Source organism: Nyctereutes procyonoides, unplaced genomic scaffold (genome assembly GCF_905146905.1).
Source record: "Nyctereutes procyonoides isolate TBG_1078 unplaced genomic scaffold, NYPRO_anot_genome, whole genome shotgun sequence".
NCBI lineage: Eukaryota > Metazoa > Chordata > Mammalia > Carnivora > Canidae > Nyctereutes > Nyctereutes procyonoides.
The window spans coordinates 8,473,901-9,588,114 of record NW_026575034.1 but is presented as its reverse complement, the minus strand read 5'-3'; the positions used below and the strand labels follow the sequence as shown (position 1 = coordinate 9,588,114).

General features: G+C 47.7%; 6 protein-coding genes, 3 long non-coding RNA genes, 3 other non-coding genes and 2 pseudogenes across 29 annotated transcripts; 7 read left to right on the top strand and 7 right to left on the bottom strand.

Moving 5' to 3' along the window:
• Nucleotides 1-23,753: 23,753 nt before the first annotated feature.
• MRGPRX2 (MAS related GPR family member X2) lies at nt 23,754-52,816 on the bottom strand. Its single transcript, XM_055317594.1, has 4 exons — nt 52,696-52,816; nt 36,005-36,153; nt 29,669-29,796; nt 23,754-24,771 (listed from the first exon to the last, which is right to left on the bottom strand). Exons 1-4 carry the CDS (start codon nt 52,814-52,816, stop codon nt 23,754-23,756), a joined length of 1,416 nt encoding a protein of 471 aa, XP_055173569.1.
• Nucleotides 52,817-65,720: 12,904 nt separating this feature from the next.
• Nucleotides 65,721-112,981, top strand: ZDHHC13 (zinc finger DHHC-type palmitoyltransferase 13). Its single transcript, XM_055317922.1, has 17 exons — nt 65,721-65,811; nt 78,379-78,524; nt 81,112-81,234; nt 82,850-82,927; nt 84,345-84,489; nt 85,928-85,992; nt 87,348-87,510; nt 87,993-88,118; nt 90,388-90,521; nt 93,738-93,840; nt 99,604-99,726; nt 100,545-100,607; nt 101,316-101,409; nt 103,008-103,091; nt 106,932-107,089; nt 109,651-109,748; nt 112,388-112,981. The coding sequence occupies exons 1-17, from the start codon at nt 65,785-65,787 to the stop codon at nt 112,524-112,526; spliced, it is 1,869 nt and encodes a 622-aa protein (XP_055173897.1). The 5' UTR covers nt 65,721-65,784; the 3' UTR covers nt 112,527-112,981.
• A 7,886-nt stretch (nt 112,982-120,867) lies between these two features.
• On the bottom strand, nt 120,868-139,469 carry CSRP3 (cysteine and glycine rich protein 3). The gene is made up of 6 exons (XM_055318113.1): nt 139,338-139,469; nt 130,668-130,807; nt 125,725-125,893; nt 123,945-124,077; nt 122,698-122,791; nt 120,868-121,194 (listed from the first exon to the last, which is right to left on the bottom strand). The coding sequence occupies exons 2-6, from the start codon at nt 130,777-130,779 to the stop codon at nt 121,118-121,120; spliced, it is 585 nt and encodes a 194-aa protein (XP_055174088.1). The 5' UTR covers nt 130,780-130,807; nt 139,338-139,469; the 3' UTR covers nt 120,868-121,117.
• Nucleotides 139,470-160,975: 21,506 nt separating this feature from the next.
• Nucleotides 160,976-180,405, bottom strand: E2F8 (E2F transcription factor 8). Of its 3 annotated transcripts, none has more exons than XM_055317857.1 (13): nt 180,084-180,405; nt 176,941-177,070; nt 174,887-175,165; nt 174,329-174,485; nt 171,627-171,941; nt 171,237-171,398; nt 169,471-169,608; nt 167,525-167,728; nt 167,122-167,209; nt 166,333-166,864; nt 162,565-162,697; nt 162,058-162,446; nt 160,976-161,751 (listed from the first exon to the last, which is right to left on the bottom strand). In XM_055317857.1, exons 2-13 carry the CDS (start codon nt 176,953-176,955, stop codon nt 161,569-161,571), a joined length of 2,595 nt encoding a protein of 864 aa, XP_055173832.1. In that variant the 5' UTR covers nt 176,956-177,070; nt 180,084-180,405; the 3' UTR covers nt 160,976-161,568. The 3 variants fall into 3 exon arrangements, with proteins under 3 accessions (XP_055173832.1, XP_055173830.1, XP_055173831.1); XM_055317855.1 differs by lacking the exon at nt 180,084-180,405 and adding an exon at nt 178,270-178,332; XM_055317856.1 differs by lacking the exon at nt 180,084-180,405 and adding an exon at nt 177,399-177,714.
• LOC129504957 (uncharacterized) lies at nt 162,043-165,201 on the top strand. The gene is made up of 2 exons (XR_008663458.1): nt 162,043-162,116; nt 164,966-165,201. It is a non-coding gene; the product is annotated as an uncharacterized LOC129504957 (long non-coding RNA).
• Nucleotides 168,100-193,400, top strand: LOC129504955 (uncharacterized). 8 transcript variants are annotated; one of them, XR_008663456.1, is made up of 5 exons: nt 178,779-178,927; nt 183,718-184,022; nt 185,638-185,792; nt 189,406-189,479; nt 192,549-193,400. It is a non-coding gene; the product is annotated as an uncharacterized LOC129504955 (long non-coding RNA). The 8 variants fall into 8 exon arrangements; XR_008663452.1 differs by having other exon boundaries at nt 189,406-192,619; nt 193,180-193,400; XR_008663451.1 differs by lacking the exon at nt 178,779-178,927 and adding an exon at nt 168,100-168,455 and having other exon boundaries at nt 189,406-193,400.
• An 85,832-nt stretch (nt 193,401-279,232) lies between these two features.
• On the top strand, nt 279,233-1,003,830 carry NAV2 (neuron navigator 2). 9 transcript variants are annotated; one of them, XM_055317516.1, is made up of 39 exons: nt 603,139-604,275; nt 724,632-724,749; nt 735,757-735,809; nt 758,612-758,684; nt 770,770-771,028; nt 775,590-775,658; nt 783,954-784,120; nt 825,834-826,935; nt 832,397-832,509; nt 838,097-838,205; nt 840,114-840,503; nt 873,697-873,819; nt 923,687-923,825; nt 930,956-931,247; nt 931,987-932,689; nt 935,961-936,428; nt 937,085-937,150; nt 938,552-938,596; nt 941,318-941,478; nt 943,302-943,490; nt 950,170-950,222; nt 955,982-956,005; nt 956,118-956,192; nt 961,267-961,350; nt 961,927-962,038; nt 963,576-963,721; nt 966,803-966,975; nt 974,715-974,868; nt 975,994-976,156; nt 976,891-976,991; nt 979,270-979,365; nt 981,159-981,327; nt 985,268-985,503; nt 987,725-987,879; nt 988,095-988,166; nt 989,713-989,909; nt 991,031-991,149; nt 996,809-997,012; nt 1,000,271-1,003,830. In XM_055317516.1, the coding sequence occupies exons 1-39, from the start codon at nt 604,018-604,020 to the stop codon at nt 1,000,394-1,000,396; spliced, it is 7,356 nt and encodes a 2,451-aa protein (XP_055173491.1). In that variant the 5' UTR covers nt 603,139-604,017; the 3' UTR covers nt 1,000,397-1,003,830. The 9 variants fall into 9 exon arrangements, with proteins under 9 accessions (XP_055173485.1, XP_055173491.1, XP_055173483.1 ...); XM_055317510.1 differs by lacking the exons at nt 603,139-604,275; nt 775,590-775,658 and adding an exon at nt 279,233-279,774; XM_055317508.1 differs by lacking the exon at nt 775,590-775,658.
• LOC129505186 (U12 minor spliceosomal RNA) lies at nt 313,045-313,202 on the bottom strand. Its single transcript, XR_008663492.1, has one exon. It is a non-coding gene; the product is annotated as a U12 minor spliceosomal RNA (small nuclear RNA).
• LOC129504737 (RNA-binding protein with multiple splicing-like) lies at nt 444,604-450,950 on the top strand (annotated as a pseudogene).
• Nucleotides 499,685-499,819, bottom strand: LOC129505182 (small nucleolar RNA SNORA1). The gene has a single exon (XR_008663488.1). It is a non-coding gene; the product is annotated as a small nucleolar RNA SNORA1 (small nucleolar RNA).
• Nucleotides 545,602-546,116, top strand: LOC129504699 (adenylate kinase isoenzyme 6-like; annotated as a pseudogene).
• On the top strand, nt 652,270-652,341 carry LOC129505178 (small nucleolar RNA SNORD45). The gene has a single exon (XR_008663484.1). It is a non-coding gene; the product is annotated as a small nucleolar RNA SNORD45 (small nucleolar RNA).
• Nucleotides 704,892-706,949, bottom strand: LOC129504700 (uncharacterized). Its single transcript, XR_008663413.1, has 3 exons — nt 706,847-706,949; nt 705,992-706,048; nt 704,892-705,829 (listed from the first exon to the last, which is right to left on the bottom strand). It is a non-coding gene; the product is annotated as an uncharacterized LOC129504700 (long non-coding RNA).
• A 25,263-nt stretch (nt 1,003,831-1,029,093) lies between the features above and the next one.
• On the bottom strand, nt 1,029,094-1,033,042 carry DBX1 (developing brain homeobox 1). The gene is made up of 4 exons (XM_055317571.1): nt 1,032,676-1,033,042; nt 1,031,944-1,032,045; nt 1,029,810-1,030,012; nt 1,029,094-1,029,450 (listed from the first exon to the last, which is right to left on the bottom strand). The coding sequence occupies exons 1-4, from the start codon at nt 1,033,040-1,033,042 to the stop codon at nt 1,029,094-1,029,096; spliced, it is 1,029 nt and encodes a 342-aa protein (XP_055173546.1).
• Between the last annotated feature and the right edge of the window lie 81,172 nt (nt 1,033,043-1,114,214).

Genomic DNA, 1,114,214 nt, shown 5'->3' with positions numbered 1-1,114,214 from the left:
CCATCGGGCATCTCAGGGTGAGGTAGCTCCATTCACCCTAGCACCAGCCTCTGGAGAAGGTTGCAGGTATGAGTGATTAGCTGGTGGACGGACAGATGCAACAAAACCAACAAAAAGAGTTTCACGGATCTGGACAGGTCACTAGCAGTGTCTGCTATATCTGGATGGGCCCCAACCATAGGTAACTCTAAATCCGCTTATTTTTTTTAAATATTTTATTTATTTATTCATGAGGGACACACACACACACACACACACAGAGAGAGAGAGAGAGAGAGAGAGAGAGAGAGAGAGAGATTGGCACAGACACAGGCAGAGGGAGAAGTAGGCTCCATGTAGGGAGCCTGACACAGGACTCGATCCTGGGTCTCCAGGATCACACCCTGGGCCAAAGGCGGCACTAAACCGCTGAGCCACCCGGGCTGCCCTGAATTTGCTTATTTTGTATCTGCTCCCTCCTAGCTGATCATGACTGGAGAATAATCTCACTGAATGGTATCACTTTAAAAATGACTATGAGCCTCAAGTGAACCCTTAATGCTGCCAGGCAACTTCAGTACATTTCCCCAGTCCATCCATCTCTTGTTCTCTTTCATGAACGTTCCATGACTTCTTCTTTCCTTAAGCTTCTGACACCTTTTCCATCATCCTCACTGTCAGCTGATGACCTTGACAAGGACAATGGAAACAATCAGAAGTTCCCCAAAGTTCCCCCTTCATATCTGTCACCTACCAGCATCTTTAACTATGTACCTCTACCTCCCTTCTGTTTCTGTAGGTGAACCATCCCTTCTCCACGGTTACCATAGGTGAACTATCGCTATTTCTACTAAGACCAACCACATGCAATAGGAGTAGGAGGTTGGAGGGTGAAGCTCAACCCAGATGGCACTGTTGGCCCTCCAGGGGCCACTCTTATCCAAGCATAAGGGCTGTGTCAGGGTGAGATGTATTCTGACCACTTTCTCCCCTGCTTTCTGATCCCCTGCTGGTGCCTCCTATTGGCTGAACCAAGGAAGCCCAAGTGTTTTGTTCAGTGGAAGGTAGGCTCCTGGGGCACAGAGAAAGGAAGAGAAGGGTGGAGAATTGGTTGAAGTGGGGGCAAGTAGACAATAGCCAGCACAAATGCCATCTATATACTGATGATTTCCAAATTTATATCTCCACTGGAACCTCTTAATTCCAGACTCCTATAACTAGTTCCCTATTGAATTCATCTATCTCTTGGTGAATAGCAAATCACCACATTTAGAGGTTTAAAGTAGCACAATTTGTCGTCTCAGAGTTTCTGTGGCTCAGGAGTCAGGGCATGGCTTAGCTGGGTCCTCTGCTCAGGGAGGGGCTTCACAAAGCTGCCACGGAGGCACATTTGATTTTTCTTTTTTTTTAAATTTTTATTTATTTATGATAGTCACAGAGAGAGAGAGAGAGAGAGAGGCAGAGACATAGGCAGAGGGATAAGCAGGCTCCATGCACCGGGAGCCTGACGTGGGATTCGATCCCAGGTCTCCAGGATCGCGCCCTGAGCCAAAGGCAGGCGCTAAACCGCTGTGCCACCCAGGGATCCCACATTTGATTTTTCATATGGGATCATATTCGGCCCCAAGGGTTTTAACTAAATACCACAGGTCTGTGTTTATAAAATGGTAGCAGTGTGCCCTGCGAGCAATCTGAAGGATGAGTTGTTCCCTGGGTGGGGGTGGGGGGGTGGGGGGGTGGGGTGGGGTTGGGGGTGAAGTGGAAACCATGGAGAGGTCTTGGGCTCTTGGGTGCCAGTTGGCATTTGTTGACAGATAGTATTCGTCAATCTGGGATGACTCTGCCCACATCAGTACTATGTTGAGGACGGTTGAGGCTGTGACTTTTGGGTAGTTTCAAGTTGTCTTCCTGGGGGAGCATGACTGAGACAATAAATCCCATCTCTGTCATGGCAGTTGTATTGGTAGACATTTACAGTGAGGACCCGATGTGGGGCTGTTCTGGCCTCGGCTTCTGGAGGCCCCCAGGGAGCTGCAAGGAGAAGACACCTCCCTGTGCTGTCATGACTGCGATCATGAGGTTGTGGGACAAGTATAGTCCTCTTTCACATACTTGTTGTGATGCTGAACCTCAGATTTTCCGGGAGGGGGGACAAAGAGAATAAGTCTCTATGGGTGCATAATAGGAGTACAACAGTTTTGAAAAACAGTCCTGACTTTTCATCTTACTCATTAGAGGTGCAGAGGTCTCACACACTTGAATGGGCCGGTCCCACAGTTTGGTATAACCCAGATGAATAAGAATTTTTTTGGAGTACTTCTGGCAACTAGAGAAAACAATGTCTAATCAACTTTCTAGACTCTGACATCTAACATTCTGGCTTCTACTTACCCTTCCATCCACATTTATACTATTATCCTTTTGTTTCCTGGCATCATCCTCCAAAACCCTGTCCATAAAAGATACAATTAATGGAACCCAGAACCTCATCACACTAAATGTGGCTGGAATAGGAGAACTCCCCTGAAGATAGCACTCAACAGACTCTACCAATCAACCAGCGTTAACCTGAGGAGGAAACCTGCACATTGTTCAATGCTCCATGAGAAATTTTTGCGTCTTTCCTGAAATTACCTCATGTCTGCCTGCTTTCCCTGTCACCATCTCTTCCTATCAAAAATTGTCTTGTCTTATACACCTTCTAGGACTGTGTGAGTGTCAAAAGATCAAAAAGATAGTTGTATAGAGGCCCTTCCCTGAAGCCGCCCCATGTTTGTGACCTCACCCTCTGTGCTCAGCGAGCTCGGAGATGGTAGTTACTGGTAGTCAACATCCCTGGCCATCCTGAGAGCACACTGTAGTGCAATGTCTTGTCTGTTTCTACACCTCCCACAGGGCCAGAGTGCTTTGCCGGTGTTGATACCTGATATTTACTTATGAATCAACTGATGAGTGGATGGAAATGGCTGTCCAACTGGCAGGATGTGCAACATGGCATCAATCGAGATTCCAAGCCGGCTGTGAATACCAGAGGGCAGTGCAGCATAGGTCTGGAGAAGGAACAGCCTGCATTTGACACTGATTTGTGTGGCTGGCTGGCTCACAAATCCTTTAGTGCCCATGTTTTGTTCTACAACCTTTCCCTTTAGCTGGTGACAGATCCTGCTTTCCTGAAAAGGGATGATGGTTTGTGAGTAAACAGGAGACTTCAGAATGCCCCATAGCCTGTCTCTAGCAATTGCTCCAGGTGGTCATGTGACCTAGTGCTGGACCAATGAACATTATCCCCTGAGGGTTTGTTGTTGTTGTTTGGGTTTTTTGGGGTTGTTATTGTTGTTACTGTTTTCCTAACTGGAGGTGGCAAGGAAATTTCCCTTTCATATGGAGCCTTTAGAGATCAGGGGAGGATAGTTTATACCCAGAGATCAAGGTCATGAGTTATTCCCATCTGCTACAAGGGTTTGAGGACTTTAAAAAGTGTTATGGTGAATGGGATTCACCAACAAGACTTCTATGTTCACATGGGCTATGTGCATACTTCAAAGGAAAATGTGAAACAGTCCCACAGAGGGGCAGGAATCTTGGTATTAATTTAAAGACTATACCTGGCTTACCATGGACCCCACCTTTGTTCTTCTCTTTCTGTCTCTTGTTGCACTTTTAAAAAAAAAAGTAGCCTCTATACTGAGTGTGGAGCCCAACGTGGGGCTTGAACTCACGACCCCAAGTTCCAAGAGTTGGACACCTAACTGACTGAGCCACCCCGATGCCTCTTTCCTATTGCACTTTTAGTTGCTGAGTCACAGTGGACTTTTGTTCTCATGGTCACTTCTGTCCCCGAGCCCTTGCTTTCAGCTCTTTTTTTTCATGTGGTTTTCACACACCAGCTCACATGTGTTAAAAGTTCATACATAATCTTGACTAGTGTAATAAACTTTAATTAGGTTTTGGTGTCTGTGGGAATTGGTCCCATTGTTTATCAAATAGCAGAAACTAGGATGTAATTTGATAATAATAATTACTAACATTTATGTATCACTAGCAGTTCTAATCACCTTATATATAAACACATTTGATTCCTGAACAACCTTCTGAGTTAGTATAAACATGGGTTAAAAGTCTGTGCCATTATTATCTTTAGTTATTCAATAAGGTTGGATCTAAAGGCTATTTTTTATACTTTGAGTTTGTCCTCTCCATATTTTTCTTTTCTTTTTTTTTTAAAGATTTTTTTTTATTTATTAGAGAGAGAGAGAGAGAGAGAGAGAGAGAGAGAGAGAGGCAGAGACACAGGCAGAGGGAGAAGCAGGCTCCATGCAGGGAGCCCGACGTGGGACTCAATCCTGGGTCTCCAGGATCACACCCTGGACTGAAGGCGGTGTTAAACCGCTGAGCCACCGGGGCTGCCCTATTTTTCTCTTTTTTAAAGATTTATTTATTTGAGAGAGAGAAAGAGAGAGAAGGGGGGGCAGGCAGAGGGAGAGACACTTGAAGCAGACTCCCCATTGATTGTGGAGTCAGATCTCATGACCCTGAGATCACGACCTAAGCCGAAACTAAGAATCAGATGCTCAAATAACTGAGTCACCCAGGTACCCCATATCCTCTCCATATTTTTCTAATCAGCTTTATTGAACTGAAATTTACATATAATAAATTTACCATTTTGTGTACATGATGTATCATCAAAGTGAGTTTTGGCAAATATATACATCTTTATAACCACAACCATCAGTCAAGATACAGAACTTTTCTATTACCCAAAAAAGCTTCTTCATGTTTTGTTGTGATCAGTCTCCCAACCCCACCCACTATCTCAGACAACCACTTGTCTGTATTTTGTTACTAAGGAGTGATTTTTTCTGATTTAGAATGGACTATTACATTATCTCACCTTTTGTGTCCTGTTTCTTTCTCTCTCTCTCTCTCTCTCTCTCTTTTTAAAATTTATGTATTTATTTTAGAGAGAGTAGGAGAGAGCATGAACAGGAGGGGCAGAGGGGCAGGGAGAGGAAGAGAGAAAATCTCAAGCAGACTCCACTTTGATGCTGGATGTGGCGCCTGGCATGGGGCTCGATCTCACAATCCAGAGATCTCGACCTGAGCTGAAACTGAGAGTCATCACTTAACCAACTGTACCACCCAGGCACCCCTGTCCTGTTTCTTTCCTTCATGTATCCATGACTTCTTTCTTTTTGTTGCTGAGTATACTCCATTGCATACATTTACCAAAATTTATTTATCCATTCACTTGTTGAATATTTGGACCATTTCAAGTCTTTGGATGTTGTGAATAAGCTGCTTTGAACATTCATGAACAAGTCTTTGTATGTATATATATTTTTACGTCTCTTAGACAAATACCGTGGAGTGGGGTTGTAGGACCATGTGCAGAAGTAGATGTTTAACTTTATAAAAACATGCCAACCTCTTTTTCCAAAGTAATTGTACCATATTACACCCCCACCAACAACATGTAAATGTTCCACTTCCTCTAATTTCTTTCTAACCCTTCATGTTTCCATTCAATTTGGAATATTCTCTAACTTCCCTAGTTTTTTCTCCTCCTCTTCCTCTTTCTTCTCCTCCTTCAAACATGGGTTATTTAGAGCCACATTACTTAATTCCCAAATATTGATTATTTCCCAAATATCTTTTTTTAAAAAAATATTTTATGTATTTATTCATGAGAGACACCCAGAGAGAGAGAGAGAGAGAGGCAGAGACACAGGCAGAGGGAGAAGCAGACTCCACGCAGAGAGCCCGATGCGGGACTCGATCCCAGGACCCCAGGATCAGGCCCTGGGCTAAAGGCACTGCTAAACCGCTGAGCCACCCGGGCTGCCCCCAAATATCTTTTAGTTATTGATATTTAATTTAATTATTTTCTGTTCAGAGAAAATACACCGTATGCTTTTAGTCCTTTTAAATTGATTGGGACTTTAAATATCATGAGCCTGGATAGAGTCTATTGTCAAACTTGAATGAAATCTTCTTGAAGTTTGATATATTTAATTATTAAATAATTTTTAAAAAGATGAACGTCGCTCGATTTAGCTGCAACATGAAGCTGTTAAAACGAAGACATGGGACATAAAACTGAAAATGTTTCCTGGCATTTGACAAACTGAAAACGTATCGCTGACAAGAGTCATGAGTTGGAAGAAGTATGTGCTAAATCTCTCCCTTATCTTTTACGAGAAGTCAGTAGATTGTGCCTGATATAGAGAGCTGTGAGCTTAACCTGTAAATTTGTCATTTAAAGTTATAAAGATAGGGACGCCTGAGGGGCTTGGTGGTTAAGCACCTGCCTTCGGCCCAGGGCGTGATCCTGGAGACCCGGGATCGAGTCCCGCGCGTCGGGCTCCCTGCATGGAGCCTGCTTCTCCCTCTGCCTGTGTCTCTGCCTCTCTCTCCGTGTGTCTCTCATGAATAAATAAATAAAATCTTTAAAAAAAGTTATAGAGATAACTACTAAAAAATAAGAATGGAAGCTCTAAATAGTTGATTCCCCGCCCCCACCTCCTGCAAGGGAATGGAATACAAGGGTTTTTATCTTTTATTTTATGCCAGCCTGTATCATTTGAAGAAAATACTTAAAATCCGTCTGTATCTTACCCCTATGATTAAAAGAAAATGGTCTAACAGAACAAAGAATAGGGTAGGCCAAGCCATGGAGGTCTTGAATATCAAACAAAGGTGAGTGCACTTTATTCTTTAATTATAAAGCCTCCTGGTCTGGGTTCATGTTGCTTGGCAGTGACGCCCAGGCTCGCCATTGGCTGTGAAGGCTCTGGAACAGCAATTCTGTGCAAGAAGGACACTGGATGGGTAGGGGTAGGCAGAGGCTGAGGCTGATTAACATCTTGTGAGGCTTTGTGCATCCAAAGAATCTGGGCCTCCAGCAGCCAGCAGGCTCCTGGGAAGGAAGTCACAGGAGCTGTCTGGCATCTTGATAAGCCTTCCTTAGGTACCAGTTTCCACTGGAGCTCCTACAGTCACCTTCTGACAAGTAAAACTTCTTTTCTGCATGGTCCAGTGAAACGAACGGAGGAGGAAAGGTAGGGATTTGCTTAAGGATTTAACTTACTTTCAAAGCCAGTGATTGTTTTTCCAATTAGTTTACATCTTTGACTGTACCTTGGGGTAGTACCTGTGGGGCTCCCCCAGGAAGAGGCAGGAGGCAGGAAACAACCACCTGACAGCTCTGGGTGCTGGTGAACTTGGCGGTGGGAGATCTGACTAGTGTAACCAGAATTTTTCTCTCTTCTGCTCCACTTTTCTCTGTTGCTTTGTTCCCTCCAAACGTTCAAATCTGCGAAATGGGAGCAACAATGGACAATATTTCCTCCAGCAGATGACTAACCATTATTTGTGCTCACAGGGACATCAGAATATTTCCGAGCATGTGTACAGCCCTCTCAAACTGGATGACTAACTTGACACTGCAGAATGTGGGTGAGCAGGCCAGTGCTCTGAGGAATGACTGCCTCGGCAAGAGATCTCATCCTGTGCCCTTCGGTGTTCCTGCCAACGTTTGCTTCTCAGACTCCATGGTGTTCTTTCCACCCCAGACTTCCTTCCTATGATAATCTCTTGCCCATTGCCTTGGAGACTGCTTTTCTGGGGGAGAGAAGAGTCCAGGATGCTTTTCCGTTCAGCAACGGCTTTCACCCACCTATTTCTAGCTCAAGATTTTATTGACCATTCTCCTGCTTCTGCAATTTGCCTCCTGGTAACTTCAACATCCTCCCTCCCCCACATACTCACACACGCTCACGCACAGACGCTTGCATAAACATTCACTCACATGAGTACAGACACACTCATGTAATTTCCAGTTGGCTATTTTGTGTTTTTGTGGACTGGAAATGATAAATTTTTCTTTTTTGAAAATTTTATTTATTTATTTGACAGAGAGAGAGCATAAGCACACAAGAAGGGGGAGCAGCAGGCAGAGGGAGAGGCGAAGCAGATTCCCCAACTGAGCAGAGAGCCGGATTCAGGACTTGATCCCAGGACCCTGAGATCATGACCTGCGCCAAAGGCGTACACTTCACTGACTGAACCACCCAGGTGCCCCAACTGTTTTTCTTTATGTGTAGCCCAATGGAAGCACAGCTGGAGAAGCAGGAGAGCACAGTGCCTGTGGTTGGGGGTTCTGCAGATAGGCTGTCTGGGAATAAATCTGGGCTCCGAACCTAAGACTTTGTGACCTTGTGCCTCCGTTAATGCTTTGTGACTCCAGTCCTGTCTGAAAAGAGACAATAATGATAGCCCTCCCCTCTCAGGGTTATTTTGAACATTGAATGAGAAAAATGTACCCAGTGCCTGGCACATGTGGGGTGTTCCATCATTGTTAGCTGTGGCCTTGCCCTCTGGCTCCTGGATCTACCTGCACCCGCGATTTTCACTCATACCAACCTGGTAATAGGGCTCAATGCCTTTTCTAGTTGCTGTCACTCATTTCTTAGAGTTGTTGTGAGGGTTCAAAGAGGTAAGGCATCTCATGATTCACTCGAGTAAGTGGCAACCGTTAGTATTATCTGGCTGTTTGCAGAAGAAAATATTTGTTGACTCCTGTACTTGAGTAAAAGATGAAGGCAGATTAAATTTCTTTTGAGGTAGAGGTGAGAGAAGAGGATTAGATATTTCAGGTCATAGCTGAGTGGGCTGGGGTATGGATAGGTGACTGGAAGCTGGGGAGACCTAACCACGGAGCCTTCCAGTGGCATTCTGAGCGTGATGCCTAACAGCAATCCAGCTTGATACACCTTGTGGGTAAAAGCTTGAACCAGGAGGAACCACCCAAAAAGAAAATTACTCTCAGCAACCAGAAGTGTGAGTGTGTGTGTTAGGAGGGCATTGCCTTAGAATTGAGTGGGAGAACAAGTGAGAGGAAATCTGATTCTTGGAGATCAGGCAAAGGGACAGAAGGTCTAAGCCAGCGGGGTAGTCTAAGATCCTGCTGTCTGCCAGCCCTGAAAGTAAAAAGCCATCAATCCCCGAATGGAAGGTGTGTGGAGGCCATGTCATCCCAACCCCTCCTTCTATGGACAGGGATGCTGAAGGCAGACAGAGGAGGGGTGAGCCCAAGTTTACCCAAGGAGTTGATGGATGAGGGGTCAATACTTGATCTTAGTGCACTTTGCACCAAGTTAACTTTAAATCCTGTTAAATCCTTTAAATCCTGCTTCCCTTTCCAGATGCTGTCCTGAGGCTGAGAAAAGGCCCCTCCCCAGAATTTTGAAAGAGAGGGCTTCATTTGTTCCACCATAAATAGCCAGCTATAGCTCTCAGTAGAATAATTTTTCTTTTTTTTCTGGTTTGTGCTTTGATCTGATGTTACCATTTCTAGTTTGAGGGCTGTTGTTAGGAGCAACCAATGAGAAGCTGTGTAATAAAGAATTTGGCTGCCCTTTGTCCCTGGTTCTTGGGAGGTAGCATCTAAACCCTTGGGAATCTCCTGAGGGATAGGAGCATATTTGTTATTCATAGTGAGCCTTTCAGACCACACCTGATAGTTTATGGTAATGGGGTGACTAGACAACTAATGCTAATTAGATGATTCAGAATGGAAGCTAACCATGCTAGAAAGACCAACCATGGGTTAGAGGCTTGGGCTTTGAGTCCTGGGGAGGGTCAGGTCTATCAGTTGGCCAGTGAGTCAACTGATCATGCCTGCATAATGTAGCTCCAATAAAAACTCTTTATTTGGGATACCTGGGTGGCTCAGCGGTTGAAGCGTCTGCCTTTGGCTCAGGTCGTGATCCTGGAGACCCGGAATCGAGTCCCACATCAGGCTCCCTGCGTGGAGCCTGCTTCTCCCTTTGCCTGTGTCTCTGTGTCTCTCATAAATAAATAAATAAAATCTTTAAAAAAAACCCAAACACCTCTGGATTCTGAAGCTCAAAGGAATTTTCTCTAGTTGATGATACTCTGCATATCACCACATACTGGTGTGCCAGGAGGGTGACACATTCCTGAGGATGATGGAAACTTCGCGTCCCAGACCTTGCCCAATATGCCTCTTTTTTTTTTTTTTTTGGTCTGGTTCTGATTTGTATCCTTTTGCTATAATAAAATAGTAATCACAAGTACAGTGCTTTTCTGAGTTTTGTGAGTCATTCTGGAGAATTATTAAACCTGAGGGGATAGTACAAAGTACTGAATTAATAGCCGGCTGCTTAGAAGTGAGGTTTGCCAGAGGTTCCCCACCCTTGCGGCTGGTGTCTGAGGTGAAGGCAGTCTCGTGAGGACTGTGCCCTTCACCTGCGCAGCTTGGCCCGACTCCAGATGGTCGGTGTCAGAGGTCATCACAGAGGCTCATGTCTGCGTCTTCTGTCAAGGTGTACTTGAGAGTGTTGAGTTATGTGAGAGTGTCCCGGGGACAGAGTCCATTCTGATCTTGAGACAAAGTAAAATAGCAGTTCTCCTGGGAAGTTGGCCTATTTATATTTATATATATATATATATATATATATATATATATATATATACACACACATTATATAAAAATATATAATATAAAATTATATTTATATATAAAATAATAATAATATAAATATATAATATATAATATAAAATTATATTTCTATAATAATATATAAAATATATAATATAAATATAAAATACATATAAATATAAATATATATATATATATATAATGAATGTGTGACTGACAGGACTTCGGTTTTCAGGCCTGCTGGAAAACTCGGAGCCCTAAGGGGTTTGCGTGATAGGCACTTCAGTCTCATTCCTGGCATCACTTTGTCTCCAAACCTGAGTGTCTTTCTTTTATTTTTTGCCCCATGTTTAATTCATACTGTCACGGGTAACCCAGATGTCATCGGGAGCCTTGCCTTCTTCCATCACCTCTGTCTCCAGGATCTGTTTTATACTTGACCTCTTTTTTCTCTGATACATCTTTCTAGAAGAAAGCTTGTCTAACTTGATTTGCACACACCCCTGCACACAACTCCCTCCTCCCTCACCAACCCCCATGTTATTTGTAACTGTGACGTAGACTTCATTGAAGATTTGAGGGTCACGAGAAGAGGTCATATGTCAAGCAAACAAATGATCTCTGTATAATTATTACACATTTCTATTTTCCCTCACTAGAGATTTCTCACTGGCCCTTTTGTCCTATGGGATACTCAACCAGCCATCTGCCATGTTTCTAGTTCCCCTCTTCCTCTTTCTTCTCTTTTTCTTTCCTTCTTTCTCATAAGCAAAAATAAACTCTTCATATTTTCTCAGTTGCCTGATGTGTAGGAGTCAGTCAACTCCTTTCTGGATCTCTCTCAGAGGGGAATTGATCCTCTGTGGGAGGAGGGCGAGTCAGGAGCCTCCTATCCAGCCATCTCACTCTTCATTGTATTTCCATACTCTACCAATGAGCAATCAGAAAATGAAGTAAAAAATATCATGTACAACAGCATTAGAACACACAAAATACTAATTTGACAAAAGGTGTGCAAGACTTGTGTAGTGGGAACTATATAAGAGTTGCTGAGAAAAATTAAGAAAGAACTAAGTAAATAGCAAGTCATACCATGTGTATGAATTTAAAGACTCTTTATTCTAAGATGTTAATTATTTCAAAATAAATTAATGGATTCAACAGAATCACAGAACGTTAGAGATGATCAAGGGGTGCAGACACTGTCCCCAATATCTATTTTCCTCCTTTGTCAGGTAAGAATGCTGAGAGTTTTCCAGAGAAAAGACCTCATCTGCCAACTCCCTTGAAGCAGATGGCACCATGTGACTAGGCGCTGGCCAATGAGACTTGAGCAGAGGTGATGTAACTAACTCCTGGGTTAGGGTTTTTACAGAAGGGGCATGGCTTCCCCCCACCCCTAGTCCCTGCTCTGGGGCTGAATGGGGCTAAATGCTGATGTGGCCAGGAGCCATGTAGGACCCTAAGGCCTCTAGCAGAGACAGGAGCAGCAAGTCGGATGGAGTGCTGGTGTCTGAAGGCCTTGGAGTATTCAAACCAGGTCTCCTAAACTGGGTAGCAACATGAGGCAGTGTGCTTGCCTTGTGAGGCTTTATGACTAAAGAATAAAGTATATTATAGAGTGATTGAAAGTTCACCGCGGCCTGACCCCATTTCTTTTGTGAGTTTTTAAAATCATAGTAGTAATGCATTCATGTGCATGATTTCATTCCAAATGATAGAGGAAATGTATACAGTGACAGTATCTCTGAGTCCCCTTCTCCAGAGGCCACCACTTATGACAGTTTTCATTCTTGTTTCTTTTACTCTTATTAGCTCAGAATAGCTATATTTCTTTTTTCTTCTTCTTCTTTTTTTTAAGATTCTTATTTATTTATTCATGAGAGACACACACACACACACACACACACACAGAGAGAGAGAGAGAGAGAGAGAGAGAGAGAGGCAGAAAGAGAAGCAGGCTCCATGCAGGGAGCCTGACATGGGACTCGATCCTGGTACTCCAGGATCACGCCCTGGGCCAAAGGCAGATGCTCAAGCGCTGAGCCACCCAGGCTTCCCCTTCTTCTTTTTTTTTTTTTTATAAGATTTTTAATTTATTTACTCATGAGAGACACACAGAGAGAGAGAGAGAGAGAGAGAGAGAGAGAGAGAGAGAGAGAGGCAGAAACACTATCAGAGTGAGATGCAGGCTCCCTGTGAGGACCCTGATGCAGGACTCTATCCCAGGACCCCGGGATCACCACCTGAGCCAAAGGCAGATGCTTAACCACTGAGCCATTCAGGTGCTTCCCAGAATAGCTATATTTCTATTTTTAGTTTATTAGCATCAAGTGGATCAAGTGACTTCTCTTATAAAAAATGTAAAAAGTTCAGCACACATAACATATTCTTCTTCCTACACTCCATGAAATGTTTTTTTTTTTTTAAAGATTTTATTTATTTATTCATGAGAGAAAGAGAGAGAGAGGCAGAGACACAGGCAGAGGGAGAAGCAGGCTCCACGCAAGGAGTCCGACATGGGACTCGATCCCGGCTCCGGGATCACGCCCTGGGCCGAAGGCAGGCACTAAACCGCTGAGCCACCCAGGCTGCCCTCCATGAAATGTTTTATATTTAGTTTTATTTGGTGCAGATATTAAAAAACTTAAGTCTTACATCCCATATACTTCTTTTTGTGTGCCTCATGCTACAAGTCAAATTACGCTACATATCTTTTTTTAAAAAATATGTCATTCGAATTAGAAACTATTTCAGATATTCAGAAAAATTCTTCAATGGATATATTCAAGCACATATTTGATAAGGATCTTGTTATGGGCTGAACTATGTCCCCTCCCACCCCCCTCCCCCCGACATTGTGCAGCAATCTGTCTTGCAGTGGGCTCCTTCCTTCCACAGACTGTGAGCTCCTTGAAGATGAGTATGTTGCCTTTGGATCTCCAGTGCCTGGCACAGGGGCTAGAACATAGAAGATGTTCAGTTATTATTTATAGAATCAACAGAAGAATGACTGAGTGACTGCTATGAAAAGCCCACTTAACGATATATTCAAGCCTACAAATGGATAGGTTAATTGCAAAGATCTGTTAAATGGCAATGATAAAAAAGGATACATTTGTATAAATATTTTATTTTTACCTAGAAGTTCATTCACCGAAAATGAAGGAGAAAGAAGGACTTCCCTTCGAATGTGGATTAGCAAATAGAGTTCTACTGTCTATCTTGCAGAAAGCACATCCATTAAGCATTGTCTGTGATTTGCAGTTGGATTTACTAAAGTGGAGAGCATAACATCTTATGTATAGCATTCCGCCCAAAGATATTTTTCAATATTGCTAGATTTATTTTCAATCTAGTATAGTTGTCAGGCTAATTCAATAACAATAATTTTGAGACTAGCTTTTATTGCCCTTTCAAACATTCATAGTAATTTTCATTGAAATCATATTTCTCCTTTCATTCTCTTATTACATTGATTTACATTGTATTTTGCTAAGTTACGTAATTACATGAACAAGTCCAACTGGCATAAGAAGGATTGGAAACAGACCCAGTTGGTTCTCATGAAGCAGGTAAATCAGTGCTCCTGTGTCCAGGTGTACTAGAGAATTAGTGAATGGCACCGAGGGCTCAGCGTTTACTGGACATGTTCGAGGTAGAATGAATAGGACTGGTTAAAAAGATAGAGTCTGTTAAGCAGAGACTTATTTAAAAGACGTTTACTCTACACAGAAATAGCACAGTGCTTGATAAAGTAGGTTTAAATCATGTTTGTTGAATTTGTGCATAAACAGTTGTGGATGGCAGCTCCCAAAGGTGACATGAGAGACTTTTCTCTCTCCCTGAAGGGAACTCCTGGATGTCCTGCATGACCCACCCCAAGGTGAAACTACAAGGAAAATCATCAACAGCTTTGGGGAGAAGGGGCTCATGAGCAGACACACTTTCCTTCCCTCATTCTTCGCTTCCCAGAGGCAGCAAACAGACCTGCAATGAAAGGGAAGAGCCCTTCTCAGACTGATGGCCTCCAGAGGACACTTTCTGTTCTCCTGAGCATCTCCCACTGCAGTGGTGCCTGGTGACAGTCTTTTCAAGAAGCTGGACAACACCATGATTTTCAGGGAGGAGTTACTTGAGAAAGTAATTGCTAAGCATCTTCACAATTGCAGGACAAACCCCATGCACTAGGGATTCAAAGACATGCTATCCGTTCTTAAAAGATTTCGCAGTGTGGTGGAGGGGGAGACGTACAAATGAATCATCGCAGCACAATGTTGTAAGTGCTATTATAGAGAGACGTCAGGGTCAAGCAAGTTCAGTGTGGGCTGCAGTGGCTAGGCTTAAGCATCCAGGAACTCTGTTTCCTTGCAGCCAATATGAAGAGGAATGCCACTGACAGCAAAAGAACCAGTTGCCTAGGTGAAGGCCAACAGTCTTTGATTCACACACTGGATGAAACTTCTCTATAGACAGTTGGATGGATGGATTTAGCCAAAGCTGTGCAATTGATGATATCACAAGACTCCCAGGACTGACCGTCATAGGAACCCTCAGGATAAGTCAGTGGCATCATAGTAGCACCTGTCTGGTGCATAGGCTACAGCCATCTCTTCCTACCTCCTCCTGCTACCCTGCACTCTAGCTGAGCCAAACCTATGACCAAGCCCTACTACCATGTTTGGAAATCAAGAAATGCACACGGGATGCACAATCAGCTGGGTGCTGGACAGAGAAGAGCATTGGATCTGGAGTCAGGAGCCAGAGTCCTGAGTACTGAACTGCATTTCAGTAATGATTGATATACTTGGTTGGAAAAATAGAAGACTGTGGTTGGCATCATTTTCATAGCTGCCTTGTGCTGTCTCCTGAGTACTCAGTGTTCATTTGTTAGCTCCTCTCTCTGAAGGTAAATCTGAAGGCAGTCTCACTGTGAGGAGACATCTCCTCTCCCCACCATCTCACGGTGGCCCTTCCCTGTCTGCTGAGTTCTATGAGGAGTGAGTAACCACTAGCAGAGAATAGTCCAGAATTCTGTACGGAATCTAAGTTTTTATCAATACGACTGACATGACTATGGAAGGATCAGATGTTTTCAATCCTGCTCCTTATGGGGACTGGCCATGAAACTGACTAAAAAGCCATAGCCAGAACAACTGGTTCAAAACCTTGAGGTTTACAGAGTGTTCCCAAACTTAATATCTGTAAGCTAATACTAAGTGGTTCCCAAGATAATTTCTATTTTGAAATCAATACAGGTTGCAATGGCCAAATTGGCCATTGACTCTACACTGGTTGAGGCCAGAGCTGAATAACCATTTACCAATTCTCAAGGGCGAAAGCAATGGTTTTCTTTATTAGAACCTAAGGCTAGCTGTCACCATGCCATGGACAAGTGCCACCAGATGACTTCTCATAAACTGAATTACCTGGACTATTCTTACACAGGTGAGAGTATGCTTCAAAGGACATCATTTATCCCAAACCCAGGGAATCCAATGAGGTTAAAAATAGCAGAACTCACTTATTCAAACTTTCTACCTGCAGAGTGTCCTCAGCCATGGGACCAAATGTGAATCTTAGGGGAACATAGTCTGAGGGAAAAATAAGGGTTCTTATTTTCCTATACTATCAGAAAACAATTATGAACAAGGGTTTTATGATTTTTGGACAGCAATCTCTTCCAATGCAGGGAAAAATTGCCAAAAAGAAAAGAAAAAGAAAGAAAAAGCATTTGATAGGGAAGATTCAGAAAATTAATGCTTTCTCTGAGAAAAACTGGAAAAGCCATATTAAAAACCATCAATTTGGGCAGCCCCGGTGGCGCAGCGGTTTAGCGCCGCCTGCAGCCCGGGGTGTGATCCTGGAGACCCAGGATCGAGTCCCACGTCGGGCTCCCTGCATGGAGCCTGCTTCTTCCTCTGCCTGTGTCTCTGCCTCTCTTTCGCTCTCTCTGAATAAATAAATAAATAAATCTTTAAAAAAAAACCCAAAAACCATCAATTTGAAGACTTTGAGGAATCACTGAGGCATTCTGGAGGCACGAGGTTGAGAGAAGAGTGGGTGATTGCCAAGACTGACAGGGCAGTGTTGACTCTCAAAGTCATTTCTGAGACTCTTCATCACTGACCTGAATGTACTCCCAGGGGCATCCTCCACTGACATCCCTGGGAAAACAAACAAGACTTGAGGACCTGCTGTATGCTCATGGATTCTCGGGGCCACCCTAAGACATGGGAATTACTGCCTTCATGTTACAGAGGAGGGAATGAAGGTTCACAGAGATTAAGATACATATTGAAGGCCAACAGCTTTGGAGTCTTGGAACCTGAACCCAAATGCAGTTCTCTCCAACTTTAAAGCCTGGGCTCTCTACTGCAACACAGACCTTCTACTGACATGGAAATGTTCTGTGGTCCAAATATCCCCACTGACTGCCCTAGGCCATGACATGTCCCCTGGAGACAGGAGGAGATATATCTGGACAGGCTGTGTGGGATGACAACAGGAATCTGGGCCCAGCATTACTTCTGCTCTGGGACAATGGCTTCTGCTCAGGGCCAGGAAGTCAGAAGGCTTAGGCATGAACAAGGGATAATCTCAGGGACTGAAAGAGAACCACCCATCAAGGAGAGAGGAAATCATGCTTTAGGTCATACTCTGTAGAAGCCTTAACTCAAATTCAACTGAAATGGTTCCAGCCTAGGGACAAGCAAGGCCTTGCATTCCTTACCTGAGATAAGGAGCCTAGGACCCCGTCCAGTTTATACTGTCTCTCTGAGCTTGCCCATAGCCCCTTCCCCTTGTCCTAAGATAACTTCCTGAGTGAGGGGCTGAATTTTGCTTCTTTCAGATGTTGTTTTCACCCCAAAGTGAACACGGATGTGTTACATTGTTTGCTCAATGTGCATGCTCCACCTCTCCTCATGAATAGTCATACATTTCTCAACCCTTTTCATCAATATGCATGTAATCTCCTACCCTGAATTTCCTCTTTAAAAACCTCACTTAAGGGGATCCTAGCTGGCATAGTCAGTTGAGCATTAGACTCTTGATTTTGGCTCAGATCTTGGTCGTGGGGTAGTGGTCTCGGGGTGTGGGATTGGACCCCCTGTAGGTCTTTGTATTGGGGAGGGAGTCTGCTTGGGGTTCTCTCTCTCCCCACTACTCAAGTGTGCATGAGTGCTCTCTCTCTCAATAAACAAACAAACAAACAAACAAACCTGCTTAATCCTTAGCCCAGAATCTCAGGGATGATCTTGAACATCAGTTCTTGATCTCCCCAGCGTGCTGGCCTCCTGAATAGAGCAACCTTTCCTTTTCAACCAACACTTACCTCTTGAGTACTGGCTTTCTAGTGGCAAGCTGCTGAACTTGGATTTTGGTAACAAATCCACATAGAGGTCTGTGTCAAGTCCTTACCCTTCCTAAGCCCTGCAGCCCCACGACCAGGGTGATGTGTCCACTGCATATGGAAGGTAGTGCAGGGAAGAAGCAAGTAACTCTCAGGGACAAATCTAGAATGGCAACTACTTGTGTGTTTTATTAACTAGAATAGGCAAACTGCGTAAACAGCAAGGAAGTGAAGCCTTCCAATATGGAAAAAAGAAGAGTGGGTAGAGGACAGCTGAGAACCAACCACAACACCCAGTAGGTCCTTTTTGCCTCTAAAAAGTCCCCATCAGTCCTGACTGGCCAGGGCTACACAGGGCAGGAGTAACAGCATGGAAGCAGGTGGGCCGCACTGGGCCACAGAGTTAGCATCATGGACTGAGTTATCCATCACTCTTAGTTCCTAGTTGGCCTGAGGAGATGGAGGGAAACCACAAGCTCTGCTGTCCTCCATCAGGGCACCATGGCGTTTTTACTTACAGAAATGGGCACAGTTTGAAGCTCTAATTTGTTTGTCTTTTTATTTTCTTCATCTCCCGTATTAAACTCAAAGGTTGTAATGCCTAGACCTGCTTAGGTTTCCTAGTTTCATCAAACAAGGTTGATGTTGTTCACTACGATGTCCCCAGCATCCAGTGCATGTCCCTTAAAGACCATCTTTTCTAATATCCTCATTTAGCACGGGAAAAAGTTGAGGCTTAAAGAATCAAAGGGATTTTTCTGAGATCACATTGTGAATAGCAGGGCTGATATCAGCCTTGGTTTCCCGGAGTCCTGCCTGAGGCTTTCCCATCATTCTCTGCCACATCAGTCATTATGAGAGAAGCTCCTCCCAAGATACCCCATGTGAGCTCAGAATGTGAGACAGATACAGGGGTATAGAAACTGCTAGTTGATCCAAATAGCCATTTCCCTCCTCTCACATAAGAATTCTGTGAGTTTTAGACTAGAAAAAGGATCCTAATCCCAGCCCACCTTAATGCTGGATGGCACCATGGAACTTGGCGTTGGCCAATGGGAAGTGAGCAGAAGCAATGTCACCAATTCCTGGGTTGTGTCTTTCCTTTTTCTCACCTCTGGGTGGAAAACCAAAATGTCCAAGAGCCATGTAGAGCCACCTCCAGGAATGTGTAGCATTAAGTGTGGAACACCCTGTGTCTGATGCCGTGAAGTCACCAGTTCAGTCCTGGTAACTTCTCTCTTGCTTAAGTCACTATTATAATGGGTAGCTTTCTAAAGCAACAAAAATCATAAGGTCAAAGCACTTGTAAATACCTATGTACCCCCATCTTCTTAAAAAAAAAAAGCCAATACATTCCATTCTCAAGGCATCTATGTTGATAATTCCCAAGAGAGATTATTCCCAAGAAGTGACATTAGACAATCAAACTCTGAGGAGTACCATGAGGAATTGATCCAATCACACACAGAGAGAAAGTCCCAGGAAATGCCAACTGTGAGGAGGCTATTAGAAGAGATGGATTTTCTTCATTTGCCATCAAATCTCATTTCCATCTTCTTACCCTCCTCTGCGTCCTCAGAGTCCTCATCCAGGGGCTCCCTCTCTCTCTGGCTCAGTGTTGCTTTCAGCCAAAGGGAGACACAGACCAGAGCTGGAGGGCAGGAGGAGGCCGACTGGGGGTTTGTGGCTTTCTAGCTTTTTCTCTCTGCCAGGCTGTGAGTTAACAGTGGAGGTGTTACTCTGCCTAAGGGCTTCACCCTGGTCTAATGGCCTTTCCTAGAGCCACAGCTCCAACTACACCTACAGCCACAGCCCTCCCGAGTTCTGGTAACTTGTCTTGAGTTCTGATCCCCTTGTCTTTCAAGCCTAGTGATTTTAAGGCTCCTCCTATTACTTTCCTTAGGGGGTGGTGGTCACCATCTCATGTAATCTTCTCTAAATCTGTCCATATTGGTAGAGTGTACCTTAATTAAACTCTTCTGAATTATCCCATTTTAAGCCATCTGTTTTCTGCTGGCATCCTGAGAGATACTGAAAGGAACGTAAATTTCAAAAAGCAAGTAAAACAGATGACTAGGTTATTCACAGCACTTTAGCTTTGGGATGCGTGCATGTTCCCAATCTTGCTCCCTAAATTAAGGAAAGCAACAGATTTCTCACCATGACAGCACAATTTGAATTGTTGGGATGGAGGAGCAAAAGGAACAAGGGTCTAAGGGGGGAAACAAGGTGGATGTACTAATTCCGATTTCCACAGTTGAGGCTGCCCGGACACAAAGTGGCAGAAGGTCTTTTCCTGCTGGAGCCTCTGAATACTTCACTCCCAGATCGAGTTACATGGATGTGAACTAGGAGGAAAAGCCTAACAGTGGTTTTGGAAATAAATACTTGATCGAGGTGCCTTTCCTCCATTCTTTTTGCAGGAGGCAACAAGCTGATCTGTGTCGAAGAGAAAGCGTCCTGCGACTGACTGCCAGTACGGGACACTTCTCTGCCGTGGAGAGGTGCCAACGGGAGCAGGGGTGAAGCCTGGGGCTGTAGTAAGGCTTATCGAGGTGCTAGACAGCCCTCGTGATTTCCTGTCCAGGGATCTGCTGGCAAGTGAGAGTGTGGGGTTCCCTGAGTCATGATCGCTCATGAGATGTTTCTCAACATTTGATCTGACTCTACTCCTATCTCTCAACTTCTGCCCATCCCAGCCCATCCGGTGCCCATGCCTACAAGGGAGTGTTGTTTTGTGGCATTTGCTGCGAACTGTGTGCCTGGGTAGCAATGGCAAGCAATATGAGCCTGTGCGAGGAGGTTTCACAACTAAGAATAAAGCATACTCTCCTCACTTGTCATTCAAGGCCCTCCATGGCCCATTCCACACTTTTTCATTGTCATAGTTAGTGACACATGTGGATTTACATTTTCTTTCCAGTTGACATAGAAGTGTGCCAAATAAACCATAAAAGATTTCCTGGATCCTATTCTCCAGAAGCAATGATTTATTTAGGTTTTTCTTCTACATTTCTTCCACATCTTTTATTAATTATAGATTTGTATAATATAGTAAACTAATATTTCTGTGTTTTAACTTATCAGTATTAACAACAGGATCAACCTATTCCTCATATAAGATGTAAAGAATTTAGGACATGGCCAAGAATCTGGAATTATAAGATTGAGAATTTAAAATAACTGTGATTAATATGCTAAGGAATCTAATGGAAAAAGTGGGCAATATGCAAGAGCAGACGAACATTATAAGCAGAAAGATGGAGAGTCTAAGAAAAAGGAAATGCTAAAGATAAAAACATTGTGAAGAATGAAAAACATAAGTGAAGAATGCCCTTGATGTTCTCATCAGTAGACTAGCTACAGTTTTTCAAAGAATCAGTGAGCCTCAAGATAAGTTACTAGAACTTCCCAAACTGAAAAGCAAAGAGAAGGAAAGACAAAACATGGAAAGGAGTGTTTGAGAGCTATGGGATGATGACAAAAGGTATAGGATATATAGCATAGGGATCTCAGAAAGAGGAGAAAGAAAGGAATGGAAGATGTATTTGAAATAATAGTGGCCAAGAGCTTTTTAAATTATTTGCAGGCACCAAATCACAGATTCGGGAAGCTCAGAGAACCTGAACCAGAATAAATAATAATAAATTTAAAAAAAAACCCTATTCAATTCATTTCTGGGGCAGAGAAACTACTCTATATGATTCTATATATTGTGCATTTGTCAAATCTATTGAGCTATACAAGAAATCCCAAGTCCAACTATGGACTTCAGTTTATAATAATGTATCTGTATTGATGCGTCAATTTTAATAAGTGTGCCAAATTAATGGAAGGTTCTAGTGATAGGAGAAACTGTGTGTGTGTGGGGGGTATGGGGAGAGGGAGTATATGGGAACCCTCTGTACTTTCTGTGAAAATTTTCCATAAATCTGAAAGTGCTCTAAAATACAAGATTCATTAAAAATGAATAGGCAAGCCACCAACCGGGTGAATATTTATAACACACATAATTAAGGAAAGACTCATTCGGCACAAATAAAAACTCCTACAAATCAATAACAAAAAAGGGAAACACTTTAAAAAAAAGGAAACACTTAATAAAAGTGGGCAAAATTTAGACACTTCAAAAAAAAATACAAGTAGCCAACAAGCACATGGAAAGATGCCAATTTCATAAGACACTTTGGAAATGCAAATTAAAACACAATGAGCTACCACTTTATACTCATTAGAATGACTAAAATTCAAAGGACTGGCAATGTTTGTTAGGAAGGATTTGGAGCAACTGGTACTTTCAGACATGGCTGGGGGGATGTGCAATAGCACAGTCACTTTAGAAAAGAGCTTAAGAATTTCTCAGAGTCAAGCACACATCTTTCTGTGACTCGGCAATACCACTTCAGGTGATTTATCCGAGAGAAATAAAAACATGTATCCAGAAAAGGATTTGAATAAGAATGGTCACAGTAGCTTTATTCAAAATAACCAGTAACGAAATACTACACAGACATCTGTCAATATGAAAGTGAACAGTGGTCCACCCGTACAGTGGAAATAGTACTCAGCTTCATCAAAAGGACAAACTCCTGATAGTATGCAATGCCGTGGCCTGGGTGAGTCCTAAAAATATTATGCTGAGTGACACCAGGTAGGAACACAAGAGTACATTGAGCGACCCTAAGTATATGAAATCAAAGGCCAGGAAAAACTAATCTTTGGGGATAGAAGTAGGAATTTTAATTGCCCCTCGGACAGAAGGAATGTCTGAGAGGGACATGAGAAAACTTTCAGAGGTGATACAAACTGTGCTGTGTTTTGCTTGGGGTTTGAGTCACATGGGTGACTCAAATTCATTTCATTCAAATTCGATTCATTGCCAGGACTCGCTGCACTGTACACTTCCGATCTGTGCCATCACTCTCTCCCCACTGTCCCTCAGTTAAAGGACTAAAAAATTATTAGACGAGGCAACACGTAAACTTTACATATTCTTTTTACAGAACATGTCACTTTAGAAAGATTTTTCCATAATCAAATTCACAAAATAAATATTGCAAGCGCTGTGGAGCAAGAGGTAAATCTGACGAAGATCCTGTCCTCGGGGAACACAGAGTCTAGGAAGGCCCATTGGAAATGTGCCATGATGGGTCAAAGAGCTACAGAGAGGGAGAGCTGGGGCAAAGGCTCAGGGGGCAGGAATGAGAAAGCATGCACATGGGGTACCCCTGGAGGGCGTGGGACAAGAAGTCACAGCAAGACAACCTACTTCAAACCTTAAGTGCGCTTTGACATCGATTTGTCCGGGTGCATAACTCAGCTTTGTTCTTGCACAAACTGGAAATGGTGCAAGGAAGAAACAGACGGTGACTCAAATCTGGTAAATGGATGTTTAGCACAGGCTTGGTTTAAAAATCCATCATTTATTCATGCATTAAGTCATTTATTCAGTAAGCATTCATTAAACTAGGGAGATATTCTAGGGCCTTCCCAAATCAAAGAAGATTACTCTTTGGGGCCAGACTGCACTTTAATTCTTTTAATTTTATGGAGACAGATGACGGGAGGGTGACCACAGACACTTGTGATGGAATGTTCTCCTAGTCTGTCCTGAGTGCAGTGACCAAATAAATTTAGACCTTTCCTGCACTGCTTTCAGCTTCCGCTGAAGGTGGGATTCTTCAGAAGGGGACCCCAGAGTTGACAAAGCTTGGGATGGTGTGAAGGCCCTGGTCCAGGCGGTCCTTGAGCCGCTGCACTCAGTGCCTGCTTGACGGGTGCTGTCCCAGTCCTCATGCGGAGGATCGTTATCTCAAACTTAAGCTATATCTGAAAACCTTAAGGTCTTAAGATCGGGGTGCCCAGAGGCTGAGAGAAGTCAAGAAAACCCCCCAAACTGATGGGGAGAAAGTTGGCTCTCAAAGCCACCATTTATCCGACGGAGGCGGCTCTGAGTCAGAATACCAGACTGTTTCCCGACATCTCCAGATGTTCCTGAGGGCTGCTGACTTCACTGTCATCCCCTCCGGTTACGTCCTGCAGAGCCCGCTGGAGGACCATCTTGAGGGTCTTCTGTCGCCGTGGCCACCGCTGTCTAAAGGAGCCAACGAAGAAGTAAATGATGGGGTTGGCACAGCTGTTGACACAGGACAGGACAAGCGCAACCAGATAAAGATGCTGGAGGATGACATGAGACCTCGTCTGAATCCAAAATAAGAGGAACCAGTGAATGCCAAAGGGCAGGCCGCAGAGGAGGAAGGCCAGTACCGTAAGGACCACGGTCATGTACAGCCTGGTCAGTGGCACCCGCTGGGAGCCGCACAGCAGTCTGGTCAGCAGGGCCAGGCTGGAGCCAGAGAGAAGCACAAATAAGAAGATGAGCCAGGTGGCGGTGATGAAGTCAAATGCCCGACACCAACCATGGTCCAAATCCAGAAACAGGAAGCCACAGTACAGCCCCTCCAGGATGCTGAGCAGCAGAGACAGGGCCCAGAGCAGGGCGCACATCACAGCTGACGTGTGTTTTGGGCGGTGGCAGCGGTACCAGATGGGACACAGGGCCGACAGGCAGCGCTCCAGGCTAATGGCACTGAGAATGCTCAGGCTCGCGATGTAGGCGAAGGTCCACACGGTGGTGAAGAAGCTGGGGATCTTGAGGGGCGTGGAGTGGAAGGTGACGAGTTGCTCCAGGGAATATACCGTCTGGAAGAAGAGGTAGAGGAAGTCGGCTCCTGCCAGGTTGAGGATGTAGACGGAGAAGGCGTTCCTCCGCATGCGGAAGCCCAGGAACCAGAGCACGATCATGTTTCCTGCCAGCCCACCTAGGGCAAATGTGAGGCTCAGCGAGGCCATGATCACGGTCTGCACGTTGGGGGTTTGCAGAAAGGGCTGGTCACTTGCATTCCTTGGCGTGAAGGTGCTCTCCCAGGCTGGGCCCGTGGGATCGATGCTCAGAAACCCCCCACTGGTATTCCTGGGAACACAAAAGAGACTTGAGCACCTGCTGTGTGCTCACTGATTCTCAGGGCCACCCTGCCACGTGGGGGATTACCGTGTCCACGTTACAGAGGAGGGAAAAGGAGGCTTGCAGAGACTAAGATACTTGCTGAACACCACACTGCTTTGGAGTTCTGGAACTTGGAGTCAGACCTTCTACTGACATGGGGATATTCTAGGGTTCAAACACTTCTTAATCTCCCAGACCACGTCAGATCTGCAGGAGGCAGGAGGAGAAAAGTCTGGACAGGTTATGTGTGGTGACGACGGGACTCTGAGCTCCACATTCATTCTGCCTGGGACTGAGCTTTTCCTTTTAGGGGCCAGAAAGTTGGAAGACCCAGGCCAAGACCTATGGACAATCTCAGTGACTGAAGGTGGTCCATCCACTGGAAAGGAGATCATGAGTTAGGGTTATGAAGAGAATGTGACCTTTTGCAATGACAGGTATGAGTATGGCCAAACCTCTTGGCCAGAAATGGCCCAGCATGTCAGCTTTATGAGGACAGGAAATACTTTCCTCCTGTCCGTTAGTGTGTCCCCAGTGCCCTGCTCTGTTGCAGGGGAGACACTCTAAGTCACTCTTACAATGGATTTCTTCCTAGAGCAGTCAAAAATCACAAACTTAAGATACTTATAAAATATTTATGTACCCCACCTTTAAAAAACAAACAAAAAACCCTTCACAAAACTATGTTCCATTCTCAAGGCATTTATTTATTTATTTATTTATTTATTTATTTATTTGAGAGAGAGAGAGAGAGGGAGCACCAGCAGAGGGGAGGGGCAGAGGGAGAAGCAGACTCCCTACTGAGCAGGGAGCCTGAAGCAGGGCTCTATCCCAGGACCTTGGGATTATGACCTGAGGGGAGGCAGACACTTAACTAACTGAGCCACCTGGGCCCCCCCATTCTCAAGGCATTTATGAGATAATGAGAGATTATTCTGAAGTGACACCAGATCCCTGCGGAGGGTCAAATGAACTTCCTGAGGAGTACCATGAGAAATTGATCCAAATACACAGAGAAAATCCCGGAAAATCCCAACTATGAGGAGGGCATAAGAAGAGAGAGATTTTGGGATACCGAGGTAGCTCAGTCGATTAAGTGTCTGCCTTTGGCTCAGGCTGTGATCTTAGGGTTCTCGGTTGGAACCCCGAGTAGGGCTCTCTGCTCAGCAGGGAGTCTGCTTCTCCCTCTATGCTTCCCCCGACTCCTCTCTCTTTCTCTCTCTCTCAAATAAATAAATAAAATCTTAAAAAGAGAGAGAGAAATGGATTTTGTCCATTTCTCCATCAAATCTCATTTCCATCTTCTTACCCTCCTCTGCGTCCTCAGAGTCCTCATCCAGGGGCTCCCTCTCTCTCTGGCTCAGTTGCTTTCAGCCAAAGGGAGACACAGACCAGAGCTGGAGGGCAGGAGGAGGGCGACTGGGGGTTTGTGGCTTTCTAGCTTTTTCTCTCTGCCAGGCTGTGAGTTAGCAGTGGAGGTGTTACTCTGCTTAAGGGCTTCACCCTGGTCTAATGGCCTTTCCTAGAGCCACAGCTCCAACTACACCTACAGCCACAGCCCTCCGGAGTTCTGGTAACTTCTTCCCCTTCACCCTTCAGGCTGTGTCCCTGGGGTCTTCAGTAAGCACCCTCTACAGATTTCCCTTAGCTCTGCCCATACCTGTGTAACCAGTCCTTTCATTACTCTCCTCAATTATCCCATTAGACTGTGCCCTATAGATTCTGCTTGGACAATGTCACATACAAGGATACAAAGGGAAAAAAACCTCCTTTGGATAGCAAGCAAATTTGTGGATCCTGATATTATTAAAACAATTTAGCTTTGGAATGTCTTGCCAAGATGCCATCTTGCTCTCTAAATTAGGATTAGCAACATACATCTCTCCATAGTTGCGGATTTGAAGTTTGGAGAGAAAGAGAGTATACGGAGATAGGAAAGAAGCCAAGAGAGCCTGGTGGACCCTGTTTGGCTCTCCCACAGCCCAAGTTCCCAGCACCCAAAGACTCCCATGAGGGAGCTTCGTGCCTCTTGATTTGCGGTGGGGTGGCCCTGGCTTCCTGCATGCCCTACCTTAAGATGAATTCACAAGTCTGTGGACTAAGAGGAAGGAATCAAAACTGCCTTTGAAAGAAACTCTTACCTGAGCACCATTCTTCTTGCTGGAGGTAGAGAATAGCGAAGGAAAAGCTTTCCTGAGAGCTGAGGAACAGCAGAGAATGCTTCTCTACCCTCTGGAAGGCAAGGGGTCTGCAGCAGCAAGTGTGTAATCTGGTGACCGCCCGAGGCTTATCAAGATGTTGGCCAACCCCTGTGATTTCCTGTCCCCAAAATGCACTGGCACATGAGATCCTGGAGACGTGACAGACAAGAAACTTCACGAGATGTTTCTCATTTGCGGTGACTCCAACCCCTTATCTCAGCCTCTCTACGGTCTACCCCAGCCGGCCCCCCTCCTTGTGAGGAACGGCTGTCCTGGAGCCTTTTGCTGCCCTCTGTGTCTAGGCAGTAAACCAGCCACCAAGCAGCATGAGCTCCCTCCCATAGCTTCAGAATTGTTTGCTTGGCATTCAAGGCCCTGCATGGCCTGGCTCACTGGATCTTTTTAAATTTAATCACGGAAGCACTGTATGCACATTCATTTTATTTCAAATGACGCTGGGGTGTAGAAAGTGAAATGTGAAGTCTTTCCTAATCTCATTCCCCATTAGCAACCAGTGTTTCTAGTTTCCCTTCTTAGTTCTTGTACGCGCTAATACTATAGTTTTGTGTAATAAAACTACACCTCTGGGGATCCCTGCGTGGCGCAGCGGTTTGGCGCCTGCCTTTGGCCCAGGGCGCGATCCTGGAGACCCGGGATCAAATCCCACATCGGGCTCCCGGTGCATGGAGCCTGCTTCTCCCTCTGCCTGTGTCTCTGCCTCTCCCTCTCTCTCTCTCTATCATAAATAAATAAAAATTAAAAAAAAAACTACACCTCTGCTCTTGGCTTGTCAATAACAACAGCAGGGAATATCGGATGCCCTTACAAAAGATAAAAGTCAAGCTTGATCAAGCAATTTCTTGGTGGTTTCTTTCTCACTAATGAGGAATACACTAAAGGTTTAGTCTTTGGAGGTCCCAACTTTTCTTGGGGCGCTTCTCTTAGATTTCTGACCTTTGCCTTGTCTTAAAACTCCGTCTTCTAGAAGCCATAATAGGAAATATGAATCTCCTTCTGAGAGCAGAGGGCATTCCATTAAAGGAAGTAACTTTATCAGCTTTGTGCTTCAGGAAAGTCTCTCAGGCTGCCAAGAGGAGAATATATAGGTTATAAATGAAAATATAAATCTCCGCTCATACTTCTACAATAGAAACAACTGCACAAACACTTTGGTGTATGCACACAAAATATACAACTGTTTCTGCTGCTTTGTAAGGTGTAGTATATTTCCAATTTAATAATTATTAATTGTGGAATCTCTTTGATCTTGGGTCCTCATCTGTAAAATGAGATGCCTTCCAGCTGTGATGAATCTACAGCTAAGAAATCCCTGGGGCCTGTGGAGGCCTCTCTCCTCATGTGCCCTCCTCCACCCCCCTTGGATCTGTTCTGTACCAAGGAGAATGGAGACCTCAAACAGGGCTCTTTCCCAAGGCCAAATCTGATCCCAAAGTGACTCTCATCTATCAGGTCTTTTTTTTTTTTTTTAAATCAGGTCTTTAATGGTTCCCAGAGGCTCCCCTCTTCATCTCTCAGTGTTACACTCATCAGTCTAGGCATCCTCTGCACCCCAAAATTTTGTGTTATGAACTCTTTTCAGTAGAGTTGAGCATGCAGGGCAATGTCATTTAGAAAGTCCCTCTAAAGAACGGTTTTGTTGTCTATTGTGTCTGTGTGTGTGGTAGGGTGGAAGAGTGTGAGTATGTATGTGTAGCTGATTTCACTATGTGAACTTGCAATTATATTTTGGGAGGGTGTGGCTCATCCCTGTATCGGAGCCTCTTCTCATTCCATCCCACGCAGGTAGCACCAGAGCTGAAAGCCAAGCACATGCAATGAAACCAATGTGGGGGGTGTTGTGGGGAGGGATGGCTGGGGCAGGGGGCACATCTTGATGGTATCATCTGAACTCTGAGTCCCACTATGCCTGGAGCCACGTTGTCTTGCCACCTCTCAGTAGTTGGAACCAATAATGTCTATTTTGCTAAAAATAATTTAATTTGGTCCCGTTTTTTGCTCACACAGCCACAAATATGCCCATATTAAAGCACTGATCACATAGTACTTTCAGCATCTGAGGACATATTTCTCTCATATTGCACTGTGAGTGCCTTGAGAATAATGAACATGTGTTCGAGTCGCAGTGCCGGGGACAGTATCTGACTCAACACTCAGCAAAAAAAAAAAATAAATAAAATAAAATAAAAATTTAAGTGTATGCATTTGGATCTGCAAGGATGAGTGAATTCGAGACTGAAAAAATGATTCGGAGAAGTGAGGATTGCGAAGTCACTCGAGGGGTAGAATTTTAAAGCCCAACTTTGGGGCTTTAAACACTTGCCCATAGAAGAACAAAACAAGATGCAGATAAAAAAATATTTGACAGGGTACAGTCCGCTTTAAAGCATACACAACATTTAAGAAGCCCAGTTCTTGTGGGAAACAGAACTCATCTGTGGTTGACTTAGATTCACTTCTCTGTGACGGTCCCATTTGGGAAGCGGCGTTCTGAAGGAATGGGGGAGCAGGACACTGTGACACAGAGAATCACAGGGGAACCCAGGAACGTGGGAGCAGAATAAGCTGGAGTTGGGAGTGGGGACAGGACGGTCACCCGGTTACAGGATCCTTTTTATAAAACCCCCACTGAGGGTGGGCCTCACCAATCTCTTGCCTCCTCTCCACCAGGGCTGGAGGACTGTGACTGCAGCGTCAGAACAATGGCGGCCTTATGGTGGCTCAGGGGTGGGGTGCCTGCTGGAGGAAATGGGTCAAGGTCAACCTGAACTGGCTGGATGGAGGACAGAACAGTCCCAAGGCTTCAGAGAGGGAAGAGAAACCATCCGGGGAGAGCAGAGGAGCCAGGACGGAGGGGCCTCCCCAGTGAGGGCGCTGTGCTTCTCTCCTCCACGTCTGGGTGTCCACAGTCCTTGCATAGGGAATCACCCGGCTTCTTAGGCCCTTGATGACACCAAATAAGGCAGCAACTTCCACAGGGCTCTCTAGCGAGAGGACCGGAAGTTCATTTTAGAGTCAGGAGCTCCAGGAAGGACTTCCTGCCTGTGGGCAGCTCTGAGCTCACTTTCTACTGGAGTAGAGGAGACGGAAAGCAAAAGCTATTGAATTCTTTCCTTTCCATTCCTCCGCCTCATGAGGTCAAACTGCTCTTGCTCAGACAAGGGCTAGTTCTTCAGAAGATCAGAGGATCATGGAGATAGGAGTCCCGGGGCTCCTAGCGGCTGTGTGGTCAGGGAAGCCCGCAGCCATTTTCGTCTGAGGAAAGCCAACCTCTTTCTCCGTCTGGTTCTTCGTTCCTTCAGATCTGCTGTCAGGAAACATGAAATATGGGCCTGGGGAAGTTTCTAGAACTAAAAAAGTTGGGACGGCCAATGCTCTTGTTTTCCTAGTTGATATTTCTTTTTCCTCTAAGGATGGCTTACGTGCACTCACCAAGAGTTTATCGCATGTCTACTTTGTGCCCAGCGTGGTTGTAGGCCCTGGGAGTAAGAAGGCGGGAACGTCAGGAAACTCAGATGGAGGGATAGGAATGCGACATTCCACGTGGCGCCACTAGGTGGTAGTCAGTGATTACTGTGGGGATCCTGTAACCCTTGGCTGGCCAGCAGGAGGCCCGGGCCCTGAAGCTGGGGAAGAGGTCCAACCTAAAATTGGAAGAGGGAAGGGGAGCCATGTTATTTCTGGATGGTTATTCACAGGGTGGGGCAGTGTAGGGCAGGGTCTATGAGACCAAGCTCTGGAATGGTCATTCCTGGTCTTAAATCCCAGTTCCAACAGGATTACTAACGACCTGACCCTTACTAACGGTTAAATTGCTTCATCTCACTAACCCTCAGTTACCTCAGTGAAATGGTGGTTGATGTCTGCCCACAGAGTTGTTGTGAGGTGCTTACTCAAAGACACAAGTGAGGGCTTGACATGTGGGAGGAGCTCTAAGACTGTCAAGAAATGCTCATCGTGGTCATCAGGATCCTCACTCTCCTTCCCTGGAATCCCACAAGGCCTCTGAAGCTTGGTCTTGACCTCCCAGTTCCCCAGACCCTTAGGGTCTGAAGCTACTCAGCACACATAGGCCAAGGCGAGCTCTGGGGGACTGGCCCAGGCCCTTCCAGCTGCCTTTGTGTGACTGAGGGTGAACCGTATTTCCACTCCTGTCGCTGGCATCTCTATGAGAGTAGATACCTCATGTAAGCAGGGGCTGTGAACTAATAAAGCCCTATAAAAATGTAAAGGATCATTATAGCTACAATAACTCTCTTAACTCTCACAGGAACATTTGTTGGGGAGCAAAACAGGGCAAGAAGCGCTGCTCTTTAGCTTGCAGCAGACACCAGCTCCTCTCTGTGTCTTTCTGGCTTCAGGGAACCCCAGTGACCTCCATGTCACCCTCTTCTTCCTGGCTGTCACCTGGTGAGGCCTGCTGGTCTGGTTTTCTCCAGCTTCAGCTGCTGGTGTTTGGCCAGGGCGGGGTGGGGAGAGGTAGTGGCATTTTGCCAGGAGGGAACAGGGAGAGGCAGTGGGCCTTGCTGCCAGGGAGTGGGGAGGGTATGTGTAAACACCCGGGTTGGGTTGGGCAGCCAAGGAGGACAGAGGTCCAGGCCCAGACCTGGCTTCGGTTTAAACCTGCAGCTCCCTGAGGGCTGGGTTGGTCCCAGGCCTTGTTACAGTTGCTGGATGGAGAAGAACCTTGGGGCCTGGGAGTTGACGGATCTCTGTTTTGTTTTATTTTATTTTTTAAAAGATTTTATTTATTCATTCACGAGAGACACAGAGAGAGGCAGAGACGCAGGCAGAGGGAGAAGCAGGCTCCCTGTAGGGAGACTAATGCAGGACTCGATCCCAGGACCCCGGGATCACGACCTAAGTTGAAGGCAGACGCTCAACCACTGAGCCACCCCGGCATCCCCAGACCTCTGTTTTAAACCAGCTCCTTGTATGAGGCCAAACTTCAGAAAACCAGCGCTGGGGAGCTGGGCACATGCCCGATTTCCAGATAGCTGCACAGTTGGGAGCTACACTTTGGGAGAATGGAAGGAAGGGGCTAGAGCAGACTATGCTGCAGGATAGAAGGATCGCACTCTGTCTCACATGCGTTCCAAATACTAAACTGCCCCAGCCTCTGTGCCTCTGCGTACAGGCTGCATGGTCTGTGCTCTTCCCCTCCTCTGCCTCCCGGAAGTCTCCTTAGCCTTTTGGCCCAGTCAGGTTCCCCTGTTGGAATAGATCCCAGTTCACAGGGGCAATTTCCCAGAGCTGAACCCACAACCCCTGTGGTCTGCCTTATAGGTTTGACACAGCACAGGCTGCTCTATAGGGACACTTATGAGCATGTTCTCCAGGTTGGAAACCCTCTGAGAGCAGGGACCCTGTTAGTCATTCATTGGTTCATTCATTCATTTGATCATAACCATGGAGCACCCATTGCCTGGCAGGCCCTGTTTTGGGTGTCAGAATTTGCCCAGGGAGCCTGCCCTGAAATCCAGGTCCTGATTCCTGGCCCAGTGCCCTTTCCAAAGACCCTCTGCTTCCCGCCCACCTCACCTGGAGCCCAGGTTGTACTCTAGGAAGGAGTACTAAGCGCCCCCCTTCCTCTTAGAGCCTGACAGGTGATCCCCTGTGGCATTTGTGGGCAGGTAAGGGGACTGGGAGGCACCTCCCTGTGACTTCCCTCTTCTTTCCAAAGAGTATCAATCAGGTAACAATAGAAACATGCCCTTCCCTTCACCACCTCTGCAGCCTCACATGGTAGCCCCAGGTAGCAGGCCCAGGCTCCGTGGGTCACATCTGGTCGCCACTCCTGGCCACGTGACCTCAGGCAAGTCTTCCAACCTCTCTCAGCCTTAATTTCCTCACATCTAAAAAGGAGGTAGTAAGAACACCTTCTCCCTGAGGTGTTGTGAGAATTCCCTGAGCTCCTGCACCTTCAGTAAACGGGATTCTTGTCCTTCCTGCCCCACTCCTCCCACTCCTGAGGCCTGAGGGCTGAAGTCAACTCCCAATCATGGCGAGTTAGCTTCCAATTTAGCAGACTCAGAGCTAGGAAGCCCAGTCTTCCTCTTCTAGCAAGCAGCCCCAGATAGCATAAGAAGAAAAATGAAATAATAATGACAATTATAACAATAGCAATGTCTATCTTTTTTATGATTCTTACGCTGTGCCAGGTCCTGTTATACATACCCTACATTTATTAACTCATATAATCCTCACTACCACCATATGAAGTGAGTGCCATTACCACCCTTTTTTCCAGATAATTAAACTGGGACACAAAGAGGTTGAGGAATTGCCCAGGATCGCACAGTAGTAGCTGTCAGAAAGCAAGAGGTATTCTGTGCACCTGTTGTACAGCTGGGTTACCACAGTATTGGCTAAATTTAAAAGGTGAGCCTAGGATACGTGAAGTGGGGCATAAAAAAAAAGCAAAAATGCTTCAATGGATATCTTAGGTTAAACCTGTTCCCTGATGTCCTCCATCACTTGTCTCCAGTATCACAGCAGAAAATCCTTTGGGGGCTCCATTGTGGTCATGACAATGGTCATGCTTCTTTTCACAATGGTAGGCAGTGTTCATTGTGGCAGACAGCATGGGTTCAATTCCTGCCCCTTCTTCAGCTACATGGCCTTGGATGACTTAGCTAACCTCTCTGATCCTCAGGTGCACAAAACTAACCTCAAGGGGATATCATGGTGATTAAATGAAATAAAGTCCTGAAGAGCTTAGCCCAGTGTTCAGCACGTAATAGGGGCTCATTAAATATAGGCTGAACTTAGGTGTGTAAAGCAAGGACTGTAGGTCAAACCCTAGCAATGCCAAGACTCATTCTTGCAGCGCTCATTCAAGCAGCATTGACTGAATACATGCTCCATGCCAGGTGCTTTGGCATACATTGCTCATTGGTTCTTCCCAGCAACCCTCTGAGGCAGGTACTATTACCCCATTTTACACATGAGGAAACTGAGGCTCACTCACTAGGCACTGTATCAGAGCTAGGATTTTAACTCAGCTTTGTCTGACTCTTTTGCAATGCTCTACTATGCAATAGAAGGTCACCAGTACGCACAGGTTGGATAAAGTACATCATTGATTAGGAGTGGTGACAGAGGTCCCCTCCACGACCCCAACTGGGGTGTCCAGGGACTGGACTTCCAGAGCTGAGGTTGTGTTACACTTGCTGTGCAACTTTGAGCCAGTCACATCACCCCTCTGGGCCTCACTAGCTTCATCAGCAAACCAAGAAAGTTGGACAGATTATCTGAAAGATCTTTTCCAGCTCTGGACTGCTGCGATGCTCCTCCAATTTCAAAAAAAAGATGCCAGTGCGTGATCCTGGAATGGAAGAAGCATAACAGTGGCCCTTGACATCTCAAATCTGTTTTGCCTTTTGAACCCGTGTGTTTCTGCACAGATTCAGAATCTGCCAGAAGAAAACTCTCTAATTAACCTACAGGGACTAACCCAGCTAGTAATTACCCCTATTATTTTTAATTGTATTTTATAAGGTGCCTTTCATCCAAGATCTCAAAGGGCTTCTCAAACATTCATTAGTGGAGCCCCACCCCCTCCCATGTGGATATGAAAGGCAGGGACTGATTTTAATGTCAGAAAGAAGAGGTGAGGGGCGCCTGGGTGGCTCAATTGGTTGTGTATGACTTCAGCTCAGGTCATGATCCCAGGGGCCTGGGATCCGGCCTTAATGGGGCTCCCTGTTCAGCAGGGAGTCTGCTTCTCCCTCTGGCCTTCCCCCTGCTTGTGCTCCCTCCCTCCCTCTCTCTCTCTCTCTCCCAAATAGATAAATGAAATCTTTAAAAAAAAAAAAAAAGAAAAGAAGAAGGAAGGAAAGAAGGAAGGAAGGAAGGAAGGAAGGAAAAGAAAGAAGAGATGGGGGCAGAGAGAAGGGGACTGAGATCCTGGGAGCAATTTCACCTCTGAGTTCAAAGGAGAGAAGAGACACATGCAAAAGAAATGTTCACTTTCAGACGGAATTCAAGGGCTATTCAGTGAAGAGCAGATGGATCAGGGAATGTTCCTCTTTCTTAAAAGATCACCTTCTATCTGTGAGTGCCTAAGAGAGGGCCATTCAGTTTGGTTTGGTTCAATTTGATATGCTTCATTTCACTTTAGACTTTTTCATCAGGTGTCCTTTAGGCTGATCCCCAGCACACAGGCCTGTGCTCAGTGATGGAAGAAGCAAGGTCTCAGAGTGTACCCATTGCAGGTTTGGGCACACTGGTGCAAGCAAGGGGTCCAGGAACCTCCCAGGAGAGCCCTGATTGGCTGTCTTAAATGAATGGCTGAAGCCAAAGCTAAGATGCCCCAGCATGTGGCCAGCTGCTGCCCCAACACCTCCCTGGCAGTTGGAGGAGAGAGGATGAGTCTGGGTCCATATGCTAAGTCCAGGGACCTGACTGATGAATGACATAGAAGGACTGTTTTGAGCAGTTCCCCACAAGGACCACTCCTCTCCTTCCCTCCGCAGTCCCCTGCACCATAACCAAGCCACTGTGGTACTTGTCCCAAGTTCCTTTCATCCCCATTCCAATGAATAGATAGAAGAGATCACTGCGGATGACAAGAAGCTTCACTGTCCCAGGGTTGGGTGAGGGGCCTACAGTCTTTCCTTCTGGTCTGTGAGATCCTGGAGGGCAGAACCCTGCCTGCCTGTTCACCAGTTTCCTCAGCACATGTTCTGGGCACAGAGAAGTGGATGCTCAGCACATATTTGGTGACCAACAGAGCAGATCATGAAGCTGTCACACTATTTCTAGCCTTGCAGGACGGTCAGCTTGCTTCCTCAGCTTGTGGATGGCTAGATCCAAAGGACAGCCAGGGCCACGTGACTCCAATGACTTTAGAAGCCAAAGACAGAAGACACTGTTAAGCTGGGGATAAGGGTGCCAGTGATGCGGTGGCCAAGGACCCCAGAGCGAGATGGTGTGGGAAGCAAGGCACATGGTATGAGGCATCAAGGCGGAGGACTGACCTGGCTGATGGGAGCTTCAAGGGCCCATGAAGTTACTCTCAGGATGATGCAACCTGGAGGGATATGAATGACCTGAGAGAAGGAGGAGGCATGGCCTTGCTCACAAGGAGCCGGCAGTTTGTTGTAGAGATTAGATTTATACACAAGAGCTATTAGAGAACAATGCAAAGAGATTTATCACTGACTAGATTGGGAGTTTCCCATGTGGAGAGACAGTCTTATTCATGGCCATATTTCTTGTTGGGCCTGATGAAATTGTAGGTACTTTTTACTGCTCCAGATACACTTGATGATTAGTTGTTACATTGGATGGCATGAAAGGTTACATGGCCTAGATCAGAAAAGGAAGGAACCTGGAGGCCAAGATGCCGGGGAAGGCTTCAAGAGGGAGGAGGAGCCATGGTGGTTACTCATAAATGATGAGTGAAAAGAATAGCCGCCCACCTTGTCAAAGGGCTTTCACATTACATGAAGCCTGTGCGGTGAGGACAATCAGGGGAGCATAGTTATCTAGTGAGAGGGCATATTCCTGGGTTTTGCCGGCCCAGTGTCCATTCCCTTCTCTTCTGGGAATGCCACCTTGTTTTCTCTCTCAGTCTATGTGTTTCATTGGAGCTGCCATCACCTCTAGACTCAGACCCAGCGAATCAGAGAGCTGCAGCCTCCTGGCCACAGGATTTGCTCAGGGATGACTAGGTGACCCAACGTGGGCCAGTGAAGACCCTCTTAAGGACTTCTTGTAGAACTCTTGGGGGAATGGCACTCTTTCCGTTGGGACTGTGAAGCTAGAAGAATATAAGCATGAAGCTGCTGATTGTGAAACTGGCTACCAGATGGGGGAAAGACCATTTAAAGTTGAAGCTCAAACACAAGAAACCAGAACTGCAAAACAAGTGGGACATTGCTACTCTTGATAATTTCTCAGATATGTAAGTCAACACATTTCTTTTAAAAAATTTCCTCTTAAACTACTTAGATTGAGTTTTCTGTCACTTGTAACTGAAAAAATTCTGGCTCATATGCCTATCTGGTGAGTAATATTGTGAACCAGATCCTGGGTCTTCTCAACCATCATCCATCAATCTATCACCCATCCATTATCCATCATCCACCCATAACCCATCCATCCATCCGGCCATCCATCCATCCATTCATCTATCATCAGCCTATCCATCCATCCATGATCCATCCATCCATCAATCCATCCAATACACATACATTTAATAAATAAAGCAGTTGCACCATGTATTTTAGATGAATTAACAGATGGCTAATTATCATGATATATTTGATGACAAAGATACATCCACCTCCCTTTAATCCTAGTGGAGATTGGTCAACAAAGTACAAACCGAGTTTTGAATTCAGAACTTGGAATTCAGTCTGGAACTCAGTCCCCCAAGGCAATGCTGAATTTCATTAGTGTCATCAGCACATGGACAGACATGACCCTTCTTTTGCTAAACAGGATTCAGTCACGCTGGTGGCACAGCCCAAACAAGAAAGTCCAGAATGTCATTGACAAACATGTGGATTTTCCTGTTGGAGCTGTTGGAAATACTCTGAGCTCTGTGGTGATGTCATTGTGAATTGCCAAAGAGGGCTTACTTACTGTAGCCTCACTTTTGTTCCTTGTATCACAGAGGCCACATTGAACACAGAGCTGCCCAAGAACCATGGAGGCAAGTGCCAACTCTTTCAGGATGATTCTGTAGCTTTCAAGAGTCAGAACACATATAAATACATCAATCTTCTATCTTGACCTCCCGTTTTCCAAGAAAAACCAACTCAGAGAAGAAAGCGTGTGTCAAAAACACCAGGGCACATAAGGAATTACAAGGAGAGACTAGATCCAAACTCCTGACCCTCAATCTGGTTCTTTTTCTGTGATGCCACTCTTCCTCCTTGGGGCACATTCCAAAGCAGATAGAGTTTGTCTCCAAGGGCTCATATTTCCTCTTTGATCAGTTACTGGCATTGGTAGATCAAGAAATACTTCAGGCACTGGGCCATATTGCAAAGATTTTTTTCACATTGTCTGCTATTATCTGCTTGTGGGTCACATGGCACATAAGGATGGATGGACACGGTGGTCACAGAATTGGTGGAAAGGACTCTTAGTAGTTGGGTTGCCCAACCCCCTCCTGATATTGAGACTTCCTCTATAGCCCCTGGTGATGCACCTGCTAGATGTGTAGGTGGTGGAGTTGAAGAGGTTATGCTTTTAGTCCTCTCAGAAGAGAGTCAGAAGACTCCTCCAAGATGTCAATTCATCAATGGCCTCTTCTACCCTTCTCTAAAATCTTTAGTCTCTCTCCTTCACTCCTTCCTCTTCGTTAACAAATATGTTGGCTCTCTTTCCTTCTCTTTTTCCTAAAATGAAGAAACCAATAAACAAGCAGTAATTCTTCTTTCAATGTTGTCACATGCATAGAGACCTTCTTATCTTTCTCTGTGCTTCCACTAAATTTCTTGATTCCTTTATGCTTGCTGTCCACACTTCATGACTCCCCCACTTCTTAACTTTTGGCTGCCTGATTCTTTCAGAAGACACCAATGACATCTTAATTATGAAGTTTGGTACCTTAAAAAAGAGTTTATTTATTTATTTATTTGAGAGAGAGAGAGAGAGAGCATGAGCAGGAGGGGCAGAGGGAGAGGGAGAGAGAATCCTTAGCAGACTTTGTGCAGAACCTGACTCGGGGCTTGATCTCACCACCTGAGATCAGACCTGAGCCAAAATCAAGAGTCAGACACCTAATCAACTGTGCAACCCAGTCCCAGTTGTCCGTGGTGTTTTTTTTTATTTTTATTTATTTATTTTTTTAATAAATTAATTTTTATTGGTGTTCAATTTACCAACATACAGAATAACACCCCGTGGTGTTTTTTTTTAACCTAAAATTTTATATTTCCTTTGCATTATTTGAAATGTTGGTCACCCAGTACTCAATCTCCCTTAATACGACGTTGACCTGATTCTCTTTCTTCCCTTTGCACATTATTCTGCTTCTTCTGATTATATCTCTGTTTTCACTTCCTTGGCTCATTCGTTTTAAGTTTCTCTCTGGGCAATCTTGTCCATCCATTGATAGCTCAACACATAATTGAGTGCAAGGTGCTGTGCCAGGAAATAGAGATTCAGAGATGGATTGCAATCATTCTTGGTCTCAGTGAGGCTACTTTCTATTGATGCAGACAGATAAGTTCATCTCAACACCAGGTGATGACAATTGCTGGACCAGGATTTTGGAGATCGCCTTGTCAATTCTCACATTTTACAGAAGGGTAACTGAGACATAAGGAGAGGAAATCAGTTGCTTGTGGTTCTACAGAAAACTTGCAGAACAGCTAAGGAAAGGCCTGAAGTCTCTTAAATTATATCTTTGTCAGAGAATGGCTAATGGTGACTTTTCTAGTGAGGTTGTAAGGTATTAGGATACAGAATGGTATTAGGAGTTTGCTCTGAAATAAAAATGCATTTCACTGAGATTTTTCTACAACCCCAGACTGATCATTGGCACCTGTATCTTCTTTCAAATACTCTGGCAAGAAGCCATATGGTAGAGATCCTACAATTGGGATTTCTATATGGAAGGAAAGAAAAGCAATACTTACTGAACACTTAATATAAGCCACAAAACTAAGGTATAAAAATGACTCACATCAATCTTGAAGCAAAACCAGGATTAGAACTCAGATATCCTGTCCTCGTCTACTGTTCTTTTCATGAAGCTAACAGCTATAAGTTGACTGCCTGGGCTAGAATGCTGGGCTATCACCTGCCCAGGAAAGAGAGAGAAATGACTGCCTGTGGGCCTTCTGAATGTGGGAACCACTTGCATACCCATTGCATGCATTTGGGTAAGAACTTGCCCTCATCTTTGTCTTCAGAGATAACATCATGGGCATCCAACCTGTAAAGTTGCACAGGATTCTATGCTTAGAAGGGTCTCATGTTTGGTTTAGTGTTGCCACCTTGAAATTCTTAATAATTTGTAAGCAAAAGGGTCCCACATATAGGTCTCCTTCATATGTATAGTTCACTGTTCTCTCTGTCTTTATCCCCGTAGGAAGGGCCATTGGAAAAATTACCTGAAGGCAATCTTCTAGGCCAGCTAGGTGCTTCTCTGTATTCCCTGGACTACTTCATGGAGGGGTTTTATCTTCCCCAGATATCATGAAGCTTTGTCCTCCTGGGTCACAGCAGAGTATGCATTCATCTATCCAGCTTCGCCAGATCAGAAACCAAATCATCAGCCACTTCAAACATCTCCATCTCTGGTTCAAGAGCCTTTGGCAGATACCATCCTAGAGGAAGCCCAGCTTCTATAGCTGGCATCTCAACATGGGTCCAGTTTACTTTTGCAAGATTTTCTCTCAATGTTCACATACATAGTCTATACTTAGACCACAGTATGTTTTTTCCCCCAGGTCCATCTTAGATACTTTGACTTCTGCATTTCTCCTTTCCATCCTAGTGCACTGCCTTACTTTTATCATCAGTTGATTTTTCTTCTGTCCATTAAGACCTAGCTGTGGCCCCATCTCCTCTGTAAAAGGTCTTCTCTGACTGCCCATTCTGTATCCTCTTTCCCTACAAAGCTGTGTGGTTCCTGAAGTCAGAGCTGGTGTCCCACATCTCTTTTCCTCACTAAGCCACACACATCCAAATGTGGTCAGTGAATTGTTGCTGGTGTCTTGTTTTCTCAGGAGGGGAGAAAAGGCAGGAAATCCATTTCCAGGTAAGGTTGGGTCATGTGCTCCCAGACCCAGTTTGCCTGCTGTTGGAGGTGAGCCAGTGAGAGGCTCATTAAACCTGTTCCCCAGCTGAGGCTCTGAGCTGAGCTGGCCCCAATGTCCATGGTGACCACAGATCTCACCAGGGGATATCGGCTCAAATGTCCAAGGAAGGGAGGCAACTTTCCCTACAAGGGCAGAAGTATGTGGGGATGCCAGGGGTGGAGTGTCCAAGCTCCAGAAGGCAATGCTTACTGTTTTCTGGCTGACCAGACTCTATCCAGAGTGTAGACACCACATGATTAGATAAAAGGCTGGAGGTGGAAGGATTACCAGGAAGAGGAAGGGTTGAGAACCGCTGCCAAATGGGAAGCGGTTGTAAGAACTAGGCACGATTTCTCTTCTTCTAGGAGAATAGAAATCTTGAGGGGTGCCTGGGTGACTCAGTCAGTCAAATGTCTGGCTTTGGCTCAGGTCATGGTCCCAGGGGCCTGGTATCAAGGCCTGTGTCAGGCAACCTACTCAGCGGGGAATCTGCTTCTCCCTCTCTCTTGACCCTTCCACCCCCACTTGTGCTCTCTTTCTCTCTCATTTTATCATAAATAAATAAATAAATAAATAAATAAATAAATAAATAAATAAAATCTTTTTAAAAGGAAAGAGAAGAAAGCTTGAGAGAATGTGCCCCACATCTTTCAAATGGTCAAAGGCTAACATTGACTAGTGAAGATGGACTCCTTCTGTGTGGCCCCTCAGGGCTGAAGTAGGGCCAGGACAGGAAAGTTATAGGGAAGCAGAGTCCTGCTCAAGCAGGACTGTTCAACATGGAAGAGGCTTAAGGCGGAGGGAATAATAAGTTTGCTCTCCCTGCTCGGAGTGCCCACATAAAGTTTCCTCCCCAACTGATCTTCAACTCAGCCACTTACCTCTGTTTCTCCATACAACTCTTTCCCCTCATTTCTCAGAGCAATCTTTAAAGCTTCATCTCCAGCCCTTAAGCCTCAGATCCTACTCTGATGTAAACATATGGAACATTCTCCACTGCCCCCATTCTGGTCTTATCACCTCTTCCAACAGTCTTCTAACCAATGCCTCAGTCAGCTACCTGCCTCTATGTTGTCAGAGTGCGACTTCTAAATTACAGATGTACATCCATTACTCTCCTGTTATACTCCTTCCAGTGGATTCCTGGTATCCTCGTGAAATGACTGGATCCCTTACTATGACTTGGAAAGCCCTTCGTGGTCTGACATAGCAGCTTCATCCCTTGCACTTTCCCCTTGCACTTTACACACTAGCAATACTGGATGCTTTGGATCCATGCCCCAGCACACTCATTGCCACCTCTGGGCCTTTGCATGTGCTGCTCCTCCTCACCTGAAAGACTCTTCTTTATTCCTACCACCCCCCACCCTCCCCAGGTCTAGGTTAGATGTCTCTGCCACATATTACCTCTGCATCCTTCCACTAGCTTTTGGCATACAGAATTGTGTATGTATGTATAATCACCTATACTCCCCTCCTCTTCCCCACCTGAGGGAAGGAACCATATCTGTTTTGTTCACTCTGCATCTTTCTTGTCTAGTTCCTAACACATAGTAGCTGCTCTGTCCGTATATATTTGTTGAATGAAGGGTCATCTTTCCAAGAGACTATAGAAGGGATTTCTTACTTTGGGCCCTTTCCACCTCTGGGACCATGTTTCTATAAGACATGCCCTTTCCTGTCCTTACACATAATATGTTATCATGTGCAACAGGAATTTGCAAACAGGAATGCTTACTTCCTGCTTCAAACAGAAACATGCCCCAGGCTGTGATGCAAGAGGCAGCAGGACTCTCCTCAGGGATCCAGTATGAACGGCATTTAGTTGCACAACACGGTTTCTGAAGACTCACTGGTGAAGCGTTTGGCTTCTATAGCATCAAGCTCATTGGGGTAATTAATCTTCTGCAGGGGATTATGTTCAGATATTCCACCTCCCTGGATATCATCTTACTTCTATGACTCAAGAATCTGGTGCTGTTATCTCACTTGATAGAAACAAATAAAACATTAATAGCTGATAAAATGAACCTTGACCTACACCTTACACCTTGTACAAAATAAACTCAGAGTGGATCATAGACCTAAGTGTAAAATGTAACACCGTAACACTCTTAGAAGAGAACATAGGAGCAAAATCTTCATGAGCTGATAGGAGAAGAGGTCCGAGATGCATAGCCCATGAAAGAAAAGAATAAGTAACTGGACTTTATTAGAATTCAAACCCTTTGCTTTGTGAAAGATTTGGTTGAGACATGAGATGATAAGTATCTATTGGGAGAAAACACCTGCAAATTACTTATCTGACAAAAGACTAGTTTTCAGAATAAAGATCTTTCTCAACTCAATGGTAAGAAAATAATCCAATTAGAAAATGAGCAAAGGACTTGGACCCTTCACTAGAGAAGATCTATAGATGGCTAATAAACATATGAAAAGATCTTCAACATCACTGATTATCCAGGAGATGCAAATTAAAGCCACAATAAGATTCTACACATACCCGTTAGAATGGCTAAAATAAAGAATACTGATAAAACAAATGCTGGCAAGGATGTGGAGAAACCAGATCTTGCCTATGTCCTTGGTGGGCATGTAAAAATGGTATAGCCACTCAGGAAGTAGGCAATTTCTTTAAAAGTTTAACATATACTTGCTATATGACCTATGATTCCCAATCCTGGACATTTATTTCAGAGCCATTAGAACTTACAGTCACACAAAATGTTCATAGCGCATTTTTTTTCCAGACAAACATGTTTCAGATAAAATGTTCACAGAATGTGTTCACACACAATGTCTTACCCACAAACGGTCATAGCAGCTTTATCTGCAGTAGCCACAAACTGGAAACAAGCCAGGTGGCCTTCAAAGGGGTGAAGGTTAAACACCTTGTGGCACCTCCACACCCTGGAACCCTCCCCAGAAATAAAAAGGAATGAGTTATTGATACATGCAACCAACTGGATATATCTTAAAGGTGTTATGCTGAGTGGAAAGAGCCAATCTTAAAAGGTTAGATATTGTATAATTTCATTTATAAAACACAGATTGTGGAGAAGAGATAAGTGGGTGCCAGGGGCTTGGGATGGGACGAGGAATATGACCATTAGGGGAAACATTAAACAGCTGTTTTGTGGCGATGGGCAGTTCTGGGTCTTGCTTTGGCGGTTGTTCTACAAATTATACAAATGCAAAGACAGACCAAAAGAAAGGTGCATTGCAGAAACTGGTGAAGCTATCATGCCAGTCGCTTGGTCGTGCTTTACAGGCATGTAAAATGTCACCACAGCAGATAGTTGGGTGATGGGTACGTGAGACCTCTCTGTACTATTTTTGGAACTTCTTGTGAGTCTGTAACTATTTCAAAATAAAAAGGTGAAAAACGGACTGGGAAGGAAGAGGGAAAGGAACCTCATACTTACTAAATATCTAGCTTGTGCTAAGTGGTTTTAGCTTACTCATTTATCCGACGCATTCTATATACCGATGCAAAGGTAAGCACGTGGTAACTGCCTTTTCGATATTTGCAGTCTAGCTCAGGAAGATGGAGTGACTTGTCTAAGATCACACACTGGTAAGTGATGGAATTGGAATCAAACCTATGGCCACTGATCAAAGCCGATGTTGCCTCCAAAAATTTTTAAGTATCATGTGGCCATCGTGTTTACTTTATTGGTTTCGCCACTTACCAAAAAAAAAACTAGCTGCAAAGCAACTATATGGGGAGGTGACTATGAACCAAATATTTAGAGGATGTTTTTACTCTATTGGAGGATTTGCCACAGGGTTTCCTCATTAAAAAGACATTGAGTTATAGACAAATTAATTTATGTCATCCTTTCTGTTGTGCTAAGAGGAAACAGAGAGAAAGAAAGAAGTTTGAAATAAAAGGATGGGGGGTAGTTAAACTTTCCTTTCTCCTCCCAGGAAGTTCCTTTGGGGATTCTGTTCTCAGTTCTGGGCTCCTCTGACCTGGATGGTTCTCGGGAGGTGATGGCTTTTCTGTTTCAGCTCCGAGATGTAGGGGGCAGGTAGCTGGGTCCATCAGAGAGGGTAGAGGCTTTGAGCAACCAAAGTAAGAGGAGTGTTGGCCCAGCCTGGGGGAGCTGGGAATACAGGATCGGGATAACTGGAAGGCTGGGAAGCCCTCACACCCCTCTTCCCACCTCCCTGGAGGTAGCAGGATTTTTAACAGTGAGGAGGGCTACAGGGCTGCCCAAGTACTAATCACAGGACACTATACTCTAGAGCCACACCAGGCCCAGTGGCCAAGAGTGCCTGAGATGGTACCAGTGCCACTAGTAAAGCCACTGCCCTGAAATGCACCACACACACACTGGCTTGGTCATCAGCGTCTGCATGGCTGTGTGAGAATCAAGCTGCCTCCTCAGAACTCCTGGACTGTGCAAGTTCAAAATGCATGCACAGTCACAAGCAACAGGGCACAACCTTCCAAAAGGCCAAGATTCTATCTCCTGACTCTGCCAACCAGGCAGTGGGAGCTGAGCAAGAGTTAGGTTGATTCAGAAAGATTTAAGATTTAAGATTTTGTTTGAGTCTAACGGGTTACATTGATTTTATGTGTGTGCATAGGATAGAAAGAGGGTGTGTGCCCTTCATGCATTTGACTCAGCACTTGCTCTGCGTGTCAACTCCAGGGACATAAAGTTACATAAAATGACATATTGACTGAATTTTAGCACAAGTGCCCTCCAACACCCCCCCTGTTTGAATTGGTTTTAAAAATCTGTGTTAAAGAACTCATGTGTGGTAGAGCCAGGATGTGAATCTTGGTCTGGCTCACCCCAAAGCCCATTGCTCAGCATCAGAGTGAAGTTAACTCACCTAATAGTGCCTGGAATGGGATTGCAATTGCAGCTCTCATCCCAGACTGCGGAGTGCCTGCACTCCTAAGAGCAGGCTGGAAGGGCGGGTGATCTCCACCTCTGCCCCGCTCCTCTGGGCACGGGCAGGCCTGCGCCAGTCGCAGCTGGACTGCGAGCAAAGAGGACTTCAGTGTGCTTGTGTGTGACCCCTGCTTTGAGCACCCATTCCAAGAACAGCCCTGAATCTTTTCTCTTTGAGCAGCTGCTAAATTCTACCTCCTCAGAATTTCCTTGCACAATGAAGAATCCTATTGCCAAGGACAGGACGGCAAACCTGTCAGGGTTTCTTTTTGTCTGTCCCATGGTCCCAGCCTTGCCAGCGTTGGAGCAGAGTGTATTATGCGGAGATGTTGGAAAGAGAACACATTTTTGTTCCCATTTGATGGTGGCTGTTCTTTTAAAATGCAAGACTTTAGGGATGCCTGGGTGGCTCAAGGACTCAGCTCAGGGTGTGATTTTGGGGTCCCCAGATTGAGTCCCACATCAGGCTCCCTGCGGGGAGCCTGCTTCTCCCTCTGCCTGTGACTCTGCTTCTCTCTCTGTGTGTGTCTCATGAATAAATAAAATATTTTTAATGCAAGACTTTGAAAGACTTTATTATAATTTTGAAATCAGTTATTGATAAAACAAAACAAAACAAAACAAAACAAAATTCAACTCAGTAAACTTGAAGATCTAATTGGCTTTACTAAATAGTTCATGAACTGGAGAGCACCCCATCCAGCAAGTAGAGGGGAACTCCAAAGGGCTACTGAAAGGAGAAGGTTTTCTAAAGCAGGACAAGGACGTCGTAAACAGAAAAAGGAATATTTCAGGCGAGATCATCTCCATCTGGGGTCCAATGGGTCCTCATAGGTGGGATTATCTCATCTTCATTTTGGGAATAGAGAGGGCCCATGTGACAGGTTATCGTGTTGGTGCTGGCCAGAAAATTCCTGACTGACTGGTTAAGACCACATTTCTGGAAGAGCTTAAAAGTGCAATTAAGTCTTAAGCCCCGGTTTGGTGACTTGGCCTAGGTAATGCCATTTGGGGTCCTGTGGGTTCCCTTTTAATATTAACATAGTCAGAGTTTGATTTTCAACAGATATTTCTATAAGTCAAGAATGAAGAATTATTTAAAAGTTTCTATGGAAAGAACATAATATTTATAAAAAAATAAAGATGAAGCTGTTGGGCTTTTTCATATATAAGGAAGTTGAGCTCATCTTTGTGCAAGGCTGCATCTTAAGCAACTTGCTGTAACCTCTGTGAATGACAGTAACTTGAGGTGCTGAGGACTGTTGCCCTCCGTTTTGCATACTGATTTTGATCTGGCTTATTCATGTGCCCCCCACCCCCAGCCTGGCTTGTGTCACCTGGGGATGTCCCATCTCTCCTCCCTAGACCTGCTCTGCTGGAGTCCCTGCGCCCCCTTCCCATGGCAATTAAGTGTATTGGGATGTCCAAGTGCTGATGTCAACCTGACCCTCGGGATAGGGTGAAACCAAGGAGTCACTCATGATCACTATCATGATTTATAGCAAAATAATCCTACCAGCTCCAGTCATCAGAGGAAGACAGACGGGGGTGTCTCCCCAGGGCACTCTGTCAGCATCAGCACATCATTCCCTCATCCTGAAGTTCTTCCTTCTGTTTTCCTTTCTCCAGATAGTGATGGCTTTATGGTATTTTCTGATTTTTAAACAAGAGTTACTTTTATTTTTTAAAGTGTAGAAAGGCACAGGAGTAAAAATAACCATAATCTCACTATAATCTTCCAGATATATCATTATATCCTTCCTTTTTCTAGATCTATGTACCAGAAGTCTTTTTATCTGATATTGTTGAGACATTGCTTAGTGGGTTAAGCAAAAAAGTTAGTTGAAATAATGAATGATAATTAGCCCCAAGATATATACATCCTTTAAATCTTTTATTTTAGCTTCAAATGTATCAATGTTTTAATATAGCCTTTTGTGTTACTATCACCTTTGTCTTTCTTCTATAGACACCATGATGGTTGGTGTCTCCGAATTCCTGTTTTGGCCTCTTTGAAGAAGAAAGCATTCTGAGAGCAGAATCTTGAATTTTTCTGACCCCCCCCCCCACTCCACCCTGCCAATCCGTTGTAACTACATTACTACAAGAGCGGTTGAATTCTTCAAAGCATTCCATTCAGTTTTTTAAAGGATCTTTTTTTCTGTTTCACTCATTTTTTTCAGTTTACATAATATTTAACTATGAAATTCTAGTAACAAGGACATTGAAATAAAGAAGCTAGAGAACCATAAAACTGGTACTTGCTGATGATGTGAGCTGTCTAGTGGGAGCACAGGTGGGGAATAAAAAGGCACAGCCTTCCATCCAGAACCTTCAGTCAATCTGGGCATCAGTCCTAGGGGTTTTCAGGTGGAAGGGAAGGGTTGACTCAAGTGGGGAGTCAGCTAAGTGGTTGAATGCCAATCAGGAGAGATCACAATGTATATACACACACGAATATAATTTATTTACAAAAGATAAGATCACACTACCCAAATGGCTTATTTTTTGGTTGGTCATATTGTTTATTTACGTAACAATAAATATAATCCAACATTATCCCTTTGAATGATTACATAGTATTTCATTGTACAGATATGCTACCTTTGCCTAATCCCTTACTAGGACCTTTTAGACCTTGCTTTCTTTTTCTTTTCTTTCCTTTTTTTTTTTTTTTTGCACTTGTTTGTGTTTTTATATACTTGTTGGATTATTTCCTCAGGATAAATTTCTAGTAGTGGAATTGCTGAATCAAAAGCATATCCATATTATTAAGATTTTGGTACATATTGCTACCAACAAGAAAACACATACCAATTTATACATCTCCAGCAATGTAACTCTCAATTTTTCAATCAGCCCCCAAACTGCTCCCCTCCTCTCTCAGGTTCAGGTTCCAGGTAAGTTGTAAGGACTCTCAGGAGGAAAAGATTTGCAGGGTGAGATGAGGCTCCCCCGCAGACATACTACTGACCAATGATATCAAAGCAGTAAATCCAGTAGAGACAGAAAATGCTCAGAAAGGGGAGAAAGTGAAGTGTGTCTACCCATTTCTCTCCTGGAATCACAGGATAGCATCACGTAGCAGAGAAAGCCAAGGGTGAGACCTCAAAAGACCTGGAGACGATGCATGGCTCTGCCACTTAAGGGTTGTGTGACCTTTAGGCAAGTCATTTAACGTCTCTGAGTCTTGATTTCTTCATCTGTAAAATAGCACCGTCTTCTGTTAGAACACTTACCTCTAGGAAACATCCAGGTAGACATGCTGTGGCCTCACTTTCACCAGGGGATTGCTGCCTTAGTGCTGGACTTCCACAAATATAAACGGGGTCCTGTTTAGCTCCTAAGAACAAGTCCTTGCTTACAAGATCCAGTTGGGATCTTCACCTTGTACTTGATGACCATGTTTCACATATTCTCAATTCCTATCAGGCTGGGTCCCAGAAACACCTGGAATCTTGAGTGGAGGGTAAGGGGAATGGGAAGAGAGTTGCCAATGCCTAGGACAATTCCATCATGGGTGTCGATTGTTACCATTACAATTACTTCAACACAACCTGCCTGATCTTGAACTTCAGACTAGAGATCCCCCTTCCTAGACCTGCCTGCTCCTGCCTAGCCCCAGATGCCTCTCTTCTGCCTAACTGTATCTCTACTTTGACAACACCTATCTTCCAACTGAAGCAGTTTCTTTAAAATAACAACCCTTGCTAACATGCGTTGAACACTTATTAGATGTCAAGTACTGCTAGGCATTAAACAGGTATTATTCTCACTAATAGTCCTAGAAGGTAGGCATTCCCATTTTATAGGTGAAAAAAACTGGCTCATCGAGGTTTAGCAACTTTCCCAAGTTCCCACCTGGGATGTAAATGTAAATGAGCTGGGATTTGAACCAGTCTGTATGCAACAAAGCCTGTCTTCTTAGTCAACCCTGAGAGGCAGGGAGGGCAGTGTTCCACACTTTTCTCATTTTATAGAAGAGCAAGCTGAGTCTCAGACCTTGTCAAGATCATGTGGCTGGGCTGTAAGCAGAATAAAGCCTACAGCCAGATCCCAGGGAAGGCAGGCCAACTAGACCTGGCATCCGAAGCGGTGACCAAAATGTTTAGAGGTAGTTTTCTGACTCCAAAAGTGGAAAGGAAGAAGAGACACTTTGATGTTCTGGTTGGGGATTTAGGGTCTTCACTTAAAAGCTTTTTGGCAAGAGCCCATGAAACATCTATGCAGACAAGAATGAATTGTCCCTTTCTCCATCTAAGGGGACCCTAAAATGCATATGCAAAATGACAAAAATGTATGTGGAGTTGGGAGAGAGCCCCTTCTGCCATATATCAGGGAAAACTTTCTGGAAGGGTACAACCCTGGAAGGGTTGATATAATTTGAAAAGAGTTGGTGGTGCTGGATGCCTAGTAAGTATATAGCCCTGACTTTAGGCTGACACATACCAGACGGCTATTGTGAGCCAAGGAGACACTAGTGTAAGATTTATGTGCTTGGTGATGTTATTTTAAAGCTATCCTTACTGAATGCATAGGCTGTGTTTGCTTATGCTATTTTATTGGATGAAAAAGAAGAATGATCATCTATCCTCACTACTCTTGAACCTGACCATCGTAATCTCCTTGCACTGAGAGCCCTCTACCTTTCTAGGCAAGGCTGCTTTGACACTCTCCCCATGAGTTCCTGTTGGGGACAGATCTCTTTTAGTCACTTACTTTAAGCATTTATAAGTGCTTTCCCACCCATTATGTCATTTGATCCTTAGGCTGTCCTTAGAAAGTAGATGTGCAGAAAAGTACTCCCATTTTACACACGAGAAGACTGAGGGTTCAAGGTAGGGGTGACAAATAGCTTTCAATTCACTTTGACTTTCTGCAACATTGCATTGAGGGCTCTGAGGTCAAGTTCAGGGGTTTGGCAAAAACCAGTGCTGTGATCAGTTAGCAACGTCTGCCCTGGGGACCGAAGAGGAACGTGATGGCACTCGTGCTGGTGCGTTAAAGAACCTGTTTTCCCAGGACACATGGTGGCTCTGTCAGTTAAGGGTCTGACTCTTGATTTCAGCTCAGGTCATGATCTCAGGGTCATGAGATTGAGCCTCGCATCAGGCTCCAGGCCGCAGGGATTCTATCCCTCTCCCTCGGCCCCTCCCCCTCCCTTTTTCTCTCCCTATCTAAAAAACAAGAACAAAACAAACAAACAAACAAAAAAAAAACCCAAACAAACACCTAACAAACTCAGATTTCCTGACTTGCAGTCCCAGATTCTTTCCCTGCTGCATGTTCCCCTTGTGGAAGGAGATGCATGCAGGTATAGAGACACAGGTAGAAAATAGCGCAGAGCAAATGCTCAGTTGGTAGGCTGCAAATGGCCCCCCCAAAAGATATCCATGTCCTAATCCCTAGAATCTGTGAATGTTACCTTATATGGCAGAACAATAATGGGGGGATGGTCTTTGCGGGTGTGATTACTTTAAGGATTTCAAGGTGGGGAGATTATTCTGGATCATCCAAGTGGGCCCTAGATGCAATCACGTGTGCACTTATTCTAAAAGGGAGGCAAAGAGAGATTTTGCACACAGAGGAGAAGGTGATGTGAAAGAGCTTCAAGAGATTTGGAGATGTGTCCACAAGTCAAGGAACACTGACAGCCACCAGGGGTTGGAGGCAACAAGGCATGGATTCTTCTCTAGAGGCTCTGGAGGGCGTGTAGCCCTGCCAACACCTTGATTTTGACCCAGTGACACTGATTTCGAATCTCTGGCCTTTAGGACTGGTGGAGAATACATTTCTGTTGTTTGAAGCTGCCAAGTTTGTGGTGATTTGTTATGGCAGCCCCAGGAAACTAATATACGGAGTAGATACTAATTTTCCCTCTCTTCAAAGTCCTTCTGAGCTCTAGAAAGTACACATGTACATGTATTATATAATAAATAACATGTATTTCCATATTTATTTCATTGCCAGGAAGGAAGACCTCCATTACGAGTAAATATGTTCAAGGCAAAATCTAATGCCCATTAGGACCACGTAGATGCTTCCGGCACAAGGATGTTTACTCTACAAGGATGCTAATTAAAAAGTAATCAGTCCGCTCCATTTCCTACCAGAGCAGTTATTTTTCTGAGATTTTATTCAAGGGGCCATGGACAGTAGAAGAGCATCCAGAACAAATGTGAGCTCTGTGTTAAGGGAAAGGCGTGCCTCGACCTTCTGGGCGTGCTTTGGTTGGTTTGTTTTGAAGGTATTAGGTGCTGCAGTTTTTCCTCCTGTGGGAAGAAGCTGGTCAAGAAGCAGAAGTTCAACCTGCCACAACATTCATACCAGGCGGAGCTGGTATCCAAGGCCTGCAAAGTGGAAGCAGTCAATCATGTCATCTCGGCGCCTTGCCCGTGGAGCCCGCATTAGGAAAAAAAAAAAATCCATTGTGAGAAATGGAATTTTTAATAATGAAATCATCTTCATGATGGATGTGTGTTGGGGAGGTTATGAAATCGGACTCGGGAGAGGTTCGGAATGTTAATATCTGAGGATTCAGAAGACGGCTGTCATAGATAATCGCAATGCAAATATTAAAATGTGAGTCACTGTGCCACTTTTTTTTTTTAATTAAATATTCTGCACATGCTGCGCTCAGGAGAAAACACCTGCTGCCAGAAGACACAGAAGAGCCATTGGGAAAATCGTTGTCAAAAGAGCCTCAGGGAAGATTTTCCACCAGACCGGACATCCTGGTGGCCTGGTGGCCGGCCAGTAGTTCTGGGTGCTCTCCTGCGCTGAACGTATTTAATCCAGCCCCTTGTACCCCATTTCACAGATGAGGGGCCTGAGGCTTGGAGAGCCCAAGTTGAGTGGGCTACAGTGAGTTACTGTGTGGTAGAAACTGTGCTCCTAAGCCTATGCCCCTCCCTAGCGACCATGGGCGGCCCAGGGCACAAACTCTGCTTGTCCCGTGAAAGCCAAGGTGGGCCTCGGCTCCAGCCTTCCTCACACCTCTCCGGAATCGGGTTAATCTGTACAGGCGTTTGCTGGGTACGATGAAGAAACTGGCCGCTTTATATTTGATGGCGTAGGGAAAAAAAAATACCGCTTTGAGTGTGCTGCTCTGGTTCATTAGGGGCCTGCAGTTACCTTGGGGAAATTATGTTAGGGCACCAGAAGCCCTGGGAACGAGCAGCTTCAGTAGCCTTTTAGTTAAGCCAAATCTTCTCTGGCCCAACATACCTCCAACCAGAGCTGTCTTTATATTCAGAAACCCTAAAGGAACCCCACTTGGGCTGCCCTCCTGGAGAGATCAGGGAAGCTTCCAGAAGTGCTATTTCCCTGGTAGTGGCAAACAGTAGTGATAGGGAGGGTATAAGTGGCGAAACAGGGTTGAGTAGAGCTTTTAACTGTCTTGGCTAGCTCTCTGGCATATATATATATATGCCATATATCCTATATATCTATAGGAGGTAAAGTTCAAAGAAGACAAGCACCTTTTTTTCCCTTTAAGATTGTATTTATTTTTCTGAGAGAGCGAGCGAGCAAGGGCACACTAGGTGAGGAGGGGCACAGGGAGAGGGAGAAGCAGACGCCCTGCTGAGCAGGGAGCCCGATGTAGGGCTCTATCTCAATTTCAGGACACTGAAATCACAACCAGAGCCACAGACAGATGCTTAACCGACTGAGCCACCCAGATGCCCCACTTTTTTTTTAAGACCACACAGTGAGGGGACCCCTGGGTGGCTCAGTGGTTGAGCGTCTGCCTTTGGCTCAGGTCATGATCCTGAGTCCTGCATCGGTATCCCTGCAGGGAGCCTGCTTCTCCCTCTGCCTGTGTCTCTGCATCTCTCTCTGTGTCTCTCATGAATAAGTAAAATATTTAAAAAAAAATCACCCAGTGCGTTACCCAAGCTGGAACCTGAAACCAGATCATCTCAGTCCTTAACCAAGTCCTATGTCCCACAAAACGCAAAGATAGTTTCCTAATTAAAGGAATCCCTTTTAGTTTGTCAATGGACAATGAAGAAATAATTATTCCTCCCAGGAGTCTCTGTTACCCTCTGGAAATAAAATAACATGACCTTAACAAATAGATATAAGACATTCCCAAGCGTTGAAGTATGTGTATAACTTGCACCCACAACCTTCTCTGAAGGGTTGCCTGGGAACCGACTGATGCATGTGTACAAAGCCCAGCTCCTTTGTCTCAGGCACGGCAAAGTCTGTGGTGCAATGTACGCCCCAGAGCTCCCCATGACATCCGGCTGAGACCACATCCTTGTTCTGTTTCTCCTCCTCTCCCTTGCCACATTAGTCAAAATTCCTCAGAGAAACAAAACTGAGAGAGAGAGAGAGAGAGAGAGAGAGAGAGAGAAGGAGGGAGAGAAATATCTTAAGGAATTGGCTCACAATTGTTAGGGCTGGCTGGCACTCTGAAATCTGTAAGGCAAGTCAGCAGGATGGAGATTTAGGTGAGTTGAGGTTGCAGTCTTGTGTCTGAGGGTTAGAATTTCTATATTTAAGTCTGGAGGCAGAGTTCCTTCTTCAGAAAAACTCAATCTTTGCTCTTAAGGCCCTCAACTGATTGGACGAGGCCCACCCATACTATATAGGATCATCTCCTTCACTTAAAGTCAACTGATTATAAATGTTAATCCCATCTAAACATATACCTTTAGAGCAAAATCTAGACTAGTGTTTGACCAAACAACTGCTTACCACAGTCTAGCCAAGGTGACACATAAAATTAAGCATCACGTCCTCTCGCCTTAACAGGTGTTCCTGAGAGCGTGCCCTTACTGAATCACTTTTATGGCACCAGAATCCTCATCTCATACTCCGCTTCTAAGGAAATGTGCTAAGACCAACTGATGTTTTGGGTCCTGCTGTACTACTTTGTTTGCTTTTGGCTTGCTTTTGTATTGTCTACCCTCCCCCTCTAGAAGTAAGTTCCTGGAGAGCGGGGTGTTTTCTGTTGTGCTTACTGCTGTAACCCGAGTCCCTAGAACAAGACCTAGCACATAGCACTACTTTGTAGTACACTTTGGCTGGTGCTTTGCCTGGTTGCTCTCAGACTCCATGTCCGCTCTGCTTTGTTCTGCTATGTATCTTAGGGAGGCTTGGACGCCGTAACCGCATTTTCCAGACTTTCTTGCCAAGAGGTTTTCAGATCGTCTCTATCAATTAGGCAACGGTGGAAGTTTGGCAGAAAGAGGAGACAGGGGAGGCTCTTTTCCTGCTCTGGACTTGCGTTAGTGTCTCCCCAGCAGGCACAGAGTGCAATAGGGAATTTTTGGCACTTCCAGCACCTGCATGTGAAGCTTCTTCCTCGGAGCCTGAACATGGTTCTGGCACCAGCCTGCAGTGTAGCCCCATCGTGATCTCAGTTCTGGCCACCTTTGGGAAATCTTATGGCTCAAAGCACCAGCCCAGCCTCCCGTCCTCCCAGGTTCTGGACTCCGCTCACACCACATCTATCTTGCTGTTGTTCCACTCTTAGGGGTGGTAGCTTCTTTCTGTGTCATTAAGCTCTGGATTAGCTCAAATTCCCTTTTTTACCTCCTGGGCCCTTCCAACATTATAGAGTCACTTTTCTATATTAAATTCACTCTGTTTAATATATCCAGAGAGGTATATATCTTATGACTGGATCCTCTCAACTCTGATTCAATATTTTGGTCCTCAATACATACTTGTTGAATGAATAAATTGTATTGCCAAGCTAATGTTCTTAGAGCTCATAATTCAAAAGAAAGAAACATCTTCTCCAGTATCCAATGATCAAATTAAATGGAAGGACTCTAGTTGGCCCTGGCTGGGCCACATGCCCCTCTGTGCCTTGGACCAATTTCTCTGGACAAAGGACTGGAGCACACTGATCACGGACTCAGCCCTACAGCTCATCACAGGCAGGGTATTGACACTGACTGTCCCATGTGAACCACTCGGAGTGAGGCAGACACACTCCCCCAGTGAAAGAGGGAGCTGGGCAGAAAAAAACCCCAACATTTTCCCACTATGATACCTTTACAATCTTCAGAGGGAAATAGACATCTTGACAAATTATTGTCATGTGATGAGGTGAAGTATCAAGTGTTCTAGGAGCACAGGGGAGCATTTATTCTACGAAACACATTCACATACACCATGTAATTTGTTCCTCATGATGCCAGCCACCGTGAAGCAGGCATTTTCATCTTCACCTTATAATCTTCTTTGGCCTCCTGGTGACCTGCGTGTTCTCTCCTTTTGGACTCAAAGCCTTGTCTGCCCAACTCCCTTTAGCCAAGTCACATCAGCCTTTGTTTTCTTTCCACTTCTAAATATCTCAGCTCCATTCCTTTTTAATGTAAAATCGTCCTCAAGGGGGGTGATCACAAGCAAGTTTTCCCTGGTCCCGTAACAACCTTGGCACATACAAAGCACCCACGGTGAGGCAGACACCATGACACCATACCAGATGTTTTACACACATGCTCTCATTTACTCTTCTTCACAACGTTACAAAATAGCAGTAGTGTCCCAGAAAGATCGTGTCACTTGGCCTAGGTATGTAGCTACCTTGTGAAAGCCGGAATACAAAGCTACCTTGGTCTGGCTCCCCCAACAGCAGCATCTCCCCCGTATTGTCTTCACACTAGTGGGGGGATGGTTGAAAGAATTAGAGATGTTAGCCAGTAGGACAGCACACACAGGGGTGTCACTGTTCATCTAAATATCCAATGGTCTATGAGGTAGAAGAGAGAATTCACTGGAATTGTTGTGGCCCCAAGAGCCAGAAACAGCACCAACTATGTAAGTTACAGTGAGTGAGCTGAAGCTCTGCTCAATATAACCCAAATGGTAGAAGGTGATGTGATTGTTCAAGGAGATAGTGATGGAGCAGCTTTTGAGGGATGTGGAAGAGCGAGAAAATCCTGACTTAGGGAGCAAATTGGGCAGAGGGATTTTATTATTTAAAAAAAAATTTTTTTTAAATTTATGATAGTCACACACACACACACACACACACACACACACAGAGAGAGAGAGAGAGGCAGAGACACAGGCAGAGGGAGAAGCAGGCTCCATGCACCGGGAGCCCGACGTGGGATTCGATCTCGGGTCTCCAGGATCACGCCCTGGGCCAAAGGCAGGCGCTAAACCGCTGCTCCACCCAGGGATCCCAGGCAGAGGGATTTTAAAGCTCCAACAAAAAAAAAAAATAAAAAAATAAATAAATAAATAAATAAATAAATAAAGCTCCAACAGCCATGAAACCCCTCCTTGCTTTCTGCTCACCCCATTTCTTGAAGTTACAGTTTTCATGAGGCTCCCCCGAGATTCTGGGTCAACTCCAGAAGGTAAATTGATTAAAAAAATTAGGTAATTCAAATGTGTCAAAATGACACATTGGTTGTTAAAAACAAACAAACAAACAAACAAACAAACAAACCACAAACCATATATTGGTAATATAGACACACCATGGGGACGTTTTGCAAACTTTCATGCAATTCAAGCAATTTAGTCTGCCTGAGACATCTCCAGACTTTTTAATTTCATTTTTTCATTTAAAAAGTACTCTATGCCTATCCAGTTAAGACTAGACTGCTTGTCTGAAATTTTTTTACTAATTTTAATACTCTGCCTCAGACTCTACGTGAATTGCCTGAGAAAAGGACACAATGGGACTGAGCGCAGAGCCCGTGTCTTGTCTGAGAGGCAGCTCAGGGAGCTTCCTTCTGTGCCCCTGGGTCCATTACTCCAGTGTTGCACTAAAGGAAAGATGGAGAACTATTTCTTCCTTCCCAAGGCAGGAGTCTGGCTTGTTTCACATGAAGAGAATCACCCCTAAGTGTCCACAGTCCCATGTTTGGAACTGGAATCAAACTAACTTGGCCTTGGAAATTCAGGACTCCTTTTTTGTCTGTGGCATATGACACACTATGCAGATATTTCCATGGCACATACTTCTAAGTACTGCTCAGGTGTGCTGTGGCCAAAGTTTCATTTGCAGGTCGGGAAACCCATAGAGGATTGATGTCTTGCCAGAGACCTCAGCCGATAACTGACCACTTGAAAGCTGGCCCTCGTGATTGCTGGCCTGGCTCCTTGCACTGTCCCACACATCTCCTTCACCAGCTGCTCAGGGGCATGGCTGATGGAGGAGGAAGCCGAGCAAGGGAAGGGCCAAGCTCTTGCCTCAGGATTTCTGTGGGTCTGTGACCCAGGTCTGATCACAGCTGGAGGCCTGGGCTTTTTTTTTTTTTTTTTCCACTGTGTACAAAGGGTTTAATTTTGACAAAGGGGTTAAGAGGCTGGGCTGACCCTTCTACAACCAGTGGTTGGGAAGAGTGCTCCGGGGATACTGCCCACCCCACAGCTCCTGTCTTCAGACTCCATTCTACCATGGGGCCTGATCCTGCCCTTTGCAACTGTGCAGCGATCCCTGGTGAGGACCCCCATAACTATCCCCATAAAAGGGCTCAGGCGTCCATCTTCATGAAAACTTTGGGGCGAGAAAAGATCTCGATGGCTTCCTCTACCTGTGCCAGCTTCCGGTCCAGCTCAGCACGATGGCCCTGGGCCTTCAGTGAGTTGGCCCCAGCAGGCAGCAGCACTAGCTCACGTAGCAACTGGCTCTGGCTCTGGAGCAGATTGCTCAGTGTCTCTAGCCGCTGGTTCTCCGGCATGCGAGTGTGGCCAGGGGGCACGGCAGGGTCCTGTATACAAGTCACCAGTCTTGATTCTCTTTTCTGATCTGTACCCTCCCCTCCACACCTTGGGTATATTCCGGCCTTGAGAGCTCTTCCAGTCGGTGACAAGCAGGTAGCAAGTGCCGGGCCTGTAAGATCTTGTAGAGTCAGGGGTGGAGTCAATGTCACATGTAAGCAGAAGTGGTGGGAAAGCAGGAGTTGTGAGTACAGAGTACACAGAGGACCCCACTCTATAGGGAGAGATGTCCAGAGGCACAGAGACAAGAGAGAGAAACTAGTGACCATGCCTACTTTGGTTCTTTTTTCTTTTTTCCTACCTTGGTTCTTAAGGGTGCCTCACTGCTCAACTCCAAGTCCGCAAAGGACTTTGCCACAGGCAATTGGGAGCCACAGAAGGTTCAAGGGAATGGGGGAATTTCATGTTATCATTTTATTCAGTGATCTACCTCTCCTGCCATCTCACCTACTACCCTGCTGATAAACTATTCATCTGGAACTCAGATGGGGAATGACCTCAGTGCCTTCAGCTTGGGAAATCCAGATTTTGTCTGGATTCACCATCCATCCAAAGCCCAGGGTGGAATTCTTTCATTTAGAAACTGTGATGACAGTTAACCAATTAGGCCTCCCATGGTCCCTTCTATATCCTCGAACAACTTGCACCACAGCAAGCCAGCTTGGCCCGTTACCATGGACACCACTGCCACTATAATTGGAGCCTGCTGGGCAGCAGCTAACAGCAGATTTAACTGGTTTCTTGTCTTCTAGTGAAGGCACAGCTGACGGGAATACAGCTCTCCTCATCAACGCAAATAGTTTAGTGTGTAGGGCAGGGTGGTGATGGAAAGGGAAGAACAATTACTCACTCCTATAAAATGTCATAAATCAACGTCCTTGTCGGAACAAGGAATAAATGTTGACCAGTGGAACTGTGGTCATTATATTTCCTGTGAAGTCATGAACATTTCAGAATTAGATCATAATCATTGGTAAGGCTGAGTTTTCCCTAAAATCTCAGCTTTTCTAGTTGTCTTAGTATCCAATGCTGACCAACATTTACAGAGCACTTATTGTATGTACATTACGTACATTCTTTCATTTAATCCAGACAACTATCCTATGAAGTAGGTTCTCTTACTAGTCCCATTTTACAGATGAGAGCATGTAGGCTCAAAGTGGTAAGGTCTCTTGCTTAAGAGCACATGAAAAGTGAGCCTCTAAAACCCATGTCCCACCTTGATTCCTCCAAGTAGGTGGGGAGTTTGAAAATATTTCTGAAAAAAATACCAGTGTGAAATTTGAAAGTTCCTGAACCTGTAGATGGTTCCTAGTCTCCAAACTTATTTCTTGTCAGTGTCTGTATTGCCAAGGTCACAGCCTTGTCACAGGAAAGAGAGCCCTGCCCCTGTCACCCGAAGCTCTGGGCCTGGGCTCTTCCGCAGCCTCAAGCCTGACACCCTGGGGCAATTGCTGAAGCTTCCTGAATCATAGTCTATTAAAGTGCAGTGCTAATCCCCGCTCTGCTCACTTCCACAGGGATGTTATGAGTCTCAAACTAAGTAAAAGCAGACGTGTTTTGCGAACTGTATGAAGCCATAGATAGGATTCTTCAACTCAAGTCAACATTTTTTTGAGCCCTTAGCCTAGGTCAGGAAATGTGCTAGGTGCCAGGGATATAAATAAAAATTAATTAGTATAAGAAGTTATTCCACAACTGAATATTGAACTGAGTTCCCATGGGCCAGGTACCACGCTATGCACTGGGAATGCATCTATGTCTGAACCAGGGCTCACAGAACTGCTCCTGGTGTGCAGAGAAGATAGATGTTCAAAATGTGAATTCAATGTCCCATGGGTGCTGTTAGAAAAACTGCAGGTGGTATGGGGGCATTTACCAGGGAGTGCTAACCTGATCTAGGGGTCCAGGACTCCCCGAGGAAGTGATATTTAAGTGTTCTCTATGAGCACGGAGACTAAGAAGGAAGTGGGTATATAAATCAATAAATACAGAGCTATGATAGATGGATAGAGAAGGTACGGGGGCGAATCTTGCCACATCTATATTAAAGTCAAGGTAGATTTATTACCCAATCCCGAATGTTGCTGTCACACTTTGGAAACATTCAGAAAAATTTCCATAGGAATAAATATTTAAATATGTGACCACAAGTAGGTGATCAAGACTCAAAATAGCAACCAAGAAAAAGTAGTAGGAATACTTCCTGCTTTACCTCTTCTCTCTCTCTTTTTTCACACACACACACACACACACACACACACACACACACACACACACACGAATCTGGTTAATGTGGCAAGTAAAATATAAGATGTACACCATGGGGATCCCTGGGTGGCGCAGCAGTTTAGCGCCTGCCTTTGGCCCAGGGCGCGATCCTGGAGACCCAGGATCGAATCCCACATCAGGCTCCCGGTGCATGGAGCCTGCTTCTCCCTCTGCCTGTGTCTCTGCCTCTCTCTCTCTCTGTGACTATCATAAATAAAAAATAAAAATAAAAAATAAAAAAATTTAGATGTACACCATGGTCTCCTAAGCCAGACCATATTGACTTAGAGTACCTTATTACCAAATCTTGATGGTTTTTCCCCTTTATTTTATATAAAGGGAGAAAGTCACTTTCACTTTTTAACTGTGAAGCTTTTCATGCATAGAAGAGACCAAGCCAGACTTCTAAGCAATCCCTGCCCCATCCTGCAACCCCCAGCCCTGAAAATCTGTGAGGTTGGTTACAGTTAGAAACTGAGGCTCCTTGAGGGCTGGTGAGATAGCCTTGAGGCGGGGTCAGAAGAGTCACCCTGATCCTATCTTCTCCACTAACTTGTAGAATGGTCCTGGAGAAGTCGTTTCCCTCTCTCAGCCTCAGTTTCCCCATCTATAAATAGAGGAAGTTGGGGAAGTCTTGAACTAGTTTTATGAATTTATGGAAAGATAGGGAGAACCCTATCTCCCCAGACTAAGGTGGTCCCTACGTTATATTTCCTGGTTAGCACTGATTTTTGTCTCTACTTTTTCTCTTAAAAAGGGGGGGAGCAGCCTGGGTGGCTCAGCGGTTTAGCGCCGCCTTCAGCCCAGGGCCTGATCCTGGAGACCTGGGATCAAGCCCCACGTCAGGTCAGTCTCCCTGCATAGAGCCTGCTTCTCCTTCTGCCTCTCTGCGTCTCTCCTCTCTTTCTCTCTCTCTCTCTCTCTCTCTCTCTCTCTTTCTGTCTCTCATGAATAAATAAATAAAATCTTTTTTTAAAAAAGATTTATCTAGCTCTATCAGACTAGTCTATCAGACTTGACCTTCAGGAGAGCAGAGACTCTGCTGTTTGCCACTGTACTCATATGTTTTAGCCTGTACCTAGCACATAGTAGGAGGTCAGTAAACATTGGTTGCCCGAATGTTCTCAGGGAGCACTCATCCCCAGCCCAGCTCTGCTGGCTTGATACCAGTGAGCACTGGGGTTTTCTAACTGGTGTCTGTGAAAAGCTCTGTGCTGACAGATGTGTGGAGGTTTGTGACATTCCAAAGGATCACTACAGTGCCTTTGAAATAATTACAAACACAAGCCCCTGTTCCAAAAAACACTTCTGTCCCTTCCAAGGTCACAGAAGAAATGAGGCCAGAGTCAGAAGTTCAGTCAGAATGAAGTTAGTTGCCACCCATAGTGTGACAGTGGGGATTAGCAAACCCTAATGTGGAATTTTTCTTCATCGCCAAGAATTGTTAAACGTTGTGAAACCAGCACTTCTAACAGTGATTTACGGAGTGGAACCTTTGATTGCCTTTTGTAAACCGTTACTTTAGCTGTGTTCATTCATTTGTTCATTTGTTTGGACAGCACTTCTTTTCAAGCTTTTCCGTGTGCCAGGCCTTGAGGAGCCTGGTGAGGGCATAGGATGGCTGTGCGCCAGGAATCCAGGGGCCAGTAGAGGGAAGGACATCTATCCGAGAGCTGCAAGGCTGATCAGTATCTGTGAGCCCATTTGATTAAAATCTGTGTCTTGCTACTGAACAGTAAGCCCCAGGAAACCAGAGACTCATTTTTTTTTCTTTTCAGTCTTGCTCAATATTGAATGATGTGTGGTACATAGTAAGAACTCCATCTACAGTTGCAGAATGAGTATTAGTATCATCTAAAAGAGATCCAAAAGGTGCTATGGGGATTGGAGAGGTGGTGCTTAGTCTCAGTGGGGGAAATTACATGATCAAAACTAAGAGGGACCATTGAGGTTAGTGTTTCCTGCAGCCAGGCTCAGCCTCATTTTACAAATGAGGAAACTGTCACAGAGAGAGAAAGAAAGTGATTTGCTCAGGGTCACACAGAGTTAGGGGCTGAATTTTGTCCTCCTGTCCCATTCCTATGTTGGAGTCTTAACACCCAGTAGCTGAGAATGTGACAGTATTTGAAAGGGGGGTCTTTAAAGAGGCAAGTAAATTAAAATGCAGTCATATGTGTGGGTCTTAATCTATATGACTCCTGTCCTTATAAAAAGACGGGATTAGGACACAGGTACATACAGAGGGAAGCCCTTGTGAAGAAGACACAGAGAGAGGACGGCTATCTACCAGCCAAGGAGAGAGGCCTCAGGAGAAACAGTCCTGTTAGTGTAACACTGCGATCCTGGACTTTTGCCTTCTAGAATTGGGAAAAAATACACTTCTGTTGTTTAGCCCCTTCCCCCGTCATGTGTGGTACTTTGCTATGGCAGCCCTAAGAGACCTGATACATAGTACATGATGGCAAAGTTAGGATGAGAGGCCAAGTCTGCTGAATCTGTCTCTACCTCTCTTTTAAAGATTTTATTTATTTATTTATGAGAGACACAGAGAGAGGCAGAGACATAGGCAAAGGGAGAAGCAGGTTCCCTGTGAGGAGCCTGGTGTGGGGCTTGATGCCAGGACCCCGGGATCACGCCCTGGGCCGAAGGCAGGCGCTAAACCACTGAGCCACCCAGGGATCCCCCTGGGTTTGCTTTTAAATGCCATCAGTTGTGGCTATACTAATCCCAATCTGAAGTGGTTCACTGGAGGTATGAACCAAGTGGGCAGAGGGGAGCAGGAGCCTTACTAAAGAGTGTTAGCATTTATTTGTTCCAGAATCTTCCCATGTGTTAGGATATCAATGCAGAAGCACTGAAATAGCGGACTTCAAGTGCCCCACAAGTTCCAAAACACCTTCTAATTCACTCGTTGAAAGTGAAACCAAACCACTTCAGTGAAAGCACTTCGCTGTGAGAGACCCAGGTTTGAATCCTCTTTCGACCACTTACAGCTGCATGACTTGAGGTTGATATATTGAATGGGAACGTCAGTTTTTTTCTTCTGGGAGATGGGAAAACGAACACTCCTTTCATGTGTTAGACACAATATATGCAAAAACACTGTCCCAGGCACCAATACATAGTGATCAATAAACACAGCTCTTAATTAGTTAAGCAAAATGACCATACCCAAAGGCTTTCTCCTCTTTGAAGCCTTGCCTAATGTCTCCAACCTAGCTGGTCCAAATTAATTGCTCACTGCTCTGGCTCTCACAGAAATTGTTTACACTTCTATTTGTCCTTCCTTACATCATAGAAGTTGATGACACACTTACCCATCTGTCCGTCCATTAACAAAATTATACTAACCATTGTCCAATCTCAGTGCCCTGAGAGTTCAGACATGGATGCCTGGGTACCCCCTTTTGCCCTAACTAGCCCTGGTTTAGCTCTTGTTCCCACATCCTTGCCTACTCCTTCAAAGAACTGAAGCTGTTAGTTTAGGGTGGGGGAAAGGTGGGTGGAAAGATAAATATGTGATAGCTCTCTGCAGAACCCCAAAGGACACTACTCTGTGGAGCAGATACTACCAGAAGCCCGGTGTAGTTCCAGAGAACAAAACGGGCCAGTGGGGCATATTACAGGAGATAGCAGGAGGGTGTTCCAAGAGATCAAGGTTTTTGTCCTTTTTGCCTATGAACTCAAAGAGGTTTGGCTTTGGGGGTAACTCAGGGCTGCCGTGCCCAATAGGCAGGGACACTATAATTATAATAAGAGTAATAAAGATAAAAAAATTTTTAATAATTATATTGTATTATGGTATTTACTGTGGGAAAACCTAGCACTTTGTTGGATTTATAGACACTTATTTTGTGATTAAAAGTATTTTTATAGAATAAGAGAGTCATAATGTTTTCTGTTCCTTTCCAGCTTAACCCCTAAAGGTCTTAATCTGGTTCGGTTTGGCAACAGATACATTAAGGAATAATTAAGCACTTGGCTAGAAAACCGTGTTAAGCACTTGGCTAGAAAACTCCAGTGTTTTCTGGGGTGTGAGGTAGGAGAGCCCCATGGACCCACTGGAGCTACCCAAGCGCAGGGAGCTGGACGGTAGATGCCAGCTCCTTCAGTGCAGTCCACAAAGGTGCTGGGGAATGCAGGCAGGGGGCTCTTGCCCAATCTTCCACCAGCCTGAGCAATGAAATTCAGTTATTTTCTCTTCTGTATGAAAAAAACAGAGGCCCAGATGGTGAAACGGTTCACTCAAGATCACAAAAGTGGAGAGTGACAAAATTTTTTTAAAAGGTTTTATTTATTTATTTATTCTGATGCATATAGTACGTGATGGCAAAGTTAGGATGAGAGGCCAAGTCTGCGGACTCTTTCTCTCTTTAAGATTTTATTTACTTATTTATGAAAGACATAGAGAGAGAGAGGCAGAGACACGGGCAGAGGGAGAAGCAGGCTCCCTGCAGGGAGCCCGATGCGGGACTCGATCCCAGGACCCCAGGATCATGCCCTGAGCCGAAGGCAGGTGCTCAACCACTGAGCCACCCACGTGCTCCCACCTGTTTTAACAGTTCACATTTACGGACTCATTACTGCAATTCAAACATTGGCTGAGGAGCTTTACACGCTTTTCTCTCATTTAATCCTGACAATCCGTGAAGTACGTACCCTTATTTTGCCCCGTTTCACAGACGAGGAAAGGAAGGAGAAGAGGCTTTCGCGGGCTCTCCAGCCGTGGAGCAGCCAAGCCTGCACCTGCTCTCAGGAGGCGGTGGCGGCGGTGGAAGCGCAGCCTGATAGGGACCCGCGCTGGGGCCGGGGTGCGCGGAGCACAGGTGCACGCCCAGCCGCGCGGGCGCCGCGGGGGGCGGGCCTGGGGGCGGGCCTGGGGGGCGGGGCCTCGGCCTCGCGGGCCCCCATCAGCCCCGGCGGCCAAGCCCCGCCCCCAGCCTCGAGGAGGGCAGGGATTGGCTCTCCCGAGGGCCGCGGCGGCCCGGGGCGCGACCGCGGCGGGGGCGGGGCCGCGAGCAGGAAGCGGTAGTGAAGGCGGCGGCAGGCGCGGGCCGGCGGGCGGGCGGGCTGCTGCCTCCGCTTTCCCGGGTGGCGGCCGCCGGTGCCGACATGGAGGGGCCGGGGCTGGGCTCGCAGGTGAGTGCGGCGGGGGGCGGCGGCCGCGGGGAGAGGGGGCCGGGGCCGGGGCGGGGGTCGGGGAGCCTCGGGGGCGGAGGGGCCTGGGCGGGGGAGGAGGAAGCCGGGGGCCTCCGGGAATGATGCTGGGAGTTCTCCCCGCGGCGGCCGGAAGGACGGGGCGAGGGCCCCTGGGTGGGTGCCCCGCGCGCCCTCCACCTCCTCGGCGGCCGGCACCGGTGCCCGGCGGGGACCGCTCGCCCGGGGGCTCGGGAGGGCGGCGCGGCCGTTCCCGGGAGACGCGTCACGTGACGCACCTGAGTTGGACCCGCCGGTCTTGATTGACCTTGGCCTGGAACCCGTGCGGTTCCCTTGCTGCTCGCTTGCTGTGTTTTTTTATTTTTCCCCCCTCGGTGGAGTTGCCGGGACACCCGGCTCCGCCCCACCCAGGCCTGTCGGGGTTCCCGCATCCCGCGGCGTGCTCCTTCGGAGAGCCGAGCCGAGGCTGCTGGGGGCGCGGGGGGCAGGTGCGTGCCGGCCGCCGGCGGGGCCCCGCAGGACGCCCTTCTGGGGAGGAGGCCAGGGAGGTAACAGGACGTTCCAAGGGGAAAAGGTTGCGGTCCTCTTGGCTTATGGCCCTTTTCCAGGTCCCAGAGTGCGGACAGCCTGGTTGTAGCTGTTCACTCCGTATGTGTGGAATGAATGAATATCCAGTGAGTGCTTGCTTAGTTTATGCCAGATGCTTTTACATGCATTATTTTATTGAGGGACTGCAGCATCCTTAAGAAGATGGTATTAGGGGATCCCTGGGTGGCTCAGCGGTTTAGCACCTGCCTCCGGCCCAGGGCGTGACCCTGGAGACCCAGGATCAATTCACACGTCGGGCCCCCTGCAAGGAGCCTGCTTCTCCCTCTGCCTGTGTCTCTGCCTCTCTCTGTGAGTCTCATGAATAAATAAATATAATCCTTAAAAAAAAAAAAGATGATATTATCTCCTTTTCACTGATGGGGAAACCAAAGCTGTCTCCAGTTGGACTGTGTTAGGTGGTAGATGCTCTGTCTCTAGTGGGATCCAAGCAGTTTGAGATGATTGGATGAGTCGGCTTCTTAAAAAAAAAAAAAAAGTCTTTCCCATCCTTAGGGTGTTTCTCATGCTCCCCCCATTCCTGTCCTCCTTTCAACAGTTTGATGTAGGTTCAAGAGAAAGAATAAAGTAGCGGAGAATCTGTTAAGTCATTCTTCTATTAGGTATTCTTGCATTTTGACAGGGGAAAAAAAAAAAGCTTTGCAAGCTGACTGGATTTTACAAAAGGGTGTAGAATCTTCGCATGAAAACTCTGTCACATTTTTTTTTCCCCTCAAAGAATCTCAAGGAAAAGTTGATAACTAGCGTATCTTAATTACTGCCACTCGTTTGCAAAAGCCTTCAAGTACTTAAGGTCCACTCCCTCATGCTGAAGGGAAGATAGCCCTGCCCCAGTTTCATGACGGAGGGAGGAAAGAGAATGATTCAGAGGTTGGAATTAATGGGGCAATGTAGAGTAGTCATTGTTAATAATAATTGTTGTTAATAATATCATAATAATAATTGTTTTCCAGTAGTAAAGATTTCACCTGTATATGGTGCTCTACAGTTTGCAAAATCTTTCCCCCTTCTTGATCACGTGAGGTGGGGAGAGATTGTTACTCTGTTTTTTTTTTAATTTTTAATATTTTATTTATTTATTCATGAGAGACACAGAGAGGCGGAGAAGCAGGCTCCAAACAGGGAGCCCGATGTAGGACTTGATCCCAGGACTTTGGGATCACGCCCTGGGCTGAAGGCGGCGCTAAACCCCAGAGCCACCGGGGCTGCCCTGTTACTCTAGTTTTAAAGATTGGAACTGAGGCTCAAAAAATCAGTCTTTTGTTAAAAGTCAAACAGCTGCTGAGTGATAGGTCCGAGATTTCATTCATTCTGCAAGGTGTTGTTACAGGTGCTAGAGAAACATTCCTGCTCCAGTTGGATTTGATTCTCCCGACTTCAGTGTTAGATATTGCTAGAATTTGCTTATGCCATCTGGCCCCCAGTTTCCTCTCTGACCTCGTTTTTTGTTTGTTTTTAAACTACTGTCTTGCTTGCTAAATCAACCCCAGCCACACTGGCCTCAAGACTCTGTACCTGCCCTTCTACTCTGTCTGGAGTACTTTTTCCTGAAACACCCACATGGCTTATTCCCCTACCACTTTAGGGCTTTGATGCAGATGTCCCCTCAGTGCCGCAACCCCTCCTCATCGTATCCACTACTGGCAACATTTCCTAGTCTCCGTTCTTGTTTTATATTTCTCCTAAGCATTTAATGCCATTTAACATACTTCTTGATTTCATTTGTTGTGTCTTTGCTTCCACCGCATGTGAGTTCTATGAGGGCAGTGATGTTTATCAGTTATGTTGACTGCTGCGTGTGCCTAGCATCTACAACGATCCCTGGCACTGGTGGGTACTCTGTAAACAATTGTCCAATGAATGAACTTGGAAACTGAACTCTGGCACTTCTGTTGATGTCACAACAAATTTTAATAGTTATCTGTTGGATCTCTGTTTTACATGATGATCTGCCGTGACAGTGACCTTCATCAGAGTTTGCATATGATTTTTTTAGATCTTGGGCTTGTCTTCAATTAATACCCACTTTAAGTTGGGGATCATGTTGTGATTGGTATATAGCAGGTGTTTTTTACATTTTTTCTGAACGAATGATTAATGAAAACTCTTATGAGTTTGCTAGTATCGTGAGAATTTGCTTGGTCTCTTCTGTTACTTTTTTAAAAAATATTTATTTTAGAGAGAGAGAGAGACACAGGACAAACATGGGAGAGACGGAGAGGGACAAGGGAAGCAGACATGGGGCTCAATCCCAGCGCCCTGAGATAATGACCTGAGCTGAAGTCAGATGATTAACTGACTTGAGCCACCCAGGCGCCCCTCTCACCTGTTACCTTAATATTGCAGGTAACCATGTAGCGGTTGAACTTCTACCACCATAGAGGGTTTATATGAAATCTTTGTCAGTGCACATTTTTAAAAAATTTTTTTAAAGATTTATTTATTTATTCATGATGGGGGGGGGGCAGAGACACAGGCAGAGAAGAAGCAGGCCCCATGCTGGGAGCCCAACGTGGGACTCCATCCTGGGACTCCAGGATCACCCCCTGAGCCAAAGGCAGGCGCTAAACCGCTGAGCCACCCAGGGATCCCTGTCAGTGCACATTTTAATAATGCCTGTTGTATCAGCTCCTCTTAGACCCGTACAGTCATGGAAGGAACGTGGAAGGAACATTATAGCTATATTGACCTGCTCCTTCCATTTTACAAATGTAAAAACCGAAGCCAAAAATAGAGATGATTAATCACCATCATTCAGCCAGCATGAAATCTGAGACTATGGCCTTGTTCTCAAGGGATTTGCATTTCAACATGGTAAAAATGAAACAACTAGAGAATACTAAAAAAACAAACAAACAAACAAAAGAAAAACACTTTTTTTTTTTTTTGTAACCAGAGACTAATTTCTAAGAAGGATTTAGTATCTTGACATAACTTTGCTTCGGTCTTGGTGATGGGAATGTATAGTTGTTTTCCTTACACATCTTTATGTGTCTCTCTCCAAAGTTGACCTCCCCAAAAGCAGGTCATTTCTTTTCTCACCTGTAGCTCTTGTAAAGTTTTGGGAGGGTGTGATATCTAGAGCAAATTGAGATAACTTAGAGCTGTGGTCTTGAAGCTGTTTTGATCATGCAGTTCTATCAGCAAAACACTTTTGAGCTTATACTCTTAGAGTAAAACCCCACTATAATGTGAAAAGTAGGATCCTAAATTTTCATTTTTGTAAAACATCATGTATTGTGAGATTAACGGAAGAATAAATGAAGCCTGCAGTGCATGCTGGCCGGGAGCGTGGCTGCAGATGCATAGTCCAAGTCATCCAGGCACTGACTGCAGTTTGTCATCACTTGTTGGCAATTGGTCACTCTAACTTATACATTGATGGGATGGTTTTTGTGTCAGTGTGGTCAGCTGGGACTTAAAAAAGTTTAGCTTCCATCTGTTTGATGTACACGGGGGCTGGGGACAGGAGCCAACTGCCAAATTTGTATTGTCACAGGGCATGTTATTATGAAGTATGGCAATGTTTCTAAATTATATTCCTTGATTGATAACTCAATATATACTCAGTGGTTGGGATGCCCAGGTGGCTCAGCAGTCTAGTACCTGCTTTTGGCCCAGGGTGTGATCCTGGAGACCGGGGATCTAGTCCCACATCGGGCTCCCCACAGGGAGCCTGCTTCTCCCTCTGTCTGTGCCTCTGCCTCTCTCTCTCTCTCTCTGTGTCTCTCATGAATGAATAAATAACATTTTTTTAAAAAGAAATATATATGTGTGTGTGTATATATATCACATATATATATTTCTTTTTAAAAAATTTTAAATATAAACATACAGTATATATATATGTATATATACATACATACTCAGTGGTGAGGTTTTGAATTAAAGCTAATATAAACCTGTTTGAAATTAGCCTTTTTGATAATTCTGATTTTTATTTTTAAAATTTTATTTGTTTTAAAGATTTTATTTATTTATTCATGAGAGACACAGAAAGAGAGGCAGAGACACAGGCAGAGGGAGGAGAAGCAGGCTCCATGCAGGGAGCCTGATGCCAGATTCCATCCTGGGAATCCAGAATCAGACTCTGAACCAAAGGCAAGATGCTCAACTGCTGAGCCACCCAGGTGTCCCTTGATTTTTTTTTTTTAATTTTTTTTAGAGGGAGGCTGGCTTTGTTAGATCACATTGGATTGTTTTTACTTCAGGTGATACTGAAGATACTATACATAGAGGTGTCAACTTTGCCATCTTGTTTGCTTGTAGTTATGCTATTATTATTGTCCCATTTTATGCTTCTCTGTAGGAATCAGTTTAAGCGGCTTGCTTATTTTGAGAGGGGTAACAGTTAAAATTAGATAATGTAACTTGAAAATAAACTTAACCTGATGTATACGGCAGTCTGCTGAAGGTCCACCGTCAAGCCCTGGGGGTAGTAGAACTTTGACTCTGTCCCCAGGTCACCTTATAAATAGACTATAAAAGAGTGACATGCTTGACATACAAATCACAGAAGCTGGCAGTGCTAAAATTAGTAAAGCTTAAAGAACTGTATCTGTAAATTTTCGTGATGTTCCCCCTTTTTTTTTTTTTAAAAAAAAAGGATAAAAGTCATAGTAACAGAAGCTTGAACATATTCTCCTGTTACCCAGTGGGTCACTGCATATGTGGCCTCGAGTGGCCTTGCCTAACTTTGGAAACCGCTGACTGCCAAAACAAGCTTTGAGTTTATATAATCATTTTTTTAGGTTCTACTCTGATTTGGATCTTGCAAAAAATGATGGTGTGAATAAAGGGTACCTCCTGTCCTTTAGTCTTTACCACCCGTTTTTGCCACTTAATCACATGTTGCCTTCCATTGTCACTTTAGTCTGCTCGTCTCTATTAGACTCTATTATAAATTCCTGGAGGATAGACACCTGTCTTCTGTGCCCCTAGCATAATACTTTGTACATTGTAAATACACAGTAATTAATTGCTGAAAAATGCTCTTATATTCTTTACATCAAAAGATGTAATCCTCCTCATCTTTCCACATGAAAACTGAAGCTGATGTCCTTAATGCCTTAAGGCATTATAAGAAGCAACAAATTGGTATCTGTGGAATGCATCAACTTCCTGTGGTAAAAAATCTGTATGAAGATAAGGGTTAATCTTCCTAACATACACATGAGAAAAGATATACAATCCAAGGATCCCTGGGTGGCACAGCGGTTTGGTGCCTGCCTTTGGCCCAGGGCGTGATCCTGGAGACCCGGGATCGAGTCCCACATCGGGCTCCTGGTGCATGGAGCCTGCTTCTCCCTCTGCCTATGTCTCTGCCTCTCTCTCTCTCTCTCTCTCTCTCTCTGTGTGTGACTATCATAAAAAAAAAAAAAAAAGATATACAATCCAATTAGAAAAACAGTAGACTGAAAAGGGAATCCACAAAAGAAATATATGAGAGCCAGTAAACATAACAAACACACTCAGCTTCGTTAGCAACTAGGGGCATGCAAATGAAAAACAAGATGCCATTTATTAGCCATTGAATTAGCAAGATTTAAAAATGATTGAGAATGTTCAGTTATGGGGAGGCTTGTAGGGAAAGAAGAGCATTTACATACTTGGTGTTTGGTGTGTGAAATGGGGAAAGTAGTTGCTCAGTATCTCTTTATGTTTAAGTGCATATATTTTCTGACCCAGCAATCCTACTTTGGGGAGTCAGTGCTGTAGAATGGACAGGGTGTTGGTTGTAGGGCTCTTTATAGAGGTGAAGGCTGAATCAGCCTGCATCATTGAACAGCACCAGTTTGGGGCACTGACCCGCCCCCCCATGCAATAAAAGAATCCATGTGTAACTTTTGACTCCCTAAAAACTCAACCACTAATAGCCTGCTTTTGACCAGAAGCCTTGCTGCTAACTGAACAGTTGATTAATATGTATTTTGTATGTTAGATATCATATTCTGTATCTTAAAGTAAGCTAGAGAAAAGAAAGTGTTAAAATCATAAGGAAGAGAAAATACATTTCAGTATTATACTGTATTTATCGACAAACATCTGTGTGTATGTGGGCTTGTTTAGTTCAATCCTGTGTTGTTTTTAAGGGTCAACTACAGACACAGTGAGATTGGATACTACAAACTGCTCATAATGGTATTTCCGGTTCAGCAAGATTGAAAGGAAAATAGTCCAGATTTGTTTACCCTTTGCTCACTTTTATATTGCTAGATCTTTAAAATGGATATGAATCATTTTATAATTAAAAAAATTAATGTTGATGTAAAAAAGTAGACTGGTCTGTCAATTTTATGTATGTATGTAAAGAGTATCAAGAAGTGAGGTTGAATTCACCAGATAAAGCAGAACTTACCTATTCAAAGAGCATTTGTGGTTCTGGTTCTGAGTAAAATGTAGTAAGCACACTCCACCCTGCCTGTCCCACTGAAGGCACTGGGCCGAATGTAAGTAGCAGCTATTTAAGGATTTTGAAAAGTAAGTTATTGGGGCGGGGAAGACCAGAATTCAAGAAACCACTGAACCAGGAGCTAATTTACGTGGGGATTTTTTCGCCACTGGGCCCCCTCCACTGTTCACTGCTATGCCTGAACTTGAACCATGAGGTGAGCATCAGTGCAGACAGGGCTCTCCAGGAGCAGCTTTCTAGTTAAGGTTTCAGGAGCAAGAAGGAAGTCTCCTGGCAGCTCAGGTGCCTGAAACTCTGAGAGGAGAACTTCCTCTTTGAACAGAGGAGTTGTGGTGCCAAGACAGCTGTTCTTAGAAGGGACACCAAAAGCATGATGTATATAAAAGTGAAAAATAAACCAGACTTCATCAACATTAAAAATTTTTGTATGTGGAAGAGACTTTTAAAGAATGGGAAGATAAGTTACAGACTGGGAGAAAACATTTGCAAATCTAGACATGAAGGACTTGTGTCTGGAATATATAATGTAAAGAATGCTCAAAACTTAATGGTAAGAAAACTAATAGCCCAATTTAAAAATGGGTAAAAGAGAATTCACCGAAGAAGATACACAGATGACAAATAAGCACATGAGAAGATACTCAACTTCAGCTACTAGGGATATGCAAATTCAGACCATGATGATATACTGCTACGTATCTATTATACTGACCGTAACAGGGGCCAGTGAGCATGTAGAGTGGTTTGAACTCTCATACGTTGCTAGTGGCAATGCAAAGTGGTACAGCTGCTCTGGAGAATAGTTTAGAGATTTCTTATAAATTCTACATATACTCACCAGATGGCCAAGCAATCTCACTCTTAGAAGCAAAAACATATGTTCATCCAAAAGCTTTGTACAGGAATGCTTATAGTAGCTCTACTTAAAATTGCCAAAGCTGGAAACAACTTACATAGGTTGTTGGAACAGATAAACTGATACATTCATATAATGGAATACTATACAACAGAGAAAGAACTATTAATAACACAAAAACCACTTGAGTGAGTCTCAGAGGCATTATGTTAAGTCAAGCCAATCTTAGAATATTATATGCTATATAATTCCATATGTGACATTCTGAGAAAGATGAAACTAGTGATGAACATATCAGAGATTGCCAGGAGTTGAGGTAGGGGGAGAGTGTGACTACAAAGCAATATCCCAGGGGAGTCTTTTGAAGTTTTGGAACTGTCTTGTATCCTGATATTGGTGGTCGTTACACAACTCTATACATAATGTGTTACAATTCATAGAACTACCTACCAAAAAGTTAATTTTATTGTAAGTTAACTTAGAAAAAGCATTTGCCCCTTCACCAAATCCATTGAGGGGTTATAGACTTCCTTCAGTGAAACTATCATTTCTTAAACCATTTTTGGAATTCCTGGGGAACTGACTTAGGCACATTATTTCACATATTTTCAACTTTTCTATTCCTAATGTATATCCTTTGAGGATGGTGTTTTTGTTTTATCAGATTGTAAACAGTGAAAAATTGTTTTCAGACAGACAGGTCTGATGAACAAGGTGGGTGAAGGCTGGGTAACAGCTTCATGGTAAAGAACAAGAGGGAATGATGAAATAATTAGCTCAATTTCTAGGAATGGTTTGCTAGATATTTGATCTCAACTTCCCCCCTTGAATGTAACTAAAAATAAATGCTAGATATGGTATTTTATTATTTTTATTTTTTATTAAAAAGATTTTGAGAGCATGCATGTGTGCATGAGTCGCTGGTGGGGGGCGGGGAGGGAGAGAATCCTAAGCAGACTCCCCACTGAGCTTGGAGCCATATGTAGGACTTGATCTCAGGACCCTGAGATACTGACCTGAGCCAAAATCTAGAGTTAGGACACTTAACAGACTGAGATACCCAGGTACCCCCCCTGTATTTTATATTTTATATTTTTGATGCTATTATAAATTTTATCAAAGTTTTCTTAGGTTTCTTTTATGTGATCATGTTATCTGCAAATAAAGATGGACTTGGTTCTTTCCTAAATCCTATGCATTTTACTACTTTTCTTTACCCTATTATTCTGTCTAGGACTTCAGTACAATGTTGATTAGAAGTGGGGCTCCTGGCTTGCTTGGTCAGTGGAGCATGGGACTCTTGATCTTGGGGTTGTGAGTTTACGTGTTACTGGGTACGCTTTGCTAATATTTTGTTTAAGGATCTTTGTATCTGTGTTTATGAAGGATATTGAATCTAGAGTTACTTTTTTATGTAATACTTGTTGATTTTAGTATCAGGATAATATTGCCTTCTAAAGTGAGCTGAGAAGCATTTCCTGTAATTTCTGAATGAGTTAATATCATTTCTTTCTTAATTATTTTGATAGAGTTCACCAGTTAAAAGGTATATGAGCCTGTGGTTATTTTGTTTCTTTAACGAGAAGTTTTAAAATTATGAATTCAATTTTTTTAATAACTAGAGCATGACTCAGGTCTTTTTAAACCCATTTTGATAACCTGTGTCTTTTGAGATATTTTTGCGTTCCATCTAAGTTGAATTTATTGACATAAAGATGTTCTTGGAATTATTGCCTTATTACCCTTTTAGTGTTCATAGACTCCTTTAACAATGTCCCCTTTTTAAGCCTGCTACTTGTCATTGACTTTTTCCTTGATCAGTTTGACTAGAGGTTTATCAATTTTATTGATTTATTCTTTCCAAAGAACAAGTTTTTGATTTCAGTGATATTCTGCGTTGTTTTTCTTCTTATATTTCATGGATTTCTACTATCTTTATTTACTGTTTTCTTCATTCTGTGTTGAGTGTAATTTTCTTTCTCTAGATTTTTTTTTTTAAGATTTATTTATTTTCAGAGACAGAACAAACGTACACACAAGAGAGGGGAGAGGCAGAGCGGGAGGGAGAGGAAGAGCATCTCTAGCAGACTTTGAACTGAGTGCGGACCCCAAGGTGGAGATCCATTCCAGGACCCTGAATCATGACCTGAGCCGAAATCAAGAGTGGGATGTTTAACTGAGCCACCCAAGTGCCCCTCTTTCTCTAGATTCTTAAAATGAAAGCTTAGATTATTTATTTTAGATTTTTCTTTTTGCCTGTTGGCCATTTAAAATAAAAAATTCAGGGATCCCTGGGTGGCACAGCGGTTTAGCGCCTGCCTTTGGCCCAGGGCGCGATCCTGGAGACCCGGGATCGAATCCCACGTCAGGCTCCCGGTGCATGGAGCCTGCTTCTCCCTCTGCCTATGTCTCTGCCCTCTCTCTCTCTCTCTCTCTCTCTCTCTCTCTGTGACTATCATAAATAAAAAATTAAAAAAAAGTTATGTTTAAAAAAATAAAATAAAATTCACTCTGCTGCTTAGGCTGCATCCTACACATTTCAATATATTTTCATTCAATTAAAAATATTTTCTAATTTTTTGTTTTTTTCTATGACCTATAGGTTATTTAGAAATGTGTAGTTTCAAATCTTTGAGACTTTTCTGCATCCCCTTTGGTTATTGATTTCTGATTTAATTTCATTGTAGTGAGAGAACATACTCCATTGGGTGGAGCTTTATGAAAATGTATTGGATCAAGCTGGTGAATAGCTTTGAAGGTCTCCTCTATCCTTTTCTCTATCCACTATGATTTTCTGTTTACTCCTTCAAGTTACTAGAAGTATTGAAATATCCTAATGTAATTGTGAAAATTTCTATTTTTTTAGTTCCATCAGCATTTGCTTCACGAATTTTAAAGTTCTTTATGCGTGCATACACATTGAAGATTGTTATGTCTTCTTGATGAATTGGCTTTTAAAATTACTTTATTTAATTTATTCATGAGAGACAGAGAGAGAGGAGCAGAGACATAGGCAGAGGGAGAAGTGTGGGACTCGATTCCAGGACCCTAGGATCACAACCTGAGCCAAAGGCAAACGCTCAACCACTGAGCTACCCAAGTGCCCCATGAATTGGCTTCTTTAACGTGAAATGTCCTTCCTCGTCTCTGGTAATATTTCTTGTTTTAGTGTCTACTTTGTCTTATATTAACATAGCCACTACTTACAAGTATACTTCTATTTCTCTACTATCATCAAGAAATTTAAAAATGAGAAAAAGTCTGTTATGTTTACCCACATAATTATACATATTTACCCATGTGGTCTGGCACTCTGTTCCTTTGTATCATTTCAGATTGCCATCTGGTATTATTTTCATTTAAGCCTGGAGGACTTTTATCATTTCTTTGAGTATGAGTTTATTTGGCAATTTTCTCATCTTTTGTTTGTCTGGAAAAGTGTATATTTCATCCCATTTTTGAAGAATAGTTTTGCTATGGTGTTTCCAGTTTGCAGTTCATTAATCTCTTTAAAACTGCTGTGTTTTGTTTTCTGGCTTGCACTTATGATAAGAAGCCTGAATTCATTCTTATCTTTGTTTTTTTGAACGTAATGTGTCTTTTTCCTTAGGCTGCTCTTAAGATTATCTCTTCAACATTGGTTTTCAGTGATTTGATTATAATATGCCTTCATGTACAGTTTTGAAGTTTATCCTGCTTGGGTTTGTTGAGCTTTTAGGAGCTGTGGGTTTACAATTTTCATCAAATTTGAAAGATTTTTTCTATTTAGTCAAATATATATATTTTTTAGATTTGATTTATTTATTCATGAGAGACACAGAGAAGCAGAAACAGAGGCAGAGGGAGAAGCAGTCTCCCTGCAGGAAGCCCATTGCGAGACTCAATCCCAGGGACCCCAGGATCATGACCTTAGCCAAAGGCAGACAACCACTGAGCCACCCAGGCATCCCTCAAATATTTTTATGTATTATATATATATAAATATATATTTATATGTATGCATTATGTATTAAGTATATATATATTAAAAAATATATATATATATATTTTTTTAGAGAGAGAGAAAGCTTGTGCATGCAAGCCGGGTATGGGAGAGGGAAAGGGAGAGAGAGAATCTTAAGCAGGCTCCATGTTCAGCACAGAGCCCAGCGTGAGGCTCTATTTCACAACCCTGAGATCATGACCTGAGCCCAAATCAAGAGTTGGATGCTTAACTAACTGAGCCACCCAGGCGCCCCAAATACTTAAAAATATTTCCTCCTCCTTTCTCGTGAGATTCCAGCTACACATATTCAAGAACTTGATTTATTGGGAGGTTAGGGGGTATCCATAGGCTATGTCTGCCACAACTCCCCAAAGCAGAGGCTTGGCAACCTTTCTACTGTAGCAGTAGCTATAACCTTCCACCTACTATAGATAATAAGGTCCATTTGTGCTTTTGCAGATGACGTTAGTTTTATGACAAAATATATAATTTGGAATTTTCTCATAATAAGCATCTCATCTTAGTGAATAGAATTAAGATGAAAATCTTCCGTAGGATATACCTTTTAAGACTGAAAGAAATTCTAATTCAATAACATGGGTACTACTGACAAGAGCAGATGCTTCATATGTAATTGAGTGTGACATTAATTCTCCTACAATGCTTTGTCAAATTACTCTTATTCTTCAGTGCAGGAATCACAGCCATGGCCCCCACCCTCCAGGATTTGGTCGACATGGAATCTGTGCATATGAAAGCAAAGAACTTGCCAAGGCGAGAGAAGCTCTTCCTCTTATAGAGGACTCTAGTAACTGTGACATCGTAAAAGCTACTCAGTAAGTCTCCCCAGTGCTTCATTTTATCCTGTGTTCTGTTGAATTATAATGTTTGTGCAGTTCATGGCACCCCAGTATATACCTTCCTTACTTCATACTCTAGCGCTAGTGTGTTTGTCCTGCCAACGTCAGAGCACTTAATACAGTGCACCTCATTACCTGTTTATTACCAGTCTCTCTCATTATATCATGAGCAGCTTCTTAGCAAAAGCATGTCATTTTCATCCTTGTCACCCAATGCTTTTGCATAATTCTTGTCTTGTATCAGGTGCTGAATAAATGTTTGTTGAGTGAATGAATGATTATAAATGATACTAAAACTAGACTATGAGTATGAAACACAAATCTGAGTTTTTAAAAATGTACTACAACCTAAATAGGTTCATGAGATGGAAAAATATCAGCTTACACATTTGTGGATATTTTAAACACTTATTTATTGAGTACTTTCTATGTACCTATTATGCTGGGTATACTGGAAGACTGTCAGTAAAGTAAAATAGGTTTTCTGACCACTTGAAAAAAAAGGTAGGTTATTTGCTTCCGCTGAAAATGAAAGTCTGTTTTGAAGGTTTTCCCTTAAGATCTTCATATGTGTGTATTTGTGTTAAATTGTTTATAACATTTTCACTCTCAAGGATCTCAGTGTTCATTAACATCTACCCCACCTCTTGCCATTGAACATATTTTGAAATATTTTGTCTACCACACTACATTAATTGACCACTACATTTTCTTAGTAATCATATAAATCTGCCATCAGAACTTCTAATCAGCATGTTAAGGAACTAATGTTATCACACTAACTTGGTATAATTTCTGTCAAAAGCAAAGATATTTGGTGATTAATCAGCCTTTTAAGCCTTAACAAAGACGATGTGTTATTTATGTAAAAAAAATAATCCACAGTTATTTGAGTATTCTAATTACTAATTTATATGAACTCTAGAGGCCCTTGGCACTGCTACTTTAGCTGAATATTTTTTGATATTATTTATATTCTTACTATATGACGATGACAGTATTCTTAAGGTAAATATTTGCTTTAATTAGCATAAAAGCATTTAAATGTTTCTCTGTTGCCAGTAAACATCATCTGTTATGATAGTTGTAGGAAATTAGGCTACATTCATAGGGAATACCAGTAAAAACTCACATTTTATATCTTTCGTAAAATTTCCTTCAGGTCTTGGACCTTCTTAAGTGGTTGTGGGTCTATCATTAGGTAGTATTTGGAAAGGGCAAAAGAGAGCTTAGGACATATTCATTCTCTAAATTACCAAAATCCTAATTAGTGTGTATTCTTACATTTCTCACACAAAAGGAGTATGTCTTTTTCAGTAAAATGTTAAAGTTGACGTTTAAAACTTGGGGAATATAAATATGTATCATTATCTACAGTTCACTGTCTTATTATTTTCACTTAACATTGTCAAATAAGTTATCGCCATCTTATAAAAAGTGCCATAAAGACAGACTGATAAAGGCACACATTTTGGTGAGGTAGAAATTATTTAATCTAACAATGTGATTTTGACCCTTAAGGACCTATTGAAACACTCAGGTCCCTCTGAATAGAAGTAAGTCTCAAAGAAAGTGCTAAATGGTCTGTTGGGGACTTAGTAGTTGCTGTAAGAAAGAAATCTAATGAATGATTTTAAAATTACTATAGCGTTAAAAAGAGACATTTCTCATTCTGATAGTTAATTAAATAACCTCTTAAATATTCCTCAAGTTCATTCCCTTTTTCCATCTCTTAGTTTAGGTTCTCATTGCCTCTTACCTGTATTTCCATACTAGAGTCCCTCTACTAATTAGCTTCCATACCACCACTAATGTGATCTTTCTTAAAACTCAAAGTGTGTGTGCTTTCCTCTTTAAAACCTTCAGTGGCTTCCCTTTGAGCCATGAAGTCTAAACTGCATAACATGGCATAGAAGGCCCATGTAGTCATTGCCTCCCTCTTCTAGCCTTATCCCTTGCCATGCCCTTTCTTTAGACTTTATGCTTCTGCTGTGCTAACTTGCTTATATTTCTCTGAACATCATGCAGTTTCACATCTCTAATTTTTGTCTGTTATTTCCTCAGCCTCAAATGCCCTTCCTTTAACCTATAAAACGGCTCATACATACCATGCTTCATCTTCAGGAAGGTCTAATCTTGCTTTTCTTTGCTATAGCTATACCACGTCCACATTATATCCTTGAATTTATCCCGTTCCAAGTTTTCTATTAGTCTCTCTCCCTTATTAAGGGATAGGATTGTGGTCAGGGGCCAGCAGTATGCCGTCCTAGCATATAGCAGAGGATAAAATGAAATTTATTAAAGGGACCACAAATGTGAATGTCGAAGTTAAGAAAATCAAGTTCAACTCCAAGTGGATTGATCTGATCAGTTAGTAAATAAGGTTTACTTTTGTTGTTTGGCTTAACGGTACGCCCTCGATGTATATCTTTGTTAATTACTGTATTTCTATGTCAGCTGAAAAATTGGATAAAGACATGGTAAAAGGAAGAAATTTTGGTATTTGGAATTATTTTAATGGTATCAATTTTGCTCCTTTTTTTTTTTTTTCCCCTTATCTGAGATACGGGATTTTTGAACGTTGCAAAGAGTTGGTAGAAGCAGGATACGATGTCAGGCAACCAGACAAAGAAAATGTGTCGCTTCTTCATTGGGCTGCTATAAACAACAGGCTGGATCTTGTAAAGTAAGATGTGTATTAGTTGTGTGTTTGTGCTAGACCTCTCCTCATTTGTCTTTTTCTTCAAGTACAAGAATGAATGTTGTACCATCTGTCATCTCATATTGTGAACGAATGCCTGAAATGTGGTGCCACACACATCGGTTATCATAGTGTTGAAAAGAACCTTAGTTATCATTAGTCCAGGACTCTTACTGGCCCAAAAAGAAAAACTAAAGATAAAGCCGTGGGAGCCCATTGTAAAGATAAAGTTCAGGCAGTGAAATGGAACATTTTTGTTTGTTTGTTTTTCTTTTCTAAGTAAGCTCTAGGCCTGATGTGGGGCTTGAACTCATAAGCTAAAGATCAGGAGTTGCATGCTCTATTGACTGAGGAAATCAGGCATCCTGAACCTTTATTTTTTTTAAGGTTTATTTATTTTAGAGGGAGGAGGAGGGGCAGAGGGAGAGAGAGTCTCAAGCAGACTCCACACTGAGCTCAGAGCCCAACTCGGGGCTTAATCTCATAACCCTGAGGTCACAACCTGAGTGAAACCAATAGTCAGACGCTCAGCCAACTATGCCACCCAGGCACCCATGCTGAACATTTTTTGACAAGGAAAAGCATAGTGTAAACTGTCTCAGGATAGAACAGGAAAAAACATTGAAATATTTTACTTTGTAATTATCCCAGTAGTAATGGACAAGTAGGGGAATGATTTAACCATATTTTAAACTACATATGGAATATATTTTTAAGTACACATGAATTAGATTGTATAAAGTATTTCTCCTTCATAAAGCACTCCTGTCCTACCCAGGGTTTTTTTGGTTTGTTTATTTTATCCCTTGGCATGTAAAATATAGTGTGTGTGTGTGTGTGTGGTGTGTGACCTGTATATATTTTGTATCATATAATATTTAAAAACCTTGGAGTTTAAGAAAACATGTACTAACATTTAAAATAATACTAATAAAAACACTCATACTCACAGGCAAACTCCTTTTCTGTGGAAATAAACTAGAATATTATTTAGATAATGATATATGAAGCACGACTTTAAAATAACGAGACTGATTTCATATAAACCACAGAAGAAAATAAGTTTATTTGATGCAGTATATCACACCTGTGACCCTGAAATAGAAAGCCAAATATGCAAAATGTTTAAGTTTCTGAAAGGGAAAGGATTTTGATTTAATTTTTTACTACTTACTTTAGAATTCAATCCCACTCAGTAACTCTAATTCTGAACTGTTAAAAGTGACATAAATCTGCCTTTCTTCTTGCAAGTTAAGTAGATTATCTGTGTGATCCTAAATGTTTTGAATATAAACCATTTTAAGAGTGCTGGGTGATTAGAATATGTGAAGAATAGTTATCGTGCGTTTCGTATGTTGGTTGTAATGGAATGCTCCTGACAGCAAGAGTAATTACTGATAATGCTGAGAATATTTCATCGGGGATCTGCTTGATGCTATGGTGTGAATCTTAGACTCTGTAAGCCTGAGTGCTTTTAGGGAGAGTTAATTATTATAATTTCTGTTTTCATGTATTTATTACTAAGAAAAATTAATGTTTTCTTTCTCAATATAAATTTTAAGTTTTAAATCTTATTTTCATTTATGTCTGCTTTTAATAGGTATTATATTTCAAAAGGTGCTGTAGTAGATCAGTTGGGTGGAGATTTAAATTCGACTCCTCTTCACTGGGCCATCAGGTAAAGATATCTTTGAACATTGAAATTGCTATTCAGAATCAGAGTGACTTAGGTTCATTTTCTGAATCTTGTAGACTAGCATTTTCTTAAAGAATTTTTTTGTAATGATGCAAATGTTCTGTTTTCTGTTCTCCAATGTGGTGGCCAGTAGCCACATGTGAAATGTGGCTAATGCAACTAAGGAAATGAAATTTTAATTTTATTTAATTTTAACTAATTTGAATTTAAATAGCCACATGTGGCTAGTAACTACCATATTGGAAATTGCTGTTATAGACCATTTGAAAGACTTCTTTTTCCTTTTTTCCCCTTCATTTAAAAAATATATATATTTATACATTTGGTATAAACTATACATACATACATACATATACTGTATACATATGTAGTAAGGAGTTGGAGTTTCCAGAGACAGTGTTTTTTTTTTAAGTTAGGGTTCCATTATGATGCTAAAATTCAAATATGTGTATTACGCCTTCTTATAATCACAATAAGTATTTTTTATATTTGATCACATGGATGAAGCAATAGTTCAATGAACTGTAAACTCAGTTCTTTTTTTTCACATTTTTGTTTAAATTCTAGTTAGCTAACATACAGTACAATATTGGTTTCAGGAGTAGAATTCAGTAATTCTTTACTTATGTATAATACCCAGTGCACATTATAACAAGTGCCTTCCTTAATACCCATCTCAGTCAGTTCTTTTCTCTGGTATATATTGGCCATTTGAAGCTGAAGTTAATAACTTGTCTGTCTTGATACTTAACAGTTTCTTCATATGTCATTTTAACCCCAGTCTCTGGTTGGTGGGGTTGGCATGAACCCAAAACTAAAATGAATAATGGTTCATTTAAAAAAAAAAAGGAGTGGAAACTTTTCCATAGCCAAGAATTTTGAAGAATCTAAGGTTAACTCATCCCTTTTAAGCTAGCAAGGTAAATGCTTTACATGGAAAATGAGCCATATTCAAGTGTAAAAGTGTGCAGTTCCTAAGAATAATAATACCACGGTATACCTGTAGTCTGTGAATGTTGTACTTTAGTGTATCTGGCTCATGATTATTGTTTTTAAAATAGCAAGAGTGAAGTCTAAGTGGTTTTAAAGTTTTCATTTTGGGCATTAGTTATGTAAAATTATTATTTATACATGGTAGCAACATTGGGTTTATAGTAGATTGAGAGGTTATTAAGTGTATTACCAGCACTCAAGAAGGACTTTCCAGATAGCTCTAAGTTTGGAGCATCAAAGTGAAATATGTTGAGAGAATCTCCAGTGTTTTGAAAGTCTATTAGGAAATACTCTTTATATTGAACCAAAATCTCTCATGTCTTAAGGATATCAGTTTCTCCCTGAAGGTTTTCTTTTTCTGCATGCTACAAAAAAAACAGTATAATTTTTTATCCTCTATTTACAGACAAGGGCATTTGCCTATGGTCATATTATTACTACAGTATGGAGCAGACCCCACTCTCATTGATGGGGAAGGCTTCAGCAGCATCCACCTGGCAGTATTATTTCAACACATGCCCATCATAGCATATCTCATCTCAAAAGGACAGGTATGTTTTGAAACCTATCTTAGACTCCAGCTATTATGAATCAGAGATGGGAGGATGATGAGTAATAGTATGTCCTCATTTTTAACATAGAAGTTACAGATGCCAAAATATTCAAATATTAGCCTCAGTAAGTCTAGCTATTGAATGCTGCTTTTCTAGCTTCATTGGAGCAAAAAGGACAGGTCATTTAGCACAGTAACATATAATAGATATTTTTGAAATTTGTAAGCCTGTAATAGTTTTTCTTATGATCCCAGTAATTTGCAGAGTTTTTCAAAAACATGACTTCAAAAGCCTGTATTTTTCTTGTGGTTGAATGTAGAAATGGTAGTCAGATCACTAAATTAACCCATCATTTGGTTTCATTATTTGAGTCCAAATGGGAGACCAATTTGAATGTGTGCTTCTTATTGTTCTCTAAAGTAATTCCATGAAAAATGACTTGCCTTAAGAGACATCCATTTATGGCACAGGTTAAATTATAGGGTGTTGGGGGTGGGAGTTTCACTGTCAGCTATACTTGTCTGGGATGTGCTTTCTGGTAACAAAGTAGTTTATATATCAGCAGACTCTCCAGGCGTGGAAACATGTTTGCACAAATGCTCTCAGAATGATTGTGTTCTTTTTAAATAAGCACTTTCTCTCACTTAGCCAACTGAAGTAGAATAATTATAACCTCTTGGATCTCATTCTGGGAAGACATTTGAGGAGGAGCCTTGTCTGCTTCTCTTTGGGGTCTTTTCCCAAGTTGTATTCCTCCAAGTCCAAAAGACTTCCTCAGTAATTGAAACTCTTTCTTTGACTTGGATGGAACCATTATTGTGTGCCTCTAACCTGGGCCCATTTTAAAAAAGGAGTGTATCCTTGTGGAGATACAGTTTCCTTTTTTCTCCCTATATTCTAGAAAATAGAAAAGAATTTCTCATTTTTCACTCTTTGAGGTATAGATCCAAAAATCCAGTGAGTTGCCTCAGAAAAGATAGACATTTCACTGTCACTTGAAGTGTTTACGTAAAGATTGGGTGCCTTTGTGTAAGACAAGATAGTTTGAATTACTGTGTCATTTAAGGTGTAAACTGGATGATTCCTAAGGTCTCTGGAGTCTTATATTTGATGGACATTATCAGTGTTTTTCCCTTTCCCTTAGCACTCTTCCATTCACATCATGCATTTTAAACCATATATTCAGATTTTCCCTTCAAGAATATTTTGTAGAAAAAAAAGAATATTTGTAGAAAAAAAAAGAATATTTTGTAGAAATCAATAGATTTTTACCCTGTGGATGTGAAGTAGAACATTCTTTTGTTCAAATGATATTTGAACCCTTCTTGTGAACACAATGGTAATGGTGAATGTATTAGAGAGTTACTTCTATGGAGAGAAAAGAGAATTTTGATTATGTTTACAGTAAGTCTAGTTTACTCTTCTTTTTGAATAGAGTGTTAATATGACAGATTTAAATGGACAGACGCCTCTCATGTTATCAGCTCACAAAGTACTTGGGTAAGTCTGTTTAACTGAATTGCCTCATTTTGATTCTTAGTTCTAATTTTTGTGTGCATAATTTTAAGTATCTTAGTCTATGTTGAAATACTACGTTCTGAAGAAGAAAGGAAGATTTTCCACCCTGTGATTGATAGGGACTTTTAACGTAGTTGGGTTAGAAAGGCACCACTGAAATAAATTTTCTCTTTCCTGATAACTTTGGGGAAAAGTTTGAAAGCTACTAATAAGAAAAAATTTTCCTTACAGAACAAGTAGAGACTCGTAGCATATACTTGTTAATGTGACTTATATTTCTCAGTTTGCATTTTTAAAAAAATGGCTCCAAGTGTAACTGTTTTCATAATTTGAAATCTAGATGATAGAATCTTTTCAGAAAACAGTACATTTTGATGTTCTCTGACAATGTTGACTGCCCTGAAAAAATTATATTTATGAATATAGTCTCTTTATATGTTTATATCAAGTTGTTCTTTAAGTTTTTCTGTGTATTGTATAAACACACGTGATTAATGACCAGCATATAGTCCCAATTTCTGGTATTCTTTCTTCTCAGATACCTTTATGGATTTGTTTCCAATGTTGTACTTAATTTCTGATTCTGCTTTTACTTAGGACCTCTCTGCTAGGAACTAAGTTAATTGTGATGCCATTTCCTTTTTGTTTATGGAGTGCTGGGGCTAGGGGCTGAATTTGTTAAAAAGCATTTCATCTTTTTTGTTGACAACTCTGAAGTCAGATAATAGCGTTTAAAGATGTTGATAGAATAAAGTAGAATACTGCTTTATTAAAAGAGTCTTTAAATAGTCACGAAGGAAGGGAAGGTATTGACAGTAAAGTAAAAATAATTGAATTCTGCCTTCTAGTCCATAGGTTTCTGAGATAAATACTTTAGGACATTATTTATACCTGCTTTATTTAATAATTGGTTAAAGGGAACATGGAAAGTCAGCTTTGGTTTATCTCCTCAAATATAATGTTCATTTAGTGTTTAATTAGGTAAATAACATAGCATTGACCAAAGTTAAATTCATAATTTAAAAAATCTATATTAACTGATAGAACAACAACGTGGAAGTAAAAGTTTGAAAAACAAAAGGCAGTTTTTCCACTCTATTGACGTTGAAATTATATTATCTGTGTAACAGCCTGTCAATTAATAGATGTCTTTTTTGGGGGTGCATCTCTCCTGTTACCCCTGGACTAGAACTCTGCACAAAGAAATTTCTCGGTTTTCAGGTTGCTTAACTGATTGGTCAATTTATACATTTGCTTAAGAGATTCATTATTTTGCATTTACCCTTGAAATCATTCATCTCTCTAATACTCCAAGGTACTTTATTGTTTTGAGACAGGCCAGAACCAACTGGATTTCTTTTAAAGTTTAATCCTTCTCTCAATGTGGTTGATAAAACACACCAAAACACTCCACTCCACTGGGCAGTTGCAGCTGGAAATGTTAATGCAGTTGATAAACTTCTGGAAGCTGGTTCTAGACTGGATATCCGAAATGTTAAGGTATGACCAGGTATTTATCTCCCTTAGTTTATTATGTCTTCAGTTAGAAAATTAGAACATCAATATAAACATAAGCTATATATACATTTTCAATTATGATGAGAAATAACCATCCACAATAGCTGGCTGCTCTCAGGATGAATACATTGAGTCTATGATTCTGCTGATTTTCTTTCTTTCTTTCTTTCTTTCTTTCTTTCTTTCTTTCTTTCTTTCTTTCTTTCTTTCTTTTTTTTTTTTAGATTTTGTATTATTTATTCATGAGAGACACAGAGAGGGGGCAGAGATACAGGCAGAGGGAGAAGCAGGCTCCATGCAGGGAGCCCGATGTGGGACTCCATCCCAGGACTCTTGGGCTGAAGGCAGGCGCCAAACCACTGAGCCACCCAGGGATCCCCCTGCTGAATTCTTATAAAATGTTTAGCACCCATACTCTATGGGAAATATAATTGAACTTTCTCTTTCTCTCTCCTTTTTTTAAGGGTGAAACACCTCTTGATATGGCTCTACAAAACAAAAATCGGCTCATTATTCACATGCTAAAAACAGAAGCCAAAATGAGAGCCAACGAAAAGTTCAGACTTTGGAGGTGGCTGCAGAAATGCGAGGTATTTTCATATGGGTCCTGTTCTGCGGGCTCTAAGAATTGTTTCATTCGTTTGTGTTTGTTTTTTAAGGCAAATCGGGTAGGAAGCCAGGGCAAAACCAGGAAGTTGGCGTAGTGCTGCATTACATCTGCTAATCACATCTTTCCTCGCACAACCCATAGCCCAGAGTTGGAATTTTGGCGCGTTCATTAGCAATTTACAATTGGTCCTCAGTTAGATGGCTCTAAAGCTACATGTTATCTTGTGAATCTCCTAACATACCTCCACAATGAATGAATGAATGAATGAATGAATTGAAAACGGTTGGTTTAGATTCTTAAAGAAGCAAAAGGGAAAACACATTGTTCAAGGAAATTTGGTTTTCTTTAAGGACTTATTTTATTGAAATTTTTTTCAAGAGGAAAATGGTAACATTCAACATGGAGGAGTTAGATTTTAAAAATAACAGTGTTTCAGACTTTCAGCATGTGATGGCTCTCCACAAAATGAAAACTGGAATTTCAAGATTTCAAGAGATGTACCCCAAGTTTATTCTTTAACCTGACAGTTCTTCTGAGTGATGTTCTCTGAACTTAAAAGTGAATTAGTAGATAAAGGTAGGAAGTTCAGCTGTTCTCATGAAGGCCAAAAAAATCTAAGTCGTACTAGTGAATATGATTTCAGGTTGTTAAAATGAGGTATTGAGTTGATTCTACTATTTTTAATGTTTTCATATATGACAGATGGCATCATCTTGTCTAATCACAATTAGTAATTATATCCTCAGCATGATTCTAGATTCACAGACACCAGATTTCTATGCAGAGGGTCATCACAAATATTGCACCTATTTTGCACGTATGGATTGTTACTCCTCAATATTCTTTGCCAGCTCCTCTACTTCTCCTCTACCCCTTATGGTAGGGCGTCCCAGGATTTTGTTCTTGACCTCCTTTTTTTTTTTTTTTTAAGATTTTTATTTATTCATATGAGAGAGAAAGGCAGAGACTCATACAGAGGGAGAAGCAGGCTCCTTATAGGGAGCCCGATGTGGGACTCGATTCCCCAGACCCAGGATCATACCCTGAGCCAAAGGCAGATGCTCAACTGCTGAGCCACCCGGGCGTCCCTCTTTTTTAACCCTTGGTGATTTTATGTACTTCTATGTTTTTTTTGTTTTTGTTTTTTTTTAAGATTTTGTTTGAGAGAGAGCGCACAAGCAGGGGGAGGGGCAGAGAGTAAGGGAGAAGCAGACTCCCCGCTGAGCAGGCGGCCCAATGTGGGGCTCAATCCCAGGACCCCAGGATCATGACCTGAGCTGAAGGCAGACGTTTAACTGACCAAGTCACTCAGGCACCCCTAGACACTTCATTCTTACTTTGCCAGAATAAACCTGAATTATTAGCATCCTGAGGATTTATTTCAGTCATTGGCCTCTGGGTGATATTTGACAACTGAGAACTACTCCTTTTTTGAAACTCTTTTCTGGCTCCACTGGGACCTTTCTTTCTCTTGGTTCTCATCCTGCCTTTCTGGTTACACTGATCATTCTTTCTTAGTTACCCTTGATAACTTAGCTTTTTTCCCCTTAAATGTTTGTGTTGGCCAAGATTCTTCCCCTTTCTACATACATAGTCCTTGAGATGTTGTTCATTCATGGCTTTCCAGCCTGTATACTGATGAATACAAAGTTTTCTGAGTGGTAGACCTGCTTTTCTGATTGCCTCTTGGGTATCTCCTAGATACCCATAGGTATCTGAAATTTCACATGCCCTAAACTGTCATCTTTTCTGTAAACTTGTTCTCTCTGACCTTCTTTATTAGCGGATGGCACCATCTGGTGTCCAGACTGGAACTCCTGTACTCTCCTCATTGAGTCTTGAGTGCATTGATTTTTCTGTGGTTCTTTTGTTTTGCTTTATACTTTCTGACCTATAGTTACTCTTTGAAAGAAAGTATTTTTAAAAACGTCAGCTCTCATTAGCACTTTTCTAAAAGACCACCATTTCTTGGAGGGGAAGAAAGCAAAACCAAAAACAACAACAACAACAAAAAAAACCCGAAACATGTTTAAGCAATATTTTTTAAAATCTAAAGCTTTAAAAATACTGTTTCCAAGATTATGATTTCTCAGACTTCAAATTTATTGATCATTAATTTCAAAGAAAAACTGTATTCTGTTGTGTTAATTGTTACAAATTTAGGAAATAGTTCTTTTGTTGTACTAATCATTGTTAGAAACATAGGATGTAAAATTCATAAGGTTCTAAAATTCTCAATCTCTTAATAGCTCTTCCTGCTGCTGATGCTTTCTGTGATTACCATGTGGGCTGTTGGATACATACTGGACTTCAATTCAGATTCTTGGCTTTTAAAAGGATGTCTTCTATTAACATTGTTTTTTCTGACATCTTTGCTTCCAAGGTGTGTATATTAGTCTTTGCAAGGCTAGTTACTGCATTTCCATTTGATTGCCTATTTCTACTGTTGATTAGCTGGAATCATAGATTTTTTTATTGAGCTATGAATGTTACTTACCACATAGAAACCTCTTCAGGGGTAGTGGGAGGGAACAGCTTTGGTAGCATACAATTTAGCTAAAAGCAAATTGGTCAACCCAGTAATTTGAATTGATAATTGGTGGAAAATAAAGTTTCTAGCTCACTGAGTTGTTGATTTTGTAAATAATGAGAAGATTTTTGTAACTGTTTTGTGTCTTAAGGCATTTTTGCCCATTTTTCAGAAATTTTATTTTTTCCTTAATCTAATCTCATTTTAGGCTCATTATATTTGCTCCTAATGCTTTTTAGTTGAAACAATCTAATTAAATTATAGGAAATTATAAAATAGTGGCTGAGGTACAGTTTTATTTTTAGGAAAATATTACACATGATTATATATAGTCATGGTTGAGAGTCAGGTTGGTGGGTTCTAGTCAGGCTTTACCACATGGCAGTCTGACCTTGAACAGATTGCTTTAGCTCTCTGGGCCTCACTTTGTTTATCTGTAAAATGATGATAATAATTGTGACAGTGTCTGCTTCATGGCTAATACATATACAATGGTCAGAATCATGGACAACACACAGTACTCAGTAAGCATGTTACACCACAATCTCTTCTCGCTTCCCTTTTTCAGTAAAATGGCATCCAGTTCCCGTGTGAGTTATGAGTATCATCTTTGGGTTACTATCATCCTCGATCCTTTCCTTCCCACATCCAGCTCATCATCAAATCCTTCCTGCTTTTTGTCTAATCCACTCTCTCCATCTCCATGGCCAGTGCCCTAGACCAGGGTTCCTAACTGCTCTCCTGACTTCAGCTCTTCAGCTTTTCTCTCTTCATAGTTCAGCCCTGCTTAGCAATTAGTACGGTCTTTTAAAGAGGCAAATAAATCAGTTTCTGTCTTTTCTCCCTACTTAAAGCCCTCCAGTGCTTTTTCTGTGTCTTCAGAATAAAATCCAAACTCTTTGCCTATGAGGTATTATGTGATTCGATCTCCTCTCTGATTTCATCTCTTTCCTCTCTTCCCTTCTCTGCTCTCCTACCTTCTGTTTCTAGAACACATCGAGCTCATTCCCCACACCCCAGGGCCTTGGCTCTTGCTTCTGTCTTTGTCAGAAGTGTTCCAATACCATATCATTGTATAGCAGGAGACATAACCAATCAGTCCTCGGGTCCAGTGTCACCTCCTTAGACCATCCCTGACCCACTCTCTGTGTCACCTATTCGTTTTTCTTCATAGCATTTAATTACCATTTGCTGGAGTGTTAGGGCCCATACAAACAGGAAACTTGTTTCTCCTGTTCATTATTTTCATTTACTGAATGAAAGAAAAATGTAATGATGATGATCCATAGGAAAGGATCTATAAGGAAATATAGTATCACTCTCTTCAGGGTGTGATGTTGAGTATTCCTATGCGCCCTCCCTCCCCTCCCGCCATTTTTTTGCTTGCCAGCATTTTCTGGAATAAGTAAACATGACTGCTTAAGCTGCTTGAGTCATAAGAAAAAACAAAGTATTAGAGGAGTCTTACCTCTTGGTCATTCAAGAGCCAGGACGGTTGGAAATGAATTAGAATATAAATGTAAAGTAAAAATTTATATTTTTGAAAAATAGCAAAATGCCTAAAATTGTCTGCTATTCAGAAAACTTGTAACTTAGAGATTTTTACTCATTTTCCACTAATTTGATTGACTCTGTTGCCAAAGAAATTTTAAGCCAAATCACCAGGAATTTCAATCATCCCTTTGGGGTTTTGGCTTTTGCTTTTGTGTTTTCAGAGGGAAAGCAAGGGCTGGCAATATCTACCCACCTAGGATAGGAGCATTTGAGATTTTGTTTATTTTAGTAGGAACCCACATTATAAAAAAGTTACATGAAACTTGTTTTTGCTGACAGTGAGTTGCGGGCTTCGTTTGCTAGGCTTGGCATATGGACACAATTCAAATGGGAGACATGCGTATGGCAGCTTTATCCATACTGCTTTTATTTCTCTCATAATTTTCTGTAGAAACTCAGTTTCATGGAGCGAGGCAGCTGCAAACTTCCACTGTTATTTAGGCTCCAGAGGCAGTTGCTTATTGATCCAGGCTGTTGTGTGATGCCTGTTAGAAGTAGACAGGTCATGGTAGCAGACACTTACAAATTAGGTAGTTCACTGCAAACTACTTAATTAGGCCAAACACATTGGTGCTGCAAAATCTCAAAACAAGTCATGCTGTGGAGGTTACATGGGCTCCATTTGGCCTGCTCTGGCAGCATTTTATATGCCTGAAGTTTGGGATCTTTAGTTTTTCTGAAATATTTTATCATATGCATAATTATAAAAGCTTATCAGTGAGTTGATAGCTTTTTAAAAAATCCTTTTCCTACCTCTCATCAACCATTGTTTTTTTCCTGGCATAAATTTTAAAATAGATCCAGGTAAACTCTATTCATGCACAGATTTTACTATATTGATTCTTTAACATGAAAGAGATTTTTTTTTTCCTTTTTGAAACTACAGTATTAACATTTGAGTAAATTGTATATGGACTTCCATGTTGCTTGTTACCCAAGCAAGAGGGTTAGAGTTCTGACGACTTTGCCACTTTTAGGCCTTATATATCTTTTTATATCAGGTGTCAGCTTCTCAGGCTGATTGTGGGATGAAACTACTTAAGGTTGTGTACATCTGTTTTGTTTTAGAACTATGCTGCTAGTCCCTGGAAGGAAGTTTGTTAGACATGGAGGTCAATCTCCCATGTATTTAAAATTTTGCATTTTAGAATATTTGAAGCATGATATGCCAAAAAGAGAAATACAAATGTGATACATCTCAATAAAGATTCATTGCAAATAGAAAGTTATGGAGAATGAAATAATGTAGAAGTTAGTTATAAGAACTAGAACATGCATCTCTGAGTGCTTTACTTTTCTCATGTGTCAAATGGGGCAAGGCGGTGGCGAACTCTTGATTATACCACTTGGAAAGAGGCACATAGGAAGCACTCAGTACCGAAAACCATTGTTGTTACTTGGGGGGGCGTGGGAGTGTTATTATTACTGTTATTATTTAAGGAGGTTTAGAACTAAAATTAATATGGACCATACTTGTTTTCACTAAAACCATATGTTTATCCTTTTTTCTTCTAGGTTCTTGGTCGGTTATAAGAGCCTTATATACTTACCAACAGTCTTCCTGCTGAGTTCCATTTTTTGGATATTTGTGACTTGGTTCATCTTATTCTTTCCTCATATCCTTCAAGCTGAAATTTAAACACGTATCTCATTTTGCTTTTAAACAGTAGTAATGCCAGTATTAGAAATTTAGATATTAGGAGAGATCCAGGGAATACAACTCATATTTTTATTCATTTTAATTATTCTGGTTGCCGATGTTTAGTGTTGAAAATCTTCTCAATTTTGGAAATAATCTCAGAGCACACCATGGAAGTGGTAGTGTCTAGTATTACTCACAGGAAAGAAACAGTAGCATGAATTATTGTTTACTCGGAGCCATAAAAATTTGTTGTATTGCCTTGAGATACTCTCTTCAAGGTCAGATGGTTCTTTTAACTTGGTTGGCAGTTACAGTTGATTAATAAATCTTCTAGGTACCAAGGTGGCCTGTATGGGAGGGATATTGGGGGGAAATATGTCCTCAGCAGTGGTCAGCGCAGTGCTGCCGTCCACAGCAGTGAGTCTCAATCCACAGTAAAAAAACATTTACACTGCCACCCAAAACGTGAAACAGAAGACCGTGCTCCTGATGTATGCTTTATTCTGAAATTTTGTTACTCTATCCTATTCTCTTTTCCTTTCTAAAAAATGCTAGTCACAGCCCACTTAATTCTTATCTGGCTTACTAATGGATGACAGCCCATGGTCTTAAACAAAAAAACTCCTCTAAGAAATAGGTTTATCACTTGAGGAGCCGGGCTTAGGCCAAGGCCAGTGTAAGGGTGTGTTGTGCTCTTAGGGATGACCAAACCTCATCACCAGAAGTGGGGATAGGGGATACTTCTTGGTTTTATAGCTATTTATAGCTCCCATTAGGAGGGAGGCCTTTTTATCTTCCTACCTCTTTTCAGGTTCCTTTCTGGAGATTCTAGAAAGCCATTATAACCTTATTTTCTTTACAGGGTAGAAGGAATGTGATGGAGAGAAATGGACCTGCAAACATTCCTTTAACTTCTGTGTTGTGTCCCTTTTTGGTAATGGCAATTTTGAAAAGAAAGAGTAGTGTTTGTAGGAGAGATGCATACACTTAATGCAGAAATATTTTTTTCGTGGGAATCAGTGTAAAGTGAGAAGGGCATATGAATTCTCAGAGTGCATACATTTCGTTATAGCATGTTTATACTTCAATGATGCTTTTTGTTTCTGAGCATTATTTCTAATATTTTTTCAGTTTCCTGTAGTGTAAATGAATGGTGCAGCATATCATGGAGTTCATTTGACTTCTTTCACAGATGTTATTATGTATAGCCTTTGTCTTATGATTACTGATTTGGGAGCAGCTTTTTAAGCACTAGTCTTAAAACCACTACTTAATGAAGGCTTGGATGATATGTGATATAAAAATACTTTATAAGTAACCACGACTGTATAAAACAACAGCACAATATACAACACAAACCACTCGGAGAAATCTCAAGGCTGGTAAATTGTAGGATAACTGACATGATTCTAAGGGATGGCTCATATTTTTGTTTACCAACCCATGTGGCAGTGGAGTAAACACAGTTTTAAAATCGTTCCTTGATGAACTTATAAATTTTGCGAAATTCACATTATTTCGCTTTTTGCACAAAAAGTGAGATACTTTTTATATTGCATTATTTCAACGTCGCAGAAGCAGTATCAACAGGAATGTAGCTCCACTGTAGTCTGAGAGCCTCAGCTACAGAACTTAGCGTTCAAGTGAGTTTCATCGCAGGCAGGTCACCCATTTGTGAAGATGCCATTACATCAGAAGAATTGATTTCCAAAGCTAGACAGATTCTTACGATGTCAGAGTGGACAGGATGGGGTATTTTACTTGCAGGTACAGCAGAAAACCCTTTGATCTGGGCACCCAGATAAACCTGCTACTGGCGAGCTCATGTCAGTCAGTAGGTGGCACACTTTGCCTTCAGATCAGTGTTTTTAGAGCCTGAATGTTAAATGCTGTTAGAACGGCCCTGGGATATGCCACCCTGTAAAGACCCATCCTGAGTATTTAGACTAATCTTGTCTCAGGTTGCCAATCCTGGATCGTGTGGGAGCTTCCCCTCTCACAGTCTGTTAAGGGCTGAGTGTCTGGGGCACTGTGGAAAGACTACCATCTTCGAAATCAGACAGAATGAGTTTGAGTTTGGCTCTTTTTCTTACTCGTCTGGTACCATTGGGTACGTTATTTAATATCACTGAGTCTCAGTTTTGCTATTAAAAAAAAAGACCAAACCTGAGGGATAACCATACAAGTTCACGGGATGGCTGCAAGGATTATTATGTTATGATGTCTGTAAAATGCTGACCCCATTGTCTAATTAGCATTTTATAAATAATAGCTATTTCATTGTTAGTTACTCTTATGGATAAAATCTGTGTGGAAGGCCGCATGTTGAAATTAATTTTAAGGGAAGCTCTAGATTGGTTCCTCAGAAGATCACTTCTTTTTGGTGCCTTTTATATGTTAGGCAATTAACATATTTGGCTTTTATGAAGCGGGATCAAATAGAAAAGATATGACCTTCCTGATGTGTCTGGAGGGAAGATTAAAACTCAGAAATGGTGAAGCACAGAAATTATGTCTGTGGTTCTGGCCTGCTGCAGAGGGAGTAACACAGTTTCAGATCAAGTTCAAGAGTAAGCTCTTTGGCCAAAAGCCTCAGGGAGGGAGTGACACAGCTGCCAAGGAAGCCACTGTACTCCCCACAAGGGATACAAGGATTTGAATGTCCATGTGAGGGACAGTAGCAGTCACACTGTCTCTGGCACTGGTCAGGAACACCCTGAGGTATGCTTGCTGTGTTTTGAATTCTGTTCTTTTGAGAGAGGCATTGACCAAACAGAAGCATAAGGGAACTGTGCTGTATAAGGAACAAAGTTGCTGCTTATCCTGGAGGTGTGAGCACTGCCTTCCAATGTCAAGGGTTTGGAAGTCTATCATTTGGAAGTCAGTGTACTGTACGGAATGGACCTTCAATAAAACTATTGAACAGAGAAATAGGATTCTGTAGGGTAGATCTAAGGACAGCTGTAGTGTAGATTTTCAGTGTATAGCCAAAACCACCTAGAGGATGAAAAACAGTCCAGGTTACAGAAAGGCAAACTTCAGCTCCGTATTGAGAGACTTTAACTGCAAAGAGTCACAGTTAACTGGGGAGGCTGAGGTGTGTATAAGGTCCAAGTACCACAGAACAGGCATTTTTAGATTCAGGGAAGGGAAAGAATTCTCTTTAGGGAATCAGGAAAGATCTTTGGGGCACCTGGGTAGTTCAGTTAACCATCTGCCTTTGGCTCAGGTCATGAGGTCCTGGGATCAAGCCCCACATCAAGCTCCCTGCTCAGTGGGGAGTCTGCTTCTCCCTCTCCCCCTTCCTTTGTCCTCCACCTTCAACTCATGCTCTCTCTCTCTCTCTCAGATGAGAAAAGAAGGAAAGAAAGAAAGAAAAAGAGGAAAGAAAAGAGACTTCAAGGGGAAGGAGAATATAAGTTAGGTCTTGGGCAGCCCGGGTGGCTCAGCGGTTTAGCGCCGTCTTCAGCCCAGGGCGTGATCCTGGAGTCCCTGGATGGAGTCCTACGTCGGGCTCCCTACATGGAGCCTGCTTCTCCCTCTGCCTGTGTCTGTGCCTCTCTCTGTGTGTGTCATGAATGAATAAATATTTTTTTTAAATTTACTTATTCATGAGACACAGAGAGAAAGAGAGAGGCAGAGACACAGGCAGAGGGAGAAGCAGGCTCCATGTAGGGAGCCCGATGTGGGACTCGATCCCAGGTCTCCGGGATCAGGCCCTGGGCTGAAGGCAGGTGCTAAACCGCTAAGCCACCCAGGCTTCCCAAGTTAGGTCTTAAAGGCAGTTAGGGCTTGGACATCCTCAAAGTGTAGATGGGGGCAATGGGGAGCATTTGAGTTACCACACTAAGCAAGGGCATGGAAGCAAGGAATGTTTGACTTTTATGTGAGGGCATAGAATGCATTCATTTTACTCAGAGAAGCTCCAGGGAACCTCCTGGGATTTCTTTGGAAAGTTATTCAGAACAGAAGCCCACAGTTCAGTCAGTTCAGTATGTGGAATCATGATTCAACTGAATATATTTTTGAGGATGTGTCATGTGTGTTGATCAAGATTCTAGAAATCTTCAAGATTTCTAAGGAAGAAAGGATGTGTTTCTTTAACTAAAGGTCTTGACTTACGTACTCTGTAACAGTATTCTTAATCCATTCTAAGTAAGCTTTATTTGTTGGAATTGAATGCCACACAACTCTTCTAGATCCTATCTTAAAGCCAGACCTTTCTGCAGGCCAACTGATACATTTAACCAGCATTTAACCTACCTGAGCCAGATGTGGTTGTTGGCTGGTTTTTCTGGGGTCAGATCAGTGCTTCTCGAACTGTATTATGTGCATGGATCCCCTAAGGATCCAGAGTTTGGTTCTACAGATCTGGAGTGAGGTCTGAAGTTCTGCCTTTCTCATAAGCTACCAGGTAAAGCCATTGCTGTGATTCCATGGACCATACTTTGAATAGCAGGGGTTTAGAGTCTATTTCATGGCCTGTTCCAGTCCAGAGTTTGGCTTAAGACTGTTCTACAGGCACCTGGGTGGCTCAGTTGGTTGAGTGTCTACCTTCAGTTCAGGTCATGATCTCAGGGTCCTGGGATCAAGTCCCTCATCAGGCTTCCTGCTCACCTGCTCACCGGGAAGCCTGCTTCTCCCTCTCCCTCTGCCCTCCACCCCCTCCCTGCTTGTGCTCATGCTTATGCTTGAGCTCTTTCTTCCTCCTTCAAATAAATAAATAAAATCTTTTTTTTTAAGATTTATTTTTATTTATTTATGACAGACGCAGAGAGAGAGGCAGAGACACAGGCAGAGGGAGAAGCAGGCTCCATGCAGGGAGCCCAACGTGGGACTCTATCCCAGGACTCCAGGATCATGCCCTGGGCCAAAGGCAGGCGCGAAACCGCTGAGCCACCCAGGGATCCCCTCTTTTTTTTTTTTTTTTTTTTTTTAAAGACAGCTGGATAAGTCCTTGGAAGGCAGATAGTTACTGTGTTGATAATGATTTAAATTGGGCAAGGAGAATTGGTTTACTACTGGTGCATTGGCTTATTGCTCAGTGCACCTTCATTCTTTCCCTGGAGCAAAATTTTACATTTTATACAACGAATTTGTACCATTTCAAAATGGGTAATATTTATCCTTGAAATACTTTTTATCTTAATGTGCCCATAATGTATTCTTTTCCTCAAATAGAATTTGATTTGTAATTACTTTGCAAAAAGCAATTTTTTGTGTGTATTTCTAAATTAATGCAGCCTAAAAGATGACAAGGATTCATTTTTAAACTTTCTATTAGGAAATTTTTGCAAGCATTAATCTAATGTGTAAAGAAATATTTTTAGTTGGAATCTGAATCAAGTGGTTTGTTTCTTTGAATTATTTTGTTAAAATGATAAAATATTCTTTTAGATGCTTACAGGAGAGCCATAGTTACACCGTCAGAGATTACTTTATTTGGATCTAGAATGGTTTTAAGCCCTCAGGATGTACCTCATAGATTGCAACTATTCCTATCAATATTTCATGAGTTTCAGCTAATCAGGAGGGATTAATTATTAGCAACTATGAGCAAATTCCTGTAGGTTTAGAACATAGGGTGGAGCCAGGTTTGGGGGCAGGGATGTGTATAGATAATGGAAAGTGAGGATAGAATGCAGAGAGATTCTTAGGCACCAGTGATGAAATTTGCTTATGTCATAATTACACTGTTCTTAATGGAAGCTGATATATTCCTTAACGAGGCTTTCACATCTAGCAGGCACTCCTTTCTATTTTGCTTTCCTTCTCAGCATAATAGGCTTCCTCTACTTTTTCTATAAGACTTGGGCAACTGATCCAGGCTTCACCAAAGCTTCAGAAGAAGAAAGGAAAACGGTGAGCTTTTTTTGTAATGTTATTATTATTATTTTTTTAATTAGTAACATTCATGTTTGCCATGGCTGCCTCTCTAGTGCCCAGCATATAATAGATGCAGCATATATCAACAAAGTTGAGATTGGTCCACTGTTACTCTCTTTCACTTATTTATGTGAAAGTTTTAAAACATATTTTTATTTTCTCTTAAAGTCATACCCACCAAGACTTCTTCAAATGTAATTTGTTAGTGAACCTGATCTAAATTTCTTTTTAGTAACACACTTAGATAATGATCATTTCAGTTCCTCAGTAAAATACATGGAGAGTAACCAAGCAGGGGCAAGAGGGCGCCTCATTGACCTTTCTCTTCCTCAGAAGTGAAGGTGTCAGTTGACTATTATCCTTTGCTTGCAAAGGTTTAGAAATTGGGGAGAGCATCGTTGTCTGTGTTCCTCTAGCCAGTGTTCCTGAAAGGACGAGTCCATGGTGCTTATAACCATCAGTTCTGATGTATACTGATGGGTTTTGTTTCTTTTTTATGGGTATATATGTGTGTGTTTATTTTTCCCTAGCAGATTATAACTGGAAGGTGCTTGCCATTCATGGAGAGAAGGGGAGGTATAATTTTTGTGCATTCTAATTTATTGGCTATGGTTGAAAGTGCAGCCTTGAAAAGTCACATTATTTTCAGGTACAGAATGATTTGGTGGCAAGTATTCCAAATTGCTTTTCTGGCTGCCTCAGTTTGGAGAGAGAGCTGTGAGAATGGTATATAACCATGCATTATATATTTCTTAGCAAAACGAAATCATATGGTCAAATTTCATGCCTTTCAGAATATCATCACCCTTGCAGAGACTGGCTGTCTGGACTTCAGAACATTTTGTACATCATGTCTTGTGAGTCTTTTTTTAAATAATTTTTTCCTATAGTAAGAAAGCAAATTCTTGGTAGCATTTGTCATGTAAGCCTTTGTTAAATCTTCATGGTATATTTGTACACCTTTGTTTCTACCAGGTTCTAATTTTGTATTACTATCAGGATAGTTTTCTGCCTTAAGCATATTGAGGGAATGATGTTCATAGTTTTTTAAAGTTGCCTATGGTTAAATCTGTGAATGATCCGTAGTGTGTTTTGATTGCTTTTTCCTGCCATAAAGCATATATTAAAACTAACTTCAAGTCAGAGGCTCACAGTGACCCTAGAAACCACTTACTGAAACCTGTCATTTTGCAATTGATGAATCAACGCCTAGAGAGAGGAATTAACTTCCCCCAGATTATTGGCAGAGCTGGAAATGTAACTGGGTGTCCTTTTTCCTTTTTCTTAATCCAGTGCTCATTCTGCTGCCTGGTACTGCCTCACTTCCCCTTCATCAGTGTGAATAGGTTCTGGAAGTCCAATCCCTTCTAGTGATGGCCTAATCAAAATCAGATACATGGAAGTAAATATTAATAAGGCATGCCAGAGCCTCTGCGTGAACTGATGATCTATTTAGGATTATTTGTGCCCATGTCTTTATGATTTAGGAGTAAGATTTTGCTTGTGATTTGTCACCACTTTAAGACACTGATTTTTGCTTGGACCTGTCTTAATTGCCCACTTAGATAAGGAAGCCATTAAGGTCACTTCATTGCCATGTGTGTAACTCCTGTGTCGCTCGATATGATCAGCATTGTTTGTGGACTGGACGGTGCATAGGTGAGAGATTGAATTTTTTCAGTTAACACTATGAAGTTAAGTGTATATTTAGCTATGTTTATGATTCATAGAAAAAAATGGAAGGGCATCTAAGGGGGGTGTGCTTTGTAGCTCTTCCTTGTCAGAGAATCTTCCTGGTATAACACTTTTGGAAAGCTGTCAATGTTGATAATAATAATGTCATTTGTATAGTATTTTAGAATTTATAAAGCACTTTTGAATATAGTATCCTATTTGATCATCAGGGCACAACCTGTGTGGTTGGTATTACTATCTGCATTTTAGAGGTGAAAAAATAGAAAAGGTAAATTATTTGCTTGAGGTTATTTTAGTAATGTCAGTCTTCTATACCAAATTACGAGGTTCTTACCATGTCTTGTGACTTGTCTCTCTCATTTACTTCTCCACTTGTCTCCTTCAAAGCTCAGGTAGGAGCCAGAACCAGAGATAATAGGGAGTATTCCTTGTCGTGGTCTGTAGCCCCAAGTTTCCTCTGAGTGGTCACTGTAAAAACCAGGGGTTTATTATGAGGAACTTCAGAGGAACTGTGGTCATTGTCTTCAACAGAGGATATTCTTTTATAATCTTGAACAAAAGGTGGCTTTACTCAGGTTTCTTTGGTGCATTTGATGTACTCCACTATTCTGGAGCTCCAAGCTTCATGGACCTCATCCCACCGTAAAGATGGGATGGTTAGCATTATAGCAGCTTGGAGTGGACATGGAAAAAGCAACAGTGTTGAGCCCATGTATTTTTATTATGCTACATTTAACTTAGTGGTCTCACATGCATCTTCTTATTTGGTTGCCTTAGGCCTATGAAGCAGGCAGAAGAGATCTTATCCCCAGATTAAAAACAAGAACACTGGATCAGAGAAGTTAAGGCATTAACTTAAATACTTAACACAACTACTCCTCTTTGAACCTAGGTCTTCCCATTGCAGTGGGCATTGCTCCTTCTGCTAGGCATTGCTGCCATAGAAAGTGGGGACATGGTGGTACTTCTGTGTCATTAGCATCAAAGTGCTCTCAACTCCAGCGTCTAGAGAGCCACATACACAACAGTGAGACTTGGTTGCTTGGCACCCTCGCCCTTACTTCACTTCTGTACACCTTAGCCTGCAGGTTGACCCTTTTTTCCTGTGTTTAGTCTTCTGCAGCATATCTTTTTGCTGCTCTTACATTCATTTTCTCTATTACCCTTATCAAGTGGATCCTTGATTTACAGAAATTATACTTCTTAAACTTGTTCCATGGAAGGAAGAGATAGGGTATGATTTGCCCGAAGTCCTTCCTTCTCCCCTTCCTCCAATGCAGTATAGGCCATCCTAGAACTACACATGTTTAGTAAATCTTGTTCTGTTCAAGAAAGATGTCTTTTAGGTAAGCAACAAATAAATATTAGTCCAGTTATCATGGACAGTTGACCATGACGTAATAGAGCTATTTGGTTTTGGTTTAATATTATTTAAAAGCAAAGCATAAGCATATTTACTTTTTACTTTGGTGAAGGCTTTTGACAGGAAAGTTATTAATAAAGTCTTGATCTGGAAAATCATTGTAAGAAAGTATTAAATATGTTTTTTCTTTTTGATATAGGTTTTGGCAATCATCGCTATTACATATTCTTCTTATTTTTTCTTTCCATCGTTTGTGATTGGATTATGTATGAGTCTTTCATCTGTAAGTATAATATTTTCATATAGCAAACTCATAAACCCGTACCCACACGAATTTTTCTTGGTAAATTTTTGTATATTCACATTCTGACTGGGTGACAATAAAACATACTCCTGATAAAAGTAAGATGCTGCCTCTGAGACTCAGCAATGGGAAGCTGCAAGAAATGCTTGAAAGAGGTTAGTTGTCCACCCTTGGGAAAAGATTGTACCTCACCTAAAGTGATAAATTGAGAAATGGTCAGCAATACAAATTCATTTGAGGCAAAGTATAGATTTATCACCTAGTGAAGTGAGGAAAAATTAGCTGTTCAGGAACAGAGCTAGGGAAGTGATAAGTAAAAATAGGAAAAAGAACAGATTGGCAGTGGAGAGGTTGAAGGTGGGAGGAAGTGGTCATGGAGAGAAGGAACAAAACCCTAAATGTCTGTGCCATTTGATAAATGTCCAGTCACAGCTTAGAGCTTATGGGCCAACTAATAGTCACTGGAAGTTTGGAAATAATGACTTGGAAGAAAACCTTAGACCATTTATTCTGCATCCCTAAGAAGGGAAAATAACTTCTCAGTAGCAGCGTGAACAGGCATGTAGGGGGCTCATGTAGGGAGTGACATCCGACTATCCCAAGGTGATTAACCCAGAAGAGCAGGGTTTAAATTGAAGCAAGAAGGATTTTAGCTTAGCTCTGAGCAATTACATGGCTATGCTTTGCAAATCTTGAAGTGGGTTACTTATCTGGGAAAACCTATGGCGCTGGTAGTTTATTTTGGCCTTAGCTGTTGATTATTTATTTATTTATTTTGAAGGCTTTGGGAGAATTTGGCCTCACTATGAATCTGCTGACCACTTCTTATAATCCATGTTACATTGATGTTCTGGTCTTAGGTTTTGCCAGTAGAATACTGTTTTAGTTCCTGAACTAAACCTGGGATGATTCAGGAAGATGTTAGAAATGTTCTCTCTACTTTATTTTCTCTTTCCCTAGCATCCTAAGTACCACCCCTTCTTACCTTCCCCATTTCTTTGGTTGAACTTCTGTTTAGTGTTTGAAAAATAAATCCTCCTACTCTGCCCGTAAGCCTCCCAGTTCCCTTCCCCAGAAACCTCCAGTATTAACAAGTTTTGGTTTGTTCGGGGTTTCATGTTTAGAGATTCTTAATATCTATGTGAAATGGTTTCTTTTTGCCCTGCCACAGGCATGGAGAGGGTTACCTTGCTAGCTCCTTTCCCTGTCTGGCACTTTGGGCGTCAGTGATCAGTAAGGAATGCTTTTGTAGCTCATTGTTACCATCACCATCTCAAATGGATCTGGTTGTCAGAGATCTAACTGATCCCTGATCTCTTTTCTCGTCAAAGGCCATCTGTAATCCTGAGCTCTGGAATTCAAAAACCTCTTAAATTACATCCTGTGGGGTAAGGAATAAAAGATTTCTTGATGGTGCATCTTTCTGATGAAAGAGCTGCCCTTTTAAGGCCTCACAATAAAGGGTATTCCTGGAAAACCTTTTTAAGCTGGCCCACGGACCAGCTTGTCCCTTGGACTTGATCCTCAAGGGAGAGGAGCCAGATTTTACACCACTCTTGTCTCTCCCGCTTCTCTCTTCACTAAAAATAGTCACCTTTGTTTGATGGCTGTGTCCAGTGTAAGACTGTATTATTGAAAAGGATAAAAGGAATTTTCCATCACTTTCATTCTTTCCAAGTTGCTTTCTTTTTTTTTTTTTTTTTAATTTTTATTTATTTATGATAGTCACAGAGAGAGAGAGAGAGGCAGAGACACAGGCAGAGGGAGAAGCAGGCTCCATGCACCGGGAGCCCGGCGTGGGATTCGATCCCGGGTCTCCAGGATCGCGCCCTGGGCCAAAGGCAGGCGCTAAACTGCTGCGCCACCCGGGGATCCCTCCAAATTGCTTTCTTATTACATGCATCGGTTCTTCCCTCTTCTTTCTCTCTATTCTCTGGCTCTGATCCAATTTTATATTTTGTTTCTTAGAAAATGGCCCCACTTTATATTCGCGTGCAACCATGTAGACTGGCTGAACATGTTTTGTTACCTTTATCCCATTTGTCTCCTGACAATATTTCTTTACACTCAATGAGTACATTGTGTCATTTATCATTATTTCACAGTTGGAAAAAAAATGAACTTGTGCTTCATTTTTCTAAGGAGGTCTCACTGCCATCCCACCCTCTTTGTTTACCACTCACATTGCTGTTGCCAAAGCCCTGATGTGCACACTCTTCCCTCATGTGAGCTAGCTGCAGCTACTTCCAGCTCTGGGCAGCCTCCATCCATTTCATCATTTGTGAGGTCTACTTTCAGGGTGTGGACACCCAGAAAGTGTCAGCATCCTACAAGGTACAGGGAGAAAGATTTTAGATCAGTGTTTAGAAAGATCACATCGTAACTATTAGATCTATCTGAAGATGAGAACGGTCAGCTTGGAATAGTAGGAGTCCCCTGTCATTAGCCAATGACCACCAGACCAGAACGTGTTATTTGTACATATTACAGTTTTACATTGCATAAGATTAACGTACGTGGCCGTTTGTAGCCAAATCTTTGACATTAAATCTGAAATCACTCCTATGAAAATTTCACTTTGAGGTCATGCTGTATTATCACAAAGATTCCCAGAAGAGAGCAGTAGAAATATAAGCTGGGAGCAAATAGGTGTTCTTTACCATGCAGTAGCCGTTTCCTCTGCCTGCTGGAATTATATTCTTTTTTTTTTTTTTGTCACATCAGGTGCATGGGATGCATCTTTGTCTGCTCTCCTAATGAGAAGCTCTAAAGAAAGCATAATTTGCCTTAACTTGTTGCCTTGATTGTTACTCGTGATGATTGCCCTTAGTATGCTTCTGACATACAGTCATGAAAGCATAGATTTTTAAGACTAAAATGGACAGACAGGTGATAGTAAAAGTCAGGGACTCATTTTCTTTCTGTCCTAGGAGCTCTTAAAGTGCTGCTTTGGGAAAATGTCTGAAATTACTTATCAAATTGTCAGAGGCATATACGAAACCTCAAGGTGCAAATTTACAGAATTCTTATTTCAAAAATAATTCACCCTTTGTAAATGGTCATGGTGCCCACAAAAGTCACTGGCTTTACAAAACCTTGAAGATTGACTTAGGGGTCATGAAGGCCATAGGGAAGTCCTCTGTTTGAATCGACATATGGGTTTTCTAGGGAGAAACTGACCATATGCATCTTGGTCTTTATTCTTTTCCTAGGATGTCTCATGATTCCCTTACCTGGACTTTTTCTCTCTACAGTGTAAATCATGGTGCCAACGCAGAAATACACCCAGTAACCTTATGCCGTTAGGTTGTGTTCTGATGGTATCTGGGTGCTTACAGGATTTCTTGTGCCTACAGCAATGGCCTGTTAATATGAACCCTTAAGAGTTTATTCAGTGCTATAACAGACTCCTGTCTTGCTGTGTATCCTGGATAAGATGATGAATTTTCTAAGATATTTATTAAATATAGCTATTCTCTGTTATCAAGTCCTTGAAGAGTTAACTTTGGAGAGTTTATTTTATGCTGATTATGATGGTTTTAGTGGTGGTCTTATGGACCATTTTTGCTTTTATTCCTTTATTGCCCACCCCACCAGTGCAGTGCTGTCATAGCCCTTATGAGCAGTGAGGTACTGTTTGTTTACTTTGTTGGTTAAGCTGGCATTTGGAAGATAAATTCTTAAAATTTGGGTTCTAGTGTGTGTTGTCATGTCTTATTTTCTCCCTGAATAGAAATGCAGTGATTTTATCTTCTTGAAGAATGATCATGAGTTTGCTGCCTTTTTAAATAATGAGTTCCTTTTTTTTTGAATTCACAGATTGGTCAAATCATTGTACCACAACATTCAGAGAAGATGGACTATGGACCTACCTCAATCAGATTGTGGCCTGTTCCCCTTGGGTTTTATATATCTTCATGCTAGCAGCTTTCCACTTCTCATGGTCAACATTTTTATTATTAAATCAACTCTTTCAGGTATTTATTTGTCTTCCTATAATGCCTTTGAGTAAAATTTTCAGTAGCCTGTAATAGAGAGACTTGAATTTTAAGTCGGAAGGCTTTTGGGTCTTAGTTCCACCTCTGTCACTTACTCTTTTGGGTGTAGGCATGTCATTTGACCCTTGAATTTCAGTTTCCTTATCTGTAAAATAGAGTTGATAACGTTACTCTCACAGAATAGTTCAAAGGTTAGCATAAGTTGTTAGCATGTCCCTAGGAATGATCTAATCTCACCTTTTTATTTTATGGATAGAGTTGCAGAGAGGTGAATTGGATTGCTCAGGGTCACTCAGTGAGTAGTGAAATCAGAACTGGAAGGCTTTTTTTCAAGGCTTTTTTCATCATATACTTATATCACATGGTGTGTGAAAACGTGATATAAAATATAAAAAGCATTGTGAGATGCTTTTAAAAACATTTGTGAGGTGATTATCTTCCCTCTTTTTTTCCAACCCTGTGTGTTATCCTGTTTATTATGAGTGCTTAAGTGGGTAGAAGGGGAGGGGGAACGCCAAATCCATCACCAATTAGTGGACATGGTAATTATACTTCCAGAGAGGGTCATGGCCATTAGAAGGTTCATGCTCCAGGGCAGTAACCACGTTCAGCTTCCCATGAAGCTGCTGTCCTTTCCCTGTTTCCTTCCTTTCCCTGTGAGCATAACCCAATTCTAGGTGTTGCCATAGCCTGCCCTCATGGTCTAGAGAGGTGTGATCAGTCTGAGCCAATCACCATGACCTCAGATAATTAGAACGTTACTCATTGAAAGCAAAATGCATTCCACTTTTATAGGGAAGTAACCAATTCTATAATAATAATCATAATAGTAAATAAAGATGGACAAAGGAAAAAATTCTAAAGAAAGGAATGAAGCTGGTAATACTAACACATTGAGGCTTCCGAATGTTCATCTTCAACTACTGCCCCTCTGGTATCTATGAATTCAGGCAGGAAGAATAAGTATTAGCATCACTGATGGTTATTAATATCTTATAATGCCTAATAGTTACATACGCGTTACATACGCCAAAGCACTTTCCTGACAAACATTTGAGGTACAGACTGTGCCAAAGCAGCATCTCCATTTTGTAGATGAGAAAACTAAACCTGTGAGAGGTTGAGTGCCTTGTTTTGGCCATAGGGTGGGTGAGAGGTGAAATTAGAAGTAGAGTTGAAGATTTGAGACATCAAGTCTAATTATCTTTCTACTCTTCTGGACTCTTAGAACAAGTACAGATGTATGTGAGACTATAGCTCAATTTTTTTTTTTTAATTTTTTTTTTTAATTTTTATTTATTTATGATAGTCACAGAGAGAGAGAGAGAGAGAGGCAGAGACACAGGCAGAGGGAGAAGCAGGCTCCATGCACCGGGAGCCCGACGTGGGATCCGATCCGGGGTCTCCAGGATCGCGCCCTGGGCCAAAGGCAGGCGCCAAACCGCTGCGCCACCCAGGGATCCCTATAGCTCAATTTTTTAAAGAAAGCTTAGTGTTTTTTATACTTTCTAAGGTAGGAAAATGAACTCCGAGTTTTGGATAGTTTTCAGATACAGGAATTCAGAGTAAAGTTGCTTTCTTAGTAAAACAGTTCAGTTTGAAGCCTTTCATTTGCTGACTGTTTAGTGAGTCATGGGTTTGACTATGTACAGCAAGTCAAACTGAGCATAGACTGTGGTAAGGACCATGAACTTGATTCTCACACTGACTGAGGTGTCCACCTCAGTTCTACTTTCAAAGCTATCTGACCTTGGACCAGTTACTTCACCTCTAGAAGCCTCTCCACTGGGTATTTTAAATATATTATGTCAGATCCCTCAACAATATGATGAAGGAGGATGGTGTGGTAATCTCTGTTTTATGAATAAGGAACTTGATGTTTGAGTTGTTTTGAGGATTAAACGGAGTAACGCAGTGAATAGTAAGGTTTTAATGATTTGGGAGTTTTTAAGTTACCTTAACTTTTACTCTTCCCCAGATTATGGATTTAAACGTCCTTCACTTCAGATTAACCTTTTCATTTGGCCCTTTCCAAAGAGATGAGAAGCAGCATGTACAAGTTGAGATAATTGCAGTAATACTGACCTTATATAGTTGTATTCATCTAAAACTTACATGCTGAATGTGTTGAGAATCTAAATAGGCTTGTCAGCCATGGCTTGAATTGCCAAAGCAGTTATTTCAGGACTGCTTTGTTGAAGGATAATTAAAAACAGACAATCAAAAAAATAAGTGCTCGGGGCACCTGGCTGGCTCAGTTAGAAGAGTGTGGGACTCTTAATCTTGGGGTTGTGAGTTCAAGCTCACCCATGTTGGGTGTAGAGATTACTGAAAAATAAACAAATGAACTTTTAAAAAAAAATGCTCAACTACTAGATTTACTTAGTCTCATTTGGAGTTGCTGAGTCATTGTCCTCACTGTGGTCCTGGGCTAGAAGGCTAGGTCATATTGTATTTTACTGCTGTCCTGTGATGCACTAATTGTGACAGACCCTCAGCAGAATGGGATTTTTCATGTACCTTCCAACCTTCTTTTGCAGATTGCTTTTCTGGGCCTGACCTCCCACGAGAGAACCAGCCTGCTGAAGCAGAGCCGACATATGAAACAGACATTGTCCCTCAGGAGGACCCCATACAAGTAAGTCAGAGGTATTTTGGCCACTGTGTCCTATGGAGGATGCTAGCCTAGCCATTGGTTTCCCAGCCTACTGCCAGCACCCAGGCAGTGTTGCTCTCTGACCTGCTGTCTGGTGGAGTCTTGGAAGCCTCGGTGACAGGAGGTGAGAGGCAAGGTCATGAGCCCTGAGGTGGTGGGAATTTAAGACTTAGTCTCCTGGGCTCAGCACAAATAGTTAAATGACTTTGAAGTTTTGCCAAGATGGGGAATCTCTCAAGTCCAGCCACATGGTCACAAGATTGCATGTTGCTGGCATGAAGTCTGTGTGAGATAATCAAACACGTGGCTGAGAATTCCAGCCACAAGGCTCTGCAGAAAGCATTAGATTGTGAGCTTTGCCAAGATTTTCAACCTGCCTTTCTATCGCCATAATTCTTTCAGCCCTGTGCTTAATGTGCCCACCTGTGTCAGGTTTGGGGTGTGTTTTCTCCAGAGTACTGGTTGTATAAAACCTGTCCTCCGTTGAAAATGAGAATGTTTGTAGGAAGGCTGTCATCTTATGATATGAATGATCGGGCTTTGAAGCTTATCTCCCTGTCATGTATATCGGGGTCTTGGAGGCTGGGAGTGCTGCAGAGGTGACTCTGAGCCCTCTGGGGATTTAACGCTCACTTGCATATCTCACGAGCAGTCTATTTTAAAGCACACCAGTGGTACAAGATGAAACTGTTAGGCTGTTAGACAAGGAAATCAGAGCCTGGGATATGACTATGATCTGTGTTTAGAGAGGAGAGGAATTGACTTAAATGGGAAGAGATGACTAAGGTGATGGAGGGTGACCAGTGGTGCTAAGCTTGTGACGATTGTTTCAGATTGGCAATGATAATAAAGTCCCTTTTTCCCTAGTTTAACCAGAGGGATAAATATTTACTCCATTAAAGGATGAAAGCCTTTGTGACTGAGTTGGAATTTTCAGCTGAGCCCTGAAAGATGTGGGGTCGGGCTTGATGGAGAGGGACTGGAGGGTATTTCAGGCCCTAAAGAGGGAACTAAGAGCCTGAGATGAGAGAGCTGGGCATGTTGGAACTAAGAGCCTGAGATGAGAGAGCTGGGGATTACTGAGTAATGGCAGCGCAAGCTGGGGGAGCAAATGGGAAAGCTTTAGAGCTGCTTTGCATCTAGCTTCCAAAACCTGCCCAAATTGTCTCTTTTCTCTTACCTTAAGTTACTCGTACTCATGCAGTAGCTCTGGAGCCGCTCTTCCTAGGAGTGGCGATGATACTTTCCTGATGACTCTTACAGCAGCAGCCGTGGCATAATCATCCTTGTGCGCAGTTATGTTTTAATGTGTACGGGGGGGTGGGTTTTGATAAGGGGTTGGGTTTGGGTTTTTAGAGGACCAGACAGTGTCCTATAGGTAAGATTAATTGGAAGGAGCTTCCTTCCTTTTGGCTGGAATCACCTTCCTTTTGGCTGGAATCACCATCTTCCAGTAATTCGCCAGCACCACAGAAAAGAAGAGAGGCACCCACCATATGTTCTCTAGGCCTTTCAGAAAACATGGAGTTGTTTCTTTGGCCACATACATGTGAATCTACAAGAAAGGTGATAACATAGACATCAAGGGAAGGGGCGCTGTTCAGAAAGCAGCGCCCCATGAATGTTAGCAGGGCAGAACCATGAGAGTCTACGGTGTCACCCAGCATGCTGTTGGCATTGTCGTAAACACACAAGGGCAAGATTCCTGCCAAGAAAACTAACGTGCTTAGTGGGCATATCAAGCACTCTAGGAGCTGAGATAGCTTCCTGAAGCATGGGAAGGAAAATGATCAGAAAAAGAAGGAAGCCAAGGGGAAAGGTACTCGGCTTCAACTGTAGTGCCAGCCTGCTCCACCCAGAGAAGTGTTGCACTTCGTGGGAGCCAATAGAAAGGACCCTGAGCTGCTGGAACCCATTCCCTCTGAATTCATGGTATGATGGGTCTGAAAAAAAGACAAAAGACCTGGATTATTAAAAAATAATAATAATTGGAAGGAATTAAGACAGAGCCATGTTTTACTTAGGAAGTTTAGGAAAGGGCAGCCCGGGTGGCTCAGCAGTTTAGCGCCACCTTCAGCCCAGGGCGTGATCCTGGAGACCCGGGATCGAGTCCCACATCAGGCTCCCTGCATGGAGCCTGCTTCTTTCTCTGCCTCTATCTCTCTCTTTCTCTCTCTCTCTCTCTCTGTCTCATGAATAAATAAATAAAATCTTTAAAAAAAAGTTTAGGAAAAAACCCATTTTGTTGACTATAATGTTTCTGGCCTATCTGGCCTTTGAGATTATCAAAATCTGAATCAGGGCAGTGGGAATGGAAAGAAGGACACTTATTGATGCCAGCCACTGTTGCAGTGAGTGGGGGACTCAGAAGGAAAGTAAGTTGCTGGGCAGAAGCCAGGGAATCTCAAAATAGGGATTCAGGTCCAGAAATGGAACTGGGCTTCAGTTTTAATGGCCTGTAAGCTGGGGAACTCTCTGATTCATCTCTGGATTCCTGCTACAGGATCTTCAAAGGACGTTGTATATTTTAAACTCTCAGTGAATGTTTCTGGTTTGAATGAATGTTTGTCAAAAGGTAAACAGGAAATGTAGTATGATGTGTTCTCTTTCTTCCTTGGCAGCCTTGGGTTCACACAGAACCTCGCAGATTTCTTTCAGTGTGGCTGCTTTGGCTTGGTGAAGCCCTGTGCAGTAGATTGGACATCACAATACACCATGGTCTTCCACCCAGCAAAGGAGAAGGTCCTTCGATCAGTATGAAGAAAAGCAACCCCAAACTCTCACTGACTTGCTTGTGTTTATGTTGATGCCCTGTGGTCTGCAAGTGAAGTGAAGATTCAGAGTTCACCTAAGCCCAAAGGAAAACGCAAGTGGTTTTTAAAGCTATTTGGTAAAAGCAGAAGTTCTCAATAAAGGCATTACACTTTTAGATTTAGCAAGATGGACTGTTCCTGAACAATCTTGCCAGACATCTAAAAAAACGTATATTTTTCACAAGAAAATACAAGTTACATTTTTTTGGAGATAATATTAACTAATTATGGATAAAATGTGGTATTTTCAAATACTTTTATTGGTTGTTTCAAAATAGTACTATTCTTTAAACTTGTAATTTTTGATAAGTTATTTGTGTTTGTTTTATCTATAAATATGTAAAAAAATATTTAAATAGATGTACCTGTTTTGCTTTCACACTTAATAAATTTTTTTTTGTAGTTGAGATTTCATTTCTGACACTAACACTTTTAGAATCTTAAATTGAGAAAAGGTGTATATAGGTCGTAAAGAAACTGACTCACGATTCCAGGAATGAGTTGAGCTCACTGTTAACACCAGTAAGCAAGATTTAATTTAGTTTTCCATCTTACTCAGGAAATTAAACAGAGGAAGTGTTAAAGATTACTGTTTTTACTTAGTACCCTCAAAATATTGGGCTGATGTGATGGTAATTACTAATTTCCCTTATTCTGGAGGAAAAACTAATTCAGCTTTAACTCGTGGTATTGTATTTAAATACCCCTGGGCATGGTACCTTCCTGCTGAAAACCCTTCCTTAAGGTTCCATTGCTCTTAGGTAAAGGCTACAATCCTCATCATGACCTCCAAGGCCTCGAATACTATATCCTTATTTTGTTTACCAGTCTCATTCTGGATCACGCTTTGTACTCTAACCACACTGACCTTTCAGTTTTTCAAGGATCTGTTCTTTCCTTTATAGAGCCTTTGCAGATAAGGAGACTAAAGCCTAAAGAAGTTCATATCTTCTTCTCCAAGGTCACGTAGATACTAAATGGGGTAGCCATTCTAGAATGCCAAGTTACCTTGGATACAGCCTGATACTTGTGATACATTGTGTGTGTGTCATAAACATTTAAATTTGTTGAATGAATGAATGAATGAATGAATGGTTTTTAAGCAGGATGTGATGCGATCATAATTGTTTAAAGACTGATTTCTCAGTTGGATGACAGAAGGACTTTCTCAAGCTATATCCTTTCCCTTTCTCTCTCTTCAAACCCTGCGAAGTATATATTCTCAAATTGTGGTCCGTACACCATTTAATCAGAATTACAGGGATGGATGTGGCAGGGCCTCACTTGTTTAAAATTCAAATACCTCATTTCACACCTTCCAAACTATTACATTCCAGTACTTCTAACTGATATGTGACAAGAAAAAGCACGTTTCATTAAGTTAAATTATTCCACAGGTATTTATTGAGCACCATGATAGGTCTTTTAGACCATAAAACATTTAATTGGGCATACTCATCACCGAGCTTGCAGTCTAGAGGGAAAGCTAAGATAAATGAACCTACAGCATAATGTAGAGAATATTAAAAGCCATAAAAGCAGTACAAATAAAATATTGTTAGAGGATGGAGAGGGCCTCAGTAGATGTGATCAAGTAAGTGTTTATGGACAATAAGGCATTAAAAGGGTCTCTCTATATTGAGTTTGGAAATACAGAATTGGAAGTCAATGACTTCCTCATGGAGAGTACTCTACAAGGAAGACAATGGGGGAAGTCTGAAGTATAGTTGGAACCATGAGTCTATAGGGCATTTAAAGTGGGGAGCTTGGTTCATAAATTAGACTTGTTGATTGGGACTAGATCTCCAGGGGCCTTGAATGTTAAGCTAAGTATTTTGAGCTGTATTTAAGTGAGCAATGAAGCGCAATTTCTTTACTCGTCAGTAAAAAGTCCTTGAAGACATTATATATAGTCACTATCTCCAATTCCTCTCCTCCCATCTTCCTTTTACGTCCACCACAGTCAGGTTTTCACCCCTGCACTCCAGGGAAACTGCTCAGCAGCATTTGACAGTGGCCACTCCCTCTTCCCAAATACACTGTCCTCACTCCGCCTCCAGGAGACAGCACCCCTGAGTTTCCTTTTAATCCCACAGGTTGCTCATGAGAAGTCTCCTTTGCTCTTTTTCCTCTCCCACCATTTAATGTGGGGATGTCCCAGGGTCTAGTGCTTAGCCTTCTTGTTCTTTATCTAAACTTCCTTTCTCTTCCTTGATAATCTCCTCCAATTGTGTGATTGGATATAAGGTCTGTATGCCAAAACACCCCAGATTTTTGACTCCAGTTCAGACTTCCATCTCAGACTCTGCAGACTGTGTTCCTGACCTATCCACTTAATTGTCTAACAGACATCTTTTTTTTTTCTTTTTTCTCTAACAGACATCTTAAACTTAACATGTCCAAGATTGAAACTGAACTTTGGATTTCCACCCTACCCTCAATTATGAATTAAGTAAAACATGTAATAAATTTAAAGGTAAATAAAAAGTAAACAACCCTATTCCCTACCATCAGTCTTCCTCATACCAGTTTATTAGAAACTCCACTCTTTCAATGACATCAAAACTTTAGAATCTTTTCAGGATAACTTTCTCTCCTCACACACCAGATTCAGATTTCTTTGAGAAATCCCATGGCTCTATCTTGAAGATACATCCAGAATTGAATGCTTCTGGCCACCATAGTAGTTCTGAGTTACCATCGCCTCTTGCCTGGATTACTAAAGCCTTCCTGTTTAGTCTCCCTGCTTCCACCGTCCCCCTGCTACAAACACCCAGAGTGATCCTTAGACAAATTGGATCATGTTGTTGCTCTGCTTAGGACCCTCGAGTGGCTCTTCAGTTCACCAGAGGAAGAACCAAAGTCCTGATAGTGGCCTGCAAGGCCCTACAGGATCTGACCACTTCTGCTTTACCTCTCAGGGATGCCTCCACGCTAGGCGTGCTTCTGTCTCAAACCTTTCCCTGCTCCTCTCTGCCTGGAATGCTCTTCCACCAGATACCCACAGGGTGAAGTGCCTTTCCCCTGAGTTTTTTTTTCCCAAATACTAACTTCTCAAATGCAGCCTGTGCTCACCAACTTCTGGAAAGTTATCCTTCCCTTGCACTCTTCCTCCTCTTTGCTACCCTGCATTTTCCCCTAGCACTTAGCTGCTTTTTAACATACTATATAATTTAGCTTGTCTGCTGCATACCGTCTCCCTCCCCAACCCATAGGATATAAGGTCCCTGAGGCATCACTGATTTGTTCACTGATGTACCCCAAGTACCCAGAATATTGCCTAGCACACAGTATGTGTTCAATAAATATCTAAATTAATCTGTTGCATGAGCTTGTTGAATGAACTGAAGGGATTTGAGGCAGGGCATGATGTGATCAGAATTGTGTTTGAGGACTGATTCTCAACTGAGCAATAGAAAGACTTTTTCAAGTTCTATCCTCTTGTCTGCTCTCATCAACCCCTGCCAAGTAATTATTCTCAAACTGGGGTCCATTGACCATTTACATCAGCATGATTAACGTGGGGTGGTGATGGGGCTGATGTCTGGGGACCACTTGTTTAAAATTCAAATTCCTCTTCCCAGACCTTCCAGATCATTCTCTGAGGAGTAAGTCTCAGAATCTCAGTTTTTATCAGGATCCCCAAATGATTCTTACATTTACACGATACAATTTAAGGATCATTTACATAAAGACTCTTACCTCCACCATTTTACTGAGGCTTTTTCCTCAGGTACACATTGATGTGAAAGTTTCAAAAAAAAAATATTGAGAGCCAGTGTTTTATAGCTAGGCACCCTGGGTCTGAATCCTGGATTTGCCGATTATTATAAGTGCCTTTTACCTCTGAACAAGTGACTTAACCTTTATAATGCCCCAGTTTTCTCATTTGTATCATGTGGATAATAATAGTAATACCTCTAAATGTTGTGATGAGGATTAAATGTATTAATCATATATAAAGTGCTTAGAATTATACTTGGCACATAATAAATGCTCAATAAATGCTGTAAATTCAGAGCTCTTTGGAAAATTGACTAGAGGTAAGGCAGTGTGCCATATTCACCCTTCCATACTCTGTGTTTGGGGGCTAGGATTCTCAAAACTACAGTTTTTCTTGTTGGCTGATTTTCCATCAAATTCTGCCAGTAGAGAAGGAGGAGGGGCGAAGAGACTTAACTACACTCCTCTTGCCAGCTTTCCTCTCCGTGTTGTTCCCACAGTGGCCCTTCACCCTGTTGCTGGGAGCTGGAATCACTGTCCATAGCTCTCCTCCCACATTCCCCAGACGACCTCCATCGCCCTCCCTTAGAAGCCCCAGCAGGAAGCAGGCAGGACTCTGGGCTCTGAGGCCTGACTCCTTGCCCTGCGAAACCTGTCCTGGAGGCATCTAAATGAGGGTGCTCCCATCTCTTCTCTTCGTTTTTCCAGCCCCAGGCGTTTCCTGCGTTTACCACCTCTGTGCCAAGTCAGTATGCTCCGCTTTACTTTTTGAAAAATATTAGCACCCGCTTAGTCGATTCCCTCTATTATTTTCTCTCTGTTAAAAAACAAAAACAAACACAAAAAAACTAGTGTGGTTTCTGTTTTTTCTGGCTGGACCCTGATGGATATAGAATGTTACGGATAAGCATTTAATAATGGCCTAGGCAAGAAGTAATGAAGGCCCAGATTACTGATCGAATGTGCAGGAGAAGAGAAGGGAGAGTCAAAGACGACTCTGAACCCAGTGAATGAGAGGGTGGCAGTGCTCCTCTGAGAAGTAAAGAAAACTGGGGAGACCAGGTGATGAGTTTGGTGGTTGGGGGCTACCGAGTTTGAGGTATTGCAGGCTGTACAGTGGAAAAGTCTGGGAGGCAGCTGTAAAAAGACCAGGATGTAGATGGGAGTCATGAGCACAGATGGATGAGGTTGTCACAGGACAGAGGTGGAAAAATGAGATGAAAAAGAGAAGGGGAGTTGCCCACCTGAAATGGGACAATCAATTCTAGAAAGAGACCAAAGATGACAACCCATGCAAACAAAGAAAATGTGAGGGGGACGGGGAACAGGAACAGAATTTGGATTAGGGAGCTGGAGAAGAGTGGGAGGACCCAGGGAGAAGGCTGGATGGGAGGATACTCGTGAGAGTACAGTAGCATAGAATTCAAGAAGAATTCTTGTGTTTGGGCTTTGTTTTGTTTGTCAGGGCCCCAGGGAAAGTGAGTCTTCTGCGGTGATGCCAGAACTTCATTCCTTTCCCCGAATATCTGTGTAGTCTCATCAGAGACCATGCATTTGAATCCCTTCCACAGCTGTTAGGCAAAATCCTGAGGATGCTCCCTGTGACTTAGCAGACTGGCTGGACACTGAACAGTGAGAAGGGGAATATCTTGGCTATAGCACATCCAGTATTGCAGCTGGGAGTATTTCAGCCCAAGCAGTTAAGGCAGTAATCACCGCCCCCCAAATCTCACTGGCTTAAAACAACATAAGGCTTATTTCCCCCCTCTTGTTCCAGTCTGTTCAGCTGTTTGTAGACAGTCTCCCCGCAGGGATCCAAGCTAGCTCCCTCCTGGCTGGTGCTTCCTCCATTTCCTAGAGCCTGGGTGCCCAGTGGCCCTTCTGCATCCACAGATGGGGAAAGAGAATGGAGACCATCTTGGAGGTGTTGGGGGCCAGGGCTCCGTTGGCCAATCTCAGCCCTGTGTCCCAGTCAGTGACGGGTGAGCCTGGAAAATGGAGAGAACATTGCCCAGGAAGTTGGGAAATGCAGAGACTGGTAAAACCACAATAAGCTTCTTTCTTTCTTTTTTTTTTTTATTTCCAAACTCCTCCACTCCATGTATAATAATCTCTTCCTTTACATTCTTGCAGAATTTGCTTTTAATACAGCCTACGCTCTCTCCCACATCACTCACTCAACAAATGTTTACAAAGTGCCCACCTGTTCCTAGACACTATGAATACACATATGTTACATTCTAACAAGGAAGCAGATGGGAATTCAGAATTTTAAGGTAAAGAGAGCAGTACCATGTCATTTATATAATGGCAATGGAAACATGGAGGTGGATTAATTCTGCTCTGGAAGTTCAGGAAAGATTTTGCAGAGGAGATGGCATTTGACCCATGACTTGATTACAGGAGTTCGCCAGGCAGAGAAGTTGGGTTAGGTGCTGAAGACGGAGTGGGGGGCTTCATCTTCTAGATGCTTTAGGCAAAAAGCAATTTCAGCAAAAGCATGATGGGCGAGGATACTTGGCCTGTTTGGAAAGCTTCAAGTCTGTGTGTGTAGCTGCAGCTCTCCTGAAGAGATGGTCTAAAGCTGAGTTGAAGGCTAAGTCCAAGATCAACTTGTGAAAGTCCTTATATGACATACTATTATGGACCAAATTCTGTCCCTCCCCTTGGCCCCACTTCTCTGTGTTGACGTCCTAACCTCCAGAACCTCAGAATGTGATTGTATTTGAAGATAGGGTCTTAATAGAGGTTATTAAGTTAAAATGAGGCCTTTCAAAGTCCCTGATGCAATGAGACTGGTGTCCTTATAGGAAGAGGAAATTAGGACACAGACACACGGAGAGAAGGCCATGGGTTGCCACAGGGAGAAGGTGGCCATCTAGGAGTTGAGGAGAGAGGTCCTCAGAAGAAACCAACTCTGCCGACACCTTAATCTCAGACTTCTAGCCACTGGAAGTGTGCCAATGTAATTTCTGTTGTTTGAGCCACCCAGTCCGTGATCCTTCATTGTGGAAGCCCTAGCTGACTAATACATATGCCAAGGGGGAGGAATGGAAGGGGTGTATTCTAGAGACATGTTGGAGTCAGAATCAAGGAGGCTCGGGGAGTGAGGCAAGGGAGGGTGAGGGACAGGGTAAAGCTAAGGATGACTCAGGTTTTTAGCTGAGTCTCCTGGGTGGATGGATGGTGGGGCTGGTAACTGGGAAATGTGGTAGAGCAGGAGAAGGTTGTACTGTCCAGTGATAATTTTTCATGTGTGTGTCTTTTTTTTAAGATTTTATTTATTGATGAGAGAGAGAGAGAGGCAGAGACACAGGCAGAGGGAAAAACAGGTTCCCTGCTGGGAGCCCGATGCAGAACTCAGTCCCGGGACTCCAGGATCACAACCTGAGCCAAAGGCAGACGCTCAACCACTGAGCCACCCAGGCGTCCCGTCGCGTGTGTATCCTACCCCTCTGCAAGCCTGGAAGTCTCTAGGGTAGGGGACTTCCTAGTGAAGGCCAAGGTACTATGTTGCTTTTAAAATCCGTGCAGGTTAAAGGGGACTTGATTGACTTAATTCAGTTATCACTGGTGTTATTAATTGTTTGATTGGCATTGATGGAATCCCATACAGCTGTGGCCAAAAGCCTACAAATTGAAAATAACTGCCCTACGCCACCTTCCCCAGGGAATGTAAGATGTACAGTATTTCGACCCTCAGGTCATTTTGGTGGAGCTCTGTGGCTCAATTACTCCGGCAGTGGTCCCCGGACAAATAAAGCACACTTCTCCGTTGTCTCTTGGAAAGTGGAACAGGCCACAACCTCTGAAGCTCTTTGTTTTCCTCTGAGCCATTCTACTAATGCCAATCAAATTGAAAAAATGATAAAATGTAATTGCATTTTGAGCATCAAAAAACTAGTAAACATAATAAAGGCAGTGTGGGGCCTTGTCCCTGACAGCACGTGTAAGCAACCCCGAATAAGCGCTCGTTTTAAAGAAACCCTTCTTGAGACTCGGAGCATAGAAGAACCCGGGGTTTGGTCTCGAGAGTCGCTTGCTTTCATTGCCTCCAATAATTCAGGATTGCGCGGGGGCGGGAGAGATGCGGCGGTTGTTAAAAGCGGAGCCCCAAGAAAATCCGCACGCCTGGGCTGCTGAGAACTTGCTGAGGAGGCAGCGAGACACCCTTAATTGGCTGCATTTCATCGGTGAGGCTGGCAATTTGACGTAGGAGAGGTTTTAAGAAAATTGCTAAACCCTAGGGAATTTTCCCAGAATAAAAGAAAATCATCCTCCCGTTGTTCCTAGCACAGAAGCAAACTCCGCATTTTGTTGCCGTTTCTGGGTTTTCATGAAATGTGTGAAGATTGCAAAGCCCTTCGTAGGACAAAAGGACTGAGTCTTCAGCAGTTTCATTAGTTTTGATTTTCCTTCCAGAATTTGCTCTCCTGTTGTCTGCTTCCTCCAGAACCCCGTTTCCTTCCCCGTTAGTAACATCTCTCTAGTTTTTTGTTTTGTTTTTTAATCTCTCTAGTTTAAAAAAATTTCCCTCTAAAGAAAAGATCTGGAGATACACCAGGTGCTGCTAAAACATTTATTTATTAAATGCCTCTTCCGCCCCAGGGATCGGAAATCCTGACGCATTTGTTACAGGTTGAACTTTTAATACTTTTCTTCCAAAAGCGTTTTTCTAACTTTGGGTAAAGACTATGAGCACTTCTGAAGAGAAATAGTGCCCGACCGCCCCACGAGAGGATGTTCGGGCAAGGGTTTCCGTCTGGCAGGATGACGTGGCCAATGCTTGCGGCCGGTGGAAGTGTGGCACGGTCTTCACTCTTTCTTCTCCACTTGTTGTGTTAGGCCTCCAAACCCAATACCTGTAGGGCCAAAATTTTTGGCGTAGCAAACTGTGAACGAGAGGGGGGGAAAGGGGAGAGAGAATGGGTTGGTTAGACGGTGATTGCACTTCCTTGCCTCTGGACACCCGTGGGAGACATCCTTGCGATAAATGTACTCGTAAGTTAACTTTTAAGTATATTGAACTTCATTGACTTGGGATCTGCTGATAAGAATTGTTCATACTTCTGGCCCCTTAGCAGTAAGTGTTCACAGGCATTTTCTTGTTTGAGTCCGCAAAATCTGGCCCCTGCGTGCCTGCCCAGCCTCGTCCCCTGTGGCCTCTCTGCCTCCTTCCCCGACACTCCGGGCATGTGGAGCTACTCTCAGTCCCTGGAATGAACCACGACGGCCTGGCTTCGGTGCCGTGGCACGCACTGCTCCCCGTTCCTGGAATGTCCCCCACCAAAGCCCGCAGTCACCCTTCCAGACCCAGACGAGGCTTGTCTTCTAAGAAGCCTTCCCTAATACCCCAAGTTGGTCACTTGCCCCTTCGTGTGCTACGGCACTGTGTACTGCGGAGCTTTCCCCCCTTGGCATTAGTTACTTGTCTTCATGTTGATCTCTGCTGGCTGCAGCGACAGTTTAGGGGTTGGCCTGTGAATGCTGAGGACCCTGTGTCCTCCACTGTCGGGAGGATGCACCTCCTGTTGGGTCATGTGCTTATTCACATTCTGTCTCACCGTGGGCACAGCTTTGGCGTTTCCCCTTTCCCATCTCTCTTCTCACTCCATACCAACACACACACGTGGAGGCCTGGAGACACCATCATTGCGTGGAAAGGTGGGAGGACCCCACTGAGAAACTATAGGCCCAGGAGATGCTCTCAGGTTGAGGACAGTGATCTTGGCCCTAATGCATCCCTTCCTTTTTGTAGCATCAGAAAGGAGCTAATCTCTACTGCTTCTCCACAAGACAGGGGGTTGTGGAGGCATCTGGGGGTAGAGCTGTGAGGACCAGAAGGAAAACCTGTTACTCAGTTCTGTCCCTGTGATCACTAAGTGATATGTAGCATGAGAGACAGAAATGTCGGGATGGAAGGAGGGAGAGAGGAGGGATGGGAGCAAGGATATAGATATGTCTTGGTAAACCAAAGAGAGGTCGTCCTCCCCCAGTCACCCCTACCACTCAGGCAGACAGAGGGTATTTGGGCTTCCAGAAGGCGACATGATGCTGTTTATCAAGGCTTGTGGCCTCTTCCAGGACTGGTGCAGGACACTGCTTCCTCTTCATCCTCTCTCTGCCCAGGGTGCCCAGCTGCCCTGAGCCACTGAGCATCTGCAAGCATCCAGTCAGTCCCCCCGCCCCACATGCTCCAACAGAGAGGGCCAGAGCTGGGTTGGGGAGAATTCTTTCCCTTTGGCAGTTTTTCTCCCCATCCTGAGAGCCCGAACTCTGCTCAAGCCGGGCAGTCATGCCTCCTGGCAAACACAAGCCTCTTTGGCTGGACACAGCTTACCCTCCAAGGCTCCTCCTGGGGAAGACCTCTCAAGAGGGTCCCCAGAACCACTCACCTTTGCAGTAAAGTTCCCCATCTTTGTCAGTGACATTCGTGGACTCTAGACTCTTCCCACAGATGGCGCAGCGGAAACAGGTCTTGTGCCAAGGCTGGGGGGTGCAGGAGAGCAGGAGAGTTACATTAGGGCGGCCGGCAACATAGTCTGTTTCCATGTTAAATCTCACCAGCCGCGTATACAGGAGTGCCAGTGTCTTAACCATGCACATATCTAATTGACCCCAGAGTAAGTTTTCCAGGGGTTTGGAGAAAATGAGATGCTACGGATTCGGCCCCCAATTCTCAGAACCCCTAAAAATGAATTTATCAAAGTAATCACCAGATGTATTCCTTCAGAACAGACTAAATAGAAAAGGGCTTCCCCCTTCTAGAAGATCAAGGAATAAATAGAGAGAAAGGAACTCAGATGCGGGGCAGTGAATACATTCATTTACATTGGATATAAAGTTAAGAGAAGAAGTAAAGAAAGAGGGCGATTAGCCAGGTAATTCAGCTTTGCTTGAACTGTGTGTCCTTCTCACGGAGGAGAGTTGTGTGGCTTGGGTCATCAGAAGATGGCCTCTTCTGCGCACCTGCAGGTCCACTAGGCAGGCCTAGGGGTTCTCATCCACCTTCAAGTAGCTGGTCTTGGGTGGCGGTCGCCGTCATATTGGAAGTCAGACACTCTCCGTGACCCTTATTTCCACCCGCCCCCACTCCACTGGAGCATAATCAGGTTTTTCTTTTCCTTCGTTGGGCCCAAACCCTTTGGTGAGTACCCTGGAACCAGAGCTTGTAGAGCAAGTGTGCCGTGCTGTCTCCGGCACTGGATGACTCCCCCCGATTGCCAAGCCTTGTGAGCAAGGATGCTTCTCGCTGCTGTGAGGTGTCTGCTCTGTCCATCAGTGGTGATGCCAGCTGCAGATCGAGCTATGCAGTGGTGATGGGCTCACAGGGCTGATACCTTTCTGGAAGGATTATGGACCTTTGTATCTCCAGAGCTCCCAGCTGGGTACCTTCCCCCTAGCGGACTAAGACTTGTTGCATCGAATTGTACCAGTTCTAGTTTCCAAGGGCTCTGCAGAGTGACAGTCACAGCCCAGGAAAGTGGGCGAGGATGGGTGGCTCTAATGTGGCTCCTGGGAGCAAAGGAGAATCAAGAGCCTGGCTCCCACCTGCCCACACTTCCTCATTTCCTCTCTCATTCCTCCCGACTGATCCTGTGCAGATGAGCAAGTCCCATCTGGCCCGCACGGCAGTCCTTACCTTACCGCCTCCCATCACCTTCTCGGCGGCATAGACTGACTTTCCGCATCGGGGGCACTTCTCCGACTCTCCAAACTTTGCAGTGAACTTGGAAGGGTTGCTGGTGGTGGCTGAGCGTGCAGGCTTTGGGGACCTGGTGGGAACAGACCAATGAATGAAACCTACAGACCTTGCGGGCAAAGAGTACTTAGCTGTGTGACCTTGAGCGAGTTACTTAACTTCTCTGTGCTTCAGACTCCTCATCTGGAAAATGGGGCTAATCATGGTGCCTTCCTCAACAGGGTTGATGAGGGGACGTGAGTAAAGCACTTAGAAGTCTGACCGTCACCTGGCACATAGCAAGGGTTGGCAAACCTAGCCCTAATTGGCTTAAACCTTTCCTTTCTGTCCTGAAGCATTCAGCAAGTGTTCCATGTGTGTTAGTTTGTGTTGTTGTCGTGTTATTATTGCTGCTGGTGTTTAGATTTTTCTGTACCATCTTGAAGCTCACTGGTCTGCTTCATGGGGTGAGTTGTGAAGATGTAGTGCAAGATGGGATCTTGATGGTAAACAAACCACAGTCCAATAAACTGATGCATTCCTTGTCACAGTTCAGGTTGTCATCCTGCACGGAAAGGTCACCTGTCCCCCTGTGAGCTATGTCCATGATAGAGGTCAGGAAAGCACCCCATTACCTCCATACCTTTTGGTGTTTCCGTGCATGCTTATCACTGGCATCACATCATAACCTCTAAGATAGGCAGAGCTGGGTGGAGGGGAGCAAGGGTTGAGGGGTAACTGCCCAAGATCGGGCAACTGTCCAAGGTCCTAACTGGTGGAGCTGGGACAAAACCCAGGTCTGTGGACTCTTGTCCCTCTCTGGGCAGCATCACCAGAAGGCCCTGGGTAATGTGTGGCTCTGGGTAATGCGTGGCTGAGAACACGATTGCTTTCATCCTTCTTCGCTAAACAGTGTCTGGTTGGGATGGAGTAACGAGAAGAATTCAAATGGCTAATCGTACATCCGTGCACTATTTGCCCAGCGCCGGCCATGGGCCGCTCTCTCTGCAAGGGGCCAGGTGACGCCTCGGCTGGCCTAACTGCGGCTCCCTGTGGGGGGCCTTCCCTGGGCCACCGTGGCAGGTGGCAGCCCCACCGCAGAGCTGAGCCCGGATCCCAGCTGGCCACAACAGCTGTGGCCTGTGAGCTCAGGGCCAGCCTGGAGGTCCGCGTGAGCACGTCGGCCCGGGAGGTGGCAGGGCCTGGCCCACTTCCCTCCATAAGGCGGGGCCCGTGGCGTGGCAGGCAGCTCGGGAGTGGCATTGATTGCTTACTCCCGACCCCGGCCTCCCGCAGCCCCGTCCCCGGTGATGGGGACATCCGTCCTCTTACAGCCTGAGGGAGGACTCCTTGCGTGACCAGCCCACAGAGAACGGCCGACGCTTCCCTGCCACCATTGCGTGGTTTACACAGAAACGCTCAAAGGCGAAGGAAAGGGACTCCATGCGTGCAGTTTAGTAGAGGTCAAACAATGGGAAAATCAGTACTTTCTGGGTTTTCTCTTGACATGCAAACCAAGAGCTGCGGCCTAAAAGTAATTGCCCTTTAGAAAGGCGGGTCATTTGAAGAGAGTCTCCCGAGAGATGGCACATTGTTCGACCTTGGTCAGACTGCGCGGCCGCATTGTTGGCAAGTAACAGTGGAGTCGTTCTCCCACTTCCAGAAAACGTTGCTATGGGGACGGGATGACCTGTCCTGATAGCCGGGGCTCTACGGGCGGGAGGAGCGGGGAGTGACTCACTGTTGGAACTGGAGGCCCAGATGCTCGCCTGTGTCCGTGCTGAGGCAGCCGGCGCCTTGGCCGTACCCGATCCCCTTGGGGCCGTACCTGCGCCCGTAGCAGACCTTACAGTAGATCTCCGACTCGTGGGCGGCAACCGTGGTGCTGTCCAGAGCCTTCCTGCAGGCCACTGCCAAGGAAGGGGGCCGGGGGGTCAGGGGGCTGGGGCCACGGTCCCTCCCCCTTCCCTGCAGCCTTGATGCCACCCATGCTCAGGGCCAGGAGACCCAGGAGGGGCCGTTGGCCAAGAGCACAGGTTCGATTCCTGGCCAGAGCATCCTGAGCCGTGATACCACAGCACCCCTGATTTCATGACTGAGGAAACCGGGGAGCAGAAAAGGGACATAATGTGCTCTGTGGAGCCCGGCTAGAAAGAGGGGGAGGCCAGGATGAGAACTGGCTGCGTGGCCTCAGACCCCCTAAGAATATTGGCCCTGAATCCGAACAACCTGCATCCCTGAGCGGCCCAGGTGACATCAGGAGAGTGTGTGTCCGCATGTGCGGGGCTGTGTAGGGGATAAGGTGCTGAGGCTGGGAATGAGTTTATTTATCCTTAATCATATCAGAATCAGGGTCGAGCAGTTTCTCTACTCACCGTGGCCTCCGAAGAGCACTACGACCCGCAAGGAGACAGTTACCACTGAGGCTATTTTGGTCCAGTTCTGGAAGCAGGAGGTGGTGAAGGGGTGGACTTGTCTCGTTGACCTTAGACTTATATTGGCTTAAGCCCCCCAGTCACTGTATACTACCCAATAGAAAATATCCCCATTATATCAAGTATATAAGACAAGCCTCCATTTTCCAAAAAGAAGATATAAAGGAAAGGGTTGTTTTTTGTTGTTTGGGTTTTTTTTTTTTTAGTAGAATCGTGGACAAGTCACTGACCATCATTCAGTATAATAGACTTTTACAGATGTAAATGAAAGTGTATTTAACACTCATATTATTTAATTTAATAATATAGATCAATAATATATTGATTTGGAGAGTTTCCTTTTTCTAACCTGACACAAATTCAGGAAATACGTGTATCCAAGTTCTTCATCTGCATCTTCACCATCAGCATCTCCCTATCACTGGTGTCTTTTTGAGGCAGCAGACTCAGCTGTCCAGCTCCTCACTTCTGTCTGTCTCTTTGAGGGTCGGCCCTGTTTGTACCTGAGCAGGAGGCTGTCACCTGGATTTTGTATCTCTACCAGAAGCTCCTGTTAGCATAACATTTGGGCAGCTTTAAAAAATACATGGGGGGGGGGGCTCCTGCATGGCTCAGTCGGTTAAACTCCTTGACTATCGATTTCGGCTCAGGTCATGATCTCAGGTGAGATTGAGCCCTGCATTGGGCTCCATGCTTGGCATGCAGTCTGCTTGAGATTCTCTCTCTCTCCCTCTGCCCCATCCTTGCTCATGTGCTTTCCCTCAAAATAAACAAATAAACTATTTTTTAAAATATGAAGGATTTCCATAACTTAATAATTTGCTAAATTGCTTTTTAGCAGGGATCCTCAAAGGTTGTTTATGGCAGTACTCACTGCTTGTAACAGTGAGGTCGTGGCCCCAAAACGAGTAATGCACATGCACTCAGTTTATTTGCTTCCTTTTTTGTTTTTAACCAGTTCAGATGATCTTTATAAGCAATCCAGCATTGAAGTTGTTGCAGGGTAATATGCCTTCCTGAAATAGTATTTTATCTAAAAACATAAAGTAATTGAATATGATAGTGGGGGGAAGACAAGGTTGTGGATGAGGGGTTGGTGGTTGTGCGGATGGGGAAGGGAGTGTATGGAAATTCATTAAACAATTTTGTCAGCGTTGTATGTGTTAAAAAAAATTCTCTGTAAAAAAAAAATCGAGAGATTGTCCTCTAGCATGAGATACTTCATAAGGCTTTGAACACAAGGCAAACCCTTTTTATGAGGAATACTTTTGAGAAAAAAATGCCTTACATTTGAGCGTATAACGTATATACCTATCTCCACCTTTCTTGTTACTTTTGCTTCCAGAAAAACATCTCAAATATTCATTGATATTCTAGACTCTGGGTTCCTTGAGGGCAACACTTGTATTTTAATATCCTCAGAACATAGCATGGGGCCTGGCCCAGAGTTAGTCCTCTGTAAACGTTTATTGAATGAAGGAATGAGTAAGTAGTTGAATGCATTCATGCACATGGGAATGATGGATGGTCAGTGACTTGTCCAGGATTCTACAGCAGTAAGTTGCAGAGCCATGACTGGCCTCAGGTCCCCTGACCCCTGCTCCAGTCCATTGCTCTGGGACTGTGCATGCCCCATCCTGCCTGGGCCCTTTCTATAGCCACCCCCTGGCTCCTGACCAGCTTTCGTACACAAGCATGGTAGCAGTGTGCTGGCCACCTCCGTAGCTCCTCACCACCATGTATGTGATGTGGATCATTTCTTTATACCGTTCTCCTTTTGGCATTTATTTATTTATTTTAAATTCAAATTCAGTTAATTATCCTATAATGTATTATTGGTTTCAGAGGTAGAGGTCAGTGATTCATCAGTCTTATATAACACCCAGTGCTCATTACATAACCTTTCTAAAAATATGCCAAGTAGAAAAGTTAAATTTATATATGTGGCTTGCATTATATTTCTTTTGGACAGCACTGGTAAGGAGGATTAAGATTTGTCTAGAAGTTTGGGAACACTGGCCAGGGGACAAACTAAGGTAGGCTGTGCCTTCCTAAAGCCTATTTAGGACAACTACTGGTTGGCCTGTAGACAGGCAGGTCCTGGGGTGATAAGAAAGAAAAGCATGCTCCTCTCCAGGATCCTTCTGTCCACTGCCACAGAAACGTGTACTGCTCAGATCCTCATCCCACCCACAAGTTCTAAGGAAAATATGAAAGTGTTAAAAGAGATGTACCAGCAAATGCTCATATCCTTTCTACCATGGCTCCATTGAACAGGGCATCTTTCTGCTACCTGGGGAAAATGAGACACCCCTGACCATGGAGAGCTTCCCTGCCACATCCTGTTCTCACTCAGGTATTAAAGTTGATCAGAGGGGGGCACTTGACGGGATGAGCACTGGGTGTTATTCTGTATGTTGGCAAATTGAACACCAATAAAAAATAAATTTATTATTAAAAAATAATAATAAAGTTGATCAGAGGAGAATTAGAGGCCTGATCCAGAACCCCAGTTTTCATCTTGTGACAAGCTGTGTGGTGGCTACTGTCATTTCCAGTTTACAGATGGGATAATGGAGGCTCATGATGGTGAAATCACTTGCCCAAGGTCACACCATTATTACATGGCAGGGTCTAGATTCAAACCTAGTCATTTGTACTTTAATTCCAGTGGTCTTTCCATTATTCCTCATGCCTAGTCTTTTTAAAGAGCATTAGCTGTTTTGAGACAAAAGCCAGAAAGTTACAGAAGGGACCCTTGAGCAATGCTTCTGGATAATTGTAATAATAATGATGAACCTGATGGATGTGTATGAGGACTTAAAATAATTACCCATTGGGGCATCAGGCTAGCTCAGTTGATTAAGTATTCAACCCCTGATTTTGGCTCAGGTCATGATCTCAGAGTTGTAGGATTGAGCCCCACATCAAGCTCCATGCCCAGCTTAGGATTCAGTCTTTCCCTCTGCCTCCCCTTAAAAAAAAATTACCCATAATTAGAACCCAAGGCTTTAGTAAATTGCCAACCCAGTCACTCAGAGCCATGCTTCCTCCTGCTGTTCGGTGAGAATTCTGTTTGCCATGGAAGGTAAGAGATCATGGAAACTCCTGCAGCAGGTAAACCGTTACTATTTCTGGTGGCTTAAGGACAAAGTGCCTCCATGCTTTAACAGATGGAGTCCAATCCTTGAAGTTACTGGGGCGATGCGATGCCTTGTAGCCACTGGGCAAAATCATGAGGGTGGTATGGGGAGCAGGGCTGCCAAATGTCCAGCAAAGCTAGCTCTTAAGCCACATTTACTGGAGCAAAAAACAGGGAAGGTAAGTGGCCAAAAAAAGAGACTGCTCTCCTAGAACTGGACTGGCCATGGGAAACTCTAGAATGAAGTCACGTTGAAAGGACTGGACTGAGGGTCTGAAGGTACAAGTTCTACTGCTGGCCCTGCTGCAGGTGCTTAGAAATGAGAAATGATTTGTCCAAAGTCATGGGTCAGAAAAAGCTAGACTTCCAGGTGGACCCCAAGGTTTGTATTCCCCCCCCCAGTTTCAATGTTTGTGCATCTATGTCCAGCAAGTGATGGTAAAGATTCCCTTCATCAGGCTACTGGTGCCCAGGCCCCAAACTCTTCCCTTTTCAGCTGTTACAGAATTGGCATCCACTGCCCCTCGCCTGACACAGGTTCTTTTGAAAAGACCAGTCTCAGCTGGCTTCGGTAACATTGGCCAGTGGGAACACCACAGAGCCAAATCCATCCTGGCTCCAGATAAGCGATGGCTTCCTTTCTCTGCCAAGTCACACTTTGTAAATGTTGCCACTGGGTCAAGGTTTTCACCACGATGGCAGCCGCAGGTCAGCTTGTTGTGACTTTGAGCGGCAGGGAAATGGCTTTTGAGCTGAGCATGTGGTTGGCGAGAGGGTTACTCAGGAGAATACCATCCTTTCACGTGGGACCCCGAAGTGTTATTTCTAGTTTTTTTTAAAGTAGGCCCCAAGCCCCAAGCCCAGTGTGGGGCTTGAACTCACGATCCTGAAATCAAGACCTGAGCTGAGATCAAGAGTCAGATGTTTAACTTACTGAGCCACCCAGGCGCCCCCAAAGTGCTATTTCTAAGTTCCCAGGTGATGTTGCTGTTGCTGGTCCCAGGACCAGACCCCGAGGACCACTGATATACAGTATCTGCAGCTACATGTGAACTTGAAAATGCCCCCTGTATGCTGCGGGGCCCTCATGGTGTTCACCCAACTCACTGCAGTGGAAGCAGGTCTTGTGGAAACTCCTTCCATTGCACTGGATTTCTTCTGCGTGGTAGACTGTCTTTTCACAGGCGCCACATTTCGCTCCTCCGCCCCAGTTTGGCATCTTGAAGACCCTCTGACCAAGGTCAAGTCTGACAGGATATAAAACAAATACCCTAAATGTAGGCAACTTCAGGAGTGAACCAATGCCTAGTAATACTGTGGTCTTAAGACCAGGATCCAGGGGCAGCCTGGGTGGCTCAGCAGTTTAGCACCACCTTCAGCCCAGGGAGTGATCCTGGAGACCCGGGTTCGAGTCCCACATCGGGCTCTCTGCATGGAGACTGTGTCTCCTCCCTCTGCCTGTGTCTCTGTCTCTCTCTTTCTTTCTGTGTCTCTCATGAATAAATTAAAAAAAAAAAGACCAGGATCCAGCGCCAGTGCATTTGATAGTTCATTCATTCATTCATTCATTCATCCATTCACTTAGCAAATAGTTACTGCGAGCACCATCACTGAATAAGCTCGCACACACAGACGGCTCTGAGCAAGTCACTTCACTATGTAGGACTCAGTTTCCTCTTCTGTTAAATTTCGGTAACACCTGTCCCTATGTACCTCACAAAGTTCTTGGAAGGAAGAGATGAGCTAATTTTCCGTATATAAAATTATATGCAAATATTAAATATAATTTTTTGTATCTAAGGTTTTAAACATTCCATCAGAAGTGGAAATAATCTGTGAAAACGTCATATCTTTTTATCTAGCTCAGTGCTTCTCAAATCACATCAGATCTTGCTGCTACGCAGATGCTGGTTTGGTAGATGTGGAAGAGACAGGAAATTCTGCATTTCTAACAGTTTCCGGGCAATGCTGAAGCTACTAGTTGGGGACCACCCTTTGGGTCGCGAAACCTTAGTCAATCTTGCTGATAAAAATCTATGATATATAAAATTTCCTATTCAGGTTTATTCCTCCAATCCCCTAGACCCAAGCAATAAGCTATAATGGACCTACACTAGCTGAGTAGTCTGGAAACCTGCCTTCTGCCTTCAGGGCTACCGCCCCTTGCCGTGTGCAGTGAGATGAGCTGCAGGGCTTCTCTTACGTCTCTCTTCCCACCTGTACTATGAAGAGAGTCATTCTTTCCCTTGCCGCCCCACAGTGTTGTATAGAGGACTAACTGACACGACGTGCAGGAAGGTCCTTGGTGGAGTGCCCAGTGCCAGGTGTGATCACAGGAGCCAGGTGATGAGGCTGCGTGCCCTCCCACACCCTTCCAGGACATTCCACTGCAAACAGCAGCTGATAGTCACAGCGCCACGCCATCGTTGTCCCCTCACCAGAACATTTGTGAAAGAGTTACCAGACAAGCAGGGCCATCAAAAAACAACTTTCCCTTTCTTTCTGCGTCTGTGCGTGAGTATGAATCCAGTTGTCCGTTCTCCCAGAGCAGAACTAAAATCAGCCATCGATACTCCATGAAATTCCTGAAATCCTGCCCACCCCAGAGGGCCAAATTTTCTCTGAGATCCTTTGGTTTCTAAGAAGCCTGGTATGTCATCTTGTCATTGACACCAACCACTGTCAGGCCATTCCAAGTGGCTGCTTCTGACCTTCTCTTTCCCTTCTGGGAAGCCAGTCACCTTCTTATAATAGTTGGCGATTAACATTAAGCCCTTCTGGGTCAACTGGTCTGGATTGTGCTTCCAGCCTCACAACAAAGACAGGTTTTGCTAAGAAACAGAAGGTAAATAGCAAACAGCCCACTGAACCTGATACCAAGACCAAAGGGAACATCCCTACCTAAATGTTCCTGTGAAGAGCTTTCCCGTTTACAAAAACAGTGTGAGATTAGCCAGGAACATCTTATCCTTCCTCTCAAAGAAGCAGGCTCTTCAATAAATTCAATAAAATTTTAGAAAATACAATTTAACTTTTTTAATAAAGGAAACATTTAGTCCTCCTATTTCTACAGTTCAGGTTGTTTAGTATAGAGGGAAATATAGTGGATTTTGAAATGAAAGCCTTGGGAACAAGGCTACATCATTCATTGACCATGCACTTGCTACCTACCTATCATGTGTCAGTCACTGTACTAAGTACTCGGTCACGGATCAAGGGGAGGAAAACTTATAACAATAAGTAATTTATGTGACCTAGAATGAGAAGTCCACATTCTAATGAGGAAGAGGCAGGAACCAGAATACTCTGTAGCAAAGGCCAGCTTTATGAGTATCGTGGAAACTCAAAGGAGAGTATGGCTACCCACATTTAGACTGGAGGTGAAAACAGTGAGTTGTTGCAGGATTACAGATGTCACATCCAAATAGGGTTTTTGCATGGTGAATAGGAGTATACCAGAGAGAGAAACAGGGGAAGGACATTCCAGGCAGAGAAAAGATCATACAGAAAGGTATATCTTACTATCTCCTAACAGAGCCCAAACTGTTTATTTTTGATTCCATTAAAATTTTTAGGTCTCTACAGTTGGAACAGATTTTCAAGATTGACCAACCCCCTCATTTATGAACAATTAAGGCAAAAGAAGTAAACATTTGGGGGTATTTTCTTAGCTAATTTTCTTTTTCTAAGATTCACCCTTCTTTGATTAAAGATGATACATTCTCTGGAAAAGGGTAGAATCACATTATTTTGTTCATGTTCGTTTGGATCCTGGATTTTAATATAACATAAAACAGATGAGAAATGTAATATATACCTGGGAATAAGTGACACTTGTGAAATTAATGAGATGGAAATTTTCTATGAAAACAAGCCTAGGTCAAATTTCTTATCTCAAGTCTTTGGCGGAGACCTCATTGGCATGTCCTGCAAGTTAATGGTAGACAGAGACGGCCCTGGGGAGGATTGTGTGTGTGTGTGTGTGTGTGTGTGCATACAGCAATTGCCTACACATGACACTTTTCAAAGTGAGGATAAGATTACAGATAACACCTTCTTCACAAGGTAATGGATCCTAGCACAGGTTATTTTTTTAAGTGTTCATAAAATATCCGACATACATATATTAGGCCTGGAAACCCAGAATAGAAATCCATAAGCATTTTATCAAACAGGTGCTGAGTTCCATTTTTAAAGTTGGAGATGTAGCTTCGGAGGCTAAACACAGAAGGCATCTCTGATTTCTTCTTCCAATGCTCAAAGCCCAAAAGGCAGAGGGTGATCTAAAGCATCCTGAATTGGAAGACACGGGTTCTTATCTTGTCCTTGTGACCTTGACCTTCGGGTGAAATATGACGGAATGTAGAGCAGTATTGAGGAGCTAGTCAAAGGCAAGTCATCGTTCGTTACCCACTTTCCTTCAGGTTATTCAAGTAGCACCAATCTGCCAATTAGTCACTGTGATTTGAAAGCACCTTTAAGTCCTGGCTCGCGTACATAACCTCTTCAGCCTCCCGCATTGCTTTGGAATTCCTGGCCCAGAATGGGAGTTTATGCTGGCGAGATACCAGCGGATGGGCCATTTGTTTATCGGCGTTGCCTGGCACAGGCAAAGGTCATTGAAGGTAGGATGCCAAATATAGGCTTGCCCGTCACTCAGCCCCATCTGCCACCTGGTCACAATCTCCATCACATCACCTGGCATTACTCCCTGGGGCCGGTCCCGGAGATGGCCGTGTTGTCACTGATGAAGTCGAGGCTCAGGACTGAAACGGAGGACAGTTTGGGGTTCCTGAAGATGAGCTAGATTGCAAGCTCTGCTACATCAGCTGGGAAGAGAGTGGACCCCACACTTCCGGACACCCAGATCCCAAAGAGAGATGGCCTATATCAATTTTCTTCACGAGTAATGCTGTAGAAACTATTATATTGGGGATGTGCCATAGTGAGCACTGGGGAAAGCTCTGGATCAGATGCAGGAGGCCAGAGTTCTAGTTCCGTGTCGCCTCCTCAGAGCTCTGTGATCTGGGAAAACCGGCAAAGCTCTCTGAACTTCAGGAAACAGTCTCTAAAATGGGCTTAAGCGTCTCATCTGTTCCACTACAGCTGGGAGGCTTGTAACACTTCAAGTACATCAAATCACTTTGTAAACGGTTGAGTATTATAAAATGTGAGAGCTAATCAGATCTGCAATATCCGTGAACTGTCACATATCGATCTGAACTTTTAAAAGAATAACTGTGCTGTGCATCTTGGCACCATCTTCCTATGCCAGCACTCACTGTTTTTTGATCAACTATGGAGCTGAAAGGTGACACCTTAGGGCAAAAGTGGGTGGGGGAGATAAAATGGGCACTTAGTGACTCAGTTTCTTCTTTGTAGGGCTCATTAAAGAATGTGGCCTTGACCTTAGGTCATCAAGATGTTGTGCAGAGACTATTAGTGACAATGCCATTGTCAACTCAGTGTTGGTTCGTGTGGTCATCCTATTAGATGCCTGCTTCTACACAGTGAGTTGAATTGTCTACACTGGCCAAGGCCAAGATTTTGTATCATAACAGCATATATCTGGAATGCAAGGGATAGTCATTACCAATCTAATAATGTTATTAATCAGAGCTGAAGCATGTGGAGTCCCTTGGGCCAGGCACTGAGCTTTATCTCATTCCATCTTCACAGACCTTGAAGGTAGGCAGTATCACAAACATTGCCTTTTGTTAACTTTTGGGGAAATGGAGTCTTGGGGAAATTATGTTGCCCACGCTCACGTGGCTAGATTGGATTTTAGGTCTTTGACTCCAAAGCTGTGTTCTTATATTAAGATTAGGTGCTATTTATCTATTTATGGTTTACTATGTGTTAGTTGCTTTGTACGTACCATCTGTAATACAACAGCCCCACAGAGCAAATCTTGTCATCTCCATTTTGCAGATGAGAAAACTGAGACTCAGAGGACTTGAGCGACTTGCCTGAGATCACACAGCTAGTCAGTGGCAGAGCCGCAATTCAGACCCAAGTGAAGCTGGGTCTGTATTCCACGTCTCCATTTATAAATGCTGGGGAGGGGAGGAGAGTCAGCACCTCCATTAGCCAAACTTCCTAGATGATGAGAACTGGGATCTGATTGACCCCATTGTCTCTCCATGGGACAGAGAGTACTCATGGGTGGGAGTATCAGGGAGCCTGAATTTAATTCAGTAAAATAAGAGCCTCTGTAAGAATCATTGCCATTTAGACACGCAAAGAGCTCCTTTGAGGCTGGAGAGTTCCCTTTCACTCTTGACTTGAGCTCAGCTGGGGATGGTTGTCCACGTGACTGCAACGTTGTGAAGGCCCTTCAAGGATCCTTTGAGCCCGGAGACAGATGTCGGGGTCTGAACAGTGACTGGAGCCTCACCTTGCAGAAATGCTTTCCGGGGGCAATCCCCTCTCAAGCACTGCCTCTTCTCTACTCTCTTAATCCAGGTAGAAGAGATAGTGTGGGATCCTGAACAGCGCGGGCTACGGAAAGAACCAGGCCAGGCTCTTTTGGACCTTGGGCAAAATGCTCAAAATGTCTGAGCCCAGCGTCCTGTCCTCATGCACAGGAGGACAGATGAGAAGGCCTGCCTTCAAAGGTTGTTTCCAGGTTAGATAAGATAATCATAATAGCTAAGGCACTGTATACACAAATGCATAATACATGGCAGGGTGTCTAATAATTTTGTTGCTTTCCTTATTACTATTATTATTTTACCTTCAGCTTTTAAATCCATTTTCTTAAAACAAGCAAAGCTTTCCTTGCTTCTTCTCTGTGGCCCTCCTGGCTCAGACGGTCAACCGACTCTGTTTCTCAGTCTTTGGCGTGTGCTGCACGGAGGAGCAGAGGCAACAGGGAGCCAGGCCAGGGAGAGAGCTCCCCCAGGGGGTGGGGGCCAGAGGTGACATGTCAGGCAAAGTCCTAAGTCTGTGCCCCAGGACAGCTGCTTCCTCGCTTTGGCAGCCCTGGTGCATAACACCCGCTGACCTCGCTGGCGATGGGGACGGAGGAGGGAAGCAGCAAAGGAGGGACTGAGCAGAGTCCTCATGGCCCAGGGGGAACCATGTCCTTCAGCTCCTCCATGTAGGATACTCAAGGTCAGTCAGTGGCTTTGCCCTAAACTTCTGAACAGATGCATGAAGTGCCCTATCTATCTGGAGGCCCTTTCCCAAAGTCTGGGAAGCTTGGGCTGCTTATTCCCAGCACAGAACTAAGCCCGAGTATTGACCCCGCCCCCCTTTAAAACTCAGGGTAGAGACACCTGCCCATTGCACTATAGCTGTGATACACGGGTTACATCACACCATTTCTGAAATTATCTCTAAAGTGTGGCCGAGTTTTACTTGGTTCTCTTTTGGCCCTTGCAACGTGTTTCTGAAGACCACGTTGCACCCCGATTTATCACCTGGCTCTCCCATGTGACCCTGGGTAATTCCTTTGCTTCCTTGGCCTTTTGCTTCTTCCTCTGAAGAGTGACCTCACAGGACTTTTTGTGGCAGTCAAATAAGCGACTACCACTCCACGCCTGCACAGGGCAGTGAACAACCCACAAACCACGCTCAATCCTTTCCCACGACGAGTTGCACGCTGAGGCTCAGAAAAGGCTTCAACGGCCGGTGGCCCTCGTGACCGTCCCTGCTCCCCTCCTGCTTTGCCTTCGCTGTGACGAATAACTACAGCTTTTCACCCCTGAAGCCATCGCATTTCTCTTCGGGCCTGAGGCCCGACCCTGGCTACCGTGTTCCCAGACGTCTGAGCAGCAGGCCTGTCCCTGGAAGTCGGCCAGCCGCGGGAGTTGTGTTTCCTCGGGGTTGGATTCCCTGTCTCGGTCTTTCCTCCTCTGAAGCAACTTAATCACCTTCTAACTCCTGGGCACCTTGTTATCCACTCTGACCTCTGGGCTTCCTTCATCACACTGGTACTTAGCAGGAAACCCTCCCGCAGGCCGCAGGCCGCAGGGCCTGGCCCCAGGGGTCTTTTCTGGAAGGCCCCCACATTGGTACACCTTTAGGTGGCTCCACAGAGTACTTCCTATACTTTATCTCATCTGATGCTAACAGATCCCTTTGGGACAGGTGGCCTTGGCCTCATTTCATTGTTCAGAGAATGGAAGCTCAGAGAAGTTCAGCGACGTCCAGAGTGGGGTTTTGAACCGTCTCAATGACCGATGCCTTTCCTTGTATTTCCTTCTTCAGATCCCCAGGATTTCTGAGTGTGCGTTCTTTCAAGATTCTGTCTCTTGACCTCTTTCAAGAGGATTGTGGCTATTTGCTGGCTGAGTGATCCTGCTCGCTCTTGCCTTCTCTTGCTCCCTATCTCTGCCTCCTTGTCTGTCTCCCCTTCCCCTGCACCCCCGGCCCCTCACTCCCTGCCAATACTTGGGCTCATTCTAATGATCGACTTGTTCAGAAAGGAACGGAAGCTGGAACCAAAGCCAGGGTAGAAGGAATCCTTTACATTCTCTGGGTCGTAAAGCAATTGTATGTACTTTGTAATGAGTTGGATGTAAGCAGCATTGAGATTTAGGTCCCAAAAGTAAACTGAGGACACGGGCTCTCCCTGTTTCCCCCTTCCCAGCATTAGTGCTGCCTCGCCCCCCCCCCCCCATCCCACCGCAGCCCCAACACAGACGATGGCCAACACACGCTCACTCAGTTGCACTGAATTGTGCTGCAGAGAGGCAGAGTTCCTCAGGCCTGTCACCCAGCTGCTCCTCCTCGGGGATGTCACCGGCCCGGTGCAGGGGTGGCAACAGAAATTAGAGGTGGAGGCTCTGATCTTGGGGCGGCATCTCCACTCAGACCATTGCTTAAAACCACTTCTCATTCTCCATCACACTCATGCCTGTCATTCAAATGCTGGACTAAAACTCAGAGGAAACTCTGGAAATCACCCCTCACCCTCCGCGGAGAATTCTCCTCCCCTTGAGGAGAGCTTTTAATGGATTTTTCAGTGTCACTGTGTCTTTTTTGGGTCCCTTTTTGAGGGTTTTGATTAATTTTAAATTATTAGAAGCAAGCCTGTTGCTGAACATTCTTGGGATATTAAATCTATTGTATTTTATTTATTTTATTTATTTATTTATTTATTTATTTATTTATTTATTTATTTATTTATTTATTTATTTATTTTTGAAATCTATTTTAAACCAGCAAATTGCACTGAGCATTTCCCACGTACAAGACCGTGTGGTGAACTATAGAAATCTCCGTCCTTCACCCACACCTTTTGGAGAGCACAGTTCCGTGTGCTTTGAGCATGGGAAAGCTGGCTTCAGCTGTAGTGTATCTCTCACAACCTCTTTGTAACTGTGCCGTACTTTACAGTTTCGACAAAAATATATATCCCAGCTTCCATCCTGAGCCTCCCAGAGGAGACCCGAGGGCAGGAAGTTTGCCGAAGTCACACATCCAGTCATTATGTGGTGGCTCTAGGACTGGTGTCACGTCTTTGGGAAACACTCCAACATGGGAATAGTCTTAGGTCCAACATAATCCTTTAGTCGTTTCTCTGTGAGGTTCCCTCAAACCCACAAATGCGAATCCCACCCTTAAGAGTTTTTTAAGCAACTAGGTCCACACCAGAATCGCACACAACTGGAGCCTCCTCACACAGAACCAGAGTGGCCACTGGCACCTGGGACATGACGCACACCCTTCCTCAATGGGACCCTTCAGAGTCCCAACTGGCCACTGAGCCAGCCCACCGCCCACGCCTACCCCGGCCCCCCACCCCAATGTCTGCTTTGCTCCACGTACCTGCCTGTGTGGTCTCTGTCGGCTCAACTGAGTACGGGGGCTCTCGTCCTCTTTAAATACATGGAGGCCGTCCCCAGCACTGGCCTGTGGAGGGCAGGGCGGGAGGGAGGCCGAGGGGAGAGGGTGAATGAGACATGAGTAACACAACTGCTATCAGAGGCTGAAAATAGCCTGTGACCAAAGCCCTGAGTTTTGTTCCCCCCTACGCCAGCTGTGAGGCCCTGAGAGAACAATATTGCTTGGGATCTGTTTTAATTGCCAATTGCCAATTGCCCATGGCCTTGGGGATCGATCGGTGGAGCATAAACTTCTGATCAAGTGGTTGAAACACCAACAAGAGTGAAGAGGGATTTTTACATCTAAAATCATTTTTCCAGGCTCCTACTCCCCTGACCTTCCTGGAAATCAATGCAAGGTACCTGCAAATGAATCATGAGCCATATCTGGGAGCCCTCTGGAACTCTGAGACACAGGTCACAACACCCGTGAAGAGAACTCAGAGCTAAAAATAAGAGTGATGGGTGTCTGAAATGATACTTAGATAATCTCTTCAAAGAAACTTGGGGAAAGAAAGGTCAGCTAATCATCAGGGTCCTGGCACTTCATGGCTCCCCATCCTATGAAGAAAAGTCTTGAATTACTATGTTCATCCTCTTTTACTACTTAAGAATTTAACATGGCAGCATGTCATATTTATGACAAATCTTGATAAGCCTCTCTGAAACCATGTGTTCTTTGGAGGCCTAATTTCCCTTTGCCTGATACGTACATATTTTTGGCTTTGATCAAGCATCAAGGACACATGTGAATTATAGAATGTGATTGGTGACAAGAAGTTCGGGATTTCATAGACCAATTTTTCATGTTGCCACCGAGGAAACTGAGGCACCTAACTTGCTCGGGCCAGGTTCCAGGCAGATTGGCAGGTTCTGGATCGAAATTCAGGTCATCCGTCTCTCCGGGAAAGGCACTTAACCACCCGCGTTGACCTGAATGTTGAGGTTAGGTGTAGGTAGTACCCAACCAAGAGGTCTATGAAATGCAGCCTTCAAATCAGCCATATTAGCCTTTCATTACATGCCCACAAAAGCAATTGGTTGAGTGATTGAATATTTCACTGTAAGGAAGGTTGGGGTAATTTCGTAAATATGGACACAGCACAACCTCATATGAGATGTCCTTGATCTACATTTACCTGCAAAAGTATTCGTCATAGAAATGGGGAAAGGGCAAGTGCTCTAGAATGTTGAAATTAGAGGGGGCTTTAGAAGTCTTCTAAGAGGAGCTGGCAAACATTTGTGGGTCGGTTTTTTTTTTTTAGAAGAATAATACCTTTTTTTATAGATAATTTACATGGAACATCAATATATAAAGCAGATAAAAGAGAAACTTAGTCTGTAGAGCATGAGATTCTTGTGATCTTGGGGTTGTGAGTTTGAGACCTACATTGGGTGTAGAGATTACTTAAAAATAAGATAAGTAAGTAAGTAAGTAAGTAAATAAATAAATAAATACAAATAAAATACTTCTTTGGGCAAGATTTAAAAGTCACAGGTGTGGCCCACCACTTTCATTTTATAAATATAGATATTAAGGTCCAAAGAAGGGATCTCACTTGTTCAAGAGGAAATGCTGTGAAAGACTAAATAAGAAGGATGTATTTAGGGTAAAATGTAAAATTGCCTTCCAATAATCCCACTCTTTTTCCTAGAGTTAATAACTGACAGTATTTTGAGTTTTACCTAATTTGAGTAATCTTTTAAAAGGAGATTTTAGCCCATTCACATTTATTGTGACTGTGGATATATATGGACCTATCCCCTTCATCTTATTTTATGTTTTATTTTATTTTCAGATTTTATTTATTTATTTGAGAGAGACAGAGATAGCAAGAGAGAGCATGGGTGGGAAGGAGAGGGAGAAGCAGGCTGCCTATTCACAGAACTCAATCCCAGGACCCTAGGATCATGACCTTAGCTGAAGGCAGATGCTTAACTGACTGAGCCACCCAGGTGCCCCATATTTTATGTTTTATTTTTATAATATTTCTTTCTTCTGGCCTTTTATTGAATTTAATAGTTTTCTTATAATTTGGAAATGATAGTCTCCCTCTAATTTAAAAAACTAATGCCACGATAAATATATATATTTTATTGACATCTAGATTTATTTGGTAGCTCTATTCTGTTTTTTCCATGAGATGGGAAACTTATAAGAACCTCAGCACACTCTCATTATCACCACCTCACCCTCTCCCTTCACATTGGTCTTGTACTTAGACACCTGCCCACCACATCCTGCTTGTAAATCATTTGGGATTTTGCTTCCAGGTTGTGATTAGCTTTGTTCATTATGTATCACTAGTTGTTTAAGCCTAATTATAAATATGACTGCTTTTTTCATTCAATACTGTTTCTTGTATATTTTTATATCTTCCATTTTTAATTCTGTGAGTGTATGTGGGATAGAATGTGTTCTTGACGAATTCATTGAGGAAATCTATTGTAAATGAAGTGAATTCTCACATAATTGAAAAGCCCTTTGTAGTAGACTTGATAGACTGCTTTAACAAGTACCCTACACTGGATGGTTTATACAATAGAAATTTATTTTTTCATAGTTCCGGAGGCTTGAAGTCCAAGATTAAGGTGTCAGCAGGGTTTCTTTCTTCTGAGGTCTCTCTTTGGGTTGTAGATAGTCATCTTCTCCACATGTACCCATAGTCCCCCTGTGTGTGTCTGTGTCCTAATCTCCTCTTCTTGTAAGGACACCAGTCATATTCGACTAGGGCCCACTCAGATAATCTCTTTCTACTTTTAAAGACTCTACCTTCGGGGATGCCTGGGTGGCTCAGTGGTTTAGTGCCTGCCTTTGGCTCAGGGCTGGAGACCTGGGATCAAGTCCCACATCGGGTTCCTGGCATGGAGCTTGTTTCTGTCTCTGCCTCTCTCTCTCTCTCTGTCTCTCATGAACAAATAAATAAAATCTTTAAATAAATAAATATTAAAAAAACATAAAGACTCTACCTTCAAATACAGCTACATTCTGAGATACTGGAGATTGGGAACATATGAATTTGGAGGGGACACAGTTCATCCCATAACAATCTTAATTTTGCCTTATACTTGAATGCTAGTTCAGCAATCTCTAGAGTTGTACTGTACAATATAGTAGCCCATGGTCACATGTAGCTATTTAAATTGAAATTATTTAAAATGAAATTAGCAGTTGAGTTGTTCCTTAGTCACAGTCACCATGTGCCGAGTGTTCAATATCCATATATGGCTGGTGCCTATACGTTGACACTATAGATATAGCATGTTTCCATCATTGAAGAAGTTCTATTGGATAGCAGTGCTCTAGAGTTTTCTTCATCTGAAAAATGAAGCACTTTTCTATTGGATTCTGTGAAGATTAGATAATATTAAGCATGTGTTGGACTCATAGCAGGGGGCTCAGTCAAAACTAGCTGAATGTTAGCTCAGCAGTAAATGAATGGTAGTATTAGGACTAAGATCCACTGTTCTCACCCGATTGTTGCCCCAGAATAACCATAAATGAGCACACCATGTGAAACACTGGGCAGGACAGCGAGGTGGGACAATGGGGGTAATCTTAAACACATGCCTTAAAACACTACCTTTATACCCCAAATCAGAATAAACGTTATTGTATTTAATACTCTCAATAACTTTATAAAGAAGGTATTATTTTATCCATTGTCTGAATAAGGAATGAAATAAATGCAGCTCATGAAAGCTAAGTAACTCCTCCAAGGCCACATAGTTGCGTCAACAGTGAGTCAATGGCATTGCCAGGACTAGAATCTACTGCTTCCTACTCATCTTTCGTCTAGAATAACTAAAACCTGGTAAGCCTTGGGTAAACTCAGGTCACTAGGATGACAGGGAAATTTAAATCCAGATCTAACTCCAAAATCCTTCTACAATAGTGGTTCCCAAATTTATTTGATCACGGTCCCTCAGTAAACATGTTTGAGCAACACACACACACACACACACACACATGCACATACACACTTGTAAGTAAATATGTGTATGTGTGTATATGTATATATTTGTTTATAAATTATTAACTATATTAGTCTAATAATTTCTACTTATGAAACATATCGCAAACCACGCACTAAAAAAGATAATAATACACATAAAAAAGTTCTGATTCTTTTTCTCATGCTCCAATATTATTTCACGTGTTCCCTGGCCGTCTTCTACTTTGGGGGCCACTGCTCTGAACCATGCCACACAGAGCGAATGTGCTGTGGAAGAAATTATAGGCCTGGGAGTCTCAGCTTTCATCTGCTCATCCAAACTACTTTGAAAAGAAACATAATTGGACCATAATGTATTCAATGTCAGCCACATTCTTTGAGTAACTAGGGCTTTTCACTATTTCTATGCACCAGTGGTCTGACATTTGTCATTGACTCTTATTTCAAAGAGAGAATTAATTTTAAACTATTCAAAGGCTGCTCCTGGCCATGTGTCCCATCATGAAAGGCAAAGAAATGGGCAAAGCAACACTTGAGCACATCAAGATGGTTCTTTTTTTCCCGAGAGAGAGAGAAAAAAAACAAATATTATCATTGTCACTGAAATGAAGTGAGACTTGGTGAAACAAACACTTGATTTACTTGCATCATCCAGATTTTTTTATTGGTCTTCTTGTTTTTATAGCCATTTATTACTTGCTGATTATAGTAGTAACAGTGTTCCCTACGTAATGTTTTTCAGCTTAAAAGCATTGCCATATATTTGATTCTCTTGGGTGTGATATCTTTCCTCTTTCTCTCTCTCTCTCTCTGTTCCTCTCTCTCTCTGTTTCTGTGTCTCTCACAAGCAGTGGGAAGATATAGGTATTATTATTATTTATTATTATTATTATTTTTTAGATATAGGTATTATTATCCCACTTTCTAGATGAAGGGTCCAGCTTGAGGGGTTAGGTCACACAGATAGTATATGGCAAAGTCAGGATCTGAACCAGGTTCTCTATTCTAGAGCCAATGCTCTGTGGGAAATTTTAACTAAGCTGATTGGCTCTGTATAGTTGGAAGAAAGGATTCTGTAGGTCTGAGAATCACCCCAGGTCTGAGCACCTCCATAGCCCAACTACCAACTCAACTTCATCCTGCACTGAGAGATCAGGAGGGCTTTCCATCAACAGTCCCTTGGGTTTAGTAGATGCTGTCCTACACTTGTTACTTAGCAAGTACAAAGCCAGAAGCAGTACAAGCTCCTGAAGGGAATCACAGGGCCAGCAAATGGACAAGTGTAAATCAACTCGCAGAGGTTCAGAAGTGGATCAATGAGACTCTCTTCTTAGGAGATATTTCCATGGGTAGAGTAGAGTCTATGACTGCTCATCTGTGTCAGCAACAGATATTTAAACAACCCTTTTGAATCCAGCCCTTCTATTTATCCCTGCTCCTCTTACTGCCCGGGGTTCTGATGTCCTGCCTAGACTTTTTCAGAAGCCTCTATCTCTCCTCCTTTTTTCCACCTCTCACACTGTTACCACATCTGATGATGGCACCTTTAGCTTGAAGGCTGCTGTTAGCCTCCCGTTACTATGAGATCATGTTAAACAATTTCGACGTGGCGTTCAGGTTTCTTCATCTTGCCCCAATTAACTTCCACTTTTTTCTCCCACCACCTCACTTCCCTTTATCCTATCTTCCAGCCTTTCCAATCTAATCACTGGGCTCCAAAAATAGCCAGCACTTTCATGCCTCTCTGCTTTGCTCATGTTCTGTCCTGTGCCTGGAATGTCCTCCGCCTCCTTAACCTGCCCCCTCTGGTGGGATCTTCCTCCTCCTTTCAAAAGCAGATCAAATGCTCTCTCTTCAGTGCCGACCTCCACACCCACCCCTTTCCACTCTCTGTGCTGGGCTCCCCCCAAACACTTCATGCTTCTTATTACAAGGAACTTGGGCTGGTTGTTCACGTGTCCTTTTGGCTCATTAGGTGGTGGACTCCTTAGGGGAACAGAGAGCATCTTATTTATTTTTGTGTCCTCAGTGTTGGCACCTAGTAGGCATTTGAAGTTTTTGGTTGAATTTATTTGTATAGCTGAGCAGTTTTGAGAGATCTCACACGGGCTATATTTCTATCAGATCTGGAATAAGCAGCAAAAGACAAAGCACAAATTCAGCAAGAAGAAATTACTTATTTAAGCAATAGCCACTCCATCTAAAATTTAAAAATAAGGATTGGAGGCATTTTTAGAATAGCTGGAAGCTTTTTATTGACTTCCCCAAAACTTTCACGCTGTGCCTAAAGTGGAAATAGCAATGGGTTGTAATGGACACATACGAAGTTTCTTTCTAGCCTCAGCTCTGCTCTTAACTGCTGTGTGCCCTTTGACAAGTCAGTTCCCCTTTCTGATGACTTTATCTGTCAAATGTTCATGCTGAACAAAATGACTTTCAAGCTATCTTCTAATTCTAAAAGTTGATGATTCTTATTTTCTAGTTCGGAAAACCAAGTCTTTATTTCCCTTTGACTGTGATGGTCCCTTAACAGTAAGAGGAGACATTCTATATTGTCATAAAAACACTTTAACTGTACCATGGCCCCATTACATAAAATTGGGATATTAGAAATAAATCAAGGGGTGCCAGGGTGGCTCAGTGGTGGAGCATCTGCCTTTGGCTCAGGGCATGATCCCGGGGTCCTGGGATCCAGTCTGGTATCGTGCCCTGCGGGGAGCCTGCTTCTCCCTCTGCCTATGTCTCTGCCTCTCTCTGTGTGTCTCTCATGAATAAATAAATAAAATCTTTTTTTTTTAAGAAATAATTCAAAATAGGGACACCTGGATGGCTCAATTGTTCAAGCCTCCACACTCAGCAGGGTGTCTGCTTGAAGATTCTCTCCCGCTGCCCCTCCTCCCACTCACACACTCCCTGTCTCACAAATAAATAAATAAATCTTAAAAGAAAAAAAAAGCAAAAACAACAAATAAAATGCTCTTTGCTATTAAAACATCAGGGCTCTGCCCCTTTAAATTTGAAAGACCAGGCATCAGGCATCAGACCTCAGAAGAGGAGTTGATCTAATCTTAGGTTAAAGATTGAGGAGAGAATAGTGGTCAAGTCATACACGAAAATGGTTTGCAGAGGAAGGAGAAGGTACTTGGATGTTGAGTTTTAAACTCAGGTCTTCAGGGAAAGCATTCTATAATATGTCACAGGTACAAAGCGAATGGGAAGGCGTCAAGCTAGTGAGTGCAGCTGTGTCGCTGGTTTCTGCTAGATGCTATGAAAATTTCCCTTGTATAACCTGAAGTCCCCCAATATTTTGAAACTCTGTTCTACCCATTTTTAAAAATAAGCTTTATTTTTTAAAAATCAATTTTAGGCTCACAGCAAAATTGAGCAGAAGGTAAAGAGTTCCCATACACCCCTGCCTCTACACATGCACAGCCTCACCCAATATCAATATCCTGCACCAGAGGCTTACATTTGTTAAAATCGAACCTACACTGACACATCATTATCACCCAAATTCCAGAGTTTACATTAGGGTTCACTGTTGGTGTTTTACATTCTCTGAGCTTTGGCAGATGTATAATGACTTGTATCACCATCAAAGTATCACACAGAATAGGTTCAGTGCCCTAAAAATTCTCTGTGCTCTGCCTATATTCATCCCCTTTTGTCCCCTAACCTCTGGAAACCACTGATCTTTTTATCGTCTTCATAGTTTGTTTTTAGATTTTATTTATTTATTTGAGAGAGAAAGAGAAAGAAGATGAGCAGAGGGAGGGGCAGAGGGACAAGCAGACTTTTCCCACTGGGCAGGGTGCTATCCCAGGACCCTGAGATGAGCTGAGCCAAAATCAGTTGTTTAACTGACTGAACCATCCAGGTACCCTCTTACTGTCTTCATGGTTTTGCCTTTTCCGGAAAGTCATATAGTTGGAATCATATGTAGCCTTTCATGATTAGCGTCTTTCACTGAGTAAGATACAGTTAGGTTTCCTCCATTTCTTTTCATAGCCTGATAGCTCATTCCTTTGAACACCTAACAATATTAATTGGATTATTCATTTTCTTATTGATTCATGAGTTCTTTTTATATTTTGGATAACAGTCTTTTGCAAATATTTTCTCCCAGTCTGTGGTTTGTCTTCTCATTCTCTTATCAGTGTCTTTCACAAAGCTGTTATTCTCATTGCTCCTAGACGCACTCAAACAAAATTCTACTTTTAAGTTGTTTTAGCAGAAATATCGCTTAACTAGAAATTTCTTTCTAGCCTATGGAAATAGGCTTTGTTTTACTTATATTTCCTTGACTGAGAAATTAATAGAAATAGAGTTTAGAAAAACCATCTGTGGTCAAATTTGAGATAAAACTTGTAATATGTGTTTCAAACATCCATTGAGGGATGTCTTGGGGTTAGCTGACTTCAACACAATTTCTTAAACCAGTTTTTTTTCGCTTCTGGGATCATTAACCAAAAGATTTCAACTAACGTTCTATAAACCCACAGGAGATAAAATTTCTTACTGACTATACATACTGTTATAGCAATGTCTGTCCCCTGAAGGTAGAGGGTGAGATGCCTTGTAAGTGAGAAACAATTTCCTGAGATTTGCTGGAGCATAAGAAAGGTCTCCTATTTCCTGGAAGATGGGAGGACTTGGCCTCGTGAGTATTTGAGAGAATGTGGTCAGGGCAATAAAGACCTCTAGTCACAGAATGACGTAGTGCTGGAGGGGGCTAAGTATATGGTGTGACAACTGTGGATCTTTTTATAGATGTGGATCCTTTTATAGATGCTGAGATATGGTGCTGGTGGTTGTGTTGTAGTTATTGTTGACTTGTTTGGTGATATTTTAAGTCTATGAGTTCCTTCTATTAGGTTGTCCCCAAACTAGAATTTGAAAGTGCTCCAAGAAGTCTCAGAGGATATAGAGGCAATTCAGTTAGACCACAGAACTTGAGGAGCATGAGACCCTGAAATATTTTCAGTCTTCAAAGAAAGATTGCATTATATATTTTCTGTTGGATGTGTGAAGGCTGAAATCATGGGACCATTTTCAATAAAATTTTTTTCTTTGTAGATCCTATGAAAGCTGAAAATTAAATATCATGGTCTATTCTGGAGACTGGGAAGAAATATTGAACATAAAGATCATGTTTCAGGGGACATGAATTTTAAAACATCTGCCATGTGAGGAGCAGCTCAAAGAACCTGACACATTTACTCATAGAAGGGTTGGTGATAGTGGGAATATGAGAATGAACAGCAAATCTTCAAGTGTATGATAAACTGTCACATATATAAGGAAGGAATAAATTTGTCCCAAGAAAGAGAAAAACTAGGACCAATAAGGGTACACCTTGCAGAGAGGCTGATATTGTTTCAAAGCATAAGAAAATCTGAATTATCTAATAACATAGTGGATCCTTTTTCATTTTATGGAAATAATAGACAATGGAAGAATTTTACGGCCCACTGTGGATGGATAAGAGTAGTCCAATGACTCCTACATGGCTGAGGACTGAGATATTTAATGTCTTAGCAACCTGTAACCCATTCACAGCATAGTGATTAGGAGGCTCTGTAATGATAGCATCAATGGTCTCTGAAAAGAGTAAATTCCCCATCACAGGAAATCTTCAAGTAGAGTTAGGAAACAACTCAGATGGAGTGTTGGAATGGCAATTTTTAAAAATTCTTTAAAATTTATAGACTTTTTTTGTATGGTTTTATGAATTCTGAAAAATGCATAGACTCACATAACAATAATAATACTGAATAATTCTGCCCCCCCACCCAATTCTTTTGTACTTCCCCTTTATAGTCAAATCCACCTCCATCCCTAACCACTGGCAACCACTTGTCTGTTCTCTATCTCTATAGTTTTGCCTTTTTGAGTATGTTATATAAATGGAATTACACAGTATGCAGCTTTTTAAGTTGAGTTTCTTTCACTTTGAAGACTGTATTTGAGATTTATCCATGTTGTTAACTTACCCATGGTTTTTTCTTTTTTATTCCTGAATAATATTCCATTGTATAGATCTACCATCATGTCCATCCATTCACTAGTTGAAGAATATTCGAGGGACTTCTGGTTTCTAGTACAGAATGTAAGGAGTTTAGAAGTCGTCAGCAAGTAAAAAGCTTAACAAACTGAAAATCAACAACTTTTCTTAGATCCGTTAGAGAATGCAGATCATGGGACAAACTGCTGCCCCCCAAACTGGAGAGGAAGTCAGGTGGATACAGAGAATCACAATTTACTAGAAGAGAAACATCCATGTAGGGGCACCTGGGTGGTTCAATGGTTGAATGTCTGCCTTCAGCTCAGGTCATGATCCTAGGGTCCTGGGATCGAGTTCCACATCAGGTTCCCCACAGGGAGCCTGCTTCTCCCTCTGCCTATGTCTCTACCTCTTTCTCTGTGTCTCTCAGGAATAAATTTTAAAAATCTTAAAAAGAAACATCCATGTAAACCAGTACGAGGTTTCCTTTACCCATTATATCATGTCCAACTTTTAACAACAATTAGAAGATGTATCAATAGGCAAAAAAGAGAGTTTGAAGGGTCAGATATGGTAAAGGTGTTGCAATTATCTGTCCAGAAATTTGAAATAACTATGGTAAATAAGAGCTTTAATGGAAAAAGTAAACAATGTGCAAGAACAGATAGGTAATGTAAGAAGAGAGATAAAATTTTTTTCACTTTTTAAATTTAAATTTAATTAATTAACATATAGAATATTAGTTTCAAAGGTAGAGTTCAGTGATTTATCAGTCTTATGTAACGCCCAGTGCTTGTCACATCACGTGTAATATCCTTAATATCCTCCTCCTTAATATTCAACACCCAGTTACCCCATCCCCCACCCTCAGCAACCCTCAGTTTGTTCCTGTGATTAAGAGTCTCTTATGGTTTGTCTCCCACCCTGATTTCATCTTATTTTATTTTTTCCTCCCTTCTCCTATGCTCCTCTGTTTTGTTTCTTAAATTCCACATATGAGTAAACTCATATCGTAATTGTCTTTCTCTGATTGACTTATTTCGCTTAGTTTAATATCCTCTAGTTCTATCCATGTTGTTGCAATGGTGAGTTGTTTTTTTTGATAACTGAGTAATATATAGATATAGATATATACCACATCTTCTTTCTTTTTAATAAATTAATTTTTATTGGTGTTCAATTTACTAACATACAGAATAACACCCAGTGCTCATCCCGTCAGGTGTCCCCCTCAGTGCCCGTCACCCATTCACCCCCACCCCCCGCCCTATACCACATCTTCTTTATCTACTTATCTGTCAATGGACATCTGGGCTCTTTCCATAGATTGGCTCTTGTGGACATTGCTGCTATTAACATTGGGGTACAGGTGCCCCTTGGGATCACTGCATTTGTATCTTTGGGGTAAACACAAAGTAGTGTAATCCCTGGGTCTTAGGGTAGCTCTATTTTCAACTCTTTGAGGAACTTCCATACTGTTTTCTAGAGTGGCTGTACCAGCTTGCATTCCCACCAACAGTGTAAAAAGGTTTCCCTTGAGAGATGGAAATTCTAAGAAAGAATGAAGAAATGCTAGAAATCCAATATACTGTAAAGAATGAATAACTTTGGTGGGTTCATTAGTAAACTGGACACAACTGAGGAAAGAATCAATGAGCATGAGGATATGTCAATAGAAGTTTCCAAAATTGAAAAGCAAAGGAGGAAACAACTGAAGAAAGTGGAACAAAATACTCAAGAGCTGTGGGACAACTACAAAAACTGTAGCATATGCATGATGAGAATGTGTGGAGAAGAGAGAAAGGAACAGAAGAAATACGTGAAAGGATAAAGACAGAATTTCCCTCAAATGAATGTCAGACACCAAACCACAGATCTAGGTAGCCCAGAGAACACCACAAAGGATAAATGCCAAGAATATATGGGTTGTTTATTTTTTTTTGAGTGAATAGGAATAAATATGCTACAAACATTTAGTATAAAGTTTTGTGTGAACATAAATCTTCATTTTTTTAAAGTAAATACCTCAGACTGGAAATTGTGAGTCATAAGGTAAGTCCATGTTTAACTTTATAAGAAACTATCACTTCATTTTCCAAAGCATGTGTATCATTTTGCATTCCCATCAGCAATGAATGAGAGTTCCAGTTGCTCTGCATTCGCATCAGCATTTGGCATGATCAACTTTTTGTTTTTAGTATTTTTTTAAATTTTGTTTATTCGATGAGAGAGAGAGAGAGAGAGAGAGAGAGAGAGAGCAGGCAGAGGGATAGCAGGCATGCAAGGAGCCTGATGTGGGACTCAATGCCGGGTCTCCAGGATCACGCCCTGGGCGGAAGGCTGCGCTAAACCACCGAGCCACCCAGGGATCTCCTGTTTTTAGTATTTGAACCATTCTAATAGTGGTATATTAATGTAGTTTAAATTTGCATTTCTTCAATGAACAATGATGTAGAGAATCTTCTTGTGTGCCATCCATCTATTTCTATAGCAAGCCGACTTTCAAATCTTTTGCTTACTTAAAAAATCAGATCATTCTGGGGTGCCCACTGGCTCAGTCAGTGTAACATGCAATTCTTGATCTCAGGATCATGAGTTTAACCCCCATGTTGGGTGCGGAGATTACTTTAAAAAAGAAATAAACACTTAAAAGAAACTAAAAAAAAAAAAAAAAAGAACCAAATTGTATCATTGATTTTTGAGAATTCCTTTTATATCCAGCCTACAAGTGCTTTGTCAGATAGGTAATTTGCAAATATTTTTGCCAAGCCTGTGACTGGTCTTTTCATTTAAAAAATATTTTTAAAGCTTTTCTTTGGGTACACATTTTTCTTTTTGATAGTCCTATTTAATAATTTGTCTTTTGGGGCACCTGGTTAGCTCAGTTGGTGGAGCATGTGAATGTGACTCTTGATCTTGGGTTTGTGAGTTTGAGCCCTATGGTGGGTGTAGAGATTACTTTAAAAAAATGAATAAAAATGTATCTTTCATGAATCATGCTTTCAGGGTTATATTCATGAACTTTTTGCCTAACTCAAAGCAACACAGGTTTTCTCCTATGTTTTCTTTTAAATGTTTGATAGGTTTACATTTTACATTCAGGCATACTGTCCATGTTGAGTTTATTTTTGTATAAGGTATGAAGTGTATGATGATGTTTACTTTTTTGTGGGTATGGGTGTCCAACTATGTTGACACTATTTGTTGAAATAACTATTCTTTTTCCATTTAAGTCCCTTTGCACTTTGTTAAAAAAAATCAATTGACTGTATTTGCATAGGTCTATTTCTGGAGTCTATTGATTCTCAGTCTTGCTAAAATCTCTGGAGAAAAACAAAATCTCTGGAGAATGTTCATTTTTGTTGGTACTATTGAGTCCATCCAATGAATTTCTTTTTATTTCAGAAATTGTATTTTTAAGATCTAAAGTTTCCACTTTGTTCTTTTTTACAGTTTCCATTTTTCTAATCAGAACATCTCTGTTTCTGTTCAGTTCAAGAGCATCTGTGTACTTCATGGAGCATGGTTACAATAGCCACTCTAAAATCTTTGTTATTCTAATACCCAGATCATCTTGGGTTTCGGGTCTGTCAATTGTCTTTTCCTTTGAAAACTGAGCAGATTTTTCTCTTTTCTGTGTTTCTTTGTAAGTCAAGTAATTTTGAATTGTATCCTGGAATTTTGAATATTATGTTGGGAGACTCTGGGTCCTATTATAAAATCCTCTGGAGGACATTAATTTTTTTACATGGTTTATTTTAGCGGGCAGTATACCTGGTTTGGTTCATAGCTCGAATTGTGTCTTGCCTTCTGAGAGTGGTGGTCCCAAAGTCAGTTTAGTTTTCAAAGCTTTTGCTGTGCTGTGTGTGTCTGCCCAACATATACCCCATTCAGGAGTTAATCTGTTACTTGGACAGTGATTTCTATCATTTGGTTCTCAAAGCCTTCCCTATTCTTGTTTGGGTCTGTTTTGTGCATGCATAATTTAGGGGTGAATCTGAGACTAGTGGCAGTTCATATACAAAATTAAGGGATTTTCTTCTCTAACTTCTCATCCTTGGAGTTTCCCTGACACACTGACTCGCAGGGGTCCTGTTTCCTAGCCCTCTGACTCGAAAGCCAGTATTTCTCTCAGAATTTTAGCCTATGCACTTGGTCACAAATTCTGAGCACCAGGGGTGCCTGAAGAGAGAAAGAAGAGAAGAAAGTAATTGGAATCCCATACTCTCTAGACCCTTGAGATTCCTTTTTCCAGGAACTTTTTCCAGGGCACTGAGGGATGGTTGTCTTAGAGTTTTAGGGACCCATGCCAGGGCTGCCGCTGCTGCCATGACAGTGCCACTTCCGGGCTAGGGCTGGCATTGAGGACCCCGAAGGAGGAAAAGAAAAGAAAAGAATAAAAATAGGAAAATTAAAGCGATTCTCCCCATCTTTTGATTAAAGGGCCCCTTTTCCTGGTCCTCCGGCTAGAACAGGGGGTTCCCTTGGGATTTTTTGCTGTCATACTGTGGCTCAGCTCCAGGCCTCTGCCCACCCTCTAACTAAAGCCAAGAACTAAAGAAGGAAAGAAAAACCAGGTTAAGTTCACTGCCATAGCAGCTGTTCTCCAAGTTTTGACTTCCCCTTTCAATCTATTTGCTACTGTTTACTTTTCAGAGTCCTCAGCTCATTGCTTTTGTATTCTGTCCAGAGGTTTTATTTAGAATCAATGGGAGAGATAGGTTGTAATGGACTTACTCTGCCTTGAATAGGACCAGAGGTTCTATAATGACAATTTAAATACCAGATGAAGTTTCCTCCAGACTGTTATTCTCAAACCTAGCAACCACTTTGAATTAATCGGGGAAACTTACAAAAAACCCCAACGATTCCAGGGCCCTACTCAGACTCATCTCTGAGGATAGGAACCCAAGACTCTGTAGAAGATGCTTCCGGGTTTCTGATATAGCCAGCTTGGCACTGGTTTCAAGGGCCCAATGTGGGGGTCCATACTGGAAATTTGGGAACCCCTGGATGAGATAATCTCCAAATTTCTATCCAACCCTGAGGTGCCCAAGCTCTACATTCAGAATATGCATTCATAAAGCTTCTTAAGTGAGTTGCCAGTCCACTCACTTCCCTCAAGTTGTAGATGACACAGGACATCTCAAATAACGTCATAGAGCAGGAAAAAAAATAGAACTAATAGACAGTCAAGATATTAAAACCAATAAACCAAATGGACTCCCAACCTGTAAGATTAGTTTTCTGGAAATTACAACTTCTTGGAATAATAGCAGCAATAAATTCGAAGTCTGCTTTATTTAGTGTTAGCCAGGAGGAATATGGGATATACTCAAGTCTGAGGATTAGTGGTTTCATTTGGAGCCTCCTTTCCTCCCTAGGACTAATCCTTTCCCATATATTTGACGAAATTCTTTTGGCTGAGGGTTGTATCTTCCTATGTGCTAGGAATCACCGGTGAGTTTAAATTTGCTTTTCATGAAAATTTATTTCTAAGGGATCTCAGAAGGTATTTCCTTGAGCTCATGTCTATGGAAAAAGAAACCAGACCTGAGAAGTGAAGTGTTTTGTTCGGGGGGTCAGAGCTGGGACTCGAAGCCTAACTTTGGCTTCTCAGCCATGCACTTTCTGTCTGAGCTGAGTTAGTCAGGTGAGTCTTTGGATGCAGAGTGTCCTGGCATCATAACTGAGCTGAGTCAGACAGCTGCACTGGGCAGTGGCTGAGTTCCATGCCATGCATTTGTAAAGGGCACTATGACCTAAAAATGCTTTAGTGCCTAGATTTGTGGTGGGGAAAATATTGGCAACCAAAATGATCTACCACTTGTAAAGTGCCAACTTGCCGGCATAGCCTATTCTCTGGGCACTGGGAAGGAGCCAGCCCCTGACCACCTCTGGAATATCCCCCATCCCATGTCCTCCCCAGAGTGCCGCATGCATGGTTTAATCAGGGAAGCAGAACCATGATGAGTTATGATGGAAGGGCTGTCTTATAGGAACTAGACCATGCACAATTGTAGGAGGAGCTGGGGAAGTAAAGTCCTAAAAGGGAGGGTTGGAGAATCGGAGCAGTCACCAACCACTCAATCTGAAAAACCAAGCATTCCTCTGTGGGCCCACTTAAAAGCACAACCATAATAACATGAAGGGTTTTTTGCGGAATGTTGTTCTGGCTTACATAACTCCGTGCAGTATAAATCATTACGGGTGGAAGCCTGAAAATCAGAGACACCTCAAGAGTAATGCTCTTGGAGCTCTGTTCTCATTTGCCAGTGAAAAATCTGGAACCAGCCTGTCTTACTACAATCTAGAAATGTGTGACGGCTTTAGCATGGTGGCACTCGGGAGTGTGGTATTCTGGAATCGATGCGGTGTTGTTGCCAGGCAGACCTGAACGTCATGCTGGCTCTGCCTCCTTAGGTGGTGACTGGGACCTTCTTCCAGCTTTCTGAGATTAGCTTCCTCATTTGTAAAACGGGGCCAGTAGTAACCACCTTATAACATTGTTCTGAAGTTGGTTTAATAATAGACACTCAATAAAAATGATTCCTTTTAACTCTCGAGTACACTCCCCCAGTACACCTAGGACATGTCCTATTTCATAGAATATCTTCATACGGAAACGCCCTTATTGCCTAAGTGCTGGATTTTGATAGTGAATATAGGTATATAATTTATATTCAATGTTCCTGGCCTTCAACCACGGTCCCAGATTCTCAGTACGAACAAGTTTGGATTCATGTGGACACTGTGAAAGACCATGGATTGGCAAGGGGAACACCTGAGATGAAGCGCATGGCCTTCACCACCCCCCAACCCCAAGGGGAAAGATAGAACATTCCCTAAGTAGTTTGAAATCTATCAACTTGGAATGGTTCATAAAAGCAAGTGTGGTGACCTCAGTTCCTTGGAATCCTCTGGTTTTTCTGGGTTAGAAGAGAGATTCTTTCATGAGGGTAGAGCAGAAGAGGCAAGCGGAAGCTGCTATCCACGTTGGAAACAGAGACCATAAAAATAGAGCTTGAAAGGCATAGTACAAAAAATAAAAAAAAAAAAAATAAATAAAAAAAGAAAGGCATAGTACTCTGGAGCCAGTTATTTTAGGAGCATACAGACCTACATGTCAAATAGCCCCCAAGGGTATTACTGTATCATAGATGGTCTCCACTGTTGGTTGACTTTGAAATTAAAACAATAGTGCTCATGAGTTTCTGCCACATGAAGAAAAATTTGATTCCAAGCACTCTACTTAGGAATCTGGGAGTTTGGGATGCCTGGGTGGCTCAGCAGTTGGGTGTCTGCCTTTGGCTCAGGGTGTGAACCTGGAGACCCGGGATCGAGTCCCACATCAGGCTCCCTGCATGGAGCCCGCTTCTCCCTCTGCCTGTGTCTCTGCCTCTCTCTCTCTGTGTCTCTCATGAATAAATAAATAAAAATCTTTAAAAAAGATAAATTAAAAATTAAAAAATAATCTGGGGGCTATATTATTATTTCAGAAAGATTTTAGTCATTAGTAACTAGAAATCTTGTGGGTTATTTTTTTTTTTTTAGATTTTTAATTTACTTATTCATGAAAGACAGAAGAGGCAGAGACATAGGCAGAGGGAGAAGCAGGTTCCGGCAAGGAGTCCGATGTGGGACACGATCCCGGATCCTGTTATCACACTCGGAGCCAAAGGCAGATGCTCAACCACTGAGCCACACAGGTGCCCCAGTAACTGGAAGTTTTTATTCAGGATAAACTTCTAGAAGATTTGCACACAGAGGATCTCTTCTTATCCAAAGTAGGACAATAGGCCTTAAAAAAAAAGAGTTTTTTAAGTAAAATTCGGTTTATACAGGGCAAATCAGACTGAGCCTTACTCATGGAATATGGAAGATTCTCTTGCAGCCTATCAAAACTGCAATTTATCACTTGACTGTCAGGGGACACTGATAATATACTCCCTACCTGTATTTTCCTACAAAATGTTGGCCCTTATGACACATCCTCATTTAGTTACTGATCCGATCCAGCAAATAATTGACCTGAATGTACTCAAATAGGACACTGAGGTGTAAAATCACTTCTTTAAAAGTTGATTTAAAAGTTGATAGTTTTTTTTTTAAACAAAAACAAAAAATGATGACACTTTTCTTTCCAACTTATCTCTTATTTTAGGCCCTCAAGATTTGAAAACTACCAGTTGGTGATACACACTGTAGGGATTCTGCAGTCACCCCACACTCTTCTATATAATTAATAGGATTGCTCAGACAGCTTATCTGCTTAAGTTCTGAAAATCTCTTTATCCTTAATCTGCAGGAACACTAATCGCTTGAAAAGGACAGGGCTAAGGAAAGTTGTTTTAAAGCCAAGACTAAAAGAATTTTCTTGTATCAAATTCTATCGGTTTCCTGGGGTCCCTGCATCTCTTCTTTCAGGTGTTTTAAATGGCACTTGGCGTTCATTTGAACATAGGTGAGTTGCTTGCATTGCTGGTGAGATAAGCATTCCCTAAGACCTTATCTATTCGATCCTTGGCTGCAATCCATCAGGTCCAGGGAACAGGGAATTATCTGCCCTGGGAATTGGGAGGCCTTGGCTATGGGGTTCCCTCCGTGATTTGGTAAGAGCCCTTTAGTTACCAAGCATGGAAATGATTGGCAACTTTAAGCCAAGGAAACTTATTGGAAGGACACCAAAGGAGAGTCAGTGGATGGCTGAAAATTAGGCTTGCACAGGAGGAGGTACCATGGCCTTTCCAGAAGCTGGGATGCAGGATCCCCAGCCATAGTCTGGCAGCCAGAATGGCATGCAGTGAGAGTCCCTGCTAGGGTGAAATGGAACATCAAATCCCAGGGAGGTTGACTGAGGCTGGGTGATATGCCTACTCTTACTAGATGTGGGTAGGACCCCCTGTTACAGTCTGTGGGCTCCACCTAGTAATTCCCTAAGAGGAAATTAGGAGGCAGCTTAGGAAGAGAAATGGCACTCTGGACAGATAACTTAGTCCACTACTATGCTGTTGCTTGCATCTTTAAAGTCGATTCCTGCCTTTTTTTTTTTGAAATATTTATTTTATTCAGAGAGAGAGACTGAGAGGCAGAGACACAGGCAGAGGGAGAAGCAGGCTTCACGCAGAGAGCCCGATGTGGGACTCGATCCCGGGTCTCCAGGATCACACCCCAGGCTGCAGGCGGCGCCAAACCACTGCGCCACCAGGGCTGCCCTGATTCCTGCTTTAAAATGAATGGACAGTGCTTCTCCCATGAATTCTTCCAGGTTACCATGTCCCAGTGCTCTGTGCTCCTATGAATGTCTATAAAACCAACGAACCATAAGACAAACTGGAAGACGACAATTAGGAGAACCGGTGGGTTATCAGTTGTCCCACTGCCGATGACTTCATCACCGTGTAATAGTGGTTGTATCAGTTATCCGTTGCTGCACGGCATATTACCACAAACTTGGCATCTTAAAACAGCACAGCTTTACCACGCCACAGTTTCTGTGGGTCGGGAGCTCGGGAGCAGCTTGTCTGGGTTCTCTGCCTGGGTCCAATGACACAGGGTCTCCAATGACACACTTTGACAATGATCAAAGTGTCATTTTGAGTTGCAGTCTCATCTGAGGCCCGACTGGGGAAAGATCCATTTGCAAGCTCATCTTGCAACCTAAGTTAAGCTTACATTAAGTTAAATGAACTTAAGCAGGTAAACTGAGCAGTTTGCGAGCTCAGGTGGCTAGAAGAATTCAGTGCCTTGCGGTTCTAGGTTAGGACAGAGGATTTCGGTTCCTTGTTAGGTGTTAGCTGCAGACTCCCTTCAGCTCCAAGGCTGTGCTGGGCTCCCCTAAATGGGTGACACTACAATCTTACGTAATGTAAGCTCATAACCACGTACACGTAATCACGCACGCTCCATCCCCTTTGCCGTATCCTATTAGTTTGAAGGAAGACATAGGGCTCACCCACACTCAATGGGAGAGGATCCCATGAAGGCATGCACACCAGGAAGTGGGGGCTTGGGGGCAAACTTATGAATGTCCAGCGGAAGAACTGAGTGGGACGATCTCGAGCTGTCTTGGAGTCGAACACAGCTCCTTCTTTCTGTGCATCTGATTTCCCCAAACCTGCATCCTGGGAAGGAACCGGTAAAGGGGCAGAACAAATCTCGGCCTCCAGTCTCTCGAACCCAGCTTTAGGGGAGGGCGAGGGGATGCAAGGGGCTTCAGCGCCTCAGAGCTACCACGACCGGGTGGGTTTCTCAGTGGTCTGCGTGTAGTTGAATCTAGTGGCCTCCACTGACTGGCATCCTTTGCTTGTCTTTGCCATTTGGCAAGTTACCACCTCTTTCCTGCATGGAAATGCTCCTCCGCTTATTCACACATCCATCCTGTCTTCCTCAACTGTAAGTACCTTAAAGGCAGGAGCCATTTGTTCTATCAGGAACCATTCACAGGACCCCGAGGTAGCGTACCAGCAAAGGCAGAGAGGTCCTTTGGAATTAATAGCTCAGGGATCCCTGGGTGGCGCAGCGGTTTGGCGCCTGCCTTTGGCCCAGGGCGCGATCCTAGAGACCCGGGATCGAATCCCACGTCGGGCTCCTGGTGCATGGAGCCTGCTTCTCCCTCTGCCTGTGTCTCTGTCTCTCTCTCTCTCTCTCTATCATAAATAAATAAATTTAAAAAAAAAAAAGGAATTAATAGCTCAGATTGGTTCTCTAGCGTGAAGGAAGGGGAGTCTGCAGGTCAGTGTGAAAATCTGCTCTTCGCTGTACTCGGCTGTGCAAACAAAACACGTATATTTGAAAGGGATGACCCTACCAATGCTCCGATTACCCTGAGTGTGCCTGGCTCCTACCGCAGCAGCTGGGCTCGCGTGTTAGTGGATGGGGAACAGATAGAGACCGGTACCCGTGAGTCATTACGTATTCTAGCAGAGTGAATCTGGGCTTCTCGCTTTAATCCCGGTGAGCCTCAGTGACCTCATCCTTTTAGCTTCTGGAGCTAATGCTTTTAAAATGTATAGCACAGTACCTACTAGCATGTAGTAAATATGCAGGAAATAGCTATCATGATGATCCTTTAAGACCCTGACCGGGGAAAGCCAGGTCATTGTGAAAGTGCAATTCATCCCATAACACGGGGGTCAAGGAAATGCATGCTTAACCCCCGTGCAGCTCGTTCCTTCTCTTGGAGCTCATGGGACTTTATTGCGGTAGCTCCTTGAGCAAATTAGAATCCTTACTGCTACTTTCCTATCCCAGAAGACTGGCTGCTTGGAAGTGTGGTGGGAGGACTGGAGCCTGCAGAGAGCAGGAGACGGGGCCGGAGCTGGAAGTGCCAGGCCAGTGTAGGGAGCAGCACCCTTACACCTTTCATTTTCTAATCTCCCAGGGCATGGTGGAAAGCATGGGAGACTCTGCTGGGTGTCTGTAGCCACACAACAGCCTCTCCAAAGCCATTTTCACCGCTGAAAAGTCAAGCCACAGGGAAGACGGTAGGAACATTTCATAAACGTGGCACATCTAAAGGAACCCCGAAGGCACTGTCCTTACCAAGCATCCGCCTCCCCGGTTAGTGAGCGTTTCCTTTTCTCCCAGCAGCGCTCTAACCGGCCAAATGAAAATGTGAAATACATTTAGAAAAGTTTTAATTTGAACAACTTATGATTAAAAATACACTTTATAAATAATTTTTCCATAGACTTGATTGAGGATCATTGCAAACTTTACAAAAGGACACACGGCAACAAGAACAGATTAAAGGAATTACAAAAAACAGAGCTACAGCCATCCCATTTAAAAATACAACATTCCACATCACAGCGTTTCCATTGTGCAAAGGTGATGAGAATGCGGCACCGCGCATGTCACATATTCAGTCAGAGGGAAGTAAACTTTAATACGGTTACTTGGCATAATAGCATAGGCACAGCTCAGAGAATAAATCCTTTCTCCCAGAAAGTTAATACACCTTAGTTCAACATTTTGCTTTTATCTGGTAAGTCTGATGGTTGAAATTAGCTTAGTACAAACATATATATAGATGTGTGTGTGTGTGTGTGTGTGTGTGTGTGTGTGTAAGGAAAACAAGTATCTGCTTTGAAATTAAGTAAAGTCCCAACATATTTACAGTATTTTCAGAGACTGTGTTCTCCAAATCAGTCTGATTACTTTTTCTCTATTAAACAACTCTTTAGAAAATTAAACGAAGCCCAATCTGTCAATTAATGGACATCCTCTGTTGAGACTTCCAGTTTTCTCTGTGGGACAAAGAGAGCTCCTACAGAGGTTTTCTTAGCACCATCGAAATCCATGCAGGATGGGCCTGTCGGCTTCACTGGTCCACCCGGGGTCCGGAAGAAACTTTCGGCCACTGACTGTGACCCTTTGGGTGTCACTGGAACCGGCTGATGGGAAAGAGAACAGGAAAGACAAGTCAAACCTGCACAGGGAGGCATGGCCTTGATAGCCTCACAGGGCCGGGCCGGAAGGGTGTGGCACGGTGCGAGCCCAGCAGATTTTACAAATGGCTGGGTGGACTCCTTGGGTACTCTTGCTGGGTTTGGAAGGCAGCTAGGCCTTCAGTCTCCCCCACCCATCCTTTCCTTCTTCAAGGAAGGGAAGCAAAATGAGTCTTCTGTGATACTGATGATAGTTGGGCCTCAGTGACCCAAAGGAAAAAAAAAAGACCCGTTGGATGGAAATGCTCTCACCTGTTGTGAACCCGTCACAGCAACTGATTGTCCATTTGGTTGGTTCTGGCCTGGCACTGGTGAGTCGTACCTGGTGGCCCTTCCTTGCTGAGTGCCTGCACTTTCCGGCATGACACTAATGCCCTCTAGTCTTGGAGACACGGGAACAGCTCCAGGGCTGGCGGACACCTGCATACTGGAGGAGAGGAGTCCCAAGTGCTGCAGTGTGAAGTTTACAATGGCTGAGCTTGGGGTCTGGCCGGGAACAGGGTGGCTCCCAGCGAGAGCCGGGCTGTTCCCGACAGACACGGCTGCCACCGAAGTTGGTGAGACCATTAGCTTCAAAGGTGTTACATGAAAAGAGGGAAAATTAACAGCAGTGAGTTCGGATGACGTCACTGGAATAACACCTGGAAAGACAAGGGGGGGAAAATATCTTAAAAGCACAGGCATTTGTCGGAGAGGCTTATAAGGCTTAAGTGAACTTGGGCCTGACCCACATTTGCATAGTGTTTTAGGGACACTCACCTGTGATGGGGGAGCTGTAGATCCTGTGGTTTGGGGAAAGTGTACTGGAGTTTTCTTTACTAGACAGAATGGACTCTGCCCCCAGGGACGAGCACTGGGTGAGAGGGATTAGGTATCCTGATGGAAACAGGGTCTAGAAAACAAGGAGGATTTACTTTACATATGAATATGGAAGGAAAATGGACAGGTACCTGTGCCAGGACTCATATCCTTTAGCGGTTGTTTGTCTTATCAGACCAAAGCATCCAGTGGTATGGGCTACGGGCAGGCTACCTATGCAGCTACTGGAAGACGATTTTGCTCCCTCCCATTCCAATACCCGTCCTGTTAAAAGCCATGTGTTTCTCCAATGCTGTCCGTGGTCTCAGGAAGGGTCCTAAAGCTAGCAGTGAGCCTGCTTAGAGGTAGGATGCCCAACACACCCCCTCACACTGACATCCTAAGTCCCGCTATCAGACTTTTTGGTATGAAGTGGCGCTAAATGTCAGAACTACATTTAATGCAGCGGGGCACCATGGTGGTGCTGCTGTATTTGTTATAGGATTGTTCTTGAATTATGCAGGACGGTCATTTCCCAGAGAGTGTTCTAGGGAACCCTGGTTCCACGGGATGCAAGTTAGCCCTACTTGAATCATGGTCGAATGGGTCTTGGAAATGCTGGGTTGAACAAAGGAAAAAAAAAAATGGTGACTTTATTAGAGAATTTCTGAGGGGCTGTAATGATGGAACGCATTATAAATCTCCAGGGGGGCATCCAGCATATAGCATTTCCTGGGCAACTTGGCAGCTACATTTTTGGTAGTGTTGGTATTCAAGGGAAACATTTTAAGAAATGGAGATTTAGGGATCCCTGGGTGGCGCAGCGGTTTGGCGCCTGCCTTTGGCCCAGGGCGCGATCCTGGAGACCCGGGATCGAATCCCACGTTGGGCTCCCGGTGCATGGAGCCTGCTTCTCCCTCTGCCTGTGTCTCTGCCTCTCTCTCTCTCTCTCTCTGTGTGTGTGACTATCATAAATAAATAAAAATTTAAAAAAAAAAAAAAAGAAATGGAGATTTAGAGAAGGGGACTGGCTGCCAAAATCATAGGCCAAAATGCGGCTTCTGGGCTAGTTTTAGAAATAAAGTTTTACTAGAACACAGCTATGTCCATTTATTTATGCTCTGGCTATAGCTGCTTTCTTACATTTCTAATAACAGCAGAATTGCATAGGCAGCACCGAGACCATATGGCCTGCAAAGCCAAAAATCTTTAGTAGCTGGCCCTTCCCAGAAAAAAATGTGCTGACCCCCTCATTAAGAACTAAGTAGTTATACAACTGTGGGTTTTTCCCTAGGACCTTAGGTCCCAGTGGATACCAAGCAAATGCTCTTGATAATGTACAACTACAGGGCAGGGCCCCAGAGTTCAGAACCTACAGATAACAAGAAAAAGAGAACTGGATGGTTCACACTGGAGACCCACATGTCACAGAGCAAAAGCTTTAGGCAATTAAGTCACATTCTAAACAGAAATGGCCAGTGTTGGGCTGTGTGTATCCCCTCAGCAAGCCTGCTTGGTCGCTGCACTTCTCCAAACAGACAGCCTGCCTGGGGGGCTGAACTGCCTGAGACGTCTGTTTCCGCCTTACCATGAGCGGGCCTGGCAAAAGCTAAAAGCAGCTCTTGGAACCTGGGGGGCCCTCCTTTTATCTTCCTCCAGATATTTCTTCTCGCCATTGTCAAAACAACACCCTGCACTTTGATCTAGCTGTTAATAGGTCCCATCTTTTCCTTGGGAACCAGTGAATGCAGAGCCTGCAATGCTCGCTCACAGTGCCCCCAAGACACTGTTGTTCTTTATTAATTTTGCTTCTTAAATGTCTGGTACCGTTCCACAGCTTTACTGCCTGGTTCCTCGAAAGCTGCAGGAATAGAAACTTTTAATGGGGTGGATTTAGGCATTTTACAAATAGCTGTTCTTTGCCACCGTTAATCATACTCTCTCAAGGTACAAGTTACTCTGGTTGCTGGTTTAATTCTTTCAAATCTTCAGCAAAACCTCTACTAATAATTATTTTTCGATTTTCTACAAGCTGCATTCTTCAAAAAAAATCTTTTAACCTATATAATGTCGATTCCTTTTCTTTTTTTTAAACCAGAGCTATTAATTAATTAGCAGGATGAATGAATTTGGTATATTTCAGCTTGCATGTTTGTCATCTAGGCTACATCAGCCCTCTTTCCCCTTTCTCCTGTTCCATCAGCCTGTTTTATTTTTTTACTATTTCTTGTCATTCACTACCTAACATATTTCTGTTTATTTGTACACTGTCTTCTCTCCACCCGTAGAAGTGTATAGATTCTCAGTAATGTTTGCTGAATGAATTAACACAGGAATCTCTGATTTTCTTTGTTCCGCTCAGTCCATGCTGAAAAGAAATGGTCAACATGAAGTCACAGAGACGAAAAAAGAAGCAAAGGGACGTGGAAAATCTATCTACTGAGAATCCTAATCCTGAATGACTAAGTGGGCAACAGGGGACCATTATTAAATCATATCCATTGGCCCAAAGAGATTATGGACCTCCCAGAAAATTGAATCAAGCCAGAGCCTTGTGATTTTCCCCTTCGCATGTACATTAAATGCAAAATGATACTACACGAAGATAATAGATGTTTTGAATGGTTACCATGAGGCCATCCTCGGGGAAGATTTGACAAACTCTAAAGCCTCTTTAATAACAACAGTTAGGGATAATACCCTTCAGCTTATACAGCGCCTTAAAAGGATCACAGGCCCCTTTATGTATATTATCATGTAATAAATTCACTTAACCTCACAAAAACTGCAACATGGCCCTGGGGCAAGTATTCAAAAGCAACAGTCACCAAAGGCAGGTGCTGGGTCTGATTTGCTCCAGACCACAGTGCTTTTACACCCAGGGGATGATCAGGAAAACACTGGTAGGATAAATTCTTCACGGATGTGCAAAAAAAAAAGATGTAGAGAAGTAAAATAAGTTAATAACAGGACAAAATGAGGGACTAACTTCTGCCTCACGTTTAGTGGTGTTTATTTGGTGATAACATCCTTCCATATATAATTGTCTTGAGGGAGAAAAAAGGAGATGAGGTGTATAAGAGTGCCTGCTGGTAGGCAGCTAACAAATGTCCATTCCTTCCTGAACTTAACCCCACCCAGGAAAAAAATGATCTGGAACACGGAAATCCCTGGGAGCCGGCGCATCGAGTCTACCTACCATCGGCCAAGATAAGCTTGACTATTCTATTACACAAAACAGAAATTTTGGTTTAAATTTTGAGGTGGGAAGGAAAAACAGAGGGTACAGTTTGTCTTCCAGGCGACAGATGCCAGGTAAGTGACATCAAACAAACATTAGGTAATGACTCAGAAAGCAGGAGTTGGAGGAACCCTATGCATCCAATCCATTCATCTGGGGTTACGTCTGCTTGTAAATTATTTAAGACTTTCACGACAGGTGTTTGCATTCCAGTATGTGACAGAGAAATGGACTTAAGGACAACCACCCGTGGTGCTTTAAAAAGCGAACAAATAATCCCTTCCTCCAAAGGTTAAAAATGTCCCTGTCGTCATCCCCGTCAGGGGATTAGCTGTCTGGGGCTTTGTTTGGATTATGGGATGCTAAGGAACGGTTCCTCGTCTTCTGAGAAACTGCCCTTTGCTCTGGTAAATTTCACGAGCTACTGAATTCTCCTCTGACCAACTGCGGAGTGTCTGAAGCCTGACACAGTTCAAGGCTGTACTTACCGTGGAGACATTTTCAAGTCCTTTTAGGTCCTCTTTAAATTTCTTTTTGGAACCACCGTCCTCGAGCGTGCTTGCCCTCTTTGAGCCTCTTTCTCCGGCCGGCTCCTTGTCTCGGGTCTTGGCACCTGGTCTCTCCGGCACTGGCAGCAAGCTTCCGGGCCTGGTGGACGCACTGGCCTTGGCGGCATCACTGGCTGCCTTCTCGGTGGTGGCATCTGTGGCATCTTTTGATCGTGTAGCTTTAGAAGAGGGAGTGGGGCAGACTGTGGGGCTCAGGCCTTGGGGTGGCGTCATGGTCTGGGCTTGGGCAGGCTGCAGGTAGATGGCATAGGACGGGCCTGAAGGGGCCTGAGGTAGGATCACCGGCACCGCAGGTGACAAGGGGCTGGGGAGGAGGGGGACCACCCCCAGGGGCTGGATGAGGGACGGTGCCGTCAGTTCCAGCTCAGCATTTGCTGGGGTGTCCAGAGGGGCCACAGGTTTGCAGTGCCCAGATCTTGCCAGCTGGACCTTCACTTTCTTTCTGGGTTCACTAAAAGACAAGATTTCCAACATGACACACTGCAAACACTTTTTCTCTAAAATGTTCCACCACTTTAGATTGGCCTAGATTGAAGCCATGCATTCATGAAACTAGCAGCTCGTGTCTGTAATGACTGCCTAAGAGTTATAGAAGAGATTATCTCACCAGTTTCCCAGGCTAGCGAGGAGTTTTATATAAAATAAATAATCCTAATGATGCGACGTAAAACTAATTCATCCTGCCACTAAAGAGTATTACCAACCTACCTTGATTGCTCTTCTAACTGCATTTTGCAAATAGCTGCGAGTTGAGCCATTTTACTTGGGAAGGGTGCTGAATTCTGAGAACTCTCAGCTGGTAAAACAGAAAAGGGTGGGGGAAGAGTGTTGGTCAAAGCAAAAGACTGAATGCTCACACAGATGAAACGTCACTGAAGACAAAGGAACAGAAAACCTGCACCTCCCCCCCAAATCACACAGCAATTAAATGATAAAGCCCACCAATTCCTTTTGATCCTTTCATTCATACAGGAGTTAGGCTTCAAGTGGGTCTGGGTAGAAGGGTATTGAAAACAGTTCTCTAACGAGTACCGTAGGGATCAACTAAGCTAAAGAAGCCGATAAAAAGGAATTCTTCTGAGCGGAGCCCAAAACCTTAATGAAAACATACCTTTGTTGGTCTTGATGGGGCTGCTGGGGGCAGAATTGATCTTTCTCCGGTCACTTTCGATGCTCTTTACCAGTTTAATAAGAGATGGGTGTCGAGTGAAGTTTGGTTTCCCACGCGTGGAGAAGAGGTTTTTGGCACAGTTGTCTTTCGAAGGACGCTTTGCCTCCAGATCCGAGCAGGGGAGAGGGAGGACTGGGCCCCGGTCTGAAAGAGAGGAGGGCAGGAGGTCAAAACCCGGTTGGCTCGGCCTCCCCGTGGAAGATGAAGTCCAAGTGTAGTCCGAGATCGATGTTAGCAATGAAAGCGTCCACAGGTATAAAGCACTGACCTGGGGCCAGACCCTGTCTGATGTGTCTTACTCACAAGACCTTGTTCCTCTTATTTTAACTGAATTCTGAGGTAAGATTTCAAGCTTTAACATCTCTGAAACCCACTGCATCCTACAACCAACCAGTAGTGTAGTAGAGTGTAATCATTAGTGGTTTCTTTCTTATGGATACAGACACAAAATTGTGCATCTTCTAATCCGTGGAGTCCTAACCCGATGACAGATGGCAAACCTCACTGCCGTGGGCTGAATATTTGGGCCCCTCAAGTTCACAGGTTGAGATCCTAACCCCCAAGGCGATGGTGTTAGGAGGTGGGGCCTTGGGAGGTACTTAGGTCAGGAGGGCGGAGCCCTCCTGAACAGGATTCAGGCTCCTATAAAAGAGGCCCCACCGTGCTCTCTACTCCCTTCTGCCTTGTGAGGTCATGACAAAAAGACGGCCGTCTACAAAGCAGGCTCTGGATATGTTGGTGCCACGATCTCGGACTTCCCGGCCTCCAGAACCGTGAGAAATAAACTTCTGTTGCTTGTAAGCCACCCAGTCTAAGGTATTTGGTTACAGCAGCCTGAACCAGACTAAGACACTCTCAACAACTCCATGAGGTAGGTAATTCTTGGGAAATGCAGCCACTCACCTTGGTCTCTCAGCTAGTAGAACGTGAGTCTGGGATATGAACCAGCCAGTCTGGCCCTACAGCCTACACTCTGCATCCCTGCACCAAAGGACCTCTCTCTGAGGTCCCAGCCCACTCTTGAACTGAATAAGTCCACGTATACACAGATTTTTTTTTTTTGCACTGCAGTACTGTAAATGTGTTTTCTTTTCCTCATGATTTCTTAGTAACATTTTCTAGCTTACTTCATTGTAAGAATATAGTATAGGATACATATAACATACAAAGTATGTGTTGACTTTATGGTATTGCTAAGTCTTCTGGTCAATGCTATAGGCTATTTTAGTAGTTAAGTTTTGGGGGATTCTAAAGTCATATGCAGGTTTTTGATTATACCCCTAATGCCTGTGTTGTTCAAGAGTCAACATATATTGAAAATCACAATAACCTTGGAAACAAACCACCGTTCTTCCCATTGCACAGGGGAGGAAACAGCCTTGGACCTATCACTTGCTCCAGGCCACACAGCTAATGAGCTTCCCTCCACCTCCGTGGCCTTGTGTTCTTGCCACCGAATGCCTCAGCTTGGGATCTTTGGTGGAATGCAAAATGTCAGAACCCCATAATTGAGATGGAGACCAGAGTATCGATACTGGAATGAATTCATTTCATATTCTCAGTGTGTGGGGGCTCCTTTATGGTCGCTGAACAGGATAATCATTAAGCAATAGTTTCTTATGGATTTTCTGAGATTTTCAACTTTTTCAGATCCTTTCACACAGGCTCTGCCTGTTGGGTACAGGTTAAGAGGCGTTTTGGATCTTGGGGTTGCAGATGGAACCAGCCGCTGCGCTTTCCATATTGGCGCTCGTCTCTGTCTCTCCAGCAACTTACGTACGGTCTTGCCATGTGGGAGTGTGGGTGGGGAGAGAAAGGGAGACTATCTCCCAATGTGCATTAATTCAGAACAATGAAGCGAAGAATGAAGGGAAGCAAATACATACCACTGGGACTTGGACTGATCTCTGGGCCTGTCCATTTAAAAGCTGGTTTTCGGCCTCTTTCTTCTGTAACATGAACTTTCTTGATAAGATTCAGGCTACTCAGAACATTAGCTATATCATACAACCTCCTAATTTTTGCTGGAAAATAAAAGGTATATATACCACTTAATGGAATAACGAAAGATCAAAGGACTCTGCTTCCTAAGGACGTCACGTATATTCAAAGAGCTATCCTAGCCATCAACGTCAAACAGAGGAAAATGGGACCCTTTCAAGTTATTCTGGTGCTACTGCTTTAACTCACACAAAAAAACAGGTTTAAATATTGAAAAGACTTCAGTTGCTGTGGGTACCGAATTTTGAAATGACAAAGGTTGAAAAAGGAAAAAATGACTTCATGAGATCACCCTATTGGGAACTACATTACAGATTTTTGAATACAAAGTTCCCACTGCTGGGAATCTTCTAATGAGGATTCAGAAGAGTTCTAGGAATAGAAATAAAGCACCGATGATAAATGTATCACTTTCCCACTTGGGAGAGTTTGTAACAATGAGACTTATTCACTATCATAAGCATAGAGGATTCTATACCCCATCAAAATTTGTATAGTTTTATCATTGTCCTTACATGAGAGGCAATGCAGAGATTAGTTAATTCTACAAATCTTACATATCTTAAAAAAGTTTTGTTACAAGAAGCCTGCCTTTACTTCCAGCTTGATAGTGCAAAATTAGAAATTGGGCCCCTTCTTCACAGCCATGCCAGAAAGTTCTGAATTCCCTGGGGATTCAGCAAGTTATACATCTGCAGTTCCTGGAATGGTTTCCAGCGCTGTGACTAACCAGTGAAATGGAGGGTTGAAAACTGTCTGGGGAGTCAGAAAAAGCAGGCAGCCCATCAAGAGTACCGGGACGTGTTTTCTGAAATCCCATCGTCTCCCAAGGCAATTGCCAGTATTATTGCCTTTACCCTCAACTTAATTTTGTCCTTATAGAGACACTATCAACCTGGAGATGTCTGAATTTACTTTCTCAGGACTAGGGCGGTTTACAGGGATGGGAAAGGAGTCTGGGTGACAACTCCTGGCCCCCCCCTCCCCGCAGCGGGTCCCCTGTTGAGGCTAGCCTCGTGCCTTGTGGGGAGAGGTAGGCATGCAGCAGGTCCTTCCCATCTGCTAAGTACTTCTTTCTGCATGCATCTCTTCCCAGAGCCTCCTGCAAAGCCTGTCACTGAGGTGCGGGCTGAGCTCTGCGTCAGGAACCCAGTGCAGGCCCCTTTCCTACTTTGAGCAGGCCCGGCTAAGACCATTATTTTCAAAATGGCCAACCAACTGTTCTGCAGGTAGGTCACTTCTAGGAGCAATCTTAGAAGAGTTACTTATTTCTACCCTTATACATGAGAGCAGAGATCTGGGTTCCAGACCCACTCTACAATTTACTGCTCATTTAGACTTCAGGCACCCACAGGGCCCACGTGTGCAAAATGGGGACGGTGTTACAGTATCCAAGGAGGTAACTTTTAAGGAACTGTATATAAGCCAAAGTGCTGGACAAATAAGACTCGTTATATATGTATCTTTGAATCCTGCACGTTAGCAAAAACCGGTATAATCAGTATAATCGTGGCTTCTGGGGAGAAGTGAAGGTACAAAAGCATAATTAGAGAAGATGTCAGGCTAGGAAATGCATTTGGAAATCAGTTGAGAAGTAAGATTTTACAGTCTAAGATGAGGTCCAAAAGCCCATGACAGTCACCACACTTACTTTTAAACTTGCTTCTATCCAGATCTTCCACGTGGTCTTCCCCAATTAAAATCTTGGCAGCGATTTCTAGGCTTACTATCTGAGGCGTTGACACCAAAAACAGCATCACAAATTTCTGGCTCATCACTCTTAAAGACTTATCTTTGCGGCTGTTTACAGAAGCTTTGGAGAAGGATGAGGATTAGAGAATTAAAATTCATGAAGGGACAAGTGACTTCTAAAGTAACAAGGCTAAAAATACCACAACCTCATCAGACAGTTGACAACTGCAGCATTTTAACATGTTGAAAGGCAGCAGCCGCTTTAGAACAGTGTTCTGTAAGGAACCTTTTCCCTTAGGCCTCTGAGAAGTGCTGTGTATGTAGCCCGGCTCTTCGAACCATTGCTCACCTGCCCGAAATTCCACTCCAGGGAGTTCGACAAAACACATGTCTGGGTGTCCATTCTGGCCAGTGTTTGATTTGATGATATGATCCTCTATACTGTAAGTCTTACTAAAGTCAAACTCTTGTTCATATTCTTTCTTTTTGATCATCATAATCTGCTCCGCATACTTGTTCTCCTCCCCGACGCTTTTCAGAGTCCCCAGGGTTTTGTTGAGGTTATGTCGCCCGTGCCAGGTGTACCTGTTTTTGGCGAGGCGGCTCACCATGTGTAAGCTCTCTAGGACGTTCACAATATCGTAAATGCGTCGCCGTTCAACATCTGCAAAGAACGAGCAATTGTACGTACTAGGATCAGATTTTGTAACGTGTATAGAACGGAGTAACTTTTTCGACCCTGATCTATTGACCAGCGGGGTCTGGATGATATAACTTTATTTACACTCAATAGAGAGTGTGAAGGTAAGAAAGACATGTTTCTGCTCTCATAGTGTACAAAGAATATGAATTAGACAGGTAACCTTCATTAAGGGCCTACTGTGTGCCATACAGCTTTAGGAAACGTTTACCATAAACTGGTGAGGCGGGTGTTACTATTCACACTTTACTGACGAGGAAATAGAAGCTTAGGCTGGTGACGCAGCTCACCCCAAGGTACAGAGCCAGTAAGTGGCAAACACAAGTCTTTAATGCTCTCAATTCCACATATCATGACCTGTTTTTTCTATTACTCTTCAAAGCTTGTGTGGGCATGTGGGCATGCATGCACATGCGTGTGTCACACAGACACACACAGCTGTCAGATGATAGGTACAAAGCACTGTGATTTCTTGCTGTTCCTGGACCCTGCCAGATATGCCCCTGTCTGAAGGCCTTTGTAGTGGCTACTCTGCCTGGAATTCCTGTTCCAGATGCCTTCGTTGCTCCCCACCTCCACTCTTTCAAGTTCTTGGCTAGATGTCACCTTCTCAATGAGGCCTGACCTGACCACCTAATTTAAGCACACACCCAGCACTCCTGGTTCCCCTTTACTCTGTTCTACATTTTATTTTTCCCACAGCATGTGCTACCTTCTAACACACATTATTACCACTTGCTTACTATGTGCTTTGTATAATACCTATCATTAGCTCTCCTTACTATCTGTCCTTTGTGTACCTCTCTATTGGACCCCACTAGAAAGTAGGTTCCAGAGGAGGAAAGATTTTATTCTTTTCATTCACTGATGTCATCTGAAGCTCCTACAACATTGCCTGGCACACAGTAGGTGGTCAACAGCTACCTGCTGAATTAAAGGTATAGCCTACATGGAAATGATAAAGCATATGTGAACTGATGAATCTAAATGGCATATTCTTTTTTTTTTTTTAAGATTTTATTTATTCACTCATGAGAGACAGAGAGAGAGAGAGAGAGAGAGAGGCAGGCAGAGACACAGGTAGAGGGAGAAGCAGACTCCATGCAGGGAGCCCGATGTGGGACTCGATACCGGGTCCCCAGGATCATGCCCTGGGCCGAAGGTGGCGCTAAACCACTGAGCCACCTGGGCTGCCCAAAATGGCATATTCTTAAAATGTGAAATCAAGTTGATATTTATAAACATGTATCTGGAAAGTTAAACTTTCTTCATGGAATGATAGCTATATATTAAAATCTTCTGCACTTTATATATTTTAAATCTCCATTAAAAGCTCCTGGGTGGCTCAGCTGGTTAGGCATTTGCCTTCAGCTTAGGTCATGATCTCGGGGTCCTGGGATGGAGCCCCGTGTCAGGCTCCCTGCCCAGTGGGGAGTCTGCTTCTCCCTCTCTTCCCTGCTTCTGCTTTCTCTTACTGTCTCTGTATCTCTTTCTCTCATTCGCTCTCAAATAAAGGAATAAAGCCTTAAAAAAAAAAAATCTCCTCCATCATCTCTTTAGTGTCAGATTATAGTATTGTCACGACTCCAAAGATATCCCACATTTGACACAGACCCCTTTTTAGCTGTAACTAGATTCAGGGAGTAAAGGGGTAGGAGGAACACAGTAACTTTTACCAAACACAGAAATGTACTGGTCCTCAGGAGAGCAGAGTGCAGGGAGCGCTAAAGCCCTGCTTCCACTCACAGCAGCGCATCCTCATCATAAACTGTGAAGAGGGGATCCCTGGGTGGCGCAGCGGTTTGGCGCCTGCCTTTGGCCCAGGGCGCGATCCTGGAGACCCAGGATCGATTCCCATATCAGGCTCCCGGTGCATGGAGCCTGCTTCTCCCTCTGCCTGTGTCTCTGCCTCTCTCTCTCAATCTGTGACTATCATAAATAAAAAAAAAAAAAAAAAAAAAAAATTAAAAAAAAAATAAATAAATAAACTGTGAAGAGACCGTTCCTCAGCCCAGCTCTTCAGGGGGAGAACCGAGACAGAAGTTCAAAGTTGCAGCTGTTTATGAAACAAGTCATAAAACAATGTTGCTTTCCCTTACAGCCTCAGAGCTTTCGAGATGCAATCAGAAGCAATCTCCATTGTGATTTTTTTACTTCTGTTTGAAGACTTACTCAAAGTGGAAACTCTATGCCTTTATTCTTAGATTGACAGGGCTTTAGAGATTTATCATTCCTATGTGGCATCGCTGCATCATGACAAACACTGGCTAGATGAGCATGGGTCTGAAGGAGCAAGTCCATGAAGTCACTTTTAATTATTAACCGTCTCAGTGAGCTCTCTTCACACTTACTAAGTTCCTCGGCGACTTCGTCAAGGCAGATGTCATTATTCACAGCAGGGTTGGGATAGTTAGGGTATCGTGCTAAGAACTTATGACACAACAATCCTAAACTCTTCTCTTTTCGACTTGGTTGGGATTTCTCATATTCATCTCCGGATAAGTGTTCCTACAAAAGAAGAGGTCAGTAATGTCTGAACCAGAAATAAAGCTTGACAGGTTTATTAAGGTCGCCTGCACTCGATGGCTAACACGCTTAGCTGCAAAATTTTGGAGTGGGGGTTGGTGTGAGCCAAGATAAACTGCTTGACAGATCTAAAAAGGAAGCTTGAACTGAAAATAAGTCAAAGGCTCAGAATTTCTAGTGTTGTATTTGAGGGAGTCAAAATGTTTCCTGTGCTCTGAAGGCAGCTAGTAACAGTCTGTAGGTGGAGATGCTTAAATTGCTGGTACTTTTGTAATAGCACCTCCTTCCTCCCCTACACACACACACACACACACACACACACACCCCACACACAGGGGCCTGTCGGTGCCCACCAGTCTCCACCCAGTTTTCTGCAAACCTACATGTAAACAATCTTTGGCCTCAGGTAATCCATTTCTGCTGTCAAGCAACCCCCTTTTCTGATCTCTGTTTCGTATCTCGGGGCTCACGGCACTGATGAGCATTTTCAGGTTGGCTGTTGGTGTCCACGGTTCTCCCTGGGAGATTTCCTTGGGTTTGGTGGGTGTGGTCAAAGGGCCCAAGTCGGGCTGGATGTCTGGCAACACTATATTTGCTGCAGTGGATTCTTTCAGGGGTGTTTTCATTAGTCCTCTTTTATGTGGCTCAAAAAAGAGATTTTCCTGGTTTAAAACAAGTTAAAAATTAAATCCACTATAAAACAGGATCAGATAGCTTTTGAGTTCAGAAATTGTACAATAAATAGAATATTGCTAAGGAAAAAATGCCTAATGAGGTTGGAGAGTCACTTAAATTAGTAACTGTATTCCAATGATCAATTGACGCTTATGGTCTTTTTGCTAGCTAAACTGACATTTTAATCTTGCAGTAAAGCACAGACTTAAATTTTTCTTATGTTCCAAGAATCAAAAAACGAAAAACCCTTTAAAGCCTAATTTTACAGCCTTTTTGACATAATTTTTGATTTAGAAGAGTGTTGCAGGTAGTATAGAGCGTTCCTATATACCCTTCACTCAGCTTTCCCTAATAGGACTGATGATTGTAAGCGACCCATACCTCCTAGGAGTGACTTTTACACAGGACACTGCAATAAGTCAAGGCCTACACGGCAGAAACCGTGTCCCATTCCTCTGTGCGTCCATCTGACACAGTGGCTACATGCACCGAAGGCTAAAGAGGTAAAATGCCATTGATGTGGAAGAGGCAGAAAGCCAAGGGGACAAGGGTGAGGTCACACCATGGTCATACTGGTAGGCAAAACCTAGTAGGGAGCAAAATCCAGAGTGTCTAAGAGCAAAGAAAAGTCTGCTCTTTGAATATTTACCCCTCTCACTTTATAAAAGGAAAAATGGGGCCCAGAGAAATAAAATTAGTTATTCAAAGTCACAAAGCTAGTTCCTAGCAGAGGTAGGACTGCCACTGAAGCAGGAGGGTAAATTAATAGCAGTTTACAAATAGGATGAATGGAGATTATGTTTCTTTTACTTTCCGCCACTGGGGACTCCACACATTCTTACTATCTGTGGCTATTTTAGAGAAAATGCTTGGAATGGCAATACGTGAAAGAACACAGAGACTCTGGTTCCTCAGTGACTTTAGGAACAAAGATTAATGAGGCTGTTTAACATGTCTCTGACTCCTTGGGATTTGTCAAGAGCTTTTCCATTTGTATTTTCACCAAATCCTGTAGTCCCACTCTGCAGAAGAGGAGACCCTGGCTGAGAGAGGTTGCACAGGCTTTAAACCGGAATATCCTCAATCCAACTATGGTGTTCTTACAAGGAAATCAGCCTGATGGGCACAACGGAGGACCCTCCCAAGCATGTGCACCCGAGAGGTGCTAACCTAGAATGGCGTTTCTCTAAAGGCATTTCTCTAAAGTCCTCTGCCTCAGACTATCAGAAACGATAGCAATTTTCTTACTTGAGGAACTTGCTTTTTTTTTTTCTTTCATTTTTTAATCTATCAGTAGTTGGACACCAGTCAAGATACCCCTACTGAAAAACCTGTTGTTATTTTGCAAAATGTCTACCTCAAGTTTAAGAAGCTGCCGATTTGGTAGGAAATTACCTTAAAAGAAATCCGATCTCAAATCTTGTCAAATGCCCTCTCTGAATTCTAACTGTCCAAGAATTCTGAGAAATATCACAATGCAGCCAACCAATTTTATTATTCTTAAAAATGCCTTTACTCTCTGCTTATCTCTTTGGGACTTCCGTTTGGAATCAAACCGTTAAAAACTTTGGATTACTTTACCTCTGGCCAAACTCTTCCCCTCTTTAAAAATTAAATTTCCCTTCCTTCGGGGTTTTTACAGAAGCTAACTAAAAAGGGATGTGGCATTAATACGATATTGGATGTGGAAAAATTATGGGGTGAAATCAGGGTGATATCGCATTTCGAACTGCAAGGAGGAATACTAAAGTTAGAAAGGTACCTTTTCATTCTCCATTCTGTAAATTTCTCATACATTTAGAGTCTCTTTAAAAATGAAAAATCTGGAGTTTCTCCCAACACCCTGAGATGGTTTAAGTAGTCCAATCAATTCTATTAAAAAGTTTATTTTCCTTAAAAAGAAAAGGAAACAGATACAGTTAAAAGAAAAATAAAACCAGGAGCTCCGTTGCATATTCCTTCATGGACACCGCTGGGCCACTTAAACAAAGACTAACGAAAAATGACAAATTTCATGTACATTTTATTCCGTCCCAGAGCTTAAGCCCCGCCGGGCCGAGCACCTCCATCAAACGCCAGTAAACTCCAGCAAACCGATCCGCTGTCAGGAGACTTAAAGCAAACCACAAAGCTCCCAGTGACAGTCGTCTCCCACCTTCCCAGCAGGCGCGCCATTGCCCGGCCCTCACCGAGGGGACCGCAGCAAGCACGAGCACCCACCTGTTCCCAGGTCAGGGCTCCGGGACTCCGCGCCCCGGCCCCGAGCCCGCCTCCGGCTGAGCGGACACGACCCCAAGCCTCTGGATCAACGTCTGCATCTAGATGCCTGAATTTTTGCCCTTGACACACACACGTGCACAGGGTCAGCTGCAAAGTCTTGGGAAACAGCTTGATAGGAAGCTTCCAAATTCAGTCCTTCAAGCTCCAAAAAGTCCTCCGGGTATTTAAAGAGCGCCGGATGCTTAAGACTTTCTTTTTTTTTTTTAAGACATCCTTAAAGATGCAAAGCGCCGTGTGCTCAGTGTCGGGTGGCCAGTTCGCGCCACGCTGCTGGATCCCCCCGCCCCCCCCCCCCCGAGGACGCGTCCGTGCAGCAAAGCCACCAGGTAGGCGCCCCGCGGCCGCCCCGCGCCCCGCGCACTTCCCCCTCCGCCCCGCCGCCTGCCCCTCCCCCCGCGCGGCCCGCGCGCCGCCGGCCCTGCAGTTCCCGGACGGCTTCGCCGCCGTTACCAGGCAACGACTCCCGACCAATCAGGGAGCGGGGCGCCGGGCTGTGATTGGCGGCGGCCGCCGGGGGCGGGGCCGGACCTTGCGCCTTCGATTTAAAAATTTGGCGCGGAAAGCCGGGCCGTGGCCGGCGCCGCCCCTCCGCTGCGCGGGGCCTGAGCGCGGGCAAACCCGCGCCCGGAACCACGGTGTCCCCGCCCCTCCCCCTCGCCCGCCCCCTCCCCTCTGCGCGGGAGCTCAGCTCCTCCCTCCACGGCCCCCGGCGGAGCGAGAGGCGGGAAACGGCCGTCGCGGCCGCGGCCCTGCCGAGCCCGCTCCCGGGGCCGGGCCGGCTGGGCGCCGCGTCCCGGTGCGTCCCGCTGACCTGTCAGTTCACCTCACGGTTGGAGCTGGCGGGGGGGGGCTGAGCGAGCGGGGACCCCCCCGGCGCCCCTTCCCCTCCCGGGTCCGGGAGCCCGCGCGTCCGGCCGTCAGTCGGTCCTCACGCCGCGCCGAGGTGGGTGCCGCGGAGGGCAACGCCGGGACCGGGACTGGGGGGCCGGCGGGCGGGCGGAGGGAGCGTGACCGTCCCGGAGCAGCCGAGCCCCCGATTTGAAATTAACCCGCTCCCGGCGCGAGGCGATCCCGCGGGCTGGGAGGGCCGCTCCCCTCCCCCACGCCGCCCGTCCCGGCCCCGGCCCCGCGCGCCAATCGGAGCCTCCAGGCCCGAGCCGCCGGCGAATCAGGCTGCAGGCACCGCCCTCGGGGCCCGCCTCCGCCGCGGAGTTGGGGGAAAAGTTCAGCAACTTTTTTTTTTTTCCTTCCCCCCCCCCCCAGCCCCGAACACCCCCTCCCCTGGCTGCAGTTGGGGAATGAGGTTTGGCCCTCCCGGGGCACGCGGGCTGAGACCCGGGCGCCTGCGCTGCCGCCCGGCTCGGATGCACTCACCTGCCCCGGGGACCCCGGCCGGGACCACTGCCCCTTGCATCTCCCGCGTGCATTACCGCGCTGCCCACCACCTGCCCCACGGCTCCCAGAAACTGGTGTGTAGAGGGCGACGCTTGACCACTGGTGCGCACGCTCGATGGGCGCGATGGTCCTGGCCGAGACGGGAGAGCTCAGGTGTGGGGAGGAGGAGGAGGAGGAGGAGGAGGAAGGTCGAAAACCCGCCAAGCCAGTGCCGGGCGCCCGCCGGCCGGCTTCCCTCTCGTGGTCTCCCCCCGCTCCTCCCTTTCCTCCGCCTCGTCGTCTTTCCTCTCTTTCCCCTCTTTTTCCGGCCTCCGAGCCTCGGACAGCTTGGGCGTGGACTATCGGGGAGTTCTAGACGACCAGCAGGATTGGGAGGCGCTCTGGTGCAAAGCCCTCGTTCGTGCAGACGGGGAAACCGAGGCCCGGGGCGGCCGGGCTGCCTGGCGGGTGCCCGGGCCGTGCGCGCGCGTGTCCGCCTGCCGCGCCGCCCCCGCCGCGGAGCGTTTCTCCTTTTCTCGGGGCGGGGGGGGCCTGCGCGGGAGCCGCGGCGCAGCCCGTGTTGCCCAAGCGCGGAGCTCGGGGCGCCCATCCACCGACGGTTTGGCTGGAGCCCTTCCCCCTGCAGTCTCGCGTCTCTAAGCTCCAGCAAGGCCCCCGTCCACGGTCTCCCAGGCCACTCACGTGCCCGCGAATCCCCAGCGCAGCCCTGCAGCGCGGGACGCGCTCACAGTCCCGACCGCAGCCGCAGGGCCGGGCTGCTGGGGGCTGGGGCCGCGGTGCTGCAGCGACCCACCCAGGGCCGGGGGTCCCTCCCCCGCGGAGAGCCACCCTGGGCTGCAGGCGGTGGCCGTCCCGACGGTTAGGGCCGCGGCACCCGCGCCCTCCCCTCCCACATCGAGCCGAGGCAGATGTTGCCGGGGCCCTTCCACCTGGAAGCCCGCCCTCCAGGGTGCTGTGCAGAAGGTCTCCGATTTAAACCAAAGCGGGGTCCCCGGGCAGAGCTCTCACCCCCGACGGCACTAAGCAGCTGGTTCTTACTGAGCCCGGGTCCACCTTTTCGGGAGCAAGGTGTGCTTATACATCAGGAAAAGGGGGCCAGGTGGTGTTTCTGCTTTGGCCACGGTTTCACAGATTGTCCCCCCCCCCATTGCTCCCTCATCCCCAGCACTGATAGTGCTCCTGCACCCCTGTGTTCAGAGGCAGTAACTAATGGGTTCCTATCTGACCTACCTGGCCATCGATGCCACAGGTGTCTGAGTGCCAAGGACCTATAAGGCAAACAGTGCAAGGAGCAGCCCCCTCTGGTGACACTGCACAGGGGGGCATGTCATGTAATGCTCCGCCCCAGTGTTAAGCATGGGCTGGGAAAGCGAAGTAGAGCATTTTTCAGTAACCGGCCCTAAGGGACAGGGCTGGGATTTGAAGCCTATAGTCTGTTACTGCTAAGGGTTTTCCACGGAAGCCGTGATCTCCGCTGGGCTGGTGGGACCCTCACTTACTCCGCGGGACAGTTGTGCCCCGCGTCACAGAACAGGGGTAGGTGAATGGCTGCAGGTTAGCTGTCGAGTCAGAACTGGGATCCAGGTCTGCTTGCTCCCAGTTCATATATCCAGTCTCACTGCCTCTGAAAAGTTCCTGTGAAAACAACAGTCGGCGGCACCTGAGACCCGTCTTTAAGCACCTGCCCCTCCCCATGCCCCCAGCGCAACAAAATAATAGTTTGTGTTAGTAAATCTTGTTTCAATGACAATTGTCTCCTACTGAAGCATGTGAAATTAAAATCCAAGTCACTGACTGATGAGAAGTAGGTCTAGTAAGAGTGAAATGAGATAGTTTTAAAGTCTTACCAGGTCTTTTCTGTGAAGGTAATGAAAAAAAAAAAAAAAAAAAAGCAAGCTGAAGCATTTCCCCTCAACCCGCATTGTGTGCTGATGTGAAGCTCAGCAAGAATGCAGAGGGAAGCGGCCAGACTGCTGGAGACTTCCACGGTCACTGCAGAGCCGAGAAGGAAGGCGGAGGAGAAGGACAGGCTGGAAATCTTTTTTTGGTGACTTTCCCACCAGATGTGTTCTCCGTTCATTAGTTTATCAAATCCAAGGGAATATTTGTTCATTTGTTTCTGGTCTTTCGCTCACCATGTTGTGTAACGTGTGTCTCACTGAAGTTAGACCAGTTTTTCAACTCTCTGCTGCTGCCCTTATGGTTTGCACAACTCGGAGGGAGACGTGTTGTGTAATGTGTCAAGCACTCAAAAAGGAGAAAAGACGTAAAGGGGGAAAGATGAGTGTCACCCGACGTGTCTAGATTCCAAGGTAACGCTCGGGATTTGGGAATCAGGGTGTTTCCATCATCACCAGAGCCTCATCCAGGTGGCGGGTGGCAGGTGGCGGGAGGTGAGAAGAGCAGCACCCCGCCCCCAGCCAGGCGGGCCCAGGGCTAGCGAGGGAGGTGCTCTAACTGGGGGGCTCCTAGACTTTTTTGTCTTGCTGCCACCCTCCCACATTTGGCCCCGTGGGGCAACGCAGGGTTGTGCTATCTCGGCAGCTTGGGTTGGCACAGCCGCCACAAAACAGCTGCCTAGAGCTTTAAATGGCACAGATCCCCGTGTGCTGGGTTAGATCACAGCTGCTCACGACCAGATCCCACTCCCCCCTGGGTTCTTTTAACTAGTTACTCTGTCTGTCCCCAAAAGAATTGTGGTGGGTCCAACCTGGGCAGGGTTTAAAGCAGGTGGATGTAAGGGCCGCAGGAGGTGGGACAGCCTGGGGCTGGCTTGTGCCCACCGCAGAGCTAGGTTTGGTCGGAGCCCGCTGGCAGCGGCAGGCAGCTGTGTAAGAGGACGTCCCCCTCAGCTCTCCTTGACCTCCTTTGGGGAGACCTCTCAACTGATGAGCCCTGGATGGATGCTTGCAGCCCCGGACTCAGCTGCAGCAGCAACAGTGCTGCCACATATCGAGCAATTACCACATCTAAATTTTTTAAATGCTTTGGGGGATGATTGAACACAAAATACTGACGACCCTTCTATAGAATTGGGTCTGAGTTCTGCCCTCATTGTATTATTGTATCATCTGATCTTAAAATCGTCACGGAGCTGAGGATCATGTAGTCTTAGTGCTTATTTGTAGGTTGGAAGAACCCACTTTTTTCCAGGTTCTAGAGCATTAAAATGTATATATACCTGTACACACACACACACACACACACACACACACACTCACAGATTCCTTGGGGGGGGCAGGAATTTATCACATGAAAATGTCCCAATTGGGCAGCCCTGGTGGCTCAGCGGTTTAGTGCCACCTTTGGCCCAGGGCCTGATCCGGGAGACCCCGGATGGAGTCCCACGTCGGGCTCCCTGCATGGAGCCTGCTTCTCCCTCTGCCTGTGTCTCTGCCTCTCTCTCTCTCTCTCTCTCTGTGTGTGTCTCTCATGAGTAAATAAATAAAATCTTAAAAAAAAGAAAATGTCCCAATCAGTGGAGGAATCCCATAACCTTCCTGATCAGCAATTATAACCCTTTGTTTGAAGTCTGGTGAGGAAGGGTGACTGTCGTGATCCCCTTGAGACAGGTTCCTCTCTCCCTGTCTTGATCACAGCCCTGTACATCCATCTCTGTTACAGACACCCCTCCTATACCACTGTGGGCTGCTGCAGGGCAGGGAGAGGGACTTCCTTATCTCTCTCTCCCCCCAGTGCCCAGCTGGGTGCCTGGCCCGAGCAGGGGCTTGATAAATGTTGGTTCATTGAATAATGCTCTAGCTTTTTTTTTTTTTTTTTTTTTTAAGATCCTGGGACTCCAGGATCCTGGGACTCCAGGATCACACCTTTTGCCCCGGGGCCAAAGGCAGGCGCTGAACCGCTGAGCCACCCAGGGATCCCCCTAACAACGCTCTAGTTTTGAGTGCCATCTCACCAAGCCCGGAAGATACCCTGTCTTCTAACCTCTTTATGATCAGCGCCAAGTTCAATGCCTCACACCTGCTTGGTTCTCAGTGTTGGAGAAAATGAACTTGTAATTACCATCCATTTAAATTTTTTTTTCACTTTAGCTAAATACTATTTCCACTCCCCTCCCATACTCACAACTCTGTTTTATCTATTCATTTACTTGAGCATAGTAACCTGAATGCCTACTGTGTTACCAGATCAAGCAGTAGTACAGCAAGTGGTAACTACTATTATTATCACTATTATTTTGCTTTTTTTTTAAAAAAAAGATTTTATTTATTCATGAGAGAGACACACAGAGAGAGGCAGAGACACAGGCAGAGGGAGAAGCAGGCTCCATGTGGGGAGCCTGATGTGGGACTCGATCCTGGGACTTCAGTATCACACGCAGGCCCTAAACCGGTGAGCCACCCAGGCGTCCCATTATTTTGCTTTTCTTCTGCAAATGTGAGACCTGTTTGTCACTCCTCAATTTAGCGAACGTGACTTTTTTTAAGATTTTATTTATTTATTCATGAGAGATGCAGAGAAAGAGAGGTAGAGACATAGGCAGAGGGAGAAGCAGGCTCCCTTTGGGGAGCCTCATGCGGGACTCGATCCCAAGACCCTGGGATCATGACCTGAGCTGAAGTCAGAGGCTCAACCACTGAGCCACCCAGGTGCCCCTAACATGACATTTTTTCCATGTTCTTCCTCTATTGTAGTTACTTATTTACTTATTTAATTTTCTGTGGGTATTTTTCTTCCCTAGGAACCCAAGTTCTCTTCTTTCCTCCTTTCAGCCACATGTATGGGTCACTTGCTCTGAGCCTAGGGACTGTGCTGGCACCAGCCACAGGGCACAGTGGCTGCCCTGGGATCACGGCAACAAAGCCTACTTTTCACTTACCACTCTTCTTTCTCTCTTTTCCAGGGACGTGGCCTTCATTTGGAGAAATCATTTGCTTTCCTTCTGAGCCTTTTCAAACCGCTGCTTTCAGAGCCCCTGGAAGAGGCCTGGTTTCTCCTGGAATGATCACTGAAGTCAGCCTACGTGAGTTAGTTAAAGCTTGGCCGGCTTGCAGTTGTGTCCTGGAGTGGGGAGCCGGGAAGACAGAACACGTTCCTGGTCAGCCAAGATAGGCTGGGGGGCATCCCCCACAGCGTTACAGGCTGTCACCGAGCCCTCCAACACCCCCCTTTTTCCTCCAGCAGGTGTCTTCTCCCTCCTTGGCACTGGTGAGTTCCCCATAAATTCATGGTTTCCAGGATCTAGTCTGACCTAATATATCCCAACGATACCCAGATATAATTTGGTAGAAATCAGCTGTTCGCTGTGCTGCTTTATCATATGGAACAGAGATTGACCAGGACCTACATAATTCATTTTGTTGGCAAAACACTCAGGATCCTCAGAAAAGAAGTAGATAGCTCTCCTTTCAGCTTTAACTGCAAATGCTCAATAAAAATTCTCAGTATTTGGCAGTATAGAAATCGGTTGCAGTAATTGCATTCGGATCTGCCCACAAAATGGAGACTTTTACTTGTGCTTTTTAAATAGTGCTAAGCTTTGTTCCAAGTTCCATCTTTGAAGTCAGAATCTAGAATTGTTTTTAAGTTGGTTTGAATAATACAAAATGATACTTTTAAAAATTATTATTAAAAAAGGGAAAGAGGCTGGTTAACCAAAATTTTTAGATGCTCACTGTCGTGGCGCCATTGTGATAATGTCCTATCTGTGTCATGTCCTAGATGGCCCCCTCTTAGGAAAACTCAGGGTTTAGAGAAGGGAGAGGCATCTAGTACGATCACTTCTTTGCACGAGGTTAGGATGTGGATACAAGTCAGGACTTTGGAGGGAAATAGAACTTGGTTCAAAGTTCCCTCATTGTTACATCTGTGTGACCTTAGGTAAATTACTTAACCTCTCTGAGGCCTACATTCTCCTCCTCAGTGTAAACGGGGATCAAAGTACCCACCTTGCAGGGTTGCCCTGGGGGTGAGATGGGATAATGGACGTAAAGGACTTAGCACAACATTTGCACCTTAGGGTAAGCAGCAAGTAATAGTTATCGTACATTATTATAATCAGACAAATCAGTATTTGCTTTTGTTTTTATTTTTTTCTGGTTGTAATCACTCTGGGGAAAGAGGTTCCCAAGAGCCAGACTGTTTGGCCAGGAAGTCATTCCTCCTGACCAACTGGGTCTGCATCCTCTGCCTTCTTGTGCTACCTCCCTCCATCCCTGCGACAGTACAGCTGTGCTCAGTGCTCCGCTGTGGGCCAGGCCTTTGGAAACCTACCACTAGCTTTATCATCTTTTTTTGGGGTGGTGGGGGGGGACACTTAATTTACAGAAATGCTTGAGAAAGATACATTGAACAAGAAAAAATGCTCTAAAATAACATACTCTTATCTCCTAGTAGAATTAGTAAGTGCATTTAAGGTTTCTCATCTAATTTGTGGGCTCTGTTCGTACATATTGCCTCTTCTGCTCTCTGCTCTTCTGTATCTCTTCTCCCAGCACATAAACAACCTAATTACTCTAGGCACGGCCCGGGGCATCGAATTGGATTTGGTTAGCACTGGCCAACTGGCTTAGAAGCCAAGGACTCTGGCTCTAGCCCTGGCTGTGGTACCCGCTAGCTAGCTCTGTGGCCTAGGGTAAGCCATGTACCTCTCTGAACCTCAGAGTCCTTTTCTGTGAAAGGGCCTGGAAATGTCAGTGATGTAAAGACTTCATTGATGATGGGGACCAACTGAGGCAACAAATGTTAAAAAAAAAAAAAGTGTTTGAAAACATTAATCGTCATTTGATTATAAGGAAACCATCTTTTTAATATGATCCAATAGCTTATTGATTTCCGCCACGGGAACTGCCACGCGCTGTGTGATCTTAGACACGCCGCCCAGCTCCTGAGCTGCAGCCACTTCTCCTGTGATATGGAGGGGAGCAGACTCGATTGCCCGAATCTTCTAACAGTGTATGATTGATTTCAATGCTGATGGTGAGTTCCCCTTGAAAACTGGGAAAGGCACAGGCTTTGAAGTCTGGCAGACTGATGGGCTGCTTCATAGCTTGCTTTTTGTTTTTTTGGACCCGTAGAGGATTGTCTCAGAGGGTTCCGGGTATTTTTGAAAACTTCACAGCAGTTTGGCTCAAGGGCGGTGTTGCCTGCAACAGGACATCAGCTGTGAGCTGAGCTCTGCAGTGACAGAAAATGGATTAGACCATGATTTAGGTCTGTAATTTCCAAACTCCGGAGGCCCATTGGATAGAACCAGTTTGCTTTGGCACGTTGAATTTTTGTGGCCTAGATAACAGTGCTCCCTCCAAGAACTGGGATGGTTTATTGGTCCCTTTGCCATTTTGCTGCTCTCAAGGTGTGGCTCAAGCATTGCAGACAGGCCTGCCCCCCTGGCCCCTGGCCAGTGGCCTGCAGCTGTGTCAATAGGCCTTTGAAGTTCACACTCCCCAGCTGACTGTTCGGCATCATCTTCACCACGTTTGTCACAGGAAATCAGGAAAAGGTATGTGGAAGCCGGTGTTGCCCGAGAGGCGCGAAGAGGAAAATGATGGGGTCTTTGATGAGAATATGGGAGGAATTTACCCGAATTCACAGTCCACTTCCATTAGCAGGGATTGTTCCTCACTGCTCTTTTTCCTTCTGTCTCTAAAGCTGTACAGTGAGCCGGTTTATTTTTAACCTGAATCGAGTATGTGCTAACCAGTGTTTTTTTTGGGGCTTTCACATAGTGACAGTATGTTGTGATGTTGGTGGTTCTGCAAGATCTGGAAGGAGCTTATGAATCATCAAAGTGTGAATATTTGTTCAGGAGAATTTGAGTGCAGTGTATCATTAAGTATTTTTGTATTGTCTATTTGGGGTATACAAAATACCTGGTTATTTTTTTGTTGGGCATGTACTTCACGCTCTCTTTGGGCAGGTACTTTGCAAGTGCTTTACATTATCATCACATTATTATCTTAGTCTTCACATCCGTAAGAAGTATGTTGTTTTTATTCCTATTTTGCAAATGAGAAAAGCTCTGGGAGGGATCCTTGGGTGGCGCAGCGGTTTGGCGCCTGCCTTTGGCCCAGGGCGCGATCCTGGAGACCCGGGATCGAGTCCCACGTCGGGCTTCCGGTGCATGGAGCCTGCTTCTCCCTCTGCCTCTCTCTCTCTCTGTGTGACTATCATGAATAAATAAATAAAATCTTTAAAAAAAAAAAAAAGAAAGAAAAGCTCTGGGAGGTTAAAACTGGCTGAGAGTGATGCAGCTAGCAGATAGCATAGCAGGTAATCCCTAACTGTTCCACCCTCAAGCCCCTGTTCAGAACTTCTACTCTATGCCACTCGGAATCAGAATCTTTCGCTGACCATCAAGCCTCCTTTTCTGTCCGTGTTACTCACATTCAGAACCATACAGTCACCTCTTTCTCCTCTTTATCCTTGCTCAGCACATCTTCTTGGTCACTGAGTCCTGACAGTTTGCCCTCCCCAGTGTCCCTGACATTTTATTCTTACCCCTGTGACTTCATGCTTGGACTTCTGCAGTAGTCTCCTAGCGCACGTTGTCACCAGTCTTCTCCTTTTCTATCCTTGCTGCTCACCCTGCCAGATTCATCTTCCTTTAACACTACTTTGTCCTAAAATGTATCATTTAAAATGTTCCAGGGAGTTTCTGTAGCTCACAGGATAAAGTTAATACTCAGGGCTTGAAATTGAGACCACCTCCCACCCCAGATCCCCACTCCCAGCCACAGAGGACCTCAAAGTTGCTTTCTGGCCTCACCCATCACTTCTGGCAATACCTTGATGTTGCCTTGGATCTTTTTTTTTTCCTTAAATGTTATCTTTTTTATTTTTGAGATTTATTTATGTTAGAGAGAGAGAGCATGAGTGGGAGAGGCAGAGGGAGAGGGAGAGAGAACCCCAAGTAGACCCTGTGCTGAGTGTGGAACCGATGCAAGGCTCGATCTCATGACCCTGAGATCACGACGAGAGCTGAAACCAAGAGTCGGGCAGCCAGCCCACTACACCACCCAGGTGCCCCCTGCCTTGGATCTTCTGACTCAGCATCTTTGCCTGTGCTGCTGCACCTCCTGCCTAGAATGTTACACATCCTTCTACTCAGTCTCCTCTCTGTTAAAATCTCATCCTGGCCTGTCTTCCATGAATCCTTTTCTGGTGGCTTTGCAGAAATGATGCCCCCGGCGCATTTTGTAATACTTAAATAGTACACGTCACATGTAACTTCACTGCACTTACCTGTGTGCCAGTGCTTCCTCTCTAATCCCAGTGTGACGATGGAACCCCTATATGTGTGCGTGCATGCATGCACAGGTCCCTGCTATGCTCATTGTCATTAGCGTGGTGCCTTGTACATAATGGGCCCTTACTTGGTTGAACAAATGAGCTGATGAAGAGGGGAAACTAAATGGGAAGAAATAATCCACTTTTTTGGGCGTTTACTACGTGCCAGACAGTGTTCTTAGTACTTTCTCAGCTAATAATTCCTTTAACCCTTGTATCTACCCCACAAGATAGGTGATACTATTGTCCCCAGGACAGAAGTGAGGAAACCAGGGCACCACGAGTTGACTTAACTTATCAAAGAATCAATGATGGACCCAGGATTCAAATTCACGTGGGCTGTCTCCAGAAGCTAGGTTGTCACTATGGCTACCTCTCCACGGATGGTCCTGAGCCTGATAGGTTCACTCACATAAGAGCTGCTTCCTGGGCCGAAAGATTTATCACTTGTTTTTTTTTTTTTTTTTAAGATTTATTTATTTATTCAGAGAGAGAGAGAGGGAGGCAGAGACACAGGCAGAGGGAGAAGCAGGCTCCATGCAGGGAGCCCGACATGGGACTCGATCCCGGGTCTCCAGGATCACACCCCGGGCTGCAGGCGGTGCTAAACCACTGCACCACCGGGGCTGCCCAAGATTTATCATTCATAACAGGTTCAGGAGAGCCTGAGAATGGTGAGGATCCAGACTTTCTTGTCTATGTCAGTACGCAAAGCCTTGCCTGCCTCAGCAGCGTGCACTGGGTGGGTTGGTGAGCCAATATAACCAGTCCCAGGTGCTGGAGTTCCCCAGGTGACGAGGTGCTGTGTAAAAGTGAAGGGTGTGTTTCGTGTTCTAGGAAACACGGTGACTTTGCAGTCGTCAGACTACGGGCCTGGGGCTCCTAGAACTCTCCACGTTAGGTGCGAGGTGATGACTTGGTTAATAATCCTAATCGGCCTAGCGCACATACCCTGTGTTTATCGCTCCTGTCTCGTAATCAGCTTCTATATTTTCCTTAACTTTACAGCTCAATCTGTGTGCCAGAGTGACTGCAAACCCGTATTTATCTAATTTAACAAACATGTGCATGTGCTGCAATTAGGCTCACATGTTGTGTGATCAACATCCTTTGCTAATTGCATAATTCCTTTTGCATTTCATCGTCAGATGGCATCCTTTTTGTGTATGTGTGTGTGTGCGCGTGTGTGTCTCCCTGGCTTGCTGCTGGTTGCGAGCCGCATGTGGAATCACAGGCTGAGGCTCCCACCACGGCAGAACCACAGCGCTGGAGAGTTGGGAGGAACAGCCTTTCTTGTTTACAGGTGAGGAAACAAGGCCCGAGAAAATGAAGGGACTCCTATCCAGATGGCTCGGTCCGGAGAAGTGCTGAAGGCCTGTAAGGATGAATACATCTGCAAAGAGTATCCCCCAAACCATTCCCGTGTAGAAATCCCAAGAATAATTCAAGCCAGTCTTGACAATTAGCATGGAACTTGAGTTTGGACAAGATGAGGCCAGGCCTAAAAGAAATCGAGTTTCTGGGGAGGAGGAATCTTAGGCGATCCTGAAGTTATAGCCCTTAGCAGTTGGTCTTCAGTGTCAGGGGGCTCACTGCCAGCATGTGCTGCATTGGAAGGGAGGCTGGCTAACCTCTTTTCCCTTCCTACTGCCTCTTTTTTGTAAGATTTTTTTTATTCCTCTATAAAGTTAGACAAGAAGAGGGTGGAAGATCCATCCAGGAATTAGGGATTAGCATAGAAGGAGTCAGAATATTAGAGCTGAATGGGGACCCGAAGATCTGGTCTAGAGCTTGCTCTGCAGGTGGTATCTACAGGCACAGCATTGGTTGGTGGCAGACCTGGGACTCAAGCCTGTGTCTCTTTACTCAGAATTTGGCCTTTTCTCATCACAGCACTCTTCTAAGGAAGGGACACAGAGGACAAGGCATGTCGACATCTCACACTTTCCTCCCTCCCTCAGCACCTTTACGTCATGCCGGGGAGTGCTAAGCCAGGGCTATAGGGATGCTGAGGCTCAGATCTTCATTTGGGCTGAGATGAAAGGGCTAGGGGAGAGGGTCCCCCCAGTGGAGAAGGCACCTGCTCCCCATTGTGGAGATTCTGGACTCAGAGAGGATTTAAGAGGACGCAGTGGAGCCCAATACAGCAGGAATTCTGCTGATATTTGCAGAAAGAGTGTGTGCACTGGCCAGGGGATGAGGATGGGAGGAAGTAGAAAGGTAAGAGGAGGCTAGCTATTGCTACCTGCAGTTTCTTTGCTTGGAAGGTGGAGGAAATCACGAGAGGCTTGTCACAATGAACTTTATCTCTTCACCTGCCCAGGAAGAAAGACCTTGTCATTAATATGGAAACACCAAGAATCATCAGGGCTGGAAATATAGTTGAGGGTGTGCTCAGAAAGAAGAGGAGAAGGGCCTCTGACCACTGCCAAATCTTCTGAACTGGAAAACCTTCCCACTGCTGCTGGCAGCAAAAGGAATGCCCTGCTCTCTTAGCCTCTAGCAGCCATGGCACTGTGACCACTGCCATGGCACTTGCCACCCTCTATCAGATAGATCCTCTGTATCTCCTGACTCCTATCACTGTCTAGGCAACGGGAGGTGCTCAGCAAATGCATTGAATGAACGAATGCATGGATTGTACACTGTTGAAATGGGGGGCTGTCATCAAGTTGGCAGGGAGAGAGAGCATACGGAATTGCCAAAGTAATTAAAATTAAAAATTTTAATAGCCTCTATAGAGGGCCAGAGCAATAAGATTAACTTTACCTAGTGCAAATGTAACACAAAGTCTACACTTAGTTTCAAAAGGTTGACTGCCCAAAGAAAGAGTGGTTTTTGGGGCGCAGCCCATATTTTAAGAAGCCAGCAGGAGGTGGGTCTTGGTGGGCCATAAGCTCCATGTGAATAAGATGGTGATATAGCTGCTAAAATGGGATTCGATTCCATAAGTAAAAGCTGGGTCCAGGCCAACGCAGGCGACACTCCCTGTAGTTTTGGAGCTCACTCAGGTCACATCTGGGGTATAATGTTCATTTGGGGTTTTGTTAACAGCTACACCTTAACCGAGGTCTAGTGCTTTGGTTCACATAGTGTTTTCCCAAGCATTATCTCATTACGCCGTCCTAATGAGATGGTTTGTATACCAGCAAGGGCAAGCTGACTTGCTCAAGGTCACCTAGCTAGTGAGCCCAGCCTTTCCGACCCCTTGTCCGCACTCTTTCTGCTGCATCACACCGCCTTTATGCAGGCCAGAGCCCCACTGTGCAGCATCTAAAAGCAAGACCAGCGTGACGCTCGTCAACTGCTGTCAGCAGTGGACACGCTCAGATGGGCACCTCGCTATCAGACAGCCTGACAGCGATGGCTCAGAAACCACCTTCCCTAACTCAGGAGGGCTTTGACAGGCCAGCTCACACCCGCAGGCGCGGTGACCCTGGACTCTTCAGAACTGGTACCAAACATCGAACATCACCCCACCTCTGAGTGGGCCCAGGAAAGGACACATCTCTGTGTCTAGCTTGCCAGGTCCTGTGGAAAGGACTTGTGAGCTGGACCGCAAAGGAGGAAGAGGAAAGGGAAAAGATGCCTATTAAGTGTCTGGCTCAAGACGTTTCACATATATTTCTTTCCTGTTTTTAACGCACTGCCTGTTTCTGCAGCCTCGCTGCTCACCCTGGTCCCTGTTTGACTCCTCTACCCTCTGCTGTTGGGTTGTCATCATAATCCCTCACATTCATCTGGTCTCCCCCATGGGTTATCTGCTTTCCCGAAAAAAGCCCACGAAGAAAGAAGAAAACCCTGCATGCTCACTTAAATGTGGAATGTGCAGAAGTCAAACGTATAGAAGCAGCATTGTTGAACCATGGTTAACGGGGGCGGGGAGGTGGGGGAAATGTTGGTCGAAGAGCACAGAGTTGCAGTAATGCAGGATGACTATGGGCAGCATGATGGCTCTCCTTAATAGGACTGTTAAATACTGGAAATATGTTCACAGTAGAACGTAAGTGCTCTCACCACAAAACGGTAACTATGTGAAGAGATATATTAGTTTGGCCAGTAATCATTTCTAGTACATGTGTGTATATCAAATCATCATTTTGGTTAGAAACAAAGAGGGGACGCCTGGCTGGCTCAGCGTTTGAGCATCTGCCTTTGGCTCAGGGCATGATACAGGAGTCCCTGGATCAGGTCCTACATGGGGCTCCCTGCAGGCAGCCTGCTTCTCCCTCTGCCTATGTCTCTGCCATTCTCTCTGTGTCTCTCATGAATAAATAAAATATTTTAAATAAATAAATAAAAATAAAAACAAAGAAATGAGTAGGGCAGAGATTACTTCCTTGTTTCATAGTGATGCACAAGAATGCCCCTCTGTCCTTTGGTCTGTCCATCCTTCATTGATCCTTTCATTCATTCTTTAACAAATATTTATTAATATTTATTTAGGAACTGTGCAGTACATGAGGGAAGCATCAAGACTTCTGGGAGAGACACAAACGTATATGCGAGGAAAGGAGGTATCATATTTGGGGCCTGTAAGTGGGGAGGCCGGGCTTTACCTGAGGGGGCGGTGGGGTGTCATTGAGGACCGGGACCAGCAGGTGGCACTCTGGGTCCCAGGAGGCCCCCGGAGCTCTTTTCAGCCTTCACGCTTTCATTTTATATTCATTACTGTACTTAAAATCAAATTCTAAGCCGTATCATTGAAAGATTGTGTTCAATTTGATTTTAATTCCATTTATTTGATGTTAATTGTTCCATGCTCTTCTAAAAATGGTCAAATTAAATCTAGTTGTGTCAGGGCTTTCTGGGTAAGTGAAAGACTTGCCCAGAAATTTAGATTCCTAAATAAATTAATATGTCCAGTGATTGGTACTTAGCTCCCGAAGTCCTTTCGTAGGAAATGCTCATGAAAAGTTAATGCTGCTGGGGAAAATATCTGGAAGGATACACTGTAGGATGTTGCTTGTGCAGTCAGTCTCCCAGGGGTGAGAACACAGACTTCTTATTTTCTTTTACATTTGTCCGTACTTCATTAGTTTTCAACAGTGGGCGTGTATTATTATTATTATTTTAGTTTTTCATCGAAGTATAATCTACAAAGAAAAGTGTGCAAATCTCAACCAAACAGCTTGGATTGGGACGCCTGGGTGGCTCAGCAGTTGCGGATCTGCCTTAGGCTCAGGGTGTGATCCCGGGGTCAGACTCCCTGCGAGGAGCCTGCTTCTTCTCCCTCTGCCTGTGTCTCTGCCTCTTTCTCTGTGTGTCTCTCATGGATAAATAAATAAAATCTTTTTAAAAAACCAGCTTGGATTTATTTATTTATATACGTATGTAACCTTCAGCCAAATTAAGGTATACATTACCAAAACCCCAAAAAGTTCCCTCACTGTCCCTTCGTAGTCAGACTACTCCATCCCCCCAGGAATCATTATTCACTATTTTGGAACTTGATATACATGGAATTATACAGGACCTCCTCTTTTGTATCTGGAATCTGGTTCAATATCATTTCTCTAAGTTGATGTGTATAAATACACAAAAACTCACTAATCTGGTTGTTGTGTGTAGCAGAAACCTGTCCCTTTTCACAGATGTGTAGTATTCCATCGTAATGAAGGTTTTGCAAGTACACATTTCTATAATCAGAAAAGATTTTAAAAAGTAATTAAATATAGACATGAAAACAGCTTTTTTGCTGGAGGTAAAGGAGATATTTGAACTGCAAGATAATCCTCAGAGTACATGGATGGAGACAGCAGGAATTGGCTTGGGCCCAGAAGCAGAGTCTTTGAGAGAGAATGAGGAGTTAGCTAATTTTGGATAGGCTGGTGGGGGCTCTCCCACGGATTGGGTGCCCTCGGGGCAAGCCTTCTAAGTCAGCTTGCTTTCACTAAGCCCCTGACTCCTTGTCTGTCAAACTGTAGCATTACCAGATTGAGAAGACAAAAAAGAAAGAAAGAAAGAAAAAAACCCAGAACATCTAGTTAAATTTGAATTTCAGATAACAATGAAAAATTTCTTAGTATGTCCTGAGGATTGCATGGGACACACTTATCCTAAAGAATTGCTCATTGTTCATTTGCAATTCAAACATCACTGTATTTCAACTGGCAACCCTAAAAAAGAGATGTAGTAATAATCCCTGCTTACGAGATAACACAGTTGTTTGTGAGAAAGTGCTCATCGTTGGCAGAAGAGTATGTACAGATGAAAGAAACCAGAAAGGCAGAAAGGAGGACTCCTAGGTTTGGAACTGGGTCTGTCCGCCCCATCAGGACAGGGAGCTTGCTTCTCTTGCCCACCCCTACCCCAGGGCCCAGCTTGATGCCCGACTCTGAGAAGGAGACTCATAAACATTGTCTGGGGAATCACCAAATGGGTTTGATTTCCAGGTCCTGCACTTACTTATTTTGACCTTAGGTATGCCGTATTTTACCGCTCTGCGGTTCTATGTCCTTACTGAATTCATTCAACAAATCCTTCAGGGAGCCTCGCTCTGCCTGTACCATGGAGAAACCCCATGAGCTGAGAGGTTTCTGCCCTTTTGGACTTTGTCTTATAAAAAAGGAAGAGAGAAAATAGGCCGGTAAACAAATAGGCAATTTCTGATGGTGATGGAGTGAAACAGGGCATGGTGACTGGAAGGGTCATAGGTGCTCTCTGGAGGAGGCTGTTGGGGAAGACTGCTCTGAGGACGTGATGCTGAGCAGAGACCCCAAGGCCGATGAAGAGTCAACCTGGGAAGGGGTGTCCTGGCCAGAGGGAAAAAAGCAAGCTTTCTTATCTGAGGACAGGGTAGGGGTGTGGGGGGAGAAAACCCACCTTCCACCTCCCAGAACTGTAAGGTGTCAAATGAAGGAAAGTTCATTTGTGAAATTATCAAGTTCCCTGCAGGTAAAAGAGATTCTGAACTTTTCTCATGGAGCTTCAACCCCAGTCCCAGACCACCTGGAAACTCAAGAATATCCAATTCAGAAGAATTGGTAGTACAGAGCTACTCAAGAATACAGTCTGGACCAAAGTGTTTCTACTACGCTGTGTGACAGTACAGACACTGCTGGTGTCTAAAAACTTTGATATTGTCATGACATCCAAGCACATAATGGTATTTAAAAAATTTTTTTCCCATTTCACTTTTATCGCCCAACCAGTCCTTCACCAGGTAGCTTAAGAAGCATTGGCACAGAAGCTATAGAATCAGAAAAATCTGTGATTTATTGTAGCTCAATCTTTCTAGCTGATTGACATGAATTAAATTGTATAATTTCCCTGTGTCTTGGTGCCTTCACCAATAAAATGGGCATAACACACCATCTTTATCCATTCATCTGCCAATGGACATCTGGGCTTCTTCCATATTTTGGGTGTTATGGACATTGCTGCTATAAACATTGGGGTGCAGGTGCCCCTTCAAATCACTGCTTTTTATCCTTTGGATAAATACATAGGAGTGCAATTGCTGGGTCATAGGGTGGCTCTCTTTTTAACTTTTTGAGGAGGCTCCATACTGTTTTCCAGAGTGGCCGCACCAGTTTGCATTCCCACCAATGGTGCAGGAGGGTTCCCCTTTCTCTGCATCCTCACCAATGTCTGTTGTTTCTGAGTTGCTAATTTTAGCCGTTCGGGCCCGGTGAGCTGGCATCTCATTGTGGTTTTGATTTGTATTTCTCTGATGCTGAGTGATGTTGAGCATATTCTCGTATGCCTATTAGCCATTTGTAGATCTTCTTTGGAGAAATGTCTGTTCATATCCTCTGCTCATTTCATGACTGGATTGTTCTTTGGGTGTTGAGTTTGATAAGTTCTTTAGAGATTTTGGATACTAGCCCTTTATCTGGTATGTCATTTTCGAGTATCTTCTCCCATTCTGTAGGTTGCCTTTTAGTTTTTGTTGACTGTTTTCTTTGCTGTGCAAAAGCTTTTTATCCTGATGAAGCCCCAATAGTTCATTTTTGCTTGTTTCCCTTGCCTTTGGAGATGTATCTAGCAAGAAGTTCTTGTGACTGAGGTCAAAGAGGTTGCTTTACTCAACCATCAAACAGAATGAAACCTTGCCACTTGCAATGACGTAGATTGAACTAGAGACTATTATGCTAAGCAAGTCAGTCAGAGAAAGACAAATGCCACACGATTTCACTCATGTGGAATTTAAGAAACAAAACATAAACGTAGGAGAAGGGAAGGAAAAATAAAATAAATAAAAATGGAGAGGGAGGCAAGCCATAAGAGATTCTTAACTATGGGGGACAAACAGGGTTGCTGGAGGGGGGGTGGTTGGGGGGATGGGGTAATTAAGTGATGGGCATTAAGGAGGGCACTTGCAATGAGCATTGGGTATTACATGCAACTGATGAATCACTAAATTCTACCCCTGAAACTAAAAATACACTATATGTTAACTAAATTGAATTTAAATAAACATTTTTTTTAAATGGGGCACCTGCATGGCACAGTTGATTAAACATCTGACTCTTGGTTTGACTCAGGTCATGATCTCAGGGGTGTGACATCGAGCCCTGTGTAGGGTTCCTCACTCCACTGGGAGTCTGCTTGAGATTCTTCTCCCTCTGCCCCTCCCCACTGTGCTCACGTGCTCTCTCTCTCTCTCTTTAAAGTAAATATAAATCTAAAAAGAAAAGAATGAGTAAAGTCTTTATGTATTTATCTGGTAAAATCACCAAACTCTATTAAGAAAAAAATAAATGCAAAGTTCAGTATAGAGTAGAGGTCAGCAAACTCTTTCTGGAAAGGTAATATTATTTCCATAAATATTATTTTACATAGGTAAATATTTTAGGTTTTGCAGGCCATATATACTCTCTGTGGAATGATCTCGTTTCTACCATTGTAGCTCCAAAGTGGCCATAAAAACAATGAATGGCAAGTTTGGATGAGGGGTGGGGTCAATCAAATTTATTTACAAAAATGGGCAGCAGGCTGCAGTTTGAGTATAACATGTGTTACAAATTGTGTGCAGGATGGAGGCTAGGGAAATGTGGAGGCACACACAGCAGAGAATCTCTCTGGAAGAACTCCCAAGAACCATGTACCAGGGACCCTCCTGGGTAGGGAATGGGAGAAGGGAATATGTGCTGAGGAGACTTTTTACTATTACACTCTTTAGTATCTTCTGAGTTTAGAACTCTGTAACTGTATAATCTATCCAAAAAAAATAAATCAAGGAAAAAATAATAAAATAAGATGGGCATAGGGCCACCTGAGTGGCTCAGTAGGTTAAGTACCTGCCTTCGGCTCAGGTCATGATCCCGAGGTGCTGGGAGCAAGCCCCGAGTCAGGCTCCCTGCTCAGTGGAGAGCCTACTTCTCCCTTTGTCCCTTTCCCTGCTTGTTCTCTCTTTCTCTCAAATAAATAAAATCAATCTTAAAAAAAAATAGGCATAACATGGCCCACCTGTTAAGATTTTGCACCATCAATGACGTAACATATATAAAGCACCCAGTACAGTGAGTGAGTGGTGGAAAAATATTAATGCCCATCGTACTACTAATGGTATCTTACATGTATTCAGTTGATCAACAGGTATTTAGTTAGTGCCTAGTATGTGGTAGGCCTGCTAGGAATGGGGGATTAAAATAAAAAAGATAAAAATCCCTTCCCCTAGATGTTGTGGGGAGAGACAACCATAAATGAACAAGTTAAAGGACTGGCTATGGAGACAAAACAGGGGAGAGGAGAGGAGGAATGGATAGCGACAGGCAGAGATGCCTCTCTGAGCTGAATGGAAAGAGGTAAGGGAGAGGGCCAACTAAGTATCTGGAGACAGAGTGTCTTAATATGGACATACAGCACGTGCAAAGGCCCTGAGGTGGGGGTCATCCCCTGCCTGGTATGTTCAAGGGACAGCAAAGAGGCCAGTGTGACAGAAACAATTTAGAGAAGGGGCGGGGCGGGGGGGGCAGGAGATAAGCCAGAACGGGAGAAGGGGCTTTGACCTCTGAGCCATTGCCAGAACTACAGGTTCAGCACACACTTGAGAAGGGCTTGATCCTTGGTGGGCAGTTGCTCCACGAGGATAGAGATTTGAGTCTATGAGGAGCAGGGGAGCCTGTGCCTGGCTCTGCGATGCTCCCTGCCCCCAAATCCAACAGGCAGACCTTTAACTCTCCTTGCTGCAGTTTGCAGCGTGGGATGCACAGGGGCTCTTTCCACCCCAGCCCCTCAGATGGATCTTTTTCACCTGAAATAGGACCAGGGCAAAGGACATTGGTGAAATAGGTTTGGATCTGTGTTACCTATTCCCTTTCAACATGGGTGAACTTTTTAGGTTCTTTTTTTTTTTAAGATTTTATTTATTAATTCATGAGAGACAGAGAGAGAGAGTGAGGCAGAGACACAGGCAGAGGGAGAAGCAGGCTCCATGCAGGGAGCCTGACGTGGGACTCGATCCCGGGTCTCCAGGATCACACCCCGGGCCGAAGGCGGCGCTAAACCACTGGGCCACCTGGGCTGCACATCTTTTTAGGTTCTTAACAGATATAGTCAGTCCTTATTCTATTCTATATTTGCAGACTCACCTACTTGCTGAAATTTAATTTGTAACTTCCAAATCACTACTCGCTGGGCTTTCACAGTCACTCGCTAACAGGCACAGAGTGGAGAAGTTTGAGATGCACATCACATGTATTCCCAGTGTCGTGGAGCAAGGTGATGCTCTGTTTTTGCTGTTTCAGGTATGCTGTAAACAATTAGCCTTTTGCAGTCTACTTACGGCTTTGCTTTTTTCGTTTTTGTGCTTTTTTGTTGGTGATTTTGCTGCTTAAAATGTGTCTTCAATAAATGGTGTCGGGAAAACTGGACAGCCACATGCAAAAGAATGAAACTAGACCCCTTTCTTTCATCTACACGAAAATGAACTCAAAATGGATGAAGACCTGAATATGAGATGTAAAACCATAAAACTCCTTGAAGAAAATATAGGTGGTAACCTCACTGACATTGGTCTTGGTGAAGATTTTTTGAATCTGACACCAAAAGGAGAAGCACCAAATGCATAAATAAATCACTGGGACTGCGTCATATAAAAAGCTTCTACACAGTACAGGAAACCATCCACCAAATGAAAAAGCAACCTCCTAAATGGGAAAAGATATTTGCAAATCATATATCTGGTAAGGGGCTAATATTCTAAATAGATAAAGAACTCCAACTCAATGGCAAAGAAACCCCAAAACAATCTCATTAAAAAATGGACAGAGGATCTGAATAGACATTTTTCCAAAGAAGACATGCAGATGGCCAACAGGTACATGAAGAGATGATCAACACCACCAATCATCAGGAAAATGCAAATTGGGCATCACCTCACCTGCCAGATGGGTAGCATCAAAAAGACAAGAAATAACAAGTGCTGGCGAGGATGTGGAGAAAAGGTAAGTGCCCTGTTGGTGGGAACGTAAACTGGTGCAGCCACTGGGGGAAACAGTATGGAAGTTCCTCAAAATAAAAATACATCTACCCTCTGATGCAGAAATTCCACTTCTGGGTATTTATTCAAAGAAAATGAAAACACCAAAAAAGATATATGTACCCCCATGTTTATTGCAGCATTATTTACAATAGCCAAGATATGAAGACAAAACTGTCTATTGATGGATGAATGGATAAAGAAATTGTGTATATGTACACGGAGTATTACTCAACCATAAAAAGAATGAAATCTTGCCATTTGCAGCAATGTGCATGGACCTCGAGGGCTCTAGGCTAAGTGAATCAATCAGACAGAAGGAGACGAATGCCATATGATCCCTTATATGTGGAATCTGAAAAAAACAAACAAACAAACAAACAAAAAAACAAAAACAAAAACCCAGCAATTCCCAAACCAGGCTCATAGACACAGAGGACAGACTGTGGTTGCCAGAGTGGGGGTGGGTGGGAAAAGGGGGTCAGAAGGTGGAAAGAAAACAAAAATTGTATCTCTTTTACATAATATAATTAGAGAACAGAGACTACCTTATATTGAAACAGCAGTTCTTCAAAAAGATGCAAATATTAAAAATTGATTTCTCAACCATCAGTCTTCTCTCACTAATCCTTCCTTTGTGATTTCTGAGTTATATTTCTAAGGGATAATATGATCACATTATTGACTCAGTTTAAAATCCTTCTTATTTCCAGAAGTTTTAAAGTTGAAGGTTCTGTTGAGCCAACGAATCCAGTCTACTAATCTCAGCAGCTTAATCCCCCTGGCCCCCCTCACCTTGTGCTTTTTCACAAACCAAGGACTACTGCAGAGGGTAGCCCCTGAAAAGTGCCCATAGCCTTATCCCCATTACACTGAAAGCCCTTTGAGGATGGGCCTTACAAAAGCATAGCAGTGGGTGGGAAGAAAAGTAGCGATGCAACCAATACAAAATGTTGAAGCATTTCTCGTTTTCCTAATGTATTTTTTTTAAATTAGAGTTAACAAGAGAAATAGTTTTCAAATAGTATCAAAAAAAAATAGAAAGTATCATAGTTTCTGTGTTAAAACCACCTTCATGGTGACTATAGGTAGGAATACCGTGTTGTATATTTGAAAGTTGCTAAGACAGTAGATCTTAAAAGTTCTCGTCGCGAGAAAAAAAAAATTGTAGCGACGTGTGCTGATGGTTGTTAATCTGGCTTCTCACTTCGCAGTATGTACCACGGTGACCATTTTGCAGTGTACACAAATTTTGGAACGCGCACACCAGAAACCAATACGTTGTTATATGTTGATTATATTTCAATAAAATATATATATTTTTTTAGGTTCTAGAGAAAAACGAGAAGCCTCCCCAAATCTTCCACTGATGTCAATCAAAGTGAGCAGTACTGAAAATGTGTCTTCTGGCGAGCACAGGAGGGCCAAGCAACACAACAGCACAACATGTGCCCCAAGCATAGTACTGAAGTGCTGGCTAGTGTTTCTAAGCTCAGGAACGCTGTGATGTGCCTTACGGAGAAAATACCCGTGTTTGATAAGCTTTGCTCACGCCCGGGGTGTCGTGCTGTTGGCTGCGAGTTCAATGTCAACGGATCAATAATATACAGTCTATTAGGTAGGGTGGCTTTAAACAAACGCATGTAAAACGAGGTACGTGTGTATTGATGGGTGGGCGAAACTGCTGGGAGAGAGGCTCACCGTAGTCTAACCTTGTCCTTCCCTCTAGGGACAGTGGTTCAGGACCTGCTAATTCACTTTTTGTGGTGACTTTACAAAATATAACTTTCCGGAGAAGTACAACCGATGTGCTCTGCTACTAGCAGGGCGTAAGAATGCGTGCTTTACTCCTCATCTGGCAGCATTAGAGTCTATCATTAAAAAAAAATTCTTTTCTGGAGTGCCCCGGTGGCTCAGTCGGTTAAGCATCTGCTTTTGGCTCAGGTCATGATCCTGGGACCCTGGGATCGAGTCCTGCATTGGCTTCCCTGCTTAGCTGGGAGCTTGCTTCTCTCCCTCTCTCTCTAACCCTCCTCCTGCTTGTGCTCTCTCTGTCAAATGAATAAATAAAAATCTTTTTTTTTATTTATTTATGATAGTCACACAGAGAGAGAGAGAGAGAGGCAGAGACACAGGCAGAAGGAGAAGCAGGCTCCATGCACCGGGAGCCCTACGTGGGACTCGATCCCGGGTCTCCAGGATCGCGCCCCGGGCCAAAGGCAGGCGCTAAACCGCTGCGCCACCCAGGGATCCCAATAAATAAAAAATCTTTAAAAAAAAAAAACAAACTTTTCTAATTTGATGGGTGAAAAGAGCACCTAATTCTATTTTTATTTATTTATTTATTTATTTATTATTTATTTATTTATTTATTTATTTATTTATTTATTTATTTATTATTTTACTCTCAGTAAGTTTGAAGGTTTCTCCCTACTTGCTAACATCCCTTTGTGACTGTCACATTTCGGTACAAATCTCCTCGTGTCATTTGTGAGAGGAAGGAAGGGAGGGAGGCACCTCCCGGACATCCCGGTAGCAGGAAGCCAGCACCAGGGTGGCACATGGCAAATTATTTTATCACAAGATTTTCTTCAGGTCAAGGGAAAGCACAATTGATAGAGTCCCTGGCATGCACAAACGCTGTGCCAGGCTTCCCCCGGGGACACAGCCAACTCTGTGTGACACCAGTGCTTCTGCTCCTAGTCAGACTGCCTTGGTGAGTCAGGAAATCTCACCAACCTACTGGCTGGGTGATCTCGGGCTGGTTTCTTAAACTGTGTGCAGCTTCCTCCTCTGTAATGCTGGAGATGACGGGAATACTTCACCTCATCGATCTGATGTGTGGATAAGAGGAGTTAGGGCAGGAAAATCACTTAGACTAAAGCCTAACGCACTGTAATGACTCCGCACGTGTTGGCTGCTGTTGCTAAGTATCAAGAACCACGTAGAGCCCATAATCCTCGTCGCAGGGAAACTTACCGAGGGGACAGGCTGTGGACCCATGAAAAAATCACAAGGCCTTTACTTGTTGGTAGGCATGGCTTAGGAGAAAGGGCACCGAGTGCAAAGTCAGACGTTAAAAAGAACGTCACAGGGCGATCCCTGGGTGGCACAGCGGTTTGGCGCCTGCCTTTGGCCCAGGGCGCAATCCTGGAGACCCGGGATCGAATCCCACATCGCGCTCCCGGTGCACGGAGCCTGCTTCTCCCTCTGCCTATGTCTCTGCCTCTCTCTCTCTCTGTGACTATCATAAATAAAAAAAAAAAAAAAAGAACGTCACAGGCCTAACGTGGTATCACTTAGGCCAAGCTGCAACCAGGACTTAATGCTCAACCTCATTGTAGTTTCAGTTTCCGCCCTGAAATGTAGTTTTAGCTGGTCAGGCAGGAATTTTCTGATGAGCGTCAATGAGGTCATCTGTCCCAATGGGCCCTCTCCATCCTCCAAGAAAAGATGATGTAATCCACCTAATAAGACCCCATAAGGGAAGGTGAACTTGCCTGAAAAAGATCCTTGCTTTTCTTTTACGAATAACTCCTTGCTCTACCCTCATTCCTGTAAAAAAAAAAAAACAAAAAAACACCAAAACCCAAAGAAACCAAACCAAACCCCCCATTGTCTACGGCTCTTTCCGAGCTCCTCCTACCTGCTAGATGGGAAGATGCTACCCGGTTTATGAACCGCTTCATAGAGCCAGATCTTCAAATTTACCTAAGTTGAATTTCTGTTCTTTTTTATTTTTTATTTATTTATTTTTAAAGACTTTATTTATTCATGAGAGCCACACAGAGAGAGGCAGAGACACAGGTAGAGGGAGAAGCGGGCTCCCTGCAGGGACCCCGACGTGGGACTCGATCCGGGGACCCCGGGGTCACACCCCGAGCCCCCCAGGTACCCCGAGTTTCTGTCCTTTAGCACAGGAATTGTAGTTTTGCTTCCCATCTGCTGATTTCTTGGGCTTCAAGGTCCTCACTTCGGGGAACCCCAGCGCCCTCACCTGTTGGAAATACTGGGAGACGCCCGCGAGGTCCAGGCGACCTGGCATCTGTGTGGGCGTCGCAGCACCGGGCCATGCCTGGACGTCCCACTGCAGCTTCCAGCCGAGGAGGGCGTGCCCCGGGGCCCCCCCCCTCCCTGCCTCGTGGGCGCGCCGGGTGGGCGCGAGATGGGCCGGGGGCGGGCGCGCGAGGTTGGGGCGCGGGGCGGGCGCAGGGGGGCGCGCGGGGCGGGCGCGTGGGGCGGGGGCGCGGGGCGGGGGCGCGGGCGGGCGCGTGGGGTCGGGCTCAGGCGGGCGCATAGGGTCGGGGCGCGGATGGGCGTGGGGCGGGGCGCGGGCGGGCTCATGGGGTGGGGCGTGGAGCGCGCGCGGGGGCGCGCGGTGTGGAAGCGCGGGGCGGGCGCGGGGACGCGTGGGGTAGGAGCGCGGATGGCGCGGGGTGGGCGGCGCGTGGGGCGGGGCGCGGGCGGGCGCGCGAGGTTGGGGCGCGGGGCGGGCGCAGGGGGAGCGCGGGGCGGGCGCGTGGGGCGGGGCGCGCGGGCGGGGCGCGGGGCGGGCGCGTGGGGTCGGGGCTCAGGGCGGGCGCATAGGGTCGGGGGCGGGATGGGCGTGGGGCGGGGGCGCGGGGCGGGCTCATGGGGTGGGGGCGTGGAGCGCGCGCGGGGGGCGCGCGGTGTGGAAGCGCGGGGCGGGCGCGGGGGACGCGTGGGGTAGGAGCGCGGGATGGGCGCGGGGTGGGCGGGCGCGTGGGGTGGGGGCGCGGGGGGGGCGCGTGGGGTGGGGGCGCGGGGGGGGGGCGCGGGGGGGGCGCGGGGGGGCGGGCGCGCGGGGTGGGGGCGCAGGACGGGCGAGGGGCGGGATGGGTTTGGGGGCTGTGCGGGGTGGGGCGCGCGCGGGGCGGGCGCGCGGGGCGGGGTGCGGCGGGTGGCGGGCTGAAGGCCCCAGTCCTGACGCCGCGGCCGGACGCCTGGGCCTCGCGCAGTGCCCCTCCCGTGGTTTCCCGGGCGCGGGCGACGGTGGGCGCCCCTTCTCTGTCCCTTTTACTCGGTTCCTCTTAATGTCCACTTTGAATAATGCTTTGTTCACTCTTTGCCTGGAATACCTCCTACCTATTACTCACTTAACAAATACGTGCCATGCATTGTCTAGGTGCTGGGGAGGTAGCAGGAAGCAAGACCAACTCCCTGCCTTCTCGGGGCTGATGTTCTAGTGGGGTGTGTGTGTGTGTGTGTGTGTGTGTGCACTTGTGCAGAAATGAACACATCCATGAACGTAAATATACATCCGAATGCAGTAAATGTCACGTAGCTGGTGAACTACTCATCTTCCAAGGTCCAGCCCAGGGGCCACCTTATCCAGGAAGGCTCACCTGGCCCACACTCCTGCTTTGAGTCTCTGTCCTTGTCCTGTTCTGTGTTCTGTGCTCCTGACCATAGCTCTTGACACGCTGCATTGTAATATGGTTCTCTATGAGCCTGTTTCTCGCCTCACTGTGGGCTTCCTGAGATCAGGGACTAAATCCTATCTTTATTTTCCCAGCATTGTGGAGAGGGCCTGGCACAGGAGGAGTTTAATGCATGTTTGTTGAATGAATGTATGAGTGATTGAGTGAATAGAGCAGTGGGTGGATGCTCCATCTGCCTGGGTAAGCCGCTATGCCAGCGTGTTCTAGTAGGGACAGCCAAAGCTGTGTGTCGTCTCTCAAATGGATTCCGACTTGCAAACATGCTGGAAAAGCACAGCATGTGAACGTCACTTGCTCAGCCAGACCCGTTACAAGGGGCTGGGGGACCCAAATGCAACAGACTCTAAACCCCAACGGGGGCAAACAGCCCTCCTGCTTGGAACCCAAAGTGAACCCCAACTATCTGCCATCTCTTGGAATTTCCAAAGTTGTTCCCTCCTGCCTAAGCCAAGTTTTACTTGGAATGCTAGATGCAATGGGAACCAAACCTTTATTTCATTCTAGGACAAAATAAGGGGTCTGAAAATATTTTCAACCCTGCTTAAGTCAAGACTTCGTTTCGTTAGCATCCTGCCCTCCTGAGAGGCTGGCTGTCTGATGGGTTAAATGATGCCTCATTGGACAAACTGCTATAGCCACAGAGGTGGGTAGGACCGTGCCCTCATTTTCAGAGGGCAAATCTGAAACCAACTTGCCCCCCGCACCAGGTGTGGTGTCACCGGGTGATGGTGGTTAACACCTCACCATGTCATACTCCCCCATGCGCAGGGGGTTTCACTGCTTGCATGACACATTCAGAGCCACCTCTCATCTGTCCCAACAATGTCTCCTCGAGCTGGACAGGCCCCCGGATGTTATCCCCATCTTAAAGATGAGGTGGCAGCCAAAAGAGAATAAATGACTTGCCCAAGTTCACAGTCGCGCTTGCCAGAGTGGTAGAGACAGGATTCAACCTCGGGGTCGGGGGGTTTACAATCAGTTTCCTCTCTCTGTGAATCAGCTGTGCCCGCTGAGTGGTAGCTAGCTGGGCCCTGTGAGCAGCCAGCCGGCTGGGCGTTGGCATTTGTGGGGTTTGATTCCCCTCAGTGCTACATCTTCTCTACGTGAATTTATACTCCCAAGAAAGAGGTGTGATTAATGCCTGTTACCCTGCAAATCCCTGTCCTGCAGGAGTCCTGGCAGCGAGGCCTGCACCCCCGCCCCGAACCCCCGCCCCCGCCCCCCGCCCCTGCACCTGCAGTTTCAGCCCCGTGAACCCAGGGCAATGGAAACTATTACTCTGGCAGGAGGTTGAACACACCTCCAGTGGGTTGTCTTTCGAGAAAGCAAAGCACAAAGGGAGCCTCAGCAGGGGCCTCGCTAGCCCCCGTGTGGGCACTTTACCCGCAAGGGAGGAGGTAGGTGAGTCATTGAAGCCCCAGGCTGGCAGCTGCCGAATCCTCTGGAAGCCCCCACAGTGTGCGTGGCTGAGCGGCAATCTCGTGGGCAGGAGAGGAGGGCCGTAGAGGTATAAGGCTGTCTGCCCCCCAGGCTCCTCCCCCGGGAAGCCCGCAGGTGCCTGGAAGTGACAGAAAGTCACAGTTAATGGGCCTGGAAAGGCCATCAGCATGTCCCCTCCAGGGGAGGGGTCCCCTGAGTGTCCCCCTGTGGTCTGAGAGATGATCTTAGGAGCCGCACGGAGAGATACTGAGGTTTAGATTTAATAGTCATGCATTTTAATGTGTCTGTTCTATTTATGACACGTCACATGGCTTTCCACTTGATGGACATGATATACAAGCCTTTGAAAAAGAAATCGGCATTAAAAGGTGAATTGGCTGAAAAATATTGACAGCCGTAGCGTACCATAGCGGTGAAGGGAACAAGCTCCGATGCCATCTCGCCTGAGTGGCCCTCCCACTCCACGGTCATGAGCTGTGGGAGGACGGCAGGTACTTCGCTGTGCTCCAGTTTCCTTGTCTGTAAAACAGGAGCCGCTTCATAGAGGTGTCCAGACAGTTAAGTGACCACACGTAAAGCTCTTACATTTCCCAGTGCATGCTAAGTGCTGTCTCAGTAAGTGTTAAATAAAGATGAGTGGACTGGAGGTGGCAGGGGTGTATGGGACAGCTGTCAGAAGGGTTCCAGGACCCCTGAGGTCTTGGCTGCTGTAGCTCTTCCTGGGACAGAGAGCAGAAGGGACGTGTCAGAGGCCTGATGGAGCCAGGACGGAATCCCCGGTCACTGCCGGGCTGCAGGGGTGGCCGCTCTTGTGGAGAAGCTCCGGTCCCATGCGTCGCTCCACAAGATGGTAAGCACGGTTTTTGGAGAGGTGACACAGACATGTCCTCGGAGGAGCCCAAGCCCACCCTGAGCCACCCTGAGCCCTCGGACGGGTGCAGTCCCCCCCCCCAATCCCTTGGTGCTGGTAAACTGACCATAGCTTTGGCTGAGCTCCCCTCAGGCCCGGGTCAGGCCCGCCTAGCTCACTGTGAGGCCTCTGGGCCTAGCACGGAGCCTGGACCAGAGAAGCCTCTAAACACGGGTTTGATGCCTGCCTGCCCGACTGCCTGACTGAGTAAATGAACAAACAAAGGATCTCCCATCCTCCCCGACAGGAGTGTGATCAAGGGCCCTCTTGGCATGTGTGTGTGTGTGTGTGTGTGTGTGTGTGTGTATACGTGCGCACGTCTGTCTGTGGGTAAGGCTGCTAGGTAGGCAGCTGGAGGAGAGCCCAGCCCAGCTCTGCACGCGTCATATGTGTTTTCTGTGCCCTTCGAGATCTCAAGAGTCAGTGTTTCTGAGTGTCGAGAAGCGGTGACTCATATTAGTTTGAAGGAAGGAGTGGAGATGAGATGGCTCTGTGGCCTGGGACCCAGGGAGTCAGGAAGGATGGTGCTGGAAGGCCATTCAGGCATGAGGGCCGGAGCGAAGAGGCAGGCTCAGGTTTTGGCGGTTAGAATCCGGTTGCAGGCACAGCTTACCTGAGGCACTGTCACTCTGGGTCCTCACCACCACAGGAGGTTAGCAGAGCAGTTGTTACAATTGCCACTTACGGACAAAGACGGCCAGAGAGGTTAAGCGACGTGTGCAAGGTCACCCAGCTGTTAAATGGCAAAGCTGGACTAGAACCAACCCCTCTGATCCCATGTCGGGGACTGTCTATCAAACCAGGCTGTCTTCTGGGGACAACCGACCCTGGTATGGCGTGGTGCTCAGCACATGGTGGCCATCGCCACCTTCAGGATTGTTTGCTGATGAGTCAGTCACCAAAATGAGTACTGGGAATGAGGGACGATAAAAGATCTGAGGTGGGGGCTGGTGGTAAGGGTGTCAGGTGGGGCTGGAGGGTATAGCTGGAATAAGAGGCTAGAAGGAGTTCCTTGAAGACAGGAATCCTTTTGAATAGCTATGCAGTTGGCCAGGCCAAGCCTTGGCTTGAGCATCCCCTTACTTTCGATTTATCAGAAAATTTTTAATTAGTTTCTTAAATACTTAGAATAAATCCAGAGTCCTCGCAATTGTCATCTAAGTGCCACACAAAGTGGCTGCCCATTATCCTCCCTCCTGTCGGTCTGCAACACCTCCAGGTTTTACTGTATTGACCTTCTTTGCCATCTCTGAGACATTCCAGCATGCTTAGGCCTCAGGGCCTTTGCACTTCCCTCTGCCTGAAATGCCTTTCTCCTAGATGATACGCAATCAAATGTCACCTCCTCAAGGAGACCCTTTCTGCCACCTTATCCCATTCTCCTGTTTTTTCTTTCTTTCTTTTTTTTTAAATTTTTATTTATTTATGATAGTCACAGAGAGAGAGAGAGAGAGGCAGAGACACAGGCAGAGGGAGAAGCAGGCTCCATGCACCGGGAGCCCGACATGGTATTCGATCCTGGGTCTCCAGGATCGCGCCCTGGGCCAAAGGCAGGCGCTAAACCGCTGCGCCACCCAGGGATCCCTGTTTTATTTTTCTTCGTAACATTGATCACTCTCTGGAATTCTATCATACATATTTGTATCTGTTTGCTAAAAATTAAGCATCATGGGGGCAGGGACTTTTGCCTGTTTGCTCATGGCTGTCTGCTCAGCACCTTGCACAGTGACTGGTATATATTAGGTACATGTTGAATCTATTTCTTGAAGGAATTAATATGTTTTGAAGCTTTTGCCACTGTACAACTGCTATGAGCCACGTCATAGGAACCCTCGTCCTGGCCTACCTCGCCGGTACCTACAAGGCATCAGGACTTGTACTTTGTTAGGTTCATTGGTCTCTTGGACAGAGGAGGCATGTTTGGTAAGAAGCAGCCCCAGCCCCAGAGACCTCCACCCAAACCGTCGTGTCCCAGTCTGGGAAGCAGTGGGGGAAGCATCCTGAGGCTGGACATGGACCCAGGGCCAGGTGAGGGTGGGCAGGGCCCGGAAAGGCTGGGGTCGGGATCAGGACAGCAGGGGTCAGGGAGCAGGTCTTGTGTGTAGGTCGGGAGGGGAAGCAGGCTGTCAGGGGGGCCAACTGGCAAGGCTGCATGGTGGCCATGTCTGGAATGATAATGGGGGTGTCAGCATTGATCCCTTAGGGCTTCCCAGCTGGCCCTGGCTGAGCCCAAAAGGTCCATTTCCTTTTTTGGCAGGAATGAGGACAACAACAAAAATATTGAAATATGCGAAGAGCTTTTATATCTATTGTCCCATCAACTATTCATTCGTGTAGTCAACAAACACTATGGATCCTTCACCAAGAGCCGCTCATTGTCCTTGTCCCTGTGGTCACGTACAGCAAATCTCTACACTTACGAGGTAACATTTCTTCAATGAAATTGATTGTTTAAAAAATGTATCAGGTGCTTTATCATCAGTGCTAAGAACAGTGCTTGTCACATAGTAGATGCTCAATATTTTTGAATTGTTGGGCTAATATATAGGTTAATCAGTTTCTCCATTTAATAAATGAGGAGCGATTCTAGGAAAAGCAGGTATGGAAGTCTGGTCCCAGGATGGTCTCACTCTTGGGGCCAGAAGGCTCTGGTCTAAAGCAAAGGTTATAAGAGTTTGGGGTTTCATAGGCTGACACAATCTTTTTTTTTTTTTTAAGATTTTATTTAGGGGATCCCTGGGTGGCGCAGCGGTTTGGCGCCTGCCTTTGGCCCAGGGCGCGATCCTGGAGACCTGGGATCGAATCCCGCGTCGGGCTCCTGGTGCATGGAGCCTGCTTCTCCCTCTGCCTGTGTCTCTGCCTCTCTCTCTCTCTCTCTCTGTGACTATCATAAATAAATAAAAATTTAAAAAAAAGATTTTATTTACTCATGAGAGACACAGAGAGAGAGGCAGAGACACAGGCAGAGGGAGAAGCAGGCTCTCTGCAAGGAGCCCAATGTGGGACTCAATCCTGGGACCCCAAGATCACGCCCTGAGGCAGAGCCACGCAGGCATCCCAGACTGGTACATTTCTTAATTAAAAATGCCAAAACACACCGGAGGAAAGAGGCCAAAAGTTGCCAGCTTTTCATTTTTCCAAGTAAGGAGATAGAGAGCGACATTACTAATGATCCTTATTTCACAAAAGGACATTTTTTAATACTCCAGTTGGGTGAGGGATGATCCCAGAATTAAAAAGAAAAATTGGGGACGTTTTGACTCTGGAAAAGCCATTGCATGGTTTTTATTGTTCTCATTTCACTGAGGATGGTTGAAAACACCTCTGGTTGGCACTGAAGGGACAGATTGGGGCTCTGATGGGCATCTGGGAGCCTCTGGCCTGGAGTCACTCAGGGTCCTCTCTCTCTCTCCTTCTCCAGGTCTTCTCTTTTCTCCTTTCTCACCTCTTATAATACAGACACACAGAGGCACATTTCAAAGCTCCAAAGAGAAGTGTGCTAAGTATCCGAAATGGCTCTCAGATGAGTAAGGAAGGCAATCTCTGTTCCAAATACCGAATCCCTAACTCTGCAAAGGGAGAAGGAGTGAGAGGGAATGGAGACTCTTCCCCACCTCCCCACTGACCTCCTTTATTATACTCTCAGTATTTGCTTATGATTCCTATTAATCACATGTAATAACCCTCCCAATTATTAAATTACAGAGACATTCCCTCAGCCAAACAGAATAATTATTTACTAAAATGAATTAACATATAGAAAAGCCTCAGTTCTATGGAGGTTGAAACTTAGCATAATGAATTTATCAGGCTTAAAAGAAGCCCAGACAAGCTTTTTTTCGGTGAAATAAATACACTGATTACAGCGAAGCTCATTCGTGCTGGCATCGTGCCACTTGCTATTTCTTTAATAAACACAGCTTGAGTTGTTTATCTGTTTTCAATATAATTTATTGAGGCTCCCCTTCTCAATTAACAGCCATAGTAGGGGTGGGGTGAGGGTGGGGAGAACATGTTCTCACCAGCCTCCTCCTGTGGGTCCCCAAAGTTGCTTATTTGGGGCCTCCTCTGTGATTTGATAGGCCTGCCAATCAGCGGGCCTAGTGCACGGATCTGCTCTGCGTTGACAATATACTTGTCACTTGGAAAGGCATCTCCAGGACATTAGCCTTAGCAGGGAGGGGAGCCAGTCAGGGGGAAACAATTATGCAAATTTAAATTCTCTGGAGCCTCTGCCATGACCTGGCAAGAGGATAAAGTTCTGCCTCCCATCCTATTCCTTAGAGGCAGCAGGCCTTCTTGCCATATGGCTTCTGGGGGGCTCCCTAACTTATCTACGCGTCTTCAAAATGGCCTCATGGATGCATGGTTTGGAAAGAGGACATCATGGGTAATTAGGCCTGAAAACTCCTTTTTTTTTTTTTTTTTTTTTTTTTACGGTACCTACTAAGCCACTCAGTCTCCTAAATTTATTTTTTAATAGTGATTTAGGGACTGTGTCAGGTGCTTACCAAGGGATATTTAGCTTATTCATCCACTCATTCATTCATTCATTCCCTGATTCATTCAATAAGTGTGTATTCTGCAGTGCAGCACTCAGAGCTCACGGAGCTTGCAGTTTACCTTGTTCATTCATTTAAAAATATACATTGAAAAAACATTAAAATAAAATAAAAATATACATTGAACATCTATGTTTCAGGTGCTGGCATAGGGAGACGAAAACGGTGGGTGGGTGAGGTTCCTGCTCTCATGGAACTTTGGGAGGCCTGGGTGAAGCCATGACTTTTGGAAAAAAGCTCTGCCTAATTCCCAACTCTTGAGTGTAGGCTGGACCCAGTGATTCACTTCTAAGAAATAGAGTATAGGCACAGTCATGGGGTGACCCTTCAGATTAGATTACAAAGATTGTGACTTTCATCTCATTAGCGCCCTCTCTCTCTCTCTCTCTCTCTCTCTCTCCCTCTGCCCCCCATCTCCCTCCCTTTGTCGCAGCAAGCTGCCATGCTGTGAGATGCTCCATGGAGAGACCTACCTGGCAAAGAACCAAAGGTGGCCTCCTCTGACCAATAGCTCCTGAGAAACTGAGGCCTCAGTCCAACACCACAAGGAACTGAATCTTGCCAATGAGTACGTGAGTGAGCCAGGAAGCCCTCCCCCCAGCTCAGCCTTGAGGGGCCTGTGGGCCGCTGAACACCATGACGACAGAGTGTGAAACCCAAAGCCAGAGGACCCAGCCACCCTGGATTCCTGACCCACAGTAACTGTGAGATAGTGAAGGTTGTAGGGCACTAAACTGTGGGACAATTCGATATGTCATCAATGATAATAGTAGGGGGAGGGGATTATAAACTATAAATACAGATGAATAGAATAAGACGGATATAAATGCAGAAGGAAACTATCACCTAGGGACAGGGCAGTGCCGAGCATTAACACAGGGCGGCATTCTGAAGATGGCAGGGTGGCTGGTGACAGTTGGGGTCTCGGGATGGCCAGACTCTAAAATTCCTGGGTTCCAGTGCTTCAGGTGAAGAGCCTGGTGCTCTGCATGTCTAGTTCTTTTCTTTCTTTTCTTTTTAAGATTTATTTATTTATTTATTCATGAGAGAGAGAGAGAGAGAGAGAGAGAGAGGCGCAGAGACACAGGCAGAGGGAGAAGCAGGCTCCATGCAGGGAGCCCGACGTGGGACTCCATCCTGGGTCTCCAGGATCAGGCCCTGGGCTGAAGGCGTCACTTAAACCACTGAGCCACCCGGGCTGCCCTCTGCATGTCTAGTTCAAGGGCATCCTGCCTTGGGCCAAATTCCCCTACTGATGGGAGGTACACATCTTCTCAATTACTTCGGCCCATCTTTGGGTGCGAAAAATATTTGCTGCTGAGCTGGAATCTGCATCCCTGTGGTTTCATCTCCCTGGTCCTGTTCCTTTTGTGGCCACATGCCCGCTCTGGTGTTTTGAGCCCCTCTCCCTGACCGTTGTCCAGCCCTTTCTTGTTTGCTCTCTATTCCCTGAGCAGCCTCCCCTTTCTTCCAGACTCCTGGCCTCATTTGTTTTGATACCACTTTTGAGCTTTATGGTTTGATGCTTTTGAACTCTCCTTCCTCTACCTCTTGGATCTCACACAGACTGGACAGAGACCTAAGAGGTAGAGGAAGGAGAGCTCGATGCCCTGCGGCTTTAGGTAGAAATTCTGAAACCCTGGGGTTGGCCGACTGCCCCTTCCCTAGATGCCTCCTGCCAGGACCCCTCACTCACATGCAAGTCCTTCTGCGAGCTCAAGGGGGTTCATCTCCTCCCTAAACAAGCCCCCCTTGGCACCCCACTCTGTCCGCAGTGACTTCCTTCCCTCCTCACTTCTCCATCAGCCTCAAATAATGCTTCTGCAGATGACTCCCTAGAAGTTCGCCCTTGTCTGGCCAGCCACCCGAGGACATGTTCTGGTGACATCCTTCCAGGCTCTGGAGCTCAGCCTGCGCTCCTTCCTGTCCTCCACCAACTCTCCACCGAGCGCTCACCCTGGGCCAGCGCCCCTTCCTGTCAGCATGCCCTCTCTTCACTACCTGATGGGCCAGACTGTCCTGTGCCTTCTCCCCTTCCCACTAAACTCAGGGGTGTCTGAGAGTCTGCTCTTTCCCGTGTGCTAAATTTATCATCCTGTCTGCCAGTTTTTTCTTTTCCACAGGCTCTCTCATCTGTGCCTGCCTTCTGCCACCCTGAGGCCCAGGTCCTTATCAGCCCACCCCTGGACTACAATAACCCCTGTCCCCAAAAGGCGTTATTACATGGGACAGTGCTGGCATTGGGAGTGCAGTGATGGGCAAAGCGGACCTGGTATCTGTCCTCATGGAGCTTACAGTTTAGTGTGTGACTCCATCCATTCATTCAAGTATTTAGAGAGCATGTTGACTTTGTCTAGTTGACCAAGATTTCTTTCTTTCTTTTTTTTTAAGATTATATGTATTTATTTATTCATGAGAGACACACAGAGAGAGGCAGAGACATAAGCAGGGAGAGAAGCAGGTTCCCTGTGGGGAGCCTGATGCGGAACTCGATCCCAGGACCCTGATCTGAGGCAAAGGCAGATGCTCAACTACTGAGCCACCCAGGTGCCCCTTGACCAAGATTTCTGATAGTTGGAGTAAACTCTTTGCACCTTAGTTGTTCGAGGTGGGGGCCGTTTTCAATAAACAGCTTGATAGTTGCTTTGATAATTGACAAATGAGAAAGACATACTTTCATTCTCTACCTAAGAAACAGGGTTCTGAGGGTTTCTGGGCTGGAGCCTTATCCACAGGTCTGAGTGACTATCAAATGCCTCATAGTGATGTCCTGGGAGCGGCCAGGCCTGGGGAAGCCACCCTCGGGGACTGCCTGCCTCCAAGTTCTTTGGATGCTCTGAGTTCCCTTATCTCAGCCCACCTTGTTCTCATCACCTGTAGCTGACCCACTGCTGGCACCTGCATCATCCCAGATGGCCTGGCCATTGGGGCAGAAGGATCCTTGATACTGAGGGAAAAAGCAAGATGAACAGGCAACATTGGAGTGTGCGTGTCCAGACAGCTATCTGTTGGATGCCAGGGAGGATTCCAGGCCAGAAGGAGGGAAGGAGCCAGCGGGAAATGATCTGATGCACCTGCGGGCTGTGGGGTGGGTGTGTGCTTGCCACATAGGCCGAGTCCGGTAATGCATTATCAGGGGTAATGACGTCTGGATCTTGGGGGTCCCAGAGCCTTTGCCACTGGCTTGTTGGTGTCTTTGGGGTAATGACTAAACGTCTCTGAGTAGATATGTATTTCCTCATCTTAAAAGGGACCCATGGTACCAACTTCAGAAGATGGTTGGAGGTTTACAAGGTCAATAAATGGTGGCTAGTTTTTATCATTAAGGCGAGGCTGGCGTTGAGGCTGGGGTCATGCTGAAAGAACCAGAAGATGTAAAGGAGCCAGAGTCCTCAGAGAGCATTTATTAAGTTCAGGATGGAGAAACCAAGATCCCTCTTCAAATGCAAAGAACAGGTGCAGGAATGAAAGTGAGACAAAGCTCAGGTCAGAAGTGAGTGGGGCCTCAGAGATGTGGGGAGGCCCTGCACAGTCGCCAGGAGGTGTTCTGGCTTCCGGGCAGCCGCCTTTATTAGCTGTCTGCTAGGGAGGCTGGGGCAGAAAGTGGGGCATCTAAATTGCCGTCCCCCTGGTTTAGGCCAGAATTGTTTCCAGAGCAAAGGGGAAGCTCCAGGTGACTATCAAGTAGCCGCTGGATCAGAGACTACAGGGCCCCAGGGGCAGGCAGCCAGGCAGGCCCATCCAGAGCTGGCTACGGAGGGGGCGCCCCTGGGAGAGTTTCCATAGGGAAGCCTTGCACCTCCTCTCCTGCCCAGACTCTTCAAGCCTGTGCTCATCTCGCCTCTCTGAAGGATGCTCGCCTCGTGGCTCTGGCCGTGTGGATGACCGCTCCGCCCAGGCTGCTCATAGCCACCCCTGTGTCCACAGCACTGGGCTAGCTGCTCCATGCTCGCCGTGGCACTTATTCTAAGGGAGGCGGATGTTCTTCCCATTTTGCAGAGGGGCAAGGTGAGGCTCAGACGGATTAAGTGACTTTGCCTGCATCCCTTAACTGGGGCACGGCAGGGCTGGGATTTAAAAACGGGTCTGCATGGCTCTGAAAACCCAAGTTCTGTTCACGAAACCAAGATGTTCTGGTCACAGACGGAGGAACAAATTTCTCCCAAGTTGAGGGGCATAAGACAACCAACCGTCTGTTGGGCTCACGTCTAAACGCAGAGAGGGCACAGCAGGGAGGCCTTGCTTCCGCTGCACGGTGTCCGGAGCTTCAGCTGGAGGACTCAAAGGCTGGACGCCGTGCCCGGCCGCAGGCTCACTTATTCCTACGCTGCTGCCCGAGGCTGACCTGCAGCTGGGGGCCCCAGCTCGTCCGGGCGCAGACTAGTTTGGGCTTCCTCCCCATATGGTGGCATCCGCATTTGAGGGTCCAGAGAGGAAAGGGAGAAGCAGGCAGACGTCATCCCTGCTTTTATGACCCAGCCGCAGAAGGAGGGCAGTGTCCCTTCTGTCCTGTGGCGCTTCTTACTTGTCAAGGCCATCCCAGGGGCCGTCCCAGGGGACTGTGTGAGCCCCTGGGGAGGGGAACAGGCTCCGCATTTTGATGGAGGGGTAGCAGGGTTTGGGAAGGAAATGTCTGAGCAGAAACACTGCTTCGGCTGCCTGTTTCCAGAAAACACAACCGGCCACCTGGAGGAACCCGGAGGAACGCACCCAGGAGGTGCGGGGAGCTCACCAGGGCGACTTGGGCCTAATATCTGTAGTGCTTGCAGGCCCAACTCGCGGAGACACACATAATGTTTGTGGAGTTGACTGATTAAAAACAAATCAATCCAACTCCAGCTGTTTTGAGGGTTTTATTATTCTTCTCCCAATTTTTAACTCGCTATTTTCTCTTTAACTTCTGCAGCCAACCTGTTCTGCTTCATTCTTTGCCTCAAGGTTTGTTTCTTCCATCAGAGATTCAATGATGCCATTTCATCGTGGGCACCTGCTTCATGCCCCGGGGGAACCTCTGGCGGGGGGGGGGGGAGCTCTTAGAAGCCCCGAAGGCATGTCATCGAACTTCCGTCAGAGCCTTCAACTCTTAGGACAACATCGCCTTTCTGCTTTGCCCAGCCAAGCTCAAAGCTTGGGGATTTTTCCCCCCTTTGTGCATTCCGCAGACTGTGCACGGAGGTGACAGGGGACCTGAAACCGAAGCCTTGGGGCCTGTCTTGGGACATTTGAGAGCTGCTGGTACTTAGCCCTGTGCCTCTCCAGTTGCTGCCCTGAGACTGCAGTTGATGGACACCACAGCTGTCTTCCCCTTGCAGGTAGGAACGGGTGGGTTTTTTTGTGGGAAGAGGGGCAGGAAAAGGCTGGTTCCTCAGCAGAGCACGGGGCCCCGGCCAAGGAGGAGGAGGGGGTCATAGTCCTCTGGTGGCACTGGGTTCATGCGGGCAGGTGGCAGCTGAGGGCTGCAGAGAAGCAGAGAGGAGGCCTGGCAGCCCAGTCCTGCCTTAGAGCTGACACCTTCCCCAGGGGAGTAAAGGGGAAGCCAGGGGCAGGCAGACTGGGTCCCCTCCTCCTCCTCCCCAAAGAGGGTAAACCAGCAGGTATGGCTCAGCAAATAAACCCCATGCTCCACTGGGGACTCCCCTTAACGTCAGTGTGAGACTGTTTCTTTCGCAGGGGCTATTGCCTATTAACCGGGGAGCCACAGCGTGGGCAGCCGGGCTGACCCCTGGGGCCCAGATAACTGTGCGGCCCCTGTGTTTGCAGAGCCTCCAGGTGGTCTTTAAATCATTCAGGGGTCACGTCCAGAGAGCTCTGAGGTTGTGGGTAGAATTAGGAAATCTATGGTTCTCTATAAAAAGTAAAAGTTCAACATTTTTATCTTTTGGTTATTTTTTTCTCACTTTAGTTAAAAGTTCAAAATTTTTAGATCATAAAGAGTGATCATGATAAAGAAATGTAAAAATACAGATGGCTAAAAGAAGAAAGCAAATACTCCAAAAAAAAGCCTTCATCATACTTTCAGAAATTTTTCTCTGCACATACATACCCACAGGTAGAAAATGTTTTGACGCAAGGAAATACGGTTTATACTTTACCAGCTGGTAACTGGCTTTCTATGCTACTTCCTACCCCCAAACCCCTACGTTTCCATCAGTAAGCATTCCCTTTTTTTGCTGTTGTTGTTTTTAAATATTTTTTTTATTTGCTCATCAGAGGCACACAGAGAGGCAGAGACGTAGGCAGAGGGAGAATCAGGCTCCCTGCAGGGGAGCCCGATGTGGGACTCGATCCCAGGACCCCTGGGATCACGCTCTGAGCCAAAGGCAGACGCTCAACCGCTGAGCCACCCATGCGTCCCAAGCATTCCCTTTTGATACCCACTTTGAAGAACGATTATTCATTCCATGGATGTACCCTGATTTGTTTTACCAATTCCCATTTTAGGACATTTCGATAGTTTTCTTTTTTCTATTAGAGTGATCAGCGTGATGGGCATTCCTACAACGAAACGTCTTTGTACTTCTCTCATTATTTCTTTAGTATGTATTCATGAAAATATAATACATCTCATGGAAGCTACTTAAAAACAGCTTTTGAAAAAGCTGGAAAAAATGTCTCCTGAAGAATGTAACCGATAGCACAGCACTGGTGCTCGAGGATGCTAACAGAGCATCACCGACCCTTAGTGTTTTCCGTGTGCCGACCATTGTAAGGGCTTTACAGACAGCATCTCAGTTCCCCCACTGGCTTTATAAGACAGTGTGGTTATCCCCACTTTACAGATGGGAACACTGAGGCCCCACGGGACAAGGTAACTCACTCGGGGTGACGCAGCAGGAAATGATGCACCTGGGATTCCACCCCAACTCCAACCGACCTCAAAGCCCCTGCTCTTATTCTCACTACCTTGCCTCTCCCTTGCACATTCACAAACACTGCTACCTGAAGAAGTGCCGATTTTTTTTCCTTCCTGCTAAACTAGGTGTTCCTGCTCCCCTTTGGCTGCTGTTTTCCTGGACCAAAGAAGCTCTGAGTGACTCAGAACCGTTTGTGATTAATTAGATTTTTGTTGCCAAGGAATTAATTTGCTACCCCCCAGCCCCTCCCTTCTTGCTCAAAAAGCACACGAGAAAATGATTTTAGCAGTGGGGATAATTACAGAAAATGTGGTGTTAACTCGGATGGAATGCAAATATTTTAGGTTTTTTTTTTTTTTCTATTGTTCCCCAGGACCGTCAAGGGAAGGAGAAGGGAGGGAGTGAAATAAGCACCAGCAGAGATTAGGAGACAGCAGGCACCGAGTGGGGAGCTCGCACCCCCTTTCCATGCCTGCCCTTCTGACCGACGGTCTCCAGAAGAAGCAACCTCCAGGTTTGAGACTGGGAGTAGCGGGAGGGCTACAGCCCACTGGCACCACTGGGCGGGCTCGGAGGTCAGAAAGGCCCTGCAAAGGCACAGGTGAAGTCGAGGCCCTTGTTTTTCTGGCACTTTCCTGGGCTGGTTGTCACAGTTTCTCTCTGATGAGTGTACAACCACCTCCACCCCATCACACGTTGCACCTGTGGGTTTAGACTCGGGAGACTGTAGGAGAGGGGGGCTCCGGGTGGGTGGGAGCAGGGAGGGTGTCACCCACCATCGGCCCAGGTGGGCATGGATGGGACTCCACCCTTGGCTCCCCCTGACTGGACGTGTCTTACACTTTCCGCATTTATTCCTTCATTTTGCTCAAACGTTTTATACAAAAGGGTCCAAGAGGATGAATGGTCTTCATTTTGGCCAGCCTCGCATCCCATTGTCCGCTCTCTCACGGGTGATACGGTTTGGGCATATAATTCGGGGCTGAGAACTAGGATCGTAAAGATAATTTCTTGTCCCGCGTTGCTACTCACGGTCTGGTCCACGCACCAGTGTCAGTCTGCAAACCGCCATCCAGCTGGGATGAGATAAGCACAGAAATTGAGAGTAAGCTTTTCAGAACTTAGACTAATTTGTGCCATTTTATGTCTCTTGAAGCTGATGATAACATTTTAATTTGGCTTTTAATTTGTGAATTTTTGCCTAGTAATTGTTTCTACTCTATTTTATAAAAGTTGTGGTTAGTGACGGATTGACAGCAATGCTGAGTCTCGGGCTCGTGATTTGAGAGCACTGGTCTAGCATCCGTTGTTCTGGAGAAGTCCTGTTGGCAGTCTGGTCTCCGTATTTTGTGAGTAGTGAGTTTTTCACTCTGCAGCTTTCAGGGTCTCCTCCTTCTCCCTAAGGGTCAGAATTTCACTATGAGAAATCTTAGTGGGGGGCCTTTCGTCATTCATTGTGCTGGGCGCCCATTGGGTCCTTTAACCTGGAGACTCACTCACTCACTCACTCATTCATTCATACATAGGAACTTTTTCTCTTTCTCCTTGCTCAGTTTTTCTGGAGTTCTTGTTAGTTGGATGTTGGGCCTCCTGCTTCATATGCTGGATTTTTAATTTGTCCCAATATTTTCAATCTCTTCTTTTTGTTTTACTTCTTGTAAGAGTCTTCAACTTTGTCTTCCAATGCTTTCATTTATTTATTTAGGCTATCATTTATTATATATATATATATATATATAATTTTTTTTTAAGATTCAATTTTTAAGTGATCTCTACCCACAAAGTGGGACTCAACCCCACAACCCCAAGATCAAGAGTCACACACTCCACGGACTGAGCCATCCAGGTGCCCCTATACTATCATCATTTTAATTTCAAAAGCTCATTCTTGGGGTGCCTGGGTGGCTCAGTCCCTTGCGTGTCTGCCTTTGGCTCAGGTCGTGATCTCAAGGTCCTGGGATCTAGTCCCGCATTGGCCCCTTGTTCAGTGTTGAGTCTGCTTCTTCCTCTAACTCTGTGATCTCTCTCACTCTCACTGTCTCTCAAATAAATTAATAAAAATCTTAAAAAAAAACCACAAACAAACCAAAAGCTCATTCTTAGTTTTCTGATTGCCTCTTTTTCATAATATTCTCATCTTGGCTTTTTGATATGCAATAATCAGTTATTTTGAGGGAACTGACCAGATGTACTTTTTTTTTTCTCTGTCTTTGTTTCCTGTATTAAATTTGTTTCCTTCAGTTTCCTTTTCTCTAATGGATTGACTTTAGCCTCTCTTCACATTGTCAAAGATCTTGGTTGTCCATTCCTGTCTAATTGTAAGGCATTAAAAAGCTGATGGACAGCTCTGTATATGAGTGTGGATATAGGGGTTTGTCAATTGGCAGACTTCACTGTGGGTGATTGGGTGGGAGGCTGGCACTGGGGAAAACCCTAACAACAGTCTGTTTCTTTGAGACTGTTCCGATTTTCCAGAGAAGAATTTCCTGATCTCTCCCCCCGGGGGAGGGTGGTGTGCACGTCTAGCTGCTGGCGTCCTGCATATCTGGTAGGAAAGAAGGACTAGGGGTTCCAGTGTTCAGATACAGAAGGTCTGTAGCTCTGCACTACCCCTGCCCCTCTCGGTGGCAGTTTTAATCAAATTTAGAGCTTCTCTAGGGTTCTTTGAGGCAAACTGGAGATCTTCTCCCTTAGCCTCCTCTGCAAACGTTTTAATTTGTGTCTTTCTCTGCCCTGCTACATCATTCACCACTCTTCCGATAACTTCTCCCCTGTCAAAAAGTTAATGAGATCTCTCATCCACTGTCCCATTCTCCTTGCCTAGGAGTGAAAGCAGCTAAATGTTTGTGATCAACAGATCATTTTTAAAAAAGATTCTATTTATTTATTTATATTGAGAGAAAGAGAGAGAGAGAACACAAGCTGGGGGAGCGGGAGAGGGAGAAGCAGGCTCCTACTGAGCAGGGAGCTTGATGTGGGGCTCCACTCCTGGACCTTGGGATCATGACCTGAGCTGAAGGCCGACACTTCACCGACTGAGCCACCCAGGAGCCCCTAGAATTAACTTGAACGAGATTGGATATTCATTCATTTCTCATTAGGTTTAACCCATTTTGGACTCCACTGTGTCGTGTCTCCCATGTCTTCATCCAACTAATTGATAAGAATGTTGAACAAGATAGGATCCAGGAGAAAGCCCAGTGGCATATTTCTAAAGACCTCCGCTGATGTAGAGAGGCACTGCATCTGTCTTGTTCACACAGCAGCCCGTGTGTAAGAACTTAGATGTTGCATGATGCACATTTGTTGAGTGTAACCATCCTATCAAAGGAAGAAATGAGAATGATCCCATGAGATTTGTTCCCAGCAACCCACACTGGTTGTAGTGCTCACCGCTTCCCTCTTGCTCATGAAATGTTGTTATTTCATTATCCCTTACAGGATTTTTGTAGGGATAGATATTCAGCTCATGGGTTGTGGCTTTTGGAATATGCCTCTTTTCTTATTCTGAAAAGAACAACCTTGTCTTTTCTGGCTCCTCACCTGGCCTCACAGATCCCAGGACATTATACCACTGAAACTGGAGATGCCTCCCTACCTAAGGCTCACTGTGGGTTCATGGGTGCGGGCTTGGTGCATCCAGCTCATTTAAAATAGCTGAAGACTGTCTTACCAGTTCTCTCTACCTTATGTTCAGTGGCTTCCTAAGTGTGTGTATTCTATTAGAGCTAAAGGAGTTAAGGCTTTTTTTTTTTTTCTCCATCTGTGAGTATGCCCTGATACACTCGGCCAGTCACCTCCTTATTCTTCCTGGTTTGAACATTGATGTTTAAGAAACGGGGAAGCTAAGAAGTCACTTGATCAGGTGCCTAATATCTTACTTATGCACAAATTTATTTTAATCTGTCTGCTATTGTTGCCAGTGAAAATAGGTTTGTTTTCCTCAGTAGGGGAGCCTGCTCACATGATTTTTAGAATACTTCTAGACTTGCCACACCTGATGAATGCAGTGGGCCTGAGCAAGGTGTCCAGGTGAGGTCACAGTGAGAGCCAGGAATGCTGGACAAGGGCAAGGTGAGGTCCACGCCAGGCCCTATGGCTCTGAAGGGCTCAGAAAGCTATGTCTGCCATGACCCTTGACCGCCTCTTAGCCTCATCCTCAAACCATGCTCTCCATGCTCCCCAAACCGTGCTCTCCATGCTCTCATTACTTTCTGGCAGGCCTTTCTGTTCCTCAGACCCACTAACCCTGTTCCTGCCACGGGGCTCCTGGCATTTCTGCTCTTGACAGCCCGTTCCTTGTCCAGATCTTTGCATGTGAGCAACTTCTCTCCACTCTGATGCAAGCTACTAAACACCTTCCTCAGGAGGCCTTCCCTGACCACCCTGGCCAAACTGGGCTCCCTGTCTCTCACTATGACTTTTATTTATCATATTTCTAGAACCCATCAATACTAAAAATGTTCTCATTTGCTTGTTTACTGGGTTAGTATGTTTTCCTCTGTCAGATGGAAACTCTAGGGACTTTACTTGCCTTTCTACTTCTGACTTGCAATACTTAAGCCCAACCGTGGCTCACTGACGGAATGTAATCCACGTCATCGAAGAAACAAATGAGAAATAACTTTGCAATTTTGCACTTCTCCTGAGGGGAACCCTTGACTATTGCAGACATACCTGAGGATCCCCCGTCTACACTGTAGAGTAACAGGTCTACAACATGATGGCCCCAGAGTCCCATCTAGCACGCTATGTGCTTTTATGAACACATTTTTCTTAGAACATGGCCATGCTCATTCTGTTCTGGATTATCTGTGGCTGTTTGCACAATAGCAGAGTTAAGTGGTGAGACAGACAATAGAGCCTACAGAGCAGAACATTTTTACTAGCTGGGCCTTCACAGAAAAGTTCAGCAACTGCTGCTCTAAAGGGAAGATTGTCCACATTGCTTCAGACCTTTCATTCACGTGAGTCGATGCCACGATGCCAAGAGGCTTTGTTGCTTCCCAGCCCAGAGACCTCTTGCATGCCAGCATCTTTGGAGATGGGATGAAATCTTCCCGTTCATAAAACTGTTGGCCTTGACAATCTGCTTAATTCAGGTGGAAAACCACTTTGACCTGAAATATCTGGAGAACAGAGATCAACGTGTTTTCTCTAATTGTTAATTATCAGGATGACACATGGTATGAGCCATTCTGCTTGCCTGTCTTTTTATCTAGGGGAAGGGTTTAGCAATGCGCCTTGGTGGCATGAAAGATAGACTTCAACTGTAAGATTTTATTATTTTTATTATTTCCCTTTGCTTAGATCTCTATAAGAATCATGATGTTTCCAAGGCAACACATGGCTTGGGGGAAATTGGAGAGAATACTCTCGATGCAAAAGGATAACATCACAGCTACCACAACAATGCTATCCTGCGTGCAAATGTCGGATGTTCAGAGGGACCCTGTCATCTCGATTAGGATCTAGGAGGCTGGAGTTTCAAAGTGGAATAATAGTGCCCATGTTCCATAAATTTGCGAGCCCTCCATATAGGGCAGGGGAGAAGGGAACATGCTTAAAACAATGCACGGGACTTGGTTCCTGGGACTATTCAGGTATGGGATGATTGCCAGGGAGCATTTTATTTCCTTGCCAGGATGAAGTAGATGCTTTTGAATCTCTTTTCTATTACAGTTGTGTAGTGGGAGCAGAAGGTTCCTTTTCTTATCCACCCAAAATATTAGGAAGCTGTTCACGTTGCCAGATCATTTTCCCTGAAATTACCCTCATTTCTTAAAAAAAAAAGAACTTTATTACAAAAACGAATATGTGTATTGTAGAAAAATCAGAACATACAGTTATTTAAAAGTAAGAAAGCAAAAAATCAAACTACCACTCTAAGAAAACCATTGTTCATATGTTATATATATATTTATATATATATATTTAAATATATATTTATATATATTTTATTATAAACCCTCCAGACTTTCTTTTATGGACTAAAATTAAATATATATATATATTTAATATGTATATTAATAAATATATATGTATATAGCACGCCATCTGCTTTTATGAATACATTTTTCTTAGAACATGGCCATGCTCATTCCGTTCTGGATTATCTGTGGCTGTTTGCACCCTACAATAGCAGAGTTAAGTTGGTGAGACAGACCATAGTAATTCATATATATAAAAATTTCCTATCTGTATATTTGAAACAGACACGGCAAAGTACTATATACACTAGTCTGTCGTCTGTTTTCTTTTTAGCCGAATGGTTGGTCACGTCAGTTTTACACTCTGCTGGAGTCAGACTAGTGTGGTGTCAACATCGTGAGCTCTGAAGCTTGACTGTCTTGTTTCAGATACTGACTTTTATCAATGACAAGCTACATGCCCTTGGGCAAGTTATATAACCTCTCTAGTGCCTCAATTTCCTCATCTGTAAGATGGACATGATAATGATGGGATCCACTGCATCTAGTCGTGAAGGTTAAATGTGTTCATACAAAAAAAGCCCATGACACAGTGCCCAGAACATGGGAAACTCTCATTAAATATTAGCAATGGTTACCCTCCCATGTCAATACATGCTTGTCGACCTCACAATTTTACCGTCTGCATGTCATACTATCGTACTGGGATGTGAGCCCTCTTTCCGCTCTTCCGCCGTTCTTCTGGTTTGGTGGTGGCGTGTATGCTTCAAGGTTGCACGTGCTCTAATACTGTGTTTCGTGCACCAGGGAGTTGTAGTTGTAGAGTGCATCTGAGCAAAGAGAACTGAGGGGTCTGTTACCCCCTTTGCTGCCAGAGCTCCTGCCCATGTCAGGGGAAGGGAGAGGCGAGGGTAGAAGGTGGCCCGTGGGTAAGAGGTGATGCGGGGAGGTCACGTGAACTTTATGGAACTGGGTCTTGGACCTGCTGCTTTCTGATCTTTATGAGGAAGCTACTTAACCTCTCAACATCTTAATTTTCACGTCTGTAAAATTAAAATTCTTTTGGTATCGACCTCCTTAGGTTCTCATGAGTGCTAAATTAGATCACTGATGTGAAGAGGTTAGCACTTGCCCTATACCTGGCAACCTCTTAGTAAAAATTAGATACTATTATTAGAAATAGGGAGTTGCCATCCAATACGATGCTCGTAATCAGAGGTACTCCTTAAACCCCTACACTCACACATGCTTGTACATTCACGTGTGGATCCATGGAACAGGCACCTGATAAAGTGCCAGCTTACACCTCTTCTTCCTTCTGGTTCTCTTATAATGCCATTGAGTCTCAATGCTACTTCTTATACTTTGTATAGCAGCTTTGTGATGCTGGGGCTGCGACCGGTAAACCCGGAGCTCCTTGGCCAGCAGGATCCATATCAGGCTCTGCCAGCAGGGGGTGTTAGATGGGGGGGGACTGGAAGGCAGGAGGAGGGAAGAGCGATGTATTCCCTCCTGGTGCTCCCAGTTCCTGCCAGGCATCGCCCCACTCACCTTGGCGGCAGTTGACTTCAGTATTGGCGGCTGACCCTGGTTTCAGTTCTTAGTCTCACAATCTCAAAACCCGTCTCCTTGTCCCTCCTTGGAGACCCTAGCCCCAGCCTGTTGGCAGGCCTTCCTCAGAGGTCCGGGTTCCATCTCTGGGGGGCCTCCTCCATGCTCCTGGGCCTCATGCCTTAGCTCCTCCAGCCTCGGCAGCCGGAGCTCCTTCCCGCGGTTAGAGCTCCTTCCTGCAGTCAGTTTGGAGACATTTCAGTGTCCTCTCTTTGCTGTCTCAATGTTCTAATTCCTGGTGAATGGAATGACTCTCCACCCCCACCTCCCACCCCCCCAGTTTTCTCTGGAGATTATCGACATACAACATTGTCTAGGTCTAAACTGTACAGTGAAAAAAAAAAAGTACAATGTAATGGTTTCATACATGTTCTATGTATGTTCTACAGTCATCACCACAATAAGCTGTGCACAGATTATCTCTATTAATATTATGAATTTTTCTTTTCTTTCTTTCTTTCTTTCTTTCTTTCTTTCTTTCTTTCTTTCTTTCTTTCTTTCTTTCTTTCTTTCTTCTTTCTTTTTTTTCTAGGCCCTGTCCAATACTACACGCACACTCTGCTTTTCCTAAATGAGCAACTTGAGAGGGACACCTTCATGTTATGGGCTAAGATGTCAGCGCTACCCAGGACAAAGGACGCTGGGAGTCTGCTCTCCATCCCGATGCCCCATGTAGACTCCCCAGAAGCAGCTGGGGGGAGACCACCTGGCCCCTGAGTGTGCTCCCCGGGCTAGGGCTGCTCCAGGGGGCAGGCAGGGCCACACTGGGGGAGCAGAATCACCGTTGAGGATGGGTCGGAGAGGAGAAGGAAGAGGAAGAGAGGAAAGTCTGTGGAGAGAGGAGGGTCCAAAGGGACAGTTTCTGGGGAGGAGGTATTGCAGAAGGCCGGGGTGGGGACTGGTCACCGCTGGCTGCAGGGGCTGGGGGTGGGGAGAGGTGGGCATCAGGAAGATTATTAGGACAGTGTCAGCCTTTCATTTACTTACACATAATAAAAAAGGCCGCATAATAGGCTGGTCAACACCACTTTCTTGCTTCAGTGGTTTCCAAAAGGACTCGCCGCTTCCCCGCTGAGAGATTATTTCCAGGAGCTTGGTTCAGGTCACTCGCCCTAACATCCTCAGTCGGTGATCTGTTCCTCTGTCTGTCTGTCTGTCTCTCTCTCTCTCACACACACACACAGGGAGTGCTGGAAATTCCGCAGACTCTGCTGGGACCCCCTCTCCCCTCCCCTCCCCTCCCCTCCTCCCCCAGCAGGGGTCCCACCCAGTGCAGATCTGACCAGTGGGACTTCAAGAGAGCGGGATGGAGGCACCACTGCCCCCTGTCCCTCGGCTGTCTGGATCCCTGTGTGACCAGGATGCCTTTGTTGTGTTCAAACTGCTGCTGGGACTGCTGATGGAGGAGAAGGCAGAGGGGCCCCGGTGGGGGAGGAGGTGGGAAACAGCCCCCCATTCCCCACCCCCACCAGGCTGCCTGCTGTAGGGCTTTATGAGTCAAAGCAGAGAAGCTCCTGCCTTTGGCTTGGAAATTCATTCCGGGCTGAAAAATAAACTATGTTCTTGACTTCTGGGGGAAGATCCAAGAAAAACAAAAGTACCTCCACTGAAGATGTCTGATTTATATTTATTTATTTATTTATTTATTTATTTATTTATTTATTTATTTTTAAAGATTTTATTTATTTATTCATGAGAGACACACACACACAGAGAGGCAGAGACACAGGCAGAGGGAGAAGCAGGCTCCATGCAGGGAGCCCGATGTGGGGCTTGATCCCGGGACCCCAGGATCACGCCCTGGGCCGAAGGTGGCGCTAAACCTGCTGCGCCATCAGGGCTGCACCCTGAAGATGTTTTTAAATTTTTTTTTTTAATTTATGATAGTCACAGAGAGAGAGAGAGGCAGAGACACAGGCAGAGGGAGAAGCAGGCTCCATGCACCGGGAGCCCGATGTGGGATTCGATCCCGGGTCTCCAGGATCGCGCCCTGGGCCAAAGGCAGGCGCCAAACCGCTGCGCCACCCAGGGATCCCATGAAGATGTTTTTAAATACACTTTTTGTTTTCATATAGTTTCAGTGGATTTGGAAGACTGTCAGTGTTCAATGATCTAAAAGTTGCAAAGAGTCCACAGCACTCTCACAGGCTCCTGTCCCCGTGTTCCTATTGCTGTAACACCCTACGGCCTTCCTTGGAAGTCAGGTGCCAACACTGGCATATTACTAGCATTTTAAGTCTTTATTCCGATTTCATTAAATTGCCCATTTATGTGCTTTTCCTGTTCCAGAATTTCGTCTAGGATACCATATTACACGCAGGCATGGTGTCTCCTTAGTCTCCTCTGGTCTGCGGCTGTTTCTCAGTCTTTTTTGTTTTGACCACTTTGACGGGTTTGGGGAGTATGGGTACTTAATAGAATGTTCCTTAGTTTGGGTTTGCCTGATGCTTAGACTGGGGTTATGGGTTTTTGGGGAGGAAGACGACTGAGGTGAAGTGACCCTCTCATCCCATCTATTAACCCTTCCTCCTCCGAAGTCCCTCCTGCTTCTTCAGCCATGATCCTCTTCTCCAACTCTAGCCCCTGGCAACTATCGTCTGTGTTTTGCCTCTATTTTGCCTTTTCCAGAATGTCATATAAATTGAATCATATGGCATGGAGCCTTATTTTTTCAGTTTTAAAAGCAGTGTTATTGGCCTCGGTAGCTCAGTGGTTGAGCGCCTGCCTCCAGCCCAGGGCGTGATCCCCGGGTCCTAGGATCGAGTCCCGCATCGGGGTCCCTGCATGGAGCCTGCTTCTCCCTCTGCCTGTGTCTCTACCTCTCTGCGTCTCTGTCTCTCATGAATAAATAAATAAATCTTAAAAAAAATAAAAGCAGTGTTATTGAGGTATAATTGACATCTAATGTACTGTACGTATTTAAGATATACAATTTGATAAGTGTTGATGTAGGTATACATTTGTGATATCATCACCATGGTCAAGATTGGGCACATAGCCGCCACCCTGAAAGTGTCCTCATAGTCTCTCATGGTGTGGTCCTTCCCTTCTGTCATTTGGCCTCCCTCCTTTCCTCAACCTCCCTTCCCACTGCCCTGGGCACACTTGCAGATCCCCTCAGCCGCCCTGGCACCTGGTGCTTGTTGCTACTCTTAACTTCTCTCCCAAAGCTACCGGTCTCGTCCTTTGGGTCTGCCCAAATCCTGCCCCTCTCTCAAGTGCCTCGTTTAACTCCCCAAACGGCTAATGGGACTTTGAAAGTTATTCTTTGGGGGCGCCTGGGTGGCTCAGGTCTGCCTTTGGCTCAGGTCATGATTCCGGGGTCCTGGGATTGAGCAAAGTTGGGCCTTCTGCTCAGCAGGGAGTCTGCTTCTCCCTTTCCTTCTGCCTGTGGCTCCCCCTACCTGTGCTCTCTCTCTGTCTGTCAAATAAATAAATAAAATCTTTAAAACAATTATCTGTATGAATCTCATAAAAAATAGTAAAGTTATTCTTTGAGAAGAATCCAGAGTACATCTGCCACCTCCTCTGATACTAATGTACTTATATATAGCCTCTTGAAGTCTTTTCTGTTTACTCGTACAACGTTTGTATCTTATTATCCTAAGGTAAGGTGGCCCAGTGGTTAGCAGCAGGTGCTCTGGAGTTGGATACTTGGGTTCATATATTAACCTCAGGCTTCCACTTAAGGTCTCTGTGCCTCATGTTCCTCATTTGTAAGATTGGGGAAATAATATATCTACCACAAAGGGTTGTTGTGAGGATTAATTGGACTTATCCACATAGAGCACTTGAAACTAATTCTTATTTCTTTTTATTTAAAAATCAATTATTTAGGGGATCAGTGGTTTAGCACCTGCCTTTGGCCCAGGGCGTGATCCTGGAGTCCTGGGATCAAGTCCCGCGTCACGCTCCGTCATGGAGCCTGCGTCTCCCTCTGCCTGTGTCTCTGCCTCTCTCTTTCTCTCTCTCAATGTCTATCATGAGTAAAGAAATAAAATCTTAAAAAAAAATCAATTAACATATAGTGTATTATTAGTTTCAGAGGTAGAGTTTGTTGATTTATCAGTTGCATATGACACCCAATGCTCATTACATCATGTGCCCTCCTTAAAGTCCAGCACCCAGATACCCCAACCCCCCCACCCCTTCCCTACAGCAAACCTCAGTTTGTTTCCTGTAGTTAAGAGTCTCTTTTAGTTTGTCTTCTCTGATTTCATCTTTTATTTTTCCCTCCCTTCCGCTATGTCACCTGTTTTGTTTCTTAAATTTCTTAAATTCATATGGTACTTGTCTTTCTCTGACTTATTTCGCTTGGCATGATACCTTCTAGTTCCATCCGTGTCATTGCAAATGGTAAGATTTCAAGGACTCTTGTTATACAGTGGGTACTTAATAAATGTCAGTTCTCATCATCCGCATCATTATCGTTGAAAGCCCTTTAAGAGCGAAACTACAGCTCTTACTTCCCTGACATGACCGTGATGGCCAGCACCACGGTAGGCTTGTAGAAGAAGCTTGGATAGATGCTGAATGTTTGATCCGGGGACCATTTCGGTGAGTCAAAAGTTCCTGTGACTGTTTAACATACTACAGTACATGCTTTCTTGTGTTCTGCTGTTAGGCAAAACAAAAACAAACCAGATTCCCAAACCAAAAAGCTGTGACGCTTTTATCTGCGTAAATATAGCCATGACATGTCTATTTCCATGGTTTAGAATATCACCAGTGGAAATCTGCAGTGGAAAATTGAGTACAACACTTTTGTCACATGATTCGTTTTACTCATGTTTGGATAGGCCACTGACTCAGGAGCCAGGTGGCTGAACCCTACACAGTGAGGAGTCTTCTAGAATGCATTTTGCACAGAAGGCAGGAAAAGATTCAGACATTGACTGAGCATCTACTTCAGTGATGTGCTAGGGCTGCCTCAACTGTCAAATTTTCAGGAACTTTGCAAGCTAGTTATTAAATGCAGCCATTACGAAAATTTATGTAGACTTATAACAATGAATTATATTAAAAACAAAGGTAACAAATAACGGTATTCATGCTGAATATAAATACTCGACTGATTATTTTTATGACTCTATGTGCTTTTGAGGTTATTTACATTAATTGTATCCGTGTGGTGAAAATACTGTGCGATGGTGTGCTATTTCCCATCTCTTCCATCTGTTTTCAGTGGTGTCATGTTGGTAGCTTGAAATTGGCCACGGAAGGAGTATTTATACCATAGATATCAGCAAGCATTTCAAATCAGGACTTTCACCCTGGAGCGTTGCTTGTTAAACATCCCAGCACACCACCGACAATGCGTACCAGGTGTGGCATTTGGATGGTCTTGGTTGTAAGAAGCAGGCACTCACTCCTGTTAGTTCAACTACAGTGAGGAGAGGTTTATGCTAAGGATATTTATTGTGAGAAAAGGAAGGTAGATTATTATCCTGCAGATTCTTTCTTTTTTAAGATTTATTTATTTATTAGAGAGAGAGCGAGAGAGATCTCGCATGCGTGTGTGAGCATGAGTTGGGGGTGGGCAGAGGGAATTTCAGGTAGACTCCCCACTCCTCAGGCTGGATCCCATGACCCACGAGATCACAACCTGAGTCGAAATCCTAAGTCATCGGATGCTTAACCACTGAGCCACTAGGTGCCCCCCTGGAGATTGTAGAATAGGCCCTATCCCAGGGCGTTATGGAGCTGGGGGCTGGAGGGTGGTTCTGGATCTAAGGCTGCTCAGTGACCCCAAAACTTGGCCTGGGCTCTATGCTCTGGTGCTGTTCTCACCATACCTGCTTCCTTCTGTCCTGGCCTTGGCTGGCTCCCACTCCTTCATCTCTTGGTCATTGCTTCTGCTTCCTTATAATTTTCCCTATTCTTGGCTTGTATTGATCCATCATAGCCATTCCAGCTTTTCATTACTTGCTCCTGTTGAAGACTTGTTGCTTTAATTTCTGGAAGAGGGGATCTAATCGACCCAGCTCATTTTTTCATATGAGGTGGTATTGGTTGGTAGTTGGCTGATGATTTACTGGGCTTTTGGCCAAATGTTTGTGTCTGGCCACTCTTGGCCACGGAGGAAGGCTGGGTCACACAGTACAAATTTTGGCCTGGTACATGAAGGATATAAAGGTGAATTAGCTAAAGTGAAATAGGCCAGGCAAAGAAAGCTAAATAGTGCGTGGTATCACTTATATGTGGAATAAAAAAGGAAAGAAAGACAAAAAGACTCTTAGAGAATAGAAAAGTGGTTGGCAGGGACTGGGAAGTGGAAGGGGGGCTAGAGAGAGTTGGTAAAGGGGTACAAACTTTCAGCTATTAGATGAATAAGGTTTGAGGATCCAATGTATAATGTGACCATAGTTGAAAACACTGTATTTTATAACTGAAATTTGTTAACAGAGTAGAACTTAAATGTTCTCACACGCAAAAAGATGAATATATAAGGTTATGGGATGTTTTAATTAACCAGATGGGGTAGGCTTTCACACTGTATACGTAAATCAAGTCACAATGATGCACACTCAATATCTCACCATTGTGAATATCAGTTATACCTCAGTAAAATTATAAACAAAAAGATGAAGTGGCTACTACCAGATTGACTAAAATTGACTAAAATTGAGCCACCTGGGTGGCTCAGGGGTTGAGTGTCTGCCTTCGGCTCAGGCCGTGATCCCAGGGTCCTGGGATTGAGTCCCACATCAGGCTCACCTGCTTCTGCCTCTGCCTATGTCTCTGCCTCTCTCTGTGTGTCTCCAATGAATTAAAAAAAAAAAAAAGAATGACTCAAATCAAAAAGACCAACAAAGTTTGGTGAGGGTTTGGTGCAGTGCTCCGATTTCATACATCGCTGGAGTTAAATGAAAATCTGCACAACCAGTTAGGAAACACGATTCAGCAGCATCTGCTAAAGTTGGTCATAGACTTACCCTGCGATCCAGGAGTTCTACTCATGTTCATACCCAACAGAAATGAATACTTGTTTCCATGACAGGACATGCAAAGGAATCTCCTTGGTGGCACTGCTGGTTACAGTCACACTGGCAAGTCCCCTGCATCCATTCACTATACAGCAAATCGGTAAGTTGTGGTAATTTCACGCAACAAAGAATATTATTGCTACCTGTAACCGTGTGGATGCATCTCAAAAACATTACGCTGTGTGAGAGAGGCCCTATTCAAAAGAATAGGTACTGTATGATTTCATTTATATGACGTTCAAGAAGAGGCAAAACCAATCTATGGTCAAAGATGTCAGAATAGCAGCGCCTCTTCTGGGAGGTGTTGATTGGGAGGGGCCTGGTAGTGCTAGCAGTGTTTTCTCTCTTGATCTGGGTGGTAGCTACCCAGGCGTAAACATTTCTGAATGATCTTGGGACTCTACACTGAAGATATAGGCTCTTTACTGTATGTATGTTAAACCTCAGTGAAGAGTAAATCAAAGAAAATTAGAAAGAATGAAACATGATCATTGCTTCTAAGAAGTTCCTAGCCCACCAGGAGGGGGAAGGGAGGTGGCTGACATTAAACACAGAAGTACAGGGGCACCTGGGTGGCTCAGTCAGATAAGCATCCGGCTCTTGATTTCAGCTCAGGTCTTGATCCCAGAGTCAGGAGTTCAAACCCTGTGTTGGGCTCCATGCCCAGTGCGGAGCCTTAAATTTAAAAAAATCCACAGAAGTATAGTTAAGAAGGATAAATGCTAATAAAAATATGTATAAAGGGCCCATCCACAGATGAATGGATAAAGATGTGGGGATACACACACACGGGCGCGTGCACACACACACACACTGGACTGTTACTCATAAAAAAAATGAACTCTCCATTCATGACAACATGGATGCACTTAGAAGGCATTATGCTAAGTGAAATAAGTCCAAGATAAATACCATATGATTTCACTTACTTGTAGAATCTAAAGAACAAAACAAATATACAAGAAATCCAAACAGACTTATCCATACAGAGAACTGGTGGTTGCAGGTGGGGGATGGATGCAGTATGTAAAAGGGATTCAAAGGTACAAATTTCCAGTAATAAAATAAATTAAGCCACAGAGATGAAAAGTACAGCATAGGAAATACAGTCAATAATATTGTAATAATGTTGTAGGGTGACGGGTCGTAACTACATTGACCGTGCTGAGCATTTTGTATCGTATGTAATTGTCAAATCACTATGTTGTACACCCGGAACTGATAGAGCATGTCAACCATACTTCAATTAAAAAGTATATGTGTGAAGTGCTGTGGGACCTCAGAGGAAGGGGCAACTGATTCTGCTGGGAACAGAAAGAAGAGAATTCGCATGTACAGGGCGTCTAGTAGGTGCCAAGTGCTTTAAATAGGTTACCTCATTTGGTCCTGCTTTCTCTTCCCATATCATAATTTATGAGACAGGAAAGCTTTGAGTGACATGTGGGTACTCAAAGCAAAGTAATGAAAATAATGATTTCAGGATCACGGGACTAGTTATAATAAAGCACTTTTGTGACGGTGTATTAGTTTCCAGGGGCTGCTGTAGCAAATTAACACAAACTCGGTGGTTTAATGCAACACAGATTTATTCTCTAGGAAGTCTGAAATCCAGCAGGTTCTTGAAAAAAAAAATGCAGCTTCCAGTCGCTGCCTTGGCATTCCTGGGCTTGTGGCCACAACATTCCAGTTTCTGCACCTGTTGTCACTTTGCCTCCTCTGTGTTTCTCTTTTATAAGGACACTTGGGATGGCCGTTAGGGCCCACCTGGATAATTCAGGACCCTCTCCTTATCTCAAAATCCTTAATTACATCAGCAAAGACCCTTTTTCCAAAATAGGCAACATTCACAGGTCGCAGGGATCTGATGTAGACATTTGCCTACCACAAATGGTCTAATTGAAATTAATAATATTGAACAACCCCGGTGGCTTAGTGGTTTAGCGCCGCCTTCAGCCCAGGGTGTGATCCTGGGGTCCTGGGATCGAGTCCCACATCGGGACTTAGGGAGCTTGCTTCTCCTTCTGCCTGTGTCTCTGCCTCTCTCTCTCTCTCTGTGTGTGTGTGTGTGTCTCATGAATAAATAAATAAAATCTTAAAAAAAGAAATTAATAATATGGATCAGTTTCTTAAAAATCGCTAAGTAGGTGTTTGCTAGGCACAGGGAAAGGGAAGTCTACATATACAGGAAAACCCTGGAATGTGCTTCATGGGGATTATAATATATTTCATTGTATATTTGGCCCTGACCCCAAACTCCTTGGTTGGAGGAACACATGCATTCACGCACATGTACACACACACGAGCGTGCACACACATGTACACACACAACTTTGGTCTAGTCTGGGATCTTTTGGAGATTTGGAGCCACTTACAGCCCATAGTTCACAGCCCACGATGTGCCTCTCCAAAGGGAAAACATTTTGAACTCTCATATGTATCCTGAACCATTTTTAGCTGTAATCCTTTCCTTCAAACAAAAGCATGTTGGGTATAACCGATAAAGAGCTAAAGCTCTTTGTCTCCAGAGCTCCATGTCTCCTTGATGCCCTTGATCCATTCTCCAAAGAGCCTGTTTGAAAATTATTGTTGTTGCAGATCAGGAGTTGGCAAACTTTCGCAGTATGAGCCAGAGAGTAAATACTTAGAGCTTTCCAGTTCCTATGGTCGCTGTAGCAGCTACTGGGCTCTGCCCTTACGGCCCCGAAGTAGCTATAAACCATAAACCATAGGAAAACCATAAACCATAGGAAAACGAATGGCACGGCTGAGTTCTAAACAAGCTTAATTTGTGGACACTGGACTTTGTGTTTAAAAAGTTTTCTGTTCGTTTCCATATAGTCGACATGGGCTGTTCCGTTAGTTTCAGGGGTGCAGCACGGCCATTCCCTTCTCTGCAGGCTGCGCTGAGCCCAGCACGCGTGTAGCCGCCATCTGAACGGACACCGAACTTTGACTTTCATAGAATTTTCTCACCACGATGACATCTTTTGATTTTCCTCCCAACTATTTAAATACATAAAAATAATTTTTAGCTCATGGGCTGTGCAAACAAGGCAACGGGGCTGGATTTAGTCCACAGGCTGCCATTTGTCCACCCTTGTCTTAAGTGCTAACAACCGACCTGCGGAAGCTCTCCCAAGATTTAAAATCCCCAGAGCTCCAGGATCCAAAAGGACCACCGGGGCTCCTAGTCATTAGTTCCCACCGTAACATCCACCTGCCCTCAGCGCTTCCCTGCGTGGTCACCCCGTGTGTCCCCGAGCGCCTGCGGCAGCAGGACACACACACCCGGGCCAGCTCTGCGCCCCGCAGACAGCGCCCACGGCTGGAGCTCTTCCCCGAGCACCTGTCTCCAGCGAGAGCAGCTCCACGAGGCGAGGCGCTTGGGACCGCGAAGCTCGATATTAACACATCAGGTTAATTTCATGCTCTACTTGTCTTGGGCTGATATTAACGAAAATTAAATTTTGTGCTAATCAGTCTCAGCGTTCAGCGAGCACGCTGCAAATTTGTGATTTCTGGCAAGGGTGGTTAAGTCATATTTATGCTATTTGTGTGGTGCCTGAGTAACAGGGAAGTACTCCTGCCAACAATTAAACTCCCAGGTTGACAGGTGTCCCCCTGAGCAGACATAGCCTGGTGCAAGTGCAGATTCTTCTCAGCAAGTTGCGGGTGGGAAGGACACAAACCAGGGAGCCTTGGTCACTTTTCAGATTCTCCGTTCCTTTGGAGAGCTAATTCTGAACATTTGACCAATGCAAATGATTTTACTCTGGGCCCTGATCTCGCCCCTCTCTCCTCCCTCTTTCCCCTTTATTGGCTTTGAAAAGTACATTTTTGGAGACAAGCAAGAAGGAATGTTTTCCTCTTTCCTGGATGCCACAGAACGAGGTCTTTTGAGCACCTGAAAGGCATTCTTGTTAGGGGCTGCCGGCTTATGGGTGCCAGCAGTTGGGAACTTAAAGGGAAGGTCTCCTTGTGCTCAGCAGGGCCGGGGAAAGGAGGAGCGGCGGAGCGAGACTCGTGTCCCTCTGCAGGGGAGAGAGGCTTGCTCAAGCCCGGGGCCAGAGCGCCTGGTGTGTGTGCGTGAGTGTCTTGGGTCTTATTCCCTGGAAAAAGTGAGAGCCACTGAGCACGCTGGCTTCAAATGGCTGTCTTCCCAAGGCCCCCCGTGCTTCATCTTCATTCACAGGAAGCATCAGGGGAGGTTGAAAGTCCTTAGGCTCTTACATAAACATTTCATGTAAGAGCCACTGGGTGCGTCCAGGGATGAGCTCTTGGAGGGCACCTGGCACATCTCTCTTTCTAAAGAGGACTGTGTGCTCCTGGTTGCTAAGCTACAGGACCGGCCTGGGGCCCGTGCAGGTAAAGCTTTTATACCTCCTGTCCCTACGGCCCCGGACTGAGGGGTTTCCTGGTGTGTGAGACTTTCAGTGTGCAAACCAGAACAGTCCTGGGCTAAGTGGGGTGGTCGGTCAACCCACCTTTCAGGACTCGGGCCAGACAGGCAGTCCCAGGCCACCACCTGGTAGATTTGCTCATTGCAAAGGCTCTGCTCATTGCATCTGGATTTGGGTGAACCCACCTCTGGCAATAACTTGGGCCCCTCAGAGCCCAACTTTGTCCCTCTCCTTTTCCCTTTTCTTTATCCATGTGTCCTGTTCTCTCCCACAGGGGGTGAGGAATCCTCCCTCGAAAGCTGGGCCTGGGGCAGAGATGACCAGCATACCACACGCCTGCTGCCTCTTTTGTGCCCTGGCCCCGGGGCACTCAGTGCTAAGTGATCCTGACTCCCAGAGGTGGCCACTGTCCACACACTAAATCCCAGGCACGTACTATCAGCAAATGTAAGTTGGCACAAAAAATAAGACCTACTTACCATCTTTGGCCTGGGGCATTCCTCCAGAGGCTGATGTGACCCAAGGGGCAGTTGCAAATGGAAACCAAAGTGCAGAAGGTAAGACTCGGCCAGAGAAGCACCTTGGGCGTTAGGCTGAGGGGAGGGTTTGAGGAGTGCAGAATCCGAGAGCCACAGGGGTGGCCACCTGGTCCAGGACAGGCCCCATTTCCAGTTTATGCCAACTGGGTGCTGGTCTTGCACTAAGAGGGCTGCTAAGTTGACTCCAGGGTGTTCGGTCAGGCTGACATCTGGTGCCAGCTGGACTCAAGCCTGTGCCCTCTCGTTACCGGTACCTGACTGAGCGGCCAGCCGAGGGGCAGTGTAACCAGCCCCTGCTTCTCCTACTCTCACTGGTGGGTCCAGCCTCATGACAACGGCCTCAGATGCACAGGACATCCCTGTGGGTGTGCCCAGGGCCAGGGCAGCAAGGCAGACGGCTCACACGGGAAAGGCCGTGCTGGCTGCAAGAGTGAACGGGTCTAACCTTGGTTGATCCAAGAGGCCCTGGAGGCCTCCACTTCTTCTTCCGCTCCTACTGCTGTGGCCACCTGCCCTTCACACCAGGACCTCCCTCACGTCTCCATCCAGCAACCGAAAGCCATGCCTGGCACAGAGGCAGCCTGTGGGACAGATCTGCTGGGTCCGCCTTGGAATACCAGCACTTTCCAGCGTTGTGTGGTGTGCTATTGCTAGAGCCCCGGCCCAGCCTCAGACTTTCTCTCCCACCCAGGAAACACATCAGAATGCCTGTGATAAATATTGCATATTTGGTATTTGCATAGGGAGACTTTCCAACACCAACCCCTTTGGTGTGAGTAGCAAGGAGTCCTGTGAATGGACACGTTTGTAGGGCTGTGGACACTTAAACTGTGTCCGTTCATTTAGTTGTCACAGCAACTCTATGAGGTACAGACTCTTGTGAACCCCGTTCTATAGATGAGGGAACTGAGGTGTGGGGAGTTACCTAAGGTCACACTGTGTGTGTTAGGAGCAAGCGGTCACGGCCTCTTGGGGTCCTCACACGCTCACACAAAGCACGGAAAGCAGTAGAACACAGCAGGACACGGAGACTCCGCAGGCCTTGGGCCAAGGCCACGGGGGTAGCCATTTATGTGAACTGACATCCAGAGACCAGATGGGCCCAAGAGCATCCTAGTGGATGACGGTGGGCCAGGTGATGACTGCAGACACCTCTTCCCCCCGTGCTTTGGTATCCCCAAACAAAATAAACAACATTAAAGAGAAGAGCTAAGGGCAGCCCGGGTGGCTCAGTGGCTTAGCACCGCCTTTAGCCCAGGCCGTGATCCTGGAGAACCAGGATCGAGTCCCACGTTGGGCTCCCTGCATGGAGCCTGCTTCTCTCTCTGCCTGTGTCTCTGCCTCTCTCTCTGTCTCTCATGAATAAATAAATAAAATTTTTAAAAAAGAGAAGAGTTAAAAAGAAAAAGAAAATATGCCAGAGTGAATGAAATTTCACTGAGATTAGGTTTGTGTCACTCTAGTGTAGAAAAACACAGAAGGTTCTATTTATTGCAACCATTTCTACTTAATTTTCCCTTTCCTGCTTGGTTCTGGGAGGGAAAACAGCCAGACTTGTCACCTGCCCAGGCCTTTACCTGGAGTGAGTCTTGTGGTCTCTGCTCTCAGATGCCCCACCTGTCCTGCCCTGGGACCTGGGTCATGGGTGGGGGCAGACAAGGCACAGATGCTCTTCTTGGGGTCTCCCTGTATCTGAGCTCTCCGCTCGCCTCTCCCTCCTCCTCTCACAATAGCATGTGAGTTTAGCCTGGGGAGTGATGGGAAGTGGTAAGGAGGGCTCAGGCTAGGCACATTTTCATCTGGATCGGTCGTTTATAGAACAAACGTTACACTCTGACTCCTACAAGACTCAGGAAACTGACGCTTAAAAGCCCAGGTCTTGTCACTCAAGAGCCTTGAAGGGTTTTGAAACCTTGAACACGAAAGATCTGGCTCTTCGGTTCTGCTCTGCTTCTCTGTTCTGCTGTAATCACCCAACCAGGAGACGACAGGTGCCTCGTGGTCCTGTTTAGCTACTCCAGGGGGTAACTGGAAACACTAGGGGAGGTCAGTCTGTCAATATCATCCGCCCACTTATTTGCCTTTCCTAGTCTCTAATGCTTTTTTTTTTTTAAAAAAAAGATTTATATATTTCTTAAAGTGAATGTGTATATGGGAGTGCAGGGGTGGGGAGGATGGAAGGGTTGGGAGAGGTGGGGGGGACAGAGGGAGAGAGAATGAGACTCCCACGCAGACTCCCTGCTGAGCAGGAGCCCAATTCAGGGCATTCTCATGACCCTGAGATCGTGGCCCCAGTCAAAATCAAGAGTTGGACCCTTACCCAACAGAGCCACCCAGGCACCTCTCAGTAATGCTTTCAGTGTCACTTTATTGGTACTTTCCGGTAAATTTCCTAAATAAAACAGCTACGATACCTCAAGGACAGAAGCCCAGGGCTGCACCTGTGCAACTACAAAGTACCCAGACCACTCGGAGAAAGGTGGCCTAGGAGCAGGCCCAGAGCGGGACGTCTGTTCCAAATCTTCTCCCTGGCTGTGGGGCCCAGGCTCCAGCTCCAAACCCCAAGAGGTAAAACAGGTTTAATCACATGCGATGACTAGCTCTGGCCACTGGAGTCCAGCTGTGTTAAGAAGGATCCTGAAGCTGGGGCTGTGCTCAGCAGGAAAGAAAGAAAACGATTGGTGGATAAGGCCTGACATAGGCCTGACCCTGGAGGAAAGGTCAATGCTCCTGCCAGGTCCTTGCAGAACATATTCAAACTCCTTCTTTCTGGAAGATGTAGTGAAGAAGCCCAGGTGGTAAAGCAAAGTGGTTTCCCCTTTATGTCAAAGCCTCAGGTCACAGGGGTACCTGAGCAGTTAGTACCCCAAAGCAGCCAGGCATGACTGCGCAGGACTGGCTCTGAGACTCGTGTCTACAAACTCTGAGAGTTTTTTTTTTTTGTCAATTTTTTTTTTTTTAACCTGCTTGGAGTTGTCTTTCTATGAGCACCTCCATGAAAGGTATAAAGAAACCCCCCCCCCTCCGCAAAGTGGGCAACTGGCTCTTCAGGCTCTGAACCAACAGGGGGCAGCAGACAGCAGAGAAGAGCCTGGCTGGCTTGGGCTGCCCAGGCCCCAAGAGAACCATCCCAGTGTTCTACTCCCTTGGAAAGAGCATCCTTGTGGACTCACATCCAGTGGTGTGATCCAAGGGCACAGCATGAAAGGCCAGAGGGAGGGAGGCTTTCTTCATGGTTCAGGTGGAGAAAAGCTGCTGTTAGATACCAAGCTGCTGTGAGAGTAGGAGGGAGGAGAAAGAATAAGAAGGAATGAGTGACAGATGCTATTTACCGAGCACCTACAAGGTGTCAGGCCCTCTGTGACTGCTCTTTGTATTCACTTTCTCAAAGGCTACTCAAGGTAGGTGAACCTCTAGGTTACAGATGAGCAAACAGGGGCCAGGAATGGTTAAGTAACTTGCCCAAGACCACATGGCTAAGCAGGGGTTGAGCTAAAAGTTGGACTCTCATCTGCTCAGACCTCTGAGTTACGTATGATGCCCTTCCAGGAAGGAGGCAGGAAGCTGCCCGTGGTGTTTGGCTGTCCTGGGGGAGTTCTGTGAGCCCCAGAAAAGGCAAACAGCCTTCCTGGTGAGGTTTCTTCTCTCCTGCGGGCCATGGATGCCTCATATTTAGCCACCTCATTGGCTTGTGGGATCCATTCACCATCCCAGGCAGGGCCAGGGTGGGAACCTGGACCATGGTGAGGGTGCCCATGAGTGATGTGGATGGAGTGAAGGCTCTCAGTGAGATGGCATCTCATGGCATGTCTACCCGAGAAGCCCTCCGGCTGGGGGAGTGAGGGAGCAGAGTACCAGCCTGTGGTAGAGCCGAGAACACCTGGCTCCGAGCGACCAGCTCTTAGAAGCCCCTTCCTACCTCTGCCCCATTTAAAGCTCTGATTTGTTCTTCTGTGTCCCTCATCCAATCTGCTGTGTGTGGCCTGGAGCCGTGGCAAAGGACAGTCCCAGAAAGAGGTAGGAAGAAAGACTGTGGCAACTTGGATGGAGCTTTCAAGTGCTCACCAGCGAGGCTGGTGATTTCATCACCCACCTGGGGGGTAGTTATGTCACCTTGGAAGGACAGGGGCAGGAGAGGGATTAGAACCCACCTCACCCCCTCACCCCCTGCAGGCTCAGCACCACCTGGGCTCAGAAATCAAGCTGGCCTCACTTAGGGGTCACTATGCATGCACATTTGAAATTTTGGGGGGTGGGCTTGGGGGCATTGGCACCAGGGACACCTTACTATCAGCACTGCCCCCAGTTCTGAGAACTCTACTAATGCCACATTCCTGAATCCGAGACTGGCTCTGTGAACTGGGCTGCTGCCCCAGTAACTGCCTTGTCCCCTGGACCCCCGCAGACCAGGTACCTGCCGTCTTTGACCAGCTGATGTCTGTCTGTCTCCCCCACCCAGCAGTCTACCAAGAGAGACACGTGGCTGATTCCCAGCTGGGGTCCAAGTTGTGAGCTAACTTCAGCTCCTAACTCAATCACTGTGTGGGTGTTGCTTTCCCTTAAAGTATTGTCCTCGTCATAACTACAATATTTGTTAGAAAATATATTAAAGCACAAGGAAAAAAAAATCCCATCACCCCCCTTCTTGATTCATCTTTCATGATTGCACTTACTACTGTCTGATGCCCCCTATCTTTTCGTTGTTTATGTGGTTATTGTCTGTCTCCCTTTCCAGAAAAGAAGCTTGACAGACGGAGGGACTCCCATGTTTTTGTTCACTGCTAATTCATTTGTGCCCAGAACAGTGCCTGGCATATTTGTAGAATGAGTGAATTTAACTCATAGTGCCATGCACTTAGATCTACTTTTATTTACCATGATAGAGGGAGCATTTGCCAATGTCAACAAGTATTCTTCAAAAGCATCATTTTATTTTATTTATTTACTTAGAGAGCATATGGATGGGGGGAGGGGGAGGGGGAAAAGAGGGAGAGAGAGGATCTTAAGCAGCTTTCACACCAGCGTGGAGCCCAATGCAGGGCTCAATCTCATGACCCTGAGATCATGATCTCAGCTGAAACCAAGAGTCGGACCCTTAAACCGACTGAACCACCCAGGCGCCCTCTAGAATTTCCTCTTATGGCAGCCACTTGCATGGCCTTCAGCAGGGGACCTGACCTTTGCTCGTGTCCTCTTTTGTCATCATGCTGGTGACAGTTCTCCTGCCCACGTCCCAAAGATTTCCCAGGAGTGAATGAAGAACAAAATCAGTGTGAAAAAGCTTTTACAGTTACTCCAAAATCCACCACCCCATCCTCCTTCACCTCCAGTTTCTATTCCAGAACAGTCCTTTACAAGAACAAAGAAGCACAGAAGCGGGAACGCTCTGCCTCAAAGAATGCAGGAGCCGTGGGGCCAGGCTTGTGATACAAGGCATTTTAGAGCTTATTTGGTGAGACAAGACCCAGAAGAGCACAGGGCCTCGATTTCCAGTCGTCTCCCCCAACCTTGGATCCTTGCAGTGCCCTCCCTTCCTTATCTGCCTGTGGACACACCTGGCTTCCAACCTTTTGAGAACCCTTCTCAAGTGAGAACTGAACTTTTTCCCGGGCACCCCATGGAGCTCCTGCTATTCCCCCCGGATTGCTTCTCATCAGGGCTCTTTATTCCATGTTGGGATTGCCTACGACGGTGGTTCTCAGCCTCGGCTGCAGATTCGACTCACCTGAGGAACCTTCGCCTCACCTGGCCACGTGGGTCAGCATCAGTATAGTTGGCAAGCTCCCCAGGTGACGCTACTGTGCAGCCAGGGGGGTTAAGAACCGTGGGCTGAGGTCTCCTCCTGCCTCACATGGGTTTTTCTTGCAATGTGCTCTCAAAGCCCACAGGCCCCTTTCCCTCATGATCCCCCCAAAAAGAGATAAGTTTCCATGAAGACAAGACTTTAGTTCTGGCCTGACATCTTAAGCAGGAAGTGGAAAACCTAATTCATGATGTCAGTGGGGTCCTGGTTTTCTGTTCCAACCCTCAAGGCCAACTGGCAGCCTGGACTGGGGTGAGCGACAGATGTCTCCTGAGCAGGACAGCCAGGTAAGCATATGCAGCCACAAGCTGCCCAGAGAACCAAGGAGCATCTTGCGTCTAGAGGGCAGGATGCCCACGTTTGCTGGTGAGTGCTGTGAGACGGAGTTATTTACCTGCTGTTGCGGGGTCAGAAAGATGCAATTCTTCTGGGGAATTCAGGCCATTGGGTCACTTGGGATCAACCGCAAAGAATTCCTCTAGCTTCCATAGCAAACAGGCCTCCGTAAGTCTGCTGCCGGTTGCACATGAAGCTTGCTTGGACCTGGATCCCCAGTGAAGAACTTGGATCTGTGGAGACTTTTTTTTTTTTTAAGATTTTATTTCTTTATTCATGAGAGGCACAGAGAGAAAGGCAGAGACACAGGCAGAGGGAGAAGCAGGCTCCATTGCAGGGAGTCTGAGGCGGGACTCGATCCCAGGACCCCGGGATCACTCCCTGAGCCAAAGGCAGGCGCTCAGCCGCTGAGCCCCCCAGGTGTTCTGGGTCACCACATCATCCCCTGGCTATTACCTTCCATGGCTTACTACTGCCTGAGCCTGGCAGGTTCCTCTCTGTAGAACCGCAACTTAGTCTAGACCTCAAGTATCATTAGGAATCTCCTAACCCAGCGGTTATTACCTGGGCTCCTGGGGTAGGGGGGATGGTGCCAGAAACATCCCTGGTATTTTATGCCAAGTATATATGTATTTTATTCCTGAGAAGCAAGTCCGTAACTTTCAGGTTACCAGAAGGATCCATACACTCCCAGTGGTTAAGGAACTGCTGGTGTTGTCTAGTTCCTTTGTTTTATAGAGGAGAACACTGAAGCCCAGCACGGGTCACACACAGGTGGTCTACACTGGCAGGGCTTCGGGCGCCAGGTAATCCCACTGGGTTGTCACAGATCAGCCCCCGACATTCTCGCTTCCTTCATGATTTTCCCGAGCTCATGGGTGCAGTGTGCTTTTCCCAGCCGATCTCCGAGATCTTGAGTCCTGGGCATCTGTTCATGCAATAGGCCACCCAGCTGTGACGTGAGTCTCATGCAGCCATTTTCTTTTTTTAAATTTTTATTAAAGATTTTATTTGAGAGAGAGAGAGAGAGCACACAAGCAGGGAGAGTGGGGGAGAGAGGGAGAAGTAGGCTCCCCTTGGAGCAGGAGCCCGATGTGGGGCTCAATCCCAGGACCCCGAGGTCATGACCTGAGTGGAGGGCAGACACGTCACTGACTGAGCCACCCAGGCACCCGTGAAGGCATTTGCTTGCTAACATACTGCTCACCTTCTCTATCCTTTGGTTTCTGATTCACCTTGATAAAGGTTAGATGGGGCTTTGAGGTGTTCTTAACTTTTAAATTATCTTGATTTTCATTTTTTAGTGTTTTTTGGCTGCGATCAGATTATCCCCTCTTGATTGTAGGGCACTTGGTGACTGGATGCTTCATTACTTTGTGACTCTAATAGCAGTCGAACACGTCTTGCAGTCCTGTCACTGATGGGGACACTGAGGCATGAAGTGCAGGGGACTGTCTCTGCTATAATTTTGTTAATGATTAAATAACATGCGTGCTAACGTGTGGTGGATGGGTGCTGACTGGATGGCAACTATTTCTATTGTTGTTGCTGTTTTTGTGGGTTTTATTTAATTCCTCGAGGGCAGGGCTGAGGCCTCAACCGCTCCTGCTCTCAGCTGCAGGCTGCACAATGCCGGGCATTTCAGCTTCCCGAACTGCTCTGTGGTGACTTGAGATACACCGTAGGCCAGGTAAGGGCTGGGGAGGAGGTGCCTGGGCGGAGATGGCCACACTGGGCCTGAGTCAGCCCTAGGGAGGTGGTGGAAGAGGAACTTCTCACCAGCGCCTGCCTTTGCCAGGAGAAGGCCTCAGGTTTCCTAGGCCCCAGGGGCCCAGGCTGATTAGGCTGGAGGCCAAGAGGCTTGGGAACGTGTGTGATGCCCAGGCCGAGGGGCCCCAGAGCCAGCAGGGGCTCCCCACCAACAGGGCCTGCGCTGCGGTCCCTGGGAGGGAGCCTTGGGCTGGGCTGGGGCCTAGTGGCAGGTGCTCTGGGCAAGCTGGAAGCGGGAACACCTGCCGAGGCTTCTGCCGTGAGCCCAAGGCCAAGGGTCCTCCTGCACAGAGCAGGAAGGCGGCCCCCGCCCTGGCCCTGAGTGCACCCAGCAGCAGGCCCTCCCTGGACACGCCGGACGCCAGATCGGGGCTCCTCGGCCCAGCCCCCTGGCCCATGGCCCTCAGGCAGGTGGCCCCGGGAGGACCCCACATGCACACTGTCCCCCGGGGACTCTGTGCCTCTCCCAGCCCTTCTCCCTGTGCCCTGTCATTTCTTGCTCCTTGTCCTTTTCACTCCTGACCCAAATCTGAACCCCTTCCCTATTCTTCCCATCGACTTTCACAGCCTTGGCAGCAGCTCTGGACCAGGACCTGCAGGTACACGGGGAAATGTCTAGGTGAAAATCGGGCTGCTCTTCCCAAGGTCAGGATCATTGACTCTGGCAGCAGACACACCTGGAATCAAGATCTATCAAGTTGACCTGACTGGCCAACTGAACTTGGGCACGCACTTCCTCTTTTCTAGCCCTAGTTTTAGCTGTAAAATGGGGTGGTGGTGGTGGTGGTGGTGGTGGTATCCTACCTGTCTCAGCAGATTGTGGGGAGAATGAAGAGATGCCAAATGTAAATAATGTCTCAGGCCCACAGCCAGCCCTCAGGAAATGGAAGTGATTTTTAATGCCAAGTCTTCAGCTCACTGGTTTTTCTAAATGTCCATGTGCCCAGGCCCCCATCTGCTCAGGACGGCCAAGGATTCAGGGATGCCATTGGCACCCTGACTTCCTTGGCACCATCCCACGGACAGCATGTGGGGATTGTGGTGTGATGCTCAGCCAGGAGGCTGCCCTCTGTGCCCCCATTCCAGGGAGGCTGGGATTGGAGGTGGTGTCTGTTTAGAAGTCAGGCAGACCTGGCTTCCCACCCTGTGCCAGAGTCGGACCTCAGTAAATGTCATTGGGATGTCATGTGAGCCTCAGTCCCCTGGCCTGTAATACGTCAGGGCAGTAGTACTTATCAGGGCTGGTGTGGACACTAAATGAATGAACCGATGTACCGTAGTGATCAGGAACCCAGCCAGATTCTAGAACCAGACTGCCTGCCTTTAAATCCAAGCTCTGCCACTTGCTAGCTCTGCAGTTTTGAGCAAGTTAATTGCCTCCTGGTTTGAGTGAGCTCTATTGGAAAGCAGAGACCATATTAACATCTCTCTCCTAACACGTCATATGTAAAATACCCAAAATATTGTTTGGCATAAGTGAATACTCAGTTAATAGTAGGTCCTGTCTTGTGATGATGAGAGCACCTGGTACAGTGCCTGGCATATATTAAGTTGCTCAATGACAAATTTCCTTTCTTCCCCTTTCTGACTCCCAGGGGGATTGTGATGCCTGAGATTCTACCATTAGGAATTTTTAACCTCCTAGAGTCTGAAAATCCTATGGAAATACCCCAATTTGAGGATGATCATCCCCTGTGTATTATTCAGTTCCATTACATGATATTTGGCTGTTCTGTCCCAAGGGCCACTCTCACCAGTGATGTGAACTTGAATGAGATGTGATCCCCGCCTTGGGCTCCCGGCTTACTGAGGATTGATTTATTTGCACATTTGTTCCCTTACATGTTTGTTTTGCATCTACCACGAGCCTAAATAGTTGTGCACAAATGCACAGAGTATGACAGGTGCAGTGATGGAAGCTGTGGAGGCCCAGGGGAAGGGGCAGAGAAGTCTTCCTTTTGAGGTATTATTTGAGCTGGAACCTTGAAGTCTGAGCCAAAGATGGTTGAGCCTGGATGCGAGAGTAACAGTGGGGGTGGGAAGGACACGCCAAACCATAGCAAAATTGGAACAAAAGCCCGTGGGCTTGGGAATGCATGTCCTTCATTCAGTGTCCCTTACCAAGCATGTGGGGGCACTGTGCAAGGTAAAAGACAGTGGAGGGATGGAAGACCCCGTGTCTGCTCACTGCTGGCCCGCAGTTTCTCGGGGGACACACCCATTGTCTGGACAGGAAGGCTGTGCATCCCCCTGTGGCCTTCCTGCTCCCTCCCAAGCCTGGCAGTTGCCAAATGAGGCAGATGGGTCATTCAATGCTGACTGGCTCACAGCCATCGAGGGTGGATGTGGGGTCACTGTGAAATTCAGGGTGAGCATTAGGTGCGGGGAGTGGGAAGCAAGGGTGTCATTGTGCAGAAGTAGGGATCAGGCTGGAGAATTTGGGGGGTTTGTGCCAGCCTCACACAGAGAAACTGACCACGGCCTTCATCCCCAGGCTGCATAGGTGTGAACACTGTTTGTGGTAGGGGCTTGGTGGGGGCCTCTGATGTCATTCATGGGCCTGTAGGGGGTCATCTGTCCACTCGCCTGCCCTTGTCCTGTGGACCCAAAAAGAGGCCTACCTCAAAACCCATTCCTGCTAACTCAGCCCAACTGGCTTTGGAGAGGAACTCAAATAGTGAGCTCTACAGTTGCGACCAGTCCTGACCAGTATAGGTCTTCATTTATAATTACAGAAAAGACCAAGAGCTGCATCAGAACAAGGAGAATCAGCAACTCCAAAGAGGAGATCAAGCTGAATATTCAGAGCAAATATTTCTGACTGAAACAGAATGAATGTAGGAAACGGAAGAAAAAAAAATGTGTCTAATAACTATCCTCAGAGGTATTTTAAAAGATACCAAATCAATAAAGAAAAGGCTGTTGAAAAAGAGAGGAAATCCGCAAACACAAGTGTTCTAAGAAAAAAATAAAACCAGAAGTCAATATTGACTAGTAGAAAGGGCCTACAGCTGAAAATAGGATTAGTTCAATTCAAAGACAACTTGGAGAAATTTTCCAGAACGCAGAGCACGAAAGACCAAGAGATGAGAGTTATGATGATAAAGGGTAAGAAACCTATAAAATCTAGCAGGTCCAAGATCTACAAAATGAGAATACTGAAGTAGAAAACAGTAAATCGGGGGGGGGGGGGTTTCCTAATAGAAGAAATGCATGAATCTAGATGGAAAAGTCTCAATTTTATCAAGGCACAAACTGGTGTCTATCTGAAGTTTTGGATTTCTAACCAAGAGAAAAATCCTATAATCTTTTAAACAGGAAAAGTAAATCAGCTACAAAGGAGGAAAGGTCACACTATTGGATTTCTCATCTGTAACATTAAATGCTAGACTAGGAGTTAGAGGGGGAATATAAGGACCTTCGATGTAACCACTCAAATTCTACTTATGTGAAGGCATAAGAAAAAAAGTGTACAAGACTCAGAAAGTATGCTTGCCACCCACAAAACCTTTAAAAGATAATTCCTTACAGAAGCTCTCGAGCCAACTGAAAAAAGAACTAGTACAAGACACTCAACCAGGAGGAAGACAAGTACACAAGAAACCGTGACGTTGAGCAATGGAGCTCGCAAAGCCTGGCTGTGGTCTAATGCAGCCATTGAGAGAGTGCACCCTGGTGGGAGATAGGTGGGCTCTTGTCCTGTTGCAGTTGGAGATGTTTGGTCCTTGTGATGATTGGAAGGTCAGATAATAGCTAGACCCTGACTTCTTTTTATGCAACTGAGGACATGTGTGCTACCCAGAAACAGGAATGAGAATCCAAGCATAACCTTATCAATATTCGTACAGGTGTTTACAGATAGGCCTTCTGGCCAAAGTTGAATTGTGTGGAGGGAGGGATGGATGCATAGATCATGGTGGAGGGGGGGGAAAAAAAGATAGATTGAACAGACTAGCAGCCTGTGGAATGGACTCCATCTTAATTGTTTTTACTGGTGCAGAGATAACAGAAAAGGGCCATGGTCAGGTTTTCCCAAGGATAGGAAGGCCCAGTTGGAAGTGAGACATGGAGGAGAGAACCCTGTAAATGGCTATTGACCTTTAAAGAAAAGTAATTATTGCATCCAAAAATTTCCCACCGAAGATTCTGGGCTCGGCCGCATCAAGTCACCCATTGACAGCCCCTTTAGTAGTCAGTAGTGAAGCTGACAAGGGAATGCACAGAGTTTGGATTCATGGGCACTGGGGGTCAAAGCTTCTCCCTCTGCATTCCTCTCTTTTTGTTCTGTCTTAATTCACAGTTCTTAGCAGCCAGGGCTCTCCTCACCAGGAGGGCCTCCCCTCTGTGCAGTTGCTCACCTGAAATCTGCTGTTTTGTCTGTCCTCCTGGGACCAGGTGGGCAGTGCAGCCTCTAAAATGGATCAAAGTTGAGCATTCTTTAACTTGGGGTCACTCTTGGGAATATGTCAAGTTGTAAGTGTACATTACCTACAAATTTGCTCCTTCATTTCTCATCTCAAATCGTGCCCAGCCATGTCATCTACTCTAGTGCAGAAAAATATACAACGAACCGAGTTAATAGGAGACATTCCAGGTTCGAACATGAGCTCTCTTCCCTTTTAAGATTCCATCGAGACATTAAATTTCAAAACGAAATTCCTTTTGCATATACAATCCCAAAGGAAAGGTGTCCATAATTTCCTTCTCTGCAATTCTTTTTTTCTTGCCCATTCTCAGCCAGAGAAGGATGGCTTGGGTAAGTGGATACCATCTGGGTTTCTTCTTTGGTCACATTATCCTGTATTAGCTTTTATTGAAATGCTCGAATACCTCTTCACCTCCGAAATTCGTCAAAACTCAAATTCCTCATGTGTTCCGGTCCTCTCTTCCAGTCCAGAGGTTCAGCAGGTTAGGGCAACACCTCTAACGTGAGAGAGTAGACTGGCTTGGCAAGATAGGTTGACCACCAGTCTCAAATATGCCTACAAGTGTTGTTACTCTCTGCCGTGTATCTTTTTAACCACCGAATTCATAAGGATGGTCGTTAGGAATATTAGGAAATGTTAGGTGATTAGGAAAATTAGAAATTTCCCTATTTTCTGTAGGATATTTTTATAACATTCAAGAGGATGGGCCCCAAATGGCTACCTATGATTATGAATGTAGATGCAAATCCTTCTCTGTAGAATGTTAGCAAATGAAATCCAGGAAAATATTGAAAATATAACCACAATAGAGTAAAATTTTGTTCCAGGGATGACAATATGGCTCAACATTAGGAAATATCTTTTCTTAATCAAAACTTAAGTTCTGAGGAGGAGCAACGTTTTAAAATAGAGCATGAGAAGTGCGCAGCAAACATCACATTTAGTGGCACAGTAATAGAGGCTTCTCTCGTAAAGACAAGGATAGTCTAAGGGACCTACTACTGTCTCTGGGATTAGTCAGGAGGGTACCAGAGTCCTAGCCAAAGAAATGGGATAAGAAGAAGAAATGAGAGGTACAAATATTGGAGGAAAGAGACAAAATCATAATTATTTGAACTACATATTTGTATGGCCAAACTAAGATTGTATGGCTGAACTATCTAAGATCGACTACTAGGAATTTTTAGTGGTGATAACTTTGGTGACAGGTGCTAACCGGTCTTATGGGGATCATTTCATAATGTATGAAAATATTGAATCACTAGGATGTACACCTGAAATGAAAGGACATTTATATGTCAATTACGCTTCAATAAATAATTTATGAACCTCTTATCTGAGAAATTTCTTATTCGAGGTGCTGGGTACAAGGGAAACATAAAAACAACATGAACTTTGTATATATTAGTAAAGTTTAGGTGGCACAATAGGGAAAAAGCTCTCACAACAGTATTATCTATAGAATACATGGGAGTAATATTGTGCCTGGAAATTTTTAAGACCAGTATGAAGAAAATCCTAAGACTTCTAAGCATGCAAGAGAAGGCTTGAAACAAATGGCAAAACACACCATATTTCTGCGTGGGAAGGCTCAACATTGTAAAGATGATAATTCTTAAATGAGGGTGTGAGTTTAACTTCATATAAAGAACGCAGTGGGACATTTTTGGGGAAGTCAGATAATTTTATTCTAGAATTTGGAAGAATAAATATGAAAGAACAGCTGAGAAACTGAGGTGAAAAAACACACTTTCATTCCCAAATACTAGCACAAAAGTATAAATCTCCAGTGATTCAAACAGTACGATACTGGTGTCGGCAGAGCTAGACTAGTGGAACAGAATAGGCAATCTATAGGAAATCAGCAAATTCCCGAAGTTCAAGTCAGCGGTGACAAGAATATGCGATTTAAATATCATTAGGACAGGATCCCTGGGTGGCGCAGCGGTTTGGCACCTGCCTTTGGCCCAGGGCGCGATCCTGGAGACCCGGGATCGAATCCCACATCAGGCTCCCGGTGCATGGAGCCTGCTTCTCTCTCTGCCTGTGTCTCTGCCCGCCCCCCCCCCCGTATGACTATCGTAAATAAATAAAAAAATTAAAAAAAATATCATTAGGACAATGAACTCTATCTAGCCACTTAGAAAAAAATCTAAGCAGAACCCAAAGGAACTATTGGAGAGTATTATTTTTTTTAATCATCTTGATACGCAGGAAGCTTTTCTTAAAATATACTGGGGTCCCTACTATGATACAAAAGACTGACAGGTAAAAACGTTGACTATCTGAACAACAAAAGATACCATAGACAAAGGTAGCCAGACCAGGAGAAAAATAAAAGTTGTATGACCGAGAAAGGATTTCTGTCCAGGATATAAATGATTCCTAGCCATCAATTAGAAAAGTGCAAACGGTCTGATGGAAAATGGCCCAAAAGTATTGCATTAGTTAAGGAATGCTTGCTAATGTAACAGGTAACCCCCTAATCTCATGTGAAATCTGAAATGATTGTTTATAATTATGCAGCAGCTCTCCTGCCCGGGGGAGCTTTCAAGGTCAACATGCTCCACTGGTGATAAGTCAAGGTATTTGCTCAAAATGATGCTTTTTATGTCAGTAGGGGGGGATAGACCGAAGAAGAGACGAGTATGTGTTTTTTGTTTTGTTTTTTGTTTGTTTTTTATGATAGTCACAGAGAGAGAGAGAGAGAGAGGCAGAGACACAGGCAGAGGGAGAAGCAGGCTCCATGCACCGGGAGCCCGATGTGGGATTCGATCCCGGGTCTCCGGGATTGCGCCCTGGGCCAAAGGCAGGCGCTAAACTGCCGCACCACCCAGGGATCCCACGAGTACATTTTAAAAGCAATTTCCAAGAGGGGCAAGTGCCAAAGGGGGGGACCTGAGGGTAATCAGCGAGCGCCTCTCTGAGGAGGTGACATTTGAGTTGTGACATTAGTGAAGATCGGGGGTCACCCATGTGAGTATCTGAGGGAAAACCACTTGGGGAGGAGGAACAGCAAGAAGAGGCTCTGGGGCGGGAATGAGCTTGGCTCACTTGAGTTGCACAAAGAAGCCTGGTTTGGAGAAGTGAGCGAGGGGAAAGTTGGAGTATCGCAAATGGGGGTTGGTCCAGTTGCACAAGGCCTTAAAGAAAAAGCAGAGGAGTTGGTTTTTATCCCGCAAGCGATGAAAACTGAGATGTCACAACGATACCGCCCGTCTCATTCCATAGAAACGTAGAATAATCTAGTGGCGATGCAGACAGATTTTTGAAAATACTCTGAAGGCCTTTTTGAACCAATCCGTATTAGCTCTCCACCTCCTCTTTACGCTGAGCTCTGCTGACGAAAGTCCTGTAACAAGGTTTCAGCGGCGTAGAGTGTGTAAATGTTATGCAGAATGAATTACAGGTCTGTAGACGCTCATTTCAATAGAAATAGATTCTATTAGCAAAATTCGCCTTGTGGAGCAGCCCAACCTGATTTATCCTATGCTAGCTTCTTAAAATGTTTCAAATCCCATGAACTGTAAGCGGCTAACGGAATTGTTAAGAGATGTCCATTGGGTGACTAGGGGCTCTAGCCCGGATTTTGGAGCATGGCTTTGATTGGTCATTAAAAGGTGAACCAGACCCTTCAGTAGAACACCCTACGCAGTGCCCGGCCCCCAGTCCCTGCTCAGTGCTGGTGAAGGAGTGCAAATGACAGTCCAGAGAGTTCTCTCTCCGTGGCCACACATTGGATGTGCTCCCGGAGGATGGGGCCGTGTCCCCAACACCTACAATAAGGTGTGTGTGGGTCATGGCGGGCACTCAGCCAATGTGTCCAGATGAATGAAATGTGAATGATGAGACTTCCGGATTTCCACCTTAACTAATTTCACACGTATGTTCACTTGGTTACCTTCGGTGTGACAACATTTCTTTGGAAAAGTGGACCACGCATAAGGACGGTTGACATGGCCCAAAGGTGCCGGCCTGACTGGTGCTGCCCAGGCCTCCTTCCTCGCCAGCCCTGCTCCCCACGGCCGGTGCTGGGGCCCTGCTGGTTTCTGCTAGATCTCCTCCTCAAGGCCTTTGTAAGTGGTGGTCTTCTGCGTGGAAAGGCCTCGCCTGGACCCCACCCTCACCTCACTGATTGGTCTTATTAACTCTGACTTACCCTTTGGGCCCCAGCTCAGCTGCGGCTTCTTCCAGGAAGTTTTGGTGACTTTCCCCTCCTCCCACCACGATAATCATTTTTCCCTTTCGGGCATCCTTGCGTGCTTTTTTCTCCGCGGTGATGATCACAGTTTATTATTCTGTAATGACCTGGGGACAGCATTGGGTTGTGATTGTGATACCCATTCTGCCCTCTACAAGCGGTACGAACCTGGGCAAGGTATTGTGCCTTTCGATATTCACTTCCCCGTCTGTAGAAAAGGATGAGAACAGTAGTTGTGAGAATTTAATAATCCAATAAACGTGAATGCCACTTGAAGTTCGCTATAGTTGTTTGATGGATGTGTGTCTCCTCCACTAGCTCTTAGGCTCCATGGGGATGAGACACAGAGTCTGTATCTCACTCATCGTTATGTCCCTGATAGCCTGGGGTGTCTGGCCTCTGGTGGGCTCTCAACACATTTATGTCAAAGGAATGAATTAGGAAGTGCGGGGCTTTTCTCCAACAACAGGTGCGGTACTGAGGGAGGAGGCCCGCTGCAGAGAACACAGGAAGGCCCCCTGGACGAAATGCCTCCACGCTCGGCCTGCCCGAGAGCCTGTCCTTGCTGTCGCTAAGTCAGAGGCCCGGAGAGCGCCGGGCAAGGAAGCCCTCTCAAAGTCAGCAGTGCACCTGCTGTGAGACGAGCCCTGCACACCATCCAGTCCGGCCCGGCAGCCCCTCACAGCCTAGTAATTTCTGCAGACACGTGCCAGCGGTCCTCATGTGTTAGAACAGGGCAGTGGTTTTCTAATTTTTGGATGCATCGGGCTGAGCTGCACATTTGTTAAGGCACAGATTGCTGGCCCTAGTCCCAGAGTTTCTGATTCAGTGGCATCTCTAGAACTGGCATTTCTAACAAGTCCTAGGTACAGTGGGCCCTCCTGGTCTCAGGACTGTAGCTGGAGAGTCACCGGGATAGAGGCGCATTCTAGGGTAGGGGGAGGCAGCGTGATTGGATTAGACTCGGGGAGAGTGGTCACACTGGCGGGGACATTTGAAGCAGGTCCTGAAGGACAGGCAGGGTCTTGCAGGAGGGGGAAAGGGGTTTCCTGCAGAGGTGAGGCATGAGCAAAGGTGTGGAGCATTGAGTGTTTGGAAAACCACGTATGTGGAAGGGGCTGGAGGCTGGGGTGCTGCGGCCCTGAAGGGTTTCTGCTCATTCATCCCTTGTTCTCAGTGGGCACAGGGAGAGGCAGCCCGAGGAAAGACAGACCCAGGAGATGACATGACAGGCAGGAAGAGCTTCAGTTTTGGAGTTAGACCTGGACTTGCAGCCTGATCTCACTACTCACCACCTGCAGGTCTTTCAACAACTAATTTACCTTTCCTGGTCTCAGTTTCCTCATCTGTGAAATGGGACAGTAATAGCACCTGCTTCAGAGGGTGGATGGATGGAGCTGATGGATGTTTGGCCCCTGGTGGATACTCAGAGACAGCACCATCAGTAGGTCAGTCTAACTCGAAAAAAGGGAGGTCTGCAGACCCAGGATAGTTGTCTATGCCTCTGCCTACCTCACTAGGCTGGATCCCCTCTGGGCATGGGCTGTGACACTTCAGATGTGACACTGCAGAGCCCTAGCAGCGTCAGAGCCTGGATGGAGCCCAGATAGCTGCTCTGGTAATGTGACTTGGGCAGGAGTCTCTGCTTCCATGCAGGGCTCTGGTGGGCTGGGGCCAGAAGACACGTGGAGGAGGAGGTGGGGGGAGGCAGATAGGCTGAAACAGCCTCTACTCGAGCTCCAGCACCACCTCAGACTGAGGACCCAGCCCCAGGTGACTGGGGGCCCAAGCACAGTTTCAGGCCCCAAGGGCTTCTCTCTCACTGGACACTGAAGTGCCCTCATCAGGGCCTCTCCAGACCAACATTTCCATGACCTAGGCACTCGTGACCCATGATCCTAAGACAGCAGGTGTCACATGATAAGCACTGTCCCTGGAGTCAGAAGGTTTGGGTCCTAGTTCCCTCCACCCCTCTACTCTGTGGCCTGGCGCAGGGGCTCACCGTCTCTGGGCTTCTGGCTTCTTCTGTTATATGATGGTGATGACGTCTTCTCTCAGTGCAGCAGGCTGGGTCCCCTGCTCTCTTTAGAGGGGAGGACCAGCCCTGGGGAAGGGGCTTAGAAAGAAAGGGGATCCATCTTTCTTTCCATCTTTCCTTCCTCCTTCCCACCTTCCCTCCTGCTGCCACATTTTACTGCGCCAGATACCACGTGCGGTGCAGGGGACACAGCAGCGAGCAGGACAGACAGCGCCTTGTGTTCAGGGAGCTTCAGCTACGGGATCAGAGGCCAGGAAAGCTGAACCGGTAAGAAATCAGGTCACTGGTCAAGGAGATCACAGGAAAAGCTCTGGTCCTTCAGCAATGACTCTAAGAACAAGTCCTGGTGGCGACAGGATTGGAGGAGCCACAGCCCCAGAACGCAGTGTTTCTTCAAAGATGCCAGCAAAGCCTCCCTCACCTATCCTTGGTTCCACAGAGATTTCCCGAAAGCCCGCTGTTTCTAGGCCCTGGGGAGGTCTCCGGGTGCACCTGTGGCAAAGCATCCCCCTCCTGACGTTTGCAGGTAGCGTGGGAAGATAGCAAATACTGGCCTACACCCCGGGGTGGTGATAAGAGCTATGAAGAAAAATAGAGGGGGCCCTGCCGTAGGGGCCACATCTTCCCCTCCTCGTCTCCCCGCTCTGCCATGGGAGCGCCTGGCCCTGTGGAACATTCCTCCGGGGAGGCCGGGCTGGTCCACTCCTGGGGATGTGCCATCAAGAATGGGTTCTGCGCTCCTCCTTCCCACGCTGCTGGGTGTGGGGCTGCCCCTGCGAGCCCCGGCGCCCCCGCTCCTCCCGCCTTCCCTCCGGGGTGCCTCTGCTGCCCAGCCCAGCGGTACCAGGCTGCCGGGCGGTACCCCAGGGCCTGTTGCCCACACGGAGAAGCCCCATTTTCTGACGTCATTCTGTTGGAAAAGAAGGTGAAATTTGGTTTTCTCCTCCGCCTTGCTTCACCCCCCCCCTTGTTTTGCTGTTGAATCAGAATTAATGTGGGGTGAAGGGTGCTACCGAGGGGCCCCTCCCACTTTCCAGCGAAGAGCGTTCCAGGGTGAGAGGAGGGATGAGGAAGAGCTCTCTGATGAAGTGACGTTTTAGTAGAAAGAGCTGGATGGGGGACGCCTGGGTGGCTCAGGGTGTGATCCCGGGGTCCTGGGTTCAAGTCCCGCATCGGGCTCCCTGCATGGGGCCTGCTTCTCCTCCCTCTGCCTGTGTCTCTGCCTCTCTCTCTTTCTCTCTGTCTCTCCTGAATAAATAAATAGAATCTTAAAAAAACAAACTGAACAAAGTGAGGGAGAAAGGCCCTGTGGGAGAAGAGCCTCAGGGAGAGGAGACCCCTTGTGCCCCGGGGCAGGCATTTCCCTGCGGGGTGGGGGTGGGGGCGGGAGTGGGGTGTGTGGGAAAGCAAGGAGGCCAGTAAGGCCGGAACACAGAGAAAGTAGAAGAAACGTTTCTTAAGAATCCCGGGCTTTCTGCCTCGGAAGGATATTCGTGTGGGTTGGCTGAAGACAGCCGCTGAGGAGTCTGGTCCGGCTCGGAGAGCAGGTACCCGCGTCATCCCGGAGGCCCACAGGCTTTTGCTCTGAGCGACCCGCAAGCCTCTCCTGTTCCTGGTTAGGGCCAGGGCGCCCCTCGGAGCGCCAGGAGCTAGAGATGTGCCAGCGGCCCGGGAGGTGCCTGAGGTCTCCTGGGGAGAGACTAGCTGGAAGGCAAGATTCGCAAGACAAAAAACAGGGGTGACCCTCGACTTGGAAGGCTTGAACCTAGCTGGGTGATTGATTACCAGGAGACCGCCCTGATTTTGTTCTGTAATTACGGTGTTTATTTGATGCATCATATTGGGCCTGAAACCCTTAACACCAGCCGGTGCTGTTCATTGTTACAATGTCCTAATTAAGCTTTGATTTATATGCTAATTTTATTCCAAGTGTGTTCAAAAGAGGGAAAGTTATTAGACTTTATTTTGAGATTACATTTTAATCCTGGGGTCTGCCGGGCGAGCACCATGTTTATTCTGTCGCCTTTTGTTTCCAGGATGTTGGTGGCAATTGTGATTATTTCCTTGGAGGGGAGATGATGAAGTGGTAGGAGCTGCTGAGAAGCGGTGGGGCTTCTGCTAATTGGAATGATGTAACCTCTTGCCTCTGCCTTGACAGTTCCGCAATGAGGCTGGCTTTGACTGCCCAGCTGGTTAGGAGGGGACCACTGGGGTGTGCCTTGGGGATGTCACAGGACGGCAAACATTCGGAGGGAAGTCCATCCCGTGAGGGACGGGTTGGATTTTGGAATGTGAGCGGAGATTGGGCTTCACTGCACGAGTCTCTGAAACTTGTAAGGGTCCCACAAAAACTCTGGTAGGGAGAGCAGCTGGTCTTTGCTATAGAGACGATGCACTTTGTGTATTGTGCGTGTGTTATGTGTGTGTGTGTGTTTACACTGTCGCCTATCCTAAGTAGACGGCACTTGGGTTTTTCTGCTCAAGGATTAAAAACTCTTGCCATGGACTATATGTCTGCATATCTCTAGGCTTTAGACTTCATAGATATTCTGAAATAATGTGTAAAATAGTATACGTATCTGCATGTGTGTATTTTTCTGGGGAGGGATCCAAAGTCTTCGCCAGGTTTTCAGGAGTACTGACATTTCAAAATGTTAAGAATCACAGGCTCGGGAAGCATTAGGTTTGGATCTGGAATTTTATTTATTTTAATAAAAAATATTTTATTTATTTATTCATGAGAGACCCAGGGAGAGAGAGGCAGAGACACAGGCAGAGGGAGAAGCAGGGTCCATGCTGGGAGCCCAATGCGGTACTCGATCCCAGGACTCTGGGATTATGCCCTGAGCCAAAGGGAGACGCCCCCCTGCTGAGCCACTCAGGTGTCCCTGGGTCTGGAATTTAATGTCTTAAGATTGTGTGGCCTAAAAAAGCCAATTTCCCAGTGGCCTGTCCTCCCTACCTATCCAAAGGCTCTCTGCCCAAGTCCAGGAAGGTGCCCTGGGTGAGGGAGCGCAGGAGCAAGTTGACTTGGGACAGGTCTACCCAAGCTTCTCTTACACTGAGTGGCAGAGCCAAGGACCCAGACTCTTTGCTTTGCTCTGAGTGGCCTGAAAATCCTTTTTATCTCAACTCTGAGGGAAGAGCTGCTTATAAAATAGATGAGGACCTCTCAGTACACCCAGTTCCCTGGTAGTCAAAGCCCTTATCACCTGCAGCTGGGCCTTCTTTTGGGTCTTCAGGTTTTCTGATTGGGTTTTATGGTTTCTTGCCCCCCTTGTGAGCCTCCCAGTCTCCAGTCAACAGTGAACACTAGAGAAAGAGGTTTAACAGGAGTTTCAGAGCCTTCCATTGTGACTGGTACAGGGTCTGTGGTTCAATATTTATTGCATTTGACACCTTCGTTTATTCAGAGACACCTAATTTAGAGATTCTGTTTCTAAAATAATTATAGGAGAAAATGTTAATGTTGAGCTCTTCTGTACTAAGCTTTTTTTTTTAAAGATTTTATTTATTCATGAGAGACAGAAAGAGAGAGAGAGAGGCAGAGACGCAGGCAGAGGTAGAAACAGGCCCCATGCAAGGAGCCTGACGTGGGACTCCATCCTGGGTCTCCAGGATCACACCTTGGGCTGAAGGCGGCACTAAACTGCTGAGCCACCCGGGCTGCCCTGTACTAACCTTTTTACCAGTCTTATCTCATTTACTCCTCCTCGAGGAGTAGGTCCTATTCTTATCTCCATCCTAAGGATGGAGATCCTAAGGCTATGGTGAGGTTGAAGACTGTTTTGGGGTCCCATCTGGAGCACGGAGTTAGCTGGGATCGAGGCTGGGTCTGCTGGGCTCCAGATCCACAGTCAGGACCACTGTGCTCAACTGTCTCCTAGTGGGCCATTACATCTTAGGTGTGTCCTTTTCAAAATTTTGTACAGAGACCATTCATCTATCCTTTGGGTGTGAGGTCATGAAGGACATACAGGTCAGCTGCTGCAGCCCAAGATTGTGTCTGCCAAGGGAGTACCGAGGGCAGGTTTGTTAGCTTCCAGAGCCATGCCTCTAATCTCTGCAGGGAGGTGACCCCAAGTTGGACAAAACTGCCTCCATTTCCTGGGGATGCCTTGGCTCCGCACCCCTCATCAGTCTTGTGTTGTCAACGCCTTCCATGTGCCCTACTTGCATTATGAAGTGACTTTAGGAAGGTTCTAACACTTGCTCCTGATGCTTGTGTATTAACACCTCTGCTATTCCTTGCTGCTTGCCTGTATTTTTAACTTAACACTTCAGGTTCTCTCAGCTTTTCCAAAGAGCTGAAATGCCCCGTCACCTGGTGCTGCTCCAGAGGAAGAATATTTACCATTTTCCAAAAATGTTGACTCTGGGATGGAGAGGTCTATTTTATGAAGACTCCAGGTGACCCTAAAGTTTTCTTTGAAAACATATCCTTTTAGGGACGCCTGGGTGGCCCAGCCGTTGAGCATCTGACTTCAGCTCAGGGCATGATCCTGTAGTCCAGGGCTCGAGTCCCGCAGCGGGCTCCTGGCATGGAGCCTGCTTCTCCCTCTGCCTGTGTCTCTGCCTCTCTCTCTGTGTCTCTCATGAATAAATAAATAAAATCCTTAAAAAGAAAAAAAAGAAAAAATACCCCTTTGAATGGATAATATAGATTTTTTTTAAAAAATCACGTATTTGGGACACCTGGGTTGTTTGAGCATCAGACTCTTGATTTTGGCTCCGGTCATGATCTCATGGTCGTGAGATCGAGCCCCATGTTGGGCTCTGTCCTCAGCATGGAGTCTGTTTGAGATTCTCTCTCTCTTCCTTTCCCTCTGGCCCTCCCCTTGCTCATGTACACATGTATTTTTTCTCTCTCTCTCTTTAAATAAAATCTTTTAAAAAACCACGTATCATCTTCCCACTTCATTACAAGGAATTCATTTGTTCTATTTCCTCCCTTGTCTTTGTCCACATGTATATAAATTTTACTTAGTCATGGTGATGGTGTACATTCATTTGACATTTACACCTAATATAGTGAGTAAGAATTTCAGAAGCTATATGTTTAAGTGTGCAAAGTTGGTTATTTTCTTTTTTCTATGACTTTTTTATTTTATTTTTTAAAGATTTTATTTATTCACGAGAGACATAGAAGCAGAGACACAGGCAGAGGAAGAAGCAGGCTCCCTGTGGGGAGCCTGATGTGAAACCCGATCCCGGGACCCCCCCGGGATCATGACCTGCGCCAAAGGCAGATGCTCAACCTCTGAGCCACCCAGGGATCTCTTTTTTTTCTATAACTTAAATCTCTATTTCGAATTTCCTTTACGCCTGGTGACAAAAACAAAGATGTACACACATAAAAACTTACCAAATTTAATCAATTCTATAGAAAATCATCCAAAGTTTTCCTAGGCCTCTTTCAGGTATGATTCAGTTGATTTAGAATCCTCTACCTCCATCCTTCCCTCTGAGACTGTGATAAATTCCCAGGGGTCTCCCATGGCATTAAGACTTTAGTTGAGGGATCCCTGGGTGGCGCAGCAGTTTGGCGCCTGCCTTTGGCTCAGGGCGCGATCCTGGAGACCTGGGATCGAATCCCATATCGGGTTCCCGGTGCATGGAGCCTGCTTCTCCCTCTGCCTGTGTCTCTGCCTCTCTCTCTCTCTCTCTCTCTCTCTGTGACTATCATAAATAAATAAAAAATTAAAAAAAAATTTAAAAGACTTCAGTTGAAGGTGACGGAAGCTTTTGATCCTCATTAGTCAAAGTACAGTTAGGAAAAAGGAGCCAAACATAATACAGAAAATGGGATGCATCAATTATGGAAGCACTGAGAAGCCAAATGGAGAAAGAGATTAGCTGCAGGGAAGCTACCGTCACCATTAGGGTTGGAGGGAAGCAGTAGTAAGATGGTGGTGTTAGGGAGCCCGGAGACTAGAACCATGGCAGAGGCTGCAAGGACCTGCATACGAGGGGCCATTTGGCAGGAGCTAGAATCAAAAGAGACAGCCACCAGGGGATCTAGGGTTTCACCTGAGGTGGGCAGACAGACTGCTCCATCACTTCAGCCTTCCCCCCAGTGCCTCTCATCGTCCAAGCCATTTGGCAAAGGAGCCTGGGAATTGTATTTCCTGTAATAGCAGAAACAGAAGGCAGCAGGAAGTGGATGTGAGACTAGACCAATGAGCAAGCCTGATGTCATTGACCTATGCTGACATCTGTTGAGGAAGAACCAGGCCCTCTCTGATCTTTTTATAAAAATATTTTACTTATTTATTCATGAGAGACACAGAGAGAGAGGCAGAGATACAGGCAGAGGGAGAAGCAGGCCCCCTGAGGGAGCCCGACACGAGACTTGATCCCAGGACCCCAGGATCATGACCTGAGCCGAAGGCAGACGCTCAATCACTGAGCCACCCAGGCATTTCCCCCCACCCCCACCTCCCTTTCTGATCTTTGATGGCTGGCATCCATTTGTGCTGGCCTCCACTGAGATGTCCATGGCCAGTTGTGGCCTCTAGTTATTGGCCTACAGACTCTATTTCCTTGTTCCCTCTCTAAGACCCCTTCAAATCCATTGGACCCCTTTCCAGCCTTGTACACTCATCTTGGAGGTTATGACAAATTTTGGATAATTCATCATGTTCTGGAGTGGGGGAGGATGTCACAGGAGACTTAAGGGACCACCCCAGGCTGGCTCTAATTCTGCCCTGCCACCATGGCGATCCCACTGTGTGAAAACCTGCTGGGGCAGGAATGGTGGGGACAATCTCCTTGAGCTTCCCTAAGGTAGTGATGCATGGATGTCCTTGCCTCTCAAATTGCCCCAACCCTATTTTAAAAAATTGTTTCTACTCCTTCCAGGTTTTGACCTTGGGGGTGGAAGGAGAGGAAGGATGGTGGGGGTGAGGGCATGGGACTTCTGTCTCAGGATACCCACCAATACCTAACACTGTCACTTCATTTCCAAGGTCCTAAGGAACAGTAAGGAAAAAAAAATTAGGTAACACCTCAAAATTTTATTTGGCTGTATTTGTATGGATATGTATTAAAGGAGCCTTAACTTACTTAACCATTGTCTTATTGGGCGTTTGGGTGGTTTTCAGTGTTTTACTAGTGGGTGTGTGTTTACAAAGGTGGCCGAAGATGCCCACCTGACCCTGTGCCTTTACCTCCCGCTGCCTTCCCCCACCTCCTGCACCTTAAAGCAAGTACAAAGAGGAGCCTGGGGCACTTGAGCCCTGCTCTTGGCAAAAAGGTGAGACTTTTGCTCCTTGGCTTCCATTTTGTGCTCACTCTCCCCACCCCTCAGTCCTAGTCTCTGCTTCACACTAGATCCTGGCTAAGGATGTGTGACCTCTTCTTTTCAACACTGGCCCTTGTCTCACACTGTCTTTTTGGTTCTTGTTCTCTGGTTATACCGCTCTTGGCCATTTTGGGTTACTTCCCCAGAGGGAGGAAGGGCAGACAAGGTGGGCTTTAATTCCTAAGGTCTATGTTCTAACCCCAACCCCAAGGATATTACCTCTAAAGTTTATTTTTAAATTTATGTTTTGGGGGCACCTGGGTGGCTCACTTGGTTAAGCGTCCCACTTTTGATTTCGGCTCAGGTTGCGATCTCAGTGTCCTGGATGGAGCCTCACATCCGGGCTCTGTGCTCATTGGAGACTCTTCTTGAGAATTCTCTCTCTCCCTCGGCCCCTCCCCTGGCTTGTATTCTCTCTTTCTCTCTCTAAAAATAAATAAATAAATAAATAAATAAATAAATAAAATCCTTAAAAAATAGGTTTAATTTTAAAATAATTTATTTTTTAAGTTTTTTTTTAATTTACATAATCTCCACACCCAACCTGGGACTCAAACTCATGACCCCAAGATCAAGAGTCTCACGCTCCTTGGACTGAGCCAGCCAGGCATCCCAATTTTAGAGTAATTTAAAAAGGAATATATGGTCAGCTTAGAAGACATGGAAGACACAGAAAAAGAAATGGGAAAATTAAAATTACCCCAAAGTCTACCATTCAGAGACAACCACCATGAATTCCACAGGAGAAAGGACTCTGCTAATTTTGTTCTCTTCTGTAACTCCAGGGCCCCGGCACATTGTAAGTACTCAGTAGATACTGCTAAATTAATAACCTTTCACTTAATTTTTTCCAATCCATTTAATACACAGAATCACACTCTACCTATTGTTTTGTAACCTACTTTTTTGGTGTAGCAATACATCATTAATGTTTTCCCAAATCAATACATATTCTTCAACATTATTTTCATAGCAGTAGGGTATTCAATTGTAAGAGTGGACTGTAATTAATTTCATTAGTTTCTTAATGTTTAGGGTTTTTTTCCTTAACCTTTTTATTCTTCCAAACAACTTTAGTCTTGTACATATATGGATGCACAACTGTCCACCTAAAAGGTACATTTACATGTTTTTTTAAAAGACTGTATTTATTTATTCATGAGAGACACACACACAGAGAGGCAGAGACACAGGCAGAAGGAGAAGCAGCCCCCCCCCCCGATGGTGGGACTCGATCCCAGGACCTCGGGATTGTGACCTGAGCCCAAGGCAGACACTCAACCACTGGGCCATCCAGGTGTCGCATGTTTACATGCTTTTTAAGGCTTTGTTTGATGCATTCTGTGTTCTAGGAGGTGTGCGCATTTCTAGCACAACGAGTTGTATCGGAACGTACATGTCAGGAAGCACGGATTTTGTCCATTATGTACGATACCACAGTGACTGTGGCCTAGAGCAATGCCCAGCACAGAGTAGGTTCTTAATAAGTATTAATTGAATTTGTTTCCCTATGCCCTCACCAATAGTGCTATGACTTAAAAAATTTTTTTTCCCTGTTTGGCAAACATAACAGTTCCCACATTTAAACTCATCTCACCTTCTATTCCCTAATGCTTAATAAGCCTGCTGGAGTTGGCCCTAAATATTTAAAAGCTATTCTCAAAACTAAAGCTAGTCAGGAATAAGCTCTTATAAAACTGGGATCTCTGGTTTCAGAGATTCTCTGAAGTGCAAGGAGCTATGACCTGAACCTGCTTACATTCACGTGGAGCCCGGCACCCCATCCCCATGGGTGAATTCTACAGGTAAAGGAAGACAGTGAGATTCATGCAGCAGCACTTCGTGGATATACTTTACCATGAAGGCTACATCTTTGCATTTTTTTTTTCCACAAAGCTAATTTATTGACCCAGAAAGAAGAGGTTTGGTTCCCCATCCCCCTTTTTCTTTGATTTCCAGGCCATGTTCATCTGATGCTACAGGACCAAAAAATTAAAATAAAATAAAAAAATAAAATAAAATAAAATAAAGTAAAATAAAATAAAATAATAAAATAAAATAGGGACACCTGGGTGGCTCAGTAGTTGAGTGTTTGCCTTGGGCTCAGGTCGTGATCCCGGGACCTTGGGATCGAGTCCCACATCAGGCTCCTTGGAGGAGCCTGCTTCTCTCTCTGCCTGTGTCTCTCATGAATAAATAAATAAAATATTTAATAAAATAAATAAATAAATTGAATGGGGCCCTTTTTAATGGAGAAACAAATTCTGGAAATGCAAATACTTCCAATGTGCTATGCAAAGTAGCCAAGCCAGAGGCCCCACACCTGCCTTCCCAGGAAAGGCTGCCATGGATCCGCACCCAGGAAGCCAGGGTGGGCCTTGCCATCAAAGCAAAGAGCCTTCCCTTTGAAGGATTTAGAGAAACAAAGTATCAGTGGAGAGTCACACACCCAGGAAACAAATACTATTTAGATAGGAAGTAACTGTGAAACTTTTATTCAAAATACGAGGGGACACAGCCCTTCTCCTCCATACGATAGGCTTGCCCTAGATTTGGAAGTAGTGGGCTCCTGGACTGCCACATTCTCTTGGTGACATGCCTAAATATTTCTCCCATCGCTTGAGTCCATATCCTCCCCCTCTCTCACTTGCACTGCTGCCCCCCCTCCTGTCTCTGCGTCTGCAGTCTTCCCTGCTCTAGTCCGTTCTCCACACTGGCCACCAGAGATCTCTTTTTAAACAGCCCATCTGGGATCCCTGGGTGGCGCAGCGGTGTGGCGCCTGCCTTTGGCCCGGGCGCGATCCTGGAGACCCAGGATCGATTCCCACGTCGGGCTCCCGGTGCATGGAGCCTGCTTCTCCCTCTGTCTGTGTCTCTGCCTCTCTCTCTCTCTCTCTGTGACTATCATAAATAAATAAAAAAATTAATAAAAATATTAAAAAAAAATAAACAGCCCATCTGACCACATCACTCCTCCTCCTGCTGAAAATCCTTCAGTGGCTCCCTATGGCCTTTAGGAGGAAGCATGGCGCTTGAGGCTGCTGGCTCAGTTCCCAGGCTTTTGGATGCAGAGTTTCCTGTGTTGGACCCCCCAAATTTCTCCTTCCTCTAATTTGTTCTTCCTCTTTGCTTCCCCCAAATCTCTTCAGTCATCAATGCACCTTTCCCATTGCATCACAATGATTGTTTTACAAACAATGGTCGTGAAACAACTAGGATAGATGTTATTACCTATTTTTTTTTTAGATGAGAAATTTGGGGTTCCAGGAAGTTACCGTTCTTTACCCAGATCATGGAAATAGTAAATGGAAGACCCGGAGCTGAAATCAGGCAGCGCAATAAGTCTCCTCTTGGCTTCACTAGATAAGACATTATCATTAGCAGCCTCAGCAGCTGTGGCAACAACAAAACAATCCCATATTTTTCAACATCCACGTTCAAGATCCCTTCTCGGTAAAGTCTGATCTAAAGTTTAGAAATGATTTCGGCAGAGGCCTAAGATCAAGACCTCTACAGCCAGACTACTTGTGCTTGAATCACAACCCTGCCCCTTATGAGCTGTGTGATCCTTGAAAGGTCACCCTGCCTTCTTCTGTTGCCTGTTTCCTTCGCTGCAAAATGAAGATAATAATAGTTTTTATTTCATAGTATAGTTATAAAGATTAGTTATTATATAAAACTTAGAACAGTGCCTGGAATGATGAGTGATATGGAGGTGCTAGCTGAGATTCCTGCTGGACCTCCTATGTGTGGCCTGCAGTACGCAGCACCTTTCGAGAGAGACGGACCCACCACAGCCCCTGGCTATGGCACTGCGGTGGCCCTGCCTCCCAACCTGCCCTAGAGGTGAGCACCCGACTCAGAGAGGAGGTAGCTTGTAGGATGTCCTGGTGTGAGCAGACAAGCTGGGTTGATCAGATCCTCCTCCTGGCACCTGAGCTGGACTCATCCAGTGTCAGTGTGAAGTGAGGCTGGAGGGAAGCTCTGGGTCTAGGTGAACAGCAGGTAAACTGAGGTCCCAGGGAACTCAGTGTGTAAATAGAGGAATCTCACTGGGCAAAAAGGAGGGTGGAGCCGAGAGAGGCTTATTCAGTGTTAGTGTGGGTGGTTCCTCCCTAAAGCTGTGAGGCTCCTGTTGACTTTCCTGCCCACCCCTACCCTCCTTGATGCCACTCTTTCCAAAATATATTCTAAATCTGTCCTCTTATGTTCATCTCCACTCTAGGCCGCTGCTGTGTCTTATCTGGTGACTTTGGTGGCCTTCTAACTGGTCCCTCTCTTATCCCTTTCAATCCAGTCCCAGTAGTACAGCCAAAGTAGCCTTCTGAAAACATGCTCCCTTAAAACCTTCCCATTGCACTGAGAATGGACATCTCTGGCCTAATTTTGTAGCTCTCCCTTGGTCATTCCCCACTCTCTAGCCACACTGGTTTCCTGAATGCCTCAAACTCATGGTGGTCTCAGGGCCTCTGAACTTGCTGTTTGCTCTGTCTGTGAGGTACGTCCTCAGGACCTGCATTTGTTGTTGTTTTAAAATCCTTATTCACTCATGAGAGACACAGAAAGAGAGGGAGAGGCAGAGACACAGGCAGAGGGAGAAGCATGCTCCATGCAGGAAGCCTGACGTGGGACTTGATCCCGGATCTCCAGGATCACACCCTGGGCTCAAGGCAGGTGCCCAACCCCTGAGCCACCCAGGGACCCCCCCTCAGGACCTGCATTTGGCTGGTTCCCTCTGGTCTAATTGGAATTAGACCAGGCCCTCCCTGGTTACCTATGAAATACTGCTCTCTGTCACCTCAGTCATTGTTTATCACACCATCCTGTTCTACTTCCTTTGTCAAAGTTGGTCCTTTTAAAAATTATCTAGGTTATTTATTTGCTTTTCTGTTTAATGACTGGTTCCAGTGCTAGGATATAAATTCCTTAAGGGGAAGAAACTTACCTGTCATGTTCACTATGGTATTTCCAGCAGTGACAGTAGCACTGGAAAACAGAACATATAGTAGCCACTCAATAAATCACTGGATTTGTTTTAAATTACAGTTTTCACACCGTTTCTTGCCCACATATGTCCCCTCTTTTCTTATAGGTATCTTGAAATCAAACGAACCTACTAAAATTAACTAATAGCTTGGATTTTCTTACCCATTTCAACCTTGCTAGCACTCTGAGGCCCTTTCTCTACACTTGACTCCTCCAGAGCTCTCAACTGATGTGCTCATGTCACCCGTGGGAGGTTCTCAGCAGGCTTGTTTTTATAGCATCCTCCCATGCTTGTAGAAGTGCTGGGGCTGGGAAACCAGAACCGGTCCACCCCCCGCTTCCACCCCTTGCCAGCTGACAATAAACTCCCTCCCAGCCACTGTCTATTTTAGACAATGTGGCATTGTCTCCAACCATCACAGTCGGGTAAACAGTCTCCCCACATCTACTCTAGCTACTCACAGCTGTGGTGGTGCTGAGGAAAGGATGGTGAGCCAGAAGTTTGAGAAGAACCTGCCAGAGCCAGGAGAGGAGAGGACCAGAATGTCCCAGCTCTTCCATCTCTCCCCGCCCTGCCACCACCGCCGAAACCATTCTGCAGATGAGGATACTGAAGGGGTTTGCATTGAGTCACTCTTCAGTGAAGTTGCAGAGGGGGGCAGCATGGCATGAGGGGCACTGGCTGCCTGAGAAATGGGGACAGTAGAGGTGGGGGGTGGCTTTTCTTCATATGCACACCTCTAACTAGGGTTATCTGAACTTAGGTTTTACAAGAATGAAACTTCAGCTGCTTCCCAAAGACTCAGAATAAGAGTCTTATTTACTATGATCACACTTCCACCCCCCACCCGCATCTGCCACAAAGGGATTTATCCATCTGCCACAAAGGTGTGGCACTATCCAGAGGACAGGGTCTGTATCTGGCTTACTCTCCAGTGTTTCTCCAGATACTAGCACAATTCCTGGGACAAATTTATTGGATGGATGAAACCTGAGCCCTTACTTTGAGTACGTATGATAGGCCCAGATCTATGCTAAGCCTTGAGAGGAATAAAAAAAAAAAAAGAGATATTGTCTACTCTTTCCATCTTTTGATTTGGTCATAAAGGATTTACTAACCAGCTTTGTGACCAAAGGTAAGTTACTCAACCCCTCTGAGCCTATTTCCTTCCCTTTCTCCCTTCAGAAAACAAGGATACTAACAGTATCCCCTTCACAGGGTTATCGTGGGGCTTGAATGCAATCAAGTATTTAAAGCAACAGGCATGTCTTAGACTTGCTTAATAAATTAATAATTCCATCAGCATAAAATATTGGCTGTCCAGAATTTGAACCATTTTTGGCAGTTGAACTTTCCTAGTAGCCACTAAGTTCCATTTAGTCAATTTGTATGAAAAGCTTTCTAAGACACTAAAATCTACCCTGTCTTGTAAGACCTCCGTTGAATTGAGTCAGCATTATGATGGGTCCATGCAGTTTAATGAATGGATGAGATGTGGAAGATTGATTGCCTGTTCACTAAATGGTCCCAGATTGCCTGCACCTTTTGTTTTGTTTTTCGCAGGTTTATTGGCCTCCTCTCTTGCTGACAGATTGTCCTCTCTGACTTCTTAGAGTTGTCAGTCTGCCAACTGCTAGGGATAAATGCCTTCCTCTGATTTGCTGTGGTTTTGGAAACTAAAAAACCAGCCCCATTAAAGTGTGAGTAAACCAAGAGCATACAGGCTTTGAATGAGGATCCGAAAGGCTATATCTTTTATTGCAAACCTTTGTATCCTTTTTCTTTCTTTCTTTTTTTTTTTAAAAGATTTTATTTATTTATTCATGAGAGACAGACAGAGAGAGAGAGAGAGAGACTGAGGCAGAGACACAGGCAGAGGAAGAAGCAGGTTCCATGAAGGGAGCCTGATGTGGGACTTGATCCCGGGTCCCCAGGATCACGCCCTGGGCCGAAGGCAGGTGCTCAACCACTGAGCCACCCAGGGATCCCCCTGTATCCTCTTTTTTGACTCCTCAGTGATTTTCTGATTCTTCATGTGTTCTCAGCAGTGAGATCATACTGCACAGACATGAAAGTTCTTGGCATATATAAGCACTCAATAAAATCTATCAACTAAATGAAGGAGCAAGAAAATATAATCACACAGGTGTAATATAACTATGAAAGGATGAAGTGAGAGGGCAGAGAGCAAAATTGATCTGAGGTATTTTAGATTAAATTGAGGTATGTTGGAAGAGACAAAATGAGCTAAGTCTTAAAAGAAGGGAAAGATGGTGGGTGATGATAAAGTTGGTATCATACAAGGATATAGAAAAGAGGAGGAGTGGACACTCCTTTCTCCCTGCTAGCTCCATAGGATTTTTTCCCTCAGGCTAATCTGAGTAAGGTGTTTGTAAAGGATCCATCCATCATCAGCATTCAATGTGCTTGATTCCTTCCTAGGTGAGGAGATAGGAAGAGAAATAAGAGATGGTCCCTCAACTGAGAAGCTCTCTTTGTAACTCAAGTAAAAAAAAAAAACTGGAATGTGGAAGAGTTGATGTTGCAGTCTTGAGTCCAAAGATAAGTACGGAGGAAGAATGTCTTCTTTCTTGAGGGACCTCAGTCTTTTCTCATCAGGGTTTGACTAACTAGATGAGGACCATCAACCTTACGGAGGGTAATTTGTTTTACTCAGTGTACTGATTTAAGCGTTGATCACCTCTAAAAATTACCTTCACAGTGACATCTAGACTGGTATTTGACCAAAAACCTAGTACCACGGCCTAGCCAAGTTGACACACAAAATTAACCATCACAGGGGCAAACTGGGTCTGTTGGCAAAAGCCCTCCTCTACAAGGTACATTATTGCTTACAAAGCATTCGTGGTCACGTCTGATCTTCAGGACAGCTCTGTCAGGAGGACTAGTAGCTTCCCTCTTTTACAGATGAGGAAACTGAGGTTCAGCGATAAGAATGTAAGACTGATAAATGACAGAGAGGGGATTCCAGCCTAAGCTGTTTGATTTAGTTATGTGTTCTTCTCACACTCCCTACAACTGGGAACATGATGTTACTCCCTACCACTCCCCTGCTGGTCTCTTAGCTTGCATGACCTCAGAGACACTTGCAGGAATTGGCTAAGAAAAGTGGCACGGTTTTCATTTCTCAGTTCTCCCACTCAAGTACTAACCAGGCCTCACCCCGCTTAGCTTCTGAGATCAGATGAGATTGGGTGTGTTCAGGGTGGTAGGGCTGTAGACTATTTTCCAGTTCTAAATGAACTGGACATGACTCAGGTGTATTACACACCTGAGTATGTGTCTGAGTGGGCATGAGCACCCCGCCCCCCAAAATAAGAAGGCTTCTGCACCTTTCCTACTACCAGACCTGGGGAGTAGTAATTGGAGCTGGTGCACGTCTGGCTGAGTACTGTGTGCACCTCGTCAATCCCTCCTGCTCTGATAGCAGGTGAGCCCACCCTTCTTTCTGAGCTCGAATCTCCTCCCATACCCCAGTCAGCAGCAGAACTGGCCTTCTGTTTTGGTCTCTGTCCTGAGCTCCTGTTCTGGGGAGCTGGTGGACAGACCCCCCCCCCAGCTTGGTGGCATCTGTAGCCTTTGGAAAGGGCAGACCACTGTCTTGCCAGGACCAGTAAGACCCCTTGCCTTCTCCCCTTGGATACCCCATGTGATGGAGCAAGTTTTGATTGGAGGAGAAAATAGGGAAACATGAAGTCTTCAGAGACCAAGGTGTTCACCCTAGCACCTCTCCTTTTACTAGAGGTTTTGGGAACTGGCCTCATTTTAGGAGATGGGAGATTTTTTTCCTCCCCCAGTCCAGATCTTATTTGCAAATACTGCTTGGATCCTGAGATTCCTCCCTTCCAGGCATTTATATAACTAGACCACCTCATAGAAGGGCGGCAGAGGGACACAACGGAACACAAACCTCTCTTATTTTGAAACGGACCTGATGGAAGACAGAGATGAATGAGAACTTTCTGAAGAAGGGTCACGGGCGGGGGTGGGGGGGCAACCCGGGTGGCTCATCGGTTTAGCACCGCCATCAGCCCAGGGCATGATCCTAGGGACCCAGGATCGAGTCCCACGTCAGGCTCCCTGCATGGAGCCTGCTTCTCCCTCTGCCTCTGTCTCTGCTTCTCTCTCTCTCTCTCTCTGTGTGTGTGTGTCTCATGAATAAATAAATAAAATCTTAAAAAAATTCACTACATTAAAAGAAAATTAAAAAAAAAGGGGGGGGTCACCAGGGACTAGGATGCACTGCCTTCACACTGCCTTCTAGTTTCTGACGTCCTGTTAGCTGGCCAAGAAAACTTGTTCTGTGTGTCCAAGAGAACAGAAAGGGATCTTGGCACGGAGGCGGCCTGCAGTTCCGTGTTGAAGAGAACTTGCCCCCCGTCAGAGCTCTACAAGGGGGGGGGTTGTGAGCGCCCCCCCGGGAGGTGTCCACAGGCTGCACGGCGCCCTGATGGCAGGCTACCCCCATTACATTTCTGGATCTAGGGGAAAACTGCGCTAGGTGCCCTGATGTGCTTTCAGCTCAGGTTCTCCAGCGATGCAGGTCTTCCTTAAAGTGTCAGGTCCGGAAGAAGGACGCCAGATAGGACGCCAGATAGGCAGGCCCAGACGCCTCCCCACGGCCCCCCGGCCCCCCGGCCCCCCGGCCCCCTCCTCCCCGGGCCCCACCTTAGAGTAGCAGCAGCGCGGAGAGAGCCGGCCTCTCTTCGGTCCCCCAGCCTGGGAAAGGGCTCGGGACCCTGCCAGGGGACCGGGATGGCGAGGTCGCGCATTGGCTGCCGGGCGCCATGTGAACGCCGCTGGTTGGCCGCCGCGGGGAGGAGGAGGCGGTTTCCCGGGTAACGGAGGGGCAGGCGCGGCGGCGGCGGCCCGGGCTGGGGAGCGCCGGCCCGAGCGCGGCGAGACCGGCTGGAGGCTGCGGCTCGGCGGGGCCGCGTGGGCGCAGGTAGGAGCCCCCGCCGCCCCGCGCGCCCTCGCCGGCCCGGGGTTGGGGCGCCCCGCCGCGCGCGGGGAGCGGCCGGGGAAAGTTTGCGGCGCCGCGGGACGGGCGCGGAGGGGGCTGGGGATGCGCCGCGGGGCCGGGGCTGCGGGGCCGGGGCTGCGGGGCGGGCTGCGCACCGCGCGGGGCCGCTCCTCGGCTCCGGGACCCCGGCGGAGCCCCCCCCCCCCGTGTCCCCAGCCCGCGCGGCCGCGCCTCGGGGACCCTGCGGGCGTGCGCTCGGCGGCCGCCCTTGTTCCCAGACCGGCCGGCGGGGTCTCCCCGGCAGCTGCGGGCTGGGCGCGCGGGGCGGGGCTGCGGGCTCGGGGCGCACTTTCCCCGGCTGGGCGCCCCCCCCACCCCGCCGGAGTGGGTGCGCATCCCTCCGGGCGTGCATGCCCGCGGCTGGGTGGATCTCCCGGCGCGGGTGCCTGCGCCTTCCGCCCCGCGTGACCGCGTCCCCGGGGACCCTCGCGCCTGGGTCCCCCCTGCGTTTGCTGCCGGCGCGGGTGTCTGTGAACGCCCCTCTCGGGTGCCTGCGGCTGACGACCTCTGTCGAGCCTTCTGCCGGCGTTTCCATGTATTTTCGGGGCGTGTGCGTGTGTGTGAGTGCGCGGGTGCGCGCGTGTTTTCGGTCTCTCGCTCTCTCCCCCTCTCTCCCTGCCCACCTCTGTCCGCGAACGCAGGTCTGGAACCTGTTTGCGTGGGTCCCTCCCCGCCCCGCGCGGACGTGCATCTCGGTGCGTGACCCCAGCGCCTGTAGGTATCGGGGCGCGCGTGGGGGTGTGTGCCTGGACCTCCGCGAGTGCCCACTACGCCTGTGCCAGTCTGAGGCTCTCCACGGGGTCCGTGCCCGTGTGTGGGTGTGTGGGTGGACCCGAGCCCGGCGCCTCGCGGCCTCCCGTGGGTCCCTCCCACGCTGGCGCGGGGTAGCCGCAGGCGGAGGGGCGGGGAGGGCCGGGGAGGCCGGGAGGGGCGCCGGGCGCGCTCCGCTGAGCCGGCTCCTTTCTTGCGGGCAAAGGGACCCGGGCGACGGCGGCAGCCCGCCCGCCCAGCTGGGGCCCTAGTGACTTATTTTTGTGTGTGATCCTTTCTTTTCTTCGGGAAGAGGCGGGAGCACGCTCCGCTCGCCGGCCGTGCGCAAATAAAGGCGGGGGTCGCTGGCTGGGTCAGCCCTCCTCCCGGCTGGAGCAGAAGCGCGGCTCGCCCCGCGGACTCCCCTGGGGCAGCAAGAAAGCCCCCGCGTTAAAACCCCGGCCTGGAAACCCCCCACACCTCCTTGGCTCTCTTTCTTCCATCTTATGTAACTTACTGATTGATTGATTGATGAAGGGCTACGCTTCCAAGAAGCTCCTCGTTTCCCCTATTGGCACCGAAGACTAATTAAAAACGCTGTGTTGGTGGTGAGTGTTAATTAGACCATTGGAAAGACGGACGCACCCTGGTTTAGGAAGCTGAACTCCAGTTATGAGATGAAACAGGTCAGGCTTCCCTTCTCACCATCACCCCGAACCCCCACCCCCCACCCCAGGCCTTGAATCCAGGTTTAAAACCAGTTTCCCCAGTCTTGGAGCCACCTGGGGGGAGGGAGGTTTGGTGGGGCAGGAGTAGCTAGAGATGGGGAGAGGTGATGAGAAGACCAAAGGGGCTTTGCCAAATTTTAAAAAACTTTGGGGGGATTTGAGAAGGACATTTTACAAAAACATGTAATATGGGCTCTGGATTCCAACACCTACGGTGGAAGGAAGGAGTGCACTTGACCTGGCCTGGCCTGTGACTTGTCTAGCACCTGGAACCCCCCAATTGGCATTTATCAAGGAATAGCGTTTTATTACAGGAAGGAGCCTCAGTGGGCCTTCTTGGAAGGATGCCTCTACGTCTGAGACTAGATCCTTTTTCTGGATCCCCATATTCTGGACTCGACCTCCAAGGCAGTCTTTATAGCTTTTTTCACTTGGGGATGACCCAGACAGCAGGAAGGGTTTGAGCAGATGTGGAATGGAAACTGAAGGGATTTTGGAGACTGTGTTTGGTCCAGGCAGGAGGAAGCCCTGGTGGTGTGTTCAGAATGTCTTCAATATGACTAGATTTGTCTTCTGGACTTTAGGGGGCAGGCAGGGACTTGCCTTAAATGTCCCATCCCCCATCTTACAGTGCAGTTGGGTCCAGCCTTCGCCTTGTTCCCCCTTCCCTTAACGGGCGGCTCCTGGCAGACTCGTGGTGCACAGAGAGGCTAGTGACGAGTTGTTGCATTTAGGGGCCATTTCAGCAAACATGCTGCCTTTTCAACAATCTGGGTAAACGTTCTCTTAGTCCCGCCCAAACCCAGTCAGGTTTGTTTGTTTTTAAGTTCAAGTGTGTTTTGACTTCCTGAGATTTCTATGGGCAGAGAGAAATGAGAGCTTTTACATCAGGACTTGCTCCAATGAAGCCTGCCCTCCTCAATCAAGAGACAGATTGGATACTGCAGCTAGCTGACAGCAGCACCCTTGCTTCTCCCCTTTCTTGGGTCCCCTGTATACTCCCCCCTCTACTACCACCATGCCCAGCACCAGAACAGTAATGGCCCCAGAACAGGAGGAGACTGGCTCCCAGAAAAAAGAAAAAGCTCCCAAGAGGTGTTGAACATCCTCTCGCTCCCCACCGATGGGGAGGGACTTCTGCGGTGAGAACGTCTGTCCCCATGTGCGCTTGGGGCGTGTGCACCGGCTGGCATGATGGGATGTGACAGGGTCTCACCCGGGAGAGAGGTAGCGCCTGGTGCAGAGTGCAGAGCTGTCCTCCTAGATGGAAGGAGCCCAGAGCTGTGAATGGAGCAGTCCCTCTGGAGAAGGCCCTTCCAAATAGAGGACCCTTTGGCACCTGTCTTTTTCTTTAATTATTATTCATGCGGAGAGCCAGGAGCTGTAAAAAGTGTGGACTCTGGATTCAGGCTGCTGGTGAAAAGCCACAGAGCAGTGATCCGGCCAGAGAGGCACGGGTATGAGCAAGGATGTGAAGTCAGACCTGGGTTCAAATTTCAGCCCTGCAGTTTACGGACTGTGGGACTTCAGGCAACTTACTTGACCCTTCCTTATCGTCAGTTGTCTCATCTATAACGCTAGGCTGAGAATCCCAACTGAAGAAAGATGACTGGATAGAGAGTTGTTGGATGAATGAATGTGTAGAACAGCAGACAGTGTCTGGCTAGCAGCTACTGACGTTCCGACACCTACTCTGGTCAGTAGGTGATCCATCTTTCCACGCTTGTGTGTTATTACCCCACTTTACAGATGAGAACACTGAGGCTCGGAGAGGGTAAGTTACTTGCTCCAGGCGAATTAAGCTGCAAAGATTCAGATCCGTCTGAGCCTCCTAGTTTGAAATCTCAGGTTAGATTCAGAAAAGGGTACTATTTAAAGCCACTTGGCCAGAGTTTATTTGCGTTGGGATCTAGAATAATAAAAGAATGGATCTGAGGTCTCACTTTTGCCAGGGATCCCATGAAGGGGCTTTGGAGATGGCGGTGGTAGTTGGCAACCAGACGTGCCTACTTCTCTGGAAGCTCAGCTATTTCCTGGGCTAGCAGAGGGCTTCACTCATGCTGTCTTTTTTTTTTTTTCTTTTAAGATTTTATTTATTTGAGAGAGAGGAGAGTGAAAGGGGGGGGAGGAGCAGAGGAAGAGGGACAAGCGGACACCACACTGCACACAGAGCCTGTCACAGGGCTCGATCCCACGCCCCTGAGATCATGACCTGAGCTGATATCAAGAGTTGGATGCTTTAATTGACGGAGCCACCCAGGCGCCCTTCATGCTGCCTTTCATGTCAGTGCCCTGGGCTAGAGGAGGTGCCCCTCTTCTGGACATTCTGCTCTCATCCATTCTTGCCAAATTCAGAACATTTGTGACTTGGGAACTCGCTTGCCAAAATCTGCCCTGGCGGAGGGTTTTCTGTGGGTTAGGATAAGCCTTCAACCTTTCTGCGACTTCTCTCCCTAAGAGAAGCATTTCCCGTCTTCCTCCTCACAAGCCCTTTGTGGCTGAGTCTCTTGTCCCCCTTTTAACCTGCTTTGGCACTGAGCCGTGCTGCGGAAGCCCTTTGTGATAGGCGATGGCTTCGGCCTCATTCCAAAGTGGCCACCGGTCAGGACAGCTGCAAGGGACGGTCTGAGGGCCTCTGTCTTGTGCCCGCTGCGGCCGGATCTGCCCACGGCTCTCCCGGAGGCTGGCGCCGCCTGAATTGTAGGGTGGCCAGTGAGTTGATTAGAAACGCTGGCAAGAAGCTAGTGCCTTCTTACTGAAGGGCTTTTTCCCCTCTTCTCTTTCTTTCCTGGGGCTGCTGGTTCTGTGTCAGGGGAGATGCATTCGCATTTACCGGGTGGTGCATCTTCGTGGCAATTCTCAAATAGGTTCCCACCTCTCAGGTGCGGGCCAGGAGGGGCTGTCCTGGGTGGGGAGGTCCCTCCCCTCTCCCCCCTCCCAGCCCCTTCAGCTGCTGTGACGTCAGCTGGGAGGTGACTGGGTGTCTGCTCAGCCTGCAGGTTCCGAGGCAGGGAATGCAGCTCTGTAGCACACCCTGCCTTTCCCTTTCCAGCCGCAGCCGATCCACGCTGCTCTTTTCCACGTCCCCGGCGGCCCCCCGGCGTCTCGCCTGCCGCACGCTGCCTCCGCAGCTGTAATTGAGGGGGAAATGTTGATGCTTTTTTGCTTCACAGCCCATTGCTTCCCTGTCTCATCGTACCTGGGTGCCTTCTTCCTGTGATGCTGCTGCTGCTGCTGGTGCGCCCCACATGGGTTTGAAAGACCCCCTTTCGGGCCCTGGTGGGCCTATTTCAAGAACAGGGTCCTCTGTGTGCCTCCCATCGGGAGCAGCGGGGGGCCCATGAGGCCCCCCCACCCGGTCGCCTGTCCATGGATGTGCTGGGGGGACTGAGAGGCTCGGAGGAGGATCGCTGGCTGCTGCATGGTTGGGGCTCCAGCTGGTGGGCAGGACAGCTCACCCCTGAGCTCTCTCCAAGACACACATCTGACTGTTGACCACTGTCTCCGCAGGTATGGGTGTCAGTCGGTGAGGAAAGACGACAGCAGCCTCTGTGATGCACGCCCGCAGGAGCCGTGGGGGGCGGCTTTCCGCGCAGCCTCTGCGGTGATTTATGGGAGCCAGGGGCTGCCGGAGAGGGATGTGGATGCTGGCGGCGCGGGGGATTAAATGCCCATTCACGGTGTTATTGACATATAAATTCCCGGTGCCAAGGAGACAGCGAGGGAAGGGACTTCAGGGGCAGTGATGTGGCCCGGGCCCCAGGACATGGACTCGCCTTTGCCCAGATCTGTGCCCCGGGCTCTCGGGAAGCCAGTCGTGGAACTGAAGTCGAGCCCCGGTCCCCAGCTCTCACCATGCCGGCGGCAGCCGCCCTCATGGCTCGGGCAGTGATGGCGAGCGAGGTCCCCGAGTGGATTTCCAGAAGCCGGGAAGACCTTTGAAGAGGTCGCGTGGGCTGCCTGGGCCGGAGAGGGCCGGAGAGGGCCGTGTCGGGCGGCGCGCATGCAGCCCTTCTGCCTGCCTCATTCTCCTCCTCCGTGGATTTGGAAGCATCGCTGAAGGAGAGAGGGATTTTACTCCTGGGAAATGGAACCGGTCTCTGAGCCCGGCCAACAGCAGAAGAGAAAGCTGGTGACCCATGGGCTGGAAGATCAAAAGAGGGTAAGTGCCACAACTGCGACGCTTGGCCTCCGGCGCTGGAGTTGCTCAGCACGATGCGGAGAGCCCGGGTGGCCGTGTCGGGGCAGGACCTGGTTGTCCCCGTTGTGCTCGCTGCTGCGTCTCTCCCGGTTGAGCAGGTGGGGTGGCGGCTCCCGCTCTGGCAGGTCCGGGTGCTGGGCTTGAGGTGGGCAAGGGGACAAGAGGAAGAAGAGAAGGGCGGGGGACAGCATTTGATCCCGGGAGCCAGAAAGTCAAGGATTCCTATGCTTTCACAACCCCGGGAGTTAACAAACCAAAAGCGTCGTGTGGTGCGTCCTCTCCTCCTCTCCTCTCCGTCGAATCTGGGCTTCCTCGCACTGAGGCCCCCTCTGGGATTCACGCACTCTTAGCACCTTTTGGAAATGGGGCTCCTGACAAGCCGTGGTGTCGTTTGAGGTTTTCTCCGTGTGGTCTGCTGGCTCTTGTGTTGACGGATCAAAAACCTATCGGACTCCGGTCTTTGGCCCCATCTGTGAGAATGTCACAGCCGTTTAAAAAGGCCTGTTGAGTGTAGGTCACTTGCTGTCATCGGTGTGAAAGCTGCAGCCACCCAGGACCAGTGTACCAGTTAAAGTTCAACTTGTCTTTAAAAAGCCAGACGTTCGGGAGGCTGGCTGTCTAGGAAGAGAGCTGGAGCTGTGTCTCCCCACTCCCAGGGGGAGTTGCTAGGGCCAGGAGCGGCAAGGGTTAAACACAGCTCAAGCAGAGCCAGAACCTGTGTTAATCTGAAAATAATTTCTGATATTTCCTCGGAAGATGTTGCGGATGGTAGAAAAACTTGTGGTGTTCCCTGTGTGGAGTATTCCCTCTCCTTCTGTGTCTCAAAACCCATTTCTTCCCGGTATGAAATCCACGCGGAGGGGAAAAGTAGCCTTGGAACTTCCCCTAGATTTTAGATGGCTCTATGCGTGTGTGAGAGTGAGTAGGGTTTTGTATGAGGTTTTGCTCTGCATTTCAAGGGATAAAAATAAACGGAAACAGAATTCATCTTATAAGCCTAGATGCTGACTCCATTCCTAAAGAAAAAGATTCCACTCCCGAAACTACACTTCCCAGGACGTAGGAAGAATGCCCACGATCTTAGGCGCCTAGATAAGTAAATTTGTTTTGTGGTGTTTGACTTACTCAGCGTATAACCTACCAGGATTTCTGCAGGAGCTTTCTGAGAGATAGGAGGAAAATTGATAATTGTTGTGAACGGGACCTGGGATTGACTGCATTTTGCTAAGTGTCAGCCAAGTTTGGTATCCAGACACTTAGTGGAGGAACATTTGGGACCTCTGACACTGTAGAAAATTTTAATTGGGCTGGTACACCGAGATAATATGCAATTATGACGGCCTCTCCTTGGCTAGGTGTAGATGTCTGCATTTCCCATCTGTTCTTGGCTCTGGCTGTGTTGGGTCCACATGTACTATGGAGCCTCTGGAAGTGGAATATAACCCCAAGTGAGTCTCTGTGGCAGCTGGGGTAACATCAATTGGTCATGCTCAGCTGACATTCATTTTAACTTGAACTCTAGCCGTCATGGCGATTATTAAATTTATAATGATATATGTAAGATCCATTTTAATGACTCTCCATGCTTGAGTGAGCTCTCACTTGTGCTGGCAAAATAAGGCTTAATAGAGTATTACATTTCATCTCCTACTGAATTTTCCAGGCTGTGGTTGAAACTTTGCTCAGGAGGAGTGAGATCGTTTTTCCTGATAGGCGTCGTGATCCAGTTCTGTGTTGCTCAAGTACAGTTTTACTCGAGTACAGTTCCTGGGCTTCTAGAAATACTGCCTCTTGCAGCGGCTTCTGTTGGCGGCAGCAGCTTCTGTTGGTGTGTGCATGTGTGTGTTTGTGGGTAAACACACACCCCATTTGCGTCAAGTGTGAAGCTAAACAAGCCTCCCGGCTTGCAGCCTGGAATGCCTTGTCCACCGAGCTGAAAGGCGACTCTGCAGTGTTTTGGCTCAGATATCTCGGGTGAGCTGAAAACTCCTCTTTAGGGGGGATTGGCTGAAAATCCAACAAAGGCACAATCAAGGCATCTGCTGGGGAGCTGGGACGTCTCCACCAGCATGCTTAGGTTACCAGGCGTGCATTGGCACCAGATCCTTGTGGCGTTGCTGGCAGTCTGTGCGTGCATGCGTGTGTGCATGCGTGTGTCTGTGTTTGTGTGTGTGAGTGCACCGAGGACAACTGGGGGGAGCTCGGGAGACAAGGCGGAGGGAGAGTGGCTGGCCTCAATTTTGCTCTGTTTCCGACTGTCCTGAGCAGCACACGCCACTTCTCCAGGGTTCGGTTGGTTGGTTTCCTGCAACTCAATGTAACTTGGCCCTTGTTTGGGGTTTCATGTAGTTGGAGTGGCTAGTTCTGGGCTTTTCTGGGTGGTATTTGCCTGTGCTTTCTGTGGTGAAGAGTGCCCAGAGAGTTGGGTTCAAATGCCAGTTGTGTTGTGTGCTGGCTGTGCAACCCCGGGAAAGCTACTTAACCTGTCTGATCTTTAGAGTCTGCATTTTTAACGGCTGATGATGGTATTTAATTACAGGGTTGTTAAGATTAAATGAAATAAAGCTGGTAAGGAATTTGGCACTTGGTAATTATGTAAGAAATGTTCTGTATATTCTAGGGACAGTTTGCAATGTGGGCTTTTTTCCCCTCTTTTTGTTCTTAGAGGGCTGCATGTAATTTTGTTTTGAATCTCAAAAAGAACCCTCAAGTAATACATACTCATTACACGTTCAGACATTACAGAAGAACACAGAATGCAGATGCCTCTCCTCTCTAATTCTACCCAGCACCGATTAACAGTTGGGTATGTATCGCTCGTGACTAGTTTGGGTTTGTGTTTCTTAATAAAAAATGGAATCGCACTGTGCATATTTTTAAGGAACTTGCTCTTTCACTTAATGTAGTGTAGATATCTGAGTCATTATATACACACCTTCTCTGTGCCTTTCCACGACTGAATAGAGTCCCAGTATAGAATGTGCCAAAATTTATTTAATTAATCCCTTAGAGATGCACATTTAGGATGTTTCCAGGTTTTTGTTTTTGCTCCGCAATTTTTTTTTTGGTATAACAAAATTCCTTTATTCATCCTTTCAACAAATATTTATACTAAGTGCCTTCCATGTGCCTACCACTCTCCTAGGAGCCTGGCATAAACTAGACAGACAAGGCCTCTGTCCTGGAGCTCACATTTTAGACCAGAACTGTCCCATATAACTTTCTGCAGTGATGGAAATGTTCTGTTCCTGCACCGAACAAAATAGTAGCCTCTAGCCACAGCGGGCCACGGAGCAATTGATATGTGGCTAGTGTGACTGAGGACCTTAATTTTAAATCTCATTTAGTTTATTTAAACTGAAATAAACACATGTGACTAGCGGCTACTGTGCTGGGGAGTGAGTGCCTCCCTGCACAGTCAGCCATAGGCAAGTAACAACGTCATTTATTTGTGGACAGCGGTTTATGCTCTAAGGAAAATAAATAGGGCATGGTGGTGTAACGGGTGAGGGGAGGGGTGCCTTTCATATTTATAATCATTTCAATTTCCTTTTTAATAGAGGGATGACTTACATCCAGTAAAATGCATGCTGCTTACGTTTACAGCTTGGTGGACTTTTATGCCTCTTATACACCTGTGCAGCTACCCTGCAGATTGAGAGGGAGGCAATTCCTGGCTCCCACGAGGGCCGACCTAGCTGAGCCTAGGGGATGCCTCCCTGAGGGCGCGTCTCTGAGTGGGGACCTCACTGATAAGAAGCAGCTGGCCACGGGAAGATCAGACCGCAGATTTTAGATGTGAGCACGCCCGCTCTCACCCTGCCATTCAGGGGGGTGCCACTCAGAACTTCCCCTGGGGTGACTTATCTTGGCACCACTTATGGACAGTGGGTCTCATGCATGCCCAGCACTTGTCAAATTTAAATTCTGTGCTGAAGTCAGGAAAAAATCTAGAGAGGCCCAGGGCTGCAAATTGCCGTGGAGAGAAATTCAGTGCGGTAAGTATTGTTCAGTGCTGCAAGAACCCACTTAACTAGCATAGATGGGAGAAGTAGAATTTCCCTGACAGACACCTATTGATCAGTCAGGGGAATGACTCTGTGATTGATTTTTCTCTACTCCTCCTTAGAAGTTTGTCCTTCACAGATGGAGCTTTCCCACAGAGGGTGAACACTGTAAAATAAGAATTGTTCAGGGGTTTTTAAGATGCTTGATGACTGAGTGGTGACAAAGATGGTTTAGTGTGAATTCTCCTGGCTGTCAGCTTCTCAGCATGAAAGGCTCCTGGAGACAGTTTTTTAAAAAAAATGACTTTGGAGAGGGTGAACTGAGGCTTAGTGTAATTAAAATCTCCAAGGTTGGCTGAACCGCTGTGGATTGCCAACTCCTGCCCTGCAAAGGGGAGTGTTTTATCCTACTGCCCTATCGGCTTCTCCTCTTCATTTTTTATTAATGGCACCCCCAACTTCCCTGTCACCTGTGGTTGAGCTCGGGATCATTTGGCCTTCTGCTCCCCCCTCCCCTGCCCTCTCCCCTCACCCCCCCCCCCACGACGTTGCCATGCGGGCATCAGCTGCACTTGCTCCATGCTGCTATATATCTGGCAGCTGTCTCCTCTCTGATCTCACTGTCGAGTCTGAGGCTCAGGAATTCTTGCCTGGTTGGTGGCATTGCTTCCTGGCTGGCTCTTTTGTTTCCATTTCTCCTTGGTCCATCCTCCCCTCCTGGCCAGATGACTCTTCCCAGAACCCAGTTGTTACCACCTCATTAAGGATTTCCCCACTGTGTCCTCAGAAGACGCTGTTCCTAGCTCCTGGCACTTTATGCCGCAGCCCCCAATCTCTGGGGTGTCACGGGTAAGAAGAGCCTGAATCTCCTGGGAGGCTTGTTGACCTCAGCTTCAAGCCTGGAGAAGTTCTGTAGCCTCCCTGGGCTGTGTTCCCCAGTGGTATTTACTCATAGGTTGTAGGGTGCTGAGCACCGGGCCTGGCATGGAGTGAGGAAGCAGAAGTGGGGACTGCCCTGGCTGTCATAGTCTCCCGTTGTCTCTCACCCAGTCTTCTTGCCAAACTCTGATTGCTGTTGCACGAACAACCGGTACATTTCCACCCCCCCAAACCCTGAGTCTTTGCTTACACCTTGTGTTCACCTGGAGGTTGCTCCCTTGAGGCCCCTCGCCGTCCTCTGTGAGGAGTGGATCATCCTCACGTTCCTGTGCCTTTCTCAAACGCTGCCAGGGTCGCAGTTCACCATGTTTCTTCGTGCCCCACATGTCCTTTCACACATCATGCCCCTGCACCAGACTGTCGGCTCCCTGGAGACAGCCTCATCCCCCTCTTTATCCGCTGGCACACTGCAGGCTCCCATAAAATACCAGTTGAATATTGTCGCTTTGAGATTCCTCTTTTCCTGTGGTCCTGGAGCCGAATCTACTCTTCTCAAGTGACTGGTTTAATATATCCACTGTTCTAGAAGGAAGGGGGAGAAATAAGATTCAAGGAGATGCTTGGGAGGTCTGTGCGGTGATTGATATGTTTGATTAAGGGAGGCTAGATTGGGCCCGGTGAGTGGAATAGAAAAAAAAAAAAGGCAGGTCTATTGGAGCAATGTTTTAAAGTCAGAAGGAAGAGAGCTTGGGCTCCTGGCTAGAGTAGTCACCAGACTGGCGGAGAGGGCTGAGTCTAAGATGGTACTGAGCTTTAGTACCTTGGTGGCTGGAGGGTCTCCGAGGGGGTTTGAAGTCATGACACCTTCTGATTGCTTATCTTGGCAGGAGGGCTCTTCACTTGGTCTGCACCAGTAGGAGCAAGCAGTTGTTGTTTATTTTCAGACCAAGAAGGGAGTCAACACATGCATATTTTAAGGTCGTTTTCCCAGGCACACATGACTAGATTTAGTGAATTTTTCAGAAAGGATTAAGAAATTAGATCTAATTAAGAAATTAGATTCTAACTAATTAGAGATTAGTTGCCAAAGAAAGAGAAAGCAACATATTGAACAGCCGCTTTGTGCCAGAGAGTGTACTAGGCACCCCTTTGATCTCATTTAGATATTGATATAGATATAAGCAATCCATTTTACAGATACAAGAGCTAGGATGAGGGGTCCTTCTCCAAGGATCCACGGCTTGTTTTGTCTGCTAGACTCCAACACTTCACTCTCATTTCACCTTGCCACTAGGATTATATCTCTAAATTTTTTTGAAAAATATTTTATTTATTTATTCATGAGAGACGCACAGAGAGGCTGAGAAATGGGCAGAGGGAAAAGCAGACTTCTTGAGGGGAGCCCGATGCGGGACTCGATCCTAGGACCCTGGGATCATACCCTGGGCCGAAGGCAGATGCTCAACCACTGAGCCACCCAGGTGTCCCATATCTCTAAAATTTTAAAACCAGATTTTACTTGAAAAGTCATTCTTTCCTTCCGGCCATACGCATGTGCATGCACGGACATGCACACACGCATACACCACAGCAGGACTGGCCTTTGTGATATCTTACAGGTGTTTGTTCACTTGAGAACCGTGTCCGTATTATTCATCACATCAGCGCTACAAGCCACTCCCCACCCAAGGGCGGCCACAGGCTGTAGTGATGCTGAGCCCCAGCAGGGGAGGTCTCCGCCCTGGTGATCCGAGCTCTGGGGTGCTGACCCTGTGGACGGGGCTCTGGACAGATGGATGCTCACCTGTCAGGTGAGGATGCAGCTCCAGGCCCAGCTCCCTGAGTGGCTTTCCTGCTGAGCTGAAAGCTGACTCTTGGGCCAGGGGCCATGTGCTGCCGACCCCCCTTTGGAGTCTGAGGTAGCAGCTGTTACAAGCTGATCTGCCTCCTGCCAGCGCCCTCCTGGTTGGCCTGCGTGTCTTCCTGGCCTGAGTGGAGGGGCGTGGTAACCAAGGGCTCAGAGGACGGATGCTGAAGACCGACCACAACACATTTCACATGTCATTGAAGAGGGTGGGAAGAGACTGCAGCCAGAGGGAGGTCCGTTCAGTCAGTTGGGAGGCCCTCTTCAGGTGCAGGAGAAGGGATAGGAAAGGGGCCAGGCCAATGCCCTGCCTTCATTTCAGTGGAGAGAATGTGAGACAGTACAAGATCAGTCTCATTCATTCATTCATCCCACATGAATTATTATTTACTGAGTACCTACTGTATGCCAGTCAGCCACACGCATGGGCACCAGGGTTATAATGATGAGCTAGGATATGGTCCCCATCTCTGGGCCCTTTTGGTGTCTTGGAGGAGTCAGTCCAGCCAGCAGCGTGGTGACATGAGGTCAGGGGAGGCTTCCCTAGAGGTGGTGGTGGTGATGGTGGTGGGGATTGAGCTCTGTCTCTGCAAGGCCTCATGAGAAGCAGACCGGAGCTCCCAGGGTGTGCTGAATTGTGCAACCCCCCCCCCCACTTTCATATGTGAGGCCCTAGCCCCCAGTGCGACTGTGTTTGGGGGACAGGGCATTTTAATGAGGTAATTAAGGTTAAGTGAGGTCATGAGGGTGGGGCCCTAATCTACTCTGACTGGCATCCTTATAAGAAGAGGAAGACCCACCAGCGAAGTATGCGCACGGAGGAAAGGCCATATGAGGACAGAGCAACAAGGCACTGTCTGCAAGCCAAGCAGAGAGGCCCCAGGAGAAGCTAAACCGGCTGATACCTAGATCTTGGACTTCCAGCCTCCAGCACTCTGAGAAAATACATTTCTGTTTAAGCTACCCTGTTAGTGGTATTTTGTTAGGGTTGCCCTAGCAGACAAATACCGGGGTGCACGGTGGGAGAGAGAGAGGCGGCTAAAGCTCTTTTGTCTACAACAACCGACTAAATCTGTGCCCTAGTATCTAACACACTGCCTGATGCTTGCTGTGTGTTTTGTAAATATTTGTTTAGTGAGCCAAAGCAGGAGTGGAAAGAATGAGGGAGAAGAATGGAGAAGTGGGACAGCCCATGTGAACATTTGGGATTTTATCCTGCAGGTGTTGAGAAATCACTGCGGGCGTCAGAATTTGGGACTGGGTGAAAGTGGGACTCGGGAAGATTTCCGAATAAAGTGGGGCAGATCAGAAGGAGTGAGGGTAGCAGTGTAGGTGGGAGAGGCTGGGGTCAAGGAGACCAGTTAGGAGGCTGAGTAGTAATGCGGGCAGGCGCTCGGTGATAACTTCCACTCTGGGGCGGAGACAGAGGGAAGGGGAAGATGAGCCCAGATACAAAGGGATAGAATTGGAGGAGTAGAACTGGGCCAGCACCTGCGGATGGTTGATTCCTGTCCTGGTGACGTGGAGCCCAAGGTTTAGAGCCTCCCTTCTGTGTCTGGTGGGATGGTGTCCAATAGCCCAGTGGCTCTTTGGATCACAACTCCTTAATGCGCCCTGCATGCGCTGTGATCTCCTGCACCTCCTAAGGCAGCAGGTGATGCCATCCCCATTTGACAGCTGAGGTAAGTGAGGCATGAATAGGTACAGTGACCTGCCCAATGTCACACACCAGCTAAGGGCAAAGATCTCTTGTGCTCTTCTCTTCCAACTTAGGGTCTACTTCTCCAATTTAGGGTCACTTTCCAGGGCGTAAAATTGCCTTCTTCAATCAGCAGAAGTGAATGCTGATGTTTTGTTATTATCATTATTATTATTGCTTAATTTTCAATGGGAAAAAAAGATGACATTTTTTGGACTCAAAGATGCTGGAAAGCTTAGGTTATTTTTTTGGAACTTTAGATGCTAGAAAGTGAACGATAATGCAGGCACCTCCATTTATTTGATAGATTCGGGTAGCCAGCTTTCTGGCTGGTATCCTCTGTGAGTATCTAGGATTGGCATATTGGTGAAAGCCCTTTTATTTAACCGATCTCTTTAAACTTCACTTTTTCCTGTTGGTCTATACTGTATCCCACTCATTCCTTTCTTCAGCTGTCTTAGGTATGGTTTTAAGCAGGAGGGAAAAAGTGGCAATGTCGCCTAGGTTGTTTGGTATTTGTTAATAACACAACCTTGGGACCTTGTTACATTGGGTAATGGACTTACCCTTTTAGCCTGTGCTTCTTCATCATGAAAATTAGAGTGATGATAATAAAACCTTTGGTGAGGATTATGGGATATAATACACTTGAAGTATTTAACACAGTACTTAGCACACATTTAAGTATTAAATGATAGCTATTATAATTCTTCTCCTATGTTTCTCTTTGCTCATTTGGCAAAATCCGTTAAGTGGCATATTTGGGGAATAAAACAGGGGATGAGGGAGGATGGGTGACTGCTGCTAGTTCGTTTGAGTTTACTTTTTTTGCTTAACGGAAGGTCACATAACATTCCTTCTAGTTTAAACTTTGTTACTGCACATCTTTCTAAAAGAAAGTCTGCTTTTCTGCTTTAGAGTGCAGTGAAAACAGTGAAATCTTCCTTTGTGTAGCAATCCTGTAGGAACTACCTTGACCTCATCGTTCCACACACTAAATTACAGTTTATAGGAATCTGGCGTATGGGAATTGGCTAAACCTTTTGTGTGATTCCAAAACAACCCCCCTGCAAATTGCATTTTTACTTGAATATGTTTTACACATTTCATTTATTATGCGTTGTGGCATCCTCTAAAACCTCAGCACCAGGGGGAAAAAATCTGGTTATGTAGAGGTGAGTTCCAATTAATCAAGGTTTTCTATATCCCGTCATAGTTGACTTTGCTCCTAAAGATTAGATCAGATTCTTTTCCATGCCTGCAGTTTGAATCACAGTAATGACATCTCTGACTCCCATCCTCCGGGCATTAATTTTTAATCTTCTCTTTGGGATAATTAGAGAGAGAGAGAGAGAGAGAGAGAGAGAGGGATGTGGGGGCTGGGAAGAGAAAGGGGATGAGATGGCGGATGGCAGAGCAAGAGTGAATGTTTGTATAATGCAGCCTCTTCCAAGGAGGGGAGGGAGCAACTGAAGCTTTGTGTGTACATTCCCAGTTTGTGTGTGTGTGTGTGTGTGTGTGTGTAGGGGAAGCAGAGGCAAGGATCAGGATGGGGGCAAGGTGGCTGATGGGGACAGAGCACGGTGGTTCCTGACATGGGGTCATTTGGGGAATGACCCGAGCTGTGTAACTGTATTGGAGAGGGAGGTCGAGAAGTATATTTAGGCGTATGTGGGGATTTCTCCCTTGGTTAAGCTGAGTAAGTACAGACAGAGTTAGTCAAAGCCTTATCCATTTCCTACATCCACACTCCCTTGAACCTCTGGGGTCACAGTGGGACTTCAGGGACAGGAATCAACCTCTCAATTACAACTGGCAGGGTCCTACTACTTCTCTCATCTCTTGTGCAGTTCTTACAGAAGTACCACTCTGGACATCTGGGAACATAGTGCCTTTATGCTTATTTTTTTTTTATTTTTATTTATGATAGTTACACACACACACACACACACAGAGAGAGAGAGAGAGAGAGAGAGAGAGAGAGAGAGAGGCAGAGACATAGGCAGAGGGAGAAGCAGGCTCCATGCACCGGGAGCCCGATGTGGGATTCGATCCTGGGTCTCTAGGATCGTGCCCTGGGCCAAAGGCAGGCGCCAAACCGCTGCGCCACCCAGGGATCCCTGCCTTTATGCTTAGACTCTAGGTTTTTGCTAGTTTCTTAGGTGAGTGAGTTCCCTCCAGTGCCACCGCCCTCCCCGCCCCCCGCCATGTCCACCAAAGGGTAGACTGTAGATGAGAGGCTCCCCTGGAGTAAGTGATTTTTAGTTTAAGTTAAAATATTTCTCTCTCTCTTTTTCACTGATATAATTAAAGATGTAATAAGCAGAAATCCTCAATGACATGGGAAAATCTTAATGAAAGGCAAAAAGTATCACAAAGAATTGTCGTTCTTACATCTTGTGCACCTCACTCCTGTAAACCTGTGTTTCATCAATTGCGTAGTCTTTCTTCTTCCCAAGCCACTCAGTTTCACGTTTATTTTTATAATCTTAGCTATACTGCATTGTTTGGCACTTGGGAGGGGATCAGTAAATATTTGTGGAATGGATGAATGAATGAATGAATGGGAGTCAACGTCCTGAATGGGTTGGGGGCCAGGTAGAAAGGGAAAGTTACAGCTGTCTCCTGACTCTCTGCTGGACTCGGTGACATAGAGCATAGCATGTTAGAAAGGAGCGGGCTTTAATTGTCTTTGGTTTTGTCATGTGAGAAAGAGTGTCTGGAAGGATTGCTTAGAGGTAAATATCTTGCATTTGTGTGTCTTTGTGCATGGGGTCTCTTAACTGCAAAGACCTAGTTTTATTACGGTGAATCTATTATCTGCCCCCACCTCTGCTCCCAGCAGAGATGTGCCTTTTTTCTTTGAGTTTCCGTGGGTCCATGGTGACAGGTGACCTGGAAGGTCACTTCATTGATGTCTGTGTGAGTTGATCATTCAGAGGTGAGATTAGAGGCAGGGACAGTGGTTCAGATGCACCCAAAGGGCATGTACTGAATAAATAAGCACAAAATATGCCCTTACATATTGCAGCACCATGGGACAAATTATGAGAGCGAGTAATGAGGAGTTAAGGATGGAGACAGTATCCTGTTGAAGCCTGTGGAATGTTCTAAAATGGAGACTAATGACAGAGCCATTGATTAGAAATACCTGGTCCTACCTGGGCCCTGTTTGTCCAGAAGAGAGGGTGTATACTGGTAGGTTTATGGTGCCATTCTTCTTGGTGATTCTTGCAGAGCAATGGGATGGCATTCAAAGGGAGGAGTTTTGTGCAAGAGGCACTGGCTGAGGTTGGTCCTTTGAATGTTAGCCAAGGTGGTTTGATCCTAGTATGACCCAGTGACCTCACTGATCAAAGTGCCACAGTAGACTGCATGCCCCATGCTGTGAATTAGATTATTATTCTACTAATAGTCATTTCTCTCTTGCCAAACTCCTGTGAAAGGAGGGTACTTTCCTGCCCCGCTGGCATTGGACTTGGCCAGTGACCCGCTTGACTAGCGGAGTGTGGATAGAAGCTCAGTGTGCTAGCTCCAAGCATTGGCCTTGAGAGGCATAACTTGATTCCACTTGCCCTTCTGGGAGCTTCTGACTTCTTTGTGAGAAGAACATGTGCCAGCTAGCTGCTGCCATTCCATCCTGAGCCTCAGAAACACAGGAACAGACCTGAGGCAGAGCTGCCCCGGCAAACAACATGTAGACCTGTGAGTGAGAAATAAGTGCTTGTTTTTGTACATTGTTGAGATTTTTTTTTTTTTTTTGCTGGTTGGTATGTAGCCGCAAATGCTGACTAATAACACCCTGGAATCACAGAGACCTTTATTGGGCAAAGTGTGTTGTTATGTGTGATGGTTAATAGTTACCTCAATTGACAAAATACAATAATACAATGGACAAAAAAAAAAATCATTAGATGCAAGGGTTGTTAATGTTTGGTCCTACAGCATTTGCATCAGAATTACCTGAAAAAAAGCAGTTCTGATCCATACCCACCAAATTAGAATGTCTGGGAAGCTGCATTTAAAAATGCATTCGGTGATTCTAATGTGCACTGAAGTTCAAGAACTGCTTTCACAAATGGATTAAAACCTGTGACCACCTCCATTAACACCAAAATCAGAGTCTGCAGGAATGGGTTGGAGGAAAAGCATTTTTATGTAATTGCACGAGCTTTCACTTAAGTTCTCTTAGGGAAAAAAAAAGTCTATTGTTTTTTGATAGTAGAAAGACACATGTGCTTAGGAATCCACAGAAATTTTAATAACCAGTCTTCAGAAAGGACAGGAAGTAAGGCAACTCTAGGTCCTGGCCATTCTTTCCTTCTTGGCTGTCATGTCACCTCTCTGCCTCTGTTGGAACATCCGTTCTTTTCTCTTCTTCCTGACACCTTTCCTCCATTGCTCTCCATAGCTTCTCTCGCTTCCCTCTTAGCTTCAAGGCTGACCTTTATCACCTCTACCCACCATTGCCACCTATCTCTCTCTCTCTTTTTTTTTTCCACCTATCTCTCTCAATATCCCTGTCCACCAAGAACTTCCCTCCGTGTTTCTTTGTTCAGAGTCATGAGATAATCTGATCAGCCCATCTCAACTTGTCCAGTGTGGAAGTGAGCCCAGAGATGGGGGTCAGCCTCTAGATTGGCTACTCATGAGTTCTATGTCTGTTTCTGGGCCAATCAGCTATGGCTTTGGTGAGGCAGGTCACATGGTACATAGCCATGGAGGGTAGAGTCCTCCAAGAGGAGGCATGCACAGATAGGTAGTGGTTCACATCCCTTCACCATTGGATAGAATTTGGTAGAGGAGGCTGGAAGGGAGAAGGGGTGAACAGTCAGGGCAGTGATGGAATCATCTGTTGAATCTCACTGGATTGTCCTTGACTTCACGAAGCTCAGAGCCCAACAGAGTAACCAGGCATTAAATGAATAGTGAAGCAAATCTCTACTTGGGTCCTAAAATTGACAAATGGGATATATCAGGGAAGGTGGAGCTTGCCACAGTGGAAAGCGGGAAGCCAGATGGCACAGTGGAAAGAACTTGTGGCAGTTAGGAAAGTGCAATTAGAACAATCTGGGGTTCAGTCTCTGCCTCAGGAAGTACTGGCTTCTTGATCTTGGGCCAGTTTTTTTTTTTAACATCTCTGAGCCCCACTCAGAGAAAGTGGATACTACTGGTTTCTACCTTATAGGGTATGTTACATGAGATAATGTGTGCATAGCACCTGGCATTTGCACTGGTGCTGACCGAAAGTGAATTCTCCTTTACCCGTCTCTGAGCTCATACTAAGCCATGAGAAGTTGCACTTCATAACTGAGGTCTTAGGGGGTCTGCTTTGGGACCACCGTTCCTTGTCTGCAGAAGTCTGGAGAAGAGCCACACTTTTGAGACGTCTTGGATGCTAATCCTGGCCCATCGCTTGGAGTGACGGTTATGACTGGGCGAGTCTTGCCTCTCCCTGGGCCTCTGTTCCTATTGCACTTGTGTGGGAAATTCTTTGACTCGCTGGTCCAGCCTTTTGCTGGCATCTGGTATGTGGGTCACCTTGGGGGGATCCTTCTGCTCATAAGGTGAGGAAAAGTCCTGGCTGTAGAGCGTCTCCCTCCCCGGCCACCTTCCATGATCCTGAGGCCATTACACTACACCCAGGGAACCAGCTCACCTTGCTGATTGAGATCAAGGGTGCTTGAAAATGGGAGCTCTGTATGCACACGCTGCCCTTTCTCATGGCCGTCAGTCACCGGCAGGGCCAGGGTAGGACTGTAAAGAGGGAACTGGCAAATAAGCAGTTTGCGTTACTAGAACAACATGAAGCGCTTTGCTATGGTAATTGAGAAAAAAATCTATTTTCTGTCCATGTCCCTGGAGTATCTTTCCATTTGGATTCCTAGGAGTCTCCAGATCTTACTATGAACACAACTGAGGAGGCAGAAGGGATTCACCCCCTGGAGTCGAGGTGTAATGAGAATCCTGGGCCCGCGGGATGGTGCCCAACAACGGATGATGGATCTCAGCTAGACTAAGGAGAATGAGGTAGAGGTACAGGGGACCCGAGTGAGGTCAATGCAGATGGGAAAGTAGGAGTGGACTGGAGAGGCCATTGCTGAGGCCTTGGGGTACAGGTGCTTTCAGGACACTTTAACTTGAATCCTTATTTCAATAGGACACGAGAGGGGGCACCATTGTACCCATTTTACAGATAGGAAAATAAAGGCTCAGAGAAGCTAGGTATCTTTCTCTTGGTTCAACAGCTGAGAGCGGTAGACTGGGTGTTAAAGCCAGCTCTGTCTGCATGGCTTCAAAGCCTGTGCCCCTTTCCATCAAACACCATTGATTCTCGGATATTAATATACCACTGACCTGATTTCTGCCATGTGATTATTATCCCATATCTGTCTTTAAATTGACTCACTTAAAAAAAAAATGTAGCTTGTCACAGGATAACATAAGTGAAATCCTGGATTTGATGGGCTACTTATTTCTTCTTTCTAATATTCATAAAACCATGGCCCTGACATTTTAATTTTTTTTCATTTTACAATTTTTAAAGATTTATGTATTTATTTGAGAGAGGAAGAGAAAGAGCGAGGGAGAGTGTGTACTGGGGAGGAGCAGAGGGAGAGGGAGAGGGAGAGAGAAACTCAAGCAGACTCCGATCTCACCACCCTGAGATCATGACCTGAGCCAAAACCAAGAGCCAGATGTTGAAACCCAGAGTTGGATGCTCAACCAACTGAGCCACCCAGGGGCCCCATGGCCACAGACATTTTTACAAAGGAACCTCAGTTTGGGAAACAGTGTCCTGTACATAAATAACAATGTAACAACAGTAACACCTCCCAAGTGTTGAACACTTACCAAAAGCAGCCTATCCTAGCGGAGGAGAACACAGGCTCTGTGGTCAGCCCTGGGTTTGAAACTCAAACCTGCCACTTCCTTGTTGTGGGACTTTCAGTGACCTAGTTAGCTCCTCTGTACCTCAGTTTCCTCATCTGTACAACGGGGATGGTAACAACCTTCTAGAGCTGTCTTGAGAACCCAGTAGGTTAGTAACACTTAGAAGAGTGCCTTGCACTTAACTGAATGCCGTGAAGTATTAGCGATTATTCATTCATTTATCCAATCATCCATATATTCGACAGCTAATATTTGAACATCAGAGACCATTCTGGTATAATCTTCTCAGCAATCCCAATGATGTGGGTATTACTATTGCTGCCCTCTTCATTTTACAGATAGGAAAACTTAGCGGGTGTAATTTCCCCCGGTTTCCCACAGCTCGGATGTGCAGAAGCTGAAAATCAAGCCCAGGTATATTTAAAACTCTGCTACCCACAAAACGCTTCTTCTGACCCCAAATGTGGGTTGTGGGATTTTTTTTTTTTTTGACGCCAGGTTTTTATTTTATTTTCCCCCCACACTGACCAATTCTCTGACACCAGCTGGGTATCCTTCAATTCAGTTGAATTCTGACACTACCTACCTGGAGTTAGTGTCAGACCTCACAAGTTTAGGGCTGGGTCCCACAAGACTGCCCCTGCTTCGGATGCCAATTATAAGTCCAGACCACCCGTACGTCTGACCAACCAGCGTTAGATTGTGGGTTCCTGTGATCCTCTCCTTGGGTTCGATAATTCGCGGGAATGGCTTACAAAACTCGGGAGAACGATTTTACTATCGTCAGCTTATTATGAAGGATACAACCACCAAATGGAAGAGATGCATAGGGCAAGGTGTGTGAAAGGGGTGTGGAGCTTCCATGCCTTTTCTGGGTGTGCCACCCTCCCATCACCTCAATGCGTACACCAACTTTGAGGCTCCCCAAACCCCATTGCTCAGGGATTTTTATGGAGGTTCCATTGCATAGGCACAATTGATTAAACCACTGACCATGGAGAGTAAGTCAGTCTCCAACCTCTCTTCCCTTCCTGGAGGTTGAGGGGCAGGGGGTTAAAAGTTCCAACTCTCTAATCACATGGTTGGTTTCTCTGGTAACCAGCCCCATCCTAAAGCTACCTGCCCCCCCCCCAAGAGTCATCTCATTAGCACCTGATTAGCTGATACCCAGGTATACCGCATCCCTCTCAGGAAATTCCAAGGGTTTTTGAAGCTCTGTGCCAGGAGCTGGGGATGAGGGCCAAATATGTATTTCTTATTATATCACAGTGTCATAGAAGCCTTAGCTGTTTTGTTTTAATTTACTCTGCCATCTGCCATTACTGCCTCCCCGTGAAGGGAAGCCCTGCTTCCCAAAAGAGCGATGCCTACCCACTTATTTCTCAGACACATGGCCAGACTTCATCCTCTCGGGCCGACTGAACCTCCTCGCCTAGTTTTCTGAAAGCAGCCAGGGGCACCCTGTCTATCCCTGTCTTCCAACTTTGGTTCTAGTTGTGTGTGCGTGGGTCTTCCGCTACTGTTCACCTGTTGTGACCACAGCATCTTTGCATCCCCCACAGTGTGCACCCAGAGTCCTGGAGCCCCTGCACGTGGTGGGCAGTTGACACGTGTGGGCCCAGTGACCTGAGCCAGGCAGATGCTCCCATAGCAGTAAGCATGGATGCTAACAAAGCCTCGTCCACAGGCAACTTGCTTTCCGAGGTACAGGAGTTAAAGACCTGTTTTCCATTGTAGAAAATCATGGCCTCCTTTACAGATGCCACTCTAGAGCTCTTTCACTCAGAACTTTAGAAAATTGTGGTCTCTTGTTACTTTGGATGAATTTGTTCAATATGCAAAGCGAGGTTTACCCTACAACAATGTTTTTTGACTTTTTATCGCCTTTCATAGGAAGATCTCTGGGCAAAATCTTATCATTAAGCACACCTGAGATTCCTTTTGAGGGCAAGAACTTCACCTCTCTCCTTCTTTTGGAAAGAATGAACTAGAAATGATCCTACGTGAGGTGTTTTTTCCAGGACTGGTTTTCCTCAGGGAAACAGAGGTGTTATCTGTCCGCTGTACCATATCGCCCCCTTTTCTCCAACCAGCCACCCCTAGCCACTCTCCAAGATTCGCCTCCACTTGAAACAGTCCCTGTCTCTTCTCTCTTGTTCTTTTCTTTTTTTAAAAGATTTTATTTATTTATTTGGGGGGAGTGGGAGAGAAAGGGGGCAGAGGGAGAGGGAGACAGGCTCCAGCAGACTCCACAGTAAGCACAGAGCCCAATGTGGGTTCAGGCCCAGGACCCTGAGATCATGACCCACCCAGGCTCTCCTCTCTTGTTCTTCTCTGACTCTATTCAACTCTCTCTTTCTTTTTCCTACCTGGCCCTTTATTTCATTGAGTCGCATGTGGGTTAAGACCATGAGCTTGGAGTTGAACGGTGGAGTCGAACGATGAAAATCTCTGCTCCGTGGCCTTCACAAAGGGACTTCATCTCTCTGCCTCACCTTACTTCTCTGTTCAGTGGGAAAAACAATAGCGGTCATATCCTGACCCTATTAGGATCAAATGAGATAATACAAATGTTTAGCGGGTACCGGGTAGATGGTAACTATCCAGGAAATGCTGACAGGAGCAGAGACGGTGGTAGTGATGGGAGCTGGATTCCCAGCTAGAGTGTAAGATGCTGGAGAGCAGAGACTGAGTCTCGTTTTTGTCTTTATCCTCCAGAGTTGGTCATAGGCCACGCTTATAGCAGTGCTCCATAAATACCAGGGGACTTAAAGAAGCTACAAATTTCAAGCTTTCCCTTATTTCTGCTGAATTAGAATTGTATTTAAATAAATTTAATGTTTGCCCGGTACTTAGACCCTACAGAGGGCACGTGTCAGTGATTAAATAAAGGGTCTATTCACAAGTGTTTATCTTCTTAGAGTAAAAAAGCACCTGACTAAACCTGCTTCTGCGCTTGGCCAGCTAATGCAGAGTGTAAGCCCGGAGGGAGAGCCACCCTTGCTCTTTTAGTGTGAACTGAAGCAGGTCTTGTTCTCCAAGCAGCCAGAGAATTAGGAGCAGCTCTGAGAATGGGGAAGTCCTGTGGGAGATGCCAATAACCAAAATTATCTCTCATTTCAGCGGCCACTCACAAGATCCCCACCTGGCTCCTTCCCCTTGGGGGCTGACCTCTCTCCCCTGTGCCCGCACAATGGGCCCAAAAGGGCTGAGGAGGGAGCGGTCATCAGGGGTCGGGTTACCATGAGGCATGATGTCAGGAGACTGTGGCTCCCCGGAGCTCAGGGCTGGTGGTGCAGAGAGGCAGCAGCGGCGCCTGAGGGCTGTACATGCCCCATGGAGCCCTTCTAGGTCTGCAGCTCTGGGAGGTCAGAGGGAGGGCTGTCGAGGGGCGCCCCTCACTTGTAGGGGAGCCAGGGCTGCTCTCTCTGCTCAGTTCGCCTAGGAGCGTTGCGTTTCTGCAGCTTTCCCTGTGAGGCCGGTTTGCAGAGGGGAGCCAGGAGCTCCTACCTGGACAAGAACGTGGGTGTTGAGTTGAGGAAAGGCTTCGGGTCCCTGGGATGGGCTTGCTCCAGTGGCCATTGGTGGGTGGGAGGCAGACGGATGTCCTGGGAAGAGCTGGATCCACAACCCAACAGACCCCTGGGCTAGGACCCTATCCAAATTGCTTCTCGGCTCTGGGCCTGTTTCTTCATCTGTAAAATGGGGAGAAAAATGCTTTTCAGAGAACACTGAGATCGTCTAAGGCATAGTGAGAGCTTGATACATAGCAGCTCCTTGCTACGCCCGACTCTATCCCACTACTCCCAAATATTAAACAGACAACTAGCTAGGGTTTAATAAATAGCTATAGTTTAGTAGCTGCTAGACTGTTCCAACCATGGCTTGTGTCAGCTATGCACTTTTTGTTTGGGGCACCATTGAGGGCAGGTTTCTTAGGTCTGGTTGGTTTCCCCCCTTTGATATTTGGGGCTTTAAATCTGTAGTCATTGTTGTGCACACAAGGACCCTGAGGCCCAGAATTGTCATGCCCAGAGGCACCCAGGCCCAGGCCCTGAATCCTTGTCACACAGCACCATCTGTAATTTCTTGACCCCTCACGATCTTCTCACAGCCTCTAAGCATTTGTATTTGCTGTTCCCTCCGTAACCACCTACTGACTATGCTAGATCTTTTTGTCCTCCTTGAAGATTCATATCAGGAGTCGCTTCTGGGAAGCCTTCTCCGGCCACCTTCTTCCTAGCTGGGTTGGGGGCCCCTCCCCTGTACTTCCAGGGCCCCTAGAGCTGACCCCTGTGGTGGACTTCTCACACTTCATTGTGGACAGCTGTTTCCTTATCTGTCTCTCCTACTTAGGAATGAGCTTTTCAAGGATTCAGGCCAAGTCTTACTTGTTCGTGTATTTCTGGCCTCATATCTGGCACATTGTAGGTTCTCTAAGAACTTTTCATGCAGTGAATGAATCAGTGAATGGACAAATAGCAAAGATATAGGGTATTGCCTATGATGGTAGCTTTTTCAGAAAGCCTCCAATAGGCTCTATTAAATAAGATGACATACCTCCAGCCCACCTGCCCTTGGAGGCTTCTCTGCCTCCCTGTGGGATGGTATCCCCCCTAGTAACCCATCCTGCCTGAGCTGTGTTTCCATCCTTGTGGGCCTAAGGACTGGAAACCTTCCCAAAGTGAAGCTTAGAGAGGCCTGATATTTAGGGTCTGTATTAAAGACAGCCCCAGCGGCTTTCTCGTGGCTCCGTCCTTGACTAACGGCCTTACAGGGGCTGAGTTCCCAGAAGACACAGTAATGGAGACATCATTCTATTGCACTCCAGAGCTTAGCATAAATAATCCTGGTGTGCATTCATTCATTCACTCATGCATTCATTCAATGCGTTCAATGCATTTCTCCTCCCATTAGGAAACATAATCACAAAGTGACTGTATATAACTTTATCTCTCACGTGGCTCTGGTGTCACTCAGAGTAGGCAATTAGATTTTTCCCAAAGGCCAGATTTAGGGGTCAGGAGGGCAGGCTGATGGAGCATTGACAAGTACTCTGATGTCAGCTTTAAAACATGCAGGAGAGTCCTGAAGAAGTAATATGCCCACCCACCCCCGCCCGGCCATACACATGCTCCCAACCTCCAGTAGCAGGTTCAGGGATGCAACTCTTCTCTTCCCTTCCCCAGGGCAGGGAACAGCCAGCCAGACCCAGAGGCCCTGCAGGATTTGAAGCCCTGAGAATGGTGGCCATGATAATTCTGCTCTCCTACAGACACAAATAAGCAGGCTTCCTCCTTCCAAGCCAAACCTTCTTGTTCATCTTTGGGTAGAGTCAAGCAAACCGGTAGGACCCTGAATGGGGCTTAGCTCCCCCCACACTTCAGCAGGATTGTGAGAAGCTGGACCTGGGGATGTGTGACCTTGGAAGAGTCTTTTTGCTACTGTGAGCCCCTGCTTTCTCATCTGTATGACGAGGCTAGGTAATTCCAGTCCCCCCCGCCCCTTGTAACATTGTTTGGAGGATGAAATAGGTCATGCTTGTGACAGTGAAAAGGAGACTGACAGCTCATGTTCCTTGGGTGCTTCTTTAATCCCAGACACTGTTTCCATTTATAAATGAAAGACCTGAGACTCGGGGAAGTGAAGTGCTTTGCTCAAAGCCACACAGCAAATAAATAATAGCGCATGGATTTGTTGTTTGTCTTACCAGAGCCTAATCTTTTCATTGTTCTGCCATTTCATGTTTAAGCTGTGTGACATTGGGCCTTCCACTTGCCTCTCTGGTCTTGAGTGTAGCATCTGAAATGAGAGACTTGGTCTAGATTAGTGCTAAAATTCCCTTTTGGCTTTACATTCCGGCTTTCATTTTAACAAAGGGTGCATGCACGCACCACCCTGTGACTCTTGCTTCTTCTAAGTCCGGTGTCTTGAGCATGAAGGACCTGACCGTTTGTAGCCTCTAGCCAAGAAAGTGTGCTGGAGGAGCAAGCAGATAGCAACGCACATCTAAATAGCAGAGCCGAGCCTGCCTAAGTGGGAAATGGATGTTGTAATACAAAGGCAGTTAGCGGGGTCCTTGGAGGTTTCAGCAGGATGTAATTATGGTTCTTTAAAAAAAGGCTCGCATATGTTTTTGAGCAAACTTAACAGATGCCCGGATGTCATGTCTGTATTCTTTAGGGAGTCTAGGATGACTAATTTTCTACAGCAAGTTTGCATAGCACATTGGAGCGACCCATTGCAAATCAATTCCTAGGGTGCAACTTAATGAAAGCTTTCATTGACGATTCAGATTAATAATCTAAGAACCTTTATAAAATGACCACAACTTCGTTTCTGCCTGGTGTTCTCTGTGTTTGATAAACTAGATGGATCATCCTCTCTGCAGCTATAGTTTAACGTGAGCCCTTTTTCCATAGCCACGCCTGTTTACAGGGATTGAGGGTTTTAACGCTGTGTGGTTCACTTCTGGTGCAACATCCTTTGCAAACTTTGGGGACTTCCTCAGAGATTTTCTTTGTGCTGTGCCCTTGGGAGACCTTCTTGATGGTTTTGCTACCATTTGTGTGCGATGTGTGCGTGCGTGCGTGTGTGTGTAGAATTAAATGCACATCGATTCTAAAGAATCAATGCCCAGTTAAGGCAGTTTGGGGGCCATTTCCAGACCCCAGCATACTTTATCTGGAAAAGTCTTTTGGAAACCCATGCCCCACCCCTCCGCCCCCTGGGGCTGTTGAGAATATAGAGCACCTGCATCAGGAAATCGAAAGGTAACAAGCCTAGTTTCCTTCAGTGGGCACCTTGACATCTTTTCCCTCGTTGGAGCTCTAACCAGTCTGATATATTTCCAATTGAATTTTTGGCAGCGAGTGATTCTTGTTCCCAAGACCAGGTTGAGGCCTTCTGGGTTCACTTCTCTGTACTGGTTGCCTTGGAGCCAAGACGTTTTCCCCATAATAATAATAAACAGTTGAAAACAGTTGAAGAGAGAAGCCTCGCACGTGTCCAGCTTGGGCAGAATATCAGCCTTTCAGTTGCCTCCAACTATTCATAACCCTCCATAATTTCATTGCCATAGATTCCCCCTCCTCCCCGACGCGCTCTCTCATTGGCCTATTGCCCATATCCCGTAATTGTGCCCGTAACCCCCCTGACCTTTCCTTTGCTGAACTTGATTAATAATGTACTCGACACATTTCCCTGTTGCATCAAATACCAATTTGGCCTGAATGGGTGAAAGAATGGCTAATGAGGAAATGGTTAAGTCTTCTTATTGGACAAGTCTTTTCATTGAGCTGGTCTTGGGAGATGGGGGAAGCGAGGGAGCTGCATGATAACATTTTGTTCAGCAAGTTTTTCTCAAACTCTGCTGCAGAGTCTGATTCTAATTACCCAGATGCAGCTTTTGTGCAGGAGAGAGTATGTCATCTGATATCAGGGGACTCTGAGCAGTAGAGGCCTCATGTGACATCGCTTGGTGGCAGGTGCTCGCCCGCTTCTCAAATGTTTCTGCTAAATATTTTGGACCGAAAGGAGAGTAATTACAACAGGGATTCGAGTATATATTTAGGAAGGAAGGGGGAGAACCGTCCTCTCTTTCCTCCGAAACTTTCTTTGTGTCCTGAAATGACCCAGGAATGTGCTAAGTCAGAGGATGGAGTTGGGTAAGCATGGAGGAGGACATGGCGCCGGCACTTGCTGACTCTCCATCCTGCACAGATACATCATTTGCAGTTGCTTCAAAGGCTGGGTTTGCTGACAGTTAACGCTAAGGGGACATGTGCCAGGAGAAGTGGCTTCCAAGCTGTGTAACAGCAGTCAGCTGGGCTCTCCAACTCTGAGTTTTGGGTAGACTCTGCAGCTCCTTGGGAAGAGGCACTGCCTTGAGATACCCATAACCCCAGAGAATGTCAGTGATGGAGGATCTTTGAGACCCTATAGACCAAGCCCCCATTTTACAGATGGAAGACTGGGGTGGGGGGGGTGGTCCTTAAGCACATTGTCTTGTATGATCCTTGCCATTATTGGAAAAGAACTGCAGAAAAGTGGAAACAACTTCGTTAACCAAGTTTTATTGCACACTTATTGTTATCATGTGTTACTCCGTACTAAAAATTCCATGTGCGTTATTTCATGTAATCTTCAGAAAAACCCCGGCTGGTAGGTACTGTTTCTCATCCTCACTTTACTGATGGGGCAATGTGGTTTTGAGACAGTAACTTTCAGAGGAGCCTGCACCCAAACCTCACCACCTGATGCCAGTCTTCATTCCGAATCACCATGTTCTTACCACCTTCTGACTGAGCCTAGTTTAGCTTCCCCTCGTTTTCTAGGTAAGGACACCGCTAACTCCCAAAAAAAACAAAGAGAAGCAACTTGCCCAAGGCCACTCAAATAGTGGAAAATAATTGTTATTGCTATTGAAAATACCTATTGAGCGCTTAGGGTGTACCAGAGAGTGTGCTGTGTGCTTTCCATTTTCTCATTTGATTTTTACCACGGTTCGAAAAGGAGGGAGGTACCATCAGGTGAGGTAATCGAAAGCTGGGGAGGTTAAGGGTAACTTGTCTGGTGATTAGTTAGTTGGGATTTCAGCTCCAAAATTCAGTTCTCCTAATTCTAGTTTGTGAGGCCTGGCATCTCAGCATCCTACACACACCCATTTCCATATCTCACTCAATCCTCGTGGTAGCCCTGGAAAGCCAGGGCTTTCCAGGAGCCAGGAAACCTGCGTATAATCCTAGCTTTGCTATTAAATGCATCACGTGCTTTCAGGTAAACCAGTTCCCCTCTGTCTCAGTTTCCTTGTTTGTAAAAGCGGGGTAGCATCCTATTTATGGCCACAGATCTTATGAAACCATGAATGTGCATGTGCTTCCCCAGCTGAAAAGTGCTCAACGAGGGATTATTTTGGTTCTTTCCATTAGGTCCCTTTATCCTTTGAAGTCTGGCAGCTTTCTCTGGTGCTCCATCCATTCAGATCACCACTGGAGGGCTCACATTTGTTGTGAGTTAGATGACAGCTGGGTTTGTATTTTCTTCGGATGGAGCGTGGCCTGGATCTTAAATGGTTGTCAGCGAGACCTTTTCTAGCTGCTCAGAGGGACAACAGAGCTGGGCTGCCATTGCTTCCTCCGGATGTCTGTGGATGCCTGCAGAGGGGAGCGGGGGGGCCTCCAGCACCAAGTCCCCATGTCTCCGAGCTTGAAGGATGGTGCACAAAAAAGAATGGCTCCACGCTGAGTGAGCCTGAACCCTGCCTCAGAATCCCGGCCCGCCGCCCGAGCTGGTGGAAAGGCCAGGCCTGTGACGTTTGGGTAATAAGCAATGCTGAGAAGTGGCTGCAGATACCAGGTTTCAGGTCCTCCCTGCTGCGGCAGCAGCGTATCGTAAACATTTCACAACATTTGGCCATTTGGGCTGTTGGGGTTTCTAAGAGAAATTCGTGTTAATCCTAACCAGTCTTTTTTTTTTTTTTTTTAAACTGGGGTGGGGAATACTGTTTCTTTCTCCAGTCTCTGCTGATTTCCCCCTCATCTGAAATCCTGTGCTACCGGATTCTCTCTGAAACTAGAGGAGGCAGGTAACATTTTCGAGAGTCCTCTCTTTGCTGGACACTGTGCTAAAACTTTAACCTATGTTACCCTGTATCATTCCTGCAAAACCAGATCACTCTCTCTCCTTGCAATATTCACATTCTCTTGCTTTTTCTGCCATACTAATGGTTTCACCTCATTAGTCCAGTTTCACCTGAACTAATAACGTTCAGCCTCTTTCATTGGCTCTTTCTCTGAATGTCACGTGCCCCTAGGCTCAGTCCTCAGTCCTTTTTTTCTCTTCTCGAGGACTTCATAGGTGAGCTTGTCCAGCCCTTAGGCTTTACTTTCCATGCTTGTTGTGTTAACATCTGTGTATGTCTCCAGACCCAAGTGTACACCTGTGCCCCGGGCTCATACACCCCACCTGGAAGTCTAAAAGAAAGCTTTGCTTCTGCCTGCCTCTTCACCCTCTTTTCACTTACCATGAGGCACAATGACCTTTGGGCCATTCCTTGAACCTGTCGGTGACTTCCATACCTTAAAGTCTTTGCACCTGCCGTTCCCCATGCCTGGAAACGCATGGCTGCCTTGCCCTCCCTTCAGGGCACCCCCCCTGAAAGATGTGGACTGGATACGTCACCCAAACCAGCCCCCCCTGCATGACCCCCACTTCCACTCTGTGCCTGTACCCTGCCCTTGTTTTTTGGTCAGAGCACTTACCCTATCTACAGTGGCATCGCATGCTGATTTGTATACTTGTTTGCTGATGGTCCCTCCCCCCACCATGTAAATCCACAAAGGCGAATGCATTATCCTGTTCACCTCTGTACCTGGGATGTGGCTGCACGTGGTCAGGGGCTGATGAATGTTCGTTAGATGTCGAATGAAAGAATCACAAGAGAAGTAAGGTACCCAGTTTTATAGGTGAGCAAGTGGAGGCTGAAGGATGTGATAAACCCCAAACCACAGGCTTTTTTCCCCCCTCAGAAAAGGTATAATGGTTTTAATCAAGATCACCTACATGATAACACTACATTGAGTTATTCTGATAATAATTTATATTGTCAAATTAATTATGATCATATCAAATGTATTATCAAGTCCTTAAACAAGGATAGATCTCTCTTGGCTGCCCAGACAGCAAAACTCAGTATGTGCATTTCATAGCAATGCGGGTAGTGTATTATGACCATAATTTACCACACGTATGACCAATCTGTTTTTACCCCTGAAACATACACTTTTCTGACTTCACAAATAATCTCGTTGTCTTATTTATTATGTGTACAGTAATTGGCACTTGTAACTCTTTGTCAGCTCCAATAGATGGCCATTTATCTAGGAATCTAAATACTCGATGCATTCAAAGATAATTTTTCTTAAAAGGTCTTTAAAAATAATGATCTGTTTATACAAAACCCCTCGTCACTGTCCTCGCCTAAGGATGATTTGTCACAGTGCCTGGTGCAGGATAATGGGGGTGACCTAGGGTCAATTGGATGGTCCTGGGGCACCATGGTGTATCCTCCCGTGGCACATAGTTGAGGGATCCCCAGTCACTCCCTGTGCTTCTGCAGAAGCCGGTTATTTTGAGCTTTTATGTGGCAATTATATAAGCATATTTTATGTATCCATTCTTACCCTTGCACAATAGGAAGAAACAGCAAGAGAATCCAATCAGAAGCTGCTGAGCCGGGTCAACTCCTTTCCTTCTTTCTTTTTATTTTAACCATCTCTCCTTTTGATCTTAAGAAGGCTGAACTCTGGAAATATCATGAATCCAGGACAGTTCAGAATCTGGATATTCAGAATATGTAACCTTCCCCTCACCTTGTCCCCCCGCTGTTTGTCCTACCTGGCACTTTGGCGTCCTTGATATCGCTTAATCCCCCTGCAAGGGTTTTTCTTCTCTTTGGATTTGATGCTTATCCCTGTGCCTTTATCAGGACCTTGCCCCACCTCCCTTCTGACTGGCAGTCCTTCTGGCACACAAAGACGGACTTTGATTGTATCTGACGCTTTCGGTTGGATGCTGCCTGGCTCACTCAGCCTTTGGATGCAGACTAGGACCCTGACGTCCGCCTCTCTAGCCACATTGACAGCTGCTCCTGGATGATGACACTTGCAAATTTTAGCCCAAGTCAGGCTACCTGGAGCCACTCCCTACTTCTTGTCCAACTTCTTGGACATTTGTCCAACTTCTTGGTTGGTGGCAACCAGTTGTGCCTTTCCACAATCCCCTCTACACATCTGGGTAAAGATTCTTCATGAAGTTATGGCAGGAGATGCCTACAGGAGCACCGTTTTCTCGCTGCAGCTGCCAAAATCAGACATGTCTAAATTCACCCTGGAGGAAGGTGGGTATAGACCAGAGACCATGCATTGAGAAAGCAAGGCAATGACTGCATTGTTGCTCCCTTTCCTTCCATTCCAGCAGAATGCTTCTGGGCTGTTGTTTTCCTAGGGCTTGCATTTTAATTACTACCCCCTCCCCTTCAAGCTCAGCTCTTGTTCTGCATCAGTCTGAATTTCCTGTTCTCCAAGCCTTGACCTCCTATTAAATTAGGTACTAGAAGTTTCCAACAGCTGATGCTGTTCTGGGGAGTACAGTTGGCAGTTTCTGTGCATGACCTGCTGGGTGCTGTGGCTTGCATGCGTCTGGATGTATCTACAGAATTACATGAGAGCCTCGTGCTTTCATCTGTGCAGGTGTTCAGGTCCTGTTGCCCCTACCTAACAAAACACTAAGGTCCCCTGGAAGGTCTCAACAAAAGAATCCCATGTTATTGTCTCTTGGCATTCCTGTAGCTCTTTATTTTTTTATCTTCTGGTGCTGATGGTAGGTGGGTATGTGCTTATGATTATTTTATTAGCCTTTCCTCCCAAGATTCATTTTTATTAAAAACACAAATATCACTGTAAATATCTAGGCAGGGTGGCTGAAGGGGATTTCAGGAGAGAAGAGGCAAAAGAATTGAATGTCTGTAGGCGTAACCTGTTGCTTAAACAAACAGCTACAATACAGGCACAGACTTTTTTCTTATAGGTGGCCTTTGGTTCTCATTCAGGTTGGGTGTGACTGCTAAAAGCTTGCTGTTTTAAAGCCAGACACGCCACGGAGGAAAAGGCAAGTTTACGGAGATTATTTTAGGAAAATTCATGTTTTCTACTTTCTATAATTCCGGCTCAAAATGCTACCTAGTCATGCATATCTGGTTAGGCGGGCCAAGACATTTCCTTGTTTAAGCTAAGTTAAAATGGGTTTTCTTTTGTTTGCTGTTGGAAGCATCCTAATTGGTAAATACAGGTACCGTGTACCCAACACTCGGTAGGTTACAAAGCAGCTTCACAGGGGTGATCACATTCAAATCTCATGACCAGGTTGTAGGTACATTCAGATTCCCTTAGCACAGAAGAGGGGCCGGAGGTTCTGAGGGATGGGAAAGCCATCCAGAGCCATACTGCCAATGGTGGTGGACCTGCACTTGAACCTAAGTCTTCCCTTTGGGTTTCAAGTTCTTCCTACAATTTCACACTGTCTCACAATGAAATAGGCTTGTTTTTCTGTCCATCTATCCATCCATGCATCCAAAACCATTCATTGAGGACCTACTGTATACCAGACAATGTCTAGAATGCCCAGTTTGGCAGGGAAGGTAGTGAGTGAATAGAGGGATAGTTATACAGAAGTATGACAGGTGCTCAGGCATTAGCATCTGGGCTCTGGAAAAATAAAGGAGGGACACCCGGCCTGAATCAGTAGTCAGGGAAAGCTTCAAGGAGGAAGTGATGCTAAAGCAGAGGTTTGACATGTTTGTGTATTTAATAAGCATTTATTTCCCCGAGTGGTATGTTTCCTATGCGCCACTTTTCTGCCCTCCCATTATGGCACTCTGTGTTGAGCTCAGTTGTCCAGAAAGTAGTGGGGTGGAGATAGTTCCAGAAGGAATAACATTCCCAGTGTTCTAGGAACTTTGAGTGATAAGGTGGCCCAGAGAAGTCTGTGAACACATGAGGTGGGCAAAGGGCACCGGACAAGAAAGACATGGTTCTGATCCTATCTTTTTTCCAGATCTTACTTTCTTGTTAGTAGCACAAAGGATCTGGATCTGTAAAAAGCTGAAAAGCATTGACTGTGCCGTCTCAAGCAGGTAATAAGAACAGGGGACATAGGGATGTGGTCCAGGAGCTTGGTGGGGTGCTGCCCCAGGCTCTCCAGTAGCCTCGTGCCTTTGCACTGGCTCTTCCTTCAGCCCGGAAAGCCTTTGCCCATCTTGCCCATCCATTAACCTCTAGTTCATCCCCTGCTCTGTTCTGCCCATTTCCAGGCAGATATGGAGGCTCTTCTCAGCTCCCACAGAGCCCTGGGCTACAACGTGCCTGTGCCTCTTATCGTGTTTGGATAGTTGCATGCTTGACTCTCCATTAGGCATGGGCTCTGTGGGGGAGGGACCACCCCTCTCCCTCTGTGTTCCTCGCACATAGAATGTATGGATGAAAGGTGGTGGACCGTGGACTTGGGTTTGATCATAGACCTTCGAGTTGGAAGAGGTTTCCAAACATGACTTGGGTATTCAGAATAAAGTACTTTCGTACCTAACATACAGACAAAACTCTAAAAGCCCAGAGAGGTTAAAGGACTTACTGACAATGGCCAGCTGGGTCTCTGCTTCCTAGGGCAAAGCTGGGGCCATCCCACCAAGACCCCCAGGATTTCTACCTCGTCTCACTCCTTTGGGAAACTAGAGGAGGCGTTTTCTCTGGGAAAGCTGAAGGAGTCAGGAGCCAGGGTCTAACAGCTTGCGGAGAAGGATGATGAGAACCGAGTGAAGATTCATTTGGGTAACAGCCTTTTGAATAGATTAAGACGGTGGGGCTGGGGGAGGCAGGTGGATGATGAGGGGGGCAGCATTTGACGGGGCGGAGCTGCCTGGGCCTGGAACTAACAGCTCCTCTCTGGGGAGGGCCGAGAGCATTTCCCGGAGCGTGTGGCAGACAAGCTCCCAGCGCCGTGAAGTGGTGTGTACTGCACACACACCTCTCCCCCAGCCTTGGCTGTCACGGACCGGGCCCTTGCACACCCAGCATCTGGATTCCCGCTTCCAAGTTGCAGGGGACCCTGTGAGGCCATCGGAAAACAGGGTGGGCGGGCTGCTGGGGAGGCCTGCTTCATTCTCCTGTGCAGCCCTCCGTGCTTTGGGGTGTCATTTCGTTCTTTGTTCCTCCATCCCTGACCTGATGCCTTGGCAGCGTGCCTCTGGCTCCGCGGGGCCCCGCGCTTCCCGGGCTGCTGCTGCTGGTCCAGACCCCGCGAGGGCACCTTATCAGCGCCCTGGCAGGCGCGGGGTGGCGGCGCCGTGCGTGCACCGGGTCCCTGATAGCTGGCCTCGCGCCGGGGGTAGGGCTGCTGGGGATGAACGCTGCTCCCATCGCCTCGGGAATGGCCGGTGGAGCGCGGGGTGGGGTGCCCGGGGGAGCCCGGGGGGAGCCGCGGGCCCGCGAAGCGCTCCCTGTCGCAGAGGCCGACTTTGTCCCCCGGAGCCTCCAAGTGCCCGGCCCAGAACAGGTTGGGCGCTACCTTTGGTTGTGTTTTTCCGCCCGGAGAGAATGGATGATCCGTACGCACATTCCGGGCCCTGCGGAGGGGGTTCTGGCGAGAAGTGGGCCGGGCCAGCCGCTGAGCACCCTGGGGACGGGGCGTCTGTTGTAGTTCTCGGTCCGCAACCCGGGCTCGCGTCAGGCACGTGGCTCTGCGGGTGCTCGTGGGCCGGGGCCAGCCCTGCCCCGCTCCTGTTGGCTGTGTGCTCTCAGGCGAGCCGCTTGCCCTCTCCTGATTTCCTCTCCCAGCACGTGCAGGGACCGGGCCAGAGAGGTTTCCTGGGGATGCTGCTGCCCAAATAGAATCTTTTTTTTTTTTAAGATTATTTATTTATTCCTTCGAGGGAGAGAGAGAGAGAGAGAGAGAGAGAGAGAGAGAGAGAGAGGCAGAGACACAGGCAGAGGGAGAAGCAGGCTCCGCGCAGGGAGCCCGATGCGGGACTCGATCCCAGGACTCCAGGATCATGCCCTGGGTCGAAGGCAGCGCTAAACCGCTGAGCCCCCCAGGCTGCCCCCAAACTGAGTCCTAACGGAGGCGGCGGCGGCAGTGGAGCTCCACGGCGGGCAGGGGAGGTCAGCTCCCCGGGCTCATGTAGCTGCTAGGGAGGCCGGCGGGCTTGCCCCGTGGGTCAGGGTCAGGCAGGCCAGGTGGGGGGGGGTCAGGGAGCGGGGACGCCCACGGCCGGGGACAGGGTGCAGAGGCCGGGAGGGTTGGAGAGAGAGTAAGCGCAAGGTCCGTTACCCGACAGGAGGATGGCAGTCGGGATGGGGAGCCACGAAGCTGTGACAGTGACCGGAGAAATTCCAAGTGACCTCTGGAAGAAGTGTGTGCCCAGGCCTGACACTCGGTTCACTAGGAAATGTCCGTCTCCTTTCCGTTTGCTGGTTATGTTCTGAAGCAGACGCCTGAGGGGCCGCTATGGAGGGAAGGGTAGGGACAGGACAGTGGCAGTCGCCTTGGCCCCGATGCCTCCTGGGTCTGGCCCCCTCCGCCGCCCTGGTTCTTCTCTCCCCTAGCATCGCCCGACCCGGCCGTGTCCCTGGGGTGCTGACCGCATGCCCGTGGGTACTTCTCAGGGGGGTTTCTCCGCCTCCCTCCAGACGGCCTGCGTTGCCAGGGACCCCCGAGACCCGCGTGCCTTCCTCCTGCCTCTGCTGTCTGCGTGGGACCCTGCGGCCCCGCTCACCTGCCCACCGAGCCTCCCCAGGGAGCACTTCCTGCCTCCACCAGCACCGGGAGCTTAACAGGCTCCTCCGCATCACCCTCAGAACATCTCAAAGGACAGATTTAATGAATATTTTGGGTAGCTATAATGTCTATAATTATAGACATTTATAATAAGGTTATATAATTAATATCCTGAACTATAGTTGCGGAAGGGATAAATACTGCCGGGATGGTTTTTACCTTCCCGACATCCCTTTTGTTCTGATCCTCCTCACCCCCTGGTTGTTGTATTACTTGCAATTAGCCATGTAAGCGGAATCTTTTTATGCAAACAAATAAAACTAATAAATAATAGAGTGCGTCTTCTCTTTGCTCTGGAAACAATCTAGTTGGCCTCAATGAGATCTGAACCAACACAGCAATATTGATATTCATCAAGCCTGTGACAGTGGGATTCTGTCCATATCGGATTTCCCTAGGCAACTGGTGTCCCCTTGCGTTAGATGTATTATCCCCGGGGCTCTGAAAGTCTGGCACTAGCTGGAAGTCGTGCTGGACCACGACATGCTTGGACTGTCTCCGGAATTTCTATGTTTTGTCATCTAACGCTCAGGAAGTGAAGTGCTTCGGAGGAGGTTACCGTGAGCCGCGTGGGTGTGCAAGGAGGAGGAGCTTCCATCTCCAGCGACCCTCCGTGGTGTCCTCTGTGACTGCAGGCCAGCAGCAAGTGACGGAGCCTTCGATTTCATGGCAAAGTATCGGTGGTCGGTGTGCTCTAACGTTATGACGCCGTGGTTGATGTGCCCACTGGGCCCAGCTGCAGAAGCAGTTGGAGCAGGTCTTCTGCGTAGGTTGTAAATACAAATCTGATCGTGTCTTGCCTGCTTGTGATCCTCCGTGGGCTCCTGGTCACCTCTGCAAAATGTCCAAGCCCTTCAACTCAACAAAGAGCTCTACCATGAGGGTGACTAGCTGCCCCACTTTGCTTGACACTGGGGCGGGGGAGGGGGGCGGGGGATGGGATTCCTAGGATGTGGGACTCTCAGTGCTGAAAAAGGAAAGTCAGGGCAAATTGGCTGAGTGGGCCCTCCCTGTAACCACAACCTAGGCTCACCCCTCTGCAGCCCCAATTCCTACACCTCTCCATCTAGTGGTTCAAACTGGGTTGTAATGGTTCCTTGCTGTTTCCTGCCTCTTTGCCTACACCCTTGCTCTCTTGGCTGCCTGGAAGGCTGCCCCAGCTCCCCTGTGGGCCTGATTCTCCTTTTCATTTAAGACTCAGCTAGTGATAGCCTCATCTGGGAAGCCGTTGCTGACCCTGTAAGCTGGGGCATTTCTCCTGTCTGAGCATGTCCCCATCCTCACAGCCGTCGGGCTATCCCTTCATTATCTATTTCCTGGTCTCTCTCCACCACTGGACTGGGAGCTTGGTGGAGGCAGGAATATGACCTATTAGACCTGGTACTCCTGGCACCTAGCACAGTGACTGGACATAGGCATTCCTTAAATGATTAATTAAAAGATTTTTTTTAACTCTTTAAATATTTGAGTGAATGGATGAATTTTTTTTTTTTTAAATCCGGGCAGTTCGTGGCTCCCAGGCATCCCACAAAGTAGGCGGGTTACCTTAGGAGCAACCTTTACCCGTTCAAAAATTCGTCTCACATTAGCAGTGAGGATTTGGGCATCACCCCGAATCGTTATTTTCCTTACTCATAAGGAAATGAGTTTAAGGCATGAATAGATGAATTTAAATACAGTTCAGGCATCAGTGGACTTGCAAAACTGTGCACTGGCATTCTACCGACAAGCATGTGGAGCAGTTCATGGGAGATAGGGAGGCCCTGAGTCTTTTGAGGGACAAGGTGGCTCAGGGCCACCAAACATACTGTCCAGGGAAAATGGGACTGGGGCTGGGGAGAGGATATTGAATGAGAGTGTTGGCAGTCTGAGGCTCTGACGCACGCTGGTGTCCCGGGAGCTGGGATGGGGAGAGAGAGAGGACATCCCGGGCATAAGTGAACCAAATATAACATCAGGGCAGATGGACGGTTATTGGTCATTTGGCTCTTTGGGGCCAAAGAGATATGCTTATCTAGGATGTCTGCCCAAATAGGGGTTGGGTGGGGGGAGAGACAGAGAGGGAGGTAGGAGATCTAGGAAGGTGACCAGGACACAGAACTTATGAGGTTCCTTTTAGAGAGGCCCTCTCTGGGTGTCTAAGGGCAGAGCGGAGCTGTGAGGCCACCAAGCAGGACCTGGGAGGATGAAGGCTGGTGTGGGCAGCATGTCCCGCGCCAGCTGGGTGGTGGCCAGGACTAGTCCACAGGCTGCTCAGTGGGCCCGTCACCGCCTGGCCTCCTGGTGGGCACGCTGCTGGAAAAAGAAGTCCCCAGGCTTCTGAAGGGGCTGCCTTGTGCACTGGAATTCTGTGTGCAGGATGAATATTTCAGAAAGGCAGCTGGGAAAGGCAGTGCCTTTTTAATCTAAGCTGAATAGGAGCCCGAGGGGGAAGGGCACGGCGTCCTCAGGAGTGGAATAATGTGCTTGCAGCACCATGCTCGCCGTGTACAATGGGACAGGGGCTGAGTGCAGGAGATGGCTTTGGTTATAGAATTCTTTTCCCCTCGGCCAGTAGTGAATGAGAGCCTGGAAATGTCGGCAGTGACCTTCGACGGCAACACAGGGTGGGTGAGGCGACTGTGCCGCCCCCGATGAATCGGAACATGTGGGGGGCATCAAGCAGGCCTGCCGTCCACCGAGCGGCTCGCTCTGGCAAGATGCTGGGCTGTGCTGTACGTGAATGACTTCACTATGTTGCAACAAGAGCCCAGTGGCAAGAAATGATCGCTCCCACTTTATAGAGGAGACCACCGTGGCCCAGAGAAGTCTGATAACTTCAGAGCACTTAGTGCGACACCTGGCACGGCATCCCAGCCACGGTAGCTAAATTTCAGATGAGGTTTGATCTGTGCCAGCCATTGTCCCAAGTACTTTATTATGATTATTTTTTAAAGATTTTATTTATTTATTCATAAATAAATAGGCATCCCTTATGTTATCCCTAATAACAGGCAGCGGGAGAAGCAGTCTCCATGCAGGGAGCCTGATGTGGGACTCGATCCCGCGTCTCCAGGATCACAACCTGAGCTGAAGGCAGACGCTCAACCACTGAGCCACAGGTGCCCCCGTCCCAAGTACTTTAAAGGTATGGCACATTTAATCCTTACAACCACCTGTGATACGGGTGCCATTATTCACCCCATTTTCCAAATGAGGAACCTGAAGCCGAGGGTTAAGGAGCTTGCCCAAGGCCACACAGCTAGTAAGTTAACAGCCAGATTTCGAACCTAGGTAGGCTGACTCCAAAGTTTGAGTGCTCACCCATTTAGGATACTCCCTTGTATACAGAGCACACTACATAACCGTTAGCTTCTGTTACTGTTATCAGCTCCCCACGCCCCCAAAGCACACAGCTTGGGAGTGCACTGAACGTCTTTATTAGGCTGAGGGAGGGATTTGTGGATTTTGCCAATTAACTGGGGGTTAGTAAGAACAGCCAGTTGCCGTCAACACAGTGGCAGATCCTGTTAGAGCCTGGTCGTATCTGTGTTTTCTTTCTGGGCTCACAGCCCCATTGCACGTCCCTGCCTCCTTTGCAGGGAAGTGCGGCCATGCCAATGAATGGTAGCCAACAGAATAGGAGCAGAAGGGATGCGTACCACATACTTGCTCCCAGCCCAAAATAATCCTCCCGTCTGTGATCCTAGAAGACTTAAAGGAGAGTCACAGGTGGTAGGAGCCTGGGAGCCTGAATGACTACATGGAACACCTCCTGCCATGACCTCCCCCCTGCCCACCTTGCTGGCCTTATGATGAAAACATGGGGCCATCTCTATTGGGTTAAGTCACTGAGATATACTATTATAGCGGTCAGCTTCTCCTCCACCAATAACATAGAGCTTTTATAAAAGCCCTTAAGAAGGGCCTTTTTTTTTTTTTAGATTTTATTTGTTTATGCATGAGAGACACACACAGAGAGAGGTAGAGACACAGGCAGAGGGAGAAGCAGGCTCCATGCAGGGAGCCCAATGTAGGATCCCAGGACTCCAGGATCAAGCCCTGAGCCAAAGGCAGATGCCCAGCTGCTAAGCCACCCAAGTGTCCTCAGAAGGGCCTTAGCCCACTTGTGTACCACATTAAATAGAGGCCGAGAGAGTGGGGTTTTGAAACAGCACAGGCTTTAGGTGGGACACAAGTGAGTTCTGATCCCGGCTTGTGCCTCAGCAGCCCTGTGCCTCAGCTGGGTTGTTGTGAGCGAGACATAATGCAGCTAAAGCCTCTAGCACGGTGCACCCGGTGCATACTAGCTTCATAAATGTTAAAGATTTTTCCCTCTAGTAAAACAGCAGTTGTCCAATATGTGTCAAAACCCAAAATGTTTGCATGGCTATTAACCAAGCAATTCTACTTCCAGGAATTTATTCTAAGAAAATAATCTTGGATGCTCAAAGATTTAGCTATTAAAATGTTTATCTCAGTGTTGCATTTAAGTGAAAAATTGGAAGCAAGCTAAATTTTCAGCAGTAGGAAATTGGTTAAACTGTGGCGCATCTATTCAATTGAGAACCACCCAGCCATTAAACATTATGGAATAGAAGGCCATGCAATGATATGAAAAAATATTCACAGTAAGAATGTGGAGCAACCAGATTACAAAATAGTGTATATTCCATGAACCCATTTTTCAAAAACAAAAACAAAAGCATAGATACATGTATACAAAAGAAGAGACTAAAAGTTTATACCCTAAAATATTAAAGAGTTCATCTTTGGGGAGTGTGGTTGGGAGTTTTGAGTTTTTTCTCTCCTTTGCTTATTTGTACTTTCTAGGTTTCCTATTCTACAGAGGCATTATTTTGATAAAAAGAAAAAAAAAACTAAGTTATAAAAACTCTTTTTTTTTGGCCTTGTCTGCATTAGCCATGACAGGCCTTATCACCGTCTGTGACTGTTCTTGGACTATGTGAGAGACAAAAACAAATGTGAATTGACACAGGGTATCTCTGGAAATATCTAGAATGGGGTTGTATTGCTGTCATTTGTGGTTTAGTTGGGTGCTGGTTGTTGGATGTCTAATATCATGGGTATCATGTGCATGTGGGACACATGCACACATGGAACTTTCTACTCCTCCCTTCGCCCAGAAAGTGCTGCTGCTGGTGTAAACCTTGTCCTTGACCCTAATGTCTGTGTACCTGAGACACTCTCCAGGTAGCCAGTGGACATGAGCTCCTTTGGACAGACTAAGGACCGCAAGATGAAGAATGGAAACTCCCAGCCTTAATATAACAAGGCATCTGGCTCGGAAACACGTGGTGCAGCAGCCTTCCCTGGGCTTGATACACACTCACCACTGGCTTTCTTACACCCCCCAACCCCACCCCCCTCTGCCCTGAGCCAGGGACCGATGGATATATAGGAGTGTGTTTCAAGCTTGTCAAAAACACGCTTTTGCAGAAATAAGTGAACCACAGATTGGGAGAAAATATTTTCAGTGCCTACATCTGGCAAAAGGACTCCCATCTGGTATATATAAAGATTTCCTACAAATTGACAATAAAAAGGCAACTCAATAAAAAGGGGGTAAAAACTTGAATAAGCACTTCCGAGAAGAACATACAGGAATGACTAATAAGCACATAAAAGGAGTTCCTCAGCATTAGGAAACAGGAAAATGCAATTTAAAGCCACAACAATGAAATACGATTTCATACCCGTTAGAATGGCTTAAAAAAGCAAAAAAAGTATGATGATTCCCAAAGTTGGTATGGTTACAGTGCAACTAAGATCTCAGTTCATTGCTGTTTGGAATCCATTTAAATTTTCGTTCATATATATTCTGTTCAAAATAATTTGATTCATGTGATAAGGTAGTTTCTGGATAAATATGTTTATTTATTCATGCACTGATACGACGATTGCGTGGAGTTCATGATGGATGAAACGGAGTTCATGTCTTCAAGGACCATATATAGATACTTTGCAAAGTGAAGCCTCGTTAAGTCACCCACCACATAGCTAGTGTTATTACCCATATTTTCTTGATTCTCAGATACATGTATTAGTGTATAAGCAATTTCAAAATTAATCTAATAACTGAAAAGAAATGTTTTTTTTTGTACCAAAAATAAGAGTCTCCAGGCGTCTTTGTCTGCATGTCATTTTTTCACACTTGGGCCTGGCTTCCTCAGGAAACAGACAATTTTTACCTTCTTGCCCTTTGCCTACACGTTTAAATGTTTTGAAAAGAAGTGCATGGGAGTGTGTGGTATTAATGATGATATTGTTCCGTCTGTTCATGCTCCCCCTCTTCCCACCAAGTCTCTTCTTAAATATAGCTGCATTTTGACCTCTCAATCTAAGAAAATTATCTTAGATTGATACAGTCTTAAGCCATAAGTTGGCGGGGCTTTATTTACTTGCCCAAAAGCCTGGATACAAGGCAAAAGTTAAACCCACTCAATAAAATTTCTTTTGTTCCCAGCGTTGAGCTGGGCACTGTGGGGTGACATAGAAGGAACAGCTCTGATATGAGAAAGTGATATAAATTTATAATGAGGAGAGCTCTGAAGTTAGGGATGTGGGCTGAAGCATGGCCCTGCACAGTCTTAGCTACGTGATCTTGGGTGAGTCATCTTAATTATCTGAGCCTCTGTTTTCTCCTGGGTGGAATGAGTATAATACTACCCATCTCAAATGGTTGATTTAATGGATCCTGTGAAAAAAAATCCCACCATGTGATGGATGCTCCAGGAATGCATGTTGAATCTGAACCTCAATAGAGACCCAAGATGTGCTTGAACAGATTCTCAGAGACAACAGGAGACAGTGCAGAACCTGTATTACAAAGTTCAAGATTGGGATGGCCCAGCTTTTATTTATTTATTTTTTTAGAGAGGTAGGGGAAGGGCAGAGGGAATGGGAGAGAGAGAATCTCAAGCAGACTTCCTGCTGAACTGGAAGGAGGAGTAGCAATGGGGAAGGCGCAGGCTGAGACCCAGGGTACCAAGAGCTTCCCTGAGCTCAGCCTAAGGCTGGGTGAGGACACCAGCACCAGGCTGCATAAAGAAAGGGAGTTCTCAGGGTGGAAAGGCATTTCCAGGAGGAGGAACAGCAGGTGGGGCGGCCTGGGGATGGAGAAGCATAGAACATTGAAGAAACTTCCTGTGGCTGAGGCAGGAGCACAGACTGTGAGGTGGGACATGGGGGGTGAAGCAGAGATGCTGCCGAGCCTCACACATCTTTTCCTCCATGGGACATTTTCTTTCTCTTCCCAGTTTTGCCAACCAAGTGGAACAGAAAGGTATTTTCTTCCTCTGTTGAAGTGCCAGGGCAGGACTGGGTAGGTGCTGGCTGTTGAGTGAGGCTGCCAAGTGGCATGAAGCACAGGGGCCCTGGCTGTCCAGGGAAGGGTGGACTTTAGGACGCCTGACCCAGAGAGTCCTAGACACTGTGAATAGAGGACAGGGGACTTTCTAATGTCAGTGAAAATGGTGGAATCTGGTTCAGAGTAATGACCGTGGACAAGTCATCGATTTTCTTTAAATCTTGCTCTTTGCTGTAATTTGACTTAGAGTTCTTTAATTTTCAGGCCTCCCTTAAGAGCGCCATTCTTTCTTTCTTTTTTTTTAAGATTTTATTTATTCATGAGAGCACAGAGAGAGAGAAGCAGAGACACAGGCAGAGGGAGAAGCAGGCTCCATGCAGGGAGCCCGATGCGGGACCCGAACCCGGGACCCCGGGGTCACGCCCTGAGTCGAAGGCAGACAGATGCTCAACCACGGAGCCACCCAGACGTCCCAGCCTCAGGTGATTTGAATGCAGATGATGGGCATGAAAAAAATAGATAGTGATAGAAGGCAAGGCCAGCCTTCCAGAAGGTGGGACCTTGAGATCGCCGTGCTAGAAACCTCACACTTTGGAATGGAAGGAAAGGGAGTTACAGGATTTTAGAACAATGTGTAAATCTTTGTTTTGGAATACTTTATAGGACAGCGGATTATAAATTGCATGTTGGAGTTTCTCAGGATAATAGGACATGTGTGACTCCCCTTGCAAGCGCATCGCTCATCTCTGACAGACCTTGCAAGGCGGTGGCTTTCTCCAGCTGTTCCCAATCCCAGAAAAACCAGCTTTAACATCCGATGTCCCAAGTCTGGCTTCTTCGAGGTCGAGCCTCACTGGAGATGTTGAAAGCTTGCCTGCTGATCCTTTTTCTCGTTTTGAGGATTTTAATTGCTGGGTATTAAAAACACCCGTGTAATATATATTCCATCTGAGAATCTGTTTTTCTAAACGTCCTGTAATGTAATCTGTACAGAAAGATTGAATTATAGATGAGAGGAGGCTTTGCTGCTGGGAGGGAGTCTGAGGGAGAGTGGGGGGTGGTGGTGGTGGTGGTGGATTTGGGTGGATTTGGAGAATGGCTGTGTTTGTAGTGATTGATCATAAGATAAGCATTAACAGTGTGGGCACGCTGCACAAAACAAAGCCCGCGAAATCTGGCTCTGTCATTGGTATCATTCCTAAAATTCATAATAGCTACGGTGTAGCAAACACCTAGTCTGTGCTGCAGACTTTACATACATTATCTACAACAATCGCACAAGGCAGGTGGCATTATCCCCATTTGGAGGTGAGGAAGCCAAGGTTCAGAACAATTAAATGCCCTGTCTAAAGCCATACCAGGGATGCCGGCATTTGAATCCAGGCCCTTTTGACCCCGGGGCGATGCTCTCTTTACTCTGCCCTCTGTTGTCCATTGTGAGTCGGGCTCATTTTTGGCAGCGCGTGCCACAGAGCCCACCAGCTTTCTTTCTCAATGAGTGGGAGCAAGTCTCATAAACGTGTTCATCGACAGGCAGGTAGAGGTTGAACAGTGACGTGGCCTGCCGTCCATCCCATTCGGTAACAGGTCAACCTACCGGCCAGCCGCTTCCACTGACATTGGGTAGATAGCTACCGTGCACGAGGCAGGGCTCTCGGCCCCAGAGAGAGGGAGGAGTTATTAAGACGGGGTCTTTGGTCTTATGGAGCTGGGGAACTGGATACATCCCCCACGCACCTGCACACACGGACTAGCATCTCGGCAGCACCGTCTGCTTTTGCAAAGTGTCTTCCGTTCCAGAGGCTGCTGCAGCATAGCAGAAAGGGCACAGAGTCTGGGCTCAGGATGTCTGGATTTGAGTCTCGCTCCCGCGTACACCAGCTTTGTGATGCTGAACAGATCCACTTTCCTCCCTGAGTCTCAGGTTCCTCATGTGGATCATGAAGAACCAAGGACAAGGCATCTCACGGAGCAGTTGTGAGGGTCAAATGCCATGATGGACGTGAAGGAGCCAACACAACGCAGGGTACACAGTAGTTGCTTTAAAATGTGTAAGGATTCCCGAGTACTTAGTCTTTACTGTTTTCAAAGCTTTGCTCTTCCCAAACATCTCATCTGAGCTTCTGCGGGTGAGGCAGGTTGGCCTAAGCCTCTCGAACTTCCTGGGAAGCCTTCAGCCCAGCCCATAGGCCTAAGCTGGAAGCAGTGGGGGGACTGGCCGTGTTCCTACAGCACCTCTGACCTGGGAGCTGGTCAGACCAGGTAAACTGTGGCCTGCAGGCCAAGGTAGGACCCCATCTTCTCTTCAGTGGCCCAGGCTGCTCTGTGTCCCTGGCCACATGTGATATTTTTATCCTTCGGCCAGAATTTTGTAATCTGCACCATTTGTACAAACATTCCAGGAAACAATTGTTTGTGCAGGCTCATAAATTTGGAGGACAGTTTACATATGGAGCCCAATTAAATGATAATCTTCCGGAGCTTGGGGCCCGTTCCAGAGTCCTCCCTGTGGCTCTCTGTTTCCCCCGGGCCCCACTGTGTGTGTGGGTCCTAGCAGCCTGAAGCTGCAGTGATTCTGCTTTGGCTCTCCTGACTCTTTCCCTCAACCCCTCTGTGGCCTCTCATGATGGCTGGTGCCCGACCCACAGCTTTCTGCCTCCACTTTCCATCTTTGGTGGAGGACTCTCCGAGCTGCCCTGAATGCCCCCATCCCGCTTCCCTGCCTGCCAAACAGTAATCAGTATGAATTCCACCCTTCTGCAAGCATTCACTGAACACCTACTATGTGCTAGTCCTGGGGGTTCAGGGCGACTACAATAGATGAAGCCCTGATATAATAAACAAGTAAAATAAAGAAATAAATCATAAAGTTTCAGTCCAGTAGGGGCTGGAAAGGAAACATCAGACCAGATGGTCAGAGAGGAGAGACGCGGGGTTGATGGCCTGTCTCATAACCGGGAACAAATGAGTGAGGCCTCTGGTTTGCCTGCCCTGGGGAAAGTAAAGCCGGTGAGAGCTTGGCAGGGGGCACCAGGATGTGGTGAGGGAAGGCTCCTCCAGGGACTGGACCTCCCAGTAGAACCTCCTGCTCCGGAGCCAGAAGATCTTGGGGGCAAAGGAGCAGCAGGGACAAGAAGTGCCGAGGTGGGAGTGAGTGCAGTGGGTTTGAGAACAGCAACTATTTATGGTGCAGAAAGTAAGTGCCAGGCTCTGTGTGTGGTTCCTAATCCATCCTATGAATAAATTAATAACATTGACCCTTCCAGGGACTCAACACATGGGAGAGACTCTGGTCTCACTCCCGCTTTAAGGATGAAGAAGCTGGGAGGTGGGGGGACTAAGTAACTTGTCCCCAGGCCTCCCACGCCCAAGTGAGTGGTAGGTCCGGCATTTTACCAGGTTCTCCGTGGCCTTTGTCTTCTGGTGCTCAGTGCCCCACACTGCCTCCTTTCAGATGAAACCTCACCTCCTGTCTTTACTACGCTTGCCTCCAAGGAGGCACCCCTGTCTATCACCCCTTCCCCCATCAGAGCCCCCCCCCCATGCCCCTTCTGGCCTGTCCCCGCCACCTTGCACCCAGTACCGAATTGGTTCCTTTCCTACGTTTCACCTCTCTTCCTTTCTGGTTGCATTTCACCTGTTCCCAAAGCCCTCAGCCTGGTTTCTTTTGTTTTAAGATTTTATTTATTTATGCATGAGGCATAGAGAGAGAGAGAGAGAGAGAGAGAGAGAGAGAGAGGCAGAGACACAGGCAGAGGGAGAAGCAGGCTCCATGCTGGGAGACTGACATCCCGGGACCAGGATCACGCCCTGAGCCAAAGGCAGATGCTCAACCACTGGGCCACCCAGGTGTCCCCTCAGCCTGGTTTCTACCTGTCCTGTTCACTCACCTTTGCCAGAAGAATCGTCCTGTCCATGACTTCCTCATCACCCTTGAGTCAAACCTTCAGTGAGTTTGGATGCTCTGAGCTTCAGAGGACCTCAGGTATTTTAAGCCTTATTAGTGACCCCCTTGAATGTGAGGAGGACACAGGAGTGAGCAAGATATTCACTGTTAACAAGCGTCCTGGAAAGAGTCCTGTGCCTTAGGTAGCAGAAACAGGACAGCCCGGGTGGCACAGCGGTTTAGTGCCGCCTTTGGCCCAGGGTGTGATCCTGGAGACCTGGGATCGAGTCCCACGTTGGGCTCCCTGCATGGAGCCTGCTTCTCCCTCTGCCTGTGTCTCTGCCTCTCTCTCTGTGTGTGTGTCTCTCATGAATAAATAAATAAAATCTTTAAAAAAGATAAGTAGCAGAAACAGTGGGTGATGATTTTGAATTTGGGTGTTGCTAATGGCATCACAGTAAGAGAGTAATGGGGATTTTAACACCTGTCAGTGGGGCTCGGGGCAGTGGGGGAGGAGCAGGGACGGGTACAGAAGGGGGGTTTATATGTGTGTTGAAACTACCTCTGGAGTTCAGTCTTAACTGTAACTTTTTAATCTATTTTATGAATTTAGGATAATGAAGGACAGCTACTTAGCCCAGTGCTGTGCACACAGAGGTGCTAATAAAATGTTCGTTCTTTCCTAACACCCTCCCCACCCCCTGAAGCTTAGCCCACAGCAGCTTAACCAGGTCTCCTGAATCTGTATTTATTTTAAAGTTGCTCTCCTGGAAGAAAACGATATTTAAATAAAGCTAAAAATGCAGTAATGATTAACAAACGATGGCAAAGGAGGGAGCACATTAAAGTCGTGACCAGAATACCCAGGGAATGGAGAGTCCAGGTTAGTGTTTTCTGAAAACTGAGAATTGATCAGACTCTCTGGTTAAGCCTATGACTGGATGATGGAGAAGCAGGCCGAGAAGGCCCTGTGTCGTGGATATATGGGCATAAGTTGGCCAGCTGGGTTCAAGTCCTCACAGTGCCAGTTGCTGGCTGTGTGAGGCAGGGGCATCTCTCTACGCCTCAGCCTTCCCATCTGTAAAATGGGTGTAATAATTTGTTCCGGGAATCTGTTGCTATGTCAAGAACCATCCCAACGACGATTTAGAGCAATGACAGCCTTTATCTTGCTCACCATCTGTGATTTGGGCCACATTTGGCGGGATAGTTTTCTTTGCTCCAGTCAGCATCAGCTGGGATGGAAGCTGGAATCATCCAAAGGTTCATTCGCTCACTCATATATCAGGTAGTTGGTGGTGGCTGTGAGCTAGGGGTCTAGCTGTGCCTCCGTGTGGCCTCTGTGTGGCCTGGGCTACCTCGCCACATGGTGACTGGAGCCCAAAGACTCGGGGGGTGGTAGACAGCAGATGGACTGCCTTTAGTGGCCTGCCTCGGAATTCACCCCACATCATGTCTGCTACATTCTATTCATCAGAAGGGAGTCTACAGTCTATTCATTAGAAGAAGTCTGGCCTGTACAAGGAGGGGTGATGGTGGTGGTGGCGGTGGTGGTGGTGGCGGTGGGAATTGGATTCCACCTTTTGCTAGGAGAGGAAAATACTTGGAAGCCCTGCTTAAAACCCACAGAGTTCCTACCTCGTTGGGGCTGTTGTGAGGATTTGGATGTCAGCGGGCAGTAAAGGCAAGCACAGTGTCTGGCACAAGGGTGTAACAACAGCTTTATGCAGTACGTCCCACTTGCAGCTTGCCAGCTGATGAAACTGGGGCTCTAAGGGGTTTAATGGCCAGCCCAGATTCCCAGTGAGCGCCAGCTCGGAGACTGGTCTCTGCACTGGTCTCTCCACCAGACAGGCCAGCAAGCCACACGGACGTCACTGAGCATGTTTGCACGTGGGGTCGTGTTGAGATATGCTGTCCCTCTACAGGGAGAGGATCTGTGCATAGTATGAGCTAAACTCTGCAGCCTGAGGTCCTCCGTCCCCCTTTCCCAGAGTGTCCATCCTCCTGTTTTCTTTGCAAAGGGCCTTGGGGGTTGATCAGGTGGGGGTTGCACTATTTTGGTTTTGCCCCGTGCGCCCTGCTGAGGGAAGGCCACAATGAGACGGTGAGTCCCAAGTTTCTCAGGCAGCTGTCCAGCAGGCATTGGCTGAAGGGGCCAGACAGGCCTGTATGTCCATCCCCCCACGGTGCCCAGTCCCCCCTTGTACCTCGAGACGCTTCTCCAGTCTGCTGGCTTGCCCTAGAAGCTCCTGTTTTCCACATTCACCCTTAACTCAGTTGGGCTGATCTGTGTCTTTAAAACATTTCCGCCCCACTCCACTCACTGTGCTCCGTTGATTTAGAGGGAGGGTGTGGATCCCTTTGTCTGTTTACAGGGCTTGTAAAATAGGAGCTATGTCTGCAGCGTGAAATTATATGTGTCAATAAAATATTTTTTTTGGAAAAAAAATCGACAAAATGTGTTTTAATTTTACATGGGAATCATATCAGCTGTCAGGTTAAAATTTATTCCTCCTCCTTGAAATGAACAGTACCCTTTGTAGATAAACCTGAGAAAGAAGACAATGTGATTTGGGCCACTATCAGCGGTTTTTTCATTTTGATTGTCTTCCTTTTTCTCTCCCCTACATGTCTGGTTATTTTTCTCTCCCAGTAGCAATTTGTTTGTTTTAAATTTAAAATGTACTGACCTCAGAGCTGTTTTGCTCCATATTATTAGTTGTGTTTAAAGGGGGGAATTTGTGACTTAAGGTGTTTTTTAAAGTCAGATCTCACTTGTGAAAGTGTGAAGCTCACGTAGATTCTTGTATCAGGAACTTCTCTTTCCATTTGGGCCGTGAACCCTTAGCTTTTCCAGAGGCAGCAATGCTGGAGACCTGCTTTATGGGACGAGGGATGTGAAGTGTGAGGAGGAGGGACACGTCCTAGGTCTCTCCTGGAAAATAAAACCCAAACTCCCCTGTGTGATTCCCCTCCCAGTGGCCACATCACAGCCAGGGAAGTTGTTGGGTCCTCTTTGCCTTCTGGGTACTTTATGCAGTGACACCTCAGGATTTTACTGTTTGGTGAACAACTTGGGGTATCGAGAAGAGAGTATTTTCCACTTTCTATTTTTCTTTATGGTGTAGCTACTGCTTTTATTAGGGGAAAGAAAACCTTTGATTTATTTGTTTATTTTTTTATTTTTTAAAGATTTTATTTATGATAGACAGAGAGAGAGAGAGAGAGAGAGACAGAGAGAGAGAGACAGGAAGAGAAGCAGGCTCCATGCCAGGAGCCTGATGCGGGACTTGATCCCGGGACTCCAGGATTGCGCCCTGGGCCAAAGGCAGGTGCCAAACCGCTGAGCCACCCAGGGATCCCCTGTTTATTTTTTGTTTTTTAAAAACCATTGATTTCAAAACAAAACCACAACACCTGAAGGATTACTGCTTGTAGTGACTGTTTCTGGGGTCGTGGGGCAACTATTCATTTATCCCTTCAGCCAGTATTTTCTGAGGTGCCTCCTATGCTTCAGGCACCGTGCTAGACTCTGCAGATATAAGGAGCTGTGGCCCCTGCCCTTACGGAGTTTAGAATGTGTGCGGGTGACAGCAGTAATCCGAGGAGCTCACAGGAAGGGAACACCCAGGGATGTGGGTGCCATTGGAGAGTAGGAAGGGGGGATCTGACCCAGGTAGGAAGGGGGAGATAAGGCTCCCCTGAGCTGAACCATGCAGGCAGGACAGGAGGTAGGAGTGCAAGGGGAAAGGGGTGCCCCACAGAAGGAAGAGCAGGGGGCGAAAAGCCCAGTGTCAAGAGGAAGCAGAGGCTTGAGGCCTGAGGAAGGCTCGATGCGGTGGGGATGGAGCCCTTGTGCGGGAAGGAGGAGAGGTGGCAGGGACACCCAGGAGCGCTGCAGCCGGTGGGGAAGGTCGTCTTTGCCTGAGGACACAGCGAGGGGCCTGTGCCACCTGCAGGTGAGGGAGGGGCAGTGGGGGACCCCGGAGTGGCCAGATCGCAGGGGCGGGGAGCTTCCAGGCCCCTCTTGTCAGCAGCGGGAAAGCAAGCGGCTCCTGTGACCTTTGGGCGCGCAGCTGTCCTGCCCTTGGCTTCACACAGTATCTTGGAATCTTCTGGGGCTGTGCCTGGGCTCAGGGAGGAAGAATGAGGCCCATGGGCGGGTGTCCGGGTGTCTGCGATTCCGCGTCTGCCCCCGACGGGGACGTGCCTGATTGTTGACACAAAGATGTTTCTGGAAAGGGGAGAGGAAGCCCCCTCGTAGGTACACCTTCCGCTACCTTGGACAGCGCTCGCGTTACCGTCCTTCATTCATTCAGCGAGGGCCTCCCCTCTGACAGCCCTGCCCCAGGAGGCCGCAGGGGGGGCTCAGGCCCCCCAGGAGCTGCCCCCAGCCAAGCCTTTGCTCACAGGCCGCTGCGTCTGCCCGCGTGCTGGCCAGGGAGGCACCAGCTTTGTAGGAGTGCCAAGGACCCTGTGCCTCCTGGTGCCTCCTGTGACAGTCCACCCTGTGCTCAGGGCAGGAGGGGGCCCGGGGAGGGGAGGGGCTGAGCCCACCCGGGGTTCTGGGCGTCATTTGGAGGCCAGCCCAGTGCACTGTCCCTCCCCGCACTCTTCTCCTCTCGGTGTCTGTTTTTATTTCTGCCCCTGCCCTGTCCCTTCACCCCAGAGCGTTCCTGTAATCACCCCTGAGTCTTATTTCCTAACCGGCCCCAGCCCCGGCAGACTGGTCCCCGCCTCACAGCTCCCCACAAAGGCTTAAGTTGGGCGCTTTCTCCATCGGCCTCAGGCAGGAATTGAGAGTGTCCTCATCGGTACATGGGCACAAATGCCCACTTCCTGGAGTCTTGAGGATTAGCTGAGGTGATGAACGGATAGGGCCCAGAGCCCCGGCTGGCATGCTTGAATAAATCCCTAATAAGTGACAATGTCATTAGGAAGAACCAGTGTCGGCAGCTTTGAGGATACAGGTGAGCGAGTGGCTTCCGGGCAGCAGAACCGCTGCGGCTTAAGTCCCTGCTGCGACCACTCGCTGACGCTGAGCACTTTATATGTTAACCCAAGACCACGCGGTGGGGAGCGTGGAGACAGTTACTCAAACTTGGGCAATGGCCTGAGGTGTGGGCAGAGGGGTGCACAGCACCAGGCCTCGGCCCCAGGGATGTCTGTTGGGTCGCTGTGCGATGTACGACCACTGCCACACAACCTGCAAGGGCATCTACACGCTGGAAGAGTTTCCGCGTTATCCAGAATGCGCTGTCGCCGTCATTCGCACGGCCAGGGCCACATTGTGAGACCCGTGAAGTCCGTAGGGGTTCCAGAAGGAGCCTTGTGCTCCTTCCTTCCGGGGGCACCTCACCTGGTGAGGGAGTCTCCGCTGTGTGCCAGCTCTCAGGCTCTCTGCCAGCGCCCCCCTTCCCAGGTATTCCCGGGTGAGGAGGTTTGGCTGACGTTAGGCTAAGGGGTGGCCCGTGGGGCCTGCAGTTCGTGTGTGGAGAGGGACCCTCTGTGGCGTGTGGCCGGGTGATGCAGCGGGGCGCTCTGTTAAGGCGGGTCTTCACTTTCCAAAAGAACTCAAGCCATCCAAGCGAATCCTCCTTCCGGGGTGGTTAGGCCGTTACATTTGGATTTAGGGACACTGGGTCCTCCTACAGTGGGTCCCGTGGGTCTTCAGTGGAGACGGCTGCCTTGTTTTAAGGGGAACATTGAGGGATGAGGGAGTAAGAGATGCGCATGTCACCCTGCAGTTTTCTGTGGTCGGGTGATGTTTGCGATGACAGGTGATTCTGACCACATCCTGCAGGTGACCATGGACAGAGCCAGTGATGGTTGGCCTCTGAGGAGAAGACTTAGAGGGCTTCCGGTATTATTATTCTTAGATGCTTGAGGGCCCCCTTAAACAGAGGAACAGTGTGTGTGGGGTTGTCAAAAGGGCTGCACTAGGGCTATAGGTGGACAAGGTTTTCGACCTCTCTGATTATCAGAGTTATCGACCAGTGGGCAGGATACTTCCAGAGGCGATGATCTCTCTTAGTCCTGGGGGTACACAAGTTAAGATTGTTAAGGCTGAGCAACCACTTGGCAGGACAGTTGTAGAGAAGATTGGGTTCTCTGAGGTGTGTGTGTGTGTGTGTGTGTGTGTGTGTGTGTGTGTGGTGTTGAGGACGCTGTCCTTGTTCCTGCCTCCTGAAAGGGGGCTATAGACTCCTGACCCCTGACGTTCCAAACTGTTCTAGTGGTTACTGATGGTTTGTGGGTGAGCGGGGGAGTACATCTTCTCGATATTTTTATTTATGCATATTTAAGTTGAATTTGTTATGATGAGCAAGCATTGATGTTATAATAAAAAATAGAATAAAATTGCACCCTGAATTAAAGTTGCCTTTGAATTCCACGTCACGGAAGAAAGATTGGTGGACTACAAGTCAGGAGACCTGGGGTCTGGCCTCAGCCTCGCTTCATCCTCTCCCTGTGACCTGGCAGGGTACAATTCCCCTCTGGGCTCAGTTTGCCCATCTGTAGAAGGGGGGATGGGGCTGTGTATGCTAAGCATGGGCTTGTAGAGCTCTGATGTGCAGGTTGGCTGCAGGGGGCTGGGGGGTACAAAAGGAGAAAGGGCAACACCAGTACCTCTGTATCATGGGGCTGGGGAAGCAAAGGAACATGTGTCCTTGAACTGCGTGCACCTTGTCAGGACTGCTCCATTCCCTGAGTGCCCCCGGTCTGGGAGATGTGTGGCAGGTGCTGGCACCTCATCAGTGTCCCAGAAACTCCGTGATGCCTAGAGAGCTGGCTTTTGGAGAAGCCGACCTCAGAGATGGCACTGCTGGCTTCCACTTTTGTTGGCCAGCTTCTGTTCTTTATTTTTATTTATTTATTTGTTAAAGATTTTATTTATTCATTAGAGAGAGAGAGAGAGAGAGAGAGAGAGAGGCAGAGACACAGACAGAGGGAGAAGCAGGCTTCATGCTGGGAGCCCCATGTAGGACTCAATCCCTGGTCTCCAGGATCACAACCTGGGCCAAAGGCAGGCACTAAACCACTGAGCCACCCAGGGATCCCCGACTCTGTCTCTTTAAACACAGCTGGCTTTCCTGTGCATCATGCTTCTGCTCCGTGCCCACCCTGGCACCCTCTTCCCCCGCCCCGGGGAAGCAGAGCTGCCAGCCTTACCTACGCTCTGGCTTGTCCTTCCTGACTGCCCTCGGTGCTCCACCCAGCTCCCTGCTCTCCTATCCCTGAACCTCTCACCCCTGCTTCCATTCTCCCACCTACCTGGAGGCCCTTCCCTTGCCACTGAAACCTACTTTCCCTTTGGACTCTCAGCTCTGCTCAGCCTCTGGATCCTGGATGGACCCCCAACTGGGGACTAAGAGGTGCCCTGCTAGTCTCAGCCCCGTGAAGTGGCCCCTCCTGAGCAGCAACCTGCCCTATCCCCCTCTGACAGCCCCACCCCTGCAGGGGAGGAAGATTTGGGCCCTTTCCTTCACCCATGGGCATGTGCATAGTTGGTGGGTGAGCAGCTTTTGGACACAGCCTCGGCCCCTGGCAAACACCTTTCCTGAACCCCAGGTCACTATTGCTTGAGACACAGCTGGATGCTGACTTCAGAGCGCATTGATTTCTCCCAGGGCCTTAATAACCCTGAGCTTCAGTTTGCCTATTGGCTCCTTTGTAATGTATCAGCCTCATAAAATGGTCACTTTTGGTTAAAAGATCTTATTACTGCAAAAAGAGATGTTGAATCACACTTTCAAGGTCGCTGGTGAAATGTGATCTTTGAGACTCATTGGCTCTGGTCCAGGACATGGGGAAGTGGATATTAAGAAGATAAATTAGAAGTCAAAACACAGTTCTGTTTTCCCCTGTGTCTTAGGCTGAGTGTCTGTGATGAATTTTGCAAGGAAAAAAAAAATCAGAACTCTCTCTCCCGCGCTGCACTCCCTGCCACCTTCAGAAGTCAGATTCCAACCTGGAAAGCCCGTCAGCAGCTCTTTATTTCAGCCCCGACATTACCAGAATGGTAATTTCTCTGGGTAGTAACACGGGCGCCTCTCTTCTCTCCTACGAGCCTCCAAGGTTGTCTACTGCTCAGCCGGGGTATTTTCAATTCTGTGCTGTTCAGCAAGTCCTTGTTGGTGGCCTTGCTCTGTGCCAGGCATGTTGTGAATAGACACAGAGGAACATGACAGGGCTCCTGACCTCAGAGCCTGCAGGCCTCCAGTGGGGAGATGAGGATATAGGGAGATGTGGCCAGAGCCCCCTTCTGCCCTCTGTGCTGCTGGGATAGATGGGGGCCCTGTGCTAAGTAGTCTATGTGCATTCTCTCTAACATCCTAAGCTCTAGGTACTATGAGCAACTGCACATAGGCTGAGGAAACTGAGCCAAAGAGAGGTTCACATGCCCAGGGCCAGTGGTGGAGCTGAGGCTGGAATCAGATCTGCCTGCCTCTGTAGTCAGCTAGCTCATTACCCCACGTATGGTACTGCCCCCTCAGCACCCAGAGAAGCCCCAGGCCCAGGCGCTAGGTGATAGAAAAGCATCTTTAGTTTGTGCAGCCAACCTCCCTGAATGCCATTTCCACTTCAGTAAGCATCCCATGAATGGTTCTCAGTAGCAGGTTAGTGCTGTCAAATGACAGACTCTTGCACGTGGATCTGAGAGACCAGTTGGCCTTGAGACAGCTTTTCAAGGCTAGGGCAAAAAAGGGTTTGCGCCTGTTATTCAACGGGTGTGCTTAGAGATAATTGCAGTGGGTACTAGGGTGAGTCCAGGGACGGCTGTGGATTCAGGAGGATGGGGTATCCCAAAGAGCCACCTCTTCCCATATTCCTATGCCAGACTCACTTCCCTGTGTTTCTTCCCCTCCACCCCTGCGATAAACAGGGATGCCAGCACCCACCTGGAGATGGTGCCCCCAACACTGACTTACTCTTTGGTATGGTGGGCTTTCTCAATGGGGAATGACAGAGAAGTGGGGAGAAGAGGTTATTTCCTCCCCTATTTGCTACTAACTACATTTTTGTGCCTCTGGGGTCATCTTTCATGGGCACAAGTATCCCCCAAAGATCCACCCCTGTAGCATTTCACCCCTTTGCAAAGATAACTCTGGATAAGAATTCTGTAATAAGATTAGAGAGTCTTCTGGGTAAATACTCTACACAGCATGGACTGGGCCATGAGTATGGCATGTTGGGCATTTCTAAACTCTGAGGACTATTTTGGACTGGGGGGATATTTTTGGTTAGTTTTCTGGGATCTGAGCATTTTCCTATCATTCTTTTATTCATTAGAAAATGACTCCCTGCACTTCTCTTGTGTACTGGGCACTGTCCTAGGTACTGGGGATGCACTGGTGGACAAAAATAGATAGGTCCTGTCCTTCTGGGCTTATACTCAAGGAGGACTGGGGATAATGAATAATCAAGATAAAATATATAATGTGTTAGATGGTCTTAAGCCCTGTGAACAAAAATGAAGTCAGGTACAAAGATTAGAAATGTGGTGACAGATTGCTGGTGGCATGTTATACAGTCTGGTCAGAGAAGGCCTCATGGCCATGGCCATGGAGTCCTGAGGTGACAGAGTGAGGCATGAGGGTGTCTAGAGAGGAGAGACTAGCAAACACAAAGTCCTTGCAGTGAGAATGTGTTTGGTGTCTCAAGGATGAACAGGGAGCCAAGTGTGGCTGGAGCAGAGCAGGAGCTAGGGGACAGCAGTGGGTGCTTGGGGCCTTCTTTGTAGGCAATGATAAGGACTTTGCTTTTACACTGAGATGAAATGAAAACCTAGTAGAGGGTTCTGAGCAGGGGAAACACAACATCTGGCTTACGTTTTCAAGGATTCATTGGAACTGTGGTGTGTACAGTGGCTGGAAGGGGCAAGAGGGCATAAGGAGAGTAGTTAGGAGAAGGTGGTCATGGTGATCGCTGTGAGTGGTAGGGGTGACCTGAACTGTGGCTGTAGCCATGGAGGTAGAGAAGTAGACTGATTCTGGATATGTTTTGAATATATGACAAATCGTACTTGTTGGTAGATTAGTTCTGGATGAGAGAAAGCAAGAAGTTAGGGAAGACTGAAATTTTTAGCCTGAGCCAGTGGAAAAATGGAGCTGTTATTTAATGAACCTGGGAATCCAGTTGAAGAAGCAGATGTGGGGAGAAGAAAATGCAGAAGGTTAAGGTCTGGACACACTAAGGGTGGAATGTCTACTAGATCTCCAAGTGGAGGTGTTCAGTAGGCAGTTGGGTTATGAGTCTGAGGTTCAGACGAGTCCAGTCCCGATATATACATTTGGAAGTCATCAAGTCTGTGTAAGTGGTGTTAAAACCATGACACTGGGAATAAGTATAGTTAGAAAAGAGATCTGAGGACTGATTTCTGGGTGCTCATGCCAACATTAAAATGTCAAGAAGATGAAGAGCGACAGTGCAGGAAAGAGAAGGAGCAACTAGTGAAATGGGAAGAAAAGCAAGAGATGTGTCCCATTGTAACCCACATCAGAAAAATATGGTTCCTTGACGTTCTCTGCTTCTTCTATGCATTTCGGGTCTCTAACTTTGAGCTTCTCCTGCAGATGTAACAGGGCTTACATAAGACTGTATCACAGCAGACTCAGAGATGCAGAGTCCGCATCCTGTCATATGTACTGAGTGAGTTTCTAGGGAGATCCATTGGTCTTTTGGCCGGGAGGAATCAGGACTACCTTTCACGTACTGAACTGCTGGGACTTCAATAGAAAGTATTGGAAAGAAGACACTATTATATTACTTCCATCAGAATGTAGCCTGGTGTCTTGGAAAGATTAAGAGCCCTGATCTTGGTTCAAATTCCGGATGTACTCCTCGTTAGTCATCTGTCTTGACTACTTAAGAACTCGGATCTCAGTTTTTTCATCTATAAAATGGGCGTAATTTCCCCCTACTTGCAGAGACATTTAAAGAATTTAATGTGTGCAGAGTGCCTTGTTAGCTGTGGGGCTTAGTTAGGGTCAGTTGATTTGATTTGATTTTTATGCTGTTGCTTTTAAAACCAGTTAAGGGAAAAACGTGTATTTGTCACTGTATTTGTATTTAAATTCCAGTTAGGGGGATCCCTGGGTGGCGCAGCGGTTTAGCGCCTGCCTTTGGCCCAGGGCGCGATCCTGGAGACCCGGGATCGAATCCCACGTCAGGCTCCCGGTGCATGGAGCCTGCTTCTCCCTCTGCCTATGTCTCTGCCTCTCTCTCTCTCTCTCACTGTGTGCCTATCATAAATAAATAAAATAAAATTTAAAAAATAAAAATAAATAAAAATAAATTCCAGTTAGTTAGCATATAGTGTAATATAGTGTAATATTAGTTCCAGGAGGGTCAGTTCATTTTGTTTGCTTTCCTCTAGTAAGGAAGGGCTGGGACTTTTTAGGAAGGTTAAATGGCATACATTACAGGCATATTATATGTACCTCTGACTCTGAAAATAGTCCTCTCTCACAAGGACTCTTCAATCCATTTGGAGACACAAAGCCGCTTGCATGGGAACATACTAAAAGATTCCTGTGGTGGGAGATAGTCTGAAGGGAGAGGGGAGGTTTCAGGCATGGTCTGTGATCTGGGCTGAGCCAAAAAGGATGGGCAGAGAGTATGGATGGGTAACTTGGAGAGAGATGGCACCTCTACATTTAGTTCTGGATTGTCTAGAGGTGAGACAGTTCACTGAAAATCCATTTAATTTGAACCTGTTCATTCAACAGAAAACTGTTGGGAACTATGGCAGAGAAAAATAACAAGAAATTTTTGTCCTCAACCACTCCCAGGCCTGGAGGGTGTTTGAGATGTGGTGTGTTCTCTGATAGGATGGGCAAAGGGGCTGTGGCAGCACTGAAGAGAAGCCTCTCATAGTAGAGACAAACCTGATAAGCCAGAGTTTAATTCAGTAAGAGCTTTGGAGAATCTGCTAGATCATGAGTCGAGAAGAAAGAGATGAGTTGTCTTCATGTAGATATCCTCATCATGTTCCAGATGGAGGCTCTGGTGAGGGGCTTTGCTGGCTCCAGCTAGCTATCTGCATCATGAGGAAGCAAGGCCCTGGCATTCCCATCTGTTCCAGCTGGTATCTTCCCTCAGTCTCCTGGAGTTACATTGCTCCCTCCTTCTGGTCAGCTTGTATGTTGTCCAGGGTAGTGCAGGGGAAACAACGTAGACAGGATTTGAAGCCCAGGGGACTGAATTTGAATCTCAGCATCAATCTTGGCTAACTGTGGGGTTGCCTAAGTCCATTTCCCCAGATGGAGAATGGGGATAATGGTCACTAACTTGTATGTCACTGGAGGATGACTAGCTTTAGAGTGCCTTTATAGGAGTTAGAATGAGAAAAAGATATCCCTTCCTCACAACACTTTATTGTCATCTTCTGGCCTATGATGTGCATGGTGTTCCTTCTGGTTATGTAGGATGATAACACATTATCTATATGGTAAATGATAGCTGCCACTACTGTAATTATTATTATCACCTTGGTGGAAAATAGCTCCCGCCTGACCTTTTTGTGGGTTGGTTGGATCAACCTGATGCCTGATTAATCTAATTTCATCACAGAAGAAGATTTTTCCCCTGACCAGCTAATATATAATCATGGCAACAGGCAGGGGTGTGACAGGCAGGAGCTGTGCCTTCTTATTAGAACTCCTTTAACACTCAATGTCAAAAACTGAAGGTCATCACAACGTTGGCCATCTCTAAATTATTGGGCTGCCAAAATAACTCCTACCACAGAGCAGACTGTCTCCAGCCGTTGGAGATCAAAATAGAACCTAATGGATTTAGGAAGCAATCAATGCTTCTAAAGACATTTGTGGGTTGTAGCCCATAAAATATTAATTCTCTCTGTTTGTCTTTAAGAATATATTTTATATGTTAATGCATTATTGAAAGGTGCTTATAATGTTAAGTGTCTTAAGACCTACCCGAACATTGAAGGACCAAATGTATTTTTCTGTGTGATATAAATGTAAAATATAGAGACAAAGCCAAAGCTCGCGAACCATGCTGTCAGCCGTGAGTCGACAGCTGTGGAATGCGGCTATACCCTGGTACCATGAAGTTGTTTTATTTGCATTTGGATGGGCAAATAAATAACTTATGTATGATGCTTCCCACCTAATAGAGTGTTTCACTGTTGGATTTACTGGACATGTTTATGAAATCACAACTCTACAGCTCAGCTTTATTTGGCCTTAATGACACTAGGGCTGAGGAGGGTTGTGTCTGGATCTTCAATGTACAGAACGTTGCAGTCAAAGGAGGAGTGATTACAGATCAAAGAGAACCAGAACAACCGGGAAGATGCAGGGCAAACTGTTTAAGCTGGAGTCAGAATTCACCTTCCAGACAGAAAGTACTGTAGACACTTGGGTTTTTCTGTGAGTAGGCATGGTAGGATCTATAGAAAAATATACAAAGGTTGTTTCTTGGGATATTCCATGGAACACTACATTCTGGAAGGAATAATTTACTGCACTTTTTAGGAGTCTACAGAGTGCTGGGAAAATTTAAACCATGGTGCCACACTTAAGAAATGTGGTCATATTTATACGCGTACAAAATTCTTTACTTGATTTCAGAGGGTCCTTCATCCCCTACAGAGGACTCTTGGCTCTGATCTAGTCCAGCAGTCTTCTCTTTCACTCCAGAATGCTGAAGCATAAAGAAGTGGTGGCCTGCCCATGGTCACAGAGCTCCTGGGACCTTCGCCCAATACCACCTTTCCAGATGGTAGAAGAAAGTGTTCACTTAGCATAGGGGAGTGTAGCCTCTGGAGCAAGACCGCTTTGGTTCATATAGTTGGTTTGCTACTTATTGGCGGTTTGACCTTGAGCAAGTACTTTATCCTTCTATACCTGAAATTTCCTCATGTGTAAAAATGAGGATAACAATAGCACCCACACAGACTTGTTGGTGTGAATAATAAAGGGACTGACAAATGGAGAGTTTGGTACTTGACACATAGGAAGTACTTTGGATATATTGGCTTCTGTCATTGTGTGTCTAGATCAAGGCCCCCTGCTATGCGCTTCCATAGTTCTTTGTGTGTTTTCTTCTCAGTCTGTTTTTTCCTCCTTCATTACGCCTATAATGTAATTGATAGATCTTTGAAATTATCTTGACTGTATGTTTGTTTGCTTAATTACTTTGGTCTATTTCAGTGTAAACAGATACTGCTTCATCCCCAATACTTAGAATGGCTCCTGGCACATGTTAAGCCATCAACAGACATTTACTGCCGGAATGAGTGAATGAATGAATGAATGAATGGCCGGCCCTTATTATAATCTGTCCCTGTGTACTCATATGATTAAATAGCAGCTGTCTCTCTCCTACACAGGAAGCTTCATGAGAATATCACAGGAGTTCTCTCTATCCCTCAGCACTGTGCCTGGCACATCGGGGGTTTTCAATAAGTGCATGTTAATTGGATGTACAAATGCTTATACAGAGAAAGGAGAGACTAAGAATAACAGGGAGCACAGAGAGAAGAGGGAAGAGGAGAAAGGATAATATTTAAGGTCCAACATTTGTGACACTTACCTGTTCATTCATTCCAAAGGCAATTAGGGGGTGTTGGTGAAGAGCCAAGAATACAAAGCTGGGGTCAAGCCCCATTTCAGCCACTTACACTGTGTGAATTTGGGGCAACTAACTTAAGCTCTCTGTGCCTCTATTTACCTATCTGAAATGTGGGATTATATTAACACCTACTTTATAGGGTTGTTGGAAGGATGGGGAGTTAACCTCTGCCAAGTGCTTAGAGCCCTGGCAGGCGAAGAGTACATGCTCAATAGACGACAGCTGTAATTATCACGTATTTGCTAATCCAGCAAACATTTATAGAGTATTTACTATCTGCCAGGCCCTTGCTCGGTGCTCCCAATACACAGAACAAACAATACACTCCCCCCATGGGGAGGTCAGCATCTCCTAGGAGAGATAGAGAAGCACATCCCAGCTCTACTCTGGTGTAATAGAATCAGCCTGGGGATAGGGCTGGCACCCTCGCCAGGCCTGGGTCTGAGGCACAGGAAAGGGTGGGGAAGGGCGATGAAGAAAAGCTGAGGTTAGCCTAGTAATAGAAATGGGAGGAAGGGCATTCCCCATAAAGGAACGTGTTCAGATAGGGATGCATTCACACTCTGCTTGGGAACAGCAGACAGAACGGGATGCCATTCATCCACTTAAATCATTCTGTCAGTATTCACTGAGCACCAACAATGTGTGCGCACTGAGGATAGAGCAGAGAACAAAATGGGCTAAGTCCCTGGTGTCGTGATGCCTCTATTCTTGCACGGGGGAGACAGACGGTAAACTGGAGTGGGTACCCTGTGTCAGGTAGCCACGAACAGTCTGGGGGGGGGGGAGATAAAGCACAGTAAGGGATAATAGGGCGTGTGGTTAGGGGAAGGGCTCTTATTTTAGATGGGGGTGGTAGGGAAGGCCTCTTCGTGAAGTGACATTTGTACAGAGCCTGAACTAAGCGAAGGAGGGAGCCATGTGACTCTCCAAGTGGACACTGGTCCGAGGAGACAGTTGGGGAGACGCCTAAGAAGCCAGTCTGGGGGACGCAAGAGGGCAGAGTGGGAGGCAGTCAGGCCAAGGCGTGGCCGGATGCTGTTGGGCCTTGGGATGACAAGTGGAACCCTTGAACACACAGCAGGAAGGATGACGGAGCGGCTGGGGGTTCCGATTGCTTGGGGCCCTGGTATGAGCAATGCCACATGGCTGGATTTCCCTCCCGAGGGCCAGGGAACCATGGAAAGATTTTAATCGTGAGCAATGGGATGATGCTGTGTTTGACAATGATAACTCTGCATTGAGAGTTCATCAGAGGGGATGGGAGTCAAGCGAGGGGCTCGTGGGGCCACGGAGGTGAGAGAGGAGGGAGGCCTGAACTCGGCAGGGGGCTGGGGAGCAGAGCCCATTTCACCTGCATCTGTCCCCTTCACTCTTGGCAAGTTCCCTTCCCTCCAAGGCCTGGCCAGCACGTCACTTGGGGTAAGCCTTGCCTCCTGAACTGAATTGTGGGTGACAAAGGCCAGAATTCAGTTGCGGAAGCCCAAGAGGCCAATAGTGAGAAAGCACCATGCAGCTCTCTGTGATGCTTTCAGGGGTACAATTTCTGCAGCTCCAAGCCCGGATTTGTAATACGGAGACATTTTTATGCCACATGGTGCGTCACAAGTCAGATTGTTATTTTTTTTAAAAAAATAATGTCATCTGTCATTAAAATTTTTTTAAATGCGTCTTTTTCTCTGTTCTTGGAAAACATTCTTAATTTTTATGCTAAGTTGAGTGATCACAACCCAAGAGCTCAGTGATTTTGCACCTTAAACACTTACTTCATGATTTATTTCCTTCGCATAAATTCATGATTAAATTTTAAACCCACACTCCTATTCAGCAGGGAATCACAGAACACAGGGTAAGATGACTTTTTTTTCCTCCTTTTTCTATTTTTAAGTTTTAATTTGGAAGTGCCGTCTGTCTGGTCCTCAAAACCCCATTGCTGAGCACCTGCCTTCTCTCTTCCGTCTGCGCCATCCACCTGGATTGCCAGCCACACAAGGCAGTGGACAGGAGGTTTGGACCAAGGACAGAGGCAAAAGGCGGCTGACCTGTCCATCCTAGATAATTTGTCGTGAGTGCCTGGAAGAGAAGAGTTGGTTTTAACCATCCTAGGAGAGCTCAGGATCCTGATGCCTCTGAACGTCCATGAATAAGAGGAGAAATATTCATTGACATGATTGCTGAGGGCTGCTGGCTTTAGACCACCAGGTCCTCCCAAACAGATAGGGAAGCAGATGTTTGGGAGGGGCCTGCCAGGAAATTGATAGTTTTTCACCCAAATTTTGACACTGGGCTGACTCCCTCCCCTTCTCTTTTCCCACCTGGGTCTCCATCCCCCAACCCCTCCATGATAAATGCTCCCTTCCTTTCTGCAGTGGTTGCTTCTGTTCTCCACTGAGTTCTTTCTGCAGTCAGGGCTGTTTTTTCCGCTTGCATGAAGGACTGACGTGGAAGCTTTCCAAAGGTTTGTCTGTCCTGAAAGCCCCTCCCTCTGCACACTGCCAGCGAACCACCCTTAAACCCCGTCCCCCGCATACCCACAGGTACTTCAAAACACCACTCCCACAGAAAGGCAGCTTGACACAGTGGAATAAGCCACATTTGAGGTTCATACAGGCCTAGGTTGGAAGTGTCACTCTGCTACTTCCTAGCTGTGCCACTAGATGAGTTATTGAATTTTCCCAGAACTCAGTGTCCTCATCTGTCAGATGGGATTGGCAGTACTTGCTTTATAATATCCGTCTGCGTGCCTAGGACAGGGTAGGGCTGGGCCTGTCGGAGAATAGTGGTTGTTCTCATTTTCTCTATTTTCATTAGGTCTTCGGGGGAAGGTGTTGGGTCTCCAAAGAGAGCCTGTAACACTGCAAAAGGGTTATTTAGGAGCGATGCTATATGATGCTGTCACCCATAGTCACCCGAGTGTGGGTTCCTTATTACATAGACAAGACTGGGCTGTGGTGAGAGCAGGAGAAGCAAGGCATTGTGTGTGTGTGAGTGTGTATGAGTGTGTGAGATTGGGGGGATATGCAGTTTGCTGCTGGGTACAAAGAAACAAATATCTGGGAAGAGCTCTTGGGCACCTATGAGGTGGAGCAGTTTGGCCGACTTCGGGTCGCTGGCCTGGCTCCTGTGTGCTCACCCGGCAGCTCGGGCCACCCGGCAGCCAGCCAGGCTCGACAGTGTGGAGGGTTTGGACCGAGCGTGGCCACTGGTTTGCTGGGTGAACCTCTGATCCTAATTCCTCATCTGCTGGAAGAGGGACTTATGAACCTAGCATGTGGGAAGAGTAAAAGGTATCAACGAGGAAGGGCCCCTGAAGAGTGACAAGGTGCTAAGCAAAAACCAAGGAGGGACGGGGATCCCTGGGTGGCTCAGCGGTTCAGCGCCTGCTTTTGGCCCAGGGCATGATCCTGGAGTCCCAGGTTCGAGTCCCATGTTGGGGTCCCTGCGTGGGGCCTGCTTCTCCCTCTGCCTGTGCCTCTGCCTCTCTCTCTCTCTCTCTCTCTCTCTCTCTCTCTCTGTGTCTCTCATGAATAAATAAATAAAATCTTTATTTTATTTATTTTTAATAAATAAAATCTTTAAAAAAAAATACCATGGAGGGGGATGTTTTCCAGAAAAGCAAGAGGGATCCCAGAGCCGGTCGGCCGCTTGCTGAAAGCCGCGGCTCTCTTCTTGAGGCTGGCCTGCTCAGAGGCGTCCTGGCACTCTTCTGGGTGTCTCCCTGGACCCGCTCGTTCCCTTAGGGTGAGCTCATGGCCCTGGGAGTCTTCCTATTTCCCCTCACCCAGACTTCTTTCTTGCAATCAACCAAGCTCCTTTTTCTCTTGGTGTCCCTACCGTCACCATCGCCTCGTAAGGACTGTGGGCCTCACTGCCTGAGCACCCTCCGGCCAAGAAGGTCTAATTTGCTCCCGGCTTTTAAAAGACATTCGTAAAGGCAGCATGTGCTCGTGACTGTTTTGGGAAATTCCCTGGAATCCCCTTCTTCTCCATCTGCTCCTAATTCTCCGGCACCATCTCTTATCTCTCTGGCCCCACACTTCTGCTTCACATGCCAAATACCGTATCTACCTCTGCTCCCCTATTTTAGGGTAATGTCCAAGCTCCCCCCTAGAGGTTTTGTGTCTGGTGTCCTGTATGGCTTTCAGCTTTGTTAACTCATTTGGCCTCTGCCTTCCAGTGCCAGATGGAACCTCGCTTGGATGAGGGCAGAGGAGGAGGTGGGGATCCTGGCCTTAGGTTGGCAGGACGCATGGCCCACCTAGGGCTCCTGCATCCTGCCGGCATTGAGGGCTCTTTCTCTGCATATTTACTCATTCATTTTATGGACAGTTTCAAGCATTTACTCTGTGCCTAGCATGGGGTAGGGCACTGGAAATGTGACAAATAAGGCAGTCCCCGGCCCAGTGGAGCGGACACTCTAGGGAAAAGTAATGAGGCTTTGACGAAAGCCAAACTGCGAGGTGCTGTGAGAGGCCAACAGGGAGCACCAAATCCCAATGTAATGGTGGTCAGGGAAGACTTCCCGGAGGAAGCCAATCACGGATGAGACATAAAGGACGACTAGGAGTTAGCCCCATGAAAGAATGGAGAAAAGAGTGTTGCAGGGACCCACCCGCAGGCATCTAAGCGAGTGAAGTGTGGCAGGAGCCTGGCTGAGGGTGGAGGGATGCAAGTGGTGCAAGCAGGGTCCAGAACACGGAAGGGTGTGTAGACGTGCGAAAAACAGTTTGGACTTTCTCCTGTGAACAATGGGGAGCCACGGGATGGTTGGAAACAACAGATTTGCATTCTGGAGCGATCCCTGCTGCTGCAGGGTGGTGATGGAGCCAGCGCCCAGGCTGTGGTGGTGATAGATGACCTCAGCCCTTGGAACTTACGCTCTTTAGAGAATGCCCCCACCCCACAGCCCCCCGGCACCGCCCCCCCTTCCAACTTGCTACTTCAAAACGAGATGCCAGCCTTCCTTCCCTTCCACACTTGGCGTTTAGTGTGTCCCAGGCTTTGTCCAATCAGCACCGGCTGGCTTAGTGCCGCTCCGTTCCCTGGCTGGGGCCTGATAATGCGTGTCCTCCTTTGTTTCATTGTTCAAATATGTGTCTGCGACGTGGTTGGGACTGATAAGTAAAGAAAATTGTGTAGCTTAACAGCAGACATTTCATGACCTCCGGAGTCCCCCAAGATGCATGCTCCCAGCAAATTGTCGGCAAGCCCATTTATCACCGCTCTGACCTGGGACTTGGTGCACATTTCCCTATGAAAACAAGCCAGCGCCGCCAGTTCCCATCTGCCCCGATGCCACCATAATGAAGCGAGCTTTAACTAACCCTGGTACCCACTGAGCGGCCCCATCACAAATGGCTTTCGGGATGCAGACACCTGCACGTAGAATGCATCATCTTCCTAATGGTGGGTTCGCGTGGAAATCCAATACACCCTTGAAGCTTTATTTATTTTTGGCTTAGGTAATTGGATAGCATTAATTATTTATACTTCATGTTGCAAGCGGGCAGAGAAAGGGCAGGAAGGGGGGAGGTTGGGAGAGGGACGGCCGACCAGTTGGGACCATAACAAGCAGCTAAAATATTCTAAACTTGATTAAGGACGAGTAATCGCGTGCACTATTCCAAATAATTTTTGCTAGACATTTTTTACGTGGTTTCTCAGAAACTGTTTGGTGACCCCATAAGGCCAAATAAGAATTTATCATTCTGTGGAAAGTCCCCTGTCAGCCCAGTTCCTGCAACCCCAGAATTCATCGCACTCCATAGTTGTGACTTCAGCGATAAGAGCAAACTGCCAACCTTTTTTGGACATTTTTACCACATGCCAGGCCCTGTGCTAAGTCACCACAAATGTTACACTCATTTGAACCTCATGACTCCGTGGATTATCTGTTTAATTATTATCCCTATTTTACAGATGAGGGAACTGAGGCCAAAGATATTTAAGTATCTCGCCCAGATCACAGCTAACGAATGACAGAGCTAGGATTTGAACCTGGGCCTGGCTGACTCAGTCTTCGGCCTCTTTTTTTCTGAAGATGTTAATACTCCAGACTGGAGACAGGCACCTACAGCCCCCCCCCCCCCCGCCCCCGAACTTGAGTCCCACTGGGGTTTTAAGCTGCCTGGTAGGATCAGGATGGAGAAGTGGATGGAGCTCCCTCTTTTATACTTGGCTTTCTTTATGAGTTGTGAAGCTAAAGGTTACTCTGTTAATTAAATGGGGAAGAAAGGGGGCTGTTGGAGGATCAGTGGCAAAGTGACTCCAATTAAACCTTTAATGAGTATATTAAGCCATGTAAATCACACGCCTTTTTTTTCCCCTTTGGGAAAATCAGCGTCCCTTGGTGAGCAAATCATTGGCCATCCCCGTGTCAGCTGGGGCCTCCGGGAAGCTAGAAACATGGTGTACTCTGCAAGTAAAAAAGCTGAATGGTGTTTGAGGGTTTAAGAAAGGAAAAGTAAGAAAGAGTCCCCTGGTGTTTTACTAAATGTGACTTCCAGATTCAACAAAGCATGGAGACTCATTTGGATGTTGCCTTTTCTAATCTTTCATTAACAGAACTTGGTTTTCTTCCAAACTACGAGCCACTGCTGGTTGTCCCCTAAGCTCTCAGCCACATTCTTAGGTGGTGGGTGGCATCTGGAAGCTCTCCTCCTATTCCCCTCGCTAGGTTTAAATGAGCCTGGGCTGCCTGGAGGGACGTTAGCAAGGATGAAAGGAGAAATGATTTGGTGCTAGGGTCTCGTCCTCACACATGAAGTGCAGGCCATGAGCCAGAGTCTGAGAGTCTGATCTGTGTGACCGATCATTCATTCTTTCATTCATTCAGCAAATCCTCATAGAACCCCTAGGACACTCCAGGCTCCGTGCCCCAGGATTTACCGTGGCTATTTAATTTAGTTTTCTCAAAAACCCTTGAAGGTCGACTTTATTACCCCACCTCACTTCTAAAGTTGAAGAAAGCGACTCCGGGAGAGTAGTTACTCAAGGTCACACACATAATCTGTTGCAGACTTGGGACTTGAACCAAAATCTAATTGGTTCCCAAGTTTGGGATCTTGACTTGACTTGGAGTTGGAGAGAGATGACTGCATGTTCTGGGCTGGGCCAGGAGTCAGGATTCGGGGGGGGGGGGCGGTGGTGGGAGCCCTGGGGCCAGACTGGGGTCCAGGAGTTGGGCCCAGGAGACTGGACCCTACAGAGAGAACCCAGGATAGCACAGCATTGCTGTGCCCCAGCATCCTCTGTGGAGCTGCTTCTCCACCTGCCCAGCTTTAGGGGACCTTCCCAAGAGATTGGGATCAGGTCAGGCAGTGCCGTGTTATAGGATGTCTTATAAAGGTGGCAAATTTTTTGTATCAGACAACTCCTACATCCTTTTACTGGAGCCCTTCCCTCCCTTTCATATATCATATAGAACTTTATTGTGACTTTTCTCTGGTTTTCATCTCATCCCTGCTGAAGGCAGGCACTAAACCGCTGAGCCACGCAGGGATCCCCTCATCCCTGCTGATTTATGTATTCCACACACACTTAAATAGTGTTAAGTGTGCTGGGTATTATCCTAAGCACTTTACAAACACCAACTCATTTAATCTCCATAGCTACTCGACTAAGTAGATATTATTTTTTAAAATATTTATTTATTTATTTTAGAGAGTGGGGAGGGACAGCAGGAGAGGAGAGAGAGAGTCTTAAGCAGACTCTGCACTGAGTACAGAGCCCTGTGCAGGGTTTGATATCACGCCCCTGAGATCACGACCTGAGCTGAAACCAGGAATCAGAACTTAACCAGCTGTGCCATCCAGACACCCCCTAAATAAATATTATTATCTCTATTTTGCAAATAAGGAAACCGAGGCGTGGAGAGGTTAATGAACTTCTGCAAGACACCACAGTCGGGACATGGCTAAGCTGGAATTTGAGCCTGAAGGATATGGCTCCAGCCTCTGGACTCCTCCTGACTACAACACTGTGCTGATGCTCCTGACAGCTCTCTGATGGGATATTTTCATTCCAAAGAAAAATTTAAAAATTGAAAAATACTTTTGGGCCTACATAATGAAGGTTTCATGAAGGGATTGTTGCATAGTAGGGCTGATGTTTGGAAGCAGGGCTGCGTGCCCATGTTCTTCACATGACACTTCAGACTCAGTGAGGAGGCCTGACCTCCCTTAGGGCCAGGCTTCTTTGACACAGGAAGGACTCTTTCCTTTAATTAATCACTGAACACATGTTTCCCGAGCACCTAGTACATACCAGGCACTGTGTTGGGTGGTGAGGACTGAAATGAAACCTCTTCACTTAGGAATGTCATAATAGAGTGTAGGGGGCAGATGAAGGGACCGTGCATGTTAAGGCTTGGGGTGGAGGGTCAGTAGAGCTTGGTGGGTAAGAGAACAGGCTTTGGCACCATCTTTACCTTGATTCAGTCTGGCTCCACTGCAAACCAGCGGTGCCTCAGTTTTTTCATCTGTAAATTGGGAATAACATTACATTATTATCTAGCTCTCAATGTTCTTTTAAAACAGGCCCAGCTCTCAGTAACTGAGAATCAAATGCGGCTGCTGCCATTAGAAATGAACACTGATGGGATCCCTGGGTGGCGCAGCAGTTTGGCGCCTGCCTTTGGCCCAGGGCGCGATCCTGGAGACCCAGGATCGAATCCCACATCGGGCTCCCGGTGCATGGAGCCTGCTTCTCCCTCTGCCTATGTCTCTGCCTCTCTCTCTCTCTCTCTCTCTCTCTCTCTGTGTGTGTGTTACTATCATAAATAAATAAAAATTAAAAAAAAAAAGAAATGAACACTGATGATGGGACGCCTGGGTGGCTCAGTGGTTGAGCCTCTGCCTTTGGCTCAGGTCGTTGGTCCCAGGGTCCTGGGATCGAGTCCTGCATCGGGCTTCCTGCATGGAGCCTGCTTCTCCTTCTGCCTGTGTCTCTGCCTCTCTCTCTCTGTGTCTCTCATGAATAAATAAATAAAATCTTAAAAAAAAAAAAAGAAATGAACACTGATGGAACATGATAATTTTCCAAAGACCCAGATGGCAGGAGCACAAGGCCAGATTTCTAGCCAAGGGTTATATTCTTAAGTGGCGTGGCAAAGCGTAAGAAGAGGTGCCTCAGCACTGGCGGGCTCCACTTAATAGTGGTCCCAGGCATCTGGAGATGTCTGCTTGGCTAGTCATAAATTCTCCCAACACAATTGAGGCGGATGCCATTTGTCCAAGGAGGACCTGGCTGTGCTTTTTGTCACCCACAATATTTAGAGTGGTAGCTTTCTCTTTTGTTGAGAGCTGTTGGTCCTTTTTTTTTTTTTTCTGCCAAATTGCTCCTTAGAAATACAGGTCCTCTATCATTTGATCAGTTTGCCCTTCATTACCCGACTGACCTCTGTTCATTCTTTCAGACCTGGTGTTGCTGTTTCCTCTATAGAGAAACCCTCCCTGCTTGGCCTGGGCAGAGTGCTCTGTGCACAGCGTGTTGTCCCTATAGCTGTGTAGGAGTGCTGGGCTTGGCGGAGTTATCCGAGTAAACCTAATAAGACTAGGCAAGCACATGCTCCAGCTCTGGAGCATTGTTGTACCCAAGGATTAAGAATCAAAATTAAAATTTTAAAGTAATTAAATTCAAATTATAAAGTAACTAAAATCCTTTACTTACATGTCCTGGAGACACCAGCGATACTCATCATCATCTACCGCAATCTTTGGCAAAATTCCCTTTTCTCTCCTCTCCGGTTAGAGCCAACCCCTCTCCCTGCCTCAAACCCCAAATATCATAACACATGATGTACAAGAATTTTCTCTTTCTTCCCTCTGTGTGTTCTCTATTCCTTGTCTATGGATGTAGTTTTTTCCCTAGCAAGTAAAAATCTTTTTTCTTTAAGAGAAGGAAGCAGGAAAACCAAGATGGCAATGCAGGGTTTTCCTTAGTGAGGTGAAGGTAAATATAAACACCAAAACACTTAGAGTCAACCAGTTTTTGTCGCATCACTCCTCTCCATTGTGAGACCCTCTAGACTGAGTAGGCATTGGGCAGTTCATCCCTTGTAGCCTGTGTTTCCTGAGGTAATGGGGAGGAAGAAGGGCAAGAGGCATGCTTATCTGCTTGCTTATTGAGCCCCTATATTCATGGCTCTGGTTGAGTTCCAGGATTTTTTTTTCTTTTCTTTTTTTTTTTTTTTTTAACAATGAAGAGAGTCAAGGATGTGTGCACAGAGCAACTTACTTCCAGATCTGCCTTAGGTAGTCTGCGATACAGGGGAACAGGTGTTGGTGGTGCTGGAGGGCATATTCCCACATCTGTGGGACCCTCCATGGCATCTCCGGATCTTTCATGTTCTTCTGGGTGTGTAGCAGAGTCACCTGGAGGGTTTTCAGGCACTTCAGGTGCCACTCCCCGAGTTTCTGATTTATTAAGGCGAAGTGAGTCCTGAGAATCTGAATTTTAACAAGTTTCCCAAGGCTGCTGCTGCCGCTGCTTTGGGATCTGCACTTTGAACACCACTGTGTCAGCAGCAAAAGGTACTTCCATTCCAGGCCACCCTGTGAACCCATTTGAACTCCTGAGGCAATCGAAAGCCCTTGGGTAATGTGATGTTTAAAGGACTTTCTAGTAACCAGAATACATTTTCTACCCACATGCCATCAATAGCATTTCCTTCCCCTTTCCAAATGTATCTAGAGTCTTTCTCCTTCATTATAAAACCCCAGAGACATGGACGACCAGGAGCGTATGGGTGTGGGTGTGTGGCTAGGGTGTCTTTATTTTGTCTCCTGGCAATCTCATCTGGCTTTCCTCCTCATTGTGTCCTATTTATTATTTATTAAGAGGCTTTTAGCCCAATCCCAAGGTGCCCTGGGGATGAACTAAGGGATGGGGTATGGGGAGAGGTGACGTGGAGACCATTCCTTTCCATCTGGCGAGAAGAAGACCAGAGATAGCACACTTATTCTGGAGCACAGCCCTGCTGCTGGATCTGCCCTGTTTGGGTGTCCTCTTTGTGTGAAGCATCTTCACAGCTGCTATCCCATTTCTTGGCACAGCATCCATGAGGCAGAAAGGGCAGGTATTGCTACTTTAAATGTAAAGATGAAGAAATTAAGGTTCAGCGAGGTGAAATCATCTGCCCAAGGTAACATGGCTTGTGGCTATAGGCCAGAGTTTGGAAAGAACGCCCAGTGTCTTTAGAACAAGAGTCTAAAGCCTTGTTTTGACTCTGACATCAAGCTGAGGGCTTGTAGTCCATCAGTCGATCACTCAAAGCTCTCAACTCATCAGTGTTTATTGAGAGCCTCCTATCTGGGAGCCTGCCTGTTAGGAACCGTGGGTCAGCAGTGGGGAAGATCTACATGGTGCCAGCTTTCGGGGAGCCTTCATCCTAGGAGGGAGGCCGGGCACAAGAAGAAGAGCCAACAGGATGAGCACTGCTGAGGCGGGCGGACAGGAGGCTGCTATATGAGGCTTATGGCACAGGGCTCACCCCTCACTTTGGGCTCCGGTAAGAACTTAATGACAAACTATTGTCCAAGCTGAAACTCTTATTCAAGAGTGAATACTGGTGGGGCACTCGGGGGTGCCTCAGTGGTTAAGCATCTGCCTTGGGCTCGGTCGTGATCCCAGGGTCCTGGGATGGAGCCCTGCATCACGCTCCTTGCAGGGAGCCTGCTTCTCCCTCTGCCCGTGTCTCTGCCTCTCTCTGTGTGTCTCTCATGAATAAATAAATAAAATCTAAAAAAAGAAATCTATATTAAAGAAATGAATACTGGTGACTTAGGAGATGATGGACAGAGAAGACCTTTCAAGCAGAGACCAGCATATGTGAAGGTCTGCTGGTAGGAGAGAGGAGAGCATAGTTAGGGAACTGAAACACTGTGGGTCTAGTGCAAAATAAGTCAAGGGAAGAGACTGAGATGAGGCTGGAAAGGGAGGCAGCAGCCAGATCAAAAGGATTGGGAACGTTTTTCTAAAGGCCGTTCAGAGTCATTGGAGGGTTCATGGCAGCAGGGTAATGTGATCAGATTCTCATCTAGAATGCGGCTGAAGGGCTAGGGTGGAGGCAAGGAGACCCATTAGGAGGCTGCTGTGGGAGGTAGGAGGAGGATGGTGGGCTGGCCCCAGGTGGCGGCAGTAAGGAGTCAAAGCAGCATGTGGATTCCAGAGACAGTTTGTAGGATGCAGTGCTTGATGGTATGTGAGGTGCAATGGTATTTCAGAGAATGCTTATGGACCTAAATAAGCCCATATTTAAACTGGAAAGAACATCAGGGATCACATAGTTCACTACTTTCTTCTTAGAAATGGGGAATTAGTGAATTGAATCAGTGTAAGCTCAGTGAAAGGACACTGGACTGGAATCAGAAGAAAACAGGCCTGAATTTTGTGTCCGTTACTTACTTCACAGGTTCTATAAGCGTTTAGCCTGCCTGCATCAGTTTGTTGGGAGGGAGGGTCAGATGAACGAGCAAAGGCTTGAGTAGGGACTTTGCAAAGACCAATGGCAATTGTTTCTTTTCTTTTCTTTACTTTCTTTCTTTTTTTTCTTTCTTTTTTTTTTTTTTTTTTTTGGCAGTTGTTTCTAATGGCATCAAGCTAGTAGCTGGAGAGCAGACAGTAAGGCTGGGTCTTCCGAGTCAGGGTCTCAGCATTCTGCTAGACCGTAGTGCTTCTGAGAAATGACATCGACCAATGGGCTTGCTCTGCAATTTGGACAGAATTGAAATATGGATGATTTGTAAACCTACCAGAATGGCTGAAATTAAAAGGATAAGAAATGCCAAGTGTTGGTAAGGATGTGGAACAGCTAAAATGCTCACATACTACTGGTGGGAGTGGAACTTGGTGCAACCACTTGGGAAAAGCATCAGCAACCACTACGCCAGTACTCGTACACACACCATGAGTGAGCTATTCCATTCCAGTGTATATACCCAAGAGGACTGAAGGCAAATGTTGTGCTAGAATGTTCAGAGCAACATCATAACAGCGAAAATCTGAGTACTATATAAATACCCAGAGAGCACAGAATGAATGGACTGTAGTAGATGTGTATATACACATAATGGACTATTATCTACCAATGAGAACAAACAGGCTTAAGCTACATGCAACTAAAGGGTGCATTCCACAGTGTGTGGCAGGGCACCTGTGGTGCCTCCTCTCACCCCCCATGCCCCACCTCCTGTCATAATTAGATCCCTGAAAGCACTGGCCAGTTGCTCACCTTAGCCTCACACTGTGGGAAGCCAGATTCGGGTTTGATGTGTGGCTGGGGACCCTGCTCCTCTCCTGTTCTCCACCCCTTCATGCTCACCGATCGCCTACCCCAGGCCAGCTCCTGCAGCCCCCTCTGGCTGTATCCCAGCTGGAAACAATGCTCTGGGTTCTCAGATCAATTCCTGCCTCCTTTGCCTGTCCGCTGCAGCCCCTGTTCCCAGCACGTAGCTGCCCCCATGCCAGCTGGGCATCCACCATAGAGGACCAGACCACATGACTGGGAAATGACACAGATCCAGGGGCACCTGGGTGGCTCAGTTGGTTAAGCATCTGCCTTCAGCTCAGGTCATGATCCTGGGGTCCTGGGACTGAGCCCCATGTGGTGCTCCCTCTTTGGCGAGGAGTCTGCTTCTCCTTCTCCCTCTGCTCCTCCCAACTGTTCATTTTCTCTTTCTCTCAAATAAATAAAACCTTAAAAAAAAGAAAAGTAATGACACAGATCTAAGTCACACACACACACACACACACACACACATCCATACTGGTGGATAGGGGCAAACTCAGAGCAGGAGCTGGATGGAAGCTCAGAGGTCACTGAGTTTATGTCATTTTCCCTAAACAAGGTTCACTTGCCTCTGACAGATGCTTCTCTAAGTGTTACGTGGAGTTGTAATGTAATTATTAATTTATTGTGTATTAGGAAAGAATATAATCAGTGCATTACAGTATTTTTTTAAAAGATTTTATTTATTTATTTATTCATGAGAGACACACAGAGAGAGGCAGAAACACAGGCAGAAGGAGAAGCAGGCCCCTCATGGGAAGCCTGATGTGGGACTCGATCCCAGGACCCCAGGATTACACCCTGAGCTAAAGGCAGATGCTCAACCACTGAGCCACTCAGATGCCCCTGCAGTCTTTTTTTTTTTTTTTTTTTTGTTAAGTACTTTACAATCTTGATTCATATATATTATTGCTTAGGATGATGCTAAAAATGTTAAAATACTTGATTTAAATTTGATTTAAAGATTAACATTAAACAGTAAATGTGGTATAAGGATATGGTGAAAGTCATGAAGGTGGAGGTTTGGAAAACACTAATTGAGTTTCCTCAGTTTGCAATGGGGAAACCGAGGCCTGAGATGGGAGGAACAACATAATGATTCTGACTCCTAACATTGATCCTGCACTTGGTGCCCAGTACGTGCCTTGAGAGAAAGGTTTGTCTCCTTCCTTCCCTCCTCCCTTCTTCCCTTCTTTTCCAGATTTTATTTATTTGAGAGAGAGAGACAGAACAAGCAGTGGACCGGGGGGGGGGGGGGTAGAGGGAGGGGATGGAGGGAGAGAGAGAGAGAGAGAGAGAGAAGCAGACTCCCTGCTGAACAGGAAGCCTGACATGAGGCTTGATCCCAGGACCCAAGGATCATGACCTGAGCCAAAGGCAGATGTTTAACCAGTTTAACCAGTTGAGCCACCCATCTTTTCTTAAAAGATAGATTTGCCCCAGCACTGGAGGTTAGGATAATGACCATCATCCCTTACCACAAACAAGAGAGCAGAGTCCATCAGAGGATGGGGCAGTGATGAGAACGTAGGCTTCAAAGCCAGATCAATCTGGAGTCACATCCCAACTCCCTGTTTTCATGGTACATGTCACTTAACCTCCCTGGGCTGCAGGTTCCTTATCTGTCATGGAAAACCTTCTATGCGCATCATGGTGTTATCGTAAGGCTTAAAAGAGATGATCAAGTCCCAGGCCCACAGCTGGTCTGTCTCTGTCGCTGGAGAGAGGAAGGATTCTAATAAGGCAGTGTTGAGAGGCAGAGCCAGACCTGGAACCCAGCGTTCTCTGCTCTGAGGAGCCACCCTCCTCGCCCCAATTCTGCAAGTCCTTGCTTTGGTGGCCCGCTGCCAGCCAGGAGGAGAGCAGCAGTGTGGTTTACCTTGATCTCTGTCGGGCTGGCCCCACTGCCAGTGGTGAGAGCATCAGTGATTTTAAGGAGGCTTCATGAGTGAACATTGGAATAGTGAGCTGGGTCTGACCAGCCACATGGGGTTCCAGCTGGAGGGGGAGGCCCCCACTGCTGTGGGGAGGCATTTAGCGTCACCTCAAAGGGAAGCAATGCCCGTGTGATGCCAGCCCCAACAGAGGTGGCTATCTGTGTGGAGTTCTGGCATAGGCAGGTTGCTTAACCCTTCTGGGCCTCAGTTTCCTCATCTGTAACTTGTCTCACAAGGTTGTAACGCTTAAATTATAATGCGTGCGAGGTCTTTAGCTCAGTGCCTGATACATAGTAAATACTCACTTGTAGTTTTTTAAAGGTGGAATATAGGTAATTTCATATGATTTATCTATTACTTATGTAGCCTCTGTGATGTTGTGCCAAATCTCTTTGAGCTTTTGTATCCTCAAGTGCAAAACAGAGAGTATCTACCTCAGGGAGTTACTATATGGATCAAATGAGCTAATGTGTGGTGGTAAGCACACAATAACTTCTGGCTGTTTTTTTCCATTCATTCATTCGTTCATTCATTCATTCATTCTATAGACATTTCTCAGCCGACAGCTGTGCCAGGCTCTATGCAAGGTGCTGAAAACACAAAGATGAGTGAGACTTGGCTCTTTAAGAATTTGCTGTCTAGTAGACTCAACAGGCAAGAGGCTTGTGAATATTTTATATTGTGAGGAAGAAACTAAATGAAGCTGAAGCTGCCAAATTGCTGGACTGAAACTGTGGGTTTTGTCTGAAGTGGGAAGAGTATTTATTGAGCATCTCCTCTGTGCTGGGGCACAACATACACACTATCCCATTTAGCTCACACACAAGCCTATGAGGTAGGTACTATGTGAGGACCTGCAGTTCAGAGACACAGGCTGCTTGCTAATGTCTGTCCACGTCCAGTGTTCAGGATCTCCTTACTTCACACGGCTCCTCTCTCTTCCTGGGGAGCAGAGGTGGAGGGTAGGAGTGACCAAGGGCCTGAATGTAGGGGTCAGCGTGATCAGACTTGCTATGGGGTTCCTTCCTCTGAGTTACTCATGAGTCTGCAGAGATATCTGGGGTCAGGGGAGACTTCTGGCAGGTTTTTCCATCTGGCCTGGGATGGGCTATTTGTGGTTCAGAAATAACGGGGCATCTCCTTAGGGGTTAAAGCGTGAGGTTGGAATCATAAAATAGCATCAAGTCCATTTAGATCTAACCCCCCGTGTAAAGATGCCACATTAATGGAGGACCTGTAAAGCCCCAGAGCCCCTATTTCCTGTGAAAGGGGTGATCTGGAATGGAAGTTGTATGCTGCTCTGTGATAAACTAATGCTCTTAGAATTTTAGCTATTCATTGTCTGAGCTCCTTGGCAGGGAAATTAGACATGCAAAATTTTAAGCTCTGGCCTTATTCATTTTTAATTAATTTTTATGTAATAAGCTGTAAGCACATTAATATCAATGAGATACTTTCTGCAGTGTGGCTAATACTCAGCTTTAAGGAGCCATGGGTATTGTTTTCCTCCCTATTTGTGTTGAACAAAGATTACTGGTTCTCTAAGTATTATTTTCTGGTTCTTGGGAGGTGAGGCTGCAAGAGAGGAATTAAATTTTCCCAGCAGGCTTGAGCTGAAATGTTGTCATGGACATTTATTTGAGAGCAACGAGAAGAGCACTATGCAGGGCACTCATCAAAGATTTCACTGTCAGAAATTAAAAGGTCTTCTATGCTCTAGGAAGTGGTCAGATGGGGGACCCATAACTAAGCCATAGAATTTGGAATGGGATTATTCCAGTATTTTTACAAGAAGACTTAAGCCAGAATTCCAAACTAAAAATGTTTATTTCAAGTATGTAAGTTAAAGTGGAGTAATTTTGCTACGTCCAGACATTATGGGATTCTATTCTTCCATTCATTCAGTCATTCTACAGTAATTTGAGAACCTGTTATGCACAGAGCATTATGCTTAGGCGGTATCAGGTACGCAAATATGAAATCCAGCCTTGTGTCCAGGAGACTACAGTTCAGTATAGAATATTTTAATATAAGGCAAAGTGATAATATCATAATTGAGGCAAATCAGTGCTGGAACAGTTTAGTAAAGAGGTTATTTGTAGAAGAGAGAGTACGGACATGACTTTTCAACTGGACCTTTAAGGTTGCCTAGAATGTAGTCATGTGCAAAAAGAAAGAAAAAGTATTCTTGGAGAAGGGACAGCCAATCCATATCCAAGAAGAGTGAAGATAGGGTCACCAGATCCAAGGAAAATAACAACACGCTTTACCACTGACAAGTCTTTAATCATGCTCTTCCCTTCTTCAAGAAAGCCTTTTCCTTCTTGCAACCGGGTAGGTCCCCTTGCCCTTCTGATCCTTCTTTCCTCCCATCCAAGTTCAGCCTGTGCTAATTCAACTGGCTTCTCTTACACCAGGTAGGGAAGCTAAGAGCCAGAGAGTTATGACGGCATTTAACTAGGTGGTTATAGGCTTTGTGGTTTAGTCTTCTGTGCATTTTATATAGTTCTGATCCATTACGTCACAGAATAAGGGCCAAGAAGCATGCCTCCAGTCATGGGAAGTTACGGCGCCACTTGTATTAATTGCTAAACTTGCAGACAGGAATGGCTCTGGATGGTAGATGCTGATCCAGAAAACCCTTTTGGTCTCAAGCCTTGTTAGTTCTGAGTTCTTTTTCATACTCTAGTAGATAGAGTATAAGGCTCATATCAAATCCCCTGCCCTTTTGGGGGGAGGGTGATTAAAGATGTTAAAGGACCCCAGGCCTAATAATTCTGAGCATCAGTTCTTACGGCTCTTTATTGTTGACGCCAAGCCCAAGATAGCTTCTAAAAGTGATTGTGCAGAGCCCTGAGGTTCGACGGTTTTCTTCTCTTTTTGCCTTTTTGTTTTCATGACAGAGGTAAAGAGGGAAGTAGATACAGCTTCTGAGTTACTGAGGGCTCTGATATAGCAAGGTTTGATTAACTGAAGTTGTACTATTTCAGAGAAATACGCTATTTGGACAACTCCGGCTCAGTGATTTTGAGTAATGGTGAGAGGAAACACGAGTTTGGGTTTGGGGAGACTCTGGGAATGTGGTTTTCTGCAAAATTTGACAGCTTCCTGCCTACCCTCTCCCTTACTCTGTGGTTTCTTTCAATCATGTTCAGAGCATTCCACAAAGCAATTTGCATCACAGCTCTAGATGCAAAGAGCTGTCTCTTCCCCGAAGGGTGGCTGGGCTGGGTCACAAGGGAGGTGTCTCGGATAAGTGCTGCTGGCACTCTCGGAAGGAACCCGCTTTCCCAGGGCCACCGAGTGGCTTCTTCCCCATCACTCTTCTCTGGGAATTTTTGCCATCACAACCCGATACTCCACGAAGGACCCCATGAAGAAATAAATCAGGGATGCTCCTTGGTCATAGAAAAAATATTGGCCTTTCCACTCTAGAAGCTGGTTTCCAAAGATATTCTCTTGCCAAGGATAACAACGTCTGCCCGTAAATGTTCCATTAACGAGGAGGGACAGGTCAGCGGGAATCCTGGTGTCTCTCATGGCCAACTTGCCAAGAGAGGAATATGATTCGAGCCATGGGAAGACGGAAGCCAAATAGGCTGTAACCAGTGAGACCCTCTTCACGGTCCCAGAGTGCAAAGTGATATCCTTTTTTGTTTTCCAACGAATTGATTGACTCCTCCCCCAGGTGCTCTATTATAGTAGGAAATTCGTGTCCCTCTTGCCGTGGGACCTGACTGCCCACCCCCCCACATTGTCCAGGAGCCTGATGATTTATGCCGTGCATTTCTGCTTCTAACCAGAGGAAGCAATGGGGTTTGAGGGGGTTCACTCCTGCTATTTCTGTTACCCAGAGCAGCCATCTAAGACTGGTCTTGGCACCTCGCTCACTGAAGAAGGGGATTAAAGAAAAGCACAAATTAAATCCCTGGCATGGCACCCTGTGACAGTGTGACTGAGACATCTCAGCAGCTGTCAAGGACACTCTTAGCTTCCGGATTTCCTTTCACTCATTCAACTGAAACGACCCATATGAAAGTAAGCTTCTCCTCCACATGGACCCAAGCTGTGGCTCCCTTGTTCAGCAACTCCCTATACACATCTGCCAAAGAAGGTCAAGTCACATGGCTGCTCTGAATCTGTGTCCTCCCCTATAAAAAGAGGATGACGATGCGCTTGGGGTTGTGGCTGGGGATAAAAAGAGATCACGCACACGAAGCTCTGCGTGGCTCCTGGTGTACAGTGAGCTTGCAACGGTGCTAGACCTCCTGCCCTCCTGCTGCTTCTCCCTTTCTTGCTCCCATTTTAATAAGAAATGGAAGAGCACATGCAGCTAGGATTATTGAGGAAACTTATTTATTTTTATTATTGTTTTTTAAATTTGGGTATTTGAGTGTAGTTGACACACAACGTGACCTTAGTTTCAGGTGCACCACATAGTGATTCAGCTTCTGTAAACGTTGTGCTGTGTTCACCATAAGTGTAGCTACCATCTGTCACCAGACACTGCGATTACAATATCATTAATTGTATTCCCTATGCTGTACCTTTTATCTCCATGACTTACTCGTGCCGTAACTGGAACCGTTGATCTCCTACTCCCCTTCACCCATTTTGTTCATCCTCTGCCAATCCCCGTCCCTCTAACAACCATCATTTTGTTCTCTGTGATTTAAGGTCTGATTCTGCTTTTTTGTTTGTTTAGTCATTTATTTATTTTTTTCTTTTTTAGATCCCATGTGAATGAAATCATATGGTAGTTGTCTTTCTCAATCTGACTTATTTCACTTAGCATAATACCCTCTAGGTCCATCCATGTTGTGGCAAATGGCAAGATCCCATCCTTTTCTGTGGCTGTGTAATATTATATACGTGGTGTGTATGTACCACGTCTTCTTGATCCATTCATCTATCCATGGACACTTAGGTTGCTTCCGTATCTTGGCTATTATAAATAGTGCTACAGGAACTCTTTTATTTTTAACCAGAACCTTTACTTATTATAGGAGAGCAGCATGTGAAAATTAAATGCCAAATAGGATCCAGACAAAGTTCTTGTTTCCATCTTCAGAATGCAGCTAGGAAACTCTGAAGGGCATCTCGTCATTGGCACACACGATTAAAAGTCAGATGGTTTCTGGATTGTGGCACAATATAGTTGTGTCGTTTAATTGTCGGGAGGAGGAGTTGAGTCTCCCACACCCCTGCCAGCAGTGGGTAATATCAAGGATTTGGATATTTGCCATTCGAATATGTGAAAAGTAGCATCTTAATGTAATTTAACTTTTTTTCTTTGAATTATGAGTGGAGCTGAACATCGGTTTTACATTTAAGAGCCACTAGTATATCATTATCTGTGAAGTGTCAGTTTATATCATTTACTTATTTCTTACTGGGTTGTTGATCTTTTACTTATCGATTTCTTGATGCATTTGGTATTAGAGAGGTCTACCTGTGGAATACGAGCTGCAGTTTTCCCCTAATCTGTTGTCTTTTTGACTTTGTTTATGGTGGTTTTGATTCTTATGTAGTCAAATTTATCAATCATTCTTTTATTACTTCTAGAAACTTTCCTTAGGAAAGCCTTCTTTATCTCGAGGTTACAATAGAATTCTCCAATGATTTATTATATTATAATGGTTTCCTTTTATACTTTCAAATCCTTGAGCTCTTCCAAGTTTTTAATTAACCCCAGAAGTCAGATTTTTTTGGTTAAATATTCTTGTTGTTAATATTGGCAACTTAACTCGAATAACATATACACATGTTATATTGGCCTAACAAAACATATACATGGGCTGGATTTGGCCTATGGACCCCAGATCTGTAGTCTCTGGTTTGAGACCAGACTGTCATCCTACTGGAAAATGTCAAATAACTGGGCACCTCTCTAGGTGTGCTATTGCTAAAGTACATCTTCATTTCCACGGTGTCTTTCTGGTCATTTCCCAATTTTACGGAAGTCTTTGGTCTGTCTACAGTGCCCTTGGCTTAGAGGGTTTGTCTACTGGCCAGTATTGAGCTGTGACAGCCACTGAAAGTTTTGCCAGCTGCAGATAGGGACTAATCCGATTAGGCATCGCTGGGAATTATCTCCTTGACACATGCAGCCACTGTACTGCCTTGGCTCTATGTCATTGGTTTTGCACCCAGAGAAGTAAGCGATTGTCACTGGTATTACTTATGCGGACCCTGAATTCAGGTTTAGATGACCTGATTCCCCTTTCCCCTAGGCTTTGAGATCACTGGGCAAATGGTGCTACTCAAACGTGAAGTTCAATACACTGACCAGGAACTAAACCTTCGGCTCTATTCTCTTTGCCCTCTTCAGGGAAGTCCTGGGTCTTACAGTCACCTTTTCTCACCACCAGTCATCTCCTGTTGTAAAATTTATAAGCAGGGAATCAGGCTAAGAAGAGAAGGGCTGCTTAGGAGGGCTGTTAAGGTATGAAATGAGTGGAGATGTACAAACTAATTGTTGGCAAACACTTTCCCATGTGATTCTCCCTTCATCTGAATCAAGAAAGCTCTTGCTTAAGAACCTTGACTTATATGCAGGGCCTTAAGGTATGTGGAAGCAAAAGTAAGCGGAGAGAGGACTTTCTGCCTGTCTGATCATGGAGCTGGGGAAACCAAATTTGGACTCCCCCAAAGAGAGGTGGCCTGGGGAGGAGGGGACCAGGGAAGATCCTGAATGGACCTCTCTTCTGTCCATCACACAAGCTCACGAACCCCTCTGTGAAGACTTTCTAGAATCCCCCAGGTATACTAAGAGTCTTCTGCCTCCCTCGATGGGGTTGGGAGCTCAATTAGAGTAGAGACAGTGGTTTCCAGATTCGTATCAGCTCCACTCACAGTTCCTGGCACAGGGCTGGTGCTTGGTAAAGGTTTGCTGGGTGATCAAAAACTTGCACCAGTGCATTCATTTATTTGGCAGCTGGTGGCCCTGCCAAGAGGGTCAGGCCTCTGGTTACTTTTCTGTCAGTCAGTCAATTAATAAATCAATAGATCTTCACTGAGCTATTATGGAAATGTCCAAGGGCTTAGTAGAAAAAAGATTGGCTTTGGGGCAGGAGATTCTGAGACAATTCAAGCCCAGATGGCCTTCACCAGTGTTCTCTGTCCCATGGGCACAGCGCATCCTTGCTGGGCTGAAAAGTGAATGAGCAGCCTACCCGCTGGTGCCCTTGCCCTGCCGTCACGGCAGCCTCAAGCTCAGCCCGTGGCAGCAGCTTTCACTTTATGCACACTTCCAGACTCCTGCCGGCTTGCTGAGTTCCCAGATACTTTATTATGTCTGTCCGCTCCATTAACGCCCAGGATTTGTTTTCACAAGTTTCAGCACACATCCATTTAAGGAGGGGCGAAGCCATTCTCCCCCTCCTGCGTGGATCCTCCATCTCTGTATGGCTCTTCTGGGCCTCCCTCAGCTGGCCAGTGAGGGGTGAGGGTAGGAAGCACCACCTTTCTCTCCCTTCCCACTCCTCTACAAGTGTCCTCCAGCCTCTGCTCCTGGAGTGCCTGGGTGGTGCAGTCAGTGAAGTATCCAACTCTTGGGTGTTGGCTCAGGTTGTGATCTCAGGGTTGAGATCCGGAGCCCTGCATCCGGCTCCACGCTCAGCATGGAATCTGCTTGAGTTTCTCTTTCTCCCTCTCCCTCTGCTTCTCCCCCTACCTCACACTTTGTGTGTGTGTGTGTGTGTGTGCACGCTCTCTTGCTCTCTCTCTCTCAGAGAGATTTATAGATAGATAATTTGTAGATAGATAGATTCTATTTATAGATGGATAAATAGAAAGGTCTGCTCCTCACTGAATCTCCAGCCTCCTCTCACACAGCCTGAGTGGAGAAGGGATCTCAGAGCTAGCTTTGCCATCTCTCAGTAAGTGCTGCGGAGGTGTATCAAGCAGCTCTCTAGAACATCACCTTTAGTTTGAGGCTTTAGCCAAGATTTGGACACAACAGGAAAAAGCCCCCTTCCATAGCCTGTGAAGCCTTTACAATGGGTAGCTGGCTTATTTTTAGCTTGATGAAAGGCAATGTGGAAGTGCAGGCAGAGAGGCATCTCATCTCCCACCTGGGAGTTGCCAACAGCCAGTTTCACCTGCTGGCCCTCTGCCCCTGGTGGTCCGATGGTGCCGGATATTAAGGCTCCTCTGTTCGAGTTGGGCTGGGTCGGTGCTGGTTAAGGCCTAGAGCGCGAAGCGGCGCAGCGGGCCCTGCTTCCTGGAGCACGCAGGGCAGCAGTCATTTTTCCAGCTCTTTGCTGCATGTAATGACTGCTGGAGCTGCAACAGGGAGATGGAGTGTCCCCGCTGGCTTCAGCTTGCCCAGGAGGGGGCCTGGAGGATTGTGCGTGCGCTGAAAAATGACACCAGCCACCGAGCACAGAAGCCCAGGAGGGGCCTGGCCTGCGTGGTTTTCAAGTTTTGTTTTTATTTCAGACACCACCTTTCCTACAAACTCTTAGCTGGAATTTAATTGTGATCAACAGTATTTCTGGCCAATGTAGGGGTGGGGCTGGGTGCCGACTCCAGCCCTCTCATTCTGTCTCCTTCCTTCATGGTTCCTTCATGGCTCTTGGGAGCCTTTGGGGTTTACGGGACAGAGATAAAAAGCCCAGTGTCAAGACAGAGTCCAGAGGAAGAGAGAGCTTGCTGGCCTCGGATCTTGAGCAGAATCTATGAAGGCAAATTGTAAGAGGCAAAGATTTGCACACATAGGTGCAGGGTGAAGAATCGTGGCTTAGCAGCAGTGGGTAAAAGCATAACTGCGGGGTTTTCTGGGAGGCTTAGAGGGCACTGGGGCTGTCCAGAGTGTTGATCCGCCTGGATTCATGAACGTGGTATACGGCAGAGTGAGCCAGGATAGGTCCATTTGGCTAAGACCCTCATGGAGTTCTTTGTATAAAAGTCACCCACCCGTCTCTACATTGGTGGGTTAGAGGAGAGTATTTGAGGCCGGTTGGCAGCTGATAGGGTGGCCTGCTGCTAAAACTGGGCACGACTGGGTTGATGGTGATTAAGTGAAAATATCAAGTTCTCTCCCTGTGGAAGTTTTAAGTCACAGAGAACATGTTGGGAAAGACCACAGGCCACCCACACACAGAAGAGGCGGGCGGGAGAAGCTAAGAGCCGTCATGGGCGTGAGCGGGTGTCAGCCAGGAGTAAGCAGATGGAGCAGACCTGAGAAGTGGAGGGTGAAGGAGTTGTTGGACGGGATCAGGAGCAGCAGGCAGGTGGGACAGGCTGGGGCTGGGGCCCCTGAGGAGCCCCTCAGGCATCTGTGCAGTAAGAAGGCATCATTCTGAGTTACCCTGTACTTTCAAAGCATATCCTGGTGCTAATCCATTCCAGGGTTTCCATGAGCTCCAAGCTCTTGCTTCTTCATCTTCATTTTTATCTTCCCAGTGGACTCTACTGCTGAGGAGAGTCTTGCTGTGCATTGATGCCGTTCGTACTCAATCAGAAGAGCTGCCTCACTCGGAACCATGGTGTTCGGAACACCTTGGATGACACCCCCATTCCTCTCCATATCTGTCAGCCTCGTGGCTCTTGCTGGCACCTGTTCTCACAGGATATTGAAGAGCTGGAGTATGTTCTGAGGAAGGGTCCTAGACATTGTGCTGTATGGAGAAGAGAGGACTTGGGGACAGAGATAAGAAAAAGATGAGTGTTCAGTGCTCAATTCTGTCTTCACATGCATGAAGAGTCAATATGGCCAAGTTGTAGAGCTGGCATTGCATTTTTTTGAGGGGGTATACCTCTAAAGGGCAGATATGGGACTGAAGAATGAAACTGTGGTGGCCACTTCAGCTTTCCAGTTGCAGTGGTCTTCAGTGCTAGAGCGTGCTTCCTCACTGCGTGGTGAGCTCCCCATCAGTGAGGGCAGGCAAACACAGGTTGGGTGCTCCATCTGAAATGCTCAGGAGGGCATTTCTGCATTTGATTGGTCAATAAGATGAAGCCCAAGAGTCCTCACAAGTCTGAGATGCTTGGATTCTTTATTCCTGTGCTTTTTAATAGAAAACAGGTCTAATCCTGCTGACCTGCCTTGAGGGAGGGAATGGGACGTGTTGACTGTTGCTTTTTAAAACTGAGTTCGGAAGCAGGCACAACCAGATCTATTTTCAGAGCAGCAAATGCCAGCACAATTTATATCAAAACCCCCATCTGCTCAAGTGAAAGGCAGTGGTATGGACCAAGCGTTCTATGAACTGGCAGCACAGTTGCCTGTTGAAGGATGTTAGCTACCCAGGGACTGCCTGATTAGGCTCCAGAATCTAGTTGGGAGCTTTATATTAACTCCTTGCTAGTGTGACCGCCGTTGGCAAATTGCATTTCCCCCAACTCGAAGGCAGATCATTGCTTTTCAAAACAACAACAACAATAACAAAACCTCAAATCCAATTGAAATGTTTAAGCACAAATAAAACACACAAAATCTACGTTAGAAAAGAGTTCTCAAAAAATAGAATTATGTTAGAGTAAATAGTGTTAGCTGCTGTAACAGATAAACCTTAACAATCTCAATAGCTTAACAGAATAAAGGTATGTTTTTCATTCATGCCATGGTTTCAAGTAGATCAGTAAGGGGCTGTGCTCCATAGGAACATTCAAGGAACATTCTTCCAACCCAGCACTCACCTAACACATACATCACCCAGGGCCTGTTAGCACCCTCCATGCCACGAAACTATTGTTGACCTTACTGATCCCTCTCCAGGATAATCTACTAGATCTTTAGCATCTGGCCAATAGGCTACAGAAGAGAAAGCGTAATGATTATGCAGGAGGTTTAGGTACCAGGCTGGAAGTGGTGTTAGTCCCTTTGCCCACCCTCCACTTGTGCAAAATAATCACATGGCCTCACTTGAAAAAAGGGGCCTGGGGAAGTAGGCCAAAGAAGAAAGGATAACATGAATTTTGGTAAATACCAGCAGTCTCTCATAAGAAACAGAGGATATGACTCAAGAGATGGATGTTACAGATTTATCAGTGAAATTGGAGCCAGGCATTTGATTTTACACAGGGTCGGTGATCGGTGGCTGTTGATGATGTGGACATTAAAGATTGTGCGCCATCTTGGTCTCTGAAGGGAGGAAGTCATATTGAGGGTCATTTCTGTACAATGTAGTGATGAAGGAATGAAGCGCTTTTCAGAGAAGAAATAATATGTCAGAATGGCCAATGTTTTATTATCAATAATTAGAAAAAGAAGAATTAAGAACCAGGAGAGAAGGAAGGGAGGGAGGGTAGTTTTGCAGTGCAGCCTTGGGAAGCAGGAAGGAGCTCAGGCCCCACTGGAAGCATGGAATCCATAACTGAGTGAGCAGCTGCCTTCCTGGGCTTTGCATGGAGTTGCCATGAATGGATCCACAGTGGTTAATCCCCGTGTTTGGAGCTCATTTCTTCCTTTCCCTCCTCCTCCTCCTAAACCTGTACTCATTTGTGTGTAAGTTCTATGTGCATTTTATCACCTGTTCTAAAACCACAAGGACTCTTATTACATATTTCTTCTTTAGCGTCTTCAGGAGGTTAAAGTACTGTCTTTAACAGGTCTCAAGGTATTTTCCTGTCTTCTGCAATCAAATTATTCTAGGCTGGGAGGTGGAAGCTAGCACCTTGGCTTTGTTATAAGTGAGCCTTCAAATATCAAAAAAGATGTTCATTGACATATACATGGAAATATCATCGTAATTTGAATCTCTTATACCTTTTTTTTTTTTCTAAGAGAGGGAGAGAGAGAGTAGGGAGGGGCAAAGAGAGAGGGAGGAAAGAATCATAAGCAGGCTCCACACCCAGCGCAGAGCCCAACTCACGGCTTGAACTCATGACCCTGAGATCATGACCTGCACCAAAATCAAGTCGGGAGCTTAACTGACTGAGCCAGCCAGGTGCCCCTAATCTCTCATACTTCTATGGTCAAAGGAAGCACAGGAAAGAAACAAAAGCCTGTGGGGGACTTTTGCCAAGGTTCTTTCCAGAGAAGGTAACAAGTTCTTCATGCTCCCCAAATCTGTTTTGACTTCTCAACTGACCCCAGTTCTCTTAAATCTTGAAGGTGCCAACCTGTCAGTGGGAGAATGAAGCAAGTGGAGTGCAGAAGGGACAGCGGGGTGTTCTAGAACATGTGGTCTGTCACAAAGGAGACAGGGACCACTCATGAGCTGAAGGTACTACCATCCTCAACTCTCATTTAACTGGAATGCCCAAGATTCATATATTTCTGGGTATCTGAGGCTAACAAGAAAAGTCTTGCTTCCAGTCCTTGCAAGCTTGTCAGTAACTCAAAATCCACTTTCTTTTCCAAACATATGTGGTAAATATGATAGAATCTTTGCTTGAAAACTGAGAATTTCGGTATCTTGTGGTCAGTCTTCTAAATATTGATTCCTGTTAGGTTTGGCCCTGTATACAGGTGATAATTATACAACATTTGCCTCTGACACCACCGTACACTCTGCTGCTCATCTTTCTTTTCTATCCCTTTCCTTCTCTCATCTTTATAGCCCCCTCTTTTTCCAGCCAAATTAACTATGGGGAGTATTGGAGACATAAAGGAGAGCAGTCCTTTATACTTTAGGGTGAATTCCCATTTTTCTGGCAGCTAAACCTTGCAAATGGGTCATATACCAAATGTCTCTGAGCTATTGAGTTTCATCAAATCTCAAACACCATTGGTTGTAAAATTCACAGCAGTTTTATGTGCCACTCAGAAAAAAATTGACTGCCAATTAAACTATGACACGATGCATTCTCATCACTTAGAATGCTTCTACTTACTGAGAGAGTTCTCTTATATTTAATTAGACATAGCTTTCTATCATATCGCTCCCATGCTCACATAAAAAAGACATAGGCAAGATAAATTGAGTATGAGATTCCAAAAATGTCTCCAATTAGAGCCTGAGATTTCCGAATTACTTTTTGAGTAATCCATATGTGTGTTTTCCCACAGAATATCGTTCTCTGGCAATGTCAACGTAAGCACTGGTGGTTTCATGTTTCTGAAACGAATTCTTTTTTTTTTTTTTTTCTGAAACGAATTCTTAAAATGAAAACCCATCAGTGCCAGGCCTTTCCGCTGCCTTGGCAATTATGTAGAGTGAGTCTACTTTTGACTCCTGCTTCACTTACTTCTGATTCTCCCCATCCTTTATCTCCTAAGCATTTGATTTGTGGGGTTAAAAGAGTCCTTTGCTGAGGCATCATCATTGGCTTAACGTACACCACTCCCTACGTGGCTGATCTCGTTGATCCTTACAGCAACCCTTTGAGAAGGGTGCCTTCATCATCCCAGTTTACAGTTGTAGAAACTGAGGCTTCCAGAGGTTCATGTGTCTGAATCACAGTTAGTGATGGGTCAGGGTTTGAACCGTGTTTGCCTGCCTGCTTGTACCCTCTGTGCTGTGTTAGGATTGTTGACATGACCTTGTTGACATGACCTCAGCCATGACGTGTGCAAAGTCAGAGGGTTAGGAAGACCTCAGGTCTGAATTCACACGGATCTAAATTAAAATCCTGTCTCCAGCCTTTATTGGCTGTGTGATCCTGGGAGAATTATTCAATTTTTCTGCGTTGGTTTCCCTAGTTTAGAAGTGATGGCAATAATAATTGACCTCACAGAGAGGTTGCGAGGTTTAGGTGGGGTAATTTATGTAACAGGCCCAACATACTGCCATGTTTACTTCCTGCCCCCACATATGCTCACTCACATATTTGGCCTTTAATCATTCACACAGTACATGATCAAGAAATATAGTTTTGTGAATGAACGCCATGATGGATATAATTTCCTAGGTAACTGAGGGTTAATTAGAAATCCTCTTTTGTTCCAACCCTTGTTAAAAATACTTAGAAAATGTCAGAACCCATTTTTCTTACACGCAGTGAGCATGATTTAATCTTTGATTCATTCTGAACATCAGTCCTCATTACCGAAGCCTGCAGGTATAGCCAAGAATGATGTAGGATATTGAGAATAACATGCAAATTGGTTAAAAAAAAATTAATTCCAAATGTGAACTTTAAGACCTTCAGCAAAATGCCTGTATATTTGCAGTTATATCATTGAAGGCAAGATATTAGAAGCATGTTTTATATGCAATTGCTACTCACGTATTTGTACAATCATTCATTCAGAGCCTACTATGTGTCAGGCAATGGGATGGTGTATGAGATGCATAGATGTGGTTGCTGTCTACATGAAGAGGGGAAGACAGACGATTGGTAGGGGATGTTCTGGGAACTCTGGGAAGCCATGTCAGGAGTTCCTACCTAGTCTGGGCTTGGAGACTGGCGAGCGTGAAGGTGGTGATGATCAGGACAGGGATGGCATTCTGCAGGAAGTGATGCTTAGGTGAGGTGAGCTTCAGGATGAGTTGGAGCCAGACAAAAGTAAGATTTTCTATGTGTGAGACACAGCCTGTGCAAGAGTGCACCTAGGGTTGTCCAGAGTGCTGGGGTCAGAGTGGTCAGAACAGAGAATGGGAGTTCCAGGGGGATTGAGAAAGGGTAGAGAAGAAGGGCCAGGTCATGCTCCTGACTCTCTAAGAGAGGCTTGTGGGGCTCTGGTCATTCATCCTTACATTGTTTCATTGGCCATTTATTTGGCACCAGGAGGGCTAGAGGATTCCCACACTCAGTGGGGAAGAGAGTCATGTTGGTGTAGTCAAGCATGGTAGGGGTAAGAGACGGGCACAGGGGGATCCCTGGGTGGCGCAGCGGTTTGGCGCCTGCCTTTGGCCCAGGGTGCGATCCTGGAGACCCGGGATCGAATCCCACATCAGGCTCCCAGTGCATGGAGCCTGCTTCTCCCTCTGCCTATGTCTCTGCCTCTCTCTCTCTCTGTGTGACTATCATAAATAAATAAAAAAAAATTTAAAAAAAAGAGACTGGCACAGATCATAAAGAGATCATTAAGGAAGGAGCCATAATTCAACTTGGGAGGTAAAAGTCTCAAGAATGACTCTGGAGAGGACAGGACATATGAACTGTGCCTTGTGCACGGTCCTTGCCTATGTTGTTAGCCGATGGACACTGAGGGCACAGCATGCAACATTCCCTGGCACCAAGTGGGCATTTGGTGAGCATGTGGTGACTGAACAAATGAGGGAATGGGGAAATGGCTCAACTCTCTTTACTCAGTAGCTATTCGAGCTGTTCCCGTTAGTCTGTGCTGCATACACATCTGGAAACACCTCTACCTCATCGCCATGTAGGCCAATCCTCCCATAGAGCATTCTGGAAATCAGCACAGAGAAAATGCAGTTTGACCTTGCTGCCATGGAGCTCACAGTGGAAGGAGGAAGACGGGCATTAAATAACCAGGCACACAAATAATTATGTAATTAAAATGGTGACACACGATACAAAGAAGATGTACGGGATGATGTAAAGGTCCATAAAAGGGCCAAGAAAAGCTTTCTTAGAAATTGCTGTTTGCTTGAGACTCTGAGGGGACAAAGCAAGGTGGGAAGAATGTCTCAGGCAGAGGAGGAGTGGATGCAAGGTCTCCAAGACAGGGAAGAGCAGAGCGTGTTCAAGGACACGACGCAGGGCCAGTGTGGCTGGATCCAGGCTGGGGATGGGCTGAGGCAGAAGCTCAGCCAGGTTAGAGATTTTGATCCTTGGCCTAAGAGAACTGGGAACCACTTGGGAGGTTAGGGGAGAGATGTGATCAGTGACACTGGCTGCTGTGTGGCAATCAGATTGGAGGGGAGCCAGGAAGGACACTCAGACGCATTCACACACCTCACTCTCATACACTCATGCGTGCACACACGGATGCACTCCCTTTCACACGCTCATCACCACGCACACACACACACAGCCTCCAGCCTGTCTGATGGACTCGTGTACAGCGAGCCGTAGGGGCCCCAGCCGGAGCTCTGGTTAACAGGGGCCTGAAATCTCCACATTTCTTCTTTGTGGTCTTTCTGAAGTGACCCAGCTCCTCATCTTGCATTGAAGCTGCCCCTGGAAAGAGGGCTGCTACTTGTTATTTTTTAACCAATTCCGTAAACCGAGGGAGACCGCGCTCCCCATGCAGTTGTTACTCTCAGGGAGACCTTGTGGGTCACAGCAGATAATGTGCTCTTATCAGGGCCCATTTCCTCCCTTGGTGTGCGGGGAGGGCCCGGGCTGGGGGTGTAAAAGTTGGACAGCAGTGGAATTCACCCCCGTGTCCGTGTTGGCTAGAGAGTGAGCATTAGCACGTATTCAATTTGGTAGAGGAGCTCCCCTTGGACACCGAACCTGGTCCTTATCTCATTTTTCCCGTTAATAATGAGCTGTTAAATCACACTGCTCATGCCATTTGCAGAGATAGTGATGTGCTGGCCTAATTGTGGCGGCCCCGACGCCCCATCATCTCAATCCGCCTCCTAATGGCCTGGCAGGGGGAGCGGCAGCTCGCAACTACCCATTTGGGCCTGCCTTCCCTTCTCTTAAGAAAGCTCCAGTTTCACAAACAGGGACTGTCACAGCTGAAATGGAGTGGAGCTCCGAGGGCCAGGGCGCTGTTGTGGGGAAACCGCAGCCAACCCCATCTGGGTGCCCCCTGCTCCTGGTCTCCCCAGAGGCCCTCCAGGGAACGCTAATGGGTTGAGGGAAGGGGGCTCACGTGGGAGGCTGGGCTGCCACTCTTGTTTCTCCTTTCTTGCTTCTTGTCTTCAAAGCAGGTCCTTCGCTCCTATCTGGGTTTTGTGGGCAGCATGGACAAGCTGCTGCCTTTTTGGGATTAGGCCAGCTGATCAACAGGGATAATTACGTCTGTGGGTTTGGAATCCCTCAAAACCAAAGGTATTTCACCTCAGAGGAGGGCTTTCCCCAAAGAAAATGACTCATATCCTGTGGTAAGTTGTGTATGAAAGGAGGTACATTTCTCAATGTGGGGAGATGACCATTCTCTGCTCCTGCTTGGGGAGTCCGGGCGTTGTAGGGCTGGCCGAAGTTAGGGTCAGGGCAGTGGTGGTCTGCAGAAGCCCACAGAGTTCGGGAGATGGTGGCATGATAGAAAAGGCCCAGAGCTCTGGTTCCACCCTGCCACCAATTGGCTGCGTGAACTTGGACAAGATGCCCTTTTGCTGCCCCTGGTCTCAGAGTTCCAGTCTTTAAGATGGGTGTGACAATGGGCTACATCAAAAGGATCACCCTGTCGCTCTCAACCACCATTTTCAGGCGGGTGGCTCATTTCCCTTGACCAAAGAAGCTTCACAGGTAGACTGACCTGTGTTCCTAATATTGTTATTTCAGAGGCTCCTTCCACTGTGGGGAGAAAGATGGTCTTTCATGGGGTGAGATTTGAGATCTCCCAATCTCCCTCTTCAAAGTGCCTGAAATTCCCACATTTGCATCTAATCTGAGAGCAGGGGTGCCAAATACTGTAGCAGAGAGAGCTTGAGCGTAGGTCCTGAGCCACAAGCACCGGGCATTTTCCAGATCGCTCACACCACTTTCTGAGGACACTGCCATCTCCTAGTCCCGCTTCCACCTGTGGCCGCACCCCTGCTGGACAATCTGAGCTGAAGCCCTGGGCTGGCAGGTGCTCCATGTCCTCCGTGCTGGCCCTTGTCCTTGTGGGGTTGCCCCTGCCTGTGAGGCAGGGAAGGAATGCCACGTTCTACGTTATGGTGCCCACCGGGGGCTGAATGATGCCATGTGAAGGTATAGTCAGGTCTCCAGAGACTTGGGCCAATGGGAAGGAGGAAGCCTGGGGGAGCTGGGAAGGTCCTCCCCTGCCTTTTCTCCCCTGCCATGGACCACTCTGAGGTACAGCCTGTCCTTGCTGAGCAAACACACCTGCCATGTGCCCTTCGTGTCTCGCGTCACATAGCAGCTTGTGGTGGAGCAGTGGCCAGCACAGTGAGGCATCTTATTGCATCCCTTTACCTCTTCCCTCACCCCTCTTTCCTTCATCCCCCCGTCTCACTGTTCTGGGACTGCACCTTCCAAAGGGGGCTTGCGCTGGAACTCCTCCCGAAGCTCTGCTTTCCAGGGGGCCCAGGCTAAGACGTCTGGTTTGGCGTTTGGATCTGCCACTGCCCAGCCGTGTGCACTGGCACAAATGCTTCACTGTCTCCGACATTGTCAATTTTCTTTGCTACAGAATAGGGATAATACCCTCTACCTTTTAGAGTGTGAAAAGTAGCTGTAATGTATATAAGGGCTTTGCACAGAGCCTGGTGTGTATGCATAGTGAGCGCTCAATTCAAGACGGCTTCTTTTATTGTCTTCATTATTGCCATTGTTGTTGTTGGTAACAGAAATGGCTAGCTGTCCCCCAAAGGCCCCTTCCACAATGAAGAGTTACTGCTCAGAAGCCCTGCCCAACCAGGGACGTCATTCTTCAGCCTTCCCTGAATGTCAGGAAAGCCACGTTCCCGAGTTCTAGTCAGTGGAATGTGGGGCGAGGTGATGTAATGCCTCACCCAGGCCTGGCCCATAAAATGTTCTTTCTTGCTATGGTTGAACCATGTGCAGAAGTCAGCAGAGTATGCATCACCCGGAGCCCCGAATGGCTGCAGAGCGGGGGCCTCCTGTTCACCCCTCCGCCGTTGGACTTTGCTGAGCAAGAAATGAATTCCTTTTGTGTTGAGCTACCAGGTTTTGGATCTTATCTGTTGTAGCGGATAGAGTCACTCTAATTATACTGCTGTTGCCGCTGTGGCTGTCATTTGTTATTATTCAGAGTAAGGCTTTCTCCCCCTTCTCTAGGAGGCTCTAAAGGCCTTCCTCGTGATCAGGGATGTGGTCTCTAGCGTTAGAACGCCTGCAGGTGAGCTCCAGCTTCATCACTCTCCTTGCTGTGCGACTTCTGAGCCAAATTGCTTTATAAGGTGGGTCGTAGGGTGTTATGAGAATTGGATAAGGAAACCTATATGACGAATAGGACAGTTTCTGGCGGAGAATGACTTCAATAAAAGTTAACATTGTCACCATCCTCACCACCACCACCGTTGTCACTTGCCAGTGAAGGATTGGGGGCTGAGTGAATGGGTCCATAGTCTGGCCCTCTGGTTGAAGAGGGGCATGAAGATTCAAAACTTTGAGAAAGGCCATGGAGCAGCGGGGAGATGAGGTGATACAGTTCTGAAGACAGACAGGGCCCACTTCACAATTTGGTGAGGAGCAGGCCATGGTCTTCTGGAAGAGGTATCAGTCCTACTGGGCGATAAGCGTCTTCTGAGAGCCTGCTGTGGATGGAGCACGACTCTGGGCACTGTGGGAGATGCGGAGGAGAAGAGGAAGGCGTGAAGGAGGACTCCAAGCACCCAGAGTACACCGGGCCTGGGACTGAGTGTGGTTACTCCACCAAACCTCATGAAGTAGCTAAGATGCCCATTTTGCGAATGAGGAAGCTGATGCACAGGCCTCCATGGGACTTGCCCAGAATCACATGGTAAATTGTGGAGTTGAGATTTGAATCTTAAACTAGTAGTCTCTTGAGCACATCCATTTGCCAAAGCAAATCCAGCAGAATTTCAAAAGGTTGCTGGGGAAAGGCAAGGAATGTCGGTAGCCACATACTTGCTTTATCTTTACCAGTAGCTGACACTGTGGCATTTAGCAAGTCACTTTATTGTCTCTGATGCATTTTTTTTTTTAATAAGAGGGAAAAAGCTATGAAGAGAAGCCACCTGTGTCAGGTGCCACACTGGATTCTTTGAGGACATAACTAACCCATTATCCTTCCAACATTTACAAGATAGGTGATGTTGATGGAAAACTGAGACCCAAAAAGAGATTAAGTCACTTGTCCCAAACCCCTGTGGCATAGCCAACCTCCTCGGCATGTGTGTCAACAATGTTTTGGTGGCCGGAAGTCCCAGGTTATTGTCCCCCCTCCCCCACCCAACATTGCGTGACTTCAAGACTTCAGCTCTTAATTGACTCAGTCTTCTTTCTGCAGAACTTCAAGGAAACCAGAAACTTGAATAAGCCTAAGATCATGGAAGCAGAGCCAAGTAGCCCCGTTTGAAGCACAGGGCCAGGGGTCTTGGTTCTGGCTGTGAACCCTTCTCTTCCTGCTCCTACCCTGCCCGGATCCTAGCTGTGGGCACTGAGCTTCCTCTATTTCTTTAAGGATGGGGACTCAGAATTTCAATTTCATTGCTAATTCATGCCCTTCCACCACCACCCCAACCCTCATCTTCTACTGTGTGTGTTTTGTGTCATTGACCAAGGCCCACCGAGCACAAAGAGCAGGACCAGGAGTTGTTCGGATTTAAGAGAAAGTAGATGCAACTTGGGGATGTGTCTGCTTCAGCGGACAGATCTCCAGGGAATGGAGTTTTTGGACTTGAGCAGGAAGTTTTCTGCCTCTTAACGAGCTGCTTGGGGCCTGCCAGGTGATAGCAGGGTGTCAGCAATCGCTTTAGGGGATTTGATAACAAGAGTGGGGACCGCATCTCACAGTGTGCCACCCGCCTGCCCGAGTCATCATTAATACAAGCAGCTGAACTGCTGAGCTGCTCAGGGCTCTTGGGTGCATGGAAACGAGAGAGAGAACTGGGGCACCTGAAGGGTACCCATGGAATATGGCCATCTGCATCTACAGACTGGGGTCCCACAGCTTCCAGGCATGGATCTGTGTGGAACACATGTTGATATATCCTGGGCCCAGTGGAGCGAGACAGCCAGTGTCAGCCCAGGCCCTCAAATGTCCTAAGAGTCCTTCAGGCAAGTGTGATTCAATTTCTCACCAAAGAGAGGAAATCAATAGTGAGAAAAAGAGCACAGTGTGAGCCAGTGAGGTTATGCTGCCGCCAATTGGGCCAGAAGGGAGTTCCGTGCATTCCCTTCTCAGAACCTAGGTGGGTTTGCACCCACTCATCGTACAATTTGAGGTACCGAGATCCACTCAGGTACCTCAGAGTACGTTGAGGTCAGAGAAGGTTCTCTCCCTTCTGATCCTAACCTGAAAGCCTTTTCCAGATGGACAAACCAGTTGCAAACAAGACACTGGCAGTCTCTTTTTCGCTCACTCGCGGCTTCCCTGAAGCTGAGTGGGTTGGCTCTTTTCAAAGCGTAGCTGGTAGATTTTCCAGCAGACTGTCCTGTGGAGACCCGAGTGACCGGTGGCATTCGTATCTTGCTTCATGGTTTTCAAAGCACTCTCACTTATCCTCGTTGGAGCAGTGTGTGCAGGGTGGAGGGTCAGAGCCTGGGCTCTGGAATCTGACAGGGTAGGTCCAGCCCAGGTCCCCCACTCCCTGGCCGAGACACCAGGACCCATGTGCTCAGCCTCGGCTTCCTGATCGGCACCGTGGAGATAGTAATTCTTATCTCACAGGGGTTTGGGGGAAGATGAAATGAGAGGATGCCTTTAAAGCATTAGCTCGGGGTTTAGCATCTACTTCGCTGCTGTTATTATCACTATAAATAATTCTTACACTACTATGAACTATGAGGTAATAATCTATGAGTTATTAAGAGAAATAGTATGTATCCTTGACTTCAAATACAAGCTTGCCTCATGGCCAGACAACCTATCTCCTTTCACTTAGAGAATGTCACAGGTCGATTTCTGGACCAAGTAGGAACTTGGGTTGATTTGTGAAGATGTCCCAGAAGGACTTCTGTCTTCTTATCCTTGATGTTCAATGAGCCAGTCCTGCTGGGCTCTTGCAGGGAGGCATGAAAGGTACAATTCAGAACACATGAATCCACACCATCCCACCTTCTTTCCCTTTCTTTGGACCAAACATTCCAGCACCCTGGTTTAGCCTGAGCTATTTGCCCTTCACAAGTGATGGAAAATGGTTTAAGGCGATCAATGTGGCCTGGGTGCTCCTTATTCCCCCCTGCCCCCCCCCCCAAGGCCTGGGTGTCTCATTGCATGGATTGGAAGATAAGCAATATACTCAGAGGTGGTGGTCATGTCCCTTTTCCCCAGAGAGCAAGATGGCAAGGGCGCCTGGGGCCGGGACACCCTTGGAGTTCTGGATCCTTACCCCACTGCAAGTCCATTTTATGCTGGATCCTGGTACATGATTCTCCTGGAGAAGGCCATTTGCTATTTAGTTGGACAATTTTGCATGGGGACATTGTGTTTTGTGCTCTGGGCTATGAGTATTGATTACGTAAACTTGAGTAAGTTGCCTGACCTCAGTGATCCTCACTTTCTTGATCTGTAAAATGAGACGAAAATCCTTACTTTGTATTAAGAGCATTAAATGCAATAATGCGTGTACACGTGCTGCGTGTTACCTAGCATATAGTGAGCACTCCACAGGAACTGTCTGTTTTCTGTTTTGTTCATGTAATGATTAGTTGTATAAATAAAGCCTCTTTGGCAATGAAATTAGAGTCTGTGAAGGCGAGAGAGAGGGGAGCCAGAGAGTCAATCTGCTAAGAGTGATAGCTAAGGAAATAGAGCTGTTTAGAGTGCAGTTATTTATTTGTAAAATAAACCACCCAGGATTGTACACAGTATGGGATTATTTTTTTTTCAAACTGTGAAATGCAATTTGTATAACATGATCTATGGATTATTAAATTCACTTAGCCTGGAGCAAGCCTGAAACTGAGTGATTATTTTTACCTCTCCCTACCCCCTCCTTCCCAGCCCTAGCCTCAGCCCCTGCATCTGATAAGCCATCCTGGGCTTTGGCTCCAGTGTGGGGAGCTGGACCCAGCTAGGTGGGCTCTGTGCTGAGGAAGGACACACACATGGCTTTGTCCATGGTGGTGTATGTGGGGGTGGGGGGAACTCTTGAAACACTCCCTAAGGGAGTCTTCTGAGGAACATGGAGGGCTGGTTTGAAATGTGGGAGTTGAGAAGTCATCATCATGCAGACTGTATGGGTGCCAGCCCTGCAGGGAGGGCCGTGAGCTCAGGGGATGCACTTCGCTGCCTATGGATACTGCTTCCATCTTTTCCACCTCTCACAGCTGATCCTCCTCCCTCTTCACTGAGGACAAAGGGGAAGCTAATGTGGAATGTGTGTGCGGGTGGGCAGAGGTAAGAACATGGGGTGGGGTGCGCTTTTACCATTACAGTCTGTTTCCCTGTCTGCCTCCCCTGCCAGGCTGTGTGGTCCTTGAGGGCAGGGCTGGACCATGGCAGTGTCTTCTACATCCCTGGGACCCGGCGCAGGGTCTGGCCCAGAGCAAGTCAATGGTGGTTTTAAGAAAACAATTGTGGGCTCCAGTGGCCCCTCTTCCTTCTGCAATCTTCTCTTGCATCCTGCCCTCAACCCTGAAGACTTGTGGCTTCATCCTGTTATGGTGAGAACTAACCAGACATCCAGAGCAGAGAGCAGCAAAGAGCCTTATTTGCTTTTCTGAGGAAAGGCATGACAGGAAGGGCTGCTGACCTGAAAATCATATCATTTTCAACTCACCACTGGGACTTCATTAAAAAAAAAAATGAACTGCCTAAGTGTTTGGAATGGGGAAAAGAAGACCTTCTATGGTGACAGTGAGGATCTGGCCAAGCAACTTAGAAGTCCATTTAGTGCCATACAGAGGAGGTGCCGGAGTGAGCAGGCCTGGTATATATGGATTTTCAAAAATCCCCTTCTGAGGCACATCGGAAGTCAAGCAGCAGGCAATTTCCCTGCGTAGCAGCCAGTGATTCAACCCCTTGATGGCAGATGGTCACTTGCAATCAGCAGCATTCAGAGCTGCAGGATCCCCTGATTTCTTTCCCCTTTCATTTCCTGCTTTATCAGTCAGTGTCCACAGACCAGCTCCTCTGAGTTACGAAGCACTAGAGGAAACCCCTCCGGTTGCAGAAAAATGGCTTAGTCTGTCATTTTTTTGGCCAAAGCCAGCCCAGGCGAATCATTGGTTCTAAACCCTGAAGACATTTGCTCTGTCCATTTGCATACATAGCAAAACCAAACCAAACAACACCCATAAATCAAAACAAAACTCTCTCCTAATCTGTTAATAGCTTACTCCAAGCAGCACATAAGTAAAAACTTGTGCTGTTTCCCAGCTGACAGAAATGCCCTATTAATAAAAATATCATAAACTGTCACATCCGTAGTCTCCTTTTGACTTTTGAGCTGAAGGTCTGGTCTCCTGAGTGTTGAGTGAATAAGATTTGCCCAAGTCACTTAGGCAACTTTATCGTTCGTGGCAAAATCCTACAGCTAGATTGGCTTCATCGGTTTGGTTTGAGGTAGGAACGTGGCCAAGCACAGTTTCCACCAAGTAGCATCGATTCTTTTTTCTCAGGATCAAGGTCATGTGTGGACTGGCTGTACTCAGTATATGTGAGCTCCCTAGTCTGGGCCACCCGAGCACTGTGGGTGCCAGCTGGCGGGGGATTATTTGGGCCTGCTGGGTGGGGTAGAGTTTTATAGCAATTTCTGAATAAGGTTTGGGCTTAAGGTCAGAGAGACAGAACAACTTGGAGGCCTCTGATAGGTGTGGCCACCGAGTAAATAATCACATAATAGGGACTCCTCCAGTTACTCTCCCAAAATACACAGGGACAGAAGCTTTAGCTCACCCCAAATCAACTCCATCTGGAAGCATGGACGGAGCTGATAGGACAAAGAGATCTAGTAGCTTTGTCTGCCCCTTAATTGTGTCTGCGGCCCTCTTCCTCTTGCTCCAGAATGGAGTCCCAAGGCTGCTGTGTACTGTCTCCCTCTCTTCTCCGTTCCCTGGCCTTCCCCAACTCTTCCTTTCTTTAACTCCCAGGTGTTCCTAGAGATCTACCACTGTCCCGCTAGCAGCGCAGAACCTGTGACACCCCAGAAGGGAAAGCATATCCTTTTCTGATGGACTCATTGTCTGTCTACACCTCTCTCTAAATGATACACGTTTTTCCTTCCTTCCTTCCTTCCTTCCTTCCTTCCTTCCTTCCTTCCTTCCTTCCTTCCTTCCTTCCAGCAGTTTATCTAGTGAGTACCTGCTACTGGTCTGCTCTGCAGTGGGCTATAAGAACACAGCAGTAGAGCCCACGATCTGGAGGTGGAGAGGGAGGTAACACAGCCAACGTGTCCACGTGAACCTTACAGGTGACATGACCGCTGTGGAGAGGCGCAGGATGCTAGAGCCACCAGTGTCAGTGATGCTGGCTGGGGAATCTGAGTTTTCCCTACCCTGAGGATATTCCTGCTAAGGTGGAGGATAGGCTGGAGTTTCCTGGACGGAAGAAAGGGGAGAGGAACAAAGCTCCAAAGAAAGGAATAGCTTCCCAGCTTGTTCAAAGTCCTTGAGGCAGGAAGGAGGTAAGCCAAGTCGGGGACTTGGCTGGAGCCTGGAGGCTGAGGGATGGGCAGCAGCTGCCAAGGTGGGCAAGGACCAGAGCAGCACGACCCTGCAGGCCAGACCGAGGGCAGGGGTCTTTATCCTATAAGAGAGGGGTCACTGGAGAGGGTTGAGAAAGGAAGTATCTTCCCATAAGGTATCCCCATAACTGTGGTATCAGCCGTCCCATCCTCATTACATGGTTCCGCTGTCCTGTGATATGCAAGCCTGCCTGGTCAGTACTGTTAGGTTAAAACTGTGTATGTGTGTGAAGCCAAAGACCCCCTTCTCGTTTCTTTTCTATTCCTTCCATCTGAGTGGATAACCCTCCAAAAATCAGCCCAACCAAAGGCAAATTTAAGGAAATCCTTTCTAAAAACTCGCATAAGATGCTAAACAGTTACTGAGCACCTGCCACATTCCAGGCCACGCTGGGCCCTGAGATATGGAGACCAATGATGAGGACACAGCACACAGGGAGGGGAAAGGACCACGAACAAATGACCACAACAGAAGTCCCCATGCCCTCCCTCTCTTCCAAAAATGTTACCCGCTGCCCCAGAACATGTTCTTTCCTCAGTCCCCTCCTCTGAGCTGTCTGGATGCCAAATGCTCTCTCTTCCACAGTCCTGTGTGTTTCCACTTGGACAGTAGCAACGAGTTAACAAGCACTTTCGCAGTGGTTCCCGGATGGTACAGGGTTTTCATCTATTAACTCAGCCCTCAGAACAACCCCGTGACAAAGGCACTTGTCATTCCCATTTTATAGATGTTGAAACTGAGGCACAGAGACATGAAGCAATTTGGTCTGTTTCATATGAACCCAAAGTCGTATGGCTGGCGAGTGTCAGAGCTGGGGTTTGACCCCAGACAGTCTGAGTCCAGAGGCGGGACGTAACTGTGACAGCGCATTGCCTGTATTCAACTGTTCACTGCTCTGAATTCCCTTCTGTATGTTGACATTAGACACCACGTCTACTTTGTTCCCTCTAGATCCCCAGCACTTAGTGTGGTACCTGGTGCGTCACAAGTGTTTAAAATAAACATGCAGAGACTTGCCGATTGCGGATAAAGGCAAAGTAAGATCCTGGTCGACAGATCTGGGGCCCCGATGGACAGCAAACCTCTCGGACTGGGAGGCCCTTGCGGAAGTCCCTAAGGAGGACTGTGGTCGAGACTTGACAAAGTTCTGCTGGCCGGAGGGATTTAGATTAGTTCAGGAAAATAGATAGCATTTTTAAAGAAGATTTTATTTATTCATTCATGAGAGACACAGAGAGGCAGAGACACGGGCAGAGGGAGAAGCAGGCTCCTTGCAGGGAGCCCGATGCGGGACTCGATCCCGGGTCCCCGGGATCACACCCTGAGCCAAAGGAAGATGCTCGACCCCTGAGCCCCCATAATTAGTCTTAATCTGGATATTAGAGGGGTACTTGGAGGATCCTTGACCTTACTAACATTTTTTGGCGTGTGGATGTGTCCTCCAGACACGCTCTGGAGACCCCCACAGGCTGCATGTCCTCTCGACGGCTTATCCACGTGGCCTGGAGGCTGCGCAGCGGATGCCACAGCCAGGCCCATGCGCATGGGCACCTGATGCTGAGCTCTGTGGCCCCATCCGCGAGGCCCTTCCTTCCCCGAAGGGCCCTCCTCCCCGGCACCCCGAGGGCTCCAGCTGCCTCTGGACCTGTCCCCTCCCCGGCTAAAGAACTTGCTCTGAAAACAGCTCACGGTGGTGGCCGAGGGGCTGCGCAGAGCCTGTGGCGGAGCTGGCCCGGGCCGCCGGGGCCTCCCGCACCCATGGGCCTCAGAGCAGAGCCCCCACCCCCACCCCCACCCCAACCCCTCGGCCTTGAGGGCCCTGCCCTCTCCTCCTCCTCCTCCTGCCAGCCGGGAGCCTAAGCCTCTCATGGAGAAACCCTTTCTTTTTTAAAAAATGACTCCTTTAGGGTTTTGTCTCGTGCTCAAGGCCAGAGGCAGCTCTGTGGACAAGGGCAGCGGGAGCCTGTCGATGCCGCTGTCGCCTTCCCGTCACCATTGTGCCCTCACTGAGCCCCTTTCTGCGGGGCGAGGCCCATAGGGCCGCTTGGGGTAACCCAAGCAAACGGCTCGGGAACAGGCCGGACTAGGAGCTACCGGGCCGCAGAGCTGGAAGCAGTGAGGGAGGCAGATGGCTGGAGAGAACACTTCTGGGGAGGGGGCACCTCATGAGAAGGGGCGGCCGGGGGAGGGAGAGCTGGGGGTGGGGGGCCAGACTGAGGGGGGAGCGCGAGCAGGGCCTGAGATGCAACAGACCTTTATTCAAGGAACACGATGAAGGCTGGAGGCTACAGCAGCAGCTCTCAGAGTGGACCCGTAGACCCGTAGCATCAGTATCGCCAGAAAACAGGCTAGAAATGCAGATTCTCAGGCCCACCGGGTCAGGGGGTGGGGCCCAGCCAGCCCTCTGGGTGACCGTGACACACGTCAGGGTCAGGAGCCCACTGGGCTGGGGTGTAGTGAGCAGTGACCTCTGGGACGGCCAGGGGAGGGACCACAGCACCTTCAGCTGTTAAGTTCTACAGAAAGTCCCCGAAGGATCTTCAGCACTCGGACCACATGATGTGATCTTTAGTTTTCAAGTACTTCTGGCTGCTGTGTGGGGAAGTGATGGAGGGGTGGGGGGGTGCAGACAAGGGGAGATGGGAGACCGGGCAGGAGGCCATTGACCACTATCCCTGGCACCTAGAACATTGCCTTTCCACAACAGGCAATGTGGATAGATGTTTAGGAAATCTTTGTTGACGGCATGATCACGGTGTAGACTGCTGCATACTCCCAGGGCATCCTGTAGTTTCATTCTGAGCATTTGCCACATTTGGAAGTAAGTGACTTTGCGGATGATTGTTGGTTTGTCTCTGCTGCTCTGCTGTGGTTCCTACAAGGCCAGAACCGGAACCAGGCACAGAGGAATATTTGTCGAATGAGTAAGCGAATGTCATCGCAGCATCACTATGAACGGGCCCTAATATTATTCCCATTTTGCCAAGAGGTGAAACATTATAAAGGGTAAGTAAGTTGTCTTCCTCCCAGAGCCCGAGGCGTAGGCTCGATTCTGAAGCCAAGCTCTTCAGGACTATGTTAACTCCTCCCTCCTTTGTCCTTTTACCTTTGTGCCGCTTCAGAACAATCACCAGTAGAATTCCAGGGTAATGTCTGTGCGGGTGAAAACAGTCCTCTGAGAACGGTTCTCAGCTTCCAGCAACTGCACCGGAGCCACAACATCAAAAGGCCGGGATATTTGGGGGCCTGCCGGGTTGCCATGGTGTTTGACCTATTGAAGGCAGAGGCATCCTCGGGGCTGCGGCTGAGGCCTGAGTGTGCATATTCATGGTGGGGCCGGCCCTGCAGAGGGGGAAGGGAGGAGGCCCAGCCAGGCAGCCGCGCCAGCAGCTCCTGACGGCCGGGGCTGGAGTACTCAGAAGTGTGCTGGGGTGATTTGAGCAACCTGGATGCTCCTGTCAGCTCCTTCCAACCAGGTGAGGACCCAGCTCTGGAGATCACAATCAGAAGGTCTGCTGCTGTAGGGAGAACAAGGAAAGTAAAACAACATGCATTTCTTTTTTTTTTTTTTTTTTGGTATGTAGAGATATTTATTTATTTATTTATTTATTTATTTATTTATTTATTTATTTATTTTAATTTTATAAATTAATTTTTATTGGTGTTCAATTTACCAACATATAGAATAACACCCAGTGCTCATCCCGACAAGTGTCCCCCTCAGTGCCCGTCACCCATTCACCCCCACCCCCCGCCCTCCTCCCCCTCCACCACCCCTAGTTCATTTCCCAGAGTTAGAAGTCTTTATGTTCTGTCTCCCTTTCTGATATTTCTCACACATTTCTTCTCCCTTCCCTTATATTCCCTTTCACTATTATTCATATTCCCCAAATGAATGAGAACATACACTGTTTGTCCTTCTCCGGTTACTGTGGCCAGGTTCAAAAAAGGTGTTGCCTGAGTTCTCCTCTGGGATTTTGATGGAATCTTGTCTCACATTTAGATACGGCCATACCACCCTGAACGCGCCCGATCTCGTCTGATCTCGGAAGCTAAGCAGGGTCGGGCCTGGTTAGTACTTGGATGGGAGACAACATGCATTTCAAGGATACATGTGACATCCCAGGTGTTGCTGGGCTATTCCCTAATGGGATCACAAGTCACATCAGCTAGTTAAGAGCACCGACCGTGTCCCAGGTGCCACAGTGGGTCTACCGGCACTATTTCATCCTCCAATACCTTTGAGAGGTACTAATAATGATTATCAGTAAGTAACATCGATTGTGCGCAACACCTTGTAAAGTAGCTGTTACACCGCAGACAAGGTTCCTGGGGCTGGAGAGCAGAGGAGGAGCCCACCTGGCCTCTCAGGTGGAAGTATCAGAGAGAGACCTGCTCTGCCCCGCAACAGAGCGCCGCTCCCTGCTCCACCCCAAGCCCTCCCCTTGGCCGGCCTGGGCCTGCTTCCGTGGTCTCTCCAGGCCAGAGACGGGAGGAGAGTCAGAGATGAACTCAAGACCTTTCAGACCAAAGTGCCTGTCGTCCTGTCCTCTGATGTGCCCTTTCTCTTGTCACTTCTCCAGGACTCAGCTCTTCTGTAAAATGTGATCAAGGCAGGGGGTGCTCAGGAGACTTATTAGGTCCTTTCATTTATCAAAAATAGTTGTGGAGCTTCTACTGTGTGCTAGACCCTGTTCAAAGCTCTGGGGATTAGAGGGGAACATGAAACAGATAACACCTCAGCTCTCATAGAATTCATGTTCCTATACGGGAGGAGTATAAGCAAAAGGTGAATAAGATGGAAGAGAAGGAAAACAGTGCTGCCCCCCCCCCATCGTTCTGGGGAGTAATGCTGAATCCCAGGGAGAAACCAAAGTCAGAGGATGTGATAGGAAAGGCTGTGTGGGGTGGGGGCTGCCTGGGACTGGGTGGAGGGGAAGCCTGTCTCTAGGAGGCAAGAAGCAGCCGGTACTGTGCAGACCTAGGTGCCAGGCAGAGGAGGAGCAAGGGTCGATGCTCTGAGGCTGGCTGAGTAGGAGCCCGGGAGCAGTAGTCATATCACTGGGAAGAGTGAGGGAGGAGATGGACAGAGCCAGCTCCTGGAGAGCCTTGTTGGCTCTGGTGAGTTTGGGTTTCATTTTAATTAGGATGGGAGGCCATTTGAGAGATTTAAAAGCAGCGAATGACACCCTCTGATTTGCATTTTTAAAAGGTCACTTGGGCTGCCACATGAAGGAGAAATTATAGGGGGTGGGGGTGGGGGCGGGAACAGGAAGGCCAGTCATCCCTGCAGGAGATGCCCCCAGCCAGGGTACAACAGGCAATGTGGAGAGAAGACGGATTTTATGATAACTTCTAGGGCAGGAGTGTACTGGGCAGTGGGGGGAACCGAGAAGGGTGTGATGAGGCTCCTGCCCTAAAGGACCTTACAGACCAGTTGCAACTTGTGTTTTATCCCCATGAAATAATGATACAGAATTGAAGAGAAGGAAACACAGGAGTGGGTGGTGGGGGGCATGGAATAGTCTGCAGGTGCATGAGGAATTAGAGAAGGAAGGAAGGAAGGAAGGAAGGAAGGAAGGAAGGAAGGAAGGAAGGAAGGAAGGAAGGAAGGAAGGGAGTCTTCCCTTCCAGGCCCACTTGCCTCCTCTCTGCCTCCTCTCTGGCCCCACAGCTCCTGTCTGGTCGCCTGTCTCCCTGATGGTTTGGCGACAGGTATGGCACCTGTGTGCCAGGCATCCTGCTCTCGTCCAGTCTGCAAGCCCAGCCAGATGAGAGCACCCGGGAGGCGGAAGCTTCGTGGGAAGAGGAGGCCCTGCGGTGGCCTTCGGGCCTGGTGCCCGTGGCTGTCATCCAAGGAGTGGCTCATGCCCTGCTCCTAAAGCATGTGAGCAAGAGGCCATCCCAGTGACGATCACACTGCAGCTGGGAGCAGAGGGTGTTTATGCTGAGGAGTTGAGGGGACGTGCAGGTGACCAGCAGCTGTGGCTGCTCTCAAGGCCCCTTCCTGTGGAAGTCAGGTCCGAATGGTGGGGGGCCTCCACTTGTGCACAGAACTCACCAAAGCCTTCCTGTACCTGCACATGCCCCTGAAACCTGCCCGGGAACATTTCATGGCTCCCTGTGTCCTGCAGACGAGACGTAGATTGCACTTGGTATGTATCAGGCATTGTGCTAAGTGCTTTGTGTCTGTTAACTTATTTAATCCTTACAACGAGCCTTTAAAGTAGAATCTGTTGTCACCACTGATTTATAGAACAGGAAACCAAGGCACAGAGCGGTTAAGATGTTTAAGTCCCACAGCTACTAAGAGGCAGAGTCAGGATTTAAACCCAAGAAGTCTGGCGCCCGAGCCCCCAGGTACACTAGCTACACTAGTTCTCTATGCACAGCAAATGAAGAATAGAGCCCGGAGTCCTCTCTTGGTGCTACTCTGTGCTCCTTGGTCCCTCATGCCACCTTCCAGTCACATCTCCCACCTCTGAAAGGCAATCTTCCACACAGTGGGTGGTGTTATGCATTCAGATGCCGAGATGCATGAGTGCAGATTCAAGTCCTGACCTAGCCTCCCTAGCGGGGTGCCTCCCTAGGCTAGCCGGATGCCGGGGTGAGGGGAGGGGCAGGTTACTCGGGCAGAGGGCAGCTTGGCCTTTGGCAGGGAGAGGCTGGAGTGTGTGAATACAGGTGATGACACTGGTGCTGCAGGGGGGACGGGAAGCCATAGGCAAAGAGCCTGGAAAGGTAGGCCGGGCTCCCTTCGTTCCGTCTTCAGGGTCCCTCCGAGACGGAATTTCATGCTAAAGGCAGAGAAGAGCCACGTCAGTTTTAGCTCCCAGTTTCTAAGGAGGCTTCCAGGTGTCAGTTATGAGAAAGTCCAACCCAAACTAGCTTCAGCATAAGGAGAAATATCCAGGGATAAAGGAGTTTCAGGCCAGGCTAGATCCAGAGGTGACACACCGTGTCATCAAGAGTGTGCATCTCCTCTCCGCAGGCTGCACTGTCTTACACAGTCTCCCCTGGGGTGACAAGGGAACTGTCAATGAAAATGTCCTTAAAATCACCAAGAACAGAGAGGCTTTTGCCTGAGCCCGGTCCTGGGTTAGCTCTGGGGCTGGGATTGGCGTGGTTTAGGTAACTCGCCCATACCTGAACCTGTCGCTGTGGCTTGCGGGGTGTGGTGCTCTGGTTGGCCAGGCCCGGTCGCAGGCTCACCCCGAGGGGGGTGGACAGCCACCTCTATTACCAGGAGAAGGACAAATGATGGCAGCAAATACAGCAGATGTCCCCAGACAGCCTTGTTCAAGCAAAGGAGTGGTGAAATCAAGAAATATTTTAGAAAGATCGCTTTGATGGCGGCATGAAAATGGGCCGGGGCAGGGAGATGGCGGGGCAGAGCAGGTGGGGATCTTCTTGTGCTTGAGAGTCCTGTTGGGTATGAATGTTGGAAATACTGTTTGCCTCTAGGCTGAGGAGAGCCTGAAGCCAGGCTGAGGTTTTTAGGCATCATTCTCTAAGTGCTCGGGAGCCACAGATTGCTTTTGAGCAACAGCCTGAATTGTGCTTTAGAATGATGAAAACCACATAACCTAGAGGGCGGGTTGGAAGTGGGAAGGGGAAGACCTTCCAACATTCTGATCCGGGTGGTGTAGTAGAGGAAGCAAGAGAAGGCTCAGAGAGTGGGATTAAAGTCTGGCTCCTCCGCTTTTAAGCTGTGTGACCCTGGGCCAAATGCTCAACCTTCCTTTCCTTCGGTTTTCTTACCCGGAAAATGAGATAAAACCTCGATCTGAACAGAATATCGTGATTTACCAAATTTCTGCAAGCACCTGGCACGGAGTGCTGCACAGCGCCAGCATGCAGCAAATCTGGTTTCTTTTCTCTCCCCTCTTCCTCTTCCTTTGATCGATTAGGCCGAGGAGTTTGAGGAAGCAGGTACCGACCTAGAGTGTGCGCTTGGGCTTCGAAGCCAGCCGCCTGGATCAAATCCAGCCTCCCTGTTTACCAGCTGTGGGGCCGCGGCCAATGGGTCGACCTCTCTGAGCCTCTGTCCTCATCTGGAAACTTTCATTCACAACAAAGAGAGCTCAGCGTGCTGCCTGCCTGGCACGTAGTGGGTGAACCCCATATAGCAGTGGTTAGAAATCATCTTTTAAAACAGTTGCTGGGCAGGGAGAGCAAAGATGAGCTTACTAGGAATGTGAGCATCCCACCTGGCCGCCCTACTGGAGAGACTCTGGGTCGCTCGACGGGCGGAGTTCTTGACGCTCTTCATTTCCTTCCACGTGCAACAGAGGGATTTGAGACTTGCAGCGTTCTTCGGATGGGATTCATAATTTCGGGTCCTTAGAATTAAATTTGGGTCTGATTTTCCAGGAGGGGGCGATTAGCAACTGCAGCGGCTTCCGTCTGCAGAGTTCAGGTGCTGTGATTGTAATTTGTAACCAGCACCTTCCCATTTGGCTCCCTCGCAGCCATCTGGTCCCTTTAGTGGAGATCTGTTTTGTTGGCAACTACCGCGCTGAGTAAATGCCACGGGAAAGTCGAAATTCACCCGTCAGAGCTCAGGGCGCCAGGAGATTGCCTTTCTTAGCCCCCACAGAATGATCATCTCCGACCTGGCCTCCCCCCTCCCTGGTCCATCGCCAACACCCCTACGTGGGGATTTTCTAGCGCTATGATTATTTTATTGCCAGGAAGCAGAGTAATTATAACTTTCGGAGGGATTTCCTAGGAAAAGATGCACTTAGATTTATGCATAAGCACATATGAAGGAAGAGGTTTGGGGTTTGAGCATTTTATGTGGTTTTAGATGCGAACATGAATTTCACTTTGCATAAAATACTTCGTAATTGTCTACCTGGTGCACTTTGTTAATGATGATGATGATGAGGAGGAGGAGGAGAGCTACCAGTAATGGAGAACCCGTGCAACAGGCAATGTGGCGGGTATTTCACAAACATCTCTTCTGAGCAGCACAGCTTGGAAGGGACTGCTTGGATCATTGTTTCTTTTCAAACCGTAGCTGGAGATCCACTCATGGGTCATGAAATCAATCTAAGGGACTGGAACCAGCAGTTTAAAAAATGAAATGGAGCAAAATGATAGGAAGCAGAAGGGTAAATATCAGAAAGCATTGCAAGTAGCAAGGGGAAGAATGTTGCGTGAAACTTGTGTCTCAGTTATGAATATAATGTGTGCGTGTCCGAGTACTAGGTTACGACGGCAAATACATTTCTTACTGGGGGCTGGGTGAGAAAGGTGTGAACGTAATGGGCCTATTCTAGTGCTTCTCAAGCTTTCGTGTACATCAGAATCACCTGGGGGCCTGCTAAAGCGGCATGCTCCATCCTATCCCTATCATTTCTGATTAAATAGGACTGGGTGGGACCTAAAAATTTGTTAACATGTTTTCAGGTGCTGCTCTGCTGCTCATCCCAAGTTACTGGCCTAATTATCCCCATCTCGTAAGGTGAGGGAGGACCCATCTCGTAGATGAGGGAGGAGGCTGAAATTCAGAGAAAGTCAGTCACCCATCATGGTCCATAGTTGGTACAGTTAAGAGCTAGGATGCAGACCCAATCCGCAAGACCCCAAAACTGTAAACCGTGCTGTCCTTACTTTGGGTTTGGAAATAATCCGTCTTCAGTGATTAGGATCTGGCAAGAATTCCTCTCCGTATATTTTGTGTGCGTTTGCATTTTCTAAGTCCCATATAAATAGCCTAAGATAGAACAAACATGGCATTTGCAAGCCCAACCCTCTCATCATTTAGATGAGCGCCTTAATACCCAGAATGGGGGAGTGAATTGGTATAGCAGATGGTCTTCGACCACTGGCAAATGTTTCTTGAGCACCTACTCCGTTTCACTCACCGTCCTATGTGTGCCAAAGCCACAAAGCTGAACATGGCCCTACGCCTGCCTTTAGGCAGCTCCCGGGGTAATGTCACCTGGCACATCTGGCTCCAGTCTCCGAACCCTGGGCCCGTGGGTTAACTGATTGTTGTATCATGTCACAATGAGCTCCACGTGCAGCCTTAGCATCAGTCTCGACACGACAGTTCGGGCAGTGCTACCCAGCAGATGGAGTGGGCATAAGCCAGCGCTTTCCTTGCCTTCCCTAGGTTAGTGAGTGAGACCTAGAAGTGGACAATTTATGGGATGTGTGAAAATGTCACTGGGGGAGAACAGAGGTTCTCCAGGAGCTGGGTGATGGTTGCTTAATTCCCCGGGGGGAGCATGGTGTGCGAGGCTTCCAGAAGGAGCTGAGTCTGGAACGACAAATAGGAGCTTATGAGGTTTGAAGGAGGGGTGGTAGTCAGAGAGAAGGGAGGACAGCACTCGCTCGTTCCTACACACAAAACGGACAGACAGGCGGGCAGATACCTATCTCCCTATTCCTTCTCCTCGTTCTGGAGGCAAGCAGGAACAAGACGCATTTGGGGACCAGAAAGGACGGAGAGGGAGGAGAGAGTGCTCTTAAGATGGGGGCAGCAAGGAGAGGCCACCTGTGGACCACCTCTGTGCCCCTGGATGCCAGCCGGTGAGTGGCCCCAGCTCCCCGTGAGGCTGCCCAGTGGCTCTGGCTATGCTGTGTCGGGGAGCAAGCTGAACCGATGTGGATTAACCTGCAGAAAAGAAGCCAACAGGCTAGAAATGTTCCTGCTCTGTGTGAAGACCCCTGAATCCAGTGAGAAGATTTAAGGGATAATGGAGGCATTTCTCTATTTCATATGGTAGTAATCCAGGTCCCTCCGGATCAAGCACGGAACCTGATTAGTGCTGGGCCAAAGCAGCCCAGAGCACCCGTTTCCATCACGAGCTGACTGCAGGCTACACTCTAATGGGATTGTTTGTTTAAAAAAAAAAAAAAAAATACCATCCCTGCTGGAAAAGAATGTCGTTCTCATGGAGCCCAAAAGCTCTGTTGCTACTGTGAGGGGACAGGGCTGGAAAAAATATTCAAGGCCCACCCTTGGGGGTGATTGCCTTTGAATTTTGGCTGCAGAGCTTTCTGGTTAATAAGCTTTTTAGGGTTGAGGGAGTAGAAAGGAAGTGAGTGGATGTAGGGAGATATCCGCTGGCTAGAGCAGAGTGATGCAAGGAGACAGCACTCCTCTCCGTCTGGCATTCGGACTCACGCCTGTGGGACCCTGAGCAAGACCCCTCCCCTCCCTGGGCCTCAGTTTTCCACCTGCAGGACGGAGGAGTTGGAATCGTACTGTCTATGTTTCCTGCCGTCTATAACGTTCCTCGTTTAGACGGCAGTTGCCTGGGAGATTTGGTTCATAGGGAGTTTGGTCAGCAAAGTTTCCAGGCTCTGTCGGTCCTCATCCATCAGACAGAGGGATGCATACAGCGAGCTCGCCTCAGCCCACATCTGCTGCTGTGATCACAAGCAAACTGTGTGGTGCGAGAACTGCTGGCAGGGCCCGGCCGAAACGTGCGCTGTGCTCCGACAGTTGGAGTTTGGGTCTCTTAGGTCAAACTCAGAATGCGCTTTCTAGGGAATATTCAACTTGGAGGTGACTTTCTTGGCCAACCTACCAAAAAAAGAAAAGAAATAAAAAGAAACACACTCAAACCCCTCTTTAGCCTTTAGTGGAACTAACATAATAACATAATATTAGTTTTATGTGACTAAGCTGATAATAAAACCATTTCTGTGGAGTAGCCCGGAGCCAGGCTCTTTCATAACTAGCCTGGAATAGTACTGTTTTGATGGGGCGTCTATGGACTAGTCCCGTTTCTTTGGATTGGTTTGGAATAGTGTTGATTTTGACAGGCTGGCTTGGGAATGAAACCATCTTATAGGCAGGCCCAGGAAAGCATCTATAAAATAGCATTTTCTACTTCCCTTGGGGTAAGAGGACATAGGGGTGGGGGAGTGTGTGTGTGTGTGTGTGTGTGTGTGTGTGTGTAGGGCCTATATATTTTCTCCTACAGACGTGTCAACTGTGGTGACAAGGTTTGAGTGCTTCTCATTGCCCAAAGAGAAGGGAGCTCCCTGCTGGAGGGAGGACTGGCCTGCTGTGGTAGCCACAAAAACCAACATTTCTCTTTTTTAAAAAGATTTTATTTATTTATTTATGAAAGAGAGAGAGAGGCGGAGACACAGGCAGAGGCTGCATGCGGGGAGCCTGACGTGGGACTCGATCCTGGGTTTCCAGGATCACGCCCTGGGCTGAAGGCAGCACTAAACCACTGAGCCACCCGGGCTGCCCAAAAGCCAACATTTCTATTTCAAGATTTGTCTGTACCTACAGGCAGAGTAGAATCAAAGATGGTAATTGTTTAAAAAAATAAAAGAGCTTTTTTTTTTCTATTAAATACCCATTATCTTTCCAAAAGATTTTAATTGTTATTAGATGAATTAAAATTTCAGATTTGTAATAAAAGACTAAGAAAGGAACTCTGGACTTTTTATGTGTTGGAAAGATGTGAGAAGAGGAACTTGAGGGAAAGTCCCATGTGTAGGGCTTTTGAGAAAGTGACCAAACTCGAAGGATAGAAGGTGGTAGAGCGTAAAACCTACTCATTTGAGGATGTGCTGTGGGCCAGCCACAATTTACACTTATTATTTCACTTTCTCCTCAGAGCCACCCTGTGATGTAGGTGTTTTATAGTTGGGGAAATTGAGGTTTAGCTCACTCGCGGTGGAGCTGCAATTCCAACCTGGCTGGCCGATTCCTTGACACTTTCTAATATTTTAGAATTAGAAACGGGCTTTGTCCTAAGGAATGAACCCAGAGGGTAATCAGTAGAGGGAAAATTAAACAGTCAACGCCCTCGTTGGAAGAACACCAACCGGTCCCTGTGATGTGTGGTGCTTCCTGGAGAAACCCAGAGGTCCGGGAATGCACGTGAATGTGAGCATCATTAAAATGTAGTTCACAGTGGAGAGTTCATTTAGTTGAATTTCTTGTTTCCATGAGAGAGTGATGATGATGATAACATTGGTGCTATGTGTGTTTGGCATTTGATTTAAATTTTTATAGCAACGTGCCAGATGGGAAGACAGGCAGCATTCATAAAAGCCTCGTTGCTGCCCTGGGTGATAGGCTAGAGCAATGAGTTAGATGATTCATTTTGTCTGTATTGGTGGGATTTCTCCTCCTGTGACCTCGCTGGGGAAAATCCATTTGCACTCGTCTACAATCCCTTGTTTCTCCCACCAAGTGCCTCTATGGTGCTCGTCCCTGAGATGCGTGGCTGGTGGTGACACACTTGGGAGGGCCGGTTACCAGTCTGGGGGTGAATGGGGTTGCCCGCGGTCCCTCCTAGCTTTTGTTTCTTTATGTCTGAGAACAAGGTAAGAGGTGTGCAGGTGCCGGAGCCAGCTGCTGCTCAGAGCAGATGAGCCTTTTCTTGGAAATCGTCCCAGCTGATGAATTGTCCGTGTGGTACAGAGAGATTCACCGGAAAATTGTCCATTCACTATGCCCACTCTTTGACTCTTGAATGCTTTGGCGTTTGCTTAGCCTAAGCTCCATGTGGCTCTGAATGAGCCATGGGTGGAGCCCCCGCATAATCCGCCAGTTAGAGCAGGGAGGGCAAAGGCTGGTTATCTGGAGACATTGCACTGGGCAGAGATGCCACTCCGCTGCTTCCCCTCCAGTTATAAAACATTGTACAGAGCTTAGAAAATGCAGAAAATTACAGAGAGGAGAAGACATTCACTTCTAGTCCGCTACTCAAAAGGATTTTTTTCAATGTATTTCCTTTGTACATCTGAGAAAGTCTCTCTGTCCTTCACCCCTCTTATCCCCATCTATTTGTTTTTCTTTCTTTCTCTTTCTTTCCTTCCTATAGCCCAAATTGGGGTCATATTGTATGTACAACTTGGTAGCTTAATATTTTCACTTAGCCATACAGCATCCGTATTATCCCATGATATTGCATTGTCTTCAGCATTCACAATTTTAATATGCCAGGTTGGAGGCTTAATTGTTAAGAATTTTTTAAATCAGAAAGGCATAATATTCTATGAATATACCACAGTTTAAACCATTCCCTTTTGTCAGACATTTAGGCTGTTTTCAAAATAATAGTGTTTCAGTAAGCATCTTTGAACACAAATCTCAGTTGGCATTTCTGATCATGTTCTTAGGGAAGATTTTTAGAAGTGGGTAAAAACTATGAACTTCAAAGAAACAAAAAAAGCCACTTGTGATACTCGTGGCTGACTTGCTTTCCAGGAAACTCATACCAATTTACATTTCCTTTAGGGTCAACGAACTTGTTTCATTGTACCCTAGAGGGACACAGATTTTTTTCCTGACAAAGCAGCGTTGAATTTAGAGTAAGTTGAAGGGAGAGACCTGATGTCCAGTGTTGCCCAAGACACATGGGAAATATTTTGTTTCTCATGAGCATCTGCGAATCTCTCAGATCTTTGAGTGGATCAGAATGACTTCTTGCCTCCAGACTCGGCACCTGCCCCTGGATGGGCAAGTGCTGGGTGAGCCTGAACTCCTTGCCCTTACCTCTGGGCAGAGCAGCAGCAGATCTCCCCTGGTCCTCACCCAAAAGAGCTTTTGGTCTAATGATGGAGCTCAGGCTCACCCCGAACTGAAGAGGGCCTGCCGATGAGGATGGCATAAAGAAAGGTGCCACATGGTCATGCGTGCTCGGTGGAGGCATGGGAACTCCAAGCAGGAAGAGGCCAGCGGGGGGCAAGAGTCAACAGGGAGGCCTTCCAAGAGGAGGTGGGCCATGGAGCAAAGGCACCTTGGGGTGGGCTGCAGGAGCCATGAGGGCAGAGGTGCATGGAAGGGAGTTAGCAGGTGCTGAACTCCTCCTACAGATGGGCTGTGGGCTTGGTGGTGGGGCATGGGCTTGGTGGTGGAGCAGCCTCCAGAACCTCCACTCCCAACTCCACTACTCACTCTCTGTGTGATCTTGGACAAGTTAGTTAACTCCTCTGAGCCTCCTCATGTTTCTTATCTGTAAAAATAGGGGAAAAAAAGGGGCGCCTGGGTGGCTCAGTGGTTGAGCATCTACCTTTGGCTCAGGGCGTGATCCTGGGATCGAGTCCTGCATCAGGATCCCCACAGGGAGCCTGCTTCTCCCTCTGCCTGTGTCTCTGCCTCTCTCTGTGTGTCTTTCGTGAATAAATAAATAAAATCTTTTCTAAAAAATAGGGGGAAAAAGTTGCCTAGGGTTGTACATTAGTTTCCCAGGACTGCTGTAGCAATTAGCTTGGCGACTCAAAACAATGGAAATTCATTCTGGAGACTGGAGGTCCCACATCAAGGAGTTGGTAGGGCCATGCCCCCTCTGAAGCCTCTCAGGGAGGATCTTTCCTTGCCTCTTCCAGTTTCTAGGATTCCAGGCCCTTCATGGCCTGTGACAGCATAACTCTGATCTGCCTCTGCCCTCTCTCTGGACGTCCCTGTGTCTTCACATGTCCCTTTCCTCTCTGGATCTCTCTCACCTCTTCTTAGAAAGCCACCATCCACTGAGGGCTCATCCACCTCCAATATACCCTCATCTTAACTGATTATAGCTACAATGACCCTATTTCCAAATAAGGTCATATTCTGAGATACTGGGGTCTAGGACCTCATGGTATTTTAGCAATGACAGGTGTTTTCTGTGTTTGGGATTCTCTACCTATTATCCAAAATAAGTAGAGGAACACATTTCTTAATATATTTTATGGAAAAGTGCTCACTTCTAGAGGTTTAACACAGAAGTCATATATTCTCTCCTCAACACGTCTTTTTGGGGGACACAATTTAACCCATTACAGGTTGGTTAGGAGGACTGAGTTGACATAAAACTCATAGTCCAGTGGCAGGCTGCAGTAAATCGAAAAAATTGGAAGCCATCATTGGAAGCTGTGATTCCTGTTGCCATGTAGCTAGGCCTATCTCTGTTGTTATTGCATTTTGGGGTAGCTATTTGTCCCCCCTTTTTTGAAGAGGAAATTGAGGTGCAAAGAGGTGATGTGAAATACAGATCCTGTAATGGTTGGGTGCAGAGACTGAGGAGGCAAAGAGCTGCAGTTTGAATTTTCACATACGATGTCAGTGACCTTGGAGCAGCATAACAGGGATGATCAAACTTGATTGTAGGCTGGTCATGAGTTCCCCTGAGGCTCAATTGAGAGAACTTCACGCAATGCTCCTAGCATAGTCCCTGGCATGTGGAAAGTACTCAAAAGCTGGTAGTCATTTTGTTCAAGTGGCAGAGCTGGGACCACACACCCCAGACAAGTGCAATGTCCAACTTTCACCCTTTCCAGGGAACCCACTGCATCCCCAAAATTGGTGACTGTTCCCCTGGCTCTGGTTCTGGTTTTGGTCCCAAGGATGCCTGTGTGTGAATGTGAGTCCAGAAAAAGCTGAGGCAGGCCCCTCCATATCCGGGATGAGGCAAAAATGGTGGGGAGGCCTTCTCTTCAGAATATGGTCTAGGGCCTTTTCTCTCAACTTCGTGAGGGTGGGGTGAAAGATAGCACAGGGCTTAAAAGATTGGTCTCTGGCTTCCAGAAGACTGAGTGTTCACTGCTGTCCCTTCCAGACTAGGCAGGAAAGACCCACCATTCCTAGGGCCCAGTCCACTGACCCTGCTAATAAAGCCATCTGGTCAACCTCATTGGGCCAGTGGTGTTGGTTCCTGTGTTCTCTCATCTCCAGCACCTCTCATCTCACCTTACCGGGTGGACTGCCACCTGCTTGCAGGATCCTGGCTGGCTTTTCCTTGGCACACTTGGCAGGCACTAGAAAGAATAGGTGAAAAAAGGAAGAAAACCGTGGAGATCCAAAAGCTATTTCCTGATCCGGCCACATTTGTTTCTGGCTGTCCTGCATTCAACCTGTTCTATACCTTCTTATTAGACCACTTTTAGTTATATTTTTTTCTTGCCATATTGAATTTTTCCAAGTAGGCAACTCTGGCCAGCTGTGCTAAAGCCCTCTGAGAGGCTCTTATTTTGGTTCTCCGTCTTCTTAGAAGGAGGCACAATGCAAAATAAGGCAGGCCCTGTGCCTTGTCTGTCACCTCAGTATCTTTTTTAATGCTAAGAGAGGAGGGTTGCCAGATGACACTGAGCTTGCCTCTGGCTAGAGGGTCAGCCCAGACCATACCAGGCAGCCCTTACAGGGGTTTATGGGGGTTTGTTTCTGCAGACATTTCCTGTCCCTCTAGAGTGGAGGTAGGGGTGAGAGACCCAGAGGGGCCAATGAATCAGTGTAGGGGGACACTTCCAAGAGCTGTTGGTTGCTGTGATGACCCCCTGGAGGTTTCTGGACTGTCCCCTAGACAGCCTCCAGGAAAGTCAGAATGACTCCAGTGATGTTTCTGTGCTATAAACTCCCTGCAGTCTTGGAAGCATCAATGAGGGTTCCTGTAGGAAGGGGGCGGCACACTGGGAAGGAGTGATTGGAGGGGGCTTAACTGAGGGGCTGTTTACAAAGGCCTGGGCAGGGATAAGGGAACCAACAGGAACCAAAAAAGCAGGAGCTATTCTAGCCTCTAGGAGGGAATTGAGGGGAGAGAGCTCTAGCCCTGGGCAGGGGCTGCCCCAGAGCATCCCTAGCCTTGGGCAGGAGTAGGAGACAGCTTGGCAAGGAGGGAGCTGGGGAATAACTCCTTGGTCTCTTCTCTCCCTCTTCTCATGTTAGTCGGTGCTTCTCACTGGCCTAGAGGGCGAGGGAGACTGGGTAAAGCAGTCTGCAGTCTCCTGAACCTCCAAACTAGGCAGGTGCAGACTGGATCGGGTGGGGGTGGCGGGGCAAAGGAGAAAATCAGCCACCACCCCTCACCCCAAAGTCTCTGGTTTTAATGAATGTCATTTGCCCTTGCTTTGAAACTTGCCTCGTATCTCTCTTTCCCCTTGGCCTTTCTCTGGATGACTTTCCTAGCACCCATGGCTGCCTCCTCCTGATATCAGTGTCCTTTTGAACACTGCTCTATGGGAGCCATAGGGCTCCGTGCAAAGCACTCACATCAAGGAGTCAGTTGGTTCCTCTGTGCAAGTCACTTAACCTTTCCAAGTCGCCATTTGTCGGTAGATTGGAGATAGTGCTACCTTCCGCTGCAGGTGGTTGGGATGAGGAAATGTTTATAATGCCCTCAGCCAGTGCCTGGCATGTGGTCAGTGCCCGTCAAGTAGCAGCATTAATAGTTGGCAACAGCAACAACTATTTCTTGAGCACTTACTCTGTACTGGGCTTATGCTATGGACTTGAGGACCCTCTGTGGATTGAGTTCTCTCTGGTGGACGAGGGCCTCTTTCCATCACGACTTCATCCATGCAGGACGTGAGGGGTAGAGATTAAGCAGTTGTCCGTAGTCATGCTGAGAGGAAATGAGAGAGCTGACCTCAGGACTTTATTCTTATAACCCTTACCCTGAGGGCGCCTGGGTGGCGCAGTGGCTGAGTGTCTGCCTTCAGCTCAGGTCATGATCCCAGGGTCCTGGGATTGAGTCCTGCATCAGGCTCACCTGCTTCTCCCTCTGCCTACGTCTCTGCCTCTCTCGATGTTTCTCATGAAAAAAACAAAAAAAAACAAAACAAAAAAAAAACCCTTACCCTCTGCTGCTTCTCAATAGTGAATACATAACCATCCTCATCCTCATCCTCACTAGGTATTCACCTTTGATTTTTCAATTAGCAAACAGTTAGCATGAGGAGGGCATTGCTAAGCTCAGTGAGTGAACCTGGTAGTATTCTAGCCTTTGCTGTGCCTGGTGGGGGCTGCCCTGGCACCCATCTATCTGGCTTCCAGAGCTACTAGAAGCTTTTCCACTGCCACCTTCATTCTGCTTCTCTTCCCATAGGTGCTGTCCTCAGATCCTCCCTCCTACAGGTACCTTCACTGAATACCAGTTAGACCTGCCAGATTCCTGTATCTGTTGAAATAAAAAAAAAAACGAAGTTCAAGGGGGTAAAGAATGCTTTGCTTTTAAACTTAATTTTGAATTCCTCCCCTTTTCCTAGATCTTGGCTCTGCTCCTGGCGTGGTTCTCATCCGTGTGTGGTGGGCAAGTCTCTTTTCATCTCTGGTTCTCGATTTGTCTGTCTATAGAATGGGGGCATTGGCCTATGTTCTGTGCTAGCCCCTTCAGCTCCAACATTCTATGGCAAGCTGAGAGTGTGGAGGGGAAATGGGAGGCGGTGAGGCCAGATGGCATAGTGGATAAGCACACGGATTCCAAAGCCAGGCTCTTGAGTCAGATCTCAGCTCCAACTGTACTTGCTCTGTGCTCTCAGTGCTTAGTTTCCTCATCTGTAAAGTGGGGGGTAATTGGAACATTTACCTTATAGCGTCATCCTGAAAATTCAGTAGCTGATATATGCAAAGTGCTTAAAATAATACCTAACAGAGAAGCGGCATGTAAGTGTGAGCTATTGATGTTAGTAGTCGTAATACCACTGTTATTATTGAGTCCAGGGCCACATAGGACTGACCTGGAGCCTCACTCTGTCAGCCCCAGCAAACTCATCAATCACTCTGGAACCCGATATCCCTATCCGTGGTCAGACCTAGGTCTCACAGAGTGTCAGGAAGAGTAAATAGGATGTCATTTGTGTCTGGCCCATAATAGGGCTTCAGACAGTACTGCCACCTCCCTCCCATGATGCTCTTTCTCCAAGGCCCTTGCTTCTCGGTCAGCTGAGGCTGTGCTGTTCGTAGACTCAGTGGTTCCTGCAGGGCAGTTGAAGCTCTGCCTGAAGTTTCAATGGCGAAACTATCCTTGAGGCAGCCGAGCCTGGGGCCCCCTGATGTGGGGCCCCCCAGCAGCTCAGCTGTGTGGCTCACACAAGCACCACGGGTAACCGGAGGCTTTCCAGGTCTGGGTGCAGGGCCCGCCCTTTGTGCTGCAGGGCTGTAGCCTCCATTTTCCAGATGAGAAGACCGAGGACTCATGGAAATCTTCCCAGGGCTCCCGAGGGGGCATCCTAGCTGGGATTGGAGCCAAGCTTTCAGAGTTTGGTGTTCTGGCTCAGACCCATATTTGCATCTTTGGTCCTGATTCTCCGGGCTATGTTTTCTGAGATCAGAGCCAGCTGAATCTGCAAGCTAATGTGGCTTGGTGGGTCTATTTCCTGCCATGTTAGGCTTGCTTTGTTTATGCATCTGACCGAATCTTTAACCATTGCTAGAATTCTTGCAGATAGGTCAGAAATGGGCCCAGGTTGAGAGGCTCAGTTGAAAGTCATTTCTGTGAAGTGGACATGCTCGTACTCTGCAGAGAGGTGTATAAATTGGCACAAGCGTGGGTGAAGGGGGTGCGGCCAAATAGTACTATAGCTATTAAACTTATTTAAAAGTGCCCACCCAATGACTTTGTACCTTAATATATACTTTAAGCTGTTTTTCAGAGAAACTTCAAATAAAATGGATCTAAATAGCACTCATGTTCACTTTTCTTTCCTACAAAAGTCTGAAATGATCCCTTTATGGGTGGACCTGCTGGGTCCTGTTGGCCAGAACCTGGTCGCTTGCACTTAGCTGTGCACAGACCTGAGAAATGGGATTGCTGTTCTAGAAGTGGGCACGGTGGATGTTCTATGGCCTGGGGCCCCTTGCCAGGGCTGACATAGCCTTCCCCAGCTGCTGCGAGTGTCGGGGACTGATGGTACCCAGTGGTGTCTCTCTGGTCATCGCCCAGAGTTGCAGGGAACCATCTTGCCCAAAATTGTACCCCTTCGAAAAAGGGAGGCTATTTTGCCAATAATTTGATTATGCAGGCATAAAAGGTTCTGGCCTCCTTGATAACTCTGGAGGGTCCTTCCTTCCAGGTCCAGAGGTCCTGTCGGGGTCCACAGGGGCCCAGTTGAAAGGGCACCGCAGGCCCAGTCTCACCCTCCTCACTTCCTACAGATGGCCCTCCCTAGAGCACATCCCAGGGCAGTAGCCTACACCAGAGACAGTTTCAGGGAACCCAAATTAAGAAATCTGTGTTTTAAACCGTATGAGAGGTGGAAGGATGCCAGCAGCAAGTAGTCCTTGTCACCTGCTACAATCCCACTTCTCACATCAGCTCTGAAAAAAACACTTGCAAATGAGCCCCAGGAAGCAACACAGTGTGATTGGTGAGAGCAAAATCAGTGAACAGCTAACGAATCCCGGCATAGCTGTACTATGGAGCGTGTTAAGGAGACTGAGAAAGTTCTGGATTTGCTGCATTCTATATTCCCCAAGAGTTTATTGAGTATAAGAAGTAAATTGTGGAAATATATACACACAATATGATTATCATTTTATTAAAAAATGACACACACTACCCAAATGTGTAGCCATGGAAGTATAAATGTTCAGAAAAACAGTGGAAGATTACTGTAGAAGCTTCTCAGAGTGGTTGACTTTGGGAAGGAGAGGAGAGAGTCGCGTGTGTGAGTGTAGGGGTGGGGTGAGGAGATGGAGTAGGGTGACGTAAGGAGCTTTAAGCTTTATCTGTAGTGTTTTGTAAAAAGAATACATTAGCATACATACATGGCTTATTTATTTCATTAGAATATTTTAAAGATTCTGTTTATTTGAGAGAAAGATAGCGAGTGAGAGAGCACAAGTGAAGGGGGGTGGGCAGCGGGCAAGGGCCAAGCTGACTGCCTGCTGAGCTGGGAGCCCGATGCAGGGCTCGATCCCAGGACCCCGGGATCACGACCTGAGCCAAACCCATCCGAGCCACCCAGGTGCCCCGGTTTTGTTAGAAATTCATATTTAGGGGTGCCTGGGTGGCTCAGCAGTTGAGCGCCTGCCTTTGGCCCAGGGCGTGATCCTGGAGACCCAGGATCGAGTCCCACGTCGGGCTCCCTGCAGGGAGCCTGCTTCTCCCTCTGCCTGTGCCTCTGCCTCTCTCTGTGTGTCTCTCCTGAATAAATAAATAAAATCTTTAAAAAAAATTTTTTTAAAAAGAAATTAATATTAAAAAAAAAAAAGAAATCCATCCTCAGTCATGAGGATCACAGTCCAAGTCATCTCCTGAGGACGGATGAGAAAAAGCCAGCTTTGCTTTCTGAAGAAAATCCTTTATTTTCATTTCAAGAGGCCTTGAGACGGGGGGTAAATCACTGTACCTCTGTAGCCTCAGTTTCCCCATCTGTGAAACGGCAGCCACAAGCCTCCTCTCCTAGGTTGCAAGGTCGAGGAAGGTGGTATTTAGGAAGTGGTTAGTGCACACCGTGAAGAAGGAGCCAACAGACTTCAAGCAGGGAGCGCCCTGCGTCTGGAGAGAGCAGCCTGGCCGTTCTTGACAGAGGGTCAGGCTGGCCAAATGCACAACGGGCTGGCCCAGCCCAAGTGGCCAGTGGCCAGCGGCGTAGACGACGTTCCGCTGGGCCCTGGGGCAGCAGCCACGGGCACCGGGAGGGCTGCCTTCCCTGCTCGCAGCCGCCACAGACTGTTCCAGAACGCTCCAGGTGTTCTGGGACTGGGCCTCGTTTTCTGGGGTGTGAGCAGCGGCTTGTGTAGCTGCTGAGGATGTATTTTGTATTATGTCAGAGGGTTCGGGTGGTTTTTCTGTGCTCTTCTTTCTCAGAACGAAAGGACAAAGCCTCCCTCTCAGCGAAGCCCAGCAGACCAGAAAGGCTTTGAAATCATGAAATGCAAATTCTGGCTGCTTTTGAACCGTGTTGAAGGCGGAGCTGCTGAATTAAATTAACATGGCCCATAAATACAGAGGTTACAAAATGGGAAACCAAGTGCTCGGAGCCTTTTGTCCCCAGGAAAAATAATCACAGGACAATGATCTATTTTGTTTGGATTACAGGCCGGGCCGATATTACATTAGCTCAAACCTGGCAATATTTATGTTGAAAACTGCTGTTTGCCGAGTACTGTTGTCCCCGTTTATCTCCGTGGGGAATCCCTCCAAGCAAAGCAAGCTGGCAAGGGAAACCTTTGCCTCCTGCTGACCCGCCTGGCTCTGCCCACGCTGCCCGAGTGCTAGAGATGGCTGGCTGCGGGGCGACAGGGACGGAGACAGGAGGAGAAGGCTCCAGCTCAGACAAACTGGGGACCGATGGGCAAAAAAAAAAAAAATCAGCCTGCAAAGGAAATCATACTGTGTAAGTCTGTCTATCCTGGTTCTCTTGAGAAATCAGGACAGCACCAACAGTTGACCCGCGCTCTCGCGTGGCCGTATCACAGGAGCCCAAGCGTGGCTGTACCTGAGGCCAGGGCACTCGTGTTAGCCGCAGTCTCTACCACTCCCGTTTACTCCCCAGCCCTCAGGTGAATGCCAGCTGTCATTACGAGCATATCACTCTTGTGCTATGATTTATCATTATAGCCCCAAATATTTATTTCGGCAAGCCCATGGCATGCTAAAATGTGAGGTGGTGTGAGTTAGACCGTCCGGAGGCCTTTGTCTCATAGCCCGCTTTACCCCATGGGTGCTTGTGTTGCCCGAGGGGTACTGAGCGACTGCGGAAGCCGCTAGGCCTGGACATCGGGCTAAGTTCTTCACCAGCTGATCGCAGGCAAGCAGCCTCTCTGCTCCCCCACTTTGGGTTCCAGTGTCTCCATATGTAAAAAGAAAGAGCATCCCGAACTGGATGGAACTGTCTTCCAAGTAGCATTAGCTCTGTGGGACATAAATAGGGTTCCGTGACCCAGTGTACTGGGAAGTGCTGTTAGACAAAGTAAGTTCGGTGAGTCCCCAGACACGGGCCTTTCCAGAGCTCTGAATGCCGTGATGTGCATCTGTTTCCCAAATGGACTGGCCTCGGAAGCACCCTTGGGTGCTTGGAGCACCCTGGGTCACGAGGGTTCTGTGGCTTGGAGCCTAGCCATGGGAAGGAGGATGGCCAAGGGTCTGCCGGGCAGGGAGGCTCGGTGCCTGGGTTTGGCTCGCCCAGGCCTCGGCCAACATCAGGACACCCTGCCCGGGACCAGCAGGCTGCGTAGCTTCCATCGTCCTGCTCCCGGTTTCCCAGTGGCCATCAGGGAGTCTGGAAGGTAGAAATCCTCACCCTCCCATCACGCCATGTTCCTCAGGAGCCTTTGCTCCCACTCTGCGCCAGAGTAGGATAAAAGTGGACAGTCTTGGGGAAGCTGGACGATCCGCTTGGATAAGGCTATTTAGAGGTTTCCCAAGGTGAAGCGGGCGCTCACACGGCCCTTCACTGATGTTGGCAGATGAACACTGGTGAGGGCATTGGTAAGAAAAAATTGCAAAGCGTGTAAAACTCGTCTCATTTGTGGCCCTTTCTGTTGGACTCTGCTGTTCTCTGTCTCCTACCGTGTTGGCTGCTTGCATTACACCAGAAGTCCTGGAGGGCAGGGAGCTGCATTGATTTTATTTGCATTATTTATGATAGCCTGTGCATTCAAACAGCTAATCAAGAAGGATGTGTTGAGTGGGGTGGCTGGCCCCTCAGGTGTAGGCTCCCACCTTCGAGTCACAAATAGCAAAATGCCCACCGCCTGGCAGGGTGGAAGCTGCAGACTCTGCAATCAGAGTCCCATCCCATCACTTCTCTCTGAGCCTGTTTTCGCATCTGTCAAATGGGGGATTGCACTGGCACCGTCACAGCCTTTGCGAGGATTCCCAGCACAGAGCCTGGCACGTAGCAGGCTAGAGGAGATTGTGGTTGTCGTGATGCCTGAAGGTTTGCTAGAGGCTTCTTTCATGTACATCATCTTACTGCATTCTCCCTGAGGTAGGTGAGGCCAGGATCGGGACCATCTGCGTTTTACAAATGAGGAAACGGAAGCTCAGAGAGGTCTAAGTCCTTGCCAGAGGTTTCTCAGCCAAGAGGATAGTGGGAAACCAAGATTTAAAGGTCAGACCTTCTATTCTACAGTCTGGGAGGCCTCTAGCACAGCACCTGCTGCCGTGTGACAGTGCTTTGCCAGATGCAAACACCATTTAGCACAGGCTGGTGTACTGTTGTCGTGCCAGAGTCCTCATGTATTGCTATGAGCAAGGATCTTTCCTAGAAAGGTGTCCTAGAGCCCTGACCTCGATAGCCTTTGTAGGGATAATAACCTGTGTCCATTACAAAGAGTTTTATCAGGTAGAAAGTGGTCAAGATCAACTAGAGAGGGTGTGTGCGTGTCAGGGGCGGGGAGAGGGTAAGCACAGGAGCGAGAGCCCTCTCCAGGAGGTGGGGTTCACATGGGGGCGCAGTAGGGGGGAAGGGCAGAGGAAACCATGAGAACAAAGCTCTGCATCAGCAAAGCAAAGGGGAGTCTGGGTCATTCAGGGTGACTGGACAGCCACATCCGGAGCCAGGTGCCTGCAAGAACCGCTGATGGAGAGCTTTCAGTGGAGGGGATGGGAGAGGAATGGGTGGCGGTTTGCAGGAGTCAATGTCAAGGCGATGGAAGTGCAGACGGGCTGGGAGTTCACTGAGGAGGAAAACAGCCAGAGCCTCGCAGACCAAAGTAGAAGAGAAAAAGAGGGGCTTATTAACTAATTATTATTTTTTTATTTTTTATGATAGTCACACACAGAGAGAGAGAGGCAGAGACATAGGCAGAGGGAGAAGCAGGCTCCATGCACCAGGAGCCCAACGTGGGATTTGATCCCGGGTCTCCAGGATCGCGCCCTGGGCCAAAGGCAGGCGCCAAACCGCTGCGCCACCCAGGGATCCCGCTTATTAACTAATTAATAATCAAATATTTCAGTCAATCAGTCAACAAAAATTTATTAAGCACCTACTGTGTGTCAGGCTTGGTACTTACTGCTGCCAGGACTGAGATAGTACAAGATGACAGGGCCCAATGCACGCCCCCACCGCCCAAGAGGAGAGCCGTGGTCTTGCTTGCTGCCCTGGCCCCTCTGCTCTACGCACGCACATGTGCACGATCACACTCATGCGTGCACATTGCACACGCATCCCCATCTCCCGTTCCTGCTGGCTTCCAGAAACATTACCAGGCATCCCTCCTCTGCCCCAAGGCAAGGCCCCTTACTTGTCAGGTCTGAAATTCTGATGCACATACAATGTCTACTTAGGAAACAAGGCTTATCCCATAATGGGATAATTAAAAAGGAGGCTTTGCCAGGCACCCGAGGAACTGTTTTCCATCACCTGAGACAGGTGTACATTTGTAGCATAGTTCCCAGCTTCCGGAGGTGGCCCGTGACGTTGGCGGTCTGGACTGGGCCTCCAGAGGTGGGTGGGCTTTTTCACCAGGTTGTCCCAGCCAACTGGGTGGGGCTGAGTCTAGAGGGCAGCTGTGAGGCAAGCCGTAGTTCATTTGGTGGCCGGGTCACTGTGTCGGGTATAATTAACTGAGCTGAAAGGAGGCTAAAGAAACTTCTCTGACAGGGAGGTCAGAAAGGATGAACTCTGATGGGAAATTAATGATGAGAGTCTGGAAACTCCACGAGAGGGCTTTGCCTCCACGGTTCTGGTGGCATACTGGTAGCTAGTCCTCCCCGCTCCTCACCTTCTAACAGAATGCGAGCACCCAGGGGGCCTCTTTGGAGATTGTTTCTTCTGGGTGTTTCAAAGAACACTCCACTGCTGGGCAATAATATTAATAATAACAACTAAAGCTGTCACCAGCGACATGAATAAATCAGTGAGCACTTACGTGCCAGTGGCTATGCCAAGTGCTTTATAGTCTTTCAATAAACTGTCACGTTGACTCCCCATCTGTACGCCCGGAGCTGTCACAGACCTAAGTCATTCACCAGAGATTCAGAATCACAAACTGACAGAAACTGGGATTTGGACCTAAACTCTCACCTGCTGTGTTATTTGACCTTCTAGTAGGTCTTGCCTAGAAAAGAAGGCTGGGGCTGGGGTAGTTCATGTTCTAGGGCAAAGATTAGCAGACCGACCCACCAGCTGTATTTTAAATAAAGTTTTATTGGAACGCGGGCACACCTTTTTGTTTACGTATTGTCTATGTCTGCTTCCCACTGTAACAGCAGAGTTGAAGAGTTATTACAGTCGGGATGGGCTGCTGAGCCTAAAACATTTACTGTCTGACCCTGTTCACAAAAAGTTTGTCTACCCTGATGCGAGGAACCCAGGGTGAGGCAAAATTAAATAGGTTTCTTTGTTGCACGACCCATCAGACGTTGCGAAGGTCCGAGAGAAGGCCATATACTACACAGGATGTAGCAAGTCCTGACCTATTTGACTAGAGGACCCCCTTTCCACGAGGCGTCCTTGAGCTTTGGGAAAGGCTGCTGGAGACTGATCTGTCATTTGGTCAAGGAAAAGAGGGGCTCGGAGAGAAGAAGTGGCCCAAAGGCACGCAACTTGTGGGTGTCTGCGCCAGGACCTGATTTCCATCCCAAGGCTGTGCTGTACCGTTCGCCCTTTGGCAGCTTCGGTCAGAGTGATTGGTGCAGTTCCAGGGGCTCCTTCTCCTGAGGGGGTCGTCAGCGGTGGTGGCCAGAGCAGCCTCTTCTTCATTCAGCTGTTCGATTACAATGATGTTCTACAACCCTGTCTTTATGTGGCCTGTTTGTTCTTCAAGCCCAAGAAGAGAAGGAAAAATCATCCTACTAATAATGAATGTCAGGTTTAATCAGTATCATCTGACGTTATGAGAATTGAATTTCTACCTTTCACTGCATACATTAAATATGGGGCTTTATCTCCTCATGCAGAATTGATTTGCTATAATTCTCTCCTTTGGTTCTTGTCATGTAAATCGTGGCATTTCTCCCCTATTGACTGCATGAAGCATAATCTGCAGAAGCAGATTAGAGGTGTGAATCCAGCCTCCCCGACCAGCTGCCGCTGAGCTCTTTGTCTGTCTGTCTTTCTTTTCCCACTCACGCTTTCCCTCTCTAGAATCCTCTTTGGAGCTGCTCACTGGTCAGCCATGCCCTCCGCAGACGGAGCCTACCCAAAAAGGATGGTGGTGTGGGGGTGAACAGATAGGCTGCCTGGAAGTCAAGTCTTGAGACCTCAGCCATGGGGGTCTCCAGCTCCTGCAGTGCAGACTGGGGACCAGTGGATGGTTTGTAGAGATGGACCGTAGGGCCGTTTGCAATTGTTGGTCCACTACTGAATCGGACCTCCCGTATCCTCAAGAGAGCTACACTCTCAAATATTCCCCAAGGGGTCCTGGAAAATCTCTAGCTCCTGGCATCTGTACTGGATAGATAAGGGCAGCAGTGGCTTCTGACTGGTAGAGGAGCCAGGAGCGAGATGGGGACCCGGCCCCTGGGCTGGACCTATGAACTCTGACTTGAAAACCAGTTCAAGGCTCCATGGAAAAGAGGAAGTTCTTGCAAGAGCTGTTTCTGACAGCTTGGTGAGACCTCAAGTGTGGATCTGTACCACCGCTCTGTAGAGTCCTGAAGCCTCATTCTTGTCTTGTAGCTATTTCTTGCTAAATACCTGCAGGGTGGTTAAGAGCTGTGGTAAAGAGTGGTTAAGAGATGGAGTTCTGAGGCAGAAGGACCTGGGTTCAAGTTCTGTCTTTTCCAATTAATAATTGGGTGACCTCGGGCAAGTTACTTAACCCCTTGAAACCTCTGCTTTACCATCTATGAAATGGGGTCATAGTAACAGCCTTGTCCATGAACTTATTTGGAAAGTTAAATGAAATAATACATGTGAAGCATCTAGAACGGTGCCTGGCACATAGTAAATGGTCAATACATTGAGGCTGCTCTTAATGATAAATTTTTTATTCTATGCCAGGTATGCCTTAAGACGCAACTTGTGGTAGATTATATTAATATGGCATGTCTACTGAAGCGCTGGAAGGCTATTGAATATCAATAGTGGGATTCAGGGGCGTCCCACAAAGGTCGGGAGGGACACTGACTGAAGACCGGTCACTTTAAGAGTCAGTGGTCAATGATAGGTGGCTTTCATAGTATCACTGATAGCATGTCCCTCTGTTGCTTTCAAAGAAAGAATCCTGGGCAAAATAATCAAAAGATCTGGCCCAGGGGGAAAATTCCTAATGCTTTCCGTAGAGACAGATCATTGAAAAAGAAAAATATGTCAACTTTGTAATTTGAAATTTATTTTTCATTTATTGAAAACCTGCTCTGTATGAGCACTCTGCCCAGAACTTCACTGTAATCGAATGATATGTCACAATAGCCCCAGAAGGCAAGTGCCATTATCATCCCCATTTTACGGATGATGAAACTAAAGGCCATCTAGATGGTCACTGGAAAGAGGATGACATCGGCTCCACAATCAACTCCAAGATGAATTTCCTCTACACGCTCTCTGCTGCTCCGTGGTTAGCCTCTCGATTCTGTATTAAGCCTCCAGTCATGAGAATGTGCTGCTGAGTTAGTAACCTGTTAACGGAGCCGTCCCCACCTAAACTCAACGGCCTGGACCAGGATGGAAGGCCCTCAGGACCCCTGGGTTATTGCTGCCTGTGGCATAAGGAGGCAGTTTTCCAGGGGTCAGGCCATGGGCGAAGCAGTACTCGCAGGCGTGTGTAAACTCACTCTGAATGGAGCTGGTGTGTTGATGTCGGTGACCAGGAAGGGTCATCGACCCTTAGATGACATGAGCCACTCTGACCACTCAGCACAGTCCTCTCCTTTGTAAGCCAGGGCTGTTGGCATAGGCCGGGCAATGTCCTGAGAGGCTTGGGGGTCAGCCTGGGCTGGCCAGGCGGGTGGGGACCTGGAATCCCGGCCAGGACCAGCTGAGCAGCACCCAGCATACCTTACTGCTGTTCATCACAGGGCTACTGAGGATCGTCTTTCAGGCACGTGGGATAAACATCAGCCTCTCCCTAAGAGTTCCGGGGAGTCACGTGTGCACACATGCATGAGTGTGAGTAAGTGCGCATGAGTGCATGTGTGTTTGGGTTTTCTTGGGGAGGGGCTGGTGCAGGGGCAGCAGCTAACGTTCCCGCCATGCCTCTCTTTGCTACTGTGCGCCCCTGCTAGGCCCCGCACCCATGCCCTCGCATAAACACCCGCTTCCATTTACTGAGCCCAGCTGACTGTGTGCCGGGCGTTGTGCAAGCCTTTGAGGCCGCCCTCTCATCCAACCAGCCCCTGAGCCACCTGTTGGAGGTGAGTCGATACTGTGATCCGAACTGATTTTCAGAAGAAAAGGTGGAAGCACAGAGAGGCAAAGCAACTTGCCCAAGAAGTAGGAGGGCCAGAATTCACACCGAAGTCTCCTGATTCTGAAGCCCAGACTTGGTACTCAGCAGCTCTTATCCACGGGGTCCCACCTGTCTGGGTGCAGTAGGCCACTGTGAGGTGGGCTTCAAGCACCTTGTTGCTAAATAAAGTACTGCCTCTTTTGCCTCTGAGTCTAGTTATGCTGTTCTCTCTCCCCTCCCTGCCCTGCATGACCTTGGATTTGTGACTGCTCTTCATGTACACACACACACAAACACACACACACACACACACACACATGCACTCCCTTGAAGAATGAATATATTAGCTAAAGGCTGGCTCTTTCCCTTGCACGCTGTGTAGACCCCTTGCTTCGAGACATTAGGGGTACTTTGTGGTTGGTTACCTCCTCAGGATCCTCAAATACTGCTCCAACCACTTCTGTACCCCTCTGATGACGGGGAGGTCCCTGCTGCTTCCACTGTTGCAATTCTAAGATGTTAGAAAGCATCTCTCCCTAGGGAACCATCACAGTCCCCTGGAAAACCTTGGCCCAGATGAGCAGTTCAGCCCACTGGCGTTTTTCTGTGTAGAGGAAGGGACACTCTAGCTCTTGACCCTGAGAAGCCTTTGCTTGGAGCCTGAAGTGTCTATTCTTTCAGAACCTGAAGTGTCTATTCTTTCAGACCTTGGGCTGTGATTGTTCCCTGTTCCCAAAGGTGGGCCCCCTTGGGGGAAGTTCCAGCTTCTGGTCTTTTTTCTTTTCTTGAAGGAGGCGGCAATAGGCTTTGTCCATCCTGACCCCAACTCCTCCCTCATGGGCCTGCCAGCGCCGGAGCCATCGACCCTGCAGCCCACACCCTCGCCAGCTCCACAGCTGCCGGCTGCTGGGGTCAGGCAGGCAAAGGGCTGATGGATGAGCCAGCAGGTGCGAGGAAGACCGCTCACTGTTGAGTCTCCGACAGCTGCCCGGGGGCCCGGCTTTCATCTGTCTGCTCTCCTGCCCACGTTCCTGCCCCACCCAGCACCCATCCAGACAGGGCTGGGAGGGGACCTGCATATGGGTGATGAGACGGCTCTGCGCCCAAGACCTGGAGAAATCCCTGCTTCTTAGGATGCCTTCAGTCCTTCCTGTGTACTGGAGGCCCGGTCTGCAAACCCAGTTGTCTGATATCCCACTTCATCTCTGCCTTAGAATTTATCACAGGAACCTCCCATGGGCCCCTCTGGAAATCAGGATGGTGCGTTGGACAAGGCACAGGCCTGGGATTCCAGATTCCCAGGATCCTCGCTTTGCTACACACTTGCTATGTGACCTTAGGCAAGTCACTTCCCCGGCTTGGGTACTGATCTTCCCATCCACCAAGGGCATGTGTGGGCTTCTAGAGGAGTCTTGAGGCCAGGTGGGTATCCAAGGCTTTTTCTGGTCCTGGCTTTTTATTGCCAGAACTCGCCGACTCGAGATTTCCCCTGGGGATCAAGTTCAAGTGGGAAGTGAGAGAGTAGAGGAAAATAAGGCCACTTCATCTGTCTCTGCCCTCCCTTCTGCCTGGGATCAGACTACTGGAATGCTACCGCCATACTGGGCTTGATTTGGGAGACGTCGAAAGGCCCATCCACCTCTAGTATCTCCTCCACCCCAGTTAATTCAACAACTACGGTCCCTCTTTGGGGGACATGTGGTATCCGGAATCACCTGCCAACATTTAAATATGGTACTTGGGAAGTGAGTTGAGTAAACTCACTCCCACTCATTAACTACCAACAGATTGAATTTGTTTCCTGTGAAGCAGACGCTTTTTTTTTTTTTTTTTTTTTTTTTTTTTTTGTGAAGCAGACTCTTGAAGGACTACATGGGTGGAATTAATTTTATTCTTATCCTGTTATGGAAGAGAGAGAAGGAAAGAAAGAGAAGAAAGAAAAAGAAAAAAGAAAAGAAGGAAAGAAAGAAAGAAGAAAGAAAGAGGAAGGAAGGAAGGAAAGAGGAAGGAAGGGAGGAAAGGAGGAAGGAATGGTGTGGGCAGGTCAGGGGATGATTTGAGTGTTAAGGCACAGAGTGTGCAGGGGCGATGCTGTGGTGTGGAGATGCTCCGGTTCCTAATTGTGCCAACAGTAGGCCCTGTGGAACTGCACTGTGCACGGCAGGCCTGAGCCAGACTGCAGGGCCGGGGAAAGGAGCAAAGCCTCCTCACCATGTGCCTCAGCCTGACCCAGCTGGGGAAGCTTGGCATTGCCCACTTCTTTGAGCGGGGTGAGTTTTGCAGCCCTTCAGGAGTGGGGTAGAGCAAAAGCATGTCCCCCGGCAGCCCTGCCCAAGAGGTACAACATAAACCTTCTGATATTTACCCACTATAGCCTCTGGGTACGAGACCAACCAGGCAAAGGTGGGTGGCATCAGAGTAGCTGTGGGAGGAGGATTGAGGGTGGCTGCCAATGGACAGGGAGGCTTTACATGCCTCCACTTATGAGCTCCCCTGGGACCCCATGCCTCCGAAGCTGCCGCTAATGGGCTTCCCCGCCATTCTCTCAATCCTTAGGCCTGAGGTCGTACAAGTTCTTCTGTCTCAGCCGCCTTCCCTGCCTCTCATCCTGCGAGACTCAGCTCAGGCTCTTCTCTCTGAAGCCTCCTGCCAGTGAGTGAATGAAGGAATGAATGTGCATAGTTCCTCAGATCTAGAATGATCCTCAATCTAACAAAGCACTTTCTAGGATCCTGCAGCCCCAGAGAGCTCCTGGAGGCCCCACAGGATGTCTAGGGAAAATTGCAATCAATTAGTTGCAAGCTGCAAGTTCTCTCCTGGACCTGAGAGGGTGATCAGGATTAGGGTGGACGCACCCTACTCAGAGTGGTCCTGGGCTCAAAGACCGAAGGATAGGGCTTAGGCACATTCCCTGGGTAAATCGCTTCCCCTTCTGGGTGCCTTTATCTAGAAAATGCCTAGAGGACATTGGGACCCCTTCCAGTTGTGCTGCTCCTGGAGCCTGGATCCTAAAGCAGGGGAGAGGCTGACGTAGTGATTTTAAAATGCAAAGATTTGACACCTGCCAGGTGCCATTTGATTGGACACCAGAAGCGATGCCGTTGATTCCATGCAGAAAGGCATCCCCATTTAAGATCTTCCTCCTAAGGAAAAGAAACAGCTTCACAAAATGGGGATCGACGGTGGTGCTCTGCTCTGCGTAGCTTCCAACATGTTCCCAGTGACCCCTGCCTTCTGGGATTCACTGCCTGTTGTGGTTCCCCTCCCTTGTGACTTGTTTCTAGAAAATAGAAGATGACAATGATGTAGAGATACCACATTCATATCAGGTTACAAAAACCTGTGACTTCTGTCTTGCTGGATTCCCTTATTTGGTTTCTCAGCGTTCTTGCTTTGGTGGAGCAAACCACCATATTGGAAAGGTCCAAGTGGCAAGAACTGGGGGCAGCCTCTGGCCAACTGCCAGTGAGAAGCTAAGGCTCTTAGTTCAATCGTGTTCCAGGAACTAATCATGCCAACAGCCATGTGAGGGAACTTCTAAGTACATCCTTCCCCAGTTGACCTCTGACATGGCAACCACTCAGCTGGCCCCTGGCTTGAAGCCTGTAGGAGACACCACAGTAGAGGACCCTGTTAATTTGTGCATGGATTACTGACCCGTGGAAATTGTTTCAAGCCACTAAGTTTGGGGATAATTTGTTACAGGATAGATAACTAATACATGCTCCCAGAGTTTTAGGGAGCCGTGGATGGAAGCCCTAAAACCGAGAGAGCCTAAAAATTAGGAAGTTCCTTCTCTAACTTCAGAGAAGTCAAGAGAACATCATACGGTGTCACTAAGTGATCTCAGACATGGCACTGCCCCTTTCCTGCCTCAGTTTCTCCATGTGTAAAAGATGGGGGTGGGTTAGCGCGATGACCTTGGTGAAACACAACTTCAACGTTTCAGGGAACTTTGCCTTCCTCCACCTTAATAACCTTGCTTCCCATTTCCATTGATGGAAAAGATGACCAAAAAATGACAAGACGCTGCTCTAAATCCCGCAGTGCTGCTGACCAGCGTTATTAGTCACAACAGCACTTCCGTATATTTGAGGATCTGTCCTCCCTTTTACTGATTCAACCTGTAGGTGTTGCTGGGCAGGGAATGACGATGGCTGGAGGGTGTTCTTGTTGAGAACAACGAAGTCAGGCCATTTGGGACTCAATGGCACAAATATACAGGTGGCAAAGTGAAGGTGAGGGTGAGGACGGTGCTGTCGGCCTGGGGTTCACATTCCCAGGTCTGCTCCTTCCCAGCCATGTGCCACTTCGTCCTTTCTGAAGTGGGGATCATTAACACTCACTGTCCAGTGTTGCGATAAGAATTAAATTAGATAATACACAGAACGAAGTTAGCAGCTGGGTAGTGCTAGTAATGACTCAAATAAGCGAGCATTTATCTTTGCATCATTATTGACGTACTAATGTACAAATAGCAGCCATTTATTGAGTGTTTACTATGTGCAAGACCTGGGGCCAAACTCTTGGTGTAGTATTTCAGATGCCAACCTATAGGACTTCCAGTCTGGAGGGCGGCCCTGCTGGTCCTCCTCTATTTGGGGGTAAAGCAGACAGTTTTCTGAGGGGCTTTGGGTCACTTGGACAGGCCATCCTCTACAGGACATGCTCTCAGGTCTGTCGCACAAGTGTTTCCTGGGCCCAGGATCCTGCATCTCTTCTGCCCTCCAAGGATCTGTTTCTCCCTGGGTCATGTCCAGAGGCATCCCCAGCCCCAGCAGAGGGGGTGAACTGTCTCAGCTGAGGAGGGTGGTGGGTGGTCTCTCTAGGGCTGGGAAGATCCAAGGCCCCCATCCCTTCCCCAGAGATCCATACCCGAGGTGAAACGCCACCTGCAAATCACCCGAACTCCAAGGACTCGACAGCCTTAAGCCCGAGGAGGGGCGGGCGGGGAAGGAAGGTATTCTATAGTCTGAAAATCGTGGTGCTTTCTTCCTCTGCTGTCACGTCTAATCATATGTTTCTTTGAAAAGAAAGCAATACTCTGCATTACTGGAAAAGTCAGAGATTCTGGTTTCCAGCACCGAGGTGTTTAATCCTAGCTTCAGCAGCCGCAGGCTGTCTAGGAACCTTTACGTCTCTGCATCTCCAGTCTCCATCCGTGAACGGGAGTCCAGTCCCAGCCTGGCAGGAGGACACGCTGAGAGGCAAAGCAGCAGCCTGGATGTCAGGAGTTAAAATGAGATGCACAGAGTAGGCGCTCCGTGTATGATGGAGAGGCACTGAGCCTGATTCTCAGCTGTGTCCTGGGAAATCAGAAACGACGTGAGAACTGTCTCTTGGGGGGTGTTGGGACGTATACTAGGTTCTGGGTAAGTGCTAACTATCACGGTTATGATGTTTCTTACGAAGATAGTTTTCTTCCCCCAATTCATGCCTGACTTCCAGGTCCACGATTTTCCCACTGTCTCCTGAGAAGGACACTGCCATGCGATCTGCAGAGAGGCTGGAAAAGACATTCTTTTTCCTCCCACAATCCCAGAACTCTTAATATTTATCTGGGCTCATATTCCCACCCTGGGAAACACTATACTTCTCAGCTTCCTTTGCAGCAAAACATGGACATGTTACTAGGTTTACTAAGTTATATACCAGTAGATGTTTAAAGATATGGGCCACACTCTTCTTGGCATGTCATCCAGCTGCCTGGAATTTGGATGTGATGGCTGTAGCTCTCACAGCCATTTTGGACGATGAGGATAAAATTCATACCCAGGGTGGGGGGTGCGGGTGGGCAGATGGTGGGGTGGAAGGAGCCTGACTCCCTCATGTGCCAGCATACAATGTCTATCTTCAGACTTCTTTATATAAGAATAAACCCCGGCTTCACTTAAACCACTTCTATGTTTACTTCTCTGTTATATGTAGCAAAAAAACCTCATCCCAAGCTAGATACAGATAGAAAAGCTCTGTTTTCCAAAAGGGTTAAAATCCTTGTCTTCCAGGAATTTATCCAAAAGGTGTAATGAGACAATGCTTAAAGTCATGTGGAAAAAGATACTCAGTATAATTATTAATTATTATTATTATTATTACAAAAGAAATGGATGCAACCTACATTTCCACCGGTAGAGGAGAGGTTAGCGGGAACACGGTACATAATAGGGCAGGGGCTGAGAGTTAAGGGTGTGGAGTCTGGGGTTAGAGACCTGGGTCTGATCCTCACCCCGGCCCCTTATAGGCTCTGTGACTGGAGCCACTTCTATTTCACCTCTGTGAGTTGTTTGCTGATTTATGATGCAGGCTGATAATAAGAGTGTGGGTCTACAATGTTGTCAAAAGGATAAAATAAAATAATGTAGAGCATTAGCATAGTGCCTAACTTGATGTAATCACAGCAGTCCTTCTCTCCTCTCCCTCCCCTCTATTCCCCTCCCCCATTTCCCTTCTCCCCTAGTGGGGTACGATCCTGGTGGTTACACCACCACTTCTACTAACAAAGTAAAGATGATCAAAAGATATTTTACTGGAAATTAGAAAGCACATTGCACACATACTTGTACAGCATGATTCTAGAAGTGTGTATGTATCTGTAGAAAAGTCTGGAAGGAAACACCCACAGTGCTCATCTCTAAGATGTGGATTTTAGTGATTTTCCCTTGTTATTTCAGGCTCTCTGTAATGTCTACATTATGACAATGGAGATGAAATATTGGCACAATTTATCATTAAACATAACTTATTATTTCCCTATTATTAAAAAAAAATAGCCAGGAAGGACACCTGGGTGGCTCAGTGATCAAGCATCTGCCTTAGGCTCAGGGTGAGATCCTGGGGTCCTGGGATCAAGTCCCACATCGGGCTCCCTGCATGGAGCCTGCTTCTCCCTCTGCCTGTGTCTTTGCCTCTCTCTGTGTGTTGCTCATGAATAAATAAATAAATAAATAAATAAATAAATAAATAAATAAATAAAATCTTTAAAGAAGAATAATAATAAATTAAAAAGCCAGGCATCCCTGAGCCATCCCAAGCCTTAGAGGAGCAGGTTCTGTAGGGGGCTGGTGCATAGGAAGCCCCCAGGTGGCTGACTGGCCCTCTCAGGCCAGATGGAACCTTCATGGTAGGGCAGGTGGCAGGAGGGCTTGGAGGGACAGGTCTCTAGGTACAGCTGCCAGGGACAACTGCTACTTTCCCTATCATCCTTTCTGAGCATTCCCTTCCAGCCTCTTCTCTGAGCTGGAGGAAGGGCTCCTGCACCTACTGAATGCCAGCCACAGAGTGGAGTTCAATTCTCTATTCTCTATGAGGAAGAAAAGTTATTTGCCAAAAAAGAAAAGAAAAGAAAAAGGCAGGAAAGAAAGCAGGACATTAGCCCACTAACTACATATGCTTAAGTTAATGTGCTGGGTAGTTTGCAAATCCTCTTAGTAGGGAATTGTTTTATCTCCCCTCTGGCTGGGTTTGCAGCTGCGGTGCTGGCAGATGCTAGCCTGGCCCCTGCAGACCCAGCCGAAAGCCACCAAGGAATGGCCTCTGGGCCATGGGCCCCTGGCAGATGAGCAGCTGACCCGGGTGCCATGGTGTTTAAGTCCCTAGTTTGACTGCCTTGGAGAACAGAAGACAGCACAGCTGAGTGAGATAGAAGCAGGGCAGCGGAGGGGCCCAGCTGGGCCGCTGTGGGCAGGAGCACCCACCGACTGGGGGCCTCCTGTTGTTAAAGTTTTTATTCACTTTAATTGCCCAGGGACTCAGGCTAGGCCCTCTGGGATCTGGGATCTTCTGGCTCATAGGTGGCAGCAGTTTGGCTCATAGGTTCCTCTTCTTCCCAAACCATTCTTCCTTGAGCTACCATGTCCTGGTACTTACCGTACACTTAATAGATCTGTGCTCTTTACCAGGCAATGTCAATATGTCATTTACTCCTCACATCTTCCTACATTGGATGCAACCTACGTTGGCATGTTTGCAAATGTAGGTTGTTTGCAGGTTGTCCCCATTTCCCAGATGAGGAAAGTAAGGCTCAGAGGGTTAATACCGCACAGATCATTAGTAGCCGAACCAGGGTTTGAACCCAGATGTGTCTGGTTGCAAAGCTTGTGCTCAAATTGTGGAGGGCTCAGCCTGGGTCACACGTCGGAGTCACCCGAGGAGCTTGTTAATTATAGAGAGTGCAGGGCCCCATCCCCGGTTTCCTGAATCACTGTCTTGCACATGATGTAATGTGCAGCCTGGCTGAAGGTCACCAGGGAGCCCCAGAACCCTGAGTGGCTCTGTCCTGCATGGCTCAGTCCACTCGATCCTACAGGGGCAGGGGCCCTGAGCATAAGAGACCATGGTGACCGTGGAGCACGTAGCTGAGCTGGTCCTCAGGGCCCTGCCATCCCCTTTCCAGTCCTTCTCTCCCCACTCCTGGTTAGCCTCCTGCAGGCCCCGGCTGACCGCTGGGCTAACTGGTGCTGGGGCTGCTAATCAGGACCACTGCACCCCATTTTCCCTCTGCTTCTGCTGAGTCTCATCTTTGTCCCTTAGAGGAGAGTTGTGGGAATGGATCTGGACTGCCTGGCAGGGAAATTCATGCCGACTTTCTGGGGCCCTGGTCTCCCGGGGACCTGGGGGTAACCCTGTGGCTGGGGAGTTGGGAGGGGAACACTCGTCAGTCCCAGGTCACAATGTGAACCCAGCTGTCTGCTCAGCTAGTGACAGCTGAATTCTCTTGTTCTCTGTTTGTTCTTTTCTTATCTCACTTTGCCTGTCTCCTTCATTTAGCAAGGGAGCACCAGGCCGTCCCTTAAAGCAGCCAGAAATGAAGCAGAGTCCCAATGCACAGACTCAAATGGGCATGATGGACTATAAACAGACCACTATGTGCTGTGTTTTCTGCTATGAGAAATGGAAGCAAATATAAGAACACGGGGGTGGGGATGGAGGTTGCAGTTAAGACTGGCAAAGGGGAAGCTGCCTGGAGGAGGTGCCACTGGCTAGTGACGTGCAGCTTGTTAGGTATACTGAATAACATCTATATTGCAGAACATATAGGAGTACTTAAACATAAACAAGCTGCCTTTTATTCATTCTGCAAACATTTGCAAAGGGAGTCATTAATCATGGGGTGGGAGTGAATGAATTTTGCTAACCAGGAGGTGAACCCACGTGAACCCACATGTTCCAGGAACTATTTTAGGCATAGCTGTGTCTCTGTCCTCAAAGTTTAAATGCAGGGATATGATACATTTAAATAATGTGTGTGTGTGTGTGTGTGTGTGTGTGTGTGTGATGGTAATCAGACTTATAGAAAAAAAGGTAAACCTAGGAAGGAGAATAGGCAGTGCTGGGGGAGGGGCAGTGGTGGACATTGCTGTCAAGGCTTCTCTGATAAGGTGATATTTAAGCAGGGGTGAGGGAGGGCCACTGAGACAGAGGGGAGAAGAGGAGAGAGAGGAGAGAGAATGAAGGGGGCTGGTCTATTGGATTTAGAGATTACGTTGTCCCCACTTCCATCTAACACAGTGGGTACAGCTCAGACCCAAAGGGGGTTGCTTTAGGAATAGAAAAAATGAAGAGGGAGCTTCTCCCCAAATCAGGGATAGAGAGAGACTGGGGGCTATGGCATTGGGTGAAAATCAGTCACTATGTGATTTTTTTTCCAAATAAAATATTGATATGTTAATCAGAAAATTTCTGATAAAAAAAAAAGCGTTTTCAAAGGTTAAAAACCCATGTTTAAATATGTGCTTAGTAGTCTGTTCCTGTGCAATAAATTACCCCAAAATTTAGTGACTTAAAACTATAAACATTTGTTATCTCACATTTTCTGAGGGTCAGGAATCTGGGAGCTGCCTGGCTGGGTGGTTGTGATGGAGCAACTCTTGGGAAGTTGCAGCAGAGATGTTGGACAGGGCTGTGTTGATCTGAAGGCTCGACTGGGGCCAGAGGCTCCCCCTCTAAGATGATTCAGCCACATGCCTGACATGTTGGTGCTGATGGTTGGAGAAGGTCCGTGTCAGGTGGACCTCTCCAAAGGGCTGCTTGAATGTCCTGACAACATGGCGATTGACTTTGTCCAAAGCAGGTGACTCAAGAAGGAACAAGACAGAAACCCTAACGTATTTTGTGATCTAGCCTCAGAAGCCATGGAACGTCAGATCTATAGTATAGTATTTATTACACAGCTCAGTCCTGTTCAGTGTGGGAGAAAGCTACAGAAGGGTGTGACTACCAGGAGACAAGGCTCCCTGGGGGCTGTCTTGGAGACTGGCTTCCAAAATGGGCAACTAAGAAAAATAGGTTTTTAAAATGACATGAAATTAGTATTTTTCTAGGAAATTTCTGATAAGTCATTACTAAAAAAAAAAAAAAAAAAAAAAAGCCTAAAATCTCATTCTGCTTAACTATTATTGCTTCAGAACAGGTAAGCTCCTAATGACAAAAGATGGGGGGACAGGCTTTGAGTTCATCCAAATTTAGGGTTAATTCAGAATTTCACTTGTTGTGCATGGACATATTACTTAATCTTCCTGTGCCTTGGATCCCTCACTTTATCCAAAGTGAGAGTAATAATAGCCACTTTCCTGGTTGCTCTTAGGACTAACAGGGAACAATACCCATCCCCGTGTGTAGAAGGTAAAAGGGTGGAATCCTGGTGGGTAGCAGATATGGGCCATTTGACTCTGAGAAAGCTTCTTTTTGCCTCTCCACTTCTATAAAATGGCAATAATCATGGTCTCTGCGTCATGGGATTGTTAGGAGGATTGAATGAGCATTTTTATAAAGTGCCTAGCCCTGTGTCTGACACGTCCTAAGTGCTATATGAGTATTTGTGAAAGAAAATAGTCTTTGTGTATAGTAGGTATTTAATAATGGGTAACTCTCTCCCCTCCATTTAGACTTTTGCCCTGTGAAGGTACCAGAACATACCAGGAAAAAAAAAAAGGTTCATTCTCCTGGTTGAGTGGGCATCTTTATTATATGAGATGGGAGCCTCCTTGCAGTGGTCTAACATGTTTGCTATTCCTTGGCTTTTCACAGCCTCACATTTTCCAGGCTCTCTTCCTAGTTTAAAATTTCATCCTTATTTTTCCACAGTTAGACAAACAGCTGCAAGCCCAGGCCCCAGGGTCCACATGGCTCTGAGCATCCAGGAGTCATTAATCATGGGGTGGGAGTGAATGAATTTTGCTAACCAGGAGGTGAGCCCATCACATGAACTTGTGACCTGAAAGCCACAGAGAGAAAATGCAGTTCCCTTTCAGAATGTCTTGCTCCTAACCATCAACTAGCAGAAGATTCCCCCACAAGGCCCTTTCTGCTCAAATATCGAGCTGGGGGTTGTCAGGTTGGGAGCAGCTGACTCTGAGAGAAGTCGCTCGTGTCCGTGGCTTGTTTATTCTCAGCCAGATACTATCAGGGCTCGTTTCAGTGTTCATAGTCATCCTGAGGTCATTTTATCATTGTCTTAATTTTACAGATAAGGAAACTGAGACAGCAAGAAGTTCAGTAGCTTGCATAAGAACACACACTTGGAAAGAGATAGAGCCGGGATTCAAACACGGGCAGCCTGACTCCAGAGCCCAGACTCCAGGCTCTCTATATGCTACCCTGGTGGCTCCAGTCTCTCCGGGCTGTCCCCATGCACCATATGGCTCCTCTGGAGAAGAGGACATCAGACCCAGGCAGTTCCCTGGTTCTTATTAGATACTAGCCTGCTGGTGGCTGTGGTCAAATTGTCGTACCTCCCCCTGCCTCAGTTTCCTCAACTACAAAACCAGATCCTTCAACGTCCTCCCAAACCCCGGTGAGCAGGGCACAGGATTTAGGAAATTGGCAGACCTAGGTTTGAACCCTGGCTTCTTTGGCCAGGTCCCTGAGTCACCTTTCTGAGCCTCAGTGTCCTTTTCTATATACAGAGGATTATTAAGCTATCTACGGGGAGCAGGGTGGAGGGGGGTGGGGGGGCGTATGTGCAGTTAGAACTGAATGAGAAAAAATATATATCATGTTGATACACACAAGGTACTCAGTAAATGTTTTCTTCTTGTTCCCACCCAACCCCATAAATATTGTGGAGCTTTGCTTAAAAAAAAAAAAATCAAAACCCATTGATTTATTCCGTAAACATTCACTCCTACCTGTTGATGCCCAGATTTATCCTGTTACATTCATTCATCCACCCATCTGCCTGGCCATCCTCCTCCTGTCCACCCATTTGCCCATCTGCACATTCATTCACTCAAATACTCATGTAGCTCTTACCGTCTGCTGCCTTCCAAAGATGGGAAGACGAAGGTCCTTGTTCTCAGGCAGTTCCTAATCTGGGCTCGGCATGTGCTGTTGAGTGTCGCATCACGATCAGATGTACAAAGCCTTGCTCAGTCAGGTTTAATTCACTAGGTTGACAGCTCTGTTATTAAAGTAGCTTTTCCCCAAGGTTTTTCCTCACTTAGTAGCAAGGTACTATGGTTAAACCATTAGTTTAACCTCTCATCATGTTCCAATCTGTGTTGTTGAAATAAATCCACAGTCAACGTTTGTCTATAGCTCATTCATTTTATTTGAACCATGCGGTCCAGCCAATGTGCTCAGACCACCTCTGGGCTGTTATATATATATTTTCTAGAGGGCAGAGCCAACACCCCAGGCAGGCACAGCTGCCTTTGCCACCTGGGTAGTGTGATTTCTCTAGCAGTGCTCACCTCATCTAATTGGTCTAAATGGTGAGCAATTAATGACGTGGAACCTCTTTGAAGGCACTATAAATAAAAGGTGGGGAACCTAAGATTGAAGTGAACCAGAGGTTGCGGTAATGATGATGAATTGTTTCTCCTGGAAGGTTTTATTGGTGTGTGTGTGTGGTGTGTGTGTGTGTGTGTGTGTGTTAAAGGAGGTAGTTAGCATCTCTCAACTATGATGACCCCACATCAGGGTAAAGATGAGAGAGGGTAGGGATTCTCTTTGCAGTTGGTGATGTCTGGTAGATGCTGGGAGGGAAAAGGGTCCTGAGTCATTTCTAAGGAGATATAAATAGTACTTGGCATTTAAATATCTGTTGAGGGCAGCCTGGGTGGCTCAGGGGTTTAGCGCCTGCCTTCGGCCCAGGGCCTGATCCTGGAGACCCAGGATCGAGTCCCACGTCGGGCTCCCTGCATGGAGCCTGCTTCTCCCTCTGCCTGTGTCTCTGCCTCTCTCTGTGTCTCTCATGAGTAAATAAATAAAATCTTTAAAGAAAAATGGATACCTTTTGAGCCAAAGAAAGAATGCTTTTCAGAGTGGAGTAGAATGAATCTGGGCTTCAGAATGAAGTAGATGTAGCTCAGTATCTTGAACTTGGGTATATACACAGCTTTACCTTGCTCAGCTTTGACTTCCCTGCCTATGCCTCATAGGAATGAGCATAGTGAGCACCTTTCAGAGCTACTGTGTAGAGTCAGTGAGATAACATAATGTTCACAGCTATGTCCCCAGTGATTGGCCTGGCCTTTTTTTTTTAAGTTTTTTTTTTATATATTCATGAGAGAGAGAGAGAGAGAGAGAGGCAGAGACACAGACAGAGGGAGAAGCAGGCTCCTCACAGGGAGCCCGATGTGGGACTCGATCCCAGATCCCAGGATCACATTCTGAGCTGAAGGCAGCTGCTCAACCACTGAGCCACCCAGGCGTCCCTTGGCCTGACCTTTTGCTCCTGAAGCACTCATCTTAGTCCATGGGAATGTGAGTGCCCTCCACAGAATAGGTTTTGTTTACCTCTGTGTCTTTTAGATGAGTTTCTGGCTTATAGTAGGGCTTAATCTCAAATAAGGTGAGCCAGCTCTCGGGCAGCCCTGGTGGCTCAGCTGTTTAGTGCCACCTTCAGCCCAGGGCGTGACCCTGGAGACCCGGGATCGAGTCCCACGTCAGACTCTCTGCCTGGAGCCCGCTTCTTCCTCTGCCTGTGTCTCTGCCTCTCTCTCTCTTTCTCTCTGTGTGTGTCTCTCATGAATAAATAAAATATTTAAAAAAAAAAGATGAGCCAGTTCTCTTTGCCTTTCTTCTCTGTGGTAGGTTAACTGTATCAATGGCTCCAATTCTCCACACGCATGTGCATGCATACACACACACACACACACACACACCACTATATCCATGCCCTTTGCTATGTGTCTTCGTTTTCTTTCAATAAAGAACCACTTACTTGGCTCTAAGACTGGACATGTGACATGCTTTGGCCAATGAGAAGTTACAGTGAGAATGTGACAGATGCAGAGGCTTGAGGAGACATTGGCACATCTCTTCTCTTGCTCCAATTCTGTTGCCGCAAGAAGATGCCCATGGTAGCCTGGTGGAGGGTGAGAGGCATGAAGAGAAGAACTGGGTCATCCAACAGCCATCTGACCACCAGTCACGGGCGTGAGCTGAGCCACACTCAGCACTGCCCAGCCAAGCCCAGCCTAAATCACAGACCCACAGGCTCACGAAGGAAATAAATGCTTCCCATTTACAGCAACAGACTTTTCAGGTATTTTATTACATAGCATTATTGTGGCAATAGATAGCGGGTACAAGCCTCCCTAATTAATATCTGAGATGGATCTTCAAAAGTGGCCAGGAGAAATAATGAAACACTTCTTGTCATTTTTAAAAATCACGCCTGGTAAAATATTTGGTCAGGAGAAAGCTGGCATTAATTGCTTAAATGATTTTTAATTAGAAAGTCCCAGACATCCCTGTAGGGCTGTCTATTGCATAGAGGGTAGTCAGCTGGAATAATAATATTAATGATATTAAGAATCTTACCTCCACAATGCACTTGAAGCCGTATAAAACTTTCCCTATTTCTGTTAGGCGAGGTGACCCAGGGCAGAGTCATACAGCCAATGAGTAGGATTGCAAGAGTTCTCTATTCGTTTTCTATGGCTGCTGTAACAAATTGTCACAAACAGTGGTTTAAAAGAACACAAATTTATTATTTTACTATTCTTAGGTTAGAAGTCTGATAAGGTCTTGAAATCAAGATGTCTGGAAGGCTGTGTTTCTGTTTGTTTGTTTGTTTTCTGGAGGATCCAGGAGTAAATCTGTTCCCTTGATTTTTCTGGCCCACGTTCCTTGGTTCCTGGTTCCCTTCCTCCGTCATCAAAGCCAGCAATGTTGCATTTCTGTGACCATCTGTGGTCATATTTCTCTGACGACAGTCAAGAAAGTTCCTCCACTTTTAAGGATTCATATGACTACATTGGGCTCACCTGGTAATCCAGAATTCTCTCCCCGTGTCAGGGTCTTCCATTTTGCAAAGTCTTGTCTGCAGGTGAAGTAAGAGACTCACAGATGCCAGAAGCTAGGAGGTGGACACCTTTGCAGGACCTCTGTTTTGCCTGCCATACAAAGGGTCATTTCCAGTCTCATCTCCTCAGGCTTTGGCAGGTTATCAACCTCTCTCCCTTTCTTCTTTTCTTTTTTTCTTTTCTTTTCTTTTCTTTTCTTTTCTTTTCTTTTCTTTTCTTTTCTTTTCTTTCTTTTCTTTCTTTTTTTCCTGGACAACCATAGTCCCTCATCTCTACTGGTTATAAAATCTCAGTGTTTGGCCAAGCAGACAAAAATGCTAAACACTTTCCCCAAAACAGATCTTGAGGCAGAGTTGCATTCAAGTACTTTGAGTCCAAGGTATTTTATATTCCTATAAAATCACTTATTGTTAGCTGCAGACATGTTTCTGATTAAAACGGTCCAAAGGGTGTGTTCCTTCAGCATTTATTGCTTACTCATCTCTCTTGGTGTAAAGAGACCAGATCCTGTAGGAGAAACGGATTTATTTTATGGCGGGGTAGCAGCAGCAGAAATTATTTCATGCAAATGAAGCTTGGCAGTGTGACTTCATGAATAAGAAATGAACCGGTGCCTCCTCTCCCCACAGGCAATATTGCGCACTGGGAAATTAATTGTGGCATTCATTGGGTGGCCCCGGCTTCTCTGTCAGGGTTTCAGGCAGACACAAAGATGCTTCCCTTCACCCAACTGGATATAAAACATCCATGTCCTTAATAGCTTTGCTCCATATTGTAAGTGAACAATGGGTGGGTCTCAAGTCTAAAAGCTTCTGAAAACCTTTTAGGATTGAGAGCTTGGGGTGGAAGTCAATATGGCATTGAGCCACGTATCATGGCCATGAGTTCAGATCCCCTCTGACTTGACCTAAGGTGGCCTGGCTCTTTTGAATGACAGTGTTTTCAGTGGTTAGTTAGGAACATGGGTCTCAGGAGCTGGAGTATCTGTGTTCAAATCCCTCCTCTGTTCTTCTCTGGCCACATGACCTTCGGCAAGTCACTTAGTCATTCTGTGCCTCAGTTTCCCTATCTACAGATTAAAGATTATAATAACAGCTCATAGGGTTGTTGTGATGATTAAATGAGTAAATGGGAATAGAGCATATAGAACCAAGCCAAAGAGCTCTACCGACACCAGGCTATGAAAGTGCCAGAGAAAGTTACTTTAGCTAAGATTATAATGAATGATGAGTGCTTTTTGCTGATGATGGTTTTGGTATTCACAGTGTCATCAAGATAAAGTAGAAAAATAAGACTACAAATGAGAAGTCTTGGATTCCAGTCTTGCTCAAATGTCTAGATAATTCATTTACCTACCTCTGCCTCTGTTTCCTCATCTGTCAGATGGGATAGTGATTGTTCCAGTTATATTAATATATACATAAAATACAAATCACCCCCAAATTTAGTACCTTAAAATGACAACCATTTTATTATAAGTTACAACTTTGTGGGTCAGGAATCTGGACAGGGCTCTGGTGAGTGATTCTTTGCTTGCACGTGGCATCATGTGGACTAAGGTCACTTGTGGAATTTAACCAGCGATGAGCTCATCTGGAGAGTACAAGGTGGTTTCACCCCCATGTATGCTGCCTGGCTGGAGAGCTGCCCCGGCAGCTGGGCTCGGTGGACCTCTCAGCTGGAGCACTTATATGTCGTTGCATCAACATGGTAGCTTTAGGGTTTGAAGTTTGATGCTCCCAGAGACACTTCCAAATGGCAGAGGATGGGAGCTGTCACCTTCCCAAATTCTGGCTTTGGGAACCAGTGCAGTGTCACTTCTGCAACATTCTGTTGGTCAGAGTGAAAATAGAAGCCCACCCAGATTCAAGGTATTAGGACATAGACTTCACCTCTGGATGAGAGGTTTGTCAAAAAGTTTGCAACCTTTAATCCGATTCTGGTCTTAGGATCATGGTGTGTGGATTGGATACAAAGGACTGTGTAACATGGTGCTTGTGGAAGTGAGCTATCTGTTGTCTTTTTCAAAGATCTCATCTAGGCTCATGATGGTAACATAGATATAGGAGCTTCCTGGCTCGGATCCCACTGTGTTATAGAAATCTGGAGCTTCCAACCTGTCAACGATTCTAAGCCTGACGGAGGAGGCAAGCTAAATGTTTTGTTCATGCCAGAGCTACGTAAGAAAGGAATGTCTACCTTTGTGAGGGAGTGAGGGTCCCGTCACTAAAGATATTCAGGTCTAAGCTAAACGATCACTTCTTAAAGATGTTCAAAGTGGTCCAATGTGAAAGGTGAAGCTATGTGACCTGTGGGGCATACTTTGGAAATGTTTATGAATCTTTGATTTCTGGGGAATGCCTCTAGGTCTTGTTTTCTCAGTCCAGAGTGCTAGGAATGAGGACAGTTTGGAATGACTCACAGGGCTTTGTAACTATACCCAGTGGGGCTGGGGACTGAAGCAAAACCTGCCTCCACAGATAGTCCCCACCACCAACAAGGAAGACAGGAAAAGGGAATCAGCATTTTGAGCAGATATTGGGGAATGGGAGCTGTGTTAAGTATGATTAACCTCTCACACCTGCCTTGGTAGGAAGATGGTATTGTTCTCCTGATTTCTTAGAGGAGGAAACTGAGGCACAGAGAGATTAAATTACTTGCAATGGAGTTCAAGATTCATACCCAGGCTTATAGGGTTCCAAAACACAGCCTCTTCCCACTTCTGTGTTCCATTCCCCTCAGTGGGAGTATACTGTGCTAACTGGGCTTCCTTTGGTGACACATGACAGAAACTCAGGATGGCATCAGGCAACAAGGGGCATTTGGTGGAAGGTACTAGAGAAGCACATAGAGCAAGTAAACCCCAAGGGAGATAAAAGAGCAGTGGAGCTAAAGAAACACAGGAAGGAAGCCATGCCTGGGACAGCCAGTAGGGCTCTTTGTGTAGCTCCCGCCTTGGTATCTCCTTGTATGTTGGCGAAATTCTTTCATGCTGAGGACCGACCTTATCTAGGTGGCAGAAAGCATGGCCACTAACCACTCCCAAGACTTTTTACGTCCAGCTGTAGACAATGGAGGTGTGAGTTTTGGAGAGTGGGTGTAAAGAAAGACAGAATCACTTAGTCCCAAGTTTAAAAAAAAAATCCCAAGGAAGGGAGGTATTTGTTGGTTTGGCTTGGATCAGGTGTCCCCAGGGGACCGATTAACCATGGCTTGGGGTGGGCAGGACGGTCCCTGTACAAGTAGGATGGAGTGGGCAGGGGGACAAGAAGGAAGATGAGCACCGGATCTCTTAGCGGGGGGCCATTCCCACGGCTCAGGGCAGGACCACAGAGCCACAGATCACATCTCACTTCCAAGTTCAACCCCATAGGCTGAGTGAGAAGGCAGTTGGTCTACAAGTGTGTTTTGGACCAGCTTTCCAGAATACAGAGCCTGAGGCAAGGACTCAGCCTTCGATGTTTCCTTTGGAGTGGGAAGGGGTCACACACCCAGGCGGCAAAGGTCAGACAAAAGGGAAATGAGGTGAGAGGATGTGAAAGGATGCTCAGTGGCATGTTAGCTTGATGGCTACTGCCTCACAGAGAGCCACGGAGAAACACCACAGGTCACCACCCGAGATCTCGCGGCTCCCACAAGGGACCTCGTGGATGGGAGGCCAGGAGAGGCCGTGAAGCCGTCCTTGGAGGGGGGAGGGAGGAGAGTGCGTGTGGCCCGGCCGGGCCTCGCTCCTAGGACTGACGAGGGGTGGGCCACCCACGGCCCAGGCGTCGAAGCAGCCGAGGCAGGGGGAGCAGCCCGCGAGGAGGCCTTTGGGTGCGTTCTTAAGACCTATGTCCCAGGTGCGGTGTGACTTTGGAAAGTCCCTGCACTTCTCGGAGCCTCCGTGTCCTCAACTGCAAAATGGGTTTGATAGCACCCACCCATCTTCCAGATCAGAAGTCGTATCAGTTCCCCTTGGGTGCCTGGCACCCAGCCAGCCCGAAATAGCAACCATTATTTGTAGGGTCAGGAATTGCTCAGTTCTGGTCACGTTCACATGGCTGCATTCCCATGAATTTTGATAAAAACTCTTGAGCTAGAATATCGGGCGGATCGGCAGGTCTGAGAGAGAGAGGCAAAAAGAGGGAGAAAATGCCAGCCGGAAAGGAAATTCATAAAGTATCTGCCTATTGCTCATTCCTCGCATGGGACCTGCTACATGATTTGTGGGGATCACCGCAAAATGGACAACGCGGGGCCCCTTGTTTAAAGAAGTGTTAAGATTTTGAAGATGGCACGAGCAGAGCATTAAAGCAATTGTGGGGCCCTTCTGAACGCAGAGCCCTATCCCACTACGTAGGTCACACGCCCGCGACACCAGCCCTGTCCCCGCATTTCCACGCTGTCAGGGTGAAGCATGTGCTGCTGGGCCAGAGCTTGGCAGTGAGCTCTTTTCCCTAGCAACCTCGCTCCCCGCCTGGGTCAGCTTCATGGGGTCTTGGAAACATCCCAGGAGGGGGAGAGGTTTTGGAGCTGATTGAAAATGCCTCCACCTGAGTCCTGATGGTGTCGTCAGCAAGTCAGTGTATAACATAGAGCGTTAAAGGGCAAATATAGAACATAGACACATAGAGACATTTTTATTCTGTTGATGCCATTCTATGTACTTACAGGAGTGTTGCCATGGTGATTGGCAGGGCCAGCTGTTGTTTCATTTCCCCCAAAGAATTGTATGGTAATGATGGTCCCCTGGAGAGTCCTCCTGGGGCAAGGAATGATATTAAAAATCTGCAAATCAACGAACAGGTAGTGCATAGAACCTCATTCTCATTAGTTGTAATTAACAGGATCGTACAGCGTGTTGAGGAGAAGTGACCAATTTGGGATAGAAACGTAGAGAGTGGGCTGCTTTGGGAGCCTGGCTCTGATCCTCACTTGTCACTTAATAGGCGAGTGGCTCAGCTATTCTTCAGCTATTCTCAGCTTCCTCTGAGCCTCAGTTCCCCGTTTAGAAAATCAGGATCGTTATACCAAAAACTATGGGAGCATTCAAAATAAAGTATATGAAATACTTCGCTCAGTTTCTGGAGTGAATACATGTCCCTATTGTGGACACGTATTATATACTTGCTATGGTGGTGATATTAATGAAATGATTAATAATAATAATAATAAAGTTTCCATTTCCTGAGTATTTCCACCAATGTGTCCCAATGAATATCTGCATTATTTCATTTAATCTTTATTTCATTTAATTTTTTAAAAAGATTTATTTATTCACTCATGAGAGACAGAGAGAGAGAGAGGCAGAGACACAGGCAGAGAGAGAGAAGCAGGCTTTTCAAGGGGAACCCGATGTGGGACTCGATCCCAGGACTCCGGGGTCACGCCCTGAGCCAGAGGCAGATGCTCAACCACTGAGCCACCCAGGCATCCCTCTATTTCATTTAATTTTTATAGCAACCCTATAAGTAAGTAAATTGTTATCTTTTTTTTTTTCAATTTATGATAGTCACAGAGAGAGAGAGAGAGAGGCAGAGACACAGGCAGAGGGAGAAGCAGGCTCCATGCACCGGGAGCCCGACGTGGGATTCGATCCCGGGTCTCCAGGATCGCGCCCTGGGCCAAAGGCAGGCGCCAAACCGCTGCGCCACCCAGGAATCCCAAATTGTTATCTTCATTTTATAGATGAGGACACAGAGAGGTTAAGAGACTTGCCTGAAGTCACACAGCTGGTAAATGACAGTGTCAGGATTCAAACCCCTGCAGTCTAACCACAGAGCCCAAGCTCTTAAGTGCTAAACACAGTGCCCCTGGGATGGGGACTAGTAAAAACATGAAACCCCCCAAAATGCTGAAAGATAAGCAGTCTTCTAGATTTCAAGTTGTTTCTGGAAGATTGGTTCTTAAGGAAATAAGGAACCAGGGAGTACTTCTCATTCTATAGCAAAGGCAATGGTGAGCAAGAGTGGGGGAGGAGGGTGCTTGAATAGGCGTCTACTGGTGCGGGCTGCTCTGTGCACCAGCCTTGCTCGGTCCCAGGGGTTCAAACATCGCTTCCTAGGACCATCCCACCTGTTCCTCTGGAGTTGCAGCAACTCCTACCCTGGTCCTAATTACAGGTTGGGATCAGAGTTAGGATCCATGGGCTGACTCACTGTCTTCCCCTCTAATGGTCCTTCCCTGCCTGCCCCCCACCCCCCCACCCCAGGGCTCTGGGGCTGCTGATCTTCATCTTCCTCCAAACAAATAAATATTCAAGCACAAAACCAGCCTCTCAGACTTCTCTGTAACCCTGTTTCCCCAAATATGGCATGTACTCTCCCCAACGCCTTTACACATGTTGCTCTTGCTTCTTGAGCTGCTCCCCCCAGCCTTCCCTCCTAGCCCCACTCATTGTTCCACAAATTCCTAACCATCCTTCATATCTGAGGGAAACGTTACTTCCTCAGGGAAGCCTTCCCTAACTACCCCCACCCCAGGCTCTGTTAAGTCCTCTTGTCACACTACTACAGCCACCTGTCTGCCTTTTGTAGCATTTAGCGTAAGTTTAATTAATTATGAGTATAATGATTTGATTAAGATCTGTCTTTCTCAATAAATCTTTTATTACTATTGTATCCCTGAATGCTTATAACAATGGCTGGCTCTGAATTTGCTGAATAAATAGATGAATGGATAATAACGTCCAAAGCCCCACTAGCTGCACTCGGGGGGGGGGGGGGCAGGGAAGCTTGTGCCTTGTGAGGTGGGAACGTCGTCACTCTCCCAGCTTCCTCAATATCTGGTAGGTTGACTATGGTCCTTCTAAGTGTTCAAGAGGAAACAAATAAAACAAAATCCATCACGTAGCAGGTCGGTATGGGAAGGAAGGGAAAGGTAAAATTACTAAGCATCGATCGCATTTCTAATTTAGGCCTCGTAACCCTGGAGATATAGGGAAATGATCTGCGTTTGGCAAGCGAGGAAACAGAAGAGAGAACACAGCATGAATTAGGGCAAGTCAGTCCTTACTCTGGAGCCCAGTGTCCCGTCCTGTAGCACCAAGTGGGGGAATAGGTGGCTGAGGCAGCCCTAAAGATCCCTTCCAACTCGGTCCTTCTCCGACTGAGGTTTAGTCCCCTGATGTGGATCCGTGTACGTGCGTGAGGGTGTAAGGACACAGAATCATCTGGGACAGGAACACTGTCTGACTGTCTGGCATGAGCGCCGGGGCTGCAAGATCCCAGAGGAGCACCCAGCCTTGGATAATGACGTCCCAAGGTTCAAGTGGGAGTGTCCATGTCCTGTGCAGCCTGGGAAGGCTGGAATGTCTTGTCCAGCTTTTATACCACGCCATGGGAAGGATGCTAAAGGGATGAGAGGCAAATGCATTTAAGATTTGGCTGAATCAGGCTTGTATTCCCAGCCCTGATAGTTGGAATATTTAGCCAACCCAAGATCATCAGATGCTTTTCCTAGCTTTTTCCTGCTGAGCTGTGATAAATGATAATGCAATCAGCAGAGGCAAGATGGGAAGAGACTCAGTTGTCCCACCTTTTTTTTTTTTTTTTTTTTTTTGCTGGTTCTCTGGATTTCATCAGTGTTTACCCCTGTGAGCCACTGATTTGCTGCCCCTAGAACTCCAAGGAAGAAGTGGAATTTTATTCTGGAGGCTGGACTGTTAAACCCTTGATATTTGCTGGAATTGCTTTAATCTGGCCCAGAACATTCAGCCAGAACGGTAATGAGCTAGATCTTATGGATCTTACATCCCAGGGAATGGGTCAGAGGGCCTTTTCTCCTTTCTGGGGGTGTTTTTTCCTCTGGGCATTAGCATTTTCCAGGAGGAGCTATCTAGTGAGTTTAGTTCCTTGACTTCAGTCGTGCAAACAGACCGTTAGAAAAACAGAGGCTATTTTACAAGTTGGGAAAATACTGGAAGGACACTTTAGAGAAAGAGGTACAAGGAGAAAGTGAGAGAAGATACCCAGGAGTTGTTGTTGGCCTGTGAGGGAACGAGGAAAACCTTTTTAGGAAGTAATAGTAAGTAACTAATCCCCCATAGCGCAGTATGCCAGGCACTGCTCCAAGCACACTGTGTGGATGAGCCTGCCGACCCTCACAGTTACACTATGAGTTTGATACTATATGTGTCCATTTTAAACATGAGGAAACTGAGGCAAAAAGAGGTAGGAGCCAGTGCTCTTCACCAAATAGCTAGATTTACCCTCTGATAATGGCAATGGTGAGTACAACCATGATGGTACTGACAGTGGTGGCCACAATTTACTGTTGACCATGAGCCCTGCTCTGGGCTAAGTCCTATCTCAGGGAATCCTAGCACACACCCCAGGAGGATGAACCTATATTTTTAAAGATTTTATTTATTTATTCATGAGGGACAGAGAGAGAGAGAGAGAGAGAGAGAGAGAGGCAGAGACACAGGCAGAGGGAGAAGCAGGCTCCATGCAAGGAGCCCGATGCGGGACTCGATCCTGGGGTCTCCAGGATCACGCCTTGGGCCGAAGGCGGCGCTTAACCTCTGAGCCATCTGGGCTGCCCCAGATGAACCTATTTTTATTCCAGATTGTACAGGTGAGGGGACAGGTGAGAGGAGATTAATTGGGCTGCCACAGGTGATAGAACAGACCCAGCCCTAAGGGCCAGTACTATCCTGCTCTTGGTCACCGCACAGCACCTTCTGTGTGACCCCCTGCCCAGGGAGGACTAATCCTTTTGTTTTCTCACCAGAGAGCACTGAGAAGTGGGCTTCTTCTTTTCCTCTCTTTTCCTTGGCAGCTGTGTCCTAGGCACACAGAGCAAAGAACACAGAAGAATAAAGGTGGACGCTGGCGGAGAGGTCTTAGAATTATCGGGGTAGGAAGACCAGCTCTTTACTTTTGTTTATAAACTCAAAAGGAGCTGGGATTGTGCTGCATTTATTTGGACGTGATGTGCTCTATGATGTACGATGTGTGTGTTCACACACCACGTCTTGGTGGGTCCTCACGGCGAGGCTGTGGGGCATTTATTTATTGATCTTAGTTTGCTGCCGAGAGGCAGGTCCAGGAGGCTTTATCAGGGTCTCACAGCCAGGAAATGGCAATGTCCCTGCACCCATATTTCCTGGCTCCAGGTCTGTGGGTCTTGTCAGGCCCTGGCTCCAGGATGCTTGAACCAAGTCCCGGGGGGGCGGGGGGCGCTTGAAAAGTGAGGGAAGTCAGATTCCACTTCCATGAAACACCCAGAGCAGGCAAGTGTAGAAACAGAAAGTAGGTTCATGGTGGCCCAGAGTTGGGGAAGAATGGGCGGGGGCAGGAGTAACTGCTAGGGGATGTGGGGTTTTTTTGTTTTGTTTTGTTTTTTCCTTACAGGGGGTGAAAATGTTCTAAAATTGGTCATGGCGATGGTTACACAACTCAGAATGTACTAAAAACCACTGAGTTGTACACCTTAGTTGGATGAATTGCATGAGCGTGATGTTATCAGTAGAGCTGCCGTTATCTAAACAAACACGAGGAAGGCATTTGGGGGTGTGGAGCAGGAGGGCAGGTAGGTGAGCAGTGCCAGGCTGAGAGTGGGATTGGCCTGCAGCCTTTCGGGTCCGTAAAGCCTCCAGAAGCAGACACTGTGGACTTCTCATCTAACAATTGCTGTTTCTCTGCCAGTCTCCATCACCCTTCTGCTCAGGCCTGGGAGGTGATGCTGGAGGGGATCGCTGCCCTCATCACCCAGGCCTAGTGCCCTGGGACCACCCCATGGGGCCTGTGCCCTTGCCTGGGGCCCCGGAGAGCCTGACAGCCTGTCCCTGGCCTCAAGCCTTGCCATCTGGCCCAGCCTTTCCCTTCTGACCCAGGGCACTTTGCACATCCAACCCAGACTGAAAAACAAAGTCCTATCCAAAAACTGCATTTGCCAAGTAGGAGTGGATGTAGCCAGTAACAACACATTCTGGTGTCTGATGGCCAGAATTCTGCACACCGTCCTCTGGGGGCCCTGCCTAATGCCTTTTGTACCCCAGCCCAGGCTTTGACATTGCTCGGCCTGGACAGATTCCAAGGGAAATAGACAAACTCTATTTTCTGGATTCCCATCAGGAAATCACCCCGTTCCCTGGGGAGCGCTCCACCCAGGAGGTTCTGCTGGGACCCTTAGGTGCATCTTCCTCTGAGGATGGCGGGGAGGTGGGGGTGTCCGGCCAATGCTGAGAGCTGGAGGCCACGGAGAAGGGGCTGGGTGGTCCTTTGCAGACTCCTCTGACTTTGTCTCTGGGGAAAATAGGCTCTTTCATTCGCTGTAACTGAAACCCATAGCTGGCAGCTTCCTCTCCTGGGCAGCGCTGAGCACAGGCCCTGGGACTTCATTAGAGATGCAGGTAGGAGGGAAGGCTGAGAGGGGAGGGAGCTATGCGAAGTGGTCGGAGGGGCCAACTGCCAAGTGGTCCGGTGTCTGGGGAGCCAGGAGCGGAGGGGAGAGGGAAAGAGCGAGTCCCCTCCATCTCAGGGTAGCTGCAGCCTGCACAGCTCACATGGGACCGCAGGCCTCGCAGTAGAGGCTCGGCTCCTTAGGACGGGGCAGAACGGCTCATTTGAATTGCTGGCTAACTTGGGCAGAAACTATTTCTCCATGTTCAAGCTTTGCTGGAAAAGAGTTTAGGAGTTCGCCTCGTCTCCTGCTTGTCGGCCCTGCGTGGCTTTCCAGCAGCCACGTGTATGGCCCGACACATCCCTTCGCAGGCGTGTCCACCGCATGTAGATCAGATCCACAAGGGAAGCTGATGTTTGCAATAAGGGGACCCATGGACCGGTTCCCACTGGTTTGGGCCTTGCTACGAAGGGGGGGGTGGTGCGACCTGCTGTGAGTAAGAAGTGGAAAGTTAGTGGTCACGAGTGACTTGAGAGCGATGCGAGAACTTGGCTTGGACTCTCTCCTCCGGAGGAGAGCACGGAAAGGGCACGGAAGGACTCCTCTCCGCCAAGGCGAGCCAGTCTGTGTGACAGCCCCTGCGTGACAAGGGGGATGACGGGGCACCTCTACAGGAAGGGGGAGACTTGGTTGTGTTGCAGCAGCATCCGTGCAATTATCACCAGCTCAGCTGACGGTGCTTCACATCCTTCTCTCCCTTACAAGGAGTGTGTCATCCACAGCTTTTGTATTTGAAGGGGCGTTATTCTCAACCCCAAAAAAGTTGGGACCCAGCAGTGTCAAAGAGCAAATGGAAGGAAGACCCTAATCATCTCAAGTCAGCTGTTTGTATGGAAAACTATGTGGTGAGGGCCAGGGTCCCCTAGGGAGGGTGAGTGGTAGCACCCTGAGGTGGCCGCCACACGCTCCCATCATTCAGCAGCAGCAACGAGGTGTCTCCGTGAAGGGGGGCGGCCGGGCATTCCTGGGCCAGGCTGCAGACCGGGGCTCCGGCAGACGGGCCAGGGCACCGCGATGCACGTTGTACACATGCCCTGCCCTCAGGCTCCCATTATTTTATTTCTTCGGTGGCCACTTATTATGGGTTGGATTACATCCCCCCAAAGATAGGTTGAAGTCCTAACTCTCACGACCTCAGAATGCAACCTGATTTGGGACGTAGGGTCATTGCAAGATGGAATTCATTCACATGAGGTCATATTGGAATAGGATGGGCCCTTGGGATACTTGGGTGGCTCAGCGGTGGAGCGTCTGCCTTTGGTCCTAGGATCGAGTCCCGCATCGGGCTCCTCATGGGGAGCCTGCTTCTCCCTCAGCCTGTGTCTCTGCCCACACAGAGACACAGGCTCTCTTTGTGTCTCTCAAGAATAAATAAATAAAATCTTAAAAAAAAAAAAAAAAAAGAATGGGCCCTTGATCCAGTATGACTTGTGCCCTTATAAGAAGAGGAGAGACACATGGGGAGCAGACTGCCATGTGACGATGGAGGCAGACGTCGGAGTGGTGCGGCTGCCAGCCAAGGAATGTCAGGGCTGCTGGCCACCGCCAGAAGCTGGGAGCAGGCAAGGGAGGATTCCACCCAGAGTCCCAGAGGGAGCACCTTGCTTTGGGATTTCTGGCCTCCAGAGCTGTTAAGACAATAAACGTTGCTGGAAGCCACCCGGGTAGTATACCTTGTTACAGTGGCCCCGAACACTAATACGCAGGCTCCCACCACGCCCCCACCCTTGCAGCCTGACCTGTATTTTTTCTTTAAAAATTCTAATACCTGCACTGAGGTCAGCATCCAGGCCCCCAGGCCTGCGGGCCATTCTTTCTCAAGATGCTTTTGCAGAGCTCTGCGCTGGTCCCTGCTGTGCTGGTTTCCTGGGTGCCTGGAGCAGGGAAATGTTAATTTGCTCAATTTCAAGCTCCAGGGTGGGACTGTTGTCCTCAGAACTAGAATGATTCAGGTCCCCCAGGGTTTAACTTACATTCTCTCATCAGCTCCACGATGCCTTAACATTGCTGTTTTTTTTTTTTTTTGAAAGATTGTATTTATTTATTCATAAGAGACAGAGAGAGGCAGAGACAGAAGGCAGAGGGAGAAGCAGGCTGTTAACCTTACTTTTTAAGACATTATAGGTGAAATTCTTTGTCACCCACCCTGCCCAGTTCTCTCCATCAGGCCACGCGAGTCCCTCAGGTGTGGCTCCCTCCCACGTAGCCTAGAAGCTGCTGATGGGACCAGAGTCCACTTTTGCCTCATCTCGGAGTGCTAGAGCAGCTGATGTTTGATTTGAAGGTGTACTCGACATCTAACCCTAGGAGACGCTCCCTAAATCAACTATGCATTCACCGCCTGGGACAGAATCACTGAAGAGAGGATTCTGGGTAGCAGGTAGGGCTGCCTGGGGCGAACTCTGCCTCCCAGGCCGGTTGGCTGGTTGGCCATCCTCAGCAGAGCTCCATGCTCTCTGGAAGCCTTCCTTGCAGCAGCTGCTGCTTTTATGAGGAGAAGCTCTGGACTCAGGAGCCGGACCAGAGCGGGCGGTGCGGCCTGGGCAGGCCCTGGCTGGCCCCGGGCTGTGTGCCAGGCTGAGGCCAGGCCCGGAAAACAAGAGTTGAGGGGCCTCCGAGCATACCCACCTTCTGTTTTAAAATGGGACAAGCTGAGTGGGGAGCTTGGGAACTTAGGTTCTCCACTGCCACTAAACTGACTTCGTAGAGTAAGAAAATAGCAGTGAAGTGCGTGGACTTCGGGGCTTGACCACCAGCTCTGAGCATGACCAGCCCTGTGCTTCTGGGCAAATTGCACAGTGGCAGTGGGGCAAGTTACACCAAACCTGGGACCGCTAGTGTGAAGAATAAATGGGAGCATATTTAGAAGGCACGTTGCACAGTGTCTGGCACCCAGCAGAATGAATTTGGGTTGGTGAGAAAGGGACAGAAGGAATCATTGCTCATTCCTTTCCTTTGGCCCCACAGGCCACTTTCTCGGTTGTTGGATGGTCATCTCAGACTTGCATCTTGCAGAAATGCACGGCCACCCAAGCGCTAGCCCGGAGGGGCCCTGGCTGTGAGCATGTCTTTGGTAGGGGCTCTTCTGTAGGATCTCTTCCTTCATTCCACGCTTCCTGGTTCTGATCCTGGGCACTCGCATGTCCTTGGGCAAATCACCAAATCTCTTCCAGTCTCAGTGTCTAGAAGATGGAAATAAAACGGTGCCCACGAATGGCTCATCAGTGCCTGGTGTTCAGTTTGGTATCATGCACTCCAAACTCACGTCTATCTTGCCTGCCAGTAAGTGACTATTTTTAACCCTATAAGGAGGGGGTGGTTGAGCACCAAAGGCCTGGGAGTCATTCCAAATTCCAGGTCAAGCCACAGAGCTGGATGAGGCTCTTGACCAGGCTTATCCAGAAGTAGCACGGGACCCAAAGACATACATAACAGGTGAAGTGGCTAAAGGAGTAGTTCTCAGTCGGGGTTCCGTGGCCCCCACCCTGGTATGCCCAGCACCTTTCACAGGTGAGGAAACCAATTAGGATCCAGGGGAGGAAGTAATTTGGTTATAAGTGGGTGATAGAATTAGGATTTGAACTCTGACCATGTAGCTCTAGAAACGCCAGCAGTGATTGTACACCCTGCTGCCTCCCACCACCTAAAAGATCGTGGCCACTCCATAAATATTTGCTCAATGAAGGAGGGAACGCAAGGATGCCCCTTTCCAGTTCTGGCCTTCAGGGCTTTCCCTGCCTCTACCTGCACTTGCTAGTGATCCAGCCCAGCACGTTGACGCCCCGTATTATTCCTCCTGTCTAACCAGACGTGGCCAGGGCATGGGAGTTCATTGAGCTCAGACCTGGAGGAGATGCCTTTCAGCTAATAACTCTTTGGAGGAAATGAGGCAAACTGTGTGAACGCCAGAAGACTGATGATTCCACAAACACCGGCCAGCCTCCTGGGGCGCCGCTGCGCCTTCTCTGGGGATGCTGAGGCTGGAAGCTGGATGCACTTTTGAAAATTCAGCTGCAACACAAACCTGCTAATTAGGGTTGTGTTTATTTTGTGCTACATAAAGGAGATTTGATGAACTGAGCTGGACAGGAGCATTTTGAGGAAATAGCTCTTTCTCTCTGGCTGAGACTTCCTTTAACTCTCTTTGGGCCTGAGGGACCTGAGGTCCTTTCTTTGCTGGACCTGAGAAGGCAGAGGGTTTCTGGCGGGGCACCTGGAGCTGGGCCCTCCTGCCGCTCAGGCAGCCCTTGGCTTTAGGGACCACTGGGGTGACAGATGCCTCTAACCTCTCTATGTGCCACGCACCTGTAAGTGAACACACATGGCAATTTTACCAGAAGATGGCCCAGAAGCCAATGCCATACATACTGTTTTCAGGCAAGCAGGGCCATCTATAGATGTTAAGTTAAAATGTTGCTATAAGTTAAAAATGTTGCTGAAATCTAGAAAAGCATTGAAGGACTTGCCGGGGCAGAAAGGAACAAGCCACGGGACGCCTGTGGCATGGCAAAATGCTCCCCGTGGCCCGTGGCCCGTGGGCTCCCCCGACTGCCTCCCCCACACAGCCAGCCCTTTCCCCATCCTCCTACTGGAGCTCCACCCACTGCATGCATTCTGTTCTCATGCCCAGGATCCTTGCAAACACTGTTCCTTCCTCCTCCTTGCTTCTTCCTTTCTCCTCCTTTGGGGCTCCCCTCCCCTCTTTCACTCTGTCTTTGGTGATCCTGAGTGCAGGCCTCTTGCAAAGAACAGGAGTTCCCCGTGAAACATGGTCTGGATTTCCAGGAGGAAGAGCAGGATGGCCCAGTGGTGTGTGTCTAGGTATCTCCGGGTACCAGACATTCTGCTGCTTTCTGTCACGATCTGGCATTCACAGGAGGCAGGGCTGTGGGCCTCGGGAGAGCAGAGGCCACTGCCAGCTGCCACTGCCATTTCATTACTCATCTGCTAATTGTGGCAAATGGGGATTTTACAGCTCCCCCGGCCCTCATTGGGAGCCGTGGCAGTGCTTTGATGGAGGGGGGGAAGGAAGACCGGCCTGGGAATCCCTTCAAGATGCCCATGTGTCTGCCTGGCTGGTTCATTTGGGTCCTGCAGGCCTGAGTCTGGGTCCTGTAACCATTTGGTGATGAGGCAGGGAGGGTGGGGACCCACAGATTCCAGGCCAAATCCTGCTTCTCCCACGTCTTAGTGAAATCGGAAGCTTGGATCATTCACATCGGGTGGTCAGTGGTTCCTACTGGGCTCAGAAGAGTGGCTGGGTCACGTGTGGCTGCTGGACTAACCATCCAGAGGAGAGTATAGGACTGAGGGCAGAGAGGGACTTCCCTTCTGGATACTGTGGGCCCAGAGGCCAGTCCCCAGGTGCTGGGTGGCCATGGGGAGCCACAGCAGCAGGCAGTGGGGCTCGGAGGAGCACAGGCTCAGGAGCCTGACAAGCAGGAGCAGGTAGCTTCGAGTGACAGGTCACTTCGTCTCCAAATCTCAGTTTCGTCATTTGTAACATGAGAGTAATCCTCGCCTCCCTGGGTTGTGAGGAAGATAAAATTCCATAATGTGCCTAGGTGCTTAGCAATAAAGGATGGCTTCCAAGAGCCCTTTGTGTGTGGGGGGAGAAGGTTCTCCTGCCCTGCTCAGCTCACAGTTCCGTTCTTGGCTTGTGTTGCATGTTGGTGAGGCCGTTTGAGGAGCCCCCATCCTATCTGCAGCTCCGCACTACTAACCATTCGTCAGAGCTGCCTTTAGGGAGCACTTTTTGAAGGCCAGAGCTTACAGAACATACCTCTGATCGTTGCCAACACCCTGCAGGTAGGTCCTCTGAGATCCATTTTCCAGATGAGGATCCAGGAATCAGGGAGGGTAAGTAACCTGTCCAAGGTCACTCAGGGAGGTGCAAACCCGGGACTGTCCCTCTGCCCGGCTTGGAACCAGAGGTCAGCTGGATCCTTCCTTACTCTTGGGCCACTATCATCTGGTTCTTTTTCTGAAGAGCTCTAGCCAACGTTATCTGTCCACCCCCTGCTCTGATAGGTGGAATGCAGCAGGAGTTAAACCAGGGCTTTGGAGTTCAGACAGCTGGGGGCTTGGATCCAGCCCAGCTCTTCCTAGCTACATGGCTCAGACAGTCATTTGCCCTCTTTGGATCACACTTCCCTATTTGTACAGTGAAGATAAGGTCTGCCTCACAGAGAGGTCACAAGGGAGCAGAAGAATTCAAAGATGTGCTAGGGCCCGGAGAGATGCCAGCTTTTCCTCAGGGGCAGCTGTGCAGCTTGGAGTTCTCCCCAGAGCCGCCTCTGCAGGCCATGAGGAGGGCTGGGGGCAGACTGGACATGAAGCCAGAGAGGGCCCCTCACAAAGGCCTGTCCTTCATCAACCATCTCCATTCCGAGGACACAGCACCTTACCCTTTTTAATAAAGAGGGGGGTGGTCCAGAGAGCACCTGTTTCTATGGTTACAGGAGTGTGGCCTCTGGAGGCTTCTGATTTGGTGATGAGTGTCCAAGGGGAGGGTGCCTGACACCCTTACGAGGCTCACAGAGTGGGCCAGTTGACCAAGGGGCATGGAGATGCCTCCTCCTTCCCTTTATCACCAGTTGGGGGCACCCGAGCCCCCAACCCCCACAGGACCCCCCCAGCCCTTCTCGTGCTCCCTGTGGTATGCACCCCGACAGCTACCCAACCCTCCGCTGGCACCATATGGCCTGCGTTTGCAGGTATCAAAAGGGCCTTTCTTCTCCGCAATGCAATCTTTCCACGTTGGAGAAAAATCATGAACTTCTGAAGCAGGGATTGCTGGGTCATCCTGCAGGAGAGGAGAAAATGTGCTAGTACCCTTGTAGTTTCATGTCTGTGCTAAAGACCTTCCCCCACGGTCCCCCCACATCAACAGGATCAAGACCACGTGCCGGCGCTGGCACTCAATATTCCCCACGTACCCCGACCTACCTCTGAGGTTGTGCTGCCAGTTATTATTATTATGGGGAATAATGGTGACTGTTGATTGACATAATCGTCCACGTTTGAGGACTCACAGGGCTAGAGGCAACGTCCGAAGTGCTTTACTTGTGTTAACCTCACTGAATGCTAAGGACAACCACAGGAAGTAGAGGTTAGGTCCCCATTCTCCAGTGAGGAGACTGAGGCCAAGGGAGGCCAAGTCCAGAGGCTGTTGGACTCCAGAGCTCAAGCCTGGGTCACTCTGTGTGACCATCACCCCTACATCCACGGCCCCAATCTTTTCTTCCTTCTCTTGACCAGTCGGTCTCCCGTGTGCCTTCCGCCAGCTGCCCTCAAGCCTGCTCATGCTGTTCCTCTACCAGGAAGTCCTTGGGAAGCAGCATGGTGTAACGGGCAGGGCACAGGCTCTAGAGTCAGGCACACCACGGACTGGGATTCTGGCCGTACCGCTTCCCAGCTCCCAACTATTTCAGCTCCCTGGACCTGAGTTTCTCCACCTGGAAAATGGGAGCATGGCATGACCTCCTTGATTCCATGAGTCAACTTTCGCAAAGCATCTGGATGGTGACACTGACCCCCCCTGTCCAAGTTCTGCCTAACGCTGGATGCCTGATTCTGGCATCCACTACACTGAGAACTTCGCCATAATGCTGTCTGTTGACATTTCCTCTTCCACCCGACTCTGTGCCACCACCCTGTCCCTTGCTCATCCTCTCCCTCGAAGGCAGAGGACAACATTGACCTAATTCTATTCTCTAAGCTCAGGATTTGTGGAGTAATTGCTCTTCGGGGTTCTTTGCCACCTGTGCCTTGTCTCCCTCAGCACTCTCACTCTGCACCCCCGGTGTCTTCACCCTGCACTCCCCCATCGCACACCTGTGCCCCACCATAGCCAACTGCCTGTGCTTCCTCAGACATCAGTGTTCTCTCCTACCTCCTACTCCCTCTGTCTGTATTAACCTCCTCTCTCCTTTTCCTGGGTAACTTTTGCTCCTCCTTTGAGATTTGGCTCAGACTTTCTCTCCTCCTCCAGGAAGTCTTCCCTGCTATTCCGGGCTGGTTAGAGACCCCTCTTCCATATTCCCCTAGCCCCTCTGCTGACCTCTCCTAGCATTTGTCACAACGTGTTTCCTGTATTTGTCCAGTTGTCTATCTTGACTGCTAGGCTATATCCCCTGGGGGCAGGGACTAGGTCACAGAACTATGCATTTGATGCAGTGTTCGCCATAAAGCCAGTGGTTGTTGAGTGGATAGATGGATGAATGGTCGGATAAGTGCCGGGCTGAAAAATTCTCAACACTTGCTCTTTGAAGTATGTGCTGACTGAGTTATACAGCGTCTGTGCCTATGATGTGACTCGGCCACTTTTGCCTTTGCATCCTGGAGACTGTGCCAGGCTGTTAGGGGACAGGACCCAGAACTGTGGAACTGTGTCTAAATCTGCATGTGCATTTCGTGCTTCCAATTCAAACCTTGTTCATTAGCACGGCAATTAACAGCAGTGCCTAATGACAGATGGTCCGGCTGCGTGCCTGAACCCCTGGCTGCACGGTGGGCTTGGAGTGGGGCAGACACGTCTGGCAAGGTTGATGTTTTCATTGATCTAGCAAGTCTGAGCTCCCAGGGCTGCCGGCTGTGGAGACAGGGAGCTGACGTCAGCCTCGGCATTGGTGGGGGCTGGGCCTAAAAGGGCCAGGCCTTGGAACTAGCACTTGGAAAGGTTAGGGAGGGTGTCCTGCTTCCATTCTAATCCTAGGACTTATTTTTTTAAGATCTGAATTTCATATTTGGAAGCCCTCGCACAGCACCCCTAAATTTTCTTAAGCCACGTAGCTCTAGGAAATTCTCCAGATGTTGGTGTCCCTTTCCTATTCCTTAGAAGCTTCTGGGCTTTCTACAATTATTATGTAGAATTGTAATGACCAGGCCCCTTGGCTTAAGCTAACAGACACTTAGAATTCAGTGTTTCAGAATCGTGTAAGGTCTGTGTTTGTGTAAACACAATTATATTTAAGCGGCTATGGGGAGAGAATTTTTTTCTTCCTGTTAATCCCTGCTTTGAATTGCCTCAGGGGTTATTACCTTGTAAATGATATTCATTTCTCCATGAAAGAAATATAAAATTGGCATTCAAATGGCTGTCTTGGTCGTAAATTCAAGCCCGAGTGCAACGTCCTAAACCAGAGTAGATTTCACAGAACTGGAATCCATCTCGGTGTTATCCTGCTATCCCAAGATAGAGCTAGAAAAATCTTCTTGTCCAACCCCCACACATGGGGCAACTAGGATCCATTCATTTGTCCAGGAGCACCCAGCAAGCTCATGGCCAGCTGGAACCTCTTCCCTACACCATGTTCCAGATCATCAGAAATGCTGTCAAGCTTTGCCATGTGCCAACCCCAAACCACTCTAGCAGAAATTCTTGAACAGGTACAGGCTATGCTTCCTTCATGGCCCGTCAACAAACTGAGTCTGAGTGAAAGAGGAGAGGGTGTAGACTGAGGCAGGCTGTGGTCTGTTATTAGCCATGCAGAAACCCCACATCTTGTTTTGAGAAGTGTTGACAAGGAGCCCCGCTGGAGAAGAATGTGAGCTAAGGTTGAGAAGTCCCCTGGTGGGAAGCCTTGGCAGTTTGGCACTTCTCTTGGGTGGGGGCCTGCGGGCAGATGGGGGCCTGGTTCCCCTCAGTGCCAGGAGGGGAAATACACTGGTGTAATAACCTGCCCTTGACCTGCCTCTTCTTATCCAGCGGACCGGCTCCCCAGAGAGAACCTTCCTGTGCTCTGTAGGAGGTCTCACCTTCCTCCCTCGTTGATCTGTAATCCAAGGTGTTTATGTGATGACCTGCCGAGGTCACTGTGAGCAGGAGTCTTGGTCCTCCTGCATCTTGAGGTTTAAGTGTAGCTGGTCACCAGGGCAGAGAAGAAGGGATTCCTGCGATGAATGTCTTAGAGCTAAGGTCCACGTGGTCTCGGTGACCCATGGACAGGTCCCACCTCTCCTGCTAATGTTGCCCACCTGCCTGTCAGAGGATGCCAAGGCTTAGGTGGGCATTGTAGAATGCTGGCCTGGAAACATTCTCTCACTCATGCTAAGAGTGTCCAAGCCCCATTTCCAGTTGTCACCGGGACACACCTGTCCTTCCTATCTTTGTCTTTTTATTTTTTATTTTATTTTTCTTAACCCCCCCGAAATTTTTAAGTCATCTCAGCATGGGGCTTGAACTCACAACCCCAAGATCAAGAGTCACATGCCCTACCAGCTGAGCCAGCCAGATGCCCCTCTCTTGGTCTTTCTATATTTAATTTAATTTAATTTTTTTTTTGGTCTTTTTCTTCTTAAAAATTTATCCCAGGGTGCTGCAGTAGAGGAGGGTTCAGGCACATGTTTCCCTCTTAGGATACAAAAACATGATCAAAATGTATCCAGTCTCAGGGACACTTTCTTTTTTTTTTTTTCTTCTTGGCAGACGGTTTTTTTAATCAAAATATATAGGTAACAGGAGGAAATTTCGATGGGAAAAATATTTCTCCTATAACCCCACCTGCCATCTTATCGTAACAGTTTGTCCTTCTTGTTGTTCATGGGCGTATATACTTCACATAATTCTAACTGTAATAGAAATATAACCTTTTTGTATCTTTAAAATCTAGAAAATTCACTTCCATGCTCTATCAGGGCTCAGAACAAGCTTTTGTTACTTTGTTTAACAAAGAAACCCTAAAACCGGTGGTTTAAACAGAACAGAAGTTGATTTTTCTTTGATGTGAGAGCCCAGAGATGCCTCCCTTTACAACCACCACCACTACTGCACCGCTCTGCCACGGCGACTGCTGCTATTCGTCGCTCGCATTCATTGCCTGTGCTGTGTGCCAGGCCGTGTGCTCTGTGCTTGAAATGTCATAATTCCTTCTAGTCCTGACATTATCCTTTGGAGGATTGGTGTGCCCATTGTACAGGTGGGGAAGAGTTCTTGCCTCATTGTCTTTGTGTGACATGGTCACCGGGACAGGAAGGGCCAGAGGTGGGATCCGGGCCAGAGTCGCCTAACCAAAGCTCCAGCCTGGGTAAAGGTGAGATCTGGGGTCTCCAGCTGGAGGAAAGCAAGACAGAAAGACAGATGGCTGGGGGTGCTCGAGGAGGACTTGAGACCGGCTCCGGGGGCAGGTGTAGAGGAGCTGGGGAGGAAGGGCGCGTTGGTCAGGGTTCCCGATGACAAGACACAGAAAGCGCTCCTGCCGCGGTAAGGAAACAGATTCATTCATTGATAGGATTTGAGGGAGCCCGTGGACTTGCCAGGCTTGGGGAGGGCAGGCAGGGGAGAGCCAGGGGGTGGCCAGGCCCTGACAGGTGCCTGCCGGGGCTCCCACAGGGTCCCCAATAGTAGCGGTTTGCACGACCACCTCCCAAGGGCAGCCTGGGCCCGGCCACTGTCACGGCCACCGCGGGACAGCCGGCGGGACGCTCCTCCTCAAGCACAGCCCTTGGGATGAACGGAGCAGCTTCATTTTTGTCTCGACCCCACCTTTCTCCTTCCCTCGAGTGTCACAAAGAATAGCCCTGCGTTGGGGGCAGGCCGCCCCCAGGGTCCAGGTAGGCCTCGCCTTCCCCCGGCGCAGCCTTGTCGTGGGCCGTGGGGAAGTCACATTTCTCTCTCTTCTTCCTTCGGCCTCGGTCTACTGACCACCAGCTCCAGGAGGGGCAGGAGCAGGGAAAGTTCTTGCTAAACTGCGAAGGCTGGGGGTACCTGGGGGGCTCAGCGGTTGAACGGCTGCCTTGGGCCCAGGGTGTGACCCCGGGGTCCTGGGATCGAGTTCTGCGTCGGGCTCCCTGCAGGGAGCCTGCTTCTCCCTCAGCCTGTGTCTCTGCCTCTCTCTGTGCCTCTGATGAATGAATGAATGAATGAATGAATGAGCAAACAAGCGAGCAAGCAGGCAAGCTGCTGTGGGCAGCAGCGGCTCCGGCTCCTCTGCGGGCCCACACTTGAGCCCCCACCAGCCGGGGGGCGCCTGCTTGCTCTCACTGCCCCCAGGGTTGCTCCTGCTCCAGTGCTCCTGGCCCAGGCGGCCTGCACCGACCCTGAGGTCCCTGCTGGCCCGGCGCCCAACGGCAAGCCTGAAGCCTCCTTTCTGCTGAGGTCGCAGCCGGGTTTGTACCCACCCACCGTGGGAGGAGAGCTGCAGGGACTCCCCCTCGGTCTAGCCGGTCCCTGAGGTTCGTGCCTCCTTGACCGCTGCGGGAGGGACAGTTGGGTTTCGCTGCATGCAGCAGCAGCATCTCGTCTGTCTGTCTGTCTGTCTCTGCTGACAACCCTGCCCCCTTTTGCCTTCAGTTCTCACGGATGGCCTGTATCAGGCACCAGCCCCGTGAGCCTCCAGTCCCCACCCGCTGGACACACTGCGGGCTCTCCAGCACATTCCAGCTGCTTTCCCCAAGCGTGAGGCCAGGGTGCCCTCCGCCTGCCCCGCAGCTCTCCCCGAATCCAGGACCCTCTGGAAGTCTTCAGACACTGACCACGAATGTCTGAATCTTGGCCTTCACCGCACTGCGCAAAATACATGCTGTCTTTTTGTCCATCTTGGCGTCTTGGCTGAAGTGTGCCCCCAGTCCCTGGGCTGGGCCGGTGGAACCAGAACTCCCACAGTGGAGACCTCCTCAGGCTCCCTGAAGTCTCCTCTGAGGGGGGAGGAGGCTGAGCAGCCGGGGGACAGGAGACGACCCCCTCGTCCCTGTCCTGGGCATCATCCTGAGGATCAGGCCACAGTTGTTGCTCTTCACAGATGGTTGGCGCACGGACGGGGCATGTCTGCAGGAGCTCGGTGAAAGTGAACCGTGGCCACTCGCTGCTCCGTGGCACGGTGGTAGCCCTGAAGGGTCAGTAACTTTGGCATCAAGGAAACAGCACCCCTCACCCCTCACCAGGCAGCACGCTCTACTGCCTGCCCCCCCACACCCCCAGCTGCACTTTTCTGATCAAGGAGGGGGCCAGGGAGCAGCAAAGGGGGTGATAAAGCAATGACAGAATGAGAAAACAAGAAGGGGGGTGCTTTAGAGGAAGACCTTTGGCATGAGCCCCCTATAAATCTGCCTGGGGGACTTGGCGTGTCGCCCTACCCCACGCTGGGGAACGACGAGGAGTGTTTTGCAGCGTAAGGGTGCTGCCGAGTGGGTGGTGCACAGGGTCACATCTTTTATTCCACCCTTTGCTCAGCCCGCAGAGGACCGTACCTCTCACGTGCACCGGCTGCGGTCACAGGCCTGCAGCCCCAGCGGCCCGGCCCCAAGCCAGGGACGAATCTGGCAGGTGCGCAGAGGCATCCAGGAGCCTTCACCGTCGCCGTCCAGAATGGAGCCTGTTTTCTCTAACCTTGAGGCTGCCAAGGAGAAGGCCTAGGAGGGCGGGGGTTCCCCTGTCTTTGGATTTCACAGACCCATAAATTTTTTTAAGAACAGGAAGGAAACTTATTTTGCCAACCAAGGACATCGAAGAAAAAAGAAGCCTTAAAAATGACCATTTCCTAGCACCATCATTTCATATAAGAAAGGGCATCTTAGAACACACACACGTACACATGCACACACACGCTCGGACACCAAGGAGGAAGGAACCTAGTCTCAGAGCAAACAATAGCCCTTTACGCTAAGTAGGATTTAGGTTTTTGTGTGAAAACTCCCACCACTGTCCTTACTTTTCTCATTTTGTTGGCGACACGTTAAGACTTCCCTGGAGCCTGTTCTTGGATTAAAGCTTGGAAAGCACGAGCTGGAGTTGCCACATTCGTCACTAGGTTAAGTGTAGTCAGGTTTGCAAACAGCTGCTTCTCGCTCAATTTACTGACGTCAATGTTTAACATGGGGGCGTGGACTGCCTGGTTCTGGCTGGGCCCTGGGCCGGCGCCGGGATACACCTGGCTCCCTGACCTCGAGGGAGTGCGCACTTAAGTGACGGATATGGAAATGTCACCTCCTTAGGGAGGCCCTCCCAGACCCCCCCACGCAGAGTGGCAGCTGAGCCCCTCACCCCTCACCATTCCCAGTCATTCTCTAACACGTCACCTTTGTTGTTTTCCATCAGAGCTCTTGCCTTCGTGGACATTTCTTTGTTTATATCTTTTTGTCTTCCTTTGTGGCCCATCCCTGCTTCTAGAATGTAAGCCCCAGGAGTGCACGAATCTTTCCTGCCTGATTCACCGCTGGAGCTCCCTTGCAGAGGAAGGGGGATGCTCCAAGGGGGAGGCTCCCCTAGGGTGGTTGGGGGAGGGTGGGATCCTGGGGTTGGGGCACAGGGGTTGGGATGCAGGGCCCCAGTGCCCTGGGTCTCACACTGTGCACAACCTCCTCTAATCACCCAGTGGTCAGGTGAGGAGGTTGGGAGACACTCTCCTTTAAATGGCTGACTTGGTTTCTGAGTCATTGGAGTTCCAGTGAGGAAAATAATTTGGAACAATAGTGTTTCTTTAGAGGAGGGGGGGGGTCTGCTTTCTGCCATTTAGCTCCTTTGCTGAGGATGTAGAGGTTGCTGGAAGGTCATGGGGAATAATTTAGAATGGAAAACTCAGAGGCTCCCCACTGCCCTTCCTCCGGTGGAAGTCGGGGAGCCCAGCGAAGCACGCTGGTGGCAGGGGGGGGGGAACCCACCCTCTCCAGGCTGCTGCCGGAAATGGTGGGGGAGGTCGCAGGCAGGAGGACCAGAGCCCAGCATTCGCATCCCTGCCACCCTGGCAAGGAGGCAGGTGTGGGGGCTGCCTCTGTATGGGGGGGGGGCCTGGGGCCGGGGAGGTTGTCTCTCGGGGGATTGCTGTAGCTACAGAAAAGTGACGGCAGGCTCCTTCTACTGACGGGGAGGTCAGAGCCCCGCCCTGGGCATCAGGTTCCAGGAGCGGGCTCTGTGTTTGTGGGAGAAGCTGGTTAGATGGTAATAATGTGAGTTAATATTTGCTTAGAATTTGCCATGTGCTGTGTGCGTGCACCAGCAATGCTCGTAACAATCGGAGAAAATAGATGCGGTCATTATCTCCTCTTCATGCGTGAGAACACCGAAGCTCAGAGGGGCGAGACAGCTCCCCCGAGGTCACGCTGCTGATGTATGACATCGTGGGGACCCGAATCCCAGCCTGCCCTCCCTCCCTCCCTCCCTCCCTCCCACTCAGGGCACGCACACCTCCGGGCTCACCTCCCCCTAAGATGTGCCCTGGTTTGGTGACAAGCCCCAGCGCTCCAGCTCTAGAGGTTGGAATAACAATAGTAATACTGGTAATAAATGACAAGGGGGTGCCTGCTGAGCGTCAGGCCCTGTGCAGATGCTTTGTGAACATTAACTCAGTTAATCCTCACGTCAGCCCTGAGAGGTCCGTATTCTCATCCCCGTCATGCAGGTGAGAAACAGGCTCAGAGAGTCCGAATGAATCGCCCAAGTCCCACAGTCACAGAGCGGTAGGTTCAGAATTTGAACCCGGGTTGGTCTGACTTCAGTGCTCCCTCAAAAGCATCATCCTGTGAGAAACAGTTCATTCAAGCAATCTTTATAGAAGACCTGCTACACGCCAGGCACTGTTTCAGAGGGTAGGGATTAGGCACTAAACAAGAGAGACAAAATCCTCATCTTTGCGGGGCTCACATTCTGATGGAAAAAATAGTAAATGCAAAAAGCAATGACTGTGCAATCTCAGCTAATGATGTTAAAAATTACACAGAGTAATGAGACAGGGGTGAAGGTGGCACAGAGCTGGGGAGGTTGTGGGGTGGGGGGCGCTGTCTTAACCGTAGGCCCCCTCTGGTTGCTCACTGAGTGGAGACTGGACGTGGTCCCGGACAGAGGCGATTGCTAGAATGCAGGTAAGGGACGGGCGTGGCTTGATCAGGGCAGTCGGTGGTGCTGAATCGGTGAGAGGTGGGCGGATTCAGGATTTATTTTGAAGTGACTCAGCAAGACTCGTTGATGGATTGGAGGTAGATTGGGAAAGAAAGTGAGAGGTCAAGGGTGACTCCCAGATTTTGGCCTGAATGACTGTAGGGATGGAATTACCGGTTGTTGAGATGGGCAAGGCCAGCAGGTCAGGAATTCAATCTTATTATTTGTGTTTGAGGTGTTTATTCCCCATGCAAGGGGAGATGTTGAAAAGCCACCGTGATTTATGAGTCTGGAGTGCAGACGGTGATCTGCAGTCAATATGCACCACATTTCATCACATATAAGACGCCGCTGACTGTGGGACCACCAGTATGTTACGGACTCCTATGAAAGAGCGCTGCTAGTTGAACTGGGGCACATCCCAACTTCAAAGATATTAGAATGTGTCTCAGAATCAACAGGATATAGTCAGTTTGGGAGTTTCCAGTATAGAGGTGGTACTAAAGGTGGTGGGAGGGAATGGAGTCACCAAGGGAGGGATGGAGCCCAGAGAAACCAGAAATGGAAATATGAAGGCTCCGCCCACTGGACAGCAAAGTTCCAAGCCGGTGTGAGCGTGGCCCCCTTCCAGCCAAAGGCCAAGTTGCACAGCTAAAGCTCCTCTTCACAGGCAGATCCCATTGCATCCCTCCCTGAGAGAGGTTTCAGCCCCAGAATGTGGAGCTCAGAGTCAGGGCCCGCGGTACCACGCACGACATCACCTGGCACCTGCTATGACGTGGTGTCATCCAGGAAGGCTCCCCTGGGGTCAGGCTTGGCCTCGGTTCCCTTACCCGTGCTACATGCATATAACATCTGCCCTACCCTCCTCAAACCCAGAAAACAAGCCGGTCTCTTCTTTTTCTGGGCCTCCATTCCTGCACCAACAAAATGAAGCTGTTGGACAGAGTAAAAGAATAAAACATTTTATTGTATTTTTTTTTCCTCTGAGAGAAGCAGATGCATGATAAAGGCTGTGTGTGGCAAAGTCTTGATCAAAACTGGGCAGGGTTTTGGAAGCCCCCTTCCCGTTCAGGCTTTGTGACAATAATACTAGCGGCAGGGCTTTGTGCATCTGCGAGGTGATGTATATAATCGCTAATCATCATAAACCATTATTTGGTCATCTCGGGGAAGGCCAGAGGGCCAAGAACCCAAATACCTGTCCAGACCCTGTTTGTCAGTGGTCTCCCTCTGGGTATCCCACCTCGAGAGCTCTCTGCTTTCCAGGCCGTGTGAGCGCTGGGGCGGTCCTCTTGCAAAGCTCACATCTAAGCAGACTGTAGGTTTTGCTAGTTTTTCCAGTTGCTCAGAAGCAGACGTGGCCAAGAATGCTTTGAATGGCGTCCTCTTCCATCCTGAAGTTCCTCAGACACTACAACAGGAGTTTGAAGATGGCCAAGAACAAACTAGCAGGGAGTCTGAACCCCGGTACCCCCTGCCCAACACCGTACCTCACTCAGTTCATTGCCGGGCAGCATATGAGCCTACAAGTGCCTACACTCCGCCCGAGTAGCCCCGACGATGCGTGGGCCCCCCTTACCCTGTGTCCCCATCAGAGTTAGCACTTGCTCTCTCTCCTCCTGCTTTCCCCTATCCTGCTTCGCTGCATGTCCAGATGCACTGGCTCCCTCCCTCCGAGGCTCCCTCTCAGGGCTGGAAGGCCTGAAATGCTATGATCCAGGTGTGCGATGCTGGCTGCAATCTGTCTGGTGGGTATTAATGCAATCTTCAAGGGTGGCTGCTGTTCTCAAGCTGTTCTACAAAACTGGAGCATGCTGGCTTGGAAAAACCCTGCCCAGTTTTGATCCCTTCAAGACTTTGCCACACACAGCCTTTATCACACATCTGTTTTTCTCAGAGGAAAAAAAATATACAATAAAAATGTTTTACTCTTTTACACTAAAAAAAAAGGGAGAGGGGGCGTTCAGGATATATTATTAGTCTCATTTCATAAATGAAGTAGCTGAGGTTGAGAAGCACCAGGTTGCAAAGCAAGCTATCTCAAGCCCGGGGCTCCAGAGACACCTGGGTGGCTCAGTTGGTTTAGCCTCTGCCTTGGGCTCAGGTCATAATCCCGGGGTCTTGAGATGGAGCCCCAGGTAGGGCTCCCCCTCTCAGTAGGGGGTCTGCTTCTCTCTCTCTCTCTCTCAAATAATAAATAAAGTCTTAAAAAAAAATAAAGGCAAGAGCTCTGGATTCCACCAAGCCCCCTGCCTCCCTGCTAGCACTGATGTGTAATTCTTGAACTAAACTTAGTAGTAGCACTGCAGGCAACTTCTTGAACTCAAGAGCCCCAGGGCAACCCCTTCCCATAATATGACAAATCATGTTGCCCTTCATAAATGAGGAAGATAATTTGTTTCAGGGTCTCCTATGCTCTTATGGGAAATGGAGTGGCCCCTGGATAGGTCAATAGGAAGAGAGACCACTGACATTGGGTGTGGAGGTAACTCATACCCAATCCTGTGGACTCAGAGTCCAATGATTCCTTAGACCACATTTTTGCATGTCAAGGGCTGGTGTCCACCCAGAGTGGTGCTGAATGGAGTTCCCTTGATCAGAGAGGGGCTGGCAAAGGTTGTCTGGTCTTCCCTGTTGCCATGAGAAGGCTTCTTGGGCAGGAGGTGGGAGGGAAAAGTGAATTTGAGTGAGTTTGAGTGATGGGACAGAGCTGGCTATTGGCTCAGGCCTAGTCACAGAGCTGACCAAGTCCGTTGCTGTGAGCCCTTCAGTGAGTTAGGGCTGTAGTGTAACTCTTGGCACTGGGGACTGTCCTGTGCATTGTAGGATGTTTAGCAGCATCTCTGCACTTTACCCACGACCCCAGGTGAGAGAACAAAAAAATATCTCCAGACATTGTCAAGTGTTCCCTGAGGAACCAACCCCTTCCCCAGGCTTGAGAACCATTGGTGTGAACAATTTCCTCACCTTCCTAAGAAGGTCATCAGCTAACCGCTTCCTTGCATGTCCTGGGGACTTTCTGGGAATTTTCCGTGTGGCATGTGACCACAGGGCTGAGTGAAAGCTGGACTCCAATATAACCAGGTTCTCTCTATCCTCTTGATAATTGTTCCCTGGAACCAGCTCACAGTGGAACCTTCTCTGGGACAGGTGCTTTCTCTCCCTCTTCTCAATCCCTACCAGGTACCTTCTTCTTATCCTCAGGCCCACCGAATGTGTTCCCACCCCAGGACGTTTGCACTTGTAGATACCCCCCCGGCTGTGTGTCTCCTTCTCATCGTTCAGGTCTCTTACTTACATTGCACCATTTTGTGGGCCCTTCTTGGTTATTATTCTGGTTACAATTTATTGTATTTCTCTGCTTGAGCTTTTACAGAGCATTTTCCATCCTCTGGTATCATCTTGTTCATTAATCTGCTTATTTGTCTCTTGCATTCCTTCTCCCACTGTCTGGTAAGCTGCCCAAGGACAGAGACCTGGTCTAGTCCGTTCCTTGCTGTATCCACAGTGTCAGCTGCAGTGCATGGCTAATTGTTGGTTGAACAATTTTGGTGAACACTTACAGAGCACCTACTTGGTACCGGGCGCTGGGCTAGGGGCCGAAAATGCCAAGGTGCATAGCACAGTCCCTGCCTCCTGGGAACTCCGCGCCTTGTAGAGGGAGAGCTGTGCAGGGAGTGAGGGTAGGGTAGTATAGGAGCATGGAAAGGGAAAGGGTAAACCTGCCTGGTAGGTGAGGAAAGATCTCTGGGGAGAAAGTTAGAGGGAAAGTGGGAATGCAGAGCATCTGCACAGTCCTGGAGATATAGGGGGTCATGGATGACACCGAGGCCACAGGGCAGGAGCATAGCCCACAGCTCTGTGCTGCAGGAGCACCAGGCAATGTCTGACCCACAGGAGGTGAGGGTGTGGAGCATGCGAGGCCAACTGTGAGAGGCCTGATCTCCCATATGAGGAAACTGTGACTTTACCCCATAGCAAAAAGCAGCCACAGAGACAGCCTAGGCTAATGGTTAAGAAGGTAGGCTTTGAAGTTCATTTCAGATCTTGGTTCTTACTCTGACACTACCGAACTGCGTGACTGTCCCAGAAATGTAACACCTCTTAACCTCAATTTTCTCGTTTTTGAAATGGGATTAACATTTATCTTGTTAGGTTGTTGTGAATATGAAATGGGTGCTTAGTACAGTGCCTGGCTCATAGAGAGTACTCAGGAACTCATTGCTATTCCTACCGGTGTGGTTAACAAGGAGATACGAGAGGTTTTCCAGACAGACGAGAGATGTGCTAGATTAGCACGTTAGCAAGATCGCTCAGGCAGCCACGGGACCAGCAGGTGAGATGGGAAGCAGGGAGAACAGTTAGGAGGTTGCTGGAATGGAAAGGGAGGCTGGGGAGGGGGGCATGTGTCCCCTTAGGACCTGGAATATCTACTGGGGCATGAGGTATGGCCATACTTTGCCCCTCAAAGGAAGGGCGCAGGGCAGAGGAGGAGCCCCCACTTCTGACCTCAGTTTAATGGACACCTTGGTGAGGACCAGGTGGGGACTGCTGCTCGGCCCGATGTGGGCAGCTGATGGCCTCTGTGTGCCTGGAAGACGCAGCCAGCAGTTCTCACCGGAGAAGGGGTGGCTTGCCATTTGCATGGGTGATATACTTTTAATTAAAATGGTAATCATTTGAGCATTCCTTAAAGTTTTACTATGGGAATTCGCCTTCTTGCAAGCTCTGCCCTAATTAGCATTCTCTTTATCTCTTATTAATAAATTATATGTCAGTAGTTTCATCCACCTCCTTTGATCACAGAGTCTCATCATTTCTGAGCTGAACTCCATTCCATGTTGACATTTAGGGTGTAACAGGCCCAAACTAGGGGTTTGAAAATTAGGGTTCTCAACTCAGCTCCCAACAACGCAGAGATCCATCTTCTTGCTGCCCAATAGGGCCCCAGGTGAGCATAAGGCATATGTGCCTCTGAGGTCAAGAGCATGGGCCCCTTCGGGGCAGACCTTTTGAGGAAGTACCTAAATTAGGGAGATAGGCCTGAGGCTGTAGCCATAGGTGTATTAGGACCCAGGACCATAGCTAGGAAAACAGAAGCAGAGAAGCTGGTGGCATAGCTCACAGGCTTCAACCCCAGGCCAAGAAAGGTTAAGTAACCTGATTCAGGTTGCAAATGCAGGGAGTCAAAGGTTAGGGATTCAATAGAGACTAACATTTATTTGGGCATCTACTATGTGCCAAGTCCTATGTTAAGGGCTTTATGTACATGTTCCCTGGGACTCTTCCAAGCCATCTAATGAGGTATAGATAGTTTTGTCTCCAGTCTCCAAGAGAGAAAACCAAGTCTTGGTGAAATTAACCAACTTCCCTAATGTTACCCAACTGGCAAGAGTTCTACTGGCATTAAAATCAAGGTCTGTCCAATCTCAAAGACCTCTCTCTCTGTTGACTGCACCATGCTGTCTGAATTAGAACCAGGATCTCCTGGACTGAACCCCACTGACCTGTCTTTTAAGACCCTATCTGGAGGGTATATGGGACCCTTGCTACCAAAGCTGTGGCCCAGGGACCAGTGCCATCAGCTCACTTGGGTTCATGTTACAAATGCAGAATCTCTGTCCCCAACCCAAACATGTAAAGAATCTGCATTTTACAAGATCCTCAGGTAGTTCCAATATTCACTAAAGTTTAGAAAACAAATTAGAGATTTGATAATTGTTTGGTACCTACTACTAAACCCTCATGAGCCTTCCAAGGTCAGTGTAATTCCAGCTGAACAAACATGGAAAAGTTAGGTGACCTCTCCCAGGTCTTTGATGCAGTTAGTGTCAGAATCCAGATGTGGTCCCTAACCTTGGCCCTGAACTGGATTCTAGAAGTTAAGGTCTAAGATTATCCCATATTTTTAGGTTGGTGTCCTTGGGCTTCAGGATGAAGGCAGTGGCTACTGGAAACCATCTCTGGCATTCCCTAAAGCCCGACTGGTATCTTCTACTTTATCCTAGTCAGATTGTAGGGACATGAACTTGGGCGATAAATGTCTTTGCTTTTGGCAAGAATTATAACCGGCCAGCATGGAAACAGGTTATTCCCTGGAGAGCAGGAGTTTGGATTAGCCATCATATATCCTTGAGTAATGAAAAATGGAAATATTAGTTAATTACCTTCCAAAAATTGACTTATTATAGGAGACAATGGCTTTCAAATTGCAAGGTTCATAGTGGGAAGGAGATTTTTATAAAAGGAGTCTCTAGGGGTCTAGTAACAACTTCTCATTTGTGTTGAAGAAGAAAGCCAGTGGACCAACTTCACTAACCATCAGGCCAAATGCAAATCAAAGCCACAATGAGGTATTACGTCACATCTGTTAAAATGGCTGTTATCAAAAAGACAAGAGATAACAAGTGCCGGTAAGCATGTGGAGAATAGGGAACCCTTGTGCACTATTGATGGGGATGTCAACTGGCATGGCCACTATAGAAAACAGTATGGAAGTTCCTCGAAAAGTTGGAACTACAACTAACATATGATTGAGTGATTCCACTCCTGGATATTTATCCAAAGGGAATAGAAGACATTGACCTGAAAAGATATCTGCACTCCCATATTCACTACAGCACTATTTACAATATACAACCAAGTGTTTATTGATGGATGAGTGGATAAAGACACACACACACACAGACACAAACACACATTGGAATATTATTTGGCCATAAAAGAGAAGGGAATCTGCCATTTGTAACACTGTGGATGGATCTTGAGAGCATTATATTATGTAAAATAAATCAGACAAAGACAAATGCTGTATGATCTCACTTATGTGTGGGATCTGAAGAAATCAAACGCATAGAGAACAGACTGGTAGTTAGCAGACATAGGGGGTGGGAAATGGGGGATGGATGGAGGGAGTGAGTGAAGGTGATCAAAGGGTACAAACTTCTAGTTCTAGGATGAATAAGTCCTGGGGATGTAATGGACAGGGTGGTGACCACAGTTAACCAAGTGGTATATTGTATAGTAGACAGCGGCTAAGACAGTAGATCTTAAAAGTTCCCACCGCACACATGCAAAATATAACTACCTGAGATGCTAACTAGACCTATCCCGGTAATCATGTTGCAATACATATGGATATCAAATAATTACATCATACACTCTAAACTTATATAATGGTGTATGTCCATTTTAGCTCAATAAGCCTAGAAAAATAAAATGAGAAATTTCAAGTTAAAAAGAAAGCCCCCACAGAACCCCAGGAGAATGCTGGTATGGGTGCTGCCACATGCAGTATTTATTTAATTCTCACCGACCCTGTAATAACAGCAACATGTAATATTAATAGTAATAGTAGCATCCAACATGAGGAAACTGCCCATTCTGGGACAGCTGATTTTCTAAGCCAGCTTCCTAAAACTTTATGAGGAAAGTCTATAATTAGGTCTATTTATCACCCCCATTTTACAGCTGAGGAAAGGGGGACTCAGGGAGAGTAAGTGACTTGCCCAAGGCACCTGACCTGATAAATAGTGGAGCCCCGACTCACACCCATCTCCCAAGTGTCCCTTCCTTCCTTCCTTCCTTCCTTCCTTCCTTCCTTCCTTCCTTCCTTCCTAACCGCTGAGCCACCCAGGCGGGCTCCAAGTGTCCTTTGTTTCCACAGCACCCTGCCCCTCCTGCTGCTTGGCTTCTGTTGGCCATGCCATTGAGGCTGATGGTCACATTTCAGTGTTTCAGGGATGGGGCTTTAGAATTGGCCTTGTGTCAGCAGCCACCGAGCAGACTCTGTCTTTTCCCTCCCGCTCTTAGGTGAATTCTGGATGTGGTCACCTTTACTATCCATTTCCAGGCCGACTTTCTCGAGTTCTGGACACAAACTCACAGCTGTATCAGATCTAGTCCAGGTGACTTTTTCAAGTCAAATCAACCTGAGTTCAAGTCCTGGCTTTGCCATTTTTTGGTGTGGCCTCAGCGAGTTACTTCTCTGTCTATGGAAGTATGGAAATAATGAGAACACCTCCCTCAGGGGTGCTATGAGGATTGAGAGGTAAAATATGTGTGAAAGAATTGGCCCGGGGTTTGCATTTTGCTGGGAAAGCACATGAGTTCCAGAGAAAGGAGCAACTTGGCAAGGTTATGAGGCTCCTCAGAGGAGGGGCCAGAACCCGGACCCGGGGCCCTTACCTTACAGCACCTTCTGTAACACTTGTGCTCCGCTGTGGGTTTGATGTGAAAATGCCATACAGAAAGCAGCTCAGCCGGTTGGAGAATCCTGCTTCGCTTTTTCGTTCCCATTGTCTTTAAATATCATTGACATTGGAAGGGCCCAGGTGAGGTCCAGTGATCCAGCCAAGCTGCGACTTCTCGAGAGTGGCCTGGCCCGGATGGCTCTCATCTATCTTTCAGCTTAACTGTGACCTTTCCTGAGAGGTCTCCTCTGGCCAATCAATCTTTGGAAGCTCACTGTTCCCACCCTAACACAGGCCTCTGTTTTATTTTCCAATTGCAGCTTTCTTATTTATACTTTTATGCTTCATGTCATAGCGTTTTATTTATTTAATGTCTATCTTTTTAAACTTGTTATTTTGAAATAATTCACATGCTGCTCTAAGAAATAATACAGAGAGATCCTCTTTACCCTTTATCCAGCATCCCCCAATGCTCAAAACATGCAAAATTGTAGTGTAAAATCACAACTAAGATGCTGACATTGTGTATCTTTTTTAAAAAAGAATATCTTTCTGGGGCACCTGGGTGATGCAGTTGGTTAAGCATCTGACTCTTGGTTTTCGGCTCAGGTCATGATCTCCGTGTCTTGAGATAGAGCCCTGCATAGAGGAGAGTCTGTCTCTCTCCCTCTGCCCCTCCTGCTTGTGCACGCTCGCTCTCCCAAATAAATCTTTTAAAAATTTTCTTTCCCTTAGCAAATAAGGCCATTGCATCAGTGATTTTGACTTGTTCAGAACAATATTCTCAACATCTGGAACCGTGCCTGACATACGGAAGGGTATTAGTAAACGTTTGCTAACTAACTATATGAATTTAAAAATGTAACGCAAGAGCCCTGTGTCATTTTTCATCTGTTCCTTCTCTCCCCTCAGTCTTTAAGTGTCTCCTCTGTGATGCCCAGGCAGCCGTACCTCTGAAAAGTCACAAGTTTCTCTAAGTTCTGTGTGCTGAGTCTCATTGTGATAGTTAGTCTTCAGGCTGGGGTAAAGATTTTTCCAGGGGTAAGTATGCATGGATCGCTTGAAGGGCATCAATTGCCAGGTACTCAGCTTGTTTTTTCTACTCTTCCGAGACTGATCTGCCCAAGAAGGAGACCTTCCAAGAAGGGTTCATGGAGGCTCTTCTCCCGCTTGACAAAAAGTGGACCCCTCTCATCCCAAATCTTACTAGGATGTTTTGCCCTTGAATTTCAAACCATTGGTAATACTAATACTAAGTAGTTAATACACAGTTAAGTGTGTTAATACACAGTTAAGTATTAGTATTAGTTAATCAGAGCTTCCTGTCTTTCCCTGAACTGTGCACATTCCTGTTGTAGGCAAAGCATAGTGCTGGAAATAGAGGTCTTTGAGCTTGTGTTGAGATGCTTTGAATCCAGAACACACAAAGCAGTACAGGTTGGTAGTATTGATCTTCTCCAGGTGCTTGGATGTTTTTCAAGACTACCATTTTCTTTTAAGCTATAATGGTAAAATCCATGGATAAAAGTATACGTGATCTCTTTCCTATTTGATGTGCTTTATTCTGTTAGGGTTATTCAAACTTATTTTTTTTGTCACAACCCGAAATACTTATTCCAATTATACCTACTTCTGTTTTCATCTTATAAAACACATACTATTTTCTCCTTCCTATTCACACAAAGTAAACCTGTGTACATGAATGATGACAACTTTTAGATAATCAGTCTAATAATTCACACATTTTTTTTTCCAACATTCTTGTATGGGGAACGGGAACAAAAAGATTGAAGACTACTGACACAACACAGCCATTTGGAAAGCCATTATCAGCTGCCATTTTGATTCGAGATTTAATGCCATTGGCATTTTGAAGCATTTTTACTGCATCCCAAATTTGATGCAATTAGTCTACTCCCTGAGAAGTTATCAAGAAGCAGCCAGGCTACAAATGCTCAGGGTTGAATAGTTCTCTTGAAAGAGGCCTCACTGTGTTCAGCTGATAATCAAACGAATGGCTACATTGAGATAGGTCGCCAGGGGGGACCCACTGCACCCCCATCCCTTATCCAAGCCTTGGCTCTGTTTCTTGCCCGATAGGAACGCATAATCCCATCAGCGCCAATGGGAGTTATGTGCCTGTGTTACTGGAGACAATAGGCCGTCTGAGAGGGACAATTGTTCCCAGCAACTGAGAGGGTAAACACGATTGGCTATTCCCAGCCACCATCCATGAAGGGCCCGGCTGAGCCCCCAAAGCCCTTTCTTTGTTAGACTGCAGAGCTGAAGGACGGAGGACGTGGCCTGCCTTCTTCTTTAGAGGCTGCCACCCCCCACCTCCAGGGGCCACCTGTCTCTGGGGCATCTCCGGAAGTTACAGCCAAGACTAGTTGCAGGAAGTCCTCCCACCCCCTGTCCTCCTTGCTTCTCACTCTTTCTAAAGACAAAACCAAAGACCCTTTTTTAGTTTGCTTTCACAATGAAATCCTACCAGTATCAACAATAGGAATCGCAACCATTTATTGAGCACTTATTATTAGCCCGGGCACTAAGTGTTTTATATACATTGACGCATTTAGCTACAAATGCTCCTGGTAATCTGCAGAGTAAATACAGTTGTTCCCATTACACAAGGTAGAACAGAGCCGCAGGTAAGCCAGGCATCTGGTAGGTTGTCGGACTGTTTCAAACCCCCAGGGCTGTCCAAATGCCACTCCGCATTCTGCTAGTGTTTCCCTCAAGACACTCTGAGACAAAGTTTGAGAAAGGCTCTGCAAGAGACCTGCTCGTTCTGTCCCAGTTGCTTTCTTGGAGATTCCCAGTGCACTTTCGTTTCTTAAAAGTTCTGGAAGTCCTGCAAGAAGGAAACCTGTGAGCTTGCTGAACTCATCATATACCAGGTACATATCCCTTTTTTTGCACAACCCCGATCACCCTTGGTCAAGTGCTGGCCCACACCGTCTTCATGCAGGGATGCCAGCCAGAGGAAGTTCTAGCTGGGTCCCGCTCTTGCCCTCAGAGCCTTCCTAAGCCAGCGATAGAGGCAGAGCTGCCACCTGCCTCCTGCTTTGGGTTTGCGGGGCTGACGAGGGCAGCACAGCCACGTCCCCTCACGACGCTCTGGGAGTGCACAAGGCTCCTCCTTCCAGCATCTACTGTCCCACCCTGTACACCCAACCCGTGACCGCTTTCCCATAATGGGGCAGAGGCAAATTGTTCCAGAATACAAGGACGAAGAGATAGAGGTTGTCCTGAGACTTCACGTCCCTGAGAAGGAGCTGAAATTCACCGGGGCCAGAGTTGTCCTGCTGATGATAGCGTTGGGTCCTGTGGTCCCCCTCTGGGCTGGTGGCCCACGGCAAAGTCCCAGGTGGGCCCGGCTGTCCCTGCGCTCTTGACAGCAGCAGGCTGAGGCCAGGGCTCCTTCGCTGTGCCCGGGGGCTCCCCCTCTACACTGGGAGGCACTCACAGCTGAGGCCCCGCATCTCTTTGTCCCACTGGAGGGATGGGACGGAGCCTCCGGCGTCAGGCAGAGCATGAGGTCCGGGCTGACGTGGGACATGCCAAGATGACATGTCATGGGGATTTGTGGGCCTCGCTGGAGCCATTTCCTCCAGGGGGTCATTTTATTTAGTTCCAATTGGACCCTGTGATTGGTCTCAGCCCTGGGCCACCTGGTGTCCTGACTCCATATGGCAACAGCTAGGAAGATGCCATTTTTCAATTGAAATATGCTTCTCCCTTACTGCGGATCACTCTGTAATTGCCTTTGGCTGAAAAGGGGGCTTTGATTTTTAAAACTAAGCCGGGAAGTGATTTCTCCACTTCGGATTTGTTGGACTGATGGGTCGGTGTCTTCTCTATTAATTCAAACTGAGAGTCACAGCATGGGAGCGACAGGCAGGGTTTCAGAGGTCAGCGAGGCCTGCCGTTGACCTCGTATTGGAATCCCTTCCACCCAACCCTCGGCAGATGGTCTTTAGCCCCTGGCTGAGTACCACCACCGACAGGGAGCTCACTCCCTCACTGTGCAGACCTACCTGCTGTTGGCCAACTTCTCAGTAACTTTGACCCCATTTGGAGTTAATCATGTGTGCTCTTTAAGGAACACTCACCACCTACCAGACTCTGCTAGGCAATCCATATGCATGTCTTATTTAATCTTCATAATAACCCTCTAGGGCAGATACTCTCATTATCCCCATTTTGAAGAGTGAGTAAAACAAGTCACGGAGGGTTAAGGAAGTTGTTCAGGGTCCCTCAGGCAGTACGTGATGGGGCTGGTAAATTCAGGAAGGATCGTCCCAGGGCTCTTACACACTTTGCTTTCAGCCTTGGGTAAGAAGAGCGGATGGGCACCGAGCGTGTACTAGGAGGCAGGCCGTGTGTTGAGGTATTCCCTCCATACGGTCCCGTTTCATTGTAACAGGCTGTCAGGTAGTCCGTAGCACACCTGTTTTAGAAATAAGGACTGAAGTGCCCAGAGACTGTGATCCAACCAAGGTCACCAGCAGAGCCACACCTGTCAAAAGCTATAGTGCTGCTCTTCTAGAAACCGAGACTCGGGAAATTCAGGGGTTTGCCTAAGGCTTTTAAGAAAGGCTCGGCCCTTTAACTGTAGGAGTCAAAATCAACCGGCCTTGGAGTCAAGTGTTTTGCCATCTTGGGGTGTATGAGGTCATACAAGTCAGTTAGCCTGGCTGGGCCTGCCTCCCCAAACGAGAGTCATTCAGGGTTAAAGACATATTTAAAGTAGTAGCAAAACATTATTTCTCTTTCTATTCCTCGCCCTCTGCCCTCCTACTTTGGCTAACTCTGGGGCTGACCTCACAGTGGCATGAAATACCATTTGTCACCTGCGCTTCCTCTTGTGTTTCCAGGCTTACGCTCTCAGTTTGAGCTGAAGAATAATCTATCAAGTGTTATATTGGACACCAGTGTACTTTATAGTCTTATAAAAAAAGTATGAGTCCAATGTAAACCACTTCTTTTGTCCTTCCAGGCCAACTCTTGTGAATTAAGTACATTGGTATAGAAATATGATTTGCACTGTGCATTCAGATCAATTCAGATCATATTTCTTGAGTATCTTGTAGGTGAGTAGTGATTGGTACCTGCCTGGTATATAGTAAGTGCTTGCTGAATAAATGAATGAATGCATTACTGCTTCTTCAAGGTAGCAGTGACATGGGTGGAGCCGGCTGCCATCTAACCTAGGTGACTTAAGGGATGTGACAAGAAGAAAGACTTTGGTTTCAGACCCTCTAACTCTTGACTTCTTTCTACGTGAGTTTCCAATATGAGCAGAATGGGATCCATGATGTAAGCCAGCCACAGGTTTCAAGGGTGACAGTGTAGACAGAGGTCACCATAAAGGCCAGGTTCAAATCTGTCATTCCCAGTGCTCACTGGTTCTGGGGCCCTAGTTAGGCAGCGTTGGAAACCGAATGTTTGGAGTGACCATTGAGGCTTTGGCTGGGTTGTCTCCCGGAAGTCCCCATTCCACACATGGGAAGTCGAAGCCCGTCAGGAGTTGGGTGGGCCGTGTTTTATGGGAGGCACCGCTTACCTGGCCACTTTATCTTCCTGGAGACGACAAAGCATGGGAAGCCAGAGTGGGGAATTGAGTGCAGCAGGGTGAGCCCTGGCTTTGGAGCCAGGCAGAGCTACAGGGAGCCTGGCTTTGCCACCTGCTAGCTGCAAGATCACAGGCAAATCTTCCAACCTCTCCCTCAGCCTTAAAGCCTTGCAAATGACTTAAAGCAAAGGGACGGGAATGGAAATCCTAACGCCTGCCTCATCGAAAGTTTGCAAGGACGACTCATGTCCACAAGTGCAGAGGACTAGCACATGCCTAGACGATAGTCAATGCTGGGTTCTCCACCTCTCCACCCTGCTTTCAGCACAGGAGGCCGCGAAGCCAATTCAGGCTGGAGAAGTCACCATGTTCAGACCCTTTCCCCCAAGTGAAGCTGCTCTGAACCTTGTGGTTCTCATCCATCATTTATTTTCTCGAGTGCTTAGAGAGCCCTCATGCCGGGCCCTCTCAGCCAAGGTGGGCATTTATTATTGGGAGCTCCCAGGGGGCCAAGCTGCTGCCCGGCCCTAACTGGCAGCTGTCGCAAGGTGTCATAAGGTGGGCAGATGGGTGTCTCAACACTGCCTCCGGGGACCTTGGTTTGGGCATGGCAGCCCACAGAATTATTTGCTGCACGTGTGCTTTATCTTAATCTCTTTCCCTCGGAGACTCTTGTTTGCTGTCATGACTGACCTTTGTGCTGGGCGTGGCCTCCAGGGACAGAGTTCCTTCCTACAGGACACCTGCACCACCATGTGGATGGTCCAAGGAAGAAGGTCCTGGCAGTGGTGTCACCTTCACAGTGGAGCTCCTGCCTGGACCAGGAGGGGCGGCAGTGAAGAGCCAGGAGTCAGTTCCTTGTCAGTTTAGCTTAGAGCGAATAGGCCAAAGTGCCATTTTTTTTTCCCCTTGAAGGTACTAAACATTTGGTGGAAATGATCTAATAGTTGTTACCCTTTTTAAGCAGAAGAAACCTGTTGTTTGTCCCCAAATAAAATGGTATGCAGTCATGGTGTACAAATCTGTGCCGCAACTAAAGGCCGAGCAGCTCCAGGTGGGTTGGGCATCTCCCCTCCGCTGAGAAGTTCCCAACAGGTGCTTCCAGAGAAACCTAGAATTCCATGGAGCTCTGTTTCAAAACCAATGAAAGTCCTTCTCCAGGCAGCCACACCAAACTGTGTTCAAGCAGGCATGGAAACAAATAGACGTTTTCTTGAAAAGAAATCTCATCCCCATTTGGTCTTAATTTGGAGTCTCTAACAAGGCCCGACGGGCTTCTGAAGAGCAGATGACAGAGGAGGCTGAGCCCCAGCTCAGCCACTTCCTCCTCTTTCAAGCTGGGCTGTTTTATAACTGAGGCCATACTGAGGGCGGGACGGCCTGGCTACCGGTGGGGGTCCGGCTGCCGTGACTAATGCAAGCCTGTGGTGGCCCATGCTGGGGGCCCTGGGTATGGGGCCTGGGTGGCGAAGGCTGAGCCGCTGGGGGCAGGTAGGAGGACAGCCTGGCAGCTGGGGAGTGGAGCCTGCCCGACTGCCTCTGCTCAGAATCCCAGGCTCTCCAAAGCCACCCGCAGGGTGGGCTGACTTTGCGAGAATGGGGGGAGGGGGATGCACCGAAGGAGGGGTTGGTTCCCATGGTAACCACCCTCTGTTGTCCAAACTCCAGTGTTAATTACCCTGGGCTATTTGGAGGTGTTTTCTATAATTTAAATAGCCTTGGGGAATGTAGAAAAGCTCTTATTTCCCAGGTTTTGAGCAATCTCTCTCTCTCTCTCTCTCTCTCAAGTTCCCCCAAAGTAAATGTGACCATGTAAACTCATTTTTTCTCCATTTTTCTCCTTGCAACGGGAAGCTCTAGTCCTAACACATCTCACTTTCTAACCCCCAGGTGCAAACTTCTCCCCATCTATACAATGAGGAGCCTCTGAGTCCCCTCTAGCCATACAACCTCTGACTCATTTTTAGGTCAGGGTCTGGGAAATCAGTTGAAATTTGGGCCATAGTTGATACCTGGATTCTAGAAGCTTAGCTTAGCCTTTGTACCTTCCTTCTAAATGGCCCGTAAAGAATCAGGGGTGGGTGCACCGAGACTGTATCCTGCATGCTGCCATGGGGGCTGGTGATCCTACTGTGACTTTGGAGGCCAACCCTCAGGTTGGGGAGCCTTTGATAATTAAAGGTAGGCGAGGCCATGAAGCCATCTGTGGAGCCCAGGGAGGGCCAGAAGCAGGCCCGGCAGATGGGAGGCTCAAAAGAGGCTGGAAACACTTGAGCCCCCTGGCCCACCTCCCATGTAACGCCAAATCAAAGCGGCACTTCACCATGAAACACACCACTCTGACATGAAAAGAGCTTCCTTCTGCTTCTTCTGACTGCAGACTCTGGATAAGTGCTCGGAGCTGGTTTCCCTGCCTGTGTCCCTCTCCCACCAGGGCTCTCCCAGTGTCCCCCTTGGGGGCTGTGGCTGTAGGGTGTTCTTGCTTTGCAGGCCGGGCAGTCAGGCATGGGCAGTTCCCATCTTCCTCTTCTGTGGCTTCCCAGGTTTTTCTTTCTTCTTGGCTTCCTTTGGGGCCCTTTACAAGGAAATGGTGGGGGCTGAGAGGCAGGAGGGAGAAGGAGGACCCCACCCCGCACGTTCTCCCTGGCTCCAAGGCTTGCCCATCCTTGCTTTCGGGCTAGCCAGGACGGTGATGATGATGATGATGATGATGATGATGATGATGATGATGGTAAAGGAATAGCAAAGGGCGTGAGAACTCACTTTCACGGCAGGACTGGGCTGGCTCTCCGAGATGTTTCTGGCCTCCGATTCCTTGCTGATGAAAACAAAGCAAGGGAGCCTGGAGAGTAACCTTTCAGTGTCTGCAACTTAGTGGGTCCGTAAGAAACGTCTGAGATCTGGGGTGCCAGGTCTGGCTGCCATCGGTCCTCCCCCAGGTCCTGTGTTCACAGGGTGGCGTTAGCCCTGCCGTCTGTACTTGACGATCCCGATCCCGTGGCTGGCTGTAAGGAGTGTCCGGAGGAGCCCTTCCCCAGGAAGAAAAAGGAAAGAAACTTAAGCAAAGGGCATAACAATACAGTGAAATCCTGAACCCGCAAACATGAGCAATCAAAGGGAAGGCAGATGAAGGGGAAATTCAGTTGCTGCCCTTTGCTCCCACCAGCACAACCCCCCTGCAGTGCATCCGGGGTGCCAGGTCTAATTCTGAGTGATGTGGCCTCCTCTGCCCCAGGAGGTGGGACCCGTTTTCTTCTCCATCTTGCAGATGCGCTAGTGGAGGCAGAGAGATGTCGAGTCATTGTCCCAAGGCCACGCTGACAGTGGAAGAGTGGGGCCACGGACTCATTGTCTCGGGCTACAGTTTGCCCTTGTAACCAAAGAGGGTGCCCTTCACCAATTAGCTGCCAACAGTGAGTAATAGAAAATTGAAAAACATTCTAAAGGAGAGTGTTGAAACATGTGTAAGCTCCTCGAAGATGAGATCTTGTGTTAAGTAGAGGTGACTGTCTTCATACCCCCTCTGGTCTGAGCCAGGGTGACAGACCAGAGAGGTGAGACGGCATCTCTCTCAAAATGACCGATGCCCCAAGGAAGGAGGGTTCAGAGGCCTTCTGGGCCCCCACGCAGGTGAATGTCTCCGCTTTTGGGACCCAAAGTCATTCTTCTCTTTGTGAACATGAAGGGATATTAAGAGGGATGTTTCTTATTCTCTTGGAGTCTTGTCTGAGGCTCCTGAGCTGAGGCCAGGTGTCTACACTTCGTAAAGCAGGACTGAGCTGTCCTCACTGGACTGGCTTAAAGGTGACTAGTGCCACCCATGGGGCTTCTACTCCCAGGGTGAATAAAGGCAGCCTGGGGTGAGTAATAAGGGAGGTTCTCTGGAACCACTCAGAGAGATGGAGGTTGCCTTCAAGAAGAGAGACTGGCATCTTATTCCCAGCCAGATGACCGCCAGGCCTCATGGATACTCAGTGTCAAATCTCCACCTTGTGCTGTCTCTTGGGATTGAAGGTCAGGTGTCCCCAAGAGCTTGGAGGTTCACCCTGACAAGAAAAGATGCCCCTGCCTCCAGAGCTGGGGGGACAGGAAATATGAGCGAGTGTGATCTTTCCTTAATCCTGTGGCAGGTGGACAGCGAGTGGTAGCCAGGCTGAGTCATATTTCAGGACCCTGCCCTGGAGGGAGGGCTGCCCATGGGGGGAGAGGAGGCTCTAGGAGTAGCTTTTCCTGGGAGTGCTGAGGGCAGGCTCCCAGGAGGCGTGAGAGGCCACCGCACAGGATGTGGAGGCCCCAGGGGAGCAGAACCCACCCTGCACACCCCACCCCACCTCACGAGGTCATCTCAGGGCTCCCTGAGCCAGATGACAGTGTCAGAATCTGCCCTTCCCCATGGTCTCCCATCCCCTCGCCCTCAGCCCTGGGGGGGCCAGAACCAGGAAAGCAAGCGGAGGGGAGATGGGACTCAGAAAGCAGAGCAGTAGACCCCTCTTCTGCCTTCTTCTGCTGTCTGGATCCACAGCTGACACCTCAGCCGGGGACAGAGGACACCCAGAGTGGGGAAAGGAGCCATGTTTTGATTTAGCTTGCACTAGACTTTTTATTACCTGAAAATGAGATTGTTCAAATACCCAGAGGTGACTGGAAAAACTGTGGGACCTGCTTGAGATATTGTCGGTGGACGAGGAAGGGAAATTGGACAGGGCAATATCTGAAGGGAGAGAAGGATAAAGCTCTTCCTGCTTCATTTAATAAACGGGCCACGTGAAGGCCATCAATGAGAGGCTCCGTACGTCCTTCCACAGCCCCTCAAGACCTCTTCCTTGTAATAGGAGTGAGGAGCAGAGGATGCACATCCATTAACCACTTACTGAATGCAGGCTCTAAATGCTAGAACCCTGGTCCTACAACACCCCCCCCCCATCCTCCCGACAGTCCCACGGGTTTGGGTTCACAATTCACAACCTCTGTTTCATAGATAAGGAGACAGAGCCCTAGGGGTCAGGAGACTCGCCTGAGGGCAGGTCCACGGGACTGGCCCCCCACACAGGCAGGAGCTCTGTAGGCGCGCTCATTGCTCTGACTTTAGGGCCTGGCACCTCGTGGGTGCTCGGCAGGTAGGTGCTTAGAGCGGCCGGTGGCACTCGGAGCAGCTCCCGTGTCTTCCTTTCTGCAACTTGCACAAGGCCGTGCGGGTGGCAGGCTCATTTGTGCTTGTGATCTGGGCTCTTTGCGCTGTGGGGGGTGGGGGTGCACAGAGCATGTGCCCCCTGACGCCGGGACCCCTTACTGTCACCCCCAGGAGGGTGGGAGGCCAGGCTGAGCCCGAGACAGGTCGCAGGACCTGCCCTCCCCGCCCCCGTCAGTGGGGTGTCCCCCCTGCGCAGCTGAGGACCCAGGCGGCCCCCCGGGTGGCCCCCCTCCCCCGGGCAGCCGCCAGGTGTGCCCGCCGTCAGCTGCCCTGCGCTCGGCTGCACCACATTGGACTTGGCAGGGCTGGCGCGGCTCGCTGCGCGGGGCTCCGACTAGTAGCTGAAGCAGATGTCCTGTCAAAACAGAATAAGAAACTGTGAAGAAATAGTCTGTGAAACCCAGCCGTGTCCTGCTTCCTCTCGTTTCTGGGGGAAAACAGCAGTGGGGGGAAATGTGCTTTGGTCCCTGGGGAAGGTGCGTTCCCGGAACCCTATTCTGGGTCGGTGGCCTCGCCTGCCCTTCCTCACCCTTCCTTCCTCCTCCCTGCCCCCACCCTCTCTCTCCTGGCTCTCCCCACCTCTCCCCTCCCTTGGAGAGGACTTGGGCCTCCCGACTCCACCACCCCGGGTTCCAGGGCCTTCGCAGGCCTGCAGATTCCCCTTCTCTTTGTCTGAGGACCAAGAGGGGAGGCTGGTGAATAATTGATGAGGCTCTGCATGGTGTGGAGGCCCAGGCCCCTGGAGCTGGGGAGCCCAGGGGTGCATATGGCAGGGGCTGGCCAGGGGGAAAGTGATCGTCACCTGTGGGTTTCTGGTTGCCCCGCCTGGGTCACCTGGGGTAACTGGGCATCCAGGGACTAGGGAGCCGGGGGAGGGCAGGGGGTACGGGATGCATCTATGAGGAATCCACCGTTTACAGCCGCGAAGTGTCAGCGTGCTCACTGCACCCCACTTCTGCTTCCCTGAGCCGATTCTTAGAAACCCAGGGGCCGCACCGTCATGGCTAGGCGGTTCTGGAAGCCGGGGCCTGCGGGGACTTGGGCTGCGGCACTCAGGAGGCATGAGCCCCAGCTCCCCAGCCCCCCGCTTCCCCCCACCCCGGCCACAGCGGGCCTCGGCCTCCGCAGCCAGATTCCCACTTGGGTCAAAGAATCAAGAGGAGGCTCCATGTGTCACAAGGCCGTGGAACAACATGACCTGGAACCACTTTGTGGCACGAAGGACAAGCAGAACCGTCAATTATTCAGTCTTGCGGGTATTATCAGCATTTTGGAGAGAAAGTGGGGGGAAAAAAGATGATTTCAGCACTGTAGTCTGAAAGAGCCGAACCGCATTCATTGGCCAGCGTGCTGCGAGGATTTTCTGCCTGAAAGTAGCTTTCTCCGAGGAGCTGTTTCCTGGGCAGCAGTTCCACCCAAGGAAGAATTTGCTTACTCCTTTAGCATTAATGTTGCATTGTGGGTGTGCGTGTGCCTGTGCGTGTGTGTGTGTGTGTGTGTGAGAGAGAGAGAGAGAGAGAGTGTGTGTGTGTGTGTGTGTGTTCTACTCGGGATGGCAAAATTAATGTGTAAGCAGAAATTCTTCCTGTCCGCCGCATCAGTGGAGTGAAAAAGAAGGCACATTTTGGCAGCCCTGCCTCTGCCCTCTGCAAGGCCGTATGAGATGCTCTCCATGGACACACGGTGCAGGACAATGTCACAGGGTGAGGGGGAGGCTGGCCCTGTCCCTTGAAAGAGCCCTGCTCACTTGGATTCTCGAGGGGGGCAGCACTCTGGGTTGCTTGGTCCTGGCCCAGCCCAAAAGGCCCCTCAGCGAGAGCCTCTTCCTAGAAGGTCCCCCAAACCTTCCCGCCACCCCTAGAACCTGAGCTACAGGAAGTCACCATGCCCTCCCTCCCCAGCTCGGGGCTTCTCACTTATTAATTGCACCGTCCTGAGCAGGACTCTCCTCTCTTCGGGGAATGTGAGGGCTCTGCTGCAGAGTTTGTCCAAATTCCCTGTGGAAGGAGGAAGAAAGGGTTGGGGGGTGCACCTGCCTCACGCCCTGCTCCCTCCTGATGCCTTCCACTCGGGGCTCATGGCCTGCCCCGCATCGGTATGCTCAAATGAAGACAAAGCGTGCACGCACACGCACACGCACACACACTTTGTCACTCCCTCACCCCCCGCCCCTAGGATGGCTGAGCAAAGCCATTGACCTCCAGGATGCCAGATGCCCAGGAAGGCCTGAGCTGGGGCTGCTGGTGGCCTCAGTCGGCTTTGGATCTCCACGGCGGGCTGCACTGTCCGTAACAAACGGATGTGTTCAACAGAAGGGCACACTCAGGCCCACTTTGGCCTGGCAGGTCGAATCCAGCCTCGGCTGCTGGAGACACGCCACATAGCGGCTGGGCTCCATGGAAGGAGGGGTTCGGGGCTGACCCAAGCTCTCTGTGGGAGTCTGGGATGTAATCAGATGGTGGAGGCCTGGGTGGCAACTCCTCTGGGCTTTCGGCAGAGTGGGGGTGCCCTCTGCTGGCGAGTCTGAGCTAAGTCACTGCCCGGGCAGCGCGGCTTCTCCAGACGCTGCCCCTCCTGGGCTCCGCGGGCCTTGCCCCCCTCCCCCTCCCCGAATACAGGGAGGCTGGCTTCTGTCCGAGAGAGGGGACAGAGCATTTGCTCTAACTGCCTCCTGAGAGGCTGCGAGTGTTCCCTCTTTTTGCTCCGTGCCTAGGGGGTCATGCAAGATGGGGAGGGGGGCGCCCAAGGAAACTAAGGCTGGGTCGTGCCCTCTGAGCGTCTGGAAGTTCTGAAAAACCTGCATAGAGGATTTTACTGTAACGTTTGGCTCAGTGAAGTAACTAAACTGTCCTGAAGACACCCAGCTAGCAAGGTCAGAGTGTCTGATACCAATGCCCACACGAGGACCACCTTACAGGATAGTATTTCTCTCTGGATGTTGGAGTGAGGGCAGGGGAGATGCTACATCCTTTCTGGGAGACACAAGTCTGCAGGGCCCTGCTTCTCCCCACTGATGGAATAAACTTCTGTCTAGATAATGGGTTATTTTGAACAAAGCGAGTGAGAGGCAGCCTTGTGGGACAGAAGCACCGCCAGCCTGGCTTTGAGTCCTAGCTCTGATGTGTATAGGCCACGTGACCTTCGAGTCCCTTGTCTTCTGGCATTCTGTTTTCTTATCTATAAATGAGGGACTGGGTGAGGCCTGGAATTAGATACTGTTGTTTTAACCAGCAAGGACCTTTCTAAAAATGATTTTCTACTTTGGGGCACCTGGGTGGTTCAATCAGTTAAGCATCTGACTTTGATTTTGGCTCAGGTCATGATCTCAGGGTTGTGGGATTAAGCCCTGCATTGAGCTCTATGCTTAGCACAGTCTGCTTGAGATCTTCTCTTCCTCTGCACACCCCACCCATTGCCTTTCTTAAAAAAAGAAAAAAAAAATTCTCTACTTCATGGACACCATGTTTTGAAAAAAAAAAAAAAACTTCTCTACCAATATGTGTTGTAATAATTTATTCCTTCTCTCATTTTAATTAAATAAAGATCTGTAACTGTCTTAGATGGGGTTTGCAGAGAAGGCAGGAATTTGGGGCTGGCCCTGGCAAGCCATCCATCCATGAGGGGGTAAGGGACGGCAGTGGGAGTGGGCCCAAGAGGTTGGATGAGACACGCTTAATACAAAGGGACGCCTGGGTGACTCAGCAGTTGAGCGCCTGCCTTTGGCCCAGGCCGTGATCTCAGGATCCGGGATCAAGTCCCACATTGGGCTCCCTGCATGGAGCCTGCTTCTCCCTCTGCCTGTATCTCTGCCTCTCTCTCTCTTTCTGTGTCTCTCATGAATAAATAAATAAAACCTTAAAAATAAATAAATAAAACGAAGGCCTCAGCCCATCCACACGCAGTGTTGAGCGGAGGGGCTGCAGAGCTGCCTCCACTGGGTGAGGCATCCAGGCCTGTGGACCCAACATCAATCAGGCAAGGGTCGCAAGCTTGGGTAAGACAGGTCCCTTCAGGCCGCCACAATTCCTGGGGAGATTTGGGCCATCAGTGGAGCTGGGGACATGAGCACCTCTGTCCTGGGTCGGGCTCTGGGCAGCACAGCGTAAGATCCACTACAACTGTATGTTCCTAAGCAGCAAGAGGCAGCATGACCTATAACCTATAGAAGATGTACACATAAGGCCTAATTTAATTAATTTTTATTCGATGCTTTGGAAGTAAAACATGCTCATGAGCCCACATTTTTGCTTTCCCAGATACGATAGGCCCAAGGACCCCAGGCTGGAAATATGATTCCTCCTTTCTAGCATTCTCTGAGGATGTGGTTTTGATATACCAGAAAGCCTAAGGAGATGCCACCACCAGGGAGCAATGGTGGATTCCTCCAGTAGGTCTGCTTCTGTTCCCATGATGTCTTTGGGAAAATGTGCCTTCCTCTGGGCTGCCAGCCCCAGCCCCATTACATAGCTCATAGCGGAGACCGAGTGGAGCTCAGCCCATGCTTATCACTTGGATCGGACACCCTTGATCAGGGCACAGGCTGCACACCTGTCCATGCAGCCCTGGCCTCCCTTTCCTCTACCTTTCAAAGCCTTCTCTCATCTCCCTTCCTCCTGAATGTCCGTGCTTTCGGCTCCCTGGGATCCAGGGAGAATGTCAGAGCTTTGAAAATGTTACTTTGCCACTACTGGAAAACTTGCCAAGGGAAACAATCTAAAAAACGGAAGATCCTTTATGCAGGAAGATGCTCATTCCAATGTCATTTATAAAAGTGACAGATTCAAACCATCCTGATGGCAGCAAACTACAGGGGAATGGTGTGTTATGGTGCACCAACAAAATGGACTATTAGGCTATTAAAAATTATATGGCAAGAAATATCATGAATACATGTTTGTGGTTAACAATGCAGGCTGCAGAATTGCGTTACACAACCAGATCACAACAATATGAAATAAGTAACTGTTAAAGACTGGGAGGTGAACCTGAACTCTTCATGGGCTTGGGTGGAGGCACCATAGCAGGTGGGTCTTAACTCTCTATGCCACAAAAAAGCCCTTTTGGCTGCTTGGTGAGCCTGTGGGTCCCTCTCAGCATTATTTTATTTTATTTTATTTTATTTCATTTTATTTTATTTTATTTTTATTTTACTTTATTTTATTTTATTATTTATCTTATCTTATTTTTAAGATTTTATTTATTTATTCATGAGAAACACAGAGAGAGGCAGAGACACAGGCAGAGGGAGAAGCAGGCTCCCTGCAGGGAGCCCGATGTGGGACTCGATCCCAGGACTCCAGGATCACACCCCGAGCCAAAGGCAGATGCTCAACCATTGAGCCACCCAGGCGTCCCTCAGCATGTTTTTAAATGCATGAAATATGAGAATCTGAAGGACACCATTGATATTGAAAGACGAGTATCAAAATATTAAAACAAACTTGCAGTTTAGTAATGTGTGCACTTCTTTTTGCTACCTTGAATAATAAGGATTATCTAGCAGGAGGTCAAATAACTACTACAGGGATGAAGGAGCTGAGGAAGGCAAATAGGATTTCCGGTACCTGCAAAGATGAAAATGTGGCATAAAAATGCCTGAGATTTCTATCAAAGACAGTGCAGCTCGTATAGCTAAGACTCACTGTGATCTGATGCCTGTATTCATAATGGATGGAAAGGCTGCATTCGAGTTAGAGCCTGATGAAATACCTGTGTCACTTTTCCCATCCTCGTTCATGTGCCTCTGAATGGATCCTGATTTTAAAACCCATCCAGGGATCCCTGGGTGGCGCAGCAGTTTGGCGCCTGCCTTTGGCCCAGGGCGCGATCCTGGGGACCCGGGATCGAGTCCCATGTCGGGCTCCCGGTGCATGGAGCCTGCTTCTCCCTCTGCCCCCCACCCCCCCCTCTCTGTGACTATCATAAATAAATAAAAATTAAAAAAAAAAAAAGAAACCGTACCTATTCTACTAAAGCTGTTCGGAAAGATAGAAAGAGATGGAGTACTTCCAAATTCGTTCTATGAGGCCAACATCACCTTAATTACAAAACCAGACAAAGACCCCACCAAAAAGGAGAATTACAGACCAATATCCCTGATGAACATGGATGCAAAAATTCTCAACAAGATACTAGCCAATAGGATCCAACAATACAGGGCAGCCCCAGTGGCGCAGCGGTTTAGTGCTGCCTGCGGCCCAGGGTGTGATCCTGGAGACCCCGGATTGAGTCCCACGTCAGGCTCCCTGCATGGTGCCTGCTTCTCCCTCTGCCTGTGTCTCTGCCTCTCTCTCTCTCTCTCTGTGACTATCATAAATAAATAAAAAAACTTAAAAAAAAAACCCATCCAATGGAGTCTTTCCTTCCTCTTTCTCTTTCTTTTCTTTCTTTCTTTCTTTCTTTCTTTCTTTCTTTCTTTCTTTCCTTCCTTCCTTCCTTCCTTCCTTCCTTCCTTCCTTCCCCCCTCTTTTCCTCTCTCTTTCTCTCTCTCCCCCCTTCCCTCTCTCTTTCATTTTCCAAATTTTATGTAATAAACATGCATTACTTCTATAATGTAAAATAATCGGGGGAAAATTAGAACTAAATAAGCAAATGAACAAAGCAAATATGATCCAGACCTCTCAGTCACTTGTGTTCTCAGGTGTCATATCATCTACTCCCCGATTTGCTCTGTGAGAGCGATGCCATCCATATAGCCATTTGGTGGATGAAGACTTCGAAGCCAAGGGAGGTTAAGGGACTTGTCCAAGGTCACACAACCAGATGATGGAACCAGAACTTGAACCCCCGTCTGTCTTCCAAGAGCCCAGACTTTTAGCTGTGAGACTCTACTGATTCTTACAGTCGCAGCTAATGATGAGCAAGTTGAATGCTGCATTTGTGTTTGACTTATCGTAGCCGATAATTTCAACGTGAACGTCTCCCGTGTACACACAGCTCCCTTGGGTCGAAAGCTGTCTCCGCAATTCCTGGACAGCTGATGGTACGCTGGGTTTGGAATAAGAAAACTAAGGGTACTTCAAGCTGCCGATGGGTTGAGTAGGGGCATTCTCGTGCCTCAAAGGCTCTATCAGACCTCCCGTAGGAAGGAGTCCAGAGGCACCTTGGCTTGAGCTTCAGGTGCGATGCTTTCTTCTGAGCAGTGAACATGACAAGCCGTGGCTAAAGCAAGATCCAAACAGAACAGAAGGGAGCTGCAGCTCCAGTTGGAAAGGATGGGGTGGGGTCAAGCGGGTTCCAGAAAGAATGACGGATTCTTGAAACTGCCTTCTTTAGCTCGTGGGGCCACTGGAGGGCAGCATCGAGTCGGGAATCAGGGCGCTCTCCGCCTGGTTAACCCAGGAGCTCCTGGGGAGCTTCCTCTGGGAGGCGGGGATGCCCCTGGGGCCACCCTGGGGACGGGACGGACAGTCTTTAATGCCTCTGTAAGGTATGGCCTTCTACAAAGAGGCATAGGAAGCGGTGCTCACACACGTGGACGGTGGAGTTAACCTGCCTGGGTTTAAACACAGCTCTGCCATCTGTTGGGTGTGTAGCTCTAGGCAAGTTACTCGGACTTTCTGTGCCTCAGTTTCTCCATAGGGTAGCTATGAAGAGGAGACGAATATTACAAATTAGGCACTGTTTTATTTGTCTACTTTTGCAAACAAACCACGTGAAACAGCAACTATTTATGTGCTCACGGTTCTGCAACCAGGGCAGGGGTCTGTGGGGCACCACCGTCATTGCCACACACGGTTGGCGGGGACAGCTCCAGCGGGGCTGGATGAGGCAAGAGGCCTTCCTCAAGCTATGGCACCTCAGCTAGGGCCTTGGGGGCCTCTCTTTCCAGCAGGGTGTGTGTTTACGTGGTGCCTCAGGACTCCTGCGGTAGGAGTACGAAAGCTGCCACCCTCCTAAGGCCTAGACGAGGAGCCAGCCCAGAGGCACTTGCACCACATTCTGTAAGTCAAGCAAGTTACGAGGCCAGCCCAGATTCAAGGAGAAGAGACAGGAGCTCCGTTGCTTGCTGGGAGTAGTGACTTACACTTCAGCGACGGGAAGAACTCTTGGTGGCCATCTCCGCAAACAATCCAGCACAGGTACTTAGAACAGTGCCTGGCACAGGGGCAGCGCGCCATAGACAGTGGCCGCTGTTGCCGCTGAGCAGGCCAAGGCGGAGGGACACTTCAGAGATTTTTCCCAAGATCACACAGCTGGGAAGGGTAGAACTGGAATTTAAACCCAGGCCTTTCTGAATCCAAAGCACATTCACTTAACCACATCATCCATACAAGCTCTGTGCCTTTGGCCAAGTCACTTAGCCTCTCTGAGCCGTTTTTTTCTTCATGCCATGTCAGCTGGATATAGTAAAGACAGCCACCTCCTAAAACTATCGTAAAGACTAAAGCAAGGCACGCTCAAGAAAGCACCTGATGCGCTCTGAAGCACTGCAGGGGCCTGTGTTCTTTTAAGAGTTTCCTCTGAACCTCATACATCCGAATTTGTCTCTTGCTGGTAGGATCTGGATTCATGTTGACCTTCCTTGACACGAGCAGTGAAACCGGGGTGAGTGAGGGCGGACGGCAGTGGTGGGCTACGCTGCTTGGCACACGAGCAGTGGGCATCCCCAAGCCTTTGGGAGACAGCCGTTGACACGAATGTAATTACCGGCGCTCGGATCTGTTTGGTTAGGAAGTTCTCAAGAACCTCTTGATATGGAAGATGAGTTGGAGACAGGAAGTTGCTTTCCTGCGAAGCCTCTGGCCTTTTCTCTTTCCCAAGGCCGGTCTGGTTTTTGTAGCATCTCGCCTGGTGAGTCTCCAGAGCCTCCTTGTCAGCCGGCCCTGGGCCCTGGGCCCTTCTGCTCTTTGGAGGGCGGACAGACAGGTGGCCCTCCGGCCTTGCCTGGTCTACCTGGAGTCTCCAGGTCTTGAATGGCCTCTGTGTTAGCCGTGCACCTCACGTGCCCGCTCTGTGGTAGCTGCAGGGACCAGAAGCTGTGCTTTTATTAAATTTCATCCTCATCAAAATTGCATTTGGTGGTTTTCCAAGCTAGGACTTCCTAATTAGCTCTTCGCTGAAGCTGTTTTTTGTTGCTTCACTCAGAATCAGTGGTAAAATAGCCCCCGTTTTCTTGATGGTTTGGCCCCCTTTGATTATTGCCCCCATTTGAAAAGAATAAAAGAGCGAGGATATGCTTCCTGAGACATCTGATAACTCATCACAGCTTTGGAAAACCCCTGGTATTCCCAGGTTATCAGCAGTGCAGACATCTGCTTCCTGCACACAGGACAACAACCTCTCCTTGGGCTGGGCTGGGGTGGGGGACCCTGGGGGTTGGGCTTTACAGACCTTCTGGGTTCAAACCTTGGCTCTGCTCTCTCCCAGCTGTGTGATCTTGGGCACATCAATCAGATTCTCTGGGCCTCAGTGCCTTCATCTTTACAATGAGAAAGATAAGCACATACTTCCGAGGTCCGCTGTGTAGCTCGACAGAGGTCCTACCTGTAAAAGCCCTGCCCCGGAGAATGCCCTCAACACTGACAACTCTTATTATATTCTGAGGATAAAATGAAATACCGTGAAAAAGTGGTATGAGTGCAGGGGAAACTCGAAAGCACTATGCAAACACTGGTTTTTATTACTATTAAGAATAATTAGCTGCATGGCCTTGGGTAGCTCACTTTAGCTTTCCAGATATCTGGGCTAGATAACTCAGTTGCCTTTGACAGGCAGGGAAGTTCTAGAAGTAAGTAAAGTGCAGCCAGTAGAAGAAATGTTATGTTAATAGATATTACTATTTAAAAAGGGGGTGGACATAGGAGAAAAAGTTCCAAATTCAACTAAGTTTGGGAAACTCTGAAGTAAACAAAATTGAACAGGTATCTTTTTTTAAATTAGATTTTATCTTATTTATTCATGAGAGACCCACAGAGAGAGGCAGAGACACAGGCAGAGGGAGAAGCAGGCTCCATGCAGGGACCCTGATGCAGGACTCGATCCCAGGACCCTAGGATCATGCCCTGAGCCCTGAAGGCAGGTGCTCAACTGCTGAGCCACCCAGGCATCCCAGAACAGGTATCTCTATAGGACTCCTCTGAACCTTGGAAATCTCGCCTGCGCAGTGACTAACGGAAGGAGAGCAGACGTGTGTAGTGTTTTCCAGGCTTCTCTGACCGCAGACCCCTTTTCTCACCAAGACTAGAGTTCTACTGAATGCATCCGGCAAGTTCCCCGCCTCATCTCAACCGTCCCTTCCAATTCTGACGTTTGGCCAGCCCTCGATTTTGCTTGGGTCTCTATGGCCAGAAAGAGGAATTTCTCCTAGATGATAAATGGCAGGAAGTGTGGGCTTTTCCCTCTTAGTGTTGATTTTCACCAAAATTGCGACTTATGCTACTCATATGACAGGAGAGCTTGGTGTGGCCAGCTATCGGTGAGGACATGTCTGGGTGGAGATGATCCCAACTGAGCTTCCATTGGAGACAGTTATGGGGGGAGTCGGGTGGGAGGCCAGGATGGGGGCAGGGTGCTGGGGCCTATCTGTTCTTCAGGGAAAACCAGCAATCGCCTGAGCTTAGTAGGTGCTGGGCTCAACGTTAGCACACCAAGGGTGGGGTTCAGAAATCCGAGGCCTACGCCAAAGGCCATTCGAGGCTGGCTTTTGCTTTTATTGCACTAATGCTTTGACTCAGTGTCTCCCTTGAGTCAAAGAGGAAAAGTAAATCAGTGAACAACTTATAAGCACCCACTATTACTAGGCATCCCAAAGTTACTTCATCGCTTTCATCAGCTTGTTGAATTCAGATATATGGTGGAGGAGTCCCTGGGATCTCAGTTAAATTGCTCTGAACCCCAAATTCCGTAGCCTACATTAGGCAGCTAATGGCCTTCCCAAGATTTCTGCTTCTTATACCTCTCGGACACTGGGTGGAGTGGGACCTCTGCTCTGAACCCTCTTTTAACCTCCTCAGGTCTGAGACTTGGCTGAGATCCCACAGCCCATAGGTAGGTCAGGCTGAGTCAGCTTTGGCGCCGAGCCGGGCCTAACCAGAGAGGCTTCTCCACCACCCCAGGCCGCCAGCCCTGGGGGAGGCTCCTGGAGATGTGAGCTCAGGTCTCTGACACGGCTCCACTCCATTCTTCCCTTCCCTACTGCCCTCACCTGGGCCCAGGTGTCCCCCCCCCCATCCTGAGATGCAGGCATTGAGCCTCCCTGAAGGGGATAACCTCGTGCCTTCATACTTTGTTTCGTTTAATATCCCAGCCATTTCCCTGGCAGTGGTAATACAGGTGGCCCCTGCTATCCCAAAGTAAAGCGCTCCTGGGAGACCCTCCCCAAGCCAAAATTGGGCAAAGCAAAGAAGCGATTAGCATTAATTTATAAGGAAATATTTCTCAGCATTCCCAGACCCCCAAATCACCTCTCTTAGGCTTTTCTGATAGCTTAGGGCACAGCTGCACGAAATAAATCGAGAGAGAGAGCACAGATGCTTGAGGACACAGTTCAGAGCTCTGGGGCTGGATGCCGAGTTCCCGGGGAAGGGGCCTGGTGGCGCCGCTCTTGCTGGTGGCAGCGTTCAATGCCTCTGTAAGGGCTGCCTGCAAAGGAGACGCTGAATGCTGTTTTCGCTTTCCGTCTTTTTTCGTAAAAGCAAAAACCCACCTCAGATTTCTTTCAGTTAGCCCGAAGAGGTACTAATGGAAGTCTTTTGTGAAAGCAAAGCGGTGTAATGCAAACTTTCGAAAAGCAGAGGATGCCATTATTATACCATCAAACAGGTTAACTAGTAAAAATAACAAAAATACCGCCACAGCTGACGTTTAGGGCGCTCTGACTTGTGTACCGAGTGTTAATCTATATTGTCTCATTTATCCTCCTGCCCCTTTACAGGAAACACAGCACTTCCTAGTGAGCAGATTTAGCATGACAGTGACCAAGTTAGGCCCAACTCCCAACACTTTGGGGCCAGATCTCTTCCTGGAGGGCAGCAAGCCTTGTGGACAATCAGAGTAACCCCTGATGGTTCCATACAAGCTTTTGGGACATCTGGGGGTGGAGGGGGGGGTGGCTATCAGGTGTCCTTTAGGGAAACCCAAACCTTTACAATAACCATCCTCTTTGAGACATGGGCTAAGTCTTCACTTAACCTCTTTGACCCTTGTTGGTTTGGGGTTGTCCCCCACCTTCCCTTTTTTCCATTTCAGTGGCCCTGGAGCTAAATGGGGCTTGGGCACTGAATCAGCAACAGGAGAGGATTCTAAGATGTTTGAATAGGGATTAGGTCTGCGTAGAGCTAGCCAATGTAATAATCTCAGAACCCAGGAAGGAAGGAGGGACCATGTGAAACCAAGCCCAGTGCCTCATTTACAAAGAAGGGAAAGGAAGGCCTAACTTGGTAGAGGTTCACCCAGCACCACAGCAGTAGTTCTGGGCGGGAGCTTAGGTTGTCTATCTCCTGGTATATCCACCTGCTTCACTCAGAGCCAGAAGACAAGGCCGCTCCGTAATCCAGTTTCCACTCAAAGCCAACCATATGGTTGGTGGTGCGATTGGTGGGATGTCAAGGAGTCACTGGCCATCCTTCCACTCCCTTGACCACTGATCTAACCCAATGAGTTCACCCTGGATTCTGAAATAACATCACCCTTAAAACTTGGCGTGGGTCCTGCTAAGATGCCTTACCTACCCAGCGAAGGTATTAACAGCAAAGCCCTAATTAACTTAGCATCTGGACCCATCAGGAAGCAGAAACTGAGACATTGGACAGCTAAGTGTGATTGCTCCAAGAACTGGCAGGATGCCAAAAGAAATGCAAAGGCCTGGAATGTGGGCATATAGAATTTTCAAAACCTAGAGATCTCAAATCCTCTTATTGCTTAGATGAATAAACCAAGACCAGGAGGAGAAGTGACTTTTCCACGACTGCCCAGTTGTGGGGGCTGTTCTCTATTACTTTCTCAGTCTCGCCCCTCAGGGGCTGCCCTCCTGGTGGATCACTGAATGGGGTGGAGGGGGTGGGCAGGACTCTAGCAGCAGAGTCCCAGCACAGTCTGGGTAGATTCTATAGATAGACATGGAGGCCGAAGGTGGAGTTTACTCATTGTCCCCTTCTGACACCGAGGGACCTTTAGAGACCACAGTCCATTTCTCTGCCCGTAACAACCATAAATTAAAATAACCAGGGATCCCTGGGTGGCTCAGCGGTTTGGCGCCTGCCTTTGGCCCAGGGTGCGATCCTGGAGTCCCGGGATCGAGTCCCACGTCGCGCTCCCGGCATGGAGCCTGCTTCTCCCTCCTCCTGTGTCTCTGCCTCTCTCTCTCTATGTCTATCATAAATAAATAAATAAATCTTAAAATAAAATAAAATAAAATAACCACCTTGGTTGCTGGTTGAGCCCTGGGACAGTGAGGCAGCCCCATGCCCTGCAGTAGACCTTGAAGTAGGGTCTGTGAATCCCTGGCCCCCCACCCGGAATTCACCAATGTGCTCATTAAAATATGCAAACTCTTGGATTTTCCCCCCACGACCCTCTGAATCCTGATCTATGGAGATGAGGCCCTGGAACTGGCATTTTGACACGCACCTTAAGTGATCTGCTTCCACCCTGAAGTTGGAGAACCACCACTACGATGGGACACAAGCCCTGGAGTCCAGCGTCCCTGGGTTCTAATCCCAGCTCTGCCAGTTACCAAATGTGTGGCCTCAGCACCCTGTGAGCTTTGGGATCCTCACCTGTAACATGAGGGGATAGTAATCCTGATTACCGCATGGGCTTATTCAGACAGTTCAGGGAGGTAAAGCAGATCAAGTGCTTGGCGTCTAGAACGTGCTTCATAAGTACTAGCTGCTACTGGCACTTGTTAAACTAGTCCCTGTTTTCAGCTGTCCATCTGGAGGCCACATGGGGGTCCTGGGGGTCTCAGGAGCCAGTCCTTCACTCTATCCTACTCCACCCCTCTCAGGGGAGATGTGCTAGTGCAAGAAGTCTTGGAAACACCCCCCCTCCCCCGCCCCCCACCGCCCACCCAGCATCCAACTCTGTGGCCAGGGTCTTGGTGGGTGCAGTGACAATGGACACCTGCAGGGGGAGCCACACACCCACATTTCAGCGCTCCGCCTGCGGGAATCCCTGAGGGGAACGGGCAGAGGCTGGGACCAGTGTGTTTTCTAGAATCTTCCTCCCACTGCAGAGACGACTATTCGCAAGACAAGGTGCTGCTTTTCCTCTTGCTGCTGGGACAGTGAGATCTCGAGCTGGCTTGATGCTGGGTCTCTCCCCCGAGGCTTCAGAAAGCACCTCGTTAGCTGTTGATTTTATTTTCACCACCCAGTCTGGCCCTGGCAGGCCCGCCGCAGAGTGCTGGCCCCGGCGCCTCTCTAAGGAGACTCTTGGCAGAGCTGTGATCTGGGCCTCGGGTTCTTTTTTCCATCTGAAGGAGCGCAAGCGTGTGGGGTGGCTCACCATAGTTAGCAACCTTGCGGCACCTCAGAGCGGGGGTGAAGAGTGGGGTGGGCGTGTGAGGGTCTAGAGACCCTCACAGATTGGCGGGCTTGGTGGCAGTCACATCACGTACGTCCAGTCCTGCAACAGCCACATTTGCAAATCCCGGTGTCTGTGAACCCTAAAGCCCCTGTTCTGGCCTCGACTCCACACTGCCTCGAAACCCTTCAATGGACTCCCACGTCTCCAGTCTTTCAAATTACTAAAATCCTCATCTGTCCCACAATTTAAAGTCCCCTCTTCTCTCTTACCCAAGAGTACGTTGGTGAGAGTGGCAATGGGGCCTCATCCTATTCCCAGTGTTCGCTTTGCCTGAAATCCCTAGTCTTGAAAGCGCCAATTCCTTGCTCAGCTCCGCCCCTCGAAGCCCACAAGTCAGAGCATCTTGAGAAGGGGCTACTTTATGGCCCGAGAAGCCCATTTCCTTGCGCCCCCCTCTCGTGGCTCTCTGGCGTGGGCTCCAGTGGGAGTGACTACGGTGATAGGTTGACAGTCCTCTTGTTTCACAGTAGTCCCTCAGCGCAGGACCGCCCGGCGCCCGCTGCCCTGAACACACCGCCCAAACTGCGTCCACGTGCAGACGTGCTTGCCTTTGCGAGCTGCCCCCGAGATGTGTTTTTTGAAGGGGCGGCAGCGAGGTAGCCACCAGACGTTTTCAGTTTTCCTCCCGGCGGTCTCCATCCACCGGCCACGCCAGCTGTGGCCTGATGCGTGATGGCAGCTGGAGGGAAGGGGCTCGGGGCCTTGGTTTCCCCTCCTGGGCTGCTGGGCTTGCTCCAGTTCACGCTGGTGAGCCCTGATGTTGGTCCACGGGGGCGGTGCCCTCGTCCCCTCCGAGGGCTCCCCAAGGTGGTCATTATCATTTGCAGGTGTTACCGGCGGGAAAACAGACTCTGGTCTGTAATGAATGACCTCTGTGAATCCACAGGGGTCTGGGGCAAGTCTATCTGTAAACTCGAGTTCTGGGAACACCATCTGGCTCGGTTACAAGATTCTTCCTCTCATCGTGACAGCCACCCCTGTGCCGGAGAGACCGGGAGCCTGGGCCACTGGTGGCAAATGGCCCAGCCTTGGTAGTGCCCGGGGTCACATAGGAAGTTCATGTGGCAGAGAGGAAGAAGAGCAGAGGAAGAGGACTTACTCCAGACGTTATTCTGGGCGCCCCATCCTTATAGTCACATCCTGAAGACATTTGTATAAGCTCCATCTACATATCAGATGCAGGGAAACTGAGGCCTATGGAGGCACAGTTATAAGTCTGTGGGCACCTGAGTAGCCCAGGAAGGTTCCAGGAGCAAACCGAGGTAGGTCTAACTCCAATCCATGCATTTTTCACTACCGCCCGTGCGATGGAATTTCCCAAGTATCCCAGAGGTATCTCCATTTGTTCTATGGAAAGGGTCCCAGGCTTCTGTTGCTGTCATTCCTGCAGGCAGCGGGAACGCCCTCCCGGGGAGGGAAAGCTACGTCAGACCAGAGACTGGACGACGGAAGGTTGTTTCTGAAATATTTATCCCTGCAAAGTAAATATTTCTGTCTCCATCAGTCCAGAATTTCCCAGTTGACAGCTTCACAGATACTGCTTTTTTCTTTCCTCCCGAGCATTTCGCCTTTGCTGGCCACAGCGTGGCCAGGCACAACTGGCTCTTTTCACTTTTAACTGTGGACTTCCTGCAGCCCAAGGAAGGAAGGGCGACGGGTGACCCCACCGGGTCCAGCCCTGGGGAGGCATCAGGTTGGTCCCCCATGGGAATCCTGGGGGAAGAAGGCTCAGCTGCCCGAGAGCCACGCTGGGGGTCAAGGCACACGGTCCTCCAGCGTCGGCTTGCACACTTACTACTATAAGGTGCCGCCCTCCGTTCCCTTCTCTCCTGCCTCATCAGCACCTCTCGGAAGGTTGACTGGCTTGCTCAAGGCCACACAACTGGGGAGCTCTGGCTTTCTGCCCCCCCCCCAAGGGGATGGCCTTGCCACTGCTCTGTAATCCTAAGGCCCTTGGTGAGCTGGGCCTGCCCTTGTCCCAGGGCTCATCCTTGGGCTTCTCCCTGTGGCCCTCTCTGCTCTGGCCATGCTGTTTGTCGGTCCCTCCAACAAACACTCTTCCTTGTCTTTAGATCTTGCACAGGCTGCTCCTGCAGCCTGGGATTCTCTTTTTCGTGGTATCCTCTCGGGGAAAAAAAAAAAAAAAGTCTTCATGGAACCTTCTTGCAGTCATGCTCAGCTTAAAGGGCCCGACTTTGAGGGGTCTCCTAGCACTGATCCACCTGCCCCCCCCCCCCGTCTCACTCCTGCACAAACCCCCCTCCTCATCCTACCTCTGATCACACTTAGTGTGAGTTCTTATTTCCTTTTCTGATCCCCCCTGACTGTGAGCTCTCTGAGGGCAGGGCCTTCCTTACAGCCGCAACCCCAGCCACAGACGCAGGGCCGGACCCCTAGGAGGTGCTCAGCAAACACTGAGTGGACGGCGGTGTGAGTGAGCAAGCGAGGGAGTAAGTCTCTGTACTCATTTGCCCCCGTGGTTCCTCGGCCTGACACACCCACCCCCATGCTTCACGCCTAACAATCCTTGTGTGTCTGGTTAAAGGGCTCGTCTCTCTGTGCCTCAGTTTCCTCATCTATAAAGGGGAGGTGGTAATGGCGCACACCAAAGCTTCCAGCACCGTGCCTGGCACGTGCTAAGAGCTTAATAAATGACAGTGATTCCGTTAAAAGTCTCGCCATGATCTTAATTAGTGTAACCACCTGGGGAAACCTGCGCGAACATGCCGAGGCTTGCCAGGAACAGTTTCCCTCCCAGAAACAGCAAACCACCGAAGCAACAGGGGACAACATTATTCCTTTTGAAGAGCCGGCCACAAATCGCATTTTGCAAAATCTAATTTTCTCATTGATTTTTGTTTGTTTGTTTGGACAACGCCTGGTCTTTGAAACCCAGTGAGGACAATGCCTTGGCGCTTGAGCCCAGGAGACAATCCCCTTTCCTTCAGGTGTGCACCTGCTGCCTCCACTCTCTGGAAAGTACCTCCACTTCCCCCCCACCCTGAAGTCTCCGACCGCCTTCATCACTGCCTCTACTTCTCTTCCCAGGAGTCACCTTCTCAGCGGGCCATCCCTGAGTACCCTCGCTGAAATTCCAGCTGCCTCCGCTCTGCTTCCTATCCACCCTCTCAGCTGTGCTTTTTCCTTTTCGGCACATCATCTGACACACCGCATTATCTATTTCTTTATCTTGTTGATTGTTCCCTCTCCTTCCTCAGCTCCTGAACTACATGGTAAGGGCTTTGAAGTCAGGGATTTTTTACACTTTGCTTTTTGCCTTTTCTCCAGTGCCCAGAACATGCCAGGCACAGAGCATGGGTTCCGTGCATGTTTGTTACGTGTTTGAGCGGACAGCTGGGAAGGAGGATTTATTGGCAGGTCCTGAATTTAGAACTCACCTGGTGTGGGTCTATGCTTAATAGAGAAAACCAATCTTTGCTGAGCTGTCTCTCCGGGCCAGCCTTGGGCAGTGCTTGACATATGTCAGTTCATTCCATCTTCACATTAGCCTTATGCAGCAGAAGGTTGGGGCTTGGAGAGATTAAGAAACTTATCTGTCACTGAGCAACACAGCCGAAGGACTGTGCCCTTCCATCCCGGGCAGAAAGCAATGCCTTGGCCCTTCCCTGCACCCCAGCTTGTGGGGGAGGCCTCCCTGGGTGGTTTCTGAGCTGGCTGCTTTGCTGGGCCAGAAGGCCCATCCCTCCTCACCTGTCTGTATGCGTAGGCGCTTTTGGCATGTGCGCGGAGTCAGGTGGCCCAAGCAGCTTTCAGCAGTCGGAGGTGGCAGGCTAATTATCAGCTCCAGGAGCAGCCGGTGGATGCACTGGGGATTGTCTGAAAAGTCTGCTGAGAACCATGGCCAGGCCAGGCCAGGACAGGCAGCACGAGAGCATGAAGGGTGTTTTCTGCCAAAGGAAGATATTAGACAAGAGTTAGAAAGATCTGGGTTCTGATCTTGGCTCTGCCACTGACTAGTTGTGTAAAATTGACTACGTTGACTGACTAACCCTGCATCTCCCCACCCCCAACTCAAACGGTCTCAGCGGGAGTCCGTGTGTACCTCCCAAGCTTGTGGGTATGATCCATGAGACCATACAGGTAGCAGGCTTACCTGTGCAAAATAAATGGTAGCTATTTTGTGCTTATTTGTTGCAAGCTGCCGCCTCCTTACCCGTAAAACGTAAAATGAAAGGTTTTGTTCAGCAGAACAGGCCCGCCACACAGTAGGTGCTAAATAAAAGTCAATCCCCTTCGTCTTCCCCTTCCTGTCCTTCAGCACCAAGTTCCAGACCTATATTTCCCCTGCAGATGTGACACCCCTGGCCCTGCTGGAGGTGTTCTGTGGGCTCGTGGTTGATGGGCCATCTCCTCAGGGCAGTGTGGCTAGGAGCTGGGATGGGCATTTTAGGACTATTGTGTTAGAAGCCCCCTCCTTCTTCCTTCTTTTCTCTCCCCCCCTTTCTCCCCCCCGCCTTTCTTCCTTCTTCTCAAGTCATTTTTTTTTACTGAGTACCTACTAAATGTCAGGCACTGTTCTAGGTCCTGTGAGCAAGAGAAGATCCCTGCTATCGTGGAACTTAAGTCTACTTGGGATCTGATAAGGGGGGAAAAAGTAAATAAATGTACAAGAAAATAAAAATAAGCATTATGAAAGTAGAAAATAGAAGCATATACTAGCAGCTGACAAAGAGGGGGTAGTAAAGCTCCTTTAAGTGGGGAACCAGGAAAGGGATCACTAAGGGAGCAATATTTGAACCAAGACCTGAAAGATCAGATAAGCCAACCATGCTCAACATTGGGAGGAGGGGTTTCAGGCTGCAGGAGCAGCACACACAAAGGCCCTGGGGAGGGATGTGCTTTTTGAGTGGGAACGGTGGGCCCAAAACAAAGCCGCAGCCCTGCTCCTCCAGCTCAGGCAAGGCAGGCAGGCTTCATCTTTAAGTGTTGGCCACACTTAAGATCCTGCTCCCAGGATGTCCTTTCTGCAGCTAATTTGCTGCAACTGGCAGAGGTTAATCATGTTCACGTTTCTCGGGGCCTGTGCCAAGGCCCGCCCTTCTCACAGATGCTGGTTTAAATTAGAGGGATTGTTTGTTCAAGACTGGATTCCAAACTGGTCCTGTTTCCGAGCCTTCGTAATGGGCAGGTGAAAGAATGCTGGCCGAGCCTGGCATCATCTAGTACAGGTGGGCGATGCCTGGTCCTGCCAGTCCAGGGAGAAGCAAGTCAGACCCCATAACCTCCCCCTGCTAAGCCAGTCGGCCTCCCTGCTGCAGCTGGAAGGCCGGCCTCCCATCCGAGGCACTGTGTGCTTGGCCCCCACCTTGCCCCTGATCCTTCCTCTCTGTGTGCACCCTCCTCCCTGGCTCGGTGCCTTTGCCTACTTTGCCTTCTGTCCTCACAGGGGAGGGTCTACTCATTTTTCTGGGCTCTGCTCAAATTCTCCTAGTTTCTCATATGCCCCTAAGACATTGGCCATAGTATCAATCGAGTGGGGCATTGGCCATAGTGTCAGTCGAGTGGGGGAGACTGAGTTCCACTTACAGTGTGAAGCGCCTCCAGGGCGGGGTCTCTAGGTGTGCATCTCTGCTGGTCCTGGGCCATGCACAGGCTCACGGGTCATTCAGTCATTTGTTCTGCAAATGCTTACTGAGGGTTTACTCTATACCAGGCGCCACGAGAGGCAGAGGGGAAACAGCCGGGGGCAGAGCATGCCCCTTGTTCTTCAGCTGTTCCAAGCCTAGTACCAGGGACAGGCCACTAGGAGACCATTGTAACACAGAGGCCTGAGCACATCAGGGTGCATGCTCTCATAAGGGGTGCCCGGGAAGGCTTCTCAGAGCAAGTGATGACTAGCACCCGTGGGCCTACATTGGGACCCCAGTGGGCTCCCCTCCTCTGTACACCTCCAAGTTAGCACACTCCTGTCTGCTCCTGCTCCACAGAGTAATATGGGAAAGTATTGGGTCCACTTGCCCAAAGCCTGGGCAGCCTTGCCACATTCCGCTGCAAAATCTTCTATTTCCAAGCTACTTCAAACTCTTGATGACTCACCAGGTCCTTGGAGTCACAGAGACTGTCAGCAGAATCCAAGGCCAGCGAACAGATTTCCCACCACAGGGGATTGTGGGACAGCTTTATTCTTACTCGCGGTTATTGCTTTCCCCCCCCCCCTTATTTCAAAATAATGCATACTAATTGTAGAAAATTTGGGGAGAAAAGACAAATTGCCCATAATTTCACTATCTCGAAATAACCATTGTTAATGTATTGGTGTATTGAGATAGTTATTTTGGGATTTTATTTAGAAGTTGCTACAATACATAATTCCTGCTCCTTAATTTATGCAAATACATGAATATGATGGACTTTTATATTTAGCTTGTAAAGATTTGCACACTCTAGTGCCTGGAAATCTCAAAGAAAGAAAGAGGGAAAGAACTGGCTCAGATTGCACAGCTACTATGTGCCCGGCTGTAACTAACACTCATCATACTGACAAGGCAAGACCAAAACCCATGTGATAAAACAGACGCTCTCTCACTTATCCTGATGGTGACCCATCAGAGGATTATTGTTCTTATTTCCATTTTACAGATTAAAAAAAGAAAAAATAAAATCAATGAGGCAAGACCAGTAAGCCCTGTGACCAAGAGCATGGAGCTAGGATGGACTGGGCCTGGGACTGAACTCCTAGTCTGTCCTGCTTTCAGGGTGTATGTTCTTTCTCCCTATCACAGTCTCTGTGGCCTTATCAGAAGCCTCAGAGAGAACACCCGTGTTGCCCTTAGAGATGGCCAAGCAGGGATGACTGAGTGGCCATCCACTGGGTGCCACCATCATTTCTTTATCACGCCCTCTGATGGACCAAACCCTAGACCAGCCCCTGGAAGACTCACAGGGAGTGGGCTTATCCTTATATTCCGGATGCTTCTCCGGTTGCTGTGAGACCTCAATGTTCAGAGGAGGGGAAGGGCCGCAGAAGACCAGCTAGCTAAGAGCTGTGCCAGTCACAGCAGTTGAAAGAAAGAAATAGGATCTGAGGTTGTGGAGTCCCCAGGAGATACCCATTATTGGCTGCCGGCCACAAGCCTCCCAAAATAGATCTCTTGTCACGATTACGGCAGCCTTGGCCTGACCCTCAGCTCGTAGGGCTCAGAAGTGATTCATACCAACCACCTCCCACAAACCAGTCGATACTGCAGACATTGATCTGCAGGGTGTTGCATGCTGGATTCTGCAGATTGAAATGGGATAGGAGGTGTAAATGGTGTCCCAGGGTGGGACACGTTGAAAAGGAAAGGACAGAAAGCATGCTTGTGCAGGGGGAGCCTGGATTGTGCTGCAGATGGGACAAAGCCTCTGACAGCCCGGGACAAAGCAAGTGCCCCAGCAGAGTTTGCCACCACAGGGGTCCCACATTGGACAACAGTAGCTAGGCCCCGGTTTCGCCTTGCTCAGGGACTGGTCAGGGCTGCCCAGAGGAAAACACGCCCGAAATCATACCACACTCCCTGCCGCTGGCCATCAGGTCCTTTTTTGCAGGAGGATTTGAGCCATGCATCTCTGTGTCTGTCACACAGGGAGAAATGTAACCATTGCAGGGTCTGGAAAGCTCCCTTTGGAGCTTGGCTTCATCAGTGAATTCACGCCGCATAGAACAGCAGTGTGGGAAGCTAAATATAATCAGAAGGCTGCTGGCTGGGCGTGGAATCAGACCATAGGAATTCTAAACCCAAAATTCTTAATGGCATCGGGCTAAGGCAGTCTAACAAGGTGACAAGCTCGCTACTCTTACTTTAGGCTTTTATTGTCACTTGTATTAATTTTCAAGGGCTGCCATAACAATACACCAGAGATGGAGCCAATAAAAATTTGTGTTGTCTCCATTCTGGAGGCTGGAAGTCTAAGATGAAGGTGCTGGCACACTTGGTTTCCCCCGAGTCCCCTCTCCTTGGCGCGTAGATGGCTGACCTCTCCCTGCCTCTTCACATCATGCCCCCTGATGTCTCCCTGTGTGTCCTCATTTCCTCTTCTTAGAAGGACAGGATTTAGGTTAATGAGTTTCTGGGGGGACATAATCCAGCCCATAACAACCCCAGCCCCTCTTGGATGGACAGAGTCCACGTGCTGTAACTGACCCAGACGCAAGTCTTGCCTTGATGAGTCCATCCCGCCTCTACCCAGCAGGGATGGTTGACATGGGATACACTTTAAAGTGACACTTGGCCATGAAGAACCTTGGATGTCGGACTAAGGAAGTTGTATTTTCTTCTGAAAGCCAGGGGAACTCTTGGGGGGCAGCGTGCAATCAGATGCACATTTTTGGAAGATCACTTTGGCCATTGCTTGGAGCATGGATTGAAGGAGGCAGGACAGGGAAGAGGAAGGCTCACCGCGAGGAGATAATTGTGCTGGTCCAGAGAAGAGCTGACGAGGCCTGAACTGGGGCGGTTGTCGTGGGAATGAAGAAGAAAGAATGACTTTAGAGCCTTTTGAGATACACCCTTCCATGGCAAGTGGCAAAGGCTGCGGGAGGCCATTCAGATGTCCAATATGCTCAACAAAGAACAGAATCTATGTTGCATGAGTCAACTTTTTAACATCAAAATGCTTCCTCTAGGTGAAATCTGGAATGGGAGATCCACCTATAAACAGGTTCTATATCAAGGTGTATATTTTGTTTTGGCAAAAGTCTAGTGGGGGGTCCCAAATCTCTGCCCCATTATCTCCCAGTGGGTTCAGGAGACCCTGTACCCATCCTTAGGGTTCCTCTCCCTCTACTTCTTCCTCCATTTGGGGGCAGACATTAAGCTGGCACACATCGGTATAACACATCCCAACCAGTTGGTGGTATCTTCTGTCCTGAGCCCTCTACCTGCCTTCCTGCTCAATAGCCTCCAACCACCCAGCCCCTGCCACAGCTCCCTAGACCTCTCAGCAGTCCAGCAGCCAGTGGGGCAGGTCCGCGCACACGGACGGGCTCTAGGACCATGTTCTCCAGCGCTGTGGCCAGCACCTGTTGCCTGGTTGGTCCTTTGCCATGGCAATTTGAGAATGTTTTGAGTATCGCCAGTCCTTGTATCGCGCACACCAGCCATCTCCAGCTACAGACACTGTTCTCAGAAACACTACGCTGTCTGTTCCTTCTCATGGGAATGCCGTCCTCTCCTTTCTGCCTGGCCAGCTCCTGCACGTCCTTCAAGAGTTGGCCCATGTCACCTCCTCCGTGAGGCCTTCCCTGCTGCTCCCAGTGTTCACGGTGCTTTCTTAAACTTAACTCTCTTATGGCCCTTTTTGTGCCCAATGACATGTATCTGTTCACCTGCTGTTTCAAAAGGGCAAACCGAGCCTTTCTGTTATTCTTTATCCAGGACATAATGCATACGTGGAGTGGGAAGGAAAGTCTCTGTGGCCCCGAAACGGTGTTCTGGGGCTCTTCATTTCAGCTGTTTCAGGGCAAGCAGTGCTGGTTCTATATTCCAAAGGAGGGCTCTCTGTTCTCTGCTGTGTCCCCTGAGGAACTGAAATACCTCACAGCAGGGCTTTATCTTCCGCATCGAAGTGTCCCCGGCTCGCAGCACGGTGCCCAGCACACAGGATGTCCCCAGTCCACGTTTGTGAGAGTCTAAATGATCCCAGGGCTGCAGCCCTGGTACTTAGAACGCAGGTAAGGGCAGCACAGCCCCGTGACCCGGGTCGAACACTGTGTTTATCACAGCAGGGGACTGAGGCCCACGGTCCCCGCGTGGGTCAGTGGGGGTTAGCCCGGCCCCCGTTCTCTACCTGCGTCCCCTTGGGGCTGCACTTGGGACCCGCGGCCTCTGTCGGCCGTCCTCCGTGAGCAGAATGGCCCGGAGGCCGGGTGACACGGCACAGGCCGGGGGCCACCGAGGGCCAGCGCTGTCGGGCTGCCAGCGGCCGTGCGGTCGCGGGGCTCGGTCCCTGCTGCTCCCGGGTGCCCGGCCGGCGCCGTGGGCTCCGCGTCCTGCCCGCGTCCTGCCCGCGTCCTTCCCGCCTATCTTTTTCGCAGCTCCGTTTCCCCTCTTGTCAGCAGACCTCTCCACAAAAGGTTTTCCAGCGCTGCGGGCTATTTTTACGGCCTTATCAAGCTATTTCCTTGGGTCACCAGCTCCCTGGCACGGGCTGGGCGGCGCAGCTCGGCGCCTGCAGGCTGGGCGCGGGCAGGAGGCCGGCGGTGGGCACCTGGGGCGCGGCCCGGGCAGGGGGCGGGGGGGCAGGGGGGCAGGGGGCGGCAAGCTGCTCGTTCAGGCCCCGTTGCAGCTGGTCAAAAACCGTCCTCCGAGACGGTGGCGTGTGCGAGGGCCTCGGAGCAGGCGACCAGCGACAGGCGCCCGAAATAGCCTCGGGCCAGCAGCGCTTTGTTCTGTGCGACTTCTCATGCCTGGAGGGGGAAAGAAAGGATCCAGAGCGTCTTTGCGTCCAAACACACATCTTTTTTACAATGAGACAAATGACTCGGATTCTCGCCATTAAATCCGGCGGCGGCCCCCACCGACCACCCCTCTTGGAGACCTCGCCAGCACTTGCTCCTGCGGCTGCGGCTGCGGGAGGGGCGAAGGGCCGCGAGCCTGGGCAGCCAGCCTGGCCTCCTCCTCCATCCTCCGCTCCTGTGCCCTGCGCCCTGCGCCCGGCTTTCCAGGCCCGGCTTTCCAGGCCCGGCTTTTCTTAAATTAGCACCAGGGCGTGCACTGCTGCAGCTGCTGTGACAGCTCTCCAGAAGGTTCCGGGAGGGCCGGGCCCGCCGGAGGGAAATGAGGCAGCGGTTGGCCCCCGGGTCCAGGCTATGCCAGCCTTTGCAGAGACCCCTGGCTGCTCTCCGGGGAGCCCGCCGCCCCCTCCCCTCCGTGCCTCTGGCAGGGACTTGCAGGCCGGGCCTCAGCTTCCAGAGGAGACTCCCCGATGGCCAGGTAGGCCACAGGCGCCAGGGGAGTCCCAAGGGAAGAGCAGGACCCCTGGACCCCTGTCTTAGCCCTGGGCGCACTCACAGAGTGCCCTCATCCAACCTCATCCCACCCTGAGATGGGTTCCTGGAGAAGAAACTCTCAGAGCACAGTGCTCCCTCTTCTCTGGAGCACTTACACAGTGGGAATTTAGTGCTTACTTGTGGGATCCTTTGGCCATGTAGATCATGGCCAGAGTTGGCCCAGCCAACTATGCATCTATTTCTGTAGGGTTTGTGGCTCACAATTCAGTGGCAGAGCTAAGCAGTGGCCACGCAGAGGTTGGCTGGACCCTAAAACCTAAAATATTGACTCTTTGGCTCTTTAAAGGAAAAAGTTACCAACCTTTGGTCTAGCTGGTGAATCCCACGAAAGGTTTAGGGACACTTTCAAGATTACTCAGCCGGGAAGTGGCCTAAAGTTAAAAATGAATGTGCCTCAATATCTTGGACCTTCGGGGGTCTTCTCAATGAAATGTGCATAGGTAGAGTTGGAATTTGCTAAGAAAGAAATCCCTCCCAAGAATAAAAGCCATTTGATGCAGAGGTGGGTAAACTCAGTGTGCAGCATAACGGCCCTGAGCAAGGGCCCTGTACCATGCCCTAGCCATGTGGCTCCAGGAAAGCGCTTCACTTTTCTGAGCATTAGTTTGACATGGGTATAATAATATTGCTTTTGTAGGACCGTGACGAGGGTTTAGCATTTAATCTAAGTAAAATGCCAGGACAGTGCCCGACAAATATTGGGAGCTCTCCCTCTCCAGTCCTGGCTCCTCTCATTGGTCATACTTTTCAGTGGAGCTCCCACTGGTAATGACATGCTGTACCCTGGCCTCTATCTGAATGTCCTTCCTGCGCAGCTTGCATGGGGACAGAGAGAGTAAGGGTCCTGGGATCGGGAGTGGCAACAGGACGTCGGGGTTGAAGTGCTTTAGAAGCAGTAGTTCAGATCTTGGCCTTGTTACTCACTGAGCCACATGACCTTCAGCATGTCGGTTGACCTTTCCGAGCTTCACTTTCTTTACCTGAAAGGTGGAGGGGAAAACAGACGCTTCCTTGCAGGGTAGTAATAAAGATTAGATGCGGTAATGTGTGCCGTGTATTCAGGACCTGGCACTCCAGAATAGCTAACAGTCGGCTCTCACTTGTTCTTCTGCTCCCAGATGAGCTGCTTCAAGTCGGGTCCAGCTTTTCCCCAGTTCTCCCAGGAATGGTGGCTGTGGGTGTCTCTAGGCCCCTGGTGGACGACACCTAGGGGGTGAGAGGCTCTCTGAGAAGTCCTCTGTGTTGTCTCACTGAAGTGGAAAGTTCTATAAAACCCAGAGGCACCGCACGCCAAACCAGCCCACTACACTCCTGGCATGGGGACCAAATAGTGACTTTGAAAATGTGTCTTTTCCTGGATAAAACCTCTAATTGGACAATTGTAGGTCTTCTGGCTTTATGTAGACTTTATGACTTCGAAACTCTTAAGCTGGGGTGAGAGAAAATTTATGAATGGGATTTCTTTATTTCTGTAGCACTCTGACTCATGCTGTTGATTCAGTGGCGGGGCTGGGCTTCCATTACTCGCTCCTTCCTCTCTGCCAGGTGGTCCTTCCTTTGCCTGCTCCCTCAGTGAGCCACAGCCAGTGGGTCCGGAGACCCAGAAACGGGTTTCTGGCTGCTTAAAAAATTGTCCTGGCTCCAGACTGATTTCCCAGGCAAAGGAATATGGTGCTTGGGAATTTCTCAGGGAAGCTTTACAGTTCACTCTTAAATTTTGAAAGCTTGTTTTTCTCAAGCTGCTTAAGCCCCTTGCATAGAAAACACTCATAGTCTGCGTCAAAAGCTGATTCCTGGCTGAGGGACGTTTCCTTGGGTGCCCGCATCCAAGAGCTCTTTTGAAGGTAGTCAGTGGAGCTATAAAAATATGTCTCAGTTGGTGTAGCAGTGAGACTGACTTCACTTAACAGTTGTGTTGGTTAGGGTAACATAAGTTTCTATAACAAAAAGATTCCAAAATATATAAAGGCTCAAATGCAATAGAAATTGATTTCTTGTTCACATCATAGTCCAAGACTGATATATCTGGTCACAGTGGGTGGCTTTCATCCACCCAGTGATTTAGGAATCCTGGCTCATTTTACCTTTTACCTTATGGCCTCACCATCCTCTCTAGAGCCTTGAAGTAATCTGTATCTAGCCAATGGAAGGTGAAAATGAACTCGGGACAGGATCACCCCCTTCATATAAACCTCAGCCGAAAAGTGACTCTTATCACATCTTAGATTCCATCAGTGAAGGACGTGGCTACACCTAGATGCCAAGGGGGCCGGAGCCTGATGTTGCTTGCTGGGAAACCCCTTCACATGGACAAATATGTGCAATGGAACAGAGTACATGAATTTTAGTGGACACTGAGCAATGTTTGCTATAGAAAGGAAATGTATCAAAATTGAGGCCATAAAAGATCAAATATAGATAGGATGCCATTGGGTCTAGCACCTGGCCAACAGGGAAGACCATAACTATCTTTGTGAATCCCCATCCCTTAGAGCAGTGCCAAGCAGGTCGTAGATGCTCAGTAAATGTCTGTGAAAGGAATAAGTGAGTAGATGAATGTCCTACCAATTCTATTCCTTTGTTACCTAGCTTGGGCCATCTAATAGAAAGGTCAGATTCCTGATCAACTGGATCCATTGAGGGTGTACCTATTGGGCCTGGAGCATAAGGGTTGGCCAAATATTGCCCCCCAAAGAACCCAGACACTTACAGTTACTTATTCAATACTCTATAAGGTGCTTTTACTGAGGATAGTAAAAATCTTATACATTTGGGACTATCCTACAAGATCTAGTGTATGGATGGTCTACCCAAGGATCCACAGGATTTCTGATTAGAAGATCCCTTCAAGGACATCTAGACCTATAACTGCAGATATGACCCAACTCACAAGCTAACGCACTTGGCAGTGGCTGCCTGACATTAGATTCTGCAGGAAAATATGCTGGGATTGACTAGTGATGTGTACTACAGGCAAGGGGAAGGCCAATGGAAAGCTAAATTTTTGAGAAGTCCTATCAAGCCTAAGATCTCCATAATTTATATATAGGGGTGAGGCTCAAGAGCAGAAATGGTGGGCAGCTGCCTTTAGAGATTTCCATCTGAAAGCCTGGATGAGGAGGTAATTAGAGCCAGGAACTAAATAGATGATAACAGAGATCAGAAGAAGGTATGCTGGAAAGTCCTCTTGGAAATTTAGGGGAGCCAAGGGTGAGGGACTGGTCTATGGTGGCTACTTCTGAGAGAGAAAAGTGGAGGCAGAGCACAGGGTGAGGCATAGTTTGGATTTTGCGGCTGACAGGCTTCCTACTGAGCTTGATCAACCTTAGGGGGGCTGTTACAGTCCAAACTGTATCCCTCAAAATTCATATGTTGAAGTCCTAGCGTCCAGTACCTTAGAACATGACTGTGTGCTGAGATAGGGTCTTTGAAGAGGTAATTAAGTTAAAATGAGGTCATTGGAGTGGAGCCTCGTCTAATATGACTAGTGTCCTTACGAGAAGAGGAGATTAGGACGCAGATAAAGGAACAGAGGGAAGACCACGTGAAGATGCAAGGAGTAGACGGCCATCTACAAGCCAAGGAAAGACGCCTCAGAAGAAACTAACTCTGTTGACACCTCAGTCTTAGATTTCCAGCCTCCAGAATTGTGAGAAAAGAAGCTTCTGTTGTTGAAGCCACCAAGTCTGTGGTACTTTGTTATGGCAGCCCTAGCAAGCTAACACAAGGGGGAAATGAAGTCTGCTGTTCTTGCCTGTCTTTCTCGCTAGGGCATGTACCACAAGGGAGTTGCGTGAACTCAATGGGCAATGGGCAAATGGCTGGAGTTTAAAGCCCTGCAGGCATCCCATGGTGACCTAGACACAAAGTCACCACAACTCACCACCAACGGGTCCCTCCTCTGTCCCTCCCTGTGCTGCCTGCTGGGGGGGATCCAGAAACACAAGGGTTATGACCCCAACCCAGGTGAGCTCAGTCTGGAGGGAGAAAGAGAAGCCCTGTGTTCCCCAGATCCTAAGATGGCACTGATTCTAAAATACATGATCGATTCAGCCATGGTGTTCAGGAGGCAATAAACACCCCCAAATTAATGAGAAGCATGGACTGTCAGAGCCATCCTGATTTTAGTAAAGTAAAAATGAGATCACCTGCATGTCTTTGAATCAAGGACGTGGAGCAGTCCATGGTTAGAATACCAGGTGACGTGTGCTGTTACAGGGAGGGCATTGGGGGGTTGTGATTGTTTCTGCCTTGGCGGGAGGTCAGGACCCTAGAGAGGGGACATCTGAGAAGGAGTACGCCGGGCCAACAAGTCAGGGAGGGTATTCTCAGCAGAGGGAACAGCACCAGCAAAGGGGCAGGGTATAGACTTAACTGCAATGGCTACAGTGTGTGTAGAAGAGCAAGCAGAGGTGAGGATGGACAAAGCAGCTTGTGAAGTGCCTGGAAGGCCATGCCCGAAGCCTACTTCATTTAGAGCAGAGGGTGAGAAATGAAGCTACAGGCCAAGAGGGAGACAGCCCCAGCCCTGTTCCCTGAAGCAGACCAGCCATCGCAGCTCCACTCCGTCAGCCGCTCCCAGAATGGGAGCACAGATGCATGGCAACCAGGAGATGGTCTATTTAAAGCCACTTGTGAGTTAGTTCTAGAAGGTGCCCTGAGGATGAAAAGGGAGACAGAGAAGGAGCATGTCAGGGGGAAGAAGCTCTGAGTGGGAATGGCTCTGCCCCTGCTGAGCACACTGTGGGGTTTGGGACAAGTCCCTGCCTCTGTCTGGACCCCACGTTCCTCATACCGGGTAGAGGAAACCGTGGGGGTGCAGGAGCCAGTTGCATGGGTTCAGAGCTGGGCTCCATTGCTTATGATTTGTGTCCTTTGGCCAAATCCCATACCCTCCAGGCTAAGTCTTCTCCTATGTAGAATGCGGTAATAATGGTACCTACCGTTTAGAGTTGCTGTGAGGGTTATAGATAAGGCATGCAAAGCTCTTTTAATGGCATCTGGCACACGTGACATGCCCCAAATCCGCTATTGGCAGAGATGGTGGTGATGGTAATGATGGTGGTGGTGGTTGTGCAGGTAACTTAGTGGGGTTTGAACCTTAAACCACGGAACCTTTCTTTCAACCTATTTGGAACGTCAATGTGCAAGAAAGGTTACACCGAGCTGTTTGGGTTGAGGCAGGAGACCCTGAGCCTAGGCCCTCAGCATCCCCTTGCCCAGAGCTCCCAGAGCTCCCAGCCCACCTGGAACCCTGAGGCTCCAGAAAACCAAGGTCGAAAGCAGTTTTCCCGGGGGATCTTTGAGGTCCCTCTCAGCTGCTCCTTTTTAATTTAATTCTTCCTTCTGTAGCTTGAGTGTGCATCGGGAAAAGCTATCCATTCAGTTCAAAATTATTTTCCAAAAGCATCAGCTGAGCCGGGCCCCAGAAATAGTCCAGTAAAGGCAGAGCAAAGTGGACATTCGGACAACAATCCTGCCTGCAAACACCCACAGACAACCAGGTACCAGCTCCACTCCATTGAGTTATTTTTTAACTCAATACATTTTTATTTAAAAATTATTCTTATTTGTACATGTTATGATTCATTCCATTACCCATCAAAGTCACCTTAGCTCCTGCAAAGGCTGAGTCGACTTGTCTTCAAGGTAGGCCTTTCCGAAAGTGCTCGTGCTTCCCCCGACATTGTCAGGTTCTCTTAGCTGAGCTTCTTTTCTCTCCACTTGAATGTGGACATAGTGACGACAACTTCATCAGTTTCCCACCTAGAGTCTTTGAACTCCAGTTTCTTCAAATGACTCACCTTAGAGCTCTGAAGTCAGATTGCAGGAAGTGTCGCTATTTTGGCTAATGATCTAAAATGCATCGTTCCTTCACACGTTTCTAATATGGAGGTCACATTACTTCCAATTTTCACTCACGACCTGAGCAAAAAAAAAAAATTACAGGTCTCATCATTACCCTTGCAATATGTTTCCTGAGCTGGAAACATGGTCTATGGTCTCAGTTTAGCCACATTAGGAATTCCAGGACATGCAACCAGCGGTGCCCATTCTCGTGGAAAATGAGGCTTCACCTCCACATTTTAAAAGATAAGTTATGCAGATGTGACTGTCTTCCCTGGTCACAGTTTGGATAGATTCCCGTCCCTTTGCCTCTAGACCGCTGGCACTGACGTGGCCCAGTGCGTGGTGCACCACGGTTGTCTCTTCTCCGCTAAGGGACTGCGTTTTGTTCTTTGACTGCCAATCCCTAGTGCAGGCTCTGCATTTAGCAGGTGCCTGATAAATCAACGCTGGATCAGTTGAATGGAATTGAATCCGGACACCACTAGGCAGTCAACTCCAAGCGGGGCTCAACGACGACACAGACGGTCTCGGATCCTGACCACACAGAAGTTATTGCCAGAGAAGAAAGATAAATGAGTCCAAGTGGGATAGGGTTCCTTACTTACGGTTAAGAAATGAAATTCCCAAGCCCAGGGTAACTGTCGTGGGGCCCCAGGACACACAAGAGGCAGAGGTTGTCATCAGGATCTACTGGGGCCGGGCCTCGGAGGGACCTGGGAAAACTTTATCTTGAGGTCCTTAAATAGATCTCAAGGACTTCCTTGCTTCCTGAGAGCCCAGAACCCCTTGTGTAGCTCGGCCTGACTGTTTCAACACAACCAGAAGCCTGGCCCCGTGTTGTGTACATTGTTTTAATTGCACATTAAACGCTTCTTTCTTGGGACGCCTGGATGGCTCAGTGGTTGAGCACCTGCCTTCAGCCCAGGGCGTGATCCTGGAGACCTGGGATCGAGTCCCACATGGGGCTCCCTGCATGGAGCCTGCTTCTCCCTCTGCCTGTGTCTCTGCCTCTCTCTCTCTCTCTCTCTCTGTGTCTCTCATGAATAGATAAATAAAATCTTTAAAAATAATAAAATAAAATAAATGCCTCTTCAACGTCCACAGCAGACTTTGGAGCTTACAGCAAACCAAAGCTGGGAGAACAAGCCCAGTGCCCAGCCTATCATTCAGAGCCCATTTTCGTTGACTCCTCCCTGCGTTTCCTTAATCTGCATCTGATGCTGGTCACATGCCAGCTGCCTTAGCTACCTTGGGCTTGTTGCTCTTCTCCAAGCACTCCCACGCCTTAACGATCGGGTTCTTTCTGCTTGACGTGACTGTTCCTGCACCACCGCTCCCTTCCACACCTACTGAGCTCCCACTCATTTTTCAAAACAATCCCATATGCCGCCTCCTCCAGGTAGCCTTCCTAGATCTCTTTTTGGATTTTTTTTTCTCTCCTCCATCTTCTATCCTCCCACAGAACTCACACAGACTGTATGACATTCTGCTTGGGTTTGAGTTTTATCTCTTACTTCAGTCCCTGTGTTGTAAGCTTGACTAGAGCAAAGATTTTTATCTTACTGGCCTTTGGACCCATATGTATATAGGAAGTCTATGGATTTCAGCTTTAATTTCTGGGTCTTTCTGGGTATGTGAACTTGAACAAGTTTTCTAAATGTGCCCAAGTCTTAGTATGCAGGCCCATAAAATGGGAGTAAAAGCAATCTTCCTCATAAGCTTATTGTGAACGTTAAATGACATGCCTTGTATGCAGTAACAATGGAAATGATATAATAATAATATTGAGAAAGCTAATTTTTTTAAAGATTTTATTTATTTATTCATGATACACACACACACACAGAGAGAGAGAGAGAGAGAGAGGCAGAGACACAGGCCGAGGGAGAAGCAGGCTCCATGCAGGGATCCTGACATGGGACTCGATCCTGGGTCTCCAGGATCACATCCTGGGCTGAAGGCGGCGCTAAACCACTGAGCCACTGGGGCTGCCCGAGAAAGCTAATATTGATTAAGTACTCACTTAGGCACTGATCTAAACTCTTTACTACTCACTTAAAACATAGATTTGCAGGGCACTCGGGTGGCTCAGTTGGTTGGGCACAATCTGGGGGTCCTGAGATTGAGCCCCTCGTCAGGCTCTCTGCTTGGCAGTGAGTCTGTTTCTCCCTCTGCCACTCCCCTGCCCCTGCTTGTGCTCTTTCTCACTCTCTCTCTTTCCCTTTAAATAAATAAAATCTTTTTTTAAAAAAACATTTAAAAAAAACCATAGATTTGCAAGACATGGCAAAATCATGCAGAGACATCCCTCATCCCTTCAGCAGTTTTCTGCGATGGTTACATCTTATCTTTGTAGCTCAGTATCAAAACTAGGAGACTGACATCGTGATGATGACGTGTGCGTGTAGTTATGTGTGGTTTCCTCCCTTGTGTAGACTCGTGTCACCACCACCACGATCAAGATGCAGATCTATTTTATTTTGATAAAGACCTCCCGTAGGCTACCCCTTGATAGAAATACTCAGCCATCTCCCCTCTACCATCCTTAACGCCTGGCAACCATTAGTAGATTCTCCATCCTAGACTTTTCTCATTTCCACAGTGTTATCTGAATGGAATGACGCCCTATGTGACCTTGTAAGATTGGACTTTTCCCACTCAGCACCATCTAGCCAAGTTGTTGTGTGTAGATCAATGGTTCATTCTTGGGTTGTCGCTGAGTAATATTCCGTGGTATATGGACGTACCACAGTTCAACCACTGAAAGACATCTGGGTTGTTTCAGTGTGGGGCTATTACAAATAAAGCTGCAATAAACATTCATATCTAGGTGTTACTTGAACATAAGTCTTCATTTCTCAAGGATAAATGTCTGGGAGTACAGTTCTTGGGTTTTTTGGTGAGTGTATGTTTAGTTTTTGAGAAACAGTCAACTGGTTCCCAGAGTGGCTGTGCCATTTTACATTTCCACTAGCATTGTGTGAGTGATTGAGTTTCCTCACATCTTCACCAGCATTTGGTGTTATCACTATTTTTTTTTTAATTTCAGCTGGTTCTACTAGTAGCATCTCGCCATGGTCTTATTTTGCATTTCCCCAATAGCTAGTGATGTTGCATACCTTTTTGTGTGCTTATTTTCCACTATACTTCCTCTTTGGTAAAATCCGCTTTGTCTTTGATGTCATTTGCTCACATTCTAATTGAATTGTTTGGTTCTTTTAGTGCAGAATTTTGGGAGTCCTTATATGTACTCGATAGGAGTCCTCTGCTACAGATGTGGTTTGCACAATCTGCTCAGGTAGACCTCATAACATTCTCATGAAGAGGTTACTAAGGTTATTTCAATTTACTAGAAGAGGCAGTTGAGGCACTGAGAGGTTAGCACGATGCCCAGCACACAGCAGATGTCTAGCAAATAATCATGGGGAGCTTTACGCAGGTGGAGCCACACCGAAGGCACATACACTCCTGGTACTTTGGTGGAAGTGGTGGGGCTGCTGGAGATAAGGATAAGAAGATGCAAGTTGAAGCCAGCAGTGAGTGGAGGCCATGATACCTGCCCATGAGCCCCACGGATCAGGCTGAAACATTGAGGTATGAGCATTAGAACAGGCTTCTCTCTGTCTGGAAATTCCAGTAAACCTGCTAAGATTTTTCTTTTCATCTGCACCCTACCTCTCTCCTGAACTGCAGGTTTAATGGACAGCTGGCCAGTTTCCACCTCGGGGTCCTGTTTATAAGGAAGGGGATTTCTCCCAAGCTTGCCCTTCCCAGGGTGCTGGGAGGCAGCCTGCTGTCATGGGAAGCACAGGGCCAAGGGTCAGAATGCCCAGCACTGGCCCCAGCCTGGTAGTGACTAGTGTGGGAACCAACTGCTTCTCTTCCCTGGACTTCACATCTGCACATCTGTCAAATAGGAGAAGCAATAGGCATTAACTGGCAGCCTGGTTGTGCAGATTAAATGGAGGGCAGAGGTTGAGAACGAGGGCTTTGGTAACACTCATGGGTTCGGAACGGAGCTCTCCTCTTTCTGTGGATTCCTCTGGAAGGTTTCTATGTAACCTTCATCAAGGAGCCTAAGTTTTCTAAGCCTCAGTTTCCTTATCTGGAAAATGGGGACAATCACAGTTCCTACCTTATAGGGTTCAAGATGAGATGATGCCTATCCAATATTTACAATATATCACAAGATGAGCAGGATCCATACAAACGAATATATATATATATTTTTTTTTTGAGCACTTGCTTTGTACCAGATCCGCTTGTCTTAAGTTGGGTTCATCCAAGATAAGATTACTCACCAGACAAGGATATAGATGTAAGAAATGGATTTGGGAGGGGACCCCAGGAAGCAGAGTGAGTGAGGGGCAGGGAGACAAGGAAGGGAGTGCTCCTGTGGGCCACGGGGACTCAGCCCCACTGCACACCCTCTAAGAGACTGGGAGGGGGACGCTCAGAATCAGTGCAGGGGGAGGTGTTCATCCACCATCTCCCCATCCTCAGAGGCTGAGAGCTGCTCCTGGGGTATCCACTCCACCACACTTTTACCTGCCCCGTGCTTGGGCTGAGTGTATTCCCACAGCAGAGAGCACCTTCAAGAAAGAGAGAGACTCAGGATGCTGTTGGTGCGCATGGGGAAACTTGACTGTCTCCAGGGGGACACGGGCGGTGCAGCCTCCACTCCACTGCTTTAACCACTTAGAGCATTAACTCGTTCAGCCCCTACCACAATTCTATGAAATGGGCATGATTTCCATCCCCATTACAACACAGTCCCCAAACACACACCCACTAAAGAAATGCAGCTTCTGCAAGAAAATACTAATCCTCACTCTGTGCGTGCACTCTGAAATTTCCTGGGCTTTTTTTTCCCCTCGTTTCTTTTTTATCATGTTATTTTTAAAATGCTATTTGTCACCCACTAAACTGTTTTCATAATCCAGTAATGGGCTGCAATCCACAGTGTTGGAAAAGACAGTGCCCTAACGTTCTATTTACGAGGACAATGTTGATGGCAGCGGTGATGTCATAAGGCTGGCATCGGGCCTGGTGCCCAGAAGGTGCCCAGAGAATGTTGGTTTCCTTGCTTGCCTTCCTGGCACACCAGAGCTTGCGAGCAGCTGCCTCCCAGGCTTGCAGACAGAGGCTTGGGCTGGCCCCAGTGTTGGCCCCAGTGTGTCTCCCACTCTGACCCAGGCTTGCTCCGGTGGGGTCTGCGCAGCCCCCTCCCTGGAGATGGGCACCGTCCTGGGCTGTGACCTTCAAGTCACCAGCTCCCCAGAAGCCAAGCCCTCCTTGGGAGGCAAGGTTATGCCCTGTCCCCATGACGCTGTCACTTCCTTCCCCTGAGTCTTTCTGAGTGAAGATTGTTCCCCTAATCAGGATGGAGACGCAGCTCATTACAAGCTGGTGAGGCAACGGCTCTGTGCTCCCGGCCCGAGACAGGCTGTCTGGGAGCTTGGCCAGCTTCCCGCTGCCCCGAACACCAGGGCAGTGGCCTCAGAGCAGAGCCAGCCCTCTGGGTTTGTCTGCCCCCTTCCCAAGAGACAGAGGCAGACAGACACTCTACTAGGACCTCCGTGGCCTCCACTAGTGCAAAAGCTCCGCCACGCTCAGAGGATGCGTTTCATCCAGCGCTCAGTGCTGCTTTCGAGAGACTCTGAGCAGCACCTATAATACAGCTGACGTTTATTGAACACTTATCCTGCACTAAGCACTGTGCTGAATGCATTATATGCAGCATGTTGTGTGGTCTTTACCGCAAACCCCCTAGAGAGGCACGATTATCCCCACTCTGCAGAAGCAGAGACTAAGGCATGGAATGTTTGGGTGGCTCGACGAGAAAGTGGTCACAGCCAGCCGTCCCCACTCACTCTACACCTGCCTCACACCACCGTGTTCCCCTTCCTTCTGGGTTCCAACCCTGGCTTCCCTCTGTGTCGCGGCCAGGTGACATCGCCTCTCTGAGCCAAGCGCCCTCACCTATGAACAGTTCCTAGCGGCACCTCCTTCCTAAGGCAGTTAGGGGAGCGAATGAATTGATGTGTATAAATGCAGCTCTTGGAGCTCCTGATCGGTTAGAGGTGCTCAATAAATCTATTTATAAAAGGGCCAATTCGGCTCTTTTCCCACTGACTTGATAGGACCCTGCAGCCATCTCCCAAAGGCATGATGTCGTCATCCTGAGAGGGACGACAGCCCTGAGAGGGACGACAGCTACAAGCCTCCGTGTGCTCCTAGGCTTCTCACCCCTGCTCCTTGTCCCCACCCGCTGCCCGGCCACGCTGACTCCCCCGGCAGAAATCCCTGGGATGACTCAGATCTCGTGGAGGACTATGAAGAGGCCATTCATCTGTCCTCTAACTACAGACCCCTGCGCCGGAGCCGAGGTCTCCACGAGCGGAGCCCCCCGTGAGCCGCAGTGTAATTACCGCCCGCAGTATAGGGTTTTAATAACAGTGAGTCCCAATTAGTTGCTCGTTACTTCAGACGTAATTACTGGTCGTGGCCCTTTGTCTTTGTTCAATTCCAGCTTCGTTCTCAAGCTACATCAGGCTCGATGAAAAGAATTGGGGTTCGGGGGGGCGTGAGGAATGATTGCACAGAACCGTGGCTTTAGCTGGGGCGCGCGTCTGTCTGCAATGGCCACTCATCGCCCCTGAAGGTCGCCCCGCGGGGAAGAGCCTGGGGGCTTGATCTCCGCGAAGGATGGAGCCGGGGTTTGCTCCAGGGGCGCGCGGGCCCGAGCCAGGTCACCGGCCACGCAGGGAGACCAGGGAGCTGCTGGCCTCCGGCTGGGAACCGTGCCTGCGCCCTGCCCCTCTGCCGCCCCCGGGCCCGGGACGCTAGCAGCGACAGCACAGCCAGATGCAGAGCTGCCTTCCCGGGCAAGGAGGACAGTGTCCGCTGCGGGGACAGAGCCCCAGGCCGGGCCACACTCCCGATCTGCGGCCTGACTGGGCCTTTCTGCTGCCGCGAGCACTTGGAAATGCCGGGGAGCCCTCCCAGCCCCCCTTGCACCCGTGTCCTGCATAGAGACCCGCCGCCCGTGCTCCCTCGGGGTTGCGAGCAGGTAAGGCCGTCGTCTGTGGCTTTGTCTCTAGCTTCCCAGAATCCTGCTTTGGTCTGACCTGCTCTAGTGCCGCTTTGTCTTTTTGAGACTTTTATTCTGTTGCATGTGTGAGAGTACTGTGGTGCCCAGGGGCCACCGTCTACTGGGACCGGGTGGCAGTGACAGCTAGCCCGCAGCAGGGGCTTCTCGTCTGTCCGCTCCTTGTGGCGGGGCTTTCGGCAGACTCGCTCATTGAATCCTCACAGGTAACTCTCTGGAGTAAGTATATTTATGATCATCAGCCCCAATTTGCAAATACAGAAACGAAAAAACACACAGAAAAGTCAGGCGTTTGCACAAGGTCACGTAGCACATCAGTGGCACAGCTGGTGACTCCTTTCCAGGCGATTTGAACCCACAGCCAAGCTCCTGCCCACTAGGTAATCCTGCCTCCTATTGGAAGAACTGGAGCCACTGGGGAAGGGGTACCTCTCCATACAAATATCCCCACCCTCAGTTTTCTTTGGTCAGTTCTTTTTTTTTTTTTTTTTAAGATTTTATTTATTCATTCATGAGAGACACACAGAGAGAGCAAGAGGCAGAGACACAGGCAGAGGGAGAAGCAGGCTCCATGCAGGGAGCCCGATGCGGGACTCGATCCAGGGTTTCTAGGATCACGCCCTGGGCCGAAGGCAGGCGTTAAACCCGCTGAGCCACCCGGGGATCCCACTCTTTGGTCAGTTCTGAATAATATTTTCTTTCATGGCCAGGTTTTCTTTCTTTCTTTCCTTTCTTCCTTCCTTTCTTTCTTTCTTTCTTTCTTTCTTTCTTTCTTTCTTCTTTCTTTCTTCTTTTCCTTTTTTAATTCTTGTGCTGATTTTTCACTCCAGCTATGTTCTCTGAAAGCTTCTCCCCATGTGGACCTTGCAGGGATGTTCCAGCTGGACACCCTCTGTTCCCAGTGTTTCTGCAGCTTCAGTGATGAACCTTTTGGATCTAGCCCAGGGGCTGGGACTCAAGCCGCCTTCACTGGGAGGTGACAGTCGCCTTCCCCGTCATGCTGGCCAGCTCTCAGCCCCCTTCAATATGTCCCATCCCTGTTCCCTCACGACCATCTTGTCAAGGGAAGAAGCCACATTGCTGAGCCAGTAGTTTGCTTTCCTCCCCACCATGCCCTTTGGTCTCTTTCCTCCTGAGCATCCTTTCCAGTGAAACTGCAAACTGTTCGTCTGGAGGAACCTGCTGAAAATGCGTCCTCTTGCCTCCTGTTCGTTTAATCCACGAGCCCGGATCCTGGTGCGAGCCTATTGTTAATAATCTGGGCTCTTCTGTGTTTGGAAGTTCATTTGGAAAACCGCGTCGGCAAGGCAGGAATGCTCCGCTTCATCCCAGACACAAAGGGGCCCTTTGAAGGTGCAGAGGGTTTGGGATTAAGGATGTAAGCAAACAAGCGTGGCCTTTGAGTGGAGGAGTGTGGGTGGGTGGGTGGGGAGAAAAGAAAACAGCCACATGAAGCCGGGCCTCAGTTTACTTACACATGCAGAGCTTATTTGTGCGTATTTGATGCCCATTCTATGCTCATGTCCCAGAGTTCCAGGAATGCCCCAAGCGAGTGACCGTGGGCCTAGGCACTGGGTCAGTGATGCCAGGGGTCAGGGTGTCCGCTCAAGCAACCAAAGGGTCTGATGCCACCACGCACATGGGATGAAAGAACAACCATGGCCAGTAGTTAGGTCTAACCTCTAACTAGTTCTGAGTGCATTAATCTGACCGATCCCCCAAAGCCTTGGCGGTAGGGCTGTGTAGCACTGCAGCTGAGGACGCCGATTCTGGAAGCGGAATAAATGGGTTCAGATCTCTTTGGCTGAGCAGCTGTGTGACTCAGGCAAGTTACTTAGCCTCTTGGGGCCTCAGGGTTGACACCTGCAAAATGGGGGTAACAATAGTCCGTAGATTTTATAGGTTGTTTTGATGATCAAGATAGCTGGTGCAAAAAAAAAAAAAAAAAAGATAAAGATAGCTGGTGCACAAAAATGCACTTACAACAGTAGCCGGCATACATTAGGTGTTCAATAAATGCTAGCCGTTGGTGCCAGTCTACAGACTAGGAAAGGGAAGCTCCAGTGGCTATCGTGCGCTGAAGCCTGCACAGCCACCAAATGGTGGACGCAAGACCTTACCTCGGGCTCTCTGCAGCAACAGGCACCACTTTTCCACTCCGCCACCGTGACGTATTCATTAATAATGTGGAAAAGCACTTTATAAACTGTAAAGTGCTCCACAAAGGCTTTGGTTGTGTGCTATGTCCTGGTCCTTGTAACAGCAGATACAGTCTTGTTCTCTTAAGAGCTCCAGTCTGGTGTTTGAATTCTGCTTTCTGTCACTCCATAGCTGGCACCGGGCACAGAGCCTGGCTGGACGTCAGCTAAGTGGATGGGTTGCTGGAGGCCCCAGGACGGGCCTCCCTGACACCACCCCCCGCCCCCGTCAGAGCTCCCACCTTAGGACTTCTGCTCAAGTCAGGCCCTCTCTGCCACTTGCCCCCAGTGCTGCCTCTCCCTCCTCCCAGGTCCTTCCTCCGCCCTTCAGAAGTCCTCCTTGCTCCCCACTGCCTTCTGGCCACTCCAGTGGCCATTGTCACCCATGCCATCACCCCCACAGTTTCTCCTTTGCCTTGCAACCCCCAGCACTGACCGCCCACCCTGCCCCGACCACCCTCTGGGCTCCGAGTGTCCCTCAACTTGCTCCCACCCCCAACTCCCATGTGTCCCCCATCACATGCCCCCAGGCCCTGCTCACTCCCCACCCTCAGCCCAAGTTTGGGGACAGAGCTGAGTAGCATTCATTCCTTTGTTTGTCCATCCATTACGGTACCAGCCACTGTACCCTGTTGGGTAATTAATTGGGAAATTGGGACACACACAATAAGATCATTCCCTGACCAGAGGAGCCCCGCCTGCAGGGAGAATGGCAGGGAGACATCACTAACTGTGACAGTGAGTGTCGGTGGGGACACAGAGCCGAGGGCGCAGGAGTCTAGGCCTCTGTCCCCATGTGGTGGAGTCAGGGAAGCCTTCACAGAGGTGACACTGGAGCTCAGCTGTTCCTTCAGGGTGGATTTGGCTGCAAGGAAAAGCAGGCTTCTCAAGGCAAAGCCAGGTCAAGGAAAAGTAGGGCAGAGGGAGAATGGCTATCGGAGAAATACAAGGGAATCTTCTGGAAGCAAAGAGCAGGACTTGCTCTGTGGGAGCCAGAGAGCGGTCAGGATCCTTGGCCTCCTCTGCTGTGTGTCCATCCTGCTCTTCTCTGCTCGGCTCCCTTTCCCCCGCATGACCCCACGTGGCCCTGCTCTGAGCCTGTATGACCTTCCCTCACTCACCAGCGCCCTGGGGCCTCACCGCACGGTTCCCAATGCTGGTGACACTGACCAGCCCAGCCTGGGCCACCTGTCCATCCTCGGTCTAGCAGCTTTGGCCCGGGAGGCAGGGGCACCTAAGTACAAAAGTGTCGCCTCAAAACCCGCTGGGCTGGGAGGCAAGGACTGCATCTCTACAACGGTTTGGAAAGGGAGTTTATTAATTTCCTGGGGCTGTCATAGCAGATGACCACAAGTGCCTTAAAATGACAGCCTAGCCTCTCACAGTTGTGGAGGCCAGAAGTCCAAAATCAAGGTGTTGGGAGGGTCCTGCCCCCCGTGAAGGTTCTGGGGAGGTGGCAGTTCCATGCCTCCTCCAGCAAGATGTGCCTATGGTAATGCCCCCACTTACTGGTGGGGACACTGGGGCACAGAGAAGTGAGCCCAGAGAAGTTCTCGACCACTACACACTGGTTTTTCGAGAGGCCCAGGGGCAGAGGCAGGGCAAGGGATAATTTTTTTTTAAAGATTTTATTTGTTTATGCATGAGAGACACACACACAGAGAGGCAGAGACACAGGCAGAGGGAGAAGCAGGCTCCATGCAGGGAGCCCGATGTGAGACTCGATCCCGGGTCTCCAGGATCAGGCCCTGGGCCAAAGGCAGGCGCTAAACCGCGGAGCCACCGGGGCTGCCCAGGGCAAGGGATATTTGGCAGAAACACAGCCGATAGGCCTCCACCCAGCCTCCCTGCGTTCCCCCGCCCCCCATTCTCATCTAGATCTTTCCATCTTCGGGAGAAACTCCTGACCCTGCATCCCAGCCCCATCTAAGATTCTCTCACAAGGAGAGTAAAGGAGCATTCCTCTGTGCTGATTTTAAGTGTATTTATCATCATTCCCTCATATTCTGTTTGTGAAATGCTGGCTTTGTTTCTCTCTACTTTAAAAAAAAAATACACCGCAGGGGCGGGAAAAATGACTCGGTGGAAATGTTTAAGTTTCCGGGTCCAAAGCCCTTTCTAAATATTATTTTTAAAAAAGAAAAGAATAATGAAAAGTGGCTGACCCTCTGCCTAGCTCGGAAGGCCTGAGCAACCGAGCGGCTGAGGCTGGGAGAGCAGAGAGGAGGCCTCGAGACAACCTCCTTCCTGGCAGCGCTGCCTCCTTTGCTTTATGTCTTTGACTGGAAAGGGGTGCATTCTGGAGGCTGCCTTCTTCTGAGGACCCTGCAAAATGGGTCATTTCTTTCTTTAGCTTCCTCGGATTTCAGATTCAAGGCCCAGGGCCCAGGCTGTGCTCTGTCCCCAGGATGCCCTGTTCCTGTGCCATCTCCTGCAACCCGCTGCTCATCTGGGAGGCTGTTAGCTGAGAGGGCTGGCCGATTGTTCCAGGAAATCGGGGTCTGTGGAAATCACACCAAGGCAGACAGACCAAAGCAAAAGATTAATGAGAATTAGCGAGAGGTCTGCATTCAGGACTGGTTTTGAATTCTATAATTTTATCTGTTTGAGTTCCATTTAAGTACTCATAATTGCTCAGAGGCAGTTCAGCAGGGATGAAGGAGGGGGGCTGGCTAGCTTTATTGAAGAGTTGGGAATAATTTGTGACTGCCTTCTTGGCAGCACAAGCCAAGCTCCTTTGTTTGGCTGTCAAGATCCTGCATGGGCTTATTTGCTTTTTATTTCACAATGTATTGGATATTGGATACTATTATGGGCCAGGCAATTCGCTGGCTACTTTCACATTTGTTGCTTTATTTAATCCTTGTTCTAGTCCTGAAGTCTAAGTCTTTATGATTCACTCATAAAGATGAGGAAACTGAGGCTCAGAGAGTCAGCCTACCCCAGGGGTCACAGCTGCTGAGGGTCAGACCCCAGTGTTCCTCCGTGACCCCACCGTAGCACCTCTGTCCTTTCCACCTTTCTCTCTCTTTTCTCCCTCCTACCACCACCTTCCCAGCCCCCATCTCTGCCCCCGGAGCTGCTCCCAGCAGGTACCTGATGTGAATCAAACCCCAATCCAAATCCCTGAGCGCTGCCCTGGCCCTCCTCTCTCTCTAGAATAACATATCGGGGAGCCCCAAAGGCCAGGAGAAGTGAGAGCCCTCTAAATTACCTCTGCTGGGATCCACTTAGAAAGAATCTGCATTTTAGCAAGACCCTGAGTGATTCAGAGCATACGCCCTGCAGCTAGAGGGGAGCTACTCTACCTGGTGTACTTACTGCCTTCCCAGACCAGGGGAGGGAGCAGAGCTTGGCCCACAGCTAGGCTCTATTCCCCTCCTTGTGGGTTAGAGGCCCTCACTTGTTTTGTGTCCCTTAGTATCTGGTGAGGGCACAGTGGGGGCGTGACTCCAGCCTCACAGCCCTTTAGCTTTTGCTCAGAAGGGCCCCTGGGGATGAGCATGACCCCTAATCCTGACTTCTTTCCCAGATCTCCCTCTTGTCTGTCTTTGGATCCAGGAGCAGAGACAGGATGATTTTTCTCAGCTTTCCTGCTGCCTCTGAGAGAGGCACAGGGACCAGTTCAGCAAGGCAGCTCCACCTGGTGAGCGCAGAGGCCTTCGTTGCCTTTCTAGGCAGAGCTGGGACAGCTGTCATTTGAGGTTGCGGCCCAGGGATGATGGACGCTGCATTTAAATGTATCCGCCACTACTTGACCCCATCCCGAAAGGTTTCCTGTCCCGGCGGGCCGGGCGGCTGGGCGGCAGATTGTACTTCTTGCTCCAAAGGCAAGAGGAAGTGGCTACTTCTTGCAGGCTGATGTCTCCACACACGGCTGAGCCCTTTCCCTTATGGGCCTCAGAGCCTCTGATGAAGGGGTACGGCTGGCCTGAGAACACTGTTGGGGGGTGAGAGAGAAAACAGGCCCACTGAGCAGGATGCAGGATGGGAAGCTCCAATTACAGGCTTCTAATCACAGCATGGAAGAGATGCCTCACGCCTAGAAGGAACCAAGGAAAAAATATTTCCTGCCTTTCAGAAGCCTTTCAGCAGAGATTGCTCCACCAAGATACCTGCCCAGAGAACCCTCGTCTTACTTCTTTACCATCCTTCATTTTGACACCAGATCAGGGGACCAAGTGCGAGAGGCACCATGTACTGAGAGCTATTTCACCCGGCGGGAGGCGGGCTGCGCTATCCACATAAATGCAGCAGCTTGTCCTTGTGTGCCCCCTACCACCCTGTTCTCCCATTTCACAGGTGAGGAAAAGAATAGGGACAACCCCAGGGGCCACGGCCAGTAGGAGCCAGTATTCAAATCCAGCTATTGGCATCCTTCTGCATCACCATGCTCTACTACATTCTGCATCCCAACAGAGAAAATGGGCTATTTTAGGACTTTTCAGAATTCTACTTATCAAATAAGAGATCTGGGGTCCTTCTTGTGGAAGGCGGGTTTAGCTGTGAAAATGCAGGTACGTTTAGGAATGGGTAAAATGCCACTGGGACCGCTGCCTCTCCTCGGGCCCCCACCGCGCCCACCCTCATGTCCTCTCTTGCACGGTTCCCGGGATGCCAGCTGAAGACCCGCAGATGTCACTGCGAAAAGAAAGCACAAGACAAGCAAAGCCAACTGCCCGGCAGTGCTTATTAGTGCGTGAACACAATGATGCCCTTGACGTTTTTCAGGGGAAGGGGTGTACAGGCCAAATCCACTTCAGCGTGTGAGCTCCTCACACACAAAGGTTCGATTGAGATGAGAGCTTCCATTTATTTTGAGGAAACCTGTATTGTGTCACCCACGATCTGGGGGAGAAAAGATGTCCATATGCCACATGGGCAAGTCCCATCACGCACACGCACACACACCCAGCCTGGTTGTACTGACACTAGGACACATGAACTGTCCTGTGAGAAACAGTCTTCATCTCTTCTGAAGCCAGCTGTATGGGTTTCCTAAGGCTACTGTGACGAATCACCACTAACTTTGTGGCTTAAAGCGACACGAATTTATTCTAGATGTCAGAGTCTAAAATCAAGACGTCAACAGGGCTTTGGGAGGCGGTAGGGGAGACTCTTTCCTCGCCTTTCCCAGAGTCCTGAGGCTCCCCACATCCCTTGTCAGGGGTCCCCGGCCTGCAATCCGCCCTATCACGGGGACCTGTGTTGTCATGGCTCCTCCCACCTCTCTCTTCCATCTTCCAGGACCCTTGTGATTACACTGGGTCCACCTGGATAATCCAGGATTATCTCCCTATTTCAAGATCCTTAATCACATCTGCAAAATTTCTTTTGTCATGTAAAGTAACATCTTCCCAGGTTCAGGGAAGCAGGTCGTGGGGACCTCCAGAGGGCCGTTGCTTTTGCCTCCCACATAGGCTTTCGTACAAGCAGATAACACATGAGACGGATCAATGAATTCATAAAATGCAGCGTGTTTTAGCCATTTGCGTGACCACCGAAAGGACAGTAACCAATTCCAAATATAAAATTGGGACAAATAGTTGGCAGAACAGAAAGGAGAGGAGGAAGAGGAAAGCATCGCACAGTACATCAAGAACAGGTGTGCAGAAGCACAAGTTAAGGAAGACTTACTTGCAGAGGAGAGAGATTTGAAGGGAGAGTAGAGGGACGGGATGGTGTTAGAAGTGGAGGGGACACATGGGGCAAAGGCCTAAAGGCAAAGTGGAGCCCCCCAGACAGCTCGGTCCTCCTGGGGTTGGGGCTGGTGGTTTGCAGGTTGGTCTCCCTCTGCAGACACTGAGCTCTTTGAGAGCAGGGACCATGTCTTGACTTCTGTGCGCTCCCAAGGGCCCGACCCCTGCAAGCCTCCTCCAGCCTTTGCCAGGGAAGCTGTTACCATTCACTATCTAGGACTGATTGAACAATTGGTTCTTGCCCATGTGAGCCTCTGAGCTCTCAAAGATTCTACTCCTGCTCTACTTTCAAAGCCCGAGCAGAAGGGAGAAGGCGATGCTCAGACTGTACACATGGGCTCTGGTGCAAAGATTTATACTTGGCTTAAAGGGTCATGGTCAACTGAAACCCACCGGCGATAACAGCTAGCCCTTACCCAGCTCTTGCCACTTCTTCTTCCCAGCAGTCCTGCGGGCCGGCAACTACTAGAATCCCCATTTCATAGTGAGACCACTGAGGCAGGGGCCTCCTCCTCAGATGCCTGCAGTCACGTCTCTGACTGTTGCTTTTGACAGGCTGCCATCCCTTGGCCAGCAAGAGGCCATCCTTCATGTGACAGCAGTTACGTCCTCAGGGACACAAGTTACAGGGGTAACAGGGAATGTTGAAATCTCCATTTGGGGGTTTTTGCCAGGGAGCTCATCTCACTTCTTGAAATAAATCCCTTCTTTATTCCATCTGCATGAATTTAATTCAGTCATTTTCTCTCTTTCATGATTCAACTTTATTCCAAAAGGGATGGGAGGAAGCTTAAAATATATAAGCTTAAGGCATGGTTATAACCTATATGTAGTCAAGAAAGTCAGAGTATTGGAGGAAAATAAAGAGAGAGGAAATCAGGAAATTGTTTCCAAGGCAATGAGTGCTCATGGGCTCAACCATGCTGTTTGGATGTGGGCTCTAATTGTGGCTCTGAGCTTTCCATAAGATAAACTCCCTTCAAAGTTCCAGAAATCTCCTCCTATTGCTTTATAAAATGTACATAACATAACCTCGCACAGGTAAAATGCTGCATCCCGTGGAGAGCTTTGTCGTAGCCTGGCTACATCCAGTACTCAAATGGCGGCCTATGGTCTTAGAGAGGAAGCCCAGAGATCAACCAGCTTAAGAACAGACATTGGCACTTACATCTGTAGCTCCATCAGCTGGATGGGTGGATGGATGGATGGATGATTGGATGGATGGACGGACAGATGGATGGATGCAGGGTAAGAGCCTAGGTCTCCCTGCCTACGTGCCTGGACGTTAAGGACCACCTCATCTCCCTCTGGGCTCAGATCGGCCCCCTCCCAGATCAGAGGGACCTACCCAGCAAATCCCACAAGTGACTGAGGTCCACCCAGTGTCTGAGGTGAGGCTGTGGATGGGATGGGAAGCTTTAGGAAAAGAGATGTGTTTTTAATTTTTCTTCTTTTATTATTGTTCTGAATATGTCTTCCTGTTTCTTTTCCCAGCCTGTTGCTGCATCAGACAGGCCTTGGGTATGGGTGGATCTCCTGGAAAGTGCCGCCCGTGGCCTCCCAGGCTTGGCGTGTCCTGTTGTTTACTAGATGGTGGGGAGCTGGCCATCCCCTGCCCTGCCTGGGCTGTAGTCACAGCGTCATGTTGTGGTGAGAGGACATCTGAACTGTTCTCGGGATCCAAGCCTGGGCCCCACCAATAACCTTCACTTGGACCTGAGGGTCCACTACCACTCTCCCAGCCCAGGTTTTGCTGGGTTGAAAAACAACTTTTCATGGTAGTTAAGAGCCAAGCTGCCAGAGTTGGAATCCCTGCAGTTTACTGGCTGTGTGACCTTTGGCAAATCAGTGAACTTTGCTGTGCCCTTGTTTTACCAATAATAATCTTACCTCACAGGTTGGTAACGAGGATTAAATGAATTAATTGGTGTGGAGCGATTAACACAGTGCCTGGCCTATTGTCAGCAACTCAATAAATGTGACATAAGATGGGTAAAAAAAAAAAGAAGTGCCCCAGATTGCCTTGCCCACCTCTTAAATTTGCTGTAAAACTCAAATGAGCCATTCATTCATGCAATAAATAATTATTGAACACTTTCTATGTGCCCCTACCTGGCCCGAGGTCCTAGAGGTGAGCTGCCTGCCTTTGGGGCCGTCTGGTAGAGGGCTTTGCAGATGTCAGGTTGTACACATCAGAGGAAGGGGTGTGGTCTCACCCGCATTGGAGCCTCTGAAGCAGAGACCAGCAGCACAACCCTTCTTCCATTGGAGTTTATGCAGAACTCCAGTTGAATAAACAAACAAAAATAGGGCAGCTCTGGCTGCTTGGGGAGGAGGGAGACATAGCAAGGGGCTGCATCCTGCTCCCCTGCTGGCGCTGTTGCTCTCTGCTCCATCCCCAGCCCTGGTGGCCCAGAAACCCCTTGGCTACTTAGAACCCAGTTGAAACCCTTGGACCTGGCGTGGCTTATGTCTTTCTTTGGGCTCCGCACACATCTCTCTCTCTCTCTCTCTCTCTTTCATTTCCTCTCTCTCCTTTCTTAATTAATAAAGTTCATTTTTAGAGCAGCTTTACTTTTATAGCAAAAATGAGAGGAAGTACAGAGTGTTCCCATATGCTCCCATATACCCCTGTGTCCCCACATATGGACAGCCTTCCATGCTATTAACGTTCTGCACCAGTGTGGTGCATTATCACCCAAAATGCATCATTTCCATTAGGGTTCAGTCTTGGTACCCCATTGTCTTTAAACATACATCCCATTGGTATAGTGGGTACATGTCTGAACGCTAGGGGCCCCAGGCCCCCAGCCCTGTGGGCCAGGAGGCAGAGGTCATGCTAAGTAGAGGTGCCTATGGCTTTCCTGTTCTCAGAGCCTCTGTCTGGAATTTCCCTTGGCTCCTTTTATATGACGGATGGCCAAGCTCTCCAGGCCACAGTGAGAATTAGGATCAGAACTTTCCCCATTCCCAATGTGTCCTCTGTTTTTTGGAAGTTTTCCTTAAAGACCCCTCTGGCCACCACAAAGTTCTCATTTTTAACATCCAGCATGGTCCTCTCCTTCGTGACTTCTGGACTGCCTCCTGTACCATCTCTTCGTGCTCGAAATCACGTCCAAAAGAGAACAGTAATAGAGTCACCAGAAGGGCTGCATGTCCCTAAACTGAGGAAAGCTCAGAATTCATTGCCTGAGAGGCTGGGATTGTCAGTGCTCACTTGATTGTTCTGGTTGACTTCCTGGACCATGAGTATGTCCTCAACATGCACACACACACACACACACACAGAGTTTCAGCACTTAGGTGGATTTACATTCATATTCAAACTCCTCTTGGGAAAATTTCCTCATCTGTAAAATGGGTACAAAATAGTACCTCCTCCTGTGGTTGTTGTGAAAGTCAAACACGAGAGCACATAGAAAGCGCTCAAGACAATGCCTGGCACTGAGTGACTATTCAGTAAATATTGGTGGTCGGTTTTGTACAGATTTGCTATTAGAAATGCATCTCATACACATAACCGTTATATAAAATACTTCTGAGACATACAAAGCTATAAGGAATCTGCTCAAAAAGGGACAGCATCAAAGGCGACAGTGGAATGATCCATGTCCTTATCACCTGTGGGATTGTGAGCTTCATCACACTCCAGCTTTCATGTATGCAGGGCCTATAATGTGCTGGGCGCGGTGCTTCAGAGGTGATTCCAGTGACTCTTCCCAAAGCAACCATCAGGGAAGGCTTGTGGGTTTTTGTGGGGTTTTTTTGTTTTTTTTTTTTTTTCCTTTCAGGAAATTGAAGCCATAAGCCTATCAGCTGGAGGCTCCAGCTGCCTCTGTATCAGCCACTGGGGGGACCCTGCTGTCATGCACCCCTTGCCCCAACTCTGTCAGCAAAGTGCTGTCCCGCCCCCACCCCACGTGCCCTCAGAGCCGTTTGTTTTCATGATCCCCACTTTATCTGACAGCCCACACGTAGCTGCACAGCTCTGGGGGCATCTCCCCTGGCTGCAGAATTTTTATAAGCGGCACACAGTGGAAACATTGGCAGGGTTCTTTCCCCTATTTTCCAAAATATAGCCCTGTACACTGTGTATGCGTCCACATTTAGTCTTGTACACCCTCGCTGGGGGGCCAGAGGCCCGGAGCACGTGGCGTCTGGGTATTTACGTGTGTGTGTTTAGTGCCCACCTCTCTTTACCAGTATTCAGAGTTAACCATTTCTGCCTCTGTGTGTGTGTGTGTGGGGGGGTCACTTGGGTCTGTGGGCCGGCCTGCCTCCTCCAGCAGTGTCCAAGGGCACACTCATCCCCGTGCGTGTGTGTTTGGAAGGCTGGGTGCATGCCCACCTCTCTCCCAAGGGTGTCCACAGACACGTGTAAACTATCCCTCTCTTCTGCTGTCGCCCTGTCCCAGGACACTCGGGCCGGCGGGGCGGGGCGGCTGGGAGAGGAATGTTTAGTCTGGCAGGCAGGCCGCCGCCGAGACTCCCTGTGGAGGACCCAGGAGGGCGCGTGGCCCAGGGCTGCTCCCAGGGCCCTGGACCATGGGGGAGACGGGGCTCCCCGAGGCACGGGACCTCCTGCCTGGGCCGGGCTGGGCTCAGGGCAGCTCCCCTGGCATGAGTACCGGGCCGGCTCTGAGCCAACCCCGCTCCCATTGAGACAGGTGCCTCACCTTCCTTCTTTTCCTTTTATTGGTTCTTTTTAATCCTCCAAAGAATAGATTTCTGGGCAGAATTGGAGCTGGGCTGGCGTCAGCATGTACCAAGAGCTGAAGGCAGGTGTTTGGCGGAGCTAAGACTGAAAGCTGGTTCTGTCGTTAACTGATCCCATGATCATGGGACAGGGACAGTTGCTAAAGGTCTGAGCCTCGATTTCCTTATCTGAAAAATAGGTGTAAACATACCACATCTCAGACTCGTTCAGGAGCCCACGTGATGAACTCTATGTAAAGCACTTAGTGGGTTCTCTATGACTTCTTGCCCCCACTTTTGTTGTGGAATTCTCGGGGCAACAGCTTTATGACTGGACCAGCAGGGCAATGCCGTGGATCTCTAGGAGGAGAGCTGTTTATTTCTGATGACCTAGTTGAGGGGCAGAGAAGGGAGGCTCAGCTTTGCAAATGGCTCCTTTGGACTTACTGTAACTTGAGTTTAAACTCTGACATTGGATTTTAGTGGGTGTTGGGAGGGCATTTTAGGAGGAAGGTGGCAGCTGGAGGAGGGGCAGGATGGAGTTTCTGCAGAAGGCATGCGCCTGCCTTCCCAACAGGAGCCAGGTTGATGAGCTGGTAACCAGCCCCCCGGGGAACGTCACGCGAGTTCATGCACTGGGAGCCGGGGTGACAGGCGACTTGGCGCGTCGCCGTGCGGCACTCTGGTGCTGGGAGGAGCTGTTCTAGGCCGTGGGGCTTCCCAATAACAAGACAGGTGTAAGCCCTGCCCTCCAGACCCTTGCACCCTGGTGGATGAAGACACGAGATAAACACAGGAACCAAGAAAATCCACATTGGCTAGTTTCCAGAACAGCGAGTGCTATGAAAAAGACTAAATATGGTGGTTGTTGGTGAAGAGTGAGTGGTGAGATGGGGGGTTCCACTTGGATAAGGAGGTCCTAGGACAGGTCCTGAGGAGATAGCTTTGGTGCAACCTGAATGATAAAAAGACAGCAAAACAAAGATCTGGGGTGGGGGAGCTTCTAAAGCCCTCCTCTTCTTCAGAGTCAAGGCCAAGTCCTCACAGTGGCTGTCAAGTCCCTGCACCCTCTGACTTGCTTCTCTATGACTCTCCCTCAGTCGTGCCACTCCAGCCATCCTGGCACACACCTACCTCAGGGCCTTTGCACTTGCAGTCCATTCTACCCAGAGCATATTCTCATGGATAGCCACGTGGCTAACTCACTCCCTCTGTGAAGTCTTCCTTAAAGATCTCCTTCTCCATGGGCTCTGGATCCTTCCTTACCCTGTGCTATTTTTTTTCCCGTAGTCATCATCTTCCAACGTATTCTTTACTTATTTATCATTTGTCTTTCTCTCCCTCCTATATTATAAGGCCCATTAGGGCGGGGGTTTTTTTTGGTCTTATTTTTGTTTTATTCTTTGATGTTAACAAGTACCTAGGACTCCACCTGGGGTATAGTAGTTATTTAATAAATATTTGTTGGATGGATGGATGGATGGATGGAGAGATGGGTCCCTGGTAACTCAAGGCTCACCTTTGTCATCAGGAGAAGCAGTGAGTACTGTCTGAGTCTCTACCATGGGCCTAGCCCTATGCTAAGCTATGGTGATGGGGAGCCTCAGATCTGCCCCAGAGATGGGATAGGACAAAGAAAAACCAGCTGAAAAAACTTGCGTCGGGTTGAAGAGAACAGGGCTCCGAGGGGAGTTACGTGGTCTGAGGGCCATGAGAAATGTGAGAAGGGGAGAGAGTTAGGGGCGCGAGAGGGACAGAGACGAGCAGAGTGAGGAGGAGGATGGGCTCCCTGGGACCCAGAGGAGAGAGATCCATCTTGGCTAGAGCTGAGGGGCCGGAGTGGCAGGAAGAGGATGGAAAGATCCCCACCCCACCCCCCACCCCCCACACCTGACCACGTTCTTCTAATGCAGTCTCAGATGTCTGGCTACGGGAGTGCATTGCTGTTCCCACAGACCTGGGTTCCTATCCTGTCTCTGCTCCTTACTCAGTATGTATCCTTGAGCAAGTTACCTAACGGTTCTGTGCCCTGTCTCTGATCCTGGGCCGAATATTCCCTCCTTCACGAGTGTATCGTAGGGCTGAAATGCAACAATCTAATTGTTTAAAAAAAAAAAAACAGGCTTTGGAGTCAGGCTCAAGTTCAAAATTCTGGGTCCGGCTTTTACAAGCTGTGTATCCTTGGGAAAGTGACGTAACCTCTCTGTTCCTCGGCTTCTTTCATGGTCAACGGGAATCGCATCCGCCTTATAGTACAGGTACGGAAGATGAGATGAGACAACCGGGGAGAGTGTAATATGTGTCATTTATGCTATGAAAGGGCTCAGCCCGTGGCCTGGCCCGCAGGGGCCCGCAGGGACCCGCAGGGTCCAAGAGGACATTTGGAAAAGGTGAGGCTGGCTGAGGCGTGTAGGATCGGTTGGGGCCACAAGCTCAGTGCCTGCTGTGCTGGGCCGGGGCTGGGGGGCCGTGCTGGCCGTGGGAGCGCACACTTCGCACCTGCGCCCTCCCAGCAAAGGGGAGCCCTGGACTCTCACATGCAGCCCTTCCCGCCTGGGGAGGTTGATCACCCTCCAAGGTGGGGTCTCCAAGGCTCCCTGCGGCGGTGCCAGCCCTCCTGTGTCCAGGACCTCCTGGAGGACAGCCCAGAGAGGGAGGCAGCCCTGGTGCCCCCCGGCTGAGTGTTCGGGCGGTGGGGTGGGGGAGGCTGGACGAGAGGTCCTGGTCCTGCCTGCAGGATGGAGAGCTTGGGCCCCATCCCAGCTCTTGCCTGTGCCACGTTGTACGAGTTCCCTAACCTGAGCCTCAGTGTCCTCATCTGCCAACAGGAGGTCGCGGGAGCCCCCAGCAACCACGGCTGGGGGGAGGCTTAGGTGAGCCGATTCACATGAAACGCTGCGCGTGGGGCTGGCGCATGGCAAAGGCCCAGTAAATGCCGGGCGACCTTAATCTCCCCGGGAAGATCTCCCGTTGCTGACACCCCGGGAGCCGGTGCGTCTCCCGCCCACGCTGCCCCCGGGGTTTGGCTCCCTGGATGCTCCCTGTCCTGGTCAGGAAGCGCCTCGCCGCCCAAGACAAGGGAGTTGGACTCGTCAGGCAGGAGCCGAGCCAGTGGACATTATGTTCCTTCCCAGGAATGGGAGTGGGGATGTTCCCGGGCAGGGAGCAGGGCTGCGGGGCAAGTGGGGCAAGCGGCCCGGCGTCTCGGCCTTCCCCGCTGCCCAGAGCCCTGCTGGGCCCCAGAGGGGGGCCCAGCGCACACAGGCTGTGGGCCTCCCACATTTGCACATGTCCCCGCGGTCCGACACACACGGCGACACACGTCCACACTCACACCCACACCCACACCCACAGGGCCAGGCTTCATCTGTGTTCGTTTGCACCCATGTCCCCACACATCCGAAGCCGGAGGGGGGGGCCCCTATGCGCATACTCACACACACGGGGGGGGGGGGGCATTTCTCCATCCCCGTGTGCTTACCCCGACTCACAGGTCCCCACACGGGGACGGGCACTCACCAGCACACTTACATAAATCTGCATCCCATGCACACGCACACACATAACCAGGTACACCAAACCCCCTCACCGGTTAGCCTTCTGGAAGCATCCATCGCTATAGTCTCCAGATAACACAGCACACGCCCTGTCCCCCCAGCACTCCCTGACGTTCTCCTCCTCCATCCCCGGGGCATCTCCTGACCTGGCTCTCAGCACCCTCCTCACCAGCGCCCCCAACGTGACTTGACCTCTATTCCCACCAGACGTCCGCTGGAAATACAGGAGGAGGCAAAACCAGCTCGATCTTCTCGGAAACAGGGTGGGCCTTCCCTGTCTCCCTTTCCGTACGTGCCTCCTGCTCTGGTTTGGGGCTCCGTGTCCCTTTCCCTTGTCGCCCTCCTCTCTCCCTCCGCCTCTGAGCCCCAGCGCCCAGCCCCACTGCCCAGCCCGCACCCACCCAGCCTCCCTCGGGGGCAGAGTTCCGGGGAGCAGAGCTCAAACGTCCTCCTAGGCAGAGCGATGTACCCTTCTCCGGTGTTTCTCCTTCCCCTGCCAGGCCAGGGGGACCAGAGGGGCCATCACGGCATTTTCCTAGAAGAAGAAGAAGAACAGTAATGTTGATAATTGAGCTATGTTGGAGCAACTCCCCCAAAGGTGACTGTGCCTCTGTCTGAAAGCAGGGAGAAGTAGCTTCAGGGGGTGTTGGCTGTCACTGGCGTTTTTTCTTACCTACCCTCACACTCACACTCACACAGCCGTCTTGGAGAATTAATTTTCTCTTTTCTTGGTCTCCCCCTCTTCTCCCTCCCATCCTCAGGACAGTTGCTGGAAGGGAAGAGGGTGCACATAGATCCCAGAAAGGCAAGGTGGGCTCGGGTGAGAAGGACCCTGTTATCCAAGGGGACAGGGCGGAGGCTGAGCTGGTCTGTTCTGGACGGTTCCAGTGGATCGGCCATCACACCTGGCACTCTCCTGCCTTTGCTCTCGGCACCCCTCCCTGTTATGGTCCCATCAACGCTCCCAACTCTGCTGGTCCAAGTACCCCCTTTTCGAAAGCCCTCACCCCTGTGTCAGTCCAGAAGGACTCTCTCCCCCTCGGCACTCCGCATGGGCGGTCATGGGCACCTTGGGTAAGATTTCCTCCACCTTCCAGTTTGAGGGGCAGCTCCTGAGCAATAAGGCCTGTGTTCCCCCAACTTCGGGCCCCCTCATAGCCTGGCACAAGGAACACTCAATAAATTACGTACCTTTATCTTCATTTCTCTGGATCTGCACGTGATAAGTATCTACATCATCTGCAGACCATCTGCGGAGTATAGTTCAGAGCAGGGGGGGCTGCCCTGGCCCAGCCAAAGTCCTTGACCTGCACAACAGGAAGCCTGATTCCTGGTTCTGCCTCTATCACTCGTTGGCTTTTTTGACACTGGACAGATCACTTAGCTTCTCCAGATCTCTGTGTTTTCACGTGGAATAAGGAGAGACAGGAGTTGAACAAGGACAGTGGTTTTTCAAACTGGATTCTGAGGAACCGTAGGGCTGCAGAAAGAGATGACGGAGAGAGCAAAGGCGAGAAGGGAAGAGGTGATGGCTGCTGGGTGGGGCCCGCTGCTGTGAGGGCGGCTCTTCCTTGCTCGGTTTTATCAACTGCGGTTCCACACAGGATTACCTTCTGACAAAGGGTCCTGCTGCTAAAAAAGGAAAAAGAAAACTTTGTAAAACCCTGGCCTACATGCTTTGAGAGGGCCTGTCCAGCCCTGACAAGCCAGGATTTGTCATCTGGGTCACCCCATAAGATGCCCATGCAAAGAGAAAACAAAAATAATTCTTTCTTTATGGATTTAGGGCTATCTTTCCTTTTGTTTCTGGAGTCAGGGACCACCTTTCACCCCCCCCCCACCAAGACTAGGGGGTTCTCTAACCTCCCCTTGCCTGGACTTCCTCATCTCCAAATGAGGATGCTTGAGCACTTCACTCTTGGGGTTTTGTTTTGGTTTGTTTTTTTTCCACTCTTGGGGTTTTTAAGGAGACTTGTATTCAGTGAGTGATGCAAATCCCCAGCACAGAGCATGGCACCCGGAAAGAGTGCTCTGAGCAGTGGCTTCGGCGACCACCGCAGCCCCAGGAGCCTCCCTGGGCGTCACGCCTGGCTCGTGGCTGGGGTTTGCAACCCGGAGGTAAAGATTGTTCCATGATTAGGAACCAGTGTGCTGTGAGACATCTAATTAGCCATCGTCTTCCCAGGAGACAGCTCAGTTGTGTAATTTTTATTTCCATATTTTATACACCCTCCATCAGCAAAAGAGACCCGGGCCAATCTTTCACCAGCCTCATTGTTTGTTTGCATTCCAGCTGTGCCAATTGCCCCCTTCTCGTCTTCCCACGGTTCCCACCCACCAGGGAACTTGCCTGCTGGCAGGCAGGGTGAGGGTGCAGGGGATAACTTTGACATGTTGCTTCAAAGACCCATGTCCAAGACCAGCACGCTGAGAGCTGCTGTATTGGTTGGAGCTCCCGTCTGGCTCAGGGCGTCTGCATTACCCCCTTGTACCATCTGGTTGTAGGGAAGGTGTGGTGTGGTGCGAAGGGCACTAAGTTTGGCATCGAACAGGACCCACCTTTGTCTAGCAATTTCATTCACCTCTCTGAGCCTCGGCTTCCTCAGCAGGTAAACCAGGATCCTAATACCTTCCACCAAGAGACTGTTGCAAGGCTCGGTCCTTCAACACATATTTACCGGGTCCCCCAGATGAAATGATGCCCATGGTAGAGCTCTGCAGACTGGAAGTGCTGTCCAGATAGGAGTAATTCTCATAATTGCAGTCTGTCCTCAATTATTCAAGGTTTTATCAAGTTTGGATTATGCAGACTCATTATTATGAGATTATTAGACCGGCCAACCCCTTCCTGCCTGCTGTGGCCTGTTTTGTGGTTTTCATCTTGGTCAGTTCAAAGAGGCTGATTCCCTGGAGCAAGCCCAGTAGGGACAGACTTGCACCCTGAGGTTATTATTGATGGCGGTTGTTTCTCTCCCTTTGGGATACTCATTCAACCTCTGACTTACTTGGGAAAATAACTAAGAGACCGGGGGTGCTGTAGAAGAAATAGAAGCTCAGGTCCCGGACGTCCACAGAATCCATCGGCTCGGGAGGGCAGAGACCCCATAGCAAGCACCATTCTGGGAGCAGAGCACTTAGGCTCGCATGCTTCTCATCTGAACCTTTTAAGTGGATATTATTAGTCCTACTTCACACCTGAGAAAACTGAGGCCCAGAGAGTTTGTCACTTGCCCAAGGCCACAGAGCTGGTGAGCCGTGTAAGCCTGAAGAAGCTGCGTCCCTTTGACACTGTACTGAGGTTGTCTGCTCTGCGTCCACCTCCCCTTCCAGGTCTGAGCTCCTCGGGGGCAGGAGCCAGCTCTTTTCACCCTAGTGCCCAGCAGAAGCCCCCTCCTCAGACGCTGACCACTGAGATAGCGCATTCTGGGGCCCAGACTCCTCCCAGTCTCTCCGCGCTAGCCTCCCCTCCTAGTCACATCCCAGAAGGACCTCTGCCTTCCTGATCCGCCTGCCAGAAATTCAGGGGCCTCTGCTCAGCTGCCAGGTTGTTGAGGCAAGCGAAGGCTTGACCGGGGCCTGGGGCTCCTGGCCGAGCTCCTGGATCCGTCTTCCCAGACAGAGGGGGAGGTCCCTGGCAGGCAGGACCCTGGGCCTTACCTGCCAGCAGGGCCGGGGGCCGCTCAGCCCGCCAAGAGGCTGCGCCACTCACAGCTGCCAGTGGAGACAGAGCCCAGGAGGCCTGGTCGCTGGTTGCCTGGGGGTTGAGAAATGTGCTGGCTCCAGTCTGGCTCCTTCATCTGAGAAACAGCGGAACCTGACCCAACAGCCTCGTGTTTGTTTCTGCAGTGTCTGGAGCAGCCATACAAATCAGGCCTGCCTGACAGGGCCTGGGCCCAGGGAAAAGCGGCCTGTTCTTTACCCTCGCCTCCAGTCCATGTTCAACAGGCTGCTGACACGGGAAGCCTTCTGGGTGTTTTTGCTTGGACCGGGACTGATGCACGGGCCTCGTACCTATGCGGGGCCCAAGCCCTGGGTGTCACAGAGAAGCTAAGCATGTCTGGCTTCCGCCTTTGTCTGTTGAGATGCATTGGGAGGAGCCCCTGCTCAGAAGACAGACAGGCCTGGCTTGGATTCCAGCTGACACTTACCAGTGGTGTGGCCTTGGGCGAGTCACTTAACTTCTCTGAGCCTGTATCCTTATTTGCCAAATGGTGTTAATAATAGCAAACTTACAGGGTGAAATTATGTGTTCAAATTGCCTAGCACGTAGTAGATGCTCAATAAAGGTACATTCCTTTCTCCTTGCCCATCACACCAAGGTTTCCAGACTTTCTCATGCCTCTCAACTGTGTCCACAGGGTGCAGAGAACCCAGAGCTCCTGCTTCTAAACCAGCCATGGTGCAGCAAGTTTGCCACGTAGTCTTCCCTACAGCCTGGCCTGCTGCACCTGATTGCCCCCGCATTGTCCTCAGCACACACAAGTGAGGGAGGCGGCATTATGTGAACACACAGGCTCTTATCAAGAAGCAGCCCAATAACAAATCTTCGTATTGACCTACTCCATGCGTCCATCCATTCGTTCATAAAACATTTACTCACTTTTACCCTGGGAAGGGATCCCAGGAATGCAGACATGAACAAGACACAGTCTCTGCCCAGAATCTAGTTGCTGGAGCAGATGGATGCGTGAAGAGAGGAGATTCCTGGGTGAGGTACATTGGGAGAAGTACAGATTTATGGAATACTTCAGAGATGAGGCTCCTCACTCACCCTGGAGAACCAAGGTAGGCTTCCCAGAAGAGGTGCTGCCGGAGTATTAAGGGATAACCAGGTACTTTCTAAAGAGAATGTACAAAGGCCTATGGGCTCCCAAGAACATGTGCATATGTACTAGTTAGAATTTGCCACCTACCATAACAAATGTCCCCAAGTGATGTCATACAATAAAACTATGTTTCTCGCTCATGGGAAAGGTCCAGCACTGGTGTTCCCAGTTGGGTGGTTCTAGATGCTCTCTTCCAAACAATGATCCAGGGACCCAGGCACCTCCTGTCCATGACTCTGCTATCCTTTAGATCCTCAGAATCCACCACTGCTAGCCTTGTCCCCAGGAGGAAAATGAAGGGCCTTTTAGTGAGTACAGAGTCGTATCTCCATCAGCCCATGTGAAAAATTTCCAGGAACTGGGGAAAATTGGAAGAAGTTACGCAACAGAGTGGCGAGAGATGCAGTTGAACTTAGGAGGAAGACCAGAGCGTGCAGGTGAGATAAGCCAAGCTGAGGAGTCTGGATTTTATCCTGAGAGTAGTGCAGAGTCACCAGAAATTTTTAAGCAGGGAGTGACACATCAGATTTTGCTTTTTAGACTAATTACTCCAGCTGCAGTGTGGAGGAGAGAGACTGGGGGGAGTGGAACCAGTGAGAAAGGTACTCTGGTGATCCAGGCCGTCCTGCCTTGAGGATAGCAGGCAGATGGGGGTTGCAAGGAAGCGCGGGGATTGGAAGTCATCCTAGGAGGCAGTCTGGGTCATCGATTGGCATCTGCATCGCTGCAAAGCTTCAAATAGCTTTCAGGTCCATATCTAGTTCAATGGCTAATTGAACCTCATGCTCATGAAATTATAGTCAATACAGAGCAGCTTGTTTGAGTGCTGTTTCCACCAGCCTGAATCTCATCTGTTAGGGATGCGGTCAATAGATTTGGACAACACATTTGCTAGCTTTTGAAGGCATCAGACATGTTTGTGTTGTTCTCTGAACATCTGTGTCTTTCTTTCTGGGTCATGCTCTGTTCTCTAGGTCAGTTTCTTAATAACTTTGTCTCCCCCTAGAGAAGCAAGGACTTGCCCCTGAGTATCTGTAGGAAGATGGAGGTTTGCTTGCCCTTGGAAAGGGTTCTGGGTCCATGGCTCTCTATTCTCCAGAAGGCTCCCTCTAACTCAGGGAGAAGAAAGGGCCCTGTTGCCCACAGTTCTTGAGTCTGGGAGGCTGGGCCACTTGCCTTATGCTGGAAGAAAGAAGAGATCCTATTCCTTGCAAGTAGTTTTTTTCTTGAAATCTTTGAGTCTTTTACTCACCCTGAAGGATGCTGAAACTTCAGGTTGTCCACACTTTCCAGGTTAAGATAAAAGACCTGGTCGGTCCAGAGCCACTTGGTATAGACCCATACCTTGTGAAATGCGATCATGAGTTTCCTCTTGAGAAAAGGGAGCTTCAGCGCTGGGAGCTGAAAATATTCAAATGGGTCAAATGTGGTCCTAGTACAGCTCGTCGGTTCGCAAGTATGGCTTCTTGGAGGTACAGGTGAAAGGACTTCTAAACCTTCTTGTTTCTGTCCATTCAGGAGTTGGGGTTTGGTCTCCTGGCGACATGGAGGGCCATGACTTCTAGCTTCTGTATTCCCTGGCTACCGGCCTTGAGTCTGCCTTCAGACTCTGCACTAGTCCCAGCTTACCTCTGTGCTCATGACCCCTGACGCTGTTCCCTTTCCCAACCTGCCTGTCAATGCCGACACCTGTAAGGTGATCTGGGGTCCTTTGCAACTAGTGAGGGTTTTGTTCTCTTCATTTCCAGGAGACTTCTCAAGCCAGGCTAGTGAATTACTTTTATTTCAGTTACAGATTTCCGGCAAAATAAGCATAGCTGTAGTTATCATTTATTGAACACTTACGGGGTGGTGCTAAACACGCTACACATGTCATCCTATCAAGTCCTCACGGTAATCCTGGGGGGTACGTATCGTTACCCGGCTTATAAGGGACACTTAAAGGATTGTGTGCTTCAAGCCCCCTTTTCTGGAAGCTCCTTCTGCAAATCTGTATGGTTTCAGCAGGAACTACCTGGTTTCTGTGTGACCCCACCCCTTGCGCCCACATGAGTGATCCCAGAGTGAGCACTGGAAAAAGGCAGAGCCAGTTGTTCCCTTCCCTGGGAAGTTTGGTACTGAGACTGAGAGGAGATCAGTCTCTCTCTCTCAGTGTCTGAACAGTAATGAGTGAAACACAGGGACCTTCCATAGCCATGCTTTCTACTGCATGAACCAAAAAAACAAGGCTTGGGCTTGAGAAAACAGAACTTTCTGGAAGCAATAATGTGGTAGAGTAAGATAGATGTGAGACAGACCGGGCTTTGGAGCTTTGCTTTGCCAGTGACTAACCATGTGGCTTGGACTGATACTATTAACACTCATATTATCGAACACTTATTAAGCCCTTGCTACCTACCAGGCATTCCTCCAAACGTGGCCCTCTGCATTTGTCCTCATAAGGACAGAAGGTAGTTTCCATTATCCCATTATTTCCATTTCCATTGTAGTTTTACCCACAAGGACGCAAAGGCCCAGCAGAGTTATTGATGTGCCTGAATGTACACAGGCGGTCGGATGCATCTCTTAAGCCTTAACCTACCCACCTGGAAATAGGGAGAGTACTGGCCCTGGTGCAGAGAAGAGTTAGCACAGCAGGCTGAGACTGCTGACCTTCTGAACGTCGGCCTTTGGTGGATTCCTGGAGGGACCCCTCTATTCCTTGATAAGGGAAGGGTGGTTCACCATGCCTAAAACATTTGTGCAAACAACATGGCTTTTGCTTGAGGACTCCTGACCCATCTCTACTGCGGCTCTGTTGCATGAAGGAGAGGATGAATTCGATTCACTGCTTGGGGAGGGTTTAGCCACCAGCAGCGCCTACAGAAGAGACCTTCTGTGACCGGCCCCATAGGGAAGGCACAGCCTGCAAGCGGAGGCCCCTGGCGCCCTTCCACCGCCACCACCGTGACTATTTTTACTCCTCTGATAATTGTACTCTAGGACTGGCATCCTATGGAGAATGGCAAAATATTTCTAGATATTTTATCAACAGAGGAAGTATTTATTTCAAGAGGTTTTCCAGTTTTTAATAAGGTTGTGCGTGGGGAGGACACTTTCCGCTGCTGTATTTTTAGGTTGCTTTTCTGGGAAACTGAGCACCACGGGCCCACTGGTGTCGAGTAGCAGAAAGAAGCCTGTTGCTGGTGGAGGCCTTCATGGTCTCGTGCTTCCTTCTCAGAGGAGGAAATGGAGGCCCAGAGGAAAGAGATTTTCTGGATGTCTCACGGGCGGCCCAGGGTGGAATGAGGCCTGGTGGCAGGGCCGGGCACAGTGGTGAAGCCGCAGGACCCCGCGCTGACCGGCCAGCCTTGTGCGTGCTCAGGAAGGTGGAGTAGGAAGTGGGGAAGCGTGGAGAAAGGGCCCAACCCCTGGATCCCCTCCTAGGAATGGGCAACAGAGTGTAGACACTCAGTTCTATCTAAAACTTGGTTGTCAGCCATGGGATGGCGTATTTAAATTCAGCGGGGCTGAGAGGAAGGAGGAAAGGCAACTAATAGCCTCCTGCTAGTTCATCAGAATCAGTGTGTATGTGTAAATGAAGCCGGGTCTACAGGTGCCAATAAAAAAGACAGAACCGGGATCCCTGGGTGGCGCAGCGGTTTGGCGCCTGCCTTTGGCCCAGGGCGTGATCCTGGAGACCCGGGATCGAATCCCACGTCGGGCTCCCGGTGCATGGAGCCTGCTTCTCCCTCTGCCTGTGTCTCTGCCTCTCTCTCTCTCTCTGTGTGACTATCATAAATAAATAAATAAAAAATTAATAAAAAAAAAAAAAAGACAGAACCCACGCAGCAGGTTCTTGACTTCGAAAACACCATTTGGGCTTTAAAACATCTAAATGGTTCAGAGCAAAGTGCGACTTGGGGCTGAAGTTACCCATTTAACAAATTCCATCTCATAGCTCGGTCATCTGGAATGGTATTTCCCGAAGCGGAGCTATTAATAGTAGGTGTTCTGGGAAGAGACGTGGCTTTGGTCAATAAGTTTGGGTAATGTACTAGTCAACAAAGTTGAGTCGGTATCTTTACTGCGGGACTTGTCAGAGCCTGCGCATGTGCATTGTGAAACCCTAAGAGAAGTTTGTGGTATACATATATATATATATATATAAATACAAATAACCTATGTATGATACTGTCTATAATACACAGCATTGCCCAGACCTATTCACCCGAGGATCTCCTGCTATGCAGTATCTTATGGGACCATCGTTTCAGGGCCTACTTTAGGAAACAGTTTTAGATGGTGTCACCCCATCTCCAAGGCCTAAGAGAATAGGGACGGGCTTTAGCCAGCCCAGTTTTCTGGGCCAAGTGGCTGGGTTGTGAGCTAAGGGATACAAATGTAGGGCTCCAGAAAAATGACGTACTGGCTTTGGGCCCTTTAGGGATTCTCTAAAACCTGGTTGTGCTGAAGTCTGACATCCACAGCCAGGTGCTGCTCTTGTGGCACCGATGGAGTTCGGTACACCCGAGGGACAGCTCTCCCAGGATCCCTGCTGTCTATCAGGTAGATAGATGGGCCCTCTAGCTGGTCAGCTCACCATCCCGTGCAAGCAGGGGCTGATGTCCTCCTGGGGGGGGGTGGGGGGCTGTTTAAACTCTGAGTGAGAAGTGATCTCCAAAGTCTCTCCCAGCCCTGGGATTTCTTTTTTTTTCTTTTTTCTTTTTTAAGATGTTATTTATTTATTCATGAGAGACAGAGAGAGGCAGAGACACAGGCAGAGGGAGAAGTAGGCTCCCTGCAGGGAGCCCAGAGCAGGTCTCCATCCCAGGACCCTCAACCACTGAGCCACCCAGGTGCCCCCAGCCCCGGGATTTCTGAGTATCGGTGGTTCGACTCTGTAAAATTGACCGGCAGCAACATTCCCCGGTCCCCTTACTTGCTAACATTCAACCCATCGGCATGCCCCTCATTTCTACCTACAGGTGACTCTCCAACCCACCCTTCAGGATCTACCTCTCCTGGTGCTGTGCTAGTCCAGGTGGCCGTCATCTTCTGTCTGGAGCACTGCAAGGACCTCTGAGCTGGTCTGTCTGCTTCAACTCTTGTCCTCTTTAATTTTTTGTATTTATTTTTTTTAAAGATTTATTTATTTATTCCTGATAGACATAGAGAGAGAAAGAGAGGCAGAGACACAGGAGGAGGGAGAAGCAGGCTCCATGCCGGGAGCCCGACATGGGACTCGATCCCGGGACCCCAGGATTGCACCCTGGGCCAAAGGCAGGTGCTAAACCACTGAGCCACCCAGGGATCCCCTCTTGTCTTCTTTTAAACTGTGCCTCACAACAATCAGGGACTTCAGCCTCTTGGAAGAAGGGCACAGTCCTCCCCGTGACCCACAAAGCCTTCCCCGAGCAGACACAGCAGCAGGCTCCCGCCCCTGCCGGCGTGTGCACCTGCTGTGTGAGACACAGCTCCCTGTGCTCCTCACGTGGCTGGTGGCTGGTCCTTCTCACCCTTCAGGTTTGGGCTCACGCGTCACCCTCTCTAGAGGAACACAGCCTTCCATCCCCACAGCATGCAGCTACTCTTTCTGTTTTTCAGAGCACTTTGTTTCCTTCCTACCACTTAAAACAATCTAAAATACAAGTTCTATTTACTTACAGCCTGACCTGTCTCCCCCATCCCTCCCTCCGGTTTCCATCTAAAATGTGAGCTCCCTAGAGGCAAGGCAGAGACTTTGCTTTGTTTGTGCTGTATTCTCAGAGAGAGCAGTGTCGTGGCAAATAGAAGGCCCCGAGGAATCCCCTGGAGCCCCCTCTGTGCCCACTTTCCCACAGGAGCTGCACCCTTGGTGGTGGCTTTCCCATTCCTGCCACGGCCTTCCAGTGTCATCCAGCCCCACCCAGCAGCACTCCCCGGAGAGGGCTGGTCCTCGAAAGTTCTGGACTGTTTCATCAGCCCTGCACCGAGACACAGAGCCCTTTCCTCGTGTGAGAATTGCTCAGCACAGGGTTAGGAAATCTTCCTTCCTGGAGGGCCTTTTAAGCAGAGAGACTGTCATCCTTCTGGGGCTGTGTGGAGCGGACTTCTGTCTGGAGATGGCAAGCGAGAGGAGCTTAGAGACGTAGATGACCTCAGGTGTCAGACCTGGAGCTGCGCTGCTGGGCTCTCCCTGACTCCTAACCGGTCGCTCCGACTGCTTCCTCTCCACCTGGGCCCTGGATGCGCCAAGGCGCTGTGCACGGAGTTGACGGCTTTGATTAAGCAGCTTTGATCTCTGTTGAGCATCTCGGAATAATATCTTTGCTCTCAGCATCTGCGCCAATTCCCAAAATAGTTTAGCCCAGCCGAGCTGGAGGGGGGCTGGATTGCAAAGTGCATTATATGAGAGATTTAAAAAGAAAAGGCAAGGCAGCTGCAAACAGTCAGGGGTGTGCGTGTGTGTGTGTGTGTGTATGTGTGTGTGTGTGCACGAGCACACACCCCTGTTAATACGGGCACCCAAGGCCCCGGGGAGACAATTACCATGCCACCAGTGTGCACCAGCTCTGTGCTCGCGGCGGCGGCCTGCTGAGAGCGGGTGGGCAGCCTGCAGCAGTCAGCGCCTCGAATCAAGAGGCAGTTCTGTTGGAGAAACAAAAACATCAAAGGCCTTTGCTTCTATTTACTTGGCTTTCACTTGTTTTCACTAAGACATTTGGAGACTGTGTGCCAGGTTGCATTCTGCATGTCCGTCCATCTGGTGTGGGCCTCGGGTTTGTGCGTGGAGTGGGAATCACCATGGTTTTGAGGTACCCATCCCACCTGCAGTTGCGTGAGGGCCCCAGCATGGATGGGTCTAGGCGTCTAAGTGCCGTGACGTATTTGGGCACAGGCTTCCCACAAAGTTGGGATTAAACCACTTCTGCATAAACACATAGATGTTTAACTACGTGTTAAACTATGTGTTTAGCGATGTGCCTACATGCAGCCACCCCATATTTACGCGCTGCAATGCCTTCGTGCGTGCTCTCTCATCGCAGGGATGAGCCCGTCAATGCTTGGGGCTGTGTGCGTGCACACAGGTATCCATGGGTCGGCACGTTGGGTGGTGTGCACACATGCACGTGTACACTGGCTGTCTTCTGCTGGGTTGGGATCCTGGAGGGGGCTGGTATATGCACCAACAGGAGAATGCACGTGCGTTACATTTGCAAGGGGTGAACTCCAGAAATGAACACTGGGGAAAAAGGTGTCTGATGTCAGGGCATTTTGAATTGTAAGTTATTATTGTCTCCCCTTCGGTGCTCATCCCCTGGGAGCTTTGCCCTTGTCTATAGCTCCTCCGCATTCATAAGTGGAAAAAATACCCATCTCTCTTGGAGACCCTTTGTTCCTCTATAGGAAGCATTCCTCTGTGCGAGCTGGGTGTTGCTCCAAGAAGCCTTTGTTCCTATGGTGGCCACAGGCCAATGGATATGAATTTATGCATCTAATATAACCCCTTGTGCTTAAGGCTTTTGTACTGATGCCGAGAGATGTGGGAGCTGGGAGGCAGGCTGTGGTCTAACATTCCTTAGGATCCAGCCATTCGTGTGGGTTCCTTTGCTCAAAGGATCCCCCAGCTATGGGTCACAGGAGCCGTGGAGGCTAGACCTTCACTAGAACTAAAGAATAAAGCCCTGGGAGGGAGTAGTCTTTTTTTCTAGGGCCCTAAAGGGGTTCTGAGCTTATAGGAAGAGGTCCAGAGATGGTTGGAGTGGTTGGGTTTTAAGCTAAGGGGAGAGTAGGTACCAGAGGGAGGACCTGAAAAGGTCCCAAATCCGACAGATGTGCCATCAGGCCAGGGTGGACTATAATCAGAGCACTGCAGGATGAACCAGTTAGTGGCATTATGTGTGCCTGGGGCGGGCATGTGGGGGTGGGGGGACGGAGGGTGGCTGAGGGTCACACCTGCTATTTCTCAGTGGTACTTTCCTGGAGCACTATATTGAGAAGAAGAACTCTCAGGCCAAGGAAGGATGAGGATGGGTAGATCAGTTTCCTGTTCCTACTATAACCAATGACAGAAATCTGGTGGCTTGTAACATGCAAATGTAGTCTCTTCCAATTCTGAAAGTCAGAAGTCCAACATAGGTCTCACTGGGGTAAGATCAAGGTGTCAGGAGGGCCGCGTTCCTTCTGGAGGCCCTGGTGGGGTGGGGTGGGGTGGGGTGGGGGGTGGGGGCCGGTTGTCTCTTTGCCCGTTTCAGATTCTAGCCGCTGCTCATATTTCTCGGCCTGTGGCCCCTTCCTCCATCTTCACTGGCCAGTTGAGTGTTGCTCACGCCGCATCTCCCCGATAGCAGCTCTCCTATCTCCCTCTCGCACGTACGAGGACCTTTGTGATTATGTTGGGCCCACCCAGGTCATCCGTATCATCTATCTCGAGATCCTGATAATAGTCACATCTGCAGATTTCCTCTTGCCGTGGCACCTACAGCAGTCACAGAGCTCAGAGGTTACTGTGTGGACATCGTTGAGGGGCCACAATCCTGCCTACTACAGTAGGGATAGATTAGTAATGTCTGCCAGGGCCCTCATAGGAGTTTGGGGGGATTAGAATGCCAGACACTCCCCATCCCTGGTCTGGTACCTGGTTACAGGTAGAGTTGGATAAGGGACATTGACAGGCAGGTGGGGTAAGGCAGGAGACAGGAGAAAAAAGGGACTGACATTTATCGAGCCTTCACTCTGCGCCAGGCATCTGCTATGTGACTCAGAGGCATGTCCCATTTGTTAGCATCACAGCTCTTTGGATGAACAGGTAACTAGTATTTTACAGCAGAGAAAACCAAAGGCCAGAGAGGTCATGTGGCTCACCCAAAGTCACCCAGCTGGCAAATGACAAGGGAGAAATGCAAAACCTCTGCACCCTGGCCGAGGCAGAGGATGGAGCAGCTTCTACTGGGGCCACAATATCCTTTAGAATGGAGCTGGCTGCAGGGGCAGTGGTGCCGCCCTGGATCGATGACACTGCCTGACACGGAGCTCTTCTCTGGAGCCATGCCCACCTTGCAGATTATCCCCCAGCTTTGCAAGTGGGGTTGAGTGAGAGGCCAGGGCCTGGGGCTTCGGCCCTATCAGCAGAAATGCTAATGGCCTCCCTAGCAAACGTCAGGAAGTGCACACCCAGCATCTCTGAGTGTGACTTTGCCTGAACGTGGTTTGCGTTCCAAATGTCTTTATTACCGACCTTGAAGGGCTGTGGAGTGAAGCTGGTTGAGAAAAAAATGGAGGTGTGGGGTGGGAGCTCTGGTTGCTTTTTTGTTTTGTTTTTAATACAAATATTCTAATCAGTGCATCAGAACTGTTCAAAATGAAGCAGAAGAGGCAAGCAGGCTGGCTTTCTCCTGCTTTTTGTCTTTTGTGCAATGCTGGACGGTCACCCGTGGCAAGCAGGGATGTGGCTGTATGGCCCCATCTGAGCAGGTGGTATGTGCCATGTACCCCCAGACTGGCCAGAGGGCAGAGGGCAGAAGGGAGGGTGGGCTCAGGGTCAGGAGGGTGCAGGGCCTGGGGAGCTTACAAGGGTCAGGTCATGCTGGAGTGTATTTTAGGGCCAGGGTGCTGGCCAGGGGCAACTGTGACAGGACCGATATTTAGAAGGAATCATACAGGGGATCCCTGGGTGGCTCAGCGGTTTGGTGCCTGCCTTTGGCCCAGGGCGCGATCCTGGAGCCCTGGGGTCGAGTCCTGCGTCGGGCTCCTGGCGTGGAACCTGCTGCTCCCTCCCTCTGCCTCTCTCTCTCTCTCTTTCTCTGTCTATCATGAATAAATAAATCTTTAAAAAAAAGTAGAAGGAATCATACAGCAATTTTCAGAGACCTAGGCACTATGCTAGGTGCTTTATATATAAAGTCATGAATCCTAGCAACAACACCGTCAGGTATGTATTATCCATTTCCCCGGTTTACAGATACGGAACAGGAGGCCCAGAAAGGTCAAGTAGCTTGCACAAAATCACACAGCTTGAACGTGGCAAAGCCAGGACTTGAGCTGAGCTGTGACTTACTCTATAGCCAGGTTTCCTCACGCATTGCAGGAGAACACTGACCCCTTCAAGCCCGAGCCTCAAGAATTTCTAAAGGTTCCACAGCAGGCAGGGGCCAGGGGGCCAGGCATTGCCAGCCTCTTCTGCACAAAGCAGAGGCAGAGTAGGAGGTGCTGCTTTCCCTCCAGGTCTCTGGCTTGAACTGCTGTATCTGTCTCCCCCTGGTCTGTGGTCTGGACGGCCCCGATACAGTTCCCACAGCAAACTGCCCCCCAGCACATGGAGAAACCACAGCCCTGATGGGACTGGGGCTGGGGCTGAGCATACACATGCCTGCACACGTGTGTGTCTGTTCACTGTTGCAGATTCCGGTTGGGCTCTGTCGCTGGGCTCCCAGCAGTCATGGAGATGCGGGCACCGTGCATCAGTTGGTGCCTCCCTGGAAGCGTGCAGAACAGTCCTCAGGTCAGACCTAGGGCCAAAGATACCCTCTGCTCGGTGAAATGCCCCTGCCCCCTTGATCCCCACCAAGCCTGGAAATTCAGAAACCTAACTTCAATACGAAATGAGCATCTGCTGGGCGGTTGGTCTCCGCCCTCACCGCCAGCAGCTCTGGAACCATCCTCCATCATCATTCTGTGAGGCAGGCAGCACAGCCCCTTCCACAGACGAGGAAACTGAGGCTTGGGAAAGTTAGATAACTCGTGTCTGCAACAAGCAAGTGGAAGCACCAGCACCTGCATCCAGATGTTCCAGCTCTCAACCCCAGATGCCCCCTCCACACCTTGCTGTCCCTGTGGCCAGTCCCTCTTAGGGGCTGCGCCCTGACCCCTGACTAAGGTGGAATGGATGCAGAGTCAGGCCACCCGACACACCCTTTCCTGAAGTGGGGGAGCAGAAGGGGACAGAGGAGGTGGGTCCTGGCGGGGCAGAGCTGGGGCGAGCTCTGCATCCCGCACCTGCTTCAGGGAGTGCCTGGGAGGGAATGGTCACGGAGCATCTATTGTGTGCCAGACACAGTGTAGGACTTTCACGTGAATCCCCCCCACTCCACCCCACCCCATCCCACGGCCGTGAGTTGCAGTATTAGTCTCATCTTACAGAAAAATGAGGACACTGAGCGGCTGAGGCAGTTTACGAGCTTCCGGAGCGCGCGTGGGGCAGAGCGTGTCTGCGAGGGCTGGCCGGTGCCTGCGCACCCGAGCAGTGGCTGAAGTCTCAGGAATGTTGTGAGCTGTGTGTTCAAGACGGTCGCGATTAAAAATTAAATTATATAACCTGGCAGTGAAGCGCACTGTATTAAAAACGAAGGCGATAACTCAAAACCCATCACTTTCATCACTTTCTTAATAACTTTACTCCCCTGTTTGCACTTGCGGTTATTTACATCTGCTGTTTCACGGTGATGGGGATGCTATTTAAAACGTTCTCTATGATGGCTAGTTCTGCACATCTCTTCCCAACGCCACATTCAAAGATGTCCCATCGGTAGCTCGAAGTGGGCCATGTGTGGGTATTTATACCACAGAAAGAAGCAGACACTCCAAATCAGGGCTGGTTTTCTTTTTCCTGGACAGCCAGCTGTTTAACATTTATCTGCACAGTCTTGCCTGATAGGCCTCGACTGTGGCATGTTTCAGGACAGCCCGGTAATCTGGGGGAAAGGGGCCCAGGGTCATGAGTCTGGTAGCTCAGTCCCCAGGGAGGACGGCCCTTCGCCTGGCTGGGCAGCAAGCTCTGTCTCACTGTCGCTGCCGGTGGAGCAAAGATGTGCTCGGCGGGACCAGTCCTGGAGAGTGCCCGCTGATGGGGACCCCTGAGACAGCACCAGGCCGTGCTCTTTCCACTCCGCTCCGGTCGGCCTTTAGGGCAACAAGGCCATGCCACACCTTTGACCTCTGACTATCACACCCTGGCAGCAACACGAGTCAACACTTGTACAATTACTAAGTGTAGGGAAGTCAGAGAGTACAGATAAGTCAAAAGGAAGTAAGAATTACCCAAATTTCCACTATCTAGGAATGATCACCTACCTATCTTCCTACGTTGTTTGTGAACACTCTTGAAGGATAATATTATCCATAAGTTTTGTAACTGGCCTTTTCTTCATTCAACATTGGAAGCATCTTCTCATGTTAATTTTTTTTATTTCAGTGGCCGTATCGTGTTCTATCATATAGACTATGGGTGCCTCCTATTTTGGAGCAGTTAGGTTTATTCCTGTTTTTCTGTGCCAGAAAGGAATATTCTTCTCATGAATCCCCGTCTGTTTGCTCTGGATAAATTCTCTAGAGTAAGATCGCTGTGTTCAAGGGTATAATACACTTCCATATCTGCATCTGGTCAATGGGTTAAATGTTCCCTCTACTTCCACCACTTAATCTGAGATTGAAACAAAGCAGTCTAAAAAATTTTAGAATGAGACTATCACTCCTGTTTTTATGGTCTGGGGAGAATAGATTGTAATGGACACTTAATAACTCTAAGAAACAAAACAGATGAACTCAGGGTAAGGGAAGGAAAAGTAAAATAGGACGAAATTAGATGGTTTGGGAGACAAACCATGAGAGAGGGTTAACTCTAGGAAAGAAACTGAGGGTCGGTGGATGGGAGGTGGGTCAGGGGATGGGGTAACTGGGTGATGGGTATTAAGGAAGGCACGTGATGCAATGAGCATTGGGTGTTGTATGCAAATGATGATTCACTGACCTCCACTCTGAAACTAATAATATACTATATGATAATTTTTTAAAAGAACATCTATAGCTCAATAATAAGAAGATAAACAATAGTTAAAAATTGAACAAAAGATTTGAACAGACATTTGACCAAAGATGTTTGAGTGGCAAATAAGCACCTAAAAGGATACTCAACACCACTGATAACCAGGGAAATGCAAAATAAAACCATAACGAGCTACCTCTACATACCCATTGGAACACTAAAACACAACAGCATGATGAATACTGGCAAGGATGTGAAGCAACTGGAACTTTCTTCTGTTGCTGGTAGGAATGAGAAATGATGCCACCACTCTCCAAAATAGTTTAGCAGTTCTTGCCGAGTTAAACATATATTCATCATGTGTTATGGGTTGAATTGTATCCACCCCCTAAAAAACAAAACAAAACAAAAACAACAACAACAACAACAAAACTATGTTGAAGTCCTAACCCCTGGCACCTGTGAATGGGACCATATTTGGAAACAGGCTCTTTTCAGACATCCTCCAGTTAAGATGAGGTCATTAGGGTGGCCCTAATCCCAAGGGTCCTTCTATAGGAAGCGAAATTTAGACACAGACGCACAGAAGAGCATGCGAGGTGAAGACACAGACAAAGAGGGAAGGTGGCCCCGTGAAAACAGGCAGAGGCTGGAGTTTTGCTGCCACAAGCCAGGGACTGGAGCTGAGGCTGCCAGAAACTGGATGAGGCAAGAATGACTCTCTTCCAGAGGGTCCTTAGGGAGCAGGGCCTTGCCAACACCTGGATTTCGGATTTCCAACCTACAGCACCGTAAGACAATAGATTTCTGTTGTTTTAAGCCACCCAGTTGGTGGTACTTTATTCGACAGCCCTAGGAAAGTAGATACACATGTGACCCAGAACTTCCCTGCCTAGGTATTTAACTAAGAGAAATGAAAATACGGAGTTACACAAAAGACGTCTCTCCATATGAGCGTAGCAGCTTTATTCATAATAGCTCCAAACTAGAAACAATCCAAATAGCCAACAAGTGATGGATATGCAAATTGTGTTACAGCCATACAATAGAACACTACCCACCAATTAAAAGGAACGAGCTACCAGTGCGTGTGCCAACATGAACCAACCTCAGAAACATGCAGGATGATAGAAGCCAAACAGAAAGACGCCGTAGAGAATAATTCCATCCATGTGCAATACTGGAAAAGACACATTTAATCCCTAATGACCAAAAGCAGAAGGTGGAGCTTTTAGTGATGGAAATGGCTCTATCCTGAGTGGGGTGGTGGTTACAATGTCACATTTAAAAAACTCATTGAACTGAACACTTCAAGTGGGCGCATTTTATTCTCTGTACGTAAGCTATTTCTCAATAAAGTTGGCCTGAAATGGGAGAGCTGTTTGCCCAGGGTCACACAGTTCTGATGGCCAAGAAAGAATGTGAGTGCCATTATCTGAGTCTTAGTTCAAGACAGCTCTTGGGAGGAAAAAAACCATCCCACCGGGGTTGCCGTGCAAAGCCCTTAGGTGTGCTACACAGACCCTCTTGACACACTTGAAGAGCTTTTCCCTGGAAGGCATTCTTCACAGCTCATCAGGGAGGATGTCTTCTCTCAAGGGTCCTGTAAGGGCACAGAGATTAAGTAAGAGCTTGACTCAAGCATTTTCAACCTGCCAGGCTCGCGGGGGGGGGGGGGGGGGGGACGAGAGGCCCAGGTGCACTTCCCCGTGGGACAGAGGGGTGGGAACGCCGGGACGTGTACTGCACAGTGGGACACGTGGCGTGGCATGTCCGCGGGCCGTGCTCCGTGGAATATCCTTCTCTGCACACCTCAGCAGGCCACCGTGACTGCAGAGGTGCCCACCTTTCTGTGAGCTCCCGCTGAAGAGTACTGCTGAGAGGCAGTACTGCTGAGTGGTCAAGAACCCCTTTCACCTGATGCTTGCTGGGCCTCAGTGTCATCATCCGTAAAAGGAGCGCATGATATTGCTCTGGAATTTTGCTGAGAAAGAAGCGCAATCATATACGTGAAGCGCTTAGCGCCTCGTGGCGCAAGGTAAAAGCTCGATGTGTGGGAGCTTGTTTTATCATTTGAATTATTCTTACCCATCCTGCTTCATTTAAGAGTCTGCGGATGATTCAAGTGAAAAAGTGAGGTGGGTAGGCCGGGTGTTTATCCACCTTAGACTTCAGAGCAAAGACAGGGCAGATGGCAGCTTTGACAGGTGGCATCTGTTTCTGAAAACCATTTCTGGCAAGATGAGTCACAAAGCGTAACAGGATATGCCTTCTTTCTGACCTAGAAGGATGAGTATCTAGTTGGGCCAGACCCTGGGGGACCTTGAGTGCCAGGGTAAGGAGTTCGTGCTGTGTTCCACGTCCTGTGTTGTAATCGAGGACCAGAGAACATCCTGGAGCAAAGCGTGACCTGACGAAGATGAATCTAGGATATTAACCAATTAAATCAACCTTACTGGGAAAAATACAGTTTGTGTCCCTATGATCATAGCTCACAGGAGCCATCACCTGGAGTCTATACCAGAGCTGGGGGCTCTGGGCAGGAGTGCGCAGAGGGATCTTGGCTTAGCACCAGCACCCTTGGGACCAGCTTCCTCCTGGGGCTGCTCTGGCCTGAGCGGGCACGGCTGAGCCACAGGATGGGTTTCGGGTAGAGCCCTGGGTCAAGGCAGCCCCAACCCCAGCCCCTCTCTAAGAGGCGCCGAAGAAGCAGGCCCAGGATCGGCAGTGAGGGATGTGGTCGCCTGGACGTTGCTCTGAATCAGCCATGACTCGAGTGAGAGGCCAAGGCTTCCCACAGACGCTCAGCATCTTCCCCTGGACACGCTTGGATTTGTGGACAGAGAATGATCAGCTTTCCCCTCCTTTCTTTTTTTCTTTTTCTTCCTGAACTCCCCAAGTCCTGCATGTGTGCAGCAACCAGTAGCACGGAAGTGTAGGTGGCATAAAGCAAGAGCAGGGCTTCCACCTTCATGCTTGCCCTGAGTGCCCTCCCCCCTGCCTGGAGGTAACCACAGTGAATGGTTTGGTGCGCAGCTCATGCATTTACATGCATATATGTCCGTACCCCACTCTAGAGCTTTGTTAGCATAAGTGGAGCCATCCCGTACCGAGCATTCTCCACCTTGCCTTTTCGCTTGGCAGCTTTCCACGGCAGCCCCTATAAATTCACTTCTCCCCTTCTAATGGAGGCAAAGCATTTCATACTTTGCATCGACTATAATTTCTTTAACTCGCTTCCTGCTGATGAGTATTTACGCTGTTGCCACCTTTTTTTGAGACTACAAAGCGTTGGTTTTTACTTGCAAAGCTCGAGAGAGGGCGGGAGGCTGCCCGGCATGGAACCCTAGCTCGCCCAACGGGGAGCTTCTTGGCCATCATCCTGTTTCCATGCTCTGCTTCGGGCTCCACCTCTCGCCCAGCCTCTCGGGCCCTCGGCCTACTGACCTGTGATACTGGGCACAAGAACGGCAGGGCCACAAGGAGTCCCGCTGCGTCTCTTTGAGCCACTTCCTGGCTCTTGATAGTGTTTCGTGACGGATGGCGGTGCGACCTGGGAAATGCACCAGCCTGGATTCTTCGAGCACCTGCTGGTACTGACCTCATGTATTCACTTCTTCAGTGTGAAAGTAAAAGGGGGAAGTACTGTGAATGCAGAGGCGAGCTACAGAGGGAGGTAAAGGGGGGCAAAGGGGGAACAGGAACATTTATGAGGCCCCCACTAAGTGCCAGATGTTTTCGATTAATGCCCCCATGCGCTCTCAGGACGTTGCCGTGGGTCTCCTCATTCTGCAGATGACCAGACTGAGGTTGGCCACCCACCCAGGGACGTGCAGACCGGCAGGGCTGGGCTTCACAGCCAGACGTGCCTGGCATCAAAAACTCACGCTCTTCCCATCGACTCCGCCGCCCCGGTTGCTGCGTTATTGGAAGACATGGGGGATAATGAAGCCTGAGGATAATAGCTGGCACTTACTGAGCTCTCACTGGGTGCCAAGCTCACAAGACATATGAACACGGTTATGAGCAGGTGAGGGAGGGAACCCCTGCTACGCCCACTTTACAGACAAGGGGCACAGGCTTGGAGATCTCTTGTAACTGGCCTGCGGTAACACAGTCCTAGCTGCAGAGCTGGGACTCGACCCTGAGCAGGCTGGCCCAGGCCCCCTGGGCCGAGCCACTCTACCTTCTTGCCTCTCACTCAGATGACCCTACAGGACAGAACCTTAGGGGTGACTGCAAAGATCACCCAGCAGCTTCGCACTCCTCTGGGCCACTGGTTGGAGAAGGAAGATTGTCCAGTTGCTCTCTTGGTTTCCAAGGAGCCAGGAGTCTGATGGGGGGCACAGAGGGTTTTCCTTGAGAATGTTCTGAGTAGGGGCTCAGCGAGTCAGCAGCCTTGCTGTGCTGTGGTTACCTCACATCACGGCTTCCAGCTAAGTTTCTCTTTAAATAGCAACCAAATGACAAAATGCAGAGCACAGAGGGATTCTGAGGAGGCGCCGCATTTCCGGGGAGAAAGGCTGCAGAAGCTGTAGGATCAGTTCTCTGGGGGCAGAGGCCCATCCCCATCTCAGGAATAAGTCCATCTCACCTGTTTTCATAGAGCTTTGCACCATACCGGGCTCTCCAGCTCAGCATTAGTCTAGTGGAAGGACCAGAAAATGCAAGGCCCCTGAGACTGGAGGCAGCTTGCTGTGCTTGAGGAATAGAAAGGAGGCCAAAGTGCTGTGAGCAAGGGAGAGGTAGCAGACAGGAGGTTGGAGAGGGGAGCCTGGAGCCAGACTGTGCTGAGACTTGCGGGTTGGGATTTCCCTCCAAGTTGGAAGGGAAGAAATTAGTTGGGGGAGGGGTTGGGTAAGGGGGATCGATTTTATCTGCTTCACATTTTAATATTATGCTGCCGGCTGCCCAGGAGGAAGCAGGCAAGAGTGGAAGCGGGGTGGCTCGTCAGAGGCATCAGTGCTTCTCACTGTGGCTCCCACATCACCTGGGAATGTGCTAGAAATGCGGACCCTCAGGCTTCACCCAGACCCACTGACTCAGAATCTATATGCTCAGGTGATCCCTTCAAGAAGAACCACTCTCAAGAGAGGTGATGGTCCCTGGACTAAGTTGGGGACGGTGGGGAGGCTAAGAAGTGATCAGATTCAGGATATATTTTAAAGGTAGAGCTGGGAGCCAGCGCGCCAAGGACCATGTTGCTTCTGAACATCCTGCTCACCGGTACCCCGGGGTTTGGAAAAACCACACTAGGGCAAGGAACATGCATCGAGATCAGGACTGAAATACATTAATGTGGGTGATTTAGCTCAAGAAAGGCAATTATGGCTTCGATGAAGAGTATGATTGCCCCATTTTAGCTGAAGACAGAGTAGTTGATGAATTAGAAAAGCAAATGAGTGAAGGTGGGGTTATTGTTGATTACCACGGTTGTGATTTCTTCCCGGAATGCTGGTTCCATATAGTTTTTGTGCTGCAAGCAGAAAACAGTGTATTGTACAAAAGACTCGAAACAAGGGGTTATAACGAGAAGAAACCAAAAGACAATATTCAGTGTGAAATTTTTCAAGTTCTTTATGAGGAAGCATTAGCATCTTACAAAGAAGAAATAGTACATCAGTTGCCCAGCAATAAACCAGAAGATCTAGAAGATAACATCAATCAGATACTGAAGTGGATTGAGCAGTGGGTCCAGGATCATAGCTCCTGACCTATAAGACCAGCTACTTTACAACCACGCTTGTCATATCCCTGCCATATTGAATGAATTGTTCAGTTGTCAGTAAAACTATTAAAATTGTGCTGCGGGACTACTAAAAAAAATAAAATAAAGGTAGAGCTGACAATGTTTGCTAATAATTTGGGTGTGGGGGTGTCTGACAAAAGAATCAAAGGCTCTCACCCCTAGGTCAAAAGCCTATTTCAGCCTAAACCACTAGGTGAATGGAGGCATCAGTTATTTACTCAAGATGGGAGAAGGCCTGGAGGGAAGGCCCATGGCGAGGAGGGGGACACCTGAGTTGTGTCTTGACTGTGATACGTTTGAGACGCCCTCTAGACTTTCAAGTGGTGCCATTGGCTCTACAGATTCAGAGTTGAGGGCAAGGGTCAGGGCTGGGGATATAAACCTGACGATAAAAATCCACGGGAAACTCTAACAAGTGTGAGTGGAATAGAGTAAGGCCACGAGCTCAACCTGGCCTTCCACTATTTAGAGTCGGAGAAAGCAGGAGAGTCTAGGGTAGCCTAGGAAGGCTCCCATCATGGCTACTCCTTTTTGAGCATATAACCTATGGCAGGTACGTAAGTGTGATTTTGATTTGTCTGTACTTCTGAATACAACTGAGCAGCAGCCCTATTAGATGTTTTACACATCTAATATACCCCCAAAAAAGTACAGAAAAAGTCTGTGGTTCAGAGAGGGTAGGAATGGTGCCGAAGATTTGAATTCAGGTCAACTTTCAATGTCTGTATTCTTTGGATTATGCCCCACCCGCGGCTGATCTTCTAGTCGATTCTGTATATTAGAGAAATGTGCCTATGTCTGAAATGTTGCCCATTTTCCACATCCTGTGCTGCCTACTTCCTTAAGCTCTTTGAAAGCACTCCCACCCTACATCCTGAGAAGGCCAGGAAGGCATGAGTTAGTGACAGCAGACAGGTTGGATCAGATGGGGAGGACCTTGGGTGAAGGACTGTGCTCGTGTCGCTCACCACCCAAGCGAGGCTCATCTGCTGCCCTGGGGCTCCAGGGCCCTATGCAGGCGGGAAGTGAGACAGGGAGCCGGGTGTCCCGCGAGGTCTGGACAAACAGCAGTTTCCAAGCAATGAGACCGCCCCAGGAAGAGAAGCCGGGGGTGACAGATGAGAGCAGCTTTTGTGGACACATCATTGGATTGAAGACAGAAGCTCTGAGTGACCCGTATTAGATTTGGGGCACAGCTGGGGACTTGGGCTGGGGACACGGCCCGACATCAGGCATTATTAATAATGAAAGCTCCTCCTCTTTATCAAGCACTTCCTGTGTGCCAGGTACTGTGCTGAGGACTCGCATATGGACTATGACATGTAGTCCCCAACAACGGTAGCTTTTACTCTACTAGACATTATACATTTACGAACTCAATCTTCACGAGTCTATGAGGCAGGTACTATTATTACTCCATTTTACAACTTCAGAACCTGAGACACAAAGTTTAACCTGCCCAAGGTCACACAGCTAATGAGAGGCAGAACCAGGATTTGAACCTAGGCTGTCTGGCTCTGGAGTTTAGGCTTTTAATCCCTACTCTGTAGTAAGCCCTTGACACATAGAAACTCACTCTATCGTCATGGCAACCACGTAGGTACCATTATTATCTCCACTTGACATAGGAGGAAAGTGCATCTTAGGAGGCTGTGTGAACCGTTTGAGGCCAAGTAGCTGGGAGGCAGGGGAGCTGGATTACAGACACCGACGTCCAAACCTTGAACCACCAGCTGTGGCACCAGATCCGTGCCACGTGGCCGAAGGTGGAGCTGGCAAGGGGGGGCTTCACACTGAGCCCTTTGAGTGCGGAGGTCAAAGTCCTTGAATCCCTTACTGAGAGTCAGATGGGCCCGAAACCCGAGGAGCCCAGCGCTGTGCAGAACCAGGCTCGTTGGCTCCCGAGAGCTAATCCTGCACACATTCTTTCCAGCTCTGCTTTCACTGACATCACGTTGGTTGCTTGAAATTAGCTACAGTGGGAGTGATCACACCATGGAAATCAGCAAGTGCTACAAATCAGGGATTATTTTTTTTCTCGGGTACCAGAATACCACTGATTAGACTCGAGCTGACATTTGCAATCAAGTGCACTCTGTTGGCGCCAGAGGAGGGTTGTGGAATCAGAAAACCAGGTACATCTCTCCACGGGCCTTGGGGAGATGGAAATCAGTAAAGACATTCTGCAAATGCGTGCTTAGCAGCTCAAGTATGCCCTACTGTCATGGGATTAGGCCCTGGAAATGTATCAGTAACTGTATTTTTAGTTCTTTCTTTATAAAGTACCCCAAATTAAGGGTATTTTGTTTATTTGAGAGAGAGATAGTGAGGCAGAGAGAGAGAGCACAAGCAGGGGGAGGAGCAGAGGGAGAGGGAGAAGCGACTCCCTGCTGAGCACGGAGCCCAACATGGGGCTCGATCCCAGGACCCTGGGATCATGACCTGAGCTGAAAGGCAGACACCTAAGTGTCTGAGCCACCCAGTGCCCCTTATTTATTTCTTTAAAGATTTTATTTATTTACTAGAGAGAGAGAGAGAGAGAGAGAGAGAATGAGCACACAAGCTAGAAAGAGCACAAGCATGGGAGGGGCAGAGGGAGAAGCAGACTCTCTGCTGAGCAGGGAGCCTGATGTGGGGCTTGATCTTAGGACCTCAGGAACATGACCTGAGCTGAAGGCAGACACTCAATGGACTGAGCCTCAGGTGCCCCTATCAGTGACTTTAGTAGACTTATCTATGATCTTGTGAGCCTTACAGTCCAGTGGGTAAGATAGATAACAAAAACATATATGTGTAAATGTGTGTGTGTGTTTGTGCATTTTCAAGTTGTGACATTATGAAGGAGACAGAGGAGAATCTAATTGTATAAGGAGGTAAGGAAGATAGACTGTAAGGGGTGGACCTTTAAACCAGAGATCTTCGGGATGAAAAGAAGCCAGCAAGGCCCAGGAGATGGAAGAAGGCATGTGAAGGTCAAGTGCTGGGAAGAAGCGTGGCAAACATTGGAGGCCAGTTCAGGTGCAGTGGGTGGTGGGCAAGGGAGCAAAGGAGCACAAGATGTGAGTAGTTGGGGTCCTGTGGGCCACGGGAAGGGGTGTGGTGCAGCGGGAAGCTTTTGGAGATGGGTTTCACATGGGAGTTAGCGGGGTCGGGGGTGGAAACATGTTTCGACCTCTGATAATGAAAGGTGACTTTGGCATGGGTATGGAAGGTGAACTGGCAGGAGAGTGGTCAGAGCAGAAGCGGAGAGATCTCTTAAGAGGGAATTGGGGGAATTCAGGCCAGAGATGATGGTGGCCTGGACTAGAGGGAGACACATTTGAGATATATTTTAGGAGTAGAGTCAATAGAACAAGCTGACAGGTTAATGTGGCCTTTAAGGCAAGAGAGAGGGGAGGATGAAGGATGTATCCCTCATCTAGGGCTTAGTTTCCTTGAGACCTTGAAGACGAGAGGCCTGAATCTGACTCCCTGAGTTCAAATGGAGAGAACATACCCCTTACCAGCCCTGTAGCCCCGGCAAGTGACTCAACCTCCACGGGCCTCCGTTTCCCCAACAGTAAGATAGAGTTCTTCTGCACGGGGTTGCTGTGATGCTTCAACGAGTTCTTTTGTATCAAGTGCTTAGTATAATACCTGAATTTAGCGAGCACTACACCAAAAAAAGGAACGCTTGCCATTTTGATTAGTCTATTGATGATTTCTCTGTCTGCCATCAAGAGATTGAGTCTTTGAAGGCAAACAACTCTTGTTTGGAAAGAAAATGTTCTGGAGGGAATACCGCAGGCGTCCTCTGTTTGTGTTCCCTTCCCCTGCATGAGTTTGGCAGGCAAAGCTGTTCAAAATAAACACAGGTCCAGTGCCCCAGAAAATATCAGGTTAGGCAGCACAGCAAAGGCCAGACACACACCCCTGCTGGACAGGAGGAAACAGGCTCGCTTTGTGCTGACCTTGCCAGGTCACTGCGTCCCAGGGGCTGCCCCAGCAGGGTGGACCACCCCGGCAGGTGGGGCCTCTGTCTGCAACCTCATCACCTGGGCTGTCTGGTCCCTTTTCTGGTGTGGCGTGGGGTGAGTCACCACTATCACTCACCACTTCCTGACCTGGACATTATGATGCACAGGCTCTTGAACTTGACATCCAGGCAGCCACAAGAGGTGGGGTCGCGAAGAAAGCAACCCAGTGGGCAGTGGGGGACGGTAATACTAGGCTATGTCAGGAGTAATTGGAGGTCTGCAGGACCCTGGGGTGGAGAGAAAGGAAAGAATGGGAAGGGACAGCAGATCCTAACAGAAGCTGAGATTCCCAGCCGCCTCCAGCTTCCGACGTCTTGACTCAAGGTTTCTCAGCCCTCTGGCCCCGTGTCCCAGCAGCCTGGGAGATTCGGAATGGGCATATTACACAAGGACTAGGTAACTCTGTTTGCTTTCTAAACATGAAACCGCAGTACTGAGGGGCACCTGGGTGGTACAGTCGGTTAAGCGTCCGACTCTTGGTTTCAGCTCATGATCTCAGGGTTGTGAAATCAAGGCTGGTGTCAGGCTCCACGCTGGGTGTGGAGCCTGCCTGGGATTCTCTCTCTCCCTCTGCCTCTCCCTCCCCACTTCACCTCTCTCTCTCTCTCTCTCTCTCTGTAATAAACAAACTACAATATCGAATATGTATCTACTCTGCAATTCTAAATTGATCATGAACATGAGCGTGAAGGTGGCGTGGCCCCAGTTGAGAACGAAGAACTGCCTTCTGATCACAATAGTAGTAATAATAATCGCTATTTCTGTGCAAATTTCTAACAACTGAGGGGAAATGGAGATTTTAAACAGTATCAGCTTTTTTTAGGGGATCCCTGGGTGGCTCAGCGGTTTGGCACCTGCCTTTGGCCCAGGGCGCGGTCCTGGGGTCCCGGGATCGAGTCCCGCGTCAGGCTCCGGGCATGGAGCCTGCTTCTCCCTCGGCCTGTGTCTCTGCCTCTCTCTGTGTGTGTCTCTCATGAATAAATAAAAAAATAAAAATCTTTAAAAAAATAATAACCATGAGTAAGGAAACTAAAACACTCAGTTAATTAATGGCCATGGTCAGATTAGAACCCAGTTCTCCTGTTTTTCAGATAAGGGATAATCAGGAAGCAAAGCACACTATATGCCAAACCCCAAGCGCTTGCCAGGGGCTGCCTGGAATGCGGTGGAAGAGTGTTGTGCTTGATTAGCAATGGCTGCCCCGGGTATGGGAACGGGGCACAGGGGCCCGGCAGCCCCATACGTATCTGCTACCCCGGGCCTAGATTACGGTGTACAGTATTTTAGAAAGGATTGTCTTTCAAACTTTTGAAAAGAAGGAACCTCTGCCGTGTGTTTTTAGAAACATGTTTATTGCAAAGATAATAGAGAAAAATGATTACGTAAATGTTAGATTTCTAGTTGCCTACCATCAAAGACCAGAAGGTTCTTGTCCAAAGCTTCTAAAAACAATATTATGACTGGCGGCGGATCCCACACCAGAAAGGGTACTTGCTGTTGTCAGAGCGCCTCTGGGTTTCCGGGTAAAGAGGCAGCCTTCCCAAGGAGGCCTCACGTCCTGCCCACACTTCAAGGATGGCCCCAGAGCCAGGCAGTGGGATCATCTGATAGAGACTGACGGGCAAGATCCATTGCATTTAAGAGCAGATTCCTGTGTCCTTGGGGAAAGAATGCCGATTTTCCTTCCACCTGCCTTTCAACCTTTCAGACTTCAAGTGGGCCTCATCCCCTGTGTGTCCTTCCTCCTAACCACCAAGGAGCCAAGTAGCTGAAGGACGTTGTGTGACCCTGCACCCTTGGCACCCTAGTGGCTCCACACAGGCCTGCCTTTGAGCCTCCTTCCCATGCACCTACTTTCTGGTGCTGAAGCTGTGCCATTGGTACACAGGAGGTTCCTGCAGCGGCACAGCCGTGCCCGAGACACTCAGACCCCAGGCCCAGTGGCAAGTGCCCTATGCATTTTGTATCTTCCCTGGCCTGGTGTGCCCACCTCTTGCTGCACTGCTACCTGATTTTTGTGGCTATGTGACCCGAAGCCGGCCAGAGCCCTCCTGATTCACAGGCCCACGCACCATTAGCTTGAGCCCACATTCCATGCCCCCATGGAAATCCAAAGCTCTTCACAATTTCCATCAATTCCTGGCTGGGGTCCTGGTAAGAGAGCCATTGGCACAGTCTGCTCATGTCCCACACTGTTGCCTCCTTAGCTGGATGGTCCTTTTCGCAGGCGCCCGTGTTGATTCTGCATCACATTTCCCGGGTTGGAAAACCCCATCCCCTTCGCTCAAAACCATGTGTTTATGTGTAGAGCATACTAAAGATTTGCGGGTGAGACAAAGAGGGGGTATGTATTTCAGAAATGGATTAATTTCCGACTGAATATTCGTACCGTGTGTGTGATAAATAAAAAGAACAAAAGCTGGTGTTTACGGGGTGCTTATTATATAGTAGGCATTGTGCTGCGCACTGTATTTACATTATCTGATTTGATTGTCCCCATGACCCTACGAATTAGACACTATTGTTATGTCTCATTTACGAATGAAACGGAGGCTTAGAGGGGATAAGAAACTTGTTCAAGGTTACACAGCTGGGACATAGCAGGGCTGAGAGGTTGAACTCAGGCAGTCTGGCTCCAAGCCTGTCCCCCCAACTACTCCTGTGGTCTCTAGCCTCCCACCTTGACTGGCTTGGATCTTTCATTGTCTGCTTGGCCATACAGCCCCCCAGCCCTACACCAGTCTAGTGACAGATTCTGATTCTCTTCTCTCCCCATCCTCAATCTTTATGCTCATCTCCTTCCTCCTGGATGAGTGTGGAAATTCCAATATTTTCTCCTTCTATCGTTCAGAACAATTCTAGCCTCCCCAGCCCTTTGCTCCCAACCTCCTCTTCTAACTTGGATTCCATCAGAGTTCTCGGCAGAACAGATGGCCTCATGTATAATCACATCCACACACCTTTGAGGTTAGGGGAGTGGACTCATCTTACAATACACAAGTGTGTGGCATGTGGCTGCCACTCCCCGCTCCCATACCCGTGGCAGATATAACTAATTAATGACAGCACTCCTTGGGATGACAAGTGTGTGGCATGTGGCTGCCACTCCCTGCTCCTGTACCTGTGGCAGACATAACTAATTAATGGCAGCACTCCTTTCTGCGGAGCCCACGCAGCTTCAGTATCCACAGCACGGAGCACCAGAAAACCACTGCCAACCCATCTGGCCAGTTGATGAAACGAAACCTTCTTCCTTCCTTCCCTCCCATCGGGTGAAGCCATGACTCTACAGAAATGAGACCAGACCGCCCTTTGAAGGGAAAGGTGAAACCCAACCTCAGTGACTGGAGGAGACCAGACTTAAAAGATGGGCCTTCTACTGGCCCTCACCTCCTTTCTCTGGCCTCTCTCTTCAGCCTCATCTGTTTGGGTCAAAGGCTCTTTTGAGTGAGAAAAGAAGGTTGACGCCTTGTCACATGGATGCGGGTCTCACAGCTGGGCCTGGAGGCAGCTGTTGAGGACTCCAAGCTGAAGACAAGCCAGATTTGCCGATTTCTTAGCACTGCCTCGTCTCCCTGTTGCTACATCTGAACCTGTAGTGGTCATGTTGCATGTCGGTTATGACTGATTGGCAAGACATTGATGGTCACAAGTCCAAGCTTAATTGAGAACCATTTAGAGAAGCACCCCCTCCCCCAAGTCAATGGGATGGTGACAGTGTTGACCAGAGAAGTGAGTCTCCCAGAGGAGACTGAGTCTGCCATCCTTAGAGCTGTTGGCAAGCTCTGAAAATGGGGTGAATTTTAGGACTCTGAATCTCAGCAGAAACCAAGAGCCAGACATCACCCAATTCTTGAGCTTGCTTGTGTTTGAACCAGTAGCTGCATCCTAAGGGCTTCAAGGGAAGCTCTTGCCGTGGAGGAGAATGTTGACCTCCACCTGCCCAAAGAAGGAGGGGGTATGGATGAACATTTACTGAGCACCAACGATGTGCTTGTAATATGCAAGACATATTTATATCCATTCTCACGTTCAAACCTCAGAATAGTTGCATGAGGGATCGATGGCCTCCCCCTCACAGAAGAAAAACCTAGGACTCAGAGAAAGTAAGTAATTTGCACAAGCCACCCAGCTGGTGAGTAGCAGACCTGGAATTTAGATCCTCGTGAATGCACTGGGAAAGTCGAAAGCCAGCTGAGGAGCTTATCACCTCTGTTTCCTGTGGGGGCTCCCGGGGGAGAGGCAGCCCCAGGCCGGAGAGGCTGAGCTAAAGGACTGAGCACAGAGAAAGCCATTGTGGAGACCAGCACTAAGAAGAACAGCAATGACCGCTCAAACCCAAGAAAACAAGAGGCACGCTTGTTTTCCACTCCAGGGACCGCAGCTCCCAGAGCTCCCCGGGCTGCAAATGACCAGCAGGGGTCCCCTTTCTTCCCCAGCTCATGATGACCCAGCAGCCCTTTGGGCCTCTGGAGCAGATGCTGTTTCTAAGGCTGGATGGGGATGAGAAGGGGGTGGATGCATGAAGCAGATGGGGCAAGATCTAGGGGCCGGCTGCCTAAGACCCCTGCTCAGAGCTCTCTAGACTCTCCTTGTCCACACAGTCGCTCTGTTCCAGAAGCCTAGCCCAGGGAGAGGCTTGTGTTGTGGCTTATTCATTCTAAGGAACTGACCCTTTTATAAAATGGAGGTATTAAAATTTACCTGGAAAAGTTGTTGCTTATATTAAAATCAATATATGTAAAAGCCTTAGGAGATTACAGACACTCCATCGCCTTTAAACTGTTATTATCCCTTGATTTCTGATTCACTAAGATATAGATTTGGGGACAAATATATCTCAGACTTCTCACCATCAAAAGTACTTATCATCTTCTCTGGGAAGAGCAGAAAAGCATGAAAGAATCGATTTAATAATGAACCATTTGGCAGAGTGTTCTTATCACTTTTCATATAAAGAGCTTTTTTTTAATCAGCCTAAGTGTGAAATGTGAATATGATATTTATAATCAATTACAAGCATAATTGAAGATTACTTCACTCCACGGTTATGAATCACAACATAATTTCAAAGAATGAAACAGCATCACCTCCGTCATCGTCACCATCACCATCACCGCTATGACAATCTTCCATCTAAGGAATTGGACCCTCCACGTTGTTATTCTCAAATCCCCCACGTGCCTACAAGTGAAGACCGTCAATCTCCTTTCCTTTTGCAACTCAAAGAAAACTGGGTCTTCTTTCTGAGACGTTACATAACCTTGTGTGTAACTTCAAATGGCAAAGTCTTGGGGCTAGAATTTGAACCCCGTCCTCTCTGATTCTAAAAACACATTCTTTCCCTACTGTATCAGCCGGCTTCCAGTATTTTGTGTGTGTTTTTCACCGGCCCCACCAGCAGGGTTTCTGATTCAGGGGGTCTGGGTTGGGGCGCAACATATACAATAGAAGCCAGGGTCCCTTCCAGCAGTACCCGGGACATTGTAGAAAGGCCACCTTAAGCCTTTGCAGAAACTGCTGGTTGCTGCTTGTGGCCTCGGCACAGCCTCCACCTGCCCTGGTCACCGCTGATGGCCTCGGCACAGCCCCCACCTGGCCAGGTGTCCTTCACAATGCCTTCGCCAGCAGCCTGTATGCAGCAGAAAATAGCCACCACTGAGTATGGCTATCATCAAGAGCGATCTGGGGTGACGGCCTTGCACCTGGGAGGCTACAGCCCAGAAAGTGTGCTTTTCCCCTGCAGCCTCCCAGGCAGCTTGCAGAATTTCTGGCATCCTGGTGCGGGCCCTGGTCTGAGACGTTGCCTCCCTCTTGGTCTTCACCGCCACCTCACCATGCTTCTTTGCCTTCCTGGACTATGCCGAGCTCTTTTTTCAGCTCAGGACCCTCACAGATGCTGCCTTGGAAGTTTCTTCTTACTCACTACACAGAGCTACCTCCACTCCCCCTTCATGGCGCTTAATGAGCCTCCACCCTGGCCTCCACGTTAGAATAGTTGGAGAGGCTTAAAATTTTAATTAATTAACTAAAACAAAACAAAAAAGATGATGTTCAGGCCTCACTCTAGACCAACTGAATTAGAATTTCTGGGAGTGAGGCCCTGTCACCAGTATTCTTATGTAGGTCTTCAGGGTTTGGTTTTTTTACATGCAACTAGTGTTGAAAATTGCTGATTCTAGCGAGTTCCACTTGATTCAAATGTCACCTCCTGCAGAAGCCCTTCCTCAGTGTACCTCCAAGGCTACCCCAACACCCCCACCCACAGACTAGAAGCCAGTCAGTGTCCCGAGAAGCTGTTAGCTCTTGGGCAGAGTGACTGTGTGTGCCGTGTATGTACCTAAGGATGTCCCTGTTCCGATTGACTGGCCGATGGAATGGGACCAAACAGATATTCTGAAATTCTACAGCTCCTCACTGATGGCTGCTCTGTGCCAGATCCTGTGCTGGGCTCTAGGGATGTAAGGCTGAGTACAACATGGCCCTGGCCCTTGAGATGTTCAAAGTCAGGCAGGGAAGACAGACGTGTGAACAACTTACTATGACTTGTTCTTGCAGCATCTGACCAGGGGCACAGATGGAGGGTGGGCGCTCCCTTCAGGCCTGAGGACCCAGTCAGGACGCCTATGGGTGTGCCTTGAGGGTACCCAGACATGGGGAAGGAGAGTAAAAATGAGGAGGCAGCCCAGTTGGTGAGTTATGGGGCCCGGGACTAGAGCGGGGGTGGGGGGGCAGGGGGCCGGGGGAGGAACTTGCTGGGTGCCTGAAGAGAGCTTGCTGAGCGAATTGATGCATAAATGATAGAATGAGGCAGGTCTAGTCTCAAGAACAGGAGAGCTCTACTGGGCACGTGTCAAGGTGTGTTTTTTAGATTTCTTTGCCGTGAGATTAGTTAAAAGAAAGCAGTTTATAAAACAGTGACCCACGGCCTTCAGGCCTGGAGCAGTGTCATGATGGAAAGAACATTTCAGAAGCCAAAAGAAACTTCAACATTACTCAGGTCCTTGGTTTGTACCTCCCAAACACGGTGGAAGAGACGTAAAACCCGCGGAGGTGCCTGTCGGCTGATCTCAGCACTCCCATCCACGGCCCTCGTCCCTCTCAGAGCCCTTGGAGCCCGTTTTAGCCAGAGCCTGCCCAGTCCCCCAGCCCGGGCCCCCGGGCCCCCTGATCGTCCCCCCTCTCCCTGTCCTCCCGCATCCAGAGGACACCATCCAGGAGGAGAGAGGACAGAGGCAGGAGGGCACCTGAGCAGCAGAGAAGGAAGGGGAACGTTTTTATCACCTGTAAATAAGGCTTGGGCCTCCCATGTGAACCACTATTTCCATCAATCACCTCAAAAAGTAACCTTGACTTCTCAAATCCAGAGATCTGAAGTGTGTCCGCAGCTCTGTGGGCGCTCACATCATTTCAGGCCAGGCTGTGATCCCCCTCTTTCCCTCCCTCCTCTTTCAGGCCTTGACTTAGCCCTGTTTGGAGGCTGAGAAGAGGAGAGGGGCACTGAGCCACCTCACCCAGCTGCCCAGAACTCAGGCTCTCTCCTGTCAACTCATCTGCTCCCCGGATCAGAGGGGACACTTGCCGGCTCCCGGACTCCCTCCCTGGGGTATTACATGGGCTCCTGGGGGGGCGGAACTCTTGTAGCCGAGAAGAATCCTCATCAGGGATTCCCTCTACACTTGAGGCCCATGGGAGACAATTAGGAAACCTTGGGGTTTTATCTACGGTGCCTCCTCTCGGGGGACTGGTAAAATGAAGGATGAGCCGGTGGACAGGTGGGCGAACGGAGAGATGGACAGGTGACCAGCACGCACGGCAGCTAGAGAGGTGAGTAGCTCCAGCCGACGCACCTGCTGCAAAGACAGGTGCAGCCAGCGGCCAAGATGTAGTGAGCTGCTCCTTGGTGTCAGAAGCTGCACGGGCCATTCGAGGAGAGGCCGTTGAGTTGCACAAGACATCCGCCGGTCGGCTCCGCGGTCCATGTCCCCACAGGCTCCAGACACGCCAGAGCCTCCACGCACTGCCATCTTCTTGGCTCTTCACCTCGCTTTCCTATTCCTCAGCCCCCAATGACCTTTGACCTTTCTTCTTTCTTCCTTCTTTCACTTTTTTCATTTAAAATGGTTTCTCCACTTACTTGGTTATGTAGTAAGTGGTGGATTGTACAGCCTTGGACAAACTACTTACCCTCTGTGGGCCTCACTGTCACCACCCGTAAAATGTGGATAACAATAGGACCTCTCTCATAGCGACTTGGGCTGATAGAATGAGTTAGTATATGTAAAGCACAATGCATGGCGCACAGTGCGTTCCGTGTAAGTGCTGCCTGGATAGAGCACCTACTAAGTGCCAGGAATTGGGCGCCGTGCAGTTCCCAGCCTTCCTCCTCTTCCTTCACTGGTGATATCCTGCCTGTGATGTAGTTCAGTACTTGTGGCTTTGAGCCAGGGGCGTCTGGCTGAGGGGTTTGAGCTGGGTCACAGGGTCCTACCCTATCCTGTTCCCTTTTCTCTTAGCAAACTACAGGTCATTCAACACCCCCTCCTTTTATTTTTCTTATTTCACTTAGCATTATACCTTCTAGGTGCATCCATGTTGTTGCAAATGGCAAGATCTCCTTCATTTTTATGGCTGAGTAATATCCCGTAAAACACATACACCTCACATCTTTATCCATCCATCTTTGGATGGACACTTGGGCGGCTTCCATATCTTGGCTATTGTAAACAATGGTGCAATAAACATAGGGATGTGTCGATCTTTTCAAATTAATGTTTTTGTTTTCTTTGGGTAAATACCCAGGGGTGGAGTTACTACTGGAGCAGATGGTAGTTCTATTCTTAATTTTTGAGGGAGCTCCATCCTGCTTTCCACAGTGGTTGTACCAGTTTGCATTCCCACCAACAGGGCATGAGGGCTCCCTTTTCTCTATATCCTTGCCAATACTTGTTATTTCTTGTGTTTTTGACTTTAGCCCTTCTGACAGGTGTAAGGTGATTGTGGTTTTGATTGCCATTTCCCTGATTAATGTTGTTGAACATCTTTTCATGTGTATGTTGGCCACGTGTAGGTCTTCTTTGGAAAAAAATGTCTATTTAGGTCCTCTGTCCGTTTTTTTTAAAAGTAGGCTCTATGCCCAATGTGGGGCTTGAGCTCACGACCCCAAGATTGAGAGCCACATGCTCTACCAACTAAACAAGCCAGGAGCCCCTTATAATAGTAAATTTTCTATGGTTGCATACCACTTTTTTTCCTTCTGCCCATTTTTAATTAGATTATTCATTGTTTTGGTATAGAGTCATATAAGTTTTTATATATTTTTTATATTAGCCCCTGATCAGATATATGATTAGCGAATATCTTGTCCCATTCAGTAGGTTGTCTTTTTTAATTTTGTTGATAGTTTTCTTCACTGTGCAAGTTTTTGCACTTATTTTGATGTAGTCCTAATAGTTTGATTTTGTTTTTATTTCCTTTGCCTGCGGAGACACATCTAGAAAAATTTTTCTACAGCTGATGTCAAAGAAATTACTGGCTATGCTTTCTTCTAGAGATTTTATGGTTTCAGATCTCGCATTTAGGTCTTAATCCATTTTGAGTTTATTTCCATGTATGGTATAAGAAAAAGGTTCACTTCCATTCTTGTGGAAACTGGACAGTTTTCCTAGCACCATTCATTGAAGAGGCTTTTTCCCATTGTATATTCTTGCCTCCTTTGTTATAGATTAATTGACCATATATGCATGGGTTTATTTCTGGGTTCTCTATTCTGTTCCATTGATCTATGTGTCTATTTTTGTGCCAGTACCGTACTGTTTTCATTACTACAGCTCTAGAGTATGTCTTGAAATCTGGGATTGTGATACAATCTTTCTCAAGATTGCTTTGGCTATTCAGGGTCTTTTTTGTGGTTCCATACACATTTTAGGACAATTTGTTCTAGTTCTGTGAAAAATGTTGTTGGTACTTTGATAGAGATTGCATTAAATCTGTAGATTTCATTGGGTAGTTTAGGCATTTTAACAATATTGTTTCCTCCAATCCATGAGCAGGGACTATCTTTCCATTTGCTTGTGTCATCTTCAATTTCTTTCATCAGTGTTTTACAGTTTTTAGAGTACAGGGCTTTCATCTTCTTGATTAAGTTTATTCCTAAGTATTTTATTCTTTTTGGTACAATTGTAAATGGGATTCTTTTATTTTTTAATTTATTTGATTTATTTGAGAGAGAGAGAGAGAGCAAGTGGGTGAGGGGCAGAGGGAGAGAATCCTCAAGCAGACTCCCCACTGAGCATGAAGCCCAACATAGGTCTCAGTCCCACCACCCTGAGATCATGACCTGAGCCAAAATCAAGAGCCGGACGCTCAACTGACTGAGCCACCTAGGCACCCAAAAATGGGATTGTTTTCTTAATTTCTCTTTCTGCTACTTCATTGTTAATGTATAGAGGTGCAACAGATTTTTGTATATTATTTTGTATCCTGTGACTTTACTGAATTTATCTATCAGTTCTAGTAGGTTTCTTTGGTGGGATTTCTAGGATTTTCTATATATAGTAGCTTTTCATCTGCAAATAGTGAAAGTTTTACTTCTCTCTTACCAATTTGGGTGGTTTTATATCTTTTTCTTGTCTGACTGCTGTAGCAAGGACTTCTAGTATTATGTTGAATGAAAATAGTGAGAGTGAACATCCTTGTCTTTTTCCTGATCTTAGGGGAAGGCTCTCAATTATTTACCATTGAGTATGATGTTGGCTCTTGGTTTTTCATATATGGGCTTAATTATGTTGGGGTATTTTTCCTCTATAGCTACTTTGTTGAGGATTTTATCATAAATGGATGTTGTACTTTATCAAATGCTTTCTCTGCGTCTATTAAGATGGTCATGTGGGTTTTTCCTTTCTCTTGTTAATGTGATACATCATGTGGATTGACTTGGAAATTTTGAACTACTCTTGCATCCCTGGAATAAATGTCGCTTGATCGTGGTGAATGATACTTTTAAAAGTATTGTTGGATTTAGTTTGCTAATATTTTGTTGAGGATTTTTACATCTATGTTCATCAGAAATATTGGCCTGTAGTTATATTTGTTTGTTGTTGATTTTTGTAGTGTCTTTGATACTACATAGTTTGAGAAGACTAGGTATTAAGTCCTCTTTAAATGTTTGGTAGAATTCAGCTGTGAAGCCATCTAGTCCTGGACCTCTGTTGGGAGTTTTTTTGGTTACTGATTCAATTCTATTAGTGTTCAGATTGGTCTGTTCAGATTTTCTGTTTCTTCCTGATTCGGTTTTGAAAGGTATATATTTCTTTTATAACCAATGGTGGTTCCATTGTTGACATATCATTTTTCATAATATCCTCTTAGAATCCTTTATATTTTCGTGGTGTTGGTTGTTATTTCTCCTCCTTTACTTCTGATTTTATTTATTTGCCTACTCTCTCTTTTTTCTTGATGAGTCTGCCTAAAGATCGTCAATTTTGTTTATCTTTTTTAAGCAACCAGCTCCTGATTTAGTTAACCTATCCTTGTTGTTCCTCAACCTGGCTGAGGGGTTAGAGCTTGGTTAGAGGATCCTACCCTATCCTGTTCCCTTTTCTTTTAATAAATTCCATGTCATTCAACATACTGTTAAGTCCAGGTACTCACAAGTGGACTTTCGGGTGTCCATGATGGCTCACAGTGAGTGAGACTCCTTCCTCTCTTGTGTTGGGTGATGCCTGGTAGGTCAGACATGGAATCCTACTTGGCATCCAGATTTTAAGTTTCTCTAAAGTGCTAATCTAATCACACCGCTTCCCTGCATTTGACCGCTGATAAACTCAGGAAAAAGTCCTAATGCTTTCGGCTAGTCACACAGTCCCATGTGATTTAGTTCCTGCCCACATAGATTAGGGACTCCAGCTCTTCCTTATCATGCCCACCTTGCACTCTATGACCCAGTCTCTCTGAACCTCAGTCCCTCAGGGGACGCACGCTTTGTCTGACCCCTGCTTATACACTCCCTCTGCCTCGAGTACCGTACACCCACATCCCCAAATTCACCTCCAGTAACTTCCCTTGCTGCATTATGTCTCTGGTTGGGCCTCACCTCCTCCAGCAAGTCTCAACCCCCAAAGTCTGAGTGTGCTGCCTCCTTGCCTAATCCTGAACTCACTGGGTAAGTCTCAGGCTTGCTGGATTCCCAGTGAGCTCCAGGAGGAAGGGCACAGGCCTCTCCTCTTCATTGCCGTGTCCCTGATGTCTCTGCTGTGACTCTATACAGGGTGGGCTCAGTGAGTACCCATGGGATGAGGTGCCTGCCTTTGCATTGCTCCAGGTGCTCCGCAGAGAGGGGACAGTGTGCGCTCTTCCATGGCATTCCAAGGAGACGCTACAGCTGCCCTATGGCTCCTCACCCCAGGCTGTCCACAGCTCCGCACTGAGGATGTATGGAGTCCTCAGGGGCCAGGCCAGCAGAAAGGGGCTGCTGACCAAGCATCTCTCTGACTCACTGAGCAGAGGAGGGAGGAGGCGGGTGCTAATTGCCTGGTCCCTCCACACCCAAAGAAAGGCCCAGCCTTTGAAGCTGCAGCTGGGCCATGGAGGGGGTGGGAGCAGCCAATGAGGTGATGCCATGGCCATGGGCACCTCTGAGCCCACAGGAAATTATTAATAAAGAAATAACAACCGCGGAACACTTTGTGTGGATAAATAATGACACCCTGTCTTCCCTGACAGCCTGGCCTAAGCACTTTCTAGCCACAATCTGGTTCATCCGGCCCCCTTGGAATGCCAGGGCAGCTAATGGAGGAGCCCTGCACGTCCGTCCAGCTCCCCTCCGCCCTCGTGTCGCCCTGGCTAGGTCAGCCCTCTTGACTCCTATCCTCAAAGCCCTTGCTGTGATGAGTCTGGGGACGCCAAGTAGGTTACACCTCGTGCCTCACCTCCAAATGGGCCGAGGGGGCTGGAGCTTGGGGTGAGAAGCATGTAAGACTATTATAAAAGAGGGTAGTGGACAGTGAATGCCCTTTGCTCTGTATCTCTGATCTAGTTCTTGTGATCCGCCTTGTTTTGGATTGTTTGCTCTGTTCTTGTCCCACCAACCACTTGCATGTGCTCTAAAAACTCATTACACGTACTGAACAGTCTCTAACACACGTGTACACACCTTCATAGATACATCCCTCCGTGGATATGGTGTGATTGCCTGGGTATCAACTTCTTTATACAGGGCCTCTTATTTCCTTTTGCTTTTATGTCCTATCCTTCCGCTGGGAATACCTCTTATTCATGGTGATTTTGGAAATAGTATTCACCCTTTGAACTCAGCTTGCTACATGAAATCTCTCTCGGACATTGCCTGCTCCAGCTGCGTGCTGACATTATTCACTCCGTCCCCTGTTCCTTCTGCCTCCTGTCCTCTCCCGCAGTCAGATAAACTCCTGGAGGGTCAGACTGAACCCACTCATCCCAGTAGCTCCACTGTTCCACTTGCCCCTTGAGATTGAATTTCAACAGTTTAGAGCAGGGATTGGTAATTTTTTTTCTGTAAAGGGCCAGATAGTAAATATTTGGGGTTTTTGCAGGGCCTCATATGGTCTCTGTTGCATATTTTCGTTTTTGTTTGTTTACCACTTTGTGAAAATGTAAAACTCATTCTTAGCTCAGGGGTCATACAAAAGCAGGCCAAAAGGCTGGATTTGGCCCATGGGGCACAGTTTGCCAACTCCTGATTTAGGTAAACAAACCTGTAGGCACCGCTGCTGTGTGCTTAGCATGATTTTATGTGTGAGAAATACAAGGATGTACCAAGCACAACCCGTGTCCACAGGGAAGACGCTGCCTGGGAGGAGAGACATCCATCAATAGGCCACGGCGTGATGGGTGCCACAAGATGAGTGTGGGAATGCAGACTGTCTGGGGAGATTGTTGAGTGAGACTGATCATCTGGGAATGAAATGGAAAGGAGGAGGAATGAAAACAAGGCAGAGGGAAGAGCAGAGCAAGGGCATGGAGGCGTGAACCAGCACTGCGTGTCCTGGGAACTCCAGGTGGAGGGTGCTAAGCACAGAAGCTGGCACACAGTAAGTGCTCAAAGAATGGGCGCTGCACTGTGCGGCCCCCATCAGTCTCCAGCTCAACACCAGTCCTGAGCCTGGTGTGTGCTTGTTTTTCTTCGCAGTTTCTTTTATTTTCATAAAGGCGCAGAGCCTGAGTCTCCATCTGATCCTAAGCTGTGAGGCAGGTCCACCTGGGTGTCAGTGCAACCCAGAGGGGCACCGTTGGCTCTGGGTTCTACTCCTGGCTCTTCACTAAACTGACCTCGACTGAACAAGTTATTCTGGCTCTGAAGTGTTAACTTTCTACCTGCCGCTTGGACATGCTTTGAGGAGTTGCAAATGGTGACCAGCATTCGGGCAAGAGGATCGCACAGACCCGGCGGCAGAGGGCACGCATGGGGAAGATGCCTAAGAGAAGCAGAGAGCTGACACATCCCGCGCCAGCCAGGACCAGGATGGGCCTGCACACAAGGCAGAGTGCCCTCTGCCTCAGAGGCAGGGACCAGGGGCCCGTGCAGGTCCCTGCCAGCAGCTGTGGCACCTTCCAAGCAAAAGGATTTGTCCTAGAGAGGCAGACAGAGGGACAGAAAATGTGCTTATGGTGCAGAATGTAGATTTGTGAGTGTTTGTATGTTCATTTGCTCCTGGCCCTTCCCAAAAAGGAATCTGAGACAGGTTGCCACAAACGACATGCATACGGTGTGACGGCCAGAGAAGGGAGGACCAGCCATCGCCCAGGAGCTGGATTAAACATTGGATTTAGCTCAGGATCTCTGAGCAGCTGAGGCATAAGCAGAGGCAAGGGAAAGAACAGGAGCTAATGCTGAGAATATGTGAGCACCACGGTCCCGGAGGGCATTTGCATGCGGCAGTCCCATGATGATAAGTATTACTGTTTCCATCTTTAGGACCAAGAAGTGAGAGAGGCTTTGTGGTGCTTTAAAAATACACTCCTGGGTGCCTGGGTCTATTGAGTATCCACCATGTGGCCGGCAGTGTGCTGGACGTCTCACACACAGAATGTTCATTCTTTTCACCATTCTCAGAAATAGATGTTATATTTATTGTTTCCTCATTTAGCAGATGAGGAAACCAACAAAGATCAGAGAGGTGAGGTGATTTCCTCAACATCACACAGCTAGTAGGTGCTCACGGCGAGATTCAGACCCAGAAGAGTTTGCTTCTAAACCTCTTCTTTCACCACCTTGTGAAAGCAACTTCTCTGAGAACAGCTAAATTCTGTAAGAAATTTCTCACGTGGAGTCTTAACTAGGGGGAGAAGGGGACATTGAATGACACGGTAGGCAATTTTCCAGAAAGCTTAGAATTGGTTTTAGATGGAGGGTGAAAGTTTTTGTTCATTGTCTTTGGTTTTGATAAACGACACATGGACCAAAGAAGCCCTTGGCCCATGTCTTTCACCCCCGGGGACCTGTCACCTTCCTTTCGGGACGAGCTCACCCTGGCACAGCGGGGCTCAGGGGCCGGGACCCAGCATCCTTTCAGGCCGGGGTGGGCAGCAACTGTTTGCAACAACGTACCCGGGATGATTTGAATCTATGACCCGGCCAGGCCCTTTCCCCTTCTTGGGGCTGTGTTTTTATGACACTTCAGTTTGCTGCCTCTCGGGCCCTGGGTGCCTCCTCTGAGCTGAGCCAGCCTTTTATGGCCATGGAGCTAATTAAGTAACAGCAGCGCAGGGGCACTTGGAGAGCAGCTCTGGTCGTCATCAGGCCTGGGCCACAGAGCCAAGTGCCTCTGGCCGGGGCTGTGAAGGGAGCTTCTGGCTCAGTGTCAAGCTCTTCCTCGGCCCTCTCTCCTGCCGCTCCTGGCTCACCTTCCCTGTCCCCTCTCATCGGGAACACGTGAAGCCACTGCTTCCCTGAGCTACCTAGAAACCTCCCAAGCCTGGTCCGAGGACCACCGGACCCCAGATGTTCCTTCCATGTCCACTCTGTGGTGACTTTTGCATAAGAGGGATGTGAGGACCAGCTCTGGGGGTGGGGGGGGGGAGCGCATGCATGCGTCTTCTTGCCCAGGAAGACAACCCTTCTGGGTGCCGTCCTTCGGGCCCAAGAGCCACCCTGACAGGCAGGAATGGCTGCAGCTCCCAGCCAGCGATTTTCCTCAATGGCACATCACAAGCAACCAGCGGGGAAAGTTGAATTCCCTGCTCCCTTCCTGCAGCTCTGGAGCTGCAGGGTTGTTCTCAGAGACGTGTCCCAGGCCCAGCTTACCTTCTCCCAGGGAAAAGTGGGCGCAGGCCTAGGAAGGAATCTCAGGGGATATGTGGTGACAGCTAGAAGTTTCTGCAACTGAGGTCACATGGACAGGCAGGCTTTCCTGAGCATCATCATTATGTCTTCCCTTCTCCGCCTGGAAGGTCAGGCTTTCCACCCTCAGCCCCCCTGCCCCCAGGCCTGCTGCCCTCCTTCAGACACCATGCTTCTCTCCTGGCCTCTTGGGAATGTGCTCCCCATCCGCAGGAGGACTCAGAAGCCAGGATGGGGGGGAAAGAGCCAGCCGGCCTAGGTTCAGATCTGGGGTAGGCCCTTGCCAAGCCTGTTTCCTCATCTGCAAAATGCGAGAATAGTGGACCATGTAGTGGAGTTGAGGTGAGGATGAAAGGAGGGAGTCCTTGGAAAGAGCTCAGCAGGGTGCCCCGCAGAGAATCAGGGCCCCAGAACTAGGGTGGCGGCTCTTCCCTTAGCCTCAGGCTCTGACCCCATCCCCCCCAGAGCCTGGCCAGTCCCTTCCCCATCACTGCCTCCTTCTCTTGCCTCAACAGCCCAGTGTAAGGGGCCTATGCCACTCGGCCCTGGCCCTCTTCAGCATTTCATCTCTCACCCTCCCCGTTCCTCCAGCTTCTCCAACTCTCCGCCATGTGTATGCTCTGGAAACTCATCTCTTGTTCCCATAATGCCCCGCCGTCCTTGTAGGTGTCTTGCTCCTGGTCAGCTCTCTCCCACTTCTCACTTGATAAACCCTTCTGTATCTTGCAAGGCCTAATGTAAATGCCCCCTTCTCACATGAGCCTTCCCTGCCCACCATTACACACACGCACACACACGCACACACACACACTTCCTGTAGGGTGTGCCCCCCCAGACCCCCATATGAGGCATCACCCTGAATGAACAGCCAGCGTGTACGCCTCTTCTGTCTCCTTCACAGCCTTGAGCTCTGGAGAGGGGCCGTGCCCTCTCCCTGGATTCCTCCTGGCGCAGGACACGGCACCTGCTAGATGCTCAGTAAAAGCCTGTGGGACTGTTGCATGCCTCGCTGTCCTCGCTGTTCTCGGGGGATGCGTGCTGGGGAGCTTCCTCGTGTCCTCCGATAGATTGGGGCCACTCTGGGTGGTCAGCGTACCCCCAGCGTGGCTAGTCCCGGACTCCCTCCCCAAAGTTGCCCAAGACCCTCTTAAATTAATTGTTTGCTGTTTGCCCAGCAATTCGGAATTTACAAGTTTTCACAAATATTCATGGTAACAGTGGTCGGAATGCTAACATCTGCAGAGTGCTTGCTCCGTGCCAGACGTTCGACGTGTATGGTTTCCCTTAATACTTAACGACTCCACGAGGCAGATAGGGCTGTCACACCACTTTATAGAAGGGGGAACTGAGACCTAGACCAGGAACAGGGAAAACGGACCTCATCCTCGGGCCCTTTGGTGCCAAATCCTGTGATCTTTCCATCTACCCTGAGAACCTGGCGCTGGTACATCAGAAGCTAGCAGGGTCCTCGTTCCTCTGCTCTCTCATTTCTGATTGAGCTCCTTCCCTGGGCCCTTGCTCCTCTATCCCACTCCCTGCTCCAGGCCCTCGCCTCATGATAGGACTAATCTGGGTTGCAGGATCTCCCGAACCCTGGTATATGGATTAGAAAAAAAGCAGGCAGGCATCCCTGGGTGGCGCAGCAGCTTGGCGCCTGCCTTTGGCCCAGGGCGCGATCCTGGAGACCCAGGATCGAATCCCACGTCGGGCTCCCGGTGCATGGAGCCTGCTTCTCCCTCTGCCTATGTCTCTGCCTCTCTCTCTCTCTGTGACTATCATAAATAAATAAAAAAATTTAAAAAAAAATTAAAAAAAAAAAAAAGCAGGCAGTAGAGTATGACAACATGGAGTTCAAAACTGGCTCTGGCACCTTCCAGCTGTGTGTCTGTGAGCAGGTGTCTCAGCCTCTCTGGGCTCCTAGATTTTTATTTGCACGGTGGAGATAATATCACTAAGCAAAGTGGTTTGCTATGAGGACTTAGAACCTATCTCAATGCTTGGCTTATAGTAAATACTGAAATAAACGTTTCCCTCCCCACCTCTCCCTGAAAAAAAGCAACAGAAATCTTAAAAAAAAAAATTTTTTTTTAAGAAAGCAATTTCTATGGCATTACACTGAAGGAAACCATAGCAACCAGTTTCCTGCAGCTTGGTTTCCGGCCTTCCCGGGCTGTACAATAGTGCTGGGACACAGCCTTTGTTATTCCAATACCCCAGGGAAGATATGGGAGTCATGCGCTCTGTGGGGTGGAGGCATCTGCTGGGTACAACTGCCCAGGCTGATGCTGGTATCGTTGTCATTGGCACCTGGGCGCCCAGTGCACTGAGGCTACCCCAAGCCTGTCCCTTAGTGGTTAGGCCACAAGGATGCTTGGTTCCCCACCAGTGACTCTATTCATCTTCTAAAGGCCGGCTTCACTGTGGGTCAGGCCAGAGCAGCTGGCCTTCTTTTTTTTTTTTTTTTTTTTTTTTTTTTTTTTTTTTTTATGGGGATAAAAGCAGCATTTGGTTGGGTCTGGAGAGCTTCCTGACTCTTCTTAGATCTTTGAAACATAAGACGTAAAGACCACAAGAATGTCCTGTGGTCATGTGCGTGTGTGTGAGGGTGCGTGCATGCGCACCATGCCGGGAGTGAGGGCAGTGCCTCCGAGGGGCACAGTACAGGCTGCCGGGCCGGGCGCTCAGGTTGGCCTTGTAGAGGGGGAAGCTCCACGTCCCTGGAGCCTCCAAGACAAACTGGGTGACACCACACCCAGCCTACCTGCCACCTTGCACTCAGCAGAGGAGTTGTCCCTGGGTGCCTGGGATAATCGAATGTGACTTGTGGATGATTAATCACAATCTGTAGTAGAAACTGGCTGTGTCAAAAGAGAAGCACGAGTAGGCGGTCAGGAAAATCAAGGTGTGTCGTGTTCTGGAATACCAAAGAGCCACTTAAGTGTTTGGGATCAGGGGCCAGGAGGCCAGTGCCTGGATCAGCCAGGCAGGTGTTGTCAACAAAGAAGCAGGTCTCGTTTGTGTAAGACAGCAAGGGAAGGTGGGGTCTGCGGAGACCTGGCTAGCACGTTCTCCAGTGCTAGGTGTTCACATGCAGGATTTTCCAGCACCCCCGAGGGCCAATCGAAACTCCTCTCGGGCCAGATAAGTTGTGACTATTATTTACTGACGTGGAAGGAGTCCATAATATATTGTAAAAAACAGTCACATCATCATGGGTTATTTTTTAAGATTTTATTTATTTATTCATAAGACACACAGAGAGAGAGAGAATCAGGCAGAGGGAGAAGCAGGCTCCATGCAGGGAGCCCGATGTGGGACTCGACCCCAGGACCCCAGGATCATGACCTGAGCCAAAGGCAGATGCTCAGCCACTGAGCCACCCAGGCATTCTGATGTTTGGGGTTTTTTTGAAATGTATCTGAAAGAAATGTATCTGTCTCTACAGATAGAAATTCACAGAGAGGCTCACCTGGGTGGCTCAGTCAGTTGAGTGTCCAACTCTTAATTTTGGCTCAGGTCATGATCTCAGGGTTGTGGGATCAAGCCCCATGAGTCAGCGTGAGATTCTCTCTTCCTCTGCCTCTCTCTCTCTGACTCGCATGCACTTGCTCTCTCTCTCTCTCAAATAAATAAATAAATAAATCTTTTTTTAAAAAAGAAGAAATACAAAGAGAAAGAAGGAATTAATCCATAATTTTAATAAGATTTAGGGGGGCTATTATTTTGCTTTGTTTTTTCTTCCTTTTTCTCCTTTTTTGTACAATAAACTTCTATTATTTGCCTAAGTCCTTTTTTTTTTTTTTGAGAGTGATTGCATTCTTCCCCAATCCACCATCTCCAAAATCCCACTCTTCAGATTCAACCCAAACATCACCTCCTCCAGGGAAACTCCCCAGTTCCCAGAGTGAGTCAGAGCACCCCCACCCCCCACCCCTGGAGTGCTCTATGCTCCCTCCATCAGAGCCCTTCGTGGGGGAGGTTATTGTCCAGTTATCTAGGTATACTAGACACTGTCCCCACCTTAGTACTTCCAGCAGCTACCACAGAACTTAACTCATGGGATGTGCTCCACTGAATACTTGAGGAGTTGGGGGGGACCAAATTCCATGCTGAAGGCAGGCGGGAGGCCCAGTGGAGGCCGCACACACAGCCGGCCCAAGAGCGGGGGGGGGGGGTGAGGCACCTGGAACAAGGGGTAAGGACATTCCAGGAGGGAAAGGGAGCCAGGGTGCATCCCTGGCACGGTGGAGCGTCCCGTCTGTTTGGATGAGAACAGAGAGATACTGGTGGAAAGAGGCGAGGGCGGCTATGGATGGGGGCCGGGCCAGCAAACAATGGGAGCTGGACCTTGTTTCGGGAACCAGGGAAAGCCTGGCCCCTCACTTGTAGAAGCCACTCTGGCCCAGGTCATCATTCCATCCAATCCCCCCCCCCCCGCCTTATTCCTGCCTCCTTGGCACTGAGCGCGCTGCTGGCTTCTGTCCCGAGCAGCGTGACCTGCTGCCCATGACTCAGGGGCTCAGCCATTCCTCAGTGACTAAGGCTGTCACTTCCCGCCGGCTTCCCGTAACTGCCTGAGTAAAGACTCAGTCTGAATCACCGTTTATTGTTTTTGGGTTTTTTTTTCCCCTACCGTCCAGTTTTTAAATATCAACCGCCTCAGCCGGGCCAGCAGAGCTGCGGGACACACCCACACACATGCGGGCCACGGAGCCCCGTTGTGTGTGGGGAAGCGGGGCGGCCGGCCGACGGAGCCAGGTGAAGCCTGGGGTCTGAATCCTGCTTCCACCCCTGCCCGCTGGGCTCCCTGGAGCGAGTCAGTTCACCCCCCTGCACCTCGGCCTCCTTATCTGTAAAATGGGGATAACGACGCCTGTCTCGGGGGGCTCTGAGGAGGATTGGAGGCCGTCTATAAGGCCGAGTGGCTCGTGGCAGGCGTCCTAGAAATGGTACTAATGGTCGAAAAGGTGAGCTCCTCTGCTGAGGAAGGAGCTCAGGCAGGCGTGGGGCTCAGCCTTCTGCCCACCTGCCTTTTCAGAAAGGCAGAACAGTAATGGGCTGCCTGAGGCTGCTACTGTGGGAGTTCACTTCAGGTCGCTGGCAGCTCGTGGCGTTCTGGTGGTAACAGCAACATCACCGAGCGCCTCCTGTGTGCCAGGTGCTGGCCGAAGCTTCTTGCGTTGAGAAATTAATCACCATAAGCCCCTTTGAAAGTAGGCATTTTTATTATCCACATTGCCATACAGAGAAACTGAGGCCCAGAAACCAGCCTGCTAGACAGAGAGGCAGAGCCAGGGTTTGACTAGAGACGATCTGCCTTCGGGAGACAGAGTCACGCACGGCAGCGGGAGCCTCGCGGGGACGTGCCGGGCCTAAGTGGGTCATCGTCACATACCGACAGTGTGGCAGGCACCGTCCTGAGCACCCCCACCTTTCCGTCCAACCTCCACAGCACTTCGTAAAGAGAGTTTTGATGGCCTTCACTTTACCGATGAGAAGCTGAGGTTTTGAGCAGGGAGGAAACAGAGTCACTTAGTGGCGGAGTCGGCGCTCGAACCCACACGGGCCTCACAGTCTGGGTGAAATGAGTGACTTGGGCTGGAAGCAGGTTGGTGTCGTGCTTTGGAAGCTGGCTGAAGCGACTGCTTGTCCCTAATGACCCCGGGCCTGCCAATAGCTCCCCCCGCCCCCGCGCCCAGACAAGAGACCAGTCCGATGGGCTCCAGCAACAGCTCCCCGCTGGGGTCTCCAGGCCAATGGTCTGTGGGCTCCCGGAGTATCTGACCAGCCCCCAGAGAGGGACGGTTTGGAGCCCAGCAATCTCCTTTGCACAGTAGGTGTCTGCAGCGTCCAGAGCCTCTCACCAGTGTCTAGGGAGCATTTCCTCCAGACCAGATGGTCAGGAAGCCGCTTCGGGTTGCTGCCGAGAGACCCCACAGCACATCTGAGTGGAATTCCTGTGGAGATGGGATGTGTCAGGTGGCCGACAGCCTCACACAGGATTCGGGACGTGCGAGCCTGGGGAGTCGAGTTCACCCTGGGGGGCTCCAGGGCTGCTGGCCCCCGCCAGAGCCTCAGGCCGACCAGTCAGCCCACTCCCCTTGACCCCTGACCCCACCCTACGATGTACTTACTCTTGGTACCTCTTACTTGGTGCCTTATTCACCTCTCTGCATCCAGGACTGGGAGACTCGAGAGGGAGAAGGAGAAGAGGAGCTGCTGGTGATAATAAAGCTAATAATAATTGCTCCCACGGGCCTGTTATGCGCTGAGCACGGGGCTAACCCTTTTACACACGTTCATTAGCTCCTGTAATCCAATCATCATCCCCACTTAACAGGCAGGGGTATTGAGCCTTAGAGATGTTAGTAACATGCCCAGCAGGAAACATGGACTGATGGCCGTGTGGACAACATGCCCAGCCGTGCGTGGCCTAACCAAGCCCTGTGAGAACCCTGGGAGGCCGGTACTTATCCTGTCTACCTTCCAGATGGAGACCCTGAGGTTCGGAGGAGCGAAGGTTTGTCCCAGGCCACACAGCTAGGATGAGGGACACCTAGTCTCAGACCTAAATTTCTCCGTGGATTGCCAGCTCGGCCACCCTGGCTCTGGCTAGATGCTGGAAGGCCTGGGTTTTCATGGCAGCTTTGCCTCGAGTATAAAATGCGGGTGTGGATTAAATAATCCTTCAGGCTCCTTGCGGTGCTAATAGTGTGTGATCCTCTGAGGAAGCAGGAACGCCCTGGAGTTTGGAAACACTCCTGGTTCTGGGACCCTTCTACGCCCGTTGGACGTGGGAAGGCCAGGGAGAAAGCACAGTTTTGTGTTTCAGACCTCCAGGCAGGTTGTCCCAGAAGCAGAAAAGCTCATGGCAGCAGCTTGGGGAGGCAGGTTCAGGGACGTGTTTTCCTAGAAGAGGAAAGGGTGAGTCGGACTGCCTCCTCTGTGGCTGCTTGTGTCCCGGCGAGGGCTGAATTTCTGTGGGCTGCTATTTGATGCGATGAAAACCATGCGTTCAGTCAAGTCCTCTGTGGCTACCAGGTGATTCCAAATGGCTGGCTGAGCCCACTAAAGAGGCCTGTGGGCAGGACAGACACGTCGCAGACGCTCCTGCAGCACCCTGGAGACAGGCACCTGGGTGGGCCGTGGGGCTCCTCGCCCTGGCACAGCGGAGCTCAGCTTCTGGGGCACCCGGAAGGGCCCGGCTGAGTCAGGTCTGGCATGACTTAGCTCTGCCCCTTTCCGGTGGGGCAATTCACTCAGCGCTTGGGGTCCCAACCTCCACAAACCAGGACAAGGGCAAGGCCACGCCTTGTGGGTCCCCAGGGTGGTGAGAAAAATAAGGACATTCCATTGAGCCTTCAACAATATAAGTTGATCATTTAATAAATGATCAACCTTTATTTGGATTGATGGCCTCTAGGTTTTTTTTTTTAAGATTTTATTTATTTATTCATGAGAGACACAGAGAGAGAGAGAGAGGCAGAGACACAGGCAGAGGGAGAAGCAGGCTCCATGCACGGGAGCCCGATGTGGGATTCGATCCCGGGTCTCCAGGATCGCGCCCTGGGCCAAAGGCAGGTGCTAAACCGCTGCACCACCCAGGGATCCCGGCCTCTAGGTTTTTGACATGAAAACACCTTTTCTTTTACCAAAAAGTGATAGCGAACATAAACGTAGCGGAGTGGGGTTTTCTCATTTCTGAGAAAAATTAAAGTTACCAACCTACGTCTCCTCCCTGATGTTTTTTAACCTGCTTATTTGTGAACTCTAAAAACTGGAAATCCCTGACATAGCTTCCCCGAATACGAGTTTCTTCATCTGCAAGTTGGGAATAATAATTAGTGCCATTTCCCTTGATAAGCGAGGTAAGGGGTGCCTGGGTGGCTCAGTCAGTTAAGCGTCTGCCTTCGGCTCGGGTCATGACCCGGGATCGTGGGGTCCAGCCCCGTGTTGGCCTCCCTGCTCAGCGGAGAGTCGGCTTCTCCCTCTCCCTCCTCTTGCTTGTTCTCTCTCTCAAATAAATAAATAAAATCTTTAGAAACATGTGAGGTACCATGTCATCTGTATGTTCCTGAGCTCAGTTGAAGTATATTTCCTTTTCATGCCAACTATGACAGCCTTGTCACCATGTCCCCCTCTCCCTCCATTTCTGAGAGTTCTCCCAGTTTCGTTGGCTCACGTGTGCTCCAGAGACAGCCCTGAGGATGGTCTTTCTTTCTTTCTTTCTTCTCTTCTTCTCTTCTTTCTTTTTCTTCTTCTTCTTTCTTCTTCTTTCTTTCTCTTCTTTCTTTCTTTCTTTTGATTTTATTTATTTATTCATGAGAGACACACAGAGAGAGACAGAGACATAGGCAGAAGGAGAAACAGGCTCCATGCGGGGACCCTGATGCAGGACTCGATCCCGGGACCCCAGGATCATGCCCTGAGTCGAAGGCAGACGCTCAGCCACTGAGCCACCCAGGCACCCCTTGAGGCCTTTCTGTCCCATGGTGTCCCTCTTGTTCCTACACCACCGTTGGGTTTTCAATGCCCGTGTGAGGTCACCACTTGGGCTGACCCAGGTGTCACCACCTTGGCTGTCTCTGAGGCCCCGGAGGCCATCCAAGGGTCAGTCCCGGTAGCTCTCTCCACCCAGAAGAGGGGCAGGCACGCCCCTGGAGTGTTGCCTAAATGCTGATTATCACCAAAATGTGCCGCTTCTTTGAGCTGCTGCTGCTCCCACCAGGGTGCACGGCAACAGCAAGGTGCTGCCCGGGGCCCTGGACAAATTACATGTAGCCTGCAGGTCCCACAGGTGCCCCAGGGAGCAGTATAGGTCTCCCTCCCCTGGGCCCAAGGGCTCCTCGCATTTCCTGCTCCTTCCAGGAAGGACAACTATGGGAGCACCACGCCTTCCCAGGGGAGAGCCCTCCCCTACGTTTAGGGCTGATCTTGTCCCTGTGGGCCAGAGGACCGCTATTGAGATTATTGTCACCCACGGCCCCTCAGCACAGTGCCTGGCACATCGCAGATGCTGGCGAGTCTTGCTTTCCCCTTTTCCCGTTGGGAGTCCTTCACTCCGTGAGAGCACAGGTTCAGGTAGGCCTGGGACCGACCGGGGAATCTCCCTCAGGAAAAGCCAGAGTCTACCTGTGGTTAACGTGGGTTTGGGGCGGGATGGGAGCAAGGTGCAAATGCTGACCCTGGTCCTGACCCTGAGAGGAGGCCCATGAAGCTCCTCCCCCACCCCCACCCCACCCAGGCCCCGGCCCTGCCTCCACCACAACCCCAACACCTTCCTTCCAGAAAGCCCAGCCGGCCTCTCAGCTTGGGATGTTTGGATGACTTGTCCTGCCCTCTCTGTTCAGAAGCTCTGCCATCTGGCTTTACATCACCTTAATTTCCAGCCTAGTGGGAGGTTTCCTCTTATTTCAAAGGTCCATGATATCATCTGTCAGTGGGGACCAGAAGCCTTGGGAATTTCCAGATGCCAGCAGTGGGGTGGAGGGAAGCAGGCTTCAGGCAGCGCTGCTGGAACTGGCCCCATGGCCACACTCTTCCCAGTCTCTACTTGGACAGGCCTGCAGGTGTGGCCAGGCTGGGGCATCAGGCTCTGCAGGCCCCAGGATACTGTAAAGAAGAGGAGGAAGGAAGAATGGAGGGAAGGGGAGAAGATCCCGGGTCCACATCAAAGGTCATGCACTTAAATTCCTTCATTCTGCGGAGATGTGTTTAGTGCCTCTGGGTGGAAGGAAATGCCCCTGCTCCTTAATGGAGCCTGCCGGTCCATCTGGAGTTGCAAGCCTTCCACACAATCTAGCGAGGGAGCAGCCATGCAAGGCAGGGGCCTGGCTTCAAGTGCAACAGGGACTGTGCCTGGAGACCTAGGAACTACACCTGTCCTGCCTCTCAGTTGCTGAGTGACCCTAGGTAAGTCACTCTGGTCCTCAGTTTCCCCTTCTGTCAAAGGCAAATGCATCAGTCCCTACGCGTCCCTGCTGCTGTGACCCTGGGAACTGCCCCAGCTGGTGCCTTTGGACGGGGCTGACTCTCAGGGCTCAGGGCTCAGGGCTCAGGGATTTTCTGAAAGGCAGATCTCATCAGGTCACTTCCCAACTTAAAACCCTGTGGAGGCTTTTCACATCCCGTAGGATAAAGTCCAGAATTCCCGGCATGGCTCAGGAGGTCTCGCACACTCCCCCTGGCCCCCCTTGCTCATGCAACACCAACCCTTTATTCTCCAGTTCTTCATGGCCACACCTGCCCTGCCCCAGTGACTTCCCGCAGGTTCTTCTCTGCCCTCTTCATTTCTCTTAGGCACCCCACCCGTGGGATATGTTCCTTTGGTTTTCCTTTGAGTAACTAACCCATCTCTTGGCATCCCCGTCTGTCTGCTCACCCCCTTCCAGACCGTGAGCTCCAGGAAGGCAGAGCCCTTCTCGCCCTGCATGTCATCCCCAGCACCTGGTCTGGCCACCATGCAGACCCTCCACGTTTACTAGACGAGGCTCGCTGGCTCCCTGAACTCTCCTGCTGCTTGGTGTCAGGCTGTGGCTCACAGCGAAGCCCTCCTGTCGTGGTGCTCGCCAACCCCCCAGCTTTCCTCATCCTGGGGGTCTGCCCACCAGCAAAACTGCTCTCACCCCAGGCCCCTGTCTACAAGTTGCGTGTCCCGCAGGGGAAACCACGGTGCCTCCCGAGTCCAGTATGGCAGCAGGGTCCTGCTCGGGTCCCCCAGTGTGGGCAAAAGGCAACATTGTCCCATCCTGGCTCTGGGACCTTCAGCAGATGCTCCCTTCTCAGGGGCTTGGTTTCCTCATATAAAGTGAGGGGGTTGCACTCAATTATAACATTGAGTCTTTAATGAGCACTTACATTTTTGCCAGGCCCTGGGCTAACGTCTTTATATGCAGTACAAGTAACTCCCACCGCGACCATATGGGGCAGGCACTGTTATTAGCCCCATTTTACAGATGGGAAAGCTGAAGATTAGAAAGCTTATAGAACTTTCCCAAGGTCACATGGCTAGAAAGTGGTAGAACCAGGGTTTGGACACAGTTTCATCTGCTTGACTCCAGATGCTCAGCTCTTAACCATTTTGCCTCGCCTCTAAGGACCTCCTGACTCATTATCTTAGGAGTGTGAATCGGCCCAGAGCCTCAGAAGGGGCCGTGTGAGGCCTAAGACCAGTACGCTCCTCATGCAGCTTCCTCCCTGGAAGCAGGGAGACAGTGCAGGCCTGAAGGAACGTTGGAACTCTGGCGGCCCTGGAAGGACTCCAGCAGCTGCGGGCTTCGTTCACACGGGAGAAACAGAATAGAGCTAGAAATATCTCCTACCCAGATAGCAGGTCTCCAGGTTACGGCCTTCCCTCTCAGCTACGACGAGGTCCTGTCCTTGTTTTTCTTTTCCTTTCTTTTCTTTTTCTTTCTTTTCGTCTTTCTGTCCTTGTTTTTCGATTTCAATTTTCATTGCGTAGCACATGCATTCAGAAAAGAGCCCATAGTATATATACACAGCTGAGCAAATCGTCTCGAAATGAACACACCCGTGTAGCCACCACCCAGGTCAAGGCACAGAACATTACCGGCAACCCAGAGCCTCCATCGTGCCCCCTCCTAATCATTACCTTCCAGCCCCTGTGCGTTTTGATCTGAGACTATTCCCTGGAGCTGTGGAGAAAGGCTGAAAATAAGAAGTTAATTTTCAAATTATCCTTTCATCTCCAGGGGGACTTGTAAGTCTGTAGGAATGAGGTGGAGGAGGGGAGGAACTCAACCTAAGCTGTGCTAAACCCTCGGATATGGCAAAGGGCTGCAGGTGCCAGAAAAAAGGAGGAGAGACTTGTGATGTTCTTGGACCAGACTCTGTGTGCGTGCGCGTGTGTGTGCGTGCGGTGTAGGACATTGCTAGGTAGGAGGGGTGCACAGGGAGACTGTGGTGTCACAGAAGATGAGTGCTTCACCCTATCTACAGAGCGAGGTCGGGTCTCACTAGGGAGGCCATGCTTGGCTGAGTCTAGATTTGACCCAGTGCCTCTGTGCCCCAGCCTGGCCCCCGTCCTCCATCCCGATGAAATGGTTGCAGATTCCAGCAGGTATGCCTGTGGGGGGAGCTGTCCTTGGGTTTCTCCAGAAACTATGGAACAGGATGGGAGAAGAAACGGGGCCCACACAATCACCTCCCTTTTGGAGAGGGTCTCCTACAGAGTTGGCCTGTTGGCAAGCTCAAGGATCTCTACATGAAGGACGAAGAAGCCCATCTCGGGCCTCGAGTGTATCAGGAAGCCTCTTAAGACTCTCAAGGGGGGTTTATTGGCCTTATATGTGCTGTACATAGCAGAACAGAAGGACTCAGTAGAGGGGAAAGTCTGTGCTCAGACAAGCGTAGACTCTGAGCTACACCTTGATGTGTGGAATTCTCATTCATTCCAACAAATGCTTCAGATGTGCGGAGTGTGAGCTGTGCCCTGCCCGCTTACCCACCCCCACTGAGTGAGCGGCTATTGTCATGTCATGTTCTTTGTTTTCCAGGTGGCAGTGTAGAACCAGAAGGCACACAAAACCATGGGGCAGGCCTCTTCCTGGACATCAATTTCACTTTAAATTTTGAGACAAATCTATATATAAATATATATACTTATGTATATATATTTATATATATATTGTATATTTGTGTATATATATATATGATATTTTAAGAGAGGAAACAGGAATATATTAGTAAAGTAGAATCACAAAATTCATATGCCCTTTTGAGACTTCAGAGAAAAGCTGTGCTGTCGAGAGGCTTTCGGGGGTCCCTTCGTACTATGGACCTGTCCCCCGGAGGGAATACATGTGAGCTCTCCTCTGCTAAAAGGGTACTTTTGTGAACCAGTCTGAGTGATACCAGACAGAGAAGTAATCGCTATGTATTACACAGCAGAGGGATATAGTTATTCTCAGGCTTTATGGCTGAGAAGAAAGTTGAGCTGTGAGTAAGGGTACTTTACACTCCAGTTAGCCTGGGACGGTCCCTGTTTGTGCCTGTTGCCTAGACATCATTATTAATAGCATCTTCTTCTACTGCCAAAAGAGCCCAATTCGAATGAAAAATCATATGGTCTTTTTAGCTATGAAAACCCAGGAAGACCAGAGGAGGAGGCCTGGAAGCACAGTATCTGGCTGGAAGTAACTCAGTAAAGGGAGGGCCTTGGGATGCCTGGGTGGCTCAGCGGTTGAGCGTCTACCTTTGGTCCGGGGCGTGATCCCAGAGTCCCAGGATCGAGTCCCGCATCAGGGTCCCCACAGGGAGCCTGTGTCTCCCTCTGCCTGTGTCTCTGCCTCTCTCTGTGTGTGTGTGTGTGTCTCATGAATAGATAAGTAAAATCTTTAAAAAAAAAAATAAATCAAGGGAGAGCCGTGTGTGCCCCAGCCCCAGAAGAGCTCCCGGAGACTTTGGGGATCTAGAAGGAGGAAGAGTCCTGATATGGCCGCTCTCAGTGGTCCCTTCTGGGCCCCCTTGGTCAAGGCAAACTTGCTCTGGCCAAAGGGCATGTGATGATGCCGGGACAGTCAGGCAGGGCCAGTCCCCAAGCAGCCAGGGAGGGATGGTCCCCGGGAACAAGGCACAGTGTAGTCGGTGAGGCTGGCATTCCAAAATCAAAATGATGTGTCAGTTCCAAGAGATGAGTACCAAGACCTCGCCAGATGAGACCAGAAACCCGCAGACAGGAGTAGGAGGACCGGGTGGGAAGCGTGGTCTGAGGTGGGGGCAGCAGGGTGCGGGCAGCAGGGCTCAGGTGGAGCTGGCCAGGGCTGGGACAGTCCCAGCGGCTGAGGGCCGGGGTGAGGAGGTGCAGCCTGGCTGGGGCATAGGCGTCGAGCCCAGTCACACTCGGCCAACCTGAGTGCCCCTCGGCTTCTGGCTTCGGTGCGTCGCTGTGATGAACTTACATGTAGTTATTTTTATAGAAAAAAAAATTATTCATGAGAGAAGACAGGGATCTTAAAAAAGGAAGGGGCTATTTTAGCCTGCACCCTTTTCAGATCATTTCCTTAGGGACAAGTTAATCAGCCCGGCCCATGTATTGGAACGAAGCTTGCCAGAGTGTGGGTACCGGTGTCACAGCAGCCGCCGGGCAGTGTCTTTCCCGTGAGGCTTCTGTGCTGGGAGCACCAGGTTGAAATAGGGACATCGCCAGGGTTGCCAGGTGCACGGTGTTGGCCCTCGCTGAGGATCGAACCAGTGCTGCAGAAGGAACCGGGCGACCTTGCTCTTGTGCCCAGGCTGGATTCACAGACATCTATTTTAATGCTTCCTTTTCTCGTTCCTCTTTTTGCCACCCCACAGTCTCAGGCTGCTCCTCGCCTCGCCAGTCATGACCACATGGCCCGAGGCTGGGAGCCCTGGTCAGTGGTCAACACTGGGTGGAGGGCTTGCTCCTGGGACAGAGTGAGACTCTGGCGCCTTGGCTGCTGAGTCTGGTGCCCCTCATCCAGATGGGGGCCGGGAGGCTGGGGGGACAACTAACGAGGGTGATGTCCTCTGGGGCGTTGATGTCAGTGATGTCGGTGGGGGGGGGGCTAGATTTTGGAGCCTGGAAACTAGAAGCAAATGGGGCAAGTTGAGAATAGGCATCCCTGGCAGGCTGGGGGCTGAAAACACGTCCGAGGAGTTTCAGAATAGCCCAAAGAGAGTCTATTGTTTTGGTCAAGAATGAAGTGTTGGGCTTACCTGGAATAAAATCTGGATTTGACATACCTACCAGCTGTATGATCTTGGGCAACCTAAATGACCTCTTTGTTCTTTGTCTCATATATAAAGAAGTTATACAGAACCCTATCTCTTGAGGTCATTGCAAGGTATTAAAAGAGATAACACGGGGCACCTGGGTGGCTCAGCCGGTTAAGCATCTGCCTTTGGGTCAGGTCATGATCCCAGGGTCCTGGGATCAAACCCTGTAACAGGCTCCCTGTCCAGTGGGGAGTTTGCTTCTCCCTCTCACTGTCTCCCTGCTTATTCTTGCTTACTCTCTCTCTCTCTGTGTCAAATAAATAAAATCTAAAGAGCTCGAGAGAGAGAGAGAGAGAGAGAGAGAGAGAGCTCTTATTTCCTCCCCTTTGCTCATGATCTGTCTCTGTCTCTCAAAAAAAATAAATAAAATCTTTAAAAAGAGAGATAACACATGTAAAGCATTTAGAATCAGTCCCAGCACATAGCATCTGCTCAACATATTGTAACAAAAATATTAATTAATTACAATAAAGTTCTCAAGACCCAAAGAAGGACTTCCTAGAACATATGTATCAGTTCCCCATTGTATGTGACCATTCTGACCGGGATGGATACAAAAGCCAAGGTGAAATCAAAACCCTGCCAGGGATTTGTCTTGGAACCTTGGTAAAAGGAGGACGTTCCAGTCACACCAGCTGGTGCGAGGGAAAACTCTTGCAGGAGCTTTGAAGATCTTCTTCTATTCCAGGTTCTACATTTGCAGAATGAGGAACTGGCCCCACAGGGGCAGTGACTCACCCAAAGTCATATAGCAATCTCAAGGCAGAGCCAGGAATAGAACCGAGATCCATGACTTCCAAACGACGGCCATAATACTGCACAGACCAGAAAGTTGCTCTCTTGGGGTCTGTTCTGCCCTGGTCCTCAAAGCTGGCCCAACCACCCACGGTGACTAAGTCAAGAATCCCAAGGAATGACCTAAGCCAGAGCTTCTCGAACTTCACTGAGCAAACACATCACCTGGATCATTTTGTTAAAAATGTAAATTCCAAGGATGCCTAGGTAGCTCAGTTGATTCAGCATCTATCTGCCTTTGGCTCAGGTCATGATTTCTGGGTTCTGGGATCAAGCCCCGCGTCAGGCTCCCTGCTCACCAAGGAGTCTACTTCTCCATCTCCCCTTGTGCCTGCACTCCGCTCTAAATCAGTCAATCAATCAATCAATCTTTAAAAATGTAAATTCTGGGATCCCTGGGTGGCGCAGCGGTTTGGCGCCTGCCTTTGGCCCAGGGCGCGATCCTGGAGACCGGGATCGAAGCCCACATCGGGCTCCCGGTGCGTGGAGCCTGCTTCTCCCTCTGCCTGTGTCTCTGCCTCTCTCTCTCCCCCCGTGACTATCATAAATAAATAAAAATTAAAAATAAATAAATAAATAAATAAATAAAAATGTAAATTCTGTTTCAATAGCTCTAGGGTGGAGCCTGAGAATCTGCATTTCTGACAAGCTCCCAGGGGAAACTGCTACCGCTCCCCGGAGAGTCACACTTAGAATAACAAGGCTCTAGGGGCACATGTGGCTGGCTCACTCGGTAAAGCATGTGACTCTTGATCTTGAGGCTTGAGGTTCAAGCCCTATGTTGGATGTAGAGATTACATTTTTAAAAAAATCTTAAACAAAACAAAACAAAAACAAAAACAAAAAAAAAGAATAACAAGGCTCTAGGCCAGTGCTGTCCAATAGAAATAGCATATGAGCCACATCTGTAGTTAAATTTTGTAGTAGCAACATGAAAGAAGAAACAGATGACAGTCACTTTAATATATTTCATGTCATCTAACATATCCAAAATATTCTCATTTCAACATATAATTAATGTAAAAATTATCGAGATACTTGACATTCTTTTTTTCATACAAAACTCTTCAAAATCCCATGTGCATTTAACACTTAGAGGGCATCTCCATTTGGACTTGCCCCATTCAATTATGAAGTTGCCACGTGTGGCTAGTGGCTCTAGGGCAGGTCTGGCACCCACTCGGGACTCCAGCCCCCTTCCCCCATCCTCTACATCAGCCACATGAGACAATCTTCTTGGTCTTCCTCTGGCTTTTCCCACAGTGGCAGACCTACCTAGCCTACTCTTGTGCCCCAGTCATGGGTGAGGTCTACTCCAGCCCTAAGCCATGAGGAACAACAGCAGCCCTGACTCCCACTCGACCCCAGCTTCCTGGGAATGCAATAGCCTGGATAGAGATAAGGGCAAGGAAGGCCCAAACCCACCTTCCATCCTTTATTTCTGGGTAACCCTTAGTTTATCTGAGCCAAAAGGCTTCTGTCTGACTGGCACCGTGGAGTCGGAAGATACCATCAAATGCTTGAAAGCCTGTGCACTCTGCTCTCAGTTAGGGAAGGGGGACTGAGAATACTTTCCACACGGCTCAGGCCCTGCCACTGACTGGCCTGGTAGCTTGAAGGGTTTTGTACGGGGCCAACCATGATGGCCAGAGACATAGGCCGTGATTCCATGGCAGGGTGCCAGCGTGACATCTGTTGGTCCTCTGTGACTTCGGGTGAGGCTCTCCTGCCAGAGGGACATCAGTGGGACCATCGACGGCTCTAGCTGCACTCACAGACAGACTGGGAGAAATCCCCACACCTGCTCAGGGTCTCACTGTGGGGGCTCGGGGGCTTGTCTGAGCCAGAAGCAAAGCTACAAGCTTCTTCCCCAATCTGTGACAACTCAGCAGGCACTTCCGTTCACTCGTACCCCCTGGAAACCCACGTCTGAGAAACTGGTCGTTTGGCTCCTCAACCAAATGTTTGCTTTTGCTTGCTTTTGTCTGAGAAAACTCTTAGCTTGGTGCTACCTAATGCTGAACATATGAATATCTGGAAACATCTAAATACGCTGTGCTCTACAGACAAAACATCCACATAGGGATGTTCTCGTTAATGGCATTTTCTGGTAAGGCAAAAACTGTTCCTGTTTCACTTCTTATTGTTGCAAGTCCTTCTAAACTTGGATTGAGTTTTTCCTGCCTTAGGAAGCAGAGTATAATGAGCAAGATGTTGTCTGTTGCTTCAGTATCATCAGTTCCCTCCACAGTCATTTTTGTGTATTGACCCTACAGGCAATCATATTTCATTCATTCAATCAACAGATATGTACTGAATGCCCGTCATGTGCCAGATGTTGGTCTAGGCTCTGGGGGTGCATCAGAAAAACATCTCTGCCCTTCTGGAGCTTATCTCCAAATGTGCTCATAGGTGTCGCTGTGAGGGGAGGGACAGGGATGGACAATTAACAGGCGAGTAGCGCACAGATTATACCAGGTGGAAAGTATACTATGCACCGCATATGCTTGGTGGACTCCAAACTGAGGTCACGGAACAGACAAGGCTCCCACACAACAGACTGCACATCCCCCGCCCCCTCCACCACCACCACCACCACCAGGGCAGGTTTTGCTGCCTGCTCAAGACCTTCTTTCCATGCCCAAGAGCTCCCTGTTTACCAGTGGCTGGGACTTGCCAATTAAGCAAGTCATTGGTGCCCTCCTCCCCCCATGTTTTCAGATTCATGTTCTCTCTTTCACTTACTTGCCACCAGCCTGTCTCTGCCCAGCCCTTAGTTTCCTGTGTTTGAAGCCATGACTGTGGGTGACTCTCACCTCCACAGAGTCCTCTCATGATGGGAAGGGAGGGGATGCTGTGTTTGGGGTGAGATAGCAGAGGGGTTGTTTGTGCCGTAAACTTTCCCTAGCGTCATGAGGTTGGAGCAGCGATAGCTAGAGGAAATATAAACAACAATTTTCCATGCACTTTTTATGTCTCTGTCAGCCAGGAGTGTCATGCTGACGTGAACACAGTCCTCATTTGTCCAGGGTTTGAAGTTAAAATGTACCACCAGTACACCATGGCCGTTCAAAGCTTTGGTCTACAGTGGCTAGCCACCAAAGTCATCTTTTCAGGAAAATAAAATAAAAATATATTTACAAAATATTACTCTTAGGGGAAGTTGAAAACATTTTTCCTATTTATGATCTGCTCTTTTCTGCTTCACAAATATTGATTACTCTCCCCTACCCACACCCCTGCCCTTTCTCCTGTTTTGGGTGAATTGGGTGGGGCTCCAATTCACATGGTTGTCTGGTGAAATAACAAGTGCATCTGGGCCCAGCCCCAGCCCAGTAAAGCCCAAATGCTAGCAACAAGGGAGATATTTGAGGCCAGCTCTATTCTAGGGAGAATAGAACAGAGCCAAAATGCACTGAGTTGGGAATCCACCAGGACTGGCTACAGTCCTCGTTAGAAAAATATCCTCATTGTAGCTGATGGGAGAATGCTAGGAGACAGGACTATAAAATATCATTAGGTTGATCCATAGAATTATCATTTTTTAATCAAAAACAGTCAGTATTGGCAATTTCATCTGGTATCCATCTAAAAATAAAGAGCAATTACCATTTATTGATCACTGGCTGTGTAGCAGGCATTGAGCTAGGGGCTTTACAGGAATTCTATTGTTCAGTGTCCACAGGAACCCAGCGGAGTGGCATCTTAGGCTCAGTCCCTGAAAGTAGATTCTAAGATGAGGATTCGTGATTTATTAGAGACTTGCTCCTAGGACAGGAGCAAGACAGAGATAGGGACGAAGCCAAGGGAGGGAGACTTTCAGGCAAGGTCTCAGTCTCAGCCTCATCCTGCTGGGATCTCTGGAGCTTCAGTTACACCTCGGCATTTGTCCCACCTCAAGACATCAAGCCGGGCTCTCATGAGCCTGCAGTCCTTCACTGGCCATGAACCTCCCCCAGGGCGTAGACACTCAGATCATGCAGCTCTTTGCATGCCTGGGTGAAGACTCTAGGAGCCTGAAGGCAGGCCTCTGAGCAAGACTACAGTGCTGTCCACTAGGGGCCAAGCACATAGCAGCTGTGGGAAGGAGGCCCATGCTAGGAGATGGCCATGGGCCTTGACAGAGCATCTTGGGAGTCCACTGGAGACAGATGTTAGTTTTATCACCATTTTTGCACACGAAGCAACTGAGATTCAGAAGAGTCAAGGTAATTCTGCACTGATCACAAAGAAGTAGAACCAGAGCTCTGTTATCCTGAATATATTCTCAGTGTCGCCTCCAATGTCCTTGGTCACTGGGGTCAAGCTGGTCGTACCTGGCTCCTCCTTCCCTTAGAATGAGATTTTAGAGCCCACTTCGCTCATGCCGATGAATTTGGAGGGGCCACCCCAGCAACCATAGCTTGTCTAAGCTCTCCCTTATACCTCTTTAGGTTAGGAAGGGGCCCTTTCCTGTCCCCAGCTCTGTGAGATCTACTGATATGTTCCCCCACTATCCCTGGAGCTTGTCCTCCCACTCAAGGGTCCCTCGGCAACAGGCAAGTATGACCTTCTACTCTCCACGGCTGTGGCCAAAGAGCCCTCCAATGCCAATGCCTGAGAGGCTTCTTGCTCTTGGGTGAGGAGCTCACTCCCAGCTGAACAAGGCCAAGGGACACACTGACACCAGGACACCTGGTGAGAGGATCACCACCCGGTGCTGCACTCCCCCAGCCAGGTGCAGCCACCTGCCTTATCTGGCAGCCAAAGATGGCCTTCCTGAGGGAGCTGAGTCAGAACCTTCTGCTCAAGAAGGAAGGATATAGACTCCAGAGGCTGGGATCCAAGTTCATGGTCACATACTAACTGAAGTGGTTATTTCATTTCTTCATATGTCAATTCTGTTATCTAAACGGGAAATGACAGTACTCTACCCTGCAAAGGTGAAATGAGATGTTATCTGTAAGAGCCTACCACAGAGTGGGCATTAGCAATGTTTGGCCCAGGCTTTTTTTTTTTTCCCCTAGGCTATGTGGGCATTGTTTCCTGTCACGTCATCTGTCTTAACTTTGGGTTACTATATGCATTTAATACAGCCTAGCAGCCCTGGTCTTGATTGGGTGCAAGGTACAAGCTAGAGAAGTGTGTCCTTTATTGTCCTGTGTTTTGAAAGGTTTTGTCCTTTATGGGTTACTGTTCTATCAAAGAACACTGGATGGCCTGCTTTTTTTTTTTTTTTTCCATCGATCTTGACTAATGCAAAGCTTGCACCTGGCCTTCTTCACTGAATTTCATTATACTCCATATGTTAATAGCTCCCCACGAGGCCCTTTTGGACAGCATACCACAAGAGAAAAAGCAAAATGCTACATGACACTGAGATGCTGGGTCATGCCCCACTCCACCCTTATCCCCCATACATAGAAATGCTGCCCCAGTTTTCAGCAGCCTAATTGAACATCAGTCACATAAGGAAAAAAAAAAAAAACCCTCCTTTGCCACCCACACCATTGTACTAAGAATAACTTCTATACTGGCAGCCGAGCTGGTCAGAACCACTTACTTCCCAGGATTTCCATCTGGAATTAGGTATGAAGATTCAGAAAGTGCATTTGTCCATTTCAAGTCTGAAGCTGACATGATCCCTAAAACCTGGAAGCCTGACACAAAAACAAGAAACTTAAACATCCAAGTGGTGGCTTACCAAAACCCGGTCTCATAGGGAAAGTCTTCTCTCTTGTGTGTTATGTGGAGCTCATTTAATCTGTTTTCCTTAGTGTGTCCAGGTGTCAGTTTTGCAGATCTACTTTACTTCCTGGGACAGGGCCCTGTCAGCCGAGCATCTCACATAGCAGCCCCCTCAACCAGCAGGACCTTTTCATGATCAAGACCATGGTCTGCTGGTTTCAGGCTGAAACTGGATTCCGGTAGTGATTGGACATCCGGCTTTGGGACAAAGATTGTCACTCATCAATCTTCCAAATAAATAGAATCATCCATTCATTCAAAAATCTGTTTTTAGGGACACCTGGGTATGGCAACAGTAGTTGAGCATCTGCCTTGAGCTCAGGGCATGATCCTGGGGTCTCAGGATCGAGTCCCGCATCGGGCTACCTGCAGGGAGCCTGCTTCTCCTTCTGCCTGTATCTCTGTGTCTCTCTCTGTGTCTCTCATGAATACATAAATAAATAAATCTTAAGAAAAAAAAAAACTATTTCTAGGAGGCCGGTCTTGTGCCAGGCACTGTGCCCTGAAGCACGTCAGCCTTGCAGTACACACAGTGAGATGTCTTCTCCCCCCACTCTTTTTTTAACTTTCCTTTTTTTTTTAAGATTTTATTTATTTATTCATGAGAGACACACACACACAGAGAGAAAGAGAGGCAGGGACACAGGCAGAGGGAGAAGTAGGCTCCATGCAGGGAGCCCGACGTGGGACTCGATCCCAGGACTCCAGGATCAGGCCCTGGGCTGAAGGCAGTGCCAAACCACTGAGCCACCCAGGCTGACTTCTTTTCTCCTCTCTTAAAGATTATTCTGATACTAAAAAGTCCCTCACCCTGACTGCACAGTGGAATCACCGTGGGGCTTTTAAAAAGTACTCTTTACATGCATTTTCTTTTAATCCTCACAATAATCCTACAAAAGGATTGTATTGTACTATTGCTGCTGCTATTGTACTCATTTTGTAGAGGAGGAAACTGAGGCACAGGTACACAGCATCACAGAAGTAGAACAGGACCACAGGCCATCTGCCTTCCGAGAGCTCAGTGTAGCTCTGAAGCATCCGGCCTCTTCATGAGTGGCAGCACGAGTGAGGCAGCGTGTCCAAACATGGCAGGAAAAACTAGAAGAAGGAGCTGGAGAAGTGGACAAAAGCAGGGCAGGAAGGGCTGTGGGAACCCAGACTCAAAGGTGGGATTTTATCCAGTTGATGATCAGTATAGCTCTGACCTAGAGTAAGAAGGCAGTAGCTGGGGGGTTTGGGATGCATGTCTACACAACAAAAAGTAGGTCAGTGTCTTTGGAAGAGAGCTGTGAGGTACAGGCACTCTGTGATGGCAATTGGTTCTGACAGGAGCTCCGTGCTGAGTAGGGAGGGATACAAGAAAGGCCTCCCTTCCCTTGCCCCACTGAACTCTTGCTTCCACACGTTACTCGCACCTCTGGGGGCAGCCCCAGGGCAGCTGGCTCCATGCCTTCCTTCCCTGGAAGCCATGCTATCTACCCAGCGCCTATACCCACTCTGCTCATCAAGCCCACCAGAGCCTTCCATGTCATTGTCCAGGGCCGGCTCATCACAGGGCACAGGACTGAGTGCTGAGGAGGCGGCCCTGCTGGAAACCCATGTCCTTGCCCATTACCTAAGCCAGGAGAGAAGCTACTCCCTGGGAAGCACTAGGTGGTAATATTTGCACAAGTAAGTCTGGGTTCAAATCCCAGCTCTACTGCTCACTGTGCAACTTTAGGCAAGTCATTCATCTCTATGAAGATCAGTTTTTTCATCTCTATGATGAGGTGGCAATTCCTACCTTGCAGGTTTGTTTTAAGAATTGGAGACAGTCATAAGATACCTAATAGATGTGTATGTGTCTAGGGCCCTCCATCAATGGCAGCTGTTATCATGCCTGATGAATGTGCCATTGCCACATCTGACCCTATGGGTCCAAACAGCTCAGACTGAGAGCCACTGAACAACCCCCTTATTTGCAGCTGAGAAATCTGAGGCCTGAAAGGGACCAGTGGCTTTTCCAAGGTCACCTGCAATTTGAACAGCAGAACCAGGAGCAAGAAGTACCTGTGAGAGGCCTCACGGAGCAAGGGGTGAGAAGTTCCATTCCAGCTGGGCTGCAATCACTGACAGCCTTTGCTCTGATTTCCCCCTCCATGACAGCACAGCTACGACCTTTCTGGAAGGGTTGTGTGGACGAGTAAGCTGTCATTCCAGGGTGCTGAAAAGTACTCCACAGGTGCCAAATCATGACTCTCCACGGATTTCAACACCTCAGTTGGCATACCTCCCTGCCAGATGCAAGTTGCATGAGGACAGTGTGCGCGTGCATATGTGCGTGTGTGTGTGTGTGTGTGTGTGTGTGGTGTGAGAGAGAGAGAGAGAGAGAGAGAGAGAGAGAGAGATAAGTAAGGAAAGGGAGGAGTAGGGAAAGGAGCACATGGAGACTTTGGATTTTCCAGAGACTATTTCCATATTGAGCTCACGTGCCCTGTGGCTTAGCACCCCCTGCACTATGGTGCACACAGAAATGCTCTCTTCCTCCGCAGGTCCTCTGCGTCCCACTTGCAGCCACCTGCTGGAGGAAGGTGTGAGCAAAGGTGGCTGGCCCAGGCTCCCCACTCTGTGGCCCACAGCAAATCAGTTTCACACTGCTGAGGGGCAGTGATTTGCCCCAACTTGAGCAACCAAGCAGCAGAGTCAGGGACTCAGTCTCAAGTTGCTGGTGTCAAATAAGGTGTCATGGAGAAAGTGTGGATTTGGAATTAGACAATTTAGGGTTCAAATCCCAGTCCTACTGCTACCTAGCTATGTGATCACAGCAAAATTCCTACTTTACCTGTCTGTGCCTCTGTTTCTTCATCTGTAAAAGGAAGAAATATTACTCCCAGGTACTATTTGGAGACATTAAGTGAGATGGAGTCTGAAACATAGCTGTTTTCATTGCTACCCCAAACCTTGCCACCATCCCAATGGCCTTCTGCGCTGGATTACTTTGGTGGCTGGGCCATGATGTCTTGATTGTAATTGTGGATTTGGACAAGTCCAACAATGCCAGGATGAAGAGGGTGGTTGCTGAAAACAAGCCTGTCTCCCAAGCAGAGGCATCCCCCTGGGGGTGATGACCTCAGGCCATTGGTATGATGGCGAGACACCTGCATTTCATACCCCATGGAAGAAGAAAGGCATGGCACCCTGAAGAAATGTCTCAGAGGAAACAGATATGCTCAGAGCCTGATCATGTACATCTTTACTAACTCAGTCTGGCAGGAGGCCAGGTGAGGAGTGGCCAGGTGTGAGCCCAGACTGCCATGAGAGGCACCAAGTGGTGCCTCTTGTGGCCTGCGGATCGCAAGGGAAGTGCTTACAGAGAGCTTCCATCACCCTCTCTCTAGCTTCTCTTCCCTGCCTGGTCCAGTCTGGATGCTCAGTTCTGGGGACACAGATCCTTTCCCCAGGATGCTGGATGGTGCCTCAGCTCTGCTCAGAGAGGCATCGTTCCCCATTAGGCTCATAGCCTCAGGTTCTGGATCTTCCCTCGATGTCTTAGCAACAGAGATTTCCACACGTGGATATACCTACAACAAGGGGTCATGGGGTGGGAAAGGAGCTGTGGCCTGAACACTTACTGTGTGCCAGGAACAATGATAACCATGGTGGCATTGGCAATGGCCAAGTATCAAGCACTGATTTCGTGCTTTATACATATCAATTCATTTAATCCTTCCTTCAACCCTGTGAGGGAGGTAATGTTATTAGCCCCATCTTACAGGTGAGAAACCCGAGCTACAGAGAGGTTAACTCATTTGTTCAAGGTCGTACTTCTAGCAATTGGCAGAGCTCCAACCCATGTGGTCAAACTCAGGCAAACTCCAAAGCTGTCATCGTTTTAACCACTCTGTCCTGCTTCACTGCCTCACATTTAATTTTCCCCCAAAGTCCCAGGAGATATATCTCACTAATGACATAGGTGGGGAAACTGAGGCTCAGGGAGTTTAAATGATTCGGCCGAGATCACACAACCAGTTAAATGTCTGTGCACATCTATCAGACTCTTTCCAGTTCACTGAGGGGCTTCCAAAGGAGCAAGTGAAACCTTGACATTGAGTCTTATTCCAAGGATACAAGGGAGGAGAATATGGGGGTGGGAGTGGCCGGACCCAGTCCAAACCTCTTACCCCAAGCACACTGATGTAACCCAGCTAATGTGAGTTTGCTCCTTGGTGAGCCACAGAGAGGAGCTATCCCAGGTGAGCTGTTGCACAAGGGAGACCTATTTGCAGCAAATAAGGAGATCACGAGGAATAATTTCCAAAGCTGTGACTACTCGAGCAAGGATGAATGGGTTTCTTTTATTTACAGTCAGGATGCATATTTAGATAGGGGAGCCTTGTCGTGTAGAGGTATGTAGAGGTGGGCAAAGGTTGCGCGTGTGCCCTAAGGAAACTTGCTCATATGTACGTTGTATGTTATGTAAAGGAGGCTTGTGCTGCTCCTTGGGTGGAGATTTCAGTGTCGTAATGAGGTGCAGGTAACTATTGGTCACTCCCTGGTCCATCTGCACAGGTGTGAGTCAGAGGTTGAGCTCAAACTGGTCTGGGCCACCTGAGCTGACACAGCTCCTGTCCAGGCAGTCATTGCTGCTGAAGGGGTAGTTTCGGTGCCTCACAGGATGTGAGGTCCCTCGGGTCTTTTGCCTGAGTGAAGAGATGAGCTGGGAAGAAGAGCTTAAAGGACAATGTGGGACAAGGTTTCTGTGGGTACAAGCAGGTGAGGAATAAAGATGAGCTCTTGAGGTCTAGCTGGTAACACTGGCAGGCACGCATGAAAACCCCCATTCTTGCCTGGCTACCCTCTTTACCATTCAGAACTCATTCCCACCTCACCCCAAACATCACTTCTCCAGGGAAGCCTTGGGGCCTTGACAGTCTGAAGGGGTCTAGGTTCTTTATCTGACAACATAGCACTCACCTCACTTGGTAATTATACAGTTCACTCATGTGATTATGCAATTATTGTCCATTTCCCTGATTACATTATAAGCTCTATGAGAAAAGAACTTTGGTTCTTACTAATATTATATCACCAGCGATTAGCATGGTGTCTGGCATTCAGTAGCACTAAAACACTATTTAAATGAATGAATGAGTATAGCACCTGTAAGATTCTAGACTCACACCAGGCCCTCTGCCTTCATTATCTCAAATCGTTGCAACAACCCTGTGAAATAGTCATCGTCATGTCCATTTTACTGTTAAACAGAGTTGGAAAAGCGAAGTGATCCTGGCTTAGTCAATCCCAGGTGAAGTCAGGATTCACACCCAGGCCTGCCTGAGTCCACCCCCTCTGTTTTCTTTATCAGAAAGGAACCTGGAGACAAGGGATAGTGATAAAGGGGCTCTGCCAAATTTCCTCCTCTGGGAAAAAAACAGAAGAAAATGGAGTTGTGGTGATCAGACAGGAATGAAAGTCAAGAATAAAGGATCAAAGGCAAGGAAAGAACTAAAATGGCCATGGGAGGGGGGTTCTAGAAACCTGTCTTTGATAACTCAGCAGGAAGTCAGCTTTGCAGGCCAGATGCCTTTGAATGCTGGATTCTCCATCTCCAGACCCAACCCTTTATGCCCTCCTCCCCCTTGGGGAAGGATAAAACCCTAACAAGCAAATGATTCTGAATGGGAGTTTATTCAACATCCTGAAGTTTGAGAAGATGGTGTTTGTGGAAACCAGGAAGACCATGCTTGACAATCTCAGATGCAGTCTTTAGAGAGACTAATTTTGTTAGATTCACATTTGAATCATGTCCAGACTGCCTTGAGGAGAACATTCTGATATATTTATCAGTGAATATCTAAAATTCTTGCATAACATGGAGCTCCAAGAAAGTTGCCAGGCCAAAAAAAAAAAAAAAAAAAAAAATTTTTTTTTTTTTTGTGTGAGATTTATTGGTGTCTTGACCCACTGTTTGTAAAATAACATATTCCTAAGCCAAAAAAATAAAAAGAAAATCCCTGTGTATTTTGCTGTTTTCCACCCATCTTGAGCTTTGAGCTTTTATTTGCCTGGGGTTTGGAGAATGAGCGGAAATCCACACAGCTGTTTATGTTTAGTGGCTTCGAATGATCTCAGGGCGCAAAAGATCCTCATGGGTGTCTCTGCTTTGTTGACAGTTTTTAGACCAGCTTTAAGCTCAGCCAAGGGTAGCGTGAACTAGAATTCCCTTTTACAAGTGCCTGGCTGAGTTTGTTTTAGCCATACCGGCCCGGGTTCCTCATGTCTCTTTGTGCAGGAGCAGGACTCTGTCTTCAGCATTGCTGGTTATAGAGGTAGCTTGGTAGGAGCGGCCGCAAAGAATCGGTTTCTTAGTCCCTCTGCTCGGGGGTGGTCTTGGCACTTCTGTAGAGGATGATTCTGTGCGGAGCTGCTTCCTTGGACGGAAGGGAGGCTACTTGGGGTCTCTGGGGGTAACAGGTCCTGGTTTTCTTAGAAGGAGAGAACCCTGTTTTCAGTGACTTTGTTATACATACATAGATAATTTTTCATTAAGCCTGGATTCTTTTTTTTTTAAGATTTTATTTATTTATTCATGAGAGACACACAGACAGAAAGAAAGAGGCAGAGACACAGGCAGAGGGAGGAGCAGGCCCCATGCAGGGGGCCTAATGTGGGACTCGATCCTAGGTCTGAGGATCACACCCTGGGCTGAAGGCAGCGCTAAACCACTGAGCCACCCAGGCTGCCCTAAGCCTGGATTCTAAATCTTTGACAGCTAACAGAGCATTTGGGGTTTTCTTGTTTGTTGTGGAGAAGGGTCCTCTTCACTTGCCTGCAAAGGCAGAGGGCAGAGTTGAAGATACACTAGCTAACTTCCCTATCGTGAACGTTTGGCACAGCGCTTGGGTCACTACAGGTGAATAAGTGTTTCCTGAGTAAATAAAAGGTTAAAACAAGTATGTTTATTCAAACATACAGAAAATGCCATGGAAAAGGACGCTAAAAATCACAATTCCAACCCTTTATTTTATTTTTTAAGATTCTATTTATTTATTTATGAGAGACTCAGAGAGAGAGGCAGAGACACAGGAAGAGGGAGAAGCAGGCTCCTTGTGGGGAGCCCGATGCGGGACTCGATCCCAGGACCCCGGGACATGCGACATGCCCTGAGCCAAAGGCAGATGCTCAACCACTAAGCCACCCGGGCGTCCCAATTCCAACCCTTTGAAACAATGATATACAATAATAAGAAATTATCGGTCTCTTAAACTGCCCCTCAGAAATAACTTCTCTTGACAGTTTTTTTTTTAATTTTGTTTATTTATTCATGAGAGAGAGAGAGAGAGAGGCAGAGACACAGGCAGAGGAAGAAGCAGGCCCCTTGCAAGGAGCCCAACATGGGACTGGATCCCGGGACCCCAGAACCACGCCCCGAGCCAAAGGCAGATGCCCAACCGCTGAGTCACCCAGGTGTCCCTCTCTTGAGAGTTTAATGGGATTCCTTCCTTTTCCTTCTTTATAAACATATTTATGGATTTGTAATGTAAACACACAAATATATGTGTAAATTTTAATAGTGAAACATACATGTAAATAAAATACCCCCACTGAGAATACATTTTAAATTTTAAAAAAAATCACAAAGTGCATACCAAAGCTCTAAGTGATTTCTTTTTTAAGTTATCCACTGCCAGGAATTTTCCCACCAGCACGCCCTTTTAGGAGCAAGGGCCTGCAAGAGTTAAGTGTGCTCCAGGCCTTGCTCTGAGAGCCCTGGGCCCTGGGCCCCCGCGGCCTCCGCTGTGGGCCCGAGAGCAGCCAGGAGCGCCTCTGCTAACCTCCCCAGCGGATGCTCACCGGGCTCCGGGCCTGGGGCAGAGCCAGAGGGTAGACACGAAGGCTCCCAGGGTGATCGCAGTCACCAAAAGAGGAAATGCGGCAGAGGGAGCGGCGGGAAGGCGCGCAGCTCAGCGCCCCGAGGCCCACACCGAGCAGCTGGCGAGCTGACTCCAGGCAGCATTTGGGCACTTAGCCCAGCTGCACTGGGGTTACAGGGAGCTGACCTGGCCGAGTGGGTCTCTCAGAAAGAAAATCCAGCTCAGAAAGCAGTAGAAGGGCTCGAGTCTTTCCAGATTGGCTGTTATTGATTAGAACTACCCACGTTACTGCCGTAATAATAATCCAACACTCTAAAGCGTTGCGAGCACAAAGCCTCTGTAGCATTTCTTAAAGCAGTGCTTTTCAATTTGCCTACACCTGCAGAGCTTTATTAACATGCAAATGTCTGGGCCCCATTCCCAGGGAGCCCGATTTAGCTGGTCCGGGGTGGGGCCTGGGCAGCCTTCCCTTATGAATTCCCCAGGTGACTTTCAAGGACAGCCAGAGCTGCAAAGCAAAGAGTGAGGACTGGCTGATTCAGACTCACCCTTTAAAATGTGAATTCATGGATTCGGCATTCTAGGGGCTTTTTGGAGGGAAGGGGTGTTTAGGGATCTGCTCCTTTAACAGGCACCCTTGGTGATTACCACTGGTCCAGTTGTCTTTGCCTCCCCGTGGACACCAGCAGGCAGCTCTGTCTCAGAACCCGAGCATCATGCAAACAGGCTCCCATAACTGGCCCGCAGCTCATTCTTTGCCTGGATACTAAGACCACCATCATTCACAACCTGGGTGGTTACCACACCTTTGGTCTGTTTCCCCAGCTGCAAAATGGAGCAGTTGTGCCACCATATAGGAATGCTCCACTGCTAGTGTTATGAAGGCGGTCTGTTGACAGTAGACTGTTGGGTGTTCAGAGTCCAGGCTCTTGAGTTCGAGTTCCTGGGTTCAAATCCAACTTTTTTGCTTAATTAACTGTGGGGACTTAGATAAGATACCGAGCCCTCTTTCTGGGCCTTGGTTTTCTCTTCTGTATAAAGGAAATGACAATAATGATCCACCTTGTGGGATGGATTTGAGAATCAGAGCTGAAGTATGTAAATGCTTATCGTAGTCCCTGGCACATAGCAAGAATAACTTCACGAACTATAGTTCTTTTCAGCATCATCATTATTGTGTCAACTCTGTCTGGTCTAATCTGTGGGATGAACAATGGGTAATACAAAACGAGGAATATAATTTTTTTAAAAGGTCAGCTTGAAACTCGATTAACCAGATCTTTCAATCACTATGTATTTTTAATCTGGGATAGTGAAAAAATGAAGACGATTACAAGTAACAAGCAAACCAAAAAGCTTAAAGGTAGGATCCAGCTATAATCCAGACATATTCAGCTCAGTGCCCTTCACCTTTACTACCTGTAGGTATTAGTCCTCGGTGGTGCTCACTCCACAGTACAGGAAGATTTGAACGAAGCCGCTAGTACTGAGGTGGCTATAGCCAGTGGCATGGACTAGAGAATCCAGACATTTTCATTCTCTTCTCCTACTTTACCTCTTTGCCCACACATACAATCTCAATATTCATCTTTTATTTACATTTCCCCTGGTACCATCTCCTTGCCAGGAGACATTCTTTTCTTTAATTTTGGAGAGAGAGAGAGAGAGCAAGGGAAGGGCAGAGGGAGAGGGAGAGAGAGAATCCAAAACAGGCTCCATGCTCAGTGTGGAGCCCGGTGAGGGACGGGACTCAATGTGGGGCTCGATCTCAGGACCCTGAGATCATGAACTGAGCTGAAATCAAGAGTCAGAGGCCTAACTGATGGAGCCCCTCAGGCTCCCCAAGTCAGGAAATATTCTTATTGAAATGTGTTTGACAATCCTCCCCAGAGTTCTGCAAATCACTGAGTTGGGGAGCAGGGTAAAGATGGGCAGGGAGGCAGTTCTCATTCTCATGGTATTCCTGACACTGAATTTCTGCTTCCATTAAACTCAGAATATCACTCTTTCCTCTATTCTCTCTCTTCTGCTTCAAAAAGAACCCAGATTCAAAACTCAGCTCTTTTTAAGAATAATTCTCCCCTCTTCAAAAGAAAAATCTCAGCACTCAAGCATTTGGTAGCATAGTGGGCTTTATTGCTTGCTATTTTGGGGAAAATAAAGGGTTTTCTTATGCCTCTCTGCTCTGCTTTTTCTGTTCTGTCAGGAGTCTCTTCCCGGTGCTCTGGCTACTTGGTTTTTGGGGGGTCCTTCACCCGAAACCTCTCCCAGGAAACTGAATCTCTCTGGCCATGGACAATCACATAGCTTGACTCCTGGGCTCTGTGCTGGCCTTTGTGTATTCAAGTGATCACTAATGTCATCTCTCAGACCACATGGTCGGAGGCTCTTTCTTGAGTAGCCCCGGAACTGGCTGCTTTGCGGATTTCAGATTTGCCTATTGAATATATTGCCTCAATTTGGCAGTGATGTGCAATTTATATTCCCACTGCTATGGTTTATTTACACATCCTCCCCCTACCTACCGAAGGCAAAAGCCATCACAGTCAGGTTTTAAATAAGAATGTTTTTCTTCTGTCACATTTATTCTTATTTTGTCATCATTTCACCAAATGTGGGTTTTCCTCAAATCCTTTGTGGAATGAGGCAAGATGTCAACAAAAGAATATTTTCTAGACTTCACTTACAAAGATGGGAGAATGGACCAATATGTCCTAGAGTTTCAACACTAACCATTGAGGAGGAGATTTCTTTCCACTCTCCTTCAGTTTTTTTGTTGGTTAGAAAGTTTTCTGTAGTTTCATTAAAGCTACAGAAAAAAAAAATTCCTTCTTTAGCAGATCAATGCCTTTTCAATATGAAGCTTTTCTGAAATCCTTCAGGGGAGATTGATAATCTGTTTATTTTTTTTAACAGAAAATTTACTTTTAAGTGTAAGGAGTAACAAATGGTGAGGAATTGGCTGTGTATATTTTGTTTTCACCACCCTTAATAACAAAGAATACAATTCATTGGAAAAAAGAAAGTTGCGTTAATCAAAGCAGCTGCTAACCTCATGGATAGTTGATTCTCCTTTGGTGCCTCATTTATTGCACTATATTTTGCCCCACTTCTATTATTCGTTTTACTACTTGTCATTTATTTCCCTGTGTGAGTTCTTTCAGTTTTTCAGTTGTGATAAAGGGTGATGCTCTGGCTGGGAAACAGCAGGTGCATCATTCTTTGAACCTTGAGAGCACGGAACAAGAATTTATTCTTATTTGCTGTCATAATGCCCAAAGCCTGGCACATAAATGGCTTTCAACAATTTATTCATGGAATTAATGATTGAGCCACTCCCTATTTGGCTGATGTGTGCATGCACGCACACACACATATTCATTCACACGTGCTTCTCAAACTCCAGCATGTGCAGGGTGGAGAGCCCACAGTTTTATCATTGTGTGTATTGATCTGCACACAGAGCCGTCTGGAAGAAGGTAGGTTAGAAGTGAGTGGGGGGCAGAGTGAGCAGTCTCTCTAAAGAGCTCTGCTGAGGTTTGTACCCTGCCTTCTCTGCAGTCTGAGATGGGTAGGCTCTCTATTCGGCTGTTACCAAAACATGGGCATTTGTGCCATCTCTGAGATATGTGTCATAGGTTGTCAATCCTATGACTTTCCATGTCATAGAAAACTAACAAGAAGTGTGTTTTTGAAAATAAACTAGTGTGATTTTTTTTTACTCCCAAATAAACTCATGAATGCTTTTCATATTATTCCAGAGACTTGCAACATTTCCCTTCATCGTTTCTAGTCAAGGGTTTCCAAGGGGCTGCTGACTTTTTCTTCCTTTTTTTTTTCTTTCTTTCTTTCTTTTTTTTTTTTTTTGTGATAGGCTGGAGTTTAGATGTTTCAGGTTCTTCACAGGACTGTCTTCTTGGGAGGTCAGGCACAGCAAGGGGCCTTTCACTCATTTGAAGGATGGGTTGATGGGGCTGGTCACTGGCAGGTCAGCTCTGAAGCCCAATTCGCACTCAACTAATCACTGGTGGCTGATGTGAAGGATCGGAAAGCAATGCAGCTGGCCCATTCTGATGTGAGGATGGCTCTTAGAACCAGGGAACTCTGAACTCAGGATGATCCAGTGATCCTGAGCACTTTGGTAATAAGTTTCAAATTGGCCCATCACTGACATGTGGGTGAGTTTGAAAGTTTAAAGTCAGACAAAAGAAGAAGAGAGGAGGGCTGTCAACATTGAGATTTTAAATGGTGGGCTGTCCACAATGCATCCAATTAAAAAAAAATTTTTTTTTGAAACCCAGGCGGTTTGTTCTTTCCAAAGCAGTTTGCCATTATCTGAACCAGTAACTACTTTAGCTACCAGGGCTTGCCAAACACATTGATTTAAAATGATTTCTTTCATGTTAACAGCATACATATGGAAGGAGTAACTTTAGAGGGCATTTTTATAATTTGAGATGATCCTACTTAAGGAGGAATCTTGCAATTACTTCTTTTGCCCCCGGGGGGGGGGGGAAGCTTTCCCCTCCTTGTCTGGTTCTGAAAATAAATTGTTTTGCTTTAAATAAGGAAAATGAGGGTTAATAGGAAAGATATAAAGGAAGATAAAAAATGTTCCTGGAAAGAGCACATAACATTATTAAAGGATGAGGAAAAGAAATTGAAAATAGACTAAAAGAGTCACTCATCTTCCATCAAGGCAGATGACAAATTAGCAGTCTTTAGTCATAAAACTCAGAAAGAGTTAAGGTGGATGCTCGTATGTTTACCAAATCCTAGAGGATTAGATAAGAGGTTCAAAAAGAATGTACTGTTTTTCATATTTGCACATAGTTGAGGGTCCAAGAACCCCAAAAATGACCCGGGCAGCAAATACGATTTAAACAGGAGATCAAAGATGGCAAATACTTAGCATGTCTATCACTATTTCTTTTCTGTGCCCATAACAGACATTACTAATTGATTAGGTTGCTGTTTTCAACTAAACTAGATGGATGCACAGTGTGACAGAAAATCACTTACTTCCAGATGACCCTTGCAATGAGAGCCTTTTGTTACCTATGGTTCAGCCCTACTTCTCAAAGTGTGATCTCCAAACCACCAACCAGCACAGGCATCACGGAGCTGCTTATTCTGAAAGCAGAATCTCAGCCCTCTTCCAGACCTACTGAATCAGAATCTGCGTTTTAGCCAAATCTCCAGTAATTCCTATGCACATTAAGGTTTAGGAAGCCCTGGAAGAGCAGTAAGTGCAGGATAGTATTCAATAGGGTGGAAGCTCTCAAACTTCAGCCTGCATCAGAATCCCTGACTTAAGCACTTGTTCAACCTAGATTTCTGGGCCCCACCTCCAGAGCTTCTGGTTGAGTTGGTCGGGGTGGGGTTTTCAAACAAGTGTTCAGGTGCTGCTGCTGCTGCTACTGGTCTGGGAACCATACTTTGAGAACCACTGCCATGGAACTGCTTTGGAGTAGCTCTGTGAACTTTAAAGTCGAAGACTGCAAATATCTCTCCATGACTCTTGGTATATCTGTATGAACCAGAGTTCTGGGTAAGGGAGTCCTAAGGCTTAATATAGTATAACATTCCTTATGACACTATGTACTTGACTCTAAAGGGCTCTCCTCCTGGAGGATCCCTACTAACATCATTCACTCATTTATGCAGTGACCATCTGAGTAGCTGTTCTGTCCACAGCATTATACTTGCTGCCGAGAAACTCAAATGAAAGTTAAAACTGCATTTCCTAATTTCATGAGGCTTACCTTCTAAGAAGAAAATAAACACAGAATGATAAATAACAAGGTAGCATCAGATGGCAAAGGGCTGAGTGCTAAGTAAGTGGCACAGACCATGTATGATTTAATTTCAGAGAGAAGGGGGGATTCCTGGGTGGCTCAGCAGTTTAGTGCCTGTCTTCGGCCCAGGGCATGATCCTTGAGTCCCAGGATCGAGCCCCACATTGGGCTCCCTGCATGGAGCCTGCTTCTCCCTCTGCCTATATCTCTCTCTGTGTGTGTCTCTCATGAATAAATAAATCTTTTAAAAATAATAATAATTTCAGAGAGAGGGAGACTACCTGGAATTATATATATAAGACTATATGTTTCAGCCTAGCTAGTGTAGAAAGTCTATCAGAGAGCCTGTGGAAGATAAGGTGGGGGAGGAGGCAGGCCAGGGTAAGAAGGCACCTTCTCTTTTCTTAATGCTGCTTTCAGGGGTTGTTTTAAAACTTTCAGTTTTCCTTTGGTCTGGATCATGATAAATCAGTGCTATATCAGCGTTGTAAATCATGCTCCAGGGTGGACATACAGGGAAAGCCTGTTATCTTAGAGACACAGAAAAAAGACAAGCAGCTTATAAGCAGAGATGAAGGAGGGGGGGGGAGTAGCAGTAATTTGATAACAAGGATAATAATGCCCGACTTCTGTGACCCCTTACACTGACAGGTACTCATGCTTAACAACTGTCAAGCGCTATCTCATTTAACCCAGACAAGGGCGCACATACCCCTGTGGTCAGGCCTCCTCCCGACTCCAAGGGCACACGGCGGCTCTGTGAGGGTGCAGGTACGATTCTAGAACTCGCCCAGCTTAGATCCAGGCCGTTGTCCAGCGCGGGGGCTCCTCGTCCACGCACCGCGAGGGTCTGGGCCTGCCTGGACCATGCTTTGCACTTCTCATGCACTGCGCGTCGGCGAGGAACCCCAGGAGCAGCAGAGAGGAGAGGGATCCTCGCGCGCCTCAAAGTCGAGGAACCTGCGAGGCCAGTGCGTCCGAGGGCGGACGGGGGGGGGGCCTCTCCCGGCTCCCCCCACCCCCCGCTGCTAACGGCAGGGTCCGTGCTGGGTGGCCGGGGTGGGGGAAGGGGGGCCCGGGGGGGGGGGGGGAGGCCTCCCCGGGTGCATGCGTTTGCCTACAAACCCTTCACATAGTTCAGTGAAAAGTGCAGCCTTTGAAAGCTGGAGAGGAAGCTCCTGGGAGGCCCCCACCCCGGCCCGCCTGGACGTGCGGGCAGAAAGGCGGGGAAATGGCTGGCGGGTCCTTAGCGCCGAGCCGAGGAAGAGCCCTGCCCAGTCCAGATGGGGGGCCGCGGGGCGGCGGGCGCGATTCCGGAAGATTCAACCGTTAAGGTGACCCGAGCAATTTGAAAAAAGGAAACAAACTCCCTCCCCACCACCTCCGCCCCCCCGCCCCCCAGCCTGGCCCGCGGGGCCCCGAGGCGGGCCTTTGCATTCGAAAGGGCATTTTTCAAAAGCGGGTTTCGGCGGCGCGGGCGGCCCGGGCGGGGACCGGGAGCGCGCGGCGGCCGCTGCACCGCGGAGCCGCCGCGGCCGGCTGGGGACCCCGGGACCGAGCGCCGCGGCCGCGGGCCTCGAGGCCACGCCCCCTTTGCAGGAGAACGGCGGGCGCTGATTGGCCGGCCGCGGACCAATGGGCGCGCCGGGGCGGCCCGGGCTGTCAGCGCGCGCCGCAGCCGCAGCCGCCGCCGCCGCCGCCGCCGCCGCAGCCGCAGCCGCGCCGGCCGCCGCGTCCTCCCCTGCCCGGAGCCCCGCAGCCCGCGCAGCCTGCCCGGGAAGCGCGGCCGCCGCTCGCGAGCCAGCCCTGCCCAGCCCGCCCGCCGCGCGTCCGGTGCCCGCGCCCCACGCCACGGCCTCGCTGCGCGGGAGCTCACGGAGCATGTGCAGACCTGCCGGCGCGGAGGCGCTGTCGGTCCGCAGGACCTGGAAGCGGCGCTGACTGTCACGCTCGAGGGACCTCGCGGGGGCTGTCGCCGCGCCTGTGCTCGCGGGGGGCACTGCGGTGCTCGCCATCGGGGCAGCAGCTCCTGTCGGTGCAGGCGTCCTCGCCTCCCTCCTGCTCCGCCCGCTCCTTCCCCCCACCTCCCGCCCGCCGCCCGCTGCTTCCCTCGCCGGCGCACAGCCGCAGCCGCAGCCGCCGGAGCCGGAGCCGGAGCCGGAGCCGGGCCGCGGTCCCCGCCGTTCCTCCTGCAGAGGGGCCTCCTCACTCCGGAGATGCAGTGACAAGTGACTATGGGCGTCCACGCCTCGGGTTCCCAGGAGGAGACGCCGAGGAGGGAGCAGCCCCTGAACGCCCAGGTCCCTTGAGCAGGCCGCCCGGGGGGGCGTGAAGGCGCCTGCAGCATCCGTCCAGGTGGGCGCCGCGACCCGGCCTCGCTCCACCCCGCACCCCGGGCTGCCGCGGGCTCCCCGACCCCGGGAGTTTTTTTTTTTTTCCTCCTCCTTCTTCTTCTTCTTCTCCCCCCCCCCCCCCTGCTGGTGGTGGGCGCCTGCGGGCCGAGGCCCGGCGCCTGCCCTGCTCCCCGCGCTGCCGTTAGCGGTTGCCGCCGCCGCCTCTGCCAGGGACGTGCTGGGAAAGCCGAGGCCCCGGGAGAAGATGCCGGCCATCCTGGTCGCCTCCAAAATGAAGTCGGGGCTGCCCAAACCCGTGCACAGCGCCGCGCCCATCCTGCACGTGCCCCCGGCCCGGGCCGGCCCCCAGCCCTGCTACCTCAAGTTAGGAAGCAAGGTGGAGGTGAGCAAGAGCACCTACCCCAGCCAGATCCCCCTGAAGTCCCAGGCGCTGCAGGAGCCGGCGGGGGAGGGGCTCCCGCTGCGGAAGAGCGGCTCCGTGGAAAACGGGTTCGATACCCAGGTGAGCGGCCGCGAGCGGCGGGGCACTGTCGGGAGGGCGGGTGGCTGGTTGCTGGGGGGCAGGTGGCACGGCTGGAGGGGGAAGGGGCTGCGCGGGGGGCGGGAAGGGCCGGCCCGCGCAGGCTGGCAGGTCTGAGCTGCGCGAGGAGAGGGGCCGGCCCGGGTGGGTGTGGCCGGCGCCCGAGGCCTTAGGGAGCCGCCGATACCCGGGGCACGGGGGGCGCGGCGGGCGCGGCCACCAAGGCGCGAAGACCGTGCAGAGCCCTGGAAATGTCAGGTCCTGCCTGCTGAGAGCTCGGCCCCGGGAAGGCAGCGTCTGCAGCGACGGCCGGCTGTTTGTCGGGTGTGCAGAGATCTGTCTCTGCCAAGGAAGGGCCTGAGGCCTCCCTGGGCGCGATGCCCCCGGGCCTGGCCGCAGGACCTCGGGAAAGGGGGTCTGGGAGTTGCAATCCACCGGCTCCCGTCGGCTTGACGACGGCCTGCCCCTGCCGGTCCCTTGGCCCCAAGGACGCCAGGCACTGTGCTAGGACCGCCGTAGGACCGCCATAGGACCGCCCGGTGCACCAGCTGAGACCCCTAGCGCCCTGGCTGCCTGTTGCGGCGGGGGTGGCGGTGGCGGTGGCGGTGGCGGTGGGGTGGCTGCTTCCAAACGAAGCCCCTCCTTCCCTGGTAGTAGATCCCGGCGCTACTAGCCCGGGTGACTGGGTCTGGGGATGGGGGGTGCCTTGGGCTTGAAGAGAATTGGGGACTTTTACCTTTCCAGACAGTCCGCATCACCCAGTTGGGCTGGGTGACAGGCCCCGGCCCTGCAGTCTCTTTTAAGGAAATCAGCAAGGGCCAATCGGGTTCTCTTGGCTTCCTGCCCTCCCTGCTCCTCCCCCCCACCCCCATCTGCTAGGAGGGAGCCGGGGCATGCTGGTTTTTGTTTTTTTTTTTTTTTTTTTTTTTTTCTTGGCAGTGGGTCAGCAGGGACTTTTGGGGACAGGCTGACCTGACGGATGTGACTGTCCCAGTCAGGAGAGGCGGGAAGCCAGAGGGGGAGGTGGTTTGGGGCTGGTGTCAGGGAAGTGGCAACAGACCAGCTGACCTTTTTGGCACTTTCTTCTCTGCTGACACTGTCTCCACCTTCTCCTGGAGCTTTCTCTGATCAGAGGCTAGAACTCAACACATTGCTAGCCTTTCCGATGGAGGAACTGGAGCTGGGAGCTAATCGTAAGCAGACTTGGAACTCTGGGCTGGAGAAGGCCCTCCAAGCAGATTAAGCTCCCACACCAGGCTGATAAGCATGCCCCTTGCTGCTGCACTTGCTAAACATTTTTGGAAGCTGACAGATTTGAGTGATGGCGTGTGGGAGGAAGGCAAGATTTCCCCCTGTGTTGGGGGGGGGGGGATGGCTGTCTCTGCTAGGGTTTTGTGTTCTGTTCTCGTTTTTTCTGTCTTTAGCCACGGGATTTGTCCAGTGGGCTCCAAAATGGGAATGGGCTCAAAGGTACATTCTGGTGAGGTTTTCCTATCCATCCTTGGAGCTGGGGTTTATGAGGTATGGTGGGTGGTATGTCGGAGGCCAGAGCAGTGACTCTGGGCTGTGACACACACCTTCCAGCTTGATGAGGAGGACCTGAGGAATGAGAGGGAAAGTAGACACTGAGATTGTTTCTGGCCTTTGTCCATTTGACCCTATATTTAACACACATTGTTGAGGACTTGCCGTGAGCAGGTTCTGGAAAGGTGATTCATCACCCTCTTTTCTAAAAAAAAAAATGTTTTCCAGCTGGCAGGGCCCTAGTCCCTCAAAGCTTTGCTTCCCTTTCTTACTCTTGGCCCACATCCCCAGGATGCCCCCATTGTACCTGACTTACCCTCAGTGGGGCCTTGTGTGCTGATCAGAGGATGGTTTGGATGGACTGCTAAGGACATTGGCTACTTCCTGATGGGCTCTCCTATGTTTTACCAGCCTGCTCTTTCCTTATCCGTGTTGGGGCATCCTGAGGGTTCTTCTCTGCGGCAGGTGGCAGATTCTTGTTCTCACTGGCCCACCTTGGCATCAAAGTGACCTTGGCAAAGGCAGTTTTCCCTTCTTTGGACAGGGCTTCCCTTCATTCTACCTAACATGGTGCCCATTCACCATCCAGGAAAGCCTCTCTATGATGGCTTGAGAACTGTCTGGCTTGATGTCTGTAGTCCCTAATCCAAAACCTAGTGTTTATCACTAGAAGATAGTCCGGTGGGCAGCCCTGGTGGCCCAGCAGTTTAGCACTGCCTTCAGCCCGGGGTGTGATCCTGGAAACCCGGGATCGAGTCCTGCATCGGGCTCCCTGCATGGAGCCTGCTTCTCCCTCTGCCTGTGTCTCTGCCTCCCTCTCTCTCTCTGTCATGAATGAATAAATAAAATCTTAAAAAAAAAAAAAAGATAGTCTGGAAAGGATGAGTTACATGGCAGATGATATCTTGGGGCCTCTGACTCCCCCTTTTATTCAAGGAGTTTTTGGCGGAAGGCTGGGCTGTGCAGTGGTCACTAGCAGAGGTTTTGAAGTCTCTGCCAAGTACCAGGTGGATGACCTAGTCAATTAACCTTTCTGGGCCTCAGTGTTTCCCTCTGTAAAAATGGGCATAAACAACCACAGAAATTGTAAGGATTAAGAAGAATAATATGTGAAGTGTTTAACCCAGTATCTGGCAAATAAGGAACACTTAATATAATCAGCTATTTATATTGCTGAACCAAGAGATAAGGCATGTCGAACCTGGATCTACTAGCCTCTAAGTGAGAAAAGGCATAGATTATCTCTCTAGCCCTTGAAAAGGTATTAATCGGTTTATAAGAATTTATAGAGCATCAGGGGAACCCTAGGTGGCTCAGCGGTTTGGCGCCTGCCTTTGGCCCAGCGCGTGATCCTGGAGTCCCGGGATCGAGTCCCACATCAGGCTCCTGGCATGGAGCCTGCTTCTCCCTCTGCCTGTGTCTCTGCCTCTCTCTCTGTCTCTCTCTCTGTCGATCATGAATAAATAAATAAAATCTTAAAGAAAAAAAAGAATTTATAGAGCATCAATCAGTACCAGGCATGGCCAGAAGATGAAGGGCACAGCCACTTGTTTAGTGCCTGGCTCTTTACATTTGACATTATTTCGTCCTCACAGTACCACTTAAAAGCAGACATGACAACAATTTCTATAGCAATAATTTTCTATAATAATATAATAATGGCAATCAAATAATATAATAATGGCAAGTTAAATAATATAATAATGACAAATGAATAATATAATGATGGCAGATCAAATATACAATCACTTCCTACATGCCAGGAATTGTTCTAAAGACTATTATGTAAAAAACCTCATTTGATTCATCTGACAAACCATATGACATACGTGTTATTATTCCCACTTTGCACATGAGGAAACTGAGGCAAAGACTGGGTTGGTAAGCTTGTGAGTAGCTGAAGTAGACTTAGAACTTGGACAGTTTGGCTCTGGATTCCATGCCCTCAACTGCTGGGCTCTACAGAGATAACCACAGAGGCTTCTGGCTTACTTGCCCTGGTAAGACCCCTGCTCTAACCATTGAGCTGGAAGAGTGAAGTGAAGCTCACCAAGGTAGAGTAACTTGCTCCAGGTCATCCTGCTTCAGTGTGATGGAACTGAAGAGTCCAGCTCAGGTTGGTCTAGCTTCAAGGCTGGTGGTCTTCACAGCCTTCATAGCTGCCTCCCTCCATCATTTACCCTGGCAGGAGCATGGGGTAAATAAGACATGGCCTGGGCCCTTGGGGATTGTATAGTCTAGTTGGGAGGTTTCACTGATGTACCAAGGGCAACAGGACACAATACAGAGAGGGCTGAAAGGTATGCTTGGGGTCCAAAGGAAGGGAAGGGCCACCATGGCTGGAGAAAACCAGACAGCCTCCTGGAGGAGGCTGGGCTTCAGAGATGGGCAGGACTGGCTGGGTGGGGAGAAGAGGAGGTGAGAAGAGCATGAGAGGGAAGGATGAGGAGCAGGCCATGCTGTGGTACAAAGCAGAAGATGATGTCACCACAGGGAAGCTGCACTTTCACGCAACGGGTAATTGCTCTGTATCTAGCATCTTCCTTTTATTTTTTTTATTTTAATAAATTTATTTTTATTGGTGTTCAATTTGCCAACATATAGAATAACACCCAGTGCTCATCCCATCAAGTGCCCCCCTCAGTGCCCGTCACCCAGTCACCCCCACCCCCCGCCCACCTCCCCTTCCCACCACCCTTAGTTTGTTTCCCAGAGTTAGGAGTCTCTCATGTTCTGTCTCCCTTTCTGATATTTCCCACTCATTTTTTTCTCCTTTCCCCTTTATTTCCTTTCACTCCTTCAACTGCGAGATGCTTTTGTTCGGCTCCCTGCCTTTTAAAAGGAAGATGCTATTTTTTATATTTTATTTTTTTAATATAAATATAAATATAAATATAAAAAAATAGCATCTTCCTTTTAAAAGGCAGGGAGCCGAACAAAAGCATCTCGCAGTTGAAGGCTTGGCTCTGCCTGCTGGCTGGTGGATAAGAATTCTGGGCATGCAGACTCCTTAGAAGAAGGTGGGAAGTGGTGTCCATAAAGACCTGGTTCATAACAGACCCTTGGGAAAATGACAGTGATTATTGTTATTAGCTTGAGGTTGAGAATATTCAACATGGTAGTTACAGGGGAAGGGAGGTGGTTCTCACGGCTTCTTTTATTATGCAGCAGCTGTGTTCAGCCAGTCCAGCCCTGTCCCCCCAAGCCTGTTCTCCATGTCCATCAAGTGTGAAAAGACCTAAGGTAGCCAGCAAAAAAGCTTTAGGTCAAAAAAGCTTTAGCCCCACTGTCAACTCCCCGGGCCCCTCACCTTGAACCTCTCCCACAAACCTACAGCTGGGCTCTACCCTAATTGGGGGGGCTGGGTGGGGGTGGGGTTTGCTGTGCTCTGCAGCGGCACTTCCCTCCCGAATTCCCTTCCTCGTGCTGGGATACCTGGGCCTCCCCCCAAGAGTGAACATTTATAGCATCTGCTCTGTTAACGTGGTGTATAAATTATGACCATATGCAAAGAATTGTTTCAGAGGCATGCTCTGCGTTAGTTCAGAAACCCTGGCCAGTCGACCTTCAGATAAGGAATGCGCATGAGCTATTTGAGGAGAGGTTAGCTTATTTTTAAGAAGCAGCTGCAGGAAAAAAAAAATTATATATATAATACTTTGATATTTCCTGTTTTTAGGAGCCTGGTGTTCAACTCGCAACTCATTTCTTTAAAAAAGTAATTAGAAGTGATTGAAATCCTCTGTGGGTGTTTTAGATGTTTAAAAAGAAAGAGCAGGCGAGGCCCTGGGGAAGAGAGTGCAGCTCCAAGCTTACAACCTGTTGCAACTTTGCCCCATTGTGTTTTGATTAGAATCCTTGCTCCATCATCAGAGTTGATTATGGATTTGATTAGTGCATTTTTCTGCTATTGTGTTATTGCCTCTCTTCTCCTTCTCCGTTCTTAGAGGGGAATGTATAGCATGGTTATCCGCCAACATGCAAGAATGTTTATATTTCGCATATTATTGCTTATTCCACGGGTTAATTTTCTGAAGACACTTGAAAGGTGGGACGGGTGGCTTATTTAGGATATCATTACGGGTGTGTATATATGTATGTATATAAATCCATCTACTTCAGGGTGTGTGTGTATATACACGCATACACACGCACACACATATACAAATATATACACATGGAACAGCTTAAAGTAATGAGCACATGTAAGCGCACACACATCAAAGGCCAAGGCTGGCGGAATTACAGCCCAACTTCCAGCCTTCAGAATAGCTCGACGTGCTTCCCACTTCTCACACTCGCTTCCTCTGTGACCAAGACCGAAGCACTAAATCTTGGTGCCCCGTGTTACCTACTTAGAAGACAGAAGAGATGTGGCCTTGTGAGAGGGGTTTTATTTATTTTTAAGATTTCATTTATTTATTTATTTGAGAGAGAGAGAGACAAACTGGGGTGGGGATGGAGAAGCAGACTCCCCACTGAGCACAAGGTCCAGAATCTTGGGATCCCGACCAAAATGCTGAGAAGGCAGATGCCTAACCCACTGAGCCACCCAGGCACCCTGAGGGAGGTGTTTTAATTAAGACTCAGTGAATCCCCTGCAGCTAGTCTAAAAAAGCCGAACCACCCAGGGAGATTTTGGCTTGAGGTCAGAGAGATTCTTCTTCCTTAGAATCTGCTTAAACAGCGGGGAAGGGAGCATCATCTATGGAGCATCTGCTATGTGCCAGGTAGTCTCTGCTGCTATATATATATATATATATATATATATATATATATATATATATATATATTTGTTTATGTATAATTTGAGACACAAGAAGTGGGTAAAATGTAAAGCAGTCTATGCATTTTATATGAGGAAGCTGAGAGCAAAAGGAGTTTGCACTTGGAGGCAGTTTTACACGGTAGGTAGGTCAGGCTTCACTGAGAGACCAGAGTTTGAATCCAAGCTTCAGGCAAGTCACTTAATATCTCCCAATATTGCATCTTCACTGGTAAAGTAGAAGTTGGTATACAGGTAGGTTACTGGGCACCGTGTCTGGCATGTCATAAGCAAGGAATATGTGGTATTGCCTATTTTTATTTCACAAGGTCAGAGCCAAGTTTGGAAACCAGATCTGCCTCATAACAAGCTCACGTTCTTTCCACCCTGCCCCTCTCCCAGTTGCCTCCCAGGTGCACGGTTGATTACATGGAACAGCAGATGAATAGCATCATGAAAGCAGAGAACATAGCAGGACTTTGGTTAGATTGAATGGGGAGCAAGGGTAAATTAAGAATAATGAGTCATATCCAGAGTTGTGAAATGAAACCCCCACATTTTGGTTCCACACGTGTCATCCCTATAGCACCAACCAAGCCAAGGGATCCATTGCAAACCAAACTTATGGGAAGCCTTCTTGGTAAGACCTCGTCTGAGCTAGCACTGTAGCCACTGGACAATATAATGGCCTTGCCATTATGACCAAGGGACAGTCCCATTGGTTGGGCTTCTGAATGGCTACTTATTGTTTCGAGGGCAGAAGGAAAGCCCTCTTCCATTAGGCTGGCATGATTATGGTGGGAGCCGGGCCTTGTGATCAGTTTGGTCATTGAGGTGCCCCAAGGCATGGCCAGCTGCCCAACGGTGTTTTACTAATTGCCTCAGAGCCAGTTTCAATGGCTGCTCTGTCTCTTGGTCGCATTGTTCAAGGAGATGGACAATGTGTTCCTAGAATGTCTTGGGCAGAATGGGTCATGTGATTTGAGGAATAAAACTGGGTCAGGCTTTTTGTGTTTCAGTCCACACTCACAATAGTGAGTGACACAGAAGTTTTCTCGGGAACCTCAAGTCACCCACACAGAACCTAAAGAATGACTCATGATTTAGTGTCTCTTTCCCAAGGAAAACAGACCCTCTCTTATGTTTTGCAAACACTGGCCCCATAGCCTCAGAATATTTTGTCTTTCCTTCCAAGTGAAACACTAGTACCTTCAGTGAATTTTAGGTTGTTCCAACCCCTTTCCCGTCGTGGTAGGAGTCAAGATAATTATGAGCCTGGCTCCCAGAGTTCTTTTAGGGCCTCTGAACAAAATCAGTTACTCACAGAGGTGTGACAAAGGAAAAATAATGATGCTGAGACTCTCTTACACTGACTTGGGCAAAGCCTCCATACCTGTATAATGCATGGCACCAGACACGTATCATGTCATTTAATCCTCACGACATCCCCTGAGGAAGAGAAATGGACGGGACAGCTCTGAGAGTCAGCAACTTCGGTTCTAGTTCTGTCTCTTTGGATGCTTTGCTGCATGATCTTCAACAAATCACATTGTCTTTCAAGCCTCAGTTACCTGACCTATAAAATGGAGAGGATAATTCTTGCTCTCTCGTTCTTGTGAAGCTCAACAGAAGCAATTATTAGGACGGAGACGCTGGTTGAGGCGCCTTACACCATAAATACCCTTTAAGGAAACCAAGGCTGAGAGAGGTTAGCTACTTTTCCAAGTAACACGGCTAGTAAGTGGTAGACCTAGACTTAGAGCCCATATCTGATTGACTCCGAAGTCACAATTCTTTTCTTTTCCCAAAGATTTTATTTTTAGGTAATCTGCACCCAACACGGGGCGTACACTTAAAATCCCGAGATCAAGAGTTGCACACTTTACTAATTGAGCCGGCTGGGTACCCCTTAACCCTGAAGTCAAAGTTTTTAAATAGCACGTGTAAAGGCACTTTGAAAAAAATATCTGAAAAGCCGTTGTTAATACCAAATCAAAGTAAATTGTAAATTGCTATAAAATTTCCTTTGGGTTGTTACATTATGATGTTTGACTCCTCCCTTCTGCCCCAAAGGTTTGGAGACGTTGAAAATGTTCTTTAGATATTAAATAAATATTAGTTGCTCAATAATAGCAGTTAAACTTCTCTGGGATTTGTAAAATTCCAAGTGCTCTGAGGCCGCAAGGTCCACTAAATGTCATCACTGTGTAGCTGGCAGGGCTGATCCTGGAGAGAGGAAGGGGAAAATGGGGAATTTGAGGGGAATTTGGGTGGCTCAGTCAGTTAGGTGACTGACTCTTGGTTTTGACTCAGGTCATGATCTCAGGGTTGTGAGATCCAGCCCCACATTGGGCTCTGCACTCAGCACTCAGTGAAGAGTCTGCTTTAGATTCTCTCTCTCCCCCTCCCTTTCCCTTTACCTCTCCCTCTGTGCATGTGCTATAAATAAATACATTGAAAAATTAAATCTGAGAAAAATGGGGGATTTGTTTTGAATCCTTTGTTGGCACAAGGAAACAATCAGATAAATTCAGATTATGGATCAATCTTTAAGACAATAGTCCTGGTATCTTCAAAACTGACAATGTCAAGAAAGACAAAACGTTTTAAAAGGTAGATGGAGAAAAGTAGACCGAAGAGCTATGATGACCAAATCCAGGGAGCGATCCTTGACTGGAACCTGGATAAGCAAAACTACAAATTCTGAATGAAAAGTTCCTTTTGGAGACGATTAGAGAGATTTGAATTCAGATGGTGTATTAGATAGTATCATTCTATTGATGTTTACAGTATTGGGGTTATGTAAGAAAATGTCCTTTTTCTTTGGGAGATACATGCGGAGATATTTAGAGATAAAGTGTATTGGTGTCAGCAACTAACTCAAAGAGTTCGAGGGGGAAAGGTTAATATGTCTGCAGAGAGGAGAAAGTAAATGTCACAAAACGTTAACAACTGGTAAATCAGGTGAAGATACGTGTGCAATTCTTTCAATGTTTCTGTTTGAAATTTTCCAAAATAAAATGTTGAGAAACAATACCAAGCCCTGGCTAAAGAGTATAGGTTAGCAGTTCCCCTTGACATCTAGAGTACACCCACGAGAACATAAATGAGATAGGAGTGTGTGTGTGTGTACTGACAATAAATAGCCTGGCCAATTTTATTTCCCTGGGTTTCGGATCTGGAGTCCTTATCTCCTTTCTGGTGTAGTGTGAGAATCTTGGCTTAATTCCTATTCTTTCATGAGAATCGTTGCTGACATTTTGGTGCAATCACAAGATCCGAGTTGATTTGAGCATCTCTTGTAAAAATCTAAGATGTTTCCAAAGTCGAAGATATAAAAGAAATTGCTTTTAATGAGGAAAAATTTAAACATATTAAAACCCCTGGTTGAGTCCTCGTCATCTAGGCAGTGAGAAGGTGAGGAGCATGAGTGGAAGCAAGCTCCTTTCTCTGCTTCAATGCTTTTTCCGTACCCACTGCTTCGGGCTCCATTGCCTGCCTAAATCCTCCCCATCCTACCCATTCAAGCTCAGGCCTAATGTGACCTCTTCCAATATGCCTTCTGCCATCACCAGGGTAGTGTCTCTACTAGATGCTCCCAGCCTGCCGTAGAGCCCCATGGCTTGGCCTGGGATTGCTTACTTAGCCAGACCATGGCTTCCATGTGGTCAGGGATGTTTCTTTTTTTATCTCTGCTGAGACAGGGTCAGCACATAGTAGGTTCCTGGTTGATATTTGCAGACGAAAAGAGGGATGGGAGGGGAAAGATGAAAGAAGGAATTGAAAAACAGGAGTAAGTAGATATGGAACACCAGCTGTGTTCATGAAGCCATGTGTTCTGCAGAACTCCCTCCTGGCATGTGAACTGTGCAGATCACGTGACAGTGGGTGGCCGAGTGTCGGAGACACAGGACGACCTGAACCTTGGCTAAGGCCAGCCTCAAAGCTCTGCGACCCGGGCTCTTAGGGAAGCACGCCTGGGCTGGCTGGATAGAAGGAGGAGGCCGAGTCCCTTATGCAAGGCTGTTTACAATATCCCAGTGGTCTGCTGCTCCAGTGGAAGATCTGTCAGGATGTGACAGTGACTGTACGATCGGCTGGAGGGGTTGAGGGGGAGAGAACACCAGGGGCTTTGGAGGGCTTTGGCCTACACATGCACGCACGCACGCACGCATACACACAGGAAAGGGGACCTGACATGAGTTCTGAAGGATTTTAGCTGGTGAAGAAAAGGGGAGGGCTCAGAGAGTCCCAGGATGGGACAGCCTGCCAGGAGTAATGAGGACAGCAATCGTTTACGTGCCATTTCCATATGTAATCTCATTCAATCCTCACACAAACCTTCTGACTCAGTATTGATCCTGTTTTACCAGCAAGGAGATGCATGAGGAGTCACTAGGGAGACCAGCCTGAGATGGGTCCTGGAACTTCCTCAGGCCGCACGACTGCTATGGACGGTGACAGGATTCAAACTTGGGTGTCTCTTAAGCTCAAAACCTCTTAACCACTGCCTTCTTCTGCCAGGAACCGGAGGAGGCCTGAGTCCCGTGCTGAGATGTAGCTTTAGACAACCAAATGTCCAAACCCTCTTCTCCTGGGAGCCTGTTCCCCACCTCCCTGGCTTTGGCCTCCTGTGCCTGTCCCAGCCTGTCTCTGGAGGCTCCGTGTTTATCGAGTGAGGGGCCCCTTTGGCTTTTGCCCACACCCTGCTGCAATCTGGGCACGATCTTGTTCTCTCACTGCTGTGGCTGCCTCCCCCTCTACCCCCCCCAGGTCACCCCTGTGTTGCAGGGCCCAGCGGGGTCCATGTGCTTAACAGCTGGCAGGACTTCCCTTCCTGTCCTCCTGCCATAGGCCGCTTGGCCCAGCTCTGCAGACAGTCCCCATTTCATGCTGATTTGCTTTGATTCTTTTCAGACCTGGGAGTGACGCATGTTTACGTCAGAATGTGTGAGCCACAAGTATTCCAGAGCTGTTAGACCTTCCGGTGTGGGAACTTTGGTTGTTAGCTGCCTCTGGACAGAAGAAGATAGCTCTGGGGGGTGGAAAGCACGATTTAGGTGACAAAACCAGCTTTAAAATAACCAGGCTTACTTAGGATGTCTGCTTAGTGATCTGTGCCTCTCTCCAGACTAGACACTTGAGACATCTGAGCCAGTGTAGCCCTTGGAGGCCACCTATTCTCACAGCTCCACTGTGCAGATGGGGAAACCATGGCCCAGAGAGGGGTGTGACTTGCCCACAGCCAGGCAACAAGGCCAGAGCAAAACTGGAACCTAAACCTCCCGTCTTCTGACCCCAGCATCCTTTCCACCCCACTCTTGGCAGCCAGAGGGTCCACTCTGAACGAATGGCCTGGTGGTTTAAAGAAGTGGATCCAGGGATCCCTGGGTGGCGCAGCGGTTTGGCGCCTGCCTTTGGCCCGGGGCGCGATCCTGGAGACCCGGGATCGAATCCCACATCGGGCTCCCGGTGCATGGAGCCTGCTTCTCCCTCTGCCTATGTCTCTGCCTTTCTCTCTGTGACTATCATAAATAAATAAATAAAAATTTTTTAAAAAAAAGAAGTGGATCCAGCCCTAAACTCTGTTTTTTCCTCCTCCTTCTACCAAGTGGTAAAGTACTCTTAATCCCTTCCTATCAGAAAGCTTTTGCATTTGGCTCAATGGATCAGAAAGCCAGGACCTCTATGTGGATGGTGTCGCTGTATCAGGACACCACCACTGAACACCTCCCGTGGGCCAGACACTTTATATACATCATCTTACTTAAGCACTCTGATTTTGTGTCCCTACTCTTTCTGTCCACCCTCTTAGAGCCCCCGTCTCCTCCCAAGCTAGAAGTCAGAGAGACCTGGGTTAAAAATCTTGCCTCCCCATTTATCGCCCAGGCGGCCAACTTCCCCAGTGTTAGCGTGGGGCCTGGGACACCGTAGGCCCGATAAATAGTTGTCGAACTGCAGCTTAGACAAGGCACTTCCACCACGCCTGAGTTTCCCCAGGGCAAGTGCAGCATTTCAGTGGGTCACTCGGATTAAAGCAATTAGCATGTGTAAAAATGCCTGGTGTGGGGTAGATCCTGGTATTTACTGAGCACTTACTATGTGCTGGGCCGTCTTCTAAGCATTTTCTGTGGATTTTGCAGCTTCATCATCACCAAAGCAATAACCTCTGAGGTAGGCACTTTAGTGATCATCTTTGCTTTATAGATGAATTATAGGCATTACAGCCTCAGCTACTTGCCCAGGGTCCCCCACCTAAAGTGGAAGGGCCAGGCCTGAAACTCCAGCAGAACCTGCAGAGCCTGAATCTTCAGCCATTGCATGGTCCTCCCTCTGTGCTGCTTCTCACTAAGCTCGCATCTAGCTGAGCCTGGGGAAGAGAGACTCGGGCAATGAGGACACATGCAGGGGAAGTGACTTGCCTAAGGCTCTCCGGGGTGAAAAGTAATAAAACCCAAGAAAGACTTGCCTTCTACAGTAGCGTGGGCCTTAGTTCTTTAAAAGGCTCTGCCTCTCTAAGGGGAAGGGACAAACAATTTTGCCCCAGGAAGCTGTCCCAGACCAGACGCGGTCACCAAGAATCAGTACTCCCAACTGCCTGGTGGACTGTGTGACTTTCCCCTTGGGCCCCTGGTTCTCACTCATTTGGAATCATTCCTTCTCTGGATTGCAGAGCAGAAACCAATATAAATTTGACCTAGTCCCTAGAAATGTTTACCTGGCTAAAAATATGCCGGCTTTGTGATATTTTTAGCCAAACTTAGATTCGAAATATATGAATTGCCCACACCCATGTATTAGGCATGAACTGTTGGTACATTTTGTAACAGGAAGCTGCTGGTTTTCCATTCCAAAGAACTGGAATTCGGTCAGAAATTTGTCATTTGCAAATGCCAACTCTCACCACATTCCACTGCTGTTTTTAAGAGCGTCTCGTCACCTGGATTCGGAGGAAGCAGGCCATGGGTGAGGCCAGCCTGGCCAGGCTGCCTCGGTGTATTCTCCAGGTCTAGTGCCTTCCAGGCGACCTCCATCTGGCTCTCCCCAGGCCCACGCCATCTGTGGTGTGTTGCCTTTGGACTCGTGTATGGGCAGACAGGGTGCTTATTTTAGAACTGGAAGGAGAGGAGATGTATCAATAATAATAATAAAAAAAAAAACGGGGAAGGAAAAATCCATTCAGTGATTTTAAAATATCTCGCCCTTAACAGGGCAGATTATTTTTGTTTCTTAAAAACAACTGGTAGTTTGCTCCTCGAAACAGAGCTGGAAATAGAAATGTATAGGACTATTAAAAAAAAAAAAAAAAAGAGAGAGAGACTGGGGAGATGTCCTCTTGGTTTTACCACCCTGACCCACGCACACAGAGTAGGTCTTTTCCCCAACCATCAAAGCCTCTCCTGCTCCTGATGGGCAGACTTGGGAACCCTAGAGCTATATCATAAAGACACTGTTTTCTTAGCCCTTGATTTTGTAGATGAGGAAGCTGAACCTCAGGGCCTTTGCACTTGCTGTTCTTTCTGCCTGAAATGTCTTCCCAGATATGGACATGGCTCACTCCTTTACCTTTGGTCTCTGCTCAGAAGTCACTTTATCAAAGGTACCTTTTCTGACCACCCTATATAAAATAGCAATCTGTCCTCTTATGTCGCCTTGCCTTGCTTTATTTTTCTCCAGAACCCGAGCAGTCTTCTGATGTGTTACATGTTTATCATGTGCTTTCATCTACTAGACTTTCAGCTCCATGGGAACAAGGGATTTGTTCAGCTTGTTCACAGCTGTATCCTCAGCACATGCTAAGTGCTTACTAAATATTTAGTGAATAAGTGGCAGGGACTCGTGCAAGATTTCAGGCAGAGTGAAGACTAGCATCCAGGTATGACTCCCAGCCTAGGGCTCTTACGCTATTTCTTCAGACCCCACTAAGAAATCTACGGTGTGTCCCTTAAGATGCTAATAGGTCTAAATATCATCCTTTGGGCAGTTTTGCTTCTTTCACGGGGCCTCTTAGTTTGAAGGGTGGGCGAGTGTCTTAGCACAAAAGTCAATGTCTTAACATAAGGATGAGGTGAGTTAGGTTGGCCAGGAAAGGGTAATATGTTTGCCAGGTTGGGAGAATCCTTACCCTGTGAGCAGATGCTTACTTTATCCAAGTTTAGGGCTGGCTCTGAGATGCCCACAGTAGAATGTGGGAGTAAGAATTGGGTTTGCCAACATGCACTGGTTCCATTTTGTCTTCAGTTTCCCTTCCTACCTACCTACCTACCTACCTTCCTACCTACCTACCTTCCCTCCCTCCCTCCCTCCCTCCCTCCCTCCCTCCCTCCCTCCCTCCCTCCCTTCCTTCCTTCCTTCCTTCCTTCCTTCCTTCCTTCCTTCCTTCCTTCCTTCCTTCCTTCTTTCCTCTTATTGTGCTTTAATCTCTGTTAGTAACAGTATGGACTGTGGGCCAGCAGCAATGGCATCACTGGAAGCTTGGTAGAAATGAAGAATCTTGGGCCAAGACCCAGCCTTCTTAATTAGATTTGCACTTTAGCAAGACCTCCAGATCATAGATAAATTAAAGTTTAAGAAGGAGAGGAACAGCACTTAAGAAAAGCCCTCTTATTTAAAGTATTCAGTTGCCACCTCTGTCTAGAGGTACAGGCTCCCTCACCTCTAATTATTTTATGCCATGAATAGCGATGGGAGGGATAGACAGGACAGCCCTAGAGGAAGAAGGTATCATAAAAGAGACTTCTAGAATCCGTTCCGGCTCCGTTTCTTACATTGCTCTGTCTTACTCACCTGTGCATTGGACTTTGCAGCTAATGTTTGGTCAACATGATAGGAGACTGTAATCTGTCTGGTAACTGCAGAAGGAGGGGAGTTCTGGCCTTTACATGGGAGCTCAGAATTTGAGGGCCCCAGCTCTCCACCCTGCTGAGTGTGCTCTGGGCTGACTGAGATGGCATCTCCCAGGAGCTGGAGGCAGTTCCCTCCCAGCCCTTCTCACAGATGGGCTGTGAGATCCTTTCTAGACCCTTCAGGAAAGGGAGACAGCCATTCCCACGGCTGAACAGAGCCCAGCTCCCACAGTCCCTTGCTGCTTGGAAATCTCCTTCCCATTCTCCTTGAATTGCAGTTGGGAATTGCATTGCAGGATTGCAGCATGTGGTGGGGAAGGAGCAGAATGCATCCTCTGAGCACCAAGGGGAGGGGCCTGCTGCATTGGCGCGCTGTGTCCTCCCAGTCCTCCCACTCTGCGGAAGCCTTCTCAGTCTGCAGTCTGCCTACCTGCTGAGGCATTTCTTTCAATCATGCTGCGGCTGTGTATTGATTTGGGGAAAGCCCGTTGATAAGAGCAGATTAACTCAGCCTCTGAATCATGGTGAAATTATTGTGTAATGCTGATGTTGGAGCTTTTTTGCTGCATTCTGTGTAAATCGGGACTATTTGAAAGCTGCTCATAGAGTCACTGGTCACGTGGTCCTTGTGCACACTCGTCTCAGTCAGGTGTGGACCACTGCAGGCGCGGACCACTGTAGGACCACTGCAGGAGGAAGAGGCTTGGTCACCTCTTGGCAGTCTGCAGGAGGAAGGAAGGTGGCGGAGGGAATCAAAGGGGGCTTTCTCCCCATCCCCAGCTCCCCTAGACTCTTACATAACCCCATCCCAGCCACATGGAGGAGGGCATATCCAGCCACTCTCAAGTCCAGACCTGGCCCTGCGTGGGGACAGGGAAACTGCCCTATGCCTGAAAGATGATGAACCTGATACCAAATAAGTGTTTGTGTGTGCATGCATAGGTGCATGTGTACATGTGAGTGCTTGTGTGTGCATGCAGACGTGTGTGCAAAGGCACATTTGCTGTGTGTGTGTGCACAGGCATGTGTGCATGTGTGTGCATGTGTGTGTCCAGATGCTCTTTGAGAGGCTGCAGGATATCTATTTTAACCCCTGGCAGACCATAGCAGTGAGGCAGTGTGGGGCGGCTGAAAGAGCACTGTGCTCGGAGTCAAGAAACTGGAGTTCTCTTTCTAGACCTTCCTTTAACAAGCTGCATGACCCAGACACATGTCCATTGGTTCTTTGCCAGGAGCATGTGGAGTTATTACAATAGTACACATGTCCAGACGTTTCCCTTGCAGATGCAGGCCTGGGGGGAGGCTTCAGCATCTGTATTTCTTAGGGTTCTGCAGCAGACCCCAAGGCACACTTTGGGGTAAGATTTCCTGGCTTTGAGACCAGCTCCCTCAGAGAAGGCAGGAGAATTAAGTGAATAAGAGCAGGTGGTCATGGCCACACAGACCAGGGTTTGGATCCTGGCCCTGTCCACATAGGATACGGCCTTAGGTGAGTTGCTAGATTTGCCCCCTGCTTCCTCATCTGCTCTAGGGGCATGAGATTAGTGACCTCACAGGGCTCTGAGCATTAAAAGCCACAAAGTATATGAAGCATGTAGCAAGCTCCATAAATGTTAGGTCTCAGGTGTGTGTGTGTGTGTGTGTGTGTGTTGTGTATTTTTTGCTGTACCCTAATATATGGATGGAAGCTGCTCCAGTAAGTCCAAGGTGGAATGCAGTAGGGAAACGAGATGCCAGTGTTCAGTTATATTTGTGTAATTTGGCAATAAGGAAACCAGTGCATGCATTCCTTGTCATAGTTACTAATAGGCAAGGGAGGGTACAAAGAAAGGTCAAATGGGGCCAGAGGGAGCGGCCAAGTGTGCCTCTCTTGCTCCACGATAGTGATTCGTAAACTTCACTGTGCATCCGTATTGCGTGGCTACTTGTTAAATAGGCACAAACCTGAGCCCTGCCCCTGGCCTCAGAGCCTCTGATTTTGCAGATCTGGGCAAGGCCCATGAATTTGTATTTTTGACAGGTCAGACCACGCGAATGTGCAGGAGACGGTCTGTAGCCCCTGCTCTGACAAAGGCTGGTCCAGAGTAAGAGATCACGTTGGGTGACTAAGAGAAGGGGGAGCTGGGTTGGAGTGGCCAGGCAAGAATGGGATCCTAGACGAAGTGAGAGGAGCTGAGGATTGAGTGCACACATGCAGGATTTGGAGACAACAGGGTAGCGTATTTTGGACTTGGTGTGGTGAGCAGATGGCAGAGGGCTCTGGTGAACACGGAGCTCTGGCTCTTGTCCCTGCCACCAGCGGCTAGCGTTGCCATGTGGGGCGGGTGGCACACTAGGATGGCAGCCACTGGGCAGGGTTAGCCAGGATGCCTGGGGAGGGGTGACAAACCCAGAGTGTATGTCCCTTTGTCCTCTGTTTAAGGCCCAAGCCGGCTCTCTTTAAGTTGCTTGGCAGTGCCCAGAGAGTTCAGCATCTGTTGCTCTGTGTGCTTATTCAGCAATCAGAGCGTGCGAGCAACCTGGGGCAGGAGATCTGGAAGCGTGAAGTGGATATGAGATACTCAGGCCGCCAGAGAGGGGAGGCTGAAGGAGCAGCAGGGAGGAGAGGAGGAGATGGCGTTTGGATGCCAGGGCTCCTTGAGCTGCGAGGGGCCTCGGCTGGAGTCCCAGGTCTACAAAGGGCCAGTGTCCCCTTGATAAAGTCTGAATCAAGATACCCCCATCAGTGGCCTTTGGATCTGCCAGTCGCGGGAGAGCGCATTTTCTGGGGTCTTCGTTGGATCAAAAAGAGCTAGAGTTAAGAAGGCATAGAGGGGAAGGTGCCAGGCTCCAGGCTCCACGCTTAGGTCTCCTCCCACGTCCACCTTAGGAGGTAGTATCGTCAGTCTCGCTTTACAGATGAGAAGGAAAGGCCCAGAGAGGTGAAGCAACTTGCCTGAGCTGCGCATCTAGGACTTGGCAAAGCCTGGCTTGCTTGGCCTCCCCATATGTGGCTCCAGCGAATCCCCTCAGCTTCTCAGTGCATGTGCAGGGGAGGCCCTGCTGCCCCGTCCACAGGTGCGGGCCCCCGGGGAGCGCGGCGGCCTCGGGTGGGGGAGGGCCACAGTGTGGGCAGAGCGCCCTGGAGTCCCGTGACATGTGGGGACTCTGTTCCGTGCCCTCTGTCAACAATCCAGTCCTCAGTACTATTGCCCTGGCTGCCGGCTGCTCTCACCACAGCCGGGCCCCCCACCCACACAGGCGAAGGCTGTGGCCAAGGGCACTCTAGAAGGAGGAGGAAGTGGCCTCCGGAGGGGCCGGTTGCAGAGCCCCTGAATGGCCCCATTGAGGCTGGGCAGGATGACAATGGGCCTGTTGGGGCCCTCAGTCAGGGTCCACTGAGGTGAGAGGGCTGGGGCTGGCCAGGCAGCGCTGGCTCAGAGGCCAGATGCTGACTTCCAGGGCTGCGAGCCAGCGCCTCTGACGTGCTCTGAAATGCCAGCTCTGCTTAATGGGGAGCAGCTGGGGCGGGCTCCACATTCCTCCCCATGCCAGGAAGACCGCGTGAACCCCGTTCCCTAGGCCATGGCCGGGCCTCAGCTTTTTCCCTGCTCACCTCCCTCTGGGATGGGCCCTGCTCCTTTGATCCTGGGGCCTGAGGTTGGCCCTTCCCAGTGTCCCTGTGGTTCTCAGGGGCATCTTTCTCAGCCCCCTTTGGAGAAATAACATCCCTCCCAACAACTCAGGGCACCCTCAGCTGGGGTTGCTGGATAAAATGCAGTTCAATCTGCAATCTAAAATGCAGATAAATAATAATGCTTCCATTTGTAACAGATATTAATGAATGATAAAAGCTGAACCAAGATACAGGTCCATTTGGTGTGTCATGGGACACAAAGAATTATTGGTTGTTGGGGCACCTGGGTGGCTCAGTGGTTGAGCATCTGCCTTTGGCTCAGGTCGTGATCCTGGGGTCCTGGAATCGAGTCCCACGTCGGGCTCCCTGCATGGAGCCTGCTTCTCCCTCTGCCTGTGTCTCTGCCTCTCTCTCTCTGCTCTCATGAATAAATAAAATAAAATCTGGAAAAAAATAAAACAAAGAATTATTGGTTGTTTATCTGAAATTCCAATTGAACTGGGTATCCTCTAATTTCAGTTGCTAAATCTGATAACCCGAGCCAAAAGGAGCCATATGGGCATATGTATGGGGTCACTAGGACTCAGCGAGTTTTTCTGGGATGTCACCGAGCTGGGCATGGGAGAAGAAGCCTCTCCCAGCCCCGATACCCACGTCCTACTTCCCAGACATAAAATGCATCACCTTTCCGGACACTATTGTCCCCTTGTTTTCCACCCCCCACTTCCAGGAGCCGGATCTCTTTCCCCCAACTCCCGTGGTGAGAAGGGAAGCTTTTTTTTTTTTTTTTAATTTTTTTTTAAATTTTTATTTATTTATGATAGTCACAGAGAGAGAGAGACAGGCAGAGACACAGGCAGAGGAAGAAGCAGGCTCCATGCACCGGGAACCCGACGTGGGATTCGATCCCGGGTCTCCAGGATCGCGCCCTGGGCCAAAGGCAGGCGCCAAACCGCTGCGCCACCCAGGGATCCCCAGAAGGGAAGCTTTGAAGTGTGTTTCCAGTTGGTGATTCTGTATTGAGCCTCCGATTTCACATTGGCTAAACCCTGTTGACTTAACGGTGGGCGCGCCACACCTGGTCTCTGCTCTGAAAAGAGCTTACAGGCCAGTAGGGGAGACAGCAGTGAACGAAAAGCAGCCATGAATTCGGCAAACCTTAAACACTGTGGGTGGGTGGCAGGAGGGAGTCCCAGAGGGGCTCTGAAATCCCAGAAGGACATCTCACCCACACCTGCAGGGCTGGACTAGCACAGAGAATGGGCCTTGGAAGTAGAAGATCCAAGCTGACCTGCTGTGTGGCCCTGGGCATGTCATTCAATGTCTTCCTCATTTATAAGGTGGAAACACTATGCCTTGCCTCCAGGGACCACCGTGAGGTTCCAAGTATTATGATGAATGTGAACTTGTACTGCCCACAGTGTGGTTCTGGATGGAACATGCGTGCGTGTCGGTGAATGGAGGTAGGAGTTGAGGAGAGAAGAAATGCAGGGGTGGGTAGGAACGCTTGGGTCCCATGCCTGCCCCATGCCTCTCCATACCATCCCCCTCAGGACGCGAGTTCTGTGCCTCTACTTACATCTCTGGGCCTTATTGTCAGCCTTGTGTAACATTTTCCTTCCGTCTCAGGTGAATAACAGTGATACCAGGGGTTTACACAGTGTTTTATTGTTGGCAAAGCACAGTGTTTAAGAGCATGGCTGGGGATGCACACAGGCCTGGGTTCAAACCCTGTCTCTACTCTGTGACCTCAGGTAAGGACTTAACCTTAGTTAACCTCGGTGCCTTGGTTTGCTCGTCTGTAAAATGGAGCCTCATGGCATGGTTGAGAGGATGAAAAGAAATCATTCGCATAAAGTGCTTAGCCTGGACCCTGGCACAAAGCAAATGCCCCAGAAGTGAGCAACTGTTAAGAGGTTTTTTTTTTTATTTATGATAATAACCTTGCGAGATATTGTAATTGCCAGGTGGCAAACGAAGCTCAGGAAGGTTAGGTAACCAACCCAGAGAGGCACAGCCAGACAGAGGGTGGCTGTGGAGAGAATAAACCCCGGGCTTCGGAGGAGGCCTTTAGTTAGCTAGTCTTCAGGAGACTGTGCCTCCAGCTCTCAGACCCTGGCCCTTCCAGGATCTGGCCACCCTCAGGCTCCCTCACCCGGTGGTGCTCTGGGTGTCTTCTGGAGATCCTGGCACGCCCATTTGTGTTAAGCCTCGTCCGTCCTGTCCAGCCTCCTGGGAGGCGGGGAGAAAGAGCATCCTTTAGGAATCTGAGGATTTATGCCCTCACATATCCACTCTTCCTTTGCTGGGCTTGAAGTCTGAGCTGTGGGCGTTTTTATTACCCTCTTAAACCTTTTTGTTAACTGATGCCCGCACAATTATGTTGTTGGCATGGATGCTAGTTTTATTGTCTTGAGCACAAAAGCAGCTTTGAGAAGTGGGGGCATTTCTGGGGAGAGGCTGGATGTGGGCCTCTCAGGGCAGAAGGCAAACTTCCGCCGTCCACATCCCCCTCCTGTGGGAGCAGGTGCATTAAACTGCTCCTTTGGGCGGTGCTCTGGTTTCTAATAGAATGATAATCAACAACCCATTAATGTTCCTGATTGTTCGTTGAAGGGAAGGAGAAGCGAGCTGCCTTTTACTGAGCACTCACTGCGAGCAGCACTGTGGTGGGGCTTCTGCAGCGTCTGACTAGGTGCTCCAACTACCCTCTGGGGTTAGGCCTTCGATCCAGTTTGCAGATAAGTAACATGAACTAGAGAGGCTGGTTGGTTTGATCCAAGTCAAGTGGCTGGTAAATGGGAGCCCCAGCTTTTGAGCTCAGGGAGGGCTGGGGAGTCCGTCCCTGCTTTGCTATCACCCGTGCACCCATGCCCCCAGCTCACCTGCAAGGCTTCTGCTAAGGACATAAGGTGCCCCACCTGCCACATGATGGGTGTGGGGCCACCTGGCACCAATGGTACCCAGCTTCAGAACGGAAGACAGGGAGAGAGACAGGACAAGGGCTGCATTCTGATCTCCCCTCTTTTCTTAAAGAGGATAAAGGATTTTGAATACGTGGAGGGAGAAGAGAAGGTTTTCTGAGGACAGGGAGCATCGTGCAGCGAGGGATGATGTGAGGAGACCTGCTCTGACTGCGTCGGTACGGGAAAGTGATGGCGCAAGGCAGGCTGGACGCTGGAGAATGAGGGCCTTGGAGACAGTCAGGGACATCTGGTCTCAATCCCAGAAAGTGGGAACCCTGATGGGATTCCAAATAGGGAAAGGCAGGCTGAAAATAGTATATAAGGGATTCGCCTCAGGACACTGAACAGGATGGATCCTGGAGGCAGGCCTGAGCGGGGATCATCGGTAATCCCGGGACTACTACTGATGATGGTGGTGACGGCCAACGTTTGATGAGTGTTTACTCTGTGCTGGGTACTATTTTAAGAATTCTACGTGTGTTCACGTATTTAATCATTGCAATAGTCTTAAAAGGAAGGAACTATCAGCACCTTTCTTTAGATGAAGTGACCGTGGCACCCACCGACAGTAAAGGCCCAGAATAGGGGTAGGCAGTGAGGCTGAAGGGGAACAAGTAGATCTAAGACCATCAAAGGGAGGATGATGCAGGACGTGGTGCCCTGTAGTGACTCCTACAGTAAGCTCTTGCATTTTTATAGGAGCCCATATGCTGGCGGTAGTTATTGGTGAAGTTACCACCTGGCCGGCAGAGAGGCAAGGTAGCAATTTCCTTAACGCCTGTGTTAAAAGGTAAATGAGATATTCAAAAGGGAGACTATAATAAATCAGTGGCCGACACAGACACCTCAACATGAGTAAAATCTTCAGCTTCAGTAGAGGGAGGACGGCTTACGACAAGGGGACTCCAGGGGGGACAATTTTGAGAAGACTTGTGCCAGCCAGCGTCTTCCAGGAGGGCGTGCCACCTCAACACCTGACTGCCTTGGGTCCCTTTCTCTTGACCATCTTGCCCTTCCTTCCCACTCACACTCAGCCTGACGCAAAGCAACTCACGCTCAAGCGTTTACAGCCAACGCGGGGTTAGTAATCCCTCCTCCCAGGTCGCACGTTGGCATCTTAACAGGCTTTCAGAAGTTTGGCTGATGGAGGCGGTGATGGGAGCGATCGCTGTGAGCTGGGCAGGGGCAGGGGGAGGAGAGATTTACGCATTCCCTCCCTGCCACTCCCCTAAAAACTGGAGAGTGAGAGAGCTGGAGTCTCTGCGTGTGCTTCACACCAGCGGTGCCTGGAATCCAGATCCCCAGTAAAGTCATGAACCGCACACTCAGCCATGGAAGGTGGGGCCAGGCCCATGATCCCCCTTTCAGGCTGGCATTGTAGAAAGCAGCCCTCACCCTCCAGTCCCACCCGGGTGGGATGTAGTCATTGCAAGCGTGGGCTCTCCAGTCAGCTGGGCCAGAGTTGGGTCCTGGCCTCGTGCTTACTTCCTGGGTGACCTTAGTTGTCTCGTTTGCAAAATGGGGATAATGATCGTACTTTCCTTCTGGTGTTGAGAGGACGAGATCAGAGAAGCCCTATGGTGTGCTGATCCCAGGCCCTGCACCTACTACGTGTTCACTAAGTGTAAGCTGCCCTGTTGCCCGCACCCGCTCGGAACCTCTCTAGAAGATCTATGGCTTCTCCATGGGCGTTGTCACTAAGCCGGGTACCTGGCAGCTCAGTCCCACTGGTTGCGGGGCAGCCGTGAGCTCAGCCTGGGCCTGTTCTGCGTGGCTCTCTCTGCGACATACATGGAGTCCTGGGGGGTCATTATTGCCCTGGGAGCAGCCCTTTCCCCTGGAATCTAGTTAGGGCCTTGTAGAATTCTCTTCTAGCCCCATGAAGATTTATACCAGCGGTCATAGTAGTTCTAGCCATTACTCATAGAGCAGCTCCTGGGTGCCTGGCACTGGACTGATTAATTCAGTCCTCACAACCATTCTGTAAAATAAACATTCTTGTGATTCCCGTTTTACACAGGAGGAAACAGAGGCACAGTGCGGCTCGGTCACTTGCTAGTGCTTGGAGTCAGATAGCCAAAACCAGAGGTAGGACTCAAACTCCTAACCTCTATGCCGTTCCGGGCCGAGGAGTTTCAAGCCATTACTTCTGCACGATGCATGAGATTTTAATAACCTGCCAACAGCCCAGGAGGTTTGCTGTTTCTCTGAGCACAGGGGACCAGAGCCATCTGTTGGGTGCTTTTTTTGAGGGAGCTGGTGTGACTTGTTTCAGGGTAGAATGCAGAGAAATAGCATCACTTTTTTTTCCCCCGTGGTAAAAATAACCTGCCAGGATGGGAGAACAAATGGAGCCTGCGGGGAGGCTGACATTGTGGGGAGGAAGGGGCTTGAGTGTGGGGGGTGGCCACCTGCCTGTCTGCTGCCATCTGCCCAACTCGAGGGCAACATCAGCCTGACCTGCCGGCACTTGTCCAGCCCCCAGCACCAGCCTTTAGGAACAGAGGCTCTTCCAAAGAGCCTTAGGCCCAAGGCAGCTCCAGGGGCAGAGAGAGGTCCATGGGAGGAGGGGGTGGGGGGCGGGGTGCCGCTTCCAAACCTGTTGTCCGTTCATAGGGTGCAGCAGTGACCATATCCGCCTCTGTCCTTATGTCAACCAGCTCCAGACACAAACTGGGCATGGCTTTTTTGATCACGAAGCCTGTTTTAAAAAAATGAAAGACTGGAAGTAGTTGGTGGGGTTGAGATTATGTTAATATATGCAGTTTCCATTGCTGTGAGGATTAAAAATAGCTTCCTTTTAGGAAAACTGGAGCTACTCACTGTCATTCTGCCTTCTGGGCCACCTCTCACTGGATTCCAGGACTGGTGGGCACAGGGGACAATTAGGAGGACCTCCCTGGCTATCCCAGGCTCTGGAGCTTCGCCGAGCGGAAGGTCAAAGGACAAGAGCAAAGCCTTACCCGGCATATTTAATAGAACTTGATCTGCTGAGCTTCCGTGAGAATAGTTTTCGGCATTAAACATTCAGGGAAACATTCTAATCCTTCTCAGGGAGTATCTGGTCTTTAGGCTTGGGTTTCCTGGGGCACCTAGCATCTGTGCTAGGTATGTGCTAAATAAAATCTTGATTGACTCAAAGGTCAGGTTCAAATTTAATAACCATAATTTTTCGAATGCTTATCATGGGCTGAGGTTTGTGGTGTTTTTTTTGTTTTTGTTTTTTAATTTATAAGGTTTCTCATGTCATGCTCCTAATTAGCTTATAAGGAAATTATGTCCATTTTGCAGAAGGGATAACTGAGTTACTTTTTTATAATTGACCTGCTAAGGATCGGAGAACTAGCTGGTGGAAGAGCTGGGATTTGGACCAGGTGTCCACACTCATCATCACTTTGCCAGCTTGCTCTCCTCAGCCATCTGGAGTCAGATCATGAAATGTGAGCCCAGTGGACAACGTGGGAGTTAGGGGCACCAGCCCTCTGAAGAGTTGAAAACCCATGTATAACTGTGACTCCCCCCAAACTTAACTACGAATAGCTTACTGTTGCCCAGAAGCCTCACCGATAACATAAACAGTTGATTAACATGTACTGTGTATATATATTACATGCTGGCTTCGAGTAAACCAGATGAAAGAAAATGTTATTAAGAAGATCATAAGGGAGAAAAAACACATTTACAATATTGTATTTATCGAAAAAAGTCCACATATAAGTGAAGTCATGCAGTTCAAAACCATGTCCAAGGTCAACTGTAATTTGGAAAGATTTGAGACCTTTTTTAAAAAGATTTTATTTATTTTAGTGAGAGAAAGAGAAAGAGAGAGTACAAGAGGGGTGAGGAGCAGCGGAGGCAGAGGGAAAAGCAGGCTCCCCGCTGAGCAGGGAGCCTGACCCAGGGCTGGATCCCAGGACCCTGTGACGGTGACCTGAGCTGAAGGCAGACGCTTGACCAACTGAGCCACCCAGGCACCCCAAGATTTGGGACTTTAAAAAAAGCTATCATAAAGCTCCTACACCAAAGTGCTTGAGTCCACAGGCAGGCGGGAAGGGACTAGTCCAGGGTCCACTCAGCTGGCAAATGGCAGAGCTGGGATTGGAACTCACATCTGCTCCCTCCGAAGTCCAGACTCGCAGGACATCTCCCCCAGCTCTGCTGTTCTGGAGGCTGATTCCAGCTGCCCTGGGTGTCTCTTCACACAGATCTCATCACTATAAACATATCGGTGGGGTCTTCCTTTAGGGCTAGCAGGGAAACAGCTCCTCCTAGGATATTTAGGGCCCCTGACAAATATTGTTGAGGGATTCCCTACCTATGACAAAGCAGTTTTTTTGTGGAAACTCTGTGTCAGCAATCATTTAGACAGGCCGACCTCGCATAGTCCCATGAAAGAACTTCAGTGCCAGCTGAAAGGAGCATATTCTTGGTCTTCTGGAATCGAGGCCCAGCCATGGAGCCCAAGGCAATGCAATGCCATTGGGGTCATTGCTGGAGCTCTTTGGGGCCTCTGCTTGGCACCATGAATGGATGGATGTTCAGAGGGGGTCCTGATGGGAGAACTGGGGACAGGCCCCCCGACGATTTCAGGTTAGAGTTGGGGTACCGTAGCCACTCCCAGCCCCCGGAAGGACACTTTGAAAAGTTCTAGTAAGGCAATCCAGAGCCTGGTTTTAAGGAGAGTCTGAGTAAGAAAATATGAGGGATAGAAAGAAAGAAGGGAGTGATGCTATGTATTAGACCTCTTCTGTGTGCCTGGTCCAGTGTTTGGCAGCATGGGGAGGGAGAGGGTGGTGCAGGGTAGACAAGAAGGATAGAATTCAGGCTTTCATGGGCCTTACAGCCTGCTGTGGGAATCACATCATCCCAAGGAGACGGGGAGGGAGGAAGGGGGCCCGACTGTGCCAATAGGCAATTCCAAAGCGGGGTAACATGGTGGAAGGCGGTATATTATGATCACAGCCTTTGGGGTCAAAGAGACTGGATTCAGGAACCGTCTTTGCTCCTTTCTATTCAACTCGAAGCTTAGTTTCCTCATCTGAAAGACGAGGATAAGATTTCCACTTCCCCGGGTGCTTGGGGGTTGTCCAGTGAAGTTGCTCTTGGAAAGCATTTAGCAGGAAGTCTGGCACACATGCAGCGCCCAGTGAATGGTGGCTTTTACTAGTCATCCTCTGATGTCTCGGGACCCAAGCAGGTCCAAAGCAGCTGATTAGAAGGGTTGGGATAAGTAGGTGCTCTGACAGCCCAGTCAACAGCACACAGTGAAACCGCTGACAGCTTGACAGCAAAGGAAGAGGGGACCAAAAAATCCACAGTCTTATCAGTCGTCCTTGGAGCGATTGATGATGGTTTTGATGCTTCCTGGGTGATGAAGAAGAGGTAAACTTCCGTTCGAGCCACTCTGATGCTTGGGAAGGTGAGAATGTATAACATAGAACTTCGTGGGGGTATAAAAAAAGCTAAGATAAAGGTTTAGGTACCAGTTATGCTTTCCACGCCCTGTGGTCCGGGCCCAACGCAGAGAATAGGAGCCCTTAGACGTAGGTCTGTGGAGGAGCCATCCGGAGCCTGTCAGCCTTGTCCGGGCCGGATCTCCAGTTTTAGAGATGTAGATCTTAAATGTGGGTGACAGATGTGGGAGAGGCCCATCCGGGAGATGAAAAGACAACTCCGTCTGTTTGGTTCTGGAGAAAGTACGGAGACCACGATAAGTGGATGGTGGCCTTTCCTAGTGGGAAACTTGTGGCTGAGTTTTCAAGTGGAGAGAAGGTGTTCACAGCTAACGTAGACACCTAAACCTGATATCCTACCCCTTGACGTGGTGGGTGAAGTTGGCAGATGGGGCTTGTTGTTTCGGAGAGACCAGGGAGGACATTCCTGGCTACTGTGACGAGACTCTCCCCCGTAGCAGAGGTCACGTAGCTTTGAGTGTGTGGGCTCTACGACAGCCCTTTGAAGGCATTTTACTCCTGCAGGTGGAAGGCTTCTGCTGCCGCAATGCCTGGCTGCCTAGAGCAGTGCAGAGCTGTATGCTGGAGCTTGGCCAGTTAGGGCCCGTCCCCTGGGCCGCACGGTGGCACCTGTCGGGAGGAGAGGCAGTAGCTGGGAGAGCACACAGCTAGTACCAGCAGGTGCAGTGTGCTTAGAAACACACAGATCTTACCCCCTTCGCTTATAATCCTCCCACTTGGTCAGGAAAATTTAAAGTCATTTATGGACCTTCACACACATCAGGTTCTCTGTTAGTCTACTTATGTTTTCATTTAATCACTGGGGCAACCCCACGAGGTAGGTTCTCCTTTTATACCTACTTTAATGATGAGAAAATGGGCGAAGAGAAGGTATGATGTCCAAGGTCACACAGCTAGGAAGTGACAGAGCAGGGATTCACTCTCAGGTCTTGTCCCCTTTCATTATTCAGAGCTTACGCCGAGTTCCTGGAGCCCCCTATTTGGAGGGTCAGTGGCAGATGTTTAAGGTAAAGTTGGCAAGCTGACATCCCTCAGGCTAACTGACATCTGTGGATGCATTTGTTCATTTGGTACAGTGGTTTAAAAATTTGAGGGATGTCCTTAGGTTGTGTTTTCTATTTGCCACAGGCCGCACCACTCCCTGTTGTCTTATGCCTAGTCAGCTGCTTGCCCCTTTAGGAATTTGAATGAACAGTTGTTGGCCAAACCTTTCTCTTGCTTGAGTCGGGGATTGACAAGTGTCCTAGGAAGAGAACGCTCCCTTTTTCCCTGTTAAGAGGGGAGAAGGGCTGCTAGCTGTCCCAGGCTTGAGAGTGTTGAGGAACACCTGAGGCCTTAGGTTTACTTTTATGCTCAAAAGTCAGCTGTCGTGAATTCAAGTTTCATAGTATATCTGAAGAGGACAGTGCAGGGGGAAATGCTTTATCCTGTCCTTGGAGAGGAAAAGAAAAGTTCTCCCATATGTATATCAGTGCTCCAAGCAGGCACACCTTGTAGCCTTTCAGCCCTTGGCAAGGTGTTATTTGTACTGTACGCTTTTGGGGGCACCTCCTATGAACGAAGTACTGTGTGGAATTCTGGGAGGGATCCCTGCATGCATCTAGGGACAATAAAACTCATAAAGAACTAATTCGAGGCAGACTCTACTAATTGGTGGTGGGCCTGAAATTTGGAGGGGTGTGTTCGAAAGAGGTAGGGTAAGGGGCTTTCCAGGTAGAGAGAATATGACGCGCAGAGGCACAGAGGTCAGAAAACATGCGAGGCATTCAGGGAAGGGGAGTCACTGATGTTCTGGAAGATATGGAAGGGTGGAGCATGACCAGAGAAGCAAGCAGCAGACGATACTTGCTTTGGTAGGCCCGTCATTGATAGTAGCAAGCGTTTAAGGAGCACTTACTATATATCCGGGGGAGCTTAAAAGCACGTTACACATATATCACCTCCTCTGATCCTCAGCAAGCGCGTATGGGGTGGACGCTCTTGTTGTCACGTCTGAAGATGAGTAAGCCGACGCAAAGAGCTCAGGGTCCCATCCAGGCTCAGCTAGCTAGTGAGACCGGCGGTCTGGCCCAGGGCCCGGGCTCCTAACCTTGGTCCAGTGCAGTTTCCAACAGCGGCGCGAGGGATGTCAGACTGTGGCGCACGGAAATCATTCCACAAGCGGCCATCGCGTAGGTGCAGGACTGGCAAGCGTGGGGTGTGGTCTGAGCGAGGGCTGGTGAACTGAGGGCTCCCCTCTGTGTGCGGTGCTCCAGGCCGGGCCAGACGCTGACAGCTGATGCGCCCTTGCTCCGCTCGGTGCCTGTGCAGATAGATGGGGCCCTGGTGCCAGGAGGCTCACTACTGCTGGTGCGCGCCCCTCCTGGGGCCTGGCCTGGGGTCAGCCCTGCCAGTGTCTAGATAGTGGGAGCAGCCTTCCTGTGGTCTCGGTGCCCAGACAGGCAGGGAGGCAAGAAGCAGCCCGGTGTGCAGTAGAAGCTGCAGCTCTAGGGCCCGAACCTTGTGGGCCGCACACCAGCCCGCGCTCCCCGCTGCCTCGGCCGCCGCCCTGGGAAGCCCTGGCTGCTGTTGCCACCTGGTGGTGCGTCGCAGCAACACATGCACAGGGACGTGGGCAATCTCCTTCCAGGGCCCGGAGCTCAGGGCAGCCTGGACAGTAAAGACCCAGTTCAGTCTGTTCACAGGACGAGGACAAAGCTGGGATCCAGAGGGCCAGAGGTTCAGGAGAACGAGTTCTGCGGGAGGGGTCGTGCGACCTAGGTTCACATCCCAACTCCCCTAAGTGGGATTTCGGACAGACGACTGAACTGGTAGGAGTCTGTTTCTTACCTAAAACGTGTTGAAAATCCACATCTCCCCACAAGGGCATTGTGAGGCTCCTGTGAAGGACTCCGCACACTTCAAAGCACTTTGCGAGGGGGAGAAGTAGGGAAGGTGGTGGTTCTGAGGTTGCAGCTGCAAAGCCATGTCACTGCTCCTGAACTTGGGAGTCGGGCTTCAGGCCGAGCATCTCCCTCGACCCAGTTGGGAGGGACCACGGACCACCCCAGCTGAGTGGTTAGACAGGAGCAGGACTGGATGTGGGCCCTCCCTCTTTGCTGGCCCAGCATAACTTTAGGGGCAGGGGACACACTGTCTTTCACCCTGGCCATGTGCACCAGGCCTTTTCTCCTCCTGGGCCTTGCCTGTGGCCTCCTCACCTAGAGGCGGCTACAGGTGAAGAATGCCTAGAGCCTGCAGTTCTCAGTTCTGGGAATCGGGTTTGTGGCTGGGTTTCCCCCAAGGACAAAACGTGAATCTGAATGAGGGATAAGACACAGCACTCCGGAATGAGGCCGAGGTGGGCTGGACTCAGCGCTGGGAATGAGGTGGTATCTGGACCTGGTCACGAAGTACCAGCTCATCCCTTCCTGCTGAAGGACACAGGGCTCCCCGGTCAGCCAGTCATCCCAGAAGTTGCTTGCTGTCCTGCTGTGGCAGCTGTCTGGACTGATCCAGCCTGGGAAGCCTGGACTGTCGGGTTGCCCCCCTAGCCATGGAGGGTTTGGGTCAGGCTAGGGCCATCCCCATCCTCAGGCCATCAGGGTCCTCTTCTGGTTGATGTGCTCCCCTGCACATTGCATCCCCCTCCCTTCCACTGGCTTCAGGGGCAATCAGTGTTTATTGAGTATCTAATATGTGCTAGACGTTGTGTTGAATATTACCACAAATACTGTCTCATTTCTTCCTTAAGGCAGTGGGGTAGTTCATCTGCTACAGATGAAGAAACTGAGGCTTCCAGAGATTGCCACGCAGTTAGTAAAGTGGGAGCTGGGTTTTCAGCTCAAACTTTTTGCTTGCTTGTCTTTACGCCATCTAAGAATGCAAAGACCTTCCAGAACAAGAACTGGAATGAAGGCCTAAACTAGGGGTGAGTCCCAGGCTTCACTGAGTAGAGGAGAGGATCCCGATGACGACGTACTTTGCCAGAGACTGCCTGAAATGCACCCCTGTCACCCCCTCACCCGGGCATGGGCCTGCCCTCCCAACCAACCTCATTCCCGCTGTCCTAGCAATCGCTTCTGAGAATAGTTGCTTGTGCATCATTCCAGAAATTTTTGCACAAAAACCAGCATACATCTCTCCTCCCCCACTTGGAATCTCTCCATGCTCACAGAGGTCTTTCTTCACCCTTCGCCATCTCTTGACACACAGATCAGATAGATGCCCTCTGTTTAACTTCTCCATTACAGACTCTTGTATGGCTGTTGCCCTCCTGGCGGACATTTTGGCCATCCTGGGTTTTTACCATCATGAACATCATTATACCTTTATCTGTGTACCATTGCACAGGAAGGACTATGAGATGCATTCCTGGAAGCAGAATTGTTGGGTTAAAGTCCATACTTTCAGATGTGGCTAAACACTGCCGAATGGCTCTCTGGCAAGTGTGTACCAGGTTGTACTCCCACCGATAGCAGGAGGAGTAAGTATCTCCACCTGGAAGATGAGTCAGTCCAGTAGTGAGTTTGGACACTGGTGTAGAAGGCATGATTCCAGGGGTACCCAGGAACCACTCCCCCTACCCTCTTCAAGACTCTTCCCTTCTGGCCTGCCATGCTGTCAGGAACTCTTACCCACTCCTTGACCTGGAATTGGCATTACCTCCTGGTATCGTCTCCAGAGGGCTCAGATGTCTAGGAGGAGACATCTCGGCTCCTGAGGAACTGATCTGGGCTCTGGGAAGGGTAGCAAGGAAAGCCTGCTGCATTCGTAAGCAGTGGGCTTGGTCAGAACTTCTGGCTTTGTAGACCTCTTTCTCCATTAAAAAAGAGAGAGACAGAGAGAGAGAGAGAGATTGAAAAGTTTATTTAATGACTGCCTTGGTATAAAACAAGTATAATCCAGGCTGAATTGTATTCATTGTTCCTTCTGGTTACAAAAAAGAGAAATTAAAACATTTCCATGCATTCTACAAATATCATAGGCCCTAAGCACTGTGCCTAATGGATCACGTAGCCCTTAACTTGTTCCCCGGGTTAGCCCTCCACGCACCTGCTTCCCTACCTGTTGACCTGTTGTCTTCTTCCTTCACCTTGGCTTTGACACTGGAAAGACATGAAATTCAGGCCACTTGACTATAACTGGCCATCCAGAAAGCACAGAGTAACATTTGGACCAGGTCAGGGCCGATAATAACCACTCACAGCAGCAGAAAATTGCAGTTTCCAAAGTATCTCGCCAACGCGGGTATCTTAAAATATTACGCCCATTTTACAGATTAGGAAGTGGGGACAGTGAGATAGAGAAAAGGGAGGTGTCTTGTCCAAGATAGAGTCAGTTAAGAAATAGAGTTCTAGAAACTGCAGCCTTGGCCCGCTTCACACCCTCCTGCCCGGCCAGCTCTCCGCTGCTGGCCTGGCTCAGCCCAGATACCAGGCAGGATACATGTCCTTTGAACCTGGTCACGTGTGTGACTTTGCAGAAGACAAGGCAGTGACAGTGGCACATCCCAACAGGCGTCCAAGCTCAGCTCCACATATTTGGGCGACATATGGAAGCCAATTGCAGCCATGCTTCCCAAGTCTCTCCCTAAATAACTGACTTCAGTTTGTGTATGTTTTTTTTTTTTTAAATTAGAGTAAAATTGATTATCACACATGCCTGCAATCTTATTTTAATGTAAGTAGAGCATGATTTGAAATTCGGAATTAGATGGCTCAGCATTAATTACCTCTCGACTGTGGTTTTATTTATGGAATGCGTTTGCTGTTGTTAACGAGGAGGATGCTGGAAGGACGCGGAAGGACAATTAATCAAAAGAAGGTGGATTTAATAAGTCGTTGTGGATAGCAAAATTAGAAGTGGGTTTCTTTCTTTTTTATTCATAGTTCACCTCATTTCCGCATTCTCCTGATTCATCTATCCCCTTTGCCACCTGCCCCCTCTGTGTGTCTCCTAGGAATCCTGCTTCCATTCTCTCCCGTTGTCCTGTGCACAGTGTCACTCATATCCACCTTCTGGGATGCTCCCCACAATCTGCATTCACGAGACTGAGGGTGACCGCAGGTTAAGGTTGCTAAGCCGAGGCTCTCACCGTGTCTTCCCTTCTTAAAAAAGCCACTGTGATTATTACCATTATTGTCCGCCTTGTATTGAACACTTACTGTGTCATCACTCGTATTATTTCACCTTCCAATAACACGTTGGGGCAGGAATAAATACCCAGTTGATAGGTGTGAAACTTGAGGCTCAGAGAGGTCGAGTCAGTGGTTTGAAGTCACACAGCACAGACAGAGGACTCAAACTAATCCCCTTCCATCACACTGTGCCATTCTCAGACAGGCTAGCAGTCAGAAAGGGCTACTTATAGTGGCGCCTTTGGCCCCGGGCCTGACCCTGGGTCCCAGGATCAAGTCCTACATCAGGCTCCCTGCATGGAGCCTGCTTCTCCCTCTGCCTGTGTCTCTGCCTCTCTCATGAATAAATAAAATCTTTTTTTTAAAATTTTTTTTAAATTTTTATTTATTTATGATAGTCACACAGAATGAGAGAGAGAGAGGCAGAGACACAGGCAGAGGGAGAAGCAGGCTCCATGCACCGGGAGCCCGACATGGGATTCGATCCCGGGTTTCCAGGATCGCGCCCTGGGCCAAAGACAGGCGCTAAACTGCTGCGCCACCCAGGGATCCCTAAATAAATAAAATCTTAAAAAAAAAAAAAAAAAAAAAAAAGAAAGGGCTGCATAAAGCAAGCCCAACTAAACAACCAGGAGTGGACGGGACCTAGGGCAAGTGCCGAACCTCCCTGCTTGGGCCATCTGGTGCCCAAGCTGCCCTTGGAGGGAGGCCAGTCAACTTTGTCCAGTGCCCGGCCCTCTTCGCTTCCCCCTGACCACCTCCAGGCAGTCGTATTGATCTGATCCCGGTCGTCTGCTCTTTTAAAACCGCAAATCAAGGTGGAGTTGGTGTGGACTGTTCACAGAATGCTTCCCCTCAGCACTGATCTCCCCAGGAAGGAGCCGGGAGCCCATCTGGAGACTGGGAACTCACTGCTCAGGGGAGCCCCACTGGCTGGCGACAGGGAGGGCGTGGCTGGTCCCAGGGCAGGCGGCACCTGCAGGATCCACAGGCCAGGGAGGGCAGGACCTGCCGGGAGCTTTGCCGGGAGGGCTGTGTGCGGGTCCCCCTGGGGGGGCAGAGCTGAGCAGCAGCATGAGCTGGGGGTGCGTTTCCCACGGAGCACAGGAGCACAGCACCTCGCATCACATAGCTGCCCCCGCCCAGGGGCCCAAGGCGGGAGGAGTCAGTTCAGCCAGCATCTTTCTCACGTGCTCAGGCAGAGGGAGCCGGGCCTGCGCATCCCAGCTCTGCCGCTTCCCGCTCTTCGGCCTTTCCTGGGCCTCGGTGCCCTACCCTGGACAGTGGGCATATGGTCACACCGCTCCCCGGGCCTGCCCGGTGTCCCACCTGCCGCCGCGCCTGTGGCACTGAACGCCGGGGAAAGGACGGAGTGTGGCCGTGAGCACCAGCGGCGTGCGTGGGGAAAACACGCGGTTGGGGGCCCGTGGGGAGCACGGAGGGCCGGTGCCACCTGCACGGGCAGCCAGGGCAGCCCTGGACCGGCGTCCAAGGCTGGTGGATCTTCCACGGGCAAACGAGGTCAAGGGGATGGTGGGGCGCAGCGGGTGGCGAAGGGCAGGATTGGAACCCGGGGCCCCCCAGCTCCCAGAGTGTCATTTCTGGGCGATTCTGAGGTTTCTTTTACTCGTTTGCATTTTGCCAACAGATTGTGTAGCCATCCACCGTAAGATGCTGTTAGAATTTCAGATGGACTCTTATTTTTAGAAGCAACCTCACACTGAGCATTTGATGATGATTGAGTCCTTGCTCGGCTTATTTTTAATAAGCTTAAAGGCTGGGGTTGATCATCGTTTATGGGCGGAATCAACGCCGCCTTTGCGGCTCCCGACCCCGGGCCTGGGACTCCGGGTGTCCTCGTTAAGAGGTGGGCGTGGGCGGGGCGCCCCTGGCCCGGGCTTGTCCCCACCTCTCTTGGGCCTCGGCTGTGCCACCGCAAGTCACCGGCTGTGGGCCGTGGTTCCCGGCTTGACTAGAATGTCATGACGTTTTTACTATGACTTTCTTCTTTCCGTCCAAGCCGGCTGACGAGGAGCTGGAGGCAGCCAGTAATTACGCTTACCTGTCAGGGTTGAGCTCCAGTGGCGGTGAAACGTGCGCTCCAACCAGCGCCTTTCATGTCCCTGGGTGTCGAGGCGTCGGAACTAAGCTCCTTAGGGGAACAATAGGTGACCCAAAAATGTTGGATCGGGGACGACCGAGATGGACATTCAGTGAAGTCACCCACTTGTCGCGACCGAGGCAGCGCCCAGAGCGCCCGGGCTGCTCGAGCAAAGTACTTCCCGGGGAGGAAAACGGAGCTGCCAGCCGGGGAGCCGATCGCGGCGCTGGGGGCCCCGGGGCTGGGGCCCCATTCGTCCCCCGAGAAGGGATGTGGGCCAGTCCAGAGACGCTGACCGCCAAACGTGCAAAGTCCGCAAAATCTTTGGGGCCGCCCGTCCTCTGCGGGCAGGCCTGCCTCGTGTCTGTGGCCTTGAGGGGGCTGCGTCAGACACTGCGCTCCCTCCCGCTGACGGTCCGAGCGAGCCAAAGGCTACAGGGAGCTTTGCTCTTGACTCCTGAAAATTATAGTCTGATGTACTTCAAAGGGATTCTAATGAGGACGTTGGAAGTGCAAGGAACTGAGCTGTGCAGATCCCGGCTGCCATCCCGCGAAGCTGGCATGGCCTGGCCTCTCCAGCCCGCCGCTTGCTCCCCTGTCACGGGGCCTGGTCATCCTCACCTGCGGTCCCCCCGCTTGCCTCTGCTACGCTCGTCTCACCCCACATTATGTCCATGGCTCCTTTCTCCCTTTACATGAAAGCTTTGGCACACAGGGCCTTCCTTCCTAAAATGTGTATTGAAGACATTTTCTGAGACCTATTAATCCTCAAACTACTCCCTTAGATCTCTTTTTTCTCTCCCTACTGTCATGTGTATGCTTCTCTCTCTCTCATTTTTTTTTTTTTTTAGATTTTATTTATTTATTCACAAGAGACACACAGAGAGAGGCAGAGACACAGGCAGAGGGAGAAGCAGGCTCCTCAAGGAAGCCCGATGCGGAACTTGATCCCAGGACCCCAGGGTCATGCCCTGAGCCAAAGGCAGATGCTCAACTGCTGAGCCACCCAGCATCACCCCCCCCCCCGCTTCCCTCTCGTTTAGGTGTTTTTCTCTTGATTTTTTTGAACAGTTCTGTGGTCTTTGCCAGGAGAGAACTCACTCAGGCTTCCTGTCCTAGACTCTGCACACATCTGTCCAGGTAGCTTTTAAGATTGGCGAGAATCCAGGGAACTCCATCTCACCCCTAATGATGCCTTGGTAACCTGTACCCACCCACTCTTTCCATGGGGGCTTCCAGAACAGTCCCCAAAGTAGGAAGTTGCAGAATGTCCAGTCTGGAAGGAATTCTGTAACTCGTTCTGTGCCTCACTTCGGATAGAGTAACAGAAGCCCAGAGAGGGAAAGCAACTTGCCCCGAGTCACACAGGAGGCAGAGACAGAGTCAGAATGAGGCCCCAGCCCTCCTGGTGACCCTTTGCTCTGTCCTTTGAGAATTCATTTCTGCGTGCAAGTGCCAGACCAGAATCCCACGTCCTTAATGAGCAAGAATCACAGCTCTCACTTATGGAGCATTAGCTACACACCATGCATTATGCTAAGTGCTTTTTATATACACCTCATGTAATTCTCACCAAGTACTGCATGAGGCGAAATCTGTTTTCACAGATGAAAGAAACTGAGCTGATGATGTGCTGGAGCTGGTTGGTCCTGGCTCTTGAGAGCCCTTTGTGTGTGTGTGTGTGTGTCTTCCTAATTCTGTGTTCGGCGATTCCGTGTTGCTAGCTGAAATTGGCCGCGGTGGATGTATTTCTACCACAGAAATCGGCAAATGCTGCAAACTGAGGCTTTTCTCCATGTCCTGCTCCCTCTACCCCAGGAGATCCGACTTACCAGCACACCCCTGGGCTTCGTATCAGCTAAGCAGCTTGCATGGGGACACGCAGCAGGGATGGGGGGGAGCTGGGACCTTCACCCACAGGTGTCTGACTTCAAAGCCTGAGCTCTTAACCATCTCCCTATACTGTGAGTCAACTAAGCCAGGTTTTCAGAGACTCAGTCCCCCTGTGACTGGAGGCGGTGGGATAGAAGCAGCTTCTTTGGGTCTGAAACCTAGGATGGTAGCAGAGATACCCGTATCCAGAGGGAGCACACCTGGTTGCATTTCCCAGACCTCACTCTGCTCCAACGCACGGGCTTCCTTCCTGTTCTTAAGTGTTCCAAGCACACTTGCAACTCAGGACCTCTGTTGCTGTTCCCACGGTCCTAATGCCTTTCCACAGGTAAACGCAGAGCTTGCCCCCTCACGTCCTCCTTGGCCGTGCTCTTCCTTGACCAACCCATCTAAAATAGCACCGCCGCGGTCTTTGTTCACTTCCTGTAGTTTACGTTCATAGAACTTATCGCTGCCTGTCTTCACAGCACGATGCCTTTCCTTTCCATCTTTCTCTCCGGTGGCATGTAAGCTCCACGAGGGTTAGAACTGTGTTGTGCTCACAGTATAGTGTCAGAGCGTAGAAAAGGGTGGGATTGGATGGATGAAATAATAAATCTCAGCTGTTACTCTATTCCACTTGTCTTTCTTAGCTATGCCTGAGGTGGTCAACTACTAGCTTAGCTATTCACTTATAAAGGCAAAGGGCTTTCTCTTTGGCTCTCTGACCTCATGGGCTCTTCAAAATCTACAACCACCTTCCATCTACCTTGGAGCTGCTTCTTTCTTATTCCCACCCCACTCCCCAAAATAGGCCAACATTCACATCTGTCAATGTGTATTTGCTAATAAATAATTATTAAACTTTTTTTTTAGGGGGGGGAGAGGGGCAGAGGGAGACGCGGAGAATCTCCAGCAGACTCCCTGCTGGGCACGATGCCCAATGACATGGGGCTTGATCCTGGAACCCTGAGATCCTGGCCCATGCCAAAGCAGATGCCCAACTGTCTGGGCCACCCAGTCTTTTGACTCCAAGAGCTAATTACATTTCTATCTTACAAGGTACATGTGGCTATGCCATCGAAACTGACCAAGAGGATGGTTAGGGCTGATTGAGGTGACCTTTGAGAAGAAAATGTGAAGGGATTCAGGTAATAGCCCACAATGGGAGTGGCTGCAGGGACTCTGGGCTGGGTGTATGCACTCACTCTGACCCGCAGGGTGATACTGATGCTCTTTCTCCCATTTCCTGGGTCATGTCTGGCAGTAAATACACAATCACTCTCACACACGAACATACACACACTTCTTCCTTTCTTGTTTCAAAAATCTTGCATGTTTATTCTAGAAATTTTAGAATATACAACTAGGGTAAAAGAACAGTTAAAAACTGCTTGTAAATCTCACCTCTAGATGAGTTGTGAATATTTGGGTCAGTTTTATTTTTTTTAAGATTTTATTTATTCATGAGAGACACACAGAGAGAGGCAGAGACACAGAGGGAGAAGCAGGCTCTCCGCGGGGAGCCTGATGCAGAACTGGATCCCAGGACTGGGATCACGCTCTGAGCCAAGGCAGATGCTCAAGCACTGAGCCACCCAGGCATCCCAGGTCAGTTTTTCTTTACCAGTCTTATTTTCCCTACTGATTAACATCTATATATTTTCTGACCTACATTTTTAAAAACGTCATACATCATGGACATCTTTCCATGTGATTAGTTTGTTTCTACCCAGCCGCTTTTACTAGCTGTAGCATATTTAGTTGTATGCAAGTAATTTATTTCACGCATCCCTAACCGTTGGGCACTTATGTTGTTTCCAACTCTACATTATTAATACTGGGATAGAATTTCAAGTTGGTATGTCTTGGACAAATAGTGATTATTCTCATAGTCCATTAATGTTAATTACTGCAAACTCAGTCTATGGACTGGATGTTTGTGCCTCCTCCTACTCCGAGTGCGAGTGCATGTGTTGAAGTCTTGATCCCCCAACATGATGGCATTAGGAAGTGGGCCCTTTGGAGATAATTAGATTTAGATAAGGTCATGAGAGTGGAGCCCCATGATGGCATTAGTTGTATCTCCTTATAAGGAGATAAAGGGACCTGAGCTTGCTCTCTCCACCATTGAAGATACAGTGAGAAAACAGCCATCCATCAACCAAGAAGAGAGCCCTCACCAAGAACCCCACCACGTTGGCACGCAGCCTCCAGAACTGTGAGAAATAAATGTCTGTTGTCTAAGCCATCCAGCCTCTGGGCATTGTTAGAATAGCTACTTCACTGAATCTTCCACAAATAGTTACTAGAATGGTGTCTATATGGCAACCATGACTTTATACCTCTGGACCTTTGCATATTCCCTCTCCTTGGGGATGACCCTTTCTAGGCTTCTTAGTCTGATTATCATAGGTTCTTCCTGTTGTCCTAAGTCATACATTTCCTTACATTTTAATATTTAGAAAGGCGATGAATCTAACAGCCAATGTGTGGATTTGTGGTAGTAGTTGTAGAGTTGTAGACATAATTCTTTTTTCACCCTTTAAAGCACAGCAGAGCCCAGATAGTAATTCCCGAGTTATTGTAACCCTTGGGCCACCTTCTCCTTGCAGCCCTCACACTGCATGGCACTTGCTGGCTCATTTGTCTCCCTCTGGACAAGGACCTTCCTGAGAACAGCAAACATGTATTTTTTATTCCTATATAACCAGCTCCCAGAGGCTCAGTAGCCTGGGCTCCAGGTTAGGTGCGGAGGGCAAGGGGTAGGTGATTGCTTCCTTCCCCACCGAATGGGTAAATGGAGTTATTTCCTCGTTCCAGGCCATGGGGAGCCCTTTGTGCGTAGGTCGGAGCATTTCACCTGCCCACCCTTTGAGGTTAATGCCCATCCAGGTGGGTATATTTATTTGCTCTGAGGGAGGGTGGGGAGAAAGCTTAGCAGGCGGAAGTTGGGATAATTCATGCCTTCATGGCTATAGAGAGCTTCCAAGAAACCAGTTACCAGCGTAGCAGTTGTATTCAGGGTGCCTCACAATGACACTCAAGACTCGGGAAATGCTTGAATTTCAGCTTTACAAAAGGGCCTGCTGGAGATATCACATTTCCCAGTGGCCCTGCAACCCCGCCCTGATACAGTGACTGGGAGTGAAGTGGGCCACCGGTAGAGCTTTTTAGAGTTTCCTCCTCCCACCTTCTCCCCTCCCCCCACTCCTTCTGGGTCTTTCTCTTTGTTCTGGGTTCACCTTCCCTTATCTGCCTCTGCAGGGCTTTTTGTCTTGTTTTTTACTGCTCTGCTCTAACTCCAGAAGGAAGATGGTACCTGTTCCACGGGAATACCCACTGCACAGAGCTGAGAGCTGGACGATCGTCCCTCTCCAGCTGGGAAGGTGGTGAAAGCTTCACGCAGGAGGCAGCTGATGCTGGAAGGGTGGGTAGGATTCGGATAGCTGGAGAAGTGGTAGAGGAAGGGGAGAAGTCATCACCAGCTCAGGCAGGAGCAAGTGATGGTCAGGAAGGTGAGGACTGAGGCCGAGGCAAACATTTATGCATAATGTTCATAAAGTGCTGCCCACTTGGTAAACCAGATGCCCCCAGGCCCCCCGGTTCTCCAGCTCATGTGTCGGTGTGGGCTCTCTTCACTGTACCCCCATGACAACCCAGCCTCCAAAATCAAATGCAAAGAATCTGTGATCATAAAAATGTTAGAACCCAATTTATAGTTCACTGCATATTTTGTAGAAGAGATGGAGGTGTGGGCTTATCTTGTATGCTTCACCACGAACAACTAGAAATATCCATCAGATGTTTCTATCCCCACCCCCACCCCCAAACTCCCTAGCCACACAGGGGTATGGAGAGGTCTCGCTCCCTCCTTCCCTCAGTCTCTCTCTTACTGGCCCTTTATGTCTCCTGGATTCTTCCCTGTGAACTTTACCTTTCTCATTCTTCAGCAGCCAACTCGTACCGCCCAACTTACACCAATACATCATGTTAGTCAACAGGGCCCCCCAGTTTCTTGATCTTAGCTCTTGGGATCCACCCTCCTGCGAGGAGGTTTATTTGGCTCTATTTTCCGAACCAGTGTAATGCCTCCCCCAAGAGAAATTCTGTGGCTGATCTAGTCTCCCTCTTGTTACACACATATTTTCTCATTCCAGCTCCCACAACTGCCCTTCTATTATCTTCATGGTATAGATTAGACAACTGAAAATAAGAGAAGTGAATTGGTTTGCCCAAAGTCACACGGCGGCCAGCAAGGCAAAGATGAGACCTGAACTCTATTACTTGTTTTAAGTGTATAACAGCCACCTCACAGGGGATGTGAGGAGGATGACTTTGATAGGAGTAGGGCTAGACATGTGCATTGGGACCTTTGTTAGGTTCCCGGGGCTGCCATTAAAAAAAAAAAAAAAAAAAAACAAAAAACACCACAACAGGGTGGCTTCAAACAACAGAAATGTATTCTCTCATAGTTTTGGAGGCTAGGAGTCCAAAATCAGGGCATGAGTGAGGTTGGTTCCTTCTGGAGGGTTTCTCCAGGAGCCTTCCTTTTGAGGGAGAATCTGCTTCATGCCTCTTTCTTACCTGCTAGCGCTTGCTGGCAATTCTTGGCATGTAGATGTGGTGCTCAGAATTCTGTCCTCGTTTTCAGTCGACGTTCTTCTCTCTGTGTCTCTGTGTCTTCGAAGACACGGTCTTGTTAGGAGGATACCGGCCATTGGATTTCGGGCCCATCCTCATCCCTTATGAGCTCATTTTAACTGATTACATCTGCCAAAACCCTACTTCCAATTAAGGTCACACTCTGAGGTTCCAGGAGGATAGAGAGTTTTGATGAGACACCATTCAACCCAGCGTTCATAAGGGCCAGTTCATAAGGGTCCTAGAGAGTAATGCTGAGCAGTGTAGGCTGTGGGCAGGGAACAATCATGAAGGTTTAGGAGGAGGAGGAGGAGGAGGATGGCAGGATCCAGCCAAAAATCCCTCCCCTCAAATCTGGCTCTGTCTGAGTTGCTGCCCACCAGAGCTCCTTTGGCCTTGGTGCTTTACTAAGGAATCAAACAGTAGTGTGTGGGGGGGTCTGCTAGCAGGTGAGTTGTTTCCAGAGAGTGGCAGCCTTTTCTTTCTGTTGGAACCATTGCACTTTGGGAGGTACTTTGCACTTGCCTCTGTTGTGCCTTGGGCTAATCAGTATGCTGCTTGAAACGATTTCAAGCCTGATGCATTAGTCACAACAAACCTGCTCCCACTGGGAGTTGAAAAGACTGAACAGGGCGCCAGCTTCTTTTCTGTAAGCGAAGTTTGTTTTGCCCCTCATGTCATTTGCACCGAGTCTTTTAGATTCCTTGGACCTCAGGCCCCAAGTCCCTTTCCTGAGTTGTCCCTGATGCGGGTGGAGTGACCAAGGGCGAGGCAGGGCACCCCTGAAAACCTTTCCGAGGACACGGCCAGGGGCTAAGGCAGGCCAGGGGGTCAGAGCAGGAGGGGCAGCGAGGCTGGCTGATTTGCAGGAAAGGCCCCATGCTCAGCGAATACCCCATGCCAGCTGGAAGCAGCTGAAAAAGCCTCCGGTGACCTCTTCAGTGTCCTGCCCTGACCCACCCCCACCCCCGGGAGCCCCGGGCTATTTTGATGTGCCTTGACGCTGGGAGAGCCCTAGCACTCTGGGGCTGCTCTAGTGGCGCCACAGGCTCCGTGGCCTTGGTGGCCTTGCCAAACCCTCAACTGGCCTACGAGAGCGAGCTTGGGAGAGGCACGGTTGGCCCCTGGAGTGTGCAGAGGCCCAGGGCTTCCATCTGTTCTGAGCAGGGACACCCAAGCAGCATGGCAGGGTGTCTCCATACTGGGCCTAACCACGTCTTCAGATGCTGCCTGGGGCTGTAGGTTGGGCGAAGAAGCAAGTGTAGGTGGCGTGGTGACAAGAAGAGAGTTGGGACTCCTCCATCGGAGGCTTTCTGTCCTCTGCTCCTGAGCCGTGCGATCTCAGGCAAGCTGCTCTGAGCCTGGGAAATAGAGTGAGTAATTCCCGGCCCTCCGCGGGTTTCCGAAGCACAAGTGAGAGGGTTTCTGTGAAAGTGCTTTGCAGGTGCAGGGTGTGCAACGGGAGGGTGTAACAGAAAATGCGACCCCTCGGTCTGGTACGTGGTTAATAGCTTACATTTGTGGAGGGTGCAATATGTGCTAGGGGATCTTCTGAATAAGAGGTGACTCTTACAAGAGGCAGTGAGGCCCAGGACCCTCTCTCACTGACACCAATTCCTCAGAGTACCTGTGTTGCCATGTTGTCAGCCACGTGCCCGGTGAGGGCTGATGGCCCGGGCAAGGCCCAGGCCCCGGGCAGGGCAGTGTGGGCTGGTGAGTAGTGTCCTTGGCTTGGCGGGTGGGCTCCAGCTTGGAGCCTGTGGAACCCTCGCTGCTTTGCTGCAGGGCAAGCAGGTGGCCGGCCAGGGAGCTTCCCTCCACACACACACGGGCTAGTCACCCATCCAGGAATTGCACGGCTGGTCATCACCCCATGACTGGACCCAGCCGGCTGCCAAAGTGGGAGCAAGATCTTCCCAGGAAGGCAGGGCAGCTTCTACTGCCCGTCTTCTTACACTCTCCTGCCCAGGAGAGCGTTGATCTTATTAATAATCTCCTCTGGGGATTTTGTACGAATCCCACTCTCTTTAGAGAATTGCTGGCATATATTCTAAAGAGGAGGGCTGCCTGGGTGGCTCAGCGGTTGAGCGTCTGTCTTCAGCTCCAGGCGTGATCCTGGGGTCCCAGGATCAAGTCCCACATTGGGCTCCCCACAGGGAGCCTGCTTCTCCCTCTGCCTGTGTTTCTGCCTCTCTCTCTGTGTCTCTCATGAATAAATAAATAAAAATCTTTAAAAAATAAATGCTGGGGAATGGCAGGCTGGCCTACACATGGCGCTGCTGTTCTCTTGAGCTCAGGCCTCCATAACATCCCTCAGAGTTGATTTTTATTAATCCCCCCCACCACCACCACCACCAAAGTTGATCTTACCACTTGCCTCTGTTTCCTGAAAGGCAATTTCTAAGAGAAAATATTCCCTAGTTGGTGAGACTTCTGGCGTGTGAATGAGAGTTTTACAACTGAGTTTTGACTTGATTTTGCCTGCAGCCCCAGTACATCTGCCAATGTGTGAGCCTAGACACCGCTGCCGTGAGGGGCAGGTTGGAGAATGGTACCTGGCCTCACCCACAGTAGTAGGACCCCATCCTTTGTCCCACCTCAACCCAATGTCAGGGCAATATGGAATATTTGTAAGATGACAGCTCACCCTATCCCACAGGTACCCTGTTATGATATCAGGTGAACGCATCACTGGACCATGAGGTGTTATTAGTCATTTCCCTCCTGGCCTGGGAGGAGACTGTAGGCACGTGGAAGGGATCAGAAGCCCCATGCCCAGCAGCCACTGACTCAGGCTCTGAGAACTGACCATTCATGGTGACTCAGCGTTGACTCGTCCCTTTGGTGGGCTCTGCAGGAGCCTGGCTGGGCCTCACTATGTCCTGTTTCTTTCCCCTCTGCTGAATGCAGCTCCCATCTTCATGTTAGGAAACATTTTTTTTTTAATTTTAAATAAAATTAGAAGAGTAAGAAGAATGAAGAACCCTTTCCAAGAAGGAATTTAGCTAGGAGAACCAAATTGTGTCTGATATCCTGGGTTAAAAAGAACCAGCTCCCAAGTACAAATGCAGTTGACTTTGGCCCTGAGATCTGTAGGGAAAACTAGAAAAAGAAATAGTAATGAATCAGCAGCACCAGCGATGTTTGCTTGTGAGCTCTTTTAGTCGTGTGCGTGAATACATAATTCTGTCCCGGGGTCCTGCGGAGTTTGCTTCATGCCCCAAGGTGTGGAATTTGGAAAAATACCAGCCCTGGCAGTTCTTCTGCTTGGGGGAGTAAAGCGAAGGAAATTCCCATGAGAGCACTGTTTCTTGGAAAACCGTTATTCACCTGGAGCCCTAGGCCCAGATGAAGGCTCAGAGTGAGTGTGCCCAGGACTCGTGGGGCATCTGAGCACAAGGGCTGCTCAGTCTGTGGCACGGTCCGGAGCCAAGGAGGTCCACATGGCCCAGGGAGAGGGCACTTGGTGTGGGGGGAGGGAAGGTCTTTGGCCTTTGGGGAGTCGTTTACTCCTTCGTCTTCTTGGTACTGAGCGCCTGCTGAGTCCACTCAGAGAGCCACCTCCTGGAGGCAGGGTAGGAAGGAGTGTCTCGAGCTGCTTTGGAGACAAGGAAAAACGATTGATTAGAGGAATGATTGATTCCCTCCTCCTCACCTCCACATCGAGCCCACCATCAAGTCTGTGGGCTCATGCTCCCTGTTTTCTCTTAGGAAGTCCCCTTCTCTTCGTGTCCACCTCCTTCACCCTGGTTCAAACCACTGGCATCTCTCCCCAGGTCTGCTGGAAAAGCCTCTGAAACTGGCTCCTCATGCATGGTCTTGCCCATCCCTGGTCTGTTCTCCACACTGTGGTCAGAATGATCACTTAAAACCTCAGATCTAGGGGTGCCTGGCAGGCTCAGTCGGGGGAGCATGTGACTCTTGATCTCTGAGGGCATGAGTTCAGGCCCCACATACCTGGTGGGTATGGAGATTACTTGAAAAGAAAAGCCTTAAAACAAAATAAAACCTCAGCTCTAATCATGTCCTGCACACCTCCTCCATACTTTTCCATGACTCCCCCATGGCTGTCAGGATTAGGACCCAAACCCCCACAATGAAATGCAGGGCTCTATGTATACAGAACCCTTGTTTCTTCTTGTTTCCAGCCACTTGTGGCTCTACCTTGTGCTCTGCTACATAGGCTTTCTTCAGTTCCTCCAATAGGCTGTACTAGTTTTGGCCTCAGGGCCTTTGCACAGACCTCAGGGGCTCTTCGTGTTTTCTCTGTCCATACACCCTGGCCTCAGCAACTCCTGCTCAGGCCTTGGCATATCTGTTACTTTCAGCAGGGCTGTCTTCCTTGTTCGTCCACGCTGCGATACTACGGAGGGTCTTTGGTTGCGTGTTCCCAGTAGCACCTCATGTTTATTGTCACAGCTCTCAACACGCTGCTGTTTATTTGTGATGCCTCTTCCCTGCGCCAGTCCACGAGCTCCAGGAGGGTGGGAACCACGCCTGGCCTGTCCATTCCGGTGTCCTCAGCACTTGGAAAGTGTCTGCCGTGCGGTAGACACCTGATACGTATTTGCGGAAGCAGTGAAGGAGCGAGTGCTCCCAAAGACCTCGACTCTCACGTGTTCCGCTTGCAAGTGCTACTTGCTTTCAATGAAGTGAAATAACAGGAGACCGTCTGTATTTTCTGTTCCATTTCTCTACCCTATAGAGATGGTGATTGATATCTGGAGTTCGAGAATAAGCATAGCAAGCGGGAACTCTGGCAGATGGACAACCTGCTTAGGAAGCCTGTTCTTGCCTTCGACTATCAGAACAGTGTTATTTTCTTTGGCCCAAAGGAGTCGAAGACTCTGTGTACTCAGGGAAATGGTGTAGACCCGCAGTGTGGAGCCGGGGCCAGGGGTGAGACTCAAATAATAATCAAGTGGAAGAGGGTTGTGTGAAGCCTGGTGGGGGACATTGCCTTTCTCAGCGGCTGAGGAATTGGAACATTCCCCCTTGTGTCAATGTGGAAGTGAATGAATTAAGTTCCGTTTTATGCTGTGCCTGGAAAAATACCAGCGCTGCACTCGCCTCGTTTCTGTAAGCAAACCCCAAATGCCACTCAGTCTCAGCTCTAGGAGAGCTGCAGGGAAAAGGAGTCAACATTTGCAGACTATGGGAAATACCACTGACGTGGAAAAAGAGGAGAGCCGTGGATTTTTACGTTTTTGAGGTTGTGTGCCCCTTTGAAAATCTGACAGCGGCATCAGACCCTTGCTCCCGTTCATGGTTCGTGCCCCTTGACCCTCTGCAAAATACATATCCATATAATGTCCTCTCGTCCACTGAGACCCCCCAGAGCACCGTAGCCTCGGGTTACAAATGCCAGTGAGTGGGTCCGGTTGGAAGTCGAGCAGAAATAAGCTAGGCAGAGATGACATGGGAGCACAAGGTAGACGACGTCTGGTCTAAGGAATACAATGGAGGAACTCTGTAATTAGGATTTTGTGTTCCTGAAGGTCTTTGCTTTGTAGAGCAATGTGGTTGGCACAGGGTGACCAGTTGCACCAGAGTCAAATAGGACAGACCTCTAGGCGCCGAGGGGAAGCCGCTCTGAGTACTTCCCCAAATTGATTGATTTTTAAAAGATTTTATTTATTTATTTGAGAGAGAGCACAAGGGGGAGCAAGGGTGGGAGGCAGAGGGAGAGGGAGAAGCAGACTCCCCACTGAGCAGGGAGCCCGACGTGGGGCTCGATCCTAGGACCCCAGGATCATGACCTGAGCCAAAGGCAAATGCTTCACCAACTGAGCCACCAACCCTGGTGATCCATCCACTACAACCCACCACGAGGCCAGGATTTTAGTCTGTCTGTGTCCACCACTGGTCCTCAGTGTCTAGCTCAGTGCTTGACCCATAGTAGATACTCAATAAATACTCATTGAATGGTTGAATCAATTAGTCTGTTCTGGGTTGCCCCGCTTCACTCTGTCTTCCTCTTCTTCATTTTGTTCTGGATTTAATCAGATTTTAGGGTTTTTTTTTTGTTGTTGTTTAAGATATTTGTCGAGGTCAGCAATGTGATGGCATGTGTTAGCTGAATCCAAAGTTGATGTAAATTCTAAAATTACACGAAAACCTTGGGTGGAAAAAAAAAAAGCAAGATTCATCTTAGCCTTCTACGTCTTGTTCTCTAGACGTAGAATGACACGAGATTGAAGAGCTCCTGCTCTGGGATTCATGAACCCGAGGTTAACCTCTCAAGTCTGCTGCTTGGGGGTGACAAAAGCCTCAGTTTCTTCAACTGTAAAATGGGGTGTGAGAATTAAAGGAGGTCATGCAGTTAGAGCACGTGGCACAATTCTTGGCACACACCTACATGTTGTTTTCATAAAAGGCAGGCATTTTTATTCTTACCTGGCTCCCCTGCCCTATAGTGTGTTGGTTCCTTCAGGGTCCTCTTCTCTTTCTGAGCCCACAGTCCTGAACCCTAGAAACTAACTTGCTAACCATATAGTGGTCAAGTGCAGCCTCTAAGAAGCCCCAGGAATATTCAATCATGGCTTTATTTAAGGGTTGGGGATATTACTAATTTCCTCCCTTCCAATTTTTCCATATTTTTAATTTCAGTTAATAAGTATGTGTCACTTCATCATTTAAAAAGGACCGAATAATGGGACCCCTGGGTGGCTCAGTGGTTGAGCATCTGCCTTCAGCTCAGGTCGTGATCCCGGGATCCTGGGATCGAGTCCTACACTGGGTTCCCCGCAGGGAGCCTGCTTCTCCCTCTGTCTGTGTCTCTGCCTCTCTCTGTGTGCCTCTCATGAATAAATAAATAAAATCTTTTTAAAAACAAACAAAAATGACCAAATAAGAAAAAATATTGTAATAAAAATGTGTTTATTCCATTTTGCTAAATTCAGAGGTAGGAAACAAGCACATTTTATTATGTCTGGTCTGTAGAGTCCGTTCCGGGAAACTGGGAGAGCTCAATGTGTCCGTAATAAAAATGCGCAAACACAGGCACCAAGAAAGGAAGGCTGCACCCCTGAGTGGGCTCGGATGTGCTGTTCTGTTTGGTAGATGTGGGGTTAGGAACGGGGACTCCTGGCTGCATCTCCCAGCACCCCCGCTACCCAGCTCCCTGTGCAACTTTGGGAACATTGCTCAACCTATTCCAGCCCCAGGTTTCTCATCAGTAAAGTGGGAGAGACAAGTAGAGAGACTTTTCCTTACAGATTGTTGTGGGAATGAGTATCAAATCCTTCACAAGTCACAGTAAGTCTTCCACGCATTCTTATCTTCTTTGTATGCCCAATAGCATCAGTGATGTCATCATCCTTTACGGTATATGTGTGTGCCTTTTGCACGTGCGTGTATATATAAACGTATATGCGAATGTCTGCACTTTGATGTCGAATCATCATCTCAACCCGATTGTGGCCAAAGAACTGTTGATTCCGCAAACCCATCCCGCCAGCCACTCCTCCCCTAGTGTCCTGCACTTGGGTAAATGGGGCCAACGCTCCCCTAGGGGTTCCACCTGGATCCTCAAATCCTGAGAGTCCTCCTTTGCTCCTCTTTCCATCACGACCTATACCCAGTGTGACAACAATGCTGATCGGTCTCACAATTAGCCTCTTCTTTGGTTTGTTGTTTTTTTCTTAAAGATTGTATTTATTTCTTCATGAGAGACAGAGAGAGAGAGAGAGGCAGAGACACAGGCAGAGGGAGGAGAAGCAGCTCCATGCAGGGAGCCTGATGCCGGAATCGATCCTGGGTCTCCAGGATCACACCTTGGGCTTGAAGGCAGGTGCCAAAACGCCGAGCCACCCAGGGGTCCCCACCAGCCCCTTCTTTTGACAGCCACTGCCCCCATGCCAGACAAAGCCACTGGCCTCTCACTACCTACTGCACCCAGCACCCCGATCCCCCGGCCGGCTCCCCATGGGGGAGCCCGAGTGAACGCTGACACGTGCCCCTCAGGCTGTGCCACCTCCTTGCTCAGGAAGAGCCGGGTGGCTCACTGTCCTCGGGGCTCTGTCTGGGGCATAAGCCGACCTCTTCTGGAAAGGGCCAGGCCGTAAGTGGTTCAGGTCTTGCAGGCCACCTAGAAGTCTGTCGCACCGCCATCATCTTCTCCTTCTTTGTCTTCATTTCCTTCTCCATCTGTTTCCTTCTTCTTCTGACCCTTTCAAAACGCAGGCACTGTTGCTAGCTCAGGGGCTGCGGAGCGTGCCTGGGCCCTGGTTTGCAGACTCTTGAGCTTCCTGCGCTGCCGGCGGCGACTCCTCTCCAGCTCGCCTGCCCTCGGCCTCTGCCCTGCTCTCTGTGCTCCAGCCTCAGGGGCCTTCCTGCTGTCCCTGAGTACCTGCTGCGTGCTTGGGGGGCCTGCCTTCCTGTCCCTCTGCCCCTGATGCTGTGGCTCAGGTCTGCCACTGACTCCCTTCCTTCGTTTGCATCTCTGCTGGTAGGTGCCTCCTGGGGAAGCGTCTCTGAGCTGACTTTCTACAGCTCTCGCCCCCCCACCCCAACCCCAGGCATATGCTGTCCCTCACCTGGCTATTCTTCTGGAAGTGCTTACTATATGTTTACTTGCCTCTCACTTTTGCGGCCCTTGTGTGTAATCACCTCTGTCCTGTTCAACACTGTCTCCCTGACGCCCAGAAAAGAATGGGGCACTTAGTGGCCGCTCAAAAAATAATTTGCTGCATGCATTAATAAATGTAAGAACAATTCCGTCCTGGGGCTCGTTTTTAGCCCCTGCAATACCACTCATCTGCAATGAGGCGGCCCTCTTTATAAATTCTCAGCCCCGTTGGCTGTCTGGTAACGGCACCACGCTGCACTCTGAGTGACAGTGGGGACCATGAGAACCCACTTCCATGTGCTGTCAGGGTCTGCAGGATGAATCCAAGTGTGAACATGGGTGTGGGGAGGCGCAGGGGGGAGGAAGGGGAGCAAAGCCAGGCTCCAAGTTGAGGGGAACTGCCCAGCTCTCAGCAACTGATGTCACTGGAGCGCCCCTGGGTGATAAGTGCTCCGTGGAGCCCGTGCCTGATTTCTCTTGAGGTAGAGAAGCATCTCATAGAGTCAGAGGAAGAGCATGGAGATAAACTGTCCTTCCCAGGGACACACCGCCAAGACAGTCTGCAAACCACTTAGTGGAGACATGGAAGGGATGGTGCTTGTTGGGCCCAGATGGGACATGCTGGAAAAAATCTGGTATTTCTGGAGCCACTGAAGAGAACCTGGGGACTCCCAGCCCTAGGCACAAATCTCCCAGAATCTCCTTCTCGGGGCTGTGGGATTGGCAAGCTAGAGGGGTGCATCTGGAGCAGCCAGGTATACTTTTCTTCTATACACCCCCCCGCCCCCACCGCTGTGCTCCAGCGTAGAAACCTTAGGAGAAATGGGCTTGGATGGGTGTCATTGCAAAAGAGAGTCTGGGCCCCATCCTGGGGGCATTGCAGGAGGCTGCTCAGGAGGTGCACTGCATGGGGCATCCTGTGGAGGTCTCCAGGAGGGCTTGGTGGTGTGCACCTTCAAGGTCTAGCTCACGGTCAGTGAGCCTCAGATTGGGCAGTGCGCCTGGCTGTAAACTTACATAGGCAGGGCCTAGAGAGTCCTGGCCCAGGAGCTGGGTCTGGGTGTGAAGAGAGAGAGGAATGTCTTCCTTGGACACCCTTTAGGATAGAAAGTGGGAGGCAGAGGACAGGGGAGCCTGTGTACTGTTCAGATGGGGGGTTTTATGTCCAAGACCACAAGTCTAACCCTTGATTTAGAAAATAAGACAGCTGTATAATATGAGTGGAAACACACTGGTAGGATAAATCAAACTGTCTAGCCACGTCTCAGGAGCCCAAGGCAGAAGGTCCGATGGTCTGGGATCTGTCGATGGGTCTGCTGTGTGACCTTGGACTAGTCACTTGACCTTTCTGGGCTTCAGTATTTTCAGGTACACAGTGGTAATGGTACATCTGGACGTTGCCATCTCATGAGTTATTGGAATCAAACAAGAGAATAAAGTCTTTGTGAAGCTAGAAAGGCTCTAGTCATGTATAACTTGATCCCTAACCAAGTTGTAGAGAGCGGTATGCCAAGAGCAGCAACTAACATCCTATGAGCATGGACCAGGTGCCAGCTACCACATGCATGTGTCACATGGGCCTCGCTGTTGAGACACTGGCACTGTTATCATTTCCATGAAGAGACGAGGTCCTCAGATTCAAAGAAGTTAAATAACTTGCCCCAGGTCACACCGCGAACCAGGGGGATGAGACTCTGAATTTAAGCAGTTGGTCTCTGGAGGACGCCCTGGGAGTATGCACCAGAACCTTGAGGGCCTGTAACCCAGATCTCCGGGCTCCCAACCCAGCAGCCCACCCCCACCCCCGCTACCCTCTTGGCTTTCTCCAGGAAGATAACCGCAAGTCTGTCCAGGGAAAATAGACCCATCACTATCTCTTCCTTGCAGAGAGGTCAATCCCTGCCAACTGCGGAGAGAGTGCGGGTCCTGATGTTTACCCCCTCCTAGAGCCAAGGGTTCCAGTGGAAATGGTGGAGCCCTGCCAATCCTCGGAAGGAGGAGGGGCAGATGCCAGGGGATTCTGCTGAGTGGGTGCATGGGGGGAGTACTTCTCCGTCCAGGATGGGCCTCCCTCGCTGCACAGTGAGTGGGTCTTGGAGAAACATTGCCTCCCTGCCTCTGCTTCCTCTAGGAAATCTCTGAAGGACAGCTGGTGCTTTCCATGCCTTCAGCAGGAAGAAGAGAAGGAAAGGCAGTCAGCGTCCCCTTCCCCGGGCCCCTCGTTCCAGACAGTGTGGCCAGGCGGGCAGCCCAGGGCCGTTTGCTCAGCTTGCCTGATGTCATGCCATTCCTTGGACTTTGTGGAGTCCGGCCAACGGAGAGTGGTCCATAGGGGCTTCTGGGCATCCCTCCCTGAGAATACCTCGGGAGCCTTTTCAGATGGATTGGGACTGTGAAAGGACATGAAAACAGGTAGAAGAGGAATTATTGAAAGAACCAGAAATCCCCAGAGAAGGAAAAAGAACTGCCCTGGGGCCACTGAGCTCTCGGTCACTGCAGGGGTTCAGGCAGAGGCAGGAGACCCTCTTGGCAGGGGCCTTGCTAAAGTAGGGGTGTGTGCACTGGTAGGGAGAGGCCTGCCCAGCCCTCTATAAACCTGTGGGGCAGGGGACGTGGGATGGGAACGGCCTGGCATATGCAGTGCAGACGTGAGTCAGGCTGGCCTCTCCCACCTTGTCACTGGACCTCCGCTCTCCCTCCTGGTTCTGTGTCGACCCTCCTGCCCTGCGACTGCCAGGCCTCACTATTACTTTTTCCTCCTAGGATAACTACTGGCCCCACACCCTGCCCTTCTGTGCCCTGCTTGTTGCTGGGTGACGCTCCTGGAGAGTGGGCCAGGTGACTCATTCTGGGGCTTTCTCAAGTGACGCTATGCCTCTGCCTGGGTACAAGGCTGTTTCTCCTGGAGCAGGGGTTCTCAATCTTTAGTGGGCATCAGAATGAGCTACAGGCCTAATGAAACAACAGCAACAAAGCACAGACCGCTGGGTCCTACCAGAGTCTCCTTCAGCAGTTCTGTGGTGGTGCCCAAGAATTTGCCTATGTAACAAATTCCCAGGTGTCACTGATGCTGTAGGTCCGGGTTCCACACTTTGAGAGCCACCGCTCCAGAAGATCTCTAAGGCCCATGACCATGGGTACAAGGCTATGGATTCAGACGACCCCTGTCGGAATCCCACCATTTATGAGTTGTGCGACCATAGGTAATTTCCCTAACATCTCTGTGCTTCTGTTACCTGCTCTGGATACTGGTGATGGTACTACTTGCAGAGGTTTGTTGTGAGCATTGGTGATGGTGATTTATATACATAGCTTAGAGTCTGGGACATGCCGAGTATCCAGATACTCAATAAATATCAGCAATTCTTATTATCAGAATAAGATGATGGCTATTTCAGACACTCTACGTCTACCTCTATAGGACAGTGGTGTTGGAGCAAAGGCACACATCCTCCTCCCACTGTGCCCCTGGTGTAGGGCCCATCCCATTGTTATTCCTTACCATCTGCTCCATGCTGCAAGGATGAGGATTCATTATCACTAAGGCCATCCTTCAAATCTCGGTTTTGTGTCAGGGGCCAGCCACACATTCTGAATGATTGGCTTTCAGTGTGACTCTGCATAAAGCCTGCCTGATAGAAACCAGATTGTGTGTAGGACACAGGGGTGGGGTCATCTGAGTTCTCTTGTCATGTTTCTGTTGGAGCCCCAAGGCCCCCATTGTCTCATCACACATATCCTGTGGTCTTTGGCCTGATAGTTGTAATGACAGGAGTGTGGGCTTGAGTCTCCTGCTGCAGGGTCTCAGAATTAAGTGAGCAAATCTAGGGGTGGCTTCAGATGGACTCAGGCTGCTTTGAATGTTGCCAAAGAGGGAGACCTGCAGGGAAAATTCATGCCAGGTTCAGCCTTGTAGGGTGCTGCCCCTGAAGTGGGTTCCTTGGAGTAATAGCTTGAGAAGTGCTCTACCCAAAGGGTTCTGCAGTCAAATAAACTTGGGAAGTACTCCATTTCCACTGCCTGCTTAGAGCTCCAGGGTGCTCACTAGCCTAAGGAAGCTTCCCGAATGTCCTACAGTTAAGACACAGCAACAGTAAGGCTGTTGAACATCCTCAAGTTTGTTTCCCATTAATTAATTTGGGGAAACCAGTTCTAGGAATTTATGATTTTTCAGGGGCCTTCATGTATAATATCTCACCTGATTTTCAAAATAATCCTAAGAGGTAAGTATGACCATGCCTATTTTACAAAGAGGAGGCTGTGATGCAGGGAGGTTTACGACTTGCCCCGGGTCACAGGGCTGTGTAAATTAATTGCATGATCTGGTAAAGAATTCCTCCATTTGATGGAAGTTTATATGTAGTGGCCACAATCACTAAAACCAAACAAAACTAAAAAATAAGCAAAAAAAAAAAAAAAAAAAAAACAACCTCCCCCCTTCCCCAAAAACCCACTAACTGGGCATGGCACCTATTAACCCTTTCGGTGAAGTGTATTTATTTTACTTTTGACCTTGGGCCCACCTTGTGGTTACGATGTCACTACACAGAGAGACGGGACAACACAGGTTAAGAACGTAGATTCTTCGCTAGACAGTGTTCGAATCCAAGCAGTGTCACCTGCTGACTCTGTGACCTTGGGAAAGTGATTGAACTTTTCTGGGCCTGGTTTCCCCTCTGTGAAATGTGATCTTCACACCCGTGTCATAAGGTTACTATGATGATCCAATGAGATGCCACACGCAGACGTCTCAGAATGGCACCCGACGCAGAAGACTCGCTTCTGCAAGTATCCGCTATTGTTGCTGCTGTTACTTTGGTTAATGATACGAATACTACGTGAAGCCCACTTGTCTTGAGAACCCACGGAGGGGGCGGGTGACGTCAGAGCCCGTAGGCCTGAGACTCACCTTGACCTGCTCACTAAGCCTCTGTGCGCCTTGGAAAATGGGATCACGCCAGCCAACTAGCCCCGCTCACAGAATGGTTCTAAGAATAAGCACCTGGGCGCGTGCTGTGGAAGCCCTTTGACAGACATAAACCTAGGCCACCGTGAGTCCCCCGCGTCCCCGTGCGACTGGAGCTGCGCAGGGAGGAAGCACCGCTCTCAGGGTGGTGCTCTGGGGTCTGGGAGGTGCCCACAAGTGCCGAGGCCCAGTGATCAAGGGTGGCAGTGTCATGGGCCTGCTCGGGAGCCAGAAGCCAGTCATTAGCAGTGCTGAGAGTTTTCCTTTGCTACACAATGGCGCCCTCATTCTGGGATTTCCCGGGTTGTCCTTGTTGACTTTGGAATAGAGGGGGGTTGTCTGCACACACTGTCTGGGCCGGTGCATCTCAGGCATCTGTTTCCTCCTGTTTACCCTCATCTCCTGCCCTGTGTGCCAGACTCCCAGGGCCAGTCCCGAGCCTCCCCCGCCCCTGGGGCAATCATCAGGGTGCCCTGTCCTGGGGGAGGGGGTTGGGGGGATGGGGGAGAGGGAGGAGGCCCTCAGAGGGGTGTGTGTGTGTGTGTGTGTGTGTGTGTGTGGCAATCTCTTGTGAGATCAGGATGCCTAACAAAAGCGGAATCAATTTACCTGCGGCTTTTGTTCCAAGGGAAAAGCTGGCCTGCAGAGCCCCCATCGGGGAATAATATTTAACCCACTTCGAGGGCATGTGTGTTCCTTTCATCTCTCAGTCATGAAAGCAGTGGCCTTAAACACACACACACACGCACACACACACACACACAAAAAAAACACACACAAAAAAGAAAGCGGTGGCCTTTCCTACAGGTTTATGAGGGAGGCCTGAGTTCCTCCACGGTGCCTGGGAAGCGGAGAGCGCAGCCCCTGGGGAAAGACACTGCCTCTTACGCGGCTAAGCTGACCGTCATCCCTGGTGACCAGGACTGGCCCAGGATGAAAGGGCTGATCCCACAGGGACAATAAAGTAAACAAAACCACACCACCCTCTCCCCCCACCAAACCGCAACCACTGAAAACAAAACAAACCAACGCACAGCCCGGGGAGAGTTTGAGGACGACTCCCTTCCAGAACCCATCTCTGAATCATTCGGTCGCAAAACCAGAACAGAAGACAAAAATTAGAAGCCATTTATCTTTCTTAAGTGTTTTGACAAAAGCTCCCCATGTCTCTGTGCCCATAGTTCGGTGGTGGAATCTTTGAAAACATTTGTTATTTTACTATTATTATTATTATTATTATTATTATTGCTTTGAACAGTTTTACTTCACCTCACGTGAACCCCTGGCCTAACTGAGAGGCCTGGAGAAGCCTAAATAGGTCTTTAGGCAACCTCCAGAACACACCTCGTGGGTCAGAGCAGTGGGTCAGAGCCCAGGAGCTGGGCTCAGAAGGTAGGAGGATGAGGGAGGAGGGAGGCCTGGCAGCAGGGAGGCCCTTCAAAGGGGGGTCAGAGGTCACCCAGAGATTGCACAATTTCCACCCTTATCTGCTTCACTGAAGTAGCGGGAGTGGAGGGGGCTGGAGAAGGAGCCCCCGGGCCTAGGATGTTGAATAGAGCAAATAAATACCAGGGGCACCTGGCAACCCTGGGATCAGGGAGGGAGAAGCACGGCTGCTCTTCCAAACCATGTCCTAGGCTACTTGGGACCAGTCTGGCTGCTTTGTATAAGTCGAAAGCCTCTTACCCCAGAGCTTTAAAGTTGGTCTTTAAGCATTCATTCTTCCTGAAACTTATTTTTTACCCTGAGCTCCTTCTGTGGTCAGCAGTGTTTGGGAGGCTATGGAGAAAAATAAGGCCTAATCCTCATTCTCCAAAAGCTCTTCTTCTGGTAATGCTTACAAGGAAATGTGTGGTCTCCAGATGCCCAGCGAGCAAGTGAATCTTTAGCCTGGCGGGGTCACCATGGATTTCTGAGAGTCTCCCCGAGATGCCATCCTATCCTGTCTCCAGCTTCCCAGTTCGGTCGGGTTTCTTTTCAGTGCATTTCACACAGTACAGTGGAAGGCGTTCCATAGAGGGGACCTGGATTTTCCCGGACAATAATGGGGGGTTGGAGGCAAGATTGGATGAACTTTAAGCCCCCTATAGTCCTGACCTTCTGAATATATTCACTCCGGTTGATAATAACAGCACTTGGGATCCCTGGGTGGCTCAGCAGTTTAGCACCGCCTTCAGCTCAGGGCATGATCCTGGGGACCTGGGACTGAGTCCCACGTCGGGCTCCCTGCATGGAGCCTGCTTCTCCCTCTGCCTGTGTCTCTGCCTCTCTCTCTCTCTGTGTCTCTCATGAATAAATAAAATCTTTTTTTTTCTTTTTAAATAAAATCTTTAAAAAAAAAAAAAGATAATACCAACACTAAGCCAAACACTATTCTGAGTGTACAAGGATGAATAAGACAGAGTGCCTGTTCCTAAGCGATTTGTAATTCAGTAGTAATAATACTCCTATCAATACTAACGCATCTAACAGCCAATGAGTGTACCCCCACCCCCACCCCCCGCCGGAGGATTACAAAGGCTGGCAAGAAGGCCAAGAAACAAAGAGCTGGAAACCCCAGAGGAGAGATCCAAGACAAGTTCACCAACTAAGTTAATTTTGCTTTGGACCCAACAGACCTGCACAATATCATTTAGTAGAGAATGGAGGGAAGAGCACTTCCATGCACGGGGAACAGTCTGAACAAAGGTGTGCAAGGGAGAGTGAGCAGCCCACAGAGACGGGAGACCCTGTGCCCCTCAGACACTGACCCCCATCACTGGAGGGAAGAAAGTGCATGGGGGGGGGAGCCAGAAAGCAACACATTCAACCCCATCCAGGGAACACACTGGAGGCGAGATGCCTTTACATAATTCTTTATCCAAAGGAAAAAAGAAAACGGGTGGGGGAGGGAGAGAAATCCTTTGCCAGCCCAGCCCAGCCCAGCCCAGCCCTTTCTAGGGGCGGATTCATTCATTTGCGGGCTTGTCAGTGTGACATTGTGTCTGCCCTCCCGAGAGCCATACATCTTACTTTCAAACTCTCCAATTGCCTGGGACCCCCTGCAGACCCCAGTGTTCCCAGTGACCTTTTGGCCAGGGAGGCTCACTCGCCTCCAAGGCTGCCAGAGGGGAGATGGCACCTCCCGGGCTCACCCTCCTTGTCCTAGCTTTCTTCTCCAGGAAGGATTAGTGCTTTGCTTAAATCTGACTCCCAATTCCTAAAAGGCCTGCCAGCTGTGTACTTCCAGGAGTCTTTTATTTGCACTTTTATATATCTTCCTCCGTATCCAACCGCTCCAGGCCCTCCCAGAAAGGGAAGGAGACTTAAAATAATCCTGAAAGCCACTTGCCAAAATGTCTCTTTGCAGATTGCATCCTCCCTGGGATGGCATTTCTGAGACTTCCTTTCCTGTGTATAGTATGACAATAATGCTAATGCGGACACTGCAGAGCTGGGGGGGTGGGCAGGCCCCCCCCCCTCCAGGGATGCTCCTGTTTGGCGGTTTTGGAGCTGATTGAACAGAGCCAGTCACTCTCCTCTGAGCCTGTGTCCTCTTAGCATTGCTGTGATGAGTAAGTGAAAGGTGCCCTGTGCGCTGCTTGATAAATAGCCGCTAATAGGGCTAGGATTTTCCCTTGACAGAGGATGCTAAACTCTTCTGTGCTATTTTACTACTCATGCCCAGTTATTTGGGGAAAAAAATATCATGGGCTCCCTATGGTAAGCTATTAGAGTATTCCCTCCCTCTGAGGTGGCACACTGCTCCTGGTCTTTCCTTTGTCATCCTTGTGCCATGTAAAAGCAGACAACTGTCCACAGTGAGCCTCTCGTGTGGGCGGAAACGGATCAGCCCACGTTCGTTTGGGGCATTCTAGAGAGCCCATTCCGTCTGATGTTCCCCGGGGCTGGCCCCCGCAGCGTCTGAACTTTCCCCATTCGTCACTGCTTTGGCTCAAAGAGTGGAAGACCCCTGTTAAACTGGAATACGTTATCTGGGAAACACATTAAGCCATTAACAGCTGGACACAAATTAGTTTATCAGACGGGGGCTGGGCTTGCAGAATGTAGGAGGGAAAAGGAACTTTACAGATCATCATTTTAGAGGTGAGGGAAAGGAGGTCTGGGAATGAGCAGGTTTGGTGGATGCCTGGCCTCAAACCTCACCTTCTGGCCTGAATCTCTTCCCCTCCTTCTTCTGCCTTGAGGAACAAGATAGACCCTCCAGCTTTCATTCAGGAGATACCTGTCACATGTCTCCCCTAGCTGAGGAGGCGCTGAGAGTTCAGAGAAATGTGAGAGTGGGCAAGACAGACGTGGAAGTGAGCAAGTGCTGGGCCATGTGGGGCACATCCCTTGGATGCTGGGGAAGGGAAGGTCTGGAACAGGATACTGTCAGCAAAGGGCAGATCCGGCCTCTGGGGGTGACTACCACCAAGGGTTGTGCAGTACTGGGACCTAGGGCCCTACCTTGTGGCTACCATGAGAGTACAAGAGAGGTCACCATCAGGGATCTGGGCTCAGCTAGGGGTCACTGCCTGCAAGTGTCAGCACTGAACAGTCAGGTCCAAGAAATGGATCCGAAAGCCATGAGCTGAAAAAAGAGGCCAACCTTTCGGAGGGACAAGACCACACATTCAGGGCAGACCTTCACAAGCATTGTTCCCCTGGCTTTGGCCCATGTGGTCAGCACGGGCTGATCTCTTTCCCTTAATTCACATCAAAGGACTTGGTGGAAGATCACAGAAATAGGAGGAAGGAGAAGAAGGGTGCTGGGAGAGGCAGCGTGGGGCAGGATGAAAAGCTCTCCAAGGTGTAGGAGGTTTTAAGGGGCTGCTTCTATTTCTGAAAATCTGCAGGGTCCTGACACCTGCTTGGGTGAACTCAAAGCCATGAGACCCACCCGCTGCATCTGCAGATTGCTGGTGCTGTCAGTGGCATTTTCTCTACACCACTCCTTACCCAGGTCCTCATTCTCTATCCCCTGCGTGATTTCAGCAGCCTTCTAACCGGTCTCCCTCCCTCCAGCCTCAAACTTTCCAAACTTACCTTCTTGCTGCTACTAGAGAGGTCTCTCCTAAAATGGGAAGTCAGTCAAATCATTCCCCTGGTTTATAAGGATGAAGGGTAGGATCTCCTTTACGGGGACCTAACCTGCTCCAGCCTTACAAATAGCCCCATTTCCTGCCCCTTGATCTTCTCCTCCTGATCACACAGCACCTGCCACACTTTTTCACCACTCTCTACCCTTACACGTGCTGTTCCACCTTCCTGGGATGCTTTCCTCTTGTCGAACCTTCCTGCATCCTTTCAGATGCAGCAGGTCAGTGTCATGTCTGTGAAGTTATTCTATGCTCCCCAGTCTTGTTTATACCTTTTTTTTTTATGGCCCATTTGTCTGGCATACAGGCATACAGCCCCCTTTGTCGCACCTGCCACATGGCCCTGCAACCGTCGGTGTATTTGTCCATCGTTCAATAGACCATGTGTGTGTGACATGTGTGTAGTAGGGACTCCCCTCTGATTCTCAATACCCAGCACAGAGCTGGGTACACACATACGGTAGATGTTCAAGGAATGTTTGCCAAATGAGTCAGGATACCTATGGTCTATGAGATCTGAAAGGCAAGGCCACAGGATTCATTCTTTTTCATTAGAGCTCATTACCCTCTCTACCTCCACCCCCTGCTGCTTCCTTGTACCATGAGTAGTATTTTCCACCTCTGACCAGCAAAGATTTTGATCGGGAACTAACTGCTCATTCAATGACTTTTTTTCTGGGGATGTGTCATTTTTTAATGTTTTTGGGGCATCCTAGAGAACATGCTACACCTATAGATGCTTCCTCAGAAAGTGCACAAATGGCCAGTGTCCTAGCATTTTCCTACCAATGAGAAGGTTCCTGGACTGCACATCCTCCCACCCAGCTCCAAGAGCCCCTGGCTTAACACAGCTGTGAGAGATAACTCATGTTTTGCTCTCTTGGCCAACGAGATTTTGTCCAGCTTTATTTTCAGAGAAAAAAAAATGGTTATTTTAAAATCTCGTTTTCCAAAGCCATAAGTATACTTCACTACGGAATACGCTTTCTCACATGACATATGCTGTCCCCCTTCTGCGTTTCCTTAGGATGTGCCCCGTCCGTTTAAGTAGCATATATCCCTGCCTATGTTTCCCTCTCCAGAAATATGTGGGGAGATGGACATAACAGGGTCTTTTGCAGTCAGTCAGTATAGGTCAGGGCCCGGGCAGGATGTGGGATGTGCTGCCCTGGTCTGGCTCTGTCCTTTTGCAGAGGAAGCTGCAGGAATTTAGGACGTTGTCAACAGACTTTCGTTTGGGAAACATTCTACTGAGCTCCCACTATGTGCCACACTGCTCCAGGCACTTGGAGATACCATACGGGAACAAAAGAGACAAGGCCCCTGCTTTCCTGGAATTTGTAGTCCACTGGGACAAGGCAGAAAATAAACAAGAATACGAGTTAGTGGGACACCTGGGGGGCTCAGTGGTTGAGTGTCTGCCTTAGGCTCAGGTGGTGATCCTGGGATCTCAGGATTGAGTCCTAAATCGAGCTCCCCGCAGGGAGCCTGCTTCTCCCTCTGCCTGTGTCTCTGCATCGTCCATGAATAAATAAATAAAATCTCAAAAAAAAAAAAGAAAAGAAAAAAGAATACAAGTAAGCTATGGTCACACAGTGAACAGGACAAAGGAAAGCAGTAACAGAAGAGTGTGGGAAGGAGAAGGTCACTCCATCAAAAGTCAAAAGTCCCTTTGAGGAGGTGACATGAGAAATGAGACCATAGGCAGGTCTAGGGGGATCAGCGCTCCAGGGAGAGGCACTGTCAGGTGCAAAGGTCCTGAGGTGGGAAGGATTTCAGTGGAATGTTAGAGAAGAAGAAAGACGGCCACCGTGGTTAGAGCACCGTAGGCTAAGGGAAGAGGGTGGGGGATGAAGTTGTAGGTCATTAAACACGGATGGGATTTTTCATCTATGAAGGGAAACCAAATCCTGACAGCTTTAGGCAGAGCAACATTTCGATCTAGTTGGCATGTTTGGAAGATCACTTTCAAAGGGTCAGGACCCATTTTACCACCTCCCCTCACCTGGAACGGTTTCGACTACTGGAATGAATGTGCAATAAAGCAATTCCGTGAATTCCCATCATTGCTCTCCATTGGGGGACAGCAGGTGCCCATCCTAAAATGTCACCGTTGCCCAAGTCAGACACCAGCACTCAGGTCTGGGTAGCCTGTGCCATCCTGCCTTGATTCCTGAGCCTCTTCACCATCCTGAAAGTGGCCGGGGTGGGGGTGGGGGACCCCCTCCCCCCTGCCAGGGGTTGGACTGGAAGGTGAGGGGCCCCTACAGTCTCAGAGGAAGCCACAGGGGTACAGGGGCAGCCCCCCCTCCGAGAAAGAGCGTGCAGCAGGTGGGGCGCGCAGAAGAGGAAACAAAGGCCACACAGCCTCTTCCCCTGGCTGCCTCCCCTGTCATCACCTGCCCCCCCCCCCCCCCCGAGGGCCACGGATGTCCTCCCCGTGGCAGCGGCCAGGTGTGTTGGAGAACACTCGAGCCCCATCCTTCACGTAGCAGGAAGGGGGCCGGGCCGGGGCAGGTGCGGGGGTGGGGGGTCCCGGGGGGGGTGTCCCCGAGTGGCTCCTGCCACGCAGCTTGGGGGAGTCGGGCGGGCGCGGCGGGGCGCGCGGGGAGAGGCGCGGGCTGCAGACCCGGGAGCCGCGGAGCGCGCACCCCCGGCCGCGCACGGACCCCGGGGACCCTGGGCGCGCGCGTCCCCGAAAGAGTTAAGCGGCTCCCCTGCAGCCCTCGGGCCCTCCCCGCCCCAGCGCTGCGCCGGGGGCCTCGGCGGGCGGCCCGCGGGCCGGCGAGGGGGCGGGGAGCCCGGGGCCGCGACTCCCGCCCCCGCCCCCGCCCCCGCCCCGGCCCCCGCCCCGGCGCGGCCCCATTGGCCTCCGCGCTGCGAGGCGCGGGCGCTCGGCCGCAGGGGGAGTTGTTGGATTTGGCGGAGGCGGGGCGGGGGCGCGGGGCGGGGGCCGGGGCGGGGGCCGGGGCGCGGGGCCGGGGGCCGGGGGGCCCCATCCGCAGCGCGCTCGGCCGCCGGGGCGGGCGGGGATGCGCGGCCGGGCGCGCGGGGACCTGCGCCGACGGGCCGGCCGGACCTGCGGGGCGCGCGGGCAGGTGCTTCGCCGCCCTCCGGTGCCCTCCTCCTTCCCCCGCCCTCCTCGCCCTGAAGTAAGATGAGCGTGATGCTGTGGCGCTGGGAGCAGAATAACACCACCATGAAGCTGGTAAGGTGCACCGCAGACCCCTCGTCCCGGGGGCACTGGTCCCCCCCACCCCCACCCCCGGGGAACCGCCTCCCACGGTGCAAAGCCCCTGAAATGCATTTCGTGCTTGCTGCTTCCCTTATTGTTTGGAAGCTGGATTTCAGGCTTTTTTTTTAAACCGGGAAAGTCGAGGTGTGCATGTGTGCGTGTGTGTGAGCGATTGAGGGGGTGGGGGGTGGGGACGGGTGCGGTTTCCCCGGGTCCCTGCCACCTCCAGATCCCCGGGGGCGCCCTGCGCTGCGCTGGGGAGGGCGTCCTGCCAGGAGGTCTGCGCCCTCCCCACCCGTCCCGGGCCCCATTGTGTGGGATACTTGGGGATGCAGGCCGGTGTTGATGCCTCCTGCCCTCTGGCTTGTTTGGGGCCTGGGGGTGGGGGGTGGAAACCCGGGAGCCCAGCTTGAATAAGCATCTGAGTCCTGTTCTCCCGCCTCTCACAATGGCTTAGTTTTCTCTCCAGCGTGCAAGAACCATCAGGCTGCAGGTACTTTTCCCTCCTCCGTTTTCAAAAATAACCGCTCACCGCTCCTGGGAGGGCTTAGGAGAGCAGCCTTCCTCTCTCTGCTCCAGGAAGCCTGACTTGTTTCTCCAGCCCACATGTAATCAGGAGGCTCTTCTCTGGGTTTTGCTTTTGTGATTTTTTTTTTTTTTTTAATCTGATGGTCTCAAGAGGACCCTAATTCCCCATTGAAGTCAGCCAGTGCTCCGGCCAAGTTAGCTACCCACTCGGATGTCGGCTTCCTCCTGAGGAAAATGGGGCACGTTCTCACCTTGTATTGCCGCGGGTGTGAGGATAAGAAACCGTATTTGAAATTTTCCTGGCACGTAATGAGAGCTCAGTAAGGAATAGGTTATCATCAATAAGCTGGAATTCATACTGATTGTGCTCTTTAAAGATGCTACCAAAAAAGTCACAGGCGCTACATTGAATATCAAGATGCAAAAACAAGCTCAGCTGGTTTTTCGTATAATGAACTTATTTGTTGGAAAAATGGCACCTTGCTTTTCATACTTCTTGTGTTATGTTTGGCCTGCCTAACTTAAAGCTACTATTTTACAGCTTCTTTTAATGTGCTGTAACATTAGCAGACGTTATGCACCTTTGCTGCACTATGTCAGGACTCCAGTTGCCTAATCCTTTCCTGGAATCTTTTCCCAACCAGACTGTTGTGGGAGAACCCAGAGTTTTACACATTTTCTGTCCGAGCCACACCTGAGATGCCACTCTAGACGGTAGCACGGGGAAAGGTGGGGCCCAGGGTGGACTAGCTAGCCTTGGGCTGCCAGATCCAGATGCTTCTGAGGAAGAGGAGAATGACTTGGCAGGCAGGGGAAATGTGGAGCAGCCCGGGGGGACAGAGCTTGGTGGCAGGTGGCTGTGGCAAGGGCCGGGATGTGTCCTCATTGCTTCTATATAGCCTCCTTTTTACCCTATGGAGGGAGCTTTCCCCAGTGTGGGTCAAAGGTCAGCCTTTATTGGGTCTGTCTGGGTCTTTAGACCTGAGTCTCACTTTTCAAATTAACTGTGAGGACCACCCAAGGGTAGTTGAGGTCCACCAGACTACTCCTCTAGCCCGTGGGGGAGGGGCCCACTCCAAGTTGTACCAGGAAGCTCTGGTAGGGCAACCGGTGTCCCCAGCCCCCAGGCAGGAAAGGTGATGGCTGCTCCTCTGCATTCACAGAGCCTCACGCTGAGGCCTCGGCTTTTCTGCAGAATCCTGGAGAGCATGGCCACACCATTAGATGACACATGGTTAGTTTGCCTCTCGTTTGGTCACTGACTGACTGGGCGATTTGCCAATAATCTGTAATTCATGTACTTACTGTGCGCAGAGCCCGGCTGTGCTGGGAAGCTGTGCTCCTGGGGGCGGGTGGGGGAAGGCTTCGCTCTCCGATGATCCTTGGTTCGAATTCCAGTCTGGTCACTTACTAATCTTTGAATCAGTTTTCCTCTTTCCCAGGTTGTGAAAAGATGAAATGAGAATACAGAAACAGGATCCAGCAGAGTCTGTTGAGACAGGGGTGTCTGTACCGGGAACAGCTGTTGTTGGCTTATTATTATTATTTTCCCTCCATTGTGCTGTTGGGTGAATGGTTTGGTCTTCTAATGAGCTTGGGGAAAAGAAACCTTTCTTACCTTTGAATCATGAGTGGCCCTCAGTAGGAAGGAGCTCTCTGGGAACATCTTGGAAGTCAATTGTGTGTGAATAAGCGTCCCAGAATGCAGCCGGGGGGCCAGAGGTGAGTGTCTGAACTTTTATCACTGCTGCAGTTCAGTAAACATGAAGTCAGTTAACCCAGAGCTTGAGAAAATTCACCATTCTGATTGAATAATGGAACCAAAGGTTTTGCTTTATCTGCTATTTTAAGGCTAATTGGATCAAAATAAGGCCAAGAGTAATTAGAGGCAAAACTTGAATCTCGGTGTGTTATCTCTGCAGGGGAATGTCAGAAATGCACCTGCCCACCTATCGTAGAAGGCAGTAGCCAGCAGATCTTACATCTGCCCAAATCCCACCTGACAGGGTCAACTGGGCCTTTGACAGAAATGAGTGGGGCTGACTGCTCAGGCCTAAAACACCCACTGGGAGGGGTAAGCTCGGGGCATATCCCCAGAGCATGACATGGGCGGTTCTGACATCCTTTTCAGGTCCCCTTCTCTTAGATCCTTCCAGCTTGGGAGGGGCAAGGAGAAGCAGTGAGGCCCCTTCTGGAACAGCTTATATCTGAGAAGCAGCAGAGCCAAAGAATGGGGAGAGAACAGGCCCTGAGAGCGGCCACCCTAGCAGCCTTACCTGCCCTGGGAACAGAGCTAAGTGTTCCAGCCAGAGAGACCTGCAGTCACAGCTCTGCTCAGGAAGTGCTTTCCTGTGACTGAGCCAGTTGCATAGCCTCCTACTGTGAGAATTGGGAAGAAGTGTATTTGACAGGCGGTGCATGGTCACTCTCAGGATTAAAAGATGGCCAAGTAGTGTTGCACATCTCCATGGATTAAAGACACAACAGAAATACTCCCGGTCTCCCGGTGTTAATTAACAGTGCTGAACTCTTGGGGGAGATTACCAGGGATTTTTTTTTTTTTTTTTTTTTGGCCCATACTTTTCCTCATTTTCCAGATTTAGCCAATAACCATACATTGTATTTATCAAGGAAAGATAAAAAATGTTACTGCTAAAAATAATCCTATTAATAGCTAACATATGCTGAGCCTTTACTTTAAGCTTTATTCCACTTCATCGTCACCATAATCCTGTGAAGTAGAAGAGATTATTAACCCCATTATTCAGATGAGGACGTTAAGGCTCAGAGAGTTAAGTGAGTTGCCTAAATTTCCAGGAACAGAAACTTGTAGAACCTCTGCGTCATCTGATGGCAAAGTCTGTGCTTTGAATTCTTCTATTGTAATAGCCTGGGTACATCCTGGAGAGCGGCTGGGGCTTCTGCTGAGCTCTGTGTATGATATATGAGTATGCCTATGCTGTACAGGGCTGGGTGCCTCTATCAGTTGCTACCCCCTGTGTCCCCCCTTTGCCCAGGGAGATGCTGTGATTGAGGTGGAAAGGAAAAGGGAACGCAGTGAGCAGACCTGGGTTGGATCATCGCCCCTCAGTGTCCTGGAAAACACTTAATGGGGCCCTTCCTCAAAATGAAGGAGAGAGTGGCTCAGAATGAAGAATAATTGAGAATAATGATGATCAGGGAATGTGCCTCTGACCTTTGACCTTTCCCCCCAGAGGTTGGTCAAAGACCCCCTGGGCCTGTCCCGAAGCCAGGCTAACAAGCAGATTAAAAGAGGTCAGTGGGTTAAAGGGCCTTGGCTGCCTTTCTGCAGTTACATTGCTCCCTCCCAAAGGCAAGGATGCCATGGACTCTGCGGGTCCTGGGCTCCCGGGTCCGTGTTTAACATCAGTGGTCTTACAGCTCTTCCTCATCTTTCTGTGCAGAAACTGATTCTCTTAACAACTTCTAGGTTTTTTTTCTGCATAAAGCTCATTTACCTCTCATCTGGAGGTGCTCCCCTCTTCTGCTGGAAAATATCGGTCGTTTGTACTCTCAGGGACTTGGAGAACTTTCTCCTGCTTTCCATTAATTATGACTGGCGTAGGTTTTACCCATCTCCCAGGTACTGAAATCATGTCCATTTTCTGTTAATTGCAAAAAAAAGTCTCAAGAGAAGAAATTCTGTTCTTTCCTGGAGAAACCATGTTAAAATACACAGGAATGTTTCCGCGTGTATTTCTGCGGTGGGTAATGAGCCATCATAACCTTGATACACTTTTTGGAATTGAAACCAAAGCATATAAGGAAGGTTTGGGTCTGGTTAATTACTGGGAAAATAAAGAATTAAATACTGGGAAGGGAAGAAAGAAAAACCCTGAAAGTAGTAAGTGGCTTCCTTTAGATGGCATTTTGAGGGATCACGTTTTGGTGTTAATGGAGACACAAAGGTTTATAATTGGTTTCTCTGGTGACGCAGCTATCTTGCGTGGACTCAGAAAAAAAATTTCTCTTTTTCCTTTCCTCGGTTTTGTTTCTGGCTTCTGTCATATATTGCCAACCACCCAGAAGGCGTGTGTGGCTAAGCCTTAGGTCTCTCGGCTTGTTGGGTTGTCCAGGACGTGGGAACCAGACTGCCTGATGCTCCTGGCTGGTGCCACATGGGCTGTTCCCAGGGGTGGTTCTTTTTGACTCAGGTGTGGCAGATGTGACGTTCTAGGAGATGCAGCCAGGGAGACGGAGAGGCCGTGAAATGAGGTGAGGGGTTAGAATGAGTCGACAGGGGCTGATTAACCAGGGAAACAAGAAAGTGGTGGAGAGAGTTGGGAAGCCTGGGCCGTAGGAGACAGTTGTCCTTGCCACCGAAGATGCAAATGGTCTGTGGTCGTGACGCTGTGGCATGGGACAGGAGCTAGCTCCTGTGTGAGACGGGATCTAAGTCACAGGGAGAGAAGGACTGCGTGCTCACGGGGACCAGGGCAGGATCCTTTTTTTTTTTTTTTTTTAATTTTTTTATTTATTTATGATAGTCACAGTGAGAGAGAGAGAGAGAGAGAGAGAGAGAGGCAGAGACACAGGCAGAGGGAGAAGCAGGCTCCATGCACCGGGAGCTCGACGTGGGATTCGATCCCGGGTCTCCAGGATCGCGCCCTGGGCCGAAGGCAGGCGCCAAACTGCTGTGCCACCCAGGGATCCCCAGGGCAGGATCCTAAATGCACCTGAATCCATAGGAAGGCAGGTGCTTCGAACAGGGATCCTTGCCAGCTCCAGTGTGTGCCCTGTCTGCAGCTGGTCCAGGGCTGGGGCTTGGTCCTCAGCCGCAGCTCCTGGCAGCTTCTCTGGCATTGTTAGGAAGTTTCCAGAATTCAGACTGCAGACTAACTTGTTCCGGGTCAGAAAGCTTTTGTGGAATCCTGCTCACTAGTGGATGAAGTCTGACCCCTCAGGGATACGGGGCCCTTGAGGTGACAGCAGCGCCCTGAATCTTACCGCGCCGGGCCTCCAGGTGGAGGTTGTTCAGTGCAATCAGCCTGGTGGGCCCTGGGATTTCGCGCTTTCACTGCTCCCTGGGACTGAATGCTTCTTCCACCCGTCCATGTACCATCCTATCTTCCCAAGCTCAGATCAAGTCCCCTGCCCTCCGGGAAGCCCTGCCTGACCACCCCACCCCCTGGCGGGCAGCACTGCTGGCCCGCGTTCCTTCGCACAGGGCCCTAACTCCCGAGCTGTGCTGCCAGAGCAAGGCTAGGAGTATAAACAGCCAGCCTCAGTCTCCTCCCAGCTCCACCACCTCCCGCGCTGGGCCCTTGAGCGGGCTACTCCCTCACTTCTCTGAGGCTTTTTCTTTGCGATGGTGATAACTGTTCCAAACTTGGGTCTGTTGGGGGTTCTTTGATAAAATAGGTCTTTTGAGCAGCACCCAGCACATAGTAAATGCTCAATAAATGTCAGCTTTTGTTATGCTGCTGCTGCTACATTCATTCATTCAGCCAGCAAGCATTGATATGATTAATGATGAAACATTTACTGCATACCAGGGGAGATGCTGCTAAACAAAAAGAAATTTTTGCCTGCCTGGCATTTATACAGGCTCCCCGCTCTATCTGAAAGTAGAGTATTCCTATGAAACCTTTCGTAAGACAAAAAACAAAAAAAGCGAAGAAGCAATTATCATTAATTTGTATGGAAATTTTTTGAGTATTCCCAGATCCAAAAGACAGCGTTCTCTTAGGCTTTTCTGATACCTTAGGACATCTATCTTGCTAATAGAGACACAGAATAAATCGAGAGAGAGCACAGATGCTCACAGACACAGTTCAGAGCTGTGGGCTTGATGCTGAGACGTTTAGTTCCCGGGTAGGGAGCTCGGTGGCACCACTCGCTCCTTGGGAGAGGCACCGCCTCTGTCAGGGCTTCCTGCAAAACAAATGCAGAATGCTATTTTCACTTTTTCCCTTTTTTTTTTTTTTTTGTAAAAATGAAGATCCCCTTCTCCTGTTGTTTTGGTTGATGAAGACAAGTATCAATGTAGATGTTTCATAACAGTAAGGTGGCATAATAGGAACTCCCTAGAAGTATTTTAAAATATCTGTATTTTAGTGAAAGAATCAAATGATAAAATATATATTCCTTTTCTACGGTGCTAAGTGCTATGGAGAAAAATACATCAGGGTAGTTGGGATAGGGAGTCTGGGGGCGGTCACTATTTGACATAGGGTGGTCGAGGAGGGATTTGCTGCAATTGTGACATGACTGTAATCATTACTATTACTCCTCAGGGAGATGTTGTAAGTATGTGCCCGTATAATTGATTATCCAAGCCAGGATACTTCTCTGAGTGGAAGGGGGCGGTATCGATAATTGCAGTGGGATATGGGTGTAAACCGGGCCTGTCCTGGGCAAAGTGAGATGCCTTCATACGTAAACTTGCTTATTCCAAATATAGAGATTGGCTAAAAAGATAGTGTGGTGTCAGACAGACCTAGATTCACATCCTGGGTGCCGCTACGTTCTGGCTGTGAGGTCTTGGGTGACTCCTTTCATCTCTTTACATGTCAGTTCCCTCATCTGCTATGCATATGTAATAGGGTTTTAGTGAGAATTAAATGAGGGAATGCAAGTAAAGCATTCAGTGTAGGACCTGACACCTCACAGGCTGTCAATAAAAATTCACTACCATCATTATCATCCCCAAGGGCAAAAATTGTTCTTCCTTGTACCTTTCGCTGTGCCTGGGAAGGGGTTAGGGATGTGCAAGGTGGATTCATTAACGCAGCGTTGGAAATTCAGCTAAGCAGTGCCCTTGGGAGGTGAGCTGACTTGACCTGCCAAATAGTTGCTTCCATCCATACTCGTAGAAAGTAAGACTCACAAGCGCTTGGGTGTTTGACTCCAAGCTCAGATAGGGGACAGCATGCGGGGGCAGCCACGGGAAGAATTAGACAGTCCGTCCAATCCAGGACTAACAATCTTGAGAAGTTATTTCAGGAAGGGGCCCACGACCACTGGCCCCCAACAATCCACTTCACAATGGAGGAAACAGGGACCCAGAGAGATGAAATGACCTGCCCAAGGTCTCCTCGCCTGTAACCGGTTTTAATGCGTCTGCCATTACCCACCCTGCAAACAGCTGTAGCCAAGATTGTACAGAGCAAGAGGGGAGCACTTAGAATTCCACTGGAAAAGCCATGTTTCTCTGGAAATGGGCCACAGATGACGTAACCTTGCCGTATCCCATTACTCGGTACTCGGCTAATCTTGGTACGAAACTTGTTTTGGTGAAACTTAAGCCTGGGGAAGCCAACTAAAGTACGTTACTTTCTCACTGTTGAATGTCTCCTAGACTTGGGCTAACTTTTCATCCAAAGAGTAAGGTGATATTTCCTGAGATAGCAGTGAGTTCATGTTTTGAAATTAAATGAACTGAGTTTATTGCATCGGTTGGCTTTTTTTTTTTTAAATTTTATTTTTAAATGCTAACTGCCATAGTAAGTGTTCTCTCTGCCAAGTAATGTCTGGCTGCTGTATGGGGAGGAGCGGGGAGCTGTAGACACAGTAGCCTTCAGTTTTTAGAGGTTGCCTCACTGCCTCCCTTGTTACGCCCTCTTGCAAATTGAGCCACAGTATGGTTCAAGGAGGACCCCTTCTGAATTAATTGATTTCTGGACCCAGGACAATTTGGGGACCAGTAGGTTTGTTTCCCATTGTACTTCCTGAGTACGTGCCATGTTCTCTCTTCTCTCCCGCCTTCCCAAGATGCTTATCACTCCGTAAAGGATGGCTGCCTTCCTGCCTCACGCCAGGTAAGGAGGAGAAAAGTTCTCATCCATGGACGCTCTTGGACAGCAAGTTGGTCAAGAAAAGAAAAAGAGCATGAGTATAATTAGATAATGTTAGGAGTTTGGAGTTTGGTGCATTATCCTTTCACTTAATTCCTGGAAGTTTCCAGTATTATAAGACTATGGAGATTGATTTATGAGTCAAATAGGCTTCTTCAAGGAGGCTGTTGGAGACCACTAAGGAGACCATCTATGGTGCAGTCCCAGGATGTTTCAGGAGCTAAGCCCTACTGATTTTGTCTTCACAGTAGCTGCTGTGGATAAACAATCCCACTTCCCATGCTACCCCCTTGCTTTCAGCCTACCTTGACTCTCTGCAGACGCCCATTAAAGCCTAAGCCCTGGTTGGCGGGTGGGAGGATGGTGGTGGAGGGACAGCAATTGACTCTCCATCATCCCCACCACAGCACCTGGCACACATTGTGTGTTCAGCAAATGGGGCAGTTCTAACCTCACCATTGTGATGTGTCAACATAATGGAAAGTTGAATGACCTAAAATGCTGGGCTGTTTGTTGTAAGGTTAATGAAATAACTCGAGTGGGTCTGAGCAGTCGCTGGCAGGGGTTTCTGGGTGTTGGTTCAAGGTGCAGTCTGGCTCCCTGGCAGTAGAGGTCCACTCCAGATCCAGTGTTGGTTGAGTGTTTCTGGGTTTGTAGCTGCTTGGGATGTCTAAGGCAGTGGCAGTTATTCTAGGAGTTTCCCACTGTGCTGGCTCCTGGGTGGCTCCCCAGGTAGATTGGGCCTGGGAAATACAAGGGATGTGGAGATCCGCCTTGTACCTTCCAAGGAGGAGAGAGTGGTCGTTTCCCTGTCTCCCCTTCCTTCCCCTCCACCCTCCTTTATGATGCACACACACGGACACACACATGCACATAACACAAGATCTTGACTTACTGTCATCAGAAACTGGGGTTCTGGACTGAGGTCTGGAGCAAATAACCAGGCCTTTAATATCGGAAGTCAAGCTATCATGAAGTCAAGCTATTGTCAACTATCTCTGGCTTTTACTGTGTGTCCCCGGCTTGTAGTTACTGATTAAAGGTGGGGTTAACTCACCGGTACTATATGTGAGGTATAGCTGTGCTTTGGCAGCAGAGGAGTGTGGGGGTCTGATTGATTCTGATAGTTAATGTTGCATTAGGAAGAAGAAACACTGCAGCCCATTCCACCTGTCCCTGTTTCAATTTCATGGCCTGAGACTGTTGGAGGGGTGGTTTCACAGTTGCTCCAGGTTGTCAGCATTTGGTGTGTCCTAGGTGCTGGGTTCAGTTCTGGGGAATGCAGAGGTGATGGAGATGTCCTAGCTTTCCTCCCAGGGTTTATGCTTTGGTGGGCTTCTCTCGATAGAGTAAGTCAAAGCTAAGGTGTTGGCATGGGAGAGGCATTCTTCGGGCAGGAGTCTTGTGGAGGCAGAGTCGACAGGGCTGGCCCACTGATGGTCACAAACAAGGAGTGGGTTTAAAGCTTCCGGAGATTCCCCTAGCCTGGGGAATTTGGACTGCGGCAGTGTCACCGAGAGGAGCCAGAGAGCCAGGAGGACCAGGTTGGAAAGACAGGGGATTGAGACATTACGGGTTGGTTTGGCAGGACCATGCTAGAAGTTATTTATATCATTTTTCAGGTTTTACTGAATGCTCATCTAAACTGTGGTCCAACCCTTGCAGGAGGATGGGAATGCGACATAAATCAAAACTGAGCCCTCATCCCTTCTCTTTCCTGGGGACAGAGACAAGTGGCCTTTATTCACCTCGTGAAGCACCTTATAACTCCCCAACTCCAGGACTTGTGATAAATTCTAGAGAACATGACTCAGGTCCGAGTCCAAAGGAAGGCTTCCTGCCTTCTCTCCCACGCATGGGTCACTAGGTCGAGCTAATGTCACCTGCCACCTGGGCTCCCAGGGGTACCTACACTCCAGAAGTGAAGGAGACCGCAGGGAGCCTTTGCTCTAATTCCTGCCTTTGAACCCCGCTTAAGAGTACTGATCTTTGCCAGGCCAGATTAGATGCCGCATCTCCCATGGGGGGTGGAGAGGGAAGCCAGAAACACAGAGGGTGCTTCCTTCTTCGGGGAACCCAAGAGGGGTCTTGGGAAAGAGGGAAGATGGAGAAGGTCCTCAACAGGCTCCCTGCCGTCAGGTTCTTAACAGACCAGCCGGGGAGGCCGGACTGACACAGGGGGAACACTTGTACAAATCATCGAGCCAGAGCTGTGTGCCAACTACTCGCATGCACAGGGAGGCTGTGTTCCGGAGAGCTGGGGTCTGAGGCGGGACCTAGTGATCCTCCAGAGGGTGTAGATGAAGTGCTCCAGGAGATCAGAGGGAGACAGCCTGGATCGTGCCTGGATTCTGGAAACCAAAAGAACTTGGTCCAGATCATTACTTGACTCGCCTAGGCTTCAGTTTCTGTGTATGGAAGGTTGGTGGAATCTTTTCTTGCCAAGAATGTCAGAAATCTTAAAGAGCTATGTGTGTGATAGCATGACGGCATACCTACAGAGGGGCTGGCACGTAGCAAGTGCTGGAAAAGTCGGACTTCCCTGACTTCAGACACGGCCAGGGCGGGCATCCTTAGGGAAGCCTCGCACATCTCGGACCTGGTGCTGGGCTTGCAGAATGAGCGGGATTTGGAGCAGGAGAAAGGAAGGGTTGCCAATAGGGTGAGTGGCAAGTGTAAAGACTCACATTTTCTTGATTTTATGAAATTTCTCTCACAAGTTAGCAGGAGAGAGGATTATGAATAAGACCACCTGGTTCTCTGAGCTCAGAGATAGGGGCCTCGCTGTCTTCTCCTCAAAGGACCCAGGATACTGGTCTCGCTTTTTTACCTTCTCCATTCTGAGCAGTGCGGTTCCAAGGACAATTTAACATGAATATTTCAAATTTAACATGTCCCAGATGTGGGGCTGAGTAAGCCCCTCCGACCATCTCCATACCTCGCTCTTTGCACTTCTGTAAGCCAGGCGTTCTCAGCCTCGGCACCGTGCACATGTGGGGCCCAGTAATTATTTGTCGTTGGGGGCTGTTCTGGGCATTGTGGGATGTTTAGCAGCATCCCTGGCTTCTTCATCCCTACTAAATATTACAGAATACTATAGAATATTATAGAATATTTAGTAGGCCTCTAGTGGGGATGATCAGAAGTGATTCCCTGAGTTTCCGGATGTCCCCTTAGGGGGCAAAATCACTGCATGTTAGAACCACTGCAGCAACGAGCCTTGCCATTTCCCAGCTGCTCAAGCTAGAGCTGCGGCTCTCCCTGGACTCCTCGATTCCTCCTTTTCCTACACACCTTCGTTCCAGTAGGTGATACTTCTGTTTGCACCTCCCCAGCGGGCCTCCAGCTGGACCACTTCTCGTTTTCTCTGAGACAGGACACCATCATCTTCAACCTCAGAGAGCTTCGGTGGTCTCCTAACAAGTCCTCATAGTCTCACTATTGTCTGCTTTCAGTCCAATGTCTGTGGAGTACCCGAGGGGTGACAAAAATAGAAATGGCACCACTTGGCGTTCCTGCTTCAAGTACATTCCAGTGGCTTCACTTTCCACAAAGAATAAAACCCTAAATCTTCGCCGTGGCTTAGAAGACCCTATACTATCTCATTTGCCTCTTCTCTCTCTTCTGTATCCTCTTTGCTTGCTCGCCAGCCTCCAGCTGTACCGTCTTGCCTTGAACTCACCAAATCTTTCCCTTCTCTCCTAGGATGCACCTAGACTATCACCTTGGCCTGAGTGCTCTTCCCACTTTTCATATGACTGGCTCTTTCCCATCCGTTAGAACCCAACCTAGTGGAGCTCCTTCATAGAGACCTTCCCTGGCTTGTCCAGCTGTCTCATGTAGGAGTGTCTTCTCCAAAATCTCAGTCCCTTGTTTTTTCCTTCAAACATCTCTCCTTCATCAGATTGCTGGCCCCCATGAAGGCAAGAATCCTGCTTAACTGCTTTTGAACATGTCTCCACTACCAGGCACAAGATAGGTGCCCAATATGTGCTGACTAAATAAACGAATTAAGAAAGAGAGATGCTATTGATCTTATAAAAAAATTATTCACGAGAGACACACAGAGAGAGGCAGAGACAGAAGCAGGGGGAGAAGCAGGCTCCCTATGGGGAACCCAATGCGGACTGGATCCCAGGACCCCGAGATCACGCCCTGAGCTGAAGGCAGATGTTCATCCACTGAGCCACCCAGGCGTCCAGAAATGCCATTAATCTAGTTTAAAATTGGTAACAGCACATCTCTGGAATTAGACTTCTGATAAAATAAGTAATATGCCAATTTTCTTCTTGGAACCTCTTAGGACTGTCAGCAAATGCCTGATAAAGAGTAACTGCCAAAGAAATAATCTTTGAATAAGTGAATCAATCACTCATTCTTACATTAAGCATTTATGTAATAAATGTCACGTGAGTACGTAATGATGAACATAAACAGACTTTAAGCAAGTGGTTGAAAACCCAAGGTCATTCTTCGACCTTCTCAGACCTCTATAGGGAAGGTTTGATCCCCCATCCTCATGCCTAGCTGCAAGTCTAAGGCACTGAGGCTATTTTCAGGCATTATTCAGCCAGAGTGTACAAATGGCATACTACCTGCCCCTAGTACATGATCAATGCATGTTTGTTGACTTGAGTTGAATCATCGAGGCACTGACGAAAAAGAGAAGAGAATTAGGTGAGTTTTTATATAGGGAGGCGTACTTATGTCTTGCCTTGGAAACAAATCAGGAACTCAGCAGGTCTTGATGAGAGCCGGGCAAATTTCATATCCCTGAGAGTTTACTATCCAAGGGGAGAGAGATGCAGACTTTGGAGAACAGGATAGCATATATGTCTACTAAGCAGCAAAGTACTATTTTGAGTATCTTCTGAGTTGCTTTGAATTAGTATTAGGGCTTTTTTCTCTTCTTTCTGGACCAGACTCTCAGCCGTAAGAAGCATGGAGAAGTAATGAAGATTCTTTACATTCTCAGACTGCTTTCTGGGAATCCTGCAAAGTCCCGACTTCTTCTCTGATTACTCTTCTCATGGCTGAGTTCAAGAGCATTTTGCAAACGCGGACTTTGAATCTGGGAAAATGCTTTATGGCCATTTTTATGACCTCAAAGCAACCCACTAAGGCAAGTTATTTCCCTGTCTTTGCCAAAGGGGAAAAACCAAGAGTCTGGTAAATTGCCCAGGATCTCCCAGCCTCAGATGCTCACTTGTGGGCCGGCCCTCATACACGCGGCCGCTTGCCGGCTCCTTCCATCAGACGTGCTTTGGCTGCTCTGGGAAGGGCCTGTCAGCAACCTCAGCTCACATTTCCATGGACCTCATGGTCTTCCTCAGGAAGGGGGGAAGGCCCATTCCAGAGAACCATATACTGTTAAAGCTGTAAGTCTTCAGGGCAAAGTTCTAATCCAAACCAATCCTTTTATACTTGGGCCAACTGAAATCCAGAGAGGAAAAGTGATTTGCCTAAGGTCACAGCCCAAAGTCTCCTGACTTCCAGCCCAGCGCGTTTTTGATTCCAACACAGTTGTCTCTTATTAGAAGTGTTCCCAGCACCCACGAGTTTCATTCTTAGGGGCAGGATAGTGTAGTGAGCAGAACAAGGGTTGGTTTTTCTTTTTTGGGTTTTGTTTTGTTTTGTCTTTTGGTAGGTAATTAGGGCACTTAGGGCAATGGTTAAAGCGAGGCCTGCCTTGGCTCCTGTTCCAGCCTAGCTGTTGACCATGTGACCTTGCGTAACCCATCTGGACCTCGGTTATTCTCCTCTGTGAAATAGGGATAATCACAGTAGTGCCCCGTGTGCTGAGGAGTAAATGGATTAATATACCTAAGGTCTCAGAAAAACACTTGGCACAGTGTAAGGGCCACAAAATATTCTTGTCACCGTGTGAATCCCAACCACACGCTGACTATGTGACCCTGGGCAAGTTATCTGACATCTCAGAGGCTCAGATTCCCCCTCCGTAGGAATAATTCTGGCTCCGCAGGATTGGTCAGTAGATTTGAGGTTGCACATATGAAGGCACCGGCCCGTATAGGAGGTGCTGATCAAGGGCCGGATCTCTTACTGCTTCCCTAGGGGTGAGGATGCTGAGCTTGTGGGTGGTCCTCACAGCGTCTGCCACCGGGTGGGTGCCTAAGTTGCTCCTTTTTCTGTTTGTGAAAGAGAGGGGCTATTAGAGTTGGATCTGCTGCTGCTTCCAAGGAAGCCCTTTCACTTCAGTGACATTTGTTTAAAAAGTACTTCTATTTTCTATGAGTGAACAGGCACTGAGCACTTGCGAGGCGGCAAGCCCTTGTAACTGTGCCTTTACATGCATCATCTCATTTACTCTGCACGACAGCTTGGTGACATCAGAGCTGTTGTTATCCACACTGTATACATAAGGATACTGGATCCCCGAAGATAGTGACTTACCCTGAGTCCCATCACTAGTGAGAAGGGGAGCCACAATGATTGACCCCGGATCAATCTGGACTGAAAAATCTATACCCTTCACCACTCACTGCTAGGAACTGTGCCAGGCCCTGGTGGCAGATGAGGCCCGCAGGGGTTGACGGTACTCATACCAACGACACCAGAGGAGGATGGAGCACCCCTCCCGGGTTAACCATTACCACCTCACCGGCTGCCAGATGAAGAGGGCATGGCAAAGGAACCCCTCCCCTTGCCTTCCCACCCCACCCCACCCCACACACTGCGTGCACCAATCTGCTGCAGCCTGTGAGTGTGTCAAGCCCGCCAAGTTCCCTTCCTGGCCAGGTGCAGAGCTCGTGGGAAGCCGATGTTGGCATGGCGGGTCTCCACACCCCGCACTAGGCAGCAGGAAGCGGTGCCTGGAGCCTCTCAAAGGACCACCTTAATCTGCAGAGAGACCCCATCCCTTTGCGGTTGGTGAATGCACACAGTAGCAGAGTTGGGGATGCTGTAGAGTTCTTTCTTTCCCTTAGAAAGAGTTTCTGAGTGAGAACATCCGTGACTCGTCACCTTTCTTAAGCTCGGTAAGTGTTTGGGGGCAAGCCAAGTGGTTGGGATAGAAGCTAGGGCTGCATCCATCCAGAGAGCAGGCCCCCAGGCCTCCTGGAGGAGAGTCGGGCTGGGAAGAGCTGAGCTGTGGCGGTGCTTGGTAGGTGTGGCAAGCATATGGGAAATGGGATCGACTCCACGTTTCATCTCTGCTGTGCGCTGATTACCTGGATCTGGGCCTCATTCCCTCTCCTCTAGAATGGAGATGGCCAGTCCTTCCCACCTATGATTTCTAGTGGAGTTCTGGAAAGGCCTTATGTGAGCAGAGATGCTAACACGGTGCTGAGCCCATAGGAGATGCTTTGCAGGTGTTCATCCTCTCCTGCCTTCTCTGTATAGCCCTGCTGCTGGGCCCCCATGAGGGAAGGACCACCATGGGCATGGGTTGGGGGGACCTGTTCTTCACATGCACACATGGCTAATTCGTAGACCTAACTGGTGGCAGGAGGTGATTCAATTCAGAGAATGAAGGGAGAGCCTCCTTTCCTGCCGGTCTCCCTAACACACACATACTTAGGTCCAGGTCTCAGGCTTGAGGAACGCCTAAGTCCTGACACTCCTGTCTGCCGTCCGTCCCTCAGCCTCTCTCCTTTCCTCTGGAAGTCCAAGCCCTTGCTCCCAGGGGGATTTGGTTTGAAGCCATGGAGAGCATGGTTCCGTCTTGGTGCCAAGCCCAACCCTGTGGTCTGCTGCAGGAGGCAGCAGTCCGTTTATATTTATTTACTTATAATTTATTTTAAATATTTTATTTATTCATTCATGAAAGACACACAGAGAGAGGCAGAGACAGAGGCAGAGGGAGAGGCAGGCTCCATGCAGGGAGCCCGATGTGGGACTTGATCCCAGGACCCCGGGGTTATGCCCTGGGCCCAAGGCAGATGCTCAACTGCTGAGCCACCCAGGCATCCATCCCAACAGCACTCCTTTTAAATAAGAACAGTGGTCCCTTTTCTAGGACCACCAAAGACTCAAGCTCTACCGTCTGGCATGCACACCAGGCGTCAGGAAGGATGGAGTAAATAAAGCCTCCGCTCCTCCTTGCTGCCACCCCTCTGCTGCTCTCTGAGGAAGCTGGGAAGCAAAGGCCTTCTCTGCAAGCTTGCCAGCTGCTATGGAACTCAGCCTCTGCCGGGATGCGGGCTCTGGTTTATGTCTCCCTTTGGGACATCTCTTTTTTATTCAGGACTTCCGGCCTCATTAATAGGTACCTTTAATACTCTTATCTCAGCACGCCTTCTGGGTTTACTGAAGCATAATGCCAGAGCACATTCCTCCCTGGAAGTTACAGTTTGTTCTGGGGAGGTTTCAGGCTCTTGACTTTGAAACCACAGAGTTGGACTGGGCTCAGGTTATGGTGGGGGGGGGGAGGCAGAGGAAGAGGGGGTGCTTATTTCTGAGTGAGCCGTTTTTCTTGGATAAGTATTGAGATGCTGCCTTGAGCTTGTCCGAATGCATGTCTTATATGCCAATCGGTGATTGCTACACGTGAAGGCGTATGTTGTTCATCTCTGCTTCCAGAATTAGTGGCTGTATGTCTATTCCATTTCCCTCTCACGATGATTGAGTTTAGGAAAGGCGACCAACTCAGCCGAGTTCTAATTTATTCCTTCAGGAAGCTTTGATTCCGTGCGCAAGTGTGCCCAGTCTTTGCTGGTTGTTTTTTCTCACTTTCTGTGGTCTCCACTACCATCACCTGGCCCAAGTCCTCTTGCACCTGGACTGTTCCACTAGCCAAGTACCTGGGCTGTCTGCATCCAGTCCTGACCCCAACCCTCCATCCAGTCTTCCCACGGGTGGCCAGAGTGACCTTTTGAAAACTTAGATCATGGTTGCTCCCTGTTTAAACCTTCCCGGGACTGCCCATTGCATGTAGACCAAACTCTAACCGCACCATCATGGCTTGGGAGGGCCCACGTCATCTAGCCCCTACCTGCCGCCTGATGTTGTCCCATCTCACCTTTTTTTCTTTGTGGGCAGGCACTGGGGATTCCTTTCTGTTCTTTTTTTTTTCTTCTTCTTCTTCTTTTTTTTTTCCTTTCTGTTCTTTTCACAATTCCTGGCTATTTGCTACCTCCAAGCCTTTCCCTTGGCTGTTCCCTTGCCCCGAATATTCTCACCTAGCTCTTCACATGATGCTTCCTTCTCATTTTATCCTCAGAGAAATCTCCCTGACCCCCTAATCACTCAGCCACTACCTCACATCACTCTCTGTCCTTCCCTCATAACACTCCATGTACACTGAAATGGTCTTTTATAAAGGCCTTAGCCTGTTGATCATCCATCTCACACAACTTGTAGGTAAGTTCCATGACTTGAGGGACATGTCTGATTTTCTCCTGAATTCCTGGTACCTAGTGCAATATCTGGTCCAGAGGTGGGGCCCAAGAAATATTTGTCAAATAACTGAACAAGCAGGCGAACTACTTGAGCAGGGTCTTCTGAAATGGAACACCTGTGTTTGGAGTTGAAGGAGGCTTCCTTCTTACCTCCCCCAAGCCAGCAAGGCTTCCTCCCCCTACCGACTGTTAGGATCCTACACCAGGTATACTGTGGTTACGTTGGTTATATTGGGTTGCGGTATCTTTCTGATATTGTGTTTCTCGCGTGCTTTCTGAGGTCCTAGTTTTGTGGATAGGCTTTGTGGCTGCTGAAGAGCCCAACTCAGTTGCTGTCTGTAGCAGGTGTGGCCCTGCCCTCCAAAAAATCATGGTGAGCCAAGGTGTTATTTATAGGGAGGATAGCAGCTATTTCTCCGGAAGACATTTTCCCTGATCAAACATATTCTAGGATGTGATCTGTGACATCTCTGCTAAAAATGACTGTGGTAGACCCACAAGGAATTTGGTCTTATCCTGCGCTGTTGGTGGTGAGTCACTTCCTTGGCATTGTTTCTAGCCTTTTCTCTTATTCCCTCTTATGCTGAATTGTGGGGGGGGGACCCTAGTTGCCAGTAGCATCTTCATGGCATGGCTTCCCATGCAGGGAAAGTCACCCACTTCCTTTCCCTTTTATGATTATGAATCTGCATCCTGGAGCTCCCTTAGCTCCGCAGCCATAACTGTGGCTAAGGAAGTCAGCCATGGCCTAGTACTACTTCTGTTTAGTGCCAGCCACACGCTAACACAGCTATTGTTTCCTGACTTCTTTGGAAGCCACATCCTAAAAAGATAGCTAGTCTATTTGCATCCCACGATGGGCACCCCCATTTCAGCTTTAGTGTGTGTATGTGTGTGTGTATCTTTCCTTCGTTTTGTCACATCTGGTAGGAACTGGAGAAACCCATGAGTCAGAGAATTGCCCAGAAACTTCTGATCCCCCTCTCTATACTAGAAGGAAAGGTAGGAGGCTGTATGTTTCAGCCTCAGTGTCATTTATGTTTATGATTATTCATAAGGACTCAAATAGGTGTATTTTTATTTTTTTTATTTTTTTAAATTTTTTTTAGGTGTAGATATTTCTAAAAAGAGTATATCCAGATACCCATGTTTCACTGTTAACATTCATTTATTCGAATAATTTATTTTATTTTTTTAAAGATTCTATTTATTTTTTCATGAGACAGAGAGAGAGAGGCAGAGACACAGGCAGAGGGAGAGGCAGGCTCCCTGAAGGGATCCCAATGCGGGACTCCATCCTGGGACTCCGGGATCATGCCCTGGGCCAAGGGCAGACGCTCAACCACTGAGCCACCCAGGTGTCCCATTCAAATATTTGTTGCGTATCTTTTTCCTACCCCCAACTCTAGGAAAACACACACACACACACACACACACACACACTGCATTTAGAGAAGTAAGTTCAACTAAAAACAACCATTGAAATGAATGATTTAGGGATCCCTGGGTGGCGCAGCGGTTTAGCGCCTGCCTTTGGCCCAGGGCGCCATCCTGGAGACCCGGGATCGAATTCCACTTCGGGCTCCCGGTGCATGTAGCCTACTTCTCCCTCTGCCTGTGTCTCTGCCTCTCTCTCTCTCTTCTGTGTGACTATCATAAATAAATAAAAAAAAAAAAAGAAAGAGGAAAAAAAAAAAGAAATGAATGATTTAATTTAGAAGGTGTCGCGCTTCCATCCGCCCTCCTCAGTACCCTGTGGAGGAAGCAGGCAGGTTCACTGGCTGCCTTTTCCCGGGCACAGGGGCGAAGCAAATGAGGTTCACTCACCTGCCCCTCCATCTGCAAATGGCTATCGAAATTCCTCACTTCATCCAACCGTCTTCCTCTAAGAGCTCCCAAAGAGAAGTGGGACAGAACAGTGTTTAAAATGAATTGCGAACATTCTCCGAGCTTTCTCATACTATCCTGATAAGCCAAGTAGATTAGATATTTGAAATTCCCCGGGAAATATATTTGTAAGATTTAAGTCTGTGTCACTCAAGCACCATCATTCTTACACCATAGTCCTGTGTCCGACTCCTGGCTTCAGCTCAGGGCGTGATCTCAGGGTTGTGAGATCGAGCCCCACGTCAGGCTCCACACTCAGTGTGGGGTCTGCTTGAGATTCTCTTCCTCTCCCTCTGCTCCTCCCACTCATATGCTTTCTCCTTCTCCCACTCAAATAAGTAAATCTTAAAAAAAATACCTGGTTCAAATGCCTACTCTGCCACTTTGTGTTTGGTGCTTATGGTATTTGGGAGACTTGCTGAGCTTCTCTGAGCACCTGTCTGCTCCTGTGCGGAGTCAGGATAACAGTGCTGACCCTCACCTGGCTGTTGTCAGGTGAGGCCATGTGTGGGCTTGGATATGGTAGGAGTTCTGGAAATAGTTGTCACCTTCCCTTTCAGCTTTCTGGGACCCGTGGGAGGTGGTTCTGACCAGCTGAAAGCCAGTTGGTGTGAACCTGGTCCTAATGATTTAGCCGCTAGGGCTTTCCTCTCCTATTTAGTGGTCCTGCCCTGATTCCCTTCATCGGGTCCCTGGCACAGGCCTCAGGGTAGACAGATATGTTCCAGACCCCCCCAGGAGAAGGGCTGGCGAGCGAACCCTGCAACATTGCTACCTCCCAGTGAATAGGAGCCCTCAGCAAATGCCAGTCAATGGTGTTTGAGTCTACCTAGCAGGTGCACCGTATCCACTCGGCCCACTTACAATGTGTCTCTTATTTCCTGTCATAGACAATGTGCTCTCCCTTCTCAGTTGAGTGAAACCTTGGGACGGGAGCTCCTTGACCACTCCCACCTCTCTGCCAGTGCGAAGAGCTTGAGGCTTTTGCAATTCTCCAAGCATCTGGCCTGCCTTAGCCAGATGACATTTGGAATTTTAATCTTCCAGTTATGGGTTTTCATAAATCTGATTTGAAATCATCACTGCCAGTCTCATCCGCTGTGGGAAAATGGCTTGAAAGAGACACAGGGAGAGGCCGGTTTGCGCGTGTGTGGGGATGACCCGAGAGCGCACGGGGCCTGCTGGGAGGGAGGCTGTGCATGGCGAGGAGGCACTTGTTTCTGACTGCGGATCAAGCCCTGCTTTAGAGTAACTCTGCTTTGGAAGCCCGCGCCGGGGCTTTGGGATCCCAGACTCACACTGTGCCAAGCACTGTGGTGGGTGCTTTACCTACGTTATCCCTCCGTTCCCTTCCCATGACACCCATTGTCTAGGGAGAGAAACGCTGAGGTTCAGATCTTTTAAGTGACTTGCCTGAGATTACCCAGTGGGAGGTGGAGAGAGGATTTTCCAGTATACCTGTCTGCCTCCCATTAATCTACAGATTCTTGGAAGCAAAACCCCCAAATCCATAGATCTGGAACATGGGGACTACCTGGGTGGATAGAGGTTAAGGCAGGAGGGGTGAGCACAACCTGGGCCTTGACTTTGCCAAGGGCTTAGGAGTAGTTGGGACTTCATCTTGAGGGCAGTGGGATGCCTTGAGGGCAATGGGATGCCTTGATACGTGTGTGTCTACGTGCATTCGTGTGTGGGTATCGTGTCACAGGAAAGTGACATGAATCCACTTGAGCAGTTATTCATGGCCTGCTCAGTGGCAGAGAGGTGCTAGTCCCCGTCCCCTTCCTGGTCACCACCATTGAAAGCATTCTTATGCACATGGGAACTCTCAGAGAGTCCACTGTTAGGCCTTCAAGGACCCCAGGGATCCTAAGCCCCTGGTGGGGGGAACCTGCCAGTATGGAATATTTTTATAGCATCTAGAAAGGTGACAAAGGGGATCCCTGGGTGGCTCAGCGGTTTAGCGCCCGCCTTTGGCCCAAGGCACGATCCTGGAGACCCGGGATCGAATTCCACGTCGGGCTCCCGGTGCATGGAGCCTGCTTCTCCCTCTGCTTGTGTCTCTGCCTCTCTCTCTCTCTATCTTTATCTGTCATAAATAAATAAAAATAAAAAAAAAAGTTTTTTTAGAAAGGTGACGAAGAGTACAGAGGACATTCCAGATTACAGATCTTCACTGAATCCGTTCTGTAAATACCCAGACTGCTGAGTCCCTGTCCCCAAAACCCTGCCATGAAGCAGCAACCCCAGGCCGTTGGAGCGAACCAGCCAGTGGGTCTCAGTGTGGGGAGACAGTGTGTGATTTGGAATCAGTGGCCCTTTGCAGTGAATCTGGTGCCTGCCAAGACTGGCCACCTTGGGTGCTGGGCAGCAGCTGGCCAGGACATCTGCTGTACTGGTGTGGGGGGCGGGGGGCTAGGGGAATCCCTTGAGCTTCAGAAAGCCTATCGCCTGCCTCTGCCAGGACAGCCCAGCATTTGCTTGTTCTCCTACAGAGCTTCTGCAAACTGCGAAGGGACTGGAGTCCCAGACGCTGCAGCAGCGCCAGCAGCAAGGAGAGAGAGCAGGTGTGTGGGTGCTGTTCAGGCCCCTTCCTTTGCCTTCTCCATGCTTTATTCCACATATATTGGTGAGAGCACCAGAGCCCCGAGAGACTCTACTTTGTGCGGACCCATGTGACTTTCAGCAGCCAAGAGGAGGCCGAAACATGCTCCTTTTCAGGAGAGTAATTTGATGGAGAAATCGTTTTCACTGCCTGCCCCTGGGCTTCAGCCCAGAGCCTCAAACTTGGATAAAAGAGCATATCTTGGCAGCTTCCCGGAGCCCAGGGGAGCCCCTCATCTTTTGCTAAACTGACACACTTTGTTTCATTACTGCAGATGTGACCTTAGCGATGGTTTTATAGTGCTTCCCCCCAACCACCACCATCACCCCTGCTGCACCTCTGTCCTCCCCACAGCGAGACTGAAGTCCCCCCCCTCTGCCCCAGAATCAGGTGTACTGTCCTCACTGGCAGTTCTGTACAGAGTGTGGTGCTGGGCCCACTTCCGACAAGCCTGGGCTGTGTGTGTCCTCTGGATGTCTCAGCCCTTGGGGGTGCCCACAGCTCCGCAAAGGGAAAGAGAAGACTGCAGTTGGTTTCCAGGCAAAGCTGCCCCCTTCCTGGGCACACCTGTAGGTTTTATAGGTGTTAGCAAGTCCCCAGGGCTTGAGAAGCAAGAGAAGTTTCCATTTTCCACCTTCCCCAGAAAGGATGAGCCTTTCTGCACGCGCTAAGCTCACGGCCTAACAGTGGACTCTCTGAGAGTTCCCATGTGCACAAGAATGCTTTCAATCCACCACCAGGAAGGGGACGGGGACTAGCACCTCTCTGCCACTGAGCAGGCCATGAGTAACTGCTAAAGTGGATTCACGTCACTCTCCTGTGAAAACACATACCCACACACGAATGCATGTAGACACACACGTGTATCAAGGCATCCCATTGCCCTCAAGATGAAGTCCCGAATCACATGTAAAGTAGCTCTTCTTCCCATTTCTACAGAGACACCCTGAGACCGGCCCAGTCAAGTCCTTTCCTGACCAAATTGTTTTACTCTGAAAGTCCGGGCCCTGACCCGATCTGAAACCCAGCTATCCTGGGGTGTAAGCTTAGTGTGACTCTAGCTTGGTGGCTTGGAGGTTCCTTGTCTTATGTAAGAGGGTGAAAAGGAAGGAGAACAGATGTCTGTGTGTGTCTGCGTGCGTGTGTGTATACGTGCATTCGTGTGTGTGTATGTGTCCTTGGGAATCTTTTATGCATTCACTGTACGGCGAGGAGCACAAGAGGGTGTGTGGGAGAAAAGTTGGGCTGTCCACACAGCTGGCATCCCAGCCTGATCTCTCGTGTTGGGTAGGGGCTATTTAAGTTCTCGGCTTCAGAAAATTTCCCCGCCTTAGACAAAGCACGGGGCCAAGTGAACATTAGAGTCTCACCCAGCACCCACACATATTCCATAATTAGTGTCTGTGTTTCCTCACGGAGTTACGAGGACTGAGAATTTCAGAAGCACAAAGGGGAACTATATTTTTTCAGGGAGTTTTTTTTTTTCTTTTTCTTTTTCTTTTTTCTTTTTTTTTAACCCCTGAGGTAACCTTATCGTTTATTTTTCCTTGTCTGATTGCAATCTCCCTGGTCGCTGACAGTTCGCCTTTGAAACGAGTCTGCTTTGATCAGGGATATGGCAGCCAGACAGGTCATTTTTACTGTCTGTGACTTAGTCCAACCAGTTTGGCAACAGCAGGGTCCCGTCCCAGCGTGGGGAGTGGAGACTGGTGGGCACGGAGTCAGTCAGCCTGTGACCACCCCCTCTCCCCACGCCCCCCGCTGAGGCTCCCGCGAAGCAGCTTCCTTGGCCAGCCCCTTCCTGCCACAGGGATGAGCCTTTCTGCATTCACCGACACCTCTACCTTCGCTGTCTTCTGCAGGCCCAGCTTCTCTCCAGACCGTTAAATGATAGACAATCTGTCTTCTGCTTTTGTTTGCTGGACCCTCTTTCACGTTTCCTTCTATCGAGACGAAGAGCGCCACTGTGGTTGTGCAAGATCTGTGTCTTCCCAGTAGAGGAAGGCAGTTTGGGGGTCCCCCAGAGCTGGTATGGTGTTGAGTACATGGACATTGGCAGTGCTGCGTATATGAAGTGGGCTGGCCATTTCAAGGACCATTTTAGCAGGATGTGGCTGAGTTGGAAGAGGCCCTTGTTCCGGCAGGGCGGTGACGAGGGCAGTCTCCAGAGTGAGTCTCAGTTCCATTGCCAACACCATCACTTACTAACTCTGGGACCCTGGGCAAGTTATGTTGCATATAAGCTTCCATTTCTCCAAAGTATAAGTAACATGACCAGAATGATAGTTGTGAACTGCCAGGGTTGCTGTGAGGATTGCATTAGAAGTGCCTATAAAATGCTGAGTGTAGCGTATGCCATAGAGTACGTGCCTAATGAAGAAGAGCTAATATCCTTGTTTTTATTTTCATCAACGTCGTTGTCATCGTTATTCATCGTCACCCTGTTTGGTGAAAAGCAGCCAGGGAGTGAGAGAACCAAAGCCTTGTCCTATGAAGAGTATTCACAGGAAAGTGCAACACTTTTATCATATGAAGAGTCATGGAGGAGACATGCTGAAGGGCTGGAAGGGTTCAGCTCTGGGCTTCTTCGCACCAAACCAAGACTAAAATTTAACTAAGTGGAAGGAAGAGCTTTTTAAGGTAGCGTGAGATGGCTCCCTTAGGAGCAAAGGGGGTCTTCATTTTGGGATTTTTGGGAAACTTGGCATGGGGCTTGTATAGGGGATTTGTGCATCAAGGAGGAGGGAGAAAGGTTAAGGGGACTCTCTGGGGTCTGCACACTGTTTGTTTTTTAGGGAAAGCCACTTAGCTGAAGGTGCCACACTCCCTGCTTATACAGTGATGTTGACTATGTGATTATTTGGCCTTGTCCTGACCACCTGTGGTCTGAGAACTGGCTTCTCCTTGTTACATCTTTTACAGGGGACAGTGTCTCTGCTCTTATGCTTGGCTTGGCTGAATTATTAATTCAGGATACTTCAAGCAGTTAGCCCTCATTGTGGGCCAGGCTCAAAGTAGTATGTCCGTGTTTATTCATCCTGGTGAATGGTTTTGTGGGGACAAGAACAAGTCAGTGGGGACTGACAGTTTGCAGGACTTCTGCTCTCTCATACCAATAAGGCGGCTAGGAAAGCCTGAGTTGCACAAACTTAGGATGTGTCTTCATGAGGACAGGAGCCCGCGAGCCTAACCAGAGGACACAGGTAGAGGGGAGGAGCCCTGTCCTCTCTGTTTGTTATAAACAATCATTCTGTTCACAGAGAAAGGCTTCCTTCCCTTCCATTCCTCTCCAGGTTTGTCACGTCCTTGTGCAAAGAAGGTCATGTGTTCCCGACTGGGGTTTATTTTTACCAGCGATACAGATGTTTCTGCTCTTGTGCAAGATTTCATTAAAGCTCAACCAGCGGTTTACTGTGGCAGGAGACTGCCAAGGTTAATATTTCTGCAGTGCATTCCCTTCTGTTTGTTCTTGGCACCGAAAAGCTCCCAGGTGGGCATATTGTGCTTGGGGCCATGTATCAAAACCATACAGGGGAATCACCACCAGCGCATCTGTTTAACTCGGACGGAGCCTCTGATTGTAGCGAGTGTGTCAGCTTTGCCCTAGGAATCAGGCCAGGGGACACTTCCTCCGGTGAGTTCAGCTCACCTTTCACGTCCCTCTCTAGCTACAGAGGCTGTCACGGCTACTCAGTTGGGGACAGGGGCAGAGGACGAGAGCACGTAGCAGCCTGGAATGCTGTATCCTTCCACGTTACCTGCTGAGATGTGGGAGCCTAGCTTAATGGTGAGGGCAGATGGGGGTTCAAATCCCGTGCAGCTGAGGTGAGTCACTTACCTCTCGAGTGTCAGTTCTCTCCTCTGTATGAGGGGGTAGCAGTCCCTGCCTCAGAAGATGTGCCGATTCATTGAGATGCCGTCTCTGATTGAGAGAAAGCAGAGTGCTGTGTGGGGTAGGGAGCTGCTGGGAACCCTTGGTGTGGAAGATAAGGTACTAGCCAGGGAGGCCCTCTCTTGTCTCCCTGCTTTGGTGACAGAGAAGCTGTGTCCAACAGAACTGGTTCTACCCATTGAGCACAAAGGAGCCACGTTAAAAATAACAGCGGCCTGACTTGGTGGACGTATGTTGCCTCCACCTCACCCCATCTGTGGCTGGTAGCTTTGGGAAGTGGTCCTGGGCTGGGTGTAGGGACATTTGACCGGGGTGAGGGGAGCTTGAAGGCAGGAGAGGTCTGGGATTAAGGAGGAGACAGGAGAGGGATGTTATAATGTGATCTCTGGCCAGTGTGCTTAATGACCTCTACTCTTGACGTTGTGAATTCAGGTCTGCAGATTGGGTTGGAGTGGGAAGAGCCAGACCGCCTGCCATTTGGGGTGTGTGTGTGTGTGTGTGTGTGTGTGTGTGTGTCCCGTGCCTCTGCTGATTTGTAGTGTCATCTAGTTAAAAGTTTATATAATGTTCATCTGAGTTTTCTAAGACTCCACTGAAGAAGGGAATATGGAGAAAGTATGTACTTTCAGTTGTGTTTTCACCAGCCTTAGGTCTAGTGACCGATGATGCTTTTAATGAGTGTTCTGCAAACCATCCCTCTCGCACGCCACAGTACGGCAGCAATTGTGAGAACCCCCACCCTGAGTCTTGGAAGATATCCAAGTGCTTTGGGAATCGTCAACCAAAGACAGTCTTGTTTCTTCCATTTGAAGTGTAAGGTAGATTTTATTCCAGTCATGGGATAGTTACCAGTGGTCTAGTCTGTGAATGGTGTTGTGGAAGGAGCACCAAATTCATCAGAATATTGTGATAACCGGGACCTTCCATTTGCTGGCTTTTTTTTTTTTTAAGATTTATTTATTTATTCATGAGAGACACACAGAGAGAGGCAGAGACACAGGCAGAGGGAGAAGCAGGCTCCAGCAGGGAACCCAACGTGGGACTGGATCCTGGGTCTCCAGGATCACACCCTGGGCTTAAAGGCAGTGCTAAACCCCTGAGCCATCCAGGCTGCCCTATTTGTTGGCTTTATAGGATGGCAGTGACACGGTGAATAATGTGTTCCCTGCTGGTTTCTTTATAATCCATCCAATCCATCCATTCTTCCTGTCCTTCTTTCCATCCATCCATCCATCCATCCATCCATCCATCCATCTATCCAACAAACACCTCTTGGCACTTGAGTTGGCACTACCCTGCAAGGGGATATGGAAGTAATGATCCTAGATCCTGTCCCTAGAGACCTTAAAATGAAAAACAGAAATCAAGACACTTAAGTACCTGGATGAAGAAACTCAAGGAAAAAATTTGAGGTTGGTGGGGGAGCGAAGAGTGGTATTTGAACCACTGCTCTTTGAGAAATAGGCAGGATCCCCGTTTGTGAAGACTGTGCCTTCTCACAGTGGGAGTGAAGGCCTTGAGGGCTGGCAAGAGGCAGTTCCTTATGAGGAATCGCCAGTAGCACACTGGGCTGAAGCGAGGGGAAGAGTGGGCCGTTAGGGGCATCTATGGCAGCAGCAGCTCTTGCAAGTCAAGTTAAGGATTTGGGACTTGATTCTGTAGGCATCAGAGAATGCCTACCTGGCAGGTGTGGCCAAGGAACCTGGGGGGCCCTCACTTGAACCTGGATGCCTGCTGAAAGATTTTGAGGAGCCTTCTACTTCACAGAGATTAGGTATTCGCTGAAAGATGGGTTAGTCTCACTGCGGGGTGGTGCCCGATGCAGCAGCAGCAGCAGATGGAACACCACCTACATCTCCTCCTCTCGTGGCTTCTTTCTTTTCAAACCTCTCCTTTTCAGTTTGTCTCACTTTTATCCACAGTTTTCCCACTGTCTTCAGACAATCCTGTAAGACCTGTTTTCCCGCCTCCCTTCTTAACCGGCCTAGGAATCTGGGAGTCTGGAGAAGGGGCTTCGGCCTCCATGACCTCTTCTATCTTTGGAATCTGTTCCTTGGCTATAAATAAGGCCGTTGCTTAGTGCCACTATTGATGGTATTTGCAGCTGTCCCCTGGGAGATGGGCTTAGATGAATAACCCGTTTTCAAGAGGACCTGGCCATTAGGTGACAGCTATTTTTGCTTCCTATTGACTAGGGCCAAACCTGAGCTGTCACTGACGTTAAATTTTCATGTGCAGTGAAGCCGCCTTGCCTTATCGGGCTGTCTCTTTCCATTTGTTTGAAATACGTAACCAGGTTGGTCTAGGTTCTTAAAAAAGATGAGCAACGACATCTTGAGGGACTCCTGTGTCCTGGCTGCGGGGATTTTCCAAAGGCTAAATGGCTTACTCAGAGTCACCGGGTCAGTTGGTAAGTGACAGAGCCAGAGTTCAAACCGACTGCCGTCTGGAATCAAAGCCGGGGTAATTTCCACGAAACCATGCGTGTCTGATTTCTGCACCTGGAATGTCACTACAGAGGGTTTTATTTATTTATTTTGTCCCCTGAAGTCTCGTTCACCCAGAGCTCAGTAGTCGATTGCACGTGCATTTTTTTAGAAGCTCATTCATGCTGGATTTGCCTCAGTGGTCACAATGTGCCATCCTTACACAGCTTCTTGCCCACACCCTTCCAGGAAAATAAACAAAGCCCTAAGATGTCAGGCAAGATCCCTTCAGGCTTGATAGTCTAATGTATTTTGTAGGTGGCTGAATTTTCAGTGTACTTCTTCTTTTTTTTTTTTAAAGATCTTATTTATTTATTCATGAGAGACACACACACACAGAGAGAGAGAGAGAGAGAGAGAGGCAGAGACACAGGCAGAGGGAGAAGCAGGCTCCATGCAGGGAGCCCGACGTGGGACTCGATCCCGGGACCCCAGGGTCACGTCCCAGGCTATAGGCAGGCACTAAACCGCTGAGCCACCCAGGGATCCCCGAGATGTTCATTCTTAACCCTGCCTGGGCTTCAGAATTCTCTAGACAACTTTGAAAAGAGAGAGAGAGGGAGAAAGGGCAGATGTGTGGGTCATTCAGACCTACTGAATCATTCTTCAAAGGTGGGGCCTAGACATCTATTTTTTTTTTTTCTTTGACATCTATGTTTTGTAAAAGCTCCCCAGGGGAATATGACAGGCAGCAAGATTTGGGACTAGGATAAATTGGGCAAGTATGATGTGTGGATTGTGGACAAAGCTTGGGTTTTTTTCCCTGCCATGAGACTAAGGTTGTCCAAGCCCATGGCCTTTCTGCTCATTCATAGAAAGCCCTGTGGTCACAATAATTTGCAAAGGTAGTCTCAAATGAGGAATTAGAATATCCTTCCCTATAATACTAATCAAAGCCCAGAATTTGAACTCTGATCAGGACCCTGTAGAGGGAGAGTAAAAGTAGTCGGCCTTCCCCTTCTACTCCCAGGGAGCTATGCACCCAGAAGGATGCCCGTTGGGGTGGTACCTAAACTGGTTTCCTGCTCTTTTGGAAGCTCTGGTTTTCTTTTGTGGGGCACCTCAAGGGCTCTTTTCTAGAACCTGAGATGAACCGCCAGGTGCCATCTCTCCAAGGAGACACTCAATTTTCTTGCCCCAACAGTGGAGGCTACAGACCATCCTGTAATGGTCTCTGGCTCCACCCCTGGAACCATCAGCCATGCCCTCTCTCCCCCTTAAGATTCCCTGGGCAGGAGGCAGATCCCAGGCCACAGCCTCCCGCACCAGGACAGGAGTGTTCATCTCAAGCCCCTCTATGACCCCCCCTCTGAAGTACCAGGTTTGGGCAGGTGGGTAGACGAGTGGCTTACAGCACAGAGTTCTCCAGTGACAGCCTCCTCAAAGAATCCTCTCTCACCACACTTTCCTCTCTTTATAGCCTCCATCTGATAGAGCAGGAAATGTCTTGAAACCGGCTTTCTGATATTCCCTTGAAATCCTGCATTTTGCACATTTGTCTCACACTTACCTTGGTGCTTCTGTTGAAGCCCAGGCTTAGAAGCGGCTCGCTCTGTCTTCACTGTTACCTGAATAGGGGCCAAAGGCTGAGACTGCTGGGTCAGATGGGGTTGGTTTGGAGAACCTTAAGCAAGCGGTTTAACCTGTGTGGCCCTCTGATTTCTCAGGAGTACCATGGGACCAGTCAGAGAAACTAAGTCCGAGGTTGTGAGGGTTCAATGCGACAGGTGCCCATAAAGGGCTTTGTGCCTGACACCCAGGAGGTGATCCATGGTACCCATTCCCCAACCCAGCCCAGCTAAGGCTCTAGACATCATAGCTGGCTTCGTTAAAACTTCACTCATGGGTGGACAGCCAGCTGGAAAGGGGCTGCGTCGCCGCAGCTCCACGGAGCAACACTCTCTGGCTCAGCCGGTTCCTTACGTAGAAGTCACCAGGGGAAGGTCTCCTGGAGGACTGTTCACAAAAGCAGGGTCACAGGAGCTAACTAACTGAATTAAGCACGTTATCAGGCATAGATTTGCGTCTACGAAGCAGATGGCTGGGACAAGATGATGAAATTAGTTTTATTACGTTTGGGGAAATTAATTTGTCACTTTATTTTTTGTTCTTTTTTTTTTTTTTTCTTAAAAGATGTGATTTTTGTCTCTGGTAAAAGCAATTTGTAGAGAAAATTTCTCCTTTAATGGAAAGCAAGAGAGGTGCTAGGACCTTGAAAAACCTTTGTATTCTAATTGTCTATTAATAGTAAATTATGTAGAATGTGGCCAAGAGAACAGAAATGCTGCCACCTATTGCTGGTAAAAGCTGGCTTAGGTTTCCAAGCACATGGAGGATCTTTGAAATTTTCCTGAAAAAACATCTTCAGACCGTGGGCCATTGAGTATTAAATTCATTTTGGAGACGTTTTTACTCCACTAAAGTTCTTGGAATCTGGTGTTTTCTAACTTACCTTGTTAATTACAGTGTCTCCCATCACCTTTGATCTGGTTTGGGGGAGCCTCCGGCATTTTGATTCCTTCTCTTAAAGGTGAGGAAGAATCAAAAGTAAAATCCTTAGAAACAAATAGGATCTTTTGAGATAGGGCTCCGGGGGTTGTTAACTGGGAGATTCCGGACACTTACTCTTTGGTCACAAATAGTTCTTTTTATGGCTCTTTTGAAAGGATCAAAGCAAAACCTGGAGTTTTGAATGGCTTCTCTTTTGTTAAGTCCTTTTATCCTTCACAGTTACTAATGAGCATTCCAGCAAATTCACCCAAGCTGGAAGAGCTTCTGGTGCACAGTAACTAGAGTATAAACGTTACGCATATGTCCATGTGTGTTGTGTGTGTGTGTATATATAAGTGATGCTGTTTCTGGAGTCTTGCGATCTCAAATCTAACTTCAGGCAAGACATTCTCCCCTCGAAATGGCCAAATCCACATGCTACCCGCGGGACATTTAAGAGTTCAGACCCGGCTGCGTACTCCTCAGTTGAGGAGCTTTGCATTTGGTCATCTCAAGTAGACTTGCAACTTTACAACACATTTAAATTTACGGAGACGTTGTGAAGATAGTACAGAAAGCTCCCATTCATCCCACATCCAGTTTCTCTTCCTGTTATCTTCTTTTACTGTGGTACTTTCGCCACAATTAATGAACCAAAATTTAAAAATTATCATGAACTAAAGGGTACGGTTTACTTAGATCCCCTTAGTCTTTTCTAATCTAAGGAACTTTGTTCCAGGATCTCATCCAGGATGCCATGTTAGGTTTAGTTGTCCTATCTCCTTAGGTTCCTCTTGGCTGTGATAGTCTCTCAAACATCCCTTGTTTTGATGCTTTGGGACAGTTTTGAGGAGTATTGGTCAGGTATTTTGTAGAATGCCAACCCCCGCTCCCCGCCCTGAGATTTGTCTCGTGCTTTTGTCATGAGTAGACTGGGACTGTGGGTTTTGGAGGGAAGAACCAGAGATGCAAAATGCACCTTATCAGGGGTGCATGCCATCCACATGACTTATCTATGGTGAGGTTCATCTGGACCCATCTGGCTGACATGGGATTTGTCAGGTTTCACTCCTACAAAGTTACCCTTTGCCGCCTTCCCATACTGTTCTCTGGGCAGCCCACACTCAAAGAGTGGCAGTTCATACTCTACTTCCTTAAGAACAGAATATCTACATAAATTATTTGGAAATCTTTTTATTCTATTTATTTATCTATTCATCCATTCATTCACTCAGTCAGTCACTTAACCTGTACCAGTATGAACTCATGAATATCTGTTTCAGATTTGGGGTTTTAATCCAATACCACTTTGTTGCCTAAATCGTTCTAGCTTTGGCCACTGGGAGCTCTTTCGGATAGCTCCTGTGTTTCCTTGACATACTGCCATCAATGTTGGGCATGGGCACACATCTTTACTCTCTGGCACCATAAGTGCTCCAGACTCATTTTGAATATTTCCCATCTCAGTCCAAGAATCCGTTTCTCTGAGGATCCCCGGTTCCTTATATTGGAGATTGGTATTAGAAACCAAGATATGGCCACTGAATGTGCTTGTTCCTAGTGGGTGTCATTTTTTTTAGATCTTTATCGTTGGCAAAATGAAGAGATAAAGGTGTGCATACTAATCGATGTATATACCCATATCTACAAATATTATATCAAGATAAACTAGTATATAGTCTATACCGCTAAACTATATCATCGTTTAGTTTATAAACTTAGCTTATAATTTATATAGTGTTTCCAGCTCCATCACTTACCACATGGATCATTCTGCCCCCCACCCCGCCTGCCACTTGCCTGTAACCCCAACTCCCAACAATGAGAAACGTCTGTGAAGTTTGTTAAACACACCTGTGGGGGATCCCTGGGTGGTGCAGCGGTTTGGCGCCTGCCTTTGGCTCAGGGCGTGATCCTGGAGACCCGGGATCGAATCCCACATCGGGCTCCCGGTGCATGGAGCCTGCTTCTCCCTCTGCCTCTCTCTCTCTCTCTCTCTGTGTGTGTGACTATCATAAATAAATAAAAATTAAAAAAAAAATAAACACACCTGTGCCAGGGCCCATGTTTTGAGGTTGATTTAGATGCTCATTTGGGGCCTGGGCATCTGTATTTTAATAAGCTAGATAGATTGAATAACCCCATTATAGGCTCACGGTGTCAGGTACTCATCTTTACAGCTTTTGCCACAATTGCCCTCTGACATCTTTTTATGTCTTTATTTGACATCCTTATATGATTAATGTCTGTCACTCCCACAAGACAGTAAGCTCCATGTCTGTGACGCTCATCACTCTGTATCCCCCAGTGAGGGCCCATAGTGCACAGGCACTGTAAATATTTGTTAGACCCGTGAATGAAATTATATACAACAATAATGGGGGGAAGGAGAAGAAATATGATTTTTAGACCCCTTCCTACATTTCCCAACACCTTTCTAGATGCTTTCGAAATACTGTCCAGTTTGGGGGTTTGAATCCTGCCTGGCTGACAACAGAATCCAAGCCCTTTCTGTTATGGAGATCCTACCATAGGAAGCCCCTTGTTTCCTGCTTTGCATGTCACTGGAACTGCCACTGGCCCTGATGGAGCTGTGTGGGTGGCCCAGGAGGAGGCCAGAGGGGGAGAAATGGCAGCACCCATTTAGAGTCTTACCGAGGCCCCATTAGGAAATTGACTCCAATTTGGTTTGGGGAGAGCTGTGTTTTTTCCTTCCTTTTCATGCTCACAATGAAGGTGACATTGATTTACAATTCAGTGGGTTGGAGCAGAGAAGGGAGGCTTCTATGGGTGGAAAAGATCAATTAAATGATTATCCCAGCTGCCACACACTAATGCCTTTCTTACCGAGTTTCAGAATCAGGAAGCAGAAGGCCACCGCATTTAGCCTTTTACAGGAAATCTAATTGCCAACTTTGTGATGCCAAGTTTTATTAGATTGGGAAAAGTCAGTGTTAGCGGCTGGCAGTTTTCAAGCACTACAGAAAGCTTCTCACTTTCTGAGAAGTTCTGGCCACCTGGATTCAAAATGACCTTCCTCACTTCCTTGGTGGGTGCTTTTGCTGAAGTTTGAGGAATATAACATTTTAAGAAAAGATTTTTTTTTAATTTATTTGAGAGGGAGCAGGAGGGGCAGAGGGAGAGAGAGAAAGAATCTCAAGCAGACTCCGCAACAGGGGGCTCCATCTCACGACCGTGAGATCACGACCTGAGCTGAAACCAAGACCCAGACACTTAACGAGCTGTGCCACCCAGGTGCCCCTGAACATAACATTTTTGCAATTTATATCTTTCTGTGATTTTTATCTGGGCTCTAGGGGCTGGGACGTATTTCTAAGAGCAAGCAGTCAGAATTATATATTGGCTTCCTGCCATGTGGTAGCACATGTGGCTGGGGATTCTAGCGGTGAGCAAAACCATAGATCCCTGTTGTGCATAGAGTCCTCCACCTGGAATGTTCTTCCCTGACATCAGTGGGTCCCAAACTGTAGTGTGTATAAGAATCATCCAGAGAGTTTGTTCAAACCCAGACTGCCGGGGCCCACTCTCAGAATTTGGGATTCAGGAGGTCTGGACTGAATCCTGAGAATCTGCATGTCTAACCGGTTCCCGTGATGCTGACACTGCTCTGGGAGAACCACTGCCCTTTGTCTTTGTGTGGTTTCCCTCCTCTTACCAGTTAGATCTCTATTTACATGTCCCCTCCTTAGAGGCCATTCTTGATTTCCCTACATCATATCCCTCCACCCTTTGCCATGCAGTCTCTATTGCATTTTCTTCATAGTATCTAACAGTCTCTGGTATTAGCTGGCTTGTCAGCTTATCGCCATTCCGTCTCTCTCTCTCCCACCTCTCATCCTCAATAGAATTAAAGGTACAGGAGAGCACTTTCCCTCTTAGTCTAGAAAAGTACCTGCTACAGAGTACACGCTCAGTAAGTACTTGCATGAATGAAGTCCTCACAAGCACAAGGAGTGTTACAGAGGAGAGACCAAGGAGGCCATGGGAGTGAAACAGGTAGACCTCAGGTGGGGCAAAGACATTCCACTGCATCCTACACGGAGCGGTTTCTGGGTGTGGCCGTAACACCTACGGCAAACACTGCACACCGGCGCTTTGCTTGCAAGGGTAGAAGCTGTGCGATTTGTTGGGAGATCACAACAAATAGATATTCAGTCTATCTAGCTTACTAAAATACAGATGCCCAGGCCCCAGATGAGCATCTAAATCAACCTCAAGACATGGGTCCTGGCACAGGTGTGTTTAACAAACCCATCACTTTGGATTTGTTTAATTGTTGCATAGCCTTCCCGTGGTCCCGTCCGCATGGGAAAGGGCCATCCCCAGGGCAGATCAGAATTCCCTCAGGCAGGCAGCCAACCCTTGAGCATCTAGGCTGGTCCGCTAACTTGCCAGGTCCCGGTCACCGAGCTTGGCAGGACATAGGGTCTGAAACCGGCTGCTCCTGTTGACCTTCTTCCTGTATACGCTGTCTACACTCGTCCACCCACTGAGATCTGGAACCCACGGCCGTGGGGGCGCCCTTATAGCCTTTTCCAAACCTCTGCCAGGTCACGCGGGGGCTCACACTCTCTTTGAGCTTTGCAGGAGTGAGACCTTTGGGTGGCAACATGCAGATTCCTCCCCTCCATCAGCCTCTCCGGAACCGAAGGACAGGCGCGGCTGTGCGCCTCTCTGGGAGACCGCGTGGGCGCCAGGCCCAGGCAGAGGTGGTCGGAGCCCCGCGGCGGGAGGCGAAGGCGCCCGGGGTTCGCTCCTGTGTGGCCCCCGCCGGCCGCGCCGCCTTGCTCGGCCTCTGCCAAGCCTGGGCGCGGGGAGCCATCCCCCGGGTCTGCTTGCCCGGGCCAGCCAAAGGAACCGTGACTGCTTTCCCTCGAGTGTCATGAAAATGTAAGCACGGAGAGTCCGGTTATTTTGGAGGGGACCTGGGGGGAGCGTGGCCCTCTTGTCGGGGCCGAGGGCCGCCGGCGGGCTGGGGACCAGAAGCGGCTGCTCTTGGGGTGGGGGGGTGCCGGGGGCAGGGAATCCGACCCGCGGGAGGGGACTTCAGCTAAACCTAACCCCGGGCCGCACGCGCCTCCACGGAACTAGGCGCCGGGCCACGCTGCGGGCTGCGGGCTGCGGGCCGTGGGCCGTGGTCGGCCGTGCCCATCGCCTCCGCCCGCCGGGCCAGCGCGGGGCTCCCGCGACCGTTACTGAGCGAAAGTGGCCCTGCCCGGCTGGCGGCTCCCGGCGCGGAGCCTTGCCCTTGCCCGGACGCCCCTTGGCCCAGGCAGCTCCCCTCGGGAGGGCCCGGGGGCGCATTTTCAGAGCAGGTCGAGGGGTTTGTCCGGAAGTTGTCGGCGGCCTTAAATACAATCGCATAGGCCGACAGGTGGGGTGTGTTTCGTCACCTGTGGGCCTCGGCAGGTGCAAATGGGGCGAGCGACTGACCTCTGGTAGGGCCTTGGGGAGGCAGAGGGGCGTGTTCTGGAGGCCTCTGCTGTAGGGGGGTGTGTTCCGGGGCAACTGGAAGGGACCTCTCATTCTGCGGGGCCCGGAAGGGGCGCTGCTGCCCCTCCACCCAGGCCGGGGCTTCCTTCTTTCTTTCTTTCTTTTTTTTTTTTTTTTAAAGATTTTTTTATTTATTTATGATAGAGAGAGAGAGAGAGGCAGAAACACAGGAGGAGGGAGAAGCAGGCTCCATGCCGGGAGCCCAACGTGGGACTCGATCCCGGGTCTCCAGGATCGCGCCCTGGGCCAAAGGCAGGCGCCAAACCGCTGAGCCACACAGGGATCCCCCTGGGGCCTCTTTCAAGCCAGCTAGTCGCTGCCTCCGTGGCTTGCCACTCGGGGTGGGGATCGGTGTGAGAGCTTGCAGTACCCGGCCCAAAGGCAGGATTTCTCTTATGCCTCCTTGCCCTTCAGCCCTGGGGTTCACGTAATCCTGGAGCTAACCATAGTCCTGCTGCTGTGGTGGAGTGGCACTCTGGCTTGATCACCAGACTGGTCACTTTGGTGTGGTTTACTTAGTTTGCAGAAAACGAGGTAGTTTGTCCCCCCTCCCCCCACACCCAAGCCGAAGTCCTAGGTGCCATTCACGTATGAGGCTCAGTAAGGGCTTAGTTTCCGGGGTACAGTGCGCTTCTCCAATTGGCTCAGTGACTGCTGTGTAACTGACTTTAGAATGGGTCACTATAAAACATCTAAGCCCCAAAGCATTTGCTTAGGTGAGCGGATATTCCGTGTATCTGAATGGTGTTGGTAGGAACGACACAGGAGAACTCACTGCAGAGAGCTACCTTTTGACACGTTTTTGAGGCCATTTCCCAGGTGAACCACTCTGCTGAGCTAAGTATTTCCATCGCCTTGTGGCCTCCCTCCTCCACCTTGTTGGCTCATAGAAGGTGGAAGGCTGCTGGGATACTGGACACTGGTGTGGCTAACACTACCCAGGCGAGGCACGATTAATGGGGATGTCTTGGAATGGTTATTATTTTTTTCGCTCCAGGATCTAGACTCACTGCCCTGTAGAAGAGATTCCTTTTGAGGTAAGGTGTTAAAAATAGACATCTCCTAGGAGGAAGCTACGGTATGTTGTTCTGAGCTTTGATGAACACATCTCACAGACTGCACGGGGATTTCCGTCTCCTGCTGAACCTGGATAGACACCGACCTCCAGTTTCTATTTTCTCTGGAAGAGAAGACTCTCCAGTTACATCCTAGAACTCCCCCCACCCCCACCCCCCCCACCCCCCCCCGCCATCCTGGTTGTCCAGTGCCCTGCCCTGGTTTTTATAACTGCTGTGTGACCCCCAACCCTCCTGCCCGAGATGGCCGGACTGAGTTTGAGTACCTGGGCTGCAAGTGCTGATGCTAAAATTGTATCCAGCTGAGATCTCCCTTTCTCCATCTGTAAAATGGGAAGAACGTGTGGCTCAGATTATGTTGTGTGCATGAAAGAGCCATTCCAGTTGTAAGCACTGACTGCAGATGGCAGGCTGAGGCCCTTCTGTTGTTAGAACTTTATTATTCTTGAGATGAATCAATCGGGCTTTGTTCCAGGACCTTATAGAATAAATAGTATCTTTGTGCTCTGGGCCAGGTTGTCCCCCGGGGTAGGGGAGACGCCCCTTCTTTCCTGGGTGTCAGCTTGGTATCTGGGAGTCCTGCTAGTAAAGGCCTTTTATAAAAATACAAAACACAAGAAACCTGACATGCCCCAGGCCTGAGAGCTCTGACATCTGGGCTTGGAGAAGGGCCCGAGGCACAACGGCCATTTCTACTGTGGCCAAGTCTCTTGGCCATAAAGTTGCTGAGTAGGGAAGGAGCAGGGCAGCGTTTTCTAGGGCAGGGCAATGCCAGCCACTGCTGAGAACTGCCGGCCCTCCAGATATTTTAAAGCTTGTATTTTCTTATTTTTTTCTTTTTTTAAATTGGAGTTCAATTTGCCAACATATAACATAACTCCCAGTGCTCATCCCGCCAAGTGCCCCCCTCAGTGCCCATCACCGTGTCACCCCATCCCTCCACCACCTCCCCTTCCATTACCCCATGTTCATTTCCCAGAGTTAGGAGTCTCTCATGTTTTGTCACCCTCACTGATATTTTCACTCATTTTCTCTCCTTTCCCTTTATTCCCTTTCACTAATTTTTATATTCCCCAAATGAATGAGACCATATAATGTTTGTCCTTTTCCGATTGACTTACTTCACTCAGCATAATACCCTCCAGTTCCATCCACGTCAAAGCAAATGGTGGGTATTTGTCGTTTCTAATGGCTGAGGAATATTCCATTGTATACGTAGACCACATCTTCTTCATCTTTCGATGGACACCGAGGCTCCTTCCACAGTTGGGCTATTGTGGACATGGCTGCTAGAAACATCGGGGTGCAGGTGTTCCGGCGTTTCACTGCATCTGTATCTTTGGGGTAAATCCCCAGCAGTGCAATTGCTGGGTCGTAGGGCAGATCTATTTTTAACTAAAGCCTGTATTTCTTAACCACCAGTGGCACAGCAGAGTCTGTGGCGAGCACTCTACCCATTGGGCTGTAGCTCTCTGACCATTTATGAGGGTGTCAGACCTTCTACAGCACCACTGGGCCTGGTGGCTTTGAGTACCTAGGCTGCCTTTAGCCTTCATTGAGTACCTGTGCGTGCTCACAGTGCTTCACATTTTTTCCTCCTTTGATGAGTAGGCGTGTAGGTGAGGTTCTATTATCTCCATTTTGCAGATGAAGAAACTGAACTTGAGTCTAAGTGATTTACCTGGACCTATATACCTTAAAAGGAGAAGCCAGGGTATTAAAAGATCAACTGAGGCCTTTTAAACATCTTAGAATCGGACTGTGTCCAATCTAGCCGATGGAAAGGGTTCCACGGGAGCTTTACAAAATGAAAGACTTTTATAGGCAGAAGGGAGTTCGGTCGAGGGAGTTTATCAGGCAGGTTACTAACTAGTACTCATCAGGTGATTCCTGACTGGCTGGTTTAAGTTGCCTTTCTGGGAGAGGCAAAACTGTAATTAAGTCTCAGTTTGGTGATGTGGGGCTTAGCATAAGTGACTCCGTTTGGGGGCCCATTGTCTTGTTTTCAACACGGGTGTGATCTGACTTCACGCTTGCAACCACTGGACAACATTTTTTCCTTGTCACAGAGTACAGAGACGTTTATGGAAGTTATCCTTGACGTGTCAACCATAAACCTGCTTGGCGGTGGGAGGATAAGGAGACCTGCTGCTCCATTTACTTCCCAGGACCCCTTCCTAAGGTCTTCCACCTCCCTCTTTCTAAGTGAAACTACAGGAGGACCCCACCACCTTGCTTTTTTTGCTCTGCCTTCCATCACAGCCCCTCCTGCAGGAAAGGAGACTGTCCCCACCCAATGCTTGGGGTCCCCTCTGGGTGGCTTCTCCCAGATAAATCAGGCTGCTCTATAATCTTCTCAAGAAACCTGACCCAGGGTTAATCCTTAAACTATCCCCCACTACTCAGGCTTCCTGGGCAAGGGAGTATCCTCAAATCATCAACAAGCATGCACATGGTTTGTATCGGGAGTTGTAAATTGTAATAAGCAATCTACAGGTTACATAGCCACTCACCCGCAGTGGTCCAGGATTGGCCCTAAGAAACCCCAACCAAAACAACAGACCTTTTTAGCATTAAAAAAAAAAAAAGTCAAAATCAAAACTCTCTTGCTAGCTTGCCAGAGTGTTTGCATTAACTCACCTCAGTCTCTGGCCTTTAAAGCATCAGGATTCCACTGGAGATGTAAATGTTAACAGTGACTCTCACCAGGTGGTCCCTGGCAGTGCTGCCTGCCTGGGACCTAGCAAGCCTGATGGAGCGGAAGGAGAGTCGGGTGAGTTTTGGGCACCTGGATCAGGCTGAGATGGGTCAGGCCTGAAGTCTGGGAAGGGTGAGCAGGGCTGGCCGGTTGGGACGTCTTCGGCAGTGGGGGTGGGGAGGTGGAGTCTGTGGGGAGCCAGGAAGAGCCAGGCAGCTGTGCACCATAAATGTTAGGGAAACCTTCGCCAAAAACCCAGGAGGCCTGTGTGGGAGGAGGGATGAGGCAGCCAAGAGAACCTTTCAGCCAGTATTCCTTGAGCAAGTGCCCCATGACAAGTTCCCCATTAGATGCTGCAAAGGGACACCATGAACTCACCACTTACCCACTTGGCCCTGTGGATAAACCTCCTCACTCTCTTTACCTGGAGCAACCTAACCTTGGCTGTGGCTCACTCTGTCCCGTCCCTTCACCCACTGGGAGGCAGGACTTGGCACCTCTTGGCCTTCCTCGGAAGGATTCCACTCGCCCTAGAAAGCGCCGGTAAGAGTATAGATTTTATTGAAGATTTCAGAGGGGAGCGTTCAGATTGTGTACAGCTTCCTTAAATGCCTCCAGATTTTGCCTCCAGGGCTTCTTTCTCCTCCCACTCCACAGCATCTCTTACTTCCCGAGCTCCCAGGTTCCAGACCTCCTCTTCCTCTTCTTGAATTCTCTCTTTCTCATGCAAAGCATTTCAGCTCTGTCTCCACTCCCTTACATTTGCATCATCTGGCTCGTCATTCTGCATAACAAAGAAACCTCCTTGGGGGAGGGGATGTGGGAATAAGTAACATAATTTTTCCCAAGTCTCACCTGTGTATACCCAGTGGCATTTAACAATTGATTTTTCAAGGAAAAAAAAATCCTGATGCTTAGCCCTTGGGACTTCGGGGGTAATTCCTTCTACCAAGGCTGACTTTAATCTACCAACATGACCTTTCTGAATAGAGTTGGGGAGAGATGTACTATAGTACCCCATTATATCCTTTTTCCTTCTTACAGAGCTAATAGGTAAAAATAACCTCAGGATCATAAACAACAGCAAAATGTCATGGAATAAGCGATGAGTTTCGAGTAGTACCACCTTTAGAAAATTTGTTTTATATAATCTTTCAGAAACATATACAATTTTAGAAAGCCTGAATGACACAGAGCAGATCAGTGGGCTTTGCAACTGCAGTAGAGTGAGGGATAGATTATAAAGGGCTTCAAGAAAGTTCTTGGGCTTGGGAGAAATGCCTCTCACCTTGACTGCAGTGATGGTTTTATGGGTGTATGTAGGCTAGAACTCATCCACTTGTGCATTTCAAATATATGCAGGTTGTGGTATGTCAATTAAATCTCAGTAAACATGGAAAAGGAATTTTAATTAAACAATTTTAAATGTTTTTCAGACTGTTCATCTTTCTAAGTTAAGCTTAAAGGTACATAAGAGCTACATTTTGGCTTCATGCATTTTTAAAATACATGGCAAATTCCCCATTAGGTGCTGCAAAGGGATGAATTATTTGCCTGCATATTTATTTTTAGGAACACACATTGCCGTATATTTAGGGTTGGAGATAATATAAAAATAATTCCATTTCTATTTGCCTCATTTCCACTATAAATTTAGAATTGTTTCAGATCACCACAGGTTCTTTTATCACCGATTCTGTAATTGTGGATAAAGTGGTCTTTAGGGATTCAGGATCACCCCATAAAAGAACACTGGAGGGAGATTAGGAATATCTACTCATACAGATCATATTACTCCTTTCAGAGACTATTTTGAATGATTTTAGGTCAATTTGGTAATGCGAAGTTGAACAACTGAAAAACTGCTCAACGATGAAAACCCAGTCTTTGTCTAATATTTTATTCTTTATTCAAACAAATCTAGTTCACCCATTCCCCCCATCCCCACCAATCCATTCTTTCTATGAGCTTATTTAAGATTCCACATATGGGAGAGAAGATCTGGTATTTGTCTTTCTCTGACTTATTTTACTTAAGCATATTCCCTCCAGGTCCATCCATGTTATAGCAAATGGCAAGATTTCATTCCTTTCAGTTGCTGAATAATACTCCTATGTGTGTATCTGTTTCTTTATCCATTTATCCAGTGATGGACCCTTAGTTCGCTTCCATATCTTGGTTATTGTAAATAATGCTGCAGTGCACATGAGGGCTCAGATATCATTTCAAGTTAGTGTTTTTGTTTTGTTCAGATAAATCCCCAGATGTGGAATTGCTGGACCGTAGGGTCTTTCTATTTTTAATTTTTTGAGGCACCTCCACACGGCTTTCCATAGTGGCTGCACCGATTTACATTCCCACCCACAGTGCACGAGGGTTCCCTTTTCTCCACATCCTCCCAAATCCTTGTTATTTCTTATGTTTTCTTTTTTTTTTTTTTAAAGATTTTTAATTTATTTATTCAGAGAGAGAGAGAGAGACTGAGAGGCCGAGACACAGGCAGAGGGAGAAGCAGGCTCCATGCAGGGAGCCCGACAGGGGACTCGATCCTGGGTCTCCAGGATCAGACCCCGGGCTGCAGGCAGGGCTAAACCGCTGTGCCACCGGGGCAAAACATATTTCTTATGTTTTGATAAAAGTTCTCACAGGTGTGAGGTGAACTCTCATGGTGGTTTTGATTTGCATTCCCCTGACAGTTCATGATGATGAGGATCTTTTCGAGTACCTGTTGGCCATCTGTATGCTGTCTTTGGAAAAACGTCTGTTCAGACCTCCTGCCTAGTGTTTAATCAGATTCACTTTTTTTTGGTTATTGAGTTGTAGGAGTTCCTAATAGATTGTGGATATTAGCCCCTTAATGAGATACATGATTTGTAAGCAAAAATTTTCTCCCATTCAGGGAGTTGCCTTTTTTTGTTGATTTTCTTTGTGCAGAAGCCTTTTAGTTTAATGCAGTCCACTTGTTTATTTTTTTAATCGAGGTGTAGTTCACGTACAATATTAGTTTCAGGTGGACGACAGACAGTGATTCAGTATTTGTGTACATTGCAAAACCGTCACCCCAGTAAGCCCAGGGATACAACAGCACACAAAGTTAATACGCTATTACTGACTGTATCCCTCATGCTGTACCTTACCTCTCCTGACTTCTTTAAGTGGAGGTTTGTATTTCTTGATCCTCCTTCACCTGTTCACCCTCTTCCCCCTTTACCTCTGGCAACCACCAATCTAGGAGTCTGCGTTTGTTTTTGCTTTTTTTTTTTGCCATTGCTTTTGGTGTCTGATTCTATAGATCATTGCCAAGACCTGTGGCAAGGAACTGACCTCCTTGTTTTCTTCTAAGACTTTTATGGTTTCAGGTCTTACATTCAAGTCTTTAATCCATTTTGAGGTACTTTTTGGGTATGCTGTGCAGTGGTCCAGTTTCATTCGTTCGCATGCGGCTGTCAAATGTCTGTTTTTATGCGGATACCATACCGTTTTGCTTAGTCTAGCTTTGTGATACAGTTTGAAATCAGACTGAGTGATGCCTCTAGCTTTGTTCTTTCTCAAGACTGCCTTGGCTCTTCAGGTTCTTGTGTGGCTCCATACAAATTTCAACATTGTTCTCTTTCTAAAGTGAAAAACATCATTGCAATTTTGACAGCGATGGCATTGAATGCGTATTGGGTAGTATGGACATCTTAATGGTGTCTTTCCAATCCATGAGCATGGAATATCTTTCCATTTGTGTCTCTTTCAATTTCTTAAGATTTTATTTATTTAGAGAGAGCACTAGGGGCAGAGGAAGAGCAGAGGGGGTGGAAGAGGAAGGGCAAAAGAATCTCAAGCGGACTCCATGCCCAGCAGGGAACCTTGATGCGAGCTGGGTCCCACAACCCTGAGATCATGACCCGAGCCCAAACCAAGAGTCAGATGCTTAACTGACTGAGCCACCCGGGCGCCTCTCTCTTTCAACTTCTTTCACTAATGTCTTGTAGTTTTCAGTATACAGGTCTTTTTACCTTGGTGGTTATGTTTATCCCCAAGTATTTTGTTCTTTTTGATGCAATGGTAAATGGCATTGTTTTCCTTGCAAGTAAGGGCTACCTTTAACAACCAGGTTGCAGATTCCCCTAAAATTGAGGCATCAACTCTCCTGAGGCAGTACGAGCTTACCGTAGGGGACCATTGTGTATTTTGTGTGTGTATGTTTGTATCTTGGGAAATAGCACTTAAACACCCACCATCAAGTGGGTCCTGCTTCTACACTCCTGGAAATTGTCTCAGCAGAATGTCCCCTACCAGTTCTCATTCTGTACCTTGTGCTCTGACTGGTCTGAAAGATAGAGGAAACACCATGGTGATTTCATGGACTTTATAATCTAGGCAGTGAAGGGGAACAGATTTATTCACCCATTGCTTCTACCCATCTGTCCACTCCTCTCCCCATGTAATCATTCACCTCTCCTTTCTCCCACCTACCCATCCATATGTCCACCCATCTGAACATTCACCCGTCTGTTCCTTTATTTTGCTTCCACTCACCCACCCATTTACCCTCCATTAAGTCAATACGTATTTGTTTATGAAGCCCCTGCTGTGCACCAGGCATTGTGCTAGTGTTTCAAAGATGTTAAAAAATTTGTTCTTTTAGAGTAGCCACGATAAAAATCGCATGCAAAGTGCTTTTGGATCCAAGAAGAAGGAAGCAGTAAATCTGTGTTAGGGGTGAAAAGTGGGTTGGGAATGGCCTTATAGGGGTTGACCCTTGGGCTGGGTTTTAGGACACCACCCCAGGCAGTGGGGTAGTGGTGGCACTGCTAGCAGAGAAGACTGTGCGCAAGGGTATAGGGCTCGGGGAGCCAGCACACAGGATGTGGGAAGTGTGAGGACCCCAGGATTTCCGAAAAGGGAGAGAAGGCTGGTGATCGGGTTTGGTTTCTGGGAGAAGGGGACATCCTCCCAAGTGGAGGGGATGAGGGAGGACACGCCAGAACAGTGAAACCTAACCCACCAGTGGGGACTGAAGGTTAGTACAGCACAGAGCCTGTAGTGTGAGCCATGGACCAGCGGGATCTGTAGTTGGGGGCATGCAGACAAGGCAGGAAAGGAAAGAAATATTTAAAGGTATCATGTGTGTGCCAGGCACTGTGCTAAGCACGTTAGAAACAGGTCAGTTCTCACAATAGGTACAATAGTCCTTTCAGTAGATAACAGATGAATAGCCCATGTTCCGGAAGTGGAAGCTGAGGCTCGGAGAGAAGTGGTTTGCCCATGGTCACAGAGCCCTGGTGTGCTCTGTGTCTAAACATTCTTGAGGTCTTCTATCCACTCGATCCTGTGAAGAGGAAACGGAGGTGTCAGAGATCACGCAGGACTCCGAGGCCTTGGGCCTGGTGGGGCTGAAACTCCTGGGGGAGTGGAGTTGGGATGGGGGTGCGGCACCTATTGAGCTGAGCTGAGGCCTTTGGTCTGGATGGGGTGGCTGGGAAGCACCATCACTGGTACCCCTTTACCCTCAGTCTGCAAGAGTGAAGGGGGTGCTGCGGAGGTTTGGAGGCGGATGGAGGCTACTATGTGAAAGGTGTGTTTACCAACAGCCTGGAGAGAGGCCCGAATTGTCACTCAGGTTGTCATCCGTGTCTTAGGTGTGGCTGCCGTGCCAGGCATCTCTGAAAAGCTCTCGTGGAGTTTTGGGATGTTTGCTGTCAAAAAGGGTGTTTGTGTCAGTGGCCCCTACCTCCGGGAAGGGCCTGATTCCCGTCCTAGCCATAGCGGAAGCACACATGTAGTTAGTAGCTAACGCACATAGGAAGGGAGAGAAAATACTCGAGAACTTTCAGGTGGGCTCAGACCTTTGGCTTTCTTGGGGCCACCAGACCTGTGGTTGAATGTGGTTCTGGTCCTGCTCCGAAGTCTGCAGTGGGTGAGAGGAAGTATTGCAGGGGGGTGCCCGCTTTGGTTCTGAAGCACCCAGGAAGCATTCCAGCCCCGATCCTTAGGTGGCCTTACTTGACTTTCCAGGGAGGACGGAGGGAGACTTGGATACACATTTTGCTGTTGTGAGAGGTGCTGTGGGGCTGGGCGTCCTGGGTCGAGTGGAGTGTCCCCTTCTATTAGCTGTGTGACTTAACCTTGTAGAGCTTCTGTTTTCCAGTGTGTGATGCGGAGGTGGTCATTTATTTATTCAATAAATATACTTAGGAAGCACCTACTATGTGCTAGACACTCCGCTAGATGTTTGGGGAAATGCGGTGAGTAGAACAGATAAGAATTCCTGTCCTCTGGGATCTCCCACTCCAGTGGGGAGAGATTGTAGATGAGATCACAGGTATGAGACACTTGGCACCCAGCAGGCCCTCAACACAAACACACACCCCCTCTGGATAGGAGGAAGTGGAGGGGACAGTGCTCTGTGTCCCGAGAAGTGTGGTGCGGAACATCGCCTGGTCCAGGAGAACAGAGGGGCAAGGAAGGGGGTTGTAGGCATTCCTCCATGGAGTGGGATAAGCAGGAACCTGTGTGCTCATCCTTGAGATCTCGCCAGTCCATCCCAGCATTCACCACCAGCCTGGTTTATTTTTCTGAAGGCACAGTTTCAAAACCTCTGGTGTTGCTGTGCACGCCCACCTGTGGCTGGCCGGTGCTCCTGACAGACAATGCCACCGTTGTATGGCTGTGGGCCTGTTCCCAGGCCTAGCCCTTGGATCTGCTGCGCAGAGTCCCGGGCCAACCTTGCCCGGCTCCAGACCAGAAGAACTGGGGCACCTAACCTCCTGAGCATTGCCCGATTCACAGACAGCCATGCAGTGGTAACTCGTGTTCTATTGGCATTTCAGTTTTTACCGTAGTGACGCTGCTGTGAAATCATGTTTGCTTTGTGCTTGGGTGACATGGGGAGGTGTCAGCTCCCCCTTAGAGCTGTGAGTCCTGAGTGAGAAGCGGCCAGCTCTGTTTCCAGGGGCAGGAGACGGTGACATTGTAATGGCCATGATGCAATCAGCCTTGCCCTCTTGCTGCTTTTCCCACACTGCCAGGACAGTTGACCTTCTGTGAATTGTGGTTCCTGTGTGGACCTCTCTGTAGCAGTCTAGCATTCCTAGGAGCCAGAGTCACTGCTTTTAAACCCTGCATGTATTTCAGGTGAAATCGGGAGAGTCATTTCAGCTCGCCTAGCCTCTACTGTCTCATCTGTGGAGTGGGGGAAATTATATCTTGCTCACAAGCCTGTGGGGCACTAAAGGAGTCCGTTGTTTGCAAAGTGCTCACATTGTGGGTGATGGTCTTCAGGGTAATTGGGATCCTGGCCAGCACTCTTACGATGTGCCAGGCATTGTTAGACCCTCTCATTTCCATCTCAGAATAACCTGAATAGGTGGTTGATCCATTTTACAAAGGAGGAAATTTAGCTCAGATAGTTTAAGTCACTTGCCTAGGATTATTCTGCTGGGAAGTGGTCAAGGCGTGGCTGGAACTAAGGCGGGTTGACTCTAGAAGTTGTTTGTTTACTTGATTCGTCGTAGACATTTGACTGATGGGAGTTGCTGTCCTACACAAGACTACAGCATGAGCAGAACCCAGTGCAGGTGGGTGCTCAGACAGTGTTGGCTTAATGCGTCCAGGGGTGCACGTGGCTCCTAGGCAACTGAGCTTGACTTGCTAGTCAGAGCTCAAGTAGGAGTAAAGATGGTGCCAGGATATGAAGGAAGGTGGAAATCCTGAGTGATGAAATCCAGCAGTGGGCTCCTCCCTCCCAACGCTCCTATCTTCTGGCTCCGGAGAGGGATGCATATAAATAAGTTCATGTGACCCACGTTACAAGAGGTATGTTGAGAGTTGAGCTGGCAGGACCATTCTGCAATGTGCTCGGGTAGGGAATGGAAAACCCAGGCACGTCTCACTCAGTGCTCCCAGAACCCAGCTTTTTTTTTTTAAAGCATCCTTACTGGTCTGGAGACTGGCCAAAAAGCCTTCCCTTCTGAACCTTGGAGCAGCTCACAGGTGTGCCACAGAATCCTTCTACCCCTGTGTATCTGTCGGAGAAGTCTCTTTGGGATTCTTGCATGAACAGTAACTTTATACTCCATTTTAAAGGATTCTGGATCTTTTAAGGAAGGTTCAATAGGCCCTGAAGGCATCCTTATATGCATCAAAACACTATTATTCATAGTAATTCTGTGGGCCTTCAAGAAGAAGTAAAATTAGATTAATTTAAAAAGCACGGATCATAATAACCCATGTGGGAAAAATTCCCAATGGAATAGCTAAATATGTATTATGGCTTTCCGAAGTATAAACTCTCAGCAATCTAGAATGACTTATTCCCCTCAAACTTGGCCAAGTGTTCATTAATTTGAATACTAATAACCACCCCTTATTTCATGCCATGTGCCAGGCACTGGGCTAACCACTTACATACGTGCCCTCATTTAGTTCATAAAGCAATCCCGTACATTACGATTGCACAAGTGAGGGGCACGGATGCTCGGCGGGGGCATGACTCACCAAGGCCACCCAGCTGGTAAGAGGCAGAGCCAGATCCCTGCCCTGGTCCGTGCCAGCTCCTGGGACTGTAGACACACTGCCCTTGTGATGACTGCAGTTGATGGAAAATCCACAAATGACCTGAGTAATGCATCAGATGGCAAAGATGGGGGTGGAAGGAGAGTCCTTGCCCCTTCAGGGTGGGCATCTGGTGGGCACCAAGGACGCTGAGCAGAACTGGACTCTTCTGCAGGAAAACCAGGGAGAGGGGCTGGTGGCCTGGCTGGGCCCCTGCTCTGCTGTGTGATCTTGAGCAAAAAAGATTGAGTTCTCTGTGCTCCACCCCTTTCTCCAATGTGTAGGGACCATTTGAAATGGATCCATTTCACCCATTGGAGCTTTTCAAGGCAGTGGTTTTAAACGAAAGCAGGCATCTACATTGAGAGAGGGGAAGTGGGGGGAGAAGCCGGCAGCTACTTTGACAAAGCCCATCAACCATCCCAAGCGGCCAAAGGGTTCCGTGGACCTAACCTGTGGAGTAGGTGCCGTGCTCCTTGCAAGATGCTGGAGATGTAGCAGTGACTGTGTTTCCAGCTTTGCCCTTGATGCATTTTGGTTTTCTTCAAATTGCTAGTAATCCAACAGTCCTTCCTTGCGGTATTCAGGTACTGAGGGACGCTCCATCTGGTGCAGTATCATGTTTATTATTTTATTATTTTTATTTTTTAAGATTTTATTTATTTATTCATGAGAGACACACACAGAGAGGCAGAGACACAGGCAGGGGGAGAAGCAGGCTCCATGTAGGGAGCCCGACGGGGGACTCATTCCCGGGTCTCCAGGATCACGCCCTGGGCTGAAGGCAGGTGCTAAACCGCTGTGCCACCGGGGCTGCCCCAGTATTATGTTAGACTTCAGAGCCATCAGAACTAAGTCGTGTCACCACATACCGCCTAGTCATGGAAATACTGCGGCCAACGTCTGGAGCCAGACCCCCTGGGTGGAGGCCCGACGGTGGCGGTTCCTTTCTGATGGACAGCACACCGCCTCTGCTGCTGCATGACTGGTGTGCTCTAACCTCCACGCTGGCACTTCTGTGTCCAAGGGGTACATTTTATTCTCTTCCTCCTGGAAAGGCTACCCTCGTGCCATCCGCCGCCTTCGGGGGCCATCAGGCTGTCCGGCAGGTTGGTCTGGGTCTACAGCTCCGTGGCTAATGGTACCGACTTTTGGTGCATTGCTCTGTGAAGTTGTTCTTGGGCTTCCTAGAGGGCTACCCCCACCCCTTCACTGAGGGCTAATTGCAGTATAAATTTAGCAACAGTCTTCTTCCCGTTGATGTAACACAGTGCAATTATTATTGGTTTTCTTGTTACAGCTAATAATCAGGTTTTTTTTTTACTTCAATTGATCTGTCAAAAGTCTCCCTCTTTGATTCCAGCCTCTGCGATACGGAGTGATGTGGAGTTCTAAGCAAACAAATGACGCAGCCCTTGAAAATCTGTCAGGGGTAATAAGTGAATCAAAACGAATTCGCTCGTCAGCTGTCACTGCCTTCCTTCCCCCTTTTATCTCTTCAGGCCTCTGACAGCAGCTTTTGGAGTGTTGGCTCCCCTGTTGCAGGGGGTTGGGGGGGGCAGACAGTGAGATGAAGGAAGCAGAGCGGAAAAGGCTCCTCAGATACTGGTGTGAAGTTATTCTAGAGCTTTGGCCCTGGAGGTGAGACTGGTCGTTGTATTCTTTCCTACTGTGTAATTCTTTAGCTTTTCTTTCCTTTTTTTTTTTTTTTTTAAGATTTTATTTATTCATGAGAGACACAGAGAGAGAGAGAAAGAGGCAGAGACACAGGCAGAGGGAGAAGCAGGCTCCACGCGGGGAGCCCAATACGGGACTCGATCCCGGGACCCTGGGATCACGCAGGGTCCTGAGCAAAAGGCAGACGCTCAACCACTGAGCCCTCCAGGTACCTGGAGTTCTTTTTCTTGTCTGTTGCTACTAAGAAGCTCAGAGCAAGGATCAGTGGGCGTCAGGGTAGGAGCATCAGCAACCTCAAGCCTCAAGAACTTGGGGGGATGGTGAGACTCTGGAGCAATGGATTCTAGAAACCAGAAAACTGGACGGGAAGATCTGCATGCTTTAGCCCTTGCTTAGAATCTTGGAAATGCACACTGCTGCATTTTTGCAAGTTGCCTGCTCTGATGGAGTCCCTGATTACAGATATTGTGAGTTGATTTTCCAAGGATGCCTCCCAAAAGATTGGCACTCACTGCATGAGCCACTGAAAGAGCAAGTGAGAGAGATGGGGCTGAATTATGCCCAGGCTTAGCATGGCTCTGAAAACAGATCCTCCCAATAAATGCAGGTGTTTTCTCGTGACTTCTTTAAGAAGTCGAGAGGAGAGCGGAGGGGAAACTCCAGATAGTTAATGATTCTCTTTGGATGGGTCCTGATTAATGAGCTTGGGCCATGGAGTGATTTATTTTCTCTGTCCCTTCCTCTTTGAATCAATAAGGAGATTTGAGATTCCGGTGTGAGAATTTGCTGACAGCCTCCATTATTATTTATCTCAAATGTTATCAGTTTCCCAGAGATTTGCCCTCTTGCTCTCTGTTCAGCTCAACCTGGCAACTGCATCCTTCCCTGTGGCCCAGTGTCCCTACCTGGGGAGGTGCTACTGAGCAGCAAGGACGGGTGGGACCTGGTCTCCGCCCACATCTGGTGGGAAGAGTGGGAAGGTGGTGGCAGTGTGCACGGTATCTGCAATCTCTGCGTCACGGGCAGCTCAGGATACACTTGGGAAATCCAGAGTGACTTGGTGGAGGGACTGATCTAGGAGTGGAGCCTTGGTGAGTGACCCCAGGTGGAGGGACTCAGGCAGGCAAGGTGGCATGAATTCAGAGGTAGGCAAGTGCAAGTTTGAGTCGTCCTGAAGGCGATCGCGATTATTGCTCCTGAGCATTTGGTGTGGTAGGCCTGTAATCTCATTCCATCCTCCTAACAGACTGGCAGGTCTTTTCTGTAAAGAGCCGGATAGTAAATATTTGGAGCTTTGTGGGACAAAAGTTCTCTGTCACAACTACTCAGCTGTGCTCCTGTGGCATGAAAGCAGCTAAAGATGACAAGTGAGTGTGGCTGTGTTCCAACAGAGCTTCGTTTACAAAAACATATGGTCAACTGGATTGGGCCTGGGTCATGGGTTACCAGTCTGTTTTATTATGCATTCGATATAATCCCCATTTTATGGAAGGTAAGACTGAGATACAGAAAGGTTCATAGAAACTTGCTTGTCCAGAGCCGAGAGCCAACTTGACTTGGTTGTTTCCAAAGCCCATCCTCTTAGCCTCCACGTACACTATCTTCCCCCATGAGGGTTGGACACGGTCTGGGGAAGAGTGGGTGGATTAGACTGCCGTGAATAGCAGTGTAAAAAGTCTGACTTTAGTTCAGTGGAAAGTGTGGAGCCGTTGATGATTTTTTGAGCAAGTGATAGGATTAGAGCTGTGCTCTGGGGAGACTAAGTTGGCAGTCGTGTATAGGTAGGCTGAAGTTGAAGGAAGGGCTCTTCTTTTAAATAGTTTGGAGTAAAATAGATAGATAGATAGATAGATAGATAGATAGATAGATAGATAGATAGAAGAAATAGTTTGGAGTAGGGAAGTTCAGTTCTTTGGCAAAACCATTTCTGACCCCAGTAGAACTTTAAAAGTTCTTCCTGCTGTGCCAGATGCCCACAGGGCCTTACCATGGCTCCAAGGTGTGTGTATGTGTGTCCGTGCGTGTACGTACGAGTATTTATTGAAAGAAGGTTGCTTAACGTTCGTTTCCTTTGGATTGTGTGGACACAGAGAGGACTGGTTTTAGAGAGCAGATCTATTTCGAAGTACCTTTACCCTCCAGGAGGACAATGAGCAGGGGTACCAGCATCTCCTTCCACTCAGTAGTGTCCTTATCCATGACCCCCTTCTCCCCTCAGCTGATGGTCTTGGAGCAGGTGGCTGTAAGCTTTGGAATGTTTTCACAGTCCCTGAGACATAGCTTGTGGGATCCCTGCAGGGCTTGAGGGCATTGTGGTGCCTCTCCTAGCAAGGAAAGGAAACCTTGCTCTTTGAACCAGCCTGGCCAGTTTCTGACCAGCCTTTCTTTGTCTACCATAGTTTGTGATTCCAAAAGGCGGATGCTTGATTCCTGAAATTATACCTTGTGAAGGAGAAAGAGAGTGAGTCCTTGAGTCATTTGTGTCCTGGAGGTCCAGGGTAGAGGCTGGGCTGGTTTTATTATGCCCCATTTTATAATGCATAGTATAATCATTACAAATCTGTAATTATTTTATTTACTGAACACTTAGCATGTGGCGCATTCTGTGTTCTTTACATATATGAGCTCATTTTATTTTCATAATAGCCCGATGATGTAGGTAGTATTATCTGCATCGTACAAACAAAAACACTGGGCCAAAAAGTACAGAGGTAAATGGCATCATGACAGCTAAGATTTAAAGCAAGTGTGTTGATTCCAAAGCTCCCCTCTTTACCATCTCACTCCACTGTCTCCACCTCCTAACCCCCATTGTGGGTTAGGCTCGGGGCTTCTAAGTCTTCCCAACCACCTTTTGAAGTAGGCCTTATTATGCCCATTTTACAGCTGAATAAAGTGAAACTCAGAAAAGTTATGTAATTTGCCCAAGGGCATTGAGACTGCAAGGGCTAGAACTAGGTTTTGGGTTTTTACTTATTTTTAAGTTATTTCAGTAAGAACATAACTGAATAGAAGAATGAGCCTAGGATAGGAGGGTGTCCTGGAGAAAGTAACTGATTTGAGTAACATTGGTATTTGCATTCAGAGAAGCAGCAGAGTGGGACATCTGAGGGATTCTAGAGTCAGCCCGAGTTCAAATCCTGGCTCTGCCACTTACTTACGGTCTTGGACAAGTGGCTTTACCTCTCTACATTTCAAATTTCTCCTCTGAAAAACAGACACGCTAGTAGTATCTACCTCATAGAATGAGGATTAAATGAATACATGTGAAATGTTTATACCAGTGTCTGGCACATAGTAGGCACTCTATGTTGGATATTAAGTTTCTACTCTGTATAAGGCCCTTTTTTCAAAAAAAAATTTTTTTTTAAAGATTTTATTTATTTGAGGAGAGATGGTGGCGGGGGAAGAGTAGAGAGAGAGGGACAAGCAGACTCTGTGCTGAATGTGGAGCCCTACCTTGATGTGGGCCTTGATACCCACAACCCTGAGATCTTGATGTGAGCTGAAATCAAGAGTCAGATGCTCAACCGACTGAGCCACCCAGGTCCCCTTTTCTTTTCCAAATGTTTCATCACTCAGTCCTCATAATAAGGGACAAGTAGATGTTATTGATCCCAATATCACAGATAAGAAAACCTAGCCTCAGCAAAGTTAAATAGCTTGGCCGAGGTCCTACATCCATTCATCCAGATACAGATACGTATCGCGAACTAATGTGATAATGCTGTAGGCACCTTGGATACATCACAGAACAAAACAGGTCTAAATCCCTACCCTGTGGAACCTCCAGAACTGGGACTTGAACCCAAGTCTGCCTTTTTTCCTTTTAATGTTTTTTTTTTCTCTTCCTTTTATAACAATTCAATAATCATTGCCATTTAGGATTGGCCATTTAATGACCAAAATGGTGCCCCACTTCCTTAGCTTTCTCAGTGCTTACAAAATTGAAAATGATGGTGCTTTGCTAGACTTTTGATCTCTGACAACTTGGGAATCCTAGGGAAGGAAAGTAACATGGATTTCAGGATTAGATACCTTGGACTCAGCTGGGAAATAGACCCATCCTGCGGTGTGCCTCTTCGGCAGTGGGTCTCTACAGTGGAAGACCGAGAATGAGGTGTGGATGAAGCCTCCGGGACGTGGGGCGGTGTCTATTCTCAGCTCTTGATGAAGTGGAAAGTGCAGCCCACCTTGACCCGATGAGGCTCTCTCCATCCCAGGTGGAATAGCCAGGGGTGCTGCCTCCCAGAAGGGTGGCTGCCTCCCAGAGGCCAGCCCCTGGCCTGCTGTCCCCATTCTGTGATCCCTGGCAGCGGGCGGGGGTGGGGGGCAGTGCCCCTTGTGTGAGATTACTCTGGGCTTGTCGGAAGGACAGAGTGGAGGAGGGCCCGGATGAGGGTAGGCCTCCCACTGCTCTGGGAGTCACACACAAGGTCTCAGAGCAGGCCTGCTGGAGATAAACGATCACCTCCATCATTTTGGTGGAGACGTCATATGCGTTAGTATATGAACTTCTTGCTACTAGTTTGTGGGCGAGTCGAGGTGGCGTGTTCCCTTAGAGCTGTCATTTGTTCCTATCACTGTAGGGGTCGGGGAGAGGTGCTGATGTGCGGGCCTGCACGTCCCTCCGCAGACTCACAAACCTGTCCTAGAGGGATCCCTGGGTGGCGCAGCGGTTTAGCGCCTGCCTTTGGCCCAGGGCGCGATCCTGGGGACCCGGGATCGAGTCCCACGTCGGGCTCCCTGTATGGAGCCTGCTTCTCCCTCTGCCTGTGTCTCTGCCTCTCTCTCTGTGTGTGTGTGACTATCATGAATAAATAAATAAAATTTAAAAAAATATATTAAAAAAGAAAAAAAAAACAAACCTGTCCTAGAACCTAGCACTCACAGTCGATGAGGCTTCTAATTCTGTGTTTTGGCTTATTTCGGTTAGGGAGAAAGTTTCCAGGTGAGTTTTCTTGTGCATCACTATAGGCCTATTTTGAAAGTAAAAGATCCTCTTGTGCGGACAGAGAGGAGCAGTTCTGTGACAGAGGAGCACATCCGGTGTCCCCTAAAGGGATCTGCTCTCCTGATCCCACAGGTGGCCCAGCCTCTGCCTTTCGGGCTGCTGTCCACACCCATGCTGTGTTTGTTTTGTTTTAAGATTTTTATTTATTTATTCATGAGAGGCACAGAGGGAGAGGCAGAGACATGGGCAGAGAGAGAAGCAGGCTCCTTGCAGGGAACCTGATGTGGGACTCGATCCCAGGACCCCGGGATCACGCCCCGAGCCCACTGAGCCACACAGGTGCCCCCCATGCTGTGTTTAAATATGTTGGAATTTGCTGGGTTTTTAAAATTCTTATTAGTCCTAGAATCCCAACAGTGAAAATGATGCTTTTAAATTAAACCGATTACATTTGAGCTGATTGCGAGGTCATCAATAACGCCACTCACACACGAGTAATTGAAGGGCTCTGTGTTGGTGAACTTGGCTTCTTTACAAGGGACCCAGGCCCCTGAGAGCTCCGCTAGCTCAATAGCCCTCCTTACCCTGAAATGGCCCATTAAAAGAGGCCTGTTGGGTGGCAACCTCCCCATACGTTTTCTCAATAAAGAGAAAAAGATGGGAAGGGGTGGGGTGGTGGCAGCAGCACCGGGCTGGGGGAGGCTCCTCTTGCATTTCGAGCCACAGCCTCTCAAAGCCGTCTGGAGCAGACTGTTTAGTTCTGTGTCCCCGTCCCATTCAGGCCTTTGCATGCTTTGAAGCTTTCTTTAGCTTTTCCCTGCGTCTTGATGGCAGATCTCTCAATAGGCAAAAGCCCAGCCTGGGGAGCTGAATGGTCCCTCTGCACCGGGCTCTGCATGTTAATGGCACTGGCTGGCCCAGGACAGTGCGCTGGCGGGACGGGGGTGACTGCACAGCCCCCCGCGGCTGCCTCCGACACAGAGCCAGGGTCTGAGTCTGTTCCTAAAGTTGCCTGTTTGCTTTTCTTTTGCAGATCTACACGGACTGGGCCAATCATTATTTAGCCAAATCAGGCCACAAACGCCTCATCAAGGACCTCCAGCAAGATGTGACGGACGGCGTCCTCCTGGCTCAGATTATCCAGGTTGTGGGTAAGAGCAGGTTTGACTCTGGGATCGAGGAGTTACAGTGGAGACCCAGAAGGGGATGGGGCTGGACACGGGGCCTGGAACCCCGAAATCTCCCAGGAGGATACAGCGTTTCTGTTGCATGTGATGACCGTTTATTTGATAATGTCCTGTGCTTGGGGAGCAATGGGTACCAGCTTGCTTTTCCTGGTAAGAGGACCCTCTTGATGCTCTCAGCAGAAGGGTTAGAGGGAAGTCTGAGGAGGGCTCTCTGCCCCTTTCTTGCCTCCTGTCTTTCTGGTTCTCCCTTCCCCCGTCTGATGTTACATTTTTTTTTTTTTTGTGGATTACTTTGGAAATATTTACCAAAAACAAACCAAAAGAATGTACCACAGGAGTGGTTTAGTCCTGCCAACTCTAATTGGGTCCGAGAAATCAAAGGATCAAACTTCACAGAGGGTCGGCTCTGGTTTTAACACTGGGGGAAGGGATTTGGGGGCCGTGTGCCGGGAAGAGTGGGTTCATCCCGGGAAAGCAGGTGGGCACAGGCTGGACACAGCTCTGCCTTGAGCCTTAAGGCTTAAGGGAAGCGTCCCCCGCAGCCCTGCCCAAGAGCTCAGACTGAGGAGGCAGGAGGTCAATTAGATGGCATTAGGCTGATTGTTGTCGCTGGCAGCTATGGTGGTGGCCTCACGCCAAAGGAAAAGGCACAAGGACAGAAGCCTCAGTCCCTTGGGTGTGCGTTATTGTGGCAAAGTTGTTTATCTTTCAAGTTGGAAAAATGGCTTTTTATAGTTGTAGCCCCGCTCACATCTGTGGAGATTGTACCTGAAAACATAGGCAAGTTGAGTTGGCCTTAGCTGGAAACATTTAGACTGCCGCTGCCACTCAGATCCAGGTATCCCTGCTGTCCTAAGATTGATTTCTGAAGACGGGCTTGTGCTGGCTCCCCTTCTTTGTCTGTCTTAACACCCTGTGTTAGTTGTCTGTTGCTGTATAAACACATTGCCACAGACTTAGCACGTATCTATTATCTCATGGCTTCTGGGCGTCGGACGTGCAGGCATGGCTTGGGTGGTGTCTCTGCAAGGCTGCAGTCAGGATGTTGGCCCGGCTGAGTCCTCACGTGGAGGCTTGACTGGGGAAGGGGCCGGGTTCACTCTGCATTGGCAGATTCATTTCCTTGCTGTTGTAGGAGGTGGTGAGCCCTGACTTCTCACTGACTATTGGCTGGAGGTCTTAGCTCTTAGAAGCCCCTCTCTGCTCCTTGCCATGTGGGTCTTCCCAGTGTAGTTGCTTTGATTGAGCAGCAAGGGAGAGAGTTTCTAGAACGAATCGGCTAGCAAGTTGTCATCTTCTGCTGTGTAACATGACTGTGGGGGTACCATCCCATCACCTTTGTCACATGTTGTTGGTTACAAGCAAATCCTTGGTTCCATCATACTCAACGGGGCAGGGGGTGGTGGTGGTGGTACAAGGGCTTAGAATTAACCAGGAGGATCGTTGGGGGTGACCTAGTCTGTCTGCTATACTTCTTCCTTTTCCTCCTCTTCCTCTTTCTACTTTTTTTTTTTTTTTTCTCCAGCTCTTCTCAGGATGGAAGTTTTTAGAACTTTCATGGTTCTAGAAACCATGGCTGACACCCAATGTTACATTGGTTTCAGGTGTACAACATAGTGATGCACCATTTCTATCCACGATGCTTTGCTCACTACAAGTATAGCTGCCATCTGTCACCATGAAGCGCTATTACAGCATCATTGGCTAAACTCCCTGTGCTGTGCCTTTCATCTCCATGACTTAACCATTCTGAAACTGGAAGCCTGTGTCTCCCACTCCCTTTCACCCATTTTGCCTACTCCCCCGTACCCCCTTCCTCTTCCTACGTAGACATCTTGGACCAGAACCTATTTCTCTTCCTCCTATTCTTTATCACTCTCACCAGTCTTTTGCAAATTTCTCTCCATTTCCTCAACATCCCTATGAAGTAGGTGACACTTGCCCCATTTTATACCCATAGAAGCTGAGGCTCAGCGAGTCTCAGTAGCTCAATATCACACAATTAGTCTGCAAGGGGATTCTGACCTGGGTTAGTTTGCTTCTAAAGCCTCTGTTATTTGCCCTGCTTTATTATACCCCCTCTCAAACCAGAGTCACAGAACTCAGTACAAGGATCTGCCCCCCGTCACTTCAGTTCAATAGCCATTTGTGGAGCACTGACTATGTGCCAGCATTGTGCTCCACGCTAGGAATAAAGAGACAAGTGTGCAAGGCCTGTGACCTTGGACGAAGGAGTAGCATCTTCTTAATGAGGTCTTCATAGAAGAGAGGACTTGCCCTTGGGCTGAGTTTTGATCTCCACATCAGCAGTGTCACGTTAGGTACTACTATCACTGAATCTTGGGGCTGTGCAGTATTTCTACCAGGATCTTCTCAGGTTTCAGCACCAGGGGCAAGAGAGAAAGTGGGAAAGGATGGAACCGAGAGGCCTTGCTCTCATCCCAGCTTCATTGTTCCCAACCGTGGGACCTCAGAGTCCTTTTCCTCTGCTCCCTCTGTTTCTCTCTCTTTAAAATGGGCACAGCCTGGTATTTGTGGCAGTCTTAGGAAATGCAAGGTAGGTAGCAAACATGACATATATTTGGAAACTAAAGTGTTCTCAGATAGCACTCGGTAGCCACTTCCTAGAAAGGTACGAGTACGAGGATGACAAGGCCTTGATATCCATGTTAGCGGGTATCATGATAGATTGGTTATGTCTGTCATGGGCTCAGAATAGATGAACTTTGCATTATGTCATGAATTTACTATGCACAGTGCTACAGAATGTAGCCAGCACAGTTTTTATCCTTGCTCAGGAGGATGTTACCCTGAATCTGTTTGGATGACATGAACCTCCCTAGATGACAGTGGCCTTGCTGGGCCTGAGATACTGGACTGATCTCAGGGCCTCAAGTTAGAACCACTGCCTGGCTACCAGTGCCTGAGGCCCCAGCTTGCTTTCCCTTAGCCTTCTGAAAGAGGCCGGGGAATCTAGTAATAGAGTAAGACCAGATGTTAGCACCTGTCTCTTCCCTTGACTGTGCTGGGCTCACACCCTCTGCTCTGGCTGTGGAGAAAAGAGACCCAGAAAATGAGGGCTGAAAAGGTAGTGACACGTAGGAATCCTGCGCGACTACTTCTCTAGATTGCTTCTCAGCCGTTCAGAGCATTTAGAGTATCTTGTGAAGACACATCTCTTGGTGAGGGAGAGAGAGCAGCATTTTCTGACCAGGCTGTTGAACTATTGACCAATTGTACGTTTTGCTTTGAAGCCCGTGCTTTCTCCCACACGTGTCCTTTAAAATAAAACCTAAAAAGGTACATTTGTATGTGTACATGTGTTTGACATATACATATACATGTGTATGTGCCTCTATTGGTCTATCTAAAATTTTCCAAGAATTGGAGTCCATCATGTGCTGGACAGAATTTTAGTGTTAACAATTGTTCTTTGGCTGACGAGCCCCCATTCATCTGGAAAAGACCACATCTTTCCTAGCTTCCCCCACCACAGCGCTGGAGGGACCCTCCTCTGTCATTCCACTGGCTTCTGTATCAACCCTGGGGCTGAGTTGTCTTTCTTTTTTGGCACATAACACTTAGCGTGGTGGCTGGTGAGCAATGATGTTCAAGAAAAATCTGCAAGCCTGGTTAGATTGTTTCCGACAGGTGGCCTGCTGGACGTTTCCCCTTCTCAGCAGTTAGTATTTCCTGAACATGCATCTAAACTGGATGCCACACGCTCCTCCTTTCCAGGATTCTGTTGCAGGTCTCAACTCAAAGGTTTGGAAAGGACCTCTAAAAGCCCCAACCTGATGCATGCATTTCTTTTATGAAGAGTAGTCAATAGACTGTTAAATACTTCCCGTGATGGGCAGCTTACTGCTTCTCTAGTTAGCTATTTCTAATGATGGGGAGTTGGAATCCTCCTGAAGCTTTCCTTTCACTAGGTCAAAATCTGCCCCTACCTCCTTGGTAGTATCTCCCGATGAGTACTCCTTCTGCCCTCCGTGGCGACAAAGAATGACCATAATCTGAGACCACAAGAGCTTCAAAATTGAGGAAAGTTGTAGATTATAACTCTGGAATAAAATAGGAAACTACAAGTCTGTACCGACAGCTACATCCCTCAGTGGAGAAGAAAGAACTCCACTGTATTGGAGAACACAGACTGACAAATGGAGAGGGAGTTGCAACCATGACGGTGAAGATCAGTTAAGGCGAGAAGCAATGGATGCTGACATCTGGAGGAGAGAGTTTGAGGAGCAAGCCATTTGCATGGCCTCAAAGTGTCTCTTCACTGATTGCTTATTAGTTGCAAGGGGGGAAGTGTATCTGCATGAGGGAGAATCATGTCATGACCAGGAGATCAAAATTTTGTCACTGGCAAGGGGTAAATGGGTATCATGTGCTTGCTGATGTGTGATACCCGAGAAGAACATAACATCGCTTATGCGAATTCCAGGCAGGGAACGAAAACCTGAAACTAATCATGAGGAATCATAGACAAATTCAAATTGTGGAACATTCTATTTAAAAACAAAAACAAAAGAAAAGAAAAACAACAACTGGCCTGTATTGTTCAAAAATGTCAGCTCTCTGAAAGACCAAGGCTGAGAAATTGTTCCAGAATAGAGGAGATTAAAGAGATGTGACAACTAAATGTACTACAAGATCCTGGACTGGATCCTATGTCGGGGAATAAAATGCTGCAAAGGACATTTTTGAGTCTATTGCCAAAATTGGGATTATATCAATGTTAAGTTTTTTTGAATTTTATAATTGTAACTAGGGGATAATTTTCTTGTTCTTCATAAATGCATACTAGATCTAAGGGATAAAGGACGTGATCTATGTAGACCACATGAAAATGATTCAGAAAAAAAAATCTGTATACCTGTACAGAGATAGGGGGGAGAAAAGGAGAAAGGATGGTGTGTGGGAATCCTCTGTACTATTCCTGGGACTTTTCTGTCCATTTCAAGTTTTTTTTTTTTTTTTTAAGGTTTTATTTATTTATTTTAGGGAGAGTGAGCATGTGAGCCCGGGAGAGGGGTAGAGGGGGAGACAGAGTCTCAAGCAGACTCCTCACCAACCACGGAGCCTGACATGGGGCCCGATCTCATGACTCCGAGATCAGGACCTGAGCCAAAATCAAGAGTCGGGTGCCTAACTGACTAAGCCCCTCAGGCGCCCCTGTATGAAGTTATTTCAAAGTAGTTAACATATCTAAATGAAGGCCCCTGGAAACTTGCAGTCAGGGAGATTGTCCCTTTTGAGGGGATCATCCCTTTGAGTCCTGGGAGAAATGTAGCACATCCTGATTGAGGACCAGTGGTGCTGTGAGACCATTAAAGCGGATTCTAGGAGGTAGAATCAAGGAAGGGCTCCTCAAGGAATTTATTTACCTTCAAGCCAAGACCTGAAACTTGCTGTTGGCTAGGTGAAGCAGTCAGGAGGGCATTCCTGGCAGAGAAAATAGCATGCAGAGAGGCTGGGAGGCTAGAGAGCCAAAGGGTCAACAAGGCAACATGAGACCAGGCTACCAGACACAGGGCAGTGGATTATGAGCTTTGCCTAAGTTTGAAGGCTAGTGGCTGAAGAGTTGACTTTTCACGTCGGGGAGTGCCATGGTCAGATGTGTGGCTTGAAGGCAAGCCTTCAGTGGTTAGAGCACAGACACTGATCCTGAGTCTTCAGCTACCCCAGATAGATCAATTCTAGAGTCCATCTGTCTGTCCCAGGATTTGGGCTTCTCAGATGGTGGCATGATGTGGGGCCCACACTCTTCTACCATTGCCTTCTGCCTGTGAGGCAGAAATGGACCTCTTGCTGCTGCCTTTCGTGACCGAGGGTCCGGTCTCCATCGAACCTCTTATTAGTGTGATTATCTTCCTGAGTCATGAGCTGCCCGAAGCCGGCAGTTGCCTGCCAGCCCATCACAGTGCCATTGCCATGAGTTATTAGAAAGGTTTACGAGGCCAGGATAAACAGCATGAATCAAGAGGGAGAGACAGGCCTCCCTCCTCCTGCTTACATTGCTGTCACTCAGGGAGAATGCCAGAAGGGGTTGGAGGGAGAGAAGGGGTGGGAGGCAGGGAGGAAAGGATAGAGAGAGAAAGGAGGGAAACAGAATGAACAAAAGAGGATTGAGGAGGAGCAAGGACAGAAGACAGGGGAAGAGCTTTCCTATTAGAAGTGAAGAGAGCTGGTAACAGCTCCTTTTCCACCACCATGTGGGCTGCCTCTGATCAGCCAGGAATTCAGACCCAGGATTGTGCCCTTTTCCATTGATGACCTACTACCATTGTGCACCTTTGGGTAAGTCCTCTGCCCTTCTGGGCATCCAGTTTCTCTCTCATCTCTGTTGGCAGGGATGCCGACTGCCCCCGGCATAGATGCATGGGCTGGTGAAATGCTCTCAACCCTTTCCTTTGGAAAGCAGTGAGCTTGGTGCCACTCTTCTTACTTAAAAAGCTTTCCGATTACTAACTTGTCACCTTGTGTGCAGGCAGGTTACTGTATTCGAGTGCTGAGAATGTCTTGAGCATGCTGGAATAAATAAATTAGCCCTGGCACTTAGGGATGCCAGTTTTAATCATAGTTGAGGACTTCAGGGACAAATGCCTCTGCTTCTTCGGTTATCTGCTCTTGGGTTGCAGCCAAAGACCCCCTACGACAAGTTAATAAATTCGGTTCAGAAGACCAAGCTCTTTCTTCCTTCTTATCAACAGAATCAGAGCTGCTGTTACTGCTCTAAGTATTTATGACAGCCATAGAAATTCTTGAGAATTTAAGCAAAGGAGAAGTATTTAAGTTACATGAAACTGGAAACTAGGAGGTTCGAGATTTGTTTTGCATTTTTATTAAGCATGTGAGTTTGGGTTTGAGCATTTGATTTATCTCTTCTCGTATATCTTTAGGGTAGTCATCCATAGGCTCCACTCCATTGGCTTATTTTGAATGTTGTAAAATGGCATGAAGCTTATAAGAGCTGAGATATTTGAATTCAGGTGGTACCTGACTGTAGTTTAGGTGACTGACCGTGAAAAGGAAGTAGAGTAGTGATTAGTCCAAACCCTTTGGGTTTTTTTTATCCAGATGGTATATAAAGAATCTTTAAAATGATTTCTTAGGATCACAGTTCCATCCTTCACTTTAATGAGCATTAATGACCTAATGCTGAATTGGGTATTGATTGAAATCTAATGACTTATGACTTTGGCCATCATGAGTATCCAGTTGGAAGATACCTTGAATTCTCAAAAGCCACATATTTATTCTCCAGTGTTCTATATTAAAACCTAAGGTCTGAGTGCAGGCCTGATATAATTTCCCTTGAAGAACTGCCATTTGTCAAGGATCTTTTTTTTTTTCCTCCAACTTAAGTATGTATGTGTATATTGACAAGTGAAAGGACAACTGCCTCAAAATAGACATAAAGGGCATCCCAGGTAGCTCAGTGGTTTAGTGCTGCCTTCAGCCCAGGGTGTGATCCTGGAGACTTGGGATCAAGTCCCACGTTGGGCTCCCTGCATGGAACCTGCTTCTCCCTCTGCCTGTGTCTGCCTCTCTCTCTCTCTCTCTCTCTCTCTCTGAATAAATGAATAAATAAATCTTAAAAAAATATACAGACATAAAACTTTGATTCTTTGAAATGTTTAGAATACTCATTCCTTAGTTCCTCTCAAAAAATATTTGAGTGGCTACTGTGTGTGAGGCACTATCACCAGCTCTGGGGTTACAGTAGGAAAGAGCAAGTGATAGAACTGTGTTCTGCTGGAGTTTATGCACTAGGGATCTGTTCTGGGTGATCGTAATTTTGGCATTCTCTAGCGAACTAAAGAACAAATATCTGGGATCCCTGGGTGGCTCAGCGGTTTGGCACCTGCCTTTGGCCCAGGGCCCGATCCTGGAGACCCAGGAATCCCACGTCGGGCTTCCGGTGCATGGAGCCTGCTTCTCCCTCTGCCTGTGACTCTGCCTCTCTGTCTCTCTCTGTATGACTATCATGAATAAATAAATAAAATATTAAAAAAAAAACTTTGGATTTAAAAAAAAAAAGAACAAATATCTGAGAGTCATCCCATCCATGGGACATTTCTTAACATGTTTTTAAAAGGCTCTGTGGTACCTCTTTTGGGAGTAAGGGAAGCAGGTGGAAAAAGCTTCCTCAAATGTCTGTCCTAGTGTGCTTAAGAGTCGAATCTCTGAAGATTGGCATCTTCAGAGGTGGAGCATAAGACTGAGTATCTATTATTCTGCGCAAATTCTAAAGGTGTAGGTTAGACTGACTATGTACTAACTGGACTGACTCATGGTGATTAGGTCTTTCTTATCTAACATTTATTTATTTATTTATTTATTTATTTATTTATTTATTTATTTATACATTTAAAAAAATTTTAAGTTCAATTTGCCAACATATAGTTGTGATTAGATTTTAAAGATTTTCTTACCCCTAGCTTGCTGTCTTATTTCTCCCTTCTCTCTCAAGGTAGAAACACTAGAGAAAAAAGAAGCCCCATTGAGGCAATGGTGAGCTATATGTAGAGTCAGGTGTTACAAAATGAAGGCTTGGACACTTTGATTCTGTTATCCTTTTCAGATAGTTTTTAATATCTTTTCATGGAAGTTTTTGGTGTCATATTTGTTAAAATCTGGTGTATTAGTTTGTTTTTTTTTTTTTTTAATTCAGTTTTGTAAGCATTTCTTGAGCCCTGAGGACACAGATGTGAAAACCAAAATCTCCATGTCTGCCAGGCGGTGAACAGCATAGCTGGGGGGAGATGAGAAAAGGAGTTACACCTTAGATGATTAAGAGCAAAGTAGAGATAGGTACACCTGTGCTGAGTGAAGAGAGACCTGCAGATGTTTCTCCACCTGGGTCGTTGGGGGTGGGGGAGTGGAAGGACAGCGGACAGGGAAGGAAGCTTATAAAGGCTTCACAGAGTGGGACACCTGGGTGGCTTTGTGGTTGAGCGTCTGCCTGCAGCCCAGGGTGTGATCCCAGGTAGTATTAGCTCCACCTTGTAGATGAAGAAACTGTAGCCCAGAGAGGTTGAGTGACATGGTGAAGATCACACAGCTAAGAAGCTGTAGAGCTGAGATTCAAACTGGGGTGTCTTTGCCTCCAAAGGCAGTGCCTTGACCTCTACATATATTGCCTTCTTGTGGTGCTGCTGTGGCAAACTCAACCCCTCCACCCCCCAGAGATAACTTAGGCTGTTATCTTACAGGGATTCCCCAATACTTCACCGTGAGAACCTTTGCCCTTTGTCACTGGTATTGATTTCTAGTTAATTCAACAAAACCTCTTTTTCCCACCTCTCTAGCTAGGTGAGATTATGACTCCAAGAGTGTGTTTCAGAGCTAACTTGGACTTACTCTGTGGCTTTGGATAAGCCATTTTTAAATCTCACTCTCTCGGGATGCCTGGGGGCTCAGCGGTTGAGTGTCTGCCTTCAGCTCAGGTCATGACCCTGGAGACCTGGGATGGAGTCCCACATCAGGGTCCCTGCAGGGAGCCTGCTTCTCCTTCTGCCTGTGTCTCTGCCTCTCTCTGTGTGTTTCTTGTGAATAAATAAAATCTTAAAAAAAAAACCTCACTCTCATTTTCTCTGTGTGCTGCCATTTTGGGAATAGGATTATTATTCATCCTATTGGCATTAAGCAATATTAGCATTTCTGGCTAAAGATGAGGTGAGACGGCCAACAGACACATGAAGTGGTGCTCTACTCATCAGGGAAATGCAAATCAAAACCACAGTGAAATCACTTCACACCTGTTGGACTAGCTAATATCAAAAACACCAGAAACAAGTGTTGGCGAGGATGTGGAGAAGAAGGAATCCTCGTGCGCTGTTGGTGGGAATGCAAACTGGTGCAGCCACTATGGAAAACAGGTTCCTCAAAAAGTTAAAAATAGGATTACCGTATGATCCAGTAATTCCATTACTGGATATTTACCCAAAGAATACAAAAAACACTAACTCAAAGGGATACAGGCACCTGTTTATGGCATCATTATATACAATAGCCAAACTATGGAAGCAGCCCAAGTCTTTATCGATACATGAATGGATAAAGGTGTGTGTGTGTGTGTGTGTGTAATATTATCCAGCCATAAAAAAGAATGAAGTCTCGCCATTTGCAACAATATGGATGGAGCTAGAGAATATAATACTAAGTGAAATAAATCAGAGAAAGACAAATACCCGATGACTTCACTTGTGGAATTTAAGAAACAAAGGGAAACACAAGAGACAGATCAAAAACTAGACTCTAAACTCCAGAGAACAAACTGATGGTGACTAGAGGGAAGACGGATGGGGGACGGGGGAAATAGGTGATGGGGATTGAGGACTGTACTTGTGATGAGCGCTGAGTCATGTATAGAACTGTTGAATTGCTATATTGTACCCCTGAAACTAACATCACACTGTACATTAACTACACTGGAATTAAATTTTAAAAAAAAAAATTAAGAAAAAGAAAAAGATGAGGTGAGATGCTACCATCTATGCCTTCCATCCCCAGGAGTGGAACTGTGGCTGGACCGATCCATTCTGAACCATCCCATCTTGTGTGTGTGTGTGTGTGTGTGTGTGTGTGTGTGTGTGTGTATGTATTTGGGGGAGTGGGGGTCGTAATTGCCTTCCTAAGAGGAGCCTCAAGCAGAGTCACAGCTCAGTCTATTTCTCAGTCTCCGCACGTTTCTATGATGCCCCATCACTCCGGGACTGTCGTCAGTGCAGTTGTCTCTGCTTTAGATGCCGATGACCTTGCCCCAGCTGTCCCTGGAGGACGGTGGCTCGATGAGTAAGTCCTGAAGCTTGCTAGCTGCGTCTCGGCATTTCGTGGGGCTGCGCTGATTGGACGGACCCCAGGATGGGCCTTAGGACTTGGTTGGCCTCAAGGGTCCTGAGCATCACTACTCAACGTGTCTGGGGGTGATTTTTTTTTTCTGACTCGTGTTTCCTTTTTCAGCAAACGAGAAGATTGAAGACATTAATGGCTGTCCGAAGAACAGATCGCAAATGGTAAGTGGTACACGGCTGGCGAGGGTTTGCGTGATGGAAGTACGTCCTGCCTCTCAATGGTACTGACCATCCTGAAAACATTCACACCATAGGCTTTCCTCTAGGGGATAGTAGTAATAAACTAACAGCTATTTCCAAGTAGCCGTGGTCGGCTTCTCTGACATTTGTTGGCATTTACTGAAACGTGGCCGTGATTTTTACGTAGATGGCGAGACAGGGAATATGGAATACTGCCCTTTCTTTCAGAAACAAATTATGCAGACCTGGTGCAAACATGCACTTGTTGAGAATTTGGACCATTGTGACTCATTCCGCTTTCTCAAAGACACACGACGATCTCTGTGTGTGTGTGGCGCTGAGGCACAGATGAGGTCATGGTATCTTACTCAGAAATCAGGGCATGTGGTCTGATTGCCTTTAAAGGTTAGAATGATGCGAAATCACAATGGTGACAGGAGACGTGAAATGTATAATCATATCCAAACCATTCTTAACCTTCGCAAGTGGTAGTCTCCCTGGTGTGATACGCTTAAGCTCTGATACTCGAGCTTTAAAAAAAAAAAAAAAATCTTTTAACATCTGTTCTTTTTATATGTCCTGTGCATAATCTTTGAATTAAAATTCACGATCACTATCGAGTTCAGACAACATTCAATTGTGATGCCCTAAGTACCTGGTTTTTCCCTTCAACATGCTTTTCAAACAATCTTTACACCAAGTATGTATATATCAGACTGTTTAAAATACTACCTGTTTAAATACGAAGGTGACAACTTTTTATTTTTGCAGGTTGTTAATTTGCTTTCAGAAACCTAAGAAAAAGGCATAATCTCTTTTTCTCTGACCTTCCCCTACTCCTTTTGAGTTGACACAATTTGACAGTGTCATTCCAGAACATATCAAAGCGATTGGCATTCCTTGGTTTTCCCTTTTAATTTTCCCAAGTGTTTGTTATCCTAATGATTTGGACAGATAACCTCTTCGGTCAAGTTTACTTTTCATGCATAAAAACACATTTTTTATTTTAAAGAGGAGTGTGTGTGTGGTGGGGAGTCCTTCAGTTTACATTCTGAAACAAGTTTCTCTTTTTTTGTCATTTCACTGGAGATTTTTGTTTCTTTTTGTTTGATCTAGAAAGCAATCACTCCTTACATAGGAAAGTCCCCATGCAGACATCTCATGGCTGCTTTGACTTTTGGGAAAGCTTGGCTGCTATTTTTGCTCGAGCTACTGCAGCTGTCTAGTGTATTAATAATTGAGAAAATTTGGAAGATAGAAGACTTAATTTAGTGCAAGCATTTTACACATGCAGTCATATCTTTACATGAAAGAGATGCAGGACTTCCCCTTGGGAAAGATACCGATGCATTTGTCCCAGCCCATTATAATGCGTATGTAGACCTGACATTTGAAGGTAATGAACCTTTTATTCTATTTGGCAGTTTTGTATTTTCCGCACTTTCTGTTGGAGGTGTCAAAGTCCACTTTCAAGATTGTGAAATAATAATGTCACCTCAGATTCTTTGGTGCAAATTTAGTTCAATATGCCAAATGTTATTTATAAATGCTACCAATGGCACCAATGCAATTTTGTGGTTTCTCTAACTCTTTCAGCTGTGAAACTATTGTTTTCTTTTTTTTTTCTTTTCATGGCCTGTGGGTGTGTTTTTTTTTTTTTTTTTTTTTAGAACACAGGAATATGAAATCCTATAATTGTCTGTGATAATTAGTTCCAGTTAGGGGCGGGGAGGCAGACACGGTCTGGTGGCAAATGTAGCAGAGAATAGTTCAGAATACAGGATGTGAGTCTAAGAAAATGTGAAAACCTCCGCCACGGCCATTCCATTCTGTAGGAAATGAGAAGGATGATAAAGACAACAGGGCCATTGTTGTTAGCCCTACATCACAAACTGTGACAAATCCATAAGACAGAACCTTACCCAGAGCACACAGGAAGTGCTTCTTAGACAAGCACAGGCATTGTCCCGTTTACTAGGACCCCTGAGTGCATGTGTGCGTGTGCACCCACGTGCACCTGTACGAGCATATACATGGTTAATGCATTTCTACTCCTGGGAAGCATACTTTGGGAATGTGGCACAGTGGGTGGCACATAGATTCCTAGAAGGTCAGACTTCCAATTAGGCTTTACCGAGGGTAGCCCATGATGGAGATTTGCTGCTGTTTGCTAAAAATTGCCTAGTTGGAGGGGACAGAGGGGAAAGCATGCGGGGAGCACCATGTTGGTAAGAGGAAGATGACACGCAATGAGGCAAGAACTTGGGGAGTGCACCTGTTCAGAGGGTAACTGTCTATCCCTTGAAAATAACCAGCAGAGTTGATGTCCTCGCTCCCTAAGGTAACAGAACCCTTTCGGGAACCTTGAATGAAGGAGCCAGAGTAAAGCAATCCTGTTTTAGAGAAGGAGGAATGGGTGCTGTTCTGGTTTTCAAGGGGTAAGTTCAGTCCATCAGCTAATCTGTGAGTAGGGCCAAGAGCTTTGATTTTTGTGTGTGTGGGGGGAGGCACAGCCCCCTCACTTCTCCTGACCTACCAGGCTGCCCAGTGGCTCAGGTCTCAAATCCCTGCACTCCGGGCTCTGCTTCAAATGTTCTTTTCCAGGAGGATGGGGAAGTGAGAGCAGTTAGCTCTGGCACAGGCACTAGAAAATCCCAAGGGCACTGATGCACAGATACGACGGGTGAGGCGTTGTCATTTTCAGCCTGCGATCGGCAAACATTCGCGGAGTGCTCACTAATGCCGGGCACTGGGGTGGGCCCGGTGAATGCTCAGGTGAACAAGATGTGATCCCTGCCCTCCAGGAACTCTGTGATGAGCGGGCAGGAGACCAGAGAAGAATAGCGCAGCGGTTACACAGACATCTGTGCGTAGTGCAGTGGGGGCTTATTCCACCTGAGAACAAGGGAGATTTAAGAGTAATTCCTAAGGGTGAGTCTCAAAGGCAAGAGGGTTTGCCAGAGGGGAGTGATGGGTGGAAAAGGATTCACATTCCTGGAGCATCTCTTTACTAAAGCTAGTCCTGGACTCTGCAAAGGCAGGTTTCGCAGCATTTGCTTAGGATCCTCTCGAAGTGCCATGAGCTGTATCTGCTGAGACTCCTCTTCTGCGATAAGGAGTGGGGCATGAAGAGCCCACAGTACAACAGACCCCATAGGCACGGGGGTCTTCAGGTCTGGGACAAGTCTTGTGCACTCTTCACCACTACCCAGGTTGCCACATTTTGGAGAGCGACCCCCTACTGGGCCCTGGAGTGGAAGTGTTTTTTTTTTTTTCTTTTTTAAAGGAAAATACCCATGGTCATCCAGCCCTCTAGAGGGAAGTTCAGTCATGGGATCTGGGAACTGAGGCCACATAGTGAGAAATGATGGTGATTTTATTATTAGCTCTGACTTATCTCTACTCGGTGCCGCAAGGTTTGTGAGCCCATTCATACTTAGGGGCATATCCCATCCTCCTGATGCTGCTGTGGACCCGCATAACCCGTCCCTCTTTCCCCAAGCAAGTGCCAGGTGGTGGAGGGTGGTCCCAGGGAGAGGTGGAGCAGAACCATTAGCATATACTCTGACCCCCTGGTGGCCCTAGGACTGGACTGTGACCATGAGCACGAGGCAGAGAGGCATGGCAGTGACTTTCCTTTCCCTAGCAAGCTGGCCTCAGTTGAAGGAGTCCTTTGGCCAGCTTCAGGCTGCCCTAGACACTTTTGGGGCCCTGGCCTTGGAGAAGGGGCGAAGAAATGCTCCCGCCCCCTCTCACCCACCATCCATCCCTCTGGCCCTTTAAATGAGTTTGTGTGTGTGCGTTAGAGCTGGTTCAGATGTTTTGTCTGTTAGGCATTGCCATGGCAACCCAGGGGCATCTTTCTGGCTTTCAAGTGCTGTGTTCAGCGGAGTTGTGCATTGGTTTGGAAGGAGAAACCTAGCCCGGGGCCTGGCCCTAGGGCACTGCCTCTCCTCTGAACCCTTGGGCTCCGAGACGTTGCCTCACTTTGGAGCCGAAGAATGGCTGCTGCAGGGGCTGGTTTTCTTTTTTGATCATTGTTATCTTACACGGCTTGGCTTTCTGGTGGCCGTTAGGAAGGTGCAAAGTTAGCAAGGCCTGCGGCCCTTTCAGCGGAAAGCCCCGGCCTGTTTATCCCTCTGGTCCCTGGTCTCAGGCCCGGGGTCATCTGAGGCCTCCCAGCGCACAGCCACTTCTGAGCTCTCCGAGCGCCCTGCCCTCTTCCCTTGTGCTTCTATTTTTTTTTTATCTTTTATTTTTTATATTAAAGATTTTATTTATTTATTTTTAGAGAGCAAGAGAACAGGGGGTGGAGTGGGGAGGGGGAGAACCTCAAGCAGACTCCCAGCTGAGCTTGGAGCCCAAGGTGGAGCTCGATCTCACGACCCTGAGATCATGGCCTGAGCTGAAACCAAGAGTCGGATGCTCAACCTACTGAGCCACCCAGGTGCCCCCTTCCTGCAGTGCTTCTAGATTGAGGGCCAGCTGGGCTTGGGAACCATGTAGGCTAAGTTCAATTTCGTTTTCTGCTATTCTGTGGCTGTGAGCTGGTTATTTAACTGTGTGAGGGCTCTATTTCCTGTTCTATAGAGTGGGGTTGATAATACATAGCTCATAAAGTTTTTGTAGTACTAATGAGCCAACAAAAGGGATAAGAATGGATAGTACTGATTACGATGGTAAAGTACAGCTGGGGCCTGTCGAGTGTTTGTGTTGTGCCAGGTGCCAGGCTAAGTGCAGCCCAGCCCTTCCTCTCCTCCCCAGATCATGCACACCCAGAATTTTGCACACAGCCTGAGTAGGTTATGAGTCCCCGGGGGCTTCAGAGACCCAAAGTTCAGCACCCCTGCTGCTTAGGGCACAGCTCTGCCCCCTACCCTGCCCTTCCAGGAGTCCCCAGGGACGTGGGAGCTCCTGAGTTCCCCAAACAATAGGAGTTTGCTTGTAGACGAGAAGGGCTGAGCAGTGATTTTCACACTTACATTCTATGAGCAGAATCCCTTTTTTTCCCTGCCCTAAAAAATTGCACACGGGGACTGAGGCTTTACAACGTCTCTTTTTTTGTCTCAGATTACTCAACGTAGGAAGCAGACGTGCAGCTCGAACCCAGGCCTGTCTAGTTTAAGAGCCTGTGGTGTTCACTTCTGTGACAGAGAAGGGGTGTAATAAAAATAGTCTCTACCTCCCCAACCCCTGCTCTTGTTTTTCCTTTGTGGATACAGCAGAATCTGCAGAAGGGAGGAGACTGAGTATTTCTGGAAAGGGCCTGAGTTGACCTGTTGATGGAACCTCAAGAGCTGAAAAAGGAGGGTGGGGGGGGGGCCCTAGTGAGAGGCAGCCTCTTGAGATGGCCCTGGACAGCCCTGGTGCCAGGTACCTCCCACTGTGTTCTCCACAGAGCTTCCTGGGCCAAGGAAAGGCCATCTGCAACAGAATCCGGTTTCCAGGCCCAGTGACCTTGAGCCCTCCCAACAGCTGAGAGAGAGCAGGCCACATGCCTCTGGAGTGCCTGAGATCCTTGGGCAGCTGAGTAGCCTCTTCCCTAGGCCCCTGGGCCTATTTTTATACCACCCTAAGGGCACACACATGTTACAGAACCAAGAAGGAATGAGGAAAAAGTCCACAGGCCACTTAGAATTTAAAACAAAGTGGAAAGAGTCCAGAGCCGAGATCAGCAGGAAGCATCCACTACTTCCCTCTCAGGGCCACATCCCCTGTCACTGCTTATGGTTGGGCCCATAGTCTCTTTCAACATGGAGGCAACACCCATGTCTATCTCTCTGCCTCTTTGGCCACACCCCTGTTTAAACTGTTGTGGACTATACACTTCCCTTTCCATACTCTTGAACACTCACTCAAAGGTCCTTCACAACCCAGTTACCATCATTTCTTGGCTGCTGGGCCACTCTATGCCCCAGGCATACTGGAACATGGGGGACCCCCAAAGAGGCTGTGTACTCCTGTCTCTGTACTTAGCTACATGCTGTCCAGGCTCCCTGGAAGAGCTGATGATTGTCCCACCTGGATAATGTGACCTTTCATCTTCAGGTCAATTGTCATCTCAAGTGGTTGAGATAATTAGGTACCTGTTGTCTTCTGTTTCCCCTGATATTCTGTGTTTGCGTTTCTCATAGCACTCCCTTGTGGTTGTCTGCTGAACTGTCTTCTTGAGGGAGATGCCATGTCTTTCACCTGAGTATCCTAACATAGGGTATACTTAGATGACTGACACCTAGTAGGTGTTTAATAAATGTGGGATGGATGGGCAGACGGATGGCTGGAAGGACCAAGAAGGACCAAGAAGGGAGCTGGCCTGGACTTATCCATGTGACTACAGGACTGTAATATACATTGTCACATCTTATCTATGTCTGTGATTTGGGTACTGGAAGTTCCTTAGCATTTTCCTAGAAGTATCTTTCCTTCTCTTAATTCCTTTTTTTCTTGGTTTATCCAGAGAACCCTAGTCAGTGTAGTTAATTTTTAGTTTACTGAGTTCTTTAATGTTGCTTGAGATAAGCATTTTTAGGCATCCTTACAACCACCAGAGATTACTGACATTGATAGTAAAAATGGTTAAGTGCTTGGGACACCTGGATGGCTTGGTCAGTTAAGTGTCCACGTTGGGGTCAGGTCAAGATCTTGGGGTCCTGGGATTGAGCCCCGCATCAGGTTAGCTGTTCAGCGGGGAGTCTGCTTCTCCCTCTCCCTCTGCTTTAACCCCCTGCTCAAGGTCTCTCTCTCTCTCTCTCTCTAAGTAAATCCATAAATAAAAATCTAAAAAAAAAAAAAAGATAAGTGCTTTACATGTTTTAACTCCTTTTATTCTCATAGAAAGAGAAGTAGATCTTGTTCATTCTGTTGAATGAATGGTATGGAGACCTTAGAGCCTGATGCCATTTGCTGCGCTCTGCTAGGGGCTAAATATAAGTCATGTTAGAGAATCTCTCCCCTTCCCCTCACGCTGTAGAGCCTGGGGTTATTGCCTTTGTCTCAGACTCAGTCTTACGGAAGAATAGCAAGCACATATCTCATAGACTTATAACTGGGTGATGCTTTAGACACCTGCAATGACAGATTTTTATCTTCATAAAATCCTGGGAGAGCAGTTACCTTTATTTCCATTTCACAGATGAGGAAACAGAGGTTTAGTAATGAGCATGAGGTCAGACAACTAATAAGCGACAACTGGGATATGAAGTCTGGCTCTGGAGTCTATTCCCTTAACTGCTAGGCTCCTCTATGTATAAGGAAACTAAAGAAGAGAAGAGATGGACTGTGACCTGGAGGTACAAGCATTATATCTGTAATACTGGCCCTTCTACAGGTGTGGGTGGAGCCTGGGGATGAGGCCTTCCTTCCTGGGAAGGAGATTTGGTTTGAGGAAGAAGATGACGACTAGAATCAGCCAGACCTGGGTCTCCCATCCCAGGCCACGTATGTTGGGCAGGTTACTCAATCTGAGCCTTCCCTCAGTTGTGAGAGGGAGATTATATTGGAAGCTGCCTCCCAGGGTCCCTGCCGGGGATCGGTGAGCGATGGCATAATAAGCACCTGGTATCATACTGGCTCATAGAGAGAGAGCACGTTAGCTGTTCATTCCCTTCTCTGCTTATGAGTCATGTATATCCTAACTATTGTGCATTGAAAGGTTTTTTTCATACTCAAAGTAGGCACCCGTTGTGGTAGGCTGAGCAGTGGACCCACCAAAGGTGTCCACATACTAATCTTACAAACTTGTGTGAGTATGTTATCTTATGTAACAAAAGGGCCTGTGCAGGTGTGACTAAATTAAGGGTTTTGAGATAGGAAGCTTATCCTGGATTATCTGGGCAGGCCCAGTGTGATCACCAGAATCCTTCTAAGGGCGACAAGGTGAGTTGAGGACATGTGACGGCGGGAATGGGAGGCAAGAGATTGGAAGATGCTGTTCTTTGGCTCTGAAGATGTTAGAAGGGGCCGTGAACCAAGGCACGCAGGTGGCCTCTACAAGCTAGAAAAGAGAAGGAAACCGATTCTTCCCTAGAGCCTCCAGAATGGGTACAGCTGGCCAACTCATTTATTGTAGCTCCCCGGGACTGATTTTCCTCTGGAACTGCAAGATAATTTCAGATTGCTTTAAACCACTACATTTTGGTCACTTGTGACAGCCGAAGTAGGAAACTAATACTCTCTGGGATTCAACCAAAATAATTCTTGCTGCGTTAGACAGTAAGCTGTTGGAGTTTCTAGCAGAGGCTCATGCTGCTCCTACAAGCCCCTTGGATTTCGGAGTTGACCGGAAGTTGCTTCCATCATTAGGACACTTGAGAATGAAGTTTGTGCTAAATTCGAAGCAGGCTACTATAGGGAGGTAGGGGGAGAAGGGAGCCCCACAGTAAGTTTCCAGCACCATGCAGCCATATCATGGGTCACTTCAGGCACTAAGTTGTCTCGGGAGCCACAGGTGCCAATCACAAGTTGGGCTCCAGGTATTCCTGACCTCTTCGTGAACATACACTGATGAGTAGGGACTGCGTTTCCCCAACTGATGCGTGTCTGTCTTGTTACTAATATGTTTAAACAAATATTGAGATATTTATCATATTTTATTAACATCAAAGCTTTGTAATATGTATAGTGTGTGTTTCATTTTTGGGTTCAATAAAAATCTCCGTGTTCCCAGCACCTGGCACGGTGCTAGGTACATTGGAAGTGCTAGGCTCATGTTTCTTAGATGGATGAGCTAAACAATTAACGGTCCAACTGGTCAGGTGCTTTCCCAGAGAGTGAGGGTGATGTTACCCCTCAAATTTTAATATGTCACATATGGGATATGTATTTTGTATTTTTCAACGCTATAAAGAAACTTGAGTGGTCCTCAGCCAAGAAATTCTCTCGAATCTTCTCTCACTATTTTATATTTTAACTGAGTTACAAAGGCATGTCGAAAAGACCCCCTTATAGCAGGTTATTTTTATTGATGAAGGAAGTAGTGTTTGGTTTGGCAAGGCCTCCCAGGGCAGTGCTGCTCGCTTCTGAGTGCACAGGGGAGTCACCTGGAGAGCTTGTCCCAACAGCGCTGGGCCCCACTTCCAAAGCTGCTGATTCAGTAGACCCGGGGTGGAGCTGGAGTATTTGCATTTTTCACGAGCAAATCTTGGGTGGGGATGCCGATGCTGCTGGTCTGGTGACCACACTCTGTCAAAGGTTGTCTTCAAGCCAAGTACAAAAAGCCTCTTTCAGGCTCTGCCTGTGAAAACATACAGGTAAACATAAATTAGCTGGCAAAGTTGTTTAAAATTTAAAAAATTAACAGGATCTCTGAAGGGTTTATTTAAATTTAAGGATTTTGAATGAGTCGGTTTGCCTTTTTGGGAAGGTTAAGATGCTTTAACCTTCCTGCCCGAGAACTGTAGTGAGCTCTGAGTGGATAAGATCTGAATCGTGCACATGGCCATGGTCTTGGAGTCTGCTAATGTGTTCTGTGTCCCTTCTAGCTCACTTAACCTGTGTGACCCGTGTGTTCCTCTATTGAAAAATTGAAGCGATAATCCTTTAGCACATTGTCCTTCGCTGCCTGTATCTCAGTAGACATTAACGTCTTTGAGGGCGATGTTGCATCTGTCGCTGTGCCCATATGGCCTGGCACCTGGTAGATGCTCCATGCATATTCACTAAAGAAGCGCTCAGCACACCTGCCTTGGGACGGAGGCACTGGCGGTGCTCAGTAAGGTTAAGGAACTTAGCAAACATGAGCATAAGCGGAGGGAGAATAGCTACACATCTTCCTGAGCTAAAAGAGAAATCGGATGGTGATTTATAACCATGTAGACTGTGGTTTATGGAACAGCCATCTGGGCCTCATGCTTGGATCCACCTCCTTGCATATGTCTTCATGCGGTTCTTATGTTTCAGCCTAGCATCAAAGGGGTGTTTTTGTATGTGTGTTTGTTTTGTTTTTTTTTGTTTTTGTTGTTGTTTTTTCCCCAGAAGCAGAACAGAGCAAGGACTCCCTCTCTGTACTTGGTTAAAGCCCGGTCAGCCTCGAGTTGGGGACTGGTCAGTAGGTACATGCCAGTGTGCTCAACCCCAGCAAGAGGAGGAGGTCGCTTGCCAACAAGCTCAGGTCAGGTCCCAGAAGACCTTTTAAAACTAGAATAAAAACTGAGTCAATGCCAATAGATGAAAATCAATGTACTTCATAAAAATTGACCTTCCAGCTTTTTTTCTTTTCTTTCTTCCTTCTTCTTCCTCTCTCCCTCACTCTCTATTTTTTTCCTTTCTGCCTTCCTTCCTTTCAGAAAAGACCTGATGATCTGTTAGTGCTGGGTTGGCACTCCTCAGGCCACAATTGGCTAAAACAGCCAGCAGCCGCCCCCTCGAGGTGGGTGTGGGGTGCATTTGTCCTATTCCTCACCATTCCCTCTTGTCTTACACGCAGCTTTTGTTATTCATTCATTACACGCATTTGAGGTTTGTGATCCTCAAACTATTGTATTCTTATGATTGTCATGAACTTCCTCAGGGAGCCTAAGCACTGGCCTAGGGGGCTTTGAAAGATCCTTGTTGGGGGAGCATTTTGACTTCAAAATAATGCCCATCAATGTTTATATGAATCATTTCTGCTCCTGAAGATTTCAAACACTAGAAAAGGGCATAAATATCTCTCACAAAACATGTACAGGAGAAAGTGGGAAAAGCCAGCTCCTTCCTCTATGAAGTGCCCTTTGTCCTTTTGATAGGAAGATGGGATTTGGTTTGGAGGGACCCATTATTCACCTGGTCACATGGTCACAGGGTCAGCCTAAGCCCCCAGGGTAGGGGAGGTGACCAAACAGAGTGGTCCAGAACAATAGTGAAGCTCTTGCCATTTGGTGGTTAACGTTCCATGTTTGTAGAGGGCTTCACAGCTTTAAACCTCTTTCCATTTAGTTGTTCCAATTCCACCTCTACCATTTATTTAGTAACTACAGTTTTAGGAGGTCACTTTAGTACCCTGTGCCTCCATTTCCCCATTTGGAAAACAGTGATAGTGTTTACCTCACCTACTGGTGAAAATGAACTGAAATAATAATGTCTGCCAAAGAATTTATCCCAGTGTTTCACGTTTTCTAAGCATGTAGGTATCGGTTTCTTGGAAGGTGCTCTGTAAGGCTTTCGGGAAAGGGATAATTATCCCTATTTCTCTGAAAGGAAAACTGAAGCTTAGGGAAGTCAAGGGCCTTACCCTGGGATAGCCAAGGAGCTGAGAAATCCACAGGCTTCCCCTCTGGTTCTGTGCCATCCCTAATCCCTCTCTCTGGGAGGGTAAAATCTCCTCTTAGTAATGGCTCCAGTCACGATGCAGATGACAACACTTTGACATGAGCTTTATCTGCAGGAGAAGATGGAAGCTGGTGGCAAAAACCTCCTCTTTCTCACACATTTCCTCTGAAGGAGGAGGAAGACGAGAGGAGGAGGACATGCAGCCTGGATTCCCTTCCCTGTTGTGAAGAGCAACTTGCTCCCTTTCCTGGGAGATTCTGAGAGAAATCAAATGGGAATTAAAGCCTTTCCCGGCCCCGTTCTGCTTCTCGAAGGGGATCCTGCAGTGGAAGAAGCTCTAAAGCAAAGTGCCTTTTAAGGGTTAGCCTGCAGCTGGCATGTTTCTTTTGACTTGATGTTTACCCCCCTGTCTTGTGAGACTCCTTTTAGAGAGACTTGTGGAGATTTTATTCTGAGCTTCAGATGTACTGGTACTTTATTATTTATGACTAGCTCTAAAGTGCTCTATTTTTATAGTCACCCAACAGTTTAGTTTTAACCTTCAGGGGGAGTGTATTTTCCTAATAATATAGATAGAATTGTATGAAAGGCCCAATATTTAACCATTTTTTTTACCTCCAAAAATTGCAATCCTGTCCGGTTCAATGGAATACTTGACAAGGACAGAAATAGTAACAGAGATTAGCATTATATGACAAGTTAAAAATTGTCCACTGTTTCTTCCCAGGTGCATTAGATATCTTGTAGCCTTGGAAAGCTCAAGGATATCCTGTAATAGAGACCTTCCTTGTCTAGTCTGTTCTCTTCTTCCGGTGGGCTTTGTGTCTCTGACATTCTGCCTATGGCAGTGAACAGAGTTGAGAATTATTTTAATTATTCATAGCATTTGTAATTTTCGATAACATGATTTCTGGTAGGCTGGCATGTGGCACTTCGCTTAGGTCACAAATTTTAGAATCTGTAACTATTAATCAAATCTAGGTTCTTGGTATATTTTGTGTACCACTTGCAAAAGCTCCCAAATTATGTGTTAATCATCACCAGGGCGGTCTAGAGTTCAGGCTCCATCTGTAGCCATACCTAATAGCTTTTTAAAAAAAAATAAAGAAAAAAGAAATAGATTGAGGTAATGTATACATACAAAAGGTGCTATAGTGGTACGCCTGGCATATAATACTATATATAGGGATCCCTGGGTGGCACAGCAGTTTGGCACCTGCCTTTGGCCCAGGGCGCGATCCTAGAGACCCGGGATCGAATCCTACATCAGGCTCCCGGTGCATGGAGCCTGCTTCTCCCTCTGCCTGTGTCTCTGCCTCTCTCTCTCTCTCTCTCTCTCCCTCTCTCTCTGTGACTATCATAAATAAATAAAAAAAATAAAAAAAAAATAAATAATAATACTATATATATAAAAAATATATATAATAATAACCCACTAATTGCTAGCAGCATCTGGACTTGAAGTGGACAGGGAAGGGCAAGTTTTGAATTACATCTCCCGCAGAAAAGAGCGCTACAGGGTGATAGATGCAGGCACAGGAAGACAGAGCAGATGCCTTCATCACAGCCTTCACTGGCGGGAGGGCAAAGTCTTGCAGGATTCTGAACTGAGTAGTAAGGCACTGTGCTTGGCTTTGCTTTCTTGGCTGGTGGTGCTGCCAGGGTGTGTCTTGCACTTGCGTGCAGGCTATGCTTGGAATTGCAGGGTCGAAACCCACGGACTGACTGCTCACGAGCAACCCAGAAGAACCCTAGCTACGGATCGCGGGGAACTGGCTGCACCACAGAACTGCCTTCACGGGCTGGTACAAGGGAACCGGCCCCCGCACTGGTGGACAAGTCTGGCTCTTGCCCTTCGTCTGCAAATGATCCCGTTTCCCTATTCGTTTACATGTACTTGCTTTGCAGGTAAAATGATCTATTCTAGTGGCATTTCCAAAACTGAGGATTTGCTGCATTCAAGACGTATATGAAGGATCTGCTGGTTTGTTTCGTATTATGTTTCTGTTCTGCCTCTTGAAGACTTTGTGTTTGGTTTATGGGTTTAAGGATGTAGATATGGCAAAGATACAAAAAAGAACTAGATTAAAAATAGTGAGCATAGTGAGTCAGTGTCAGGCTTTCGAGCTGGTGAGTTGAGAGGTGTGAGTTAACCCTTACCACGTTTGTGACCTGTGTCGAGTGGGGAGATACTCGCTTCAAGTCTGCTTTTGTGTAAGAGGCTGTGTGCCGCGTGAGGAAGGACCACGCTGGCTTGCCACCTCGCTTTCCCCTTCCCCTAGAGCAGAGAGAGACTGCACGAGAGTAACTGGTCATTATTCATCAAAGAATGGTTGGGGCTACCAAGTTTTAGTTAGTTCCTTGGGTGAAATTCTCTAGCAAGTGTCCACGGCACTGCTCTCCTCTGTTGGTTCAAGAGGCAGCCACACATTTGCGGTCCAGAAGGCAGGGCTTCCTTGTTGAAGTTGGCATCCGAGTCAGTAGCCTTCTCTGTAGGAAAAGCCAGGGTTTTCCGCAAAAGACCCTTGCTCCTTCTTAAGAAACTATCTGTTTTCTTTGGGTTTTTTATGTAACTAAGTAAAAGAGATTTTGACCAGAAATCTTTTGGGACAGAAAGTGCTGATTCTAGCAGAGTTGAAGTGAATTAATTCTAGCTCTAAGGAACCCATTCATAGAGAGGCCGTACTAGTGTCGTGCAATGCAGCGAGCCTCAGAGTTGTCTCACAACTCCAACATGATCCCTCACTTGCAGGAGAGGCCGGTGATCGCTCTTATTCTGCGGTTACGGAATTATATGAAGAAGGAGTCTTTTAAAATTCTGGCTATGTGAAGTTCCAGACTCTTGACCCAGGTCAACCCATCTATGCCTCAGTATCTCTGTTGAGACAGGTATCCACATCCCTATGTTCCAGATGAATTGGAGGCTCGAAGCCGTTACTAATTTTGCTTGGGTCTTGCGGGTAGTCTGTTGGAACCAGAATCCAATAGATGAAAATCAATGTACTTCATAAAAATTGACCTTCGAGCTTCGCTTCTTTTCTTTTTTTTCTTTTCTTTTCTTTTCTTTCTTTCTTTTCTTTCTTTCTTTCTTTCTTTCTTTCTTTCTTTCTTTCTTTCTTTCTTTCTTCTTCCTTTCTTTCTTCCCCTCTCCCTCACTCTCTCTTTCTTCCTTTCTGCCTTCCTTCCTTTCAGAAAAGACCTGATGAGAGGAGTCCAGAGCCCATATTCTTTTGACAGATAACTGTCACCCAATAATTGTGATAGAATACAGGTACCCGTGGGAGAGGTGACCCATGGGAAGCCAGTAGTGGTCCTTCTGCCCTGGTGTGATTTAGTGTACTGCCATCTCTTCAAGAGCAGGCTTGCTGAGATGTAGGCCCGATGTTAGGTGATGAAGAGCACCCAGAGCCCTGGATAGCCAGGCTTGAGGGGAAAGCCAGGAGCAAATGCAAGGCGGCCCAGGTAAGCTCGTCAAACTCTTTGCCAGGGGCCAACTCCAGACATAGCTTTGGGCATGTCGTGGCCTCAGAAGTATAGCCCAGGGACGTCATGTCAAAAATGGCAACACGGGAACAAACACTGCCAGTTATTGGGCACTTGCAAAGCACCACACATAAAGCATCCTCTCACGTAATGACCACCACCACCCTGTGTGATAGGTGGTGCAGTGCCCGTTCCACAGGTCAGGCCCCTGAGGTAACCTAATGGAGATCATAATTTAGTCAATGGCAGAATCAGGATTGGAACCCGGATTTGTCTGACTCCAAAGCCTGTGTTTGTCCCTGAATGCTACTCCTTAGCCCTAATCTGTTCCCCTATAGCACTTGTATCCAGCTCCTAACTTGGAGGCCTCAACTTGAAACAGACCCTTTGTGGGGAGCACTAGGAAGCTAGGCAGCATGACTCTGAAACTGTAGTGGGGAAATGATGTTAGCGACGGCATGCTGAAGGGATGCGCACAGGGGCATCCGCTGGGCCTTTCTGACCATGCAGATCCATAGTAGAACTTCCCCATCCTCTCTCCAAGGGGATACTCCACAGAGCTCAACTGTAAAGGGTCCATTATGGGAGCCTCCAGAGTAAGGACTGATTTCTAGAACTTTAGCTACCCCTCTCTTTCCAGATTTCTCTGTCTCAAGGGAAAAATTGAGCAGTCAGAATATAATAGGGAAATGAAATATTCTAAGCATTTGGAAGCAAAGTGGAAAAAGATAGTCACTGGAGGAATTTGAGATTCTTGTTTTCAATTTTTTTTTCTCCTCTAGCAAGAGGTTTTTTTTTTTTTTTTATCCATATGGACTTACCCATTTGCTATAGCAGCAGAGAGACTCCTATAAAGTTTTTTTTTTTTTAGAACACTTGACAACATCTTGGAAAGCTGAAGTTATAAATATCATATACAATAAGGTGGATAAAGTTGCCAAATCAAAAGAAGAGGCGGGGCAAGGCGTTGAAGCAGCAAGAGAAACAGACACAGGGACCGAAGCCCCATGCAGCCCCTGAGTTCCACATTCTTCAGTTTTCTGTTTCACAGCTGCCATGAAAGCTAAAGCTGATGTGCTGAAGGGCCAAAGATGGGACAGAGGGTCTGGAACCCCTCATGCTACTGGGCTAGGAGGGCATCGTGCATCAACCAAGCAAACAGCAACTTACAGGGTTCACAGGGAGAGATGCTCTTAAATAACTCCCCACCTAAGAGAAGTTGATGTGCTACCATATAGATTTCCCTCGTTTCTGGAGTATCTTCTGGGGTGGGTTTTTTTTTTCTTTTTTTTTTTTAGATGTTATTTATTTATTCATGAGAGACACAGAGAGAGAGGCAGAGACATAGGCAGAGGGAGGAGAAGCAACCTCCCTCCAGGGAGCCCGATACAGGACTCAATCCTGGGATTCCAGGATCATGGCCTGAGCCAAAGGCAGATGTTCAACCACTGAGCCACCCAGGCATCCCTTGTTTCTGGAGTATCCTAAGATGATGGCCAGGCCCCACCAGCTCAGTTCCATGGGACTGTGTCTCCAGAACCACGCTGTGGCCCATGAGCCATGGGATCATGAGATGATACTGGACTCCAACACTGATAGAGGTGTCCAAAAAAAATAGTCAGCTGGACAAATCCTGCACCAGGTCATGGCCTAGGAACGCAGAGGAAAGAGACAACACAGATGAGACAGGCATTTAGGAGGGCGTTTCTCCAGAGTTCATTTTGCTTTTTGGTTTGGTTTCATGATTGGACTTCTTCCCCTCCCCCCCCCTTCTATTTTTATTTTTGGAAAGGGGCAGAGGAAGGAGTGAAAAAGGCATGGAGGCCTGTTGGTTAGCAAGCAGACGTTCCTAGTGCATGTGACCACCGATGCTGACCTTCCCTTCCCATCCCTCCCTGTGTCCATGCCCAGCCCAGTGGTCACTGAAGCCCCCACTTCAAGGACCCCTCTTGAGCCATCCCTGTCGCAAAATAGCCTGTCCTCAAGCTTTCAGATTGGAAGGGCTTGGCCTGACTACTGTCGTCCTGGTGATGGTTGGGGAGGTAGTACTGTTCCTCCATAAGAACTGGAAGGACCGCTGCCTTTCTCTGCTGTGAGCTCTTGGATGTGGCCTGGTGTGGCCAGCCCTCTGCTCTTGCTCAGCATCCTATCTCCTAGCTCGTCTTCTCTGCCTGCTGTCCTCCCACCATTTTGACTCTCTGTTGGTTGCCAGAACGTTGTATGCTACATCCTGCGTGGAATCTTTTAAGCTTTAGGTTTACTAGGTTGGGTGTACTTTTTTCTCCCCACTTTCAGTATCCAGCTAACTCTTAGGTCTCAGCTCAAATTCCCCTTCAGGCAACAAATCTTGAGTGTCCAGTGAGGAGTACATAGCTGGGGCTGTATCAGTGAATAGATGAACCAAAAGCCCTGCCTCTTTGAACCAGCATGCTCTCTCTTCCTTAAGAAATTTTTATCCATCCTTAAAAAAAAAGGGGTGGGGGTGGGGGGAAGCCTGGGTGGCTCAGCGGTTGAGCATCTGCCTTCAGCTCAGGGCGTGACCCCGGGGTCCTGGGATCGAGTCCCACATCAGGCTCCCTGCATGGAGCCTGCTTCTCCCTCTGCCTGTGTCTCTGCCTCTCTCTCTGTGTCTCTCATGAATAAATAAATAAAATCTTTTAAAAAAACCCCACATTTATCCAACCCCCTCCTCCTGCAATCCCCTGGCTAGATCAGGACTAGTACCTGACAGATATTGTCTGTCCTTCCTTGTGCATTATTGACTTATGCCCAGTCCCCAGTGTTAAACTGTCCCCTTCTGTGAGGTTAGGGATTAAACACCACCGTGTACCCAGCAGGTGCTCAGTTGATATGGGTCAAGGAATGGGTAAAAGAATGAATGAATGATGATTTTTGTTGACAAGTAACAGTATCAGGCATGAGGGTCACACTCCTGGATGGAAGTTGTTTGAACTGATGTATGAGGCTCATGAAGAAGCTGCACTGTGCTTTTATAGTGCGCAGAACTCACACGTTCTTGGTCAGCCTTGTCCGGGGTCTAGGTCCACCACTGCTGAAGCTTTAGGCATCTCTCTAGGTATCATTTAAAAAAAAAAATGGTTGTAGCTGTGCCTGACTTTAATGCAGCGACTGTTTGCCTTTCCTCCCAGGATGGAGATCTCCAAGGGACTTGGTGAGAAAGTCTTAACTCATGAAAACTAGCACCCCATTTACCTGCATGCCTGGAGCCCCATCTTCCCCTTGGCCCAGGTACCACCCATAGAGGTGGCCTTAGTTTGCATTAATCATTTTTGTGTGCTTTGCACTCAGCTACACTGGTATTCAGAGAAAAATGCTGCCATGACAACTGCCACAACAGATGGTATTTGATCAGTCTCTAAGCTACAGAGGAGATATACAGCCGTTCTTCCGAGGTTTGCATATTTTACTTTATCATGCGACCCAGTCCAGCCTTAATCGTGGTTGAAATGTGAAGTTTTCCATTTGCCTCCCATCCCTCCCATTCTCTTTCCAGTTGTTTGGCGTTTGTTTTGATTTTCCTTGCTTTCTGGCTGTCCTGGGGTGGAGATGTGCTCTTGGATGTGTGAAGCAAAAACTACAACACACACAGTCGGTGGAAGTTGCCCTCCTAGTCTCAAGTTCAGAGATTGTTGAGAAACCATCCAACTTTGGGATGGAGATCTCAGCTGAGACTAGGAGAGAGCCTTCACTGTTGCCTTTTCCTCCTGGATCATCACTGACTGTGCACGGTGGAGGCCACATGTGGCCCCAAACCAAGGGAAGACGACAGAAGTGCGCCTTGATCTTGGTTGGTCCCCTTACTCCACCCATGCCTTCATTCAGCCCCGTTCTGCTCCCAGGGTCCCCAAGCTACGCCACATGGTGGTCCCACCTCTGGGCTTTCCACCCCCCACCCACCCAGCTGAAACTCAGAGAACTCCCTCCAAGCTCTTGGACCCATTTCTGTGGCAGCAACTACTGGAACAGCTTTCTCCCCCAGCTCAAAGTACAGCTCCCACCACCCCTCGGCAACACTGGAATGTCAGGCTTTGCACAGATTTTTTTCGGCTAATTTTGGAAAGTAGTTTATATTGGCTGCTATGTGTTAATGAACAACTTTGGTCGTATTTACATACTTTGCTGGTTAAGAGCCTTTCCCATCACTCTGCATTCCCAGCTTTAATCAGATCCGCCTCTCGCACTGTGTGTCTGGATAGCACATGAGCCACGGGCCTCATTAAAGATGGACATGAGGACACTCTTGTGCTGTAATGGGGGCCCGGCCATTCCCCTCACCGGGCGTGGTGGCAGTTGGCAGTTTCAGCAGTGCAGGGGGACGGATTGATTGTTCACCTGTATGGTACTTAGAAGAAAACCTTAAGGTGAATTTCGATCACAAGAGAGCTGGATCAAAGAAACATTCTCCCCTTCTGATCTCATTCCAAGTGAAGCCAGGAGGTTGGAATCCACATCTGACCCTATTCTGCTTCCCAGCCCTGCTCTCTTCCCGGGGTGCAGATGAAAAGAGCGTGGGTCTCAGCAGCCTTGTCAGGAGTGATTTTTAACCTTAATGGAACATTATTAAAGAGTGGATTTGAGACTTGAGGAATGTTTTTTGAACTCCTTCTGTGAGCAGAGAAATCATAGTAGAGGAAAAAAATTCAAGGCGCTTGATGGGCTTATGAATCGTCTCTTAAATGATGACCCAAGGTCTTATTTTTGGTTTTAACATATTCCAGGAGTGCAATCCGACCATCCAGATACTGCTCCCTGTTTCATCTCCTCTTTAGGAGAAAGCATTCTTGGTGCCCTTAGGCCTTCTCTCTTCACTTAATGAAGGAATATCCTGATGCTTCTTTGCTTAATGCTCTGATTCTCCCTGAAATGCCTGGGGATTGGTGTGCGTGTCAGATGGCTCTGTGGACCCTAAGGAGAAGGGTTATATAAATGTGGGCTCCTGGACAGGAAGGAGGACTCTGCACCAGCACGGTCAGAAGAATCAAGCGCGGTGCCTGGAACAGAGCTGACATCTCCACAGTTATATTGATTGGTGAAAAGAATCGCAGGTTTCTCAACCTTGGCACTATTGACCTTTTGGGTAGGATTTTTCATTGTTATTGGGGCGGGGGGAGGGCAGTCCTGTGCATCTTAGGATGTTCAGCATCATCCTTGGCCTCTCTGGCTGCTAGATGCCAGTAGCACGCCCTCCCAACATTGTGATAACAGAGAATGTTACCAGCCAGGTGTCCCCTGGGGTGGCAAGATCATCACCCCTTCTCTCCCACCCTCCCTGCCCTGTGGAGAACTGATCTAAATTATGAAATTCTTTGAAAGAATGATAAGGATTTGAAAAAGCAACAAGAGGAAGAAGTAGTCTAGGCAACCTATTTATAATTATTCCTTTAATAGAATTTAACATTAAAAGAAAACCCAGTAGATGACCAAATTGAAAGGAACCAAGGGCTGGCCTTGCAGGAAGAAATTACCATGTTCTTTAAATGATACTATATTCATTGAATGTCCCATGAATGTGCCAAGTGAATGTGCGCTATGCTTCTTGGAAGGGATCTCTATAGAATTACAATGTTGTAGTAGAAGCAGAGCTTTTCTTAAATATGTTGGTGGATGTCTTTTTTTTTTTTTTTTTTTTTAATCCATGTCCTTCTGCTGCACTGTTGAAAAAAACTTAACCTACCCACGTCAGCACACCTCCATGACGCTTGCCAGGATAGATACCAAGTGTACTATTTTTGATTTTACATTAACAGATTCCGGGCGGTCAGCTTTTTATCTCAATTCCCACGGGGATGTAATTGCGGAAACCTCCCTTATCAGCCATGTGCAAGATCTACTGAAGAAGCAGGATAGGACTATTCAAAGAAAAAAAAAGGGGGGGGGTAGAAGATTTTTATAATTTTATCATGATTTAAGTATCAGTGCCTCTTTGTGGAGGCAACAAAGCTTTTGTGTGGTTTGGGTACATTGCCGTTGTGTACAGTAGAGGAAATCAGGACTCAGAGTTCTCTTTCTCCAAAGCGGGATTTTGTAACAGGGGGAAATAGTATTTAGAGATGTAATTTTGATTACTTACAAATGTAAGCAGATTGCTTTGCAACACTTTCCATGAAGTGTGTGTGGGGGGGCCCTTCTTGCCATTCTCTTCCCCCTTTCCCCTCCCCCTTCCTTCCATGTTGGTGGCACCTGATTGTCCCTGTCAGTCATTCTGGCTTGGAAGGAAGGAAGACTTAAAAAGCAATCTTGTGGGCAGCCTGGATGGCTCAGCGGTTTGGAGCCTGCCTTCGGCCCAGGGTGTGATCCTGGAGTCCCGGGATCGAGTCCCACATCGGGCTCCCTGCGTGGAGCCTGCTTCTCCCTCTGCCTGTGTCTCTGCCTCTCTGTGTCTCTCAGGAATAAATAAGTAAAATCTTAAAAAAAAAAAAAAAAAAGTGGGGGTGGGAGGCGCAAAACAAGATTTTTTTTTTTTTTTTTAAGATTTTACTTATTTATTAGAGAGGCAGAGACACAGGCAGAGGGAGAAGCAGACTCCCTGCAGGGAGCTTGATCCTGAGAACCTGGGATCATGACCTGAGACAAAGGCAGATACTCAACCACTGAGCCACCCAGGTGCCCCTTGCCTCCCCTTTTATAAGAAATGATTTTCTGCGATCGTGGCAGGCATAACCCGTAACATCAGCATTTCTTTAGTTTGCAGGAAATTGCATTTTGCCCTTTTTCCTAGAGATGGGGGAAGATATCTCCCAGATGCCCATCTTTGAGGGTGAGCTGGAGGCTGGGAGAGAGGCGGGAACGTGTGCTGAAAGCTGCAAGGATGGAGCAACCTCAGGCTCAGCGTGGAGGAGGGTCTTATAATATGAGACCAGTTTTATTCGGGTGTCCCACAGCCTAACTTCGTGTTTGGGAGGTCTGAAGACTGGGAGCAGGGAAGGCGAATGCTGGACATGGGGGAGGAGGCCATGCATTTCGGGAAGTCTGCTTCGGAGCCAGACTGGACTCAAATTAGAGGTCTCACACCCTAGATGCTTTGCTCTGTGACTGGGAAGTAGCCTTCTGAATATCCCCTGGGGAGAGGGACGGAGCGTGGTCTCAGGGTTGAACACAGTCTGAGTTTCTAAGAATGCTGACTAGAGCCTAGGAAGGCAGGTGGGCGGTGGAGGGGGGTCTCCACTGTGAAATGCAAACCGTGTGAAATTCAAAGATCCTTGTGCCAGGTCAAAAGCAGTTTCTTTTATTTATGGTCATCGTTGACATTAATCGAGCCTGAACATTTTCCTGTATACCAAAAAATCATTAGTCCTGACAAGTGAAGTCAAATCAGACCTTTGGGAATGACCTAATTGTTCTTTCCCGAGGGCTGGACATTTGCTTGCCCTTGGCCGTGGCATCAGCCCTGGCAAGCCCGGAGGCCTCCCAGACTCTGGCAGGTGGGTTCCTTGTTGTCGCAGAAAACATAAAGGGCAGAGGGGCTCGTTGAGGCCACAGCCCTCCCTCGTCATCTGCAGTGCCTGCCTTCCTGAGAATTTTGTGAGAAAATGTGGCCCAAGCCCTGCTGAAACCCCCGTTCGCTGTCTCACATTTGATGGCATGCCTCCTTGCTACTGGAAATTTCTCCCAGCTGCCAGTGGTCGGGTGGGCCTACTGTCCCCTTCATCCCCACCTCCATTTTTCTGGCAGCTGCTCAAATTTTCAGGATAGTTCTAGTGACAGTGGTGCACATAGGCTCTCCCATTCCACTCTGGTTATTTTTGGCAGCCATGAGCAAGCCAGGGCCTTGACTTCTGGAGCTGTGTGGTTGGAATATTAGGTAACTTTTTCCTGTGCAAGTACAGACAAAGAGTCCTGACCTGCACCCATCCATCCATCCATCCATCTGCCGTTCACACGTCCTTTTTCGTCATTGGGAACCTTAGCAAATGCACAGTGAACCCTCTCTCTGACATCGCCCTTTGTTCCTGATAAAAGGTGGCTCTGGAGAAGGCTGAACATTGATTGAGTCTATGTTGTTGTTGTGTTTTTTTTTTTTTTTCTTTTCCTAGATTGAAAACATAGATGCCTGCTTGAATTTCCTGGCAGCTAAGGGAATAAACATCCAGGGGCTGTCTGCAGAAGGTGAGTCAGAACACTTGTCGTAAAGCTGCCTTTTCATCGTTAGAAATGCCCACCTGTTCCTTACTGATGCCTTTAATACAGTTAAGCCCAGGGGTGCTGGTGGGCTCTTCTGGTTTTGTTTTCTTCCTGGTTTTAAGGCTGCTCGAGGCCTGTCTAGACTCGAGGATGCCAACTTTCTGACACCTAAAGAATCACTCCAGGAATGTAGGTTCAACCATGCTGGCCATGCCTGCGAGAGACTGAGGGAGAGAGTCCTGGAAATGGAGCTGCTGCTCTTGAGGAGAGCTTAACCAAACAAGGCTGATTCGATTCACCCGGCTGGCAATTCAGTTAATTATCAAGCCAGGCCTTATCTGTGGGAGAGAGAACGCTTAGCCACAGCACATATTTAAGTTGTACAGTTCCCAGGGAAAAATGCCGAATCCTTATCTCTTACTTTTATTAGAAGAAGCAGCACTTTTCCTAGCTCAAAAAGAAAAAAAATAAATAAAAAGAAAGAAAACACGTGATATATTAATGAGAGGCTACGTTCTGACATCCTGATTAGTTTTTAATTAACTCCAATTGGGTGGCTAATTAGCACATTAGCGTGTGCTGGTGGTTCGCTATTCAATGAAGTATTGGTCTGGAGATGGCTGGTCCGAATTCTCAGCCGCCTCAGGCAACATCTCGCCCTGGAATCTTCTGCGCTCTCTCCTGTTTGTAAATACCAGCGGCTGCCAGCTCAGGAGCTGCCCCAGGCCCCGGCATCCTCCCAGGCTCATTAGGCTGCACCTGCCTCCAGTTGTCCCAGAACAGGTAAAGCAGTTTGGGCCTCACATGACCCCACCTTTCCCTAGCGAGGCTGCTTGTTGAGAAGATGCCTATTAGTAGCGACTCAGGTGGTCGGGGTGGGGGGCCAGGGGGGCCAGTGAGGGAGGAAACAGCCCAGCGGAACAGGTAAGTGCCCGTTCCTCGCCGCTGCCCTGCTATGCGGCGAAAGCTTGGTGTTCCTGGCTGTGTGGACGGCACTGGGGGCGGGTGGCTACCGTTGGTGCCTCGTAGGCGTGTCACGTCTGAAGGCGGCGACCTCTCAGGTGCCAGGCCTGTCCCAGGTCGGGGCTGGACACACCGCTTCCAGAGGTCTCCGTGGCTGCTGCTGGGTAGTCCCGGCTCTGGGAGGGGAGGTCCTTTGAGGAATCCTTTGCCCTTGGGGAGGGGCCCTCCACGGTGGAGCCGAGATCTGGGCTGAATGACATAGGGAACGCACATTGCTGGGGTGGGGGGGGGTTGGTGTGGTGTTTCCACACATAGGGAGGGAGGTGCAAATTCCCATTCGAGGAGCATCATTGCCTTCTGGGGGGAGTTCCTGCGCTGGCTGGTGGGTGACAGGCACACACGCCTCGGGTTTCTGGGAAGTCGTCAGGCCCCAGGCCTGTGCCCCCTGGCAGGCCATCAGTAGGGGCTTTCAGAGTCCTACTCAGCACAAAGGACTCTGGGGAATGTGGACTCTGTGTAGGTCAGCTTCACCCCATGTGGCCTGGAGGTGACACCTGGCCACTCTGCCATCTATCTAAGCGTTCTCTTTCTGCCTTGCTCCCCTACACCTAGCCCATCTTTTTTTTTTCTTTTTTTTGAGATTCTATGTGTTTAACAGCACAAGCAGGGAGAGCAGCAGGCAGAGGTAGAAGCAGACTCCCCACTGAGCAGGGAGCCCAATGTGGGGCTCGATCCCAGCACCCCAGAATCATGATCTGAGCTGAAGGCAGACATTTAACAAACTGAACCACCCAGGTGCCATCCCTCCCCCAACTCTTTATACCTTAAGGCATAGGTTTTTCAGTAAATACTTTTGAATAAACCACCTGCGCCTTTTTTTTTTTTTTTTTTTTAATGAGAGTGAGAGAGAGAAGAGAGAAGCAGGCTCCACGCAGGGAGCCTGATGCAGGATTTGATCCCAGGAAGATTTGATCCAGGGTCATGCCCTGGGCCGAAGGCAGGCACTAAACCGCTGAGCCACTCAGGGATTCCCCCAACCTGTGCTTTTTATTTTATTTTTAATTTTTTTCCACCTGTGCTTTTTAAAAAGGTTTTTATGTGTAGCAGCTCCAGCATTCACAACTGAGGTGGGAATTTATAATAGCTTGAGTTTACAGAGGAGAAAAGCTTGGCTTCAAGAGGTTATGAGTGACCTCCTCAAAGCCTGTACCTAGTGAGCAGCAGAGCCAGAGCTGAACCCAGGCCTCTGTGATTTCACAACTTGTATTTGTGGTGTCTTTTGGGACAGCAGGTGGATGAAATCGAGGTGTGTCACGTACAGGTGAAAGAAACCAGAAACGATTTAGAACTCTGTGTGCTGGAACACTGTCTCAGAGGATGTGCAGCCCACAGAGGCATATCGTGCAGACGCTCAGCCCCAGCCTCGTTCATGTTAGGATGTGGCCTTGAAGGGTCTCTGTGCACAGATTAGGATGTGGCCCTGGAGGGGCACTGAACCAGTGTGTTGAGGTATCCGTCATGGGGCACACCTGTGAAGAGGCTTCATGCTGGTTCAGTAACTGCCCCCCCCCATGATGTTGAACCCACCCATCTTCCCTGCTGAGTAGAGACTCACTTCCTGATTGATGTCTTGGCCAGAATGTATAACTTGTCAGTCCTGGTCAGTTATTAGAACAGTTTTATGCTAATGTTTACAACAGTTTTATTTTTTTATTTTTTCTTTAAATTCAATTTAACACATAGTGTATTATTAGTTTCAGGGGTAGAATTTAGTGATTCATCAGTTGCATGTAACACCCAATGCTCATCACATCAAGTGCCCTCCTTCGTGGCCATCACCCAGTTACCCCATCCCCCCACCCACCTCCGCTCCAGCAACCCTCAGTTTGTTTCCTACAGTTAAGAATCTCTTGTGGTTTGTTCACCCTGTTTCTGTCTTACTTTATTTTTCCTTCCTTTCCCCTATGTTCATCTGTTTGGTTTCTTAAATTCCACATATGAGTGAGATCATATGGTATTTGTTTTTCTCTGACTTATTTTGCTTAACATAATACCCCCTAGTTCCATCCACATCATTGCAAATGGCAAGATTTCATTCTTTCTGATGGCTGAGTAGTATTCCATTGTGTGTGTGTGTGTGTGTATGTATACCATATATATATACACATATATACCAAAAATTTTTACATATATTTTTACATATACCATACACACCCACCAACCACATATCTTCTTTATCCATTCATCTGTCAATGGACATCTGGGTTCTTTCCATAGTTTGGCTACTGTGGACATTGCTGCTATTACATGAGATGCAGGTGCCCCTTCGAATCACTATGTTTGTATCCTTTGAATAAATACCATTGTGGTGCAATTGCTGGGTCGTAGGGTGGCTCTATTTTTAAGTTTTTGAGCAACCTCCACACTGTTTTCCAGAGTGGCTGCACCAGCTTGCATTCCCACCAGCAATGTGAAAGGGCTCTCCTTTCTCTACATCCTCACCAACATCGGTTGTTTCCTGAGTTGTTAATTTTAGTCACTCTGACTAGTGTGAGGTGGTATCTCGTGGTTTTGGTTGGTATTTCCCTGATGCCGAGTGATGTGGAGCATTTTTTTTTTTTCATGTCTGTTTGGCCATGTGTATGTCTTCTCTGGAGTAATGTCTGTTCATGTCTTCTGCCCATTTCTTGACTGGATTGTTTGTTTTTTGGGTGTTGAGTTTGGTCAGTCCTTTATAGATTTTGAATGCTAGCCCTTTATCTGATTAGACATTTGCAAATATCTTCTCCCATTCTGTAGGTTGGTTGCCTTTTAGTTTTGGTCTTGTTTTTAAACATCACTTTCAAATGCTGCTCAAAGAGCTCTTTTTCACCCATATGCCCAAGAGCAAATGGCTTTAGAAGATTGAGGGTGGTGGAGCTGGGTGGCTCAGTCGGTCAAGCATCCAACTCTTTGTCTCGGCTCAGGTCATGATCTCAAGGTCCTGGGTCAAGCCTTGCATTTCTCTTCCCCGCCCCTTCCCAGCTCACGCATGCACGCATGCACTCTCTCTCTCTTTTCCCCTCTTTCAAAAGAAAAATTGATTTAAAAAAATAGAAGGAAAAGAGGAAGGAGATTGAAGAGGGATGGGACCTAATGACCTCTGCCCACCCCCCTCCCTTTGCCAGAGCCCCTAGGCCTGGGGCAGGTACAGCAAGCAGAATGCTACTGCTAGTGATGTTGCTGGCCTCTTAGGTGGCCAGAATGGCTGCTGTCCCCGAGCGGGAGTCTCTGCATGCCCCACTGCCCATGGACTTCCTCCCATGATGCTCCCAGGACATCAGTAGTCTTTTGAGAGATTGTCCAGCAATCCTGGCTCTCCCTCAGTGGGCAGCATTTATATCAGGCACTCCCCGACTCGGGGCCCTCGTGGTCCCCACGTAAGGTGTTCCTAGCAGACTTTCCTCTGCTCATCCCTGCATTATCCTATCCGCTACAGAACTGGCAGGAATGTGTGGGCTCCATCTTCTGTAACCTGGAAGCCCCCTCCACACAGCTTCTCTCCAGCTTGTCCCTCCCCGACATAGGTGGCCAAGAGGCAGACCTGCTAAGTCTGAGCAGAGTAGATATCCATCCAGGGCCTGGAATGCCAGCACCCGACTTGGAGTGATTCTCTTGGCGCCTCTACTCTTTTGTCTTCGAGGAGCGCAAGGACTCCACCTTCTTTTCCTTGGTGAGGGGGCGAAATATGCAGACTCTGATCGTCAGACATGACCACGCTCCCTGCTCTGTGACACTTTCTCACCTGGATGTTCTGTGTTCTTTGTTTTCGTTGGTTTGTTGTTGTCTTTCATCCATTGAGGCATTTTATTTGCATGTATGTATTACATCCCGAGAAAAGGAATCCCAGGATTTTCCCTCCTGTGTGTTTTCACCTTGCATCGTCATGGTCCGTGGTGCCAGCTGAGGTTGTCCGTACAATGAAACCAAACTGGTGGGACAGGAGCAGATTATCCTGCCATTTTTCTTAATCTTTGAGTTGTATATCCAGTCTGGGGCTGATCCCTCCATACTTGTTTAACCTGCCCATGAGGTTCACAACGATTTTCCCAGCTCTGTGTTCATCAGGGATTTCAAATTGCCAATGTAACTGTGCTTCATTGTCACATGTAGAAACTGAAGGACAACTTTGGAGCACGGCTGATTAAGAGCCTGGTGTTTGCCTCTCTTTTCGGCATTCTTAAGGCTCTCGGGGGCATCTTTCAGGACGTTCATGTGGAGTTCATGGGAAATCACATTACAGTGGCACAGAAAGATGGCAGAAAGAGTCCTCTAGATCTTCTTACCTTGACTTTTGGGGTGGGAGGTAATGATGATGTTTGAGAGTAAGACTGGTTCTGGACTAGTGCAGTCTTGTGGGAAGGTGCCTGGCCCTGAGTTTTGTCAACTCCCGGAACTTACAGAGGAAAAGTACGTAGAGACGTTTATCCTCAAATGGGCTTTATTCACGTCATTCAATTTCAGGATTACAAGAGCCCTCTCACTTGGCATACTGTTTAAATTGTAGGATAGGAGCCATTTTTGGAGAACCTAGGTGGCAGGCTCTGAGCTAAGGGCTGTATGTGTTTTATATCTTATTTAATCCCCCGCCCCCAGCAACCTTTTTAAAATTTTTTGTTTGTTTCTTTTTTAATTAATTCATGAGAGAGAGAGGGAGAGAAACAGAAGACATAGGCAAAGAGAGAACCAGGCTCCCCTCAGGGAGCCCAGTGTGGGACTTGATGCCCGGACCCAGGATCACGCCCCGAGCCAAAGGCAGACGCCCATCCGCTGAGCCACCCAGGCGTTCCCCCCCTCCCCAGCAACCTTTTGAGACCAGTATTCATCTTATCCTCACCATACAGATGAGGAAACTAAGACTCAGAGAGATTTAAGTCCCACGTGGGAGGTCTACAAGATCTGCTGTGGCTAAGCTACTCATGCCTGTTTCAGAGGCCTGGTATTTTCTGTCTCTCCCCACCGTTTACACTTCTAACCACCTGCCTAATTACTAGAAAAGCATTATTGTGTTTAAAGAAATAATGTAGTTTTAATGCTTTTTGTTTTCCTTTTGAAGATGATTGAGTGCCCCGAGGCTCCTCCTCTGATGAAAAACATCAGTGGTTGGAAAGCCCCACAGGTACTTGTCTGCCTTTTTCAATGACTAAAGCAGGGTTTGGAACCCCAGGAGGGTGTATGCACCTGTCTTTGAAACATTGCAGCAGATCGTGCCCTGCCCCAACATGCCTGCCAGAGGACCACAGAGAGCCTTTGTTCCAGGGTAGAGGCTGCAGGCCCAGATGAGCCCCATGCAGACGCTACTGGTTTGGGGCACTTCCCCTGGACTAGGTCTTCCTGCCCCCTCTGTGTTCCAGAAGGTTGGACCTATCCATTGTCATGTGAGCTTGGGCCTCACCCAGCCTGGGTGATTTTTCAGGGTCCCTTCAGCCCCTCCCCGACACACACTCCACCTGTCTCGACCATCTGTACACCTGTCCTGTGAGGAAGGATGGCCTGTATCCTTGGGAGTTCTGAGAACACCTAGCCCTGAGCCCATCCTCCTGTCATGGAGAAGTGCAGGTCTGGGGGTGAGGCATATCCTATTTTAGTTCAGCAAACATTTCCTGGGCACATCCTGTATACCAGGCATAGTATATCAGTCATGCAAAATTAGGTTTAATTTCAGTTAGTAAAAGAGCTGTACTAGTGGTATGTACGCAGTGGTGGCCAGAGAAAGGCAGTGACTGGCTTTGCCTGGGCAGTTGGGGGCTTTCTGGAGGCAGTGATGTTTCCCCTGAGTTTGACAGGGTACATCAGGCATTCACCAAACAGGAAAGGGAGGTCGTGGGAAATCTAGACCAAAGACGAGGCATATAGATAATATGACAGGAGCAAAGACTAGGTCTTTGTCAACCTTGAGGATTAGAGGGACAGAGGCAAGAAGAGCCTTCCGGTGCCTCCAGGAAGGAATGAAGTTGGTTGCCGACTTGGTGAGCTCAGACCTGGCTTGGCCAGAAACCTAGATGCTGAGCTTCTTCCCCTTTTATTCTAAGCCAGAGAGCAGAACGTCTCTCTGGAGCATTAGAAGAAAAGCAGCAGGCGGATTGTTTCCATTTCCTTTTACCTGCATCACCTCTTTGGCAGTGTGGACCTGATTCTGTTACCGAAAGGGGCCCTGTAGGCTCTCACACCCTTCATCTGTCCCATGTCCCCTATGGGTACAGTCATTGACTGGCTTGATGAGCAGGACCTAGAAGGGCTGCAGGAAGGGGTGGGAAGTTATGTGGTGAATGTAGGTTATGTAGATGGCCCATCTGGAGGCACAGTGCTCCGGAATCCACAGTCCCGAGTCAGCTGGGTGAGCTGTACAATGCCCTGGGCTAAGGGAACCGCCTAGGAATTCTGACTCTGCGGTCTGATCTGGGCTAGCCCTCCCTCTGTGCCTCACCCCCCACCCCGTCCCTTCTTCCCTACGAGCAGCTTTCTTTGCATTAGATTGTTCCAGTGTTTGTGTCTTTGTAAACCAGGCCTGAGGTTTCTCTGAAATAATGCTGAAAGAAAAGAACTGTTTTTTTCCTAACCTTCATGCCCAACATCCCGTACAGCATTTGTGCAGATTCATACCAGCCAGTGGGAGCAAAGAAATCAGAATCCAAGGGAATTAAGAGTCAAGGCAATACTGAATTCTTTTTTTTTTCTTTTTTTAAGATTTATTTATTTGAGAGTAAGGAGAGAGAGAGCGTGCATGAGAGAGAGAACAGGAGTAGGGAGGGGGCAGAGGGGTAAGGGGAGGAACAGACTCCCTGCTGAGCTGAGGACCCTGAGATCATGCCCTAAGCTGGAGGCAGATGCTTAACCAACTGAGCCATCCAGGTGCCCTGGCAATACTGAATTCTAACGGAAATTGAAAAAATGGCCTCGGTACTTTGTTCATTGTACATGGGTGTGGGCACAGGTAGAGAACGGCAGTCCGGGTTCTCCTGCAGGTTTAGGTGCCAGCGAGCTAGTGTCCATTCTAGCGAGGTCTATGTGTTTTCTTCATCTTCTTTCTCTAGAAATCAAGAGAGTGAGGATAGTTGATTAGACACTAAACGATGCTCTTTTTCCAAACCTTGGGAAATGTCATGAGGGTAACATTTTTGTGGGCTGATGGATTTTGTTTCTAGCCCATTGGTGCCGCCGGCTTACCAAGCCTCATGGAACACAGACACATGCCACTTGGAAATGTGGAAAGAATACAGTTCTAGCTATTTTGGATACTGTCTGTTATGGACCACCCATGGCAGAAACTGTGTGGCTTCCAACCCCAAACAGAGCATCTGCCACTCTCTAGTTTCTGTGCTCTGAAAAGAAAATGAAGCAGCCCAGACCCCCGCCAACTGGTGGGTGGATAAACAAGATGTGGTATATCCATACAATGGGCTATTACTCAGCAATAGGGAGACACAGCAAATGATACATGCTCCAAAGTGGGTCAGCCTTAAAAACATGCTTAGTGAAAGAAGCTACCTGCAAAAGGCCACATATTCCATGGCTCCACTTAGAGGAGATGTCCAGTAGAAACAGACATTGTAGAAACAGAGAGCAGATTCAACATTGCCTGGGAACGGGTTTAGGGATGACTGCCAGTGAGCGTGAGGACTCTTTTTAGGGTGATGGAAATGGTGTAAGATTAGAATTTACTGAAAATCATTGTGCACTGAATTTTCTGGATGCAAATTATACTTGGGGGAAAGCTGTTTAAAAAAGAAATTTTGCGGTGGTGGGGGGTGTGGGGCATCTGGGTGGTTTAGCATCTGACTCTTGATTGCAGCTCAGGTTGTGATCCCAGGGTCATGAGATCGATTCCCACGTCAGGCTCTGTGCTGGGTGTGGTGACTGCTTGAGATTCTCTCCTCCCTCTGCCCCTCGGCCCCCAGCCTGCTCACTCACGCATGCGCCCTCTCTCAAACACAAAAACCCAGAAGCTCACCATTGACATTTGTCTAATTTGAGATCATTTGTCGTTCGTTTCCTTCTTGATGCCTGTGACTGGGGCAAAAGTGGGAAGGAGGATGGAGAATGGGAGCTTCTTAGGCTTCCTTTAGGTGCAGAGCCCTTGGTGGGAGGTCTGAGGAGGCTGGAGGGGCCGTGGCCATATTTTCTGAACCAAAATTGGAAGTAGAGTCAGGCAGTGTCCTGGGTGTTTTGCCCTCATTTTCTATTCAACCTTCACTGAATTCTTGTAACAAGCCTGTAGGAAAGCTGCAGTGGGGCATATGCCCATTTTAAGAAGGAAAACAGAGGCCCAGAGAGATGGAGTCTTCTGAAAACCCAGTCTATCCAGGACGAACTGTAGAGATTCAAACCCAGGTCTTTCTGGCTCAAAGAATCTGTGATCTTTATAATAAAAATACTACCTGCTTAAGAAGTATGTTTTTGAGAAGACTGTGCTCTTGGACAGAGAAAATGATGCCTTAGGGACCGATGCTGAGTCATGAACAGTAAGTGACTTAGCAACCACGTTGGGCAGAGCATATGACAAAGCTGTCTCTGTTTGCCCTGGCTTGGGCTGGCCTGCCACCAGGTGCTGGAGCAGACATGCCTGCCTCTTGCTGTGGACAACCCGTCCGCCCTTGGGTATGCCGAATTTTTAGTTCCTCCCTTTTTTGTTTTTCTTACGTGGTTCCAAAAAAAAAAAAGAAAAATTGTAGCATGGAATGTGCCAACATTCCATAATAATAGAATACTTCGAGAAGACTAAAGAATACATATGTGCCCACCAGCTAGCTTAATAAATAAAACCTCATCTGGTGTGCTTTTAAATTTGCCACACATGATGAGTATACAAGTAACCCGAGTTACACCGGGTTGGGAGACCCGGCTTGGACAAACCTAGGTTCAAATCCCAAATCCCAGCTCCATCACGTACTCCCTTGGAGAGGTCATAAAACCATTCTGAGCTGCTGTTTCTCTTTAAAAGAGAGACATTAATACTCACTTCCAAAGTTGTAGGGACTGAATGAGATCATGCTCATTAAGAGCTTAACCTGATACATACTAATTAGTAGTAGTCCCTGTTCTTGTAAACCATATAACCCGATAGCTATAAAAGGCACGAAAAAATAAATCTTACATAGATTTCACCAGTCTGCATGATTAGCTCTACTTTCTCCCTCCGGTGAAGTCAATTTTGAGGGGGCATGGTTTCCCGAGTTCCTTAACAGGTGCCCGGCATGCCAGCTTTTGATTCTGTCCCAACTGCCTGCGGGGCCCAGCTGGGTGACCACGGGTGCGTCCCTTCACGCTCCAGAGCCAGCTGACCACTCCCCCATCCCGACCTCACAATCCGTGACTCTGATGTGCCTGTAAGAACATTTAGAAGCAGAAATGGAACAAAACCACAGGGGTGCATGTGCTGCCCTTTTGGTTTCCGTAGGATGGAGAAGGAAGCAGAGCTGCAGGGCTAGAGCCAGAAACGGGGGGCCTCAGCCAGCTCTGGGCAGCTTTCTTTGCTCCTCGTGTTGCCCAGAATGGTTTATAAGCATCTTCCTTTGTCTGGGCCCGTCCTCGTTTGCACCTGTCCACCTGGCATCATTAAAAGCTCCCCGCTTTCATGCTCAGAAGTATCACGGTTTGCAAGAGAAGTCCTACACTGACCACAATAAAAACTGTTTCTAAGGCACGAACCTGGACCTGTATGGGAATCTCCTACAGGATTCTGGGGGCTACGGTGATTAGTAGCCGAGCCTGGGGAGTACAGCCCCGTTCGCGCTGTGCTTTCACAGGTATGCTCTTACTGGACCTGCAGAAACAACCTTGTGTGATGAGGAAACTGAGTCAATATTGCCAGCGAGGCCCGGAGAGATCAAGTGACTTGCCTGGAGTTGCACAGCTAGCACCTGCCGGAGTACAGATGGGAACCCCTGTCTGTATTGTCATCTCCGTTTCTTCAGGGCTGGCAGTCACTCAGCCCAGCCTTGTCAGATCACGCCCAGGACACTGGCAGGCGTTCAGGGAATGGGGCTTGTCTCTGAAAGGACCCCATTCATAGCCTCTGCGCTGCGACTGGTCCCGGAGGAAGCTCTGGCTCCTCTATGAGCAATCTCTTCCCGGCCCGGGGCTAACCTGGACGTGGACGTTCTCTACACAGGAGATGCTCCCCTTGCCAGTTCAGAGAAGGAAATCCAGCCTCAGGTGGAAGCAAAGCAGAGGGAGCCCCCAAAATTCCGTCTTCCTGTCCCTCAAGCTGGGTGGCCGTAGTACTTCATCCCCGGGGTCAGCGCAGGCCCAGGCCTTTGCGTCTGGTGTTGAGAACATACAAGGAAGGATTCCCCAGGGAGAAACACCCTTGATCCATAGCCTCGGCCTGTGCATCAATATTTTATTCCTTCTCTGCAGCTTTTTATGCATGCCTCGAGGCAAATGCATTTTATTTTATTTTATTTTTTATTTTTATTTTTTGGCAAATGCATTTTAACATCTAAGAGATCCTGTTGGGAATAAAACTTTTCTGCTCCCCCTCAACTCTGTTCGCATTTTTTTTTTTTTTAATACAGAATTTTTGTGTGAGTTCTTTATGAAAGCGAGTCCTATGGCTTGTCCCCACACCCATCCCAAATTAAAGTTAGTGATTTAGTAGGCAAGGGAGACACAGAGCCATGTGTTTGAGGGAAGGCTGGTGGGATAGAGCAAGGTGAGGATTTGGGAGTGGGGTGGGGGCCACTTGGCATGCACGAAGTGGCTGGAAGCGGAGAGCGGTGTTTCCCCCGGCGCCCGAGAGCACCTCTGTCCCGGATTGGCTGCTCTGCCTGAGGACAAGCACGGTCTTGCTCAGGAGCCTGACTTTTTCTGGTTGTGTCCTTGCTGAGAATTTCCTCCCGGCACTTGCCAGACATCCAGTCGCAACTTGCCTCACGTATCCACTCGCATCCCCACGGGGGAGGATCAGCTCGCTTCTCTGCGGCTGAGGCCTGACTTTAATTGACGGTGTGATTCCAACCACGTGTTGGGGAAGTCTGGCCTGTCCTAGAGAAATGAAGCTCCTGAGCAAGAAAGGGCTCCCAAGGCGGGCCTCCTCCTCTAAAAGAATCTCTTTATTGTCTTGCAGAAATCAGGAATGGTAACCTCAAGGCCATCCTAGGCCTCTTCTTCAGCCTCTCCCGCTACAAGCAGCAGCAGCAGCAGCCCCAGAAGCAGCACCTTTCTGCACCGCCGCCGCCTGCCGTGGCCCAGGCGGCCGGGGCGCCCCCCCAGTGCCAGGCTGGCACTCCTCAGCAACAGGTGCCAGCCACTCCCCAAGCCCCGGGCCAGCCTCTCCAGCCGGTGCCGCATCAGCAGTCAAAAGCACAAGCTGAAATGCAGTCCAGGTGGGGACTCCTCGCCGACTGATAATCCTGTGTTTCGTGGGGCATCCTCCACACGGGCCGAACGGTAGCCTGGGCCGAGCGTGTTGTCGCTTGGGCCTCTTCAGTGCGAGAACCACTGCTAGTGGGGGATTAGCATGACCTTGAAGTGGATGCAGCGGGGCTGCCTCCTGTGCCTGGCGGAGATGTGTACTTTTATGGGTCAGGATGGCCAGCAGCCAAAGCTAATTAGCTGCTCTTGCCTTAGCGCTGGCCTATTATGCACATGCTCCTTTGCCATAAACAGCCCTGAAAATAGACCCCAGACTTGTTTGGCATGTTTGCCTAGGAGCTGAGTGTTCAGTGTTATATGTGTAAGTCATTTTACTTAGTGTAGGCTAAAGTTATGCTGTAGATGCCTCTGCTTTAGCAGAAGAGAAATATCCAGAGTGCAGAAGAAAGATGGGAAGTCCTTAGCAAGGAAGGGGGCGACCACTTTCCCTGAGGGGGGCCACGGGCTAGGTTTTGTTAACCTTGGGGAGTTGGTAGCGGCCCCAGCCGTGGTCCTCTGTTTTGTGGGATTAGGGCTTAGATCTTGCTGATGCTCCCAGAGGGACTGATGGTGCCAGTGGGACTCTGGCCATAGAATGATGTGCACTCAGAGCTCCAGGGCAGTTACCATCTACTGTGTCACGATGGGAGTAGTTGGCATTCTTAAACGACTCCGCAGAAGATCACCTTGTAAAACATTAATTTTAATGGCAAAGAGAGGGAAAGGGAAGGGGGTTAGGAGGTAGGAAGTTTTTGACTCATGGTAAAATTCTAGAGAAAAGTCCACAATAATTGTTGCTTAAAGCTATAAACCCTTAGTTATCAAATCCTCTGAATGTCACTAATTACATTGCTAGATTTCATTTAATGTTTGCCAAGGAGTAATGGCTTTTCTGGTTCCCCAAAAGCATCAGCATTAATAATCCTAGGGCTGGGCTTCTCGCTCACATTCATGCCTTCAGCAGCCCGGTGTAGTTGGACAAAGCACAAATCAGTCCAGACACAACAGGTGCCTTATAGACGTTACAGCTTTTTCCTTCCCATGAGAAGTGCTACTTCCCGTTTGTGATGGTGTTAAAATCCCGCAGTGATGGATGTGCTGTAAATCAGATCCCCTAATTAATTATCTAATTATATCCAACTTACATTATGGAAATATGTAGGCTAGCCGAAATGCCCGGACTAGTAATGGGGAACAGGCAGCGAGCTTCTGTACCCTGACCTGAAGAACCACCTGAGTGAGAGCCATCCTCTGATCGGAGGTCCCTGGCGGCCCTGGATGATTGAATGACCAGGATATCCTTTCCTACTGTATTCTATAGAGAGCTTATTTCCTGGATGGTAACTGGCAAGGAAGGGTTCTATAGTGGGGAAAGTTGGTAAATCTGGGTTGAGTTGTTAGAACTGTTCTTACTCATCCTCGAATCTGCCAAAATGCATCCAGCTATGTAGTTAGTGCTTGAATGCCTTCCATGTGCCAGGCACTGTTCTAGGCACTTGGAGTTCACAGATGAATGAGACCCCCAGTGTGCTCATTCTTTGCATTTTCCTGGAGGAGGCAGGCAGGTAGGAAGAGAACGCTCAGATTACAATAAGATGAGGGGATTCAGAAGGGTTAGGTTGATAGGTTGGGTTGATAAGAAATTCTCTCTGGGGACAGGACACCAGAGTGGAGAGAGGAAGGACATGGAGCAGGCCGTGCAAAGTTTAGGCGTAGAATAGATCAGCTAGTGAGAGCAGCTGGTGCAAAGGTCATGTGGTGTAAGAGTAAGCCTGGCAGGTTGGAGGACCAGAAAAGGCTGGTGTGGCTGGAGCTCAGTGGGTGAGGGGAGTTGGAAAATGATAAAGGTATCTGTAAGCAAAGCCTCCGTTTACATGCAAGACAGTATGACCGGTGGTCCCTGGGGTCGCATGGTCCTGTGGCCCTGAGGTCCAGTCACAGAGCACTAGCTAAACTGGGTAAAGAGTTTGCATTTCATTTTATAGGTAACAGGAAGCCACTGGGGGGAAGGGGGGTCTTCTTGATCAAGAGAGAAACTTGATTTGATTTATAGTTTTTTAAGAAAATCTTCTTAGCTTCTCTGGGATGGTAGAGATGGAAGGCAGGACCCCAGGTAAGAGGCGTTTGGAGTCCTCCAGGTGACAGTGGCTTGGACCAAAGTAGAGCAGACCTGTTGATGGGCCACTTTACACGCCAACAGGACTATGAATAGATGGACTATCTGGAGTGAGGGAGAGAATTCCAGATAAAGCTCAGATTTCTGGCCTGAGCAGTGGTAAATGGTGCCAGTCGTTGAGATGAGGGCACCTGGGAGAGGAACACAGGTGCACCGAGTCTTCCAAAGAGGACGCAGAAAGCATTCCTCAAACTTCGCCACAGAACTTCCTTCGTAGAGTATCTCACTGCATATAGGATTGCAAGGAACATGTGTTGAGCAACCCTGGGCTTGTGTCACTAAGCTATGCTAGCCCGAGGCACCCATTTCCATGGAAGGTGTTTGTTTTCTTAGAAGAACCAGATGTTCCAGTCAGGACACCCATCTCCCAGTAAGGAGAAACATCCTACTATTAATAAATGCTTTACCTAAAGAAGAGCCAAACTTACTTGAGCCAGGTTTTTATAACCACTTATTCCAGAGAGATTCCTGCCATCAAGGCCCCCTGACTCTGTGCTGTGGTGCCACGGAGTGGCCTTTGGAGTTGCTGTATGTCCTCTCTTGTCCTTTATCTGGTCCAGATTGGGTTACTTCTGCAGATGACTGGTTTCACACATTTTATACTGATTCTTTCTTTTAAAAAACATATTTTTTTAATTTTTATTTATTTATGATAGAGAGAGAGAGAGAGAGAGAGAGAGAGAGAGAGGCAGAGACACAGGCAGAGGGAGAAGCAGGCTCCATGCACCGGAAGCCCGACGTGGGATTCGATCCCGGGTCTCCAGGATCGCGCCCTGGGCCAAAGGCAGGCGCCAAACCGCTGCACCACCCAGGGATCCCTATACTGATTCTTTCTAATTCTATTTCCAGAGGACAATCTTCTCAAAGTTTTAGGGATCTGCTATCCCATGCTTACACTCTGGCTGTAAATATAAGACTAGTAAAATGTCATCACTGGCTTAGTCCCATTGTATTTCTACCCCGCATTTTGGCTTTGATAACCAGAGTCCCAAGGGTCATGGCTTGGACCTCGATCATCAGTGTTGACGCAAGCCCCGGACGCTGGGTATCTTAGTCCTCTGTTACAACTTTGCCAGATACAGACATGCCTGAACACTGTACCTGTTGGGGTAGGAAACACTAAAACCTGGCAGCTTTTCCATGAAATTTGTTAAGGAGTCATGGAAGCTGGCAAAGGAAATTTGCGCAGCCAGCATTAGTTAATCAGAGCGACTCCTCCATGATGGCCCAGTGGAGACTCACGTTTACCTCTTCACTTCAGCTCTTATTAATCTCTGCGAGGCCAAGAAAAGGCTCCTTATTTTTTGCCTCATGAAATTCCTCACCAGTGCAGAGTCCAAGAGAGGAGCACAGTCCCCAAGACTCCCTTTCTTCTCCATCTGTGTCTGCCTTCCATATTACCAATATTCGGCTGTTGAGGAAAAATTCAGACAATTGCTTCATTTTTTTTCTTCTGCATTCTCTCCTGTCTCCTCCTTCACTTCCAGCATTGTCTTTCCCACCTCAGATCACTGCATAGGGTTCCAAACAACACATGTTGAGAAACACACGTTGGCACAGGATCAACAGGGTTTGGGTGTATGGATACGAGAAAGGTAAATAGTTCTACCTTTTTATAAGGCAGTAAACAAGTTCACCTTTCAATTAAGCCCAATCAAGATTCTTCACATGTACAAATTTTTATCTAAAACCTAGAATTTAGGAAGTTCAGAAGACTTTAAGTGAACATTTCTTAAAAAAAAAAAGATTAATTTATTTGAGAGAGAGCAAGAAAGAGAAGCAAGCTCAGGGACGGGGTGGGGAGGTATGGAAAGAGGGAAGAGGGGGAGAGAGAGTCTTAAGCAGATTCTGAGCAGAGCATGGACCCTGATGTGAGTCTTCATCCCACCATCCTGAGATCACAACTTGAGCCGAACCAAGAGTCAGATGCTAATTGATGCCACCCAGGTGCCCCTTAAATGAACATCTCTATACCTTTGAGAGCAAGTATTCCCAACACCAGCGAAACTTGCCAACCTCTATACCCTTGTTTTGGGTCAGCATTTTATGGCACCTTTATCTGAAAAGCACCCTAGTAGAATAAGCAAATACAAGTATCTAGATACTCTTAGGTGATCAAAAAAAAAAAAAATAACGAAAGTTCTTAGATAATCTTGATAGCAATTTCTTTGTATTGGAATTTTGTCATGTCAGAAAAGTTAGACCTGGAAGGAAGACTGTGTATTGTAGGAAACGTGGGCAGACGGCCAACCAGGCGCATCCCCGTTGTCATAGACGCCTGTTAGTGATGCGTGCATCTAACATATCTTCTCTCCCCTCACTCATCTCTTCCACTTTTTTTCTTTCCCGTCATGCAGTGCATCCTCCAAGGACTCATCTCAAAGCAAAATCATCCGCTTCACTCTGGGTCAGAAAAAGATCTCTAGGTTAGACTTTTCTCTGTGTCCTGCAAAGCATGGTTTCAACCCAACTCATTGATCCCTTTGTCCTGGCTAAGTTTCCTTTGGGTCCCTCTCCTCGTTTCATGTTTGCAGTTTGAGAAAACCAAACATGCTTTGGCTAATGATCCAACGTTGGAGAGTTTTGAGAGAGTGGGGGGGGGGGGGGAGGAGCTTCGTTGAAAAGGAGTGTGGTTGTGTGTGTCAGAGTGTACGTGACATGAGGGTGTACATTTCACTGCATTTCACTGATTTGGGCTTTGGTTGCTCGGCCATCAGAATCCTTTTTTGATTTAGGGAGAGGTAAGTTTCTAGGTAGATTTTGTAGTGGTTTTATGATGAGTTTGGCTCCCTGCTCTGGCCTGGCCCTGATCCCGCCTCACCTGCATCTCCTTTGTGTGTGTGTGTGGTGCTTCTTATTGTTGCTGTTATTGCTAAAATTACTAATGTGGGATTGGTTTTCTTTTGAATGATAAAGACCTAAAGCATGAATCCAATTGGTCAGAGGAGACAAAGCAGCAAGGCAGCTATGTCTCATTTTCGTTTCTGGATGCTCTTTTGTACCTTGGAGAGATTGCCTCGGTTACCTAAAAATACAAACTAGCCTTGCTCACTAAATTGACATAGACTTTGGCATCTACTGCCTCCTGTGAGGACCCATTCCAGGATATGGAAAATGCCAGTCATATCTTTGGGATCTACTGTTACTGTGAAAGTAGCAATAGCTAATATTCACTGAATGCTCGTAATGTACCAATTGGAATGCATTATCCTAATTTAATCCTCCCGGCAGTCTTCATGCAGCAGGTGACATCATTACCCCCATTTTACAGATGAGAGAACTAAAATCGAGGAAGTTAGGTAAGTTACCCAAAAAAGCGGGGGGAAAAAATCAGGATTTGAGCTCAGGTGATCTGACTCCAGGCCCCTCACCTTAACCACTGTGTTACTCTCCTCTTCCTCCCCCTTGAAATCTCGTCCTTATGGGATTGTCGAGGCTGCTTTTAAAACTCTTAGATTTCAGCCCTTACTCTCGGTCTTTTGCCTCACCCTGCCCTGTGCACCATCCCAGCACCACAGAACCTGATGCCGGGGTGGAATCTCTTCATTTTCATTGAATTCTAATGGGATACCCACACTACATTTGTATCTGTATCCGTGTGACGAAAATCCATACTGCATGTCTGCCTGTTGCCCTACGCTGTCAAGCTCTAGGTGCCTTTGCTAGCCAGCGTTCTCTTTTTCTTTTCTAAGAGGCTACACATAGACCCAACTCGGAATCTACCTGGCTGATGGGGAGAAGGCACAGGGCAGTTCCTTCTCTGTAGAACAAGTCCATATGTTGCCCAGACTTGATTTTGGGGAACAGGAAGGCACCCACGTATATCAGTGGTTCTCAGAATCCTGTGTCTTTGTCGGTTTGGGCTGCTAGAACAGATCACCATAAACGGGGTGATTTAAACAACAGAAATGTTTTCCTTATGGTTCTGGAAGCTGGGAAGTCTGAGATGCCAGCCCAGTGGGGTTCTAAGGAGAGCCCTGTTCCTGGTTTCCAGATGGCCGTGTTCCTGCTATGTCCTCCCATGGCAAGCAGCGAGAGAGGAAGCAAGCCCTCTCCGTTTTCTTCTTATGAGGCACTAATCCCATTATGAGATCTTTAACCTCATGACCTAAGTGCCTCCCATAAGCCCCATTTCCGGATACTGTCCCTTAGGGATTAGGGTTATGACACCTGAATAGGGGCAGGGGCAGGTGGGACATAAATACACAATTCATAACACTATGCGAGAGAGCACCTGCTTCCCCTGAAAAATAACACGGGGTCTGACTTGGATACTCACTGCAGGGCACACGGGGTTCCCAGATCTTCCAATGTTGTGCAGATTTAGGTGTCAACCTAAACAAGGAGGTAAATGGAGGTGAGCTCAAATTACCAGACTCAAATTGAGTTTATTTGGAAATAGCAGAGGAATTGCAGTTTGAGAAATGCCTGCCAGAGCAAGAAACAAGGGAGTCTTTTGAGGGCTTGGGGTGTGCTGTATTGATGGACCTGGAGTGCAAGAGGGGCAAGTGCCCCCAGAGTCCAAGGAGTAAGTTCTTCGGTTTGAGGCTGGAGAGGGATTCTTGGCAGATATTCACTGGTCAGGAGATAAGTTTCTATATTCTGTAAGTCAGACATTTATGGGAAATCAGACTCTCCATTCTTAAGTGCTGTTCTTCTGAGGGCACGGGCATGAGATCCTCCATTTCCTCTTCTCCAGGTCCGTTGTAGATCGAAATTCTTTCACAGATGAAAGGAAAGGAGGGGAGTAAGCTTGGAGGGAACCCGAAATCCAGCGTTTGTTCCCACGATGTGCTCGGTTCTAGAAGATAAAGCAAACAGGAGCTAGCTGGGAAAATATCTACTTGGAGGCCCATGCCCATCCCGAGCGCGGTTTGTTATCAGTCCCGGATGATGAAAGGAGGCCGTGGCTGGGAGGCAGCGGGAAGAAAGGAAGGGCTGGAGGGTGAGGCCATGTCTGCCCCTGGCCCCCAGGGTGTGCCGGGTACAGAATTCCAAGCTGATTGAAAGTCAAGGTCTGGCTTCCGCTCAGGGCCACATCTCTCACCTCGAGTTTCTTTTGGATACATTTTTGTCTCTACTGAGGCCAGTGAAAAGGATGTTCTTTGTTTCATTATTTGCCTGATGCTCCTCCTTGCGGTCCCTAACCCCCCTGCATTTCCCACCCCCAGCCTTGAGCACAATTCTGATAAGCATTTTAGCTGATCAGGCATCACCAGATGTAGCAGTAAAGTTAGCTGCCAAAAGAAATAGCCTTACCCCTGCTGACGGAGCCAGACGCCCCTCCCAGAGCCCTGGAAATAGGACTTTTACTCAACTGCAAACCTTGAACATCGGCCAGAGTCAAACACCTTGATAGGTACCAGGGATGTCGAACAGGGTGGGAAGCCTCACCCTTGAGTCTGGATGCAGAGAAGAGGCTTAGAGAGGGAACCAGCACAGGGACGAAGGATTTCCATGAATTTCTGCCTCTGACAACAATGATCGTCCCTTGGCAACCCCGGTAGGCCCCGGGTATGTAGGCGTACTCCATCTGCGCAGGCAAGGAAGCACGGCGGCTCTGAGTGCAGCTGGTCAAACCTAGTGAAAGCCCATGTTTACCACTTAACCATGTCACCTGGGCAGATTATTCTCTAGAAGCCTGTGTTTCCTCACTGGAAAAACGGGGTAGCACTGCCTCATTCCCAGTGTTATGTGGGTCAAATAAAGTCATTTCCAGTCCTTTTATATCTGGTCTATAATGAGTGCCCCGTAACCAGCTTATACAGTGATGTTGGTGTTGGGGGTCGATCTGGGCCAGCTAGGGCCACCGGGCCACCACTCGCAAAACCTGACGGAGTTGATCTACACGACCATCTTGTGGAGGGGAAGCGGTAGGGCTAATATTTCTATTCTCTTTGTCCAGCTGCTGGAAAGCAGAGGCCATGGAGGTGAGAGGTGTGAGAGACTTAGCATTTAATGATCTCTGGCAAAAAGCATCTCCGATCACAACACCTGCCACCTGAGGTCCCAAGCATGTGCACACAGCTGTCATCCTTCCTGGAAGGGTCATCTTCTCCCCGCCTTTGAAGTGGCTTTGCTGGGGGGCTGGGGGCAGGTGGCGGGGAATACGGCTTGCTTCCCATCAGCACGCAGAGCACTTGGAGCCGGGATGTGCTCACGGGTTATGTGCCAGGAAGGAATGACAGTTTACCACCCTGCCTGCTTGGCTCTGCGCGCGGTGAAGACATTGACCAATGGCTCCAACAGCAGAAGTTCTCGTCTACCTCTTTTTTACACCACTTCCTTTAAACTTATTTAAAAAAACAAAAAAAGGCGACGTGTGTGTTTCAAAGAACCCATCTGTGCCCTCTGTCCTTTTGTAACTCTGTTTTGGAACCTGACACGATCTCGAGAAGTAGAGTTGTTCTTGCAGAGGAGTCCTTGGAACTTTCTGGCACCATAAATGACCCAGTGTTGACTTGATGTGCTCCCCTCTCCCTGCTTTTCTTCAGTGAGGCAGGCACCTTGGGCAGCATCTGTCGTGGTACCCATGGCTGTTCCACGTGAGCAAGACCCCGTTCATTCTTCTGTGGAGAGGGATGCTGATGTTCAGGCAGTGACTGTTTCCAGACTGGGACTTGATAGAAGTTCTTGTCATGCACGACGTTGTTAATAGTAATGAGAATGTGAGCTGGAGGCCGAGGGTCTGTGTTGCTGTGAACTAGAGGATACTCTGCTTTTCCACTCTAACCCTGCTCTCAGCCTCCCTAATGAATGCCTCATAGCTGGAGGGCAGGACAAAGTCCAGATTCATACTGTGGCATCCGAGGCCTCTACTCTGGCTCTGCCTGATTCTCCAGCTCTGTTTCCTCCCAGCCTGTCCCCCACTCCCCAGCACACACCAGCCCTTCCTCCCTTCCTCTGCAGAAGACCTCTCCCTCTCACCATGACTCCATACTCTCTTACCCTCCACTCACATTTCCGTTCCACGTGCTACATCTTGCTCTGGGATCGTCACATCTATTTGGAACCCTCCCTGACCATCCTGTCAACTTCTAAGGTTATCATTTTCCTTCTTAAAGGACTTCTGGCCTTTGCATATTTTTTAAATCATTATGTGTATAATTTAAGTGTCATCTGAAATCAATCAGCCCCTAAAGATCTAGATGAGATTGAATTAGAGCCCTGTCTTAGTCTGTTAGGGCTGCCATAGTAAAATACCACAAACTCAATGGCCGGTAAACAGCAGACATTTATTGCTCACATTTCTTGAAGCTAGAAGTCCAAGATCGGGATGCCAGCCTTGTTGGGTTCTCGTGAGCACTGCCTTCTAGGCTGCTGATGGCTTTCTCACTCTGTCCTCACATGGTGGCAGGGGCCAGCTAGCATTCTACATCGTCTTTTATGAGGACATTAATGTCATTCATGAGGGTTCTGTGTAATGGCCTAATCACCCCCCAAAGGCCCCACCTCCTGATGCCATCATACCGAGCAATAGGATTCCCACATATGAATTTGAGGTGGGGTCAGAAACATTCACACCATAGAAAACTCTTTAATTTGCGGAAAGTCCAGTGCCTTCCCCATGGTTGCTCATGTATCTTAGGTCCTCAGGGTCACCTTTGTCTTTGAAATACTACATTTGAAATCTTCTAATTCGCTTTGAGTTAATTCAGGTGAACTGACTATCCCAAAGAATGTTTGGGTTCCCTCACGGGTAGATCCAAACAAGCCTTTTTCCTTACTTCCTACCCACCACATATTCATTCATGTCCTTTGTATATGAGGTAGACTTTGCTGAAAATTTCAGAGGGATAGAGGAGGGCTGGCTTTGGAGCAAGCAACTATTCAAGCTCATTCACAACAAAACCCAAGTTTTAAGGCCTTGTGTTGTCCTAGACACCCTCTGAAACTTGAAGGCAATTATTTGGTCTCCACCTAGTCTTCCCATTTGGTCAAGTTGAAGGAGCTGTCCTGACTAGGGTGTTAACAGTGGTGGGGGTAGAAGGTGACATGAATCGCCTTGAGCTTTGGGGTGGCTTTTGGTGCCTAAATATGTACCAACCATTTTTTTTTTTATGTTAGCTGCCCTCAAGGCCTTCAAGAATTCCTTCTCCATTTCTTAGAAAATTTGACACAACCCTGTAGCCACTTGAAGGCTATGCCACTTCCTCTAGATCCTGACTTAGTGCAGAGAATATGATGATGACCACCCATAGGAAACCAGAATTGTCTTAGTTGCTCCAAGAACAGGAATGTTTCACTGTGGGGATCAGAGCCTACAGATGGCTCCAAGGTACCCTCAGTATAAGGTCTCAGTCACAGATACTTGGATGAAGCTATTTCTCTTCTGGAATGTTTCTTAGGGAAATGAGGCCCATCTGCCAAAGCCTGGCTTGCCTCTTTGAAAATGTAGATCTCAGACTCTTCTGTGTTGATTTTTGTCTGTTCTCTTCTGATAGTTTCATCTAGATTCATTGATTTGCTTTATTATTTGATTCCTTTTTGTACCAAAGCATGTTTCCTTTATTATAATGCCAAATTCATTTATGAATTTATGCTCAGCAGAGAGGATAGGAAGGGAAATTAACATGCATCGAGTTCATACAATAGGCCAGACATTAAGCCCCATACCAAACAAATAACTGTCCTATTGGAGAGTTTATTATTATTCCAAAGTTAACTGATCTGGAACATGAATCTTAGCTCATAATACTGGTCCAGTGTCATGTGTATGGAAAAGGCCATATTTTATCCATTATCCCACACTGCCTCACAGAGGACTAGATTTGCCTACCCAGTTCAAGATTGTACTCATCCCATCCCATGCTTTGATCATCATCTTTCTATAAAGGCCCTGACTGCCCTGAAAAATCTGTGGTCCATCCCTGGGTCAGGGCAGTGGAGGCTCCTCAGCATCTCTAGAAGGAATGTATGTTTTTCCTTCTAGTTGCTTTTTGCTTCCCTCCTCCTTACAAAATTCCCTACCGAAGTAGAATGCTGTGGCCTTTTACCCTATACCACTTTACACCATTGCTGTGACATCATCTTGGAATAAGACTCCTGTAAACTGTAGCTGGGTTAAAGGAGTCCAGCCCAAAGGACCCCATGTATGCACCTGCAGAAGCTCTACCATTGGCTGTGCATACTCTGCTAAAACTGACTTTGGAGGACTTACTAGATGCTGTTTGTACGCAAAGCAGAACCAAGAGGTACCACATCCCAATGCTGGACCTCCGTATCCAGTTGTGGTGGCCGTGTCTGGTACCCATGTATAGACCCTGGCACTTCTGGTTTTATACCCTACTCTGTGTCTGTCTTTGTGAGGTGAATATTTTCTCCAAACAAGATGGGGCAAATTAACAAGGGACAAATCCTCCTAGTGCACTGGGAAGTGTACTACCCTCTGTCACCTTGGTGGGGGAGAACTCAACCCCTTCCTTCTCTCCTAGTTCCTACTCAGGGAATTGGGCCACCTTCTTCTTAGCTGTATAAATTTTACAGTCCTCTCACACCAGCTCATGTTCTGTTTACTCTACAACCATCTTTCTTGCTCAGCCAGCAAGAAAAAGTTTAAAGTGATTGCCTGCTTATATCTAAAATGCTTCCAGACTGCAGACTTCTTTGGTGCTTACAGATTTGTGTGGAAAGAGAAAGTTGAAAGCTTTATGAGTTGAAAGTTCAGGCTTATCACTAGATCTAATGCTAGTCAGCAGAGGTTCCAGTGGCTTTTAAACACAGTTAAGTGGGTTTTAGCTGAAAGTTATAACTATTTCATTATTTATTCATCTTTCAACTTTTAATGATTAGAAACAGCCTGCTTAGTAGTGTTTGAACCAAAATTCTGATCTGGGGAGTCTTAGCCTTAACTCTTTGGGGAGGAGGCCATAATGTCTTTAGACATATTACAAAGATGTCTGCTAACTTTATTTCCCAAACCACCCCAAATGAGGTACTTTATTTAAAGAGAAAGTGTATGTTTGTCTTTAGGTTAATAGTTTCCTGATGGTTCTACAGAAAGAACATCTGATTTTATCCATCTACTGTGCAGAGAAACTGGGCTTCAGCCTCTAAGTAATGCCTATGGAGACAAGTTGTCAGGTGTTGAAGGAAAATGCATATCTGAACACGTGTTTTCATCCAGGCCATAAGTTTTTTCATTGTAGATGTATTGGGTTCTGAGTGCTAGCCGTTCTCTTTCTGACCATGATAATTACATCATTTTCTTGATTCTGCAATCCTGAATTATGACAAACACCATATTAATACCTGCCAGAAGAGTACACACATAATGTAAAAAAAATTTAGAATTTTTTTAAAGATTTTATTTATTCATGAGAGACACAGAGAGGCAGAGGCACAAGCGGAGGGAGAAGCAGGCTTCATGCAGGGAGCCCGACATGGGACTTGATCCCGGGTCTCCAGGATCATGCCCTGGGCCAAAGGTGGCACTAAACCGCTGAGCCACCAGGCTGCCCTCAGCAAACATATTGGTTTACTCTTCCTTCAGAATTTCTCTTTGCTCAGAGGCAAACTCAGATTTTGCTGTTGGACTTTGCAGGGGTCATTAGTAGCCTAGACGTTTGTAGTGTTCCACTAAATCTTTTGATTGGCAAACGTCCAGAGACCCAATGTCTTGAATGGTTTTCTTTACCTCCTGCATGGTTGCAGTTCCTTCTTCTGAGACACTGCTATTCTCCTTAGACCGAATCCATAATTCTGTTGCTTTTGCATTTTAGGCTTCCAGGTCCTACTGCAAGGGTATCCGCTGCAGGCAGCGAAGCCAAAACACGTGGAGTGTCAGCCACTGCTAACAACCGACGCAGCCAGAGCTTTAACAACTATGACAAGTCCAAACCAGTCACCTCCCCACTTCCACCACCACCACCAAGCAGCCATGAGAAAGGTAAGTTGACTTCTTGAGGGTCCTTTTTGGTATCATCTTTATAGCAGATCCAGTTCCTTTGGGTGAGTGTGGTCAGGGTTGGGAGCAGGGTGCTAATAGGATGGTGGGCATGGGCCACAGGACATACTTGGCTGGCAGGAACTTTGTTCTTAGAGGCATTAATAAAGTAGGGGAAATATGTTAATGGTTGCTGGCAGGGATACCTGTGTTTGTTTCAGTGGGGGTCCAGAAGACGCCTGACTACAGAGAGAAGCAATATAGCATTTACAATTTGAAAATAAACTTTCATAGAACATGTTCTGTATAGTAGATGGTTTTCAGAAATGCAAGCTTCTTGGAGTGTGCATTGTGTGAACTGATAAGGTTTTTACCCATCAGAAGGGGTATGAGGGGAGTTAAAAACAAGAGTTTTTTTCACCCTTTGTAAAAGACATGAGGGTTGGCCAGATGAATATCTTGGATACATGTAAGGAATATGCAACATTAATCTTGGTGTTCTGATGATGTAACTTTCACCAAAAGAGGATATGATTTTTTGCTATACATAGCCCTGAGATTTTAGGATGGGGGAAATGGTAACCTTATGGGGGTTATTGCACAGAAGGTAGTGAAACAAACCTTTGCTTGCTTCAGTCTGTGTCTTGTGGGACATTGGAGAAACTGAGTCAGCTTAGAAGATTCTACAGTAAGAGGATGAGCCCTCCTTCATTCCTCCCAGACTCAGTGGTTTAGACTTCTTGGTGGGGAGTGGGAAGAACATGCTCAGATCTCTTGGAAGCATTTTCTATTTGGTAGGGTTTGTCCTAGATGTGTCCCTCAACTTCCCCCAGACCCAGGAGAGCTGCCTCCCACTCCCTACAGTGGTCTAGGAGCATGGACAGCCCTCCCACTGTGAACAAGATCAGAGCCTCCCCAGCCTACCCCTGCAGTCCAGGATGACCTGGTTCAGTGGAGCTAAGTTTCTTCCCTACCCCCACCTAGAATGCTTGAAAAAACATGGAGGAAATTTTTATATGGCTGATGTATATATGGCAGAGGGTTTTGCCTACAGGGCATTATAAACTCTACAACTGGCATAGGATGTGTCCACCAGTCAGGATTCTTTGTGATCCAGCCCTTGGCTTGTGCCTTAAACTCCTTTTTCTTCATCTTCTTTTCTCCTCCCCTCTCCTCCTTTTTCTTTTCTTCAACCATACCCAAATGTGGTCTTTTCAAAAGTGTGTTCTTTTCCAAAGTGTATTCTTTTTAAAAGTGTTTTAACTGCAAAAATAACATATGCTTGTAAAATAGTATAAGTACATGTCAAATAAAAGTTCTCCTTTGCATGCTCCCCGAAGAATACTAATATAAACCATCCTATGTATATTCTTCTGGAACTAATTTCACAGTACTTTTACACACACTCACACATGCACAGTATATATAGAAAGGTGGTTTTTATATAAATAAAAGCTATATTTTATTGAGTACCTACTATGTGCCTCATTGAATCCCCCCACAAGCTATGTTGTTATCCCCATCTTACAAGGCATGAGATTAAGGCAAAGGGAGGTTAAACCCTTGCTGAGGCCACAGCAGAGATGGTGAGAGGTGGAGTTGAATCTAAACCCAGGCACCTTGGTTCCAGCATGGTTAATACTGTGCTTTTCCAGCAAGTGGAAAAAAAATTCTCAGAGCCTTGCCCATTGAAGTCTGGAGACGTGCAAGTCGAGCAAGAGGAAGGAGCTAAGAAGACATGGGGGGGGGGGTGGCAACCTGTGCATGGCCCTCTGCTGGGCCAGCCCGCCCTTGTCCCATGGTCATCTGGGGAGGAGCTGTCAACAAAAAGTCTGAAGGATGGATGTGAGACCTACATCTAAAAGATTGAGGAAGGAAAGAAAAGTTGCCCATGGGTAGAACAGATAGGGGAGGATGAAGCGTTGGCAGCTGGAACCTCGTCCCAGAACCCACCCCAGATGCAGAGCCCCTCGGGCAGCCCCCTGGGTGCTGGGGCAGTCACCAGTCTGCCCCTGTCCTGGGCAGGGGCTGTCATGTGCGCACAGAGCAGCTCGAGAGCCACAGTCCTGTGAAAGGACGGTGGCTTGAGTTCTAACAGTCATCGCTCCAGGGAAGGACTGTGGGATCAGAAGAAAGAGAAGTCCTGCTTATTTACTGAGCAGATATTATTTGCCGGAGGCTTTGATTTACTCTGTGTTACTTGATCTTCACAAATGTTCTGTATGGTAAATATTATTAACCCAGTTTTACAGATAAGTGAGGCTAATTGAGACTTAGTCACTTGCCTGCCCTGGTAATTGAGCACCGGAATTCCTATCAAGGTTTGACTCCTGGATTTGAACTCTGGCTCCGTCCTGTCCCTGGGAGGTCTGCAGCGAGGATCAAGTGAGGTAGTGTGAGCATGTTTTGTGAGCTCTGACTCTAATAAAATCCACTAAGGATTCGCTTTTAGAATGATAAAAAATAACTGAGCGGGGTTCCAGGTGCATGGAAGGGGGGTGCATTGATTTTTCTTCTCCAATCCTGGAGAGCTTCGGTAAAGCAGGCTTGAGGCAGACTGAGGTATTTTTTTTTTTTAATATTTTATTTATTCATGAGAGACACCGAGAGAGGGAGGCAGAGACACGGGCAGAGGGAGAAGCAGACTCCATGCAGGGAGCCCGATGTGGGACTCGATCCCAGGACCCCAGGATCACGGCGTGGGCTGAAGGCAGATCCTCAACCACTGAGCCACCCAGGTGTCCCTGGACCTGGCTATTTTTTATACCAATACTTTCCCACCCTCCTGAGGTAAAGGGACTTTGCAATTTTACCTTCAGAGGCTTTGGTTATGTCCTCCTCCTTGCTCACTGTCCCTGTGTTCCCTGCTGATTGCCCCTGTGAGGTAGCCAGATCCATGCAATGGCCAGTATGAGGGGAGAGAAGTAGCTCCACCACCTGGCCATGTGGGAGGCACAGCAGATTCTTGGGTGTCTAAGATGGCATCCCCCACACTTTAAGAAGTCTTGGAGAGATGCAAGCCAGCGAGCAGAGAAATTGTAGCTCAGCGAGGTTGGTGCTATGGTTGAGGTAAAGACTGCTTTCAGATGAGTTAAAGTCCATGATATAATCCCATGACCTGTCCTTCTCGAAGCTTTCTTGCAAGTCAGCCAGGCCCCGGTAGTATCACGTGCTGGCATTTCACTCTCAGGTAAACCAATCCATAGGCCTGTGTATGTGACCCCCTGGGCCAGGAATTCTCCTTTTAGGAACTGATCCAATCCCACCAGTAAGGGGAATGAGAAGTTCAATATTCTCTCCATAAATGACAAAAGTATTTCAACACCGAGCTCTGATTTTTTTTTCAAAAGGATAAAGAGGAGTAAAAGGAAATTTTATAAAAGGTAACTTTTCCAAAGCTCCAGAGCACTTAATTCCTTGTGAGGAAATACTAAAAGATTCCTCTTAAAATCACGTCCAATCATGCCCTCCTGCCATGACTGAATTTAGTTCTGATCACACTGAACTGAGATGTGAAACAAAAGAAAAGTAATAGATATATGAAATAGTTCACAGAAAAAGCCTAGGGACGGGGACACACACACACACACATTTATTAGCTCCTTTCAGTGAGGTGACCAAGTACATGGTTGACTTATAAAACTCAGGAATATCCCTGTACAGCAACATAACCTATTTTAATTTCCCTAAAGACTCACGTCTCAGATTTTTGCCTGTGAGGTTTAGAGAAAAGCTACAGATCCTTCGCCTTTAGGAAAACCTGCTAATTGCTGTGTAGTTGTCACTAGCGTGGTTGGGTTTGTCTTTGGCTTCATCCTCTCGCTCCTGTGGGCAGCAGTCAGGTGCCTCCTTACCTTAAGGCCTGCGGGATGTTGTGAGCAGGATCCTCCTCCGCAAAACATCTGTCTGTCAAGGGATGGCCTGGAAGCCCAACGGCCCCTCACTTCCTCTGTTGGCTCTGAGTGGCCCTCAGGCTCCAGACCAGAATCACAGATTTTCAAGGGAGAGGAAATAGCTGTCATGTTCAACATTTGTGACATTATCTTTTCCTTCCATCCCTTTACTTCCATCCTCTGAACGGGTTAGCCCTGCCAGAAATCTCCTACGTTTCTAAAGTGTTTGCTCCATCATATGACTTTGAAATGTTTCGTATTCCTACCCTACATTCTATGCAAATGAAAGATGTTCTCTCATGAATAATAGGGTTTTCTTCACTTGGGAGAAAGCGTATCTTTATTATACATGATAAAAATCATCCTGTAAAAAAATGTCAAACACAAATATATTGAAAGAAAAGGAGCCCTACGTAACCTCACCTCTCATTGAGTTTATCACTTATTTTGTATTCTTCTGCATTTTCTTTGTGCCTATACTATCATATTTTTTATGCTATCACATTTTGATAAATTTTTCCTAATGTTTAGTGTTTGTCAAGCACTGTTCTACGGGTTTTATAAGTAATAATTCTCACAGGAGCTCTGTACATACCCACTCCCACGTACGTGCACACACATTGTATGGGACTTAAAAACTTATAAATAAAATCAACAGATCATGGCCAGCCTTTTTATAGGTTTTTCTCTTTTTATAATAGATGCAGAGTACTCCATTACATGAATTAACCTTAATATTTTTAATGACTTTCTTTTTGGTTGCTTCTGTTTTTTTTTTTTTATTGTTAGTGCTAAAATTAAAATGCTCGTATCTTTTTTGCATGTATACACCATTTCAGTGGAATTGCTGCGTTATAGGGTATACACATTTTATGGCCGTTTTAACATTGCCAAATTTTGCTTCCAGAAGGCTTATACCTATGTCTGTTCCCATCAACAATGTGTGCGAGGCTAGTTTCCCTACACCCTTGACACCACTTCTGTTTTTACTCTCCTGGGCAAAAAAAATACCCTGTCTTTGAAATGAGGCAAATTATTTTAAGAAGCTGAAATAACAAGATCATTTGCTAAAAATTGGCACTTTTTACTGATGCTTTGCTATGAGTTACAACTAGTGGCTTTGGCATGGCACAGAAAGCACTCGGGCTTGAGAGCAAGCAGTCTGCCAGCTGGCGTGATCTCACTCAAGACACTTAATTTCTCTGGGCCTCAGTTTCCCCTTCTGTAAAGTCATTCTGAGGTCGTCCGTCACCAAGCCACTGTGAGGTGTGAATGCTTATTTTCCCTGGCCCTTTGGTCTTGTCTGATGGGAGCCCCATGAGCGCTTTCTGATAGGCTCCCCGCCTGGTCTTCATCCTGTGTCATTTACTTCCTCTTGTTCACTCCAGTCCATCCTGGGTAAAAAAGAAGAGCCAGACGTGGGTGGAGACAGAGTTTTACAGCCTTCAGCGCCATGGTCCTGTCTGAGTAACATTAGAGCCATTGATTTAGAATCTCTGTAAACTTGTCACTTTATGGTTGGTGAAGCAAGTTATTTATCTGAGTTAATGATTGGGAGAGCTGACTGTGAAGAAGTTGCCCATGGCCCACCATTAACCAGGATCCTATCATAAAATTACAGATCAGATGGGATTAACTCAGTGGTCCAAGTCACACAGAAAAGAATACGGTTGGGTGCCTCTGTTTCAAGTTGTTTCTCTTATTTGTCCATTTTGAGAATGAGACACACAGACTCTGCTTTCTGGGGCTGTCAGCCTCAGGGGAGGGGCGATGCTCACAAGTCTTATGAGAGAGAGATGCTCAAAGTCGTGAGGAAAAAGGTAGCTTTAGCCAGGAAGACTCCAGAGGGCACTTGAGAGGAGTGACAGCATTTGCAGTGGTTTCCAGCTCCAGATTTTTGTGGAGAGAGAGAAGGGAAGGCTGGAAAGGATTGACTCATCCTGCTGTTTGGGTCCAGGTGTGAATCTGACAGGATATCTGCTGGGGTCTCTGTGTTAAGACACTCATGTCCTATGGAGGACCTGTAGAGGGGAAACTTGTACAAGATCATTTAAGAGGTTGGGTAGGGCCTCCCTTGGCCATAAGGAGACCCCTGCCATTCCAGAGCTGTTATCCTGGGCCTAGAGCTCAGGTGCTTGTTGTCCGTGCTGGGTAGGTGGTAGTCATCTCTGTTTGAGAATCGGCTGTGAAGTTGCCTTGAGCCTCCAAGCAGAAGCCATAACTGTCTGCAAGCTTAAAAAGCCAGCTTAAGGATTTGAACCAAGGAGGTATCACTGGATTTAAAGGACTGTCTGGGAGGGATGCCTGGGTGGCTAAGTCACTTAAGCATCTGTTTTCGGCTCAGGCTGTGATCTCAGGGTCCTGGGATCAAGCCCCACATAAGGTTTCCTGCTCAGTGGGGAGGCTGCTTCTCCCTTTCCCTCTGTCTCATCCCTCCTGCTCATGCTCTGTCTCTTTCTCTCTCTCAAATAAATAAAGTCTTTTTTAAAAAAAATTAAAGGAGTCTTTGGGGGATCATCTAGAAATGAAATTCAGTGAACTATTAGGTCAGCCTTTGAAGCTAGACAGGCAGGATGAATTAAAAGCTACCAAACTTAGAGATGTCGCACATGGCACTAGAAAGAAAAAACAGCCTAGCAAGCGTTGGAGAAGTTGCAGTGGTTTCTTGGGCCAGAATATAGTTACCTGGGGAGGAAATGTTGAGGGCCCTACAATTAAAGAGAACGTATTTACACTCAAGCAGGCAACTGCATTTGAGTTCTGGCCTTGCCACTTCCCAGAAGTGTGGCCTTTGGGGCAAGTGCAGTGCTCACCAGGGCATCTGCTCAGGGTCACCCTCAGAGGACCATCATAAGCCACATTTGGCACTGTAGGTGGCTGGCAGGGCAGTGAAAGTGTTTCTCTTCCATGGGCATGGTCCTGTAGCGGTGGTTATAGCAGTCCACATGGCCATCCAGGTGCTGTCACTGCTCCCTCCCACCTAAGGGACCACTCAGGTGTGACCACTCACACAAGGCAGGTGCAAGAGTCACTCTAGCTTAAAAGCACCTATCCTGTGGGAGCCAGTATCTCTTGCAAAAGCTCCATATGCATAACTTCTAGGGTTCCCACAAGGATTAGTAGTCACAGTACTTGGAGAAACCCAAAATGATGGTGTCCCCCAAGAGGTACTTATACTTCATTTATAGCTCTTCAGGTCCAGATGTGGTTTAACTATCAAGGGTCATTTTTACCATGAGCAATGTTGCTTGGTAACATAGCTGACATTCTATCTTTATCAAGTTTCCAGGGGAACACAGTCACAAGGTTAACCAAAGGCTAAATTCTCATGCAGAAAGGGAAAAGATTTTGTTAATCCTTTTCCAACAGTAGGTCAGCTCACCACTCAGAGATTCAGTGTATTTATCTGTGAAGTGGCATCAGGCTGCCCTAGCCCAAATGATGGTAGCAAGTCAGATGAGAAGCACTGTCTCTAATATTTTTTTCTGTAGCACAATTCATATGTTCTGTCCTTGTTGCTTCTACTGAGTGTGGATATCACTATGGAATATTATGACTTCTTGTTTCCTGATAGCTGGAGCTCATTGACAACATGGGTTTCATTTGCACGGGGTGAAAAAAATTGCCAAGTTCTGATTTTTCAAAATATTGTACAGTCAGCCCATTTGCTCTCTGTTCATGGTGCCCTTTCACAAGTGGGCAGGTGGAGGTTAACAGCTTCTGCGGTAAAGGCAAGTTTCATTTTCTCCGTTTTCATTTTACACCAGTTTCCTTTTGTTCTAAACAACGTTTTGACATGGTCTAAATGAAAAGATGGAAAGTCCTAAAACACATGGTTTCAGGTCTCTCAAATAATGCCTCAAGCCATTAACATTGTTCCACTCCGACACAGTGTATGCAGGTTGCCCAGGAACAATCCAAGAAAGGACAGCCTGGTGAGTCTCTATTAAGCCTAGAGCATACAGCTCAAGTCCCGTGCTCTGGTGGGACAGTAGACTCAAAACTCTGGACTGTTGTTTCTCAAGGTATGAGTAATCGACCATGGCTACCAGCATCCTTTGCAGTAATTGCTAGAAACACAAATCCCGAGACTTTGTAGACCTAGTCCTTCTAAGTGAGTGCCTCTGAATGAGAACCTGGAAATCTACAGTTTGCACCCCTGATATGCTTAGACCACTGAAGTCTGAGATCTTCTCTCCTAGAAGGACTTCTGGGTCACCTTTGAAAGAGCATGCTGCCTTCTGGTTGCCCTTCCATTTGCAGCAACCACTTTGTTAGTGTGTCATTATGGGGAACGGAGATAATGTAGTTAAGACACCCAGACTAATGCCTGGTATACAGCAGGAGCTCAGTAAATGGGAAACCATTTAAATTGCATATACATTTTGTTGTACATATATTTAAAATTCTTCTCAGAGCCAGTAACTTAGACTGGGTAGACTTCCATATTTGTATAGATCTTCATGTCTTATTTTGGTTCCGTTCTGTTGTCTCACTAATCTTCAGTGAAATTCTTATTGTAACTTCTTTTCTTCTTTCTTCTTTCTTCTTCTTCTTCTCTCTTTTTTTTTTTTTTTTAAAGAGAGGCCAGGGAGGGGCAGAGAGAGAGGGGAGAATCTTAAACAGGCTCCATGCCCAGCACCAAGCCTGACACGGGGATTGATTTCATGACCCTGAGATCATGACCTGCGCTGAAATCAAGAGTCAGATGCTTAACCAACTGAGCCCTTCTTATTGTAATTTCTTTAAAATTTCAATATTACCTCATTTCCTTTATTTTTAAAGATTTTATTTATTTATTCACGAAAGACAAGACTCCAGGATCACGCCCTGAGCCGAAGGCAGACACTCAACGGCTGAGCCACCCAGACGTACCAATATTACCTCATTTCAATTGAGCTAATAGAAAGCAGGGAAAAGGACTCTGATCTCATACTTAGCCTGGAAGTATGAAAAAGATAGCATCACTTGTGGGGTCTAGATACCATAGCAAAGGTAATGTGGTGCAAGGAGGTGCTTGAAGGGAAAAGTCAGGTACCTTTCTCTGATGGGAAAATCATCTTCTCGAAGATGACTCTCTCTGCTTGGCACTTGAAGAGTTTGACGTTACTTTATCAGAGCGCTATCCTTTTTGGAGGATGGATGATCCCTCATAAAGCTTCCTAGCCGTACTCCATCTTAGCTGTTGTGTCCTTAACCTGTAGCATTAAAGTCAGTCATGAAGGTGAAAGGAATCATATCTGGTATAGTCCCTCTGGCCGCCTTTGGAAGCCATTTGCTTGATCTACTCTGTAATTCAGAAGAGCCTTCAGAGAAGGAGATGGGTCAGTCCTTCTTGTGTGGGAAACAACCTTTAATGCTAAGGACATCCTTTTTCACAGAAATAAGGAGGATATAACCATGTTTACTTTCCTCTACATGTGGATGTGTTTCAAAGCCAGCAGGTGAGCTTATGATTCTGCTGTGTATCCTGTTTCTAAAATACGATAAACCTGACTTTTTGTAAGAAGAAGAATGAATAGAGAAAAGTAGAGAGAAAATAAATCATTTCAGAAGGTAAAAGACCTATTTGATTAGTTTGTGTCAGGAATAGAAAATGCCTTGTTTGTCGTTCACCCGATCTTCAGGGGATAAATCTCACCATTTCTTTTGGTTCCATCTGCTATGTGGAAAGGGTCACATGTACATGAATTCAATCTAATTTCAAGGATCATTGGTAGGGGAAAGTATTTATGTTTCTGGGTGCTTTCATCATTTTTATCCAGGTGTCATCTGCAGTCAAGGCTTAGTTGTCATTCATCTAAATGTGTTTTTTTTTTTTTCCTTTAAGTATTTGACAGTTTATTAGCACAGAAGATAAATACATTTTGGGATAAAATGCAATTACCTTTTCTCTGAGCACGTATGGCCCATATCGACAGTGCATTGAACGAACACCGTTTTGTTCAAATGGACAAGAAGAGAATCCTGGTCAGAACAAGGGGAGAGCTCCTGAGCAATAAAACCTGACAGCGAGTGTAGCTGCAGCAACTCGACAGGGAGTTGCTTGTGCATGCACGCGTGGCTCCTCTCTGTCTTGAAGACTGGGCATTCTCAGGCTTACATGACCTTAATGGAGAACATGCCTGTTTCTCCACTGTGTGCCTTGACCACTGTCAGTGTGTACTTGGTTAGGATACCAGCACAAAACGCCTGTGCCAGGGAATTTGTCTTCTCCTGATGAGAATGACAAATGAGGGGGTCCCACGGATAACATGTGTTTCCAAGATAACGGTCACAAGACAACCACATCATGGTAAGACTGATGTGTGGGCTGTGGGCAGGCGTTGGGCTGAGTTAACGGTCATGCTGCCGAGTGGTTTGTGCCAAGGCACTAGGATCACAGTTTACATTCTTAGTGTCCTAGGAGCTCCTGTCATGAATCCTTAGCTGCAGTCATGCTGATTCAGGTGATTAACAAGGCCACCTGAACCTTGCGGATGTTCCACAGGTACTAGCTGTGACTAAGCTGCTGATGGAAATCTGTGGCTTGGCCTACTTCTGTCCTAAGAGCAAAGGTAAAGAAGGAGCCTCAGTATGCTCCCTTTGCTTTTTTTCAAAATGAGAGAATCAAAGCATTTTATGAAATGTGAAATGGAGTCAGGGCATCAGTGACCTATAATAACTCACCAGGGGTAAAGCAGTAAAAAAAAAAAAAAAAAAAAAAAAGACTTTGGCTCAGGACGGTGCAGACATTGAGTCTCTGCTGCCCCCTACTGCCCAGGTTTTATATATTGCGTCTCTGGGTAGACTTGGTTTCTAACCTGGCGCTCTCAGGGCACTCGGTTTGGGAGGATAATGACTTGAGATTGTCCCAGTGTTTTCTTCCAGAGTCTCCCCACATTTGTTTCCTCGGCTTGAGAGAATTGCATGTGGATGGAAGAAAATCCACATCGTGGGTATGATGGGGTTCATGTGGCATGGTGAAGGTCTGACAGCAGGCCGGAGCTAAAATCATCTCTGCAGGGCGGTCCACCCCCTCCCTTCAGCAGCCACCAGCTGGTGGATTGAAGAATCTGGTTTAGTCCTAAGAATAAGGATATGTGAAGGCACTGGTTGTTTTTTTTTTTTTTTTTTTGCTACAAGAAAAGTTCTGCTAGATTTGGCTTTATTTTTAATCATTCCAACCAGACTGTACAGTACGGAGTACGTGCGTGTCCCTTCTTATTATGCATGTGCTTGGAACTCAGTCTTTCATCTATTTAGCACGTTATCGGGTGCCTTCTATATTTCTGGCATCATGCGAGTCACTAAGTACTCAAAAGTGAAAAAATCGATAATGATCTTTGCCCTCGAGGAACTTAAAGTCTAGTGGAAGAGACTGATATTAAACCACAGATAATCTCATGACCTTTTGTGTTAACTGCTTTCAAGAAGAATATTAGGTGCTATGAGGGAGCATAAACGAGAGATGGAACCAGTTCCGTGGGTTAGGTAGATGCTCATTGGCGTGAGACCCAGAGACAAGGTCTTCAGGAGACCGCTTTGCACAGAACACTCACTCTGTCACATAGTGGCCAGAAACAAAGGATGTTTTAGGAAACAGTTTTATAGAGAGAGATCAGTTTCCTTTGGAAATGAAAATCTGTATCCTGGGCTAGCTTTTTTTTTTTTTTCCTCCTCTCTGATCACAAGAGAACTAAAAAATTACAGGGACTCAAACTTTCCCTGCTTATTAAAAAAAAAATGTATTCACATTTGCCTTCCCACAGTTGAACGGGGCCTCACGGGAGTAGGGGGTTTCCTGACCTCACAGCAACAGAAACAGAAGCTAGGTCGTCACTCGTGGAGGTCACTAAAGGTGGGGTTTCCTATATTAGCAAAGTAGACTGGGTTGGATATTCTCTAAAATCCCTTGCAGAAAGAGTATTTGATTATCCTTGGCTAAGGGTAGAGTTGGTAGGATTTTATTGGGTTCTGGAAAGGCCTGATGATGACACATATCCCTCAGAGTTGACCCGAGTTCCCAAAGGCTTACCATTGGATTGGTTCCTTTGAAGGTATTCTTTCACTGCAGAAATGCACCTTATTCCAGATGGTGCTGCTTCCATTCCAGGATTTACTTCTGTACTGAACAAAAAAAGTTGTATTTTATGTAGATAATGGCCTGGGTACAGTTTGTGATGACTTACCTTCTTCCATTCACGTAGTTGGGGAAGATGTCTCCCATAACTTCAGGTAAGTTGTCTTAGGACTTGCTGCTACTCTGAAGCCATCAGGGAGGCCACAGGCAAGGATTTCTGCTGTGTAAAAGAAGTCGTGGCTCCTGGCTGAGAAGTTGTTCATGGATGGTTTCAATCATTTAACGCTTGGATTCGTTTCCTTGTCCTCTCCTGAGAAGAGCCAGATAGAAATACCCACAGGCAGAATTATTTCTAAAAATCTATTTTACGTACATGCTGTAGGGGGCAGCATTCATTAGGGAAAGCCAGGGGACGGCCCCTGGAAGAGAGGAATTTTTTAGACCTTATAGGGAAGAAACTTGGCCCTGTTTGTAAAGATCTCTGTGCACCAGAGGTGCTTGTTCTGTTCTGTTATTCATATAAATGGATGAGCTTCTGGCTCTTTGGTGATAACACTCCTTAGGGGCCCAGGATCCCCTTGCCTCATACGGAATTTTTCTTGTGTGGAGTCTATACCAGTGAGCATCTGTGAGGGAGAGTGACTTTTCCACATGGGATGTATGTGTCAAGGTGCAGATTCCTTCCCAGATCACCCAACACCCAGCTTGTGGTCTTTAGCCATGTTCTGAGCCATTGCAGTCTACTCACCCTCCAGTCAGAAATAGTGACTCTGGGACGCCTGGGTGGCTCAGTGGAGCATCTGCCTTAGGCTCAGGGTGTGATCCTGGGGTCCTGAGATTGAGTCCCACATCGGGCTCCCCGCAGGGAGCCTGCTTCTCCCTCTGCCTATGTCTCTGCTTCTCTCTGTGTGTCTCTCATGAATAAGTAAATAAAATCTTTAAAAAAAAAAAAAAAGAAAAGAAATAGTGACTATTTCCCCCAGAACTACTCCAAACCTGTTATTGCCCAGGAAATCGTGAATGATAGTGAAACTTGTGGGAGTGAACCTTTTTCTGGATCCTCTAGCCTTGAGAGAGTTGGTCCAGCAGGTTGTGACTTCTTGATCCCCATCTCCCCAGGCCCTAGAAGTTATGGCTTTAAATAATAGCCATGTAGACACAAGCCTACAGATTGACAGGACAGTTCAGTGGAGCTGTGCCAGGCTCGAGTGATGTGGGTTGGCTCATGCATTGTGGTCCTCTGGGTATTGGCTGGATGCTGGCTCTCAGCAGAGATGCCCCTGCTTCCCTTTTCTATCTTTGATCCTCCAGCAGGCCAGTCCAAGGCCATCCTCATGGTGGACGAGTTCCAAGCCCAAAGTGCACAGCCCATTGAAGCCTGTGCTCCGGAAAGGGATATTGGTTCTCTTTCTGCTGCATTCTGTCGGCCAGAGCAAGTCACACAGCCCGGCCAAGTACATGGGGTTGGGAATCCTCCTGTACCAAGTGAGGGAGGAGCTGCAGAGCCCCAGTGGCACCCTGCAGAACCTGACAGGCCCTGTGTCAGCCTGTTCTCAGGTCTCTGGGGTCCTTGGTCTTCAGATACCCATGCTCCCCCGCTTTCTCTTTTCTGTACCAACTGGTACAAGTTGTATGATGAAGGTCCAGGTGCCATACTGGGGTTTGGGACACCAGGGGTCTCTTCCTAGCAGTTCCACTTGATGACCATGTGACTTTGATGGTATGACTTTATAATCTCTGAGCTTCCAATTCCTTGGCTCTAAAATGGAAGTGAGAAGAGCACCAACCTCATAAAGTTATCACGAGGATTACATGAGATGAAACATGGGGGAAAAGTCTGAATTTTGTATGTCATATGCATGAATTAAATCATGAGTGTGCACAGCCTAAAATGGCTTCTTACGGGCAGAGTAACCGCAGCAGCTGGACTCTACTCCAGCCAGTTCTCTACTCCTTGTCTTTTGCTTCAGAGCAAAAGTCTAAAGTGCCCAGATCACCACATCTTGCCAAGCTATGTCTCTCGTGGATAAACTATGGTGAAGGCTGCTTTTGAAACCTAAGAGGGGACACCTGGGTGGCTGAGTGGTTGAGTGTCTGCCTTCAGCCCAGGGTGTGATCCCAGGGTCCCGGGATCGAGTCCTGCATGGGACTCCCTGCATGGAGCCTGGTTCTCCCTCTGCCTGTGTGTCTCATGAATAAATAAATAAAATCTTTAAAATTAAAAAAAAGAAAAAGAAAACCAAAGGGACCAAGAAACCCAGAGTGACTTTCACTGAAAGAACAGCTTCTTAGCAAATGAACACTTGCCATAGCTTGGTTATCTTAGAAGTGTGTAACCTATTGATTTTCAAAATCCCCCCCAATAGCCACTCATTGAGGGAGAGGGATTCAGGATAAAAGTATTGATTTAGACAGGCCAACATAATGGAAGAAGCATTTGTTAGGTTGCCGTTTTTATTTTTCATAAATTGGCCACTGGAGTGGAAGAAAGAAGACACATCTTTCAGCAGGGTTTTAAACAAAAGGATATTTTAACAAAAGGATATTAGCCAACTTAATTATACTCCTAAAGCAACGTTAAAGGTCATGATTGATGGTTTTTGCACAGTATTTTGGAACAAAGGCCCCTTTGATTAGTAAAGGGTTTTTTTTTTCTTCCTCCCCCCCAGAATGTGATTCTGTTTTTCCTTCTGTTTGTCCATCATCCTTCAGTCCGTGTTCTCTGATCTTCTTAATGCATTCAAACCCACAGTTGAAAATAACCTGCTGTCCCACTCCTGGGAGTGGTGATTGGAGTATCTTTGGGCAATGAAAGGAGAGACCGTGTAACTGAGCTAATGAACAGTCCAAGGGAGAGGCTGGGGTGCCAGCCCTGAGTGCGGCCATGCCTGAGCGTGTATGAGGATGCCGTGGCTCTGGCCTTGGGGTGCTGGTCAGCCTTAGCGGTCACGACTTGGCAACCAGAGTAGCCCCTGCTGGCCGGAAGCTGACCAGGACTGTTCAGTTTCATTAAGGCGCCCCTCAGATCACCACCTGGCATGAAACGCTTCAGAAACCATCAAACAGCTGAGGTTGAAGCTGGATTCCTTGAAGTGCTTCCAAAGGCTTTGGCATAGCTGCCATTTGGATGAGCCTAACTAAACGGAGAGCTTTTCAGGTCTGGTGTCTGGGTGGCAGGAGCACCCCGGGCCCTGGGACTCACGGTGAGGAGGCCGGAGGAAGGGTGGGAAGGGGGAGTTGGCTCTTCCTGGCCCACTGCTGACTCCCTCCCTTCTCTTCCTTTTTTTTTTTTTTTTTTTTTAAAGACTGTATTTATTTGAGAGAGAGAGAATGAGCAGAGGGAGAGGGAGAAGCAGACTCCTTGCTGAACAGCAGGCCGACTGGGGGCTCGATCCCAGGACCCCAGGATCATGACCTGAGCGGAAGGCAGATGCTTTGCCAGCTGAGACACCCAGGCGCCCCTCTTTCTCCTCCTTGAAGCTGTTCTTGCTGTCACTCTCCCATCTGAGGGGGTAACTTCCCAACACCAGGAGGAGCAGATGTTTCCCAGAGAGCGAGTCTGTAGTCAATGACAAATGCCTCTCTATGCTTTAGGCCAGACTGTCCAACAGACCTTTCTTCAGTGGTGCTAATACTCTGTATCTGTGTGCTAGCCACTAGCTACACAGGGCCATAAAACACTTGAAATGTGGCTGGTGAGAACGCAGGACCGAATTTTTAATGTATTCAATTTTAATTCATCTAGATAGTCACATGTGGCTAGTGGCTACAGTATTTGACAGTATCTCTGAATAAAGTCTGTCATTTAGGGGCCCCTGGTTGGCTCATTCAGTGAAGCATCTGACTCTTGATCTCAGGATCATGAGTTCAAGCCCAATATTGGGTACCATGCTGGGTGTGGAGCCTACTTTAAAAAAAAAAAGGCCATTTAAAAATGGCTTCCTCAACAAGAAAGACCAAATATTGCTTGATTCCATTTATATGAAATCTCCAGACTAGGCCAATCTCTAGTGACAGAAGGTTGAGTAGTGGTTGCCAGGACTGGGGGTCAGGGTGGGCTGCAGAGGGGAGCATGACGAGTGACTGTTAATGGCTATAGAGTTTCTTTTGTCTGTAATAAAGTGTTTTAAAATTAGATTGTGGTGATGGTGGCACAACTTAACGAAAATACTAGAAAGAATTGAGTCATATGCTTAACATGGACAAGTGTTACAGTATGTGAATTCTATCTCAGTAAGGTTTTTTTTTTTTTTTTTTTTTTTAATAGTCTGCTTTCCTGCCATATCCAAGTAGATGTTCTGACTCTAGCTCTGTTCCTACCTGGTAGTGCGTGTGGCTAAGTACCTACCCTTCCCTGGGCCTCGGTTTCCCTTAGATAAGATAATATTCCCTTAGATAAAATATTCCCTTTGCCTCAAGGGTGGTAGCAAAGAAGAAAAACTTGTGGTCTTCCTTTCCTTGCATCATTTTAACTTTAGCCCAGGTCAGGTTGTATGGTCCTGGGGATAGAGAATGCACCCCATTTTTCTGGGAACCCAGTTCCAGGAGAGCGCCAGGCAGCAGACAGAGCTTTGAGCAGGGAGTGAGCAGACTGCTCTGCTCTGTCCATTCCCTCTGGAACCACGGTGCAAAGAGTCTTTGGTGCTGGTCTAGGAATTTTAGGTAACAGCTAAGATATTTATCTTTTTGCCTTTGATCCAGATAAAAAGATTTGTAGCTTTGTACTGTCAATTGATCGAATGCACAGAAATGGCTTTCCATACCCTCCGCAAGCAGATTCCCAGGGGGCAAGGAGGAGATTCCTGGTTATAAAATGTCTTCCAGTTTTTCACAGTTTGTGGTTTAGGGGATCCTGTGGAATTTCTGGGAAGTACATTCTTCAGGAGCAGGCTTGAGCTGGTCTGTTTCCTCTCCCACTCCTCATAGGGGCTTTCGAAAACAAAGGCCTGTCAAAGGGTCACAAATCAGTGACATTGGAGGAAATAATTGTTACTATTATCGTTGTCCTCCTCTTTTGCTATCGCAAAGTCTGTAGTGTGTCGACACGGGGATGTTACAAATGTCTGCCTTATAAATAACTTTAGGGCCTACTTACTTAATGTAGGTCAGGGGATGATGGGCTGTGAACGGAAAGGGCCACTGTGACAATGAAACGATGGTAGTGGTACCTGCTGGTTACTAGGTATTCGTTTGTGCCTAGAGTTACTTTAGGTACTTTGCATGCTGGCCTCATTTAATCCCTCACACCAAGGAGTGTCTATAGTATCTTCTCCATTTTACAGATGCAGAAACTGAGGCTCAAGGTTAAATCAGCTGCCTCCATCGTGCAGCTGATAAGGCCAGAGCTGAGATTTGAACGAGGATCTGCATGATTCTGAAGCTGGTATTTTGCTGTTAACCATCATACGCTCCCACAAGCCAGCTTCGACTAAACTCACTAATCATTGAGCTCCTTTTTGTGTCAGGAGTTATTTGCAAATCAGTGCAAGCAATGACCAAAACCAGTAAGGGCCAGATTAACTACACAGAAGAAGGGAAGAATATTCTAGACAGAATAGCATGCCCTGAGACAAGGGGATAAAGGAAGAGTATGGCATGATCAAGGAAACGAAATGTGTGTACGTGTCTGTCTGAAGCAGGCAAATGACTTCCCCAGTTCCACTCCACAAATCAGTGCTAGCACGGTTCTGTGAGGGCAGGGAGCAAGCTGTCACGTCCAAGAAACGCTTGCTGAAAGAATGAAAGGTAGCCAACATGGGATTAGAACCCAGGTCTCCTGAATCTGTTTAGCATTCTGGCCGGTGACATCACTCAGGGAACCCTTGGACAATTGCGAGTTGGCCTTGGACAGTGGATGCCTGTAGTACTGGGATTTATACTAATTAAAAAAAAAAAGTATGTTTTTGGTCTTCCTCCCCATTTCCAGCACAGCTCCTACAACTCTTGGAACTTCCTAAGTGATGAGTGCGATCAAGGTATCTGTCTTTATGCTAATGAGGCGATGGGCACCACACCTGAGGATGGGAGCTGGTTTGCCGTGGAGCTAGCCATGAGACTGAAGGGTTGAGACCCGTAGTCCCACCCCCTAACCTCAGGGGAGAAGTGAGGGGCTGGGGATTGAGTTCAATCACCAGTGGCCAGTGATGCCATCAACCATGCCTAAGTAATGAAGTCTCCATAAAAACCCAAAGGATAGGATTTAGATAGCTTAGGTTGGTGTACACATGGAAATGTGGGGAGAGTGGTGTCATGGAAGCGCCATGCCCTTCCTCCTGCCTTTCCCTATGCATTTGTCCCATCTGGCTATTCCTGAGTTACATCCGGCCCTAATAGTCCAGTAATCTAGTAAGTAAAACATTTCTCTGTGTTCTGTGAGCTGCTCTAGCAAATTAGTCAAACCCAAAGAGGGGTCTTGGGTACCTCCAATCTATAGCCAGTTGTTCAGAAGCACAGGTGTCAACTTGTGCTTTCCGACTGGCGTCTCAAGTGTCAGGGGGTTGGGAGGGGGCAGTGTTATGGGACTAAGCCCTTAACTCATGGGATCTGATGTTAGATCTGGGTAAATAATGTCAGAACTGAGTGGAATTGGAGGACACCCAGTTGGTGCAGGAGAATTGCTTGGGCATGTGGGGATGCCACCTACCCCTACCTTCCCTCTCCCACCCCCACCGTCTCCCCGAATGCTTGTAATGGCCTAGTATGCTTACACAGGCCAGTCATGGCCCATTTTCATAGCACTAGAGTGAGAAATCCCGGGGGCAAAGCTGGTGGGTTTACGGTAAGAAAGGAAGGGACATCAGATCTGGTGGCAGGTTTATTTGTGGACATACATCTCTGTGGTGATGAAGTCCTGGGCCACTTAAATCCCAGTAAGTTTCAGTGTCTGTTAGCAAAAGGGAGCCCTGCCCCCGTGAGTGCGTGTGGTTACCTGGACAGCCAGGGCGGCCGTTCTAAGTGCTGGGATGATAGATGGCAGAGATTCATCATTGAGCGTCTCCAAGGATCAGTCTCCGCTGAGTAACTTCTTTTGGTGCTTATGCTCTAATTTCTAAGCAAAACGTCTGTGGTGGTAATTCTTTAACTTTCCCTCATTAAATAAAAATTAATGAACTGTCAAAGACAAGAGGAGCTAATGTAAAAAGTGGAAATGGAATTTTTATCTGGACCCTAGGACATTTTTGCCTCTTCACTTGTAGAAAAAGTACCCCAAAAAGCCTGCATTTCTTGACCAAGGCTGCTTTGCTTTCAAACACCCGCAACTTTGAGCAAATGTTTATATTCTACTTAGACACATTTGGACTTCAACGTCCGCGCTGCTCATTCCTAAAATGTTAAAGGAAACAGAAGAAAAAGTGTTTAAATGTAATTTTTTAGGATGCCTGACTCCTTGTCCACCCCACGAGACTGGTGACTATTGATCTTTGGGTCCTCATAACGTGGCATGGAGTAGACACTCATTAAGTGAAAGAATCCATCCTGCAGAGTCCACATCGCACACCCGCCTTCATGAAGGACCATCTCATTAGTCCAACTGGCGATCCTCACCCTTGGGAGCATGGCCCTGGGGGTGTGTCTCTTTCCAACCCTTGAATAAGTTTCCTGGGGACCCGACCTATGTCTTCCCTATCTCGGTACCCGACGCACCCTTCCAGGGAGGATCCCTTTGTCAGACATTTGCTCGCCCGGCCTGTTTGCCTCCACGCTGATTTCTGTGGGCTGAAAACTTACGGCCAACTGAGAGAGAAACTAGTGAGACCGACACTTTGGGTGCAGTTTTACTAAAGGCAGAGTCAGGGCATGTATTCGGAGTTGTCCAAGGGAATCCATGCATTCCTGGCTGCTATTTTAAGACTCTCCTTCTAAACTGATATCCTTCAGGTTTATTTGGTTTAACTCCTGCTCTGGAAGTTGGCTTGTTTCTGCGCATCAGAGTGGTCGTGAAAGCCGTTCCTCCAGGACCCCGGCCGGACAGCTGCAAAATAGCTGGCATTTTTTCTCCCCTGCACTCTGTATTGACAGCAGGTTTGAATCACCCTGCCCTGTTTTCTGTAACATAACCAGGCCAGAAATCATTTGAATCTTTTCATTGAGAGGGAGGCATTGCCTGGTACATTTTGTGTGTGGAGGTTGATGAGGAACATCCAAGGACCTCCCTTTTCTGCCCCTCCTGGTTCCTGCTAATCAGTGTGGGAGTGGGGGGCCCTTTCACCATCAGGGATATCCCCTCAACCCACTGCTTCCACCCACTGGAAATTCTTGGAGAAGCTGGTCCGTTCACTCCTTTGCTGCTGGCCCACCCCACCCCACTTGGGCCTCTCTTGCTCTCTGCTGGGTCTCTGGCTGGTTTTCTTAAGCTCACCCAGATCTCTGACAGTGCTCTTGCCCTTCACACAGAGTCAGAAGTTCTCTAAATGGTAAGCCTGTGCATGCCCCCACCCAGGCGCAAGCGGCGCTCACACCTGCCTTTCTCTGGCTGGCAGCTCTCACTCTAGTTCTAGGTCTGCTGCTAATTCAGGGAGTGATCCTGAGTAGTATTCGTGCTCTCTGGGTCTCGGATTCCTTCTCTCTCAGAAGGGGCATCACACTGACTGACCTGAATGTTCTTTTTTTTGAAATAAGCTCCACGCCGAACATGGGGCTTGAACTCACAACTCAGGATCCTGAGGTCAAAAGTCCACTCTACCTGTTAAGCAGCCAGGCACTACCCCCCCACCCCCACCCCCACCACCGTGTTTCCTTTCAGCTCTAATGTACATTGATCACTCAATGGCTCCCTGATGCATGGTGCCCATTTCTATGCCTTTCTCAGCCCTTTGCCTTCCTTACTCTCCTATAGGTATTGCCCAGTCTCCAAAAGCTAACGTAACTCTGGATGAAACTTGTTCTTGCCAAAGCCAAAACAAGGACTTAATCCTTGGAAACTGCCTTTAACCTAGATACCAGCTGTGGACTCGCCAAGCCAACATAGGCTGCGCCAGCTTGTGCTGGCTCATGAGAGCCAATTTAGAAATGTTTAGGAGTTTCCCACGACTGTTGATGCCATCCATGTTGGTAGTTTGAAATCTTCCCTGGTGGGAGTATTTGCACCACAGAATTGAGCAAACTATAAATGACAACTTTTCTTGTTTTTCTTTAGAGAATCAGTTGTTAGACACTCACCAGCCTACCACTGAGAGGCAAATGAAGTTGATCCACCAACTATAACAGGTGGAAGAAGACTCAGTGTCCTTTCAGATCTTTCTGGGAGTATTTTGTTTTGCTGGGATGAGGATGGGGTTACATTACTGTGGGTCAGTATTTCTTCCTGTTGCTGTTTTGCTGAAATACTTGAGCGTGGGATTCCTGGGTGGCTGAGTGGTTGAACGTCTGCCTTAGGTTCAGGCCGTGATCCCAAGAGTCCCGGCTGGAGTCCCACATCGGGCTCCCTGCATGGAGCCTGCTTCTCCCTCTGCCTGTGTCTCTGCCTCTCTCTCTGTGTCTCTCAGGAATAAATAAAATCTTTTTAAAAACTGAAGTACTTGAGCTTGTAGATCAACTATCTTACCCTTCTATGTGCAATACCCCCTCTTACCCACTGCAACTGCCCCAACTCATTCTCTCCTCAAAAGAGTGATGAGGAGCTTTGGGCATGGATTTTTCCTAAAAGTTTAAGGCCACGGAGGGGTTACAGTGTTCCAATGCAAACAGCTTAACATTGAATATTGGATGTTCCTATTCTTAAGAGTCCTTCAGCTTCCCTGCCACTGGGAATTTCTCAGGGGCCATCTTGTCTTTAAGATTCCTGCCTCCTGTGTTGATCAGCTGTCCTTCTCACCCTCTCCCGTTCTTTTGGGTTTTTTTTTTTGTTTTTTAAGATTTTATTTATTCATGAGAAACAGACAGAGACACAGGCAGAGGGAGAAGCAGGCTCCATGCAGGGAGCCCGATGTGGGAATCGATCCTGGGACCTTGGGATCATGCCCTGGGCTGAAGACAGGGGACAAACCGTTGAGCCACCCAGGGATCCCCTTGTTTTTGTTTTTTAACGATTTTATATTTTATTTATTCATAAGAGACACAGGCAGAGGGAGAAGCAGACTCCATGCAGGGAGCCCTATGTGGGACAGGATCCTAGGACCCCAGGATCACGCCCTGAGACAAAGGCAGACCACTAAGCCACCCAGATGCCCCACCCACTTCCATTCTTATCCAGAGTAGTTTATCTTTGTTTTCTTATCTCCTTCCAGACCAGGCCCCCGCAGAGCCTCACCTTCCATATTTACAGTGGTCTTGTATCAAGGGCATTTCTTTCTTTCTTTTTTTTTTTTTTTAAAGATTTTATTTATTTATTCATGAGAGAGAGAGACACAGAGAGGCAGAGACACAGGCAGAGGGAGAAGCAGGCTGCACGCAGGGAGCCCAGTGTGGGACTCGATCCCGGGTCTCCAGGATCACGCCCTGAGTCAAAGGCGGCGCTAAACCGTTGAGCCACCCGGCTTGTCGAGAGCATTTCTTAACTAGAGCTCCTAAGAGAGCCTCTGATTATCAGCTGGTAAAATCATATGTTTTTTTTTTTTTTTCTCATTCCCCCATCTCCAAAGCTCAGTTGCTGCCTGCCTCCAGTTAATTCATTTTAACTCAAGGTTGATACACAGCTTTGCCACACCAATCCAGCACATTCACTTGGTGCACATTTATGGAGTGGTGAGTTTCCACCTGCCATGAATGTGTGATGGGGTTCATCAGGAGCTTAGTTTTGGGGGAAGGTGGGGGATGTGGGGAGGGGGCGTGGAATCCCCAGTCAGAAGTTACCTGATTTTCCTAAAGAAGAGAATGACATTTGTTGAGAAGGGGGAATCTTAGAGTCCAGTGACCCTGTAGAAGGTGAACCTTGGAACACTGAGTTACCATTTCTGCTCTGCGCTGGACCATTTGGAGGGTGCAGTCCCATCACCATAGCCTAGGAAACCCCTGTGAGCTGGCTGCTTTCCCACGCGGCTCCCTGCAGAGTGCATAGAACAGTGGGAGGGGGGTTCTCCCATCCAGTCTGCCAGTGCTGCCCTCTGTTGGAAATGCCCAGGCTCCTCATTCCTCCTCCTTCCCACCACGTTTCTGATTCATCTTTTGAATATTTCAGGTTAGATTCTGTTCCCTCCAGAAAGCCTTTCCTGACTCCTGAGACTGAGTTTGAGACCCCTTCTCCGAGAGCCCACAGCAACTCACTCATATCTGTGGTTATCCTGCCAGTACTTCACTGACAGATCGGCTCCTTGAGATGCGGGACTGAACCTTATTCTCTGTTTCCATCGTAGAACATGGTATACAGAGACGTAAGATATATTATCTTTTTTTTTTTTAATTTTTATTTATTTATGATAGTCACACAGAGAGAGAGAGAGAGGCAGAGACATAGGCAGAGGGAGAAGCAGGCTCCATGCACCGGGAGCCCGACGTGGGATTCGATCCTGGGCCTCCAGGATCGAGCCCTGGGCCAAAGGCAGGCGCCAAACCGCTGCGCCACCCAGGGATCCCCAGAGACGTAAGATAAATATTTGCCAGGAGAGTGAATAGATGTGTGGATGAGCCAGAGAGTAATTATTTGCAGCTCAGACATGGGAGCCAGCAGCTATGTACCTGTCATTTGATATGGAGCAAGCTACTTAATCTTTCCAGGCTTCAGTTTTCTCATCTGTAAAATGGGGATGTGTAAATATTTACTTCTCAGGGTTATTGTGCAGAGTTAGATTAGGCAACGCAAGTAAAGCACTTAGCACAGTGACTTTTACACAGTATGTGCTCAGTAAGTTATTGTTAATGATTAATCATATGTAATGATTGAAATTAGAAGAGCAAGTAAGGAGATAAGCTGGTATTTTTGGTGTATGTACCAAAAAGCAGTAACTTCCAGTATTTAACTGGAAGACTAATTATCTTATTTCCTTTTTAATTATCCTATTTCCAAATAACATCTAGACCTGTGTCCGTGATTTTTCAGTCGTGGATACTAATATTCAGAAATGCACCCTGGTGCCGTCACAGAGGGTTCTCAATTAGACCCACGTTTGGTAAGGAAGAGAAATGGAATAACATACAAATAAAACAAGTCAATGTATGGTAAAACATGAAAAATCTTGTTGCTATTAAATAGAAAGTACAGATAACCAGAATATCTCTTTTTAGTGGTTTAAAGCATTTTTAATTAGCGTCTTTGCGGTAACCACTCTATTAGGCTCCTGACTTCATGTTTATCCCTCATGCAGGCATTCGCCCACTTAGTCAAGCAGCATTTATCTGGTATCAGGTACTGGAGATAAGATGAAACAGAACCCCTGGCATCAAGGAATTAATATTAAGGAGTGAGGCTTAGCAAATTCTCCCTTATATGGCCAGATAGTAGGTATTTAAGGCTCTGCGGGCCATGGAGTCTCTGTTGCAGTAACTCAGTTCTTCCGCTGTAGTGAGAAAGCAGCCATAGACACGATGTCAATGAATGAGCATGACTGTTACAATAAAACTTTATTTACGAAAGTAGATGGTAGGCCACGTTTGGACTTCAGGCCCTAGTTGCTGACCTCTCTACCAGAGGAGGAGTACTTAAAGTGAGCTGAGTCTGCACTGGGCTAGCAGTAAGCACCAAGGACTAAGACCTGTAAGGGACAGAGGATGGTTGATGAGAAGAGGCTGAGTGGGGCCGTGACCCTCACAGAGGGAAGAGCTTAGGGAAGTGGCGGTGCTGTATGAGGCAGAGGACAGCTAACGAAGGCCAGGAGGAGGAGCTGCAGGGTTGGCCCCTGTTGCAGAAACTGGTGTAGCTAAGAGACCTCCGCTGGTCCTGGAGCTGCACCAACCAGGCCAGATACTCGCAAAGACCTTCCCGCTCCTGGGAGATCTTACTGAACGGTCCAGACCCTACCTCCGGATTTCTGCGGGTTCCCATAGGCTGCTTTCCCGCAGCCACTCTCTGCGAAACTTGTCTCCATTCCACCCCAGCATCCTGATCCAGAAGCCAGCGTTTCCTATCGTTCAGTAACTTTTGTGATGGTTTATTGTGATGTCACAGGGACAGAAATGTTGCATGTCACATCCCCTGGCTTGCTTCTCCCACTCACTTCCTTTACCTCTTTTCTCTCTGTTTGATGTAACCAGGCAATTTACTCCTTGTACTGCAACACAGGTGCGCTGTCTAGGGCTTCAGCTTCCAGCCCAAGTGGTTGATCAAGGAATTGTCCTACTGGAGACCTCTCTCCCATCCCAACAGAAACTCTGGTCCTCTCATTACCCTAACACACAGTGGCTTCCACAAATATTTTGCTACCTGTTCTCATTCCACAATCCTCCCCCTCCCTGCTCCACCCCCCATGGTTACAGCTTTGCTCTCATAGGTCTATTACAGAGAATGAGGCTAAGGCCACAAGCTATAACCTGGTGGACAGACCTTGGCTTCAGTCTCACCTTTGCAGTCACCAGCTGTGTGATATCAGGCCAGTGACTCAGCCTCCCTAAGCCTGAGTCATGGGCTTGGTGCCACCCTCCTTGGGAGTATTTTCAAAGATTCAGGAAGAGCAGCACCCGGCTGCCCCGCTGAATCCTAGTTGGTGGAGGTTAATGCTGTTTGTCTTTTCCTGCCTCCATTTCCTCTTTTAGGTCCCAAATTGGGAATATAAAACTGGGTCTCTGTCACTCATTTACTTTTTCATTACTGTGATAGATGTCTCTTGATAGAGGAAGGTTAGCCTTGAACTTGTGTCTGGATTGACAGCGCAAAGTCGCAAAGTGACTAGATCAGTGCTCCGATTTATATTATTTGAAAACGTCAACTTTGCTTTCAGCTTGTCATCAAGGTTCGGAAAAGAGTGAAAGAAAAGAGTCTGCATGCCTGTTTTTTTTTTTTTTTTTTTTTTTTTTTACCCAGCCCAGACTAGGAGGTGGCTTGTAAGGGATCCGTCACTGTGGAAATAAATTCAGTACGTGCACTGAGTGAAGAGTATGTGCGTGTGGGGTGAGCAGGGAAGAATCACATTCTGATTGAGTTATATGTCCCATTTTTCATTATGCCTGGGTGCAATGGATATGCCAGGATATGATTAGGATCACGAATGCATTTGGCTGACCAGATATTACCCCGATCAAGCAGAGAATCTATATAATTTTGTCCTTGTGCACTTGATTTGAATCACTAGATCCTTCTTTCCTTTTAATACTTTGTAAGGAATCACGTTCTAAAAGCTCTATGCAGGGGTGGTAAAACCTGGCTTGAATGGCTTTCTTCATCCCCCACCTTGCTCCCGCTCTAGGTTAGGTGACCCCCTTTGTGATCCACAGGTCCATAAACATTCCCTGATCACAACAGTTCATACTTGTTACTTCTGCTTTATGATCAGTCTCAGCCACGAGACTTAGAACTTCTTAAAGGCATAGAAAACCTCCTATGTTCTCTGCGTAGCTATACCTCCAACACCTGGGGAGGTTCCTGGAACAGAAGTGTCAAAAATGTTGGGGGGATGGGATGGGATAGGACGGATGGAGGACCAAACACTCAACGTTGAGGTGGTTTTAGGATTCCAAGGAGAAACATCGCCAAATAACTTTGAGCCCCAATCCTATCCCTGGTTACTGTACCTCCAGAATTCATTATTCAAGATGACAAAGATCCCCTGGAACAACATTTAATAAGCTTTGGCATGCGTAAGTGTGCATTAAAACCTCCAAGCTGGTCCGTGAGCGGCCTGGTTTCCACATTATATCTCACAGCCCTGCAGACGGGTGAGAAGCTCCTTGGATCCCTTTTCACCGTCATTCATGTGAAGAGCCCTCTGAGTCTTACAGAAACAGAGCAGATGTTGCCAGGAGTGTCTGAGTCATCTCACCAGACAGTGAGAGCTGTGTGTTCACTGGGCTGCCTCCAGCAAGCCTGGTGAGGTGGATGAGGCACACGGGCCATAGCCTGCCTCGCACCCGGCCCTGGTTTGGAGAGAGACAAAGGGGGAGCTTCCCACAACCTGCAGCTGGCCTGGGTGGGGCCGTAGGGAGCTATTTGCAAAAGGTGGGAGCTTTCAAACGCACAGGGCCTCAGAAGGGCAGTTCTCTCTTCTCCATAGAGCCAGGTCAGATAGGGCTGCTGGGGTACCCGCCGGTGCCAGTCCAGCGAGGGAAGTGGCACCGTAATTGGCACAGCTGTACCTCGCTCTGAGCCCGGTGTTAGCAGGGGGGGAAGATGATGAATCTGTATGCAGAACTTTTTGCAGGATGCTCTTCTGTCTTTATGCCTTTGCTCCTCTTGGCGAAGAAACCAAGCTTTGGTCACCATTTTCGTTCACTGGAGTCCATGGATTGAGAGCATGGGCTTCAGCGTTTAAACTCTTGCTCTACCATTTCCCAGCCATGATGACATCTCGGAGCTGCAGTAAATCCACTTCATAAGATGCTTATGCATGAACTCATGAAATCATGAAGTGGATTGGTTAGATGGAATTTTTAAACTGCTTAGTACGATACCGGGCGCGTGGTTGCCGCTCAGCAAATGGTAGTTATTGGTGTTGGTTTTATTATTACTTCTGAGTACAACCTGAAGCTCAGCTAGGCTAAGCAAGTAACTCCAGGTTACCAAGCTATTAAGTTGGACTTGAACCCATCCACAGAGTTCTGTGATTCCAGAATTCTCCAGGTGGGACGACGAGCACAGAGCAGCATAAGACCTCTACCGTGGCATTCTTTTCCAGCTCATCAGGATTATCTTTGTTTTTAAATGATACCTTAGCCTCATGGAAGAGTTACTGGGATCCATCTGAATGAGCGCTCTGGTTACAAAAATTTAATCTACCCCCAACTTGTCACAGCCGAGGCTGTTGTATAAAACAAAACAGAGGCACCTGGAGGAAATTGCTTCCTGATTTGGGTGAGTAAAGCCGGTGAGCAGTCTCTGGGGGCATTTTCTACCTCAGCGTATTTCATTTGTTTCAGAAGAAAAATCCTGTATTTTCATTAAGGAGACAACCGTCAGGCGAAAAGGCTCAGAAGTCTGTGTGGATCAGTGACATCCGTGAAGCCCTGAAATTATTTGATCTATCTGATACCACGTGTCTGCATATTTGGCAGAATCAGAATAAATGACTGCTTTTTTTCCTTCTGTTCCTGCACATTTGGCATAATACAGTCATAGATGGTGAATAATAGTCCAATTCAGCTCTCGGCCTCTGCGCTGATTTCCCCAGAGAAATACAATAAGCCGGTTCTTTGGTTGGCTTCTGATTTTGATTGGCAGAAAAAATAACAGCAGAAAGATTACGTTTTGCCAGCATCCTAAATTTTGAAGAACAAGAACCATACTCAAATTATTGCTCAGTCGTTTGATGGTCCCATTTAAAAAAACAAAACAAAACAAAAAAAAACTTCCTGGAGGGAAAAATGCTCTTTTCCCTCAGGGAAGAAGTTATAGGGTCAGGGAACTTTGCTGTAGAGTCTCTGCAAGCTGTTGACAGAGACTTGATGAAAATACTGTATATCATATAATAAGAAAGGAGCGTGTACTTTGAGAGTCAGTTCATTGTCTCTTCTTGGGGTAGGGTCACTGGGCGTGTGGCTAACCTACGTGGACCTCGAGATAAAAAGTGCTTGGTGGGATGCTTGCGTGGCTCAGTGGTTGAGCATCTGCCTTCAGCTCAGGGCGTGATCCCAGGGTCCTGGGATCGAGTTCTGCATCGGGCTCCCCCGTGGGGACTCTGCTTCTCCCTCTGCCTATGTCTATGTCTCTCATGAATAAATAAGTAAAATCTCTCTAAAAAAACAAAACAAAACAAAACAGAAGGTGCTTGGCAGTAATGTGTTTGATCTTCGGTAACCTTCTCAAGCTCAGTACCTCAGTTTCCTCATTGGTGAAATGGAGTCATTATTACCTACCTCATCGGATTTACCCTGCAAATAAAAAAGAGAAGGTATAATAAAAAAAAGCTTTCTGGCACGGTATCAAAGTGTAAGCTCCGTAGATGTTGGCTGTTATTAATATATGATTATTAATATTGTTAGAGGGGTTTTTTTCCATGGAAACCTTTTGTCAAATAAAATCTTACATGTAAAGCGAGCTGCTCTGGTAGGAGCAGAGCAGAGAACATATAAAAGGAGGTTGGCCCAAGTCCCTCTTTCCATAATTGCTTTCAGCATCCCCCCTCCCACCCCCTGGCCGCCCCCTGAGCTGCTCTGTGGACCTCGGGCTCGGCACCCTCAGTGCTCTAAAGGGTCCTTGGCCTTTCGCAGACCACATACTCTCTTGTTCAGAGCCCACCTGAGTCATGGGCGTCTGACAGGTGTAGCTTTAACCCTTTTTCCTGCAGTTCAGTGTCAGGGGGCAGGAAGGTCAAAGGGAGAAGCCAGCCACCTTGCTAGTAAGAGCTCTTCCGTTCTTGCCTGCTTCTAAGTCCTCTCTTGACCAAATTGAGTGTCTCCGTCACTTTCAGCCTTTCCTTGTGGAAGTGGTTTACGGTCGTCCTCAGATTCTATCCCTCATGTGGGGAGAGCTGCCATTCCTTGGTGTGAAGTAGTAAGGCTCACATTCTTCAGAGAATGTCTTTCTTTTTTTAAAGATCCCATCCATTCATTCATGAGAGAAGCAGAGACACAGGCAGAGGGAGAAGCAGGCTCCCTGTGGGGAGCCTGGTGCAGGACTCGATCCCAGGACCCCGGGATCACACCCTGAGCCAAAGGTAGATGCTCAACCACAGAGCCACCCAGGTGCCCAGGTTCGCATTCTTTAGCACGTGGTCCTCCAAGCTCATGTGGACAGCAGTCCTCCGAGGAGCCAGTTAAAGGTCCAGCTGCTCGGGTCCATCCCCAGGGATGCCGAATAACCAGGTTTGGGAGCAGTGCCAGCTAAGCGACTTTATTTCAGAGCCCTGAGTTCATCCACAGCTGCGTCGTTCACTGACCGACTGTGAGACCTTGGAGAAGTCATTACCTACCCCCAGAGGTCCATTCCCTTCCTGGGGAATGAATGACTCAAGTAGCGGATCTCTTCCCAGGTCCAACATTTTGAGGACTGCATCGTCCTAGCCCTGGTCTGAGCTGGGTGCCACAGGGCAAGATCCTCACCTCTCTTGTTCTGAATGTCATTCTCGTATTAACACAGGCCAAGATCGCATCCGTTTTTGTCACTGTCGTGTTGTAGGACTGCGTTACAGTGAGCCTAACTGTTGAGAGAAATCTTCAGGCATGCCACGGTGCAGCTGTTATGCCTGCTTCGTTTTCATGCGGTCTTTTGGTGTTAGTGCAGAGCCTTAGATGAATCTTCTTGAAATAAAAGGGAGAAGATTACACATTAAGGGTAGTTAATGCTCAGAATGCGTATCATGAAAGTATTCTGAGATCTACGAGATTGTAACTTCACAGGGGGAAAGCGGGTACATCCTCTCCCTTCTCTCGTATAGTTTTTCTGGTTAGTGACTCTTACCTATTGGACAGCTGTCTTAACTGACTTAGGTGGGGTGCCCATTTTTGGCTCTCTCCATTAACACCGTGTTTACCAAAATGCGTGCCATGGTACACTATTACCTTAAACTATCCCATAAAATCAGTTTAGGGCAAAACACATTCAGAAATCATAACCAGGGCAGCCCCGGTGGCGCAGCGGTTTGGCGCCGCCCTGCAGCCTGGGGTGTGATCCTAGAGACCCGGGATCGAGTCCCATGTCGGGCTCCCTGCATGGAACCTGCTTCTCCCTCTGCCTGTGTCTCCACCTCTCTCTCTGTGTGTGTCCATGAATAAATAAATAAAATCTTAAAAAAAAAAGAAATCATAACTATTGTGTTATCATCTTAGATTTGCCCAGTGCAAGTAAGCCTAGTAAAGGCTCTTAGAAGTCCTGCAAGGTGGAGCACCCGGGTGGCTCAGTCGGTTGGGCATCTGCCTTCAGCTCAGGTCATGATCCTGGAGTTGGGGGATCGAGCCCCATGTTGGGCTCCCTGAACAGCAGGGAATCTGCTCCTCCCTCTGCTCCTTCTCTGTCTTTCTCTCTCTCTCTCTAATGGCTGAACAAAATCTTTAATTTTTTAAAAAAGTCCTGAAATGCAAGGAAACTGACCACTACTGAGCCCTCCATTTTCCAAACGTACCTGACCTTGGAACCCCTTCTCTCTATAAATGCCTGTTTCCATTGTTCATCGGAAAGCTTTCTGGGCTAACACTGGTTTGAAGGCTCCTATTTTGAAGTGCCCACCTTTGGCCCAAGAGAAAGCAGGAAGATTGGGCTGGCATCTTAGGGGAGAAAGCCTGCAGAATTCCTTAACTCACTCTTAGAGGGATGTATTTACAATAGCATACGACCATCGTGCTCTGCCAAAGAGCTCTTAGCTGTGGACAGTGACCTCTTGCAAGAATAGGATTTGCCCCTTGTAAACTATTTATAATCTCTCTGAAATTTCATACACCCTTAACACAAGGGAGACCGGTTTCTGCGTCCAGTTTTGTGCTTTCTCATAGCCATATATGGTACAAGACAGAGAAATGGCTTGACCAATTAAAACAAAAGCTTTCTCCTGAAACCTATTACTTGGGATTTTGAGCAAAGAGTTCAAGAGAGGGGAAGGGGGTGTTGTGAGGGTGATGTGCCTTCACAAAACAAAGATAAAGAAGAGGAACAGTTTATTTTCAAAGGTATCTTCCTTCAGCTGTCAGAAAGTGATTTGCCTCCTTATCCAGCCGAGATGGGAGGCTTTTAAAAATATGTGCAGGACACCTTGTGATATATCAAGTATATGGGGGAGGGAGGGAGAGATTTTTAAGAATTCTCTCATAAGACTTTACTACAAGGTCAGATGTAAAGCGCAACTGGATAGTAGTATTTCCAGGAAGTTAACCTTTGTTTAGCTTTCCCAGCTTTTTATGGCGTGAAGGGTGATTGGAAGAGAAGTACCTTGTAAAACTGGAGACAACGTAGTGAACGCTGTGTAGGACCACAGTTATTTTCGTCCGCGGCCTTTTCACTACCAGGAGAGAAACAATTGATTTCGTGACCCATGGTGTCACACCTGTTTTATCCAGAATAAGCCACCGAAGGAAAAGAATGACCTTGTCATATATTAAAAAAGCAACTGCAGTTGTTCCAGCTGTTGAGAGCCCCTTCTTCCCCTTCCTCTGGGGTGGAAAAGTCACCGAGGAGGACCGGGAAGCCTGTGGCTCGCGGGGAAGAGCTGGCTGCCGTCTAGCAGGATAATACACTTTCGCATTCTGCACATTTCTTTCTGGCCACACCCTCACAGGACACTGGAGTATTTGGACCGGACCTTTTCAGTGACCTGTGGCAGCAAAATTTCCACCACACGTAGAAGCAAAAAACCACTAAAAGCATCACCGAAGTTTCTAATCTTTACGGTTCACTTAGCTCTAAGGGGAACAAACTGGCATAATGAGCCAAGAGGCGAAAGCCAGGCACACCTGCTTTTAATTTTGAGCCACATGGAGGGATTGAGCATGGGGAATAGTTTTTATTTGTTTGTTGGTTTTTCCAGCGACCATTTCTGGGCACCCACTAGCACATCAGCCGTTCTCCCAAGTAAGCTAAGTGCAGCTGCTCACCACAGTGCCCACGGGCCAGTGCCAGGGACCCCAGAGAAGCCTCAGCAGAGTCGTAAGGCTCTTCCAATAGAAAGCGATGGCCTCTGGTTTGGGGACTCTGGAGGTTTCCTGGGATGGGAGGTATGGAAGGTAAAGCGGGGGCTGAGGGTGGGTGTGGTGGGGGGGCAAGGGGGGCAATGAGGATGACAAGGCCTGCCAGTCCTCGTCGCAAACAGCTTGACCGCAGAGCTGGTGATGGCCAGTTTAAGGAAGAAGAATTCAAGTGATGTAATTTGCTTGCCTTCTAGAGTCTATTAAAGAGGATCCTTATTCCTTTGAAGCAGAAATTGTTTTCAAGCTAGAGTAAAAGAATACTAATTAAGTAATATTCTAAACTATACAATTTTATGTGATTCATTAACTAGCAGAGATGATTTTTCTTTAATTTAGCGAACACTGGGATCCCTGGGTGGCTCAGCGGTTGAGCGTCTGCCTTTGGCCCAGGGCATGATCCCGGGGTCCCAGGATCGAGTCCTGCGTCAGGCTCCCTGAATGGAGCCTGCTTCTCCCTCTGCCTGTGTCTCTGCCCCCTCCTCTCTCTCTCTCTCTCTCTCTCTCTCATGAATAGATAAATGCAAATCTTTAAAAAGAAATTTAGCAAACATTTATTGAGATTTCAGTGTGTGCCAGTCCCATGCTGAGAACTGGGAATAAGGTTTAGGTCATGATGGCCAGAATAGTGTGTCACTTGCGGCCAAGTAACAGTCTGATTGTTTTCATTGTGGTTAAAATACACCTACTATAATATTTATCATTTTAACCATTTAAAAAATGTACAGTTCCATGGGGCGCCTGGATTGATCAGTCTGTTAAGTGTCTGCCTTCAGCTTAGGTCATGATCTCGGTCCTGGGATCGAGTCCTGCATCGGCTCTCTGCTCATTGAGGAGCCTGCTTCTCCCTCTCCCCTGGCTCATGCTCGCTCACTCTCACTCTCTCTATTTCAAATGAATAAATCTTTTAAAAAGATTTTCAGTTCCATGAACATTTTTAAAATGTTCAGTTCCATGACATTAAGTACATTCATGCTGTCGTGCAACCACGACCCCCATCTCCAGAACTTTTCGTCCTCCCCAACTGAAACCGTATACTCATTATTCCCTCCTCCTGTCAGCTCCTGGCCCTCATCCTTCTACTTTTGTATCTATGAGTTCGATCACCCCAGGGACTTCTTGCAAGTGGACTTCTACAGCATTTGTCCTTTCGTGACTGGTTGATTTTGCTTGGCATAATGTCTTCAGGGTTCATCTATGTTGTACCGTGTGTCAGAATATTCTTCCTTTTGAAGACTGAAATATTATTTCATTGCATGTACATGCTATATTTAGTCTATCCACTTATTTATCCAAACGCTATCCATTGTTTAACCTCTGATGGATGCTTGGATCGCTTCTACCTTTTGACTATTGTGAATAATGCTGCTGTGAACATAGGTGTACAGATATCTGTTTAAGCTCCTGCTTTCACTTCTTTTGGGTATATACCTAGAAGTGGAATTGCTGGGTTGTATTTCATGTTTATTTTTTTGAGAAACTGCCATTTTGTTTTCCACAGTGGCCGTCCCGTCTTATATCCCCACAGTAGCACGCAAGAGTTCTAATTTCTCAATGTCTTCTACAAAGCCTTCTTTTCTTTTTCTTTTTTTAATAATAGCCACCCTAATGGGTGTGAAGTGCTATCTTAGTGTATTTCTGACTTGTATTCCATGATGATTGGTGATATTGAACATCTTTCCCTGTGCAAATTGGCCATTTGTATATCTTCTTTGGAGAAATGTCCGTTTGCCCATTTTTCCATCAGATTGTTGTTGATAGGGACTGCGTTAATAGTGCAACTTTCTAGAAATATTTATGTAGATCATCATCCTTATTCTAACTTGGATGTTCTCAGAGTCTATGGAATTGTAGACAGAAGAAGGTTCTTAGAGTTTGGGTCCCAAAGCTAGCTTCTTCTTACTCTATATCCTGGTATTTTCCTGCCCATTTTCCTTGGTGGTTCTCATGCCCCCTTTCTCCTTCTGTATCTGCAATGATCCTCTGCAAGGAGGATTGAACAGAAAATTATATTTAAGCCCATCCCCTTAATATTAGACACTGATCATAGCATTGCTGAGAATGCTCCCTGGTCAGGTTCAAGGTCAGAACCACTTAATGGATTGAGTGAGGCTCCTGTGCCCTTCTGTGGTCTGGTGACTGACTAACAGAATTGTAGAGAAATTGAACTGAGCAACATTGAAAACCATCTCCAGCCTGTGTGGCTAGAGTCCATGGACTTTCCAAAAAAAAAAAAAAAAAAGCAAAAACAGAAAAAACTGGTTTCAATTATTCTAACAAATTTGAATGCTCAAGATTGACACCTTGACAAATTACAGGGAATCACAAACATTTTCCCAGACCCAATTATCAGGTCTTTTCTTGAAGAGTATTGGGAGGATTTAGGCGGGAAACGCCCCAGGGCAGGTTTAAAATCACAGTGGGGGTGACAGGAGCTGGGATCAGCCTGCCTAGAACACATTCCCTGTGCCCCTGCTGGTATCAGGACCAGACCACCAACGTCTCCCTAACTGGGAGGCTGGGGACAGAAGGGACTGGGGGCCAGTGTTGGCCCTCCTGGAGGAAGAGAGGAAGAAATGCTTATTTATCTGCCTTAGACAGTATTTTCATTTAGAAAGTATTTTGGTTACTGTCAGGGAAGGTTAAGGCTGGTTGCCAGAAAAACCAAACTTTCCCCCTCCCCACAGGAGGATTAATGTTCTCCCTAAACCCTTAAAAAAAAAAAAAAAGCCTTTTCTCTTCTTCAAAGACATCCTGTCTGCAGTGTTTCAAATGAGACTTTTCCTTCTTGTGGTGGTTTGTCAGTTGGTGGTGGGTGAACCTTGGAAGCTGGTCTTTTAGAAATGAGATGTTCAGGCTGCAGGGAGCAATCCCCTCTAGGCTCATAAAATCTGTTCAGGGGCTCTGTGATAGGCATTTAAAAAAATGAATTAGGGTAGAGTATATTAGAGTTTATTGCATGTAAAAAGAGTGTGTCTTGATATTTTTCAGTTTTGCATGTGCATGTTTGAATGTTTGTTGGATGTGATGTAATGTGTCATTTTTTTTTTAAGATTTTATTGTTCATTCATGGGAGAGACAGGCAGAGACATAGGCAGAGGGAGAAGCAGGCGGGGCGCCCGATGTGGGACTCCATCCTGGACCCCAGGATCATGCCCTGGGCGGAAGGCAGGCGCTTAACCGCTGAGTCCCCTGGGCGTCCCATAATGTGCCATTCTTAACTGTTTGGTAGTTAAAACTTGTTAAAGCCGTTATTCCTTAAATTATCTTTGGCTAAACAAGGCCTGGTCATGTTTGCCATTCTCAGCAGAATGCGTGCTAAACAAATACAAATAAATAAAACTCTAAAAAAGTAACCATTTCAGATTAGTTTGAACCTGACTAGTTCTAATTTGGGACTTCTGATTTGATTTCTAGTTTGTAGATTACATTTTCCAAAAACAGTGGATTTAAAATAAGGAGGTACCTATAAAATATTTATTAAATATGTATATATAAAATAAGTATTTCTTGATTTAATGGAAAAGTGTTTCCCCAACTTCAGTCTTTCACAAACTTGAGTGAGTTTTGCCAAATTTGTGAACTGCTCATTTTTTTGTTTTATATTTTCCTTAAATCGACTCAAATTTTATTTTTTTAAATTTATTTTTTAATTTTATTTATTTATGATAGTCACAGAGAGAGAGAGGCAGAGACACAGGCAGAGGGAGAAGCAGGCTCCATGCACCGGGAGCCTGACGTGGGATTCGATCCCGGGTCTCCAGGATCGCGCCCTGGGCCAAAGGCAGGCGCCAAACCGCTGCGCCACCCAGGGATCCCTCGACTCAAATTTTAAATCTACATCTAATATCCATGAAGCTGTTAATTTATATATGAACTCTAATTATTTCTTCTAATACTGCAATAAAATAAGTACGGCTTTATAATATAAAAATACTCCTCTGGGGGCACTTGACGGGATGAGCACTGGGTGTTATTCTGTATGTTGGCAAATTGAACACCAATAAAAAAATAAATTTATTATTTAAAAAAAACATTCTTGAAAACAAAACAAAAAAAATACTCCTCTGCCTCTGAAACTAATAATACAGTATATGTTAATTAAATGGAGTTCGAATACAAAATTTAAAAAAATATATCTATCCATGTGCCATTGAAAATAGTCTCACCTACTTTCCGTGGCCCACATACCATTGCTGGAGAAATGCTGATATTCACAACATTCTTTTATGCTTCTCTCTTTTCTCCCTCTTAGATTCCTTTGCTCTAACAAAGGTTTGTATACATGAGAACAGAAACTAGAGCTGGTCCTTATTAGGGAGAGAAGTCCTCTTGATTTTAGAGACCTCTCCCCACATTCCCTCCCCCAGGCTTGTTTTCATAGAATACTAGCATTTCTGAATTCACAAGCTCCTCATTCAAGGCTGACTCTTCCTTGACCCAGCCAGTTTTCTCTAACATTCACTAGTAAACATCTTAAGAGAACCATGGAGGCGGATTGCTTGAAGGTAAAGAAACACCTGTTATGTCAGAGCACGGAGTAATGACAAAACTTAGGGAGGGCTGCGTTCTCTGGCCCCAGCCTCACTGGGCCTTTGGAGACTCACTGAGATGTAAATGGAAGCAGAGCTGCAAAGGCTCTAGAGAAATAGCTCATCCTCTTTCTTACAAATGGGGCGACTGAGGCCCAGAAGGGCAAAATGGCACATCTAGGGTCACAGTGTTGGTTGGTGACAAGGCTTAAGGCTTGGCTCACCTACCCACATCTCTCATATTTATTTCACTATCTCAGAAGCATGGTAGGGACAGTCTTGTGCTAGGAATCACAAAATCCTGGCATTAGAAATGGCTGCTTTTCAAAGAAAGAGGAACAGCCCCCAAACAGCCTCTTCAGCCAACGTCACTGATGTGATACCTTCAGAATGATGGGAACATGTCAAGACCACTCATGACCTGGAGATCCTCTCAGGATTAAGGGGATTTCTAGCCATGACCTAAATGCAAAGTGTAGGTGGTCTTATCCTCAGGTGCTCTGGTGTCCTGTTGCCCTACTCAGGAGACTCCTGTTCTAGAAACCAAATTCAGATCATCTCTACCTTTTCCAGCTATGACGAGTAGCCTTGACATGTCCCCATGATTCCATAACCAGGGGAGCCCAAGCTAAATACCAAGTAGGAATCCTGAAGCTCTGAGTCCTGATCTTGTTTTTTGTTTTTGCCGGAGTTTAGGCTAAAAAGTTCTAATAAAACTCTAATGACTCTAAGGCTGTGTCTCTGTTGCCTTGAATGTGAATAGCAAAAGCCAAAACTACCAACCTATAATTCAAAAGCCACATGTGGGGACGCCTGGGTGGCTCAGTGATTGAGCATCTGCCTCCTGCTTGGGTTGTGATCCCGGAGTCCTGGGATCGAGTCCCACATCGGGCTCCTTGCATGGAGCCTGCTTCTCTCTCTGCCTATGTCTCTGCCTCTCTCTGTGTGTCTCTCATGAATAAATAAATGAAATCTTTAAAAACAAAAACAAAAACAAAAAAACGAAGTCACGAGTGTTTCCTATGCTCTGACAGGCTATAGCACACAAAGATGAGCCAGGGAGAGTGGACCAGGGGGATAGCCAGCCAACCTATAGCAGAAATATGGTGTGACAGTTCAGAGGTCCTTGGCTCCATGAAGGTTTCCCAAATGGGAGAATTGATGGATCCCGACCCTTAGGCCTCGTGGTACATCGTACAGCCGTCTACAGTCCTTTGTATTGTTCTGTGTTTGAGGCTTGTTGCCTCTTTGGACAGTGAGTTCCTTGAGGGCAGGAGCTGTGTTTTATTCCCCTGTATTCCCAGGGCCTAGTGTAAATAGGTGGACCTCTAAAATCCATTTATGGGAAGGTATGAACAATGTCTGAGGAAAATAAAGAGTAGGGAAAAATGCCATGTGATATAAACCAAGTGATTCATTCAGCTGTAGGGTCTCACCGTGACAGAGAAGGCATTTGAGCAGGGGTTTAAAAGACAAGTAGGAGTTTCGGGGGGGCCGTTGTGGCACAGCCTGAGGAGGGACAGTGTGAGTATTCGTCATGCCTACGGCGTGTGAGCCCTTTCCTTCAGCTTGGTCTGTACATATCACGTAGGGGAACCAGGTGTCTGTTTACATCTGGATCAGTCGTTAGCTGGTGAGTCCTAGGCTAATTCCTAGCTGTGTATGTTAGTGACATGCTAGGTAGGGGCATTTGTCAAACCCATCTCAAGTAGGCTTTATAGAAGTTCCAAGGAATGTGTGGGAGCAGAGAAGTCGCACTGATCCACGTACATACGCTCAGTGCAACGTGCCCAAGACTTCTTCAGGGAAGAGGGGCACACCTCTGAGTGTGATGTAGTTCCTGTGAGGACATTGTCACAACCTGCCCCCCCGAAGGCCCCCTTTTGTTTAGCACTTATTTTCCAACAAATGATAAAATGTATTATCTACGTTAATTATCACCTGTTCCTGGATACCTGGGTGGCTCAGGGTGTGATCCTGGGGTCCCGGGATTGAGTCACACATCAGGGTCCCCGCAGGGAGCCTGCTCCTCCTCCCTCTGCCTGTGTCTCTGCCTCTCTCTCTGCGTCTCTCATGAATAAATAAATAAAATCTTTAAAAAAAATTATCACCTGTTCCTCTCTGCTGGAACGTGAACTCCATGAAGGCAGGGGCCGTGTTGTTTTGCACTGATGTATCCCAAGTACCGAGAACAGTGTCTGACATACGCACTGAATGAATGAATGTTGACACGAGTGATCTGAGCCCAGGTAAAGGGGGAAGACCTGTTGTCCTAAAAGAACTGGAACTCGGGATTGGAGATCACTGGTATTTCCTCCCGAGATCCGGCCTCTGCAGGGTAGGTGCCTCCTTTCCAGTGGCTGGGCTGGTTTGTGCCCCGCCGAGGCTGTCGTGAAGGTACCTGAGCAGCGGGAAAGTTGATACCTAAAAAGCACTCTCAAGGGGCCCTTGTTGAAATACGTCGTCCTGGGATCCCTGGGTGGCGCAGCGGTTTGGCGCCTGCCTTTGGCCCAGGGCGCGATCCTGGAGACCCGGGATCGAATCCCACATCGGGCTTCCAGTGCATGGAGCCTGCTTCTCCCTCTGCCTGTGTCTCTGCCTCTCTCTCTCTCTGTGACTATCATAAATAAATAAAAATTAAAAAAAAAAAAAAAAAAAAAAAAAAAAAAGAAATACGTCGTCCTTCATCAAAGGAGGTAGGTGTGATGATGCAGTCCCGAGAGCACTGTGTCGGGAGACTTGGGCTCGAGTCCCAGCAGTGTCCACGTCTAGCTATGTGGTTTCAGGGCAGCTATTAGCCTTCCTTCGAGCCTCAGTTTCCTTACTCCTAAGAGGGAGGCACTGAACCCCTCTTCGCTGTGTGCCTAGCACCGCGCCTCCTGTTACCAGGAGGCCCTCCGGAGGCAGCGTCAGGCCTGTGGAGACCCTCTGACAGGCAGGCTGTGTGGGTGGGTTCATGAGCCTGTTTCCAAGCCAGTCTCCGGCTCTCCCCAGGAGAAGATCCAACAACGCCCCGTGAGTTTTGTTAGGGAGGATTGTGCAGCACCCCCCGCTCCCAACCCAAATCCCCAGTAAGTCAGGAAGATGTATGTGTTTTAAAACATTGGGAGGTCTGCTTTGGATCACCCTGGAGCTGTGGCTTCCCGGAGCAGCCGGGAGCGAGAGGAGGGAAGGGTTCCTCCGACGGGAGCGCTCTGGGCTCGGTGCGCGGGTCCCACGCGGGGGCTCCCTGCACTCGGCTTTGGCGGCCGTTGACTTTTAAATCATAAAAAGCCGCTCTATACACAGTTTACTCTGTTGCTAGAAGGCAGCGGAACCTAGGTATTAAAAAAAAAAAAAAAAAGGCAGAAGAAGCAGCCGTTAATCCCGCCAGGCTTCTGGGCACTGGAGCAGTTGCGGATGACAAAAGTTAATTAGAAACATGAGCAGTTTAACTGAAAACACTTGTGACAATTGGAAGAGCAGCCTCTCCGGTTGGAGAATTTTTCCTGGGGAACCGTTGCGGGAGAAAGTGGCCGCTGCTAGGTAAGTCCCGTCACGGTGACTTTGCAGACGCGGACGTGCCCATGGGGGGCTGGAGCGGCGCCTCCTGTCTGCCCCCGTGCAGCCGGCGGGACAGCTGCCCCAAGGTGGGCGAAGGGCTGCGTGGGTCTCCGTGCCCCCGGAGGAGGCCGTCGCGGCCCCGGTTCTGGAACACGGGCCGCCTTGGTCTGGAGCCGAACTCCGGTTCGGAACCCACCCTGCTCGGCAGCGTTCTGATCCTTGCTTGGAAATGGCTTGTGGCTTTTCTGAGAAAAGAGTCTGGCTGGGGAAAGCCTCCCCGAGCACCAAGGAGGGGAAGCCTTGACTTTCAGATGACCTGTGTGTTTTCATGCCTACGGTGAAGCCTTGTGCAGTTGATACTCTTGAGCTGAAAATTCTTTTTTTTTAAGACTTGCCTGAATCACGTCTGTACCTCTTTCAAAGTGTCTGCATAGGAAAAACATATATGCTTTGATAGGACCTAGCAACTTCCTCGGGTAATTATTCTTCTGCAAAGATCTTGCTTGGTTTCTCTCTCAATCTCTCTCTCTCTCTCTCTTCTCTCTCTTTCTTCTTTCTTTCTTTCTTTCTTTCTTTCTTTCTTTCTTTCTTTCTTTCTTTCTTTCTTTCTTTCTTTCGTCCTGTTTTAATGTCTCTCCTGCATTTTCTCAAAGTTGGCTAATTCCCAATTATTTCGCATAACTGGGAACTTGGGTTGTGGGTTGAATGATTCAAGGCAGTAGGCGTTTCCTACGACTTCCCTCCACCCCGAAGTGCTGATGCAGGTTTCTGTTGGTTTTTCCATAAACGTATGCTAGATTGTGCGTTGCACACGTTGACGTTAAGATCGGTGTGCCTTTGCGCGGCATATACTGAATGTGACGGCGGAGGTGAACGGTGTGTGATGGGAGAGCAGAAGGAAGGTAGGACTTAAAACTTAACCACAGGTAGTGCACGAGGCGGGTAACGGAGCCATCTGGCATCTGGGTCGAGAGTGCTGGGCCCTCCTTCTCCCTCCCCCTTGGTGCAGGTCCGTAGGCATAACTCGCCTTTCCTTCTCTTCCCCATCTCCGCAGAGCTATTGGCGAGCCCAGCATCCTCCCACCCCGGAATGAGCGAAAATGCACCTGCTCCTCTGGAGAGTGGGGGCACTTACACCCCCGCTAACAGCAGCGCCTCCTCGGCCATCCCCCAGCCCGGCGCTGCCTCCAAGCCCTGGCGCAGTAAGTCGGTCAGCGTGAAGCACAGCGCCACGTCGTCCATGCTCTCCGTCAAGCAGCCCGTGCCCGAGACCCCCAGGCCCACCCCCGAAGCCATGAAGCCGGCCCCCAACAATCAGAAGTCTATGCTGGAAAAACTAAAGCTTTTCAACAGCAAAGGGGCTTCCAAGGCGGGCGAGGGCCCGGGGTCGCGGGACACGAGCTGTGAGCGGCTCGAGATCCTTCCCACCTTCGAAGAGAGCGAGGAGATGGAGGCCACCGGGCGCTCGCTGTCCTTGGCGGGTCCTGCGTCCAACAGCCCCAAGATTGCGCTCAAGGGCATCGCCCAGAGAACTTTCAGCCGGGCGCTGACCAACAAGAAGAGTTCCCCAAAAGGCAGCGACAAGGAGAAGGAGAAACAACAGCGGGAGAAGGAAAAGGAGAAAAGCAAGGACCTCGCCAAGAGAGCCTCTGTGACAGAAAGGCCGGAGCTCAGAGAGGCGCCAAAAGAAGACCCCAGTGTGGCGGTGGTGACCGAGATGCCAAAAAAGTCCTCCAAGATCGCCAGCTTCATCCCCAAAGGGGGGAAGCTCAACAGTGCCAAGAAAGAGGCTGCCGCCCCTTCCCACAGTGGGATCCCCAAACCCGGAATGAAGAGCATGCCCGCAAAATCCCCAAGTGCCCCTGCCCCTTCCAAGGAGGTGGAGCGGAGCCGGGGTGGGAAGCCGAGCTCGGGGCTCCCCCAGCAGAAGCCCCAGCTGGACGGCAGACACTCCAGCTCCTCCTCCAGCCTGGCGTCCTCAGAGGGAAAAGGCCCTGGAGGGACCACCCTGAACCACAGCATCAGCAGCCAGACCGTCAGCGGGTCCGTCGGGACCACGCAGACCACGGGAAGCAATACCGTCAGTGTTCAGCTACCTCAGCCCCAGCAGCAATATAACCACCCCAACACTGCCACCGTCGCGCCTTTCCTGTACAGGTAGGTGCGGCCGCCTGCCTGCCATGGGCCGCGGGCCCCAGAGCCACTCTGGTAACTTCGAGGTCTTTGAGGGCAGGAGTCGGGCCTGCCTTCCAGGAGCGTGAAAGCCGCCAGCCCGGGTACCGCTCGATCCGTGCCTAGTAGAGCTACCCACGGGCGTGTGAGGGCACAGCAAATACAACACGGTTGGGTGGGGGGCAGGGGGTTGGTGAGAGAAGGCTAAAGAGAGGAGGCAAAATTGGTCCCCAGGATGAGGAGGAGCTGGCCAGGCATGGGGGGGACCCAGGGGCATTTACAGGAGCAGACGTGAGTCAGGTGCCTTGGTATTGCTCGGCAGGAGAGGCCCCAGCAGCAGCCCTATAGGATCCTGATCGTGCTTCCATAAGTGAAAAACGCAAAAGCCACCTTGCTGAATAACTGACCCTTCTCGGAGGGGTTGGTCTTGAACTTCCAGATGCTCACAGTTTCTTACTCCATCACACATATGAAGTATTTTTTTTTTTCAGTCCTTGCTGTGTGCTAGACTGTTTGGAGAGGACAGTGGGACAAGGAGGAGAAGGAACCAGTTCTAGAAGAACAAAAGGACCAGATTCGATTGAGACAGGCCCAGACATTTGCTTGTCTGACTCCGTCCTTCCATTATCTGTCCCCCGGGTCCCTCTCTGTCCCTAATGGCACATCCATAGGACGCTGCCCGCTAGGTGTGCCCGTAGCCCGTGAGAGCCTCCAGTTGCTCCGCCTGTGCCATGCACCTTTGTGGAATGGAGGACACTGGCTCTGGGTGGTGCTTGACACATGTGGATGAGTCCTCTCCAGCAGGTGGAAGCTCCCCTAGCACCACTTTTAAGGGAATCCCGAAGCTTCGCTCAGAGTGCTCAGCTGGCCTGTCCTTGAGACGTGCCATCCCTTTGGCCACTCTGCACAGCTGAATGTTAGCAATACCCCTGCATAGCGAGAGGCGGCTGAAGACTGAAGGCCATGTTCTAGGCACTTACTGCACAGCTTCTGCCCTGAGTGTGTACACACATACTCTGGACACGCCTGTACACCCAGAGGCAGGGACATACGTTGCCAGCAACAAGTATGGACACAAGTTCACATTTCTTTATAAAATGCTAGTGCGCATAGGCACATTTGTATTTTATGTTTCCCTGTTCGGGTGCGTCGACTGGTGCACGCCCACACTTTCAGCTCCCTGTGTTTCTGTGGTTCCTCTGAGAATTGGATAGCCCCTCTCTCCCTGCCTGGGTTGCTCTCGGGTAGGCCCTGTTACTCTTCCCGCCAACAGCGGCTGGAGAGACGCTGGCCTGAGTGATTCAGAGTAAAGCCAGGCAGGTCCCGCCAGGGAGGGCAAGCCAGGCCTCTCCTCCTGTCTCTTTCCTTCTCTTGGGCTCGCCCTCCCCCTTCAGCAGGGGTCATGCCCAGACTTCTTAATTGGAAGGTCCTCTTTGTATTCCATCAAGTCATCAGCTCAGCTAACCGTTGGAGAAGGGTGCCAGGGCTTGGATAATGACTCAGCGCTCGTCTCCATGCCCGGCTTGCAATACAGTTGTTCTCTGAGCCATGGAGGCAACTGAATTGCTCCCCATGAAATTTTTATCGTTCCAATAATGCTAATAGTCCGGAGGTCATGCATATTCAAGGCTGCCGCACCCAGATCCTTGATTTGCATATTCGAAATTAAAATATACGACAGTCTTTGGTCACCATCCATTTCGCTCCCTCTTTCTCTTTTTCTGTAATCATTTGAAAGATTGTAAAACATGTAACCTCTTAAAATTTCAAGCTTTTCTGTGAGAGGAAAACTCTTAACAAAAGAGCAAATGTCTGACATCCGGGAGGAATGAGAAAATGTCATGGTATCTGTCAGGCTACATTTCCACGTTCACGTTCACCCGTGCGAAGCCCTTCTGGCCCCTGTGACGGGCCTTCCCATCTGAGGTGAGCCAGGATGGGAATCGGGGCACCTGGGCTCTGAGGCCTTTCACTGGCTTGTGCCAAGCCGTGTAGTCGGGGGCCCTGTCTGCAGGGTCAGCTGTGGAATGTGCGCCGGGTCCATGCAGAGACCAGCTAAGGGCTTCTCGTGCCTTGGCCCCTGTGATCATGCCCGAGACTCCATGAGCTGGCTGCTCTTGAAATCCCCATCCTGCCGGTAAGCACTCTGAGGCTCAGAGTAATTAGGTAGCTTGTACCTAAGTCCAGAGCTAATAGCGAGAAGAGCTTGTGTTTAAACCGAGTCTGACTAATGAGAGGGACCAAATTCTTAAGCACAAAACAGTCTTGCCTCTAAATCACTGCATCTCTCTGAACCTCGTCCGAATCTGTACAGAGATTGGGTGAAATGAGAGGATTTTTTTTTTAATGGGTTAGTCTCGGGGCGCCTGGGTGACTCAGTGGTTGAGTGTGTCTGCCTTTGGCTTGGGGCGTGATCCCAGGGTCCTGGGATCGAGTCCTGCGTCAGGCTCCCCGCAGGGAGCCTGCTTCTCCCTCTGCCTGTGTCTCTGCCTCTCTGTGTGTGTCTCTTGTGAATAAATAAATAAAATCTTAAAAAAAATTTTTTTTTAATTAAATGGTTTAGCCTCCCCTTGTGCTCTAAAATTCACTCAAGTTCATGGCTCACTGCAGATAATTTGCCGTGCTCTCCCCTCCACCCCCTGAGAACCTGTCCATATTAGTGATGTTATCAAGGCATAAAAGAAAGATAAATCATCTTGTAAAGTCACTCTGGATGAGTTCTATTTATCAATTCAGAAGTAACATCGATCACTTTCCGCTTGACTGCATGCTTCTGTGTCCTGTCACATGTGATTCTTGCAGCAGCCAGAGAAGGTCGCTGTTGTAAGCCCTGCTGTACAGATGGGGGCCTGCAGGGCAGAGGCGGGAGGTGACGTCCCAGACCTGCATGGCTCCCTTCAGCCAGCCACACTCCTATGGCTCTTAGTGTTCGGGCTTCTAGTCTAAGGCTCCTTCTTGTAGCCAGCATCTTTCTAGACTTAAAAATTCCTTTTATTTTTCTTTAAGATGTTATTTCTTTATTCATGAGAGACAGAGAGAGAGACAGAGGCAGAGACACAGGCAGAGGGAGAAGCAGGCTGCCTGCAGGAGCCTGATGAGGGACTCGATCCCAGGACCCCAGGGTCATGCCCTGAGCTGAAGGCAGACGCTCGACCACTGAGCCACCCAGGCGTCCCTAGACTTAAAAATTTCTCATTTGTCCGTTTTCCACACCGGCCTAAGTGTCTGCTCTACGTGTGAACTTGATCAGCTCGAGTTCTTGTACATACACGTCGAAAAAGCCAGTCTTTCCTTTCAGAGAGCTCTCTGGGCGAGGAAAGGTGTATCAACTGGATCCCGTTGTGATAGATCGGCAGCAGGCGAGTACGAGCGCTGTAGAAACACAAGGTGGAGCAACCAGCTAGCGCAGTCCGGGGAGGCTTCCCGGCCTCCGTGACGTGGGAACCGCGTGTTCAAGGGAGATTAGGAGCAAAGTGAGGGAGGAGGAGGAAAAAGAGCCTTCAGGCACAGGTCACAATCACTACAAAGACAAACCTGCTCAGGGCATGATGTGATCTCAGAACAGAGAGAAGACGCGGGTGGAACGTAGGGCAGGGCTCTGCGTAAGGGCAGGAGTGGCAGGAGACAGGGCTGGAGGTGAAGGAAGACGCGCCCACATGGGACAGTGTCCCGCACAGTAAGGACTTAAGGGCTTCCTCTGTAGGCCATGGAAACTATCCGAGAGGCCTTTGATCAGAGTAATGTGATCACATCAGTATCATCAGATCCGTGGAGGATGGTGTGGGAAGTAGACCAGACCTACGAACAGTCTAGAGTAGAGGTCCCAGATCAGATGCCCGATTCAGACCCAAAAGGTGTAGGTAGTATAAATGAGCGGCTTGGGGTAAAGGGACTGACCGAGGGAGCCCTGGGCTCTCTGGGGGAAGCAGCCATCACTGGACACCAACCAGCAGGTGTCACCCTGCAAGAATGTCGGTTGGGAAAAACTCTTGTTTGTCCTGAAAGGGAAAGCAGAGAAAGGGGGAATCCCTGGGTGGCTCAGCGGTTTGGCGCCTGCCTTTGGCCCAGGGCGCGATCCTGGAGTCCTAGGATCGAGTCCCACGTCGGGCTCCCGGTGCATGGAGCCTGCTTCTCCTTCCTCCTGTGTCTCTGCCTCTCTATGTCTATCATTAATAAATAAATCTTGAAAGAAAGAAAGAAAGAAAGAAAGAAAGAAAGAAAGAAAGAAAGAAAGAAAGAAAGAAAGAAAGAAAGAAAGAAAGAAAAGGCAGAAGCCCAGATATTTCTTGCAAAATCTCCCCATTTTAAAATGTGGACATGAATTCAAAGCATCTTAAAATACTACACTGAGAGGAGGAATCTGTGGGTTGGTTCCAAACCGAGGCTGCCACTTGCCACCTCCAGGCTGGAGGCAGTGAACCTGCTTATGCAGTGCTTGCGGGGCGGAGGTGACGAGAGCCTGGACTCTGGCTGGGGCAGCAGGGGTGGGTCAAAGAGGAGCAGCTGGGGGTCCAGAAATCCTCAAAGGTGGAGACTGCAGGAACTTGGAACCCATGGCTTCCTTTGGAAGGCAGTAAGGCGGGGCGGGATGGATGACTTGAGGTTTCTCAGTACATCCCCCACATTTAAGACAGTTCACATTCTTGGCAAACGCTTTCTTCATAGAGAGTGAAATCTGGCTGAATGAGTGCAGGATGCTAATGAATTAATAATGCTTCACCCAGGGTCATGCATCTGAGTGTAACCACACATTTGCATGCCATGCCCAAGTCAGCAGAGGTAGCTGTGGCAAGAACGCATTGCGCGAGGCGGTTGCCTTGATTTGCTCGACAAACAAGGGCACGGAGAAGGTCTGGGGAAGTACAGATTTCAGTCAAGTGTTGAAATCATGATCAATGAGACCTTTCATCCCAGAAGATCTGAGTCCTGAATCAGAGACGCAGAGGGCAAACACACCTGCTTGGCACCCACTTCTGACTGGTTTTATAGGCACCTTTTCAGAGAGAGCCATGTCAGGAGGATCTGGGGAGGGCCGCGGGCTGTTAATGGAGTCATCTTTATGCTTGACTTGCTGGCATTGCTGAGTACTTAGAAGTTGCTCTTTGGCAGAGGTTAAATGATCCAAACCACACGGTACTCTCCAGCGTTTTTCTGGCTAGACCTGGCTCCCTGATGGGGATTCAGAGGAGCAATCCCCGGTGAAGGATTGCAGACCCTCCATTTGGGCAATGAATATTTCATCTTTTACAGTTCGGTGGCTCTCTCTGTTTCTGGGACATAGCGCCACGTGCACTGATGAATTATTTAGACTTAGTCTGCTGGTCTGCTCTGTTCTAAAGCTTCTTGTTGAAGGGAGTGATGGTGGGTGCTGTGGTCAGAGCACGGTGGTCCAGATGGGGTAGCTACTGCTCGTGACAAGTGTGTCTGCTTTCGCTTATGTGTGAAGGTCCCAGACGGACACCGAAGGGAATGTTACTGCTGAATCCAGCTCCGCGGGTGTAAGCATGGAGCCCAGCCACTACACCAAGAGTGGACAGCCTGCTTTGGAAGAACTCACTGGTGAGTATGGAGCCCCAGAAAGTCTGTGTCTGCTGGCGATGGGACCTCCCGTGTGACCACCTGCTGGAGGGCACGGACCCAGCTTGATTCGAAGTTAGTTTACTGTTGCATTGATGGATGATCTAAACAAACTTTTTTTTTTTATTATTATTTTCCTTCTCTTTTCTGCCCTATCCTCTCTCACACAATCCACTCCCTTGTCCCCAGAATTGTAAATAAGTCTCTTACTGATTAGAAAATCCTATTTTAATATCTATTCCATTTTGTTCATGTACGTAGGGCATCTGGGCTGCTGTGACACTTAACCTTGAATTTTCTTGTTTTCTTGTTCGCCTGGGTGGCTCAGTAGGCTAAGCATCTGCCTTTGGCTCAGGTCGTGATCCCAGGGTCCGAGGATCGAGCCCCACATCAGGAGTCTGCTTCTCCTTCTGCCTCTCATCTGGCTTGTGCTCTGTCTCACTCTCTCTTTCAAATAAATAAATAAAATCTTAAAAAAAATTTTTTTTAAAGATCTTAAACCTCCTTGTTTACTCTTCAGATAAAGTCACTTTCTTTTTTTTTTTTTAGATTTTATTTATTGATCATAGACATAGAGAGGCAGAGACACAGGCAGAGGGAGAAGCAGGCTCCATGCAGGGAGCCCGATGCGGGACTCGATCCCCGGTCTCCAGGATCGTGCCCTGGGCCAAAGGCAGGCATTAAACCGAGATAAAGTCACTTTCAAACAGGATCTAGAACTATAAAATACTCTTTTTTTTTTTTTTCCTTTCTCGTGTGGAAGTGCTGATTGAAAATGCATTCTTGGCTTCCTCCATTAATCGGAAAGAAGAATACAGCATGCCTCTTTTACCAAAAAAGAAACAAACAAGCAAATCTAAATTTTACTTAAGTATAACCTAGATGATGCTGATTTTAGGGGTATTATGGGAAAACATAAACTCCACAGTTGTCATGTAGTGACCTCCACAGGTATCGATTTATTAACCTTACACTGTCACAGTCTTAAAGGAGAAAAGTTAACATGTGAGTTTGGATTCCTACTGTGGCACATTTTGAGTTACCACCTCCTCTGTCTTCCCTGGTCCCCAGCTCTGTACCCTCTGTTCCAGCAACTTCTAATCAGGGAAGTAAGTGGTAAACCACATATTTAGCAGTGGTTGTGTTATTCCTCGCATATCTTACCACTTCCAGAGTTGGGTTAAAAATTGAATCCATGTTTAAAATCCACTTATTAGACTAAATACCCATGACCACACCATTTTAATAGCCACATTACAGCTGGGGAATTGGTCTGCAGCCCACGTGATGGAATCGTACCCATCTCACCATTAGCTCCGAGTATTCATTTCAGAGGATCTGAGCGATTTAACTATTTCCTTCTGGTTCTGCCAGCCGGGCACAGTGACGGGGCCAACTTTGCAAGCCATTTACAAGTGATCCATCTTGCAAGTGGCTCAGGGCCCCACATTTGGGATTGATTTTGCGCTTCCTTCTCTCCAAGCTTTGTAGCCCCCTTGCATCTGAGGACATGAATAGCCCAGCAAAAGCCCCGCTACGAGCAGGGCGTGGCGTTCGGCGACTGCTCAGGTCTCCGCACGCATTCCAGACCGTGTTCTTATGTGCACACATCAAAGGAGCTGGGCCAGTGCTCCCAGAGCCCGGCATGTATCAGATGTGTGTCCCGCGGAGTAGCGGGGATTCGTGTCAGACGCTGAGGCTCGGCAAAATTCACATTTGAAAAGCAGAAGCAGCAGCCAGAGAACATTCCACATCACACTTACATTTCAGAGTGACAGATTACAGCCTGTGATCTTTCACCAGTTTTTCTCTTTCTCCATGTGTCTCCTCTGCAACAGGCCTGTGCGGCCAAGGAGTTGCGCAGAGAACCTGAGGTGCTGCAGTTGGTTTGGGGGACAGATCTGTGCAGCCAGTCTTGCCTGATCAAGCACTCTGCTTTCTATGAAGTCTGGTGGCATGGGTTGCTGCTGGGAATTTTGTTTTTTTCCTTCCTTCCTTCCTTCCTTCCTTCCTTCCTTCCTTCCTTCCTTCCTTCCTTCCTCTCTCTCTCTCTCTCTCTCTCTTTTTCTGATCGGACTCAGAGTAGCCTGTCTGCACTGAAGCAGTAGAAATCACATGTGTGACTGTACTGGGAATTATTTTATGGAGACAACGAATAGTAGGACGAGGTTAAATGAACTTATCCACAGCTGATCCCTGGAAATGACAATGAGTAGTAGGTTTATTTGGAAACATTCAGGGGGCGCCTGGATGACTCCGTGGGTTGAGCATCTGACTCTTGATTTGGGCTCAGGTCGTGTCACATGGTGCTGAGATCGAGCCCTGCTTTAGGCTCTGCGCTGAGCACGTGGAGCCTGCTTAATAGTCTTTCTCTCCTCCTCCTTCTCCCCTGCCCCCACTCACATTCTCTCTCAAAAAAAGAAAATGGAAAAAAAGGAAATGAACATTTAGGAGACTATTTGACCAATTGCTCTGCTCTTCCCCTCCTGAGGTGGAGAATCAGATGGATTTTCATGTTTCCCCATGGTGCTCTGTCATTTACATGGTGCTGTGCGTTACAGCTGAGCCCTGCATCTTGGGTCGTGGGGTTAGAAGGGAGCGCGCACACCTGTTTATTATCTGGTCCATGGATCCTTTCTGTCCGTCACTGATGAAAAATGTCTTTCAGTCTCTGCCTGAATATTTGTGACAGGAGGTTATTTCTTCATGAGGCAGCCCTTCCATTTTTTTGTTGACTTTAGTAACAGAATTCTTTATTCCTTCCTATCTAATCACTGGATATAAGCCATCTTCCTGTAGCCCATGGATAATTTCCATCTTTTGTCATACAACGGCTTCTTCCTTCAGCCGGGTTCCTCCCAGGTTCGTCTTATAACACCCTGACATCCTCCAAATTCAGGCCTACGTGATTAGAATGGGGCGTTGTATCCATCACGGTCGGTGGCCTAAGGGAGGGCTGAACTTGGAGATATAGGAGAGCCACAGAGAGACACGGAATAGCTCCAGATCTCTGTGTAGGAGCAGAAGTGGCCTCTATTTCCACCGGAGCACGGCTGTGGTTTTATTTTGTTCAGGCTGTGAGTTGGTAGGGGAGTCTCACATCGTCTAAGGAGGCACACTTGACAACAGGATGCCATCACCTAAGCAAGGCAGGTGTGTTACTGGTTTGCCTTTCTGCTTTGCTCTTGGAATCTGGTGTGTGTAGAGCTCTGAGGGGAGCAGACATTTCCCAGCAGAACCCCCCGCACCCTACCTCTGGCCCGAGGGAAACAGTAAACTCGAGTCCAACAAGCCAGGTATATCATATGCATCTTCATTTGATCCTCCAACCGACCCTTTCAGGAAAGGTTTTTGTTCCCATTTTACAGATGGCATTCAGGAAGATAAGTGACTTACTCAAAGTCAAGTGGCTAATCAGCAGCAGTGCCAGGATTCAGGCCTTTATCTGTTGAAATGCAAGAGTCTGTGCTTTATCTTCAACTCTGCCCTGACCACACATTTTTAGACAATAAATACGTCTCAGGCATCTGTGGATTTGTGTGATGGTTACTAAGAGTAAGGGTGAGATACCATCCCATCTCGAAGATCTTTGAATGTCTAAAGGAGAGTTAGTGGGCAGACATGTCAATTAGGAGAGACTTGGAGAAATAAGTATAATTATGATACTTTGGTATGTGATTAAGTTAACACATTAATTTGAAAGCGTGTGCCTAGATTTAGCTTTGGTAAATACATGTGTGCTGCGGAGGCTAGAGCTGTCCAAAGGCTCAATACCTTTTTGGCCTTTGGCCGTAGCTAGGATGCGGCCAAACTGTCAGCAAACGATACTTACCTGATGGCCCCAGGAGATGGACACAGGTACATTTTTCCAGGGCCACACGTGGAAGGTAAGTAGACATATATCCCTGCTTTCATTTCAAAACACACACGTAGATGTATTTCTAACTAATTGGGTGGGAAATGCAAGCTGGACCACTTTCCAGATAAGAGAAAAATGCCTTGCAACTTTCTCTTGGTTCAAAAGGGGGAGAAAATTGAAACCACTTGGCATTTGCAAGGACAAGAGAGTTGGCTAGAGCAAATTTCCTCCATAAAATCACACATGTATTGTTCGGTCCATCTGCCAGCCTCCAGGCACCACCGTGTCGAGAACAACCCTATGGAAGCTGTTCCGTCTCAGGAAGGAAGTCGGTTCTATGACGTTTCTTAGCTGCCTGCTGCCTTATTAATGACAACCGCTGGGAGTTTTACTTAGCATCTGATGTAACTCCCACTCACCACTGCCCCTGTGTACTGCGTTCGACGCGGAAATTTCTTTCAAGATGTTGCTCGACGCTTGAGATAGTCACGGGCTTTTTTTTTTTTTTTTTAAGATTTTATTTATTTATTCATGGGGGGTTGGGCAGAGACACAGGCAGAGAGAGAAGCAGGCTCCCTGCAAGAAGCACAATGTGGGACTCGATCCTGGATCCCGCCCTGAGCCGAAGGCAGATGCTCAACGGCTGAGCCACCTAGGCTTCCCAGTCACAGGCTTTTAAAGAGCGTTGACTATGGTTCTGTGGTCTTCTCGGCCCTCCTTGGAATTACTCCGAGGGAAAGATATCTGCTTCCTTTCATCATTCTTATACTTACTCCCCATCTCCTCTGTGCCATCTAAGCCCAAACAAAGCACAAGAGCCAGTGAACCCAGAGCAGGTGACTCTTGAGGGCACGTGGTTTCCTAGCTTGTGTGTGGCCTGTTTCTCCTGGGAACACTTGGCCAGCTCAACCTCCACCTGGCCAGGTGTCCTGCGGAAAATCTCGCCCAGAGAATAGAAGTCTCTTATCCCCCCCGAAGAAAAGCCCTCGGCCTTCTTGCTGGCTTCCCGCCCCACAGCAGCAGCTGGTATGAGTGGTGCTCGAGGTGGGCGCTGTGCTCAGGGGCTCCCCAGGCCCTCTCCCACCGAGTCCCCACAGCTGCCCTATGAGCTGGGTACTCTTGCTGTCCTCATTTTAGTACCATGGAATCTGAAGCACGGAGAGGGTCAGCACCTTCCCCACAATCACACAGCCAGTGATTCAGAGGAACCAGAATTTGAGGTGACATAGTAAATCTAACAGGAAGAGGCAAGCCTCTCTCTGTAGAAATACTTGTGATTAGGAAATAAAGATCTTTCAGCCACTGTGCACATCCCAGTCATGAAGTAGGGCTAGTAGATAGCAGTGTGTTATCACCAATGGGTGAGCAAATAAAATGCCTCACCCACACTTTGGCATGGGCAGGGGATGATTCGCAGGGAGTGCTTAGACCTAACTTACGTGTGTTCCTTTATTGGAGACGATTCAAAAACGTACCCCAGGCTAGGTGCCTTGCTTCTCCTGCAAGCTAGACGTTACCTACTTCAGGAGAGACCTGCAAGGAGAAGAAAGACTTCTTGGATTTAACAACTCACTTGGTCGTCCATCCTCCCATTCGTTCTCAAATCCTTAAGCGCCCACAGTGAGCCAGGCCCTGAGCCTGGAACACACTGCGTTTCATGGAGCTCATGATCAATCAGAGAACTTAAAGTCTTGACCCTCCTCTTTCCAGGGGAAGATCCTGAGGCTCGGCGTCTGCGAACGGTGAAGAACATCGCTGACCTGCGGCAGAATTTGGAGGAGACCATGTCTAGTTTACGGGGGACTCAGGTCACGCACAGGTACCAAAAGCGTGGATTTCTTCACCAAATTGCAGGCAGCCTGGTTTTCACGCAGCTTCTCCCATGTGTGTGCATGCCACTAGCAGAGCGGTTTGGCTAATAATGGAGTAGATACCTTTGATCCCCAGATGTGCTGGAACTCACAGAGAATGCCATACGACGTGCAGAAGAGAACTGTCAGGAGCAAAAATTAGTGTAGACTAGTTCCTCCCCAAAGCAGAAGGTGACTAATCCGCTCGACGGTGGATATTGTAGACGGGTTCCATTTACGTTTCGCTTTCCTTGCATTTTCCAAGCCTGTAGTGTGCTGTTCAAATGAGCAGGTGAACTGTATTTGACCTGCGTGATAAAGCAAATAACTTAAATTCCTACCGAGTCCTCTGATACACAACACTCTGTAACGTTGTTAGTCATGCCCGCGTGTAGATCACGTAAGGAAATATTTATAAGAACCTAGGATCGTGTTTAAACTATGATTTAGTTGGATGAAATCTGGGATTACATTGGAAACATTCATCAGGTTGTTTTCATGGTTGAGCAGGAAGCTGAAGAGGATGCAACCCTCAGACACCCCTTGATGGATTTTGGCAGAACCAAGCTTTACGGTTGGTGTTGGGCTTTGATAATGAAGGCGAAGTCCTGGTTATCCCAGTGAACTCCCAGGGTGTCTCCTGTGTGTCTCCGATTTCAGTCTCTTTGATATACGAAGAGAGCAAGGGGACAGCAGGGCTTCCACACTCGCGGCAGCTTTGGCAAATCGGGATGAAGGACTGTGAGTTCTGTCTTAAAGAAGACGGGCCTGAACCTTGGGGGTCCCCTAAGTAGGAGGATAGGAAGGCCGTTTCTAGGATCGAAGGGAAACAAAAACAGTTGAGGCACCAAACTCGTCCTTCCGGAGGATGGTGCACTTAGGGGGTGGTACTGTGGTGGCCCCTCCCCACCAAACCTTTAGGTATGTGATGGCATGGAGCCACCCACTGGACCCTGGGCCTCTGTGATCCTCTTTGGAGGACGAAACATCCTCTCTCCACCCTAATCACCACAAGTGACTTGCTGGGGGATGTGACTGTTCAATGGCTTTCTTGGGATGGGCTAGCATGGTGATGATGACAGTGGAGGGGGGGGACCTTCAGTGGTTTTTCTGCGGGAAATACCGTCTCTGCTCAGTCGGGAGACCCCAGCACGCTCTGCGGAGGTACGCCAACCAGCGTGCTTGTACCACAAGAGCTGCAGGGCCGGAAAGAGTGGGTGCGGGAGGGTTCCCAAGGGCCAGGGATAAGCTCAGTCTCCTGGCAGATGCGGGTGCTTGTAATTCAGGCATCCTCAGTGGACCTCAAGCCGGGGTATTGACTACTCTCCCAGCCTTTTACCCTGAGTATAGTTGTCCTTTAGGATAAAATGTGGGAGAAGCCAAAGAGTGGAGGAAATTTTGCTTAGAGTTAGGAAATCAGGGTTCTTTCCACCTGCTTGGTCCAGAGGGAGCTGAGCCTGTGACAGGTGACACTGGGAGCTCCGGAGTAGAAGCAGGAGCTGCGACACAGTGTCTGAGAACATGCATGCCCTTGGGGACTTTAGGGCCTCTTGTTGTCGTTTCATCATTTTCTCTTGTCTCTCTTGGGCTCCAATAGTTAAGACCATTTAATGAAAGTAACTGGTAGTGGGTTATCTCGTACCATGTCTGAGGGGGAAAGTCAACGCTGGCCTTTGCAGTGTTCCGCAGATGTGCACCAGCATCTTTGCATTTTTCACAGAGGACACACGCCGCATGGTACATGCGTGGCTGTTATTTGATCCTATTTTGTAGATGAGAAATAGTTCATAATTCCAAAAATAATTTCAAGAGCCTGTAAACCGCAAAGGATACAAAGCCCGTGGGCGTCTAAGCCAAGGCCGGTTTTATGTTTTCAGCACGTTGGAAACCACATTTGACACCAACGTCACCACGGAGATAAGCGGGCGCAGCATCCTCAGCTTGACGGGCAGACCCACCCCCCTCTCCTGGAGACTCGGCCAGTCCAGCCCTCGGCTCCAGGCGGGCGACGCCCCCTCTATGGGCAACGGGTACCCACCTCGAGCCAACGCCAGCCGGTTCATCAACACCGAGTCGGGCCGCTACGTGTACTCTGCCCCTCTGAGGAGGCAGCTGGCCTCCAGGGGAAGCAGCGTGTGCCACGTGGACGTGTCCGACAAGGCCACGGAGGAGATGGACCTGGAAGGCATCCGCATGGACGCCCCCGGCTACATGAGTGACGGGGACGTCCTGAGCAAGAACATCCGCACGGACGACATCACAAGCGGGTGAGTACCCGGGCTGCTCTCTCTTCACGGGGCGCGCGGAGGCTTGGCAGCTGGTTCCTCGTTTGTAGGGCTTTGTTTAAAGTTCTCCGACGGAGATCAAGCTGTCTACTTCACTTTCTGCTCTGTCAGAGGCCGTGTGGGGGGACCCTTCTGGGCTGCGAGTCACCAGACGCGGGCTGCAGGCCAGGCGTTCGTCGGTGACCAGCCGGGGGGTCCTAGCAAGGCTCCACCAGCAGCCAGAGTGACTTGTGGAAACAAGCCTGTGATGCTGGTCCTTTATTTTATTTATTAAGTTTTTTAAGATTTTATTTATTTATTCATGAATGACAGAGAGGCAGAGACACAGGCAGAGGGAGAAGCAGGGAGCCCGATGCGGGACTCGATCCCAGGACCCCAGGATCATGCCCTGAGCTGAAGGCAGACGCTCAACTGCTGAGCCACCCAGGCATCCCTGTGTTTCTGGTTTTCTATAAGCACAAAACATAATCACATATACCTGTTACTAAACTCAAACTGCATTGTACTTTAAACCTTTTTATTATTATCTGGAAGACTTTTGGTATCCAGCATGGCCTCAAGATTATCACCATCAATTCCCACTGTACTATGCTCCCGAAGTATTTTTGAGTTATTTTGAGATTTTTTTTTTTGTGTGTGTGTGTGTGTGATCCTGTAAGAGTTGATTTTTTATTTATTTTTATTTATTTATTTTATTTTTTTATTTTTTTGTAAGAGTTGATTTTATTCTCAAGCCAGTCTTAACCCTTAAAGGTGGGGTCTTGTCTTGATGCAGTATTGACAGTTTCCACACGGTGGAGACGTTGAAACGCTGTCCGCGGAACCTTAGTGGCATCCCGGGGACGTCCCAGTTAGCGCCTCAACGGTGAACCTTTATCCCAGCGAAACAGCACAAGTGTTTACATTGCAGTTCCTGCCTCGGGAAGCCGCACACTTTTAGCAAGTGAGATATGCTCAGAGCAAGTGTAGATAAAAGTACAGAAATGTAAGCAAACCACCCAATTATTGAAATTGGAGAACTCTGGTCTGGTTTTTCTTCTCCATTTCTTTTAACGTAAGAACTTCTCCTTCAAGATGAGGAGGGCGGAAGCCCAGATGGTATCGAATGCCCCGTTGAGTTGTAACGCTCTGGAACACTCCATGGAAACGCATGCGAGTTTCTGCTTTGGGGCCAAGTTACCCGTTTCCCTTCATATACTGGGTCCAGGGCAGCTTTAATGCCCTTCGTGCTCATTTCTTCTTCCTCTTATACACACGACGACACGTAGGCCTTGAAGGACTGGGCTCTTCTTCTGTGCTTGGGGAGATCTGCTGAGTTAAGTCCTACCCCTGAAGCAGTTGATGTGGTGGAAAGAAAACAGACTGAGAGGTCAAACCAAGCTGGAGCCCTGCTCTGCCCCTTGCAAGCGCCACGAGATTCGGTGCATCACTTCACTGCCCCTGAGCCTTGCAGCGCTGCAATTAATACGGTCTTTAACCTTCCACAATTAGATCTTTCTCTCTGAGGTTGTATCTGATTAATGGCAGATATCTGATGAAGACACAGAGTTTCAGACACGGTCTAGATGTCTTATCAACCTCAAACATCCAGACACTTGAAAACAGTGAGATGATTAAAGTTTTCATCCAGATGCTTGTTTGGCTTAGTGGGAACAGCCTTGATGTATGAGTAATACATAAATCCCTTTGGGGACACTTTAAGGAAAGTTTTTGTGAAAGTTTACGGTGAGTTTATTTAGAGTGCCTGACGTGGAAGTAAAATTCTAGTTTCTGAAAACCTATGACCTTGGTGGTTTTTGTTTTTTGTTTTTTTGTTTTTGTTTGTTTTTAGTTTAAATGATACACTGGACCCCAGCTTGGTATATAGCAGCTGTTTTTTCCCCCGTCTCTAGTTCATTGTCTCCACTGGCTACATGTGCAAGTGCACCTGTGTGCATCATTCAGTTCTCCCTAAGATGGGGCTGAAATTACTTTATTTCTGTTGAGTTTTGCTAAGAACCTAATAGCAAATGCCTTTTGTCTTTTTGAGTGGGTATTTATTAGACTCTTCCATTGCATTTGGTATGCCCTAGGCATGTCTGAGTACTTCACAAGTTGTCGCCGGACCTCACCACTTCCTTTTATTAGACTGATAAATCGGGCTTTGGCTGTACTTAATGGAAAAGAAATTAAAATAACAGACGAAGATGTCTCTTGCTAAGTTTTGATCTGTGAAGTCAATCCATTTACTGATCTTCTAAAAATTCAAAGTGCCATATGGTATAGAATAAAATTAAAGGGACAGACTTAGCATCCATATGTTTAGAAAGATGATTTTTTTTTTCTTTTCAAAGGAGGCGCACTGAGTTGTATCCTGTTCCAAAGCATACATCCCTTCCTAGGGGAAAAAATGATCATTTAAATTTAATGTCAGAAATTTTTCCAAGAGCCTTTGATGGCTTCCCATTTCTGGTGGGAACAGATCTCAACTGAACGTGGGAGGCTCTTTATGGTCTTTTCATCATCTGCCCGCCCTGCCTTAGCGCTGGCCACATCCCACCTCACGTGCCCCATGCTCATCACTGCTCTGATCAGTACCAAAGGCTGTGTCCTGCATGTGTAACGCTTGGTGCTTCAGGACGTGGCTCTTTCTCCATGATGGTGTTCCTTTCCCCTCAAGCCCACCTGACTGATCTGAAAAAATAAACACCTCCAAAAACACAATAATAAACACCTCCTCCTTGATGCGCTCCTGAAGTCCCCAGCCAGAGTTAGCTCTGTCTGTGTGTTTTGTAGTCTGTGTCTGTCTCTCTGTCCTTCCCCAAAGGTGAAGCTCCTGAAGGCAGGCAGTGCTCCTTACTTTTCTGAACTCAGAGACTTACCAGTAGGTATTTGATGAATATCTGTGCCTGGTCTGTGCTCCGCTACCCTTGCAGGACCTTGGGCTTGTGGAGTTTGCCCCCGCCAGCTGTGAAACTCAGTGATTCTATCTACACAACTTGGAGAAAAATGTGCTTCACCCCTGGTGTCTTTTTAGCGTGATGCATGCCCCATCTAGTGGCCAGCGTGAGATGCGATGCTGTGGTTGTGAGGGCTGTTTAATTCTTGTCTTCTGTTGGCTCAGGACTGAGGGCTGGTGTTCCCCAGGGCCTAGAGGAAGGGGCAGATGTAGCAGTTGGTTTGCTTTCCAATGTGGCTTGACCTGGAGTGCAGCGTGGGAGAGAACGCGGGGCTGTGAGCTGGGTGGTCCTCCGAGCTGGCTTCGTGACGGCCGCGGTCTTCCCCGTTTAGGCGTCAGGGATTTCTCCATCAACAGATAGTGCCTGTGCACTGGCACCTGCTGGGGCTCTCGCTTCAGGAGGAGAGGCGCTCACCCCTGCTGGATCGCTCAGAGCTCCATAAATACATCAGAGTGTGTCTTAGTTCAGGCTGCTCGAGCAAAACACCACAGGCCGGGGGCTTAAGCCACAGACATGTATTTCTCACAGCCCTGGAGGCTCTAAGTCCAAGATCGGAGGGCCCGCCTGCGTGGGTTCTGGTGAGCCCCCTTCCTGGCTCGCTCTGTCCTCACGTGGCAGCAGAGGAGGCTTTGCAGTGTCCTCCTCTTCTTATAAGGACACTAACCCCGTCCTGGGGGCCCCACCCTTTCCGTGACCTCATTAAACCCACTTACCCCCCAGACGTAATCCAACATGTGAACAACATCCAAACGTATGAATTAGCAGGAGTTACGGAGCCACACACTTAATCTGTAACAGGGGTTCCATGCTTGCATACATCATTTGCACATGCAACACCTGCATTTAGATTGCTTTTTCCATTATTGCTGCCCTGTCACCTCTTCCCAGAAGCTTTCCATGATTCCTGTCTAAGCTCAGGCGGTGGTTCTTTCCTCTGAACTTGACTTATCCATAATAGAGCTGATAATACTACCTCAGAATTACTATAAATGTGTGTGTGTGTATCAAATCAAACAAGACACCCGTACAAAATATATTTTTTTCTACTTTTTTTTATGTTTTTAAAGATTTTATTGAGAGTGAGCGAGCAAGCACGAGGGAGCACACGGGAGGGGGAGAGGGAGAGGGAGAAGCAGACTCCCCGCTGAGCAGGGAGCCTGACGTGGGACTTGATCCCAGGACCCTGGGGTCATGACCTGAGCCAAAGGTGGGTCCTTCACTGGCTGAACCACCCAGACGCCCCCAAAGTATTTTTTAGACTGTTTCAGTGTGTCGATTGTGAAGAAAGTACAGAGCCCATACCTGTTATAAGCTCTTAAAGGTGAAAGTCAGATCTGTCGTAGACGTTCCTGTATCTTCATCAGTCGGCACGATGTCTGTTCTATAGTCAGTAGTCAGTAAGTGCTCGTTGAGTGAATGCTACACCGGGTCGTCAGCGGTGTGAGCCCAATCCCATGGCCCTGGAGGAGTGGCTTGAGATCGAAGCCCCTTGAGCTTCAGGCCCAGCCTTGACATCTGTCATCTCCTTGGCCCTATCCTGTGCTGTCATTCCACACCTCTGGCCACCTCCATCACAGTGAGCTGGACCTTGACGGTACAGGAAAAAGGAGACCGCCCACCACACGAGGGCACACGCTGGGGGATTGTGGAGGTGGAGGTCCTGTTCTCCTCTTCCTTCCTCAGTGACCATCATGGACAGAAGTGGGAGATATTTCTCTCCAGGCCAGCGTAGATCACAGCAGACGGGGCCATGAGTCAAAAAGACAGCACCAGTATCATGAAAGGCTCTTTCTTATCTGGTAAATGGTTCTCATGGTCTGTCCAGACCAGACCTGAAGTGACCTTGCTAGGCTGTTGTTCCTGGCAAAGTGATAGGAGAGGAAGCCAAAATACCCCTTAGAGCCAAAATGCACCCTGGAGCCAAGACAAATGAGTTTAGGTGAGGCTGTCCTGAAAGGCCCTGAGTCGTCGCAGGATATGGCAGGCGCCTCTGGGATGTGGAAAGGACGTGCCCTTGTTTCTCCAGGTTGATCCCTCTGCAACGATCTTGCCGATTCATAAGGTCCTTAGAAGGCACAGCATGACCAGGTTGCTGGTCAGCCCCTGGGCAGGTTCTGCTGGGGTTCAAAGTGTCTTGCTGTCTTGGAAATGTAGACTCAGCCCCGTAGACAGACCTTGGGCAAGTCCCTCGTTCCCCATGCACCACCATCCTCTTAACGTGCACGTGCCTCCACATGCACACGGACACACACCCACTTATAAACCATCAGCGGAGCTCCGGCATGAAGCCACAAGCCCAGAGTAGCCCAGTAGGCTGTCGACGGAGCTGGGCCAGGTCCCAGTGTTGGGGTCTTTTCATTCTTCTCTGCTTCCCTCAGCATTTCCTCGCTGACAGGTCTTAATGGTGTATGAATTCACAGAAACCATAAATCCTTTTGCCCTGTCTGATATTTTCCCTGCTGTTAAATATCCCGGGCAAGTACAGTGGCCCCTGTTTCATAAGAAGCTCTCTTCAGAGTAAGCGAGCACGGAGTGTCGTGCAGGGGGCAGGATTAATTTCCCCAAGTGTTGCAGAACAAGTGACAGCTTCCCCTGCCTGGTTGTGAGGTCATCTGACGTGGGCGCTTTGATGGATGGATGGCCCTGGCTACCAAGATCAGTTGTCCCTGAGGGCCGGGGAGGCTTTAGCTGGGTCCTCCTTCCATCCACGGTCGACCCTCTTGATTTACTGAGTGTGGGATATCTATCAGCCCTTATTGGCAGCTGGGTAGGCAGTTTTATCAGAGAAGAAAGAACAGTCGAGCGGACAACAGGCTGAAAGTGGAGAAAGTCCCCAGAATTCCTGAGCCTACTTCAGCCACTGTGGGTGACGATAGATGGAGGGGGCAGAGACCAGGATTTAAGAAAGATTTACTGGGAACAGCTCCATGAAATGACGTGTGGTCCAGCTTCGGCATGGGCAGCCGAGACTGCCACTCATAACTAATAACAAATGTTGGCCTCGTGATTTATGGGGAAGAGAGGGGAAGGGGGCCATGTCTTGTCTTCCCAGGAAACCAGGCCCTGACTTCTTGAGAATTTCCTAGCTCGCTTTGGGATTTGAATCCCTTCCTACCTTCCCCCTCACTTCCCTCGCTCCCCTCCCTCCACCTTGGGAGGGAAAGGAGAGGGAAAAGGGAATAAAACCGGGTGCTTTGGGAGGAGAAAGCCATACCTCAGGCCTCCTTGAAGTGGTCCTTGAAGGGGCTCTGACCACCTCCTCTCTCACTCTTACCAGCACGGGTCCCAAAGCATGGGCTTTCGTCAAGTTGGAAACGAAAGCCCCCTTAGGCCTGCCTTCCGAGGAGGCTCTAGGTAAAAGACAGTAAAATTCTATTTAAATGTGTTTGTTGGATTTGTTTATGGATTAGAGACTATGCTAAAGGCTCTGAGGTCAAGAGAAATGAGCAAGACCCAGTCCCCTGGATCCTGCTGTCACAGAGGGAGGCTCATGGCACAGGGAAGTGCATACGTCATTAGATGGAGAGCCCTCGAGACCCAGCAGGGAAGCAGTGAGCTCTGTGGGGACCACTCATGGGGGATGCAGAGTGGACTGGGAGGTAGGGGCGGCAGGCAGAGCGTGGGCTGTGCGGTCCTGCCTGGATGCTGTGCCTGGCTCCAGCACCCTTAGATGTGGGTCCTCGAGCAGAGGACCCAGGGGATGTTCACTACCATAGCACCCAGCAGCTGCAGCACCTTCAGGACATGTGAGCTGGGCCTTAAAGGATAAACAAGCAGCAGACCAAAGTCAAGAGCAAGGGCATGAAGACATATGGGCATGGGTGTGTTGGTTTGTTTTTTTGTAATATTTTTTATTTATTTGAAAGCACAAGTGGGGTGGAGGGGTACAGGGAGAAGGAGAAGCAGACTCCTCGCTGATCAGGGAGCCCGATGTAGGGCTCAATCCCAGGACCTCAGGATCATGTCCTGAGCCAAAGGTAGATGCTTAACGGCTGAGCCAGCCAGACGCCCCAAGTGTTTTTATGATGGGTTAGAGATTGAAGACAGGAATTGCTGGGCTCTGATCAAAAGCTGTGAGAGTCCAGAGAGCAGTGATACGGCTCTGGGTATGGCCGAGGCTGTGGCAAGAGATGTGCAGAAGGGCCCAAGAGTTTCACGTTGAAATCAGCCTGATATGGTTGGGCAAAGGGTGTGGTGAAGGCGCCAGGGCAGACTTCTAGGTTTGAGCCTGTGCTGGAAGTGGCTGGGAAAAAGTTGACATTTGTCCTTAATACCCTCCATCCCAGAATTCCCTCTTGCATGTGGGCACCCACCCAGGGCCCTCACATTGCATCAGTCCCCAAGCCAGCTCCAAGCTAGCTCCAAGCCAGCTCCAAATCAGGGCTGGCTGAGTGTTTTAAATGATTTTTTTTTTAATTTTATTAATTTTTTATGTGAGATACACAGAGAGGCAGAGACACAGGCAGAGGGAGAAGCAGGCTCCCTGCAGGGAGCCCAATGTGGGACTCGATCCCAGGACCCCAGGGTCACACCCTGAGCCAAAGGCAGTTGCTCAACCTCTGAGCCACCCAGGCGCCCCTGGCTGAGTGTTTAAGTGGAGTACAAGGCAGCCTACAGAATGCACCTCTAGGGGTTTTAAGAAAACTCCAACCCCATAGCCTTCCAATCCTTGCCCTGAAATAGCTCAGGGCCCAGTGGGGGAGGTTGCCCTGTTGGTCAACACTTAATTCTAACCCAAGGCAAGTGGTGATCTGTGCTAGCACTGAGAAGCAAAGTGTGGGGGCTCCTAGTAGGATCTGAGAATGGAGCAGGCCCTGTAGGGGTCCCTTATGTTCTCACTTTATCCTTGGGGAAGGCAGCTTTTCTCATCTGCAAATGAGAATAGTCATGCCCGGAGCTGCCTGCTGTGGATCCAATGAGGTAACTCGCGAGGAATGCTGGTATGGTGTCTGGGCATTGTGAATCCTTCCGGATCATCCTCTTAGGGATGATGTTGCTGAGGTTCAGTGGGATACGATGTACATATAATACCTAGTTCAGTGTCTGGTGCAGGGTAAAAGTGTTCACTGTGTTTCATTCTCTTCCATCTTTCCGTATCCTCAAATCCCAGGGAGACCTCTCGATGCATGGGGTTTGGGGCACGACCATAACTGATGCTTATGTGGGAAATGTGACTACCCCTAAACACTTCAGTGGACAGCCCGCGTGTCAGGTTAGAGCACTGTGCTGTGATGAATCAGGCCGAGCAAGGTGCTCCTTCCTTTCCTTCCCACCACCTGGACTGTCTGCTGTCTGGTCGGAATAGACTTCCTGCCCTTCACAAGGCCCTTCGTTGGTAAGCAGCATCAACAAAACCTGCAGCAGCTTCTGGGCATTACTCAGATTGGCCCCAGGCGCTTAACCAAGGGAACTTCCACCTGGGGTCCATTCATCAACACAACGAAGAGACTCTGCGTTTTTCTCAAGCTGACAAATATTTTTTTTTTTTTAAGATTTTATTTATTCATTCATGAGAGACACAGAGAGAGACAGAGAGAGAGGCAGAGACACAGGCAGAGGGAGAAGCAGGCTCCATGCAGGGAGCCCGATGTGGGAATTGATCCTGGGACTCCAGGATCACGCATGGGCCAAAGGCAGGCACCAAACCGCTGAACCACCCACAGATCCCTCAAGATGACAAATCTTGAGCAAGTTCTACCTCCTTCCCTGGCTGTGCTCTGGCACATGCCCAGCAGGATTTGTTCTCAGGCCTAGACCATTGGGTACTTTGTATTTGGGGGACTCACTTTTGATCACTGTAGGCCCTTCTCAGGGTAAACCTGGGACCCATGAACTCACATGGACCGAGGGGTACTTACAGGAAAAATGTGTTCCAACTCCGAAGCTCTCAGTAGATGACAGGGGATAGGGGCTAACACGTATTGCTCTCTCTCTCTCTCTCTCTGAATGCTGAGTATCTTACGTTATCCCCCAGACTCAGGCTTTACATGATATTTTCATTTTACAATTAAGGAAAACGAAGACACAAGAGGATACTGTTACTTAATTGTCTTAAGCCCATAGAAGAGATGAAAAAGATGGCCTCATATCTTACTGTTTCTTTCCCTCTGTGTGCTGGAATCTCAGAGTGATTTTGGCACCTTTGTTGCTTTGCTGTGGTTGGTTATTGGGTCCTGCATCCTTCGGGATGATGCACCCTCCTTGCTGAAGTGCACTGGTCTACAAGCCCCTAACGTACCTTGAATGGAGAGCATCGAGGTGTCACAGACCCCAAGGTCCCCTAGTTTTCCTGTTAAGCTTTGGTACAGCTCTCTAGATCTAGAGAACCCAGTCCATGTTTATTTTTATCATAAGCATATACATCCCTGAAAATACCCTTCCCAGTTAGTTTTCAAGGGCCAGCAGCTACAGAGTGGCTCAATAGATTTATGATGGTGAGGTTGGAGAATACGAAGTTCGAGTTGAGGTGAATATGAAAAGAAACATTTGGATGAGAGGTTGGGAGTATTTTGGCCCTGAGTCAGTAAACCCATGTTGAAAGACTCAAAAAAAAAAAAAAAAAAAAAAAAAAAAAAAAAGGCCATATGTGCCTTTACTCAGATCAAGATAAGAAACTGAAGTTTTCTTGGGAATTCACGATCCTCTCATCCTGCTGCTCTGGAGGCTTGGTATGATGGAAGAAACTTCAGGCTTTGGACTCCGAGGACCTGACTTCATGTTCTTTGCTTGCCAGTTGTGTGACCTCAGGGCGGTTGCTTCATTCTCTGCGCCTCTTCCCATCTGTTAGATGGCAGCCTACCTTTTAGGTGTGTGGTGGGAAGGAAAGAGGGAGACTGTGTGTAAAATGTTTGACACACGGGATGGTGGTTCCCTTTAGTCTTCTCAGACTAGTTGCATTTATCTGCCTCACTCATTTTTTTTCTCCTACTGAGAATATTCTTGCTAAGATGATCTCCTGCCTTTTCTTATTTTTTTTTTCGTTTCTTATTCTTGAGAGCAGTGATCACATTTCTGCTCGCTGTGTCAGAGTTGATCTGTGTATTAGTGTCCTCCACAAAAAAAGTTGGTGTGGCAGTTCAAGTCCACAGGCCGTCTGGACGCAGAAATTCCTCCTCCTTGGGGAATATCAGCCTTTCTTTCTTCCCCCCCCTCTTTTTTCAACTGCTTCGATGAAGCACACCACCGTTATGGAGGGTAATCTGCTTTCCTGGAAGTCTACTGGTTTCCATGTTAATCCTCCTCTAAAAAGTACCTTTAGAGCAACGTCTAGTCTGGTGTTTGCCTCGATATCTGGTATGATGGTCCAGGTTGACGTGGAAACTAAGCAGCATGGTCTGCAAGCAGGCCTTGTAGGATCAGTGGGGGTGAGTCATCTGGGGGCTGGAGGCAGCTACCTGTGGCCCAGAGACAGCAATACATCAGTTGTAGAAACATCTGTGAGGACTCGAGGCTAACGCGTCCTGCCTGGGGTATGACCACAAATCAAGAGTCTGCGCATGCCTTGGAAGAATCAGTGCATCCCTTCTGGAATCCCCAGGGTAAAAAAAAATCTCCCTGGGACAACTGGGTGGCTTAGTGGTTGAGCATCTGCCTTTGGCTCAGGGTGTGATGCAGATTCCCAGGATCGAGTCCCACATCGAGCTCCCTGCAGGGAGCCTGCTTCTCCCTCTGACTGTATCTCTGTCTCTTTCTGTGTGTCTCTCTTGAAAAAAAACTTAAAAAAAAATCTTCCTGAGAAATGGAGGGCTTGACCTTTCCTCTTAATCCTGAAATCAGGGCAGCCCGGGAGGCTCAGTGTTTTAGCACCGCCTTTGGCCTGGGCATGATCTTAGAGATCCAGGATCAAGTCCCAGGTCCGGCTCCCTGCATGGAGCCTGCTTCTCCTCCCTCTGCCTCTTTCTCTGTGTCTCTCATGAATAAATAAAGAAAATCTTAAAAAAAAAAAAAAATCCTGAAATCACTGTGGAGTGAGGCAGATGCCCTGGCAAGGATGCTTCTGGAGGGCTGAAAATTTTTGAGACATCCCCCCACCAAAGCAGAATAAAATTCCAAGATGAAGGAGAGGGTCAGGTGTGTCTCCAGAGTCTTCCAGCCCTAAATCAAGCCCGCATTCACTTCTCGATCTTCGGACAAGGGGCAGGGGGCGTCTTGGTTCTCTGCTGCCTCACCCCGTCCCGCTCCCAGGTCCCAGAGCTTGGAGCCTGTGACCTCCCAGTCCTCTGTTTTGAAATGAGAAATCTCACATACGTGGACAGTGAAGTTGGGTAAAGTCAACTCAAGTTGTCAGCAGCATGGGACAGAGTAAACGTGGTGTTGGCTCTGCAGAGAAGGGGGCGGCCAGAGGAGTCGCCTCCAGGGCCTGCCACCACCAGTCCTTGCGCTGGTCCCGCAGCGGCGGTGGCGCCGGTGTACGAGTTCCTGAAAGCTGGACTCGCTCTGCGGCTCTTTGATGTGCTGGGCTCTGAGCTGAGTTCTTTCCGCGCATTGTCTCACTCATTCTTCACATCAGTTCTTTGAGAGTGAGGGTCTGTTTTTCATCCTCTTTTTACAGTGACGGAGCCCAAGCTCAGGGAGGTTAAATTTCTTGAACAGATCAGCATGGGTAGTAACTCCTGGACCAGGTATTTGAAAGGGGCTGAATTCAAAGCCCGTGTTCCAGGAACCCTGCAGTATGGCTTTGGTTGTGGCTAGATCCCACGCTCTGACCAGATGATCAGATGGGAAGCAAGACCAAAAAAGGAGCATGGGTGCCCCAGGGGTAGGGGAAGCCCCAAATACCCACCCTGCGCTATTTCAGGGAACAAGAAAGAGAGATGGGAGATGGGGTTCAGAAGGGTCAGGCTCAGGGGTGCCTGGGTGGGTCAGTCGGTTAAGCACCTGCCTTCGGGTCAGGTCATGATCTCAGGGTCCGGGGATGGAGCCCCACATTGGGCTCCCTGCTCCATGGGGAGCCTGGTTCTTCCTCTCCCACTGCCTACCACCCCTCCTGTTTGTGCATGCTCGCTAGCTCTCTGTCAAATAAATAAATCTTTAAAAAAAGAAGAAGGGTCAGGCTCAGAGGGCCGAGTTGCATGGGGACTTGCAAATACTTGGCGAGTGCTCGAGCGAGAACCATGGAGCTGGCTGGGGCAGGGGCGAAGGCAGATCCCTTTCTTTGCTTCCAAAAGCATTATTACGAGTTTCATTTCTTTTCAATGTCTCAGGCCTCTACTGAAGCATTGGGAACACTTGTGTCAACATTTGCCAGGTGCCTGTGCAGACTGGTTCTGTGCGCACTGGAAAGGGAGACCTAAGGAGCTGGGCAGAGGCAGGAAGGTCCAGACCTGGAGTCGGTTTTGCGGGAAGATTTAGCGGACTTTTTGGGTGTGGGCACAGATGGGCATTTCACTCACCTCCGGTTTCCAGCCCTTGTCAGTGTGATACCTGAATTCCTCCAAGGAAATCCTCCTCCTGCAGCCCCCCCCACCCCCCCGCCCGCTGCGACCCCAAACAAAACACGATTACAAAGCCCACGCCACCCGGAGGCCTCAGAACCACGCACGGCAAGGTAGAGCTTTATTAATCGAGGGACTTTTGCCTTACTCTGTGGGAGTTGTTAATTAAAACCACTCAACCATTGAGTTGGGAAGAGGAAGGGAGACCGAGATGAGGGACAGCTCACACGCTTTCCTCCTTGGCAGGCGGTGTAGCTATTTTAGAAGTTGACGTGGACTTTACGGTTGAACACACCGTTCGCCAGAGATGTGTATGAGGTTCCCTGGGAACAGCTTTCATTTACTGCCCTGCAGAAAATGGCCAAGTACGCGTAACAGTTAATAATCATGATCATTGGGCAGCCCAGGTGGCTCAGTGGTTAGGCTCCACTTTCAGCTCAGGGCGGGATCCTGGAGACCCGGGATCGAGTCCCACGTCAGGTTCCCTGCATGGAGCCTGCTTCTCCCTCTGCCTGTGTCTCTGCCTCTCTCTCTCTCTCTCTGTGTCTGTGTCTCTCATGAATAAATAAATAAAATCTTTAAAAAAAAAAAATCATGATCATTGCGGGTCACCGGCGTGGCTCGGGTCTGCCTTTGGCTCATATCATGATTCCACGGTCCTGGGATCAAGTCCCGCGTCTGGCTCCCTGCTCAGCAAGGAGTCTGCTTCTCCTTTTCCCCTCTGCTTCTCCCTTGCGTATGCTCTCTCAAATAAGTAAATAAAATCTATTTTAAGAAAATAATCACGATCATTGTGATAACAAGAGCAGCTGCCACACACGGAGCTTTTACGAATGCCAGGTGCTGTGTGTGCAGCGCTTTGTATGCTTTACCTCATTTCACCCTCTCTTTAGTTCGTGTGCTCTTCTTCCCATCCCCCTGATGAGGAGGTGGGACCTTAAAGGGCATCGGCAGCATGCCCAAGGTCACAGAGCTGGTGAATTTGGGAGCCCAGACTCAGGCACACAGCCCGACCACAGAACAGGAACACAGCCCCGGTGTTCCAGGCGTTTCACAGGAGCCGTGCAAACACGTTGGAACTCTGACTCCTCCTCTTCCCCCCGACCCTGTTTATCCTGTGTTTCCACATCCATTCCCATCCACAGCCAGAACCCACAAAGAATCTCAGGCTCTTCAGTTCCTCATTTCTGGAACACCGGTCGCTAAGCGTGGTGGATTCTCTCTACAGTATCCCATGCCGTGGTCCTCTCTAGGCTCACGGCTCCCGTGTCTCCCCACACATCCCTTCGTGGCTTTCCTTACCTCTGACCCCAAGGCCCATCCAACACAGCCATGCCACACTTGAATGAGAAAAATCTTTCTAGAGCACATATCTGGCTACACCGTCACCTGCTTGGAACTCCTCAGTGGCCCAGGTTGCCTGCTGGGGAGATGTAGTGTGTAAGTTTCTGTTGCTAGAAGACAAATGCCTCCAGAATCTAGCTGCCTGAAACCACTATTATGATGCTCATGGGGTCTCTGCATGAGGAATTGCTGCAAGGGCCAGTGGGATAGCTTGCCTCTGCTCCATGGTGTCTGGAGTCTCAGCTGGGAGGCCTCCAGGGCTGGAGCCGATTGATAGCGGGGATCCATGCTGTTCCGAAGCCCATTCCCTCGTACATCTAACACTTAGGCTGGGGCGACTTGAAGGTTAGGACAAACACGGCCTCTCCATGTGGTGTAGCTTCCTCACGGCATGATTGGCAGACTTTTTCCCCTGGATACTTAGGGCTCCAAGGGCAGGTGGTACGGTGAAGCAAAGCAAAGCTGCATCACCTTTTATGCACTACCCTTGGGAGTCGCTTTCACCAGACTGTACTGGTCAGAGCAGCCCTAGCCCTCCAGATTCAAGAGGAGAGAAGCAAACATAGATGTCCTCCCTCAGTGGAAAGGTGGCAAGAAAAGCCCGTGGGGGTCAGGGATGTTGCTATGGTCATTTCTGGAAGGTACGGCCTGCCACATCCTACCCCCTCTAGTGCCCAGCATGGCATACGAGGCCCTCCGTGGTCCTCACCCTGGAGTGTAAGCGTTGTGGAGGCACAGACCTTGTCTGTCTTACTGTGGGTCTCTTGTTCCCAGCACAGCATGGTGCATAGTAGGCCCTCCTTTACATGTGGGCCGCTAATGAGGGATCTGCTTGCTCAGCCTCATTCCCTTTCATCTCCTCTTCACTGCCCGCCCTTCTCCCTAATTTACATACTAGTCCTGGACCATGAGCATTTTCTTTGATGTAGGCCCCAAGCTCTTATACCTCTGTGCCTTTGCGTGAATCCATTCTTTTTTTTTAAAGATTTTATTTATTAAAAAAAAATAATAATAAAAAGATTGTATTTATTCATGAGAATACACAGAGAGGAGAGAGAGAGAGAGAGAGAGAGAGAGGCAGAGACACAGGCAGAGGGAGAAGCAGGCTCCATGCAGGGAGCCCGATGGTGGGATCCCAGGTCTCCAGGATCATGAGCTGAAGGCAGCCCTAAACCACTGAGCCACCTGGGCTGCCCGTGCGTGTCCATTCTCTACAGATTCCTCCCACCTCCATCCCCACCCACCTACCATAGTCCTTTCAGGATCTGCTGAAGCTAGGTAGCCTTCCTTGGCCACCCGAGCACCTGGTAATACCTCCCAGGAAGCTACTACCTTCCTCTCAGTTATTTTGCTTTGTTTTATGTAATTCCCTGTTTTCCTAGACCAGGATATCCTTGAGCAGAGGGAGTCTGGCTTTCTACTCCCACGTTTCTTAACTTCTTCTTGCAGACCTGCTATATATGCTTAGTAATGTGTGTGCAGTGAAGGGAGAAAGGAAGAAGGTGGTAATAGCAGTACTGCTATTAATAGTAATAGTAATTTTTTAAAGATTTTATTTATTTATTCATGAGAGAGACACAGAGAGAGAGGCAGAGGGAAAAGCAGGCTCCCTGCAGGGAGAGAGCAAGAGAGAGAGAGGCAGAGACAGGCAGAGGGAGAAGCAGGTCCCATGCAGGGAGCCCAATGTGGGACGTGATCCTGGAATTCCAGGATCACACCCTGAGCAAAGGCTTAACCGCCGAGCCACTCAGGCATCCCAGTAATAGTAATTATTAATAGTACTAATGGGAGCCATTATTCGTAGAGTGTTTCTCCACATGGTGCAGGCCCTTTTCAGGCATTATCTCTTTGAATTCTTAGAGAAATCCTAGAGGGCCTATAACATGTTATTATCCCATTTTATGGATGTGCAAATTGGGAGAGAAGTCAGTGGGAGTCCAGCCTTTGGCAAGCCAGGTTTCCCCAGTGGAAATGAGAGAAGTCACCTGTCCTAGGCCATACAGCTGCTAAAGAGTACAGCCAGTTTGGGGGAGCTTGAGCCCTCAGCCTTTGAGATCCATTCTCTTCCCTTTTGGTGCTGCCACTTGCTAGGCTTTAGGATGCTCTGAGACCCCAAGAGTTTCCCACGTTTTAGAGAGCTCCGTATAAGCCTAATCCTCACCTGGATTAATAGAATGGTCATGTAGGAAGCAATAGAGTAACTGTGAGGTAGGCAGTGCCTGCTTTGTTCTCGGTGGTAGGCTTTAAAGGGTTCAGAATCTGGCAGAGGTTTGTTTAGGAAAGGGTAACCAGGAAGGCTAAGAGTTCAAAATCCAAAACATAATAGAAATATTTGTAGAAACTAGATATTTTTGGCACGGGAAATACTTAGAAAATGCAGTAGGTTCCAGAGGACCATACTTGCACTGTAGTTGGAAGTTGGTCTTCTAATTTTCATTCTCTACCCACCATGGCAACCATTCATCTGTGTTAGGAAAGAAAACATGCTGAACATGAGACCTGCAAAAGAGTGGGTGGGCCCTTTTGCAAAGGCATGAGCCTCCTGTTCCTGAGACTAATCAAGCAGGATGTGGAAAACTGTGTCCACGTGTTGCAGAGTGTTCCGGCGTGCGGTGAGAAGCTGAGAGGGAAGACATTTACAGGTTCTTTCAGGCCTAAGGCCCAGGGTGCCCAGGGCCCCACAGGAGAAACTGAGGACCTATTATAGATGGAGCCCAGCTGGGTGCTTTGTTGCAGAGGAAGAGGTCTCTTTGGCCATCTGGGTTTGCACACCCAGCCTGGGGGTGGGAGTAGTACTGAGGTTGCTTTTTCTGAAAAATTTCTCCCCCTCACCCTGCTTCTAATAAGCACACAAGTCCGTGCATGCCTCCTTCCCACGCCCCAGGCTCTGATCTGGGTGACGTGGGTCGGGGTTTGGAGGCGGAGAGGACCCGGGCTGCTGGGAATCGCCATAAGCCAGGGGTGTGCACCCTAGCTCAGATGTTAGTGAATGTTGCCATCTATAACTCGTGTCCTGAAACCTGCAGGTCTTGAGGGCGTACGAGCGTTAGAATACTGGATATGCTCACTCTGACTTGGCAGGTCTAGGGAACTTGGCCTTGCCCCTGCCCCGTTTGAGCAGCTGCTTCAGCTGACCCGTCTGCTGTTCTTATGAAAGCACTGGAATAAGACGAAGACGGAGAAAAAGTCTGGGGCCCTGTCCTTTTGTCTTTGTGACAGCAGGCAGCTGTTGGGCCCGTGATGGAAGGTAACCCGAGCATCCTATAGGCAACAGCCTTGCTTCATTCCTGCTCTGGAGGTCGCTGCCCTGCACGCGGGCGCGCTCTCAGCCTGCCTTCCCTCCTGCTTCAGCTGCCTCTGGGGGGGTTCCCGGCCGCTCTGGGTCTGCAGGCTGGCCTGCGGGGTGTCATGCCCCCCCCCCCCGTTACCTGCAGAGCCCCAGCAGCCACCTTGCTACACGCAGAGTCACACCAGCCAGTGGTGTGCGCCACACCTGTCCCTCCTGTGAGCATGCCTGTGGCACCATCCAGGCCCATACACGTCGAACTCTAGGGGGAAACAGTTTTTGCTTTCCAGACTGAACTCCCTGCCCCGCTGGTTTTCATTCTCACTCCCTCTTTAAACACCATGGACCTGGAGGATTTCAGCCACGGGCAACGAGATTGCCATCGGCTGGCACCCAAGATGCCACCCAGGGTGGCTGACAGCGCTCCCTGCGTGCTGGACTTGGCTCCAGCCGTGCCGTCCCTTGAATGGGACCTGCGACTCCTCCCTCCGTGTCTTTTCTTCCTCGCCTCCTCTGCCTGGAAGGCCCCCATCTTCCTAGGGGTCTTCCTTGGAGCCTTTGGAGTCACCTAGCCCACTATGATCAATAGTGTCTGGCTTATCTCTAAACAGACGTGAGGAGGTTTTAGTTTTCTATCCCCCGGATGCTCAACATGAATGTTAGATGTAAAAGCAATTACATTCTTGGTGGTTATTTATTTTTTCAGGCCACCAAAAACATGTTCTCAGGTACCTATCTCAAGAGTCCTGGGGATCCCTGGGGGACTCAGCGGCTTGGCGCCTGCCTTTGGCTCAGAGTGTGATTCTGGAGTCTCAGGATCGAGTCCCGCTTCAGGCTCCCTGCGGGGAGCTTCTCCCTCTGCCTGTGTCTCTGCCTCTCTCTCTCTCTCTCTCTCTCTGCCTCCCATGAATAAATAAATAAAATTTCTAAAAAAAAAAAAAAAAAGAGTCCTGGGCACAGCTCGAGGGACTAGGATATCGAAGCAAAAATACTGATCCTAAAATAATAATGACAACAACAATGATCTTACCTTTATTGAACTTGGTTGGCGAGAGGCTGGAGCACCAGGAGATGGATAAGCAGTTATACTAAAATGTAAAATAAAGGAGCGAAACTTCTATTTTATCATAAAAGATAGATCTGTTGAGCCCAGTGAATTGATTGAACACAAAGACACATTAGAATGAAACCACATCAGCGTCTGCGCTCTAGCTGCGTGTCCCTGAGCACATCCCTTAAACTCGTGAATCTCAGTCCTGCATCAGACAAATCATCAGATCAAGTCATTTATCTTTGAGAATATCTTGAGATCCAATATTGGATCTCCCCCCAGATCCAATATTCTGTCGTCCCGGGAGCCTGCGTATTGTGGGTGTTTTGCGTAATGCCCAGTTGCACTGAAGGTGAAGTTTGAGAGCTACGACCTTTTCCTGGATGGGGGACATGGTCTCCGGAGGCATTCTGTGGTTGGGCACTAACGTGCGTGGCGACACAGAGCCCGGGGCCTGAGGACGCCCCAAGTCAGGACAGGTGGGCACGATGCTCCCGCGCTGCGGAGCGCGTCACCTGTGTTTCGTAGGAGTCTGTACCACGCCAGCCCCCACAGGCACTCCTTGGAGTAGGACACACTTTTACCAGCCTTGGCAGAAAAAGGGGATTTTTCTCCAGTTCACCTAAGAACTCGGGTGTTTCTCCAGATGTGCCCAGCCTGTGGCTGGGCTGTTTTCTACTGGTCACTGGTTTGCGTAGAATGCCTTTTCACTTGGGCATTTTGTTGTATTTTTAAGATCTTCAGAATTTCTACCATGGCTTATTTTACCAGGATGATGCAGTGCAGCTCTTTGAGGGTGTTGGGGCCCCAAAGTGGCAGGTGTGAGGTCGGCCGATGTGGCCCGCTTGTGCCCCTCTGCACTCCCAGCCACAGCCCCTGCCCTCCGCGGGAAGAGAGCTTGTGCCCCATCCGTGGAGGTGCGACACGTTTTTGGAGAGCCTCTTAGTAGGCTGGGGCCTGCTGCTTAGGTATTAGTTCAGAGTCAGAGCTCTAGGAGGGAAAATGGCTGGTTCTCGTGCTCACACATTTGAACTCACTGTTTTCCAAACTTTGGAAAGTTTGTTTCAATCCCTTATTGAGGGGCAGCCCGGGTGGCTCAGCGGTTTAGGGCCACCTTCAGCCCAGGGCCTGATCCTGGGGACCTGGGATCGAGTCCTGCGTTGGGCTCCCTGCATGGAGTCTGCTTCCCTCCCTCTCTGTCTCTCTTGAATAAATAAATAAAATCTTTAATCCCTTACTGAGTAGCATAAAGACCTCACACTGATTTTTTTGAGGTGTAGCAAGTGTAAGAATAGGTGTGACTTTTGAGAATAATTGTATCTTTAACAGCTCCACACCAACCAGGATTTTTTTTTTTAAGATTTATTTATTTATTTGAGAGAGAGAGAGAGAGTGTACAGAGGGGGCTGCGGGTGCAGGGAGAGGCGCAGAGGGAAAGGAAGACCATCACGTGCAGGCTCCCTGCTGAGGGTGGAGCCCGACATGGGGCCCCATCTTACCACCCTTATCAAGATTTGAGCCAAAACTGAGAGATACTTAACTGACTGACCCACTGACACCGCCCGTCCCCCCCAGCCAGGATTTTGTCAAATTTTACCTACATAATTTACAAAAAACAAAAAACAAAACAAACAAAAAAAAAAACAGTGATTTTTTTTTTTATTCATGTAAAATGGTGAATCTGTAACATTAAATATGCACTTTCAAACTCCCACCCTGCCCCCGAGATGCACCCACTCCCACAGGGTTCCGGGACGCCTGGGTGCCGTGTCTGAAGGTCACCCAGGGCATGCGGGCACATGGAAGAGTGAACGGGGCCAGGCATCTGTGTGTCAGCTGTTGTGTCTCCTGGTCTCACTGGATTTAGTGGCAGGTAACTTGAGCACCCTGCGGTCACCCAGTTTGGGCTTAATTCCTACCCTTAAAGGCCAGAGAACCTGCATATCTGTTTCTTTGAATGGGAATACATTTACTGAATCCCATCTAGAATGAGTGCCCGGAATGATTTTTTTTTTTTTTTTGAGGGGGAGAGAGAGAGAGGAGCAAGGAGGACCAGAGGCAGAGGGGGAGAGAGAGACTCGTAAGCGGGCTCCACACTCAGTGCAGAGCCAGACATGGGGCTCCATCTCATGACCTTGAGATCACGGCCTAAGCCGAAATCAATAGTCACATGCTTAACCGACTGAGCCACCCAGGGGCTCCTAGAGTAATGATTTTTTTCTTTTTAAGATTTCATTTATTTATTCATGAGAGACATAGAAAGGCAGAGAGACATAGGCAGAGGCGTGGAGCCCGATGCAGGACTTAATCCCAGGACCCCAGGATCATAACCTGAGCCAAAGGCAGACACTCAACTACTAAGCCATGCAGGCATCCCAAATGATTTTTTTTTTAGAGACTTTATTTACTTATTCATGAGAGACAGAGGGAGAGGGAGAAGCAGAGACGCAGGCAAAGGGAGAAGTAGGCTCCCTGCAGGGAGCCTGACGTGGGACTCAATCTGGGGTCTCAAGGATCACGCCCTGAGCTGAAGGTGGCACAAAACTGCTGAGCGACCCGGGCTACCCCAAATGATTTTTTTTTTTTTAATGAAAATGCTACCTGATAGAACTTTAACATCTAAGCCACACAATGAATTCCCTGTACCTTTTTAGATCCTTTGTACTTTGCACATGTGTATCTCTGTGAACTAATTTCCTTGCCCCGACTCAAGGCTGCCTGGCAAATCCCTTCTCATCCTTTGGGATGCCACTTGCATATTTCTTGCTCTAAGAAGCCTTTTCAGCCCCCTCCAGCTCTGGCCTTTGCTGAACCCCATGCAAACTTAGCACATCTGCACCAAGCCTTTTGGGGTCCAAGGACTAAGTCTGATTCTTGCATCCCTCGCACCCAGGCCAGTGCCCACTTCACGGTAGAGGCTGCGTAAATGGGTCTTACAAATGGCCACACCTCAAAGTGGGGGCTGTCTCTAGAGCAACAGCCTGCATGTGACTCGACAGCAGTGCTTCCTGCAAACCTCACGTGCTTCCAGAATCCAGGTTGTTTGCAGATGTTGGGTGGCGTTTCCCAGAGCTGCATCATGCCTTATGCTGCAGCAGGGGTCTTCCTCCCACTGGCAAGTTGGTTACCTTCTTCCTCCATCTATTCTCGCACTCCCTGACGTTGCTTTCAGCCGTAGTCTCAATAAGACAGGGCAAAACTTGCACGAACCTGAACCAAAGCACCAGCTGGCCTCTCCCTGGGCTGGTAATGACTGTGGTTATTACCTGGGGCTGACTCGTGAAACCAGAAGAGAGACATTGGATGTCTGATTCCACCCTGGGGTTCCAGTCCTCTTCAGAAGGGGTCCCGCCATCCTGAATGTCTACATGAGTTCCTCTGACCTAACGTGTAAGGTGAGCTTGTGTCATAGAGCACTTCGGGGTTCGGGAGTCCTATCGGAAATCCCAAGAATGAGGGGGCACCAAGGTGGCTCAGTCGGTTGAGCATCTGGCTCTTTAATTTCACCTCAGGTTATGATCCCAGGGTCACGAGATCAAGCCCCATGTCAGGTTCCACACTCAACTGGGGGTCTGTCTGCCTGAGATTCTCTCCCTCTTCCCCTTCCCCTGGTCACATGTGCTCATTCTCTCTCTCAAATAAATAAATCTTAAAAAAAAAAAAAAAAGGAAAGAAAGAAAAATCACAAGGATGATAAGGTGTAGCAGCATCCAGAGGATTCACAGACATGCTGCCCCCAACATACAAGAAGTGCCTGGGAGGAAGGATCCTCTAGGCAAAGCAGAAGGCTTTTCCAGGGTAGGGGCATGGAATTACGGCACCTCCAGTGAGCCACCTGCGTATTGCCCGTGGTCCTCTGTACTCACATGCCTGACGCCGCCCCCTTCCTCCCCCTCCCTCCCCCTCCTAGCCTGGGCTTCCACAGTTACAAAATTCTGAGGTCTGCAGACCTCTAAGTCCAAGGCCATGAGTTAATTAGTACTTTAGTAGAGGCTTCAAGTTCTGACAGCTCTTACCAAGCTTTGATCCGAGACGGAGTGCGCACCAGGGATCAGGTGCTATGAACATGGACACTGTCCCCTTAGTATTGAGGGCCAAGACTAGTTATTAAGAGGATTTGAAATGTAAGTTATCATTATATTATAGTCACATTGCGGCGACGCTCTCTTAGGGAAACTGAGGCCCATCTAGCTCACAGCTCCTCCCTCCAAGCCTCAGGATTTAAGGCAGCATTTCTCACTGTATGACCCTGACTACCTGCTAGAGAATTACTTACATATCTGTTAAAAATGCAGGCTTGGGGGGAGGGATGGATAGGGGTAACACAGGGCACTTGGGAGACAGTAACACTATTCCGTATGATACTGTAATGCAGGAAACATGATAATTATGCACTTGCCAAAACCTATAGAGCCGTGCAGCATGGAGTGGACCTGAGGTGAACCCTGGAGTTTGGTTAGTAATAGTACATCCATATTGGTGCCTCAGTTGTACCAAGCAGACCACACTAATACAGAGCGTCAGTAATAGGGAAAGGGGATGTATGGGGACTGTGCTTTCTGTGCAAGTTCTCTGTAAACCACAAAATGCTCTTTTTTAAAAAAAAAAAAGTCTATTTAAAAATGCAAGGTTTCAGTCCCAGAATTGACATCCTGCATTTGTGAAGCTAAGGCCTTGGAATCTCCACTATTTTTGGTTCCCCAGGTGATTTAGGTGGATTTTAAGGTCGGAGAATTCCTGAATTATAAGTCAGTCTCCTCTCACCATCTGTTTCATTCCAAGAAAGAGCTTAAAGGGGCTTTGTCTAGAGAACTGTGTCCTGTGTGTGAGAGTGTGTGTCATCTTTCAGTAGGTGGACAAAAAGCTACCTGCCAATGCTAGAGATACTTGTTACAATCCCACCCTGACAGTTGAACCACACAATAAAGATAACTCAGGCCAGACCAGATTCCAGACACAGGCAGGGACTGTCAGATTTCCAAAGTGTGGAGCCTTTCTTCAGAAAGATGCCCTGCCAACCCCCATTTTAAGCAAGCATAGTGAGGGATTATAGTGAAAACTTTACATATGGGTGACAAATCCACCGTTACAATCCCCAGCTCGCTGTGGGATCGAATGTATTTTATTAGCAAATTATGGACTTTTTGCATCCTAAGTAAGCTAACCCAAAATACTCTGAAAATGCACATGAGATGTAATTTTGTCAAACTTGTGAATATTCACATTGCATTTTACAGAAGATGCAAGGATCTTGGCAGCATGTTTCTTCATCCTGCAAGAATTTTCCCACTTGATCGATCACTCCTGCTAGGAGTTTGGTGAGAGCAAGCACTAGCCCTATGCAGTGGTGAGCTCGAGTCTGTGTGCTAAAATTCAGGGTGACGTGTGCATTACAGCCATGCCGTGTGCTGCGGCTGAGTCCATTTTTGGCGAGCACAAGCAGAAGTCTCGCTGTGTGAACACTTGCAGGATATGCTGAAGGGGCTGACTCAGCCAGGGTCCCCTTCTGCCCTGACTCCAAGGGACTGATCGCATGGGACCTGGCAGGGACCTTTGAGCTGGGCCCCACTGAATACACGGTGTGAGATGGCATGCATGATGTAAGAAGATTTAGGAATCTCTGCTTTATTTTTTTTAAATAGATTTTATTTATTCATGAGAGACACACACAGAGAGAGAGGCAGAGACACAGGCAGAGGGAGAAGAGGGCTCCATGCAGGGAGCCTGACATGGGACTTGATCCGAGGTCTCCAGGATCACGCCCTGGGCTGATGGCACTAAACTGCTGAGCCACCTGGGCTGCCCAGAATCTCTGCTTTAGCAAGAGAGTGTTCTCTAGATTGTCCTTAATTGTGTAAAAGAAGAGCTTTTTCCTGCATTAGACCTTGTGCTTGTTTTTATTGAAACACGTCACTGAAATCTTGCATACACTATAAAACCTGCACAAAACATAGGAATTAGGAGGGACACGATAAGGAATGCATACAAATAGAAGCCCTTTAGTTTTTGCTCATATGGGTCGCCTTATGTTCCTCACCGCAGGGCCCACTGCCTGAGACCAGGGCTCCCCCTCTGTAATGTGCGTTAGAGCCACCTGAGCATCTTCCTGAACTAGAGTCTGATTCAAGAGGTCTGGGATACCGCAGTTCTAAAAAGTTGCCGGGTGACTCTGAAGCTGCTGGTCCACGGCCCCTATTAGGAGCAGCAGGTAGGGTGAGTCACGGGTTGAGTTTTGTTGCAGGAGCCTCCACAGTGTGGGCCTTCTGTTCCCTTCATGCAGCTTCGTAGCACCTAGCTTTAGGAGATAAAGACTCTGGTACCCATATTTCCTGGTGAGGCTTCAAGGGGACCCCTGGGACCCTTTGTCTCCTCCTTTGCTCAGGCCTGCCTTTTCCTGCTCCTTCCCCATAGCCTGCTGAAGCTGAGTTCTTGTCTGACTAGCTTAGCAACGTCTCCCTGGTAGTCCCCAGAGAGGCCTGCTCTGGTGACTAGACTAGCCTCCTCCGGAGCCCGACTCACTTCTGCAGCAGGCAGGACTTCCTGCCGCACCAGGATCAGAGAGTCCTCACCAGCCAGCATATAATACTGTCGTCCGGCTCGCCTTACAGCCAGGACTGGGTGCAATGGAAGTGAAATGCAGACGAGCCAGGAAGGGGCCAGTGCCCATTGAGCTGCAGGTATTCCCAGTTGGTGGCTCAGGGTCGTGTTCTGTGCTGCTGAGCTGAGGTGGCTCGTGCTATGGCCTCGGGTAGCTGCTCCAGGCTTGAATGAAATAGGGGAAGATTGTGCTAGAGACGAGAAGTGAACTCCCACATCCTCCTAAAAAAGATCAATATACCATCTTGGTGATGTCCTGAGGAGCCCGCAGGTGTGCGGCACAGTGGGGAACGGTGCTAAAAGGTAACCCCGACTCCGCATCCAGCAGAAAGGTAGGAAACCGTTCTCTGGGCCCACATCTCCCCTCTACTTGTGCTAACAGAGTCATTGGAGGAGTTCCCCAAAAGCCACGAAAGCCAAAGAAATGCATCTTGATTACTTGCATTGTCTAGTCCAGATTGTTTATAGCTAAAGTTCTGTCATTATAGGGAACCCTGAGAAAGACATGCAAACCTTAGACTTTCTCCAGAGGCAGCTGTTGGCTTTGTTTCCTTGTGCGTAGTTTAAGATGACCCATGATAGAGAAGCTGCACCATGTGCTTTGATTAGAGCTCACTTATTTGATTTTGAAATATTAAAGATAGGGGCATCTGGGTGGCTCAGTTGGTTAATCATCTGCCCTGGGCTTGGGTCATGGTCCCAGGGTCCCATGTCAGGCTCCCTGCTCCAAGGGGAGTGCGCTTCTCCCTCTCTGCCTGCCGCTGCTTGTGCTCTCTCTCTTCTCTTCTCTCTGTCAAATAAATAAAATCTTAATAAAATATTAAAGATAGGGGTTCCTGGCTAGCTTGGTCAGTAGAGCATGCAACTCTTGATCTCAGCGTTGTAAGTTTGAGCCCCACGTTAGGTGTAGAGATGACTTAAATATGTAAAAATCTTTAAAAAATTGAAAAAATAAAATATTAAAGATATGTCATGAGGAAGGTGTTAGAGTCAACATGTCTCTGTAGTTGCCATTTGGGGTGGAGGGTAAGAGTAGGGTGGTAGTGGATAAATGAAGTAAACCACATTTGCCTCAGCTTTGGTGCCTAAAAACTTTGAGGGCAGAGTGGTTTCCGAATGTTTCTTCAGTAGAATCTTAAGTCTGCTTAAATTTTAGTACTACAGTTTTTACAAATAGCGCTGAAAAAAATTAAGCTCACTCCCCCATCCCCCCAAAAATCCTATTTTTGCATTGCAAATGCATTCTCCTCTCCCCTTAAGTCAAATGCAACAGCTTTTTTTCTGTCCTAGAGATTGGCTTTCTTCAAAAGGGCATGGGCAGCTCTGTTAGACTGGTTTGTCCTCGTGTGACCCCGAGTGAGGTTTATTCATCTGACTTCTAGGAGGCCCTACACTAAAGGCATCCTTTTACAGGTTTGTCCAGAAACTCAACTTACATGCTAATAAACCCCGAGAGTACACGTGGTGCTGCATTGCTGTGGAGCAGAGGGGCGCTGTGAAAGCCTGTGCTCTGGGGGTCCTGGACCCTGGTGAGATGCTCATCTGCAGGGACTTTACATCAGCCCGCATCATTTTCCTTTATCCATATGCAACAAAGTGTGTGTTGCACACACGCTCACATAGCTTTATTGGTATTGGCAAGGAATTGTAAATGTCTGTGAATATATATTTTTTCTTTTATTCCATTTTCTTTACAATCTTCCATTCTTTTTTTATTTTTATTTTTTTGCAATCTTCCACTTAAAAGTGCATCCAAAACACATAGGCAGGTTGACACGTCTTTTTTTTTTTAAGATTTTATTTATTTATTCATGAGAGACACAGAGAGAGACAGAGAGGCAAAGGGAGAAGCAGGTCCCATGCAGGGAGCCTGATGTGGGACTCGATCCCAGGACTCCAGGATCACGCCCCGGGCCGAAGGCAGGAGCCAAACCGCTGAGCCACCCAGGGATCCCGGTTGACACGTCTTTGAAGAAAAAATAATCACCTAGGCTGGATTACCCCCCCCGCCCCGTTTTGTACTACTTTCATTTCTTACATCGGGGTGTTTCTGTTGTAGTTTTGTTTTGCCTTTTCACGCCATGCTCCGTTAGAAATGCACTGAGCCAGATCAGGTCAGTACATATTTCTTCCCCTTCCTGTCCACTCTCCCCTCCCCCAGTCCTTGACAGAAGGTGATTTCTTTCACGATTAGTGGAAGTCAGTCTGTGTTACTTACTCAGGTTGTGTTGAACTGTGAACTAGGGGAATGAGGAGCCGTGCCCTCCTTCCGAAGGTGATTCACAAAGCCACTTTCGCTTGTTCCACGTTGTTGTCTCGTTATGTTTCAAGAAGAGATCTATTGACTAAACTTTGGATTCAAGATCCGGTGTATTTGTTCTAACAGGTTCTATTAGATTCCAAAGCGCTTTCGTAGGTAGTGTCAGTTACGTAGACTGCACCTACTTTGTCTAGAAAGTTCCTCCTAATAGGCATGTGGTGTTCACAGGTCTCTCTTGGCCTGAGGGATGGTGAGTCTACCCTGCAAGCCTGGTCATTACCCCAAAGGTCTGCGATGACGCAGACAGGATTCAGACAGGAGGAGCATTTTGAGAAGTCTGTAGAAGGGAGTACTGATGAGAAAATGCTCACCCAAACTGGAGCATTGAATGGTAGAAGTTGTGAAGAGCCCATGTTCTCTGGGACACAGAAGCCAGAGCCTGCGAGTCATCTGCTCAGTACCTTCATTGCTTCCTTGGCTCGAAGCCACAGGTCACAACGCACCCTGACTGAGCCCCAGTTCACATGCTGCCCGGCTCCGGTCTATTCCTGATGCTCCAGCCACAGTGACCTACTTGCCATTCTCCTAACTGAACCCGCCTCTCCATTTCTCTCTGCTTTTGTGCATGTGCCCAGATGGATCCTCGTCCTGTGGCTGGCAAACGCCTATGCACCCTTCAAGGGCCAGCTTATATAGCTCCTCTGTGATTCCTCCCCTGGTGTGCTCTGAGCCTATCCTATATCCATCCATAATACCACTCTCCATGTAGTAGTAGAATTATCTTTTCAATGTCAGAGTCCCTTGTAGATTTTGAGCTTCCCCAAGGGCAGGATCTAGGTCTTTCCACTTCTGTAACCCCGAGCCTGGTACAGAGCCTGGTACCTAACAGCTGTGCAATTAAGAAGTAAGAAGGGGATGTGTGGTCACTACTCCATGATACGGGCAGTCGCTGCTGTTGATAATCACAGCAGCTAATAAGCTTGAAGTGCTCCAGACACACCAGGCACTGGGCTTTGTATGCGCTGGCGCCCTTAACCCACCGTAGCCCTGTGAGGTTAATCAATAGTTTCACCCATCTTGTAGCTGAGGAAATGAAACTCAAACGAATTACACACCAAAGTGTGACAAAGCCGGAATTTGAACCCACCTACCTGCACTGTGATCTTGACCACAATCTCATTTTCCTCCTCTGAAAAACAGATAATACAATACACTTGATGAGAGCCTTGAAGATACCGTGTCATGACTTATGGGAAGCACTTAGCACAGTACTCAGCCTCCATAATCATTAGTTCTTATTAATAATGATGCACACAGGGTCCCCCAGCTGGCCAGGGGCAGAGGAGACATTTGAACCCAGGTCTCTATTGCTCGCTCTCTTATTTTTTATTTTTTTAGATTTTATTTATTTGACAGAGAGAGAGAGCACGCAAGCATAAGCAGGGAGAGAGAGAGAAGGAGCAGCAGACTCTCTACTGAGCAAGGAGCCCGATGCAGGGCTCGATCCCAGGACCTTGAGATCATGACCTGAGCCGAAGGCAGATGCTTAACCAACCGAGCCTCTCAGGTGCCCAAACCCACGTCTCTGTGACAAGAGAGCCCTATTGCTTGTTCCTATGCTCCTGGGCCAGCCCAGAGAGCCCCAGCCTAGAAAAGGAAACATTTTCCACACACCTTACGTATTAGCCCAGGCTCCATCCGGGGGCCTCTAGGAAGGCCGTGGAAGCTGGAGGCAGAGCCCCTGCACCCATCACTGCAGAACTCGAGAGGATAATGTAGAAATTGTTGATTTGCTTGTTGGCTTAGTCAGGACCCCAGGAGGCAAACATTAGGATATGACCAGCACATCATTAGGCTCCAGCATCAATTATTTATTTCCCCAAGGAGAAGGAACCTTACAGTGTTGGTGCTGGAAGATCCAGTCCCTGGATCTGTTGCTTCCTCTCCTTGTGACCTCAGGCAAGTCCTTTCATCTCTACCCAGTGTGAGCCTTGCTAAAGCTCCCAAAGGTGGCAGGCGGCCATCACTTCCTCACCTCCAACCCTGCCGTCCTGAGCACAAGCCTTCTAATCACTGCTGGACAAGGGCCAGCGACTCAGGTGGACACACCAGTGACTGTTTCACCTGTAATGATGCCTTTGTAAGGGATTGACTTGAAGGCAGTCTGTGTTAATGTAGTCAGTAGCCGGTTCCTACGCAAATGTGGGTCAAACCAAAATTCTGTTTTTCATTGAGCATAGAAGCTTATTTAAAAATATATAGGGAGCTTTTTGTAAATGAGACTATTGGAATCAGTGGGTAATAATTTAGAAATAAATATTTTATTTATTATTTTTAAAGATTTTTATTTATTTATTCATGAGAGACACACACAGAGAGAGGGGAACAGACACAGGCAGACAGAGAAGCAGGCCCCATGCAGGGAGCCTGGCGTGGGACTCGATCCTGGGTCTCCAGGATCACACCCTGGGCTGAAGGCGGCACTAAACCACGAGCCACCTGGGCTGCTCATAGAAATAAATATTTTAAATTAGATCCTTGAGGGGGATCCCTGGGTGGCTCAGCAGTTTAGCGCCTGCCTTTGGCCCAGGGCATGATCCTGGAGACCTGGGATCGAGTCCCACATTGGGCTCCCTGCATGGAGCCTGCTTCTCCCTCCTCCTGTGTCTCAGCCTCTCTCTCTCTCTCTCTCTCTCTCTCTCTCTCTCATGAATGAATAAATTAAAAAATCTTTTTAAATAAATAGATAAATAAATTAGATCCTTGAGTGTGAGCCTGCTGTAGTGACAACTATCTCCAATGTTATGCTGTCTCCTAGTGAGAGGACATAAAACAATTAATTTTTAAGAATATTATTTTTAAAATATATGATTGGATATGTGTTTTTACAAATGTCTGGGAAAAGATGTACATTCCCCATTTCCTCACCATTTTTACCCACTCCCCACCCACGCCCCAGCTGCTCTCACACACAGTGAATGAAATAATTGAAATGAAGCTTGATCACAGTCAGATTAGCAGCATTCAGCTACCTGGCTCTTCAGTTCTCTGTGCATTTGGGAGGGCAGAGGATTTGATTTATCCTTGCCTTTTCCCTCCTCTTTGCCCTAAACAAAATCAGAATTCCCTGCAGCAGTTGGCAGGCCAGGGTGACACATCCAGTCCCATCTCTCCAGGGCCTTCCCACCGCTGTTGGTTTTCATTTTTGACAAAACCACATTGTGCTGGGATATTACAGGGTTGGAGGCTGCGGCACGTCTGGGCATTCGTCTGTGGAATACTCTCTAGGCCCTGCCCTGCGCCTCCACAGAAAGCGAAGGCTGTGTACATGTGGGCCTCATCTACACGCCTGGGTGCGTGTAATTGCCTAACTGTGTGTGTTGTTTCACTAGCAGTGAAAATCCAGCAGGGAAATGAATGCCAAAATGAATTCGTTTGTCCTTTGACAAGATCCCTGCAGTTGAAAAGTTCTAGTTTATATGGCTGGATGGGCTTTGCTAAAATCAAAATTAACTGCCTTACTTAATGGTGCAACAGATTGTGTTTTGAAGAGCTTCCCCTGAATTCTCCTTGAAAGGACATTTGAAATAGAAAGTCTTAGCCTCTGGCAAAGTCACTGCATCTTGATGTAAATGGTTTTTTTCTCCTTGTGCTGGCGTAGGATGTGTACAGGGTGCCTACCACTGGACCCTGGGTCACCTTGAATGGGTGGGTGGTTGGATGGACAGATGGATGGGTAAACCAGCAGATGAACAGTTTAATTTGCCTTTCCATATATCTTAGGTTCATGTTTGGTGGCATTTAAGAGGAAGGAAAAGCTGGGTGGGGTGCCTGGCTGGCTCAGTCACTGGAGCATGTAACTCTTGATCTTGGGGTCATGAGTGTGAGCCCCATGTTTGGGGTAGAGATTAGAGATTACTTAAAAAAAAAAAAAAAACGTTTAAAAGAAAAAAGAATTGCTTTATTTTTTGGGGAAAAAAAAAAAAGAGGAAGTGGCACCTGGATGGCTCATTTGGTGGAGCTTGCGACTCTTTATCTTGGGTCATGAGTTCGACCCTCACATTGGGTGTAGATATTATTTTAAAAAATCAAATAATATAAAAAGCAGAAAGCAAACCTGTAATTGGTGTCCTCCTGAAAAGATTTTGCTAAACCCATCCTATGGCTGTGTCTTTGGTCTTCATTCAACAAAAACAATTTGTGGTAAGCACCTAATATGTGTTAGGCTCATGGGATATAGTAAAAATAGTGCCTGCCTTCAAGGAATTTACTGTCTAGTGTAGGAAATAAGCACTAAAAGGTAATCATACAAATAATTATTTAACTATAAGCTGTAATCTCTATGTTTTTTGTTTTATTGAGACACGATTCATAAAATCCACCCTTTTAAAAGCGTATAATGGGGCAGCCCTGGTGGCTCAGCAGTTTAGCGTCTGCCTTCCGCCCAGGGCGTAATCCTCGAGACCCCAGATGGAATCCTATGTTGGGCTCCCTGCATGGAGCCTGCTTCTCCCTCTGCCTGTGTCTCTGCCTCTCTCTGTGTGTCTCTCATGAGTAAATAAATAAAATATTTAAAATAAAATAAAAAAATAAATAAAAGTGTATAATGGAGTGGTTTTTAATATTTTCACAGAATTTTTGTTTTTTCAGATGACACAGTAGAGTGAACAATTCAGTCTAATCTGTTTCATTTTGTTGGCACAACCACAAACAATTGCCTTGACCACTCAAACTTTACATTACATTGGCATCGCTTTGTCTGTGATCATCAGTGTCATAAAGCAGGGATGGGGCGGGGGAGGTCAGAGAAGTTCCACTTAGCCCTGGTGTCCTGGAAGCTGCCCTAAGGTAGAATTCTTTTGCCTCTTATGGAAGCTTCTTACCCCACGATGCTCCAGTGAGAACTTTTTTCTCTGCCCCTAACTAAAACTTACTGGTGGTGGGCAACCTCCACAGCATCCTGTAATTCCACTTTTCTAAGAATATATCCGCAAAAGATCCCAAACTAGAAGTAGAAGAAAGAGTTGACAACCCTTAGGATTTACCTCATGCCTCATATATTCTAAAGCTAAAAGGCCAAATGCAGTGAAACATTCTGTGATGTAGCTCAGTTCACCATTTCAGGAAAATCACCACTTGATGGTCTTCTTAATACATGTCATTTCACTTGAAATGTAAGACACCTACATTTTCACACAGCTTACAGGTCTATCTGATGGGGCCCATGGAGGAATTAAAGGGATCTGGGTTTAGTTTCTTGCTCTGCCCAGGTTTTGTTTTGCCTTCCTGTTCTCTGAAGATGGGGGTGATGGCACAAGCAGTATCCCTTGTGGGATGTTGTGAAGGAGGCAGGGTAGGTGAAGTAAAGCTGCTTTGTACCCGCGCTGCCTCCTACTGGTGGCTAAGCTCTCAGGACCTGGTCTGGGTAGCAGATGGCTATCTATACAGAAGAAATCCCGGGGAACCCCCTCCTCTGATACTACTGACTCCGTCATAAGATAGCTTTATGGACTCACCGAGAAATCTGGAAGACTTAATTAGTATGAGTGTTTGGAGAGTTTTGTGACAACACTCTTAAGACATCGATATCAAAGGTGAAATTCACCTTTGTAGATGCCTCAAGATGATGACAACCCCAATAATGTCTTCCATGTATACGGTGTTACACGAATTGCAGAGCACTTTCTTATGCCTTATCTGGCTAATTCTCATGTCTGCCTTGGGATGTAGGAAGGCTGTGATATTCCCATAGTTCAGGTAAGAGTCCCAGAGAAGCAACTTGCCCATGACGATAAAGGTGGCTCATCTGTCCTCTGTCTTTTCTTTCCGTCTCTTTTAAAAGCTTGCCTACTTTCTCCACTGCACCGTACTGTAATATTTTTTTCCATATGATTTGCTAATGATTATCAGTTCTGTTCACATTACTTAGGTGAAACACCTGCTTGTATAATTGCCAAATTAAAAAAGAGGTCATGAATACATCTGACAGTTAATTTTATTCACTAGTTCCCTTCTGCTTCATAGGTTCCTATGAGTTTGGTTAATTAAGTCAAGCTCTATTTTTGCTAGCAAGTGGGTGATCCTTTGAGTTGAATCAACCGCTGAGTTATTCCTGGGCTGTGATCAGTGACAGAGCATTGAGAAAGCTTCAGTTCCTTCCCCCTTTGAGCACAGGATGGCCATGCAGTGATTCTGGATGTGAACAAGACTGTGTGTGAATTGCCCTTGACCATATCTCTGCATCATCCTCTGCTTCTGTTAAAGGTACATGACTGATGGTGGACTTGGCCTCTACACTCGTCGCCTGAACCGGCTCCCTGATGGGATGGCCGTGGTGCGGGAGACCCTGCAAAGAAATACCTCCCTGGGCCTTGGAGATGCCGACAGGTGAGTTTGCTCCACTTGGGACTGTCCAGGTGCAGAGATCATTCCAGAGTGTCCTGAGAAGCAAGGGTGTGCTACTGAGAGCAGACAGGCACCTGCCGTGCCCCATGAAGGGGTTGGGAGCCTTTGAAAGCATTCCTGGGGTGAGGAGCTGGTGCAACAGGTAGGAGAGCACTGCTGAAGTCTTCTCAGGTCCTGCTTCTGGTTAAGGTGCTTCTCACAGGAAGAATAGAGGGAGTTCAGGCTCAGGTGGTTTGGGTTGTTTTGACTGTTGCTATTGCATCTTTGTCGGTTTCTCAGGCCCCAGGGACCTGCTTTACTCCCTGTTAGCCAGCTTTCTAGGTACTGTACCAGGAACAGAGTCCCTGGTGACACACAGAAGGCCTGTGTGCAGGAGGGAGCACTCCTGGCCTTGGCTGAGCTGGCTTCACTGTGAGTCTCCTGTGGCCTGGAAATAGGCAGCAAAGGTCAAGGGTGTAGTATATGCACCACATGCCGAGGAGCTGACACTATAGCCCTTGACTGGTCTTGGCTGCAGCCACCATCAGACAAGAAAAGAGTTTCGGAAGACTATTTGGTAATCCTTATGCTGACACACACGGATTCTATGGCTTTGAGCAATCTATCAAAGAAAGGGTTTGGACTACATGATCTCCAGGATCCCTTCCAGCTCTGACATGCTGTATTTCTAGATTTCGATACCCTTTAATGACCTGATCACAAAGGATTTTTACTGGCTTACTTGACCTCTTTCCCCCATGTGTGTTGATGAGACAAAACGTGGAATTTAGATGCAGGTGCTTGAAGTCGCCATACATTTTGGGGTGTTCATCCTTGTATACCAGAAACGCACACACTTGTAGCACAAACCCAGCTTCTTCCTGGCCTCTTAGCTGGATATACTTTTTACTAAGAGCTAAGTGATGTCTGCGGTTCTGTGGCTTAAGAGAAATAGGGCAGCACACTAAGGAGAAAGACGCTGAAGTCACCCCCAGGAATGGGATTTGCTCAAGAGGATCCTTCTGTCCAGGAAGGCTGAGAAGCCTGGGCTGGTGTAGAGAACACTGAATCAGTTGTCAGGAACTTGGGATCTGGCCCAGGCTCTGCCACTAACTTGAATATGCCCTTCTGAGAGTCTCCCAGCGTCCAGGGTGGTGATTTATGCCAGAGATGACAAAGGCTCTTCACCACAGTGCCAACTCAAGTCAGCTTTCTTCCTGTAATTAATTTGTTTAAAAGTATTGGTTTGGAAATTCCATAGAAAGGTGAACCCTTTGAGAACTGCTCTTTCTTTTTTTAAATACTGCTCTTCTTTTTTTCTTTTTAATTTGTTTTTTATTTTTTATTTTTTGTTTTTAGAGAGGGAGGACGGGGAGGGTTAGAGGGAGAGGGAGAGAGAGAATCTCAGGCAGGCTCCACGCCCAAGTACGGAGCCTGACACGGGGCTCAACTTCACAACCCTGAGATCATGACCTGAGAGACAGACACTTCGCCAACTGAGCCACCCAGGTGCCCTAGAGAACTGTTCTTCTGAAGGCTAAAACGCTCCATAACTAAACTCTTTAAAGGACATATTATCAGGGAGAAAATCTGTTGTTGTAACACCCCCACTGGAGATTTCACAATTTGCCTAGTTATTTTGCTTATTTGTAGTCTCCTGTAAACATGTAGCTGGTTAGTAAATCTATTAGCATGAAATTCAGGATTTACAAGGTACAATTTCCCTTGTAGCAAAAGAAGAATGTGCACTAGGCAGTTTAATTTAACGCTTCATTGCAGGGTTAATGAAATTATTATAGATCACAGCTGAGCTTGTTCCTGCTTTGGGAAATGGAGGATTGGGGTGGGATCTGGAAAGATAGAGAGTGTATGGTATCCTGTCCAGCTCAGCCTCTTTGATGGGACCAACTGGATAACACAGTGTCGTCTGGTTCTCCCCAGACTGGAATGCTCAGATGTGATCATTTAAGACTGAAAGGATAACTGACCAGCTTTTAGAGATAGAATTCAGGTGGCTTTTTTTTTTTTTAAGTGGGATCTAATAATGCTTACGAATCTCCTATTTCATGTAAGTTTTGACCTGTAGGCAGTGAGATATTTTTACATTATTCTAGAATATGTGAAATTTCATTCATCTTTAAAGTTACTGTAAATAGACCGTAGAATTGCTTCATCTTTGGCTAAGTTGAAGTAGTAGCACATTTGTTGCTCTAAATTCTTCAGGTAAATCTCTTCCAAAAACTATATTCTAGATGAGTGTTTCCCAAAGTGGGAGGCTAACTAACATCAGTGGTATGGGAAATAATTTTAGATAGTAGATAGGGAAGTATTTCTTTTATGTTTTAACTGTGTTATTGAAAAAATTTATAACTAGTACATCAAACCCAAGATTTTGCAAGTACTGTTTAGGGTAAAGATGAGTGTCGGCATTAGACAATTTAACGTGAAATATCAAGGAATAATATCACAGATGGTGTGCAGGTTATGTTTGTTTTCTTTAAAAAAAAAACAAGCAAATGCCTGCAGTCAAGGTAATTGTATTCTTATTCCTATAATGAAAAAATGTTAAGTTATTTAAATTAGACAAGTGAAAGAATATGGACCAAAAAAAAAAAAAATACACCACCTTTCCAGAATTCTTCCCTTTTAACCTGAAAAAAGAAGGTCCCAGAGCTGAGATATTTCTAGGAAACTTTATAAAAAGACAGCCCAGTCCTGAAGCGTTCGCACACAGACAGCAGAAGCAGACTACAGGACTTCTACGAAGGAAAGAGGAAAAGTACTGAGGGACGAGGCCTGGTTAGACGGCAGCCGAGAGGAGAGGCGTGTAAGGAGGGCCCCTCGCCTCACGGCGCCCGCAGGAGAAGCATCCAGAGCACAGCAGAGCAGCTCGGAGCCACAGCTCTCCCGGGGTGGGCCGGGCAGGCCGCTGACCTCCCAGACACCCCGTGGCTGTTTGCAACAGGATGTGGCTGGGGTATCTTCAAGGCTATTAAAAGTAACTGATTAGGAATATGTACCTTCGGAGCCTGGGAGATAGGGACCGTGTCTGTTTGGGAGTCTTGCGTGTCACCAGCCGGGGTCGGAGGAGTCAGAAAGGATGATAGTGAGTCCACGATGCCAAGTCTGCCCTTGAGCTCCCGTCGCTCTGCGGGGGTGCCACCCCTGGGACTTCAGCTTTTACCTGATAGTCATCAGTGGCCACTTCAGCAAACTAGAGCCCGCCGGCCGAGGGGGCAGGATCAAAGGGGACACACGGAGGTGGCTTGTTCCAAGTCATGGGCCCCTGATAACCGGCAAATAAAGAAGAGTTGGGTGGAGGTCCCTGAGCTGGCAGCCTGGGAGGGAAGAAGAAATAGGACCGGGGAGCCAGGGCACCGGCCTCGCAGACCGTCAGATGGTTTGTGGAGCTCCTGCCAGCTCCTGCGTGCTGTCCCCTTGGAACCCATCAAAAGTTCTTGAACTCCCGAGAGCTGAGGGCTTTCAGAGCTTCAAGCTCAGCCCTGGCAGTTTCCATTCCCAAGAACCGTTCGGCGTCCCTCCGAAGCATCGCTGTGCCGCTCGGGCCTTGCTGGCCTCCCCACCAGGTCGTGCTTCGAAGTGGTATCCCCTGCTCGTGCCAGTGTCCTTGAGGGCGTGAGGACAGAAATCAGGCTCCTTGTGCACCTTTAGGTCGGCAGGAGGACTTCAGAATGACTTGGTAATTTTCTTCTAAACCATTAGAATATTTATGGGGCCCCACTGGCCCTTATTAACTGAAGCAGTAATAAAAAATAGCACAACACGAATGCTGGGCCGTAAAATGTCAACCTGAGACTTGAACAAAATGACAGTTGCCCTCTGATGTCATGCCAAGAAACCAAGCAGGAAAAAGCAACTGTTTCAGTTCCTTCTGGTTGCAGGGTTTTCATTGCCCTCCAAACTCTGAATGTTTTAGGTATCGAGATTGCACTTTCAATTAGGATTCGGAGTCACCGCACAAACTTCGCCGTTTGCCGCTGGGGCCGTGACCTCGGTGCTCGGAGCTGCCCCAGTTTCAGCTTGAATTGAGAGTCCCACAGTGTGAGGATGTAACTATGCAACCTGGTATTTCACCAGCCTGCCAAGCCCAGTCCTCCTCCTCACCGGGAAGGTCACAAGCTCCCCGCAAGAGCCCCGGGCACCGCTGGGCTCTGTGATTTGTGTGCAACAAGGCAGCCTCCTGGCACCAAGCAGTGTATTCACAGATTCAGGCCTGACTTGCAGAGAGGAGTTGAATCCAGCCAGGGGTCCCCGGCCAGCAGATGAAATTGGTGGGAGCCCTTACCAGGTGGTGGTAGGTCCCCAACCCAGGTGTTTCTTAGACAAAGCCCCTGCTTTGTGCAGATGACAGGAAGCAGAAATGGCAACGACTCCCTTGCCCTCCCTTCCAAGCCCATGGAAGGCAGGGTGATGGCCTCACAGTACCCACAGCGTAATCCCCAGAGCCTGTGGATATGTCATACCACGTGGTCAGGAGGAATTATGGTTGCTTATCAGCCGATGTTTGGATAGATTAGCCTGGATTATCTTGGTGGGCCCAGTGTGATCACAAGGTCCTTAAAAGTAAAAGAGGTGGGTGGGGGAGGAAGCAGAGCCATAAGCTGTAAGAAGGACTCCACTTGCCAGTTGCTGGCTCTGGAGACAGGTAGGGGCCCCAGCCAAAGGGTGCACGTGGCCTCTCTAAAGGGGAAAAGGAAAAAAATAAGATAAAAAATAAAGGGGGAAAAGGCAGGTGAACAGACTTTTTAGAGCCACCGAAGTGAGCACAGTCCTGCCAACACCTGTGCTCGCAGTCCATGAGACTCAGCTCCGATTTCTTTCTTTCTTTCTTTCTTTTTTTTTTTTTTTAAAGATTTTATACAGAGAAAGGCAGAGATGTAGGCAGAGGGAGAAGCAGGCTCCCTGCAGGGAACCCAGTGGGGAACTCGATCCCAGGACCCCGGGATCATGCCCTGAGCCAAAGGCATACGCTCAACCACTGAGCCACCCAGGTGCCCCTCAGCTTGGATTTCTGCCCCTCAGAACTGATAGTGCATTTTTATTGTTTCTGTTACCACATTTATAGTAATTTGTTACAGCAGCAATAGGAAACTACTACAGACCAGAAAATTATAAAAACCGAAATAGTCACCATTTCCTGATGGACCCCTGTCTGCTAGGAACTGTGCCAAGAACCTTACAAATATAATGTCGTTTCCTCCTAACCCTACTGCTTGAGACGAGGTATCATCCTGGTTTCTTTCTTTTTTTTTTTTTTTTTTTTAAAGATTTATTATTTATTCATGAGAGACACACAGAGAGAGAGAGGCAGAGAGGCAGAGACACAGGCAGAGGGAGAAGCAGGCTCCATGCAGGGAGCCTGATGTGGGACTCGATCCCGGACTCCAGGACCACACCCTGGGCTGAAGGCAGGCACTAAACCGCTGAGCTATCCAGGGAATCCCCCTCATCCTGTTTTCATAGGCTTGAAGCAGTGGTGCTCCGGGAGGGTCTGGTCAGTAGACATGCCGAAGGTCACATACGTACCTGGCAGGTGTCCACCTGGAATTGACCCCAGGCCCACCAGGCCCTCCCAGATGTTCTAACCACTTCACACAACTGCCTCTTTAGGGAGTCCTTAGGACAGAGGCTTTTCTATCCCTGGCTCTGGGCCCTTATCCTGGTGTCATCTTTTTAAATGAACCTCTAGTCACTAAAAATGCAAGCACATGGGATGCCTGGGTGGCTCAGTCAGTTGAGTGTCCCACTCTTGATTTCAACTTGGGTCCTGATGTCAGGGTCCTGAGATACAGCCTGGAGTCCAGCTCAGCGCTCAGCGGGGAGTCTACTTCTCTCCCTCTGCTCCTCCCCCTGCTCAAGCCTGTGTGCATACATGCACTCTCTTTCTGTGAGCCTCTCAAATCTTTTTTAAAAATAAAAATGCAAGGACTAGAACCTTGGGGAACCATTCAAAACAATTTTCATAAAGAGAGGAAGGGAGAGCACCTGGGTGGCTCAGTCCGTTAATTACACATCTGACTTTGGCTCAGGTCAAGATCTCAGGGACCTGGGATGGAGCCCTGTGTCAGGATCTCTGCTCAGCAGGGAGTCTGCTTCTTCCTCTCCCTCTGCTCCTCCCCCAATGTATGCACTCTCTTTCTCTCTCTCGCTCTCTCTAGTTCAAATAAATAAGTAAAAGCTTTAAAAAGAGAGAGAAGGCAGCCCCAGTGGTGCAGCGGTTTGGCACCGCCTGCAGCCTGGGGTGTGATCCTGGAGACCCGGGATCAAGTCCCACATCGGGCTCCCTGCATGGAGCCTGCTTCTCCCTCTGTCTGTGTCTCTGCCTCTCTCTCTCTCTGTAGCTATGAATAAATAAATAAAATATTTAAAAATAAATAAATAAAAATAAAAAGAGAGAAAAAGAGAGAAATGGGGGATATTTTATGACTCCTCTCCCCCCATCCCAGACTTTTGGCACCTAGACACTGCAGGTGGGCTTGCTCTCACGTTTCTCCCATCACTGGTCTCAGACCTCAAGGAAAAAGGCCCTTTTTTAATGCAGAACTGAGCCAGTTTATCGTGGCCTCCTTGAGGGTTTGGACCAGAGGTGTTTATTTCTTAAATTCTGATCTCCTGTAAACTTGTGTTGTTGGCCAGGGGAGGAACCCACAATTTCAAGACCCCGGGTAAGGACCTCCCTTTAGTGATCCAAGAAATCCAGGGGTCCCCAGCATCTGCAGGGATTCTGCAGTCATTGAAAAGTTCCCTTTCCTGGTCCTGGCTAACCACTCTGTGGTCCCTGAGGCATTGCTGGAGTTTCCCTACCCAGAGCTTGGGGGTTGACGGGCCTCCATGGCTAGGCCATAATTTAAGAAGTCCCCCCTATTCTTCCTCCCTCCCTGCTCACTGTCTCCCCTCTGTGTCTGCCCCCGCACTGTGAGTTCCTAATGCCTCACCAGTAAGGCAAGGGGGAATTTTTCCTTCTTTTACTCTTAATCCCACTTCATGCCATCTTAAGGTGTCAGCGTTTGAACTCCATTTCCCCTACAGTCATGTGCTGAGAGTGAGAGAATGTAGATCGGCACTGCCCAATATAAGAGCCACCAATGAAATGTGGCCATTGAAATGTAAAATGAACAAAAATTAAAAGCAGGGTTTCTTAGTCACACGAGTCACACATTTCAAGTGCTCTCAAGCCCCATGTGGTTCGTGGCTACCCCACCAGGCAGTGTAGACAGGACATCTCCATCATTGTAGAAGGTGCTTTCGGACAGTGCTTTATAGAAATCACCCTGTTGTATTTCAAAAGGCAGCCCTGAAGTGAAGGGAAGAGGCGGGGTTGGCTGAAAGGAGACCCTGGTTCCCATCCTCACTCCCACACAAGTCCCTTAGCTCTCTGAGGTTTGGGGGTTTGTCTCTATAACATAAGGACGGTACTCACAGGCGTCTCCCAGGACAGTTGTGAGGAATACGTGAGGTGAAGGTGGTGGAAGTGGTGGTAAAGTACCAAGCAAAGATAGATACTCTTGAGGATTCCTCCTTCCTGCAAACCACTCAGCAAGCTGGACTATCTCTGTGCAACTCTCTCTTTTTTTTTAAAGAATTAATTTATTTATTTATTATATTTATTTATTTGAGAGTCGGGGGGGGGGCAGAGGGAGAAAGGGAATCTCAAGCAGACTTTGTGCTGAGTGTGGAGCCCAACGCAGGGCTCGGTCATAACACCCTGAGATCATGATGTGAGCTGAAATCAAGAGTCAGATGCAGGGATGCCTGGGTGGCTCAGTGGTTTGGCATCTGCCTTCGGCTCAGGGCATGATCCCGGGATCAAGTCCCACACTGGGCTCCCTGCAGGGAACCTGCTTCTCCCTCTGCTTGTGTCTCTGCCTCTCTGTGTGTCTCTCATGAATAAATAAATAAAATCTTTTTTTTTTAAAAAAAAGGAATCCGATGCTTAGCTGACTGAGCCACCCAGGCACACCTCTCTTTTCTCTTTATTAATTAGTTAACTAGTAATTAAGCCCTCTTCTTTGCTAACAACGTAGAGTAACCACATATACTAGAAGAGCAATTGTAAATTCAAGCAGTGATGCACTAGGGAATGGGGTTGGGATGTGGGGGGTGGGGTGGGGAGGTAAGTTAGAATAGGACATGCAGGGGAGGGAGGAGAGAACTGAGAATACAGATAAACTCATATAAGGTCCTAGGTGGTTGCACATTCTAGTGGTAGTTCAGCACCAAGCTTCCTAGCAGCCTAAGTGGAATGAACTCTCTCTTGCTTCCCCTTCCCTTCTGACTTTGCCCAGACTGTTTTGCCTTGATCTTTCCTTGCTTGGGTTGGCCAGCTGGTCTCTCACTCTCCTCCATCTCTTCCTCTGTCTTTCCTATCTTTCCTTCCCTCTTTTGACGGCCTGTTACACCTACTAGAGCCCCTGAGCATTGTGTTAGGTCTGCATTTAAGGCTTCTGCTCCTCTTCTGGGGACAAGACAGTGCCTCTAGCACAGCACCCAACATCCATGATCCTCTCTGCGTCTCCTTTGTATCCCTCTTCCCATTCTCTCCTGCTATGGACAGCAAAGGGAGACAAAGTAGGAGAGAGTGAGAGTCCCATTCATTTTAAAGCTCATAAAAGGAGCCTTAGAGGCAAATCTCTATTTCCGTGGTAACAGGGTAGTAATTACTGCATTGGCTTTTCCCAAAGGCCTCTTTGCTGCTGGTGCCACTGGCTTCCTTTTTAAGTAAGAGCTGCTGCTTGTGGAATGGGTGGGCAGGGGCCACCTGTGCTGAGCAGGAGGGTGGTGCTGACAGGAAGCAAACCATCTGCACTTTAAGCCACAAAGGAATTCTCCCAGAGGGATTGTACAGAGAAGAGAATGAATAGTCTGTGGGGTAGCATTTCACATACATGCGGTGTTTTCACTTAAAAAAAAAAAAAAAAAAGGAGGCAGTATAGTGGCCCCATGAGAATTGTTTACTCTTTACTCCCAGCGTTGCCCAACTTTGTAAGCATGTTCCAGGTTACACTGTGGCAGAAGCACAGATGACTGTGCATGTGTGTGCGTCGGGGTGGGGAGCACGGCCACTCCCCCAAGTACGTTTCCCCAAACTGGTGCCTTTTCAGTATTTGTTTACAGGTAATCTGTAGACCTGGTGGTCGCTCCAAGTATGAGAAGACCTCTAGAAGCTTAGGAAAGCAAGAATGGGAGGTCAAAGAGAAAAGCCAAAATGGGGCACCTTCCACTGTGCTTACTCCTTTAGCAACCCAGAGCTTAGGCCCGCATCCCTAAGTCAGAATCTGGCTACATCTGTGCGCTGCAACAGAAAATGTCATCGTGTGTTTTAATCCAGGTACTTGGGCAAGTCTGTGCCTTAGTCAGCCTAGGATCGTTTGTGCTGTGTAACAAGCAACTCGAGTCTGGCCGTTGCTGCTCAGTAGGAGGCGATGTTGTACATGACTGTCACTCTGGGGCCCAGGGTGCCAGAGCACTAATCATTTCAAGCACTGGCAAACCATGGCAAGAAGGAGAGTGTGGTGAGCCATACACTATCTCTTAAAGCTTCTGCCCAGAAATGGCCAGTGGTAACTTGGCACTGGTTTGTTGTTAGCCCAGATGTCACAAGGCTACACTTAAATTCAAAAGTGGATAGAAGCACAATTCTACTATGTGCTTATGAGAACAGAAGACATACGGTGAATGGTACTGGTGACCATCATTGTTTTATTACATGTAAGTGACAGTCCTAGCTCAGTACTACTCCCTCCTCATTATTTAACCAGTCCTGATGTGGGACTCGATCCTGGGACTCCAGGACCACACCCTGGGTCAAAGGCAGGTGCTAAACCGCTGAGCCACCCAGGGATCCCCTCATGATATATTTTATACCTATGCATTGCCAGGCACTGTGCCACCCAGTACTACCCATGGCATTCAGTAGCTCCTCTGGGTTGGGAAGAGTGAGCACGTAGATGAGGTGTATGATGACAGAGCTGGTTAAGGCAACCATGCTATGGGTCAGTTGCATTTCCAGTTTTAGTATATGTGCTGCCATAGTGAGGACTCAGTTGCATCTCAACAAAGTATTTGGATTGTGTTTTGATATGTGACAGCTTATAGAGAATGCCGATGATTGTTTAATATTAACTGAGCACCTACTGTGTACCAAGCCCTGGGGGTTCAAGATGAGTAGGACATGGTCTACTGCTCCCTGCCCTCAAGAAGCTTGTGATCAAGTAGAGGGGTAAAAAGCCAAATAAGGGCAGCCTGGGTGGCTTAGCGGTTTAGTGCTGCCTTTAGCCCAGCGCGTGATCCTGGAGACCTGAGATCGAGTCCCACATCAGGCTCCCTGCATGGAGCCTGTTTCTCCCTCTGCCTATGTCTCTGCGCACCCTCCCCCCTCTCTCATGAATAAATAAATAAAATCTAAAAAAAAAAAAAAAGAAGAAGCCAAATAAGCCATCACAGCTAACTGTGCCAAGTGCCAGCAGTATGGGAGCAGGAAGGACCAGGAATATTCCTGGGGGCTACACGTCATCCTAAACTTGTTATCATAATAAAACACTGGAGGAGGTTTCTTTTCTTGCTGGTGTTGATTTGGAAGATCCTAAGTGTCAAGAGAGGCCCGCTTATCTCATCATCTGTTTGAGATTTCTTTTTTGGCTTGTTTCCTTTAATGTCCCTTGTCATTTTTGAAGAGCAACCTAGCCTTGACTTCTGTTACTGAAATGCAAGAGCTGATTTCAATAAGCCCTGTGGATAGGCTGTCCTTACATTCGCCTGTGAAGTGTCCCTGATTATGATGTGACCTTTAGTCTGGTCACGCTGGACGGCTGTGCCAGCTCAGAATTTTTACCCAAGGTTACCTTGCATGTAAATGTGTTTTTTCCAGGCTGCCTCTCCCAAGCCAGGCCTAGTTGAGTAGATCTTACGGAGCAAAGTTGGGGGGCGGGAGGGAGGAGACCATCAGAGTCCCCATTTGTAATCCTCTTCCTTTGCCAGAGGAAACTGAGGCTCAGGGAAATCGTTAGTGACCCAGTGACCACTCTGTCCTCCAGGCTTTAGGGAACAGGGTCATCTCAGTGGGAGTTTGGGAAGGATGAACTGGAGAGTAACTCTACTGAAAGCACATTATCTGTTTGATGATGTTGATGAATGGAGCCCATGCAGGAAGGGAAGGAGTGCTCTAGGAACCAGAAGACCTCATCCTAGATCTGGCTCTGCCACCTCTGAACATCTTGCGCAAGATGCTTCTCCTACGCACCCATGGTTCTTTGTGTGCCTTCAGACCGGCTGATCCTAAGGTCCCCAGGCTCCTGTGAGTCACTGTTCATGTTTATCACTTGAAGGGCAGGGTTAACAGAATGACTCATGAGTGTAGCTCATCTGCACAGGCAGGGACCCCAGGAACTTTTCATCTCGGGTAGTCATGATGACAGGTGTCATCGTGTGATGGTATGTCAATGAAGAGTGTGGCTCTTGCCCAAGGCCTCTGGTGTGTGCAGACCCAGTGGGCTGTGGGCCACCCCTCCGCCCCCACTTCTGCTAGCAGACCTCTTCCAGAGGAGGGAAAGCCTCAAGGCATCTGTCTTCACCGCACTTCAAAGCTAAGCCTCTACTAAGCTGCCATGCACTTTACTTTGAGGAATCAGAGAGGAGGGTGGTTGTTGCCGATGGCAGATACAGAGGAATGCCCAAAGTTGATGGCCAGAATGAAATCTTCCAGAGGGGGGAATATGGGGTGGTCAGAGCTGTGGATGAGAGTTGTGGGGCCGTGGACCTTTCTGGCACTTTGGAGGAATTCTGCTGTCGTACGCTGCAATGGATTTTGCTCTAACTTGGAGCATCCCCAAAATCATATTAGGAGTTGAAACTTAGGGGATTGTGGTCTTATTTTCTTTGAGATAAAATCCCAAGTAACTGATTAAGTAGTGAATTGTATTTGGTTGGGTGGGTGTTTTGACTTAGGATTTAATTTGTCTTGGATGTACGTTGTTCCCTAAATCAGCACAAAGAGTGGGAGCTGCCCGTCCAGAGTGGGGGCAGTCAGCCTTGGGATCGGGCGGTGTCGGGGACTTGGAGTGACTTCCCTGTGCTGTGATTGTTCATCCAGTTGGCAGGCTCCACGATGTATGCCAGAGTCCCAGAGAGCCGAGCAGCACTTGGAGTGGGTTCCCACGAGAAAACTGGGTTTTACATAAGGGAACAGGCTCCAAAAGGTGACATTCCTTCGCCATAGTCTCAGGGCTATAAGGGGCAACTTTGGGATCTGAATTCAGGTCTCTCCGGGCACAAAGCCTTTGCTTTTAGTCATCGTGTTTGCCTCTTCTTCTGTTCAAAAGCTGGGTTTCCAGCCCTCCAGAGGTGAACCTCCCTTGGCGCTACACGAGCAATCGCTGGGCATCTTCTCGGTGCCTAGCACCAGTCCAGGTACTTGCACAGGTGGCAGCCTCTGGGCTGCTGACCTGAAAGACCATCTTTTTCCCAGGTCTTGTTTTCCCCCACCGGACAGCACAGCGAGAGGAGCGCCCAGATTGCAGCTCGGTGTCAGGCCAGGCCCTGCAACTGCTGAGGGAGCTCTGTCCCTTGCTTGGGAGGATTTTAGGGATGCCAAACGTCCAGCAGAGCCCTCAGAGTTGCCTTTGTCACAGCGATCACACCTGGACCTGCAGGGTTTGCCTTGAGCCGCAGACCCCTGTGGCTTTGTTGTGTCTCTACTGCGGGGAGAGGAGGCCGCTTTGTCTGCTCCGAGGCAGCCCTTGTCCACTGTGCGCTTTGATTTATCTCCCTCATTAATCTGTGATGCTCGGCACTGTAAAATTGCCTGACAGGAGATCTGAAGGGACACTGACATTTTGAGGGATGTTGCAAGATTGCGCGGAGGAGATTAAAGGGGGCTGAGGGAAATGAGGTGGTTGCATGGCTCGGTGGGCTCGAACCCCGTCTCTCCTTCAGCTTACCCTGAGATTTGGGGATGGGGACTCACAACCCTACCAGTGGTGACGTGGGGCTTGAAAAAACAGTCCCCTCTGGCCTCTGCTTTGGCCTCTCCTGACGTGCTTGCTGTAGATGAGCAAGCAGTAGATGAAGATGTGCAGCAGGGCCACAGGGCACGTGGGTTGCAATGGGTCTGTTGTGTCGCCTTTTGCAGGGTGCTCAAGTGGACTAGGGGCCAGTACTGGGGCCCCTCTGGTGTCCTCCGGTCCGTCAGAGCTGGCTCCGCTGCCTGAGTGCCGTGGGGGCAGAGGAGGGTGGACTTGTACTGTAGGAGTTGCTGTGGGGAGAAGGGATCCGTTTCTCCACAGGAGCTCGGGGTATACCTGGGAGGGAGGTTCCTTGGGAGTCCGCGCAGTTTGCAGGCTGTGCTCTGAGTCTCCTTAGCAGCAACAGCCCCCACTCACCGAGCACCTGCTGTGTTCCAGGTTTTCTCTCAGATGGTTTCTGTATTTGCTTTAACATCCCAAGGGACCCAACAGGACAGGAGTCATCCTTATTTCACAGCTGAGGAGTCTGGGTCAGCGAGCGTACGTGACTCGCCCAGGGGCACACAGGCAGTTTTGAATTCCAACGCAGGCCTGTCTGACTTCAAAGCCAATATTCTCTCCAGGGCATCATGATGTCTGTCTCTAAAATGAGGCGGGTGTGGGGGCGTGCCAATGACAATTAGTCCAAGAATATAGCTCTCTCGTGGAATAATCAGGAATAACCTCTGAGGGCTGGCCTGGTGGCTCAGCTGGTTAAGCATCTAACTCTGGATTTCACCTCAGGGTTGTGAGATCGAGCCCCATGTCAGGCTCTGTGCTGGGCATGGAGAGTGCTTAAGATTCTCTCCCTCCACCCCTCCCCCTCCCTCTCCCCCTCCCCCTCCCCCTCCCTCTCCCCCTCCCCTTCTACCTTCCCCTCCTCCTCCTCTTAAAAAAAAAAAAAAGAAAGAAAAAGAGAAAGAATAACCTCCAGGTTTCTACACAGTTAACCTCCACTCGTGCTCCAAGACTGGCTCCAACCTTCCCTGGGCTGCCGTCTCCCCTCCTCCCATCACCCCAAACAGGGCCCTTTGGGGGTCTCTCATACCTTCAGGTTCTCACCCTCACCTCTAGTAGCATGTAACATGCCTTTGCAATGTGGTCTCCCCTGGGGCACCTGGCTGGCTCAGTCAGTAGAGCATGTGACTCTTGATCTTGGGGTCGAGCCCCATGTTGGGTATAGAGCTTACTTTAAAAATATATGCTTTGTGGAGTGTGGTTTCCCCTGCCAAATTAAGAGAGAGGAACCAGGGGCACCTGCGTGCCTCAGCGGTTGAACATCTACCTTCGGTTCAGGGTGTGATCCTGGGGCCCTAGGATGGAATCCTGCATTGGGTTCCCTGGGAGGAGCCTGCTTCTCCCTCTACCTGTGTCTCTGCCTCTCTCTGTGTGTCTCTCACGAATAAATAAATGAAATCTTTAAAAAAAAAATTATCCTAAGGATCATTAATAAGACTTACTGACTATTTAAACGCCTTCTCCTTTTCCATCTCATCCATTGGCAAATCTTGGGCATAGTCCCTCCAAATGCTCTCAAATCTCTCTACTTCTTTCTTTCTCTCTCTCTCCCTCTCTTTCTCTCTCTCTCCACCCCCCGCCCCATCTACTATCCCATGGGTCCAGGCTGCCCTTCTCTCTCATTGAGTTCCCACCGTGGCCTCTTGACTGGGTTTGTTGTCTTCTCTGTGGCCTCCATGCAGTACATTCTCTAGCCACTGGGATCTTCTTAACATATATGTCAGATCCCCTCTGCCCCCTCCCTAAAACTTCGCCTCAGTGGACTCCTACTGCACAGAGAATAAAACCCAGACTCCTGGGCAGCCTGGGTGGCCCAGCGGTTTAGCACTGCCTTCACCCCAGGGCCTGATCCTGGAGACCCAGAATCAAGTCCCACATCGGGCTCCCTGCATGGAGCCTGCTTCTCCCTCTGCCTGTGTCTCTGCCTAACTCTCTCTCTGTGTCTCTCATGAATAAATAAATAAAATCTTAAAAAAAAAAAAAACAACCAGACTCCTTACTATGGCCTCCAAATAGGACATGCTCTAGCCCCTGCCCATCTCTCTGGCCTCACCTGCTCCCACTTTCCCCTCCCTCATTCATACCTCCATCCAGTTCCTTGAATTTGCCAAACCCTTTGCATAGGCTGTTCCCTCCCTCTGGCCTTTGCTTCCCTCCCTTCTCCTTTCGCCTCTACAAAGGCTGACTCATCCCATCCTTCAGGTCTCAACTCACACATCACCCTCCTTACAGAGATGCTGTTCCTGACCACTCGATCTCACAAAGGTCTCTGCTGTTAGTGTCTTTTAGAGCATTCAGTGTGTTTCACATCCAGTATTTTTATTTGTATATTATGACTCCCCATATGACCGTAAGCATTAGTAAAACTTCTGTTGGCAAGGGCATCTCCTTCCTAGCACAGTGCCTGGCTCAGAGGGCTGCTCATTACATGTGCTATGTATGAGTGGGAAAATGTCTAGCTCTCAGGCTAATATGCAAAATATTTAAAACCATATGATACAGGCATCCTCTAACCAGAATAAGGCACTGACTGACCAACCAGACCAAGGCACTGGCCAATCAGGCCTTAGCAGTGGCAAACAACTCATGATGGCACAAAATTAGCCTTGGGGCTCTCTGGCTTATGGTGAACCCTCCCACTGAGTCCTCATCCAGGCCTCAGAATAAGTTAACTGTGGCCCCAGCCAGCCTTCAAAAACTGGGTTTGTTGGTATCCAGCAGCTTCTCCTGCGGGAGACTGAATGGTTTGACCTGGTCTACTACCTTTTTAGGAAAAATGATCTCAAACCTTTGACCCCCCTGACATGTTTAGATTCCAGCTTTTCCACATCTCAGCTGTGTGATTTCTCAGCTACATGAGAGGTCAGTTAATTCAGCCATCCTAAGCCTCTGTGACCTCATCTGAAAAATAAAAAATAATGAGCCCACTTCATGGAACTGTTGAAGCATGAATGGGGGTAACGCAGGGACAGTGTCACATAGTGGCTGGGCCCAGTCGCGCCCTCGATGGATGACAGCAAGCTTTATGTAGCAAGGAATTCGAACGCCAGTTGCTCAGGTGAGGAAAGGGAGTCACAGAAACGTACGGGTGCCTAAATTGGGGAGCCAGAATGGAAGTAGGAATCCTTGCAGCCCCAGGTCCAGCACCACAGCCATCAGCCCCTCTGTCCCTCAGTGTACCCTTGTCTTTATGATTCTGCTCATTCAGCTCTGGTCCCCCTGCTTCTCCTGTACTTGGGATGCTCTGTCAGGAGAAAAAGCAGAAGATGCCATCTAAGGCCTGAGACCCCAATGGGTACGTGGCAGGAGCCGAAGTAGCACACCGCATCCTGGCAGGAAGTCCCAGTCTTTGGAACCAGCAGACTAACCACCATGTAACAACGTCAGAGGTGCAAACCTGTAAAAATCCCCAGCAAAGGTCTTGAAACAGAACTTGAAAGGATTTATGACCCTGTGGATTTGAACATCAGTCTGAGCCAAGCTATAATTCCCGCTCGCTTTTGGAAGTAAAGATCAGAGCCATAATTTGAGGAGGGCCTTGGATTGTGCTCTGATTATGTTTCAAGACACATGCTGTGGGATGATGAAGCTGTTGTGGGAGGGTCTGGGGTACTGAGCTGGGTAGGGGGTATGGTGGGGAGGGGGGAAGAGAGTCAAGTAGGGTGTCTAGCCGTGGCAATTAAATGCCCTTGCTTCTCACTTTAAACAGAGTCCCGAGGTAGCCTCCCAGAGGGCTGTGCTCTTAATGATCTGGAATAAAGGGGTAGAGAGCACAGCCAGCAAGCTGGTGGGGCTAATGCAGCCCTGGCCTTGAATGTCCCTGCAGGAAGTCTGTAGCAGAGCTCCTGTGTCCACAAGCAGCACTTGTCATGCTAATGACTCAGCCACTCTGGTGCCACTGAGGTCAGCTCCCAGATTTCAGATTTGAACTCCACCAAAGTGGAAGCCAGAGTGCTGGGACTCTTTCTCTGTCCCTCATCACCAAACCTCCCCCAACCACACACACACACATATCCTGGCATCTTCTCATGTGCTGTGGATCCTGGCACGGTCCATCTGCTCTGGGCCACTGTCCTCTTACTTGGCACATCGTCCCCAGCATAGACACAGCGATCTGACTGTGTGCATCACTTGGCTGCTTAAAATCCTCTGTGGCCCCACGTCACAGACAGGACAGAGTGCCAGCCTCCAGAGATCCACCCAGCCTTGGCCCTTGCTGCCACCCCAGCCTCACTGCCCATGTCATAATCCACAGCACCAGACTCTTAGCGCTCCCCAGCATACTCCATGGTGTTTTGAGTCTCTGCCCATGGAATGCCCTCTCCTGACCCTACTTTGCCAGACTGACACATAGGCTTCTATCTGCATTCACTTCTGAAGACCCCCAGCTGGGCATCTCAGACTTATTAAGTTTCCTTCCTTGGTGCTCCCAAAGGACCTCATGCAATCCTTTAACTTCTAACAAAATCTTGACTTTTTTTTTTTTCTATTTTCTCTACAGTAAGCTTGAAAGCAGGGATTATCTTATTTATCTCTGGGTTTTAGGACCTGATAATACAATGTCCAGCATGTAGTAGTCCATGGTCAATACTTGTTGAGCTGAGCCCCAGTTTTGACCAGATGAGCCATGTTTCCCCAGCTTTTTCAGTACGAACACCCTTGTATTTCTCATCTTAGCACTGGTTCAGCCCCTGGCCGACTGGTTGGCACAGAGATATTCATGAGGATCAGATGCAAGTCTGACAAGATGACTTGGGTGTGGCTGGCCTGCCCAGCTGGCACGGCACTGGCCAAAAACTGTATGGGGTGCTGTGCTAGTGCTGTAGGGACACAGAGATCTGGAGCAGAGCCTTCTTTAAAGATACCAACCTTTTCCCTTGTCTCAAAGACCAGGTCATGGGCAGCTGAGGGAGTGTGTAGTGCCAACAGTGGAATATCAGTGCTTTTTGGTTCAGAGGTCAGAACGAGAGCACTACAGCAAAGGGCAGACGGAAAAGGATTCCTGGAGGAGGGAACTTCTAGGTGCATCTTGGAAAACAGCTGGGCTTTGTGAGTGGTAAGGAGGAGAAAGAGCAATCCAAGTTTGGCAGGGAGAGAAATGGGACATGGAGAAGGAGGAGAGCCTAGGAATTTCATCTCTGGGAGACGAAGTCCCATCTCTGAAAGCTGACTGTTCTCCCAGGCTGGCGGGTGCTTCAGTCTGACACTTAAAGGCCTGGTAGCCGTGTCCCACTGCACCCTTCCGGAGTACCTCCCCCAGCTCCCGGCTGCATCAGGGGTCATGCCTGTGTCCTTCAAGAGAAGCCTCCTGAAAACAGATACTGAGGGACTGAAGCAAATAGCTGACTTATTTGTAGATGTTCTGCGGCTCACGGTGTCAGAGCTGGCCACCTCCTAATGATTAAACACTACACAAACACCCAAGGACCAGGGTGTCCCACCATAAATGGGTCGTAAACCAGGGTGGGAACAGCTGTCCTGTGAGCTGGGAGGAAGTGAGGGTGGAGAAATGCTTTCTGCCCTAAGCAACAAATCCTCTAGCAGGCACCGAAAGAACAGATCCAGACCTTTATGCAACTAGGAGGGAGGTCAGGGAGGAAAGAGTTGGGGTTCTGAGGTCATAGAGAGTGGAAAAAACCGACTGCCTTCCTCCCATCCCCTATGCCAGGTGCTTGAAATATGCAGTGCCTCAGTATCCATCAGAGCCTGGTGGATTTGAGCTTATAGTTGGGTAAATAGAACTAGTAATTGATGGGCCTCAATTCAAACAAGATCTGTATTGCTGCCCCATTTCATCTGCATACCCATCTACGAGGGGAAAGCTGTCACCACCATCCTCAAGTTAGATGATGTAACTGATTCAGACTAGGTCATTTGTCTGGAGTCCCACAGTAAGCGGGACTAGGACCCAGTTGTCTGACCCTCTAACAGAAGCTTCTGCATTGTCTCCAATGATTCCTCTTTGCCCTCGGCCATCCCCAGGGTCAGGCGACTCCAAGTACAAGATGTGAAACATTGTCTTTCCTACTCTATCTTTTTTTTTTTTTTTTAATTTATGATAGTCACAGAAAGAGAGAGAGAGAGAGAGGCAGAGACACAGAGACACAGGCAGAGGGAGAAGCAGGCTCCATGCACCGGGAGCCCGACGTGGGATTCAATCCCGGGTCTCCAGGATCGCGCTCTGGGCCAAAGGCAGGCGCTAAACCGCTGCACCACCCAGGGATCCCTTTCCTACTCTATCTATAACCACTTCCTCCGTCTTTAAGCTAACTGGACTTAAGTCCAACTGGTAGAAGAATCACACCTGCTTCTGCCTGTTGCCTCCAGGAAGGAGGCCACCAGGCCCTACAGGTAGGAAAGGTAAGGGGTTCCATGCCTACCTACCTGCCCGTTTATTTTCCTGATGGCTTAGAAGGGCTAGACCTGGGGCTCCTGGGTGGCTCAGTTGGTTGAGCATCTGATTCTTGGTTTCAGCTCAGGCTGTGATCTCAGGGTCCTGGGATTTGGCTCCATGTTGGGCTCTGCACTCAGCAGGGAGTTTGCTTCTCCTCCTCTTCTGCCCCTCCCCCTGCTCGTGTAGTCTCTCTCTCTCTCTAAAATAAATAAAATCTTGGGATCCCTGGGTGGCTCAGCAGTTGAGCACCTGCCTTTGGCTCAGGGTGTGATCCTGGGGTCCTGGGATCGAGTCCCACATTGGGCTCCCTGCATGCAGCCTGCTTCTCCCTCTCCCTGTGTCTCTGCCTCTCTCTCTGTGTGTGTCTCATGAATAAATAAAATCTTTTAAAATAAAAAAAAAAAAAAACACCTGGAATTCTATCTAGTGTAAGTGAGTTGGCAACTTTGCTTGTTGGCAAACCCCAGGAATCCTTGAGACTTGGTTCTGAAACACCAGGGCTCTTTGAAGTGCAGTGGTGGAGACACCTGTTGGCCATCCAGAAGCTCACCTGGAATTCCCAGTTGCTCTTGTTCCCGCGCTGGCCCTACAGTCTCCTCCATGGCACCTGGAAAGGCTGAATTAGTACCCTCTGTGTTACATGTCAAAGGATGAGCCTACCAGGCTGAAATGTTCTGAAGAAGAACCTTGAGTTTCAGAATCTGTGTTTCTAGTGTAATCCACACCTTTTTGGTGCTTTAGTTTCTCCTTCTGTGAAATGGGCACAGAAGTCCTGGCCTTTCCCCTCCCATGAAGCTTGCTGCACCCCTAGGACACAGGCAGCATTGCAAATGCAGGGTCCTGGCCAGACCACCCTCCTGCCCCTGAGGAAATGGTGGGACGTAATGGAGCCCAAAGCTCCAAGCTGGGCTGTTTTGATGTTCTAATCCGGTTACAGTTAATTCTTTCAGAACCTCCTTCCCTGACAAGCTAGGCCTTGCTGTTCTCCCAAATTCCCTCTCCGTGCCTGTGCCTTCGTGTAACGTGACGGGGTGCTGAAGGAAGATAGCTGCTGGATCCGCTGGGTTGCTTTTCAAATTACAAGCATTAGCCCCGGTCCCGGCTCGTACTGGTGGCGACCCTTGTTCGAGAAGCTACCAGATGGGCTTTGGGGAGTCAGAGTTTTTTTGTTTTTGTTTTTAAAGATTTTATTTATTTATTCATTCGAGAGGCAAAGAGAGAGAGACAGACAGACAGACATAGGCAGAGGGAGAAGCAGGCTCCATGCAGGGAGCCCGACGCGGGACTGGATCCTGGATCCCCTGGATCCCCAGGATCCCGCCCTGGGCCAAAGGCGGTGCTAAACCCCTGAGCCACCCGGGCTGTCAGAGTCTGAGTTTTTCATCTGCCTTTCTTTTTCTTTTCATGCTTTTTTGATGCAAGACCTTGAGGCCCTAGAATAGCCACTTACCCCAGTAATTTGGCTGGGAGAACCAAATCTCAGCTCAGCAACTTACCCAATGACTTAGAGGTAGTGAATGCAGATAATAGAGGTCCCTCTTGGTGGGGTAGGTGTGAGCCCTACCTGTGATAAACCCAATAAACGGTAGCTATTATTCTAAAGGAAGATTCAGCTCCGGGGTAGGGCAGGAACAGAAGTGTCTCCTGATTTATTCTCACCAGATGCTAAGCCCTCTGACAACAGAGACCCTGGCCCGCTGTCCAAACACTTTCAAAGCATCACATACTAGAAACCCAGTAAATGTGAATAGGTTCAATCCCAAGTGGTTCTGCTTATTTTGGAATCATTCTTTAACAACATGACAGGAGGAAATGTTCCCACCTGGAACAAGAGAGGTTTTCAGTAAGGAGAGGAACACAGGCAAAGACCCCCGACATTTTTGAGCACTCCCTGTGTGCCCGGAAGTGGGCGAAACGCTCCGAGGACTTTACCTCCTCTCACCCTGCAAGGCTTCTTCCTGCGAACTCCGTGCAACCTTCACTTTTCAGGCCAGGAAACGAAGGCGAGGCTCTGAGAGGCGAGCTTGCCTGACGCCACAGCAACAGCAGTGGCAGTGGTCAGAGCGGTAGTAACGGCAACCAACGACGTCAACATGGTACTTACCACGAGCCGGGCACTTCCCCCAAATCTGCTCATTTAATCCTCTTGACAACCCGGTGAGATGGTCTCATTTTACACATGAAGGACTGAGGGACAAAGACGTGAAATCATTTGCACACAGCTAGAGGTGCGGCTGAGGCTGGTACCCCGGTCTCCGAAGATCACTTTCTTCTTGTCTCCCAGAAAGCATTAGTAAGGACTGGGTAGCCATGAGGTTTCTGAAACAGAAGAATTCAGTTGTTAAGTAAAATGGCGGCACTTCCTGTCCCAGAAATCTTCAAAATGAGGCTCACTGTCCATATACCCAGGATGCGTGGAAGGAATTTCTTCTGGAGGTGTAGGGTGAGGATGAGGGGCCGCCGGGGCCACCCTGGGGCCTCCCCCCCCCCGGGTGGGATGGCTGTATTATTTCCAGGAAAGAAACTGATCTGCGCTTCTCTAGAGTGAGATGATAGGTTTGAAAATGTTCTGAGTCTAAATTTAGCCCAGTGTATCCGTGGTCACCAGGAGAAAGATAGGTTTGACAGGTTGGCTGGAGGACAAAAGCCAGTCCTGGAAGAGAAAGCGGTTGGTTCTCCTCTGAAAGGCAAGGCCAGGCCGTCTCTCGTGGAGCCTGGTGCGGTGGCCGCCGAGCAGCAGCCGCAGCAGGCGCACGGGGTGCGGGCCACCCGGAGGCAGAACCGTCACTGGCCGGCACCTCTGCTGTGAGCCTCCCCCAAGGTCAGCCAGCAGCAGAACCCCTGCACCCCGCTGCGCACCTGGGGTTCTTCGTTTTACGGTGCTGTTTAGAATTCGTCAAAAGATTTTATGTCCACAGAACGGGAGAAGGTCGTCGGACACACCTTGTGCGTGTCCTACGAGACCGTCCAACGCAGGAGCCGTGTTTTGTGCAGGCAGGGGAGCAGAACCCAAATGTTCCAGGATCTCAGCTTGAATCAGTCACTCTGCTTTTCCATTACTAGATCTTTTTCTTTTTTTCCTTTTTTTTAAAGATTTATTTATTGGGGCAGCCCAGGTGACCCAGCAGTTTTAGCACTGCTTTCAGCCCAGGGCCTGATCCTGGAGACCCAGGATCGAGCCACATCGGGCTCCCTGCATGGAGCCTGCTTCTCCCTCTGCCTAGGTCTCTACCTCTTTCTCTGTGTGTCTCATGAAATAAATAAATAAAATCTTAAAAAAAAAAAAGATTTATTTACTTATTCATGAGAGACATACACAGAGAGGGGGAGCGGGGGCAGAGACCCAGGCAGAGGAAGAAGCAGGCTCCATGCAGGGAGCCCAATGTGGGACTTGATCCCAGGTCCCAGGATCACGCCCTGCAAAGGCAGACGCTCAACCACGGAGCCACCCAGGCGCCCCGTTCTTCCTCTCCTCTTCCTCTCCTCTTCCTCTCCTCTTCCTCTCCTCTTCCTCTCCTCTCCTCTCCCCTCCCCTCCCTTCCCCTCCCCTCCCTCCCCTCTCCCCCTTTCCTTTCCCCCTTTCCTCTTTTGTTTGTCTTGTTGTTGTTGTTTTTTAAATAAATTAATTTTTTATTGGTGTTCAATTTGCCAACATACAGAATAACACCCAGTGCTCATCCTGTCAAGTGCCCCCCTCAGTGCCTGTCACCCATTCACCCCCACTCCCCTTCTTTCTTTCTTTTTTTTCACTTAAATTTGTATTAACATTTCCAATGTTCTCTCATAGTGAATTTTCAGCTTCACTAAAATGGGTGTGTGTGTCTGTCTGCATCTGTCTATTCGCTTTTTCTCTCTCACCTTTATTATCCTTTCCTCAGCTACTTCTTGAGGTCCAAAAACTTCCAGAGCTTTCTCGCCTCCCCCCCCCCAACACACCCCCGCCCAATAGCCAACAGAGATTTCAGGGGCACAAGCAAAGCAATCAGCACCTCCAGCTTGACCCTTTGGACTCTGCTCAGGCAAAGATAAAGAGGGGCTCAGATGATCATTCACACCGTGGCTGTGTCCGTGCAGCTGCCAACTCAGACCTGGAAAAGAAATTACCCGGCGTGGGGGATGACTAAATTTAGTATTTCTTTTTCTGCTGCTTTGATCCACTTGGCCTTTGAAAATTGAAGTTCCTCAGATCTATTCTTCCCCCTGGTTATTTTGCTAGATAAACCGTTTGCACAGAATGGTGTGTATGCCTGCACATGCTTAATTTCCCTGGCATCTGATAAATGTCTTGAAATAGGGTAATGCTGGAAGCACTTTTCATTACCTTAAAGCGCTCGGCGTAAATGGAATTGATTCTTTTCCTCAACGGCTGTGATGTTACTGCCCCCCCCCTTTTTTTTTAGTGGATAAGATCGCTCTAACTAGCTTCCCTTCCTATCATTTCCATCCTGTTCAACCATCTTTTCCGTTCCTTCCCGGGTGTTTACGGGCAAATGGGATTTCATGTCCCCGCCTGGCTGCACAGTTGTGTGTGAGACCTCTCTGACTTTGGGATGGGAATTTGGCGTCTCTGGTCTAAATGGAGCAAGAAGTGGAGGTGAGTAAAGCATGAGTCAGGGCTTGGAAATCTGAGGTCTGACTTTGGATCTACCACTAAACTCTGTGACCTCATGCAAGGTACTTGCTCTCACTCATGAAATGCAGGAGTAGAGCCCAGTGGCTCCTATGTTTTCCCTTCAGATCTGAACTTCTAGGGTCACCTCAAGTTGCCAGATATCCATCCCTGCTTAAGATTTGAGATCTGATGATTGAAAATAAATTGCATGGAGATGGGTGCTTGTTGAGATCAAGAATGCAGACTCTAGATTCTACAGCAAATGAGCTCTGAGATAGTGCTGTGACTTGGAGCTTTCCATGGGGTGGATGTAGTTGAAAAATGCTGAGGTTGCCAAAAGAACAAGATGCAAGCAGTAGAGGGAGATTTCTGACCTGGGAAACAGAGCTGGGGTGATTTTCCTTTGTATACCTGCATCCCTGCTTCTCCAGGCTTTTCCAGAAGCAATGAATGCATCCTAGCTCCCCAGGTCTCCCTCAGGATGAAGTTTAAACTCCCTTATGAGGCTTACTGTGAGATCTGGCCCCATTATTTCTTCTTAGCCCTTCTTCTCCTCTCTCCAACCACCCTGAACTACTTGCCATTCCCCCAAAAAGTGTCCTCTGTCTCTATTTACAGCCTTTGCAGAAGCTGTTCCCTCTACATAAAATATTTTCTCCACCTTTACCCCATCCCACCCACAGCATGGCTCTTATCCTTCAGCGCTCACATTAAATGTTATCTCCTCCAGGAAGTCTTCCCTAACCACCCCAATCCCCAAGACCAGGTTGGGTGACCTCCTCTTACATTTTTTTTTTTTAAGATTTTACTTATTTATTTGAGAGAGAATAAGTGGTAGGGAGGGGCAGAGAGAGAGGGAGAAAGAGAAGCAGACTCCCTGCTGAGCAGAAAGCCCCAAAGAGACCTGGATCCCAGGACCTGGAGATCCTGAGCTGAACGCAGATGCTTAACTAACTGAGCCACCCGGGCACCCCTCCTCTTTGCTTTTGTAGTCTCCTGAGTTCTTCTTTATCATAGCGCCAAACACATATTATTAATGTCTGCTGCTCCCCTGCCACTTTGTCTATACTTGAAGCATCTTGAGAGCAAGGACCTGTCCTATCACCAATGTATTCTCAATACTCAGGCCATATGGGGAAACTGCTCAGACAGGTAGAGGAGCTCATTCACATCACTGTTTGTCTGCAGAGCCAGAATGTACCCCCAAGTCTGCATATCTCCAACCCCCCTCCCCCATTTCCTAGATTTCCTATGCTCTGTAAAAGCTCTCACCTTCACCTGACCTTCCCCTGATTGTGACGGAGCCTTGTCCCTTGGTACCTCATGTGATCTCATAAGAAACAGTGGGGGAAAAACAGAATTTTCCTGTCATGTGATTCAGAGCCCTGTGGACAAGACTGTTTGCCCCATGTATGTGAGACTGAGGACTTAGTCCGTTGACTTAGTGGGGCGCGCCGTGTGATGGGGGCTCAGTAAGTGAGTCTCTTTTTATTTTATCCCTAGAATTTGCCACCACATTCCTATCCCAGTTGCATTCGTGAGATAAGTGTATGGGCCACTTTTTAAAAAACAAAAACTGAATTTTGAAACCAAGCACACTTTCTGCCTCTTGGATTCCAGCAGCTTTAAATGTCCTTGGATTTTCTAAGGGACCCAGTAATATGTGTACAGCTGCGGCTCTTATCAGAGTGCAGACGTACCTCTCATTACTGTTAATTGCGGTTCCACCACGGGGTGATCTGGGCTCCCACCTCCTAGTTCTGTGACGGATAACCTCTTTTATAGCTTGGCTGCATAGGATACATTACAGTATCTTCCAGGCAGCTGCTCTTTAGGTAAATTAATACCTGGGGGTCTTTTTTCTTCTCTAGGAAACTTTAAGTACTGTAACAGGCTTTCATTTTAAGGCTGTGCAAGTCTTATTTCATCAGATTGCTATTTGGAAGTTCTAACAAAACACCTTCATGAATAGCGGCCGTAATACCCTTAATCCACTAAACTTCCTGACATTTTAAACTAAGTGGATTGCTTTAAATGAAATCGGGCTTTCCCGGTCTCTGCTCTCTTCCTCTCCCCAGCCCTGCCTGTGCATATTCAGGCCCAAGGTGCTAGGGTGCAAATTCTTTCTTGCTATTAGGGCACCAAACTAGAAAGGACCAGGAAACACCATGCAGTTTTGCAAAGACTCCAGGTCTTGCGTTACACAGCCTGACCCACGGCTTTTTTAAAACACAAGTTTGGGTGAAGTTTCTGTTTCTCATGAAAGCTTAGGATTAAAAAAAAAAAAAATTTTTTTTAAATGTGATTTTCTTTCTTATTAGAAAAAAAATGAGCTTCTGTTTTATTATGGGAAAATAGAAAATAGAGATACGCAAACAGGGGGGAAATATACAAGGTCATAATATCATATGATGAAGTGATATGCTGTGACCATTGTTAGCACCTTGGTGCCTCCCGGACAATTTTCTCTTCGTGTTAGCACTTACACATTTTATTTTATTTTATTTTATTTTATTTTATTTTATTTTATTTTTTTATTTATTTTTTAAAAAAAGATTTTATTTATTCATGAGAGACACAGAGAGAGAGAGGCAGAGACACAGGTAGAGGGAGAAGCAGGCTCCATGCAGGGAGCCTGACGAGGACTCGATCCTGGTCTCCAGGATCACGCCCTGGGCTGACGGCGGCGCTAAACTACTGAGCCACCTGGGCTGCCCATCATTTTATTTTTTTTTAAAGGATCAAAAAAATCTCTTTAGTACTTGCTATGAGCCAGACAATTGCTATGAGCCAGACACTGTCCTAAGCTCTTTACGTACATTGATTCCGTTTTTCCAGTAACTCTAGGAGTAAGAACCCATTGTCCAGATGATGAAACAGGTATGGACGCTGCTTAAGGAACATGTCCAGAGTCAGCCAGCCAGGAGTGCAGAGCCAGGAAGCATGCCTCTGTAGTCTTTAATTGTAATAGTTGCACCACACAACCTCTGAAAGAGGAGAAGTGTTTCATAATCTACTTTTATAATTTGACACTACAGCGCGGACATCTTTTTATATCAGGATTATCAATATCATTTTTAATGGCCCCACAGCATTCTGTTCTCTAGAGGAGCCACAGTTGGATTAACTCTTTCCCTCCTGATAGATATTCACAATGTTCCACTCCTTTTGTTCAGATAAACAACAATGCAAAGACCATTCTTGGGACTAAATGGATGCACACTAGCTTGGGCTGCAAATAAAGCCTGTATTCTATAATTTCCTAATAATTCTGACATTTGTGTGTGCAGATGAGGCTCTTGAGGCACTGTAGGAGAACATAGGCTCAAGTATGTTCTGGCTACTAGTGACAGGGCTGCCCTGAACCATTCACACGCTTTTTGTATCCATACTCCATTGTTCCTGGTACCATGTTTGAGAGAGAAGGTTGCCTGGAGAATGGAGTTTCTGTTTAAGGCCAGCTAGCTGTCCGCAGCTGAACCTACAAATGTAGCATCAGTTGGCACTGGGCTCTGAACTGAATGAGAGTTTTTATCTTTTTCTCTGAACTTAATGAAAGTCTGGAACTAGGACTGTGATGCTACCTACCTATGGAGTTACCTACTTCCGTAGAGACCGAGGAAGGGGAGGGCACCAAGGGGTAAAGGTTGTCGATGCATTCTTAATGCTCCACCAGCAAAGTGGCTTTGGTGAGATCATGAAAATTGTCTCCAGTGTGCCAAATACCTGGTGCAAGGCAACAATTCAGAGATAATTGGGGAGGGGGGGGTCTCAGTGATGGACTCTGCTTAGTGGGTTCTTAACCAGCAGTGGGGCCTGGGCCTAAATAACCACCCAGTTATTTAGCCCACTGCTTCTTCATCTCCTCATGTAGACTGGTGATGGTAATACCTACTCCATAGGGAATGGTAGAAGGATTAAACAAGACCAGAGTATTTAACACAGTAACTTCCGTAATAAGAACTCAGTGAAAACGAGAGCTTAAAATAAAATCCTGAAGGATACTGATTTATGAATCAGATAGACTTGTACTTTAGCCCTTCTTAGCTACGTGACTTTTTTTTTTAAGATTTTATTTATCTATTCATGAGAGACACAAAGAGAAAGAGGCAGAGACACAGGCAGAGGGAGAAGCAGGCTCCCTGCAAGAAGCCCAATGTGGGACTCGATCCGGGACCCTTCCTGAGCCGAAGGGGGTTGCTCAACCACTGAGCCACCCAGGTGTCCCTAGCTGCATGACTTTGAACAACATACCTCAGCTCTCAGAGTTGTGGATCATCAGAGATAATAAAATCTATCTTACTGGGGTATTGTGAGTTTTTAGTATCAGCACCCTATAATCCCTGGCACCCAGCTGGTTTTCAGTACCCATAGCAAAATTTGTAAGCAGTTACTATGTGCTGGTCACTCTGTTTTATTTTATTTCCTTCACTCGGGACAGTTTTTCTCTCAGAAACTCATGGTCAAACAGAAGGAGTTTAATTCTTAAGCAGTCTGTAACTTTTCAGCCAGTGTCACGACTAGGCAAATACCTAGAATGATCTGGGCTCTTTGCCAAACTAACTTTTTTTTCCCCTTTGATTTAGACAAGATTGTGGTTTAGAGATCGTGGAAGGTTTTGTGAACTTATTTTATAGCCCCTATAAACTCACAAAGGAAACAATGAAATACCAAGCTAAAGTCTAGAACAGGTTTTCTTACAAGGGAGGGACTACCTAATGGTGTTGTCGGAAGGGTTCTGTGGGATGAGGTTTTTATCATTTGATGCAACACCTGACACCCAGAAGGTCTGCAGTAAGTTCAAGGGCTGTTGTCCCCAGCAGGGGACAGATGGGACATCAGTCCTTCAAATCCATGAGGCAAAAGAACTTTCTTTTGAAAAGGAATTCCAGTGGGAGACTAGGGATATAGACTTACAGAATGTGGGTGCTTGGGGAGGGATCTTCGAGAACCTCGGGGTGGCCTCGGGATGACAACCGGCTCATTGAACTGGCAAGCAGTCTGAGGGCTACCATCAGGAAGTGATTTGGTCAAACCCAGCCCCTGTGTGGTGTTTTCTCCACTGCTCTGGGGTCCCCTCCACATGTGAGGGCTGCCACGGTCAAGGGCGGGGGGGGGGGGAGGGCTTACATCACAGTCTGCTCAAGGCTGCCCGTGATCATTACCCTCCACGTTTCCTTTCCAGTCTCCTTCCCAGTCCCGCCTACCCCTCTCCCTCATTATCTCCCCCTGCCACAGACACATTCAAGGATGTCCTTGTAGCTGGAGCCACATTAGAAAAAGCCAAAGGGTGACTTTACAAATATTTTATTCATTACCGGTCCATTCTAATAGAATCTTGCAGCTGCAAAAATAAGTATTTGAAGTCTTGGGATTTTCCCTATGTACCTATAACACCATTATAGAAATATAGTTCCTTATAGCCAATGACATGATTTTAAATTTCCTTTAATTTTTCTGTTTATTAAAAGAACAAATTGATGCATGGATTTGCCCCTTTGGGCTTCTGTTTTTTCATATTTTCTTCTAAATAACCACATTTATTACCAAAGTTACAGGAAAGCCTTAGCTCTGAACTGTTTCCTAAACACTAGATGAACTAACTTTCTAATCTGCTCTTATTCCTATCGGCCACGGGCCCAATGATACAGGAATCTTTGTGGCCACTGTTGGTTGCCCGCGGTGTTTGGATGGGGTTTTATGAGATAATCTGGATTTTTACCGGATAGAAAGCCCTATCTAGGCACAAATGTGGACATTTTCACAGAGAGTCAACTTCCAGCTTTCCTCTACAGGCAGCCTAGGCACACATTTTTTCTGACTTTACGGACAGCAATCTCTTTTCCTGTCAGATGCTCTCACAGCTTTACTCTTCTTTCATGGCATACCTCATGGTTTGCAGTGAAATGCATATGTTTTTTACTTGGCTGCCTGACACTCCCACCCATACCAGACTATAAGCTTCATGAGGACAAGGAGACAGGCCTCCTCTCTTTTGCATGCCCCTCTTAACCCGGCACAATGCCTGGCACATAAAAGTCAACATCCAGCCAGTATCTTAAAGAGAATAGTCACCTGGAAATACAGTAGAAGCCATGATATCATGGGATCTGGTAAGAGTAGATCTAAATCAGACCAAGCCCAAGAGTGTTTAGAAGCAGCTGAAGGACTTTGGGATAACCTGTCAGTGGCCCTGGCCGACTAAATGTGTTAGTGGGATCTGTTGGAAATGTTCACTACCCTAAGCAATGTGGTGTCCTGGCGGCCAAACAAGATTCGAAGCATCTGAAGATATGGTCTTCAATCTGTCTCTTAGCAGTTGTATGACTATGAGTCAATTTTCCGAGTTCCAGTCTGTTTTTCTCTGATTTGTGGATAATGATACATGTTAGCATAGTTGTGAGAATTAAATGAGGGGAGATCTGTAGGTGGTAAAGTCTATTCATTTGAATTATTGTTGTCACTGAAAATAACTTGGGCCTCATGTGTCCTCTGTTGGAAAAAGCCATCATTTTGGAATTGATTTGTAGTTGACCAACAGACATCTTGTCAGAAAAGGCACCTCGGATGGAGGATGGAGGATGGCATGTCTGCATTTCGATTTTAGGCCAAAGATGGAGAAACCAATGTTCACATCCCCCAGGCCTCCCTGTCCAAGATTTGTTAACAAGCCTTGAGTTTCAGATTTGGAATGGGAGGGGAGTAGACATGAAGAACAGACTGGATACTTACTCTTCCTGATGAATAAAGCCTTTTGTTTGTTTGTTTGTTTGTTTATTTATTTATTTATTTATTAAGATTTTTATTTATTTATTCATGAGAGAGAGAGAGAGGGAGAGGCAGAGACACAGGCAGAGGGAGAAGCAGGCTCCATGCAGGGAGCCCGATGTGGGACTCGATCCCGGGTCTCCAGGATCACACCCCGGGCTGAAGCCACGCTAAACCACTGGGCCACCGGGGCTGCCCAAGCCTTTTGTTTAAAGACGAGGAGTATGTTTGCTTTTACGTGTGAGGACCCACAAGTGTGGGCTCCAGACAATCTCAAGAATTAACCAGTGGAAGGTGACAGAAACTCCAAGTCCACAAGATGAAAGATTTGCAGCTGAAATGCAGCTCACTCCCTCCGTAATGAGACTGGAGGGCAGTATCAGCTCCCCACTGGAGAAATAGGGCAGGACCCAACTGCACGTAGGTACCAAGAGTCTGCTGGGCTGAGGAGCAAGGGGAAGCAGAGAGTCTGCACAAGCACCTCCATGGGAAAGGCGGATTTCTTAGTTATGCTGCAGATCCTTCGCCCCAGAAAGGAACTGAGGAAGTGGAGAAAGAAGGCTGGAGGGGCAGCGGCACACTGACCACATCTCCAAAGTTCTCTGTTGATGCCTCGCTGGGATCACTTGTTACTAATGGGTTTGGAGTTCTGCAGGGGCTGACCTTGCTTGTCCATTAACACCTCCCAAAAATATATATATAAAAAATAAAAAATATATTATATAAAGGGATTGGGGGGGGTGGGGGGGGGGGGGGGGGGGGGGGGGGGTGGGGGGGGGGTGGTTTTGTTTGTGTTATATTTAGGGAGTTAATTGATTGAAAAATTAAGGAAAGATGTATATAAGTGAGGAAATAAGATGAAGAGATAGGGTAGTAAAGAAGAAGGGTTATAAAGGGATAAAGGATAGGTGAGGGAGGAGTGGATAAAAATATTATTTATATTAGGTGAGTTTTTTATAAGGAAGTTGGAAGTAAGGTAAAGGGGGAATGGTGAAAGAAGGTGGAGAAGTATAATGATAAATGGTGAGAAGTGTCTTAGATTTTTAAAATTATTAATGTTTGTTGGGATTATGGAGAAGAAGGAAGTGGTAGGTAAAATGAGTGATGGATCATTTCTTCGCTGCCCTCCTTTTCCTAAATCTGTCTGGTGCAGGTAGATTACTCGGTGGCAATTTGTTTGAATGCTGTTATTTTTCTATCCCCAAAGCTATAGTTTATTTTTAGGGGGTTTTGGGGGGGGGGGGGGGGTGTTTAGAAAATGGGTTAGAAGTGAGGGTGTTGAGATTAAAAAGTGTTTAAAAGTAAATTAATAATTAAGTATGGGGGGGGATAGAAGGTTTTGGAATATATTTGGTGTGAGGAGGGGATTGTGAGGGGTTAAAGGAAAGGAGGGGATGAATAAATGTTTAAAAGGAGGAGAGGGGGGGGGGGGGTTGATATTAATGTTTTGGGTATATTGGGTGAGTTGTAGTATAATTTGTTGTTTATTGATTTGTTTTGTGTAGTTAAGGGGGGTTGGCTTTAATTTTTTATATGTTATGGGAGATGTTTAAGGGGTGGTATATATGGGTCAGGGTGGAATGTTTTGTTTGTGAAAAGATAATATGTATGAATTTTTGTTTAATGTGATAGGTAAGTATAGAGAGAGTAGGATTAGTATGTTGATGGTGGAGGTTTTGTTCGTGTATGGAAGGTTTAATAGAAGGGGCAGAAAGAGAAAATCAAGCAGGCTCCACAGTGAGTGCAGAAGCCCAACATGGGGCTCAATCCCATGACCCCTGAGCTGAAACCAACAGTCAGATGCTTAAGCAACTGCTGCACCCCTCCGGTACCCCTCTATCAGATTATTTTTTTTTTTTTTAAGATTTTATTTATTTATTCACCAGGGACACAGAGAGAAAGGGAGAGGCACAGGCAGAGGGAGTAGCAGGCTCCCTGCAGGGGGCCTGATGCAGGACTTGACCCCAGGACCCCGGGATCAAGACCTGAGACAAAGGCAGATGCTCAACCACTGAGCCACCGAGGTGCCCCTCCTCTATCATATTCTTTTTTTTTTTTTTTTTTTTTAATTTTTATTTATTTATGACAGTCACACAGATATAGAGAGAGAGGCAGAGACACAGGCAGAGGGAGAAGCAGGCTCCATGCACCGGGAGCCCGACGTGGGACTCGATCCCGGGTCTCCAGGATCGCGCCCTGGGCCAAAGGCAGGCGCTAAACCGCTGCGCCACCCAGGGATCCCTCCTCTATCATATTCTTAAATGGGGTCTTTGGCCAAATAAACATTAAGAACCATGAAGCTAAAGTCCTTGAAAATACCAGGAGTCCCCAGGAGACCGCACAGAATGTTCAGTGCCCTGTTTAATCCTCCTGTACCCAGTTGGTCCAAGACCACATCAGTGGTTCCACTGGCACCGGGAGGAGATCCCTCAGAACAAAAGCAGGCCTCACTCCTGTCCTCGAGGAGCTTACTTTTGGAAAAATACAAACATCCCTCCTCAACAAAGAAGATAATGTGCTAACTGCTAAGCCCCAGGAAGTATCATGGGGTAGAAAGTAACTGGGCCAGAGTCTAGGGAGATATCCCTGAGGAAGAGACACCACCCCCCCATCAAGACCTGAACCACAAGAAGGAGGCAGCCCTGTGGAGAGGACGAGGAGGACATTCCAGGAGGGAGGAGCCCCAGCACAGGGCCTCTAAAATGGGAAGAGTGTGGTACATTGGAGGGCCCAGACCCTGTATTATTTGCATATAATGAAGGAGAGGGGCAGAGAGGCAGAGGGAGCAGACAGGAGCCAGATAATGTAGAACCTTTTAAGTGAATTTGGATTTTATTCCAAGTTCCCTGGGAAACTACTGGAGGGCTTTGAGCAGAAGGCGACCCAACATGATGTACACTTGAAGAACATGCCCGTTGCTGCTGTGTGGAGGATGGAGCCCAGCAGGGCAGGAGGGAAGGCTGAGTGATCAGGGAGGTGGCGTGGACCAAAGCTTTCTTCCCATAGATACTGACTAATGATCAGGTTCATGGTGTACTGGGGAGGAATTGCCAAAAGGACTTGTTAATGGATTATATAGAAGGCAGTAAGGGAAGAGAGAACTGAGGATGGCTAAGGACAGTTGTACGTTGGCTGAGACGGGAGGACTCTGGGAGAGGGAGTGCGGACAAGCTGGCAGTTGGTAGCAAGAGTTTTGTATAAGGGGCGATAGATTTGAGATGCATCAAGTACCCCAAGAGGGCCAGGCTGGAGAATCTAACTTGGGACTTGCCCGTCTGTGTCTAGAATGTGAAGCCCTTGGTGAGATCCCCTCTCACCAAGAGGGTAGAGAAGAGAGGGGCCGAAGGCCAGAACCCTGGAGATCTGGAGAGGAGAAGAGGTGAGCAAAGGAGACCGAGGCGCAGGCAGTGAGGGAGGAAGAAACCAGGTGCCCATGCGGGCGGGGGAGCCCCCAGGGGACCCAGTCAAGGAGGGGCAAGCTGCCCACCACGCTATGTGCTTCTGAAAACTCCAGCGGGGTGTAGGCCGCGGGCTTTGGCAGGAATGAAGCAATCGGGGCTCGGGAGAAACAAAACATTTTTCCATTGCAGTGGTGGGGACCGAGTGTGACTGGAGGGGGAACAGGCCACAGGAGCCAGAGTACCGACAGCGTGTTTTGTTGGAACATGGAGCAAAGACTGGCGTGGTCCAGGAGGAGAATTGGGACATGGGGTTATTATTATTATTTTTTTAAGATTTTAAAGAATTTATTCATGAGCGACACACAGAGAGAGGCAGAGACACAGGCAGAGGGAGAAGCAGGTTCCCTGCAGGAGCCCGATGCAGGACTCGATCCTGAAACTCTGGGACCACGTCCTGAGCCGAAGGCAGACGCTCAACCACGGAGCCACCCTGGCGTCCCTGGGACATGGGGTTGAAGCGGATTTGTGTTTGGTTTGGTGAGTCGGCCAGTGGGAAAGAGCTAATAAAAAGGGCAAAACTGATGATGCTGAGGAGATGCAGCAAGGTACCCTGATTTACCGTTGCTTTAATAAAATACTCGTTAGACATAAGTGAGCGGCTTTTTAGATCTACTTCAGTGGTTTTGTTTTCCCTCATTACATAATATTTCCTTCTACTCTCCAGTACCTGGGCAGGGTTTATCAGCGCCTTTTTGGTTTACAACATGGCCCTATGAATTAACCTGGGAACCTTAGCAGCATTGATAACATTGTTTCTGTGGAGAAAAAGGCTGTGAGTTCTTGAAGGTCTTTGGGATTTGCCCTGTTTAGAAGTCAGGGTCAGAAGTGACAGGAGGATTGGCTCTTTGAAAAGCGCCAAAGGGCATCTGCTCTCAAGGAGGTGGATGACCCACCTTCGGATTTTCCCCCTCCCTCTGTGGTCGGATCTCTTAACCTCACTGATTATTATCTTTCATAGCCTGGGAAAGCCCTGGCTAAATTTGAACCTCTAGCTACAAAGAATTTAGAGGGTTTGGTGTTGAAGATGTGATTCTTTTAACCACAGAAGGAGGACTGAGAAATGACCCCCCCACACACACCCAGCACATCATCTTGTGTGATAAACTTGACCTTGTAAAAATTTTCCTCTGTGATGGGACATCTGGGTGGCTCAGTGGCTGAGCGTCTGCCTTTGGCTCAGGTCTTGATCCTGGGGCCTGGGAGTTCCCTGCGAGGAGCCTGCTTCTCCCTCTGCCTGTGTCTCTGCCTCTCTCATGAATAAATAAATAAAATCTTAAAAAAAAAAAAAAGATTTCTTAAATTTTTTTTTTCCTCTGGAAAAGCCAAGATGCTTACAGCAACTCACCAGGCTCTCCTTAAGCATCCTTTTCTCTTCGTGTCTATCTCCCTCTCGCTTGGCCCCTCTGACCTGATCTCCTAGGTTCCCCTTGCTTCACTCTCCTCTCTGCTCTAGCCACACCTGGCTCTGGGTTCTTGGAATGAATGTGCAAGTTGTATCTTGTCTCAGGACCTTTGCACTGACCATTTCCTCTCTTGGAAGGGCTACCCCCAGATACTCACATAACCAACTAACATACTTCATTCAGGTCTGTAGTAACAATCATCCCCCCCGCAGGCTTTCCCTTACTATCCTATGAAAAATTTCAGACAACCCCCCCCCCACCACCCAAATCACATCATCTTCCTTATATTACTTTTTCTTCTTAGCATTTATCACTAATATACTGTGTAATTTATATTTTCTCTCATTTATAGCTCTACCACTAAAAGGTTAAGTTTCAGGGAAGCCCAGGTGGCTCAGCGGTTTAGCGCCTAAGGCGTGATCCTGGGTGACCCAGGATCGAGTCCCACGTCTGGGCTCCCTGCATGGACCCTGCTTCTCCCTCTGCCTGTGTCTCTGCCTCTCTGTTTCTCATGAATAAATAAATAAAATCTTTTAAAAATAAATAAAAGGTAAGTTCCATTAATATAGGGAATTTTTTTGTCTATATATATTTTTTGGCTATGGTATCCTCAGCAGTTAGAACAGTGATTTGGCATATACCACATGCTCAATAAATATCTGTTAGTTGAATGAATGACTGAATGGATAGGCTGCCCTTAATTTATGTTGGTGGTTAATCTGGATTTTTACATATATTTGCCCAAAATAAGGACAAGGAACAAGTACAGCTAACAGGGGAAATCTTTTGTATGTGTGCGTATATATACATATATATAGGTCTCCACGTATATAGTCAGCATCCCATTCCACCCAAATTAACACATTGGTCAGCCAGATTCTCAAGCCATGTTACGAAGATACATCCAGTTCCAGGGACGATGCAGAAGATACGCGGAATGGTTTAAAACATCTTTGTCAGCCAGAGCTTGGATCCATCCTCACTTTTTGTCTCAATAAATCTGAACCACACCGCCTCCCAAATTCATCCTTCCCCCACCCCTTGGCCTCTGCCTCCCACTCCCCACTACAGATGCTGGCAACATTTTTTCCAAGTGGGGGAGGGCCCTGAGAGATGAGATGTGAATGATTAACTTCAGTCGGGACCCCTTCGAGATTACAATCTATGCTCCTGGACACGTTTGCCTTTGCATTCACCTGGGAAGCCCCACTAGACCCTGTTTCCTCTCCAAGCTGACCTTTTATTCCCTCCCTCTTGGTTGGGGGAGGAATGGCTCTTCATTCCCCTTTGAAAGGCTTCTGTTTGCTGAGCAAACTCTAACCACACAAGACCCTGCTTGGAGCCACTATTATTACTACCCGCCCCCCCCCCAGTGCGCGTGCACACACACAGGCGCGCGCACACGCAGTCCCCTACGCCCCCATCCTTCTGGAGAGGCTGCCCAAGCCAAGGGGTGGGGGTGGGAAGGGAGCCTTTCTTTGAGAAAGTCTTTGAAAGCTGCCAGGAGCCAACTGGTAGGATTTTTGGAGAGGGAGTTGGAGTTTTGGAGAGCATCTTAATCCTTCTTCATTTTAAAATAAAAGCTTGTGGCTATAACATAATTTCGCTTTTGAATTTTCAAGAGTAAAACAGTTGTTCATTGTTCACGGCATCTGTTTACTTAGTTCCTCCTGAATTCCTTGATTACAGGTTTTAATAGGGATTAGTCGGTGCAACCCCTTCCCATCCCAGAACTGGGACTCTCTCCCATCCCACCTCCCCTCCCAGCCTTCGTACCGTAATGTTTAAAGCAGCCATGCATAGACGGAGCTTCCTTTAAAAATAAAAGTAGCATCAGGAATCAATGCGTATTTTTGTTGGCACTGCATCAAAATTGACATCACCGGAAGTTATGTACGTCATCACTTACTGTACAGATAGGTATCTTTTCCCTTTCAGGTTCAGGAGTTATCTTTGTAGGCTAATCATTTCAATCGAATGCTTCCCTTTCAATTGTCAATGGAATAAGCTAAGAAGTGTTATCAGTGATTTTGTGTCATTGCTGATAGTAGCACTTTTGGCTGAAAAAAATTTTTTCTCCCCAACGTTTTGGCACAGTCCACGGGGATTTAAAATATATTTTTTTTTCACATTTAGATGTTACTCAGCTTGACTCATTGTTGCAGATTCCCCTGGGACCACAGCGAAGGCCCTCCCACTAGGTGCTTTACGGTAATGGTTTCGGAGTTCGGTGTTAGCTTTTGCTTCGCTGAAACTTTTCACAGCTGACTTGATACCAGCGCTGGGGCCTGACCTCTCGCTCCTTCGGCACTTAAGGGGTTAATTTTGTTGGTGGATCGGATTTCTTTCCCGGCTGGGGAACAGTGATCCCCCGTCTGACTGGTCCTTTCCTGGCGGAGTTGCTGGGTGCCCGGGATTCCCTGGCCCAACGTGGGCTGGCGGGCTGCTGGCTGCTGGCTGGCGAGTTGAGTTGCCACCGGGGGATTCATTCGGCTTCTTTGTCCGCTTTCTCTAAGGACCACAATGTAGTGAAATGCTCTGGCCTGGGAACCTGACCAGGTAGGATGATTTCCTAAGATTTCTGGGGCCTGGGGCGGGTTGTGCTGTGTGTCCAGCCTTACCGTTCCTTGGATGACACTGGAAAGCCCAGCAGGGCAACCAACCGGTGGTGCAGCTGCCAAAATCCCGGGGGGGGGGGGGGGGGGGGGGGGAGGGGCTCTGTGGTGGGGGAGCCGCAGGCCAGGAATCCAGCATCCAGCATCCTTTTCTCAGCCACCAGGGCTCCTTTCATTCTAACCTTGATAGCTCTGGGGCAGCCCGGAGCATTAACCCAAATAAATGTCCTTGGTCCACCTGGACGTTTGGGTAATGTCAATCTTTTCCAGACCATCTTATCAAATTTTAGGCTGTTGAGACTGAAAAACCGGTTGGTGATCACCCAGCTGTCTTAAATCCTTATTCCAGGCTTTTGGAGGGAGACCTTTCAGTCAGGGCGGAGGCAGAGCTGGAGAGAGGCGGTGTGGGCCCCGGGAAGGGCTGCTGGTGGTTCGGAGGGCCCTGATGACAATGCCTAGCAGTTGGAGGTTTTGTTTGGAATCTAAGAAGCCGGGTGAACTTGCGGTTGTGTTTACTAATACTGCAAATTACTGGGTGGGTTTTTTTTTTTTTTTTTCTGGAAACTGGGCTCCAGAAGAGATAGCATGGGAGATTTAAGTATGAGTACTTTTCTTGTTCGCTAGGGCTGCTCTAAAAGCTGCCCAAAGAGAAACGTTTCTATTTTTAAGCCAGACAAGGGGAAGAGAAAACAATGTTCATTATCGCCTAGTGCTAGCCAAGCATCTCACAGACATTGTCTCATTTAATTTTCTTTGCAAAGCCAGCGATATTACCTCGATTTTGAGGCATGGCAGTGGGAACTAAGAGAGGTTAAATAACTCGCTCAAGGTCACCCAGCTAATAAGAGGCGAAGCTGGCATGGGAACCTAGGTTTACCCACCACTCTGCCTTCCTTGTTGGGCTTGGCAGATGGCTCAGCATGGCTTAATCTACAAGTTTAAACGTGGGTTCAGCTGAATGAAGGGCACTTTTTGTAGCAGAGGACTCACCAAAGTGTACATGATACTGGCAAGTGTGGCCTTCCTGAGCTTTTCAGATTCTGCTTGTTTCTGCGAGGGTGTGGGGGGTATTGTAAGAAGCAGCTCTGCTTTGCAGCAGGACCCACCTGGGAGTTCTCCGATCTCTTTGAGGCTTCTGGGCTGGTGGATGGATCTGTGACTGGATTTGTGCTTGTACCTGGGTCAGCAAGGCAGGAGCCCAAGTAGAAGTCAAATCTGGGACAGCTGATGGCCTCGGAGCTGGCCTTGGGCTGCTGGGACTGTGCCCTGGAACTCGGACTGCCTCCCGAGAGGCTGGATTTATTGAGTCCTGGAGGGAGAGGTTGTTCACCCGGCATGTTAATGCTGACCCAAGCTTGGCACTAGCAGCTCACATGTGTGCTGGGCTTGGCTGGGCTTGGCTAATTAGCTAGGTCTGAACTGCTTTTGGGTTGCAAAGCTGATTTTGAGTGGTTATTTCTGGTTCGTTTTTTTTTTTTTTTTTTTTTAGTTTTTAGTTTGTATTTTCCATAATCTCTACACCCAGTGTAGGGTTCAAACTCACGACCCTGAAATCAAGAGTCGCATGCTCTTCAGACTGAACCAGCCAGGCTCCCTGAGTGGTTGTTTCTCTTCCCCATTACCCCAGAAGAGGCCCCTGACAAACTGCAAAATGAGGCTGGATTGGTTCTGGGGGCCAGCCGCCTCTCTCAACCGCCCCAAGGTGGTTATAGTTGTTTTGTGCATTCAGGTTCCCAGACCTCTTAAGATGTGTAGGGAACTAAGCATGAGCGTATGTGTGTGTGAGTGTGTGGTGGGGTAGGAAATGGGAATGGTGGGATTCCACTTCCCTCTCCACCGACTTCATACCTAAGGCAGCCCGCCAATGCCCTGTCTGGGATTTGCCTCTTCCTCCTTTGCTTTGCCTTCTTGGAGATGTTTTAATAATAATATGATTGCATTAAAAAGTGTCCTGGGCTTTTTGGGTACCACGTGGGAGTTGTAAATTCTTATAGGACTGGGATCCACTTTAAAGTATCCTTCCCTCTGCTCTTTGGTCGAATTAATGTGGTTATGAAGAGCTTGAGTTTTAGAGTCAGGCAGATCTAAGTTGCCGTCCAGCTGCATTTATTAGCTCTGGCACCTTGGGCAGATTGCCTAGCCTCTAGAATCCTCAGTTTCCACACTTTCATAAGTGAAAAGGGAACATTCCTAGTTTGTGCCTCATAGGGTAAGAGAGAGGAGCGCGTGAATAGTATGTGTAGAGTACTTACCGAGGTGCCCAGATCCCACGATGGGAGTTGTCACTCTGTGTAAGTGTTGGCTATGATTTGCCTGAGCTATATGTCCCGTGCTGAAGTCTGTTCGTGTTTCGGGAGCACACATCTTCTGGTAAAGAGAACACCAGGATGGGTTTGCTGCGGTCTCTTGGCAAAAGCTGGCCGGCAGTGGACCAAGCGTCAGCAGCCCTCTCTGGAGGAGCCTTGGAGGAGAGAGGGCTTTGTGTAGCTGAGGTCAGCAGACATGCCGGTGCCTATTGTAACAATGAGGCCATAAGGCATCCCTCTGGGGTTTCCAGCCCCACCAGCCCCTGGAGCCCAAGGGAGGAATTTCACGCTTACTCAGGGGACCACCTACTTGCTCGGGGGAATGAGTTACCAAAACGGGACAAAGGTGCTGTGGGGTGAAACTCAACCCCTGGCATTCTGAATGCTGCTAAATCCCCTCGGAGCCCTCTTTATGGGGCTCTTGTTTCTCTCTCTTTCTCCCCCCAAATGATTGGCCTTGCACCTGGCACCGTCTGTAGAAGCTTGCTTCTCTCCCCCGGGACACAGTGGCCACAGCAAGTTCTTGCCCTAGTACTTTATCATCGATTTCGTAACCTGGGCCTGTATCTCCTTCCTGCGGCTCTTTTCAGGCTCCCCGGCTTCTGTGCTGCAGCTGACCTGAGCTGGTTATCTCCTGAGTGCCTGCAGATCTGATTTGGTCCCCACAAGAAGCTCATGAGGCCTGGTGTTAGCACCGGATCACACAGAAGGCAGCCTGGGTTTCCTGAGGAGCAGAAGCGAGAGTGGGGTGTGGGGGGGGGGGCGGGGGAGGTGCTCCGACCAACTAAATGGTAGAGCCAAGGTTCAAATAAATCTGCTTTCTTTTCTCTCTAGAGCTGTGCTGCCTCCCTTGGGAGCCTCCAGGGCTTCATGGCCCCTGTCCCGCTGCTAGAGGAGACTAAATTTACTGGGATTTGTTCCTACCCGTACTCTCATTCAAACTCAAGTTCTGGGCCATTTTGCAAACCATTGTAGGCTGATTTCAGAAGGTGAAATCTAGAGAGAAGAGGCTTGCTTATGGCTTTTTTCGAGTAACTGTATCCCTTTTTTGGGGGATACAGTCTGGGCTTTTGCAACGTTTTTGTGGAAAACATTACACCTGATGGGTGTGGAGTAAAGTGAGTCAGATGAATAAATGAACGAGGTGGTTGCGCACTCTTGGATCTGTAAACATTCGTAGTTTATGACCTTTGGGCCTTTCTTTCCAAGCCTCAATGGTCTCACCTCTAAAATGGGTATAGTGTTAGTACCCAGAGAAAATATAAGTAACAGGGCCTGGCACATAAACAAGCCATCAGCGAGTGTTATTTGTATCACGGAGTTGTGAGGATTAAGTGAAATAATGCATGTAATTAGCATGAGGTCTGGCACAACTTTGAACTTCCAAGTTGCCGCTTCTCTTATTATCATTCCCAGATTGGCAAAGAAAGGCGGGGTTCCGCAGGAGTGCTCTTTGCACTCTTTGAAGGTGGATTTTCTTAGTAGGCCCTCCTGCAGTGGCTGGAGGAGGTGATGCTCTTGAGAATACCTCCCGGGAAGGAAATAGTTAACATACCTGTCTAGTGGGAAACGAAGGTAGCCAAAACCTTTCCCTTCCCCAGGGGTTACTACTAAGCCTCCAGTTGGGCTTGCTCACTCATCCACACCAAAGGATCTCATTCCGCTTGGGCCCTGGGGTTTCACGGGAACAATTGCCTTGAACAATAGCCAGAAAACGAGTTCCACCAGTCTGGGCTTTTGCAACTGAATACAGCTGTCTGGCGGGGGGCACGGGGCCGGGAAAGGAGCTCTGCTGTGATTCTGGGGCAGAACTTGAAAAGTAAGCAGGTAAGGCCGGGACACTGCTGCAAGGTGGCTCTGCAGCGTGCGTTCAGCCCCCGGAGAGAGGCTGGAAGGGGGGGCAGGGGCTGGCCCAGACTGCGCCTGAGGGCGCTGGGGGCCTTCTGGAAGTGGACCCAGTCTTTGGGGCTTGGGGGTAGGGTTGTTAGGAGCTGCTGCTTGTGAAGACTGCTTTTGAGAACCACAGTGCGAGTACTTCCTCTCTGCTAACCTGCTGTGGTTTATCGGAGCAGAGAACACCTCTGTATCTGCAACGGGATTGATTTTTCCTTTTTTCTTTTACCACATTGGTTAGCGTGTCTTTCCCTTGAGTCAACAACATTATCTCACAGGGCGTCCGTTCGAGGAGTGTAATGACCCTCCAGACCCTTCGGTAACTCCTCAGAGTTGGAGTCCTTTGCTGAAACCCAGGATTCCTCACGCATGGGTGTGTAAATCCTAGTGGAAAAATCCGTTCAATCATCCCTCTAACCTTGGGATTCCGTTTTTGCTTTTTTGCTTCATGGGAGATGAAGTTATGAAATCACAGTAATTCAGGACCATTACAAATCCCTGCTGCAGTTTGGATACTGCCCGGAAGAGCTTGTTATTACAAATGGGTCCAGATTTAGAGGTGGTTTTTCAGGGAGGGGGTGCACTGGCGGAGGCAGGTTTCTCTCCTTGGTTCTGTGGAATGTGCACTCCCCACGACAGGGAGGAGAACAGGGAGTGTGAGGAGCTAAAATAATTTATGATGCTTTCACCTGCGTTCTTCATAGCAGATAGCTTGTGTTTGGTTGTTAAAATTGTGCTTTAAGCCTTTTGAGTGGCATTTGAATTCCTGACAAGGTGATGTCAGCATGTCTTGTAAGACTGAAACGGGAGCCTCCTGGCTTTAGGGATCTTTCCATTTTTGAATGGATTTTCTGGTCGCTGTTCAAGGCTCTTTTCACATCCGAATTTTTAGAAGTGGTAAACAGTTGAGGCCTTGGTTTTGGCCAAAATAGAGTCTCTTCTTGATGCACCTGATTGCTATCAGCTGGTGGAGATTCTTTTGTGATTAGGCTGGCTAGCAGGCAGATTTTTTTTTTTTTTAGATTTTATTTATTTATTCATGAGAGAGGTAGAGACAGGGAGAAGCAGGCCCCCCGTGGGGAGCCCGATGTAGTGGGGGGAACCCTGATCCTAAGACTCTGAACTGAAGGCAGATGCTCAATCACCTGAGCCACCCAGGCGCCCCACCATAGGCACCTTCCATGTGCCCATTTGCCACTGTACTAACTTTTTCTCTGAGCTTAAACTCTTAGGATGTCAGAAAGCGACCTTTGGGATGGCTGCACCCTCATTATATGGAAGTCTGGGGCCTACAGAGAAAATGAGGTGCCCAAACTCTGTAGTAGTTCTGGGGAGGGCTGCGGGCAGGGCCTGGCTCCCCTGGTCCCTTGCTCTTGCCACTTCCGTGCCTTGAAGAGATTGTGGCGTAGCAGAGAGCATTGGTGGGCCTGGGATCCAGCACGCTGCAGATTGTTCCTATTGCCTGTGCTGGCACCTGGCTGGGGGCTTGAGGAGATATCAGAAGCTGTAGAAATGTGTGGAACCTGTGCAGTTTCTAGTTGTACCCTTTGCTCTTCTCCCTGCTTTACATTTTCATTTGTGTTTGGGCTGTGTCTGTGTGTGTGTCACATCCACTGCCCTCGCCGTCAAGGGTGGGGACAACTGGGTGTCATCGCTGTACCCTACGGTGCCTCGCACGATGCCCGACACATAGAGGTACTGGCCAACTGGGTAAGATGAACAAATGAATCCAAGGTCCCTGGCTCAGAATCCAAAAATACTGAGTTGAAGAGTCTTGAAGGACAATGGCAAATGTTTGATGGCATCCTTCCACCCACCCACTGGCTCCAAGTAGGTGAAGGTTTTCATATCTGATCACTTGTAACTTCAGTTGTGTCATTGTATGGCTGCACCGATGGGGGCATTTCATGGAGTACAGAAAAAGGTGCGTGCCTCATCTGGCAGGGAAGCAGTGTGTTTGCATTGATGGTTCTGAGGAATCAGTGGAGGCATCTTCTAGCTGTCTCTGCCAAAGAATTTATAGGACATAAACATGATATGCTGTCTTGAAATTAAAAAAAAAAAAAAAAAAGTCAGGGAAACCATCCAAGCTCTGTATCCCATGTTCCTCTCAATTTCCTACCATATAGCCTGTGAGGCAGGAGGAGAGCCTGAGGTTCTGCTGGGCTCTGCTCATCTCCCAAGGATGTCGAACACAGTGTTCCCCCTGAGATTTTGGGAGCAGCTTTGGAGTAGCTTTAGAAGTCTTGCAATGTAGAGCAAAGGTGAACATGAGTGGGAAAAATTAGTAAAGAGAGGAGGTGTGCTCTCTTGGGCTCACTTATTCTTCTGGTCAACCATATAAAAATCATTAATTCATTCTCAAAAGGAAATCTCTAATAGCTTTTTTTTTTTTTTTAAGATTTTATGTGTTTATTTGAGAGAGAAAGAGAAAAGCATGAGCAGGGGAAGGGACAGAGGTGGAGGGAAAAACAGGCTCCCCAATGAGCAGGGAGCCTATTGGCTCCATCCCAGGACCCCCAGATCATGACCTGAGCCAAAGGCAGATGCTTAACCAACTGAGCCACCCAGGTGCCCCTCCTCTAATAGTTTTCTAAATGTCTAAGGAGTGCTTTTGTGCCTCAAAAGAACATCTTAGAATTCATTAGGTTTTACTATTCCATTTATTAAAGCTTTGATTTTTTTTTTTTTTTTTTAATTCATGAAAGACAGAGACACAGGCAGAGGGAGAAACAGGCTCCCTGCAGGAAGCCCAGTGTGGGACTCGATCCCAGGACTCCAGGATCACGCTCTGGGCCGAAGGCAGATGCTCAACCCAGGTGTCCCTAAAGCTTTGATTTTTAAACTAGGTTTCCTTACACATCTCATCTATAAATCAAGTATTTTTGTAAAACAATTAAGATGATTTCCACTTGTTGTTTGATTAGTACTGTGTTAATTTAGATTGAACAAATTGAATTTTGACAATTAGTGCTGTTTGGAAACTTGGGTAATTAAGTTTCCTTAAATATTTTAGAGTGCATTCATAAGTTTAACATGCTTGGTTTCCTCAAGCTCTTCAAACATCTGACAGGGTGGACTTACCAGCCTAACAAGCAAAATCTTTGTAAGCACTTAACTCTGGCAAATCAAATAAACTAAAGTTAAAATGTCATAAATTAAGTTTTCTCAAACACTGTAATTCTTTTTTTACAGGCTGTCTCCCAATCCTTAAACCTTTCATCTTCAAAATCTCAGATCAGAAATCAGGACTCATTTACAATTGAAATCAGAGGACTGTTTTTATTTAGCTTCTTTAATATGCCCCATATTCTTTTAAGTATTATAAATATACAGAGATTTATCCTAGTGATCACAGAGATTTCATCCTGTACTTAAGTATTCATGTTATGATTTACTCCCTCATCTCCTTTCCTCTTTTTAAAAACTTCCCAAGGATTTAAAGCCATTTGATCCCAATGAAAGGGAATAGGCTTATCATCATACGGTGTCTCTCATTTGGATTCAAGAGCAAGATGCAAGGATGGTCACGTCGTATTCCAGAATGATGGTTCCAGAGCCGTAGCTGAATACACTGTAGTTCTTTCTGCTGCGTCATCCGGGTCCCTGGAGCCTCTTAGCTGGAATCTCGTTTCACCACACAGCAAACACAGATCCTCTGTGTTCCTTTCGCATTTCCCTTGTAATCCATGTCTGTAACCCTTTTCGGACCTGGGTCATTGGACTTTGGTACCCCAGGTGCAGGTTGTACCTAACTTCCTTTGCCACTTGATTGGATGCACTAATGTTCTTGCTGCCTGAATGAATTCTGCATACTTTCTACATTTCTCCCGGCTGACTTTTCAGCCACTTGTCTGGAGTCATTTTACAGACAAATGGCAGTTCCCCCTTCAGTAGCACCAGTATACCGAGTGACAGAAACCGAAGCAAACTAGTTTTGAGCAAAAGAATTTATTGATTCTCACTTTTAGCCTCCGAGGGGTGCTTCTGGCTTCCCAGGGCCTCAGGTACGGCTGGATATGGGTGCTCACATGACATCATTCCTCTTGACTCTGCTTCCCTCTGTACTAGCTGCCTTCCCAGGCACGTGAGGATGAAGTGGCCCCTGGAGGTTCAGGCCCCATCCGCATCTCTTCCAGAGTTGCGCTTTGTTCTTCTCAGCTCTCCTGTGTGGTCACACAGGTTGAGGGAATATAATTTGAGGCCAAGTTAGGGATTATTCCAGCCCTTGATAGCTGTTAAGAGGTTTATGGAGAACTGTCTAAGAGGGGCACAGAAGAGCCAGCATCTGGCCCACATTCCCTTGTGAGGGCAGCACTGTTATCACAGAGCATCTCCTGAAGTACTTTCAGTACTAAGTGCTCCGTAGAAAAGTACTTACACCCCAAATGTGGGGGAAAGGACAAGTTCGGAGTAACCAATTTTTATATCTAAATGGACTTGCCAGTATCCCAAGAGATGCAGAAATGAGGGAGACATGGCTGGTTCTCCGAATGCAGGGACAGCTGGTGTCTGGCACAGAGACAGCTCTTGCTCAGCCGGGGCCACCTCGGTGTCACTGCCCCTCCGTCCTCATCTCTGGCGTCCCACTCCCACCTTCCATGGCATCAATCACTGGCTTCTCCCCGTCTGGGCCTGCTCAGTCAGGGCAGCCCCAAGATGCTCTGGGCACTGATGTGAGAAGAATCGTGTGTACAATAAGTGCCACATGCCCCTCTGCAATAACAGCTTGGTGTTGAAAGGCCATACGGGAGGAACGGGTACAATTTCAAAGCAAAAACTCTAGGGCTTGGATTCATGGGCATCTGTTGCTAACTTTCCGCCTTCCTCCCTGCCAGCCACACTCCTCTCTTCAATCTTCTTTCTTCTTCCCTGGATTATAGGACATTTTAGATGTATTAAATTGCTAACCCCAGAGAGCAGATGCAATTAAAGACTCCTGTGACTTTTTTTTTTTTCTTCTTCTTCTTGGTAATCGTGAGAACAGATTCGGGTCCTTTTCCATCTGTTGGGTCATGCTCTCTGAGCTTTACATGATTCCCAGCCTAGGGGTATCATCCACACGTCACCTACGAAGAAGCTGAGGTATAGATGTTGAGACTTGTCCAAGAATGAGCCGGGGGAGGGGGCTGAGCTCAGAGCCCACAGCTGGGGGTGACTTTTTGTCTGTCACCTGTCTTTCCTCTCCACATGAGTTCAGTCCAGAGGAGTCTAATAAGCATGCACTTTGTGCCTGAAAGTGGAGGGGACATGGCCCACAAAGTGAGGTCGACACTGCTGCAGCATCACTGTGCAGCAGGAGACAGGAATGTGCAGTTGGCCGTTGTGGGGAGGCCCTCCAAACCTCGGCTTCCTCCTGAGAAAGTGAGCCATGTCTGTTCTGGAAGTTGACATAATGGAAAGCTGTTTGGCATCACAGTAAAGAAGGTGGCTCTGGGGTCAGAACGGCTGGATCCCGGTCCTATTCCACCTTTTACTGGCTGTCTGGTCTAGTGCAACTTTGCCTTTCTAACCTTTTTTTTTTTTTTTTTTAATTTTAGAGAGAGAGATAGTACACATGGGGGGGGGCAGAGGGAGAGGGAGAGGGAGGGGAGGAGAATCTCACGCACTCAGTACACAGATTGACCCTGGCTCGATCCCACGACCCCAAGACCACGGCCTGAGCTGGAACTAAGAGTCGGGCGCCCAACCAACCGAACTACCCAGGCACCCTGCCTTTCCTACCTTTCTAAGCCTTAGCATTTCCACCTGTACAATAGATAAACGAGAATACTTACTTTTTTCCCCACTGGATCCAGTAGATCAAGTTACATTTATGTTGGAAGCTTACTTTGTACTGTACTCAACTATTCATTCCCTTGAGGTTTTTTTTAAAAAGGTTTTTTAATTTATCTTTGAGAAAGAGGGGAAGAGGGAGCACGTGCAGGGGAAGGGCAGAGGGAGAAGCGGACTTCCCACATGGCAGGGAACCTGTTGTGAGGCTCAATCCCCCGAGATCATGACTTGAGCTGAAGGCAGACGCCCAACTGACTGAGGCAGCCAGGTGCCCCTCGCTCCCTGAGTTTAAATGCACAAGTATCTTCTGAGCACCTGCTATATACCTGCCACCTCAGCCCCCTCCCCCAGCTCATTCTTGGACAAGAATGCAACCACACAAATGAGAAAATGTAGCAGGTTTGGTTGGGATGGGGAGGTTGGGCTTGTAGATACTGGGACCAGGGGAGGCCTTTCTGAGCAGGTGACACTTGAGTAGGAGGCAAGGGCAAGTGTCCAGGAAGAGGGACACCGGATGTAGAGCCTTGAACACAATAACCCTGCTGGCATAGAAGGAACAGGAGCCCATGCGACTAGAGCCAGCTGGCGATGAAGAGGTGGGCAGGAGGCAGGACTGGGGAGGGAGGCCAGATCAGAGGGTCTTAAGTGCCAGGGTCAGGAGCTTGGGCTTTAAGTGTCTGCCAAGCCCCTGGAGGGTATTAAGCAGTGGAGCTATAGGATGTGATTCGTGTTTCAGAAAGATGGTCCTGGCTGCTGTGAGGAGAATGGATTGGTAGGGAGAAGTGGGCTTGGAGCCCAGTGGCCTCTTTGCAGTAACCCAGGCAGACCTGGGAGCAGCTGGAAGCACGGGGCGCCAGCAGAGGTGGTGGCCGGTGCATGGCGGGGGGGGGGGGGCATACATTTTGCAGGTAGAGGTGCTTAGGACCAGGTGATGGGTTGAAGGACTTGGTGGTGGTGGGAGACGAGGAGGAGAAAGAAGAAAAACCATTGCTTGGAGATTTGAGTTGAAGGGCAGGAGTGGCCTCTGGATTTGTGGGTGGGGACGTAAACTCTATTTTAGGTGTACCCTGGGGTGCTCTGCGAGTTAGAAGTGCTAACGGCCTTGATAGGTTTCTGCCAGCTTGGGTAGCTTTCCTTCCCTTGGCGTTCCACTCGAGGAGTGGAGTCCTGAGAATTTCGTCCACCAGCTCATCTTTCCCCTGTGCCCCCGGGGAGCGTGCTGCTCTTGAGGCTCCGCAGTGCTTCCAGCCGTAGTCCCCACACCCACCACTGTGCCACTAGGTCTGGGAAGTAGCCCTTGGCTTCCACAGAGTTCCCAGGATGGCATTGTGGATGGGGTAGGAGGTACGTAGAGTCCGCAGCCCCCTCTGCTCAAGAGAGCACCCTCTGTTAGAGGGTAATGTGTATCTCAGCCTCTTCATCCAGCTGCCAGTCCAGAACAAGGATGGATGGTGCCCTTGAGATGAGTCACACTGGGGGCAAAAGGGCCCCGGCTGGGGCTTTGTGACACAGGGCGCCTCCGGGGATGGCATGCACTGGTCCGTATTGTTGGCTTGAGCTGACCCAGCATGTGGTTCCGGTGCTCAGGGTGTGTTTGTCTCGGCAGCTGGGATGACAGCAGCTCCGTCAGCAGCGGGATCAGCGACACCATAGACAACCTCAGCACCGATGACATCAACACCAGCTCTTCCATCAGTTCCTATGCCAACACCCCTGCTTCCTCTCGCAAAAACCTGGATGTGCAGGTAAGTGACGGGCTCCTCCCGCGGTGCCCCTGTCAGCAGGGAGCCTTGGCCTGGTGAACCAAGGGGGCCCCTTGGGGGAGAGGAACATCCCCAGGTCCACGAGATGAGTGAGGCCTGTGCTCTCATCTCACTAGCCCCAGCCTCCGCCTGCAGAAGAAGGGGGGCGGTCAGGCGATGGGGCGCTGGAGATGGGGATGGGGAGTGCTCCTTGTCCCTGTGAAGGCCTTGATAAAGCCCTATTTCCTTGCGGGACCTCAGCTTCAGAATCTGTTTTTTGGTTTTGAGGATTGTTTTGTTTTAAAGAGGAGGCTGGACTCGGTCATTCTTCGCCTGGAGTGTGTGTCCCCTCCTAGCCACAGCGAGCCACTGCTGTCCAGGGCACATGCCGATCTCTCCAGAGTGATGGGGTGGGAGCACACCTTGAGAACCCTGCCCGGGAGACCAGCATGTCCTGACTGGAGTTTGGGAACTGTTGGTCTGAATCTCGCGTCCTCGTGCTGATATTTGTCCTTTGGCTTATGGCAGCATTCTTTTTTCAGACCAGATTCCTTGGTCAAATTTAAAAATCGCATTATTTCACATGAAAATGAGATTGTGGTTCCCCTAAAAAAATCAGAATATATTGCTCTCTCGAGCCTACATTCTCCACGTGGCCACAGCCACCAGGTATCCAAGTGTCTGTCCCCTTCAGACAGGGAGCCCTTGCCCCAGAGTGCCACCGCTGCTCCTGGCCAGCTGCACCCTCCGCGTACCTGCCACCCCCGAGGGGTTTGAGTGTTCAACACTCTTGAAATCTCCTGTCCGGATACCGTGCTACTTTCTCTTTGCTTCTGAAGTCATTTCATGTGGGCGCTTTCGCTCCCCCTCACAGCGTTCCTGGGTGGCCAGAGGGGCTGGTTCTAGCAAGCCCACTTCACTAGTAGAAGAGGGAGGTGTGCCACCTGCCTAGCCAGGCCCCCGGCTGGGACCGGCGGACCCGAGGACTGGTCAGCCGTGGTGGCACTGGCTCCTGTGGCCTGGGATCTTTTCCACACCCGCTTCCTTTCTCAGTTGTTTCTCTGCGAAGAGAGGAGCAGTCTTTGGAAATTTCTGTGCTTTCAAAGGTATCTTTTGCTGCTGTTTGTTGTTTGAGGACAGAGCTAAATAAAGAACACGTCAGAGTGTGGGAGTACTCGTGACCCACCAGAAATGTGGGCATCTGGCTGCCTGAGGAAATACGTTGGGTGTCACCTCTGGGATTGCCTGTGACTTGAAAATTTGTGCTTTCGCCAGAATTTTTTTTTTTTTTAAGATTTTATTTATTCATGAGAGACACAGAGAGAGAGAGAGGCAGAGACACAGGCAGAGGGAGAAGCAGGCTCCATGCAGGGAGCCCGATGTGGGACTCGAACCTGGGACTCCAGGATCACATTCTGGGCCGAAGGTGGCGCTAAACCGCCGAGCCACCCGAGCTGCCCTTTCGCCAGAATTTTTAACTGTTGTTGAGGGAGAGTCGAATTGTGGTGCTGATGCTGGTGGTGGAAGAAAAAACACTCCCCGAAAGAAGGAGGCGCAAGACTTTGGGGGTGCTGATGACTTTCTGTATCTTGATCTGAGTGATAGTTATGGAAGGGTGTTAATTTTAGAAAACATACTGAAGGCTGTGCACATAGCATATGAATGCTATACCTCAATGTAAAAGGGTGATTAAGCCAAGAAAAAAAAAAGATGTTTTTAAGAGCTACCCCATAATATTTTACCAGCTGCTAGGGACTATAAGGAGGAAAAGGAAACATGATTATCGATTTAAGTAAGGAGTTAACCCAATTATGAGGAAGCATACATGCATGCGACCATATAAATAAACATATACATTAGATTAAAAAATAAGTAAATGCAAGGGTGATTAAGACAGAAAGAAAATCACCTAAGCCACGCGACCTGAGAGTGATCACTGCTGGACCCGTGATGAGACTCCAGCCGGCCTGTGTCCCTGCCACCTGCCCCCCCCCCCCGCCCCCCAACTGTCAGGAGAGTCACCAGTCTTCCTTTCCTCTGTGGACGTGAATCTTTTTTTTTTTTTTCTGAGAGTCTTTCTAATTTCTAAGACTAATAACCACCAAACTTTTAGACTCTCCTTAGATACTAAGGTGGGGAGGGAAGGCAGGAGAGAGACCCATAGACAGGGTTGGGGAGGGGTGGAGAGAGAGGGAGGAAGAAGGTGGGGAGGGAGGGAGAGAGGAGTAAATCTTTAGGTTTCTCTTTTGTTTACTTTCGAGGTAGGAAGCCTCTCGATTTTTTTTTTTTTTCCAAAGCAGGTTGAGCCAACAACACAGTGTTAGAAAATCTCCTTGTCTTTCTTTCCCTCCCACAAAGCTGGAACTGGCATCTGTTCTCCACATTGATACAGAGCAAGCATCTGGGATTTACAGATGACTTCCTATCTGATATACTCAGATTGGGTCAACGCCAGAACCCCTTCCTCCTTGACCAGCTCTTTGCTTTCATCTAGAAAATGGCACGTCAGAAAAGGTTCAAGAATGCTCCACAAACATGTCTTTTGATCAGGTTCAGGAGGTTAATTTCAAGGCATGTAAGGAGTTTAATATTCATTGGGTTGTGGTTTATTTTTTGGTGCATTTATTTATTTTTTTGCTATAAAACTACCTGAGTTGAAAATAGTTAAATAAAAACTAAGCAAGCAGGTCTTGGAATAAGATAAATGCAGACACGCACCAGTAGTTAACTGAGATTCCTAGGGAGGTGGTTTCTCGGGCATCCCTTTGTTCCTGTCCAGGGAGTATCTCCAAATATTTGAATCCGTGTAAATGGCAGCCTCCTCCCCTCCTCCCCCCTCCCCTCCTCCCCTCCTCCCCTCCTACCACTCCGAGGAAGGCTAAGGGCCATTACTCCTCTCGTAGCAGCACCAGGCAACGGGAAGATGTGCTCTGCCATCGTTCCCCAGGGCTCGTTCACGTTTCTGTCACACTGGTTTCCCCTGATCCGCCGGGTGGCAGGTGGCACGTCCCAGACCAGGACACCTGGCCTGGCGCAGCTGCCCTGAGAGCAGTTGAGGACAGGTGGCCTGGCCAGGTCGGCGTTCTGGAAAAGCTGCTGAGGATCAGCTAAGAGGAAACCCCTCCAAGGACTGGGGGGTTGTGGTCCCGAAGCCTAAGGAGCAGCCTGGTGAGCCGAGCGGCTGGCAGAGGAGCGGTCCTCCAGGGGTGAAAGTCCCCTTTGTCTGTGAGTGACTGTCCTCCCCCAGGGTGTTGAGGGGCACTAAGGGTGCCCTCGGGGGGGGACACCCATGCCCAGGGCTCTGCCATCTGGCCTCCGATCACTGCTCCTCGGCTGGGCAGAGGATGTCCCTGCGGGAGGTGCAACGGCCCCTTGCCGGACCCCCCTTGGGGACTGGGAGTTGGGCGGCCGAGGCAGGGAGGCAGGGAGAAGGTGAAGACTCTGAATGAAGTCTGGGTGGAGGGGATCCCTGGGGAGCTCAGCGGTGGAGCACCTGCCTTTGGCTCAGGTCGTGACCCCGGGGTCCTGAGATCGAGTCCCGCATCATTCTCCCCGCAGGGAGCCTGCTTCTCCCTCTGCCTGTGTCTCTGCCTCTCTCTCTGTGTCTCATGAATAAATAAATAAAATCTTTAAAAAAAAAAAATGCAGTCGGGGTTGAGCTCCTGGTTCTGTGGCCTCCTTGGATAAGCCAATCAGCCTCTTCAAGCTTCTGCCTCCTGGTCCGTAAAATCACGGGAATCAGATGTGTCTGGAAGGATGAGTGTGGTAGTGACGTGGAAACACATTACCTGAATGTGTGTCTCATTCCCAGTAGGTACTCACAAGTTTCTTTTTTTCTCTCTTCCTCCCTCCCTCCTTCCCTCCCTCCTCTCTTCCTTCCTTCCTTCCTCTGGATTACCTGTCCCTCTGCCTCCTTCCTCCATTCATGTCAGTAACCAAGGCTTGACCATTCTTAATGTATTTTGCAGTTCATTTTATATTTTGCAGCATTTTATTTCTAGGGCAGTGTGTTAGTGCCAGAGGAGTTAAACACCTCTCTCTCCCCCACGTCATCATCTATCCATTCATGTCCTTGGTCATTCAGTATTTCCTTTTAGTCTGTGGAAGATTCCATTCCAGGTGCCAAGGTACAGAGAAGCATATATCAAAATTCCTTTCATTTTCACTGCCTGTGAAGTTTATAATATACAGGGGGAGGAGTGAGAAACACACATTCCATGTGAGTTTAATTTTTGCTTACTCAAGCAAATTTCTGAATCCTGTGGCAAGGATTCCCGTCCTGTGTGGCCTCGGGGGAGCCTGGAGCTCTCTAGATGTTCCCTGGATGTTGGGCTGATGCAGGGTTAGGGTTTGGCTGCGGGCAGGGAGGGGCGCCCCTTCTGCTCACCTGCTTGGTGCTGCTGCTTGTGACATTAGGCAACTTACTTTCCTTGTCTCTAAAGTATGGATTATAGTACAAGCTCAGAGGGTTAGATGATCCAGTAATGTGTGCAGGACACGGCGCCTCCCTAGCAAGAGAAGTGGCAGGTGATGATGCTGATGCCAATAGTCACTTCTGTGATGACTACAGTTGATACTTGAGCCAGTTTAGCTTCTTGATCTGCAGGGCATGTGGGCACGAAGAGGGCAGTGTCCTGGCTTCTATTTTTTTTCAAAGATTTTATTTATTTATTCATGAGAGACACAGAGAAAGGCAGAGACACAGGCAGAGGGAGAAGCAGGCTCCATGCAGGGAGCCCGATGTGGGACTCGATCCCGGGACCCTGGGATCACACCCTGAGCTGAAGGAAGATGCTCAACTGCTCAGCCACCCAGGCATTCCCTGTTTTCTATATTCTGTGCCTCAGTTTTCTTATGTAGAATGGAGTCTATGAACTCTAACTTCCTCATGGATTTTTGGTGAGGATTAAAGGATCCATGAAAAGCACTTCCTTTGGCCCAGTACCTAGCACATAGTAAGTGCTTAGTAAACACTAGTTGTCATTGCCACTACTCTTAGCATCACTACAGTTTGATTAGGGAAAATAAGGTATGGGAACATGCGAAGAATAGCTAATACGGGAACCCGGAATGTGGTGGCGTGCTAAGTTTCCCGTACTCCTGGAGTGTGTTGGAATGTGTCAGAATGTGCTTGAACATAAGCTCCAGGAAGGTAGTGACTTGTACTTGTTCCTATTCATTATAGTATTCCCAGCCCCCCCCCCATAAGTCTGCCTGGCATATAGGGGCACCCAGTAAATATTGGTGGACTGAATACTTCCAAAGCCAATCTCTTTCCTGCTTCAGGGCCTTTGCATATGCTCTTCCCTAAACTCTCCACAGTAAGTTTCTTCTCACTCTTCAAGGCACTTCCTCAAAAAGGCCTTCCTTACCTGACCACCGACCCCATCCTCCTCGTCATCAGCTAAATTACATCAATGTTTTTCTTTCTCCTACCCCTTATTCTTATTCTTCAAGAATTCTTCATAATTCACAATTACTCATTTATTTGTATTTATTTATCCAACCTCTGCCTCTTTCACCGGATCATAAACCCCAAAAGGGATGGGACTTCATCTCACCTGCAGATCCTGAGACCTTCCAGCATGGCGCCTGGCAGACAGGGGGCTTTGAGGAGATTCTGGTTGGGACAGGGAGTGGCTAACTAGCCTCAGCTCATCTGTAAAACTGAGATTGTCGTTAGGCTCCTTGACCAGAGTGGTCAGGATCAGAGATCGTCTTGCTGAAGCGCGCTGTAGCTTGAAAGGCATGTGTTCATTGGTTCCCTCCTTTACGCATCAAGCCTTGAGGGGGCTCCTGCTCTGTGTTCAGATGGGGGGACACCCTGCCTGTGTCCCTTGCCAGACCTGAATGGGGGAGCTTCCCCCAGTCGGGGAGTGCTTTGTCCCATCCTATTTCTGGTGCCTCATCCCCCGAGGGAACTCTGTGTTTGAATGACCACACAAGCGAAGGCACCCATTAGGGGACTGCGATGGAGGAGTGGAATTTAGAAGGAGAGAGAGGCCACGGTGGCGACAGGTTATTCAACTGGGGCTGCTTGTCTGCGTTCAGCTTTGTCCCATTCGGCGGTATACCCACAGAGGAAGGCATAGGTCCCGCTAACTCTTGGGTGAAAGGCATCAGGCCCCATTCTTGCCCGGTAATCACTCTGGTTTCTTGCCCTGCTGGCATTGCCCACTGTTGGTAGTTAGGTCGGCAAATACAGGACTTGAAACTCCGCGTGGCCACCCTAAAGTGTTGCTGACTCCCACCCACCACACTCACTGCACTGGTTCTCCCGAGACTGGCATCCCCTGACACGGGGCCTCAACCCCCTGGGGAGGCCCCCAAAGCATTCTGGTTAGCTTTGTGCCTTTTCACTGCAGTGAATCATTAACATCATGCTTCTGTCCCCTCCTGGGTTCCACGGCCTGCAGGTCAGGGCTCTTCCAAAGAAAGCCAGCTAATTATATCCCTGTCTGAACAAAATCCCACAAGAGGAGCAACGAATGCAGTGGCGTATAAATGGAGCGGGGTGGAAGCAGGCACCTCTGGCTTTAGCCCTGGGGGGGACGTGGCTTTTGAGGATTTGTTTCCTGCCAGCCTCTCTCTCTTTCTCCTTCCCTCCCTCCCTCCCGTCCTCCCTCCCTCCCTGATCACCGTGGAACTAGCAGCCACCCTCGCTTGCTCGGTCGGTGTGTTAGACTGGGGCGCTGTGCTATATTCAAAGATCTTGCTGCGGGTGGAGTGATAGGGAGACAGCAGAACAAAGGGAAACAGGCCAGGAGGCTGGAGGCTGGATGAAGACAGGTCTCCGGAGTTAGAGACGCTTGTGGCCAAGTGGCAGAGAGCTGGTGGCTGAATTCTTGCCACCTCTGCTCACGTTTCTCCCCACCCCGCCCACCCAGGGGCTCTGTCCCCCTTTGTGCCCTGGCCCCTCCTGCTCTCTCCCACCCTCCCTCCCTTCCAGGACCCGCTTATACTCTGTACTTGCCTTGAACCAGAAAACTCCGGCTTTCTTGCAAGATCAGCAGCCCGTAGAGGCCCAGACGTTTTGCGAGTAGTTACCTGTCATCGAATCGGCGTTCCCGGCCTGGGCTGCGGGGCCCCGGGCCTGGGACTCCGAAAGGACTAATCCAGAGTCTCATCCGCAGACCGACGCTGAGAAGCACTCACAGGTGGAGAGGGGTTCCCTGTGGTCGGGCGATGACGTCAAGAAGTCAGACGGAGGCTCAGACAGCGGCATAAAGATGGAGCCAGGGTCTAAGTGGAGACGGAATCCCTCGGACGTGTCCGACGAGTCTGACAAAAGCACGTCGGGCAAGAAGAATTCGGTCATCTCGCAGACGGGCTCGTGGCGGCGAGGCATGACAGCTCAGGTGGGCATCACCATGCCGAGGACCAAGGCGGCTGCCCCAGCAGGTGCGCTCAAGACCCCGGGAACCGGTGAGTAAGAGGCTGCGCCGCCTCACGTCCGCATTTGTCGGTCTGCAGACCAAAACCCACAGGCACTTAAGTCCCCTAAAGTCCCCTCAGATACCTCTCTACTTGGAGTTTGCACTCTGCTCCTAACTAGCTTTCGGAAAGGCTCCCCTCCCTACCTTTTCCCAGCCGGGAATGAGTGTGCAGACCTCGGACTCTGAGGATGGTTCAGGGGCCGAGGACCTGCGTTGCTTTGACCGTGGGCTGAGGAAGAGCCAGTGCACCTACGTGCAGGCGTTTTAAGGACACGAGTTTACAAGCTGCCTTTATGTAGAGTTAGCATGGTCCACGATTTAGGGATGCGTGTGAGCAAGGGTAGCGTTTTTGCAGGAAGGCAGGGGTGCCCCCTGAAAATGTTAAGGACAGCTTTTTAGTGGACAGAGGAGGAAGAAAGGGCAGTAAAAGGCAGGATCTCTTTCCCAAACTTTTCTGTGATTGGCTGGCTTTGCTTTGTTCTGGGTAAATTGAGACTGCTTTGCAAATGAGTAAGTGGAATCACTGACATCTCCTAGAAGGCTCACGGTGACAGTAGTAGACGGGATTATCTTTATGAAAAGCTCTTTCCTTTGCCTCCCAGAGCTACTGCTTTCCCCAAGGATAAAAAGTGAACCACCTCTTTGGAGGAGGGGAGGATTTTAAGCAGATGGAGCTGTACGAGCTGGCTTCTTGGTTTGCAGGCTAACCTTGCTGCTTTCTCTCTCAGGAAAAACAGATGATGCAAAGGTGTCTGAGAAAGGAAGGCTGTCTCCCAAAGCCTCCCAGGTGAAGCGCTCCCCGTCAGATGCAGGCCGCAGCAGTGGCGACGAGTCCAAAAAGCCCCTCTCCAGCAGTTCCAGGACACCCACTGCCAATGTCAACAGTTTTGGGTTCAAGAAGCAGAGTGGTTCGGCCGCTGGGCTGGCCATGATCACAGCCAGTGGGGCCACTGTCACCAGCAGGTCAGCCACGCTGGGCAAAATCCCAAAGTCGTCTGCGCTGGTCGGTCGGTCTACTGGCCGGAAGACGAGCATGGACGGGGCTCAGAATCAGGATGATGGGTATCTGGCTCTCAGCTCCCGGACAAACCTGCAGTACCGGAGTTTGCCAAGGCCCAGTAAGTCCACCAGCCGGAACGGGGCTGGGAACAGATCGAGTACCAGCAGCATAGATTCCAACATCAGCAGTAAGTCGGCGGGCCTGCCGGTGCCCAAGCTGAGGGAGCCTTCCAAGACGGCCCTGGGCAGCTCTCTGCCTGGTCTGGTCAACCAGACGGATAAGGAGAAAGGCATCTCTTCCGACAACGAGAGCGTGGCTTCCTGTAACTCTGTGAAGGTGAACCCGGCCGCCCAGCCCATGTCCAGTGCGGCCCAAGCTACTCTGCAGCCAGGGGCTAAGTACCCCGATGTGGCCTCTCCCACGCTCCGCAGGTGAGTGCGTAGATGGTGCCGAGCACAACTGGCGTACGTGGAATGACATCCTGAGCTAACTTTTTGCTCCTTGGTGAAAACAGCCTCTGTTTCTCTCCACTTCTGTTTGGTCAGACCCTGCCAGCAATTTTGTAGTCAGATGATTCTCTTCCCAAGTTGGGATGAGAAACCTAAGTGTCTGAATCAGTCACCCTGAGTTCGAATCCAGGATCCACCTTAATTAGCCACCATGTATCTTTCTTAACAATTCTGTTTCGGTTTCCATATCTGACCCATAGCAGGTGCTCAATCTAAGCCAGCTACCGTCCAAGATGAGATGTTAATATACCGCTAGACCCGGGTAGGTATATGAGGGGAAGACAGGATTTTTTCCCCCTCCTTATCTTATTAGTTCTGTGGCTGAGATTCTTTTTTTTTTTTTTTTAAGATTTTATTTATTAATTCATGAGAGACACACAGAGAGAGGCAGAGACACAAGCAGAGGGAGAAGCAGGCTCCATGCAGGGAGGCTGATGCGGGACTTGATCCCAGAACCCTGGAATCATGCCCTGGGCTGAAGGCAGGTACTAAACTGCTGAGCCACCTGAGGATCCCTGTGGCTGAGATTCTTCATCATTATGCCAGCCAGAGAACTTGGCCCACTATGCTCCCACATTACATGGTTTTGTCTTTTTTTATAAAGATTTATTTATTTATTCATGAGAGACACAGAGAGAAGCAGAGACAGAGGGAGAAGCAGGCTCTTCGCAGGGAGCCCAATGTGGGACTCGATCTTGAATCCCAGGATCACGACCTGAGCCGAAGGCAGATGCTCAACCACTGAGCCACCCAGGTGTCCGATATTACATGTTTAATTCCAAGTTTGTTTCTGAAATTTTAGCTTTTTTTACCCCCCCCACACACATACCTTTTAAAGCAGAAGTGTTTCTGAAAAAAAGAGAAATTAATTTCTTATTCCCTTAAAAATGCACTTTCCCACCCTTCCACACTGAATGGAAATTTGTACGTGAAAATATTATAATTTTTTAAACAGTTCCTTTTTAAACGTGCATGAGTTTTGTGCTTGCTTCTCCTATCTCATTATAATATCTGCTGGACCATCCTCAAACTTCCAGCTGCATAGGACAGAGCTTATCTTCCCTTCCCAGGAAATGTCTTTTTTTTTTTTTTTTTTTAAGATTTTATTTATTTATTCATGAGAGACACACAGAGAGAGGCAGAGACATAGGGAGACTCGATCCCAGGGCTCTGGGATCACGACCTGAGCCAAAGGCAGACGGTCAACCACTGAGCCACCCAGGTGCCCCCAGGAAATGTCTTAGGAAAGAATGTAAGTCCTGGATAGAAAATTAAGTAGTGAAAAATAAAAGTTATGTGCACACGTACATATTTGGGGGTGAATAGGAATGTCTGAAAAAACTTCAGAAGAAGCATGCCATGTGAAAGGTGTAATGAAGCGGTTCACTGTTCTTTGTCTAGACTTGATTATTAGAATTTCAGTAATGATTATTTTTTCAGGGAAAGGTCCTCTTGGGCTGCTCTTTGTTATTTTAACAGATTGCCTTGTAAATGAACATTTTCTCTGCTTCTTGCCTCGAGTATGATATATAATATTCTCTGTTTGGTATTATAGATTTCCTTTAGTAACTACAAAGGTATTTTACTAGACCCTCAGGCTACTATAATAGGATACTTGAAAATGCATGCAGATTCTTAGGCTCGACATTGAGCAAACTTTCGGCCAATTCCTGTTAATTACATTTTTCCTAAATCATTAAGAGGTATTCTCAATTTTCTCTCTGTGCATTAGTACAGAGAAGAGAAACATTAGAGGAAGGGATAGCTCTCCTCAAATGATTTGAAGGACTAGTAGACAAAACATTGGGCTTTTTTCTGTGTAATTACATGAAAGAGAATTAGGGGCGACGAGTAAAAATGAAGAGGGGAGATCAGATTTTGGTTTCCCAATGATTGGAAGTGCTTGACGATGGAGTAAGTCGCCCTCACAAGTGGTGAGGTTCCTGTTACTGGAAGTATGCAAGCATGCCAGAGCCAAGAGTATACGAGGGGATATCTCATTCTCTGGTTGTCATCAGGCAAAAAACGTTTTCTAATCTCTCACCAGATATTGTACTGAGGGTTGATCATGTGTGTGTTTGTTCTTATGATATTGGGATTCGTAAGGACCCCCCAGAGAAAACCACGCCGTCAAGTAGCTGGTGCAAGGCAGCCTGCCTGCCATAATATGTAGTCATTTCATCACTGCAGAGATAGACGTTCCACGAGGCCTTGGTGGAGGGGATCACTTGCATTACGAGAGCGTGTACCCGCCCTTTGACTTTTAGACCATTCTGCTGTTCTTACCAGAAAGAGCACGTGGAAGAGAGAGACACGTGGGCCATTCTCTGATTTTTGACATCATCTGGTTTTGGTCATCGGCAGGGGGCGATGACATGGAATGACATTTCTGTTTCCAAGACCCAAGGACTCTATTTTTTTTTAAGATTTTATTTATTCATGAGAGACACAGAGAGACAAAGAGAGAGGCAGAGACACAGGCAGAGGGAGAAGCAGGCTCCTTGGGGGAGCCCGAGGTAGGACTCGATCCCAGGACCCCAGGATCACGCCCTGAGCCGAAGGCAGATGCTCAACCGCTGAGTAGTCCCACAAGGTGTCTACTCTTAACATCTTGTGACCCCAGCAGGATTTCTGTGTAGATCCTCGGATAGCACTAGCCTCCCATCTTTCAGGTAGGTGGGCATTCACTGGAGGAGAAATCTGTGAAAGCTAACTTTTCCCAGGCCCCATCCAGACCTAGACTCATGTTCTCGATTGTTCATGTCCTCCTTAGGGACCAAAGCAGCCAAAACCCTTGGGATTGAACTGTCATAAACTGCTTGCTTCACACCCCGGGGTTTCGGATACAAAGATGATTAAGACAGCTCTTTTTTCCTCTAGATATTTCCCAGGCCGGGTCAATTTTCTGGTTACTCTATGGAAATAAAGGGAGGCAGGACCACCATGGCTAGGCCTATAGAAAATTAATCTGCGCTGCCCCCGGGGTCTCGGCTGCAGCCTAGAACTTGGCGCTGGAGCCTTGTGATACGCCGCTGTGCGGGCCCCTGCCTGGTGGCCATCCCCAGTGGAACCCCATTACGTGCCCCGTCCCCAGGATTCCCAGTGCGCCTGTACCTGCCCCCCCCATACTGTAACAGCTCCACACGTCTCATCGCCGGCCGTTCAACTTGCCCAACCCTTTGTCTCTTCACAGACTCTTTGGTGGGAAGCCTAACAAGCAAGTGCCCATTGCCACAGCAGAAAGCATGAAAAACTCCGTGGTGATCTCCAATCCGCACGCCACCTCGACCCAGCAAGGTAACCTAGAGTCCCCCTCGGGCAGCGGCGTCCTGAGCAGCGGGAGCAGCAGCCCGCTCTACAGTAAGAATGTGGAGATGAACCAGTCTCCTCTAGCCTCCAGCCCCAGCTCCGCCCACTCGGGCCCTTCCAACAGCCTCACATGGGGCACCAACGCCAGCAGCTCGTCCGCCGTCAGCAAGGACGGCTTGGGCTTCCAGTCCGTCAGCAGCCTGCACACCAGCTGCGAGTCCATTGACATCTCCCTCAGCAGCGGAGGGGGGCTGAGCCACAATTCCTCCACGGGCCTCATCGCCTCCTCTAAAGACGACTCCCTGACTCCCTTCGTCAGAACCAACAGCGTGAAGACCACACTGTCGGAAAGGTTGGTGCCGCGCGCTTGGACCCCCCAGAGGGACCGCCTTCCAGAAGGCCGAGGGTCACGTTAGGCGTCCCAGGTGTTCATCCACCTCTGCCTGGGAGATGGCTCTCTCTCTCTGGCCTCTTTCCGCGGGGAAGCCAGTTTGGGGTGGGATCCAGCTCGGCTCTCCTCCCCCTTGACCTCTTCCCATGTGGTTATTCTCGGCGCTTGGAGCTGCTGGAGGTCTCCTGGGGGGGCGGATGCAATCCTCCCATCGGAAATGGCCTTCCTCCTCTGAGGTCCTTCCGATTTATCCTGTTGGCTCACCAGCTGCTTGCTTCCCTTCCCCCCTGTCACGGTGCGGGCAGAGTAGGCGGCCGGCCGGGGCCCCGGAGGGGGAGGCAGGAGAGCTTTTAGGCAGGCGGGTAGACTTGGTGGTCACCAGGGCAGACCCCCTCCTACGGAAGGGCCGCCAGCCAGAGTGATGGGACATCGAGGAACCGAAAGCAGCCTCCGATTTCACCGCAGCGTGGTCCGTGTCTAGTTTCTCCACGTAGGCGAGAACGCCGGGATCCGCACTGGGAATGAGCAGAATGTTCTAATCGTTGTGTGTGACGACACCTCCCCTTGCTTCCCATTTAATGTTCCTTTTCTTATTTCCTACCTGCCTGGACTTCTAGCCCTCTCTCTTCCCCTGCTGCTAGCCCTAAGTTCTGCAGAAGTACTCTGCCCAGGAAACAGGACAGGTAATGACGTCGCAGGCCGGGGACCCCACCGAGCCTCTGGGTTCCTCTGCCCATCCGTGTCAAGCCAGACGTCTTGTGTGAGGCTGTCGGCCTGAGGCTTCTGCTTGTGTTCGTGGCTCTGGTGTACCCTGTGACCCCAGACATGCCAGTGAGGGTCTTGTGCCACTGTCCGCTGAAGCCCTGGGAGCGGTGGCGTCCGGCTGGCCTCGCCCTCCCCAGCATGGGAAGGAAGCTCAGCCGCTTGCACTGGGATGCGGGGGCCCTCACTTGCATCTCTGCCTTCCTGTGGCATGCTCCTGCTCCCCGGCTTCCCACCGCCCCCCCATCTCTCCCCTCTCCCTCCCGGCCCAGAACCCACCTGCCACCCACTGTGCGGTGCCTGGCCCTCACCTTTGTCTCCCCCACCCCTGCTCCCCACGCAGCTGGCTCTTTTCCCATCCAGAGTCCTTTCCTGCAGTTTGGCTGTTGCGTCTTGCGGGCTGTTGTGTTCCGTGTGCCCATTTCCTGTAACGCTAATGGAAAAGGTTATGTGGAGTGTTGAGGCTTTAGAGATTAAGAGTCTTGCTTGCCCCTAGCTGCCCTGTGGGTGGGCCTCAGAGATGGAGCCCGACCTTCAGTTGGTCGGAGAGCCACAGCTTGGCCAAACATAATAACCAGATGTTGTCTCATGCTAGGAAAAAAAAAAAATTAATGAAAATCCTCTTCACCCTGTCAACAGCAAAAACTCTGGTTTTGTCAGATTCACAGACCAACCCTTTCAACCCTTGTTCTTTGGAAATCCAGATGCCTTGACTTTATCAGCCAGCAAGTTGTGACGTGCCCCGACTCGGGCCCAGGGCTCAGCTCCTGGCTACACCAAACTAAGGGACCTGGAATTCGCTTTGTTACAGATGAATTCCAAATATGCAGGGTGCTGGCCTCTTGAAACCCTCCAACAAGTCCCTTCTCTCACTTGAAGTCATCATCAGTGGCATTTGGGGATAGGCCAGAGTTGGGGGTTCAGGGAACCTGGCCTCGCCCTCTCCGAGGAGCAGCGGTGTTGGTACGAGGGTGGGTGGCCGGGCAGCAGAAGGTGTGGGCTCTGCTTTGACCTGGGGCAGCCCCTGAGTTTTTCCTTTGCCCCCGTGGCAAGGGAGGAGGAAGAGTTGGGGCCCAGTGGATGGCTGAGGCCTCCTGGTACTCGGGCTAAGGTAGGCACTGGCGCCAGCCAGGCCCAGGATCAGGTCCCTCCTGTTTTCCGTGGATATGGATGTGTTGCATGCGCAGCTGGGTAGGGGCGCACTCCCTGGTGCAGTGAGTCTCTTGCTCCAGGTCTCCGGCCCCTCAGCCTTTCCCTCCTTACCTTGCCTGCTTTCCCTGTGCTTCTCTCAAGTTCTCATTTTTGTTTTGACTTTCCTACAGTGACCCGCACCTTGATAGGAACACTTTGCCTAAAAAAGGACTCAGGTATCTGCGTTTCCTCCTTCCATCCGTGCCATCTGGTGTGGCTTTGGGGCTTGGCTGCGTGACTCTCATGGCTGGTGGGGGTTCGGGCTGGGCTGGGCTGGGGTCCCCGCTTTGGCCACCGCAGCAGGACCCTCTGAACGATGGCTCCCCCCGCCCCCGGCACCCTCTCATTCTCATTGCTCCATCTGTTGGCTTTTTTGCTTGAGCAGAGGCTGTGCTTTCTCAGGCTTACTGTAGTGAAAACCATCTCATGAAGAACACCCCTGGGCAAGCCCAGAGAGCGGTTACTGCTACTCCTGGGGCCAGCGGCTTTAATCGATGAGCTCTTCACTTCACTATGGCCATCCTGTTCACGCTGTCTTCTAAAGAAAGGACATGACCTACAGCATGTTGGTTAGCCAGGATAAGGGCAAAGGGGAGAAATGTTTCCCCCAAATTGGGAAATATTTAACTTTTCGGGCCACTGAAAATTGCTAAAGGCAGATGCTTTGCACCTCCTAAATACTCTCATCGAAAACCACGTCGGTTTTTGGTGGCTGACAAGACATGGGTGTGATTGGCTTTGGTGTAAAGGAAGAAAAGACCACCAGGAAGGAAGGTCCTTCCATTCATCCTCGTTAAGTCATGGCTCATGTTTTTTTTTGTTTGTTTGTTTTTTTTTTTTTTTGGTGCGAGTCCTGGTTAAACAAGATGCTGTAAGTCACCATTGCTCATCCCATCTCCTTCACTTCTCCAACCAGAGGCACTCCAGTTCTAACGCCTGCCCCATGGTCCTACTGTATGATGGCTGCAGCTGTCATTTCTCCTGCTCTTGAGACACCTCGTTCTTTGTAGCATTTGCTTCACCCTGCACCGAGCATTAAGTGCTTTTGCAAAAAAAAAAAAAAAAAAAAAAAACGAAACAAAACAAAACAAAAACTTGGAATGAAATGTATCATTGCTGTCATGTGTGTCTGTAGTTAATAATTTGCAGCTCTTAAGGCTGAGAGTGTTTTGAACCATAATGCGAGGTAGGTATCAATGCTGCCTTTCAGTAGGAACTCGAGTAAAGCCAATTCTGAGAATCTAAGAATAAAAGTATTGAAAATCCCCCAACAAGACGTCCTATGGGAGGAAGTTCAGTACTGTGGCCCTAGAAGGGGGGAGTTGGCAAGGCCTTTTGTGCTAACAGTTTTCTTCATGCCTGTGACGGCTTCTTGTCAGCACCCATGCTAATACTTAGATCATGGCCACTCTCACGATGAGTTTGACACTGCCGCCGCCCCGCTTCCTGAGAGGAAGTTAACTAACCCCTCTAAATAGTAACATTTTGCAATTTCATATATATGTATGTATATACACACACACACATATATATATATTTTTAATTTTTGCAGTAGATCTGTTCTATCAAAATGATGTAGCCCTGGCTTTTCTTTCTTTTTTAAGATTTTATTTATTTATCTATTCAAAGAGACACACAGAGAGAGCGGCAGAGACATAGAGGGAGAAGCAGGCTCCTCATAGGGAGCCCGATGTGGGACTCGATCCCTGGACTGGGACCACACCCTGAGTCAAAGGCAGACGTTCAACCGCTGAGCCACCCAGGCATCCCATAGCTCTGGCATTTTAAAATTGTTTTTTGAAATTTCAGAATAGAGATACGTGCTAGGCTATCTTTATGCAACCGATGTGGCCTAGAAAGTTGTCTGTCCATCACCTGTAGCAAAAACAGTTAAGAGAGAAACATTTTTTGCCCCCCTCCCTCTGCCTCTCCCTTCTAGCTCCCCGACACATTCATGTCCTATGCCATGATGCCAAGAGCTCTTTCTTGAGTCAAAAGAATCCCTCTGTCTCCATAATCAGTAGTCGCCCCACGGTGATCTGTGTATAAGTCCAAGGGCACTCTGGCCACTGCACACTTGGGAAATTTGAGATGCTGCCTGTGGGCACGATGAGAAGAGAATGGATTTTGGAATTAGACACAAAATGGGTTGAAATCTCAGCACGTGATTTGAGGCAGGCCCTCCCCTTCTTTATGGAAAATGGGAATAACAGCCTCTGCGTTGCTGGGGGGGTGGGAGGTGTTGGCGAGAGGTCTGGGAAGGCACCCAGCACATTGGAGACATTCAGTACATCATTACCAGACACGTTACACACTCAGTGAGGAGGTGGGCCCCGTGACTTCTGTAGTGCCCCGGGATGCAGGGCTCTTTTTATGGAGACTTACTACAGCAAACACTGTAGGCATCGGTATCCTCACGCCTTTGGTCACGTCTGGTTTCTGATATGCTGGGATACCCACGGCCACTTAGTTGCGCTCGAGGTTGCAGATGCCCTGAGCTATCTAATGAAAACTTCCTCAAAGCTCTGACAGCAGCTCCTTTGTTGCTTCAGTCCTGTCAAGATGGGGGCTTTGAAATGACACTGTCATGAATCAACATGTTCCAGAAACGCCCAGGGACGGCTCCTTTGAGCATTTACTGATCTTGCTCCCTTTATGTATTCCTTCCAAACTGAAAGCAATTGCAGTTTTCCCCAAAGGCGGCCCAAGTAGCAAAACAAGGGTTTGGAGAAACTTCCTAAGTTTCAGGATGTGTAGTGATGTGATTTTTTTTTTTTTAACATCATCTTTGGATCTGTATTATATATATATATTTGTCTATTGATCATCAGCTCCACGGAGTTCATTTTCATACGCGCTGTGCATAGTTAATCCCAGCGTCATTTCTGCCCGTGCAGGTATGCGCCCACCTCCCAGCTTCGCACACAAGAAGACGCTAAAGAATGGTTACGGTCCCACTCCGCGGGAGGCTTGCAGGACACCGCCGCCAATTCCCCCTTTTCCTCTGGCTCCAGCGTGACGTCTCCCTCCGGAACGAGATTCAACTTTTCGCAGCTTGGTGAGTAGCCACCGATCGTTAGCTTTAGCTGTGTGCATCAGCTCCACGGGCAGAGGTTAACCTGAAGGAGGCCTTTGGCCATCCACATATGGTCCCATCACTCTCAGGATCTGATCAGCCCTCAGCAATGTAATATGATTATAGGAGATTGACAGCAAAGGAAAGAGAGAAAATAGAAAAGATTTTGGTATTCTAATCAGTAATTTATTTACGTGGCTGATACAGGTAGGGTTATTGCGAAGAGCCAACCACTCCATTTTTTTTTTTTCCTTTAAGATCTTTTTTATTTATTCATGAAAGACACGGAGAGAGAGGCAGAGACACAGGCAGAGGGAGAAGCAGGCTCCATGCAGGGAATCTGATGCGGGACTCGATCCCAGGACCCCAGGATCACGCCCTGGGCTGAAGGCAGACGCTCAACCGCTGAGCCACCCAGGGATCCCTATACCACTCCATTTTTGAGAGGAACGTATTCTGTTTCTAGGACCTCTGAAGACGTAAGTTCACATCTGACAGAGTAGTAGCATATCCCGTGTCTGGTCACCCGCATTGCTCCATTAAGCTGGAAAACAGAGATCAGGTTGTGAGTGAACAAGTATTCTTGGAAATGCCTCCTACTGACATGATGCTTTGACTGGCACAGTGGGGAAAGGAAAAGAGTTTGTAACACAGCTGCTGCTGACATGTTAATGGATTCTCTTTTAGAGACACAAACACACCCACACAGACTCATAAACAGGGTGAGAGAGAACAACCCAAAGCTTTATATGAAACCGCGTTAAAAACTGACAACAATCAGGTACTGAGTACTCTATGTAGTTGGAAAAAGGAAAGCTCGTTCCTGGCTAGCATCACCGGGAAGGATGGGCACTGCATCTCCAAAGACTGATGCAGGGGCAACAAAACCGTGCTCACTCTTGTCTTTCTCTTTAGAGGGGCAGCCTTTTCTGAATATTGTAAATAATAAGCGGGAGGTCTTTTTTTAATTTTTTTTTTTTTTTAAGATTTACTTATTTATTTACTCATGAGAGACACAGAGAGAGAGGCAGAGACACAGGCAGAGGGAGAACCAGGCTCCCTGCAGGGAGCCCGATGGGGGACTCGATCCCAAGACCTCGGGATCATGATCTGAGCCAAAGGCAGACTCTCAACCACTGAGCCACCCAGGTGCCCCTGAACAGGAGATCTGTAAGGACAGGTGTGACTTGTAATCAAGGCTTAACTTTGCCTTTTAATTAACTCCGTGGATGCTGTTGGGAATACTCTATGTTACTGAAATGGACAAGGTTGTCATTGAAAAGCCTATTTGGGCCACGGTGGACGTGCCCCTTGGTGCTGGACCTCTTTAGGCACTGTCACCAAGCATGAACCACTGGAGGCCGTGCGACCTGTGTTCACATTGTTCTTTCCCAGCCGTAGCTCTTTGAGGCAGGAGTTTCTTGTCATGCACAAATGCTTCCCATCTGATCAAAAGCCCCGTTGGACTATTTTAGGCTTTGCCTTTAGAGGGAGTTGTCCCAGATGAGCCCAGGGAGTAATTAGCTCATGCCTGGAAGGTGACACCAGCTTGTCAGAACGTGCCAAGTTGGAAAGCTGAGGCCGAGAGCCTTGCTTTGGAAGTGACCCACCTTTCCTCCCTTATTTTTAGCTCTCAGCGTGTTATTCAGATGCTGATGTGACAACCTTCTAGCAAACAGACAAGGGAGGGAAGTTGGCAGGAACTGATATGGGCGATACTAAGCAGTCCCCTTGTCGTCCCCATCTGGGATTTGAACAGAGGCATGAATTTTTCCAACCTTTCAATTCCCTTCCTTTCTTTCCAGCGAGTCCCACCACCGTCACCCAGATGAGCTTGTCCAACCCAACCATGCTGAGGACTCACAGCCTCTCCAATGCCGATGGGCAGTATGACCCCTACACCGATAGCCGATTCCGGAATAGCTCCATGTCCCTGGATGAGAAGAGCAGAACCATGAGCCGCTCAGGCTCATTCCGGGATGGATTTGAAGAAGGTAAGCAGGGAGGTTTACCATCTCAGGTCACCCATTGTGTCAGTGGCCCTGGCTACCGAGCTCACGACCCGGGAGCCCACCTGTCTGTGTTTCTAGCTCTCTCGCTCTGGGGGCTGGGGCTGGGGAACTCTGGATAGCAGGGTCTGGCTCTTCATTCACCTCTCAGGACTAAAGGTAAGAAGCTTGCTGAAGAAACATGAGTGAACTTGGCGCTGACCGAGCCTCACTCTCAGCTTCTCCGTCTTGGACTTGGGCCACAACTTCTTGGCATGGGCCTCCGTCTTGAGGTTCGGCTGCTGGCTCACCATCCTGGCAGAGAGAGTTAGTTCATTTCCCTGTGCTAACGTACCCATGTGGCTCTGAGGACCTGTGGGCAGCAGCCTCTCCACTGCACTCCAGAATTTTCTATTTCTCAAGCACCAATTTTTTTTTTTTTAATTTATTGGGTTATACCCTTTCCCTTCATGTATGCCCTTTTTCCTTCTTTGCTCACTAACTGTGAATATTTTGGATTGGATTTTTGTGCTTTGTTTATTTAAATCAGAATTTTGAGAGAAAGTAGCTGTGGACATCTTTCCCAGCCATCTTCCTCACTTAGTTCATCTCCCTTGTTCCTTTACTCAAGGTGTGAGTTAGGGAAGCAAGCAGTCATAATGCTATGGGGGGACAGCCCCACACCCCCGAAAAGCCTCCCAAAGATTGGAGTCAGTACTCATTGAGTGGTGGTTAAAAAATGTGGAGCAAGGCTACCAGGTTTGAATTCCAGCTCACCCACCTCTTTGGTATGTGATCTTGGACGACTTCACCTCTCTGTGCTTCTGTGTTCTTACTGACAAAATGAGAATGATACTAGTACCCAGCTCATGGAATTAGGAGAATTCAACGATAGGTATGAATGTTAACCTGAAAATGTTATAACATGTCCTAGCCTGTAGACTCTGCGTCAGCAGTGATGTCCTGGCACCTGGGGCTCCCCAGATAGGGGATGGATACTCTCAGAGCAACTGGAGTCCAGGCTAAGGCCATAGCCTTTAGCCCACAACCAGTGCCTTTTGTTTGTTTGTTTGTGGTTTGTTTTTTTTTTTTTTTTTTTTTTTTTTGCCAGTAACAGAAGAGAAGGTGGGAGAGAAGGGAGCCCTGAGTGCTTCCCTCTGCTCTCAGCCCTGGGAGAAAAATGTAAGCCCAGCATCCTCCTGAGAGGAGAGAACAAGCTTGTCTTAAGAAATCCCTAAGCGAGTTGAGAGGACCAGAAACACAGAATAAAGCCTTCTGCTTTTGCCCAGCATACTTGTTCACAAAAATTGTGAAGAGTTTAGTGACAGGGCGCTTGCCCCCTGGTTCATCTTCCTAGCCACTTCACCCCTTCACCCTGATTTATGTGTCACTTGCATCCAGAGACATCCAGTGAGCGACAGCAAGCAAGTCTGCAAATCCATATATGGGAACCTGCTGGGACAGAGGATTTCAGAGGGGTGGGGCCCGAGGTCCTTTGACAGGGTCTTACTGGGTTGATTTTATTTTTTTTAAGATTTTATTTATTTATTCATGGGAGACAGAGACAGACAGACAGACAGACACACAGGCAGAGAGAAGCAGGATCCATGCAGGGAGCGTGATACCGGACTCAGTCCTGGGTCTCCAGAACCACACCCTGGGCCAAAGGCAGATGCTCAACTGCTGAGCCACCCAGGCATCCCTTACTGGGTTTAAGAGCTAGGAATGAGTGCTGTAACCACCCAGGGCAGTCATGGTGGTGGGCACAGGGAGCCCAAGGTGAAAGCGTAGGCGTGTCTGCCTTGAACTTTCGTCTAGTCAGTGTGCTAGCCAAGCATGGCCACAGAGCATTCCCCAGACCTCCTGGTGACAACTCACATATGGAGTGTGTACCTGAGTGAACCGTGTTCAGTACTGAAACTTGTCCAAACAAGCACACTTCGCCTCGTAAAGATCCGGGACCATTACAGTATCATCATCAGAGAGCTTTTATTTATTCCATCTGGAATCAAGCTGTCAGGCAGGCAGCACAACTGTGGAATATCTGGGATGTCAAAGTGACATTGATAAAAAATGCTTGCCCACAAGCAGTGTCTAGACTTTTGTAAACCCTAATGATTCATGGTGACGTGGAACTGAAGGGCAGAGGTGGAAATCAAATTGAGGGGTAGGAGGTAGGAACCGCTGTCAATATGCTAGGAACACGTAACATTTTTATCTTTTGGGAAATTGTGCATCAAATTGATTTTATTTCTTCCAGGGGTATTACGTTACAAAAACAAAATCGAGCTCGTGCAATTAGGTGTTTTTAATTCCATTGGATAAAGTCTCCTCCCACCTTTTGAATTTATAAACCCCAGGGTTGTAGAGACAGTTGGGGGAAAATTTTACATCTACTGTTTGGACCAAATAGAACCTCCTTGTAAGAGTCAGTTGGGTATATCGTATGCCAGAAAGCAGGATAGAAATTTAAGAAGAATTAGCACAAGTACTTGTGTGAGGTTTTTGTGGGATTTAATTAGCACTTTCCATTTTGAAGGAAGTGGGAGTCATAAATATGTAGATTAGATACAGGCATGGCCCATATGCACCCTTTCAAAGTTATTTCAGGTAAATTAATTTCCATCAGATGCATTATGCAATCTTAAAGTCAACTTTAATAGTATACATTTAGGGAGATGCTTGAGGCATTTTTAAAATGGAGGTCTTTGCCCAGGGACTTTACCAATCATCCCTAATTGCTAGTGTAATCTAATGCAGTTCATATGATTGATTGATTGATTGATTGATTGATAGATAGATAGAGCAAGCAGTTCATATGGAATCCATAGGAACAGAGGAGCTTATTAATAAATAAATCTCTTCTTTTTGCAACTCACTTGGGATTCCAGCCCCAGAGTTCTACTTGTGATTGAAATCCTGACATGTCTACTACTAGCAAAGAGACTTTGGGAAAGGGACTTGACTCTGTTCAGCCTATTTCCTGTTTACTAAAAGACAGAAAATAATCGTGCCTGCTTTAGAGGATTTGAGGTGAAGATTAGGTGAGATAAATCCCGGAAAGCATCTAATGCAAAACGACTTGGAAAAAGGTTTACAGTAAGGACTCAGTCAATGGTACCCATTGTTATAATTGTTGTGTTTTGTTTTATCCTTCTCCCCAAGGGCCATTACATCTCTGCTTTGTTTCTGGCAAAATTGAAGCCAGAAGAAGTGCTTTGGGGACTCTGTGTCACCAGGACTAGGTCCTAAACTCTTGATTTTCAGCCCGCTGTTCTCCTGTTCAGTCTTACCTTGACCTTTGGCTCTGCCTTGGTCACAGCTGGGCTTTCTTACCTGTGTGAGGTGGACTCTGATCCTTCATCAGCGTGTTTTCAGATTTTAGTTCGGTTTCCTTTGCTGGTTCAGGGGGTGGCCTGTTAGCATCAGAACTGTGTCTCCTTCTCCCCGGTCGTACCTGATAGTACCAGCAGTGGAGCAAGAACAAGGATGCAGTGGCTAGATGCGCAGACTCCACCCCTAACTAGCTGTGTGTGCTGGACCACATCACTTGTGTATTAGTGGTAGAAACTCCTGCCCTGTCTGGGAATATTACCTACAAATTCTCTGATATTGAGGGTCGCTTCAAGCAATAGTTAGAAATGAGAAAGTGCTTTGATTGGTATGAAGCTGAAGATACATGTGAGATGCCAAGTGTGGCATCAGGGGCATTTGATTGCTTTACTGGCTACGCTATGCCCAGTTGTTTTGTTCTGTCTTCAGAGTGGACGTGTAATCACCTGTGCTCTAGGCAGGGGTGAAATCATGATTTTCTCAGACATGTGTTTCTTGCTCATTTGGTCCCAGCTTATATCTGTGTAGATTGGATGAGGGGCTGGGGAAACCATTCTAAAACACACCAAAAGCCTTTACCAAAAAAATAAAAAACAACAACCACCTTTCAGAAACCCATAAATCAGGTCTCTTAAGGGCAAAACGGTCTGCAGACTTCTTTTTTTTTTTTTTAAAGATTTTATTCATTTATTCATGAGACACAGAGAGAGAGAGAGAGAGAGAGAGAGAGAGAGAGAGAGAGAGGTAGAGAGAGGTAGAGACACAGGCAGAGGGAGAAGCAGGCTCCATGCAAGAAGCCCGATGTGGGACTTGATCCCGGGACTCCAGGATCACACCCTGGGCTGAAGGCAGGTGCCAAACCTCTGAGCCACCCAGGGATCCCCCCCAGTCTGCAGACTTCTGGTCAGCAGATCCTGTTTCTGAATGCTGTGTGATCTTAAATAGACCGTTTGACCTCTCTGGATTTCTTTTTCTTTTTTTTTTTTTTTAATTTTATTTATTTATTCATGAGAGAGAGAGACACAGGCAGAGGGAGACGCCCTGGCCTGAAGGCGGCACTAAACCGCTGAGCCACCTGGGCTACCCGACCTCTCTGGATTTCAAATTCCTCAGGGGCAGAGATGGCCTAGACAAGTCTTTGTGTTCCTCTTGGCTTCAGAATTTTAGAGGCACAGGTATAGATAGGGCAAAAACACATGGTGTGCTTTTGCTGTTCTGTCTTTGTAAGTCTCGCGTGCGTTTTGCTGTCCAAGAGTATCCAAGCCACATAACTCAGGCTCTGATTTGGTTCAGCTCAGCTGGAGCAAGGCCAACTGCCATGGTTTGGGCAAGCCACATTCAGTGTGGTGTTGACTCTGGAAATCAAGGAATCTTTCTTTGGACCACAGCCTTGCTCTTGCTATTTACCAAGTGAGAGGAGTTAATTACAGAGAAAAATAATTACCTCCACCAAAGCCTGCCAGATACACCGTTTGCCTGCAGCCCGGGGCTTGCATCAGGATTTTGCTGAAGGCAGCGTCCGTAAGTCTGTGTGTACGGGCTGGACAGATAGAAGAGACAAACTCCCATCTTTGGGCAGCCTAGTTCTAAGTGGCAGCCTGTGCCAGCTGAGCAGGTGGTGTGATAGAAAAGTGTAGCTTAAGGGTGGCTACGTGTTACCCCGTCTCTTCCCCCATGGGCCTCCAATATAATCCAAAGTAGCCCCTACTTGCCCGTCTCATGGGCTAACATAAATTAACCGCTTTAGAATATCAGGCCACTAGGTTGGGGCATGAGCGGCGGCTGCTAATGGGTCTACGCGTTAACACTGAAAGCCATGATTGGCCATTGACACCATAAACTGATTCCTTATGGTGCATGGGCCAGAGAAGTCATGGATGGCAGAAGAATGGAGGAAGAGATCTAGAACCCTTGGCATTGCTAAGGAAGGTGGATGTGAGTAATGGCGTAGGGATCGCCTCAGAAAAGCAGGCATCTTCTAAGTAAGAGAGAAGAGGGCCAGACAGGCAGGTCAAGAACGGGCTGAAATGAGAAGCATCCCAAACAAACAGCACTGTACAGGCGGAGACTCCGAGGCAGCCAAGTGCTATGCAGGGCCTGCTCGGGAGAGAAGTGCAGGATTCCGAACATGATAGGAGCACAGAAAGGAGGAGCAGGTCAGGAGGTTTATAGGGAGACAGCACGGAGGCCCCTGGGACCGTGGGTGGGGCGGGGCGTGGGCTGAGCTGTTTGTCGGGTATCTTGTGGGCAGGTAGCTTCTGCCGAATGCTGATCCAAGTTGAGTTCACTTCTTGGGTGGTAAGTGCAAGCCGTTTAGCGCTCGGGGAATGTTACTCCCAAGCCTCCCAGTCTCAGACCACAGGGGATAGCTGGTCCACCGGGGATGGCTAAGTGTGGGGGGTAGAGCATTCCACTCGTGGTCAGGAAAGCTGTGCCCAATTAAACGTCTCTGATGTCTCCACGGGCATATTCTTGTCTTTCAAAAAGTTGTTGAGAGATTACTAAGGGAAAAGATCATTAAAGAATCTGGTTCCCAGAAAGAGAAGTCAGTTAGAATATACTTAGTCCTGGAAAAGACCGTGACTTAAAATTATATAAAGACAGTGGAATGTCTCCACTGGGCTGGGGGCAGGAAGGGGCGTGAAGAGGGTATGACGGTGGTTGTGGTTCTAAGTCAAAAGTCCCAGGCAGACACAGAAAAGAGGACACTGCTTGTTTGTGTAGAAACCAAAAGAAAAAAAATCTCTATTTCGGTAGATAATGTTTTCTAACCAAGTGTTTTACTACGTGTTCATCTAGAATGAGTTTAGTGCACTGTGGCCCACAGCCAGCCTCCTGTGTTCATAATAATCGGCTCATCTTTGTGCACACACAAGTGGCGGATGCTAGCAGGGTATACAACATCTATGCAACACAGTCTCAAGCCTAAAGGAATACACTAGAAACAAAGAAGGGAGTAGAATGTGCTGGAATGGAGCAGGTAACAGGTTGCCTGTGGGTAATAGAATTCTGAGCTGTGTAGGTTGTGGCAGGGAGTATGTTTTCTTAACAAGTCTCTGTACTTGAAAACTTGTATTTAGTAATCATGTATTATTTTCACAGGGAGGAAAAAAGGATTTAGAGTTTGTAGGGGAGCAAAGTGAGAGAGTGGGGTAAAGGAAAAGAGATTCCCTTAGCAAATTATTCCGTATTTGACCCTGACCTATTGCCAGACCAGGAAAAGTTGGGTCAAGGTGAGATTAAATTGCCTGGTCGTGTCCTATAACGCCGACTTTCTCCTCCTCTCTCCCTTTTTGGCTCCATCGAAGCTAGCTCTGCAATTCACCTTCTTTGTTTTGTTTTGTTTTAATAGTTCACGGATCCTCGCTCTCCTTGGTTTCCAGCACGTCATCAATTTATTCTACAGTGAGTATAAATCAGTGCTGTGTGGCTGTGAGCATGAGAACTGGGGCTCCTTTATCAAGAGGGTTGAGAATAAGATAAATAAAATCGCTTCTCCTAGAGAAAGTATCTCTGATGGAAGGAGCTCGATTAATTAGGGAACAAGATTTGAAGTTCGCAAACAGCTATTGATTGTAACGTATCAACCAGTAAATCAGGAACTGACTCTTTGTGAAGTAGAAAGAAGAGCAGCCCCTACCTTGTGGAGCTATAATAAGGATCCAGTGTTAGGAAGATGATATTTCACTACACTATAAGCCCTTTGAGGACAAGGACTTTTTCTGTTTTTATTCCTGGTGCTTAGAACAAAGCCTAGCACATAGTAGGTGCTCAAAATATAGGCTCGAATGAGATAAGAAAATGCATGTAGGATTGAATATAGTGCACAGAGCAAGCTCACAAGTGTTGGCTATCATCAATGAGTGGTCTACTGAACAAAAGCCCCATGTAATCAGATATGGTTCTGGATTTGTTCAGGGGTGCTTGCTTTTTTATAGCTATGTGTGTAATATTGTTGATCTTAAAAACTTTGGGATTCCTATGAGAAAAAGTAAAAATTACTTTTTAATAATAAAATATTAATTGAGAATTGGAAATCCTTTAACCCTTTAAATCCTTTAAATCCGTGGAGGACAGATGTTTTGGTAATTCACTTTTTGGCAACGCCAGGTTCCTGGGCTACATATATGGAGCAGGACAAACTGTGTATGGCCCTTATAGGTTAAAGGCCACCCTGGAATCGAGTGAAAGAGACCAGGGCCTGACTGTTCTTTCTTAGGCCTATGGCGAGCACATAGACCTCAGTGATTGTTGACGTCGTCTGATTTGAAGGACCTTGAAATGATCCCTTCTGCTCCTACCCACCTTGCCCCTCCACCTCCAAAACACCTCATTCTTTGGCCAGTCATCTTGTCTGAAATGTCATCACAGAACCCTCGGTTTTTCATTTTAAAGGCTTTACATATAGTGACTTTAGAGAGGGGAAGTATTAAAGCCTTTGTCTACTAAGAAAGCATAGAGAGGACATTTTGTCAACTAGTATATACATTAAGTCCTTTCCTCAAGAGGGAAAATCTGTGCCATGGGTGCCAAGATGGTACTTTGAAACCTAGATTTACTTCTCCAACAAGATTTCCTGATCCTGTGCATTTGTCAGACTCTGGGCTAAGCCCCAAGGACAGGATGTGGGTAGAGAGAGGAGCCTGCAGCTGAAGGAGAAAACCAGAGGCACCAAGGACACCCAGGGTTGGGGGTACTCCGCTTTCACCAGGTTGGTGCAGAGTAGCTACTGCAGACATCACCGTGCCCGGTGGAAATGCCAGAGTTTCCTGTTAACACAGAGAGGGTAGATTAGATTCTTTTTGGAAGAGTGAAAAACAGGGGCTGGGCTGCATGAGCCAGCCTTGGAGGGAAAGAGCATGAGCTTCTCCCACCATGAGAGTTCAGGTGTAGGAACGTCCCTCGCGTTTCCTGGCTCCGCTGTCTTCGAGCAAGATCACGTAGTCAGGGGTCTCTCAGTAGCTCTCGTTCTGGGTGTGTGGACAGGAAATTTCAAATTATTCTTTCTGAGTTGATAGCAGTATGCACATTACCAAGGACCTAGGAATGATCCTTAATTCCATGTTTAACTAGATAGCAAGAGACCCACAACCTATCTTCGTTTTTTCTCACTATATGACTTTGTACAAATGACCTCATTATTCCAGGTACCTGTCAGTTTTGTCCTTGCAATCAGGGAGCCGGGTGGTCTTGGGGTGCCCACAACTTCTGACACTGACCATGTCGAAGGCTCTCCTTTACTGTCCTTTATCTGTGCCTTCTCTGAACATATAGGTTACTTTTTGCAGACTCTTATAAAAAAAATAGTCTAACATTTGAATGGTTTTTAAATTTTTTTTTTAAGTTTTGTTATTTAAGAGGGAGAGAAAGCACAAGCAAGGGGAGGGGCAGAGGGAGAAGTGGACTCTCCGCTGAGCAGGGAGCCAAGTGCAGGGCTCGATCCCAGGCCCCTGGGATCATGACCTGAGTCAAAGGCAGATGCTTAACCAACTGAGCCACTCAGGTGCTCCTAACATTTAAATGTTTTTGTGCTTGAGTAGTCTGCTAATTCCAGATTGTATCTGGCATCACATCAAGCATGAATGTGTGGTCCTTTATCTATTATTGGCCACTTGGAAATAGTAGAATTCTGAAACTCAGACACTTCTGTAAATGCTAAGGTGAACAAGTTCCTATTTGTTGTCTAAAAGGAGATTGTTGGGATTTCCTAAGTTGCTACCAACCCAGACCAAAGAGCCTGTTTAAAGGCTGAGTGTCTTAAAGGCTCTTGTTCAATGTTCATGGGTTTTATCCCCTGAAATCTCTATAATTCATGGATATTCAAGAATTCTCATTCTGGCTAAAAATTGCCCGTAATTTTAGTTACAAAGGAAAGAAAAGGCAACATGATGGTAAGCAACTGCCATGGAGAAGTCACTGCCAACCCTTGGATAGAGAAACTCCAAGAGGCTGCATCTGGCATTGGGCTGGCTTTCTTGGATGCTAGGGGGGCAGCAATTGAGTTCCCAGGGGAACTGCTAAATGGAGAGAGGCTCCCAGCCTCACTTAGAGTTCCCAGTTACACAGAAGAGCAGCAGCTGGGGAGTAAGATGCAAAGCACCAGATTTTTTTCAGGCTGTGGTTGAAAACTGGAGCCCAAGCCTAAAGACAGGTGGGCTGAGTGACAGCGGCCCAGGGATGGGGAAGGAGAAGGAGGCTCGTGGACAGAAGTGCTGAGGAGTAGGGCTCCTCCTATATGGGTGGTTCAGCCTGCTGACAGACCTCCAGTAGCCTCCCAAATGTTAGATAGCTGTGACATTCTCACCATTAACTTTCGTCTTTGGATCAGACTCAGAAGTCAGGGGCCTTATTTCTGGAAGGCCTCCATGAGATTGGGGCTGTAGTAAAAGAGCAGGAGAATGTGCCCATTAAGATCATCGACTCTAGAGCCAGACTACCTTGGGTCCACTCCCAGCTCCTCCTTTTAACAGCTGTGACCGTGGGCAAATTAGGCAACCTCCCTGGGCCTCAGTTTCCTCATTTGGAAAATACACGTGAATAGTATTAGTAAGTAAACTCACTAATAAACTCAAGGGGGTTTTATGATAATTCAATGAAAAATGAGTGGAAAGGGCTTAGAATAGTCTCTGGCACATGGTAAACATTCAGTAAATGTCACTTATTACCAGAAGGTAAGCAACATGAGGTGACGGGCTCGGTGGTCATATTCACAGCTGTATCCCATGTTCTTAAAACTGTGCCTGGCACATAGTAGGAAATCTATAATTGTGTGATAGGTGGTGGTAGTGGGCCTGAGTGGATGAACAGATAGACAAAGAGGGTGAATAGTCTCAGAGAGGGAAGAGTAAGCCCTGAAGACATCTCCCAGTGTCCTCCTGAAAACATTTCTTTTTTTTTTTTTTTTTTTAAGATTTTATCTATTTATTCATGGGTTACACAGAGAGGCAGAGACATAGGCAGAGGGAGAAGCAGGCTCCCTATGGGGAGCCCGAAGTGGACTCAGTCCCAGGACTCTGGGATCACATCCTGAGCCAAAGGCAGATGCTCAACCAGTGACCCACCTAGGCATCCCCTGAAAACATTCCTTAGATGAGGAGATTGTCCAGATTGTGACTTTAGGCAAGCTATAACCTCTCTGTGTCTCAAAAGGAATACAGACCTACTTTGTTGGCTTATTGCAAGGATTAAATGGTTTGGCCCCAATAGTCCTAAAAACCAGTTGCCATTGTTACAAGCCAGCTGGAGGGAGGGCCCTCCTGGGCAGGATTAGGAGTCAGGGCAGTGGGGTCGGGAGCAGGGGGCCGAGAGACATCAGACAGGAACCAGCTCCCCACCTACCACGGCTGATGGACGTAGGGTCTGCAGGGTCTAACCAATCATACCGCTCTGCATTCTGAGCTAACAGAGAAGTAGACACCAGAGTCAGAGTCAGATGCTGATTTTTTTTAATTTTATTTATTTATTCATGAGAGACACACAGGCAGACACAGGCAGAGGGAGAAGCAGGGTCCTTAACAGGGAGCCCGATGTGGGACTTGATCCCCAACTGGGATCACACCCTGAGCCAAAGACAGATGCTCAACCACTGAGCCACCCAGGCATCCTGCTGATTTATTTATTTATTTGTTTGTTTATTTATTTATTTATCCATCCTGCTGATTTTTTTTTATTTTTTTTTTAATTTTTATTTATTTATGATAGTCACAGAGAGAGAGAGAGAGAGGCAGAGGGAGAAGCAGGCTCCATGCACCGGGAGCCCGATGTGGGATTCGATCCCGGGTCTCCAGGATCGCGCCCTGGGCCAAAGGCAGGCGCCAAACTGCTGCACCACCCAGGGATCCCCTGATTTTTTTTTTTAAATGGCAGGTTTATCACTAGTAGAATTAGATGGGACATGCATCTAGGACTCAAGGACAAAACACAGAGTCTTTTTTTTAATATATATATATATATTTTTTTAATTTTTATTTATTTATGATAGAGAGAGAGGCAGAGACACAGGCAGAGAGAGAAGCAGGCTCCATGCACCGGGAGCCCGACGTGGGATTCGATCCCGCGTCTCCAGGATCGCGCCCTGGGCCAAAGGCAGGCGCTAAACCGCTGCGCCACCCAGGGATCCCTAAAACACAGAGTCTTTACCGATTTCCACTTGCCTTCCTGGCTCCCCAGTCACTGCCCCACCCCCAGGGAAAAGCAAATGATGGGGTGGACAGAAGGTAGGAACACTTCCAACCATTGCCCAGAATGTGGACTTTGTTTTATGGACCCCCCCGCCATGAGAACCTATGGAGAACAAAAGGGTCCCTCCACTGTGATTTCCCCTTGTGGGAGAGGAGGGGTGGGGTGGCCCCGAGGTCTCTGGCTGGCACATAGCTGGGTCATCCACAGACACAGGGCCCAGTCTGAAAGACCCTCCCAGGCCTTACCCTTCCTTCCCAGAGTCACAGGTAACTGCAGGCCTTGAGGTGGGGCAGCACGAAGGTGCTCAGGGCCTGGGGAGTCGGCAGGCTGGCTGACGGGGCTCCCCGCCTCCCCCACCTTGGAGGCCTTTCTGCCCTGCTGCTGCTCCTGGGGTGGCGCTTCTGAGAGAAGATAGGGAGGGATACAACGGGTGGTTAACCCATGGGCAGCCCTCCCTGCCCCCAGCTGGCATCGCCAGATTTACCACAGAACACCCAGTAGTCAAATTACAAAATTCACACAAACGACTCATAATCGTTTAGTATAAGTTGTGCCCAGTGCCTTGTTGTACCTATGGGATTTTTTATTTGCTGTATTTTTATTTGTAATATAAATAAAATTTTTATTCGCTACATTTGGGCGTCCCGACCCTGGCTCATCCCTCCTCATCACACCTTCTGAGCACACCTGACCTTAGCATCTCCACAAGGGAGCAGGGGAGGGGGGGTGCTCCTCACAGCCAAAATAATTGGAGTATCGTTCTCATTCCTCCTAATTTCTCATAATAATATGCTGTTCGTATTTGGACTTTCTCATTGGTCAAATTCACTGAACCAGTTTATCCAGAAAAATACACCCGGAAAGAAACTAATGAGTCTTCAGGTCTGCTGTAAGCATTCAAATCTCTGGTGTCCCCCACAGGCTACATCTGCACCGTTCCCTGTTCCTCAACTGGTCTAATTTCCCTTATGATTTCTTTACAGCCAGAAGAAAAATGCCAGTCAGAGGTAAGGAACAGTTTGCTGGGTGGATTTCCTCCTTCCTTCATCACTCACTTTACCCCGCTCAACCTGAGGATGGGCTCTTAGGGCAAGTAACTCTGTCCCTTGCCATCTTTAGATTCGCAAACTGCGGCGGGAGCTGGATGCCTCCCAGGAAAAGGTTTCAGCTTTGACCACGCAGCTGACCGCAAATGTGAGTACAGATCCGGGGGGGGGGGGGGAGGTAGCCATGGGGGGGGTCGTGGGGGGCAGCCTCTGCTGCCTTTGACAGCCGTTATGTCACGGCTGCCTGCCCCCCTCCGCGAGCATGGCTTTAGCATCGTGAGCATGAGCGTCAGCCGTGGCACTTCTCGGCCGTGTGCTTCGGGGAAAATTCCCTAACCTCCGAGCCTGCATTCGCTCATCTGTGCGACGGTGGATGGTAACGCTTAGCCTCTGGGTTGTCATGTGGTCAGTACTGGAACATGTTAAGTGCTCAGCACTGTTCATTTCCCTTTTCTTCCTCTTTCTGAAACTTTTCATCTTAGAGGTTGGGAGCGGGGGGAGCCAGGAGAAAGAAATCTAAGGCTCCGAATAAATAGCTGACTGTTCTATAATTATAATATACACAATTACGTGTTAAGGAAGTGCTGCCAACCAGCATTCAATTCAACAACTGTTTGAGTGCCAGCTCTGCCCCAGGCACCGTGGGTTCAACAGCAAAGCAAGCCCAGTCCCTGTCATCTTAGTGTTCTTTCTCTGGCACAGCAGAGAGACAAAACAGTTTTGCTATGACATGGTGACCGTTAAGAGAGGGATAAAGGAGAAGGTTGTGGGAATATGTAAGGAGGAACACCTAAGTCAGTCTTGTGGTGTGGGGGAGAGGTCAGGAAAGGCCTTCTGGGGGAGGAGGTGACATCTGAGGGAGGATGCATGAGAAGGGCAGCATTCAAACCACTGTGCAAAAATGTGTTTTTGTGCAAAAGCCCAGGGTGCAGATCTTGGTGCCTTTAGGAACTATAAGTAGCTCCATGTAATTAGAATCTCCGGCTTGGATGTGGGGAAGAGGCCAGGGTAGAGGGGAAGAGAGGCATCGAAGAAGAGCGAGGGGCAGGTCACATCACGCACACATCACGGAGGCTCTCAGCTCTTAGGGGGAGAGTTTGGGCTTCCTACTGAAGGTAGTGGAGCCCCATCAGTGCCTCTGAAACAGAGGAGAGGCGGTTCGGTTTGCTCTTCCCGAAGCTTCCTGACCTGACCATGGTGTGGTTAGATGATTAGGGGGTCAGCATCGAGGTGGAGACTCCTGGTCTGCAAAGGAGGCCTGCGGCAGAGCTGTGAGCCGGTGAGGGCTGAGGCTCCAAAGGCAGAGCCTGAGATTTGCAGAAGGTGCGGAGATGCCCTGAAGCAAGGCCTCCTGCCGGGAGCGCACGGGCCGGGCTGAGACCACAGACACTTGCGTGCGAGCCTGTCCGAAAGCAGCCCGCACTACCCCCATAACGTGCTGTTCAAATGAAAGGCAACTTCAAAAGGTTGTCTTCCCGGGGCCAGGAAGCTGAGTCAGTGCTCAACTTAATCATTTACCTGGGGGTTTTGCCCAGGTAATTCCTGGCTTAAGCCCGAGTCCACCCAAGGAAACCATTTCTCTCTAAAGTCTGCACACGGAGTACCTCGTGCAGCTCTTTTTTTTTTTTTTTTTAAAGATTTTATTTATTCATGAGAGACAGAGAGAGAGAGAGAGGCAGAGACATAGGCAGAGGGAGAAGCAGGCTCCATGCAGGGAGTACGACATGGGACTCGATCCCGGGTCTTCAGGATCAGGCCCTGGGCTGAAGTCAGCACTAAACCACTGAGCCACCAGGGCTGCCCACCTCGTGCAGCTCTTGACCTTAATTACAAGCTCAGTAACTCGTCGTAACTTCTCTCACTGCGATTCATTCTCCTGAGTTCTCTCACATTTCTGGGAGTCTTTGAATATTTTCCACACCCTCACACATCAGGCCCCTGTGTGTTTCATTATCCTTTTTAATTCTCTTTGCTTCTTCTGCCATCACTGATGCTATCAAAGAACATCAAAACTTGATGTGAGATCTGAATTTTGAAGCTTAGTTCTTATTTAAAAAAAAAAAAGCAAATCCAGAGGAATTCTTCAGCGAGTAGCCTTCATCTAGGTACCATTCGCATCCAAGATCAACCCCAGACCCAATGGGCCAATCTGGATATAATCCAAATGTGAGGTTGACAGAACCCCTGTCCCAGGTTATTTAGAGCTACTGCGCCCCCCCCCCTTACGAATTACTGCTGTCAACTGGTGTCCCTTACTGCTCAGTGCTCAAAAAAATAGTCATTAGTTTACTTCTCAAAAAACTTGGGTTAGTTCCTCCAGTGAACTCGTGCTGCCCCAAAGACCTTACAAGGGGCCGTGTGGAACTCTACCCCCTGTTCCAGAAGAGTCAGAGTGAGATTCCCTTACATTATTATTATTCCAAAAGTGTGCTTTGCTCCTCACAAAAGCCACTGAATCCAGTATTGTTTTAAAGTAAATATTTAGTCTCACCACACACCGCCGGCAGTGCTAACGTGTTTTATTGTCTGCCATCTTTCTCACAGGCCAAGCTGTGTTTGTTTTTCTAGGACAAACTACTCAAAGCCACCTTCTCTGGGTGTTTTTATACCATTCGTGTTTGTTTTCCTGGGAATGTGAGAATGGCAGTTGGTAAGGAGTCTGTTGTGTGGCTCCGAACCGAGGCTCCCCACTGCCTCTCGGCCCGTGTTTTCACAGTTGCTCGTGACCCAGAGTCTGTCCTTTCTCTCGACAGCAAAATGTGAACCTCTGTTTTTGGGGGTTTTTTGGTTTTGTTTTGTTTGTTTTTTTTTTTAGAGAAAACATGGCTTCTTGAGTTTGCGAACACACCTCCCCAGTAGCAGTCTTCTTGGGGTCAGGTTTTTGTTTTTAAGTGAATAGAAAGCATGAGTCCCCACAAAGAGAATTGGGGGTGGCAATCAAACAATTGAAGAAAATGGAAATTTGGCCATTTAGATTTGACCTTGGCGTTCCTTTGAAATGCAAGGTTAGCAGTAATTCTCAGCATCCTCTTGCCCTGACCCTGTATCCTTCATGGACTGTGTAAACTGTCTTGAATTGTTTAGCTTTTGTTCTGTCATAGTCTCCCGGGCAAGCTAAACTAAAGCATATCTCTTGATTTTATTATTTTTTAAAGATTTTATTTATTTATTCACGAGAGACACAGAGAGAGGCAGAGACCCAGGCAGAGGGAAAAGCAGGCTCCCTCTGGGGAGGCCGATGTGGGACTCGATCCCAGGACTCTGGGAATATGACCGGAGCCAAAGGCAAATGCTCCACCACTGAGCCACCCAGGTGCCCCTATCTCTTAATTTTAAAATGCAATAGCATTTTCTCAATTTTTAATAGGGAGAGGGCACACAATTAGAAAGAAACTGGCCAGCCCACTTCACATTTATATTACAAGCAGTCCTGCTCTGCTGACTCCTACCGCTGTCGGAAAAAAAGGCCCAATGGTGAATGCTAGACCTGTCGTATCCTCAACTGTTCTGTTTGATGAAGTCTAGTGACAGAAGCCTTGGACTCACTTCTCTGAGCTCTCCTCTTTAAATTGAAAGGTCTGCTGACCCTCCTCACGACCCAGGCCAATGTCCCACCCATCCCCTGGTCGTTGCCTCACTTTTGATTCTTCATGGAGTACATCGTCAGTCCTCTTTTACTCTAGAATGTTCATACCATACGATCAGATCTCACTTCTCCATCCTCCCAAGACATTTCCTTTGCCAGCTCTTCCCCTATACTCACCCTGTTCCTAGAACCCTCTCTTGGTCTCTCCCCATCTGTGTTCTCATCCTATCTTTCGTCACTTTCCCAATTCCAAATCTCTTCCTTTCCTCCCCCCCCCCCACCAAAGTGTCCGTTCACTCCTGCGTTTATAGACCTGAATTCACCAATACTGTTTCACTTACTGCTCACAATAACCCTGGGAGGAAAATGGATATTGCACCCATTTTATAGATGGAGAAACTGCAGTCAGGAGGATTAGCTCACTTGTCCCTTCTTTGTTCTTGGTTTTAACCATATTATCAGCATCCTCCGTCAACCAACTGAGGATGGCCCAATATAGCACCTGCTGCTCTGGAGGAAGGGGGAGGCTGCTGCTCTGTGGAGGAAGGGGGAGGCTTCATGTTAGGACACAGGTTGCATCTTGTCCTCCAAGAGGGTTGCAGAGAAAGGGGCAGACAGGAAAGCATCACATTGCTCAATTCTAAGATACACGGTTTTTTTCCCCCTACCTTTTAAACATTTCTGAAAGTGGGATGCATATTTTGATTGTAATTGGCAGCATTTCTCAAGATGTCTTCGTGCTGTATAAAATAATGGTGCGTCTGATGTCGTGTTCTAACAGAGGTTTATAAAAGTAGAGAACGACCTTGGGGGAAAGTCCTAACTCCCTGGAGGAACAGGGGAAGGTTTCTCCAAGGAGGTAGCAGATGGGCCTTTCAGTGGCTTTTTATTAACCAGGATTATAACAAGCAAAATATGCCAACCACTTTGTTCATCCGTTCTACAAACACGCTCAATATGAGCCTCTGCTGTGAGCTTGGCACTGGGTGAACAAAGCACAGTGGAGCAGAGGAGACAGACGTGAAGCAGCAGTTGTGAGAGCACATGTGTCTAAGCGTGACACCAGAGTGCACATAGACCAGCAGTCCACGTCCTTTTGAGAGTGACCATGAGGGAACCAACCTGTCTGGGGGTGTCATGAAGACGTGAGCTGAGATCTCTATATTTTTTTTTAGATTTTATTTATTTATTAGAGATGCGGAGAGAGGTAGAGACACAGGAGAGGGAGAAACAGGCTCCCTCTGGGAAGCCTGATGTGGGACTTGGTCCCAAGACCCCAGGATTAAGCCCTAGCAAAGGCAGATGCTCAACCACTGAGCCACCCAGGTGCCCCAAGCCAAGATCTCTTTAGAAGGATGTGTAGAATCAGACAAGGACATGGGGGTGGGGAAGAGCATTCCAGGCAGAGGGGAAAGCATGTGTAAAGTGGGAAGAAGCACAGGATCTTTAAGGACATGATAAGCTGGAATGACTGGATCCCAACGAGAGATGGGGAGTGGGGCTCCCGAGCTGAAGAATTAGATGGCTGCTTGCTCATTTGGCCCCCATGAGGGTTTTAGCCTTTAAGACCCAGCGTCCATCAGGCCCTCTTCCCTTGCAAGGTCATGTCACTAAGACTGTGTCTTTCCTCCCCCAGGCTCACCTGGTGGCAGCCTTTGAGCAGAGTCTTGGAAACATGACAATCAGGCTCCAGAGTTTGACCATGACAGCTGAGCAAAAGGTAAAGTGAGAAAGGATGCTTTTCTCCTCCCTGCTTGGAATGAATAACAAACCTCGAAATAATACTCTCTTTTGTTCTAGAGAATGGTATAGATTTTGGTGTATATGAGCTATTGGAATCAAATCATAAAGAGTTGTACTCTTCTGAGTGCAGATATGACCCAGGTTGCAGCAGCATCAGTGACAAACCTCACAATCCTATTTCTCCTACTTTTTTTTTACATTTAAGATTTTATGTATTTGAGAAAGAGGATGAGCACAGGTCAGTCAGGGAGAGAGGGAGAAGCAGGCTCTCCACTGAGCAGGGAGCCTGATGCAGGGCTCGATCCCAAGACCCTGAGATCATGACTTGAGCCTAAGACAGATGCTTAACCAACTGCGCCACCCAAACGCCCCCCCCCCCATTTCTGCTGCTTTGATGTGCTTCCGTGCCCATTGAAAATTGATCCACCCTAATGTATAGGACAGGGTTTGTGGAACTCCTTCGTGCCCTAAGCTCCTGGGCTGAAACCGAATTGTCCTTCATTTGAATTCTGTACAGAATGATTGTAGGATAACCAGTATTTCTGTTCCTCAGGATTCAGAACTGAATGAGTTAAGAAAAACCATCGAGCTGCTGAAGAAACAGAATGCAGCTGCCCAAGCTGCCATTAATGGGGTCATTAACACGCCGGAGCTCAATTGCAAAGGTAAAGGAAAGAGCAGCCTCCAGACCAATGACCTTCCTGCCCTTAGTGCCTTCCCCCGACAACATGCAGTGCAGCCTCCCTGCCCAGGGGTGCATGTGCGTGGCAGTGGTACAGGGCCTGGGAGGCAAACACTTTTAATCCCAAACTCCAAGACTCTGTGAAGACTGCTCTCCTGCCTCAGCCTCTTCCCTGATGTATCTCAAAAACGGACGAAAATCTGTTTCTATTGGCAAAGTATCAAAAGTGTTTCACTTCACTTCACCTGTGCCCTTATTATGCTCTGATACGTGGACATGGGCTAAGCTGGAGTGAGCATCCCGTGTTTGTCCAGGGAGGTACTTCTGAGTAAATTGCTTTGTGCTCATGTGTCCTAACCTGGGGCGGGAATGGGACCGTGAGGACGAATTCCCTCCCGCCGTAGCGATATTAACGGTAATGTTAGAAGGCCCAGTGACAGCTAGCGTTTGCGGAACACTCATTGTGTTGTAAGCACGTTGCTCAATGTTGTCGGTTGTTCATTATCTCATTTTCCTCCCACGACAACCTCCTGAGTGTGGTGCTGGTCCTCTCCACAGTGCACTGATGAGAACCCTGAGTTGCAGGGAGGAGGTTCCCGTCCAGAGGATGCAGAGTAGTAAGATGCAGAAGTGGGATTAGCACGTGGGTTTCTCTGGAACCCATGCTCTTTTTTTTTTTTTTTTTTTTTTTTAGGATTTTATTTATTTATTCATGAGAGACACACAGAGAGAGGCATAGACACAGGCAGAGGGAGAAGCAGGCTCCCTGTAGGGAGCCTGATGTGGGACTCAATCCCAGGACCCTGGGATCACACCCTGGGCTGAAGGTGGCACCAAACCACTGAGCCACCCGGGCTGCCCTAAACCCCATGCTCTTAAAGAGTAGGCTGTGCCTTTGTGTGGAAAACCGGCCGCAACCTTTATTTGGCATCACCGTTACTTCGGATACCAGGCCCTCTGAAAAGTGATGACCGAGTTGAAATGGGAGGGATGAGCAAGAGCTGGCCAGCCTGAGTAAGCAAAGAGAGCGTTCCAGAAAGAGGGACTAATGCACATTAACACGTTAAGGCTCTGAGATGAGATGGGCTCGGCATTTCCAAGGGACCGAGAAAGGCTCGTGAGGCAGGAGAGTAGAGAGGACTGGGGCAGGGGCAGCCAGACAACACAGGTGACTGTGCCACAATCCCCCCCAAAACATAATCGGGTGCCTATCTTAGGCTTAAGAGAGCTGGTGTCAGGGTGTAGGAGGGGGTCAGGGAGGGGGGTTCTCTTTCTCAAAGCTTCTCCTGACTTCTGTTTGGTGAAGTGGGTAAAATGGGCCCTCATTTAATTAAGTAAAAAGGGCATACTGTGCGCCTGCTCCAGGATCATAAAACCAGCAGCTGAGAGCAGAAAGTTCTGTCCAATAAGAAAGACCTAGGAGTCCTCAGGTGTGTTGGATTCAGGTGTAAGAGTCATTCCCGGGGACAGAGGAACGGGCTCAAGGCCACAGCTGCTGATGTCCTGGCCTGGGTCCCCAGGAAACGGTACCTCCCAGTCTGCAGACCTCCGCATCCGCAGACAGCACTCCTCTGACAGCGTCTCCAGCATCAACAGTGCCACCAGCCACTCCAGTGTGGGCAGCAACATCGAGAGTGATTCCAAGAAAAAGAAGAGAAAGAATTGGGTGAGTGTATATCCAAAGACTTTGGTGGGTGCTAACAGACCAGAGTCCCCCTCTCCCCAGCCCAGAAGGAGCCCCCAGGCCAGCTCTTAACTCCAGAGCATAGAGCTTTGCGAGTGGATCCAAAGAAGCTTGTGGATCTTTTTCTACCAAATTCAGTGTTGTGCTCAGCCAAACACCAGGACCTAGGAAGTTACCACCACCTGATAGCTTTTCTGTTTCATGAGACTTTATGTGACATACTCCTCTTTCATTTCATATATGTGTCATTTCATCCTCCTCATATGTCAGCCACAAAGTGCCAGGTAATAGAGCCAAGTTACTCTTGAGTGGTTTCTTCTTAGTTATTTGGGGGGTGGGAAGTGGGTATTACTAGTTATCCCATCGTTATCCATGACCCTTATCTGTTTATTTACACAGTTGCCTATGATAGCATGAAACCAATTTTCTTTGAACACTTTTTGACCGTGTCCTATAAGTAAAAGTTTCATCATGTAGATATTAGGTGTTCGTGAAAGGTGTTAAACTGGGGCGTTGTACTTCAAAATGGCAAGTTTAATAGACCCAGTCTCCAATGCATTGTTTCTCCACGTTTCCATAATCCCAGTGAGCCTCTTGAATTTCTGTACAGTGGTGTCTTGAGCAGTTTTTTTCCTATTTTCCTGGGATATTACACCCACCCACCCAAGTCTTTTTCAGGTAGGTTCTGTGCCCAATGTGGGACTTGTACTCACAACCCCGAGATCAAGAGTCAGTCTCATGCTGCGACTGAGCCAGCCAGGACCCCCTCCCCGACACCACCACCACCCACCCCGGCCCTCGAACTTATTTTTAGTTCACTTGGGGCTGTGGATTGATATTTGCTGCTCCCTGTGTTCAGTGCAGGGATATCCCAGGTTGATCTGAAGTGGGCTAGTGCTCAAAGGGCCCCATCCATCAGTGCTGACGACATCGTGTCTTCATAGTAGCTTCAATGTCCTCATCCATTCCATACCCTTCTCCCTCATTTTGTGTTATCTTGGATGGGTGGCGAGGTCTAGCAATAGAGCAGTTGAGGTTGGAGTAATTTCGGTTCCTGATGACTTGCACTAGAAGACCGTAAGGCCAGTTCAGTGTGGCCCTCTCATTATTCTGACCAAGTTTTTCCTTTGTTGCTAATGACTTGCAGTCGACTCATTGGCTATGCCTTAAAGAGCATTAACATATGTTGCTGATTCTAATATACTGTTGGCAAAATATGGTCTGATTTGATTATCAAAGTGATGAGAGAGAATTATTTTCTATGAAAAACAGTGTTTACCCATTTTCTCCAATTCAAGAAATAAAACTTACTTGCATGAAGACAGATCTTGGTTATCGGTAGAATTGGGAAAGATGGGTAATTGGCATTCTCAGACGATCCCAAAGCTTACTTCTATCTAATCTTTGTAATCTCCTCTTCCACCTGGCCCCATACCAGAGGTAGGCGCAAGGATTTAGGTTGATGGTTTATGTGCCAGGTCCTTCTGTTTCTGAAAGTGGAAATAGGATGAAAAGTAGGAAATGGGATCTCAATCAATCCACCACATGTTGGAGATGCCATTCCTTATAGATGTAATACTGATGGGTTAAAAAAAAAAATCCCATTAATTACGTCAGAGTGGCCTGTTTTAAAATTTCTTAATGGCTAAGAAAACCCCCAGGATGTTTTCTGAAGGAAAGAAAAATTTTTACAAAAAAAAAAAAAGAAATCACTTTTTTTAAAAGATTTTATTTATTTATGAGAGACACAGAGAGGGAGAGAAAGAGGCAGAGAACACAGGCAGAGGGAGAAGCAGGCTCCATGCGGGGATCCCAATGTGGGACTCGATCCCGGGTCTCCAGGATCACGCCCTGGGCCGAAGGCAGGCGCCAAACCACTGAGCCACCCAGGGATCCCCCGGGAAATCACTTTTTAAAAGACCTTATCTCAAGACAAAACTTAATTTTTTTGGTCTAGAAAAATATGTGCTCATCACGGCTTTCAGAGAAGACCCTGCACTTTAATTCTTTCTTTCCTCATTAGCGTTTGCAGATCTGTCTCATGATTTGGGGAATTTGTCGTATCCCAATTCCGTTTTCCCAATATAGTTAATGAATTTCTTACCAGCGCTTACTTTTTGAGTCACAAGTGAGGTGACTAATTCCCTGCTTATTCTATCATCTTAGGTGTAGGCAAGTACAGCAGGAACTCCTAAGTAGATCTATCAGAGGGCTGTATGGCCGTGTTGGGACTGGTGCAGCAGTGAAGCTATTCTTGCTGCGAATAGAAGACACAGACATGCCCCCCTCCCCCCCCCAAAATAGTTAAGGGACAGAGAGATGGCTGATAAGAGACACAAGGGTGAGAAGCACAGGAAGGTCGGGGGCAGTCATTTCAGCCAGCCAAAGAAGCTGGAAGAACTCAGATCCTAGGGACTTCCAGAAGCGCTATTCCTTTCCTTTCCTAATTGAAGGAAGATGCTTCCAACGCTCTGGAAGATTCGTGTTCCTCCTGGAAACCTCCTCTGTGTGTGGTGTTTATATATGAGCCATGTCGTGTCTGAAAAGTCCGAGGCTTTCCCTGTCACTGGCTTTCTCTGTTAAAAATTGTCTTTTTTCCTTCCCCTTCCCCATTTTTTTGCTTGCGTTTTCCCTGGCAGGTCAATGAGGTAAGCAAGACCAACGCTAATATCAGATACCAAGCTAACCCATCCATTGATCTGACTAATCCCCTCTGCATCCGTCACCGTGTCTGAGCACCCTGCTTTGTTGCTGCATAACCTCACCCTCTCGACATCCATCCGCTGAGCCAGGCTCTGTCTTGCTGTTGGCATCTAGCCTCGAAGCAGGAGTAGGCATGGAATGTCACCCACAGGTCCAGTCCTTTGAGCTGTCAGCACCAGATAACTCTTCTTCCCTTACTGCACTGATTCCAGAGAGCTGTTGGGAACCTTTGTCGTTGGTGGGGGGACGGGGGGTTGGTGGGGGGGAGAATTAATTGCTCTTTTGTCTGCATGTCTCTGTTTTGCCAAGGCCTGAGAGTAGGTTGCAGCCCTGGCCAGGCTGACAGTGTCGTGTGTTCAGTTACGCAGCTCCTTCAAGCAAGCCTTTGGGAAGAAGAAGTCCCCCAAGTCTGCATCCTCTCATTCCGACATCGAGGAGATGACAGATTCTTCACTGCCTTCCTCACCAAAGTTACCACACAACGGTTCCACGGGTTCCACTCCACTGCTGAGGGGCTCCCACTCCAACTCCCTGTAAGTCTGTCTGTCGGGGATGCTCGCTGGCCAGGCGATGCCTTTGGCCCCTAGGAACCCTCCAGGCTAGGTGTCCTGTTAGTATACATCTGCTCCTTGGGGTTTTGTTCATCTTGCTTTCATGGGACTGGGCACGTTCTTCCAATGTTTTAGGACTAGAGAGGTTGAAAGAGAAAGGAATCTTCCACTGTTGTTCTGGAACCTCACTGTGGGTGGCCATGGGCAAGTGCTTAACCTCTCTGTTTCCATGTTTTTACTTGTCAAATTGGGTGTTGGCTACTTATCCTGTCCTAAGATCAGAGGAGATAAATGGATGGGAAAGAGCTACAACCATCTTGCTGGGAGAGGATAGTATGATGAGTGTTAACAGTTTTTGCTGACATTCCAGTTCATTTTCGTGACAAGACTTAGGGATTACACTATTCTCCTCTGATCAGAATTTGATGTTGACTCTTTCTCCAAGGTCAGCACTCAGCAACCGGAAGTTTAAAAAATGGAGAAGACTCTTGTGATAATTCTCTTTATCGAAGGGTTCTGTATTTGGTAGAATGATTCATCACCGGGGACTCCACTAGTAAATTTTAAATGAGTCAATTTGTAAAGAGCTCTTCGGGAACACAGCTGCTTCTGTTAAGTCAGACAGGTGTTTGCTCATGTGACATTGGCTTAGGCGCTCTTCTCCTTGACAACTACATACGTAGACGGAAAGAATCATCTTCTCTTGCCCAGCCAACCTCCCATGATTTCTGTGAGCCCCCCACTGATCATTGCATCATCAGGGGTGTAGGGAGACAGTCATGTGCCTCATCTGAAGAACAGAAAGCCCAGACTGTAGAGGCAGGAGCACCTCAGGAATGGCTTGAGATGGACAGGTGGGGACCCAGGCATCGGCTAGAGGATGGCACAGCTAGCTCCCTGTAGCAGTGAGAAAGATTGCCCCTGCCCCATAGGACTGAATTCCCTTGGAGACCACCGTATACCAGGCCAAGAGTGAAACAAGAACTGCAGCTCAGGTGGTTTGCAGAGACAGTTAGTGAGATGAGATGGTGCCCAGAAGAGAGCCAGTGTGGCTGGAGTTGGACGAGAGAGTGGGTGGTTGTAAACACCTCGGTTTCGTCACTGGTGAAAATGAGATTAATTACATCTACTTCCCTGGATACTTGTGAGGTCCCTCTCAGATACTGTGCATGAAGGACCTCCTTCCTCTTCTTCTCCTTCAGTCTCAGGAGGCCAAGTGTATGGAGCCGTCCCTAAGTCCACTTAGCCAGCAGGCCATCCTGCTCAAGACAGCAGCCGTACACATGTCCCAAGGCTGGCTTGCCGGATGGGTGCCGGCAGTGTGGGCAAGGAGCTTGGCTGGGTCTTTGCAGCCCACCAGCTGCCTGGACAGCACAGGAGACAGGAAGTGGAAGGCAGGAAACAGCACAGAACCTCAACTTCTCAGTAACCCGTGAAGCATCGCTCTGCTGGGGCCTCTATTTTACTTCATTAGTTTAGTAGCTCCTCTTCTCTCTAGGAGCACCCTGGTGAGAGGGTGGCCGTGGGGGATGTGTGCTTCCTGTGTGGGCGAGGTGCAAACCAGGGAGGGTGGAACGCTGTGGAGGATGGGCCTGCAGGGCGTCCCTGCGATGCCCGCCCCAGGTCTGTGTTCTTGTGTAAAGAATTAGGTAAATGCCCTAAAGTGTGAGCCCTATTTGACCTGCTGGGTGCCTAAGAGGTAAATAGGGGAAAGGTCACCTATGACTCACAACATGCCATCCCAGAGCATCTCAGTTCCTCTGACCAGGAGAAAAAGGGACTCTCACTGATTATTTGTGGATTTAAACATTGGCTGTCACAACCCGTGTTCTGTAGAGACCAAAGTCGATGTTAAGCCGTGTCCCACCCCTTAGGATTAGGGATCAGTGGGGACACAGCATAGTATAGCTCATTTCACTTCTGAGCTCCTGCTCCCGCTCCATGCCAGGCCCTGGTTACAACCGTATACGGATGAGGTTCCAATTCTGGTAGACCCTGTATGCCCCGGCAAAAGGCAGACATTAAACAAATCCAAATAAACTAGAAAACGATCAGCTAAGGGTTAATGCTCGGAATTAAAATAGTGTGTTGGGATACAGAGTCGCCACCGTGGACGGGGTGGCCAGGAAAGGTGACATGCCAGCTGAGATCTGCATGCTAAGAGAGACCACTGGTTAGTTCTAGTTGGTAACACTGGCTGCTATAACATATGCAGTCCCAGAGCTCAGCGGGTTGACATATGACTGTTTATCTCTGGTTCACGCTGAACTCGACACAGATATTCCTGGTCCATCAATCAGCAGGTGGCCTGCCATGAAAGGCTCCTTCCACCTCGTGCGCCAGCCATCCCACAGGTCCTGACTCCTCTGCTGAGTACTCTGTGTCTAGCCAGCAGGTGGGGCGGGGGAAGAGGGGAGAGAGTGCAGGAGAGTTTTATGGGTCAGGCCTGGAGGAGACAGTCCGCCAAGTGGGGCCGTCCCACCCACAAGGGAATAAGTGACACATCTGCACCAGGAGGGGAAGGAAATACACTGTGGGGAACAGACAGGCTGGGGCCATCTGGGAAGGAGGGATGGCCAGCATGTGGCCAGCATGGCTGCCACATGATGGGAAGTAGGAAAGTGGCAGGAAAGGAGGCCATGGAGGTAAGGCCCAGAACATGGGCATCTTTGAAGTCAAAATAAATTTGCATCTTTTTTTATGCAAGATGGGAGAGGGTTTTGGTTTTGTTTTGTCTTTAAGATTTCTTTGTTTTAGAGACAGACAGTGCAGGATAGGGGTGGAGGGGGAGAGGGAGAGAGAGAATCTTGAGCAGACTCCCCTGCTGAGTGCAGAGCCTGACGCGGGGCTCAATCTCCATCTCACTTGAACCAACATCAAGAGTTGGACGCCTAACTGACTGAGCCCCTCAGGCACCCCATGGAGAGAGGCATTTTGTTTTGTTTTTAGCTTGATTTATTTAAGTAATCTTTGCACCTGATGTGGGGCTCAAACTCATGACCCCAGAATCAAGAGCCACATGCGCTACTGACTGAGCCAGCCAGGTGCCCCATCCTTGGAGTTTTAGGCAGGAATAGAAGATCATCTGAACTCATGTTTCACAAAGATCAGTCTCCTTTCTGCAGATAAGGCACTCGGGAACAGGAATGGAAGTAAGGCAACCACATTAGAAGCCAGGCGTACCTCCCGCAGCACCGTCCACCCCACTCTGGCCTGTTTCCTGTCCTTCGGACACTCTAGTCACACAGCCCCAGGCCTTTGCCCTTTCTGTGCCCTCTGTCCGGTGCACCTTCCCTCAGATGTGCTCTTCCTTCAAGTCCCTGCTCTAGTTCTCACTAATGCCTTGCCTGTGCACTTTGCATAAAATAACACCCCCACCACAGCCCGCACTCCCCATCATCCCCCTTTCCCCTGTTTTATTTTTCACCATGGCACACATCACCACCTGACGTGCAGATTTCCTCAAGTTATTTGTTCTCCGTCCCCCCCCCCCACCACCACCCAAAAAAAAACATGCAGTATAAGCTACATGGAGGTAGATACTGCTGGATTTGCAGACATTCAAATATTAATGGTGACTTATGGTCGTAGTGAGCCCTGGATGGATTTAAGATGTGTTCTAGAAGCACGCTGACAGCACAAGGTGATGTAAAGTGTGAGGGAAAGGGAAGAGTAATCCTTGAATATTCCTAGATTTGCAACTTGAGTGCCTGAGTATATGGAAGCATTGCTTCTGGAATGGGTGGGAGGGCACCGCGTGGTCAGGAAAGCAGGTGACATGCCAGCTGAGATCTGCATGCTAAGTGAGATCTGCAGGGCACGGTGGACATCAGGAGCTCTGGCTGGACTATGTTAAGGCCCAGTTGCTCAGGAGACATCCCTGTGGAGATGCCAACCAGCCTGGGACTCCTAGAGATAGAGAACCAGGAGACATGGGCTCACAGATAGTACTGGAATATGGGAAACTAGAGGATTCAAAGCAGGGTTGAAGAGAGATGGAGAGGAGCCAGAGGGCCAAGGGCTGAGCTCCGGGAGCTCTGAAGAGAAAGGAAGAGCAGCCAGCGAGATGGGAGGAGGTGGGAGGAAATTGGGAGCAGAGAAAAGAAACTGCTGGGAGGGGGGTGGTAGCTGGGCCAAGTGCTGCAGGGCAGCCGGGGAGGATGAGGGAGAGTGGATGAGGCACTTGGCTGAGCAGCATTCCCAGTGGCCATTGCGAGAACGCTCCCTCCAAACCGCTCTCCCCGTAGGGATCGGGTGGGGCCGACTCTGGGCTCCGCTGCCCTTCTCTGACATTCCACAGCATCTGTGCACACTGGAGATGTTTGTTTTGGGTCTGGCTTTCCAGAGGGTGGGCAGAGAGCAAATGCTTCTTTCCAACCTTGAAGGGTTTGTAAGAATGTGCAAATCTAGATGTGAGAGGAAGTTCAAAGAAGTAACCCAAGGCAGAGGAGTCGGGGGGCCAGAAAAGTTCCTACCCTGTGGGCGAAAGGAATGGTGGTGTGGGAAGGCAGTGTTTCCCACCCTCGAGACGTTTGAAATTAGGTATGCCACCAGCCCAGACAGCGGAAATTGGGGAGTAACACGTTAGGGACTGAGTAGCAGAAAACCTCCATCAGGTTGCCTCAGTAAGTAGCCCACGAAGCGGATGAGCACGTATTGAGTGCCTGCTGGATACAGTTCAGGCGCATGAGCTCTAGAGTTAAGTAGACCACCCCCCCAGGTTCTGTCCTGATTATTTTCTTTCCTTTTTTTTTTTTTTAAATGATGGGCATGTTAATCTCTCTCGGTCTCAGCCTCCCCCCTTTTAAGGAGATAATTACATCACATCTCTGTGGAGTTAGTAGTGGATGGAATAAATTACTAGTAAGCTTCGGATGCCTGGCGCAGTCGTCCGTGTAGGCAGTCAGCATTTGCTGAGCACCTGTTATGGGCCGATCAGTGTGATCAGGCTCCAGAAATGATGCAGAGAACCCTGGTCCCGGAGCAGCCGGCAGCCATGCAGGAGACCTGAAGAAGACAACCGAAGCCTAGTGCGGAAGGAACCAAGGGAAAAAAGGTGCTGCCTTGGGCACTAGGAATAGAGACTAAAACTTAGCCGGGCCTGCTGCAGAGGAACTTGATTTTCGGGAAACCTGGCTGGCTCAGTCAGTGGAGCATGTGGCTCTTGATCTTGGGGTTCTGGGTTCAAGCCCCACATTGGGTGTCAAGATTGCTGGAAAATTAAATCTTAACTTGATTTTCAACGTCATCTCTGTGTTGGGTAGGACATCCCTCCCGTGTGACCTTGCGGTTGTGTGTTCCTAAGAACGGGGCTTTTTAGGGGGGAGCATGGTACTTCCGGAGGACTTATTCTCAACACAGATTTTATTAGTTTGCTTCTCTTTGTAAAGTCACTGGCCAAGCTTTGTGAGGTCGCCCGTGTGATATATCCCACAAAGTGGGTGCTCAGGAAGTCTTGTCTCTCTTTCATTGCGAAAGCTCTCTGGGGAAAAGGTGCAGACCATGTGCACGTGACTGGGGCAAAACGTCTGCCCCAGAGGGCCCGACACAGCAGACTGATGGTGTGAATCAAAGCTAACTAGTCCCTGCAATGAATTGGAGCCTTCGAGGTCTGTGCAGGGCGTGGTTTAGCGAAGACTGGAGTGTCACGATGGAATTTTGTTCAGATTTTACACTCCACTTAAGCCAGGAAACCATTCTCCTCTCTCAAAAGGAAACCAGTGTTTGTGAGCCCCGACTGCAAACCTTGCAGACCAGAAAAGGCATGACCAGGTAGCTAAACCCTACAAACCATAGGCTAGTCAAAGCACAGAGAGAGGAGGGCCAAGGGAGGAGGATCTGAATTCTCAAGACATTTTCTAGCCTCTTATCCCAGATCTGTTAGCCTCAGTTTGCCCTAGGCATAGAGTGAGGATACTCATAAGATTTTCAGGAATTTGTTAAAGGGTTTTGGAAGATTTTGTAGCTGAGACATTTCCTTGGCCGCCAACAACTTTCTACTCTGTGCATCTCTTGAAGCCATTCAGGTGCAGGTCGAGAAAATCACAACGAAACGATTTGGCCACTCGGGTGTTAAATTTTTCTTCTAGTCCTTTCTGCCCCCAAAATACAACTACATCTCTTTTAACAATTATAAATGGTTTCCCTCTGGCAGTGAACATTTCCACACCCTCAACCAGTTTTACAGGTCAGGCTTTTCTTGGCCTCAAATCTAGGGCTTGGTGTTGGAAGAGTGGGCTGCGCGATTATTTCTGCAGAGACCACATGCTCACCATGTCGTTCGGAGATAATCAGCTTCAGCTTTGTAACTTTATGAACGTGGGTTTTTTTTTTTTCTTTTTCATTTTTTCTATCTTCAGTCCAAGAAATGTCAAACCTGCTTATTCTGGATCACCCTGACACCAGATCCAATGATCTTTGAAATCAACAAACTTTTTTTTTTTTTTTTTTTTTTTTTTTTTAAGAAAGTCCTCTTGTCTAACATGGCAATTCATCATGACTTTGATGATCTTCCACTTAGTGCTGACTCGCCAGGTATCTGAACAGCAAAACTAACTGATCATGTAAGGAACCCAGCCTAGAGGGGCCACCTCTTAAGACAAAGATCTGACATGCGGCTGGAGAGGTAGACACTGAGCCACCCTGTTGTACAATTTTCACATAAATCTTTGACTTTGTCATATCACCCTGTCCACTCTCTTATGATCTGACATGTTTCTCTTTCTTGCCATGAGCTTACTAAGCAGTGTGGGCAGGTAGGGGAAGGAAAGAATGTTGCTTTTTAAAGACACTTTTAAAAGATTGAGTTATAGGGGAAGCCTGGGTGACTCAGTCGGTTAAGCATCTGCCTTCAGCTCCGATCATGATCCTGAGGTCCTGGGATCGAGCCTCACATGGGGCTCCCTGTTCAGCAGGAAGTCTGCTTCTCCCTCTACCTCTGACCCTCCCCACCCTCAGCTCATGCTCTCTCTCTCTCTCTCAAATAAACAATTTTTTTTTTTTAAGATTTTGTATTTTCATGAGAGATGCAGAGAGAAAGGTAGAGACATGGCAGAGAGAGAAGCAGGTTCCCTGCAGAACTCGATCCCAGGACCCAGGCATCACAACCTGAGCCGAAGGGAGATGCTCAACCACTGAGCCACCCAGGCACCCAATAAATAAAATCTTAAAAAAAAAAAAAAAAAAAAGAAATGAGGTTTAGAATGTGACCAAAAATAAATAACCTCTTCCACCCAAATCTTTCAGTTACTTTCACTTTTGGGCAAATAAAAATCACCCCTCAGCTGTCTGACCTTAGAGTGTCTAATCTTTAAAACAGACAGTTGACCTTCCTTCCCTGAGTGGGTTTAGCTCTCAAGGGCCATGCGGTGTCCCCATAGAGGCCCAGCTGTGTACACATTGGGACCGAAGGGGCGGTTTTAAACCTGGAAGGTTCCCGCTGTCTTTTGCCGGCTCCTGTTTATCCCAGATTATTGGAATTTGGCTGAGGGGCACGCCAAAGCCACCCTGATTGCCAGCGCGCTGCAAAGAGCATAGAGAGGCAACACAGTCTGGATTTCGGGGGCCTTCGCGTTGGCATCCCGGGAGGCGCTGGCCGGCTGCTCAGACAGGGTGACGGGCCCGCAAACCTGCCTGGGGACGCGGCGGCACAGGCTGGTGGCCAGGGAGGCCGGACACCGCGAGCTCTGAGCTGTTCTCCTCAGCAGTGCCTCTCCCCCCAGCATCTCCGAGTGCATCGACAGTGAGGCCGAGACGGTCATGCAGCTCCGGAACGAGCTGAGGGACAAGGAGATGAAGCTGACCGACATCCGCCTGGAAGCGCTCAGCTCCGCGCACCAGCTCGACCAGCTGCGGGAGGCCATGAACAGGATGCAGGTGAGCCCGGGCCCCCCCTTGCTCGCAGCCCCCCGCTCTCCTCCAGTCCTTCGTTTTCCTCTTGCTTTTCCAAAAGGAGCAAGGTTCCTTCTCTTTCAGTGCCCTCCCAGGTATTGCCTATGCCTCTCCGCCTCTGACTTCCCGGGGCCCTGCCATCGCCTTCTGCGAGCAGCAGTCTCCTTTGCCTGGCCCTTGGGGCCTCCCAGTTTCACCTCCCAGACTCATCAGCCAGAGGGAGCTCCCTTTGCGCCAGGAATTTCTGTTTCCTAACGTTCCCTCCGAGGGGATGACCTGCACAGCCGAATCAGACCCTTCCCCCAGGGTTAGCCTCACCTTCTGCAAAGCTTTTCCAGATCCCGCCTCTGGAAGAGTTAGTGCCCTCAACTGAATTCCTCTAGATGTGTTCTCACAGCCCCTCACCTTCCACCCTGGATTGGAAGGCATCTGTGTCTTCTGGCTATTTCTTTCTTTTTTCATTTTTCTCTTCTTTTCTTTTTTTTTTTTTTTTTTTTTTTTTTTTTTTTTTTTTGCATCCCTTTCTCTGGAGGTAGTCCCAGGGCTTTGCACATGGTAGGTCTTCCCTAAATATCTGTAAGGATGAAAGAGCCCTGTGGGCCCTGCCAAATGGGTCCTCGCTGGAGAACCAGCATTTCCCAAAGGAGGTGCCACAGAACACGTGTTCCACGAGAGGCTCTGTGGAAGGAGAGCTCCTGGATCACCACTGTTTAGGAAGGCTCTGCACTCTGTGCCCCCTGCGAGGCCCACAAGGCAGAGCAGCTCTTAAGGGCTCTAAGTCTTGCGGGAATGTCAAGCCCAGAGTCTCTCAAACTTCTTGGATGCTAAGACTCTTTTTCAGCTAAGGCTCAGGCAGCAGGCTGTGGGAAACATTGCTGAGGTCTTTCCGAAGGCCAGCTCTCCAAAACGATGGCCCTCGCCCTGCCGGACAGGTCTCGTATGCACCCAAGAACAGCAAGCACGGCCGAAGCTCTCCGATGGTGTGACTGACCGGGCCTCGGCTGGGATACCCACTTGATGGCGGCGGGGGGCTCTCCGGTCCCTCCTCCGGTAAACACCTGTTCGCATTACATCCACCTAGTAAGGGAGCCTCTCCCTTCCTCTTTGCAGAGTGAAATAGAGAAGCTGAAAGCCGAGAACGACCGGCTGAAGTCAGAGTCTCAAGGCAGTGGCTGCAGCCGGGCACCCTCCCAGGTGTCCCTCTCTGCCTCCCCTAGGCAGTCCATGGGCCTCTCGCAGCACAGCTTGAACCTCACCGAGTCAACCAGCCTGGGTGAGTGGCATCACCGGGCTGGGCGCAGGTCAGGGCCTGCAGCGGGCTCTCCAGTCTCCAAGCACGAGCCCCGAGATAAGCAGATGAACAGATCAAACGGAGAGGCAACAGGCGTGCGTGCACGTGGGGTGCGTGTGTGTGTCTGGGTGTGCGTCTGCTACCGACATGAGCTCAGCCGTTAGACTGCTGTCATGCTTTGCTCCAGTGCCCCCACTTCTCCGGGCCATGAGCTTGGATCCTCTTGTCCACCATGCTGAGTTCTGTTTGGTCCATTTTTAAGAGGCTGACTTACAAGCTGAATGCTGCATAGAAACCCCACAGCAGCGGGTCCCAGTTGGGGCGGTGGCTCGCTCTGTGGTCTTCCTGCCTTCAGGACGGAGTCCAGGCCAGCACAGTAATGAGCGAACACGGTCTAGGTTTTCTTTGTAAGCACATCGAGGCCGACGCTTTGATTTCTTATCCATGATGCCGCGTTGCTGTCGTTTTGGTTGAGCCTCTGCCTCGCACTTCCATTTGGCAAGGGACATCGTCAGCCTGCTGGTTCTTGGTCGGTCCACCATCGGTTTCTGTGGTTGCATCCTCCATTCTGCCCTCTGCCCTTCCCCTACCCGCCCCCCCCCCCGCACCCCGACACCTGGTTTGTCCCGCTGTCATGCCAGCAAGCAGCGGGGGTGTCAGGAAGCCGGCTTTGCTGTCCCCATGTGCCTAAGGCTGTTGATGTTTTCCATTCGCAGACATGTTGCTGGATGACACTGGTGAATGCTCGGCTCGGAAGGAAGGAGGCAGGCATGTTAAGATAGTTGTCAGCTTTCAGGAGGAAATGAAGTGGAAGGAGGTTAGTTGGATGCCTTTCCCTGCTCTGCGTGTCCCCTCTGCAGGTAGAACTGCCTAGCGTAGCGATGTCATCGTCAGACCGAGTCACCTGAGTGCCCGAGGTGATTCGGGGGTTCTCCTCTAACGCTTCCCTTAACTCCCCATCATCCCCGGCAGCGTTTGACACAAGAGTGACCAGATGACCCTCCCTCCCTCTTGCATTTGGAAAGTCTAATAAAGTACTAAAAATATCCCCGTGCCACGCTTTCGTGGAACTAAGCGCTAACCTCCGTCAGGAATGGCTTTTCTGAATCCAACGTGTTCCAAAAGCACTTCGCACAGAAGCAAGCTGACCCAGTTCAGCCGACCAGGAGCACCAGTTTTGTCCAGTGTTCAGAGGCCGCCGACGAGGTGGGAGGCCGAGGGGGCCAGGCCCCGCGGGTAGCTAAGGGGAAGCATCCTGGCGGGGCTTCCTGACTCCCCGAGACTGAGGAATCTTGAGTTTTCTGTGTAGTTCCCTGCTGGGGTCTAGGGAGGTCACGCCACACCCACCCCAGGGGCTTTTTTGGGGTAGGGGGTTGTTGGCACAGTCGATCTTCAGTCATTGATTAAATCCACCTGATGCTGTAGTGACCCTCTCTCAGAGATGCGGGGAAAGACTTCCCGAGTCGTTACTTCAAGTCCCCTTCAGTCTCTTATTTGTTGTTTCCCGGCATCCGTGCCGACAGGCTGCCTGTGGTCTAGGAGTCCTGGGGGGACCCGCAGTGCCCACCGCAACGGAGCATCTACAGCCAGACTCTTGGCAGGAGGATTCCACAGTACGGCTGGCTCTCTATTCTTGTCGAAGGGGGTAGGCCCAGGTTTTGGAGCTGCCCATGATTTCCTCCTCATCTAGCCTAAAAATATATATATATATATATATTTTTATATATAAAAATAAATATGAAGAGATTCATTTTTTTTTAAGATTTTATTTATTTATTCATGAGAGACACACACAGAGAGAGGCAGAGACCTAGGCAGAGGGAGAAGCAGGCTCCATGCAGGGAGCCCGACGTGGGACTCGATCCTGGGACCCTGGGATCACGCCCTGGGCTGAAGGCAGACATTAAAGAGCCACCCAGACGTTCCAAGAGATCCATTTTCAGAGCTTTACCTAGTGGAGTGATAAGACTGACTATCAAGGGGAAAAATTTATCCTTAGAACATCCTTATAAAAAAAGTCAGGTGGGGGTTCCTGGGGATGTGCATTGTTCTAGGGATCCTCAATAGGAACAGATAGATGTCACGTTTTATAAAAGTTTGAGTCCCTTTTAAAAACTGTGTTGTTCTGGATCACCACAGCATCCAGAGGAATCGGTCCAGCAGACCAGGTTACCTCCGTTTTGTAACTGAGGAACCTGGCGCCCAGGTGACAGGGCAACTGGTGAGGCCGGGTCTTCTGATGCCAAGACTGGTGCTCTTTTCTCGGCTGCTTTTACTTACCTGCCACATACACCCCCGCCCGCACTCCCTGCACCCACCCTTCCAATTCCGTATCCTTATGAGCACATCAGATCTGAGATTTTAAAATCCAACAAGATAGAATGTTCTATTAGTTTTTCTTTAATCATTGTGATTAGTTATCTCCTGCCCTGCCCCCCTTGTGCAGAGAGCCCTATTGGGCGAAGTTGAAAAGAAGTAGGAAAAAGATACTTTATTGTGACCTTCTCAGAGTTTTACTTGTTTTCTAAATTGAGTATGATTTAACCTTTAATTAGCAGAAAAGCAATCAGCGTTGTCTAAGAAAAAAAAAAATAAAGGAACGTATTCTCTCCTGAAGGAGTTTAAGATCTAGCAAGGAGATAAACTTGGTTTACTGATAGACATAAATACGCAAAAGTAAACAAGTACAGAATACGTTAATAGATAGGTTATATGTAGAACCAGTGAAGCAGTGGGCACCGTGAGCCTGGTGGGTTAATCACTGAAGGCTTCCTGGAAGAGGTGAGCTTGCAAGCAAGGTTTGGAAAAGGAGAGATGGCAGGAGAGAGGAGAAGCATTCCAGGCAAGGGATGTGATTTCCAGAGAGGAGGTCCTCTCTTCCTGACCCACGGATTGCTGTTTTTCCAAGACAGCAGGGAATTTTTTTTTTTTAAGACTATTGTATTCCAGCTACGTTGTATCTGGTGTTATAACAAATAGAACTTTTATTCCCCTCTCAAACCATTGGTGGAGTTCTAAGGCAATCTGAGTCCTTGCTAACCTGTGTCAGAAAGGATCCGCCTGGTTTTCACCTGCATGCATTTCCTTACCTTTAGGATTCCAGACCACACCTGTTTCTTATTGGCTGCATTGGAGTTAGTGGCAAGACGAAGTGGGATGTGCTCGATGGGGTGGTTAGACGACTGTTCAAAGTAAGTGTCTGAGAGGCTGGCTGCAGTGGTCTGCCCAAAGTGGGGCCTGGGGAGGGAGGGAGGGGGCGGGCAGTTTGTGTCCTGACCGGGGCCTCTCCTTGGGCCTGCTCCCCACCCCTGTCCTCCCGTTGCTGGGACTTGTCCCCAGGCCACTTAGGTAACAGGAGGTTGGTGAGTACAGACCGGTGATGGGCCAGCCAGTGAGAGCCGTTTCCCTGGCCCTGAGCAATTATTTGAGCCTCGCGTGGTGTCCAAATCCTCCCCTCACCTTAGAGTTGTGTCCTATTGAATATGCTTTGGAGCGAGTGCCCTGTGAGCAGGGCTAAGACCTCAAATTTCCATTCTTCACGTCCGGGGCATTTGATCCAACTTGCCCGGCACCCTGGCCAACACCTCACAGAGCCTGTGATTTGTGCTTCACAGGACAGTAACATCTGATCAGGGGCCAGAGTCCAAGATGGTGCCGTAGTTATTTTTGCATTTGTTCTAATCACGTCACCGGAGTGGGTGGGTGGGTGTTGATCACAGGAGTACTGAGATGAACCTGCAAGCGCAAGGTGTTCGGGAAGAAGCTTTTCGTACCTTTTTTTTCCCTGCTGTCCCTAAGTGAGTCCCAGTCATAAGTGCTCGCTAATCATGTCTCCTGAGCAGTATTCGTACCCTGCATTTTTGGTGCCAGAGACCCTGCTAACGTGATCCCAGTTTATCTCCAAGCCTGTGAGGACGGCCCTATTATTTTCACATTTAGAGGAAAAGCAGGACTCAGAGCAGGTCACTTGCCCAAGGTCACAGAGCCAGAACTCAGCCCTGCTGGCCTAGTTCTGTTGGTCTGACTTTAAAACCCGAGTTAACAAGTGCGATCTCTAGCATCTCGATGCAGGTGGCTTCACACGCGGGAAGCCCTGTTCTCTGGCCAAAGGCCATTCCCCATCTTGGAGGGCTGTGGAAATGTGACCGGGCAAGAGATGGGAATGGCTGAGGGCAGACCAATCCCCCTGCCTGGACCCTAAACCTCGAGTCTGCTGACGGGCAGTCGGGACATCCTTGGCTTAAAAAGACAACAGTTTGGGCTGGAAACAGCCTGTGGGGCGTCACATGTGAGGAAGTGAGACCTTTAAAGGGAGAGAGGCTGTTAACCAATATTCCACGCCATCATCTTCCAGCCACCTCCTGCCCACAGACCTTCGGTCCAAGGTCATTGACCCCTAAAACCTTTTGGTCACTCACCTCAGAGGGCACACTTTCCAAATTAAACACAATTTTTCCTGTTAAAAGATCAAAAGCTGCTTCTTTCGTGCAGTCCTGGAGTCAAATACATAAATGTATCTGACTGCAGAACTCCTTTTTTTTCCCTGGGGTTTGCTCCCTTTGTCGTCATCGACGTGGTCTTTGCTCTGGGCCAAGAGAAGGGGCTGGTGGAGAGATTTGGCGTCAGAATTACTTTCTCGTGAGTTTTCGAGCACTGGTCACAGGCCCTGGTGTCTTCAGGACTTGAGCTGAACTCAGGAAAAGCAGCCTAACTTCTCCGTGCCTGGTTCATCCAGACTAAACGTCCACGATTGTGTCAGGGCTCCCCTCCACGTCACTAACCAAATAAATCTGTACTTGAAGAGGCCTGCGATCCTCGGTCATCCTCCCCGTAGAAAGTCAGCACCTCCCTCCCCTCGTTCCACAGGTTTCAACCCAGGCATCAACTGGGAAAGAAGATGATCATAAATCACCCAAAGAAAACATGAGTCACGGGCGGATTTCTAGCCACGTCTTTGATGGGGTCTTGATTTTACTCTTCCCAGGAATACATCATCCACGTCGACCCCGTGAGTCAGCTGGGGCTGAACTCAGACAGTGTTCTGGGCTACAGCATCGGGGAAATCCAGCGCAGCAACACCTCCGAGACCCCCGAGCTTCTGCCCTGCGGCTATCTGGTGGGCGAGAACACGACCATCTCCGTGACCGTCAAAGGTAAATCCGGCGGGTGGCGGAGGTCGGTCGGAGTTTTCAGGAATTGCAGTTTTTGTTTTGTGACTTGGCGTAGCAAACCGTGGCCACAGTTTTGTTTGCCCACATGTGCGTGGGTTGGTTTCTCTCCCCCCCCTGCAACCACAGTCATTCTTACCTAAGCAAGTTCAATGGTCTTTAGCTTTTTCAACCACCACCGGAAGCAAACAGGTTTAGTTTATTGCTGAAATTATATAACAAAAGGTCCCATTAGCCTTATGACTCTGAGATGTTGGAATCTTAATAACTCTGATGAAACAGGGCTCCACGGAGACCAGTGGGTTATTCTTGCCAGCCGGCCTTGGATGTGCTCGCGTCCTACAGGTGGGAGCCTCTCTTGCCCACGCACCGTGCTGCTGGCACTTCCGATTGCCTCATCACGCAGGGATGTGAGGCCCCAGTGTGTTCCAAGAACTCGAGGCCCACAACGTATCTTGGGGGGGGTGGGGGCGTAGGGGGTGAGAAAAAGTTTCCTGGCCAAATAAGTCTAGAAAACTATATCATTAGACCCAACTGTGTGTAGGGGACAGGAAGACAGGAGTGTATTGGTGCACCAACTCCGTCCCCGGATATGCCAACTCCTGCCATTAAGAAGGCTGTTTAAGGGGCACCTGGGTGGCTCAATCAGTTGGGTGTCTGCCTTCAGCTCAGGTCATGATCCCGGGATCAGGCAATCAAGCCCCGCATCAGGCCGCCGCTTGACAGGGAACCTGCTTCTCCCTCTCCCTCTGCCATTCCCTCCACGTCTGCTCTCTGGCTCTCTATCAAATAAATAAATAAAATCTCTCTTTTTTTTTAAGATTTTATTTATTTATTCATGAGAGACAGAGAGAGAGAGAGAGGCAGAGACACAGGCAGAGGGAGAAGCAGGCTCCATGCAGGGAGCCCGACGTGGGACTCGATCGCAGGTCTCCAGGATCACACTCTGGGCTGACGGCGGCACTAAACCACTGAGCCACCCGGGCCGCCCAAATAAAATCTTAAAAAAAAAAAAAAAGAAGGCTGTTTAATCTGACATAAATGTATTTGACTGCAGAACTCCTTTTTCCCCTATATTTTATGAACTCCCCCGCAAAAATATAGATTAATAAACAGTGCACGAAGCTCAACCTTCAGGTTGTCCCGTTTCTTACTTCCCCGTAAGGCGCAGCTCTGGACTAGAGTTTTAACAGTGTGCTTTTGGGGTTGTTTGATGCAAACCTTGTTTCCTGGTTGGAAGGTCTTTCCAGAAGCACCCCACCATTCCTTAGGAGCAGCAGTTTCCACCCGGCTCTGCCAGTGACAAGTCTAATGTTACCAGTCGAGCCTCACACACAGCCTTCTGTGAAATTGCACAGCTGTGGCCTCAGGCTACAGGGGACAGGCACCTACCCCAAATTAACTTTAGCGGAAATTTTAAATGCACCTGGAAAATGCAAGAATATGTTTCAAACACTGCTGGATCCGGGCATCCTGACAGTGCGTGAGAACCAGGCCTGCCTCTGCCTTGCGTATTTTCTGAGCTCTTTGCATGCAGTTGCCGAAACGGCACTGGTAGCCCTGCTTCATCCTTCCAGCTTGGCAACCTAAAAGAGAGAAAAGTGTGAAAAAAAGTTCTTCAAGATGATTCTGGGCCCACCTGAGTCAAATGGCCATCACTGACCAGGTCATTACGAGTAGGGAGAGGGTTTGGCCCAAGCCTGGCTGCAAGCCTGCACCTTGGGTGGCTGCAGGTGCTGGGTCAGCGCCTCTTGAACTACCTGGGATAACCTCCCCTTAAGAAGGAAGAGTCAGACTATGAGGGGCAGGAGGAAGGGGTCCCAGGCACACCAAAACAGGGCTGCACTACAAGAACCCTTCAGGGAAAGCCTTAACACGTCACAGGTTCAGACTGCATTTGGTCCACGCCGGGGAGCATGCATTGTCACTTGTAGGTGCAGCTGCAGATCCTGAGGGGTGAGAGGAGCCCCCTGTTGCAGACACCAGACCTCTGTAGGAACCGTGACAAGGTGGTCTGTCAAGGGGGAATGTGCCACCCTCCCCACTCCCCCAGAGCCCCATCTGCAACCGTCAGCATGTCAGGTGGTGTGGCATCTCGAGGGATTGGCTCAGGTTTATTTTTAAGCAACACCTGACTTCTATTTTCTGGCAGTGCTTGAAACTTAGGCCTTCAGGACACCGTGAACAATGCAGGAGTTTGAGCTGAGAGATCCAAGGGCTGTGGATGGTCCCCTCCAGGGGTCCCCCGGGGTTGGGGCGGGGGTGTGACTGGGCATGCCCTGAAGTGAGTTCATCAGCGCAGTCACTCCCAGGGGGTTTTAGGGCAAAAGACTAAAAAAGCAGCACATATGTAGAGAGGGATGTTTTTGTGGGTTTTCCCCTCTCTCATTATTAGGCTTAGACAAGAGACCCTGCCGTCCGTACTTTGCATCAAGTTTCAACCAGTGTAAGCTACACTTTGCTCAGTGCCGGGAAAGGCCTGTACCCAGAAGATAAGTCATTTAGAAACCTTCATCATGGTCATTCTGGAATACTGTCTTGCATATAGTGGCCCTTCTTGGTTGGGGGGGGGATTAGATACAAGCATATAAATGCATTTGAGGGGTTGTTTACAGTGAATAATTATGTCAAAGTGAATAATTATGTCAAATTATAATACGCCCTTATAAAACAGAATAAATAGGGGCACCTGGCTGGCCCACTCAGTGGAGCATGAGACTCTTGATCTCGGGCATGTAAGTTCAGGCCCCGTGTTGGCTATAGAGATTACTTAAAAATGAAATCTTTAAAAAAAGTAGAATAAGTGCTTTTTTATTTTTTTTACCTACATATACTAGTTTTCTTAAGGTGAGTTTTAACAGAATTATCTTAGGTTTCAGATAAGTAACCTTGGATGGATCTTCTCTTGAGATGATGTCAAGAAAATAATTCTTATAATAAAGCCAACAGCCAGGGCACCTGGGTGGCTCAGTTAAGCATCCTGACTCTTGATTTCGGCTCAGGTCGTGATCTCAGGTTGTGGGGTCCAGCCCAGCACTCAGCGGAAAAGGAGAGGTTCTCTTTCTCTCTGTCTCCCTCTGGCCTTCCCCCACATGCACGTATGCACATTGTCTCATTAAAAATGACTAAATAAATGTTAAAAAATTTAAAATAAAAAAGCCAGCAGCCCTGATTGGTGGAGTTGTCTCAGGTAGGAAAGGGGAAAGCTACATTTCATCTTAACATTGTTGAGGCTCTGGGCCCTTGGTGGGTGGCATCTCAGCCTTCACCTACAGTCCTCATATCCCTGAGACCAATTACATTTCTTTGTTTAAAAGATGAAAGTGGGGACACCTGGGTGGCTTAGCAGTTGAGCATCTGCCTTTGGCTCAGGGCATGATCCTATAGTCCCAGGATTGAGTCCTGCATCAGGCTCCCTGCAGGGAGCCTGCTTTTCCCTCTGCCTCTGTGTGTCTCATGAATAAATAAATAAAATCTTTTTAAAAAAATAAAGATGAAAGTGTTGCTACCTTCATGGCATATCTGAGCGTGGGCAGCAGTGGTCCATGGTCCACAAGAGAGAACAGGGTGACAGGGCGACCCCAGGGTCTCGGCAGACACGGGAGGCTCAGGTCTGGTTTGGGCAGACCCCAGCAGCCTGGTGAATCCAGACAGGCAAGCAGAGCCCAGAGTCTTAGGAATTCTGCAGAAGACAGACAGGGCCCGAGGGCCTGGGTGTTAAAGTTGAGTCTGAGTCTGGGCAAGTCGGCCTCGGCGGCCTAGCCCGGTGCTAGCCCACATGGTGCCCGTGAGCCGAGCGCCCAGCCTCCCGTGTACCTGGGTGGGCAGCAGTCTCAGAGGAGTGGCCACCATGGAAAGAGACAGGCAGTCCCGGGTGGCACGCACAGAGGTGGCTCCAAACCCTTCCTGTCCCTCTCCAACACAGGGCTCGCGGAGAACAGCCTGGACTCCCTGGTGTTCGAGTCTCTGATCCCCAAGCCCATCCTGCAGCGCTATGTCTCCCTGCTGGTGGAGCACCGGCGGATCATCCTCTCCGGCCCCAGCGGCACCGGGAAAACCTACCTGGCCAACCGGCTGTCGGAGTACTTGGTGCTTCGGGAGGGGCGGGAGCTGACAGACGGTGTCATCGCCACCTTCAACGTGGACCACAAGTCCAGCAAGGTGAGGGGGTCATCCGGAGGCTGCCGCCCCGCCGGGGGGTGCCGTGTAGCCCTTTGGCAGCTGTCGATGCCGCCGACACCGAGGGGAGCTCGTTCATTTCTCACTTGCCCGCTACGAGCTGGCTCTGACGCTTAGGTTTGCCCCAGAAGCACCCGTATCCGTTTACCAAGAATTTGTCATGTGCCTACTTGGTGCTATTGTTTCTCCCAAATGAAACATGCTCTTGAGGAACAGCAATGATGCTAATGATCCTAGCCCGCCTCACAGACCCGCTTGCCCATGACCAGCGCATGGCCTCCTGACAGCCTCAAGGGAGAGGGTGTTGCTACCCTCGTGTCACAGAAGAGGGACCTGGGCTCGAGGCAGGTGGCCACGTGCCTAGGACCGTTCGCATGGTCCAGAGCGGTGGACTCCAGAGGCAGCACAGAGATTCACTCCTGCTTCACGGGGACCAGCAGAGACGTTTGGTTCTACGTCCCGGGCCGAGATCCTCAAGTGCTTTCTCAGCCTGTTCACTGTTCACACGTGGGGAGGTGATGGACGATGCCCTCTGGCTGGCCCCCAGCAAAGGGACTGGTGAGCCAAAGGTGATTGGGAGATGACTCTCGGCCCTCTGAATCACCTGGCGTGCCCGAAGAGACAGATTCCTAGGCCTCATTCCCAGATGATCGCTTTTCCCGGGTGAGCCAGGAATCTGTGCCGTTCACAGGATTGCTGGGTGATTTTGATGGCGGGGTAGGATAGAAGTTGTCAGAGTGCCAGTCCCCAGAGTCTCTGTGGGATCCTGCTAAGGGAAGGCACCCTCTCCTGGGGCCAGTGAGAGGAGGACCCCAGGCACGTGGCTGGGGGTCAAGCCCAGGCTACACTTCAGCCCCCTCTCACCTGCCCTTTGACCAGCACCCTCTGCAGAATCCAGCTCACCAACCGTACCCCATGAGCCTGAGTAGTGGAAGGAAGGCTCTGGAAGCTCTGTGCTTGTCAGGGGCCTGAGGCCAGGAAGCCCTGGTGGAAAGGGGGCTAAAGGAAGAAATTACTAGTAGCATGAATAGTGGGGCTTTTTCTGATGCTAGCAAGCCACATTTTGACTTAGAAGGGAGGCACACATGGAGGCAGCCCCTGAGTTGCTTCCCCTCGGTGTGTGCAACCTCAGGCCGGCACCTGATTTTGTTGTGCCCAAGGCTTCTCATTGGTAAAATGGAGATAATCCCGGTGCCCACCCAAGAAGCTCACTGTGGGGCTACGGAAATTCTGTACGTGAGGCTCCAAGTCCCTGGGCGCTATTGCTGTGACGGTCATACTAGCAGGCAGGCATGCTGGTCCCTGGCCGGTCCTCCACTCGCCATTTCAGCCTTTCCCCTTTTGCACTATCTTCCTTCCCCTTCTCTTCTGACACACACCCCTCGCCCCAGCCGTGCTGGGCTGCATCCAGCTCCAGCCAATCCCCTACCTCTTCTCCACAGTTCAGCCCGGAGCTTACCCTTTCACCCAGACCTTCCAGAGCCCCCTCTGCATGTAGACCCTCTCCCCTGCACTGTTGGTTGTCCGTCTGTGATGGCCCTAATCAGCAGTGCTTGCCTGTGAGTGGGGAGGGGTCCTTTGCTGTATTGATCCGCCGACGGCTTCTGGCTCTCAGGCAGGTGCAGGGGAAGTACAGAAGCGTATGAGGCACCTGCCCTTGGGAGCTTACCAGAAGGTGCGCATCATAAGCAAAATCAAGAAAAATGACCCTTCTTGGGGCACCTGGGTGGCTTGGTCGGTTAAGCGTCTGCCTTCAGCTCAGGTCATGATCTCAGGATCGAGGGGGATCGAGCCTGCTTCTCCCCCAGCCCCTCCCCTATCACTTTGTGCAAGCACATGTGCGCCCTTGCTCTCTCTCTCAAATAAATCAGTAAAATCTTCCCCCAAAAAAGAAAGAACAGTTCTGGAGAAGTGATAGAGCAGGGGTACAAAACCATGCCTGGGCACCCCACAGCGCTCTTGCCCAAGGCAGGTTTTCTATTACCTAGTGAATTCCAGGAGGCAGGACCCAGGCCTTCCTCACCCCCTGCCCACCCCACGTCTCCTGAGCCCCCAGATAGATACTGCGTAGCAGAGGGGCACTCAGCACACGTTCACCACACGGCCTCCCGCAGGGCCTCCGCAGCTGTGGGACCCGCCAAGTGAAGGCTCTGAGCAAGTGCATCTTTATTGGGGTGCATTCACCCACTTTATTCGTTCACAGGAATTGCGCCAGTACCTGTCCAACCTTGCTGACCAGTGCACCAGTGAGAACAATGCTGCGGACATGCCCCTCGTCATCATCCTGGACAACCTGCACCACGTCAGCTCCCTGGGCGAGATCTTCAACGGGCTGCTTAACTGCAAGGACCATAAATGGTAAAGGGCAGCTCCGGACCTCACGGCCCCCAGAGGACGGCAGCCATGTGATGTGGGGGTGCAGGCACGGTGCACCTGCAGCCCGGGGTCAGCGTGGGGGGTGGGGGAGGCAGACAGCTATCTGCGTGGACATGCGGGTGCTGTGGGCTTCCGTGAGCACCTTGTCTGGCTTGCCTTTGACTCACAGAGCCTTCTTGTCCTCCGTGTCCCCACAGCCCTTACATAATTGGCACAATGAACCAGGCTACCTCTTCTACTCCCAACCTGCAGCTTCATCACAACTTCAGGTAAGGGACTGCTTTTCGAGCGCCGGCGTTGGGCAGCGTGCTGAGCGTGAGCATTTTCCCCAGCCAACTCCTTTAATTCCCCAGACAGCCACAAGCAGTTAGATTTATTTTGCAAATGGGGACAGGGAGGCTGAGAGAATTGACTCACGTGGGAGGGTCAGTAGAGAGCTGAGACTGGAGCCGGGGTGTCCCTGACTCTCCGCCCTGGGGTAGCAGTGTCACGGAGGCAGCTCTGGGCTTGCCGCTCGTCCCCAGTGAAGCCGCTCTCCGCCCCGGGGGTCAGAGCAGTGGAGGCTGTCGCTTATGAATGTCCCCTCAGAGCTGGGTCTGTGGGCCACTGAGTTGCAGCGGCTGTGAGTCCCTGTGGCCCAGCTCTCTGCCGAGCTGCCCTCCTGCGGGGATGGGGAGGACTGTCCAGCTCCGTGGTACAAAGTCGCGTTGCCGTTTGCCTTGCCGTGGCTAGACGCCTTGCACCGACTCCCAGGTGACTGTACCACCCCCCTCTCTCCTGCCTGGGCCCTTGGATGCGGCTGAGAAGCCGCTCTGCGGTAGGCCCCTGGCCGCTCTGCAGGCATCTCTCAGGGAAATCTATTGAAAGTGGACCAGAATTGTGATCATTAGAAACGTCGACTCCCCCAGGCCTGAGATCATGGCCACCTCTGCATCCAGGCTGGCCTGTCTTGTCATGCTTTCTCCTCCTGCCCCACCGCCACAGCTCCCAGCAGGCTGTTGGGGTAACCCCCACGCCTGCCTGCACTTGGCTCCCTCCAGGCCATCTGCTGTGCCAGCGGCAGCTGAGTGGGCATTCTAGAATTCAAATCTGATCGTAAAACCCTCATGCTTAAGGCCCTTCAGTGGCTCCCCATTGCCTCCAAAATGGAATCAGACTCCTTAGGTTGGCGGGTCAAGTCTGAACACTGAATGACACTGGTCACGCTGACTCTCTGGAAGTTTCCCCAAACACCCATGTGCCTGTGCAGATGCCACAGCATGGTCTCCGCCCCCAACCCCAAACCCCCCTGGTCTCAGACCTCCCCTCCTCTGAGAGTCTTCTCTGATTGCCCGGTTTTGCCGTTTCCTTCCTCTGTTTGCTTTATCTGCTTCCTCCACTAGACCCTGTGCTTCTGGGCAACCAGACTGTGTCTTAGTCTTTGTTGCAGCTCCAGAGGCCAGCCCAGGGCCTGACTTCCAGCACGAGAGGCAGCAGGCTCAGTGGTTAGAGCTCTGACTCTGGAGCTGCACCATCCTGGTTCTGATCTTAGCCCTTCTATTAAGTAGCTCTTTGGTCCTGGATAAGTGGTGCAACCTGTCTGTGCCTCAGCATCTCCGTCTGTGAAAGGGGGATGGCGGTCACAGCTCCATCACAGGGCGGCTGTGAGGAGTTGGGAGTTAATGTGTGTGCAGCCTTCAGAGCAGTGTTGGGTGCACAGTGAGGCCTGTCCTAGTAACATAGACGCCTTCTGGATCTGATGAGCTGAGCTTTGGGGAGGCTGGCATCGTTTTTGTCAGTCCTCGTCATTGAAAAGCATTGCTGACTTTCCTGCAGGTGGGTGCTTTGTGCCAACCACACGGAGCCCGTGAAGGGCTTCCTAGGCCGGTTCCTGAGGCGGAAGCTCATGGAAACAGAGATCAGTGGGAGGGTGCGGAACATGGAGCTGGTGAAAATCATCGACTGGATTCCCAAGGTCTGGCATCACCTCAACCGCTTCCTGGAGGCTCACAGCTCCTCAGACGTCACCATAGGTAGGTGGGAGGCTGGGGTGGGGGGACAGGCACTGCTCCTGGCCCTCCAGCCACCTCAGATGAGTGTCCTCGGGGCCCTGGCCAGGACAGCACTGGCAGGTGCAATTCAGCCAGAGGCCACACTGTCCCCATGGATGAGAAGGGGACAGAGGGAGGATCACAGCCTGAAGCAGACCCCGGACTGCCGGTCGTCTGCCCTGGGTACTGTGTCCCTGTCCCCCTCTTTGCCCAGTGCACCGGGGCTCATCAGCAGCACAGACCCGCATCCCGCCCGGGCTGATGTAAACACTGCCGGCTGGGCGAGGAGCCCCCACCACGAGGCTCCCCTGAGCGCAAACCACCCGGCGACATTGGCTCCACTTTAAAAATAAAATGCTATCAACATTCCTGAAGCTTAGGGTTCAGAGAAGGAAAGACGACGATCATCCCACCATCTTAGCCTTAATTTGAGCTTCTGTTCTCTGCCCTCGTCCAGAAGCATATGCTTTGTGTGGTGGCAAAAATAGCATGCACACAAGATGCCCTTTTTTTTTTTTTTTGAAGATTTTATTTATTTACTCATGAGAGACACAGAGAGGCAGAGACACAGCCAGAGGGCGAAGGAGGCTCCATGCAGGGAACCCAATGTGGGACTCGATCCTGGGTCTCCAGGATCAGGCCCTGGGCCAAAGGCAGCGCTAAACCACTGCACCACCCGGGCTGCCCAGGATGCTCTTTTTTATCTCACGTTGTCTCCTGAGCATCTGTGCCGCTGCTCCGTTTTCACAGTCCCTCTCAAAGGCTGCAGAATAATCGAATGGGGCTGTACACCATTTGCGTAAACCGTTTCTCTTCTCTCGGACACAGAGCGCACGTCTCTTGCCAGCGGTCAGGGTTAATCCTATTGCGGTGAACATCTTCCTCCATAAAGCCCTCCTCTCTTTTGGATGACTTTGTGGGGGAGAGAGATCTCAGGGTGGGGTGACGGGTTCCGGGTGTCCTGCCCTGTGCCCGCCACCCAGCACCTGGTACTTGTGCCATCATCCGGAAAATCATGGGGTCCCTCCTGCGGGGTCTGTTTGGACCGTGGCTTCTCTTAACCCCCAACTTCGGCTCTGACTGATTTTCCCTGTGGTCCCCAGGCCCCCGGCTCTTCCTGTCGTGCCCCATCGATGTGGATGGCTCGAGGGTATGGTTCACCGATTTGTGGAACTACTCCATTATCCCCTATCTCCTAGAAGCCGTCAGAGAAGGACTCCAGGTGAGCGGCACACTTGCCAGCGGCCTCCTCAAAATTAGGAGGCAGGGTGGGGGACCGGGACTGTCCTGGGGACCAGAGGAGCTGCCGTTACCTCCTCCTGCAGACATCTGACCGACATGGCGTGACAATCCCTCTGCAGGGAGGCCGTCAGGCTAGCACAGAGTAGGACAGATGCAAATCCTGGCTCTGCCACTGTTACGTGTGACCGCAGGCAAGTGGTTCAGCCTCTCTGTGCCGCGGCGCCCTCGCTGATGGGAGAGGAGGCCAGTGGTCTCCACCGTAAGGCGTGATTGCGAGGGTTAGACGCAGGCACGGCCACGCAGTGCTCAGCACAGTGAGTGCCCAAGAAATGGAAGTGTACAGGTTGCAAAATACTCTCCTGTCTGCAGGTCAACTCAAGCCCTGTGTCAATCCTGGGTCTTGAGCAGAGATTTTTTTTTTTTTTCCTCCATTTTTCAGGAGGGGAAAATTAAGGCTCCAAGAGAGTAAGTGACTCGCCCAAGGTCATAAAAGTGACACTTTAAAGAATCTGGGATTTGAGTCCGGGCCTCTAGCTTGGATTCCAGGTTCTGAGGCCTCGGCCCCATTGCACTCAGCACTTGCCACCAGGACACCTGTGCCCACCCCACCTCTCCCCCACCCATGCCCCTGGGGCCCACGAGGCTGAGTGTCCCTGCCCTGCAGCTGGAAGGCAGCATCCTTCATTTCTCATTCAGCCCAGCATTGAATGCCAGGGGCTTAGCACTAAATTGGAGCTTGCGACAGTGTCGCTGTGGAGCCTTCAGGCAGCTGGAGCAGTTCACGGGCCTGCAGCTCCCACGCTGCGTAATGAGCAGGTGATGGGCGCAGCTGAAGAATCCAGGAAGCAGCCCGGTTCCCAGGGGCTCCTGGGCAGTTGGAGAGACAAGGGGCTGCCGTGGGCCGGTGCGGGACACAGGAGGGGGCGCGCCTACGTGTGTGTAGGGTGGAGCCCGGGAATGGCTGCAGTCTCTGTTCGACATTTGTGTACGTCCGGCCAAGCCTGGCGAATATGCAACTGCTACGTGACCGGCAGCCGCGCCGATGGTTTCAGAGGCGCCCGGGCCGTGAAGACCTGGGCAAAGAATGTACTCTGCTTCCTGTGACTGCTGTTTCATTGAATGGGAGCACGGGTCCTGCAAATGCAGGCCACTGTGTAGAAGTAGAAGTGCGTAGTGAAGGCGACGTAGCAAGAAATTAGGTGGTCGCTTGGTCAGCCCCAAGTCCTTGGTTAGCCGTGTGGGAAGCTCATTCACTGATGGCAGCATTTCTCCTGCGTCATGTGGCTTTCATGAAGAGAGGTCTGAGGGGTTTCAGATCTTTGCAGCAGAACCTCCCTGGGTGGGTAAATTCAGGGACCTGCATCGACAGACCCCAAGTTAGTCTTTAATCAGATGATCTGTGAGGGCCACAAACCTCAGCAGCCACGCAGTCACTCCTCTTTTCTTAGGCCAGTGAAAGCATCTCCCACATGCTGGATTCTGGAGGTCTGTTTCATTTCAGAAGCCCCTCTCCTCTCTATTAGTGACTTCCAGGGGCTGCGTTGTGCCCGGCTTCCCCGGGAGACCCCCACACGGCTCGCAGTTAGAGGGAATTAGGGGTAGAAGTGCACCATTTCCTCCATTTCCTCTTATTTCTGCCTTACCTTTCATTTGTTCCTCTGCTGCTGCTTTGCTCCAAATTTATCTTGTGATGAGGGATAGGGAGTGACCTCAGGGTGTGCCTGGAAGAAGCCTTGGGCTCTGTTGCGCAAGGGCCTCCCATGCACAGTGAGGCACAAGCCGGGAGTGGAGACGGACTGTGCTCCAGCCTTGAATTACGCATCAGCTGGCCCCTTGTTGGTCCTCACCAAGGATGGACACGCCAAGACCCTGCTCCTTTGGGCCTGAATTTCAAAGAAGGCCTTTGGGGCACGGTCATAAAGGTGGAGTCTAAGCTGCCCTTCCTGGAGTTCACGGCAAAGGAGCTTTGGGCCTCTTTGCCACCGAGAGCGAGGAGGCAACAGGCTGAACGGATTTGGGGATGGCTGTAGAACAGGCCATCGGGGGCAGGGAACAGAGACCTGCCACATCTCGTGGGACTTACCAGTTCAACGTGAGGCAAGAAGTCATTGCTTCCCTTTGCTGTGCGGTCCTTTGAAAGACCATCTTTCAAGAGTGTGGGATCAACCAGGGGAGGCAGCCAGAGTTAGCGCTGTACCACGTTGCTCAAAGGTGAGCCACCTTGCCCTGAACCTGTGACCTCACGATCCCAAGGAGCCCAGGAAAACCCCAGAATCTACTGATTCCTGAGGAAACCTGGTGAGTTCTTCAGGCCGCTGGCTTTGAAGGAACGTCTGCTGGCACTTACCGAGGGCCTGCTACTTGCTGGACGCTGCGATGTGCTTGACCTCCTTTAGTTCTAACGGCCCAGTGAGTACTCAGTGGCTCATAGATGAGAAGACCAGGCTCACGAGAGTTTTCGGTGATTATCCAAGTTCACTCAGTGGGGTGTGATGAGCCATCGTTGGAGCCAGGTCTGGTGACTATTCCATTACTTCTGTGATTTTCAGGCTGCCCCGAGGACCTCCATCAATCCCAGAAGCCTCAGGTAGCTCAGGGAACAAAGTATTGTATTCTGTAGAGTGGTTCTCTACATCAGATTTCACTTAACAAAAGGATTCCTCTTTTTTAAAAAAAAAAAAAAAAAATGTCTGATTCCCCACTGCTCCTGGGTTACTCTGAGTCCATGCTCATTGTGTGCAGGCCACCGTGCAGGGTCCTTGACTCCTGACATGTGTGTGCAGGGCCCATGAGGACCACGCATTGTGGCTCAGGGCCGGTAGGCATGTCCCCCTGGCAGCTCCGTACATTCTCTGGAGTCAGAAGGCTCACAGAGGCCAGGTTTTAGTTCTCATTGTCTGAGTCCTGAGTCAGTGGGCATGCCAGGCCCCTCCCTGCCTAAGGGAAAGTGAATGTCCCATCTGTCTGTCTCTGTCCAGCTGTCTCCGGTGCTCCACAGAGCTGCCTCAGGGCTCCGCGATGGGGCGGGGGAGCTTTTATGATCATTCCTCTGCTTGCCACGGTATTACCCAGCCATTCATCACCCGGTCTCGAACATGTCGAGTGGCAAGTGTGGAGGCTTGTAAAAATATTTTCTGTTCTTGCAGATGATGTTCACGTGTGCCTGACGTACATTTGTCTTATGACTCAGTTTCCAGTCCTGCTCCCCCTTGGTGCTATCACTATAAACATTTGCCAAAGTGTCTAAAGTCTACAGAGCAACTCCAGAGACCTGTGTTCCCCTGCTGGAAGGAGAGAGCATTGGGCCATAAATCAGATGACCCGACCTGAGACCCTGGGCCAGGTCTCCTGTCTACAGGCCTCGGGTTCCCTGTGATCTGAAAAGCTTAGACTAGAAGAGTGTTTTCTCCAGCTGGCTTCTGCGGAGCCCCGAAGGTCCTCCGGCTACTCAGTGGTAGGGTCAGGGGAAGAGCCAGTATTTAAAAATATGATGGGCCATATTATGTCTAAGGACTTGACGAGCTCCACGTCTCAGCCTCTTGCTCTGCAGCCCTGAGCCTCTCCTCCTCCAGACTGGCTCCAGAAGTCAGACGCTGGTTCAGCCTCACACGTGAGATCTGGCCTGGGAAAAGTGGCCCAATCCTCCCTTTGGAGAGAGGAACTTCTAAAACTGCAAAAATATTTCTAATTGACGACAGCCTTCCTCTGTTCTGAATCTCCCCCTAGTGCTTGTGTGTCCTCTCCCTTCCTGGCACAGCCACATGTGCACACACGCACACCTTCGCGTCATCCATTCTCGCCCAGACTGTGAATTGCCTTTAGAACACCAGACTGAATTCTCAGGCCTGAAGCTCACCACTGCCCCAGGATAAGGAAGATTTAGTGGCAGACAGGGCCGGGGTGCTAGACGGGAGGGGTGCAAGCGTCTGAGAAAGCAATGAGGTCATAGGCTGTGTGCGTCTTGAGTGCAGCAGGAGCCGGTCGCTCCTGGGAGCGAGGTGGGTAAGCCCGTGTGCCAGGCCGCCAGGGTGGGAGGCTTCCCCGAGAAATCATACATAAAGGTCAGAGGTGCCGTGGGCGATCGTGAGTCAGCCACGTTGACACATCCTTACCTGGTGGACAGCCTGGTCTGCATCTCCCGGCTCTGGTTTTGGCGGAGTCGTGTGGCTCTTGCAGATACCAAGTGGACTCGGTCAGGAGGGGTGGAGCGGGAAAGAAAGACCCAGAGAAGGAAGCTGAGGTCCTGGGTTTGAATCCAGCTCTTCTCCATAACCTTTCACGCCTGGCGCTTCTGCTTAGGCCCTGACAACCCCACCTGGTAGATGAGGCCAGGTGACCCCAGTTCCTTCCAGTTGGGGCAGTCTCTGACCTGGATAGATGTGGTTTGTCCGGACAGTCAGAGCTCAGCTCTGTTCTCTCAGCAAGTCCCCTCTCGCCTCTCACCTGTAGGAGTCGTGGGAGGGCAGAAGGAGCCGACATTGTGGTCTGGGAGTCTTTGTTCTTTATACCCCATGGTGCCCTGTAGAGGGGTGCCTCCCAGAGCCACAGCCAGCACACCTCCCACGTCTCCGACTCAGTGGTGCGAGGAGTGGGACACTCGGATTCCCATTCTGCAGCCTTTCCTCCCTGCGCCTGTCCCCTCACCTGGGAGACTCGGGTAGTAGTACTTCCCCTTGGAGTCAGCTGGTAGGTAGACATGACATTTGTAAAGCTCTGCAGACACCCCGTCAGCTCTAAGATGTGGGTGCAGTGGTGGCATTCGGAGAGGGAGAGGACGAAGACACGCCTGGCTGTCTCCCACAGAGCCCAGCCTGGGGAGGTGCTGCAGCCAGGGTTTCTGTCCCCGAAAGAGGGTACCGGTTTCCTGGCATTGATAGTAAAAGTCACTGTAATAATTTCATCATTAAATATTTAAGGCTTAAGAAAAGGCCTTAAATTAAGTGATAAAGTAGTTTTCTGTTAGTTGTTATGGCCAGTTTTGAAGGATAATACTAGAGAGAGGGAGACACTTAAAATTCCGACACCCGTGCATACCCTCTGTGAACAGTGAGTTGTTTTCAAAGTGCCCAGAGCTGCTGGAGGGGCCCTGAGAGTCCGAGCTGCTTCCAGAAATCGGCTCTCATCGCACCGGGGCCGCTGGTAACACCTGTGGTGTGGATGCCCAGCCTGTGTGGGAGGTCGTCTTCGCAGTCAGCACCCCCTTCCAGCTCCGAGTCCAGCGATTCCACATGGGTAGTTTGGCCATAGTAGGAGTATTTACACCACAGGAGTTGGCAACCGCCTCAAATCACACGGGGTCCCCCGCCCCGCCCCGTGGAGGCCACTTTTCAGATTGGGTCAGCAACGCTGAGAGTTGAGAGTGACACGGCGGGGCAGTGGCAGGGCTAAGGTGCGGGCCCAGGTCAGCCTCACTCCAAGCCAGCACCTGTGACCCCTCGGGCGTGTCGGCTTCAGTCTTAGCACGCCAAGCGGTGTGTAGCTTGGGTGACTTCCTTCCTTGGAATTCTGGGAGTGGAATTCCTCCCTTCACAGAAGGCGTGATGCTGGGCTTGTGGAGTTCCTCAGAAAGCTGCAAAGCCGGGGCTGCGGAAGAGGTATCGGGCCACTCCCAGACTATTCCTTTCTTTGCCTGTTTTCAGCTCTATGGAAGGCGGGCCCCCTGGGAGGATCCCGCCAAGTGGGTGATGGACACCTACCCCTGGGCGGCCAGCCCACAGCAGCACGAGTGGCCTCCCCTGCTGCAGCTCCGGCCTGAGGATGTCGGCTTCGACGGCTACTCCATGCCTCGGGAAGGGTCTGCGAGCAAGCAGATGCCGCCCAGCGATGCTGAAGGAGACCCGCTGGTGAGTCCTCAGCCCCCAGGGCAGCTCAGCATTCACTGAACACTTACTATATATTGGTCATGACACAAGGCATGCTGGGAGTACAGATGGGACTGAGCCAGGGTCTTGCTTTGGAAGGTGGGGCCCATCCCCAGGTTAGTCACATTTCGGCCAATAGTATCGTCCATGGTGTCGGTTTTTTGCTCCAGCCTCTGACCCTTGCCTCTGAAGCTTGTTCTGGTATAAAGTGAAAGGTCACAGATGCAGGTTTCTCCCCGACCTAAACGTCCTGTCTGCTTTGAGTGCCACCCCTGTCAGGCACTGTCCTGTGCCACTGATCTCTCCCACTGGTAAAAGCAGAGGCTGCGATGGCTGCGGAGCAGGAGCCCAAGCCAGCTGATGGGGGGCACAGGCCGGGAGAGGTTCGAGGACAGGGAAGCCTGAGTACGGCTCCCCAGGCCCTTGACGAGAGTAAAGCCTTGCACACTGCCTGAGCTTGCTGTTTACCCCACTGTGGCGGCGAAAGCAGATAGAGGCCCTCTGAGGAGAATCTGGACTAGGGACGGTGACACCGTCATTACGGCCTTCTCCACCTGCCTGAGACCCACACACGGTCATACTGCGAAATTAAGCCTCATAAATCAAAAGCTCTATTAAAGAAGGTGGAAGCACAACTCCCAGAGCCTCCCTTACATAAGTGACCATTATCATGCCTTCACGTTACCCTTGAGCTCCCTTGGCAGCCAAGGCAAGAGGAAAAACACAGCAGAAAATGTTAACTTGGCATTACTTGAGGAAAGAACGTATTCATAAGGGATGCAGCAGGATGCAAAGAGAGCTGACTTGTTCTGTCCTTAATGACTAATTGATTTGCTAGATAATAATAGTCATCATCATCATCATCATCATCATCATCATCACTGCTTTGGCTTGTCTGCCATCCTCCTGAGTGGCAGGCAGGAGCTGTGGTCCTGTGGAGATTTCTTTTTTTAAACAGGAACAATATTTAACTTAATTTATTTTTAAAGATTTTATTTATCCATTCATGAGAGACATACACAGAGAGAAGCAGACACAGGCAGAGGGAGAAGCAGGCTCCATGCAGGGAGCCCAATGCAGGGCTCAATCCTGGGACTCCAGGATCATGCCCTGGGCCAAAGGCAAGCACTTAACTGCTGAGCCACCTGGCTGCCCAAGTCTCTTACATTTTTAAAAAAGATTTTATTGATTTATTCATGGGGGGTGGGGGAGGGAGGGGCAGAGACACAGGCAGAGGGAGAAGCAGGATTCACGCAGGGAACCCGACGTGGGACTCAATCCCAGGTCTCCAAGATCACGCCCCGGGCTGAAGGCGGGCACCCAACCACTGAGCCAGCCACCCAGGCGTCCCAAACAGGGACTATATTTCAAATGGGAGTTGTTATGTGTTACTACGCACAACCTAATGCATAGTATTTACGGCAGTGGTTTTGCAGATAAAAAGGATCAGACTTTAAAAAGCCCATGTCTAACATTAATTATGGCTAAAACCAGAGTCCTGGAGCCATTTTTATGGCTGCAAGCTCAAGAGCTCTTTCCTTACATAAAAATAAAATTTAGGAGATACCTAGAGGGAAGAAGGACTCATCCCCAGGCCTTCTTTTCTTACTCAGGAGTATTTGTGTCACTGACCCAACTTAAGGGCATTTAGGTAAAACCTGAAGCTCTTGAGATAGTCACACAGAACTCGCCCTCCAACCCCAGGTCCCCAGAAGCGAGCTGTGCCACTTATCAAAGAGATACTTGGGGTTTGTCCCTGCCCAGGGCCAGAAGCCCCTCTGTTAGAATAGCTCTCTTGGTTACTGGCCTCTCTCTCGCTCATGAGACTGAGACCTCCAGGAAAATAGGACTGACTCGTTCTTGTTCGAGAACACGTACGTAAGGACACTGGGGCCTTTTGATGAGTGAACGATCGCAGCCGCAAAGGATCGCCCGTTGTACTCCGGCTCCACCTCTCCCCCGGTCGTGGCCGTGCAGGTAGGCACCCCCGATGGTGGTTCTGTGCCCTGGCTCACCCAGGAGACCGCACGGCATCTGAGGGGCAGCTGGCTAGGAAGCAGCTGGATTCCATGGCCTTCGCTCAGAGAGACTCTACTTTCTAGCTTCCTTGCCACATAAAATACACAATTTACAGTTGCAAATAAAATTAGTTCCTCGTTCCCCCCTTTCACTTGCAAATAACCAACAGACTGTAGAGAGGGAAGGTTTAAGAACACTCTTTAAACTCTTTAAGTCAAACGGTGAGGACAACAGCAGATCTCATTTATTGAGCACTTACTACGCGACACGCCAAGCCCTATGCTGAGGCTCTGAGGCTCATCCTGTCATTTCATTCCCTACTTCAGCTGCAGATGAGGGCCTGGGGGCTCAGAGATCGTAGGTCATTGGCCCGGAGTTTCCCTCCTTGAAATCTAGGCCTCTGTGTGCCTGGAGGCTCTGCTTGTGACTGGTGCCGTCCTTTGCCTCCCCTGTGGTGGCCCTGCCTAGCCGGCTCCAGGCCGCCCTCTGGCCAGAGCCAGAAGTACCCACGGGTTGGGTGTACCCCAAAGGGGGAGCCATGTGCTCCATGGCAGCAGTGCTAAATGCACCTGTTCCAGCAGCAGGGACGCTCGGGGCATCTTTACCCCGTTTGAGGGCCGCACTTGGGTAGAGCGTGTCACTTCCAAATAAAAAATAAAGATTGTATTCACAGAAGACTTCCTATTTTGTGTTCTGTGCTCTGCGTATGTTAACTCAGTCCACCCCCACCACGTCGTAGGACAGGTACGATATTCACACGTGGCCAACCAAGAAGCTGAGGCACAAAAAGATTAAGTAACTTACCCAAAGAGGGCATTTGGGGACGCCTGGGTGGCTCAGTGGTTGAGCGCCTGCCTTCAGCTCAGGGCCTGATCCCCGGATCCTGGGATCGAGTCCCGCATCAGTCTCCTCCGTGGGGAGCCTACTTCTCCCTCTGCCTGTGTCTCCGCTTCTCTCTCTGTGTCTCTCATGAATAAATAAAGACGATATTAAAAGAAAAAAAAGTAACTTCCCCAAGGTTAGACGGCTCATACATGGCAGAGGCGGGATTTGGACCCTGGAAGCCGGGCCCAGAGGCCACGGGTGTTGTGTCCACGGCCTCCGTTGTAGACTGCAACCCAGAGGGAGTCCGGAGGATGGAGCGCGAGCTTGGAGAAGGCCCAAGGTGGAGGGCTGGCAGCCTGGAGGCCGCTCACGCTCTCCCTCTCTCCCTCTCCCCAGATGAACATGCTGATGAGGCTGCAGGAGGCCGCCAACTACTCCAGCCCCCAGAGCTACGACAGCGACTCCAACAGCAACAGCCATCATGACGACATCCTGGACTCGTCCCTGGAGTCTACTCTGTGACAGGGGCCAGCCGTGGCGCTGGCCCGCCTCGCCCCACCCCTGGCCCTGCTCCACCTGCGTGCCCTGCCCCATCCCGACGATGCCCTCCTGAGCCAGCCCCCGGCCGCAGCACGACGAGAGCCGCAGGGCTCCCCGGAACCCCTCACCCGCCAGCCTCGACCTGGGTGCGGGCCTCCCAGGCCGCCGCCTCGGCCCTGCTTCCTTCCACAGTGAGAACCTGCACTACCTTCTGTTCATTTCCCTTATCGTTTGCCTTGTTGCTGTGACCTCCCTAAGACACTGAAGAACACTTCTCGGGGAAGCATCATCACCGTTGAGATGAAAAGGGGACAAAGAACACAAACAAGCAGACAAAAAACAAAACCACCCCAAGAAGCCACGTGAAGCCCTGAAAGCAAAGCGCATCCTGCCGTGAGCCTCCCGGAGCGGAGGAGGCCGGAGCCAAGCCCACCGGCGGGCCTCCCAGCCGCCCCTCGGCACCGACCCTCCAGGCCGGTCTTGCCGCCAGCGCCCCCCACACCCCCTCTGCCTCCCCGCCGTCCACCCAGCCGGCCCCCCGGGCGAGCTGGTGCTAACTTGGGGCGCCGCTCGGTCACCCCGCCAGACCCCAGAGCTGCCCGCCACGCGGGGCGACCTTAGGGCAATGCCCAGCGCGCTCGCCGGTCGGGTTTGCCTTCTAAATGGTGCTCTCCTTGCCCGAGAGGTGTCCTCACCTGTTCCAGCTCGGCCGCACCTTTCGGGGCCGTCGGCCTCCAGCCGGTTGCTGAGCGTGAGTGGGTGCGCGAGCGGCCCCTGCGCAGCCGGCCGAGCAGGTGCTTCTCCCCCAAGCACCGCGGACAGCGGGAGCTGGTCGGTTTGGAGAACTGGTTCACCCCCTTGCAGATGAGGGGGAGTCTCTCCCTTTCCTGACTCTTTGATTTGGAAGACCGCCCCCCCTCCCCCCCCCGCCCCCCACCCCACCTTTGGTCAGAATCAGTCCTTTGGTGAAAGAAAGAACCGCAGGAGTTGAGTCTCGGTTTGGTCCTGCCGAGTCCTGGTTGTCCGGTCGCCCACGCTCACGGCTGTGCCCCTCGCCGCGGCCTGCTGGGGCCGGGGGTGGCCGTGGCCCCTCTCGTGGACCAGGACCCCACCCTGCACGCGCGGGTGAGCCGGGACCTGGCCTTGCCTTCTCGTCCTCGAGGCTTCAGAACGCACATCGACACCTCAGGCGTGCGAGCCCCAACCTCAGGTGGGGTGCTGAGGTCCCCTCGCACAAGACTTGCACTTTTCCTCAGAACCAACGTGACGCAACTCCACGAGGGGCCGGAGGCCGCTCCCTTCCAGAAGCCCCGGCCTCCGTCCGGACGAGTCTTGCCTGACCTCTTCGGTGCTGACCTTCCCAAAGCGATGCCTTACTGGTTTTGTACTAACCGTGTTCATTTACGAGTGTTGTGCCTGCCTGGGGTCCATGATTTTTTTTGTTGTTGTTGTTTTGTTTTGTTTTGTTTTCTTGTTTTGTTTTCCCCATCAGAGCAAACAGGGCTAAAAAAAAAAAAAAAAGTCATCTACTCGTTAGGCGAACTCAAGTTGCGGTGACTTTTCTCATCTGAAAGACTCATTTGTGTGGATGCGTGACCATGGGTAAAAGAAAAAGGAAAAAAAAAAAGATGAATTTTTCTTTTTAGGTTCTTATCGGTCTCCAGCTAACACTCTGACTGGACAGCGATCTGTCTGATGCAGAAAAAGGCAAAAGTTCCTACAAGTCCACATGACCTTGCTGATACATACCCTGCTAGCACGTGTCTTCAACATACTGGTAGTTTCTTTACAGAGAGTAGTGGTAAATCTGTAAGTTGGTTTGTTTCTGCTTTACAGGGAGAATCTTTACTGGACCCCAGTGGGGGTGTCTCTGTTCACGATCAGGGTTTTTTATTATTCCAAGTCCCACATTTCTATTCCTGAAGGCCCATCTCTGTACACTTTTTATCATTTTTCTCACCACGAGAACTTGACCTGAAACTGCTCGCATGACGTTGGATGACACCCATTTTCTTCCTCCTCAAAGGAAAAAGGAGGATGCACCCCACTAGCCGGTGAACGGACGACCTCTCCGTGCTGTCCTTGCTAATTTAATCTCCGTAAACTCAGACGCTATCGCGTGCAGCCTTCATTAGCCATCTGGGTGTGTGAGTGTGTCTTGTCCTGTTTTGCTTTGTTTTCCATAAAACAATTTTCAACCATGGATTTAGCCTGTGACCACGGGCCACAGCCTGAGCCTTCTGGTAAACCTACAGAGTGGTCCTTCTCAATCTGTTTCCCAGCGATGACCTTACACGCTCATACTGTGAATTTGGGAGGAGGTAAAATAGACCTCTCCTTGGGGGCAGTTTTCCCAGTCACCTTGTGAGTAGACACCTGCCAATATCGTTTGAAACCCTTTTTTTGTTGTTGTTTTCTTTGTTTTTATGACACCTTCTCTGTCTCCTCCCCTCTCCTATCCTAGACTTCCCTCCCGCCAGGCCCAGGCTCAGAACCGAGACCTCTTGTCTCTGGTGCTGCCTGACTAGTGACCAGTTGATTTGAAGTCGCGTAGCCCTCGTGTGATTCACAACTCCGTGTCCTTCCTCAAGTTTCGGGAAGCAGGGTTGTCTGATACGCACATTTCTTCTTTCGGTCATATTTTACGTTAGTGTCGCTCACCTTTGACAAAGTGACTTTGTGCTCATTTAGGGCTCTGTTCCGAAATGCTTCCATTTTGCCTTTTTCTACAGTTAGGCTACTTTCTGAAAATGTATGAAATTCTATGCAACACTTACGTTGAGTTACCAGTGGAAGCCAAAAGTCTTCTTCCCAAACTGCCAAGAATTCTACAGGCCATAAATGAGATGGGAATATCTTTTAATTTAAGTTTGGGGGTGGGGTAGGGGTGGGACAAGGAACGAGACTTGCCTAGACCTTTGTTGTGTCTTGGGGACATTTTTTATTTTACTGTTGATGCTTCAACTTCGGAATTCCGTGTACTCAGATCTGATGGTGGTGAATCTACTTCAAAAGGAAAAAAAAAAAAACAATCCAACTTTGTGGATATTAAATGGAAGGTTTGCTGTTTTAATCTAGTTGTTTCCAGTGGAGCAGTTTATGAAATATGTCCTATAAGATGTACATTTTTTCACTGTAACATAGAAATTGTAAATAATCGATTAAAGTGCTGCATTTTGATGAATTTTTTCTAGCCATTTTTAAAGAGAAAACTAGGAATTGAGTATTTTGTGTACGGTATGTTTCCTTCCTCCTTCCCTCCCGTCCTCCCTATTTAATTTTCATTTGTCATGAGGTTTTTGGATCTGCCATCGATCTACTGGAGATCATGCCCCACGTCATAGAGAATAAAGCTGATGATTGTACCAGTCTTAAATTATTCATGATTCAATAAAATTGATGCTTATTTATTCAGATTAGTGGTTTGGCTTTTCTGTGCTAGAGCAAGTCTTTGTGGGAGTTGAGTTTCACACCAACAAGCGAGCCGTTCTTCCTTGGATACAGTAAACAGGGAGAGGCCCAAACCCTAGCAAGCTTGTCTTTGTCACTAGACCATCTGTATCCCTCCTCCTTCTTCTCATGACTTGTGGCTACTTGTGTGGAGCTTCCTGGAAATGCACAACTTTGGATTCCTCTCCAAGTTTATGAATCACTGGGGATATTACGGAAATGCAGATTCTGACTTGATTCGTCCAGGGTGTGGCCAGAGTCTTGATGTCTCACCTACGTGCAGGCAATGCCCGTGCTCTGGGCCCTACACGACCCACGCTGGGAGCAGCAAGCTGTATCAGTGTCCAGCTTTGGCACATGAAAGGTGTTGTTTTTTTAAATATTGAATATCTATTAATAGCCTAATTGCTTTCCCAAATGCTCCAGTATAATCTGCAAAAGGACCCCAAGGAGATAAATATTCTTACTTCCATCTTACAAGTGAACAAAACAGGCCCAGAGAAAACCACTTGTCAGCTAAGAGGGAGAGGAGGTGGAGTTCCAGCCCCATAATCCAAATCCTGCCTCGCCGGGCTGCCTCTAATCTTAGGGGCCCCGTTCCACAGAGCAGCTGGCATCCGTTGCAGGGCATAGGTGGTGGGAGATGATATCACCTCTTAGCAGTTGCTTTTAACAGCAGCAACAAAGATTTTAAAGGCTTGAAGTGAGGCCTGTGGGCTCGATGGGAAATAATTCCTCCACAGCTAACTCAACTGCCGGTGACGTGAGAGGTCGAACTCATAAGGCACAACCCCCATAATGCACCGCAGTGGCCCAACCACTGGGAGAGAATCCAGATGTTCAACACAGGCAGTTTTTAATGCCTGTCAAAAAAAATGAAGGGGAAGGGGCGCCTGGGTGACTCAGTCGGTTAAGTGCCCCGGGGTCCTGGGGTCGAGTCCTCCCCTTAGTCGGGAGTCTGCTTCTCCCTCTGCACCTCTGCCCATATTCCTGTTCTCTTTCGCTCACAAGTACATAAAATCTTTAAAAAAAAAAAAATGAAGGGTTGCTGGTACAATGGTTCAGCAACCAGATATCCTGAGTTTCTAAGATTTCCCGTGTCAAATATTCCACCCATTGCTACACAATCTGTTCTGATGTTTTCTAGGTAATAGGATCAACATATGTAAAGGGCACGATGACTTCAAAACCGTTGTATCGAGTTGTAAAACCCACGCCCCTTCTGCCACATGATGCTGCAGTCTCCTTAGGTTGGACTTTGAGGGGAGGTCTATGCACCCATTACCTACTGCCGTGTAACCCTCCAAGTTTAGTTTAAAACAACAAACGTTTTCTCTCAGTTCGTGTGAAGCACTAGCCTGGACGTGGTTTAGCTGGGTCGCCTGACTTGGAGTTTCTCACAAGGCTGCAATCCGCAGGTCTTAAATATTTACAAGGAATATATAGAAGTAGGAACTATAGAGAGCATCTTTTATTTTATTAAGTAATCTCTACACCAGTGTGTGGGGCTCAAACTCACAACCCCAAGACCAAGAGTTGCAGGCTCCCCAGAAAGCCTCATATTTAATGATAAAGTGTCAAATATTCTTCTATTTAGGTTAGGAGGCAGGTAAAGATGACACCTGTCACCACTTAGCATCACAGTAAGAGACCCTTAACCAGTGGAGTGAAGCAAGAGGATTGGAAAGGAAAAAATTAAACTTTTTATTCACAGATAACATTATGTACTTAGAGAATCCAAAAGAATTCACAGATAGATAATTACAAATAATGACTTGAGTACTTTAGTGGGCTACAAAATCAATGCATGGAAACCAGCTGAACTGGGGCACCTGGCTGGCTCAGTCGGTAGAGCACGTGACTCTTGGTCTCAGGCTTGTGAGTTCAAGCACCACATTAGAGGTAGAGCCTACTTGAAAAAAAAGAATTAAAATAATCAACATCTATATGCAGCCATAAGTTTAAGAATTTATTTATTTTTTAAGATTTTATTTATTCATGAGAGACACACACAGAGAGAGAGAGAGAGAGAGAAGCAGAGAGACAGGCAGAGGGAGAAGCAGGCTCCATGCAGGGAGCCTGACGTGGGACTTGATCCCGGGTCTCCAGGATCAGGCCCTGGGCCGAAGGCAGGTGCTAAACCGCTGAGCCACCCAGGGATCCCCAAGTTTAAGAATTTAAAAGGTACTTAAGAGCGTCAAAAATATCTAATACCTGGGAATAAATGAAATGTAAGATGCGCAAGCCTTCCATACAGAAATATATAAAAAGTTGGGAGAAATTGAGGAAGACCCAAAGAAAAGGGGAGATTATGTTTGTGGATTAGAAGAGTCAATGTTAGAAAGATATCAGTTTTTCCAAAACGAACTATAGATTTGATGCAATCCCACTCAAAAGACCAACACAGTTTTATGGAATTGACAAGATGGCTTTAAATCTATTTAGAAATGCAAAAGGCGAAGCATAGCCAATGAAGAAGAAAGCCAAGAGGGATTTCTCTACCGGATATCAAGACTTAATACAGGGGCACCTGGGCACCTGGGTGGCTCCATCAGTTAAGCATCTATCCTCGGCTCAGGTCATGATCTCAGGGTCCTGGGATCCAGCCCCGCATCGGGCTGCACAATGGGTACAGGGGCACGTAGGTCTGTAGCACAATGGACTTGATGCACTGAATGAGCGGCCTGAGCGTTGCAAGGTGTGGGCTGTAGCAGATGCTGTTGATGCCTCGATCCATGGCCCTGGCTTCACCTGAGCCTGCCGTGGGCACCTGGCGTGCTGACAGCATGCCACTGCGAGCCCCCGTGTGTCCTGCTGCCCTGCCTGAGACCTTTCCCCGGTGCCCCTGAAGCTCCCTCAGCCCCAGGGCACAGCAGCCCCCGGGAGTTTTAGTGCCCTGAGGGATGATCTACAACCAGGAAGGCCCAGGAGTCAGTGGAAGAGTGCCCGGCATTCCCATTCCTCTGTGGGACAAGCGGGCGGCCCAGTCTACAGGGCTCTTCAGAGGCTCCCAATGGGACTGAGCCCCGATCGCCCATCATGACAATTAAGAAGCTCTTTATCGGCTTTCTCCCTTCCTTGTCACATTTTGTCTACTCCCGCCCTCAGAGCTGCTGTGAGGACACACCCCCGAGAGTGAGTCTGCCTTAAATTTTGTACCCCTGACACCTCACTTACCTTGCCCTGGTCCCAGTGCTGCCCTCAGTCGTGCTTCCTGACACCACAGCACAGATTAGCCGGCCACACTCAAGTCCTTTCTCAGGACCTGATAAGACAACTCAGCAATTCCACTCTTAATTATTATTATGGATCGAATTGTGTCCCCCTAAAAGGATATGCTGAAGTTCTCACCTACCAAGAAACAGGTACATGGTGGTTTGTAGCAGTTCTTGTGTTCATTATAACAAAACCTGGAGACAACCCACACATCTGCCGACCATGGAAGGACAAATAAGATTGTGATAGGTCAGTGTCACACAGCAGAAAAAGATCTGTGGGTAGATATTGGGTGCATGTTGAGAGGACCAGACAGACAGGAAAGGCTGCCAAAAGTATGATTACAAAGTGCACACTACACCACCCGGGGTGGGTGTCTGCCTAGACGGTAAGCTATGGAGCAGGGGCAGCGGTCAGGAGAATTAAAGGGCCCTGGGTTGTCGACATCATCCTATTTGATGACTTGGATGGTGATCACACAAGCACTTGCTTTGTAAGAGATCATTGAGCTGTGTGTGCCTTTGCTTTTGGGGCACTTTCTTCTAAGTTGTGCTTCATAATAAGGTTTAGAGAAAGTAGGCGCTAGCCCAGGCTGCCCTCCTGGCCACTGCATCCTGTGAATGTGGCTCTTGAAAATGAACAGATTAAGGTTTTGTGGGGTTTTTTTAAAGATTTTATTTATTTATTCATGAGAGAGAGAGGCAGAGACACAGGCAGAAGGGGAAGCAGGCTCCATGCAGGGAGCCCAACGTGGGACTCGATCCCAGGACCCCAGGATCACGCCCTGGGCTGAAGGCGGTGCTAAACTGCTGAGCCACAGGGGCTGCCCCAGATTAAGGTTTTGACCCTGATCCCACCACTAGCTCCTGGTTTGAATTCTCAGAAGTCGATTCCTCAACCCATAAATCAAGGGCACGGTTTCCACGCACCCCGACACTTACTGATGTGTGGGCCTGGACGCGTTAAGGCCGCCTCCCTGTGCCTCAAGCCACCTGGAGTGAAATGGGGCTAACCCCACCTGCCTCGCAGATCCAGGGAGGTGCTTCCTCCATTGTCCTTGTCCTCCCAGCTTGGGCTTGTCTGGGCCGTGCAAGCTCTGCTGCTGCAGAGGCTAGAGCTGGGGGGACCTCAGAGGATGGAACCCGGTGGGAGTCCAAGCAAAGGCGGGAGGACCACCTGACAGTAGCAGCAGAGGGATCCCCTCCCCAGGTTGGCAGGTGAGTCCAGGTGGTGTCTGGAGTCGAGCTTGCCTGGTGGGGCTGCTTCAGGCAGGACATGGTGGAAAGAGTGTTGGAGTCTGGGGACCTGAGTGACCGCCCGCCTTTGAGATGTCCCGTGGCCTACTCTCAGGGCCACGGTGTTCCCATTTGTCTAATGAAAGGTTGGAGCAGCTCAGCGGCCTTCCAGGGTGGCTCATCACTGCCAGCCCAGAAAGCATGACAGAAACTGCCCCGGGCTTCCCCTGAGCTCTGGGGGAACCCACCTCCCTCCCTCCAGCCCTTCCTCCGCGTGGGCCGCCTCTTATGCCCCACGGTGGCCACGAGAGGGCAGCCAAGCCCACGCAATGCCAGTCCTTCACCTGGTCCCACTTCTCTTGGCAAAACTCTCCCTCTGCCTTCAGAAGTGATGATGTTATAGTACAACGAGGCCGACTTGGCAGCCAGATCTTTTATTTCTAAATACGATTCTCCACTCAGAAAAAATAAACCTGGAAAAGTGGCTGATCCCAGGCGGAGGGCAGAAAAAGGACAAGGTGAGCCCTGATGCGCTGTGCGAGGAAGCCCAGGGGGGCTCCGGCCCCTGGACACCTAGTGACGGGACACTAGAGCTGCCTCCAAGGAGCTCCTGCTGGTAATGGGAGAAAACGGAGCTCCAGGAGAAATGCCAGTGGCGATGAACTATGACATGACTGAATGAAACCGGCGTCCGGGAGTCCCTTTAGATCCCAGAAGGCTGGGGGCGTGATGCTCCGACGTGTAGGGCTCAGCCCTAGGCCTTTCTTTTTTGCCAGATGAGCATGAAAGGGACCATTTCAAAGAAGCTTCAGAAAAGGAGAGGAAGCGAACAGTTCTACAGTGTCACGAAGTAGAGACTCCACGGAGGCAGGATGAGTGGCCAGATGAGAAGATATTTCTCTTCCTTCCTGTGAACTGAACAAGGCCTCCAAGACCAGTGGCTTACAATCCTGCAATAGCCTACAGATATGTTTGCTAAGCATTTTTTTTTCTTTTAATTAGGAAATTGCACTTAAATACTAGATTCCCAGGTTCTCTTATGAGCCAGGCAGTCTGAGCTGCAAGTCCACGTGGGAACCGTGAGCTGGAGCCTGCTCAGTGGGCGCTGCAGTCCCCAGCCCCCCGGAGTCCCCCGCAGCCCAGCCCCCCTGCCCTGATGTCTGTCACCGCCCCTGAGAGGTGGTGTCCGTCTTTAGGAGACGTGTGTGTGTGTGTGTGTGTGTGTGTGTGTGTGAGCGACAGTAGTGGATTCAACATTTCTTAACAGAATTGAGAAAATGAAGGGGTGAGCTCCCACTTGTAGAAACTACATTTGGAGGGACTCTTCCTGGACGTCACAGAAAAATCGAGAGCATCAAAGTTCTCTCCCCCGCAACCCCCCCCTTCAGGGACCTGGAATGGCCAGTCACCCCTCCCCAATTTGTCAGGCAGATGCCTCTTCTCTACCTCCTTCCAGGTGATGGGAGGGGATTGTCCTATAAAACTGGAGAAGCCCCTAGAAGTGAAGAACATTCCCTAAGGGTAAGGAGTAGTTTTGCAAAAATTCAAAAGAAGCTTTCTGATCCATGTGTGAAGAGAGAGGCTTTTTTTTTAAAAAAAGATGTTATTTATTTAAGAGAGAGTACGTGCACACCCGCAGAGGTGGGTGGGGAGCAGAGGGGGTGGGGGAGGGAGGGGGAAAGAATCTCAAGGGGTCTCTGCACTGAGTCGAGCAGATGCAGATGCCGGGCTCCATCTCACAACCCTGAGATCCTGACCTGAGCCAAAGCAAAGAGTCAAAGTGTTGGATGCTTAACCCACGGAGCCACCCAGGGGCTCCTAGGAGGAGGCTTTGTGAGGAGAGACCTAATATAATAATGAGGTAGAGTTAGGGGCAAGGTTAAGAGCAGAGAGAAGGAGTTAAGTTCTTCAATGCTGCAGAAGAGCCTGGTGGTTGTCAACCCGATAGTTACCCTACCCTTCTAACAGAACCCCGATTTCATTCGGGAACAATGTGCTCAACCAGAGACAGTGATCCCAAGTGGCCAAAGCCATGCTGGCAGCTCCTTTGCCTGTGATGGGCATGGTGTGGACGAGGTAGGCATGGACACGGTCCAGTTCTGTCCTCGGGAGGATTCTGGGATGGACTTTCCTCTGAGGCAAAAGAGATTCACGTGAGGGGGAAAAAAAAGTTCTCTTGGCCATAGTCCCTCTTGTTTTCTATTATGAAAGCTGTTGTGTGAAGCGATGCTTGGAGCTGCAACAAACACATTCCCACCATTAAAAAAAAAAAAAAATTCAAGCCCATGCTTACATGGTCAGCTCCTCTGTGAGAAACAAGACAAGAACAGACAACAGGAAAAGTCTCCTCAACAAATGGTGCTGGGAAAACTGGGCAGCTACATGCAACAGAATAAAACTGACCACTTTCTTTCTTTCTTTGGGTTTGGGTAGACACCATACCCAGAAATAGACTCCAAATGGATTAAAACCTAAATGTAAGTCCTGAAACTATGAAATCCCTGAAAGGAAAACACAGGCAATAATCTCTTAGGATCGAACTTAGCAATGTCTTTCTAGATATGTCCCCTGAGGCAAAAGAAACAAAAGCAGAATTAAGCAATCGGGACTATACCAAAATAAAAAGCTCCTGCACAGCAAAGGAAACCAACAAAACAAAAAGACAACCTACTGACTGGAAGAAAATATTTGCAGATGAAATATCTGGTAAGGGATTAGAAGCCAAAATACATAAAAGAATTTATACAACTCAACACACACACACACACACACACACACAACAAAAACAAAACATGGGATCCCTGGGTGGCTCAGCGGTTTGGTGCCTGCCTTCGGCCCAGGACATGACCCTGGAGTCCCAGGATCAAGTCCTACATCAGGCTCCCTGTATGAAGCCTGCTTCTCCCTCTGCCTGTGTCTCTGTGCCTGCCTCTCTCTCTCTCTTTCTCATAAATAAAATAAAATCTTAAAAAAAAAAAACATTAAAAACCTGCTTAAAAAATGGGCAGAGGACCTGAATAGACATTTTTCCAAAAGAAGACACACAGGTGGCCGACAGATAGATGAAAAGATGCTCAACATCACTAATTATCAGAGAAATGCCTGTCAAAACCACAATGAGCTATCGCCTCACACTAGTCAATGGCTAGTACCAAAAAGATAAGAAATAACAAGTGTTGGTGAGGATGTGGAGAGAAAGGAACCCATGTGCACTACTGGTGGAAATGCAAGTTGGTACAACCACTGTGGAAAACAGTATGGAAAAGAACTAAAAGCTGAAATACCATATGATCCAGTTACTCCACTGGGTATTTTCCAGAAGAAAACAAAAACACCAATTCAGAAAGACATATACACCCATATGTTTATTGTGGCATTATTTACACAACAAAAGTTTGAGGCACAATAGGACAAAGATGGGGGAAGGGACTCTTCTGTTATTTTCCAAACGATGCCTTTCCTTTTGTGATCCAGTCTGTCCCTAATAACTACGTGCCATCTGCCCCAGAGCAGCTAACTGTCGGAGGCGGGTGTAGACTGGTGATGGTTAAGAACAAGGCCTCTGGGGCAGGATTGCTTAGACCTGAAGCTCCGCTTTACCGCTTGCTAGTTGTGTGACCTCCAGCAACCTTCTTAACACTTTGCACCTCAGTTTCACTACCTGTAAATGTAAAACAATTTTTTTTAAACTAAAACCTACCACTTAGGGTTGTTCAGATGAATAAGAAACAAATGTATGATTGGTAGACTAGTGCCTACTAGGCAATAAGAGGCATGTAGATGTTATTATTACCCTGTCTACCTGTAACTTTTTTTTAAAATATTTTATTTATTTATTCATGAGAGACGCACAGAGAGAGAGAGGGGCAGAGACACAGGCAGAGGGAGAAGCAGGCTCCCTGCAGGGAGCCTGATGTGGGACTCGATGTGGGACTCGATCCCAGGATCCCGGGATCCCGGGGTCATGACCTGAGCCAGAGGCAGATGCTCAACCGCTGAGCCACCCAGGCGTCCCTGTCTACCTGTAACTTGACCTTGAGTAGGAGAGTGCCAGCTGCCAGGTCCCGGTCCCCACCTCCACACTGGAATTTAAAGCCCTGTGCCTGTCTCTCCTCTGTTCTCCTTTGCCAAAACAACGCACTTCCTTTTTCTCCCCACTTCCCTCTGCAGGAAATCCCATTTCCCCAATGCCCCTTTGCTTCCTGCCCTATTCAGCGTCTATCCCTGAGTCTACCCCAAGGTCCACAGCCCTTGAGAAGGCTCACCTCCTAGGTCACTTTCACCTCTTTCCTAAACCCCCGAAGCACCTGCCGTCAGAGCTCTGTCCTGCCTACCGGCCAGCCTGCTCTGTGCGGCTGCCTTGCCTCGTCACAGACTGTCAGCCACGGCATGGGCTCCAGGGCATGGGAATGTGTCCGGCTTTCTCTGCATCCTCGCGCACACACACACACACACACACACTCCCCCGTGTGTGTGGGCAGTGCCCAGCAGAGCTGCTGGGTGCACACCTCTCACTGTCCAGCCACACACCCCACTCTCCTCCTCACTCCCACCCACCACCCCAACCTGATTCCCAAACGCTGCTTCTCTACTGACTTCTCTCTCATCGACTCACAAACATGCTCCAGAATCTACAGACTTAAGATATAGAGGAAAAAAACAAAACCAAAACCTCCCCTGTTGAACAACACACCTTTCAGCTGCTGTTCCATTGCTCTGCTTGAAAACTTGTCTACACTCATCACAGGGGCGTTCAGATTCCTTTGACTATAACCCAAAGAAATCTGTTCAACGAAGCCACGTACACCCTTACTGGGCAAGCACACCTGTCACGCACATGTACCTGCGTGCACAGAGTCACACACACGCACACACACACACCATGCATCTGAAACAAGCATTTCATAAAGCATTGCTCGTTGAGATTTACACTGAGATTCTCGATCCCGTTCTATGCTGTGTTCTGCTGTTTTATTTTTTAAGAACCTGGCTGCTATCGACCGCATGTCTGTAGGCTATGGACGAGGTGTCCAGCTTCCCTGCCCTCACCAAATTCATATGTTGAGAACTAAACCCCAGCGTGATGATATTTGGAGGTGGGGCCTTTGTGGGGTGATTGTGTCATGAGGGTGAAGCCCTCATGAATGGGATTAGTGCCCTTCTGACAGGAGCCTCAGAAAGTTCCCTTGCTGCCTCCTCCCTGTGAGGAAGCTGTACTTCCTCATTGAGAAAACAGCTGTTTCTGCACCAGGCAGTGGGCTTCACCTGACAACCCCTAGCACCCTGACCTCGGACTTGCAGCCTCCAGAACTCGAGAACTGCATGCCTGTTGCTCATAAGCCCTCCCCGATCTACGGTATTTTTGATGCAATCGTCTGAACAAACTAAGACACTGGCCTATAATTTTATCCCACTTCCTCTTCTCTTACTAAATTTTTCAGAATTAGGAAATGTCTCCGTGTCTTAAAACACTGGTCGGAGAAAAGTATGATGAACTTTGTTGTCACCATTTAGAATTCACAATGTTAACATTGTCAAATGTCCTTCAGATCTTAAAAAAAAAAAATGACAAAATTCATGTCTCCTATCTGCTCTCTGTTTGGTTTCATTTCTCTTCCTGCTGCTTTTGAGGCAAGAACTGGGTATATACATATCCTGGCTGTGGTCTTAGACTTTTACTAAATCTATGTGCATCCACAACAGATGTATTTTCCTAATCATTTGAACATTTTGCATTTCACCTTTGGGTTTTCAGGTTTTTTATTCTTTTGGAATGAATTTCTGCATAGAATGCAAAGGGTCAGAAATATGCATCATTTTGGAGAGCCAGGCATCCCAACACACTTTAAGGAAGTGCACATCTTCTCTTCATGAATCTGAAATGCCTTTTCTATCGAACAGCAAGGTTCATGTATATTTGGCTGTTTCTGGGCCATCTCTTACTCAAGTCCCTTCCACTTGGCTTACACCCCCATGTGTCAAGCAAACCTGGTCCTGCTCTCAGTGTCTCTGATGATTTTTATCTAGTTTAGCACTTTCTATTCTCATCTTTGTTGCTGTTTCAGAAATTTCAGGAGAATTGGCAGGCCCCTACTTGAAACCTCTCTCCCTTTTGCCTCTCTGACAACATATCTCCTTCCCAGCTCGAGGGCTGCCTCCACATCTCCTTTGCTGGTGCCTTCTATTTTACCTGGTGCTGGCACAAGCTTCTTCTCCTTTTTTTTTTAAAGACTTTATTTATTTATTCATGAGAGACACACAGAGAGAGAGGCAGAGACACAGGCAGAGGGAGAAGCAGCCTCCATGCAGGGAGCCCGATGTGGGACTCGATCCAAGGACCCCGGGATCACAACCTGAGCCAAAGGCAGGTGCTCAACCAATGAGCCACCCAGGTGCCTTGCCCCTTCTCCTTCTCCAGCCCTTCTTTGGCTTTAAAAAAAACAAAGTGCACAAATAACACAAAGTGGACAAATGAAGCAAGGCCTAGCCATAAGGGGAAACATGAAATATCCTTCCATCTCCACCCACCACCTGCTTTCTGAACAGAGGCACTGTAGATAGTTGGGTGTGTGGAGCAAAGAATGAGAGTTGCCCCGATACCTAATCTCCCCTTCATCTTCTGTCACAGAACCATCTCGAAGTTGGATTACACACCCACCCCTTGCAGCTCTATGCAGCTCTGTGAGCGAGTTCTGGCTCCCGGTGGAGAAGTGGGATTGTGGGCACAAATGCAGGGACTCTTCTTTGAGGGAAAGGACATGCCTTTCTCCTTCCTCACTTCTTTCTACTTTTTTTAAAAAAGGATTTTATTTATTTATTCATGAGAGACACACATAGGGAGAGGCAGAGACACAGGCAGAGGGAGAAGCAGACACCCTGCGGGGAGCCCAGTGTGGGACTCGATCTCGGTACTCCAGGATCATGCCCTGGGCCAAAGGCGGACACTCAACCGCTGAGCCACCCAGGGGCCCCTCTCGCTTCTACTTTTTAAAAAGATGCATTTATTTATTTTAGAGAGAGAGAGAGAGAGGAGTATGTGCATATGAGAATAAGGAGAGGGGCAGAAGGAGAGGGAGAGAGAATCCCAAGCAGACTCCCCCCTGAGCACGAAGCCCCCTGCGGGGCTCAATCCCACAACCCATGAGATCATGACCTGAGCTGAAATCGCAAGTTGGCCAGGCCACTAATGGACTGAGCCACACAGGCGCCCCTCCCTTCAACGGCTTGATGGCCAGAGTCAGGGCAGCCACCTGGGCCCCTCCAATATGTGGGGAGCTTCTCCGTGACACTAGTTGGGTATCCTACGATTCAACTCAATTCTCATACTATCTGGAGACAGGTCACATCCCACAGGTAAAGGGCTCAGTCCTGTGAGACTATGCCTACTTCAGATACCAACTGCAGGTCTACACTGTGACCTGTGCTTCTGACTGATTGGCTCTAAGTTGGAGCGTCCCCCAGCCCCCTCCATTAACATGTTAGAGTGGCTCACAGAACTCAGGAGACCAGTTTACTTGCTGCATTACTAGTGTGTTACAAAAGGATATAACTCAGGAAGAGCCAGGTGGAAGAGGTGCATAGGGCAAGGTTTTATGGAGGCTTCATTATGTAAACACAACTGATTAAATCATGGGAAATTAAACTCAGTCTCTGGCCTCACACCCCTCCCCCAGATATGAGGTGGGACTGAACATTCCAAACCTCTAATCACATGGTTGGCATCCTGGACAACCTGCTCCCGTCTTTAGGTGCTTTCCAAAAGTCACCTCATTAGTGTAAAGACCTTTACCGTCCTAATCACTTAGGAAATTGCAAGGATTTTAGGAGTTCTGGGCTGAAAACCAAATACATATTTCTTACTATAAATCACAACATCACAGATCCCAAGGTGGGAACTGGGTATTGAGGAAGGCAGAATGATCCAGAAGGCCTGAGATGCTGATGAGCTTGGAGCCACCATTCCAGCGCTATATTTGTATATAGAAGAGAAATACGCATATTTTTGTAAACCATTATCATTTGGGATTTGTCTCTTTCTTACACCCAAAACTGACTTATGAACTCAGGCTATATATTCTTTAGGATATTTGTTGACAAATACATCTTTTCTTTTTCATAAATGAATCCGTGTATGGTCTGTGGCTGCCTTTTTTTCTGAATAATACATTCCTCTGGCTCCCTCCTCTCCTGCATTTAATCCACTCCTAAAGTCTGTCGGTTCTCCTTTTAGCCTCCAGTCTCTCTCTACCCTCTCTGCACTCCCCTAGTCCAGGCCACCCTAATTCCTAACTAATGCCAACTGATCCTTTTTCTTCTACTCTTGCCTATAGATAGAACTAGATCAGTCTTCAGTCCTTTCTTCACCTAGTGTTCAGGACGATTTTTTTTTAAGATTTTATTTATTTATGAGAGACAGAGAGAGAAGGGAGGCAAAGGAAGAAGCAGGCTCCATGCAGGGAGTCCGACGTGGGACTCGATCCTGGGTCTCCAGGATTAGGCCCTGGGCTGAAGGCAGGCGCTAAACCACTGAGCCACCCGGGCTGCCTAAGGATGACTTAAACACACACACACACACACACACACACACACACACACACACATCCAGTCATGTCAATCTAAACTTAAAACCCTCTGTACTTTCTTGACCCAAGTAGAATGAAATTTAAGCCCCTTCATGGGCCCATAAAGCTCTGCGGGCTTCCCTCTTTGCCCATTTCCCCACCTCCATTTCGGTCCATTCTATCTTTCTCTTTAATCACATCCCATTTCTTAGTTCCTTGCAAGCATTTTCCACCTCGTCAAGCCTTTTGCAGCCTTTGTAACAAAAAGTCTGGAACATTCTTTCTGCCATACACACCCCACTGGTTCCTTGTGGTCTCTGCTAAAGTGCCACCTCTTTATTTTTTTTATTTTTTTTATAAGTGCCACCTCTTTAAAGAGACGTTCTCTGGTTAGCGTTGCCCCCTATTTTCTTGGTGGCCTTTATCACAATCTGTCATTATATACGCAACTGTTCACTGACTTGTTATTCTCTTCCTCTTCCAGTGGACTGTGAGCGTGCGGAGACCCAAATCCGTGTTTACTTCAAGTACTGCTCTATCCTCAGGAACAACCAGACATCTAGACACAGAGGAGGCAATCAATAGATCAATAGATAAATACTTGTGAAATGAAGGAGCCCTGACTGACAGTTCAGAAATCTTGGTTCAAGTACCATCCTTATTATATAAAGGCTGTGCCATCTTGGGGAAATCAGTCAACCATTCTGAGCCTATATGGAACATGGGGAGAATAAATCCTGTCCTGATTATCTCGTAAGATTTTTACAACTTTTTGTTGTAAAAATCAAATGAGATGATGTGAGGTAAAATTTTAAAGCTCTGAACAAATGTGCGGGGTAGTTTACTATTGGGGCAAGGAAATCTTGAGTGAGAACTTTGTATGAGAACCTACTTTCTCAAATACTTGTACATAAAACAGGCCTCTGTAAATTCGTCTGTCCAAGGCCTTGTCAATAATCATCGTTCCTTCCTAGTCACCTCCCCCCCTCCCATCACTACAGCTTTAAACGGCGAGTTTTCTTGCAATACAAACCTTAGCACCACTTAATCGTCAATCCTAGTAAAAAAAAGTCCTTTTGACTTGAGAATGAGGAGTTTAGTGACAGCTGTTAGTTGAAATGAAACTTTTGGCTAAGAACGATAAAAAAAACTCAGCTTTCTCACCCCTTGATCTGTTTTGCTTAGTTTGTTAGTGATTGCTGGGGTGTGGTATTTACAGAAAAGTTGAGTAAAGTGTAGGGGGTGGCCTGTCCTTTCACGTTGGGGATGCCTACGTGGTGTAAATAATCCTCTTTCCATCACAGTCTAAACATGGTACTAAAACAAGATGTTTGTGCCAAAAAGAATTCCAGGAGGCATTATCCTGGTGGTGGGGGGTGTGTGGGGGGGTGAGTAAGGATGAGTGGGTTAAATAATAGAATCATCAGCCCCACGGAGTTCAGGCAGGGGGTGGAGTGCACACTTTTGTTGCTTTGGATTACCAAAGCATGAATGGAAACTCCACTTTTCCTTTTTATGAGCATTGGATTCGGACAGTATTTTTGCCATTTAAACTATATAGAATGTGGCCATGTTTTCTCCTTATCAACACATCTCTGCAAACAGATTTAGATTTTTTTTTTTTTTTACAAATGTTACTTGGGGATAATTTTAGATTTACAGAAAAAGCTGCACAAATGGTACAGAGAGTTCCCCTATGCTGGGCACTCATTTTCCCTAGTGCTGACACCTTACCTTTCTGGGGCGTGTTTGTCACAATTCATGACCAATATTGATACATTATTATTAACTAACGTCAATGCTTTATTCCAATGACCTTAGTTTTTACCCAGCGTCTTTTTTCTGTTCCAGCATCCAACTGGGACTCCATGCTGCATTTAACTGGGCTTGTTTTTGCACCAACACCAAAAAAGTCTTTTTTTTTCTTTTCAAGTTAAGCCATCAACTTAAAATCAGGGACACGTTTTTCTTTCTGAAGAGTGTAAAGTCGCAGACTTTATGTCAGGCTTTGCCAGGAAAACCATTTCCAGTGCTAGTTATTACTGTCTTTCCAAATTCGGATCTTGAGGCTCCAGCTAAAGACACCTTTTTAAAGGAAAAGGAGTAAATATTTACTGAAAGGGCCCCAGGTAGAGGCAGGCCTTGGTGAGGGAAAGGGTGGGGATTTGGGTTCTATGATGCCTCTGCCCTTAGTTTTCACTAAGGGAAATGTGCTTGAATCTCTGCCATCTGGATAGCCGCGGGGAAGTAACTCAGCCTCAATTTCCCATTCTGTCACATGAAGATATTAATACTGCCAAGCAGGCTGTAGCAAAGATAGTAGAAAAGGTTACATGCAAAGTAGATGAAAGCTTTAGCGTTATGCCCAGCACGCTAGGACTTGGTAGCCTAATTGTTGTTAGTCTTTTATATTAAGAAAGGCAAAGAGGCATTTTGGAAATGTTTTGCTTCACAGCTGCTTGTTTTAACTCATTGCCTTTAAGTAGAACTATCTCCTTACAACATGCATGTCTGCAAACACATTCCAGAAACATTCCTCCCTCTGCTTTTTCTTATAAATCCTTCTTGAGCTGGTATGGCATGCGGTTTTCTCTTCCTATCCCATAAAAAAAATACCATCCCTCAAGGCTCTGGTCAAATTTCTCCACGAAGCCTCTCTGGATGCTCTCAGCACTGGAGAAAGGGGGTAATAAGGAAGATCTCTGAGTCTGGTTCCTCATCTGCAAGATGGGATTAAAAAGTCATAGTGTAGATTAAAGGAACTAATATATATATATAAAATGCCAATCTGCATCTAGCACATAAAAATAAAAATAAAATAGCTTTTCTTTTAGATAATGCCATTAAGAATGAAGAGTAGAAAATCTATTAAAGACTTAAGGGACGGACCTTAGTGGTTGATTCTTTGTATGGAGTGGACAAGAAAGGAGGTATCAGGAACAGCACTTGGGTTTTCCAGCAAGTTTTTTGAGCAAGAGAGATGAAGGCGTCCATGGAGTTGGGGGCAAGATGTTTTGTTTGGCTTTGCTTTGTTTGAATGGAGTGTTGCAACTAGAAGACACAGCGCTTAGTCCTGGGCATGTGGAATTGAACAAGTCCTTGGGAAGGCCAGGTAACCAAACCTTGTTGACTATCTAGGTCTGGAGCTGAGGAGAGAGATCTTTGAGACTGGGACTCATCGTCAGACAGAGGTCTGCTGGATCCAGAGGGGAGAGAAGATCACCAGCATCGCTTGTACAGGTAGAAGCAGCAAGGGCTAAGGGTAGAACCTTTGAGGAACATCGACAGTTCAGGGAAATGCAGAGGGTGAAGAGTCCCAGAATGAGGCTCTGCGGGCTCCAGGGGCTGAGAGACATCTGGCAGTGGTGAGAGGGAAATGGGGCAAAGAGAGGTTTTAGGGTATGTTTGGGGGAAGGCATAGGCTTGGTCATGTTTAAATGCTCATAGAGGGGCACCTGGGTGGCTCAGTTGGTTAAGCATCTGACTCTTGGTTTTGTCTCAGGTCACAGTGTCGGGGTCATGAGAAGGCCCCCCTACCCTCCCTGTGGGCTCCTCACTCAGCAGGCAGTCTGCTTGGGCTTCTCCCTCGCCCTCTGCCCCTCCCCACACTCACATGCTCTTTCTCTAAAAACAGATAAATAAATCTTTAAATGCTCATAGAAAGGTGCCAGTGAGAAAGATGGGCTGAACACCAATGGAGAAGGGGTTCCTTCAGGGAAGAAGTGCTGACAGAGGACGGGGTGAAATGAGGATGTGTGGAAAGCCTGGGTGTGGCTACAGATGAGCTCCTACATGGGGCGGTAGGGACCTCATCTTTTTCTGCCCTCCCTCCTCACTAAGCACTTTGTTTGAGGAAGTGGTTCTCAGAGTGTGATCTGGGGAAACTCGGGAGTCCCCAGGACCCTCCCGTAGCTGTACACTGGGACTTTCCAGAGGTTACGCGTGCCGTGGTGTCTCCTGGCAGCTGAGGGAACATGTGCTTGTAGATTCCGTGTATCTGAGAATTTTCTAAGATAAAAAATTAAAATAATTATTGCTAAACAAGACAACAAAGTGTGCTCACTTCTTGTGTTTTGGCATAAACTCAAATGAAACTTGAGATTTCAAGACAACAGTAACTGGAAGATAGTGAGGTTACTGATGCGACAGCAGGTATAACTGAAGAGGGTAAGCAAGAGCATAGTAGAAGTACTGAGGAAAAAACAGTTAATCACTAAAAATGCACATCAGGGGCATCCTGGGTGGCTCAGTGGTTTAGCGCTGCCTGCAGCCCAGGGCATGATCCTGGAGACCCTGGATTGAGTCCCACGTCGGGCTCCCTGCATTGAGCCTGCTTCTCCCTCTGCCTGTGTCTCTGCCTTTCTCTCTTTCTCTGTGTCTCTCATGAATAAATAAATAAAATCTTTAAAAAAATAAAAAATAAAAATGCACATCAACCTAAATCCTTGAAAATGTCCTACACTGCAAGATTTTACTAAAAACCACTGTTGTTTTAGAGTTTTATATTTCATTTTAAAGTAAAAGAAAATGTGTTTGTCATATGTTTTTCTTATGCTTAAGGTTGAATTGTTGGCTTTTGAAAGGGAGACTAGAAGACTGACTCCCTTTCTCAACCTACAGCTGCACTGTCTACTTCCAAAGACATAAAACAGATGACAGTGACATATCAGGGGTTTCCCTAACTCACAGAAAAGAGAAAATACCCCCAAAGAAATCCCCCCAAAATGGATGCAACTGTAAATAAGAAAGAAAATATATCAAAAGTTATTCTTCCTCTCAGCTTTATGGATGTCAGTAATTTACTTTTATTGTCTTATACAAGAGACCATTTTTGGATAGTATCATGCTTCCAATGAAATCACACTACCATTTCAAAACCAACCATTCAGAGTTTAAAGAAAAGAATTGAATTTTTAAGACATGGACTAAAGGGGTCCCTGGGTGGCTCAGTGGTTGAGCGTCCACCTTTGACTCAGGTCATGATCCTCAGGTCCTGGGATTGAGTCCCTGCAGGGAGCCTGCTTCTCCCTCTGCCTATGTCTCTGCCTCTCTCTGTGTCTCTCATGAATAAATAAATAAATTCTTTAAAAAAAAGAGAGAGAGAGAGAACTAGAAATTGTTTGTTACAGCAAAAAGGCCACTGAAGCACCTTACAGAGTAAGTTCGCATGTTGCATTATCTAAGGAAGTATACACTCAGTAGCTGGGAGACTAATTAAAATCCTGTACACTTGACACTGCTGGGTGAAAAGTCAGTTAAAGAAATGATGACAGTGCCACATTCCAGTGACAGAGTAACTCATCCGAGACTGAGCTAACAAATGATCTGCAAAATTGTATTTTTGCTTAGGAAAGGGACAAATCTTCAGAAGTGCCTGGACTTTCTTTTCTGCTTATCTTTGTCTAGTATCCACAACAACTAATAATCAGTGAAGTTACATGAATTCTTGACAGCAAACACAAGTGTTCCTGAAATATTTAAAGTGTTGAATGCCTTTCTGAATCTCTTGCTTTATCCTGGAACAACTATACTGACATTTTATTGATTGTGCAAAAGCAGTTGTCAGTAAAACTGCTGACACCTTAGCATAAATCAAGGAAATGGTGCTAAACTATTCTAGTGGCCACTACATTCTCTATTGCCCTCCCCCCATTGAGGGCCAGTTTTAAGAATAAGGATGGGGCAGTAAAAATTATTGTCATTAAACTTCAATAGGTATAAGATATATGATTTTTTAATATGCATGATGAAATGAGAAGTGTGCATAAAGCACTTCTGCAGCATACTGAAGTGTGATGATATTTTCAAGGACTTGTGCAATTGTTTGAACTAGCCACATTTTTCACAGAACTCCATTTTTACTTGAAAGAGTGACTGACAATAATATCTCATAGGTATTTTCTCAAAAGTTAATGAAGTGAGACTTTCATATGAAAAAAAAAGCCACTGTTGCTCAAAAATAAAAGTTGAGCTTTCAGATAAAAATTTAAATGTTGGAAACTTCGTATCTACCAGCATGAACATGACAGCTTCTCAATACTAAAAGACTTTGATGATGAGATGGGAGGCAAAATGAACAAATGTGCTATTTGATAATACATGAAAGTGTCAACAGTTAGAATATTTGCATAACTCAGTGAACCAATATTTTCCAAATGGCCAATGCATGATGTTATAAAATCATACATGGGCAAAACATCCATTCAAAATGCAAGATAGAAAACAAAAAACAAAAACAAAAAAAACAAAACAAAATGCAAGATAGACCGATAAATTTTAGTGTATCAGAGTTGGAAAGTTCATCGATAGGATTTTAGATTCCAATTTGCAACTAATCTTTAAAAAAAACTATCGCATAAAAAAACAAAAAAAAAAACAAAAAAATATCGCTTGTCACGTTTTGCTGTTGCATCAAAGAATAGCCTCACCTACCAAAGAAAACTGTACAAAGACTCCTCCCTCTCCAATTGCATATCTATATGAAGACAAATTTCCTTCATATCACAACAGATGGAAGAAATAGATAAAAGAATCCAGCTGTCTTTTCTTAAACCCACCATTATAGAGATTAGCCAAATGTAAAACAATGGTACTCTTTTATTTCTTTTTTATTTCGTGATATATGCTTTTCTTAAAACATGGCATTTATATTGTTATTTGATTAAATTGTTTTCAGATGAAGTGACAAATAAATATTTTATTTTTCTCAGCCTCAATCTCTTATACGGAAAACATCGATAGATAAAACCCATAGTTACAAAAAGTCTTTTAGATGTTTGAGAGTATAAAGCGATTTTTTTTTATTTTTTTTAAAGATTTTATTTATTTATTAATGAGAGACACAGAGAGAGAGAGAGATGCAGAGACACAGGCAGAGGGAGAAGCAGGCTCCATGCAGGGAGCCTGATGTGGGACTTGATCCTGGGTCTCCAAGATCACGCCCTGGACTGAAGACCGCGCTAAACCGCTAAGCCACAGGGGCTGCCTAAAGCGATTTTAATAACAGTTTGAGGATCACTGGTTTAGGCCACAGAGAGAAAGGCCGGTGGTAGGGTGGGAGACTTAGGAGCATAATAACAGTTTTAAAGAACCATTGATTTTTTTTTTTCTTGTAACTTCAGAATATCAAAAAGCATAAAGCTCTATGAGAAAGAGTTCTTATTGGTTGGGGCTTAGTTAAGTGAGTTTTTGCCAGTTTAGTCAAGGGAGCAGGATGGCGTAGTAGAGTTAGATGAACCTGAATTTGAATTCCGGCTGAGGTAACCATGCAAAATCACCCAAACTCCCAGCCTTAGTTTTGGCATCTGTATGTGGAGATAATAGCATCTACCTTAGACAGGTTACTGTAAGACTACAATTCATGTGAGTCTTTGCTACTTAAAGTATGTTCCATGAACCAACAGGCGGTTAGCAATGCTGCACATCAGAGCTCTGAATCATGGTCGGCATTTTGGTGAGATTCCTACCCAGCAGAATGCCTGCCTGCCACATGGTTTAGTATTGATTTATTATTCTTCAGGTGATAGATAACAACTGTTTAAGTCTTTGGGAGTAAAGTAATTGTTTTGACGTGGAAAAACACATTTGACTAGTTTATTTGGTCTCTTTTTCTTAATCATTGACCTAAGTTATCCTTCAACTCATTTGAAAGATCTGTAATTCCCAGACTATGGTCTAGACTCCAGAATGTCTCTGTCTCTCCTTTTAATTTACTTATTTACTCAACACAAATCAACCACCCAGTATGTATTAGTGACTATGCATGCCACTAGGGAAAGAGTATCCAAAATGGACATGGTCCTCATACTTGTGACACTCAGCTAAAAGAGACACTAAAATGAGCTGAAATGTGGCACAGGTAGTTCTCAAGACATAAAGCTTTGTGGATACCAGGGAGAAACATACACTTAAAAAAAAAAAAACCTACAGAGTAGCTTTGCCTTTTCTGAGTTTTTCTAACCTCTCTTCCCCCGCATCTTTCTTTCTTTTTTTTCCAATTTGAAAGTAGTTGTTTATTTATTTATTTTTTATATTTTATTTATTTATTCATGAGAGATACGGGGTGGGGGAGGGAAGGAGAGAGAGAGAGAGAGAGAGGCAGAGATAGAAGCAGGCTCCAAGCAGGGAGCCTGACACGGGACTCAATCCAGGGTCTTCAGGATCATGCCCTGGGCTGAAGGTGGCACTAAACTGCTGAGCCACCCAGGCTGCCCGAAAGTAGTTGTTTATTAACCAGGCTATAAAAAGTAATCATGATGGATACCTTCCTCATCCTTCTAATAAGCCCATTGATCTGGTTTTCCCTGTTTCCAGCATCTCCAACTCCTACAAAATGGATGATGTTTTTCTTCATGCCTCCTTGTGGAGAAGATCACTGAAAGGCCATAAGAAGTTATTTGCTTCTTTGACATGTTTTTCGACTGAATAGATCTCAGGTATCAGATCCTTCATGCAGATGATGCGGTATTTGCCAAGAGATGGAGCAATCAATGAGTTCTTTTACAGGGCGATCTGCTTCTTGTTGATTTTTCCATAACCAAGCTTGTAGATCAATTCATTCACCAACTTCAGGTTTGGGTCCCCTCATGCTCTATATGGTTCCACAATCCTTGGTATGTTAACCGACACCTTGGTATGTTAACCGACACCTTGGTGAGCCTAACAACAAAAAAAAAATTGATGATTTGGCAAAGATGAAGAAGCTGCAACACCTTTCAAACCTTTTGGCTCTGTTCCTGATGACAAATGCCAGTCTGGGTTCTGCAGGTACGTAGAAGTTGTCAGCTTTTCTTGCCATCTTACCCATTTGAATCTCAGTTCTGAGACTGCTTAAATTCCTTGTGGTAATGCTTGGCTGATTTATAGGTAAGCCTCCTCCCTGCCATTTGAAGCATCTTTTGAGCAAACTTCTTTCTCAGATACTTTATCTTCAATTCTGTGAAATCCCTTTGCTTTTATTTTTAAGGGTTTTCTGGCACAGCAGGAACCTTCTTTTTCTTCTCTTCTGTAGCCTCCATGATGCCAGCTGTGGAAAAGAGGAAGTTCTCTCTTTCTTTCTTTTTTTTTTTTTTCACACAAACTCTACCCCCAACACAGGGCCTGAACTCACCACCTGGAGACCAAGAGTTGCATGCTCTACTGACTGAGTCAGCCAGGTCCCCCATTAACTTTTCTTAATATAGAAAAACTTTATTTACATCATAGAATGCTTCTTGCCTTGAATTCAACGTTGTATTCTGATAATGTTATTTATCACAATTTTTTTCATCTGGTCCTAATTTTGACCATTGCTGGATTTTTAACTCTTCTAACATGTGAATTGTTTTCCCAAAGTACTTAAATTAAAAAAATATATATATTTTGAGTGATATTTACAAACACATATATTTTCCACCTTAATCATTTTTAATTTACAGTTAATAATATTAGCCATATTCACATCGTTGCACAACAAATTCCTAGAACTTTTTCATCTTGTAAAACTGAAGCTCTGTACCCACTGCACAATTCCATTTCCCCCTCACCCCAGGCCTTGGCAACCACAATTCTACTTTCTGTTTATATAAATTTGATTGTGTTAGATACCTAATATAAGTGGAATCATATAGTATTTGTCTTTTTATTATTAGCTTATTTCACTTAGCATAATGCCCTCAAGTTTCATTCATGTTGAGCATGTGACAAGATTTCTTTCTGTAAAGCTGAATAATAATCCATTGTGTGTATATACCACATTTTCTTTATTCACTCATCCATCGATGGACATTTGGGTTACAGAAGCTATTGTGAATAATGTGAATGACGTGAATGTGAATACCTCTTGGCTATTGTGAATAATGCTGCAATGAACATGAGCGTGCCTCCAAAGTACTTTGACTCCAAATGTAGACACTAATCCATCCCCATGCCTGAAAATAGTTCTTGACTGTAAATAAGAAATGTGGGCTTGAGCTAGAAGGGAGGTTAAAAGTGGGCCACTTCTGGTCAGAATCCCATCTCTGGAAGTCCAGGCAAGAGCAGGGGGGAAGGAGAAAACCTCCCGAATCACTCAGAGTAGAGAGTTTCTTGTCTAAAATGTTATATGCCTACCATGTACAGAATGTCATGCTAGGTACTTTCATATGTATTGGGGAAAAAACATGGAATATTTCCTGGATTAAGGTAATTACGACAATGAGGAGATTTTTTTTCCCCAAGTTCCCAGGATCATGTGTAAACAATAATGAAAACAGTGATCACCAGTGTCAGGAACAGGCCCGCAAGGGGAACACAGCAGAACCCTTACGTGGAGAGAGGCCTTGCATTCTTTGGAAAGAGAATTACACTGAGAATAGAAAAATTCAAACCTCAAAGATGATATGAACTACTGAAATTTAAGCTTAACTCCCCCCCCCCGTCCCCCCGACTGTTGGGGTATGGGTTAGGATAATAAAGAAATGTGAGTCTCTGTGGCTAAGAGACCAATCTCTTAAAGCACACAGAAACCCTTACCAGGGTTCTACTTGATGTTCCTTACTCCTCAGTTGCTGGTTAAATGAATTGTTTCTGTTGAAAGCTAGTTTTTAAAGGAATTTAGTTTCACATGAGCACCCCAGAGTCTGTACCTGGGCTCCCAAGTCATGGCTATAGATGACATTCCTAAGAAAATCAGTTTATACACAAAAGTCAGGAGCAACTTTGAGCTTTCCTGGAACTCTACAGCCTTTAAGGAGGGAAAGGAAAAGTATTATAACTTGAACCGCTTGAACTGCCTTCCGCTGATTTCTTTTAGTCCATCATTTCAGTCCTTAGAGAAGAGGAGAAGGATTACTGCAGACTCAACTTAGTACCACTTTACTGGAGCTATTTACTTGTAACCATAGCAAATATGGTTATTTATGGTACAGGCAAGCAGAAAAGGCACTGGCCTGAGAGTCAGAGATGGGTTCTAGTTCCAGCTTGGCCACGAAGCAGCTGGGTGGCTTTAGACATGTGTCAACCCCTCTTGAATATCTGCTTACCTTCCATAAATTCCAGTAGCACTTGGACCAGAAGCTCTATCCCCTTGAGCTCTGACATTCTGTGAATTAATGAGATCACTTGACCACTGTGTCCATTCTACTTTTTATTTGGCATTTGTTCATTTGATACATATATACATATATAAAAATCTGTACAAGGTAAAAATACAAAATAGGTATTTCTTTATAAGTTATGCAATTAAACAGCTACCTTTTTAAAGTTTAAAAGCCATTGCAGAGAGACAGAGAGAGAAAGTCTAGTCAAGTCCTTTATAGTCATTCACAATAACATTGGTATAAAATATCCATACAACACATGTGTACAAAACAGTGTACAGTTCATAAAAGCTGTGCAAAGACAGCAAAGTTCAGTAAAAAAACAAAACAAAACAAAACAAAAGAGGCTTGTGGGTTCTCTCTCTCTGCACACATCATGCATGCCCAGTGCTCAAGAGCCTTGCAGGTCGGTGAAATCTCCCCAGAAATAATAAAAGGGCACAAGGTAGAGTGCTTGGTGCATATACTATGGATACGGAAATTATTAAGAAAAAGCTTTAGGACATGCATACAGGAACAGAGGCAGACTCTTCCCTCAACAACTCCCTTCTTGGCCCAGGGAGCGTTTGGAATATGACAGAAAGGATTCAATATTCGTGTTGTGCCTTTGACCCGAAGAGGTGTGCGTGTGCGTGTGTGTGTGTGTGTGTGTGTGTGTGTGTGTGTAAATCTTTAAAACATGCTTGAGATTCCTGAGGGACCTGCTTAGGAAAGACCGGGTTACCGGAGCCCCTGGGGAGGAGGCCCTCCCACCTAGGACAGGGAGGTGGAGCCACCCAGGAAGTCGGCGGCCTCCGAGCTCACCTATTAGATGTTGTGACTCCTAACTGCGTGTCCTCTGCGGTGAAGGGTTTCCTCCCTTGCTGCGTGCTCGCCGCTAAAGCCCTCCAGGGCCCGGCTCGCCGCTGGGAACACCCCACTGGGGCTGGACTAGCTTGCAACAAGCCAGACAGGCCGGCGCTCGGGTGCAAAGCGAAGGCTGAGACCAGGACCTAAATTTCCCTTACGAGGGAGGACAACAGAGCCGCGGGGCGGAGGTGCGGGGGGCAGGAAGGCCGCGGGGGCGCCCTCGCCCCGGCCCGGCTCTGCAGGGGGGCTGGGCGGGCCCCGCTGCCGGCCCCCCCCAGCGCTTCTCGGCAGTAGCGGGGCGCGGGGGGCCCCTAGGACACGGTGATCTCCTCGTCCTCGCCGTCCTCCTCGTCCTCGGAGTCCGAGAAGTCCGGGGGCTTGCCGGGGCTGCCCGAGGGCGCGGGCGAGGCGGGCGGCGGCCGGTCCAGCCGCGGGGCGCGCAGGGGCGCGGGGGGCGCGGGGGGCGCGGGGGGCGCGGGGCGGCGGGGGCTGCGGGGGCGCTCGGCCTCCTCGTCCTCGCCCGCGCCCTTCTGGCCCACGTCGCTCAGGTCCGGGTGCGGGTTCAGCTTGGTGGGAAGGGTCTGCTCGCGGCAGCCCCCGCTGGACAGGAGCTCGCGCTCCTTGGAGTTCCGCCACTTCATGCGTCGGTTCTGGAACCAGATTTTCACCTGGGGCGCGGGGGAGGGGGGAGGGGGGAGGGGGGCAAGCAGAGGTGAGGCGAGCGCAGGCAGAGCGCCTAAGGCACCCACCCGACCCTCCCCCTCCGCCGCTCCTCCTGCACCTGACCCGCAGGGCTGCGGGGTGGGGGGTGCAGGGGGTGCAGGGGCGTGCAGGGGGCGGACCCGGGGCCCGAGGAAGCCGGCAGGTGCACGCATTCCCTCTCTAGACCTCACTTTTCCGCATCCGTACAATGGGACCTAGCCGGTTTCAGAAGCCCCCCCCCCGCCCCCCGCAGGTGTAGGTGCGCGGCGGAGGGGTGAAGCGTGGGGACTGGGGCTGTGGGTGGGTGGGGGGACCTCGCCCTCACTTGTGAGTCTTTCAAGCCCAGCTTGGCCGCCAGCTTCTTGCGGTCGGGCTTGCTGATGTACTTCTGCTTCTGGAACATCTTCTCGAGCGCCTTGCGCTGCACGTCGGAGAACACGGCCCGGCGCAGCATGCCCCGGCGAGGCTTGCCGCGGGCCGCCAGCGGCCAGGAGAAGGTCCCCGGGATGGGCACGACGCTGGAGGATGCTGCGGGGGGCGGGGGGGGGGGTGAGTGGGCCGCAGCCTCTGCCCCTCCCTAGGGGCCTCCCTCGGTTTTTCTCTCTGATCCCTTCATCTCTTTAAAGCTCCCCTTTTTCTCCCCTCGGAGAATAGGCCAGGAACCTACAAACCTGCGAGAGTGAAAGGCGCTTTCCGCCCAAATAACTTTGCCTTTCAACCAAGCAAACCCGGATTAGGTAAAACCACGGAAACACAGAAAACAGCCCCCACAATAGCCTGTTTCGTTTTTTTCCATTCAACGGGCCCAGGAGGACAGTCTCAGCTGCGTAAATCGGCTAAAATAGCAACAGAAAAACATAAATTACAAAAAATTAAAAATAAAAATAAAATGTACAGCTGAGGCCGCTGGGGTTCCCCCTTCAGCTTTTATCACCTTGGAGGCGTTTACATTCTGTAGATGAAAATGAGGTGCTTTACTGATTTGACAGAAGAAAATCCGCTTTGGATTTTTTTTTTTTGAAAAATCCAATCAGCATTCATCTTTTTCATATTAATCTTTCCTCCCCTCCCCCACAAAACGTAAAGAATTCGGCCAGAATACATGAAAAGTGGCAGCTAATTAGCACATTGACCGCTCCCCAATGGGTATTGGCATGATAAAAAGGGGGAGAGTTTTGCTTTAAGGGAGGGAAAAAAAAAACCCAAAAAGAAACAGAGACTCTAATGAAGCGTGAATGGTAATTGTGTAGTAATGAACTAACAGAAAAAGACTGAGGACAAGCAGCGAAAGCCATATATTACTGGGACAAAAGAGATTTACACTTTCAAACTAAACACAACTGCAGGCCAAGACCATTGGGAGAATACTGATGGCAGAGGCTTCTCTTCCCGGAATCATTTTCATTAAATGGACATGAAAAGCTATTTATAAAGCTCGGGTTGTTTTTGTTAGAGCATTGAGATGAGGGAGAAAGGGAGCAAATTCCATTATCAGCAGCAGCATGAATGGTGGTGGGGGGCTGTTGGTGAATTCACTCTCCACCTTTTAAAAATCAACTGCTTGTTTCTTTCGCTGATTTTTGGGAGTGTTGTGGTTTTACCCATCCCCCACCACCCATGCCCAGTCTCTCTTCTCTTTATAGGCTCTCCTCTGCCTCCCGAGTCTTGACCGGTTGCAGAGTCTTTGAGCAATAGTTTTGAGTCACCACCACTGGGATCCCAGCATGGAAACCTACAGTACACTGCTTAAGGTGTTTCTCCTTTAGACTGGGACCCGGTTACAGGGGCCTTCCCTCAGACTTCTCGTTTTGCGAGCTCAAGGTCTTTGAAAAGATAAGGCGGTGGGGGAAGGGTATATATAAGAGAAGAGGTTGGGAAACCAGGTTGGAAATAGAAGGTTGGGGTTGTGGGAGGATCTAGTCCCCCTCCCCCTGGGCGACCCCAGGCATCCCACACAAGAGGGCACCCCATGTGGTCTTGTGAAAAGCCCGAAGCCCTGAATGGGTCTTAAAGAGAAATTAGCCCCGGCTGGTAGGTGTCTCTGGGCGGCTGGAGGGGCGAGGGCGATCTGTGTGTGGCTGCCCGGAGGAGCTGACCAATTGGTCATGGTGCTGAAACCTTTGTGGGGAATCGTGGCCAAGTGCACTGACTCTGTGGGAAAACGGCGGCGTGAAGGGATGCCAACAGCTCCTCGCCGGGAAGGGAACCGCCTCAAATTGGGACCATGACAATTCCTGCTAATTTGTAGAGCAGGGAATTGGTGCAAAGTGTCAAGCAGTCACTGCTTGTGCTAAATAGGGCATCAAATTGGCGCGACGGATTCGTGAATGTTGTACGCCTCGCAACCTCTGAACCAGAGCATAACCCCGAGGGGTGGACGGAGAAATATGGCTTCGGAGCAGGGAGAGTGACGGGCTGGGGCTGGGGCGCCGCCCCCCAGGAAGGGGGACGAGACCTACCTGGGAAATAAGAAGATCTGATGAAAGGCTGGAAGGAGCCTTCAAAGTAGGGAAAGGCGAAGGTCTTGGGAGGAACGCTCTGGAGCAAGGCGGGGGATGTTTCTGGCAGAGAATAAAGGAGGAAGGAAAAGAGGAGGGAAGCAGAAAGGGAATTTGATTAGGTACTTGATTATCGTACAGAACATTGGAAACATGATATGATTAACCCTTCAGCGGCCTTCACAGGCATCTTCCTCAGTGTTTTGGCAGAGTAAAAGACATCTTTTCCTAACACTGCGCCATCTGTGGAAATCCTTCCACTCATCGCCCCCGTCACCCCACGCCCCCCACCCATCTCAGAGTCCCGGGCCCCCTGTCCCCAATCTCATCCTGGGCACTAACAAGATAGATGGTATTGGGGCGGGGAAGAAAAGAACTGCAGGTCCGTAATGCTAGCTAAGCTAGTAAATATATTGTCTTGGGTTTTAAAAACTGGCTTCCAGAAGTTGGAGGGCAGAAACACAGACACCTAGGGGCGGGCGCTCTCTCCCACTACAGGTGCTCAAGTTCATTATGAGGGTGGCGCGAACCTGGAGCTTTTCTTCCCGGGAATTGGCTGGACCTAAGTCTCCTACTGCACGACGCGGGGGCTTTGGGGATCTTGCGGAGGGGTGTGCGCCCATGTGTGAGTGGGTGCCCGAAGCCAGAAGGACGCGCACCTGGACCACCCGTCGGCGCTCTGCGCTCACTTACCGGTTCTGGGCGCAGAGGAGAGGATGGCATTCACCCCAAACTTCAGAAACGTGGGCTCGCTGGCAGGGGAGGCGGCTGTCTGTGGTGAACCATCCGGTCGGCTTCCCGCACCCGGGGAGCCCAGGTCTGAGGTCCCGGTGTCTGTGAGAGTCGCGGGGGCCCCCTGCCTAGGGGGTGACATGCTGGCCGTGGGTAAGCTGCGAGGCAGGTAAGCGGGAGGCCGGCTGATGCGGATCAGGTCCTCCACCAGGAAGCTCGAGTGGCCAGAAAACGCCGACTGCAGGGACTGGGGCAGCGTTAAGGTGGGCGTGGGGCGAAGGAGGCTGGGGTACCCGGCGGGGGGTGCGAGGAGGCCGGGGAACATCATGTTAGGCGCGGGGCGGGCAGAATAACCCTTCTTCCAGTGGCCGGAGGGTAAATGCCTCGCTTCCCGCCCCTCCCGCCCCCGCGGTGCCCTCTCTCTTGGGCAAACGTCTCCAAGTAAAGATCCCACTTGGGCGTCTGCGAGTCCTCCGTGGTCCTCCCGTCGAGATGATGGTTTTATAGTGGCGCGCCCGTTAAAGCGCTTTGAAAAGTGACAGCTCTGACAATGAAGTTCAACAAAGTTCTCCACTCGAGCTTCATTCGCCGGAGGCTCTGGGCGCTCTGATTGGCGCAGGGGTGCAATTTATGATTGGATTAGTCTTCATAAGCATGGCCCGCACAATGGGCCGGCAACAAAGGCTGGCGCGCATCAATTCTGCATATCGACCGCCTCTTTGCAATACAGTGTGCCCCCAAAGCTCTCGCCGGGAGTTTTTGTTCCGAAGCAACACCCGAGCTAATTAAATGCCTATTTAGAAGTTTCAGATGACATCTTGCCACATAGAAAAGGAATTATTTAAAGAACGCACTAAATTTATTTGCAGCTCCCCTGCTGAGCCTGGAAAATAAATCAATAAATATTCATAGAAATTCATCTCCAGGCAATCAGTAAAATAACCCTCCCCCTTGTGGGGTGGGCAATGGAAAATTTGAAGTCAGTGAACACGAAAATATACTCCCTTCTTGGGTCTCTAGCCCTATACGCTCTGTTACTCCAGCTGAGGCATAAAGCAGATGTGAGGGGTGGGGAAAATCAGAGTTTGTGGGGTGCCATTCGAGCAACACTGGGAGACTGGAATTCATGCTTTGGGATTATTGGATGTGGGTCCATCAGGATGGGGGAGGGAGGTCTTGACTTTATTTCGTGTCGGGGGAACTAATGGAGTTTGAGAGAGTTGGTAGGTACCTGAAGGATAAGAAGGCGTCTCCTTCTGCAAACTCCCAGCAACTTGGAGAACGAGATTTTCAGCGACGTTTCTCTAGAAGTGTCGCCAAGGAGCACTGGGCAGCTCGCGTGGTGGAGGATCGGAGAGCTACAAGGCACCGGGGCTGGGCGGTGGTATCCCACTCCCCCGGGGGTTTACTCCTGCGGGAAGCAGCCTCGGGCCAGGCCACCTGAACACCGGGACGCTACGCTGGCCCCCTTCCAACCTCCAGGAGCCTTCAGCAGTTTCCTTTGAAACTTACAGCCTGGACTTTTCAAACCACAGCAGCGAAAGTTGAACTTCTGCCCGATGCGGGGCGCTTAACTCGGCCAAAGTTTTGCAGCCTCTTAATGAACTGCATGCAGCCTACGAGCGCGGGGAAGCAGCACGGAGACCGCCTTTCCCAAGGATGCTGGCCCACAGGAGAGCCTATGCTTAATCTGGGGCCTCAAACAAGACTCTTCCTGGAGACGGTGCTGCGCTTTACTCTGGGTTGGGGCTGGGGTGGCGCTGAGCCTCGATTCCCCCGTTTCTCTGTTCGGCGAGATAACAGATGTGTTAAACGTCCCATTCATTTCTTTGGTGTGGCTGAACCTCCCCAAAGAGAAGTGTGCAGCCCCGCCAGGCCGCCCTGATCCTATTAACCATGAACTAACTGTCACCTTCAGCTGGTTTTCCTTTTTGCTTTTTAACACAAAGCTTTCTCAAAAATCTTATTAACCAGCTTTATTTCTCTCGATGGTTTTGTTCGGGACGTTTTGTGTTGATGATCTCCATGTCGCTGCTTTAACCATTCAATAAAAGTGCATCTGCGATTTATATCACATTAAACCAGAAACGGAGCCCGCTAAAGCTCTCCCTTGATTCAAATTAAAAAGTTATTTAGGGCCGGGCTCTGGAGCCGAATTATAATGCTCAAAGATGACGCAAGTATGGAGTTTCTGAGCCCAAGACGCTTATGGAGGCGCACGGGGCGGCAGGCGGTGGAAAACCTCTAAGGAAAGGAACAACTTTTAAATAAGCAGCTATTTTAAATATGCGAAATGCATTGCTTGGGTTAATTGGAGTCCCCAGAAACCGCCGAGGGACCTCTGTGAAGAGCTTCGAGAAAGTTTCTCTTTTTGAAGTTTTGCTATAAAACAGGGAGGCAAAGTCTCAACTGTTTGAACACCTGCATTCTAATCTTGCCACAAGACAAAGTTTTCCATCGCAATCAGTTCCCCACTAGCCCTGTCCCCGACTGCTTTCTGGAAGCTGGAAGGCCGGCTCTGGTTTTTGCATTCTCTCCCTCCAACTCTTCTCATCCCCGATTCTCCTCCTCCTCCCCACTCCTCCCGCTTCCTTCTCTGTCTCCCTCCCTCTTTCCTTTCTTCCCCACCGGGAGCGGAAGGTGGTGACTACAGGTGTTGAATTACCCACCAAGGAAGCTCCGGCCCAGTCTTCCGGAGGATCGGATCGGAGTAGCGCCTCCGTCTGCTGGCTTTTTTTGCAGGGGGAAGGAGGAGCGCTAAGAACGCAAAGCCAGCCTGGAGCCCTCCTAGCGCCATCCTCTTCCCTAGGCCTCTTCTCCTCCTGGGGCATTTCTCTGGGTGTAGTTTTTAGTTATTATCCTGCCCACCGACACGCTCCGTGCGCCCCCCACCACCACCGCGTGCACACCTCCCTCCCTCCCTCCCTCCCTCCCTCCCTCCCTCCCTGTCGTTCAACCTTACTAGAGACTAACTGCTGCTAACTCCTCTGCTTTTAAAAAGGGGGCCCTGACATTTTGGAAGCAACCCCTTGCTGCGATCCACGTGGACCCTGCCTCCAGCGGTCTGTCCACCGAGCCCCCTGAAGCATTCCTAAGGCGCAGAGAGGACAAGTGAGGGCGGGGGCGAGGGCTTGGCCGCCCCGTGAAAAGGCAAAATAAATCCTAAGGAAGCAAGAAATCGGACGAAAGGATCTTACTTTAAGTGATCTCCTTGGACGCGTCTGTTCAAACCCCTCGATAGCCTAAGGGGCTGCGCGGCGCGCGGCTGCGGCTAAGACCTGTGACTAATGCCGTTTGACCTGAGCCCATGGGGTTTTGTGCGTCCTGCCATTCATGGTAATGTCGTTATCTTCAAGTGTATTTCAAAGGAGTCACTCACGTCCTCTCTCCCAGAGCCGGGTTGCCTATTTTCTCTTTCAAGGGAAACAACGCGGGTGGAAAAGTGCGAGCCCGAGGCCCGGGCCGGCGGCGTCAAGGTCCTCGCCTGCGCCCCCGGCCCTGCTGCTCGCTGGGGGAGCCCGGGCTGAGACCGCCCGGACGCGGGGGCCTAGGAGGCCGCAGCCTTGGAGCCTCCCTGGGGCCACAGGGTGCGCTCTCGGGACCACTCAACCCTTCGGTGTTGTCTTTTCACTTCTGTGTCTGATGGACATCTCAAATCTAACTTACGGAAACAAAATGATTCCCCTCCACCCCAGTGTTCCATGATAGACTTCTTTATTCCCCTTCTGCTTATGTGGACCATCCACCTTGGAGTCGTCCTGGATTTCTCCCTGTCCCACATCCCGCATCCTGTCCATGAGATTCACAATATGAATTGTGCCCTTGTGCTATCCGCATCATTCTTGCCTCCTTTCCTCTGTGCCGTCCGCATCATTCTTGCCTCGTTCCTCATGTCCTGATGTGCCGGAGCCTGCTCGGACAAGGCAAACTGATGTGAAAGTCCAAGGAGTTTTTGTGAACTGGTTGGCATCATTTTGGGAGCTTGAAATAATTAATAATTGTAGAACAGTGTCATTTATGTGTTTATGTTTCCCATCTACTGTCTGTGTCCACCCAAGTGCCTACAACAGTACCTGAGGCAGAGAAGGCCTGAAGATTTTTTTTTTTTCCTAAAGGCACATTGTTGTTTTGGGGCCTTGTGCACAGATTTTGGGAACTTCGGTGATGAAAGTCACTATGAAAGAGATATAGGCAGCCTTCCAGGTTCCCTGTAGATGCAAGTATCCAACATGTCACTTAAAGATATCAGGTTCAGGGATCCCTGGGTGGCGCAGGGGTTTGGCGCCTGCCTTTGGCCCAGGGCGTGATCTTGGAGACCCGGGATCGAATCCCACCACATCGGGGGCTCCCGGGGCATGGAGCCTGCTTCTCCCTCTGCCTGTGTCTCTGCCTCTCTCTCTCTCTCTTTGTGACTATCATAAATAAATTAATTAATTAAAAAATTTTAAAAAAAGATATCAGGTTCAATAGAAGCTGGGTCCTTCATTACTGTCATCCCTCCCTCCCCTGTCCCCCAGCCCCAGCCCCACACGCCGGGCTCTCCTTGAGAGTGTGGCTTAGGACTTCGGGCCTTCCAAAAAGTTAAGAAGCATTAGGTTCGGGGACGTTGGGACCCCCAGGTGGCACTTTGCAAGGGTTCAAACCCCCCAGCCTCGGTGCTCTGGGCTGGAGCTGCCCACCGGGTGGAGCTCGCCTCGCCCGCAGGTTTGGCAGGATGCGGGGCAGCCCCGGCAGAAGGAACGGGTGCCTGGCTGCTCGGGTCCTGCGGAAAAAGGGGGAGCTGACCGGCGGGGCGCAGGAGGAGTGCGACGAGGTGTGGGCTGAAAGAGCCTTCTAGCCGCCCCAGCCCTCCGGGCAAGCCGCTCTATTAAGACACCTCTAAGGGGTTCACCTTCAGAATAGACCACAAGGAACTACCGGCCTCCCCAGCCCTTTCTAGCGTCTCCCCCACCCCTCATTCCTTTCACACTCACCAGCCCCCCCTTCCTTGAAAATCCGTCTATTGTGCCAATCAAGCAGATGGTTTGCAGGAAATATAGCTTGGCCTCGCTGACCGAAACTAATTTTAACTAGCTTTCCAAGCCTGAAACGTTTGTTTTGCTCTTACAAAATAGCCCCCAAAACAGCTGGCAAGGGTGAATTAAACCCATTAAAGACACATTTATAAGAAATTATATTCACATAGATTGCCTGAACCCCCTTGTGCAGCCTAAGAGAGGAGATGAGCGCATTTAAATGAAAATGTCGCCGAACGCTCCCCTCCTTAACGTAGCCTGAAAGTCTCAAAACATTTTACTAAATAGATTAACTTGACTATTGTCTTGCATCACATTTATCAGCTTCATTAAGTGAATAGCTGAACAAATATATTACGCATGCATGAAAAGCTCTTTTTCGAGGAGCCTCATTGTATCCTCAGCCCTGACAGGTGGTTAACTGTGTGTTGTGTTTTTTTGTGGGTTTTTTGTGTTTTCTTTTTCTTCTTCTTCTTTTTTAACCCGAAGAAAGAGGATCTCTGTAGAGCAGCTCCGAGCAGTGGCCGCCTGGCGGGAGTTTAACTCGGGGCTTGGACACCGCGGCCCAGCGATACCAACCCGGTGAGGCGGCGGCCCAGGCCACCCCGGCCTATTCAAAACCATCAAAATTAAATTGAGATGAGCGGGGCCTTGAGCACTTTTCTTCTCCATCACCTCCCCACCCACCCCCTCACCCCCTTGTCTGGAAAATCAATTTTGTATTGTTTCTTTGCAAAGTTAATGTTTCCCACTCTCTCGCCTTACAACTAGATTGCCTTCGCTTCTCCTGGCTGGACCAGTTCTCCTCAGCCTTCGGGGTTCAATATCCTTTGAACTCACATGTGGATCCATTTCGTTTTACTGGGTGTCCTTAGAGACAGTCCTTGTCTCCTGGGTCTCTGAGTGTAGAAAGAGGGATCGCCCTGGCAAGCTCTCCGGAGGCCCTTTCAGAGCTGACCTTCTGAAGTTTGAAGGCTCGGCTCTCTGCCGCCCCACCGCGGGCCCCACTGCTCCCAGCCACTGGCCCCATCAGACCCCTGGAAGGGCCCTGTCTGGGTGCCCGGGGCGTAGGCGGCGAGGGGAGGGAGGGAGCGGCCAGCGGGAGGACTGCTCCTGGTCCCGGGATCCACTAGGTGCCGAGAGCAGAGGCCTGGGGCCACCGGGGCTGGAGCCAGCTCCGCAGCGCCCCGCGAGCGCGCTCCTCTCCGCGCAGGGCCCGCCACCAGGTGTGGCCCGCCGCCAGGTGTCCAACAGGTGATCCTCCCCGACTCGCTCCCTGGTCCTGGGCTGGGCGGCGCCTCCCAGGGGCCCCTCCTTGAACCCCTTCCCCGCTTCCGCCCCCCCCCCAACGCCCTTGCCCTCGCCTCAAGCTGAAGCTGTGGACTCCTGGCCCGGGGTCCTTCTGCGTAAAGACGCTTGGATGGAGGTGAGGCTGGGTGGGGCGCTGGGTGGGGCGCCCAGGACCCTTGTCCGCACCTGAAAGGGCCCCTTCTGTCGAGGCGGGAGAGACAGTTTGCAGTCTACCCCGCCTTCTTTCCAGGCCCCAAGGACTCCGGGATGGGGAGCAGACTCCTCTCAGCGAGGCTGGCTCTGTGCTGGGGTGCAGGTGGCCCCCGGGGTGCGGGGTGCGGGGCCCTGGCGGTCCGGGTGACAGATCCCGGAGCCCCCACTGCCACCCACACGCTTCAGGGGCAGGGGGCTCGCGGGAACACTGGTCTAGTTTACTGTGAGGGGGTGTGAGAAGTGATGTTGCCAGGTTTATATCAATCTTCAAGCTGCCCCCCCATCCACCCCGGGCGTGTTGTCTTGATATTAATCCCCATCTTGTCCAACATTTAAGAGCCTGCAAGGGAATAAAGATGTTTGCCTACGCCCGGAGACACCCTTCTCAGAATCTCAGAAACAGAATCTTTCTTCACCTTCTCCTTTTCCTTTCTATATGTTAAAAAAGTGTGTTTTATTATTATTATTTTTTTAAGATTTTGCTTATTTATTCATGAGAGACACACAGAGAGGGACAGAGACTTAGGCAGAGGGAAAAGCAGGCTCCATGCAGGGAGCCCGACGGGGGACTCGATTCCAGGACCCTGGGATCATTACCTGAGCAGAAGCAGATGCTCCACTGAGCCACCCAGGTGCCCCAGATGGTGTGTATTGAAACACAGAAGAGGAGTCACTTGGAGCTTTAGGGACAGTCGGTTGGAGAGGGTAGAAAGAGAAATATCCTTGTTTCTAAACATCCCAAACTCTTCAGCTCATTTTCTCTGAAATTTAGAGATTGCTCTTTGGGGACAAAGAAGTATTTTTCAAATCCAGATAGATACCCATGGGAGGATTAGAGGTAAGACTACTAGTTCTTTACAACGTGATGAAAATTAGTTTTAAACACTATTTTTCTTCTAACAGTTAGGGAGTCTTGTTGGTCAGAGGAGAATCCTATTGGACAGGGAGGCAGTTTTGAATCATGAATCAGAGTATGAGAAGGAAGTGTTCTGAAGCGTGTGGGCCTCTAGGTTGCTGGAGGTCTGTGGTCCCGAGGGTGAGGTGGTGCTAGGGGTTATTTCAGGAAAGAGAGAAGGAAAAAATCCCCCATGACTTTATCTGCTCTGTGACTCTGCTTCGTGTAGGGGAAGGAGAGGAAGGCATAGGAGAATGACATCCCTCTCACGCTGAGAAAGGATGGGCAAAAAGCCTTAGGGTATTACCTGTCCTACCCAAAGGCCTTAAGCCAACTGCCATCTGTGAGAGTTGATCCCAAACATCCCCTTGCCTGCCTACCCTCATCCTCTCTAACTGCAGAGAGAAAAAGAGATGGTTATTCGACAGAAATGCCTACCATTTCCTTCCTGCCAACCTGCTCTCCATTCTATTCACGTTTCCACTCAGTTGGGGCTCTCCTGCCTCCCTCGGGACAGTATTAGTTATTTATTTGCCCTTCCTAATCTACTTCCTTCTCCACCTGCTTTTGCATTAAGAAGCTGGCCTCTAGGGAATGCACTGACCCCAGGTGCTCCACCTTCTCTGGATTGTTGGACTCCTGAGCCAGGTGTGTGTGTTAACCCCCCTGGAGAAGGGCACTGGCTTTTGCAGGACATCCACACCCACAGGGTCAGACGCAGCAGGGACTGACGTAGATTCCAGCCTGTTCTTGTGGGGTTCCAGCTTGTGTTTGTGGATTCCAGCCTGCTCTTGATACATATCTGATATATATGCTAGAGTGCTTACTGGTTCTGCTTCTTTGATTGGATCCTGACGCACAGTTAATACCAGAGCTGAGGCTTGGACCTTGATCTGACCCAAGGACATATGTTCATAGCCCTTATTCTGTATAGACTCAGAACCGACCTCTGAAGAAAGTGTTGGGATTTTGCAGGTTGAAGAAACTAATCTGTTCTTTAAAGTCTAGGTCTGGGGATCCCTGGGTGGCGCAGCGGTTTGGCGCCTGCCTTTGGCCCAGGGCCCCGATCCTGGAGACCCGGGATCGAATCCCACGATTATTGCAGATACTGCTAATGCTCACCGATACCCATTTGTCTCCTCATTATGGACATACAGACAGCATTCCCTAGATTTCCTTATACTTAGATGGAGCCATAGATTCAGTTCTGGGCAATGGATTGTGGGCAGAAGTAATGTGCATTATTTCCAGACTTGGCGTATGAAATCTCATACACAATTAATACACAATTCTTTTTCTCTTTTCTTCCGTTGGGACATGGTGGGACATGGAGGTCCCACGTTGGAGTGGGAGAGGTACAGCGCATAATGAATGCAGATCCCTGAGTCATGGCTTGGAGGGGAGCCATCTATCTTGTATTGGACTGTGACATAGATAAGAAAGAAGCTTTTATTATAAGATTTTGGGGTTACCAAAGAATTTATCCTGTCTTGACTAATGTGCTCATCAAAATCATCTCCCTCATACCTTGTATTGTGAGCATATGGATTGCAGATATGTATGTCTCATGCTGCCAAGATGGTTATCCTAATATCCATGAAATCCCATGTATATTAAAAATGAAATCCCTTTCGTGTAGTCTTACTGAAGCACTTTCAGTGATAGGGTACACTGTATTTCTAGCAAGAGATATCCTCTAATTAGTAAGAGATAACATATGAATTAAGAATGGCAAATAGACTTCAGTTCATGTGCCAAATCTCACAGATGGCAGTTGTATCTAATGCACTACATAGAGGGGACTCGGTGGCTCAGTCGGTTAAGCTTGATTTCAGCTCAGGTCGTGAGATCGAGCCCCTTGTCAGGCTCTGTACTGAGTATAGAGCCTGCTTAAAATTCTCTCTCTCCCTCTGCCCCTCCCTGCCTCTAAAAAAATAAATAAAATAAAATACTGTGTAGTGAAGGTTCTAAAACCAATTCTGGGTTTTGTGGAAAAATATTCTGCTACTAATTAACAATGCCTCCAGGACTGTGGAGCCAAGAGTGGTAGACCCATGCCTCCAGAGAGCATCTGTGAGAGCTGTCGGCAGTGGAGAGAAAGCTCATAGGAGGTAACAGGACTCAGGGGATTGGGTCTTGGGGTACATTTCTAGGGATGATAATATAGTTTCAACAATACTTATGGCTTCTATTTAGTGAGTGTTGTGCGAGTGCTTCATAGATGTATAATTTCTTTGTCTCCTCATAAGAAGCCCATTTTACAGACAAAGGAACTTGAGACTCAGACAGTAGCCTGCCAGGCATCATGTAGTTAGTGTTGTGGCAGAGGCAGATTTGACTCCGTGTTCACGTTCCCACTCAGTAGCCTTCACTGCCTATGAGATTGGGGAGGGGACTGATGATAGCAAGGTTTCTCAACTTCAGTTTTTGTTTGGGGTGCCATGTGGTCACTGTAGGATGTTTAGCAGTGACCTCTCCCCACGAGATGCTAGGGCCACCCCCTGAGTCATGACAACCAAATGCCTCCATGGAGCCTGAAGTGGCCCTGGTTGAGGACCACAGAGTTAGAGGAGGGCAGGCCCTGTATCTGCAATGATTCTGATTCTGGACAGGCAGGTGATCTGGGCAAGGACTAAAGAACAAGAAGACAAAGGGTCGGTACAGGCACTTAGGGGGGCAAGGGGTCAATATGGGTGGTCTGGGGACGTCTGTCATATGAAGAAGGCAACAACAAGGAGGGTGACAATGCTGAGTCCCCTAAGCTCATGAGTTAGGTCTTCTAGATGTTTCCTGTTAAGGGACTGGACTGAGTAGGGCTGAGCTTTCAGCAGAAGACTCCTGGAGCCCCAAATTGTAGGTAAAGGAAGGATGTGGAGTGAGGATTTTACCACACTGAGCATCCTAAGTGCAAGAGAGCCTGCCGCCGTGGCTACATCTAGCAATCAGGAGGTACGGAATGAGTGTTTGTTGAATGAATAGTGAACGGCCAGGCCAAGGGAAGGGAAGAAAGCAGCTGCACTTATTTTTGAGTAAGAATATGGTATATATTCTTGAGTACATCCTTGAGTAGCCTCTAAACCTGTACTTGGCAGGTCCCAGGCAGCAAATTTTAGATGTTTGGGCAAAGGCACCAGGGCTAGGGGGAAAGGAAGTGACGTGAGAGTGTCACCTTTAGTGATAATTCATCACCAAATCTAATAAATTCACACAGTGCCTCCTTTTCTTTTGAAGAGAAGTCTACTCTGTATGAAAACAGAGACGTTCTCCCCTCGCACAGCAGAAAGCAAGTTGCTTTGAAAAAAATATGAAAGGTAAGTAAAACCATAACTTTCTGTGTAGGTTGCTGAGTGAGTGTTCATGTGTTTCAATTCTTTTACTTATTTTGCTTTGTCTTATTTCTAAAAAGTGAATAGCTTCTTAGTATACACATTTAGTTAGAATATGTTTTAAAGAAAAAAATAAAGAATATGTTTTAAAGGGTTTCTCAAATCCCGAGCCTGCCGAAGGACTGTGCTTACAGAAGGTAGTTGGCCAAAGACCAGTCTTGCCTCTGGGGTCACTGTCCTCTATGTCAGACCGTGCTAGAGGGAGGCACCAAAATATTTAAACTCATTAACTGCAAAGCTAACAAACATACCAACAGCTGTAGCTTATGAGCTGGGGAGTTTATGACTTCTGCCCTTTTCTCAAAACAAAAACAAAAACAAAAAAACCAAGTATCACACTTACTTTAAGTTTTTTTTTTTTTTAATAAAGCTTGCTTTGTATTCTTTCTTTCTTTTCCACTTTCAGCACAGAGCAGTTCACAAATCCATATTTTTTTCTGCCACCATTCAAGATATTTTGCTATCAGTTACGTGCAATAAATGGCATAAAGAATGAAGAGTGGGGACTGTTTTGGTTGCCGCTGTTCACATTTGCCTGTTAATCTAATTACCAAGGTAGGGGCTCCAGAAACTGAGCTGCCCCCATAGAAAAGCTTTCCCCCCACCTGGTGGATTACTTAGCCAAGCTTTTTAAATGGGCAGATTTAGGGGGGTGGGTGGGGAGCGAAATGAATCTTTTTTTTTTTTTATGTTTCTATGCAGAGCAACGGAAAGAATTTAGTGGTTGTCAACATGAGTTTAGTACAAAGGTATGGTTTAAAATGTAGGTTCATTTTGACTGAGCTTCAGGTCACGCAAGCCAAGGGAAACCTGTGCTGCTGTTTGTTTTTTGTGTGTTTTAAAAAGAGCCCATAAGACGTAATGGAGGGAGATGAAGTGGGTTGGGTGTGGGGGGGGAGCGTCCCAAGGGAATGACGTCCATTAAAGGGTGGATACTTCAGGGGTGTTATTTCCACAGGCTCTTAGTGATTGTGTGAAAGGGCAGCTTTGAATGAACAGCCTCAGCCAGGCCTGATTTTGAACTGTTTTTCAGTCCTTGATTCCTACAAACAAAATAAAATACCTTGTCGAATAGAGCCCATTGAGTGAGGATGATGGGTTAAGAGTGGGGGTACGAGGTGGCAGCGTGGGTGCTTGTTTATCAAGGAGGGGTTGTCTGTTGTTCCTGGAGCCGGTGAAAGGAAAGACGCCAGAATCTGATGGCTGGGGTAGCATTGATGTGAAGTAACGGGGTAATCGGATTGAAAGGGGGCCATAGTATTTATGTCAGTTCACATTTCGTCAAAGGAATAATATGAGGTGCTACCTAGCTGAGGCTTTGGCCTGGGGGTTCAGTTAGCAAGCATCCAGGCCTCATTGGATTCAAATATAAATTAATTCTCACTGGAGCATTGCCTGATTAATTTATTTGCATAATAGTAGAAAAACTGCAGAGTCGTTACTTTTTTTTTTTTTCCTTCTGTAGGGATTTGGACAAGAAAAGGTTTAAATTCATTTGAAAGAAGAGTGTGTGAGAAGTCAGAGCAGCAAAAGCCCCCTCTGGGGCTCCCAGAGCTGTGTTCTGGAGTCGAAGCAAGGCCCATTCGTGCAAGAAGTTTAACTCTTCCCAGGATGAAGCACCTCCTTCTGAGGCCCTTTTCTGGTGCTTGTTTTGGGGGACGTGGCTCTAGGCCCAGATGGGAGTATCAGGTTCAGAGGGGGAAGAGGCAGTCTGCCCCGAGTGAAATATCCCATGGGTTCAGGTCCTGGTCGAGGGACATCATAGTTTCAGAAAACATAGACAGGTTCAGTTTTGACTTACTCAGTTTCACTGGTATTTCTGAAAAGAATTTCAGGCCTATTTGCCACCCCAGAGAGAAACAAAGTAATTTGGTTTATAAAAGTCATGCCACTCATGACCTATTTTGACTCGGTACATTTGTTTAGTAAGTACCTGCTTAGCACAGCCTGGCTCAGAATGTGATGGTGGGTGTGCCAGGGGTTCAGTGCTATTGTTTTAGGAAACTACATTATAAAAACAGAATGGAAGAAAGGGGCTAAGGATTCATGAGTTTCACATTTTCAATATCAAAGTTATTTTTCCTCCAGACATTTCAGTAATAGGAAAGAAATTTTAAATATTGCTATAAACATTACTTTGCAAATCCAGCTTTGATCACTTCCAGCCTTTGCTCAAGAATAAAGAGCTTTCTTTTCATAGGACTACAGATACTATCTCTAGTATTTCCTACTCATTCTTACTACCTTTATTCCCTCATCATCTATTGTTGTGACAAATAAAGCACCAAAGCCATTCAAATGAAGCTGCCATGTTGGCTCAAAATGCTTCTATTTCTACAAGTTCCAGATGTAGATACTTTAAAAACGCTAGCACGGCAAATCTTATTTTCTCTAATTGATTGCATGATTAATTCCAAATTTTATCATAAAAACCTCATGCTCTAAAAGAAATGCCAATGGTGAGATGCTCAACAAATATTTCTTTCACTTTGTCTTTATTTAAATACATCCAGGATGACAATTAGCAAATGCTTTTGTTACATAGGAATATCAAGGAACAAAAGCTTAATATAACAGAGAGGGAAAGGCTGTTTCACACAATTCCACCCCGCATAGGACCCCCTTTCCTTAGGATTTTTAATCCACCATTTCCTATTAACAATGGTGAGCCTCTTTTTTAAAAAAAAATTTAATTAGTTTATTTAGAAAGTGTGCATGAATGAGGACAGGGGCAGAGAGAAAGAGGGGGGCATCTCAAGCAGATTCCCCCACTGAATATGGAGCCCAACACAGGGTTCAATCTCACAACCCTGAGATCATGACCTGACCTGAAAAACAAGAGTGGATGTTCAGTTAACTGAGCTCACCCTGGGTGAGCCTCTTTTTAAAGAGACTTTTTTTTTTACAGCAATCCTAGATTTACAACAAAATTGAGAAGAAAGTACAGAGATTTCCCATGTATCCCTGTTCCCACATATGCATAGTCTCCCCCATTACCAATATTATTTTTCAGAATTATACATTTTTTACCAGGGATAAACCTACACTGACACATCACAGTTACCCAAGATCTACAGTTTGCCTTAGGGTTCACTGTTGGTGTTGCACATTCTATGGGCTTGGACAAATGTATGATGACATATATCCATCATCATAATATCACCCAGAGTATTTTCACTACCCTAAAAATCCTCTCCCTATTTATCTCTTTCTCCACCCATCCCTGGCAACCATTGATCTTCTTACTGTCTCTGTAAATTTTGCCTTTTCTAGAATGTCATGTGGTTGGAATCATATAGATTGGCTTCTTTCACTTAGTAATATGCATTTAAAGTTCCTCCATGTCTTTTCATGGCTTGATAGCTCATCTCTTTTTGGCACTGAAGAATATTTCATTGTCTGGATGTACCACAGTTTATCCATTTCCCTACAGAAGGACCTCTTGATTGTTTCCAAATTTGGACAATTATGAATAAATCTGCTGTAAACATCTGTGTGTAAGTTTTTGTGAACACAAGTGTTGAACTCCTTTGGGGTAAGTTATAAGGAATACAGTTGCTGGATTGTATTGTAAGAATATGTTTAGTTTTGTAAGAAACCGCCAAAATGTCTTCCTAAGGGCTTGTATCATTTTACATTCCCACCAGCAATGTATGAGAGTTCCTATTGTGCCAGATTCTTAGCAGTGTTTGGTGTTGTCAAGGTTCCAGATTTTGTTCATTCTAATAGGTATGTAGTTGTATCTCGTTGTTTTAATCTGCATTTCCCTGATACAAGTCAAAAGATATACTTATTTCCGAAAGAGAAGTATTGGTAAGTTTTTAAAAATATTATTTATTTGGGAGAAAGAGAGCAAGGGCGTGGGGGTAGGGGCAGAGAGAGGGAGAGAACCCTCAAGCAGGTTCCAGGGTGAGCATCCTGAGGTCATGAACTGAGCCAAAACCAAGAGTCAGACGTTTAACCAACTGAGCCACCCAGCTGCCGCTTGGTAAATTTCTTATTTATTTATTTATTTATTTATTTATTTATTTATTTATTTTTGGTAAATTTCTACATATAAAATTATACTTGCTACACAGAGAGAGAAGTGAACCAAATCTCATTCCCTTCAACATCTTCTTACATATCAGGGAAACAAAAGGAACGCATTCCCACCCACATCCTTGTATTCTGACCAGTTGAGCATTACTGGGAAGCTCTTATGACTGGGGGACCCAAAATGGTTGTGGGGCTCGCTTGGTGAAGCTGATGGGATAAGGAGAAGTCCCTGAGGCCGGACAGGGCATGTAGCCCTGTGAGCAGCAGCAGCCTGCAGAGGCTCATCCTAGCTGCTGCTCAGGCTTAGGAATGGATCTCAGGCTTCAGGCATGGAACCTGGAACACTCTGGTTTTGTTGTGGGTGGGTCTCAGCCGTGACACCACACTCAGTCCTGGATAACTGCATGGGAGAGAAGAAAGTGGAGAGGGGTTCTGAAGACTGCAAAATCCCGCAGAAGGAACCCAGGCCCATTCCACCTGGCCCCAAGCAAGTAGAACTGGGGCCAGTAGAGGCATCCATATTTGGCTGAAAATAAATAGGACTTTTCTAATTGTTCCCTCTCCAATCCACCTAGTCTCAACCTAGCAAGGACAGTGACCTTTTAAAACATAAATTGCTTAGGAGTTAAAAACATATACTACATGTAAATATTAGTTATCATTGGTTTTATATCACCACCCCCACGACAATTACTAAAATAACTGGTGCTGTACTACCATTTTGGTTATTCTTATTCTATAGTCATCTTTCTACTTTTTACAACCAGAACTGAAAAGCACAGAAATATCAGATCATGCTCACATCCTTGGCAACCAATTTTCTTTTCCTTTCAGGGAAAGACTCTTCGGCAGGTCACTCTCACTTGGCCCTCCCAAGCTTATCATATTGGACACAAGTCACTCTGCATGGAATGGCTGCGATCACATATGACATATTAACTGACCCAGTGATTCTCAATGTCCAGGGGACATTTGCAAGACCTGGAGACATGTTTAGTTGCTGCAAATCTTGTGGGGGTGGATCCCAGGAGAATGCTGTTGGCAACTAGTAGGAGAGGCCAGGGATGTTGCTATTTGGTGCGTAGGACCCGTCCGCAAAGCGTTGCCTAACCCAGAATGTCAGTAGTGCCAAAGGTGAGGAACCCTGAACTAAACTAATGACCCTCATTTTCTTCTAAGTCTATTTATTATAAACAGGTTTTTTTTTTTAAGATTTTATTTATTTGTTTGAGAGAGACAGAGACAGAGCATGAGCAGCAGGGAGGAGGTAGAGGGAAAGGAGAAGCAAACACTCCCCGGAGCAGGGAGCCTGATGCAGGGCTCAATCTCAGGACCCTGAGATCGTGACCTGAGCCAAAGGCAGCCACTTAACCAACTGAGCCACACAGGTACTCCAGGTTTGTTTTTTTTCTTTTTAATTTTTTATTTTTTGTTGAGGAATAATTTGCAGGTAGTGAAATATGCAGATCTTAAGTGTTAGAGTTTGATCACTTTTGGCAAATGCCAGCATCCATGTAACCCAGATTCTTATCAATATCTAGAGCATTTCTATAACCCTTAATAAGTTCTCTTGTACCCCTTCCCTCCTTACTTTGCACCCCCACCTCAAAAGGCAATCACTGGTTCATTTTTTTCACCATAGATTATTATGCTCATTATTTTTGAATATTAAAGATGTCAAATCTGGGGCATGGTAGTTGATAGAGTTAGTTAGATCAGAAATGATTAGACCCCAGGGGCCAGGGAACTAGACCTCACAGAATGAGGCTTGAGAGAAGGCTAAGTCCCATGCAAAGAGAGACAAGCAGGTAGCTGGCATCAGAGAGATCTTGCAGCCAACAGCTGACAGAGGTGCTGTCAGGGGAGCAGAAGAGAAACAAAGGAGCCTGGCTGCCTGAATAGGAACACATGTGGAGAACTTGGTCAGGGAGAGTGTATGCATTTCCTAGGGCTGCCATCACAGATTACCACAAAGGTGGTGGCTTAAAATAACAGAAATGTCTTCTCTCATAGTTCTGGGGCCCACAGGTCCAAGCCCATGGTGCTGGACAGCTACGCTCTCTCTAGAGGCTCTAAGGGAAAGATAACGTTCTTTGCCTCTTCCAGCTACCAGTGGTTGTCAGCATCCCTTGGCTTCATGGCTTGTGGCTATATCCCTCCGATCTCTGCCTCTGTCTTCATATTGCCCCCTTCTCTTCTTTTTTTCCTGAGTGTATCTCTTGTAAGGAGACTTGTCACTGGATTTAAAGTCCACTCAGATAATCCAAAATGATCTCATCTCAAGGTTTATAACTTAAGTACATCTATAAAGAGCCTTTTATCAAATGAAGTAACATTCACAGTCTCCAAGTATTTAACAGATACATGGTGGGGAGGCATATTTTTCAGCTTACCAATTTGGACTGAAGTTGAGTGAGAAGTTTCTGGAGTTGGGTTGTGAAGTCAAAGGAGGCCCACTGTAGGTGGTCAGGATTAGTTCCAGAGAATAAAGCACATTAACATTTATTGGGCATCTGGTAGTGCCAGGCACAGTGCTAAGTGCTTTATTATCAGATTTATTTAATTCTAATAAAGCCCCTCTGAGATATCTGTGCTTTTTTTTCCCTCTTAACTTTGTATTTTGAAAAATGTAAAACCTAGAGAAAAGTTGAAAGTACAATGTGTAGTCTTTACCTGTGTTCCCTAATTGTTACCATTTTGTCCCATCTGTTCTGTGTATATACGTGTACTTGGGGAGGAGGAAGCTGAACCATTTGAAAGTAAGTTATATTATCATATTTCAACCCTAAATACATTAGCATCATCACTGATTTGACGAATGAGAAGTAGTTACTTTTATTTGACAAATGAGAAAATGGAAATGTCAAGTAAATTTCTGAGTCTCGGAACTAAGGTACAAAGCTAGTATTTGAGTACAAGTCTGTCTAACTCTCAAACTCATGCCCTTTCTGCACATTTTTATTCATTTATATATGAATGGGGTGGGCAGATACCATGAACTAAGGACACATTGGTTAAATAAGGAACACAAGGCAGAACAATGATAAATTAGTAAAAAGATAAATGACCAAGATAATTCAGGGTCCAGTGATGAGTAATGACAGAAGGGGAAAGGCGGGGTGGGGGTGAATGGGTGATGGGCACTGAGGGGGGCACTTGACGGGATGAGCATTGGGTGTTATTCTGTATGTTGGTAAATTGAATACCAATAAAAAATAAATTTATTATTAAAAAAAAGAAGAAGGGGAAAGGCGGCATACAGCCTGGGAGATTAAAAAGAAAAATAGCACGTGGTCTCTGCCTTAAAGGAGCTTGCGACGGAGCAAGATTCTCAGAAATGAGAAGTGGGATTCTTAACAGTGAGACTTTCCTTTTGATTTTTCTCTGGAAGCTTCAGAAGAAGATGCTTTATAAAGGGGGATAAACCAAGGAAGAAGATATAGGGTCCTAGAAATAAGGGATCCAACCAAGGAGAGAAGCAAAGAGAGGTCTGGGGCAGCAGGACTAGGATATAGAGAGAAGCATGTGGGTGCAAGGGCCCAGGAGAAGTCAGGGAACTGCTGATCATCTGATTCATTGGACTCTGTGGACAAGAGGACAGTATTTAGAGGTGTTTTGTAATTCAGAGGGAGAGTTTTAGAAGAGCATACTGATAGCTCAGGGAACTATATAAAGTAGAAAGAAGAAATTATTAGCTATAGGAAAAATAAAAAGTTGCACAATAAAGGCAATTAACTATAGTCTAATACTAGCTCAACAATGCACACTATTTGCACACTTGTAGTAAAGCAAACATGTAATGGTGATCGCATCAAAAATAGTGACATAATTATTGTAGGAGAATGGGTGGGAAGCATTGAGCAAGAGGGGTGAACCTTCATCGTCCATTACAGAAATCCAACAGATGATGTCTAAAATGTGCAAATCAATTAATAGAACTAGAAGTGAACTATCTAGACACATGGAGGCAAATACCAAAAGAAATTGCTTAAAAATACATGGAAATAGTTCTATCTAGGGAGTAAGTAAAGACGGTGGAGAGTGAATGGGATGGGAGGGGGCTGAGGATTATTATGTAAGCTCTGTAGTACCGTTGAATGCTTACAGTTTTGTGCACATACTACTTTGATATAAATAAAGATGAACAAAAATGGTAAAAGGAGAGGAAAAGAGAGAGAAAGCAAGAGGTAGAAGGAGAATGGCTGACTGAGTTGAATTTCCTTTACTATGCCAGTCTGGAGAAAAGAAGATAGATAAATTAAACAAAGGTACAGAAAAGTGGCCACGAGGCGGGGGGTGGGGGGGAGATGAGGACAGGAAATGAATTTTGATAATTTACAACTTGGATAATCAGACCTTAAATTATATGATTTAGATAGTCTAGGAAGAAGACTGTGTATCCAACAAAAAAAACAAAGCATCAATACCCTTGAATGTTGAGGCCAGATGATCTGGACTTGGTAAGGAATTCAAAGTACTTTTTATCATTTGAGCTCTGAAGATTGAATGGTTCTTAAGACATTTTCATCTTGAAAATATATTTATGCCTTTTCCTTATTCCTAACTTTCATAACAATCATTTTAAGTAATAGGTATAGCTAAGTATAAATGAACTCCCAGACTAGGTGTATTTCAACCTTCTAAAGATTTAGTAATTTACCCAAGGTTTTTCCCGAATCTAGAGACAAAAGTATAAATAAGACCTCAACTTTGCCCTTGAGAAGTTTATAGTCCACAGAGGTTATTTTGAAATTAGGCCACAGGGTGCAATATTTATATTTTTATAGATTCTATTTGGTTTGCTGAGGTGATCTATTTTGTATGAACGTTAACATTCTGAATTAACACTAAATTTGATATATTGGCCTATATTTTTATTTCCCTAATAATGTTGCATACACTTTCCAAGCCTTTCCCTTAAAGTACATATTTAATTTCCTGTAAGTATTTCTGGAATCATCTTTGGTTATCAACACTCCCAATTTTTTTTAACTCTCCCAAATTTTAATAAGAAGTATTGAGTTATGACTTTTTAAATTTTCAGCTCTTATTTGTCCATTCCTAGTATTCAAAACTGCTGAGTTTCATCATAGCTGTGATTTTAAGAAACCTGTTTCTTTAAAATCTCTCTTTACAAGTTCCTTTTACTTAGTAATCTGCTATAGATGTTAATATGGAGAACGATGGATTTCACATCATCACTTCTGTAAAAACTTGCCGTGTGCATGGTAGATAGTATTTGATTGAACAAATGTAGTATTGATGACTGTTCTTGTTGGGGGTTTTAATAGGAAATAGTCCATTTGAACATATACAACATTTAAACACAATCTGATGGGAAACATGATACTCTTAGTGCCCTACCTTAAGTCCAGCATCAATTCTTTTAGCTATTTGGACTACTTCTGAATCATTTGCCCAGTGGTGGGTTTAGAGAAGCTTTCTCTTGTAATCCTGTCTCCTGTTTCTTTCTTTCTTTCTTTTTTTTTTTTTTTTTTATCTTCACTGATTGAATCAGATCCAGAGAACCCTACACTGGCTTTTTTTGAAGATAAAGACTTTTGGCTCCACCCAAGCTTGGGATGTCATGTGAGTAACAACCATTACTAAGGCAGTAATAGGGTTAAAAAAAATAAAAGAAAAAGGAAGAAAAGAAAGGCTACAGAAGGTGTTCTCATTCATTACTATTTAGAATACATACAATTTTAGATTCAGGAGTAGATATAATTGAACCAAGGTAATATACCCCTAGTTCTCTAAATGTTTTTTCTCCATTTTCGTAGAAGTCTCTATAAATCTAGATATTTTAGTACTTGGTTTGTATCCATTTAATATAGTTGGATTGAATTCTATGAAAATATTTGGTCAAACTTATCTACTATAGTTTGATTAAGCTATATAATGAGATAAAAACATGAAGATTGTGGTTTATATTAGTCTGGAGAAATAAACAAAACAAATGCCACTGCCCTAGTCTATATCAGCATTGTCTCTTACCTGTGCTACCCCTACAGCCTCTGTAGGGTTACTCCCCATCCTCTCTGGCCCAGATCCAACCCTTTTCCATTCTTCAGTAGACAGAGGGGTCTTTTAAAAATGCAGATTTGTTGGAGGTCCCTGGCTGGCTCAGTTGGTAGAGCATATGACTCTTGATCTCGAGGTTGTGAGTTTGAGCCCCATGTTGGGCATAGAGGTTATTTAAAAGTAATAAAATCTTTTAAAGTGAATAGAAATGCAGATCTGCTCTTGTCACTCTTCTATTTAAAAACACTCAATGACTTCCCATTGAAATTAGGACAAAATCCAAATACCTTTACCTGGCCCGCAAATTTGCACTTTTTTGGGGGGTGGTGGGGGGCCTGGTAATTTCTCCAGATTCACTTTTCATCTCCTCCCTACCCCCATCACTCTTGCAGCGCGGGATATCATCTACCACCTTCAGTTTCTCCCAACAGTTTAGAAGGCATTTTCTCCGCATGGGGCTGTTATATATGCTGGTCTCTCTGCCTGGGACCCGCTACTACCCCACCTCCTCCTGGTAACATCAGATGCTTCAGTGCCATTTCTTCTAGGAAACCTTACCTAATTGCACTCACTAGAAAAATTAGGTCCTATGGCATCCAGCATTTCTCTTTCAGAATACATATCACACTTAAATTTACAAGTGGACTGAATTCATTCCTCCCAGGATCTAGTTCCATGATGGAGGCAGTGATGGTGTCTATCTTGATTATTACTTTCTCTCCAGTGCTCAAGCCTATGGCTGATAAGTCACGGTAGAATAAATAGGTGAATGGATGTTTTGCCCAAGTATAGATGTTAGTCCCATGAGTATAATACTTAAGTTCTTATTTACATCCCCATGGGAAATAATTATTTTTATGACATATGACTTTTTCACATTGTAATTATTTATTCATTTGTAACCAAGTGAAGGTTGGGTTATTTTTTTAAGATTTTATTTATTCATTTAGATAGAGAGTGAGAGACAGAGAGAGCAGGAGCCAGGGGGTAGAGGGAGAGGGAGAAGCAGACTTCCCATTGAGCAAGGAGCCCTACACGGGGCTCGATCCTAGGACCTTGGGATCATGACCTGAGCTGAAGGCAATTGCTTAGCCGACTGAGCCACCCAGGTGCCCCTGAGGGCTGGTTAAAATGTAATCACAGGAATGGCTTATGGTCAGAGGTAGTCTCCGAAACAGCAAGGGACATAGACTACAGGGTTTTTAGGTCCTTTGCTTAGGACCAGCTAATGGAAGTCTCTCCGGGATCATCTTGCCTTCACTGGATTTCCCCCCTATTTCCCATAAAGTTCGTACCCCAGCCCGGGCTGCCACATGTGTGATTTATAATTCCCAGTTAGAAGATCGGGTCAACAGCGTGTTGATTGATTGGTTCGACAGCTGTTACACAGGTTAGTCTGAAAATATCAGGAAATTTCTTATGCTGGTAACAGTAGGCCCATAATTACATTCTCTGGTATTTTCAGTTATAAACAGCAAGTTAACCACTGCATCAGATCTGTTTATGAACTTTCTTTTTTAAGCCTTTCACGATAGTTTATTAGCACCTTATGACACTTAAGCATAACCTACTTTGGTGCTTAAGCTTGATAGGGAATTCAGATGCATGTCCAGAAAAGCTAGGTGGCTGCGGTGTGAGATGTCGTAGACAGAAGTACATCAGCAGGTGCTCCTGGGTTCAAGGTCCCCCGTGCAGTGAAAGGATCACTAAAGGGAAGACCACAGTGAGGATATTTTGCCCAAAGAGCATCTCTTTTCCTGACTGCCTTCTTATTTCTAGCCTACTTTCATCTCTGGGGCGATTTGGATGGTTTGGGAGTTGGGGATCATTTCACCAGATTTTATCTCAGATGAGCAATTTGTGGTGAGGTTATGACAATATCCTTATGAGTGCCTGGCAGTTCCAGGTGTAGCTTGTCAATAATAGCTGCTTACGATGAAAACAGTCATGGGCTCGTTCCCAGAAGAATGACCCAGTTACTATATGAAACTTTCAGCCATTTGCTGAAATCGATCCGGGAAGCGGTGGCCTTTCTGTTTAACTCCGTAATGCTCGCTTTATCAGGCTTCGGTGAGTAATTCTAAACTTGTCATTTGAGTTGGGTTTTTTAAATTATGAATAAACACATGGGGAGAGATTTATACAGAGGTTCATAGTTTAATCATTCTATTACTTGAAAGCACAGTAAAACCGAACTGATAATTATGAATGATAGTGTGAATCAGAATGCTTTGTACATAGTGCCCATCTCCAAACAAAAAAGCCAAAAAACATTTTTCTCGTAGTAGCTGAGTACCCAGTCACATATCTTCTGCTAAAGAAAGAAGGAGAAATTTTTTTTTTTTTTTTTACTTCTAAGCTGCTAGTAGCCTAAACAGCTGCCAGGAGAGAATCCAGGCTGTTTTCTTTCAAAAGCCTAAACAGAACTTTTTGGAAACAATTCTAGCCTCTGGGCAGGAGAGCCAGAGGGCTGACGGGAAGCATGTAAAAATATATAAAATAAAATATATAAAATATATTTTGTAAAAATATATATGTACTGTTTTAATCTGCAAACATCCTGTTCTGACTGTCCAACTCTGCACTGAGACTCTCTCTCCCTGGAGTCCTGCCGAGCTACCCTCCTCACCCTACTGGTTCTTCTACAAAAACAGCAGACTGTTGTCCCCGCATGGGGATGCAGCACTCAGCTAATTGTATTAGATTCAGGGCAATTAATTTTTAATAAACCAGAGAAGAAGTAATTGAGTAAAATCCCCCACATTTCACAAAAGGTAAAATTGAGGCTTTGAAAAGATTCTTCTTTCTCATTTCCCCCCCTAAAGTGCCATCCAGATTCTAGGGAGCCTCCTTGTTCTTAGATCAGTCCCTGGGTATCTGCCTTTGGGGGGTTTGCTATGAGGGGGTTTGCACGATTCGTTATCATGCTGGGGATAATTAGCTGAGTAATAAGCACTTATTATCTGCTGAGTCTCCACACTTCAGTACTATACAGAGACTGATAACAGGGTAAGAACATGTAGCCCTTCAACACCTATCACCTGAGTGAGAAAACATGTGGCTTATCCCAACCCGGGTAATAATCTGTTAGAGATGGCAGGATGGTGGCTATCTGCCTAATGCAATTCGGGCAGTTGTCCTGGTTAGAGGTAGCCCTTTCGTGGGTGCTCAGAAGCCCTAGGGTCAGGACCCGACTCTGCAGATTTTGGCATATGACTGGACAAGGCTCAGCATGCTGTTGTGGCTTTTTTTTTTTTTTAAGATTTTATTTATTTCAGAGGAGAGGAGAGAGTGCACACAAGCATGAGCAAGAGGGAGGAGGGCGGCGGGTAGGGACAGAGGGAGAAGCAGACTCCCCACTGAGCAGGGGCTCCATCCCAGGACCCTGGAATCATGACCAGAGCTGAAGGCAGATGCTTAACCGACTGAGTCACCCAGGTGCTCCCGTTGTGGCTTTTCGTTTGTTTTGTTTTGTCTGTTTATCCATCTGGTTGCATCTTAAAGCAAGCTCGTTCTCATGTCTCTACTCCAGCTGTATCCCTTTACCTCTACCACAGGGCCCTTGCATGGCCTGCTCCCCCTATCTGGAAAGCTCTCCTACACCCCCACGCCTATCTCTTTTCATTCATTCTTCAGGTGTCTTTTAAAATGTTATTTTTTAGGGAAGCTTTCCCTGAATGCCAGTCTACATGGGGGTCTCGCCACTATAGTGTTGATCACAATGAGAGTCAACTTATTTTACGATTATTTGGTTTTGTATTTTTTTCTCCTCCACTAGATGAGGCAGAGATCATGTCTCTTTTGTTTACTGTTATTTCCCTCTAAGCATGTTGCTTGACAGAAAGTAGATGTTTAATACCTGTTTACTGAGTGAACAAATGAAAGCTGTCACTTAAAAGCCCTGAGTCCCACTATACTCTAAAATAGAGATCATGAATCCTACGTCTCATGCTTGTCACGTGGGTGAAACAAAGCCCCGCGCCTGAAAGCATCTTTTTTTTTTTTAAGATTTTATTTATTCATGAGATGAGAGACACAGAGAGGCAGAGACATAGGCAGAGGGAGAAGTAGGGAGCAGGGAGCATGCAGGGAGCCCGATGCGAGACTCGATCCCAGGACCCCGGGATCATGCCCTGAGCCAAAGACAGATGGTCAGCCACTGAGCCACCCAGGTGCCCCTGAAAGCATCTTCGACAGTGCCTGCATTTAGTAGATATCAATAGATATTAGACAAAGAGTCTAATAATAATAGTACTTGTTAAATATGTGAAACAGCCCTGGAGGGGCAGGCTTGAGTATCAGCAACCCCATCCATATGCTGCTTTATCCTTAACGAAGCTGGTTCCTCTATACAACCTGGCAGATGGTATTTTCCAAACATCTCCTCTTGCATCCCGGGCCTGCAGTGTGTCCCCGGCACTCCCCCTGTGGAGAGGTGGGGCCCGTGCCCGTCTCCTTGAACCCCAGCGGGACTTGTGACTGTCGTGACTAATGCAACATGGCAGCAAGCGATGCTACTTGACCAGAGGCCAGATCCTAGGACGGTGTGCTGGGCCGGGTGCTCCGCCAGTCGCAGACACTTGTCCTCTAACCTGCTACCACGAGGTAGCACTGGGACAGATGATGGTCCGCACTGAGCCCATGAGCCCTCTGAGATCCCAGCCCCAGCCATGCAGTGGCCCTAGAGGCACAGCCACATGGAGCAGAGACAAGCGGTCTCCACCGGGCCCTGTCCAGGCTGCAGATAGGTGGGAAAAAAATAATCTGTGGTTTAAAGACCTCATGTTTCGGAGTGATTGTCCTGCAGCAGTAGATAACGCGGACACCCGGTCATCACACACCTTGCTGCACCGTGCCGCAAGCGGGCGAGTATTAGCACTGATGCCCTTGTTTGAGGTCAGGGAGCGGGAGCTGCCAGTGGTTATGTGACTTTGCCGAGGTCTGGATTTCTGGGATTTGTCTTCCTTGTACCCAAAGAGTCCTGAATCTCCTTACATGGGCCTCAGAACTAGGGGCTGGAACCATCTCTCTGGGGAATTTTACATCCTGCTTGATTGGGCTTGGGAGGCTTTGGGCTCCCTTCTCTTGGAGCTTGGGCTTCTTCAGATACTCAAGTGTCCTGGTCACACAGTCCGGAGACAGGAAGGAGAAAATTGGAGCAGATTGTAGCCTTAGGTAGCATTTAATTTTTCAAGGTGCAGGCAATCCCTTACGCTGTAAAAGGTCTACACTGAAGCTTGGCAGGTGTTACATAGCAGAGACAGAGAAAGGTTCAGAGAGGTAAAGAAAGCAGCTGGAGGTGGAGCCACGCCTCTTAGAAGTTTTCAAAGGGTTTATCTGCCACCCTCCTTCCCACACATCCGCACATGAACTTGGTTCACTACTTTCATCGCCAGGAACTAAGTGGAAAATCGACTCCCATGGTGACCTCAGCTTTGACAAGGACAAGGAGTATCACAGTGATTGAGCACCGCACATGGGACAGTGTCAGTGCTCAACGGGGCAGGCGTGTTTCTAAGGCTCCTGTGACTGCAGGATAAAAACTGAACTTCACCGGGTGCCAGGGTGGCTCAGGGGTTGAGCATCTATCTTTAGCTCAGGTCATGATCCTGAGGTCCTGGGATCGAGTCCTGCATCGGGTTCACCGCAGGGAGCCTGCTTCTCCCTCTGCCCGTGTCTCTGCCTCTCTCTCTGTGTCTTTCATGAGTAAATAAATAAAATCTTAAAAAAAAAAAAAACCCTGAACTTTTCTGCATTGAGCACACAAGCTTTTTATGACTTGGTCCTCTCCCTGCCCAGCCTTGTCTTTTGCCACATGCTTCTTGCACATGATACTCCAGCAACAATAAGAGCGGTATCGCCCTCACGTCTGCCTGTGGTGTCTCCTTTCTGCCAGTCTCCATGACAGACTTCTCTACTTTCAAATCTCCAGAGCTGTCTTCTCTGAGAAGTCCTCCCTGACTTTTCCAAGACAACCCAGAGAGTCAATTCTTATGTTCAAGCAGTTTTATTTTCCATTCTGATTGGATGCACTAAAATCAAAGAAAGAGGCCAGCCCACTCTAATATTTTCATTTCCCAGTCCTAAATTCAATATTTTCAATTCCCAGTCCTAACGCAGAGAAGGAACTCAGGAAAGATTTATCAAGCGAATAATCTTTCTCATTTAATCCTATGACCACCCCAACAAGTGGGTACCTTTGTAGTCCCATTTTGCAGGTGGTGAAACTGGGTTCAGAAAGGTTAAGGGACTTAGGTCTCCTTGGCTAAGCAGTGGAGCCAGGTATCAAATCCAGGAATGTCTTCTGCCAAAACCCTTGCTCTTTCTGTCGCGTCACACCTGCAGCCACCTCTCCATTCAGAGATGGTTGGGTTAACAGCGAGGGCAGCAATAAGAAAATCCTCTGTAGACCAAGACCACCCTGGAGCTCTTTGCACTGCTCTCGGGAAGTGTCCCACCTGCCCTGTGAGTCAGCAGAGTCCAGAACACACCTTTCAAATTAGCTGGTGTGATTAAGGACGCACAACCCTTTGTCTTTCAAGCAATTTTTTTTTAAGTAGAGATATTTTCCTGTTTATTATTTCTGTTCTCTAAATGCTCCAGAATAGCTTTAGGACTTGGGCTGCACCTGAGTCTCATCAAAGGTTTTGTGTTCTTGTTGACCTCCTGTCTCCTCTTCCTGATTAACCTGGGTTGGGAGTTTTGATTCATTTTATTAGTCACTGATGGGGGATTCTGAACTCTACTTCTTTGAAACAACCCTACTGGGTCTGTCAGCTATATGGTTGCAGAGGAAATGATCTTCTGACACATAGCTATAGAAAGTCGAGCAGCAGAAGTAAATTAACCTACTATTTCCACAAAGGGATATGCTGAGAATTGCCAACAATATTTATGTGGGCATTGTGCTCCCAGATACACTTGGATGGCAGTGAATTGTCAGTTACTATGACAAAATGACTAAAGAAATCAATCTGCCAAGTATGAATAGCTCTCAATGGGCTTCAAGGCTCTCACGTTAAGGGACCCGCAAAACTGACAGAGGTTGGGTCTCATATGGATATGACCTCCATTGGAGAGCATGTAAATTAGCCAAGATGTAGGCAAAGAGGTCTGGTCCCCGCTGCCCACACTCCGCACTCCCAAGAAGGGCATTTTCCAATATTCACATGGAAATGAAAGACCATTTTAGAAGGCCTGGAAGTCCAGCCATGTTAATGACATTCAAATCAGGCCTTTTCTCTAGAAGAACCTTGAAGGCCTTTCTAAAACACGTACCTGCCCAATGCCAGAAAGGAGGCATGAATTTCATCTTTTCAAATGGCCTTTTCTTTCTCCTTATTCATTGTCTCCCTAGCTAGGTCACGTTGGATTGCATGAAAATAATACATTGTGCATAAATCAAGTATGATCCTCTTTATCTCCCCACCTCCCCACCACATACAGTAAGAAATGACTTTTCAGATTCCTCTCTAGATTCTAAGCCATCCCTGGAGTCTTCTCCACTTCAGAGAGAGTGATTTTTATTTTATTTATTTTAAAAAATTCTTATTTAAAAAGAATTTTAATTCCAGTGTAGTTAACATCCAGTGTAATATTTGTTAAAAGTGTACAATATAGTGATTCAACAATTCTATATATTACTCAGTGCCCATCATGATAAATGTAGTTCTTAATCCCCTTCACCTATTTCACCCATCCCACCACCACTTCCCCTCTGGTAACCATCAGTGTGTTCTCTATAGTTAAGAGTCTGTTTCTTGGTTTATCTCACTCTCTTTCCCCCTTCCCCTTTATTCACTTGTTTTGTTTCTTAAGTTCCACATATGCGTGAAGTCATACGGTATTTGTCTTTCTTTGATTGTCTTATTTCACTTAGCATTATACTCTAGCTCCATCCATGTTGTTGCAAATGATAAGATTTCATTCTTTTTAAAGATTGAGTAATAATCCATTATACATATATACCACATTGACTTTATCTATCGATTGATGGGCACTTGGGCTCCTTCCATAACTTGGCTATTGTAAATACAGAGAGAATGATTTTTATTATTTATTTATTCATGAGAGACACACAGAGAGAGGCAGAGACACAGGCAGAGGGAGAAGCAGGCTCTATGCAGGGAGCCTGACATGGGACTCGATCCCGGGACCCCAGGATCATGCCCTGGGCTGAAGGCGGCGCTAAACTGCTGAGCCACCTGGGCTGCCCAAGGTTTGGATTTTTAAAAAGATTTTATTTATTTATTTGAGAGAGAGAATGAGCAAGAGAGAGAGAGACAGGGCACAAACTTACGGGAGAAGCATAGGGAGAGGGAGAAGCAGACTTGCTACGGAGCAGGGAGCCCTACTCAGGGCTCAATCCCAGGACCCTGAGATCATGACCTGAACCAAAGGCAGACACTTAACTGACTGAGCCACCCAAGTGCCCCAAAATAAGGTTAGGTTTTTATCTCAATTTAAACATCCTAACATGAAAATTGGGAGGCGCACTCCAGGAAGAATCAGAACGCCTGGTCAAATACTTAGGATAACCATGTAGTAGCTGATGGTATGAGCTAACCTGCAGTTCCACCTTCTGTTAAATTTCAAGTGTCATAGCTAATGACACTGAGAACTCAGAGATGTCAAGTTGGTCATCTTTATAGTTGTTAGAAGACAAACTCTCCTCTGGAAGGTTCTTATGGAGGACAAAAGCAAAAGCTCTAATGGATTGTAAATAGTGTATAATTTGGCATTGAATATTGTATCGGGATTTTAGCAGCAGGAGATTGGAATTAGGGTTGAAGGAGTCCAGAAAGACACAATGAAACACGCATAATTTGGTCTGGGCCTTGAAAAACAGGTCAGAATGTAGTTCTATGCAATTATTTAACATTCTTTTTTTGGTAATTATTTAATATTCCTAGTATGCAAAGAGCTCTTTAAAATCAACAAGTCAAATATTCCAATTAGAGAAAAGGCAAAGGACCTAAAGATTATGCATAAAAGACAAAACTATCAAGAAACCAGTTAAAATATTCAACCTAATAATGAAGGAACCTCAAGTAATAACATGCTCTCTCTTCTCCATTCAGTTTGTAAACATTTTAAGAAATATATCATTTCCGGGACACCTGGGTGGCTCAGCGGTTGAGCATCTGCCTTTGGCTCAGGGTGTGATCCCGGAGTCCTGGGATCGAGTCCGGCTTTGGGCTCCCCGCAGGGAGCCTACTTCTCCCTCTGCCTGTGTCTCTGCCTCTTTCTCTCTCTGTGTCTCTCATGAACAAATAAATAAAATATTTTTTTAAAAGAAATATATCATTCCCTAGTACTGAAAAAAATTGTTCTTGTATCTTGTTCATGGAGGGTAAATGGACTCAACCATTTTAGGAGACACTATGACAGTATGTATCAGGAGCCTGAAAAGTGTTATTTAGTCTTGATGAAATCATCAGAGATATCCACAAAGATACAAAACACTGGTGCAACATGAAACAACTTAGAGTAGCAAAAAATAGAATTACTAGGTGTCCAACTATACACCTAGGAATTCTGGTTTGATAAATTATGACATGTAATTTTTCTAGGGGTGCCTGGGTGGCACAGTTGGTTGAGTGACTGACACTTGGTTTTGGCGCAGGTCCTGATCTTGGCATCGTGCGATGGAGCCCTGCATGAGGCTCCACACTCAGCCCTCACCCCGGAGTCTGCTTGAGGTTCTCTCCCCCTCTGCCGCTCCCACTCATGCGCTCTCTCTTTCTCTCAAATAAGTAAATAAATCTTTTTTTTTAAAGAAGAATGTTTCCAAAGGCTTTTTAATGGGATGAGAGAATGCATCTGACATAATAACTAGTGATGAAAAAGTCAATTTTAAGATTGTGTATAAGATATTCCATTTAAAATGCACCTATACATGTAAACTACATATCTAGATATATATGTATGTTACCAAAAATCTGAGTGACAGGACTATGGATTATTTTTCTGTTCAACTTACAATTTCCTGTATTTTCTAAATTTTCCAAATGTTGTTTCTTTGCATGTGTCATAGTTTTCCACTTATTCTTAATCTAACCGGGAAGTACTAATGTTATTGTTTTGCTTTGTAGGAAATCAATCCCGTTTTTCTGGATGTCTCCATCGTCCTTGCTATTGTCAATGATTTATTCTTGCCACTCTAGAATCCTGCCCAAATGGCATCTTTCCCATTGAGTTAGGAAGTACACATCCTCTTATCAGTTCCACTTGGTGCAAGGTTCTCCCCTTCTTTGGCTAGATCACTTATTTTGCAAGATTACGACAGTAGCAGTCAAGAATGATGCTTAATTAAGGGCTTGGACTCTAGTTTGACTGCCTGGGTTCCGTGAACCCGTGGGCAAGGCATATAGCCTTTACCAAATATCTTTTGGGAGTAGTGGAAAGTAAAAGATGCTTAATGAATATTTATTAACTTGCTGAAATGCATGATGCAAGAACAGGTAACAGAAAAAGAAGCTGCAATACCTAATTCTCTATATACTACTATATATATAGTAGGAGTAGTAGTATAGTATAGTAGTAGTAGTAATATAGTATTATTATTATTATTATTATATATAATTTATTTGAGAGAGTGAGTGAGAGAGAGCACAAGCAGGGGAGGGGCAGATGTGGGGCTCAATCCCAGGACCCAGGGGTCATGAGCTGAGCCGAAGACAGACTCTTCATTGACTGAGCCACCCAGGCATCCTATATACTACTTTCCGTGAACACTTAACATGTGTCTCCTTACTCTTGAGTAGAGTGGCAGCATGGTAATTTATTTATATTTTTCGGCAGCATGGTATTTTGGAAAGAGTAGCCACGGATCAGAATTTCAGCCCCACCAAGTAGGCGCTATCCTCGTTGTTCAAAAAACTTAGACTTTGGGGATCCCTGGGTGGCTCAGCAGTTTAGCGCCTGCCTTTGGCCCAGGGCACGATCCTGGAGTCCCGGGATCCAGTCCCATGTCGGGCTCCTGGCATGGAGCCTGCTTCTCCCTCCTCCTGTGTCTCTGCCCCTGTCTCTCTCTCTATCATAAATAAATAGATAAATCTTAAAAAAAAAAAAAACTTAGACTTTCCAAACTCATTTTACTCATGTGTAAAAACGGGGGTCAGAGAAAATTCTTGTGATGATCACCTGCATAGTAGGATTCTTCAATAAATATTTCTGTACATTTCTATCCCCAAACCCTTATTTCTCCCTTTCCTAAACTAATGAAGTATATCTATCCAGGCACTTCATCTCTCACCCCAAAATTAAGGACGCTTGAGAATGACCCTTCACTGGAGCTCCTAAAGTATCTTTTATGGAGTTTGATTAATCCATTTGGAATGACAAACTCCCTTCTGATCAGCAAAGTTACAGTGATTGATCCTTCATACAAAGAGTTCCCTTCCAGTCATTCATTTTCAAACTTCTTTACCTGCTGTTACACTTAGTTGCCTTTTGCTCTCCATGTGAACCCAATCTGCAGAATCAGCTTCTACGAAACATTAACTTTTCTTTTACATGAGAATGTCTTTTTTGCTACACTTCTGGGAAAACTAAGTAAATTAATTCTTTTTAGGGAAGTGATTAGTTGACAAATGGTTGCAACTTTACCCCAAATGTGGTCATATTTAGTTTTTTTCTTTCTCATGTTTTACTCCTAAAAAAAGGTTAGGAGTAAAACTAACTGAGCTCTCTTTCATTGCTCTTGACATAGATGATTATGAATGCCTTCAGAGAAAAATCCCAGTGCCCATGAGACAAATGATTTCGAGGCCACCCTGTGTGACCCATAATGTTTATGGTTTTTAAGAATATGGGAGATCTGGTTTGGGAAGTAATTATATGGCAGCAAAAGAAAGTGAGAAACAAATCAATGACGCTGAATCCTAAAAGTCTGCCAAGCGAGAAGGCAGGGTGGGAGACGTGTAGTTCAGAAAAGGGTTCGACTCTTTTTGAACCTTTATGTCCTCTAATCCTTAAAACAGGTTGGCTCTCTTGTTCAAATTCACTAAAGATCCAAAACAGCTGGGTAAAATCTGGAATAATATAGGGTTACTGTTAACATGTTTAAATTGAGATCAAATCTTAATCTTTTTCTTTTTCTTTGCTTTTCTGTTTATTTGCTTCAAAGGGTTTCGGGGGCAGTGATGTGAATTATTCTGCATGCGCTTACTAGATTTTAGGCTTTATGAGAGGCAAGATGCCTGCTGACTCTGTGAGCATGAAAAGACCACTCTGACTGAGGTTTTCAGATTCGGTTAGTTGAAACTAATGACTCATGTGGATAATTATTCTCACAAAGGCCAAAGACTTGCCTAATTGGACTTGGGTAGGTAGCACAACAGGTGACTTACACCAGGTCACATTTTCTCTTAAGCAGAAAATGTTTAGATGAGGAATATCATTCCAATTTGTGACAAGATTCACAAATTAATTTTCAAATTGCTGAGTTCTGATATCATTCTGATAAAGCTTGGTATCATTCTGATACCAGCATATCCTGCGACTTTGTTCTTCTTGGCACCTTGCCTTAATTGAAATTTAGAGGCAACTGCATTTGTTATTTTTCCTTTTTTCCCTTTTCTAAAACTTCTGGAGAAAGCATCAAAATCAAATGAAAACTTTTCCTCAAAGAGTCACATTAAGTCGACCTATGTAAAAGGTACATTACTCGTAGTTCAGCTACAATATAGGATACTTAAATTAGATTATTTCCTCCTCATGAAGATGTAAATTCGACACATATTTATTTTGTGAAGGAGTTCAAAAGAGCTTTATTTTCGCTGAGTGACTTTTCTTTCATTGTTCAAGATATATCCTGGGGAAGGAGTGATGGGAGAGAGATCCTTAGGTTTTATATTTCTTGTCATTTTCCCTAATGAGAGAAAATGTCAAGTGTCTTTAAAACCAACATGATTTAAAATTTATGACAGAATCAGAAAAATGACACTTAGACTCCCCTTGTTCTTGCTTACAAAAAAAGAAATGCCAACCAACCTATTCAGTTTGTCTTTGGTTCTGAAAAACTGTTAATTTGAGTACTTTATGAATTTAGCCACATTTGTGCATGAGAAATCTATGCCTGGTTTTCAAAAAACTCTGATGTATGAAAAATCAGACATACAAGACAGATCAATGGGGGGGCATTCACTCCCTTTAGAAAGATCTTGTTCACTTTATAGAATAATGTGCACTAGCGTTCTTTTAAATGCAGCATTTTTTTGTGCGTTTGCAGTGTGATTTTGCACAAACAACTTTTCAGAAGTGTTAAACTTGGTACTCAAATTTTATTGCATTCGTCTACTTATCCACATAGTTATGGTTATTAAAAAAGATAGTTTCACTTGAATTACTAGGAAAATGACATAATGATGTTATTTGTAGATTAGAACTGGAAAAGAATTTAGAGACCTTTAATGAGGCAGGGATCCATTCCGTTCTTTAATACGGACCCGTGGTTAGGATGCAGATGGGGAAAAGCTCATCCGCATTTCAGCGGAGCCCGCTCTCCTTCGCAGCGCCGGTACCTGCGCAGCCTAAGCAGGATGCGGGGAGCCTTCTCCACACCTGCCCTCAGCCAGCGGCAAATGAGAAGGAAGGAAGCTTCCAGTCGCTGGATGTGCTTCTCCTCTTACTGCAGGCCACTCAACCAGAGTCCGTGTGATAATTTTAAGTGCGATTTGGCCTTCGCTCGCCTCCACCCCACCCCTGCTGGAGGCTGTTTTTTCGAACTTACCAATTTGAGACCTCTTTGTAAACCCCCACCCCGCCTGTCCCCGTCCTGGGGACCACCCCACCGCAGGAAGAACTAGTCCGCGAGCCAAGGAGGCGTCGTACAAGCCGGTCTGTGAAAGAGAGAGGTCACAGGAAAGCCCGTTTTGCCGCGGACAGGGACGTGTCTCTGCCAGGCTGGGCGGACCAGCGTCGGGGAGGGGGCGAAGCCGGCGGGCCGCGGCCCAGGGGGGACAGGCGGCCGGGACCCCGCGGGGACCAGGGGCCAGGGACCAGGGGCCAGGCACCGCAGGCGCAGCTCGGGACCGCTCCCGCCCTGCAGCCCCCCTGCGCGCCTCCCCCCACTCCCGTCTCCCCATCACCCCCCCACGCCTCCCCTCCCGCGTGAGCCTCCCCCTGCTCCCCCAGCCTCCCCTTCCCCCTGCAAGCGCCTCCCTCCACCCACCCTCGCCTCCGCATCTCCCCCACCTTCCATCCCCGAGTAAGCTTACCCCCCTTCCCCACTCCCGCACGCTTCCCCTCCCCGCGTGAGCCTCCCCCTGCTCCCCCCTGCCTCCCCTTCCCCTGCAAGCGCCTCCCTCCACCCACCCTCGCCTCCCCATCTCCCCCACCTTCCATCCCCGAGTAAGCTTACCCCCCTTCCCCACTCCCGCACGCTTCCCCTCCCCGCGTGAGCCTCCCCCTGCTCCCCCCAGCCTCCCCTTCCCCCTGCACGTGCCTCCCTCCACCCCCTCGCCTCCCCATCCCCCCGCGTGCCTCCCCCCTCGTCTCCCCATCACCACTCCCCGCGCCTCCCCTCCCCGCGTGAGCCTCCCCCTGCTCCCCCCAGCCTCCCCTTCCCCCTGCAAGCGCCTCCCTTCACCACCCCTCGCCTCCCCCATTCCCCCGCGCCCCCACCTTCCATCCCCGAGTGAGCCTCCCCCACTCCCCCACTCCCGCGCGCTTCCCCTCCCCGCGTGAGCCAACCCCCTGCTCCCCCCGCGCCTCCCCCTTACCCCTGCACGTGCCTCCCTCCACCCCGTGGCCTCCCCCATCCCCCCCCCGCACGCCTCCCCCCTCTTCTCCCCATACTCCCCCCGCCCCCGCACGTCTCCCCTCCCCGTGTGACCTCCCCCTTCCCTCTGCACGTGCCTTCCTCCACCCACCCTCGCCTCCCCCATACACCCCCACGCCCACGCGCCTCTCCTCCCCGAGTGAGCCTCCCCCTCCCCCCATGCGCCTCCCTCCAGCCCCCCGCGCCCCCTCCCCCTCCCCCATGCGCCTCCCCTCCCCACGTGAGCCTCCCCGCTCCCCCTCCCCTCCCCTCCCCCCTGCGCCCCGAGGCCCCGTTGAGCTCCGGCCGCGGGACGGAAACCCGTTGGCGAGGGCGGCGTCCGGGGCCGTGGCGTCAGGCGACCCCAGACCAAGGCGCCGACCGACCGCAGGACCCCAGCGCGTGGGGCTCCCAACTGCGCCCTTGGAGGAGCCGCAGGTGCTCACCGCGGACCTCCGGGGCGGCCCTTTGGAGGAAACACATAAGGGACAGTCGTGCCTGTTAGACTTTTCCCCCCTAGAAGAGTGGGGGGCTGGGCCGCGGGTTCCCGTCCCCAGCGCCCCAGCAGCGCTGCCCACGCGCAGGGGGTCGCCGGAGTCACCCCGCCGGGCCCGGGTGCAGGAGCCGCGCCGCCGTGGAGCCGCTGCCCGGAGCCCCCGGCCTCAGGGACGCCCGGCCGAGGTGCCCCCGGAGGGGCGCGGGGCGCGGGGCGCCGCCCTGGCCCGGGTCCGTGGGCGCAGGGAGGCCGCGCGGCTCCTTCCCGCACCGAGGCCCGGGGGCGCCCCCGCAGCCGCTCGCCGTGGCGTCGAGGCCTCCCGGGCCGAGGGGAGCCTCCGCGGCTTGCAGGACGTCCCGACACAAAGGGTTGGGGGGGGGACGTTAAAAGGAAGCCCTTTTCTCTTTAGGCTGAATGCGGTGGGGAGATTAGGGCTTTCATGTGGGGCTTGGCCGCATTCAGGGCGGCGGGGCGGAGCCGGGGGCGCCTGGGGCCGCGTTGGGGCCGCGCCTGGGGCCGCGCCTGGGGCCGCCGGAGCCCCGGAGCCCCGCCGCCGCCGAGCGCCCTTTCATCCCGGGCACATCTTCAGACGCAGGTTGTTTTGCACTTGAAAGAGGGGAGAGCCCGGAGTGCGGGACTTTGACGGCTGATAGCGGCCTCTGAACTCCTGATGGGGATTTTCTAATTAACCCCCAGGACCCATCAGGTGGCCGACACCACTGCGTCCAGTCGGAGGGGGCAGAAAGTTCCCATTTTGATCAATCGGTTGGGGAGGGTTTTTAAGCGAGGAGGGACATTGGGGACGAGCCTCTGCTCACGGAATTCCGAAAGCCACGTGGAGCGGGTTGGGCTGGAGACTCCGGGGACGGGGACGGGGACGGGGACGGGGTGGGGCGAGGCCCACCGCGGCCGGGAGCAGCAGGACGCTCCAGGAGGGTGCAGGGGGTGAGCTGTGCGCTGCCCCGAGCCAAGCCAGCTCGGAAATTTGAGGGGAGAGCTCCACTTGGTCGTTGGCTCGGCGGTGGGGATTCCCACGTGTTTGGTTGTTGGCTTTAATTCCAGCTCAAGCCCCTGAGGCCTCGCCAGGCCCTGAACCTGCGCCCTGTAGGCCGGGCTGGTTCCACGTGGCTGAGGGAGCGCATCTCCCGCGCAGGAGGGGGTGCGGATGGTACCTCAGTCCTGGTAAATGAAGAGAGAGAACTACCGATTGCTTGGTTCAAAAGCCAAGCTGTGTGGGTTGTTTTAGAGCAGGTCCCAGGAAGAAATTAAAACGTTCGGATGATGAACTTCCAAATTCTAAGTCCCTTTGGGGATTCAGATTCCGTGTATTTGGGGGTGAGGTAAATGCTTGAAAAGCGCACCCCCCCCCCAAGGTGATTCTTCCCATTGGGCCACGCTCTGGGGCAGTGCTTCCTAGGCTTCTCTGATGGGAGCAAGACTGGGAGTGCTTGCTTTAAAACAAAACAAAAAACCCAGACTTTGGGTGTCCATCTTTGTACTGAAAACTCTAACGGATATTTCTGAAAATGCAGATATCTAACAGGCTTCTCAGAGAGCTCCCAAGGCTCCTGGGTTTCCCCCTAGACCCCGACTTACTACTACTACTATCTCTCTCTCTCTCTCCTCTCTCTCCTCAGGTTCCTTTCCCTCTCCCTGACCTTTGTTTTTTTTTTTTATTTGTTTTATTTATTCATGAGAGAGAGAGAGAGAGGCAGAGACCCAGGCAGAGGGAGAAGCAGGCTCCATGCAGGAGCCGGACGTGGGACTTGATCCCGTGTCTCCAGGATCACACCCTGGGCTGAAGGCGGCCCTAAACCGCTGAGCCACCCAGGGATCCCTCTCCCTTACCTTTAAAGAATGAGAGAACACCGTGGCTCAGTCTTCCTTTTTTTTTTTAATTTTTATTTATTTTTATGATAGTCACACACACACACACACACACACACACACACACACACACACAGAGGCAGAGACACAGGCAGAGGGAGAAGCAGGCTCCATGCACCGGGAGCCAGACATGGGATTCCATCCCCGGTCTCCAGGATCGCGCCCTGGGCCAAAGGCAGGCACCAAACCTCTGCGCCACCCAGGGATCCCCCCCCCTTTTTTTTTAAAGATTTATTTTAATCCCAGTTAGCTAACAGTCTTACATAAGTCTCAGATGTACAGCAGAGTGACTCAGCACCTCCATACATCAGCCAGTGCTCATCACAGCAAGCGCACTCCTTCATCCCCATCACCTATTTCCCCCATCACCCCCCTCTCTTCCCCTCTGGTGACCACCAGTTTGTTCTCTATAGTGAAGAGTCTGTTTCTTGATTTGTCTTTCTTTTTTTCCCCTTGGCTTGTATGTTTTTGAAATTCCACATGAGTGGAATTGTCGGACTTATTTTACTTAGCATTATGCTCTTTAAGTCCATGCATGTCATTGCTAATGGCAAGATTTCATTCTTTTTTATAGCTGAATAACACTCCCCACACACACATGCACACACACCACCTCTTCTTGATCTATTCCGACCAGTGGACACTTGGGCTCCTTCCGTAATTTGGCTATTGTAAATAATGTTGCTATAAACACCCTTTGAATTAGTGTTTTCGTATTCTTTGGGTAAATACCAAGTAGTGTGATTACTGGGGTAATCATAGGGTAGTTGTATTTTTAACCGTTTGAGGATCCTTCGTGCAGTTTTCCACAGAGGCTGCACCAGCTTGCATTCCTAGCAACAGTGCAGGAGGGTTTGTTTGCCGGCACATCCTCACCAACAGTTGCTGTTTCTTGTATTGTTGACTTTAGCCATTCTGACAGGTGTGAGCTGATGCCTCATTGTAGTTTTGATTGGCATTTCCCTGATGGTAGGTGGTAATGGGCACCTTCTCATGTGTCTGTTGGTTATCGTATGTCTTCTTTGGAGAAATGTTCGTGGATTGGGACATGGACATTTTTAAATTTGGATTATTTGGTTTTGGGCATTGGGTTTTAGAAGTTCTTTTTATATTTTGGATACTAAGCCTTTACTGGATATGTCATTTCGGATATCTTCTTCCTTTCCATGGGTTGCCTTTTAGTTTTGTTCATTATTTCCTTCGCTGTGCAGAAACTTTGTATTTTGATGTATTCCCAGTAGTTGATTTTTACTTTTGTTTCCCTCGCCTCAGGGACCCTAGAAAAAAATTGCTACATCTAACCCCAAAGAAGTTACTGCGTGGGCTCTCTTCTAGGATTTTTATGGTTTCAGGTCTCACATTTAGCTCTTTAGTCCATTTTGAATTTATTTTTGTGTATGGTGTCGGAAAGTGGTGCAGTTTCATTCTTTGGCATGTCACTTCTGGTTTGCCAACACCGTTTGTTGAAGAGACTTTTTCCCACTGGATGTTCTTTCTTGCTTTGTCGAAGATTAGTTGACCATATAATTGTGACCATATATAGTTGACCATAATAAAACTCACTTGTGAGTTTTCTATTCTGTTCTATTGATCGATGTGTCTGTTTTTATACTAGTACTGTTTTCATTACTGCAGCTTTGTGATACAACTTGGAAGTCTGGAATTGTGATGCCTCCAGCTTTGCTTTTCTTTTTCAAGGTTGCTGTGGCTCTTTGGGGTTTTTTGTGGTTCCATGCAGATTGTTCTAGTTCTGTGAAAAATTGCTGTTGGTGTTTTGATAGGGATTGCATTGAATGTGTAGATTGCTTTGGGTAGTACAGACAGTTTAACAATATTTGTTCTTCCAACCCGTGAGCATGGAATGTCTTTCCATGTTTTTGTGTCGTCTTGAACTTCTTTCATCAGCGTTTTATAGTTTTCAGAGTGCAAGATCATCCACCTCTTTGGTTACGTTTATTCTTATCTTATTTTTGGTGCAGTTGTAAATGGGATTGTTTTCTTGATTTCTCTTTCTGCCACCAAGGAAGTGAGAAATGATGGTGGCCTAGTCCAAGTAGAAGCCTTGGAGACAGAAGTGGATAGAGAAGGCACAATTTTAAAAGTAGCCAAAACTGGACTGGCTGGAGGATTTGAGTTAGAACATGAAGGAAAAAGAGAAATCAGGTAACTCCCAGTTAAGATTAGTAATTTCGATGGCGGTATCATTTCCTAGTAGAAGTAAAAGGCAGTGACTCCTTACTTTTCCTCATGTTATAACACGTAAAAAATAACATTTGTAAGATACAGTGAGAAAACTAGAGGAGATTTGCCGATGTCTATGTGAAGTTTAGTGAAATTTTTCATTATATTTTCTTTTATATCATGTAATTATGATAAGAAAAATAAAATACAAAGTATTAAGGAGGATATAGCAAATATGTTTAAAAATACCTCTCCAATAAATTATTTTTAAAAAATGTAATGAGGAATTTGCTTTAGAACACTACTTGGATGGGGATCCCTGGGTGGCTCAGCAGTTTAGCATCTGCCTTTGGCCCAGGGTGTGATCCTGGGGTCCTGGGATGGAGTCCCACGTTGGGCTGCCTGTATGGAGACTAATTCTCTCTCTGCCTGTCTCTCTCTCTCACTCTGTCTCTCTCTTTCTCTCTCATGAATAAATAAAATTAAAAAAAAAAGAACACTACTTGGAAACAATGAACTATGTCACCTCAGTGAACATGACTTTTTTTTTGTATCAGGTTTTAAACTTGAAGTAGCTATACACATTTCTGATCAAGACTGTTTAATAAAGGGTGCCTGAGTGTTTCAATTGGTTAAGCATTTTTCTTCGGCTCAGGTCATGATCTCAAGGTCCTGGGATCGAGCCCCACGTCTTATCCCTCTCCCTCTGCCTCTCCCCCAGCTTGTGCTCTCTCTCTCTCTGTCTCACTCACTCCCTCTCCCAAATAAATAATAATAAATAAATAAATAAATAAAATCTTTTTTTTTAAAGACTTTAATGACAGGCTCTTCAAATTCTTAAAAATTACGACAATAAAACCTTTTTCACAAAGGAGATAAAACTAGAAATATTTTCCCAACCATTCAAACATTTTCAGAGTTAAAATGAAACTTAAGGACTTTTAAGGTCTTTGTTGAAATCTCTTATAGTACTTCTAGTGGATTTAAAATCCAGTAGAGGGAATCCCTGGGTGGCTCAGTGGTTAAGCTCTGCCTTCGGCCCAGGGTGTGATACTGGAGTCCTGGGATCGAGTCCCACGTCGGGCTCCCTGCATGGAGCCTGCTTCTTCCTCTGCCTGTGTCTCTGTCTCTTTCTCTGTGTCTCTCATGAATAAATGAATAAAATCTTTAAAAAATAATAAAATCCAATAGAATATTTCCATTTATCTGTTTGTTCATTGAACAACTATTTATTGAGGCTTGCTAAGGGCAGGTACTGTTCTAGGCACCTAAATAGCTAGTATTTCAAAATAACAATGAAGCTCTAATTTGCAGAATCTGCTTGCCTGCCACTAGCTCGTCTGTCACAATATGTACTCTGATATATGTGAAGGTTGAGGGTAGAAGCCACCACCTGGAGCCACACCTATGTGGCCTCTGTCCCCTCTTTGTCCTGTGTTCTATGCTCTTTGGTCACCCGGAACTCTGTAGGTGCTCTTCTGCCAAGGGAGAGAGTCTTGGCTCAATCCAAGGACCAAACCAGCTCATTTTGTTGACTGGTTTGGGGGTTCATGAGACTTCTGGTCATGGCATCTGGCCCTGCTCAGTGGTGCTTCTTTCAGAGGATGCATGGGTGCTGCACAGTGTCCTTGATGGCCCCAGAATCCAACTGGCCACCCCACACGCTGACATGGCACACTGGGGTGCTGTGGCGCTGTGTAAGTGCTCTCACTTAGACAGTTCTGGTCAGCGAGCAAAACTGTTATGGACAGAATTGTGTCCTCCATCCCCCTACATTCATTTGCAAAGCCCTGCCCTCCAACATGACTGTGCTTGGAGGCAGGGTCTTTATGGGGGTGATTAAGGTTAAATGAGATAATAGGGTGGGCATGGTTGGAAAAGAGAGAGAGAGACAGACATCGGGGATACACATAGAGGAAAGGCCATGTGAGGCTACATGAGGACACAGTGAGAAGACAGCCATCTATAAGCCAACGAGGGAGGCCCCCACCTTGATCTTAGACTTCCAGCCTCTGTACTTGTGAGAAAATTAATTTCTATTGGTTAAGCCACGGAGTCTACAGCATTTGGTGATGGCAGCCCTAGCAGTCAGACATAGGAACTGGGCCATATGCAGAGGTTTTCAAAGTTGGCTTCCAGATGGCACCCTCTGAGGAGCTGTAGGTAATAGCCATTAGCCTGGGTTCAACCCTCAGGAATTCTGATTTGACTGGCCTCGTGTGTAGCCGAAATTTTTTAAGAAGTTCTGCAGGTAAGCCTAAATGTCATCCCAGGTGAGAACCACTGAGGGAACAGGTATGACATTTCAAGGAAACAGATTCAATTCTACCTGGGAAAGAAAAAAACAAACTTTTGTTTGGGGTCTACCTAACAAAATGGTGAGACACCCCCCCCCCATCAACCAGAAGTATTTAAGCAGAGGCTGGAGAGAGTGCTAAGGGCTTCCCAGGAGAGCATGCACCTGACCACCAGAGGGCCATTCCTGCTGGCAGTTGGGGCATCCACCCTGTCACCCCCAACATCCATCTTCACCTGACCCTGCACAGCATAGACAGTCCATCAGGGCACCTTGGATTGCTCTTGCTCTATAGGTTCTGATCCCGCCACTCGTTCCCTGCCATGTCTTCTGCGGGTGTTCCTCTGCGCTCTTCCAAAGCCTCCCCATTAATGGAGAGGCTAAACTTGATGTATTCTACAGTCCTTTCCAGATCTCAGATTTCTTCATTTTAATCAAGTAAAAATATAGCTTCCTGATTGTAAGAGGAGATGAGAATTAAATTAGCAATTTCAAGCCATATCAAGTTCCTCTCCAAAAGAAAGGCAGATTTAGTCAATGAGCTATGCTTATTTCTACACAAATTGAATTAGTGGAAAATGAAAGGGTCACCAGCTGAAGATGTCCCTTTGGCCCCAACACATAAATGCTTTCTTAGCCTGACTGCCTGGGAAAGCTTAAATTTGTTGTGGGCACACCTGTCAGCCTCGTTTGTAGATTTTTGCTGCAAGATGCTTAATATCCTACAAGTCAGTGCAGTAAGTCAGTGCAGAAACTTGAGGTAGAGTAAGACATTCAGATGGTGTCTATACGCCCCCTCACCAGTGCTGGAGATCATGAACTCTTGAGGAAGGGGAGACGTCCGGGGCCTCTCTGCCACTAAGCCTTAGAACCTGGCATCGGTTTGCCTTCCTGTATGCTTTGCTCCTCCTTGTCATGGTTTTCTCCCCCCTGCTCTTGTGACTTGAGGTGCTCTCCCTGAACTCTCCCCCGTTGCAATTCTCTCCTTGATAAGTGCAGCTAGAGACCAGGGTGCCTCCTGCTTTTGGAGGCAGGGTGCCTCCTGCCCTTGTATGCCACATCTGAAACTAGCTGTGACATTTTGGCACCGACCTATTTTATGATTGATAATGTGGAAAGCAGGCAGGAAATAACAAAAGTAGCCAACTTGGGATGTTGCAGAGAATTTAAATCCTACATAATTTTAAATCTTTTCTTAAAGATCTTATTTATTTATTCATTCATAAGAGACACAGAGAGAGGCAGAGACACAGGTTGAGGGAGAATCAGGCTCCATGTAGGGAGCCCAACGTGGGACTCGATCCCGGGTCTCCAGGATCACACCCTGGGCCAAAGGCGGCGCTAAACCGCTGAGCCACCCAGGCTGCCCTAAATCCTACAGAATTTTAGAGTCAAAGCCCCTGGTCTACCTTTTTTGCTACTTTCTGAGATAGAAACTAAGCCTGTAATGAGAATGGACATTATCAACTTCCTCCTATTCCCTGCTAATCTCTTATGCACCACGGATTTCCAGGAAAACAGACCCATAGGATACACACACATGTGCAAATATACACACGTTATGTATATGTGCGTGTGTGTGCATGTATTTATATACACATGAATAGACATATATATTCTATATGTCTATATATTCTATACATATATATTCTACTATATATATTATGTGTAGTAGAGAATCTTCGCACCTAACAAATCTGCAGTCATAGGACAGGCTGGCAGGCTAGAAACTCAGGCAAAATTTGATGCTGCAATTTGGAGACACAATTCCTTTTTCAGAAAAACCCCTGTTTTTTCTCTTAGAACCTTCAACTGGTTAAATGATACCCACCCACATTGTCAAGTGTCATCTCCTTTCCTTAAGGTCAGCCGATTTAGGCATTAGCCACTTCTTCAGAACACCTTCACAGCAACACCTAGATTGGCATTTGATTAAATAACTCAGTGTGATACCTAGCTAAGGTGGCACATAAAACTAACCATTACCGATACTGAGAGGCCCCCCAACCTCTGAGCCTCACTTTTGATTCAGGATCTCTAATTCCCTGGAATTTGGGAGGAAACATTATGTATGACCTTAGTTTCTCTTTCTTTTTTTTTTAATTTTTTAAAGATGTTATTTATTTATTCATGAGAGACAGAGAGAGAGACAGAGAGAGAGAGAGGCAGAGACACAAGCAAAGGGAGAAGAAGGACCTCAACGTGGGACTCGAATCTGGGATTCCAGGATCACACCCTGGGCTGAAGGCAGGCGCCAAACCACTGAGCCACCCAGGGATCCCTTAGTTTATCTTTCTTAAATAATCTGGTCTATGTGTGGACATTGCCTTCATTGAAAAATCAGTTTTGAAGGTCAAGGCGGAAGAGGATGGTAGAATGATGTTGCTGGAAAGGGCCCCTACAGAAGCACTCTTAAACTACTGTCATTGTCTAATTCTGATAAAACACTACATTCCATTCTCTTTTTAATTTTTTTTCCATTCTCTTTATTAAATATACAGCCCCATGAACACTCTTGGCCTGCCGAGCATTCTACCCTCATCATGTGAGCTGTATGCTTACAGAGAGTGACTTGTTTATTCCCAAACCTGTTTATGCCAATTTTTCTTGCTAGCATCTCCTCATTTGTCAGTTGAGGGGCTCAACCAGATCATCTTTCAGTCCCTCTTCTCATCCTCTGCCCCTAATTTCTTTCCTCTCTAAACCATAACCAATTAAAGGCAAGAGAGAAGTGGGCACATCTAGGACTTTCTGCCCTCCTTGTTGGAGATATACCACTGGAATTCAAAAGCATTTCATTGAGCAAAACTACTCTCTGGTACTCTCTACTCTCCTTCATTGATCATGATGGTACTGCTGTGTAAGGTTTGGATTGTACAGGTGCAAATAGAGTCTGATGAGGCGGGTAATAGGGCAAGATGGGCAGAGTGGTCATGTCAGAAGAAGAGGTTGGTGGGGGCTGGGCTGGGCTGTCTCCAGTGGTCCAGCCATGAGTGAGGGCTGTTGGCCTGCATGGCCTTCAGGTTCTCCTGGTTATTACTCCCCAGTCCATGCTGTAAGAAGGCACAGTCATCATGGTTCTGATGGGTGCTGGAGCCTGTAGTAATGAGTCTAATCAATTTGCTGACACTTCCAGTTTTAGCTGGTGCTGTGACAAATTGTTTCTGTGCTGAAGTTCATCCCACATATCAGTGGGGTGTGTGTGTGTGTGTGTGTGTGTGTGTGTGTGTATTTGGGGGAGCGGGGATTGCTTAAGGAAGTGTGCTAAATTTTAGGAAGCAATAGAGTGTGTGGTGAAGGTCATAAAAGGAAGCTGTTCTTAGTTTATCTTATGTTAGTCCTCTCATTTTATTTTATTTTAAAGATTATTATTTATTTATTTATTTATTCATGAGAGACAGAGAGAGAGAGAGAGGCAGAGACACAAGCAGAAGGAGAAGCAGGCTCCATGCAGGGAGCCTGATGTGGGACTCGATCCCGGGTCTCCAGGATCATGCCCTGGGCTGAAGGTGGTGCTAAACCGCTGAGCCACCCGGGCTGCCCTCATTTTATTTTAATTCAGAATGTGGAAAGTGCTTTTTAATTGCAGTCTGTGAACATTTCCCCTTTATGTTTTAGCTTAAAATGACTCCATGAAAAGTTTCTTTATTGACTTATGGTATATAATTTAAATCCCTTCTCTGGGAGCTTGGGCACACTAACATTTCTATAAAACAGTTCTATCCAAGGGAAAAGATTATTATCCCACTGGGAAAAGATTTGGTAGGAGAAACTGAATTTCTTTGTCAGTATCCATTGGTGAAATCCATTGGTTTTGCTCTCCGTGTGTTGTGGGTGTACCCTCAACTTTCTACCAGTGATTTTGAGTTTCTGATGTAGGACTTCATACATTTGAAGATTAGAGGAAGATTTAAGGGGAAAGAATTTTGTAACCATGACAGATGGTCTCAGTCTTTTTTGGTCTTCCGAGTTACGGCATTCTATAGACTATATTTTAGTACACTTAAAGCTATTTACTTGGTATTTGGGAGGAAACATTATGTATGACCTTAATTTCTCTTTCTTTTTTTTTAATTTTTAAAGATTTTATTTATTTATTCATGAGAGACAGAGAGAGACAGAGAGAGAGAGAGAGAGGCAGAGACACAAGCAGAGGGAGAAGCAGGCTCCATGCAAGAAGCCTGACATGGGACTCGATCCCGGGACTCTAGGATCACACCCTGGGCTGAAGGCAGGTGCCAAACCGCTGAGCCACCCAGGGTGTCTTTCTAGCGTCTTAAAGCCCGTATATGATCATCTTGTATTTTCTGGCCCAAACTTGCTCTTTTTTCAATTCCCCACAATACTAACTAGAATGATGAAGGTCAGGGTTGTCTAGGACAGATCCCAATGGGCAGCCTAGACTCTTCTCTCTCTCCTTTGTGTCCTATACCTAGGGAAAGCATGTAATTTAACCCTCAAATCAAGGTACTTTTGTAAATCTAAGGGAGTACTGTTAATAATTAGGCCAGGACAACAGATAAATTGAAACTTCTTAGGCAAACTGGGAACCTAAGGTATCCAAATTATCTCCATTATGCTCCTTAAATGTCACTCAGCCGGTTTCCTCCTTCAGTTGCCTTTGCCGTTGCTTTGGTTTCGCCCCCATCAGCCCTGACCTGGACTGTTATACCAGCCTACTCTCCCAGCTTCCAGGCCTAGTCTTCTCTAATTCATCCACCATCCCCATCCGGGTCACTTTCTGGCTTACATCCCCTCCGTGCCTCTGTGGACTAGAAGATAAAGACCAGACTCCTTAGTATTGAACCCAAGGCCCTTCCTGATGGACTCTTTCCTTTCTAGCATCATTCCTGTCCATTTCTTCTCTGCACCCACTTCTCTAGCTTTTCTGACTTGATTGTAGAACCTGACACAAACCATCCCATGTCATGCTTTTTTATACATGATGTCCCCTTGCTCAAAATGCATAGCCCTCTTGCCTGGCTTCCTGAAATAGTTCAAGATTTAGCCCAAAGGACCCTTACTGGGGAAGACTTTTGCAATATAAAACATATGGATTTAGTATAAGAGTGCTCTAAAGGTGAGACCTGTCCTTGATCATTCTCAAGAAGTTTTGGGCCTCAGGGCCTCTACTGTTCTTTGTGTGAACTTTAAACAGGGGCCCCTCTGGGCAGCTCCTACAAGCTCACAGTTGGAAAGCTGAGCTTGGCCTGGATTTTGGATCACCACTCCTATCCACTTTTTGTTCACTGCAGACTGAATTCCAAACCAGCTATGCAGACCTACTAATACTCTGCATACAGGAGAGACTGGGTGAATATCTAATGGATGAATATCTGATGGATGAATGTCCTCTAGGATGTGAGATCACCTAGTTTCATCATTGTTACACCAATGATGTGCTGTAACCACCCCCCACCCCCCCGTTGGCTCCTCCCTGAGGATGCCTTCTTACTTGCTGCCATCATCCTCCTGCCCATCAGACCAGACTCTTCCCAGTGAGTCCTTTGACCATTTATTTTCCTGCTGTCTGTTTTGGCTGGTAAATGCCAGTTCAGATCGCTAATGCCTTTTTTTCAGAATGACATTGACTTATGTCCACCTACTTAACCTTACCTTCTCGACTTGCTCACTTGATGAGCACAGCAATTTATAGCCATCATTTATCCATGTGACTTCTTGATGAAAAAAGTATGCTTTTATGGTATTTTTAAGGTTCCAAGTGAGAGCAACGCAATCTGAACAAACATAAGCAAAGGGGTCTTTAGTGTGTAGCTTCTGCTATATCTAGTGGATGCCAAGGACAGGGCTGCAGCAGCCTCAGAGCACCTAGGACCAGGCACACGAATGGCATCAGGACACTCTCTGTCTTTTACATTTCCTGTTCTATGCGTATCTGCTTTACTAATTTCTCTGCCAGTTTGTTGCCTTTGTTTTTCTGGCTTACACAGTGAAAAAAAAAAGCCATTGAGAGGCCCTGGGTTTTTGTGGTGCAACTTTATCTACCTGAGAGGGATTGAAAGACTCTTACAATCCCATTTTCAAAATTCCTGAGGCAGAGATTCAGTGTTTCAGTGTGAGCCAGATAGTCCGTCCTGGACCAGTGGGGAAAATCACATAAAAGCATGGCAACTTCTGCAACAATCATGTAGATGTAAGTAGGAAGGAGGGCTCATTAATTGGTTCTTACAAGGGTGTACCCTGTGCCTGATGTGTGTGTCCACACTGTGCTAGACACTGGAGAGATGGTGGTGAACGAGCAGACCTGCACTCTTAAAGCTTATATTATAATGAGGAAGAGAAACCATTCATGAGGAGCCAAATAAACAGTATTTTAAAAATTTAAATTCAACTTATTTAACATATAGTGTATTCTTAGCTTCAGGGATAGAATTTAGTGACTCATTTGCATATAGCACCCAGTGCTCATTTCATCATGTGCCCTAGTTAATAATGCCTGTGACCCAGCTATGCCATCCCCCTGTCCACCTCCCCTCCAACAACCCTCCATTTATTTCCTAGAGTTAAGAGTCTCTTGTGGTTTTTTTCATTTCTAGTTCATCAAAGAGTAACTGTCAGTCAGGACTTCTGTTGACAATAGGAAAGTTTTTTTTTTAAGATTTTATTTATTCATGAGAGACACACACACACAGAGACACAGGCAGAGGGAGAAGCAGGCTCCATGCAGAAGCCTGATGTGGGACTCGATCCCGGGACTCCAGGATCCCACCCTGGGCCAAAGACAGGCGCTAAATCGCTGAGCCACCCAGGGATCCCCAACAGTAAGAAAGTTTTGCCACTGAGTTGAAAGAACTGCAGGCTTGTCCCCCCTCTCTGTTACCATTTTATTTTTCTTTCTCTTCCCCTATGTTCACCTGTTTTGTTTCAAAATTCCACATATGAGTGAAATCATATATTTGTCTTTCTCTGACTTATTTATCTTAGCATAATACACTTTAGTTCCATCCACATCATTCCAAATGGCAAGATTTAAATCTTTTTGATGGGTGAGTAATATATATATACACCACATCTTCTTTAGCCTTTCATTTGTCGATGGACATCTAGGGTCTTTCCATATTTTGGTTTCACATAAGCAGTATTAAGTTGATAATGGGTATATATATGGTGGAAGAAAGCTGCCTCTGAAGAAGTGGCATTTAAGCTACAAGTAAAGGGACACCTGGGTGGCTCAGTGGTTGGGCATCTGCCTTTGGCTCAGGGCATGATCCCAGAGTCCCAGGAACGAGTCCTGAATCAGGCTCCCTGCATGGAGCCTGCTTCTCCCTCTGCCTATGTCTCTGCCTCTCTCTCTCTCTGTCTCTCGTGAATAAAGAAATAAAATCTTAAAAAAAAAAAAAAACTACAAGTGAAGGATGACAGTGAATGAGCCCTTGTAAGAGCAGAATAAAATCATCCCAGGCTTCTCTGGGACCAGGAGAGATCAAGTGCAAAGGCTCTGACTTGTGGGGGAAGGAGTAGGGTGTCTGGGAATCCAAGGCAAGCCCTTTGAGTGACAGAGTGAGTGAGGGTGAAAGTGTTCTGACATGATGTTGGACAGGAAATGCTTGCAGGACACAGTAATGACACTCAGCAGTGGGAGGTCACTGAAAGTTTTGAGAGGCATCAGCATCACCAGGTCCAGGGGTTGTACGGGAGGCATGGATTGGACAGGTAGGTGCCAAAGTTGAGGATCTGGGAGCTTTGGGCTTACAGATGGTCCACAATTAACGATGGTTCAACTTACAATTTCCCAACTCTACGATGGTGTGAAAGCAATGTGCATTCCATAGAAACTGTATTTTCGAAGTGTGGATTTTGATCTTTCTGTGGGCTAGCGATATGCAGTAGGATCCTCCCCCATAATGCTGGGCAGTGGCAGCGAGCCACAGCTCTGGTCATCCCTGCAGTCACATGGCTAGGCAACCCATATACTTCCTTCCATTCTGTCTTCCACTTTCAGTACAATATTCAATAAATTATGTCAGACATTCACTGCTTTACTACAAAATAGGCTTTACGTTAGATGATTTGGCCCAACTGTGGCCTAATGTAAGTGTTTTGAGCGCGTTTAAGGTAGGCACGATTAAGCTCTTTTGTTCAGTAGGTTAGTTATGTTAGATTCATGTTCAACTTATGATATTTTCAACCTGCAGTGGGTTTATTGGAATGTAACTTGAGGAAGATCTGTAGAACTCTGATGATACTGGTGTAATTCCCTTGGGGATTACTTGGATATGAGGGAAAGGGAAGAATCAACAATGTCCTCTGGAATTTGGCTTTAATAATTGGGTAGGTCATTGTGGTATCATTTACTGTAAAGCCTGGTAGGGGGTACAGGCTGGGGTGATGGGATGGGAATAAAATCTAACAGGTCCATTTAGAGGACTAATTTTGAGATGTCTGTAGAATATCCAGATAGAGTTATTAGGCAGTCACTTGGATACATTAATTTGGAGCTGTTAGGAGTCATCTAGGCTAGACACAGAAATTTGGAAATGCTTACATAGATCAGTATGTCAAGTGGTGGCACACATAATTTGCTTGATACCCAGAGTGGATCATTTTTTAACACTCCCTCCTTTATATGACAAAATATTTTTCACAATAATAATGGGCGATACTCACATTTTCTTGATTTGTCTTTAGCTTTAAGATAAAAAGTTAACGACTAAAATGACAAGACTGCATTTACATGTTAAAGATATTCTCCAAAGTTAGTAAAATATTTATGAATTTTATTTTACACTTACCAACAAAAGTATTACACTTTGTAGTTCACACTCAGTTTTACTGTTTTAAATTTGGAAGACAAATACTCTGAATGTTCACATACAATGACAGATGAAACAACTCATTTGATTTTGTCATTTTTATAGTCACTTTGCTGTCATTGCTTATTTTGAATCTATTCCCTACCACATATTCCTGTGATACTCCAGGGGGAAGAGACATGAACTGTATCTGACAAAAGATTGAATAACTTCAAAGTATTATGAACTTCTCTTGATATGAATTCATGCAACTGAGTCTGCAGGTATTCTATGGGAGAAGAGAAGGGCTGACTATATAAATGTTTTTTTTTTTCCCAAACTCCATGGAGAATACCCACTTACTAAAGAAAAATAATGCAAATATTTGAAGTTTCATATTTTTATCAAAACTCAACAGTAATTAAACCAGTGTTTAGAACATACATCAATAAAAGACAGCATTCCCTCAAAAAAGGAGTATTTTATGACTGATGCTATCTGGAATTGGTGATACTAAAAATCAGACCCATGCATAACTGGCATATTGTTTTGAAAATCTCTATAGACCGTGCATTCTCTTATTGCTTGTACCAGAGAGGAGCAGCACCTACTGCCTTGTCCTGGTTATGCCTCCAATTTTAAGCCATGGGAATGGCTGAAGCAACCTTGGAGGAATATGCATCTGGAGAAAAAGGACTAGGACCAAACCTTGCCACATTCTGACATGTAAGGAGTTAGGGAAAGTAAGATAAACCAGAAAAGGAAGCATAGAAAGAACAGCCAGTGAAGTAGGAGGAAAATCAGGAGTCTGGTTTCACAGAAGCAAAGAGAGAAATACTTTTTAAGCAGAGTGGGGTCCACTGCTGCTCAAAGATCATCTAAGGTTATTGAAAAATGACCTTTGGATTCTTCAGTTGGGATCTTGCTGCTGACTTTGACAGTCAGTTTCAGTGGAGTGATGGAGGCAGAAGCCAGATAGAAGTAGCTAGAGAGAGATCAAGATCTGATCAAGGGGGGACTGTGCATCTGGACAGCTGGTATGAAAAGCTTTGCCAAAAAGGGAGCAAAAAAATGAAGCAGCAGCTGGAGGAGAATTTGGAACAAGGAATGTGTGAGACTGCGTATACTGGAGCATACTTGTATCCTAACAGGAAAGATATAACAGAGACAAAGATCCAGATGATGCAAGAGAAAGAGGGAATAACTGAAGGAGTATCATCCTGGAGGGGGTCAGAGGGGAGAGAACTGGAACGGTGCTTCTCAAGCAGTGATTCTCAGATGATATTGATGCTGCTGGTCTGTGGAGCACATTTTCAATAGTGAAGATGGAAGGGACGGGAAGGAAAATGGCACTTGATTAACATTAGGGAAGACTTTGGTGCACTGGAATACAAAGGTTTCTGTAAAACAAAAACACCATAAACTTGGTTAAAGGCTAAATGTGAGAGAAGGAAAAATATTTGCAATTTATGTGACAAATGGTTAAATATGTGACAAATGGTTAATGATATTCACATTGAAAGGATTACAAAGCCACAGGGGAAAAAATGACACAATAACAAATGGACAAGAGATATGAGCAGGTGATTCACGAATAAGGAGTTCAATAAACATAAAAAAAATTCCATCTCCATAGTAATGAAGAAAATTCAGAAACTGAGATACAGTACCATACTCATCAAGTTGCAAAACATGAAAAACTGTCAATTCTACAATCCTAGACGTGAGTTAGCAAGAACTTCCAAACACGGCTTGTGGAAGTAATTTGGTAATGTTTAATAGAGCTGAAGATCCACATTAAGATATAGAAGTTCCACTTCTAGGCATATATGCCAGATAAATTCTTGTACATATTATACAAAACTCTGCACAAGAATATTAATTAAAATATTGTTTATAGCAGAGAAAATGGCAGGCAACCTAATGTCCATCAGTAGGAGAATGGAAAAACACATCTGGCATAGCCCATGCAATTGAAAACTCTTCAACATTGAAAATTAGTAAACTAATGTTGTTCATCAACATGGAAAAGTCTTTTAAAAATGTTAAGGGACACCTGGGTGGCTCAGTTAGTTAAGCGTCTGACTCTTAATTTTAGCTCAGGTCATGATCTCAGGGTTGCGAGATTGAGCCCAGTGTCAGGCTCTGTGCTGGGTGTGGAGCTTGCTTAAGATTCTCTCTTCCTGTCTCTCTGCCTGTCCTCCTCCTTTCTTTCTCTCTCTAAAGACAAATCAATAAATACAAATAAAAGTAAAAATGTTGAGTGACGGGTGCCTGGCTGGCTCAGTTGGAAGAACATGTGACTCTTGATCTCCAGGTCATGAGTTCGAGCTGCATGTTGGGTGTAGAGATTACTTAAATAAAAAAATAAGAAAAATAAAAATGTTGAGTGAATAAAGCAAGATATAGATCTATAGGTACAATATGATAGCAACTATAAGCTTAAAACTTATAAGACAAAGCTATATACTAGTATTTATGAATACACATAGAGGGAGAAGTATAAAATATTCATTGGATTGATAAATGATAAAAAATTTCAAGTTAATGGTTACTTCTGAGGAAGAAGGGAGAGAGAGGAAGGAGGGAGGACTGTGATCAGGGAGGGAAACACAGGGACAACTGTGTCAGTAATGCTTTATTTCTTCAAAAGAAATATAAAGCAAGCATGACAACAATTTTAGGATTGTGTAGAGCTGGACAGTAGATATGGGAGTGTTTATTATGGGGTTCTCTGTATTTTTCCTATGTTTGAAACATAAATACATTTTAAGAAAGGAATAAGCGACATTAAGTTCTGATCACTTGAAAGTGAATAGAAGTTCTCCTCGGAATCATCACAAAAAATTTTCATTGGGCTCAAGGCTTCCAGCCTAAGCATTACTCCAGTTACCTGCATTTCTCAGGAGTAGGTACAAAAATGAGATTGGAGTGGGATGGGGGCTTAGGACCCAACTACTTCTGTCTGTTGGGTACAGAACAGTGAGGGTAGTAGATTGTGAAGAAAGGATTGGAGACAAGACACTCCTAATTTTCTCAGAGGTCACTTACTATCTCAGTGGTTCCAAATATCTGTATAGTCATCCTCCTCTAACACAACTTGCTCTCCTAAGGCACCTTTATCCAAGAAATAAAATGCAATTTTTGATTTCATGCTGATTTCATCTTTGTGAAAGATTTTACTACCAACTACATTATCTATTTTTAGATTATATTGACAATGCATAGTTGTTTCTTCAGCCTTATGTAATAGTAGACTTGTTGATTAACTTGGGAACCTAACTCAACATTTGTTATCTTAGGGATATGCATCCCAAGGGTCAAATAATAGAGTATCAGTGTACTTCTGGATTCCAATCTATTTATAAATTTGTGGCAACCCTTTCCCAAATAGTTTTTTTTTTGTTTTTTTTTAGAGAGAGAAAACGAGAGAGAGAGAGAGGGTGAGCACATACACCTGGGTCAGAGAGGGAGAAGGAGAGAGAGAGAATCTCAAACAGGGTCCATGCCAAGCATGGAGCCCAAGGCAGGCCTGTATCTCACAACCTCGAGATCATGACCTGAGCCAAATCAAGAGTTGGTCACTTAACCCACTGAGCCACTCAGGCACCCCTCCAAGTGGATTATTATAGTGGCTTCTATTCTTCCCCTTGGCAATGTTATTTTGCAGTTTCTCACATCCAGAGATGGACTCTGTTCCTCAACCCTTTGAATCTGGCCTATGTCTTATTTGGAGCCAATAGAGGGTGGTAAACAGATCTTGTGTCAGTTCTGAGGCTAGATGTCAAGAGGCCTTGTTTGCTTTTATTCTTATTTCTCAGAATTTTGCCATTGCCTTAAACAAAAGCTTGGCCTAGCCAGTTGGAGGATGTCTCACTATGTAAGGGCGGGGCAAAGTCCTACTAGACCGGCCAAAGCCATTGTAGGTAGACCAGTCAACCCACAATGGACATTATGAGTGAACCTGAGATCAGTCACATCTCATCCACAGCAATGTAACTCATGAGAACTAAAATTGTTTAAGCTACACAATTTGGGGTTGACTTAGTAAACAGCCGTAACTAGCCTTGACGTAGCCTTGAACCTTGAGAAATAATACCTAAGATGGAAGCAGAGTGCTCTGTGATTACATATAGCAACACTTTTCAATTGCTTGAGACTTCAGTACAGCATATGCTAGAAATGCGTTGCTCTGAACATTGCTTTGTGGCTGGCTGTTAGTAGCTCATGAAGAACTGATGACTTTTTGACGTATTCTGTTGAGAAGCATTCATGGGAAAAGGCCGGGTTAATTTTACTTCGATTCTTTAACCCTGACTTTCTTCATGCCTGTCACATGACCGTCTCAAATCTTAATGTTATGGCAACATAATCACATTCTTTTGCTCATTAAGTAAGTAGTAGGCTAGAATTTCAATTTGGCTACTTCTTTGAGAGCAGAAAATTGCTGCAAAGATACTAATGAAATGCTCACTGACTTACATGCCCGTAAAAATATCTCAATTATTTGTGTCATTTTCTTTTTTCCTTTGGCCTTTTTCCATGAGCAGCCACTTGGCATATTGTACAAAGGGATGTTTTCCAGCAGAGAGGGAGGAAGAAAATGTTCACCTGTTTAAAAAAAGCTGCCATGAGGATTCTGACACAGGCAAGGATTTTCTCTCTCATCCCCATATTACTTCCCTGAACAGACTGTAATTTCATCAATTTTCCATGCTTATGGTCATGAATGCTTAGCATTACCATATCTTCGTGTTAACAAAACGGGGATTTCATGGCTCCAGTTTTCACTTGAAGACAAGGAAGGCGCGAAGACCTCATCAGAAATATGGTGTGTCTCCTGTTGGCCTGAACATGCCTCTGGGTGTAGACTTCCCTTTGCTTTCTTTCTTTTGTGTTGATGTCAGGGACAGACTTACCCCCCACCTTCCACGCTCCACCCACCCATTCCCCTGGCCCACTCTCCTCAGGTAACAAGGAAGCTGAAATCTGCTCCAAAGCCTTTTTTTTTTTTTTTTTTTTTTGCCCTACAATGTCAGCTTCAAAAATCTGGATTCTTCTTTCCTTCCAGAATCGAAGTAGAAGCCATGGATGGGGAAACTTAAGTAGCATTTATAATAACGGATTTATTTATCTCTGCATTTCCTAGACTACTCATGCAGCTTTGGGATGAGATAAATGCACTTATTCTTTTAAAATTTGTCATTGTAAAGTATGATAAAACCTACTGAATATTGAAAGAACTCGGACATGTGGGGAAAATTCGTTGCTCCTTGAAGTTATTTCTCAGTCTTCTACTTATCAGCTGTAGGTATGACTCTGGGCAAGTTATTGTAGCTTTTCTGTGCCTTGGTTTTCTCATGTCTTAAATGATAAAAGGAATGCCTGCTTCAAAAGATCATTATGAGGTTTAAGTTTTCTAAGACCTGTAAAATGGTTAGATCAGTGCTTGGCACATGTAAGCACTCAATAAATGTTAATTTATTAACATTTATTTAGTAAAATGTTATTCTTAATTTTTATTAAAAATATGAGTTATTCTTAATTTTTATTAAAAATATGACACCTATTTTTAGGTTTGTACTCTTCCTCATAAGTACTTTCTCATAATCTCTTACATGAATTTGATGTTTAACAACTTATAAAGGGGTTTTATATTTGGTTCCAGTAGCCCTATGGGTTTGGACAGAACAGAGATTATCATACCTATTTTACAGATGAGAGGGAAAAATTAAACATAGAATTATATGATCCACGTGAGTCAGCATTCTACTTGTAGGTATATGCCCAAAAGAATAGAAAACAGCAATTTGGCCAGATGTTTGTTCAACAGTGTTCATAGTGGCATATTCACAATGGCCAAAGGATGGAAGCAAGCCAAGTGCCCATGGATGCATGAATGGATAAACAAAATGTTATATATACAATATAAACCCACACAATCAATGTGGTACTATCCAACAACTTTCATTTTTCACTTAATATTATATGTTTACATTCCTTTTTATATGTTTACATTCCAAAATATTTATATACCATATTTTCTAATAGCTGTATAATGTTCCATAGCTTTTCCCCTCTTTCCTTCCCCTTTATAAAAAAAATGACTATTGTATCATAATTAAGGTGTAATAAAATGCACTCATTTAAAAATGTGCTATTCATTGAGTTTTGATTAACCCACCAATCAAGGCTAAGAACATTTTTATTACCTCCAGAAATTTCCTCATAAGTATCCAAATCAATTACTCGTCTCACCCCATCCCCCTCCAAGCAACCACTAATCTAATTTCTATAACTTTAGATTCAGTTTTCCTGTTCTAGAATGCCATATATTAGGATCATACTGAGTACAGCTGAGTACTTTTGCTCAATGTCATATTTTTGAGATCTATGCTCCTTTTTATGGTTGAGCAGTGTTCTGCGATATGACTATACCATAATTGGTTTATCCATTTATCTGATAATAACATTATTTGGATTTTGACAACATTTGGGTTATTTCCACTTTGTTGATATGAATTTTATGAATGAAGCTGCCATGGACATGCATATGTAAATTTTTTTCTGGATATGTTTTCTTTTCTCTTGAGGAAACATCTAAGAGTGAAATTGTGTTATATGTAGAGTGTATGTTCAACTTTATAATATCCTGCCAAGTTATTTTCCAGAGTGGTTGTACCACTCACAATGTATGAGAATTTCACTTGCTCTACATCCTCAACAGGACTCAGATTTGATTGTGATTTTTGAGGTTTTTAAAATTTTTTTAAATTTTATTTATTTATTCATGAGAGAGACAGAGAAAGAGGCAGAGAGAGAAGCAGGTTCCTACAGGGAGTCCGATGCAGAACTTGATCCCAGGACCCTGGGATCATGACCTGAGCCAAAGGCAGACACTCAACCACTGAGCCACCCAGGTGCCTCTCGTTTGCTAATTTTAAAGTAGGTTTTCTTCTTATTGAGTTGTAACTGTTCTTTGTATTTTTTCTGGACACAAGTCCTTTGTCAAAAAAGGTATCATGGATATTTTTTCCCTAGTACAAAGACTGATATTTCTTGTGTTTTTGGAAAATCAAACTTTTAAATTTTGGTGAAATCCAACTTGTTAATATTTTTCTCTTATTGCTAGTGGTTTTGTATTCTGTTAAAGAAATCTTTGCCTATCATAAGAAGGTGAAGATTTTCTTCTGTTTCTTTTAGATATTTTATAGTTTCAGTTTTTACATTTAAACCTATGATCCATTTTGAGTTTGTTTTTGCATAGGTAAGAGGTAGTGGTTAAAGTTCATTTTCTTGGGGTTATCCGGTTGTACCAGCACCATTAATCATTAGTTGAAATGAATTCCTTTCTTTTCCTTTTTTTTTAAATTTTTTTAAATTTATTTATGATAGTCACAGAGAGAGAGAGAGAGAGAGAGAGAGGCAGAGGCAGAGACACAGGCAGAGGGAGAAGCAGGTTCCATGCAGGGAGCCCGATGTGGGATTCGATCCCGGGTCTCCAGGATCGTGCCCTGGGCCAAAGGCAGGCGCCAAACCGCTGCGCCACCCAGGGATCCCAATTCCTTTCTTTTCCATTGAATTATATTATTGATACCATTTTTGAAAATCAGGTGAACTCTCTTCTCCTCTGTTTATGTCAATCCTTACTCAACTAGCACACCATCTTGATTGCTGTAATTTTATGAGTCAAAGTCAGGTACTAAAGCCCTCCAACTCTTCTTTTTTAAAATTGCCTTAATTGTTGTTTTGCATTTCCACATAAATTTTTGAATCAGCTTTTCAGTTTCTTAAAAAAAAAACCTCATTTGACTTGCTTTGAATATATAGATCTATGAAAAATGGACATTTTAGTAATACTGAGTCTACCAATCCATAAACATTTGGGGCTTCTTTAATTTTTACCATTATTCGGAGGTTTTTTGTTTTTACTGTGCTGATTGATCCTAATTATATTGTGTTAAACTTATCCCTGTGTTTTCATTTTTTTGATGCTTTTGTGATATTAGTAATACAGATTTAACATCATTTTTCCTTTCCTTTCAGCATTTAAAAAAATGTCATTCCATTATCTTTTGATTTGCATAGTTTATATTGTGAAATCAATGATTATCCTTCTCTTCATTCTTGTATATGCATTGTCTTTCCCCTCTCCCACAATGACTCTTAAGGTAGTCTTTTTTAATTATTTTTCAGCAATTTGATTAAGATATGCCTTGTGTGTTTTTGTGTTCTTTTTGGAATTCATTGTGCTTTATGGGTGTGTAGATTAATATATTTTAATTAAACCTTGAACATTTCCAGCCACAATTCATCAAATTTTATCCTTTTCCACCACTCCATCTTCTCTCCTTCTGGAAATTCAATTACTGCTTGATGTTTCACAGTTCACTGAAGCACTGTTAAATTTCTAAGCCTTTTTTCTCTATTGCAGTAGTTTTGATAATTTAGGATGCCATGATAAATTCACTAGTATTTTCTTCTGCAGTATCTAATCTTCTATTAAATCTATCCAGTGATTTTTTTTTCATTTCAGAAATTACCTTTTTAAAGTCTAGAGTTCCCTTTTACTTCATTTTTATAGTTTCCATCTGCCTCCTCATTGTGTTGATGTTTTCCTTTAAGTTCTTGAACCTGTTTTCAATAGATGTTTGAAGATCTTTTTCCACTTCTTCCATCTTTTCTCTTATTTCTGAGTCTGTTTAAATGATTTACTTTTTAACAGGTTATGTATTGTATTTTCCTGACTCTGCATAGGCTAGTAATTTTAAAATTATATTCTAGACATTGTGGATGCTACATCTTTGAGATTCTGGATCTTGTGGTCTTCCTTTAAAGCATGTTCAATTTTATTCTTTCAGGTACTTATTTTTCTGGAAGATCAGATTTATTCTGTAAAGATCTTTTTTTTTTTCTTTTTTTTAAGTGAGGCTTTATTAGGGTGAGACTAGAAAAACCTTTACCTATAGATTAATTTAATCCTACTTTTAAGTAGTGATCTTTTTGGAACCTCTCTGTAATGTCCTTGGTGTTCTATCAGGTCTCACCATTCTGGAGAACTCAACTCTCAGCCCTGTGCTGTATTGTTCAGCTTACAGCACTCCAGCAGTTGTTCTTTGCTTGGACTGTGGTGTCTTGCCCTATGCATGTGCAGTTTAATATTGAGTCAGAGCTCCATGAGACCTCATACAGATTTACAGGGATCTTCTACTATGTACCTTTCTTCTTTCCCGTACTTTTCCCCCACAAATTCTGGTTGTCTCAGCCTATCTGAAATCTGGCTTCTGTCCCCTTTGTTCAGTGAGACTACTGTGCTCTGCTTTGATTCTCTGTATCTATACTGAAGTTTAGAAAATGCCTATGGGAAGAAATCTGGGACAATCGTAGTGCTTACCTCATAATCCTGAGCTGACTTGTTCAATGTCTGAAAGTACTTGTTTCATATATTTTGTCCAGTTTTCATGATAGTTTATGATAAAAGGGCTATCCAAATTCTCCTTCCATTTATTTCATTTTTAAATGTTCTTTTTAAAAAAACAATTTTATTTACTTATTTGAGAGAGAGAGAGCAAGCACAAGTGGGGCAGGGGCAGAGGGAGTAGTAGACTCCCTGCCAAGCAGGGGACTTGATCCCAAAACTCAATCCTGGGACTTGATCCTGGGACTCCAGATTACAACCTGAGCTGAAGGCAAACACTTAACTGACTGAGCCACCCAGATGCCCCTCTCCTTCCATTTTTTTATTTCAAAGAAGATAGGAAATTGTCTTTACTCAATGCTTTATTGGTAGGATAGCTGTATAATTTACTGTCTAAACCTTCAACCTTTTGAGAGTAAAAGAGAGTGCTCTTAATAATTAATTACATGGACGTAAGAGGTTCACATTCTGTTGTAGGTTCCATAGGCTCCTGAGACTGTGAACGTGGATACAGCAAACATTCTTTTAAATGCTTCTGTCAAGATCAGTTAATGTAGCTTCTGGATATAGAACAGAAATTCAGGGCCAAGGCATTTATTAGAAAAACATATATCCACCACGTTTCTTTGATTGAATTCTCTAAAGAATCTTGAAAACTTCCAATAGTTTTATTTGGGAAGGATCTTATTTTTCCTACTGTATCTCAAAAAATGTGAGACTCAGAAGGGATATAAAGTTACGGGCTAAGTGAAGTGCCCATCAGGTGATGTTATGTTCAATTTTTCAAATGTGAAATTCGGGATTGTTCCATATAACAATCCCAAAAGACAAAAAGACAAACATAAATCTCTTAATGACATAGTTATTAGTCACACAGTGAAAAGAATGCTGGATTTAACTTGAAGAACTAGACTTTGCCAGTGATTTGAAATAAGGCTGTCAGTAAGTTATGGTACCTACTTCAACTTCAAAGGCTTCATCTGTAAATACTGACCTATTAGTTTCTTGTCAGTTAATTTCATAATATTTGCAAAATATCGAGGCATTCAAAAAAAGCAGCTATTATCATTTATAAATTAAACATCAAATGTACAAGTAAGCATTCTACTGATAACTATTATTGATATTCTTTTATTCTTATATACATATAAATTAGAGTCCATCTTAATTAAATCAATAGTAACAACAATAATAATAATAACTGTGTATCAAAGCTTTACTATATGCCAGGCTTGGGCTAAGTGTGTCACTTGCATTATTTCACTTAATCCTTAAACCAATCCTGTCTTCTGGGAACTATCTCTACTCCTACTTTACAAATGAGGAAACTGAGGCTCAGAGTGGCATGAGGAGGTTGAAGTCATATGGATCATGCAGCTATTAAAAGCAGAAGCCAGGAGGTGTCCATCCGTATAATTATTTGGGCAAATAGCAGGAGCTTATCCTTTTTGTGTCGTACTTCCTAAGGAGAGTGTTTCTTCCCTAACATGAATGTTAATCCCCAAGAGAAATGTGAATAAGGAAGATGCCGAGGGGTGCCTTTCTTACTGGAAAGAAGCACTAGCTTAGCTGGATACTGTGCTGCCATGAACACATTGCTCAATCTCTCTGGACATCATTTTTTTAATACACCATGTGAGAGACAGGATTAGACAAGTCCTAAAAATTATTTTCTATATTTCAGTGTTCTTATCTTTCCATAAAGTCATAGCCTAAAAACTTCTCAAAATGTCTAGTTCCAAAAGCTTCTCAAGACATCCTAACTTGTAACTCTTATTTTACCTGCCACCAGGGGGCCCTAATGCTGGGAAGAGAGCCAGGTTTTCATTCAGCACCCAAAACCTTGCTAGGATTTTTCTGTTGAAACTCTCAGGAAACCATGAGGCTTTCCTCAGACTTAGAAGCATGCCTTCTGTGGAATAGATGCCCAATAAATGTCTGTTATTGTAATTAGGAGGGGGCCAGGTGTTGAAGTGGAGGAAGATTCAAGAGACCTGTGTCCTGGGTGTTCACTCCTTTACTGAGTGGGTTGTGAGGTTTGTGGGAAAGCCACACAACCTCTCAGGGCTTCTGTAACTCTTTCTGTAAAATGAAAATAATGAGGTTATTGAGGGGAAATGAAATAGTATCATTTTAAATGATAGTTTAAAAGTCAGTTTGAAAAGTATAAAGAAATACGTAACAGACTTTTTTTTAAATGCCCCTATGAAAACCAAAAAAACCTTTTTTTTTTTTTTTGCTCACTGGTACACTATCTTCTTTAGTAATGTCTCTCCTCAACTCCAACACCACAGGGTTATAATTGAAAGCTTTTCAGTATGTTTGCTGACGTGGTGAGGCCTGCTTCCCTTTCCTGGTGTTCATGAAGTTTCTGTCCTGGTTAGCACACTTCCTTGTGCAGGCTGCTTATACATTGGCTAGCAGTTGTATGTTATGGTTGGGCCTGAGATTCACCCGAATTTCTGATCTGATAAGGAATTACATATACCCTTGGGGGTATATTATCTGTTCAGTCCCTGGCATTCAACGTGCATCCCAGATCTTGCCTCTCTCTCTGGGGAAACCAGCAGATTTGGCCTGAGGAATACGCACCAGCCAGGGGCTTCCACGGTTCTTTGATAAACTGTATACCCCTCAGTGCTTTTCCAATTAGCGAGAAATAACAGTCTTGAAATTTAGAAACACCTAACTCCTATCCTTTCCACACTTTCTAGCCCAAGAATACAAACTTCTCATTTTTGCTGTCCTGAAATATATCCTGCTGAGATTACATTTTCTCCTTCCTCCTTTAGATTCCCCCCTCCCCAACCTCCCCCAGGTTAACCTTCTCCAACACCATTAGCATCTCACTTTTCCTGGGATTCAACAACTTTAAAAAATTTCTTACTTTCTGAGAAGTCATCAGGACCTCCAGGTCCTCTGCCGTCTACTGCACATCCCTTTCCAGCGCACCGTGCTCCTGTGTGTAGGTAGGTAGACCTTGCTACCAGTCAGCCTGAACCATTTCCGGCCCCTGCACATCCTCCACGCTTTCCCACCTGCATATGGCCAAGCCGTGCCCATCCTTCCAGATAGCGTTTACATGGCATCCTCTTTACCCGCCTCTCAACTCTCACTTAGTACTTTCTGCTTTGTGTTCCAGGGAGCTATCTATGACTTTCTTCCTCTGGTGTCCAATTTATTTTTGCATTCCTACAATATCAGCACGGGACAGGCCCCCTATAAATACTTGTTGGACAACATGAACGAGTGCAATTTAATCTAAAACACCTTTAGAGAGTATTCCATTCAAATACATACTTATCCAAAACTTAAGTTCCCTTTTCTTTAGACGCGTCTAGTGGGGGCCATTCCTACCGTCCCAGTTCCCTGGCTGACCCTTTACTGAGGTCTGCGCCTGCTCTTGCTAATTTTCTGCTTTTCTCCATATTAAATTTACGGCTTATATCAAGCTTGCTTGTTTAAATTTTTTTTTTCTGTTCCCACTGTTCTCATGTCCCTTTACAATGTATGCAATTACATGAGCTGCCTTTGAAAGCAAGATTAGATTTTAAATCTTGTGATTAACCTTTCACATTGCGAGATTGCCAGCTCCAAGTTTCTTGGGCAGTTCTCTTGTTTTGCTTTAGATTAATTTCTCTATTTCATCTCTTCTGTTTTGTGTTATTTTGCAACTCGATTCTTGGCTGCAGAGGCCCAGCTTGAGAGAATTTCTTGCCTTGCTACATTTTATAGAATGACTCTTGTGCACAAAATCAAACAAATCTATAAATGTTGGAAAGCATCCAACAGAAATCTGTCAGTTAAGAGTATTGACGTAGTTAACCAAAATTGCAAAGTTTATTATTTTGATACTTTGAACACAATGTCTTTGAAGGGGAAGTTTCAAAAATTTACTGAAAATACGAATTACATATATTTACACATGGAAAATTTTCCTGAATGGAAAACTACTTAGCTTTAAAACTGGAACATCAAATTGCAGGTCTTTTTGTTAGACAACATGATGAAATTTTGAGTTTTGGTCTGAATTTGTTGAAATCTTACTTTTATCTACTTTTTTTTTTGTCTGAAGAAGAGAAACTATTTGGAGCTTAGAAGAACACTTAGAACTTTTTAGAGTTTAGTGGACAAGTATTTTGCCGCTCATTCAAAAAAATGGGAAAAGTCTGTATTTTTTAAAATGCAAGATACTCCTTCAGAAAATAACCAATGGCTGGTCTGAAATGTAAACAGGACATTTGATATTTTAAAGTATTTTTCTTAAGATAATTGCAATAATTTCCAATAATACCCAATTTCCCGGCAGTCAAAATAAAACTAACATGAATAAACAATTAGTATTTAGGCCCATAAAAGAGATTCATTTCTAGTAATTGGTTATAGTCAACATCCTAGGCATGAAATTCATTCATGCCCGATCTGAAAACCCTGATAGTGTTAAAATGGATGTTTAATGTGTTATTAGTTAATGATATTTCATCTGAGGACCTTATCGAGTTGCACACAGCAAAGCTCTTGTCATTATTTTTTACTCTCCCAAAGTGACACTTTAATGAAATGTGTCAGCACACCAGTGTTAGGATACGTTTCATTAATGCCCAGCACTTTTGTTCTATGCTTTACATTTGGAAACAGATTTAAGTATTAAGTGCCTCTAATGTCTGCAGCCAGGGAATCCTTTCCGAATTTGTAACAGTGACCAGAACAGACCGCATTACACTCTCCAAATGGTGCGGTTTTGCATTTGAATGTCTGAATTATCCCGGTTTCTTAGAGACAACCACAACACCAACATCTTAAATCCTCAAAATACTGTCCGCTTCATTGAATGCTCGTGATCTAAGCATATGTGTAATTATTCTGTAATTCTCCCCAAAATGTGATTCCTTGGAAATGCATACTAGGTTTCCCCTATTGTAAATCCAATGACTATTTCTTTGTGGCCACTTCTTTAAATACGGTAACAAGCAAGTCTGTGTGTCTGGGTGAACCGCCTTGATAATGATCATTTCTTCCCAAGCTCTCCTTGGGACACCCATCAGGGAAAATATGCCCCGCATTTGTTTAAGGGTAGAGACCATGATCACAAAAAGACCATTTAAGATGGTATACATTACAACTAGAGGATTTCTTGCCAGAAGCGGGCCTAATGTCACTCACAATAGCCTTAGAAATAGTCTTAGATAGTGAGTTAGAATTTGCAAATGTTACCAGAGCCAGCTGTGGTAATCCACGGCTGCATATAGATTTTAGAGAAGAATAGAATCCCATGCCCCTTAAAACAGCTTTGGATGTGGTCAACCGTGGAAAATTAAAACATACACTTTAAAAACTGACAGCTGGAAAGAAAGGTGGTGGCGGGGGGGGACGGCGGCATGAGATGGAAGGGAACCTTAGGCCTATAGTTGAACCTCACTTTTTATTTGATAGTGTCACACATTTGGGGGGAAAACTCATTGGTAGGGCCCCTCTCCCAGGGAACAGCCTTCCTGTGCAGTGATTTCAAGCCACAGGCGAGATCCTGTGTGTGGAGGTCCCGTGCAGGTGGTCATGCCCCCTTCCAACGTTGCGGGCCTGGTGGTCTCATTACAGCCCCTCATTAGCTCCCGTGTGAGTTGCTCAATGTGGCCTTTTGGTTTACCAGCGTGTGGGGCTTGCGGGTGTTTACTGGTAAATACAAACGACCGTGGAGTGGGGGGAAAAGGAAAGTCAACTCGCAGGGTCATAGTTACGCTGTGGATAATTTGATAATCGCCCCGTAGCAGGTGTTGGCATTGAGAAATGCCCCATCTTGGCATAAGTTTGCAAATCGCTTGGCTTTTCCAGCCCTTGCCGCTCCCACAGCACCATTTCTAATGGGGGCTTTAAAAAATGATTTCAGAATCCTGTGGGCTTGGATGTTGGCTGTTTACCAGTCGGCCTCACGTAATTGTCTAGTCTTGGTGAGCGTATTCTTAGAAATCTAGAATCTGGAAGAAAACATTGTGACAGAGGAGGAAAAATCCTCCTTGAGCGTGTACAAGAATGGTAAAAGTTTGGAAAAGGGCAAATTTTTGTTTTTATTTTTTTTATTTTTTTTTTTTTGAAATTTGTTTTAATCCTCCCCAAAACACGCAAGTGACAAGTGAAGAAGCGACAGTGTTGGCAAGGTTCGTTGAGGACTGCAGCTGCTGGGGAGAAGCAGCCCTGACCCGGGCCCTGTCCTTGCTACTTGCCAGGCCCTCACGAGGGAAGCCACGGCCGTATTCCCATTTGCTCTCCACCGGAGTTTAGAAAAGACCAATTTTATATTGGAAAGTGATTTTAGGAGTTTAAAAGAAATGAAAGAAATAATGTAAGAACCCAGAACCCACTCTATTGCTTAGAGATTTAGGTGCAGAGACCGATGTGCGTAGAATAAGCAAAAGGTATCCGAATTCCTCACATCTGTTTCTATTTTTTTTAAGTGCTGTACTGTATCATGACTTATTTGCCAATCTAAAGAGAAAGCAAACTTAAAAAGGCTTCTGAGCAATCAAAATATATGTCCCTGAGTCTGCTCACTAACTTCATGACTGAGAGCCCTTCACTACTCACTCAGAGCCTATTTACTCTTACATTACAAATACTGCTAACAAACATGGGTGTCGGCTACCCAGCACACGAGAGATTAAAAGCAGCATAGCAGATGGGAAACAAATGAAGAGAGGGTCTCAGACATATTGGGAACAGCAAGAAATAATAGCTGACAGCTTGATTGTGAAGGGGGAGACAGAAAATCCATATAAAGCAAACATAAAACGATGAAAGCTTAGCGGTCTGGAGCCATTCAGGGTTTTACAATTTATCAACCCCAGAAGGTCTCACTGTATTACAACATAGACTAGAAACTGATGCTCATAATTATGACTTCGAATCAAGAGGAGATTAAGTGTTATTAAATGTGCCTGTCTTTAAAATGGCATATTGAGAATAATTTCCATTGAAATTGGTTAAAATTAAGCTCAAAGTCTCTGTGCCTAAAAAGCTGGCTGTTAGTAGTTTGGAAATTTTTATTTATGTGACCCTTTGTCCATAATGCCAAATAATTACTACATAAAAATTCCTCATGCTTTGAGTTTTCGGCGTAGCCAAATGTTCTTACTCAAATTGAATTTTATTACTATAATTCCTTCGATAGTGAGACAACTGTTACAGTGAGGGGAGGAAGCACTAAATTGAGAAGCAGAAGATGGTTTTCTTGGTCCCCACGTTCCCTGTGGGATGCCGGGTGTTATGGGGAAGGCGGTTACCCTCCGGCACTCAGTTTTCTCACCTGTTCGGTGGGGTTCTCAGACTCTATCCAGCTTGACAAAGATTTTTCTGGAAATAGTAGCTCAATACACTGTTGTCAGTTCTCTTTGTACTTGATGCAGCCCTGAACCATACAGGCTGCCTTCCATCTTTCGGGGATTACAGGGACCAACCTCAACATTTGTACTCACCAACACCCTGTCAAGAAGTTTAATGGACACCTGGGGGGCTCAGTGGTTGAGGGTCTCCCTTCGGCTCAGGGCGTGATCCTGGGGTCCCAGGATCGAGTCCCGCACTGGGCTCCCTGCAGGGAGCCTGCTTCTCCCTCTGCCTGTGTCTCTGCCTCTTTCTCTGTCTCTCTCATGAATAAATAAATAAAATTTTAAAAAATTAAAAAACCCTCAAAAATCACAATCAAATCCGAGTCCTGCTGAGGATGTAGAGCATGTAGAGAAGTGAAATTCTCTCTGTGTCTCTCATGAATAAATAAATAAAATCTTAAAAAAAAAAAAAGGACTTGAAGCCTAAAATGTTAATGCCCTCTATCTCTTAGTGATGAGACTATAGGGGATTTTTATTTTCTTCTTTATGTTTTTCCTGTATGTTCACATTTCTAAAAATACATATATTACATTTTAGAAGGAAAAAAGCCCATAAAAGCTATTTTTAACAACACAGACACAAAAGAGAAGTTGAGACTTGAGGCCTCCGCAATGCTGAGAGAAACTCAGGGTCCAGGGCAAAGCACACAGAGGGGGGGTCATGCTGAGTCCTGGGAGTAGAACCCCCACTTCGAGAGGTAGCCTTGCAGCTGTTAGCCCAGCCACATCCATGTCTCAAAATCAGTGACAATTTGTCAGATTTGGGGAGTAAAAGGAGCATCTGGCAAACCAGAGGTGTGAGACATTAAAAGAAAACCCCCAAACAGCTTCTTATAACCCAGGGCTCCTGACTGCTCCCCTGTCTCCGGGACTGAGTGTTATCATAGCAAAACGTCCCCACCAGGAATGAACTCACTGTGATTTGTCAGATGCTAACCGATAAGGAAGGAGTATTGTTCTAGACTCTGAGTCTCTGGCTGTGTTCCCTGGGATCAGCTCCTTGTACAATTGTTAGAAAATCTGCAGCTTACCAGAACCCTGCTTGAAAATATTGGAGAAACAGAGAAGGACCCAGGAGCCCGAGGAAACTGAATGTTTAATGTCCCAGGAAACTGGCTGCCAGCAACCTGGGAATGAGTCGACTGTGGCTCAGGAAAATGGGCCTGGCCCGGCCAGCCCCAACTTGGCAACAGCTTGTGGGGAGTAAATCCTCTCACTGGAGGTTTTGCTTAATCTGAATAAATTCAATTTCAAAATCTGCCCTTGATCTAAGCCCCTTAAGCTTCTGGGGAGGACTAAGGGCCTTCAGGGTCAATGCCAATAACAAAAGACAGGAAAAAATCCACCTTTCCTCATATCTCATTGCTGCATTCTATAAGCTGCTAACGCATTGCAGAAAATGTCCCTTTGAATAGAGTCGTCTTTGGAGAACCCTCCTCCCTTTATTTTAAAGATAACATTTAGCACTTCCTTTTCAGACGTTCAGCATGTTTTGGAGGAGGAATACTGGGCAGGACATTAGGCGGCCTGGGTTAGAGCTCTGCAGGTGCCTCTACCTGCAGTAGGACTTTGGCAAAGCAACTGCCCTGGACTTCAGTGTTATAATCAGGGCCAGGAGGTGGTCGGGCTACACATTTTCCTTCTAACTGTAGTCTTTTCAACACTTGTCCTCAGAAGTGTGTTCCGGAGGGTTGGAATGATTATAATCAACTAAGCTTGGTAAAGACCACATCCTACTTGGACACTCACAGTGTGCATTAGCGTGTTAAAGGTTCTGAGAAGTCCTGTGGTAGAAAAGCTTTAAAAAATATTTTCAACTCACAATTTCCCAAACTTCCTTACTGAACCACGGAGCCCTTTGGTAATAGCTATTGTGAAACCGGAGTCCCGCTCTGACAATGACATAGATGAATCCTGTGTTTGGTCTACATGTTAGAGGTTACATGCAGAGGGTGTGTTTTGGGGCTTTTTTTTTTTTTCATTTTTTGGGAGATACAGTTTAATCATTGCTTTAATCAATTAGTATCCAAAACTACTTAGCAGTTGTGTTAGCTTCCTGTGGCCACTATAACAAATTGCCACGAATTTGGTGGCTTTAAAGCAGTATTAGGTGTTTTCCCATACATACTGTATTGGCATTATGTCGCTATCTGTACACATGCAATACGATGCAGAGTCATTACCCAAGTTCCTATGTGCAACATAAGGCCCCTTGCCACAGGTCATAAAAGCCGTGTTGTGTCGTGGTGAGTGTAGTCTGAATTCAATTCTCCTAGGTTCCATTTTCTAGGGTGGTTGTGAGCATTAACTGAGATAAAGCTTTTGGCAAAAATTGAGCACAATGCCTGGCTAATGCTTAATCTATCTTGGCTCTTACAATAATGGTTACGATTATAGGGTGGGAGTGCATTCTCTGAGACCTCCAAGAGTCCAAACACCTGATGGAGGCTCTGGAACCATGGCTTGTGGGAGTGGCTGTCTCTGAGGAACAAGAGATCTGTCTTCAGATATCCGAAGCATTGCATAAGGAAAAGCAAGCAGGCGTGTTCGGTGGCTGCAGTGGACTGACTCAGAAGCTGTTTGTAGAAGGTGCAGGGGGAAAGATTTCAGCTCAGGTGGAGTGTCTGAGTCCGCCAGCCACGGACGAGGGCACTTCAGGAAGCGAGTTTCGCATCACAGGAAGAGTTCAAGCAGCGTGGGCAGCTTGCGTCAGGAGTGAGCCCATTGCTCAGCTCAGAATGAACTGCTACGATCACGTCTCAAGGCTGGGAATCTGTGACTCCTCTTGCTTGGCTTCTGTTCTCAAGTTTCTTAAGTCAAAAAGGTGCATTGATATTAGCCAGGATTGTCATTGTTTTCCATGAGATAGAAATCCAGTTTATATTGGATTAAGGGGGGTGGGGAAGAAATTACTAGTTTACCACTCCTAAGAAACTTAGGGCAGGATTCCTGGGTGGCTCAGGGCATGATCCTGGAGTCCTGGGATCGAGTCCCACACTGGGCTCCCTGCATGGAGCCTGCTTCTCCCTGCTGTGTCTCTGCCTCTCTCTGTGTCTCTCATGAATGAATAAATAGAATCTTTAAATTAAAAAAAAAGGAAAGAAAGAAACTTAGGGTAATGCTAGCTTTGGGCCCCACTGGATGCTGGAATTAAAAAACTGTCTTTATGGTTCATCTCTTTCTCTCCTGTGCTCTGTTCCGCCTTTCACCTGTGTTGACCCCATTCTTGGGCAGGATTTCCTCTGGCGATGGAAATTTTGTTGCCAGTGACACCAGGCTCTCACTTAACTTCTCAGCAGTCAGACCAGCTTCTGCTTTTTGGGGTTATCTGGCATCCTGTAGCTGATAATTTTTTTTTCCAGTGTGAGCAATCCAGCGTTGAACTGTAATTGGCCAGGCTTGGGTTTCAGTCCTATTCTTGAACCAAACACTGTGATGGAGGATTTGAAATGCTGTGATTGACCAGCCTGGGTCACATGTTCATGCCTGAGTCCCCATGGCTTCATAGTGATGGGAGTGGGGTTTCCTAAGCACAGTCAAGGAGCATTCCCAGAAGGTGTGGGAATGAAAGAGAAAAGCAATAAATGTCCCCAATGGCTATATTAGGGACATGGTGGGAAATAATGAGTAGAACTTTCTTCCACCTGGCTGACTGCTGTTCTGTTTTTCTGGCTGGCTCACTGCCCCATAGGCAGAGTCTAGGTGGAGAGAGGCTGAGACTGAGTCCAGATGCCACCCTTCAGATTCCCTGGGCTGCCCTGCTCCTATGTGACAGAGGCCCTAGAGCTCCTGAGCATATAATGTATTATCCTGCCTGGGACAGTGTGAGTGTAAAGGGGCTGCTATGATAATTATGCCGGGACAACAGGCATAAGCCAGGTCTGTCCCAGTAACTCTCTGACGTGTAATTATCTTTTGGTGAGTAAATCCAATGCAATTCCACTCAGCTCAGCCAGTGTTGATAGAGCCTTTACTGTGCTGGCTCTGGGGCAGGGAGGTGAAGTGGGATGAATTTGATGTCCATGCCAGCTTTTTTTTTTTTTTTTTTAGATTTTATTTATTCATTCATGAGACACAGAAGGGCAGAGACACAGGTGGAGGGAGAAGCAGGCTCCCCACAAGGAGCCCAATGCGGGACTCGATCCTGGATCCCAGGATCATGCCCTGAGCCAAAGGCAGATGCACAACTGCTGAGCCCCCCAGGCATCCCGGTGTCCACGTCAGCATTAGCAGCTCCATACTCTCTCTTTCCTTAGCTCATCAAACCCTGTCTGCTGGCAGAAGTGTACCTGTCTATCTTGTTCTTCAGTATTAGAATGAAAAACCTCTATGTTAAGTCTCTCAGAGACATAGATTTAAAGCTGACTCTTTTGTTCTAGAATACCTGACTCTGGTTCAAGCTAAGGAATTCAAAGTATGAGTGTGTAGACGGGTGTGGTGAGTTTGAGATGGATGTGATGAGTCCTTCCCTGGCCCTTAAGATCACACCTCAGTTTCCCCAGTCATTTATTAGGGACCATATTTTCACCAATGAGTGTTCTTGGAACCCTTGTCAAATATTAGTTGACCATATAGGTGTGGGTTTATTTCTGGGCTCTCTGTTCTGTTCCATTGGTCTGGGTGTCCAGTTTTGTGCCTGTACCTTGATGTGTGGATTACTATAGCTTTTTAATATAGTTTGGAATTAGGAAGTGTGATGACTCCATCTTTGTTTTTCTTTCTCGAGATTGCTTTGGCTTTTGAGGTCTTTCTGGGTCCATATGAATTTTAGGGTAGTTTTTTCTATTTCTGTGAAAAATGCTGTGGGAGTTTTGATAGGGATTATATTGGATCTGTAGATCACTTTGAGTAGTGTGGACATTGAACAATATTAATTATTCTAATCTGGGAATACAGAGCCTTTTCGCTTATTTGTGACTTCTTCAATTTCTTTCATCAAAGTCTTTACACTGTTTTCAATGTATATATCTTTTATGAACTCTGGCTCAATTAATTCCTAACTATTTTGTTGTGGTGGTGGTTTTTTTTTAAAAGATTTTATTTATTTATTCATGAGAGACAGAGAGAGAGAGAGGCAGAGACACAGGCAGAGGGAGAAGCAGGCTCCATGCAGGGATCCCAATGTGGGACTCAATCCTGGGTCTCCAGGATCACACCCTGGGCTGAAGGTAGCGCTAAACCACTGAGCCTCCCGGGATGCCCTATTTTATTGTTTTTGATATAGCCACTAGTGGGATATTTTTTCTTAATCTCTTTTTCAGTTAGTTTGTTGTTAGTGTCTAGAAATACAGCTGATTTTTATATGTTGAGCTTGTGTTCTGTAACTTTACCTAATTTATTTGTTAGTTCTAACAAATTTTTAGTGGGATCTTTAGGATTTTCCAAATGTTAGATCACATCATCTGCAAACAAAGACAATTTAACTTCCTTTCCAAATATTATGCCTTTTACCTCTTTTTCTTGCCTAATTGCTTTGGCTAGGACTGCTAGTACAACGTTGAATAGAATTGATAAAAGTGTGCACCCTTGTCTTGTTCCTGATCTCAGAAGAAAAGGTTTCAGCTTTTTGCTATTGAAAATGATATTAGCTGTGAACTTGTATATATGGCCTTTATTATATGGGGTATGTTTCTTCTATACTTAATTTGTCGAGAGTTTTATTATGAAGGGATGTTGAATTTTGTCAAATGCTTTTTCTGCATCAGTTGAGATAATCATATGGTTTTTATCCTCCATTCTGTTAATATGATGTATCACATTTGTTGACTTGCATATGTTAAACTATCCTTGCATTCCCAGAGATCCACATGCAAATGAATGAAACTGGACCCTTATCTTACACCATACACAAGAATTAACTTGAGAAGAATTAAAGACTTAAATGTAATACCTGAAACAATAAAACTCCTAGAAGAAAACATAGGGGAAAAGCTCCTTGACATCAATCTTAACAATGATTTTTTTGGATATGACACCAAAAGCACAGGCAACAAAAGCAAAAATAAACAAGTGGGACTACATTAAATCAAAAAGCTTCTGTACAGCAAAAGAACTAATCGACAAAATAGAAGGCAACCTACAAACTAGGAGAAAATATTTGTAAACTATATATCTGATAAGGGGTTAACATATAAAATATATAACAAACTCATATAATTCAATAGCCAAAAACAAACAACTCAATTAAAAAGTGGGCAAGGGGCTTGAACAGACATTTTTCTAAAAGAAGAAATACAGATGCCTAACAGGTTCATGAAAAGATCCTCAACATCAGGATCCCTGGGTGGCTCAGCGGTTTAGCCTCTGCCTTTGGCCCAGGGCGTGATCCTGGAGACCTGGGATCGAGTCCCACATCAGGCTCCCTGCATGGAGCCTGCTTCTCCCTCTGCCTGTGTCTCTGCCTCTCTTTCTCTCTGTGTCTCTCATGAATAAATAAGTAAAGTCTTAAAAAAAATCCTCAACATCACTAATTATCAGGAAAATGCAAATCAAAACCACAATGAGATATCATTTCATACTGGTTAGGTGACTATTATCAAGAAGACAAGAGATAGCAAGTATTAATGAAGATATGGAGAAAAGGAACTCTTGTACACTGTTGGTCGGGAGACAAGTTGGTATGGCAATTATGGAAAACAGTATGGAGAAACATAAGAAGTTAAAAATAGAATTACCATGTGATCTAGCAGTTTCATTCCTGGTTATATATCCAGAGGAGATGAAATCAGTTTCACGAAGAGGTATCTGCATTTCCATGTTCATTACAGCATCATTCACAATAGCTGAATATGGAAATAACCTAAGTGTCAACAGATACATGCATAAAGAAAATGTGATATATACACAATGGAATATTATTCAGTCATAAAAGGAAGGAAATCCTGCCATTTGGGGAACACGGATGAAACTGGAGGATAGTGTGCTAAGGGAAATAAGCCAAATAGAGAAAGAGAAATGTTGTCTGGCCTTAGTTATGTGAAGAATCTAAAAATTTGAACTCAGAACCAGAGGATGGAATGGTAGTTGCCAAGGGCTGGATGGTAGGGGAAGTGGAGAGATGTTAGTCTGAGGATATAAACTTCCAGTTATAAGATGTGTAAGTTCTGGGAATCCAACGTACAACATGGTGACCGTAGTAAGTAATAGTGTATTGCTCAGAGGGTAATCTTAAATGTTCCCACCACACACACACACACACACACACACACACACACACACACACAGTACTATGAGAGGTCATGGATGTGTTAAATAACTTGGTTGTGGAAATCATTTCACAATGTATACGTATATTAAATCATGTTGTATATATTTGATATATACAATTTTGTCAGCTATACCTCAATAAACCTGAGGGATGGGGATCACACCCCATGAGGCCCTGGCTACTTAACCTTTGAAAAACAGTTTCTTTCTACATGGCATCAAACCTGGAGTGCTCCTGATGGTCAGCTGTGAGTCCTCTTTCTTCTATCCACAGTTCCAGAAGACCTTCCCTGGCTAACCACTTGGGTGACATTTGCAAGATGTCTTATTGCACAGGAGAGGAACTCAAAGCCAGCCAGATTTGGGTTACATCTTGTTTCTGCTCATGAACTCTGTCCTCTTGGACTAGATGCTCACTTCTCTGAATCTCCAAGTTACCATCTGTAAAAACAGGGATACTCATATTTCTTTTAGGGCATCATGGTGATGATTAGAGACTTCAGTACACTTTTATAAGATAGCACATTTTTAAAAGAATACATAAAGTACTTGCATATTAAGTTTTATTTAGAGAAATGTTATGTAGAAAGAGGAGAGAAAACAAAATCGGGGATGGTTGAAACAACCATGCCCCGGAAGGATGCAAAAATGGAAGTCAGATCTATGTTCTCTGCCACTGATTTGTTCTGTGACCTTACTTTGACACTCTGAGCCTCAGGTTCCCCATTTATAAAATGATTGCTAAGATACTATTAAGAATTTAAAATTTGTGTTTCAGTTCATTTTTATGTCCAGCAAATTCCACGGCAAACAAGGCAAGGGGAAACAGTTGGATTTCTGTCCGCACCTATACTGAGCTTGTTCCCACCTAGCATCTTTGCTCCTACTGCTTCCCTTGCTTGTCCACTCTGCCCCCAGATCTTCCTAGGGAATATTATTCTTCTGGATCAATCAGATTTCACCCCAAATGTAACCTCCTCAGATATCTTTCCCGACCACTCACTTTAAAGAGGCCCCTCACTTTATATTCCACACTGCTAACATTTTCTGTTGTTGTTGTAGGGGACTTTCCTGTGCACTGTGTGATGTTTAGCAGCATCCCTGGTCTCTACTGACTAGATGCCAGTCACATGCCACACCCAGCCCTTGTTCAAGGTTGTGACCATCAAAAATGTCTCTAGACATTGCCCAATGGCCCCTGGGGGCACAGTTGTCCCAAGTCAGAGCCAGTGGCATGGAGCAATTTGTTTCATGATCTGGAGACACCAGAAAGAGACCAATGACTCCTGCTCAGTCCTTTGATGGTTTGGTGTGATTTCCCTCATTATTTATATTCCTTGATGAAGGCTTATGCCCTGTCTGACTCTCTGGTAACATGGGGCTCTCTCTCAGCTTCTCTTTATTCCAGGCTCCTCACTGAGTTTTTCATTTCCAAAAACTGAAACTGGAATTGGTGGGAAAATAATAGCCCCTATCTAGAACCATGAATAATGGGCTAATGGATGTGCTTCTCCATGGGCCCTTCTATGCAGGGGACAAACTAGCTGCAGGATAAGGAGATAAATCTAGCCTACAGATGTAAAATTATTGGGCTGGCATGGTACCTTTTATATTCAATTGTATACCTTTAGGTGAGACACATACTCTCCCAATTTATTGGGGCATCTCCACATTAGTGTCTTGTGTCTGTCCAGTCCACATATCTACATGACCTGCTTGGCCTCTGTAAGGAACTGAAGTTCATCACCCTTATGCTTTAAACTTAGACATGCTCATCTAAATGGAATATTCTAGCCCCAGTCTAATCACAAGAAGATGATGCTGTGGAAGATAGAAGGTAGACAGCTCTGTGAACAATTTTATTTGTATTTCTATTATAGGTCCAATGTTACAGGCTCCAACTATATTTTATTTATTGTCCCCCTTAGGTAGAGGATACTGGACTGGATAGAAAAATATTCTTTTTCTCTTCACATTAGCTCCTTTTTATTTGGAGTTGTACTCCTGAGTTTAGGGGACTCAGTAAGAGTAACTAGATGAATCCAGATGCCCTCATATGATTTTGGTGGCCTTCATGCTATTTGAAGATTTTTCACATTCTTTCCTGGGTATCTCACCAACGAACAATGGATAGCTGATGAATTAAATTTTATCTATTATTTAGGCAAAATGGGCTGGGACTTAATTTGACAAGAGCATTAGAGTAGTTAAAAACTAAACTAAAATATCCCCTGTTTCCTTGGGAAGATATAGTCTGTGAGACTCTAATCAGATTAAAATATTCCTGTGACCTGCTTATTACCTCAATAACAATCCTTGCAGGATTTAATAGAGTTTATCTGTTATATCTGCAGAGAAACTTTTTCTCTTCATTTCTAGAGCAATTCACTTGTGCTATTCTAAAGACCCATTTCTCATTACTGCCTTTCTCTGTATAAGAAACAATTTCTCCTTCTAGACTATAAGCTCCTTAAAGCCTATGACCACGCTATATACCTTCTTGTCTCCATAATGTCCAACAGAAGGCAAAGACACACAGGAGATACTCAATAGGTGTTTGATGGGTGATTGAATACATAATTTGAAACTTGGGAGGGGAGGATGTACTCTAGTTTTGCAAAAAATAATGCATTTTTAAAAAGAAAGCTTAGAAAACAGAGACAAGTAGAAAATGTAAGTTATCTATGCTCCCAATTTTGACAAATGCTGTAAATACATCAATATATCTTTTCTTTGAGATCTGTTTAGACAATGTGTTTTGCCATAACACTAAAATCGTACTGTAATGCAAGTCTGCATCTACCTCCTGTGTAGTATATGATCATTTTCTAAGTTATTAAATACTTTGCCAAAACACCATTTTGATTGGCTACAAAGTATTTCAGTGATGACTAGAAAATAACGTTCTCATGGGCATTGGATTGGTTTTAATATAGACTGTTATAAACAATGCTTTGATGGACATCCTTCTACAACATATAGGATGTGTATTTTGATACATTCTTAGAGGAAAAATTATTGTGGGATGCCTAGGTGCCTCAGTTGATGGAGAGTCTGACTCTTGATTTCAGCTCAGGTCATGATATTGAGCCCCATGTGGAGCTCCATGCTAGGGGTTTTGCTTGAGATTCTCTTCCTCCTTCTCCCTCTATCCCTCTCCCCTCCAGCTTATGTGCAGATTCTCTATCTAAAAAAAAAAAGTAAAATTATTGTGCCAAAAGTTGTTTTTGAAGCTATTGATACACATGTCTACAATACCCTTTCATTTTTCTCCATAGGTGTCCCAAACAGTAATTTATTAGATGGGTATTTTATTTATGAAAGTGATACAGAAAAGGACAAACTTGTGAGCAGCAGCAGTGTTAATAATTATGACAAAGACAATAGTAATGGCATCTCCACAACTAAAAGTCATAGTTTAGAAAGCATGTCTCACCTCCTTTTGTTCTTGAGACTTATTTCCTTTTCTACTCGAGCAGATGTGATTTCAGTTTTACAAATGAAAAACCTAAAGCTGGAGAAGATTAAGTGATTTGTTCAAGATCATGTAACTCATCAGAAGGCTTACATGTTCTTTATCTACAGCAAGAGGATCAGATACAAAAATGAACAGGAGAGTAAATTTTGAAAGTTCTCATCATAAAACAGAAATTTGTCGATATCTATGTGTGGTGATCGAGTCAACTAGACTTATTATGGCCATTTCATGATATATGCAAGTGGTAAATCAGTATGTTGTACACCTGAAACCAATATAATGATACTTGTCAATAGATCTCAATAACAGAATTTGAAAATTAAAAAAATAAACAAGAGGGACCCCTGGGTGGCTCAGCAGTTTAGCGCCTGCTTTTGGCCCAGGGCACGATCCTGGTGTTTCAGGGTCGAGTCTCGAATTGGGCTCCCGGCATGGAGCCTGCTTCTCCCTCTGCCTGTGTCTCTGCCTCTCTCTCTATCTCTCTCTCTCTCTCTGTCTATCATGAATAAATAAATAAATCTTTAAAAAAATAAACGAGATGGTGAAATGGACAAAGACAATGAATGTAATAAAAATGACCTTTGAAAATTGGAACTACAACCTCAGAGGAGACAATGGAATATTTTGTGTGTAGATCAATTAAAAAAAAAACTATTAGAACTAGAGGTATAAATTTAAATTCTAGGAACATTCTCTCTCTCTCTCTCTCTCTTTTAAAGATTTTATATATTTCTTCATGAAAGACACAGAGAGAGACAGAGACATAGGCAGAGGGAGAAGCAGGCTCCCTGCAGGAAGCCTGATGTGGGAGTCAATCCTAGGTCCCCAGAATCATGGCCTGACAGAGCCACCCAGGTGCCCTCTCTCTCTCTTTAAAAATAAAAAAATCTTATTTTTTAAAATTTAGAAAGGGGTGTGTAGGTGGCTCAGTCAGCTAAGTATCTGACTCTTGATTTCGGCTCAGGTCATGATCTCAGGGTCCTGAGATTGAGTCCCATGTTGGGGCCCTGTGCTCGGCAGAGGAGTCTGCTTCTCTCCCATTCCCTCTCTCCCTCTCTCTCTCTCTCTGTCCCTCCCCCCTCAAAGTAAATAAATGAATCTTATTTAAAAAATAAAAAATAATAAAAAATAAATCTTAGGACTATTTCATCAACAGTGGTTCTTTAAGCTCTTATACCTCAGAAGTACTTTCCAAAAATACCCTAATCAGCTTGTTTCTTTGTGGGCTCCCATTGCGTATGGTTGGAGATAATGAATATTCTGGGCTGGAGGTGATTTTGTCAGAAAGGAAAAGGATTTATAGAACTTGTTTAAGATGCCTAGAGAATGCCAGAGCTGGAAGGGACTTCAGAGATCATTTTTAACAGCATACAAACTGCATCTCAGAGAGGGCTAACTTATTCAAGGTCACATAGAGATTCAATGTCACGGTAGAGGCCAGACCTGAAAAATACAGTAGAGATCTGGACAGAGAAACCAGTTTAAGGCAAAGCAAAGCAAATTTAAAGTTCTGGACCAAAGGAAGTCTCAATTCATTTAGCATAACATGAGTATTCCTGTTGTGTCACATCTAAATGCAGTTCCAATTTACAAAATGCAAAGAAACATCCATGTAAATCAATAAGCTTTTCTGTTTTCTTTGTTTTGTTTTTTACCTTCCATTAAGTACTTTATTTAATAAGATCATGAGTCATACAAATAAGAAAGCAGAATCATGCAGTATAAGGCATCTTAGTAAAGTGTTGATTCTAACCAGACCTGTTGATTCTCAAAATCACTTGGAGGACTTTTTGAATATATAGATTCCCAGAGCCCCACCCCAGAGATTCCTATTCAGTAGACCAGATGAACTTCACTACATCCTTCCAAACTTGTTTAAAAACAAACAGAGAATATGCAAGCATTTTCAGTTTCAAATAAGACTGAATTCTTAAGAAGCCTTAAGATATAACACAGAAAGATATTTTTTTTGACATGTCAAAGGCAAGTGATCATTCCTGCTTAAAAAGTAAATTGAGGAAGTAAACTCCTAAATGCCTGTTCCGAATGACCCTATACTTAGAAATGTCTGAAAAAATTAAGTTAGGGAGGCAGTAATAGTCAATAAATGGATTTTCTGTTGTGTAAATGTTTATACAGATGTTGTAAGTGAGACTTTTCAAAAAAAACCCATAGGTTGCTGACAGCAGACAACTTTGCATATGTGTGTTAACAGGAGAATGTGCTGTGTTTCAAATGAATGGGGAAGCGGGTCTAAATGACTTTCAGATTAGCTGGAACAGATGGAAGGGTCACAGTTGAACAACTTGACACACCAGCATAAAGGCAACGTTGAAGTGGAGTTCATTGCCTCTGACAGATACTGTCAATCAACCCAGGCACTCTCTCAGTTAACCAACAGCCTGGATCTTTAAAGATTTAAAAAAGATTTTTTTTTTTAAAAAAAAAAGTATTTTGATGCAAGAACTGGAGTTTTTCTGGTTTTTTTTTTTGTTTTGTTTTTTAAGAAAAAAACGATACATTAGGTATAGACATTTTTGAAAACTATCTGATATAAACTTGGCATTCAGGAGTTTCACTAATAAATCATTTTGTAAATTTAGTCCACATTATGGCTTTTGAGGTTTTTATCATCACACTAATTAAAACACACGACAGAATACCAGAATGAAAGAAGTACGATCTTTAAAAACTATTCAACTTGACTGTTGATCACCCTTCATCAGAACAATATATGTAAGCAACGATTAAAATATATTATATTTAGGTCATTCTTTTTCTGGA

Bases quoted from the DNA above. Each gene is read 5' to 3' on its own strand.
- MRGPRX2 (XM_055317594.1), bottom strand. From the start codon at position 52,816: ATGAACCAGAGCAGCACACTCAAAGCGGTATTTTTTTTTCCCTACGCC. The intron at 36,154-52,695 runs GTGTGAGGAAGG...GTTCTCTAATAG, and splicing joins ATTAACCCGATTCCGGAGAG to CTCTTGTGTATAAATCTAAT. The intron at 29,797-36,004 runs GTCAGTCCTCCG...TCCTCCATCCAG, and splicing joins TTGAAGCTCCCATCAGCCAG to CCAGTTCAGGTTGACCTTGA.
- ZDHHC13 (XM_055317922.1), top strand. From the start codon at position 65,785: ATGGAGGGGCCGGGGCTGGGCTCGCAG. The intron at 81,235-82,849 runs GTAAGATGTGTA...TGCTTTTAATAG, and splicing joins AACAGGCTGGATCTTGTAAA to GTATTATATTTCAAAAGGTG. The intron at 109,749-112,387 runs GTAAGTCAGAGG...CTTCCTTGGCAG, and splicing joins CTCAGGAGGACCCCATACAA to CCTTGGGTTCACACAGAACC.
- CSRP3 (XM_055318113.1), bottom strand. From the start codon at position 130,779: ATGCCAAACTGGGGCGGAGGAGCGAAATGTGGCGCCTGTGAAAAGACA. The intron at 125,894-130,667 runs GTGAGTTGGGTG...CTTCCTTGGCAG, and splicing joins CAAGACCTGCTTCCACTGCA to TGGCCTGCAGGAAGGCTCTG. The intron at 121,195-122,697 runs GTGAGTGGTTCT...TCTCGTTCACAG, and splicing joins TGGGGAACTTTACTGCAAAG to TTTGCTACGCCAAAAATTTT.
- E2F8 (XM_055317857.1), bottom strand. The intron at 174,486-174,886 runs GTAGGTTTGCAG...CTTCTTTTGTAG, and splicing joins AGGCCAAAGATTGTTTACAT to GAACACTTATCCGGAGATGA. The intron at 162,698-166,332 runs GTAAGTACAGCC...CTTGTTTTCTAG, and splicing joins GACTTGAAAATGTCTCCACG to ACCCTGTTTCCATCAGGATA.
- NAV2 (XM_055317516.1), top strand. From the start codon at position 604,018: ATGCCGGCCATCCTGGTCGCCTCCAAAATGAAGTCGGGGCTGCCCAAA. The intron at 932,690-935,960 runs GTGAGTGCGTAG...GTCTCTTCACAG, and splicing joins GCCTCTCCCACGCTCCGCAG to ACTCTTTGGTGGGAAGCCTA. The intron at 941,479-943,301 runs GTGAGTAGCCAC...CTTTCTTTCCAG, and splicing joins ATTCAACTTTTCGCAGCTTG to CGAGTCCCACCACCGTCACC.
- DBX1 (XM_055317571.1), bottom strand. From the start codon at position 1,033,042: ATGATGTTCCCCGGCCTCCTCGCACCCCCCGCCGGGTACCCCAGCCTC. The intron at 1,030,013-1,031,943 runs GTAGGTCTCGTC...CGCCCCCCGCAG, and splicing joins CAGATCTTCTTATTTCCCAG to CATCCTCCAGCGTCGTGCCC. The intron at 1,029,451-1,029,809 runs GTGAGGGCGAGG...CCCGCGCCCCAG, and splicing joins TGGGCTTGAAAGACTCACAA to GTGAAAATCTGGTTCCAGAA.